The following is a 1,037,212-nucleotide window of genomic DNA, read 5'->3' on the forward strand; positions in this document are numbered from 1 at the left end:
ATGTGCTCCCCTCACCCCCAAGCGCCCAGCAGCCCCAAAAGGTTGGGGACCACTGCTCTATAGGAATGGTTATCCAAGCAATTATGTAGGCTGTATTTCCTAGTTTGTTAATGAGGTAATGTACAAATGTATTGAATGCTTTACTAAAGTCTATGTATACCACATATACTGCTTCTCCTTATCCCCAAGGCTTGTTACCCAATCAAAAAAAGCTATCATGTCGGTTTGACCTGATTTATTTGTGACAAATCCATGCTGGCTGTTACTTATCACCTTATTATCTTCTAGATGTTTTTAAAAGGATTCCTTAAATATTTACACCATTATCTTTCCTGGCACAGAAGTTATAGTATTTAGTAATGTATTCTGAAATTATTAAATTAGAAATAGGACGATCATGGGAAAAAAATTTCCTCTGCCTCATTTTGTGTATGCATTTTTGCCCATCAGCAGCAAACATGACACATTAAAAATTTAACTTCATTATGCCAGAGGAAAACATTTAATTGAGTTATTTTAATGAGGTGCCACAAACAAAATGCACCACTGTTCTAAAGTGCATCAGAATGACAGAATTCAAGTACTCATTTTATCATACGCTAGAGCCATAAAACAATCTATTAAATCCAATACTGAGAATTGCTTTACTTTTTTCCTTTGGAACACTCCCAAGTAGATGATATCACAGGCAATAAGGTTCCCTTTAAAAGCAGCCCAACATCAATAATCTCTACTCCAGATACTTGCAGCCCCCAGTGTCAGGCTCTTCCTGAAATGTAAAAACCTGATCATTGTATTGGCACACAAGACACAAAACCAAAACCCCTTAAGAAATAGGTATCTTGCAGAAAAGAAACTTCATCAGTGTTTAAGGAATATGCTCCTCATCTTCTTGGAATTAAAAAAAATAAGTCTTAACCTTAATTTAAAAAATAAAAAAGATAAAAAGAGGAAGTTACTTACCTTGTGTAGTAACAACAGTTCTTTGAGATGTATGTTCCCATAGGTGCTCCACTGTTGGTGTCAGGTCATCCCAGTGCTGCAAATCAGAGTTTTCCTTAGCAGTAGTCGGCTAGACCGCACATGCACGTCAGGCACCTTATGCTGTTTGTGCCCTCCTCGCATACATAATTTGGCTCCCACCAGTTCCTCATGTCCACCCAAGTATCTGAAAGACATGATTAAAAACCAGAGACTCCAAAATGGGGAAGAGGGTGGGTAGTTGAGAACCCAGGGGGACACATCTCAAAGAACCATCACTACTGCACAAGGTGAGTAACTTCCTCTTTTTCAAGTGATGTCCCCATGGATGCTCACTTAGTGACTTTGTAGCAGTACTCGAGAACACAAGGAAGGCGGGTCTCGGAGTCACTGTGTGACAGCTGTTGACAGCGCTGCCAAGTCTACTGCTATGGCATTAGTTAAATGGTGGGAGATAGCATAGTGCTTCATGAAGGTATGATTTGAGACCCATGTGACCGCATGACAAATGTCCTGAAGGGGGACCCCTCTCATTGAGGCTGTAGATGCTCCTACAGTTCTCATGGAATGGGCCCTGTGCGCTCCCAGAAGAAGTTTATTTTAGATAGCACAGCATGGCATTATGAAGGATACTATGAGCTTGGAAATGCATTGCGTTGAGATTGGCTTACCCTTGGAACGTTCTACTAGAGAAACTATTAGTCGGTGTGATTTGCGGAAAGATTGAGCTGTGTCGATATAAAAGGTGAGTGCTCCGTGCACATCAAGTATGTGAAGAATGGTCTCACACTGAGATGCATTTGGTTTTGGGTAAAAGGTTGGGAGAACAATTGGTTCATTCATGTGGAAATCAGAACATACTTTAGGGATGAAAGAGGGGTGAGGACACAATATCACATTGTCCTTATTGAATATAGCATATGGTGTGCTGCAGTGAGTGCAGCAAGCTTACAAACTCTACAAGTAGACGTTATTGCTAGTAGGAAAACTAGTTTGGTAGTCAGCATGATTAATGGATGGATGACTAGAGGTTTGAATAGGGGTCGGGTCAGGATGTCCAGGACCAATTTCAGGTTCCATATTGGTGATGGTGTCCTATGCGATGGGTTAAGATTGAACCATTCCTTGATAAATCTCTTTGTGGTGGGGTGTACAAATACTGAAAAGCCATTAATAGTGTGGCAAAAGGCAGCAACTGCTGCCAAGGAAGCTGAGGAAAGCTAAGGCTAGGCCCAATTGTTTTAGGGAGAGGATATAGTCCAAAATCTCGTGTAGTGGTACCAAATCTGGGTCCAGGCATTTGTCTGCACACCATTACACAAATCTGCACCATTTTTGGAGGTAGGTAGAGCGTGTAGTTTGTTTCCTGCTGTTCATCAAGACCTCTTTAACCCAGTCCAAACATCTCATTTCGCATTTCTGGAACCAAGGAACCATGCCAGCAGGCAGGGCTGGGGATGCGTCAGAATGCCATGATTTTGAGTCAACAGATAGCTGCATTCAGGAAGGGGATAGGGTGGATGAGGAGACATCCGAGAGAGATAGGGAAACCACGTTTGATGGACCCATAAGGGGGCTTTGAGTATTACTACCACCCTATCCCAGCTGATCAAGTACTCTGAGGATTAGTGGGGTTGGGAAAAAGGCGTAGGCTAGGGGGCCATTCCAATTGAGGAGAAAGGTGTTTCCCAGCAATCCTAGACCCACTCCAGCCCTGGACTAGTATTGTGGGCATTTGCCGTTCTCGAGTGAAGCAAAGAGGTCTATTTGGGGAAATCTCCAGTGGCAGAAGATGGGCTGAAAAACACGATGGTGCAGTTCCCACTCGTGGTCTATCACGAAATGTCTGCTCAGTGTTATCGGCTGTGACATTGTTGATGCTAGGTAAGTATGATGTCACTAGTGTCACCTTGTGGAAGATGCACTAGTTCCATAAGTGTATTGCCTCAGCACACAGGAAACAGGATTGGGCACCATCCTGACGAATTATATAATACATTGTCATCATCTTGTCGGTAAGTATCTTGACTGGGGTGTTTTGAATGCACGTGGAGAAGTGCTTGCACGCATTGATGACTGCTCTCAGATCTAAGAGATTGATGTGGAACAATGTTTCTTGGGTGGACCATAAGCACTATACAAGGTGACCATCCAAATGTGCTCCCCATCCAAGTAGGGAGGCCTCTGTAGTAATTTGTACGTGTGGGTTGGTTCACCACTTGAGGGACGCAACCACTCTTGGTGCGGGGGCAGGGGGAACCTGTTTGTGGATATTGTGCCTGGATAGTATGTATATGGAGGCCAGCCAGTATTGTAGGAAGCAGAAGTGCAATCGTGCATCAGAAACCACATGTCATGGCTGCCATGTTTCTCATGGGCTGGAGGCAGGTAAGTACTTGTACTGTGGGACTCATGGTGATTATTGCCGTTAGGTCTTGTATTGCCTGGAAACTCTGCAATGGTAGGTATGTCCATGCTGTGGTAGAGTCTAAGGGACACTTATAAATTCCAGGGATTGAGCTAGACATGGAGAAGATTTTTGATCGTTGATGATAAATTTGAATATTTTCCATGTTGTGTTCACGGATTAGAGCGTTTCTGGGAAGAAAGAGCCTTTTATTAGGTAGTTGTTGAGGTACAGAACTATGATAATTCCCTAGCACTGTAAATAAACTGCAACCACGGCAAGTGTTTTGGAAAATACCCTGGGTGCAGAAGACCGGCCCAATGGCAGGATGTGATATCGGAAATATTCTGCAGCTACCATGAATCTTAGGAAACGTCTGTGAGCAGGATGGATTGTGATGTGGAAATAGGCCTCTTGCAGGTCAAGGGCTGCAGATCAGTTCCCTTCCCCATCTCCCATCCCCTTCCCCTGTTCAGCACAGAGATAATAGATTACAAGGTCACCATTTTGAACTGCTGTTTGCGAAAGTATCAATTGAGTCTGCAGAGATAGAGAATGGGTCTCCAACTGCCTGTCCTTTTTTTTTGTGAGAGTGGTAGAAATAGAAGCCTCTGCCCCTGAACTCGTCTGGTACCCTCTCTATCTCCCCAACAGAGAGGAGGCATTGGACCTCTTGTTTTAATAGGCCCTCATGAGAAGGGTCTCTGAAGAGGGACAGGGAAGAGGAAGAGGATAGGGGAAAGGATGTAAATGGAATCGTGTAGCCTGATGCTATGAGCTCGAGGACCCAGTGGTTAGTAGAGTGGTTTTAGGCAGTAATGAAAAATAGGAACCTTGTCTTGGCACAGACAGGTGAGGGGGAGATCTTGCATGCTCTCAACCAATGCCTCAACCCTGCTGCTTATTGTTTTGCTGGTTGGATGTACGGTTATTTTGCAGACACCTCCTTTGAGGCTGTTGTTTCACATGGTATTGTCAAATCTCTGTTCTGGTATCTGAAGTACACAAATGTCTGGTGCCTTTGGTATGGCATATACTGTTTTTGTCAGTAGAGGGGTATGTACATGCCCAATGTACCCAGAGTTGTTCTTGAATCTTTACTCATATGGAGGACTTTGTTGATCCTTTCTACAAATAACTTTTACTTGTCGAATGGGAGGTCCTCTACTTTGGATTGTAGCTCTTTTGTGACAGTGGCTGATTGTAACCAGGATGCTCTTTGCATTACGATTGATGTGGCGGAAGATCATGCTGCTGTGTCCACAATGTCAAGAGCCATTTGTAAGGCTGTCCATATGGTTGTATAGCCCTCCTGAACAACGGACTTCAAGATTGGTCTTTTGTTATCCGGTAAATGTTCCATGAGAATGGTGAGTTTAAAATAATTGTCAAAATCATGATGCGCTAAGGAAGCTGCATAATTAGCAACGTGCAGTAGTAAGGCTGACGAGGAATACACCTTTCTACTGAAAAGGTCCAAGCTCTTACTCTCTTTATCCACTGTGGTGTTCTTCTATTGTGACACTTTAGCCCTCTGTTGCACCACATGGACCACTAGGAAATTTGACTGGGGATGAGAAAAAAGAAAATCCATGCCCTTGGCAGGGATGAAATACTTTTTGTCAGCCCTTTCATTGGTGGGTGTGGTGGAGGCTGTGGCTTGCCATATTTCATCGGCCGCCTCCATAATGGCTTCATTGATGGGCAGTGAGATTTTTGCCCTTTGGGAAGGTTGGAAGTTCTTGATACGGCATTGCTTCTCCTGTACTTCTGTCAATTGAACCTCCTGACTGGCCACCACCCTTTTTTAAAAGTCCTGGAATTGTCTGAGGTCATCCATGGGTAAGGTATCACCAGGAATCACTGCTTTGTCCAGAGAAGAGGAGGGTTGGACTTTGGGTGAGGTGTAAGGTGTTGGCTCGGAAAGTTGATCTTCCTGCAGTTCAGATTGTTGGGGAGGGGGAGAGGTGGTCTGAGGAGATGGGGTGGTAGAATGCCTGTGCCCTAGTGTGGAAGAGGCTGTAGAATGGCTTCTGGAGGTAGACCGATAGCAGCACAGGGACCAATGTTTCTCATAAGTTGGTGAGTGATGATATTGTGTAGTCCAATGGGGCAGGCAATCAAAGTAGTATCTATGTCTTTGATGCTTGTAATAGGATCTTGCGGGAGAAGAGTATCTAGAGGAAAAGGTACTCCTAGGATCGTCATCACAGGCAGCATGTGCTGATAATGTAGAAAATCTAGGGGATCTCACTGATCCTCTTGAGGAATGAGGAGGAGATAATGATATCTGTCAAGGTGTAGAATGCGAGGTAAGTGGTGTGGCACGAGGGAACAAGGGGAGATCAGTCTGTAATGTCTCCTGTTGGTGTTGATAATGTCATGCACCAGTACTGGTGAAGGTGGTGCTGGTGATGGAGAAGATGGTGCTGAAGACCAGAGAAGTCTTAGAGTGAGCCTTAGATGGTGCTATATTAAGAGGCTGCACTTCAGACTCCCGAGATTTTGTTGGGGTCAGTGACAGTGTTGGTGCAGGGTTTTAACGGTTGGCACCGGTGGTGCATGCCACAACTTGGCCTGTATATCTTTAGAGCAGGTGGAGGCAGTGCTGGATGTTCCAGGCTTGTTGCTGGAGCGGGCATGGCTAGGTAGTAAAAATCGCCTGTGAGGACCTTTTCTTAGCTGAATAGCCCGAGCCCAGGGAAGTGGATCTAAGTTTCTCAGCCCTAGTGATTCGTAGAAGGTGTGGACTCTGCTGGTTGAAGCACCCTGTCAAAAAGCAGTATTCAAAGCCTCGTTTCCCTGTCTTGCCTTGCTTTCACTGTCAGCTTAGAGCAATGGGGGCACTTTTGTGGAATGTGCACTTCCCCAAGGCATCGAATACATGAAGACTGTTCATCTGAGGTGGGTATGGGCTCCTGACAAGTATTGCAACCAAGCAAGCCTGGCATAGTGTGTTTTTTGTTTTTTTTTAAATACTGATATGGCCCCCTCAGGAGTTGAAAAGCAATGGTTTTTTTGGTTTTTTAAACTACAAAAATGAGGGAACAAAGAGTCTATTAACTACAACTCATTCTAACAAGCTACCTACTTAACTATTAGTATGTTTTTTTGGTAGGTTCTCGGAGGAAAGTTCATTTCATCTGTGACTGAGAGCAGCAATGAAGGAACTGGTGGGAGCCAAACCAAGCATGTGAGGGCACAAACAGCATGAGGTGCCTGACACACATGCACGGTCCTGTCAACTACTGCTAGAGGAAACGCCAATCTGCGTCACCGTGACGACCCAACACTAACAATGGAGCATGCACGGGGACATCGTTTAAAGAACTTCTACTGTTTAGGCCCCATAGGGAGGGCAATTAAGTTTTGAACAAATATTTTTTATTTCAACATATAAATACAGTAAACTTCCGAAAATCTGACACCTTTGGGACCCAGGGAGTGCCGGATTATTGGATATGCCGGAGTACCGGAAGGGGGGCTATGAGGGGTCGGGGGGGGTCAGTGGGGAACTACGCAGCGTGGGCAGCACTCTAGCTGCTCTGCCCCCGGCTTCCCCAAGTCCACCGCTGGTCAGTTTCAGCAGCAGCGGACTTGGGGAAGCCCAAGGCAGAGCAGCTGGGGTGCTGTCGGGTTGGTCCTGCAGCACCGCTCAGGTGAGGGGCAGTGGTGCGGGACCAACCCGGCAGCACCCCAGCTGCTCTGCCCTGGGCTTCCTCAAGTCCGCCGCTACTGAAACTGACCAACGGCAGACTTGGGGAAGCTGGGGGGCAGAGCAGCTGGAGTACTGCCAGGTTGGTCCCGCAGCACTGCTCAGGTGAGGAGTGGTGTTGCAGGACCAACCCAGCAGCACCCCAGCTGCTCTGCCCCGGGTTCCCCAAGTCCGCCGCTGGTCAGTTTCAGTAGCGCTGGACTTGGGGAAGCTGTGGGGCAGAGCAACTGGGATGCTCTGCCCCAGGCTTCCCTAAGTCCACCGCTGCTGAAACTGACCAGCGTCGGACTTGGGGAAGCTGGGGGCAGAGCAACTGGGATGCTGCTGGCCAGAGCACTTCTGGGTTCCAGTTGGTGCCAGACTATTGGGAGTGCTGGACCACTGGATGCCAAACAACTGGAGTTTTACTGTATTCCCAACTCCATCCCCCCATTATGAACTCTAATACTATTATCACTTCTGTCATTTTCTTCACACTGTGCTATCAACTAACAGTGGTAAGGACACGATAATTAAAAAGTGAAATGGACCAGACTGCTCAAGCTGGGCTGTCAGATACAAAGTGTCAGAGAAGTGATAACTTGGATTTATCACGTACGGTCCCATATTTTAATTTGACCATGTCAACTTAAAGGACAATCAAAAAGATTCCTAGTGGACAATTTGTAAGAGCTATCGGTGTCTATATCCAGTGTAAAAAAGAAGTAACTTTGCTGTGTTGACTATGATGTCTGACCAAGGATGTTTCAAGATTCCTCTATGATTTTTACTTTCTTCAGCTCCAGTTCATTTTCCCATGTCCTCAGCACCTTGAAGAGCAGTTTTCTTGTCACAACCTATCCTTAAAAGAAGAGTTTCAAGGTTTCTAAAATATGTTTTTAAACCATACAAATTTTCTTAGTTGGATTAATAGTAACCAAGTTTACTAAAACTGAATTTTAAAAATCCACAATTTATTTCCAATTTGTTTACTTTTTGCATTTTTTTCCACTCCATTTGGACAATACAATTCAGTTTCATTTTGGCTCTTGCGTGTAATCTCATATTGATATGTGAACATCTCCTTCCTAACAAAAATATTTTTTAAATTTGTGAGATCATCATAAGTTTTGCCTTTTAAAATGTAAAAGATACCTGAGAATGTTCCTTTAAAATAGGGCTGAATAGAGCTGTTGCCAAAAACATCCATTTCAGAGCTCACTCGGTTCCAGAAAAAAAAATGTTAACGCCAGTGGCATAGTTAGGATAAGACCACACAAGTTACCTTCTGTGGTAATTTTGTTTTAGGATTTTTGCTATTTTCAGGATATTAGTTCTCTACTGTAAGACTTTCACACATTATTAGACCTAGCAAAGTTTTGTGTTGGGAGTTTTGTTTCCTAACAAACTAGGTCTATGGGTGCCCTATTTAGTTTAAAAAAAAAAAAAGATGCCACCACATATAACTGGGCAAAAACAACAAAATTCCATAATTCTACTTTTTTCAGCTGATCATTCTAGTACATAGGATTTGATTCTTAATCTTTGATGCCATAAACTGAATTTTCCAGGTCTGTTACATACGATTCAACACAATGTCTTCTTATCCAGGCATAACCACTGCCTTTGCTGCCACCAGGCTCACTTGCTAGACAATCTTTATCCAGCTGAAACAAGAGGAATCCAGTGTACCTTTTATTTTCTTCCACTGATGCATTTTTTAAAAAAAGTTTTGTACCCTCAGAATGACCCTATCATAATGCAAACACCCAACATACTAAATTACTTACTTATAAATCCATAACTTAAGGGTCACTCTGGAGAGAAAAAATACACATAGAATGCAGTTGATAAAAACATCTTCTTTGGTTATGTCTACATAACCCTTCCTTAGGGTTATTTTGGGGTAAATATGATATACGGTATGCATTTTTATCTGAGATATACAGTATATATACACACACACACACACACACACACACACACACACTACAAACCATGTTTACATATTATACATACTGTATATATTAAAGGCAGAAGGTTGGGTTGTTTCCATAAGAAATGATGGAAAATCATAAATTAGTATAGAAAAAATGCATTAGCACTGAACATCAGCAAATCCCAAACAGTTAATCATGCATTATCTCACCATCATCCATTAGGTTATCTGTTTATAGAGTTTGACAAGAGCATAAATAATAAAAATGATCTTGCTTTACATTTCACCATTTTGTAAAAAGCTAACAGAATTTAAAAAATTATCAGTGAAACTACTTAAACAAAAGAATGCTACTTAGACAGCAGGTATGACTTACCTATTCATTTATAGAATTAAATTAACTGTATATTCATTTGTAACAGTTTAGCATTATAGCTGCTAGGTACAAACACGTTAAGTATATTGTATTTTTTTTAAATAATGGTATTAACAGTCACCAAACTAAAAAAAAGTTGCTGATTTTAACCACTGAACATTCTTACAGAAAGAGTTATATTAGTGTATCAAAAAAGGTAAAAAGAAAAATGCAAAACACCATTTGAGGGGCATGGTTAACTAACAAAATGTATAAACTTTCTTTGGCCATATAATATTTTGTATTTTCTCCCAACTTGGAAACATAAACAAGTTACTTTTATATCTTCAATACTTGGATATTATATATGCCTTGGATCTTTCAGCCCGAAGTCAATAAGGTCTGCAACAGAAAAGGGAAGTCTGAAAGATATAACAAATTGTTCCATAGGCATGCCAAAGACTATCTTGTGACACAAAATACAAGATATCAAACCTTGTGATTTTAATAGAATAAAGTGATCATGAAAGCAGTTCAGAACAAAGTTTTCATGCCTGTCTCAGGCTACTGAGATACATTTCAGGGGATTTAAACATCCTTCTGAAGCATTTACAAGTTGAACCTCTCTAGTGTAGCACCCTCCGCATCTGACCAGTGTTGAACCAAAGAATTTGCCAAACCATGGAAGGTCAATATTGTCTAGTAGCATTACCAACACTTCTACTGCTTACTGGGCTCTTAGGAGACATTTAAGAGTAAATTAGAGCTAAATAACAACACAGAACACTGAGAACCAAGAGTGGTAGCTGTAAACAAACTTTATGGGTCTGCAAGAAATTTGGCCACACCCACAATAAAAGTGGATACCTAGCTAACTGAAATTATGCAAGACCACAGATTTTGAGAGAGCAAAGAGTACCAAATAAAAGAGGTACTGCTACTACCTGTACTTCTATGGAGATGGACCAATCATTTGTAAGAATTTCTAAACATGGGCTTTCAATAGTTAGTAATTTGTAATTTAAAAAGAAAGTTTAGAACCTTTTTTTATGCTTTTTGTAAGTACAATACTAGGGTAAATAGAACATCCAACTTAAACCAAACCATGTAGGGGAGAAAATTCAAGAGGCACTTGAATGGACCATCATTCATTCCTTTTTAATGTAGCAATTCCTAGGATATTTTGAAAACAGATTCTTTAGAACATTTCCTATGAATACTTTAACAAATAATATGGCTCTGGCAGGAAAGCACTTTAAGCAACCTTTGTGGTACCTTGATAGCTGAGATTAGCCATTCCACCCACATCAGGAGTTGCAAGGAGCTAGAGTAGAGCTTCTAAACTGCCTCTATATTGGTGGAATTCTCAGGTGGCAAGTTTTACAGTCCCTTACTCTAAGTAAAAGTGACAAGGAGTCCTGTGGTACCTTATAAAGTAACAGATGTATTGGAGCATAAGCTTTTGTGGGCAAAGACACACTTCGTCAGATGCATGTGACATGCATCTGACGAAGTAGGTCTTTGCCACGAAAGCTTATGCTCCAATACATGTTAGACTATAAGGTGCCACAGGACTCCTTGTCACTTTTGCAGATCCAGACTAACACAGCTACCCCTCTGATACTTAGTTTAAGTAGAGAATCAGGTCCCACACATTGGCTGTATTGTTCTGATTAAATGTTCCCAGAGGTTGTTGCCGGGAGGGGGGGGGGGAGCGGATAAATTCCCAGACAAACAAATCAAATACCCACACATTTAAAAGTATCCGACTAATAATCCAAATACTTATCCTATTGTAGATTACAATTTGGATTTAGGGCAAAATTCATTCCTTGAATTGTAATGGCTGGCCTCATGTCACACACTCCATGAATCATAAATTTACACTTTCATTGTTACTGTGAATACATGTAAAAGAATGGCTGGGCTTATCCCTACTTTATAATGGTGTAACGACCCTCACTCTTGGCCCAAATCTGCAAGATGCTACACATCTTCAACTATCATTGACTTTAAGAGGATTTGAGTGTGCAAGACATGTTGCAGGATCACGCCTTATATCAAGGCTTTGCAGTCTCCTGCCAAATGTAAAATAATACACAATAGTAGAAATAGCACATGTAGTATAAATAAAGGACAGCTCATTAAATTTCAAACAGTAAGTCACTACAATGCATGAAATTCATATAACATACGCACATGTAAAATGAGCAATCTTGTGGTACCTTAGATACTAACAAATATCTAGGATCATGAGCTTTTGTGCGTGAAGCCCACTTCATCAGATTAGTTGGAGTGGAAATAACAGAATTGAAGATATACAACAGCAAAAGCAATTACCTGTCAATTGCAGAACCCATATTAATTAAGCAGGCTGGATGTGTCCCATTCCTAGCTTTTGATGTGAAAATGTGAATGTCAAAGACAGGGGTAACTGCCTTTGTAGTAAGTTAACCAGTTAATATCTTTATTAAAGTCCAGGTTGACAGTGTCAAATTTGTAAATTAATTCCAGTTCATCAGTCTCTTTGTTATTAGATGGCAAAATTCCTTAGTAAATGAACAATTACTTTTAAATCCATTATTGAATGCCCAAATAATGTTCCCTATAGGTTTATGTGTTACCATTCCTGATGTCCGATTTGTGTTCATTTATCCTAAGTCGCAGAGACTGTCTGGTTTGACCAATATACATGGCAGAGGGTCATTGCTTTCATTTAATGGCATATATTACATTAGAGGATGTGCAGTTGTATGTGTGTATATACACGTGTTCCTCTGTTACTGATTTACCCAGCAGAATTTAATTTAGCACATGTGGTAGGTATCAGTACAAGTTTAAATTCTAGTTAAAGATCACTTCCACTGTATCAATTCTCCATCATAATTTGAAAATATGCCACATGTGAAGTTCTGAATTTTCTCCCCTACATGGTTTGGTTTACATTGGATGTTCTATTTACCCTAGTACTGTACTTTCAAAAAGCACAAATACAGCTGATTCCAAATATTTAAAAAAAAAATCCATACCACCATTGGAAATCCATGCTTACAAATCCTATTATATCATAATACTAATGTAACTTTTTTTTAAAAACGCTGATTTAAAGTGTAACCCCCTTCTCCACCAGCCCCAAAAAAAGCACAGAAAAATTACCAGACAAAAACTGGACACTTATCAAATCATAATGTGACCTACTTGGAGAATGAGAGGTTGTTAAGGAATTATTTAAGTGTCTCATCTATATGTAGCATATACTATGGCCATTTTAATAATTTATTTAATGATAAACTATACACTCCCACAACTCTGGCCTTTTTGCAGTATGGCCCAAGGGAAATTATCTTCAAAACTGCCCATCTTAGATTTCATTATGCGTGGTTTTGTAATTACGCCATGTACAACCAGTGTAGCTGTTTGAAAATCAAGTGTGGCTTGCTTGCAACATGCAAAATGGATCTTGCTCTCAAAAACTGTAACTGGCATGCAAATTTCCCCAGAGATCCGTTATCAAAGAACAGATGAGGAGAAATAGACATTGCACAGTCAACTCAGACAACATGTGATGCAAACAGAAAACGAATACTCTTCTATGCTCAGTGACTCAGTGAAGAGTGAGATAATTTCTCAAAGGGCTCTGCACTCACACTAGTACAGTCTGTCAATCCTGTCACCAACCACATGACAATCTGGCAATGTAGCTCAATCTCTTTCAGTTATTCAATCTAGAGAAAAATTCCTGAAAGTTAACATTTATTTTTCAGAGAGAGCTGAATAGTTTAATTTCTATTTTAATAGACAACATATAGACTAGCAGTGCTAGCATAATGAAAGTTTACTTAGTGGAACCCAAAATATCTAAATTAATTTAAAGTTAAGGAAGAGAGTAGGATAAACCACTTTGGTAAAATTTTCTGTCATATACTGTGATGTGTTATAAAACATGTATATGCAGTAACTGACAGCTATAATTTCACTGAAGGGTGCATCTACACAGTAGGGCTTTATAGAAATAAGCTATGCAAATTATGCTATGTCAATTGTGCAGCTTATTTCGAAATCAGGAGTGTCCCACACAGCACTTATTTTGAAATCGAGCACTCTTCCTCCGACTTCTCTTACTCATACAATGAGGGTTACAGGAGTTGGAGTAAGAAGTCCTCCAGCTTGACAATATTTCGACATTTCAAAATAACTCCTGCTGTGTAGATGCAGACTAAGTTATTTTGAAATAACGCTGCTGTGTACACCTACCCTGAGTGAACTGTGAAAGTGTGTCAGACGTGTTTAAGGATTCTCCAGTACACACTTCCTTAACTGACAATCATTTCCTAAAACATTCCATAAATAATAAAGCTTAGTTTATTGCTTTTCTTACAATCCTTCCTACTTATTAGGCAATAAAGATAACCAAATTTGAAAGTTCATCAGCTTTTGACAACTTTAGGATTAAATTCACTTTTTCAAGAGAATTATCAATGAAATTTCAAATGACAAGTCACTGACCTATTCCCAATGTTACAATTCTTATAACAAACTGGACAAATCTTTGCATTTTGCACAGAAGAGATTAAATAAGGTAACATGAACAACACTCTTCTGAGAAACCTATAGAAGAACTAAACCATAGAGGTCACCAACTACAACTAAAGTGAGAAAGGAATAAGGAAAATGAATGTTGAAGGGAAAAGAATTCATTCTAACCAACGAGATTATGCTTTTGGCACTTGATGCATGGAATACAGATGGACAAATACGGCATGTCCACACAGTTCCTAACAGTAGAAGATGATGTTTTTATTAAAACGATAAGGCCTGAAGTCTCTCACTTATGTGTAGCTGAGGTAAGGAGAAAGTGAGACAGAACGAAAGAGAAACTAGTTTAAGATTAAAAAAAAAAGAGATTAAAGAATGTGCAGGGGGGTAAGGTGAAAAAAACCTAAGAGAGTAAGTGTAGAAGATGGTTGCAAGGATGAAAAGACAAGGAAAATAAACCAAGACAGAATTCAGCAGTCCAGATTGGAAATTGCACTGGAGTTGCTTAGGCTAAGTTGCCTAATTAATGTTATTCCAAGAATGAATACTGGAAATTTAAAAAAAAGAAAAAAAAGGAAAAGAGTTTGAACAGTGCAATTTTATCCGAACAGGTGTAACTGAAGATGATAAAATTTGCTCTTCTGCAATAATTCCAATGACTTCAATTATTAAGTAAAATAAGCATATAGAAATAGTGTCAAGAGTAAAAATAGTGATGTAGACTCATCCTTACATTGTGTTTAACTTTTTTGCTTCCTCTGCAAGATACTATATACATATTACATCATTATTATAGAAATGGCACAGCCTCAGAGGACACTTTCCACATTTTATTTACATTTTAAGACTAACTTTAATTTCAATCACATATCCATACACCTATTTCCTTTGTTTCACTAGAACTTAAATGCATTGTTTATTAGAACAAAGACTGTAAACAAATATTTGCCATGTCCATTACATGTAACACACAGGAGCCGCTTAACAGAATCCATTCCCCCCTTTTATAAATACAGGTATCAAAACAATCCTGAACATACTTTGTGACACTAATAGTAGTCGGCACCCACACCTTTGCAAAAATTAAACAAGATGAGCAACAGTATTCACTGTACCTGCTACTTTAAAACAATTTCAACTGCAGCTCTTTTACTAAGCCAGATGGATAAAACATGCCATTTATAATTTTTTCTTCTTGAGCAATTAATTTTCTGAAACATACATTAATCCACAGCAATCTGACACTTCTTGTCATGCTTTCATCTTGTAAAACCTGAATTTCAATTTTAGGCTTATGCTTAAATGACAGTGTCTTGATAAGAGAAAGAAAATAAATTGTGCTGCCTTTTTCCCTTCCCATAGTGCCTGAAAACATACTGGGTGTACTTATATTATATATATATAATCTTACAAATGTCCAGGTCATGTATACCAGCTGAAATTCTTTTAATGTGTGGGTGGTTTGCATTGTGAAATTTTAATCAAGACATTAATATGAGTAGAAGGTTGTTTTAAGACAGAAGTTTGAGAATCAGCTAAAATTAATTGTTGTAAGTTTGTCCTTCTGGAGGTTGTGGAAGCTTCATATTTTCTTTAGACATCATTAGACGTCTTAGCTCTTGAAGTACAACTTTAATGCTATAAGAATTTTGCCATTTTGCTAACACTGGTATGCTCCGTGCATCCACCTGCAAAGAAAGATAGCACACGTTAAACAAGCCTATATGTTTTTGTACCGTAAAATACAAAATCCCTGACTACTTAGTTTTAGTTTACTTAAGAACTTAAGAAATCGTAGCATGTGTTTCAATCTCTTTAGCACTTCCAAAATGTATTATAAATTTATAAATTATTTATAATGAATGCTTAGCACATACTTGCACACAAATTCAGATCCTGAGACACGCACAGCTGGACCCCTGCATATCATGCTCAATAACATCAACCTTCAGGGTGGAGGAGAAGGGTGGGCAATGAGAAGTCAACCTATGGTGAGCTCTTTGCAAAACTAGGGCCATATCCTAAACTAAAGACATTTTTATCCACCAGAACATCAGTTCTTTAGTAATCATTTCAACAAAATATTGAATTTAAACAAAACAATCATCTGAAGATATTGCTTGATTACTGCGCCAATGTGGTTTTCTCAAAGTTAGCTTAATAAAGAATTGAAAGCCATTTGCTACACAATATTCTAAGCCAAAATCTTTATAAAGAAAAATTCTACCACTATAAATAACCGTCTGTGATTTGTTTTGAAAACTTGCTGTTATATGGACCTTCTGATGCCTTTAACTTGTCTCAGTACATATGAGCTGAAATAGTAATTTGATTTAAATAGTTCCATATAAGATCAGGACATAACTCAATTCTGCGTTGTTTCTTATCTGTGTATGTATTTTAGAGTGTGACTGTCTGTGTGTCTGTCTGCGAGTCCATTTGTTCAATAACTCCTCCTAAATAGTAAGTGCTAGGACCACCAAATTTGGTATGCAACTTCCTCTTCTCTTAACTTAAACTAATGCCAGGGTTTGGTTGTGCCAGGAGAACCAGAAGCCCCAGGAAAAAGACTGTTTTCCATAACATGCAAAGGGAGGAGCTTCCATTTGGAGAAATGGGATATGAGAGTGGCCATGGGGGTCAGTGAGCCTGTAGGGGAGAGGACACTGGGAGGGGAGGGAAGACAGAACAGGCTCCTGTCAGGCAGAGGTCTCCTTCCCCACTGTGTGTCTCTCCTCACCCCCCAACCCTTACTCTAACACATCATCACCCCCCAACCTCCTGAACCTCTTAAAGCACAAAGGCTTTACTGCATATAATTTGGTAGTTTAAAGGTTAAGTACAAAGGAAAATGAGTGTGTGTGTGTTTTCATTCTTTAATAATATAGCAATTTTTGGGAGGTTATTTTTACTTTTTAATATAAAAATATTTTTTAAAAATCAGAAATATCAAGTTCTAACCATTGCAACTTTACCTCCAGATGAGACCTAGACTGCTTAACTTCAAGCTACATGGTTTCAGAATACAGAGGATAATACTGTTTAGATTTGCAGAAGACAACTTGGAGATTAAGATTACCAACGATTACGTTTAACATTAAGAAACCAAATACCGAAGAAAAACCGTGTAAAGAAAAGAAAAGAAAGCCATAAAGTCTGCAGTTTATACAGTGATTTTCGCACCAATTAAGAAACCCCCACCCCTTCATAAAAAAAGTATAATATTTCACAACAAAGTTTGAAAGTTGCATTGGTCAGCCCAACATTACAATTACTAGTTCATTTTTTAAAAGTATTTGCTCTAATGTGTTAGAGATATGAGATGCAATTTTGAGAAGGGGAAAGGGGAGCCTTTGACTCCAAACACAGCTTTCATACCATTTTGCAAATATGAATATTAAATCAATCCACTATAAAAAGAAATTCAAAACTGAAAAGAAAAAATACCCGTCCAAAAAATCTCCATCTTTTCTCCCATCCCAGGAGAGACTCCCTGAGCTGCAGAGTAGTTCTGGTTCTGGTGAGAAGAGCATCTAGTCTGTATCTCTCTCCCTGAGGCACAAGTCTCCCTTTTATACACCATTATCCCTCCCATCCTCTGTGTTAGGTTAAAGAGTTCAGGAGAAGGCCTTTCCCAATTGCTGTTAGGCAGTAGAGAAGCAATATGCCACCACTCAGACCCTGGAGCCCCATAACATCACAGCTTCATTTCAAAATCTGAACTCTGGATAACATAACTCTCTCCAAGCCCACATAATGCTAGACAGGGTCCAACACACTACCTCTCCAGGCAAGAATTTCAGAGTGGAAGGATACTTGCACAGTGGACAGGCTTGGCTGTTGGAGGGAAATGTACTGAGAAAAGAAATGAAACTCAGGCTCATCATTCTTTATGAGTGTAGGGTTTTGTTGGGAAGGAGATCAAGAGGAAAAGAAGGGTAGATATTAAAGAAGCATAAGTACTGGTAGTTATGGTTTTACCACACAGTTAATTGTCAAAGGCTAAGGTTGACAGAAGATGACTGTGAAAAGGGAGAAGAGGAAGATTCCCAATAAAGAGGCAGGAGGGGGGCAAGAAGCTAGGTTTGCTGATTAAAGGGAGATCAGATAGACAAGTATAATGCTGGCAGACCCCAGTTAACTGCAGGCTGAATCGAACCTGAGACTTCTGGAGCTTATTACATGAGCCTCTACCACATGAGCTAAAAGGCAGCTGGCTATTAGCTAAGGTTGTAGAATAAGACTCGTTCTCTCTTTACATGGTCTCAGTGCCACTAGATGGGACAGTACACCACACTCAGAGGTATGTGGGTTACACAAGCTTGGATAAGGATACAGTTTAAGGGGGGGAGGGTTTCTATGGTGTTGGAAAATAATTCTTCTCACCCTCTGTTTCACTATTGTATGAGTTAAATGGAGAATTAAAAACAGCTGAAAAGGCAGCTGCAGATTGTTTCAATCTAAAACAAACAGGAAAAGTGTGGGACTAACAAGATGAGTACCCATCTTCATCATAACCATTTTGATTGCATAGTCCCCTTTCCCTATGTATCATGCTTATATTCTTTTCTACACCATATGTCGACTGGGAATTGGCCTCATTTACAGCTACAGTAGCCAGTCACTAACAAACCTGTAATATAGTTAGGCAAAGCTACTATTCCACTGGTGGAGTTTATTACAGTTTCAAGCCAGACTATTTTCACTAGTGCAAATACTGGTTTTCTTGTATTCACCAGGGATTTGCATCTAGAAGGTCACAGACTAATATGGTCATTACAAGGACTGCCTCCTCCTCCGGCACAATGACTAGCACATTTTCAGCACTACAGGTTGAAATTGTGTGGTCTGGGACACTCTGATCTGACAACATCCATGGTCCAGCAGGACCACAGATGTTGCTGGGGCAGAGAACCCTGGACCAGAGTGCCCCAGAGGTTGTTGGCTGGGAGTTCAGCAACAGAGTCCAGCTAGCAGCTGCTTGGGGCTGGCAGCCCGGCCAACCCAACAGCTGTAGGGGCCAAGAACACAGCCCAACAGCCGCCAGGGGGCTGGGAACAGAGTCCAGCAAGACCAGCAGATGCTGGAAGGCTGGAAGTGGAGCCTAGCCAGCCTGCCAGCCCCTAGGCTTGGAGCATAGTCCAGCTGGCAGCCATTGGGAAAGCCCTGATCTCCCCTGGTCCTGCAAACTCCCTTGTCTGGGAGCAATCAGGTCCCAAGGATGCTGGACCAGGGAGGTCCAAGCTGTATCACACTACATCTAAAAAGACAAATATTTATTTTAACTAAGCCATTTTATTTTCTGCAAGTTACTGTACCATCTTGTGTTGCTTAACACATCTTGCTGGCTATCTTAGTTTTATTCCCTGCATTGCAGGTCCTATTTTGCCTATAAAGAGATTATACAATCGATCAATCAACTTATGATATGCTTCTTTATAAATATCTCTACCCAGGTTTGTTAGGAATGCTCAAAACCAGATACCCCAAAATACCTGTTTAATATAAAAATTGTATTCAGATACAGGCAGTCCCCGGGTTACGTACAAGATAGGGACTGTAGGTTTGTTCTTAAGTTGAATCTGTATGTAAGTCGGAACTGGCGTCCAGATTCAGCCGCTGCTGAAACTAACCAGCGGCTGACTACAGGAAGCCCGAGGCAGAGTTGCTCTGCCCCGGGCTTCCTGGAATAAGCCTCTGATCAGTTTCAACAGGCTGAATCTGGACACCAGTTCCGACTTACATACAGATTCAACTTAAGAACCCCAGGCGTCCCCAAGTCAGCTGCTGCTGAAACTAATCAGCGGCTGATTCCAGGAAGCCCGGGGCCGAGCAACTCTGCCTCGGGCTTCCTGTAGTCAGTGCTGGTCAGTTTCAGCAGCAGCTGACTTGGGGACACCTGGGGCAGAGCAGCTGGGGTGCTGCAGGGTTGGTCCAGTAGCGCCCAGAGAAAAGCCTGGACTGCTGGGGGGGGGGGGGGGGGGCGTACTAGCTGCGCCCCCCCCCCCCCCCCCCAGCAGACCAGGGAGACGCAGGCAGGGGACCGAGACGCACCGCAGTCCCGCCGCCCGGGTCCTCCGCATCTCCCTGGTCTGCTGGAGACCAGCCGACCAGGGAGACGGGAAGCAAAGCCTCTGAGGACTCCGGCAGCGGGACAGCCGTGGCACGTCTGGGCTGTCTGCTGCCCGCGTGCTCCCCGGCTTTGCTCCCCGTCTACCTGGACTGGGGAGACGTGGAGCAAAGCTGGGGAACACGTGGGCAGCGGACAGCCCAGACGCGCCATGGCTGTCCCACTGCCGGCATCCTCAGAGGCTTTGCTTCCCGTCTCCCTGGTCTGCTGGTCTCCAGCAGACCAGGGAGACGGGCAGCAAACCCTGTTCGTAACTGCGAATCCGACATAAGTCGGATCCACGTAACTCGGGGACTGCCTGTATAAGGAAGCTGCATTTTCAGGGAAGTCTGAAGGCTAGTGAAGCTGAAAATGAGAACAAAACTATTTTTATTCTATCAGCTTATCCAATATAAATCTTTAAATAATGACAATAGCAGCAACATTACATGCAATCCAAGAATAATCAAGGAATTATTCTATGCTATTTAAAACACAGAATTATAGAAGAATGCTGCAAAATGTTCAGTGTTTACAATACTTCCAATAGTATAACTTAAAAAGTAGCAAACTGCTCAATCCACTATAAACAGATTCAAAATGATGACTGGACCACAGAGTTTACAGAATTATAGTTGATAAAATCCCAAGCCTTTAAAAAGAAGAAACAAACACTTCCAGCTGTAAATGGTATTTAAATAAACAGAAGTGATTGCAAATCCTGTGAGATACCAACAGACTATTCAAGAAAACTCAAAAACAATCAGAAATCCTCAAAAACCATGGGAAAATAAATAGTGTCAGAACACAACCTGTGTTTTATCAATCTATGATACACAACAGACTCTAAGAGGAGAGACCCCACAGCATTAAAAATTATAATTTATGTTATAGCCGTGACACCCTTTGCAGACAGCAAGTAGTTTCCCGAGTTCTCCTCATATATTTGGGCCAGGTTTTCAAAACAAGATTCCTAAATTCCATGTACAAATCTAGCAGTTGCATATGCCAAGAGATCACTATGAGAATCAGTGCTCATATGTATATCAGGGATGTGATAGTGTACATGTACAAACCATTAACCAATGAGCCTGGACTCATCGGTTAACTTTCATGGTTATGCGCAACTTCCTCCCCCGTCCCGTGCCTCTGCATCAGAGGCAGCAGCTTGTCTGCATCAGAGCAGACGAGCCGTTACAGGCAAGGAACATACCCCATGCATACCAGCACTGGCACAGTCGCATGTTCTCCACTCCACTCCGCTGCCTCTGTTGCAGAGGCAGCAGCATGGCGGGGGAGAGGAAGGCACCTCCATGTGTAAATGTGCAACTGCTGAAACCCCACAATCTGCCAGATTGCTACTGTAACCTTTGAATCCATGCACTGATCATTTCTGGAAGACAACCTTCCTTGTTTGGAAACACCACACTGACAACACAATCTGGCCATAGGACAACAATAGGGACATCGGCAGCAGGGGGTGCATGATGATTTAAAAAAAAAAAAAAAAAAAAAAAAGAGTAGGAAGATTCCCCAATCCTCCAACAAAACTGACAGCCTGGAAAAACAGCATGGGCCAGGAGAAAAAAGCTGATCTGAAACAGGGAATCAGGAGGTGTCAGAACAATATCACAAGAAGGACCATCTCACAAAGTGGCAACAGACAATTTTCCTGACAAACTATTGAAGATTTAAATGGAATAGAGCTTAGGACAAAAAGCAAAGAGGAAAGATTTGATCTTAATATCAAGGCTCACTTCCTGTTTCTGCCAGACTTCCTGTGGGATCTTGGGCAAGTCATTTCAATCTTTTAAGTTCTTAAGTTTTCCTTGTGTAAAACCACCATAATAATATGCCTTTTTTTCTGGTTTGCCTATCTCGTTTGTAAGTCTTTTTACTATATATTTTAGAAACGCATGTCTGTCCATCCATTTGCCCATTTATTCGAGAACTCCTCATAAACGGTAAGACTAGGACCACCAAACTTGGTGTGCAGCTTTCTTTTATCATGCCTCAGAGCAAGGTTGTGCCAGGATAATGGGATGTGCATGGAATTTGATTGTTTCTCATAAAATTTGGTTGAGAATTTGAAAGTGGAAGGCAGCTTCGGTGAAAGTGATCATGAAATAATAGCGTTCACAATTCTAAGGAAGGGTAGAAGGGAGAACAGCAAAATAGAGACAATGGATTTCAGGAAGGTGGCTTTTGGTAAGCTCAGAGAGCTGATAGGTAAGGTCCCATGGGAATCAAGACTGAGGGAAAAACAGCTGAGGAAAGTTGGCAGTTTTTCAAAGGGACATTATTAAGGGACCAAAAGCAAGCTATTCCACTGTGTCGGAAAGACAGAAAATATGGCAAAAGACCGCCTTGGCTTAATCACGAGACCTTTCATGATCTAAAAATAAAAAAAGGAGTCCTATAAAAATGGAAAGTAGGACAAATTACAAAGGATGAATATAGGCAAACAACACAGGAATGCAGGTGCAAGATTAGAAAGGCAAAGGCACAAAATAAGCTCAAACTAGCTACGGGAATAAAGGGAAACAAGAAGACTTTTTATAAATACATTAGAAGCAAGAGGAAGACCAAGGACAGGGTAGGCCCACTGGTCAGTGAGGAGGGAGGAACAGTAACAGGAAACTTGGAAATGGCAGAGATGCTTAATGACTTCTGTGTTTCGGTCTTCACCGAGAAGTCTGAAGGAATGACTAACATAGTGAATGTCAGTGGGAAGGGAGTAGGTTTAGAAGATAAAATAAAAAAAGAACAAGTTAAAAATCACCTAGAAAAGTTAGATGCCTGCAAGTCACCAGGGCCTAATGAAATGCATCCTAGAATACTTAAGGAGCTGATAGAGGAGGTATCTGAGCCTCTAGCTATCATCTTTCGAAAATCATGAGAGATTCCAGAAGACTGGAAAAGGGCAAATATAGTGCCCATTTATAAAAAAGGGAGAAGCGGTGGACGTGGTATACCTAGACTTTAGTAAGGCATTTGATACGGTCTCGCATGATATTCTTATCAATAAACTAGGCAAATACAACTTAGATGGGGCTACTATAAGGTGGGTGCAAAACTGGCTGGATAACCGTACTCAGAGATTAGTTATTAATGGTTTACAATCCTGCTAGAAAGGTATAACAAGTGGGGTTCCGCAGCGGTCTGTGTTGGGACCGGCTCTGTTCAATATCTTCATCAACAATTTAGGTATTGGCATAGAAAGTACGCTTATTAAGTTTGCAGATGATACCAAGCTGGGAGGGGTGGCGACTAATCTGGAGGATAGGGTCATAATTCAAAATGATCTGGACAAATTGGAGAAATGGTCTGAGGTAAATAGGATGAAGTTTAATAAAGACAAACGCAAAGTGCTCCACTTAGGAAGGAACAATCAGTTTCACACATACAGAATGGGAAGCGACTATCTAGAAAGGAGTACGGCAGAAAGGGATCTAGGGGTTATAATGGACAACAAGCTGAATGAGAGTCAGCAGTAGGATGCTGTTGCAAAAAAAACAAACATGATTCTGGGATGCATTAACAGGTGTGTTGAGAGCAAGACACAAGAAGTCATTCTTCTGCTCTACTCTGCACTGGTTAGGCCTCAGTTGGAGAACTGTGTCCAGTTCTGGGCACCGCATTTCAAGAAAGATGTGGAGAAATTGGAGAGGGTCCAGAGAAGAGCAACAAGAAGGATTAAAGGTATAGAGAACATGACCTATGAAGGAAGGCTGAAAGAATTGGGTTTGTAAAGAGAAGATTGAGGGGGAACATGATAGCAGTTTTCAGGTATCTAAAAGGGTATCATAAGGAGGGAGAGAGAAAACTTGTTCTATCCTCAGAGGCCAAGATGAACAAGAAGCAATGGGCTTAAACTGCAGCAAGGGAGGTTTAGGTTGGACATTAGGAAAAAGTTCCTAACTGTCAGGGTAGTCAAACGCTGGAATAAATTGCCCAGGGAGGTTGTGGAATCTCCATCTCAGGAGATATTTAAGAGTAGGTTAGATAAATGTCATCAGGGATGGTCTAGACAGTATTTGGACCTGCCATTAGGGCAGGGGTCTGGACTCGATGACCTCTCGAGGTCCCATCCAGTCCTATTATTCTAGGATTCTATGAAAATGGAAAGGGGAGGGGATCTAGAAGGAAGGAGTTATACTGCAGAATGACCACTGGGCGGCAGCAAGGGGCTAGAGATGGGGACCGGGACAGCTATAACCTCATTGAACTAGCAAGGGTGGAGAAAGGGGCAGCTATCTACTACATATTTCAGAGAGTTTGCCTGTTTATGTGTTTTTCGATGAGTCTGCTACCACGTATAGGCGATTCTCACCTGGCCCCAAGCTGCCACAGTGAAAAAGAGCTAGGATTGTCCTCTCTTCCCAGGGTAGCCTGCATACTGAACCCCTTCATCACCAGACTTACCCCAAAACAATGATTTAAAAATTAAGAAAAACAAAACTTATTTGAGTGAAAGACCCAAGCAACTCTGGGTAAATCTTCTAGTACTTATACATATAGATCTAACATAATGAAGCCCTGATTTAGATCAGATCTTTTATGGATTACTGTAATACATATAGTTCATAAATCAGTATGCACATTTTATATACTGAGGGGAAACATTTTCTTAACTCCAAAACTATTTAATTTTTTTAAAAGTACTATATTAAATACAGAATTTTGTATTTGAAGCATGTTATGCCTATCAGAGTCCTAGATTCAAGGGCATAAGGTTTTGGACATAACCTTTGCCCTCAAAACCTTATTGCCAAATAAATCAATTAGTCTGTAAGGCGCCACAGGACTCGTTTTTGCAGACACAAACTAACATGGCCACCCTTCTGATACTAGATACACGATTACTTGATTAAATTTGATTCTTTGTAATAAAGCAAGAGAACCACCCACCAGCACAGAAAAGGTTAACGAGACCCTCTGGGCCCGGCTAGCCCCATCCCGTTATTACTATAGTCAGTGTCAGGCCTGAAGGGGGGAGAAAAGAAGAGAGCCTGTCTCAGAGTCAACTAGCCAAGAGGCAGGAGCTAGCTGCTTCTCTTCAGGAAGGGATGGAACACCAGCCTGCCAGCCAGGGCAGCCACCTGGAAGTAATCTCCTTAGTCAAGGGGAGAAACTATGAAGGAACCACCAGCAGCAGAGGTAACGGACTCAACATATCCCAGAGACATTGTGGAGCTCAGTCTCACCCGCTTGCAGATGCTCAGATCAAAGAACCTCGGACTAATAACAACGAAGAACCCTAGAGGAAGCTAGCCATCTGGCAGATCAGATTAAATGAGTCTGAGGTGCCTGGTGCAGGCTCTGGCTGAGAGGCACTTACTGAAGACTCTCTGCCTTCCATAGCCCCAGTCGCCATTCAAAAGCAGCCAGCTGCTGGGGCCAGCATATGTCTCTACTGTGCGCTCCATGGGGAAAGGAAGAGAGCAACAGGTCTCCACAGGCTGCACGCCCCTGCAAGCACCATGCCTGCAGCTCCCATTGGATGGGGCTGGGAAGTTCATAAGAGTGGACTGTCCCCTTTAAGGATCTGCCCATAACCAGCCTTGACAGGCTTTCCACATGTACCAGGTTGGGACTAACTGTGCCCAGAGAAGCTCTTTAAACTGTTCTTGCCCAGGGTGTGGATCTGCCCCACCCCACTAGGTAATGAATGACCATGTGAGGGGCTGAGCAGCAGATTTAAAATAAATATGAGGAAGTACTTCTTCTCCCAATGCACTGCCAGCGAAACTCCTTGCTGGGAAACATTATTGAGGTTAAAGTATAACTGGGTTAAAAAAAAACCTAGGGAGCTGCGCCCCTTGCTCGCTATGCTCACCAACCCCCTTCTCTCTGGCCGCTTTTGCAGCCAGAGAGCCTGATAACATCATTCTGATGTGCAGCAGGAAAAACGTTTTTATATATACCGAGAGAAAAGATAAGTTGACGGAGGATAGGTTCATCAGTGGCTATTAGCCAGCATGATCCGGGTTGTAACCCCATCCTGTGGCTATCCCTAAATCTCTCTGCCAGAAGTATTTGGCACTGGCCACTGTCACAAGAGAGGATACTGGACTAGATGAACTATTGGTCTGACCCCGTAAGGTAATTCTTATGTTCTTAGATCCAGGGGATGGGGCGGATTGAGGAGACCCCCTCTTCTCCCAAAGGGCATGCGCCACACAGACACACACATGCTGGCCCCAGCAGCCTGCAGCTCTAAGCAACGTGTAGGGTCATGGTAGGCAGGGAGCCTGCCTGAGGGTCCTGTTGGGCCACAGTAGGCTGCATCTAAATGTTTGATGGACTGGATGTGGCCTGTAGGTTATATTTTGCCCACCTGTGGTATATAGGAATGACAGAGTTGGTCATGACAGTGGGGGAGCGTGGCTATGTGGAAAAAAAGCACAGTATCAATTATTAGTTAAAATTTTAAATGAATAGAAATTCCATGTTTGAATAATAAAAAGTAAAGCAGTAGGAATACATACTACTGACCATCTGATCAGGATGATGATGGTCATTGTGAAATACTCATGAGAAGCACCAAAAAACTGAAAATTCAGCAATAATTGAGGATTTCAACTATCCCCATATTGACTAGGTACATGTCACCTAAGGACAGGATGCAGATAAAATTTCTATAAATTATTAATGGCTGCTTCTTGGAGAAGTTAGTTAGCCCTACAACTCACAAGGGAAGAGGCAATTTCTGATTTAGTCCTACATAGCACACAATCTGGTCCAAGAGGTGAATATAGATGAACTGCTCAGTAACAGCTATCATAATGATAAATTTAAATACATATGGGGGGGGGACCAAAGAAGCCCACCAGAGTAACATCTGACTTCAAAAGGGGGAACTACAAAAACAAGAAAGCTAATTAAAAGGAAATTAAAAACAGTCAAAAGTTTTCAAAACATCATCATAGAGGCGTATATTTAATGTATGCCCAAAATAAAAAAAAAATTAAAAAAAATTTTTTTTAAAAGCCACCATGGCTAAACACCACAGTAAAGAAGGCAGTTAGAAGCAAAATGTATCCTTTAAAAATTGAAAGTCACATTCCTTTTGAGAAAAATAAAAAACAAACTCTGGCAAGTGAAGTATAAAAGTATAATTAGGCAGAGCAAAAAAGAATTTGAAGAACCACCAGCAAAAAACACTAACTTCAAAATTTATATCAGAAGCAGGGAGCCTGCTAAATAATTCTTGGGGCCACAAGATAATCAGAGTATTAAAGGAGTGCTCAAGGAAGACAAGGCCATTGTACAGAAGCTAAATGGATTCTTTTCTTCAGTGCAGAGGATTGGGGGAAGACTCATGGATCAGAGTTATTCTTTTTAGGTTCTATACTGAGGTGTCAACAGAAAGAGGTTTGAGAAAAAAAAAATCAATAATTAAACAGTAATGCACCAGAACTTCAGTTATGAATACCACAAGAATGGAAGCTGTTTGCAACTTTGAAATGTTTATAACTCTGAACAAAACATTATAACTGTTCTTTCAAAAGTTTACAACTAAACATTGACTTGCCTTGGAACTTTACCATGAAGAAGAAAAATGCTGCTTTCCCTTTTTATAATAGCTTATTTTTAACACAGTACAATTTTTTATGTTTTTTGTTCATGTCTCTGCTTCCATTTGATTGCATACTTTTGGTTCCAAATGAGGAGTGTGTTTGACTGGTCAGAATGTAGCTCTTTTTGCAATGTCACTAGGACTAGATGGTATTCACCCAAGAGTTTTGAAGGAACTCAAATATGAAATTGCAGAACCACTAACTCTGGGCACGTCTATACTAGGAAATTATTTTGAAATAACTTATTTTGAAATAGTAACTCCCAAAATAACTATTTTGAAACAGTGTTTCCACACTAGAGGGAAGCCTCAAAATTAGTCCAAGGCAGACTCCTTTAACGTAGATGCACTACCTCGACTTAAGAACCCCAGGAAGCAATGGCGAGTAATTGCTTTGAATGACTCTGGGAAGTAGTTATTTTGAAATAGAAGCAGTGGAGCTTCCACACTACTGCTATTTTGAAATAAGCATTACTCCTCATGGAAAGCAGCAGTTATTTCAAAATCACCAGTCTGTTATTTCGAAATAATGGGCTTGGTAGTATGGACACTCCACTTGTTATTTCGAAATAAGGGGACTTATTTTGAAATAATTCCCTAGTGTAGACCAGTGCTCTGATATATAACCTATCATTTAAATCAGCTTCTGTACCAGATAACTGCAAGATAATGAATGTAATGATGATTTAAAAAAAAAAAAAAAAAAAAAAAAAAAAAGGTTTCAGAGGCTATCCTGGCAGTTACAGACTGGCAAACCTAACTTTGATACAAGGCAATTTTTTTTGTAACTATACTAAGAACAGAATTATCAGAACACAGTATGTAGGGGAAGAGTCAATACAGCTTTTCTGAAAGAAAATCAAGTCACTTTATTACAGTTCTTCGGGGGGGGGGGGTGAACAAATCTGTGAACAAGGGTGATTCAGTGGATATAGTGTACCTGGACTCTCAGAAAGCCTTTGACAAACTCCTGCATCACAGATTCTACGTAAAATAAGAAGTCAGGGGATAAGAGGGAAGGTCCTCTCATTGATCAGTAATTGGTTAAAAGATAGCAAATAAAGGCTAGGAATAAATGGTCAATTTTGACTGTGGAGGGTGATAAATAGTGTGGTCTCCCAAGGCTATGCAGTTCTACATATTCATAAGAGATATGGAAAATGGGAGAAACAGTGAGGTGGCAAGTTCCAGATTAAATAAAATTATTCAAAATAATTAAGTCCAAAAGAGACTGCAAAGAGCTATAAAGGGATTTCACAAAATGGAATAACTGGACAACAAGATGGCATATGATATTCAATGCTGATCAACGTAAAGTAATGCTTATTATTTTTTCCAATTTCAACTACACATGCAAACTGATGGGGGGTCTAAATTAGATGTTATTACTCAAGAAAGATGTTGGCGTTATTGTGAATAGAGATCTGAAAACATCTGTTCAAGATGCAGCAGCATTCAAGAAAGCTAACAATGCTGAAGAACCATTAGGAAAGGAAGAGATAAGAAGAGCGGTAATATCATGCCATTATATAAATTCATGATATGCCCACACTTTGAATACAATGTGCAGTTCTGGTCACTGATTTCAATAAAAATATATTAGAATAGGAAAAGATAGAGGTAAGGACAACAAAAATCATTAGAGGTGTGGAATGACTTCCACGTGAGGAGCTGTTCAGCCTGGAAAAAAGAATACTAAGAGTTATGAGCAAGGCCTATAAAATCATGAATGGTGTGATTCCTGTGGTGGCAGCCGCCAGGGCTTCATAACTGATGCTGGCCCCCAGCTAAACTCCCTGCTGCGCCGCCGGCCCCTCTGTGTCCCCTCCCCAACATGGGGCTCCTGGGTGACTCACCCTGGTCCTCCTGCCCCATGGCCAGACCTCCCTAAACCTGAGCTCGGTGGATGTTGCCAGACCAAAGAGTCCTGGTTAAGGGAGGTACAACCTGTACTCTGAAACTAAGGACAATAAAATGACACTATTCACAAAGAGAAAATTCTATGTGAAATAATTTCACCTACAATTAACATCCATGATAGAAACTAAAGAAAAAGAATACTATTTTTAATTTTACTCTGATAGCATTTTGCTTAGTCAGTTTCAATGTTTCTCCCCAGATTATCAATTTGTTAATGGAATTGTGTTGGTCTTTCACATACCAACAGACATGGGGAAGAGGGAAGAACCTACCCCCAGATATTATGACTGCACAATTGTAGAAATTGGAAGAGAGAGTCAAGGGCAAATATTATATCTGAAACTATATTAAACTCTTTTCTGGAAATGTTTCCATTTTCAAGTTGATATAGTGTTCCTTTCTGTAACATCTTAAACTCAATGTTAGGGATGCGAATGGTTAACCGGTTAAGGATGAGGCTAACAGGTGAGGCTTTCCAGTTCCAGCTGGCTGGCCCAGCCCCAGCCCCCCTTCACCACCACCCCCCCCCCCGCAAGTAGGAACTGATCCAGCTGGCTGACTGGAGCAGCCCCTGTCCATGGCGGGAAAGGAGAGTGCTCCAGCCTGGCTGTGCCAGTCCAGGTGGGCTGGAACAGTCCCTCCACCTGCCTTGCCCTTTAATCAGTTAACCAGTTAAATATTATGTTTAACCAGTTAATCAATTAAATGAGATTTTACATCCTTATTTAATATTGTTTTCAAATATTGCCCCCTTTTCAGTTTATGCTGGAATTAAAGTAGTGTTTCTCTACCTGGATTAATAACTACAGAGAAAAGCCATTTTGTTAAATTAGTATCACCTTCCTATGTGCATTTGGTACATTTATTTTCTCTATCTATATTTAAAAATCATCATGTCACTTTGCATCCCACGCCCCTCCCTCTCTTGTGCTCGGTGGCCTGAGGGAAGAGCACAGGCTCAGCAAGGCCCCTGAGAGGACCCCCCTGCTCCCGGTGGCCAAGGGCAAGAGTGCAAGCCCGGCGATGTCCCTAAGCGGCCTCCTTCCCCCTGGCAGCTGGGAAGAGCATGGCCCCAGTGAGGCCCCCCCTCACCTCCAGCAGCTAGAGAGGAATCGGAGGGGAGGGTTATGCTAGGCGCAATGAGCCAGTTGTGGGCGGGGGGGGGGGGGCGGTATAGGAGCTGATCCGGGGCAGCCTTGAAGCTGGGGTGGCTTTGGGCTGGGGTGAGGGAAAGAGTTGTGGCTGGGGTGCCCTCAGACCCTCCCTACCAATGACAGAGGGGTGGGGGAGAGAGGGGAGAGCCTCAGCTCAGCACTTCCTGGCAGCCAGGGAAAGAGCCTGGCCAGCTGTGACCTCAGCCCAGCCCAATCCCCCAGCTGGCCTGTCCCAGCTCTCTTCCCCTGGCTGCTGGGGCCCCCGAGGCCAGGCCCTCCCCAGCAGCAGGGGGAGAGCCAGGGCAGCCTACCCCCAGAGAGGGGAGTTGTAGAGTGTACCAAGCAGAATTAGATAAGTTTTTAACATTCTGAAAGCACAAATGTCATTCAAGTCTTATCTTGAAGAACCTTTTAGTGGTGTTGTGAGAGAAGTGCAGAACTTAGTTTACAGAAGGCAGACTGAGTTTTCAGGCCTGCCAGTTAGACAAAGCCATCATTTCACTTGTAAATCATGCACATTTGATACAGCATTTATTGAGAGGCCCCTAATTTTTAAAAGAGAACTGCATCTGGATTCCCTCAGCTAAACAAGGTAAGAGCATATTTAAAGACCACAATTTCAATCTTAGTACTCCCTAAATTTAAAAAGTCCAGAGTAACAAAGTCAATTATAATTAATGACTTGTATTAGCTGAAAACACTAGTCAAAACCGATCAGAATTAAGAACTGGAATAAACTGCCTAGGGAGGTTTTGGAATCTCCATCGTTGGAGCTTTTTAAGAACAGGCTGGACAAACAACTGTCAGAGACTATCTAGATGGTGTTTGGTCCTGCCATGAGTGCAGGGCACTGGACTTGATAACCTGTTAAAGTCCTAAACAGCCCGATGAGTCTATGATTCTACATCTCGAACAGTACAGTATTCAATGCTCTTAGGTAAATGTAAGTCTCTTTGAAGAGGAATACTGTAAACGAGCTGCATATGCACTGCTTAAACACAAAGCTGTTTTACTCAAATTTTAAAAAAAAACAGCTTTAATTTATACACTTTTTGGAAGACCATTATTTGAATATTGCAATTAATGTTTATTAGGTTTTACTGACAAACTGTTAATGGGTTTACTTTGCTACAACCAACTTAGGATTTAGAGGTATGTTGTATGCAAGCAAAATAATCACAAATTAAACATTTGTATAAACAAATGATCATTTAGAATGTATAATTTAAATGAGAAGGCTCCTTCCCATCCCCTATAACAGTGGATCCCAACTGCCAGGCCATGAACTGCTGGCTGCCAGGCCGTGGCACACCACCAGGCCACGCCCATGGGGACAAGGCCAAGGCGGAGCAGGGTGGCACGTGGCCCTGCAGACAGGCAAACAGGGGCATGGAGGAGGTGGTGGGGAACCCGTGCAGCCCGGTGTCCCCGAGGCTGTTGGCAAAGGTGGAGGCTGTAGCCCACTGGTCACCAACCAGGAGATCGGGATCTACTGGTAGATCTTGGAGCCCGACAGGTGATCTTGACTGGTTTGGCCAAGAGGCTCTCAAGTGCAGCACTTCAGCTGCCCTTCCCACCACCGTTGCACACCTCCTGCCCTTTGCCTTGGAGCTGCCCCTCCCCAGGAGCCTCCTGCTTGCGGTACAGAGCAGGGAAGGGAAAAGAGGGGACACTGATGTCAGGGTGCCTCATCTACCACCCTGTATTCTATCTCCACAGAACATGTGTGGGGTGAAACAACAGGGCTTGAGATGGAGGGAGTTTGCTGGCTGCTTTTGAGTGGCGCAGGGCCAGGGCAGGGGTGAGCCTGCCTTAGCCCCACTGCACCACCACCCAGGAGCCACCTGAGATAAGCAACGTCCACCTGGAGCCAGCTCCGAACCCCTGCCCAAGTCATGAACCCCCTCCTGCATCCCAAGGCCCTGCCCTAGCCCTGAGCCCCCTGGACCCAAACTCCCTTACAGAACATGTACCCTGAACCCCCTCCGGCAACCCAACTCCCTGCCCCAGGCTCAGCTCAGAGCCCTCTCACACTCCAAATCCCTTAGCCCAAGACCGGAGCCTGTGCCCCAACCATCTGCCCCTGCCTAGTGAAAGGGAGGGAGAATGGGGGAGGGAGGATGGAATGAGCAGGGACAGGACCTCAGAGAAGGGGCACAAAGGAGGTGGAGCAAGGGTATTTGGGTTTGAGGTTGATCTTACATTGCACTTAATTCAGAAAGTGATCTTGTGCTTAAAAAGGTTGGAGATCACTGCTGCAGACTGGATGCTGGAGTTCACCTGTACTTCCAGGAGGGGTGTATATGGGATTTCTAGTGGGGCTGGGACAAAGCACTGGGTGAGAAGGGCCGGGCCATGGGAGGCAGGTTGAGGCTGCCCAGTTATTGCCCACTCCATGCCCTCTGTCTGGCCCAGCCATGTCCACGGGTGTGTTGGCAGCAGTATGTGTTGCGTGGGGAACTTCCCCGCTACGTGTGCTCCCAAGCTGGGCACCCACACGAGTCTTGCCACACAGACCCCATCCCACCAAGGGAGCTGTGGCCGCTCCCTGCTCTGGTCCTGGCCCCATAGGAGTCCGCCGTATGGTTGTCTCTAATGGTCCTGCTTGTGAGATATTCAACTGGAGGGGGTGAAAATACATTTCTTACACTAAGAAATAGAAAAGTGAGGGGGTGCTCAGGGCAGAGGGTTGGCAGTATGGGGGATAGAGGGGTGCAAGAGTCAGCATTGGAGTGTATGAGGTTTGGTGGACCGGTAACATTATTTGCATATTCACATATTATTTGCATAATGAGAATGCAAATATACAAATAAAATGTTGCCGGTCCCCCAAAAATTTGAGACTGGGTTTGCTGGTCCCCGGTATAAAAGAGGTTGGCAATCATTGCCCTATAACAGTCAATGGAATTTTCACTGTAAATAATTGCTGAGTACAGATTAACAAGGAGATTGGCCTTACCATATGAACTTACCATTCCATTTGAATTATTTATTCCATTCATATTAATTTTAGTTACAAATCTAACCGTTGGAGGTGCTTCTGGATATTTAGGTCCACACTCTACTTTCAGACTGTATATTCTGTTTTCATAGTTTGTCTAAAAAAGAAAAAGATTAATGAATCTTACTGAAAGTTATTATTTAACAATACGTTAGAAATACACAGACACAGCAAACCTGGGTTAGGAAGAGGGAATTTGTAATAGGATAATTTAAACTCTGTTTTTATTATTTTACAATGGATGCCTTTGATTACTTTTTGACATGTCAATCTCTCAGTCAGCTTGATGAGCTAATCAATGTGCTATATATTTTTTAACAAAGATTTAACTATGTTAAAATAATCACTGTGTAAAAAAGGCACTGATTACAGGCCCTGAAAGCACCACACACACACACAAAAAACCCCAAGACACCTGAAAAAATTCTACCACAAAAATTTGACTGAACCACTTGCAAAGTTAAGTTATACATATGTTTCCTCCCCACATCTGAACGCTGGCAAATCCAAACCATAAGACAAGCCCACGGTGGAACAATGGTGCTGCAGAACAATGGCTCATGAGCAAGAAAGCTCTGCATGAATTCAGAGACAAATAAAACCAATCCAACTGCCAAAGAGGACAGGATCATGTACTAGAGGTTAGATTATGAAATAATATCTATATTATGATATTCCGTGGTACCTCACACTGGCAACCAACTCTCCCTTTCTTCTCTTCATGGAAAAACCATAGAAGCAGCTACCTTATATAAATACTGGTTACCTACATTCCCACTACTACTGTTGTTCTTCAAGATGTGCTGCACATGTCCATTCCATTCTAGGACTGTTCACACACTGTGTGCAGCTGTCTGAGAATTTTTTCCTCCAAGTGGTACCTGCTCTGTTGCCTCATATCACTGCATGTTGCCCCGACCCTCTGCAGGTTCCTGTATACAGATGGAAGGAAGGCAAGTTGCGGAATGGACATGTGCAACACATCTTCAAGAACATCAGTTATGAAACTAAATTTAGTCTGAGTGCTTCCACATCTCCATTCCACTATAGGTGACTCTCAAACAGACAAACATGGAAGTAGGCTCAGAATCTATCTGAAATTAGTATTGGCCCTGGACTGCCAGGAGATGGCACTATGACCAGCATCCTCACCATGCAGGTTGGGATGGAGCATATGGCTGTGGTCCTGAGAAATCAAATCTGGATCCAGCAGGACAGTGCAACCTTAACTAACAAAGTCAGCAGGGTCAAATAACTGTGATGACAAGGGCAAGCCAGTGCTATAAAGATATCTGATATCTATTCTATCTATTAGAGGCAGAAGCACGGCTGGGAGTGGGGCACCAGGGGAGGCTGCCACAAAGCAGCCTCTGCCCGCGGAGGTCCCAGGCTCACTGCTGACAGAGGCTGGGATCGAAGAGCCGGAAAGAACTGTGGACCCATCCTGATCCTAGGATGCGCAACAAGGACTTTTAAGCCAGTAGCTGTAACATCTCTGCTAGAGCCTGCATCGAGAACTGGGAGATTTGATGCATGTAATGTACTATCCTTTAACAACCTTATTCTCATGCTTTTCTTTACTGTAGTAATTAACCTTTAGATTGTAGATTCTGAAGGATTGGCTCAGCATGATTTGTGGGTAAGATCCAGAGAGTAAATTGGCCGGGATCTGTGGCTGGTTTCTTGGAACCGGACAGAACGTGTTCAGGGTAGGTGCGGTTGGGTTCTAAGACCCCCTCCCCTGTATGAGAGGCCCAGGGCCATCTGGGGCACAGATATTGCTGGGGTGTCAGAGGGGTTTTGCTCGTGAGGCTTCAGGCAGGCAGCTGAAGCGCTCTGTGGGACTGGTTGTGGCCTAGTTGGGAAGGCTTCCAGTCTGGAGGCTGTAAGGAGCCCCGAATTCGAGCAATTCGCCCTGAGCGGACGCCCTCAGCTGTGCCCAGACCGGCCCGGTCCCTCACAGCTCCCCCATCCCCACATGTAACTGCTGAAATTTTCAGTGGTTACATGTTTACTTGAATAAATGAATTTTAAGATTCTTAGCCTATGCCAGCCATTTTGTGCTCACAGGACTTAGACTAAAAGGGTTATTTAATTGTGACAAAGGCATTCAGGCTTGGGCTGAACCTGCAGGATTCTAGAGTCTGGGCTGCAGCCAGAGCAGTAGCAAATGGCAATATAGGGTAATTGAGCCATTTCAATGGGTATCACTGAGGGGAAAAGGCCTCCAACAACTGTGCATGAGATGTACACACCCCAACAAAGGAATGAAAAAAGGAGCTCAGAACAAAAAAATATAAAACTAGTGTTTAAAAATACAAAGAGCTCAACCCACCATCCTATTGAGAACAGTGATCAGCAACTGTATAGATAGGACAGAGTTTATTTATAATTTAATAGAACCAGTGGATATGCATGGAATAGTGATCCTAGTTCCAAGGATCTCAGGACTTCCCTGTGAAATGAATGTTCCTCAGTGTTCCTATCTACCAATCAACAACTTGATATCCTTATTTGTTCAGTGGCCACGCTGCCATTGTTTCCTTACTCTGCAGCAACATACCTTCATCTTCTAAGCACAATGCTCATGTCCCTCAGAGGATTAAGAGCTATTTCCTCTTTTTTCTGCCAGAAGCTACACATTGCCTCAAGTAGCTCTTCTCCGTATCTATTACTTACAGCTGTCTGTATCACCTGAATTTGCATGTGGTGTTGTTACCACTAATGTGCTGTAGCTGGCTTGAGTAAAGAATGATTATGTACAGCTGCTTTCCACACTTCACAGCCACATATGGCTACTATCTGTTCACATTCTTGTCCCTCTGCACTGGGCAGCACAGGAAGGCACAGCACCATTCTGATCCCCAGTTTTCATTAGATGGAAAATAAGAATGCTTACTTTAGATTCACACAATTGGGAAGTACACATAGATTGAAACATCTCCAACTCTATTCTTAAGAGTATGGAGCTAACATCAATGGTTTGGATCAGACAGTGAAGAAAAAGACTGTGTGAGGAAACTGATGCAACTGTAATAATCACGTCTAACACAACCTGCAATAACCTTGCTGTTACTGTCTCTATTTAATAGAGACTGATAATTATCCAAAAGTTTTTAATTCAGAATAAGCTAATACTAACTGCATGCTCATTTGTGACCTAAATCAATAACAGTTCATTTTTGGGGACCATGATATTAACCTCAGCACTCGAATTATAGCTTAAGCTGTTTCCTAGCCTCCATCAGTGCATGTGGGCAAAGAGCAATGAAATGTGATAATCTTTCTCTCCATTAGTTCCCAGTTGCTCACTCTCATCCTGACCTCCTTAACCTATCTCCAACTCCTAGCTTGGAGGCTTGGCCCCACCTTCCCAATTCCCACTTGTACTTGGGTCCAACCCTCTGAACTCATCTGGTCCACCAGCTCTGACCATGTCCCCTAACTAAATAATAAAATTTTAATGGACAATAAAACTATAAAGATTTAAACTAAGCATAATTAGAACCTGCATCCCAGCCAACGTGATATCTCCTGCACTATAACTAGCAACATCAAAAGGTCTGCGGGTTGTCTACCCCCCAGTTCAAATTGAAGCAGATCATACTAGGTTGGTGAACTGGTACCCTTTCTCCCAAAAGACAGTCATCTTCTCTGGAATCTCAATTTTTCCTTTAAATAAGAGATATCACTTGCTTTTACCATACTGAAGAAAATATTCAAAATGTGAACCAAGCCCAAACCACACAGTAACATCTGCCTAATTCCACACACAACCCAACTATAACTCTCAGATAATCAGTACATCATTTGATTTTTAAGGGTTTAAAATTAGATGCCCAATGATGATAATGGAAATGTCTATGCTACAAACAATTTCAATATTGATCAAAGCATATTAGAACAGGGACTACTGAGTACCACCAAGGGAAGCCAATCCTACAGAGCTGAATGGGGTATAAACTCCTGCTATGACCAGACCAGCCCACCTCCTCAGGGCAAAGTGTGTCTAGACTGCTCTGGTAAGCAACATGGATCCAGCAAGTACTGCTCTGGTGGCTGCTGTTTCTCCGATTGCTGAAACTGTCTGCAGATCCTGGCAGATACTACGGTGTCAGTTAACAGTAGGGATGTAATTGTGTAGCTGTCTACACGTTGATCTGATAAACCCAGGCTTATCAGTTAATCTTGCTGACTACACACACACTCCCTCACCCCTTGCTGCCTCTATCAGAGGCAGCAGGGGAGGCAGGGGTAGCAGAAGCCAGTGCCCTGAGGATCTGGCTTTTAAGCATCAGACCCACAAACATCAGATCTGCCTGCTCCCTCCCACCCCTGCACTGCTGCCTCTGATAGGGAGGCAGGTGGGAGCTGATACACACAGAGAGCCAGCTTTCAAGCAGGCTCCATGAGTGTGGCGGCTCCACAAACCCGCCTGTCCCCCCCTCCCCCCCACCGTTGCAGCAGGGGGATGAGGGGCAAACAGGAGTCGGTGCTGAGAGGGAGGGGTAGTCAGCTTAAAATCCAGTTACCATCACCACCAGCTCTGTGGTACCACCTGCCCTTTCCCCTGTGCTGCTGCCTCTATGAGAAGCAGCCTCTGTCCGTGGTGGCCCAGGTTCGCTGCACAGAGGTTGCGCCTTGGCAGCAGCTTCTGTCCATGTGGCGTCCAAGCTCCCCACAGACAGGGGCTGCTGCTCTGTCCATGGGGAGCTCAAACCCACCACGGATCCTTGCAGACAGGGGCTGCGTCAAAGGCAGCAGCGCAGCAGGTGGGAGCTAGTCTGCTTGGGAAGCTGTTTTTTAAACTGACTACCCTCATGGACCAACTCCAGCCTGCCACCCCATGCTGCCACCTCTAATACAGAGGCAGCAGCACGGGGTACCAGGGGGCTCCCCAAGAACGGGGTTGGGAGTGAACGGGCTGCCAGCCCCACCTCCGGGGACTATCTTATTGTCATGCAACCGCTACAATTTCATGTGGTTACATGACTATTAAAATACACGCTAAGATCCCTAGTTAACAGGTTACATTTTAAATGCTTTTCTCTATAACCATGAGATTGAGGGTGGGGGTTACATAGCTTCTGACATCATAAAACTATGGAAACTAAGGTCCAAGGCATAAAACGATAGTGTCTATACATTATCTCCCCTTGCCTCCTGATGTATCCAAAGCTCAGGAGCCCAGCAGAACACATGATGATATTCTGAACCTCTGCACAATCTACTGCAACTGGTAATTCAACTGCAACTGGTTTCCCAAGTAGGCTGAGTTTGGAGTGCTGGTGGAGTGTGGAAGAGTACCACCATTATACCCTAACTGTTAATATGATCTTCTGTTAGACTTATGGCAGGGGGGACTTACTGCACAATAAACGGTAGCAGTGCTATATCACTCAAGGCTAACTTTAATAAAAGAAATCACAATGCTACTTTGAGTATCGGCACATTTTTAAAGTCCCTATTTACGTTCAAATATGTTTTGTACTCTTATCATCAAAGCTGCTTGATATTATTTATCTTTTCTCTTACGTTCTGTATTTCTCATACTATAGATACTGTTTTACTGCAGAACTAACTTGACAAGGCATGTATGAGAAATATAATCTCACGTGGTAAAAAGGTGCAGAACACTCCAATAACAGTCCCTGTACAAAATTATTTTGCTATTACAGGACATAGCAGCATAGTAATGATGGAAATGCAGCTTTAACTTGTGCCTCTATTCCAGGCAGCAGTAGCCTCAAAGCACCACCCCCACTGCACAGATTACTCAATAGACATAAAAGTAACTATAAAGATGTGGATACACACAAGCTTTGCTGAACACATAAGTATGTGCCTACACCATGTGAAACTTAAGCCTGTACAATGTTCCTATGCAATTCTTTCTAGCCTTTCTACAGATTTTAATTCATGTGGGTAATTCCACAACACTGACTATAGGCTTGCTGGTACACATATGAGTATACTAGAATGTAGCTTCTCATATTTATCTCAAGTTAGTAAATCAAGCTATGATTAGTTATAAACTGCAGACAGACTGTAACAGTACAGTTATAAACTAAACTATTATTGCAACTACCCATTTTTCTTTGTAAGTGTTTTTAAGTTAAATGCTTCTCTAAAATGTAATCTTAATACAGGATTTTATACTGCCTACAAACATAAAAAAAAGAAGTTTTAACCTACTGTACTGACCCTTGGTGGTCCAATAATCATGCCTGTCCACCTTGTAAGTGTCATATCTTCATCATCTTCAAGGCCCCAGCTTACTGTACCATCGCCTACTCCTTTTTGACCTTCTTCAAGTTCTTCCAACAAGCGAAAATTACGAGGGACTTTAACTATTTAAAGAAAGTGAAGCAATGTAAATAGCATATGTTCATGAAAAAACATAAGTCGATTACTTACTGACTGTATGACATTGAACATCACAAATGAGTATCATTTCAGTCATAAAATCTTCAAAGTATATTTTAAATATCCTATTATAAAACATTTTCAGACACCCAGTTTGTGATTAAATTCTGCAAATCCTGGTGTATTTAATTAATGAAGCATTATACAGTAACAATATGTCAAATAAGGTAACCTGCTGTCTTAAATACCATGATAAATGTGTTTAGTAAAACACTTAAAAAACTATGAATAGTCCTGTAGCACCTTAGAGACTAACAAAAATTGTAGATGCTATCAAGAGCTTTCGTGGGCACAACCCACTTCTTCAGATGTACAAATAAATAGCAGAAAATGAGGGGATGTGGAGGTAAAGAGAAGGGAAAAAAAAGTCTTGTCAATTACAGTGATAGAAATGTAGCCGTGTTAGTCTGGGGTAGTTGAAGCAAAATGCAGGACAATGTAGCACTTTAAAGACTAACAAGATGGTTTATTAGATGATGAGCTTTCGTGGGCCAGACCCACTTCCTCAGATCAAATAGTGGAAGAAAGTAGTCACAACCATATATATATAAACCATTTGGTATATATGGTTGTGACTACTTTCTTCCACTATTTGATCTGAGGAAGTGGGTCTGGCCCACGAAAGCTCATCATCTAATAAACCATCTTGTTAGTCTTTAAAGTGCTACATTGTCCTGCATTTTGTCAATTACAGTGTCCATGCTAAATGAGGGTAACAGAGTGGGCTGTAAGCGCCCAGTACTTAGCTTTCGATGTCATTAGGATATTTAATGTAGTGGCCTAGCAAGTTCAGGTCTTTGTTCAAACCTTGATTAAAGCTGTCAGATGGTTTTTTAAATTGCTCTCTCCCTCTCCCTCCCTCCCTCCCTCCCTCCCTCCCTCCCTCCCAGTGGGACAACAGAATGACATCATCATGTCACTCTGTGTCCAGAGGTACTGCCCCCACCAACTAATCATGTCCCTGCTGCGGAAGAGAAAGTTTGAAGGAGTTTAGGGAGGTGGAGGCAGGAAGCTTCAGCAGGGAGGGAAGCTTGTAAATGGGAAGGGGAACCCACTGCAGCCCGCAAGGGTGGGTGAAGGTACAAGAGAGGCTAAGTATAAACTTGCCAGTGCCCTGCCCAGGGCACACAGGAGGAAGACACACACACCTGCCCAGCTTGCTGGCCAAGCCTCCTCCTTCACCCTCTGTTCACCCTACAGGAAGCCCAGGCAGAAATGGGTGATATAAGAGGGTGTGCGTGAGAAAAGGGAAGAGAGGAGGGAAAGAGTGGCCACTTGGAGGATGCAGGCATCGATCCTGCTAACTCTCACATATGTGGGGATGGAGCTGCCACCAAGCAGAGTTATAGCCCTGGAATGCCAAGAATGCATAGCTTCCACTGCTCCTGCGGGGGGGGGGGGGGGGGGGGGGGTGAATAAATTTGGAACTTAACATGTGCAAAGAAAAAACAAAACAAAAAAAGCCCAAAAGGAGGAACGAAGCCCATCCCAGGGAGGAAGAGGAGGGGCAGGATCCTGTCAATCCCGCTTGCTACCTCCTGCTACCAAGGTCGGGGCAGCAGGACTGCAGATATCCCCTCAGAGCCCTCCCCCCCAACTGCAGTCCTGCAACACCCATTTGGCTACATGACCTCCTCATGAGTCTGTGTAGACAGGCCTGAGGGGTGGCTGAAGAGGCAGGGCAGAGCCCATATGGCAGGTGCCAAAGCTGGCTTCCTGCAGGGGGGAGGAGGGGAGAGAAAGCTCGCCGAGTGCTGCCACTTCCTTTCCCCCTCTACATCTGGGGGAACAGCAGCACAGGAATGCACTCCAAGGAGGCTCTTCCCGCTGCTTGGTACGGCTGAGTGAAGGTTTCGGCTTGGGGGGCAGGTTGGAGCGCCAATGTGGCCCCAACCCACTCACTCAGCACCCTGCCAAGACACCGCATCTCAGTGCCTCTGCTGAGACCCTGCACCCTCAGCTCCCTCACTCACTGCCCAGCTGAGACCCTACCCCCTCCAACCTGCTCACTCATCACCCTGCCAAGATCCTGCACTCCCACCCCCATTACACACCTCCTCTACCAAGACCCTGCACCCTCAGTTCCCTCACATACCCCCTCCACTGAGGCCCCACACCCCCAGCCCACTCACTCACCACCCTGCAGAGACCTTGCACCACCAGTTCCCTCACACATCTCCTCCATCAAAATCCCACAACTCCAGCCCTCCTCCCTGACCAGACACCTACCCACAGCCTGTTCCTGCACCTTCCCCCACTCCTGCACTCTCCCCCCCAGAGACAGGCGAGCATAGCTCTCATACTCTCTGGCTGTGAAAGCAGCCAGAGAGAGGTGGGTTGGAGAGTGTAGCAAGTAGTAGTAATAGTATAGCATTTCCTTTTTAGGAAAATAGTAACCCTGGCTCTGAGAGTACCAGCAGATATATTTGTAAACCTAAGTAACTACATGCTAATAGAATTCAACCTGCTGCTTTCAGCTACTGTGCCACAAAGACAATGAAATTCAGATTAAAAAAAATACAGTTAGCAGTGCAGAAAGTTCCATATTTAAATTAGGAATGTACCAAGTCCGATTGCCCCAGAAAGGTAGAGTACAGAAGTTATCCTATGATTATAGCTGTAGTATTGGGACCAAACACATTGAACAGCATGGTAAATGGTGTAATAGGTGATTCCAGTACAGTACTAATAGATCGCCAATGCAATTATCATACATACATATTTATTTTCTGCAACAAGCTTTCAATTATTAGTGATCTAATTATATAAAACCAAATGCACACTAAGGATGATAAATTTATAACTAATCGAATAGTCGATGGGATTTCCATCAATTATTCGATTAGTCAATAAGGGCACCTCCACCTCTGAACTGAAGGAAGAGCTCAGCACTGCTCTTGCTACACTTCGAAAGGGGAAGCACCGCAGGGAGTACGGGGCCAGCGGTGAAGTGGCCTCGTGCTCCCTTCGGCACCTCAGCCTTTGAAATGTACAAGAGCCCTGCCTGGGCTCTTGCTACAGTTCAAAACTGGAGGTGCCCTTATCGACTAATCAAATAATTGATGGAAATCTTGTACATTTCAAAAGCAGAATCGCAGCAGAACCTGCATGAGTGGAGACTGCTTCAGTCCCCACTCGCACCATTTCCCGCTGTGCCTTTACCTCCCCTGCCCCCCCGCGGAGTTGGAGCTGGGGGAAACCGGCTTTTAAGCTGGCTCCCTCCAGCACCAGCGCCTGCTTCTCTCCCTTGCTGCCTCTCTCTGATAGTTAACTGGTCACTTACATGCCTAATGCATACACTCCTATCATGGGCATTTTGATTATAAAATGGCTTGAAAAACTGTACAAAATACCTAACTGATATAAAAGACAAAAGAAGTGGACCACAAGTGACATGTCACAACTTAAGTCTGTCTGTTCTTGCTCATTGGTATCCCAAAAATCAGAATGAACCTTACATGATCTTTGTCAATTTCACTACTGCCCAAAGGATTTATGATAGTTTCAGTGAAGCTGTATCTTGTCATTAGCCAAACTATATGCAGTAAGAGAAGCAGGGATGCAATCTAATGCAAACAAAATTAAATCAGTTAAAATGTGCTAAGTTTTCAGAACCATATGGGCAAGACATTTTTTTGCTATATGAAAGAGCCAAACAGGACATCCATTTAAAAAAATCTCCACTTCCCACAGCTCCTATTGGTTGAGAACGATGATCTACAGCCAACAGGAACTGTGATCGCTCATACCTGCAGAGGCACAGGTAAATATAGCGACAGTCCATCAGAAGCTAACCCTGGCAAAGTAGTACCAGCCCACAGCCAGTATTTGACCATTCCTGTCCTAGAACATACTTTTAAAAAAAAAAAATCTAATCTTGATTTTGAAATTTCTAGTGATGGAGAATCTACCATGACACTTGGCAATTAATTCTAATAATTACTTGCCATGTTAAACAATTGAAACCTCATTTCTAGTCTGGATCTGTCTGGCTTCAGCTTCCAGCCACTGATCATGTTATATCTTCCTCTGCTAGACTGAAGAGCTCATTATTAAATATTTATTCCCCATGTAGGGAACTTGCATACTGAAATCAAGTCACCCCCAATCTTCTCTTTGTCAAAATACACAGATGAGCTCCTTGAGTAAGGCAAATTTTCTAATCCTGCAGTCATGGCCCTTCTCTGAATTCTCTCCAGTTTTTCAACATTCTCCCCATAATGGGCATCCAAACTGGACATGGCTCCACCTTGCCTATTTTTTTAAAATCAAGCAATTTAAAAAATCTACTTAGATCAAATTGGAGCTTTCTAATCAGAAAAAGAGTTTACTATTGTACATGTTATTAACATTATTATAAAACTGAATTTTAAATGCTGCTTTTATAGATCACTGTTGGTAAGTATCTTATTTGAATTTTACAGAATTTCTATCAACAAAAAACAATATATTGCAAACTGAGACCTGATTCTACTAACACTTAAGCAGGCCCTAATTTTACTCACATGTATACATTCAAATGACTTCAGTAGGACTACTCATGTACTTTAAATTAAGCATGTACATGAGTGTTTGCGGCATCAAGCTTTTAGCATATTTTTATTAAAAGTTAGTATTTGTGGCATAAAATCTTTATCACTTCAAAATAAAATTGTTTTCACTATTAACCAAACAAAGTTATTTAGTCTTCCAATATATATTGAAAGTTTATATATGTATTATTTTACATACTGGAAGTTCCAATATATAAATGAAGTTAGTGATTTTTTTTAAATAAAAAAATACAGGCCAATTTGTTCAAAAACATTAGGCATCTCTGGATGGGCTTTTCAAAAGTATCCACTGATGTAAACTACAAACTGTGATGAGGACATACAACTTGGTTAAAGTATTTCTGCTTTCTTGACTTCTGATGTTCAATATATTGAAAGGTGATGTTGGTTACAAATAAAGCACGAGCTATAGTTTACAGATATTGAGTTTTTAAGATGAGGTAGCCCCATACTTGTCGTCAGCATGGAGGAGAACTTTAAGTGTAAAATCTGAGGAGAATTTCAGATTTAACAGATTTTTTTTCTCTAACAATTCAGAAGCAATTAGTTTTGATAGAGGGGAAATAGCCTTTTGAACAGAGCTGCCAACTCCACTACTGACATTCAGCTTCAGCTGCAAATAGTCCCCCTCCTCTCTCCTGCTTCAGCTGCAAATAGTCCCCCTCTTCTTCCTCTTACTAACAACTATCAAGGGAAAATGAGACCTGAAGCCTAAAGTTCACGATCTGTTAGAAAAAAAAAGCAACTTCATTCTGAAGGAAGCTTCTTCCTCTGACAAACTACTTATAGATCACTAGAAGGAAATTCCAGTCTGATGGACCTGTGCAGGATAGACCATTAACATCTTCCTTCCCCTTCCAGTCACAGAAGGGGAAAAGTGGACCAGAGAACAATTTTGTTCTGATGAATATGGTGAGATTAATTAAAGCAGATAGTCCCCTGACAAACCTCCTATGGTCTGGCAGAATTCTATTCTGATGAATCAGAGGAAGCTTATTAAAGTACACATCTTCCCTACCCTTCTTCTCCAGCCCAAACCTTACTCATTGCCCAGTGCTCCAGCTCCTGAAACCCAATTCCCAACCACATCCTCTCCTCTCTCATATAATTAATTTATAAAAGTGACAGTATGTAACAATGACCCTATATATAATTCTTAAAAGCTGAACGTGGCAGGCATGTGCAGGAGCTTGATAATGATTCTGGGTACCTGGAAGTCAGAAAGAACAAGCTGTGGAGTGAATGTGAGTTCATTAAAGATATGAGAATACATATTCTACGGAGCATGGGAGCACTGCAAGGTGGCTAATATAGATCAATGTTTACAGCTATTCATATGAACAGAACTGATAATTATACTTAGGGTCTATCTATACCAGGAGTGGGCAATAACACAGCGGTAGTTCACCAGTTAGCTCCAGGCAGACCCTGCCGCTATATTTAGCTGCAAGGCTACAGGTACGGGCAACTGCAGCTTACATTGGCCATGGATCACTGTTCCCAGCCAATGAGAAGCAGCACAGACTGGGACACCACGTCCCGTAGCTCCAATTGGCCGGGAACAACGAGAACTGTAACTGCCAGTGCCTGTGGCTGTGCAGGTAAATATAGCAGTAGGGGCCCACCAGGAGTTAACTCTAGCAGGCCAGTATTTGCCCACCCCGATCTAAACTGTATTTTTTTAACCAGTGCAAGCACTCAGAAAATGAGCACAGAACTGGTGTAAGACTAACACTTAACCCACAGCAATATCCCTTTAATAAATATCTGCACAAGTTTATCTACTCTGATGTAGTTAAAAATCACAAAATGTTGAGAAATTCTCACAAAAGAGAGTTTGGTCTTGCCTCTATGAGTAAATGTTCACTGAAGGAACTAAAAATAAATCTAGCAACATTGGTGTAAACTCATAACATGCAGGCAGATAAACTTATTTAGTTGAATACTGTTTAAATTCATATATCTTATAGATTTGCACAGTGGAACAAGATATTAAGTTTGTATTTACATAATGATATTCAGTTAAAACCTAATACAGATAAGACCTTTGTTAACTTAGGACTGACTAGTCTACACTTGATACACTACAGTGGCAAGGATGTAGTTGCACAGCTTCAGTGTAGAGACACTACAGCAATAGGAGAGGTTCTTCCATCTATGTAATTTAATCCTCCTCCCAAGATGTGGTCCTTCAGTCCACAGAGGAATTCTTCCATAGACCTACTGCTGTTTACACAAGGGGCTAGCTTGGTTATAGGGATGTTAAGTAGCGATTAATAGCGGGGGGGGGCTCTTGTGCATTTCAAAGGAGGAATGCGGAAGAGCCTATCAACTAGTCAATGGAAATTCCATCAACTAGATTTGTTAATTAACCAATATTTAATATCCTTAAAATCAACTAGCTATGTTGCTCAGGAAAATGAAATATCTACAGCCTGAATGTTCTAGTTAACCAACTAGGGATGTAGAAGACTAGTTGACTATCGGATAAGCAAATGCTTATCCGATAGTCAACAGGATAGTCAACTAGTTGCTCCCCCTGCTGCTTCTATCAGATGGGTGCAGCAAAAAGGGGGGGAAGAAAAGGAGGGTACTTAAAAGTGTCAGCACTGCATCGAGCCCAAGGTCAGCTGCTCCATGCAGTGCTGACCACTTTGAATGCTGTGCGGATCCCGGCATCTGGCTCTTCGTGGCATTTCAAAGTGGCAGCATTGCATGGAGCCTGGGTTCCGTGTGGCATTGCTGCTTTGAAATGCCCGCTGAGGCTCTTGTACATTTCAAAGGAGGAATGCAGAACTCCACGCCCAGGGCCAGTAGGAAATCCCGCTGACTCTGGGCTGAATGTGGAGTGCCAGCTTTGAAATGTACAAGAGTCCTCAGCGGGGGCTCTTGTGCATTTCAAAGACTCAGCAAAACAGACACTCTGAGACGGCTGCTGGCTCCATGCTGCACTGCTGATTTGAAATGCTGCATGAGCCGGTGTCATCTGGGGACTCCCCAGCTGATCCCGGGTGCTGTGGCAGCATTTCCGTAAAACCCAGGATCAGCTGGGGAGTCCCCAGCTGACCCTGGGCTCCACAGCGCCACTTTGAAACACTGCCTCAGCATTTCAAAGGGTCAGCACCACACAGCTGAGACCGGGCTCAGCTAGGTGGGGATGCCCCTTTGAAACACGGAGACGATGTTCAAAGGGCAGTGCCGCACAGCTGAGTCGGGGATCAGCTATGTAGCACTGCCCTTCGAATGCCACCTTGGCGTTTCATACAAGCAGCTCTGCACAAAGGCACTGGCCCTCTTAAGTACCATCTTCGCTGCCTCCATCTGATAGATGCAGCCAGTGCCGCTTTTTTTTTTTTTTTTTTTTTTTTTTTTTTTTTAAAGAAAAAAGGTGCTGGTACTCCAGGAGAAAGTTGTTGAGCAAAACAAAAAACAAAACAAAACCAAGCCGTCCCAGGACAATGACGACGGTGAAGTCTCCTCTGACAATAGGTGCCGGTACGCCCGAGGGGAATGCCATTTATTTCCAGTATGCTGGGAAAATACCATCATAAAAAAAAACACTGGAGACAGCATGGGGCGGGGGCAGATTAGGCATCACTATAACAGCAACATAATAAGCTTTAATCTTGCATCTGGAACTTTCTTTGACATGACTCAGTATTTATTATGGTATTTCCAAACATACGGAACCCTAAACTATGTTTGTAAAATAATCAATCACATATTACAATATTAATCGATTATTTATTTATCTGCATAATTGTAGGGGTTGCCTAAAAATACTGCAGCATGCACTGTCTACCACTCGCTATATAGTCAAGGCTGCAAGACAATTGCTATTGTAATCCTATTTTTGTGTACTTTCCGAAAGTCACGTTTTGGCCTGATATTTTCCACATGTTGTCTTTTAACAAAAATGTAATGATTTAATGTATGCACAACCACTTCAAGCCTTTAAGTTCAGCAAGAGATAAAAATAAACACTTTTCCTCTTAAAAAATGCTAAACGGTGTGAAAGAAATTTGAAACATAATCCTCCATCAAGGACAATGCTTGTGCTTGGATCAGAAAAAAGTGATTTTGATTTACTTAAGTTATACACCTTTGGAAGCTGCAAACTGAACATAAGCAGTAATTATTCCCCCATTATTTCTGCAATTTCTTTTCATGGCTATCATTACTATATTTCTGATACAACTGTTTACGTTAAGAAGGAATATAGAGTTTAGGATATATGGCCTTGAAAGTTTAGCTGAATGCCTAGGTTTTTTTTTGTATGATTAAGCTTGTTTAATTCTTCACTTTTCGGGCTCTTTTTCAAGGGCCTAACATAATTTATACAATAAATTAATATTAACTGTACATTAAATTAAATTGAGCTCTACAGTAATAAGAGTTGAATGCTTCACTTTTTTCAAAATGTTAAATAAAAATACTTGAAGCCATGCACTTGAAAAATACTGCACACGTGTTTTTCACAAGACTGAAAAAAACAGTGTTTGCACTAGTGTAACCATTTTATATTCATAACATTAGAATTAAGGCACTATTTTCTTCAAAGTATGCCTTGAATTACATCTCAGTAAGATCGCAAAGACAAGACAAATTTGGAAAACAAAATCAGAGACTGAAGTAGTTTAAATGCAATTTTTAAAACAGCAAAACATTCTGAAACAGAATGTGAACAAAGACTGTTCTGAATTTTGCTTCTTTATTAGTATGATTAGCCTCACTGCTGCCCACACATATTTTCCTCTTGACATGTAATAATCAAGCCTAAGACCTTCAAGTAACAATTTAAATTAAATCATGTGGTATCAGTATAATTGCGTATGCAGCTTAAATACGTTGAGTCAGTGTGAAGTACAACACAAATTTTAGAAAATTTTCCCATGGGGCTGCATAGTTTCATGGGAGGTATTTCTGTTGCTTTAAGAATGTTTTTACACATGGGCTACGTCTAGACTGGCATGATTTTCCGGAAATGCTTTTAACGGAGAAGTTTTCAGTTAAAAGCATTTGCAGAAAAGAGCGTCTAGATTGGCACGGACTCTTTTCCGCAAAAGCACTTTTTGCGGAAAAGCCTCTGTGCCAATCTAGACACGCTTTTGCGCAAAAAAGCCCCGATCACCATTTTCGCGATCGTGGCTTTTTTGCACAAAACAAATCTGAGCTGTCTACACTGACCCTTTTGCGCTAAAGGACTTTTGCCCAAACGGGAGCAGCATAGTATTTCCACAAGCAGCACTGATTTCTTACATGAGATCGTCAGTGTTCTTGCGGAAATTCAAGCGGCCAGTCTAGACACAGCCATGGAGATGTTCAAAGTCACACTTAACCTAACTCCCATAGAAAGCCAATATTAAGTCGGTCAACTTTGATAATCTCTCCATCAGGGCTTGAAGTGACATTATGGAACATCTCATCCCTAAAAACAATAATCTTATCATCCCAGGTAACATAAGAACATAAGAACGGCCGTACTGGGTCAGACCAAAGGTCCATCTAGCTCAGTATCCTGTCTGCCGACAGTGGCCAGCACCAGGTGCCCCAGAGAGGATGGACCGAAGACAGTGATCAAGCGATTTGTCTCCTGTCATCCCTCTCCAGCCTCTGACAAACAGAAGCCAAGGACACCATCTTATCCCCTGGCTAATAGCCTTTTATGGACCTAACCTCCATGAATTTATCCAGCTTCTCTTTAAACTCTGTTATAGTCCTAGCCTTCACAGCCTCCTCTGGCAAGGAGTTCTACAGGTTTACTACAAGCTGTGTGAAGAACTTTCTTTTATTAGTTTTAAACCTGCTACCCATTAATTTCATTTGGTGTCCTCTAGTTCTTCTATTTAGGGAACTAATAAATAACTTTTCTTTATTCACCCTCTCCACACCATTCGTGATTTTATATACCTCTATCATATCCCCCCTCAGTCTCCTCTTTTCTAAACTAAAAAGTCCGTGTCGCTTTAACCTTTCCTCATATGGGACCCGTTCCAAACCCCTAATCATTTTAGTTGCCCTTTTCTGAACCCTTTCCAAGGCTAAAATATATTTTTTGAGGTGAGGAGACCACATCTGAACACAGTATTCAAGATGTGGGCGTACCATAGTTTTATACAGGGGCAGTACGATATTCTGTGTCTTATTTTCTATCCCTTTCTTAATAATTCCTAGCATCTTATTTGCCTTTTTGACCACCGCTGCACACTATGTGGAAGTTTCCAGAGAACTGTGCACAATAACTCCAAGATCTCTTTCCTGATTTGCCATAGCCAAATTACCCCCCATCATACCGTACAAATAGTTGGGGTTATTTTTCCCGATGGCATTACTTTACACTTATCCACATGAAATTTCATTTGCCATTTTGTTGCCCAATCATTCAGTTTGGTGAGATCTTCTTAGAGTCCCTCACAGTCTGCTTCTGTCTTGACTATCCTAAACAGTTTGGTATCATCTGCAAATTTACCACCTCACTGCTTACCCCTTTCCCCAGATCATTTATGAAGAAGTTGAAAAGGATTGTCCTAGGACTGACCCTTGGGGGACACCACTAGTTACCCCTCTCCATACTGAAAATTTACCATTTATTCCTACCCTTTGTTTCCTGTTTTTTAGTTTTCCAGTTCTCAATCCAAGAAAGGACCTTCCCTCTTATCCCATGGCCATGTAATTTACACAAGAGCCTTTGGTGAGGGACCTTGTCAAAGTCTTCTTAAAATCTAAGTATACTATATCTACTGGATCCCCCTTGTCCACATGTTTGTTGACCCCTTCAAAGAACTCTAAGGGTATGTCTACACTACCACCCTAGTTTGAACTAGGGTGGTAATGTAGGCATACCGCACTTGCAAATGAAGCCCGGGATTTGAATTTCCCGGGCTTCATTTGCATAAGCCGGCCGGCGCCATTTTTAAATGCCGGCTTGTTCGAACCCTGTGCCGCGCGGCTACACGCGGCACGGGCTAGACAGTTCGAACTAGCAAGCCATTCCGCACTATCTGTACGCCTCGTTCCACGAACAAGCCGGCATTTAAAAATGGCGCCGGCCGGCTTATGCAAATGAAGCCCGGGAAATTCAAATCCCGGGCTTCATTTGCAAGTGCGGTATGCCTACATTACCCCACTAGTTCGAACTAGCGGGGTAGTGTAGACATACCCTAATATATTAGTAAGACAGGATTTCCCTTTACAGAAACCATGTTGACTTTTGTCCAACAAATTGTGTTCTTCTACATGCTGCACAATTTTATTCTTTACTATTGTTTCGACTAGTTTGCCCAGTACTGAAGTTAGACTTACCGGTCTGTAATTGCCCGGATCGCTTCTAGAGCCCTTTTTAAATATTGGTGTCACGTTGGCTACCTTCCAGTCATTAGGTACGGAAGCCGATTTAAGGGATAGGTTACAAACCACAGATAATAGTTCAGCAATTTCCCATTTGAGTTCTTTTAGAACCCTTGGACGAATGCCATCCGGTCCCGGAGATTTGTTAATATTAAGTTTTTCTATTTGTTCCAAAACCTCCTCTAATGACACTTCAATCTGGGATCAGATTCAATCAGATTCATCACCCACAAAGGACGGTGCAGATTCAGGAATCTCCCCAACGTCCTCAGCCGTGAAGACTGAAGCAAAGAAATCATTTAGTTTCTCCGCAATGGCTTTATCGTCCTTGATTGCTCCTTTCATAGCTCGATCATCTAGGGGACCCACAGGTTTTTTAGCAGGCTTCCTGCTTCTAACGTACTTAAAAAACATTTTATTTCTTTTTGAGTTTTTGGTTAGCTGTTCCTCAAAATCTTTTTTTTCTTTTCTTATTACATTTTTACACTTGATTTGACAGTGTTTATGTTCCTTTCTATTTATCTCGCTAGGATTGGACTTCCACTTCTTAAAAGATACCTTTTTGTCCCTCACTGCTTCTTTTACATAAGGTTAAGCCACAGTGACTCTTTTTTAGGTCTCTTGCTATGTTTTTTAATTTGGGGTATACATTTAAGTTGGGCCTCTATTATGGTGTCTTTTAAAAGTTTCCATGCAGGTTAAAGTTCTTCTGGAAATCCTAGTAAGTCAGAAAATTAATTTTAAAGTAATATGTACCTGAAGTTAACTGATTATTTTAAAACTATTTTTGTTCATATCTCCAAAACGTCTTAGCACAAAACCCCCTAATTTTGGTTTGTTCGCCAACTGCTAAGTGCTTTTTAGTGGAAGGACTTTTTTTTGAGGGGGAGGAGCCTGTGGAGTGTGCAATATGTGGGGTGGAGAGACGGTAAAGGCAATTATAATATACCACACTGAGGCAGATACGGAAAGGAGTTAACTAGCAGCTAAGGCAGGGTTATAAGGAGTCAGCTGAATGTTAAGGGAAGGGCCTTGGGGAAAAATAAAATTCTTTCCAAACTATGCAATGAAGTAGGGAAGAACTCAAGGACTATATGTAATTTACAGGAGCCTTTTTTAAACTACAGACCTGTGGTGTCCAACATGCTAGTCACAAGTAGCTATTTGGCTGGTTGAATGAGACTAGTTGGCTTGATCAATGTAGCTATTTGGCCGGTTGTGTGTGGCTAGCTCATTACAGAAGTAGCCACTATAGTGGCAACTGGTTGGACACCATGGCTATAGACTATTTGTTTTCACTCCAGATGAAGCACACCTTAACTATTTGTTGCTTTTGAGTTTCCCTCAAACAGGCAAAACATAGTACCAATTCCAATTGTGTCGCACACACCCTCCCTGGTCTTTTATTTAATGCAGGATAGCCAAGGCCATTCTTACATAGCTCTTTTCTGAGCATGCAGAACAAAGCTTCAAATGACTGGAAAAAACACAAATTGACCTGCTATTGACTGCTGGAATGAATTCTCAGTACAGTTAAAATTTGGAGGCTAGAGATCCAAAAAGAAGGCTGTGCCCAAGAAGGGGCATGGACTTCAGGTAGAGAATTGCTACCTAGCCTTGAAATGAAGAGCATGAAGGGAAGGAGGCTGTCATGGAGAATGGCAAGGCACAGGGATCTTAAAGAATGGAAGCACAGAGCATGGAGGAATTTGCATATAGAGGGACAGAGAAGATGCAAACGTATTTACGCTGTGTTTGAAATTTAACATTTTCCAAACTGAAACATGCAAAGTTTTCAATATAATGTAACAATACCACTTCACCTATAGACTTAATGAAGTGTAGAAGAGGGGAAACCTGCTCTGAACAGTCATAAGATGTGTCAGAGGATAGGTCTATACTTTAAAGTTTTATCAGCATAGCGGCATCAATCAGGGATGCAAAAAACCACACCCCATTTAGCTATGGCTTGCATAATCTTCACAGTATAGAAACCTACACTGACAGAAAAATCTGTCAGTGTAAACTGCATCCGCATTAGGAAGCTATGTCAACATTGTTGTGGTGCTGCAGTCTCTATAGTATAAAAATATCCTCTGAAAGGTGCTCTACCACTACATGTTTCAATCACTCATTTTCACTCCACCTAGTTTAACTTTCAACCTAGTAAATGATGTTCCATAATTATTTTTAAAGACATGCAAGAAGTTAGAAAAACTAATGGGCTATGATTGTATTAGGGATATAAGTGACTAGTCAACGATCTGATAAGCATAAGCTTACCGGCTAATCAACTGGTCCCTTGACTAGTTGCTCCTCTCCCCACCCTTGCTGCCTCTATGACAGGCAGCAAGGAGAGGGGAGAGCAGGAGCCGGTGCTCGGAGAGGCCGTCTTAAGAGCTGACTTCCCCCCAGCACCCTCTCCACGGGGGGGCAGGAAAGGCTGAGGAGTAGCAGGGACTGGGCCTGAGCTGGCAATCAGCTGATTCCCAGCTCATGCCCGCTCTCAAATGCTGCACCTCTGGTTTTTAAACATATTAAGAGCCTACTGGCTCTTAATACGTTTAAAAAGCAGAAACACAGGGGGACCCTGACGCAAGCCGGGAATCAGCTGTCCCAATTTGCGCTGGGTCCCCCACACTGCGCTTCAACCTTTCAAATGTATTAAGAGCCCGCAAGCTCTTAATACAATTAAAATGCAGAGCAGCTGAGGGGTTAGCTCCTCCCAAGGTTGGGAGCTAACCATGCTGCAACTCCCCTGCTTATCAACTAATTGATTGGTCGATGGAAATTCCATCCACTAGTCGATTAAACTAAATTTAACATCCCTAGATTGTATATTGATATCTTAAGTAGGGATATAAAATGCCTTAAAAATGTAAACGTGTAACCACTAAAAATCCTAGCAATTACAAATGTTGTGGGCTCTGCAATATAAACTTAAATAAGCTTTACACCATAGCACCCAGAAAAAGCCTCCCTGGAAGCAGCTGCTGGCCCCACTCCTGTGGAGGAGACTTCACTGTGGGCTTTGCAACCGGCTCCCCAGGAGCTGCCTGCCCGTCTCAAGGAGCCAGCATGTAACCTACGCAGGAGGAGAGAGGGCCAGGCCTGCCACAAACAGGAACTGCTCTGCCATGCCTTACAGAACTGGCGCAGCCCCCTGCCCAGGGTGGGTAAGGAGTTGCTCCAGCCCCTACCAGTTAACCTTTTACATCCCTAATCTTAAGTGGTAAACAAAGATGTATAATCTTAACTTTATTAATATTTTCAAATTTTAGGGGTAAAGATAATTGTGTGTGGACAATGCAACTTAGGTGGAGCAAATGTAAATGGATGATGAAACAGTGTAAAACATGCTGGATGTCCTAACAGTTCTTTTGGAGACATTCTGTTCTTTTTTCAGATCCAATTTGTATAAAGAAATGAGAATTAAAGGCAAAACAATTGTTACGGTTGTACTTTAACCAAGTAGAAATGAAATGAGAGAAAATTAAAGATAAATGCACACCTTAAAATCTGATAGCTCACATCTTATCATACAATTTAGTTATTTGATCATGTTCTTAGATACTTTTTCTGCAACTCTGGATGCATTTGTATCTGAAATATATTTAATAACTGTCATAATGCACACATAAGAGAAAAGAGTGTAGATTATATATTTAGATTTTGCTTTTGGATTGCCAGAGTTTTGGTGTATTAACAGTTTTATATATTGCATATCTGAATTGGCTATAAAAACCACACTATTTCCTCCCTCTCTCCAATTTTATAAAAGGCTTTAAATATTATTTGATAATGTTTTCCTGTGGCTAATACTTTGAAGTCTTTCAAAAAAAGTTTACAATGTATTTCAAGGAACTGAATGTAAGGAGCCCCATCTAAACCACATCACTTTAAGTGCACTTTAACAGTAACTGTGCTTCTCCTTTAAAAAAAAAATCTTGACCCAAGTTTTCAAAAACCGCTCATACTGCCAACATAATTAACAGAAATAATTGCAAGATTGAAGGCCAGACTTATGAGTTTAACTAGAATCTACAATATCTGAACATGAAATAAATAGAAGAGGGTATTTTGAAAGGTAGGTAACAGGTTACAGTTAGGATGCTATCAAACAATATTACTGACTGTGCTCAAGTATGTGTGTTCTTTAAGGCATGTTCAGGACACTTATATTTGAACAATATTTCTTCTTGTAAAATGTGTCATTTTCGAATGTGCTCAGATAGCTGAATAGTAGTTTAAGTTTCAGGAAAGGAATATCTGGAGTGAAATCCTGGCAAAATTAAATTCAATAGTTTTCCCATTTACATCAATGGGGCCAGGATTACACTCCTATAATTCATCCAAACAAAAAATAAATGTCTGGGCACTTTCAGCTCTGACCTGCCTCTTTCTGAAACAAGGATGAAATTCAACTATGAACCAGCCACACTCAACCAGCCAAATAGCCACATGTGACTAGCATGTTGGACACCATGGCTGTAGAGATTTTTGTTTCAAGAGAGTACCACTTTGAAATACTGCAGGGAGCACCGAGTCAGTGGGGGATTGCTTGAGTCCCCCGCTGGCCCCATGCTCCCGCAGTGCTTTCCCCCTTTGAAGTGTAGCAACAGCCATGGGGCTATTGTTACACCTCAAAGGCAAAGATGCCCTTATCAACTAATTGACTAGTCGATGCAAATTGCATCAACTATTCAATTAGCCCATTAATCTAAATTTAACATCCCTAAAGAGTACCATGTAATTACCAGGGAAGAGAGGCCTGTGTGTTTAACTGAATCCTTAAAAACTAAACTTTACTTCCTGTTGTGTAGTTCTCTGACCCTGCCTGGTTGCCCCTGTGACATTCTATAGCTTGATGGAGCCCCCTATTATCCTCATATTTCTCATCTGCATATAACTGTGATATTTCATATAAAGCATGCCATGTGAGGTATCAGGGGAAAGGTAATAGTTAAATGACATTTAAGAAATTATCTAAATATGTGTCTTTTTAGTGCATACACACTTTTGAGACAGTGTTGTAAACATGCTGGAAGTTGGAGAATCAACCAAATATTAACTCCCCAAAGACAACTGCATTGAGAGCAGCCGATGCCTGGGCGGGGTTTCAAACAATCACCAACAGCCATTGTCTAGCAAGAGAGCTACAATTCAATGACTCACCTGCATGATGCCATGTCAGGGGAATTGCTCAACCATACCTGGAGACGGAGCAATGCCCACGAGACATGTCTGGGCCTGGGCATGCTAGGAAAACTCAGTGGGCCTATGCTTCACCTTTCTTTGGCCCTAACATATACTGAAAGCAACCAGGACACTGGGAAGACTGCAACAGAGGAGGCTGGCCCATGTTTAATGGACAAACTTGTATATTATGGACTGCAATATTCAGTGGAGTGCTTACAGTAGATATTGCTCAATATAATAGGGTTGAAAGTTTATTCTGAATGGTTATATTTTATTTCTTTTGGTATCTAACTCTGATTTTCTGACTATTTTTTGTAATCAATACATTTTTAAGTGTTTATCTTTACCAGTGAGTTTGCATGAAGTGCATGGAGGTAATTGCTTGGTTTTACAAAAGCTAGAGCATTTCCACTTCCCAATGATGAAGTGGTGAACCAACTAATAAATTGAACAGTGCAAGACAGTATATGCCTGAGGTACAAGGCTGGCAGCTGGAAAGACATGGCTGGTGGCTTTCTCTGTGCAATTCATGAGTGACTCAGGGAGCATTCATACAATCTAGCTCAATGCAGGACTCCATATGCTACTGTGCTGAGTGATCAAAGCACCTGGACGGTTAGCTGTTTGTACTTAGCAAAGCATTAGACACAGCGCAGGCTATCCAGCTAGGGAGGCACAGCGGTCCATCTATTCCAGACGGCACCCCAACGATGCCATCATAGTCCCCTTGATTGAAAAGATGGCTGATTTTCAATGGTGCTAGGGAAGTATGGTATAAAAGACTTCAGGATCTCTGGAGACAAGAAAGTATATATGTACAGTTATTAAATAACCAAGTTGTTTTACTATACAAGTATGTACATTTCAATAAGGAAAGTCATTTCTGTAAAGAGACATATACACACATACAAGCTATACAAAATAATCTTATTTGTTAATATGCCAAGAGCTCGAGGAAAAGGCAATGAGTTTATTATTGAGTACACAGCAGAAGTAATACAGTATTCTGATTCAATAACAGGAACTTTTAGTTATTTCTGGAATGAAACAACTGTTTTGAATACAAAAAAGTTGCTAGATGCAAAGATTAACTCACAAACAAAACCAACTTTACTTCCTGTTTATTAAAGGAAACCAGAAGACGTAGAACTCAGAGGCAGGTAGGAGTAAATAGAATCTGGGAACTCTATACTAAAAGTTCTTTTAAAAAAAAAAGTATTTTAAACTAAGACATCACAAAGCATTTTTAGAGAGAGAAAGAAAACACTGTTTTCCCACAGTAAAGTCAATACACAGTTCCTTTAATATACCCATCTATCACACATAGCAGCCTACCCCAATTCAGCCCACATTGGGCAACACAAGCTTTTTCACTGTCAGCAAGGGAAGCACTGCATCACCTGTGGTGAGCTCCCTGAGATACTGAAGGCTGCTCTCCTCCCTTTCTTCAGGATCTGCCATTCACATCCCATTTCCAAAATCATGCTCAGAAAGGAATTTTTCCTCCCCCAAGCTCTACCTAGTACCCTATTCCTCTTCCCCTGCAGAGGAACTGCATCAAACATGGAGGGGGAAGGTGAGGTCCGCCTCACAAGGTTCTGATCTGTGGCCTACCACTCCAGAAACTCAGTGGAAACATTAAGTCGAGTTATCTTGACCCTCATATTACCTTGACTGAGCACTGAAGTCAGTTCATTCAGCTACCCCTGGGATCTTCTCCACCTTTCACTCTGTTAGTTAACTTTGATTCCTTTCCATCCTAAATCCCCTCTAAAATCCTCAGTTGGGTATTACATTAGAACCCAGACTGAGATTCTGCCCTGGGCCGGATATTGCTTCTAATGAAAAATAAGTTAGGTTCTGCTCAGCTACTGAGCTACACGATACCACCTAAGCTAGTGGGAAACGCCATCCCGACGTTCTTCCATTCAGCTCATCACCATTTGCAGTAAGCTAAGAGATGGCATCGATCCCCTTGGTTGTACGAGTCTGTCCACACTGGACACTACGCCGTGTCCCTCCTACCCGGCCCTGCCTTTCAGCCACCCAAGCCGGGCACTGAGCACTAGCGCCTCATCTCCCCCGGGCCCTGCCCCGCCACTACCCTGTATTTCACACCGACAGCGAGTCCGCTCCCTTCCCGCCGTACGGATTCGGGCTCCGCTCCCGGCGGCTCTGCCAGGCACAGACCCCAGCCCCGTGCACCGGGGCCCGCGCAGGTGCCTCCGCCATCCCAACCCGCAGCCCTTTACAAGCGACGCTACCGCCCCCAGCCGAGGCCCTGGGGAGGGGAGCGCTGCCCTTCAGCGCCCTGCGCCGGGGCTGCGCCGGAAGCCCCCAGGCTCTGGCTCGGCCTGGCCCGGCCGCCGCAGCTCGGCCTAGGCACCACCGCCCCTTTGCCGAACGCAGGCGGATACAGACGCCGACCGCTCCCGGAGCGCCCGCGGCCCACCCCGCGGGAACCGGCTTCGCCGCACCCGCCCCAGGCCCAGGCCCACCGCGAGCCCCCCTCACAGACCTGTGGATCCAGCCATCTTGTCCAAACCCCTCCCACCGGCCCGAGCCTGGGCAAATCGCGTCACTTCCGCCTGACGCAGCACGTCACTTCCTAGTAAAAAAAAAAAAAAAAACACAGAGCTTGCAAATCTAGCGACGGAAAGGGAAGCCGGCCCTGAATGCACGATGCGGGGCGAAGATGGAACAAGCGCTTGTGCCAAGAGACTGGGCGCTACCACTCTCACCAGAGAAGGAGGGGGAACCCTGCCTATGAATTGATGTAGGCTCTACGTGGGGGCATTCCCTGTATTGTGGGGGAATCGGGCTCCTGTCAGTCTTTGTTCTGTCCCTGTAGCGAGGCTTTCAGAGCCCCTAAGGCACCATCGTTCGCTGCCGGAACCTAGATGGGTGGTTCCGTCCCCCTTTCCGGGCCGAGTTGGGCTCTCCCGTGCGGCGATTGGAAGGAAAACCCGCGAGGGCCCGCCACGTGACCCATTTGGCGCGGAATTTTCTCGGCGTTCCTTGGCCGGCCGAAGGTGCTGAGGGAAGAAGAGGGGGTCGAGAGCGCGAGACCCCGCGTCCCGTGTCCGCGCGCAGAGGGGGAGCGAGCGGCGGGTGCGGTCCCCTGTGACGTGCGGGTCCCGGGGCGCGGAGCGAGGCTTCCGCTCGCAGGCGGTGGGGGTCGCTCCGCCCCTGCCTCAGTTTCTCTCTCCGCCCGGCAGGGAGCCGCAGCCGCTGGAGCAGCGCCATGTCCTCGCCGGCCTCCACCCCGACTGGCCGCCGCGGCAGCAAGCGCGGGCGGGGCAGCAACCCCCCGACTCGTAAGTGGCCGGCGCAGCAGCCCGCGCTCGGCGCTGAGCGGGTGCCGGGAGGCGCGGGCCGTGCCGGGGCGCGCGGGCGGCCCCTTCCTCGCACTGCGGCGTGGGACGGGCCGGTCCCGGTAGCCCCGCTGCAGTAGCCCCGTGGCTTGGGCACCGCCTGCCCTGGGAGAAGGGGCTTTTCCGGGCGGTGGGAGCCCCCCCTGCGCGGGGGGCAGTAGCTGCCCGCTTAGCGGCGTCTTGCACCTGGGGTTGGGTCTCCCTGCGCCTAGCTACGCTTAGGGGTCCCAGATGGCTTCAACAGAAATACCGGACTCGCTTGACACGACATCAGCACAATCGACATCACATCTTCTGTAGAAAATACCGGACAGCTGGATTTTCTCACTTCTATTTTCTCTATTTGTTTCCCGAACAGAAAGCTCAAATGCTGGACCCTCCGGTTCAAAACCGGACACCTGGCAACCCTAGCTATGCTCAGCAGCCTGTGTGCCTTCCTCGGATCCCTGTCTGTAGTAACTAGGTTCACTTACCTATGAAGTGGATGTAACCCTTCTGCCAGGTAGCATCAGCAAGTGCCGGGGCCAGGTTCAATAGTAGGGATTCCTCTCCATCCATCCAACACAGAACTGGCTTGAGCCTGCACCCAGTAACCTGGCGAATTAACACGACAGCTCTGGGTGCTTCTGAGGGGCAAAGTGCAGCAATGTAAATGTCCCTTTCAAGTAAAAGCGGCAGGGAGTCCTGTAGCACCTTACAGACTAACTGAAGTGTAGGAGCATAAGCTTTCGTGGGCAAAGACCCACTTTGTCAGATGAATGCGTCTGACGAAATGGGTCTTTGCCCACGAAAGCTTATGCTCCTACACTTCAGTTAGTCTATAAGATGCCACAGGACTCCTCGCCGCTTTTGCAGATTCAGACTAACACGGCTACTCCTCTGATACTTGGTCCCTTTCAAGTGTTACCCTTCTCTGCACCCCACTCACAGCTGCTGCCCTTAGTCAGGGCAGACCCATAGCTTAGAGGTGCATCCACAGAGTTCACTTCCCATCCTGAGTGGAGGGGTTAGGAGGAATTTTACTCACTTGGCTGATCATTTGCCAGCCACCAGCCCTGCCTCCATTCATCACTCCTTTCCATCACTGCCTTGCTGGCTGCTCATGGTGCTGTCATCACTCTGCTGGCTGCTCATCATGCCACTGCACTTTGCTGGCCGCTCGTCCTATCTCTCCAACACTGACCTATTAGCTCTCAGTCACCATGCACTTGCTGCTTCTGCCAGCTTGTGGTGGGTTTGGCTCTGCGCCAAGTCTAGTGATTGCAACTCTTGGCCCAAAGCACAGTCCAGCCATAAAAAATGCCATCATCCACTAGAGTAAATTAAAGAGATGATTTCTGGGGCCTATTTTAGCTCTATCATTGAAACAGGAGTGGGGGGGGAGGAGGAGAAACAAGTTGAACCAGTTTTAACCCTCATGCCTGGAGAGCATGTAGATTACTGATAGGGAGTCCTGCCCTCCCCAACTTTATCTCACAGCCTCTGTCCATCCATTTGTCTTTAAACTGATGGAGTCGCTCTCCTTTTGAACTGGGTTAAACAGTCTGACTTTTCTGCCTTCCCACAATAATTGCAAGCCTAGGTGATCATATTTCACAATTCCTGCATTTACTGTTAATGCAATTTGGGATCCCACAACAACCAAATTGGTTACAATGGGCAATCGTTGCAGCAGTTGAATATCTAAGCAAACAGAAGCAATTTGTATTTACATAGACACACTCAGGGTTTCCCTCCTATTCCAGCTGCCTATAATAAGCAGGAATTCTTCCATATGTAGGTTTAGCCTGGCTGATGCCCAAGAAAAGATGGAGTTTAGCTCTTATGTTTGCTCTGCAAAGCAAATGTCTTGAGAAGAATGTTACATGCAGTTTTTCATCATTAAAACAAGAGTTCAAAAATCTGGACATGCGGGAAGCAAGAAGTTACCGGTTTTAGGCCACTTAAGCAAGGTGACTTAAGGAACATTACTCTTTGTCAGTTGTGGGCTGAACTTGTTTTTTTCTGAAAGGCCTTGTCCACACTACAAGGCTTTGCCAGCACAGCTGTAGGGGCAGAGGAGTGTTCAGCGCATGTAATGTCATTCCTGAGCTCAGCCCACTGTGGGTCTTTTCCATTTTTGTGACATTCTTCTGTCAGCATAACTGTGGCTACAACTTTGGGCTTTCCTGGTATAGCCTGTATCAACTTAAGGCAGGAGTGGGCAATAAGTGGTTAGTCCCTATCAGGCCACTGGACACTTTATTTTTCTGAGCAGCCATATGTACCACTTGCAGCTCCTGTAGGCCATCATTCATTGGGTTACTGATTCCTACAGCTTCCGTTGTCTGGTATTGGTGAATCACAGCTGACAAAAGTTGCAAGGTACCGTACCTGTGAATGCTCAGATAAAGTGATTGGTGGCCTGCCAGGGACTACCCCTTATGAATCATGACTGGCCTGCTTATTTTCCACTCCTGAGTTAGGGGAATGTTTTTTTCACATACATGACAGACATAACAATATTGACAAAACTTTGAGCTATAGACCTGACCCTAATCTTCAACGATGCATTAATGGAAGAGGATGTTGTTTAAAAGTTTTTTAAAAGCGAAATACAGGCAAGTTTACAAATAGGGTACATGAAATGCTGCACTTGAAATCTTTGATACTCATTAGTATGTAGGTTGGGTCCTCTTCTCTGTGCCTCAGTTTCCCCACTAGAAAATAGGGATGCAAGCAGTCCTCAGACTCTCAATGCTATTTTCAGACATCAATTGTATCATAAATTGAAATCTCATAACTCAGAACTGCAATCTGCTCCATTATGAGGCCGAGAGTCATAAAGTCGAAATTAGAGTGTAGATTCAGAAACATTGTAGATGCCATTCGTCAGAAGTTGAACATCATAAAGTCAAGGACTGCCTGTAATGATCCTGTTTTCAAAGCACTTTTTAAAAACACTATATGATGGAAAAACACGATATGAGCTAGGTTTTCATAGCACTTGTAGCAGGTCTGATATCTTAAGCATTTAGGAAGATAAATTCAATATCAATTTTAAATTCTTTTAACCACTTTGAAATCTCACAATTACTCTCATATCAGCAAAATTTTACACTTTGCTTTTTAATTTTATATCAACCAATTTTTTTCCATTCTGCCATATGATTTTTTTGTGATTTGATCTGTTCACATTTATCGGTGTAGAACATTGCAACTTAAATCTGAAATAGCTACTTACCAGCTTTCATATTGTTACAGCACGCACTGAAGATGCTCAGTCGCCTCCTTCACAAAAACGTCGAACAGATGACTCCACATCTACAGGAGATCTACAGCCAATGCCAACTTCTCCAGCAGTTGACATGCAAAGCCCAAATGCTCAAAATGTTCTGTTTTCCAGCCCACCACAGTTTCGTGATTCAGGTATGCACAGGTGGTGCAAGTAGAACTCATTTCTTACTGGAACATAAGAAGTGCCATACTGGGTCAGACCAAATGTCTATCCTAAAGTATCTTGTCTTTCCATAGTGGTCAATGACAGATGCCCCAGAGGGAATGTACAGAACACATAATCATCAAGTGATCCATGCCCCGTCAATCAGTTTCTGACAAACAGAGACTAGGGATACCACTCTTGCCCATCCTGGCTAATAGCCATTGATGGACCTGTCCACCATGAATTTGTCTAGCTCTTTTTTGAACCCTTTTACAGTCTTAGACTTCATAATGTTCTCTGGCAAGGAGTTCCATAGGTTGTGTTTTGAGTGAAGAAATACTTCCTTTTGTACGCTGTTCTCATGGGAGGGACACAAAGCGGGCCATATACCTCCCTGATATGAGTTCTTCCCACCCAGTTCAGGAGTACCCTGCTCTCCCTGTCCCCTCTCCATCAACTACCCTACATTATCTGGGGGCAGGCGGGCCTTTGCCATCCTTCCACTGCATCAAAGGCTTCTGAACCTCAGAGCTCTCCAGAACCACAACAGTGAAAGGAGCAAAACATGGGGCTACCAAGCAGTCCCACACTGATCACTCCTCCTGTGCCTCCTGAGTCCTGTTGGATCTGTACATCAGCCACACTGAAGGATAAGGCAAGGAAGGTTAAGGGCAGTAAAGCCATGCCGGAGTAGCTTCTGTTGTGGGGCCCCCAGCAGCCTCATGTTCTGCTCGTGTTTTCAGTAGCAGGGGTGAAATGCTGATCTCTGTATTCTTAAGTGTCCATACTGAAAGTTTTAATATTGGCTTTTACATAGCTGTCAGTTTGTAAACAAAACAGGGATCCTTTTGAATGAACAGCATTGTTTTCAATTATAAATTAGTTGATGTATCATTTTCAGTTCAGTGAATTGTTGATTTCAGCGCATTAAACATACACCCAGTAACAGTGTATTAAAAAAAGGATGTTTTAGAATGGCTTTTGTGTGAACTTAAGCTCCAGAGTGTTATCAAATATTACACTGGTGTAAAATCAACTATTTTAGCAAAGTGTGTTCATTCTAGATTTGAAAAATACACATTTTAATACATACAATATATTTTATAGCTAATATAGTCTTGTAGAATACAGTTAGAAAAGTAACAAGACCTACAGACTTTGCTACCCTGCCTTTTCTCACACTGACCAACAATAAACACTAGCGCAGAGGTGAGGAACCGTAGGCCTGCAGGCCAGGTGTAGCTCTTGGCTTGCCTGGATCCAGCCCCTGAGGCTCAAGGTCCCCCCCCCAGCATTGAGGAGCTTGCACTGTTCCTCCAGCAACCCTACTGCCCCCTGTTGTCCCACTGGGGGCTGGCACATGCAAAATCTACTAAGGTGGACCCCCTTCTTGGCTCTGGTGTGAAAGGGGAATGTGAGGTGTGTCTTTCTCTTCAGTAAGGGGCCACAGTGAGGGTTTTTTTTCCACTTTTCACTTGTGTGGCCCCCAATTGATTTTTTTTCTGTGGGTCGATGGCCCCAGACCCCAAAAAGGTTCCTCACTCCTGCACTAGAGCAAAACGCATTCATAACTATTTTGAAGTATAATTCAACTTGTGTTTTTTTGTAGCACTTCCACTTGATTTTGATATTAGTTCACCTCTGACCTATGGCACTCCCAGCTCTAGAGTGGAGGGAACTCCAAGGAGTGGTGTGCGAGGAACTCCAGTTAGGCAGAGGCCAGATCTTGGATCTGCCCGCAAAGCCAGACAGGTGGACTTGCATTCTGATGGGGTAGGTAAATGTTTCATATTTCACTGGTAATATTTCTTCTAAAATATATTTATAGTGTCCATACTCATGGCTTTTTCCTCCCCACAGCCAGCAGAAGATGCACTGACAAATGAACAATCTCTTGGACAAAAGCTTGTGATCTGGGGAACAGATGTTAATGTAGCTTCATGCAAAGAAAAGTTCCAGGTAGGTGACCAATTGTGGATACAGGTTGGTCCTCTCTAGTCCAGCACTCTCTGGTTTTACAACATCTGTGGTTTGGCATGATTTTTGTTAGCTGGATGTCCACTTACCAATAGTATGACCAAATTCTCCCTCCTTTCTCCCCTCCCTCCCACCTCCCCCCGCACTGTCCCATAAAGATTGTTTACAGCCACCAGTCCTGGCTCTCCATGTTTTATACTGTTACTTAGCTCTAATTTATCCCTAAATGTCTTCTAAGAGCCCAGTAAGCTGTGGAAGAGTTGGTAATGTTGCTAGGCAATATTGATGTTCTGTTGTTCAGCAAATTTGCTGATTCGTCACCAATCAGGTCCCAAGGGTGCCAGACTAGAGAAGTTCAGTTTGTACCTCCATTCTTATTTGTATCATCTGTATATGCAGTATCTGATTCTGGCAAACATCAGAATGTTTAGAATCAAGCTCAGTGCATTTGAAGAACACTGACATTTTCATAATGTATCCATAAGAGAAGGAAAAGTAAAATTGTTGTCTAGAAGTTCTTTCCTCTAATTCCACCATAGAACTCATCGATCTGGCTTCCATCCCTTGTGCTCCACTGAAATGGCTCTTGCCAGAGTCTCTAGTGACCATTTACTACTGAAGCTCAGAACCAATACTCTGTCCTCATTCTCCTTGAGCTGCCCTCAGCCATGATATTCTTAAAGTTTCATCTTCCCTTGGCTTCCATCCTTTACTGGTTCTTCTCCTACCTCTTTAATCATTTAAAAGATCCTTCTCCTCTGCCCTCCAGCATTCTTTGAGAGTTCCAAAGCTTCTGCCCTGAATTTCTTTCTCTCTCTCTCTCTCTCTCTCTCTCTCTCTCTCTCTCTCTCTCTCTCTCTCTCTCTCTCTCTCTGTGCTTAATCTCATCTACGAATATAAATTCAGCTATCCTCATGCAGATAACTCAGCTCTTCCTCACTACTTCAGACCTGTCTTTGTTGAAATTAAAATTGTAACCTTTGTGTCTGATATCTCCTTGTAGCTGTCTAGCTGTGAGCTCAAATGCAACATTTTGAAAACAGAGCTCATAATCTGTCCCTCAAATTCTCCCAGCTATCTTGTTTCTTGATCATTGTAGTCAGCATAATCTGTATAAAATCTCTTTAAAAATACAACTTTCACTGTCTATCTAAGGGCAGGTCAATACTTAAACCACTGTATGGGCACTCCTACTCTGATGATAGAGCTTACCCCACGTCTTAGGGAGATGGATTATGTCAATGGGAGAAGTTCCATAGAATTGTCTAGAGAGGGGATTAGATTGGTATAATTGCATTACTTGGGCCTGAATTTTTCATGCCTCTGAACTGTGCATTTGTACCATTACGGATCTGTAGTGTACACGTGGCCTAAAGCTCTCCTCTTGTGTCTTGATTATTGCAGCACCCTTTACTTTGGTCATAACAAATGAAACCTTGACCCCCTCAGGCCAATTCAGAATGCTGCCACAAATGTTTTTCTACTCTGATTTTGAGTATTTCACCCTTCTCTTTCCATCTCTTCATTGGCTTCCCTGTCTCAGTTGCATTAAGTGTAAACTACTTGGTCTGTCATGGCCTGTCCTTCCCTTACCTATCTTCTCTCATTAACTATCAAGAAGTCTACTTGCTTTTCCAGTTATCTGCTTCTATCGCCCATGTGTTATTTTACTAGACCTATAAAAAAGTTTTCCCTGCAGGATGACAGAGTGATGTTATCACATCACTTTGCATCCTGCAGCCCCTTACCCCTCAGACACCTGGCCTCCTCCCCCTCTCCTCCCTGCTGCTAACCCAGTAATGGAGTTGGCGACCTATGGCTTGCAAGAGATCAAAATATTCATCTTTGACTCCTTAACAGCAGCACTCACCTTCCTTGCACCTTTGAGGGTAGGCTGCTGCTGGGCTTCTGGGGGAAGGTGGTGAGTGGGCAGGTGACAGTGAGGCCCATGGGGGAGACAGGCTGGAGCTAGGGTACACCTTGGCCCCCGCCCCCATGGCAGCTGGCTGAAGTGCCAGCATGTGGAGGGAGTCTGTCATTTTAAAAACAGATGATTGGGGTACCAGTGGCGGGACCCATGCCGGAAGGAGGGAATGGGGGCGGTCAGGAGGCCGGCTGCTGTTTTAAAAACAGCTAATCAGGGTGTCTGCGGCTGGATCCATGTGGGGGTAAGAGGTCCCGCAGCAGGACCCACACTGGGGAGCTAGGCTGGGGTACACCCTGGTTCCCTCAGCAGATGATTGAAGCTCCAGCAGTCACCACATGGCAGGAGACTGCCAGTGTTTTTAAACAGCTGCTCCATTGCACCATCAGTATACAGTGGGGGCTGGGAAGGGAGAGAAAGTACCAGCCTGGAGGAGGGAGGGATGGAGAGGGGGGCCTGAGCTGGCAGAGGGAGCGGGGAGGGAAAAGAGGCCCGGGCTAAAAGGAAGAGGGAGAAGGGACCCAGGCTGGAGGAGGGAGAGGTGCAAGGGAGAAGGGACCTGGGGGTGAGCTGTGGCTCCTGCTGCAGTAGCCGGGGCTAGGGTTGCCAGATAATGTCACAAAAAATACCAGATGTGGCGGGGGAAAAAATTGGTTGAGCAAAAAAATAAAGAATAGACGGGGACCAAAGTTAAGAGCAAAAAAAAAAAAATCGCACCATAAAAAAAAAGAGCCAGTGTGCCTTTAAATCGACTTTCAAAAGAGTCACACTCCCCCAATCAGACGCGTCAGTAAAAGAATGTCTGAGAAAAACAGTGGCCTTCCGTCTGAGAAACAGAATATACTGGACATTTTGCATGTCTAGTATTTTCTGCCGTACTCCTTCCTAGATAGTCACTTCCCATTCTGTATGTGTGAAACGTATTGTTCGTTCCTAAGTGGAGCACTTGGCATTTGTCCTTATTAAACTTCAACCTGTTTACCTCACACCATTTCTCCAATTTGTCAAATTAGGGCTTTTCTTTTCTGTGATACCTAATAAAACCTTTACAGAAGTTAAGCTCCTGTTGTGCTGATGCCACTGTCTGTCATCCTGACCAATATTGTTTCTTTGTGTGTCCTTCTAAATCCATCTATTTTCTCTTATCTTATGCTGGGATGCTGAGCTTTTTGGGGAAGCTCTTTTTCTTCTGTTTCTACGGTGTCTACTATGTTGGATTTTGGTTGATGAATAAGGTATGTATTACACTAGGGTGCAAAAGAGGTTAAAATGCTCAGTAATATTTCATATACTCATTTAGAAGTAATATGTTTAGCATGCTGTCCAGTTTCCAAACATGTTTTTAAGTTGGTATTATAAAAATTATAAAATAGTTCACTGAAATGGATAATAGCTTGATTAGGCTTTCTCAAGTTAATTGGTGTACATTGCTGTGTCAGATTGGAAAGATATAGTTGGAATTAAGAAACTTAAGTGTGCATGGCAGAAATATCCTATAGGCTAGTAATGGGCAAACCATGCTAGTGACTGAACCGCATGCGTGGCCTTCCTTCCATCTCAGTGGATCACAAGATTTTCATAACCAAGACAGTCACTAGGAATAGGGTAGTGTAGTTTTGCTAACTGTGCTTGCATATGTAGAATTTTCAGGGTGTACTGATTGAACTGTAGCAGCGCTTTAAATGGATGCCGAGAGAGTGCACAGCTGTCTGAGTCAGTGTTGTAAGCAGTGAGCATGCACCTCACTTTGTGCCCTTGCTTAACGTGCATGACACTTGACTTATGCTGCGAGGAAAGAAACTGGACTGAAAGAAGCTAGTGTAATCTGGCAACCCTGTGTGTAGGCAACAGTAAACAAAATGTCTTGCGGGCTACACAGAGAATCGTCATGGGCCGCATGTTGATCACTGCTGTAAGGGATTCACTAGGGCTATCTCTACTTTTTAGGAGTTTTTGACTACCTGCAATATAGAAAGCATCAGTGAAGTTAATTTGAGCAAGGAGAACATCGTCCAGTGTAGGAATAGGGTAGCAGTAAAATTGCAGCTGTGTCCCTTTGGGCATTTTTAATTTCTTTGTTTTTTTTTCCTCAATATTCAGAGATTTCTTCAGCGTTTTATTGATCCTTTGGCTAAAGAGGACGAGAACATTGGCTTGGATCTTAATGAACCACTCTATATGCAGCGACTTGAGGAGGTATTACAGCAATAGAGCTAAAACTAACTTGTTTTTCCAATTTAAATGCTGGTGGTTTAATGTGGAGTTTTTAAACCTCTTCCAGATCAATATGGTTGGGGAACCATTTCTGAATGTAAACTGTGATCATCTGAGATCATTTGACACAAATTTATACAGACAGCTGATCTGCTATCCACAGGTAATGTCAGGCCTTTTTAAATGACTTTTTTCCAATTGAGTTCTATTTTTGTTAAATTGCATTACTTAAGCATAAATTAGAATGTAACTGTTGATGATTATCACTCAGAGAGAGAAAAATATTGATAGTTACATACCCTTCTATAAATACCTAAATAGATTATACAAAATTTATGTGTACAAACTTCTGTATAAAATATATTTTAGTACATAATGGTATTAAAATGTGTGCCAGATCTTTCATAGCCACGGAGAAATACCAGCGAGTTCAGCATGGGAGTTGTTGCTATTCTCCAAAGGCAAACTGCTGTTTGAGGTTCAGAACACATACCCACTCCACTCACCCAAAGTGCTAATATGGGGGATTGGATTCTGGCTGGTTTGTAGTCCATGGATCCTGCTCAGGGCTCTAGCTTCTCACTCTGTCATGGAGGAAGCAGACAGTTTCCAAAGATAAGAAATTCAAGGCTGACTCCCAAGCTGACAAAGCAATGGTCACTGGATATTTATCAGTCTTTCTCTGCCTCTTTTAAATCTGTTATCCACATAGGTGCTGCTGCAAGCATGGGAATGCCTTTGCAGTTCTTTTCCTTGCCTTCCTTTTGGGTCATGGATTACATGGTTACTATAATGCTCCCCCTTAGGCATGGCTGGCAGCCAGTGCGCTCCTGACTCTGGGTACTGTTCCTGGGGAGCTCCCTACCACTTCATGCTGCTACCTCTGTATCCGAGGCAGCACCATGGGGTGGCAGGTCGGAGCCTGTCTGTGAGTAGAGCCAGTTTAGAATTCAGCTCCCTGCACAGATTGGCTCCTGCCTGCTACCCCGGGGCCTTTGTATCAAAGGCAGCAGTGTGGAGTGGCAGCAGCCCCTACCCGCAATGGGCCTGAGCTCCCATGGACTGGGCCTGCGCTGGCATCTCACCAAGCAGCCTCTGTCTGCGCTGGGCCTACGCTTAAATAATTTTTATACTGCAGAGCCTGCTGAAAAGCCTCCCCAGGAGTAGGGCTACCAGCCCCTGCCAGCCCAGCCCTTGAGGAGGTGGCTTTCCTGCCACAGAGAAGCCTCCTTCCTTCCACTGGAGCGGAATCACCAGCCTCTATTTGCCTGACACATGGGGGGAGGCTATGTTATCCTGCCCAGATTCCTTCCTGAAAGCTGGCTGAGTATAACCAACACCATTACTCAATAAGTATTAGTTTGTTGGTTAAAGATTAGTAGGTTTAGGTGGTTAGATTCTAACATACCTAATCTTTTCCTTTTCAACAGGAAGTTATCCCAACATTTGACATGGCTGCTAATGAGATCTTTTTTGAACGTTATCCTGACTCAATATTAGAACACCAGATTCAAGTAAGACCATATAATGCATTGAAGACCAGGAATATGAGGAGTCTGAATCCTGAAGGTAAGGTGCTTTGATTGCATAGTTAAAAAAGAAACTTGAGCCTGTATAAAAAATGTTCAACAATTAGGAAAATAGATTTAAAAAGATAAAAGTTCAGACTTAGGATCCATCTACACCAGTGTTTTCAGATTCAACATGGATATCTATTTATTCAGAAGTAAAGTTCAGGGTGGACTTTCAAATGAAACATGCAAAGCAAGAATTGATCACATGTATCCCATTCTACATTGTAGATATTGATCAGCTTATCACCATCAGTGGTATGGTGATCAGAAGCTCCCAGTTGATACCTGAGATGCAAGAAGCTTTTTTCAAGTGCCAGGTTTGTGCCTTTACCACAAGAGTAGAAATTGACCGTGGCCGGATTGCTGAACCGTCAACGTGCAAGAACTGTAATACAACACACAGTATGGCACTAATCCACAATCGGTCCATGTTTTCAGACAAACAGATGGTATGTTGCTTCATTTTGCTGTTGTAAAATGGAAAAGCTTTGCTTCCTTAACAGTTGTCTTTTTCTTCACAAGTAAATGGACCATATTCAAATATGTATGTTGCTTAGGACTTGAACTTCAAAACAATTCACAGCTTGTGAAGCACCTAGAAGACTTACCCAGCATAACTTGAGTCCTTACCTCAATCATTTTTTGTTTTGCTCTGTCAAAGATATAGTAAATATGTTGCAAGCTTCTGCTAGCAGAGGCTCCCTACTTCACAAAGTAAGATTCCTGTTGAACAGGTCCTTAGCTCAGTTCTTGTTATTCATTTAAATCAATTCTTTGGGGTGGGGCTGGGGATGAGGGGGTTCAGTATGCACACTGCCCCAGGGGGAGAGGACACCCCCAGCCCTCTCTTACAAAAGCAGCTTGGGGCCAGGTGAGAAGCACTTCTCCATGGCCATTGCAGCTCCAGCATGCATCACCCAGGAGGGGTGCATGTCCCTCAGCTGGGGCAGGTCCAGGTTTGTCTGCTCCTGTGTTCCCCATGCAATGAGGAATGCAACCAACTGTGTAATTTCCCCAGTCTCTCTAATAAAAGGGAACAGCCAGCACCTCTCTGTGCAAATTGGAGGGCGGGAGCTTCAGGCCCCCACCATGTCCTCCCTAAAGAGTTTCTGAAGGGTTGGGGGTTTCAGGACTAGAGCAGTCCTGGGTGGGGAAGGACAGGATATGCCTCCAGCCAGCCCTTTTCACCTGTGTGGAGATTGTCTCATTTCTGTATGGTTTTATGAAATAATCCCATTCTAGGCATATCCTATTTTCCTGGCACAACTAAACCCTTACTTTTCTTTAAGTTGTGATAAGAGAAAGCTATATTCTGAATTTGGTGGTCCGAGCTCTTACTGTTTAGGAAGAGTTCTTCAGCAGAAAAACTCAGGCATATGCACACACTGACACACAAACTCTTTGCAATCCTATAGCTACTATTTGTTTTAATCAGTGTTCCCTCTAATTTATATTTCTCAGATAATAATCACTAAATGAACTATCTCATTTATGTCCACGTGCAATAAGAATTTTGTTGTATATACAAATATGGAGGTATGTGGCGCATCACCTCCATATTGGTGCCCATAACAACATTGATTCTGCACATGAACAGTCTGTGGTGGGGATGGCGCCAAGTGGTTCAGAGTGGTGGGAGTGGGCTCAGGATTGGTGGGATGAGGCCTCTGTCTAGGGGTGTGGATTCTATGGTGAGGCTGAAAATGAGATGTTTGGGGTGCCAGGAGGGGGCTCCAGGCTTGGACCAAGTGGTTTGGGGTGCAGGAATGGGCTTGGGACAGGAGGTTGGGAGGAGTTTTGATGTCTGGGCAGGAGTTAGGATATAGGAAGGGGCTCAGAATTGGGACGTGGAGTCTGAGAGGCAGCTAGAGTGGTGAAAGGGGCTCAGGGCATGGGATGGGAGTTTGGGGCGCTTACCTGGGACTGCTCGTTTCATGGGGAGGAGAACAGGTGTGTGTCTCCTGCTGTAGGCATCTCCCCCTGTAGCTCCCATTGGCCATGACTCCTGGCCAAGGGGAGCTGTGGGACAGAGATTTCTATTGCTCACAGTGGTGTGACTCTGGCCAGGTCGGGGGCAGGAATGGTAGCTGTGGAGCTTCCTCTCCGATCGCACTCTCCTGTCACTAGGAATAGCTGGTTCAGTACTCGGGTAGCTGCAGCCCTGAGCTGCAACCTCTAAGCCTCTTTATTAATCTAGCTCTCCTGTTTGGGCCTGAGGAGCACATGTGTTCCCCAACTGTAGCAGCTCCCTGCTGAGGCCAGATGAGAGTACCTCTCCTCCAGCCGTGGCTGCTCTGTGCACGGCATCACGGAGCCCCTTGCACAGGGCTTATTAGGCAGCCACGTGGCAGTACAGATTAGAGGGAACTTTGGTTGAAATAATATATTTAGAGGGGAGAGGAAAAAAGAAATTCCAAGGATTATCCATCATCCATTGGGAAGGGGAGTTGAGTGGTTTTTTGTGCCAACAGTTAGTCAAGCCAATTAGTGGTTTTTGTTAATTTATGGAACCAGTGTTACAAAACTGAGAATATTCTGATGTCATATGTGGGCTAAATTAGCCCAATCTAGAGACTTTTAACACTGCTCAGATAATCACTAGGGGCACATCTAGACTGAGGTACTATTTTGGGATGCCAGAAGTATCCTGAAATAGCAACGCTGCGTTTTTAAATGCACCCACTGTTTCCCATAATAGTGGGCAAGCTATTCCGGCGTCCCTGTAAAATAAAGGGATTTCTCAGACTAGGGCCTTATTTTGAAATTTGGCGCTGTCTGCACAGAATAAGCTACGCAATTTACATAGTGCAAATTGTGTAGTTTATTCCAACAGAAGGGTGCTGTCTAGATGCACCCTAGACGCAACTCTGCTGCATAATTCTGATTTGGGTGTTCTGGTTGGGGAATTCTAGTTCAGTAGTGTTATTCCATTGTGTTGTGAAATACTTGAACATTTTATGTGTTTGGTCTATTCTAACATGTAATACTATCCAGTTGAAGATGCTGAACTTCTTTAGTTGTAAGAGCCTTTCTTACAAGCAAGTTAAATGTACTATTTCTGAGTAGTACAAACTAACTTTCAATATCTGTTTTGTCAGATCAAACTACAGGAATCCCCCGAAGATATGCCAGCTGGCCAGACGCCCCATACTGTTGTGCTATTTGCTCACAACGACCTTGTTGATAAGGTTCAGCCAGGAGACAGAGTTAATGTTACAGGTAAAATGTAGGTTCTTAGCTTCGTCTGTTTCATACACGTGGCCCTTCTTTTCATTGGACTATGTGATCCAGTCTGGAATCACGTCTATTGAATATTAACCGTGTTCATCATAATTGGAGATGGAAAACTGTTTTAGTATGAAGTGAAAGTCCATCTGATTTATATATCATCATCTTCGTTTGGGTGTAAAATATCTTTTTTTATACCCCTCTTTCTTAAATCAGCAATAGTGTAACAGTACCTCCTGGCACCTGCAATCTGTGTCAATAAAAGTGTATACATGTTTTTGCCGTGTTTGTATTACACATTTTCAAAATATTGATTGCCGCTCTTAACCTCTACTTCAAAGAGAAAAAAGCATTTTTATTGTAGAACAGCTTTTGAACAGTTTATATGTACTTACAGTTTTTGATTTTTTTTTTTAATAAGACGAGGAATCATGCTGAAATGGTTTAAACTAGGTTGAGGCTTTTTGAAACTCATTTAAAATTGTGTTTCTGAAACTTTAGGTTAGAACTCATAATTAAATGTACATGCTTTTTGTTACGTCAGTAGTCTAATTTTAAATTGTACAAAACTACTGTAGACAAAATGCTGAAAATTATGATCCTGTTGCTGCTGTCATGTAAATAGGTACCTGACTTGGCTTAAGTGAATAGTCCCATGGACTTAAATAGTACTACAGGCAGTCCCTGGGTTACGTACAAGATAGGGACTGTAGGTTTGTTCTTAAGTTGAATCTGTATGTAAGTCGGAACTGGCGTCCAGATTCAGCCGCTGCTGAAACTGACCGCCAGTTCTGACTTACATACAGATTCAACTTAAGAACCCCAAGCGTCCCCAAGTCAGCTGCTGCTGAAACTGATCAGCCGCTGATTCCAGGAAGCCTGGGGCAGAGCAACTCTGCCTCGGGCTTCCTGTAGTCAGCGCTGGTCAGTTTCAGCAGCCGCTGACTTGGGGACACCTGGGGCAGAGCAGCTGGGGTGCTGCTGGGTTGCTCCAGTAGCACCGCTCCTCGCTGCTACTGGACCAACCCAGCAGCACCCCAGCTGCTCTGCCCCAGGCGTCCTGATTCAGCCACTGCTGAAACTGACCAGCGGCGGCTGAATCAGGACCTGGGGCAGAGCAGCTGGGGTGCTGCCGAGTTGGTCCAGTAGTGCCCAGAGCGGCGCTGCAGGACCAATCGGCAGCGCCCCAGCTGCTCTGCCCCAGGGTCCACAACAAAAGCTTGGTCTGCTGGGGGGGGGGGGGCACACTAGCTGCGGCCCCCCCCCCCCCCCAGCAGACCAGGGACACGGGGAGCAGAGCGGCAGCGGGGTGCCGCGCCTCTGAGGCTTTGCTCTGGCAAAGCCTCAGAAGCGCAGGAACCGCTGCTGCTGCGACTTCAGTCCCGGTGCCCCTGGTCTGCTGGAGACGGTCTCCAGCATACCAGGGGCACCGGGAGCAGCTTACGAACGGGGCTTTCTCGCTCCAGAGCTCGCAGGCAGCAATCCGCCACCTCGACCTCCGGGGCGAGAAAGCCCTGTTCGTAAGTGCGGATCCGACATAAGTCGGATCCGCGTAAGTCGGGGGCTGCCTGTACTCATATTTAAATTTACATGTGCTTGTTGCAGTATCAGACTAGAATAGCTTTTAATAAAAAAATGTTTTACTAGCATGAAATTATTGCTGCTTCAAAGCAAGATGGCTTAATTGTAATTACTGGAAAATTATTTAAACATTTAGCACACTAACACAATAGTCAACTTTTTATATGTGCAGGCCAGTATCTTAGTTTTAAGGGTAGGGCTTTCTCCCATCACTTTCCAGTACACTTTAGACCATGACCCTGAAAACTTTTAAGGGCATAACTTTACTACCGGGGTATCAGGGTCTAAATGAGAGGAGCGCAAGTTCCACTCACATCAAGAGGAGCATAGTCTGGTGACAGCATGTCAACTTTTGGAAAACTTTTTAGAGAATTGCTGGTCCATGCTGAGGTAACCTGAACATTGAAGTATAAAGTAAAAATGTAGATAAGTCTTCTTCAGCATTTGGGCTGCGCTTATCTTAAATTCATAACTACATTGTAATTCTGTGGTGGCATTTTTTTTTAGGTATCTACAGAGCAGTTCCGGTTCGAGTTAATCCAAGAGTGAGCAATGTAAAATCTGTCTATAAAACTCACGTTGATGTCATCCATTACCGTAAAACTGATTCAAAGCGTTTGCATGGTATTGATGAAGAAACTGAACAGAAAATGTTTGCAGAGGAACGTGTGGAAATGCTGAAAGAGCTCTCCAGAAAACCGGACATTTATGAAAGACTTTCTTTGGCTCTGGCTCCAAGCATTTATGAACATGAAGATATCAAAAAGGTAAACAAAATGTTATATGTGTAGAGGAACACCTGAACAGAACTGCTGTCCCCCACAAACACTGGTTACCAGGAAATGGTGAGCCTCACCTTTTGACAGATGAGGCTTACCAGTTAACCATTTACATTCCTTACATTTATGTGGGGCTCTAAATTGTTCATAATTATAGTGGGACATTAATTCAATATAGGTGAGGTTGAGTCTAGCTTACTGCTTCTTTTCTATGAGAGGATCCTGCCCATCCAAGCCCTACTGACAGAGACCCACAAGGAAGTGCTGACAGACAGCTGTCCTTGGGTCCTGCTCTTGCACCAGGTGCCCTGCTACAATAACAACGAGCAACATTTTTCTCTTCCCCGCTTCCAACCTCACCTGCCATCCCTGGAGTACCTCCAGCTCCCCTCACCATCATCCCCCTGTGTACTTCCAGCTCCTCCTCACCTTCACCTCCTCTCTCATGTCCTCTTTTTGAGAACATGAAATATGGTAACCCCATGTGCACAGAAAGTTACTGGCACGAACATAGACTCCTGAGTCACATGCCTTGCTAAATCATGAGGCATTCATTGCCTAGGCACTGCCTTAAGTCACTTGCAGAGGGATCCCCAGCTGATTGTCCTTAGTGGGACATGAAGCAGGCTGGTTACTCTTGATGTAAATCTGTCCAGGAGGTGTCACCCAGAAATACAACAGATTTGAAATTAAAACAAATTGAGTTTAAGTCAATGTACAATGATTATTCATGCTTTTAAATGGGATAATCATATTTATCATAAGAACAGCCGTAATGGGTCAAACCAGAGGTCCATCTAGTCCAGTATCCTGTCTTCTGACAGTGGCCAATGCCAGATGCCCTATAGGGAATAAACTAAACAGTCAATTGTCATGTGATCCATCCCCGGTTGCCATTTTCCAACTTCTGACAAACAGAGGTTAGGGACACCATCCCTGCCCATCCTGGCTAATAGCCACTGGTGGATATGTCCTCTTATGAATTTAACTAGCTCTTTTTTTTAACCCTGTTATAGTCTTGGCTTTCACAACATATCATTGAAGCTATAAAGATAAACTACACTACCCTTTTTAGTAACAATTGACACAAAACAGTACTTAAGCTTTCAATGTGCTCTGTTAGGGTATGTCTACACTAGCCACCCTAGTTTGAACTAGGGTGGCTAATGTAGTCATTCGAACTTGCAAATGAAGCCCGGGATTTAAATATCCCAGGCTTCATTTGCATGTTCACGGGCACTGCCATTTTTAAATGCCTGGTAGCTCGAACTACCTGCCCATGGCTACACTTGAGTGTTAATTCGAACTACCTAGCCTGTGCTGCGTGTAGCCGTGAGCAGGTAGTTCGAGCTACTGGGCATTTAAACATGGCGGCGCCTGGGAACATGCAAATGAAGCCTGGGATATTTAAATCCCGGGCTTCATTTGCAAGTTTGAATGACTACATTAGCCACCCTAGTTTGAACTAGGGTGGCTAGTATAGCTATGCCTTTAATTATTTTAGACAGTTTTTTTGTTTTATATTTGAATTCACTCATTCATCAAATATTGGCTGATGTAATTGATCAAGAGTTTTGGTGTCTGAGCTAAAACCAATCTTATTTTTATAGGGCATTCTGCTTCAGCTGTTTGGGGGAACAAGAAAAGATTTCAGTCATACCGGAAGAGGCAATTTTCGTGCCGAGATCAACATTCTTCTGTGTGGCGATCCTGGCACTAGTAAATCACAGCTGCTTCAGTATGTCTATAACCTGGTTCCTAGAGGCCAGTACACATCTGGGAAGGGCTCTAGTGCGGTTGGTCTTACTGCATATGTAACGAAGGACCCAGAAACAAGGCAGTTGGTTCTGCAGACAGGTGCTCTGGTTCTCAGCGATAATGGCATTTGCTGCATTGATGAGTTTGATAAAATGAATGAAAGTACAAGATCAGTACTGCATGAAGTAATGGAACAACAGACTCTTTCTATTGCCAAGGTAAGATGTTAGCACAACATTGTAATATGCTACCTGGGTTAGTATATTAGATGATTAAATAATTGAAAAGGTAACACAGGAATTGGAAATAAGGTTATTGACAGAACCTCCAAGTTGAATAAGAGTATAGATGTTGGAGCTTTATTTTAGTGATAATTCAACATGTTGCAGACTTGGCATATGTGGGTCTTTCTTGTTAGAGTGGGTTTTGGGACTCCTAACATAGCTGTGGGAAATTTCCTTCTACTAGACAATCTTGTTTTCTCTCTCGTACGTTTCCTCTGGACAGGCTGGAATCATTTGCCAACTGAATGCTCGCACCTCTGTCCTAGCAGCTGCTAACCCTATAGAGTCGCAGTGGAATCCAAAGAAAACTACTATTGAAAACATCCAGCTTCCCCATACTTTGTTATCCAGGTACTGTCATTAGACTTTTTATGCTGTGTGGTTGGTTTTTTTTTAAAAAAAAAAAACGTTTCTGCTTTTTCCTGTATCAATTGTTTATATTTATGTCTGCAGGAATATGAGGATTGGGGGTGGCATTTGCAGTGTCAAAAGTGGAAGTGTCTTTTTAGTGAAGACACCAAATTTCACTAAAACTCTAGCAGAGGACCGCAACTGGCTGACCAGTTTCTAGCTTAGAGTGGTTGGTATTGAATAATGGGATTGAGCAATGTCTCTAAGGGTATGTCTACACTACCACCCTAGTTTGAACTAGGGTGGTTAATGTAGTCATACGAACTTGCAAATGAAGCCCGGGATTTGAATTTCCCGGGCTTCATTTGCATGTTGCCAGGCGCCGCCATTTTTAAATGTCCGCTAATGCGGACTCCGTGCCCGCGGCTACACGCGACACGAACTAGGTAGTTCGGACTAGGCTTCCTATTCCGAACTACCTGTATGCCTCGTGGAACGAGAGAGCAGTGTGGATGCTCTCTTGCGCAAGAAAGCTCTGATGGCCATTTTAACTATAGGGGCTTCCTGTGCAAGAAATTCATATTGCCTGTCTACAGTGCCCTCTTGTGGAAGAGCTCTTGCGCAAGAAGTTGCCAATGTAGACATAACCGAAAATGTATACGCTAACTATGGACTCGTTATTCCATGCAGATTTGACTTAATCTTCCTAATGTTGGACCCACGTGACGAGGCCTATGACAGACGTCTTGCTCACCACTTGGTTGCGCTGTACTACCAAAGTGAAGAGCAGATGGAAGAAGAGTACATGGACATGGCAGTATTGAGGGATTACATTGCATATGGTCGTAGTTATATTAATCCTAGACTAAGTGAAGAAGCAAGTCAGGCCCTTATTGAGGTAAACAGTTGTAGATATGAAATGGGAAGTACAAGATGAAAAAGAAAGGAAGAGGGGGGGAAAAAACCCTTTGTGTGGCATAAGATGTACCAGAACAGTGTAAACCATTTCCTTTAAAGGTCACTAATTTTCCATGCAGGGAGACTGATGGGTCCAGGTCCCTTCTACCTTTCCACAAGAGATGGGGCTACCCCTTGGGCCACAAGTTATGTCAATTTGCTGAATCAAAATGAAGGCCAGGAGTTGTTCTTCCTTTTATACCAAAGCCCCTTGTTTCCTAGTCTCTGGAAAACATAGCCTGAATCAGTGTATGCTAACTACCCAGCCTGGAACTTCTCTGGGAAAGTTAATATTCAGTGATCACCAAAGATAATGTGCAGGGTTGCAGTAATATCTGCCCAATTCACAGCTTTATTACAGGTTCAAGCAAAATGAGACATGTACTAGCTGTGGTAGATGTCAGTCACAGCAAGGGACATTGTGAAGATGTACGGGGGTGTTTATATTTAAGGAGGTACACAATATTTGGAGATTTTCCCCAGTCTGAGAATCCTCTGAAGGATGGAGTGTAGATACAGCCTACATAATACATCTGTGAATTACTGCTATGTAAAACATTACCCCCTTCCTTCTCCTTCAGGCTTATGTGGACATGAGAAAGATTGGCAGTGGTAGAGGAATGGTTTCTGCATATCCCCGACAGCTTGAGTCTCTGATTCGCCTAGCAGAAGCTCATGCTAAAGTACGTTTTTCGGATAAGGTGGAAACAATTGATGTTGAAGAAGCAAAGCGCCTCCATCGGGAAGCCCTGAAACAGTCTGCTACTGATCCAAGGACTGGCATTGTGGACATATCCATTCTAACTACTGGTTTGTATTCACATACGGATAAATGGGTCTGGCTTGAGCAAAATACATGCTATTGCAGTTTGATGGTGTTGTTTCTGTGATTAATTTGTGGGTTTGTAAATGTTTCAGATTAGATATTGAACAATCCAAGTAATGAATGTCAACCTAGTGTAATGTCAAAGTCAGTATATTCATTTTACAATGAAATGAGATTAAATACATTTATTTAATCACATGTTTATTTGAAATCTACAAAACTTTCCCCAAATATCACTAATACCATCAGTTTCTGATAATGACATGGTCATTTCTGCTTTCAATAAAAGGGTCAGTTTTATAACCTTTGTAATTTATGTACTTTTTTCCCCAAGGTATAAGTGCCACTGCCCGTAAACGTAAGGAAGAGCTGGCTCAAGCCTTGAAGAAGCTTATCCAGTCAAAGGGTAAAACACCAGCACTAAAATACCAGCAGCTTTTTGATGATCTCCGTGCACAGTCTGATGCAGTAAGTTTCTGCTTTCTTTTGTATACTACTTGGTTTTAAAAACAACTTTATTTATTTCTCATCTCATGAGGGATCTTGTGGGTACTCTCTGGGGGTCTTAGCACAGATGACAACTGTATCTTAGTTGAATAGAAAAACTAAATGGAAATCTCAAGTAAAAGTAGAGATGTTAGTTTACCTCTGTATTTGGCACTTTGGCAACTGCTGCTAGAATACTTGACCAGTTCTGGTGCCCACAATTCAAGAAAATGTTAATAAATTGGAGGAGGTTCAGAGAAGAACCCTGAGAATGATTAAAGTATTAAAAAAAGTGCCTTAGTGATACTCAGAGCTCAGTTTATTTGCTTAACAGCGAGGAAGGGTAAGGGGCAAGCTAACTAGTCTTGAATCTGCATTGGGAACAAATACTTAGTATGGTCTCTTCAGTTTGGCAGAGAAAGATAGTAGTATCCACTGGCTGGAAATTGAAGTTGAACAATTTTGAATTCAGGGTTTGCTCTAGCATTTATAGGGATGATGTTTGTTATACAGGTAGTCAGATGTTTGCAGTGGTTCCCTCTGGCCTTAGAATCTATTTGCTTGCTCTCCACCTGACACATGAATAGGAGGTATAAGAGTAGTCTCCTAGTCAGTTGATAATCAGGTGTTCCTGATGAATGTTTCTTTCATAGACATAAGCTTCACTTGTGGAGAATAGACAGGATCTTGGTTACTTACATTCTTGTCTTGCTGACAAAAATAAGCTGATAATTCTTGCCAACTATTCTGGTTTGCATGTCAACAAAATCATAAGCCATGATCGCAGACCCATATTAGCATTGAGAATGCATAAGCCAGGAAAAACACACATTCACTGGTGCGCTCCAGAATGTATTTCACAGCTTAAAAAAACTTTTACCTAAAACCTGGCAAATTTGCATGGAAGTTGGCAAAAAACAATCGCTTTTTTTTTTCTCCCTAGGAGTGTGGGAGGATGTAGCCTTTTCTGTATGGTCTCAGACTTTTCTCTTTTCTCTTTAAGGCTGTCACTAAAGAAATGTTTGAAGAAGCACTTCGTGCCTTGGCTGATGATGACTTCTTGACTGTGACTGGAAAGACTGTTAGGTTGCTGTAATGAAATGCCAGCTTAACAGCAGAGTGTTAGTGTTTTTCTCCCAAGTATTTGCCTTGAGGCCTCTCACCTTAAAGATTATTATTAACTGTGGCAAGATTCATGATCCTGATCTGTGGGTGAACATTACTGCTAACGCTATAAATATCTAGATTTTGAAGGACTGCACAAATCCTAAACTAAACACAGTGATATTTGCTTGAACAAAATGGGTTGCAAACACTTGAGTGCAATGTGTGTTTTCAATAAAATGCTTTGTAGAACAAGCTAACAATTTTTATGCATTCTAAAACCTAAATGTCAGAATACATCTTGAACCACTGCTATTTGACATAAATGTGAGTTAAATCTGTGCATATTTTGGTTAAGTAGCTTTAATACAGAGGAATTAGTGCTTGTGACTTTTAGAAATGAAAGTCCATTGGCTTTATAATACTTTATTTATTTTTCTATTCATTTTAAACAATGAAGTTAAATCTTAGGGAACACTTCAGCCTCATGGTCAGCAATTGCTAGTAGACTACAGTACTATTCTATTGTCTAGCAAACAAAAGAACCAGGTAACTATTTTTTTTCCTTTCCCCTGGTATTACTGCTGTTTCTCTTCCTCCCATCAATGTTTGCAATTGCTAGTCTAAGAAAACTTTCTGCTTTGAATTTAATTTTTACCATAAGCGACAAAGAAGTCCAGGTTTCACATCGGGTCATTTTTCTACAGTAAATACATAATACTAGAAGATTTATAATTGACAGGCCAGCTCAGACTGTCTTCCCAGTCATTTTCTCTTCTGTTGGGGTTGGAAGACAAATCAGAGGATGCAGCGTGTAAGCATAACACTAATACTATACATGTGGAAAGGTGGCTTTTAGCTATTTAAATTATGCTCTTCATCTGCGCTCCGAGCAGACGGTCTGCTCTCATACTCTTTGAAGATCTGACCATTAAAAGAGATTTTTGGGAGACTGAAAACAAGCTGAAAATGAATAAAGTTCAATACATTAGAAACTGACCATTTACTCTCATTGTTTTGAACTTGTCAACATTCAGCTCATTTAAAAAAAAAAAAGTGTGTTTCACTGATCTTCATTACTAAGTTATAGTAAGTATAGTACACTTAGGTAGGAAGAAGGATAGGACTTGCACATGACTATAGTTTAAGGGAAAATTCTGGCCTCAGTGGAACAGCAATCAAGCTAAACTACGGGGAAGGATGCCTAAAGAATGGGATAGAAAATACCACCAAACATGTCAAGTCATTGAAGTCATGATACACCACATTTACTGATCTCAGTTCTGGTTCACCCAGTCAAATAATGCAGCATTCCTGGAGAGGGTTCAGAAATAGGTGTCACTAATTTGTAGAATATATTATGATCAAGGCCAAGAGCTTACTAAGATCAGATACTAATATGAGTAACAAAGGATTAAAAAAAAAGGAGTGGGGGGAGGGTCAAAGTTATTCAATTTTTAACTTTATTCTTTAGACCATAAACCAACCTGTGATTGTTAGGAAGAAACTTCTGTGGTTATTTCAAGTTGTCTACAACATGTTTTCTTGTACTTGTCCTTTAAGCATCTGGTACTGGTCTTGATCAAAAATTACATAGAACTAAATTGATGACCAGATCAATGGCAGTTACTTTGTTTAGCTTGTTTTCATTATTCTGTCTTCCTGGAGAAACCTGTTTTGTATACAACTTGAATTAAAATGAATACATTAAGGCTACGTCTACACTGTGGAGCACCTGCAGGATACCTCCGGTATTTTGAAAGAGCTATTCTGCTTCTTAAGAGCAAGCCAGTTATATCGAAATATAATGGGATCACTATTCCAACATCCCTGTAAACCTCATTGCGAGGGTTAAGGGATGTTTTGGAATAATGCTGTATTTCGAAATTTGGTGCTGTGTAGACCGTGCCAAATTTCAAAATAAGCTATTTTGAAATTACTTCAAAATAAGCTACACAATTTGCATAGCACAAATTGTGTAGCTTATTTTGAGCTACAGGTGCAGTGTAGGCACACCCCCAGATAGCATCTGCTTAGAACCTAAAGCTATATTTACCTACAACCAATTTAAAATGCATTTTGGAACTGCCCCCTAAAAAAAATACTGCCAGTCAATTTTCTTGCCCTGAAATTACATACAAAAGACTAATGATAGAGTATTTCTGAATTCTTGAAGTTCAGCTCCCTTTCAATTCACCTGCATTCCCCCCACTCTTCATTTGCTGCCCTTTTTGTGTTGTTCAAAAACAGCAAATGTGGTTTATAGTATTTCCTTGGGAAAATTATGTTGGAGCCTAATCAAGCTGTCAGAAACCTTTTTCTGATACTCAGCTTATGATTTCATCTTCCCATCATTCACAATCCATGTACTAGTCTAAAATCATTCCTCTCTAATCTTTATGGTTACAGAAAATATCTTTAAATACAATTTACTACTTCTTCCTTCTAAATAGCAAGTATTCATTCATCTGTTAGAGTTGCATTTTTGAGGTAAGGAATTTTCTTTAAAACCATCAGTTTAATTCTTTATGGTTTTGCTTATATTCAAGCAACTGGGAAAATCTTTGGAGTATGGGAATAGATCACTGCATGCTACTATGAGGTGCTTTTAAAGTTTCTACATGGTCTTGAACATAAGTATCAGATCTGTTAGAAGAATTTTTCCTTGGTACATAAATTGGTGACATCTGCTTACATGTGAACACAAACAGATGGGTGAGATCCTCTCTAATTCCACTTTGTAGTTGTATCAAACTAGTTACTAGACACATTTTGGAATTATATTTGAAATTATTGAAGGTTTCTTTTTATAGGATTATATCTTTCCTTATGTGAACTCACTTTTTCACATCTCAGCCATCAATCCTAAAAATGTACAGTACGAAGGAAAAAAGTTGGGAAGAAAAAGGCATAAGTATCTCCCCAAATGCTCTTTCTGCTCATGTTAAGGAATATTATTTTTAATTAATCCAGTGTTCACATCAATTTGTTAAAATGTGTTTAAGCTACTCTTCCATGGGAACAATTCTAATTAAACCTAGCGGTGAATGGAATACACAGCAATGAGAGAGCAGTCCCGGGAGACAGCTTTGATTGTGACAATCTTGTGCCCCTCTGAGATGAAAGAGGGCCACTCAGGCATCCCCCTGACTAGCCTAGATTGACCCTTGCTGCACAGCATATGGCCACTACGTTGTCTTAGTGCTAAAGGGAAAAAAAGCAGTTTAAAAGTGGAATGGGACAGCACATGTTTCCACACTCCTGGCATGGAATCATTTCACGGACGGGGATAAACAGGGAACTAATGGAAATAAGTATGTCATGAGATTGATTCAACACAGTGGCGTAGCCAGACAGGCCCACTTGAGTGGGCCCCAGCTTCGGCATGGTGGACAAGAATAGGAGTGCGGGGGAGCAGGTCAGGAGGGATGGGATGGTAAACCTGGCCCCACTCCCTAGATGGAGCGCTGGGAGGGAGTGGAGTAAGCCCCAGCTCCATGCTCCAATCCCGCTCCCAGACTGTGGAGTGCTGGTTGGGCTAGAGGAGAGTGGGCCTTGGTGCAAAATGGGTGGGCCATGATCTACTCAGGCTCATCTGTGGCTCTGCCCCTGGAACAACAATGTAGTATAAACAGAAAAATGTCACTGAACAACAATATGTTAGGGTCATTGACTTGCTCCTGTGCTACTGCAGTCAGTGGCAGTTTTGTTACTGACCCCACTCGTAACAAGATTATATATTTTAATTGAGAGCCAAGCACCTGACTCCTTGTACCTATACATAGATTAAGATCTCAAGCCACCTTCACAAAGCTCCCGGATGCATGGCTGTGGAGATCATGGGGGAATGCAATCTAATGTCTCAGAAGGCCCTGTTACACTTGAGGTTAGTGCTGAGAAGAGGCACTGAATATGAAGTAGCTGTGCAGGAAAAAGACTGGATCAGACCTTCCACAGTATTTTTGTTTTCTTACATTTTCAGGTAGAAAGTGAATTTTGTGTTTTCAGAAGTCCATAGCTGCCAGGGGGTCTGCCATCTGAATATAGTGCCATGGATTAAAAACTTTTGTGCAGATGTTTCTGACCTTGCAAGAGTAAAGACCACATGATCCAGTACATGCACACTCTCACACACCCTGTACAGTTTACTCATAGGAATTACCACCGTGGCTTAGCACTGTGGTCCATCTTATCAAGTATCCTGTAACCAATCAATTAATTACATGGTCAGTTCCAGCAGCCAGCCAGGAGCCATGCACAGAATTCCCTGAGCCCTTTCAGTCAACCAGGATCATCTCTTCTTCCCCCTACTCCATTTCAGCAGCAGATTGAATTTACACGAGTCCCCCACAGCTCCTTTTATGCAAGTCTGATGTGCCCCAAATGGCTGTACTGTGCAGTCTCTTTTCTGATTGGCTGCATTGTATGCAACCACTCTAGGCAGCTTGAAAGCCCTTCTCCATTGCCCTTTCCTGGGGTAAAGTAGGGCGGTGAGGCTTCTAGCAGGGGCCCTTAGGGCCTATTCCACCTGGTCACACTCCCATAACTTGGAAGCCCCAATTTTCCTGTGGTAGGTATCAAGTAGCCAGACTGCCAACGACTATGGAATTGATTATCATATTGAGTTACCTATCAAACATATCCATCTTAATTGGAAAATACTTTGGAACACATGTCTCTACCTATTTGGCGAGCTATGTGGCTGAATGTTTCAGAAGAAATCTTGTAAATAAATAAAATGTCTCCTCCTCATGTCAGAAAAACCCTCTTGCGCAATGCCGTTCTTCCTGAAAAGTAATAGGTGTAACGGCATTGCGCAAGAAGGGGCAGTGTAGACTCTCCTTCTTGCCCAAGAGCCTCTTCTGAAAAAAATGGTAGCTCATTAGGTATGGAAATGAGGCTCGGCGATATTCCATGCTTAGCCTCATTTGCATATTACTTGCGCAAGAAGCCACAACTGTAGACACATCCTTAGAGTTTTAGCTTGTTGCCCATGATATCTAACTGCCATTTACATAAAATCAATAGCAGAGACCTTCAGGCACTGTAAGAAAACAGTGTAATGAATGGAGTTAGTCAAATATATACATTAAACAGTGGTAGAGACAATATTATATGTAGCTTTATAAGAAAATATAAAGGAATTTTTGCTTTTTGTATTTCTCTCTGCTGATGCAGCATTTCAGAAAGCTGAAATAGTTTCACAGTTGTGTAAACCATACAACCTCATTTGTGTGTCTTAGGGCTATCCCAAAGGAAGCTTGGGGCAACTCCCCATCTGCCATGGGCCCTGCCCTGCTTCCCTGCCCCCTACTTCATTCCTTCACCCAAGTCCCACCCCTGCTCTGCTCATATCCTGCCCCTGCTCCACTTCTTTGCCCCCTTCCCCATCAATGCGAGCCAGAGGATGATGAGGGCCTGGCATGGGGCAGCAGCAGGGATCGGTCCCAGCCCCCACCACACATATTGCAGCAGCACGTAACTATGTCATGATAAAAAAGAAAGATTTTGTTTTAAATAAAGCTAATATTTAAAGTGTTTATTTTGTTTTACTGATTTTCAGCTTTAGAATCAATAATCCAGTCAGTCTGCATACATGCAAATATCCCACTCTACTTACCTCTCACATGCTAAGTGAGCATACTACCTTTTGAGCTACTTCCCCTTTTCTCACGGATACTCTAAATCAGTTTGTATCCAGAAAACTGTGTGCTTATCCAGTGTACAAAATTCTACTGTAAAAAAATCTACCTTTTTATTTAGCTTTCAACAGTAGCTATTACAGGTTTTTAATATTCTTTATAATTGTAGTATTTAATATTTCATTTTGGAATTAAAGCATAGGACAGAACAGAGGAAAAAAAGGTTTTCAGGATATGCATAATTATTTAAAGAGATCTGATTAAGTTTTATAGTTATTTTTATTAAATAATCAATGGGACAAATTGTTTTGTATTAACTCAATTTTCAATAACAAAAATCAAGTAATAAATTTTATTCTACTATCTCTGTATATGAGCCTTCTTAAGATAAACTAAAAGTAATTGCAGTTTCTTCTGTTTGTTGCACATACAAGCTGAGAAAGAAGAATTGCAAATTAAAACACAAAACATCACATACAATTTATACTGTAGCACAGTGGTTCTCAAACTTTTTGACCCTTGGACCACATGGCTCAATGCAACCGTTTCCGTGAACCACCAGTTGCTAATGGAAACTCACCGTTAATTACATAATTACGTCTGAGCCATTTTGCTAGTGCTGCAGCTATGGAGAAGGGTTTAATTTAAATTATTACACAGATTAAGCATTTTAACGGTTTTAGGTGTTTTTATCAAACTTCATTTAAAATAAAGTAAAATATTAATTTATATCCAACACAAAAGATTTCAATGTTTTCTTTATTTATGGCAGGGCTGAGGAACCTTTTTTGGATTGGAGGCCACTGACCCATAGAAAAATAAGCTGGAGACCACACAAGTGAGATGCTAAAAAGCTCCTCCAAACCCCCCCCCCCATTGATGTGGCCCCCACCTAAGACACCTCACTCCTCTGGTGCTCCAGCCCCACCGGGCGAGGGGAAGAACAGGGAAACCTGAGGTTCAGGGCTTCCCATAGGCCAGATTTACTTTCTGGGGTGCCAGGGTTAATGGATTTTGTGGACCTCCTTGGGCTCTGCGATGGGGACAAAAATAAGTGGTTCAGTGTGCAGATAGGGCCACTAGCAAATGGGATAAGGATGGGGGTGCAGGATCTGGGCAAGAGGTCGGGTAGAAGAGGGGATGAGAGTGCAAGGTCTAGGTGGGAGATAGGGTGATGAAGCAGGCTGGGAGTAGAGTGTCTGGCCAGGGGGAAGGGTGCAGGGCAAGGGAGAGTGTAGGAGCAAGCTGGGGGTGTGGGCTCTTGGTAGAGGGCTAGGGAGTGAGCCGGATCAGGGTGCATGGGTTTGGACATATATGGGGGCGCTTACCTGAATTCATATCCCCATTGCTCCCAAGTACAGCCACCCTGCTGCTCCCATTGCGGGTTAACGGGAACAGTGGGGAAAGCCTCTGGACAGCGTGTCAATGTGCTGCAGTTCCTCCAGCGGGGTGTGGAGGGGGAGAGCTCCCTCCTCTCCCACACAGCAGGAAGCCTGCGCTGCCACTTAAGCCTCATGAGTTCCAGCAGGTTACCCAGCACTACATTGATCTGGGGGCTGTCGACCGTGAGGCTCCATCGGCAGCATGGTCTCCCCGCTACATGGGGAAAGGGGCTGGCACTGAGTTCAAGCCACAGGCCTCTTGGGAGGTGGCCGGAGACTATTAGTGGTCCATGGACTACACTTTGAGAACCAATGCTACAGTGTAAAGAAAAAGGGTTTGTAATTCATTGCTATTTGCTCCCTTTCAAAAAGAGAATGTGAGCATCAATCCCACTACCTCTCACATTTTAAAGAAGCACTCAACCAATTTGACTAATTCCCCCTTTCTAGTAACTGCAAAGTAGGTTATTAACCAATGTGTTTTTTTAGCATTTGTCCTGAAACACCATTTAGCACTAGCAATGACTCTCACAAAGCCATTCAGACTAAAAAAGAACACAGTTAGTTTAAATAGTGCAGCGTTTGTGTCTTCTTTGAGGGCATGGCTACACTTACAGAGGGCTTTGTAGCAATTAGACCCCAGGGCTCTCTCTAGACTGCATCCCTTTTCCGTAAAAGGGATGCAAATTAGACATATCGCAATTGCAAATGAAGCAGGAATTTAAATTCCCCCTGCTTCCTTAGCATAAAAATAGCTGCCGCTTTTTTCCGGCTTGGAGTTTTGCTGGAAAAAAGCACCAGTCTAGACGCGGATCTTTCGGAAAATAAAGCCTTTTCTGAAAGATTCCTTATTTCTCTTAAAATAAGGGATAAGGGATCTTTTGGAAAAGGCTTTATTTTCCGAAGATCTGCGTCTAGACTGGCGTTTTTTTCCGGCAAAGCTCCGAGCCGGAAAAAAGCGGCAGCCATTTTTATGCAAATGAAGCGGGGGGATTTAAATCCCCGGTTTATTTGCAATTGCAAAGTGTCTAATTTGCATCCCTTTTACAGAAAAGGGATACAGTCTAGACACAGCCCAGGAGTTGAATTAGCAGATCTAGTGAAGATCCACTAAATTGACTGCTGATCATAGACTCATAGGCTACGTCTAGACTACATTCCTTTTTCGGAAAAGGGATGTAAATTAGACGTATCGCAATTGCTAATGAAGCAGGGATTTAAATCTCCCCCGCTTCATTAGCATAAAAATGGCTGCCGCTTTTTTTCCGCACGGAGCTTTGCCGGAAAAAAACGCCAGTCTAGACGCAGATCTTCGGAAAATAAAGCCTTTTCCAAAAGATCCCTTATTCCTTATTTTAAGAGAAATAAGGAATCTTTCAGAAAAGGCTTTATTTTCCGCAGGATCAGCCTTTTCTGAAAGATCCCTTGAAATAAGGGATAAGGGATCTTTCGGAAAAGGCTTTATTTTCCGCAAGATCAGCGTCTAGACTGGCGCTTTTTTCCGGCAAAGCTCCGTGCAGAAAAAAAGCGGCAGCCATTTTAATGCTAATGAAGCGGGGGAGATTTAAATCCCCGCTTCATTAGCAATTGCGATACGTCTAATTTACATCCCTTTTCCGAAAAAGGGATGTAGTCTAGACATAGCCATAGACTTTAAGGTCAGAAGGGACCATTATGATCATCTAGTCTAACCCCCTACACAATGCAGGCCAGAGAATCTCACCCCCACTCCTGGAATAATCCTCCCACCTATATCTCAGATATTGAAGTCCTCAAATGATGGTTTGAAGACCCCACAATGCAGAGAATCCACCAGCAAGTGATCAGTGCCCCATGCTACAGAGGAAGGCGAAAAACCTCCAGACAATCTACCCTGGAGAAAAATTCCTTCTGGACCCCAAATATGGCTATCAGCTGAAGCCTGAACATGTGGGCAAGACTCACCAGCCAAACACCTAGGAAAAAGTTCTCTACAGTAACTCCTATCATCCCATCATTGACCTATTTACCACCGATAGTGAAAGATCAATTAGTTGCCAAGATCATGCTATCCCATCAGACCATCCCCTTCATAAACACATCTAGTTTAATCTTGAAGCCAGATAGGTCTTTTGCACCTACTACTTCCTTTGGAAGGCTGTTCCAGAACTTCACTCCTCTAATGGTTAGAAACCTTTGTCTAATTTCGAGTCTAAACTTCCTGATAGCCAGTTTATATCCATTTGTTCTTGTGTCCACATTGATATTGAGCTTAAATAATTCCTCCCCCTCCCTGGTATTTATCCCTCTAATACATTTCAAGAGAGCAATCATGTCTCCCCTCAGCCCTCTTTTGGTTAAGGTAAAAAGCCAAGCTCCTTGAGTCTCCTTTCATAAGACAGGTTTTCCATTCCTTGGATCATCCTAGTGGTCCTTCTTTGTACCTGATCCAGTCTGAATTCATCATTCTCTCATTGACTCCAGTACTCCACCAGAATGAGAAGTGAAAGAGAAGCTGATGAGTGTTTGTTTTGTCAATCCTCCGCTATGGAGACCCTCTGGTAACTCGACTTAAGGATGTCAACTCCAGCTATGGGATGCATGTTGCTGGAACTGCATAAATTAGATCGATTTTACCCTGTAGTGTAGATCTGCCATGAGATGTTGTGTGATCAATGTGATCAGCTCTGATGTTCACCTACTCTCATATTTTCCTGTGTTAAGTTAATTTTTCCATGTTAAATCATAAATGCTCTTATGTTTACTAGAAAGCAGAGCTGATCATTCTCATTGAAAACCATGCTTTACTTCCAGAAATCTTGACAGCATTGCTTTAAACGGTCGCTTCAGCTCTGAGTTAACCAGCATGAATCTTATTGTTAGAGTAAAACACCATGGGCAGTGGGTGAAAGTAGGGCTGGAGGAGGCAAGCCCCTAACCCTGCTCCTTCTGCCCAGGCCCCACTCCCCACGGGAGCCAAGCCGCACCCCTCCCCCCCTCCAGCATCACAAGGAGGTGGGCAGTGCATGGTCCTAACCTCCCCAGCCCTGGAGCATGGGGAGGGTGGGCGGCGTGTAAGGAGAGAGGAGGGCAAGCAGCCCAGCCTCCCTGTCCCCGGAGCACAGGGAGGGAGGAGGACATGCAGCCCCAGAGGGAGGAGGGTGGGCGGCGCGCAGCCCCAGCCTCTCCAGCCCCAGAGCAGCACTCCACTCCCAGTACGCCTACAGCAAGTGTTGCGTGGGTGGGGTTTGGGAAGGCAATGCCTTTCCCTGGCTAGTATACCCACCACTCATGTAAAACCCAATGTAACAGCTAGTATCACTAAGTTAATATTATTTGATCAATAGGAGCAAAATCTGCAACTACCATCAATCAGTCTTCTCAGTTACTAACATTACAAGACCATAAGAGGTTTTCTCTTTTTGATAATTAATGTGTCAATTACAGTGATTGCACAAGAAAACTTCCTTCTATTTAAAAAAATTATACCAGTTTGAAAGGTATTCTATATATCTAAGATAGAGAATAGTACAAGCACACATTTAATGGGTTAAAACTCTGCTGAGTGGTCTCAAAATATAACTGTAAATGAGAGATCATCAAGTGGGTATGTTTTCATTGGAGTCCCACAGAGATCAGTTCTTGGGCCTACGCTGCTTAATATTTTTATCAGTGACCTGGAAGAAAACACAATCATCACTGAAAATTTGCAGATGAGACAAAAACTGGGGGAGTGGTTGATAATGACTGTGAGCAATTAAAATTTTGATAAACTGGACATAAACAAACAATATGCATTTTAATACGGATAACTGTAAATGGATGCATTTAGGAACAGAGAATGTAAGCCATACTTATAGGATGGGTGGGAGACTATCCTGGAAAGCAGAGATTCTGGCTATGTCTACACTACACTTGTTTTTCGGAAAAAGTTACGCAAATTGCACTTCACAATTTGCGTGGGTTTTTTTGGGAGAGGCTTTTCTGAAATTTGGCCCGTCTACACTGGGCCAAATTTTGGAAAAACCTCCTCTTTCGGAAGAGCCTTTTTTCCTCGTGAAATGAGGTTTACGAAGCTTCCGAAAGAGCGCGTCTGCGCTTCTGCAAAAAATGTCGGAAGAGCAGATGCCTTCCCTGGACGCGGTGGAGTTTTTCTGGGATACCAACTCCGTAAAATAGACATAGCCACTGAAAAAAATTGGGGATTGTGGTGAATAATCAGCTGAATGTGAAGTCTTAGTATTAGATATGAAAAAGCTCACATTCTATGACAACTGAACACATATATGACTATGTCTATACTGGCAGCATCTTGAGCAAGAACTCTTTTGTGGAAGAGTTCTTGTGCAAAAACTCTTCCTCAAGAGAGCATCTACACTGGCATGTGCTTTTGCACAAGAGATGTGCTTTTGTGCAAGAGCATCCATGGCAGTGCAGTTGCCCTCTTGCGCAAGAAAGCTCTAATGTCCATTTTAACCATAGGGGCTTCTTGCGCAAGAAATTCATGTTGCCTGTCTACACTGGCCTCTTCCGGAAGAGTTCTTGCGCAAGAAGGCTTCTTCCTGAGAGGGAGCGTCAGAGTTCTTGAGCAAGGAGCCCTGATTTTCTACAGTACAATGTCAGTTTACTTGCGCAAGAACGGTTTACTTGTGGCCAGTGTAGACAGGTGGCATGTTTTTGCACACGAGCGGCCATTTTTGTGCAAGAATGTGCCAGTGTAGACACAGCCATAGTGTATTAAAGAGAAAAATAGCGTTAGTGTTGCCTCGTTAATAGAATGTTAAAGGTGATTTTATGGCCACCAATTTCTCCTGAATTGTCACAAGCTTCCTGTTCCCCTTGCTTTTCCACGCTATAAAGAGACGCATGACATAGCCCTCTTCCCTAACCATATTTGCAAATGGGATGGGATGCGATGGGATACTTGGAAACCTAATTAAAATATCATTCTTGACATAGACTTTATAAAAATAATATTTATACCTACTATAACCTATTATGCCTCAACTCTGCTGTATTGCCTTATCTTTGTATTGCACAAATTCTTTCAATACTTATGAACGAAAATACTTATGAAAGAAAATAATTCGTGCTGTCAAAATTATGTTCATTTTCAATAAATAGTAAAAAAAATATTCAGTTATATTATGCACATTCCTTTCTTAACATGTGGTAGATTAATTTAATATGTACATTTATTTCCCTTACAAAAATGTTACAAGCAGGATGTGTCTAGATTTTAAAAATAAAATAATAGTAAATGTTTAGAGGGGTGAAATATCAGAGACAAAAATCACAAGAAACAAGTGGGAACTCAATTGTCAAGAATTACCTTCTCTTTTGTGCATGCAGATGTGATAATCTTCAAGAAAACAGAACATTATAAAACTAGCCTCCCCACAAAACTCCCTCAATCACTTTCTAAAATTAGAAAGTAGCTCAAAAAGTAACTGACGATATGCATATTCTTGACAATTGAAAGAAATTGTCTCCAGTTTTAAGTAAAAAAACTACTGGAGAATGCGGGCATCGATCCCGCTACCTCTCGCATGCTAAGCGAGCGCTCTACCATTTGAGCTAATTCCCCATGTTGCAAATGGGTTCAACTATCTGCAACTCACTCTTTTCTAACTCCTTGTTTCTTGACTCAGTGGAAATTATATTACGATCTGATCTGCCACCACAAGCTCCTGACTTTCAAGCACAAGCTAATTCAGAATGAAACATTCTGCTTTGCAACTAAGGGTAAAACTACGTCGCTCAAATGTTATCTGAAAGGTAGGGGGACTAAAACACCGTTTCCTTGGCACAGTAGACTCCAATCAGATTTATTTTAGGACAGTTTCTGAGCTCTTTACAAGCAAATAAAAAATCGCTTTTCATCTTTTTAATCCAAGTTTTGCTTGTGTCAATGTCTCAGCATCTGTTTACAAATGATCTAACTGGATAACAGACCTTTTCAAAGAGGCCCGAGGATCCAAATGAGCAGTACACTCATCTGTAGAACTGAACAGTTATATTGTATCGTGTTGTTGTTTAAAATCCCCAATATAATTATCTCAACAGATTTGACATAAAAGTAATTAACGGGGTACACCAGAGGTGAAAGTAAACCGGTTTGACCCAAAGTGGCCGACTGGCGGCGAGGCCTTAATCCTGACACCCCACACCCACTCCCCGCAGCAGGCAGCCAGGACCCTGGCACAAAGGGCTGGCAGGAAAGCTCCTAGTACACGGGGCAGGCAGCCAGGACCCAGACGCACGGGGCTGGCAGGAGAGACCCAGATGCGCGTAGCCGGCAGCCTGGACTTCAGTGAGTGGGGCCAACAGGAAAGCCCGGGGCACGCAGGACCGGTGGTATGTAGAAAGCTGCTGCCTATGAGACTCTGCTATTTAGGGGCACTGCACACGCTGGGACCCCGGCCCCCAGGGCCAGCTGGAGAGTCTCGGGGGGGGCAGGGCTGGCTGGAGAGCACGGGGCATGCGGGCCGGTGGTTTGTAGAGAGCTGCCAGGACCTCAGGCGCTGAGCCAGGGTTGTGGAGATGCTGTAGCATCCCATTCACACCTAGCTCCCTTCCCGTGCATAACAGCACTGCCCCCACACCTCCCATTTGACTGAGAGCAGGACATGGTCATCAACGGGGACTGCCCCATCCCTGAGCCACCCATCTCATATTCCACCCTACATACACCCCAACCCCCTGCACTGATTTCTGCACTCCATCCCACAAGCCTCCAACTCCCTGCCCTTAGCCACTCACACACACCTCCTGAGCTCCCCCATGCCCTGATTCCTGCCCCCCACTTCAATCCTCTGCCCTGTGCACCCCATACTTACATTTTGTACAGGTATTGTATTGTCTGTCATATTGCAACCCCACCCCAATCCCTGCCCTGAGTCCCCCCTCGCCCTCCCCAAGGGGGAGCAGGTTGTGATAGGACAATGCTTGTAAGAAATGTAAATTACTTTCATCCCTGGGCTACAAAGAAATTTCCCCAATATAACAGGAATCCCTGGGTGGCAACAAGCCAGCCAAATCACTCTAATATCCTCCACAGCCACTAATGTAGTATGTATGGCTGGGGAAAATGAGCATGATTGTACTGCTCCGAAGTCTTCCTGCTCACTTCAGTGCCTCTTTGGGCCTGTGGACAGTCAGGTGTGAATTACACAAAAGGTAAAATCAGCTCCCGCCCAGTCTCATAACTGAGTTGAAAAAGAACCTTCATTTTTCCCTTGAGTCCTGAGCTTCCCACAGCTTGGGTGACCCCAAGAATTGAGGCCACTGTGGTTACCTAAGAAAATTCTTTTTTATTATGCTACAAGTTTGTTAATGCAATTGGCCTTACACAGCAGGAGTTCTCCCCCCCCCCAAAAAAAAAGGTTACTCACTATGAGGGCTGTTCCCCACTCTGGCACACCAAGTGCAGACGATGGGGACCTGCAAAGACCTTAAATGCCTTGTCTCTATAGGTTCTGCTTACAAAAACTCCCTAGAATCACAGATTTACTGACTTTGTTGGGGGGGGGGGGAGGGGAGGAAGGGGGGGGAGAGTAGCTGCCACCACCAAGTGAAACAAAAGAAAACCCCTTTCCTCTTGAACACAGGAAAAAAGCACTTGGACTTCTTCCAAAGTGGTATCCCCAAGCTCCTTTACCACAAGAGAGCTTGAAAAACAAAGAGAAAACAAACTGCAGTTTCTGGTAGCTGACCTCTCAGTCTGAGGCGCATGTACATACACACCCACCCATCTTCCTGTTAATTTCCAGGTCACAAGAGTCAAATCATCACCTTAAAGAAGTGAATTTTATCAACAAAACAAAAGATATACTTGATAAAGCACAGCTGATTGCTAGGTGTTACAAGCAACTAAGTAAAACAAATTCAAACACAGAGAACATCTCTAGGAACAACTCTTGGGGTATGTCTACACTGCATGGCTATTTTGGGATATCGGAGGTATCCCAAAATAGCTACCCAGTGTCTACACAAGTCACCTGTTATTTCAAAATATTTTTCTAAATAATGGGTGCGCTATTTCACTATCCCAGTAAACCTTGTTGCACGAGGGATAAGAGATAGCTCAAAATAGAGTTTTATTTTGCAATTTGAAATTTGGTGCTGTGTATACACACACGTTGTGTATCTTATTTCGAGTTTAAGGTGCTGTGTAGATGCACCCTTAGATAGTGAATGGAGGAGGGACGCATGGATTCACGTAGAGAAGTTCAAACCAAACCCCCAAAATAAAGAAAATTACCCTAATTGCGACTAACTACACATTTCCCTTTACTCACGATCCGCGCTGATTCACACTTCAAGGTCCAGTTACTCCCTTGTCCAATATTTCTTATAGGCATGATAATTCTGGTTCCTGCCTCTGCTCTCTACAGCCCTGACTTAGAAAATACAAAGGAAGAACAGACCAGGTGGCTATACCCTATTCAAATTTCAGCACTTATCCTCATTGGTTCTTCTAGCCCCCTGCCAACAACACCCTTTCTAGCTACCTGAGTTTAACCCCTTAGTCACCGGGTGCTGGCCAGCACTTCTCTTATCAGGCAATAGGCCTTACACAGCAGGGAGTCCCCCCCAAAAACGAATAATTAGCAGTCCTAAATTGCAAGGATGTAGATGAGTAGGTTTTGCATCTCAATATATCCACCCTTTTCCAGTCCTTGTCATAGTGCGTCAACTTGATGTGGGTCTGTTTGCCCCCGGTGTGAACTGCTTTGACCACAAAGGAGTTAGGGGCTGGATGAGTAAACAGGAACTCTGCCTCTTTGGCTGGAACATAATATTTCTTATCAGCTCTTTTGGATGCTGGAAATATGGAGGATGGACTCTGCCAGATGATCGTAGCTGGATCCAGGAAGGCCTCATTTATGGGGAAGGCTATCATGGATAAGTCAGAGGCATGAAGAATATCTGTAAGTTTATGCTGGACTTCAGGAACTTCTACTAGGGAGATGTCCAGCAAATCAGCAACACTTTTGAATAAGTCATGGAAGGACTTGAAGTCATCCCCAGCTGCTGGTGGTGGGGGCATTATTGACTTGGCGTGCGAGGAGAAAGACAGGTGAGAAGGGGGGAGAGTGTCCTCCTCTTGGGTCTCAACCAGGTCTTCTATACATTGTGTGGGGAGAAGGTCAGCAAATGGTACACAACTATAAAAATAATATAGCTGGATCAATGTACCTTGAGCTGAGCTTGGTGCCATCTCCATAGCAGGAGGTCAATGGGAGAAACGCTTCTGTCAACTTCCCTTACTCCTTGTGACAGAGAGGAATACTGGTGCTGAGGGGTGCGCCCTCAGTGTTTGATTTAGTGAGTCTTTACAAGACCCATTAAATTGAACCCTGGGAGATCGATCACCAGAGCATCGATCCTCCAGTAAATGGAGATGTGGCCTGAGTCTTGAGACCACCACCCCTGGAGTAAAAGGGTAATTAAGCCTCCCAACCCCATTCAGTCCTTAGCCTCCCTTCTGAGACTACCAGCAAAGGTGTCATTAATACCATTTGTGTAATGATTTTGGAGAAATATTCAATGCAATAATACAAATATAAATATTTATTACATTTATGTCTTCATAGGATTTAAAAAGATGTATAATTTTATATCAAAAATTCAAAAGCTACAGGCAAATAAAAAGCAAAGATTTACAAAAACTAAATGCTAACCTGTTCCATACATATTCTGCTTAGAAATCTTTTGGCTGCTTATACATCTATGTTTTCCTTCTGATGAAACCAATTTCTCTCATATATTATATTCATCAGTGTTATCATTCATCTTCTAAATATTGTGCTCTCTGAAAGTAATTTCTGTCATATCATCATACCAATGATCTCTAAATTAGGTCTCCAAGATTCTATACTCCTGAAGTATCAATCTCTTGAATAAACCAAGATAATTTCAATTCATCTTGAAAAGATTTTTGTAGTCCTAGTTAATGATGAAATCTCAGATAGCAAATATTTCATTTTCATATTGGACTCCTGGACACTTATTTAAATGTGGTCTACTGAAAAATGAGGAATGTTGGTAATATGGGAAATAGGATGGTAATTTTTCATATTATTTTGTAATATATTAGTACTAAGATATCCCTGATCAAGTATTACCAGTGTGATTACTCCTGGGAGAATTCTATGCCAAAAAAGTAAACATTTTGCACATATTTTAGAATTCTGAATATTTTGTCAAAATAACACTATATAATCATGCTAGTTTCAATTATTTTGGTAATTTATTTCAATATACCTGTCAGTAACTATGTCTGTAACAATACAAACAACCCCCCTCCCCAGTAGTAGAGAGATAAAGAAACCCATATGACAACCCTAAGCCTAGTTGCAGGGTGCCCCGCCCGGCAAGCCGTTCACCCCCTCTCCCAGCCCAGATGTGCTCCCCCCAATGCAGATACTCACACCCACTAGTCTCCCGACCTTAGCTATGGGGTGATTCCTCTCATACCACTCCCCCCAGGCCCAGCTGCAAAGTACCCTCAAGATCCAGCCACTTGTACTCCTCCCACCCCAGAGCTCAGCTACACCCCTCCCAGTCCAGAGATTCACACACCCTACCCCTTTAGTGCCGAACTGCAGATGTAAGTGTTCTAAAAATATACGGAATCATAAATTAGTGAGTGAGTCAGAATTAAATTTGTTACATATGTCTTTCTTGTTGCATAATATTGCGCTTGAAGAGTTTCTGGCTAGTGTTTAAGAGTATTCATTATCAAAAATGGAGAAAGAATTAATACATTCAGAAGTGGGTGAGACTGTACATGCAGTTCTGCTCAGTGACGTGATGTTCCAGCTCTCTGAAAGAAAAGAAAAGAAAAGAAAAGAAAAGAAAAGAAAAGAAAAGAAAAGAAAAGAAAAGAAAAGGTCAGTCTCACAAAAGAGGCTTTCAAATGTCTCCCTTTTGTTTAGAGTTATAGGGCCTAACTATTCTCAAGGTGAGAATAGATAAACTCTGTTACTTGGATCCTAATCTCATAGGGTACATCTACACTTGACCCCTAGTTCGAACTAGGGAGGAAAATGAAGGCGACCGAAGTTGCTAATGAAGCGCAGGATTTAAATATCCTGCGCTTGATTAGCATAGTCGTGGCCGGTCGCCATGTTGGAAATTGACTAGCCCAATTTAACTTGCTGCGTATAGATGCGGTACGCTGAGAAAAACCCCTTAACTCGAATTAACTGGTACTCCTCATATGAGTTAATTTCAAGTTAAGGGGTTTTTCTCGGAGTACCGCATCTATATGCGGCAAGTTAAATCGGGCTAGTCAATTTCCAAAATGGCGACTGGCCGCGACTATGCTAATCAAGCGTGGGATATTTAAATCCCGCGCTTCATTAGCAACTTTGGTCGCCTTCATTTACCTCCCTAGTTTGAACTAGGGGGCAAGTGCAGACGTACCCATACTGATGTGCATTAGCCTTCTTTGTCATCAAGATAAATGGGACACTAAAACAAAGGGAAGGTGATGAGATGAAGCAAGGATGGAAGGGTATATATTGTTTAATTGTTGTGGATCTTTAGTTATTTCTCATTCAGAGTTTGTATAGGGATGGGAACTTTGCCAGCCCATTGTGCATGACACCTGTGAGGATGATGTCCACAAAAATAAAGCCTCAAGCTCCTTCTCTGCTTGACTCCTCTACCTCTTTGTTGTCAGCATCATCTATCCTCTCTGTTTTGACATTTGGGATTGTCTAGGCTAAACCTAAACCACTTGGACAGGCATTTTGCTAATTCAGAGGGTTTATTATTATTTCTATAGAAACTGTTGGTAAACTATGTGTTCTCTTAATATGTAAGAGGAGAAAGAACTTGTTTGCACTGACACCTTGATTCAAATCGTTTCCACTTATAACCATATGTTCATTGACAGTTGCTCTGCGGTTGCTTAATAATAATATATGTACTCCCGTGGAACATGACATTTCAGGTCCCAAGAGCCATTCAATAACCAGGCTTTGAGATGAAGTTTTTGAGGATCCAAATGGACGACACAATAGGAGCTAAGGCAGAAGCGGAAGTGTACATGGAAACAGACCAACGTGTGGAGAAAGTAAGAGTGCCATGTTTGTCATGTCCATGTGGAATTTATTAATATCAATCTGGATTAGGGATGTAATAGTGTAATTGATTAACCGATAAGCAAAAGTTTATAGATTAATGCTGTAGACTACACGCATTCCTTACCACCAGTAAATTTTTAGCAGACTGGCCAGCAACCTGGCTCAGTCCTAGCTTGTGCAGGATCCAGGACCTACCTCCACTGTGCCTTTGCATATAAAGTGTATTAGGAGCCAGGCGGGCAGGCAACCCAGCTCAGTTCCAGCTTGCGCTGGGTCCAGGAGCTTAGACCCTCATGCATGGGGCAACAGGCAGCCAGTCCGTGAGGGGAGCTGGTTTATAAACTGGCTCCCCTCATGGACCAGTTCCTGCCTGGCGCCCTGTGCTGCTGCCTCTGATACAGAGGCAACAGTGTAGAGTGGCAGGGGGCTCCTTGGGAGTAGGGCCAGGGCTCACTAGCTGCCAGCCTCCCCCCTGGGGACTACAGAATAGTCAAGTAACAGATAAGAATTCATGAGGTTACTCGACTATTCAATTAATTGATATGTAACATCCCTATTCTGGATCTATCCTGTTTTATCTGTCATTTCTCTCCAGCTGCTGACTGCACAGCTGCCCCCTGCTCTTCTAGAGTTCTTCTGCCCATGCTCAGGCCACTCACCACTTCCTGGTGAGTAGGTACTGGGTGCGGCTTGCAGACAGGGAGCGGGGTGGCCAGAAGATGAGGCTCGCTGCAGGAGCCAGTATGGAGTCTACGGGGGATAAGGGACCACCGGGTGATGCACAGAAGTCCTGCTCAGCATCTCCATCTAACTCCTCAATCTCTTCTAATTAAATCTGCCTTTCCTCAAGCACCAGCATTCAAGTTAAATAAAAAACGACTTCTACTATTTTTCATTCATACAATATTTCAGCTATATTATTAATTCAATAGGCTTATATATAGTGCCGCTATGATCAGGGTGAATGGTAATTTATGCTCCTATGAGGGAAAAAAAATATTTGAAGGGATGGGGATAAAGTAGAAAAGTCTATTGTATTATGACTAAGAAGAACTAACTACACCTAAAGGAAAGGGAAAAGGATTATTTTTAGTTGTGTGTGCACTGAAGGCTCTGACTCGACCCAACGGCCAAAGAGAAGGAACTGGGCTGGTGATGTTAGCTCAGTGCCAGTTAATCACCTGAAGCAGCACAATATGGGCACTGCACATGTGTGAGCTAACCGGGCACTGCTACCATAAATATTCTACTAGGAGAGCAGGAGCATGCAGACACTTACTGTGGAGCACCCACAGAGAAACCACTCTGAGAAAGAATCCACATATTTCCCCTCTTTTCCCACTGCCTCTAATATTCAGAACATTATCAGTGAGCATATTAATTGAACTCCAGTCTTTGCAGGATAGTGGGATTAGAACCCAAAAATATATATTTCCCTCTTTATAATTGGGATTAACTTTATTTTACTGTAATACTCTGAAATTACCCCATAGTCACTAATTTAAAATAGATTCTGTAGAACCAAATACTTATATAACCAGGATCTGAATCAATGCTTTCATTAGTCAACTGGAAAGGGAAAGAAATCCCAAGTGTGTTTATATAAATACAGTTTCTCCCTACTTCACTTAGATGTATTAGATATTCAGCTGTTACAATGGTGTTTTGTTCATTGTAATCAACTTGGCTGGTGTTGGTTATAAGTTGTGTTAATACTAATTGCAATGTCTGTGATTATTGGGGGATTGCAAAAGAAGAAAGTCTGTGCTTAACCTGGCACACAATGTTTAAAGAATAAGATTCTGGGCATGTGTGTGTAAATACAGTTCACTAAATGTGCTTAGTTCTGCTAGATACTGAACTGTTACAATGGTGTTTTGCCCAATTTGGCTGTTGTATGGTCACAAATTGCGTTAACACTAAATGCAGAAATTGTGAGATATGATCACCAACGCTTGCAGTTACTGTGGGACTGAAGAAAAGTCAGACTGTGTTTAACTCAGTAAAAAGGAGAGACCCTGTCAGTGTAAATACATATAGATGGACAGAAGTTCCTCTTCCAAGGCCATATGAGATGAAGCTGGGGAGGGAGAACTCTGAGTCAGCAGATTACATGCCCTCCAGGCAGGAGCTGTAAAACTGGTTCAACCTGTTTCTCTCCCCGCCCCACCCTGTCAATGACAGAGCTAAAGAAAGGCTCTACAAGGAGTTTCTTTTAAATTTATTCCAGTGGATGCCGAAATCTCTTGTGGCTGGGCTGTGCTTTGGGCTAAGAGCTGAAATCACTGAGTGCTGAAATCACTAGGTTTGGCCCAGAGCCAAATCTACCAGAAGCCAGCAGAAGATGCAACAAGCAGCACAATGAGTAGCCAGCAGGGTGGGAGAGCAGAGGCAGCGAGGGGTGACGAATGGCCAGCAGAGCGGAGCCAAACAGCAGTGAGCAGGTGGATGGTGAGTGACCAGCAGAGTGAATAAGATGCCTCCTATCTCTCCCCCACTCAGGGTGGGAAGTGAACTCTGCAGATACCCCTCTGAATTCTGGGTCTGCCCTGACCAAGGGCAGCAACTGTGAGTGGGGTGCTAAGAAGGGTTGGGCATGTCACGGGGACATTTACATTGCTGGACTTAAGAACCTGAGAGGAAAAGGACATTGTCCAACCTACTTGAGCTGGGATGTTTACTCATGGTTTTAGTTATGAACTCTGTGGTGTTTTCCCAAACTAATGTCATGTTACTTCCCTCCCTTTTATTAAAGGTTTCTTTTCTACACTCAGGAACTGTGCTTGTGATAGGGGAAGCATTGCCTCTCAGAAGCGCCCAGGGGTGTTGTGTGAATTTCCCAGGTTCCTAGGTGGGGGCCTGAGCCAGTTCTGTGTTGGATGGATGGAGAGGAACCCCTCGATATTGAACCCTGCCCTGGCTGCTTCTGACATTACCTGGCAGAAGGGTTACACTTAAATGAAACTCAACTCATCAGCTTCCCATGATACATGAAATTCATGGCACAACACAGAAGATTTTAACTTTTTTTTGTATGGGGGAAGGGGCTTACACGCTAACTCAGATCTTAGCCATGATCAAAGAAACAGACATTAAAGATGGAGACCTATTAAATGCCCAATCCTGCACTCCTTGAAGTTGATGGATTGTATCCTACAGACAGTATATTCTTCAGTGCTTTAACCAGCCTAGTTTTGCCACTAAGAAAACTGTCAAGTTTTACGGTATTTTTCCATAAGAGAAGGCCCCTATTCTCACCTGTCTGTCCTTAGAATTAGGGTTGAATTCCTTACTGCTCTTTTCCCACAGTATAGGTCTGTGTCTCACAGATTTCAGTCTCGCTCTCCTGTCCCGGCAGATTCGCAACGAGTGTGGGAGTGTGGCATAAGGACTATCAGACCCTAGCAAAGAGGAAAAATAGGAAAGGACTTAACAAGGGACAAAGGTTTGACTGAAATGCACATGTATGCACATTGAGATTGTTATAATCATAACCATCCACAGAAAGCAAAATTTAGGTTAAACACTAAGGAAAACTTCTTACACCTAAAGTAGTGATTCTCAATCCGCAGCCTGCAGGCCGCTTTCTACCCAATCAGCACAGAACTGCAGCCCATGTGACATCCACAGGGCCATACTAGGGATGTAACAGTGTAACCATTTAAACAGTTAACCAATAAGCATCAGTTATCAGTTTTTGTTATGGTTACATACCAACTCCTGGCCCTGCTCCAGGAGAACAGGCTGCCACTGCGCACTGGGCTCTTCAGCATAAAACTTATACTGCAGAGTGTGCAGCACAACTGGCTCTCTGGGAGTTGAGTCAGCAGCTGGGAGCCAGTGCACACTGGGAAATGGCTTATAAGCTTATACAATAACTGCTAGGATTTTAACAGTTAAATGTTACATTTTTAACCATTTTTTTACATCCCTAGGCCACAGAGATAGTGTTGGATGCAGCCAACATAACACATTGTGGACCATATATGCGCCCCAAAATGATAGACAGGTTGAGAATCACCATTCAAAGGGTAGTTAAGCATGAAACAAATTACCCAGGTTGTGGAATCCTGTCATCAGAAGTTTATAAGAACAAGTTAGACAAACAACAGACAGAGATAGTATCTAGATAATACCTAGTTTTGCCTCCATGCAGGAAACTGGATGAGATTTGCCTTCCAGTCCTACATTTTTATGATATTATTGTGGCAATGGGATTGGAAGGGTGGGGACAGCCTGCAAACATATTTCTAGTCTTCCAATAAGAGCACCCCATCCCTCAACAGTTTCTCTTTAATATGCTTTGCTGTTTTGGTGCTCCTTTGTTCTAGTGCAGTTCCATTTAAAAAATCATTGTTCTTCTTGTCAGATAAGCAGGGGGTACACTATTAGCAACACAAATACATCCCTTTCACCTTTTCTTTATCACATGTCCACAGTAAGAAGCATCACGCCCAATCCTCTCTTTATTACATTTTTTCTATGCCCTACACCTTTGCAGTGGAATTTGGGAACCTCAGAATCTGGCACACTTCAGAGTCTGAAGTACCCACTGATTTACTTAAGAAAAGCCTAGCAGAGACACAACTAGGCATAAGTTCCTACTTAAGAGAACATGGTAAAAACAGATTTAGATTTAAAGCACATCCATCCTCCTCCCTGCCACCGAGGCAATCAGAGAACTGGACACTAATACAATGACTATGAATCAAGGGAAAACAACTTTAGAAAAATGTTAAGGAGAAAAAAGGAGGAAAAGGAAATCTCTGGAAGTGGCACTGGAGCCCAGAAGCGAGGAGGAGAAAGCTGGAAGACCACTCAGTAGTGATGGAACAGGAGGAACAGTCACAACAACCAGGCACCTTCTGTTAAGCACTCTACTGACCTCAGTTTTCCATATGCCAAATCCAGTATTGTCAACTTCAAGAGATCAAACATAATTAGTCAGATCCCCCAAAATCATGACATTGGTCCAAAAATCATTAATGTTTTAAGGGCTGTCAGTTGACCTGTGTTAATGCCTGTGATTAATGCCAGACAGGATTAACACATTAAAAAAATTAACACAATCTCAGGCGTTAATGCTGCGCTGCTTCTTTGAAGTGATGCTCCTGCACTTCAAAGGGGCAGCACAAAAGGAACTGGGGATCAGCTGGAGTGCCCAGCTTATCCCTGGCTCCCTGTTGCAAAGCCCCTTTGAAGTACCATTCGGCATTTCAAAGAGGCTTTGCAACAGCAGAGCCGGAGATCAGTCCCCAGCTGATCCCCAGCTCCGTGTTGCAAAAGGCTTTGCAATGCAGCAGCAGGGATCAGCTGGGGACTCCCCTGGCCCCGCTGTTGCAAAGCCCCTTTGAATTGCCACTCTGGCATTTCAAAGGGGCTTTGCAATATGGAGCCAGGGATCAGCTGGAGTCCCCAGCTGATCCACAGCCCCGCTTGCGCTGCCCCTTTGAAGTGCCACTCCGCTGCCTTAAAGGGGCAGCGCTGCATGGAGCCCAGGGTCAGCTGGGGACTCCAGCTGTCCCCGGGCTCCATCTTGTGCTGCCCTTTTGAAACGCTGTGGCAGTGCTCCAGCTGATCCTAGGCTCCATGCAGCGTTGCCCCGTTGAAACGCCGCCACAGCATTTCAAAGGGGAGTTGTACGCGATTAAATTTTATAATCACATGATTAATTGCGATTAAAATTTTTAATCACTTGACAGCCCTACTTTTTTTATAAAACAGATTATATTGTGTTTTTAGGTCAGTCTCTTGATTTCTGAACTCCTTCGCTCCTGCTCATCCCAAGAATGAGCACGTGACAAGTTGCCCACTTTCTTACATATACTGGACAACATGATTTTGATCCCCAGAATTGAAAGCCTCCTGCCCAGCAATTAATCCTGTCCTCCAGTCCAATGCATTTTTGTTCTCCACCCAGCTCCCCTCAGTTCAGCCTCCAGTCCTCACCAGTTCATCCCCGGCTACCTCATTAACTCCCACTGCCTTCAGCTCATTCTCCTAGTACTCCCCTCCTTCTGCTCAAAACCCATAACCAATACAGCCCCCCATTAGCTCCCACCGTACTCACTTCAGCCCCCTGAAACACTCAAGCCATAGTTTAGCCCTTCCAGCCCCAGCTCTGCCCCTCTTAGTGTACTTCTCCCTCCCTCAGCCTGGCGGGGCTGCAATGGGGTATTCTTTCCCACATTCCAGGCTGACAGCCAGAACCCCACCTCCAGAGGCTGACAGCTAGAGTTCTGCTGTCCAAATCTTGAAATTTGAAAATTCTATTGTGAGATCATGGATGAGACTTAATTTTACTTAGCAATCGCACCTCTCATGATAAATTTGTGAGAGCCAGCGTGTCTGCAAACCCTCCTGAAGTGTCAATCATTTCCAAACCCAAACTGAAAGTACTCCAGTTTCTAAACCTTCCATCCTCTTTCCTTCCATCAGCAAGCCTCATTTTCAGTCTAACCTACTTTTCCATATGCCGCACCAATGACAATATGGGCACCAAGAAAGAATTTTCTAATTTTCCATTTCAAAATATGGTCTGCTAAGGAGAAAAGCACAGAGAGAAAATAATAGTTCTTACAGCTGGAAGTATCACTCAAGCTGTGTAGAGATTTCAACAGTTGGCTGGTGGGGAGCCCTATTAGCCGAGAAGCTTGGCAAAAATAAGTAAGACCACTGCATTTTCTCTTCTGTGAGGTCTTTGGGTAGTCAGTGAGACTCTTCCGCTGAAAGCTCCTCCAGAAGTTTCTTTGCTTTATCTCATAATAACTAAGAAAATAAAAAGCTCAGTTATTATACCTTGAGGATGAAATTATCAATACAAAATGGAACTAGAGTAATTTTTTCAGAAGTGCCAAAATGACTTGGGTTCCTATCAGTGTTCCCTCTCAAATTTTCCATCCATGAGTGGAGTGAGTTTTGTACTGTGCACCAATATTGAGGTCATGTGCGCTTGTTTGGATGTGTGCCACTATGGCACCTACCAGTGGTGCTGCTCCCCAAGAAACTGCAGCCCAGCCCCCTTGTTGGGACCCCAAGCTCTGCTCCTACGCAGTGCACCCTCATCTCATGGGAAGAAGATGAGACCTGCCCTCCCCCAGGGAGTGCTGTTCCTAGGGCAGCCTGTGTGCAAGGCAAAGGCTGCCCTAGGCTACTCCCCACAGGGCTGGCTGTGAGTCCCCACCTGGAGCAGAGGGAAGCTGCTGCCAGGGCTCAGGGTTTGCAGAGTGGGGTGCTGAGGGTGGAGAAGTGACATGTGGGGAGTCAGGGACGGCGGAGCCAGCAGGGTGCTGAAGGGGGTGGGAGGCTCTGAGAGCCAGAGGGCAGTGAGGGGAAAAGTGCGGTATGGGAGCGGGGAACAGGGATGCAGGGGGCCCTGGCCCCAGGAGCAGGCGCACCACAGCCCCAACCCCTAGAGCAGTTGCACTGCAGCCCAGCTCCAGCTCCAGCAGCTACCTGCCATGTGGCTCACTCCGCGAACAGCCAGGCAGCCACCAGATGGCCCTGGCCCCAGTTCCAGTCCTTCCCCAGGGCTGGAGCTGTAGACAGGGCTGTGGAGTGGCTCCTCGGCTGCTCCTGGGGTGGGCTGTGTGGCAGGTGGTTGACCTGTGTGCCGGGGCTGGAGCCAAGGCCACAATGTGGCTGCTCCTTGAGCTGGTATCACAGTTGTACCACAACTCGAGCCCCAGGAGCAGCCGCACCACAGCCCAGGCTCCAGCTCTGGCAGCTGCCACGTGGTCTGCCCTGGCTGTAGTTCAAGTCCTGGAAAAGGGCTGAAAGTGGGGCCAGGGCTGCATGGTAGCTCCTCAGCTCCTCCCAGGATAGGGCCGCATGGCAGGCAACTGCTGGAGCTGGAGCCTGGCGATGGTGTGGCTGCTCCAGGGGCTGGGACCAGGGGCTCAAAGGGCAGTCTTGCTAGTGCATTGAGAACTAATTCCAAGTCCTACATGCGTGGTATAGGTCTATGCGGCAGACTGAGATTGTGTAGCCCCTTCAAAAATCTCTTGGATATAGGATGCGCAAATACTGAGAAGCCGCCACTCGGAGGATAGAAAGCTGCAATGGCAGCCAGGTGTACTCTGAGAGATGAAACTAATGGGTCTTGTTTCAGGGACATAATGTAGTCAAAGATAGAGTGAAGAAGTGCGGTAAATGGTTGGAAGTCATTACTCAGACACCAGGCGGTAAAACAGTTCCACTTATTAAGGTAAGTTACAGGTAATTTGTCTTCTACTGTGAAGTAACACACTCTTGTTGTGAGCACATCTGCTCTGCCCCAGAGAACCAGAGAACCACCACGCCACCAGGTGTAGAGTTTGTGATTGGGGATGAAAGAGAGTGCTTTCGTTCGGGGATAGGAGATCTGAATGGTTCAGAAGTGGGTAGGGAGGTCAGAGAGACATCTGATACAGACATGTCTGCCTGGACCATGCTGGTGCTATGAGGAATACCTGGACCTCATCTGACTGCATCTTCAGAAGGACTGGGAATGAGTGGAATAGGAGAAAATGGGTAAATGAGGTGAGCATTCCATGGAATAAGAACAGCACACCATAACCATCTACAAACGGCCAGCCCTATCAGTGGAATAGATTGTGTAGGACTTGCATGTGAACCTCTCACTCATGGTCTGTTGCGAAATGGCAGCTGAGGGTATCGGCCGTGTCCCGGGGTGCACCCCCTGTCACGGGGCACGACACCCCTGCAAGACCAACCTCACAGTTCAGTGCCCTCTACTCAGGGGAAATACAGTCCCTGGGCTTAGTCCAAAAGTTCAGTGGCCTGAAGGCTTGAATAGTCGGGGTGCTCTACCTGGCTGTTGGAGAGCCGAACACCAATTGAGGTGAAGATAGAGGGACCCGGGCCCTCTCATTCCACCGGGTCCCAACCCAGGACCCTGTTGGCTGTGGTAACTGCACTGCCAACTCAGTGGGAAGTCCGTCTGAAACACGCTGAGCTCCCGGAAGGGTAACCCTCCACCCTGGTGGGGTTCAGTCCCCGGAATGTTCCACAATGTACCTGGACCTTGTGGCTATCCCCCTGTCATGGGGTAGTCTCTGGGGTCATGGTGAAAGCAGCTGCAATGGAGTCTGCAGCTCCAGAAAGCATGGTGGCTGGGACAGCTGCTTGGTCTGTTCCTCTGGCTGCGGCTGGGGCTGCGACTCCAGGGGCAGCTGCAGAGGCTGCTGCTGGGGTTGCTGCTCAGAGGATGACGGCGCCAACCAGGCTGGCTCAGGAGCTCCAGCCTGAGCTCCCTCCCTGCTTGCAGTTTTCCCCCCTGAGCTGTACTCAGGCCTTTTATACAGTCCCATATGGGGAGCATGCCCAGTTGGCTGAAAGGGGCAGGGCTTCCTCCACCCATAAGCCTTTCACCCCCCTCCTTCTAGTGTACGGTATATCCACCCCATCACAGGCCGTAATATTTTTGGTTCCATGTAAGTAAGATGTCATGATGGTGACATTGTGGCAGATATACTAGTTCCAAAGACGTACTGCCTCTGCACAGAGGAATTGAGAACGAGCGTCCCCTTGATGTTTGATGTAGAACATCCAAGTTATGTTGTGGGTTGGGATGCGCCCTGTAGAGCCCTGAATGTCTGGAAGGAAGCATTTGCATGCATTGCACCAGCTCAGAGTTCCAGGAGATTGATATGGAGTCCAGACTTGTTGGTGGACCATTTGCCCTGAGCAAAGAGCTGTTAGAAATGGGCCCCCCAACCAAGGAGCGATCTGTAGTGATCTGTTTGGATGGCTGTGTCTGGTGGATTGGGACACTGCCAAGGTTTTGAGGTTTGGTCCACCATTGTAGTGAGGAAAGGACACTGGGGGAACTGAAACACATTTGTGCACCTGGTGTTTGGAGGGAGTATACACCAAGGCAAGCCAGTGCTGAAGGCAATGAAAATGCAGGCGAGTGTGACAAACAACGTATGTCGTGGCTGCCATGTGCCCCATGAGACGGAGACAAGTCAGTATAGGAACAGTGGGGCTTAAAAGTTATGACCAAAATCAAGCTTCATATGGACTCGAAATGTTGCTTTGGGAGATATACGCGTGCTGCTGTAGAGTCCAGATGAGCCCTTATAAACTCCAAAGACTTGGGTGGGGCAAAGGGTGGATTTCTGTACTTTGATGATGAAGCCAAGGGACTTATAAAAGCTCTTGGTAAAGAGGAGCATGTCTCCTGTGGCTTGTTGAGAGGGAGCTCGAATAAGGCAATCATCTACGTAAGGGAAGATTGTAATGCCCTTGCAGCGTAGGTGTGTGCAGCAATTGCCAAAGTCTTGGAAAAGACTCTGGGGATGTGTCGGGGAGCCTGGACAACCCCGCCTTGACATTGTACAGCCCTCGATGACCGGACTAATGATGGCTGACTTGCCCAAAGTGCGGATTTCAAGCAAAGCCAACCCAGGCCTGACTCAAGTCTGCTGCACATATGCACGCATGCCAGGCCTAGGGGAGGAGCTTTGAGAGTCAGGATTGCTTTAAACAATTGTGCATAGGGAATATGGTATAGTGAAACCATGCCAAGAACATTGGGAGAAACCCAGTACTGGTACATAATATTTCTGATAAACAAAAATCACAGCTACAACCATAGACCTGTCAATCAAGTACAGTACAGCCTGAATAGCAGGATGTATCCCAAATATGGGCATAATAGGAATCTTATACAATATGTAATCAATTGATAGATATTACTAGAACGACCAAGTCTAATATAAATATAAGTGTAGAAAAGATAATCAGTGGGAGGGATTGGGTAAGGTGTCCCTACTACCTTACTTGTGGCAACTAGAAACTGTGCCTATTCCTACTGACTGATGCATTGTGGACGCCTCTGTGTGTGGGGAAAAAAAGAGGCCATGACCTCCCATCTGACAATTGTAAGGGTCTTAGCGGTGGAATTGCATATGATTAATAGAAATAAGTATATGTATATCCATATCCTTAAAATTGAGTAACTTGTATATTGTCCTAGGTGTAGGTATTGTTATATTGTCTGTACTACATATCCCATTCATTAAAATTGATCTGTGTAACTTTGCATTGCTTTACTTTACTCTCCTGTGCATAATAAAATTAAAAAAAGTTTATCTGAGTTATTTACTGGCTCCTCTAGTTTCTAAAACAAATTGAACCATATGACAGGATGGAAGAAAGTCCGAAAGGAAGAACTCTATATTAGGAGTGATTTGTAGCAACTGTGAACTGGAGAAAGCGCCTGTGCACTAGATGTATAGCTATGTGAAAATACACATTTTGGAGGTTGAGGGCTGCAAACCAATGTCCTTCATCCAGACTTGCTGGAATAATGGCCACGAGTGTGATCATCTTGAAACGCTGTTTGAGGAGGTATTTATTTAGTTGACGTAGGTCGAGAATGGGTCTCCAACCACCCATTCTTTTTTCCAGGAAATAATTTGAGTAAAATCACCTGCCTTGATATTGCTTGAGTATACTCTTTATAGCTCCTATGTGTAGGAGGTGTTAGACTTCTTGATAGAGCAGTGCTTTGTGAGAAGAGTCCCTGAACAGGGACGGGAAGGTGGGGAGGTTGGAGGAATTGATGTCAAGGGAATGCAATATCCACACTTGATAATCTCCAGGACCCGTGGTAATTGCTGTCCACTGGTTGTAAAAGAGGCACAAATTATGGTGTAGTTGGATGGCACTTGTGGAAAGGAGACGTAGTGCAGGCCTTTGACCAAAGCCTCAAACTTAATGCTAGGGGGCCTGTACGTTGGATGAGCAGAGGTTAGGAGCTCTCCGGTATTGATTCCTTGACCTGGAACAACTCGGGTTGAACGGTCTTTGCTACTGTCTGCCAAATGACAAGTCTCTCTGGGTATGTCTACACTACCCCGCTAGTTCGAACTAGCGGGGGTAATGTAGTCATCCGCAATTGCAAATGAAGCCCGGGATTTGAATTTCCCGGGCTTCATTTGCATGAAGCTGGCCGGCGCCATTTTTAAATGCCGGCTAGTTCGAACCCCGTGCCGCGCAGCTACACGCAGCACGGAGTAGCTAGTTCGGATTAGGCTTTCTAATCCGAACTAGCTACACTCCTCATTCCACGAGGAGTACAGCTAGTTTGGATTAGAAGCCTAATCCGAACTAGCTACTCCGTGCCGCGTGTAGCCGCGCGGCACGGGGTTCGAACTAGCCGGCATTTAAAAATGGCGCCGGCCGGCTTCATGCAAATGAAGCCCGGGAAATTCAAATCCCGGGCTTCATTTGCAATTGCGGATGACTACATTACCCCCGCTAGTTCGAACTAGCGGGGTAGTGTCTCTGGTAGGTTATGTAACGCCTCCTACGGTAGGGTGGTGTATACATCCCTAAGGTGCATAAAATGGTACATGAGTCTTTCTTGGAATGGATGACTTCATCTGTCTTAGCAGCAGAGTTTGTTCTTATCAAATGATAAATCCTCAATCTTAGTTTGGAGGTACTTGGGGACACCAGCTGCTTATAGCCATGAGGCGCACCTCATCACTATGGATGTTGCTGTTGCTCTTGTCACAGTATTGGCAGAATCGAGCACCATTTATAGTTCTGTGTGGAATGTAGTGTATTACTCTTTAACAATAGATTTTAATATGGGTCTTTTGTATTTAGAAGATGTAGCATCAGTTCTGTTAGTTTTGCATAATTGTCAAAATTGTGACTGGAGAAATGTGCTGTATAATTTGCTATACAGAGTTGAAGCATCAAGGAGGAATAGATTTTTATCCCAAATAGATCCAGATGTTTAGGGTCTTTGTCCTATTGGATTTATATTGAGAGGTCTTAGATCTTTGGTTTGCAGCATCCACCGCTAAGGAGTTGGGCTGAGGATGCAGAAATAAGAATACTATGCCCTTTGAGGGGACAAAATATTTTCTGTCAGCCCTCTTATTAGTTGCCACACCTCATCCACTTCTTCCATGATAGCCTCATCTAAAGGAAGCACAATTCTCACTTTTATGGAAGGTTGGAGGTACTTTAAGAGTTTGTGCTATTTTTCTTGCACTTCTGATAACACAACTTCCTGATTGATAGTGACCATGTCATTCCTAAAATGTGTGGGCTCTTGCTGGAGAGGAATGTTGAGAAGTGAACACACCCCTGCGGTCATCTTGGTAGTCACTGTAGTGAGACAGAGCAGGCAAATGTGGTGGAGGATGAGAGTACCGAAGGGATAGAGGAGAGCGGAAGCAATGTTGCAATGAAGGTTCATAAGGAGATCTAGGTCTCGGTTCCATATCTGGCACCAGTGCAGTATGTTCCTGTGCATGAGCTGAAGAGTGGTGGCAGACTAGTGAAGATTGCCACGGTGCCAAGATGAGCAGTGCCGGTGGAGGCATCGGCACCAGTGGTGATGGTGCTGACTCTGGGTTTGGTGTGCGAAGCAAAGGTTTAGTGTATTTGCACCTGTCCTTCTTCAGCACCGTGGTTCCAGTTGGTGCTGTAGACTGAAAAATTTCTGATTTTTCAGATTTTTTTTAAACCTGGGCGATTACATGCAAAAAGCCACATTAAAAATTATCACAGCTTCCTTGAAAAGATTATCAAAATCAAAAGGTAGTAAATACCAAAATCAAGGATACCTGTGCAACCCCTTATGCATACACATGATGATATAGTCTTTTATACAATCACATACTAGTTTTTCTAACCTTTTGAAAGGATGAATGAGTTCTCACAATCCCCTACTTCATTATTTTAGAAGTTGAAAGGTGTGCAGAGAATGGGGCAGGGTACTGTAGAGAGTACATTACAGTGGTTATAGTAATTGAATGTCATTCTGAAGAATTTCATCCAGGTAATGGTCCTATATTGCTTAATATTATTATCGATCTGATTGGAATGCACATGAAACACTTGAAGAAAAACAAAATGTCACAACAATTGGGGGAAGAGTAAATAATGAAGAGGACAGATCACTTGGTGAATTGGACACAAGTAAAAAATATGCATTTTAATACAGCCAAATGTAAAGTTATGAATGTAGAAACAAATAATATAGACCATACTTAGAGGATGGGAGACTATGAAGAAGACTTACAAGTTACATTGGATAATCAGCTGAACAGGAACTCCCAGTGCAATGCTATAGCATAGCCAACAAGGCTAATGGACCTAGAATAAACTCTAATCTAAATAGCTACTTTATCGTTAGAATCTCAATAATGCACTTCAATGTTAGCACACCCTGGAACCCAAATCTTATTTTGAAATCCAAGACTTGGAGCAGAAATGAGCTTGTACTATGTTACCAATTGAGTATATCCTGACATTGGTAGTAGAACACAGATAATAGTGCACAGGACGGGACAATCAGAATATTTTAAATTACTACTAACTCTACGTGCTGACACTGCCACTTACCTTATGACTTCCCTCTCTGATTTCACTGGCAGAGCTGACATCTCCACCAGCTTTGTAAGAACTTCAAAGAAGAGAGTCTCTACACTATAAGGATCGTGTATTATACTCTCTTTGGGCCGAACTGAGGAGAAAGTTCAGAAGATGATCAGTTTAAAGGACATTCCACAGACAACCTCCACCATAACATTCACCCAGATGTTTAATGCACATAAACCAAATAATGTTACACTATCTGGATGCGAATTGCCAAAGAAACTCATAAGGTGCAAATTCTAGAAGCTTTCCTGAATGGAAAAAGAAAAATTACTTTGGCAATCTGGTTGGGTTGTTGGCTTGAAGTCTTAGACTTGTTAGATGAACTAAAAAACTGTATATTTATAGTATTTAAGTTTTCCCTCTAAGGTGCGAAAAGAAGGTCAGGACATGGCTCTAACCTTACAACAGGATAATGGCCTCAATTCAGAACACATTGTCAGGGTTAAAAGAAACCCATTTGTCTTATGGAAAAGACTGTTTGTAATTCAATATAATTTATGTGCAGTGATTCTATATATACATATGTTCTGTTATAGCAATTTCTCTTTTTGCTGTTATTTCTTGAAACCTAGTTTAATTTCCCCTTTTTATTTTTGTAAATTTATATGTAGTCCATTATTAGTATTAGACTTCATAAATAAACATTATACTTTAATTTGTTTTCTCCTGCCTTGTGGAGGCATCTTTATTTTAAATTACAGTAAAGAAACACACAGAGAGGGAAAATATTGCATGCCCACCTTTGAATCATGCTTCTCAATATTCAAAGAAGAATACAGGGAGAATACCATTCTTGATTAAACACTTAGTATAGGCAGTATAATCTTAGACATTATAAAGGTAGAAAGGAATGCACAAGTGTTTCCTCTTAACTACTTATTTCCATTCTTTTAAGATTTTGGATGGATGAAGCATGTCTTGCCACAATCTTAATGGACATGAAATATAGTTTTAATTTGTTAACCGCCTATAAGGTTGAACCTGTCTAGTCCGATACCCTCAGGATATGACCAGTGCTGAACCAGAGAATTTGTTGACCTATAAGGTCAATATTGTTTAGCACCATTAATAGCACTTCCACTACTTACTGAATTCTTAGAAGACATTTAGGAGTAAATTAGAGCTAAATAACAGCAAAGAAGGGAAGGTTACTCACCAGGTGCAGTAACTGGAGTTATTCAAGATGACTGTCCCTGTGGATGCTCCATCTTTAGCTGCATCAGCGCTGCTGCACCTCTGATCGGAGATTTGTGACAGCAGTGCTCACAGTTGGTTGTGCATGCAGAGTGCCAGCACACAAGATCTGAGATGGCTACTCCGTATGCACAGCCAACCACCTCCTCAGTTCCTTCTCTGACCTGGATGTATATTAGTCCAAAACAGAGGGGACGAAGGGTGGGTGGTGGAGCATCCTCAAGGATACCCATCTTGAAGAACTCCAGTTACTGCACCTGGTAAGTAACCTTCCCTTCTACGAGGAGTGTCCCCGTGGGTGCTCCACCTTTAGGTGATTATGAAGCACTAGTTGTGTTAGGAGGTGGGAGCTTCGGAAGGTATGACTCTGTGACCAAAAGTATTGTTCAGCTGAATTTTGTTTCCAAATCTGCGAATGTCTGAATGGCATAATGCTGCATGAATGCGTGCATCGATGCCCATGTAGCGGACTTACAGATCTGTTGGAACACCTCGTAGGAACGCTGTTGTAACTGCCATAGGTCTTGTGGAGCGAGCTCTTATGTTGGGCGGGGGCTGTAGATGAGATGAAAAGTCGTGGAGTCTTGCTGAATGCTTTTGTGTGTTGTAAATAGAAGGCAAGTGCCCTGTGGACGTTCAAGGTATGGAGTGCCACTTCCTTGTGTTCCTTATGTGGTTTTGGGAAGAAGATGGGTAAGTATATTGGTTCATAGCAATGAAATGAGGTAAGTACTTTTGGGAGGAATTTCTGTTGTGTAATCTGTAGTAATCATTACTGATAGTGGGGCTTGTTTGAAGGGGACCGCTACACGTACATTCTCATACAGAGTCTACCATGTGAGTGAAGTCTTTATCTTGGCTGGCATGGTAAGCTGTTTGTTTATATGATAGATGCATGGCTGGTATACTGTACATAGCCATGCCTGGAGAGGCTTCAATGTAGGCAGGTGTGTAGCACCATGAAAGTGGCTGCCACCATGTGCCCTAATATTTGTAGGCAATGTCAGACCATTGTCTGCGCCATTGATATGAGGTCCTTGATTGCTGCAAATCTGTGCTCTGGTAAAGAGGCTATGGCCATTCTGTAATCTAAGTGTGCCCCTATAAATTCTAATGTCTTAGTTGGGATTACTTTGCTATGTTTATCTGGAGTCCAAAGCTGTTGACTAGGGCTCTGATGGTTGTGACAGCTTGTTCTGTGCATTGCTCTGTGGTGCCCATTATTAGATAGTCATCTAGTTATAGGAATATTGTGATACCCATTTTATGTAAGTGTGCAGCTACTACTGCAAGAACCTTTGAGAACACTCGTGTGGCTGTTGAGAGTCTGAATGGTTGCACTCTGTACTGGAAGTGTCTGTCCTTTATTATGAAATGAAAAAAGTGTCTGTGTGACGGATGTATTGATATATAAAAATAGGCATCCTGGAGGTCAAGGGTAGACAACCATGCTCCCTTTTCCAAGGCAGGAATAATCATGGCAAGGGTTATCATCTTGAATCGTTGGTAACATATAAAGTGGTTGAATTTGTGGAGGTCTAATATCAGCCTCCATCCTCCCAATTTCTCGGTGGTGAGGAAGTAATAGGAGTAGAAACCTTTGCCTCTATGCAACTTTGGTACCTCTTTTATGGCACTGAGCCCTAGAAGGTGTTCTGCCTCTTGTATGAACACGTTTGTGAGAGGGGTCCCTGAAGAGGGATGGGCAAGGGAAGGGGGATAACTAAAAACGGGATGCAGTAACCAGTTTTTATGATTTCCAGCACCCACCTATCAGTGGTGATGGTATACCAGGCTGTATAGAATGCAACTAGTCTACTGCCAAATGTAGAGGGTTTGAATTGCTGCCGTGGAAATTTTGGGGTCGTCAGACCCTCAACCAGGACTTCAAAATTCTTGTTGGGCTGCTGGTATGTTGGTATGTTGTCTGCTCGGAGGCCTGACTGCATCTGTTTTGGCGCAGTCAATGTCTATTGACATAGTGTTGTGGTTGTTAGTTAAAGGATGTGGGTCTGTACCTCTGTGTGAATGACCTGCCCTGTTTTCTTTTTATGACAGGTATGTGGATGCCAAGAGTCTTTAATGTGGCCCGTGAGTATTTTAGGATGTGTAAGGAGGTGTTTGTGGATTCAGCAAAGAGCTTGGTACCCTTGAATGGCAAGTCTTTGACTGTTGCTTGGACTTCTCTCAGGAATCCTGAGAGCTGAAGCCACAATGCTGGCCTCATTACCATGGCAGAGGCTAAGGATCTGGCCACTGTGTCTGCAGAATCCAGTGCGGCCTGTAAGATCATCCTAGAAATTAGTGCCCCTTCATTAACATTTGACTTGAACTGATCCCTTTTGTTATCTGGGAGGGATTCGATAAAAGATGCTAATTGATCAAAAATGCGGTGTATGTATTTTGCTAGCAGTGCCGAGTAATTGGCTATTCTGAGCTGGAGACTTGCAGATGAGTATACTTTTCTCCCCATTGTGTCCAGCTTCTTCCAGTCCCTGTCATAGCTTGTTTCCATCTTTGATTTATGGCCTCCACCATGAGGGAATTTGGGACTAGGTGGGAGAACTGGAAGTCCGCTCCTTTAGGGGCTACATAGTATTTTCAATCTGACCTCTTGCAGGTCGGCGATATTGTGGCAGGTATCTGCCAGATATTTTTGGCAGGATCCATGAAAGCCTCATGCATGTGGAGATGCATGTAATGTGTTCCTCAGCTTATGTTGTGTCTCTGGCACAGATGACAGGGAAATCTCCAGTGTGTCTGCAAGCCTTTTAAAAAGTTCTTGGAACGATCTCAAATCATTCCCAGAAGTCAGTGATGAGGGCATGATTGTATCATCGGAGACAATGATGAGATGTGTGTGGATGGAGGTGAGCAAGGTGTCTGTTCCTTGCACGTGATGTCCATGTCCTCCTCTTCTGCATCTGAACTGTCAATCTGGAGACTATACTGTTGGTGCATGAGATTTTGGCGCTGGAGATGGCTATTGTGGTTGCTGCATCTGCTGTATTCTGTATGCTGCCTGTGAGTGCCAGTATGGCCAATTGGGAGTGATAGGTGTCGGGAGCCACTGCGGTAGTTGCCATTGTTGTATCTGTTGATTACGCTTGGGTGAGGAGTGTCTCGGTAAATTCAGAGGGCACATCATCATCATCACTGAATACTGGGACCGCTGATGTGGCCGGGTTGGATGAGAAACTATACCTGGATGTGTCAGGGGTATCATCAGCGCCAAATAAGGGTGTTCCCAGTACTTATGTAACAGAGAGCTCCACCGCTGATGTAAATTGCAGTACCGGCAGAGGAGGGTGCAGTATGGGAATCGGCAGGGCTCATGGTGTCTGCAGCAGCATTTGATTCAGTGCCTGCTGCTTTTTGCGTGTCGTCAGCGCCAAGTGTTTTACGGGTGCCGATGCTGCTGCTGAGGGCAGACTGGTGCCGCTCGTTGCCACTTCCAAACGTGGCTTGTGTGCGCCACAGACAGTGACAACAGCGTTTTGATTAGTACCAGAACAGAGGCTTTGCGTTTCACCTCTGCCAGTGACTTTGATGAGGCATGAGCCTTATGCTTGGGGTTGCGGCTTTTACTGCTACCAGCCCCATTGCGAGATTGCTTGCCCGACAGTTTTTTCATTGAGGGTGCGGGGAAAGTACTCTTGTGGAGAGAATGCTTCCTCAAGGGAGAGTCTGTCCCTGAGAAGAAATAGGACCTCTTTTTTGGCTTCTGAGCCTTTTCCTGGTCCTTCAGGCTCAACTTAGCGGGAGCCCCTCTCACCAATAACATCCCAGGGGATAGTTGCCTGGGCGGGGTGGTGTACTCAGGGTCTGAAGCTGCACGAGCCTTTTTCTCCATTTGAATAATTTTTAATTATGATTTTCTGGCTTTTCTTGTTCAAGATATAAATTTTTTGCAGTGAGGGCAATGTTCCATGGAGTGCTCCTCACCCAACTGTTCGTGTCTGTCAGAAATAAAAATGGACAGCCTGTAGTTCATTCACCTTTTAAAACTGGGCAAGCCAGGCATGTCCCAGGGACAGCAAGGTTTCAGCAGGTGTTGATATCACTGCAAATTTAATTCTTTAAACTACTTCTGATCTACTATCCAACATGAAGAGAAATTTTTTTAAACTATCATTATGGAGATTAAAATAGACTAATAACTATTAAATTCTATAGTAACAAATGTCTAACTATCTAAACTATGTAACTTATCAGTGAGGTAAAAGGGCGATTACTGAGCTGCAGCCGAAGCCAGAGGCAATTGAGAAGGAAGTGAGCGGGCGGGAGGGGGAGGGGCCACACTCACAAAGGGGAAGAAGAGGCCGCTGGGCTGAGCCTCACCAGCCATGGCTGCCCCACGCTGCCCTCCCAGCAGGGGTTGCACCTCAGGGCTGCCCATGCAGAGCTTCCAGCGCCCCGGGGCCAGGCGCAAGCTCCGAGCAGCCTGGTGTGGGGTTCCAAGCTCGGGGCAGCCTTCGCAGGGCTCCCCCATCGAGGGATGGGGCCCCGCCAAGGTTGAGTCCCAGCACCCGCCGAGCCCCTGATCTCCACTCCAGTGAGCTGGCTGCCGGGAGCAATCACCATGGCCGCGGCCTGCCCTGCCGGGCTCAGCGTCACCAGCCATGGCTGCCCTGCGCCAGGGCCAGGTGCCCAGTCCTCCCAGCGCCCCACCCCGCCCTGCCCTACCAGCGTCCCGGGGCCAGGCGCAGGCTCCAAGCAGCTGGGCATGGGGCTCCCAGCTCGGGGCGGTCTCGGGGGGTTCCCCGACGCCCTGCTCCTCCTACAGGCCAGAATGCCGTCCCTGTGCCACCCCAAACATCTGTTTGTTTTGCTGGTGCCTAGAGTCGGCCCTGCATGCAACTGTAAAATTTCCCTACATAGATGAGTAATGGTATGAATCCCTTGACCTCCTGACATTAGCTGTTCATAGGTTTTCTCCTTGATATGCTAGTCTCTCATTATGTCTCACTCATACTTTCAGACTCTCGGATTGGAGCTAATAGGAACCAACTGTTCTGGCTACCAAGAACTTGACACCGGGATAAGCCAGCAGGACAATTCTCTTTCTCTATGCAGGATCCTAGAATATAACACTCAGTCAAATTTACCTTACAACAATTTATATTTGCAAGATATCTGCTGTATTCTCTCAATCTTATCCTATATCATTCGATTGTTAAAATGCCAGTTTCATGTTTGACTGCTGACTAAATTTTTATATTGTACTGAAGACATTTGTAATGTTATTTTAGATTACTTATTAGTATTTAGAATATTCCTTATGTTACCTGAAGATTTCCTTTTAGATCAGTATATATTTCTCTAATCCACAATCTCAATTCTTCTCCCATTACCAATAAGAGTGTCAGCACTAAAATGGAAAGGTCAGAGTTTTTTTTCTTTCATTGCACTGTTCTTACCCATAGATTGAGTAAAGCGCTGGTCATCTGTCAGAACCGTTACAAAGTCTGTGAAATTCACCTGCCCATCACCTGCCAGATAAAGGACAGGTCAGCCATGGAGAACATAAAAGACTCTGACAGACTATCTAAAGCAATAAAACAAGTAATTAAAAAATACCCTTATTAATACAAATTTATTTTAGTTTCCTTTCATGTTTACACTGGATTTTAGCATCTTTAATTTGAACTGTCATTTGAACAAAAATACAATTATTTTTCCAGGTGCCTAGTTACAGATACACAACCAATCTGGTATTCTATAAACAAAGGAAATAAAAACAGCAGACGCTCTCAAATAAGTAGAAAGAAAGCGTAAATGGTCAGGAAAAATGAAAGCTAAGCAGATGTAGAATGGATTCTACCAATTTGGAATTCTGTTTTAGTATCACATATGCAAATACTGGGCCTGATTCTCAAAAGTGCTCTTTCAGGACCAGGTGGCAATGGCTTCTTCTTCTCTGAATTACTGCAATGCCTAGAAGTCCTAATGGGTATGTCTACACTACAAAGTTAATTCGAACCAACGGACGTTAGTTCGAATTAACTTTGATAGGCGCTACACTAGCGCTCCGCTAGTTCGAACTTAATTCAAACTAGCGGAGCGCTTAGCTCAAACTAGGTAAACCTCATTCTACGAGGACTAAGCCTAGTTCGAACTTACTAGTTCGAATTAAGGGGTGTGTAGCCCCTTAATTCAAACTAGTGGGAGGCTAGCCCTCCCCAGCTTTCCCTGGTGGCCACTCTGGCCAACACCAGAGAAACTCGTATGCCCCCTCCCGGCCCCGGACCCCTTAAAGGGGCACGGGTTGACTATGATGCCCGTGCCAGGTGCAAGCCTGCCAGCACCCAGCTAGCAGACCCTGCACCTGGCACAGCTCGAGCCAGGCACCCGATGCCCCCCAGCTCTCCCCCTCTTACCGGGACCAGGCTGGCGGCTCCCGGGAGCTTGCCCGGGACCGCAAGAGGCGGGCACCCGCCTGGGCTAGTGCGGACATCGTGGACCTCGTCCACGACCTTTGCACTAGGCACAGGAAAGTGGCCGTCTAGGGCAGGAGAGCTGTCAGCCTGGCCACCCAGGAGCAGATGTGCATGAAAATCAAGGTGGTCCACTGAGACCCCCAACGCTGAGCCCTGAGCTTACAATGGCTGTACTGGGTCAGACCAAAGGTCCATCTAGCCCAGTAGCCTGTCTGCCGACAGCGGGCAACCCTAGGGACCCTGGAGGGGGTGGACCGAAGACAGTGACCAAGCCATTTGTCTCGTGCCATCCCTCTCCAGCCTTCCACAAACTTTGGGCAGGGACACCACTCCTACCCCCTGGCTAATACCACTCCATGGATCCAACCTCCATGACTTGATCTCACTTCCCTTTAAACTCTGTTCTAGTTCTAGCCTTCACAGCCTCCTGCAGCAAGGAGTTCCACAGGTTGACTCTTTGCTTTGTGAAGAACAACTTTCTGTTACTAGTTTGAAGCCTGCTACCCATTCCTTTCCTTTGGTGTCCTCTAGTCCTTCTATTATGGGAACTAATGAACTTTTCTTGATGCACCCTCTCCACCCCACTCATGCTTTTATAGACCTCCTCTTATACCCCCTCAGTCTCCTCTTTTCTAAACTGAAAAGTCCCAGTCTCTTTAGCCTTTCTTCATATAGGACCTCTTCCAAACCTCTGATCATTTTAGTTGCCCTCCCCTCTCCCACCCTCTCTCTTCCCCTCTCCCACCTCCTTTTCCCAGTCTCCCCAAGTTTTGTTCAATAAAGAGAGATTCTATTTTTGACCACACGTTTTCTTTATTTTGTACATCAGGAAAGGGGGCTAGGGAAGGGTAAGTGGAAGGAGGTGAGGGAGGAATGGGGTACGAGCCCCCGATGGGGAGGACTGGGCTGGCTCTGCGGGCTTCTGGGGGTGGAAGCTCTCCTGCAGCCCCCCAATTGCCTCCTCTCCCCAGATGGCAGCCTGCGGCAAGTGCAGCCGGTCTGATGGCCGAGGGCTGTGATGTGCCCAGTGTGGGCACTCAGGGCACTCCAAGAAAGGACTGCTTTGCAAGCGGGGCACCCCTGAGAACTGTCTGTCCGGGGTGGGGGTCGGGTCCCTTTAAGCACAGCCCTCTGCTAGCCTGAGGCAGCAGCTCCACGCTCTAAGTCCTCATCTGATGCCCTGCCAGCACTGCTTCCGGCCATCCTTAACCCCAGTTCAGGGTCCACTTAATGTGGACATGCTAGTTCAAATTATCAAAACGCTAATTCGAACTAGTTTTTTAGTCTGGATGCGTTAGTTCGAATTAGCGCTGTAGTGTAGACATACCCTAAGATAGACCAGGACTCCACTGTGCCTTATACAAACACACAACAAAAAGACAATCCATGTCCTTAAGGGGCTTGCAATCTACACATTTTCACATGCACATACCTATGACATCCTAAGTATCTCATACTGACACATGCACACAGGTATGCACATGGATAAACACACGTGCTCTGCCATGTCAGCAATACTTCCCATACACACACAAGCTCCACATATTGCTATTCTGAAAACATACCATCAATATCAGAACGATTCAGTGCCTCATGGATTTCTTGATGGGTTACGTTAATGCCCACACTGTGCAAAATCAATTTCAGGCCACGCATATTAATGTTACCCTCTGTGCTGCTGAAAACCTTGAAAACATCTTTAAATGCTGCAAACATATATAAAGTACAGCAAGTTAGACAGGTTTTGTATGTGTGTCCACTACAACAGAATAACAAGTTTATGTACTGTACTTCCTGAAACAAATGGATATTCTTAACATTGTCTCTATTTACTCTCTTCAGCCTGTCTAGCACCAGCCACCTAGTTAGAGTGCAAGAGACTTCTCCACTATAGTCCATGTAATCTGGCCCTGCCCTCCTGAATCTACATGCATAATTAATTCTCTTTCTCACTTTAAACTAAAACTTCTTTCATGTCTTGATTATATATCCATTCCTTTCTTACTCTAAAATATATTTAAATAAAAAATACAAAGCTTTTAAAGTTTGCTTTGTAAAGCAATATGTGATACAGCAGCTCATTTTCATTCCTTTATTACTAGTCACAGTCCCTTTAAATCATCAATGCAAAACAATTTTTAAAACCACTAATTTACATGACGGAAGACTGAGTTAAAGAAGTGAGTCAGAGGTTCCACATTACCTGCTATTTGCTTTTGAGTCAAAGGGTCCTCATGCTCTCCTGAAATATCCAGAAGACTGAAGAGACCAGATAGATTTCTGCTCCTGCTGCAAGGACACATGTTTAACAAGAGGAGGTTATTCACCTTTGGCAGTAATTGATATTCTTCGAGCATCCCTATGGGTGCTCCACAGCACGTGTCAGTGCATCCCAGCACCACAGGCCAGAATCTTCAAAGCAGTGCCTGCAGGGGTGGCACATGCACGGGGAGGAATTTGGGGGGAGCAACTGCACATGCACAGCCACCCTCCCTAATGTAGGCAATCGAAGTTGCAAATGAAGCCCAGGATTTGAATTTCCCGGGCTTCATTTGCATCTTGCCGGACGCTGCCATTTTAAAATGTCCGCTAGTTCGGACTCCGTCCCCGCGGCTACACGCGGCACGGACTAGGTAGTTCGGATTAGGCTTCCTATTCCGAACTATCGGTACACCTCGTTCCACAAGGTGTAAAAATGATAAGCAAAAGATATAGAACTTTAATTCTCCTCATGCAACTATTATAGTGCAATCTCTTTATCGTGAAAGCATAACTTACAAACGTCTTTTTTTAATACAAAACTGTATTCAAATCCCTCCCTCCCACGCAACAATATAAACTTTAGAATCTATGACACCACTCAGTCCTGCTTCTTGTTTGGCCAATCACTAAGACAAAAAGTTTATTTATATTCACAGAAGATAATACTGCCTACTTCTTATTTACAATATCGTCTGACAATGAGAACAGATGTTCATATGGCACATTTGTAGCTGGCACTGCAAGGTATTTACATGCCAGATATGCTAAACATGCATGCACTTCAGAGGGGTAGCCGAGTTAGTACGTAAACTGGAAAAACTTAAAAAACAATGAATAGGCTAGTAGCACTATTTTGTTAGTCTTTAAGGTGCTACTAGACCATTCATTGTTTTTTAAGTTTGAACAATCATGCTTTGGCCACCTTTCAGAGGACCTGCTTCCATGTGGATGATGCTCATTTAGAAAAAACATGTTAATTAAATTTGAGACCGAACCCTTTTGGGGGAGAATTGTATATCTCCTGCTCTGTGTTTTACCAACATTCTGTGATATAGTTCACGTTATTGCAGTATTGGATGATGACACTTCACATGTCATTCATTTTAAGACCACTTTCACAGCAGAGTTGACAAAATGCAAAGAAGTTACTTACGTAAGATTTCTAAAGACAGTTACCAAACTAGACCCAAGATTTAAGAATTTGAAGGGCCTTCCAAAATCTGAGCGAGACAGGGTGTGGAGCATACTTTCAGAAGTCTTAAAAGAGTAACACTCCAATGCGGAAACTACAGAACTTCAACAACCAAAAAAGAAAATCAAGCTTCTGCTGGTGGCATCTGACTTCAGACAATGAAAATGAATCTGCATCAGTCTGCACCGCTTTGGATTAATATCAAGCTCATTCCATCGTCAGCATGGATGCATATCTTTTGGAATGGTGGTTAATGTATGAAGGAACACATGAATCTTTAGTGCATCTGATACATAAATATCTTGTGATGCCAGCTACAACAGTGCCATGCAAATGCCTGTTCTAATTTTCAGGTGATGTTGTAAGCAAGTAGTGGGCAGCCATTATCTCCTGCAAATACAAACAAACTTATCTGTCTGAGCAATTGGCTGAACAAGAAATAAGACTGAGTGGACTTGTAGGTGCTAAAGTTTTACACTATTTCACTTTTGAATGAAGTTACAGTGCAAGTTGCGTTATCCAGCACTTTACTATTTGGAAAAATTGGTTAACTGGCATCTGTCACAGATGGCAATACAACTCCTTCTTCACTTAACTGGAAAAATTCTGATAGCCATCCCGCATCATTTTTTGACAATTTCCAGCGCTTATAGAAGACAAGTTTGTACATAAGAACATAAGAATGGTCATACTGGGTCAGACCAAAAGTCCATCCATCCCAGTACCCTGTCTGCCGACAGTGGCCAATGCCAGGCATCCCAGAGGGAGTGAATCGAACAGGTAATGATCAAGCAATCTCTCTCCTGCCATCCATCTCTACCCTCTGACAAACAGAGGCTAGGGACACCATTCCTTACCCATACTAGCTAATAGCCATTTATGGACTTAACCTCCATGGATTTATCTAGTTCTCTTTTAAACCCTGTTATAGTTCTAGCCTTCACAACCTCCTCAGGCAAGAGTTCCACAGACTGACTATGCGCTGTGTGAAGAACTTCCTTTTATTTCTTTTAAACCTGCTGCCTTATTCTCTACCGCTTTTTTAATGATTCCTAACATCCTGTTTGCTTTTTTGACTGCAGCTGCACACTGCATGGATGTCTTCAGAGAACTATCCACAATGAATCCAAGATCTCTTCCCTGATTAGTCGTAGCTTAATTAGCCCCCATCATATTATATGTATAGTTCGGATTATTTTTTCCAATGTGCATTACTTTACATTTATCCATATTAAATTTCCATTTGCCATTTTGTTGCCCAGTCACTCAGTTTGGTGAGATCTTTTTGAAGTTCTTCACAGTCTGCTTTGGTCTTAACTACCTTGAACAGTTTAGTATCATCTGCAAACTTTGCCACCTCACTGTTTACCTCTTTCTCCAGATCATTTATGAATAAGTTGAATAGGATTGGTTCTAGGATTGACCCTTGGGGAACACCACTAGTTACCCCTCTCCATTCTGAAAATTTACTATTTATTCCTACCCTTTGTTTCCTGTCTTTTAACCCATTCTCAGTCCATGAAAGGATCTTCCCTCTTATCCCATGACAACTTAATTTACATAAGAGCCTTTGGTGAGGGACCTTGTGAAAGGCTTTCTGGAAATCTAAGTACACTATATCTACCTTGTCCACATGTTTGTTAACCCCTTCACAGAACTCTAATAGATTAGTAAGACATGATTTCCCTTTACAGAAACCATGTTGACTTTTGCCCAACAAATTATGTTCTTCTATGTGTCTGACAATTTTATTCTTTACTATTGTTTCAGCTAATTTGCCCGGTACTGACGTTAGACTTACTGGTCTGTAATTGCTGGGATCGCTTCTAGAGCCCTTTTAAAATACTGGCGTTACATTAGCTATCTTCCAGTCATTGGGTACAGAAGCTAATTTAAAGGACAGGTTACAAACCAGAGTTAATAGTTCTGTAATTTCACATTTGAGTTCTTTCAGAACTCTTGGGTGAATGTCATCTGGTCCCGGTGACTTGTTACTGTTAAGTTTATCAATTAATTCCAAAACCTCCTCTAATGACACTTCAATCTGTGACAAATCCTCAGATTTGTCACCTACAAAGGTTTGGGAATCCCCCTAACAGCCTCAGCCGTGAAGACTGAAGCAAAGAAATCATTTAGTTTCTCTGCCATGACTTTATCATCTTTAAGTCCTCCTTTTGTATCTCAATCGTCCAGACTCCTCACTGGTTGTTTAGCAGGCTTCCTGCTTCTGATGTACTTAAAAAACATTTTGGGTATGTCTACACTACCACCCTAGTTCGAACTACCTACTCCATGCCGCGTGTAGCCGCGGACATGGAGTTCGAACTAGAGGGGATTTTAAAATGGCGACGCCCGGCAAGATGCAAATGAAGCCCGGGAAATTCAAATCCTGGGCTTCATTTGCAACTTCGGTTGCCTACATTAACCACCCTAGTTCGAACTAGGGTAGTAGTGTAGACATACCCTTTGTTATTACCTTTCGAGTTTTTGGCTAGCTATTCTTCAAACTCCTTTTTGGCTTTTCTTATTACATTTTTACACTTAATTTGGCAGTGTTTATGCTCCTTTCTATTTACCGCACTAGGATCTGACTTCCACTTTTTAAAAGATGTCTTTTTATCTCTCACTGCTTCTTTTATATGGTTGTTAAGCCACGGTGACTCATTTTTTAGTTCTTCTACTATGTTTTTTAATTTGGGGTATACATTTAAGTTGGGCCTCTATTTGTAAACTTGTAGCAGTAAAGTTTCTTTATGTCATGCTTCTGTGTATAATACCACTATCGGATATTAGCCAACTCATCCTGCAACTATTGCTAGCATATGGTGACAAATTCTTGAACCATCAGTGTGGAGCTCAAGTAACCAGCTCATCTGATTAACCAGCAATCCCCATTCCCCATGAATGCCTGATCACAAAGCTTGTACTGTATTTTTGTACATAATTCTACATTTGTAAGTTCAACTTGCATGAGAAAGAGATTGTACTACACTGCTCATATTAAAGTGAATTGAAAAATACTATTTCTTTTATTTTTACAGTGCAAATATTTGTAATTATAATAAATAAATATGACGTAAGCATCATACACTTTGTATTCTGTGTTGTAATTGAAATCAATATATTTTAAAATGTGAAAAACATCCAAAATATTTATATAAGTGGTATTCCATTATTGTTTAAAAGTGCAATTAATTGAATGATCAATCACATAATTAATCACAATTAAGTTTTTTACTCATTTGACAGCCCTAGTTACAATGCATTAGTGTGGCTACTCACTCCTTTCCCTCTCCAAAAGGGAAAGCTAGTGTGACTATTTCACACCCCCATATATAACAGGATTAATCCTAAATAATTTAAAATAAAAAAAATATTGCTATTAAATATTTTCCTAAATAGCTGGGTAAATGGTAATATTATGTCACAACTATACTACAACCAGAAACATCAAAACTGGCCAGAGATATATTAATCTCTAAACATCTATTTAAAAAAATACAGCGGAATCTCATCTATCAAAGCAAGAAACCCATAAAGTAGGGTAGGCTTTTTCTACTCACTTCTTTGTTGGTATAGTCAACCCACTATCTGTCCAGAGAGAAGTCTTCTCTGCATCTTGTACATCCACATGTGAGATGTAAACCTCAGTTTCAGTATCCAATAGAGATGGAATTTCCTGTTCTTCTAGTATTTCAGTACTTGAGGACTGCACTATTGCTTCAGTTTTTAAGAATGACAGAGGCTCCTCCACTGATGTTTCAAGATATGAAGATTGTGCCTGAATCTCAAAATGTAATAAAGACAAAAATTCTAGCTCCCGTCCTTGCACTAGCTCTTTCTTCTCTTCTTCCTCCTCTTCCTCTTCCTTCTCCTCCTCACTTACTGTGTCAAGATTTGAGCTTTGTACATGGACTTCAGTTTTTAATGAGGATAGAGGCTCCTTCTCTACAGCTAGTATTTCAAGATTTGAGATTTGCACATGGTCCTTAGTATGTACTGGAAATTTAAGACTCTCCTCCTCCTGAAGAGACAGCAGCTCAACAGACACTTGAAGCTCCACTTCTTCCTTGACCTGTTTATCTGCTTTTTCATAGTGCTGTTACAAAGAAAAACACTACTATAACTACGGCTTTCTAGTCTCCAAAATTAAAATAAACATTCCTCAGACAAGAAAACTGATGTCTCAACACAGCACCCAATATAAGTCTTCACCATGAGCCAAGCAACACTCTTCTTGGGCAGACTGCTCACTCAGTTGCTGCTACTTGATGTGGGCAACAGCTTGCCACTAGTAAATACTTATCCTGTAAAAGAGGGGCAAGGGAGGCCCAGAATATCCTAGAGGTAAAGCTGTAGTTATGACCTAATAATAGAGGTTGGTGCAGAACAACTGCTGACTAATCTTCATATAGCAGATATAGAATTAACAACTTATTGCTCTCCTTACAAAAAAGGATACAGTACAGGCAGTCCCCGGGTTACGTACAAGATAGGGACTGTAGGTTTGTTCTTAAGTTGAATCTGTATGGAAGTCGGAACTGGCGTCCAGATTCAGCCGCTGCTGAAACTGAACGCCAGTTCTGACTTACATACAGAATCAACTTAAAAACCCCAAGTGTCCCGAGCCCCCCTGCAGCCCGAGCCCCGCCCTCGGCTTTGCAAAGCCTCGGGGAAGCCAGCAGCGGAGCAGGCCAGACGCGCCTATGGTGCCCCACTGCCCGAACCCCCCGCTCGGCTTTGCAAAGCCTCGGGGAAGCCGGCAGCGGAGCAGTCCAGGCGCGCCTGGGCTGCCTCGCAGCCCGAGCCCCCCCACAGCCCAAACCCCCCCCTCGGCTTTGCAAAGCCTCGGGGAAGCCAGCAGCGGAGCAGCCCAGGTACGCCTTGGCTGCCTCGCTGCCCGAGCCCCCCCGCAGCTTTGCAAAGCCTCGGGGAAGCCGGCAGCGGAGCAGCCCAGGCGCGCCTGGGGTGCCCCGCTGCCTGAGCCTCCCCGCCGCTTTGCAAAGCCTCGGAGAAGTTGACAGCGGAGCAGCCCAGGCGCGCCTGGGCTGCCTCGCTGCCCGAGCCCCCACGCAGCCCGAGCCCCCCCCCCTCGGCTTTGCAAAGCCTCGGGGAAGCCGGCAGCGGAGCAGCCCAGGTGCGCCTGGGGTGCCCCGCTGCCCGAGCCCCCCCCCCCCCAGCTTTGCAAAGCCTCGGGGAAGCCAGCAGCGGGGAAGCCAGCAGCGGTGCAGCCCAGGTGTGCCTTGGCTGCCTCGCTGCCCGAGCGACCCCGCAGCTTTGCAAAGCCGTAGGGAAGCCGGGAGCGGAGCAGTCCAGGCGCACCTGGGCTGCCTCACTGCCCGAGCCCCCCCGCAGCTTTGTAAAGCCGCCTGGACTGCTCCGCTGCCGGCTTCCCCGCGGCTTTGCAAAGCCGCGCGGTGGGGGGGGCTGCCCCGCTGTCCGAGCCCCTCCGCGGCTTTGCTCTGCGTCTTCCTGGTCTGCAGACCAGGGAGACGCAGAGAAAGCCCCAGAGTACACGGGCGGCAGGACCGCGCGGTCCCGCAGTCCGTGTACTCTGGGGCAGCCCCGTTCGTAACTGCGGATCCGACATAAGTCGGATCCGCGTAAGTTGGGGACTACCTGTACAGAAGAATGACAGAAACAGGACTAGATGCACCTAATACACTTTATACATCCATTCTATCTACATATAGTGATTACCACATGTAAGTTGTTTAATTGCACTCCTGCAACGCAATCTAAAAGGTCATTTGGAAATACAGAAAAAAACCCAGCAAGCATGCCTTGGCTATGACTTTCCAACCTCCAATAGGACTGCTGTAACTGACTAACTCAGCTACCCCCTGAAGCTCCATAACACAAGGGCTGCGTTTACACTGGCCCCTTTTCTGAAAGGGGCATGCTAATTTTCAACTTCGTAATAGGGAAATCCGCGGGGGATTTAAATATCCCCCGCGGGATTTAAATAAAGATGTCCGCCGCTTTTTTCTGGTTTGTAGAAAAGCCGGAAAAGAGCGTCTAGACTGGCCCAATCCTCCGGAATAAAGCCCTATTCCGGAGGATCTCTTATTCCTACTTTGAAGTAGTCTAGACACTCTTTTCCGGCTTTTCTACAAGCCGGAAAAAAGCAGCGGACATCTTTATTTAAATCCCGCGGAGGATATTTAAATTCCCCGCAGATTTCCCTATTACGAAGTTGAAAATTAGCATGCCCCTTTCGGAAAAGGGGCCAGTGTAGACGCAGCCAAGAAGTTCACCCAATGAAATTTATAGTTAGCAGATTGAAAACAAAGAAAAGAAATTATTTCTGCACAGTCAACCTGTGGAACTATTTGCCAGGGGATAATGGTGTGATCAAGTGGGAGATTTGGGGTGGGAGGGGTCACATGCAGAGGGATGGCATTCAGTGTCCCTGAGTGCTACTAATTGAACATGTTGAACAAAGAGGGAGTTTGTTGTTACAGGGACCAGAACAGAACTGGGGACCCTGGCCAGAGGCCTGGAGAATGGAGATCCTAGTGACTGGTGACAGGGAGACCCAGCTCAGACACACAGGCAGTTCTGGCCGCGGGAGGCCGGGAGGACAATGGGCTTTGGAGAGGACCCTGGTGACCTGACTGGTTGCAGTTGGGGGAACAAAGGTCGGATTAGAGAAGCAGCAGTGAAGAAGGGGAGCCCAGGAGACCCTGTTTACCTGGAGGGAAAAAGGCCAAGGGAGGATCTGCTGGAAAGATATATCCCAGGCTTGGCGGGTAGGAGGGGGTTTCTGGAATGGGCAGGGGGGTGCAGACAGAGCCCACCTGGATGCAGGGGAGATTCAGACGTGCTATGCTGAGGGAGGCCAGACCTATAGGCCCTCAGAGTTCCTATGCTGTGTTCATATGCTCAATAAATCCTTCTGTTTTATGCTGGCTGAGAGTCACTCCAGTCTAGAGAACAGGGTTGCGCTATTCCCTCTGGGAGCAGAGAGTCCAGGGATCCAAAACAAATGGACTGAAGAGGCCAACAGAAAGAAACAGGCTGGAGGCTCTGAGAGGTGCAGTTCCAAGAGATGGAGGTACTTAACCTCCAAGAGAGAGTAGACCCCTGAGAAGGGGTTGTTGCACTAAAGGGAGCTCTTCTTGGGGACCATACAGGCCAAGTGTGGGCACACCCTGTGAGTCCATGACAGGTGGAAAGGCCCAAATTATAACAGGGTTCCATTAAGAAAAATATAAGTTCAAGGACTATAAGTCCATCAATGGCTACAAGACAGAATGGGCAAGGATGGTGTCCCTAGCTTCTGTCACAAGCTGGGAATGGGCAACAGGGGTGGATCATTTGATGATTGCCTCTTCTGTTCATGCCTTCTGAAACATCTGACATTGGCCACTGTTGAAAGGCAGAATACTGGGCTAGCTAGACCATTAATCTGAGCCAGTCTGCCATTATGATGTTCTTATATAGAGCTGAAATGTATCTGCCACCTGATGTAACCTACTTGACCCCACTCCCCTTCCAGAGCTGAGATAGAGCCCAAGAGTCCTGACAGTCTCTCTCCCCACATAGTAACAAAGTAAGAATATATATATTAAAATGTTAAGGCTAACTAGTGTCCCTTAAGTGACTTGCCACAAGATGTCAGAATATGTAAGTATTAGAACTGAGTGGGTCTAATATGTATTTGTTTTACCCAGGAATTAGATACAATGCTTCTGTCAACTAATTGCTAAGATATATGCAAAAAACATCAGTTTTCCACTGCCTTAGAGGCTCCTGGAAAGAAGTGATGGGGGTGGGGGGGGTTCATTCCCCCCCCCCTTCCCTCCGATCTGCTCAGTAACACTGAGAATGCTCAGTAACACTGTTGAAGCCATGTTTTCATTCTTCCCCCATCACGGAATGCATAGGTAGCCCACCCACCAAAATCTGAAATGGTGCCACTGCTCATGCTGGGCTGGGAGGAGCAGGACTGTCCCTAACGCACCAAGCCACATTCTCCCTCCTGGCCTCTGTCTCTGGGTACCAGCCTCTCTCATCCCCTTGTGCCAAACCCCATTGCCCCCTGAGGGCCAACAAATATGTGTGGTGCCAGGCAGAGCTGTCCTGTCTATAGGATGGTTCAGGGTAGCCAGTGAGGGCCCTGCACTTGGCCGCCCCGACCATCCTCCGGATGGGACAGTCCTCTAATTTGAGGTTAGCCTGCAAGGCCCAAGGGTTTACCTGGGAAGCCTGCTGCGGGGCAATAGCAGGAATCAGGTCCCCATTCACTCACTATGGTGGTGGAAGTTGGAGGAAGCAGAGCAACACAGCTGTATGCTCTGCTCTGCTGCCATGTTCCAGACGGTTGCTTGCTTGCTTCACCGCAGTGATGGGGAGTGGACAGGGCCAGATTAAGACCTTTAGAGGCACTAAGCACTGAAAAGATTATGGTGTCCCCCCCTTATGTAATTCAAAATAAAAACAATACTATACTATAAAATCTCTTCTTCTTTTTTTGGTGCCCCTGCTAGAGGCCCTATGCACTGAAAAGATTATGATGCACCCCATATGTAATTCAAAACAAAAACAATACTGTACTGTCAAATCTCTTTTTTTTTTGTGCCCCTGCTTTGCTGGTGCCCTAAGCACGTGCTTAATTTGCCTATTGGGTAATCCAGCCCTGGGAGTGGAGCAACCCAGTTGAGACCTGGCAGCAGAGCAGGCTGCTGGGTTGCTCCAGCTCCCCTGTTGTGGTCAGTGCAGGAGGGGGAACCCCTGCTGTTGGTTCCAAGCCCTCATGGTAATCTCCCCGGATAGAATCGTTCGAAGAAGGAGGCTTATGGGGAGGGGTGGAGTGGGAATGGGGCTGGGTGTAGCAGGAGTGGGAAGAGGCAGGGCAAGAGTGGGGCCTGGGACAGAAAGGGAATCCCTTCCAGGGGAATCCCTAAGACAGCTGTGGAAATGCAGCTTTAGTGTGGTTCTGCAGGTTTCTTAATGGACCCTGTGTGGCCATGTCTGCTGCTTCGTGACGGGGACACAGGAGACCCATAAAAACATAAGAATGGCCATACTGGGTCAGACCAAAGGTCCATCTAGCCCAGTATCCTGTCTTCTGACAGTGCCAATACCAGATATCTCAGAGGGAGTGAACAGAACAGGTAACTGTCAAGTTATCCAGCTCCTGTCATTCATTTCTAGTCTCTGACAGACAGAGACTAGGGACACCATTCTTACCTATTCTGGCTAATAAGTACTGCTGGACCTAATCTCCATGAATTTATCTAGTTCTTTTTTGAGATTCCTGGTCTTCACAACATCCTCTGGAAAGGAGTTACACAGGATTATTCACTGCGTAAAGAAAAATTCCTTTTGTTTGTTTTAAACTGACTACCTATTAATTTCATTTGGTGATCCCTAGTTCTTATGTTATGGGAACAAGTAAATAACTTTTCCTTATTCACTTTCTCCATAGCTGTCATGATTTTATGGACTTCTATCATCTCCCCCCTTAGCCTCCTCTTTTCTAAGATGAAAAGTCCCAGTCTTTTTAATCTCTCTAAATATGACACCCATTCCAAACCCTTAATAATTTTTGTTGCCCTTTTCTGAACCTTTTCCAATGCCGGTATATCTCTTTTTGAGATATATTGAGACCCAACAGAAAGATTAAGGAACAACTTCCTGCACTTTTTATCACAGCAAAGAATGATTCAGTCCTTAGTCTATGGGAATTTTTCCTGAGTAAGGAACTAGTAAAACCTCAGGATTTTTCTCAATGAAGTGGCTTGAAAAGCATCTTTGGATGCATTTTTTTTCAAAGGAATTTAAGGAACTGAGCACCCAAATGCCATTGAAATTCAGTGGACGTTTGGCTCAACTCCTTTGGGTTTGTTTGAAAATCCCAGTCTTTTTCTATATTAGCTATCTATACTAGCACAGAGTAGGACATAAAATCCAAAAACAGCACTTCAGACTTTGTATTTAGTTACCATAGTCACATTCACTGGGTAGGTTAAAGGCACAAGGCTACTTATCCTGCACTCAACCAGTGATTATGGAACAATGATACACATCCTTGGGCAGTGGGTGACCCATAGCTTAGGGAAGGCAAGCCTCCAGCCCTCCTCCTTCTATCCCCACCATAGCCCAGTCCCTCCACTTTGGCTGCTGCTGGTCCCTGTTGAGCCTCCCTCTCTCTCAATGTGGCTGCTGGTCCTTGCACCTGCTCCCTGACCCAGCGTAGTGCTCCCAGCCCAGGATAAATTAGTTAAAGCCTGCTTTGGAGCTCTGGAAAGCTGGTGGGCAGCGCAGTTCCAGCTTGCTCTAGCCCTGGAGCTTCAGAGAGCTGGCGGCTGGCACGGCTGCAGCCTGTCTTGGCCCTGAAGAGACAGTGGACGGCTTGGTTACAATCTGTGCCGGCTCCGGAGTTTCAGAGAGCAGGAGGACTGTGCAATTGTACTTGTCCCAGCCATATCTGCCAGCTGGACCAGGAAGCCCTCTTTCTACCCCTGTAGTTGAATCACTTGTCCCAGCACTGGGTGGCCAGATTGGCCCCAGCGCCAGTAGAACAAACAGTGTGGTGCAGCCCCTAGCATCTGACATAGCAAAAGCAGGCGTGGGGAGAGGGCCTGAGGGACTCTGGTGGAGCACAGATGGGGCCAGGAGAGGTAGTTTGGGAATGCAATGCTTTCCCCTGCCTATGATACCCACTGCCCATGTAAATACACTATGTCATAGCTTAACTGATTTAAAAATAAATATATAGCTAAAGCTAGCACCCACTGCAGCAGGTTCTTCTGGCCACGTGATTTCCTGGTTTGATTCTTCATCTTCCTTCTTAGATTCACCAGCCCACTCTGGATAAACTTTGTTTGAACAACATCTGCAACATGATATATAAAAAAGAGACTGGCAGATGTTGAACTTTTATCAATGCATAGGTAAAGGTGGTGTCATAATAGCAGTTGGAAAACAACACGTGCAGGGTACTGAGAATTGAAATCTCCAGCTACAGCACTCTAACAAAGTGCTTTTTGGAGCCTTGAATGTGGTTTGATGGAAAAATACCCCATTGTAAGTATTAACAAGAAAAGAGTAAAATGGATTAATCTGGTTCTTTAGTAATGTCATTTGATGTTGCTGTGAGCTAACAACTATGTCTTCAATATAAATATCCTTATCCAGAGAGTAAGATTTTGCAACCACCAAAAGACAATCATTTCTGAATTTATTTCTTTAATAGCCCTATTTTAAACTGCATAGTTTGGATAATATAAAAGGCAGTGTTTAAAAAATATCAGATGTTTGAATAATTTATTAGTCCTGCCTCAAGTAATATATCAGGGTAGCCAAAATTACTGACTTTCCAAACTGCATACAACAATCTTCAGAAGTTCAAGAGCCAGGGCACACCTGAGGGGCTTGGGGCTTCCGCTCCATCGGAGACACATACCAGGGCTTCAGCCTTTTGGTTCTCAGAGTTTCAGTCCTGCTTTTATTGAAGCCTTGAGCTCTAGCAAGCATGACCCTCCCCAAGAATTGAAGCTCTGAGACATTCCTCCTCAAGATTTTTGCCAGGATTTGATGGAACAGGTCAGTCATGTGCTGCTGCACAGCAGCTGCTGGAGCTGGTAAGCTCGGACCCACGTAAAATTGCCAGGTATCCATTTTTTGACTAGATGCAGGCAATTCCAGGTGGGTGGGTGGGAGTGGCTCCCCCACAAAAGGCAGGGGCTAATCTCATTGTGGTGTGCCAAACTGGGCCTGCTGTTTCAGCTTGCTGGGCCAGGCCCACTGTGGTCAGGGGACTGCTTCGCCTGGGCTGGAGCATCCCCCGCCCATCACAGGCCTTGCAGGGCTGGAGGGCTACTTCAGCCCCCTGCCGGTTAACTGTAAATGATAAGCACGGGCTCAACAAAAAATGTAATCTACTCGCCTGTGGCGAGTAGATTACACTCCGGAAAGGCTTGCGCAGAGCGCAGAACCGCACGGCTGGCGAGCGGGGCTCGCCACCGCTCGGTGAGCCCTGATTATAAGCATTACCCTTTAAGGGGATGTTTACTAGGTAACCGGTTAACCATTCATATTCGTAGTCAACACCTAAGTTCCCTGTAGGGCGTGCACAAAGAATGTGAATCCTGCCCACCCGAGTGAGAGCAACCAGAGCATGCAGAGACAAAATGCTTTGCTGTTCCTCATTGAGGGACAAGCAAACAGGGAAACCTGAGAACTGGCTGTCCGGGGGGGGAGGGTCCCTTTAAGCACAGAACTCAGATATTCTCAGGCAGTAGCCCCTCACAGTAAGTCCTGACCTGGTGCCCTGCTGTAACTGGTTCCAGCCAGCCTTAAATGCGATTCAAAGTCCACTCAGTGTGGATGCGCTATTTTGAAGTAGCAAAATGCTATTTCGAAATGCATTTTGTGTGTAGACGCGTTATTTTGAAATAAGCTATTGAAATAAGATATTTCAAATAACACTGTAGTGTAGACATGCCCATAGAGAATAACAATAGAATACCAACAATAGAACACCATTTGTCATCACTTATAGCCCCCAACTTAAAACCCTCCAACGCATTATCAATAACCTACAACCTATACTGGAACAGGATACTACACTCTGAGAGGCTTTGGGGGACAGACCCATAGTCTCCTATAGACAACCACCTAACTTCAGGAAGATTCTTATCAACCACCACAGGACATACCACATTAATACCAACCCTGGAACTTTCCCTTGCAACAAACCCCGTTGCCAACTTTGTCCACATATTTACTCTGGTGACACCATCACTGGACCTAACCATATCAGTTATACAATCAAGAACACATATTCCTGTTCATTCAGAAATATAATTTATGCCATCATGTGCCAACAGTGTCCTTCTGCTATGTATATTGGACAGACTTCTCAGACACTAAGCCAAAGAATTAATGCCCATAAATCAGACATCAGACATCCGCAAACGTGCATGGGCTGACATCGTATAACCTCAGTCATGCAATATGCAATGCTGTACACAGCCTCAAAACCAATTCTAACATTATAATCAAAGAGACTGACAAAGGGGGCGCTGTAGACATTATGAACAGAACTGATTATAAAAAAAGGAACCCACCCCTGCAATCAGCCCTGGTGCCAACTCTGCACACACATGTACACAAGCGAGTTCATCACTGAACCCAACCACTGGACCCAACCCAGCCACATCAGCCGCCAAATCAGAGGCTCATTTACCTGCACAACCACTAATATGATCTATGCTAGTGTTTCTCAATCTTTTTTCATAAAGTACCCGTTTTTCAAAAAAAAATGATAAATAACTCCAATAGGTACAGTTTTCAGACACACACAATTTTTTTCTATCATTGCAACACATTTGTTTAAACAACTTAGTTGTAGCAGGGCGGACGATTAAATTTTTGGGTGTAAAAAGTAGAAAAATAATAAAACGCTGTAAAACTTAAAAAAAAACCCAGCTTTTCTCCAAATTTCAGTTGTGTTGACATACCCCCAGACTTCTCTCAAGTACCCGTTAGGGTTTTTGTTTGAGAGACACTGATCTATGCCATCAAATGCCAGCAATGCCCCACTGCAATGTATATTGGCCAAATTCTTTCTCTATGGGAAAGAATTAATGGACATAAATCAGATATCCAAAAAAGCAACACACAAAAACCTGTTGGAGAACACTTTAATCTTCTTGGACACTCATTAATGGATCTCCAAGTCACTGTTTTGTTTCAGACCAATTCTACATGCCTCTGTTGGTACTAAAGGAGTTAATGTTTAGTACCAACAGAGGCATGTTTAGATGTGCACCACCATTAAATACACATCCTGCCTGCTGTGAGCACTCTGCTAACCAGACAGCATCTGCATCTCTCCTGGATGGCTGTCCATGTCCTTAGCTTACAACACAAAACGTAAGTACATGATGTGATATGGTCATTATTAAGGCTATGATTTTTTCACAGTTATTTTTAGTAAAAGTTGTGGACAGGTTATGAGCAATAAAAAAAAAAATCACAGCCTTTTACCAGTCCATTCAAAATGGAGGCAGTGAACTTTTGATCTAAGGACTCGATTTTGGTCAAAATGCCTGTTAGCAGCAGAGGACTCTGAGTTGTGCTGGTTTTCACCAGCCAGAACTGTTTTTTCCCACCCAAGCGGAACATTCCATCACCTCAGAGTTTCACGCCACAGAAAGGGTTAAGGATCTGTGCAGCTGCTGAGGTGTGTGGTCTTTTCCATCTATGCGCCTGTCAGCCCCAGACCACCATAGTGGCTGTGACAAGGGAAGGAGAAGATATACTATCAGTGATCCACCATCATCATAGAAGTTCCCCGCTGGGATCTCCCTGGAGTTCCTCCCTAGGGTATGTCTACACTACCCCCCTACTTCGAACTAGGGGGGGGTAATGTAATCATACGGAGTTGCAAATGAAGCCCGGGATTTGAATTTCCCGGGCTTCATTTGCATAAAGCCGGCCGGCGCCATTTTTAAATGCCGGCTAGTTTGGACCCTGTGCCGTGCGGCTACATGCGGCACAGACTAGCTAGTTCGGATTAGGCTTCCTAATCCGAACTAGCTGTACGCCTCGTGGAACGTGGCATACAGCTAGTTCGGATTAGGAAGCCTAATCCGAACTAGCTAGTCCGTGCCGCGTGTAGCTGCGCGGCACAGGGTCTGAACTAGCCGGCATTTAAAAATGGCGCCGGCCGGCTTTATGCAAATGAAGCCCGGGAAATTCAAATCCCGGGCTTCATTTGCAACTCCGTATGACTACATTACCCCCCCTAGTTCGAACTAGGGGGGTAGAGTAGACATACCCTGAGAGCTTTAAACTAGATTGAGGGTAGAAGGTATCAGGCTTCGGTTACACAGGACCATCAGCACCCCCTAATATAAAAGAGGTTTATTTCTTTGGGTTCTTTTCTATCATCTCTTCCTTTCTTTCTGGCCAAAGTAGGTGTCTGGGCACTGGCGTCATGCCTCTTCAATGAAATCCCTGCACTATTATATAGTTATTGTTATTGTTGGTTAAGGATGCTTACTATTGTTTGTGTTATTGTGTTTCTTGTTTGAATTCCCCATTTTCCCAGTTATTGTAATTTTAATCCCTTAATACATTTGTTAATTTACCTAGAATGTCTGTCTTTATTATTTCCATATCACACTGGGGAGTGCACTGAGGGTATTATTCCAGCACACCAGCGATAGATATGGGAAAAGGGTGCCTGAAACGGGCTACTCTGATAGAGGGGTCATCTTTGATTTCTGTTTCTTAAGTTGCCTTTGTCCCCTGTAACATCTCCAAGCATTTAACAAAATGTATTCTGCACAGGGCTCGAAAAAATAAGAGGGGACACTGCTGTTGAGCTGTATTTTCTCACCTGGTCACTTTAGTCTACAAACTCTCCATCCTCGTTACTAGATCCTGTCTGTCCACCACCCAGATGTAGAAAATTCTTTAAAAGAAAAATTATTATTTACCTTAGAACAGATTCAATGTCTGGTGGAGGGCCAACACAGCAGAAGAAAAATCTCCATCTCTCTGTAAATAAAACAGTACAAGTTTAAGTCATAATCACAGTCAAAATGTACACAAGATGACAGCCAATGCTTTGGCTTTCTGTCTGACTGGGCAACAGATGGCTTCCAGAGACATCAAGGACACACACAACTATTGCCAACTAAGGCATGACTTCTTTAAGGCAAGGCCATGCTGGAAGGGCATAAGAAGTGGGGTTCCGCAGGGATAAGTTTTGGGGCCAATTCTATTCAATATTTTCATCAACAATTTAGATAAACAATTTGGATGATACCAAGCTCAGAGGGGTGCTTTGGAGGATAGGATTATGATTCAAAATTATCTGGACCAAGTGGAGAAATTGTCTGAGATTAATAGGATTAAGTTCAATAAGGACTTAGGAAAGAACAATCAGTTTCACGCATACAAAATGAGATATGGACCCACGGGAAGGAGACCCTTGAAGAATTTCACAGGGATTTAAAAAACTTCCACCCCACTATCAACCTTAGCCTGGACCAGACCAAACAAGAGATCCACTTCCTTGACACTACAGTACAATTACAGGATGAATACATTTCCACCACCTTATCCCAGAAACCTACTGACCATTACACTTACCTACATGCTCTAGCTTCCATCCAAAACACATTTCCCAATCAATTGTTTACAGACAAGCCCTAACACGCAATCAGATTTGCTCCAATCCCACAGAGACAAACACCGACAGGATTTTTATAAAGCATTCTTAAAACTGAAATACCTATCCGAAGAAGTGAAAAAACAGATTGACAGAGCCAGACGAGTACCCAGACATCAGCTACTTCAAGATAGGCCCTACAAAGTAAACAACAGAACACCACTTGTCATCACCTACAGCACCCAACTTAAACCTGTCCAACACATTATCAACAATCTACAATCCTGGAAAATGACCCCTCACCCTCAAAAGCCTTGGGGGACAGACCAATCCTTGCCTACAGACAACCCCCTCATCTCAAATTAATTCTTTCCAATAACCATGAAGCACACCTCCAACATACTCATCCAGGAACTCATCTCTGCAATCAACTCCGTTGCCAACTCTGTTCACACATCTATGCAGGCGATATCATCCCAGCACCTAACCCCGTAAACCACCACATCAGAGGCACATCCACTAATCTGATCTATGCCATCAAATGCCAGCAACACCTTTCTGCCATGTATATTGACCAAATTGGACATTCTTTATGAGAAAGAATAAATGGACACAAATCAGATACCCGAAATGGCAACATACAGAAATCTGTTGGGGAACATTTTAACTTTCCTGGGCACTCATTAATGGATCTCAAAGTCACCATATTATTTCAAACCAATTTCAAAAGCCAGTTTGACAGGGAAGCTACAGAACCTAATTTCATTTACAAGTTTGATTCCTACAACAGAAGTCTAAACAAAGACGTTGGCTGGATGATCCACTACATTCCACATCCTAATGACATAAAAAAAAACTAACAATGGGTATTTAGAGCTGATACTAAGTATTCTTATCAGCTTCATTTAGCATGGACACTCAAACTGATAATTTCTTTACCCTTTTTTCCCTTCTTTTCCATTCTCTTCTCCCCCCCCCCCCATCCTCTCTCTGTGTTATTTATTTGAAAACTGGACCCCTTTAACTCAATTAATCTGAAGAGGTGGGTTGCGCCCATGAAAGCTCATGATTCCATCTACATTTTTTGTCAGTCTCTAAGGTGATGCAAGACTATTCATTGTTTTTTAAGTTTGTCTAGGAAGATTACTGCAGGAAGGGACCACAAGCTGAGTATGGGTCAACAGTGTGACTCTATTGCAAAAAAAGGGAACATCATTATGGGATGCATTAACAGGAGTATTATAAGCAAGACACAATAAGTAATTCTTCCACTGTACTCTATGCTAAGTAAGGGCTCAATTGGAGTATTGTGTTCACTTCTGGAAATCACATTTCAGGAAAGATGTGGAGAAATTGCAGAAAGTCTAGAAAAGATCAACAAAAACAATTAAAGGTCTAGAAAACATGATCTATGACTAAGGGAAGACTGAAAGAATTGGGTTTGTTTAATTTGGAAGAGAGAAGACTGAGAAGGGACATGACATAGCTCTCAAGTACCTAAAAGGGTGATACAAGGAGAGAGAAAATGTATTCTCCTTGACCTAGAATCATAGAACCATAGAGCTGGAAGAGACCTCGGAAGGTCATCAAGTCCAGCCCCCTGCTCTTGTCAGGACCAATCCCAACTAAATCAACCCAGCCAGGGCTTTGTCAAGCCAAAACTTAAACACCTCTAGGGACGGAGACTCCACTACTTCCCTAGGTAACCGATTCCAGTGCTTCACTACCCTCCTGGTGAAATAGTTTTTCCTAATAGCCAATCTTGACCTTTCCCACCACAACTTGAGACCATTGCTCCTTGTTCTGCCATCTGTCACTACTGAGAACAGCCTTTCTCCATCCTCTTTGGAACCTCCCTTCAGGAAGTTGAAGGCTGCTATCAAATCCCCCCTCACTCTTCGCTTCTGCAGACTAAACAGACCCAACTCCCTCAGCCTCTCCTCATAGGTCATATGCTCCAACCCCCTAATCATTTTGGTTGCTCTCCGCTGGTTCCTCTCCAATGAGTCCACATCCTTTTTGTTGTGGGGGGCCCAGAACTGGACACAATATTCCAGATGTGGCCTCACCAGAGCCAAATAAAGGGGAATAATGATATCTCTGGATCTGCTGGCAATTCTCCTCTTAATGCAACCTAATATGCCATTAGCCTTCTTGGCTACAAGGGCACACTGTTGACTCATATCCAGATTCTCATCCACTGTAACCCCCAGGTCCTTTTCTGCAGAACTACTACTTAGCTGGTTGGTCCCCAGCCTGTAACAATGCTTGGGATTCTTCCGTCCCAAGTGCAGGACTCTACACTTGTCCTTGTTGAACCTCATCAGATTTCTTGTGGCCCAATCCTCCTATTTGTATAAGTCACTCTGGACCCTATCTCTGCCCTCCAGCGTATCTACCTCTCCCCATAGCTTAGTGTCATCCGCAAACTTGCTAAGGGTGCAATCCATCCCCTCATCCAGGTCATTAATAAAGATATTGAACAAAACTGGTCCTAGAACCGAACCTTGGGGCACTCCGCTAGAAACCAACTGCCATCCTGACATCGAGCCGTTGATCACTACCCTCTGGGCCCGGCCTTCTAGCCATCTTTCTATCCATCTTACTGTACATTTATCCAATTCACATTCCCTTAACTTGCTGGCAAGAATATTGTGGGAGACCGTATCAAAAGCCTTGCTAAAGTCAAGGTATATCACATCCACTGACTTTCCCACGGCCACAGAGCCAGTTACCTCATCATAGAAGCTAATCAGATTGGTCAGGCACGACTTCCCCTTTGTGAATCCATTCTGACTATGTCTAATCACTTTCCTCTCTTCCAAGTGCCTCAAAATGGAATCCTTAAGGATCCCTTCCATGATTTTTCCAGGAACCGAGGTAAGACTGACCGGCCTATAGTTCCCTGGATCGTCTTCTTCCCTTTTTTGGAGATGGGCACTACATTTGCCTTTTTCCCGACCTCCACGACTTTACAAAGATAATGTCCAAAGGCTCCTCAATGACATTTGCCAACTCCCTCAGTATCCTCGGATGCATTAAGTCCTGACCCATGGATTTGTGTACGTTTAGTTTTTCTAAATAGTTCCTAACCTGTTCTTTACCCACCAAGGGCTGTCCATCTTCATCCCATCTTGCGTCACTTAGCGCATTAGTCTGGGATCCCACCTTGTCCGTGAATACAGAGGCAAAGAAAGCATTGAGTACTTCAGTTTTCCCTACCTACATCATCTGTCACTAGGTTACCTCCTTCATCCAGTAGGGGCTGTACATGCTCTCTGATCATCTTCTTCTTGTTAACATGCCTGTAGAAACCTTTCTTGTTATCCTTCACATCCTTAGCCAGTCGCAATTCCATTTGCGCTTTCGCCTTCCTGATAACCCCCCCCCCCAGCATTCTCGAGCTATACATTTAAACCCCTCGCTGGTCATTTGTCCAAGTTTCCACTTTTTGTAAGCTTCCTTTTTGTGCTTAAGTTCATCAAGGATTTCCCCCGTAAGCCAATCCGGTTTCCTACCATGTTTGCCTCTCTTGCTACGCATCAGGATGGTTTCTTTTTGTGCCTTCAATAAGGCTTCTTTAAAATACTGCCAGCTGTCCTGGACTCCTTTCCCCTTCATGTTAGCATCCCAGGGGATTCTGCCCATTAGGTCTCTGAGGGAGTCAGAATCTGCTTTTTTGAAGTCCAAGGTGTGTATTTTACTACTCTCTTTTCTTCCTTTGGTCAGGATCCTGAAATCTACCATCTCATGATCACTGCTTCCCAGGTTGTCATCCACCTCTACTTTCCCTATTAGTTCCTCCCTGTTTGTGAGCAGAAGGTCAAGCTGCACACAAACCCTGGTCAGATCCTTCAGCACTTGTACCAAGAAGTTATCCCCAACATTCTCTAAAAACTTCCTGAATTGCCTCTGTACTGCCGTATTGGTTTCCCAACAGATGTCAGGGTGATTAAAGTCCCCTACAAGAACCAGGGCCTGCGATCTGGAAGCTTCTCTCAGTTGTCCGAAGAAAGCCTCATCTACCTCATCCACCTGATTCGGTGGCCTGTGGCAGACACCAACCACAACATCACTGCTGTTGTTTGCTCCTTTAAACTTAACCCATAGACTTTCAACAGGTTTTTCTCCCTCTTTATACTGGAGTTCAGAGTAATCATAGTGCTCTCTTACATATAGTGCAACTCCTCCTCCTTTTCTCCCCTGCCTGTTCTTCCTGAACAGTTTATACCCTTCCATGACAGCGCTCCAGTCATGCGAGGCATCCCACCAAGTCTCTGTTATCCCAATTAAATCATATTTCTTGGACTGGGCCAGGGCCTTCAGTTTTCCTGTTTGTTGCCCAGGCTTCTCGCATTAGTGTATAAACACCTCAGATAACCAGTTGATCGCCCTATCTTCTCCATTCGAATCAGGGGTCCTCCTTTGTTGCGTGTTCCTCTTTGCATTTCTTCCAGGTATCCGACTTTCCCACTCTCCTCAGCGTTTTGGTAACCATCCCCCGACAAACCTAGTTTAAAACTCTCCTCACTAGGCTTGCAAGCCTGCCCGCGAAGATGCTCCTTCCTCTCTTGGTTAGGTGGATCCCATCTCTTCCTAACAATCCTTGTGCCCGGATGATGATAGGACAAGAAGCAAGGGAGGTTTAGTTTGGACATTATAAAAAACTTCCTGTCAGGGTGGTTAAACAGTGGAATAATTAGGGAGATTGTGGAATCTCCATCATTGGAGATATTTAAGAGTAGGTTAGACAAATATCTGTCAGGAATGATCTAGACATATGTGTGTGGTTATATCATAATGGCATTGGCTGTCTGCAGAGCATATTTACATTACAAAGGGATTTTGCCTTTAACTTTATTCATCTCAGGGACTCCAGTAGATTTTAAACATGGAAAAGGTACAGGAGAGTCAAGCCCTGGGGTTAGCTGAGCTCTGAGAACCTAATCACAAACTCTCAAAGGCCTCAGGAGAAAAACCTATTCTTGCTTACAGACAACCCCCTAACCTGAAACGTATTCTTTCTGATAACCATGCCATACAACCACATCATAAGCCTCCAGGAACCCAGCCCTGCAACCAAAAAAGATACCAACTCTGTCTCTGCCCACATATCTACACTGACAAATTCATCACTGGAGCAAACAACATAAGCCACAAAATCAAAGGGTCATTTGACTGAACATCTAGTAATTTGATCTATGCCATCAAATGCCAACAGTGCCCCACTACTATATATATTGGACAAACTGGACGGTCTCTGCAGGAAAGTATCAATGGACACAAATCAGATATACATAAAGGGAACACACAGAAGCCTGTTGGTGAACATTTCTGCTTGCCTAACCACAGTTTAACAGACCTGCAGGTGGCTGTCTTGTCACAGGCCAGTTCCACAAGCCAGATTCATAGGGAAGGACTGTAATCCTAGTTCATCTACAAATTCACTTCACATGCTAATGGACTCAATCGTGATGTGGGCTAGCTAGGACACCACCTACTTAATAACCACTGAAGGTGCTAACAGCTCTCTGAGTGGTATTCTTCCTGTTTTAGCAATCTCTCTATTGACTTTGATTTTTATCTGCTTAGGTTTAAGTACCCATTCTCCAGATATTTAATGATGCTCTGTCACACACACCCCTTCCTTTTTCTTTTTCTCCCCCCTCCCCTTCCCCTCTCCTATTTATTTCGAGTTTTCATATCCCAAACTCATAACTCCGGTCATCTGAAGAAGTGGGCTGTGCCCACAAAAGCTCATGATACCATCTACATATTTGTTAGTCTATAAAGTGCTACCAGACCATTTGTTGTTTTTTTCAGTAACAGACTAACTTGGCTACCCCCTAGAGCTCCTATCACAAACTGGGATTTGCCAACTATTTACCTATGCAGATTGTCAAACAACTTCTCTGGCTTCCCATTTATTTCAGATCACTTCTAAACTGTTCCCCTTAGGTCTTGCTTTGGACTTCCTTTGCCATAATTTACAGACTTCATCACTTGCTTTTCTCTACACTCCAATTCAGATTCTGAGTGGGGTGATTAGATGTGATTAGAAGACTATATGTGAAAGTATGCAGAAAGATGATGAAGTGTGACTGAGAAAAGGTAGGGTGAGTGGGCAGAAGGAAGGGATGCTGAGGACAAAGTGAAGGCTAAGAGATGACTAAGAAGAAACTTGAGGATTTCTGAGGAAGACAGGGTGTAAGTGCAGGTGAGTGTTTTAAATGGTGTGCTGCAGGAAGAGGGGAAAGGGTGTCTGGAGGACAGAATTTAGGGACAAGTTTGTGAGGAGATGTTACTGAAGACCGGATACAGAGGGTGAGGGGATCAGGGGATCAGGGATTTAAGAGGAAAGCAGTAACTGAGAACACTTGGAGGGGGCAGGGTTGATTGAGGAGCACAGGGTAAGGACAAGAATAGAGCATCTGTGTGGGGGCAGCAGTTACTGAGGAGCACAAGGTGCCACTGGTGGGATTACTAAGCAGCACAGGATGAGGATCTGCACAAAGCCAGGAGTACGCAAACAGCACAGGGGGTGGGTTGACTGGAAGAGCAGAACAAGTAGACAGGAAGTCTGTGAGGGAGTGCAAGAGACCAAGTGGAATGAGAGGGGAGAGATCTGTGTGGGGCCGAGTGATTGAGGCAGGGGCATCATTTGGAGTGGATAGGGGGGCGGTAGCTCCCTCCCCTTCCCAAGTCTGAACCCCTAGATTTCATGATTGGGGTTTGCTTAAAGCCCACACCCTGACTCCAAATGCAGTTCTCAAATGCAACAGTTCAGACTGCTTTCAACTTTGCCTTTGGGGTATGGAGTTTGTTATAAAAAGAGGGAGTGGCAGGGTGATTAAGAATAACAAATGGCTGGTTATTCAGGTAACTGAAGGATTGTTAGATCATCATGAAAACATGGGGGTGAAGGGTATGCCACTTAAAAGATAGGGAGGGAAAGTGTTGTGCTGCAGGGATCTGCATTTAGAGCACTGCTGTTAAACATCTCGTAAATGCTCTTGAAAAAAAGGGGAAACAGTGACTAATCCACAGCTGACTGCAGAGTTACAAAGGGATCTCACAAAACTGGATGATTGGGCAACAGAAAGAAAGATGGAATTCACTGCTGATAAGTGCAAATTAAAGCACACAAGAAAATATAGTCCTAATTATAGATATAAAAATTATGGGATCTAAAATAGCTCTTACCATTCAAGAAAGAGATCTTGGAATCCTTGAAAACATCTTCTCAAGGTGCAGTAGCAGTTTGAAAACTAAAAAGCTAACCGAATATTGGGAATCATTAGAAAAAGGGATAGATAATAAGAGAAAATATGATATATTGCCTCTATATAAAGTCACTGTATGCTCACATCTTGAATATTGTATACAGATGTGGTCACCCCATCTAAAAAAAGATATATTGGATTTGAAAAAGGTACAGAAAGGGCAACATAAATGATTAGGGGTAAGGAACAACTTCCTGATGAAAAGAGATTAATGAGACTGGAACTTTTCATTTTGGAAAAGAAATGATTAAAGGATAGAGGCATATGTTAGAGGTCTAGAAAATCATGAAAGGTATAGAAAAATAGAATAAGAAAATATTATTCATTCCTTCACTAACATACTACAAGAAGATAACCCAATAGGCAACACAGGATGGATCATGATGATTGCCTCTTTTGTTTATTCCTTCGGAAGCACCTGGCAGAAGACAGGATACAGGGCTAGAAGCACCATTGGGGAGATGTTGGAAGTCTAGAAAATCATAAATGGTGTGGAAAAATAGATTAAGGAAACGTTATTCATTCCTTTACTAACATAACACAAGAAGATGACCCAATGAAATTTATGGGCAGCAGATGTAAAACAAACTAAATCAATTATTTTTTCACATTCAACTTGTGGAACTCTTTGCCAGGAGATGATGGAAAAGCCCAAACTATAAACTAAAGTCTAATAAGAACAAAATAAGTTCAAGGAGGGTAGGTCCATTAATGGCTACTAGCCAGACTGGGTAGGGATGATATCCCTAGCTTCTGTTTGCCAGAAGGCCGGAATGGGTGATAGGGGAATGGATCATGATGATTGTCTCTTCTGTTTAGTCTTCCTGACATACCTGGCATTAGCCAATGTTGGCAGACAGGACATTGGGCTAAAAGGACCTTTGGCCTGCCCTAGTATAGCCATTCTGATGTTCTTATATGGAGCTGAAATGTATCTGCCACCTGCTGTAACCCATTAGATCCCACTTCCCTTCCAGACCTGAGAGAGAGCCCAGGAGTCCTGACAGGGTCTCTCTCTCCCCAGAGTTAGTAATTAAGTAAGCATATACATGAACATTTTAAGGCTAACTAGTGTCCCTTAAATGACTTGCCCCAAGATGTCAGAATATGTTAGCGTTAGAGCTGAGTGGGTCTCATATTTATTTAATTTTCTTTCTTTTATATAGGAATTAGATATAGTGCTCCTGTCAGCTAACTGCTAAGGTGTCTGCCAAAAAAGCTAGAGTTTTCCAGGCCCTTAGTAGCCCTGGGACATATGGGGGGGGGGGGGGGGGGACGGAAGAAATTGTTCCCCCCCCCTTTGGGGCTTGCTTGTACTGAGCATGCTCAGTAACACCGCTGAACCCTTTGTCCTCCGTCTGCCTCCCCATGCTCCCACTCCCCCAGGCAGGCATGCACAGGTTGCCCTCCCCCACCAAAATCTGAAATGGGCCCCTGGATTGAGGGTCTATGGTGGTGGGAGTGACTGTGGGGACCGGGCACAAGGGGGGGGGCGCATTCCCGCCCATTTGCCCTGCTCTGTCCCAGGCTCGCTAGCGCCCCCTAGCGGTGAGTCGGCCCCGCTCGCTCTCCCCCAACCTGTGCTCCCCATAGCGCCTCCGCTCCCGGCCGGCGCCGCATCCCGCCTCAGCCCCCGCCGCGTCAAGCAGAAGAAACTGTGACCGAACCTCGGCGAGCGCTGACGTTGCAAAGGCCGCCGCGTGCCAGTGAGCGCCGTTGGACGGCATTTGTGCGCGTGCGTCAGCCCCCCCCTCTCTCTTCCCTCCAAACCCCTCCCCCCCTCCAGCGGGAGGAGCTGAGTTGAGGTCGGGGGTTGCTGGCTGGCAGTGGGAAAAGCCGGTAAACGGGGCTCGCGCTAAGAGTGGCTGCAACTCACCCCCTTCTAGCAGCCGGTCACCCTGGCTGGGCCAGGCGCGGAGCGATCGGGAATGACCGAGGTTGCTTCCCGGTGCCCGTTACGCCGTGTCCCCTCCCTCCCTCCGCAGCAACCGGTGTCGGTGCAAGGGCTTTGCTGGGGGCATCCCCTACCTGAGCAGTAACGTCAGGTTAGACGTTAGTTCGTTTAAAGGGCTTTGACGTGACTGTTTGATGTTCCTGCACCCTACACACTCGCTAGAGGTGGAGCTGTTTGGAAAGCGGGTATTGAAGTGACGAACAGCTACTTCCCTGTCTCTTCACTAGTCACGATTCCTTTTTTCGGCATGGCATGGAGTATTTTAATGTAACATTGAATAAAGTATTTGTAAAAGGAGAACGTGAAAAAGTACAGGAAATGGTAACAGAAATGAATGAGAATATAGACTTAGAAGATTTTCCAGTAACCAAAGTGGCCGAAGTTTCAAGGGAGAAAACAAACAAAGGTGCCCTTTGCAGCTCTCAATTTTGGGACTGGCCGGGAGGTGATTCTATTTTTTGTGTAATTCACACCTGACTGTCCACAGGCCCAAAGAATCACTGAGCTGTGCAGGAAGACCTCAGGGGTAGTTATATCCATACCTGTTTCCCCCGACCACACATACCAACACCGCTGGTTGTAGAGGTTGTTAGAGCGACTTCACTGGCTTGTTGCCACCCAGGGATCCCTGATATATAGTCCAGGAAGAAATTTCTGTGTAGCCCATTAATAACGTTTATGTCAAATCTGTTAAGATAATTATGCAGCGTGATGCAGTTTTAACTGTAATAACTATTGTGCAGGTGAGTCTACAACTCATTTGTATCCTCAGACCTCTTTGTAAAGATCTGTGATCCAACTGGGTAACTTGTGAACAGTTAAATGCTGAGATGTTGACTCATATTTTAGTCACACAAACTTTGGATTAACGAAAAAGCACTAAAATGAAAAGCAGTTTGTTTTTGCTTGCTTGTAACGATCTCAGGAACAGTCCTAAAATAAATATAAGAAATATATGTATTAGGTGGTTAAACTATCTAGCCATCAGATGACCTAGAAAAGAGTGAGTCAGATAGCTGAGGCTTATTTACAGGAGACGGGGAATTAGCTCAAATGGTAGAGCGCTCGCTTAGCATGCGAGAGGTAGCGGGATCGATGCCTGCATTCTCCAATGACTTTTGTTTAAAACCACGGACCATTAATTTCAAAAGGATAACTTCTTTCAATTGTGAAGAATATGCATATTTTCAGTTACTTTTTGAGTTAACTTTCTAATATGAGAATGTGATTTTTGTTAGAGATTCGTTTTGTGGGAAGATTGGTTTGGTAGATTATCACAGTCTTGACAGCTGAAAAAATAAAGTAAAAGACTGGTAGAGTTTCCACTACTTTCTTGTTGTTTTTGTCATCAATATTTCACCCTTCTAAACATTTGTCATTATTTTCTTTTTAAAATCTAGATGCATCCTGCTCTTAACATTTTTGTAAAACATCATAATAAATAGCTATATTAAAGTAATCTACCAAGTTAAGAAATAAATGTGCACAATATGCTTTAATTATATTTTTTACTATTTATTGAAAATTAAAATAATTTTGATAGTATAAGTTATTTTATTTCGTAAGTTTTGAAAGAATGTGGACAATACAAATATAAGGCAATTTAACAGAGTTGAGGCATAATCAGGTTTGCAAATATTTCATCCCACATTGTTTTACTCTGACACTAAGATGCATGTTGATAAACCTCAGTGCTAAAGAGACAGGTTAAAACAATGTCAAGATTTCTGGGAGCAAAGTATAGCTTACAATAGCAGTGATCAGATTTGCTTTCTTTTAAACGAGAGAACATTTCTGTCCTAACGTGGAAAAACTAACAACACAGAAAGGTATGAGAGCAGATGACCAAAAGAACTCGTCACATAGATCCCACAGCATTTCAGGGAAGGTTTTCACTACTATTAGGGGGCAAAGTAATTTATGCAACTCCAGGTACCTGAATACAGTATCTGGAGTCAAGGTACCTTAAACCAGATTACTGCGGGGAAGGGAGGAGTTGACAGGAGAAACAGTCATCAACTTCCCTTATGCTTCTTATTCCAGTGAATTACCAGAGTTGAGAAGAGAGTGATCAGCTTATTTGGGGGGATGTCTTCATTAGATCCTTTAAATCGACTTCCAGGGATCAATAGTCACAACACCAAACCCCTGGTAAGTGTAGACATTCCTTCAAAGCAGACACAAACACTACACTATTTGAACTAATTGTACTTCCTGAGTAGTCTGAATGGATTTATTAGAGTTATTGCTAGTGCTAAATAGGTAGGATGAATCAGCACACATCATTCTATTTATGACTAGAGAACTTGCAATATTTCAGGACAACTGCTCAAAAATACTTTCTGAGCATAAAAAGTTTTATTGCTAGTGCCTACTAAAGTTAAAAGGGGAATTAGCTCAAATGGTAGAGTGCTTGCTTAGCATGTGAGAGGTAGTGGGATCAATACCCACATTCTCCAAAAAAAATCAAAACACACCACTATTTTGAGAAGGAAGCAAATAGCAATGAAATACAAACCTATTTTCTTTACACTAAAGTATTCTTATATGTGATTTTTTTTTGTTTTAATTTGCATTTGGTATTTCTGACTTGTATGTTCAACAAAGAGAAGAAGCTGAATTATTTTTTGGTTACCTTCAGAAGGCTCCTATACAGAGCCATTAAAATAAAAGTAACTACATGTAATGAAAAATGTTATTTAGTTGCGATTGGTCCTGCCTTGGCAGGAGGCTGGACTTGATGACCTCCTGAGGTACTTTTGGACCCGATCGGGCCCGATCTCAACATGTAAAAATAAAAAATAACCCACCACACTGTGCTGCAGGGGCAGCCCCGCCCACCCTAGGTCACGGGCCCACCGCCTGTGGCTCTAAAGCGCCATCTGGGACTCACCCCACCCCCATGTACACAATGGCTCTGGCATCTGCCCTGCCCCCCACGGCTATGGTTACCAGGTAGTCTAAAAAAAAACCCCAACGGTCACACTTGATGGGGGGGACAGAGGAACCAGCCGGGAGAAGAGCAGGGCTGGCCGGGGGGGAGAGTTGGGGGCATCAGGGCTGGCTGGGGGAGATCGGGGGAGGGGCAGCCATCAGGAAGCAGAGTTGGTGGGGGGAGGAGGGGTTGGGAACAGTGGGGCTGGGTGGGGGAGATTGGGAGGAGGAGAACCGGCCGGCAGGAAGCAGGACTGGCGAGGGAGGGTGAAAGCGAATCGGCCAGCAGGGAGTGGGACCGAGCAACACCGGGTAACTCCAGCTAGTAAAGAAATAAATGAATAATATTAAAAGCCTTTACTGTCTACTGTTGAACACTAAATAAAAGGTACATTTTTTTCTGTGAGGAGAAAGACCACAACAGCAATACCACTGAAGTTATGTACATATTATTGAAATATGAACAGTTACAGTAGAATTTCATACAATGGATAAGCACATAGTTTTCTGGTTACAAATTGCTTTGCAGTATTCTTGAGAAAAGAGGAAGTAGCTCAAAAGGTAGTATGCTCTATGCTCACTTAGCATGTGAGAGGTTGGTAGATTGGGATGGTCGCATTCTCCAGTAGGTGGACTGACTGGATTATTGATTCTAAAACTGAAAACCAGTAAAACAAAATAAACACTTTAAATATTAGCTTTATTCAAAGCAAAAACTCACTTTTTTATAATGACATAGTTACGTGCAGCTGCAGTAAGTGCAGGGGGCAGGGCGATCCCTTCTGCCGTCCTGCGCCAGACCTCTGGTCCCCCATTATTCTCTGAGGCTATGTTTAGGCTGCAGGCTTCTCTTGGAAGAAGCTTTTCCAGAAAAGATCTTCCAAAAAAAAACTTCTGAAAGAGAGCATCTACATAGCAAAAGCGCATCGAAAAAGTGATCTACTTTTTCGACAGATAGCAACCACATTGAATGCACACTATCTCGCATTTAAGCTGCGATTACTACAGATGGAGTGGGCACTAGGGCACCTGTGCTTTTTCCTCTTCTTTCGAAATAATTCCCTCTTCCCCATTCACACATGCCTTTTTCCGAAAGAGCTCTTTCGGAAAAAAGGCTTCTTCCTTGTAGAAATAGGTTTACCAATGTTGGAAAAAACCCTCTGTTCTTTGATTTTTTTTTTTGAAAGCACACGATTGCAGTCTGGACGTATGTGAAGTTTTTTTGGAAAAACAGCCATTTTTCTGAAAAAAAAAACCCTTCTGCAGTGTAGACATACCCTGGGTTGCATTGCTGGGGGAAAGGCAAAAGGGGAGGAGCAGGGTCTGGGCATGAGCAGAGCAGGGATGAAACTTGGGTGAAGAGATGGGGTAGGGCAGAGCCTGTGGCTGCGGAGTGAGGGGTTTACTATATATATATTTGATTAACACTATTAATTACACTGCTTTTCTTACAGTGCCTGAAGGCCTCTGCTATTGAATTTATGTAGATGGCAGTTAGATACCATGGGCAACAAGCTAAAACTCTAAGAAAGAAAAACATGAGGAGACATTTTATTTATTTACAAGGTTTCCTCTGGGGCTTGTGACAGTAGCTTCTGAAACATTCAGCCACATAACTCACCAAATAGGTAGAGACATATGTTCCAAAGTAATTTCCAGTTAAGATGGATATGTCTGACATGTAACCCAATATGATAAACAATTCCATATTTGTTGGCAGTCAGGCTACTTGATACCTACAACAGGAAAACGGGGGTACTGAAGTTATGGGTGTGTGTGACCAGGATGAATAGGTCCTAAGGCCTCCTACTAGAAGCCTCACAGCCCTACTTTGCCATAGGAAAGGGCAATGGAGAAGGGCCTTCAAGCTGCCTAGAGTGGGTACATAGGATGCAGCAAATCAGAAAAGAGGCTGCACGGAGTTAACTGGGGCCCATCAGACTTGCATAAAAAGAGCTGCGGGGGGCTAGTGTAAATTCTGGTTGACTGAAAGAGCTCAGGAATTCTGTGCATGACTCCTGGCTGGCTGCTGGGACTGAGCTAGGGATGTTAAATATTGGTTAATTGAATAGTCAATTAACCTCATGAATTTGTATATTAGTCGACTATTCTATAGTCCCCAGGAAGCCCCTGTCTGGAGGGGGAGGGGTCTGAGCTCCCGGACCTGGCAAAGCTGGAACTGAGCCGGGCTTCCTGCCCGCCTGGCTCCTGCTACACTTTAAATGCAGAGCTGCAGTGGAGTTAGGACCCGGAACTGGCGTGAGCTTGGGCTTAGCTGGGCTGCTGGCCAGCCTGCTAAAAAATTTACTGTCAAGGGGTGGGGAGGGGAAATACGTGTAGTCTATAGCACTAACCTATAAGCTTTTGCTTTTCGGTTAATTGACTATGCTATTACATCCCTAGGCTGAGAATATAATTACTGCCAGGGTGCAGGGGAGTGAGAAAGGAGCTTATGGCTGCCTGCCTAGATTGAAGTAAGACAGGCTATGGGGAAGTGGCCCAGAGAAACCTAAAGCAGTAATTAGTAAAGGAACGTATCACAAGGCTGCTGTACTTATAGGATCATTGGGTTGGGACCTGAACCAGTGGGTGAGATTGGCTATGCTCTTAAAAAGGAAATTAGAACTGTAGTATCTCAGGGAAAGGGGCTGCACTAATGGGACTGAGTCAGAGGGAAGCTATGTTCAGCCAACTAAGTTCAAGAGGAGTGAATCAACTGGGGTCACTGAGGATTCAAATGAAGGCCAAGAGGCTCTTAGTAGGAGACCATAGGGGTGCTGCTCCAGAAGAGGCACCTTTGCAGGAGTGAGCCCAGGAAGGGTTACAGAAAAGGTCATATCTAGCGGAGGGACCGTGATCACTGATGGATGCTACTGGGCTATTTTAGAAGACTGAGCCCAGAGAGGGCTGTAGGACATCATGAATTATGTATCCTGGCAGCGGTCTGTTTGTTTTGCACATGGACAGAGTGATTTTGTCAGACCCACCTAACAAGTATTAGTGGCCAAGATATGGCACCAGGAGCAGAGGAAAAACTGCAGGCATACACACATCATTTGTGAGAGGTGAATGCCTACCCTTACAGACAGAGTAGAGCCTTACATAAACAAGAATATTCAAAGTTATAATACTAAATAGATATAAAACAAAGAGTTTGAAAAGGACATAAATCCTCATGCCTCAGCACTAACTGGTTAACTCTCTCCTGCAGGTTTTCTTGCATCACCTATCTGGTGCTGGTCTACAGCTCTGACCCAGAGTGGTAATTATGGGTATGTCTACGCTAGCCCCCTAGTTCAAACTAGGGAGGCTAATGTAGGCATTCGAAGTTTCAAATCAAACCCAAGATTTAAATAACCCGCGCTTGATTTGCATCTTCCCGGCCGGTCGCCACTTTTTTATTTTATTTTATTTATTTTTTGAAATTTACAAGTCCAGGCTAACTGCCCGCGTCTACATGCGGCAGGGACCCGGTATTTTGAATTAAAGCCCTAAATTGAGCTACCTATTATTCCTCCTACAAGAGGACCTGGGGGTTGGGCTGCCGCAGAAGCTGCCAGGCAGTCTCCAGCACTTGCTGCCAGGCTTGCAGCAACACATCCAAAATGAGCACCAGAGTGCCCAGAGGCAGCTCTGGCTCCATGGTGCCAAGTGCGGTGGTGTCCTGAGTCAGGGCAACCAAAGCAGGCAGAGAAAAATGCTTTGCTGTCCCTCAGCGAGATAGGCAAGCAATCAGGAAAACCTGAGAACCGGCTAACCAGAGGGGTTCTTTTAAGCACAAGCCTCAAATAGCCTCAGGCAGCAGCCACACAAAGCAACTACTGACCTGATGCTCTGCTGGAACTGGTTTCAGCTGCTCTTAAATGCGATTCAGTGTCCAATCAGTGTAGATGCGCTGTTTCGAAATAGCAAAACGCTATTTTGAAATGTATTTTATGTGTAGATGCGTTATTTCGAAATAACTTATTTCAAATTAGCTATTTCAAAATAAGATATTTCAAAATAACACTGTAGTGTAGACATACTAACAGAGGAATGAATATTTGCTACCTCTTTCTTCTAAAGATATTTTCTATATCCATAAAGATTAGTACATGGATTATGAATGTTGGGAAGATAAAAACTTATGCTGTGAATCAAGAAAAGGTTTCTGACAACTTGATTAGGCTTCAACATAATTTTCCTAAAGTACTAGAAACCTTATTTGTTTTTTAAACAGCACAGAAAGAGCAGCAAATGGAAATTAGGGAATGCAACTGAATTGAAAGGGAGCTGAACTTCAAGAATTCAGATACACTCCGGGTATGTCTACACTACCCCGCTAGTTCGAACTAGCGGGGTAATGTAGGCATACCGCACTTGCAAATGAAGCCCGGGATTTGAATTTCCCGGGCTTCATTTGCATAAGCCGGGCACCGCCATTTTTAAATCCCGGCTAGTTCGAACCCCGTGCCGCACGGCTACACGCGGCACGGAGTAGCTAGTTCGCATTAGGCTTCTAATCCGAACTAGCTGTACTCCTCGTGGAATGAGGAGTACAGCTAGTTTGGATTAGGAAGCCTAATGCGAACTAGCTACTCCGTGCCGCGTGTAGCCGCGCGGCACGGGGTTCGAACTAGCCGGGATTTAAAAATGGCGGCGCCCGGCTTATGCAAATGAAGCCCGGGAAATTCAAATCCCGGGCTTCATTTGCAAGTGCGGTATGCCTACATTACCCCGCTAGTTCGAACTAGCGGGGTAGTGTAGACATACCCTGAAATAAGTATAAAATACTAATCATGGAGGGTAAGAAAATTGACTGGCAGTATTTTTTTCCCAGAGGGAAGTTCCACCATGCATTTTAATTGATCATAGGTAAATGGTGCTTTAGGTTGTGTAATCAGATGCAGTCTGCTTTTTCTGTATGAGAATCTTTTCTATCTTTGAAAACTGATCTTTACTTTAGGCATTCTCTACCTATTGTGCTATCTGGATGTGTTCATTTTGTTGTTTATAAAATAGGTTTTTCCCAGTAAGACGGAATAATGAAAACAAGCTAAACAAACGAAGTGCCATTGATCCAGTCACCAATTCAGTTCTTATCAAGATCAGTATCAAATACTTAAAGGAAAAGTAGAAGGAAACATGTAGTAGACAACTTGAAATAACCATAGAAGTTTCTTGCTAAGAAACACAGGTTGGTTTGTGGTCTAAAGAAGAAAGTTTAACATTTTTATACTTCTGACCCTCCTCCCCCCCCCCCTTTTTGGAAATACTTTATTGTTCATATTAGTGTCTGATCTCAGTAAACAGTACAGAAGCTGGGGATGTTCTGAAACAATAGGAGCACTGACCTTGTGCTGAGAACACAGATGTGGAACATAATTTAAATAGCTAAAAGCCACCTTTCCACATATATAAAAATGTTTATAGTATTAGTGTTATGCATGTTGCATCTTCTGATTTTGCTTTCCCCCTCCAACAGAAGAGAAAATGACTGAGAAGACAGTCTAAGCTGCCCTGTCAATTATAAATTGTATATTATGTGTTTACTGTAGAAGAATGACCTAGCATAAAAAACTTGAACTTTAACTATAATAAGCTATAAAGTAGTCCAAGTTGAAAGCAGAAAAAATTCTTTAAAAAGCAATTTCAAACATTGATGGGAGGAAGAGAAACTGCAGTAATCTGAGGGGAAAGGAAAAATACTTAAACGGTTCTTTTGTTTGCTAGAAAACAGAATACTACTACTAGCAACTGCAATTGCTGACCATGAGGCTGAAGTGTTCACTCAGATTTAACTTGACTTTTAAAAATACATAAAGGAAATAAGCAGTTAAAGCCAATGGACTTTCCTTTCTAAAAGCCACAAACACTAATGTCTGCATAGTAAAATTTAAACATAATATGCAATGGTTTAAATTACATTTATGTCAAATAGCAAAGGTTTAAGATGTATGCATTTTAAAGCCCATGTCAGAATTCAAAGTGTTAGCTTGTTCTACAAAGCATTTTATGGAAAACACACATTGCACTGAAGTGGGGGTTTTTAACAAAATGAGCTACTATCTGTTTAGTTTAGGATTTGTGCAGTCCTTCGGAATCTAGTTATTTACAGTGGCGGCAGTGGTGTTCACCAACAGATTAGCATCATAAATCTTGTCTTAATAGTCTTAAATGTGACAGGCTTCCAGGCAGGTACTTGGGGAAAAACAGTAACTTTGCTGTTAAGTTGCCATTTCATTACAGCAATCTAACAGTCTTTCCAGTCACAGTCAAGAAGTCATCATCAGCCAAGGCACGAAGTGCTTCTTCAAACATTTCTTTAGTGACAGCCTTAAAGAAAAAAGGAAAAAAGTCTGAGACCATACAGAAAAGGCAACACCCTATAGCATTACTAAACAAACAAACAAAAAAAAGAGATATTGCTTTTTGCCAACTTCCATGTCAAGTTTGCCAGGTTCCAGGTAAGTTTTGAGTGCACACCCAGTTTTTTTTTCTGGCTTGTGCATCCTCGCTGCTAATAAGAGTCTGCAATTATGGCTTACTATTCTGTTGACATACAAGCCAGAATAGACACCAGTAGCTGACAAAAACAACCAGCTTATTTTTGTCAGCTAGACAAGAATATAAGTAATCAAGAAAGATTCCTTTCTATTCCACAAGTGGAACTTGTCTATGAATAAAGCACTAATGAGGAACACCATATTATCAACTGAATACTAGGCTACTTTTATACCTATTCATGTGTCAGGTCGAGAACAATTAAATAGATTAATACATTCCAAGGCCAGAGGGAACTACTGTAAATATCTAACTACCTGTATAACACAAACCACAGATATCATTGCTAGAGCAAAGCTTAAAGAAAAATTTCCAAACCTTGAATTAAAACAAATTGTCCAACTTCCAGTCAGTGAATCCTATTTTCTCTGCTAGACTGAAGAGCCCTTACTAAGTACTGGTTCCCCATCCCATGTAGATGTAAGACTATAGACAGCTTACCACTTACTCTCCTATCTATTAAGCAAATATTAAGAGCTTAGTTTAACACTAAAGCACATTTTTAATCCTTTAATCATTCAAAATTCTTCTCTTAACCTCCTCCAATTTATTAATATTCTTCTTGAAATTTGGGCACCTGAGCTAGACAAGTATTCCAGCAATGGTTGCAAAAATGCTAAATACAGAGGTAAGCTAACCTCTCTACTTGTATTAAAGATTCTCATATAGTTTTTCTATCAACTGAGATACAACTGTCATCTGCACTGAGGACCCCACTGAATACCCACATGAACCTCCATAAAATGGGAATTTTTTTTTAATCCAAGAAGTATATAAAAGAAAGCAGAAACTTACTGCATCAGACTGTGCACGGAGATCATCAAAAAGCTGCTGGTATTTTAGAGCTGGTGTTTTACCCTTTGATTGGATAAGCTTCTTCAAGGCTTGAGCCAGCTCTTCCTTACGTTTACGAGCAGTGGCACTTATCCCTTGGGAAAAAAGTTACGAAGGTTATAAAACTGTCATTCCTTCTTTCAATAGAAATGTCAACATCAGAAAGAAAATTCTTTGTTGCTGAAAGAGGGCTCTCCTGATCAAGTGTTCACTTTAGATATTAGTCTTAGAAAGTTTTGTAGATTTCAAACAAAAACGGTTTCAATTAATTAAAAATCACATTTCATTGTAAAATGAATATACTCACTGATATTCATTCCAGGTTTGATATTTATTACCTGGATTGTTCAATATCCAATCTAAAGCATTTATAAAAACACAAATCAATCACTGAGACAACAGCATCACCAAACTGCAATAGCATGTATTTTGCTCAAGCCAGACCCACTAAATACCCATTTATCCTTATGTGAATACAAACCAGTAGTTAGAATGGATATGTCCACAATGCCAGTCCTTGGATCAGTAGCAGACTGTTTCAGGGCTTCCCGATGGAGGCGCTTTGCTTCTTCAACATCAATTGTTTCCACCTTGTCTGAAAAACGTACTTTAGCATGAGCTTCTGCTAGGCGAATCAGAGACTCAAGCTGTCGGGGATATGCAGAAACCATTCCTCTACCACTGCCAATCTTTCTCATGTCCACATAAGCCTGAAGGAGAAGGAAGGGGGTAATATTTTACATAGCAGTAATTCACAGATGTATTATGTAGACTGTATCCACACTCCATCCTTCAGAGGATTCTCAGACTGGGGAAAATCTCCAAATATTTTGTACCTCCTTAAATATAAACACCCCGTACATCTTCACAATGTCCCTTACTGTGACTGACATCTACCACAGCTAGTATGTGTCTCATGCTGCTTGAACCTGTAATAAAGCCATGAGTTGGGCAGATATTATTGCAACCCTGCACATTACCGCTGCCCCCACACCATGCGTGTGTGTGGTGGTAGTGGTGGTGGTGGGGTAATTCTTTGTAATTTCTCTCTCTTTCTAGTGCTTTTGCCCTGTGGATAAATGTGTTTCTTTAGAAGAGCCCTGAAAATGACTGATAAAAATCATTAGTATTGTCCTCAGAGAAAGCAGGAGCTGGCCTTTACATAGATTGGCTTGCTGGAGATATCACAGTGAAGGATAGGGGGCTGGGTAGCCTTAAAATCTCAAGTCAGAAAAGAGTGGGAGGAGGGTCCCTATCCAGAGACAGGTGATGGCTGGAGACTTGAGTGGCTGTTACCAGAGTGAATCATGGAGAGAGGAAATACAGTTCCAGTTGCTCCAAAACTGAAACAGTTTTCATTATTTGCTAAATCTGGCCTTAAATCCCAAAAGAATATGTAGAACGTCTATCAGTACTATCTGCGTGGGGTCAGCTATACATGAGAATTTTTCAAGTTCTACTGACATTATGGGGTGGCCCAGTAAAGGTAATGGAATCAGCTTAGACATTGACTGACTCAGTGATAGACTAGGACAGATGACTTTCCATGCAGGATTAGAAGGAAGGAGAATAGTCCATGCATTTATGTATTTTTTTTAAATATTTTAAGTGCCTGATACTAAAGGAAACGGTTTACACTGTTCTGGTACATCGTATGCCACAGGAAGGGTTTTTTTCCCCTTTCTTTTTCATCTTGTACTTCCCACTTCATATCTACAACTGTTTACCTCAATAAGGGCCTGACTTGCTTCTTCACTTAGTCTAGGATTAATATAGCTACGACCATATGCAATGTAATCCCTCAATACTGCCATGTCCATGTACTCTTCTTCCATCTGCTCTTCACTTTGGTAGTACAGCGCAACCAAGTGGTGAGCAAGACGTCTGTCATAGGCCTCGTCACGTGGGTCCAACATTAGGAAGATTAAATCAAATCTGCATGGAATAGAGAGTCCATAGTTAGCATATACATTTTCCAGTATTTACACTAGTTTCATGGTTTAAATCAACCTTCCAAGTGCAAACTGCTTGAAATCTAAAATCTGACATTTTATTCATTACATCATGAATACAGGACACTCCCAGTAAAAATGTGTTTTTTGCTTGTAGTCTAAAGTTGGCTATTTCAAGGCATAATGTTTTCAGAGGTCATCCAACTATGGCATTTTCTTCCATCATTCATCTAACAATGTCTGAAGGCTGGGATCTTCTAGGCCAGAGTTGTCATGTCCATAGGACCATTTCAGGCAGCTGCTGAATGCTCCACACCGGCCACTTCAACTGTTCTATAGAAGGCTGTTGTGTGGAGTAGTGGGAGTGGCCTCCTGCACTCATCACAAAGTAAGCTGGAGTGACTCAGCATCGCTGCACTCTGCCATCCTCTCCCAGCATGCTCTGCTTCCTGCTGCCCTGGAGAATTGAGGCACTGTAGGCTGAGAGGAGCATAAAAGGCTGCTGAGCTGCTCCTGATCCCGTTGCTGTGGTGAATGCAGCAGACAACCCCTGCTGCCGCCCTGCTCCCAGTAATCCTCTGGCTCATACTGGGTGGGGGAGGGGTAAAGGAGTGGGGTGGAGCATGTGGGGAGGCTGCCCTGGGTCCTACGTGTGGGGTATTTGGGTGGTTTGATCCAAGCTCTGCATCCCTCAAGGGATGGCCATATTCGAGGCACAGCATAAACTTTATTTATTCAAGCCTCTGCTGGACAAGGTCATGATGAAGTCTATCTTTACTTCCAACTTGATCCTGAGGGGGAATCTATTTACATGTCACAGAAGTCTGTCTACTTAATGTACTGAATTATTCCTATGTGCAACTGTATTCTGCAAATAACGTGATAGTTGTTATCTGTTGAAATCTAACAAAAAATATGCCTAACTGCAATGTATTAAATCAATGGAATTAGAAGCTCATAATCATTCATATTTCATTATTTTCCATACTACCCAAAAGAGTATTAAGTGCCTCATGGTAGTAGAGATGGTACCTGCCTTGAGAGATTAAAAATCTCAATTTGTTATCAATAATATCAGGCCTACATAAGGTGACACCTGTATTCTATTATATATGGTTTCCTAATTTGTATAGCATGCAATGGGTGAAAGATTAATTTTTTGCTATCTTCCTAAGAGGTAATGCCTCTGTTATTGTTTATTCAACAATTACTAACACAGCTTTCTCAGTGAGAAAAGGCAACTCAAAGTAGGTCTACGCAGGAGCTGAGGTGTAACTTCCAGCTTGGACAGACATACCCTTCTTAGTTCTGAGTTAGTGTTCCAAAAACAGAAGTGTTCCTGCCATGGTATGACAGGGATAACTGGCTAGCTGCCTATACTGGCCTCATGCTTGGAGTACCTATTCTCTCTACTGCTTACACTGCTGAAGCTACACTTTTATTTTTAGCACTGTACCTTGATGACCACCATTATAGTAAAGATATCTACTTGAGCTGGAAATTACGCTCCAGAGCAGACATGCCCTTAGACCCAATTTAAACTATGCAGAGTCTGAAAACCCCAGTGCCTGCGCAGCAGGGTTACCAACCGTCAGTAAATGTACGGACAGTCCATAAAAAAATTAGCTGAAATTGGACGGGTCTATAAAGTCCATAAAAAAATGTAGGTGTCTGTAAATTTCGTAAAAGTGCAGTAAAATTTCAAAAAACAGCAATTTTTCTATAGCAATTAAATTTCTTCTGTGCTGCAGAAATTGGATGTTTTAGTTGTTTATTTAGCTCAATGGTTGAGGTGATATAACTTCCAGGACCATAATAGAATATTGCTCTTGTGATGTATGAATGACAATAACTATTCACTTTTGGCTATTTATGCTGTCTTAATATACTATAAAAATTATGTCCATAAAAAAGTTTGTCCGTAAATTTTTCCCATTTTGTCTGTAAATGAATTTTCTGTGGGTTGGCAATCCTGCTGTGCAGTGACACAAATTTCTGAAGCAAGCAGAACAATGGCTGCAACAAACACTTAGAGACATTGCTCAATCCCATTATTCAATACCAACCACTCTAAACTGGGAACTGGTCAGCCAATTGCGGTCCTCTGCTACAGTTTTAGTGAAGAACCATTACTTTACAGATAAAGGTAGAAAAAGAAATTTCAGCTTTTGACAGTGCAAATGCCACCTCCAATCAACATATTTCTGCAGACATAAATATAAACAATTGATACAGGAAAAGTCAGAAAGGTTTTTTGTAAAAATCAACCACACAGCATAGAAAGTCTAATGATAATACCTGGATAACAAAGTATGGGGAAGCTGGATGTTTTCAATAGTAGTTTTCTTTGGATTCCACTGCGACTCTATAGGGTTAGCAGCTGCTAAGACAGAGGTGCGAGCATTCAGTTGGCAAATAATTCCAGCCTGTCCAGAGGAAACATACGAGAGAGCAAACAAGATTGTCTAGTAGAAGGAAGTTTCCCGCAGCTTATGTTAGGAGTCCCAAAACCCACTCTAACAAGAAAGACCCACATATGCCAAGTCTGCAACATGTTGAATTATCACTGAAATAAAGCTCCAACATCTAACGCCCGTGGACGGTGTGAGGCCGGTAGCGGCCCCCGGCGCGCCGGGACCGGGTCTTCTCGGAGTCGGGTTGCTTGGGAATGCAGCCCAAAGCGGGTGGTAAACTCCATCTAAAACATCTATACTCTTATTCAACTTGGAGGTTCTGTCAATAACCTTATTTCCAATTCCTGTGTTACCTTTTCAATTATTTAATCATCTAATATACTAACCCAGGTAGCATATTACGATGTTGTGCTAACATCTTACCTTGGCAATAGAAAGAGTCTGTTGTTCCATTACTTCATGCAGTACTGATCTTGTACTTTCATTCATTTTATCAAACTCATCAATGCAGCAAATGCCATTATCGCTCAGAACCAGAGCACCTGTCTGCAGAACCAACTGCCTTGTTTCTGGGTCCTTCGTTACATATGCAGTAAGACCAACCGCACTAGAGCCCTTCCCAGATGTGTACTGGCCTCTAGGAACCAGGTTATAGACATACTGAAGCAGCTGTGATTTACTAGTGCCAGGATCGCCACACAGAAGAATGTTGATCTCGGCACGAAAATTGCCTCTTCCGGTATGACTGAAATCTTTTCTTGTTCCCCCAAACAGCTGAAGCAGAATGCCCTATAAAAATAAGATTGGTTTTAGCTCAGACACCAAAACTCTTGATCAGTTACATGAGCCAATATCCGATGAATGAATGAATTCAAATCTCAAATAAAAACTGTCTGAAATCATTAACAAATCGCATGTAAAGCTATAGTTAGGGATTTTAAATTTTGATTAATCAGCTAATCAAGTAGTTGATGGAATTTCCAACGACTACTCTATTAGTCGAGAAGAGGGGAGTGCTTGCTATCCCGCTGTATCTCTTCCTTTGAAATGCACAGGAGCCATGGGCGGCTCCTGTATATTTCAAAGGGAGAGAGGCAGGGGAAACCTGCACCAGCAGGAACAAAGCTGGCTCAGGTTCTCTGCTGTGCCTCTTCCTTTGAAATATACAAGAGCTACAGGGACCTGGATCTCAGAGGGTGCCCTGGATCCCCTAGCTGGAGCCACATCCACTGCGGCCTGGTGTGAGGTGACAGGAACGGAACTCTCTGCAAACTGAAGGGGTGTAAGCATTCCCAAGTGCCTGTTGCTCGCTTTTATGCATTGCTCTTCCTATGTTTATTGGCATATTACTTTGCAATAGCTGTGTAACCATCTGGCAGTATTAAGCCTGTAATAGTAGTGACGTAGTGAGATTAATAAAAGCAACTATCCCTAATCAACACTATCTTGAAGTGAATCCTTAATCCTGTTGGGCCCAGGCCTGGCCCTGTAAGTTGACAGCCAGGATGGGCAGGGATGGCATCCCTAGCCTCTGTTTGTCAGAAGTAGGGAATCGGCAACAGGGGATGCATTACTTGACAATTACCTGTTGGGTTTATTCCGTCTGGGGCACCTGGTATTGGCCACTGTCAGAAGACAGGATACTGGGCTAGATGGACTGTTGGTCTGACCCAGTACGGCTGTTCTTTATGTTAAATATGATTAACAAGTTTAAACGCATGAATAATCATTGTATATTAACTTATGAAACTCAACTCAAACTTGTTGTATTTCTGGGTGACACCTCCTAGACAGATTTACACCAAGGTTAGCCAGTCTGCCTGATGTCCCATTAAGGACAATCAGCTGGGGACCCTCCGCAGGCATCTTAAGGCAGTGCCTAGGCAATTAATGCCTCATGACTCAGCAAGGCACGTTACTCAGGACTCCATGTTTGTGCTAGTAACTTTCTGTGCACATGGGGTTACCGTATTTCAAGTTCTCAAAAAGAAGACATGAGGGAGGAGGTGAAAGTGAGGAGCAGCTGGAAGTACATGGGATGGGGGAAGGAGAGGTGGGAAAGAAAATATTACCCTCTGTCATGGTGGCAGATACCTGGTGAAAGCCCAGGACCCAGGGACAGCTGTCAGTCACCACTTCCTCATGGGACTTCATCCCCAGGGTTAGGGCTGGGATCCAGGGCCTGCGTGAGCAGGATCCGCACATAGAAAACAAGTAGTAAGCTAGTCTCAACCTGACCTATATAGAGTTATCCCACTATAATAATTAAATATTTAGAGCGCCACTCTAAATGGTTAACTGGCAGGGGCTGGAGTAGCTCCCCACCCACCTGGGCAGGGGGCTGCTCCAGCCCTGCGGGGCCCACTGCAGGAAGGGACTGTCCCAGACGGCTGGCTGGAGCAGCCCCTCTGTCTGTGGCAGCCCGGCGCCCCCTCCACAGGTCACATGCTGGCTCTGTGCGAGTAGGGCTGGCAAGGGCTATTGGCCCCACCCCTGGGTAGCCAGCTTTGTTGTGGCTTATATATAAGCTTTATATTGCAGAACCCATGGCGTGTGTAACCATACAATTGCTATGATTTGTGGCAGTTACACAGTAATGTTTTTAAATGACTTTTTATATCCCCACACTCAACAGTGAGTTTGTAAGGTTTCCCAATGTTTGTTAGTTGTGACCACATTTTCAGGTATCCGGGATCCCATAACAGAACAAAGAGGTGGCCATAAAAGGAACAAAAGTAATAGCTGCTCAGTTTCTTTAACAATAGAAGAGGAGAGTGAACCTACAGGCTTCCTTCCCTATTACCTGAAACCCCTTTCCCATTATTTAAAAAAGTTTCTGATAACTAAAACTGATTGTAATAAACTTCAAAGTTCTATTAAATATGCCAAACCCAATTTGATTAGCTTCTATGATGAGATAACTGGCTCAGTGGACATGGGAAAGTCAGTGGATGTTATATACCTTGATTTTAGCAAGGCTTTTGATACGGTCTCCCACAATATTCTTGCCAGCAAGCTAAGGGAATGTGGATTGGATAAATGGACGGTAAGATGGATAGAAAGATGGCTAGAAGGCCGGGCCCAGCGGGTAGTGATCAACGGCTCGATGTCAGGATGGCGGTCAGTATCTAGTGGAGTGCCCCAAGGTTCGGTTCTAGGACCAGTTTTGTTCAATATCTTTATTAATGACCTGGATGAGGGGATGGATTGCACCCTTAGCAAGTTTGCAGATGACGCTAAGCTGGGGGCAGAGTTAGATACGCTGGAGGGCAGAGATAGGGTCCAGAATGACTTAGACAAATTGGAGGATTGGGCCACAAGAAATCTGATGAGGTTCAACAAGGACAAGTGTAGAGTCCTGCACTTGGGATGGAAGAATCCCAAGCATAGTTACAAGCTGGGGACCAACCAGTTAAGTAGTAGTTCTGCAGAAAGGGACCTGGGGGTTACAGTGGATGAGAATCTGGATATGAGTCAACAGTGTGCCCTTGTAGCCAAGAAGGCTAATGGCATATTAGGTTGCATTAAGAGGAGCATTGCCAGCAAATCCAGAGATATCATTATTCCCCTTTATTCGGCTTTGGTGAGGCCACATCTGGAGTATTGTGTCCAGTTCTGGGGCCCCCACTACAAAAAGGATGTGGACGCATTGGAGAGGGTCCAGCGGAGGGCAACCAAAATGATTAGGGGTCTGGAGCATATGACCTATGAGGAGAGGCTGAGGGACTTGGGTCTGTTTAGTCTGCAGAAGCGAAGAGTGAGGGGGGATTTGATAGCAGCCTTCAACTTCCTGAAGGGAGGTTCCAAAGAGGATGGAGAGAGGCTGTTCTCAGTAGTGACAGATGGCAGAACAAGGAGCAATGGTCTCAAGTTGTGGTGGGAGAGGTCCAGGTTGGATATTAGGAAAAACTATTTCACTAGGAGGGTGGTGAAGCACTGGAATGGGTTACCTAGGGAAGTAGTGCAGTCTCCATCCCTAGAGGTGTTTAAGTCTCGGCTTGACAAAGCCCTGGCCCGGTTGATTTAGTTGGAATTGGTCCTGCCTAGAGCAGGGGGCTGGACTTGATGACCCTCTGAGGTCTCTTCCAGTTCTATGGTTCTATGATTCTATGAATTTAAAATACACGAAGGCCTGTTACTTTTCTGTATTTGAAAAACTCTATATAAAGAGAGTTATTTCCAGAGAAAGTGTATTTAATGAATGCATATGTGCTATTATATTATCTAGTCAGTTGTATCTGTACACATTTAAAATTTTGTTTACCTTTTTGATATCTTCATGTTCATAAATGCTCGGAGCTAGAGCCAAAGAAAGTCTTTCATAAATGTCTGGTTTTCTGGAGAGCTCTTTCAGCATTTCCACACGTTCCTCTGCAAACATTTTCTGTTCAGTTTCTTCATCAACACCATGCAAACGTTTTGAATCAGTTTTACGGTAATGGATGACATCAACGTGAGTTTTATAGACAGATTTTACATTGCTCACTCTTGGATTAACTCGAATTGGAACTGCTCTGTAGATACCTAAAAAAGCCACCATGGAATTACAACATAGATATCAATTCAAAAATAAGCTCAGCCCAAATGCTGAAGGAGACTTATCTACATTTTTACTTTTCGCTTGAATTTTCAAATTACTTCTACACATCATGTAACATCAATTCTCTAGAAAGCTTCCTAAAAGGTGAAATGCTTTGACCAGGCTATGTTCCTCCTGATGTCAGCAAGACTTGTGCTGCTGTCATGTAGGCCCAGATCCTCCAGGGAGTAAAGTTATGCCTGTTGGCAAAATCATAACCTCAAGTGCACTAGACAGCCCTACTCTTTGAGCTAACTTTAACCTCTTATTTAAAAACAAACAAACAAAAAAACCCACACACATTGGCCCACACATACAAAAAACTGATAATTTTGTTAGTGTGCTAAAGTCTAAATAACTTTTCAATAGTAACCGTGACGCCATCTGGTTTCAAGCAGCAATGATTTCATGCTAGTAAGAGAAAAGGGTTTTTTTTTAATTAAAAGCTATTTTAGTCCAGCATTTTACCTGTAACATTAACTCTGTCTCCTGGCTGAACCTTATCAACAAGGTCGTTGTGAGCAAACAGCACAACAGTATGAGGTGTCTGGCCAGCTGGCATATCTTCAGGGGACTCCTGTAGTTTGATCTGACAAAATGGATACTCAAAGTTAGCTTCTACTGCTTAGAAATAGTAACAAATGTAACTTGCTTGTAAGAAAGGATCTCACAACTAAAGAAGTTCAACATGAGCAGCTGGTATGCTAGGTGGGGGAAGGTACAGCCTTCCCAAACTGCCAACCTGGTGCTATCCACAATCCCTAATGTAGGCATACTAGGGGCAGAATGTTGCTGCCCAAAGTGTCCGCTCTTCCCAGGGCCCAGGGCCAGGGTTGCAGGGGAGTAGGGTTGAGAAGGTAGCTCCATGACTGCTTTTAATGCCCCTACCTGGCCAGAGTAACGTCAACGGAAGCACTGAAACACATTCCCACAACTCTGAAACCCTTGGCGTCATACTCACCACAGATCGTGCATGTGCAAAATGAATTTTGTTATGTGCACCAATAAGGAGTTATGTGCCATATATCTCCATATTGGTGCACATAAAATTCATTCTATACATGGACATAAAAAATTAGAGGGAACACTGATTGCAACCCTGCAAACATGTACTATACGTTTGAGAGAATCTGTGTGTCCAAGTGTGCATCTGTCTGTTCAAGAACTTCTCCTAAATGCTAGGACCATCAAATTTGGTATACCACTTCCTCTTATCACAATTTAAATTAAGGTAAGGGTCTGGATGCACTGTACCACGAATGGGAATGCTTCCCAAAACCATACAAAAATGAGACAGGCAGGTAAAAAAAAAGGGTGGGGCACATCTCCTCCCTCCTCCCATCCAGGACTACGCCAGCCCTAAATCCCTCAAGTACCCTTTAGGGAGGACAAAGTTAGCTGAAGCGCCGCCCCCCCATTCGTATGTGTATGTTGCTGGCTGTTTCCCGTTGCCCTGACAAAGGGTAAGTACACAGTTTGCTGCATTCCTCATTCTAGTGGGGGATATCCATCCCTCTCCAGCTGTTTCTGCTGAAGCTGCAACGGCCATGGAGAGGTGCTTCTCACCTGGCCCCAAGCTGTTTTTGTAAGAGAGGGCTGGGGTTGTCCTCTCCTCTCTTCCCTGCGGCAGTGTGCATAATGAACCCCTAATTCCCAGCCCCCCCAACCCAAAGCACTGATTTAAAAGAAGAAAAACAAAAACTAACTGAATTGAAGACCCAGGCAACAGGAATCTTATTTTGTAAAGTAGGGAGCCTCTGCTGACAAAATTTACCATGTATTACATAAAGTAAAACAAACATTATTTGAGTTAAGGACCTGAGCAATGCCAGGTAAACCTTCTAGTTGCTTCACAAGCTTACTTAAAGAGCTGTGAATTGTTTTGAAGTTAAAATCCTAAGAAACATAGATATTGGAATATGGTCAAATTACTTTTTAAAGAAAAAGGCAACTGTTCAGGATGCAAAATTTTTCCATTTTACAACAGCAAAATGAAGCAACGTACCATCTGTTTGTCTGAAAACATGGAGCGATTATGAATTAGTGCCATACTGTGTGTTGTATTACAGTTCTTGCACATTGATGGTTCAGCAATCCGGCCACGGTCAATTTCTACTCTTGTGGTGAAGGCACAAACCTGGCACTTGAAAAAAGCTTCTTGCATCTCAGGTATCAACTGGGAGCTTCTGATCACCATACCACTAAGGGTAATAAGTTGATCAATGTCTGCAGTGTAGAATGGGATACATGTGACCAAGTCTTGTTTTGCGTGTTTCATTTGCCTGTCTCAAAAGTCCACCCTAGACTTTACTTTTAGAACTAAATGGAGATTTACAGCCTCCACACATGCAGTAGAGACTATTTGTCTGAGACAGAAAGGGACAAAATCAATATGAATAATTAAAAGCCATCCTTACATCAGAATTTTAACCTAAAGAATATAAACCCTTATGTTTCCAGGTAAAGGTCAGTTATTTACCAACAGAGGATGGGGGGCGGGGAGGGGACCTTCATCGAGGGCAGGTCATAACAGTTGTCCATGTGTTTCTGCACTTTTCTCTGCAATCCATGCAATGACCATGTGAGTCTGAAAATACCAGTGTAGATGGACCCCAAGTGTGAGTTTTTATCATTTTGAATCTGCATTTTCCTTGTTGTTGTACAATTTTTTACAGCCTCAAGTTTCCTTTATAACTATGCAATCAAAGCACCTTACCTTCAGGATTCAGACTCCTCATATTTCTGGTCTTCAATGCATTATATGGTCTTACTTGAATCTGGTGTTCTAATATTGAGTCAGGGTAATGTTCAAAAAAAATCTCATTAGCAGCCATGTCAAATGTTGGGATAACTTCCTGTTGAAAAGGAACAGATTAGGAATGCTAGAGTCTAACTGGCTAACTGGTAAACTGATACCTATCAGTCAACGGTGTCAGTTACACTCAGCTGGCTACCAGGAAGGGAGCTTCGCTGCAGCAGGGCGGCAAAACCTCCTCCCCGGAAACCAGGCAGGCAAGAGCTACTGGCTTGGGGCCCAGTGAGGAGGCTTTCATACAGCAATGAAGTTATTTAAACTTTATACTGCAAAGCCCGCAGCGTGTAACCAGTAAGATTTTCAGCGGTTACATGGTTACCTATTTAACATCCCTAGAACCGACACATTTTTAAGACAGCCTGGCATTAAGACTTTTCTACCCCCGAAATACCCAGCTTTGCAACCCGATTTGGCGCTAAAAGGCTGGAAGGACCACAGATCTGTGGGCATTCCCCTAAAGAGGAGGAACTGCCAGTTGGTTGTTTAAATCATTATTTTTGTCCTTTTTGTGCAGCAGGAGCAGTGCACACCTGATCTGGCCTTTGGATTCTTAGCTACAGTGTAATTTCCCTACCTTTTTGTGGTTTAGTCAGAATCTTTGATACCTTACAGCCATGTTTCTCAAACTGTGGGTCCTGACCCCCCGGAGGGGTGGGTCACGAGCAACTTAGAGGGGGGTTGTGGTATCATCAAGTTTGAGAACCCCTGCCTTACAAGACTTTAAAAATCAACAAGGAATCAAGTTATAAAATGAAGTATGTAAGAGAGTGAAAAAGGGGCAACAAAGAATATACCAAAAATATACAAACATTATCAGGAATCATATATATCGCATTACCACACAATAATTTCACTGAACACAGCCTGTATCTTTTAGTCTTCTTCCTTAATATTCAGCATTAATAGATAGCGCACATGCTGGCTAAAAAAAAACCTAGCCTTTGGAGAAAAAGGCTATTTAACAAAGATCAGAATCTTAAGCTTTCCTCTAACGGAGGAGGATGCTAGGTCTTATGTTTGCAAAGACAAGGATGTGTAAAAAGGGTGAATGTGCAAGAAGTGCCATTGCTGTGCTGCTCAGAGTAGTAACTTTCTCAAGATACAACAGAGTGAAAACCAGCAGCAAACTTCTCTTCAGAATCCCGTGGGGAGCAAGAATCGTTTAATTCTATTGCTACCTAGGAAGACCTGGGAGAGGAGGGACCCAAAAGGAAGGCAAGGAAAAGAACTGCAAAGGCATTCCCATGCTTGCAGCAGCACTTATGTGGATAATAGATTTAAAACATGCACAGAAAGACTGATAAATATCCAGTGACCATTGCTTTGTCAGTCTGAAAGTCGGTCTTGAATTTCTTATCTTTGGAAACTGTCTGCTTCCTCCATGACAGAGTGAGAAGCTGGAGCCCTGAGCAGGATTCACGGACTACAAACTGGCCACAATCCAATCCCCCATATTAGCAAATTGGGTGAGTGGAGTGGGTATGTGTTCTGAACCTCTCACAGCAGTTTGCCTTTAGAGAATAACAACAACTCCCATGCTGAGCTTGCTGGTATTTCTCTGTGGCTATGAAAAGTCTGGCACACATTTTAATACCATTATGTACTAAAATACAGAAGTGTGTATAGATAAATTTTGTATAATCTATTTAGGTATTTATAGACAGGGTATGTAGCTATTAATACTGTTCTCTCATTGAGCGATAATCATCAACAGTTACATTCTAATTTATGCTGAAGTAATGCAGTTTAACAAAAAAAGAATTGGAAAAAAGTCTTTTAAAAAGGCCTGACATTACCTGTGGATAGCAGATCAGCTGTCTGTATAAATTTGTGTCAAATGATCTCAGATGATCACAGTTTACATTCAGAAATGGTTCCCCAACAATATTGATCTGCAAGAGGTTTAAAAACTCCATATTTAGTCACTAGCATTTAAATTGGAAAAACAAGTTAGTTTTAGCTCTATTGCTGTAATACCTCCTCAAGTCGCTGTATATAGAGTGGTTCATTAAGATCCAAGCCAACGTTCTCTTCTTCTTTAGCCATAGGATCAATAAAACGCTGAAGAAATCTCTGAATATTGAGAAAAATACAAAGATGTTATATTTTAAAATGCCTATAGGGACAAATCTGTGATTTCACTGCTACATTATTCCTACACTGGATGACAGTCTCCTTGATATAATATCAAATTACTTCAACTGATGCTTTGTATATTACAGATAGTCAAAAACTCCTAGGCTACGTCTAACACTGGCCCCTTCTCCGGAAGAGGCATGCTAATTTAGAACTTTGGAATAGGGAAATCCGCGGGGGATTTAAATATCCCCTGCGGGATTTAAATAAACATGGCCACCACTTTTTTTCTGGCTTGGGGAAAAGCCGGAAAAAAGCATCTAGGCTGGCGCGATCCTCCGGAATAAAGCCCTTTTCCGGAGGATCTCTTATTCCTACTTGAAAGTAGGAATAAGAGATCCTCCGGAAAAGGGCTTTATTTTCTGGAGAATCATGTCTAGACTGGCGCTTTTCTCCAGCTTATCTCCAAGCCGGAAAAAAGCGGCAGCCATGTTAATGCAAATACCGCGGGGGATATTTAAATCCCCCGCGGATTTCCCTACTCCAAAGTTCTAAATTAGCATGCCTCTTCCGGAAGGGATGCCAGTGTAGACACAGCCTTAGTAAAATTACAGTATCCTAGGAAACTGCTTACAAAAATCTCACAGCTCACTGAGATGAGCCCCTCATGATTCTGCTTGCATTGGGGGGCCCATTTGCATGCTCTCTGGATGTGGTGCCCTGGGTCCCATACTCTCCATCAGACCCTGGGGCTTTGACGTGGCCGTGACTGTCGAGTAGCCCATCTCAGATTACAGCGAGAGAAGAGATGGGAACTCAGAACAGAACCTTTGGAACTTCCACAGAATGTTAGAGGGCAGATGAAGAAGATCCGCTAAATGACATGCTGAACAAGTGATTAAAAAGACAGGAGAAGAACCAGCAGAGGATGGAAGCCAAGGGACTATGAAAATTCAAGAATATCATGGCTGAGGGCAGCTGACAGTTCAAGGAGATTGAGGACAGAGTACTGGTCCTGAGCTTCAGTTAGTAAATAATCATTAGAGACTATGGCAAAAGCCATTTCAGTGGAGCACAAGGGATGGAAGCCAGATTGATGAGTTCTATGGTGGAATTAGAGGAAAGAACCTCAAGACAACAATTTTACTTTTCTTTCTCTTAAGGAAATATTAAAACACACATAACCCTATTGTGGTATTTTCCAGAATCAGACACTGCATATATAGAAGACACAAATGAGAATGGAGGTACCCACATTTGGTAACCTACCTGGAACTTTTCTTTGCATGAAGCTACATTAACATCCGTTCCCCAGATCACAAGCTTTTGTCCAAGAGATTGTTCATTTGCCAGTGCATCTTCTGCTGGCTGTGGGGAGGAAAAAGCCTTGAGTATGGATAATATAAATACATTTTAGAAAAAATATTACCAGCAAAATATGAAACATCTACTTACCCCATCAGAATGCAAGTCCACCTGTCTGGCTTTGCTGGCAGATCCAAGATCTGGCCTCTGCCTAACTGGAGTTCCTCGCACACCACTCCTTGGAGTTCCCTCCACTCTAGAGCTGGGAGTGCCATAGGTCAGAGGTGAACTAATATCAAAATCAAGCGGAACTGCTACAAAAAAACCAAGCTGAATTATACTTCAAAGTATTAATGAATGTACTTTGCCCTAATGTTTGTTGTTGCTCAGTGTGAGAAAAGGCAAGCTAGCAGTCTACTTGTTACTTTTGTAAATGTATTTTACAAGACTTTACTAGCTATAAAATGTACTGTCTGGATTAAAATCTCTATTTTTCAATGCTAGAATACTTTGCTAAAATAGTTGATTTTAAACATCAATGATTTTAAAACACTTTAGAGCTTAACAACAAGCTCACACTAAGGTAAGCAAGAGGCATTTTAGAATAAGTACACTCTTACAGAGAGTGTGGCTTTGTCTTCACTACAGGGCTTTTGTGCAAGAAGCCTTTTGCGCAAGAGTTCTTGCGCAAAAGCGCATCCACACCTCAAAGCGCATTGCTTTTGCAATGCATTTTTGCACAAGAGAGCATCCACACTATTGGATGCTCTCCCACATATAAAGCTACCCGGAACCAGTTCTAGCCAGGCTAGGAGTCACCAGTTGCTCGAGTGCTGTTGCCGGAACCCTCCAGACGTGCACTTAAAGGGAGCTCCCTGGACAGCCGCATCTCTGTTTCTGCTGTCTGCTTGCTAGCCTCTTCGGCAAAGCTAAGCTTCAGCAGTGCCTGCTGTGTCTCCCCTGTGCTTTTGGGGGGACTACATAGCTTTTGCCTTCTCTGCCCTACGGAGCCGGAGCTGCCCCTGGGCATGTGATAGACCCCCATGGCCATGCTGCACTTCCTGCAGTGCCTGCTTCAAGCAGCGGTCCTCTTCCAGCTAGAGCTGGACCTCGAGATCCTCTTCATCAGCCTCAGTCTGGCTGCAGGTGCTCCACTCTGGCTACCCCAGCCCACCATACCCAGAAGATTCTGGAGGCTGGAGACCATCTTGGATTGGTAAGACAGGCTGGTCATGGAGCAGTGGAACAACCAGGAACGGGTGCAGAACTTCCACATGCGGAAGGCCACCTTCCAGGAGCTCTGTACCTGGCTCACTCCTGCCCCCCAATGATTCAACACCCTCTTGTGGCCCACCATCCCACTGCAGAAGCAGGTTACCATCGCGCTGTGGAAGCTGACCACCCCAGACAGCTACCAAAGGGTGGCACACCAGTTTGGGGTGGGGAAATCCACTGTCGGGGCCATCCTGATGCAGGTAAGGAGATCATGGGCTGCAGCCCCTGCATGGGGGTGGGGTGCTGCATAAGGGCAACTCTCAGGACAGGGAGGCTGGGGACTGTAAGTGGTAGACTGGGCACGGAAGGAAAGGCCTGGTCCCAGGGGCTGGTGCTTTCTCACCCTCACATGGGCCTTGGCGGTGGGGGTCTCGTAGGGGTGGGGGAAGTATGCTAGGAGGGGAGGGGGCAGCAGCCATGTCCCATTGGGAGCACACAACCCCTCTCTCATTCTCTGTATTGTGTTTCTTTCTCTCCTGCAGGGCGCCTGGGCCATCAACTCCTCGCTGCTGTGCAGCATTGTCCAGATCCACAATCTGGGGGCCGCCCTGAGTGGCTTTGTTGTCCTGGGGTTCCCCAACTGCACAGGAACAGTCAACAGCACACACATCCCCATCCAGGCACCAGAACATTGAGGAACCAGTTCATGAACCCCCAGGGCTACTTTTTAGTAGTCCTGCAGACCCTGGTGGACCACCTGGGCCTCTTCACGAACATCTACATGGTATGGTCTGGCAGGGCTCAGGATGCCCGAGTATTTAGGAACTCAAGCCCGTGCTCCCAGCTGGAGACAGTCACCTTTTTCCCCTGCTGGGAGATTCCTGTGATCAAACTGACTATATCACAGTGCATAGTGGGGGACTAGGCCTACCCACTAATGCACCCCTACACCAGCCAGCTGGATCGCACCATGGACATGTTTAATTCCCACCTGAACAGAGCCCGCCTCCAGGTCGAGTGCACCTTCAAGCATCTGAAGGGAAGGTTTCTCTGCCTCCTCACCCTCTTGGATGTTGGGGAGCACAGTATCCCTGAGGTGGTGGCAGCCTGCTGTGTGCTCCACAACCTGGTGGAGTACAAGGGGGAGGCCTTCCTCTTGGGGCAGTGGCAGAGGCTGTCCATGAGGGCTGGGGAGTTGAGCAGTTGCAACCCCTCAGGCCCATCAGGCTGGGGTGCACATCCGGAAGGCCCTGAGGGAGAGTTTCCCTCAAGAACCACAGTAACCTTCCCCAGGGCCACCACAACAGGGGCTTCGGCCTTCCTTCTCTCTCCCTTCCCCTGACCTCCCAATAAACACACCTGCTTGGTTTTCCAACAAAACAAGTCTTTATTAAACAGAAACGAGGGTGGGCAGGGGGAGAGGGGGCTGTCTAAACTGAGGGGGAGGGGGATCAGGACTGGGAAGAGTGTTGGGGCAGCTTGTTGAGCGCTCTTGGGTGTGCGGATCTCATAGGGGTGGGCAGGAGGGGCAGCTGGAGCAGGGCCAGGGTTGGCAGGAGGAGAGGCAATAAGAGGTGCTGTAGGCACAATTGGGGGAGGAGGCACGGCCAGGAGGAAAGCAGGGAAGAGAGGCATGGCATAGGGAGGGAGGAGAGGCAAGGCAGGATGGGCAGATGGGTGGGCCATGGGTATAGTAGTGGCAGCAGGCGGCTGTTCCCCCAGGCAGGACAAGATGCCGCACATGGGGTCACAGCACACCATGAGGTCACTCCAGGCCTGCTGCTGCCACTCGAGGTTGGCATTCAGCCTGCATGACAGAGTGGCATGGATGTCACACATGCTCCCCCATACTGTGGCAGGTGGCTCCAGTGGCATGGCATGACCCCCTGTACTGGCTGGTCCAGCTGTGGAGAAGGTGCAAGAAGGAGGAGCAGTCAGTCCTCCCTGTGTACACATTCCCCGTGGTTGTGTCCTCCTGTAGGAACACTCACACAGTGGGCAAGGCAGGCAAGGGAAGCGTGTGACCTAAGTGGGATCCCCTGATGAGCAGCAGAGGAGCCTTGTGCAGCCTGCCCCTCCCTGAGGGGTGCACATACAGCTGAAACTCACTCTGCCCATATGCAGCACTCCAGAGCATATGTGGGGTTGTGCCTGCACCCTTGCGGCTTGCCTGCTTGCAGCTGGGTGCACCCCTCCTGTCCCCTGAATGAGGCTGGCAACAAGCTCCTGGGCACGTTGAGGGGCTGGCTGCTGTGGCCGCATGCTGCATCCTCCCGCTGCATGTGGTTGCACGTGCCCAGACTGCAGCAGCATGTGCTGGCCTAGCAGCCTGCGTGACGCTATGCCCCCCGCTCCCTGTGCGGCCACCTCCCCCACCCTGCATGTGTGCGCACGCCAACGTACCTAAAGATCCCTCCCAAGTCTCCTCAGAGGCCTGGGAGATGTCCAGGCTGGCAGGGACTGGCTCCAGAGACAGGGTGACGGTCCCGCAGTCCTGATCATCACTGTCCTCCTCCATCAGGGGCTGGATCTGCCCCTCCATCTCAGGGACAGGGTCTGGGCGCTGGAGGACGGGCTGCTCCAGACTGGAGTCCACCATGATGGAGGGGGAAGAGGGTTCCTCCTCTGCCCCAAGGATGTGATGGAGCTCCTTGTAGTAGGGGCAGGTGTGGGGGCCCCCTCTGATCCGTCGCCCATACGTAACCCTGATGGAGTGCCTTCACCTTTGCCTGGACCTGTTCCATGGTCCAGGCAGGGTGATCTCATTCTGTCAGGGATGTGACTATGTGGGAATAGATGCTGGCATTGTGCCTTTTTGCCCATGGTTCCTGGAGTGGCAACTCCTCCCCCCACAAGGAGGGGTGTCGCAATTTCTACTCCTGACCATGCTGGTGCACGGCGCTTGCACAAAAACCTTGTAGTGTAGACATAGCCTGTATATTTATGTGCTAAAATCAATGATTCACTGAATTGAAAGTGATGCCTCAACTAACTTGTAATTGAAAACAATGCTGTTCATTCAAAAAGGTCCTTTTGTTTTTAAAACAGCAGCTACGTAAAAGCCACCAGCAAATCTTTCAGTACGGCCATTTAAAAAAAGATATCTGCATTTTGCTCCTACTACTGACAAGCATACCCAGTGATGGAAGCATAGCAGTCCAGTCTGATATTTATAGTAATAAATATCCATATTTATGGATATTCCATACTGAAAAAAACTCAGGAGCAGAATGTAGAGGTGTGGAGGCAGCACACTGGCATGGCTGTTCCACCCTTAACCCTCCCTGCTCTACCTTTCAGTGAGGCTGATGTACAGACTTGAGGAGGTGCAGCTATATGGAAGCTCTGGGACCAGTATAACAATGCCGGAGGAGCTGCCAGTGTGGGACTGCCTGGCAGACCCATATTCTGCTCCTATTGCTGAGCCCTGAGTTTCAGAAGTCTTCAGTGCAATGCAAAAAGAGCAGCGGTCCCTCCGCCCCCAGGTAATGTGGGATAGCTGATGGGGAGAAGTCATGTGTGTCCCTGAATGCCCCTCCTACAAGGGCAGTGTTCCAATAAGAAACTAATTATATTTCCACCACCATGCATACCTGAATCACGAAATTGGGGTGGGCTGGAAAACAGCACATCCTGAGCATTTGGGCTTTGCATATCAACTGCTGGAGAAGTTGGCATTGGCTGTAGATCTCCTGTAGAAGTAGAGTCATCTGTTCGACGTTTTTGTGAAGGAGGAGACTGAGCATCTTCAGCGTGTGCTGTAACAAGATGAAATCTGGTAAGTAGCTATTTCACATGTTAACTGCAACCTTCTACACCAATTAATGTTAACAGACTAAGTCACAAAATAGATCATATTACAGAATGAAAAATAAATTGTTTGATATAAAATTAAAAAGCAAAGCGCAATATTTTGCTGATATGAATCTAAAGAGCAAGTATGAGATTTCAAACTAGGACAATTTAAAATAAGTGATATTGCAGTTAGCTTCCTACATGCTTAAGACATCAGAGCTGCTACTACAAATGCTGTGAAAACCTGACTCATGTAGTGGTTTTCAACAGTGGACTTTTTTTGAGAGAACTTTGAGTGCTTTGAGAGAACTTTATGGGCAGCCTCCATTTTAGGGCATTCGACTTATAACGAGCGGCACTTACAATGTTTTTGAATTGACACCTTGATTTTGACTTTATGATGCTCAGATCTATAATAGAGTGGATTGCAATTCTGAGTTACGTTTCAACTTATGACAACTGTTGCCAGAAAATAGCATTGTGAATCCGAGGAAAGTGAAAGTGCTGAAAGTGCTGCTGGTAAAAAAACCTGAGTTGTGTCCACAGCTATGCTGGCAGAAAAGCATCACAGAAATGGAAGAGATGCACAATGAGCAGAGCTCACAAATGACATTAGTATGCTGAAAAGCAGCACTCCTCTGCCCCCTATAACTATGCTAGCAAAACCTTTTTTGTAGTGTAGACAAGACGATATAGAAAAAAACAAGTTCATCCCAGAATTAATGGCTAAACTTTTAAATTCTTGTTTCAATGATGAAAGGCTGTGTTTACCATTTCTCTCAAAGCATCAGCCCTGCAGAGTGAACACGGGTGAGAGTGAGCTAGACTCTGTCTGTTCTTGGGCATCAGCCATTAGGCTGAACCTACACTTCACAGATAAGTTTGAACCTAGTTACTACAGACAGGGATACGAGGAAGGCACACAGGCTGCTGAGCATAGCTAGGGTTGCCAGGTGTCCGGTTTTGAACCGGAGGGTCCAGTATTTGAGCTTTCTGTTCGGGAAACAAATAGAGAAAATAGAAGTGAGACAATCCAGCTGTCCGGTATTTTCTACAGAAGATGTGATGTCGATTGTGCTGATGTCGTGTCAAGCGAGTCCGGTATTTCTGTTGAAGCCATCTGGGACCCCTAAGCGTAGCTAGGCGCAGGGAGACCCAACCCCAGGTGCAAGACGCCGCTAAGCGGGCAGCTACTGCCCCCCGCGCAGGGGGGGCTCCCACCGCCCGGAAAAGCCCCTTCTCCCAGGGCAGGCGGTGCCCAAGCCACGGGGCTACTGCAGCGGGGCTACCGGGACCGGCCCGTCCCACGCCGCAGTGCGAGGAAGGGGCCGCCCGCGCGCCCCGGCACCCGCTCAGCGCCGAGCGCGGGCTGCTGCGCCGGCCACTTACGAGTCGGGGGGTTGCTGCCCCGCCCGCGCTTGCTGCCGCGGCGGCCAGTCGGGGTGGAGGCCGGCGAGGACATGGCGCTGCTCCAGCGGCTGCGGCTCCCTGCCGGGCGGAGAGAGAAACTGAGGCAGGGGCGGAGCGACCCCCACCGCCTGCGAGCGGAAGCCTCGCTCCGCGCCTCGAGACCCGCACGTCACTGGGGACCGCACCCGCCGCTCGCTCCCCCTCTGCACGCGGACGCGGGGTCTCGCGCTCTCGACCCCCTCTTCTTCCCTCAGCACCTTCGGCCGGCCCGGGAACGCCGAGAAAATTCCGCGCCAAACGGGTCACGTGGCGGGCCCTCGCGGGTTTTCCTTCCAATCGCCGCACGGGAGAGCCCAACTCGGCCCGGAAAGGGGGATGGAACCACCCATCTAGGTTCCGGCAGCGAACGATGGTGCCTTAGGGGCTCTGAAAGCCTCGCTACAGGGACAGAACAAAGACTGACAGGAGCCCGATTCCCCCACGTAGAGCCTACATTCATTCATAGGCAGGGTTCCCCCTCCTTCTCTGGTAAGAATGGTAGCGTCCAAACTTGAGCAAATTTTGCTGCACATCTCTTTAAAGTAATTCGACGTAGGTTACGAAGGTCGGACAGTCCATTTCCATCGCGGGTGGGGGAGCTTGTTTTAAGTTACTCATTTACACGAAGCAAAATGCAGGACAATGTAGCACTTTAAAGACTAACAAGATGGTTTATTAGATGATGAGCTTTCGTGGGCCAGACCCACTTCCTCAGATCAAATAGTGGAAGAAAGTAGTCACAACCATATATACCAAAGGATACAATTTAAAAAAAATCCTTTGGTATATATGGTTGTGACTATTTTCTTCCACTATTTGATCTGAGGAAGTGGGTCTGGCCCACGAAAGCTCATCATCTAATAAACCATCTTGTTAGTCTTTAAAGTGCTACATTGTCCTGCATTTTGCTTCAGCTACACCAGACTAGCACGGCTACATTTCTATCATTTACACGACTCTGAGTTGTGCATCTGAGGAAGTAACATTGGATGAAACTAGTTTCGACCTTAGTGTTCGGAGGCGGGGCAACGGATACCCCCAGTCCCGCCCTTTCGCGCCTACCTTCTCAAACGAACCAATCAGCCTCCTTGTTGTGGCGCCTAATTGGCTCTGTCTGGGCAAAGTACTCCCCCAGTGAGTGTTATTGGTTCCGCCCAACGAAGCTCCAGCCCGGGGAAGCTGCTCTAACCCCCTTGTGCCGGCAGAAGTGGTTTAGTCCTGCACGGGTGACAGGCCCTGCCGGGGCTGCTCGTGGCTCGCGCTGTGGGCGTTATGGCTGCGGCTGTGCCCGTGGGCGGGGGCGGGGGCATTCAGGGCTCCCTGCACCAGCTACTGTGCGCGCTGGAGGACCCGGACCCCGCTACCGCCGCCCTGCGCGGCTACAACCTCATCCGCAGCCTGGGGGAGGCGTGCGTGACCAGCACCGGGCAGGGCATCCGCGGTAACGAGCGGGCGCGGGGCCTGGTGGGGCGGGCTCTCAGGCGCCCCGCCCGCCACTTGTCCCCGCCGGGAAGGGGTTCGTGGCAATGACCCCACGGGCCGCCGAGTCACTGTGCCCGGGGCTGGCGCGGCCACGTGGGCCGGAGAAGTGGGGGGAGCCCCAGTCTCAGCTCTTGGGTTGTCCTCGGCCCAGTAGCTGCGTGTGCCAGCAGCTCCCCCGTCAGCAGGCCAATGGACCTGGTACGATGCCCTCTCCGGGGCTGGCTGTGGCGGGCTAGGCTGTGCCAAGGCTGACCGTGCCCGACCTATCCATTGTAGCCCACCGTAGAGCAGTGTGCTCGCTGGACCGTGCCTCTGGAGCCTCCGAGGTCTTGGCAAACTGATAATCTAGCTCAAGGGAGCGTTGTGATTTGTGCTTTTTTTTTTTTTTTATAAATCTTCCCTTCCTTGTCTTGACATTATGCTATGTAAGACTGTCTAAAACTATTCTGTGCAGTGCTACCAGCCACAGTTTTTTCTAATGGGTCAGGGAAGCTCTACCCCTGTTAAGTGTTAACCATTGGCTGGAGAGCCTCACCTCACTGAATCAGGGAACTTCTATCCTATTGAACCCTAACCCTAGTCGCAGGAGGTCTGTGATGTTTAACCCAGATCAAGGACTTTTACCTTTTTGAAACCTGGTCCTGGCATGGAGACTGTGCACCCTATTGAACCCTACCAGTTATTTGGGGGATAATGACCCCAACACTAGCATTGGGAACCCTGATCCTAACCCAGGAACACAGTCTAGTGAAACCTAACCTTACCCGAGCGAGTGCACTACACTACCCTTTTAAACCCTAATCATATCTGGGGAGTCCTTGAAAGATTAACCTGTCTTGGGATTCTTTAGCCTACTGGACCTTAACCCTATTTTGGGAGCCCTTGTCTGTTGTCTAGCTTTACCTCTAGGCCTGCTTGGATTTCAGCACTGTCAAGGCTTGGAGCCATGCTTCCAACCCTCCTAGGCCTCCAGGTGATGCCTGTGCTCTGAGGCTGGGGCAGGGCCCCCACTGCCTGTCCTCCAGGGCTGGGGGCTGCTTTCCCTATGCTCCCGCCAGGGCCAGGGAAGGCCAGGGCCATACACTGTCTGTTTCCTGCCCCCGTCCTGTTCCCTGGATGGGGAATGATGGGGCTGTGTGCTGTCTGCCCTTCTCCCCAGGAAGGCTGTGGCTGTACACCAGCTGCTGGGGCAGGAGTGGCCTGCTGCTACAGAGGGGAGGGGTGGTTCCCACAGGGTCCTGAGCAGAGGGCTTGCTTTCTCCAATGCTAGATTTACCCACTGCCCATGCTCAGGGTTTCTTAAAAAGTCAAGACCACCCAACTCACTAAACCATGCCATCCTTCCTTCAGTGCTGCTGCTGCTAGTGATGGGTGTGCTGCTGCCTTCAGAGCTGTGCAGCTGGCCAGCCACCAATGCCCTTCAACCATCCAGCTCTGAAAGCATCCTGGAACTAAGGGTGGCAGTAATGTTACATTTTGCCTCTATAGACTTACAAGCTACTTTTTGGCCAGGATCTCTAGTTTGAGAAATGCTGGCCATGTTCATTGAATTCTAACCATAGCTGTGGGAGAGTTTTGTTTAGAAAGCTGTGTCCTTTTGAATCTTAAGCCTACCCTCTTAAACCCTGAACCCTAACCTGATCCAGGGTAGAACACTAAACCTTGCATTTGAAGCCCTTGCAGCCCCAGCTCTATCTCTACCCTCAAGACTTAAATTTAGCTGGAGCTGTGTGGAGTGGTGCTCTGGTAAATATTTTCAAACCCACAGACAGAAGCCCAACCCCTGGTGCTTCACACGTAGCAGAAGCCCAGAGGCTTTGGAAGATATTCGGAGAATTTAAGCCTTGCTTACCCTAGTGAGCCCTAGCGTATAGCATCCTAACTGTAGACCTGGTAGCTATACTCTTCTGAAACCTAACCCAGGCTAAGGAAGGCATAGCTTACTTATCTGTTGCCCCAGGAGACATTCCATTTTTAGCTTTAACCTTAGCCCGGGGAGCCCTAACCTATTTAATCCTAACTTGGGGAGTTGTATTCTACTGAACCAGGCATGATCATGAGCATTAGCAGCTGCAGTCAAGTAGTACCCTACAGAGCCCCTCCCTATTAAATCCTAAACCTAAGCTGGGAAGTCCTTGCAGCTTAAAATGAATCCTTACACTGGGGATCTCTAGCCTGTTAAACCCTGTCTCTGCTCTTCAGATACCTAGCCTATTGAAGCCAAACCCTGCCCTTCAGCTCCACTCCGGTCCCTTCCCTGGGGTGACCTGCCCTACTGAATCCTCAGCTTAGTCTAAAAAGCCCTGTTGAAACCTCACAATATCTTGGATGTTTCTAGTTTTTGATCCCTGAGTCTAGCCTGAGACCTGTGCGCTAATAAACAGTAACCTCAGCCCTTCTAACCTTAGCCTATGGAACCCTAACTTTCCCAGGGGGAGCTCCACCCTATTAATGTCTAACCCTATCTCGGGGAGCTCTACCCTGTTGACCACTTGCCCTGAAAGTTGTAACACATTGAATTTTAACCTTGGGAGCTCTAGTGTACTGGACCCTAACTCTAGCCCAGGAGCTTTTACACCCCTAGCCCTGTCTCTGCACTTGGCTCTAAGAAATTGAGCCCTAGCATTAGTCCATAGAATCCCTGCTTATTGAGCCTAAATGGGGGAACTCTAGCTTCTTGAACCCCATGCTGGAGAGTTGTAGCCTTTTGAGCTCCAACGCAGTCTCGGGGAACTCTATCCTATTAAATAGTAAGGCTATGTCTACACTCACGGCTTCTTGCTCAAGTAATATGCAAATGAGGCTAAGCGTGGAATATCGCCGAGCCTCATTTGCATACCTAATGAGCCACCATTTTTTTCAGAAGAGGCTCTTGTGCAAGAAGGAGAGTCTACACTGCCCCTTCTTGCGCAAGAAAAACCCTCTTGCGCAATGCCGTTACACCTATTACTTTTCAGGAAGAATGGCGTTGCACAAGAGGCTTTTTCTTGCGCAAGAAGGGGCAGTGTAGATGCTCCTTCTTGCGCAAGAGCCTCTTCTGAAAAAAATGGTGGCTCATTAGCTATACTGGCCCAAAAGTCTATATCTGTCCTTGGGGGACACATCCTTTGTAACACTGTCCTTAGATCAGGGAAGTCTTCTTACCCAAAGCCTTTCCCTAGCCTGGGGATGCCTACTCTTACTCATGCAAAATGTACCTGGAGAGTTCTAATGTCTCCAGGCCTGATCCCGATAACCTGAGCCTTGTCCTTGGTAACTAAACTTAATCTGGTGAACTTTCCAGCTCCAGGTTTCACCATGACCAGATGTAATATGTTGAGACTTCTTAAAAGGCCAGTTTGTGTTATTCTTACATTGTGAAATACTTTATGTAGTAATTTGGGTTCACAGACTGTACCCATGGAGAAAAGTACTACTCTTGTGTCAGGATGCCAGATTCTGACCCTAAAATTGTGCCCCAACTGCTGCATTTGCAAATGGCAGTGTTGCTGCAGGTGTTAGAAACTTGCAGCTTCACTTCCTCTGTTGAGTATTCATGCTTCTCAAGTCACTCTGCTGTTTACTGAGGATCCTGTTTATTACACTCTGAACTGTTAAGTGGAAGTTTTAAGCAGCTTGATTTAGCTAATTCCTGTTTTTTTTAAACAACAGCTGATAGGTTTAGAAATTAAATCAATTAGTTGTTTGCAGTATTATTATAGGCATGTTGCTCTCAGAAATTAAGAGAAAAAACGGATGAAATAATGGGATTTATTGGACCAACTTCTGTTGGTGCAAGAGACAAGCTTTTGAAGGACGTGAAGTTCTTCAAGAAATATATTAGTGGTGTGTGTATTCAGAAAAAATGAAAGGGAATACTTATTTCACCCAGCATATAACTATATGTGAATCCATGGCATTCACTACCATAAGGGACTATAGGATTAAATTCTGTATTTGGATTTTTTAAAGGGCAGAAAAATTCTAGGATTAATATTTCACTGTGGCAGAGGCTTAATGTTTTTCTGAAGCATTGGATGTTGTCCACCATTAGAAGTGGGATAGGGGACTTTGCTGGATCATTGGTCTGATCTGGCATGTAAAATACTATGTTCCTATCCAGACTCTTCATGGTTTTACTGGGTGAAAAAAATCAAAATATGCTGATGTGTGCTTTTTGATCCTGTCTACACTGATATTTGAAATCATGTTAGCACCTTTATGGCAAGAAGTTTATTTAAACATACATTTGGATAGGAGCTAAAACAATTTCAAATGTTAGTATAGATAATGTCTTAGTCTAGGACAGTGGTCTCCAACCTTTTTACACCCAAGATCACTTTTTAAATGACAGACCAAGCCAAGATCTACCGCCCCGTCCCTTCCTTGAAGCCCCACCCTCTCTATTCTCCTCTTTTCCATCACTTGCTATCCCCAATCCTTATACTGCTACTTTAAAAAAAAAATTCCCACCATTCCTCGCAGCTCCTCGCCTGTGCTGTTGCTCGGTGAGTAGCTGCTCCTCAAATGAGGAAATCTAATGTAAATGTACAGTGCAGGTGCACAGTTCAGAGAGGGCTCAGGAGCTACTCTTAGAGCCTCCGAGATCTACCGGTAGATCGCGATCTACTGGTTGGTGACCACGGGTCTAGGATGACCACTCTTCATACTCATTGATAATACATAATTGACAGGTTACCCTTTAGGGTCATTGCAGACCTCATGTTGCTATATTGGTTCTGGCCTCAGGATTGCAGAGTAAAAATGGTGTAAAGCCCCTTTTCTCTCATCCCTGATTCTGTGCCAAGCAGTGTTGTACTGAACCTGAGGTTTGAGCATATATATGTGTACTGAAAATTTTATCAATAGAATTTAGGGTTCAATCCTGTAGCCCTAATTCCCATGACTAGCCCTTTTGGCTTCAGTGAGAATATTTATGTGAGTTAGGACTAAAATCATATCCTTTTTTAGCACTGAAAATAATTAGTTGTACTTTAAAAGTGGATGTCCTGAATAATGCCCAGTATTCTCTACATAATCAGATTCTAGCCATTGTTTGGAAATAGATTTTAAATAACAAAGCAACTAGTTTGATTCTTTGCTTGCTCTTTCTTCAGCATTGCAAACTTCCCTGGTATTTTCCAAAGAAAATGGATTACTTGTGTTTGTCCGCAAGTCTCTCAGCATTGAGGAAGTAAGTTGATAAACTTAGTGTTTTTGGTATGTTTTTTAAAGAATTGCAGTATTTTTCCTCTGATAAGTGAAAGTATACAGGCTTTCATTTCTAAAATGCAACTTTGTTTTTCAGTTTCGAGAGTGCAGGGAAGAAGCTTTAAAATTTCTATGTATCTTTCTGGAAAAGATTGGTCAGCAAGTTCATCCTTATGCTCATGATATTAAGGTAAGTGAAGTAAAACTTATTTTAAAAAATCTGTCAAATACTGTTCTCCAGTCTCTTTAATTTAAACACGAAAGCTGAAAGATACACAAAAATGACTGATACCAGCATCATGACCTTCCTGTAGGCAATTCATCCTTTCCCACCCAATGTTTCTAAGAGAGCTGAAATGGAAGAGCAATATTGGTTTATATGTTAATGCACTGGTATCATTTAAAATGTTAGTATAGTTTTGTAGTGTTTGTTAAAGTACCTTAGAGCTAGCAGGGTTAGAATATATTTTGCTCTCCCATAAAAAATGGAAGTTGCTGGGTTTGGATTTTTTTATAATGTTGCACCAGTGAAATATTTGATTTAAAAGAATACAGTACTTTGAATCTTTCTGCATCAGTTTGTAGTGACTTTTTAAAAGGCTTGTTTTTCAGACAAGCTGACCACCTGTAGTACCATTTGAAGTCCATGGGAACTGTGAATACTCATCAGTTTTTAAAATGTGTCTCTTAAGGGTATGTTACAGTGCAGTTAAAAACCCCATGGCTCGTCTGGGCTAGCTGATTCTGATGTGGATGGCTCAGGCTAAAGGGCTGCTAATAGCGTTGTAGACATTCAAGGTGTGTAGCTGGAGCGGAGCACAGATTTTAGGACCGTATAAGAAGGGAGGGTCCTGAATATCTACACCACCATTAAATAGTACCTTTGCCATGTGAGCCTAAGTACACCAGTATGGACCAGCCACGATGTCTAATTGCATTGTAGACCTACTCTAAGGCTATGTCTACACTTGCGGCTTCTTGCGCAAGAACATCTTGTGCAAGTGTTGTGCAAGAACTCTTGTGCAAGAAAACGTCCACACTGCCGTGTGCGAGATGTGCTTTTGCGCAAGAGCGCCCATGGCAGTGTGGACGCTTTCTTGCGCAAGAAAGCTCTGATGGCCATTTTAGCCATAGGGCTTTCTTGTGCAAGAAATCCCTGCTGAGCATCCATACTGCCCTCTTGCACAAGAGCTCCCATGCAAGAGGGCTTACACCTGTCAAAAAAGAGCGTAGCTTTTGCGCAAGGAGCCCCCTCGTACCACGCCGTACTGTAAATTTACTTGCGCAAGAGCAGGCGGGCAGTGTGGACGCTCTGCAGATTCTTGCGCAAGAACAGCTGTACTTGCGCAGGAAGCCGTGAGTGTAGACATAGCCCATGAGTCTAAGCTGCTCAGTAGTATCCATTTAATTGGAGATGTACGTTTATGCCATTGTGCTTTTTGAGCTCATGGTAACAGCCTCCTGCCTAAAAGGAATGGGGACTTGTGGTAGACGGCTTGTTGCATGAGGTCTTTTACCGTAGAATTTGCTTCTCTCTAGGTTTATCCGAACTTGAATTTGCTAACTCTAGGACACACTGCAAAGCCAGTCTTTTTCTTTATTTCTGTTGGGTTGCTTGAGAGATATGTGGGTTAGTATTGCTGTTTTCTGGGTGAATATCATGGATGTAAAAAAAACACACAAAAACAAAATCAGAATTCTATCATTTATCTGATTAAATGTTTTAGAAGATGTAAATGTAAGGAGGGAAGGGTTCTGGAGGAGTGTCCCCCCCCCCCCCCAACCCCGATCTCTTGGGTGCTGCCCCTCACTGTAGGCTCTGGCACTAGCAGGATCCTGGCAGCTGAGTTTAACTCTTAACAGTAACCGACAAGCATCAGCTTATTGGTTAAACTCTGACCTCCCTAGTGAATATGTATTCTAGTCTTCATTGGCTTTATGTGAAAAGCTGTTTTTTTCCACTTGGGTTTTGTATATTTTAAATGTTGTAAAATACCTAAAATCATTGGGAAAATGTGCTTTAAAGAAATATCTAAAAATTTAAATATTTTTTTTAAAATTTCACCCTGTTAATAATTATGGTTTTTTTTTTCTAACTTAGCAAACTTGTATTAGCGTTTACACAAAAGAAAAGGCTGCAAAATGTAAAATCCCAGCTCTGGAGCTCCTCATTAAGGTAAAACATACTTTCATTGTTTCTCAGCCTAGAGACTTTGAGTTTATGCTGCTGTTGAATTTGATAGCCAAAGTCTACCATTACAAGGGAGATTTGGTGGTTTAATTCTGTAGGAAGAATTCTATCATTCTAAAGAGACTGGGACTTTTCAGTTTAGAAAAGAGGAGACTGAGGGGGGATATGATAGAGGTCTATAAAATCATGAGTGGTGTGAAGAGGGCTGATAAAGAAAAGTTATTTATTAGTTCCCATAATAGAAGAACTAGAGGACACCAAATGAAATTAATGGGTAGCAGGTTTAAAACTAATAAAAGAAAGTTCTTCTTCACACAGCGTGTTGTCAACCTGTGGAACTCCTTGCCAGAGGAGGCGGTGAAGGCTAGGACTATAATAGAGTTTAAAGAGAAGCTGGATAAATTCATGGAGGTTAGGTCCATAAAAGGCTATTAGCCAGGGGATAAAATGGTGTCCTTGGCCTCTGTTTGTCAGAGGCTGGAGAGGGATGGCAGGAGACAAATCGGTTGATCATTGTCTTCGGTCCACCCTCTCTGGGGTACCTGGTGCTGGCCACTGTCGGTAGACAGGATACTGGGCTAGATGGACCTTTGGTCTGACCCAGTACGGCCGTTCTTATGTTCTTATGTTCTTAAGAGTATTAAAAAAGTATTTCTCTGCCCACAAATTAGTCTGAATTTTCTTTGACTAAGATGCTTAATTGAGTTGCCATCCCTTCGTTTGTGTTGGAAGTCATTCTGAATTTTGAGGGTCATCAGAGTGTATCTTTATTCCCAATTTAATTGCTGTTGTTTAAAGCAACACTGTGAACCTAAAAATCACACTTCTGTTTGAAAATATTTATCTTTTACAGATAACCATTTAGGTACTGTAACTGAAAGATACTGGAAGAACAATGTGTGGGAACATCTCATTGGGAGAGGGAGGGGTCCCTCAGGCAGCGGGCTGGGGGATTGCGTCAGGGCAGAGGACCTGGAGGTAAATAAGGGCACATGGGGGTCAGAGGAGGAGGCAGAGGAGACACTGGAGAGGAATGGAGGATGGAGGAGAAGTGAGGAGGAACCAAAAGGAGGCACAGAGGAGAAAGAGATGGGGGAAGGAGACTGCAGGGGGGAAGAGTGTTGAGGATCGCAAACAACTTGAAGGAATCCCAGGAGGGCAAGGAGTCTGGTGAGAAGGGGGAGGAAGCGACCCTGGGGCGGGGGAGTCACACAAATTCATTTAGCGTTTTAGGGGGTTGTGGTATCACAAAGTTTGAGAACCCCTGGCATAAGGAAAAAACAACAAAACCAATATTTATTTTATAGAAATGATAGCTTGTTTTTAACTACTTTACACTATCAGAAAACATGCCAACCGCTTTTAACTTAGTCTGCTAAACCAGCTGGACTACTCGTGCTTAAAGTTAGATTGAAGTATCTTCTTGGCTTGTGGGCCTTATTTACCTTGATCTAACTGGGAAAAAATAAAGCAATTGTTTTTCTAATTTGTGGGTATCTTGTATATATTTCCAGTTGCTTCAAAATTTACGATCTTCCTTTTTGATGGAAGAACTGAAAGTTGGAGAGATCTTTAACAAATTTTATGGGGAACTTGCTGCAAGAAGTAAAGTGCCTGACACGGGTGAGCCTTAGCTTTTCTTAACAATATTTTCATTTGTTTGATTTACTTTCTTTTAGTATAATAGAGCCTCAGAGTTATGAACTGAGTGGTCAGTCACATGTTGGGAATGTGAATGTTTGACCGGTTAACCTGTAAGCCTCACCCTTAATGGGTTAAGCTTACCAGGTAAGGTTAAACAGTGGAGGCTGGACCTACTCCCCACCTACTGCAGGCAGGGGGCTGCTTCTGCCCCATCAAGGCCTTGTTACGGATGGAACTGCTCCAGCCAGGCTGGATCAGTCTCTATCCACAGTAGGCCTGGGTACCCCGCAAGCAGGGGCTGTTCTGGTCAGAGCAACCCCTGCCTGCAGGACATCTTGGCCCACCACAGACAGGTGCTACTCTGGCATCCTGCCTGGAGGAGCCTCTATCTGTGTCAGGATTGATCACTGCGCAGGCACGAGCTGCTCCAGCCTGCGGCGGTGGGGGCTGCTCCAGACCAGTAGCAGGTGAGGGGGCTGCTCCAGCCAGGCTGGAGTTACCTCCATCCCTGCCCACCCTCCTCCTGAGCACTGGTCCTGCCTGCCTCCCGCCCCGGGGCTGGGGGGAAGAAGAACATGTAACCAGTAAAAATTCCAGTGGTTACAAGTTTACACAAATACATGATAGTTAACATCCCTACATCCCACTGACATCAGTGAGATGTTCCCACACAGAACTCATGACAGGAGTCTTAGGCTATATTTATAATAATGTTACATTATTTTTAAACTTTCACTGCTGCTTTCAACTCTTTGATTAGGGACTTAGAGTATAAAGGTGTTCAGCACCTTGCTTTCTCAAGTCCTATTGATTCTAGTCTGAGTTGAGGGTGTGTGACATCTCAGAGGATTGAGCCCTATAGTTTAGTATTAAAATCTGTCACTGCCTTGAATAAATTGAATAAATTAATCTTCACCATGAGATCTGGTAATTAATTTCAAATCAAAACATGGAAGTATATGTATCTATGAAAGCACTGTTTTACTCTTTTTCATTTGCCAGTCATTGTGCCAAGATATCAGTAGCCTTAACTGCCTAGATAAGTGGGTGCACAGTAAAGTTCCCTCTAAGCTGCATGGCTGCACAGCTGCCTAATAAACCCCATGCAGGAACTCAGGGGTGCCACAAACAGAGCTGCCGCAGCCTCGAGAGAGGCTGGCACTTCTCCAGCTGCAGCAGGGAACTAGTGCAGCTGGGGGAAAGGAGTTTCTGGCTGCAGCAGGGAGCTGCTGCACTAGAGGGAGAGATGCCGTCTCAAAGTTCTCCTCCCGGCCCCCTCACCGTCCTCAATCCCCAACAACACAGACCTGCTGTATCCGGGAGAGAGGCATCCCTCTCCCAGCCTAGCCCAGTCTCACTAGAGCTGCCATAGCCAGCAGAGAGGACTTGGGAGAGCCCTCTCTCCTGGGGAGCCTGTACCCAAAATTCCACATCCTCCACCCCATCCCAGATCCCACGCTCTGAACTACAGCTTTCATCCATGCACCGTAACCCTCTGCCCCCCCAGCTCTGAGCCTCTTCCCAAACCTCTCATCCCTACTCATACCTTAGAGCCTGCATTCCCATCCTCCCTAACCCTGAGTCCTCTCCCACTTTCCAAACCCCTCAGCTCCACCCCTGCCACAAATTATCCATGTGCAGAATGAATTTTAATATGTACATCAATATGGAGGTGATGTGTCACACATCATCTCTATATTGATGCATATAGCGAAATTCATTCTGTACATGAACATGAAAGGGAACATTAGTGGAAAGACACGGATTTTATAGTACTAGTTACTAACCACTTGTACCTCTTTAATTGATCAACCCTGGGAAACAGGGTATGTTGAATTAAAGATTTTGCTGGTACAGGGAGGGTGATATGGATCTTGGCAGGTGGGGGTAGGATGATTACCTGGCAACCTGCTCCTGGGGGCACATGTGGCTCCATGTCTCTTGTTGCTCCTAGGCACCACTCCTGGCTGTTATTGATGTGCCTGGGAAAAGCCTCATGGGAAGTTTGTTACCATGCTGCCATTCCCCCAGATAGGGGCATGAGCAGTGGCAGCTGTAGTAAGATGAGGGCCTGAAACAAAAGTCCATGTAGTGTCACAAGGGAGTGCTGTGATCTGGTTGATCAAACTGTATCACACTACCCATTTGGTTCAGCATTCACAGAACAAAAGAGTCTTTCACAGTATCTTAAACATACCTCTAACAAGTTTTATTGCAGGCAATTCAGGAGCAATTTTAAAAGCACTATATGTATATGTATATTTAGTACTAAGCAATTAAAACAACATTAAAAGACATCACAAGCATTAAAAGCAATATTTAAATGGAATAATTAACAATCTACATCTAAGCCTAAACCCAATTTAGCAGCCTAATTCTTAATTCAATTGAATACACTCACTCACTCACTCACCCTCTGGGGCTGGCCAGACCCCAGGTAATGTTGGTTAATTTGATTGAGGCGCAAGTCTGATATGTACATCACCCCAATATGCCGAATTGATGGACTCCAACTTGTGGGGAAAAATGGTGTGGTATATATCCCCTCGGCAGGGGACAGTCCAGTGAGATGCCATCCACTGGTTACTCACAGTCCAGGTGGGATGATGTCCGTTAGTGATACCCCCTTCTTCTTACTGGTGTGTCCACGACTGATCCAGAAATATCCAGTTTTTGCACCGCTTGTCTCACCATGAGTGAGAAACAATGGTCTGTTCTTGGTTAGATTCTTCCCTTGTTACTTTTCCTTATCTGGCAATGCTGGGAACGCTGCCTCCGCATGCATACACAGTTCTTTTATCTCATGCAGTTCTCTTTCTTAAAGTTGTAAACAAGTCCATAATCCTCCGGAGTTTTTTCCTGGACCAAACAAGTCCATAATCCTCTCTTCAGCTCACTTGCTATGGATTCACTCATACCGACCATTCACACTGCCCATGATTCGTGACAGTACACCAGATTGGTTTGACGCACTTTGAGGCCTAGCTAACAAAGGACAAAACTTGAATAATACAAAGCAAAGCTAAGCTGTGAGCAAGAGGCAGACCACTGCTCCCAGAACTTGGCACGAACAGGGCTGAGAATGCAAAACACTAATTTGTAATAGGCCCAGGTGTGGAACGGTAATTGGTTCTGGTCATACGTTGAAAGCGCATTCTAAAAGATGGTACCACTAGCTCATTCAAAAGATCTCGGTACCCAAGCTGGGTATCTCCCGACAGATACTGGCTCAGGTTCAGGAAAGGGTCTAAAATGATATCATGATGGATAGAGATGTTCTAAGGGTGATGGATGGTATTTAAGTAGCATCAGGGGGTATGTCTACACTTGCACCCTAGTTCGAACTAGGGATGCAAATGTAGGCATTCGAAATAGTCAATGAAGCAGGGATTTAAATATCCCACGCTTCATTAGCATGATCTCACTGGCACATTACTCCGATCAACAGCTGTTTCTAAAGTGAAAGTGCACGCCAAATCCCTTGGTTTGAACTAACGTTACTCCTCATATCCAGAGGGTGGTAACCTGACAGTGTCAGGAGTGATGTGTAACTTGTTTGTATCTGTATATAAAGTGGTGTCTTGGAGAGGCAGTCTTTGTCTGGCCTAGGGGGCAGTGGGACCTCCCATTGACTGTTAGCCCATTGTTAGGGGGTACATATGCATTGTGGTTCAATAGAGTCTACTGATAACTATTACAATACTGATAACTATTACAATACTTTGTTTAACAATAAACCTGGTCAGGTGCCTTCAATTCTTGTCAGATTTGTGGTCTTTGGGATCTCTCTGAGTCTGCTATGCTTACTATTTTCGCAAGTCAACATGGCACACATGATTGAGCACCCACGCATGCAGCTGACTGGTTGTTGTTATTGACAGAGCAGATCTGTCAGGACATGATGCTAGTAAATCCTGATTACTACACCAGCACACACAGCCTCTTCTTCCTCCATACCACGCGTGTTCCTGGATTAGGGACACCTTGTCAGCCGACGGTCAGGGCTGTGTGTGTGCGTGTACGCGTGCACGTGTGCGTGCTGAGAAAAGGTTTAATGTCCGTGACTTTACTGCTAGGACCGGGATCCCGTCGCAGAGGGCAGCCAACAGGCTGACAGACGCCCCTGTTTATAGGAAGAGCTTATTACACCTCAGATTTTAGCTGCTAGGATACAGGATCCCTTTGCAGCGGGCAGTCTAGGGAAGACTGAGAGATGCCCCAACGGATCTGTCACCTGGGAGTGACACGATCCAAACGCCCAAGCTCTTCCTATACCTGTCCCTTATGACCGGCTGAAGTTCTTTTAAATTGTGCTTGGTTCTGTTACAGCAACTGAAGGAGTCAGGTTAAAGCTTAAACAGTTACAGGTTTATTAAAAAGACATAAAAGCATATGGTTACAATGGCTATTGCTCTATTTCTTAACTGCTAGCAAATACAGATCTTATGGTTACAATGGCTATTGCTCTATTTCTTAACTGCTAGCAAATATAAATCTTAAAAATGGTTACAAAGAAAATAAAGATAGAAAATAGAAATAATGGTACTAAGTGACAGCTTAATCTTTAAAGAGCTCTAAGTCTATGTGTACACTTAAGACAAAGGACCACATCCAGGTACAATTTTTACCCCTTTCTGTGACTCGCGACTCCAGCGGGTCAAGCCAGGGTCGGTCTCTCAATTCCTAGGAAAGATGAATACGAGGTGGGCGTCCCCTTGGAACCTCGGGAGGTCAATCACCTAACCCGACCAGCAGATAGATGGTAGATTGACACTCAGAGTAAATGTGCTGCTGGACCCATCTTTATACCTCTGGGGGCCTGTATCCTCTTTCTTATCTAAGATGCTGAATTGTACTGGTCCGTTTTGTGGCGCCAGTTCTTACAAGCAAGTTTCAAGTTAATTTACACTTGCAAGAGAGAGAACTAAATTGTGAGTACTAGACCTTTTTTTACTGGGTGAGAGATTCCTTCCCCCGTGGACGGCTGTGTGTTCGTATCAATATGGGATTAAGTCAAGGGCACTCCTCAGCAGCCTCTTGGTCAGCAATTGGCATATCTCTGTTTACAGCCATTCACGATCACACAGCCTGGGCCTTCTGCTCTGTGCGCCCTGTATGCTCCAGGCAAGCAAAAATGGATGTTACAGGGGGGTTCCTGTCTGGCTACACACCTAGAGCAGTGTTTCTTAAACTTTTTAAGACCGAGGAACACCAAACAATTTTTTTTTTTATGAGGAACACCAAGGATTTTTTTGTTGAGCAAAAAAAAAGCCTGCCCCTTTAAGGGTGGCCATTTTTAATTCTGTTGTTCTCTGTGGCACACCTCCGACTGCCTCGTGGCACACTGGTGTGCTGCGGAACACAGTTTAAGAAACACTGACCTAGAGCATGGAGGTTCAAGTGTGCCGTGTCATATGGCACAGCAATCTCAAAGTAAGTGATACACATATTGATGTTATTTTTTTTAGTACTGGAAAAATTATATGAACTCCTTGGAGTCTTGGGAGAAGTCCAACCTAGTGACATGGTTGACAACTCTGAAAAATTATTCAGAGCTTTCTTGGGAGAGCTCAAAACACAGGTATGATTGGAAACTCTTATAAACTCTGTTAATCAGTTTTTTCTGTTTTTTATGTTGAATTACCATTCATGCCAAGATTGCTGGATACTTCATGTAACCAGATAGTTGTAAATCATAGTTGAACAATTTTAGTCTTTAATAGCTTCCAAGTGTTGTTTTGCTCTGGTTATAGGGTCTTTGGGTTGGTTACAGGTGGAGGGAGGACCTATTGGGAATTGGCTGAGTACAGTAATGTGGGGAGTGGAATGGGAAGAGTGTGATCATCATCAGCCATGGTGCCCTAAGTAGGGAATGTAATGTCCATTAGAGGTCAGTTTTTTATTTGGACTTTAATAAGCTGCAGAACTTGATTGCATTCTTTGGTTCAGAAGGTTGACATCTCAAATGTGCCTTAGCAATGTTTCTTACACTTCTAACTTGAGCATAATATTTTCTTAAAACTTTTATTTTCAGATGAAGTCAGCAACAAGAGAGCCCAAACTACCAGTAGTAGCAGGGTGCTTGAAAGGATTGACTGCACTTATGTATAATTTTACTAAATCCATGGATGAAGGTGAAGTACTTTTTTATATTAAAAAAAAAGACATTTTAATGTTGTATACCCGACAAGGGGCATCTATTCATTTGGTCTCAAGAGTCACACTGTTTTATAGATGACAATAGATGCAAGCAGTTGTGCAGTCTGAGTGATATTCCCACCATTGGCAGAAGTCTTGTTCGTGTAAAGCTCTTCATGACCCAAAATCTCTGGGTGCTTTAGCAGATGAGAGAGTATGGTCAGAGTGACTGAGTAGTAGAGATGTGAATGGTTAACCGGCAAGCCTTCTGGTTAACTGATAGAGGCTGCTCCAACCTTGCGGGATCTGCCGTGGGCAAGGGGTTGCTCCAGCTTGGCCAGAGCAGGCCCCCCTTCATTGGTTAACCAGTTAAACATTGTTTAACCAGTTAATCAGGTAAATGGGATTTTACATCCCTACTGCATAAGGTGAGAAGCTGAAGTGATCTTTATCCAGGAGTGCCTGGGCAGCTGTACAACTCCAAGTGAAAGTTTGAACATTCTTCTTCATAATTATATACAAGCACACTTAAATTAGCATACCCATGTTGTTTAGAAAGTAATTTTTCAGCAAGTCATACAAAGCAGTATATTTAAAACAAAGAAGTATATTAGTAGCATCCTCGGAGAGTAGGGATGTCAATGTGTAGACAACTGCATGATTAACCGATAAACTTAGGCTTATCGGTTAATCCTATCGACTACATGCATTCCCCCTGCCTCTGTATCCGAGGCGGTAAGAGAGAGGAGGCAGGAGCTGATGCCCTAGGGGAGCTGGCTTTTAAGCCAGCACCCCACAAGCACCGGATCCACCTGCTCCAGCCCATCGTGTTGCTGCCTCTGATAGGGGGATGAGTGGGCCAGGTGAGAGTTGATATGAGCAAGGAGCCGGCTTTTAAACTGGCTCTCCGCACATGCTGACTTTGTGGACCCACCTGCCTCCTACAGAGGGGGGAGGCAGGCAGGAACCGCCTCTCTCCTCCCCCCCGCCCTGTGCTGCTGCCTCTATTGTGCCTGGGCTCACTGTGGACAGAGGCTGCTCCTCAGCATCAGCTCCTGTCCACAGAGGGTCAGAGCTTCCCGTGGATGGAGGCTGCTCCAGCATCCCATGGAACAGCCTCTGTTTGTGGCAAGCCTCGGCTGCAAGCCTGGGCCCTGCTGTTGCTAGAGAGGCGGCAGAGTGGAGTGGCAGAGGGTCCCTGGGAATGGGGCTAGGAGAGTAATGTCCGTGGGGACTATTGAACAGTTGTGTAACCACTAAAATTTGATGTGGTTACATGACTATTCAATAACATCCCTATCAGGGAGTGTTTGGATTCTTTTTAAGAATGTGATATTTTGAAAACCTTTAAATTAGTCCTATGGGAATTCTGCAATTGTTGCATTTGAAGCCATAATAAAACTGCAGAATTCCCCCAGAAATGTTTAAATATTGTATCTTTACATCCATAACAAGATAATTTTATCTTGCTGTTCTGTGTCTGTCTCAGAAGTGCCTTTAGTGAAATGTTGAATTATTGTTATCCTACAGATCCCCACACTTCAAAGGAGATTTTTGATTTTGCTGTGCAGGCAATCAGTCCGCAGGTAGAATGTTTGAGTGTGTTCATTCTTTTACCAAAGTTATTTCTAAAGAGCAAGTTATGAATGGTGAACCTTTTGTTTTTACAGGTTGACCTAAAGCGATATGCAGTACCTCTAGGTAAGAATTTTTCATATAGCTGTTTGCAATGCAGTGGATACTATGGAATTTAGATTGTGTGTAATAGAGTAGTCGACTAACTGCATGAATTCTTAGCTGTTAGTTGACAATTCTGTAGTCCCTGGCGGTGGGGGCGGCAGCCAGTGCAATCTGGCCCCACCCCCAAGGAGCCTCCTATCGCCCTGCACTGCTGCCTCTGTATCAGATGCAGCAGCATGGGGTGGCAGGCAGAAGCTGGCCCATGAGGGAAGTCAGTTTAAAAACCAGCTCTCTTTATGGACCGACTGCTTGCTTTCCTTCTGCTCTGTTGACTCTGATACAGAGGCAGCAGCATGGGGTGGCAGCAGCCCCTGTCCGCAGAGAGTCTGAGCTCCCTGCGAACAGAGGCTGTTGCAGGGGAGAGGGGAGAGGAGCCTGCTGCGAAGCACCCTCTCTCTGCAGCAGCTGAGCTGGCCACAGACAAAGGTTGCTCTGGCAGCAGCCTCTGCCTGTGGCGAGCCAGGGCCCACTGAGGGCAGCGGCTGCTTTGTGACACCCTCCCCTACCCCACTCCCCACTGCTTCTGATAGAGGTAGCAGCGCAGTGGGTGAGGCAGGTGGCACCGCGGAACTGGTGTTGGGGGGAACTGGCTTTTAAACTGAGCCCCCCCAAACACCGATTCCTGCTCTCCCTCTCCTCTCCCTTACTGCCTCTGTTACATAGGCAGCAAAGAGGAAGGAATGCAAGTAGTCCAGAAGAGTAACTGATAAGTCTAGGCTTATCGGTTAATTGTCTACTTGTTCACATCCCTAATGGATGCCTAGCATATCTTGGAGGGAGAAGACATGTTTCCTCTTCTGCTTATTCCATTCAAAGAATACAGCATGTTCTGCATTCCAGGCTAGAAGAGTGGTATGTGTATTCGTGATCTAAAGAGTTAAAAATTGAGTAGCTGGTTGCGAAAAGTAAGTTCTAATACTCAGCAACAACACTGCTTCCAACATTTAACTTAGTGGCTTTCTCTGTCTAATGTGACAACTTTTCAATGCCACATACAGTCAGTTCCAAAATTTTAGGGAACATTCTGGACATCTGTACATACCCAGGATAAAATCCAGATTAACGAGTATCTGTGTCATGCCTGCCCTCTAATCTGGGCTTTCTTTACAATGCTTTCCTGCTGTAGCCTCTTCTTTGGATTGCTTATAAACAGCCTTTAGATAATTTGCTACCCCAAATAGTTTCCCAGACACTTCAGTTAATCACATTGGATTACTTGATGATTCTGTTTAAATGCAAATGAAGCAGAGCTCATATTCCTTTATTTGAAATAGACCTGCTTGCCAACTTCTGCTGTGGTTTGGAAAGTGTGTTAATACTATTATAGAGTGAAATATGACTTGACACAGAATATTGTCACACATTTTATCAGGATAATATCGCCCAGCAAATTGAGTTTTTAGATACCATCTCTCAAGGAGTATTTTATACCAAAACTGTTACAATAGGTGTAACTGTTACAATAGGTGTAACACCTTACAATAGGTGCGTAAGGTGTAGACACAGACCATAGATTTCTGGGGGAAAGTCTAGGACTGTGAGGGCATGTTGGGGTCACCTGCAATATAATCAGTGCTGATAAGTGAATTGCATGCTGCAAGCTGTCTGTCTGTACTCCAGATTAGACGCTACAGCAACAAAACAGAGGATATCCCCAATTTAGAGGGCAATGGTGATACAGCTACTCATTAGTCCAACTTGTACCCTGAATACATTCTCAACATCAGTGGAAAGAACTCTCTCAATTTTTGGTGAAAATTAGAAAAACTGAAAGGGGAAAATGAGAGATTTTTGGAGTCCAAGCATCAGGTTAGCTGAGCCTTCCATATAACAACATTCCCATCTTAGCTCTGCCTATCCTCCCATTGCAGTTCAAAAATGCTGGGGAGAAGGGGACAGTGGGGGCCATACAGAGCCTCTGGCATTGGAAAAAGTGGGAAATGAGGATCAGATAGAGCCCCTACCGTGGGGAGTGATGGGATATGGAGAGCCCCGACATGTTGGAGAGTGGGTCATGAAATCCCTAAGTGTGGGAGAATGAGAGACCTTGGCATGGATGATATAGGGAGGAATGGGAGATCCTGGTATAGAGAGCAAAGGAGGGAATTAGGGGGCACACAATTCTGGGTAGAGAGAGACCATAGTATGGGTGGAGATATGGGGCCCCTGGACTTGGGGGAGATCGGGTAAAATTGGTATGGAGTGAGGGAGGAGGTGACAAGATTTGTAGGGAATCCCTGAAGTAGTGGAGAATGGAAAGTAGCATACAGGAAGCAAAGAGGGGGAATGGAAAGATATAAAGAGCCTTTGAAGGGGCAGCACTTTCACCTTTAAAGTGTAGCAACAACCCTGGGGCTGTTGCTGTACTTCAAAGGCAGAGAAGCCCTTATCGACTTATCAAATAGTTGATCAAATTGCATCAACTATTTGATTAGCCAATTAATCTAAATTTAACATCCCTAGTTCTAATAATCAGAAATACCATTTAGTCAAGATATATTTGACACTTCCTATTGGCCTGATGTACACTTCTAGAAAATAGTTGTCAAAAGCTGGAATAGAAATTTGAATTTTATTGATAATTGTGGTTTTGAATTACAGCTGGTTTACACTTGCTCAGCATGCATGCTGCTCAGTTTGGCACCGCCCTTCTGGACAACTATAACTCACTGTTCAAAGTACTGTCTAAGTGGTGTGGCCATACAAATGCAGAGCTGAAGAAAGCCGGTCATTCAGCCTTAGATTCATTCCTTAGACAGGTACTACTAATTTACATAACTCTAAGTCTTCATCAGAGAGCTACATTTCTCAAACACTAGTAGAATATGGGGAATGTTCATATACATATATATATATTAATGCGTAGTGGCCCTACATAAATAATAAATGATTTCTTATCAGAAAAGGTGGTATAGATTTGTATTTAGGTTGTCTTTTACTTTAATTTCACCTTGATTATTTTCTAGTTTTGGAAAATCCATAATTGTTTGTGTAAATCTGCAGATTTCTCTAATGGTGGCTAAAGATGCAGAAATGCACAAGAGCAAGTTGCAGTTCTTCATGGAGCAGTTCTATGGTATCATCAGAAAAATGGATGCAAGCAATAAGGAGTTGTCCATTGCCATTCGTGGATATGGGCTTTTTGCTGCGGTATGACAAGCTTACTCTGACAAAACAGCATATTAGATAGGTTTTTTAGGATAGGTTTTTTATTAGGATTAAGAAGCCATTCATTTTACATGTTGTCTGTCATGCAGGGAATGTTCCCCTCACTCTGTCCCATCATTTCTGAATTAAGATATATAAAAGAAATAAACTACAAACTCTTGTCTGTTTCTCTCTGGTCTGGCAACATCCATGATCTGCCATGATTTTAGTTAGCCAGATGTCCACTTATCATGGGTGTAGCCAAATTTCCTGCAGACTGATAAAGTTTGTTTATAGCCAACAGTCCTGGCTCTCAGTATTCTGTGCTGTTATTTAGCTCTAATTTACTCCCCAAATGTCTTCTAAGAGCCCAGTAAGCAGTGGAAGTGTTGGTAATGCTGATAGACAATACTGACCTCCAGTGGTTTGGCAAATTCTCTGATTCAGCACTGGTCAGCTCCTGAGAGACTAGAGAGGTTCAACCTGTATATAGGGCAGACTTCTGCATTTTGGCTTAAAATAATCGCTCAGTGAACTCCTACTAAATTCACTTGGAAGACTTGCCAGATTGGGCCTTAGAACATTATAACTCTTTGTTAGTCTGACACATTAATTCAACTTAGACTTATCTTGTTCTGATTGGACATGAAATCTACAGTCTTGGCAGCTATTAGAAATTGGAGTTGCTGCATCTATGGAGTGAAAATAAGACCTTTGTACCGTTATATAATTTTCCTTCCTCTATCTTAACTGGGAGCGTTTGACATAATTTACTCTGGAGTCCCAACAGCGATTCTCCTGGGTTATGAGTAGCATGTTGCTTCTGCCTTTCCCATGGAGCTAAGAGCCACTGGCTCTACAATCATCTCAGCCTATCTCAGTTTGGAAGTAATAACTGGAATCCCCTTTAATGTTCCCAACTTACCTTACAAAGCAGTTGAAGTGAAATGTAAGATGAGGGTATAGCATGTTGTTCCCAAGCTAAATTCTTAGCTTCTCAGGTTGGTTTGGAAAAGTATTGTAACTGAAAGGTCGCAATCAGATATTAATACAATTGCAATAAATTGTAATGCAAGGTCATTTTATTTATTAGCTCTTTAATTTTTCCATGTTGTTCAAAAGTTTTCAACTGTATTATGAGATTCCTATAAAGTTTTAAAAGTAATTTTTATCTGTGATTTGTTTTAAATTATTGTAGTATTCTTATGCTTAACTTAATGCTAATTGAAGTGATACTTTACTTTCTCTCATTAAAGCCTTGTAAAGCAATAAATTCTAAGGATGTTGACTTCATGTATGTTGAGCTCCTTCAGCGCTGTAAACAAATGTATCTCACTGAGGCAGAGACAGCAGAAGAACATATATATCAGCTACCCAGTTTTCTTCAGTCCATTGCAAGTGTTATATTCCACATAGATACGGTAAGTGGAATATTTACTTTTAGAGCCATATATGGATCTGTTAAGACTATATTGAACTACAGCAGAAGAGATTCCAGTTTGGCATTTCATAGTGATTCTTGCTTCTTAGCAAATACTCCTAGGGGATGGGGTAAGTTAGCGTGGTATCAAGAGAATCCTAATGAAAAGTCTGTTGAATAAAGAGAAGGATAACACTGAGACTAGACAAAATGATAAATACTATGACAATTAGTGCATTATAACAACACTTTTTTACGTTTCTTTTTAAATTAAGGTTATTTTGTGTAGGGTTTTTTTTTTTAGTTTGTGCATTCTATAACACTTTGTATACCGTGAGTTTCACCTTTTCCTCTGAATACCTAATCAGTTTGTCTTGTTTCAGTCATCTTTCATACATTGGAAAGAGAAATATTTCTCCAGCAATACAGCAGACCTTTGTATCAGCTGTTTGTATTAGCTTACTATCTTTATCTGCTCCACACTGATAAGTCTAACAGTTAAATTGCCACACTGAAAAGGGTAAATGAGTCTGTGGTAGGAATGTTAAATTTAGTTTAATCAATTAATTGATTAGTCAACAAGCAGGGGAGAGTCACATGGGGTTAGTTAACCCAGCTGCGGCTCTGCCTTTTAAATGTATTAAGAGCCGGCAGGAGCTGAAGCGCAGTGGAGGAGGACCCAGCGCGAGGCAGGACAGTGATTGTTGGCTTGCGCTGGGTCCTTCTGCTGTGCTTCAGCCTTTTAAATATATTAAGAGCCAGTAGGGTCCGCCCCGCTTGCTGCCTCTGATAGACTAGTCGCTTATATCCCTACTTTGTGGACTTCTTTGTGTTTCTGGAGGGTGTGTTTCCTGATCACCGGCCATGGGTTGTGAGTATGAAGAGCAAGAAGAACCTGTACTTGATTGTCCTGGATTGAAATGCATAAAAACAGATTGAATTTCTGATTTTGTGATTGCTTTAGTGTAAATGAAGCTTATACATGATAATAACAACAATAATAATAACAACAATAATAATAAAATAGAATTGTTTCTGGTAACACTTGCTTTCACTAAGAAACAGCTTTTCTGTTCATTAGGACATAATATGTCTCCAGGAAGCCTTCACTAACTCATAACTGACTGTCTTAATGTTTTCAATTCTGGCTATATACAGAGGCTTGCTAAGTCAGAAGAGAATACAGTAGACAATTGTGGAACATTTATCTCCTTTTATATTTTTTTTGAGAATTGTTTATTTGAGAAGATTTGCATAATTTCCTGAGTGTTAGTGAGTTAGAATCATTGCTTTTACAGGACACTATTTTTTCTGCTCTCATTTTATCTAGATCCCTGAAGTGTACACTCCAGTTCTCGAACATCTAATTGTGGTGCAAATAGATAGTTTTCCACAATACAGTGTAAAAATGCAGTCAGCCTGTTGCAAGTCCATAGTAAAGGTTTTCCTAGCTCTGGCAGGAAAGGGACCAGTTCTCTGGAGTTTCATCAGCACGGTGGGTGAGTATGTGTTACTGACTCCTGGCTTCTCCATTCTGCAATGATAAATCAGTTGAAAGATAAGTTTGTGGAATATTGATCTAAGATGATCTTAACAGTAATGGCCATTTTGGGAGAAACCTGAGGACTTCCACACTCCAATCCAGGAGAGCTTTTGGGGTGCTGATTATGTTACACTTGAGCATCTACCAGTGTGCTCTACCAGCTCATCTTATAAATTAGTACAGGTTGAGCCTCTGTAAAGCGGGATTCTCTGGCCCAGCAACATCTGTGGTCTGGAAGGACCATGGATGCTGCAGGACCAGAGAGTCCCAGTGGAGGGCTGGTGACTGAGTTTGCCCTGGTGGGACCAGGAAGCGGGAGGAACCAGCGTCAGTGGGGCTGTTGGAGGGGGGCAAAACGGAGGAGATGGTGGGGAGGCCGGTGGCTGGTCCAGGGCTGGGTGAAGGGTGGTAGCAGGGAGGTCAATATGACCTCGCCTGGTCTGGCAAAATCCCTTATCTGGGACCAGTCAGGTCCTAAGGGTGTTGGACCAGGGATGTCAAACCTGTAGCAGCCTTGTATGGGAACATAACAATGATTTACACAAAAGGGGAAATGAAACAGTAGTGTCTTGAAAATACAGAAATAGCTGTTACTGCTCTTGTTCAGGTGCATTAGGATGAGGGGGATTCTTCCAACAAAAATAAAGTCAGTTTTCTATTTGCATAATTCTCTATGTTAAAAGAAATGTGTATACCTGATTGGCCTGAGAGCAGTGTTGTGGTTGATGCTATTGTAGACTCTACTATAAATGAATGAAAATGAATTATTTACTTTAGGGAACATATTAATGTATAAAATAAAGTTCTAAATCTGTGATGTTGAGATGCAATCCTGTGAACAGAACAGTACCTCACAATATTTATAGAGATAAGATTTTCCAGCAGTCCCTAATTTTGTATTAGTTTTAATGCTTGTTGCTTATTACTTTGGATTTTTAAAAAATGTATGTGTAGTAACTTATCCCATGATGTACTGAGTACCCACACTATCATGCTCTAATACAAGTCTTGACTCTATGCTCTATGAAGTTGAGTCCACTTCCAGCTGTGCTTGCCAGTTGATCAACTTCCTCTCCCCTCCTTTTTAAAGCCCAAATTTTATTAGAATGCCAGAAAAAGTTAATCTTAATGAACTGGAAAATGTACAGCCTTCTTCTAATGAACCATTTAGATGATGTACCTTTGAAAACTGTTCAGATAATTTTTTTCTTTCAGTGCATCAGGGGTTAGTCAGAGTCTGTTCCAAGCCAATCACCTTTTCAAAGGTAAGCCAATTGTTGAGAATTGTCACTGAAAGTGATTTTGATTTAAACAAGCGAAAGACCGAGCCTACTGTATATAGTTATCAGTTCTGAAAGTAAGAATAACTTTGAGAGTCTGCTGATTGTTCTTTGGCCATCTTTGATGTTTCTTACCAACATGACTGGTAGCTTTAAAAACAAATGATCTTGTTTGATAGTCTTGTATACTACTTAATGAACGTGAAAAGCTCTGTAAGCTGTTCAATATAATGATAGTATTTTGAAAGCTAGCGAGGAAGAGTGACCTATACCCCTAAATGCCTTATAGCTTAGATTGGTTATCTCAAACTAGATTGTAACTAATCAGTGAGACTTTAGTCCATGTTGGAGAACATCACAGAAGTTCCAAGTAGGTAACAGGCAATCATTTTTCAGATGCCCCTTGTGGCTTGGATGGTTCTGTTGTGCCCTGTCTCAGTTTCCTTTGTGCTATGGAGCCCTTACATCTACACAGTCCAAATATTCAAAGCATTCCCCTTCTGGAGTCCAATTTATTAAAACCTGTGCAATCTGTTGCAAAACCAAACTCAGACTACAGGGGGCTTGTTTATATGGACATTTAGTTGGTGCCAAGATGGTGCATACTCACCTACTGTGTACTAACTATCTGCTCCAGTTTCAAAATGGGGCTGTGGACTGAAGTGCTCTATGGTTCTTTTAATTGTAGCAGTAGGGTCCACAAAGAGAGGTAGTGAGGGAGGGCTAATGCAAGGTAGATTTACCCCAACTTGTGATGAGCTAAATGTAAGTGTAGACAATACCAGAGTCTTAGCCCCAATCCCAGCCTGGGCAGTCTTTCCTCTCTAGGTCTTCTCTACGGTCTAGTTAGTCTTTTCTTTAGATAAGACAACACTCTCCTCTCCTCTTGTGTCAGAGCTTCTAGAACTGGGTTGTAATCAAATAGACCTTTTTACTGCCTGTAGGACTGCTTGCTCAGGCCAGCTGCAGTATTCCAGGCTTCTATCATGCCTGGCACTTAATCTAGATGTAGCTGAAGTGAGACCTAACTTTAGTTACCTTCTCTAGGGACTGCCTCAGGAGTCTGTACTTTCCTCCCTTATCCTTGTCTTATCACATGACCTCATGATCTTGCTTGCTTAGTACCCACTTGGGGAACTAAGCTGACCTTTTCATAGGTGAGGCTGAGTCCACATTTCCTTTTAAAGTTAACAGTTAATCTCTCACACTGCGCTCAGTCAGAATCTCTCTAAACTAATAGACCTGAAGATCACCTGAAGAAAAAAATGAAATGAAGATGCAGCACATACACTGGAAAATTTTAAAACTGTTAGTTGTACTCTGCTGCCTCCAGCATGGTGAAAGCAGGGGGTTGTCTGTTTCATTCTTCTAATCTAAAAGTGACTTCCAGTTACTTATCTAAGCCTTTATTGAGACTTTTTTTTCTAAAGAAAATATGTAGCTGAGGCTGTTGTAGGTAGTTTCATGTGCAATGTGTGGTACAGTTATTTAAAAATATTAACTCATGATCTGTTGCACTGCCCTGCAGGAGACTTTTGGAAAAGAATCTTCTAAATGGGAAGAGCCCGTAGCAGCTGGAGAGGTCAGAACCGGGAAATGGAAAGTACCTACATATAAAGACTATCTGGATTTGTTTAGAAGTCTGTTGAACTGTGACACAATGAAGGTAAAAGTCCACTTAATGCTGAGACTCAACAAGAGAAAGTTGAACTTCTTGGGGTTTTTTTTTTGGTTACATCTATTTGGATAATGCAAGATTATTGTTTTACTCTTGAAGGAATTTTGTGCTACTGCACATGTGCATAATTGAGTGGTATATATTATTTTTTGTGCAGAAAAAAGCTTTTGGTGGGAAGTTGCTGTATTTCTGTCTTTTGCCCACCTGAGGGTGCAGTAGTGCTAGAACACAGCAGCAGCTCCCAGCAAGCTAGGCAAGAAAGAGAGACTTTTTCAAAGTGCCTGTTGGGTTAGGTCAAGAGACAGGGCTATGGGGCCACACAGGCTATAGGGTGCCGGGGGTAGGTCAGACAGGTGTCCTGGGGGTGAGGGGTTAGACAGGCGTTTATAAGGACTAGTGGGGGAGGACAGACTGGGGAAGGGACTGAATGGGAGTGGAGGTGCAATTCCAAAGGGGGCAGAGCCACATGAGGATGGGAGTTACAGTTGCAGAGCTACAGGAAGAATAGTGATGGCTGGGTGGGCACACAGAGACACATGGGTACAGAGGGAGGGATTCAGGGCTTCAAGAAAGATGGAGTGGATGTTTAAGTGGGGTGAAGGGATGCATGTGGATGGGGCATATGTGTCTGACTGAATGGGACAGACTAGGGTTAATGAGGATCTACATGGGGAATGCCCCCTAATGGTTCCCCCCAAATGCTACCCCCCAAAAGAACACCTGTCCATACTTTTCCCACTTACACCCAACAAGTAATTACTTCCCTCTCCCTCATTTCCCCCATTACTCCAGAGTTTGTTCAGCCTTTGCACTGCTGTTGTGTGGGCTATCTTGCTTAGTTCTGTCTTAGAATCTGAGTCCTGTTCTGTTCTTATACCTGCTATTCCAACCCCAGATTTCTTCTAGGTAGGCAATCAGTCATGCTTTAGTGTAGTGACATAGTGATGTGGACTCTGGATGTGGGCTGAGGGTATGATGATAATATTAATTTAACAAAGATGAACTTTGCCTTATCAGGTGAAAGGCTACTGTATTAACCCACTGCACCACAATTCCCCAAAACTTTTAAGTTAAAAAATAACAGTGACTGTAAGTTCCATATTAGCTCTTACCATGGTTTAATTCTCCCTCCCCTTCCAAAGGATTCAGTTCTGGCAGATGAAACCTCTCTAATTGCAAATTCACCGCTGCTGTCTCTGAACCGTTTGTTGTATGATGAACTTATAAAATCGATATTGAAGATCATTGAGAAGTTGGACTTGACAGTTCAGAAACTGAATGCCAGTGAACAGGTGAGGCTTGATACTTCACAATAATTATTGTGATGAAAATCTCAAACTTCAGTCTTTTGTCTTTCTTTGCATAAAATGTTGCCCTTGAAGTCTGCTTGAGTTAAAATTCATAATAATCAAAATGTATTAATTTTTACTTCTGGAAGCTATTTCCAAACTGCCATAATGGTTGTCTTCAAGACAGACAAAATCCCCTTCTTGGCATCCTCTGATCTCTTTTTTTAGTCTTGTTTTTCTTAGTGAGTGAGTATTTTCAGTTCTTACAAATCCAGTAAGTCATGTGTGTCAGTTTTTAAAAAGACAGATTAACTTGTCGCAAACTAGTGAGCATATTCTTTTTCCTGCTCTGCTACTGACTGAAAACAGTGGCTAAGTGTTGTCTGTAATGATCTCTCTGTTGAAGTGCATACTACTTCTGTTATGCAACTTTTTTTCCCCCTCCCTAGGATGAAAATGAAGCTGGCAGTGCTTTGGTTGTTCCTACTTCTGATCCAGCATCAAACCTTCAACCAACTAAGCCTAAAGATTTTATAGCCTTTGTTAACCTAGTAGAATTCTGCAGGTAATGCATATTCTGTAATTTGGGAGTTACGGAGTAGGTGCTGGGATAGTAGGATATCGTTATACTTCATGCTGATTAGGCCTCAGTTGGGGTATTGTTTCCAGTTTTGGGCACAACATTTAAGGAAAGATGTGGAGAAACTGGAGAACTTTCAGAGGGGAACAACAAAAATGATTAAAGGTCTAGAAAACATGATCTATGAGGGAAGATTGAAAGAATTGGGTTTCTTTAGTCTGGAAAACAGAAGACTGAGCAGGGATTTAATAGCTTTCAAGTACCTAAAAGGGTGTTAAAAGGAAGAGGGAGGAAAAAAATATTGTCCTTCACCTCCGATGGTAGGACAAGAAACAATGGGATTAAATTGTAGCATGGGAGATATAGGTTGGACATTAGGAAAAACTTTAACTGACAGGGTGGTTAAGAACTGGAATAAATTGCCTATGGAGATTGTGGAATCTCCATCATTGGAGATTAAGAGCAGGTAAGATAAACATCTGTCAGGGATGCTCTAGATGGAGCTTGGTCCTGCCATGAGTGCAGGGGACTGGACTTGATGACTTTTTGAGTCACTTCCAATCTTAGTATTCCATGATACTGTATAAATGTGAAATATTCATATTGAGCATGATTATTTTTCTGGCTATATTTGAAGTCTGTTTAAAATGCACAATATCCAGAAAACTAGTTGAAAGCAAGTAACTACAGTTTGAACATTTAGATTGCTAGGGAAAATACTGATATTGGTACAGTGTATTAGTGTACACTGAAACTGTATAGAAGATTTGCAACAAACTCCAGGATACATGATGCCCTTAAAATTAAGTGCAGAATTAACTGTGATTGCTGCGTTTTAGTGCTGTCATCCTTATATCCTAAGTGCTTAGCTTCAGAAACTTAAAATTCAATATTAGAAGTTTTTGTGACCATTCTAATACTCTTATAAATACTTGATAGGAGAGTTGTTCACTTTCATTTTACTCTTAAAGCCATTCTCGCTTACAGCATGTGTTAGCAATAGCATCTATAATTACACTAGCTATTGTAGTACAGTAAAAGCTTTATCTGGCTTTCTCTTAACCGAAAAACTGTTAATCAGCATTGCCCCCATCCGGTTAACAGAGTTTGAATTTAACAGAGTGCTGGATGAGCTGCTGGCTCCGCTCCAGGGGAGCGGAGCTGGCAAGGGCTGTTTTGTTATCCGACATGTTCAGTTAACTGGCAACCACCGTTTCGTTTCCCCTGAGTGCCGGATGACAAAGCTTTCATTGTATATAAAAATTGAGAACTTTCAGTTCTCATGCTTAAGGGCAGAAAATCTCCTTTAAATATGCTATGTATTTTATGTGAAGGCCCACCACACTACAATAATATAATTGTAATCTGTAGGTGTTTAGGATTATTACTGTGGGAATATTGTCATATGTTGTTTATAAGGTTGATCACTGGATGAGGTCAAGAAGAAGTTCCCTTTGTGCTCTGTATAGTTAGGAATTTTACTCCTTCCTCATTAATATCCTATAAATGCTTTCTTTTCGAGATTGGTCATACCATTATGGCAGTTATGTTTTTCAATTTCAAACTGGTATAAGAAAAACTCATTTCAGTTTATTTTGTTTGAATGTTCCCTATGCATTTATTTATAGAGAAATTCTGCCAGAGAAGCATCTTGAATTTTTTGAGCCATGGATGTATTCGTTTGGTTATGAGCTTATTATACAGTCAACACGGTTACCTCTTATTAGTGGATTCTACAAATTGCTCTCTGTTGCAATGAAAATTGCCAAGAAAATAAAATATTTTGACGTGAGTACTCTCACATGGGAAATTTCATGTTGTATTTTAAAGACTATGTAACTTGTGCACAACTGAAAATATTTGATAGTTGTTCCCTATTTTATGTAAAAAATTTTGGTGCAAATTGTGCCTTTTTGCCCCCCAAGCCCTTCAAAACCTATTGGAAGGCTGAACTTAGGCTGAAAAATCAGTATTTTAAAATATCCCTGTGGTATTGCTTTCTGTTGGATCTTAGCTTCTTAGTGTGAGATTAGTAGAAATGACCTAGTATTTAAAGGTATTTGACCTTTAAGATGGCTGGCCACATCCTCAGCTGATGTAAATTGGCAGAGATCCATTGGCTTCGGTAGAAGGAGGCTGATTTATATAAGCTAGGAAAATGATCCAATAAATTCAGCTAAGTAGAATTGCCAAGTAAGTAAGTTACTCTTTTTTTGACAGTGCTCGGTCATGTTGATTCCATTTTAAGTATGTATGCACCCATATTCATAGTTGTCTAAGACTTCTGTCTTAGTTGTATCTGAAGAGCCATCTGTGGCACTCTCTGGAGTGACGCTTCTGTGTGGTAGCATATTAGGTGTCGCCAGCCCTGTGCCGCCTTGTTTCCTGGACTTCCTTGATTTAGCAATTGCTAAGGTTTTTTTCTTGTCTCAACAGACTTCATGCGTTAGGCCTTTGTAAGTAGCTTGTTGATCAGGACTTCACCCACAGTGGGACATTATCCGTTAGTCTGGCTTCAAGTCGTTGTTGGCATGTGGTAGGCCATTGCTCATCAGTGATCCACATGAGAGTTATCAGAAGTGTCTGGGAGAAAGCCAAAGGAAGGATCCTGTCTGATCCTCCCAGAAGTCAAGGAGGCAAAAACAAGTCATTTTGAGGGTGCACTTCAGAACAGCACCCTGGCAAATATGCTGGGACCAGCCCTATCTTAACCGCCTCTGCCGTTTCCATTTGACCTGTTTCTGTGTCACCGTGGACCACTGACTGCTCATTACTGTTTCATCAGGATCTCCCCAGGTGGACTTGTTTGCATCCATCCAGGCAGAACAAGAAATATCACAGCTTCCTCCACTTCCATTGCTACCAAGGGTCCTCTCAGACAGGAGAGGGTAAGTGTGGCATGGGCATGCCAGAACTGGATCTCTCAGTGGTGACTTCGTTCCAGCTCCCCTTCAGGTTGGACCTGTTCTGCCAGAACTATGGCAGTTTTTTGTACCCAAACCTGGCAGCATTACATCTGGGGGCCTGGCTGTTGTATGGCTGAGGTTCAGCATGTCCTGTTGGGAAATAGGAAGCTCTCCACCAGAGCAACTTACCTGGCAAATGGAATTGGTTCACTTTCTGAATAATGGACAGAATTGTCTGTCCTGAATGGATTCCTCTGCAGCTTATTCTTGGATACTTCTTGCATCTCAAGTTCTTGGTCTTATCCCTTTTAACAATCCAAGGCCCATCTAGTGGCCATCTCGACCTTCCATCTGTTGTTTGAGGGCCAGGTTTATGTTTTGCCAAGGATATCACAGCCAGATTTTTTTAAGGGCCTAGAGCATCTCTACTCACAAATGAGGGCCAAGGTTATCGGCCACATGTTTAAGCTGCTGTGAGACTTAAATCTGGTGCTGTTTCATTCCCCCATCTTCTCCTCTTGAGCCTATGGCTTCATAGTCTTTCCTCCTTTCCTGGAAGACCACTTTCCTAGTTACAGTGATGTCAGCCTACTGAGTATCTGAGATTCAGGCACTCAGCTTAGAACTGTCGTACATGGCCTTCTACAAGGACAAGGTCCACCTCAGGTCACGCACAGCGTTTCTTCCCATGGTTGTCTGTTTAATTTGAATCAGGACATTTACTTTCTGGTCTTCTTTTCAAAGCCCTATAAATTGGAGGAGGAGTGAAGGCTACATGTCTTGGAAGTCCAGAAGGCTCTGGTCTTCTATATTAACAGAAGCAGGTCATTCTGTAAGTCGTCAAAATTATTTGTTACTGACAGGTTTTCCTGTATCTTCTCAAAGAATTTCTTCTTGGATCATGGCCTGCATTAACTTCTACTATGACCAAGCAAAGGTGCTGCCTCCAGCGATCATCACCGCTCACTCCACCAGAATGCAGGCCTTGGCAGCCTTTCTGATTCGTGTTTATTCAAGACATCTGCAGAGCAGCCGCCTAGTCATCTGTCTGCACCTTTATTTCTCGCTATGTACTGACTCAGCAGGCCCAGAACTATGCTGTCTTTACAGGGCAGTATTACAAGTAGCTAAGTTGTGAACTCCGAGCCCACCTCTGTGGCTACTGCTTATGAACCACTTAAAATGGAACCAAAAAGAGCAAGCACTTGAAGCAAAAAATGGTTCCCTACCTTTTCATAACTGTGGTTCTTCAAGATGTGTTGCTTATGTCCATTCCATTTCCTGCCCTCCTACCCCACAGTTGGAGTTGCTGGCAAGAAGGAACTGAGAGCGTGCACCCTAATATACCGCTGCATGAAAGGGTGCACATGGGCAGACGCACACCTAAAATGGAATGGACATGAGTAACACATCTAAAAGAACAACAGTTACAAAATGGTAACCCTTTTTTTATTCTCTGAGTTTATATGCTGTTGTGGGAGGAGGATTTCTGTGGGTGTAAAATGGTTCTTCAATTCAATGGATATCCTTAGAGCTGTGAGTTAGGGAAAATGTACAGCTCTTGAGCCACCTACATAGAGAAGCTGTCCTCCTGTGCACATTGCATATCTTAGAATCATAGAATCATAGGACTGGAAGGGACCTCAAGAGGTCATCGAGTCCAGCCCCCTGCCCGCAAGGCAGGACCAAGCTCTGTCTATACCATCCCTGATAGATGTCTATCTAACCTGTTCTTAAATATCTCCAGAGAGGGAGATTCCACCACCTCCCATGGCAATTTATTCCAATATTTGACCACCCTGATAGTTAGGAATTTTTTCCTAGTGTCCAATCTAAACCTCCCTTGCTGCACTTTAAGCCCATTACTCCTTGTCCTGTCCTCAGAAACCAAGAGGAACAAAATTTCTCCTTCCTCCTTGTGACACCCTTTTAGATATTTGAAAACCGCTATCATGTCCCCCCTTAATCTTCTTTTTTCCAAACTAAACAAGCCCAGTTCGTGAAGCCTGGCTTCATAGGTCATGTTCTCTAGAACTTTAATCATTCTTGTCGCTCTTCTCTGTACCCTTTCCAATTTCTCCACATCTTTCTTGAAATGTGGCGCCCAGAACTGGACACAGTGCTCTAGCTGAGGCCTAACTAGTGCAGAGTAGAGCGGCAGAATGACTTCACAAGTTTTGTTTACAACACACCTGTTGATACAACCTAGAATCATAGTTGCTTTTTTTTGCAGCAGCATCACACTGTTGACTCATATTCAACTTGTGGTCCACTATGACCCCTAGATCCCTTTCCGCCATGCTCCTTCCTAGACAGTCGCTTCCCATCTTGTATGTATGGAACTGATTGTTCCTTCCTAAGTGGAGCACTTTGCATTTCTCTTTATTAAACTTCATCCTGTTTACCTCTGACCATTTCTCTAACTTGCTAAGTTCATTTTGAATTATGTCCCTATCCTCCAAAGAAGTTGCAACCCCACCCAGTTTGGTATCATCTGCAAACTTAATAAGCGTACTCTCTATCCCAATATCTACATTATTGATGAAGATATTGAATAGTACGGGTCCCAAAACAGACCCTTGCGGAACTCCACTTGTTATCCCTTTCCAGCAGGATTTAGCACCGTTAACAACAACTCTCTGACTACGGTTATCCAGCCAATTATGCACCCACCTTATCGTGGCCCTATCTAAGTTATATTTGCCTAGTTTATCACTAAGAATATCATGCGAGACCGTATCTAATGCCTTACTAAAGTCTAGGTATATGACATCCATTGCTTCTCCCTTATCTACAAGGCTCGTTATCCTATCAAAGAAAGCTATCAGATTAGTTTGGCATGACTTGTTCTTCACAAACCCATGCTGTGGCTATTCCCTATCACTTTATTACCTTCCAAGTGTTTGCATATGATTTCCTTAATTACCTGCTCCATTATCTTCCCTGGGACAGTCGTTAAACTGACCGGTCTGTAGTTTCCTGGGTTGTTCTTATTCCCCTTTTTATAGATGGGCACAATATTTGCCCTTTTCCAGTCTTCTGGAATCTCCCCTGTCTTCCATGATTTTTCAAAGATCATAGCTAAAGGCTCAGATACCTCCTCTATCAGCTCCTTGAGTATCCTGGGATGCATTTCATCAGGACCTGGTGACTTGCTGACATCTAACTTTCCTAAGTGATTTTTAACTTGTTCTTTGTGTATCCTATCTTCTAAACTTACCCTCTCTCTGCTTGTATTCACTACGTTAGGCACACCTCCAGACTTCTCAGTGAAGACCGAAACAAAGAAGTCATTGAGCATCTCCGCTATTTCCAAGTTTCCTGTTACTGCTTCTCTCTCCTCACTGAGCAGTGGGCCTACCCTGTCCTTGGTCTTCCTCTTGCTTCTAATGTATTTATAAAAGGTCTTCTTGTTTCCCTTTATGCCTGTAGCTAGTTTGATCTCATTTTGTGCCTTTGCCTTTCTAATCTTGCCCCTGCATTCCCGTGTTGCTTGCCTATATTCATCCTTTGTTATTTGTCCTAGTTTCCATTTTTTTATAGGACTCCTTTTTTATTTTGAGATCATGCAAGATCTCCTTGTTAAGCCAAGCTGGTCTTTTGCCGTATTTTCTATCTTTCCTAAACAACGGAATTGTTTGCTTTTGGGCCCTTAACAACGTCCCTTTGAAATACTTCCAACTCTCCTCAGTTGTTTTTCCCTTCAGTCTTGCTTCCCATGGGACCTTACCTACAAGTTCTCTGAGCTTATCAAAATCTGCCTTCCTGAAATCCATTACCTCAACTGTGCTGGTCTCCCTTCTACCTTTCCTTAAGATCATGAACTCTATTATTTCATGATCACTGTCCCCCATACTGTCTTCCACTTTCAAGTTCTCAACTAGTTCCTCCCTATTTGTTAAAATCAAATCCAGAACAGCTTCTCCTCTGGTAGCTTTTTCAACCTTCTGAAACAGAAAGTTGTCTCCAATGCAGTCCAGAAACTTATTGGATAGCCTGTGCCCCGCTGTGTTAGTTTCCCAACATATGTCTGGATAGTTGAAGTCCCCCATCACCACCAAATCTTGGGCTTTGGATAGTTTTGTTAATTGTTTAAAAAAGGCCTCATCCACCTCTTCCACCTGGCTAGGTGGCCTGTAGTAGACTCCAAGCATGACATCACCCTCCTTTTTTACCCCTTTTAGCTTAACCCAGAGACTCTCTACACAGCTATCTCCTACGTTCATCTCCACTTCAGTCCAAGTGTGTACATTTTTAATATACAAAGCAACCCCTCCTCCCTTTTTTCCCTGTCGATCCTTCCTGAGCAAGCCGTACCCTTCCATACCAACATTCCAATCATGCGTCCCATCCCACCAGGTTTCTGTAATACCAATGATATCATAGTTGTATTTATTTGTTAGGAATTCCAGTTCTTCCTGCTTATTACCCATACTTCTCGCATTTGTATATAGGCATCTAAGATACTGATTTGATCTTGCCTCCCTGTTGTGCCCTGACTCTCCTTTCTCCATAGTTCCCCCCATTTCCAACCCATCTCCCAGTCCCGCACATTCAGAACTTACCTGTGGGCTTTGCTCACCTGTCCCCGTCGAAACTAGTTTAAAGCCCTCCTCACAAGGTTAGCCAGTCTGTGTCCAAACAAGGCCTTCCCGCTCCTGGAAAGGTGAACTCCATCTCTGCCAAGCAGTCCTTCCTGGAAGAGCACCCCGTGGTCAAGGAAGCCGAAGCCCTCCTGGCGACACCATCCTCGCAGCCAGGCATTCACCTCCAGGATGCACCTCTCTCTGCCCGGGCCCCTACCTTTGACAGGAAGGATCGAAGAGAATACCACCTGCGCCCCAAACTCCCTCACCTTTACTCCCAAAGCCCTGTAGTCACGCTTGATCTGCTCAGTGTCACACCTGGCAGTATCATTTGTGCCCACATGGATGAGTAGCATGGGGTAGTAGTCAGAGGGCCGGATAATCCTCGACAATGCTTCCGTAACATCTCGGATATGGGCCCCTGGCAGACAGCATACCTCTCGAGATGAACTGTCAGGGAAACAGATGGGCCCCTCCGTTCCTCTCAGAAGAGAGTCTCCAACCACTACTACCCTACGTTTCTTCCTCGCAGTGGTGGCAGGAGACTGCTCAACCTTGGTGGTGCAAGGCCTGGTCTCCTCCACTGCGGGGGGTGACTCCTTGTCTCCTGCAGAAAGTATAGTGTAACGGTTATGTAACAACACCGTGGGAGGGTTAGGAGCAGGGGTGGAACACTGCCTGCTGCCAGAAGTAACCAGCTGCCAGTGCTCACCCTGCACCACCACCTCCTCCATAAGTGGCAGGTCAGCAGTCCCACATCCTAGGACAGTGACCTCAGTGGACTCCACAGGAATACTGTCCAGAGATTCCTTATGGCCTTGAATGCTCCTCAGCCTGGCTACCTCCTCCTGTAGCTCTCCCTCCCATCTTATCCCACCCCAAATGGGATCATAGTTCCAACAAAGAGCCTGGGCTGTGCTTGCCTCTCCAAGAGCTATAGAAAGAAGGAAAGAAGCAGTTTGTGTAAGTTCAAACTAACAAGGGTGCCATTAATTTCCACTAAAATTGTTTAAACATATATGTAGTTTAGCGTGAGGGGGTGATGCTATAGTAAGCTGCCTTCTTTTCCTACTCCAATCCCTTTCTAGCCACACTTCTATAACTCTGCTGAGTCATATACTTACAGGCTGTCTCTAGACTGGCCAGTTTTTCCGGAAAATCAGCCGCTTTTCTGGAAAAACTTGCCAGCTGTCTACACTGGCCGCTTGAATTTCCGCAAAAGCACTGACTTCCTACTGTAAGAAATCAGTGCTTCTTGTGGAAATACTATGCTGTTCCCATTCAGGAAAAAGTCTTTTTGCGCAAAACTTTTGCGCAAAAGGGCCAGTGTAGACAGCTCAGATTTTTTTTCTGCAAAAAAAGCCCCGATCGCAAAAATGGCTATCGGGGCTTTTTTGCGGAAAAGAGCGTCTAGATTGGCATGGACACTTTTCCGCAAAAATTGCTTTTGTGGAAAAGTGTCCGTGCCATTCTAGACGCTCTTTTCCGAAAATGCTTTTAACGGAAAACTTTTCCGTTAAAAGCATTTCCGGAAAATCATGCTAGTCTAGACGTAGCCACACTGTTTATAGGGAGAATGTTGATTGTGTTTACTTTGGCCTGAAGTCAGGGTCAGGGAAAGGAAGTGTTGCTACTGCTTTAACTCCATCCATGTACATAATGATGAATTTGGCTAATATTTGCATACTTTAAATAGCTTTTGTACCTCAAAGAAGAGAGGATAATTTTGGCCTTCAATGCTTGTTGCTAGTATGTAATGGTTACTTCTGCTGAGAAAAGAGACTGAACATACATTTTAAGCTTACATTTTAGCAGATCTATGAGTATTCAGGCACAGCATGTTCTTATCCTGCAGCTTTTTGTTTTGAGCGTAACTTGTAGGACAAGTCTTGATGTCTGTCAGAACATCTACCTTTTGTGTATTCTTTTATTCATAGCATTGATGATAGTGTCTGTTTGGCAGGGTGCAAGTCCCAGGAGTTACCAAAAATGCTCTGATGACCCTGAGAAGAGCTCTTGCTTTGCACTATTTGCAAAATTTGGGAAAGAGGTAAACAATTTTCCTTGTTAGGCTTTTATTGCTGTATCAATTTAAGCGGTGTTAAGTAGAGTTAAGCAATGTTTCAGTACAACATTTATAACGATAGTAACTTTTTGATTTTTGGCTCTGGCACAGTACAAGATTATCCCAGCATTTTGGGTTATAATCGATACTTTAAATATGACCATGACTATGTGCAGGTGCCTTTCCCTGCCTGCTCACTAGCACAGACCAAATATGCTGTAGTCCAAACTTGCTGCCTTTCTGACATTGGAACAGTAAGATCAAATTCAGCTCAAGCTTTCTCCTGAGTTGGCTGCTCACCTGACAACCGTAATCCTCTCTGGTTAATAATTTCTTATGTTGAGGTGGATAAATAAGCCACCCATCTCAGTAAGCCATCAAAAAAACATTTAAGCGTCTCAGGTAGGATCAATACCTGCTCTTGGCTGGTGTGTCTCAGTTCGAACAATGTCATCCCATTATGCTGAAGTAATTGTGTCCGATAACCCAATAGTGCAGTATAGCATGATGATATGCTCCTTTTCTTCTTTAAATTCCAAAATGACTAGAAGTGATCCAGACTTGGGGGAGAGACATTTATATCCCTTACTTAACTTAAAAAATGTAAAGGCAATTCATTAAACAAATATAAATATTATCATGCCTTTTAGTCCATAATAATTATTAGTGCCAAGAATGAACTTCAGGGAATGAAATGCTCCTCAGTACAAAATAAATCGCAAAACACACCTTCCATTGTTAAATGAAAATAACCAAATCAGGGAGAACAACTCTCTCTTTTAAACATGGATGGCAAATTCTACTATACTTCAGTGGAATATCAGCGAATCAAAGTAGAATGATATTGTGCAGTTCCTCATCTACAACTATACAGTTATTTTTCAGTTGCACATAATTATTCAGATCCTGTACCCAGATTTATTATTGCAGTTTATAGAATGGATCTGCAATACTGTAGTCTAAAAATGCATATTACAAATCAAATGTAAGTTAACATGATGTCACTTAAACTTACCCTGGTGTTCAAAAATAGAGACTTGGTCCACCACGTCAGAAAAAACTATGTACAGTAGACTTACGATAATCTGGCACCTTTTGGACGTAGGTGGTGCCGGATTATCAGATTTGCCGGAGAATCAGGAGGTCCAGTACAGCTGAATGGCTTAACAGCTGGCCAGGACACAATCTCCCTTCCTCTCCCCTCCCCTCCCCTCCACTCCCCTCTTCGCAGCTCCTCCCCGCTGTAACCTGATCCTCTTCCCCTCCCCCTCCTTTCCCCTTCACTGAAGCAAAATGCTCTTCTCCTTACTGTAACATGATCCCACTCCCTCCCCCTCTCCCCCAACCTTATGTACTGTCTGGTTACAGCCAGCCTGTGTGCTCAGCTGCAGGCTTTTTAATCAGCTGGTCAGGAGCGCTTGGCATTTTGATGCCGGAGTATCAGGAGTGCTGAACAGTTGGATGCCGGACTATCGGAGTTTTTCTGTAAATAGCTTTGCAGTATGCTTGCAAGGCCAACTAAATTAGGCTTTGCCAGGTCAAGGGAGGAGAAGCAGATTCCATAGCCAAAATCTAATCTTTGTCCCTAAAATTTTGTTCAGGAGACAGGTTTAATGCTGAGAGCAAGCAAGCACTGTCCTTTCACTGATTGTAGTCAGGAAATAAGTTCAAATTAAGCAGACAAAAAATCATCCTATTACTATTGATAGCATTATAGTGCTGCTGACTTTTTTGTAATATGGGCCTTGATTTAAAAAAAACAAAACACTTCAAACATGTCTACATGGCCCCTTATTAGAACTGCATTCTTAATTTACTTGTTCAACTGAAATCAGACCAAAACCATGAAATCTCACAAAACCTTCTCTTTCAGTAGAGTTTAAAAGTCTTGGTTGATTTTTACCTACAATACCAACTTCTTAAGTATACTTTTTACCCTCAAGATATTTTCTGAGTTCCTATGGATTTCTGTTATTACTCATTATATTCTTCACTAATTAAGAGTCATGTGTTCTATAAATTATGTAGCAAGATACCAAATGAATACAGATATACAGCCAACAATTTCAAGATACTTTATTTTTATTTACCAACTAAACAAACAATTTGCTCAATTATTATTGTTTGTTACACTTCTGAATTTTAGGTAACAGCAAAAATGAAACAATACAAAGATGAATTGTTAGCATCATGTCTGACCTTTGTACTCGCCTTACCACATGACATCATCATGCTTGATATCAAAGCTTACATTCCTGCATTACAGGTGGGTCAGCTAACAGTTTGTTGGCTTTTGTATTTATAAACACTTGAAAAATTCTCTAATTTTACAATTTTTTTGATAGGCTGGTAACAAATCTTTCACTTTTGAGGTAGCATCACGGTTGACAAAGGATGAACAAGTCGTCTTATATGTGAAAGCTGGTGAATTTGTATAGCTACAACATGTTATGTTTGCAGCTCCACTTGAAGGCCCTGATCATGCAAAGGAATTGTGATGTTGTAATGTAGTAAAATAAATGTTTGATACATTAGAATGTCAGTTGTTGGGAAACTAAAGACATAAAAGGGCATTATCATTTATAGTAGTGCTATAATTTTACTCTTAAAGAAAAAGATTTTATCTTAGTACCTGATTCCAAAATATTTAATAATTGTGTTGATTTCATATGTAGAATGCATTTAAGCTTGGCCTCAGCTATACCCCAATAGCTAATGAAGGGCTGGATACCCTGGAAGACTGGTCAGCTCACATTCCCAAACATATAATTCAGCCTTACTACAAGGATGTCCTTCCTCTCTTTGATGGCTATTTGAAAAACACTGCATCAGTGGGTAAGTAGTATTAATAAAGGGATAGTATAGGAATATAGAATTGAGGCCGTTTGAAAGCTTTATTTGCAAGCATAATTAATAATATAAAATTCAGTAGAGCCTGAAAGTTACCGGTATACGATACTTGCAGCATATTGTAGAAACTCTTGCATGTATACTATTAAGAGATTCTTCTACAATCAAAAATTGTGCCTTTTTTAAAAACTGAGAGGCATCAGTAATTTCCTGCAAGTAGAATTCCAACAATAGCAAATGGTATCAATTTAATGTGCCATTTTTTGAATTATTTTCAGCCAATAGCTAACAGGACAATAACTATTGTATTATTCCTAGTCTAGTATATAGTGGTAAGTATTGTGATCTTGGTGGGAGTTCAGTGCACTCATGAGTGGGCCATAACCTCAGTTATCTGGTTTTCACTTCCAGCTATAATAATTGGCTTTTTCAGTGTTCACAGCCCAGGAAAAAGGCCCATATTGGATGGTGAAATTTTACCTTTACTAAAATCCCCATTAATTGTTGTGTAATAATAATTTGAAAAATGTAAATAGTAAATGAAAAATTAGGAGAGCCTTTTCATGGCCAATGCTGTGCAAATCTGGAAATAGCTTTGTGGGGATTTCTATTATTAGGAAATGGCTATTGACATCACTCTGCATTTCACAAGTGCAAGCAAGCTCATTTACACTCCCAGTGCTTGATGACAACAGTCCCATTGTCTCTTCTCTGGTGTTGGGTTTCCTTGGAGTGGGCTTAAAGTTGTTTCCGTAACATGAAGAGTTTTCCCATTTTTGATAGTTGAAAGGAAACTTAATTTTTGCAAAATCACTCTTAAGAGAATAGATTCCATAAGGTTTGTGGGTGGATTAGTATTGTACAGCATTAATAAGTGCTTTTTATTGATCAGATGAGTCCCAGAATAATTGGGAAGTGATGAAGCTTTCTCGTGCAGCCCAGAAAGGATTTAACAAAGTTGTGATACAACGTCTGAAAAAAGCAAAGACCCTTTCATTGGTAAACCCTTCTCTTTCTTTATTGAAACCATGAAACATTAACACAACTGTTTTACTCCTATTTTAAAACCCAAAGGCTGTATCTACATTGGCAAGATTTTGCGCAAAAGCGATGGCTTTTGTGCAAAATCTTGCTGCCTGACTACACTGGCCGCGAGTACAGGCAGTCCCCGGGTTACGTACAAGATAGGGACTGTAGGTTTGTTCTTAAGTTGAATCTGTATGTAAGTCGGAACTGGCATACAGATTCAGCCGCTGCTGAAACTGACCGCCAGTTCCGACTTACATACAGAATCAACTTAAGAACCCCAAGCGTCCCCAAGTCAGCTGCTGCTGAAACTGATCAGCAGCTGATTCCAGGAAGCCCGGGGCAGAAGCCTCGGGCTTCCTGTAGTCAGCGCTGGTCAGTTTCAGCAGCAGCTGACTTGGGGACGCCTGGGGTAGAGTAGCTGGGGTGCTGCTGGGTTGCTCCAGTAGCACCGCTCCTCGGCTCTACTGGACCTCCCCAGCAGCACCCCATCTGCTCTGCCCCAGGCGTCCTGATTCAGCCGCTGCTGAAACTGACCAGCAGCGGCTGAATCAGGACGCTTGGGGCAAAGCAGCTGGGGTGCTTCCGGGTTGGTCCAGTAGCGCCCAGAGCGGCGCTGCGGGACCAACCAGCAGCGCCCCAGCTGCTCTGCCACAGGCGTCTGGAGAAAAGCCTAGTCTGCTGGGGGGGGGGGGGTACTAGCTGCGCCCCCCCCCCCACCCCAGCAGACCAGGAAGACGCGGGCGGCGGACCGAGACGCACGGCGGTCCCGCCTCCTGGGTCCTACACGGCTTTGCTCCCAGTCTCCCTGGTCTGCTGGAGACCAGCAGACCAGGGAGATGGGGAGCAAAGCCTCTGAGGACGCCAGCAGCAGGACAGCCGTGGGGCGTCTGGGCTGTCCCGCTGCCGGCTTCCCCCGAGGCTTTGCAAAGCCTTGGGGAAGCTGGCAGCGGAGCAGCCCAGGCGCGCCTGGGCCGCCTTGCTGCCCGAGCCCCCCCGCGGCTTTGCAAAGCCTCGGGGAAGCCGGCAGCGGAGCAGCCCAGGCGCGCCTGGGCTGCCTTGCAGCCCGAGCCCCCCCGGCTTCCCCGAGGCTTTGCAAAGCTGCGGGAGGGCTCGGGCAGCGAGGCAGCCCAGGCGTGCCTGGGCTGCTCCGCTGCCTGAGCCCCTCCGTGGCTTTGCTCCGCGGCTTCCTGGTCTGCAGACCAGGGAGACGCGGAGAAAGCACCGGAGTACACGGGCGGCAGGACCGCGAGGTCCCGCAGTCCGTGTCCTCCGGGGCGAGCCCCGTTCGTAACTGTGGATCCGACTTAAGTCGGATCCGCGTAAGTCGGGGACTGCCTGTATTTGCACAAGTACACTGATGTTGTAATGTACAAAATCAGTGTTTCTTGCACAAACACTCTGATGCTCCCGCTCAGGGATAAGCCCTCTTGTGCAAGTATTCTTGCACAAGAGGCCAGTGTAGACAGGCAATGTTAGTTTCTTGTGCAAGAAAGCCCAATGGCTAAAATGGCCATCAGAGCTTTTCTTGCACAAGAGAGCGTCTACACTGGCACGGATGCTTTTGCGCAAAAGCACATCTCTTGCGCAAATACTTTTAATGGAAAAACTCTTCCATTAAAAGTATTTGAGCAAAATCTTGCCAGTGTAGATGTAGCCAAAGGGTATTGTACCCTTTCAGAAGTAAATGTGAAAATAGACTGTGTATATTTTAAATCAGAGTGCATAATTATTTGCTGGCAGTTAACGTATATAATCATTAATTCTCTCTTTTTTTCTCTGTGGTTTTTCATGTATTTTTTCTGGTCTATGAGTCCTGACTGAAATGCTGAATAAACTGATGTTTGTCAAATGCCTTCCAATATAGGCTTGTAAATAGGGCCCTGTGTATCCCTTGATTGTGAAAGTCACTTCTTGCCACAGAATTGGGCTCAAGAATTCAAGCTTTAATTTACTTTTTTAAATTATGTTTCTGGCTTGTAAAATTGCAGAGTAAATCTTCTTCCTAAATTTGTGACAACCAAGAACAATTGTACTGAGAGATGAGGTATTAACTCTGAAACATAAACACTTATCTCAATGAGGTATTAACTCTGAAACATAAACACAATAAGCTGTAGCATATCAAAAATGTGCAACAGTATGAAATAGTTGAAATTGAATATTATGTGCATATTGCAATGGTTAATTGATTGTGGCATTAAACTTTATATGTATTTTTTTTAAAAAAAAAAACCCAAACTACTTTAGAATTTGCATAACATCCACCAGACTGTTGATAGTATATCCAGTTTGCTGCAGAATATGTGGGGCCTAAATTTACTAGGAGTCAGGTGGGCAGGCATTCCATCTCAGTCCCTGCTTGCGCTGGGTTGGGGACCAAACCCTGCTGTGGCTCTGCAATTTAAAACACAGTGGCTGTGTCTAGACTGCATCTCTTTTCCGTAAAAGGGATGCAAATTAGACACATCGCAATTGCAAATGAAGCAGGGATTTAAATCCCCCCGCTTCATTTGCATAAACATGGCTGATGCTTTTTTCCGGCTCGGAGCTTTGCTGGAAAAAAGCGCCATTCTAGACGCGGATCTTTCGGAAAATAAACCCTTTTCCGAAAGATCCCTTATTTCTCTTAAAATAAGGAATAAGGGATCTTTCGGAAAAGGGTTTATTTTCCGAAAGATCCGCGTCTAGAATGGCGCTTTTTTCCCGCAAAGCTCCGAGCCGGAAAAAAGCGGCAGCCATGTTTATGCAAATGAAGCGGGCGGGATTTAAATCCCCGCTTCATTTGCAATTGCGATGTGTTTAATTTGCATCCCTTTTACGGAAAAGGGATGCAGCCTAGACACAGCCAGTAGGAACCATGGGGCAGGCTGTCCAGCTTCTACTGCCTTTTAAATTGCAGTGCTGAAGCGCGGTTTGGTCCCGGCACAAGCTGGGACTGAGTAGGACTACCTGTCCAGCCAATATCAGCCCCTGTCTGTCCCTGTCCACGAGAACAGCCTCCTCTGTCCGTCCCCTCCCCCTCGCTGCCTCTCATAGGGGTGGGAGCAGAGACTGTGCTGGGGGGGGGGGGGGGACTGGCTTTTAAGCCGGCTTCTGCTCCTCCCCCCCCTTGCTGCCTCTGATATAGAGGCTGCAAACGGGAGAATGTGAGTAGTCGACTTGACTACTCTCTTACATCCCTATTCTGGACTGGTACACAAGCCACACTAAAATCAGAATTTGGTTTTACAGTTGTTTGAATGGTACTTTTGTGGAAATGTTTATTTTGTATCCTATCCAATACTTAATTAAAACTCATAAAAGTCAGGCATATCACTCATCCAACCCTGAGGTGTCTCTTTCATTTCAGAAAACACTGGCATATTTTAATATGTGTGAAAATGAATTTTGTGTAATTTAATATCTAAACTACCTGTAAGGACACTGTTTTAAGTTTGTAAACAGTAACAAATCCTATTTGTATATAGATTTGCATATGCAATGCTGTAACCGTGTCAGTCATAGGGCATTAGCGAGATAAGGTGTATGAGCTAATACCTTTTATTATTCTTTGTCACTTGAAAGCTTGTCTCTCTCATTAACAGAAGTTGGTTCAAGAAAAGGTAGTCTCTCATCCACCTGGTTTTCCTATTCATGTAGACTGTTATTTCTATGAAATCAAGTGATTTATGAACAAAGGCAGCTAGTTTAAAATGTAAATGAATTCATATCAGTGTTGGCTTTTGGATATTCAGCACTTCTGAAGGTCAAGTATATGCCTAAATATGGATTTAGGAGCCTAACTTTAAGCTCCTTTTTTTTAAAAAGAATCTTAAATATTTTGATTGTGTGAAATGCTGCACCCAGGAATGCATTTTGTAGGCATGTGATATTTTTGTGCAGAATGGGAATAAATGTGTTACAAAATTATTTTTCACTTCCTGCAGAATTGCCACTGAAGTGTCACAAAATATGGTGACTGTTTTGATGCCTTCAGGATAAATCTAGCTGGGTAGAGGAACTACATATGGAGCCAGATAAAATATATGCATAATGTTTTCCAATCCTTCTATCCTTCTTATTGAGTCAGGAGTTCCCTTTCTTTTGACTGTTTTAACTTTGTGGACAGGAATTTACTAATTAAGACCCTAATCCTGTATCTACTTACATTTGTAAAGTGACACACATACACATGAATATCCTCCCCATCTTCACTTTTTTAATGATATTGTGAATTATCCAGGAAGAAGATCTATCCTTGGAAGCTGTAAGAACTAGAGTGGTACAGCTTCTTGGATCTTTGGGAGGGCAAATCAATCGAAATTTAGTTACAGGTGAGCATCCAAAAATATTAAACATTTGTATGCACTCTCTTATTTACAAATGACTTCGTTACCCTTTTATGAAATAAGGTGGCCTTACCAAATAAAAACCTGGTAGGTTGGTTCCATTTTGTTAAGCTTTTCAGCTCACAAAAACAAGGGAAAACCTATTGTAGAACACCTAAGGATATGTCTGCACTGCAGCTGGGGTGCAGTTCCAGGCTTGAATAGACATACCTGCACTGTCTCTGCTAAAAGTAGCATGCTAAAAATAGCAGTCTGGTCTCAGCAGTACAGGTGATAGCTTGGGCTAACCATCAGAGTATGTTTCTAGGACCTCTGTCAGGATTGTACGAGGTGGACAGCTTGAGGCACCATAGCCACAAGTACTATTTTTAGTACATTAGCTTGAGCAGAGCTAGAGTACTGATGTCTGTCTGAGCTGGACATTATGCCTCACAGCTGCAATGTAGGTGTATCCAAAAAGGTTACTTAGACCCAAATCATGAAAAGTCTTACACATATGCTTAACTTTACACATAAGGGTGACCTCTTTGATGATTGTTAATGGAAAATGGTGAAATATACTGTACAAAGGGCAGTTGGAGTCCATTAACTAACCTGAGGAGTGGAAGGAGTAAATGGAAGGGGGCAAAAACTATAACTTCTCTTTTAGTTGTAGATGTTTTTGACCATATCGTATAACTCAATACATGTGTTTTAGATCCTATGTTCACCAATGAGTCCTGTTTGAAATGAGTGAGTCTCTGTGCGTCTCCAGGGGTCTGCTTGCCCGGATCTATTTGTAGAATCTTAATTCTAAGCATTGCTTGTAACAGTAGAAGACCAAAAAAAAATCATATTCTACTTTTCGAGTGAAGTGTTCTGAAACAGTCATGCTGTAATATGTTCCAAGTTTAGAAGCTACTCTGCCATTGTCTCTGTTGGAGCTGAATAGTAGTATTGTCTTGTGAAAAGTTGACAGCAATTATCCTTTCTCCAAGGGACAGTTCCACTGTTTTGCTGTGAAAGTGAGACCATCATTCTTCTGACAAGTACTTTGATTTGCTAGATACTGCGGTGCACTCTTTGTTTGAAGTTGGAGGGATTAGCCAAACAAATCTATCAAAATGCCTGAAAACCTCAGTGCTTTATGATTAGTGTTTGATTTTATTATTATTTGGTTAGTTCCATAGTGTAATGCTTATTTTTGTTTTGCTCTCTAATATACTAGCTGCTTCTGCAGAAGAGATGATGAAGAAGTTTGTGTCCTGGGACACTGAGAAGAGTCTGAGCTTTGCTGTACCCTTTGCAGACATGAAGCCAGTCATCTATTTGGATTTGTTCTTGCCTCGTGTGACTGAATTAGCTCTATCTGCTAGCGACAGGCAGACTAAAGTATTGCTATTTTTGTGTTCACTATTAAATAATTGTCAGCTAATGCTTGTAAAAGATCCGCTTCCTTTCTGAAGACTTTTGCTTTTGATTAAATCCGAGACTGTCACATGGTTCCTTGATGTGGCTCTATAATCAGGTTTATCTCTAAACTACAAACTAAAAAGTTATAGTACATAGACCCTGTAAACTTTTCTGTACAGTCATGTGCTTCTTTGGTTAGAATTGTAGTGAAAACGAGGGTTTAGAGAGAGCTGTGTGGGGTTTTTTTTGTTTTGTTTTTTGTTTTTTGGTGTTGTCAGGCCTTCTTCCCTGGCATAGTATACAAGCTTGCATTTTCCCTCTTCATTAGCCCCAGGGCAGGAAAGTTAATAAGCACATGGTTCAGTTCTTCACTGCACTGGGATCATGTTTTCTAAAGAAAGATGGAGCCATAGGGATCCAGCAGTGCTTAACTATGAATGGTTTTCATTAATGTTATTTCTTCAATTCATAGAGTCCAAGGCCAGAGGGACCATTGTGATCAATTAATCTGGCCTGTTTAACTCAGGCCATAGAACTTCCCCTTAAATAATTCCTAGAATGTATCTTTTGCAAAAATATCCACCTCTTCCTCAATTGTACACAATGAAACGGAAGGCAATAATGTACTATGTAAAACTGGATTAGCGTCTGAATTACTTTGTGAGCAGAATATTGACATACTTCTTAGTGCAATATTTGTTGCTAGTATGAGGGTACGGTATGGATCAAAACCAATTAATTAGCATTTATTAGTGTTAAGAATTTCCCCTGCTCCAATTCTGTTCTTTTGCAAGTATTGATGCATAACAGAAAAGAATGATCAAACCTTTATTGCAGATTGCAGCATGTGAGCTCTTGCATAGCATAGTTATGTACATGTTGGGAAAAGCATCTCAAATGCCAGATGGACACTCAGGTTCTCCACCCATGTATCAGCTGTATAAACGAATGTTTCCTGTATTACTTCGGCTTGCCTGCGATGTAGACCAGGTAAATATATTTTTATGCCTCCTACTGAAACTCACACTTAGTACTGTTATATCTTAGAAAATTCCCTTTTAGCTTGGTTAAAAGTATTTAAATTTTGGAATACATTTATTATGTGATACAAAATAGTAGGATGCTTACTAGGGATGTTAAAATGGATGTAATTGGCTAACAGTGTAACTGCTGAAAATTTTCAGCAGTTACGCGGTTATATGTGCGATTGCAGCCAGCTCTCTGGGAGCCAGTGTGTGCTGGGAAATCAGTTTTTAAGCCAGCTCCTGCATGCACCAGCTGCTGCCCCACGCTGTATGCTGCCTCTGATATAGAGGCAGCAGCACAGGGTGGCAGGCAGCTCCTCAGGAGCTGGTGCACAATGGGAACTGGCTTTTAAGCCAGCTCCCTGTGAGTATTGGCTCCTGCCTGCCTCTCTGCTCCCAGGAAGCTTGACTGGGAGCTGTGTGTAATTGTTAAACTCATGCTTATCCCGTTTAAATGGCTATACTCTTACCTCCCTAGCACTTACTGCTGCTTTCTTTAAAATAAATACTTTTGTGTACTGAGATCCTTAACTCCAAAACTTCTGCAGTTGAAGACGGAAGTGTAGAAAAGTCTAGTGATGGATTGCAATCCAGATTAACTGACAAGAGTATCATTAAAGGAACAATCTTCTATGATTTATTTTAAGAGTTTTCCAAAGTATGAGTTCTTGATTTCTATAGCAAAATAAGTAAATTTTGCAAAAAGAGAATTGATCATTCCAAACACACAGTTAATGTGCAGCTGCCATGCTCCTGAAAAAAATACGAGGCACAACTTGTTATATTTGGTATACAGGAGTGATATACATAATTCTGTGGGATTCTATAACTAGAACCCTACAAATCCATGGATAGCTGCTTTATATCTGCTGATATCCACATTTGCAGATATAAATGTAGATATCTGCAGCTCATTTTTGCAGATGTGGATACCTCAGTCTCAAAGTATATTAACCGTTGCCTCTGTTATAGGAAGAGATTATCCTAATTTTACAGCTGGGGAAGTTGAGTCACAGAGAGAGATTAAAATAACTGAACATACAAGGTTTTTTGAATTTTGAAACTTTTCATACTGTAAGTTGTACCTCCCTTAACTGGGACTCCCTGGTCCGGCAACATCCATGGTCCAGCATGAACCATGGATGTTCCTGGACCACAGAGCCCAGGAACGGAGAGGTCTAGTGGCAGGGCAGGATCGCAGTAGGGGGTACCGGGAACCTATTGTGTGTTGCAGGTGGGAACAGAGAGCACAGTGGGGAATTCTGGCCTCAGCAGTGGCTGTGGAGTTCTGGCCCCAGCAGCAGCCAGGGAACTCTGTCCCCAGTTGCGGCACTCTAGCCCTGGCTGCAGAGCCCTGCTCCTGTGCATAGCCCTGGTTGTGGAGCCAGGTAGCTGCTGTGTTCTGCCCCAGCTGTGCAACTTCTGCTGTGGCGCTCCCCCCCAGCAGCAGCGGGCCTGGTGGCATCTAGAAAGCCCCAGAGGGCTGGGGCAGCAGCGGGAGCAGGCTAGAATCCTAGCCTTGTGACACCACAGGCCAGGAGGGAAGGGAACTTCTCTGGATCAGCCCCTTGTTCAGGATCAGTCAGGTCCCAAAGGTGCTAGACCAGCGAGGTCCAACACATGTAAAGGAATTTTGTCTTCAAACTCACCAGCAGAGTTTATCTCTTCCAGTGCACCAAAATAAATAGATTAGCCATCAGGTCTAATTGCTGGTGTAAATGTGGGTACAGCTTCGCTGAAGACATTGGTGTTGTGCCCAATTGTAGCAGAGTAAGTCTGAAATAGGTGTGCATGAGATTAAGTGGTTTTAACACATGAAAGTTTAAACCTAAATATATTTGTTAGTCTTTTAGGTGCCACAAGACTCCTTGTTGTTTTGGCAGGTACAGACTAACACAGCAACCCCTCTCAGACCTGTCATATTTTGTAAAGGATAAACTTAAACAACAACAAATAGTCTGGTAGCCCTTTAAAGACTGACTAAAAATGTGTAGATGGTATCATGAGCTTTTGTGGGCGCAGCCCACTTAAGATCTGAAGAAGTGGGCTGTGCCCATGAAAGCTCATGATACCATCTACACGTTTTGTTAGTCTTTGAAGTGATGCCAGACTATTTGTTGTTGTTTAAGTTTATCCTGTACAGACTCACTCGACTACCCCTCTGAATATTTTGTAAAGTTGACCTTCAAGTAAGAATGTAAAAATCCAGTATGTTAAATAGTAAAGGTAAAAAAAATGCAATAAAATACAAAATGGAGTATGGTTTAAAAAACAAACTGCTATACCAACCTGCTTCCCGTTCAAAGGCTGGTGGTAACACCAGTAGAGTTCCAGGTGTCCGGTTTTGAACCGGACAGTCCAGTATTTGATCTTTCTATTCGGGAAATAAATTGAGAAAATAAAAATTAGAAAATAAAAATGTCCGGTATTTGCTAAGTAAGATGTAATGTAGATTGTGATGTAATGTCAAGTGTGTCCAGTATTTTTGTTGAAACCATCTGGCAACCCTAAGCACCAATGTCAGCCAGAAGGTTGTGATGTGTGACTTCACTGTGTGTGTGAGATTGATGATCTTTTGGTTTTGACATCCGAAAAGAGAAAACAGAGTCAAGATAATCGTTTCTTAAAGTGTGAGGCAGTTGGAGGTGTGCTGCAGAGAGAACAGAATTCAAAATGGCCACCCTTAAAGGGAGAAGCCTCCTTTCCCCCTGTCCTCCCCCCCCCCCAACAGCTTTTCCCTGCGGGCTTTTTTTTCCCTCCTCACCAAAAATATCCTTGATGTTCCCCATAAAAAAAAAATTGCGTGGTATTCCTTGGTCTTAAACAGTTTAAAAAACACTAGTCAAGACGATTGCAAGTCAACTGCTGCTTTTATCCTTGTTGTTAAATATGTGGATCTCTACTTATGAAGATATTGGCTTTTCACTCATTCACTTTACAGCAGGGGTGTCCAAACTTTTTTCAAAGAGGGCCAGATTTGATGAAGTAAACATGCGTGAGGGCCGACCATTTTGCCTGACATTCTTTGAACCATTAACATTAAATGCAAATTAACTAGTTTATGCAAAGTTTATTGCAAACGGCATACTTTTCATTTCGTCACATGGATGACAAATCTAAACAGGTGTTAAATCACTCTGCCTTTCATATCTGAAGGCCAGATGAAAAAAAATCCAGGAAGCTGAAATATATGTCAGGAACATTGTAAAGTACATTACATATTATTGGTAATAAAGGTTGTCTGTCAACTTTTAAGTTCAAAAAATATGAACAGGAACATAACACCAAGTATATATGTTGTGTCCAAATATATTTATAACTGATTTAGACCAACTGACATTAACTGAGATTTTACAATGTATTCATCTCAATACATATGGATTCGTTGGGGGCCATAAAAGATAGATATTGCCAAATTACCTGTGGGGCCGTATTAAACCAGAACACGGGCCGCAATTGGCCCGCGGGCCGGACTTTGGACATGCCTGCTTTACAGACTTCTCTTTTTTAAAATGCTGTGTTCTCATTTCACAATGAAAACAAATTACAGTAAAAATACATATTTTAACGTGGGGGCTTTTCATCTCTTCAGGTAACAAGACAGTTGTATGAGTCCCTAATAATGGAATTGATTCACTGGTTCACCAATAACAAAAAATTTGAAAGTCAGGACACAGTGTCATTGCTGGAAGCTATTCTGGTAAGTAGTTGTTTTTTCGTTTTATCATTGTTATGATTATTATCAGGGCTCTACAAACTGTGGTGAGAGCTACTCGCTAGCCCCGCACTGCGCATGTGCCAGACCGGCACTGCACATGCACGCAGCGCCGGTGAATGGGGTGCACGGAGCAACCGGATTAAATCTACCCGCTACGGGCGAGTAGAAACAGCGGTTTGTCGAGCCCTGATTATTATTATTATTATTATTATTATTATTTATTATTATTGTGTGATGTCTTTTAAAAAGTAAAGTCTGGTCTGTTAAAGGAGCTTTTAACAACAAATTTACACATTTTATAGACCTTCCTTTTATATAAAGAAGAAATCCAATTTCTTTCTTTCTTAAATGTGGCCTGTGATTTGTTATTACTTACTTTTATGTTGGGCTTTATACTCCTGTCAATCCTTCATTTTTTTTATTTTCACTTGATAATGTCTAAATAAATCAGGTACTTAAAAATTAGCAAGCATATTGTTAATCTTGGAAAGATCCTAGCTATCCTTTTTATAGTCATTGTGTACAAGTACTAAAATACTTTTTGTTTAATAGCCTGTTTGAAAATTTTCTGCAACTGTTATTCAGGCATAAGTTTAACTTCTTTTTGCATCATATGGATCTAGTAAAAGAGTGATTTTCAAATATTTTTCTCATGATCCAGTTGAAGAAAATTGTTGATGCCTACGACTCAAAACAATTTGAATAGTGTGTGGATTCCAGGTGTGGCTGAGGTTGACATTTTTGGGCTGCAGGAGGGGACTCGGGCTTTGGAGTGTGCGCGACAGGGCTTACCTTGTGTGGTAGGAGGGGCTTACCTTGAGAGGCTACAGATTAGCAGTGCAGGAGGGATGCTAAGACAGTCTTCCTGCCTGTCCTGGCACTGCAGAACATGCTGAGCCGTAGAAGCAGCCAGTGCAGGTTTCCAGCCAATGGGAGTGCAGAGCTAGAGCTCAAGGCAGGGCAGTGTGCAGAATTCTATGCACTCCCTCCTCCTCCCCTCCCCACACTTCCTCTTCGCTAGGAGCCGGGATTGCTGCTGGATGCTTCTGGGGCGCAGCGCAGTCTGCCATGCCAGGACATGCAGATGGCACAGCTCACCGATCCTCATGCAGCCACAAGACCCAGTGCCTAACATTTCATGACCCAGTATTGGGTTATGACCCCTAATTTGAAAGCCACTGCATTAAAGTTATCACAGTAGTCAGGTAAATGGAATTTTTAAACAAAAAACTTTTGTCCCATTTCTTGGGCATTCAGCTGAAATAGGTGTGTTTAAAAATTTTTTTTTTTTAAAAAAAAACCCCACCCTACCTAGAGTGAAATAGACTGGTTAAATATCCTTTTTCCACTCCACTCCTAAGATACACTTCATTAATATTGTGGTGTCATTGTACTAGTTCTCCAGTTGCTCAGAAATGTCTGGGGGAAAATGGGTAGACAAGACCCTGAATTTCAAATGCAAAGCACAATCAGAAAAAAACCGTAGTTATTTTTACACAAAAACACATAATTCCAGCTGCCTTTATATATGTAAAGATATACAAAGGGGACCAACTTTCCTTCCCTTTGTAGATCTGTGAAGTATTGTCTTAATAGGAAGTTAGTTTTTGGACTAGGTAAAGGGTATTATGACTTGTATAAGGAATTCTACGTTTCATCTAAAAGCTTACTTACCTGCACTGATTTTTTTTTCTCTTCATTGCCACATATGCACACCTTTTATTTTAGCCATTTGTAGTGTGATTTTTTCTTTATCTTTATTCTTATGTTTATGTCCATAGGAGTAATATATATTTAACACTTATATGTGTGGCAGGAGGGGCTCAAAGTCCTTCACAAACACTAATTGAATAGATCTTATTTCCCCTATGAGATAACTATGATAAATAAACTTGCCCATTATTAAGCATGCTTGTAACAGCAAATCTAGAACCTTGTTCTAGATAAGAACCTGGAAAAATTAGATTATCAAATACCTGTCACCATAGTATCTAACCACTTATTAATAAATAAAACTTAATATAAGTCAGTCTAACAAGTGGCATAGATTTTCCCCTTTACTCTGAAAGCTAGCCATTCATTCTGTCCAGCTCTTTGCCTTACACATTAAATTATGCTGTCCTTCTCATATTGCGGAGGTTGACTCCTTTCATCTAAGTACTGAAGTTAAAATAGTTTATAATGCGGAGGGAGAAATCTACTTTAGGATGAAATAGTAAACCACAGGAACTCTAGCCTTGATGCTTGTATTTGTTGTAATGAAACCATCTGCTGTTCATTTCAGGATGGAATAGTGGATCCTGTTGACAGCTCTTTGAGGGACTTCAGTGGTCAGTGTGTTAGAGAATTTATGAAATGGTCCATTAAACAGACAACGCCACAACAGCAGGAGAAAAGTCCGGTGAACACCAAATCACTGTTCAAGCGACTGTACAGCCTTGCTCTTCATCCAAATGCTTTGAAGAGGCTGGGAGCAGCACTTGCTTTTAATAACATCTATAGAGAATTTAGGTGAGCTGAAAACTTGAACAGTAGCTAAACTGGACTAAAATAAACAAGGTGAATATATTAGAGGAGAGAGACATTCTGAGAGAACCTAGGTTTTATCCGCTGATGTTGGTTGATGCTGACTACAGGAAATCACATTATGATGACCCGAGTTGTAACCCCCCCTCCCCCGCCCCGTACTTATGACATTTTTGTAAGTGCAGAAGGGGCCGAAAACCCCTGACTTATGTCCTTGGCCCACATTTACAACGGTACACGGTGCCTATTGTAACTGCAGGTTTAAGTTACGACGCCTCCAACTTGCAATGCTTCCCCAGGAACCGATCGTGTCACAATTTGGGGGCCACTTGTATTAATATGTAAAGAAGCTGTATCACAGCTTGTTAAGACTATGTTCTCTGAAAGAAATTCACTTTACCCACAGAGAACCTATATGTGGGTTCTCTCTGGGGTGGAGAGCTGAGGCAGTGAATTTCCATTCCATGGCCAGATAAGAATGATAAGGTATTAGTCTTTAAATAACACTTTTATTGATCGCTAATGTTTCTCTTTTGGTGTGGTGATGGTCTAAAATATTTTTGCAGTCTGTGTTAAGCAGCATAGGATATGTCTTCCATGTCAGTTTGAAATGTGACACTACTTTGTTTAACTTTTTCTAAATTTCATATATGAGCTTCACATTCATTTGCTTATTCATGCTTCTTAGCATATTTACTATGTCCTTTGTTTTACAGGGAAGAAAATTCTCTGGTAGAGCAGTTTGTGTTTGAAGCATTGGTTGTATATTTGGAAAGTCTGGCCTTGACTCATACAGATGAGAAGTCACTAGGTGAGATGAAACTGATGTATTGAGAAATGGAGTGAATAAGCCATCCTTTCTCTGATATCCTTGTAGATTGTTTCATTAGCAATCTTTGGTAAACCAAACCATGACATTGAAGCTGTTGGTAAATAACAGTGCAATTTCCTTTATACTTGAAAATCAATTCTTTTCCATTCTCAGCGCACCTCATTAAATTGGGTTTCTGATTTACTGGCGTTTCTGTGCCAGTTTCTTAAATGTGTGGGATTTTTATATCTATATTTGAAATAAATTAAGTTTTGACAAATGTTTTACAACAGAGCTTCAAAAAGCATCTGAATGATGCTTCTGACCTATACATCTTAATCCCACAGTTATACAAAGTGAAAATGGAGCCCAATGGTTTTTAGAGTTTAAAGGCATGTGTAACAAATGTGGGGCTCAAAAAAACACATATTTCTGCATTGTTAGAGGGCTTCACCTCCTTAGCAGCACCTTCAGCTGCTAGTCCTATGATGTTCTCATTCCTAGCGCCAAATGGAATTGTATGAAGAATTCATGACTCATTCCCAACATTAAATAACAACCTATATAATTATATTTCCTTGTATTTTTTCCTAGTAATTCTTTGTCATCTACTAATAGTTAAAAAGTAAAACCAAAACCTTGAGCTTACAAACGTTTTCTTTCTAACAAACAGTATTTTGGGAGTGATACTTTTAATGGGATTGTTCATAAGGAAAAGAATGAGCTTCTTTGTTGTGTGAGTTGGGTCATACATGCCAAAGAAATGATCACTAAATGATGATTTCCACAGGAGGTAGGAAAGAAGTTTTTGTGGCAGCTGTCTACAAGTTAGGATATGTAGTAAATGGGGTTTTATAATAGATATAATATATCTGGACTTGAGTAAAGCTTTTGATGCTGTCCTGTATGACATTCTCATAAGTGAACTTAGGAAATGTGGCCTAAATGAAATAATTGTAAGGTGGCTGCCCAGCTGTTTGAGAGAACATTCTCAGAGTAGTTGTCAATGGTTTGCTGTCACGCTGGGAGAACGTATCCAGTGGAATCCTGCAGAGTTATGTTTTGATCTTGTACTGTCTAACATTGTCATTGACATTGAGAGTATGCTTAAAATTTGAGTGACACCAAGCTGGGAAGGGTTACAAACACCTGGGAAAACAGGATTGGAATTCAACCCAAACTTGACAAATGGGAGAATTGGTGTGTAATAAATACGATGAAATTTAATAAACAAGCATGAAGTGCTAAGCTTTGGGAGGAAATATAAAATATGCAAATATAAAATGGGGACTAATGAGCTAGGTTGCAGTACTGTGGAAAATGATCAGGGGTTTGTAGTGCAATCCAAATGGAATATGACTCAACAGAGGTATGGTGTTCTGAAAAAGATATAGTAATTGTGGGATATATTAACAGGAGTGTTGTATATGAGAGAGAGATATTTATTTCACTATATTTGGCATTGGTGAATCCTCTGCTGGAGTGCTGTGTCCAATTTTGGGCACCACATTTTTGAGAAAAGTTAACAAATTGGAGAGAGTCCAGAGGGGAGCAACAAATGTAAAGTTTTAGAAAACATGACCTGTGAGGAAAAGTATAAAGAATTGAGCATGTTTCCAGTCCTGGTGGAATTCTGCACCACTTTGTAATGCAGAATTTGTGCAGAATTAATATTCTGCATACAATTTCCTTTTCCCTGCAGAATTGGTGCTGCAGATCTGTTGACTACCAGTGGGGGCTGGTGGACCCAGAGGAGCCCAGCTTCCCAGCTCACAAACAAAAGACAGTGCTTGGGGGAGGGGATAGGATTGGGAGTTCCCAGCAACTGCATTTGCTAGCACACCCTAAGGGAAAGAGGTAGCGTGCAGAAAATGCCATATAGCCCAGGACCCAGTATGAGAGACTGTTTCTCCATCTGGATCCCTGAGCTTTGAGGGGAGGAGGTGGAAGTGTCTGCTGGGCTAGAAGGGCCCTGTTGCTGGACTGCATGTGTCTGGGCTGGGATAGAAGGGCACAGCTGGGTTATGAAGAGAGACACTGGCCGGGAGACTGGGTTTGTGAGGGAGCAGAGGGGAAGAGAGGGAAGGGGAAGATCCAGGTGCCTGGGCCCATGGCTGGACTCTGGGTAGAGGGCAGAGAAGCAGGAACTAAGCTGTCATAGTGGTTTATTTACTACTCCTGGGGTATTTTTTGTCTGCATGTTACAGATATAGTTGTTGATAGGTATTTTGAAATAAATTACCAAAATAATTGACGCTGGTGCGATTACACTGTTTATTTTGACAAATAAATATAAAGAATTTTGCAGAATTTTAAAATACTGTACACATAATTTTTAGATACAGAATTCCTCTAGGAGTAATATTTAGTCTAGAGAAGGAACGGCTGAGTAGGACAAAAAGTAGTCAATTTAGTTTTCATCAAAGGAGATTTATGTTGGACATTAGGAAAGATTTTCAAACTGTAAGGATAGTAACACTGGAACAGGTTACTTCAGGAAGCTGTGGAATCTCCATTCTTTGAGGTTTCTAAATATAGACTAGATAAACAGCTGTCAGGAATGGTCTAGGTATAATTAATCCTGTCACAGGAGGGAGTATGCATGGACTAGACCTAGATGACCTCTTGAGATCCCTTTCGGTCCTGTGTTTCTATGATTCTCAACTGTTTCACAGGCTTGCTTTGTGACCTTGGGCAAATTATCATAGAAATGTAAAGCCTGATTATTACTACATATGATCCTGAATGTCAACCATGATAGAAATACACATTTCTGCAGCCTAGTTTCTACCACAGTTCTGTTATGTTTGGGCTGCTCTCTTTCTCTCTCTAGTTTCTTGTAGGTGGTTTGAACTCATAGCACTGCTCATGCTAGCCATGCTCCTTTCTGTTGCTTGCTGTCAAATCTTCTGCATCTGCGGCAGCAGTTTATTTTACTTTTGGTTTATTTTACTTTTTTGTTCTTTCAGTTTTAGTTATTCAGACATTATGGACAGTGTCAAGCAGTTTTCTCTTCTAAGTCTCCTCTCCTTTCTGGTCCAGGTCTGAGCAGCATGATGGTCACAGCCACTTGAAGCTCTCACTGCAGTGTTTCCAAGCTGAGCTCCTCTGTCCTCTTTCAGGCAGAGCAAATGCATAACCAGCGGTATAAATCCAAAAGGATCCAATGTAAGGCAACTTTCCCAGGTTCAGCTGAAAATGAACTATCCTCAGCTGATCCTTCTCACCTGGTTGACCCCAATATTGCTAGGGGATGGGGCGCTAAGGCAGGCAAGTTGAGTTCCCCAGATTCTCTAAGGCATATTGAGTCCCTCACCTTTGCTAAGCAGCTGCAATTTCACATCAAAAAAGCCTAACAGAGCAGAACAGGGGGAACTTCTAAGGCTGAGCAGGGCTTAATCTAGCTGGTGCAGGAGGTGAGTCCTGGGGCAACAAAGAACTATAAAGATAAGACTCTTGTGGGGCTATTGGCTTCCTTACAAGTCTTAAAATGCATCTTAAGCACTTTGGCGAGAGAAGCAGGGTTCCTATCCAGCCCCCCTCTTTTCCTATTCAAGTGTGAGTACTCTGATAATGAGGTTCTACTTAGGGAATGGAATCCTGAAGAGGAGAGTTCCAAGTGAGAAATTTCTAGAGGGCTCGGGGATCTACAGCAAGTCATAAAAGGACTTACTCTGGCAACAGTCATGTTGATCTATAAAGTACATCACAAAACCTTAAGAGAATGTAAAGGTAATGGAAAAACTCCAAAAAATATCTAAAGGTACTCAGCCTCTGAAAAAGACCTCTTGCCTTCCACTGAGGTACATTCTTTGTACGAGCTAAGGCACTGAAGAACAGAGGCTACCCTGACTCAACATTGTACATGGCAACAGAAATTGTAGCTGATGCATCAGTGGATGCAGTGAGATTTTCTGCTACACTTTGATATCCAGCTCAGCAGCCAGGAGTTCACAGATGGCTGTGACCCTGGAAAGTAGATGCACTTCACACAAGTCCTGTGCTCAAAGTTCATAAGGCCACTCCTCTCTGGAGAAGAGTTAGTTAAGATAGTGGTACAAAATGTTGCAAAATCTAAGTAATCCCTTCTCCCTCTACTGCATGCTCTCAGAAGAGATACAAACTTGCTTTCAGGCAGACACACTCCTTTTGTTCCTGCTCCTCTCAGAAATATCAGAAAGGCATGATTGGGATCAGAAACAGTCCAAACCAATGTTGAGTGATTGTTATTATTTGTCCTATAATCCTGGATGCCTCTCAGTGCTTTCCTGCTATGTGTCACAGAATGTCTGTGTGCTAAACAGCCCTGGTTCAACAGCTGTGACTCCAGCAAACTCTCTGCTGTCCCACTGTCTCTTCCACCAACCGTGGTTACAACCAGCAAGGTGACCCCAACATACTTCCAATCCCAAATTTTTCTAAAACTTGGAAAATTATATGCTCTTTCCTTGTGTGCTCTTTCCTAAAACTGTCCAGCCCTCTCCTGGACAATTAAGAGAAGTGTTAGGATCTGTTAAGTGAGGTGAGTATACTCTTCCCTTTAAACACTGCATTAAATTGACTTACAGTAAAAATAAGACCTATTTATTAACAATAGGATGTAGTTTAAGTGATGGCGAGTAAAAGGAATAAATTTAGAATGGGTTACAAGAAAATAAATATGCAGATACACACGTAAAGGTCTAAAACAGTGGTCTCCAGCCTTTTTGATACCAGGGACCAACAAACCCATTCACAAACTTTTGCTGGACCAGTAAGATTTTGTTCGCCTATTCAGGATGCAAATGATGAACATGTAAATAAAACTTTTATGGTCTGCCAAAAGCCCAGTGCCAGCCCTAGCCTCTAGAGCCCTCCACCCCTCATCTACCACTCAGCACCAGCCACTGATCCTAGAGTCCTGTGCACGCAACTCCCCCCCATGCCAGCTTTCCATCCCCAGTGCCAGCCCCCCACCAGATCCCTCAGTACCAGCCTCCTCTTTCCAGAGCCCCACTGCACACAACCCCCCAGAACCTCTCCCAGTGACAGCCCCCAATATTAGCCTTGTCCCCAGAGCCCCCCAGTGCCAGCCCTGCCCCCATAGCTCTGCACTGCTGCCTGCATCCCAATGGCTCTGGGGACCAGGGCTGGGGAGCACCGCCCAGTGCTTCCCTTCCTGCGATGGCTGTTGGGAAGGCATGTCCTGCCCTGCCTCTCAGCTAACCAGCGTTGGGCAGGGGAAGGATCTTCTCTGTGCAGGGAGCTCTTCTGCAGCCAGGTGGGAGGGCTGCACAGAGTAGCTGCGTGGCTTTCCCGCCGTGCAGGGAAGTACTCTTCTGTGGTCGGGAGTAGACCCTGGCCCTGCCCCATGCTGTTGGCTGAGAGGCAGGGCAGGACACGCCTTTCTCAGCAGCCGTGGTGAGAGCGGTGACCCCAGCCCTGGTCCCCAGAGCCACTGCAGCCCTACAGCCGGAGGTCTGCAGCCAGGCAGCCAGAGGTCTGCAGCCAGGCAGCCAGAGGTCTGTGGCTCGGTGGTTAGGAACCGCTGGTCTAAAACATAATTTAATAAGGTACATTGTTTGCCTCAGAAGGTTTTTCACTTGTATTGCATTTCCAGAGACTACTATCAGAGTACATAAGGCGAACTGTAACTCAGTGTCTTAAGCTACCAGTCCTTTTGGTCTCGTGCACTCTCAGGGCAAGGTCATACATGAAGTTTCCCCATGATAACGTTTCCTGGATGCATGACAGATCACGTGCTGGTTCCCAATCAGGTATTCAGTTTCTAACACAGTGGACAGTCTCAGGGAATGCAAGGGCCTCCCTCCATATGACTTCCAGTTCCTTTGGTTGTTGCAACCAATGCCGTTCTGAAGTATTGGAATGTATTTGGGACACAAAACCACACAAGGGATCTGGAACCCAGGGAAAAGTGACCACATCAGTTTCCTGGAGATCAAACTGGTGAAACTAGCACTACAAACATGCTGGAGACCCAAGAGGGGAATCACGTGCTGGTACAGTCAGGCAACTACTACAGTCAGATACATAATCAAGGATTATGTAAGCCCAGTGCTATGTAGAGAAGTGAGGGAAGTAATGAGATGGGCAGAAACAGACCCAAGTCCATAGTAATAGGTAGTCTGTCACAGATGGCCACAAAATTTGCTATATGCATTCCTACTCTTCCAACTCTTAGGGAAAGTGATCTGAAAGATAAAGCTGGAACTGGCAAAGGTAATAATGCTTATCCCAACTGGCCGTGGGGACCACTGTTTTCTAATTTGATAGAGCTGAGAGTGGAACCACAATGACTACTACTGCCTTAAAACAAGACATCTTTTTCCAAGATCACTTTCTCCTTCCAGGCCCAGGTTGGCTATTGAAGGAGGACTGTTAACAAAACTCCATCTGTCCTTCCAAGTCATCAAGACATTTCTATTATTTAGGAGAGCCTGTGTCTGGACCTAGTTCAGCATTTGATGCCTGGGACATAGTGTTAAAAACACAAAAGATTCAGGGATTCTGGTTATTTTGGACTTCCTCCAAGAGGGTGTGGATAAAGGTCTTTGACCCAGTTCCATGCCATACCAAGTATCACCCATTTGTTGTTTTCTATATTCAGGGTCTTTGGGCTCCTTGGCAGAGAACCTCCATGTATCCAGGACTCTCAGAGCAGTCAAACTGGTCAGGCCAGTGTTCAGTTGAGTCTTTCCAAAATGGGACCCACTACTGGTGCTTAAAAGCCTTACCTTTTAATGCATTTGAATCTCAGACTTGAATAGTGGCATTCTACCACTGATTCAAGATCTTTTATCTGGTCACCATTACATCTGCTTAGTGAGTGTCAGAACTGGCAGCGAACCTTACTGCATTTTCAATTATGACAGAGTAGTAACGGGAACTATGGAATCATTTTTTCCCAAAGTGAACATCCTATTCCATATATAAGAACAGATTATTAATCGCTCATTCTGTCCAAGACCACTGCACCCTCTTGAGAAACTATGACATATCTGAGACATCAGAAGAGCACTGAAGATGTATATGAAGTATACAGAATTCATCCCAAGTAGCCAAGGACTGCGTTTCCAAGCTATGTATTGCCAGATGGATCAGACTGCATTCTTGGTGACTACAAGGCATCTGGTCTCCCTTTTGTGGAAGGAATCCAAGGCATTCTCCATGAGATCATGGTTAGCTTCATGGTCCAAATGGGCAAGGGCTTTCACCTCAGATATGGAGAGTGAGTAGCTGGTCTTTTGGCCAATACTTTTTCATACACTGTATATAAGGTGCACTTTCTTTAGTCTGTAGAGGTTGTCTCCTGAACAAAAGTACAGCAAGTGATGGTCCAATAATAGTATTGTCTGTTGAGCAGCTTTCAATAAGGGGGATTCCCTTCCTATCTCATTCTGTTTTACCTTTTTCCTCCCTGCTTCTGTTCACTGCTTGCTGTTTCCCAGATGTAACAGAATTGTGTGAGACGCTGGGCTTCAGAATGGAAAATTTCTAACGCTGTAATTATGTGTCTGCTACCAGCATCTCCCACAATTCTACACACCCTGGATGGCTTCACTCAAGGGTCAGCTTTTCATTTAGATCATTACCATATGGGCTGTATGCTTTCTATAAATGGTTATTGAGTTGGCATTGAAGTTATTGTTACTAATAGCTTTCCATGAGTTTTATGCAGCTTTGAAATGACACATACAGCAGCAAGTGAGGAAAGGGGGCATGACCAGCATGAGAAGTGCTGTAACTTTAAATTATCTCCAGAAATTGCAGAATGGTGGGAAGCATCCCAGGCATAATAGAATTGTGAGAGATGCAGAAAGGAAGGTATTGAGTAAGGAATTATTTGATAACTGGACCCCACTATTGGCACTTATTCATAGGTGAGCATTTCCCTTCTCTTTGATAATAGGTACAGTTCAACAATGTTGTGATGCCATTGATCATCTGAAGCGCATAATTAAGCACAAAGCATCGTCCCTAAATAAGGCAGAAAAACGACGGATACCACGGTTAGTTTGAATTTTTGCTTTTCCAAATATTACATCAATAGTTTCTTACAAATGGCTTTTGTAAAAATTTAGGGTGGTAAGTGGAGTTTAGACACATGATTCCCATTAATGTGTAACTGTATTGCCACGTGCTGAAAGCTTTCTCCTGAGATGTCCCTTGAACTGACTAGAATAGCATGATGGATCGTGGTTTGAGACTCAAGAGCTATCTTTGATTCTTGAAACAGCTCATTCAGCTCCATAGGGAGATGGGTACGAGACTGTCATACAGTTCCCCTCTGGAAACTCTGTGACCATCTCAGGGGAAGTGTTGATTAGCCTCAAGAAGGAGTTGTATCCAGCACTTTCTAGGCAAAAATATGAGTCAGAGAGAGCAGGAAAAAATTAGACTGAATCCTTGGGGATATTAAATAGTCTTGGAAGATTTCCCCCCTCCAAAGGAGGGGGAAGAAGAGAAGTTCTTTGTCTGATAGTTAACCTCCCCTTTGTCTGGAGTTGAAAGGATAGGAAAGAGATAGTTAAGTCTTGACGTTTTTCTTTTATATCTCAGTCACCACAACTAAGTAAATTGGAGCTCAGATCAGGGAAATAAGTGAAGCATATACCCATATATGATTTTGTATTTGTAGTGTGAATTATCTGATCCATCAAATCCCCCACCTCTGCCCCTACTTCTTTTAATGAGATAGTGGAAAGAGCATCCAAAATTCTTCATTAAATATTTAGATTTGCAAATGAAGTTGGATGGCATCATGAATATGATGGCTGTTATGGCTTTTCTTTGAAACAAACACACACAGCTGTTGGGCAAATGTTAGTAAGGATTGTTGATATGTATTCATTATTTTGTACAGAGGCTTTCCACATGCTAAATCAATATGTCTGTTGGACCTTGTCATGTGGCTGTTGGTGCAGTGTGGGCGATCTCAGACAGAATGCCGTCATAAATCCATGGAGCTCTTCTATGAATTTGTTCCTTTATTACCAGGTACTGTGGGTCATCACATATATCTCTCTAGTTTCCTGCTTCACATTAATTGCATTTCTGTTCTCATTTCCTGTGCAGTGTCAGTTTTCATTTATTGGAAGAAACACATTTTGAAATGAGTATCTATTAGTATTGAATAAGAGCTGACTAGCTGCTAGTATTTCATTCAGTATAAAAATGGTGCATTTTTTATTGTGTAAGCTTCTTCCAATCAGTTGTGCCCCATCTCTGACCCAGAGAGACCACCATTAGGTTCAGGAAATCTATTACAGCCAACTGCGAGGGGCTCATCAGCTGTTGCAGAGCCAGAGGAGTGGTTCCTAAGCCACACTTTTCCTTGCAGTTGACACAAGGACTGCTGCTTTGGCTGTCTCCTCTTCCAGAAAATAAGAGCAATTAATGGAATAGGTTTTTGAGTGTTGATTCATGTCCATAATACCTTGCTGAATGCCAGCTGCGTATTTGCATACAGAACACTGATTTCTGTTTGCTGCTTTATCAGGAAACCACTCTCCATCATTGTGGCTGGGTGATGTTCTAAAAAAACAAGGAATCTCTTTCCTCATCAACAAATTTGAAGGGGGAGGAAATGACAATCTCTCTGGAATCCTCTCTCAGCCAACACTCTCTGACGTGCAGGAGCCCTTCAGTTTGCGAGCTGTTTTACAGTGGATGGATATGTTTCTAGCAGCTCTGGACTGCTACAATACATTCATTGAGCTGAGAATGATCAAACCAAATGAAATACTAGGTAGGTAAATCCTAGCTGTAGCTTGTTCAGTATTGTCTGTTACATAAACTCACACTGAAAGGTCTCTAACTTGGACTTGCAACACTTGTTTCAAGAATAGATTTGATTTACAGATCCACAACCATTTTCAGCAACAATTGCATCAATGGATTTTTTTTTTTTTTTGGTAACAGTGGCCTAGTATTATATTTTTTTACTTTGTGTTATAGAAATATTTCATTACTATTAGAAAAACACTAGTTTTAAATTTCTTTCCATCATGAATGTCTTTCTCCCTCATTTTCCACTTTCATACGGTTGCTGCACTGCAAAGCTTATCTCCAATTACAACCTCTGGACAAGATTCCTTCTAAATCCTATCACCATGTTTCTTCATTTAATTAAAGAAAGTTACCAATTAGCAATGTGAGGTGCTTTCTTCCTTCCCCACAGTGATTTTGCATAGGGATGTTAAATTTAGATTAATATGCTAATCGAATAGTCGATGCAAATTCTATTAGTCGATAAGGGTGCCTCCGCCTTTGAAGTGTAGCAACAGCCCTATGGCTGTTGCTACACTTCAAAGGCGAAAATGCTGCAGGGAGCATGGGGTCAGGGGGGACTTAAGCAGTCCTCCTTCCCTCCATTCTTCCTCTTTCTGATAGATGCAACAAGAGGGGAGGGAAGTGACTAGTGTGTCGACTATTGGATAATTTGCTTATCAGATAGTCGACTAGTCATTCATATTCCTAATTTTGAGTGTGTTGCTTTTCCCTTCAGCTGCAACTCTCCTGGGGAACTTAGCACTTGTAGTCTGATGACATAAATATCAACACCTTGTGCAGCCGTTAGGCCATTGGGTCCGCATCCAGTATAAGTTTTTAAATGGTTCATGTATTTCTAAACAGCATGTTTCTACAGTAGGAAAATACAGTGTTTGGATTAGACTCCCATTTGGGCCTCTATGGGCAGAGGTTGCTTCATGGCAGCCTTCCTTACTCACCCCTTCCCCTCCTCTGCTGCCTCTGTCAGGTGGTGTCAGGTGGTACTGCGGAGACAGTGTTGGGGAGAACTAGTTTATAAGCTGGCTCATCCCAGCACCCGCTCCTGTTCTCCCCCCCCCTTGTTGCTGCTTCTGATACAGAGGCAGCAAGTGGGGGTGGCGGGGAGTGGAGTAGTCGACTCAACAACTCGCTTAATGAGCCTATGTATTTTGCCTAGGCATGTAAAGCTGTACAATAAGTCTGTGTCTACATTGGCAAGATTGTGCGCAAAATCAGCTGCTTTTGTGAAAAATCTTGCCGCCTGTCTACAATGGCCGCGAGTATTTGCACAAGAACACTGATGTTCTACTGTATGAAATCAGTGCTTCTTGGGCAAATACTCTGACTCTCCCGCTCAGGGATAAGTCCTCTTGTGCAAGTGTTCTTGGCATTTTGTTTCCCATATTTTTATTAAGTCACTTCATTATGTCACCCTGTTTGAGCTGAGCATAAAATATATTTTAAATTCATAAGGTCACTATATATTTAAATTTTGTATAACTCTTCTAGGTACTGGTATGAGGTCTTCATTCCTGAGAGCTGTAGAATTCTTCCTTGAAACTATTGCTTTGCATGATATAGCTGCAGCAGAGCGGTGCTTTGACACTGGGTCAAAAGGCAATATGTTCAGTCCACAAGAAAGAGAAGAGTATAATTACAGCAAATGCACAATCATAGTCCGAATCATGGTGTTTGTCAGCATGATCCTGGAGACATGCCAACAGGATTTCTGGAAGGTAGTTATTGAACCTCTCAGGCTGTAGCGGGTGACCTCTTATTGCTGAAATTGTTATTTAAAATTGTTTGTTTAAGCACTAATGATTTGTGGGAGAGTGGGGGGCTTGCTAGGAGAAGAGGATCATCCTTTGAAATACTTTGGACCATTCATCTTAACAGATCATTAAGCCCTAGGATGTGGCTTGCTCTTTTGATATTACTGCTGCAGCAAGCTGAAGGAAACCCTTGGTTCGTGGATTATTTTGCAATGAGTGATGCAGTTCTAATTAGGAGAAATTAACACCATGTATATTTGCCAGTCAGGTTGTTTGAATCACTGTCAGTATGACATCCTGCATGGAATACCATCCCCATGGGTTTCTGATGTTGTTGAATTTGGGAGTTTTTTTTATTGATCATAGCATGAGAAAGATGATGGCTATAGAAATGATTGTGCTCTGCCTTTTTCCTCTTAAATTCCTTTTTGAATAATGAGCGTTCAAGTCTCTCTATATGTTTGTGTATTTAACTTGATACTAAAACTTCAATTTATTTTAACAGTTTCTGAAGACTTTAAAAAAGGGCACTGCTAAGTCATTTTCTAGGACTGCAAGTGCATAACTGGCAGTTGCATAACTTGTTTAGATGCATAACTAGCAGTCTTCATGTGTGTAGAAGTCTGTAGTACTGGCATGTTGTTATTTGAACACTAAAATTAGTGTATTTATGCCCAAATAGGTTGTGCTGTTGTGCACCTGTGTCTTTAAAAATGGGCATTTAATTTCTATAAATATGAGTTAAAATATATTAAAAATGAGCCATTTCAGAGAGAAAGAAGTTAAGATAAAAAGGCTTATTTTGCTTATTTTAGGGACAGAAAAAATAGTGGAAAGTAGACTAGTTTTAGATGAAAAAGGATTAAGAATGAAATGTCTCCAGCTTAATTTTCATCTTTCATTCTTTGCAGTTACTTGAGAAGGAACTACTTAATGCAAATCTGATAGAACTCCTTGTGAGAACAGTTTGTGATCCATCAAACGTAGGCTTTAATACAGCTGATGTACAAGTCATGAAAAATCTCCCAGATGTTTCTGTGAGGCTCATGAAAGCTTTGATGAGATCTCCCTATAAAGAATCATTGGAGCTAAGCATAAAGAAAAGAATAACATCACAAAGGTAAGGGCTCTCTATAGCTAGCAGGGAGGAATAGCTCAGTGGTTTGAGCATTGGCCTGCTAAACCCAGGGTTGTGAGCTCAATCCTTAAGGGGGTCATTTAGGGATCTGGGGCAAATCTGTCAGGGATGGCATTTGGTCTTGCTGTGAAGGCAGGGGACTGGACTCGACCTTTCAAGGTTCCTTCCAGTTCTGTGAGAGAAGTATATCTCCATTTATAGAAGTAATGCAGTACATAGGGATAAATGCACCATTGAAAGATGATGTCTTTTTTTCATGTTATATTGATACATCCATAATGATATAGGCAATCAATATTTTTATTTTTCTTCTCCCTTTTCAGCATCGAGGATCTTTGCTCTGTTGAACTGTATAATCCAGATTCTCGTTTTGATCACATTAGACTTAGCTCCATATTGTCTGCATGCAGGCAACTGCACAAGGCAGGCCTGCTTCATTCCACACTTCAATCTCAGGTAAATGTTTATGCAGAAAATAACAAAAGTTAAGATTTTTCATATTCATGGCCTTTCATATTTGAAGGGCTCTTGAAGTCATGGGGAGTTGCTTGTGCAATATCCAATGACAGACTAGGCCGTAGCTAATTCTCACAACTTCCCAGTGATGTAGTAAATAAATAATACCCTTTTTATAGATGAGTATACGCCGCCAGAGAGTCAAAGTAACTTGCCCAAGGAAATAGTAGGGAGTAGGTGTTGGAACCGGCATCTGAATTAAGGATGTGAAAGTGCAACTGTGTACATGGTTACCGATGAGCTTGGGCTCATTGGTTAACATTCACATTTACATGCAAGCTCCTGGTACACATGGTGAGTTGGCTTAAAGCCGGCTCCTTATCCACACTGGCTCTCGGTGAGCCACCTGCTGTCCCATGCTGCTGCCTCTGTATTAGAGCCAGCAGCATGGGGTGGCAGGTGGGCGCTGGTATGTGCTGGGAGTTGGCTTAAAAGCCGGCTCCTCTTGCATACCATATCCCGGGGAACCAACTGTTACTCCGTGTGTAACCGTGTAACAGCTGAAATTTTCAGCAGCTACATGGTTACTTAATTACACTCATTTTAACATCCCTAATCTGAAGTCTGGAGTTGCCTATACTCTGAAGATACCTGCCCTAAATAAATGCTTTACATTATACTCGGTAAGTACTGAACATTGGGTACATTGGGTAAATTTGATAGTGCAGCTAAAAATCTGTCCACACGTGTGGACTTTAATGTTCATAATGGAGATCATATCAAGAAAATATCTGTGCTTCAAATTAAGTGGTAGATATTTAATTCCAAAGAAAACATTGGATGCAGACAATAATGGAGGGTGGGGGAAGAAGAGGAAGATATGCTTCGTTTTTGACAAAAGTAGAAAACTTGATTTATATTTAAATTAGTCCAGAGGAAAGAATGGATTTTTTGTGTGGTTTTGACAATGCAAGCAAACTTTTTACATTTTGAAAACTAGCTTTTAAATATGCAAAATGGCAAATAAGAAATATATCATTAGTTATGAACCAGTTGTGATATAGTTGGTAGCAGAAGGAAAAGGATTAAAGTACTATCAGAATGAGAGAGAAAAGAATCAATTCCTCTCATATAGCACAGTATTCAGGAGAGAAGTATACCATTGGATTATTATATGAGAAAATATAACAAATGGGAGTGTCAGAGAAGCACTAATAAGAATAATTATAGGATATATATATTATTTGGATATATTGATGTGAAAATGAAGACTTTGGATATTTTGGCTAATAAATTGGCTTTTTTAATCCATGAATGTTGGCTGGTCTGGCCTTTTAAAGAACAAATCTATTGTCTTAACAAAAATCAGTATGGATCATCCTGTTAGTACTATGTGTGTTGTTTTGCAAGAGATAGAGTTCAGATTGTGAAGAGCTGAGTTACTCAGCTTCAGGACTAGAGGGGGCGCACCTTTCATTACATTAGGATGCTCCTTTGGCAAAACAGATCCAGCATTGTGTAAGGACGTTAAAGTCCAGTTATTTGGCTAATCGTGTAGTCGATACAATTTGTATCGACTACACAATTGGTCAATAAGGGGAATTGGCCTGTAGAGCCACAGTGGAAGTAGCTCCTAAAGCCAGTGTGAGTTGGAACTGAGCAGTCCTGGCTTGCACCGGCTCTGTACTGCTGCGACTCTGCATTTAAAATTAGTAAGAGCCCATTGGCTCTTACTACATTTAAAATGCAGAAGTGCAGTGATCCTGGACTGGTGCGAGCCAAGACTGCTTAGTCCTAGCTTGCTACAGGTCCAGCAGCCCCTGTTTGCAGTGGCCTGGGCTGGCCGCAGGCAGGGGCTGCTTTTCAGCAACCTCCCCTTCCCCTCCCCAGCTGCCTCTGATAGAGGCAGCGGGGGGAGGGGGCAGGCAGCATTGCAGCGACTGTGCTGGGAGGGAACTGACTTTTAAGTCGGCTCCCCCCCCCCCCAAACACTGGCTTCTGCCCCCCCTCCTGCTGCCTCTCATACAGAGGCAGCGCATGGTGGTTGGGGGGAGTAGTTGGGTACTTGACTCGACTATTCAATAAGCTTAGCTTTCTTGGGTAGTCAGGTATTCAACTACTCGTGTACATCCCTAGCATGATGATCCTTGTTTAGCCTTTTGAGTCACAGGAAAGTAGGATTGAAAGAAGTTGTACATATCTAACAGAAACCTTTATGTAGCCTCCTAGGTATTCCTTGTTACCAGGGTTCTGGAATGCATGTGTTATTGGTATGTCACTATAGGTAATGGGGGAGAGAAGATTTAGCTAACAGTGTTTCAGTCCTAAATGTTTGCTGTTTGGTGATGGGGGCCACTTTTATAATGTAACAATATAAATGTTACATTTTATGGAATTTTTGCCATTACTTCTATGAGGTCAGGATTTCAATCTTTATCAACCTATAGGGCTGTGATAGTAGGACAGCATGTTGACTAGTATCAGTGGTAACTGTGAAGTATATGGTGTCCCCTTCAGGGCACCTACCTTCTCATAAGATTTTCTGAATTTCCGTACTAGTGTTCGGAATCTTCAGGGGGTAGCCGAGTTAATCTGTACAGGAAAAAACAACAAAAGGTCTGGTAGCACTTTATAGAGTAACAAAACCTATAGATGGTATCATGAGCTTTTGTGGGCACAGCCCACTTCTTCAGATGACCGGAGGTTTGAGTTTAGGATGTGCAGACCCAAAATAAATAGGAGAGATGTGGGGGAGGAGGAAAAAAAAAGAAGGGGGGCGGGAGACAGGGAGGAGAGGTATGGAAAATCTAAGGGAAAAACAGGAAAGTAGAGCTGGGAGTCTGTAAGTATTTTTAGATTGGGTAGTTAAAACAAAGCAGATAAGAATCAAAGTCAATAGATAGTATCCTTCCTAGTGTTGTTCATCTTAACCATGAAGTAGTTCAGAGTCATTGGACTGGAGTCCAAATTTTGGTTTAGTGAGTAATGATCCCTAAATGGGGATCCAGCTTACTCTGAACCCAAATGGTCATTCAAGTGTGGTTCCCAGAAATGTGAATAGTCTGCATGACAGTCCTATGTGCAGGTCCACTGTTAGGCCAACAGCTTGGAAAAAACAGAGACCTGCACTGAAACCACTGTGGTGCTCTTTTCACAGACAAGTCTTCTAGAGATTTAGTTTACTCTGCCTAGCAACTAAAAATAAACAATTTAAATTCTGTTTTTCTCCTGCACTCCTAGAGACTTACAGTAAAAATCCCCTCCCCCCTTCATGTACATCCTCTAGGGACTGGGGCTCCATTTTGCAGTTGGTTCTAAGCTTCTTTCAGTTGTTTATAAAAGCATTGCACCAGGAGATGAGAGGAAATCTCTACCATCACTAGACATCAGTAGCAAGCGACTAGCTGATGGACTCCTGCAGCTGGCTTTTGCTTTCGGTGACCAGGTAGGAGGATCACCTCTTATGATGTACTATCTCCAACTCCATTTCCATAGTTTTGGGTTCTGGCATGTTTATTTTTCTGATAGTTAATCTTATCTGTACTATTTTCAGGAATGTTGTAGAAGAAACTGGTTTATTTTCTGTAATGTGTATTTTTGGGACAGAAAATTGTATGTGTATATAGAATGCTGTATTGATAAACGTCCCTTAACACTTCCAATCCAGAACCTGGAGTTTGGCCATTGTTGAGTGCCAGTGACCAAGGCAAACTATAGATTCCTTAGTAGGGGAAATATCCTGATACTGTTCTGGGAGTTGTTTTTTTCCCCCTTAAGTTTAAACATTTAGTTTTATGTAATAAATTGGGAATGGGGAACATCAGACCCAAGGACCGGATGCGGCCATCAACTTGCTTGGATTGGTTCCCAAGGCTCAGGGGTCCCTCAACTTTGGGGAGCCTCTACTGGTGCTCCAGTCACTGCACTGCTTTCCCACAGGGCTGGAGCGCACACAGTCTACTAGGCTGGGTCCCCATAGGCTCTGGTGTACAAGGGGAATGTGGAGATTGTCTTTCTCAGTTGAGGACTACGGTGAGGTATTTTTTTCTACTTCTGACTGGTTGCAGCCCCCGACTGATTTTTATGTGTTAGTGGCCCCTGACCCAAAAAAGGTTCCCCACCCCTGTTATAAATATACATACAATTATTTGAGAAGGCAGCTTTTTGCAGAAGACTTGTGATGCTTAGTGATTTCAGTACATTAGGACTGACCTCTCTTCTTGTTTCCATTCCCAGTGTGAGGAGCTGGTAAGTCTCCTGTTGAACACAGCGGTACTCTCTGTGCCACTATCAGGAACATCACAGAAGGGTCTGATCAACTTCTCCCATGGAGAGTATTTCTACAGTTTGTTCTCAGAAACCATTAATCGAGAACTGTTAAAAGACCTGGATGTAGCCATACTTCAGCTTATGAAATCATCTGTCGACAGCCCAAAAATGGTATTAGACCTTTTCTTTAAAGGACACAGTCAACTGAAAATGTTGTATCCTCTTCAATTATAAGAAACACTTAAGATTATTATAAATGAAAAGTTAGGAGTAGGGGATGTGATACATTTTCTTTTTATAGCAAGATAGTATAATTCCCATGCATCGCACTCTCACATGCATGCTCTTCCCAGAAGCCCTCTTAAAGGATGTTTGCCAGTTAAAGGGAGTAATGCAGCAGCAAAGCTGATGCTTCTAAGGGTACGTCTAGACTACATGCCTCTGTCACCAGAGGCATGTAGATTAGGCTACCAGGCATAGGAAAATGAAGCGGCGATTTAAATAATCGCCGCTTCATTTAAATTTACATGGCTGTCGCGTTGAGCCGACAAACAGCTGATCAGCTGTTTGTCGGCTCAGCACGGTAGTCTGGATGCGCGGGTGTCGACATCAAAGGCATTTATATCTCCTGGGATGAGATATACCTGGGTGGTCGACAAATGCCTTTGATGTCAACACCCGCGTGTCCAGACTACCGCGCTGAGCCGACAAACAGCTGATCAGCTGTTTGTCGGCTCAGCGCGGCAGCCATGTAAATTTAAATGAAGCGGCGATTATTTAAATTGCCGCTTCATTTTCCTATGCCTGGTAGCCTAATCTACATGCCTCTGGCGACAGAGGCATGTAGTCTAGACGTACCCTAAGATTGGGCTCAGAATGCCTGCCCGTGGCTAGGTCAGCAGGAACCCACGGGTGGATGGGCATCTAGCTTCTTGGCCCACATAGGGGTCTAGAGAATATAGAGACTGGAACCTGAGGTGCTGTGGCTTCTGCCTAGGATCATGGGGACATGTGGGTCTTCTTTCTTGGGACTCTTCTACAGGTCCATAGGAAGAATTTAGAAGTTGAGAGGCCTTATTTCAACATTTCTACTAAAGAGTCCAACAAAGAGGTGGTGTCACGCATGTTTGATGATGTTGCTTTTGAGCCCACGTGTTCTTTCTTGGATTAAAATTCAGCAAGGAAATAGACACAATTCTTAAAATAAATAAGTAATTTTTTAAAGATAGTCTGGAGATATGATTTAAAAGTTGTTTTCTCTCAGGCAATTTTTAAAATTCTCTCTCTGGTGACATTACTTTAAATATTTCCACTGTCATTAAACCTAGTGTGAGCAGAAAAAAAGTGATTTTTTTTTCAAGGCTAGCACTTACCTGTTTGATTCTCCAATGTGCTGCTTGTGCAAAGCCATAATAGCTGTTAATCTGAAAACTGGATCTCTCATATCTAAAAGATTCCTAAATATTCACACTCACATGGTTGTAACTGGCAGTCGGTGTTCTCTACAGTACCTGCTTTTTAAATTCTCAACTTCTTTTATTTACAACCTTCTTGTGACTGATCTATGTGCTGGAAGTCAGACAGACATGGTCACTTAATTATTTTCCAAAACCACACTCCCTCCTTCTTCTTTGTTAGAACTTGGAGATTTTCTTCATGTTAGTGAGATTTTTTTTCTTATGTTCTCATTTTTGAAGATTTGGGAAGAAAAATACTCATAGTTTAACAGTAGTGTTCTAAATCTGGTGGAATCCAAATATGATGTTTATGTAATTGAAAATGCAAATAATCCTTGGAGCATAAGATGCAAAGTTCAGGTATAATACTTTAGTGATTTTTGTTTATTCTCTGGTTATCCCCCATTTAGAAGAATTTTCTGTTTATGAAAACTGGGATTCCCATCCTATTATGCTCTCCTCTCAATTTTGAAAATCAGAGACAGAAAGCAAAAAATGCGTGACTGTTACCATGTATTATATACCTTTCTTCTTAGCTTCTTTGTGTACTTGCGAACAGAAATATTTTGATTTTCTTTTTAAATGTTGTTTCATTTGTATCTTAGAAGAATATAGTTTATTAGATTACCGTATCTCTCACTCAAATATCATCCTTTTTCCCATGATTACACAAACTTTAAGCAAGAGACAGAACTGCTGCACCATACATGGAATGAATATGGAAGCAATTTGAACTGTTTGCTTTTTATTTTGATCCCTAATGCTAATATGTCTTCCTGGAAAACTATATTTAGCATGAGTATTAAATGCATGAAACTATTCTTCACTTGATTAATATTTTAGATTTACATTTTCAAAATTATCTATAGAATTTGGGTGCCATTCCCATTAAAATAGTGGAAATTGGCTGTCCAAGTCTCCCAAACTAGTGATGCTTATTGTTTTGTAATCATCCATCCAAGTGATCAGATCTTATAGTTACACTGAATTAAATGTCACTATATGAAATACATGGAATTTTTATTTTGCCTTCATTTCAGGTGGGTACCGTCCTGAATGGTATATTAGATGAAAGCTTTAGAGACCGTGCTGTTCGCAAGCAGCAGGGAATGAAGTTGGTGACTGCAGTACTGAGAAACTGGACAAGGCTTGACAGCTGGTGGTCCAAAGATTCTGCTCCAGAGAGCAAAATGGCTGTGTTGACACTGTTGGCTAAAGTTCTGCAGGTATGTATTGTGTTTGGTAAAGTTAAAACCCCTTTCACAGCAATATGTAAGAACACCCCCCATTTTGGAAGAGTGTTAGTGTTTGAAGGTTTAGGTTTATTACGAGTTGGAAAATTTCAGTATTTTCTGAATAATGAATACTAGGTATTTTTAAAAAAATCAAACAGGTTTTGGCAGGCAGAACTCTACACCTTCCCATTTTTACTCCTGTGCCTGATATTTTAGATTTCCCTTTCCTTCCTAAGAAAAGTTATCAATGGAAGAAGTAATCTTTGGGAAGCAAACAATCTCTAATGGGATACTGCATGTATTGTTGGCAGCCAGACAATTCTTTGTGGAGTGGAAGTCCTCAAACCAAATCATTTCAGAAAACTATTCTGTTTTGTAAGAACTTCAGTTTCTTTGCCTCTCCCTTCCTTCACCTCTTTGAAACAAAAGACAGGACTATGCAGCACTTTAAAGAGTAACAAGATGGTTTATTAGGTGATGAGCTTTCGTGGGCCAGACTCACTTCCTCAGATCAAATTGTGGAAGAAAATTGGCGTGACCATATATACCAAAGAGATACAGTCACCTCTTTGAGACACTCTTCCTCAGCTTTATTGACAGCTTGTAAACCTATGCAAAATACTAAGGAAAAGAATCAGGATTATCTCCCCTATTCACTTCTTCTTTTATTTTCATTCCATAGGTTTGAGGTTTATTACTCAAAGCTGTGTTTGAAAATATGCAAAGCAGATTGTCATAAGAGCTTAGCTGGTAATAGTGCAGCGATCATAGGAGACCTAGCTTTGGAAGGGGACTTAATATTGTTTTTCATTGTTCCATAAGAGTCATAGCACGTGATACCCAGCATCATGATGGATAGGAGTTTTTAGATTCTTGCTAATAACATATGTAAGACCAAAACTTAATCATATGTACATCTGCTGTCTGCTGAAATAAATTCCAGAAATGAATGATTTTTATGAAACTCCAAACAAAAATCATGGAAATGTTTAATACAGAGATTATTTTTATATATTAAATATTGTTTCAAGTTTTATTTTTTGTCTCTACAGATTGACTCCTCAGTGTCTTTTAACACAAATCACGAGGCTTTCTCTGCTGTTTTTAAAACATATACCAGCCTACTTACTGATCAGAATTTAGGACTGAATCTGAAGGTAAATTGTGTGTGTTTCGCCCCCCTAAGTTGAATGCTAATATGACTCATGGATTAAAAACCAGTTTTAACTGTGTTATATCTCTAAGAGTACCTTTCTCTTGCTTTTCATAACAACCCAACAAATTTCCTTTTCTCCCATAGGTGTGCACAGGTCAGCAAACTAAAAATCATACATAGATATGTCATAATTTTTAGATGGCTCATTGTTCCCAATCTTCCTTATTTTTCCGTCTCTTTTTGATCATGTAGTTTTAGGAAAAGTCAATAATATGGAAATATAGATATAATTATAAACTCACTTAAAATGTAAGAGCAATATAGCTTGATCAGAGATGTCATTTCACTTTTGAGCATTATCTGTAGTGTTTGAGCCAGGGACCATTCTATATAGAAGAATTCACATCTTACTGCTTGAGCTAAATCTCAGATTCATAAACGTGTATGTGTAAGTCTAGACATTAGATCGGGGGCTAAGAACCCGGTGGTAGCATGGAGTGAAAAAGATGCTGGACTGAGAGCTCTGGCAACTGAAGTTCTCTGCCTACAGAAGAAGTACTACTGTATGGTTACTTCCCTGCCAATGTGTGTCTGTCCTAAATTGTCAAGATTACTCTGATGATTGTCTATATATTTATATTTAATTGAGCTTGGACCTTCTGCTGTAGCTTCCAAGAAGGACGTCAATTAGTGCAGTGTTAGTGGTGGTTTTTGGTGCTTACAGATGCTTATCCAATGGAGGATAATTTTTGGTCATCGCTGACCAGGGCTTGATTTTAGATCAGTAACTTAAAAGATGAAAGGCTTCATGTTAACTCATTACTAACCACCTGAGCTATCTACTCACCTAACTATAAGTGAGTGTAGGGGTTTGCAGAGGGGCTATTCAGTCCTGGGCCTCGGGCTGATGGTCAGCCCAGTTCAGAGGGCTGTCCGAAAGCCCGGCACTGGTTCAGGCCAACTTGTATCCAAACAGTTCCCAGTCTGGCTCTGGGTCAGGGCAGGTTGGCAACCCAACCAAAACAGTCACTGGTTACAGACTGGTGGTCCACAGCCGGGTCAGAAGCTCTGGTCTTAGTTCAGGGCAGGGTAGCAAACAAACACAGTTTGGAGTTCAGGTCTCCTGGTTCAGGCAGAGATCTAGAGCACAAGGTGGCTCACCTAAGTTAGCAAAGGAGGGAAACAGCCACCCAGAAAGTTGGTGGCAGGGGGGACGCAGGCCCATCCACTCTTCTGCGTTCCAGCCTAGGGCCTGACAGCAGCCAAGTAATCTGCTGCTGGGTCAGCAGGGAGTCCAGACCGCAACATGCTGACTGCTGCTGCAGCCCAGTTAAGCTATGGCTGGCTACCTTTGGGCTACTTCCAGTTCCCCCTTCCTGGGTACCGGGGGCTCCAGCAAATCTGTGGGGTAGTTGAGGCTTGTCAGCTCCAGCAAGTCTGTTGATCCAAGCCAACTATCCGTGTTTGGTAGGTGTGAGGGTCTCTGCCAGCCCTCTGCCTCTTGCAGGCATGGGGATCCAGGCCAGTCCTTGGTCTCGCAGCCCGGGAGCACATGGCCAACATCTGCCTCCTCTGTTGGCTGGGCCCCTACTGCTCTTCTGGACTGGCCTTTTATAGTTCTGGCCTGCCTCCTGATTTCTGGTCAGGTGGGAGGTGGGCTCAGGTTCTGCCCAAATGGGTTTGTGGCGGGGCTCCTCCCCTCCAGGTTAGTGGGAGGTCAATATGCTCCACTACAGTGAGGAATAATTTGTAGTTTTTTCAATGATAAAATCTAATAATTGGAGAATGAAAATGTTTTTTTCATTTAAAATAACCTCTATTTACTTCAGAGTCAAGCAGTGATTATTCTTCCATTCTTCACTAACCTGACTGGAGAAAGGATTAGTGAGCTTAAGCATGCCCTTGACCAACTTGTGGCTCTCAATTTTCCCATGAAGTCTGATGAGTTTCCCAAGGGAACCCTGAGGTACAATAACTATGTGGACTGCATTAAAAAGGTCAGTATCTTAAGTATGTTTAAGGTGTATAATTGAAAACATAAGTTAACTTTGTATTCGGAAACAATACATTTATCAGTATGTTCTTTGAGATGACAGACTCGTTTCCTCTGAACCATGATTTAGTTCACCAAATTGTGTTAATTTTATCCTAGTGGTTGATTATTCTAAACATCAGAAATTAGGAATATAAATACAAGGTTCAGTCCTGCAAACCTTTACCCTTGTGAATAATTCCTATTCATGCAAGTAGTCTGATTAAGCTCAGTAGAATGTAAGGTTTAAAGGAAAGGGCCCATGATAATTCAATCTGAATAAAAGTAATATGCCATATTTAAGATAATACAGTTATCTGATTACTTTGTTGAAGAATATGTTGTTTATATTAGGGCAGTGCTAAGTTGTATTTCCTATGAGCTACACGATGACTGTTGAACCACATCCCTCTCTAGGGAAGGCACATTACCAAAAGGAGCAATGGAGAGGCACAATGTCTTCTCAGGCTGCTTCTTCCACACATGGCAATGAACATTTTGTCCATCCATCCATAAAGTGGAACAAAAACATACCACACTAATACCAACCCTGGAACTTTCCCTTGCAACAAACCCCGTTGCCAGCTTTGTCCACATTTTTACTCTGCTGACACCGTCATTGGACCTAACTATGTTAGTTACAAGATCAATAACACATATTCCGGTTCATCCAGAAATATAAATTATGCCATCATGTGCCAACAATGTCCGTCTGCTATGTATATTGGACAAACTTCTCAGACACTTCGCCAAAGAATCAATGCACACAAAACAGACATCAGACAGTTTCACAAAGAAAAAACAGTTTCTTGCCATTTCAACCAGCCTGGGCATTGTCTCAATGACCTGACTACATGCATCCTGCTTCAAAGGGACTTTAACACAAGACTGCAAAGGGAAGCCTCAGAACTGTCATTCATGCTTAAATTTGACACTTTACGAATGGGCCTTAACAAAGATGCTAATTATCTTACCCATTACAAAGATAGCTTCCCCAATTATCACCCCTAATATCATTATCTCATAGAAACTAACCTCGCCCCCTCAATCCCCTCTGTTCTAAAATCTGATTTGTCAATTTTATATGTATTCACTTTTTTTTATTGTATCCCTTTGGTATATATGGTCATGCCAATTTTCTTCCACAATTTGATCTGCGGAAGTGGGTCTGGCCCACGAAAGCTCATCACCTAATAAACCATCTTGTTAGTCTTTAAAGTGCTGCATAGTCCTGTCTTTAGCTCCATCCATGTACCTGCTACCAACTTTCAGGAAAAAGATGTGATTCTCTTGAATTAATAGGGCTCTCTGTCAGCTATTACATCCCCATACTCCTCAGAGGAAAAGGCTTTCTTATCACTAATCATTTCTTGAGGATGGTCTAGTAGCATCTGCTGCTCACCTTTGTTTGTGATAGGATCTCAGATCTGTGATGGATCATTTGCTTTGACGCAGTTGGACAACTCTCGTATTCCTTTTTTTCTCCATTTTTTCCAGTTTCTAGATGCACTAGAATTATCTCAGAGTCCAATGTTGTTACAGCTGATGACAGAAATCCTTTGTAGGGACCACAAACACTTTATGGAGGACTTGTTTCAAACCAGTTTCAAAAGAATTTCCAGAAGGTGAGCGTGGGCTATCATTTTTTGTTTTTTTTTGTGAAACTTTATTTTGCCAGTAGGTGCTAGAGAGTAACCACGGCCTGCTATATAGATTGTTATGGCTAGAAGCAATCTACCTCTATTTGAGCAGATAACTTGTAAATTTGTTTCTGATCTATCTTGAGCAATAGCATCTCCTGAAATTCTCCCAAACTATTTTAACCAGTATTTCTTGTAAAACACAAGTAATTATTGTTCTGATTTCCAAGTGATATTTCATGTATCTGGTAATGTTTGCAAAGCCTCCACAGCTCAGTCTCTTCTAATACAGTTCAAATCAAAATAGTAATCTTGGCAAACGTACTCTGAGATGTGCAGTTGCTCTTCTGCTTGTATGTTTAACACAATTAACATTTTCTATAAGTAACTATCATGAACACAAGTAATAATTATTTTGTGCAAATGAGTATTATCTGGACAATAAGAATCATTTACAAAGTATTTGTGATATTCATAAAAGAGCATGTTTATGATTATATCCTCATTGAAAGTGTTAAAGTTTCCTGACTTGAAGTCTTCTATGTCCAGATTTCAGTTTTGTATGTTTAGTTTTATGTGATTATTTGGGATAAGAGCCAATATGTGTCAAAATTTGCCCTGCCAGTAGGTGCTGGACAGTGATTAAGTCCTTCTTTTTTCCCCCTCTTTGGAGGTCAACTATGTTTTCAATTGTCCTGAAAGCAAGAGACTGAATAAAGCATAGCTATAATCCAGCTGACTCTTGATAAACTGTTATTTTCTGAATTCTCATTTTCTCTCTCTATGAATGATGCTTCTTTCATTGAAGTCAATAGCAAAATTCAATTCAACTTTGGTGGGTGCATGAATGAGACTTATTTATATATTGTAGAAGACTTACCTAGCGTTGCCTGGGTAAGCAGTGGTTGGTGGTGGTGCAAGACGCAGGCCAGGGCCTTGGAGATGTGTATGGGGGAAGCACAGGAGACTTGGGGTGGGTGCAAGAGTGATGATTGCGGGGGTGAGAAGAGACTCGGGGGGAGGAGAGTCCTATCCAGCAAATATTTTATCTCCTCCTGGCATCCAGGGTTTTTTCCTCCCCCAGCCACCAAATGCCTTTTTTTCTTGCCCACTCTGATGCTGCAGTCAAGGGCTGGAGGAGGGAAGGGGGCCTACTTACTCAGTGTGCTTTTGGGCAAGATGGCAGAGCCCCAACTGTGCTGGCCACTCCCTTGGTGGTACAGCTGCCCTCAATGGACACTCTGCAGGATAGCTCTCTCCTGCAGGCTCACTGCACCCAGTGGCCACTCTAACATTGTGTCCCTCTGAATAGCAGTCCCTCCTTTTGCATGTTATGGAAAACAGTGCTTTTTCTGGGTATCCTGGCACAACCAAATCCTGACTTTTCTTTAAGTTGGGAAAAGAGGAAACTGCATATCAAATTTGGTGGCCCTAGCTCTTACCGTGTAGGAGACATTCTTGAACAAGTCAGACAGATACCCGCTAATATTTATACATAGATTTATTATCTGCTTATTACCTCATTTTAGGTGATGTTTTGTACACATTTTTAAAGATATAACTGAGTTTTTATATACACAGAGGACCTGATTCTAAATGCGTAGATGTTCAATTCTGATAGATATGTTTCTTGAAAAATCTGATTCTGTGCTTTTGCATAGTTAGATTGCAAAATATGTTTGGGCAGCTAACCCCTCAGTCTCAGGAATCAGAATAGAGTATTTGAGCCCTCCTTACAGTTCTGATTGTTGCTAATTCCATTGCTTACTTGCAAGCTGCTTCTGAAAATTAAGCAAAACTGAACAGGAAACTAAATCCTGTGAAATACTTCAAATAATTGTATATAACAAGCTTCCTATATCTAGGCTAGTAGGTATTGGTTTCCTACATATAGGGTTTTAGTGGTTTTGTGTTTCAGCCTCTCATGTGCACAAGTACTATTTTGAATGTATATAGTGGTCTTTGTCCTGAAGGCTCCCAAAACACTTAAATTATGTGTGCACAAGAATTGTTATCTGCCATTGAAAGACAGCTGTCTTTGGGGTGAAATATGGCCTCCATTTAACAACACATATCAGCACCGCATTATAGTTTGTTAGGAAGTGAAGAAAAGCCTGACATATGTTAACAATGCAGGGGGAAGCTCATGTAGACAAAATGTAATTACCAAATTTGCAACTTGGCTAAGATGATGGGAGTAATCCTGTTCTGTAGAATGCTATAGAATCTTTCATGATCATAGTTGGCCTAGACTTCTCATTTACAATCCATCAGATAGCACCTCCAGTGCTTTCAAATGACATGCTGTGGTGTTGATTTAACAATGACGCAAAAAGCATGCCTACACTTTGCACTTCTTATGGTGTCATGCAGAAGTACATACATAGCACCCCTTTGTTTTCCTCCCTCCTGCCTACCCCCAGTACAGATACTAATAGCAGTGTAGATGGTAAAGGAGTGCTTAGGCAATTAAGACACACATGGAACCTGTGGGTATGTACCTGGGTATATATTTTGTGATTCTTTATAGCCAAAGAAGAGCCTTCCCTATCAGCATTGCTATTTTTTCAGCCTTTCATTACCATGAGGAGAGCCTCTGGTTAGGGTGAGGCAACAAGGAAGTGCTGCAGCCTCTTCCTGTTGTCTTTCCCTGCCAGAGCTTTTCATTGGCATGTGTAGCTAAGCACCACAGAGTAGACACAGCTAGCTTTTCAATGAGGAATATAGGTGTATGTGCCCTATATATCACAAACAGCAAGGTGCAGCATAGGTGTAGCCAAAGAGCAGAATGCCACTTATTGAATGACAAAAAATACCTCCTGCAATACGTAGGATTTCCTCATAGTTATCCCACTACAGTGTTGACCTTGTTTACCATGTAATCCACAGAGATTACAAACTAAGTTGATATGACTACTGAAGAGAATCAAAAAGTAAATGTTGTGGAGTTTAAAATTTAAATGGAAATTGGATAAAGTGGTTAACCTAAAATTCTCATCCTGTTTAGGAGTAGCTGTGAAAAACAAGTGGTGCTGTTGGACACTGTACATAAAATGTTCCAGAGTGAAGCTCTTCTTTCAAATACCTGTCGCCAAGCCTTTGTGGATCGCTCTTTCCTCACACTCTTGTTGCACTGCAGCTTGGATGCACTGAAAGAATTCTTTAGCAAGATTGTAGTAGAAGCCATGGATACACTGAAGGCCAGATTTACAAAGGTGACCTTCCTTTTCTTTAAGGTTACAATTAGGGATGTTAAAATGAGGTTAATTGACTAATTAAGTAGTTAATAGAATTTTTATCAACTGCTTGTTTTGTTGATAAGCAGCTGGCTTAGTTCTAGCTTGCACCTGGTCCAGGACCAAACTCCGCTGCGGCTCTGCAACTTAAAAGGCAGTAGGAGCCAGGCAGCCTGCCCCCTGGATCCTACTGCATTTTAAATTGCAGAGCCGCAGCAGGGTTCGGTCCTAGACACAATGTGAGCCGGAACTGAGCTGGGCTGCCTGCCTAGCCGGCAACAGCCCCTGTCTAAGGCTGGGCAGCTGCCCTTTTAAGGCAGCTCCTGATTTCCCCCCTCTTGACCTTGCTGCCTCTGTTGACTACTCTCTTATATCCTTAGTTAGAATAAACCCTTTAAAATACCCATATTGTTCTGTGATATGTTACAGATTATATTTTTCTTAGTTATTGTCATCAGTCAGGGTTTCAGGGTTGTCCTGGTGCATTCCTGACAGGCCCTCTGTTCCATCGGTGGTGATAAACTCTCGGCTGTGTGCGTGCATGCGCTCCCTTTATCTAAAGCGTTAAACCCCCTGCACTTGGGTCAACACAGTAGGTCTCTGAGAGCCCCCAGAAACGACAGATTCAGGCAAGGATGAAACCAATCGAGCAGACTTATTGCTGAATGCTATGCATTAACAGTTGTCAGCAGAAAGTCTCAGTGCTAAGCCACTGTGCATTCTGCAGGTGTTGGCAATGTACTAACCATCAGCATGTTTGTTACCATAAGAACATAAGAACGGCCATACTGGGTTAGACCAAAGGTCCATCTAGCCCAGTAGCCTGTCTGCCGACAGTGGCCAGCACCAGCTGCCCCAGAGAGGGTGGACCAAAGACAATGATCAAGCGATTTGTCTCCTGCCATCCCTCTCCATCCTTTGACAAACAGAGGCCAAGGACACCATTTCTATCCCCTGGCTAATAGCCTTTTATGGACCTAACCGCTATGAAATTATCTACCAAATGACTTACATTACCAGTTGTTAGCAGAAAGTCTCAATGCTAAGCCACTGTTCATTCTGTAAGCGTTGCTAACGCCCTGATCTACAAAAGTGCATAAAGCACCCCCCAACCAGGGTCGGTTGGTGTTCACCTTTTATGGTGCCCTTTTATAGACATGTACAAAAAACTTACATCACTTCTTACATATGAAGTTGCCACTCTCTGTTGCCTAGTTACTACCCCTCCCCTTACAGAAGAGGGGCTCATTTACTATCCTTCATGCTATCAACTTCGATCCAGTCTTGAACTTAGGTTGGTATGCACATTAGTGTTTGGGGAGTTGTTTGGTACCAAGACGTTTCTTATTCAGAGGTTCCGCTACTGGCTTACAATCTGTACCTGGTACCTCTCTATGTTCTTCCATGCTCAACCTAACTTACACAATCATACAGTTATAAATAGGGCCTCTTTCTTGGTTGCTGTGTAACTTAACCAAAGTCTTGCTCACTAGATTCCAGGCCTGTTGCTGTTTTCATGTTACAGGCCTGCTGACTCCATGTTACCGACCCTCAGCTTACTACAACTATAAATACATCATCAATGTAAATATCATTTTTTCTAGATTTGAGCACATTATAGGTAGAGCCCTGCGCAAATACAAAATTAGTATTCAAATTCGCAAAACCGATACACAGATATTCACATCTGTGAATGTGGATACCCATGGATATAAAGCAGATCTGCAAATTTGCAGAAATGAATTGTGGATACATATCTGCGTATACCTGTAGATTTGTAGAGCTCTAGGGTACAAATTAACATATTAAAGTCACTGCAAGTCTTTCCATTGATTTTTGTATGTGTTGGATCTGACCTGAATATGAATAATATATTACTGTGATGTTGATTTACAGTAACTTATATGTTTCTTATGAAAAAAGAGAAGAAATGTTATCTGTGTATATCCAGAGAGGCTTAAGGTACTGTTGAAGGCAAAATCCTGCTCAGTGTTCAACTATGGTGTGCCCATTTGTCTGTATGTTAAATTGTGTTGTTGTATTCTTAAATGGTGTAAACTTGTACATTAACATGTAATTATGATGACTATAGAAAAATATTAGTACTTCCTATGGTCAGTAATACCTTTTGTTTAGGCAATTTAAAATTCTTACTGATTTATTTCAAAATACTAAAGTGCTGACCATTCTAGGGAGAAACTCCCATTGACTTTTTTGCAGCCTGGATTCATATTATCAAGATTCTGTTTTTAAAAATTAAATACATATATACAAAAGTTCATTGCAATACAAAAAAAAACAATAGAATTCTAAGCCTTTATTTCTATGGGCTGCCTTCTCTCTGATGTAAAATGTTACAGATAAATGTTATATTTCAGGCTTTTTTCTTTTGGCTCAGTGGGACTGTGATAAAAGCCCACAGCTTTAGATTTTGAGTGCTAATGGTGACTAGTGTCCTAGATATTTTGTTTGATAAATATTTTTAATAATATTTCTACTTACATGCTATATCTAACCAAAGATCTGAATGCTTTGCAGTCATTTAGGTAAGACTCTCAATGCCCCTGTGAGGTAGGGAAATTCTCTTCTCCCCATTTTACAGATGGGAATATGGGCACAGAGGTGGTGACTAGAGATGTAATGTGTGGGAAAAAATAAGCACAACTGATTAAAATTATATTAGTTACACATTTAACCAGGGAACTAAGGGTGCAGGGGATGCTGCAGCATTTCTACATTTTACATGGTGGCCTTCGCTTCTGCCTGCTGCTGCCTGTGTTCCCAGCAACCCAGTGCACTCTGGGTCCTGGCTGTGAGCCTGCAGGACTCCAGGCAGAGTTTAATCATTAACTGGTTACACTTTTACAATCCTAGTTTTGACTTGTCCGGGATAATTCAAGAGATCTGTGGAGATGGAAGTGGAACCTAGTTCTTCTATTTCCTACTCTTCTATTTCTACTTTTTTTTCTCCTGAAAAGTGATTAGTTGATTTATAGAGCAGGGATGGGGAACCTATTTTGGGTTGGAGGGCCACTAACCCACAGAAAAATCAGGGGCTGCACTCAAATGAGAAGAAACCCCCTCTGCTTACTGAGGTGGTCCCCAACTGAGAAGGAGAAAGACATTCTCCACATTCCCCTTACACACCAAAGCCTTGGGGGGCCCAAGCTAGTAAATTTTGTGGGCTCCAAACCAGTGGGGGAATGATGGGGGGGCTAGAACGTCAGCGCAGACTCCCCAATGCTGGGAGGGAGGAGCCCTGAGCCTTGGGGGCCAATCCCCACTCCTGTTTATAGAGAGTAAACTTTTGAATATAGAAAAAAAAATGCAGTTTACGCTCTAGTTTCTATTGTGTAGCTTTTTTAGCTATATTGTAAGGACAAAAGCTAAGTGATCTTTTTCTCTGTGTATCGTTTGTTTTTAGTCAAATGAACCAGCTTTTGATACACAAGTCACCAAAAAAATGGGATATTATAAAATTCTAGAAGTGATGTACTCCCGTCTCTCGAACGAGGATGTTTATTCCAAGGACTCAAGAATTAACCAGGCTTACCAGGGATCCACAAATGTAGAAGGAAATGAACTTACCAAGATGCTAATAAAGTAAGACTTTCTCATCTGTTCCATTCATTTGTTTGTTACTAATATTGTCTGAGTGCTAGACTTCTTTATAAAGGATGCAGTTTAAATAAAAAAAATCATGGCCAAAGAAAAAATTTATTAGAAAACTGAATTTTTGCTTAAATCATAGCACTAGGAATTGAATTGAATTTATGCTAGGAAGTGAGGGTGTCCGAATATGAAAATAAGTATTTTTCTGTCAGAGTAAGTACCACTTTTTTTCTCGGGGTGTGAAATAGTTGGGGGTTTTGTTTTGTTTGGTTTGGTTTTTAATGAAAGGTGTGAGGTTTGGCATCTTTTAAAATGACTTAGTGGATTTCCCTTATCTTTCATTGTTACTTATTACTAAAAGGTTCTAGATCTTTTGTTTAATTTTTCTGTTATTAGAAAAATAACATGCGCCTATTGGCACATCAATTCCTAGATAAGAGGTACGTGTGTCTCCTGTGTGGGTTGAGAGATTGTCTCAAAAATGTTTTCTTGCTCTGATTTCAACTCATCAAAGTACAGGTTGAACCTCCCTAGTCTGGCACACTCAGGACATGACCAGTCCCAAACGAGGGAGTGTGCCGGACTAGAGATGGTCATTCTGGCCCCTCTGCTGCCAGAGACCAGGGTCTCCCCATAGACTGCCAACCTCGTAGACAGGCTGCCCTCGTACCCTGCTGTGTTGCAGGCCCTGGCAGCTGCCAGTCACCCAGCTGGGGGACCAGCTCTGCTTCCAGCTGGGCCACTGGTTCCCCAGCCGCTGGACTGGCTTTCGGGCACCGATTCCCAGCCATGTTACCTGCTCCATTCTCAGCCTCCCGCGCTGGGCATTTGAACAATGATTCTTCATCTGCGAGACCGGCTCTGCTTCTGACTCCCAGCCAGGATCCAGCCACCGCCCTTCCACTTGCCAGTCTTCCAGCTACTCTGGTGACTCTGCTGCAGGGACTGTCTCATCCAGCAACATCCTTTGAATTGGGCTCTCTTTGGCCTTCTAAAAATGTTTTTGACAGTGTTTTCTGGTCTGTTTTGTTTTGAGGTCATGCTATGATGCATTTACAGAAAACATGGCTGGTGAGAGTCAGCTGTTGGAGAAAAGGAGACAGTACCATTGTGCTGCATACAACTGTGCCATTGCTGTCATCAGTTGCGTCTTCACTGAAAGTAAATTCTACCAAGGTTTTCTCTTCACAGAAAAACCAGAAAAGGTGAGATTTAATGTAGAGGCAACTGTCATGTTAATAGCCTGCAAGGTCCATACAGCATATTTTGGACACCAACTGAATATTTGTACTTTAAACTCAAGAACTGAACCTATATAATGCAAATTGCTATTGAAGAAACTGATGAGAGATGAAACAAGCAGAGGTGTAATTCTTGTGCTATACTTTGCTGATTAGGCCTCAACTGAGATATTGTGTCCAGTTTTGGGTGCTACATTTCAGGAAAGATATGGACAAATTAGAGAAAATCCAGAGAATAAAAACAAAAATGATTAAAGGTCTAGAAAACATGCCCTTTAAATAGGGGCCGCACCAAATTCATGGTCCATTTTGGTTAATTTCATGGTAATAGGATTTTAAAAATAATAAATTTCACGATTCTGTTATTTAGATCTGACATTTCATGGTGTTGTAATTTTAGGGTTCCTGACTCATAAAAAGTTGTGGGACGGTGTCATAAGGCTATTCATAGAGGTGTTGTCGTACTGTTACTTTTACTTCTGTGCTGCTGCTGGTGGTGGCACTACCTTCAGAGCGGGTAGTTGGAGAGTGGTGGCAACTGGCTGGGAGCTCAGTTCTGAAGGCAGAGCCTTTGCCAGCAGCAGCACAAAATAAGGATGGCATGGCATGATATGGCCACCTATTCCTGGGTAACTACTTCCATTCTTCAGCCTCACTAATCTCAAAGCAGCTCAGAAGTAAAGGTGGCAATACCATAGGCCCCCTAAAATAACCTTGTGACTCTATCTGCAACTGCCTTTTGGGTCAAGACCCCCAGTTTAAGAAACACTCATCTCTCTTGTGAAGTCTGTATAAGATAAGACCAGATTTCATGGACCAAGAATTTTGTGCGGGCCATGCTATAAGGGAAAATTCATAAAAATGGGTTTAGTCTGAAGAAGAGCAGATGGGGGGCTGACATAATACCAGATTTTCAGGTACCTAAAAGGTTATTACAAGGAGGAGGAAGAAAAATTGTGCTTGTTTGAGGATCATACAAGAATCAATTGGTGTAAATTGCAGCAAGTGTGCTTTAAGTTGGATATTAGGAAAAACTGCCTGTCATAGTAGTTAAGCAATGCAACAAGGAATGTTGTGGAATCTCTATCGCTTGAGATTTTTAAATGCTGGTTAGTCAAACACCTGTGTAGTCTAGATAATACTTAATCATGGCTTGAGTGCATGGGATTGGACTAGAACAGTGTTTCTCAAACTGTGCTCCGCGGAGTCCCAGGGCTCCGCGAGACATATCCAGGGGCTCCATGAGGTTGACAAAGTGTGAATATTGATAGGTACAACACATGCAGTCAGTGGACCGCTGGGGCTCTGCATAAGTATAACACATAAAATCAGTGAACCGCTGGGACTCCACATACATTTTTTACGCATATAAAGGGCTCCGGAGCCCCAAAAGTTTGAGAACCGCTTGACAAGAAGACCTCTTGAGGTCCCATCCAGTGCTACGATTCTATGTAGATGGCTCTCTTTGATCCTGCATGGTAATTGAATCACTGGTAGAGGTTTTGTTATCTTGTTGATTGAGAGTGCAATAACAATACATTCAGCCTCTCTATAGCACATTTCTAAAATATTATATATATAGTAGCCCATTGTCTGTGAGTCTGTAATGCTGACGTACACGACTACGCCCCCGGCCGTGTATGTCAGCACTCCGCCCCCCCTTTCCCCTCCCTCCGTGGCGATTTGGCCAGCCCCACAGCCCCCCCGGACACTCCCCGCCAGTGCTGCTTCCCTCTCCCCTTCTTCCAGCCCCCCATCCTCCCCTTCAGCCCCACAGCCCCTGACTCCCCCCCCAGCTCTCCTTTCCACCCCCCTTCTGGCCAGCCCCACCCTCTTCCCCTCCCTGTGTGGCGCCTGCCCCCCTTCCCCTCCCTCTGTGGCACGCTGTGGCACTCCCGTGGCAAATGGCCCTTTGGGATGAAAAGGGGGGCGGGGCGCCATGCAGGGAGGGGAAGGGAATGGGGCTGGCTGGAAGGGGGGTGGAAAGCAGAGCTGGGGGAAGATCGGGGGCTGTGGGGCTGCAGGGGAGCATGAGGAGGCCCGGAGGAAGGGGGGAGGGAAGCAGCGCTGGCGGGGGGTGTTCGGGGGCCGTGGGGCTGGCCGGCAGGAAGCGGGGGTGGGAAGCAGAGCTGGCAGGGGATCGGGGGCTGTGGGGCTGGACGGGAAGAGGGGGCAGGAAGCAGACCTGGTGGTGAGGATGCAGCACGGACCCCAAACGGCCACTTGCCGCCGCTGCTTGCTCCCCCGGCGGGAGCGCCACTCAGCTGGGCCCGGGGTGTCAAGCGGCCGCTGCTCAGCTGGGCCCGGCGGGAGTGCAACTCAGCTGGGCCCAGCTGAGCGGTGCAGCATGCCACGGAGGGAGGAGAAGGGGGGCGGAGCGCCATGCAGGGAGGGGAAGGGAGGCGGAGCTGGCTGGAAGGGGGGCGGGAAGCAGAGCTGGGGGGTATCGGGGGCTGTGGAGCTGGAGGAGAGGATGGGGGGCCTGGAGGAAGCGGGAAGGGAAGCAGCGCTGGCGGGGGGTGTTTGGGGGCCGTGGGGCTGGCCAGTAGGAAGAGGGGGCAGGAAGCAGAGCTGGGGGGAATCGGGGGCCGTGGGGCTGGACGGGAGGAGGGGGTGGGAAGCAGACCTGGCGAAGCGGGGGTGCAGCCACTGTCTGCAGCCGGACCCCAGACGGCTGTTTGCCGCCGCTTGCTCCCCTGTGGCAGCCCAGCTGAGTGGCGCTGGGTCTGCGCTGCTTAGCTGAGCCACAGTGGGACAGGAAGGAGGGCGGGGCGGTGATGTACACGGCCAGGGGGCAGGGTCGTGTACATCACGGCCCCTCCTTCCTCCTCCTGCCGTGGCGCTGAGTGGTGCGCCCCACAGCCGGGCTGCCACGGGAGAGGGGAGGGGGGGGCTGTGACGTAGGCAGCCCCGCCCCCTGGCCGTGTACGTCACCGCCCCATCCCTCCTCCCCCGCGGCGGCCCGGGTAAGTGCGCAACACTCAGCCAAGCCGCCACGGAGGCAGGGGAAGGGGTCGGGGCGGTGATATACATGGCCAGAGGGTGGGGCCGTGTACGTCACCGCCCCCTTCTCCTCCCGCTGTGGCACTCAGCTGAGTGCTGCACCTCTCAGCCGGGCCGCCAGGGGAGCCAGCAGCGCAAGGGGCTGTTTTGGCTCCCCCAGGGTGGGAGGGGATGGGAGGGCAGTGACGTACACGGCCTGCCCCCCCCGGCCCTCTATGTCACCGCCCCGCCCCCCTCCCTCGCAGCAGCCCCGCTGAGCAGGCAGCACTCAGCCAAGTGCCACGGCGAGAGGAAAGGGGAAGGGGGGTGGGGAGAGACGGAGGGGAGAGAGAGGCAGGAGGAGGAGGAGAAGAGAAAGAAAGAGATGGAGAGAGAGGCAGGAGGCGGAGGAGAGCTGGGAGAGAGGGGGGAGGCAGTAGGAGGAGAGAGAGAGAGAGAGCTCAGGAAAGATGACCTGAAAATCCCGTCTTATGACCGGCTAATTGGCTAGTCTAGATATATTTGAATTTGTCTGTTACTCCATGAGTCTCTTTGTTCAAGAGCTCCTCCTAAACCGTGAGAGCTTGGATCACGAAATTTGGTACCTAGCTTCCTCTTATCCTAACTTAAAGCAAGATCAGGGTTTAATTGTTCCAGGAAAACAGGAACTGCCAGGAATAGGACTATTTTCCATAACATGGAAAGGGAGGGGGCACAGAGAGGAGAGACACAATAGTGAGAGTGGCTACTGGAGGGCAGTGAGCGCAAGGAAGAGCTATATTGCATATTGACCACTGGGAGTAGCCACACCACGAAGAGAGTGGCTAGCAAGGCTGGGGCTAGCCTGCCACCTAACTGAGTAAGTAGCCTCCCTGCCCCCAACCCTCCCTCTCTTTCCCTCCCTCCCCCCCCCAGCCATTGGCTGCAGCATTGAAGGGCGGGGGGAAAAAAGGTCCCTGCCTGTTGGGGGAGAGAAAAGGCCCCGCTGGGTGGGACTTCAGCCCTGAGCCCCTGCTCACACCCTAACCTCACTCTCACACTCCCCCCCACATTCCCAGCTCCCTGCCCTGAGCCCTTCCTCAACCCCCACCCTGACTCCTGCACCACCCATACTCCTAGTCTGCTTCCTAGTCCCCTCCCCCACATCCCCTAGGCCCTGGCCCAACTCCCGCACACACACTCAGCACCAGCCCTCTGCTCTGAAGGACCAGGACTACACTGGGTAAATATTATAATAATTGCTATTTTGTTATGAAAAATTCTTAAAAATTACAAAAGCCTTCCAGCCATTTGAAATATTATTGTATAAGAGAATGTTACATGGTCTTTGTGTACCCTTTTAAAATAACTAGTGACTTTACCATTATGCAGACATTTAAGAATAAGTTATTTCTCATAATTGAGTGTAATGGAATGGACTGTCAGTTATTATTTTGTATAGCAACCTGAAACACTTGTTTTTTTTTAATAAAAAAATACTGCTAGTATCCCAGCTATTGATAGTCTGTTAATTTTTAAATTTCCAAATATGCTTTGGTTCACAGAATTTGTTTATTTTTGAGAACTTGCTAGATCTGAAGCATAAATATTCATTTCCTGTTGAAGTTGAGGTGAGTAGTAGTTCTGTGCTTTATTGTAATACAGTGAAAAAGTTCATTGTTTTAATACTACGCAATCATTGAATAGTGCTGTATGTATGTGTGTTACATTGAGAGAAATTATGCTGTTTGAAAGCATGACAAATATAGGTGGAGACCTCTGACCCTGCAGAACCTTATGTAGTTTGCATAATAATCTTGGTGCCTCTGGAAAATCCCAAATACAAGGCAAGAAAAGCACAACTGTGATGTACAACTTTAATGTATTGTTTTGGCAGATTTATCCCAAAGAAAAATCCTCACTTGTGTCATTAGATCAGCTGATGTGATATATTCTGTAACACTGATTACTAGCATTTATAAGTTGGAACTCCTGTTTATTTTAAATTGGTTCAAAAGCTATGTTATAAATCTAGAGTTTGCTTGGTAGTAAATATAATTCTCTAATCTTTTTGTAAAAGATACTTAAAATAGAACTCTTATTTTTATCAGCTAATTTTTTAAATAGCAATTTTAACTAATTTCAAAGCTCATATTTGTGTTGGTGTTGTAGGTGCCCATGGAAAGGAAGAAAAGGTATATTACTATTCGGAAGGAAGCCAGGGAGGCAGTAAATAAAGATTCAGGTATGGCACGAATGTAGAATGATTTAAAAAACCCACTCTTTTTTTTCTGTAAACATATAATTCATCATTGTACTTACATAGAATGTGCAGATTTTAATAGAGATGCATCTAGAAAAAACTGATAAATTTTTCACTTCTAAATTTCAGCTCTGCAGGTGGCAGTGCCTGTGCAACTTTTGACTTTGTGAGGCTTCATAGCTATTTTTTCAGTAATTAGAGTATAATCATATAAAGCAGCGTTTCTCAGACTATGGGTTGCGACCCCCAGAAGGGTCACGAGCAACTTAGGCGGGGGTCACAGCTGGATTCGTTTTTTTCACTTGTGATCCCTCTCCTCCGGGCCACAAAGAGTGGCAGGGTGGCGGAAGGCAGCCGCCGGCAAGCCGCGCAGTGTGGCCGGGGCCATGGGACTCCAGGAGCGCAGCTCAGCTGCAGGAGGAGGGAAGGTGGTGGGAGAGCGAGGCTGGTGCAGGAGCAGACACAGTAGGGGTCGGCCGGAGCACGGCTGCTGGGTGACCGAATGCTTCTCCACCTGGGAGAGGGACGGGTCCCTCAGGCAGCAGGCTGGGGGATTGGGTCAGGGCAGAGGATCTGGAGGTAAATAAGGGCACATGGGGGGCAGAGGAGAGGATGAACCAAAGAGAGAGATAGCAGAAAAGAGGCACAAAGGAGAAAGAGACGGGGGAAGGAGCCTGCAGGGGAGAAGGGGGTTGAGGACAGCAAACACCTTGAAGGAACCCCAGGAGGGCAAGGAGTCTGGTGAGAAGTGGGGAGGAAGTGACTCAGGGCAGTGAGGGTGAGGGGACACACAAATTCATTTAGCATTTTCGGGGTCGTGGTATCACAAAGTTTGAGAACCCCTGATATAAGGTATTATTTCCTTCCGCTTTCTCAACAGCCTTAAGCAGGCGAAGAACTGTATAAGAATTGCTAACTTACAATGCATTTTTGCATTTTGACATGTTTGCTAAATGGTTTTCAAACATTTTCCCACTCCACTGTGTTTTGTTTTTCTGGGGAAGTGATCCATTCCATGCCTTTCTAATTATATTAAAGTGCAAGAAACTTTGAAAAACTAATAAGTACAAATGTGTAGACTATTTGTTACATCTGTGGAGGAATAATACCAAGAAAGAGACCAACTTCACCGTATTTATTAACAAACTTGTGTGTTATTGTGAAACCTGGACAGGAGACCACCTTTGTAAAAATGCCAGTGATGTGCTCAATACGGATTCTATGTGCAAATAAAAGACACTGTACCTGGTCTAGCTTTCATTAGAATACTACTTAGCTTAAGCAACCAAATTTTGTTGTTTTTCTTGAGTAGTTACTAAAAACAGTTTTCATTCTAATTAGTGTTTTGATTAACAATATATTATTTTTCTTGTTTAGATGAGCCTCAGTATTTGCCTTCTGCATCATATATGGTGGATAGCAGTCTCAGTGAAGAAATGAGCCAATTTGATTTCTCAACTGGCGTTCAAAGTTTTTCTTACGGTTCGCAAGACCCTACAGCTACCAGTATACACTACAGGAAAAAGGTAATTGAAGTTTTATACTGCACAGAGGAAATAGAGTATCAGTAGTCTAAAACTCAGGTTTCATGTTGAGTTGTCTCTACAGGTTATTCTGTTTTTAATGAGAGGCTTGAGGCATCAGAGTAAGTGTTTTTGTTATTAATCTGAGTCCCTTTATTAACTTAATCTTACTTTAATTTGAATGGTGAGACTTGGTCACTGAGACAGAGGCCTTGCATTGTTGAAGGTAACTACAGTACAGAATTTCTAATATCTGAATCTAATTACAAAGAAAAATTGGTCACTAAATTAGTTTTAGAAGTATCTTATAATATAGGTTAAAGGGCCACTGCCATTTGTAGTTTTCTGAATTTAACTAGATTAGAAGTGGTTATATTATGTACATTTGTGCCTCAGTTCCCTTACAATTTTTTTAAATAGTTACAGTTTCCTATTTTCCACTTCCTGCTTTACTGTTACTATGTGAAAGAATCATAGAAACAACATTGGAAAATTAATGAATGACTATGTAGGAAAAAATCTTGGAACTGTTCATTTGGTATCGAATGTACACAAACTGAACAAGAGAGAGAGCAGTATTATTTGTTACTCTAATCTTGTGTGATGATATAGTGTCTTGTGTTGCTTACAACAGTATGTTCTTATATAAGCCTGACTTGACATTGACAGAGGCCTTTAACGCTTAGATGAGTGGTTGTCGTATTGAAAGTAAGATTGTAAGAATCACCTTCAGTGTTTTAAAAATAGTGTTTATCCAGGTATCCGAAGTATTTAAAGCAAGATCTATCAAAATAATTATAATGTTATCTAATATCAGCCACCTCTTTTCATAATTTGGAGTGAGAAGGATATTTTAACAGTTGACTTAAATTGTATGGAACATGTCATAAACAACCTCAAAGAATTTTGATTTCTGCCTTTTTGTGATGGTGAAGCTAATTTTTGTATTTATTGTTTAATAAGATATTTTCTGGGAAGTATAATGGCTATGGCTGTCCTCACAGGAAAACAGCCTATGAATTTACCAGTGATTAATTACTTTACAAAAAGCTTGATTGGGAGTGAAATTTAGGAAAAATGCATAATTCTTGCGTGAAGTATATGGTGGTTGTGCACTCAGTTATGGAGTGGAAGTATAGCCTTATAGGTACCAGTTAATTTTATATTTCTGATTGTTGCTACCATATTATTTTATATATCTGAGTCAGTGACATGCAGCTGGCATCTTTAGACACAGAGATTTGGAGCTGTGCAAAATAGGTTGTTGTTTTTTTGGGGGAGAGGGCAGGAATTTTGGTTTGAATAACCAATTTGTTCTTTTGCTTATTTAAATACTATTGAATACAATTTTATTGTTGTAATTCATTTGTATATCAGGAAATCAGCATGAAAGAACAGTATAGTTAAGATTTCTAAAAATGGTATATAAATCTCCTCATGATTAACTGGGTCTCCTTATTGTGACAGGAAGTCACAGAATCCATGGATCCAGATGATCTGATGGAACTAGAGATGGATGAGCTCAATCAGCATGAATGTATGGCCTCTATGACGACCCTGATTAAACATATGCAAAGAAATCATATTACACCCAAAGTAGATGAGGTCAGTATTGGTTCATATCTTAGTATCTCTCTATTTTAAGGATGGTTAAGTGTTGGAATAGGTTGCTAATTGAGATCGTGGAATCCTTGTCATCATCCTTGTCAACAAGTTAGACTGGGATGGGCAATAAAAAAGGGGGGGGCCACTTCAAAAATTTCTGAAGTGGCCCCAGGTGACATTGGATGGGGCATCGCCCTAGATGACCAGGAGACTTCTCATGCTCCCCCACCCACAGACCCTGATTGGCCTGGAGGTGGGGGAGTGGCAGGGTGATCACGGGCTGGATCCACCAGTTTGGCGGGCTGCATTCAGCCCATGGAGGCCCATTTGCCCACCCCTGGGTTAGACAAATATCTGACAGGAATGATCTGGATGTTAGGCTTAGTTGTGACTCGAGGCAGGATGGATTAGATGACCTTGCAAAGTCCCTACCAGTTCTATATTTCTATGATTTCTTAACCTCAAGAAAGGGGGTTATAATTAAAATCTTGTTTATAGCCTTTGTTTCTATCAGTCCATAGTGTAATAGAATAAAACCTGTGGCAGTTTTGAATTATAAGTATTTAATCTATTTAATTTTGATTTCAGGGAATAGTTCCACCAGACCTTCCTCCATGGATGAAGTTTATACATGGCAAATTGGGGAATCCATCAGTGCCACTAAATATTCGCCTCTTCTTAGCAAAACTCATTATTAATACTGAGGAAGTGAGTAGTTTTTATAAAAAATTGTATCATGTTCTGTCTCTCTAGTAAAATATTATTTTACACTGATTACAAGTTCAGCTGTATAACCTTTTCAGAACAAAAACCTACGCCAGCTAAACTTCTCCTGGTTACTTGAAGGGAAGGCATTCCTGGTTTAAGCTTCATCTGAAAATTAAATGATGTTAGTTGGTTCAAAAGAGTTTTAACAACTCCTGTGAACCAAAACTTCTGAGTTGTGTGCGGCTCTAATTGCAACTGAATATAAAGCTGAATAGTCCTTGAACAAGGCTTTTGGTGACTATGTGGAAATATTCTTTCTTCCTCTGTTTCAAGTGTAAAATGTTTCAATCCTACTTCAGCTTGTCTCTTTAAAACAGAGTATTCTTGATCAAATGAATCATACTGTTCATACATAATACATACATTATGTATCAAATACTATGTGTTGAAGCTGATAATTCATTGAATTTCAGCAGTCAACACTGTTTTCAAAATAGTTTAGTACCAGCCTGATGACACACAGATTTTTACATTAAAAATTATTTGAGAAATATTTGTATGCGCCTGTGCAAGTGTGCATGAGCTTGGTTACTTGCTTCATTCTGCATCGGTAAGTCATTTTTCTGACTTCCATCAAAGAGACTTAGTCTGTGTCTAGACTGGCAAGTTTTTCCGGAAAATCAGCAGCTTTTCCGGAAAAACTTGCCAGCTGTCTACTCTGGCCGCTTGAATTTCCGGAAAAGCACTGACGATCTCATGTAAGATCGTCAGTGCTTTTCCGGAAATACTATGCTGCTCCCGTTCGGGCAAAAGTCTTTTTCCGGAAGACTTTTGCGCAAAAGGGCCAGTGTAGACAGCACAGTACTGTTTTCCACAAAAAAGCCCCGATTGCGAAAATGGCGAAAAAGTGCTTTTGCGGAAAAGCATCCTGCCAATCTAGATGCGCTTTTCCGAAAATGCTTTTAACGGAAAACTTTTCCGTTAAAAGCATTTTCGGAAAATCATGCCAGTGTAGACGTAGCCTATGGGTATGGGAAGCTGGTAGATGGGCTCCATCAGAAGAAACCATGTTCTGTGGTAATAATGGCAAACTTGACTTTTGTGCACCGAAAAACAAATGGGGTATGTAGCTAATTGATCAATGGGAAAATTTTCTTTAGGAGCTTTTGAAATTACAATCATGATGCTTCATACAATGTTAAAAATAGCCTTCTCTGTATGGTTTTTGCCTAAATGTCCAGTCTCAACTAATGGCAATTATACAACAGGGGATGGACCACTTAATAATTTTCCTGTTCATTCTCTCTGAAGTAGTCAACAGTAACCCCTGTTGGAAAACAGAATGATTTGCCAGATGGACTATTGGCATGACCTGATATGGTCATGTATATGTTTTTAGTAAAAAGTAGCTATTCCTGTAACAGTGTGATTCATAAATGCTCCTTGCATAGTAGGTTTGTATAGATGACTATTCTTTATGTCTCCTAGGTTTTCCGACCTTATGCAAAGCAATGGCTTGGTCCCTTACTGCAGCTTGTTGTTTCTGGGGAGAATGGAGGAGAAGGAATTCATTACATGGTCGTGGAAATAGTAGTTACTCTGCTTTCCTGGACCAGTGTATCTGTTCCCAAAGTAAGGAAATGTGGAACATACAGGAATGTGAATGGGTAACAATTAACTGGTCACCCTTACTGGGTGATGCTTATGAGAACTGGTAAATTGGTACTCAGGCGTAGAAGCCAGGCACCTCAAGTGCAGAGCGTGGAGTGGGGAGGGGAGTCAGGAGCGGGATCCTGCTTATTTGTTTAACTGGTTAAAGCTAAGGTTTAACTGATTAACTGGGATTTTACATCTCTGATGGAAACAGTCACTAGCTTGATTGAGAGCACATTTTATTTAGAATATCTCCAAGTTCAGTCCTCACTGGGATTTGGAGGTCTGTTGCACTGAGAATTTGAAAATTGGGTGATACCTTTTCCATGCCACAAATCCTTAACCATTGTGTTCTCATCTAGCACCATCATTACTCTACAGTTAATTTGCATGGAGAAATTCCATTGGTTGTATGAGGGACTGCACAGATGGTATAATACTTGGTTCAGTTGCTATAGCTCAAAGTATGGACTTTCCCCTAATGTTTTCATAACAAGATGGAGGGACTCTCATACATGAAGTTATTAAAGTTCTGGTGAATTTGACTTCCCTAGAATATCCTTGTGAACACTGATGGTAATCTCGTGATAAATATTGTGTTAGCATAATTAAGTCATATTTTAAACAATAAAGTGGTGGAGAACGAAAGCATTCTATGTGTTCAGATTAAGAACAAAAATATGGTTTTATACAGAGTTACCGTGTTGTTTTTTGTTCTCTTTCCTGCTAGGGGAACATTAAAGATGAGATATTGGCCAACAGATTACTTGAATTCTTGATGAAGAACGTATTTCATCAGAAAAGAGCAGTGTTCAGACACAACTTGGAAATTTTAAAGACTGTTGTGGAGTGCTGGAAGGACTGTCTTTCCATACCATACAGGTAGTATTTCTCAGTAGAAAAAGACTATAGGGACAATGTGAACTAAGCTCTTCTGAATGAAAGAGTTATCCCAGTGGCTTTCAAACTGTGACCACTAGCAACTTACAGGTGGTCTGAGGACTTGGTCCTTTCACACAGTAGTGAGATATCTGTCAGTCCTCAGGTGATAATGCTTCCTGCTAACAGTAGCTCAGTCCAGAATTGTACAAGGTTTTTAGTGGCTTTTTGACCACCTAATCATTTTTTTAAAACAAACCGTCTTAGTGCTCTAGCCAGCTACTTACTCACTTGGTGGAAAATTCACCTACATTTCTCCCTGTTGTCAACACCAAAATTGCAGAGGCAACAAACACACACAATGCATGCTGCAAAGTGTCTTGGAGAGATGACAGGTACAACAGGTAGTAGGCAATGTGAGAGCAGAAGGAAAGAGAAACTACTGAGAGGATTTTTTTTTGTGCAATTGAGTTAGAATCTGGCGATGTTTAGTCATTGAGGGTAGAATTCAGAAATCAAAGGATGGAAGTTGTGTAGTGGGGGATAATTGTGAGGGCTTGTGAACATGTTATACTATATGTGCTCTCAATAAAGTACAGTTCATGTAGCCACTTTCACCAGGTTTGTACTGTCCTAAGCATGTGCTGTCATGTGCACTTGTTTCTTTTTCTTTATATCCTTCTGCTGCAGGTTAATATTTGAACAGTTTTCTGGTGGAGATCCTGATACAAAGGACAACTCAGTGGGAATTCAGTTGTTAGGTATTGTTCTTGCTAACAACTTGTCTCCCTATGATGCAAAATGTGAAATAGACAGCATGAGGTGAGAAGCACATCGGTTTGGGGAATTAATTTTTCATTATAAGCCTTTCAATAAACTGACCAAGAAGGTTGTTGGCAGCATGGAGGGTAGGATTTGGAATCCTCATCTCTTGGACCACTTTGTCTCTTTCTGGCTCCACCACTACCTCTAAGCATGTCTATCTAGCAGGTTGATACAGCTAAGTCTGAAGGTGTTTCTTACTTTAGGAGGCGAAGTGGCGAAGGTCTAAATATATCTGCACTTGATGCCATTGTGATCCCTGCCCTTAAAATTGTTGAACTCTGTGGCACAGAGTGGAATCAGGATTGGGCAAAACATTCCAGATGCCTTTGTAACCAGAAATTCAAAGGGGAAGTGTTGTGGCCCTGTGAGACCTTCATGGATATGGGATGTTAGTGTAATAGTTCACTGTATTACAAAGACTGTAATTAAGACTGAATGTAAATTCATGAAATGGAGAAGAGCAATGAATATTTCTAGAATTTCTTAGATGTCTGATTTTAAAGGAAAATCAAATACTTAGTAGATTAGTGGATCACATCTGATTTTGTTTGTATGCTAGATACTTTCAAGCTCTGGCCAATAATATGTCCTTAATAAGGTATAAGGAAGTTTATGCAGCAGCAGCAGAAGTGATGGGACTTATTCTTCGATATATGGCTGAAAAGGAAAATGTGAGTGTATTACATTGTATCTTTTATCCTTATTGTATTAGACTGTTTTATCTGTAAGTCTAAACTAAAATAAGAGAATAGTAAATGTAATGAGTCTTCCACAGAAGTTAGGGTACTTCTACACTACAGCGTTAATTAGAGTTAACTTAATTCAAAATAGTTAATTCGAATTAAGCTAATTCAAATTAACGCATCTACACACAAAGCCTATTTCGAAATAGCGTTTTGCTATTTCGAAATAATGTGTTCACACTGAGTGGACCCTGAACCGAAGTTAAGGCTGGTCAGAACCAGTGCTGGCAGAGCATCAGGTTAAGACTTAGTGTGTGGGGCTGCTGCCTGAGGCTAACTGAGCTCCGTGCTTAAAGGGATCCTACCTCCCACCCCGGACAGACAGTTCTCAGGATTCCCCGCTTGCTTGTCTACCTCGATGAGGGACAGCAAAGCAGTCCTGTCTTGGAGTGCCCTGAGTGCCCGCACTCGGGACACCACAGCACTCGGCCACATGGAGCCAGAGCTGCCCCTGGGCACGGTGGTGTGTCTCGTGGGGTTATTGCCATCAGCCCGGCTGCACTTGCTGCAGGCTGCCATCTGGGGGATCTGTCCAGGGGGCTGTCAGGATCCAGGAGGCCCTGCGGGAGAGCATCCACCCTGAGGAGCCCTCAGCCACCCCAGTCCTCCCCACACGGGGCTCATGTCCCATTCCTCCCTCACGTTCTTCCACTTACCCCTTCCTAGCCCCCCTTCCTGATGTCAAACAAAAGACACGTGTTCAAAAATAGAAACTGTGTTTATTGAACAAAACTGGGGGGGGATGAACCTCTGGGGAGACTGGGAAAAGGAGGTGGGAGAGGGGAGGCGGAAACCTGGGAGGAGGAAGCTGGAAGGGGGAAGCAAGGGCGAGGGGAAGCTCAGGGCCCAGGGTTGGGGGTCTCGGCAGACCAACTTGATTTTCATGCAAACCTGCTCCTGGGTTCGCATTTGGCCTTTGGTGGCCACGCTGGTAGCTATCTTGCCATAGATGGCCGCATTCCTCCATCTAGTGTGGAGATCATGGACATTGGGGGCATCCCCCCAAAACTTAAATAAGGTCCATGATCTCCACCCTGGACCAGGAAGGCGCCTGCCTTCTCTGGGCCCTGGCAGGCTCCTGGGAGCTGGTGGACTGCTCCTGGGGAGTGGTGGAGGGCTGGCTGCCAGTGGCTTGCTTGCTCATGTTTTGGAATCACTGGGTCAGGGGCCCCGCTGGCCACTGCTGGCTCTGGGCTGGCAGGCTTGGAGCTGGCACAAGCATTGTGGTCAGAGTCTACCCCTTTAATGGCTCTGGGGCTGGGGGAGAGGAGAGTAAGTTTTCTTGGTTGTGCCCAGAGTGGCCACCAGGGTTCCCTGGAAGGGCTGGAGGTCTCCTATTTCAAATAAAGTGTCTATACAGCACTTAATTTGAAATAGCTATTTCGAATTTGGCATTACTCCTCGTAGAATTCGAATTAAGCGCTCCGCTATTTCGAATTAATTTCGAAATAGCAGTTTGCATGTATAGACGCTGTTAAAGTTAATTCAAAATAACGGCTGTTATTTCAAATTAACTTTGCAGTGTAGACATACCCTTAGGCAGTAGCAGAAGATGCTTTCACTTGAGGATCAGAATTCAAGACTAAATCAGCACATTGGGAACACTTTGTCTCAATACCTATCAATACCTGTGCTATCAACTTCCTGTCTTTGACCCTAGCAGTGAATGGATGTGCGGGAGCTGTGTTCACCTCTTTTTTTTTCTGCCAGTGGTACTGACACACTATGAATATAATGTTAACGATATGTGATTCTCAGAGCTCTATTTGATATAAGATTTCTGGGAACTTGAAAATAGGGGCTTATAATGAAAATGCTTTCTTAACTGCTACTCTTGGACTGTTACTGTGGTGCTCCAGTAAAGCTGGTCTTTAGCTCTCTTCCTCTGTTCTGTACATTCCATTTTTGTTCATCCTTTCTCATTCAGTTGGGTGCATGACGTTCTTACATACAGGAGCTCTGCTAAGCAGGCAAGCTATGTTTCATCCACATATATTGTATTATTCCTGTGAATTGTCATAAATGTCAAGATTAAGCCTTTGAAGTTTCACTGTAACTTAAAATATTCCCCATGTAATAGTATTATTACATTTTGAGTATTCCTGTGTTTCTGGTGTTGGCATTTGTTTAATGCTAAAATGTTTCTGATCTTTCAGATATTTGAGGGTCCAGTTTATGACTGTGTCATAAAACAGTTAAAACAGCATCAAAGCACCAGAGATGACAAGTTTATTATGTGTTTAAATAAAGTGGCAAAGAACTTTCCTCCTCTTGCTGACAGGTATAGTGAGATCATATGATACGCTGTATATAGAAAAATCATCATCTTTATAGAACCAATTGTGCAGTAACTGAGGGGGCTGTGGACAGATTTCATTACTCATAATGGGGAGCACAAAAGGAAAAGTTTGGATACCACTGTAATATAATGGTTTTTTTGTTTTTGCTTTATGGACACCTGGTCATGTAAAGGTTTATGAACACAGTATTCTTCTTGATACCAAAACTTCATGGTGTTCTGAAAACATATTGTCTGGAGGTAGTGATGTACCGTGCAGAAGAGATTACTGATCTCTACTTACAACTAAAAAGTAAAGATTTTATCCAAGTCATGAGTCACAGGTAAGAGGGCATGTTACCAAGGCACAATCCTCTTAGCAACATGGCCACATAGTATAACTTTTATATCATCGTGTTTTTCTAGTAACGAAGGAAGTTTACATTCCATGTATATTTGCAGTTTGACGGTTTGGGGTTTTGTTTTTTTCTTTTGGAGGGAGAGATCCTGGTTCTCCTCTTTGAGCAAATGTAGATTAGAAAATCTGGCAGGGTTTTTCTGCTCCTCCTATAGAAGTTGAAAACTGTGTTTACTATAGCTTTTTTCTTTAGTCAAACTGTGAAATCCTGACATGGTGAAATCAATGGCAAAATTCCCATAAAGTTCAGTGGGACCAGGATTTCATCCTTAACGAGTAGTCAGTTTGGTTAGACTGATAATGCAATATGAAATTGTTAAAGATCATCTCATCTGAAGAAGTGGGTTATGCTCATGAAAACTTATGCTACTATATATATATATTTGTTGGTCTCTAAAGGTATGTCTACACCAGGCAGTTATTTGGAAGTAACAAGATGAGTGTCCACACTACCAGGCTTGTTATTTCTAAATAACAACTCCTGCTTGTGAAGAGGAATAGCATTATTTCAAAATGGTTATTTCAGGAGTTATTTTGAAATAACTTAATTTGAAATAATTTCCCAGTGTAGACATGCCTGAAGGTGCCATAGGACTACTTGTTTTGAAATTACTAAATGTTATTTTAATGTTCTGCTGTATGCATAACTATAAATAGAATAATTAAACCGATGCAATTGATCTTGTCTCTATTAGAGATGATGAAAGGCAGAGAGTGTGTTTGGATATCTTATACAAGATGATACCTAAGCTGAAACCACTAGAACTAAGAGAACTTCTTCCTGGAATAACAGGATTCATCTCTCACCCCTCTCCAGTATGTCGGGAACGCATGTATGACATCCTGATGTGGATTTATGATAACTACAGGTATGGTTTTAGTTGCAAGTACTGTCTTCCAACTGGATAAGATCAATTACATGAAAATGATCTTAATAGTTCCTTTCCCTGTGTAAAAAGTGAGAGAAAGGTATTATCACGTAAGTTCTAATTTTCTTCTTGATACAGACCTACAGAAACTCACTTAAACTTGTCTATTTTCATTTCCCCATCTGTTAAATGGGAATTATAATTATGTAGTTCTAGTCATGGTCCTTATTGTATTCCACTGTGTTTTACCCATGCACCCAGAGCCAGAGAATTTTAAATTAGCATCCGTTGGTCTGTGCATGCACCTGGCTCACCTCCTACCTCTGACAGAGAAGATCATGGATCGGGAGGACTGCCCATCTCTCCAGTCCCATCTCTTCTCTGTCTGGTCTGGGTTGGAACCTCTAATTTCCATAGTTGTGGATTTGTCCTACAAGATAAGATTTAGATTTGGTATTGTTAGTAGTTGTCATAGCTGTTCCCCACTCTGGTATTCTGAGTGCAGCAGGCGGCCCCTCAAGAGACCTTAAATACCTTGCCTCTGCAGGCTTCTGCTTACAAAAACTCCCCAAGGTCACAGATTTCCTGCGCTTGGGAGATTGCTGCCACCAGTAAGTGTAAAAACTCCTCCTGAAACCCAGGAAGAAGCACTTGAAGTTTTTTTTAGAGGAGTATCATAACCTCTTTTACCACAAGAGAGTTTAAAAAAGAAAAAAAAATGCAATCTCTGATAGCTGACTTCACAGTCTAAGCAGGCACACGCACAGACGTCCTGTTACCTTCCAGGACACAAGAATCAAATCATTGCCTTAAAAAGGTGATTTTATTAACAGAACAAAAAAAAATACTTGACAAATCATACTTGGTTGCTAGGTGTTACAGAGCAACTGAGAAAAGAATAGATTAAAACACTGAGAAACATAGTATCTCTGGGCTACAGCTTACATACAGTGAATGGGGAAGGAGGGTACACATGGAATTAGAGCAGAGAAGTTAATCAAACAACAAAACAAAGAAAATAACCTGATCGTGACTAAATATATATTTTCCTCCTATTTATTTATAATCCATTTCAAGGCCAATCCATTCCCATGCCCAATATTCCTTGTAGGCATGGTAATTCTGTCTGATTGACTCCTAGTTTAACTCCACAAAGAGAGCAGCAAGTAGGTATATCTCAGGTATATTTCTTCAATTCAGATTTTAGCACTGTATCCTATCCCATTGGTTCTCCTGGTTCCCTGCCCAATGCCTGTAGCTACCGGAGTTTAACCCTTTAGTCACCGAGTGCTGGCTAATACTCCTAGAACTCATCACACTAGTTCTAACAACTTGTCAGTTTAGTGTTTAATAGATTTCTTAAGTATTAGATTTAGGTTTTTTGAGAGAATCCTTCCCTTTTTGGATACTTGGACCATGCTGCAGGCTTCAAACTATGCACTTGCTGCCCACAATCATTTTTGATCATCGATGCCCACCAGTGTTTCCTTGGAGAAGTTTGTATCCTGATGAATTACAAAATCTGCCTGACATTCCTCTGTAGTCCACTAGTCCGCTGAAGAGATCCACTTCATGGATACCATAGTGCAAATAAGTGATAGTCACTTAAACACCACCTTATACTGGAACCTACTGACTGCTAGCTATACTTACCTGCATACCTCCAGCTTCCATCTAGGACACATCACATGATCCATTGTCTATAGCTAAGCCCCAAGATACAGCTGGATTTGTTCCAGTCCCTTAGAGACAAAGATCTCTAAGATCTTTAGCAAGATCTTTAGCAAGCATTCTTAGAACTACGGTACTCACCTGGGGAAGTGATGTCTCCTCTTCTCAGTTCTATTGCTTATATTCTTGCACCATCCCCCAAGCATTGATTGTCAATCACTGCAGTGAAAAAACATAGGGACTTTCACTCGGAGAAGAAGAGAAAGTTACTGATTTGTTATTGGAAATTCTTTGAGATGTGTCATCCCTATGTGTATTCCACTATTCATCCTCCTTCTGTGCTTCAGAACTTCTCTTGTTTATGGCAAAGAAGGAACTGAAAAGACAGTTTTTTAGCCCTGCCCTTAATCCTATTGGTCACAGGCATTAAGTAAGCCAGTGTATATGCTAGGCCAATGTGACTCTACTTTCAAATTCTCTGGGTCTGGGAGCATTGTGCACATGAGTAAACACACAGTAGAATACAGATGGGCACCACGCAGCTCAAAGAACCTCCACTTACAGATCAGTAACTTTCTCTCACCTGTCATGGATTTTGTGAATTATTTAATATTTTAAAGCACTTTGAGACTAAGTGCTAAGTTTGATTTATTATAGGAAATTGGTCTTATTTCACACCCTATTACTACATTCCTTTGCAGTGTATTTCTGCCTTCTGTTAAATTTTCATAGGGTAAAGAAAAGAGCTTGCCTTCTGTTGGGGAAAAAGATCACCCGCACCTTCAAGTAGTGTTTAGTGCTAAGAATTCATTCTGGCAAAACACTCCATTGGGAATTGGGAATACCTTGCAGAACTGAACACAAAAAATGTTATTTCTGGCCAGTAATTGCATATCTTCTCTGAAACATCAGTTGTATTGTTTCCAGCAGAAATTTCTGATGAGTAGCATTGCTTAGTTTCTTTCTACCTCTTCCTTCAAAAACAAAGAATCTAAAATACAATCACTCTAGATGACTCTTCTTCATCAATCTTGGGATCATGTGTCTGCTGGCCACTTACACTGCAGTGAAATCACAGCTATAAAACAACAAAATTTAGTATCTAGCCAAAATCAGTGCTATACCTTCTTCTTGAGTTTAATCTCTCCAACTACACTGCAATAAAAAGCTGTATAAACCCATGTTTCTGCTAGAGTTTTGCAGTGGGGAAGCTAACATTCTTTTTAGTTATGTGTCCAAAATACAAAACAAATCATTTTGGGACAGTGAAGGCAGCATGTATAAGCCACGTGCACTGCAGTGAGGCCAAGTTGAGACTGTTTGGGCATGTGGCTTGATTTCTCCTTTTTTCCCCTTTTTGTTGCAAATTGTATGAGAGAGACGTCAGTAAGACTGTCTTTATTTTTTATTTCACATCAGGGATCCAGAAAGCCAAGGAGATGAAGATTCTCACGAAGTGTTTAAACTAGCAAAAGAAATGCTACTTCAGGGACTAATGGATGAAAACTCTGGACTACAGTAAGTTAGCACTCTGAATGCTATGATCAGTCATCTAAGATGATACTCTTGAATATGATTTAGTTTTGTTTTGTACATCATATTTGTAGGGGTTTTTAGGCTATTAAGCAGTAAACAGTATATGTAGTAGATACACCTCACTCAAAAATTTCATGTTTGTTTCTGAAAAGTGATCTCTTGTTTTTCCTTAATGTTTTTTTAATTGGAAGATATAGTTTTTTATATTTCAGTTTCTGATTATATTTCATGAAGAGGCTTGGCAACACTATTGCTATTTATCATGTTTGTTTATGGTCACCTAAGGGCTAATCCATTGTGAGGCCCAATTGAGCTAAACACTCTACAGGCGTAGGAGATGTCCCTGTCCTGAAGAGCTTACAGTCTAAATCAGCGTTTCTTAAAGAGGCAGTTGGAGGTGTGCCACGGAGAGAACAGAATAAAAAATGGCTGCCCTTAAAGGGACAAGCCTCCTTTTTGGGGGGGGAGCAGGGTCAACAACTTTACCCTGGGGGCTTTTTTTTCCCCTCATAAAAAAAAATATTGTTTGGTGTTCCTCGGTCTTAAAAAGTTTAAGAAACACTGGTCTAAATAGACAAGCAAGACATAAGGCTTGGAATGGAGTCTTGGAAGGAATGGAACACACATGCACAATAAACCTTGTGATGAAGTCAAAAGTCATATAAATGCACAATTATTTTTGGGGATTGTGGGTTTAGTTAGGAGGAGATATGATAAATGGAAAGGAAAGGGAGGTGAGGAAGACAAGACAGGGAAGGTGAGATGAAGAGGCTGTGAGGATGGAGGGACTGGGAGAGGGTTAGGGCAGAGAGTCTAACAACATTCAACAGTTTTGACTGGAATGTCCAAAAGTACCTGCTTTGGCTGCTTCTGCTTGAACCAGATGGAGCCTCTGGCTGACTGCTCTCTGCAGTTCTCTCCCAAAGACATGTGCCTTCCTGCCCTTCCAACATCTTCTGGGTTCTAGAATCCCCAGACTGGGCATAGTCTTCATTATACATTTCTGAGACTGGGGCTTGGTGGGGGGAGAGGTGGCTTTGGATGGGCCACATTTTATCCAATCCCATTCCAGACTTTGGCATCTTTTTGTCCTAGCTTCTGATACGATATCACTAACTGTGACACATTTGGCAAATACAGACAATAGTATAAACTTTTAAAAGTACAGTAGAGCCTCATTTTACTGGTTTAATTGGGACTGGGGCCAGATCAAGTAATCAAAATACTAGATAAGTTGGACAGTGTAAAAATATGATGCAATCAAGTGGCCTTAGAGGATATATCCCATTTCTGATCCTGTAGTCCTGGTTGTTGAGTAAATGCGGTGAGTTGGTTAAGGGAGGGTCTTATAAATGAGGTTCTATTGTATAAAATTAACAAAAGGTCAACATTTTAGGAAGTATGTATGTATTCTATTCTGTTTCATTATGTTTAGCTGAAATATTGAGAATCAGAAAAAATGTTAACTGGCACCTGGCCTGACCAGAGCAGCCTGATGTGGTGGACCATGCCTGGCTGGGCTAGAACATCCCTCTGCCGATGGCGTGGTGCAGTGGGCCCTGCCTGGCCCGGCCCACTGCACCATGCCATGGGCAGGGAGCTTCTCCAACAGCCTGTTGTCCATGGTGGGCTGGTTAACCTATTAAAACATATAGTTTAACCAGTTAACATTTTAAATGGGATTTTACATTCCGACTTTGTCTAAAGCCTATTAAGTCAATGGGAGCCCTAAAGCAGTAAGTATATTTGGTTCATATTAGACTTAATCCTATATTAATATAAAACAGTTCTTATGCCAGGGTACGTCTACACTAGCTTGTTAGTTTGAGCTAGGTAGGGTAATTAGGACAAGCGGGCACGGAGTTTGGACTAAGGGGGATTTAAAAATGGCGGCGCCCGAGAAAATGCATACGAAGCACAGGATATTTAAATCCCGGGCTTCATTTGCAACTCCGCTTGCCCTAAGTACCCTACCTAGCTCAAACTAACGAGCTAGTGTAGACGTACCCCGAGCACTTTTGATCTATAAAAATAAATTAGATCTGATGTTGGAGGAAATTTTTGTTTTCCTCTTTTATAGTGAAATCCAATAGGAAAAAAGGTGTGTTTAAATGTCTTTGCCCACAATCTCTCTTTTGTTTGGATGAAAATGAGTTAATAATAATAAGTAAAATTCAAACTGAGAAAATATAAAACAATTCTTGTGACCGTATTAAAGCTTTTAATATCATTTAGATGAACTTCAGATTGGGGGTGGAGAGAGGAAAATGAGATGGTTAACCTAAGCCAGTGTGACTGTTTGAGGTAAAGAAGTGAGAAATAAATAACTTGAGAACTAATCCTTCTTACAGATTTTGTTATTCATTTAAAAAAAAAACTTGGAAGTTTTAAAGTCAAGCCTTATGTAACTCTATAGTGTTCCATTTGTTGGTTTCCAAATATGTCTCTCCTCTCTCTTTACAGATTGATTGTTAGGAATTTTTGGAGTGATGAAACTAGGTTACCTACAAATACCCTCGATCGTATGTTGTCTTTGTTAAATTCCTTATACTCTACCAAGATAGAAACCCAGTATTTGAGTTTAGCGACGAATTTTCTGCTTGAAATGACCAGAAAGAGCCCAGATTATTCTAGAAAAATATTTGAGCATCCACTTTCTGAATGCAAATTTCAGGTAAATTATAACTTTGTGTAATACTTTGTGCAGCAGTGTCTAGTTATCAGTGTAGTAATACCTTAGCAAGAGTTAAACAGAGCTGTAATAATGAAGGAGACTTGAACGTGTGCTCTGTGCTATAAAGATAACAGCTGAGATAGTTATGGGATATTCAAATTCTTAGAAGTTTGATATTTATTTTAGGAAAATAACATTTCAAATGTAAAGTTTTTTTTATTTTAAAAAACCAAAGATAATTATAACAGAAGTGATTATTACATATGTTGTATGCTAATTGTCAGAGATCCTTTTGGTAGACAATGCATTGTATGCCTTAAATAAAAGGGCACCTATAGCTTGGAAAGATAAGTTAATAAAGAATCAAGATGATGGTTCAGGTGTTATCACAGCAGAATTTATGCTAAGTGACTGTTGTGTATTTGAACCAAGATCTTACACTGTTACTGAAATACAAACAGTTGTCATATGTTAAGGAGTCCAGTCAATGCTGAATTTAAAGAGGTAAATTACATATTAATAAGGCTGGATTAACTCTTCTGGGGCCCTGGGGGGCTAGTAGATTATGTAGGCCCCCACCAGGTTCTGGGCTGGAGACAAAAATGAGGGGTTCAGTATATGGGAAGGGGCTACCATGCTATGGGGTCTGGGAGCGAGTGGGAGGTGTAGGTTCTTGGGAGGTAGGATACAGGAGCTGTGTGGGGGGTCTAGATGTGGGAGTGGAGTGGAGGATTGGGGAATCTTACCTGGTGCGTCTCCCATTTGGTGGGCGAGAACAAATGGTTCCATGCTACCGTGCACTTCCATTGACTGGTGTGTGGCAGTAGCAGGGGAAGTGGCAGGGGAAAAGCCTGCAGGTGTGTGCAGGGATATAGAGCTTCTCTGCAGTCATGGTGATGTGGCTGGAAAGGGTGAGGGAACAGCAGCATGTAGTACTGCCTCTCTCATCCATTAGGCAGAGCCAGCCAGGAATACAGCCTGGGATCCTGGGCTTCAGCCCCTAAAGCCTCTTTTATAATCCAGCCCTGGATACTAGCCATTTTATTTCACTGCTGGAAAAAGTTTCAATTCATTTTGCTTTTACTATGATCTTTTTACATACATAGGACTTCACTATTGATTCCAACTGGCGTTACCGAAGTACTGTTCTCACACCAATGTTTGTGGAGACTCAAGCTTCCCAAAGTGCCAAGAGGAATCGGTCTCAAGAAGGATCCCTTTCAACTCATGGGTCACTAGGTGGTCAAGTGAGGGCTACCCAACAGCAGTATGAGTTTACACCAACACAGAATGTCAGTAAGTACAGATGACCATGTGCTGGAGCTCTCCTGTTTCCCAAAGAAACAATTCTGCTTCCTTTTGTGTATACTTCTTTTGAAACAAAGGTACAAGTGAATATAATGCTTTCTTTTCTAATCTAAACACTAGCCAGTTGTAAATTGAAGTATGTTAGGGTATGTCTACACTACCACCCTAGTTCGAACTAGGGTGGTAATGTAGGCAACCGGAGTTGCAAATGAAGCCTGGGAAATACCCTGTGTAGACATACCCTTATTGATTTGTTCCAATTCAAAAATAGTAACCCCTGGACGCTTTCTTTCCTTCGGTCTATTTTTTTAAAGTATCATATCCAGTTTAAAAGATTGGCTGCTTCTTCGAGTGCTTGTTCATGTTGATTCCAAGCAGGTCACAAGCACGAGTGTTGGAAACTTTTTCCCCTAGCAGCTACTGTAGGGAGCAGCTCCCCGCTTGCTCCCACCCACCAAATTAGTGCATCTATACTACTGCCAACCCTAACTCCTCCCTCAGTTCCTTCTTACCGTCCGTGATGGCATTGGAACCTCCAAGTTGTCATACCTTGGCAAGCTTCTAGTCCCTAGTGAATAGTGTTTCATCTTGTTTTCCTCCTTCAGTCGAAAAATCTTAAAAAGAAGTGGGCAAGTGCCCAAGGACTGTTAGTCCCTCTGGGGCGCTGGGGCATTCCTAACACCCCAGGCTTCAAGTCATGCACTGTATGTAAGTGGGCTATGCCTAACAGCAACTCACACAATATGTGTCTCTGCTGTTTAGGTGAAGAACACTGCACTGAGAAGTGCAAATCTGCAGGAATTTCAAGGACTGGAAGTGTAGGCTCCAGCAACTCTTCATGGAGGGGGTGCCGAAACTCCTCAGGCTGAGAAATTAGCACTGGGGCCAGCTTGCTGTGTAGCACCCTGGTCTCAGTGTGTGACACTGTGCCAAGAGCAGGTGCTGCCAAGGACTCCTGGTGCTAGAGCCCTCCAGTGCCAAAGACTACAGTGCCAAGGCACCAGTCCATTTCTCCGGTGCCACGTGGCAGAAAAGAGGGCAGAGGCAGATCACCTCATAAGTTACACCCACAGCAGGGCCAGGCATGGTGTAAACAGTCCAGTGCAGGAAGTCCAGAACTTACCGTCAACTCAGGGGCATGGCCATTGAGTCCGACACATGGGCTTTCACCGGAACATACAAGTCCAATGCAAGTATTGAACTTGCCATCGATGCCCAACACCTATGAGGCTGCCCAGGACCTCATAGACATTTTGGAGACTGAGGCATCTAGGGTGCAGATTAAACCACTGGCATCGCTGAAACTACACCATTTGAGGGGCAAGCCCACTATGCTGTGACACCCACAGTCTCTGGAATAGTGATAGAAATGTAGCCGTGTTAGTCTGGTGTAGCTGAAGCAAAAAACAGGACTATGTAGCACTTTAAAGACTAACAAGATGGTTTATTAGGTAATGAGCTTTTGTGGGCCAGTCCCACTTCGTTCTTCCTCGTCCTCAGATGGGTCGCCTCTGCTGGCAGAGTGCACGACACCAGCAGCCACAACAGATACTCTGTCACTGGGCTCCCAAGATGGGGCGAGATTCTCCAAGACCAGCACTGAGTTGAACCATGGTGCTCAGTGTTGAGGTTGCGTTTTTGGTCCTGGACCAGGTTGAGATCAAGAGGGAACCAGAACTGTTCCAGGTCTCGATTCTTCCGGTACCAGTCTAGGTCTCCAAGGGCATCCACTTGCACAGCACCGACACTAATACTGGTATCATCGGCAGCACATCGGTTTTCACAGAGTCGGAGTCTAACGCAGCGTCGATGTGTTCCTGATAGAGCCGCACTGACTGTAGATGTGAGCCCCCCACCCCTTCCCCCAGCACCATGGCAACCACAGTGGCTGCCCTCTATACAATGGCCCTTCTGTACACCCTGGGCATACCACCAGTCCCCGGGTGATGGTCTCTACGAGCCACTGGTTCCATTCTCCCTGGGATAGACATCACTCAAGGGCACCTTCGGCTGCTGTCTCGCCCCTCAGGAGGGGATAGCTCCGCTAGCTGAGGCCCCAAGCCAACTTTCATGCCCAGATCGGTAGAGGAGAAGGCTTATGCCCACCATCCCCCAGAGACTTCGGGAGATAAGCTACCACTGCATGCTGCTTCTTCCTCATCCCTGGATGAAGTGGTGGTGGGTATCTCCATGGTGGCGCCCCCTCCAGTTGATCATAGGGCATACCAAGACCTGTTGCACCAAGTAGCCCAAAACATGAACCTCCCTGTGGAGGAAATAGAGGAACTGGAGGACCCCATGGTGGACAACCCATCCCAAGAAGGGTCATCAAGGGTGGCCTTACCAATTATAAAAATTATTCAGTCTGACTACATTCATACCTCCCACAGAAAAGGGAGTAGAGAAGAACTACTTTGTCCCTTCCAAAGGGTTGCGAGTTCCTATTTTCTCACCCCCTTCCTCCTCCTCTTGTGGTGTCAGAGAGAGAGAGGCAGTTCCAGCCCCCCAGGCCAAAAAAGCCAAAAAGATGGACCTTTTCGGGTGGATGCAGGAGGAGGTGGTCTGTGCCAGAGTCCCATTCTCCAGGCCTTTCCCAAACTTGCGACTGGTGATGGACGCCTCTGACACGGAATGGGGAGCCCACATCAGTGACATGTGGACTCAAGGTATGTGGACTTGAGAGGAACTCTCCCTGCACATCAATGGCAGGGAGCTGTGGGCAGTCCACCTCGCATGCCAGGCCTTCCTACCCCATCTTTCGGAGAGTGGGGAGAGAGAGAAGAGGGACAATCCTCATCCTGTCCAACAGCACAATGACAGTGTCCAATATAAACAGGGTGGGGCACGTTCCCCTCCCCTGTGCCTGGAAGCCTTCAGTTATGGGAACTCTGTATTGGGGTGGATATTCACCCCACTGCCTCTTACCTCCCCGGGACACAGAATACTCTGGCGTACCAGTTAAGCAGATCCTTCACCATCCACAAGTTATCTCTCAGGGGGAATGTGGCCCTCCAAATTTTCCACAAGTGGGATTTTCCCCTCCTGGACCTGTTTGTGACACGTCAGAACAGGAAGTGTCCCAGGTTCTGCTCCCTCATAGGGTTAGGTTGCAGGTCCCTGGGGGATGTTCTCATCACCCCATGGCCAGAGGGCCTGCTTTATGTGTTTCCCCTGTTCCCTCTGGTGCACAAAGTGCTTTTGAGGATGAGGGAATTCAGGACCTCCCTCATCCTCATTATGCCAGTCTGGCCCACTGTTTCATGTCCCTGATGAGCCTCTCTTGTAAGAGACTGATCGCCTTCCTGCTGTATCCGGATGTCATAACGTAGGACTTGGGCAGACTTTGCCTCTCAAACCTGTGGTCCCTACACCTAATGGTCTGGAAGCTCCCTGGTTGGCAGCAGCAGAGCTGCAGTACTCAGAGCAAATGCAAGAGGTCCTGCTGGGGAGCAGGAAACCTTCCACTACGGTTACCTATCTGGCTAAATGGAAGTGCTTGTTTGTCTGGGTTGCCCAGAAGGGGATCTCTCCCACAGATACCCAGGTCCCGCTCAGGAGCTATCCTCTTCCTCAGTCAATCACATGGCGGCTATTTCCACTTTTCACCTGGGCCCCGGGGGCACAAAGCTCTTTGCGCACCCCATGGTCAATTAGTTTCTGAAGGGGCTGGATAGGTTTTACCTGCATGTCCATCAGCCTGTCCCTCAGTGGGACCTTAACTTGGTCCTGAACAGGCTCACAGGGCCCCCTTTGAGCCTATGATAATATGTTTGTTATTACACCTCTCCCAGAAGGTATCATTCCTTGTGGCCATTAGGTCGGCCAGACGGGTGTCAGAGTAACAGGCACTTACCTCCAGACCTGCCTACACAGGCTTTTTCAAGGATAAGGTCAGGCTACACCCCCATCCCAACTTCCTGCCAAAGATGGTGTCTCAGTTTCATGTCTCCAAGGACATTTTTCTCCCGTTTTTTTACCCTAAGCCCTATGCTTCCAGTAAAGAGCAGTCTTTACGCATGCTAGCTGTTAGGAGAGAATTGGCTTTTTATTTGGACAGGACAAGGCCTTTTCGTAAGTCCCTCTAGTTGTTTGTGGCAATTGTGGAGAGGCTCAAGGGCCACCTACTCTCCACCCAGAGAATTTCTTCATGAATAACCTCCTGCATTAGGGAGTGCTATAGTCTGACTGGAATTCCAGTCCCTCCTCTCACAGCCCATTCCACTAGGGCACAGGCCTCCTCTATGGCCTTTCTGACTCAGGTCCCTATTTTGGATATCTGCAGGACTGCCACATGGTCTTGAATTCATATTTTTGCCAACCATTATGCTCTGACTCAGCACGCTAGAGAGGATGTGGCTCTTGGCAAGGATGTTCTCCGCTCAGTAGAAGGTTAAAATTCCAACACCACCTCTTGGGGTTTCTGCTTTGGAGTCACCTAAATGGAATGGGCATGAGCAATCACTCGAAGAAAAAACAGTTACTTACCTTCATAACTGTTGTTCTACAAGATGTGTGCTCATGTCCATTCCAAATCCCTCCTGCTGCCCCTTCTTTGGAGTAGTTTGGTAAGAAGGAACCGAGGGGGTTGAGGACCAGCAGGGGTGTATATTAGCTGTTATAGCGGTTCCACTCCAGAGTGCTCCCCTGCTGGTCCAGTGGGTACTGCTAAGGGAAAAACTTCCTACATGTGCATGTAGCATGCATGTACCTGCATGTAATGGGTATGAGCAACACAACTTGAAGAACAACAGTTACGAAGGTAAGTAACCGTTTTCAGAATCATCTCCTTGGCCACCATTATTCCCTGTCTGGATCCGGGTGACTGGTTACCTGCCTTTGACATGCAGGATGCATATATCCACATATTGATCTTTCAATGTCACAGATTCACAGTGGCTCAGATTCACAGTGGCTAACAAAAGAGATTCACAGTACCTCAGATTCACAGTGGCTAACAAAAACTATCTGTGGCACTCCCCTTCAGCCTCTCCACTGCCCCCTGTGTATTTACCAAGTGTATGGCAGTGGTAGTGGTCTTCCTGCGCAAGAGGGGTGTCCAGGTACTCCCCTACCTCTACGATGGATTGCTGATAGCAACCTCCCTGAATAGCTTCATGCATGTTAGACTCACGTTAGAGCTGTTCAATTGCCTGGGCATCCTCCTAAATGAGAAATTGGTTTTGAGTTTGGTGCAAAGAATAAATATCATTGGAGCAACTCTAGACTCAACTCAGGGAAGGGTGATACTCCTAGAAGCGCAGTCTCAGGTGATACGGAACTTGGTGCACACTCTCACCCAGTATGCTGTCTCAACCATGAGGACATACCCCAGCCTTCTGGATCACATGGTGTCATGTTGCCATGTGCTCAGATATGCATGACTGCACCTCAGACCCCTCCAAAGGTGGCTCATCTCAGTCTACGTACGAATGTGTGACAGTCTGGATTTGGTGGTGTCCTACTAAAAGCCCACAGGGAAAGGCGCGCCTAATCCTGGTGGCGCCAGTGTGACTGTGCCAACATTGGTTCTCCACTCTACTCTGTCAGTGGAGACACCAATAGCCCTTCCTTTGTCCCAGACCACCTAACTCAATGTCAAGGCATCTCAGACACCTGAACTTGCACTCTCTCCATCTCATAGCATGGAAGCTAGATGGTTCAATCCTTTAGAGCTTCAGTGCTCCGTCCAAGGGGCAGGAGGTTCTTTTGGGAAGCAAGAAGCCGTCCTTTAGGGTGGCATACCTGGCCAAGTGGAGGAGGTTTTCTACCTGGTATGCAGAATGAGATCTCTCCCGCATGAGTACACCCATCCCGGTAATATTGGATTATCTTTTGCATCTACAAACACAGGGCTTAGCCACCCACCTGTCAAGGTTCACCTGGTAGCTATGTCTGCTTTTCACTCTGGGTGCTCCCAGTGTTCCCTTTTTGGTCATCAGATGGTAACCTGCTTTAGGAAAAGGTTAGACATGTTATATCCATCTTCTCACTTACCTCTACCTACGAGGGACATTATCTTGATGCTCAATAAACTCATGGGAACCTCACTTGAACCAGTGACTGAGTGTTCATTGTTTCATTTCTCCATGAAGGTGGCCTTCCTGGTGGTCATCACCTTGGCAAGGAGGGTGCCTGAGTGGAGAGCTCTTTGTTCGGAACCCCCTATATGGTTTTCTCAATGACAAGGTGCAAGCTCAGGCCACCCCTGAACTTTTTGCCAAAGGTGATCTCCCAGTTCCACCTGGGTCAAGATATCTTCCTCACAGTTTTTTATCCAAAACCATACTCCTAATGCTAGACAAAGGGTGCTGCACACACTGGACATGAGAAGGGTCCTAGCTTTCTATACTGATAGTAAAAAACCATTCAGGAAATCCACTCAGCTATTTGTGGCTGTAGTGGAATGGATGAGAGGGGATCCGGTCTCTGCACAGTGTATATCATCCTGGTCACGTGCCGCTTGAGGAACATTACTCATCAGACTTCTTCACTAATGAGTAATGTTCCTCAAGTGGCATGTGACCAGGATGCATCACTGAATTTGGTCTACTGGTTGCACCAACATGTGAATGCTGATGCTTCCCTTCCTCATAAACAGATTATTAATATGGGCACTGTACACTTTTTAGAGGGAAAGTGACCAGTTTTGTACATATTTTGACTTAAATGAAGTCACATACTGGTATATTATTTTTCTATATTTTTTACAGGTGGAAGAAGCTCTTTTAACTGGCTAACAGGAAGCAGTATTGACACATTGGCAGAATATACAGTCCCTTCGTCCTCTGAATCATTGTCTTCATCCATGCTGTTTGTTAGCAAGCGGAGTGAGAAATCACAGAGGGCAGCCTTGAAACCATTGGGGCCCAATTTTGGGAAGAAAAGGCTGGGTTTGCCTGGAGACGAGGTAGACAGCAAAGCTAAAGGTATCTGTTACTCTTGGGGAGCAGGACATTATTCTTGGAATGTTGTAATAAAAGCACAACCTGGAAATTCTATTTCCTCTACTATCTGATGTAAGGAGCATGTCAGATGTGAGTCTTTCAGTGTGAGTGGGCTACTATCCCCTACTTAATATGTCTGTCATTCATTGTCCCAAGATAAATATATCAGATGTGACTATTTGTGATATAGGTGCGTGGTCATTGAGTAGTTGATTTATTTAGGTGTCTACGAAGTGCAATGTTATTAGCTAAAATAATTGGGTGGTTGGATCCATTGTCTAATACCAACATTCCTTATTTATGTTCCTTGTTCTAAGATGACCAGAAAGCAAATGCCAGGGAAATCTATATCACCTTGTGCCCTCTAATTTCTCTGATTATCTCCCTAAATAAACCTAACAAGTAGTTAAACTTTAAAAGTTTTTTTTCCCAAATAATTTAAGTAGTGAACATTTTTCAAATGGATTCAAATTTGGCAGTCTCTGAAAATAAGCTTTCATTTATCCGTTCCATATTTTGAAAACACTAGCATCGTTCTTATTTAGAGTTCTTTTTGTACAGTTAGTTGGACTTGAACTGGAAGGGACCTCAGGAGATCATCAAGTCCCGTCCCCTGCCCTTGATCAAGCACCGTCTAGAATAGATCATCCCTAGTCCAGCCTGTTCTTAAATATCTCCCGTGATGGAGATTCCACAACCTCCTTAGGCAATTTATTCCTGTGTTTAACCACCCTGATAGTTAGGAAGTTTTTCCTAATGTCCAACCTTAAACCTCCCTTGCTACAATTTAAACCTGTTGCTTCTTATCCTATCATCAGAGGCCAAGGAGAACAATTTTTCTCCCTCCTCCTTGTATCACCCTTTTAGATACTTTAAAACTGCTATCATGTCCCCTCTCAGACTTCTCTTTTCTAAGCTAAACAATTATTTTAGTCTTCCCTCATACGTCATGTTTCTAGACCTTTAATCATTTGGGTTGCTTTCTCTGGACCTTCCCCACTTTCTCTACATCTTTCTTGAAGTGTGGTGCCCAGAACTGGACACAATACTTCAAGACTTAATGAGCATGGAGTAGAGTGGAAGAATGACTTCTCGTGTCTTGCTCACAACACTCCTGTTAATGCATCCCAGAATCATGTTTGCTTTTTTTGCAACAGCATCACACTGTTGACTCATATTTAGCTTGTGGTCCACTATGATCCTATATCCCTTTCTCCAGTACTCCTTCCTACACAATCACTTCCCATTCTGTATGTGTGAAACTGATTGTTCCTTAAGTGGAGTACTTGGCATTTGTCCGTATTGAACTTCATCCTATTTACCTCAGACCATTTCTCTAGTTCAGTGTTTCCCAGTTTAATTTGGCCACGGGACCCCTAGGGTTTTTGTCTTAAAAAAAAAAAAAGTCCCATTACCGCATTTCGTTGAGGAAAAAAAAAAAAAGCCCAGGCGCTGCGGTTCTCGTCGTGGCTCGGTCTCTTTAAGAGAGGGTGGAGGAGTGCCGGCCTTTCGTGGAAACCTTGCTTTCACTTCGCGGAACCCCAGGTTCCACGGAGCACCAGTTGGGAAACACTGCTCTAGTTTGTCCAGATCATTTTGAATGATGACCCTATCCTCCAAAGCACTTGTAACCTCTCCCAACTTGGTATCATCTGCAAACTTAATAAGCGTACTCTCTATGCCATCATCTAAATCATTGATGAAGACATTGAACAGAACCAGTCCCAAAACAGACCCCTGTGGAATTCCACTTGTTATGCCCTTCTAGTAGGATTGTGAACTATTAATAACTACTCTCTGAGAATGGTTATTCAGCCTGTTATGCACCCGCCTTATAGTAGCCCCATCTAAGTTGTATTTCTCTAGTTTATTGATAAGAAGGTCATGTGAGACAGTCAAATGCTTTACTAAAGTCTCGGTGTGCGACATCCACCGCTTATCCCTTATCCACAAAACTTGTTATTCTATCAAAGAACGCTATCTGATTGGTCTGACATGATTTGTTCTTCATAAATTAGGGGTGTAAGTGACTATTCGACTAGTTGACTATCCGATAAGCAAAAGCTTATTGGGTAGTTGACTAGTCACTCTCTCCCCCTCCCCCCCCCCGGCCCTTGCTGCATCCATCACAAAGAGGCAGCAAGGCGGGGAAGAGGAGGGGATACTGGGGGGAACCGGCTTAAAAGCCGGTTCCCCCCAGCTGCAGCTCCATGGGATGGGACGGGCACAGTGGCGGCATTTCCTCTTTGAAATGTACAAGAGCCCCAGCAGAGGCTCTTGTGCATTTCAAGATTGAAACACCACGTGGAACCCAGGGCCAGCCCGGCATTTTTGCTTTGAAATGTACAAGAGCCTCAGTGGGGGCTCTTGTGCATTTGAAAGAGGAAGTGCTGCATAGAGCCTGGGGTCAGCGGGGAACTCGCTGCTGGCTCCAGGCTCCATGAGACGTTCCAACTTTGAATGCACAGGAGCCCCCACTGAGGCTCTTATACATTTCAAAAGCGGAACGCACACTAGTCCTTATCAAATAGTCGATGGAAAACCCATTTTCTATCAGAAATCCAAATTTAAAAATAAAAAGTGAAGCAGACAGCTCTGAAGATTAACTCCTTCAGCATGGACTATGCATGTATATCATGCTGCCCAAGGTACTTCAACCCTGTTTTGAAAGGAACATACATAAAATAAGTACAGTTTCCAATCTATCCATAGTCTTCTTGTAGAAGGTGCTAGCAAATGTGTCTGCTATGATGATGTAAGTTGTTTCTGAACAGCTGTTTACAAAGAGTTGAACTGATATCAGACTAATTTCATATGAACAGACATTGGACTGTCTCTTGCCAGTTCCTATCCTGGGTTGGATTTGAACCCACAAAGCTTGAAATGGAAAGCTGTATAGTCTATTACCAAATCTTTTGATTTGTTTAACTCTATAGAGATCTGAAAACATGCTGAATGCTTTTTAGAACTTAGATAAAATACAGTACCTAGCTTGAGGAGCTTAAAACCTATTTTTCAAATAGACAGTAGTTACAGACTTACAGTAGTACAATTCACTCACAACATTTTACATACTTACAGGTCAGACATAGAATGTAGATGGGAAATGCTGATTAAAATTGGATGATTGAAATAACTGTTAAGTTTGTCTTTAAGGGGGATAGCTTTAAGGGTGGAGATTCAAAACAAGAGTGTAAATTGTTGGAACTTACTCATTATGTATTAGGTATAGATGAACGGGCAGAAATTCTAAGGTTGCGGAGGCGTTTCTTAAAGGACAAAGAGAAACTCAGCTTGATTTATGCAAGGAAAGGTGTCGCTGAACAGAAACGAGAAAAGGTTGGTTTGCTTCTTAATAATTAGTGGTCAAAATCTTTGAGTGATAGGATTTGTTTGCTGTGCTTGAGAAGTCTGATATTTTGTCTATAGAAGCATCATATAATTGGAAAATTATGGTGGTGGGTGCCATCAGAAGAAACTAGATAGGCTCAGTTACAGAGATGGTATCTGAAGTTATGAGTTGCAAGGTGTATATCATTTATATGGGTAAAGCTGAGTGTGAACTAAACTTCCCTAGTACGGAAAGCACTCTGGGTTTCTATTCCAATCTTCAGTATTGTGTGAGGGTACTGGATAGGGATGTTAGTGTATAGTTATAGTGATAAAGAGGCAGCAGTGTAGAGAGTTTGGGGGGCAGTCAGGCTCCATGGAGCTGTCTGCTCTCCATGCCCCCCCACTCCACTGCCTCTTAGAGGCAGCGGTGGGGTGAGGCGAGGCGGGAGTTGATGCTTGGGGAGATTCGGCTTAAAAGCTGGCTCCCCCCTGAGCACCAGCTTCATGGAGCCACCTCCTCCCCCCCCCCCCCCCACTGCTGCCTTTGTATCAGAGGAAGCAGCATGGTGGGGTGTGTAGGTGGGATGCTGGAACAGCCCCTGTCCACATGGAGCTTGGGCCCCCACGGACAGTGGCTGCTCCATGGGATGCAGCCTTTGTCTGTAAGGAGCTTGCTTCCCCCCCTCCCTGCCCTGTGGACAGAGGCTGCTGTCCCCTCTTTCCCCTCCCCCTCCCCCCCGAGCTCTCTTCACAGACTGGTTCCTGCTCGCTACCCAGCGCTGCTGCCTCTGATACAGATACAGCAGTTCTAGATGGCAGGGGCTCCCAGGGATTGGGGCTGGGAGCACACTGCCTGCCTTCCCCACTCCCAGGACCATCAAATAATTGTGTAACTGCTAAGATTTTGTGCAGTTACACAATTATTAAATTAAATATCTAACATCCCTAGTATTGGACTATGATTTTTGTGTACCATTTGTATCACAATTCCTGAGTGCAATGGTGCAAGTTAAAAATGGAAGCGCTATTCCTCAACTGTTATGGTGCACTGTGAAACTCTTAAATGTTTCTTGTATGCATAAGGCATAATTTTCCAAATAAGATGTCTTATTTAGGTGCATAACTTTAATGTGTCCTAATAATCAGGCCACCAGCAAGTCCCAGTATCTTCATTGAGAGTTGAGGGTACTCATCACTCTTGAAGATCAACCACCTTATCCTTATGTCCCTACCTATAGATTTATATTGACTAATTTTAGATAACCTACATTGGAAAACTGTGGCCACAGTTTGTTCTTTGCTCAAGATGTGTAGGTACATGCAAACCTGGTATTATACCCACTGAGCCCTGTTATATATGTCTGACAGAGTTCTCCCTCAGATACAGAATATGAAATGGCTGGTAGAATAACCAAACCTAAAATGTCACATAGCTACTACTATGCTAGGTGATGTTTGTCCCATGATGGACTCCTGGGCACTGTGTTATATGAATAATATTTTAGCCTGTGTAAAGTGTGATACTGGATTTCTTTCAGGGTTTATAGATTGCAGATTACTGTGATAAAATCCTCTAAAACATTTGTAGCACCTGTTTATTTAATCCCTTCATGTTAGTTGTGTGTGATTCATCTTTCTCATTTTTTTGAGAACTCTTAATAGCTTTAATAAGGGTCATGTTGCTAAAAATAGTAAGCACTGTTGCATGGAAACTGATATAGCTGGACAAAAGTGTACTTAAGGAGAGAAGTACATCACATCAGTATTGTCATGTCTGATGGGGCAGCAGGAGAAAAGAGATGCCAGCCAAGAGGAATTTCTTATGTTCTGAGAGCACTAAAGCTCTAATTCCCCATGACATATGTCTTGTGATCTTTTGAGAGTGTGATCTATTTAGGAGATAAAATGGGGCAAAGGGGTGTGGAAGTGAGAGATGGGAAGCCCAAAACACGAGGAGGAAGAGGTAAGATTTGAGCGTAAGGAAAGAAATTGCTATTCCTGCCTCATACTAGCACACAGACTTGTTCAAGAAATGCTATTCTAACTGATCTGGATAGCAGTAGCAATATGTATACATATTTTTGCAGGGGAGGGAGTATACGTCAAACCTTTTTGCTGTTAATCCTCCCTTAGGCCTTCTTGCCAAAGCCCATTGGTATTTTCACTTATGTAAAAGGAAGAAGGCAGAGAAATCTGGAGAGAAGTAAAGGCTTGTGTTCATGAGTGGGTTGTACCTATTTAATTTAAGATGTAATTTAAAACTGATTTAGTCAAACTGATTCAAAAGACTAGTTGGATAGTCACAGCTCAGTTTAAAGCAGATTTCTATTTGTTTAGCTTAAATTAATTAGGAGTAAGTTTACGCTAGAATAAAAACCACCATTCTTAAACAGCGAGTCTATAGATTTGCATTGATTTAGGTAAATTTGGTTAAAAATTGATTTAAGGTAAACTAGTGCCACTTCTGTAGACAAGGCCTAAAATGCAGTCATACTATGTAGGGGTGAAGATACCTTCAGGAAGAAGCTTTAGTTTTGGTTTACCTTTACAGAACAAGATCATTTTGTTTGCATTTAATTCCTGATTATGATTTCTGTAATTGCTTTTAGACATTAACACTTGTGACAATTTTAAAAGGAGATGTTAAACTTGGGTAACACTTATTATGTCTCCTCCATTAAACAAGAAACAGGTTTCATTTAGTAGGTGTAATGTGATCTTTCATTTCTATGCATAAGCAAAGATGCATTTTTGGTGGTAATTGTTGCAGGAGATAAAATCTGAGCTGAAAATGAAGCACGATGCTCGAGTCACACTGTACAGGAGTTACCGACAAGGAGACCTTCCTGATATCCAGATTGAATACAGCAGCCTAATCACTCCTCTGCAGGTTGTGGCACAGGTCTGTTTTTTGTTCTCTGGTCATTAACTGAATATTCCAAAATTGTTCTCTGTAAAGCAGATTGAGAGTGTGACAGCCAAGCTTTTTTCAAAAGGGTTCATAATTTGTGACATTGCTATTACCACCAACTTGAAACACCCTAAATAAGTCAGATTTTCAAGTTGTGGGTGTTCAGCACTTTCTGAAATTCAGGCCCCATTAAGTTGTCTTTATTTGGGGCATCAAAAATGAAGAAAAAGGTGTAGCTGACTTTTGTTTCCCAGTTGAAATAGTAGCAATTATGAATTGGATTCTTTTTTAGTTTGATGGTCAAGCTGTCATAATTATTTAGTTACCCTTGCCCTCTTCCTGCCCATCACAATACTGTAGTCAGGAATAAAGGTGCATAAGTTAGGCTCATTCATTATTTTTGTAAACTCTAGTCCCATCTTTTGGTGGGTATCTGCTCCCAAACAGCCAGGTTTTCAGGGGAGATAGGGAAGGACTCCTGAAAGGAGCTACTACTTCTCAGAGGCCTTTCAAATGGCCATGCTGGGTAGTATGTGAAGAAAAAAAGGTTACTTACCTTCTCATGTCAGTTGTCCTTTGAGATGTGGTGTTAATGTCCATTCCAGTCAGGTGGTGTGTACAAACACATGCACGGTAACCAGATATTTCCCTTTAGCAGCTAGCCATAGGGTCAGTCTGCTCACCCATGGCTTCATGGCACCAAATATAGAGCCTTTCTCGCTTTCCCCTACTCAGTTCCTTCTTCCCATCTACTTTAACAGAGGGGAAGGAGGGTGGATATTGGAATGGACACAAACCACGTGTCTTGAAGAAGAATAGTTACAAGAAGATGAGTAACCATTTTTCTTCAAGTGTTTGTTCATGTGCATTGCTGTCAGGTGACTTTCAAGCCCCCAAGTTCAGGTGGCAGAGTTGGAGTCTTGCTGAGTCCTATCCAAATGCTGTATCATCCCTAGTCTGGTTTGAATGGTGGTGCCATCAGTCTGGAGAGAACTAGGTTGAGATCCCAGGAGGGTTGGCCTTCATACTTGAGGGAGTGTGTAGAGACCTTTTAAGAATCAACTATGGGTTTACAAACATTGAGCGGCCATTTATACCCACGTGGAAAGCTGAACGTCTGCTAAATAGACCCTTATGGAAGAGACTGAAAGCCCTTGCTGTTTGAAGTGGAAAAGGTATTTTAGAATTAGTAGAACAAAGGTCTGTCCCATTTTTTGTTCCAAGCTGGGCAATATGTTAGCAACCAGTCATAACTGAAGAGGTCTCAATCTGAGTCTGGCGTGTTGCATTATTATGTACATGCTGCCATGTGTCCCAGTAGTTTCAGGCAGATCTATCCCATGGTAGTGGGGAACTGTCTCAGGCCCTGAATAACAACCAAGGCATGAAACCTTGCTTCTGGGAGGTATGGCCTTGCTTCGTTCGAGTCAATACTACCCCAGTATACTCTATCCTTTGGACAAGGGGCAGAATGGATTTCACCTCGTTAAGGAAGAGACCTAGATTTTTGAAGTTAGTAACTCTGATTCATTTTACGTGAGCTGTAACCTGAGTCCTGGACTGGCCCTTGATGAGCCAGTTGTCAAGGCACAGAAATACTTGTACCTCGTGTATGTGCTGGAACTCAGGGCCAACTGCCATACACTTTGTGAACACCCAAGTTGCTGTTGAGAGGCCTAACAGGAAGACTATAAATTGATATTGGGGGGTGGTCACCACAAATCTAAGGTATTTCCTGTGGGGCTGATAGATCACTATATGGAAGTATGCGATCTTCAAGTCGAGAGCCACATACCCATCTGCTGGATCCAGGAGGGGATTATGCAAGCCAGAGAGACCATGCAGAAATTGAGCTTCTTTACAAACTTGTTGAGTTCCTGTAGGTCCAGACTTGTCTTATAGGTCCAGACTTGTTGCCCTTTTGGTATTAGGAAATATGGGGAGCAGAAACCCTCACCCTTGTATTCCTGAAGAGCGTTTTCCACGGCCCCTATAGCAAGGACCGATTGCACGTCCTGATTGAGGAGTTGAGGTAATAGTGATAGTCCCAGGTGGATGGGGACCTTCTGTTCCTGTTGCAGCGGGACCAGTACAAGTTGGACTCAGACTCTGCGGTATCTGTGAAGGAAGACCATGGAGGAGCCATGCTGAATACTGAGCCTTGCTGCCTAGGACTCTGGGATCTGTGTGGGTGACTGCCTGTCCAGCACAGTGATAGAAATGTAGCTGTGTTAGTCTGGTGTAGCTGAAACAAAAAACAGGACTATGTAGCACTTCAAAGACTAACAAGATGGTTTATTAGGTGAGGAGCTTTCGTGGGCCAGACCCACTTCCTCAGATCAAATAGTGGAAGAAAATTGTCACAGCCATATATATTCATTTTTTTTAATTGTATCCTTTGGTATATATGGTTGTGACAATTTTCTTCCACTATATGATCTGAGGAAGTGGGTCTGGCCCACGAAAGCTCATCACCTAATAAACCTTCTTGTTAGTCTTTGAAGTGCTACATAGTCCTGTTTTTTGTCCAGCACAGAGGAGATATGCCACTTGAAGGTGCCCTGGATGTGGCTGGTGCTGGTAACTTCTCCAGTCTGAGGGGAAAGAACAGCACTGTGCAATGAAGGAGTTTGTCATTTCTATTGAATATTATCTTTCTAATGGTCCTCTCCTAAACACTTCAGGCACAAAGTGTGAGGCTCACTTCTGGGCATAGTGATAGAGATGCAGCCGTGTTCGTCTGGTCTAGCTGAAACAAAAGACAGAACTATGTAGCACTTTAAAGACTAACAAGATGGTTTATTAGGTGATGAGCTTTCGTGGGCCAGACCCACTTCCTCAGATCAATTTGTGGAAGAAAATTGGCACGACCATATATACCAAAGTGATACAATCAAAAAAAGTGAACACATATAAAATTGACAAATCAAATTTTAGAACAGAGTGAATGTGAGGGGGGAAGGTTAGTGTCTGTGAGGTAATGACATTAGGGGTGATAATCTTTGTAATGGGTGAGATAATTGTCATCTTTGTTGAGACCCATACATAAAGTGTCAAATTTAAGCATGAATGACAATTCTGAAGCTTCTTTTTGAAGTCTGGAGTTAAAATCTCTCTGAAGCAATGTGCATGTTTTAAGGTCATTGAGAGAATGGTTAGTCTGGCTGAAATGGCAAGCAACAGCTTTTTCTCTGTGAGAGAGCCTGATGTCTGTGTTATGTGCATTGATTCTTTGGTGAAGTGTCTGAGAAGTTTGTCCAATGTACATAGCAGACAGACACTTTCGGCACATGATGGCATAAATTATATTTCTGGATGGACCAGAATATGTGTTCTTGATCTTGTAACTAACATAGTTCGGTCCAATGATGGTATCAACAGAGTAAATGCATGAAATGGAATGCATATGGACAAAAACTCAAAGAAGAATAGGATACATTCTGAGCCCCCAGCTCTAGTCCCTCCTATCAACACTGTTATATACGTTCACTGGTTTCATAGAAAATGCCTTATTTAATACTGTAAAAGTACAGGGTCACATGTCTTGAACAAAACAGTGACATTTAGAAGATGCTATGTTAGGTAGAGCTTAAAATCTCTAATATGGTGGCTTAACGAAGAAATATGATTAGGAGAAGAAAATTTATGGTCTCCACCCCCCTCGCCTCTTCCTACAATCTTCTCAAAAGACTTTGGCACTTCAAATTTGGTCCACTTTGTCTGGAATACACCATTCTTGGCATACAGTGAGGTCACTGAAATTATAGCATTGTTACCTTCTTTCTAGCACACTCAGCTGAAAACCAGTTATATTGCCTTAGTCACTTATCCTGTGACCTTACTGATAATTTACAGAGAGATCCAGCACTGGCCAAGCAGCTCTTCAGCAGTTTGTTTACTGGAATTTTGAAAGAAATGAACAACGTTAAGAGTCCTTCTGAGAAAAACTATATCACCCAAGAGCTGCTGCAGAATTTCAACCATTTTCTGAGCACAACAGTGTCTTACTTCCCACCATTCATAGCCTGCATTCAGGTAAAACTTTGTGTGATATATTGTCTGATGAATTGTGCTATCACAGCTAACTCCAGTAAGTGCATTTTAATCTTGTTAGAAGGTTAAACTGAGGAAGGGGGATAGAGTGTAAATGGAAGCAATGGTGAATGAAGATGGTAAAATAACTGTTCTATAAAAGTGAGAACTAGATGACATAGCAGATCCTTCTACAGTTTTGTATTCCATCTGCACAAAACAATAGGTACCAGAAATCTTAACTACATGACTTTGACCAGAATGCCTTAAAACAGCATTTCCTAAAGTGTTGAAACCTGAATCCCCTTCTATGAAGATGAAACCTGTTGCTCTACAGTCCCAACACATGTAAATTAAAGACCTGTCAATATTAATATAAACATCTTCTGTACACTATCTGGCTAGTTTCTCACATGTGCATCAAATGTAACACATTGGGAAGTACAGGTATTTATAATACTGTACTTTCTTTCCTTTCTTACATAATTTGTTGTGCAGTTGAAAATAATTAATGGTGATATTTAAAATATCATTGGGCAATTTAAAGTAACATTATGATGGGATACGGTCAGAGAAGACCCCTTGGGGTGCTTCCCGGAGTTCTGACAAAGTCATTGACACTAGCCTCTTCGCTCCTGGCGCTTCACAACACCCTGCTGGGCCGCATCTCCTGGTCTTCCCCAGCCAAGGCGCAGAGCTGAGGTCAGTGCTCCTCTGAGGAGCAATATAGACACTGGAAACTCTTCAGGTCTGAGGAAAATGCAGTTTTGGACCCAGCTTCCAGGGAAACTACTCTCCAAATGGGATCAGAACCCCACAAAATTATTCAGGTAAGCCCCTTTTAATAGGGGATGTTCACACTGATTGTTCCCCCACATAACAGTTATTTACACCGGGCTTGATAGTAAATAAAAGTGATTTTATTAAGTTACAAACAGTATGATTTAAGTGGTTTTAAGTGAAAACAGGCAGAGCAAAGTAGATTACAGATTTAAAATAACAGAAAAAACATAGCTAGTTCTAAAAGTAAAAGCTCAATACAAACTTACCCCAAAACAGTTCTTGTTTCAGCTAAATCTCCAAGCCAGGGAAGATCTTTTTTCCTTGGGGTCTCTAGTTCATTCTCATGGGAGTGACATGCCAGCAAAACACCAAGGTTGTGTCTAGACTGCATCCTTTTTTCGTAAAAGGGATGCAAATTAGGCCTGTGGCAATTGCAAATGAAGCAGGGATTTAAATCTCCCCTGCTTCATTAGAATAAAAATGGCTGCCGTTTTTTTCCGGCTTGGAGCTTTGCCGGAAAAAAGCGCCAGTCTAGACGCGGATCTTTTGGAAAATAAAGCCTTTTCCAAAAGATCTCTTATCCCTTATTTTAAGAGAAACCCAGGAAACTACAGACCAATTAGTTTAACTTCTGTGCCAGGGAAGATAATGGAGCAAGTAATTAAGGAAATCATCTGTAAACACTTGGAAAGTGGCAAGGTGATAGGCAACAGCCAGCATGGATTTGTGAAGAACAAATTGTGTCAAACCAATCTGATTGCTTTCTTTAATAGGATAACGAGTCTTGTGGATAAGGGAGAAGGGGTGGATGTGGTATACCTAGACTTTAGTAAGGCGTTTGATACAGTCTGGCATGATATTCTTATCAATAAACTAGGTAAATACAACTTAGATGGGGCTACTATAAGGTGGGTGCATAACTAGCTGGATAACCGTACTCAGAGAGTAGTTATTAATGGTTCACAATCCTGCTGGAAAGGCATAAGAAGTGGGGTTCCGCAGGGGTCTGTTTTGGAACCAGCTCTGTTCAATATCTTCATCAATGATTTAGATATTGGTATAGAAAGTATGCTTATTAAGTTTGCAGATGATACCAAGCTGGGAGGGGTTGTGACTAATCTGGGGGATAGGGTCATAATTCAAAATGACCTGGACAAATTGGAGAAATGGTCTGAGGTAAATAGGATGAAGTTTAATAAAGACAAATGCAAAGTGCTCCACTTAGGAAGGAACAATCAGTTTCATACAGAATGGGAAGCAACTGTCTGGGAAGGAGTACAGCAGAAAGGGATCTAGGGGTCATAGTGGACCACAAGTTGAATATGAGTCAGCAGTGTGATGCTGTTGCAAAAAAAGCAAACATGATTCTGGGATGCATTAACAGGTATGTTGTGAGCAAGACACGAGAAGTCATTCTTCCACTCTACTCTGTGCAGGTTAGGCCTCAATTGGAGTATTGTGTTCCATTCTGGGCACCGCATTTCAAGAAAGATGTGGATCAATTGGAGAGGGTCCAGAGAAGAGCAATGAGAATGATTAAAGGTCTAGAGAACATGCCCTATGAGGGAAGCCTGAAGGAATTAGGTTTGTTTAGTTTAGAAAAGAGAAGATTGAGGGGGGACATTATAGCAGTTTTCAGATATCTAAAAGGTTGTCATAAGGAGGAGGGAGAAAATTTGTTCATCTTGGCCTCTGAGGATAGAACAAGAAGCAAGGGAGGGCTTAAACTGCAGCAAGGGAGGTTTAGGTTGGACATTAGGAAAAAGTTCCTAACTGTCAGGGTAGTCAAACACTGGAATAAATTGCCCAGGAAGGTTGGGGAATCTCCATCTGTGGAGATATTTAAGAGTAGGTTAGATAAATGTCTATCAGGGATGGTCTAGACAGTATTTGGTCCTGCCATGAGGGCAGGGGACTGGACTCGATGACCTCTCGAGGTCCCTTCCAGTCCTCGTATTCTCTAATTACCTCCAAAAGGCAGATGTTGGAATTAGTTTCTGTATCCATACAAGAATCACATTGCTGCAGAAACCTTTGTCCAAGATAAATTCTTCTTTCCACAGTTCCTGGGAACTAGTTCTTCATTCTGGTATTCTAATACTTGGAAGATGGTGGCATAAAGAGGAATTCACAGAGCACTAAAGATATGTCTCAAGCACATGGCATGCATATACCGATTGTAGCCTGTTGATTTCATTCTGTCCAAAATGTCATGGTATTAGGGCCTCAAGGTTGCTTACAAGTAAAAATACTGTACCAGGTGGCATGTGAGAAACTATTCACAAAATCACTAAATGCACTGTGGAGAAAATGAACCTCTTTGGAGGAAGAGTTGCAAAGAAAGTTCCCTTTCTCTGCAAAAGCATCCTTTTATTGTGAGGGGAGGGGCGGGGTCACGGCTCAATTTCCCAACCTGACACACACACTGCAGAGATGAGGAGCCAGCTTGTAGAATAAACTCTGTAAAACCTATCTCTGTGACTCCCTGAGACAAACTTGTTTGATCTCAGTACCCCAAGATTCAAAAAGACAAAGACTGATTTCTTGCTGCCACCACCCAAGTGAATAAATGAAAATATAAAATAAACCCTTTTCCAGGGAAGAGATCACTTGGGAATCCCCTACCTAAGGCAAAGCTTTCCCCCGCCCCAAACTCCAGTTTGCTTTGGAGTTGGAAACACAGACAGAGGGAATCCGCAATGAACAATAGACTCTGCCCGAGTAACTAGGCATGTAAACTTAAGGACACAAGAATCAACCGATACTGGCTAATCAAAACAAAAAGGAAAATACTTTTATCATCAAAACAAAACTACTGTTCAAGCATAGTAAATGAGTAGGTGTTAAATAGCTATGAAGTGACATGGACTGAGGGAAAATCCCTTGGCTGTAATCCTTAGTTACAAAAAAGAAAAACAATTAACCAGCTCATACATGATTTCCAAACCCCCAAACAAGGAAAACAGTAAAACCTGACAGACTATCTAAACTTTTCCCTACTTACACATTTAAAGAAGTCCATTCCTGGGATAGCCCATCTCCCTCCATACCTGGAAAAGACTGCTCTGATCTCAACCAAAGAAGAGAGGAAGAAAATCCCATCTCTCTGTTTGAAATTTGTATCTGCATTTCATTGGCTGAATGCCTGAGCCCCCTCCCTCAGGTACATCTCCAGTTGCTTAACCCTTTCCTCACTCTCCAGGTAAGTCCGACTCTCCTTAGTAGCTCCTATTTGATGAGAGATGTGCTTGTCAGTTGGATCCCACATAGCTCCTTAATAGTTTATAAAGCTCTTGCTTTTGTATTGGGGAGAATTTCTATTCCTGCCTAGTTATTTATTATAATAACTTAACTACTTATTGTTTCTCTTCCTACTTCTGAGATTCACTATTTGCTACTTTCTGTGAATAATGATCGAGGAGAGACACTGCAACTGAATGAGAAATTTCTTATCTGTTTATTTGATTTCTGTTAGCACCTTCTCTTTTTGAATTGGACTCACCTTGGGAGTCTGTTAAATGATATTGTTTTACTGCTAATAATTGGTTGCTGTGCAAAAACTGCTCTAGTGGTTGGAGCTGAAGAGTGGAGCTTAGTCCTAGAACCTCCAGCAACAGCAATGGACTAACTCTGAATTCCACAGATAGGGGGCATTGATCCATGAATGACGGATTTGAAGAGAAGTTGCTAATGTAAAGAAAACTATCATATAAGAAATACTGTGTTCTCCCTTCAATTCCAATTTACTGCAGCATTGTCAAACTGCAGAGTTTAATTCTGTCTGAAGGTGCATGAGTGGGAGGGAGAAAAATGGATTGGTTACTCTTATCTACTAAGCCATTCCTACTTGTGCCCCAACTAGGAATTGTTTATGATGCACTGGCCTTTTTCCAATTCTTATAGGCTCTTTAACTGCACCTGTCTTTGTTTTACAGGAAATGTGTTACCAGCACAGAGAACTGCTAGACCTCGACTCGGCCACTGTGAGCACTAGCTGCTTAGCCAGTTTACAGCAACCTGTGGGCATCCTGCTTCTTGAACAAGCTCTAACTCGTCTTTCTTATGCAGAAGAACCCTTATCTAAACGAATGCGTGGAAGAACAGACCTCTCTCCAGATGTGATCAGATGGATCGAACTTGCTAAGTAAGTTGTGTAGTAGGGTCACCAATATAGTAGGTCAGGATTTATTGTTGTGGTGTCCTTACAGGTCTCCTGCTCCCTTAGTGATGATAACCAGAAGTCTGCATGCATGTGTGCCGTGTTGACTTGCGCAAAAATTTTGGAAAAGTGAACGCGTTCTTTCGCCATCCCTGTAAACCTAATTTCACAAGAAACAACGGATGGCTCCAAAGAGAAGGTTTTTCCGAAATTTGACACCACGTAGACATGCCAAATTTTGGCACAGCTTCTTTCAAATGAAAAGTGGAAAAAGACATGCAGTTCGCAATTTGCGTATCTTTTTCTGACTTTTCTTTTTTAGTGTAGACCTAGTCTCTGTTGCTTTTGTCTGCATGCCAAATGATTTGCAGGAGTGCCCTTACATGCTGTAACTGTTTTGGGGCAACTCCATGTGTTAATACATCAATTCTAAGTGTTAACCCTGTCAGTCTCAGCTTTTCACTTTCAAATGCTTTTTCATTCACTCCCCTGCAATGGAGTCCAAACTCCTATCTCCTGATTTGCTCTGTGAACTGTTGCATTTTTACCTTCATTTGATTTACAATCCTGGGACAGAGCTGTTTGCTACTTCCTCCTGGACACTTACTTGTCCCATTCTGAAAGGCACTGGTCTAGGTTTTAGTTCGACTAGAAGCTGGCTTTTATCATATGATTGTGGTTGCAATGCAGTGTAACCCCTCTCATCTTTTAATTTTATCAGGGCCACCTTAGAATCAAGAACTGGAAGGGACCTCAAGAGGTCATTGAGTCCAGTCTCCTGCCCTTACAGCAGGACCGGGCATTGTCTAGATCAGTGGTCTCCAACCTTTTAAAGCATGAGATCACTTTTTGAATTCAAGTGCTTTCTGAGATCTACCTCAAACCCAAATACCCTAGCCCCGCCTCCTTTGTGCCCCTTTTCTGAGGCTCCTCCCCCTGCTCTCTCCATCCTACTCCCTGCCCCCATACTCCCTCACTTTCATCAGGCAGGGCCAGCGGGTTGGGGTGCAGGCTCTGGTCTTGGATTAAGGGATTTTTTTATAGTAGGAGATTTTTAATACTTCTGAGCTGATTATTGACCTTTCACGCAGGGTTACTCCCATGTCATAAATCTGTTCCAACATGATGTCTGGTGCAGATTCAACTTCTTTATTTCCAGTCCTGTTAAATGCTACAGTCTTACAGGGGATTTCAGAGTAGTGTGTGCAGCATTGTTTAAGTATTAGCTTGTTTGGAGTTTACACAATCCAAAATAAATTTATAATCTGATAGAATAATATCTATATATCAGTAATGCATTCTATGCAGCCAGCCAGTTATACAGCAGGCAGTTTGCATAGACTGTCTTAACATTCATCATTTACAATATCGAAGTACTTTGTACCTGCAAACTTTGCACTAGAATAGAAAGTTATTCATTTTCAACTATCTTTTTAACTTTACTAGGCTTTATCGATCAGTTGGAGATTATGATGTTCTTCGTGGTATTTTCAGTGGAAAGATTGGAACCAAGGAAATTACCCAGAATGCATTGTTAGCAGAGGCAAAAAGTGATTATGCTGAAGCAGCTAAACAATATGATCAGGTAAAAAGACTACATGGCAAATATTTTATTTCCTCTGATTTTTTTAAGAGTCCTTTGTTTACTTGTCAGAATAAAAACTCTGTGACAGTATGTTGCTTTAAACAGTCTCTGGTTCCCTTCATTATATGATACAAGATCCATAAAGTATACTTGCTCAAATGCAATATAAATAACAGTTGATAACACACAGTGCTTATTGGACCAAATTTTCAAGTTCTCTTTATTAGTGTCATACAGCTTTACAGACCTAAATCCAATATTATTACAATACACACAAAAGATCATTAGAGAATGGAAATTAAGTGCCTATGGTCAGTACATGTAAATTCTATTTATGTTCACAAGTTGATAATGGATAAAAAAAAGTTGTTGGAAATGATTTACCTATACCATGAAAGGAGGAAAAATGCAGCTTGAATCTCACATCTGAACTGAGTTAAAGGTGTGACCGGCTTAAATTTTGAAGAATTCTTTGGGACATTTTCTTTCATACATCTCAGGTCCTATATGCTGATTAAATACAAGTGCCTCTATCTTCTTCTGATAAAGGAATAAAATATTGTTATGAAACAGTGAAAATGTTATAGTTTCTTTTGAGGGTGGTCTAGAATATTAAAAATCTCATCATATTGCAGCAAGAATCGACTTGGTATTTCTCATCTGACATTCTTTGTCTAGGCTCTTTCTAAACAAGACTGGTTGGATGGTGAACCTACTGAAGCAGAAAAGGATTTCTGGGAACTTGCATCTCTTGAATGCTACAACCATCTGACAGAATGGAAGTCATTAGAGTATTGTTCCACTGTTAATATTGATAGCGGACAACCTCCAGACTTAAACAAAACATGGAGTGATCCATTTTATCAGGTTTGTGAAATGATTGCTACAGTAGATTTGATATCACACTGATTTGCATTTGTACACGGGCCGTTGCTGCTGTGCCATGGCTAGGGATAAAGTGACTAAATTAAAACTAGGGGGCAGTCCCCTCTGCTGGCTATGCTCCCAAACCCCCCTCTCTGGGGGTACGCAGCCTCAGCTCTCCCCCCGGCTGCTGGGGAGGGCCAGGTCGAGACGTAGCCGCCCTGGCCTGCCCTGGCTCTCTTCCCTCCAGCCGCTGGGGGGCGGGTGTTTTGGGCTGGACCGAAACTGGCCCAGCTGTCTGCTCTCTGGCCTCCTGGGGATTGGGTTAGGCCAAGGGTGGCCCGGTCCTCTCCCTCTGATATGGAGGGGAGAGGGAGAAGGGGACCGTGATGGGGCATCCTCGCCCCGCACGATGCCTCCAGGCAGGCACTCCTCGCCGCCAAAGGGGGGGCAGTCCGGCGGTGCGCGGCATGCTTCGGAGCTGCGCCGGGGAGAGCGGAGCTGGCCGGCGTGCGGGTGGCAGTCAGGGAGTGCGGGGACAGCGCGGAAAGGCCCTGCCCTCCCCCCGAGCGTCCGGCGCATTGAAGGTCGGCGTAAGGATGTTGGCCCCGCCCCCTCCCGACAGGTGACGTATAAGGGCGGCGGGACGTTTTAAAACGCCGCCTCCATAGTCGGGGGGGGGAAGAGGAGTTGAGAGAGAAAGGAGCTCCCCGCAGGGACAGCCGAGCCGGAGGGGCCGTCGTAGGACCAGGGGTATTGTGGCGCAGTATTCTGCTGGCCGGAGGTGAGCCCGCCGGCAGTCTGGCCGTGAAAGGGAAGGTGAGCCTCCCCGCGGTAAGACACCGGGGCGGGGTAAAGGAAGCAGCCCAGGGCAGAACCCTCGCGGGTTGGTGGGCTGACGCGTTACGGCAGGAAGCCCCGTCAGCCGGGACGGGTCTGAGTCGACCCGTACCCTTAGGGCCCTGGGCTGGGGCCCGTGAGTGAGAGCGGGTCCGGGCCCCCCTTTTCCCCCGCCCCACCGCCTTGACGGGGGAATCCTGGTGTTAGTTGGGCGATGGGTCATAATCAAACTCTCGCTGCGTCAGAGCGGGGCTCGATATAGCCGCTGGACCGGCACGTGGTTAAGAATCTAAACGACACGGATGTAGGGTGGTGACTTTGGGTGTAGGCCTCCCCCGATGAGGAAGGGGCTGTAACCCTGAGGGGGAGACCTCCGCGTGACAGGGACACAACGCATGGTCCTCTTCCTCTGGCGGGGAGGGGTGTCATGTTGTTCAATTTTATTTTAGATCCAAAGGAAACCAGGACATTCCAGGGAAACTTAACCACTTTCTTATTTATTGCAAGATTTAAACAGTTAATACAGTTGTTTACGTTTGACAAGCCTTAAAAACAATTAATACAGCGCAAAGCAATGCAAGCAATTTATAGAAGATCTACTATAATACAATAATAAAGCCTAGTTCACTTACACTTCACCTGTATGTTACCTACAGTACCAGGCAGGCGGTCATGGTTCCTTTTCTTCCCACACATTAGAATACCATGTATTGTAAACTTCTGATAATCTGGCACCTTTAGGACCCAGGGGGTGCCGGATTATCAGCTATGCCGGACTATTGGAAGGGGGCGTTATGAAGGGTCTGGGGTGGAGTGGGGGGAATGCGCCCCTCGGCGCTGCAGGACCAACCCGGCATCACTCCAGCTGCTCTGCCCTAGGCTTCCCCAAGTCAGCTGCTGGTCAGTACAAGATTTCTTGACATTGTCTCACGTACCATGCTTAATCTGCATGGTTATTCAAAATATTCCTGCTTCTCATAGCTTCTCCCTCCCAAGCCATGCCAGTGTGCTTACATGCACAAGACTTGAGACAGGTGTGAGTTTTGCTTTTTAGGGATCTGCACTGTGTTAAAGGCAGACTTCACCATTTATTATCAAAGCAGGGTAGCCCAGGGACCCCCACAAGGGGAAAGAGGGCACAGCGCATGGCCCTCTCCCTCTGGCAGGGAGCAGAGAGGGGGCCCAGCGCCCAGCCATCTCTCTCTGATCGTGAGAGGGGAAGCCACACAGATCTGGCCACGAGGACCCCCACTGGTGAAGGGCTAGGCTACGTGGCTTCTGTGTGCCTCCTCCATTTGGACCACCAGTGACACTGAACATATCCTGCACACACCCCTCCGTCCACCTGAGTCCCAGTGAGGCTCTGCAGCTCCCCTGCACCCTAACCTCCGTGAGGCTGCGCGGCTCCTGTGCCCCCCCTCTCCTGACCCAAGTCCCTACAGCACATGCATCCCCCTTTCCCACACCCAAGCTCTCACAGCTCCCACATGTCCCCACCTCCCCCCCAAGTCCCCATGAGGCTGTGTGGCTTCCCTGCGCCCCCACCTTCTCCCACCTGAGCCCCCGCATGGTTGTGCGGTTCCTGCATGCCCACCCTGCACCCAAGAGGTTGCATGGCTCCTGCACTGCCCCCTGTTCCCACCTGAGCCCCTGAAGCTCTCATGTGCCCCCGTCCTCACGAACTCCCAAGAGTTGCACAGCTCCTGCGTGGCTCTCCTGGCTCCCACTCGCTTCTCCTTCCCTGCCCCAGAGAGCAGAGGAGCCGGGTGGTTCAATTTAAATTCTGGCAGTCCCCTCCTATGTGGCGGCTGCCAGAGGGACGCTCATGGTCCAGTGGCATTGGGGGGAGGGGTTAACTGTTGGCCCATGCAGGGTGGAGCTGATACGGTATCATGGAGAGGGGGAAGGAACAGAGTAGGGCAGCCGTGCGGACTTTCCGCAGAGCACCGGGAAAAGGGAAAGCCGCAGGCACTGGGAGCCACGCACCTTGTGGCTCCTGCCACCCCAGCCCTTGCCAGGGTAGGTTGGAGCATGGGGGAAGCCGCATACTTCACAGCTCCCACAGGGAAGAGGGAGGCCACATGGCTGAGGGTAGAGGGGGGAGCTATGGGATGCAGAGTGACGCATTACATCACTCAGTTGTCCCGCAGGAAAAACCTTTTTAAAGTACAGATGGATAAATATTTTTTTGCTATTCTCTAGTTTCTCAAATTGCCTTTTATTTCCATGGCTGAGCAAATGGCTCCACCTTTGTCACCTTGTTATCTTTGCACCCTTCATGCTGCTGCTGTTTATTTCCCTGCTCCCATATTTGGACGGGGACACAGAATTTATCTTGAAGCTAACAGGAAATGCTAAGCACCAGTACCTGCACAGCTGCATGACACCACCAGAAGATGGTGCTATGTGACTTGTTGGTGATGGAAGCCAGTCTGAAAAAGGTTAAGATGCACTGAAAAGTATAACTAAATTATATGAAAGGACAAGAAGCAATGAACTTAAATTTCAGCAAGGGAGGTTTAGGTTGGACATTAGGAAAAACTTCTGAACTGTCAGGGTGGTTAAACACTGGAATAAATTGCTGAGGGTGGTTGAGAACTCTCCATCATTGGAGATATTTAAGAACAGGTTTGATAAACATCTGTCAAGGATGCTTCTGATGGTACTTGGTCCTGCTATGAGTTCAGGGGACTGGACTTGATGACCTCTCAAGGTTCCTTCCAGTGCTATAAATCTATTATTTGATTATAATATATGTTAGTCAATTCCTAATTTGAAAATCTTTAGACCTCGCAGATGAAACCAGGCCCTGATATGTCTTGCATATTGTTCTAAATCACCAGTAATAAATGGCAGAAGTGATTATTCATTATCTTACCTTAGGAATAAAGAGACTTTTTACTTTTTCCCCACAGGAAACTTATTTGCCATATATCATACGGAGTAAGTTGAAGTTACTGCTCCATGGGGGCAATGACCAGTCCTTGCTAACCTTCATTGATGAAGCTATGAAGATAGAACAGAGGCGAGCCCTTATAGAAATGCATTATAGTCAAGAGCTGAGTCTTCTCTACATCTTGCAGGATGACTTTGACAGAGCCAGATATTATATCAGCAGTGGCATGCAAGCCTTCATGCAGGTAACAAAGCCACTAACATGTCTACTGATGATTTTCTGCAGGAAATCATGACAAGGGCAACTCTTGCTGCTACTGGAACATGCCTTCAAGGTAAAAATATAAAAGATTAACTCTTGGCCTTCTTGAAGTGAATGGCAAAATTGCCATTGACTTTGTGAGGGCCCTGACTTAAGAAATGGAAATATTCATCCAATGCAACATTCCTACCCTATTTTGGGGTATCTTACTCCTTCCTTTCAGTTTATTCCCTTTATTTGTGCTCTCCTTTTCCCCAGTATATCATACTGAGTTTACTCAGGTTTTCAAAATGACATATCAATGAACTAGACTAACTAGAGATGTTAAATTGCGTTTAATCAGCTAATTCAGTAGTTGATGGAATTTCCGTTGACTACTGGATTAGTAAATAAGGGTATGTCTACACTACAAAGTTAATTTGAACTAACGGACATTACTTCGAATTAACTTTGATAGGCGCTACACTAGCGCTCCGCTAGTTCGAACTTAATTCGAACTAGCGGAGCGCTTAGTTCGAACTAGGTAAACCTCATTCTACGACGACTAATCCTAGTTCGAATTTACTAGTTCGAATTAAGGGGTGTGTAGCCCCTTAATTCGAACTAGTGGGAGGCTAGCCCTCCCCAGCTTTCCCTGGTGGCCACTCTGGCCAACACCAGGGAAACTCTATTGCCCCCCTCCCGGCCCCGGACCCCTTAAAGGGGCACGGGCTGGCTACGATGCCCGTGCCAGGTGCAAGCCTGCCAGCACCCAGCCAGCAGACCCTGCACCTGGCATGGCTCGAGCCACCCACCCGATGCCCCCCAGCCCTCCCCCTCTTCCTGGGACCAGGCTGGCGGCTCCCAGGAGCTTGCCCGGGACCGCAAGAGGCGGGCACCCGCCTGGTCTAGTGCGGACATCGTGGACCTCGTCCACGACCTCGGCACTAGGCACAGGAAAGTGGCCGTCTAGGGCAGGAGAGCTGCCAGCCTGGCCACCCAGGAGCAGGTGTGCATGAAAATCAAGGTGGTCCACTGAGACCCCCAACCCTGAGCCCTGAGCTTAGAATGGCCGTACTGGGTCAGACCAAAGGTCCATCTAGCCCAGTAGCCTGTCTGCCGACAGCGGCCAACCTTAGGGACCCTGGAGGAGATGGACCGAAGACAGTGACCAAGCCATTTGTCTCGTGCCATCCCTCTCCAGCCTTCCACAAACTTTGGGCAGGGACACCACTCCTACCCCCTGGCTAATACCACTCCATGGACCCAACCTCCATGACTTTATCTCACTTCTCTTTAAACTCTGTTCTAGTTGTAGCCTTCACAGCCTCCTGCAGCAAGGAGTTCCACAGGTTGACTCTTTGCTTTGTGAAGAACAACTTTCTGTTACTAGTTTGAAGCCTGCTACCCATTCCTTTCCTTTGGTGTCCTCTAGTCCTTCTATTATGGGAACTAATGAAGAACTTTTCTTTATGCACTCTGTCCACCCCACTCATGTTTTTATAGACCTCTATCCTATCCCCCCTCAGTCTCCTCTTTTCTAAACTGAAAAGTCCCAGTCTCTTTAGCCTCTCTTCATATGGGACCTGTTCCAAACCTCTGATCATTTTAGTTGCCCTCCCCTCTCCCACCCTCTCTCTTCACCTCTCCCACCTCCTTTTCCCAGTCTCCCCGAGTTTTGTTCAATAAAGAAAGATTCTATTTTTGAACACAATTGTCCTTTATTTTGTACATCAGGAAGGGGGGCTAGGGAGGGGTAAGTGGAAGTAGGTGAGGGAGAAATGGGGTACGCGCCCCCCGATGGGGAGGACTGGGCTGGCTCTGCGGGCTTCTGGGGGTGGAACCTCTCCTGCAGCCCCCCGATTGCCCCCTTTCCCCAGATGGCAGCCTGCGGCAAGTGCAGCCGGGCTGATGGCCGAGTGCTGTGATGTGCCCAGTGTGGGTACTCCGGGCAATCCAAGCCAGGACTGCTTTGCAAGCGGGGCACCCCTGAGAACTGTCTGTCCGGGGTGGGGGTCGGGTCCCTTTAAGCACAGCCCTTGGCTAGCCTGAGACAGCAGCTCCACGCTCTAAGTCCTCATCTGATGCCCTGCCGGCACTGCTTCTGGCCATCCTTAACCCCGGTTCAGGGTCCACTCTGTGTGGACAAGCTAGTTCGAATTAGCAAAACACTAATTCGAACTAGTTTTTTAGTCTGGATGCGTTAGTTTGAATTAACTAATTCGAACTAAGTTAGTTCAAATTAGCACTGTAGTGTAGACATACCCTCGGGGGAAACTGCAGAGCTGCAGCGGGAGCTAACCCCTCTGCAGCTCTGCCTTTTAAATGTACTAAGAGCTACCTGGCTCTTAATACATTTAAAAGGCAGAGGCATAGCCGGGAGGACTGGGTGTAAGCCAGGAATCAGCTGATTCCTGGCTTACACCTGGTCCCCTGCTAGCCTCTGTCGCTCTTGCCCCCCCTTGCTGCCTCTGTCTGATACAGGCAGCAGGGGAGGCAGGAAGTGACTAGTTGAGTCTCTACCTGACTACTCAATAAGCATAAGCTTATTGGGTAGTTGACTAGTCACATCTCTAAACCTAACTAGGCTGTTTTTATGCATGTTTTCTAAGGATGAATGAATCATAATCTAATAGAGCTTTGCACATAAAACAATCAGCTGTCTGCTCTTCACTGCTTTACATATCATGTTTTTATTCAATCATTAAAAATCATTTCCCCTTTACTAGAACTACTCCAGTATTGATACTCTGTTACACCAAAGTCGACTAACAAAGCTGCAGTCTGTCCAGGCTTTAACCGAAATACAAGAATTCATCAATTTTATAAGCAAACCAAGTAAGATATGACCCCTTTCCAGTATTTTTCAGAAGAGTGAGTGTGGTTATTTTCATGTGCCAAAAGTCTTGGAATCTGTGTGATACAATGAGGATACTTTAAAAAAGCGTCATCGGCTATGTTATGTTATGTTTTATCTTTCTAGCCCTGGCGAGAAAATTAACATAATTCACAGCAGAGAATGTATCGTATGTTCTATTAATATCTGTAATTTTAGGCATGAAATATAGTTACTTATGTCTTGTCAACTTAGTACTAAACTTTAGTTAACATTATACAGTTGTACCCTTGTATTCCACTTTACTTCTATAAGGAACACTGGTAATAACTGTTATTCTTTTCCAGTGACAATTACTGCTACTTTTATTCTCTAGTAGTGAGATACAACAATACATGGAAAATAAAAACCAGACTGAATGATTTATTTAATAGAAGCCATGAAATTTGAGTGAGTTTCGTTATGGTAACTGTAGTTGCTGCTGTGTCAGTCTCTTATTGGGTTCTAAACATCGTTTGATTTTCAGTTTGCCTCCATGCAGCCTTTTCTTAAAGTATTTTAATTGATTTTAGGCTGCTTAGGTTCTCAAGCTTCCCTTAAGAGACTTCTCAGAATTTGGACAAACAGATATCCAGATGATAAAATGGACCCCATGAACATCTGGGATGACATCATTACAAACCGGTGAGATACTTGTCATACTTGTCTCTTAACTATGATTTTACATGTTAGTTAAGCTTGCTGTATTTCTGATATTGCTTGTAGAAATGTGTGTTTGGAATCCAGCACTTGGTGATTTCTAAGTACTATTGTATCTTGCCTTTCAGATGGAACAAATTGTTTTCATATTATTAACATATGGAGAATAGCAAAAAGGCAGATGGGGTTGGTGGACAAGAAGGTGTTTTCATATAAATAGTGTAAGTCAGTAGATTGGATCTATAGCTTAAAGCCAAACATTGTTTGACATACATCAGTAGCTAGGTACACAATAAGGATTATAAATTGAGATTTGTATCAGCAGCCATTCTTGGCCCAATTCTGCAGTCCTTACATATGTTCAGGAGTATGTGCGTGAATAGTTGTATATATCACAATTGGGCTACTCATTAAGTGCCCCGTCAAATGCGAGTAAAAGTCATAAAATTGGGCTCTCAATTATCAAATGTCTCTGAACAGCTAGAGCTTTTAACAGGGTTTTATACAAAGAGCCCACCCTCAGTCATCAGCATGTTCTTCAGTTTTTTGCGTGGCTGCCTTTAACGATTACTATAACCAAAACACTGCTATGTAACAGTTACTTGAAATGGCTGACCCTTGAGAGACTTTCTGTAGACAAGGTCTTTAAAAGGCTCAGATGTTTTGATATCTTGCTCCTTCCCATAGCAACAGCTCTTTTCTTTCGCTTAGTCCAACTTCAGATCACTCTGTCCCTCAGTCTTCATCATTACCTGTCTCTGAGCCAAGAATAAGAACCTTAAAATTTGCTGATTATGGAGTTTCCACAGGCTTGGCAGCAGCCAAAGTCTCCTATGCAAAGGACCTAGCTTAGGTTAGAGGTGAAAACCAAAAAACATTTCATGCTTTTATCCTTCGAGAAAGCCCCCAGACTTACAAGCTTGAAGAGTTACCAGATAGCTGAAAGCTTGCTGTGGGCTATTGATACTACTCGTGTCTTGTCGTAAATTAGTCTCTAAGGCTGCTTGAAACATGGACTGTATTTCTATGGTGTTTGCACAGCACCCATAACAGGGGCAGTCTGTGTCATCCCTACTCAGATTGAATAACAGTTTACACGATAAATAATACCACTGAAGTTGATGGGCCTTCTTACAGAGATAGGCAAGAATAGTCACTGTGAGTAAGGATATCTCAATGAGGCTTTGTATTGGCTGGAGTTTCACGGCATTACTGACATTCAGATCTTAAAGGGCACTTATTCAAACGTAAACAATAATTACAGTTGGGTCAAAGTTTGACATGAGATGTTGGCTAGAGCTAGAGCTGGTCAGGATTTTTCCAGTGAAACAGTTTCATTGGGAAATGTGGATTTATTGAACTTGATGTGTTTCACACAACTAGTTTGAACTTTGATTGAATCACAGACAAGTTTCCAAGGGAGTCCTGCTTGGTTTCCTAACAGACTTCTGGTGAGCCTGGGCTTCTAGGGTCCATATCTATGAGAAGCCCTGCCATGCAGACTTCTCCCAAGTCAGCTGGCTCTCAGGACCAACTCATGTGAAAGATTTGGAGCCAGTTGGCCCAGGTGTTTGGAAGCTCTGCAGTCTCCAGTGACAGAGCTGTGCACTTAGTGAGGCTTCCCTGGACCCACAGCCGCTGGAAACCCTGTCAGCTACTGGCTGAAACTGACATGATTCTTGTCAGCTTCACCAATGTTCTTTGAAATATTGAATTTACTGTGAACTGGAAATCTCATGTTTGACAGTCCTAGCTGGCACTTATGTTTCTTATAGTTATGTTGGCATCAGGACTAGGGATTTAAAATTTCAGTTATTTGGCTAATCAAATAGTCAATGCAACTTGCATTGACTATTCGATTTGTCAATAAGGGCACTTCTGCCTTTGAGGTGTAGCAACAGCCCTAGGACTGCTGATACACTTCAAAGGCAAAAGCACTGCGGGGAGTATGGGGACATTGGGGGACTCAAGCAGTCCCCCGCTGGGCCTGTGCTCCCCGTGGCATTTCAAAGCAGCAGTGCTGCATGGAGCTTAGGATCAACAGGGGAGTTCTCAGCTGACCCTGGGCTGCATGCGGCATTTCAAAGTGGCAGCATCACATGAAGCCCAGGGTCTGGCCCCGGGCTCCACGCGGCACTGCCGCTCTGAAGCACCCCCTCGTCTTTCTCCCCTCACCCCACTGCTTCTTTCTGATAGAGGCAGCAAGGGGGGGAAGTGACTAGGCAACTAACCTGTTGACTATCTGATAAGCATTTTGCTTAACGGATAGTCGAGTAGTTGTTCACATTCCCAATCAGGACCAGGACCATAGATTTGTCTCGTTACAATTGTGTCAGTATTCTGTTAAAATATGTTATCTAGAGTCCACAGTCTCCAATACAAATCCTAACCCCATAATCAGGATTAAAAAATGAAATCTGTCAGGGACACCATTTCAAAACCTCTGGTATCTCAGTAGGTCAGTCCATTCTAGTTGTGACTATTCATTCTATTAGTTGAATATACCTACTCCTTACTGAGGAGGATCACAATCATAAGTAATAGTGACATCAATCAGTGATTGAAGCTTCTTAGCCATATTTACCAGTGGGAAAGATTGCAGCATTGACTATAGAGAGAGGAGAGGAAGAATTAAAATCACCTGTGTGCTTCCCACTGTATGTTAAAGTCTTATATTCCCTTTCACCATTATGCAGGTGTTTCTTTCTTGGAAAAATTCAGGAGAAACTGCCCAACATCCAGGCTGATGATAGTATGGAAGTGGATGGAAAGGGAGATGGTGGTGACCAAATAGAAGGAAATATGCAGGAAGAAGACATTCATTCAGTGATTAAAAGCTGCAAATTTAACATGAAAATGAAGATGATAGAGTGTGCCAGGAAACAGGTGACTCTGCACTGTCTGGTAGTGGTTGATTTGTCAGAAAGCCATAGCAATTAGAACTGGGAAAGACAGATTGGGGGTGGTCAGGCATACTGCTGCCGATGTAGGTTTTTTCCCCCACGGGATGTTCTTGGACTTCTAGTTCTCTTTCTCTAGAACTGTAGATGATTACTGTTAATTTACAACTTTTCTAAAATATGCATTTTCAGGAAATGTTCCCAAAGTCTCTTTTACTTTCTGTCCCTGATCCTTTCTAGAACAAAGAAATAAAGCATCAGAAACGTTACAGTTAATAATTTGGAGTAGATGTGGGGAAGTATGCAAGTAAAAATGGTATAATATATCACAATTTAAATCTTTTACATTTCATATATTTATATTTCTAACATACTTTTATGTTATACTCTAGTAAATTTACAAATCAATGTTCCATGTAAAACAATACAAACCAAACTGAGATTGAACCAATATCACTTACTTTGGCCCACTCATAAACACTGTAATGCTCTATATAACATTAACAGATCTTGTGACCAGTGTTTGTTTCAAGTTAGCAATGAGGAGCTAGATTCACAAAAAGACTAAGATGTTGTGATACTCCCATGTCATCATGCCTTTTAGATGCACAAAATCTGAGCTTTGTGCTCAGACATCCTGTATGATGAATGGAATGAGAGAAGCACCTAAAATAGGATTTACTAAAGCTAGTATGCTAGGATGCTCACTGCCTAAGCTAGTCAATGGGAGATGCTAAGGCAAAGGGCATGTGTCCTAAACCCCACCCTTCTCAGAGAGTAGGGCATCTGAATCTGGGCTGCAGGGAGATGCCTCCCAGTGCTTGGGAGTCTCAGTTGCAAAACCTCTCTTGGAGTTAGGTATCTGTAATTTTTGTAAGAGACCGGGTGAGAGGAAAAAGAGGGGAGGGGACTCTCGTAACTTTTTTTAGCACAGTGGTTAGAAGTGGCTGGCCCCTGGTTCAAGCTTCATTCTCTCTCTCGATGGGGAGAAAGGATCTGAAGAGGGATTTGCCACCATGTCTCAGGTAAATGCTCTAGCCACTGGGCTATGGGATATTGTTACGTGGGGCTCTCTGTCTTTCCTTTTAAAGCTTTTCTTCTCTGGAAAAATGAGTCATTAGAGCAGGGAGACTGAATCCTGGGTCTCCCACATCCTGGATGAATCCTTTAACCATCAGATTCTCTGTTGCTCTCCCGCCTAATAACTTCTTAATTATTTATCTACAAATCGGCTGCTTTGTATGAGCTTACCTATGGGGCTCAATCTAGCAAGCAAGCTCTGAGTGTGCTTACCAGCTTAAGTCCTCTGCCAGGTTAGGTGGAGGAACACCTATCTCCTTGGGTTGTGCACTCTACATGCTTACGTGTCCAGATATCTAGAATGGAACAGCGGTTCAAATACAAAGACGCAGAAACTTAGGTGTCTAAACACATTTTAAGAACATAAGAACAGCCATATTGGGTCAGACCAATGGTCCATCCAGCCCAGTATCATGTCTGCCGACAGTGGCCAATACCAGATGTCCCTGAGGGAGGGGACACAACAGATAATCCTCACGTGATCCCTCCCCTGTCACCCACCTCCGGAAAAACAGAGGCTAGGGACACCATTTCCTACCCATCCTGGCTAATAGCCTTTGATGGACCTAACCTCCATGAATCTATTTAGCTCTTTGAACCCTATTCCTCAGAGGTGCCGAGTACCCAAAGTTCCCACTGAATTCAGTGGTGGTTATGGTCAGTATCTTTGAAAGTCAACCACCCATTAGAGGGTCTCAATATAGATTTAGATACCTAATTTTAGATACCAAGTTGGGAAATGTTGATGTTTGTATGTTAAATAGGATTACGAGTTGAAAATGAATAGAGCTAGATTGTTTGTGTATTTTTTTATCAAATATTAGTGCAGGCCTTTTTTATATATATATACACACATCCCAACTGGCAGTGGAACCCCTCACATTTTGCTAGAATTCCAGGGACATTTCCTTTTATACTTTGTGAATTCTGTTATTGAAAAAGCCTTTGATCTTTGATTTGCTGCAAACAATAGTTTTATTCCCTACCCTTCTCCTAAAGCATTATTGAAAATCCCCATTTTGATCTGTTACTGTAGAACAGCTTCTCAGTCGCCATGAAGCTTCTGAAGGATCTGCACAAAGAGTCTAAAACCAGAGAAGACTGGCTCTTGAGATGGAATCACAGCTATTGCCGCTTTAGTCATAGTCGCAGTCAGAGCCAGAATAGTCCTGAACAAATGCTCACTGTGTTGAAAACCACGTCTTTACTGGGTAATCATGTTTTCTATTCACTCCACTGATGCAGTACTACAGATTATCTTCCTGTTTGTAATGGGAATCCTTTTTACTGATAAATTTCAACTATTGTTTCTGAATTCCAACAGATGAGAGCAAGTCTGACTACCTGAGTAAGAATCTAGTGGCTTTCCGCAACCAAAACCTTCTGCTGGGTACCACTTACAATATTTTGGCAAGTGCCCTTAGCAAAGATCCAAGATGTCTTGAGAAAATTGAGGAAGAAAAAGCTAGAAAAGTTGTGATGCTTTCTGGAGAGAAACCTGAAAACTCTGAGAAGGTAAGTGAGAATGGAGTGGAACTTCTTACTCATTGCTCTAGATAGCTAATGTTGTTATGTACTTCATTAACTCAGTTACATTCAGTCTGTATTACTACAGTAGACTCATGCTAGTACTTCTCTGTTGCTAACAGTTCTCCAATGAGCTGCAGCTGTGAGAGCAGTGTTATAGCAGCTGTTAGTCTGGCCTGGACCCCTTTTAGTCAGTCGTGGGTTCCTGCCTTTGGACAGTCTCTGTATTTGGGCAAAGGCCCCCCTCTCCCACCTGCCCACATTTACTGCTGGATTCATTACCCTGAACACCCACCAGGATGGCAAAGTAAAACTAGTGGAAGTTTGAATCTGGTTTTTTTTTCAGAGCCTCCATGATTGTGCAAGGGTTTGTCCTTGCTAACATCTTACATGGAGGAAAGAAGTCTGTCTTAGAGCATGTGCATTCATAAAGGCAAGAAACTTAATAGTTGGATGAGTAGTGCTCTTTGATACCCATGTTAACATCAGTCAGTGCTGGTAGCATGGATCTTGCATGAAAATGGTCACCACCTAATATTAATACAACTGATTTTCTATTTATCATAATGATTGGTCAATCATTTTAATGATCTACCTCAGCTAGGAGGGTGCCAAAAAAAGTATGATTTGTCCTACTGTTCTTTGCTTTAATTGAGCAGGAGTACATTATGAAGAACATCCAATTGGAGACCCTACCAGATTGTCAAATATATGTACTGAGAGTTGTTCAAGATACCCTGGAACTGAACGTGTCTTTCAAAGGGATCCAAATGGAGAGTTAACTACACATATCAGTTTGCATCTCCTGATCTTGATAGCTCCCCTCTATTAACTACAGTTAAAACAAACAAATCCATGTACTTGTCTGTCAGGGAGCAAGCTGTAAATGAACAGTGTTGATAAAACAAGCACAAAAATTAGTTGTAATTCTTGGAAAGCAAAAGTAAGATGTAGAAAAGAAAGGCTCCTGAGAATAACACTTGGATTTCTAGAGTATAAATGTATCATACAATTAAGTTAAAAATGAGTGTGCTAGTTACTCTACCACAATGACAACATTCATAACGAACAGTTGAAAAGTGATAATGAAATCTTTTGCTGTGATCCTTAAAAACTAAGAAAGATCACTTATGAGAGACCTCCAGAAAGATACAACAGGAAGTGGTGTCCAGGATTTTGTGGATGATTCTGTTCCCTCTGAGTTAATATTTTAACCGGTGTCGCTGCATGAGACTACAGGGCACTGTACTACCTTATGGATGAGCCACCAAACTGAGATTACATGGCACCTTCTTCAAGATCTACCAATGTTAATACTTGTGTCCTGACCAAATTCCACATTGTAGAATTTTTTTATTATATTGATTCTCTTCCACCCCCAAACAAATAAGGGGAGAACAGAAAAAACAAAAGAATTGGAAGGGAGGGAAAATGAAGAAAGGACGTGTGAGTAGGGAGGAGAAAGTGACTTTTTGGCTTCCATCCACTAGGGATTAATCAAATGTTTTTAAAAAGTGAGACCAACTCTTTTCAAATTTGTCTGAAGTTCCTGTTCTGGAAAATATTACCTGCTCTGAGCTGCTAGATTAGCCAAGTTGCTGAGCCAAGCTTTTATCGCTGGATGCAGTTGGCTCTTTCATCTAAGTAATATGAACCATTTAGCTACAAGGTCAGCTTTAGAGAACCAACCTTTCCTCGAGTTGTAGAGTTTCCAAGACAATAGGATACATCACAAAATATAGTTCTAGAAAGTGATTTTTAAGGAGATACCCATTATCGTATTCATTCTCCTGTCTCCTTTTAGTCAAAAGGATTGTATCCTGGACAAGGTTCCCTCTAAGCTGTGCAGTAGCACGGCCCCGCAGCTGCTTAAAGAGCCCTGCCTAACCAGGGTTCTGCACATGTTGTTGCCTGGCTGGGGAGGGGGTACTTCTCCCTCAGCTACAGCAGCAGCTCCCTGCTGAGGACAGAGCAGGGAGAGGTTGGGTACCCACTGGGAGAGACTCGCTGCTCTGTCCTCAGCAGGGGAGAAGTACCCCTCCCTCAGCCAGGCAGCAATGTGTGTGGCGCACTAGCCTCTGGCTAGACAGGGCTCATTAAGGAGCTGAGAGGCTATGCTGCTGCACAGCTTAGAGGGAACCTGGATCATGGAATTGTTCCAACAATATCAGTGTAGTTTTATATTGGATACAGTGTTTTCCACTTGCTGTTCCTAAACTCTTGGGTGCTGTTGTTAAATACTGCTAAACAGCTGGCACATTACTGACAAGGTGTGGGTATCATTGGTAAATGATGAAATCTGTATGCAGAGTTTGGGTAAGTTAGTTTGTAAAATGCTTTGCAAATTATTTCTTCCATTAAATATATTGTATTGTAAAACATCTGGGGTGACCACATACAAGAAAAAGGACAGAGGGTATATAAATAAAGGTTAAAATTAGAGAGCTGGACAAAAGAACTTAACAAAACAAAAATTCTCCATTTGCTGTCATGAACATTCATTCAGACTAAAAAAATTTTCTTTGACTGTGTTTGTGTGTCTTTCACATTAACTGTTTGCAAATAGTCTATTGAATGAGTTTGTTGGCTTAGAAATACCAAATTGTAGAAAGTGTCCACAGAAAGTGAATTTTAAACTATACATGTAACTTGCATTGGAAACCCCAGTCTAAGACTTATGACTATTAAGGGAACAGAACTCCTAGCGCGTGATCTGTGTATCCAGTACAGCTCAAATTTCAAATATTGAATACTTGCAAGCAAGAATGAGCTACATATGAAGAACTGGTCACATTAAATGTTTGACACATACGTGATCAGTGTTCATTTGCATAAAACTATTCACCACGAACTATCTGCTGAACTCTACTTGTGGTTTCCACTTATGATTGAATTTTTCAGGTGATAGCAGGTCTGAACAAAAAAGCTTTCCAGTATTTCAGCATTGCAGTGAGGAAGGCTGTAGAAGAGGTGCAGTCTCATTCAATGGAGCACGTGGACCTGACTGGAGTCATAGATGCTTACATGACTCTGGTTGATTTCTGTGACAAACATCTCCGTAAAGAGGAAGAAGGTTCATCTGGTAAATCAGAAATTAAAATATTTATCAGGATTTACAATCCCGTTGTTATGCAAATTTCAGATCGGAGAATGCCAATAGAGAGCAGTCAAAATACAGGGGTTAGAGGTGGGAAATGGAAAATTTACAAATATTCTTGTAGATGGAAGAATTATTTGGTGGAAGAATTAAACAGGTGGGCTATGTCTACACTGGCGCGATCTTGCGCCAGAAATATGCAAATGAGGCTAAGCGTGGAATATCGCCGAGCCTCATTTGCATATCTAATGAGCCGCCATTTTGCGGAAGAGGCTCTTGCGCAAGAAGGAGCATCTACACTGCCCCTTTTTGCGCAAGAAAAATCCTCTTGCGCAACGCCGTTATTCCTGAAAATAATCAGTGTAAGGGCATTGCGCAAGAGGGTTTTTCTTGCGCAAGAGGATTTTTCTTGCGCAAAAAGGGGCAGTGTAGATGCTCCTTCTTGCGCAAGAGCCTCTTCCGCAAAATGGCGGCTCATTAGATATGCAAATGAGGCTCGGCGATATTCCACGCTTAGCCTCATTTGCATATTTCTGGTGCAAGATTACGCCAGTGTAGACAAAGCCGTGGTATTTTACAACAAAAAAAGTAAGTTCCATTGTAGAGAATTTATCAAAAATGAATCATTTCATCCTGCTCCTGAAATCCCAACAGGTTATATGGCTTGAATTTAAATATAAACAGATTGTCCTTAACACTGATGTTTTTTACATACTTTCTTATTCTCTCTGACAACTGCCTCTGGTTTCACCATTAGTATTAGGTCTCTATTTTATTGGTGGGATATGCATCTTATCCAGCAGATACTCCTCCTGGTCCTTTCCAGACCATGATAATGAAATGGACAAGATACGAGTGATGATGCAGCCTCCTGATAAAAGCTAGTCCTTACTGTCCAAGAAGATACGTACTAATGATGTGTGCATTTCAAACAAGTCTTCAAATGGGAAACAACAAAGTAAAAAAAAAATCAAAAAATTGTTACTCATTTCCTACAGAACACCAAGAATGCCCATGACACAATAAAAAGTAAAGATGAATGTTTTAGATGATATAAGGCAGTGTTTCTTAAACTGTGTTCCATAGTACACCGGTGTGCCGCGGAGAACAGCAGAGTTCAAAATGGCCACCCTTCAAGGGACAGGCGACTTTATTTTTCCCTCCTTCAATAACTTTTCCACCCGACCCTATTTTCCTTTTTGTTGAGAAAAAAAAAAGTCCTTGGTCTTCCTCATAAAAAAAAATATATATATTGTTTGGTGTTCCTCCATCTTAAAAAGTTTAAGAAACACTGATCTAAGGAATGTAAAAGGATGGTGTTTCTGATCATTTGTGTGTGTTTTTTGTAGATATCAGTGCTCTGGATCTGCAGACATTCCCAGCCATTGTAGTAGAAAAAATGATAAAAGCTTTAAAACTGAATTCCAGAGATGCCAGGCTAAAATTTCCCAGGCTGCTGCAAATAATAGAAAGGTATCCAGCAGAGACCCTTGGCCTAATGACACGAGAGGTTAGTTACTTCCATTCTTGGGACAGCAAAGTTGATTGTGAACCAAATATTTATTGTTTTAATTAATGTTGAATTTTGGATTAGCATGTAAATCTGCATGTTAGTTTAATAAGATGTTGGGAACTTACTGCATTACACTTTTGCTGAGTTGATTAATGAAGAAAAATGACTAGGGTACCACATACTTCACTTCTGTCAGGCAAGTACTTTGCACACACCAGAGACTCCTTCCATCTCTTCATGTTCCCCCTCAAGTTTCCTAAACCCCTTGTCCAAGAACTTGTAACCCATTTCCCCATGCCAATGGTAGTAAGACACCCACTTTTCTCCCATATGCTAGGCATATTTGTGACATTCCTGTCTACTGTGTCTACTATATCAAGCATGGTCTACACTGAAACGTTCTGTTACACTCCTCTGATATGTACAGTTATGCTGACCTAACTCTCTGTGTACATGCAGTGTTTTGATGGAACAATGCTTCCATTGATAGAAGCAAACTTTTTTCAGGGAGGTGGTGTTCCTACACTACTGGGTAGAAGCCCTTCCATCAGTGAAAGTTGTATCTGCACTATAGATGTATGCTGGCATTGTTAGTGCAACTTTAGCCCAGCAACGTTTCAAAACCCTTTCTAAATTGACCATATATGCTAGTACTTAAAAGATTGGACGGCAGTTTATTGATATAAGGGCAACTGGAGAAGGCATAAGAACAACAAAATCGTAGTTTGGTTATCTCCAGTGAGCTGAGAATGTAGTTCTGGAAGCCATGACTGAAAGACTACAACCTGCTCTACACCTAAAACATAGGTCAATTTAGCTGCATTGCTTGAGGTTATGAAAAATGTTGTACCTTTTGCAAGCTAGTTAACTCAGTCTAACCCTACCGTAGATTAAAGTGTGTTGATGGAAGCGTTCTTCAATTGATCTAACTGCCATTTCTCTGAGACCCGGATTAATTAAACTGACAGAAAATACCCTTTCATGGATGTAGCGAGCATCTACATTACAGTGACTATTGCAGTATAACTGCAGCACCACACTTGTACTGTTGTGGTCACTCGGCATAAACAGTTCCTAAGAATTGTGACAGTAATGAATTCTCTGTTAGAACAATATGGGTGAAGTCTGTCTCAGCTGACGGATGCCACAAAAATGATAGCCATTCCTCAGGAATCCTTTATTATTTCTTCATTATCTGGATAAGTAATTTATTATGTCAGCATTTTAAATTCCATTGGGATAAAGAGCAGAGCTAAGAAGGGGAGAGGCTGTGATGCTCTATTTTTTGATGTGTTTCTGCCTGTTGACTAGGAACACAGAGTAATTTTGTTTGCTTTTGTTCATATTCAGGATTTTTAAAGATATACAGAAGTTGAAAACGCTGTCTGTGTTTTGCAGATTTCATCAGTTCCCTGCTGGCAGTTCATTGGTTGGATTAGCCAATTGATGGCAGTGCTTGACAAAGAGGAAGCAGTAGCTGTGCAACATACTGTAGAAGAGATTGCAAATAGCTATCCGCAGGCAATCGTCTATCCTTTCATGATCAGCAGTGAAAACTATATCTTCAAAGATACTGCAACAGGCCACAAGAACAAGGAGTTCGTAGCAAGGTGAAATGTTTTTCACAAATTTGTAAGACTCTGTAATAGGAAGTGATAATAAAAAGCATAGAAAATATTAAATAAACTGGTATATCCTGTACTTGATTCAAATGCTTGGGAAAAGAAATACTTAGGCCAACTTTTCTAAAGTGGGTGCCTAAAATTAGGCACCTGCATCCTTGCTTAGGTTCTTAAATATGTGGGTAGATTATTTTTAGAGGTGCTGATAACTCATCATCCTTGCTCATCCCACAGCCCTGTAAACAAACTACAAAGCAAAAAAGAAATAGATTGGCCTTTTCTTGCTTCTTTGAAATATGTTTCAGGTGCAAAATCAGAGTGAGGTTCCTTGCTTATCTGCTATGCTAAGGTTGAGGGAAATTCACAGCTTAGTCTCCTGTTACATCACTATAGCTGCTCATATTTGCCAAAATCCTTTAGCAAAAAGAGGAAAGTAAGGCTCTGACACTTCTCTTTCAAATGTAAAAACCAAGCAAAGACACTTATTAATTAATTAAACATTTGTTAAAAGTATTTCTTTAAAAAGTAATTTAACAAAACTATCTTTTGTACATCATAAGCAGTGTAAGTGCCCATGCTTTCCTTTTTGGAAGGCTGCTCGTATTGTGTAAAACATGCTGCTTCCCTATTCTAGGGTTCTGAGCCATCATAGTCTCGCTGGCGTTGTTTTTCCACCACCTTTTGTTGGTGGGGCAAGAGCTTTTATTTGACTACGGTACTGTAATGCCTAACTTTCTCATATAGATTATCGCACAGCCCTTGTAAATTTAATTTCATTGTATGTGTCCCTTTGCTTTTTCTCATCATTTTTGCATGATGTCTTAATTTGAGAGAAGACGACAAAGGTCCACACTTCTTGTGCTGCTCAGACTAAATAATGCACACACAGCTTCAGTGGAATGTGCTAGATGTGTACAACCTTGATAATGCAGATTGCTGTACCCACCAGAGAGCTGTCACTTCCAAAAGTTGGTATTTTCACAGGAGACTCTCAACAAATGTCAAAATATAACAAGTTGTAGAGAGAGACAGACAGACTTGAATAAGTAAGAGGACATGAAGAGATTCCACTGTTACTCCTCTGCAGCCTGAGAGCAGCTTCCCATCCTCAAATCCCTCTTGTCCAAGTGCCCCTTAGATTTTTACTTGTTCAGGTTTTGCATATAGAAAGTATTTGTGTGAAGACTGAAGAAGAATATGTTAATGGAAGCTTCTGTTGTCCACTTCTGATGGTTTGTTTTCACAGGATAAAGAGTAAATTAGACAGAGGAGGAGTGATTCAAGATTTTGTTCATGCCCTTGAACAGCTTTCTAATCCTGTGATGCTCTTTAAGGTACAGTAGGATCCTTTCAGCCATGTGCCAGTTGAGAGAGAGAGAGAGAAAATGCAGAGGTGAGCCAGCCAGACTGAGGCTGGCAGAGCAATTGCAGGGATTGATGGGGGCCGGATCCAGGCAAACTAGGTGCCAATCTTGCTCCTGGGACTTAGGTTCCCCACCCATGCTTTAGCTCTTCATGTAGCTAATCCTCTCCTAATAGGATTTAAATAACAAAACCAAACCAGAAGATATGGTAGAACTAATGTGTTTGCAATCATTGCTTTATCCCTTCTCTTTATACAGTATACTCTTTAATCCTACTTATATCTGTCTTGTGTAGTTAGAGTATAAATTCATTACATTAGGGACTGTCTCATTCTGTCTCTGTACAGTGCCTAGAACAACTGGGCCCTATACTCAGCTTGCCCACCTAGGGATGTCAATTATGTGGCTGATGAAATAGTTGCAGCTATTTACATTGACTATTCGATTAGTCGATAAGGGTGCCTCCACCTTTTAAGTGTAGCAACAGTTCCAGGGCTATTGTTGCACTTCAAAGGCGAAAGCGCTGCCAGGAGAATGGGGTCAGGGGGGACTCAAGCAGTTTCCTGCTGGCCCTGTGCTTCCCACAACATTTCAAAGCTGTGATGAGAGAAATCTGCCACTTTGAAGCGCCTCTCCTGTCCCCGTCCCCCTACTGCCTCTTTCTGATAGAGGCAGCAAGGAGTGGGGAAGTGACCAGTCGACTAGCACGTGTCGACTATCCGATAAGTATTTGCTTATCAGATAGTTGACTAGTCGTTCACATCCCTAGCTCCGCCTGGCATAAAAAATACAGTACACAAAACAGCATTTTATATCATAGTCCTATAGCTTTCATCTTGCTCTAAAATGATTATAGCAGACTTTTTAATTGTAATTCACATTATTAGTAAATCTAATACCATCTGATGGAGTTACAAAAGAGAAGGTGTGTGAATAATTTTCTTCAGTAATCAGCTCCTTCTCTCTCTCTCTGCAGGATTGGGTTGAGGATGTTAAAAATGAGTTGGGAAAAACTCAGAGAAATAAAAATAGCCTTAAGGAAATGTATGAAGGAATGTACAGAAACTTAGGAGATTTACAAGCTCCAGGTCTTGGATTATTCAGAAAGAGATTTATTCAGGTATGTTTGAAATCCCTGTCAGTGATATTGAGTACTAATGGTATGTAATGGGATAGGAAGTAGGGATATGGTAGTGTATCAGTGTAAATAGTTAACCCAGGGGTCTGCAACCTTTCAGAAGTGGTGTGCCCCAGTGTACTCTCCTGCCCTGGGCCATGCCCACTCTCCCGGAGAGGAAAGGGTTCTTTCCGCCCCGCGCCCCACTTGGTCTCCTGCCCTCAGCTCCCAGGCAGTGGGAGGTCACGTAGCTCCTGTGTCCCGACTTCCCGGAGCACTGGGGAAGGTAAGGTGGATAAGGAAGTGCGCTCATTGCTCTGGGGAGGAAAGGAGCAGCACATGCTTCCCCGCAGGCTGGATCTAACACACAGCCTCGGGACTTCTTCCTCTCCCCCGCAGAAAGCTGGCACTGGCTCTAAACTTGCAGGGGGATGCAATGCTGGATTGCCAGCACAGGCTTCCTGTTGCAGGTGGGGGGAGCGAGAGGGCGCACATTTTGCACCTCTTATGGCACGTGTACCATACATTTCTGACCCCTGGGTTAACCCTGGGCTCGTCGATTAACCTTCATGATTACATGTAGGAACCACCTCCCCCCTTGCATTGCTGTCTCTGATAGAGAGGCAGCAGTGTGAGTAGGGGAGCAGATGGAAGCCGGTACAAGTGTGGAGCTGGTTCTGCGAAGCTGCCTTCCCCCATGCTACTGCCTCACTTTTGCGCAGAAGGCGTAGGGTGCAGGTGGCTCCACAGGAGCTGGTGCTTGCGGGGAGACTGCTTAAAAGCTGGTTTCCTGCCAGTCCTGGCTCCCGCCTGCCCTCTCTGTGCTGCTGCTTCTGATACATAGGCAGCAGAATGGGGGAGGGGGACAGGCAGCTTTGCGGGAGCTGTCTCTCCCCGTGCATGTAAACATGTAACTGCTGAATTTTTCAGCGGTTACATGTTTACATGATTCATTCTTTTTTAATATCTCAAATGAGAAGGGTATACTGGGAAGTCCAAAAGGACAGTATCAATCAGATAAGACGGGTCGGCAGCCTTTCAGAAGTGGTGTGCCAAGATTTAACTTATTTACTTCTATTTACGGATGTGTGTGGCTGGGGGGAGCAGGGACAGGCTGGGTATGGTGACCTTATTTTCTGAACCAGCTGCAGTTAGGGAGAACAGTTTAAATTAAATTATTAAACAGATTAAGTGTTTTAACTTTCTCATGTTAGTTTATCAAATTTAATTTTAAATAAAATAAAATATTAATTCGTGTTTAGCACAAAAGGTTTCAATATTTTCTTTATTTATGACAAGGGCTGGGAACATTTTTGGGGTTGGAGGCCACACAAGTGAGAAGCAAAAAAAAAAAAAAATCCTCAAAACCCCCAAACCACACTGATGTGGCCCCCAACTGAGACACCTTACTCCTCTGGCACTCCAGCCCCATAGAGTGTGGGAAAGGGAAAGGACAGGAAGGACTGAGGTTCAGGGCTTCCCAGGGGCTCAGATTTACTTTTCTGGAGTCGAGGGTTTGTGGATTTTGTGGACTCCCTTAGTCTCTGGAGTGGGGACAAAAATGAGGGGGTCAGTGTGCATGACAGGGCTGCCAGTGAATGGGATAGGGATGGGGTGCAGGATCTGGGCAGGAGGTGGGGTGCAGAAGGGGTCTGGGTGGGAGGTAGGGTACAGAAACAGGCTGGGAGGTAGGGTGTGTGGCTAAGGGGAAGGGAGCAGGAGCAAGGGAGGGTGCAGTGTGTGGCTGCGGGGCTACAGGAGTAGGCTGAGGGTGGGATGTCTGTCCAGAAGGGAGGATGCAGGAGCAAGAGAGGGTGTCGGATCAAGCTGGGGTGTGTGGTCTTGGCAGGGGGAGAGGAGTGAGTGAGGGGGATTGGGAGTGGAGGTCTGCAGATGACGGGGGGACACTTACCTGACTTCGTGCCCCCTTACAGCGGGGTAAGCCTCCCGACAGCATGCTGTCGTTCCCTCAATGGGCTGGGAATGGGAAGGGAGCTCAGCCTCCCCCTTCTCTATGCAGCAAGGATCCTGGCACGGTTTGGGGGAAGGGGGGTTGAAGAAACCCCAACCTTCCCTGCCAGATCTGGCTCGCTTCCATTCCCCCAGCAGGGTGGGTTGGGGTGGGAGGTGGGGAGAGCATGGCAGCACATAGAGCACACCGGCTGAGCCCCACTGTGCCCCACCCTGCAGTGCCCCAGCCGGTTCCGCGTAGCCCCTGCTGGGGCTGAGGTGACAACTCCAAGGCATGGAGACGTGGGACAAGGCTTCGCTGGGTTTAACTTTGGACCCGTCCTGCCCCCCGGCAGTGGCAGCAGAGGCCCCTGTAACAGCAAGTGGCCTGGAGAAGGAGGCAGTGGCAATATGACTGGACTGGGGGCTCATGCGCCAGAGGCAGTGTGGTGGGGGCAGGAAGGGAGCTACATAGTGCGCAGTGGTGGGGCAGTGGGTCGCAGATCCAACTGTCCGTGGCAAAGCTCCAATGGAGCCACCTACGTGCTCTGTGCAGTGAGAGGAAGGAGGGAGGAGTCCTCTGCGCTGCACAAGGAGCGATGGCAGTTAAAATCGGGACAGTCCTGTATGGTCAGCTGCCATATCCGGCTGCCAGATCTGGCAGGGAGGCTCGCATTCCAGTGAAAACTGGCTCACATGCCACGCAGTAGATTTCCGACCCCTGAGATAAGAGTTTCTGGCCCAATCATGTAGCCCTTATTCATATGAATGATTTGAGTTAGGGCTGCAGGACTAGGCCTTTAATACTTGTTAATCCGTAACTGTAGTTTTGTTACAGTTCAACTAATATTTCCTGACTGCTTTGTCCTGTAGAATGTTCCCATCTGAGGCACTAGTTTACTTGTTCAGCTATTACCCTCTGCTCACTTTCCAGTGACTTTGCCTCTGTCCCTACCTAAGGGCACGTCTAGACTACCATTGGCTTTCAAAAGAAGATATGCAAATTTGTACCGAATTTGCATATCTTCTTCCAATTCCTTTTTTGGAAGATTTTTTTTAAAAAAAAAACAAAAACAGTTTAGACAAGGGTTATCACACAAAACTCCCCCTTTTCGAAAGAACCTCGTAAACCTCATTTTTTGAGGAATAAGGGCTCTTTCGAAAAAGGAAAACCCCATCTAGACTGCTTTTTTTTTCCTAAAAAAATCTTCTAAAAAGGGATCGGAAGAAGATATGCAAATTTGCACCAAATTTGCATATCTTTCGGGAGCCGAGGGTAGTCTAGACGTGCCCTAAAGCTTTCTGCCTATGTACCTCTCTGGTGCTTTGGCCTCTTACTAATATGCTAATACTTTAAAAGGGATCAAATGGCTTGTTCATGGCTGTGGCTCTGCAAAGAATCCTGAAATATCTGAGCCTTCAGTGATAAAGAAATGGGGAAGGAAAAGTTTGTGTACATATGTGTATAGTGTGCAGGGTTTCTTTATTTTTTAATATTAAACATGTTGATGATTTCCAGTACAGGCAGTCCCCGGGTTACGTACAAGATAGGGACTGTAGGTTTGTTCTTAAGTTGAATTTGTATGTAAGTCGGAATTGGTACATATTGTAGGGGAAACTCTAGCCAAACATTTCTCCGGAGCTCAGTTTTATTCTCCCACACCTCACTTCCCTCAGTCCTTTATTCTCAAGCTGAGGTGTCTGCTGAGAAAAGCCGCTCCGCGTCTCCCTGGTCTGCTGGGGGGAAGCAGCTAGTGCGGGGTTGCCTCACCCCGTTTGTAAGTAGGGATCCGATGCAAGTCGGATCCATGTAACCCGGGGACTGCCTGTAATATATTTTTAGAGAAGAAGTCATTTTAATGGGCATGAGTGGATTTGGGTTTGGAATCTCTGGACATTGCAGTTAATGATTAAGCCAACTTCTCTCTAGCTTAACTAAAAAATAATTCTGATATATTTCAAGAACACACAAAACCAAGGAGGATATTTAATCATACATGTTATTAAATGTGCATTATAACACACACACTACATTGATCTTGTCTTCAGCGTAACTTATTTTACTTCTGTGCAGCTGAGCGTACTTTTACCAGGTGACTTTGATACATGAAATTATCTGTGTTCAGATCTTTAAAAGGGCCATTTGTCATACAAATCTTCTGTTCAGTGCATCCAGTGTGAGTGATGTACACATTTAAACGATTTAAATGACTTTGAAGAAAACATAAAATTATTACTTGATACAATTTGCAGATAAAACAAAAATGGGGGTGTGGTAAATAATGAAAACAATAAGGCCACTGATTCAATGCAGTCTAGATTATTTAGTTAACTGGGTGCAAAAAATGCATTTTAATATGGCAAAATGTAAGTGTATACATCTGGGAACAAAGAGTTTTAAGCCATACTTGCAGGTTCTGGGGGACTCTGACTCTGAAAAAAGATTTGGGGGTGGTAGTGGATAATCAGCTGACCTTGAGCTCTTTATATCATGCTGTAGCCAAAAGAGTGAATGCAATCTTCTGATACATAAACAGGGGAATCTCAAGTCATAGCAGAGAGATTATGGTACTTCTGTATGGGGCACTAATGTGAACACTGTTGCAATGCTATGTCCAGTTGTGGTGCTGACAGTTCAAAAAGGATGTAATGATACACTCAAGGAGTGCCATCTTTTTATCTTATCAAAGAGAAGGTAAAGGAGTGACTTGTTTACAGGGGATAGCACACATTAATAATGGGCTCTTTAGTCTAGCAGAGAAAGATATAACACATTCCAGAGAGTGGAAGCTGAAGCTAGAAGTTTAGACTGGCAAAGGGTATACATTTTTAACAGGTGAGAGTAGTTAATCACTGGAACCATTTACCAAGGATTGTGGTGATTTCTCCATCACAGACCATTTTAAAATCAAGTCTGGATGTTTTTCTAACTCTAGGAATTATTTTGGGGGAGTTCTGTGGCGAGTGCTATACAGGAGGTAAAATTAGATGATCATGGTGATCCCTTCAGACCTTGGAATTCTCAATCTAGTAACTAAACAGGAAAGAGAACTAAATCAAAGTCAAAAAATGCTTTCGGCTATAATATAAATAATAGAAAAAATACTGTAAAAGTTGTCTGAGCCACCTTAGAATGTTACTGAAATCCTGCACTTGTGTGAACTTTTCTGAAAATCCTCATTTCAGTCTCCATAGGAATCGGAATGCAATTGCCCTTGATGGCTCATTTTATTTCTTTATTATTACAGTTGTAAATGTTCATGATGTTTTATAAACAAATAAAAATGACAGGAGTATGAACTAAATTGCTTACAGCCTAAATAACTATTTGTATAAATAAAATTTAAGTCAGAGAGGACTTGATAATTACTAAGTCTAGGGATTCCAAAAATAAATCCCCACTAGAATGAAACTGATTCTCTAAAAATGCAGTGTTGTGCCTCTGAAGCACTGTGTGATCTTGCTATATATGAAATGAACTTTAATTCCTTTTCTGTAAATTAATTTTAACTTCAGACCTTTGGGAAGGAGTTTAACTGTCATTTTGGAAAAGGCGGCTCAAAGCTGTTAGAAATGAAGGCTGATGATTTCAGCAGAATTACACTCTCTCTCCTTTCAAAAATGAAAGACCAGAAAGAACCAGGAAATCTGAAAGAATGTTCACCTTGGATGAGTGGCTTCAAAGCTGAATTCATGAGGAATGAACTGGAGATCCCTGGTATGCTACCCTTTCAGTACATATAATGAATTCTTATAAGAATAGTAGATACTCTACCTGGAAGAAGTTCTAGTCTTCTTTAGCTAAGAACAAGACTCCTCTCAGTTTGATACCTTGTACATCCTCCCAGTTTAATACTTTATACATCTTTTCTGTGGGCACTGTATCTGCTGTTTCCAAGAGGTGTACTTAGAAATCTGGGAGATCTTTCCAGTCTCAAAAGTACAAAGATTCTGTTCCTTAAGACTGTATTTAGCTGAACTTACTGTTGTGATGTTTTAAAATGTCTTTGCTTTTTAAAAAATATCACTGAACATGTATGTTGTTGCTTCTAACCCCTTGATACCAGCAGGTTATGAACAAAGATCTAATGGATTTTTGCATTCTAGTTTGAAAAAGGTATGCCATTTAAAAGCAGTAAGAGTTCCAGCATCTCATGGCATATATTTTATTGAATGACCAATTGAAATACTTGTTATTTTAACTATGTACAGTAGACTTCCAATAATCCGGCACCTTTGGGACCTACGTGGTGCCGGATTATCGGATATGCCGGAGTATCGGGAGGTACTCCGGCGGGGGGCTGTAATGGGTCTGCCAGGACCCGCACAGCATCCGGGGGGTGGGCGGAGAATTGCGCAGCGAGGGGCAAACCCTCTGCTGTTTTGCAGGAAAGCGGGGGAAGCCTCGCGCCGCCACTGAGAGTTTCTGGGAGGGGAGCGGGCTCCCCACCTCCCAGACTGCAGTAGTTATCGCCAAGCAGAGAGGTGGCACTGCGGGACCAACCTGGCAGAATCCCAGCTGCTCTGCTCCGCCGCTCGTCAGTTTCAGCAGCGACAGGCGGACTTGGGGAAGCGGCTGAAACTGACGAGTGGTGGAGCAGAGCAGCTGGGGTGCTGCCGGGTTGGTCCCACAGCGCCGCTCCTCACCCCCCGCTTGGTGATAACTACTGCAGTCTGGGGGTGGGGAGCCCGTTCCCCTCCCGGAAACTCTTGGCGGCGGCGCAGGACTTCCTCCACCTTCCTGCAAAAGGCGGAGGGTTCGCCCCTTGCCGTGCCGTTCCCCTCCAGCAGCTCCAATTGTCCGGCTGGTGGGTGCACTTCTGGGTTCCAGTTGGTGCCAGACTATCGGGAGTGCCAGACCACTGGATGCTGGACAATTGGAGTTTTACTGTACTTCTAAAATCTTAGTCCTCTACTAGTTTAATAAAGTTCAGTATTAGGCTGAACCTGCCATCATTAACTAAAGTTTAATATTTTATTTTAATATTTAAATGAAAAATATATGCCTGTTTTTTATCTTCAGGTCAGTATGACGGTAAAAGTAAACCATTGCCAGAATACCATGCAAAAATCTCTGGATTCGATGAACGGGTACGCTAACAGTTGCTGTCTATTAAAGACAGTATCCCTTTTGGCTTTGAATATAAACATTAAGGCTCAATCTAGTGTTTTGGGGGGAAGGGAAGTAGTGTATGAGCAGATATCTAACAGTACACAAAGGATTTATCTTATTAATTAGATGTCCACTATAACATCATCATTAAGTACTCATTGATATTAATTTGAGGTGTTTTCCGTACTGGCAATTGGGTGTTTTGTACAGAGGGACTGGATTTATCCATACTTTCCTAAATTTGTAAAAATAAAGCCATCTAAAGGAGCAAGTACACAGGAAATGCAAGAGGCCCATGCGTTTGTCATAATTTGGCTGCTATAGTAATACATGCTTTCATTTGTGTCAAAAAATGTTTTGCTTTTTTTCCCCTGCCAAGATAAAAATAATGGAGTCTATCAGGAAACCAAAACGTATAAACATTCGAGGCAGTGATGAGCGAGATCATCCCTTTCTTGTCAAAGGTGGTGAAGATCTCCGGCAGGACCAGCGTATTGAGCAGCTCTTTGATGTTATGAATATTATCCTTTCCCAAGATGCTTCTTGCAGCCAAAGGAACATGCAGATAAAAACTTACAAAGTTATACCCATGACAACCAGGTAGGAACTCTGTACTCTTGTTGTTCAAGAGTAACTATCCTCACGTCAAAAGTCACATCTCCTCTTTGTGCTAGGAGGTGAGATTTCTTTGTGCCAAATGCTGGTGCAAAAATGTTTGGCTCTGGGAATTGTTTATATGCTATGTTATGAAAACAATGTAAAGCACTTAGATGATACAGGTTGTACCTTCCTCAACTGGGACTTTCTGATCCAGCACTGCTGGATGTTCCTGTACCGGGGAGCCCCCACATTGCAGGGAGCCCTCTGGTGGCATGGCTGGGAGCCACGCAGTATGAGGTGGGGGGCTGGCCAGGGCTGGCAGACAGCTGTTGGTTGGCTGGGGGGCCAATGGCAGGGGAACTCGCCTGGTTTGGCAAATTCTCTCATTTAGGACTGGTCCCCAGGCTGCTGGACCAGGGAGATACAACCTGTATTTGTAGATCTTCAATGAAAGTGCTGTTTCTGGCAATTATTTTTCTGAATATATTTAGGTTTATAATTATAACTTGGCAGTTACATCTTACAGATGTAAGATGTTTATATTTTACAGACACCATATTCTTCTTCTTTATGTTTTTGCTCATGTCCATTCAACATAACTTGCCACATGCACTGGTGCAGGAAGATTTTCCCTCAGCAGTTTCCATAGGAGACTGGCTCCAGCATGCACATGCCACACTATATAAGGTGCCCCCAGACCCCTCCCTGCTCAGTTCCTTCTTTCCACCAGTAGCAGTGTGTTCCAGACTTGGCTGCAGCTTTAGTAAGTTTCCCTATTCAGTTGTAAATAGTTTCCCTCTAGATAAGTACGTGTAAATAGTTGTACGTTAATAATTCCTTTGTTCCCTTTCATAGAATACTAAGACTGGAAGGGACCTCGAGAGGTCATCGAGTCCAGTCCCTTGTCCTCATGGCAGGACAAAGCTATTGGAGAATGTGGGCATCGATCCCACTACCTCTTGCATGCTAAGTGAGCACTCTACCATTTGAGCTAATTCCCCATGTTTAGGGGCTTAGCCTAGCAACAGGGCATGCTCACTCTTCTGGCTTTAAAGCAGGGGTGGCTAACCCGCAGCTCGCAGAGAAAAAAATTGCAGCTCCTGACAGAACTGGAACAGAACCCAGAACTGCTCAGGTCAGCCGCTCTCATGGCTGGGCTGCATACGTGCTCATGGCCTGCACCATTCTGTTCACAATCTCCAGCGCACTGTGTCATATCCTGCACATGCAGGCCAGGTCCCACACAGCGTCCCAGCCTGCACGTGCTAGTAGCCGGCCGCTGAGCGCAGGCAGTGGCAGAGGTTCCGGGTGTGGTGGCGGCACCAGCGGGCATAAGGTTATTTTGGGAGGAGGATGGGTTAGAGTGGGGAGGGGAGGTGTCTGGCTCTGGGGAAGGGAGGGGAAGAGAGAGGGGTTGGGGGGATGCACACGGCATGCCGGCTGCTCAGCGCACTGGTCACTCAGCACACATGCCCCAGCGCCTGGAGGGAGACGTGCTGCTGTAGCGGCAGTGGCGACTCCGGGACCCGAGAATTAGGTTAGAGTGGGGGAGGGAGGGGTCCCTGGCTCCAGTCTGGGGGAGGGGAAGAGAGAGGAATTGGGTTCGGGGGAGGGTGCGCACGGCATCCCAGCCAGCACGTCTCAAGGCCAGCCACTCAGTGCATGCGCCTCAGCACCTGAAGAGTCTCTCATGTGGCTGTAGTGGCAGCTCCGCCTCCAGGATCTGAGAATTAGGTTAGAGCGAGGGAGAGGGGGCTTGGTATAGTGGGGGGTCAGTGCCTGACTCTGGGGGGAGGGGATTGGGTTGGGGGTTGCCTGGCTCTGGGGAAGGGGATTGGGTTAGAACAGGGAGGGTACCAGAGGGAGGGGAGAGGAAGAGCAGCCAGCGTGCTTCCTGAGACCTGGGATCCCCAGGTACTGGCCCCAGCTGTCTCTGTCCCCTCCTCCTGACCAGACCACCCCACGAGTTCCCTGCCCCAGCACCCACCAGAACCCTGTCCCCTACCCCCACCAGCACAGTTGGGGCCACGTTACTGAGGCTTTGGGGGTTTTTGGAGCGGTTGTCTTTTTGCATCTCACTTGTGTGGCCCCAACTGACTTTTCTGTGAGTCAGTGACCCCTGACTCAAAACAGGTTCCCCACCCCTCTCATAAAAAAAGACAACGTTGAAACATTTTGTTTGACATATTTTATTTAAAAATGAAGCCTGGGCAATAAACCCCCAATTAGGGCCAGGCCTCCATCTGGCCACAGCATCATAACACTCTGCACCCCCCCCCCCCAGAACCCAAATCTGAGCCTATTATACACTGGAACCCCCTGTACTGAGCATCTCACATCCCCAAACTCCTGCATCCCTACATCTCTAGTCTTCTGCCATAGCACTCCTGCACCATCCACACACTGCACATCTGTGTCCTGAGCCCATCATACTCCCAACCTCCCTGCCCTGAGCCCCTCATGTACCTCAGCCCAAACTCCTGCACCCTCGGAGCCACAAGCCTGTGGTTTGCTCAGCCCCCCAAACCTCCACCTGACCCCAACACTCTCCAGCCTGGAGCCCCCTCCACAAGCCAGAAGCCTCTTCTCTACTTCCTCCTGCACACAAATTCCTTCCCAGAACTTGTACCTCTTACCCCTCCCCAGTGCTTTTTTTGTGAGCCACAACAGCAGTGGAGACAGCGTGAAGAGCCAGGGCAAAGTTGTTGAGCCCACAAAAAAAGGGGGCAGCGCCGTGCAGACCCAGGCAAAAGTTGTTAAAAAAAAAAAAAAAAAAAAAGAAAAAGAAGCAGCAGCCGTGTACCAGCACCTATTTCCCCCCCCCCCCATTTTTTTCCTCAACAACTTTGCCCCAGCTCTTCATGTTGTCTCCACAGCTCTTCATCTGGAATGGGTTGGCCACCCCTGCTTTAAAGCCTGTACTACATGCTGCAGGTATACGCCAGTCAGTGACCTGCTTGTTGAGTGCCTCTGCTGTCTGGGAGAAGTGCATATTTCTGAAAAATGTCAGATCTGCAGATCTTTTCATCTAAGGACAATTAAAACTAGGGCTATATGTTTAAAAGCCCTACTCATGGAGTCCACCCTCACTCCCTAGGACTGGCACTCAGACTAGGTGCCAAGAGCCAGTGCATAAGTGTGCAGCATTCTTAGCCCCGTCAGCCCGGTGCTGGTTGCCTTCCATGGCTTCATCTAAGAAGCCGAAGAAGTTGGGCAAGCACACGTCCCCTGCCCCCACGCAAGGCCAGTGCCAAGAAAGAGGATCATGCTGGAGACCATCCAGCAGATAAAGCCCTGGTGCAGATTGACCAGTGTAATCCTACCTTTACCCATTGCCTGCCCCGGACATTCAAGTCCTTTCCATGCTGGAAGCTTTCCAGGTGGTGCAAGACATTTTGACTGCCAATCCTGCCTGCTCTACCACTGGTTGGGCTCTGCCATAGAGGGAAGCCGCCTTTTGCTCCTCGGTCGCCAGGTGCCCAGCATTCTTGTTCTCCCACCCAGACAGATAGAGAGCTTCTCATGTCCCCATTCAGTCCGTGAAGAGAGTCTGGGGCTGGATACATAAGCATAACTGGACTCGGAGCACAGACCTGTGGAGGCATACGTCTCCCAGAAACAGTGGCACTGCAGGGAGAATTGCTCCCAATATGCACTTCATTGCTCTAGGGGTAATTCTCCTCGACCACAGCACTGCTCTCCGCACTGCCAGTATTCATGGCCTATTCCTGGCCTATCCACCGAGCTACCCTAGTGGTGGCAGCACAGCAGATCCCGCTCGATGTCTCAGTGCCAATTACTGCCAGCCAGGAATAGGCCCGGGATCAACGTAGCTCTGTGGGCTGCCAATCGAAGCATTCCACTTAGTTACTGAGATCGCCATCATCACTGAGTTCTTGGAACTGGAGAGAAGACAGCACATACCCCTTTGTGGTCCTCCGCCAGCATTCATTCAGTAAGCGGACTCTGTCTCCCTGCCCCTGGTGCAATCTTCTGCACTGCACCCAGTGCTGTCTCAGCAGGGCAGACCCGCAGACAGCTTTGCAGAACTCCCAATGGCTCGAGGCACAGTAGCTGACACAATGGTGCCATAGATCCCCTAGGATTTCATAGTTCAGCCCCAGGTTACTATGTATAGGAACTCAGAGGCTTCTTTGGTGCCACCCACTTGCTGTGTATAGGCACCTCAGGCAATAAGGCCAGTTATTCCTCAGATGGAGGAGGGGGTTGAGCGATCAGCCCGCATTGGGAAAGATGGCCAGTTGGGCCAAACCTTGTATTCCTCATTGCAGAATGAAGCCATAGTGGCACCCCCTCCTGTAGTCTGGCCTGACAACAAGATAACCCATCAGGACTTTCTAAAGAGGGTAGTCTAATCTGGATCTGCAGGTGGAAGAAGAACAGGAGGCCTTGGACGCTCTCTTTAGTGTCATTGGCCAGGCAGCACAAGTGAGGGAATGGCCAAGATTGCTAAGGTTCCATGACAGGTTCTCTCATCTATTCCATCTATTTCCAAGAGGGCGGAAAGAAAATACTTCGTGCTTGCCAATAACTATGAGTATTTGTACAGTCTTTTCATACCATACTCCCTTGTGATGGAATATCTGTCAAACACAGGGAATGACAGGGCATCCTTCCCCACCCCAAGAAATACGCTGGCCATAAGCTTTATTCCTCAGTGAGTTTTCAACTCTTAAGTGGCGAACCATCAGGCTCTCTCTGTCAACTACGACCTCAGTACATAGCAGGGAATGTTCAAGTTAGAGGTCTCACTCCTGGAAGCTTTTAGGAAAGCATTCAAGGCTCTTGTGGAGGAATGAGCCTCTATAGCCAGGGTGGCACTGCAGGCGGCTTCCGATGTGGCAGACTCGGCTGCACAGACCATGGTTTTTGCGGTCTTAAAGTGGAGGTGGCATGATTGCTTCCTTTGGGTTTGTCTCCAGACGCTCAGAACTCAATGCAGGACTTTCTGTTTAATGCCAGGACCCTGTGTGATTAACAAACACAAAATTCTTCTTCGAGGATGTCCCCGCGGGTGCTCCACTATGGGTGCTGGGCTTGCCCTGGCGCCACAGACGGAGACTTGTCAAAAGCAGTATCCGGCTGGACCGCGCATGCGCCGCTGTGCTTGCGGCGTTCGTGCTTTTTTTCCTTGGCACGCGGTCTGGCCTCCCGCCAGTTCCTCTAGACCACCTCTGGCTGCAGACTGATGGAACCGCGCTCTTCACCTCAACCCATTGTGAGACTATACGTGCTCTAGTTAACTTTTACTCTTACCTCGTTCTTCCTTCCACATCTCCACCTCGTTACTTTCCCTTTAAACAAAACAAAACACCCAAGAATTAAGGAGGCAGTTGTTATCCTCCTACATCCCTAACAGTTGACTCCCCGGTTCGTCTCCTTGTACATAGTTGCTCATTTAAAAAAAAAAAAAAAAAAAAGAAAGAAAGAAAGAAAATAGACGTTTCTTTTCTGTTTTCATTAAGAATGAAATTCAGAGAGACGCTTCTTTCTTACAGGCGGAGAAACCTTAACCGCCAGACTAAACCCTATCATGCCATCATCCCCCGGCTTTAAGAAATGTGGCACTTGCCATGAAGCAATGCCAGCCTCCGATGGTCACTCTGACTGCATAAAATGCCTGGGAGAATCTCATGTTCCCCAGAAATGCCTCCACTGCACTAAACTTATGTCCAGGTCTAGGAAAGACAGAGAGAGGTGCCTGTGAATGCTTCTCTTTGATAAAGCCCTGCAGCTGCAACGTCCCGCCACCGAGGAACAGCCCCCAAAGCGACGGGCTTCATCCCCCACCACGGGCATACCAAAGAAACCCAGGCTCTCCCCTACCAGATCTCTGCCTTCTGCCGTACACGGCAGAGAGAGCCAGGGGGACAGACTGGAAACGTCGGGCATTTCAAAGCCGAGCTCTGGAGTGTCAGGGGCACAAAAATCTAAACGCCATGGGAGTCTGCACAGACCGCGGCATTGAGGGTAGCATCAGCTCTGCTTGCACCCCAGCTGCCAGCACCGAGCTCTGAGCCACCAATGAAGGCTTCCTTGGAGCCGACTATGACGGTGCCGACACCCACACTGCTTTCAAACCAGCAAATGGTGCCGGAACACCCGGCGCCAGCGCGACTGCCTCCCACCACCATGGCACCGACCGCTGCAGTGCCGCGTTCCCCATACTACCGTGGTAGCCGCCACAGGTCTCCGGATTCTCACTCCAGGTTACCATCTCCATTCCTGGCTGCTCGTCCCTCTCATCAAAGACACCACTACAGACAAGTCTCCGTTTCTCCTGCTTCTTCCAGGGCGTCATACAACCATTCTTGTTCACCTTATTCTCCATACCATCACTGGCATCGTTCACATTCTTACTATCCAGACAGACGCTCACCGCTGGATGGTATATATCATCGCAACGACCATTACTCCCGCTACTCTGGTAGCAGGTACTCCTACCACTCACGATCAGCTTACGACTGCGCTTCGTCCAGGCTGTCCCCAACTTTGGGTCCCCTTACCCCTCCGGAACAGGTGGCTTCGCCCTTACAACTTCCATCGGAACCGGAACACGCTCCCTTTGCTGACCAGCCAATCGAGGTCTCTCCATCAGATTCCTCTCCGCCAGACAAAGCAGTCATTCCCGGTAAAGTTTCTTCACCCGATGACCTTTGTCAGTTTCAAAAGTTGTTTAAATGAGTAGCCATCACTCAGGAGATACCATTGCAGGAACTCAAAGACAAGCAACACAAACTCTTTAGAAACCTTCATCTGCAGCACAGGTCCACTTGGCCATCCCCCTCGATGAGGGCATCCTGGAGATTGCTGATGAAATATGACATGCTCCAACATTGGCTCTACCGACTAACAAAAGGGCCAACAGAAAATACTTCGTTCCCCCAAAGGGGATGGAATTCCTCTTTGCACACTCACAACCAAATTCCCTATTCGTAGATGCAGCCCAAAACCAGGGGCTTCTACGCGCACTATTTCCTCACCCAGAAAAGGTCTGGAGTTTGGCGACCCATACTAGACCTCCGCCGTCTGAACAAATTCCTGTGGAAACAAAGATTCAAAATGATCACGCTGGCTGCCATAATTCCCACATTAGACCAACACAACTGGTTTGCTGCCCTCGACCTCCAGGATGCCTACTTTCATGTCGATATCCACCCGGCCCACAGAAGGTTCCTATGTTTTGTTGTCGGCAAGGATCACTACCAATACAAGGTCCTGCCCTTCGGACTGTCCTCAGCCCCCAGGGTATTCTCAGAGGCTATAGCGGTAGTTCTCCGACGGCAAGGAGTATTCATCTTCCTGTACCTGGACGATTGCCTACTCAACGGTCCTTCTGCCCCCAAAGTTTCTCATATGATCCAACTCACCAGACGAACCTTCCAGGCTCTCAGGCTCCTTCTCAATGAACAAAAGTCCGTTTTGCACCCAACTCAGGACCTCGAGTTCATAAGGGCTCGTTTGGACTCAGTTGCAAGCAGAGCCTTCCTACCCCTGCAAAGATTTCAAACCATTCAGGACCTCATCCATACCATTACTGGCAGCCCCACCACCTCACTTATAACCTGCCTGAAGTTGATGGGCCATATGGCCGCCACAACATACATGGTCAAATGCACTAGACTACACTTCCATGCCCTTCAATACTGGCTGACACTGTTTACAGCCACACCAGACATAACCTCTACAGACCAGTAGCGCCTCCACCCTTCGTTATACGATCGCTCCTGTGGTGGACCAGCCACAAAAATCTCCTATCAGGGGTATCTTTATCAGCAACAACCCCGCTACCAAATCACAACAAACGCTTCTTTGCTAGGATGGGGAGCCCACATGGGGCCTCTCTCAGCACAGGGCCAATGGTCTCCAGGAGAGATGCGTCTACATATAAACCTTTTAGAGTTACGTGCGATCTTCAATGCCTGCAAATGCTTCCACAAGCACATCCAGAACACCACGGTGAGGATACTCACGGACAACGTCATGGCCATGTATTATGTGAATCATCAGGGCGGGGCTCGCTCCTGTTTCCTATGCACAGAAGCTATCCGCTTCTGGAATTGGTGCATTTGCCACGGAGTAACACCTATGGTATCTTACTTACCTGGAGCCACAAATGTGACCGTAGACATCCTCAGCAGGCACTTGGATGTGAAGCACGAGTGGGAGATGCACGATGGAGTCCTATGCGAACTCTTCCGACGCTGGGGGACTCTTCGTGACCTCCCGCAACACGAAATGCCACAAGTACTGTTCCATGGCGGGATTTGGCCCTGCTTCCTTGGGGGATGCCTTTCTCATCAGCTGGCGCGGACTCCTCTTTTACGCCTTTCCTCCCATACCGCTGATCCCGAGAGTTCTTCAGAAAATGGGGGCGGACAGGGTGAGACTCATCCTCATAGCGCCGGACTGGCCGCATCAACATTGGCTCCCCTTCCTTCACCGTCTGTCCTCACGTGCACCAATTCACCTCCTGGTCCTTCCGAATCTCCTCACTCAGAACTGAGGACAGCTGAAATACCCCCAGATACGCACCCTGAACCTCACAGCATGGTTCTTAACTGGTTGAACCCATTCAAATCCCTTTGCTTGGCACCAGTTCAACGCATCCTCATACATAGACGGCAAACAACAAAGAACACTTACCTCCTATAAGTGGTGCAGATTTGCCTCCTGGTGTGTCGCCAAACACCACTGCCCGGAACTGGCTTCTATCCCTCTTGTGCTGGACTACATAATGTACCTAAAAGAGACAGGTCTTGTGTTAGCTTCCATCAGGGTGCACTTGGCAGCAATCTCAGCCTTTACATTGCTGGTGGACAGTGCCTCCATCTTCGCCCACCCCACTACAAAGAGATTCCTTAAGGGCCTCGCCAACATGAGCCCACCACGGGACCCAGTCCCACCAATATGGAACCTAGATATAGTCCTCAAGGCCTTAATGATGCCAAAGATGAACCTTTGGCAACTATACCCTTGCACCTCTTGACTATGAAAATGCTTTTCCTCCTTGCCATAACATCGGCACGCAGGATAGGAGAGCTTTCGGTCATGACGGCCACGCCACATTATACAATTTTTCGAAAAGATGGTGTTATACTAAGACTACACCCAAAGTTCATTCCAAAGATCGTATCCCGCTTACACGTCAATGAACCAGTAATTCTACCAGTATTTTATCCAAAGCCCCATTCCTCACCACGGGAAGTAGCCCTACACTCCCTAGATGCCAGAAGGGCCTTAGCCTTCTATATAGACCACACCAGACCCTTCAGACACACGGATCACTTGTTCATCTTCCTGGCACATAGATCAAAAGGACAGCTGATATCCTCCCAAAGGATATCTAATCTAACAACCTCCTGCATAGCAGAATCTTATGCAGCAAAGCACATATCCCTTCCCACCCAACCACATGCCCACTCCACCAGGGCCATGGCGGCTTTAATGGCCTTCCTTAAAGGGCTCTCCCTTAAAGACATTTGTAGGACGGCCACCTGGTAGTCACACGAGACCTTTGCTAAGCATTACTGCTTATCCCTGGGCACCCGTTTGGACGGGGCGGTGGCGACTGTGGTGCTCTCCACAGCGGATAAATAGGGACTCCTCCTTCCCTCCTTCTGTTCTGGCGACTACTGCTACGCAGTCACCCATAGTGGAGCACCTGCGGGGACATCCTCAAAGAAGAAAGCAAAGTTACTCACCTCAGTGTAGTAACTGTCGTTCTTTGAGATGATGTCCCCGCGGGTGCTCCGCTATCCTACCCTCCTCCCTGTTTTGGAGTCCGTTTTTAATTTGTATCTTTCAGACTCCAAGGCGATCTCAAGGAACTGGCGGGAGGCTGGACCATGCGTCAAGGAAAAGAGCACGAACGCCGCGAGCACCACGGCACATGCGCGGTCTGGACGGATACTGCTTTTGACAAGTCTCTGTCTGCATTGCTGGGGCAAGCCCAGTACCCATAGTGGAGCACCCGCAGGGACACCATCTCGAAGAACAACAGTTACTGCACTGAGGTGAGTAACTTTGCATTATACAGACTCAAGAGACTCCTGTACAACCCTAAACACCTTAGACTTGTACATTCTGGGGCCTGAGCAGAAGAAGTTTAAGTCCAAGTCGCCCATGTCAAAAATAATGTCAGTAATAGCGGCTTTCCTGAAGTGTTGAGTTCAGTTGTATCCATACCTTGATGACTAGCCAGTCAGGAGTCGTTCTGAACTCATGGTTCACCAGGACATTGCTCTCCTCCCTGGCACATGCCGATGGCTCAGTCTCCTGGTAAATGACAAAAAGTCATCGTTCATACTGGTGCAAAGAATCAGTTTCATTGGTGTGATGCTGGACTTAACCATGGCCAGAACATTGCTTCCCCAACAGAAGTTTGATGCTTTACTGGCTCTGATAAAGCAGTTATCTCTGTCATCTCTGACCACTGCCTGAGTTAGCTTAGGCCATGCACACTTCACCAGGCTCAACATGTGCCCACTCCAGGTATAGCTAGCGTCAGTGTATTCATCAGCTCAACACTCACTGGATTGGGTGGTGATAGTCCTGATGCATATCCTCGAGCCCCTAACATGGTGGACTGTGTGGGACAGTGTCATGTCCAGTGTGCCCTTTCGGCAGCTTCCGCATTCAAGGGAGGTGGTATCCAGTGCCTTAGACCCAGGCTACTCAACACGTGGCCCGTGGGTGGGATCCTTTGAACATGGCCTCCACTGGGAACACGCTCCATGATGGCAAGTCAATATAATGGTCTTCTGTTGATATGTGTTTTAGTAGTTAAATTCCTGGACTATCATTGCTCATTAAAAATGCTGTCATATGGGTGGAAATCGGATAATTATTAAATTTTATTAATATCAGCAGAACCGTCTTAAATGGGACCTGCACGTTGTGTAGTCTTGCCTTAGTCTTTGTATTCGTGCCCATCAGTGTGAAATAAGCTATTTTCATATATTTGGACATATATTTGCAAGTATATGCAACCACACCTAAGTTGAGTCTCTCAGCATGTGCTGTGAGTATCACTGTGGCCCCCAGGACTTCCAAAGTTGAGTAGCCCTTCCTTAGACCATGGCTCACCTGGGACCACTCTGGATGCAGGGGGAATGGTCCACGGAAGACAGCACTCTGCATATAAACATCATGTTCAAGGTGGTTCAAAATTTGTGCAAACTGTTTCTACCACACCTGTCAGGCAGAGTGGTCTGGGTCCTTATGGATAACACGTCCACCATGTTCTACATCAACAGATTGAGAGGAGCTTGCTCCACACCTCTCTGCAAGGAAGTGATTTGGCTGTTGGACTTTTGGAATATTTCAATTAGGATAATCTAGTTATTTACCAAATATTCCCCTTGACAAGCTTCTTGTACCCCCTGGGGGTATGTGTACCCCAGGTTGGGAACCCGTTTTGTAGGATTTTCCTTCCATGAAAGTCTATGCATTTTGCTTTGTAAGGCCTTAATCAGTCATTCAGCATCAAAATCAGTCTTCCTATGATATATGCTTATTGAGAAGAAGTTGTTCTTGGTATCTGTATGCTGACAACCCCTCCTGGGTGTTGTCTTTCCGGCAAAAGTTGTGATTAATTCCCTATCAAGGGGGGCGTACCACTAACTTCAGGGTTCATCAATCTGCCCCGTAGTCTGCGTCATTAGTGTGCTTTCACTTAGTTGATAATTATTTGGTGCTTCTGAGTCTCCGGCCCCTCCTCTGTCCATTTGAGCATGCAGTGGCCTTCACATTTCTTTCTCCTAAAACATTCTCTCTCTCATTCACACAAACAGTACATTTACAGAATTGCAGCATGGAACAAAGGGGTACTTCTAGTCACTCTAACAAAGTTACAAAGTCTTTCAACATTAAACTTCTATCTACTACAAGCCTTATCTAACACTAACATCACTATGTATTACAATATTCCATCCCTTCACTTTAACATGCTAACATCAAACAGAGCTGGAGCTAAGTTAAAAAAGCTGCCGGGCCTGTCTGAGACCTACATCTTGTATTTAAGTTTAATCCAAATCTTTTGCTATAACTTACATTTATTATAACTGACTTCTTAGTTACAAAATTCCAATTCCAGTGCTACAATATGACCAAAGAAGAGAGAGACATCTCTATGCTTTGGAAGTCAGGAGGAGGTGGCTTTCTGCCTGGAGAGAATGAAGCCCTTCCATAAGTCCACACAGCTTTTTGTGGCCTATGCTGACCACATGAAAGGTCTTCCAGTATCTTCACAGAGGATCTTCAAGTGGATCACCTCTGTGTTGCATTCTGCATGTCCTTAAACTCTTACCCACCTCTGCAGATACTGCTTGCAGTCACCTATGTTGAATGGAAATGAGCATGTACTTAAGAAAAGACAGTTAGCTGTTTCCGTAACTGGTGTTCCTTGAAATGTATTCCTCATGTCCATTCAACTCGCCACCCTCCTTTTCCTCTGTCAGAGTTTTCTGGCAAGAAGGAACTGAACGGGGGGAGGCAGGTTGGGGCATTCTATATAGTGCGGCATACACACACCACTCCAGGGGTCACTGGACCTGGTCCCCTACGGATACTGCTGAGGAAAAATCTTCTGGCCCTGGTGCATGTGGTAAGCACACATACGTATGTTGAATGGATATGAGCAACACATCTTGAAGGACTCCAGTTACAAAAATAGGTAACTGTCTTTTCTAAGGAAAGGTAAAATGAGGCACAGAATTTGAGACATGCCCAAGACTATGATTTTTATAGAATCAGGAACAAAATCCACAGTCAACTGGGATTGCTGCTTTCTATTTATATTGCTCCTCTTTTTCAATTAGGGTATGTCTACACAGCAAAGTTATTTTGAAATAACTTTCCTAGCATCTACACAAGCTAACTGCTATTTCAAAATTAATTCAAAATAGCGGAGGGCTTATTTCAAAATTGGTAACCATGATTTCTTTGTTTCAGATTAGGGCTGATTGAGTGGATGGAAAATACCTGTACCTTAAAAGATTTCCTTATGGAAAGCATGTCTGAAGAGGAAAAAGATGACTATCACAGGTGATGCTAGTTTTAACTGCCTATGTGAATAGAAATTACCATCACTGGGCTCTTTCTGACATTCTGTTTATCTAATGAAAAACTTAATGGGGTGTTTTGCTTTACAAATGTATTTGTAAGCTGGAAGTCTCTTTAGTGGTGCCTGACCTAAATTAGTAATTGACAGATGTTTAATTAGTACCATTGTACCTGCCATTCATATCCTCCACCCAGCTTGTTTAAACAGGGAATTTGTAATCTGTGACATTATTATCCCCATTTCCTTATCAACAGATGATTTTACAAGTCAAGGATTTTGATCTCTTGCTTTGAACAAACAGGATATGGACATAGGTCAGCAAGGATATATAACCACTTAGAAAACTGTGTGTTCAGCAATGAGTCAGAAATTGAGGATATTGCCTGTAACTACATGAAATACAAGTCTATCCAAGTTTAAAAGAAATGTTGTCTTTACATGCAGAGTGGATTTGGAAATTCTTATTTTCTATCTCTGGGCTGTTGGTTTTCAAAGGACAAATGTTTTTAGAATCTGATGAATTCTAATTTTTCTCTCTTATCTTTGTGAGGCTGTAGGAATTCAGGAATAATTAACCTGCTTTGTCCCCACTACAGTTTTGTTTAGATTTGTCTAACTATTGGCATGATTCATTTGCAAACTCTTGGTTTTGAGTCAGAGCTGTGGGATCAAGTCCAACACCGAGGCTACATCTAGACTACATTCCTCCTTTGACAGAAGAATGTAAACGAAGGACTTTGAAATTGCAAATGAAGCGCTGATTTACAAATCTTGCGCTTCCCTTTGCATAATCGCATCCAAGTGCTTTTTCAGAAGAGATATTTTCTAGGGGAAAAAAAAGCAGTCTGGACAGGGTTCTTTAGAAAAAAAACCAACCCTTTTTCAAAACAACCCTATAAACCTAATTTTTTCCAGGAATAAGTGTTCTTTCGAAAAAGGGTTGTTGTTTTTTCTGAAAGAACCCCGTCCAGACTGCCTTTTTTTTTTCCTACAAATATCTCTTCTGTAAAAGTGCTAGGATGTGATTATGCAAATGAAGCATGAGATTTGTAAATCAGCACTTTGTTTGCAATTTCGAAGTCCTTCATTTACATTCCTCTGTCAAAGGACGAATGTAGTCTAGACATAGCCCAGGGCTAACATTCAATTTGATACATCAATTGCGTTAATGGTTGTGTCCTTTAATTGAGGCATTAAACTGTGCTCCCTTCTATGTATCTTTTATTTGTACAAAACAGAGTTAACAATCCTTTGGCACTATCACAATAGAAATGAGAGCTGTGAAAAGATATTTTTTTCAGTTTCTCAAGTGAGTGGTGGAGTTATCCCGAGCATGTAAGAACTCTGTTTCCCTCAGGGGTAGAGAATCTGCGGCCCCTGGCTTGCCTGGATCCAGCCCCCAAGGCTTGGTGCTCCCCCTTGCCAGCATTGGGAAGCCCGCACGGGCACTCCAGTTATCCTACTGTGGGGCTGAAGCACACAAACTCTACTTGCCCAGGGTCATCTGCCCCGACCCAAAAGGTTCCCCACCCCTGGCCTACAAAGTCTCTGTATTACCAGCACCTTGCTCATTGCTTTGTGAGAGGTTTGTACCTTGACTAAGAAAAGTCATTGAAATCCTATTTTGAGTGGTGGGAAAGTTGTGGGGAGCAACCACAATGTGCAAGACAGAATTCTAACTTGTAGGGCAGGGATTCCCAAACTTTTTGACACGGGAACCAGTAAATCCATTCACGAGCTTTTGGAGGACCGGTAATATTCATCTTCATATTTGCATATTCATTAATCAAATGATGAATATTCAAATAAGTTGTTTCTGGTCCTCCCAAAGCCCCCAGTGCCAGCTTTAGCAAAGCTTTTGATATGGTCACCCACAATATTCTTGCCAGCAAGTTAAGGGAATATGGATGGGATAAACGGACTATACGACAGACAGAAAGCTGGCTAGATCAGGGTTTCTCAAACTTTTTACTTTAGTTGGAACCTGTTTTTTTCAGTACTGTTTTTTGCAGCCCAAAAATATAAACACATATTAAAAAAAGAATGAAAAATGAATAAATTTTTACTGTTTCACTCGGCTGCATCCTCCACCCGGCCCAGGCCAAGGCTTGGGGGACTTGGCGCCACACAAGCACTCCGGGAGGCGGGAGCAGGAGCAGACTGGGGGTAGGGTATCTGGCTAGGAGGGAGGATACAAGGAAGAGTAGGGTTGCCAGGTGTCCGGTTTTGTACCGGACAGTCTGGTATTTGAGGCTTCTATCCGTGAAACAAACTGAGAATATACCGGACATATAAAATGTCTAGTATTTTCTCATTAGGTAAATTTTATTATTATTAGGTGCATCAGTTTGTAGCTGCAAACTGCCTGGCTGGTAGATGTGCTCAGGCTGCGTGAGTGTGTCTACCAGCCAGACAGTTCACAACTATTCAAGGGGGCGTGTGTGGGGGGGCAATATGGAATCCCCGGGGCTGGACTCACTCGTGCTTCACTGGGACCGTGCGAGGGATAGGCAGCACCCTGAGATCTGCATGCGCCCGGGTCAGTCCCACTCCCCACCAGCCAATTCGCTCCCCCCCCGCTGCCCCTCCAGCCAGCCCCACTTCCCCCAACCCCCTCCCAGCTGGCTGGTTCTCCCCCACTTCACCTCCTGATCTCCCCGGCCAGCCCTGCTGCCCGTGTCCAGCCCTGCTTCCGGCAGCCGGTTCTCCCGCCCTCCTCCTCCTGATCTCCCCTGGCCAGCCACCTACCCTCGACCCTGCCCCGCCCCTCCCCCGGCCAGCCCTGCTTCCACCAGCTGGTCCCCCACTACCCCCATCCGGCACTGCTTCCGGAGGCCAATTTTCCCCTCCGCCTCCTCCCGACCTCCCCCGGCCAGCCCCACTGCCCCCAACTTCCCGCCGAGCCCTGCTTCCCGGTGGCTGGTTTCCCCCCCCTCCCTTCCTCCAGTCCTGCCCCACTCCCCTCCCAACCACCCCCCCTGCATCTGAGATCAAGTGTGTCCCGCATTTTTTTTTAAACTCACCTGGTAACCTTAGCTACGCCTCTGCCGGGAGCCAGGAACATCCAGCTGCAGACTCCGCCCAGCCCGGCCGAAGGCTTGGGGGACCCAGTGCCACACGGATATTCCAGGAGCCCAGAATACCCTGGTAGCCACGCTGAAGCCCGGTATTTTTTTGCCACGGCCCATAGTTTGGGAAACGCTGTTGTAGGGTGCAAGTACTTAGAAATGTATGTTAGCATCTTTGTGAAAACTGTTTTATAATTTAAAACATAAGCCTATTTTATTATTGTAAACACAGTTTATTAATTATTTCTACGCTTGGGTGAGATGAACAGCAGTATTGCCAAAGGAAATACTGATGAGAATTCCCACTGGCTAACCTTCAGTTTAAGGAAAGGGGGGGAAATAATTATATGAGGATTTGGAATGTCTTGTCTTTGCATCTTAATTTTTTTTCTATTTTAGTCCCATTTATGTGCGATCCAGTTTTCCCATTCCAGTCTATCTGGAAACAGTTCTTTGGAAACTCCACAGCTAATCAGATCCTCTTGTATGGCATATTCCAACCCTTCACTTCTAAATTTAGTACCCAGTTTGATCAACTTTTCACACACACAAACTATGCAGGCTTTGATTCCCTAAGGTTTTCTATAATTGGTACTACCCTTTATTCTTCCCCTACTTTATTCATCCAAACATGATCCATCCTTCAAACATTCATCTTAATGTTTTCATTTCCACTGTATTCCAGATCTGCTTCTGTTGCTTCAATGCCCCGTGTTTGGAGCTATTCAAAAGTGCAGCCCTAATTGCCATCTTACAAATCTTAAATTATTTTTCAATTTAATCGGTATTCTCCTATTATAGACCACTCTGCTCACTTCTTTCCATTTAGTCTATCCCTTTCCTATGTTGTTTATAAAGTTTGTGATTGAATTTATCTTCAGCCTGCATTACTGAATTTAAGTACTTGAACTTCTATAACTTTGGTAGTGGTTGGTCCCCCAGATTTAGTCTTATTTACCTTCTGCAAATACACATCAAATCTACAAGTCTCATTTATGCTTATTTTTATGCCATTTCTTTAAGTATACACAGTTCCCACTCTCTAAATCTTCTTGCACTCTCCCACAAGCACTACATCATCTGTACAAAAGATGCACTCAGGATGACACTCTTTGAATGTAGTTTGTCTATCAAGCACCAACGGTAATGCTAAGCCTTGATGTACCCCAACTCTTACTAAAATCTGTTAAGTTTCTTCAAAGAGCTTTCTAACTGGTAACAGGACACTTGTGCCTGACAAGTCTGATGCAGCCTTCAGTTATCTGTTTCATTCTCAGACAGATCTATATGAGAGATGACTGCTTTCAGAACATGGTCTTTAGCAGGGGTGGGCAATACTTTTTGAAGAGGGGCCACTTCACAAATTTCAGAAGTGGCCACAGGTCTTGGGTAGAAGGGGCAGAGCCTCAGGTTGAAGGGGGGGGGGGCACATTGAGAGCTACTCTACTGGGAGCTTTGCTTGGCCTGGGGTCCCTGTCCCCTGACTTCTAGCCACAGAAAGGAACCTGGAGCAGATGGGAGGGTGCTGGGGGCTAGCCTCCTCCCGGAGTTGTCTGGGGTTCAGGTTAGAATTCACATAACATGACTGGCAGCTCCTGACCCCACTGCTAACCTTTTGCCTGGCAGCCATCTGGCAGGCACAAAACCTTTGAATAGAAGCAGTTGAAAGGGCTCACGCTTCCCAGGCAGTGGGCCAGTAGAACCGAGAACTGTGAGCCCTTTCAATTACTTCTGTTTAAAGTACTTGCACCTGCCGGGTGACTGCCAGGCAACGCAGCCACCCAGCAAGCACAAGCCCTTTAAGTAGAGGCATTTGAAAGGGTTGCGCATCTCTGGCTCCCTAGCAATGCGCTATGAGCCCTTTTAACTACTTCTATTTAAAGGGCTCTCGTGTTCCCTGCGGTGGCCAGGTAACATGTTGCCTGACAGGTGTGGGGAAGGCACGAGCCCTTTAAATATAAGCAGTTAAAAGGGCTCGTAGCTTCAGTGCCACTAGCTCATTGCTAGGGAAGCAGAGACACAGGAGCCCTTTCAGTTGCTTCTATTTATAGGAGTTGTGCCTTCCCTGCAGCTGCTAGGCAAAGTGCAGGGAAGACATGAGCCCTTTTAACTGCTTCTATTTAAAGGGCTCGCATGTCTCTGACTCCCAGGCAATGCCCATGGGAATGGGGCCTGGAACTGCCTAATGGGCTGGATCAAAGCCCTAGGGGGCCGGATCCAGCTTGCTGAGAGGCTTTTGCTGACCCCCCCTGATCATAGCCTTCTCAAGGTCAATGAATACCATGTGGAGGGTTTTCCTCTTTGCTCTATAGTATATTGTTCCACAGGGAGTATTAATGCAAAGGTAACCTCCATTGCTGACTTGCCTGGCATGATTCCAATCTGATTGTCGCTGAATTGTATTTCTCTATAGTCTCTTCTTACTTTTCCCTATATCTTCATTGTGGGCATCATGGGTTTAATTCTGTAGTAGTTACCTAGCTCTTGTATGTCTCCTTTTTTCTTAGATGCTGGTACTAATATGCATTTTCTCCAGACCCAGACAGCATCTCATTCCTCGTAATAAAATTAAACAGTTGTGTCAATATGCCTGTTTGCCCCAGGTGCTTCCATACTTCTGCTGATATGCTGTTGGGATTGAGAGTTTTCTTTTTCATGTTCCTCAATGCTTGTGCAACAGCTTTTAGGACTTTTGCCTCTATGCCATGGATTGGTTTTATATACTACTTGATTCACTTGGAATCTCTTCATTCATGAGCCTTTCAAAGTACTTCCTTTACTGTTTATTAAACTAGTTCTGATAGACATATTTCCAATTCCATCTCTTAATTACTTTACTTTAAAATGAAGGAGGGTGAGAGAGAAATATATAGAAAGGCAAAGAAACACAGTAAGAGAACTAAAGATTTTGTTGAGATCAGCCTGGACATATATACTTGATTGAAGATTCTGTTTGAGAATAAAAAAAATAATTAAAGAATGTAACCTCAGAATATCTTTCAAATGCTAGGAAAGGAAGCATATGGATATATATGTTTAACAGCACAAATCACTTGATACTGCAGGAAGAAAAAAATGAAACTGTAGGAGTAATTTAAGCAGGCAAAATGTACTTAATATGAGTAGGAAATTTGTCAGAGCAGTTAAGTAGTACTTTTCTCCCTTATGAAACAGGATGATGGGACCTGCAGTAAACCACAGGTGGTCAGGACTTCAGCTTTAGATACTGTGTATGTAAAGACAGAACCTTCAATTGCATACAATGGCCCTAAGGGGCCAGTGTGGGTAGTTGATTCAGTAACGGTTGTAATTGCACTTCATAACCATCTGAGGATCTACAGGCCCTTACAAACATTAAATTAGGCATCTAAACACCTCTTTATGTCTGATATAGGAAAGTATTTACTCTTAACCTCATTTTTTATAGATTTGGAAAATTGATGCACAGAAGTGACTTAACTTGCCCAAGGTCAGATAGGAAGCCCCATCATAGGCCTTTGAATCTATTCTCATCTTTCTCATAGTACTGAGACAATGCCATCCACTGAACTATGGCACAATTTCCTACAGCAATTAAGTAGCCATCTAAAGGTCTCCTATTCAGATGTTGACTTGTCCTGATGCTACTTACCTTGTTACAATCTGTGACAAGCACATAGCAGCACAGCTGCAGGTTGTAGATAGCTATTTTATGCATATGAGAGAGTACGCAAATTTGAATCTTTCCATTGTTTCCTTTTTCTTTACGGTAGTGCAGATTCAGATACTGTATGATCCATGTTTAGAACAGCTTGGTAAAATTCCATTTGTTGCAAGTGAATAAAATATAATTTTGTTTTTTTCTCTATCACCAGTTAGCATTTGTAAAGGATGGTCAAATACATTTTGCATGAGTTACTAAATTTGCAAGATACTTCTTTCCATTTCTGATTTAGGATCAGTTCATGCGCTCTCTCACTTACTCCTCAAGTCCCTTCCTGTCCTACAAGAAAAACAGTTCAGCAAAAAGCACTGAGTCAAAGAGTCCTGTGGTTGTTGAAGGCCAGTCTCTAGTATTTAATTTGTATGAACTTGATTGCATAATATTTACATTTCAATCTGGTTTATTGTTTTATTACCTTTTGCTTTTTGCACATACAAAAGCATCATAGATAAATCACCACTTTTTAAATTTGTCCACAGTCTAAAAGGACCTCGTACCATGTACAGTGACTGGCTGTCCAAGATGGCAGGAAAGGAGCAAGGCGTTGCACGCTATAAGACTATGTACAAGTAAGTTTCACAGTTATGTAATTTTCAGGAACAGTTGGTAAGAAACATAGACAAATAATTTTTTACAGAATTTGCTAAATCACTTAAACCAAAATGTTCCAGGGAACTGTCGATTTTGATGAAATTCTGTCAGAAACCAGCTACAGTTGCAACAAGACCCTGCCTTGTTTCCTGCCAACTTTTCCATCTACCTTCTTAACAGCCCATCTAGTAGGCTGACCGGGAGCAGAGAGCCTGGAAGCTGAGAATCCCCAACTCCCACACATTCTGCCAGCTAGCCTGAAGCAAAGTTTCAGTGCAAATGGATGGAGAATAGTATCTGTTTCACAGAGAAGTTCCAAATGTTGGAATTGGTTTAAAGCTCCAGTTTGTAATCTAAACTTTCAAAATCCTACACAAGATGAAATAGACTGTTCTCTGGATCACCAGTGTGCTCCCAACCCCACACTCGGGGAGTCCATGCCACCCTGATACAGAGGCAGCAAGGGTGGTTTGTGTGTGTGTAGTCAATAGTATTAACCTATAAGGCCAGGTTTATTGGTTAATCACGAAGTCGACTACACAGTGATATCCCTAGCTTTAATACTGACCTTTATAGGTGATGAAAGGTAGGTTCTGAATTACTTGTTATAAACTATTGAAATTGATATGCTGCTTGAATAATTCCCTTCAGCTATTGCTTTTTAATTTATATTTTTATCCATTTTCTGTATGCTTGCTGAGGGATTTAAATTGCAGAGACACTAAAGAGACCGACAGAGGAGATTATCCAATTGGATTTTTAAGTTTCTGATTGTATTTCTGCATTAACTCTGAAGCTTGTCCCATCTATTTTATTTTATCCATTGTTTTCACTATTGAATTGGTAAAGCAAGAGATTTCACTCTGGAAATGGCTGCCTGGAAAATAGAAAAGACCTGTCTTTCTATGATCAGTCAATATTTTGTCATCTTTTCTCCTCTTTATATGAGGAAATGCTCCTTGTGATTGGTACAATTTCAGAGTTAGACAAAATGATAGTGCTTTGATATGAGAACACAGATTATGCTGGATTTATTAATAATAGGTAGGATTTATAATTAGTAAAATCACTTTTGGCTAAGTGAGCGTAAGAGAGATCAGACAGAATAAAGCAGATTACTAAGTAAAATAAAATAGAACACACAAACTAATCTAGATTCACTAAAACTGGTTACAAATTATAAATTTTCATCTTATATATTGTTCTAATAATTTCTGCACAGACTGGATGTCTTTCCAGTCTGGGTCAAGGCCTTTCTCCTGTTCATCCTTAGCTGTTTCCAGTAGTTATCTTGGGTGTTTTCCAGAGAAGAACTGGCAATCCCAGTTACCTCACACCCTATACTTAAATAGGCATAAAATGGGAATCCTTTTGTATTCAGTTTACTTTTTTTTTCTCATTTTGTGTGGAAATAGATGAGTCCCAGCATCAGGTGATGTGGCCATGTGTCTTGGTAGGAACAATCATAGCCCCTCTTCCCACGCTTCCATGAAAAATAAGTCTATTCACAGATCATTGTTCTGAGTATTGGGCCATTAAGTTCCTTGAGTATTATTAATGGTCCTCACTTAGCATGTCTACATTTAGTAATACAGGTTTATAATTCATATTTCTAACTTTAGATATATGTATACAAATGGGATAATCATATTCAGTTAAAAACTTTCCAGTGATATCTCACATGAAATATTTCACATAAAGCTTATTCCAGTTGTGTCTTATTTATAAGTGTATTTTCATAAAGCCTATGGAATGCTCCATGGCACTCTTTAATTATTCTATCTTCTAATTGGGCAGTTGTAATAACTAGTGCATTCTGTTGTTGACTTGCAGTAGAGCTAATCGTACAGAAACAGTCATGTCTTTCAGAAACAGGGAAAACTGTGTTCCAGGAGACCTTTTAAGGTAAGCATATGGTCAGTTACTGTGTGTGTTGTTTACAACAGCTGTATCAGTGTTTGTTTCACAAGATTTGATTCTCTTGTTTTTGTTAAGGAGAGCATTTGTTAAGATGAGTACAGCTCCTGAGGCCTTTCTGTCTTTGCGATCCCATTTTGCCAGCTCTCATGCACTGATGTGTATTAGCCATTGGATTCTTGGTATTGGAGACAGACATCTGTCCAATTTTATGATTAATATGGAAACAGGTGGCATGGTGGGAATAGATTTTGGACATGCATTTGGTTCAGCAACACAGGTATTTTTCCTCTAATCCTTTTCTGTTGACTACATTATTGGGTGTGTTGGGGGCTAGCAGTATCTTAAGTGATTGGTTGTCAATCAGTTATTTAAATTTTGTATTGAATTAAAATTATTTTGTGCTGAAATTTGATGATTTCTCATGCTATACCTCATAAGCTAAATAAATGATTCCTGTTATCATTAGAACAGAATCTTTTTCCAGATAATATCAGACAAACTAACAGTTTGATAAAATCTACAACAGTATGTGAGCAGTAAAGTATTTTGTAATATTGATATCAGGATTTGATGCTTTTTGAAAATGAGGCCTTCCTCACCCATGTGTTCAAACACAAATTATTGACAAATATTTATAGTCATATTTTTAACCCAAGAGCACTATGGTTTCAGTGGGCTCCATATTGCTTACAATTCAGTAAAAACAATGAGTAGTCCTGTGGCACCTAAGAGACTAATAAAAATATATAGACACACGAGCTTTAGTGGGTAAAACCTACTTCATGAGATGAGATGAGATGTAAATAATGGAAACCAAGAAATATATAACAGCAAAAGAAGGACCTGTCAATTGTAGGACCCGTGTTAATGAGGCTACTTAAATGGGTGGAATATGTTCCATTTATAGTTTTTGATGTGAAAATTTGAATGTTCAAGCAGGGGGGAGATTGGCTTTCTAATGTGTCAACCAGTTAATAACTTCATTCAAGCCCAGGGTAACAGTGTCAGACTGAAGTATAGTGATAGAAATGTAGCTGTGTTAGTCTGGTGTAGCTGAAACAAAATACAGGACTATGTAGCACTTTAAAGACTAACAAGATGGTTTATTAGGTGATGAGCTTTCATGGGCCAGACCCACTTCCTCAGATCAAATAGTGGAAGAAAATAGTCACAACCATATATACCAAAGGATACAATTTAAAAAAAGAGAACACATATGAAAAGGACAAATCAAATTTCAGAACAGAAGGGGGATGCGGGGGGGGGGGGGGGGGAGGTAAATGTCTATGAGCTAATGGTATTAGAGGTGGGGAAAGGTAAATGTGTGTGAATGTCACAGGGGTTGGCAATGGGGTTTGCTATGGGGGTAGATTCCTAAGTGAGTGTGTCTGAGGTGTCATGCATGCGTGCTGGAAAAGATTTGCTTAAGGCTAGGGGGTTGTCTGTAGCCGAGGACTGGCCTGTCTCCCAAAGCCTGTGAGAGTAAGGGATCATTTTCCAGAATAGGTTGTAGATTGTCAGTGATGTGCTAGAGCTGTTGGTGAATGACCAGTGGTGTTCTGTTGTTTTCCTTGTTGGGCTTGTCTTGAAGTAGTTAACTTCTGGATACTTCTCAGGCTCTGTCAATCTGTTTTCTCACTTCTCTAGGTGGGTATTTAAGTTTTAAAAATGCCTGATAAAGATCTTGTCGGTGTTTGTTTCTGTCTGTGGAGCAGATGGAGTCTGTGGAGCAAATACAGTTGTATCTTAAGGCTTGTCTGTAGACAATGGATCATGTGATATGCTCTGAATGGAAGCTAGAGGCATATAGGTAAGAATAGCAGCCAGTAGGTTTCTAGTACAGAGTGGTTTATGTGGCCATTATTTATTTGTACTGTACACAAGGAAGTGGCTCTCTTGTGTTGACAGGTCCAGGCCAGGTTTGATAGTGGGGTGGAAATTGTTGAAATCTCTATGGAAGTCTTCAAGGATCTCCTTCCAGTGGGTCCATATGATGACGTCATCAATAGAGGAAGGAGTACTAGGAGATGGGAGCTGATGATTCAATTCAGTAGCAAACAGTGTTTTAAGGCTCAGACCAAAGACTTTTCTTTGTAATCCTTCAGTCTGAAGGTTTCTTAATTCATGGGTTTCACTTTCTCCTCGTTCTTGTGTAGTTTCTGCAAGTGCCAGAGTTGATGCCTTTTCGTCTAACTCGCCAGTTCATTAATCTGATGTTGCCTCTGAAAGAATCTGGTCTCATCTATAGTGTGATGGTACATTCCCTAAGAGCTTACCGCACAGACCCAGACCTCCTGATCAGCACTATGGATGTGTTTGTAAAAGAACCCTCCTTAGACTGGCAGGTAGATTTTTTTCTTGTTCTTTCTTTTTGCCTTTCTATTCATGTACAAAGCCTAAAGTTGATTAGTTTTCTCTTTGTTACTTGATCATTTTTCATAAAAGAATAATTAAATCTTTCCTGATACTTTACATTTTCCTTTTATATTTATCAGCAGCTTTATTGAGCTGGGAAATAATCTTTTACAGAAACTGGCAGGAGCCAAGTTCTTGAAACATGTCACATAATACATCAATATATTTTATCAATATCTTTTATAGTTTTAAGAATGCCTGATGAAGATGGACTGGATAGAATGATAACTTTTATCCACTTATAATTTGTTATTTAGTTTCATTCCTGTGTTGAATGAGTGATCTTGAGATCTTCAAATTATTAGGGTGCAAGCATGAATCACCACAATGTAGTATAAACACAGTATTTTCAATTTGACAAACAGAGCAACGGCTTAGTTTCATGTACATGATGCCAGGCATTTCATACAAAGTGCTGTTTATGAAAATACTTCTTAAATGTGTTTCTGAAATAAAAATTTGAGTATAAATATTTTCAGATTACCTGTAAATTTACAGAATCTGCTTAGTTTGAGAGGCAGCAAAATTATGAGATTTCACTCAAGCAGATCTTAAGAAAATGTGTTTTCCTATGTTCAGATTAGCACTGTTCATCCACTCCATTGACTCTAGGCTGGAGCAGCCTTCCCTCTGTGGCAGGCCATGGGTGGGGGCTGCTCCCCAGGGAACTGGTTAACTATTACCTGCAAGGGGAATGCTCACCAGGTAACCAGTTATTAGTTCACATCCTTAGTGGCTGTGAGAATGTAGGAGAGGTTTAGCAGTTTATCTGTTCAATTTATGATAACTGAAGAAATATATTTTTCTTTCATTAGAATTTTGAATTGAAGCAGTTGAAAAAAGGGGGCACATGGTCTAAGGAGGTAAACACAGCTGAAATAAACTGGTATCCCTTGCAGAAAGTGAACTGTGCCAAAAGAAAGTTGGCAGGTTCCAATCCAGCAGTACTCACATGGTAAGACAGTCACTCTCTTGGATTTTCAAGTCCTTTAATATGAACCATTGCAATTGAAAGAGTCAGGGACTTGTTCCCTTCAGACTTAATGACAGAAATGGAAGACAGGGGGAGAAGTTTAATCATGTCACTGCTTGGCAGTTTTTGTGTTCAAAATTTGTTTGAATCGTGTTGCTACACAAGCTACCCTGTATCTCTAGAGTGCCCTTGTTCCAGATCAGTTTTCTTCTGTACTCTTGAGCATTTAGGATAGTTGCAGCATGTGGGGCCACACCATGTAATCCTGATTATTTCCTATCCCTCACAAGCTGTTCCCCTGTTACCTGGGGTTCTTTCAACCCAAACCTCTCGGTAACTTTTACTCTCTGCGAGGTGGTATCAGGAAATAATTCAGGGGAGACACAGTCGTCTGACTGATAGATGGATGGTACAAACAGGATAACACAAGAGTGCTTTCACTTAAAGCTAAACTTTACTTAGTCTCAAGCACTTACACACATCCGCAACTGGTTAGTAGAACACCTCCACCCTCAATAATTACTGAAGTTGAGTGAGCCTGCTCGAATGACACCAAGCAGGCTTCCCATGGCCAGTCTTCCGTCTGTCGGTGGGGATGAAGATGCGTCCAGATGTAAAGAGTCCTCAAGGCGTCCCTTCAAATGTTCCCAAAATTGTCCCCCCCCCCAACTCAAACTTTCCTTCCCTATTTATCCATTAGTATTACAATAACATGTCACTCAAAAACCTGTCACACAAGCAGTTTTTAAAGGTTAGGCAAGAGGTTTTCTTCTGATCATCACTTTCACCAGATGCATTTTTTCTTTTTCAGAGACTCGGGGGCCCTGACAGGTATATGTCTTGGGGCATTTAGACAAACTTCCTGTTTTCAGCAATTTCACTAGAGATTTGGGCCTCAGGAAGGATGCGGGGTCAAGCTGCCCTCTCTGTGGCACCCAAACTCCCCTTCTTCCCCCTCCCTGACTTGGTCATGCTGTGTAGGCCTATTTTGGGCCTGTTAGCTTGGTTGCTAAAGTTCAAACAGTAAGCAATAGTGGTTCAGGCACATTACTGCATTTGCCAAAATCTCCCCGTTCACCCCTTCATAAAGCTTTGGAGGTAGTGGTTGAATTTGAATGGACTGTATACAAACAGAGGTCTTGTATGGGAGACATACAAGTAAACTACAAGTTGAACCTCTCTAGGTTCAGCACATGCTGGTCCAGCAACATCCGTGATCTGGCATGATTTTAGTTAGCCAGATGTCCACTTATCAAGGGTATGGCCATGTTGCCCATGATCCTATAAAGTTTATTTCGTGCCACCAGTACTGGCTCTGTTCTGTGTGTTGTTTAGCTCTAATTTACCCCCACTGTCTTCTGAAAGCCCAATAAACAGTGGAAGTGTCAGGTCCCAAGGGTACCAGGCTAGAGGTTCAACCTATAGCTAGTTTTCAAAGAATTAGTTAAATTGCCTAGAAATTTAACAATAGCCTCCTGAGATGTAATCAGCTGAATTAGGATTGGTTGAAACTTGAAATAACAATATTTTAATGTTTAAAATTCAATTGAGCCCTTCTATTTAAAGATCATTTTGAATTGGTGCAATGAATGAAAAGCTTGTTTAAAAAATGGCTGATTAGGAAAGTGCAGTTGGTATCACCTAAGAGAACTGTGGCAGCTGAAGGTTTGATTTTCTTTAGATTGCTGAGTGTGACAGAATGAGCTGATTTCTGCTCTGGCCTCCATTGCTGAGGCAGTCTTTGCATAAAGTAACTGGATGCCTTTTTTTCAGACGAGCACAGGCCAGGTGAGGGAGGGAAGAAACAGTACAATACAAATAGCAGTTTGGTTGAGAGGCTTATAATAATTCTGGGTATAGCTGAACTGTGTCTGGGAATGAGCCTCTGAAACTAAGCCCAGAAACTTGTGGCTTCTAAGGTAGCTGTGTTGACAGTGCTTTAACATTGCCGCTTAGAATCTGGGGTACAAATGGCTTTAGGAGTCAAATTTGCATTCTCAAAACACTGTCTACTCATCTATTTTAGCACACTAGTGCAAGCGCCATTAATACAAATCTGTGGACTCAGTATAAGAAGCTGGCTCCCAGATGCAGACTTGACATTAAGATGAAGATGATCATAGTAAATGTTCACCAATGAGAGAACATGAAATCACTCGGTTAAGGAGCTGATGTTGACTTGCTGAGCATACTAAATACCTATTGAGTCAAGAATACTCATTACGTCATAGGATTTAGGCCTTAAAGTTCTCATTAAAAAATCAAAGGACTGGATTGTCAGAGTTTGTTTCTTTTTTCAGTGATGAACTTCGATTGGGCCATGAGAAATCACCAGCCTACAAGGAATATGTAGCTGTCGCTCGAGGAAGCAGAGATCACAACATCCGAGCCAAAGAACCAGAGGATGGACTTTCGGAAGAAATCCAAGTGAAATGCCTTCTAGATCAAGCTACCGACCCCAATCTCCTTGGCAGAGTTTGGGAAGGATGGGAGCCCTGGATGTGAAAGAAAGGCTGTTAGAAAACACTCCATTTGTTATTTCCTAAGTGAAACCGCTGCAGTCAAGTTACTGTATAGTGGGGAGCAGCATAGATAGGAAAACCATTTGTGCTTTTATTTTCAACATGGTTAAGTCCAAACTGAATATGGATTGTGACAATGTGCTAAAACTTACCCAGAGATGACAATTGTGAACAAATGTCTCTGTACTTGGAACTTAAAAGGAGTATGGTAACTGTGCTGAAGGCTGAGGCCCATGATAGTAAGCTATTGTATTTAACAGAAGAAAGCGTAAACAAAATAACCACATATCCTTTAAATTGATGTTTACATGCTGTATTGTTTAATCCACACAAAGGTAGATTAGATGTCAACACTGCCTAGAAAATGATCTCTCGTTTTGTAAAAGTATAAATCAGTTGCTGTAACAGAACAGGCTTTATTGTGATCATAATTGCCAACAAATTCTAAATGTTTTATAAGTTGTCCCTGTATACTATAAAGATGTTTCTTATTGTTTTGCATTGATTCTTAAAACGTGAAAACTTCGCAGTTTAAATTAAGTATTGAGACCAGACATGAAAACTGGCATTGCTGGTGTCTCCACTGCGATTTTTGTTGTGAATGAGCTGGGACAACAGTCTATTGTTCCCCAATACTTGCTTACAAAGAGATTTAAGGGGAAGGACCTAAAGACAGGAGTTTGCAACATGAGCCTCTATTGTGAAGCAGTTTTATAGGTAACCTCTGTGTCAAACAAAGTGCAGTAGAAATTATGTAGGTTTCAATTATTGTCTTTCAAAATGTTAGGCTAGTTATTAACAGGAATTTATTTCTCATTGACATTAATAATGTGTGATTATCATGGAAATGTGAACAAGTATAAAATCGTTTAAAAAAATTAAAAGCAAGCACTTTTGACTTACCTGCAGCTGCAAACTCTCCCCCACAGCTGTTGTTATAGAGGTCATCTCAGGGCGGCTTCTACTCTGACTTCCTTTCCCTCGCATCGGTTTTAACCTGAGAGCAGAAGGCTCATCAGTCCCTCTGCTGAAAAAGAACAAATAAGAATAGGTAAAAGTATAAACTGAAAAGAGTTAGAAACTGAGTGGCACAAAGAAGCAACATTTCTCGGAGGTTCCCCCACCTCCTTTCTAAAAATTATTGGCATTTTACCATCCTTACTAAACCATATATGCTAACTAAAACTTTATTGAGAAAATCACCCTATTTTTATACTCACCTTTGTATGATGCTTTTGAATTTATTTTGCTCCTTTTTATCTTCTATATCAATAAAGGAGACATGACTTAAGGCTGTCTGTATGAAAGGACTGATTGTCTTGCAAAGACTACCTCATTCTAAAGTAATAAAACACAGCAAAGAGACACATGAAAAGCTGAGATCATGTTCAGGAGTCAAATGGCAGACTCCAATGAGGTGTTAAATTGTCCTTTTTGCACATTCCCTTTGTACTTGAGTACTTTGACCTATAAAATAATTTAGGTTTACTGTTTAACAAGGTTTTTCACATAGGGGATCTGAAGCTTTCACAAGGAATTTAAACTGGATGCTTACTTTGCCCAAGATTCTCTGAAGGGGTCAGCTTAAAGGAATCTGCAGTGGGATTTGAAGTGAGAGCCAACACCCATAACCATTGTCCCAGTCAGCCACACTGTTTCAAGATAAAGGGAACTGGGAGGAATGAGGATAACTCATGTATCAAGGAAGAAAAAAAAACAGAACACCAAAGAAATGTACATATCAGTTCTGAATTCTCTTTAAGTGTTTGTAATGGAAGCCATTGAGGTAGGTGAAAGATAGCCCAGGTGCTGAAAGACACAACTTTACACAAGTTACTTAAGTAAACCTCTGAGCTTTCACTATCTGGTTGTAAAAGTCTGTTAAACCATCCCATCATTTCGTTCTTTCAACTCTCTGCTGTACTAAGTTGCAATTCTATATCTAAATGCACATAAAAAACCAAAGCCCCTGTTCTGGCATTTAGTCTAAGGCCAGATCTATATACTAGACCCAAAGGTTGGCTTGATGTACACAACTCCAGCTACGTAAATAATGTAGCTGGATTCGACATAACTTAAGCAGAGCTTGGAGCTGTCTTCATTGTGGGAGGCTGATGGGAGCAAATGCTTCTGTGGTCTTCCCATACTCCTCAAAAATCAAGAAGTACCACTACTAACTGAGTTCACCCTCAGCATTCAATTTATTGGGTCCTTACTAGACCTGCTAAATCAGGGCTACTGAACATGCAGCCTGTTAGTTTGCGGTCCACGGTGCAGCTTAGGTTAAGCGGGGCTCAAAACCTGGCCTGCGGGTGGGATCCTTTGAACATGGCTTCCACTGGAAAAATGCTCCATAACAGTGAGTGAATATAATGGTCTTCTGCTGATATGCATGTTAGTAGTTAAATTCCTGGATTGTCATTGCTTATTAAAAGTGCTATCACATGGGTGGAAATCAGGTAATATTGCATTTTATTAATATCAGCAGAACTGACTTAAATGGGGCCAATGTGTTGTGTAGTCTTGCCTTAATCTTTGTATTCATGCCCATCAGTGTGAAAGAAGCAATTTGCATGTATATGCAACCACATTTAAGTTGCGGCCTTTGGCATGTGCTGTGTGAGTATCATTGTGGCCCCCTGGGCTTCCAAAGTTGAGTAGCCCTGCGCTAAATTGAATACCAGAAGATCGATCTCTGGCGCAGCAAGTGGAGATGTGGCCCAACAGACATATATATGGGAAGGTGCTGACAGCCTCAAAAAGGTAGGTTTTTCATAGAGTGAGTTTTCAGAAGATGGCAACAAGAGGGCATTTGGTACACAGGAAGTGGGAGACTTTTTCAACTTGATAACTAGACTATCAGTAATTAGTCACAAGTATGGGGTGAATAAAGATAAAAATAATACTTATTCTTACAGGCTACGTCTAGACTGGCAAGACACTCTCGCCATGATGAACTCCAGCATCCATTCCTATTGCTGATGAAGTTCATGTTCTTTACACACCACTTGTCTCATACACATCAATACTATATTTTTCTCTTCCAAACTTAAGCCGTCCATATTACAGATATTATAGCAACACAAGAGGGCTTTTTCCTTCAGTGTAGTTAAATTCTCCCTTCTAAGATTTTGACCAAAGGATTATTTAATTGACCTATTGATATCTACATTAGCGTTCAGGTCAATTTAACTCTGGCTCTCAAGAGTGTGAATTTTTTCACTCATGCCTCCAGCAGCCCCACTGACATAGCCAGGCACACCTACGTTTTATGTGTAGAGTAGACCATGCTTAGCCATTAGTTGTAATACCTTGCTTTAGGTATTTGCATCTTATTTACCTCATGGAGAGCCCAAAAAACCTGCAAGGTGTTCCAAGGCAGTTTGTTTGGACGCTGTGTTATAGGGTGAAAGTCCTTTCAATAATTGGCCTGCCCTTATACTAAAGGGTTTAGTCAGAAGCACTGCACAATTAGATAAAGCAACTTTAGTGAAGGAATGATATTCATTGAGAACTCTGTCTACAAACTTATTTTACACATCTTAAATATGCTAAGGATTGTTATCCTAATAGTATTGCTCTAAAACTCATTCAAAGTTGTAATCACTGACCTTTATGACCAAGCGTATAGGACTGTCTTCTGAGCCATTCCATTGCTATGAAAAGATTTACATATGAAATGTATTCTGAAACTTTGACACTTTAAAAAAAATAGCTAAGCAAAAATACAGTGGTTAACATAGGGGAGGAGAAGTCAGTGGCATTTTGATGTACATGATATTTACCAGTTCTACTTTCAATAGAAAGATAGCTGTATTTCTACACACCATATTTCATTTTACAGCAACTGTTTTTACTGTTTCTGTTTTACTTAAAAATTCTTCCTGTTGTAAGGTGCTGCTTTTTCTAGGACTTATTACCTTGCTTTCAAGCAGGTGCCATAGCTGATTTTACATTCATTAAAGAATAGTAAGAGTCCAATCACCTGAAATATTAAATGGTATAGCGGTAAGCAGGAGCTTACGCTTACCGATTAACTGGCTCTTACCAGCGGTGAACTCCACTGGAGGACAACCGCGGTGGGCTAGAGCAGCCCCAGCTATAGACCCCTGGCAGGCCAGGTGGTGGTACCTTACTTGAAATACAGAAAGACATTTTCCCATTTGTTCTAAGCCTGATATCCTGCTTCTATTGCAGCAACGGTAAAACTGACTTTAAAAAGGATCAGATCAGATTCACAATGTCTAGGTTTGCTCTTGTCTAATGAAATAATCAGAATTCTCTTTCTGCTGCAAAACCAGTATCTACAGAAGGGTTGGGCAAAATATGACCATATTTTCTGAGCCAAAAATAGGGACAACTTAACCACCCCCCAATCCTTGAGGCCCTACCCACCTACCACAAGAAGCCCCTCCCCTGGGGGTAGTACTTCTGGGGTCAAGATGCACACATGACTGGAAGTAAAAGGTGTCTCGTGACCCTTCTAAAAATTCTTCCCACTGTCCTCTACCAATAGGGATGGGTTTGGGAACTATAGGAGTCTCCCATGCAATTATACTGCAATTGCATTAATCCTGGACCCCAGACCTAGGGTCTCAGGACACTGCAGCACTAGGGATCCAACCTCAATTCAAGATGAGATCCACGATCTCTATTATTATTATAATATTTTCTATCTATTATTTTGCAAAACAGATTCACCCCCATTTGACTCATGGCCTGGGAATCATACAGAACGATCCCACAACTTCGTGGGACAACTGCCTTAGTCCTAACAGATTATGCTTACCAGTTCGAATTAACAGAGTGGGCTGGAGCAGCTTCCCACTTGCTGTGGGCAGGGGACTGCTCCACCCCCACAGAGGGCCAGAGGCCCTACAGGCAGGGACTGTGCCAGTGTCCAGAGCAGCCTCGCTCAGGGGGAGGCCAGCTTGCTGTGGACAGGGGCTGCGCTGGAGGGGTCTGGGAGGCACTCACTTGCTGCTCGTGGTGCTCCCAGACTACCTGCCTGGCCAGGGTCAGGCACTGCCTCCTGCTGCTCTTATTGGCTGCTTCCAGAGCAGTGGAAAAAATGTCTAGGAAGTCCCCGTGTTCCCGGGCAGGGGGAGGGGAAACAGCAGCGCACAGCCGCTTCAGGCTGCACAGCTTTTTCTGGGACATTTTCAGTGTTTACGGGGGCATAGGGACAAGCGAGTAAAAGTTGCGACTGTCCCGGATTTTATGGGACATATGGTCAGCATACCCATGGACTGCAGCCGGCACACAAGCTGTATGATCCGGCCTGCAGGAGCCTCAATCAGGCTCCCTCCTTGCCCCGCCCCCCACGCAGTACTTAGAAAAGTCAGCTGTAAGACCATGTATTTCTGTGAACCCTGGAGGCCTTGGGGGAGGGAAGCGACATCGCAAGCTGTCTCCCTCTCCCGCAAGCACAATCTTGTAGCTCCCATTGAATGGTCTGCAGGACAAGCAGCACCTACCCCCAGGCTCACAGCAGCCCCTGCTCTGAATACATGCTGGTGCATGTTAGGCAGGAACCCTGAGGTTATTAGTTTGGAGCTGCCCATGTAAGCACCACCCAGCCAGAGCTTGCCTCTGGCACCCCAGCTCACCCTGACCCTCTGTCCCCGTACCCCACATTATCCATACCCTCTGAACTCCTGCACCCATACCGTTTCCCAGATCTTGTACCACCTATACCCCTTCTCAATGTAAGACGCCGCTCCAGCACCTATACCTGCTTTTGATCCTACTCCCCTGCCCCAGGTCACAACCCTCTCCTTCATTCTAACTCTCTCCCCATACCCTTCTGGGTACCCTAATCCTTTATACAAGCTCCTTTCTGCACCTGTATGCCATCCCAGATCTTGCACCTCCTCCATTAATATCATGAAAGAATGGGGCCCTTGACCACTTACTATATTCTTAGGCTGTGTCTAGACTGGCCAGTTTTTCCGGAAAAATCAGCCACTTTTCTGGAAAAACTTGCCAGCTGTCTACACTGGCGGCTTGAATTTCCGCAAAAGCACTGACTTCCTACTGTAAGACATCCGTGCTTCTTGTGGAAATACTGTGCTGCTCCCATTCAGGCAAAAGTCTCATCTGCGCAAAGCTTTTGCGCAAAGGGGCCAGTGTAGACAGCTTGGATTTGTTTTCTGCAAAAAAGCCCCAGTTGCAAAAATGGCGATCGGGGCTTTTTTGCGGAAAAGCGCGTCTACATTGGCACGGACGCTTTTCCACAAAAAAGTGCTTTTGCGGCACAGCATCCGTGCCAATCTAGACACTCTGTTCTGAAAATGCTTTTAACAGAAAACTTTTCCATTAAAAGCATTTCCGGAAAATCATGCCGATCTAGACGCAGCCTTAGAATGGCTCCCCATCAAAAATGATTGCCCCTGATCTATAGTAAGACTGAAAAGTGGCACGGTATGCTTTTGTTAAAATCCAGTCAATATTAAATAAAATACCTTTTCCTTCCATCAGGGACTCTTCATGACTGAGTCTTCTCTGGGAAAAAGGACATGCTAGCTGAACAGCGACACAGTTAACTAAGTACAGACAATTACAGATGTGCTTTCTATAGAATAATGTGGTTTTTAAGATAATTTGTCATTTGCCAGAAACAAACTACCCACAAAGCAGGTTCCTTCCAGCTATTCTGTGGACCAGCCCATTAAGAGTGTGTGTGAAAGAAACACTGCTCTCTAGAATCAAGTTTAGTTCACAAGTGTTTTACTAAAGGCCTTCATCCTATGTTCAATACACTCCTCTATGTAATGAATGACCTTTTAGTGCATCTGCAGAAAAGTACAAGAGCACCTAAGTCAGGGAGGGGCAAGATGCCTCTTGCAGGCCAAATCTGGCCCGCCAAGCCACTGGATCCAGCCCATGGACACCCTGCTCTGGAGGGAGAGGAAGGCTTTGTGCGATCTCCCTGCCCTAACCCTATCCTCAGCGCCTACTGGATGGAAACAACCAGCCAATAGGAACTGAGCGATTGGCTTGGGGCAGTGCAAGCCGCTTCTCCTCCCAGACCTGAGAACCACATGGAGGGAGCAGCCTGCATTTTCAAGCAGTCTGGGGCTGCAGCAGGCAGGGAGCCCAGTCTGCTTTAGGTGTGCTGCAGGATTGCTGACCAGGAGATGCTTAGGTAAGCGCCTCCCAGCCAGAGCCTGCCTCTGGCACCCTACCCTCTCCTACACCCTATCTCCTTCCTCCAGATCACCAGCCAAATCCTCTGTACCTCCTTGCCCCAGGTCACAACACCCTTCCAGACCTTGTACCACTCCTACACCCCCTCCACCAGGCCAGAATCCTCTCCTGCACTAATACCCCCTCCCTGATCCTACACTCCTATCCTCTGACCAGGTCACAACACCCTCCTTCACCCAAACTTCCTCTCAGACCTCACACTGTCTCCTGAACGCCAGTTCCTTACCCTGTGCGTCTTTCTGCACCCAAACTACATCTTCGACCCCACATCTCCTCCATGGAAAAGTGCTGCACTTATCCATTTTCTGAAATCTTGGAGCAGTCCCCCCACCAAAAATTATTGCCCACCTCTGACTTAATTAATTAATACCTTTTAGATTACTTCCAGGCAGTTAGGCCAAAGTTTATAGGGCACACTATAAATAGAGGCCATAGTGCCAGTGTAACCCACACACCTAGGCTACGTCTACACTGGCATGATTTTCCGCAAATGCTTTTAACGGAAAAGTTTTTCCGTTAAAAGCATTTGCAGAAAAGAGCGTCTAGATTGGCATGGACGCTTTTCCGCAAAAGCACTTTTTGCAGAAAAGCATCCGTGCCAATCTAGACGCGGTTTTGTTCAAGAAAGCCCCGATCACCATTTTCGCCATCGGGGCTTTTTTGCGCAAAACAATACCGCGTTGTCTACACTGGCCCTCTTGCGCAAAAGCATTTGCGCAAGAGGGCTTTTGCCCGAACAGGAGCAGCATAGTATTTCCACAAGAACACTGACAATCTTACATGAGATTGTCAGTGTTCTTGCAGCAATTCAAGTGGCCAGTGTAGACAGCTGGCAAGTTTTTCCACAAAAGCAGCTGCTTTTGTGGAAAAACTTACCAGTCTAGAGGCAGCCCTAGTGTGATTACTAAGCAATGCAAGTGGTACCTAGAACACAGCAACAGTTAAGATCAAGAGCCCTCTACAGCACAGGCTGGGGCTCAGCAGGTAGAGCTGCCTATACTCAGCTGTAGAGGTCCAAGGTTCAAATCCAGCTCATGGTGTACACCATGAACAATTACAATGGGGAAAATCCCACAAAATTAGAGCAGAGAACATTTATTTAGGTGAGAAAAGTCTGTAAAACAGCATTCTGTTTGGCATAGACTAGATCGTGCACATGTCACTACTGCATATTAGAACACTAGCATATTAAATGTTCTCAAATGCAGTGTTGCTCCACTGCTATCGCAACAGAAACTGTCAAATTATTTAGGCCCAATCTCTGACGGTAACATGGATGGAAAGGATTCTTCACAATGCCAAAGATTCTTTCTTCATTTTATAGGAAGGTGCTTCCCATTGTGTAGTGGCAGCTTTGTGAAAGGTGGCATAGCTCTGAGAACAGGTTTTGCTAACCAAAGCCAAAACAATGCTGAACTGAACAAAGACTGTCCCTTTCAAGATTAATAGCCCAAGGCCAATGTCAGCTAAAAGATTGTTTGATGAATATGCTTTTAAAAATAGGCATTAGAGGCCTTTTTAAAGGTCAGTACAAATGGAATTATGGCATCATAGATTATGCCAGGAAAAATGAGTTTTAAATAGTAAGCGAGTTAAATTTTGTATCAATAGCTACTGTGCATAAGCTGACACTATTTAATTTTGACTATATATATTATCAGGGCTCAACAAACTGCAGTGAGAGCTACTCGCCAGCCCCACACCACTCATGTGCCAGACCGGCACTGCACATGCATGAATGGGGCACATGGAGCGACCAGCTGAAATCTACTCGCAGTGGTTTGTCGAGCCCTGTATATTATATACATACATAAACAGAAAGATTTACCCAATGTTGCTTGGGTCCTTAACTCAATTTTTGTTTTTTGGAAAATAAAATGAAAATGTAAAATTGCTCTGAGGTGGGGCTGAGGATGAGTATGCAGACTGTCTCGGGAAGAAAGGGCTACACCAGCATTCCCTTACTGCAGCAGCTTGGAGACAGGTGAGAAGCAACTGTTCACGGCTGCTGCAGCTCCAGCAGGCACAGCCAGGAGAGGGGTGCATGTCTCCCTGCTGGACCAGGTCAAGGTTCATCTGCCCTTTACTCTCCTCAGCCGGAGTAAGGAATGCAGCAAACTCTGCACTTTCCCATCACAACCTGATGAAGGGAAACAGCCAGCAATGTTCCCGTACGAATTGGAGGGGGTGGGAGAAAGCATTAGTCCCACCCAGTCACCCTCCCTAAAAGGCACCTGGGAGGAGAGAGGCTCCGGGCTGGGGCAGATCCAGATCGGAAAGAGCACTCTGTTAAGACATAGTTGGTAAAATGGAGGCAGGGTTTTGAAATAGAATTCAAAATGGAACCAGTCATGAATGACAGAGACTTTGCTGTCAAAACACCTTTGCACACAGCACTGTGGTTCTGCACAAGACACGTAGACTTTGCACACATCATTCTACTTTCTACACACGGGACTCTAGGAGTATGTCTACACTACTACCCTAGTTCGAACTAGGGTGGTAATGTAGTCAACCGGAGTTGCAAATGAAGCCCGGGATTTTAATTTCCCGGGCTTCATTTGCATGTTGCCGGACACCGCCATTTTTAAATGTCCGCTAGTTCAGACTCCGTGCCCCACGGCTACACGCGGCACAAACTAGGTAGTTTGGACTAGGCTTCCTATTCTGAACTACCTGTACTCCTTGTGGAACGTGGAATGAGGAGTACAGGTAGTTCGGAATAGGAAGCCTAGTCCAAACTACCTAGTTCGTGCAGCGTGTAGCCGCGGGGCACAGAGTCCAAATTAGCGGACATTTAAAAATGGCGGCGCCCGGCAACATGCAAATGAAGCCCGGGAAATTCAAATCCCGGGCTTCATTTGCAACTCCGGTTGACTACATTACCTCCCTAGTTCGAACTAGGGTGGCAGTGTAGACATACCCTAGCTGTTTTCCTCCCTTTGAACTCATAAATACACTGATTCCTGAGAGGATTGGGGTTGGCAGTTCTTCATCACACCGTGGAGGAGAGTTGCTTGTTGTACCTGGGAGCCGTGGTGAAGATCAGGACCATCTCAAGTTACAGAAAGACCTCATCCCACTGCCACCATCAGGGTGCTTGGACTCACAGTTGTGGCAACTGCCCAACACAATGAGTCCGTAGCTACCTGCGTCCCAAGTCATTGGACATCAACTACACAAAGTGAGGCTTGTTTGCCATGGCTAAGGCCCTCTGCAGTACTGGGACAGCTTCATGAATACTGAGCAGCTTTGTTTTCCATCGCGAAGGCAAGGATTAAGCAAAGACAGAACTATTCATTTACCTTGCCAACTCATATGCTCTAACATCGCTGAAGTCTACGTGCCTAAGGACTCCTCAGCGTTCCTCCCCTAAGGCTGCCCATAGCCACAGGGTAGAAGGCCCTGAGCATCTGTTCCTGTTCCATTGGACCTCTAACTGCGTACAGTATTCCACTGTTAGTCTATGGTTATCTTTTCTATCTCCAGTTATATCAGAGGGAGAGGGGCTGGAGTTGTTCTGTACTGATTTATTGTTATTTACTGTAGTGTTTCACCTGTTGTGTTGTACAATATATTCATGTTAAATTTGAAAGTGAGTCTGTCTTTATTGGAATCCGTAAAATCCACCAGTGATTAGATGGGTTTTCTTGATGTTAACTGGGAGTTTCTGACTTTGGATGAATCTAAAATGCAAAATAAACCTTACAATTTGTTGTTAAAATCTGCCAGACTCCCTGACATATACTACTCTTCCCCACCAGTCTATGCAAAATGTAGCTTCTTACATCACTTTCTTGTCTACTATCGTATTATTGCAGATCTGACCAGATCACCTCTGAGTCCTTCCGCTGATTTCCCCATCTCCACCAGTCCAAGTTCATACCTGTTGTCCTTTAAGGGTTTGCGTTTAATCCATTTATCTGCCTATGATCTCATCATAATGCCTTCTATACTCTTTTCTTCATTATGCCAGCTTTGGGGTCCAACATGTCTGAGCCTTCCACAAGCTTAATAGTTTCTTCCACAGGACACTAGAACTGGTGTTCAGGCTTTTTAGTTACTCTTTCCTCTCAGGCAAATTCCAGGGCGGACCCTCTTCTAAGACAAAGACATTATACCACTATTCCAGATCAGGCCCCATATTTAATAAAATTCTGTTCTGTTAGTGTGCCTTTGCTAACAACCCCCAAGCAAACCCCTTTCACCTGTCTGATGATTCTGTCTCTTTTCCATATGGTTTTGTGAGAAGCAATCCTATTTCAGGCACATCCCATTTTCCTGGCAGAGCCAAATTCTTACTTTACTTTACTTTGTTATAAGAGGACATACTGAATATATATTGAATTTGGCGATATACTGAATTTGGTGGTACACGCCTACAGCTGAGCTAGAGGTAATGAAGAACATGCTTTTTTGACTGTGGTAAAAATGTTTGAGCTCTGTATAATACTCAGTTGAGCCATACCATTTTTGGCTCCTTTGGCAAAATGGAGCGAGGGGCAGGAGGCCAGAAGGGTAGGGGATATATGAGTCAAAGCAAAGGGCAGGGGATACATGAGTCAAAGCAGAGGGTGAGGATACACGAGTCAGGGCAGAGGGTTGGGAGGAGGGAGGCCTCAGGGCACAAGCTGGGGGTGGCTGCCAGCTTCTTCCCAGGCTCAGCCACCCAGCAGCACATCCCAGAGTGGACCCAGGATGGTGGAGTGCTTTGCAGGCTGCTCACCAGTGCTCTCCATGGCTGGCCCAGGGCTGTGGGGGCTGTACAGGGTGGCAGTGTCTAGTTGCTGGGGTCCTTGCTGTCCCCCTGTGGTGATTCCTGTCCCCATCCTTGTTGTCCTCCTGTGGTCATGTGTGAGTATAACTGACGCTGCCATCACAGCTCCTTCCTTTCCATTTGATATGAAACAAACAATCTCATTCCATATCCCATTATCCTGGCATAGCCAAACCGTGACCTTGCTTTAAGTTATAAGAGGAAACTTATAGTAGTGTAGACACTCACATGTAGCATATGCAAAAGTGTTTAAAATTATATTAACCAAAGAATTTATGGAAATAGTATTCAAAATCACGAATAATGAGAATGGACAGAAAAGAGTCTGTCTCTTCAGTGTCCAGATAGATTATAACAGTGGTCCCCAACGCGGTGCCCGCGGGCGCCATGGCGCCCGCCGGGGCATTTGTATGCGCCCGCCGACAACCCGGGCTGGCCCCGCCCCCCGGCGCGCGGCGCACTGGAGGCGCCGGCCCCAGGCACGCGACACTCGCCTGGTGTGTGGCGCTCGGGCGGCCCCAGCCCTGGGGCACATGCGGGCGCGTGGCGCTGGTGCCGGCCCCAGGCGCGCAGCTCGGGCGGCGGCGCCAGCCCCGGGCCCACGGCACAAGGGGCTAGGGCGGCCCCAGCCCTGGCGTGCCCCCGGGCGCCCAGCGTGTGAGTGGCCCCGCCCCCGGGCGCCCGGGAGCCCATAAAGGTTGGGGACCACTGGATTATAAAGATCATTGCTGCTCTTTAACTGTATATAATTCCATTGTAAATAGGTTATATTGTAGTTAAGGTACCTGTTTGAGCCACCTAAATCTAAATATTGTATATTTTGTTACAAAAATACAATATATTAGTATACCTCAATCATGCACTTCTAATTCATGTCAAAGTTAAACTCAGTGGAACTATTTATGTAACTAAGGGCTGCATGATTTGGTCCAGTGAAAGCAAACTAAAGCTATGTCTACAAGCTCATCTAACTACCCTTGCATAGTAAGGCAGTACAATTTTTGTGTGTAAAGTAATACAACCCCCTAGTGTGGACATTTGTACTAGTATGAAGGTGCTTGAGCTTATTCCCATTAAGGAAAAAGTTATAGCTGTGTAACTGCAACCACAGTAGTAGAATGTACTGCTGTAACTATTTTGGTTAAAATAAAAACAAAATGCACACCATTAATTATAATAGTTATACTTGTTCAAAAACTACTATATGTAGACCCGACTTAGTCTAGCTATGAAGAGAGAAATTTGGCAATTCATATTGAATATTAATTGATTTAGCTAATTATCCTAAAAAGAAGAAAACATTTAACAAAGTTTTGGTTTTCCTTTTGCAAATAGTCATTGGACTATTTTTTTAAATGTTTGAGAGATGAGAATACTTACTACATATCGTATCTTTAATTTTGTTTCGGGGATACTTGTTCATTTACCAATATCTATTACTGATTTTTTAAGTTATGACTATATTCATCTAAACTTTAATAGGCAACTGAAAGAAATGGGGAAAGATTTTAAAGAATAAAATGAAGACACTTTAGTTTCACAGTTATCTACACCATAAATCTACATTTTACAACCTTATTGCTGTAAAAAGAACATCTTGTTATGAAACATACAGGCAAACATGCTGTCAGTTAAAACAGATTGTCCTAATCTGTCGCTGAGTTCTTGCCTTTTTAGTAATTGCACTAGGTTTCCCCTAAACCTCGGGAGGGCACTAGTGTGACATTCACAGAGTGAAATGCTCAGGGGGATGTATGTATGTTTATATTATAAATACACAGATTTCTCTCTAAAGTCTCAGTGTAGAAAATACAATTTTCCCATTCCCACTACACACTGCAGAGTGACTTCCACAGCCTGCCAGGTCAAAAGGTGAAAAGTTTTATCTATCAAAATGTCAAGCAAGCTAACACCAGTAGGCAATCCTCTAGCCACCAGAAACCCCAACGTGGTGGTCATTTAAAGAGGCAAGACTGTACATCAATGGGAAGACTTCCTCCACGCTAAGAGTACTATTCTATCAGCTTCCACACACAAAAATCTGAGCCCAATAATTAGTTTCATAAATAACTTTTCCTTTTACCCTGGAGGATCTCAAACTGTTTCAGAGCAAGCGAGTATTTGTTCGCTATGCCATCATCAAATTCTCCATTTAGGGGAGGCAGCAGCTAATTAAAAGCACACCGCAAAAGTTCTATAAACCTGTAGTGTAAATATCCACGTGTAGAGGGAGGCATTCAAGAAGGCAAGCAAACTCAGTAGACTGGGTTTTGCGCCCGAGGTGTCTGGTATCGGATTCCCCCCTGAGAGTTAGTGACTGTGGCGTAACTCGTATGGCATAAAGGCAAGCGCCTGTCATGAGAGCTAGTGCTGATAATGCTGGTGGTTGGATTGGCACTTCTGGGAAAGATCATTGTCCATAAATGCTTGGTTATAGAGCAAGCAGTTGAGTTTTCGGGTCAATTCCACTTAAAGGGGGAAGAAGCGGTAGCCATTCCCTCTTTGCTGGGCAAGCCCAATGAACTATTTCTTCGGAGTGTTCTTTTACAGTGTCAGCAGCTGCGAGCTGGTCACAAGCCTGTGCAAACGATAAAGCCATGCCACCAAAACCGCGCAAACCACGGTTGTCATTCTCCAGAGTCTCCTCAGAACGAGAGAGAGAAATGACTGTATTGCCCAAAGCAGCGCGCTTGTCATTGTCACTAGTTACACGATATTCACGACCTACCTCTAGGAAAACGGTGCGCAGAGCCTACGCTGTGAGGGAGTGTTACCGACCGCAACTAGGAACTGGGGGCTGACAGGCTCGCCCCCCCCCCCCCCCGCACACACTTCTCTAGCGAGCCGCCTCGCAGCCTGGCTGAGACCCGCTGCAGCCACAAGAGGGCGATGCGCGCCAAGGCGGCGAGTCGCGGCGCTGAGCGCGACAGTAAGTTCCAGGACGGGCTCGACTCCCGCCCACGGTTACACAGCACGAGCCGAACCCCTCTGCCCCGGGCGCGCCACCGCTCAACCTGTCCGGGCTCCGAGGCGCGGCTGGCAGCGCGAGCGCGAGTCTAGGACCGGGGTGGGCGCCTCGAGGTGCGGCCCCAGCAGCCGGGCGCGCTCCCCGGTCCCCTCTGCGAGGCCGAGCGCGGCAACGCACGAACCGCGAGCTCAGCCCGATCAGGTGCCGCCCCCCCCCCCCCGGCGCCTCTGAGCCATCTCCCCGCAGGCTGCAGCCCGGCGCCCCCCTGCCCTGACTGCCCCGGCGCCGCCGCTCAGCCCCGGCTCGCGCTTCCTTGGCGCCGCGCTGGGTCTTAGCAGCGACCCCGGGCCTGCCCAGGGGCACGTTTGCAGCCCACGTGCGGCGTTCGTGCCTCTGTCGGAGCAAGCGGCTTCTCGCCCCCTCCCCCTTCCCCGGAACCCAGCAGCGCAAAGCCCCATAAACAGGAAGGCGGGAAGGAGAACAGCCAGTCCTGCCCTGTCCCAGCACTGGCACCGCTGGAGCCGCGTTCCCTGCTCGCATGGCCCGGCCTCCCGGGGGGGGGGGGGGGGGGGCGGAAACAGCCCCACTCCCCCCCCGCCCGCCCGCCCGCCACTCACTGCAGCTGCTGCAGATTTACGAGGCTCGGCCCCCAGCAGCGGCGCAGGGCAGAGCCCTTTCCGCCCCTCCCGCTACACCGCCCCCGGCCCGAGGGATTCCTGTAACACTGGCTCCCCGTCACTGGGGCAGGAGGCGGGGCCGGGGCTGTATAAAATCGGGGCAGGCGGCGAGCTCCTAAGTTCAGACCAGCTACCCCCGGGTGTCGTCGCGAGTGCTGGGCACGGGTCTGCCAGCGGGGAAGGCGCCAGGCAGGGTGAGCCCCAGCAGCAGCCGCCTCCAGTCCAGCCTGACCGCTGAGGGGGAGCCACTCACCTGCCGCGGCGAGCCCGGGTGTCCGTGTGAGCCCCTGCCCGCTCTCCGATGAGCGCCGCCGCCCTGTACAGCCTGGACTCCCCGGCATGCTACAGGCACTGGTCCCTGGAGCCGGCCAACTTCTACGACACTAAGGCGGGCGGCGGGCTGAGTCCCTCCTGCAAGCCCGGCGGTGGCGGCGGCATGAGCGCCGAGGAGCAGGGCGGCGGCAGCAGCAACCTGGCCGAGCTGAGCGCCGCCGCCCCGGCCATGTACGAGGACGAGAGCGCCATCGACTTCAGCTCCTACATCGACTCCATGTCGGCCGTGCCTAACCTGGAGCTGTGCAACGACGAGCTCTTCGCCGACCTCTTCAACAGCAACCACAAGGCGGAGCGGGGCGGCGACTACGGCGAGTACCTGCCGCCCGCGGGCCGCGACCCCGCCAAGGACTTCGGCGCCGCCCTGCTGGGTGGCGAGCCCCGGCCCGGCTCCTCTGCCCCCCGCGTCGCCCTGAAGCAGGAGCCGGACTGGAGCGACAGCGACCTTTCCTCCTCGCTGCTGCCCTCGCAGGTCGCCACCTGCGCCCAGACCATCATGAACCTGAGCGGGCAGCCCACGCCGCCCACCTCGCCCGAGCCCGCGGGCAGCAGCTCGCCCTCCAGCTGCAGCACCCGCTCCCCCTCGTCGTCCTCCTCCTGCGGCCAGGGGCCGGTGGCCGGGGCGCCGGGCAGGGACCGCGGCGGCAAGAAGTGGGTGGACAGGTTCAGCCCTGAGTACCGGCAGCGCCGGGAGCGCAACAACATCGCCGTGCGCAAGAGCCGCGACAAGGCCAAGCGGCGCAACCAGGAGATGCAGCAGAAGTTGCTGGAGCTGTCGGCCGAGAACGAGAAGCTGCACAAAAAGATCGAGCAGCTGACCCGGGACTTGTCCAGCCTCAGGCATTTCTTCAAGCAGCTGCCTGGCGCGTCCTTCTTGCAGCCTGGCTCGGGCACCGACTGCCGGTAACCTGGGCAAGGGGCGCCAGGGACTCACTGCCTTATCCTACCAATACCTCAAGAGACCTGCACAGAGCAGCCGGCGCTGCAGAGACGGGACTGGCCTACCTGCAGCGGGAACGGTGCCTCGGGGGGGCCCGCTGCTGCTTCTCAACTCCTGTCTGCTCCCTAAGCGGCAGCGAGGGAGCGAGGAAGACACAGAACAGTGAAATTGTGCTGGGTTTCAGTTTCTTTTGAATGTTGTAGCAAGATTGGACTAAGCCTGGGTCTTTAACCGCCAAACTTGCAAAAAAAATCTATATATAGAGAGAGAGAGAAAGGGAAAAAAGAGCTAAACTTTTGTGGTTTTCTCCTTAACTTATTTTTGTAATTGTAGTTTTTGTTCTTTTTCTACATTTTATTCATATTGATGCAGCTATGGTACATTTTGTAAAAATGATTCAAAAACCCTTTATACTGTAGATAACAGAAGGAAAGACTGAGCATGCTCAACATTTTATATCAATTTTTACAGCAATTCTAAGAATAAAAAAAAAGCATTTTAAATCACTTTTGCTTCATGTCTTTACCCTAGGCTTTGGAGCCAGACTGGTGAGAGTAAATGCAACAGATGGAGCCGTACTTTTCAGGAGCTGCAAACATTCATAGCATTAATATAAGCATGTGATTTCATCAGTAAAATCTGTAGTAAGCGTGTGTTAAGTACAAGTTCTTACAAACTTCATTTTCAATATTATTAAATCAGAAAAATGACTAGGATTTCTTAGTGCACTAAGTGTTTTAAACATTAAATGGAGACAACACTGTGTATTAAGATTAAAATTATTTTTTGCCACTATGGCAGTAATTGCTATAACAGTTCAAGCTAATACTTTCCACCAGAAGCTGAACTGTGTTAACAAGTAGGCCATTTCCTACTACCATGGTTCTCAAGTAGCATGATAAACACAAGGGAAGCTAAGTTTTGCTATTAAAACTGTGAAAACCTCAAGGCAACAGTTAAGAGTTCCAGCTGTAAAATACCCCCAAATCAGGTCAACCCATGTTGTACTGTTGTACAAAAAAATTTTAAGGCTGTGAAGGAAAGGTGAATTCATGGTGGAATAAACATGTTATTTACATTATTGCTGCAAGTACCTGAATCTTCAGGTTTTTGTTGGGACACATTTTGGTATTCTTAAATCATACTCAACACACTCATCAGCTTTGCTGTGCAGTTCTGACAGTGAGGGCTGCCATTGAAAATAACTGCATATATTTAAGTCAATTTAGTCACCTAAATTTGTGCATAATCTAGAAGTATTCCTCTTACAGCATAAGTGGGGGTGGCAACAGCCTGTAGAAAACTTGATATAATGCTGCAAACACTACCAGGGTGAAGTGCTTACCAGCAGAAAATAGATTCAGAAAATAGATTTCAGTTTGACTATTCACAGCAGCAAGCATTGCCCTGGGTAGTATCTGATGGATGAAGCCCATCATTTGTAGCTTTTTTTTCTTAAGGTAAAAGCGCTAAGGAAGAAGGGTACTTGTTGGCTCAAAAGGCTCAGTTATTTATTAACGTTCAAGAGTGCTATCATCAATCATGACACTAGAAATGACTAGGAGACAGTTTAGTTATTTGTTCAATAGCACACACTTCAGCATGCAAAACCAATTACTGCATAACTCTGGTCTACTGATCTTTCATCAAGTGCAGACAATGTGCTCTGTGCTGTACAGGACAAAGAAATCAGTTACTTGTCTAGTCTTACATTAAATTTTGTTCAGAATACAAAATGAAAATAAGAATCTCAGATATGGTTATAACCAGGGCTCGACAAATTATACAATCTACCTGCCATGGAAGAGCCGGTTCGGGCGATCTGCGCAGAACTATCTGTGCACGCGCAGATTGCTGGACAGCGCGGTTGGTGAGCGGGGCTCGCTGCAGTTCAGTGAGCCCTGGTTATAAGCAATCTATCTCCCATATAGCTATCAGCACAATTAAGTCATCCCTTAACCAGTTTGTTCTTTTCTTACACATAGTATATAATGAAACGACCGCTTTATGGGAAGTTAGATGCCACAGTATTTCTATAAGTCTCAGAGGGATAGCCATGTTAGTCTATCTGCAAAAACAATTAGGAGTCCTGTGGTACATTAGACTAATTTATTTGGGCATATAAGCTTTTGTGAGTAAAAACAGATTGCGTCTGACACATTGGATTTTTACCCATGAAAGGTTATTATGCCCAAATAAATTTGTTAGTTTTTAAGATGCCACAGGACTCCTTGTGGTTTTTGCAGTATTTGTATAGTTAGAAATCACTAAAACATTAGCTGCATATACTTTTGACACCATTTGTCACTTCTGTAAGATGAGGCTCATGAAAATCTGCATTTGTAATATTTATTGCAGTGTGCTAATAACATTACAATTTAGTATCAATGGTGTGCAGTGCATAATGCTTCTGGAAATTATTAAAACATACACTTTAATTACAGTCCACCATTCATGATAAAATCGTTATTCCTCAAATAACATTTACAAAGTTATTCTTTTGACACAAATAAAATATTTTTACCGCCCACTATAAAAGTATCACAAAAACATTCTTTACAAACATTCAAACCTCCAGAAAAAGTTGGTTTACATTCCTGAACATTTACTCCAAGAGACCAGTCTCAAGAACTATATTCTTAAATACTGGACTGATCAAAACCATACAATATAAACGTTCTGAAAAATCAGTGTTTCTAAATATACTTGGTTTTTTTAAAGTTTAACAATAATTTCTAAATCTGTTTTAATAAACTATGTCAGTATTTATCATGCTTGCATTTTACATTATCTGTGGGCATAGTTAACAAATAACCACATTACATTACAAAGTCCATAGATATTATAGTAGCTGACAACATTCAGTTTACTTTCTTCCTGCTTCCAGTAGGATAATTTCTTCCAATCCAACACAGCTAGGATGGCTGCTAACAGACTGGACGTAGCAGTTTAATAACCCCACCTCCTTTCCCAGCACACTCTTCACCTCATAACTCTGTAGTGATAAAGGCATGTTGATTAAACAAACAGTACTGTACATTCTGTTCTAGTAAGCACACAACTCAAAGGAGAGGGTAAGGTCCTCTTCCAGTGTACATTTTTATTGCTCAAAAAGGAAGCCAAACCAATTAAGACTATGAAATGCTGCTACAAAGAACATACTTAGTCTGATAAATTAGATTTTCAGTAATTTTAGAAACAAAACATCTCCCAGCAGTTGTAGTTAGAATGGATCTCACTGTCATACCTACTGAAGTAGAGTTTAATAGCCACTAAAATCTAGCATCCAGTCCACCAATGCATAGTTTCTTTATATAGCTTTCTTGGATACCCAAGGATTGTGCATGTGATAGGGAATTGTATGTGTGCGCGCATGCTCTGTAAGAAGGTAGCCAAAGAAGAAACTCCCATTTGAAACTAACCCTTAAAAAAACAAAAACAAACATCTCCTTTACTGTTCTACCCATGGTTATAATATTTTGCATTTACAGTAAAACTCCAATTGTCCAGCATCCAGCGGTCCAGCACTAACTGGAACCCGGAAGTGCTCCAGCAAGCCAGACAGTTGAAGCTACTGTGAGCCCCATGGGCGCTCGCAGCTGGGAAAGGGAAGGAGAGAAGAGGGGAAGGGGATTATATCCCTGTGATGGGTCTGCTGGGACCCACACTGCCTCTGGCCAGGGAGTGGGCGGGGAACGGCGTGGCAAGGGGGAATCCTCTACTGTTTTGCAGAAAGGCGGGGGAAGCCCCGTGTAGCCACGAGAGCTAAGTCCCCAAACTTGCCCCGTTCCAGCTGCACTCAGCCCCGTGCGGCCGCTGAGAGTTTCCAGGAGGGGAGCGGGTTCCCCACCCCCCAGGCTGCACTAGTTATCGCCAAGCAGGGGGGTGAGACGCAGCGCTGCGGAACCAACCCAGCAGCACCCCAGCTGCTCTGCTATGCCGCTTGTCCGCCACACGTCAGTTTCAGTAGTGGCAGCAGCGGACTTGGGGAAGTGGTGGAGCAGAGCAGCTGGGGTCCTGCCGGGTTGGTCCTGCAGTGCCATCGCTGCTGAAACTGACGAGCGGTGAACTTGGGGAAGCGGCAGAGCAGAGCAGCTAGGGTGCTGCTGGGTTGGTCCTGCAGTGCTGCCCCTCACCCCCCCGCTCGGCGATATGTACTGCAATCTGGGGGGTGGGAAGCCTGCTCCCCTCCCGGAAACTCTCGGTGGTGGCATGGGGCTAAGTGCAGCCAGAATGGGACAAGTTCGGGGACTTAGCTCTCGCAGCTGTGCGGGGCTCCCCCCGCCTTCCTGCAAAACGGCAGAGGGTTTGCCCCTCACTGCGCTATTCCCCGCCCATCCCCTGGACACAGTGAAAGTCCTGGCAGACTCGTCACAGCCCCCCGCCAGAGTACCTCCCAATACTCAGGCACCACCTAGGTCCCAAAGGTGCTGGATTATCGGAAGTCTACTCTATATAGCTTTTTGTTTAAGTATCACAATATAGCTTAATACCAATTTGTGACAATATTTCTGTGTGATAAGCACTATTATATTAATTTTATAGTGTGGTAAACTGAAGTATAAAAGCTTCAGAGGGGTAGCCAAGTTAGTCTGTAACAGGAAAAACTTAAAAAACAACAAATAGTCTAGTAGCACCTCAAAGACTGACAAAACATGTAGATGGTATCTTGAGCTTTCATGGACACAACCCAGTATAAAAGTTAGGTGATGCCCAAGGTTACATAGAAAGATGGTAAACCCAGGATTAGAAAACTGGAGTATTCTTGAAGAGACATTTTTATTTGGAGCCCATACTAACTTTGTCAAAAATAAGAATTTGAGGTGATATTTTCATACTCTTTCCTTAAATGTGCTTTTTAAAGAAAATCATGTTGTAGTTTATGAATTAATGGAGTATAGGGGGTAAAAGTTATCACTGGATTTCAACCAGAATAAAAACCCCTCCAAACAGCAAGTTTTTGGGTATAATCATTCTGGAAACTGACAAATATTAAGAAAATTCATGAAAATGAGTTTCTTTGGGTTTTGTTTGTTGAACTCCAATAACTCAAACAAGGACTAAATTATTTTGTCATACTTTCCAAACAAAAAATAATTAATGGAAAGACGCTTGTGTCAAATGACATTTTACAATAGTGTACACAAGTACTGAATCAAACATCCACTTTGTATTTCAAGAGCTGCAGGAAGATTATTAATCATTTTAAAAACAGTCTTCAGTAAATCATATGCCTGCTAGCTTATATCTACAAAATAAAAGCAGGAAACAATTTACTATAAAATAATTTTAAGAAAAACTTTACAGTTAATATATTTTCTTATATACCAAATTAATAGTGTATTGTATAAGTGACATCTAAACATACCACATAAAACACAAAACAAGCAAATAAGACTATACTGGTAATATCTCAGCTCAAGAGAGTAATCACTTATGATTATGTCTTATAAGTCATGGCTGCTTGTGTTTCATGTATCTATGGTTTGATTTATTTAGGTTCCAATAAAACACAATTTATGATATATTTTACAAGTTTCTGTAAATGGGAGTAATAAGACTATTTTTTCCTAAGTATTTTCAGATTTCCAAATAAAAGATGCTATACAAGAACAAAGTACTCTTAGCATGCTTTGTTCCAGTGTTTTCACATACAGCTCAGAATATCTATTGTCCACTATGGAATTCTGCCCCTAAATGAAACCTCAGGAAATTTCAATTTCTTTATCTTAATTTTACGTATACTTACCCCATCCACAGTAGATGATGACATCAGGACAGAAGAAATTGTTTTTTGTAACAGCTGCAGTAAAAAAGTGGAAGGACCAGACAAAAAAAAATTATATACATGTGTAACATTCACTTCCATGTTAAAAATGAAAATTAATATTTTGAGTCTAGAATTGTCCTTTATTTTACAATTCAGTTGACTGAAAAAAATATATATATAATGGCAGGCCTGGGCCAAATCTGGCTCATCAAGTCACTGAACCCAGCCCACAGACACTGCATGCTGCCCCAGGCAGGCTCCCCGCTTGCCTTACCCCACCTACATGCTGTTCAGAAACACAGATATGAGAGAGTTTTTCTTTAAAAATTGTGAGTCCGGAGGGGAGGAGGGAAGCTTTAGGAGCTACTTCTGCCCCCAGAACAATCCAACTGCCTGTCAGAAATGGGCCAATGGGAGCTGCCTGTGTCAATAACAGGCAGCCATGAAACACAAGAGGCTCCAGAGCACATGGCTGCAGCCTATGCTAGGGCAGGACAGGCTGGGAGGCTGATTCAGGAACTGTTGCTGGCTGGTAAGGCTACTGGCAGAACCTACCTCTGGCACCCCAGTCACTCTGCCCCCTACTCCACATACCCAAATCCTCTGCTCCCCTCTGTAGCCATTTCCCAGCCCAGATCCAGCACCCCAAATCCCTGCCCCAGATCAGAGTCCCTTCCTGCCCTAGCTCACAATCCAAATCCCTGAACCCCCTCCTGTACCCCAATGCCCTGCCCTAGGTCACAATCCAATCTCCTTCACCCCAGTCCAGTGCCACAGATCACAACTGCCTCCTTCACCCAAACTCCCTTCTGCACTCAACCTCCATCCCAGACTCCACATCTCTTCCATTAATATCATGGAAGTGTGTGGCCTTTGATCACTTTCTAAATTCTTGGAGTGTTCCCCCCCCCATAAAAAATTATTGCCCACCCCTGTCTGAGGGCAATTTTCAAAAAGCACATCAAGATGCAAGTCAAAACACCCCATCCATATTTCCTTTAAGCTTCATTACATTTCCAGGACTCATTACTATCAAAGGGCCCAATCCAGCCAAGTTCTTCAATGGGAATTGATGATGCTCAGCACGTTGTTGGAAGCCCTCAGCATTTTGTGGGATGAAGTTCTGAGTGAGCTCAAGGTGTGTTTTACCTGAATAAGGACTACAGGATTAGAACCTTAATCTCCACATTAATTTTAGGATTTTTCTTTTTGTTGTATTAATAAAGTTATAATTTTTCTTCAGTAAGGGCTCTGTAGACAATTGCGTCTCAAAGCACCTATAAATCAACATACCTACCCTCAATGTACTGGATACAATTAGCACTTTTATTGTTTTAGCTCACCTTTACTTTTACTGTGCAATGAGGTCGGGATGGACATTGCAGAAAGACTTCCAGGTGCATTTTGATAACTGGTAAAATTACAGCTTGGGAGCATAGGTTGCAGTAATATGATCGTCTGAAACACATGAATAGTGATGAAGAGACAGATAAAAAGATAAAATGTCATTTATCAGATCAGAAGGCAAACACGCGAATGATGTACTGATTTTGGCCTAATTCAGTGAAGTGTTCAAGCAGCTGCTTAACTTTCAGCCCATGCTTAAGTCTCATTGACTTCAATGGAACTTATCACAGGGATGAAAGTAAGCATGTACTTAAATACTTTGCTGAATTGTGGTTGTGGAATAAAGTTTACATTAAATTATTAGCTAAATAAAGGGAAAATCTTCAAACTAGAGGAAACCATTGGAAAACACATACACGGGGCACTACTAATTACATATACTTAAAACTAGGGATGTTAGATAGCAGGTAATAGAATAGTCAACTAACCACACTAATTTTTAGTGGTTTGTTGACTATTCTATAGTCCCCGGGATGGGGTCTGCAGCCAGTGCACTCTGGCCCCACTCCCAGGGAGTCCCTTGACACCCCACATTCAACACGGGGTGCTACGCAAGAGCCAGGCTGCAAGGGAAGCCAGTTTAAAAACCAGCTCCCCTCATGGACAATGGCTGCTGCCATCCCACACTGGTGCAGGATGGCAGCAGCCCCTATTCATGGGGGGTCTAAGCTCCCTGCAGACAGAGGCTGCTGGGGGTGGGGGAGGAAAGAGGGCAGGGGAAGTTGCTGCAAAGCAGCCTCTGTCCGCGAAGGCCCAGGCTACACGCAGACAGAGGCTGCTCCTCCAGCAGCCTCTGTCTGTGGGGAGCTCAGACATCCTCCCCGCCCCCCAAGGGCAGGGGCTGCTGCTGGGGACCAGCCTCTGTCAATGGCGGGCCCAAGCTTAGGGAGCTTGGACCCCTCGCACACAAGGGCTGCTGCCATGAAGCAGCGGGCTTTCCTCAGCATCAGCTCCTGCTCCTCCCCCCTTCACGCTGCCTCTGATACTGCGGAAACGAGGGGGAATGCGAGTAGTCGACTAGATTAGCCAATAAACCTAGACTTATCAGTTAATTGTCTAGTCGACTACTCGTTGACATCCCTACTTAAAACATACCAAAATATAGGGAAATCTTTGTGTTTTTGTGTGCTGTTATTCAGGGGAAATTATATATAACACTGAACAAACTGTATTTTTAAAAAATTGTTGTAAACATTCCTTTATCCTTTTGACTGTAAATGACCAGAACCTGGAATCAAAATCACTCTGTATGTACTTTGTGGCACCAGAAGATCCCCTCTTTTCTTCCTTTACACTGTGCCTCCAGCTTTATTGTCTTATGTTGACATCTTACCAAGGTCACTGAAACTATTCAAGACGAGGCTAGACAAGTACTTAATGGGAAACTTCACAAGAACTTTCTATTGGGAAGGGGCATTGGTAATTCAGTTGGTAGATTTTGTGGTGGAAACTAGCATTTCTAATTCAATTGGGAGAATATTCCTGAGCCAATACTGAACCAATGTCCCTTTCATCTGAACACATATCACTTGCTTTGTGCCCTGAAGATTCTGAGAAATCAGACTTTACAGCTGTGACCTTTCTATTTGTACTAAGTCATTTTATAAGGGTTATAAACAGGCCTGATTCTCCTCTCATTTACATTAATGTATTAATAGGAATGTCTCAGAAATTAACTAATACATATCAGTAAAGAGTGAGAGGAAAAACAATGGGATTCCCAGTTACTAAAGCACCTGGCTTTATAAATGGATGCAAGAAACAATAAAAGTTTCTTACAGCTTAAAATAGTTCACTGTAAAGTACATGACATGTTCATTGACACTATATCAGTACTTGTGTGAGGTAAAAAAATCTATCTTTGCAAATTTATGTCACTTTGCCTCTATTTGTGTGTTCCTCAATGGGCGAATTTTATCCTTACCGGTTGTGTCATTCCATCAGCAATAAAAATCCTGCAGTTTTGTCCCCCATACCCTCACAGTAAGTAGCTGTCCAGGAGAATACATGCATAGGCTGTATTGTAGGAACATGTGTACTACATCTGCCTCTTAAGGTTGCACTAAAAAAGCCCTGGTACAGTAAGCACCAAACTGATTCTTACCTATCCTGTGGATGATGCTCCAGTTTGTCATTGCCACATCTGTTACATGTGGACCAAGAGAAGGCCGTGCTCTCATTAACTCCAGAGATAATGCCTAAATAAAAAAGAAATTCTTACAAAGTGCCATGTGCTTAATGGCCTGCTAGGCAAGGCTGAGCATGTCTTAACAAGGTTTTGATCCTTTAACACTCTTGAACCCTTAACTCCATGATAAAGGGGGCTTTAAAAACAGCTCTTACATCACCAGAAAAGTTAGTGAACAAGGAGCAGGTAACAGTCTTGGAAGGGAATGAATGAGCTAGATATACCTGATTAACATTCTCTAAACTTAGGGCAATAAATACCATCCCACTCCTCCCCCCACCCTCAAAAGAAAAAAAAGGAGATAAGCAAAATCCAACATAAAAAGCTGCAGGAGTAAAAAGAATTCAGGCAAAATCCAGCAGCAGAGTGGGTTATCCAGTTTATTATACTGAATGTAGCATGTACAGTTACCTGCCTGAGGGACTGGTGGTGTATGTGTGCATACAGGGCAATGAGCTCACGGGCCTCAGAGACCGAATACAGGCTCTGGAGACCAGCATGGCTCAACTGGAGGAACTAATGGAGAAGGAAAGATTAAAAAATGAGATTTTCTGGTACATAGTAGAGTGGTCCCATGTCAAGCCTGGCAGCCTTGGTGCTACTGAAGAAGATTAAAGTCTCGGGAAAGGAGAACAACAAAATAGAGCAGATCCCATACTTGAGACTTTCAGTCCAGCTCATGTTATGGTACTCTCAAACTGAGGATAGCTTCCCAGGGGAGAGTCAATCACTGGAAATACAGATAGCTGGATTTGTGATGATCAGGAGAATTATAAAGTGAATTGCCTGATGGGTGTAAAGTCTCATCTCTTAAGGCTTCTATACAGGCTAATGTGCAGTGATGGGTTAGAGACTGAAGTCCAGGACCATAGCATTTTCTGAAATGCTTCCATTTCCATGAACAGCACCAGTAAGATAAGCAGAAGTGCAGGGTCTCAATGCTTTGATGAGATGATGGTGAGAAGAGGGTTTTTTAAAAGTTTTATTAGGAACTGGAGGGCCTTTGGGCAAAGCAGGAGTCAATGTACCTGAAGGATGGGTTCCACCTAAACCAAAATGGAGCTAGATTGCTGGCATGTAAAGTTAAAAAGGTTGTAGAACAGTTTTTAAACAAAGGGTGGGGGGAGGGAGGGAAGCTAACAGGTGTAGAGGAGCACAGGATTCAGGCAGAGACACTCCTCAAAGAAGAATTTATAAGGATTCTGTATACCCTACTAAGAAGGAGAGGACAGAAGTTGATAAAGAACAAGTAGGAAATGAAGAGAAAGAAGTGTCCTATTCATGCAACTTGGCAGACAGCTAAAAAGTGATATGTTTTATAAATGCTTGTATACAAATGAGAGAAGTTTAAATACTCAGATGGGTGAAATGGCGTGCCGGGTATTAAATGAGGATACTGATATAACAGCATATCAGATACTTGGTGGAACAACGATAATTAATGGGACACAGTAATACCAGAGTACAAAGTATATTGGAATGATAGTATGGGTTACCAAGAATAGTGAGTGTCCCTCCTTCATTTCAGTGGACCATAGTAGCCTGCAGCCCACTGGGGTTCATCCTGCAACCTGTGGAGCCCCTGTCTGCCCCACTTCCCCATGCGCCTCTTGCACACTGGGGCACCAGAGCCCTGTGCTTCCTACTTCTCCCCTTCCCTCCCAGCCATTTCGGAGTGCTACAAATTAACTGATTTGCACTATGTCTCCGCTCTTCCTCCTCCCTCCCAGAGCTTGAGCAGCTGGCATTCCAGAGATACTGGATAATTATTAGTGGACTCCCCATTATTGGCAAGTAAAGTAAATAAAAATAAATAAAAAATGGTATAGTCAGTAAGGAGTTTTAGAATAGTGATAATATGCTGAGATGACAGTTAGAATTAAGAGTGCACCATTCTGAGTCTATAAAAATTTTTGCATGGCACGATCTGAGACACCTGGCAAATGGGGATTTAGAGTAAACCAACTAGTAGTTAATATCACAAAGACATAAACTGGTAATTCCAGATCTTTTTGAGCAAACATCTTTCATTTTACAATACATTCAATACAATTAAATAAAACCCTAGAGAGTTAAGGGGGTGGCTTATAGTTCTATGGCAACACATTTACTTTCCCATTATAAAAACATTTCTGAAAGGGATAGGCAGGCAGGAGAGAAAACTTTCATTTTCTTTGGATTTTAGTTACATTAAATTTGAAGAAATGCAAGAGCAGACATCAGGAAAGCAATCACTGAATTTGAAACAGCATTTATGTGGCATTCAGGAATGGCTCAAAAGATCTGACAATTATGTATATACACCCAGAGAAAACAGACTTTATTGATAAAAAGTAAATTTCAAGAGCAGTGTTACTAAAGAACAAACTGTAACATATAAGCAGAGAACTCCAAGCATGACATAGCATGAAGTAACAAGGTAACTTTTTCATTGTTTATATCTAGCAGATTTACACAGCGTTGCTCGGGTCCGTAATTCAGGAATTCCATCAAGTACTTTGTTTCTTCATCCCTACAAACTCCTATCATTCTCTATGTTTTAACAAAAATAGTCAATAGTCAATTTGGTTTCCAATAACATTTTCTTCTAGTTTTCAAACCTTAAGCATTAATTTAGCTGTACCAAGACACAGCACTAGTACAGATTTCTCCATTTTATCTCTTTTCTGTTTGGTTTCTGAGAAGTAATCCTTTTCCCGGTTTATCCTATTTTTCTGGCTCATCTTGATTCATCCTCTTTTAACATTCACTCAATGATTTCAGTTTTGAGAACTGTACTTATTTTGGTTATTCTGTCTCATTTCTGTTTTGTTTTATGAGAAACAATTCCAGGCACATCCCGTTTTCCAGGCATAACCAAACCTTTACCTTGCTTTAAGTTATGATAAAAGGAAGCTGTATACCAAATTTGGTGGTCCTGGCTCTCACCATTTAGGCACAGTTCTTGATCAAACAGACAAACTCTGTAGACACATGTGGGGAGGTGTGCAGGATAGATATAATTAGAATTTGCAATTACAAGCTTTTGCATAACCTGCCACAATATATGAGTGCCTCTTTTCTGAATGGAGAAAAGGTAGTTCTCCACTTGTTAAGTACATCTCTGCCCTCATTTTTTCCACCAGAACTTCATTTTTAAAGTTATTTTTAAATTGTCCTTATTTTGGTAGACCAGTTTCTTCTCTCTAAGCCTTCTGATTTATTTTCTTCTATTGTACATGTTATGGAGACATGGTGCTGATGCTAAATATGGTAATACAAAAAATTAGAGATAAAAATAGAGAGGAATTTTATAGATTAGATTACCAAAAGAATTAAGATTCACTCTTATTTGGATGAAGATGTGAGCTTCCCAATAAGAGCATCAAAGATGACAGCAAAAGAAGAGTACTTTCCAAGCCAACTCAGAGCATTGGGAGGCACCCTGATCAGATTACAACAACATACGTTCCACTACAGGAAATGGTTTGCAGAGTCTAAACAGGTTTAAATGCTGTACAGAAAGATCAAGTCCACAGTTTTTCCTCAATTTAAGGTAGTTTTAGACTCTGGCCCTGAGATCTCTCTCTCAAGGAGCTGATAGAGCAGGTATCTGAGCCTTTAGCAATCATCTTTGAAAAATCATGGAAGTCAGGAGAGATCCCAATAGACTGGAACAGGGCAAATATCTATAAAAAGGGAAATAAGAGCAATCCAGGAAACTACAGATCAGTCAGTTTAACTTCTGTGCCAGGGAAAATAATGGAGCAAGTAATTAAGGAATCCATCTGCAAACATCTGGAAGATAATAAGGTAATAGGTAACAGCCAGCATGGATTTGTAAAGAGCAAAGCATGTCAAATCAATCTGATAGCTTTCTTTGATAGAATATTAAGCCTTGTGGATAAGGGAGAAGTGGTAGACGTGGTATACCTAGATTTGAGTAAGGCATGAGACATCATCTTGCATGACCTTCTTATCAATAAACTAGGTAAATACAACCTAGATGGGGCTTCTATAAGGTGGGTGCATAGCTGCATAACATTCTCAGAGAGTAGTTATTAACGGTTCACAATCATGCTAGAAGGGGTTCCACAAGAGTCTGTTTTGGGAACGATTCTGTTCAATTTCTTTATCAATGACTTATATCAGGGCTATTCAATATGTGGCCCATGGGCCACATGCGGCCTGCAGCCCATTTGTTTGCAACCTGCGGTGCGCTTTGGATTTACGCAGGGGCTCAACCTGCAAGTGGAAGCCAAAATGAAAAAGTAGTCAATATAATAGTCTTCTGTTAGTCTATAGGTTTTAATAGTTAAATTCCTGGACTGTCATTGCTCATTAAAAGTGCTGTCATATGGGTGGAAATCAGGTAAATATTGCATTTTATTAATATCAGCAGAATTGTCTTAAATAGAGCCTGTATGTTGTGTAGTCTTGCCTTAATCTTTGTATTCATGCCCGTCAGTGTGAAAGAAGCTATTTGCATATATATTTGCATGTACATGCATGCACACTTAAGTTGCAGCCTTCCGCATGTGCTGTGAGTATCATCGTGGCCCCCGGGGCTTCCAAAGTTGAGCAGCCCTGATTTAGATGATGGTATAGAGAGTACAATTATTAAGTCTGCAGATGATATCAAGCTAGGAGGGACTTCAAGTGCTTTGGAAGATAAAGACAAAATTCTAAATGATCTGGACAAACTGGAGAAATGGTCTGAGGTAAACAGGATGAAGTTTAATAAGGACAAATGCAAAGTACTCCACTTAGGAAGGAACAGTTTCACACATACAGAATGGGAAGTGATTGTCTAGGAAGGAGTACTGCAGAAAGGCATCTAGAGGGTCACAATGGACCACAAGTTAAACATGAGTCAACAGTATGACATTTGCAAAAAAAATCAAACATGATTCTGGGATGCATTAACAGAAGGGTTGTAAGCAAGACATGAGAAGTCATTCTTCTGCTCTGCTCTATGCTGATTAGGCCTCAGTTGGAGTATTGTGTTCATTTCTGGGCACCACATTTCAAGAAAGATGTGGAGAAGGTTCAGAGAAGACCAGTGGAAGTATCAAGCCTACCTCTCATGCTCAAGTCCTTACTTGCATACCTAATCTTTCTGTAAAAGAATAATTTTACTGCAGATAATATTATACCAATTGGTAAGACATATGAAGTGAAAGAATGAGACATTTTACAGCAAATATTTGTGTGTATACACATATGCACATGAGCATACACAAGCATTAATGAATGGAAAAATGAACCGGGCAGAGCTAAAATGAACAATCGTGTGCAGGGGAAAAAAGTCTTCCACGGTAACATTTGCAAGTAAAAGGCAAGCAAAGGCCAGGAAGAGAGATAAACATGACTATACTAATGAGACACAGCAACTCCTTCAAATCATTTCCCCCTCCCCCCTTTTCTTCAATACATCATTTTATTCAAGATATTAATACTGGGACTTAAATGCATAAAATAAATACAAATACTTAGTAATATTCATTTCAAAAAAGGCTGTACCAACCTTTTATGGTACAAATGGAATTGGCCTGTGTTGTAGAATCCAGTTCATCTAGTTTGACAGGGCCAGTCAGTTCACTAAAGTCAGCCTCAGGAGCCGTGTACAAAAGGGGCTTTTGTAACAAGAGAACGGTACGTTCAACACAAATAATCCTACCTACCAACAAAGACATTTCAATTTATTACAATAACAAGGAAAAAGGTGACCATACTGTCATGGCCAATAAAGACAATATTCTTTGCCAGTTACTAACCAGATACCTGGATTATTTCAGGTTTAGACTGCATCAATCTATTTGGTTTTTGAATGAAATACACATAAAGCTCTTGATGAAGTCAGTTGCTTCTGGGCAAAAAGATTTTGCTATGTCAATTTTTTTTTAAAGATTCAAATTCCATTCAAACAGGATTGTAAATTGTTCACTGGAAGCTTGTGTTTTTGTCTGTTGTTTAATCATATAAGTATTTACTTCTCTTAGAAGTGTTCTTATTCTGTCCCAAGGCAAGGTACATACAGCACTTTTACTCTCCAAAGCAGGAATTACCTAAACTTTCTCACCTGCCCTAAATACCTCACCTAATTTGCATACTATGGACCAGATTTCAGCTCCTACAGGCATATAAGTTGTTCAATGGATTTGGCAACAAGATATGGAACCTTTCATAAGTAGGTGTCAGTGGCTCAAACCCTGGCTGAATTGAAGGTAACTTGCATTCACTAATATTGGATGTCCTATAGTCTTAAACTTCCAGCCCACCGGCCATTTCCAGCCAGAGCGATTGCATAATCCAGCCTGGGACTCTCAGTGGGCCAGGGAAGATGTACTGTCCCTTATTGGCCCCCAAGCTCCACCCTTTCCCACTATCACTCTTCCCTTTGCCCCCCATGGCACCTGTCCTTAAGGACACGACCTCGGGGATCACTAGGGAGCCCTGGTGCCATGTGGCAGCAGTGGTCAAGCTCCCTGCAGCAGCACTGGATGAGAATACTTGCTCCGTTGCTTTTGACCCACGAAAGCTTATGCCCAACTAAAATTCGTTAGTTTTTTACAGGACTCCTTGTTTTTAAGTGTGGCAGAATGTTGCATGTCTGTATTAAAGATTTGAATGGCTATGGGCCACACTGAAATTATTTTGGCTCCAGTTGCCCCAGGACCACGAATAAACAGCTTACCATTTCCTTGTAAAGCATCCTTGAAGAAGATAGTGCAGTGGGAAGCACTGGTGAGTGCCTCCATCACCTTCTTATCGAGAACACAAGATGAGGCAAAATATATTGGTACAGTCTTTGGATTTCCACAGTTGCCTTTAGCCCCGTTCTGCAGTGTGAAATCCGTCACAAACAACCAAAACTCCTTTTGGCCCACAGACACACTACATTTTACCTAGCATTTCAAAAAAGAAGGGCAAAACATTTTCATTTAATTGTAATACAATTTGATTAAACTAATAGCAAAGCTGAAAACTAAAACAAGTCCATCTCTCATAACATACAAAATTCATATAGACCATAATGTTTAGGTTTGGACAAGAAGACAAATCAAGGTTAGGAGACAGGATTAGTTAATATGTTAACCCTCTCCCTAGCATAGATTCAGATGAACATATTTTATTTTAATTTAACTGGTCAAGGTTGACCTGAGTAGAAAACCTTGGGTTAACTCAACCAGTTAGTATTCAATACAGCTTGCTCCTTCCACACTAGGCTTTTAAAATACATTAGTTAAAATGTGTTAGCTAACAACATTTTACCCCTTTTATGTTAGTCTGGACAAGGCCTTATATGAATTTTGCAGTTAAAAAACAAAAAAGTGTCAGACTGACATTATTCCTACATAAGCAAATTCATATTGTCATCAGACTCTTTCATGTACACAACTCTCTAGGTAATAGCTCATATACAGGTTACAAAAGTGGATGCTTTTTGTACTGGTGAACAAATACCATCTGAAAAATACATATAAATATAAACTAAATCATTCATAAAGTATTCTGAGAGAAACAAGGGAACCCGTCCTGACTACATAAGACTTCTGTCAGTGTAGAACAGTGAGCAATATATTCTGATGTTGCTAAAACAAACAACATGAAAACAGATGATGTCACAGCCAAAATACCTAGACTTTGTTAGACTTCACATCTGAAAACATGATTAGCAGAACTTCATTAATGTTTCTAAATGTCTCATATTACTTTGATGAACACATTAGACAGAGGGATATTAAATGTATTAAAAGATCTACCAATATCAGCTGGCTAACATTTTGCAATTTGTGTTTCTTGCGTCTGTTGCAATGCTTTTGTAATTCTCTCTCTTTGTTCCCAATCCACCTTAAATGCTTCAGTGTTTTATTTTATGCCTATAGTTCATGCAAAGTCAACACTCAGGAGCAGCTCTATAATAATGAAATAGTGTATGCGCATGATACGGAAAATATTTTTTAAGTAAATAAACTTATTTTAGATTCAAGACAATATTATGAAAGTTGTGTAATTTTTTTTCTGAAGAATTTATGATTTTTAAAACAATATTTCAGAGCTTAGATAATATGGCGATGGGTGCTACCAGAACACCATGCACAGATGCATCTTTTTAATTTTGCAATAATATATTACAATTTTAATTGAAGCATATATTTAGAATGCACTCAGCAAATTCCAGAATCTTCATAATCTCAATTATTTATTGGAATTTAATTCTAACTTCCTCCATCTTACCTTGTAGGGCTGTAGCATGAAATCACCCATTTATAAATTATATCTACCAACGTAACCTCATGAACTGAATCCCAATCTTCATGAATGGGATTTGGATTACTTTGTCAGTAACCTGTTAAGAATTGCCTTTGGAGAATCTTTTACTGTAACTTTTTCTTGTTATATATTGTAACTGAAACCTCATTTAAAACTTTGTACTGCTTCAACTCTTTTTAAAATTATGTGTGTGTCTATGTAAAAGTGTGAATGTGTGTGTAAAGGAATCAGTCCCTGAAGCCAGCCTGTCTGGAGACCAGCTGCCAGCACCACCTTGATGGCTGAAGAACAATGTGAGCAAGCCTTGCAAAAGAACCCACCCAAGAAAGATGGGAAAAAGTCCTATCAAGAAAAGGTCAAAGTCCCATCTTCAGTTAATTAGTGACTCATGGTCACACAGTGTCCTGGGGCAGTGGGACAGAACAGGCTCCATGGACTAAAACAATTAAAAAGATGAGTGCAGAACTGTAGAACTGAGTCTTTCGGTTCTATAATCATCCTCCAGGAACATCAGTGCACACTGACACGACCCAGCTCCTCACCTCGTGTCTAGACCGCCAGACCAGTGGAATAGCATGAGCAACTGAGGCTGGTAATTTTATCCCATTTGTAGAAATGTGTTCATGAGTGTGTGTATGTGTGGTGAGTAATTTTAGTAGCTAGGGATAGTAAATGAATTCTGCTTTCACAATAAATGTGGCATATTGCCTTATCCCTACCACAATTCTGCTAGTTCTATTTCTGCAAGTATCACAACCTCCTCCTCAAGAGAATGTCTGCATTTCTAAAAATAAAGATACAGGCAGTCCCCGGGTTACGTACAAGATAGGGACTGTAGGTTTGTTCTTAAGTTGAATCTGTATGTAAGTCGGAACTGGCATCCAGATTCAGCCGCTGCTGAAACTGATCAGTTTCAACAGCAGCTGAATCTGGACACCAGTTCTGACTTACATACAGATTCAACTTAAGAACCCCAGGCGTCCCCAAGTCAGCTGCTGCTGAAACTGATTAGCAGCTGATTCCAGGAAGCCCGGGATAGAGCAACTCTGCCTCGGGCTTCCTGTAGTCAGCCGCTGGTCAGTTTCAGCAGCGGCTGACTTGGGGATGCCTGAGGCAGAGCAGCTCGGGTGCTGCTGGGTTGGTCCAGTAGCGCGGCCGCTCCTCGGCGCTACTGGACCAACCCAGCAGCACCCCAGCTGCTCTGCCCCAGGCGTCCTGATTCAGCCACTGCTGAAACTGATCAGCAGCGGCTGAATCAGGACTCCTGGGGCAGAGCAGCTGGGGTGCTGCCGGGTTGGTCCAGTAGCGCCAAGGAGCGGTGCTGCGGGACTAACCAGCAGCGCCCCACCTGCTCTACTACAGGCCCCGGGGCTTTGCTCCACATCTCCCTGGTCTGCTGGGGAGGGGGGAGCACTAGCTGCGTCCCCCCCCCCAGCAGACCAGGGAGACGCTGAGCAAAGCCGCAGAGAACCCGGGCCGGACCCGCGGTGCTTCCAGATCAGCGCCGCGGGTCCAGCCCGGGTCCTCCGCCGCTTTGCTCCACGTCTCCCTGGTCTGCTGGCTCCCCTAGCAGACCAGGGAGACGGGGAGCAGCTTTTCTCGCCCCGGAGGAGGCGGGCGGCGGGACCAGGCGTCCCGCCGCTCCAGTCCTCCGGGGCGAGAAAATCCCCATTCGTAACTGCGGATCCGACATAAGTCGGATCCGTGTAACTCGGGGACTGCCTGTATATGAACTCTTAAAGCTATAAGCAACTATTACAGGTTATAAAGCAATGAGAATCTCAGCTCATTTCCAACAGCAAATTCAAACCTCTTGAAAATCAGACTCTTTAAAACTAGCCATTTGTTCATATTAGTAGCTCCCAGAACAAATAAAACTGATCAGAAATGGTAGCTGGCAGAATACATAACTCAGATGCAACAATTTATTCTGGTTCCTTAATATATGTTCTTTATTGTACTTATCCCAAGTCTTTCTGTAAGATGGGGTGGGGAACCTAAGGCGTGGTGGGAGGTGCATGTGGCCCGGCTTACTTGGATCAGGTTCCCTGAGGTTCAGGGCTCCCTCTCCTGTGCTGTTGCTCCAGCCCCTCCCCCCTGCCAGCCTACAGCAGGGCTAGAACACATAAAATCTACTGGGTTGGACCCTCAGTAGGCTCTGGTATGCAGGGGGAAGATAGGGAGTGTCTTTCTCTCCAGTCAGGGGCCACCTCAGTGAGGTTTTGGGGTTTTTTGTTTTGTTTTGTTTTTTTTGCTTCTCACGTGTGTGGCCCCCAACTGATTTTTCTGTGGGTCAGCAGCTTCCAGTGCTAAAAAGGTTCCTCACCCCTACAGTAAGATCTACATGCATCTGATCACCTTCTATATGTGCAGAGTTTTAAAACAGTTTTTGAAAGATTGACTTGTACAGCTGTTACATGAGAGTAACACTAAATCTTTAAAAGGCCAATCTTCAGAGGTATGCAACAGAAGAGTCAGCCAAAAAGTAAAATAATAAATAATCATCATCATCACAAGTCATTGTAAAATCATCATCTTTGTATGTGTGACAATTTGTTTGGAACAGAAAGGAAACAACAGACAAACAGCAGCAGGATTGAGTTAGGAAAAAGGACAATTCCTCAAGCACAGATGGAATTTATTTCCTCATTTTCCTTTTATACTACAGTATTTATTTTGAATAAATAAATAAATAATAACGTGCATATTTCTTTTCCCCTGTCACCCACATAAAGTATTGCAGAACACTGATCAAATATTTATATGGATGAAACGTTGCTGCTTTGTAAAGTACACTACTATAAATTAACTACAAAATGTACACAATCCAAAGAGAGCATTTTCCCAGTTCCACATATGAGTCTGAAGAATAAATTAAAGCTGAATCAAGGTCCTCCCTTCACATCTTATTGCACAATGATCTTGCGTGTGTAGAACAAATCCTCTTGGCAAAAACTGAAGCAAATAAGTTGCTGCACATGACATTTTATTTCTGGAAGGATTAGGTGAGTGACATACAAATAGCAGGTAAGTTACATCCCAAGAGCAGCTATTCAAAACTCAAACATTTTTCATTGCCTTTGTAGTACAGATTTACAGTAATGTATGAGTCTTTACCTTGTTAACTTACTGATATCTAATGCATACTGTTAAATAGTGAATGATTACTTACAAAAATTGGCTTATCAAACATTTTAACATGGAAGTATATATAGGTCTCTCTCATTAGGCATGTAAATAGTCTTTAAAGCAGGGCTACTCAACTTTGGAAGTCCCGGGGGACACAATGATACTCAGAGTATATGCTGAAGGCCGCAGCTTAAGTGTGGTTGAATATATATGCTTCTTTCACACTGGCAGGCACGAATACAAAGATTAAGGCAAGACTACAAAACACGCAGGCCCCATTTAGTTCTGTTCTGCTGATATTAATAAAATGAAATATTTACCCGATTTCCACCCATATGACAGCACTTTTAATGAGCAATGACAGTCCAGGAATTTAACTACTAAAATGCATATCAACAGAAGACCATTATACTGACTCGCCATTGTGGAGCATGTTTCCAGTGGAGGCCATGTTCAAAGGATCCCACCCACAGGCCGTGTGTTGAGCCCTACATAAACCCAAACTGCACCATGGGCCGTAAACAAACAGGCTGCGGGGCCGCATGTTGAGTAACCCTGCTTTAAAGCAATGTATATCCCAGAATCGTTAATTTCTTTTCTAAATCATAGGAATTTCTAGAATAGGATACTGCTACATAATATTGGTTCAGATATAGGCACATCTAAAATTAGGGTTGCCAGGTGTCTGGTTTTGAACCGGACAGTCTGGTATTTGAGCTTTCTGTCGGGAAAACAAATTGAGAAAATACTGGATATGTCCGGTATTTTCTAATTAAGTTTTATTATCATGAGTATTAGAACGTAGTTGCATACTGCCTGGCTGGTAGCTGGTAGACACACATACACTGCATGAGCGTGTCTACCAGCCAGGCAGTACGCAACTACACAGTAGAGAGGAGGGAAGTGGGGGTGGAGCGGGATGGAATCCCCGGGGCCAGACTCGCCCATGCGCCCTGCCAGGACCATACGCGGGATGGGCAGCACTCTGGGATCTGTGCTCTGGTTCCCCCCGCCCATGGCCAGCCCTGCTCCCTGCTGGCCAGTACCCCACTGGCCAGCCCCACTCTCTCTAACCCCCTCCCAGCCAGCCCTGTCCCCCGCCTCTCCTGACCAGTCCCGCTCCCCCGCCGACCCCCTCCTGGCCAGCCCCGCTCCCTGTCGGCCAGTTCCCCCACAGCCAGCCCGACTCCCCCCAATCTGCTCTCGGCCAGCCCTGTTTCCCACCAACGGTTTCCCTCCGCCTAGCCCCTCTTCCCCCGACCTCCTCCCAGCCAGCCCCACTCCTCTCCTGGCCAGTCCCCCCGCCCCCATCTGAGATCAAATGTGTCCGGTATTTTTCTGAATTCATCTAGTAACCCTATCTAAAATCAGTGACCTCCTAATCAGCCAAACAGTTTAACACACAATCTATTTTTCTTTATTAAAACAATTTTTTAAAGCAAAGTTTATTTTGTTGGTGGTGGGTTTTGTTTTTGAATAGGGCAGGAAGATAATCTGTGATGCCCTCAGGAGCTCATCATTCCATCTTGCTTTGAAACCCACACAAATGCCTATGCCATTTAGCTTGGGAAGTTGGAGGAATAATCACTAAACAATGAAAAACACTCATTTTTTAGGAGCTAGCTGCGCTGCTTGCCTAAGTATCAACTCATTTCCCATGAACCCTGGAAGCAGCGTTATTAGTTTTATTTGACACTATTTTTTTCTTGTCAAGGAATCCCCCATCTCCTGCATATCCAACAGCCTGAAGAAAAACCCTTTAATTACAGATATAGAGATGAGTGAGCATCACTTTGTTAAAAACAAACAAACAAAAAAATCCAGAAGTAGAAAATCCAATGGAGGTGGCAGACAGATTTATCTAAGGGTACGTCTTCACTTGTTCCCTAGTTACTCAGGAGTAACGTTAGTTTGAACCAAGGGGTCCCGGCGTGCACTTCCACTTTTGAAACAGCTGTCGAGTGGCGTAACGTGCTGGCGAGATCATGCTAATGAAGCGCTGGATATTTAAATTTCAGTCACCTACACTGCATCCCTAGCTCAAACTAGGGAGCAAGTGTAGACCTATCCTAAGAGTTTCTGATTTTATTAGTAAATTAAAAAAGCCAAATTCAGTTTTTCTAGGGCTTTTTTTTTTTTTTTTTTTTTAAAAAGAACCGCATCTAGACAGTGGTTTCACTTTCGAAATACCTGTTTTTGAAAGAACGCGCAGCTGTCATTATGCAAATGAAGTGCAGGAAATTCAAATCCCGGTTTTATTTGCAATTTCGATGTGTCTAATTTACATCCCTCTTTCAAAAGAGGGATGTAGTCTAGACATAACCCATATGTATGTGAATGGGGGCTTCACAGGTACATTTGAGGGCAGAATGTAACTAAAACTGATTCTCTTTTTGGTTGTTACCACAGATATACAAGGTAAACATCTGTCCCTTGATAAACAGCACTTGATTCAGAAGAGATTAGTTTTCTAAACCAAACAAAAGTGAGACCAAATAAAAGTATTCTTTTTGCTTCCCATTCACAGGGATCTCTTACCCACGGATAATTCCACTCAGATAGCTCTTCAAGAGCCTCTGAAAAATAAATATTGTATCTAAACACAGCAAATATCTGCTTCTTCACACATATTACATTGGTTTTAGTACATTTTATTGCTAAAAAGTATAATTACCTGCAGCCTTTGATATATAACTCGTGCCCAAAAGCTACAACGTTGATTAAAATCACCAACCTGCCATACAATTTAAAACAGAAGTTTAGACATATAAGATATTATAAACCTATACAATTAATAATACAAAATACCTGTTATTGAACCTTTACAAAAGTTACCTGAAGAATTTCCTTTAGACTATGCACAGTTGGGGGCAGGTACAAATTAGAAATCCGGCCTTCCTCACTTACATTAGCATGTCTTGTATCTGGTTGAGTTGTAAGAATGTAACAGAAGCTGGGAGGAGGAAGGTTACTTTTAATCTATTGAAAATAAATAAAAGAAATACAAGAATTAAAAATATTTCAATATGACCAAGATAAATAATAATACTTAGAACTTACACATTATACAATATATTTTCAAAGTGGTATGGAAACATTTATCTTATACTCACAACACCCCTGTGAAGTAGGAGCAAATCAAAAAGTAATGCTTCCACAAAATAAGTGAAATTAGTTTGTAAGATTTGTCTTTTTTTTCCTCATTTGACTTTGATCCGTGGACAAAAATATACAACACAACTAGTCACCATTTATGCCTGCTTTGTGCAGGCCAGTTGTGAGAGTTTGAATTCTATGATTTTCATGTTTTCAGAAACGATGTATTACTTCTGAGATTTGGGGATTTTTTTGCATGTGGGTGGGTGACAGTAAACATCTGAAGCAGCTTTACTGAGAACGTTGAAAGATGCCAAATTAAATCCTGGGCAGCACAGGGAGAAAATGGAGAACAGAAATTCAGCAACAACATGAATTTTTCTCTGTGCTAGGACCAGCTCTTATTTCCCTTAAGCATTTATAAGATGGAATATTTTCTCAGGATTCAGGGTCGTCTCTACACTTTTATTTATCAGTTTGTAAAATTCTACTCTGGGGATATTGTTTGGGAGTTAGTGAAATACTTTATATAATACAAGAAAGCTGGATTAATGAAAACAGCTGTTCACCCATTAAAAATAAATTACATATAAGAAAAAAATATGTCAAAATGAAATGTTTCCTTTTGACTATATAAAAAAATATAGTTTGGTGTACATATGGCATAAAAGAAGTCTATTCCAGAGACCTCTTCCTACAATAACATTTTTTCTCTTCAGCATCTGAGGAAGTGAGTAGTTCACGAAAGCTTGCGCCCTAATACCCTTAATAAATTTGTGAGTCTTTAAAGTGTCACCTGACACCTTGTTGTTTTAACATTATATTGTTATACATAATTTTATTTACATCCATAAGAATGTAAGTTCTAGGCACATTTATATCAATAATAAACGTATCAAAATTAGACATATCTCAAATAATGGGCATCGATAAAAAAATCATTGTGGCATCTTCAAATATTAGGATCTGAGTTTATGAAATACACTTGAAGTGTGTAACAATGGAAAGTTTCCTTTCTTTATTGAAAAGTCTCAGAGGGGTAGTGGTCAGAATCTCTTCAGCATGCAAAGGAAGTTAGAATAGTCCTGATTTTGACCTGTAGAACATCCTTGTCCTTTCTGAGTTCTACCATTATATTTTCTAGTTTGCCTTTATAGTGTCTGATCTAATTTGTATTTCTTGGAGGAGGAGAGGACTACAAAACTAGTAATCCATGGTGTCTGCCACCATGAAGTGTGTAGAAAGTTAATGGTGAGGTAGTTACCACCTACAGTGGTGGATGAGATCAAAGTATTGGCCTAAGGAAGGGATGGGCAAAATCTGGCCTGCCAAACTGCTGCATCTGGCCCGCTGCCTAGTGGGAGCCTTAGGAAGTCTCCCTGCCTGCTGCACCCCTGCATGCATGTCAAAGCATCTGGCTGTGGGGCTATGCATATCTCTATGCACTCAGGGGGGAGGGTTTTGTGTACTGCCCCTACTTCCAGCACAATCTTGCAGCTCCCACTAGTTAGAAACTGGCCTTACTTGTGGCACAGGCTGTGCATGGAGCCCCTCCCCAAAGGATCACACAGTACACAGAGATGCACATGGCCCCTGCATCCAGCCACACTGAGCAGTGTGTGTGAGTGTGGCCCGCAGGGAGCCTGCCTCAGGGTCCTGCTGGGCTGCGCCAGGAGCCACCTAAGGTAAGTACCTCCCAGCCAGAGCCTGCACCTGGCAGCCTTCTTCCCTTTCCCCAGCCTTCTGCTCCCAGTCCTGCACCTCTGTTCCAGACTCACAACTCAAACCGCTGCTTCCCCACCCCTGCATTCTTGTCCCAGGTCATAACCCTCTCCCAGACCCTGAATTCCCTTCTACACCTCTCCTCCAGGTCAGAATTGTCTCCTGTAGCTATACCCATATTCCTTCCCAGGCCCTGCACCTCCACCCCCTACCCCTGGTCACAAGCTTCTCCTGCTCCAGCTTATAACCCAAACCTTCTGCAGCCCCAACTACACCCTAATCCTCTACCCAAGCTCCCTTTTGCACTCAACCTCCATCCCAGACCCTGCACCTTCTTCATTAATATAATGGAAGAGTGTGACCCTTGACTACTTACAAATTCTTGCAGTGGCCCCCTAACAAAAATTATTGCCTACCCGTGGACTAGAGCATAGCTGGCTGAAAGGACTGGGAGAATCTGACACACCAAAAACATGTGCACACTATACATGCAAGAACATTATACATGAAGAAACACAGTTCAATAATTATACATCTTACCGCTTCACATTCTTGACTTTGACCAGGAACTTTCAGAGGTACTAATGGAGGCCACAAACTGTCTATCAGACTGAAAAGTCCCAGTGCCCTAAGGGAAAAAAATATAGCCTGGTTCAAAATGTTTTCAATTTAACATGCTGCTTTAAAGACATTTAATTTGAATCTTCATATGATAGTGAAAATAAATGTAAGTCACATTTGTTCATCAGATGTTGGGGGTTTGGCTGGCCTAATTTAATCCCTGTGATTTCTACTGCAGAAAGAGGGAGGAAAAGATAATTAACTACTGAATATTGAAGTTTCATTTAATTCTTTGCCTATAAAAAGATACAAGATTACTGTTAAATGCTCCAAGATACATACCAATTCAGTTCCTTATTCAAAAGAGTTTTCAATCTAGAACATTTGCAATAAGCTGAGTAAAATGCTATTTGACAATGAACTAAATGGTTTTACTTTCTTATTTTCCTCTGACTTTGGAGGTATATTGGCCATAGAATCTTTTGAGAAAGCCAGGAGAGATCTGAAATTCTAGTGTAAAGAACAAACAGGGTTTGCTTTTATTTATTTTTAAAAATAACTCCAAGCCTTCATTATACATAATAAAGAATCACAAATGGAATAGTCCCATTTTTTATTTTTCATTTGCAGTTCATTCTTTATCCATTTTTTAAACTAAGGATTCTATTTTTCATTTAGAAACCTACATACAAAATGGACACACTGCCTGGACAAATGGATTGTGGTAAGACAAGTTTTGGATAGAGGAATAAGACAGAAGAAAACTATGGGTGAACACAAATTTTCATTTTTTTTTATAATATTGTACTTTGCTCTTTAATGTCTTTCATTCAACGATCTCAAAGATCAGCATTCACAAAGCTGATTTTACTGGGCTGTGTAACCTTTGATATCCCTTCTACTATTAGCCATGCTTTTCAGATGGGAAAAATATGAAACAGCAAAGTTGAATTCATGTCTCTCATAGAGCCAGGATGAGAAAACAGGCTTGTTTACATCGGGACACTTGGACAAGAAAGACAAATTGCAACTTTACAGAAGTATAAAGTTAAAGCACATTAGTTACAGTCCATTAAAGCCCTGTGTAATCATTCTCATTTATAAGTAATGTGATCTTGATATTTGTGGGAAGCAGAATGGTCTCATGGCTAGTGCAGGGAGCTGCAGCTGGGGATTAAGCTACAGGAACCAAAGCAACCTCTTTTCTGTATAGGAGACAGCACACAGAGGTTAGCATACATGTGGAGTTCTCAAAGTGGGAGTGGAGTAGTTAGCACAAGTATGAACTATAGCAGCTCAGCTGCACAAATGGCCCATGTCCTGCCTCCAGTACCCAAGGGAGGTGTCTGTCTCCTCCCAGATGCTATGCTGGTGCCTCACACAGGTGGTGTGAAGTTTGCCCTTATTACTGACTTGTCTTCTCATTCATGATATAACCAAGGAAAGGCAACTGACTTTTCTTTAAAGAAGTATACAATCCAAAGAAGCCTATCTTGATTGAACTAAAAGCACCTACCTACACAGTAATTTACACTATTTGTTTACAAATTCATTCAGGGAAACAAATTTACTTAGCAACTATCTATGACTAAATATCTTGGCCTCACGCTTTCCCTTGATGTTACTAGTCAGACTAGTTTTGGGGGGTGTAACACCAGAGGGATCTGCAAAGGTAGAAATCACTGTACTTGCTCTATCAGGCTGGAAATTCTGTTCTGGAGTTTTGTGGCAGTGCTGGGGGAGTGTCAGTCACTGCCCCTTGCAAAGGACCTGCTTCCCCACCCAAATGGAGGTCAGGAGACATTGCATTTGCCTATCTACACTCCAAACAGTCATGGACTTTGCTTCCTAGATATCTAAGAGAAAAGGGTTGGAAACAACATAGGGACTATATCCCCTCAGAACACATGAAGTTAACCCTGCAAAACAAGCTGGTGCAAGGCTTATGCAACCCTCATGTCCCACCTAAGCCCAACTTTCAGGATTAAGTGATGCATAAGCCCCCAGAAAAAGACTGTGTATTTCACCGAATATTTGTAGCACTCTATGGAACTGAGTCAAACTCTAGCTGGTTTTGTGCTGCAGTGAAGTGTTAGGGGTTGACCCACAGTGAGTAAAGAATCTCTCGGGCTATGTCTACATTGTACATTCTTACATAAGAAGATATGCAAATGCTGCATCTCATTTGTATACATAATGAGCCGCCATTTTTGCACAAGGGGCTTTTGTGCAAGAAGGAACAGTCTACACTGCTCAAGAGCCGTTCTGCCTGAAAATAACCTAACGAGCCGCCATTTTTGCACAATGTAGACATAGCCTCATTGTATAACTAGAAAGGATTTTTGCTGTAATTTGAGGGGTGTGTGTGTGCATGGAAGGGGAGAATAATGACAGTATTTTCTGAACATTTTCATGACAATGTTTTTGAATGTTTTCATAACCAAGGAAACAGGCAAAACAAAAGAGCCAACAGGTACAAGTAAAAAAATGAATCTTATTTTGAATTATGTTCTTCTTACCTAAAGAAAAGAAATCTAAACTAATACTCTATATTCTTCATACAAAATAAAGGATTGAATCCCTTTAGTAAATTAAAACAAAGAAAACCAAAAACCCCAATATAAACTTAACAAATGGGATCATGCCAGCATCTTAATAGGAAACTAAAATACACGTGTGGAACGAAAAAATTCTTCCATTCCAAGGTGACCGTGGAAATGTATTGTCTATCAATAACCATAAATAGGGTCCTATCAAATTCGTGGTCATGAGAAACGAGTCACGGGCCTTAAAATTTGGCCTTTTGTGTGTTTTTATCTTGTACTACACAGAGTTCATGGGGGAGACGCAGTTTCTTAAATTGAGGTTTCTGATCCAAAAAGGAGTTGCAGGGTGGCTCTCAAGGTTATTTTAGCAGGGCCACGTTACTGTCACCCTTACTTCCGTGCTGCTTTCAGAGCTGGATGGTCAAAGAGCAGTGGCTATGTCTGGAGAGTGGAGACTAGTGGCTAGGTGCCCCACTCTGAAGGCAGTGTCCTCCCAGCAGCAACACAGAAGGGTAGCAACCACCCCTACAATAATCTTGCATCTCCCCCAAACGCATTTGTGTGTCAGGACTCCTAAAATTACAACACCTGACATTTCAGATTTAAATAGCTGAAATGAAATTTGATTTGTAAAATCTTGACCATGAAATGGAACATAATTTGGTAGGGCCCTAACCATAATATATAAGAATGCAGGGTCTAATGGTCTTATGATACAGGTCAACTCTCTGTGTCAACTGCTCACCCTTTATCTTTCTAGTTCTGTTCATACCCCACACCATTAGGAACTGTTCACATTTGCTTTTAATGTCCATGAAACTCGTAAATCATTATTTATAGCTTCACTTTGGAAAGCTGAACAAGCTAAGCTGCCTTTTTTTTTTCTTAAGATCAGTTACCTCAAGCTGTTCTGTCTGAATCCTCAGTGCTGGTTGAGGTTTTAATAAGCCATATTGTTAAACAAGTTGAACACATGGTTGACTGAATGGAAAAAACAACAACAAAAAAAGAACCCACTACCGCCTGCTTGTGCAGAAACAACTCGTGACCTATTTAATAAATCATCTTAAACCACCGAATGGAACAATTACTAGACGATAGATGTTAATATGAACACAGACAAGTATCTGCCATCCCCACCCTGTTGGAGAAAGAATGTGCTGCCCCAGTCTGAGGTTGCTTTCATTTACACGTCTAACCACCTCCCTCCTCAGTTTCACATTTCAGCAGCATAATCAGGAAACACAAACCACCTTCTGTTTCTTACCTTTTGTCTTTTACTGTGTTGTAATCTTTGATTTTTTATAAAGAAGGTAGATATTATTAACATCTCTTTAACAGATGGGTGAGCTGAGACTTTGACCTTGTTGACACTAGAGACATTGGTGGTAAATTTCCCACCATTGCAAACTCCAACAACATTGGAAGCCCTAATAGAGACAGGTGTTTTGCTGCTGATAACCTTTTGGCGCCACGTCACCTCCTCCTCCAACCTAGAGAAATTCTAACTGATGTGCTCCTCCTGGGTTTCTAGATTAGATAGATATTAGTTTTTATGCAGCAAAATGAAATTTATAAATATTTTTTACTTAGATATCATTTCACAGCAAATTCAGGAGAATGGATAAAGAGCAAGAATAAAGACCAAGACAAAAGAAGAAAAGGAAAAGGAAGAAAAGACGGGAGAGAATGGGTCTATAGGTATGTCTAGACTGCAGGCTTCTTTCAGAAGAAGCTTTTCCAGAAGAGATCTTCCAAAAAAACTTCTGAAAGAGAGCGTCCACACTGCTAAAGCGCATAGAAAAAGCGATCTGCTTTTTCGAAAGATAGCATCCACACTGAATGGACACATTTAAGTTGTGATTGCTAAGGACAGAATGGCCACCAGAGCACCTGTGCTTTCTCCTCTTCTTTCGAAAGAACTCCCTCTTTCCAGTCCACACACATCTTTTACCGAATGAGCTCTTTTGGAAAAAGGCTTTTTCCTCGTAGAATGAAGATTACCAACGCTTGGAAAACTCTCTGTTCTTTTGATTTTCTTTTGGAAGAATGTGATTGTAGTGTGGACGTAACTGAAGTTTTTTCGGAAAAATGGCTGTTTTTCTAAAAAAAACCTCTGTAGTGTAGACATACCCAACGTGAACTAGCAAAAGGCAAGATGATAGGTAATGTAATGGTTGACTGCATGGAAAAAACTAAAACAAAAAAATAGGTGTTTCAGGATCACTAAAGGAAAAGTGCAGTAGTCCTGATCACAGCTGGAATTGGAGGAGAAAGTAATATTTGAAGAGGATATTCTTCTTTCACTTCCAGCTAGAGAACTTCACATCTTATGAGAAAATTATATTCCAACCCTGTCTAAAGACCAAAGATATTAGGTTAATTACTCAAACTGAATCTTCAGTTTTTTGGCTTATTCATTAATACCAGAGAACAGAGTAGCAAATATCTGGCATTCACACCATCTTTCTTTTGGCTAACGCTAGCAAATGGCCCTGTTAGTTTTCCAGGGAAAAGACCATCACTATCTTAGAACACATATTATCTCAAACATGTTCAGCATAGTACACTTAATGAAAAAGAATATGGTACCTGAATTTGGCAGCATCAGTGATACTAGAAGAGTGCACCAAAAAATGCCTAATGTCATGCCTGCTGAAAAGTGCAGAGATTATAACAATTCCTTGCAGGAACTGGCATCAGTACTCCTACCAACCCATGGGGCCTGCAGAGCTTCTGTAATCTAATTGCTGAGTAGACCAATTATTGCTTAACTGCTTCTTATAACAATTGCAAAGTCTTATTTCCACCAATATATGCATACAGACCCTGTAATACAAGCTGGGTATTTAATAAACCCTCGAGAGAAGCCAAACTGCTCTTAGAAAGCAATGGTCTTCCACTAACTTTGAAACATTCTGTAGCTACTGGACCAAAAAAAAAAAAAAAACAAGAACCCTCTTCAATATTATAAAAATCACCAAAAAAAAAAGAAAATTTTAACTCCCCGACACTGCTGCCTTCCACTTTACTCTGAAAATATTACAGAAAGAGACATGTTTAAGACACAGGTTTTTTGTTGTTGTTTTTTTTTCGGGGTGGGGTGTTATGTGGTGTTTTGTTTGGTTGGGGGTTTTTTTTTTGCTTCCATCAGGCAAATATTACAACACAAAAATAATCTTAGTGTTTGTGGAGGGAAGTGCAATTACTTACCTTCCACAAAAGATTTCAATTTGTTCAACCCTAAAATCCAATAACTCTCCCCTCCTCTGAAACACATGGGCTGTGTCCAGACTCAGGGTTTTTTTCGGGAAAAGTAGCCTTTTTCCGAAAAAACTTCCCCTGCATCCAGACTCAAGCCGCGTTCTTTCTAAATTAAATCGAAAGAACGCGGCTTTTCTTTCGATGGCGGTAAACCTCATTTCACGAGGAAGAACGCCTTCTTTCGAAAGTTCCTCTTTCGAAAGAAGGCGATCTTCAATGTAAATAGGGCTTCTTCGAAAGAGAGCATCCAGACTCACTGGGTGCTTTCTTTCGAAAAAGCAAGCCGCTTTTTCGAAAGTTCAACGTGCAGTCTAGACGCTCTCTTTCGAAAGAGCCTCTTTCGAAAGAGGCTTGCAGTCTAGACATAGCCATACTGCATACATATGATCAAAAGTCAGACAAGCCAAATGTAAATTTAATTGTCAGCCAGCACTGTTCCTCAGCTTTCAGTTATGCATAGTCATTGCGGCATGTAGGATATGAAACAACGTTCACCCTTAAGACTTAAGCTCTACATGTACCTATGGAGCATGGAGTGAGGGGAGAATCAAAACCTGAAACTAGTAACTCAGTATTTCAGTGAAAGTGTACTTTCCCCCCATTTTTGTTAACTTTAGTTAATATAATTTCATTATTTATGGTACATTAGAAATGACATATACTGCATGGAATAATTTGGATAGTGCTAACAAAGTCCAAAATCCCTATCATATCACTAAGAGACTGAAATTTTTTCATGCTTACAAAATACAGTGCCACTGTGCACTCTCAGATATAGACAGATCTTCATCAGTTACATGGGCCATTTAAAATCTAAGCAATAATCAAAGTTTGTTAAATGAAAAAGAATACACTCAAGTAGAAAATAAATTAGTTTTGAAGATCTATAGTTATCAAAACAATAAAGAGTAAAAGTATCTTATCAACATTAAATTATCTCAATTATGTTTTAAACTGACTGAAGCACTCAACTTTATAACCAAAGTAATTACTAAATGGTTTCAAGGACCACAAAACCCCCGGAAAGTGGGTAGTTCCTTTAGTTGACACTCTTTTGGAGGAGGGAAAACCAAAAGGAAGGAAATTACTACTTCCTTGCTCTGTGGCCATTACATGTTTCCTGTTACTATCCAGCAGTTGAAGAACCTCCTTATGGCAGTTAGCAGTCAGCTACATTGTCCTGCATAACCATGTCTTTATAGAAAGCCAGCATGTGAAACAGAGGATAACTGAGTAAATCACAGAGTGAAGCACTGGAGGAAAATGGAAGGGAGAGAGAAACTCACTGGATTTAAAAAAGAGCTAGATGATATACTAACACAGTAGCTAATTTACGTAAAGATTAAGATAGGTGTAATAAGACTTCAACATCCAGAACATAAGTTGCTTTTCACATAGTCAAATAAATTATATTTCTATAGTATTTCCCATCAGAGAATCTCATAAGAATTTAGAAATAAAGTTCTGCCAAAACATTTTTTGCCAAAAAAAAAAAAAAAAAAGATTTGGGTTATCAAACATTTTCTGAATGTGTGTCGCATTCTTCTAATTGTTTCAGTTAAAAAAAGAACTTTCAAAAAACTTTCAAAACTAAATGTTTTGTTTTGACCTTTTAAAAATAAAACACATGATTTTTTTTTATTAAAAACAAAAAGTTGCTTAATGTTATTAAAAATAAAAATGTAAAAGCTCAAAAACTAAAAACACTTTATTTTAGGTCGAACATTTTGTTCAATGCAAAATTATGTCCCCTATCTTTTTGGCTCACTGAACATTTTGATTTTTTGTTTCAAGTCAACCCAAAAAGATTTGTTCCCATCAAAACAGACAGTGAACTACAAAACTAGTTATTTGTACAACTCTATTTAGAAACAGTGGGTAAAATCCCCATCAAAGTCAATGGTTAAAATTCCATTAAATTCAGTGGAGCGCAGATTTTACCCACCATCAGTGAGGTAAGCTTTAGAACAACTTCAGAACATGGGAATTGTCATAATAGACCATGGGACTGGCTAGTTCAGCATCCAGTTCCTGACACATACAGAAGAACTAGATGTTTCAGAGAAAGATGCAAGAAACCTTGGAGTGAACAATTATGGAACCGACTGCCATAAGTTTCTTCCTAAGCTCCATCAATTAATGCAACTATGTAGGTCTACACTGTCTAACTAAAGAAATGTCTAATCCTTTTTCAAATCATGCTAAGCTTTTAGCATCAATTATATCCTAGGCTTGTTAGGTATCATGTTAAAGTTTTGGGGTTTTTTTTTTTTTTTACTGCTTTCAAATTTGTTCTTTTTTTTGTTGATTATGCTTTTATATTCTGAGTAAGAATAGCCAAAAGAAATGGCTTTTTCTCTCTACTCTGCTCATCTGAGGAAGTAGGTTTTGCCCATGAAAGCTCACGATACTATATATATCTTTGTTAGATTCTAAGGTGCTACAGGACTACTCGTGGTTTCTAACAGAAATGGTTACTCATCCTGTGTAGTCACTGCTCTTCTTGAAGAACCAGAGTTACTGAACAGGGAGAGTAACCATTTCTTCTTCTTCAAGTAGTGTCCCTACACTAGATGACTACAGAACTGTTCTCTCTAAGCAGGAGGGGGCTTCAGAATTGAGCCCTATACCAAGAAAGAATATTCAAGCTGACTGCAACATTGGAAGCAGTGTCATGAATTACTGTGTGATACTCAGCAAGTATAGGGACACAAGTCACAGCTCTACATATTTCAATGCTGGGACCTTTTTGGAGAAAGGCTTTATAGTGAATTGTATGTCCAAAGGTGTTTGGATATTGCAAGATTGATAACAAGAACAAATGCAACTGAATATCCATTTGAAAAATCTTTGTTTAGAAACTGCAGACCTTTTTGTCAGCAAATCAAGACAATTTGGGAGTCTATCTGAAGAGTCTAATCCTATCAGGATAAAAGACCAGGGCTCTCTTGTCATCCAGCATGTCCAAGTGTCTCTTCCTTGCCTCGGTGAGGTTTAGGATTGAAGATCAGAAGATGAATGGGTTGCTTAACTTGGGACTGTTCTGGGTCATTTGTGTGAGCTTTCAGCCACCTTCTCTTTCAGAGCACCTATGTCCTCCCTCAGAAGGGAGTATGGTTCCCTCTGCCAAACCCACTAGCCCCCGAATTTGTTCAGGTTAGTTAGTAGTCCATGGTCAGTCTGAAATATCCTAGTTTATTGTCTTCTGAACCGAGGCTAGATTTTGGTCCTTAAAGTAAGTGCATGTTTACAAAAAGTAAACAAAAATGTTGTCTGTCAAATTCCCAAGACTAAGGGAGCAGAGTGCATTCAGACTACTTAAGTGAGATTCCAGTCATTGGGATTATGGGACAACAGACACATGCTGGAGCTCATCACCCATTTTGACTTACTCCAGACTCACCTGCCCAAAGAGTGATGGGGGGAGGAGGGAAAAAAAACTTTTCCCACATACTTTATACTTTTATTCCTTTACATTCATTTTAGAATCCACTGCTGGTTTTCCTGAAACCAGCACCATCCATGGCTGGTTTTCATGAAACCAGCACCTTTTGGCATTTCCTACAGCATTTGAAATAGTCATAGCTAGGGACAGAGAGGTCAGAAATATGAGCATAAACAAATAATTGTGAGACTAAAGCATAACAAACATTGGGCAGTGAAATCATGTTGCAAATCATGTTAAATAACCGTGGATTTATATTAGCCTCCTTTCTTTAGTGTTACCACAATGCAGCTCCAACCACTAGCCAAGACCAGCCACTAGTGCTTTAAACACTGCATAGGAGGGTTGTCTGAATAGCTGAACGTTTGGTTTGGTTGCAGATTGGAAAAAAAAAATTGGGTCAACCCAAAATGTTTAGATCAACCTGAAATGAAACATTTTATTTTCATTCTGAGGTTTTTAAACTTAAAAAGTAAACAATACTGAGGGAAATTAAAAAACAAAACATTTTTATAAAACAAAATCTCTTAACATTTAATTTCAGAAATGACTTTATAAATCGTTTCTACATTTTGGAGTTTTTTGGTCTTTCCTGATTGAAACAATTTGCTAAAATGGATCCCAATTTACAAACTGTTTTTGGTTGGCCCAAATTTGCATTTGTCAGTAACAAACGGTTGAATAAGAATTTTTTTACAAGCCATATTGAATAATCTGACCCTCCTCAGGACAACCAGAAGTGAGTTATTGCTACTCTGAAATAGAAATCAAATTTTTAAAACGTCTGTCTCTTATTTACCGGGCATGCTGAATCTCACTAACATCCATTTATAAGTATGCATTTGTATCCTGTGTTCCAAAGTCATTTTTTTCTTTGGAAAATATGTATCTTCTAAAAAAAGATCCAAATTATAAACTGTGAATGAACAAGAATTGTTTTTTCTTTAAGATACATAAATAATCCAAGAGATGGTCTGAAAATTAATACTACCCTAACTGGTAGAGAGCAAAAATAGGGCAAAAATACACAGATGCACAAAATTATATTAGCGTGGGCAGAAAACAACTATTCCATTTCATGATACAGTCCAGGATCTCAAAATTTGTTTTTATTTTTATGCAGCATAAATTAGGCCTTTTGAAAGTTTTTGTGAAACAAATCTTTCTTTTTCTATCTCTCATGTGCTGGATCTGAGAAACTTTTCCAACAAAACTTTTGCAGCAATAAATGTTTCCATGAAGCATTTCAGTTTCAAGTAAACGTCATTTTTGGACAGAAAAGTTTCATGAAAATATTTTTACTGTGTCTAATGCTAAGGATTTGTTTCCATGATATAAGTTAGAGTAAGAATTTAATCTGATATAGTTATACTATTTATGTCCCTTTTTGGGACATTCACCCCACTTCTTTGGGAAGCTATTCCACACAAAAAAAATCTCATTAAAATAAATTTTCTGTGAATAATTACAAATTTAGGTTGAAAAATAAAATAAATTGCACACAATTAGCAAAATTAAGCAGGTACCATAGATTAATTTAGTATTCCAGATTTCGTGCTACTGTCTTTTTATAGGGCTTGTCTGTACAGGAAAGTTCTATTGTTTATATTAGTATAATTTTACCTGTATAGTTAAATCAATGTAATTATCCTTAAATAAGTCCCAGTGTGGACATGCTTATTCTGGACTGAAAGTGGCATCCCTCTCCCTACCCCCTTTTTAAATTCCCTTCCAAGCAACATAAGCAAATCTGAAAAGGCCTTTTTATACTAGAAAAAGCTGCAGTGCTTCAAACCAAACTGGACAAAGCTGTAGAAAATATAGAGACGACTCCTGTAATGAAAAAGAGATGGATTAAATTACCTACTAGGTCTTATCCATGGTTCTGAGTCTTCAAATGTCATCACAATCGAGGAAAACAATTTGTATTGTAAACAATAATGAGCAGTATCAGTTTGCTTCTCCTCTTTCACCCCTTTTCCAAGAAAATACTTAATATTATTTAAACTTGCTTACTCTGATTGAGTATAGTTGTTCAAATATTATATTTTTCCTTTATTGCTTTGCCACCTGCATGTGCTCTACAAATGGTGATTATAATACCACATCAAACAAAGCCTGCCTTGTGTTCTAAACTACATAAAGTGACATCACCTCTGCCATAATACACAGCGTATTTTTTCAAGGGACTGTTCTCACCTTCCCCTTGTGGTTCTCTGCAAAATTCTCATTCCAGTTAAAGTGCAGGATTTTGCTTCCCATATGCTGCTATGCTGTTCAATGTCTTCTCCAGAAGTAGGGGTCTGCAACTGCACTTCACTGAACATTCCATAAGCATCCTGAACAAGGAGGCATAATCTGCAAAACAGTGTTTAATGGTTCCATTAGCAAATTGCTCATAGTTTGAAACAATAGATAACGAATTGCAGAAATCATGATTGTCAGTTCCTCAGAGTAGGTATTAGCCTGAAATGCTTTGAAAGTATACTTTGCATATAATGGATAAATAAAAATAACAATGGTACTAATGACTTTTTCAAATATATTTGCAATAGACAAAGGATAACGAAAACTATGGAGAGCAAAGGAAAATGGAATTGAAGGATTTACACTGGGGGTTAGGAAACAGCAGGTAAGTAATACTTTATTCCTGATTTTATAAAAGAAGAGAATGCAAAACTGCCTGAAGTGTAGATGAATCTTCCAGAACGGATAGATAGTATACACAGATAACAACTAGTTATACAAAATTTCATCCGCTTAAATAAAACATTGGATTTGATGAGGTGAGCGAGAGTCTTCTGAAGAAAAAGGAATCTGATGAATATATTTTTTTTAATTTAATTGAAATCAGAGTGACTCAGAGAACTGGAAATTGGCAAACACAACCAATTATTTAAATAAATTAATAAAAACCAAACCAAATAGGAAAATATACATCAGCAAGTTTCACGTTTGTTGTATAGAAAACTTAAAACTATCTTCAGGGATGTGATAAGAGAACCCCAAACAAACAGCGGACAGTCCACATAAAATCAAGGTTGAAAAGTCACGCTCAACTAATGTGCTGGAGTTCTTTGAAGATATCACTGACATGGTAGATAAGTCAGTGGATGAAGTATATACAGATTTTCACAAAGGTATTTTATCACAAGGTTCCACATCAGAGATTAGCAGCTAAAACAGTATGAGTCATAGAAGAGTGGGTGAACAAGGCTGCTGGATACAAAACTAGCTTAACTGACAGAGAGAGATGGGTGGGGGAAGGTAGGTGGCGGGGGAAGGAGAGGGGAGAGTTGAGCAAGGAAGCCTTTCAAGAGCAAAAGGAATTATGGAGTACCCTTGCAAACAGTGCCACCAACATCTAGAGGCAGTCAATTCCTTTTTGGAGGAAACTAAGAGATGAGACAGAAGGTAGAATAAGAATTAAGGTAAATTTTAAAAGGGCAAGCACTGCTTCAAGAGGTTTCAAAGAGGCTTTTTGCAAACTCTCCTTGTAAGTTAGTTCAGGGATTGCAACCAGTGAATAGCAGAGAGAGTCTGGTATCTCTTCTTTCCGCTTATCATCTCTCTGGATCTACGGAATCACCTCTGTCCTCATCTTTCACCTGTACTTTACATGGAGCCCTCACACTATCCAGTCACATATTGGACTGCATATCAAGGACTCTGTCCAGCCTATCCAACAACTGACCGTTTTCCCTCCACACTGGACCTATTATTATCGACTCTCATTCCTTTCACATAGACTTTCCTTAAAAGGACAAGCAAGTTATCACAGTTATTACCTCGGCTCTCTGGTTAAGCCAGTAGTCTTTTCTAACAAGTACTACAACTTCTCATTTCTTGAGAAAGACTTTGGTGCCTGCAAACGTGAGACCAGACAGCAGCATGCTCATATTAAGGTCTAGTGGCCAAACAAAATGAACTCAGACTCATAGGGTATGTCTACACTACCCCACTAGTTCGAACTAGCGGGGTAATGTAGGCATACCGCACTTGCAAATGAAGCCCGGGATTTGAATTTCCCGGGCTTCATTTGCATAAGCGGGGAGCCGCCATTTTTAAATCCCCGCTGGTTCGAACCCCGCGTAGCGCGGCTACACGGGGCTCGAACTAGGTAGTTCGAACTAGGATTCCTCGTTCCACAAGGTGTACTGGTAGTTCGGAATAGGAACCTAGTCCGAACTACCTAGTTCGAGCCCCATGTAGCCGCGCTACACGGGGTTCGAACCAGCGGGGATTTAAAAATGGCGGCTCCCCGCTTATGCAAATGAAGCCTGGGAAATTCAAATCCCGGGCTTCATTTGCAAGTGCGGTATGCCTACATTACCCTCCTAGTTCGAACTAGGAGGGTAGTGTAGACATACCCATAGACTTTAAGGTCAGAAGGGACCATTATGATCATCTAGTCTGACCCCCTGCACAGTGCAGGCCACAGAATCTCACCCACCCCTCCTAGAATAATCCTCTCACCTATATCTCAGATATTGAAGCCTTCAAATACTTTGAAGACCTCAAGATGCAGAGAATCCTCCAGCTGTGATCTGTACCCCATGCTACAGAGGAAGGCGAAAAACCTCCAGGGCCTCTGCCAATCTACCCTGGAAGAAAATTCCTTTCCAACCCCAAATATGGCGATCAGCATGTGGGCAAGACTCAGTTGCTGCTGAAGTTGATCATTAGAATATAGTGCACAAACGAGATCCAAATTGCATGCACTGTTCTTTCTTACAGAAAAGTAGCTTCTAGAAAACTTGGTCCATGTGCAGTAAAGGGCAGGCCACATGAGTAATGATGGATGCATTGTGGAATAGCAGTGGGAGAATTATACTATTGGAGCTATAACATCAACAATACCACCCAGAATGGTACTGCATCAGTGATTACTAGTAGAGCAGAGAAGCACAAACAGTATATTTGCTCACCATGAGTTTAATCTAAAGTTCTATATGATTGCTTTTACCTTATTGTGAGAATATAAGTATGTATATGGGTTATTACAAATGTGCTGGGGGCAGCAAGCAATGGTTAATATTGTTCTAATATACACAGGTCTTAAATGAGATTAGAACATCAATTTATCTGAAAAACTTAATTCCAGATTGGAACTCAAGATAAGGAACATCACACACTAACAACAGGACTTGGGACAGGACATAAAAAATATTTACCGCCTTTAAAAATGTTTGCAAGCATAAGTGAAATAATGAAAAAACCTGAGAATTAGTTGTACTGATCATAAACCCAACATTTCTCACTATGTAAGAAAGAAAATGAGACCAACACTGTAAGTATCTAATTAAGGACAATCAACTTTCCTCTTCACTTGTACAACAAAAATAACTTTGCAGCACAACAGGATCTAGAAATGTATTCACAGAACTCTTCATGTCATCATAGGTGCAGCTGGCTCAGTTCTTACAGATCCATTCAAACACTACTATCATCACCACCACCGTAAATGGATGTAGCCTACTGGCTCACTGAGGCTGTTGATGCAAGAAACATACCTACATGACAAGAGACCAACCATGTAATCCAAAATCTAATTGTTCAGGACTTCATCACTCATCTAAGAAAATTCAGTAATACATTGACTACAAATACATCTCTCCCTAAAGTTCAATAGGCATCAACAGATTGAATAATATTGTACATTTTCTAAATAAATGTTTAACACATTGTTATACATATTCCCGAACTACTATACAAAAAAAAAAAAAAAAAAACCACTGTTACTCAATGGTGTCTATATGTGTTGTGGGGATGAGGCCCATACAGTCTTTTTCAAAACACAGAGCACTCAGTTTGTAAGACTCACTGATGTGAAATCAATTGCATATAGTGATCAACCCCACTGGGACAAAATCATTCTTATGCTAACTAAAACATTCCACTTACAAGAATCAACCACTTATAAAAATCAAAATCTGGGATGGATGTGATTCTTACAAGAGGAGTGCACTGTAACAGCCTGGAAGACCTAGAATATGTGTCCCTACAGAGGAATTTAATTTAAATGATGGCTGTGGAAAAAGAGACTTCAGTTGAAATGGGACAGAGTTACTTCTAACATGGGAAACCGCATGAAGATGAGAGTGTGGGAAGACAACTAAGGAAGAAGTGAGGTGTGACTCATTGATAAGAGCAAAGGGGGCAAGGGCAGGGAATGATAAGAAATGAGGCAGAGATTAGTCAGTTATTTAAAAAAAAGGTAATCACACAGTGAGTCTTCTTTTAAACTTTGGGAAGATTTTGTTAATTTCCTAAAAGTCCTGGAGATTGGGGGCAGGAACAGGAGAGACTGATTATTTTGCATTTTTGACTGCAGTAATATTAAGGACTAAATATTTCCCACTGGAAATATGATTATAGCATTGCACTGTTGTGACCCTCTTAGATAGGCATCCTTCACAGTGAAGGAGTAAGACTCCATTTTCTTCTCTTTAGTTATACATGAAACACACCGTACAGCTATGGTGCTGCCTCAAATCTTGTGCTTTAGTCTCTTGGAAGGATGGGAGTGAGTAGAATCTGGTTGTGCTTAATCATTCCACAGCTGACAACTATCTCCATGATATCCGCTAGAGAGAGGAATAATGTATGGTGAACTATGCCTAGTTCTGGAAGGGAGGAGAGGATGGCTGAGGATCAAGGAACAAGAAGGCTAGCAGCGAATGAAGATTCGGTAGTTACCCAGCTCTTGTTCACATCTTGTGGAAATATGCAGATTTGTCATAGACAGAACTTAACTAAAAATAATTGTGTTTTATCAAAGGTAAAAGGACCACACAGATTTTTTGTTTAGTTACATTTTAAGGAAAACACTCCAGATTATGGTGAGAAAGACAAAAGCGGAAACCTGTGTGTACGAGTCCCCAACCAATCTCTTACAATAAGCAAAAGGGACACTGTTGTTTCTTTGGAAGGGAAAGGAAAAGGGTAAGGAGAGTGGGAGAGAGGGTGGAGGGAAGGGGAAAGCTTATACAAGCCTTAACACCAAAGTTTGTTCATCCTGTATCTGAACCATCAAAGTAGGGTACTGTTAATTATTATTCTTTGCTGGGGAAGATTTCTTATCTATTTTTGTGTGCTCCTAGCAGAGAGAAAAAGCACACCTACAAACACTCCCTTCTCTCTCCATCACCACAGGCACACCACTCTGCCTACACAATTCCAATTCAGCAACTTGTCTAGTCAAGTCTCAAGGTGGAGCTTCTTAACTCCTGGATGGCTTAGATTCAAACTGTAACCTTCAGAACATACACCCAAGCTGTATTTAACTTATCTGAACCTCACAAATGCACACAAGAAGCCATCCACCCACATGCAAATGAAGCAGCCCTTCTGATCATTGTACATGTCACCGTTGGAAAAAAATCAAAGCTGGAGACATAGATAGGATTGCCACCCATCTGGGTTTTACCCAGACAGTTGGGGTTTGATTTCTGTGTCAGGATACCATTTAGGGTTGCTAGATGGCTGGTTTTCAGTCAGAAAGTCTAGTAAGTGTACAGAGTGAACACCAAAAGTCTGGTTACTGTGGGGCAGGGCAAACAACTAGATCATTAACATGTGCCAGTCCCTGCTCAGCCAGAGCCACCTCCATCTCAGGTGCACAGCTTCTGGTCCAGCCCTGAAGCAGAGGGAGCCCAGCTGCTGAGGGAGAGGAGGATGTAGAGATGATTCAGCAATTAACCGTGTGGGGTTGAGGGGAGGGTGAAGTAAGTAACAGGGGCAAGGCCTGAGGAGAAGAGATGGAGCAAGAGCAGGGAGTTGGGGGAAGAGGCAGGGCAGGGGTCTGGTTACTAGCAATTAGAAAGGTGGCAACCCTAGATACAAGCCTGACTACTCTGGAGTAGGGATGTAAGCGAGTAGTCGAGTATCAGAGGCAGCAAGGGGGGAGAGCAGAAGCCAGTGCTGGGGGGAGCTGGCTTATAAGTTGGTTCCACCTAGCACCGTCTTCACGGAGTCACCTGCCTCCCCTTGTGCTGCTGCCTCTATACACGGTGGGCCCAGGCTCAACATGAGCAGAGGCTGCATGGCATCCTGCAGACAGGAGCCGCTGGTGTTACCCAAGACTGCGCAGTCCCAGCTCATGGCAGGTCCAAGAGCTACCCCACTGCACCTCTGCATTTTAAATGTAGAAAGAGCTGGGCTGGCTCTTATTACATTTAAAATGCAGAGCTGCAGCAGTCCCAGACCCAGGGTGAGCTGAGATTGAGCCAGGCTTGCTCAGTGTGGTTTGTGCCAGGTCTGGGACCTACCCCTGCTGTGGCTCTACAGTTTAAATGAGCTCTGGACTGGCTCTGACTATATTCAAAATGCAGGGCCATTGCAGGGGTAGCTCCTGGACCTGGCGTGAGCCAGGCCTGAGCACTTTCCCTTATCGACTGTGTAGTTGATACAAATTGTGTCAACTATTCAATTAGCCAATTACTCACCTCTTAACATCCTTACTCTGGAGGATCATGATCAGCTTGTTCATCCTGTAACAAGACAGGGATTTTCCTATAAAAGTATACCATATTCAATGGCCCAGACATTGCTATGGTCTCCATTTAAATATTGTCTCCCTACTGTATTATTTCCACTGTAGAGTCATACTTTCCTGTTCCCCTTTAAAATGCACATAATTTGTTGCCACCACAGACAGTGATAATTTGCAGACCAGCAATAACTACAGCTTGAAGGATACTGACAAAAAATGCTACTATTAATACTTAGCTACCATATAGTCCTTTTTACCCACAGATCTCAAGGAGCGCTATGCTGGAGAGTAAATAGCAGTGTCCTCATTTTACAGATGGGGAAATTGAGGCATGGAGTTAAAATTATCCATCCACAAATCAGCACAATGATTGGTAAAATCCAGAACTGCATCCACTACATCAAATATGGTCAGGGAAATTAGTTAGTCTGAGCTCTCGAAATCCTAAAAAACAAATATGTAGCAGAGACCTCCAAAATGTTTAGTAAAATATTCTTGGCAATTACCTTCTCACCAGAGATGTATACAGCAGAAAGTTTATACAAAGCAAATAACACATTTTGCAGTTCTTTATTCAAAAATTACAGGTTCTGTACATTTGTTGCATTTATCTAGTCACTTGTGTTTTAATGACAATATTAAAAAATGAGCCTTTTATCAACTTCATCAGAGTCAACAAATGGAGCTCAAAATTAAAATTAAATGTACCTTCTACTAGGGCTTTTAAAACATTCCCCTGCCTGCCTACTCCACTTTTCTACCCAGGATATTCTTTCACTGTTTCCTTCATTGCTTTTATGTCTTGAGGAAGAAGAGCTGATAAAAACTGCTTCTGTAGAAAGAAACAGGCCTACAGAAACCATATGGTGATGTGGGTATGTTAATACCAAACACACATGACTGGAGCTGCATACCTATTTACATTTTCCCAGTCAATGTGGAACACTCCAAATACCTGGTGAGAACTAATCATAAGCAATAGTCCACAGAGGTAGAATGTGGCACAGAAATGGAGTACTATTTATATTTGTAAGAACAAGAATCATAGAATACTAGGACTAGAAGGGACCTCGAGAGGTTATCGAGTCCAGTCCCCTGCCCTCATGGCAGGACCAAATACTGTCTAGACCATCCCTGATAGACATTTATCTAACCTACTCTCCACAGATGGAGATTCCACAACCTCCCTGGGCAATTTATTCCAGTGTTTGACTACCCTGACAGATAGGAACTTTTTCCTAATGCCCAACCTAAACCTCCCTTGCTGCAGTTTAAGCCCATTGCTTCTTGTTCTATCCCCAGAGGCCAAGATGAACAAGTTTTCTCCCTCCTCCTTATGACAACCTTTTAGATATCTGAAAACTGCTATCATGTCCCCCCTCAATCTTCTCTTTTCTAAACTAAACAAACCTAATTCCTTCAGCCTTCCCTTATAGGTCATGTTCTCTAGACCTTTAATCATTCTCGTTGCTCTTCTCTGGATCCTCTCCAATTTATCCACATCTTTCTTGAAATGCGGTGCCCAGAACTGAACATAATACTCCAACTGAGGCCTAACCAGCGCAGAGTAGAGTGGAAGAATGACTTCTCGTGTCTTGCTCACAACACACCTGTTAATGCATGCCGGAATCATGTTTGCTTTCTTTGCAACGGTATCACACGGTTGACTCATTCAACTTGTGGTCCACTGTAACCCCTAGATCTCTTTCTGCAGTACTCCTTCCCAGACAGTCGCTTCCCATTCTATATGTATGAAACTGATTGTTCCTTCCTAAGTGGAGCACTTTGCATTTGTCTTTATTAAACTTCATCCTATTTACCTCAGACCATTTCTCCAATTTGTCCAGGTCATTTTGAATTATGACCCTATCCTCCAGATTAGTCGTAATCCCTCCCTGCTTGGTATCATCTGCAAACTTAATAAGCGTACTTTCTATACCAATATCTAAATCGTTAATGAAGATATTGAACAGAGCCGGTCCCAAAACAGACCCCTGCGGAACCCCACTTCTTATGCCTTTCCAGAAGGATTGTGAACCATTAATAACTACTCTCTGAGTACGGTTATCCAGCCAGTTATGCACCCACCTTATAGTAGCCCCATCTAAGTTGTATTTACTTAGTTTATTGATAATAAACTATTCTTATCATTTAAAAAGAACACTGCTTCCAGAATTTCAATTGATCATTTTCAACAGAATACATGTTTCTTATGCAGTTTTTTCAAGAGCACCAATGCACTGTTTTAAATTTACTGAATGCCACACTCTGTAATTCACTTTCCTGTAATTCTTTAACTCCTGATGTTTGTTTCTCTTTTATATCTACACAGATAAGAACATAAAAGTACATACTGAGTCAGACCAATGGTCCATTTAGCTCAATATTCTGTCTTTTAACAGTAGCCAATGTCAGGTTCTTCAGAGGTAATACACATACCAGGCAATCATCAAGCGACCTATCCTGATATCCGCTCCCAACTTCTGGCAAATAGAGCATAGGGACACCCAGAACATGGAGCTGCATTGCTGACCATATTCTATAACAGCCATAGATGGACCTATCCTCCATGAACATATTTCTTTTTTGAACCCCATTATAGTTTTGGCCTATACAAATCCCCTGGCAATGAGTTCCACAGGTTGTCTGTGCATTGTGTGAAGAAGTTCTTGCTTTTGTTTGTTTTAAATCTGATAACTATTAATTTCAATGGGTGACCCCTGGTTCCTATGTAAAGTGAAAAGGAAACAATACTCCACACCAGTCACAATTTCATCTCCCCTCTTAGTTGTCTCTTTTCCAAGATGAAAAGTCTTTACAATCTCTCCTTAATCCCTTAATCATTTTTGTTACCCTTCTGTGCATCTTTTCCAATTCTTGCATACCTCTTTTGAGATAGGGTAATCAAAACTGCATTCAATAGTCAAGATGCAGATGTATCTTTACTTAGATTTATAAAGAATCATAGAATACTAGAACTGGGAGGATCCTCGAGAGGTCATCAAGTCCAGTCCCCTGTCATCATGGCAGGACCAACCACCAGCTAGATCATCCCTGAGATATTTAAGAGAAGGTTATATAAACATCTAATGACAAAGATTCCACAACCTCCCTAGACAATTTATTCCAATGTTTAAACACCCTGACAGTTAGGAAGTTTTTACCTAATGTCCAACCTAAACCTCCCTAAACCTAAACCACAGAAGCATTATTATATTTTGTCTTATTATCTATCCCTTTCCAAATGGTTCCTAACATTCTATTAGTTTTTTTTAACCGCAAGTGCCTATTGAGCAGATGTTTTCAGAGAAATATCCACAGTGACTCCAAGATATCGTTCTTAAGTGATAAGCACCAGCTAATTTAGACCCCATCATTTTGTATCTATATTTGAGACAGGGCCAGCCCGAGCTCTTTTGGTGCCCTGGGCCCGGGTGTGCAGTACCACCCCCAGGCGCAGAGCGCATGTACAGGCCCGCCCCCAGGGCGCTCGGTGCATGCGTGGGCCAATCACGGACGCTGGCGCGCAGCCCGGGGCTCGCCCATGGGGCGCACGGCGCATGCGCTGCCCAGCCTGGCCCGGCCAGCGCTGCTGGCGTGCACGCCGGGCTGTGCAGGGCTCCGCAGCCGTGGGGGGAAGAGTGCTGCTGGCCAGTCCGGTCCTGAGTTGAGATTATGTTTTCCAGTGTGCTTCACTTTGCACTTATCAATACTAAATTTTATCTGATAGTTTATTGCCCAGTTACCCAGTAATTGAGTTATGTGAGATCCTTTTTATTTAAAAAAACGAACGTTTACACAGGATAAAAAGACATTTCTGTCATCTACTCAAGCTTAATACGAAGCTTAATTCACAGTTCCAAACCCTTTCAGAGATGCATTTGGCAAATATTTTCTAAATTTTTCTAACTATTCTGGCCGTCTTGGACTCCTGAATATTGAAATCATTCTATTAGTAGTTGCAGCCAAACAAATTACATCAAATAAAAACATATTGCCAACAAGCTGTTGCTGTGGTAAAGAAAACAGTTATTTGTTCAAATGTTTATCCCGGAACTTGGATGATATTTCAGGGGAAGCAGTCCAGTGGGACAAAAATAAAGATGATAATTTTATAGATTTCTGTAATATATTTGGCCCCATTCTGAATAGCTCACCACTATGGTAAATTGTACAATAAGAATAAAAGACAACCCATAAGCATCTTCTATCCTTTCCATTTGTTTCTGGAGTTCAGGCATCAGTATTGCTATACAATAACTAAGAACAAGAAGAACATCTTGGTTACCAATAAGTAAATAAACACCATGCCATATCACTTTGTTTCAGAATTGCTGCTACCAGTATCATTGTGGCAGTAAACTCTAAATAGAATGTAGGTTTTTTATTACAAATGTTTTTTGTAAATGCTGACTCCCATCATATTCTGCAATGTTAATAGCTTCCATATGGAGCCTCATTACAGTTACTTGAACTGTTTGTATTGATCAGCTTAGAACAGGATACAATTTTTCTAAAGAAATCATTTGCTAAACAACAGGAAAACTTGATGGTGAAGAAAGCCACAGACTCAGATGAACACCACCCATCTAGGGTGATATGAAATCTCTAAGAGAAGATCACATTCTAAATTTAACATACAATCACCATCATCAGGGCACTTAAATAGCATTTTTATCCATAATTTGAATAGGCTTAATGCAATACCGACATTAAGGGACTTTTTATTTTTGAAGGAGGGGCGGGGTTAATGCTTTAATGTTGAACTACATATTGCACTGGGGGGCTAACACAGGATCTTGTTTCGCATGTTGGTGGATGCCCTCAATTCCAAAGAGATCATAATTCAACTCCTGGCTCTGGCATAGGCTTTTTGTTTAATGTTCAGCGAGTTCACATTCCCTTATATGAGGAGGCCATATAAATACCCAGAAAGACATACCTTTAAAACCATTCCACATTGTTAACCTCCATTTCAACTAAGGGCAGTTTTGTAAGTGAAAGGCTTGCAGTGTCAAGTCCATTCTTTTTTAGAAGACAGCAGCATCTTTGAGAGAACAGTAAGTGACCTTAACAGTACTCACGGCAAGCACTTTCAAATATTGTAGCCACTGAAATAAAACATAAGGCAATTACAATACTAGTGGCACCATTTAATCTTTCAGTATTTGTGGATATAGTGGATTCATTTTTAAGAAAGACTATAAACGGGCTATGAGAAGAATTTATAAAATACAGTACAAAATGAACTTTAGTAATGAAAAAAGGAAACAGCCCACATTCTGAAGAGTGCTAGAGCATTCAAAAATGCACTCCAGGGAACAAAGCAAAGGAGATACATAAAAAATGCATTGCTTCAGTGAACATGCAATGTGATGGAGCAGCAGCTACATTCAGAAAAAAAAATGTCTATCGTTTCAGTGTGACATTAACCTACTGAAACAATACTAAAATCTTTATCTATTATTCATCAAAATAAGCAGCAGAGAAAAAAACAGCAAAAAAGAAAAACACAAGTGAAGGTGTTCTGGGAATCCTTATTTGGCAAAAATACAGCTCAGTTATTCCTTGAGGTTTCTGATGTTTTCATTCCTGTTGTTTTTCCTCTTTGCTCTCATTCATTGGCTCAATTTCATAGGTGTGTGTACAAGTGAAAGAGAGAGTGTGTACACAGACTGTTTACAAGAGTTATGGTAGCGATTCTCAGCAGTCCATTGAGAATTCCAGGAAATGGCCCCTGTTATTCTATTCTAGGTCAATGTCAGCTCATGACAGGCAATAAAGATCACACAGGACAGTTCACTCAATCTCACAATCCTGTAGTGAGGCCTCAATGGGAGAGAGAAAGCCAGCAAGCTGTGAGTGGGCGGAGTGCCTTCTGAGCACACTACCAACCACAGCACAAGGAATTATGATAAACACCACTCTGGAAACCAGATACAACAGTACATTGTGTTCTTCTTCGGAAAAACAACCAGATTTCTCCTCACTTAAAGTAAACAGTTAATCCTGTTTATATTTTTTCTTGATGAGTTGTTAAGAGAACCATATACTCTACAGAGAAAATTAAAGATTTTTTCCCCCTAAAATTGATAATGACTATTTTTCCTTCAAGGGGAAAAAAATCAAGTATGTAAACTTCCGAGTATCGGCAGGCTGTGAGGAACCTTTCTTGGCTTATAATGACTTAACACGATGCCAAAAACTGAGTAAGACCTTTCCCTCTCTTGCATATTTTATTTTTGGAGTCCTGAACACAGTACGTTATTTTTCTCATTTAACTTCTACTTTTCAGTCATGAACAAGCAAAACTGGTCAAACAAAACAAAACAAAACCTGTTACATGCAGTATTTTTGTAGGCTGGGTAAATGCTATACTGTATATTTTCCTTTCCCCTCCCCCGAACTTTGATTTAGCCAGTTTTTTTGCAAGGTGGCGAGGGGCAGGAGGGGAGTAATTTGTATGTAGTTTTCTCACCATGAATTGATAAATTGCCTGTTTTTCCTCTTTATCACAACACATCCTGTCCTTGGCTTTGCATCCTAAGGAGAAGTACATAGAAAAGCAGCTGGAATTGATTATCTTGTTTTCATGAAGTCACCATGGCATACCTATTAACTACTTATTACCGGTGAGTCCCAGAGTGTCTTCTACAGGGTAAATCCTTTTCAGTAGGAAATCCCAACCTCTGGCACTAAAAAATTAAAACTGTACAGAAAAAGGCAAGTTCTTATGATCCTAAATCACTAAGTAGTTGTTTATCCTCCAATTGGAAAAAAAAGGTTATCTGATTAGTCTTTCAGATATTAGGATAATAGTTTAGGATATTGAGTTTCCTAAGCAATAGAATGGATAATACCATCAGTGGTTAATGGGGTAAAAAAACAGAACTCTTAATTAGGGTATTGGAAAATAAATAAATTGAGGCATTTTCATATATTTTATGAAAATATATTGATAATTTTTAAGCTTACACAATCATTTTCTTACTGATTTGAACTCTTAAATATTCTTGCATTTAATTTATTTTTACACCTATCAAGAGAAGTATGTAGCACAATGCCTCCCAAAGCATCTATGGAATACAGACACTGCCCCACTGCCTTTACAAAACCAGAGAGTTTGTGCAGGGGCAGTCATGGATCTACCACTCCCTCACTTTTCAGAGAGGCTTTAGCAAAGAGGTCATGGGCAGCTGGTATGTTAGGCAGGGGAAGGCATTGCCTTCCCACACTGCCAGCCTGCTCTTACCCACACTCTGCTCCTAGAATGCCTACTGTAGAAGTACCAGGGGCAGAGTGTTGCTGCCCCTGTGCGCCCGCCCTCTCCTGTGCTCTGGGACTTGGGAGGCTGGAGTCTCCCACCCTTATCCCTCTCTGGTGCTCTAAGGCCAGGGAGGCTGGGACCACAAGCCCTCCTCCTTCCCTAGTGCTCCAGGGCTGGTGAGTCTGGGACCGCATGCTGCCCTCCCTGTACTCTGGGGCTAGGGAGGCTGGGGCTGGCGGCACCTGTGCTCCCCATGCTACAGCCAGGGGAGGCTGGGGCTGCACACCCCACCCCATGCTGGGGGATAGAGCAGTGCACTGCCCTGCCTCCCTGTGGTGCAGGGTGGGAGTGAGGAAACTGCTTGGCTCCCATGGGGGGCAAGGTCGGGGGCTTGCTTCCTCCAGCCCTACCTTCACCCATCGCCCATGAAAGAGGTCTACAAACTGTACGATGCACTGAGGTGGGCATGGCAGAACATAGTGGGGGAGCAGCAGGACCTATACCAGCCCTCATGGGCCAGTGAGGGAGAACCACCCAGCCATGTTCCACTCCAAGCTCTGCTCTGGCACTAACCACAGCCCCAGCTATCAGTAGGGGTGCCAACTTTCTAACTGCACAAAACCCAACACCCTTGTCCTGCCCCCTTCACTGAAGTCCCAACCTTGCCTCACTCCTTCTCTGAGGCCCTACCCCACTTACTCCATTCCAGCCCTCGTTACATACTCAGGGTATGTCTACACTACAGCGCTAGTTCGAACTAACTTAGTTCGAATTAGTTAATTCGAACTAAGCTAATTCGAACTAACGCGTCTAGAACTAAAAACTAGTTCGAATTAGCATTTTGCTAATTCGAACTAGCAAGTCCACATTGAGTGGACTCTGAACAGGGCTTAAGGATGGCCGGAAGCAGTGCCAGCAGGGCATAAGAGGAGGACTTAGAGCATGGAGATGCTGTCTCAGGCTAGCCGAGGGCTGCGCTTAAAGGGTCCCGACTCCCACCCCGGACACACAGTTCTAAGGGGTGCCCCGCTTGCAAAGAAGATCTGGCTTGGAGTGCCCGGAGTACCCACACTGGGCACATCACACCACTTGGCCATCAGCCCGGCTGCACTTGCCGCAGGCTGCCATCTGGGGAGAGGGGGCAATTGGGGGGCTGCAGGAGAGCTTCCACCCCCAGAAGCCCGCAGAGCCAGCCCAGTCCTCCCCATCGGGGGCTCGTACCCCATTCCTCCCTCACCTCCTTCCACTTACCCTTCCCTAGCCCCCCTTCTTATTGATGTACAAAATAAAGATACCGTTTCTTCCAACATTGACTCTGTCTTTATTGAACAAAACTGGGGGAGACTGGGAAAAGGAGGTGGGAGAGGGGAAGAGAAAGGTTGGGAGCGGGGAGGGCAACTAACATGATCAGTGGTTGGGAACAGGTCCCAGATGAAGAGAGGCTACAGAGACTGGGACTGTTCAGCTTAGAAAAGAGGAGATGGAGCGGGGACAGGATAGAGGTCTCTAAAAGCAGGGGTTGGGTGGAGAGGGTGCGTTCAGAAAAGTTCTTCATGAGTTCCCATAAAGAAGGACTAGAGGACACCAAAGGAAAGGAATGGGTAGCAGGCTTGAAACTAGTAAGAGAAAGTTGTTCTTCTTCACAAAGCAAATAGTTAACCTGCGGAACTCCTTGCTGCAGGAGGCTGTGAAGGCTACAACTACAACAGAGTTTAAAGGGAAGTTAGATAAATTCATGGAGGTTGGGTCCATGGAGTAGTCTTAGCCAGGGGGTAGGAGTGGTGTCCCTGCCCAAAGTTTGTGGAAGGCTGGAGAGGGATGGCACGAGACAAATGGCTTGGTCACTGTCTTCGGTCCATCCCCTCCAGAGTCCCTAGGGTTGGCCACTGTCGGCAGACAGGCTACTGGGCTAGATAGACCTTTGGTCTGACCCAGGACGGCCATTGTAAGCTCAGGGCTCAGGGTCGGGGGTCTCAGTGGACCACCTTGATTTTCATGCACACCTGCTCCTGGGTGGCCAGGCTGGCAGCTCTCCTGCCCTAGACGGCCACTTTCCTGTGCCTAGTGCGGAGATCGTGGACGAGGTCCACGATGTCCGCACTAGCCCAGGCGGGTGCCTGCCTCTTGCGGTCCAGGGCAAGCTCCCGGGAGCCGCCAGCCTGGTCCCGGGAAGAGGGGGTGGGCTGGGGGACATCGGGTGGGTGGCTCGAGCCGTGCCAGGTGCAGGGTCTGCTGGCTGGGTGCTGGCAGGCTTGCACCTGGCACGGGCACCGTAGCCAGCCCGTGCCCCTTTAAGGGGTCCGGGGCTGGGAAGGGGGCATAGAGTTTCCCTGGTGTTGGCCAGAGTGGCCACCAGGGAAACCTGGGGAGGGCTAGCCTCCCACTAGTTCGAATTAAGGGGCTACACACCCCTTAATTCGAACTAGCTAGTTCGAACTAGGCTTAATCCTCGTAAAATGAGGTTTACCTAGTTCGAACTAAGCGCTCCGCTAGTTCGATTCAAATTTGAACTAGCGGAGCGCTTGTGTAGCGCCTATTAAAGTTAGTTCGAACTAACGTCCGTTAGTTCGAACTAACTTTGTAGTGTAGACATACCCTCACTCTCTCACTCATTTTCACTAAGCTGGGTTAGGATGTGGGGTAGCTGAAGGCTCGGGGTGGGGCTGGAAATGAGAGGTTTCGGTACACCACGGGGTTCTGAGCTGTGGCAGGGAGTTGGGGCACAGAAGGGGATTTTGGGTATGAAAGGGGGCTCAGGGCTAGGACAGAAGGTTGGGGTGCAGGGCAAGTTTTGGCATGGTTGGGTGGCACTTACCTTGGGCAGCTTCCAGGAAGCTGCCCATGTCCCTCAGGTTCCTAGGCAGAAGTGCGGCCAGGCAGCTCTGTACGGTCTCCACCTGCAGGCACTGTCACCACAGCTCCCACTGGCCATGAATCCCAGCCAAGGCAAGCTGTGGAGTTGGTGCTCGAGGCAGGAGCAGTGCACAGAGCCCTAATGGGTCTTCCTCTGCTTAAGAGCCAAAGGACAGATCAGTGCTTCTGGGGAGACATGAAGAGCCAGAGAGGGAACCTATTAGCCCTATGCAAACTGAACTTTTAATGGCTCTATCAGCACTGGGCATTCTCGTCCAAAACTGGACACCTGGCAACCCTACCTCTCAGCTTTGACTCCAACCTTGGCTCCTGGCCACAGCTCCATTCTCAGGCCCAGCCATGTCCCCCACCGTGGCCCTATTACCCCCCTGTCTTTTCTCCCCCCACCTCAAGCCAACGTTCCACTCCCAGGTCTGGTTCTGCAGGTGAAAACCCTGAAAAGTTTGGGGACCAGTGCTCTAGCGAATGATTAAGAACTAAACCTAAGCACATGTAAATATGTTTGCCTTCACAAAAGGAAAGTTCACTTCCTCCCTCCTTTTATGGTGACTCTGTGTAGCGTTGCCACAATTTGTCCACATACAGGTTGAATCTCTCTAGTCCACCATCCTGGGGACCTGACTAGTTCTAAAGCAGAGATTTTTCCGGACCACGGGAGGTCAATATTGTCTAGCAGCATTACCAACACTTTCACTGCTTACTAGGCTGTTAGAGGACATTTAGGGGTAAATTAGAGCTAAATAACAGCACCGAACACTGAGAGCCAGGACTGGTGGCTGTAAACAAACTTTATGGGACTGTAGGAAACTTGGCCACACCCATGAAAAGTGGACATCCAGCTAACTAAAATCATTCTGGACCATAGATGTTTCCGGACTACAGAAGTTCAACCTGTATCAGAAAAGAATACACTAGGAAGACTCGGGGGGGGGGGGGGGGGGAGGAGAGAGCGGTAGCCATGTTAGTCTGTGACTTTAAAAAAAAACAAGTAGTCCTATAGCACTTTAGGGCACGTCTACAGAGCAGGGCTAAAGTCAAATTAAGCTACGCAACTTGAGTTATGTCAATTGCGTAACTTCAGTCAAAATAGCTTAATTTGGCTTTTGGTGCTGTCCACACAGCAGGAAGTAGAAAGAAGAAAACTCTTCCTTTGACTTCCCTTAAACCTCATAAAATAAGGGTTACAGACATCAGAGTAAGAAGTCCTCCAACTCGCCATTATTTTGAAAAAATGGCTTGCAATGTAGACATGCTCTTTGTTATTTTGTAATAACATAAGTTACTCCAAAATAATGCTGCTATGTAGACATAGCCTTAGAGACACAGAAAAGTCCATATAGAGTATAATGAGCGTTTGTGGGCAAAACCTGAGGAAAATCTGAGGAAGTGAGTTTTGCATTTACAGGGCTACTTGTTTTTTTACACTAGGAAGAGGAAAAAGAGTGTCAGTATGGACTTAACAGGGAATCATCAGATGAGAAAGAAAATACAGAAGAGTCAGGGTGCTGAACACAAAAAATGAAAATCAAGAAGAGATCTGTGTTATAGTGTTGCTTCCTATCACTAAGCTAGGGAAGAGACAGATACGCAGAAGGGCAGGGATAGGGTCCAGAGTGACCTCGACAATTAGAGGATCGGGCCAAAAGAAATCTGACGAGGTTCAACAAGGACAAGTATAAAGTCCTGCACTTTGGACGGAAGAATCCCAAGCATTGTTACAGGCAGGGGACCGACTAGCTAAATAGCAGTTCAGCAGAAAAGGACCAGGGGATTATAGTGGATGAGAAGCTGGATATGAGTCAACAGAGTATCCTTGTAGCCAAGAAGGCTAATGGCATATTAGGTTGCATTAGGAGGAGCATTGCCAGCAAATCTAGAGAAGTGATTATTCCCCTTTATTTGGCTCTGGTGAGGACACATCTGGAATATTGCATCCAGTTCTGGGCCCCCCACTATAGAAAGATATTTGGACGCATTGGAGAGGGTCCAGTGGAGGGCAACCAAAATGATTAGGGGGCTGGAGCACATGACCTATGAAGAGAGACTGAGGGATTTGGGTTTGTTTAGTCTGCAGAAGAGTCAGGGGGGATTTGATAGCAGCCTTCAACTTCCTGCAGGGTGGTTCCAAAGAGGATGGGGAAAACCTGTTCATAGTAGTGACAGATGGCAGAACAAGGAGCAATGGTCTCAAGTTACAGTGGGAGAGGTCTAGGTTGGATATTAGGAAAAACTATTTCACTAGGAGGGTGGTGAAGCACTGGAATGGGTTACCTAGGGAGGTGGTAGAATCTCCATCCCTAGAGGTTTTTATGTCTCGGCGTGACAAAGGGTTGATTTAGTTAGGGCAGGGGGCTGGACTTGATGACCTTTCAAGGTCTCTTCCAGCTCTATGGTACTATGATCCTTCCACTCCCAACCCCATGAGAGAATGAAAATATGTACACTAGACCAGTAGTTCTCAACCGTGGGCCATATGGCTCCCCAGGGGCTACGCCCTACCTCTAGGGGGCCACATGGAAAAAAATGGAACATTAGGTAAATTATACACCTTTTTTTCCAACTAACAATGGCTATGAAGGGGGCCACACAGGTAAATGAGGCTCAAAAGGGGGCCACGAGCAAAAAAAGTTGAGAAACACTGCACTAGACTATTGTCAGGAAAAACAAAAATGTCCATCTTTGGCAATACTGGTGTAGCTCAATGGTGTGATGAGTGTTACTGTAGACAGTGAGTGGTAACTCTTAGCACTTCTACCCCAAATTCATATAGATCTGTTATGAGATTTATATGACCCCAAAAAGACAGCTGCATTTCTACAGTGCGTTATCACTAGTTTAGTTTCTCCAGCAGTAGCAAGTGTGGGATATTTCTGATATTAAGTTACAAGGGGCACGACCAATGCCAATAAACTACATCATTAAGGGTTAAAGCTTTAAAAATAATTTTTAAAAGAAAAAAAATTATAGAATTGATCCAAAATACACTGAAATGAATGGGAGTTTCCCCACTGATTTCAATGGACTTTGTTTAGACCCTATAGGAGACAATTATAAAAATTCCCCCAGAATAGATAAGGGAGCAGCATATTCAATATCCTTCACCTTGCCTTCATTTAGACCGTTAATGAAGTTCCATTGTATCTCCATTAAACTCAACATTGTTCAAGAAGTTTCATGAATTATGAATACCGTTTTTTTTAAAGGAAAACTAGCTCTCACATTTTACCTGTAACAATGGCAATGGAACAGTGGTCTAGCAGACTGCTATGTACCTATGCTACAGACATGAGAATCCTTCCTTTGCCATATCCTGATTTTTGTGTATTCATAACCTTAATTCTGGACAAACATTGTCTCTATTGTTTACTATTGCTACATACCCAACAGGGGAACACTCATTCCCTGCATTACTTAAAGTCTAATTTGTTCTCTGTAGATATTTTGGAACCATGTGAGCTAGTGCAAAATGAGTGAAAAAGTGAATCTATCCTACAGCAGTTTTATAATCTGAATTATTGTTTATAAAGAATCTTTGTCATTTTATTTCTTCTGCATTGGGGCACTATTACTTAACATTGTTTAAAATTTTAAAATATGTCAGTACAGCTTAAGCAGATAATCAACAAATAAGTAAATACTTTCTGCCTACAGAACAAGGCACATGATGGAATAAGCTCTAAAATGTCATCCTGTTGGAAGTTCTACTACACTGCCTTTGAGGACCCTGCAGAACAATACCCCTTGTCCCATTTAAATAGCAAATAAGGCTACATTTACATAGTGCCTTTTATCCCCCAAAAGTCTCAAAGTATATGAAAAACTAACTACATAATGGACATAGATTAGGGATGTTAAAAATGGTTTAATTTAATACCTGTAATCATGTAACAGCACCAATTCTTAGCAGTTGCATGATTATTCGATGACCCCTAGAGCCAGGGCTGCCAGCCAGTGTGCTCCCAGCCTCACTTCTGGGAAGCTCCCTGCCATCCCACACTGCTGCCTCTGATTTAAAATGGGCTCCGTGCACAGACTGACTGCCGTCCTGTGCTGCTGCCTCTAATACAGAGGCAGCAGTGTAGGGTGGCAGCAGCCTCCGTCTGCAGGGGGGGGGGGGAGGGGCGGCGGTGGGGGCGGCCCAAGCATCCTGCCGACAGAGGCTGCTCCACAGCAGCAATCCCTGTGTGTGGGGAGCTTGGGCCCCCCTGTGGACAGAGGTTGCTGCCACCCCATGGTGCTGACTCTGATATAGAGGCAGCAGAACAGGGTGGCGGATGGGACCTGGTTTTTAAACTAGCTTCCCGCATGGACCAGCTCCAGCTGTATCAGAGGCAGCTCCCCTGTGTACTCTTCATTTAAAATTCGGACCAGCAGGCTGGGACCGAGCAATCCTACCAGTACGAGTTTTAAAGACAGAGCTCATGGAGGAGGGGAGAAGTTGCGATTAACCAGGAACATGAAGTAATAAGATTACTGGTTAAACTGTTATCCAGCTAGCCGCTAACATCTCTAATATAGATTCAGATTTTCTCCTCTCCCAGCATAACAGAATTTCTTTGAAATCAACAAGAATTAATTTATCTATCATTGAAACACAGCATCTTTTTAATATTTCTGGACAGTCTAAGTCAGTACCTCTCAACCTTTCCAGATTATTGTACCCCTTTCAGGATCCTGATTTCTCTTGTGTATCTCAAGTTTCACTACACTTAAAAACAAGCTATTTACAAAATCAGACATAAAAATAAAGAAGTCTCACAGCACGCTAATACTGAAAAATTGTTTATATTCTATTTTTTTTACCATATGATAAAAATAAATCAACTAGAATATAAATGTTGTACTTACATTTCAGCATACAGTATATAAAGTATACTTCAGCATACAGTATAAACAAGTCATGTCTATGAAATTTTAATTTGTACTAAGTTCAACAGTGCTTTTTTATGTAGCCTGTTGTAAAACTAAGTTTTACAACAAGCTACATAAATGCTAAATGAGTTGATATATCATCTGGAAGACCTCTGTATTTCCCCAGAGGAGAACCACTGCTCTAAGAGAAACCATGTCTAATCAAAACTACAGAACACTTTAGATAGAAAGAAGGTAATAATTCACATTAGAATTGGACTAGAGCTCTTAATGAAATATCTACTGATGCCAAAAGTGATGATTAAATATTTTATGACAAGTGGTTAAGACTTTGATTTTTGCTTTATCCAAAAGAATACCTATAACTGCATATTGTTCTATTATCATGCTAGTATTCCTGGGTCTGGCTCAACAAAGTCTTCATATAGAGGGAAAAGAATCACTACCAACATTTCCTGTAGCGCTTGGATTTTTATTGGAGGTCTCCCATCCAAGTGCTGACCAGTCTATCAGAAAGAGGCAGCAAGGGGGAAAAGAGGAGGGTGTGCTGGGGGGAGCAAGCTTAAAAGCCGCCAGCTCCAGCTCTGTGGGAAGGGGTATCCGCCGTTGGCCCTGGGCTCCATGCTAAATGAGTGTTAAATGAGGAACTACTGTGTGTTAAATGAGGAATTACTGTATTCAATTAGTTGATTAATCTAATTTTATCATCCCTAGCATGATACCTGACAAAATCAAAATCAAGATAGTAGCATATGTTGTCTTTAACGATTCAATTTCCTGCTCATAATGCTTACTACTGTTACCCTCATTGTCCCACAATTATTTCCTCTTATTCTGTTACATTCCATTGCCAATATTAGTCTTAAATTAGACTGTGAGTTCTTCAGGGAAGAGGGTATCTACTCCTGTGTGTTTGTATAGTATTTGACAAAATGGAACGCTAATGATGATGTGATTATTGCATTACTAAACAAACAAACAAACAAATAAATAAAACAAAATAAATAAATAAAAATGATGGCCTTCAAGAATGAAGCTGCTTAGATGGCAATTACTTACACTAAGCCTGCTGAATAATATATGATAGGGATAGTACTCATATTCCTAGAAGAGAGAAAATACTTGTCAGCCTTGTAACATATCTATATTTCTCTTTTGAGTTCTCCACTAAATAGGAGTTCTGTTTGCTAAATGTGGCAATAGCTTTCAAACTAGGTTGCATGGAGGATTCTTCAACCGTGGATATGTTATTGGTAGTCCACAGAATCAAACAATACTTAAATAACAAAAGGTATTTTGACAGGGCAGGTGTTCCTTGAAGGGAGATCTTTCTTACTGGTCTATATAGTAATAAGGCTAGAGAAACACAGACATGTAGAAATGGTGCAATTTTACTCAAAATGGTGGCCATAAATTGTTTGAATGTATTATTTGTCACATTCGGTAGTAAGTGGCATTATTTGTATTGCCAGACACTTTCAATTTTAACAGTATCCCATGCAGTTTGTGTATTCATGCATGCAGAAGTACAGGGATGGAGAGTTCCTAAACGAAAAGGGAAACCGCATTCTAAAAGAAATATACACACAGACAAAAAAGTATTCATGAGATCAGAAAATAAAATGTCAATATTTTTAATAATAGATTTGTTTGTGATCACACTTACCCCATCTAATAAAAAATACATCATGGAAGAAGCATCACAAGAGAACCCTGGGATCTAACTTCTCTCAAACATTGTTCTCACTCATTCAATTTATTTCAAGTTCAGTTTTCACAGTCTATCTTAGGTTTAAATATGACTCCTTTGATCAACTGGCAATGGATGACTTTGAGAAGGCTCAAGTTGCTGCTGGAAGCACAGTGCCAGGCATGGAAATGACATGCATGCAGCTCAATCAACTCATCAAGTAAAATGGCTCTGTGGCCAGTGTGGTAAATATTGTTCTTCCTCAATTGGTCAGTTGGATACCCATTCAACTGTTCTTGTTGACCTCATCCTTGAGATTGAGGTGACTAGCATCCTCCTCATAATCATATATGGTGCCTGTTTTGCCTGCACCTAAGCATACTACCTTGCAAACAGTATTCATAGAATCATATGGCTGGAAGAGACCTCAGGAGACCATCGAGTCCAGCCCCCAGCCCAAGGCAGTGGGAAAAAATAAATACATTTATATTTATTCAATAATGTACTTCCTCTGAATATGCAGGTTCACACATTCAATGTGTGAATTTCCACCTGACGTGTAGACTTGAATGAAGGAATGAGTGATGACTTGACTCCACCACTTCAGAACCGAATGGGAAACAATGTTCCCAACTTGCGAATATTTTCAAGATTTTGAAGACTACTCCATCCTGAATCAGAATGAAAAGTACAGATTTAAAAAATGTCTGTGACCAAATTCATGTTGTGGGCGGATTCCTCACTGACAGTCTGCTCTGCCAGTGTTAGAGCTCAGGGCTGGGACATGGAGTTTGGCAGGCCTGCACCCCCCTGCTCCCTTCCCACACACACACCACTCCTGGGATGGCAGTACTTCCCTCTCCTTAAGCTAGCATTGTCTGTGGAACATTTCTCAGGCATCTCTACAGAAGCCCCACAGACTATGCTTAGCGCTCACCTCACTGAACCCTATAGTGTGTGCATGGTGCTCACCCTCTCTGAGCCCCATAGATTGTACTTGATGCTCCCCTCTACCAGAGCCCCAATGCTGGGCAGATAAACTGCTAAGGTGTGAATGCTGCCCCACCTGGCTTAAAAGTTGGGGGAAAATATTACTGTTTTTCCTGGCTCCAGGGAAGAGCCCAGGACTGTTTATGACCCTGCCCTACTTGAAGGCTGGGACCTAATGAGAACTGCTAAGTCCCTCCTTTGTTTTTCCTTAACAGTCCCAACTGCAAGGATATGTGCTCTTCCTCAGACACAAACAGACAGCAACGCCATCTTTTACGCCATCAAACCAAAAAAGAGATTTTGAACCAAAACCATGGAAGTATTCTGACAATTTCAAAACTAGTTTTTCTCCCAAATAAAAAAAAGGGGAAAGTCGCAAAACTGACCTTTCCTGTAGAAAGTTAAATCTGCGTGTTTGATGGAAAAATGTTTTAATAAAAAAATTCCTAACCTCAGCTCTATCAGCAATACTTTTTCCAATGCTGCAATATATTACATGAACTTATCAATGTGAAATTATATAGGATTTTTTTTAGAGCATTATGGCCAACATGTTCAAGATAAATTTAAGGGAAATACCTAGCTATCCTTCTTTCTGTCCCTCATATCCAGGATTATTACTGCTATGGACATTATTACTCATTTTTAAGAACCCTAATAATGTAAGGAAAGGCCCAACAAAGCTAATGTACATATGTAAACATTTTAGATGAGAGAGAATTATATGAATTAAAGATGCACTTCTGGAGTAAGGTGAACTACTTAACTACCATAAAATTCATATTTAAGCATAGGAAAGGCAAACCACACCTATCAACAATATTAAAATTTAAGGTTGGGGAAAGGAGGGAATACACTCTACAGAAAAAAATCAGGCAGTTGGAGGACTACATGGGAATATGCCTAGAGGCATAACATAAATGGCTGTGTTCCCATAAGTGCAGAACCAGTCTCAGTATACGATAAGTCTGATCCAAAGCTCCTATTCTGCAAATGAGAGCACATGGGCAGACTGCTGTGTACACCCACTGAAGTCAATGAGGCTCTGCATGGGAACAGCAGCTTTCTTGAATGCTGTTAATTGCAGGATTGGAGTCCAAATTTGTACAGAAGAGGAAAACCCCATAGCTGGATTAATGAATCTGACAAAAGAGACTTCAATGATAGTCTCTTCCTCTTCTCTGTCACACTGTGTAACATTCTGCAAGGGAGGAAAAAGTCTTGGCTTTGAACAAGAGCTGCAGGATCAGAGCAGACTGTAACAATTTTATGTAAAGATTATTTATTCAATTATTGAATATATGGCCCAATGATGCCTAGTACATGTTTCCAATTTTTTACAAAATATATTATTTCCTGGGTGGAAGGAAAGAAAAGGAAGGTAGTGAGTTTGACCTGGACTCAGTCCATAGCATCACCATTTTTTTCAATTTGAAGAAGATGACAGGCATTGAATGGAAGTTTTTGTCCTTTTCTTTCAAAACCAGTTACTCAAATACATGGTCTTCTAGACAACCCCATGAAATATTATGTAAATGTCCCTCCCCTCCCCCACAGAACTGTATTTTTTTGGCATTAAAATTTAATTCCACACAAACTTTCCAGTCCACAAAGCATGTATATTTTAACACAAATAGTTGTACTCTATTTATTATTATTTAGACTTAATTTCTTAACCCAAGTAGGGAACTATTAATGCACAAAAAGCCTTCTGTTTCAATGATAAGAGATGGGTTGCCTGCCAACTGGAAAGCAAGCGATTGAGAAGTTAAGGGAAATATTTTCCTCTGAACGTGCCCTGTTATGACTGGAGAAAAAAGACCCTAAGAAAAGAACTGGAGTTTAAGATAGATGCTGAGAGGTAGTGAGAACATTTCAGCTTAAAAGACTCATATTTTCCAATCTGTCAGATAAATCAATGCTAAAGAGTATATGCCCACAGCTTGCAAAGAATTAACTTACTTGTATTCCTAGGAGTTGTCAGTAGGAATACAGCCAATGATGAGGTTTTGTGAGGACGAGCAAATGTAACAGAGAAGCTGATTTTGAATCAAAATCAGACACTGAAGGAGCTTTTTAGGCAGTACTAAATTGGTTGGGATTTATAACACCCCCCCCCATAACCACTACATGACATGCATTTTTCAACACTCCACCCCAAGGCTCCAGGCTACATACTGAATACTTTGTACATTCTGTTCCCAAATTTCAATATTTATTGTCAATGAAAGCTTCCTGGTATTTCTGGTCTCTTCATTTTGTAGTTTGGATTTCAATTTCACAGCCTGGATTTTATGTATTAAATACTCTTTTGTGGAGTTGCCAATAATACTTATCTTTCATCACTATTCTATGGTGTAATGAGAGAAGTTTCTTTGTACAAGTGAATGGTATTTCTGTAACAGCTGAGTTAAATTTCCAGCTCCAATACATGAGTTAATCAGATACTATGGTGAGGAGGGCAGTATAGTACCCTAAATAGAACAGACATTTTTACCTATGTCATTTGTATAGGCAAGTTACCAACTATTAGAAAATGTTAAGCACCATCAAAGGTTTCCCTGGGGTTCATGTTAGTTTCCTTACTGTGTACACTATTTCCTTTAGTATAAAAAACAGTAACTACCATCAGAGAGATGAGGGATATCTGACTGGAATTATATTGTAATGAAGTCAATGATAGCGGCCTAGACTTAGCATCTTAAAAAATCAGGACACTTATTTAATGTGCCTAGATAGAGGATTAGTGCCTAACTGTAGACACCCATATTTGAAAATGTTTGCTTACTATATCCATTCTTCTTGCTGTTCTCTTTGATCCGTCCAGTCCGTGACCATGGGATGCTTATTTCAGGAAGGACTGCTAAGCAAAGATGGGCTCCACTTACTGAGAAAGGGGAAGAAAGCATTTGGATACAGACTGGCTAACCTAGTAAGGAGGGCTTTAAACTAGGTTTGACAGGAGAATCAAACCGGCGTCTTAGTTGTTTGTATACAAATGCAAGAAGCATGGGGAAAAAGCAGGAAGAACTTGAAATGCTAGTAAAAAACACAACTATGACATAGTTGGTATCACAGGAATTCAGTGGGATAATACACATGATTGAAATATTGTTATAGAAGGGTACAGCTTGCTCAGGAAGGATAGGCAGGGAAAAAGGGAAGAGCTTTTGCCTTATATTTTAAAAATGTATATACTTGGACTGAGGTTGAGATGGGTATAGGAGTCAGCCCTGTTGAAAGATTTTGTGTAAGGTTAAAAGAGGTAAAAAACAAGGTTCATGTTACAGTAGGGATTTATTGCAGACCATTTAACCAGGAAGAAGTGGATGAGGCATTTTTTAGAACAACTAATAAAATCATCTAAAGCACAGAACTTGGAGTGATGGGGGACTTCAACTATCAAGATATCTGTTGTGAAAATAACACAGCAGGGTACAGATTATCAAACAATTTCTTGAAATATATTGGAGATGATTTTTTATTTCAGAAGGTGGAGAGCTACTGGGGGCAGGCTGTTCTAGATTTAATTTTAGCAAATAAGGAGGAACTGGTTGAGAATTTGAAAGTTGGAAGGCAGCTTGGGTGAAAGTAATAATGAAATCACAGAGTTCATGATTCTAAGGAATGGTAGAAGGGAGAACAGCAAAATAGAGACAATGTATTTCAAGAAGGCAAACTTTAGTAAACACAGGGAGCTGGTAGGTAAGCTTCCCATGGGAAGCAAAATTAAGAGGAAAAAAATTGAAGACAGTTGGCAGTTTTTCAAAGGGATATTATTAAAGGCACAACAGCATACTCTTTATTCCACTGCTCAGAAAAGATAGGATGAATGTCAAGAGACCACCCTGTCTTAATGATCTTGAATGATCTAAAAATAAAAAAATGAGCTCAATCTAGCTAGCTACATAAAGGGTAACAAAAAACATTCTAGAAGAATATTAGAAGCAAGAGGAAGACCAAAGACAGGGTAGATCCATGGCTCAATGAAGATGAAAATAATCATTAACAGAAAATGTGGAAATGGCAGATGTGCTTAATGACTTTGTGTCGGTTTTCACCAACAAGGTTGGATGCCTACAGTAGTGAATGCTGGTGAAAAGGAGGTAGGTTAACAAATTAAAATAGGAACAGAACAAATTAAAAATTATTTAGAAAAGTTAGATGTCTTCAAGTCACTATGGCCTAATGAAATGCATCCTAAAGTAATCAAGGAGCTGACTAAGGAGGTATATGAGTCATTAGCCATCATCTGTAGAGTCATGGAAAACTCCAGAGATTCCAGAAAACTGGGAAAGGAAAAATATAGTGCTCATCTATAAAAAGGGAAATAAGGACAACCCAGGAAATTACAGACCAGTCAGTACCAGAAAAGATAATGGAGCAAATAATTAAGGAATCCATCTTCAAATATCTGAAAGATAATAGGGTGATATACTGGGTACTGATAAAGTCAAGCTCTGGAATACTGTTAAAAAGCCCAAAAGCAGCTTAAGAATTCAGGGTGGGTGCAAGTATCAGTAGCAGAGATCAAATGCAAGGGGTTTTCTCCCTGGCATGCAGGGGGCTGCAAGATGCATCAGACTCAGACATTGTATATGCACATGGTGTGGCGAGGTGGAACAACCCCGCCACTATCCCCCGCAAGGGGACAGGGACACAGCGGGAACCTGCACGGACGTGGCCCGGGCGGCAGTGAGTCAGACGCCGCCAGGTGCTGACGGGGAAGGGGCAGGCCGGTCAGGTGTGCAATTGTGGCAGGCGAAAGCGGCAGAGGCACTTCAGCTGCACCCAGCATCAGCCACGGGAGATGACGTCACCAGCGCGTCGGGCATGGGATATAAAAGTGGGACAGGGGAAGCACAAAGGGAGAGGAGTTGGACGCAGAAGAGGTACGGAGGGGGGGTCGAGGGTGATGGAGGGGCAGTAAGGACTGCTCCGGGAAGGGGGAAGCTCGGTGGCAGGGATGAGTATAGGCCCAGGGTAGGGTTGTGGAGCCCGAGAGTGGCACGTTTAGGGGTACGCCCCCGCCTACTACCATTGGAAGCACTGCTCCCAGTGTTAGGGCCCTGGGCTGGGGTCTGTGAGAGACGGTGGGCCCGGAACCCCTCCCTACCACCGGCAGGCGCTTAGGTTGGACATAGCTCAAGAAGGCAAAGGCTCACCCCTTGGGGCCTTCACAGTTGGCTCAGGGGTAAGGCACGTTATGAATCAGTCGGAACATGCTAGGCACTGTAAATTAACAGGGTGTGGGACCCGAATAAAGCGAACCTTGTGACACATGGCACAAGTCAACTTAACTAAAGCCTCATATAATGTAAGAGGTAGCAGTCAACATCTCCTTCATCTTTACTCATACTGTATAGTAGTAGCCATAGACGAGCATCATATATACAGTGCTTAAATTGTGCCAGAGCTTACCAAGGCTGCGCCCCTGAACCTCTGGGTTTGCTGCCTCAGTTATGAATGTAAAAAAATTGCTTTAACCATGGAACCACTTTCATTACAAATTAATTAAATTTGCATGAGTATTACGATTCTACCTGTATCACTGCAAAATTTTAGCATCGAGCATATGGTTTCCACACAGGCTTTATTCCTTCTGCAAGAGTTAACCAACAATTTTTTTCAGATGTACAACAATACCTCCGCAGCAGCCAAAGGCAGCCTTACCAACCTGTCCTTGCAAGTGTTTTATATCATAACTTTGAAATCAAATCAAGATACAGAATGATTTTGATGAGGGTAAAGTGCAGTATGAAATTAACACACAGGAAAGTATAATGTGTAAAGAAATGCGCTACATCATTCTTACTGGTTATAGATAGCCACAATTCAGAGGCAAGACTAGCCAAAAAGAAAAAAAAAAGTCAGAAATGTCAAGGCTTACAGACAGATGTTCTTGCCAGCAAGTTAACGAAGTAGGGATTGGATAAATGGAGTGTAAGGTAGATAGAAAACCGGCTAGATTGACGGGCCCAACGGATAGTAATCAATGGTTCGATGTCTGATGGGCGATCAGTTTCAAGTGGAGTGCACCAAGGATTGGTTCTAGGTTTGGTTTTGTTCAACATCTTTATTAATGACCTGGATTGCACCCTCAGCAAGTTTGCAGATGACACTAAGCTAGGGGGAGAGGTAGATACTCTGAAGGGCAGGGATAGGTTCCAGAGTGACCTAGACAAATTGGAGGATTGGGCAAAAGAAATCTGATGAAGTTCAACAAGGACAAGTGTAGAGTCCTGCACTTGGGACGGAAGAATCCCAAGAATTGTTACAGGCTGGGGACTGACTGGCTAAGCAGCAGTTCACCAGAAAAGGACCTGGAGATAACAGTGGATGAGAAACTGGATATGAGTCAACAGTTTGCCCTTGTAGCCAAGAAGGCTACTGGCATATTAGGCTGGATTAGGAGGAGCATTACCAGCAGATCTAGAGAAGTTATTATGCCCCTTTATTCAGCACTGGTGAGGCCACACCACAAGTACTGCATCCAGTTCTGGGCCCCCAATGACAGAAAGGATGTGGACGCATCGGAGAGGATCCAGCAGAAGGCAACCAAAATGATTAGGGGCTGGAGCACATGACCCACAAGGAAAGGCTGAGGGATCTGGGCTTATTTAGTCTGCAGAAGAGAATAGTGAGGGGGGGATTTGATAGCAGTCTTCAACTTCCTGTTGCACTGTTAACATAAGAATAGAAAACGAAGAATAATGCAATTTTAATAAGGAGGCAAATTTTTTTTTAAAAGAAGATTGTGTCCTCAGAAATCAGCATCAGTTTGTCTAGCCTTAAAGAATTACAGTTTGATTCTAGCTTTAAATTGCCTTACTGGTGATAATCGAACATTTCTAATAGTATTTTAAACTGGTCTTATGAGGTTTTTGAACATGGAACTGAATGTACTGCCAGCTAGGGCTTCACCAGTCATGGTTGTAAAAAGAAATTTTTCAACTTGACATTAGCTTGTTTATTGCCATGATTATAATCTAACCTTGGATATTCAGTAAAAGGGATCAGTAATGATCAGAGAAAACATTAATACTAAAATATTTTAAAATAGTCAGTTTTTATTTTTTTTTAAAAACATAACTACTGTATATACTCGAGTATAAGCCGACCCGAATATAAGCCGAGGCACCTAATTTTACCACAAAGAACTGGGAAAAAGTACTGACTCGAGTATAAGCCTAGGGTAGGAAATGAGGCAGCTACTGGTAAATGTAAAAAATGAAGATAGATACCAATAAAATTACATGAATATTTATTTCAAAGAAAAACAATAACCTAGCTCTGTAAGTGGAAAAGGGGGTCAACAAAAACAATATGGTATCAAAAATACCGTAACTTTAAAAGTACAACAACTTTAGCTCAATCAGCAACCAAGCTAACACACAAGAGCTAAAATCCTTCAAAACTGGAGTTCTCCTCATCATCATCTGTATGTCCAAACAGAGCTTCAGCTGGTGTGAGGTTATCAGCATAGACATTGTCATCATCACTGACAAACTATTATGGAGTAGTTTTTTAAGAAAGCATATTGGAATGTATTTAACTCACTTAGAAGCAGTCCCAGCTCTACGAACATCAAAATGCAGTATGTAGAAAAAGTTGAAAGAAAAATATAGTAAATCTGCCCTCTTCCACAACAAGTAAAAATAGCACCTAATGTAGCATCATTGCCAATCTACAGCAGCTATTCAAGTACATGAAAGTTTAAGTAAAATACTTCCAACTTAATCTTAGAAATGTTTTATACCCTTTTAATATATCATTTTTTAAAAAGTTCCTATAAAGCTACATGTGGCATTTCATTTCTTTTCACAAGTTTTAGGAACTGAACTGAGCACTTTTAATATGCTCTGGATTATAAATTCTCTTTAAAAGTTTATTGTGAAATACTGGCAAAACCAATTGTCATTCAACTGGTATATAAACGAGACCCAAGAGTATAATGAATTTCTATCTACAACATTTAGTCAAATCCACCAGGGAAGGGCAGTAATTTCTTTTAAAGTAGAACCCTTTAATTGTTCCTACGTACCTTCCAATATTCAGTTGTATTAAATACATTTCTTCAGACAATTGTCCTAGTATTCAGTCTTTCTTGTGTTTAATGCACTAACAATCTGGCGTAAGTTACTGTACTAATATGAAACTATTCAGCAGTTTGACAGATTAAATATTTTTAATAAAACAGTACAGGCAGTCCCCGGGTTACGTACAAGATAGGGACTATAGGTTTGTTCTTAAGTTGAATCTGTATGTAAGTCGGAACTGGCGTCCAGATTTAGCCGCTGCTGAAACTGACCGCCAGTTCTGACTTACATACAGAATCAACTTAAGAACCCCAGGCGTCCCCAAGTCAGCTGCTGCTGAAACTGATCAGCAGCTGATTCCAGGAAGCCCGGGGCAGAGCAACTCTGCCTGGGGCTTCCTGGAATCAGCTGCTGATCAGTTTCAGCAGAAGCTGACTTGGGGACGCCTGGGGCAGAGCAGCTGGGGTGCTGCTGGGTTGCTCCAGTAGCGCCGCTCCTGGGTGCTACTGGACCAACCTAGCAGCACCCCATCTGCTCTGCCCCAGGCGTCCTGATTCAGCCGCTGCTGAAACTGACCAGCAGCGGCTGAATCAGGACCTGGGGCAGAGCAGCTGGGGTGCTGCCGAGTTGGTCCAGTAGTGCCCAGAGCGGGCGCTGCAGGACCAATCGGCAGCGCCCCAGCTGCTCTGCCCCAGAGTCCAAAACAAAAGCCTGGTCTGCTGGGGGGGGGGGGGGAGCACACTAGCTGCGCCCCCCCCTCCCCAGCAGACCAGGGACACGGGGAGCAGAGCCTCTGAGGCTTTGCTCTGGCAAAGCCTCAGAGGGAGGGACCCCGCCGCGGCTGCGGCTTCAGTCCGGGAGCCTGTGGTCTGCTGGGGACGGTCCCCAGCAGACCACAGGCTCCCGGACTGAAGCCGCAGCCGCGGGGGGGTCCCTCGCCTCTGAGGCTTTGCCAGAGCAAAGCCTCAGAGGCGCGGGGAACCGCCGCTGCTGCCGCTTCAATCTGGGTGCCTGTGGTCTGCTGGGGACCGTCCCCAGCAGACCACAGGCTCCCAGACTGAAGCCGCAGCCGTGGGGGGGTCCCGCGCCTCTGAGGCTTTGCCAGAGCAAAGCCTCAGAGGCGCGGGGAACCGCCGCTGCTGCCGCTTCAATCTGGGTGCCTGTGGTCTGCTGGGGACCATCCCCAGCAGACCACAGGCTCCCGGACTGAAGCCGCAGCCGCAGGGGGTCCCGCGTCTCTGAGGCTTTGCTCTGGCAAAGCCTCAGAAGCGCGGGAACCCGCCCGGTGCCCCTGGTCTGCTGGAGACGGTCTCCAGCAGACTAGGGGCACCGGAGCAGCTTACAAACGGGGCTTTCTCGCCCCGACTTCCGGGGCTAGACCCGGCTAGTCCCGGCCAGCGGCAGAGACGCGCTGAGCCCGCCCGAGATGCTGTTCTCGAGACGCTGACTCAAGTATAAGCCGAGGGGGGGCATTATTCAGCAAAAAAATGTGCTGAAAAACTCGGCTTATACTCGAGTATCTACGGTAAGTAACCTTTAATGGATACATATTTATTTAGATACATGTGATCATTTAGCATTCTGATATATTATGTCATGTGCCCACCACTTAGGTATCTAGCCCCATGTACACAATTTTAAAAGACGCAATTAGCAAAGAGGAGGCTATGCCATAGAATGTACCATATCAGAAGATTTAGCTGCATCGTTAAGTGGGGTTGTACTCCCTTTTTAGTGTCCTTGCAGAAGCACAGTAAGTTGCATGCACAGAATATTTCACTTCTTTTCTAATGTATGAGATTTTCACATGTTTTAAAATATATAATTTTTGGCAGCAATTTAAAATAATCATAACAGGAAACAATTCAAGGTTTTAATTTTTTTATTGAATCTCATGATCTCTGATGCATCAAACTGGAAAAAGAACAGTTACTTACCTGTAACTGTTGTTCTTCGAGATGTGTTACTCATGTCCATTCAAATCAGGTGTGTGCGCACCACGTACATTGGTCTCTGGAGCGTTTTCCCATACCCGTAGCACTGGCAGGTCGCCCCCTAGAGTGGCGCCGCTATAGTGGAGCATAAGTACCGTTGCTGGCGCTTCTCCTCCTCAGTTCCTTCTTGCCGGCAACTCCGACGAAGGGGAGGTAGGGGGGGAATCGAATGGACATGAGCAACACATCTCGAAGAACAACAGTTACAGTTAAGTAACCATTCTTTTTTTCTTCGAGTGGTTGCTCATGTCCATTTGAATCAGGTGACTCCCAAGCAGAAACCCCTATGGAGGAGGGGTTGGAGTAAACCTCTAGGACCACAAACACCAGAGTTGAAACCAAGAATCGGACAACTTATTGAATGAAAATGCAGCAGAACAGTAACAAGTAACGTGTGTTTTCTAATCACAGTACAGAGCTGAGAACAGCAGTACCCAACGTGGCATCATCCCTGGCCTGCTGGGTGAGCACTTAATGTGCTGTAAACATGTGAATGGAGGACCACATGGCTATTCTACAGATTTAAAGAATCGGAACCTGTGGCCCGAACGCTGTGGAGGATGCATGCGCCCTAGTGGAATGCGCCCTAACCCGGGGTGGTTCTTTATGAGCCAACCTGTAACATTCTCTGATGCATGAAGAGACCCAAGTGGACAATCTTTGGGTTGAAACTGGTAGTCCCTTTACCCTTTCCACAAAGGCAATAAACAGTTGAGGAGATTTATGAAAGTGTTTTTTTCTATCTATATAAAATGCCAATGCACGCTTGGCATCCAAGGAATGCAACACTTGCTCCTTAGGGGAGCAGTGTGGCTTTGGGAAAAACACAGGTAAGTATATCTCTTGGGACATATGGAAGGGTGAGACTACCTTACGGAGGAAGGCCGGGTGTGGGCGGAGCCTGACATTATCCACTGAGAACACTAAATATGGTGGCTCTACCGTCAGGGCATGAAGTTCGGAGACTCAGCGTGCCAAGGTAATGGCCACTATAAACACTACCTTGAGAGACAAATACTTTAGGGAGCACGTGGCTAAAGGCTTAAGAGGGGGCGACATAATCCTTGTGAGGACCAGATTGAGATCCCACTGGGGAATGGGCACTCTCACATGCGGAAACATGTCCAAACCTTTCAGGAACCTGTTGACCACATGGTCAGTAAACAGGGAAGTGCTCCCACATCCCGAATGGAAAGCTGAGGGGGACGCTAGGTGCACTTTGATAGAAGAGGTAGACAGGCCATTCTGGTGCAACTCAAACAGGTAGTCCAAAACCACCGGGATGGGGGCTCGGGATGGGTCCAGTTCCTTTTGGGATGCCCGTATCGTAAACCGTTTCCACTTGGCCGCATAGGACTTTCTGGTGGACGGCTTTCTGCTACCTAACAGAACCATTTGTAGTGCTTCCGAAAATGCCTTTTCCTCCTGCATCAACCAGGGATAAGCCACGCAGTGAGATGAAGTGATCTGAGATTCGGATGGACTAGCAGTCCACCTTGCCAGGGTTGCGTAATAAGATCTGGAACCATGGGTAGGAGATGTGGCTTCGCACATGCCATTTCCAGCAATATGGGGAACCAAAACTGTCTGGGACAGTTAGGAGCTATTAGGATGATCCGTGACCTAAATACTTTGACTCTGGTTAGGACCTTGGGGACCAGCGGGAACGCATACAGGAGTCCCTGAGGCCATGTCACAGTGCATCTCCCCTGGATTGCTTTCCCAGCCCCAGAAACAAAAAATAATATGGGCACTTCCTGTTCCCTGGCGTGGCAAAGAGATCCACCGGGGATAACCCCACCTGCAGAAAACCTGATCCCCCTTCAGAGACCACTCATGGGCTCCGAAGGACCTGCTCAGTGCATCTGCCAACAAGTTTTTGCAACCCAGCAGGTATTCCGCTTGAATGCGGATACCGTGCATTATGCACAGGTCCCATAGGAGTAATGCTTCTCGGCATAGAGGGGATTATCAAGCACACACACCCCGTTTGTTTATATAAAACATGGCAGCCGTGTTGTCCAGGGGCACCAGAACTGAATGTTGCGAGATAGTGGTCAGGAACACCTTTCAGGCTCTCCTGACCGCCCTCAATTCCCGTACATTAATATGCAAGGCCCTCTCCAGAGGAGTCCACACCCCCTGTGTCCAGTGTCGGTCCAAGTGTACACCTCATCCCACATCGGAGGTGTCTGTAACCAACATTACTGAGGGGAGCTTGGTCTGAAATGGCACCCTGTCGCATACCACCTCTTTCTAAGTCCACTATTGAAGGGAGAAAATCAGTTCCCAAGGGACCGTAAGGATAACGTCCTAGCGGGCTCTGGACTGGTTGAACACTCTTGCTAACCAAGCCTGTAAGGGCTGGAGTCTTAACCTGGTATGGCGAACGATGTAGGTACACACCGCCATGTGTCCGAGCAGCCTCATACAGATGTGAGCTGTAGTAAGGGGGAAAAGCATGAGGTCGTTCAAAAATGCTCACTAGGATATTGAACCTGACCGTGGGAAGAAAAGCTCGCACCACCCTGGCGTCCAGAAGAGCTCCCACAAACTCTGTGTCTTGACAGGGAGTCAACATTGACTCTTCCTCGTTTAGGATAAGTCCAAACCTTTGAAAGAGGGCCCTTGTAAACGCTACATACGTTATCACCAGCGCTTGGGAGTGTCCACGAATCAATCAATCATCCAGGTAAGGGAAAACCCTGATCCCATGTGTCCTGAGGAACGCCGCCACCACTTCCATACATTTTGTAAAGACCCTGGGGGCTGTAGAGAGCCCAAAGGGGAGCACGGTAAATTGGAAGTGGCTATAGGACACTATGAAACAGAGAAAGCTCTTGTGATTCGGCCTTATTGCTATATGAAAATAAGCATCTTTAAGGTCAAGGACCGCGTACCAATCTCCCAGCTCCAAGACTGGAATGATGGAGCCAGGGTTACCATTCTGAACTTTGTCGAGGCATCTTAGGTCCAGAATAGGCCGAAGCCCCCCTTTTGGTTTGGAGATAATGAAATAGCAGAAATAAAACCCCTTGCCCTGTAAGTGGGAGAGGACCCTTTCTACAGGTCCCTTCTTGAGGAGCACGAGGACCTCTTGCTGCAGAAGAGCCTTGTGAGATGGGTCCCTGAGGAGGGACAGGGAGGGAGGGAAAGAAGGAGGGAAACCCAGAAAGGAATGGAGTACTCCATCTTTACCAGGTCGGGTACCCATCTGTCGGACATAACCTTGGACCATGCTTGGGCAAAATGGGATAATCTGTCCCCAAACAGAAGAAAAAATGGGGAGGTTGGTACACGGTTCTCGAAGATAACCTCAAAAAGGATGTTTGGTCTGCTGGGAGGGAGGCTGACCCACTCCTCTAATGTTATCCGTCCTAGGGCAACGACGCCTTACACGATTAGAGGCCGAAGTTGCTGCAACTGCTGTGCCCCCACTACGAGCCCACGGGCAACGCCTCCTGTAGTCTCTATGGGACGGCTGAAATTGCGCTCTCCTCAACTGTCTATAGGGGAGTTGCCGCCACTGAGGGACCGGTGTGCGAATCCCCAATGACCGAAGCGTGGACCTGGTGTCCTTCAAAGTGTGGAGCCTGGCCTCTGTGTGATCTGAAAAGCGGGCCTTTCCCTCAAAGGGGAGGTCCTGAATTGTGGACTGTACATCTGGCAGTATGCCAGACACCTGTAACCAGGCACTGTGGCGCATAACCACCCCAGACGCCATGGTTCTGTCACCTGAGTCCACTGCATCCAGGGAGGCCTGCAAGACCGTTCAAGCAATTGTCTTGCCCTCCGTGGTCATGGCGGTGAACTCCTGCCATGTGTCGGGGGGAAGTTTGTGCCTGAATTTGTCCATTGCCTGCCAGGTATTATAAGCATAACGGCTGAGCATCACCTGTTGGTTTGCGATGTGAAGCTGCACCCCCCACCCCCGGGGCGTACACCTTGGCTGTGTCTACACTGGGCCGCTTATTCTGGAAAATCAGCCACTTTTCCGGAATAAGCTGTGAGATGTCTTACACTGGCCCTTGAATTTCCGGAAAAGCAACAATGCTCTACTGTACAAAATCAGCCGCTATTCCGGAAAAACTATTCTGCTCCCGCTCGGGCATAAGTCCTTATTCCGGAAAACTGTTCCGGAAAAGGGCCAGTGTAGACAGCCCAGTAGTCTTTTCCGGAAAAAAGCCCCGATCGCGAAAATGACGCTCGGGGCTCTTTTCCGGAAAAGCGCGTCTACATTGGCCACGGACGCTTTTCCGGAAAAGGGCTTTTCCGGAAAAGCAGCCTGCCAATGTAGACGCTCCTTTTCCGGAAAAACTTAAAACAGAATACTATTCCGTTTTAAGCAGTTCCAGAAATTCATGCCAGTGTAGACGTAGCCCTTATGTCCCAACAAGCAGGGCTGGACTGAGGCATGGGTGAGCTGGGCAGCTGCCCGGGGCGCCTGATGGCAGCTTTAAGGGGCACGTGGCGTCCCTTACAGCTGCCATCAGGTGCTGCATGCCCAGCTCCCACGGCGCTGGCCAGCAGCACCCTTCCCCCCATGGCCGCAGGGCCCTGCACGGCTCGGCGCGCGTGCCAGCAGCACTGGCCAGGCCGGGTTAGGCAGCACGTGCGCTGTGCGCCCCGGAGGTGGACCCCGGGCTGCGTGCCAGCGGCTGTGGCTGGCCCATGCATGCGCCGTGAGCGGGCCCTAGGCTGTGCGCCAGCGGCCGTGGCCAGTCCGCGCATGTGCTGTGCGCCCGGAGGCGGCGCTGTGTGCCCAGGACCAGGGCGCCAAAAGGGCTCGGGCCGGCCCTGCCAACAAGTCTAGCCGTTTGGGGTCTCTGGCTTTTGGGGTCAGGTCCAGTTGTGGTAGCGTCTCCTTTTGTGCCGTGGCCTGGACCACCAGAGAGCCAGGAATAGGGTGGGAGTACAGGTGTTCATATGCTGTCTGCGGGACATAATACTGTTTCTCAACCCCTTTAAGGGTAGGGGTTAAGGATGCCAGGATCTGCCATAGTGTGTTTGTAATTTTGGCTAGTGTTCTATTGAGCGGCAAAGCCAATCTGGCTGGGGTACCCTAGAAGAGGATATCCACCACTGAATCTGATTCCTCTGGCACTGGTTCCACCGGAACCCCCAAATTGGCAGCCAGTCGACGGAGGAGCTCCTGGTGTGACCTGGCATCCATTGTCGGCATGGATGGAGCAGAGAGCCTCCTCTGGTGAGGATGACGATGACTCCCGAACCAGTTCTGGATCTGGCAGCACCTTTGGCTGAATAGGCCCCTGGTGACCCTCTGGACAAGGTGGGGGTGGCACAGCCCCTGAGGGACGGTGACCTGAGCCCTCCAATTGGGAAGCTTCCTCTGCTGATGGTGGCGGGGGTCTAGAGAGCAATGCAGATGGATTGGTGCATCGCCAGGAGGCGCTGGACTCCCGGGAGGGCGGCATGGGGCCCTGCCACTGGTGATAAGCCCAGGGCATCCAGAAGGGCCAGAGGGGCTGTGACTGCGGTGGCCAGGTCTGCTGGAACCCATATTGCACTTACCAGTGCCAACAGTGGGGAACGGTATCTCGGCAAAGATCTAGACGAGACCTCCGAATAGAGTGACTCGATGTCAGACTCCGACGCGGATCAAGCCGGTACTGCAGAATGTCCAGGAGCCATGGTGGATTTAAATCTGGCCATAGACTCTGGTTTACTGGCATGTGTTAGTGGAGGGAGTTGCAGTGGTGCCGGTGCTGAGACCCTGGAGCCAAGCATCTGCTGGAATGCCCCTACCACAGGAGTTGGTGCCGGGCACAATGTGTCAAGCCTCACTGGTAGGGGGCACCACCTGGGAAGGAGCCACAGATTTGGGCACATCCAGAAGTTTATGGATAGACGCCTGAATCTCCTCCAGTCCAACCCGAAGAGTTTCTGTGACCCTCCTAGGAAGTCCTGGTATTGGCTATCATCTTCCTAGGGGAGGATGAGTTGCTAGTGTCACCACCTCATCTGGAAGTAAAGGAAATGCTGTCGACAGCTTTGTCAGTATTGGCTTTTCTGGCTCAGAGACATGCTCTGAGAGGGACTGAGGCGCCTCTCTTGGAAGCAAGCTCTTTGGAAAGTGGTGCCAAGGGTCCTCATAGTTTGGAAAGTATGGAGCCCAGGGACCCCAGTATGGCCAGCAGCTAGGTTTATAAGTCAGTTCAAGGGGTGTTGTGCAATTGCAAATGGCTACAGAAGCAAAAATTGCAGAATTCCCCTAGGACTAATAAGGTATGGAAGCAGGCCCTGGATGGGTACAGTAACTGTGGTTTCTAGTCCCACAATACAGGTCACAGGATGCTGAAGCCTCTGGTAGGCTCTGGAAGTCCCATTCAAGTCAATATCTCATGCTTGTATGTCAGGGGAATTACCGGTACTATCTCCTGTTCATCCAAGAAGTTCTGTAAGTGGAGCTGACTATACTGTCTGTCTTGCAGCAGCAAATCCAAACACATGCAACAGAAAATAGTGCCTAAATGGTATTGGAGCACCCATGTCACAGCTAATACTTGAAGATCAATACATGTGAGGTGATGATGGCTTTTGATCGAACAAGTTCTTCAACTACCTGAAAGGATCAGAGAGGATTAGTAACTCAGGAGCAGTGTAAATCATCAGCTCCTTAACAAGCGAGCAAGAAGCTGGCTGGAATTTTTGATACAGGCTGGTTTGACACTGTAATCTTGGATGTAGCACAGTACCACCTGTGTGGAAGTCAAATGCTCCTTTCTATTCTTGCTTGATGAAAGGGGCCGATACCACTTCCTTCGTGGACAATTTTGGAGTGCTGGAAGCTCTTGATATTGTTGGTTGTGGTCCATATTCCCTATGAACTCCAAATGTACCCATTCTTGGACTGCACCTTTTCTGTAGATTTTCACTCAGTACTTAGAGGAGAGTATAGGCAGTTCTGCTCTTAAAGGGCTTGTGTAGCTGTTTGTCTCTCTTTTATCTTTCTCTTGTTTCCACTTAGAGGAGTTCTTAGGTTTAATGGAGGATTCCAAGATGGAAAGAATCAGTTCTTCAGCAGGGTTTCAGCCCTGGGCCTTCAGTAATGTAGAATACGCTGCTTTCACTTGCAATACAGGTCTAACTACATTAGCTAGCAACAGAAGAAAGTTATTGTCCCAGAAGGGTTGGTGCTGGATGGCTGGGTCTAGAAGATTATTATAGGAATTCAGGTCCAACCCCAGCCTCGTTCTCTAGCCTTCCTTCTAATATCTTCTCCCTTCTCCAGAATTTGAGTAGCTCCTCCCCATGTAGTGCTCCCAGAAAGATGGCTTCTAAGGTTCACTTGAAGGAGCCAGTGGGGTAGGACCGGGCACTCTACTCCAGCTCTCTCTCTCTCTCTGGAGTTGGAGAACCTCCTGACCCATGTGATGCTCCCACAGTGGGGGTATGATCCACTAGAGCCATATGCTTGATCTGAAAGGGGGAAGTCCAGCTAGACTCTCCCATTCTCTCTTGGGAGCTTTGCAGGCATTCTCTGCATAGTGGCATCTGCAATTTCTGGGGCCAAAGTAAACAAGACACTTTTCTACCATGAGCAGAGCTCGCCGAACCGCGGCGAGTCCTGCTCGCCAGCCGTGCTGTCCGGCGATCTGCGCATGTGCAGATCGCTGGAACCCGGCTCTTCCGGGTTACAATCTACTCGCCACGGGCAAGTAGATTGTATAATTTGTCGAGCCCTAACCATGAGGGCATTCCTCTTGCCTAATATCAAAGGTCTGCTGCAAACAATGGAGGTATGGAAAATTCTCAAATAAAAGGTCACCATATAATCTTGCTGATGTAACTCTTATCCATCCATTTCATACCTTCTATTTTGTAACTTCCTTTATTGCATCATGACTAAAAATCAGACTTTTTGGGGAAGGGAACATATTTTACTTGTACTGTAAGATTTCAACTGCACTTCGAGTACACTAAAATAATATAGATGAACTGGGAACTTTCAGTCCCTGGACAGGTAGAAATCAGGCCTATTAGAAAAGAGTGGAGGAAACTGAGTGGGGGAAGAGAGTTCCAATTGTTCTCCGGATTCTCCAGGGCTCCTCATTTGAGCCTTGTCTACTGAACCAGCGAAAATACAAAGTACACTCCTCTGCATTCTTAGGGTAATCACTTGCCTCAGAAAACTGAGAATGTTTTGCTTAACAAACAACCAACAACAACAAAAAGTTGTATCTTACTTTTCCACTTGGACATCTGAAGCAGGCACCAGAGAGCACATGCACACCTAAACAACCCGTCAGGCTTGCCCACCCATCCTTCAATGAAACCTTAGTTCTCACCAGAGCTTGAGTCCTTCCCCAGGATTCCAAAAACCTCCTAGGTATATCTCCTTGACATATTACACTTATCCCATTGCCGCCCACGTCCTCCACAGCGAGAAAAGCCGCTCCGCGTCTCCCTGGTCTGCTGGGGGTGGGGAGGCGCAGCTAGTGCGCCTCCCCGCCCCCCACAGACCAGGCTTTTCTCACCGACGCCTGGGGTAGAGCAGCTGGGGGGCTGCTGGGTTGGTCCCACAGCGCCGAGGTGCAGCGCTACCGGACCAACCCAGCAGCACCCCAGCTGCTCTGCCCCAGGCGTCCCCAATGCTGAAACTGACCAGCAGCTGACTACAGGAAGCCCGAGGCAGAGCTGCTTTGCCCCGGGCTTCCTGGAATCAGCCGCTGATTAGTTTCAGCAGCGGCTGACTTGGGGACACCTGGGTAGAGCAGCTGGGGTGCTGCCGGGTTGGTCCCCACAGCGCTGAGGTGCGGCGCTGTGGGGACCTACCCGGCAGCGCCCCAGCTGCGCTGTCCCAGGCGTCCAGATTCGACATGCAGGTTCATCAACACCCTATTCAGATCCCTCTGCTGGATTATTTTTCTCACCATATCAAGTTTAAAGTTGTCTCTGCCTTCAAGGCCTTGCCCTATGCTACCCTAGTCTATCTCTTGTACCTTTGTCTTTTATTTCATCCTTCATTTAGCCCCTCTGTTCAACCAATCTCTACGCCCTATTTGTTTTTTACAGTAATGCCTAGAATCCCCAACAAGGTTCAGGTCCCATTGTACTAAGCACTATAAGACACACAGCAAAAGAAAGCCCCCATCCCAAACAGTGTACAATTTTAAGCTTAAACACGTAATGCAACAGATGAGGGAAATAACTATAATGGGAGGGGAGACAGGGTACAGAGGATCCCAGTATATGTTTCCCCCTTATCTGTTGTTTTGTGTATCCATGGCTCAGCAGTTGGGGAACATGATCCAATTCATGTCTGGCCTGATCTGCATATCCATCATTTGCAACTTGTACTGTACTCACTTCATCTTTTGCATCCCTTTTCTATGGGTGCTTGCCACCCACTGGCGGATAGCACACACTCCTCTGCCACCATGTGGGATGCCAACTAACTCCTCCCCTTCCTTCCCAGTGCTTCCTGCCTGACATGATCTGCTGTATGACATTCAGGAGGCATGGGGGGAGAGAGGGAAGAGATGGGATTGGGCAAGCATGGAGGAAGGGGCAGAAACGGGCAGGAAGGGGTGAGAGTAAGTACAGTACTATACCCATCATGAGTGAAAAAATGTATTCAACGTATTAAAAGTGGGCCCATGTCTAAGAGGCAACATAAGAGTGTAACACAGAAGCTAAATTAGATATTATAGAAAGTACTGAAAGAGATGAGTATGCAGCTGATGTTGCTCATATTCTCAGTTTGCCTGCTTCGATGGTACGGTCAATTTTTAAGAGTGCTGATCTAATTTGTGAAAGTGATAGAAGTGCTATGAAATTGTCTTCTACAAAAGATAACTAAACAGAGAAAAGAAAAATGGAGAAAATGAAATATTTGCTAGATGTCTGGATAGATGACCTCAATGAAAAACCCTCCCGACCCCTGTGTTTAAACCAGTTGAACCAGGACAGGGAAGAGCCATGGAGTAATCAGGTGCCCTGATATGACTGTATTTGTAGCACAAAAGTGCAGATGGGCTGAAAGTTACACCTTGTTTCAGTAAAATCCCAGATGTGGGGACCTGAATGAAGTAGATGTCAGCTCTGACTGTTCTATCTGAAAAACCCATACAAAAAGAACCTTAAAGATCAAAGTCTTATGGTTCCAGTGGATCAAGAGAGATGACAAACTCATAGCATCAGATCTAGATTTGATCAACATGTCTAAAAAAATCTAAAAAGGGCCAATTCCGGAAGGAAACAGATGACTAGGGGGTCAAAAACTAACTCTGTTACATTAGACTCTCATGGATTTCACTGAAGCATGAATTCTAAGGGAATTGACCCAAGGATTTTCTCTAAATCAGTGATGTGATCTAGGAAACAAGTGATGGATGGATCAAACAGAGCTTGCATCAATTTTAAACGAAAAAAACTTTTCCAAATCCAGTAATATGCTGCTGATGACCCAGATCACCTTAATTGAGAACATCAACAATACATCTTCACAGAAAGGTTAAACCTCTCACGCCATGCTGTCACTATCTTTTGCTCCTAAAGAAATGCCTTCTAACATAAGCACATATAGAACAACATAAAATCAAACTATGGAGAATTGAAATCAATGTTCCCACTAATCTTTTCCATTCATGTGAGTATTTTTCCATCCATGTGTCACGTTATTGGATTATGAGGGGAGCAGCCAAGTCACTGCTGCACTCATGGGGGGGGGGGTGTTCGCCCCAAAAGTGGTACAAAGGGGGCCATGTGAAGGGTCAAACAAAAGCTTACTTTCTTCTGATTCTGTATCTGCTCTTTATATATTTGTATAATGTCTGTGTGTGGAGTTAGGGATCTGTACTCTGTATGGAGACTGGAAGTCTCTCTGAATGGGCTTGAGTAATGGGTTAGGAATGTTTGCCTGTGGACATGCTAATGAGCGAAACTCCAGGGAACGATGGGCCTCTGAAGGCCAAAGACACACCTGGCTGTGTGACTCTAGCCAGCCTGGAAGAAACCAGGAAGGAGGTATAAATATGCCATGTGGTCGACTCCAGGTGGTCTTCAGATCTGCTTCTGACCCCAGATGCGGCCTCGCAGGGAATCACGAGCCAGGAAGAACTGTGGACCCATCATGCCATAGGATGTGCAACAAGGACTTTTAAGCCAGCAGTTATAACATCGCTGCTAGAACCTGTATCGAGAACTGGGAGATTCGATGCATGTAACGTATGATTCTTTAACAACCTTACTCTCATGCTTTTCTTTCTTGTAGTAATAAAGCTTTAGATTGTAGATTCTGAAGGATTGGCTCAGCGTGGTTTGTGGGTAAGATCCAGAGAGTAAATTGGCCTGGGATCTGTGGCTGGTTTCTTGGTAGAAACTTTTTCAGGGTAGGCGAGATTGGGTTCTAAGACCCCTCACCTGTGTATAGGTCCGGGGCCATCTGGGGCACGGATATTGCTGGGGTGTCGGAGGGGTTTCGCTTGTGAGGCTTCAGGCAGGCAGCTGAAGCACTCTGTGGGACTGGTTTGTGACCTGCTTGGAAAGGTCACCAGTCTGGGGGCTGTAAGGAGCCCCGAATTTGAGCAATTCGCCCTGAGCGGACGCCCTCGGCTGTGCCCAGACCCAGCCCGGTCTGTCACACCATGTGTGGAATAAATTCATGTGCACCCAGGCATGTAAATGTGCATCATCAGGAGAAAAAAATATGTATCTGTGGGCATTCTGCTAATCATCTTGGAAGTATTTGAATCTTTCCTGAGTGGCTGCACAAGCTCCCAGCTTACATGGAACACTGATTGGGACCAAGGGAAATATATATCCTTGGTTCTATCATAACAAAAAGTTTTCTAAGAATGTAAGAAATGGTTGGGAAAAAAAGGAAATGGGGCTTAAAATGCACGAGAAAGAGGCCTATCAAAAGTGTTCATCCATCTTGGCACTGAGAATCAGCACCATGGTTTTCTAAAATGTTCCAGCCCAACTTAAGTGTTTTGTACTTGATCTAAGGAGTCTGTCAAAAAGCATAGAGGATGACTATTTCAATGCCCCCTCAAGAACATAAACAAAATTATCTTCTAACCACCATAAAGCTAGCCATTTTACAAACTGAGAGATAAATGAGACTTGAGCCATAGTGTAAAAGCAGGCCAGATAACGTGGGACTATTTTGTAAGAAAATCAAGATGCTCTCCCAACAACTTTCCCAGCGACACCTTCTGAGCACAGGCTATTAGGAACAAAGACTGTTCACATTCTTTTGAAAGAGTAATGGTCTTGAATGGTTGGGGGAAATTTATCCCAATAGGAAATGAGCAATTATTCAATCTTGGGAGATATACTTTCTATAATCAGGGCAAAAATCTAGTTAATTCAGTGTTAATTAGGCCACTGCCCTTACTCAAAACTATTCAGCAGCTACACTGTTGGTTGGGGATGGGGGTTTAAAAAGATATAGCATTATCAGACTTCTCTTTCACCATGAAGCATACCTCCGATGTGACAGATGGTTGATGTACTGTGCTGTATTTTGAGAAGAATGGGATGTTTTTGTACAGATACATAAACTATGACAGTGAACTTTGAGATTTCCTTGACTCAGAAAACTATTTCTCACCACTAGCATCTGAGGATATTCTTACCACTGTAGATGTAGAAGAGAAGAATAGGAATTCATGCTATGGCCCCTTCACCATAGCCTATCAGTTTTCAAAATTCTCTCTCTCTCTCTCTCTCTCTCAAAAACAAAAAAAACCCCAACCCCAAAAACATATTTTCAGATTTTGGGCTAATGGAGGTAGAGCAGGGGCGGGCAATAACGGGCCAAGTAGTTTCTGGGCTACCCCATCCACAGACCATTATTGGTCTGGGGGTAGGAGAGCCCCATTGCCTCCCCCTTCCCACTAGGCACCCATACCCCTGGCAAGGTGGGAAGAGGTTTTGCACGCTCCCCCACCCCATGCCAATCAGGGCATTGGGGGCGGAGGAGCGCACAAAGCCTCCTCCCACCCTGCGAGGAGCATGTGGCACTTTGAAGTGCCGCGGGCTCCTTGCAGGGCCAGGTCAGAGCAAAGGAAGCTTCGCACAGCTCCCCCACCCCCAGTGCCTTGATTGGCCTGGGGGTGGAGGGAGAGCATGAAGCCTCCTCCCACCCTGCAAGGAGCACGCAGCATTTCAAAGTGCCACGAGCTCCTTGCAGGGCAGGAGGAGGCTTCATGAGCTCCCTCCATCCTCAGGCCAAACAGGGCCTGGGGCAGGAGAGCTGCATGAAGCTTCCTTTGCCCTGCCCCTGCTCTGTGCGAGCGTACAGCACTTTGAAGTGCCGTGTGCTCCTCGCGGCGGGGAGGGAAGGAGGAGAGGAGAGGGCAGAGGAAACTTCGCACGCTCCTTCCGTCCCTAGGCCAATCAGGACTTGGGGGCAAAGGAGCGTGTGACATCTCCTCCTGCCATGCGAGGAGCACATGGTGTTTCAAAGCACTGTGTAGTCCTCCCAGGATGGGAGGACATTTCACGTGCTCCCCCGTCCCCTGGCTCTAATTTGTTTGGGGGCAGGGGAGTGACAGGGCCTCCACGGACCAGATCATTGCACTTGGCGAGCTAGATCCAGCCCACAGAGGCCCTTTTGTCCACCCCTGAGGTACAGTGACTGTAATGGAGTGGAAGAACAGCCACTATGGCCTTGAGAACAGTGCTGAGCCTGCCTTCATTAGGAAGGAAATGCTGGCTAGGGGAAAGACATACCTAGGATTAACTATTAGGACAACTAGGTTAGCTTGTAAAAGGGAAAGTGTTAATTCCACCTCTCCTACAGAAATGGTAGGCAGAGCAGAAACAAAATGTTCTATTTCTTCTTTGGATTTCTGTGCTGTAATCTGCCTCAGAAGAATTGTGAGTGTTGGTGGGGAACCTTAAATTACATCAGGGAGAGAGACTGAATTGACAGGATTATCAGAGACCACCACAGCTGTGTTCCAAGGACATTATTTCTTACCCCTTTTGGGTTCCCCCTCCCCTTTCCTGACTCATTCTCTTTTAGAGGAGGAGTAAGGAAAAGTTTGAGAGCGCGCGCGAAGGAGAGAGAGAGAAACTGGAAAGGGTAATTGAGCTGTTATCCAAAATCTTTGCTCTAATAGCCAGTCACTTGGATCAATGCATAGCAACTAGAACTAAACCAACAGTCCAGACTGATGTACTCAAGACTTGCTGGAATGTGCCTTATCCCTAACTATTAAATGCCAATAGAAAATACTTTATGTAGCTGCTTACCAGCACAGCCTTATTTAAAATAATAACTAAATGCACGGTTTATAAAAATGTAATTGAATTCTGTATCTCTTGTGTTTTGCTATGTTAAAATTTTATACAAAATCCCCTTGGATCCTGTAGAGTTTTAGTTCATTAAAAAGACACATGTTGTTTTAATATATATTCTATGACAGCACAAACAATTTTCATGTAAACACAGTCATGAACACCATGAGTAACAACTTTGTTTCCATCAGAAGCCCTTTTTCCTGCGTAAGAAGTCTGCACGCTAATAGATGTCCCAAGCTAATGTTAACCAGCTACAGCTGGCTCACAGCTATAAAAAGCATTAATGAAAACATAAATACTGTCTCCGCCCTCCTGAGCCAGTACGTCAAGGCTGCGCAAAAGCAGCACTTTCCAAGTGTTCTGTGTGAATGAACTGGCTGCTCTCAACCAGCTTGGGCTGGTTCTCTGAAGTTTGTTTACTGAACAGCGTGTGCAGAGAGACGTGCTGATCATGGGGGATGGAAAGAGAGAGACAAATCACATGATCAGCTGGCTTAGGCAGCCACTTTTACTGACAGTCTTGAATGATGTAGTTTTCGATAACAAATAGAATAAGGAGGACAGGGGTGTTTATAAACAAAAAATATTCAACTATAAACAAGATGTGACCATCTTTATCTGTGCTAAATACCATATGGTATTTTGAAATTTATTAATTTAGTATCTGCTTTATTACTCAGTAAAAGTCAATGCATGCAAAGAGATACTGAAAGAATAAAGAGAGAGGAGAAACTATTATAAGTTTTCCTCTTTGCTCTCAAACTCTTTTATAAATAACAACACTTACTTTTTATTGTACTTAACATTATTTTATTGAGCTTCATCATTTAAAAATGAGCAAATGGAACAGACATGTACATATACAGAACCCTCTCCCCCATCTGTATTTCTATTTAATGTGAAAAAAGTGCAACATTCATGCAACACTAAAGTTGCAAACTTAAACATAACCAACTCAGGAAATTAAAATGTTATGGTACTGCTAGTAGCAAGAGTAACAAACACACTGCATATATGTAAGTATTCTCGGACTGCAAACTGCTTACAATATGTGCAATTAAATTCTAAGTAAGTTAATAACAGCATGAGAACTATTACCTTATCATTGCCAAACTTGTGTGTTTCAGTGTGTGTAGTTGATTGTAACAAGCCCTCAATGAGCATGCGCAGAGGAAACTTACCTGCTGTGCCTGCCACTCTTTCAAAGGATGCAGCAGAAATCAATCCAATCTGAGTTCCCCCAATTCTTCCAAAAGCACAACCTGCCCCCAAGAGCTCCTACTGGGGAAGGAACACCAAGGCCCCCTTTGTAGAGTTTACCTCTTAAAGTTATATTAACATACATTTTTATTTCAATTTCTTTGTTTCAAATAAATAAGCAAAAATAAACAGCATTGCCAGCATTGCAATTTCATCATGAGTTTCAAGATATTTGATATACTGTATTTCTTAAAGCCTCAGTTTCTAAAAGTATGTGAATATGTGAGAAGCTCAGCTTTCAGCTTTTGTTTAAAAATAAACTATCCACAAGGGTGCAGAGAAAGTTATCCAAGTGTAAGTTAAAAGTTCAAAAACCAGAAAGTAAATAATAGGAATTAAAAATGTAGTCCTATTTTTAAAAGCCAACCTCATGATTTTGAGGGGGCCTGGCTCTTGATTTTGAGCACACGGCTAACTATACTGAGACTGTCTTGCAGAAAATCATCTCAAACAGCAGCAGCAAATATGTCAACTCATCCACTTCATTCCAACAAGATGCAACTTCTGAGACAAGTTGAGACTTTCAAATTAAAACAGTATGGGACATTAGACAAACAGTGTAAGGGTTAGTTCATTAGTGTGAGGGTTAGCTACAGTTTTTCAACATGAATGTCCTTGTCGACCCTAAGGACTAAAGTCATACATTTAACACAGTGTTCACTAACTTGTCTTCTAACAATTCATTTTCCCTCAGGCTTTGTCTATACTGGCAATTAAGTGACAAAGCTTTTGTTGTTCACTGGTGCTTACCTCCCCTCCCCCGACAAAAGTTCTGCCTCCACAAGTACTAGTGTAAACAGTGCTTTGTCAGCAGGATTGCTCTTCTGCCGACAAAACAAATGCCACTTAGGCCTTGTCCACACTGGAATATTTTGTTATCAAACACTACCTTTTGGCAACAAAACAGTGAGAGTGTTTACATTGCAATGCAACTTTTGTTGGGAAAAACACCCAGTTTTGTTCATCCTGCAACAGGCTTTTGTCTTTCCCCCTCCCTTTATTGTTAACAAAGGGTTAGTATGGATTCTGCTATTTGTTTCGTCGAGTGAACTGGCTTTCGCCAGTATCCCACAATTTCTGCCCTCAATGTTTTGTGATATCTGCTGCCCTGCAAGCATGCACCCATCCCCTTTCAAAGGTCTGGGAAGTATCTGACAGCTGAGTGAGCTGCTGTTTGGGAACAAAGAACAAATCCCTGGAATGCTCCTGTTCTGCCCTGCTAGGAACACAGCAGCAGGTAGACTACTGCTGCAGGGGGAGGGCTGGAGAGATTGCTGTGCTGTTTTGACATTCCTCTGCACAGAGAGCTCACAGAGCTAAGAGGGAATCTCAAGAAGTACAGGGATCAGCTCTACCTTCCCAAAACACTGCACTGTGGGATGCTTACTCACATTGCTTTGCTCTATCTGTTGATAGGATGCTAGCAATGTGGCCATGAAATGTCGGCAATAGGAGGCAGAAAAATCGGTTTGACAGATTTTCACTTTTGGCAATTTTTGCACGTTGACAGCGCTTTCGTCACCAACGCTTTCCAGTGTAGACATAGCCTTAAAGGAAGTTGAAGTTTTTTTCATCAAAATTGCCGACAAACAGTGTATATGTTGCCTGACTTAAAGCAACACGGCTGTGTCAACACATCCTGGGCAAGCAACAAAAGCACAATGGTAAATATAAAAAAAAGTGACCATCCGAGAATGTTGGAAGGAACATGGACAATTAGAATAGAGTTATAGAAGCAACAAGAACAAAATTAGTGGAGGGAAATCTGCCGAACATCTTAGAAGAATATGCTCAAATGAAAGGAGAATGGAAATATTAGTACATAAGCTCAATTAGGACTTAATTAGCCTTACAGAGACTTGGTGGGATAAGTGTCATGACTGGAACATTAGAATAGTTTGTTCAGGAAAGAAAGGGTGAAAAGGAAGAAGATGTTACACTACATATCATGAATGCATACCCTTATTCTGATACTTATTCAAAAAGAGATGGGATACGGACCAGCTAAAAGTCCCCAGGAAAAGATTAAAGGAGTAAAAATCAGGGGGTGATGTCATGGTAGGAATCAATTTTAGACTACCAAATCCAAATTCAAATATGGCCTAGATTGGAGTTCTCATACTTGATTGCACTATGATACCTTTCTGACAACAAAAATTACTATAGAACCCAAGGTGGGGGGAACCAAAGCTTAAACCACTGGAGCTCAATAGAAAAGGGATGAGGGCTAAACCAAAGCCCAAGGTTTGCAACACCAGAGACGGGGTCCCAACCCACATCTTGAGAATCACTGGTCTAAATGAAATTACTGTAAAATGGATGTATGACAGGTAAAAAAGCCATTCTTGAAGACTAGTTATGAAAGGTTCGCTATCTAACTGGGAAGACATATATAGCGGTATCCCAATCCTGGTACAATTCACTATTGTAATGAATGATTTGGATAATGGAATAAAGAATGTTTACAAAATTTGTAGATTACACCAAATTGGGAGAGACTGCAAACACTTTGAAGGACAGGATTAGAATCCAAAAGGACTCGGATAATTTGTAGAAAAGGTCTGAATTCCACAAGATGAAATTCACTGAAGACAAGCACTATATACTTCACTTTTCAAGGGAAAATCAAATGCATAACTACAATATGAGGAATGACTGGCTAGTGTGTAGTACTGCTGTCCAGGATCTGTAGGTTATAATGGACCATAATTTAACTATGAGTGAACAATGTGATGCAGCTGTAAAAAGGCTAATATTCTGGGATATATTAATAGGAGTGTCATACGTAAGCTGTGCATTTATACCCAACTAGCCCTACACTAAGTTTTCATGTGGACAAGACATAAGCAACAGAGATTGGAGTTTAACTCAGGGTAGTTTTAAAAAGCATGGAATTACCTGAGGTGATAGGTAACAGCCAGCATGGATTTGTAAAGAACAAATCATGTCAAACCAATCTGAAAGCTTTCTCTGAGAGGCTAACAAGTCTTGTGCATAGGGTAGAAGCAGTGATGTGGCATACCTAGTCTTTGGTAAAGCATTTGATATGGTCTCGCATGACCTTATCAATAAAGTAGACAAATAAAACTTAGATAGGGCTACTATAAAGGTAGGTGAATAACTGGCTGGATAACTATTCTTAGAGAGTAGTTATTAATGGTTCACAATCATGTTGGAAGGGCATAAAAAGAGGGGTTCCACAGAGGTCTGTTTTGAGACTGGTTCTGTTTCTTCATCAATGATTTAGATCAGTGTTTCTCAACATTTTTTTTAATAAAGTACTTCCTTTTTAAAAGAAATATATATATATAAGTATCCACCAGTACATAGTTTTCAGAAACACAATTTTTTTCTACTATTGCAACACATTTGTTTAAATAACTTAATCATAACCGGGTGGGCAATAACTTAATCATAACCGGTTTTTGGGTGTAAAAAGTACAAAAATAATAAAGTGTTGTAAAACAAAAACTCAGTTTTCTCCAAATATCAGTTGTGTTGACATACCCTCCAGACTTCTCTCAAGTACCCCTAAGGGCACTCGTACCACTGGTTGAGAAACACTGATTTAGATGATGGCATAGAGAGCATGATTATTAAGTTTGCAGATGATATCAAGTAGGGAGGGGTTGCAACTGCTTTGTAGGATAGGGTCATAATTCAAAATGATCTGGAAAAACTGGAGAAATGGTCAGAGGTAAACAGGATGAAGTTTAATAAGGACAACTGAAAAGTACTCCACTTAGGAAGGAACAATTAGTTTCACATATACAGAATGGGAAGTGATTGTCTAGGAAGCAGTACTGCAGAAAGAGATCTAGAGGTCATAGTGGACCACATGAGTCAACAGTGTAACACTGTTGCAAAAAAAGCAAACATGATTCTGGGATGCATTCACAGGAATGTTATTAGCAAGACATGAGAAGTCATTCTTCTGCTCTCCTCTGCCCTGATTAGACCTCAATTGGAGTATTATGTTCAGTTCTGGGCACCACATTTCAAGAAAGATGTGGAAAAATTGGAGAACGCCAAGAGAAGATCAACATAAATGATGAAAGGCCTAGAAAATATGAGCTATGAAGGAAGACTGAAAGAATTGGGCTTATTTAGTTTAGCAAAGAGAAGACTGAAAGGGGACATGATAGCCATTTTCAAGTATCTAAAAGGGTGTTAAAATGAGGAGGGAGAAAAATTGTTCTCCTTGGCATCTGATGATAGGACAAGAAGCAATGGGTTTAAATTGCAGCAAGGGAGGTTTAGATTGGACATTAGGAAAAACTTCCTAACTGTCAGGATAATTAAACACTGGAATAAATTGCTTAGGGAGAATGTGGAATCTCTATAACTGGAGATATTTAAGAGTCGGATAGACATCTATCGGGGATGATCTAGACAGTGCTTGGTCCTGCCGTGAGGTCAGGGGACTGGACTTGATGATCTTTTGAGGTCCCTTCCAGTTTTAGTGTTCAATGATTCTAGAAGATTCTACGATTTTATAAGACACAGGAGGTAACGGTCTTCAGTACTCAGCATTACTGACGCTTCAGCTGGAGTTTTAGGTCCAATTCTGGCTGCCAAATTTTAGAAAACACGGGCAAACTGGAGTGAGTCCAGAGGAGAACAACAACAAAAAACAATAAAAAGTGTTATATTACACACACACACACACACACACACACACACACACACACACACACACACACACACACACACACACACACACACACACAGATTAAGTAGAAGTCAATGAGAAATGGAAATGACTTTTGCCAAGAAATGAGGTCCTGAATTCTTTAGCTAAAAAGCTCTTATATTTTGTATTTAGGCTTTCTAATATAGTTGATTAATCTGCAACCCTATATATAAGAGATAACATAAAATATTTTGTCCCTAAGGATCATATTCACTTGCTGCCACTTTCCTCTGTCATGCTGGATGGAGTGTTTAAAAATCAGGGAATATACTTGGGGGCAGGGTACAAGCCCTACAACATGAACATTAGTCTAAATAAGAAAAAACATCTGCTACAATCATGAGTCAATCATATCTCGATTCCATGGGGAACTCTAGCATTGATAAGTGCCCTGATCACTCACAAAAGTACTTGTGTTCAAGAACTATATGAGTTCAAGGGATATTGATTGATAAACACCAAAAATCAAAGGTACACTACATTAAATAGTATTAATTTATTCCTAGTACATCCTATTGGACTGTGAAGAAATCAAGAGCTCTAGTAAATTCAGGAGTAAGCACCGAGATGGTAAACTCTGAACTGTGACCAAAGAACAGCATCATTTGTCTTTTTTACTATACCAAGACTCAATTACACAGAACCAAAATGTCAAATCTTGGCATCATGCAATATAAAAAGCTTTAAGAGGATTCAAGTCCATTCCAATTACATTCTGTACATTTTGATGATATCACTCTGTCAATTTGAAAGAAAAATCTCTCTAAATTATTTGCATTCAATTTTAACCTCAAGTGCTGCTAATATAGGTCATCCAGAGGAGTTTGTACTGCAGCCAAACCTAGGCCTCAAATCAAACATCCAAAACTCAGAGTTATAAAAGCCATTTAAAATCTCTGTCAGTTTGTCAGAAAAGTGCAAATCACTTCCTTTTTCTTGCCACAGAAGTAAATAACAACATCAACAAAGACTCCCTCTTAACCCTTGTACAGATATATATTCACTGCAAGGTCTGATAAATAGTAAATTCATATTTATCTACCGCAGTAGTTTGTCTGCATATTACTTACACCATTTGGAGACATGTGCTCTTCTACACACATAAAGATGCAATTATTAATCTACTCAGGAAAATAAAGGGAGTTAGGAAACTACGTCTACGCAGCAGGGCTAAAGTCAAATTAAGCTACACAACTTCAGCCAAAGGCAAGCTTGGGACAAGAGGCACACTTATGCAGCTCCCAGCCAGCAGCACTCTCAGGAAGGCTTCCCTGCCTCCTAGCAGCCCCAGACTGCTTTGTCCCACCTGGCTTTCTGTGCTGCAGGGGGAGGGTTAGCGAGCTGTCCCTGCCCTCAGCAAAATCTCTCAGAATCTATTGGCCAGAAACCAACCAATGGGAGCTGAGAAACTGTGCTGCACTGTTCTTGCCCCCAGCAAAATCTCTCAGGTCCCATTGGCCTGTTTCCAGCCAATAGGCACTGAGAGATTTTGCTAGAGGCAGGGATAGGGTGTGAAGTCTATTCCTCTCCCCACAGTGCAGAGAACCATAGGGAGCAATCAGCCACTTTGAGCAGCACTGCTTCCTGCCATAGAAATGAGCCAGATTAGAAGGCTTGGTGGACTGGATCAGGCCTGTGGGCTATAACTTGCACACCCCTGCTCGAGGCCCTCTTTCCACTCAGTAATAGCTTAGTCACAAAAGTATTCCCAAGTATATGAAGGACAGTATCCAACTTGATGAAAGTTGGTATTGGAATTTAATTAGACAAATACACAAGTAAAACAGCACTATATGGCAGATGATGAGGAAGTGGAAAAAGTGAGGTGACAAATACAAAAATGTACCAGGTTATACAGGGCTGGGATTTTGGTGGATGTACAGGAAAGGTATTTCAAAAATACAGGCAGTCCCCGGGTTACGTACAAGATAGGGACTGTAGGTTTGTTCTTAAGTTGAATCTGTATGTAAGTTGGAACTGGCTCCAGATTCAGCCGCTGAATCTGGACACCAGTTCTGACTTACATACAGATTCAACTTAAGAACCCCAGGCGTCCCCAAGTCAGCTGCTGCTGAAACTGATCAGCAGCTGATTCCAGGAAGCCTGGGGCAGAGCAACTCTGCCTCGGGCTTCCTGTAGTCAGCCGCTGGTCAGTTTCAGCAGCGGCTGACTTGGGGACGCCTGGGGTAGAGCAGCTCGGGTGCTGCTGGGTTGGTCCAGTAGCGCGGCCGCTCCTCGGCGCTACTGGACCAACCCAGCAGCACCCCAGCTGCTCTGCCCCAGGCGTCCTGATTCAGCCACTGCTGAAACTGATCAGGACTCCTGGGGCAGAGCAGCTGGGGTGCTGCCGGGTTGGTCCAGCAGCGCCAAGGAGCGGTGCTGCGGGACCAACCGGCAGCACCCCACCTGCTCTACCACAGGCCCCGGGGCTATGCTCCACATCTCCCTGGTCTGCTGGGGGGGGCACTAGCTGCGTTCCCCCCCCAGCAGACCAGGGAGACGCGGAGCAAAGCGGCGGAGGACCCGGGCCGGACCGCGGCGCTTCCAGATCAGCTGGAAGCGCCGCAGGTCCGGCCCGGGTCCTGTGCGGCTTTGCTCAGCGTCTCCCTGGTCTACAGACCAGGGAGACGCTGAGCAGAGCGACGCAGGACCTGGGGCCGGACCCGCGGCCACTTCCAGATCAGCTGAGCAAAGCCGCGCAGGACCCGGCCTGACCCGCGGCGCTTCCAGCTGATCTGGAAGTGGCCGCGGGTCCAGCCCCGGGTCCTGCGCTGCTCTGCTCCCCGTCTCCCTGGTCTGCTGGCTCCCGCAGCAGACCAGGGAGACGGGGAGCAGCTTTTCTCGCCCCGGAGGAGGCGGGCGGCGGGACCAGGCGTCCCGCCGCTTGAGTCCTCCGGGGCGAGAAAATCCCCTTTCGTAACTGCGGATCCGACGTAAGTCGGATCCGCGTAACTCGGGGACTACCTGTAGCCACAAAAGTCCCACTGTGAATAAGTGTAAAGTTATTATAATTTGTAACCTAAAATATGCCTATTCTTATTCAATCAATGAATATGATTTTTTTCTTAATTATGACATTAAAGGCTAAAGAGAGGAAACAGAATTGAATGTTTAAAGCCCTGACACATCAGACCTTCCAGTCTGGCCAAATTAAATAAAAACTGTATGAATATAGATTAAGGAATGATCCTAATTTTTTAATTCTGAATCTAAAAATAAACAAATAAGTAAAATGAATTGGGTACAATGGAGTAAGATTAAAAGGGCTAAGGCCACATTCCTACTTTCTCTCCCGAGTCATATATCAGTACCAGGCAAATTAGTTGAAACTATAGTTAAGAATAGAATTGTCAGATACATAGATGGACATAATTTTTTTTTTTGGGGGGGGGGGAGAGGGGAGAAGTCAACATGGTTTCTGTAAAGGGAAATAAAGCCTTACTAATCTACTAGATTTCGTTGAGGGGGTCAGCAAGCATGTAGACAAGGGAGATCCAGTGGATATAGTATACTCAGATTTACAAAAAGCCTTTGACAAGGTCCCTCACCAAAGGCTCTTAAGTAAAGTACGTTGTCATGGGATAAGAGGGAAGGTCATTTCATGGACTGCTAACTGGTTAAAGGACAATAAACAAAGGGTAGGAATAAATAGTCGGTTTTCAGACTGGAGAGAGGTAACTAGTGGTGTCCCCCCCCAAGGGTCTGTACTGGGACCAATCCTATTTAACCTATTTATAAATGATCTGGAGAATGAGGTAAAAATGAGGCGGCAAAATTTGCAGATGATACTAAACTGCTCAAGATAGTTAAGACCAAAGCAGACAGTGAAAAGCTTCAAAAGGATGTCATAAAACTAGATGATTGAGCAACAAAATGGCAAATGAATTTTAATGTTGAACAATGCAAAGTAATGCACACTGGAAAAATTATCTCAATGTGTATCAGCAGTCAAAAAAGCAAACAGAATGTTAGGAATCATTAAAAAGGGATAGAGAATAAGACAAAGAATATCTTATTATTTCTATATAAATCCATTGTATGTCCACATCTTGAATACCGCATCTCAAAAAAGATATATTGGCATTGGAAAAGGTTCAGAAAAAAGTAACAAAAATGATTAGGGGTTTGGAATGGGTGCCATATTAAGAGAGATTAATAAGACTGGGACTTTTCATCTTAAAAAAGAGGAGACTAAGGGAGGATATGATAGAGGTCTATAAAATCTTAACGGGTATGGAGAAAATAAATAAGGAAAATTATTTACTTGTTCCCATAACATAAGAACTAAGGGTCACCTAATGAAAATAATAGGTAGCAGGTTTAAAACAAACAAAAGGACATTTTTCTTCACGTAGCACACAGTCAACCTGTGGAACTCCTTGCCAGAGGATGTTGTGAAGACTAGGACTTTAACAGGGTTCAAAAAAGAACTAGATAAATTCATGGAGGTTAGATCCATCAATACTTATTAGACAGAATGGGTAGGATGGTGTCCCCAGCCTGTTAGTCAGAGGCTGGAAATGGATGTCAGGAGAGGGATCACTTGATCATTACCTGTTCTGTTCACTCTCTTTGGGAAGACAGGATGCTGGGCTAGATGGGCCTTTGGTCTGACCCATTATGGTCATTCTTATGTTCTATTTATTATTTTCAAATGACAGCTTCTCTGGAACTGATGATGACAAATTTTAAACATTAATATTGATAGTCCTCACTCAGCCAAGCCTCTCATGAATCAACTTACAAAAACACTTTTCAGAATGAGCCTCTAATTTTGCAAGTACAATATGTTGTATGTGCAAATATTTGAATTTGCACATATAAACAGTGTTTATACAATTCAAGCAAAAATATATTTGCATGTACAAATTCTAGGCAACATGTTTGGGATCATTTAGATTCTCACCCATCTATTATTTATTGGGCTATTTATAATGCATTTATCACCACTATATCTGAAACACTTGCATTTTGCACCCTGGTAGAAGGATAACAAATTCCAGAGACACACACTGGTTTTTATAAAAGTTTAGGCATGCTGCTCCAGCATGACTAAACAACTGCCTCCAGGTCAGCCTCAAGTCATGTATTTGGGTGAGAGGGTAGGGGTAAAAAAACACAATGGAGGATTTCTGTATTCAGCACCTCCTGCTGCACAACTTCCAGAGACACAAAATTCAAGGGGAAGAAAGGTCAAAACAAGGGGAGAAATTCCATACCTTTCAAATAGACCATCTTTGAATACTTCTTGACAAATGACAGATGTTGGAAAATTACTATTCCTCATTTAAATTCAGTCTGAGAACAGTAACTGAATATACCTTGATTGTTGCTTTAGGGATGGAAAATTACCGGTGCAAATTGCTGGTTTTCTACTCCCTAAACTGGTTCCCTACCACTAGGTATTACATGCAGAATAACAATGCTACTTTTATAATTCTTCCATATTCTTTCCAGAATCATTAGGCGTTTCATAATTGGTGCATAGACACAAAACTGGGAGGAAGGAAAAAAAGAGGGAATGGTAAGATGTTTATATGCTACAAAATTTCCCTAACTATAGGCTGTGATTCACTTTAGGACCAGTCTAAACTACAAAATTAGGAGCCTTTTACGACATCAGTAGTGTGAAAAATCTACACTGAGCGGCAATGTAAAGTTGACCCAAGACTAATTCTTCTATGAACCTAGCTGCTTTTACCTATGCTGAAAGGAAAATCCCTGCTGGTGACATACGTGTATCTACACAACACTACAATTGTACCTCTGTAGCATTTTAAGTGTAGGCAAGCCCTTGGTGTTGTATGCATTTAGGAGGAGAAGGGGAAAGGAAGTGATTATAATGAAGGTGATGGCGAATACAAAACTGTGCATAATAGTAGTTCCATGAGAAACAGTGAGTGAGCTAGCAAATGTACATGTACATAATAATAGCAAAACCACAGATTAGCAGAAATCCTACTTTTTCTTCAACAAAATAGCAATCTTCAGAGGAGACTACTTTCAGCAGAGGAACATGCTGAAATGAAGTATGATGCTTGATCACACCATTCCCACCTTCTCTCCTTTACTGACCATCACCTGCTTGGAACTTCTCTTGCACAATAGCTAGTCTACTACAATTCTGATAAAATATAGCAACAAAGACAAATTCTTAACAAAATATTCTATCATTTTATTAGTTGTTATCCAGGAAGGACTGCTGAGCAGAGATTAGATCCACCTACTGAAGAAGGCAAAGAAAGTATTTAGATACAAACTGGCTAACCTAGTGAGGAGGGCTTTAAACTAGGTTCAAGGGAGGGCAGGTGACCACAGCTCACAGGTAAGTAAAAAAACATGGAGACCTGGGAGAATCATCAAAATTTCAGGTGAGCATTGTTTGTAATATCAGGATAAAGAAGAGACAAGACAGAATGAGGATACAAGAGAGAGAAATCAAATTGGTATCTTAGAAGTCTGTCCACTGTGAGAAGTATGGAGGATATGCAGGAAGAACTCCAAATACTAAATAAATAACCACCTCAGAGAGACTTGGTGGGATAATACACAGGACTGAAATATTGGTATTGAAGGTTACAGCTTGCTTAAAAAGGACTGGTAAGGAAAAAAAGGGAGGAGGTGTAGTCTTGTATATAAAAATGTATATACTTGAACTAAGATTGATGTGGTAATGAAACAAAATAGTTAAAAGTCTCTGGGTAAAGATAAGAGGCAAAAAACAAGGGTAATGTCATAGTAGGGATCTACTACAGACCACCTATCCAGGAAGAAGAGGTTGATGAGGCTTTTTTTAAACAATAAAATCATCCAAAGCATAGGACTTGGTGGAAGACTTCAACTATCTAGATAACTTTTGGGAAAACAGCATAGCAGGGCCCAGATTATCCAACAACTTTTTGGAATATATTAGAGACAATTTATTTCAGAAGGTGAAAAAATGCTACTGGGGTGGGCAAGCTGTTCTAGATTTGTTGTAGCAGGTCTAGTAAGGACCCACAAAACTGAATGCTGATGGCGCCCCTGTCAACCCTGGTACTGAACAGGGTTGCAAGTAGCAAGGGAAGTTGACAGGAGTTTCTCCCATTGACTTCTCACAATGGGACCACAGAAGAAATTTGATTTAAGGTACATCAACTCCAGCTATGCTGTTTTCGTAACTGGAGTTGCTTATCTTAAGTCAATTTCTCTCCCAGTGTAGACCTGGCTTGAGGGAATGGGGAGGTAAGATCTCATGGGAAGCATCTCTAAGGGTATATCTAGACTACATGCCTCTGCCAACAGAGGCATGTAAATTAGACATACCGACATAGACAATGGACTAGGGATTTAAATATCCCCCACTTCATTACAACAAAAATGGCCACTACGTTGTGCCGGCTCAGCTGATTGTCGGCACAACGCAGCAGTCAAGACGCGGATCGGTTGACAGGGAAAGGGATAGGTCGAGGCATAAGGGATCGGTTGACAATGGCTTTTCCTGTCGACTGATCCGCGTCTTGACTGCTGCGTTGTGCCGACAATCAGCTGAGCCAGCACAACGTGGTGGCCATTTTTATTTTAATGAAGCGGGGGATATTTAACTCCCCACTTCATTGAGTATGTCAGTATGTCTAATTTACGTGCCTCTGTCGGCAGAGGCATGTAGTCTAGACATACCCTAAGAGCAAAAACAATTGAAGACAACTGACAGTTTTACAAAGAGACATTATTAAGAGCACAATAGCAAACTATATCACTGCATAGGAAAGAGAAGAAGTATGACAAGAGACCACCCTGACTTAACCAGATCTTCAAATGATCTGAAAGTAAGTATGAAAAAAGTCCTACAAAAAGGGGAAACTAGGTCAAATTATGAAGGATGAATATAAACAAACAACACAAGTATGTAGGGCAAAATTAGAATGGCCAAGGCACAAAACAAGCTCAAACTAGCTAGAAACACAAAGGGTAACAAGAAAACATGCTACAAATACGTTATTTAATGAAGAGGGAAAAACAACAGAAAATGTGGCAAAGGTGCTTAATGACTTTTGTTTCCATTTTCACCCAGAAAGTGGTGATTGGATGGCTAGCATAGTGAACGCCAGCAAAGATGGGGTATAATCAGAAGCTAAAATAGATGAGGATGTGGGTGCAAATTTTGTATCTGCACAGGGCTCCCGTGATCAGGGCTATGCTTTCCTTATAGAAGGGACAAAGAAGGAAAAAGCAAACAACCCTATTGTAAAGAACACTAAGGCCTAATTTTCACTTAAAAATTAGATTGACCCAATTATTTCACTTAGGGATATGAAATGTCATGCCCTGGGCACTGCAGTTAGCTCAACCTCATCCCCAGCACAGATGTGACTAGGTTGGTGAAAAAAACTCTTCTACCTCTGAGAGAGGGGGAATAATTAAGTTGACAGAAAATCCCCCCTCTGTTGATGTAGAAATCATTTGCATTACAGCATGCAGTGGTGTAGATGTAGCATTGCAACTGCAGTATGGGAAGGACAGACATAACTCTACTCAGGAAAGAAAAAAAAACAGAGGAAATGTTTAGACCTTGGGCTGCAGTGGATATGTTTTCTCAAACTGTTAAGGGAACTATTAAAAAGCCTTTCAACTAGCAATCAGACTACTTTATGAGAATATTAAAAGCATACATCTTTGCTCACGAGAAGCAGCTGAAAAGAGGAAAAATCAGGGAAAATGTTCTAGTTCATGAATTGCAGGGAAGAGCCTTCAGTTACTTATTTCCTGTTTACTTCCCACTTGAAAAATTATACCCCAGAAATCTAATGCAATTAAAAATCCATCATACATTTTAGTTGAGAAATGTTTTGTTGAAAAAATGAATGGAATGCTGTAAACAGAGTAAAGTCTTACACAAAAGAAAACGTTTTGACAGATGCTAACATCTGTGAGCATGCATCTAAATGACTCTCCTTTCCACCTCAGACCTTTTTCACAATAAAACCCACTGATTTTAAAAGGATCTTTCACACCTCAAGCTGAGACTTTCCTTAAGTTAGACACTGTGTCTTACCTAAACACCAGTAGAACTGTTAGAAATGGTAGCTGTAACATTTAGGACAAACTGAAACAAAAATATCCCAAAACTGCTAAAAGAAAGAAGAGAAAGAAGAAAGATGATCCTGATAAGAGTTTACAAATCAGTTTCAGTGGACTGGTGCAGGTCATTACATCCTTTTTACGTGGCATTATATAGGCATACGCTGCATAGAAACTCTCAACAGCCTGCTAGGAACAATCCTAGCAGACATGATTGTTGTTTTTTGCTACCCTAATCAAACTAGAAATGTACATTATCTCTATTCCTCTGTTTGTACTCACAAACACTTGGGTTTCACTACTATTTTGCTTCTTTGGGATTCTGTTTGTATGGCAGAGTCAGCCTTGGCTACTTGTTAGGGCCCTGACAAAAAAAGTGACTGGAAAATAAAAGATAAAAGAAGGAAAGAACTATTCGTAACTGAGAGGGAAAAGGAGGTGATATACTTTTTTTTTAAGGTATATATTCTGAGAATAGAATGTTACTGTAAGCTAGAATTTTAAAAGTCAGGTGGGAAGCAGGTCAGGAGATACACTAAGGGTATGTCTAGACTACATGGCTCTGTCCCCAGAGACATGTAGATTAGTTTACTAGACATACCCAAATGAAGCGGCAATTTAAATAATCGCCACTTTTAAATTAAAATGGCTGCCGCACTGTGCCAATCAACTGTTCGGCGTGACAGTGCTGTAGTCTGGACGCTCCGCGGTCAACATCAAAGGCATCTGTCGACCTCCCCGGTATGCCTCGTGGGATGAAGTTTACTGGGGAGGTCGACAAATGCCTTTGATGTCGACCACGGAGCGTCCAGACTACAGCGCTGTGCCGCCAAACAGCTGATCAGCACAGCGCGACAGCCATTTTAATTTAAAAGATGCAGCGATTATTTAAATCGCCACTTCATTTGGGTATGTCTAGTAAAGTAATCTACATGGCTCTGGCGACAGAGCCGTGTAGTCTAGACTAGACATACACTAAGAGAATTAAACAGAAAATTCCTTTATTCACCCACAAAGATTCTAAAATGTGGATTCACAGCCATAACTAGCATTATTCTCTTGAAAGTTACTAAGCTTTTCCTCAAGAAGGCACTCCTTTTTTCCAACCCCAAATCTTCTGAGCTCTAAGACTGGTGAATTATCTAGTAACCCTTCAAACTTTGAGTATTGATTACACTATTACATAATGATTCCTGGCCTGAAGGGATAAAACTAACCAACTACATTTTCCTGAACCAAAGTAGCCCGCCCACAACAAGCTGAGAACAGGATCCAAATTATACACTGCTTGATACCACAAACACAAAATACAAGGCTGACTCAGCAAGTCAGGAATTTCATCAGCAGAATGCTCCTTAAAACAACTGGGGTCTTTTTTTGTATTTTCTTACCAATTAGGCCCTCTCTCAAAAGAGCCAAAAAAAAGTAATGTTGATGGAAATGGTTTCTGATGACACTTCTGCTCCATATCTCCATCTAGGGATGGTCTGAATCTATTCAGGCAAACCTATTCAGAATTCTCCAAACAGCTGTCTCTAAACACATGTAAGGCAATTTCACTAATTTGTAAAAGCTATTCTTAAGAGGGGAGAGCAGCAGCAATACACTGTCAGACAATAATGGGAAAGAAAAAGAATCATGTTGAGGCACATTTCTTCCTTTTCCCGCTCTCCAAACATGAATAGGTAATCTATAACAGCAGTTCTTAACTAGAGGGAATGGCAAATAGTATGGTTTTTAAGTTTCCTGGAAAATGTCCAGACCCCAAAATGTCATTGATTCACAGATAATAAAGATGCAAAAGACTTATTAGGTCATCTACCTACCAATAAAGGATTACACCTTCCTGTAGGTACAAGCTATATAAATACCCTTGCAGTACGCCATACAAAGCTAGATATATAGTTTTAGTACTTTGTTCATGTAAATTATATTAGCAATAGTTTTTAAAAATTTTCCTAAGAGAAAATTCCAAAGTCCTGCTCACAATTTATAAGTATCTTTGCAAAACTTAAGGTACGCAGAACAAAACACTATATTCCAGGTGTAAATCCAGAAAAGCCAGGCAGACAACCAGGACTAACATCTTGCTCCATTTTATTTTCTTCTGCCTTTTTTTTTTAAAGGCAGTAAAACAAAATGCTTTTCCATTGCAAGGATGTTTAGATGCTATAACAATAAGAAAACTGTAAAACTATTTGTCAGAAAGAAACAGCTTAAATCAATGAATTGTTGGGCTGCCCTGATATGTAGTTCTAACTTCTGCTCACTCATATTGTCTCATAAGATACACATCTTGTTTTCATGATAGAAATGTTTTCTGCAAGGAAAAGAATTGGCAACTAGTTTAAGGGATTGTCATAAGGGATGGTCACTTGTCTCAGGAAATGCTTGTGATGAAAGATTAGGAATTGACTGGCCTCTGCTCAGCATCATAAGGCTTACAGAGAAGTGAAGGATAAGCAATTTCAATGAATTTCTGAAGCTAGTGGCATTCTAACAAGCCTTCTACTGCCGACAGGAGTGTGACTGCAAGAATCCCTAAGGCTTGAAGGGCCCCTCTTGAGTCTCCTTAGTTGCCCCAAAGGGTCTGAGAGACTTTATCTATGTATAACCTCACTCTTGTGCACCTCCAAAACTCTGCAGGAACTTCCTGAGATCTTAAAAGGCATATGCACTCAAAACTCTGACAGCCTGCAACCTTCACTTAACCATAATAAAGCTTTTTGTAGGCAAACAAAATTTAATGCATTTTCTCTATAAAGTTTCAAAATCAATGTGATATGAAAGTGCTAAGATATGAAACCCCAGAAAAGGGAGATTTAATACAAATCCTGGGGTTTACAGCCACACACACACTCATTTTATTTCATTCTTTTGCAATTCTGCTTTGCACTTCTAGGATTAAACCAATGAGAGCCAGAAGTTGCAACAATAGCCAGTACTGTTGCCATCAAATGGGAACTGCATTTGTAGAAGGCAAAAGAAAACATAGAAGAAGATGAAAATGCTGTCTAAGCTACTAGGTATTGATATAGATGTTAGTGACTATCCAATAAGTAAATGTTGAGTAGCCACTCAACTAGTCGCTTCCCCCGCCCGTGCTGCCTCTATCAGAGAGAGGCAACAAAGGGGAGAGAAGCAGGAGCTAGTTCTGGGGGGAACCTGAGCAGCCCCTGCCTGTGGCCAGCCCTCAACGCTGCGAGCAAGGGATGGTCCAGCATCAGCTTCTCTTCGCTCTGGACAGAAATGTCCGCTACAAACAGGGTCCGCTGGATTCAGTGCGAGCCAGGACCGAGCAGACCTGGCTCATGCTGATCACTGCACCTCTGCGTTTTAAATGTAGTAAAAGTCCAGTGGCTCTTACTATATTTAAAATGCGGAGCAGCAGTGTGGGTGGCTCTAGACCTGGCTCCCGGAGCTTTCTCTGCTGTGGCTCCGCACATCAGCGCTTATAGACTAATCCTAAAGTCGATACAAATTGTATCGGCTATACGATTAGGCACATAATCGCATTTTAACATCCTTAGGTATTGAAGGCCTTGTATGTACTGGAGATTTTGCATAGATCCTGATGTAACCATGCAGCACAAATCACTTTCACACTGATGCATGTAGGATGAAATGCTGGCCCCACTAAAGTCAATGGGAGTTTTGCTACTGAGTTCAGCAGGGCCAAACTTCCCCAATGGGCTCAACTGGTGCAACTACATCTTAAGACAAACTGTTAATTACTCCATCTATATGTAAGGGGACTGTTACCCCTTACTAAAACTCTGTGGGAGTTTTTTGGTTTTGCCAGCTTCCAGTTTCAGAAGGGGAAGGGTTCATGAGACTGACAGACCCCAGAGACAATGGAAAGCAGCCAACACTCCATCTCAGCCTGAATGACAGGTTGGACAGGCCAGTGAGGAAGGGGAGAGGCCAGGCTCCGTCCTCCCTGTGAGCTGGGATTGTTCTGGTTCTCTCTGAGCAAACAGAGAGCTGAGACACAGCCTAAGGAGTGCAAGCCGTGTGCAGAAGAAGTCCTGCAAAAGGAACAGAGAGCTGAGAGACAGCCCAAGGAGTGCAAGCTGTGTGCTGAGGGGCAGTTTTTGCAGCAGTTGAGCCTGACACACACAGCTCAAGGAGCGCAGACCCTGTGTTGAGCAGCAGACTGGCAGTGCTCAGAGAGCCAAAAGGAACAGAGAAGCAACGCAAGAAGCTAGAGAGTGGCCAAGCAGCACCCTGCAGCTGGATGTAGTGAGCAGCTGGGAACTGCAAAGTGTGGGGAGAGGCTCTGGACTGGGAGAGGGGTCTGGCCACTTAGAGCTTGAGGCTGTGTGGTCACTGACAGAGCAAGCGTGTCCAGCCTGCAGCCCCTCCCCCCTCCGCAGCACATCCAAGGCCTCTAAGGAAGAGACTGTGGACTGTCCTTACACTCTGCAGGCTGCTGTTTTGATGTCCCTGTGCTACAGAGCAGGGCTGTTGGTTAAATGAGAACACTTCTCATTTTTTTCTTATTCTATTCTCTTTAATCTGTTGATGTTTAATAAATTGTATTTGCTTTGAACCTTATGAAGTGATCACTGGGCCAAGGCGGCCTGCAGTGTAAAGAGAGCACCTCGGAGTGGGGACACCCTAACTCCTGCCCCTAGTGACTACAAGGTCGGGGATTAAGCCCCAGGAAACCTGGGCCCAGCCTTGTTGGGGTTTCAAGGGCTCAGCTATTCAGGAGAGTGGAGAGGGAGACCTCAGGATCAGGGAGGCCATGGGGTAAAGGAAGTGGGAGCGGGGACTCAGATCCTTTCGCTGGTCCATTTCACCGGGGTGGTATAGAAGCCAGGAAAGTTCCCCACAATAGCGGGACCATTCCCCCGCTTACATATAAAATAAAGCTAATTTTTCTTTCCTATTTTAAAAGGGTGTTATAGGAGGAACAATAATTTGTTAAGTGCTTTAAAGATTGAAAGAGTTCAGCAACGGTTAGGTAACAGAAGTAGTAATTGTACAATGTAACATGTAATAATATAAGACAGGCACATAATAATAATCTATTTTAAATTATTATTCAGTCATTCATTTTAAAACTTGCTGCAGCACAAGAAACTTTGGCAAGAGGTCAGCTCCTCCTCCCACTCATGTAACATCAGCGGTGCTCTGAAATTGTGTGTATTTGGGCAAGTGTAATATTATTACAACTAGAACATTATGACTTACTTATTATATTTAGCCATTATTAGCTGAGGGCATCAGAATGCCAGATTCAGCTTCTCTTCTGTTTTGTATCCCTGATAATATAACCCTACTAGACCAGTTTGCAAGTGTTTTATTACTCACCTAACATTTGGCAGATCTGAATTTAAAATTGGTGTTCCATAATTAATTGGGTTATTTCCTTGATGCTGCCATCTGAAACCCTCTCTTCCTGGTAGATAGTACACCCTTTGGACCACCACTTGTACCTGCACTTCTTTCCACCCTGCTGCTCCTTGGCTTTCCACTACTTCAAGGAGAGAGTCATTTGGGGCATTGAGTACAAAGGGATGTAGTTTGGACTCAGCGTTGCTGTGAGTCTGTACAGTCTTTGGTGTAATAGTATTGGTACAAGCAACCTGGTAAAGACAAAGTCATAAACTAAATTACTTTATGTACTATGAAAATATGTAGTGATGCAAAGTAAAATTCAACAAAGATTCATTATAGAAAAGCATCACAAGATTATTATAAAAGTATTTAGTACATATAAACTATAACTTACGTACCATGCTTTTATCTAGGATTTTAAATAAAATCCTACAGTTCAGCACACAGTGCTCTCTTGTGTATAACTGCTGCCCCCCCGCAACCCGTCTCCCCCATTAATGAAATTCAGTTCATGTGAGATAAAGTTAACGGGGAAGAACATGAATAAGCATTAGTATTTTTCACCCTGTGTTATGTTTTACTTAGTTCATGGTAGTTCTATTGCTTCCTTTTAAATTGTAGCAGTCATCTTCAAGACACTCTACAACTTCTAAATTAAGGGAAAATAAAAGGGTGCAGAGTTTTAGAAAGCAATAATTCAACTCTCAAATTGCTGAGCTACAATTTCAAAGGATCCAGATTACTGATGAGGAAAACGGGAACCCTAATCTATTTTCCATTCTTTCACTACAACTGTAAAAAAGTACATTTATTTTGGAATAAAAACCATGCTGTCTGCTGCTTCAGTCCATATCAATAATCACATTCATCCCCATTTTAAACATTAGCCATCTCTTATAGCGAAACTGTTGCTTTTTTCAATCTCTCCTCTGACAACCTTATTCTAAACCCTATTTTCAGTATGCTTTTAGAGAAACACTATATAAAATTAATCTCTACTAGATGTCACTAGTAAACATGGATTTGTCCTGATACTAGTCAAATTAGTACCAAATTCCTTTTCACATCAGGAGGACCAGGACTATCTTCAAGAACATCGTGCAGTTAAAAGTGCACTTGTTACCAGAAAGGATTCATGGCCACTCAGTCCTTGCTCATTATTAATTTTGTGCACTTGAGTAGCTAAATCAACATACTTGCGACCAGTACAAATTCCATTATAGATGCACTGAATCAATGTATAAAGAGATTTGTGCCTCTGCAGAGAAGCTATACTGGTGCAAAAATGCCCCATGTAAAAAAGTTTGACACAATGAACTTCTAAGCTGAAATTTCAAAGGAAGTATTTGTGTTTTTAGAAGTTTGTTGTGTTTAGTTTTGAAAAAACAAAGCCAATGATGGTTTGGATAAAAGACCCATATTTTTCTGATTCCGCCAAAGAGTAGAAGCATGAGAAAATTATTCTGGTTTCAGCACATCTATAGTGAAAATTGGTTAAAAATGTGAAATCCAATTAGGATTTGATTTGATATATCTAAAATTTTCATTCCCAGGTCTAAAAAAGGGGGTAAGATATGATGAGAACAGTGAAGGATTTGCAAGGGAGTCATCTGAGACTATCACCAAGATTTTCAAAAGTGACAAGTTATTTTGGGTGCCTCAATTTTTGGGCATCCAACCAGAGGGGCTGAATAAGCTTCCACAGGCACAGATGACGACGGCACTGCATCTCCAGGAGCATGGCTTCAAGCAAAAGGGGCAGCGGTGGGGCAGCTAGCCCTCTGTGCCACCTAGACTGCAACTCTGCCCCTCCCACAAACTCCAGAGCCACACGGAGCATGCCACATGGCGCTTCAGAGGCGATTAATAGGGCCCAGGGCTCCAGCTGGTGCTGCAGTAGCAGCATCAGAGGCAGGAAGCACCAGGCCCCTTTGAATTACCAGGCCTCGGGGCAACTGCTTGCTTTGCCCCCCACCCGCCCTGGTTGGCAGACCTGCATCCAACAAATACTTTTCAAGAGACCAGAAAGTGCTAGACGTTCACTATCAACCACATCTCTTTAAAGAGTCATAATTATGCATCTGATGTTGAGATACCCACAATCACTGGTCATTTTTAAAAATCTTGATCTTCCTTCTATTAAAGGCAATCATTGGTGTTTTAAAGAAAGGATGAAGAGGAAGGGGAAGAAGGCTCAAAAGTGAGAGTATTGAATAGAAACACCTTAATTTATTAAGAAAATAGTCATTATTTAAAATTAGACTGGGTACTGAGCTACAAATAATAAGAGTGAATCAACAATTTTCAAAGCTGTGATAATGTCAGCAATATTATTTAGCACCAGAGTGAGGCACAACAAAATAATCTCAAAGCAGTTCAGCATTTGGCTGGCCAAAAGACTCTACTTGTAAAACAGTATTAAAACAAACAGCACATATTATTCAGTATTGGCAAAACAAGAGGGCAAGAAAGTACATCATCATTTCAATATTTCTGTTTTTATTATTATTTGCAAACATCTGGTCACCAACTTATTACAAAGTGCTAAACTTCAAACAAAATGAATCTTACCTGATTAACTGCAGATTCCTGGGGCAGACTGTCTCTGAGGTCATTTAATCGGAATATTTGTGCCAAAGATATAATGTTCCTTCTAATATGCAACGTCTCTGGACTACGTGTCTTATCTTTCACTTCTGTATGATCTCTGAGAAGGACCTTCTGACTAAAATATGTATTCATGATAACAGGGATATTTTCATTATGGAGAAGGAGCTTTTGCCTGGAACAAAAGAGTAATAGTAAAATATTGAACTATTTTTAAAAATGATACTACCATTAAACCTATTTTAAAAACTTCTTCCATGTGTCTCTCTTCCTCTTTGTGTGTGTTGGAGGGGAGGAGGGGGGAAAGGGGCTATGTCTAGACTACAGGCTTCTTTCAGAAAAACCTTTTTTTGGCAGAGATCTTCTGAATAAACTTCTTCCGAAAGAGAGCACCTAGACACAAAAGCGCATCGAAAAAGTGATCTACTTTTTTGAAAGATAGCGTCCACACTGAATGGATGCTATCTCGTATTTCAACTGTGATTACTATGGACGGGGTGGCCACCAGGGCACCTGTGCTTTTTCCTCTTTCCTCTTCTTTCAAACAAACTCCCTCTTCCCCATCCACACATGCCTTTTTCCAAAAGAGCTCTTTCAGAAAAAGGTTTCTTCTTCATTGAAAGAGGATTACCAATGCCAGAAAACCCCTCTATTCTTTCAATTTTCTTTCAGAAGAATGCGATTGCAGCGTAGACGTAATTCAGGTTTTGTTGGGAAAGAGGCCTTGTAGTGTAGACATACCCTGCGTATGTATGTCTCTCTCTCATGCCTTTACTGGGCTATGCTTTACTGCATAGTATCTTGGCTCAAATTTATTTTTTCCCACAATGTTATTACTCTTGTAAAGCTTCCTTTCCAAACCTACTCTGGATCACTAGTATTTTGGCTCCTCTTACTATAGTACATCTCCAAACAGTTTTACACAGAACAATTTTTTTGCTAGTTGACTGAAGTAACAATTGGAAAAAAATGTATAACCTCAGAGTAATTCAGTGTCAAAACATGTTCTGATATTGACATTTGCTCTGACATGCACAAATGAGATAATCTTATGTTTTAAGATGGGCATTTTTGTACTCCAAGAATTTAAATCTACTGAAGCCAGTTAACAAAAACAACCACTAATCTAATTTTCTAGTGCTTGTCAAAAAAATCCATTTAGTGAGTTTATTGAAAGCTCTTTTCTCCCAATTAGATTAGTATCACTTGGAGTAAAACAAGGCCTCCCACCTTGGCAGCAAAGATACGGCTGACCTAGGTTCAGAAGCAACCTCAGGGCTCTAGTTTCCCAGGATGCTGCATAACAGTGGTGTTTTGTTTGCTTCATGTCCTTGTCTTCAGATCTGGGATTAAATACTACAGTAATATGGCAAAAATAAAACAAGGTGGAAAAATTCCTCACAAGTATTTGTTTCATATTATCATAAATACCGAATCATTCCACCTTCCCAGACTTCTTAATTTGTTCTTTCTGTTCACTATCAAAGTTGAGAAGCTCTACAGCTCTCTCTCACAGAAACTGAACAGCCATGGTAAATTAGATGGCGATGGAATCATCACTCTTTGATACTAGCCAATTAGCCTGTCATAAAACGGGATTTTCAGGTCTCTCTTCCACATCAGTCTTCTCTCCTGAGCCTCTGGTCTCTCGCTCTGGCTCTGGCTCTCTCTCTCTCTCCTCGTCCTCCTCCTTCTGCCCCTCCTCCCCCCCAGATTTCCTCTGCCTCCTGCCTCTCTCTTTCTCTTCTTCTCCCCCTCCTGCCTCTCTCTCAGGGGACCACAGAGCCCAAATGGCTGTTTGGGCCCTGCACTCCCCATGTAGCACGGGCCGCCCAGAGGGAACAGCCAGCATTTCAGCGTTACAGACTCACAGACATTGGGCTACTACTCTTTGATATAACAGGGCATGCTTTCTTTTTAAGCAATGCTAAGCAGCTTGCGTAAGTGGAATCTACAGGGTGCTCATCAATGAGACTGACCAGATTTCCTTTGCAGTTAGGATGGGAAAATACAGCAATTCAGCTGGTGTCCAATAGGGTAACTTGCATGCGGTATTAGGAAAACAATTAAAAAATGATCAGAAATCTATACCGGTATGCACTGAAACACAGAACACTGTAATATACTGCACCACAAAATAAAACAGTAACTGTTAGTAGTAGTAAGGTTTCTATTTATGCATCCTCCGGGCGCTGAGTGTTTGTAGGATTGCCAGGTGCCTGGCATTTTCGCCTCCTGGCCGGGGAAAAATTCAGAAAATACCGGACATCTCAGGTGTCCGGTATTCTCTGAATTTTTTACCAGATAGGAGGTGAAAATACCGACTGTCCAGGTAAATACCGGACACCTGGCAACGCTACCCATCACTGACATACAGAATAAGGTGTGCACTAAATAAGGTGGGGATAATCAGAAACCTTTACCAAATTCATTATGAATTTCATGTGGGACAAGGCAGTGCCTCGTTTACTATGTGAACTGTACAAAAATGACTTTCACGACTTCTGCATCTGGCACAACCAATGTAGTCTGTTGTAGTTAAGATATTCAGATAAATATGTAGCTATAGTAAAATGTGGATGATGTCATGTTGTGACAAATAACATATGATGATCACATAATTAAACACTAGTTCACAGAGCACTCACAGAAAGGGGTGAAGTTAATATGTCACATTCAACTCTCGATTTAGTATGTCCTGATTCTGACATACTTAGTTGCACAAGTTTACAGAAGCTTCTAAAGCGGAGTTTAAAAGCAACTCCATATTATATATAATTGTATACATAAATACTTAAAAAATACCTTATTTTGTCAGTCACTTTTATTTCCCTGATTTATTTACACGGTACTTTATTAATAGAATTTACAATAGTTATAGTTCAAAGAGCACTAGCATTAAAAATGTGTTATAATTTTTTGAAACTAGCTCCACTTTGGGTAAATATTTCTCATGACTGGTAAATCTGAAGAAAAATAATACGTTATAGATTACATTTCCAAACCATAGTTCAAACATTAATATATCTTTGAATATCTCTGCAAGTTGAATTGTATTATTACCTCCATTTTATAGCTGAAACACCAAGAGGTAAGATGATTTGCAGAAATCTCATATAGAAAAAAAAAATCTATACTAAGATGTCTTTAAAATGTTATAATTAACATGTGATGGATTTTAACTGTCTTTTTTTTTAATGTGCCTTTTGTCTTATTATAGGTTAGACTACCCTGGTCCAGCACCCTTGAGACCTAACTGATCCCAAAGGAGAGAATTTGCTGGACCTGGGGACATTAGCCCCTCCACTGACAGACTCCAGGCTCTCTTGGGGTATGTCAGAAGATTACCAGATTCCTCTTCCCCCTGAGGCTACACTGCTAGTCCCAGGGACTCTGCTGCTAGCCCAAGGGCCACCAGAACACTGCAGTCAGATGCTCCTTGACAGGCCTCCTGGAGGGTGAGGGGGGAGGGCCTCCCTAGTCCAACAACATCCATAGTCCTGCCAGAGTCCAAGCCAGCACTAGAGTTAGACGTCAATAATCCTAAACTCAAGGCCTCTTGCTCAGTTCTCAAAATGATTCTGTCCCATTTGAGAGTCGAGTTAGCTATCCTTTTTACTTTTATTTTTAGCTTCTAATTATGGTTACTGAGTAAAGAAAAACAGTTAGCCATAATGAATATATTCATGAAGATATTAAAACTTAGCATATACAGAACACATACAAAATATTGTGCATGCATGAGAAGGCCAAGTAACATTAGATGTAGGATTCTTGACTTTTGTACTTGTAAAACTCAGCCATACAATTCTTGACAGTAGCATATACTTTGTTCAACAATTTCCCTGTTTTGTGTATAACTAGTAAAATAATGTAGCACTCTGTGCAAAAAATTCTGAATTTTTAAAACGTATATATTTAAAATAATCTTTCATCTTAAAATTTAGTTATAAATAAGATGAATTTTTTAAAAATCTGAATGTGAATACAGTACTTAGAAAAAAGTGCAATTTTGACAACATTAGAGACTGAATTCTTCTATTTATTATTTTTATCAAAAGAAAGTTACAGCACACAAAAGAAACTGGAAGCTTCATCACAATGTCCAGCTACCATGCTGAAACTCTGACCTCGAAGGCAAATAGTTGTGCCTCCAACAGTAGCTCTTAAACTCTCGATAGAGATTGCTAACAAGGGTGACAAAGAGATTATGATAACTCATTTTATGTACTTATGGCCACTAAATCTTTATCTTCTGGTAATAACTTTTGGCATTACTGATCTGGTCAGTGTTCAAACTGATGACCTATATATGAACGACTATTTTCACCTCAAATTTCATGAGCTATGCATGCATCCTAATACACACAGCTTCTAATATATTGTATATGAAATATATTTTAAAGTGAACATGTTAATGATGCACATTAATCTTAATCCTACTTCAGTCTAATGAAACAACTGTGATTTGATCAGATTTATAAACCTATGGGTATAAAAATGAATTACATATTTATTTTCTAAAAGAAAAAAAATCCACAATTTACCAAGAACCTTAAAACAATTCATTCCATAGATATACCTGAACATATCCTAGAACAGGATTTTAGAACCTTCTTCCCTGAAACTGCTGTATTCAGAACAGAAGTAAACAGGAAACATTTTAAACCCAGGTCTTTATTACGTCACTAATGTTAGAAGAACGCTTACTTGATCTAGTCATCTCATTTGCTAAAAAGACTGACGTGGGTAGCAAACCATTCTCAGGAAGGCTGAGGTTTATGGTTTTGTTTTTATTTTCCTACAGCACAGACATCTGATCAGCTTTGTATTAGGATTGACAGACTTCACTGGCACGTATTCTTGAATTGTGCTGTTTTGCTATATCTATTCCTACCATTATCTGATTACTTTCGTTACCACTAACAGTTCATTCACCTTTTCTAAAAGCATTAAAAGAGTGATACCATAAATTAAAGTGTATGTCTGCATTTCCATAATAAAACCTATTTTCAAGTACAAACATGGAGTGATTGAAAGAGTAAGTTCATCCATATGTTTTAGTAAATAAAAGTTGAAGTTATTAAACAAACAAGCAAACAAACAATTAACAATGGTTATTTTCATGTCTATTCAAGGGGAATGGCTCCCATGATCCCTTTTCTGCCAGGCACTACACCCTCAAAGTTGCCATATTTCCTAACAAAAGGCTCAGTAATACCAGCATGTACATGAGTGATAGAAATGTAGCCGTGTTAGTCTGGGGTAGCTGAAGCAAAATGCAGGACAATGTAGCACTTTAAAGACTAACAAGATGGTTTATTGGATGATGAGCTTTCGTGGGCCAGACCCACTTCCTCAGATCAAATACAGGCATTTGATCTGAGGAAGTGGGTCTGGCCCACGAAAGCTCATCATCTAATAAACCATCTTGTTAGTCTTTAAAGTGCTACATTGTCCTGCATTTTGCTTCAGCATGTACATGAGTTACTTTTTTCACAAGAGTAATCTCACTGCACTCATGTTAATCTACCATTTAGACTTCTCACGTAAGTAAAGTGTTTGCAAAAGCATGCCCAAAAATCATTAGCAAAAACAATTTTCAAACATCTGAGACAAGAATACAATGAACTATAATAATTTCTTGCTATTACTCTTTTTAATACTAAAATCATTAAACTTTCACAAGATCACAGATTACTCCAGAGCACAACTCTCATGCTCAATTTTCCCCCACTTGTGACTTAAAAAAGGGCATAAAACACTAATTTAGACTGATGCCCAAAATAATCTATTCTAAACATTCAATCCATATAACCAGCCTCCAAATAAATCAAACTGAAGTATTTCTAATTAGTTTGCTCAGCATAGTAGATATGGGTTAAAGTCTCTCTCTGTTAATATTGCACCCATTTTCACATCCTCTGTACCAATTTACTATAGGTGCTGAACTTGTATTGCCTGTATTGATATAGTTTGTTCTTATGTACACTGTTTGTAGAACAGTATGTGTTTTATGTAAATATACAATGGCAGTTGTTATATTTCCTGATAAAACAATCTTTTTTCAAAGTCCTTCTTGCATCCAATATAAACATAGAATCTACAGTCACTATTAACTGGTGTATTATTTTAACACAAGAAGTCATCATTTGTTTCTTCTGAGCCCCAAATGAAGAGTGTAAATATCAAACAAAATTAGTAAAATGGTACAAAAATATACCTTCTTTTATATACTTCTTTTGGGAAAGGAAATAACTTTGCCCTTTTAAACAAGACTGTTTAGCAATCTCAGGAAACATTCCAGACAAAACTTACTCTACACAAAGATGACAAATTTATATATTTATTTTTGTTTTGCTATTTTCATGTAAATGTGTAGCACAAACCATATGCTTGCCACAGCGTTGCCCTTTGATATGTAACACTTTCTATGAAACTAATTTTCAGATATTTTAAAGTTATACTTTTAAACGGGAATAATAACATGCGTTTATGGCCACGGACATGAGGAATAAGAGGTTAAGGGAAGGCTAGTTCTCCACTGAGTCTTAGTGCTCAGCCTATCCCCTTCTCACTATTCTGAAGGTTCTTGAAGGTTCCCACAGCAGATTGTTCAGCTTGCAGACTGCTGACTCTTCTCCCCAAGTGGATCTTTTAACTACCATCTTACCAGCCTATTAGCATAACACTGAACCTGTGAAAGAACCAGTAAGTGGCTGAAACCATTTAATAAGCATATGCCAACCCTATTTACTGACCAAACCAGTTGTGCTCTACAATGTATACAGTTCCCTAGTTTAAAATTGGCTTTAAATATTTCATTAGTTTGTGGCTGAAGATTATGAAAATCACATCTCTAAAAAAATCCATGCATAGTTTAGATGCACAATCTGAGTATTCAGCTTTAGCCTTAAATGATTAGATCTTCATATAGTTTTTTTAAATATATTCTTCAAAAGACTCCCCTTATCTAAAATACACATTTTAATTTTAATTACTACTGTACAAAAAATTGCTTCCGAAGTTTTCCTGTCCTTTCTATCCATTCACCCACCTGGTGATGGGTGCACTTAAAACATTTCTTTTCTTCCATACAGCTGGACAAATGAGTTACCCTTTTACTTCTGACTGTTTGAGGAACTAGTTTTAGGAGAACCCTCCACTAAAATCAGTACCTTACCAAGATTTTGCTATGCCTAAAATCTTTGGAAACATATTTTTAACATGAATAGATAGTCAAATTTCATAAACATGCCTTGTTATGAAAATCTCACAAACTAAATTAGCGTTCCCCTTTTCTATATGTGATGAACTTTGTTATGAACACCCTAAACTCTCTGACTGATTAATTTAAAATAATCTTTTGTTTCAGTGACTTTAAATGTGTAGCAATCTGGAATGATTATTTTATGAAGACTGAAGAGTATATTTAAAACATAAAATAAACTCAGAAATACTAATGAAGAAAAGAGAAGGGCTGCAATCATGTATTCCATAATATTTACTGATGCATTCAGCACGACAGTTGATTTGCCCTTAATAAAAAGATTTCCAAATACATTTCTGACACATTTCAGGGTACATAAAAAAAATATATCTGTGACTGACATTTTTATTTCCAAATTTAGTGCTTTTAATCAAGGACCTTCTGCATGTCCACCCTTTACAATCTGGCATGCAGTGGAAAACATGTTCCATTTTCTTTAGAAAGAAATTTTAGAATGGGTTTTTTTCCTCCCAACATCATTTGCCAAATTTGGGTTTGGGTATCGGGCTGGAATGGGTAAGGAGCAGTATTCCCTCTAAGCTGCATGGCAGCACAGCTTCACAGGTAATTAAATCAGCCTCATCCAGTTAGTCAGCTCTGTGCAAGGAGCTCTGAGCTTCTGACTGGGCGGGGCTGATAATTCACCTGTGAAGCTGTGCTGCCACAGCTTAGTGGGAACACTGGAAAGCACAGAGAAGAGGGAGAGAGAGAGGAGGGGACAGAACAATGGGAAGAAGGCAGGGCCTAGATAGAGCAAGGGTGGAGTAAAGGTGGGACCACAGGTTAGAGAGTTTGCCATGTTTGTCGTTAGCATTATATATCACTACATCAGACACCGAGGCCTATTTGCCTGGCTTTATTCCTCACAGTAGTCAGCATACAGTGTTGGTCTTTGGTGAACCTTCTGCGTCACTTAGGAATGTCATGGATGGATTCCAAAATGAATCTCATCCAACTCAAAGAAGATGGTCAAAATCCAAGGCTTGGTGGCAGCTGTATGAGAAAATAGTTCTTTAAGGTACCCGGAGAACACTGGCGGACCTTCAAATACTGAGTGCCATTTAATAGTGTAGAGATAAAATCTGAATGACCTTAAAATGTGTATAATGTAGTAAAGGAAGTTTCTCAACATTATAGAGAGACATTTATTCCAATAAAACTTGGCCTCGCAGCACCAAGACATGAAAAATATAAAAAACTCCAGCATAGCAGCATTTTCATATAATCTACACACACAAAAATCTTCTTCTACTGTGCTAGCACTTGTCAAGCTGCTAAGAAAAATCTACTCAGGTTCTGGGTTGACATTTTTGTACCTAGTGCACAAGTCAGTGATGACAGATCCACCAACATATATTAACAAGGATGGGCAAGGATACAAACACATGCTCTGTGTGTCTAGTCTCTGTTTTCCAGATGCTTGGAATGGGTGACTGGGGATGGATCACTTGATGATTGCCCTGTTCTGTTCATTCCCTCTGAAGCATCTGGCATTGGCCATAATGGAACACATCTCTGGGCTAGATGAACAATTGGTCCGACCCAGTATGGCTATTTTTATGGTAAGTGGCATACAAGAAAGTTATGTTAGCTTTAAATTGAATGCAAAACATTGTGGAAGAATACACCCAAAAGGAAAAGGACTATATTAGAAAGCGAAAAAGAGCAACGATGAAGGCATTACAAGCAATTGGGAGGTTATAAATACGACCAGTCTTTAATAATCAGGATGTTATTATAAAAGAATTCTAGTCCCTGAGTTTATACTACACATCAACCTCTGATAAATTATCCACTAGATCATTATCCAGAAAACTTCTACATGCTGGCAGTGCTAAAGTGCACGTAGGGTGTACAGCAGGCTGGGGAAAGATGATTAAAGCCACCCAGCAGTACAAAGAAATTCAGTAGTAGCTTTAAGAGATAAAACAGAAACAAAGAGAGAGACTTCAGAAGTAACGGTCTGTGAAGATTAATGGAAATAGTGGATCTCTCTTCTGAACAAGTGATGCCTCATCCTCCACAGCTTTGGAGAGAGATATAGTAGCAGGATAAATCTGGTTACACTGCCCAGGAGAGAAGTGGCTACCCAAATCTTGCCATCTGAGAAGATATGTGCCTTTTGCACAGCAAGGAATTCAGGATTTGAGGAGTGTCAGGACAAGGAACTACACGAATCCACCAGTCACACCTATTATTGTGATGGAAACATAAGCAGAGTAACATTTCTGAAACTGCAATGACAACTATGGGCTGTCACACAAACAACAAGAAGGGCAGATTCTTCTCAGCCTCACAGGAGCTATTCAGTATGAGCCAGGCTGCTTGGGACTGTGCATTATAGCCAAGATATGGAGCACAGAGTTCACCCCTCAGATGTTTGTCTGAAGATTCAGAAAGATAATACTTTTAAAGTTGGTTCTCGTGCACATGATTATCTTTTTAACTGCAAGGGAGTGATTTTTCTTTTAAATAAAAGTTAATATTTTGCACAAACTGCTGAGTTAGCCCTTCATACCGTGACAATCCAAATATGACACCCAGAAACACAGGCCAACATAAACAAGTAGTCAGATATCTTTATTTCTTGGACAATGAAACCCGATCTTATTAACTACAGCTCTAAGCCTGTGTTATTACATATATGAAAAAACATTAGGAACACTTTAGGCACATCTATACTCATAAGTAGATGCAGTGCTGACAAAACTTTACTTGAAAAGTCTCAAGAAAACTTCCGCAAAGGCATTTAAAATGTTTTTGTTTCTTCCATAATTGTAGATAAACTATTTTTGTCTGTAGCGATTAGAAATTATTGGCAAAATATATACTCCATTCAAAACAAACAAACAACGACATAAATGTATAAAATAGCATATTTATGTCAGGTGTATGTATCTTGTCACAATATATCGAACAAAAATAAACAACAATTAGAATGATTAAAATATTCAAATGTGTGTGTAAGGCTCCAGAGTTTTGTTATTTTGCTTACAGGGAGTTACCAAAACTGCAAGTACTATCATCAGCATTTTCAGTGTAATACATAAAACCACTGTTTGCAACAATAGCAACAAAAGTCAATAAAGAACTACAAATATAATTTTAAAAATGAAAATGTATTTAAATTTTTGTGAAAATCCTTTGAGTAATAAGATCCATAATATGTGATTTTCAAGCCCTCTTGCTGCTCAGTGGTACAAACAGACAAGCCCATCATCAACTTGAGAAGAATGCCCCTCTCTTTAAAGGTTCCCCATTTGAGACAACTTTCAGTATTACTGCTAAGTAGCAATTATTAATAAACTTCTCATTAAGAAAATTCTTGTCAAAATACAAATGTATAGTCTGATTAGTAAAGACTCTTTGCCAAGCATGGGTCAAACGTGTGGTCTTTCAGCTCATGCTGTCATCATTGCCATAAGGAATGAATCCTTAAGGTTCAAAGAAAGTTTGATTAGCATGCCTTTGAAATTCTCTATTCGACCTTAAAACAAATTACTTGGAAAACTTCTCAAGCTTTGGATTTCCTGCAAGATTAGGATATCAGAGGACACTAGACTATTTCTTACAGTATAAAGAAAACAAAATTTAATTTGGGATGAATACTGGAGGTGAGGGTATGGACTACTTTGCCTGAACAAAATACACAAAACTGATATTCTACAAAACAAAATACACTGAGTTCCTAATCTGTAAGGGTACATCTACACATCACCATTATTTCAAGATACAGTAAACTTCCGATAATCCGGTACCTTTAGGACCCAGGGGGTGCCGGATTCTCAGATATCCCGGACTATCAGAAGGGGAGGCTATGAGGGGTCTGGAGTGGTGTGGGAGGGGATGCCACCCCAAACTCTTCATAGCCCCCCCTTACGATAGTCCGGCTCTGCCCCAGGCGTCCCTGATTCAGCTGCTGCTGGTCAGTTTCAGCAGCAGCTGAATCGGGGATGCCTGCAATAGAGCAGCCGGGGTGCTGCCGGGTTGGTCCCGCAACGCCTAGGGGTGGCGCTACAGCACCAACCCAGCAGCACTCCTTCTGCTCTTGGGGACGCCTGGAACAGAGCAGCTGGGGTACTGCCCGGTTGGTCTCGTAGCGCTGCCCCTCGGGGCTGCGGGACCAACCTGGCAGCACCCCAGCTGCTCTGCCCCAGGGGTCCCCGATTCAGCTGCTGCTGAAACAGATCAGCGGCTGATTCCAGGAAGCCCGGGGCAGAGCTGCTCTGCCTGGGGCTTCCTGGAATCAGCTGCTGATCTGTTTCAGCAGCGGCTGACTTGGGGACCCCTGGGGCAGAGCAGCTGGGGTGCTGCCGGGTTGATCCCACAGCGCCGAAGGGCGGCGCTACAGGACCAACCCGGCAGCACTCCAGCAGCTTTGCCCCAGGCATCGGGATTCAGCCGCTGCTGAAACTGACCAGCAGCATCAGTTTCACCAGCAGGCTGAATCCCGACGCCTGGGGCAGAGCAGCTGGGGTGCTGCCGGGTTGGTCCCATTGCGCCGCCCCTCGGTGCTGCGGGACCAACCCGTCAGCACCCCAGCTGCTCTTCTCCATGGGTCCCCAAGTCAGCCGCTGCTGAAACAGATCAGCGGCTGATTCCAGGAAGCCCGGGGCAGAGCAGCTCTGCAGGAAAAACTTTTTTATATTGAGAGAGATTATTTTATACACACATACACACACAGAGCTTTCCCTAAGAAAAATATAAATAAAAGCACAAACATTTCCAACAAAATGAGAAAGTGAATGGGAAACATATAATTCTGATGTGGTACATGCAATGATACGAGTACAATTTCTTTGGAACTGTAAATGAAAGCCAGGCTTGAATAAGGTGACCCTTTTTGCCTGGGACAGTTCCTTTTGTAAGTCTTGTGCTGGCCATCCCCCAGTGCAGAGGACTGTGCAGGGTGGAGACAAGAAGCACTGCCAACCCCATGCAGGGGGACAGGCAGGGCTCAGGCAAGCAGTGATGACACCTGAAGGAAGGTAGGGAGGAAGGCAGAGTTCAAGCCAGTAGCTAAAGCCAGCCTAGAGGTGGGGTGTGGAGAAAGGGTGCTTTCAGGACAGCCCTGCGTGATGTCCCATTTTCCCTTAAGGAAATATGGTCACCCTAGGCTTGAATGGCAGAGGAATGTTCTAGAAAAAGGTCTACAGAGGGAGATTAATACCTTCTTCAAGACAGGAAAGAGATCTATCTGGGGTCCCATTCTGACTAGGGCCTCTGGGTATTACTATGATATACTGTAATAAAACAACATTTTCCATTTTGAGCAAACCAATTCAATTAAATCAACAAGAATTCATTAAATGTTTCACTCAAATGTGTTTTTTAAACAAAAAACTATTTTTCAGACAAAAAATTATTTCTGCTCTAGCTAAGAGTTCTGGAGAGACAGCATCTTCCCAAATGAAGAGAGCATCTTAAATGTCTAACAAAGTCTCTTAATGGCCCATGGATCAGCTCTGACAATGTCTGGGTGGAACTGTATTCTGCTCATCCTCCCACCCCTAACTTGCTGGGAAAAAATAGACACAGGCCCTTTGAGATGAGGAAAGACATTTGGGTCCTTTGAGCCTGGAAGGCTTGGCAGGGGATTCAAGAATATTGAATACGCATGATCCTGTTACATTTCTGAGTACAGAGCAGCGATCACTGCACCATGCTTCAGTGATTCTGGCTAGGGTTTGAGCCAAATTGGACCTTCATAATTCCACCCTCCATCGAGTATTACCCAATCCAAATGCTGAGGAAGTTACAGCCCTGAATACTGCCTTTCCAGGGTATTTAAGGTAGCCCTTATAGATACATACAGCTAAAGTATTATTCTTCAAAAAAAAATTGTTTTTATGTTTTAAAAAAGATTTTTGTTGCCATAACCAGAGAACAAAATTTAAGTCTGGAAGGAAAATTTCTGGAAACATATGTATGAACTCACTCCTACAACAGCCTGCTGATTAAGGTGAAATTCCACAGATTAATTAGCTTGTTTTTAAGATTGTTATCTGAAAAACTATGCAGCCAAACTTAACACTAACCACATTAATAAAACAACTTTATTTGTCTAACATTGTTCCTTCAGACTATATCCCCGTATGCTTTAATCAAATAAAAGAGTAAAATAACTGCGTGAAAGAGAGAGAGTGAAAAAAGAGGTATAAGCAAGGGAGGACATATACACATTGGAATGAGGTGGAGGGTTCAATGAGACAGTGAGATACAGGAAGGTGAACTATTAAATGGAAATAAATTTAAAATCCTGGCAAACTTTAAAAAAAAAACACAAGGAGGAGGAGTTTTAAAGCTAAGGCTGAAATTCTGTCCCCAAGTAACTCCACTGGGCTAGGCACATTTTTAACAAAAGTAAGATCAGATAATATTTTTCGTAAACATTGCATGTCTCTTCACATAAGAGGCTTCATCCTTTACTGAAGAGTCCCTCATTTTTGTGGTTGAAGAAATCCTTAACAATTGTTTAATATACTTTATTATTATTTAAAAAAAAACCTGCTCTCAGGCCAAGCCCCTATATGCCAAGTTCCAGAACAAAGAAGAATTTTATGGCCAAGTTTTAATTTCTTAGAAATAAGAGCTTGTAATGAGAATGCTGAAAGGCTTAACTAGAGGAACTATACTGTTGTTATTTCAATTGTCCTGAAGTAAAATAATCACCGATATACTTCATACTGTTATATATAACTTCACTGAAAAGACTGTAGATATTACTACATGCTGCACATCAATTTAAAGATTCAGGAGTGGACAGTGGGGTGGGTCAGGGCCAGGCAAACTGGGCCCATAGCCAGAGGGTAAGGGGCAGTTGGGCATGGGTGATACTTGGCAAAGAGGGCGGAGAGTACTGAGCAGGGGGGTAGTGTAGTGGGGCAAGTTGGAAGTGCAGGGCTAGGGGCACAGGTGGGAGCTAAGTGCAGAGATTGGGATGAAGGGGGCACTCTGCAGAGGTTAGAGGCAAAGGGGGCATAATGCAGAGGGTAGTGGCAAAAGAGGTACAGGACAGGGTGCACAGGTTGGGGAGCTCAAGGATGCCACGGCAAATGGGTGGTGCTATGCCCACAAGGGTCTGGGGCACCAAAACACAAGTTCACCCACAGTACCATTTTCCCTAAGGCCAGCCATGGGGTGGGGGAGAGGCCAGAGGATAACTTCAAGTGCAGATTCTGCATTTATATGCCTTATTCAATGGAAGCCAAACTTAATACTGAATCTGAATCCAAGCTTACTCAACCCTAGTATTGAGTGGGAACGGAAAAAAATGGGGCAACAGAGCACATACTTGTTTAAAGTTGTGCAAATAATTATTTTTAGGAAATTATATTGTTAAAATGTATTTATAATTTTTCTTGGTAATTTCCTTTTGGTTCCCAGCTCAGGCTGCATATTCTAACTTCACGTTTATGAAAACTAAATGCATATATGCATAATTATCTATTATAAATGCTTTTAAGAGAGAAAATTAAGGTTGATTTCCTGTATGTAAATGTGTTCAACTGAAAAATGCAATATTTCCAGAACATAATACAGTACAGAGGAGAAGTTCCCTTGTCTTGTTAATGTCAGAAAGAACACAAGGGATTCATCAAGGGACCTAAGGCAGTTCCATAATTACTGTTCTCTTTTCTCTTTTTCTCTGTGCTCCGCCAAAGAGGCATATGAGCAATTAGAAGATTCCCTGCAGGGAATGACTCTTCAAAGTTATTCTGCTTTTACATTCAACTGACTACATAAAACATTCTTTAAAAAATATTATCTATTTGCTTGCTTGAAGCGTCACAAATGTGATATTCATGTCTGTAACCCTGACATTTTCTGGTCAAGAGGCAGAGAGATTGTGCAGACCACATCACTTTCCAGCACCCCTAGGACGCCAGCCAAACAGCAGAATTATAGTCTCAGAGGAGACAGCCAGCTCATTCTGCTTTAGGCAAATGCTGCAATACTCTACAGAAACTGACACACCGGAAAGACTGAGGGTATTCTAGAACTCAGAAGTAAATCCAGAATTAAAGAGTGAATGAAACCAAAGACTTACAGAAATGTAATTCTGTAAAAATGCCCAATAAACAAACAATAATAGCAGGAAAAAACCAACAAATGGTCTGGGTAGCACTTTATAGACTAACAAAACATGTAGATGGTATCATGAGCTTTCGTGGGCACAGCCCACTTCTTCAATGGGCTGTGCCCATGAAAGCTCATGATACCATCTACATGTTTTGTTAGTCTATAAAGTGCTACTAGACCATTTGTTGGTTTTTTTCTATAACAGACTACTCGGCTACCCCTTGAAGCTTAATAACAGCAAATATAGTGCCCATCTATCCTATAGTTCTGGAGATTGAGTTGGGGACAATTAAGTTTAAAAAAAGCACTTTTTTGTTTTTAAAATGTTTGCTAATATATTACAGTGCACTTCTAAGCGAAAGCTCCAAACCAATTGAAACCCAGGGTGCGTCTATACTGCAGCATTCCCCTGCCCTCCCCCCGCAAACACCCCAGGAGCCACCTCCATGAAGCCACCCCCCTCCCCAGCAGGGTTGCGTGAGGGTGGGATGACACAACCCCCCAGAGACAGGACTCCCCCCTTCCCCCCAGCCCACTCCTGCAACCCCACTCCCCCTTTCCAGGACTCTCCCTCCCTGCCACACACTCCAGGGACTGCAGCCCAAGAGTGCCTTACCTCCATGAGGAGGGCCCTGACAGTGGACTTCCCCGCACTGAACTAGTTGCCCACCGACCGGTAGCTGTTTGGGGTGGCGAGTTTCCATACAGCAATGGCAACCTGCTTTTCCAGGGGGATGGCGGGCCATGGGTGGGTGTCCCGTCGTCAAAGGGCAGAAGTGAGCCAGGCACACAGCTCCATGAAGGTGGCCTTCCACATGCAGACGTTTTGGAGCCACTACTGGTTGTCCCACTGCTCCATGACCAACCAGTCCCATCAGTTGGAACTGGTGTCCAGCCTCCAGAATCATCTCTCTACCATGAGGTGTGGGTACAAGGGCATTGCTCTAGCATCCAGGCAGAGAGACTCGCTGATGAGCTCAGAGTTGAGCTGGGGCAGGACTGTCAAGACAGTCTGCACAAAGTGCTGCAGAAGCTGCTGCATGTTAGTGTGGGACCATCGTATGCCCAAAGGCAGCCCCAGCTCCATGGCAAGGAGTGCTGTGGCATCCAAAAGATGAGCAACCAGAGCACGCACTGCTAAAGCTTTGCTGTTCCTCGGAGAGGTAGGCAAGCAAGCAGCAGAAGCTAAGAAACAGCTGTCCAGAGGGTCCCTTTAAGCATGCGTCTCAGATAGCCTTAGGGAACAGCACCCAGAAGCAACTACCAACCTAATGCCCTGCCTGAACTGGTTCTGCATGGCCTTATATGCAAGATGGCATCTAACCAATGGGAACGCTATCTTTCGAAAAAGCAGATTGCTTTTTTGTTGTGTAGACACTCTCTTTCTAAATATGTTTTTGCGGAAGATCTCTTCTGGAAAAGCTTCTTCCGAAAGAAGCTTGCAGTCTAGACGTAGCCACAGTTAAGGAAGGAACCATATTCAAACACACTTCACTTCAAACAGTTTTTATCACAATCTAACCAGCCAAAGTGTATACATCAGGAGAGGCCAGTGTGGATACAAAATTTTGTATCTGCATCCTCATATGTATCCACAAAAATGAACTGCAGATATCCGCATACACAGCTGCAGTAACCCGTGGATATAAAGTGGATAGCCACAACTTTGCAGGGTTCTAGATACAAAATTTGTATCCGCATCCATATATGTAAAAATGAGCTGCGGTTACCAGTGTACCGGTATATCTATGGATTTGCAAGACTATGTATCTAGTCAGCCTAAGTGTACAAAAACTGTTTTCACAGAAACTACGTTTTAACCAAAATTGTACATGACTGTCACGCTTTATTCCACTGGAGCCACTTAAGTAGAAGGTCTGCATCAGAAAAAAGGACTGCAGCTTTCTGAGAAGATACGGATTGAAAAGAACCATTCCAACCAACAAGTGAAATTTGATCATCTGAAAGAAAATGAGGATATTATAAGCCCCCTAAATTGAAAACTTGCATAAAAATTAGAAGGTTTACACAAAAAAATTAGGGACTGATAAAATCTTTGACTCTCCTGATTGTTTATCCATCCCATCTTACTGGGAATGAGCCCCAGCCAGCTTGCTCTCATTCACACTTCAATCTCAACTAAATCATGGGATCGCACCATGTATGTTAGACGATATGGAAACATAAAACTGGGGATGCTCAGCATGTTGAAGTTATCATAACTCGTCTTCTCACTACCTCCTAATAGACTAATGGATATGATAAGCTACAAGATATAAACCTCCAAAATAACAGAGGAGTACACTCTCAGGACAGACTAGTCCAATGCTACCCCCTGGAAAGTTTCAGAAACATACAGAAACTTTACCTACTCCCAACAGGGGTCCATCAGTAAGCTAACACTACTCGCTGGGTTTTTGGGGTTTTTTTTAAGGAAATAATCAATTTGATGAAAAATGCATTTTTCAGGGACCCAAAAGCAATTCGCAAATTCAGTGCAAGTTTGCCAAATAATATTGGTTAAAAAAATGAACACAGCTTTGGAGATGCTTTGATTAATTAAATTCACAAAGAACTGTTGCAAAGATGCTCAATCTTTTTCACATTTGATGTCAAAATGTCATTTCAATTTAACATTTTATTTAGAAAAGGTTGTTTCGATTTGACTTTTTTTATTCAAGTTAGCATTCAAAACATTTCATTCTGAACCAAACAATTGTTTTTTGTTTCAGTGAGAAACCAATTGAATTTCTTCCCCTCAGATTTTTCAGTTTGGCCACTGAAAAACACGCGTGCGCACACGCACATACATATATAGAGAGAGCACAGATCTAATAATATCATCAACAGGCTCCTGAACTTCATCCACTGTCAGCAAGAGGTCAAGAATCAACCAATCAAATGCTGTCTCAGAATGATAACCAGGTACTATGGGGTGGGATGATGCAGACTCACACTCACTGTGAAAAGTTTCCTACTGGCTTATGAATTTTTCAGATGACATCTATGAAATTAGCACTACTTCAGATTAGTAATACTGAAAAGATTAAAGAAAAAAATCTAGTTTACTATTCCATTTTCTATATTGTTTGCTTTTTTTCCCATTTCCTTATCCTGAGTAATGAAAATCAGTTAAAGCAATTTCACCTTAAAGTACTCCATGCTTAATGTTTACATTACACACATTATAGAGTACTGTTTATTTGTTTAAAAAATACTTTTTTCATTGGATATATTCATATAGATTTAATGCCATGGGAATATTTCTATGCTCCTTTGCTATTGTAGAAACTTGTTTATATAAAATTTACATCTGGGATACATTTTTTCAAATGTTTCCTGAAACCACACCCTTATTAGCAGGTGAAAATCTTCCTGGAAGATATAATGTGGGTTCTGCTGATTCACTATGGTAGGTGGCTCATTATACCAACTGGCTATGAGGGAAGCGGATGTGGCTCTACAGAGAGCCTTAGATGTGGGCTGAGCAGTCCCTGGGGAGGAACTCTGACAACAGCCAAGTTTGAGCTAGATTTATGTTGTTTTAATTTTGAATTTATTTTGTCAGTAAAGCCAAATGCTAGGAAGACGACAAATTTTTCCCAACTGCAACTACTGATGGCTCTGTTGCAGTAGGATGGAGGGCACAGTGAGTATATTTGTCCTATAGCAGTGATCTCCAACCTTTTTAACCACAAGGCCATTTTTTCAATTTAAGTGCAATGTAAGATCAACCTCAAACCCAAATACCCTTGCCCTGCTTCCTTCCTGCTTCTTCTCTGAGGCCCTGCCCCTGCTCCACCCCTTCTCTGAGGCCTCACCCTGTTCACTCCATCCCTTTTCTTCCTCTGTCCTCACTCATTTTCACCAGGCTGGGGTAGGGAGTAAGAGTGCAGGCTCTGTTCTTGGGCCAAGGAGTTTGGAGTATGGGAGGGGCTTAGCCCAGGGCAGGGACTGGGGTCCAAGAGGGATTTCAGGGTGCAAGCTCTGGGAAGGAGTTTGGGTACAGAGGAACTCACATCTGGGGCAGGAGATAGGTGCAAGAGGAGGTGCAAGGCTGGGAGAGGGGTTCAGGAAGCAGGTTCTGGCTGGGCACTGCTTAACTGAGACAGCTTCTGGGCAGTGGAGCAATGGAGTTAAGGCAGGCTTACTCCTGCCCTGGCCCTGCACCACTCCTGAAAGCAGCTGGCATATACAGCAATGGCTCCATGGCACCATGTGCTGCCCCATATCTACAGGCACTGAGGCTATGTCTCCACTACAATGCTTTATCAGAAAAAGATAAGCAAATTGTGCTTTGCAATTTGCATACCTTTTTCCAAGAGTTTTTTCAGAAGAGGCTTTTCCGAAATTTGGCCCATCTACACTGGGCCAAATTTGGGAAAAGCCTCCTCTTTTGGAAGAGCCCTTCTTCCCTGTGGAAAGAGGAAGACGGGGCTTCCGAAAGAGCGTGTCTGCTCTTTTGCAAAAAACAAAAAACAAACAAACAAAAAAAAAAACCGGAAGAGCAGACGTGTTCCCTGGACACGGTGGAGATTTTCCAGGATACCTCTGGTATCCTGGAAAAACCGCATAGTGTACACATAGCCTGAGTCCACAGCTTCCACTGGCCATGGTTTCGCCTTATCAATCGATGGGAGCTGCAGGAGTGGTGTCTGCAGGCAAGGACAGCTTGTGGAGACCCCCTGCTCTGCCTCTCTCAGGAGCTGCACAGACATGCACAAATGCTATGGAGATAATTACTCCAGACATGACAGGTTAGGCATTTTAGAACTCACTACTCAAAGAATTAAATTTAAGCATAAGAGAGAAATGAAATGATAAAATGCACAGAACAGTCAAACCCCAAAATAACCCACTTTGCAAGCAGTAAAAGTACTAACATAAACCCCTGACGTATACGTTGGGTCAGGAGATGAAAGTGCAGGACAGTGTGTGTTTGTGCGAGTGACAGAAATTTGCATTGCCAAGCTTTCTCCATCCCCTTCTCTCTGTGTGGAAACGGGGTATGGGAGTTCGGGGAGGAGGGACATCCTAACATCAGCACCCACCTCTTCTCCCTCCCACATGCTGCACAACAAACAGGAGGCCCCCGGGGGCAGCTCCAAGACAGAGGGCAGGAGCAGCGTGACAGTGGGTGGTGGGGCAACTGAAGTGCCAGTGCTTGATAGCTCCCTAGCCAAACCAATCAGGATCACCAGTCAGAGGCTCCAAGAGCTACCAGCAGATCCCAATCTACTGGTTGGTGACCACTGTCCTATAGAAAGAAACATACCTGTTCTGGCCAATAAAAATGCACACATTCTGAGGAAAATCCGGACCCCCTGTACATGACACATGTCATTAGACTGTGTGCTTAAGCAGATCATTGGGGACCTGATGCCTCACCCTATTCCACAGCCACTATTTCATCCTCAGGGATGCAATACTTAAAATGACTGGCTATCACCCTCCCAAAAAATAAAGGTGAGGAGAATGGCAGATGAACTACACAAAAACAATTCCCATTAGTTCCTCCTTTTCCCTTGACCTGCTTCTGCCACCCAACCCCACATTCCATGTACAAGTGGTGCACCGAAGTACCAGGATCCTGTATCAAGCACAACAACTGATCTAGTTATACTGCATGTGAATCTCTCCATGTTTGTGGAATGGGAAGATGAGAGGCACAGATGTAATCCTATGCAAAACAATGATATCACCCTTTCAAACAAATAATTTTCAATCCCAACCTTCACCAGTAGTTGCTGAAGTAACTGAAGAATGCCATAATCTATAAAAATAATCATTATCTACCCTTGTGACTCAAATAAAATACAGCACATGGCCTAGAGCAGTGGTCCCCAACTTTTTGGGGTGGGGCCACTCACGCGCCGGGGACCCCGGGGCAGGGCCACACACGCACCTGGGGGTGGGGCCACACATGCACTATGCACCCGGTGCTGGCGCCACCATGCGCCACAATCCTGGGGCTGCGGCTGCTCCTGTGCCTCACACCTACGGGTGGGGCCACCCAAATACGGTGTGCCTGGGACCAGAACATCCCATGTGCCGCACGCCGGCGCCGCTCAGGGGTGGGGAACCATGCGCCCAGGGGTGGGGATGCCCATATGCTGTGTACCTGGGGCTGGCACAGCCCATACGTCGCCCACGTGCTGCGTGCCTGGGGCCCGGGCTGGTGCCGTCCATACGCTGCACGCCCAGGGGCTGGCACCACTCATACGCCGCACGCCCAGGGCCGGCACAGCCCTGCCCCGATCACTCGGCGGGCACACAGAAATGGCCCGGCGCGCACCATGGTGCCCGTGGGCACCGCGTTGGGGACCACTGGCCTAGAGGGAAAATCAACATGTTTATTCACTCAAGATTATTCACTTCAGTCACAGTACACTCATGCAAATTAAACTTTTAAAATATGCCAACCCATATTATACTATGGGAAAAAATAGATTATGGAAAGCTTGAAAAATGTATCAGCCACCTACAGGTTGAACCTCTAAAATCCAGGACTCTTAGGTCCAGCAACATCCATGGTTTGGAGAGACCATGAATATTACTGGACTAAAAAGCCATGGCTGGCCAGATTCAGAAGCGCAGCCTAGGTTGAACTGGTGGTGGGGAGCCCATCTCCAACGGTGCTGGTGTGGTGGACAACATAGCCCTGGCCAGAGCTGGTAGCAAGGAGCGCAGTGTCAGCAGGGCAGGTAGCTGGGCGCGCAGTCAGGGCTGGCACCATGGGGCAGGGCTCAGTCCTGGCTGGGGCTGGAGGCAACTGGGCAACCACTGTCCAGGGCCGGCACAGTGGGGAACTCAGCCCTCACCAGGGCAGGCAAGATGTGGGAGGCTAGAGGCTGTGAGGCAGGCAGCAGGGATTGCGGCTCTAGCTGGTAGGGAGCCTTTACCTCCCCGGTCCAGCAAACTCCATGGTTTGGGACCAGTCAGGTCCCTAGAGTGCCAAACCAAAAAGGTCAGACCTATACTAACCAAAGACTGATGGGAAAGACAGGAGATCATATCAGCAGGGTACAGAGGCAGTGCCTTGGTAATATAGCCAGCAATCCCTTCTCTACTGCTAAGAAGGGTGACTGAGTTTCCCCACTGAGGTGCTGGTCCAGGTGTCTCATGGACAGACTTCTTTATTTACCCTGTGAAATCAAGGTGGACCTATCCCCTGAATACCTCCCTGTTTCCTGCCAGTCTAGAGAAAGGGAGAGCTCTTCGTTGAAGACCCTTGCTATCTCCTTGAAGACAGGTCTTCCTTCATTTTTGTCTCTTGTATGCTAGGATGAGGAGCTCTTCCCACATAATTTTTAAACTAATATCTTTAAATGTGATAGAGTAGAAAAATATTTTGACTCTTTAATTAACACAACCACTACCCAAAAGGCTACTTTCTATATTCATTTACACATGGCCCACCTCACTGAAGTAACTGGAGACAACATTTGGCCAAGTCCATTTAGGGCCAAATTTGCCTCCAAATGTGCATAGAATTTTACAGCACTAGAACTGGAAGGGACCTTGAGAGGTCATCGAGTACAGTCCCCTGCCCTCATGGCAGGACCAAGTACCATCTAGATCATCCCTGATAAATGTCAATCCAACCTGCTCTTAAATATCTCCAGAGATGGAGATTCCCCAACATCCCTAGGCAATTTATTCTAGTGTTTAAACATCCTGACAGTTAGGAAGCTTTTCCTAATGTCCAACCTAAACCTCCCTTGCTGCAGTTTAAGTCCATTGCTTCTTGTCCTATGATCAGAGGCCAATGAGAACAATTTCTCTCTCTCCTCCTCGAGACACCCTTTTAGATACTTGAAAACTGCTATCATGTCCCCTCTTAAGTCTTCACCTTTCCAAACTAAATAAGCCCAATTCTTTCAGTCTTTCCTCATAGGTCATGTTCTCTAGACCTTTAATCATTCTTGTTGCTCTTCTCTGAACCTTCTCCACATCTTTCCTGAAATGTGGTGCACAGAACTGGACACAATGCTCCAAGTGAGGCCTAATCAGGTTACAGTAGAGCGGAAGATTGACTTCTCATGTCTTGCTCACAACACTCCTGTTAATGAATCCAAGAATCATGTTTGCTTTTTTTGAAACAGTGTTATACTGTTGACTCGTATTTAGCTTGTGGTCCACTATGACCCTAGAACTCTTTTGCAGTACTCCTTCTTAGAAAGTCGCTTCTCATTCTGTATGTGTGAAATTGATTGTTCCTTCCTAAGTGGAGTACTTTGCATTTGTCCTTATTAAACTTCATCCTATTTACCTCAGACCATTTCTTCAGTTTGTCCAAATCATTTTGAATTATGACCCTATCCTCCAAAGCAGTTGCAACTCCTCCCAGCTTGGTATCATCTGCAAATTTAGTAAGCATACTCTCTATGCCAGTATCTAAATCACTGATGACGATATTGAACAGAACTGGTCCCAAAACAGACCCCTGCAGAATCCCACTTGTTATGCCCTTCCAGCATGACTGTGAACCATTAATAACTACTCTCTGAGAATGGTTATTCAGCCAGTTATGCACCCACCTTATAGGAGCCCCATCTAAGTTGTATTTGCCTAGTTTATTGATAAGAAGGTCATGCGAGGCTGTATCAAATGGCACTAAGGTCTAGGTATACTCGCCCACCACTTCTCCCTTATCCACAAGACTCATTATCCTATCAAAGAAACCTTTGGTTTGACATGATTTGTTCTTTACATATGGTGTTACTATTAAAATTAACAAGAGCTCTGTGTGTACATCTTGAATGCCTGCTTCCAAATGAAGAAAGGGTGAAGAAGATAGGTGCCCTCAGCATGCTACCTAGGATTCTAATACAGGCAGTCCCCGGGTTACATAAATCCGACTTATGTTGGCTCCCTAGTTACGAACCGCCCCCCCCCCCCAGCAGACCAGGGAGACACGGAGTGGCTTTTCTCGCCACAGAAGACGGGGCGGCGGGACTGCGGCGCGTCCTCCGCGGTGAAAAAAGCCGCTCCATGTCTCCCTGGTCTGCTGGGGGGGAGGGGTGCGCTAGCTCCGCGTCTCCCTGGTGTGCTGGGGGGAAGCGCCCCCTGCGCCGCCAGAGGCGGTGACAGTGGGGGAGGCACCCCGCACTAGCTGCGCCCCCCCCCAGCAGACCAGGGAGACGCGGAGCGGCTTTTCTCGCCGCAGAGCAGCCATACTGGGCCCCATACTTTGGGGGCCTGGGTAGGGCTCAGGGTGGCCTGGGTGATTACAAGAGATGCTGGTGCCAGCAGCAGATCTTGGGCCTGTCTTCACACTTACAGCAGTGGCAGTGGGAGCCACAGGAAGCAGAGCAACCCAACTCCAGCCTGCTCCACTCTGCCATCTTATCAACATGGTATCCAAGCACTTGATAGTGCTGCATTAAGCAATACGACTGTGTCAAAGTAGAAAATTTTGGTAAATTTATGAACCCTATATCTACCTCACTTTCCCATATATTTTGAGTTGCTACCCAGGGAGGAAAACATGATGGTTTGCTCTCAAGACTGGCTAAGAGATGTAGGACTTGTCTTCATGTACAGTGCTACTGAAGCACAGCTATAGCATTTTACTGAAGATGGTCCTTCTGTAATGGGAGAGCTTCTCCTCTCAGTGTAATTAATCCACCTCCCAGAGAAGCAGTAGCTATGTCTGTGGGAGGAGGTCTTCCCTTGATATGGTGCTTGATCTAGGGTACGTCTAGACTACATGCCTCTGTCGCCAGAGGCATGTAGATTAGGCTACCAGACATAGGAAAATGAAGCGGCGATTTAAATAATAGCCGCTTCATTTAAATTTACATGGCTGCCGCGCTGAGCCGACAAACAGCTGATTCGCTGTTTGTCGGCTCAGCGCGATAGTCTGGATGCGCGGGTGTCGACATCAAAGGTATTTGTCGACCACCCAGGTAAACCTCATCCCAGGAGGCATACCTGGATGGTCGACAAATACTTTTGATGTCGACACCCGCGCGTCCAGACTATTGCGCTGAGCCAACAAACAGCGGATCAGCTGTTTGTTGGCTCAGCGCGGCAGCCATGGAAATTTAAATGAAGTGGCGATTATTTAAATCGCCGCTTCATTTTCCTATGTCTGGTAGCCTAATCTACATGCCTCTGGCGACAGAGGCATGTAGTCTAGACGTACCCATAGTTTTCATATCCCAGAGTGACATAGTTATACTGACGAAGGTCTGTAGTGCAGACCCAGCCACAGGTGGGTCAGCGTGTGTGTGTTGCCTAGCTCTCTGAGCAGACTGAAAAGGTCGCTAAAGAGGACTGGTCTAACTGATCCATCATAATGAAAAATCCAAAAACGTAATGGAAGCCAGATCACCAGGACATCGACTTAGGGAAGAAAGCATAGCAGACACCTCAGCTTGTGAATAAAGGACTGAGGGAAGTGAGGTGTGGGAGAATAAAACTGAGCTCTGGAGAAATGTTTGGCTAAAGTTTCCCCTACAATATGTACCAGTTCCGACTTACATACAAATTCACCTTAAGAACAAACCTACAGACCCTATCTTGTACGTAACCCGGGGACTGCCTGTACACCATTGGGTATATCCCCTTCCCTCTCAGAATGGTCAGAAAGCACTTGTGTCCATATTCATGGGATGCTGTGCTGGAAAAAGAAAAGGTTATCTCCTATACCAGTGGTCTCCAACCTTTTTACACCCAAGATCACTTTTTAAGTCTCAGAACAGGCAAAGATCTACTGCCCCGCCCCTTTCTTGAAGCCCCGCCTACATTACATGAGGAAATCTAATGTATATGTACTGCGCAGGTGTGCAGTTCAGAGAGGGCTCAAGAGCTACTCTTAGAGCCCCTGAGATCTACCGGTAGCTCGCGATCTACTGGTTGGTGACCACAGTCCTATACCTACTGTAAGTGAGCCACAATATAGCATTTCCTTCGTCAGCTTTTTTCATGGCTGCCACTACAAACAATTTTTCTCTTAGATTCTAACACATGTTCATGGCACATAACCATTCAACGTGCTTTTGTAGCTTATACTACATATACTTCAAACACATCTGTTTCATGACTTACCCATGGTTGACAGTTTGTTGTTTTCTTGTACTTTACCTAGTTAATTCTTTAAAAGGAAAGAACGCAGAGAACAAGGATAAACCAAGTGAAATAAACAGGAGCCCAAATCTCTCACTGTCTAAAACAAACCACGTCACCAGCAACCACAAAGGATATTGAAGTCAACAGATAACGGTCAGATAAAGTATAAGATGTGGTACTGTGCATGTTAAATACCTCTCAGACCTTATTACAAGGTTTATCTGTAAAGCTACGTATGTTTTACGTTTAACAATTAAATATATCTTGTGTATCAAAAATTTAAAAATATAAACAAAATATAAGGGATGCTATTCATACTAAGTTTTATCATTTATTATTTATAACAATTGTTAAATATTAATTTTAGAACTGGCTACACCAGTGCAACTGCAGCTAGGCAGATACATTTTAGCTCAGCTTACAGTAGTGCTCCACTTTATCTAAAAGTGCTGGATGCAGTTGTGCTACTGCAGCAATTTAAGCATACACAGGCTCCTAAATAAGAGCTTTGCATCACTGTGCCACTCCAGTGCAGAAAATGTAGTGGGTACCAAACAAAATGTGGTGCTTCTTCCCATGTCCTCCCTCCTGTCCTTACTGGGGCCCTTTCTTATACTTATTTTGGATATATGGAATATAAAAGTCACAAATAGAAATCATAATCCAAAGGAAATTTGCCATGAAAATATTTTACATGTTCAAGATTTTTTTTAAAATTGCAAAATTCTTAACTTTCCCAGTATTTCAAGAATTAGCGTGTAGCCTGATGAGAACTTTAACCACACCCTTACCCTCTCATTATTTACGTTGTACATTTTTATGTACGACAAGAGCAAAGGCTTCATTACTTAGAAACCTTCCAAGGCTGAAACAAAACCAAAAATATCTACAGTAAGTCATAGTACAAAAATGTTAAAAGGAAACTTCTGAAATTCACTATCTAACAAAATGCTTATATTGATGGCTTTCATTACTGGGTTCATTTCCAAGTGTCTTGAAATATTGAAAAACAGAAACCACCACCGCCATCCCCCTTCCCTCCAACCCTACAAGATAGCTTGATTAGTCTGGAGGCCTTATTTTTTTTCTTATTTATATATGGGATTCTGAGGAAATTACTGATGAGATGCTAAATTGAAGTTACTTTTACATTTAGGACTAAATATACTTAGATCCATGATCACTCATCTCCTGGGGAGAAAGAATTCCTTAGTCTAGGTCTGGAAAGATCTGTCTCCATGTTCATGTGCAACTCCCCCCTCAAACTGGTCAACAGCTTCGCTATTCCAGTGAAACACAGATGCCATGGAAGGTCTTGTTCATGGAGAGGTTATTGAAGTCCAATCCCATAGAAGGGTTTGATTATTATGACAAAGATCTTGAGATAGATGCTATTCAATGGGGAAATGGAGCAGAAAGTAGAGCACTGGGTGACTTATTCAGAGACCTTCAAACAGAAGGACTGCTGCATTTTGTTCAAGATGGAGCTATTCCAAAACATGTGGCTTCATTCCTGGAACAATAATGAACTGCAGTAAAACAAAGACTGAAAGTTATAAACATATATGGATTACTATGACCAGAGTTGTGCCTGAAACGGTTGATTGAGTACAGTGGGATGCACTCTTCACCGAGACAGAAACTTTATTACAATATTATCTCATTATTTTAAGAGTATCCAAACATGCAGGCAATTTTCTGAAAGGGGGGGGGGGAGAAAGCATGTACAGGCAGTCCCCGGGTTACATACAAGATAGGGACTGTAGGTTTGTTCTTAAGTTGAATCTGTATGTAAGTCGGAACTGGCGTCAGCCGCTGCTAAAACTGATCAGTTTCAACAGCGGCTGAATCTGGACGCCAGTTCTGACTTACATACGGATTCAACTTAAGAAACCCAGGCGTCCCTAAGTCAGCTGCTGCTGAAACTGATCAGCGGCTGATTCCAGGAAGCCCGGGGCAGAGCAACTCTGCCTCGGGCTTCCTGTAATCAGCCCTTGGTCAGTTTCAGCAGCGGCTGACTTGGGGACGCCTGGGGCAGAGCAGCTGGGGTGCTGCTGGGTTGCTCCAGTAGCGCCGCTTCTCGGCGCTACTGTACCAACCCAGCAGCACCCCAGCTGCTCTGCCCCACGCGTCCTGATTCAGCCACTGCTGAAACTGACCAGCAGCGGCTGAATCAGGACGCCTGGGGCAGAGCAGCTGGGGTGCTGCTGGGTTGGTACAGTAGCGCCGAGGAGCGGCGCTACTGGAGCAACCCAGCAGCACCCCAGCTACTCTGCCCCAGGCGTAGGCAAGAAAAGCCTGGTCTGCTGGGGGGGCACTAGCTGCACCTCCCCTCCCCCCAGCAGACCAGGGAGACGCGGGTGGCCAGACCGCCCGCGTCCTCCACGGCTTTGCTCCGTCTCCCTGGTCTGCTGACAGGCGTGCTCCAAGGCTTTGCTCCCGGTCTCCCTGGTCTGCTGGGGGGGGGGGGGGGGGGTGACCCGCTGCCCGTGAGCTCCGGGGTGAGAAAAGCCCCTTTCGTAAGTGCGGATCCGACATAAGTCGGATCCGCGTAAGTCGGGGACTGCCTGTATAGTACTTTCCAACTGAAGATCTCTGAGTACTTCACAAACATTAAGGGTGCATCTACACTATACCCTTAGCTCAAAATAAGCTATGCAATTTACCTATGCTGGTTAAATTAATTTGAGTTAATTTCAAAATAGCTTATTCTGTCATTTGGTACTTTCTACACAGGGTCAAATTTCGAAATATACTGCTATTCAAAAATGTCCCTTAATCCTCACGGAAAAGATATTTTGATACAATGGGGGCATTGTCAAGACGCAGAATAGCTGTTCTGGGATACCAGAAGTATCACGAATAATTCCGCAGTGTGGACGTACCCTAACTGATTAAGGTCTAAATTTGTATAGGCAGGGCTCGACAAAATATTGAATCCACTCGCCCGTGGCGAGTAGATTTCAGCCCGGTGCCCCATTTACCAGCGCAATGCAGCTCTTGCACATGCACAATGGAGCTCTTGCACATGCGCAGTGCGGGGCTGGCGAGCGGCTTTCGCTGCCGTTTGTCAAGCCTTGTGTATAGGTATTTAGACATTGCAGCAGCTAATAATTTAAGATGCCTAACCTAGCCCCCCAATTCCTTTTAGACAATGAGATTTAGGCTTTCAAAACAGTCGGGTATTGCAGATTTAAAGCCTAACAAGATTTAATTAGTTTATTTAAACATATTTTTATAAATTATTTAATTCTCAGCTAGGGATTGCTCCACCCGGGAGACACAGAGATGTTAAGTAACTGGCCAAAATGTCACCTAGAGAGTCAGTTTTAGGGATTCTGACTCCCAGTGAAAGGTTCTGATTAGCAGACCATACCACCTCTCAGTCTATCTATTGCATTTAAAGAAGAGAAAAATGAAACTCCCCCTCTCCCAACTACCTCCTTACTAATGCATGAGAAATAATTACATGCAATATCTTCAGACATCATCTTGTATTAAATCTATGAATGGTTAATGTAGGTGTAGGATTTTGTTCCACTGCATGGGAGAGGGATACCATCATTCCTTAAAGGAACTAAGAACAATGGGATATAGGCGAATCACTCAATTAAACTAAACAACTCTAGAAAGGTACCACTCCTTAAAAGAGACAAAGAAAGTATTTTTGGTATAAAAGGATGAGCTTGAACTGATTCAGGTCTTCTTTGTGATTCAGTAAATGGATAGGACCTTCTGTTCAATGGAGGTCACAACTTTTGGGGGAGGGTTAGAAAATCTGTGTCACAATACACTATTTATAGCTATTGCAGAAAAAGCAAAGTACAGGTACTAGCAGATGTATCCAGCAAGCCTAACATCCTGTAAGATAAGAAGGTATCACAGTGTAAGGTAGACCTGAGACATGTCTGGGAACTCCTGAAGTGGACCACAGACAGGGGGATATTTCTGAGAGAAATAATGCCTGTTACAGAAACTAAATACAACTAGTTCTGAAAGGTGATAGCTATCCATTGAGCTCTCATTCATGTGAGCATTCAAAGCAAGCATGTTTTTCACAAGAGCCCCCTTAATCAAGGCAGGACTCTAGTATCACGTAGGTCATACTAAAACTGAACATGACACCCAAAGAGCCAAACCTCCACTTGATGACTAATCTGAGAAATAAGCTTTTTTTTAAAAAAAGTAAAGTAACAAACCAACAGGATGTTAAAGTGAATTTTAGATACTAATCTATTAGACTTCCCTATCTAATATGAGCTTCAGGGGGTAGCCGAGTTAGTCTGTTACAGAAAAAAACAACAAATGCATACTTCAAGCTCATGATACCATCTACATGTTTTGTTAGTCTATAAAGTGCTACCAGACCATTTGTTGTTTTTATCTAATGTGAGCTCACTAGCAGATATACCCGGTGCTGCTCGGGTCTGTAACTGAAGGAATTACTCTTTTTGGAAAAATAGACGTGGGTTATTTTAATGATTGTATTTTTCAAAAGTGAAGGATGGACAGAGTTCAGGGGTGAGGTGGGACAGGGGGTAGGTGGCTTAGGGCAAAGGATTGGGAGGTGAGGTAGGGCTCAGGCCAGGGGGAGGAGATGCTGAAGTCAAGGCAAGGGGGAGGTGCATGACTCAGGACAGGAGTTGGAGGATGCTGTGGTGGCAAGGGTGGTGCTGCTCCAGCAGCGACTCCTCTTAGAGGCTGGGTAGTGTTCCTCTGCCATGGCCTGCAGGCTATCGGGAAAGAGAGGCTCCAGGGGTTGCCCCTCCTGCAGTGCTCCCCGCCCCCCTCCCCTCCGGCCTGCAGGCTGTCTGTGGGGAGGCCAAGTTCCAGGGGCTTCTCCTCCTTAGCTGTTTCCCCCTGGTGGCCTTCAGGCTGTCTAGGGAGGGGCCAGGCTCTGGGGGGGTTGTCCTCCCCTTCAATGCTCCCCCACAACGGCCTGCAGCCACCATGGGGGGGGGGGGAGGAGACTCCAAGTTTGGGACAGGGGACTCCTTAATGGTGTGCTGGCAGGCAAGATGGAGGAACCCCAGCCTTGCAGGTCACTCTCTTGATGCTGCAGCTGCCTCCAGGGGCCACTCTCAGTATTGCAACCCTTCCATCTCTGTGCCCCTCCCTTTCACATTCCTCCTCTTTCTGCCCCCTCCCATTCCATGTTATGGGAAATAGTCTGATACCGGGCACTTCCCATTTTCCATGCACAACCAAACACTAACACTGATTTAAGTTAGGGTAAGAGGAAGCTGCATACCAGATCTGGTGGTCCTAGTTGTTACATTTTACGAGGCGCTCCTGAACAAATGAACAAAAAGACACACAGACCAACACACTCTAAAATGCACATCTAGATGATAAATAATAAAATAAAATAAATAACGCATTGCTTTATACGTGTTGCCTCTTGTCACAATATACATTATACTCTTATATACATTATACTCTTTTCATTTCTCCCAAATTAACAAATGTTACACTTTTGGCAGTAGGAAACAACAATCCCTTTTTAAAAAGTGTAACGGCAGCTCTACTATATTCATGAGAATGCTTTGGACTAGTGCCTTGAATGCCATGAGGCAAGCAGAAAATCTATGCACGTTTATTCCACTGAAACTTCTGTTTATTTAAAAAACGTGACCACCTCTAAGCTGATTACGTTCAAGGTCTTAAAAAATAAACAAACAAATAACCTTGAACACAGACTACTGATGTAATTTCTGATCTAGAAATGACGACACTGGTTGTCATAGAGGCACATACAATCAATGCCAGCTGCTTTGGCATTAGCTCTGGTAGACCTGGAAGTCTTTTCACAGATATCTAGTTAAAAATTAGCCAGTTACAGATTTGTTTGAGACACTAATGCTCCACAGTACCACTCAACCTATAAAGTATAGACAGTGTAATAAGAGGGAAGGAGAGGGAAAACAAAAACAACAAAGAGAGACCATTTACTTTCAGAATCATCCTTGGTTAAAAGTTAACATAACTTATTCATGGTAGAAGGAAAAATGTTACAAACTCATTAAAAAAATACAAAAGAGTTGCCCTGTCCAGAAAATTGCAAGATGAACTTGATTGTCTGACATTTCATTCTACAAGAAACAAAAGCAGAAACAGGTTTATAAGTAGCATGGAAATTAAAAAAAATAAGAATTTTCAAATAAGAAAGAATTATTTTAGTACAGGTTGAATCACCCTGGTCTGGCACCCTCAGGGCCTGACTGGTCCCAGGCCAGGGAATTTGCTGGACCAGGGAAGGTCAATGCCCTGTGGTCACCACTTTTCCTCCTGGCCAACCTGCTGCTGCCTGAGACCTTGCTCTCCCCATAGGCGGTGGGGGCGGGGGGGGGGGGGGGAAGGGACTCCACTTCCCTTCCCTCCTCCCCGCTACCTCTGCTGCCCTTCAGGACTCCGCTTTTGCCCTGCGGCTTTGCTGTTGCCTGGGAGGGAGGACTGCACAGTTAGCCTGGCAACTCTGCTGTCACCAGGGGCTCCTCCAGCGGCCCCGTGCCTGGAGCTCCATGCTCTGCCCAGCAGTCCCACTCCTGCCAGGGTGTCTCCCCAACAACCCTGCTGCAGTCCCAGACTCCACGCTCCTGATGTCTGTCAACACCCCTGTTCCTGCAAGGGAAGCCCGGATTACGGAGTGTCAACCTATACCTGTGAAACAAATTACTCTGTGGACCCTTTTAAAACAGTTACTGAATTATATTCCACATTGATTAAATTAAAAAAAAAGACATAAGTATTGGCATTTCTCACATGAGAATCTCAAATAAAAATAAAACTTCCTTTAAAAACAATATGTATATGTGTTATAGAATCTTTTTGCTACAATCAAGTAGTACAGGTTATTTTACATTTTGAGGAAAATTTAAGGGCCTGATTCCATCTGAAACTCCTAGGACTTAAATGGGAGCAAAACTGGGCCCACCTATCCACTCTGGAGAAATTCTTTGCAAATTCGAATTGTCTTTAAAACTGATAGGAAACATAGTATGGACCAGCATGAAACAAATCAACACTGAAGCCCTAATCCATTTTAAAACAAATTAGAAAAAAGTTAAGAGTATTTCCTCCCCTTGTCCCCCATCAGAGTCTTAGCTCTGTTTTACATGACATGGTTAGGTAAACGCAAGCCAGCTTATGTCTACCTAGAAGTGGATGTGTCTTCACTTAGGCTTGGTCTACACTACATCAGAGAGACCTATAGATAGGAATCTCCCCATAGCAGCCATAAAATTCCATGTGGTGTAAGAGATTGCAGAATGTCCCCTACCACGTAATCCCCAGGGATATTAAAGACATTCACAGACGCACATACATTGATCTGGGAAAGTCACAAATGGACTTTCAGTGCATCTGAAATGAAAATGACTGTGCTTCCCTCTTCATAAGTCCTTTTCCCTTAATTTATCAAGTTATATTAAGTTATACATGTTTTTCTATTCACATTGTTATGGAATAAAAATCTATTTTTGTAAACTTAATTCATTGTTATTAGCTCACAAAATATGCAGGTTGATAGTGACAGACATTCACAAACAGTATTAATAGGTGCACTGGTAATGTTATATTACTTTACACACACAGCGCTCACCAAAGGATTCATACAGAGCTGCAAGAGAGCAATGCTGAACAGAGGATACAACAGCAACACACCCTACAATGGCACATTCTTATAATAGTCTTTCAAAGCCTCCCTGAGCATATAGTTATATGTTGAGATCTTCTAAAAGCCCTTCTATTTTGCTGTTGAAATTCAGCAGATAGCTGTTCCATCTACATTGGGAACTTTCCCCCCTTTGACTCACAAACACTGCACAGGACAGTGCAGGCAACTATAACCATGGGGATATTTTTGTCACTGAGGGCCAGTCTTGTAAGTAAATGACAAAAGACAACTCAACTGTCCTTCTGTACTTACTGAGCCTGTAGTTGAAGCACAGTTTGGAGCTGTAGAGGTGGCCAGCAGAGGTAACTGGTGAGGGGAAACCCAGAGGGCCACCAACCACAGGACACCTCTCCCCAGCCTGGGGTAAGGCTGGGATAAACCCCCTCCACCCAAGCCCTGCTTCTGTCTGCCCCTGAACATTAAAACTTGTTTAAAGATTTTTAAAACTACAATTGCTTTTTGGTAAGAGAACTGTATTACATTAATGCCATCCTTAATCTAATCAAACAAGAAGACAATAAAAAAGCACATAGGAATGTGCCCAGCTACAATGTTGGAAAGAAAACAATGCAGCAATCAGTTCTCACCTCATCTAACTAAAACCATGAGTACACACAAAATGCAATTGATTAATTTAAAGGTCCTCTGAATGATGGGAAGTAGGGGAGTAAAGGGAACAATACAAATAGGGGTTATCTATACAAAAAGTTGCAGACACTGGGACCAACCATATTAAGCAAAGGGACATTTTGATGCTTTGAAACAAAATTTAATTTGGGGGACTGAAATGATTGCATTTTAAAATTAAGTAAACTTATAGTTGAAAGATTTTAAAAAGCCAAAAATGTCACTGAAAGGAAATGGTTTGATTGACTAGATCCAACTTTTTTTCAGACTTTTGGTTTGCAAAAAACAGAGGTCAGCCTTTTATTCAGGTTTGGGCAGAGTTTTCTTTTTTTCCCCAATCTCCCAAATTATCACTTGATGTAAAATCATTTTCCACCCATCTGTACTGTGTATGTTACTATAGCTACATTATTTCTAGAAGTTAATAAAGGGTTACAATTTCTAATGAAGAGAGGGACCACTTACTTTAGTAATGTCATTTAAAAAAAAAAGTTTGAAGTCACAATTGACCTTTCTGAGGTGGTTGGGCCCTCTTCCATTTTCCTCCTCTTGAACTTTTGTACTTTACCAGGTGTGAAAAGGAGCAGTAGAGCTTTTTAAAGCAAAGCAGCAAAAATAAGCTTGCAATCACACCAGGACACTCTGCATTTCATTTGCTTAAGTAAATTCTTAAGACTCCAGGCTAAAGAAAGATTGGCATTTACTTCTTTGTCACTTACAAGGATGACATTAAAAGAAATGTTATCTTAAATCACCACTCGAACATTACAAGTGAAATTCTTATTTCAAAATAATGATGCAGTGTAACACAGAGCACCTATACAATCACTGAAATCAAGCAGTCAGAAATCCTGCAGGACAATAACTTGGCTGCTAAAATCTAGAACAGTAACGTTAATTATATAAGGTCAAGGATTTAATAACATTCAGTGTTCTCTTAAAAGTGTGTCAACCAGCATTTAAAATCAACACTGATCTAGTCCACAAACCCTAAGTCAAGCAAAATTCCTAGGTATGTCAATGGTATTTTTGCCCGAGTAAGGATTACAAAAAGCAGGTTGTATGATCAACAACCCACTCTTACAGGGCTGGACTTTATTTGATTGTGTCATGATTAAGATGAGTTTTTAGGTTTTGTTGTGTTTTTTATTTTGCTCTTCGTGATGTGGCCTTACCTCTACCTAAACTAAAATAGGGCTTCCCAAGATTAGAGAATTCCAGTTTATTCTCTACTCTTGGAGAACCTTCACTCATGAATAAACCATGCATTGCTGCCAGACTTCAAACTAAATCCATGAATTCTCTTCGGGGTTATATATTTTCAAGCAATTAATTATTAAAATTTAACAACACTTCTGTTCGTCCTCACTGAGGAGTTACTAAGTGGAAAATACCCATATTTTCTCTAATTGAAATAAACAAATTAAGGAACAAAATAAACATTTCTGTGGGTAGCAAAAGGGAGCAAAGCACCTCAACTTCCATCCCCCCAAAAGTTACAGGGAATCAGTCACTGGCTCCACTTTAACTAAGCTCTAGTTACTAGAATATAGCGTCATAAATTAAACTAACCTTCTAATCTTTAACGATACATCTACAATGCCATGCTGTTTCGGATACCAGAGCATCCTGAAATAGCTATCCCGTGTCTTCACAGCAAGCCTGTTATTGCAGGCTCACAGTTCCAATGTCCCTGTGAACCTCATTCTATGAGGAGTAAAGGAGGTTTTGGAATAGCACTTCATTTCAAAATTAACACTAAAGTGAGCTGCAGGCAAGTGGCTTAAAGAAAAAAAAATCAACCTCCTAACCAAAATAATTGCACTGGCCAAAATCTGTATGCAGACTAACCTAAAATATTTTCCTCCAGTATTGAGGATGTTGTGAGTGGTATGGTAAATAAGGGTCCTGCAATCACCAATATTTTCGAGTACTGATTTATCTAACTCTGCTCAGAGCAGGTCTTCAAAACATGGTGCTCGTAATACCACAGGCTTCCAGTTCTGTGTTACTGTACTCTACCACTGTTGCTACCAACAGTGGAATGGAACCAAATAGTAGTAGTGGCAAAAAATTTTACAGAAAAAGGCCAGTGTGTCCTCCCTGTTTTGGCTCTGGGCCCTATTCCCTGTTCTGCTTTCTAAAGGTAGAAACCCCATTCTTGACCAAATCTATCATGTTTCTACCTGCTACTTCCTTCTAGTCCCCCCAAAAACATTTTTCTGTAAAAAATCCTTTCTTAGTCTTCTCCTCTGAAAAAGTGCTAACAAAACAAGGCAACTGAAAATCTTTTAGCCTTTAACAAATCTGAACAGAGAAAATGAAATAAATGTATAGCTTTAACCGCTCCTCATTCCCCTTACTGTGTTGATTAATTCTGTAGCTGAACTGTAAGCTATCTGGGAACAGGGTTCTTTATAGACAACTATGAAGATAAGCATTTAGCATACTCCAAGCACCAAATAATATTCACTTCATATATGACATACCAGTGGTAAGACTTAAAACAGCAAGCACTGTCACTGCTATCTGTGTTGCTTCAAGAATACTCACTGGAAAGGGGTGCTAATTTTGAAAACTGGATGTAAGAATGACTGTTTTAATGGTATAAAGAAGCATTATTATGCTGGCTGACATACAGTGAATTCAATCCTTCCTTCAGTTCAATCTGAAGTACAGTTCAATGGCTTTAGTAAGAACAGCTTTAAAGTTCTATCATGTGATGAACTTCATGCTGACCTCTGGCATAGTATGTACACGAACTCTTTCACCCTGCTTGGGTTTTCCCCTGTCTTTTCCCTGATCTTTAATGAGGATATCATGCTTGGGAGTAGCAGGCTAAAGTTTGCTTTGTACTTTCAGAATGGGCTGCACGCCAAAATACAAGTACAATGACTGGATTCAGTTTTTAAGTAAACACATCAGAATGGCATTCACCCTAATACGGGAAGAATGCTTTCGATCACAACTTTAACAGGAAATGTAGACCAAAGCAAAAATGGGTCATCTCCTAATTCACTATGGAGACACTGGGATTTACACCTGGATTTTAATGCTGTTCTCTTCTAATGAAAGTTTCCTGTTACAGAAATTTTGCTTCCAAAGACCTATTTTTTTCAGCACAATGATTTTTAAAAGATGCATATTTGTACAATATGTAGTACAGTCTTGACATTTCTGCTTTTACATTATTTCAATAAGAAATCTATACACGTGAACAACATTTACAAACTTACAAAATCATATTACATGCACCAATAAATTGGCTTACTGTCAATATGTATAATATTCACTTATTCTTCACTCTAGCATATGAATGCTTCACTAACTTTATTTTATTTGCACAAATTCCTTGTAAAGCTGGGAAATACTAATCAATCCTGTCTGACATATGCAGAATTGAGGAACAGAGAAACTACTTGCTGAAGGTCATACAGGAACTTGATAGCACATAGCCAATCTCTGGAGTCCCTGTGCAGTTTCTAAAACACAAGAACATGCTTCCTCTTTCAATAGACTGATGATCATTTAGTGCATTAAATTAATTTGACATTTTCTGAGGTAAATTAGGTGCCATATAATTCTGCTTCATTATCTGTCCAAAGTGCATAAAGAATTAGGAAAGAGTCCTGAGGAAAAATAGTACGTGGTAATTTAAAACTGAACTTCAATGCTCATGCACAAAGAGGTAGAATTTTGGTTGCATAAATAACCTTATCTTAGTCAGTTCCTGAACTTTTCCTGCATTATTTTGCAGCCCTAATATTCTTTTCATATATATATTTCCCTCCTAACTATGGAATTTGCTATTAATTTTAAAAAAACAAAAATCCACAATTTTCAACTCTGATTTGGAGCATTACAATGCTCTATACTATGAAACATGTCTAATCTGGGAGAAAAAAACCCTATGGCTGTGTCTACATTGGCATCCCTTTCCGGAAAAGGGATGCTAATGAGACACATCGCAATTGCAAATCCGCGGGGGATTTAAATATCCCCTGCGACATTTGCATTGACATGGCTGCCGCTTTTTTCTGGCTTGGGGATAAGCCGGAGAAAAGCGCCAGTCTAGACGTGATTCTCCGGAAAATAAATCTTTTTCCAGAGGATTTCTTATTCCTACTTTCAAGTAGGAAATCCTTCGGAAAAGGCTTTATTTTCCGGAGAATCACATCTAGACTGGCGCTTTTCTCCAGCTTATCCCCAAGCCGGAAAAAAGCGGCAGCCATGTAAATGCAAATGCCGCAGGGGATATTTAAATCCCCCGCGGATTTGCAATTGCGATGTGTCTCATTAGCATCCCTTTTCCGGAAAGGGATGCCAATGTAGACACAGCCTATATGTATTGAATGCAAGGTCCTTCATTTTTTGTTTTAATTTTTTAATTTCCCAGGAATGTATCAATGTGTATTACAAAAAACCAAACAACAGATGAAAATCAGAGCAATAATAATTCTACAGTTGTCCAACACGTGAGGTTAAAACTGGGAGACATGAAGAAAAAAAACCCCAATAATTAGAGAAAAGTAAGGCTATTGAAAGTTAAAAAACAGTTTGATGCTGTGATTTATTTAATGAACTGTAAATTAACTGAATGTTCATATATGCATGTGTACATCTTACTCACCATTGCCACAGTTTGACACCCTTGCATTTACACTTAGACTAATTTGTTAACATAAACACATCTATCTAATGTAATTTATTAGCTTTTCTTAACATTCAGTATTTTCATGTATTTAAGTGGTCCAAAATGTGGGTGAAAATTGATAATAATTAAATAATAAATTTTCTATAGCTGAGAATTTTTAGTTAAAAAAAAATCAGCAAACACTGAAAGCAAAAAGCCTTAACTACACGTAAGGAGGCCAGATTGCTCTGAAAGCATGTCTCTTCCCATGCACAGCTCCTTCACAGACCACATTCCATAGTTCACTCAGTCTATATAAGCAGTGTGCATACTGACAATGAAATACTGAGAGACAGATAGTTTTATCACCATTTAACCAAAGGCTCATTTGAGAGGGTTTTTTGTTATCTGTGGAAACCTTATAAACTGAGTTTTCCCCAGACCAATGGAAAGTACATGCACAACCCAGAAATAATGCTTATACCAAATTTCAAGTTACCGCTTAAAATCTGTGTATTGGGCCCCAGTTTCTTTATCAGGCCATAGAGAGGCAGAGGAAAGAGTAAGTGGTTACACTGACAGGATATCAGTTCAGACTGTAAAATTACTTCAAAGATTATTGATCCAAAGAGAAAGTAAAAAATGAAATCTAGTGAAGATATGTATTGGTGTTTTCTCTACCAGAGCCCTCATTCTGAAAAGGGGAAAAAAGCAAGCAGTTCCAATTACTAATCATTGCATGTCATCTGAGATCTTAAATAAATAAAAAATAAAGTCAGAAAAAAGGAAGCGGAGAGATAGGAAGTAGTTTGCTTGTCATCAGTATTATGATCAACACATTATAACTGGAAGATCCAAGAATACAAAGTATAGAAATATGAAAGGATATTATTGGCATTTTACAAGGGCAGGGGAAAAGAGGAGGGAAGGAACGAAGGCAAATAGCATTGTAAAGTTATTTAAAATAAATTATACTTTTTAAATTGGAGTAAACAAAGTAAGGAGAGAAAAGTAGTATATTCGGAATATAACCGACTCAACAATGACTTCTTACAGCAAAATAGCAGATCTCTATTGTCTTATTTGTTTATTTTAATATGAGGCAACAAATTATTTGCTAGACATGCTGCAATAACCAGCAAAATAAACCTAACACAATGAAAAACTGCTAAAATAAAAAACTCACTTAGCACTAGAATGCCCTTCCTCCTCCTCCTGGCTCACTTTTAAACATGAAAAGGAATGTCATGCATTTCCAAACTATGTCTAGGAGCACAGCCCCAGAGATCATGACTAAAACCCTGAAGCTCTTTACTATACAAATAAAAAAATGTTATGTGACCTGGACTTAAACACAAGTGGTGATAGTATACAAAGTCTGTAGTAAAAGTATCGTGAAGAAACTTTTAAATATCATTTCTGACATCCTCCTTGAGAGTTACGCCCCTCTCCTCAGATCAGCAGCACAAATTCCACAGGATACTGAAAACTGTCAAGACAGCAGGTTTTCTGTCTTCAGTGTAGTATGTATTCTTGTATAAAAATGTGTGATACATTAAAAAAAAACTGTGAAGAAAGGGTGTTCTCTGTATTATACATTCATTGTTGCCTCAAATGTCTCTATTATTTAAGGCTACTGGAACTCTGTGCCCATAGTTACATATGATAACTCAAGATTTACATATAGTATAAGTCATTGGAGCCTTTATTTAATAAGTTGGACTTCTACTATTATATAGAAAAAAGTTAAATATAAGTGTTAAGAAACACCATGACTAGGTGCCAGTCTCTTTGCTGTGCAACTACTTAGCCAAAATTCAGTCTTGTGCCACAATTTATTGTACTTACACTAAACAGGAGAATGGACCATTTGACTATTCCTCACTAACATATATAATTCTCATATATTTTACAACATGCAAATTTCTGCTTAGTGTTTTTCAAAAACTAAAGGTATTGACATTTAATAGTGTTTTTCCACAAATACTTTTCTTCTTTTTGTGAAACGCAGGCTTTTAATGTTTTCCATGCCCAACTCCTGAATTGCAATTTGTTTCCTTGGCATTGATGTGCTCTGGATGAAGATGAATCCTATTAATAGTCAAGGTTAATTTTGATGCTGAATACAGTATTTCTACCTCAAAGGAGTATTTGAAGAAAAGACTGTCAGGTTCTCAGACACTACAGTAATGGGAGACATACAAATACCATACAGAGAGAGAGAATGGAATAACTTAAGGCCCTGGCCTTATGTATCTTTTCTGAAAATTTTGGTGTTCCACTTAGGACAGTGGTCACCAACCAGTAGATTGTGATCTACTGGTAGATCTTGGAGCCTCTGACAGGTGATCCTGACTGGTTTGGCCACGTGGCTATCAAGTGCCACCACTTCAGCTGATCCTCCTCCTACTGCTGCGCATCTCTGGCCCTTTGCCTTGGAGCTGTTTCCCTAGGAGCCTCCTGTTTGCTGTGCAGGGCAGGGAAGGGAGAGGATGGGTGCTGATGTCAAGGTGCTCCTTTAACCTACCCTGTATCCTATCTCTACAGAGCAGAGAGGGGGCACAACAGGACTAGGGATAGAGCAAATTTGTTAGCTGCTTTTGGGAATGGTGCAGGGCCAGGGCAGGGTGATCCTGCCTTAGTCTCACTGCACCATCACCTAGGTGCCCAGCTGTAGTCCACATCCTGAACCCCTCTACCCCAGTCATGAACCCCCTACTACATCCCAAGCCCCTGCCCTAGCCCTGAGCCCCCATGCATCCAAACATCCTCCCAGAGCCTGCACCTAGAACCCCCTCCAGCACCACAGCTGCCTGCCCCAAGCTCAGATCAGAGCCCCTCTCACACTCCAAATCCCTTATCCAAGACCAGAGTCTGCACCCCAACCTGCTGCCCCAGCCTGGTAAAAGTGAGTGTTGGGAGGGAGGAAGATGGAGTGAGCAGCGGCGGGGCCACAGAGAGAGGCGGGGCAAAGAAGCACAAAATTTAGAAAACAGGAGACTGAAGGGGGATATGATAGAGGTCTATAAAATCATGAGTGGTGTGGAGAGGACTGATAAAGAAAAGTTATTTATTAGTTCCCATAATAGAAGAACTAGAGGACACCAAATGAAATTAATGGGTAGCAGGTTTAAAACTAATAAAAGAAAGTTCTTTTTCACACAGCGTGTAGTCAACCTGTGGAACTCCTTGCCAGAGAAGGCTGTGAAGGCAAGGACTATAATAGAGTTTAAAGAGAAGCTGGATAAATTCATGGAGGTTAGGTCCATAAAAGGCTATTAGCCAGGGGATAAAATGGTGTCCTTGGCCTCTGTTTGTCAGAGGCTGGAGAGGGATGGCAGGAGACAAATCGCTTGATCATTGTCTTTGGTCCACCCTCTCTGGGGCACCTAGTGTTGGCCACTGTCAGTAGACAGGATACTGGGCTAGATGGACCTTTGGTCTGACCCAGTACGGCCGTTCTTATGTTCTTATGTAAAGGAGACGGGGCAAAGATATTTGAGTTTGAGTAGATCTTGGAATGCACTTAAAATTCAAAAAGTGATCTTGTATGTAAAAAGGTTGGAGACCACTGACTTAGGACATAGCTACTGTGGGAGATGGAAGTGGCAGCAAACTCTCAATTACCTTGGATCAGACCCACCCAGAGCTTCATATTTCAGAATAGAAATTTTAATCTGGACTCTGTTCAGAATGGCACAAAGACACATTCACTATAATCTGGACTGGCAAGCAGACGGATGTCTAGGTCTTGCAAAGCTGGAGCTTTTTCTGGGTGTGAAGCATCATTTCTAGATAAGAGTTTTAATAATCATGCCTAAAGATTGTGTACATGTAGATCATCTTGATTAGGTCTGTGTCCAAGAGGGTGAGCACAATCTTCTGGCTGATGCTTTTTTGATGACCTTAGCAGTGATGGTCTTTTCTTAAAAGCACTACTTAAGTCTGCATTCAGCTTAAGATGGCTGCGCTTGAGCCATGAGTTGGGAAAGCCAGGAACTGGTGCTGACAGAAGACAGAGCGAAATAAATCTAGGAGGAGAAGGCTCAAAGAAAAGATTCAGGCCTTGTCTACTCTAGAAAATTAAGGCATCTTAAACTCAGGGATGTGAAAAATCCAGACACTCCCAAGTAGCATAGTTAAACTGACTCAGCCCCCCCCCGCCCGAGTTTTCCACTGACTTAGCTACTACCTCTCAGGAAAGTGGGTCGTCTAGAGTGGTAAAAGAACCCCTCCTGTCAGTTTAGGTAGCGTCTAACACCGAAGTGCTACAATGGCATAGCTGCAGCTGTGTTGCTGTACCATTTTATGTGTGGACAAGCCCTAAGAAAGGATATAAAGCACCCCAGTGCAGACAGGTTTGTATGATGTGGAATATTTACACGGGATTTAGTGACCAATTATTTTCTTCCTCTCCCTAACCTACCATGTTTAGTTTTCATAAATAAATGCTAAGCTTTGTTTTGAACCAGTTAGTGATGAATTGCCATTGATTTCTACAAATTGCTTATAAGCAGGGCTCGACAAATAATGCAATCTACTCGCCCGTTGTGAGTAAATTGCAACCCGGAAGAGCCAGGTTCGGGCGATCGGCGCATGCACAGATTTCCGGACTGTGCGGCTGGCGAGTGGGGCTCTCCGCGGTTCGGCAAGCCCTGCTTATAAGCAAGGTAGGATTTTCTAATCATGCTATGTATAGGGTTGCCAGATTGTCTCCCAAAAAATACCAAACATGTGGGCTTTTAAAAAAAAATAAAATACCCCCCACCGCTGGGCTTCAGCACAGTATTTTCTGAATTTTTTTACCAGACAGAGGGTGCAAAAACCACAAGTGATCCACCCCGTCGTCTTGCCCATTCCCAGCATCTGGCGAACAGAGACCAGGGACACTTCACTGCTCGACTTTGCAGGATATTGGGGTGTCTGTCAAAGCACCCTGGGATGAAGTGGGGGATTGAGGGGGGCTCACAGGGGAAGGTTGTGAGGAGGCATGTGGGGGGGGGGTCGGGGGCTTGCAGGGGCAGTGGTGGGGTTTCCGAGGAGGGAGCTGTGGGGGGGTGAAGGGGCTTGCAGGTGCTGCCTGCCCAGGGCAAGGACCCAGCGCCTGCACATGCTGCGTGTCTCTGACTTCTCATGGTGCTCCGGGCACGGCTGCCGAGTCTGTGTACGAGGCGGGTCCCAAGCCCGGTCAAGCCAGAAAGCTCCCGCTGCAGGGACCCGAGCCTGTGTCTCACTCCAGATGCGGGGCCCAGTGACGTCGCAGGGCCGGGGCAGCCACTGGCTGCAGCTGGAGTGCAACGGGCTGAGCCCCCAGCAGGCACTCCCTCTAGTTGCTAGCAGAAGCCGGGCAAGGGTTAGGGTTAGGGTTCCCAGCCACTGCCCCACCTGGCTTTTGCATGGGACCACAGGCTCCCAGCGCCAATCACGGCCCTGCCTCCCAGTCGCTCCCCCGTCCCTGCCAGGCTTCCGTCCGGCACCCAACCGGAAATTCAGAAAATACCAGACATTGCACATGTCCGGTATTTTCTGAATGTTTTTACTAGGCAGAGAGCGCAAATACCGGACTGTCCGGTAGAAAACCGGACACCTGGCAACCCTAGTTACGTAAGATACTGGGATTTCCTTCATCATTCATTCTTGAAACATAATTTCCCCAGTCTCCTCTTCTTTTTCCAAAATTACACAGCATCCCTCTTTTCCCTCTCTTCCCTCCTCCAGAGTGACATGGTGATATGTGAGCACCTCTTGGAATGGGTTGTCCTGAATACTGTGACACATGAGGAGTATAAAGAAACAGTGAGAGTTATTTTAGCAACAGAGATTGCTTCCATCATCATCAGTTAAGTAGCTGTGGCAATAACAAAGGGACATCTTAGTCTTCTATTGATGTGGGAGAGTGACAGAAAGAGAGAAAGAAAGACTACAATGGATGCCCCTCACATCATGTTATCAGGAGGCGCTGAGAAGATTTTGAGAGGAATCACAGCATAAGAGAGGTGAGCCAAGTTGTTCAAGAGGTCAAAGATAGATTTCCAGCAAAAGAAAGTGACGTTGTATAAAGCAGCAGCATAACTTGGAACACAAACAATATGTATTAGGCTGCGTCTAGACTACATGGCTCCGATGACGGAGCCATGTAGATTAGGGTTATAGGCAAAGGCAAATGAAGCCGCGATTTAAATGCTCGCGGCTTCATTTACATTTACATGGCTGCCGCGCTGAGCCGACAAACAGCTGCTCAGCTGTTTGTCCGCTCAGCGCGCTAGTCTGGACGCTCCCCTGCCGATATCAATGCCCTTTGTCGGCAGCCCCGTTATTCCTCGTGGGATGAGGTTTACCGGGGCTGCCAACAAAGGGCTTTGATGTCGGCAGGGGAGCATCCAGACTAGCGCGCTGAGTGGACAAACAGCTGATCAGCTGTTTGTTGGCTCAGTGCGGCAGCCATGTAAATGTAAATGAAGCCGCGATCATTTAAATCGCGGCTTCATTTGCCTTTGCCAAAACAACAAATCTACATGGCTCCATCGACGGAGCCATGTAGTTTAGACGTACCCTTAGTGTGATTTCCCAGGCAAATCCAAACAGTTGATAGAACAACAAATCAAATAATGCAATTTGGAGAGAAAAGGAAGCTAAACACAAAAATAGGTGCCAAAGGAAGAACAAAATATCAGAGAATTCTCCATTTTAAGACTCTAAAATAACTGTACTTTTAAAGGAGCAGACTCTATGATGGGCAGGTTTGTATCAAGGATGGGATAGCCAGGCCAGAGGAATAGGATTGCAAAGTCTGATGTTACTAGAAAGAACCCCTGGGATCTGGTGGGATGGGTAAAGTTACAAAGTGCTGACTGTAAAACGAGTAGATGTATTTGTTAAATTGGTACATGTTGTACTACTTTTTCCTGGAAAGCTGAACTGCTCTCATATATTTTGTACATTCAGGGAACATGCAGTGCCTCTCCAAAGTTGAAAAGAAACAAGGAACAACAAATTATATCAGAAGTGACTGGAATCAAGTGATTCAGCTGATACATGTTTACCCAAGTAAGGTGACATATCAATCTGGAAGAGGACACTAGCATGGCTATTAGGTCATTGCTCTTAGCTGCTTGTTTACCAACAGGTTTCTAGAGATAACATAGGGCCTATACTCTTATAGTGGCAAATGGTCTGACATAAACAAAGATGAGTTAGCCCCCTCCTGAATGTAGGCAGTGGATAGCATAAAGAATTTAAATCTCTCGGATTATTACATTTTGATTTTGGGGGGAAATGCTGTGGGATTTGGGTAGTCTAGGGCAATGTTGTGGGGAAGCTCATGATAAGGCCTACATCTCAGAAAGTATTTTATAGAAATGGAGGAAGGTAATGGGTCCCCACAGCATAAAATAAGAGGATAACATTATTCTCTGAGGAAGAGAGCCAAATTCTAGTCAGCAATAATTGTGTAGCTTGAGGCACTTACTACTAGAACAACAGTATCAAAGACCAGTTCCAGAAAGGTTTTGCTGAGACACTCATAGCAGAGGAAATATGAAGGTACTCCTAAGACAACAGTATGGTGGACTTTGTAGAGGGACAAAAAACTAACATAAGGGATGAAAGAAGGCTGTGCTTTAAACAACATCTTTAATATTTTTTGGAGTAATTCTGGAACTAAGCAGTTCTGTATTTAATAACTATAAGCCCTATGCATTTGAAATCTCTTCCCATCCCTCACTCACACACACAGGTCCTAGGACATTGAAAGCTTGTACTAACAGGGAACAATTGCAGGGTTGTCAACTCTTGCAATTTTATTGTCAGTTTCACAACAGTTGACAATTTTCCCAAACCCCAAACTCCTGGAGTCATGTTATTATGTGAGATCATCAGATTTCATATTTTAAAAATGTTGTCCATACAGCTGTGGAAAAAAGCTTTAAATCCCAAATATAAAATGGATAAAAATAAGAAAGCAAATAAAGAACCTCATGAATTTTAAGCCAGTTTAATAAATTTTGGGAGTCTTCCCCATGATTTTTAGTACTTGGACTCCACTATACTGCAGCTGATAAGGTGGGCATAATTTATAGACCCACAGCAAATAAGTCAAACTTATCTCAAGTCTGAAGGATAGCCACATATACAGCCTTGTTTAATTACTGGTAAACAGATATGTTTAGCTGCTATAAAGTGACAAGGTATTGTCCTTACCACTAGATCAGCAACAGAAACCTGTTCAGTAAGCTTGTGTGAAAGCCACATATCTTTGTGTTTGTCTCCCATTTTGCTGCTGTATGCTGCTTTGAATGAACAGCTGCATGAAAGTTTAGAATATTTGTTAATGAGGCATTAATAATAATCCCTAACTCTTATCAGAAGCTCTCATAGCACTTCATGAGCTCATTGTCATTACCCCATATTTGAAAACTGAGGCATATAGAGGTGAAGTGGCTTGCCCAAGATTACCCTGGCGGCCAGGGGCAGAGCTGGGAACAGAATTAAAGTCTATGTCCAGTACTCTATCCATTAGGCCAGTCAGGCTCTCAATATTGAAAAGTTAAATTATCTTCAGTTTTTATCTGATAAATATTTTTCCTACAGACTGAGGCGAAGCGTTAGAAAGCACATACTAATATTTAAAACTAAATATTTATTTCTGTTATGGGGGACCCTTTGGGATGCTATAACAACATTTTAAAATCTAATTTAATTCTGAAATTTATTGCTATGGTTACTTATTAGTTTTTATTCAGTGTGGTTAATGAAGACAGTCTGATCAAATTGTTATTTAAATTAAACAAACGTTTAATTTGGGGCTTGAGCTGTAAAATTAATAAGATTTAGTCCTAGACATTTCTGCAGTATTTGGAGGTCAACAACAGAGTTGCAAAGTACGTTTGAAACAAAAGGCAAATACAGTTAATGATAGGCTCTACTAAAAATACTCATATTCTGTTTCCTGAATATTGTTCTATTTGAATATACTTGGGGCTATTATATAATTCTCTGATCCTACTTAAAGTATTTTTATGGTGGTCCCAGTGAGGACAAATAAATCTATGGCTGTAATTAAAATAATAATATTAGTGTTGAACACCACAAGATTCAAACCTGAAAGATTACTGGAATACAACAATTGGAAAGAATGGTAGACAAACTGGTTAGAAGAAATATTAAAACTACACCAGTCCACACTATGTGATTTACTAAACAGCTGACTCACAAATTCTGACAGCAAATTTTAGAAAAAATTAGTCTATAGTGGCTTTTCCAAAGTAACATTCATTTTATGAAGGACTCTGTGAAACAACATATACATCAGAGACCTTTCTAAAATACAACCGGTCCCCGGGTTACGAACGCATCGATTTACGACCGTTCGCATTTACAACCAAGCTCCTATACAGCCGGAACCCGAGTTACGAACGAAATCCGCACTTACGAACAGCGCAGCCACACATCAGTGAATGTAATTCGACTTACGAACACATTGAGTTACGACCAAGTGCTTGGAACATTAACTCGTTCGTAAGTCGGGGACCAGCTGTAATACATTTGTTTGGCTCAGCAGAACAAGAAGAAAGGAAAGATTATGAAGATTACCATGTGCATCAGCAAAATGAATATTTGAAGAACACTACCACTAAAACTTTGCACCTCTCCATCTGGCATAAACAAAAAAAAAAACAACAGGTAGCAGTTTTTGTTCAGAAAGAAATCTGTACACGTGAAAACTCTCTAAATGGGGACTCTCTGGTCCACCAACATTCCTGGTCTGGCACAGATGTTGCAGGACCAGAGTCCCAGTGAAGGGCCAGCAGAAGAGAGTCCTGAAGGGCTGGCAGGGTAACGGGCTGTTTGAAGAGAGCTGCCAGTAAGGCTACCCCCTCCAAAGCAGCCGGGCTGCCTAATGGGGCTGGGAGACCCAACATATATCTGCCTGGTGGGGCTGCAAGCCACAGCTGCAGCAGGGGCAGCAGCAATGGCCCAGCAGGGACCAGAGCCACAGTGTGTGGCTGCTCTGTGGGGTCAGAATCCCTGTTGCGTAGCTGCCCAGGGGGTCGGGAGTCCCAGCAAACAGCTGACCGGTAGGGCTGGGTGACTCAGCTCATGGCTCCCTGGTGGGGCTGGGAGCCGCAGTAGCGGCAACTTCTCAGTGGGGTCCGCTGGGCAGTGGGTTGGCAGCAGGTGGGGAGCCAGCTGGGAAGCAGACCAGGGCTGGGAGAGGGAGAGGGGCCATGGCAGGGGAGCCAGAAATGACCTTCCCTGGTGTGGTTAAATCCCTCATCCAGGATTGGTCAGGTCCCAAGGGTGTCAGACCAGAGAGGTTCAATCTGTATGGGTAATGTGACAATTACTTCTAAAGTGATGGCTAAAAATAAATATGAGATGGGGGTGACAAAAGTACTGGAGCTTTTACATTAAACCCACCACAGCAGTAATCTCACATGTGCTACCTTTCACCATTTGAGCTGCAGTCCCAATTCTTTGAACCTAAGGAGTAAGCAAAAGTAGGCACTGAGTGAGATTCAACAACAAATAGCTACTGTAATTTTATACTTGGAAAGGCACTTGATCTGTAAAAGCCTTTCCTGCACAAACTCTTTAAGACACCTTTACAATAATCCGACTAGTGGGAAAATAGAGAAGAGTAAGTATTTTAGCAAAACCACCTGTTTTCTAAATTCTGAAAATAGATTAGAAAAACACAGCAAACCTCAAAAGTGTCTGTCATTTTGAAACCACGAGCAAGTATCTCAATCTAAGTAACATAGCCTTGCCCTCTTGCTAAAAATAAAACAGTACATTACAGCAACATTTTTGCTTGCTTCAGCCAAGAACTCAAAAGCCTCCCTAAACCCTCCCTTAGCTGGTTTATTTGAATGTATACTATGAGTCAGCATTTCTCAACATTTCTGGAAAATCCTCAGAATATAATCCACCCCTGCAACAGGAAACAGTCTATCCATTCCAGTGTACAACAGGAAGCACTCACATATCCACAAGCTTCACCTGAACTGTATAAATATTATTAATTGCAATTTACTGAGGCTATCAAATATGTCCCCTTTTACTCTAATAAGCGCAACAATTCTCATCTGCAGTTAAAGAACATTTTGAGCAAAGACTAGCAGAAGTAAATCAGATTATCTGAAATGCTCTACGTTATGCTCAAATCACTGCACATTCTTCTTAGAAATTTCAAACCTTTATTGTATTTACCCTATTTAGAACTAGAACTCTCGACATATTCCTGCTAATTATATAAGATTTAATTCAACCACATGGAGGACCTAAGGCAGGAAAACAAGAAGAATGTATAGAAAGATAAATCCCATCCTAGGTCCAGCCCAAATAGCTGGGCTGGGTCTTTGGTCGAGAAAAGGGAGCTGAGAGGAAGAATCTTCCTTGGCACATGAAATAGTCTAAAGAAGCTGCTCTGCAGCTTCTATGTCATTATTAGCTGAAATAAACCTGCATGTATTTTCATCACGGAGGATCAGTGCAGCAATGGATTGTGTAGCTCTAGTCATGCCCCTTGCCATGGGGCATGAGGCTTACCAACATGCCACATGTCTTTTACAACCCAGGAATCTCTGCAAGGTTCTGAACATTCCCATCCAAATTTTCTTTGCAACCATATCCACAGAGAGCAGCAAAGCCACAATGGTTTGGCCATCAGGGCAGGATTTGGCTCATAAATGTGAAATCCATCCTAATAGACTGGTTGTGGGGTTCTCTATGGAGTCAGGGAAAAGAATCTTTCTACACCCAAGGCCACAAAGCAGTTATAGAGTTGCTATACATCCACTACTTCAGAGAAGCTAGAGTTAGCTCCAACCCAATAGCTCCTGAAAAGTCCCACTGCTACATAGCAGTTTACACACTAGAGTTCAATGATGGGCAATGATTGTGTTTCTCCAAATCTTGCCCACTCCTATATACACTAGACTAGAACAAAATCAGTTCTGATGCAAATGTAACCCCTTGCATCCACTGAACTTGAGGGCAGAATTTATCTCTTAGCAATTTACATTAACTATTTGCATCAACACAACAGGTACACAATGAATACAGCTGGCAAAAATATTCCTAAACACCTCTTAAACTTTTGATATTTCTCTTGTTTTCATATAGTCATTTCAAAAGCACTTTCCATAGTTAGTGTAACTTCTGCTTTATTAATGTCACATTTAGGCATACTACAATGAGCCATGTAGCGGAAGTCAACATACAGGCAGTCCCCGGGTTACATACAAGATAGGGACTGTAGGTTTGTTCTTAAGTTGAATTTGTATGTAAGTCAGAACTGGTACATTTTGTAGGGGAAACTCTAGCCAAACATTTCTCCAGAGCTCAGTTTTATTCTCCCACATCTCACTTCCCTTAGTCCTTTATTCTCAAGCTGAGGTGTCTGCTGAGAAAAGCCGCTCCCTGGTCTGCTGGGGGAGGAGGGGGGGGGGTGCTAGCTTCGTGTCTCCCTGGTCTGCTGGGGGGAAGCAGCAGCCTCACCCCGTTTGTAAGTAGGGATCTGATGTAAGTCAGAGCCATGTAACCCGGGGACTGCCTGTACTTATATTTGCTTACAGTGGTATCTTCACAGTGATAAGTCAACAGCTGATGCTCCCCGATGACCCTGTTTACTCTTCTTGTTTCGGTGGAGTAGTAGAGTTCACAGGAGAGCACTCAGCATTCAATTTATCACATCTATAATAGACACGATAAACCAATCCTGCCGGATCTATCGCTACCCATCAATCCAGCCCATACTGAAGACATACCCTAAGAATCTGTTACTGTTTTGCTTTAAATATATAACTGGATAGTGGTATTAAAGACTGTGTGAGTGAAAAAGGAAACATTTTGCAAACAGTGTTACACGCTCCAAATCCTACAACGTGCACCCTGTATATTTTTCACGATAGCACAAGGTAAGAAATTCACTGCTTTCAAAGACTGTATTCCTCAAAATTAAACTAAATTTTCTTTCTGAGAAATAAAGACAATAATAAAATCATAAGACAAACACACATTGTTGCTTTTTAAAAAGTGTATGTGTAGATCTCTTTTTTTTTAAAGGGTCATTGTTTATAATTTCTATAAAAGAAGCTATTTAAATCCCATCAACAAAAATCTGTTTCTCAAATGTTTTTAAATACAGAGAAATGAGATTAAAGTGCAACAGATAGACAAATACTTCAACCATCATAGTCATTAACAGATGCATTTAACATTAGTGCAGCTTTCAAAAGCAAAACATCTGGTTCTAATTCCAAATCTGGCTTATAATACAAGTTCCGCCTCCACAAAACTTTTATTATAAACTGTTCTTTTCCTCCTTTTTTTCCCCCCTCTTTTTTGGAACCAGCTGTTCCTTCCTTCTTGCTGGAAGCCACCTGACTATTGCCAGGAAGAGGAATGCAAAACATTCCCAGGAGCAGCTCCTGACGTCAGTGCAGCATTCCACCTCCCAGTGGTCAAGACTGTCTGGAAATTCCAGTCTCCAACAGAACTAATTTAATGTGATAAAAGCTGTAGCTTGCACTGAATCACATTAAAAACTCCTTCATGTTAAAGCAACACACAGTGATATTATCTGCTTTAAAACCAAAAACCAAGGATAGACCTGCACTGCTTGCTCTGAAGCTATATTACAGTTCTTACTGTGATAATACTTTTGTAGAGTAATAATAGAATACCTAAACTGGAGGTATAGGATGCTATGCTTTGGTTAGATATTTTTTAATGGATCATGTACCATTTCTGAATATTCCATGAAGGAGAGGGGAAGGGAGAAGGAAAGCCAGAAGCTTATTTAAGATTACAGTGGGGTAATCATGAATCAGCCAGAATTCTTTATAGGAGGTACCAGACCCTTTACAGCCATTCCATAATCCTACACTCCAGCACGCAGGACAGTATCTTGGCTTAAAGTAGAAGTTTCCAGCTCAGACAAATTTTGGTTCTTTACTAAGTTTAAGAAAGAACCTGAGATGATCAGCTTGGACTCTAGCTTTTATGATTCTCTGACTTTACTTTTAAAATCTGGGTCCAAAGGTGCTGATGGACAGATAGGATAGAAACATTCAAAATAGTTTCCCCTACAGTGCTCCTAGATAGATCAAATAGTGACAACAATATATCTAGATAGTACAGATTAAAAAGCTGTCCTGTTTTGTCTTGTTTAGAGATAGGATAAGATTTAAATGTAGTATAAACAGTAAAGATTTGCAAATAAGGAATGCAGGGGAAGGGTGCCCTTTCTTCATCAGCAATAAACTCTGGGTGAAGGACACTTAAAAGCTAAGTTCTTTTAAATTATTAATGACTGCTGTATTTCAGGGGCAGGTGAGAACAGGCCTTTGTAAACAACATACCCTTGGAACTCACACACTTTCAATATTTCCCATATTTCCAATAACATTCAATTTGCAATGTCTAGCAAAATAGGATGATTTGAAATAGCATTTCAGCTATGCATTTCCTTACTTTTGTGGTTTTAAAAACAAAAATGTAATAGCTGCATACATTAATATGTTCAAACAACAACAACAAAAAAAAGATAAAAATTCCTTCCTCCTAATCAGATTCAACTGAAAATTACAAAAGAAATATCCCTGTTTAGATTCAATGTGCATGCTTTCTCTCTCCCTCTCTCTCTCCCTTCCTCCTACACCCCCTAGACATTAACGTTTTTAATTCTACTAGAAGGCCAACCACAAAGATGATTAATGAATTTTACTGAAATAAGAGTAGTACAGTGGCATCTCCAACTTCTAAACACTATGTAAGAATCAGAAGAAGTTACTGAACCTGGGATAAAGCTGAAATGGTTCACTGATATTCTCTCATCACTGAGGTCATGAGGGATGATCAAGGAAGGACCAAGAGGAAGTGAAAAAAAGAGGAGGGGAAGTTTTCCAAATACACGATTACATTTCATGTATTGCTCTTCACAATAAATAAATAAATAAATAAAAATATACCACTTCTCATCCCAAGAACAGCAAAATCTTAAGTTTGGATCTACCTCTCTCCATTTAATCTCTAAATAATTTCCAGAAAACAAAACAAAACAAAACAAAAAGCTAATGCCTTATCTTGAATACACAAAGAGGACTAGATATTGTGAACCCTTCCAGCATATTTCTTTCTTCCAGATATTTAATATCAAATATTAATGTACCAACCTTGACTCACCATAGGCACACAGATCTGGGACAGTCTTAAAATACCATCTGTAATTATGTACCACGACACTGAATCTGTTATAATGTTCAATGTTCTGACATTGGCTCAGAGAAGCAATTCCGTAAGCTGTATGCATTTGTGAGATGGATATTGGAAGTTATTCTGATGGTTCCAGAAGACAAATGAAAACACAAATATGCAACATATACAACGTGCTGCTTTACAATAATTCACTATATTCTAAAGACCTCTGGCTCTTCAAAGTAATTGAAGCACTTAGAAACAAACATCTATTATGGACAGATAAACCTGAAGGATTTCTTTTTTTAAGAGGAGAAAACTTGAAGCCTTGAAAAATACATGTCATGGGGTACATCCTCCTATGCTTTATGGAAGTTGGCTCATGAATATAAATACGCACAACTCAAAGATGCTTTAGACAAAATGCCTCACGTAACCTAACCCTTTTAATGTTACAGTCAGCCAGATCTGTATATCCTATTTTGGTGCATGTATCGTTCTTGTACGTAACATTAGAAATATGAAGTATGAGTGTTTATCGCTTTAAATTTACTAATGAGAACTATTACTGGTGCTCCCTCTCAAAACCTTAACGATTTGGTGTGATCAACTTAACTTATAAAAAGCCTCGTTCGTCCTGTAAATCCAAAGGTGATCGGACTAGTAAAATATGTGATCATACTATCTGGTACTGCGATTCCATTTTGACCCTTGTAGTTTTCCATGAAGGGAAGATGGGATCTCACTTTGGGGAAAAGACTATTTAAGCAATGCGAAGCTTTCAACCCTTTGTCTTCAGCTGGTCTGGAAAACCCTGAAAGGATAAAAAAGGGCTGGGGACCCAGGTCAGGGTAAAAGAATCTTTGACCTGAAGACTATGCCCAGAACAAGAACAGCTCATTAGGGTAAGAATCGACTTGCAATAAGTTTCTAAGTGAATTAGCTCTAGCTCTGTCAGCCGACGGTCAGGGCAGTGTGTGTGTGTGTGTGTGTGTGTGTGTGTGTGTGTGTGTGTGTGTGTGCGCGCGCGCTATACACCCGAGACTTCAACTGCTGAGACCGGGGTCCCTTGCAGCGGGCAACCTGGAGGAGGTTGACGAGTGCCCCAATGGATTGTGCCACCTGGGTGTGACACAAATCCAAACGCCCAAGCTCTCCCTATATCTGTCCCTAAGACCGGCTGAAGTTCTTTTAAATTGTGCTTGGTTCTGTTACAACAACTGAAGGAGTCAGGTTAAAACTTAAACAGTTACAGGTTTATTGAGGAAGCTTATAAATCATATGGTTGCAATGGCTATTGTTCTATTTCTTAACTATTAGCAAAATATAGATCTTAAAAATGGTTACAAAGAAGATAAAGATAGAAAAATAGAAATAATGGTACCAAGTAACAGCTTACTCTTTCTATGTGTACACTTAAGACAGAGGACCACATCCAGGTACCATTTTTACCCCCTTCTGTGCCTCTCAACTCCATCATGTCAGGCCAGGGCTGGTCCCTCAATTCCTAGGAAAGACGAAAATACGAGGTGGGCGTCCCCATAGAACCTCGGGAGGTCAAACACCTAACCCGACCAGCAGGTAGAGGGTAGAATGACACTCAAAGTGAGTGTGTGCTGGGCTCATCTTTTATACTCATGGGGTCACGTATTTCTCTTTCTTATCTGTAATGCCAATTGATGCTGGTCTGTCTGCTGTGAGACCAGTTCTTACAAGGGAGTTGTGAACTTAATTTACACTTGTAAGAGAGATTTGAGATGATTAAATTGGAAGTACAGGACATTGTTTTCTCAGTGGGAAATTCCCCTCCCAGGGACTGTGTGTGTGTTCGAATCAACATAGGTGCCAGCCGCAGCCTCGAGGCCAGCTTATTGACTTAACTGCTCTCTCTATCCACATATCTGTGTTTCAGCTTCTCAGGATCAGATGAGCCAGCATAGACTATGCTGATATTATTGCTCCTTCTCTGCCCTGTGCTTCAGAGAGGCAAATAAGATGGATGATATGGGGTTAGTCTGTCTGGCCACAAGCTGTGAGTTTTCTTTTCATTTTAACTTAGTAATTTACTCTGATCTGTCTATTTTCATTGAAACCATTTAAATCCCACTGTTTGTACTTAATAAAAACACTTTTGTTTATTATTAGGTTCAGTGTAAATAGCTGTTGCCTGGAGGGAATGACCAGGATGCATATCTCTCTTTCATTGATAAATAAGGCGAATATCCTCATGAGTTTTCCTTGTTAGGGATGTAAAATATCAATTAATTGGCTAATTGAATAGTTGATAAGGGCACTTACGCCTTTGAAGTGTAGCAACAGCCCTGGGTTGTCAGTTGCTTCAAAGGTGAAGTTGCGGGAAACAGGGGACCAGTGGAGGACTCAAGCAGTGTCCCGCTGGCTCCGTGCTCCCGCAGTGTTTCAAAGAAGCAGTGCAGCATGGAGACCAGGGTCAGCTGGGCACTCCTAGTTGGCCCCAGGCTGCACACAGTGTTTCAAAGCAGCAGATCCTGGCTCCACGCATGCTGCTGCTTTGAAGCACCCCCTTCTCTTACCCCTCCTTGCTGCTTCTTTCTAATAGAGAAACCGGGGGGGGAGGGGAAGTGGCAGAGGGGAGGTGGAGAGTGACTAGTCAACTAGTGTGTCAACTATCTGATAAGCCTTTGATTAGTGTTCACACCCCTATTCCTTGTGTAAAATTTTTAAACAGAGAAAGACAAATTTATTTGGAATGTTGATCTCTTTCGGGGGTTGGTTTCTTGGATACTGTGGCCTACAACTGCATCCTCACAGAGCTGAAGTGGTTCAGTATCTGCATTGCTTGGCAAGGGGGCAATTACTCCAACTCAGTGCCTTCTCTAGGAAAGACAAGAGGATCTGATTCAGCAGGACCAGGTGTCGGGAAGCCTCAGAGGGCAAGAAGACAGGTGTCAGTGGCATGATCAGCACACAGAGGAACAATCTCACTGTGACAGAGTGTGGTCTCAGAACACCCCCTGAGATTGTTCCCCGGTGTGCTGATCATGCCACTGGCACCTGCCTTCCAATAGACTGTATCATTAAAATGGATAGGTTATATGAGGTATTTTGTTTAAAACATTTTCAAGTTATGCATATTTATATTTCTAAGCCAACTTTCATAAAGCCCGGGGGTGCCCTCTGTCAATACGATTTAAGAAATTACAGGTGTAAACAGCACCTTTGTTAGAAAAAATCTTCCTTGCTATATTAGTGACATGACTGAAGAAGTCCAATGCCAACTGCTTTCAAAATTTAGGCTAAATCACAACTCAGATTTATGATTCATGATTCAACCAGTGTTTCTGGTGCTGCACCACTTCTAGTATTTGTGGCTATTGCTTCTGATTATTCTATTGAAAGATATTTGTTCATGTGTAAAGCTGTGCCAAGACAGATAACTGGAAAATGTTTATTCAGGATATTTCAGGAAGCTGGCAGACTTCCACATTTACTGGGAGTCAGATATAGCCATCTGAATAGATGGTGTCAATTCAGTGGTTGGCAAGAATACATGCTTGGTCCAACATATGCCCAACACTGCACCTAATGGCTCACAATTTCAATCCCTTATATACCACCATGCTCTTGTTGCAAAAAAATGCCCTAAAAACAGTGGCACAACTTACAAAACACTAGAAGTGAGTAAAGTCTTCTAATTAACCACATAAGTGCATATTTTTCTGAGACATTAAATGCATCAGCAAAGGGAGATTTACTGATTCATTTTGGGCAGCAGATTCCAACAAATTCACTTTCAGATTTTTTTTTATTTGTTAAATTATGGCTACAGATATTAAATTTTGCATCCCTATAGTTAAAATAAGAAGTTTTGGTGGGAGGAGGTCCAAGAAAGCATGTCTTTGTCTCAAAGGGAAACTGAAAAACTCCAATTTAATCTATTGCCTTGCCAAATAACATATTCATAACACAAAGGGCATACACTGCACTAATTTTACATAAAAAACATTTATACGAAGAGCCTGAGAAATCCAGGGACAAGAATAACCACACGCCACATTACATGCACAAATCAGTTTGTGCAAATGTACCCTTAACTGTATAGCATCACACTACTCCAACACCCCACCAACTATATCAATGGGACATCGCTTTAAACTCTCTCTCTATAGTAAAGCCGAAGAAATATATATAAAAAAGAAACAGCAACGTTATTCAAACAATGCAACTAAAGGAAACATTTTTTCCAAAATGTAAATAAAAAGATGAATTGCCTCCTGATAATTCTGCATGCTTTACACATTTGAGCCACTCACATTAAATTGAAACTGAACTTTTTAGTGGTTAAACTGTTGCAGAAATTTTGGCACAAATTCTTTACAAATTAAGCATCTTTTTACACATCCCGAATATGTTATTTGGAATAATTATCGGAGGAATAATCGTCACAACTCTGTAATAATCCTGTGTTAATTCTGAACTTGTGCATCTTGTTTTTCCTTCGTGACTGGATAAAACAAGCTATGGTATTTTGTACAATGCCAGGTCTTGGCTCCATCAGTTGCTCATTAAATAAAATCTGGAATGTAGAATTGAATTGAATGCACATGGGAATGCATGTGAAGCTGCCCATATATCATTGATAGCTCTGTTGCTAACACAGAGTTTATCCAAGACTATGCATTTTTTTATGACATGAACCAAGCTCCTCAAGCTGTTTGCCATTCTCTGTTTTGACGTCAGTGGACAACTACCCACTAATAGTATCTGTCACTGCAGAATGCTTGGAATTTCCTTACTTGTACGTGCTGGAAAGTGTTTAGTACAGAGCTTTTAGTTTAATAAAACAGTACACATTATTAAATTTTAAAATTTAGAACATCTTTTCTGCATCATTATTAAGAAATTTTCATTCTGACTAAATGTTTTTCTCCCTCAACAAACAGATTAAACTGTATTATATATTCAAGAGTGAATAACATTTGCACAGTACCAGGATACCACATTTTAATGAGTCATATTAGTTAAAATTTTGGACATATCTATTTTTTCCCCTCTTACCCCAATAACTTAAGAGAGCAAATTAAAACAGCTTTTATTTTTTTTTTTTGACAATTTAGGACTGATATTTAAAAGCTGACTTATTTCTGTATCTCAGATTGTGGGCACAATTACATACAAATTCAATTAATATACCTTGAAATCTAAATACCACAGTCTAATATTGGGCTAGCTCACTGAAATTACCTGTGCCCACAAAGAAGCAAGAAAGAGATGTCAAGTCTGGAAAAGACATTACTAAGGAGTCTATGATAGAGGTCTATAAAATCAGGACTTATTTACTCCTCTTAACACAAGAACTTGCAATAACCAAAGTAAATTAATAAGAATCAGGTTTAAAACAAAGGAAGTATTTCTTCCCACAACGCACAATCAACCTGTGGAACTCTGCCATATTGTGAAGACCAAGGTTATAACAGAATTCAAAAAAGACCAAGATAAATTCATGGAGGATGGGTCTACCAATGGCTATTAGCCAGGATGGGCAGGAATCATGTCCCTAACCTCTATTTGCAAGAGGCTAGAAATGGGTGATCAGGGGTGGATCACTTTATGACCACTTATTATCTTCATTCACTCTGAGGCACCTGTCATTGGCCACTGTCATAAGAGAGGATATTGGGCTAGATGGACCTTTGGTCTGATCCAGTACAGCCCTTCTTATGTATGTTCTTATGCTATAACTGGTGTTAAATAACAGCATAACAAGTCATTCCCTGAATATGTATTGCAGTTATCTACTTACATGCCCTTCCTTTCTTATTAACATTGAAATGTTCCCTGATGAACTGACTCATACTTTTGGTTAAGACTCCCTCTACAGCTCAGCAATAATTTAAGAACAATACACGGTACATCCTCTGTCCTTAAAGTTTCTACTGACGTAGGACTATAGAGTCAGGACTGACACACCCAGCTCAGGAGAGATCATATAATACAGTAGCACTAGATCACTGAGGGTATGTCTACACTACCCCCCTAGTTCGAACTAGGGGGGGGTAATGTAGTCATACGGAGTTGCAAATGAAGCCCGGGATTTGAATTTCCCGGGCTTCATTTGCATGAAGCCGGCCGGCGCCATTTTTAAATGCCGGCTAGTTCGGACTGCGTGCCGCGTGACTACACGCGGCACGAACTAGCTAGTTCAGATTAGGCTTCCTATCTGAACTAGCTGTACGTGGAACGAGGCTTCACTTGCAAATCCCGGGCTTCACTTGCAACTCCGTATGACTACATTACCCCCCCTAGTTCAAACTAGGGGGGTAGTGTAGATATACCCTGAGCTAGCACTTTACTGATTCCAATCTGACAAATATAAACAATAGTTGTTGAAGACTGCCCTTTCACATTATAGTAATTTAGACTGATAACTATAGAATTTTAAAACAAAACCCATATAATTTTAACCTTCTAGATAATTACAAGTACCACTAAGATGACACAGAATGACTTAGCTAATCATCACTCTCAAATACTGTACAGTTACTATTCCACAACTGCATGGTTAGGTCTCAAAACTTATATATTACACACAACCTTGTACTTTCATTTTCTGTTAACTTCTGAATTCCCCATTCCCACAAGAATGGCATCTCAAAGATGTCCACAAGTCCTTTTCAACTCTGTCCTGATATCATCTGACCTACTTATGCACAAGCCTAATATAAACATATTATTTATCAGTCTAGCTAAAAAAGATTTAATTATTTACCTTTTCCATCTTGAATGCATGGACACAAATAATACTGATAACTACCTGTTCAGTTCTTTTAAGATATATTTGAATGGCAGTACAAGTAACAGGTTTATAGTTTTTCTTTTTCTTCTATAGGATCCAAACCAAAACATGCTAAGTTTCTCCTCTGAGGTATGATTAATTTATCTTTCCTTTTTAAAATGGGCAAAAGCCTTAGTATTACTCTGTCAAAATGGATATGAAAGCACTGGTTATACTAGAGATTGTGCCCTTGCTAGATATAGCTTTCTGCGGTCACATCCAAACTACAAACTTTTGCTGATGCAAATTGTGTTGGCATGAAGCCACTTGCTGCAATTAATATATCACTTGTGTACATGCACAGTTTGTGTCTTGCATCAGTACCTTATTATACTCAGCAGTAACACTTGTATCGATGTGCAATGCACCATGAGCAGGTATCTCAACATGCAGCTCTCCAATGTCCAGCACACTGTTTGGGAAATTTTGGCAATGCCTGGTACAGCACAAACAAGTCACAGAGGAGAAACTTGGAGAAAGGCATCACATTCCCATCATACAATTTTCACCACCTTCTTATGCACTCTATTCCATACATCTACCTATTTTGAAAATTCTATACCTATAAAGGACCTCCTGCTGTCTGCCATTTGAAACAGAAGCTTAAGACCTGGACAGCTCTTCGTGATTGTTAGGAGCACTGCAAACACAGGACACATGATCCTCCAGTATTTGCATAGCCACAAGGGCAGCCCCAGGGAACATAACAGTTTCTAAGAGGTCAGATGTCACAGAGCAAGATCTAATTCAAAACTGTTTATAGCATTCATGGAGCAGTTGCAAATGCTGGAGTGCTTGTTACTCTGGGCCTGAAAAATTAACACTGACTAGTGAGATGGCATGGTAATATAGGTTTGGCATGACAAGCAGGAGCTGAAGAACTTTTGGATATGAAAGGCCTTGGAACTGTGTGCCAAGTTCGCCCACACCTCCAGAGCATGGACAACAAAACAGGAACACCACCAACAGTAGAAAAGCAAGTGGCGATCACACAGTGGAAACCTGCAATACTGAACCGCTACTGAACTGTCAGTGGGAAATCATTTTGCAAAATCTACCATGGAATCATTGTCATACAAAGTGTACACGATCATTAACTGTCTCCTGCTACCTAGCACTGAGATTCCAGGCAATGTGCAGGACATAATGGATATATCTGCAGCCATGGGATTTCTGAACTGCAGTGGAGTGATAAATGCCATGCATATCCCTATTTGGGAATCAGACCATATTACCAAGGAGTACATCAACAGAAAGGGCTTTTCTTCTATGGTTATGCTAGCATTCATAGATTACCTGGGATGCTTCACCAACATCCATGTGGACTGATCATAAAATGCATCTTTAAGAACAGAGCTGTTCGGAAAGCTACAAGCAGGGACTTTCTTTCTCGACTGGTGGATTACCATTGGTGATGTTGAAATGCTAACAGTGATTCTGGGGGACCAAGCCTACTCCTCACTCCACTAGTTCATGAAGCCAAACATCAGCTATCTCCACAGCACTAAGAAATATTCAGCTACCAACTCAGCAGGCACAGAATGACAGAGTTTTTGGTAGACTGAAGGGGCTCCGCTTTAGTTTACTCATACAACTAGATCTCAGTGAGAAAAATATCCTAATGGTTATAGCTGCCTGTTGTGTCCGGCACAATAGCTGAGAGACACTGAAGAAAAAGTTGCCACTTGGGTGGCTGGCAGAGGTGGAGATGCTGTCTGCTGAGATTGAACAGCCATATACAACCGCTGTCAGAAGAGCTCAACGTGGACGTATAAAGGAGGAATGTGAAAATTCCACTGACTACTCAACTAGTAAAGTACTGGATATTTAACATCCTTAATCCAAACACCACTCATGATGGGATCAAAGGCATAAAAAGCACTGTTTTATGTGATTTCTCAAAGCCACCTAGGCGCATAGGCTGTGTACTCAAATGGTACCAGCCAAAGTGATCACCCACTGGCACTGGAAAGTGTTCTATTGCACAGGAAGGAATAAGGCTGCCACTCCTATACACTTTCAAGAGAGGATTGCAGAGTTTCTCCACAAAAGTTGCACTGGATTACTCAGAAGTATTCAAGGGGCATCTCTGTATACATAAACAACATTCCACATGGTCCCCTGCTTAACTGTACAGAGAAATTAAAAGCAGATAACGACAACCCCTCTTTGTTCTACAGCAACCACTGTATGAGTAAAAAAATTAAAAGTTGATATCTGAGTCCTGCTATTTCGAAGGTGCCAACACTAATGGGAAATAAGCACAGATTCTCAAGGCTCTTATGCCTGCATCAGGGTTGCCTATGTTCAACTTCCAGGACCGAGTGGACCATGGTGGAGTCTCAAACAAGTCCTAGTTCAAATGTCCCCTTATCCTCGTCTTCCTATTCAGCTTTGCTGTTCACACCAGAGGCCTCAGATTCAGGCTCCTCAGAAGCAGCCACGATGGTTTGCAAGGCAGTGGTGAGGTCTCTACCAAGAGTGCTTAGTAAAGTCAGCAGGTCTGTGGCTCAGCACTGGATCAACTATTGGCTTTCCTGGTCTTCTGGTATGCCTGTTGGCAATTCCTTTGCTTTCATACACTGCTGCTGCGGATCCCCATTGTACTCATTGTCTTGCACACCCTATGCAATTTGCTCATATATGTCCACATTTCTATGGCAAGCCTGCTGTAGCTAGGTTTGTACAGCCTCTTCTCCTCTCAGGTCCAGGAGATCCAATATTTTCTGTCTACTCCAAGCCAATGTGTTTCTGGATTGTGCAGGCTGAAGAGTCAGTCAATTGGACTGTTGCACATAACTGCGTAGAGCTGCTAGATATTCTTGCTAATCTGGACAATCAGGAAAAGGCATTTCAAAAATTTGCAGGGCTTTTAAGGCAGAGAGGTCTTTCAGTCAGTGTAACCCCTGGACTGTGGAGTTCACAACTGTGACATCTGCTTCAAGCTATTTGGGTAGGCAGTATTACTTTGTAGGCATAATAGAGAGCTTATCACACTGGGAGACAAATGTAGGCAGAACATGCACAAATAGGTTGACACAAGGTGGCTTATGGATACTTAACTTTGTAGTGTTGACCAGGTCTGAGAATCAATGGAGGGAAAATTATATTGAGTTTAAGCTTTGGCTTCTTTTTAAGTCATTTTAATGGGACAGAGAGGCTGTTTTATCAAAATATGTGGGGGTAATAAATGCTTTTCAGAAGGCTGCAAGCTGCTTCAGTTTCTGCTTAAGGTAGCTTCAATTTTCCTAACTGCATGATCTTGAGAAAGTAATCATCTATAGATGGTAAGATGATATCTTTGCTTTGAGGCTACTGCTGTATCTACTTTAGAAATAGTCATCATGCTGGCTTTGGAACTTTTGTAGAATTTTATCTGCTGGCTGAGTGTCCTTTCTCTTATCAGGATTCTCCCAGTCTGCTATTATAACATCTTCAAAGGAAGAATGTAAAGACAGTGCACACTCCTTTTTTTTGATAGTGAGGATTTGCCTGTTGATTTCTTTTCTTCCTCTCTGTCTGGTTGAATGGCTATTATATTGATATTTTTAAATGTAGACATTGTATCAAAGGGCTCTGTAGGAAAACAATCTCTCTTGTTGATCCTGGCCTGACTGATCAACCTCTGATTCAGAGAACTGGCCTTTATCAGTGGAGCACGTAGAGGAACTGAGGTTTTGCAAAAGATGTCTCATCCTTACTTTTTATGACTTTTGTAAAGTTTATGAGGAACAAAAGAATGCAAATGATAGAGTTCTTTTTCTGTTAGCACTAAATTTGGGAACACACATTTCTTCTGTTTCATTAATAGAACAAGCCCAAGCTGCTACTTTATCATTATCAAACAGGCTGAGGTATTTTGTGATAGCATTTTTTAAAAGGCCGCCTCATTTGGAAAATAAGTGACATGGGCAAAATGCTTCTCTATTATCTAACAAAGAGTGTACCCAACCAAACAGGAAAGTGAAGTTAGATCTATCCTTACCTATGCAAACTTAGGTTGAGAAAGCAGCAGATACATCTGAACTTACTACAACTATGAAATCCAAGTTGGGGAAATACTCTGGGATCACTGTTCTTGTCCAGTTACATTAAAATGATAAACTTAAAAACAACAAATAGTCTGGTAGCATTTTAAAGACTAACAAAACATGTAGATGGTATCATGAGCTTTCATGTGCCCACGAAAGCTCATGATACCATCTACATGTTTTGTTAGTCTTTAAAATGCTACCAGACTATTTGTTGTTTTTTAAGTATATCCTGTTCAGACTGTAAGAAGGAAATAGCAACTAAAATAGCGAAAGCAAGAGTGAGTTTGAAGGTGATGGATAAGATCTGGAAAAGTAAAGCGATTAGCTTAGGAACAAAGCTAAGCATCTTGAAAACGTGTGTATTTAGGAGCATGTTGTATGGATGTGAGACATGGGTGATAATGAAAGATTCTAAGACAAAGATACTGGCGTTCGAGAGGAGTTGTTCTAGAAAGATCCTGAGAATAGAATGGATTCAGGTCATCAATGAGGAATTATATAGGAAGGTACAGCCAAAAGAGAACCTACTGCAGAAGGTTATACAACGGAAGTTACAGCTATTCGGGCATATCTGCAGAATGAATGATGAGCAAAAAGTCAAGACCCTGGGTATTCGGCATAATGGATGGTCCGAATAGGAGAGGCAGAGAATGGGGAGCTGATATAGTAGATTGATGCGGAGCTATTCTACAGAAACGAAGCCACTTCGCACTGGACAGGGAAAGATGGAAAGAAATAGTGAGGCAGGCATCAGACACCAACAGGTCTTGAGCCCATGGTTGTTGATGACCAGTCTCCCATATCCCGCCTGTAGGAGCCAACCCTCTCCTTCCCCTCCTGCCTGCAGGATCATGCCGGGGCAGGCCCCTTACCATGCCTGCCTCCGTGAGAGTCTAGAGGTTCCCTTGAGAACTCTACTGGGTATCTGCTGTACAATGGCCTCTTTAAAGCAAAACTTTGGCTTTGCACACAACACATATCCATTTTCTTTACGGAGACCATCGCTGTATGCTAACAGATTTTGGTTAGGTGTAACATAATGCATTTCCTGTAACATGTACCCGTATAACTTTTCGTTATAGCAGGAACAGCAGCCAGCTCTAGGGTTGCCAGGTGTCCAGTATTGACCCGGACAGTCCAGTATTTTCACCTCCTGTCCGGTAAAAAAAAAATTCAGAAAATACTGGACACCTAAAATGTCCGGTATTTTCTGATTTTTTACTGGCCAGGAGGCGAAAATACCAGATTATCGGGGTCAATACCAGACACCTGGTAACCCTAAGCAACCGGGCCCACCCCGCTCGCTTTCTCCCTCCCTGGATCTGGTTCTGCAGGGGAACTGTCTGGTCCGGAGCAGGGAGAGACGGCAGAGAAGATGGCCGTCGTAGTGTTGCAAACAGCTGTCTCTCAGAAAGTCATACCTAGGGCGTACTAAGCATGTGTAGTGCAACTGAGCATGCTCAGTAAAAGCTGTTGTTGCTGTTACCCTCATTCTGCGGCTACACTGGCAGCCTGTTAAGAAAGGCAAAGCCCAGCCCCTGTTCTTAAAGGGGCCATGATGGGTTTTTTGCTCAACAACTTTGATCTCCCCCAGGCCTTTTTTCCCCCCCCTTCAAACAGAATTTTTTTCCCCAGTGGTTTTTTTTGGGGGGGGGAGGGGGAAGGGATCGGTATTTTTGGTTAAACCATCTGGCAATCCTAGCCAGCTCACTGCGTACTCCAACTGTGTATTCACTGCCTACACAAACTGTCTGCCTGGCGCAAGTGTCAAGGGAAGATATGTTCAAGTAACAAATGGACTGGATGAATATGCTCTTAGAAGAGATGCTAGCCGAGTGCCAGGACAAGTTCACGTCAAGAACAGCAGAAGAGAGCGCGCAGGGAGTTGCAGGCAAGGCAACAGGATAGTATCTTTGCCTCCCTTGTAACAGTAATGGAGCATCTGGCTGCTTGCTTGAAGAACAAGTCCACTCAACCCTAGAACCCTGTTCCACACTGTGCATAACAACTTTCCCTCCTCTCCCAGTTCTACAGACTACACTCCCAAAGGTCCCAGGACATGGGAGGAGGAGAACTCAAGGGCACTCAAGGGCAGCGTTAACCTCCAGGACCTAGGAAGGCAAAAGGCTGTCCTTCTCATGTTTCTGAGCTTGCCCCTCCCCCTTTCAGGTTCCCACCCTGGATTTCTATTATTTCCCTGCTGTATTCCCTACATAAAAAAGCATGATTTTTGAACAACAATCTCTTTCTTCATTGATTGTACTGCAGTGGTAGAGTGGGGGATTACAGGAAAACAATTGAATGCAGGAGCACTTCATTGAGAGCAATGTGCATGAGTCTTAAAACTGGCAATTCATAAAACTTTCCTTCAAAGCCTCTCTGATTTCCACTGTCCCATTCTGTGCTCTCCTTATCGTCCTGGTATCTGGCTGGTCAAAATCTCTGGCTAGGCACTCAGCCCTCCACCCGGCCAGATAACCTTCTCCCTCACCCTTGCAAAGATTATGGAACACACAAAGGCTGACACCACAAAGGAAATGTTGCATATGCTGAGGTCCAACCTAGTCATGAGACTCTAAACCTTCCCTTTAAACATCCATTGCATGGTAGGTGATGATTGGTGATGTTCTGTTATTTTCCTGTTTTACTTCCTTGCAAGCCCTACAAGGAAAATAAAAGAACATAAAGGCTTGAACTAGCACATAACAGTTAGTAAAAGCTAGAGAAATCTGCAAACACAGAGAGTCCGACTAAGGCCATGCAGTGGAAAAAGGAAGTAGGATGCACCAGCCTATACTACCTCTTAAGCCCTCAGCATGGAGTGCAAGATGCACACCTGTGCATGTGCAGACCAATGGACACTGCTTGTTAGCAGTTCCACATTCAGATGCATGGTGCATGTGTGTTATACACACGAAACACACATGGGGTCAGCACACAATGAACAAGAGCTTCAGAGTGCACCACTCAGACTCTGTCGGGAAGCTCAACCCCTTAAAGGCACAGTCCGCAGTACCATATACACACTGCATTTATATTAAGCATTTTAAAAATATATTAATGTGCCATTGAGGGAATCAGATACAGCTATAACAGGATCTCTGAACTTCATTCAACTCACATTTACTTTCTTCTATTTAAATAATGTTTCAGTTTTTGCAGAAGGTCTGTAAAGATTTACACTGGCTACATGATTTTGGGAACTGTGCCATCTTATACTTGCCGCAGCAATTTCATTCCACTATGCAACAGGGCCTGGTCATAAGGAACTTTAGTTGTTCCCCATTCAGATATTTGGCCAATAATAATCTACCAGATGGAATATTGGGAAACAAACAGCTTGAAGTCCTGTGGCACCTTATAGACCAGCGGTTCTCAAACTTTTTGGGCTCCGGAGCCCTTTACATGCGTAAAAATTTATGCGGAGCCCCAGCGGTGTGTGTTAATTGCATCAGTTCAAAGTGATTCTCAATTATCTTTTGAAGGCTTTCCAGTTTGTCAACTTCACGGAGCCCCTGGAGATGTCTCGTGGAGCCCTGGGGCTCTCTGGAGCACAGTTCGAGAAACACTGTTATAGACTGACAGATTTATTGGAGCATAAACTTATGTGGGGAAAGACCCACTTTCTCAGATGCATCTGACAAAGTGGGTCTTTGCCCACGAAAGCTTATACTCCAAAAAATCTGTTAGTGAGTCTATAAGGATCCACGGGACTTCTCATTGTTTATGTGGATTCAGACACAGCTACCCCTCTGATATTAAACAGCTTATTTCTTGTATATTCCTTATCCTGGGAAGTACTTGCTGATGGACTCATTGATCAAACCTGAACAGGACCTCCTCAGCCAAGAAACCCCTCTTCCTAGGCCATGATTACATACATAAAAACTTACCCCCAAGATCCTTTTAATGCAGAGACTAGTATTCCAATATAATGGTGTTAATATCAGCATAATTTACTCCCATATAGGAAGAGAAATAAGCAATTGTTATATAAGCACCTTTATACCAAAATAACTCCATCCCTACTAGGGATTATACTGGCATAAAATTTCATTAAAAAATTACATTCCTAATTGAAACAGTTATACCAATACAAAACTTGCATGTAGGACAGGCCTTGTAAGCAACAGCAGTGTAAAACCAGTGCCAGTTTAGTAGCCTAACAAGAGCAGAGGGAATGCAAAAAGGGGAAATCAAACAGGAGATAGGGAATGGGAATCCATATTATTGGAAGGAGGAACAATGGAAACAGAGGGGAAAAAAAGAGACAAAACACAAGACATAGAATAGAAAGGAAGGGCCGAGGACTTACATATAAGTATTCAAGGGGGAGGGAAAGGACAAGCAAATAGAGCTATGGAGCTACAGAGAGAGACAGAGAGAGAGAGAAAGGAAAGAAAAATAATAAAAATTAGCTAAATATTTAATGCCATGATAGGAATTGTGTTTGAAGTGTCTTTCAGCTACTGCTCCAATTACATAAAGTCATCATTGATTACATCTGTAGGAATAATGGATTAATATCTAACATCTTTGCATTAAAATGTTCGAATCTCCTCCAAAAATGCTGATTGCCATTTCATAGATTGTAACTTGAAGCAAGTGGCGTAGAAAAGATTTTCATATGTAGCTAGGTAAAAATGACGGTAAAGCTTTCTGTCTTATTCAGTAATTTGAGTTCTACAACCAGAAAAAAAAATTTGAGTGTGATACAGTTAAAATTAAGTCACATTTCTATCTGAAGATGCTTTTACCCACAGCTGTTTGGGGCAATACCTAAGTTGACTATGAGAAAGATATTAGCAGGAAAAAAAAGTTCTTTTTTAGTTTAGTAGTTTAAGTTTTTCCAGTTACAGATTAACACGGCTATCCCTCTGAAACTCTATTTTTTAGTATGTACCTCTTGGGTTGTGGGGAGAGAAGCAACCCTAAAAAGGCTCTAAACTGCTGACCCAGTACTACAACCCTACCATATGCATAGTCTCCTGATGCTGTCCTCAATCTGGTGAAGGAAAACAGTTCAGCCAAAATTATATTTTGACAAATTCCACGTGAGATGTGGAGTAGAAAAGAGGTAGCAGTGGAAATGATAACCAGTCATTCATTGTAATGATATTACTAATAAGTAATGAGTGATTTATTTTACTTTTTCAGTCCCATGATCTTTCTGTAGAGTATCTTCTGAGCACTGAAGTGCTTTTCCACCAATTGGGATATACCCAAACTAAAGACACTGACTTTCCTGACTCAATTTATCACCACAAAAATATATTTTATTGGCCTTATCGTTGCAAAATATTCTTCATAACTTTCATGAATTCTAACATGAAAAAATTTCATGAAAAAGCAAATCAAAGTCCATAAGCACGTATTACATTTTCTTATAATCTGAACTAACACTGCATTAATGTGTCTTCCAGAAATTCTCACAAGCCACCAAAGACACAAGGTCTGATTCTCTGAAGACTCTTCTGTAATAATGTGATGGTCTGATAAAAATATCTTATCTTTTAACACCACAGCTGGTGCAACCAACGCATTGTACTTACCAAGGAGGATAAATGTGGACAATATCCTGTGGACCTCCCTTGAGGTGAGCTGCTGTTTCCTTTGTAAAAAGAACTTTTAATCTGGTCTCAGTATCAATGACATCAACTTCAGAGGAGCTGTCAGCAGGCAGCTGTCCCAGCTGCTGGCAGAGAGCAACTTGCTTAGCACATTCCTCATGCACCTCTAAGATCTTCACAATTAATACACCAGATTTGCCTCCTGAAAATTAAGCAAAATGACAATAAAATAAAACAAAAAGTCAGGAAGATGTGTTCCACAGATCAGAGTAGGGCCATAAAAAATCAACATCCCATTTCCAGTCTCCTCTCATTTATTTTTGACAAAGCAATCTGGATGTGTTAAGCAAAGCGAAATAATAGAACACCAAGTTATGAACCTCCCGGGTTAAAAAAAATCACATGGTCACAAAACATTCTATAGAGATGTCATGAAATGAACGAAACATGGAAGTCACTGTCTAGCAATATAAGGATGACAGCACCAAACACTGTGTTTTTAAAAAATGAAAAAGAACCCACTAAGTTTGAAATTACTACTCTGCCTTTTAATGTTGTCTAACTTTCAATTCCTCACTTCTTTTGTCCTTTTTATGGCCAAATCCTGTCTTGTTCTTTTACAGGGAAGGGGATCTTCCCCAGCAATGGGGGTAGATAGGTATATAGTTATTGTGTGTCCAATATCCTGCCACTAATATAGTCCATAGCCCTTAATAGTACCAACGCTCTCTCAATACCCCATACAAAATTATTACAAAGGAGAACTTGGGAGATGGACAACTCTGTGGGAGCTGATACATGTGGGGAGCTGGCTTAAAAGCCTGTTTCCTATGTGTACCAGCTCTTGCCTGCGCCCCTCACCATCCGCACTGCTACCTTTCTATCAGAGACAGCACCTTTGCAGGAGGGAGGCAGGCAGCTTTGTGTGATCCGGTTCTCAAGGGCACTGGCTCCCACCTCCCACCCCCTCTTTGCTGCCTCTGACACGTTGACATCCTTCAAGCATACTCTCTGTATCAACTGGTTCCCCCCCAGCACTGTTTCTGCTATCAGAGGCAATGGAAGGCGGGGGGGGGGGGGGGGAGGAGAGGGGGAATGAAACATGACAGGCCCAGGTTTGCTGCAAGCAGAGGCTACTCCACATGCCATGGAGCAGCCTGGCTCAGTCCTTGCTCACATCGCGTCCAAGATGTACCCCGGCTGTGTGCCTGGTTCTTACTACATGTAAATTGCTGAGCTACAGCGGGGGAAGCTCCCAGACCCAGTGTGAGCTGGGACTGAGTGCTTCCCTTATTGACTAATCATGCAGTTGATACAAATTGTACTACTCAATTAGCCAATTACCCACCTTTTAGCACCCTTAGTATCTTTCTAGGTATTGAAATTAGGCTGACTGGTCTATAGTTTCCTGGTTCTTCCTTGTTCACCTTTTTAAAGATAGGCAGTGTGTTCTCCCTTCTCCAAGTCTTCTGGAACCATTCTTGTCCTCCAGAAATTCTCTAAGATATTTGCTAATGGTTCCTTGTTTGCTTCATCTAGTTCCTTATGTACCCTAGGTCCAGGATGAATTTCACCAGTCTCTGCTGACTGGAATAAATCCAACTTACCTAAATATTCTTTTAGTCTGTTCTTTCCTTATTTTGACTTGCATTCCTTCCCCCGTGGTTGTCAATATGTTGGGTGTTTAGTCATCAATAGCCAGTTTAGTGAAGACTGAATAATAGCAGACATTAAGCACCTCACCTGTCCCGCTCAGTAGTCATTTTACTCTTGATCCTCATGTGTATAAAGAACCTTTTGTTATTGCCTTGCATATCCCTTTCTAAGTCTAACTCATTTACTGACTTAACCTTTCTGATTTTGTGTCTACATACTTGTAATGTTCTTTTATACTCTTTATCAATTTAACCACGTTTCCACTTTTTGTAGGATTCCTTTTTGATTCTCAGGTCATTAAAGAGCTCCTGATGAATCCATATTGGCTTCTTACAAGTTTTCAGATTCTTCCTTGCAGTTGTGCCTTTAATATTGTTTCCTTGAGGAACTGCCAGCTCTCCTTCTGTCCTTTTTCCCTTAGATTTTCTTTCCATGAGACCTTACCTACCAGTTCTTTGAGTTTGTTAAAGCCCAATAACCTTATCCTATTGGTCTCAAACCTTCCTTTCCTTAGAATCATTTCCTATCTTTTCAAACAAATGTCCTGATGTATTCCAAGAATTGACTCGAGATTTCTTGTTTTGTTCTATTACAGGGGCGGCCAACCCGCGGCTCCTGATGGAACTGGAACAGAACACAGAACCACTCAGGTCAGCCGCTCTCATGGCCCCCAGCACACTACGTCATATCCTGCACGTACAGGCCGGATCGCACACAGCGTCTCACAGCCTGCACATGCTAGCAGCCAGCTGCTGAACGCAGGCAGCTGCAGTGGCGAAGGCTCCAGGTGCAGCGGCAGCACCAGCACCAGCAGTGGCTCTGGGACCTGGGCATAAGGTTAGTGGGGGAAGGGGATTGGGTTAGAGCATGGAAGGGAGGTGTCTGGCTCTAGGAAAGGGGAGATGAGGAGAGGGAAAGGAGGGGGTGCTCATAGTGTGCCAGCTGCTCAGCGCACATGCCCCAGCGCCTGGAGGGAGACACGTGGCTGTAGTGGTAGCAGCGCTGGGACCCAAGAATTAGATTAGAGCGGGGGAAGGTGCCTGGCTCTAGTCTGGGTTAGGGGAGGCTAGTCTGGGTTAGGGCAGAGGGTTGGGTTCGTGGTGGGGAGGGTGCACGTGGCATCCCAGCAAGCACATCTCAAGGCTGGCTGCTCAGTACACGCGCCCCAGTGCCTGGAGGGAGATATGTGCGGCCGTAGTGGCGGCTCCGCCACCAGGACCTGAGAATTAGGTTAGAGCGGTGGAGGGGGGGAGGGATTGGTATAAGGGGGGCCGGTGCCTGGCTCGGGGGGAGGGGGAGATTGGTTTGGGGGGGTGCCTGCCTCTGGGGAAGGGGAGGGGTATTGGGTTGGGGAGGTGCCTGGCTCTGGGGGAGGGAAAGGGGATTGGGTTAGAGCAGGCAGGGTGCCTAGGGAAGGGGAGGGGAAGAGCAGCCAGTGCACTTCCTGAGACCCAGGATCCCCAGGTACTAGCCCCAGCTGTCTCTGTCCCCTCCTCCTGGCCAGACCACCCCATGAGTACCCTGCCCCAGCACCCAGCCCCGTGCCCCCACCAGCACAGTTGGGGCCACATTACTGAGTGTTGGGGGGGGATATGGAGCAGTTGGTTTTTTGCATCTCACTTGTGTGGCCCCGACTGACTTTTCAGTGGGTCAGTGACTCCTGACTCAAAACAGGTTCCCCGCCCTTCTCATAAATAAAGACAATGCTGAAACATTTAGCGTTTGACATAATACTTTATTTAAAAATGAAGCCTGGCCAACAAGCTCCCAATTGGGGCCAACCCCCCATCTTAGTGCAGCATAACACGACACTCCTAGCCCCCCCAGACCTCAAATCTGAGCCTATCATACACTGGAACCCCCTGTCCTGAGCCTCTCATGTTTCCAAACTCCTGCACCCCCACATCTCCAGTCGTCTGCCACAACACTCCAACACCATCCACACACTGCAAATCTGTGTCCTGAGCCCATCATACTCCCAGCCTCCCTGCCCTGAGCCCCTCCCAGCCTCCCTGCCCTGAGCCCCTCCCAGCCCAAAGTCCTGCACCCTCACAGCCACAAGCCTGCGGCTTTCTCAGCACTGCAATCCTCCACCTGACCCCGACACTCTCCAACCTGGAGCCCCCTCCCTGAGCCAGCATCCTCTTCTCTACTTCTTCCTGCACTCAAATTCCCTCCCAGAGCTTGTACCTCTCACCCCTCCCCAGTGCTTTTTTGTGAGCCACAATAGCAGTGGAGAAGGCATGAAGAGCCAGGGCAAAGGCAAAGACCCAGGGAAAAGCTGTTAACAAACAAAACAACAAACAACAACAACAAAAGCAGTGCCCTCGGACGTTTGTACCAGCACCTATTTTCCCCCAGCGCGATGCTTTGCTTCCCCCCCCCCCAACAACTTTGCCCCAGCTCTTCATGCTGTTTCCACTGCTATTGTGGTTCTTTGGCCACCCCTGCTCTATTACTTTTCCAACAGATGCCTGGGTAGCTATACAGGCAGTCCCCGAGTTACGCGGATCCGACTTATGTCCGTGGTCTCCAGCAGACCAGGGAGAGGAAGCAAAGCGGCGGAGCACGCGGGCAGCGGACAGCCCAGACGCGTCTGGGCCGTCTGCTGCCCGCGTGTTCCGCTGCTTTGCTCCCCGTCCCCCTGGTCTGCAGACCAGGGGGACAGGGAGCAAAGCAGAGCAAAGCCGCGGAGCCCGAGGGCAGCAGGACAGCCACGGCGCGTCTGGGCTGTCCCGCTGCCCCCGTGCTCCGCGGCTTTCCTCCAGACGCCTGTGGTACAGCAGCTGGGGCACTGTCGGTTGGTCCTGTAGCGCCGCTCTGGGCGCTACTGCACCAACCCGGCAGCACCCTAGTTGCTCTGCCCCAGGAGTTCTGATTCAGCCACTGCTGGTCAGTTTCAGCAGTGGCTGAATCAGGACGCCTGGGGCAGAGCAGCTTGGGTGCTGCTGGGTTGGTCCAGTAGCGCCGAGGAGCTGCGGCGCTACTGGACCAACCCAGCAGCACCCCAGCTGCTCTGCCCCAGGTATCCCCAAGTCAGTCGCTGCTGAAACTGACCAGTGTCTGACTACAGGAAGCCCCTGCCACCGGGCTTCCTGGAATCAGCCGCTGATCAGTTTCAGCAGCAGCTGACTTGGGGATGACTGGGGTTCTTAAGTTGAATCTGTATGTAAGTCAGAACTGGCATCCAGATTCAGCTGCTGTTGAAACTGATCAGTTTCAGCAGCGGCTGAATCTGGACGCCAGTTCCAACTTACATACAGATTCAACTTAAGAACAAACCTACAGTCCCTATCTTGTACGTAACCTGGGGACTGCCTGTACATATTTCTGTTGTCTTAGAAATGTCTCAACCACCTATGGGGGTTTACAGAAGACTCTTACCAGAGCATCACGCTATTTTTACACTTTTAGTACCCAGAGACTCTCAGCTGGTCCGCCTCGCACCACCTTCTGCGCTTCAGCACAAATGAATATACCCTTTATGTATTATGAAATCCCTTCTCCCTCTTTACCCTGCCTGCTTCTTCTGAACAAGCTATAGCCCTGAATACGAAATTTTCCAGTCATGAGATTTATCCCACTCACTCTCTGTGATATCAACCAAATCATAACTTAGCTTATGGACTTCCAGTGCTTCTTGTCTATTCCCCATGCTCCTTGCTTTGGTGTATAGACATCCAAAAATGTCCAAAAACCTTGCTGAGACATTTCTAAGACAACTTTTCAAATATATCAAAATGCTTTGTTTCAGTTTTCATTTCAGAACATTTTTTTAACCAAAAGCAGCAGATTTCTATGAAACAATTTGCTTTCAACAAATCAACATTTTCTGATGAAAAACATTGTCAGAATTTCCCATCGGTTCTACCCAGGAGACCCGAGTTCTGTACCCAGATTGGCTGTAGGCCTGTTGGATCATCTTGAGCAAGCCACTTCAGTTCTTACCGCCTCATTCCCCACACACTTTTTTTTTTCTAGAGCACTTGGAGATCTACTGATTAAAAGTGCTATTCAAGAACTGGATTTTATTACTATTATTATGATTACATTTCTTTCTCCTCAACTTCCTCCTCATGCTCTCAAGACACATTATTAGGTGACAAGCTAACCTCAAGAGTTGTCTAAAACAACTGAGTTTGGTTAATGAACAAGTTTCTAATAAACCAATGAAGCTAAAGTTTGGACAGGTTTTTAGCGCCTAAAAACAAACTTTAAATTATTCAAACTCATAAACTAACATGAGAATATTCACACTTTTGTGAATTAAATTTTAGTACTATTTGTGATACTTAGCTAACTCTAAAAAATCTGGCATTCATAAACCAGTTTTCCTGACAATAAAAACTCTGACTTTAAAATAATTTGATATTTACCTAACCCTAATCCTACCCCACAACTTAGTTTTTAGAATACATGAATATTTGAGTCACTCAAATTAATATACAAATGCACAAATATAACCAAACTTTTTTAAAATTAAAAAAAGGAATAACTAAGGCCAATCTGGCATTTAAAATATCTATCTCTAATAAATGAAGTTTTACCATTTTGACCATACAGCAGCTCATTAAGACAGCCGATCTAGCAGTACATTAACAGTTCTTCAAAAATTGCGATAAGATGGGATGATGATCTGACATGGTGAAACACACTGGATTCTGTTTTTTAATAATAATCATGAAAATGAGTCAGATCTGAAAATACAAAAATGTTCTTAAATGTATTCTTAACTTTATATGAAACCTTAGAAAAGCCAAGGGAAACCCCACTCCCACTATTCTCTCTGGTTGTTCTTCAGTCTGAAAACTGAAACAAGACAGAGTTAATATTGTACAGGGAAGAACATTTCCTCACCAAAAGAAATGTGTAATGAGCTACTTCAGAATCCTAATGAAGTCTAGCACATGGCAAAAATATAAAGTGCACAGAACCACAACATATTTGTTTATTTATATGCTTACAGATAGTTAAATTTAATTACACAAACTGTGTTCTTAGTGAGAACGCTCTCTCAAACAACAGGAAAAACAGGCTGGATTGCTGACAAAAGATTAAACGGGAAAGTACACAATGCAGCTTTAATGTTTAATTGATTTGGCTCTTGGATTTTTATACCAATTAAATCATAAAAAGAGTGTGCTAGTTCTTAAGGGTGTGTGTATAGGTGAGGAGGCAGACTGGACATTTGCAATTTCAGCAGCTTTCAGTTTGGTTGTTTGCATGAGGATATTACTTGCAGTGTTTTCCTTTCTACGTTGGATAATCTACGGAAATTCTTGTCAACTTCCTAAATACTTTATTTTACATTATCCCACTGCCAAGGCAGAATTAATTTTTTCCCTACAGTGATGCAGAATCTAGAGAAAGCATGGTAAGTTGGTACCAATTCTGCAGCGCAAGAAGGCAGGTTTCTTAGAACTAGCCAACTATTTATGTTAAATAAACGAAGGTTACTCACTTTGTGCAGTAACTGGAGTTCTTCAAGATGGTGTCCCAGTGGATGCTCCATGCATGGTCTTGGTGTCGCCCCAGTGCACCAAGATCAGAGATTTTGCAGCAGTCCCTGCTAGGCCATGCATGCGCAGCACGAGCCAGCGAACACCGTGTCAGTCTGCACCGTGCATCCATGACCCAAACCCTCCAGTTCCTTCTCTACCCCAGAAGCCCCAGGACTGAAGTGGGGGGGAGGGGAGAGGCGGGGAGGAGAGAAGAGGGTAAGTCGTGGAGCATCCACAGGAACACCCTCTTGAAGAACTGCAGTTACTGCACAAGGTGAGTAACCTTTGTTGCTTCTTCAAGAGGCCCCGTGGTGATTAACAAGCAGTTTTGCCTATTGCTGGCTGCAGCTTTGGAAAGTTATGGTAAGCAGATGATAGTACTGCTGAGTCCACTGCAGTGTCACCTGCATAGGAAAGCAGATAGTGCTTGGCAAAGGTAAGCTGCAATGCCCAAGTGGCTGTCTTGCAAATGTCCATTCGTGGCACGTTGCTTAGGTACACTGTGGAAGCGGATATGGCCCTGGTGGAATGAGCTGTGAAGCACAATGGTGGCTGTAGGCCCTTGAGCATGTAAGTGGTTTTTATACAGTCTGTAATCTCTGTTTCGATATGGGGTGTCCCTTCACTCGATCTGCAAAGGTGAGGAATAGGCAAGGTGATTGTTTGAAGGGTCTAGTTCTTTCTAGATAAAAAGACAATGCAGGCTGAAAATCGAGGGTGTGCATGGCAGACTCAAAAGAGTTTGCATGTGGCTTTGGGAAGTACACAGGTAGGTTTAGCGTTTCGTTTATATGGAATGATAATGGAAACTTTGGTAGGTATTTAAGATGTGTACAAAGGGTAACCCTATCACTATGGAATATTGTGAAGGGTGGGTCGGCCATGAGTGCGGCTATGTCACCAACACAGCAGGCCAACATGACAGTGACTAAGAATGCAACCTTCATGGGAAGGTGTGAAAAGGAGCAAGAGGCGAGGGGCTTGAAGGGCAGCTTGGTCAAGGCGCACAGCACTAGCCTGAGATCCCAGGCAGGTACCGGTAGTATGATATTGGGATGTGAAAGATGCAAACCTTTGAGAAACCTTTTGGTGATAGGGATAGAAATGTAGCCGTGTTAGTCTGGTGTAGCTGAAACAAAATACAGGACTATGTAGCACTTTAAAGACTAACAAGATGGTTTATTAGATGATGAGCTTTCGTGGGCCAGACCCACTTCCTCAGATCAAATAGTGGAAGAAAATAGTCACAGCCATATATACCAAAGGATACAATTAAAAAAAATGAACACATAGGAAAAGGACAAATCACATTTCAGAACAGAAGGGGGATACGGGTGGGGGGGAAGGAAGGTGAACGCCTGTGAGTTAATGATACTAAGAGGTGGGGAAGGGTAGATGTCTGTGAGTTAATAGTATTAGAGGTGATAATTGGGGAAGCTATCTTTGTAATGGATAAGATAGCTGGGGTCTTTGTTCAGCCCACTGCGGAGAGTGTCAAATTTTAGCATGAATGCCAGTTCAGAGGATTCCCTTTCAAGTGCAGATTTGAATGTCTTCTGAAGTAGGATGCAGGTGAGTAGGTCATTGAGACAGTGTCCTTTCTGGTTGAAATGGCAAGCAACTGTTTTTTCTTTGTGATCCTGTCTAATGTCTGTTTTGTGGGCATTGATTCTTTGGCGAAATGTCTGAGACGTTTGTCCAATGTACATAACAGACGGACACGTTCGGCACATGATAGCATAGATTATATTTCTGGAGGCGCAGGAATATGTATTCTTGATCTTATAACTCACTTGGTTAGGCCCAATAATGGTGTCAGCAGAGTAAATATGTGGACAAAGCTGGCAACGGGGTTTGTTGCAAGGGAAAGTACCAGGGTTGGTATTAGTGTGGTATGTCCTGTAGTTGTTGGTAAGAATCATCTTGAGGTTAGGTGGTTGTCTAGAGGAGACTATGGGTCTGTCTCCCAGAGCTTCTTGGAGTTTAGTGTCCTGTTCCAGTATAGGCTGTAATTTATTGATAATGTGTTGGACAGGTTTAAGTTGGGAGCTGTAGGTGATGACAAGTGGTGTTCTATTGATGGTTTTCTTGGGTCTGTCTTGTAGTAGATGGTTTCTAGGTATTCGTTTGGCTCTTTCAATTTGCTTTTTTATTTCTCCGGGTGGGTAGTTGAGGTTTACAAATGCTTGGTAGAGATCCTGAAGTTTCTGGTCTCTGTCATTGGGATTAGAGCAAATGCGGTTGTATCGAAGGGCTTGGCTATAGATGATGGATCGTATGGTGTGTGCTTCTCTACTTACGCTACATTGATGACATCTTTATGATCTGGACGCATGGCCAAGAAACACTGGAGACATTCCTCAGAGATTTCAACAACCTACACCCCACCATTAACCTCGGCCTAGACCATTCCACACGAGAGATCCATTTCCTGGACACCACAGTACAAATCAACAATGGAAAATTAGACACCACCCTCTACAGAAAACCCACTGACTCATACAGTTACCTACATGCTTCCAGCTCCCATCCAGCACACACCATACGATCCATCATCTATAGCCAAGCCCTTCGATACAACCGCATCTGCTCTAATCCCACTGACAGAGACCAGAAACTTCAGGATCTCTACCAAGCATTTGTAAACCTCAACTACCCACCCGGAGAAATAAAAAAGCAAATTGAAAGAGCCAAACGAATACCTAGAAACCATCTACTACAAGACAGACCCAAGAAAACCAACAATAGAACACCACTTGTCATCACCTACAGCTCCCAACTTAAACCTGTCCAACACATTATCAATAAATTACAGCCTATACTGGAACAGGACACTAAACTCCAAGAAGCTCTGGGAGACAGACCCATAGTCTCCTCTAGACAACCACCTAACCTCAAGATGATTCTTACCAACAACCACAGGACATACCACACTAATACCAACCCTGGTACTTTCCCTTGCAACAAACCCCGTTGCCAGCTTTGTCCACATATTTACTCTGCTGACACCATTATTGGGCCTAACCAAGTGAGTTATAAGATCAAGAATACATATTCCTGCGCCTCCAGAAATATAATCTATGCTATCATGTGCCGAACGTGTCCGTCTGCTATGTACATTGGACAAATGTCTCAGACACTTCGCCAAAGAATTAATGCCCACAAAACAGACATTAGACAGGATCACAAAGAAAAAACAGTTGCTTGCCATTTCAACCAGAAAGGACACTGTCTCAATGACCTACTCACCTGCATCCTACTTCAGAAGACATTCAAATCTGCACTTGAAAGGGAATCCTCTGAACTGGCATTCATGCTAAAATTCGACACTCTCCACAGTGGGCTGAACAAAGACCCCAGCTATCTTACCCATTAAAAAGATAGCTTCCCCAATTATCACCTGTAATACTATTAACTCACAGACATCTACCCTTCCCCACCTCTAAAATTATTAACTCACAGGCGTTCACCTTCCTTCCCCTCCCCCCCCGTATCCTCCTTCTGTTCTGAAATGTGATTTGTCCTTTTCATATGTGTTCATTTTTTTTAATTGTATCCTTTGGTATATATGGCTGTGACTATTTTCTTCCACTATTTGATCTGAGGAAGTGGGTCAGGCCCACGAAAGCTCATCATCTAATAAACCATCTTGTTAGTCTTTTGGTGATAGGGTGAGTAAACACAGAAAAGCCGTCAATTTTGCAATAGAAAGTAGTAATGGCCACTAGGTGTACCTTTATGGAAATAAAGGAGAGCGATGATTGTTTTAAGGTGAGTAGGTAATCAAGAATGAAGGACAGGGGTGTTGAGGTTGGGTCCTTCCCCTTTGATGTGCACCATGTTAAGAATTGCTTCCATTTGTAAGTGTAGGAGGTGCAAGTGGAGTCCTTATGTCTGTGGATGAGGATTGCGCAGATCTGTTCCAGGAGGGCTAGTTCTATGTTGGAGAGCCACGGACGAGCCATGCTGTTAGATGTAGCTTGCGTAGATCCAGGTAAGTTTGCATTATCTGCCTCAGAGTGGTTAGACTGTGTTGGAGAGGAAAATTGATGGGTGTGCGGATCAACATCCTCAGCCGAAACCGATACTATGATTGTCTGGGCGAGGTGGGGGCTATCAGGATGACTGTGGAGCTGTCCAACCTGATCTTCTGAACAATCCTGACCAGAGGTGGTATGGGGGGGGAGAGCATAAGCAAGGTCATGATCCCAATGAATGAGGAAGGCATCCCCAAGAGATGCTGTCCTTATGTAAAACTGAGTGCATTTGGTATCGTGCGGCATTGCAAACACATCTATTGATGGTTGGCCCCATCTGTAAAAGAGGGAGCATGCTATTGAATGGTCAAGTACCCATTCGTGATGTTTAGGGAAGTGTCTGCTGTGAGCATCGGCCATTGTGGGGAGACACCTGGAATGTGGTTTAAGAAAAGATGGATATTGGGGCTGATCAAAAATTCCACAGTTTTATGTCTTCAGTCCAAAGGAAAGGAGATCTGGTCCCTTCTCTCTATTGATATAGAAGACACAAGTAATGTTGTCCCTGAGAACATGGACATGCTTGCTGGCAACAGAAGACAGGAAATGTCTACAAGCATTGTGTACAGCACGAAATTCTAACAGATTTATGCATAAAGACATCTCTGGGGTTGACCAGAGTCCTTGAGCAGTCTGATCTCAGAAATGAGTACCTCATCCAGTTGAGAGAGAAGGATGAAGGAAGGGACCACCCATGGAAAGGCTGGCTGATTTAGTCCACCAAAGGAGCAATCTTTTGACCTTGTGTGGTATCGCGAGCAAGAGTGACATGGAGTGTTTCCGAGGCTTGTAAACTCTGGAGAACCATATTTGTAAGCAACACATGTGAAGTCGAGCATGCGGTACCACAAATGTTGTGGCCACCACATGGCCAAGAAGTTGCAGACAATCCTTGGCTGTGGTGCGAGAGGTGAGGTAGATTGTTGCGGCTAACGTCTGAATGGTGAGGAATCTTTCATGAGGAAGATAGGCCAAAGCAGCTGTGGAATATAGGCATGCTCCGATGAACTGTATGTTTTGGGAAGGGTGAATGGAAGACTTTTCCCAGTATATGCAAAGGCCTAGAATTTGAAAGCACTGTATGGTCCTTGCTGTTACGTGTGCTGATTGTGTCTGCGATGATGCCTTAAGAAGGCAGTTGTCAAGATAGGGGAATATGATTATTCCCATGGAGTGAAGATGCGCTGTGACTACGGCGAGTACCTTGAAGGAAACCTGAGGGGCCATGGAGAGACCAAAGGGTAATACTCTGTATTGGCAGTGGACATGGCCTATCATGAATCTCAGGAATTTTGTGTGGGCGGGATGGATTAGGATATGAAAGTATGCATTCTGGAGGTTGAGGGCTGAAAACCAATCACCTTGTTGCAATGCCGGGATAATGGTGGATAGAAGGACCATGCAAAAATGTTGCATTTTGATTAATCTGTTCAGTTTGCACAGATCTAAAATCGGTCTCCAGCCTCCTGATTTTTTTTTAGTTGGAAAATAGCAGGAATAGAAGCCCCTGCCATGTGGAACTGGCTCTATGAACCCTAGATCTAATAGATGAAGCATATCTTGTTGTAGCAGGCTGTCATGTAAGGGGTCCCTGAAGAGGGATGGGGTAGGTGGGTGGGTAGGAGGCTTGGAAAGGAATGATATGGTGTAACCAGATTGAACTATGTCGAGCACCCATCTGTCTGAGGTGATGTAAGCCAATTGGTGGTAGAATGGGCAAAGCCGATTCTGGAAGGTTTGTATGGTCATTCTTGGCATTGAAATTTGTAAGGAATTTTCTAGGCCCTTGACCAAGCGTTCAATTTGCTCGTTGGCCGGTAGTGAGGTGCCGAGCCCAAAGATTATCTGCCTCTCTGAGGTCGGGTTCTGTTTCTATTAGAATTGTTACCCTGCCACTGGTTGAGGTAGGACAGATAGCGTGGCCACTGGTATGGCTGATAGTGGTATTGTCTCCGTCTGCTGGCAAGCGTATGTACACCCAATATGCAGAGGGTGGCACGGGAGTCCTTCTTTGTGTTGAGAACATCATTTGTCTTGGTCGCAAACAGTTTTCTAGATCAAATGGAAGGTCTTCCACCATGGATTGGATCTCACACAGGAATGTAGCTGTGGAAAACCAAGAAGCTCCGCCCATCACAATGGCAGAAGCCGTGGTTCTACCAGCAGTATCGGCAGCATCTAGTGCCGCCTGGAGGGCAGCTCTAAAAATGGCTTGTCCCTCCAAAAGTAAGGCAGAGAATTGAGGTCTCTTTGCCTCAGGGATATCACCAGCAAACTCCATGAGTTTGAAGTAATTGCGAAAGTCATATTTAGCTAACAAGGCTCAGTAGTTTGAGATTCCGAACTGTAAAGTTGCAGAAGTATACATCTTGCACCCAAATAGGTCAAGCCCCTTTGTGTCTTTGTCTGGTGGAGTGGTATAAAAGCGATGCTAGTGTAACTTCTACCACTAGCTAGTTTAGTGTGGGATGAGTGAAGAGGAATTACAAGGTATTGGCAGGTACATAGTATTTCTTGTCTGCACGCTTGCACGTGGGTGGGATCAATGCAGGTGTTTGCCAAATTATGTTGGCTGCATCCAAGTTGGTGGGATTGATGGGGAGGGCAATTTTGTAGGATGGAGGAGTCTGGAGTATATCGGTGAGCTCATGATGGGGTTATGCCACCTCTCCGTGGCAATTCTGAGTTCAGCTGCAACTCTCTTTAAGAGTTCATTAAAGTGCTAGAAGACATCTGTGACTGATGGTGGAGGTGTCACGATAGCCTCATCTGGTGATGAAGAAGAATTGGTGGGGAGTAATAAATCCAGGCATGATTCCTCTGTTGCTTGGGGTGCCTGAGGTTCCGATTGCTGCATTGATGAGGATGTGTGAGGTGTAATAAAGGCAGTGTGTTTATAAGGACTCTGTTACAGGCTGTGATGTCTCCTGTATAAGCCCCAAAGACTCCAATAAGGCCATTGTGCTTGATGCAGTACTGGAGGAGGCATCCAGTGGTGTCCATACCAAGAAGGAATTGCCCTTGAATTGTATTGGGGCTTGTAATATTTCATTGTGTTACCTACCAGCCCTGTGCTCTTGGGGAGCCAGGGAGTGACACTCGTGGAAAACCATCCCCCTCCCCCAGGCCACTTCTAGAATCAAAGACAAAGCAATGAAAAGGCTGGGGAAGACACACCTAAACTGCTTCAGACAAGGGTGATAGAATTAAGGAAACACCCCAGCCTTATCTTCACTGAAGATAGAATACAGAGTCATCTCCATTAGCTTACAGAATGGAGACCAGCTCTTCCAAAGCAGGATCCACACTGAACTATGGGATATTGAAAGTGGAGAAGCACTGATTGATGGGAAATCTCTGCTCCAGATGCTAATGAACCCAGGCCTGCTCACACCCAAATTAGTCAATATCAGACCAATTCTAGTAATGGATCTTATTGACATCCCAAATACTGAAACTGCCTAGTTGCATTGTGAGCTCCTTCAAGGAACATCACCCATAATCAGGTGTGATCAGTCTCTATTGTCTCACCTCTGTTTATCCATAAACAAATCCAGTGTTCTCTTCGAACTATTGTCCTCTCTCTATAAAACTCCTACCCTTGCCCAAGAAAAACTGTTCTGATACCTGGATTTAAAACTTCATCAGTTACATTGAGAATTCTTCATCTCCTGTCTGATCGTGCTGGGGGCTCTGCTCTGCTTGTCTCCTGCCGTCTGGACCGCCGGCTCCCATCACCATCTGGGAACCCAGATCAGTGCAAGCTCCATGGAGTGGTGAGGTCTCTCTCTCTCTCCTCTCCTCCAACCCCCCAACTACCTCTCTAAGCATAGCCTCCTGACTCTGTCCTATGTAAACTGTTATATGGTTAGCTAGCCCTAACAGTTGTAATCCGTTTCAATTTAGATTTAATATTGTAACTATTAGATTTAATATTGTAACTGTTTTGTGTGTTTGGCTCCCTATATATATATATTCACTACCCTGAAATAAATAACTTTCATTGTTAAGCTGGTTGCTTCTCTCTTTCTTTCTCTTTCACTCATTCTTCCTCAAGGGGTGTTATTTTGGCTTCCCCATTCGCTCTGCAACAACACTTCTTGTACCCAAGCTAAAGATCCCTGTAGTGCCCAAAATCCGGTGGGGTTTGCTCATCGTGTGGCTTACCAGTGAATGATTGTGGTGTGAAAGTGGGGATAGGAGGTGCTGAACCTGGGGGCTTATAAGGATGGCAGCTTAAAGTGCTGTTTAATCCAGCCCACTGAGTCCAAACGCACATAAGGGTGCAGTGTGGCATTGCTGTTAAACCCAGCCTGCCGAGTCCAGGGACATATGAGGGGGTCAGCTTGGGAGTGCTGATTACCCAGTCCTCTCAGACTGCTCTGTTAGTGGGTGTGAGTGTCTGTGTGTGTTGCTAAGGTGGTAAGAACCCTATTCTGAGGAACCTAGTTCCTGGAGGAGAGCTCCAGTGGGAGGGGGAATTGGCAGCAGGGAGAATTCAGCTCCATATGAGAGCGCAAGTAAGCACAAACAGCACACTGATAGAATTGTTAACTTCCCCCCAGTCCCATAAGAGTAACCCTAATAAATGAGCATACCCCAGAATATTGGGCAAATCTGGTAACAATTGGAGGGCTGTGGTGCAGAGAGAAGGAGGCTTGTGCTCCTTCCTCATCATCACCAGAGAATTGCAATGCCCCGGGGATAGAACACATGATGTTCGGCATGAGTGCAGAGAAATCTGGTAAGTTGGCGGTACCGAGTATACGACTGATGCCGCTGCTCTGGTCAGTGCCGATGGTGCCAAGGAATGAGAGGGTACCGTTGGAGTGGAGGAAGTGATCGGTGCCAGTAGTGGCATCAGTGCCATAGTCATCGATACTGTGGAAAATGTCGGTACCCATGGTGCTTGAGCCAGTACCAATGTTGGTGACAATACCGTGGTCTGTGCTGGTACGGTCTTAGGGCAACGTTTAGGCCCTTTGCCATTGGTGCCGCCAGCAGCTGACAGTGCCTGAACACCAGAGGTGCCCTGCGCGTCGTAAGTGCTGACGCGCCGCCTCTATGCCGATGGTTTGGGTGGAGACCGTTTTCTCAAATAGAGCTGGTGATGAGGCACAGAGGAACTCCTCTTTTTTATGCCTTCTTGCCCTGAGGGGAGCCTGGGGGTGAACGTACCTCCCTAGGCTGTCTTGCCGGATCTGAAGCTGGGTGTGCCTTTTTTCCCATAAGGATCAGTTTCAGACGAAGGTCCCTGTCCCTGTGAGTCCTGGCCTTAACTTTGGCCCACTGGGAACAATCCTGAGATGGTGCTCTCTCAAATACCTGACACATTGTAAATGACCATCTGAGATAAGTATTGCGTCTCTACAAGAGGATCAACATTTAAAACACAGGGAGCCGGGCATGATGGAAATTTTTTTTTAAAATTACAACTAACTATTAAAACTATTAGCAATGTGAGAAGACCACCACCAACTATCTAAAAACTAAGAATTAACACCTAACAACAGCTGAAGAGTGTGAATAAGGCAGACAACTGAAGAGCTCCATCTAAGGTTGTCAGTTGAAAAGGAATGGGAGGGCTTGGGCTGTACCGCGCATGTGCAGTGCTGACTTGCACAGCGTACGCTGGTTCATGTTGCACATGAGCGGCCTGGCAGGAGCTCCTGCAAAATCTCCAATCAAGGCACTGGGTTTGCACCAAGACCAAGTGTGAATCTCAAAAAAGAACAAGAAAAACACTTTAAATGGCATGCAGGAATCTTGACTACCACAGGCACTAACTTTCCAATTTCCTGGAAAGTACTCAACCCCCATTCAGTCCCAGATTCCCAGACTCAGACCGAGTCCTCTTGTTAACTGGGTAAGTATGCCAGTAAAGCTAATGCTTACCAGGTAAAAGATTAACTGGTTAACTTTTTACAACTTAGTCCCAAGGCCTTGCCCCAACTCCACTCCTTCCCCCAAACCACACCCCCTGCTCCACTCTGCCTCTTAACACCCCATTCTGTCCTCTCCCTCAGAGCACTCTATAGACAACTGATGCTGGACACAATCTCACGGAAAGGTCTTATATCCTCCCAGCCAACACCTCCATTACACCTAGCCCAGGATCACTACACTACAAGCAGGAGTCGCTTGGATGGAAAGGTGTCTGCTGATAGATACTAAGTATACGCTATTTTTTTCCAGTGGGTGCTGGAGTGGGGCAGAGTGCCTATGCTGATTATTAACAATTGATTGGTTGAAGCAATAGCTATGAAACTGTGTAATATAGAGGGATTATACTGATACTACTATTGAGTATCTATTTTATATTAGTATACTATGCTAATTGGCGTGTGTGTGTGTGTGTGTGTGTGTGTGTGTGTGTGTGTGTGTGTGCGCGCGCGTGCATGAAAGGACCTTACCTCTTATCCCATGACAACTTACTTTACTGAAGAGCCTTTGGTGAGGGATCTTGTAAAAGGCTTTCTGGAAATCTAAGTATACTAGATCCCCCTTGTCCACATGTTTGTTGACCCCTTCAAAGAACTCTAGTAGACAGTAAGGCATGGTTTCCCTTTACAGAAACCATGTTGACTTTCTCTCAACAAATTATTTTCATCTATTATTTACTATAGTTTCAACTAATTTGCCCAGTATTGACATTAGACTTACTGGTCTGTAATTGCTAGGATCACCTCTAGAGCTCTTTTTAAATATTGTCATCACATTAGCTATCTTCCAGTCATTAGATTCAGAAGTTGATTTAAAGGATAGGTTACAAATCACAGGTAATAGGTCTGCAATTTCACATCTGAGTTCTTTCAGAAGTCTTAGATAAATACTATCTGGTCCCAGGGACTTGTTACTGTTATCAATTTGTTCCAAAACCTCCTACAATGACATCTCAATCTGGGACAATTCCTCAGCTTTGTCACCTAAAAAGAATGGCTCAGGTTTGGAGATCTTCCCAATATCCTCAGCCATGAAATTGGTTGTTCCTTCCTAAGTGGAATACTTTGTATTTATCCTTATTAAACTTCATCCTTCACCCATAACTGAACAGACTCATTATTTTACCTGCTCAATTAAAACTACGATTCTACCATCTGTAGAAATCTTCATGAACATACAAAAATAGGGTTTTTCTAGATTGTTTATGTCATACAGGGGACTGAAAACAGGAGGACTATTATTTTAGAAAAAATATATATATGTGAAATTCTTAGAACGACAACCTTTTCTCCATCTTTTGTCTCAGCTAAAGCGAGAGGACTATTGAATAAAATTATCTATGCAGTTTATATTTTACATCTAACTCTATAATCTGGGAAACGAGAGCTATTAATGCAGTCTGCCAGAAAAGCTGTAATTCAATTAAAATAAGAATGGTACAATGTCTTCGGTGGTGTATTATTAAAGTGTATATTATTTATTAAACAGACAAAGAGGCCATATTAAGTAGAAATTAAAATGTGACTTATTCTTCAGGTATTAAGTACTGACCCAAAACCCACTGACATCAAATTTTGTTCTATGAAATAAGCAGTTTCCCATAAAATTAGATAAATACATAAATAATAAATTATGTACAACCACAAGGACTGTTCCAGTATATGATAATTACTTGCAGAGATTAAATAATGAATTATACTGCAGCTCATTCAGTCCCAGGGAAGATGGGGAGTGTAAGTTTCTCAGGTCAAAAAAGCATAGACAGCCCGGGGAAAGAATTGACGCATCTCTTCAGAAAATATACACAAGTTGTGAAAATTGTAGTGATAAGAGAATTCCAGGGGAAAAGGCTAAGAGATGAAAGGAAGGGGAGCTGTACAAAGTACTTCGTCAACAGCAACTGAATCTCAGATTCTCACCTCTCTCTCTCCCTCTTCCCCCCTACGATTTAACGTCAAAATAATGCATGCTAAGTATAGCCCTGCAAAACTGTGGAGATCCATAGACCATGACAGTGGATTGCAGATGAATGAAGATCGACATTTTGTAGGGCTCTAATAATAAGATCAAGCTACAATCAGTGCTAGAAGAAATACAGGGGCACAGAATTCCTGCAAAATCAAGATAAAGAAATCTTAATACAAAGCCCTAAAAATAAAGAATTTTGTTTTCCAAATTAAACCATAATTTAAAGCAAAATGAATTAATATTTTTATTCCTGTTTTGTGCAAAGGTAGTCTGGACAGCATATGTTTGGATTTATCATGTGAGCAGCTAAGCTCTGCGTCTACAAAACTGACATCATCTGAGTGGATTAACTGCTCAGTTTCTGAGAAGGACAGATACTTCAGTCAGTCACTTATGATCAAATATAATAAAAGAAACATGACAGAGCCAAATTGTATGATTTACAGATTACAAGTAATTTTGTAATACACTTGATGTATCAAAATAATTAAAATTAATAATTTAAAATTTGAATTTCCTAGGGATTTGCCATTATGGCTCCCAAGAAAATGAAATATATATTCTATTAGATTTCTTTTGATTCTGTTTTCAACCCTCCACAAAATCAAGTCTTTCAATGGAAATGTAAACAATCCCATAAATATGCAGTTCTAAGAAGTAAATTCATATTATGGTGCTGTTTTAGAAGTACAGAACAGAGTGCAACTGTTTTCAATTTGATTACCTTTTTATTTTTTTTGCATTTTTTTTTTGTTTAAAAAAAGATAAGTTATCAGTCTGTCCCTGTTGGTTATCAATTTTAAAATGGGACAATATTTTAAATTCACACTTTTTAAATTTCTACTTTTCTAATTTGTGCCTGATTTTACCCCAGTTGGAAGGTGCAGAATGCTTTCAACTTCCATTATATTCACTGGAGCAATAGCCAATTCTGTATCTCCCTGATTCAGGCCACATATTTTCTTCCCAAGTTAAAAAAAAAAAGTCTTAAACATTTCTTTTCTACATCAATAGTTTTTCAACTTGGCTTCCCTTCCTTTGCTCTTCTTCCTTCCCGCAGAAGAAGTGTCCAAGCATGGGGACTTCAAATTCAGCCAACAAGTACATGCCAATCCAAAGCCAATGTTTCAAAATCAGGAGGCATAGTGGGGCTTTCAGGGACTTAATAGCATGTGCAAACATATCTGGATGTTAATCAGCTTTCAAGAAATATTTCTTCGTGTGGTGAAGAGAAAAATACAAAAGTTAGTTACCTTTTAGAAACTAAAGTTTTTCGAGATGTGTGGTCCCTATCTCCATGCCACTGTGGGATTACATGCACCTGGAGAATTTTCAAAGCAAAGTCCACTGCTCCACACACGTGCCCTGGTTCACCTCATGCACCTCACAGGAAAGGAAAACATGTGGTGAATACAAATGGGGCCCACACATCTCAAAGAAGAAGTTACTCACCTTTGTGCAGTAACAATGGTTCTTTGAGATGTATCCCTGTGGCTGCTCCACTCTACGTGTTGGGCTTGTCCTGGCACTGCTGGCCGGAAGTTTTCAATAGCTGTTGTCAGCCAGACCACGCATGCACAGTCAGCGTCTCATGCAGTTCGCGCCTTTCCATCGTTGCACGCGGTCCAGCTCCCAACACCAGTTCCTCTCACCGCTCGCTATCTGCAACAAGAAAAACAAGCTCCAGAGCAGGGAGGAGGGCAGGACATGGAGCACCCACGGGGACACATCTCAAAGAACCATCATTACTGCACGAAGGTGAGTAACTTCTTCTTCGATTGGTCCCAGTGGGTGCTCCACTCTAGGTGACTGTAGAGCAGTAGCTGGCATGTGCTCCAGAATCAAAGTTTGTCTATGACCGACAGTACTGCCGAAGCGACAGTAGAGTCCGTGGCTAAACGCTGCATAATTGCGTAATGTCGCATGAAAGTAGTTCTGGAGGACCAGGTGGCCGATCGGCAAATATCGGTCAGTGGGACTCCCCGGGGAAATGCTGTAGAGGTAGCTACCGCCCTCGTGGTGTGAGCCTTCAGTTGCGAGAGAAGAGGTTTATTCCGAATAGTGTGACAGGAGGTGATACATGTCCCTATGAATCTCGCCATACGTTGGCTGGAGAGCGCATTACTGTTGGACCGTTCTGCAATTGACACTATTAATCTCTCTGGGTATGTCTACACTACCACCCTAGTTCAAACTAGGGTGGTAATGTAGGCAACCGGAGTTGCAAATGAAGCCCGGGATTTGAATTTCCCGGGCTTCATTTGCATCTCGCCGGGCGCCGCCATTTTTAAATGTCCACTAGTGCGGACTCCGTGCCTCGTGGCTACATGCAGCACAGACTAGGTAGCCGTGCATGTAGGATGACAAAGATGGCAGCGGCTATGTGACCCATCAGCTTTAGGCAAGTGTGCACTGAGACTGTGGGGGCATTGATGAGAACCTCCACTATGTTTTGTATTACTCAAAATCTCTCTATTGGTAAGTACACTCTTGCAGTGAGAGAGTCGAGTGTGGCACCTATGAATTTTATATTTTGGGTTGGATCTAGAGTGGACTTCTGCTCATTTACTATGAGGTCCAGAGTGTCAAGAGTCTGTCTGGCTAGCATCACCATGTGCGACGTCTCCTGCCGTTTTCTGCTTGTTAGCAGACAATCGCACAAGTAAGTGAATATGATGAAGTTCAAACGACGGAGACGTGCGGCCACAACAGAAAGGGTCTTTGAACAGACCGTGGGAGCGGATGCTAGACTGAATGGTAATACCCGATATTGGAAATGGTTGCTTCCTGTTACAAAATGCAGGAATCACCTGTGTCTTGGGTGGATGGTGATGTGGAAGTACGCATCTTGCAGGTTGAGGGCTGCAAACCAGTCATCGTTGTCGATGATGGTAAGGGTCACCATCTTGAACCTCTGCTTCCAGAGATATCGATTCAATCCCTGCAGATCAAGGATGGGCCTCCATCCCCTCGTTTTCTTTTCTGTTAGAAAGTAACAAGAGTAAAACCCCTTTCCTCTGAATTGATCTGGGACCCTCTGTACTGCCCCGATGGAGAGAAGGCAGTAAGCCTCTTGGCATAAGAGGTCCTCATGAGATGGGTCCCTGAAGAGGGATAGGGTTGGTGGGGTGGTAGGGGGGAGGGAGGTGAATGGGATCATAAGCCCCGATCATACGAGTTCCAGCACCCATCTGTCAGATGTTATGGTAGCCCACTGGTGGTAAAAGGGCCACAGACAATGGTGGAACACAGGGGGAATGTTGATGTGGCTTGCAACAACGTTTGGTGTTTGCATGTCCTCGACCGAGGAGTCAAACCTGCTGCTTTGAAGATGGTAGATTGGTCACGTGTGCTGGTTGAGGGCGCCTGTGCTGCAGTCATTATTTCAGGTGCACTTGCTCGTATGGCCGTTGATGTTGTCACTGATATTGATATTCGTATCTTCTCTGTTATGGATAATACCATTTGTGTCTAAAGGGCGGGATGTACATCCTGAGAGTACACAAGTACACTCTTCCACTCCCCACACAGGTAGTATGTGAGTCTTTTCTCGAGTAGAGGACCTCATCCGTTTTGTCCGCGAAGAGTTTGCGTTTGTCAAACGGGAGGTCCTTCACTTTACCGTGTAAATTCTTGGGAACTCCGGTTGTGCCTAGTCATGGTGCTTGTCTCATGGAGATCACTGTGGCTGTGGATCGTGCGTCCATATCCGCAACATCCATTGCGATTTGAAGCCCTGTCCTTGAGGAAGCGTAACCTTCTTGAACCACTGCCTTCAATAGTGGCTTTTTGGATTCGGGGAGATACTGAGCGAGGTTGGTTAGCTTCAAATAATTATCCAAGTTATGGTTCGAGAGCAGGGCGGCGTAGTTTGTGATGTGGAGGAGTAGGGTGGCAGATGAGTAAACTTTCCTGCCAAAAAATGTCCAGCTTTTTCACATCCTTGTCCGTTCCTGTGCTTTTAAACTGCGGAGCCTTAGCTTTTTGTTGGGTTGCGTCCACTACTAACAAATTAGGTTGGTGGTAGTTGAATAGGAACTTAAGGCCCTTTGGACAACACGAAGTATTTTCTGTCGGCCCGTTTGTTCGTTGGTGTTGTTGATGATGGCATCTGCCAAATTTCCTCTGCAGCCTCCATGATTGCCTCATCTATGGGAAGCGCAATTTTGGATCATTGTTGTGGATGTAAATTTTTCAGCAGATGATACTTTGTTTGGTCTGCACCTGCACTAGCTGCACTTCCTGAGACTCAGCAACCATCTTAAAAAAATCCTGAAACTGTCTCAGGTTGTCCTGGGGGGACATATCCCCTGGGAAGACAGCCTCATCCAGGGAGGATGACGACTGGCCTGTTGGTGAGGTCCCCCGAGGTTGATTCTCACCATCCGATATCTGCCCCTCCTCCGGGTCCGATTGATGTGGCTATGTTGGAGGGATATTGGAAGCTGATACGGCGGGATGCTCCTCCTGCTGCGTGTGTGTCTCTGGTAAAGAGTGACGATAGCGTGGGGAGTGGAAGCAGTATGATGACCAGGCATAGGAACGAGACCTGTAATGACGACACAGTCTGTGATAACGGTCATAATACCAGTCAGAGTAAGTTGGTGAGGATTGCCTCGATGATGACATGCTGACGTGTCTTTATAATAGCTTGTAAAGGGAGAGCAGGTTGGAGAGCGGATCATCTGAGGTGAGCCCCTACTGGATGGTGGAGGTGACTGCGAGGTGTGCCTTTGCGGACGTGTGCTATAACCGCACGGAGGCTCTCGGTGCAGTGCTCTGGGATTGCAGTGTGGTGAATAAGTTGTCCTGGTGACGCGAGACTGCTGCTTTCCCTGTATAGGGGAGTGGTTCATTGGCGCCGAGGGGGACAGTGCTGGTGAAAAGACTGGGGATGGGGAGAGCGATGGAAGGCATGTAGTCAATTTGCGAGCAACTTTCCTCGGTGCTGAAACGGTGCTGCTGTCCAAATCTGCCTGCTCTCTCCCGCCATTGGATTGCCTCAGTGCCGAGGTCCGAGTTGGTTCTGCAGCCTGTGGCACCAAGGTGCCTGGTGCCGGTGTTGGCTTCAGTGCTGGTGTCTATTTATCTGTGGCTCCGGATGCCAGCACTGAGTCCGGTGCCAATAGGGCACTTGCGGCCGGTGTCGGGGTGGCCGGTTTTTTGGAGGTGCGTGCTGCTGAGGTTTTTGAGGCTACAGGAATAGTTCCTGATGTGCGTGGCTTATCCCCCTCCTGACCCTTGTCATCGGACCAGTGGGCAGAGAGTGTGTGGAGGAAGCTCGCAGTTTTTTCGCTACTACTGCCCCTTGAGACGACGCTCTTCATTTGTGCACCAAGGCCACGTCTGAAGTCGAGGGCAGTGCGCTGTTTGCAGGGCCTTATCAAACAGGATCATCTTCAGGCACATTTCTCTGTCCCTGCGTGCCCTGGCTGTGAGTTTGGAGCAATGGCCATGCTTCTGGGGAATATGCTCCTTCCCCAGGAAAGGAATCAGGCTGCATGGCCATCCGAGACCGGCATAGCCTCCCAGCAAAGGAAACATTTTTTAAAGCCTGGTGAACCAGGCATGGTGGGGTCCATGATAAGGTTCCCAGAATAATAAGAGCGAAGAACTAACTATAGTGTCTATATTAATTATTTTTTTTTTAACTATGAACTAACAACTAGAACTACTGAAGAAACACGAACTAACTACTAACTAATTTTTAACTTTTAACAGTTTCATCTGACTGAGGAGAAGAGGGAAGCTCCTCCAGCAATAGAGAACAGTTGAGAGGAACTAGAGGGAGCTGGACCGCGCGCGATGAGGGAAAGGCACAAACAGTGCAAGACGCTGACCGCACGTACGCGGTCCAGCCAACAACAGCTATTGAAAACTTCTGACCAGCAGCACCGGGATAAGCTCAACACCTAGAGTGGAGCACCCCCTGGGACCACTCGAAAAAGAATCTCCAGTTACTGTACATAACTTTCTCTTCTTCTTCCAGTGCTGCTTCCTAGGTGTATTCCACAATGGGTGACTGATAAGCAGGACTCAAACAGGAGAAGGATTCAAGGTCACAGATGACAGATAAATGAAGGACTGCTGTTCCAAAAGATACATCATCAGAGGAATCCTATACTGAAATGTCTAGAAAACATGTGGACTGAGTGTCGTGAAAAGTGTCATGAAAACGTGGATTTATGAGTATCAATGAGACACCTCTTGAAGCAATGCCATAGATAGTTCTTATGCTCTTGTGGAATGAGCTCTTATTCTGAGGAGAGGGAAGATTAGACAGCTGATAGCAGAGCTAAATACAGGTATCAAAATATATTTTTACAAATAAATAGAGAGTTGAAGCTTTGGACACTAGAGTTCCGGCCTAGACTGTGAAGCAGAGAGTCAGAAATGGAGAGGTGATCTGTCTGCCCTGCCCTTTATCACTTTGAGACAAGAGGTATGTCAGAGTGAACGTGTGAGCTAACAGACAGTGCTTTCAGAGTATTCTGGCTCTGGACACACAAATGTACCACACAAGTTGGTACATACTAGGGATCAGAAGCTGGAAAAAGGAGCAAATTTACATTTGGTTTTGTTTTCAACACAGAAAAAGTTCAGAAATGTTGCTGGCAAAAGAGGGTACCAACAGAAATGTAGCTCTTCGCCATTCTTCTATGGGCCTAAAAATATTAATGTATAATATTAACTTTTACATAACCATTAAGTAAAAGAAATCTTGAGTAGCAAATGAAGCTCAAACTCTTCCAGATTTTCATGCTCTTAGGGTTTGTCTACACAATTCATTATTGCATCTCAGCTATGGTATAAATTCTAGAACAGACAAGAGCATCACACACTAACTGTCCGTGGGACCCTGGTAGCGAGGACTACAAGTTCCTTAGTGCACACTGATGTAGTACTATGACCCTTCAAAACTGCACTACCCCTTTCCACTGCATAAAGTATATAATTCTTGTCCTTATCATAAGGATTTTCATAACTTTGCCCCTCTACTAGTCTTTCTGTTTGTGTCATATTGAATTCCTGCCATGTCCCCTTCTGACTGTACATTCACAAGAAGTTTGGATTGTAACTCAAAGTAAAGTAGTTTCTCATTAATAAACGCATGCGGGAGATTTCCCGCAACCGCAAAACATGCATCCTTAGTCTTTGTTATTTCTGTTGTCTCAAAGGTAGAGCTTTGAGAGCTTACATAAATAGTTAAAACAACCTATTCCATTTACAACATAGTAATGTCTTAAGCCTCTGTAATGATTGTAAAAAAAAAAAAAACACAACACTCGGGTAAATTAAATGTATATTGTGCAAAAGTTCAGAGTTTTCTTTTTTAAAATCTATAGCACACAATCTCAGTTTGCCCCAAAGCATGTGTCACCTACTATAAAGAGCAGATTCCTTAAAACATAATCCAGCACAACAGAGCTATTGCTTTGCATATCATGCAAGCCCTTTAGAAACTGCAGCTGCTTCCTCTGCAAGAGGCAGGCCTAGTCAGTACAAAGTTCAGCTGCCAAAGACTCCCCCTTGCTCCAGTGACATTTCCAGTCTGCAAGATACAGAGCTAAATGACCACACAGAATCTTGCACTTAGTGACTGCAGATTCCTGGGACTACCTGTTCCACCCATTCCTTAAAGATAAGGAGTCCAAAGGACTACACAATCTTCACAATCACAAGCAGAGATGGGCCAGATGCCTATAAAAAACACAAACCCAAGATCAAAAGAAAATAATATTAGCTTGTTAGGGAGCAGTGGTTCTTTCCCTCCCCAATCATTAGAGTGCCTTTGTGTATTCCACACACCTAACATACTGATACTGTGTTTGTGAAAAAACTCCACAGTTCAGTCTCCCTTACATGTGGGAGCAAAGAACCTGTCAAATCTCTACTATGGAAAAATGCTGGTGGGATTTTGTCTCTTTTCTCTTATTACACTTTTTACAGACAGGGCAAGTGGGTTATTTTAGCCTCTTTCTCTCTCTGACTGGAATTATTAACCTAGAAGATCCCAAAGAAGTTTGGCATACAACAACCTCACTTTAAAATTGTTCATAATTATCATTCACATCCCCATGGTAGGCACACATACGTACATTTGGTGTGCACTCTCTCTCTGTTCCTCTCCTCCTCACTTGAAAAAAACCACCAAAAGACCAACAGCCCTATTCAGCAATCAGATGCAGTACAGTCAGTTAGCCTGTCTTCCAAGCAGGAGCAATTATGGAGTAAATCACTGGTGCTACAAGGGAGATAATTCTCTTGTAACAGAACCTACATCTTTTAATGGCAGAGCCCAGGAAACTCTCAGAGTCATTCCAAGCTGCTATGGAGTCTGAGTTAGACAAAAGCAACACCCTTCATGAGTAACCCTCTCAGTTTACTGTATGAAAGACAGCAAATGTATGCTTCAAGGGAGCGATGTTTTTTGAAACACTAATTCAGCTCTGCTCCAGAGAGGTAGCCGAACCACAGCAGTTACGTACAATTAAGCTCTGCAACAGAAAGGAGGTCAGCAGAGCAAAAGAAAGGAATTTTTAAACAACAAAGCCAAAAAGAAAGGTTTCATTGGATGACATGGAAGTTGACAACACACAAGATAACAACAAAATAAAAGCTTCAGTTTTTGCAACATAAATGCCACGAAAGGGTCAGCCAGACCCGCCTGGAGACATTTCTCCTGAAATCACAAATAAAAACAAGAGCCTTGGTTTAATTTCATTGGGAATTCCTCCCTCCTTGCTTATCACAGAATTTCTGGTCTATATGAACATACAATACACAGTATCCAAAATGACTTCAGAGATCTTCAACAGCTAAACAGCTCCAAATCCCTCACACTGATCATGGTCTCTTTTCTGTCTGCTTTTAGTAACAGAAGCAGAAACAAGAGCTGCATGAGAGTTAGAAACAATCCTGCATTTTAGAAATATCTGAGCAAAGAAAACCCAGAGCTGCCTGGAACAGTTCAAGGCCAATAGTGCCAGCATCAGGGCATACTGTCAGAAGCAGGGCAGAGACCCCAAACTGGTGGTATGTTCCATAATTAGATTATACCAATCCAGTAACTAATATGAATTCCTATATCACTATAGCAGTTTTATCTGGAAGTCACAGGAAATCCCCTTGGGCTCTCTAGTGTATCTTGCCACATAATTAATATAAATGATTACTTACACAAAAATCACAAAATATTCAGGTTGCTCCCAGTCCCAAGAGACCAACCACTTACCCCAATCCAAACCTGTAATAATCTAAAGATTTATTAACCAGGAAACAGAAATAAGAGCAACATACAGCAGGAAAGTACATATACACAAATGAATTTCAGTCTGCCATTCAAAAGGTGACAGAGATGTTGCAATCTGTTAACTATGAATGATTTTTAAGGCTCAATTCAGGTCAACCCTGGGGATTTCTGCTTTGTTTCTTAGCTCCCACCCTTGTGCGATTCCAAGCAGCAAAGAGATGAAAAATCTTCATGCTAATTGTATTGCCCTCTTCCAGTATTCAGGTGGATAGCACAAGGCCTTCTGCACAGACGTCTCTGTGGGTGAATGGAGAAGCTTAGTCCTACAATGGCCTACTTAATGTTTGATAGTTCTCCTGGATGGATGGGGTGGGAGCTACTCTTCCTGTCTGAGTGCACAAGTTCAGAGCAGGAATGTTTACAATCATAAAACAAACTTTATTGCATGGAATACAGACATTATAAGTGAGATTAACGCATGAAGCAATTTACAAACATTTCATAGTCTAAACTCTAACTGCTTTCTCATAAGACTAATACCTATTTTGAACAAAAACTAACAAAGGTGAGCTGGTTTGATTTCCAACTATGAATCTGTCAGTTCTCAGTTAATGCCTACAGCCTTGGCCAGAGCTGGGACTTTGTTTACCAATGTTCTGAGTTTGAATTCCAATCAGATGAAAGCCAAAAGTGTAATAGTTAGCAGCACAACAAAAAATATTACACTTAGATTACAGGAAATTACACAAGATTGCCCAATTATCACAGGAATTTTTAACCGTTCAGGCTGCAATTTTCCATATTGGGCATCTGACTTAGGCTAGATAATGTATATTTCCCTAGTCCAATTTGGTTTTCAAAATAGGTTTTTTATTTATTTTAGCCTTTTTCTTTTTAACTCAGCCTATGTACAAAAACAAACCTAAAAAATAACAGCCGTTTGGTTGAGAAGCTCTAATACTTCAACTTTTTGTGACCGATTTGAAATTTTGTAGTGAGCTTGCCCTCCCAATTCAGCAAATGGAGTGAGCCTGGGGGGGGGGGGGGGGAATCACAATTTGTACACACTCAGAATCTGACAGTTAAAGTCTTAGAAAATTCTGAAGGGCATGTGATCATATAATTGCAGACTGCATAATAAAAGACTGGCAGGAATGCAAGGAGAATGAATTTCCTAATTTTTAAGCCCCTAGATAGACAGAAAATTTTCACCTTTTGAAATTAAGAACTTCAGTGAGAGGGACATTATGAATACCTATTGTACTAGATAAGAAATGCAGTTCTGCAGAGTATCAATGCTTCACATGCCACAACTGAGAGACAGTGCCCTATAGAATATAAACATGCACCATATTACTGGATGCATGGCATTGTAAAATATTTTTCTAATAAACAGATGTGTGTAGCATGTTATATAAAAGCACATATTTTTGTTATCACATGGTTCTTACCTGAAAAGGTTTTATACTCTGAAATACATTGATGTTTCCAAAAGCTAATGGCAGACCTCTCTCTGTTCTGTAGCCGATTTAATCTCTCTGCTAGCCCTCCTCTGGAGAGAATAAAGGAATGCACAATTAAGCCAAGAATTAGTATTTAGTTTTGCCAAGTGACAAACCATAAGCAGCTAAAACATTTATTCTGTTACTCTTAGAGAAAGAGACAATGTGAAATTACATTCTATAGATTTGTTCAGACAATTCAGATTAGGCTACAATCCCAATAAAATGTGATCTTAATACAATAAACAAGACACACAAATTTTCATTATCCTGGCATTCAACATTTAAAGTCCCTCAGTCTCCCACGAATGTGAGCTTAAGAAAGTGTTTCCCTACTCCCTCTGCACTTCCACTTTTTTTTTGTAATTTAAAAGAAAAACACAACTATAGGACAATTTTGAAAACGCCACATTTGTCAAGAGCAACATGCTGCTCAGAATGTCACCTTATCCATAGCTTTCACCTACAATTCACTTTACAGCCACTTTTCCAAAGTTGCTTGTCCTCTGTGTGTAAGTAAACTGAGACGGATTCTGGGTGGTGGAGCAGTGGGTTTACGGCAAGCTTATTCTTGCCCTGGTCCTGTACCACTCCTGAAAGAAGCTGGCATGTACAGCAATGGCTCCACAGCTTCATGTGCTGCCCCTCATCCACAGGCACTGAGCCCACAGCTTCTACTGGTGCCGGTTCCCTGTTATTGATCAATGGGAGCTGCAGGAGTGGTGTCTGCTGGCAAGGACAGCATGTTTATAAATGACTAGGGAGGAGTATAAATATATTACAGGCAGTCCCCGGGTTACGTACAAGTTAGGGACTGTAGGTTTGTTCTTAAGTTGAATCTGTATGCAAGTCGGAATTGGTACATATTGTAGGGGAAACTCTAGTCAAACATTTCTCCAGAGCTCAGTCTTATTCTCCCACACCTCACTTCCCTCAGTCCTTTATTCTCAAGCTGAGGTGTCTGCTGAGAAAAGCCTCTCCGCATCTCCCTGGTCTGCTGTGGGGGGCGCTAGCTTTGCGTCTCCCTGGTCTGCTGGGGGAAAGCAGCTAGTGCAGGGTTGCCTCACCCCGTTTGTAAGTAGGGATCCGATGTAAGTCGGATCCATGTAACCCAGGGACTGCCTGTACTTGAGAACACAGGGGAGTAATCAGGAAAGCAAAAGTGCAATTAGAATTGCAGCTAGCAAGGGATGTAAAGAATAACAAGATGGATTTCTACAGGCATTTTAGTAATGAGAGGGCGACAAGAGAGGGTGTGGGGCCCTTACTGGATGAGGGAGGTAACCTAGTGACAGATGATGTGGGAAAAGCTGAAGCACTCAATGCTTTTTTTGCCTCTTTCTTCACTGACAAGGCTAGCTCCCAGACTATTGCACTAGGCAACACAGTATGGGAAGGCGGTGGGCAGCCCTCGTTAGAGAAAGAACAAGTTAAGAACTATTTAGAAAAGCTAGACATACACAAATCCATAGGTCTGGATTTAATGTATGCTAGGGAACTGAAAGAGTTGGCAAATGTCATTGCAGAGCCTTTGGCCATCATCTCTGAAAACTCGTAGAGATTGGGAGAGATCCCGGATGATTGGAAAAAGGCAAATGTAGTGCCCATCTTTAAAAAAAGTGAAGGACAATCCAGGGAACTGCAGACCAGTCAGGCTCACCTCAGTCTCTGGAAAAATCATGGAGAGGATCCTCAAGAAATCCATTTTGAAGCACTTGGAAGAGGGGAAAGTGATCAGGAATAGTCAACATGGATTCACCAAGGGCAAGTCATGCCTGACCAATCTGATTAGCTTCCATGATGAGGTAACTGGCTCTGTGGACATGGAGAAGTCAGTGGAGGTGATATCCCTTGACTTTAGCAAAGCTTTTGACACAGTCTCCCACAATATTCTTGCCAGCAAGTTAAGGAAGTATGGATTGGATAAATGGACCGTAAGGTGGATAGAAAGCTGACTAGATTGTCAGGCCCAATGGGTAGTGATCAACAGCTCAATGTCTGGTTGGCGGTCGGTTTCAAGCAGACTGCCCCAAAGATCAGTTCTAGGGGCAGTTTTGTTCAACATCTTTATTAATGACCTGGATGAGGCGATGGATTGCACCTTCAGCAAGTCTGCATCTGACGCTAAGTTGGGGGAAAGGTAGATACATTGGAGGGTGTCATGGCTCCTTCCCCACGTAACCCTCGTAATCATGACAGAGGGTAGGAATAGGGTCCAGAATGACCAATACAAATTGGAGGATTTGGCCAAAAGAAATATGATGAGGTTCAACAAGGACAAGTGCAGAGTCCTGCATTTGGACAGAAGAATACAAAGCATTGTTACAGGGTGGGGACCAACTTAGGTAGCAGTTCAGCAGAAAAGGACCTGGGGATTACAGTAGATGAGAAGTGGGATATGAGTTAACAATGTGCCCGTGTAGCCAAAATGGCGAATGCCAAACTAGGGTGCATTAGGACGAGCATTGCGAGCAGATCTAGAGAAGTTAATATTCCCCTTTATTCGACACTGGTGAGGCCACATCTGGAGTATTAACAATAAGAAGTCCTGTGGCCCAAAGGCATTTTATGGCACATGTATCTGATGAAGTGGGTCTCTGCCCATGAAAGCTTATGATCCAATAAATCTGTTAGTCTGTAAGATGCCACAGGACTTCTCATTGTTTATGTATATTCAGACTAACACAGCTACTCCTCTGACATCTGAAGTATTGCGTTCAGTTCTGGGTCCCCACTATAGAAAGGATGTGGATGCATTGGAGAGGATCCAACGGAGGGCAACCAAAATGATTAGAGGGCTGGAGCACATGACCTACCAAGAGTGGCTGAGGGATTTGGGCTTATTTAGTCTGCAGAAGAGAAGAATGAGGGGGGATCTGATAGCAGCCTTCAGCTTCCTGAAGGAAGGTTCTGAAGAAGATAGAGAGAGGCTGTTCTCAGTAGTGACGGATGGCAGGACAAGGAGCAAAGCTCTTAAGTTGCAGTGGGAAAGGTCTAGGTTGGAAAATAGAAAAAATTATTTCGCTAGGAGGGTGGTGAAGCACTGGAATGGGTTACCTAGTGAGGTGGTGGAATCTCCATCCCTAGAGGTTTTTAAGTCCCAGCTTGACAAAACCTTGGCTGAGATGGTTTAATTGGGGTTGGTCCTGTTTTGGGCAGGGGGCTGGACTCGATGACCTCCTGAGATCTCTTACAGCCCTATGATTCTATGTGGAGACTCCCTTCTCAGCCTCTCTCAGGTGCCGCAGGGACATGCCAGTTATTTCCAGGAGCAGCAATTACAATAGAAATAATTACTGCAGCCACGACAGGTTAGGCATGTTAGAATTCACTACTCAAAGAATTAAATTTAAGCATGAGAGAGAAAAGACAATTATGAAATGCAGAGACCAGTCAAAACCCAAAAATAACACACTTTGCAAGCAGGAATAGAAGTAATAACAACCCCCCCACCTATGTGTTGAGTTGGGAGATGAGAGTGCAGGGCAGTTTGTGTTCATGAGAAGGACAGACACACACACAGTGTATGAGAGTGACAGATTTTCATTGTCAAGCTCCCTCCATTCCATTCTCTCTCTGTGGAGATAGGGTACGGAAGTGGGGACAGGAGGAACACCCTGACATCAGCACCCCCCTTTTCCCTCCCACACCCTGCACAGCAAGGACATAAGAACATAAGAACGGCCGTACTGGGTTAGACCAAAGGTCCATCTAGCCCAGTATTCTGTCTGCCGACAGTGGCCAGCACCAGGTGCCCCAGAGAGGGTGGACCAAAGACAATGATCAAGCGATTTGTCTCCTGCCATCCCTCTCCAGCCTCTGACAAACAGAGGCCAAGGACACCATTTTATCACCTGGCTAATAGCCTTTTATGGACCTAACCTCCATGAAATTATCTAGCTTCTGTTTAAACTCTATTATAGTCCTAGCCTTCACAGCCTCCTCTGGCAAGGAGTTCCACAGGTTGACTACACGCTGTGTGAAGAAGAACTTTCTTTTATTAGTTTTAAACCTGCTACCCATTAATTTCATTTGGTGTCCTCTAGTTCTTCTATTATGGGAACTAATAAATAACTTTTCTTTATTGGCCCTCTCCACACCACTCATGATTTTGTAGACCTCTATCATATCCCCCCTCAGTCTCCTCTTTTCTAAACTGAAAAGTCCCAGTCGCTTTAACCTCTCCTCATATGGGACCCGTTCCAAACCCCTAATAATTTTAGTTGCCCTTTTCTGAACCCTTTCCAAGGCCAAAATATCTTTTTTGAGGTGAGGAGACCACATCTGTACACAGTATTCAAGATGTGGGCGTACCATAGTTTTATACAGGGGCAGTAAGATATTCTGGGTCTTATTTTCTATCCCTTCCCTAATAATTCCTAGCATCCTATTTGCCTTTTTGACCGCCGCTGCACACTGCGTGGAAGTTCTCAGAGAACTGTCCATGATAACTCCAAAATCTCTTTCCTGATTTGTCATAGAGCAGGAGGCTTCCAGGGGCAACTCTAAGGCAAAGGGCAGAAGCAGCATGACAGTGGGTGGAGGGACAACTGAAGTGCCAGTGCTTGACAGATTCCCAGCCAAACGAGTCAGGATCAACTGTCAGAGGCTCCAAGATCTACTGGCAGATCCCAAATTACTGGCTGGTGACCACTGAGTTAGACAGTATGTTTGTTATATAACAAATAGTACAGTTTGAGATTTGTATCATATTGCTTAGCACTTCAAACTTTCTCAAGAAAGAGCACTTTGTGTGACAATTTAACATGTACATTCATTTAGCGACCTTTTATGCAAACATGATCAGTCAAGCTGAACTTGATACATTCTCTGGTGTCACTATTTTATCCAGTGAAATCCCTTGGAGAAACATCCAATTTAAGAAGCAAAATACATGCCCTAGTTCAGCACTTAACATGGAATTTTCATTGTAGGAACACCACCTTCCTGAGCAATGGTAGCTAAGTCTACAGAAGCATACTTTAATTTACCTAGCTGTTTTTACATGGAGAGTTAGGCTGGCCTACCTATGATACTCAGAGATACTGATGGTTCATACCTCTGAGTAGGAATGTGAAGGACTAGTTGACTAATCGACTAGTCGCTTCCCCCCACTGCTTCTATCCGATAGAGGCAGCAAGGTGGGCAGGGGAGGGGGGAGGGCGAGAAGAGGGGAGTACTTCGAAGTGACAGCGCTGCACAGAGCCCTGCACAGAGTTGTTCCGTGCGGCTCTGCTGCTTTGAATGCCACAGGGAGCTTGGCGTTAGGCTCCTCATGGCATTTCAAAGCATCAGCACCGCTTGGAGCCCGGCATCATCTGGGGATTCAGCTGACCCCAGGTTCCGCATGACGGTGGCTCTTTGAAATGCCACAGGGAGCCCAGCATCGGGCTTCTCGTGGCATTTCAAATCAACAGCACTGCTTGGAGCCTGAGATCAGCTGGGGAATCAGCAGCTGACCCCGGGCTCCATGCAGCACTGCCACTTTGAATGCCACAAGGCTAGCAACCCTAGAACTGTTCCTACACTTCAAAGGTGGAGGCGCCCAATCGACTAATTGAACAGTCGATACATCTATTTGATTAGTCAATAACCCGATACTTACCATTCTTACCCCTAAGTGCAACAGATATGTCAATTAAATTTTTAGTGTAGACTAAGACTTACTGGTCATTGGATCCGAACTCCAGTGAAGCTAAATTTAAAGAAAATCTGTTCTGCACTTTGAACATGCAAGTGTAATACAGGGGAAGCTGACTTCTGAGATGTTCTATTGTTTGTTCCTTTTTAAAAAGTGTTAGAAAGTCATGTTCATTATCTAAAATATCAAAAACAACCCCATTAAATATGGATCATCTAAGTTTACTGGTCCAGTTCATTTGAATTTAAGAGTAACTGTTTTTCACAAGTTATGTCCTAAACATACTTGATTTCTCAGCCACAGACCTTACTGCACTGTTCACCCACTGACAAAGAATTGTTTCAGAATCTTAGTTTCCAAACACTACCTCTCGTGGTTGTGAAAATTACATTCCGTTCAAATGTAGAGAATTTTTGATGCAGATAATTTTTATAACAACTTTGAAAAGCATTAGCTGCCCAATTCAGTCAAATAGGGTGTTAACTTAGAAAACTAATGAGTATTCTTTAACTGTCAACATTGTTAACTGTTTCACAGCTGATCATTAGGTTATTAATAATTTGTATTGCAGCACTGCCTGATCATTTAGACCCATTTGAGTACCCACTGTAGAGAGTACTGATACATAAAGAAAGACAGCTTAGGGAAGTCTGTCCAAGTATTTGTCTTAAAAGTCCCCTCTCAGCCCAAGAAATGGCATATCTGGACTACAGAGGCTATACTGGCATAGCTAAAATGGTATAGTCTCATAGTATAAAAGAAGCCTACTCAGACAGGTATTCAATTAGGATTGCAGTGTTCCTAGCAGACGGATGGAAGCTAGCTATGTTAATGAAAACTCTTTTTCCATCCTTCTCTTTCACATCCATGACCAACAACTACCTTGATGGTATAACTTTTCAGCATAGATCAGGCCCAATCTAATGGAATGTGTAATTTAGAATTTGGAATGTATAAGCTAGATCTATGCTTATAGTTTTGATTGACCTGATCAGGGATGTGAAAAATGTATACCCAAGTCCCACAGTTATGCCAAGTTAACTCCCCAGTGCAGAAGAGGCTAGGTCAACAGAAGAATGCTTCTGTGAACCTAGCTACTGCTGCTCAGAGAAATGGCTTCCCTGGGAAAGGGCTAAAGCTAGGAGCTCTGCTGCTCCTGGGGTGGTGCAGCCACTTGGCATGCGGCCCTACCTCAGAGCAGCTGAGTAGCCACTGTGCGGCTCTGCTGAGGAGATGGGCAGGCCTCAAATTCTTGGTGTGCGCCTGCTCAGCTTCACACCCGAGAGGGAACAATGGAACTGATCATATATACTCTCTACCATTCAACATTATAGGAACCGTGTATAAAAGTGCTTCTCCACTTTTCTGTTGCAATTGCCTGGGGCTCTATACCACAGTGGGCTCTGTGAAGATAAATTACATGCTTCAGCCCAGGCCAGCAGGTCTCTGGCTGTTAGTAGGAGACCTACCATCTTAATCTGAAGTATCAATATTCTGTATTCCTATGTGCACTGGTGGTTCAGTTAATAAAGAGAAGCTGATGATGGAGGCTCAGATAAACAAGGTTCTAATGTACCTTTGTTCTTACTTCAACCCTAAAGCCTACCTATCCCCTGCAGTCTGACCTAAAAAAGCAGGAAAGTGGGAAAGAATTAATTTCTGTAAGGCATGTTAAATCACCATTAAAAGTGCTACACTTAGAGAGCTGGATCCAGTGCTTTTCTCACTTATTTCAAGACAGAAAATGCTTTCTCATTTCTTTTTTTACAGTTTGACTGTCAGCAGATGACAACATCTGAGTAAGTTTTTCATGTTCATAATTTTAACTTTAAAAGAAATTAATATTATAGTAGATTCTAGTGTTTATGATAAATGATAGTTAACGTTGATATTTTCAATTGAAGTTTTTCCTTGAAAAAAATTGTAATCTACCTTAGTAATTTCCTCTTCTTTGCAGAATCTTCTGGAGTCCTTGAAGTCTTATCTGATTGTTTCTTAGGTGTCTGCAGAAGGGCCTGTGCAGATTTTAGCCAGTCACTTGCAGATCTGCTTGTAGCCTGCACCAGATCTGGTTCAGAACTTGATTGCAGCTTTTTGCTAAATCCAAAATTGGAAGACTCTGCATCCACCTGGCCTTCTTCCAAGTTTTCACTATCAGATGAATATTCAGAAATTTCTGTAGAAACTGTCTGGACATATGAAAACGAAAACAAACATGGAGTATCAACTCTGAACATGCATTGACAGGAAAATATATTTGATTTATCTTTTGGGTGTAGGTTTGTCAAGTTTGTTGGAGTCAACTATTTTCCCTATCTAAAGTAAGGATGTTAAGGAATGGGTATTTGGCTAATCATGTAGTCGATACAATTTGTATCGACTACACGATTAGTCGATAAGGTGAGGCGCTCTGCAAAGCCTGGCATCTCTTACTTCATTTAAAATGCAGAGGTGCAGCAGTCTCGGACTGGCACAAGCCAGAACCTAGCAGTCCCGGTTCACACCAGGTCGCAGCCCTAGTGCTTGCGCCAGGTCCAGCAGCCCCTGTTCTCAGCAGCCCCTATTGACAGTGGCTAGTGGTGGCTTGGCGACGGCAGCCCCTCTCCATGGGGGGGGGGTCACCTCCCTGCTGGGACCCCCACAGACAGGGACGGCTGCTAGAGCAGCCTCAGCTTGCTGTGAGCATAGGTTGCTTCGCAGCAGCCTCCCCTCCCCCCCGCCTCTGACAGAGGCAGCAGAGGCAGGCTCCCCCCAGCACCAGCTCTCATTCCCCCCTCTCTCTGCTGCCTCTCATACAGGTGCAGCAAGGTGGGGAAGCAAACAGTCAAGTACTCCACTGAACTGCCCAAGAAGCCTATGCTTATGGGATAGTTGAGTAGTCAACTACTCACTTACATTCCTAATTTGTCTACTACGTATTATGGCTTACAGGAGTGGTCCCAAATGTTTTATGTCATGGCCCTCCTTACCCGTAATGTAATCTCTCCATGCCTCCCCTGGGAGAAGGGGCCAGAGACTGAAGCCAGGGCTAGAGTTGCAGCTGGGACCATAGTTGGAATATAAACTGTTGCTGGGACCATAGCTGGGAGGACCACTGGCTTACAAATAGCCTTGAGTATGATGGATCTAGTTAGTTTAAATTGTTCACATTACCTTGGATTGATCCCAAATGATCCTCTTTATAAACATTTTAAAATTACTTACATGGGAATATACAAAAAAGCATTGGGGTACAGTATCTGAAAGTCATTACAAGTCTTAAATTACCCAAACATTTTCTATTGTGTGTGTGTGTGTGTGTGTGTGTGTGTGTGTGTGTGTGTAGTTTATTAGTTTGATGAAACAATTTTATATTTATCAATATGGAAAACTAAAGTCTACTATTTTCTTTTAAATGAAAGTATAATTTAATTTTCCATCTTGAGTCTCCACTTCTGGTATAAACCATGTTAAAACTGTGAACCATTCCCCACAGAGGGTTTTCTTTTAATTTCAGTTGGAATAAAATTCCCAGAAAATATTTTAGGATTACTCCAACTATTCTTCAATTATTCTCTATTTCTACTCTCCTCAGGCAAAGGTGAGGTGACTATAATGAGTTAGGTGAAGCAGTTGGAGAGAATGGAGAGATTAATTATGATGACTTCAACCCTAAATTTTTAACTGAATTATCACCTTGGGCTTTAGAAAAGTGTTGCCTTCTCAGTCTTAAGGCTTAAATTCAGCTACACACCATTCATTAAAAGTAGGGATGTGAAAGGGTAACAGTTAACCAGTTCCCAGGGAGCAGCACTCCCTAATCTAACCTTTAACCAGTTAACTGATTAATCAGGATTTTACATACCCAAGCCTAAATTCTTGGGTCTAGACTTTTGTGTGTGTAGGAGATACCTCCTTTCTTCTAACAGCATAATCACAGAGACAGCAGACAGAGTCTATTAGATTAAATAGTAATGCCTGGGTTCAGTTAACCACAATGACAAAAATGGAGCAATAAAATAACGAACTGGTGATTTATCTGTTTTTGGAGCTGAAAGCCCAAACTCAGAGGAGATAAACTGAAGCTTCCCCTTTGGAGCAATAATATAATGTGTCCATAAAAATAGCTTATATGTATGCAAAGACTTTTATCTCAAAGGACACCATATTACTTCACAAAGTATAGATCAAATTGTGGCTGTTTGTTTAGGTGCACAAGGGAAGGAGAAAGTACAGACGTCTTCCTTGACATCCCTCTGGTGCACATGCACTAGCACAGTCAGATGTGCTCTCTATCATTAAAGGTGGTGTTGAGTAAGCAAAATTGGGAAGTTAGTAGGGCCTGCTCTATGCCTCATATCCACTTCTGAATGTGTTATTATTCTGAAGCTAACATCGCATGGAGTGCAACTGTACCCATTTAAAGAACATAACAGTTGCCTGTTCTGAATACACTGAATCAGTCACAACCCTTCCCCCAACCAAAAATCACTGCTGTCTCCACCAACCAACATTCTCAACCTCAACGAAAGCCACAATATAGCTCCTTTACATCAACACAGTGAAATGCAGCCATCCTCAGGGTGGAATGCAGTAGCTATTTAACCATGAACAGAACATTACGCAATCATTTAGGACAAATAGTGAGAAAGAATGCTACAGCCACCACTTGAATCTGCAGAAGTTTTAGAGAACAAATGATAGTTTTTCATATCAGAATTTAACCAGAGCCAAATAGCCCATCTCTTTTAACCAGTGCTATAAGATCTTTAACCAGTAGCTAGCACCTCATTTTCAATGACACATCAAATAGACATGAATTTCAGCAGAACAGCTCCTTTCATGATACCAGAGCATGGGTTCATTACTGTCTAACAGCTTTACTTTCTGGAACAATGGTTTCTCTTTGGAGGCCTCATGCTGAAATTTTGACCAGTTCTGATACTGCTAAGGTTGAAAGTTCTGTCAAGATCACAATACCAGAAGCTGTGTTTGCACTACCTTATTTATTAGCAGCAGGTTACCCCACGTGTACATGTGATCAACTGCAAAGCATTAGTACTAACAGTATTATGTTATTTAAATGGATGAAGGAATTGGAGGGGATTTGGTCTAAGCTATGCAAATGTTCACAAACAAAATGCCTTACGAACATAAGTAGTGCCATACTGGGTCAGACCAATTGTCCATCTAGCTCAGTATCCTGTCTTCCAACAGTGGCCAATGCCAGGTGCTTCAGAAGGAAAGAAAGAATATGTAATCATCAAGTGACAATCTACTGTTACCTGTTTGCTTCTGTGAAATACTATAGTAACCTGGCACCTATTGAGAAAAGAGAAAAACCACCAATAGGGCAGTTCCCAAAATGACAGGAGATCAAAGCACAGTACTCAAAAGACACCAAAATGGTATACTCTTGCTCTGATTTCTGCACAACCACTGATATTTGTTCTAGATGTATCTCCGGTCAGAAAATTTTACATAGTGTCCTTTGATGCAGTTCGTCTTCTTCAGATAGACAATAACTGTGATGATAGTCAAGGTCTGTTAGAGGAAACAGTAACCTCAGTAACAAGGGGAGAATGAGATCTTGCCCAAAATATTGTTCAAGAGTAGTGAGAAAGAGTTCAACCTCAGTGAGGAAATTTTGTGGTCTCTGTTACAAGAAACCAATACCCATTGCCTCAAAACGAGTAACAGAAATTAAAAACAAATTATCTGTGTTGTTTCAGAGTGGCTTTGATTCCCTGTAGGAATGTTAAAAAGTGGTTAATTAGATAACTGTGTAATCACTGAAAATCCCAGCTGGTACATGCTGCACACTCCCTGGGAGCAGAGTTGGCTGGCCCCACTCCCAGGGAGCCAGCAACACTTAGAGCTTAGCAGTGTAAGCTTTATACTACATAGCCCACAGTGTGAGGTGGCAGCCAGCTCCCTGGAACTAGGGTCTGCGTGTAACAGTTAACTGTTTAAATGGTTTACTACTGCATCCCTAATTCCTTGTTCAGAGAAAACTGCCTTGGCTCAGAAAAAGCACAGCTGGCACCAGCTTCTCAAAGAAAAAATATGCACATACTAACACACACACAATACTAACTCCTTCCAATACATATGAAACTCACTTGCCATCATACTGAGTGCAACACAACTTGTTTTAGAAAATACAAACGAAAGAAGATGCTGAAACATGGTTTTGCTTCTCCAAAAACGCATTTTCTGTTGACATTTTGTAAAACATCAATGGAACAGTTTGAGTTAGAATAAAACAATTTTTTCCACTAACAAATGGGTAAGTGCCAGTTTAGGGAAGCAGTAGTCAGATAAAAAGGAGGGAAGAGCCAGTTTCAGGGATGGGAGAAAGAAACAGAAGCTACAGGCTTCCTCCAATCTCCAATTCTGAGCAGAAACAGCACTTTTTAAGGCAAACAGGTTTAGCAGGTTACAGTCCTGAAGATGTCTGCAAGAAGTTTCAGCCTGCCTTTTTCAGAACAGGAATGTGGGTCATCTGAAGAAGTGGGTTGTGCCCACGAAAGCTCATGATACCATCTACATGTTTTGTTAGTCTTTAAAGTGCTACCAGACTATTTGTTGTTTTTACATTTTTCCTGTTGCACATACCTCTCTGAAGCAGGCATGTCAAACTGGCGTTTGGCAGGCCACATATGGCCTGATAGAAATTTTTTGCGACCCACCAGAATATTTTTATAAAAGGATGAAGTGTGGCCCACTGGCCGCTCGGAGCACGTGGCCAAGTGCCTGCTCACAGCCAGCCGGGCCGCACTGTGCCGCAGCAACTGCTCACAGCCGGCCGGCTGCTCTGTGCACGTGTTCACGGCTGGTTGGGTGCTCTGCACTGGGCACTCCAGCAGGCACTCACAGCTGGCCGCTGTGCTCATGCTGCCCCAGCACCTGAGGCGGCAACATCGACTCTGGGACCCACGTATTAGTTTGGGGGGGCCTGGCTCTGGGGGAGTGGAAGGGGATTAGGTTAGAATGGGGGTATGGGAGTGCCTGGCTCTGGGGGAGAGGACGGGGTTATTTTGTTAATATTTTGTTATTTATTTATTTATTCCCAAATAAAATCACAAAATGTGTATTAATTTTATAGCAATAAATGTTGATTTTTTGCAATTGCATAAATAATTATATCTTATTAAAAATCTCAAACTTACAAAGTATCTGAAATTTTCACAGAAGCCTGTTCTATTTAATTAACCATGGTCTATATTTGTTTTTATTTCAACAAAATAAAAACATTATGTAACATTAACTTTAAAATTATTTAACATGAATAAATAACAATTTTACACATCAAATTATTGTAATATTATAAAATATATCTAAAACAATCTATAAAATAAATAATTACAGCTTTCTGACAAAGTAAATTTTCTTTGGTGGCCCTAGGGTTCCCAGGTGTCTGGTATTGGTGCCTTCTGCCTGGCACCTAAAATGAGGTTTTTTTTTTTTGCGCGCGCTCGATGACACATTTTTTTCTTTTGGTCAAACCATCTGGGTGACCCTGAAAGCTATCAGTTTTCGTTTGTGTGGCCCTCAGTAGACTTCGAGTTTGACATGCCTGCTCTGAAGTTTTTGTTTCAGAACAGGTTTGGCCTAAGGCTTTGATCTGTCTAACAGAGCTAGTAGAAGCAACTTACTCAGCCCAAGTAAACTCTTTCCCCAAAAAGTGCTCCCCTTTCATTTCATTTTTATTTCAAAATGTACTTGTCAGCGATAATATTAAATTCAAAGTTCTGAATGTGCTAAAAGATCAAAGTAATAAGCACAGTAAGACAAAGTGCTATCTATTAGGAGGAGGGATCCAGGTTAAAAGACGGAAATGACCGGCTCAGTAATAGTTTACAAGATGTAATTTTCAAGATATTTTGAGGCCCTGCCCATATCCTGAATATAATCATGTGAACAATTACTTGCAATCTGTGCATTTGAAACAGTCATTTTGTAACTGAACTCCTTTATACCTATATACAAATGCGAGAAGTATGGGTAATAAGCAGGAAGAACTGGAATTGTTAACAAATAAATACAACTAAGATATCATTGGTATTACAGAAACCTGGTGGGATGGGACGCACAATTGGAATGTTGGTATGGAAGGGTACGGCTTGCTCAGGAAGGACAGACAGGGGAAAAAAGGGAGGAGGGGTTGCCTTGTATATTAAAAATGTACACAATTGGACTGAAGTGGAGATGAACGTAGGAGATAGCTGTGTAGAGAGTCTCTGGGTTAAGCTAAAAGGGGTAAAAAGTGAGGGTGATGTCATGCTAGGAGTCTACTACAAGCCACCTAGCCAGGTGGAAGAGGTGGATGAGGCCTTTTTTAAACAATTAACAAAACTATCCAAAGCCCAAGATTTGGTGGTGATGGGGGACTTCAACTATCCAGACATATGTTGGGAAACTAACACAGCGAGGCACAGGCTATCCAATAAGTTTCTGGACTGCATTGGAGACAACTTTCTGATTCAGAAGGTTGAAAAAGCTACCAGAGGAGAAGTTGTTCTGGATTTGATTTTAACAAATAGGGAGGAACTAGTTGAGAACTTGAAAGTGGAAGAGAGTATGGGGGACAGTGATCATGAAATAATAGAGTTCATGATCTTAAGGAAAGGTAGAAGGGAGACCAGCACAATTGGGGTAATGGATTTCAGAAAGGCAGATTTTGATAAGCTCAGAGAACTTGTAGGTAAGGTCCCATGGGAAGCAAGACTGAAGGGAAAAACAACTGAGGAGAGTTGGAAGTATTTCAAAGGGACGTTGTTAAGGGCCCAAAAGCAAACAATTCCGCTGTGTAGGAAAGATAGAAAATATGGCAAAAGACCAGCTTGGCTTAACAAGGAGATCTTGCATGATCTCAAAATAAAAAAGGAGTCCTATAAAAAATGGAAACTAGGACAAATAACAAAGGATGAATATAGGCAAGCAACACAGGAATGCAGGGGCAAGATTAGAAAGGCAAAGGCACAAAATGAGATCAATCTAGCTACAGGCATAAAAGGAAACAAGAAGAACTTTTATAAATACATTAAAAGCAAGAGGAAGACCAAGGACAGAGTAGGCCTACTGCTCAGTGAGGAGGGAGAAGCAGTAACAGGAAACTTGGAAATGGCAGAGATGCTCAATGACTTCTTTGTTTCGGTCTTCACCGAGAAGTCTGGAGATGTGCCTAACGTACTGAATACAAGCAGAGAGAGGGTAACTTTAGAACAGTGGTCCCCAACTTTTATGGGCTCCCGGGCGCCCGGGGGCGGGGCCACTCACGCGCCGGGCGCCCGGGGGCGGGGCCACGCGTCCTGGGGCACGCCAGGGCCGGGGCCGCCCAAGCCCCTTGTGCCATGGGCCCGTGGCTTGCGCCGCCGCCCGTGCTGCGCGCCTGGGGCTGGCACCGGCGCCGCGTGCCCGCATGTGCCCCGGGGCTGGGGCCGCCCGAGCGCCGCGCACCAGGCGCCAGTGAGTGTTGCGCGCCTGGGGCCGGCGCCTCCAGTGCGCCGCGCGCCGGGGCCAGCCCGGGTTGTTGGCGGGCGCATACAAATGCCCCGGCGGGCGCCATGGCGCCCGCGGGCACCGCGTTGGGGACCACTGCTTTAGAAGATAGGATACACAAAGAACAAAAATCACTTAGGAAAGTTAGAGGTCAGCAAGTCACCAGGTCCTGATCAAATGCATCCCAGGATACTCAAGGAGCTGATAGAGGCAGTATCTGAGCCTTTAGCTATGCTCTTTGAAAAATCATGGAAGACAGAGGAGATTCCAGAAGACTGGAAAATGGCAAATATTGTACCCATCTAGAAAAAGGGGAATAAGAACAACCCAGGAAACTACAGACAGGTAAGTTTAACGTCTGTCCCAGGGAAGATAATGGAGCAGGTAATTAAGGAAATCATATGCAAACACTTGGAAGGTAATAAAGTGATAGGGAATAGCCAGCCTGGGTTTGTGAAGAACAAGTCATGCCAAACTAATCTGATAGCTTTCTTTGATAAGATAATGAGCCTTGTGGATAAGGGAGAAGCGGTGGATGTCATATACCTAGACTTTAGTAAGGCATTTGATACGGTCTCGCATGATATTCTTATTGATAAACTAGGCAAATATAACTTAGATAGGGCCACGATAAGGTGGGTGCATAATTTGCTGAATAACCGTAGTCAGAGAGTTGTTGTTAACGGTGCTAAATCCTGCTGGAAAGGGATAACAAGTGGAGTTCCGCAAGGGTCTGTTTTGGGACCCATACTGTTCAATATCTTCGTCAATGATGTAGATATTGGTATAGAAAGTACGCTTATTATGTTTGCAGATGATACCAAACTGGGTAGGGTTGCAACTTCTTTGGAGGATAGGGACATAATTCAAAATGACCTTAGCAAGTTAGAGAAATGGTCAGAGGTAAACAGGATGAAGTTTTATAAAGAGAAATACAAAGTGCTCCACTTAGGAAGGAACAATCAGTTCCATACATACAAGATGGGAAGCGACTGTCTAGGAAGGAGCATGGCGGAAAGGGATCTAGGGGTCATAGTGGACCACAAGTTGAATATGAGTCAACAGTGTGACTCTGTTGCAAAAAAAGCAAATATGATTCTAGGTTGTATCAACAGGTGTGTTGTAAGCAAAACTCGTGAAGTCATTCTGCCGCTCTACTCTGCACTAGTTAGGCCTCAGCTGGAGTACTGTGTCCAGTTCTGGGCGCCACATTTCAAGAAAGATGTGGAGAAATTGGAAAGGGTACAGAGAAGAGCGACAAGAATGATTAAAGGTCTAGAGAACATGACCTATGAAGCTAGGCTTCATGAACTGGGCTTGTTTAGTTTGGAAAAAAGAAGATTAAGGGGGGACATGATAGCGGTTTTCAAATATCTAAAAGGGTGTCACAAGGAGGAAGGAGAAAATTTGTTCATCTTGGTTTCTGAGGACAGGACAAGGAGTAATGGGCTTAAAGTGCAGCAAGGGAGGTTTAGATTGGACATTAGGAAAAAATTCCTAACTGTCTGGGTGGTCAAATATTGGAATAAATTGCCAAGGGAGGTGGTGGAATCTCCCTCTCTGGAGATATTTAAGAACAGGTTAGATAGACATCTGTCAGGGATGGTGTAGACGGAGCTTGGTCCTGCCTTGAGGGTGGGGGGCTGGACTCGATGACCTCTCGAGGTCCCTTCCAGTCCTATGATTCTATACCACTGTCCTTGTAATGTATGTAGGCGTTAGAATAATTTTCTACCTCAAATAGTGGTACTGTTCACTCCATCAGCTTTTAGTACAGGTGAACAGAACCTGTGTTTTCCATTAGTCTGATAACAAAATCCCAGTGCAGAATCTCCAGAAATGGTTTTATTTTCTGGTCTATCTCTAATCACACAAGAATATCTTCAATTTTCTTCCAGTTATAACAGGTTGAGAAACCATGAAGATGATGGACATTTATCTATTTTTCAAATAGCATAGCTGAAGTTGATATGTCTTATCATGGTGTCTTCCGTATGGTAGAGTCAGCAGGAGCTCCTCTCCCATTGACTCCAGCTACTCTTGTCATTCTGGTAGACTACTGGAGTCAACAGGAGAGTGCTCAGAGATCAATTTATTGTGTCTAAGGAGATGTGATAAATTGACCATTGCTGGACTGATTACTGCAGCATCAATCTAGCAAATAGTGTAGACAAGCCCTTACATTCACTTATATCTTGCCCTTAATTAAGTTTATAAGTTCCGCAGGACATATACAATGTCTTCCATGTAACTGTATAGCAGTCAGCACAACTGAGTCCTGATCTGATGGAGTCTGCTGAGCACTACTAGAATATAAAGAGGTTCAAATTTTCAAACATAGATATCTAATACTAATTTAAATGAGAGCACTCCTGAAAAAATCAGGACGATTATATGAAGGAGCTTAAATTTTCCTAAAGACAGACAACTACAGCCATCTAAATTAGAACATTTTGGCCCATAACAGCACTGAAATCTCTTTATCTTTGCTGTCACTTATACAAGGACTATTACTGACATTTAAGTCACTACCTTTCTACCAGTAAATGTGGGCTTGTCTACACTTTAATAAGGAAATCGTTACTATTAATTGATCTCATGGTGAGAGATTTAGTGAGTCTAGTAAAGACCCGCTAAATTGATTGCTGATCATGCTCCCATCAATGCCAGTACTCCAATAGATTGAGAAGAGTAAGGGAAGTCAATGGGAGAGTTTCTCCCTTTGACTCCCTGTAATGAAGATGCTACGGTATTTGATCTAAGGTATGTCAACTCCAGCTATACTTTTCATGATTCTGGAATTGCATACCTTTATTCAACACTGCCTGCTAATGTAGACCAGGCTTGAGAGAGCTATCACTACATCAACTGTTAAAACTATGCAATATTGTTTTCTTTTAGTTACGACACAGTTTCATTTATGAAAATGAGTGGCTATAGGCTATAAAGCCACAGTTTTTTATGACTAGTAACCCTCTGGTTAAAGCATAGACATAATACAAGATGGCAATTGAAGGGCACAACAAAAGAGTCAAATATTATTTGTGTGTAAATCCCAAGATACTTACTCAGACTAAACTCCTCCTGAATTCAGAAAAAAAACTGTTCTTATGTAAGGGTATATCTGCACAGCAAAGTTATTTTTAAATAATAGCCGTTATTTCGAAATAACTACGCTAGTGTCTACACAGCCAAACTGCTATTTCGAAATAATTTTGAAATAGCGGCGGGCTTATTTCGAAACATGTACACCTCATTCTACGAGGAATAGCACCTATTCCGAAATAGCTATTTCAGAATAGGCTCTGCGTAGACAGGGAATAGCGGCTATTTTGAAATAGAGGGCCTCCAGCCCTTCCCAGGGTGCTCTGCTGGCCACTCTGGCACACACCAGGAAAACTCTTCTCCCCTTTCCCCACCCCGGAGCTCTTAAAGATCTAGAGTCTGCCCAGAGCCTATGTGGCTAGCCTCAGGCCTGCAAGCCAACCCACTCTGCTGCTGTCCCTGACACAGTGGCACCAAAATGAGCCAGCTAGCAGGTACCAGCCAGCCCTCCACCACTCCCCGGGATAAGTCCTCCAGCTCCCAAGAGCCTGCCGGGGCCAGAAGAGATGGGCGCCTTCCTGGTCTCATGCAGAGGTCATGGACCTTATTGAGGTTTAGGGGGGATGCCACCAACCTCCACAATCTCTGCACTAGACGCAGGAACATGACTGTTTATGGCCGTATGGCTGCCAGAGGCCACAGCAACACTCAGGAACAGGTGCGGATGAAGATTAAAGAACTGCAGCAGCCTATGCCAAGGCCAGAGAGGGCAGCTCCCGACTAGGGGCAGACACCGACAGCTGCCCCTACTTCGATGCCCTGGACTGCATCCGGGGGGGGGAGCGGAAGAAGGGTCCAGCTGAGCCAGACCTGCGAGCCGTCCCTCAGACCTGTTCCAGGTGCTGTCCAAGGCCGGGCAACATGTGAGTGCCATCACTGTCTCCTTATGCAGGGGGGTGCGTGGGACCAGGGACTGCATGCCTGGGCCTTGCTGGCCATGGATCATGCAGCAACCTGTGCATGTGTGAGCATGTGCCATGCCACTCCTGGATACATGGCACTAGCTGGCTGCCACACAGGTGGCTTGGCCTGTTAGCCACAAGAGCGTGTGAAGAGACATGACATGCTCCTGACCCAAGGATGGGACACAGCAGGACACCCTCCCTCCACAGGGAAGCAGGGGACATTCCCCCCCCCCCCATACCCACACTGATATCCAGCACAGGGACATGGGTGCAGTCTCAGGGCAGTTCCCGCTCCCGGGGATAGCAGGTCACCCTGGACAACTTAAACATGGCCTGTGTTCAAGCACATCGGCTCTGATGGCACAGAGAACTGTCATCCTCATCTTGCAGAGAAGGGCTGGGCTTCAGGCACTGCATCTTCAGGGATGACTGACCATTTGTCCTTGTTCTCCACAGCTGGACCATCCTCCCGCACCCGAGGGCTCTGTAGGCCCACCCATCCAGTGGAAGAATACCAGTGGCAGCACCTGGGGGCCCTGCGGGCCCTGCACTGCGTCCTCGACCACTGGGTTGAAGACCTGTAGCTCTGTCGGGAGAGCTGGCAGGAGCAGCTTGCCCAGGGACATGCCATCTGTGTCTCTGCAGACCCTGGTGCAGAGTATGCTGCCTCCTCCCACTCCAGCCCCTACTGCCACCCCAGCAATCACTCCTCTTCTCACTCCCTCTCCCACTCCTGCTTCTCCCTCTACACACCCTCAGGGATGCAGAGGCCACTGCACCCATGGTGCTGGGAGCTGGCGGCCTATGCGCCACTCCGACCCTGAGTTCTGAACCTCTCTTCCCCCTTCCACCCCTTTCCTCCCTCTTCCAGCTCCCTCCTCCCAAGTTTCCCCCTCCCCTCTCCCACCCTCTCTCCTCCCCTCTCCCGCCTTCTTTCCCCAATCTCACTAATTTCCCCCTGTTTTGTTGAATAAACAGAGTTTGGTTTAATCAACACACACGTCTTTATTTTCCATCAGAAAAGGGGGTTAGGGAGGGGTAAGTGGAAGGATGTGAGGGAGGAATGAGGCACAAGCCCCTAGTGGGGCTGACCAGGGAGCACTGTTACTGCTCCTCCGGGTAGAAGCTCTCCCTGAGGGCCTCCCGGATGCGGACAGCCCCCTGATGGGCCTCCTGAATGGCAGCCATGCGGGGCTGGGCGTACAGCCTGGCCAAGTGCTTCACCTCTGCCACCCAGCCTGGCAAGAAGGCCTCCCCCTTCCTCTCACACACATTGTGCAGCACACAGCATGCTGCCACCACATGCGGAATATTCCGCTGCACGAAGTCCAGGTGGCTGAGGAGGCACCTAAACCGTTCCTTCAGCTGCCCAAAGGCACCCTCGACCACAATGCGGGCCCTGCAGAGCCTGGCACTGAAGGCCTGTCAGGAAGGGCTGATATGTCCCATATAGGGCTTCATAAGACAGGGCTGTAGGAGATAGGCTGCATCCCTCACCAAGCAGATGGCATGTCCACATCCCCTATCCTGAAGTGGCAGTCAGGAAAGAAGGTCCCAGCATGCAGCCTAGGAGTTGCGGTACACACGTGCATTGTGTGCATTGCCCAACCAGCCAACATGAATGTCCAGAAAGTGGCTCCAGTTTTCAATCACGGCCTGCTGGATGACTGAGAAGTATCCCTTCCAGTTTATAAACATGGAGGCCTGATGGTCTGGAGCATAGGTTGGGATGTGTGTCCTGTCGATGGCTCCCCCTGCAGTTGGGGAAGCCCAAGGCGCCAAACCCCTCGATGACCGCGTCAACATCGGCGAGGCAGATGACACTGCGAAGCAGAACTCTGTTGATGGCCCTGACTACCTGCAGAGAGAGAGAAACAAAACCAAGAGTGCCCCCCTCTCTGCCACTGCCCCGCTCCCCAGGAGCAATGCCCCCCTGCAATCCTGGCCACCGCAGGCAGTCCTTAGTGTATCTGGGACAGAACAAACCCTCTCGGGGAGGAGACTTGTGCCACCCCCACCCCCCTTTTCCCTAGGACAGCCCATTCCATCCTTCTACATCCCCCCGGCACAGTTGCCGGAGATTGCTGTATCTGCATGAGCATGGCACTGACAATGGATCTCCCCATGTCGAACTGATTCCCCATGAATCCATAGCTGTCCGGTTTTCAGAGGGCAATGGCAACACGCTTGTGGAGGGGAATGGCGGTCCTAGGATGCATGTTCTGTCACTCAGAGCTGGGGAGAGCCACTTGCAGCACTCCAGGAAGGTGTCCTTCGTCATCCTGAAGTTCTGGATCCATTGTTGGTCTCCCCAGTGCTCCAGCACTATGTGGTCCCACCAGTCGGTACTGGTGTCCAGACGCCAGATGTGTCGGAGCACGCCGGCGTCCAGGTCCTTCAGCCTCTCCGCCACATACCCTAGGAGGGTCTGGAAGAAGGCCTGGGGATTGGATTGCTGCAGATCCTGTAAGGCAGCCTGTAGAAAGTGCTGCCAGACTTGCAGCAACATGTCCAAGAGCTGCCGAGTGCCCAGGGGCAGCTCCGGCTCCATGTTGGAGAGCACTGTGGTGTCCTGAGTGAGGACAACCAGAGCACAAAGAGAAAAAATGCTTTGCTGTCCCTCAGCGAGGTAGGCAAGCAAGCATGGAAACTTGAGAACCAGCTGTCCAGGGATGTCCCTTTAAGCATGAGCCTCAGATAGTCTCAAGCAGCAGGCACACACGGTAACTACTGACCTGATGTCCTGCCAGAACCGGTTCTGGCCAGCCTTAAATGCGATTCAGCATCCAATCAGTGTGGACGCCCTATTTTGAAATAGCAAAACACTATTTCGAAATGCATTTTGTGTGTAGACACATTATTTCGAAATAACTATTTCAAAATATTTTATTTCAAAATAACGCCATATTGTAGACATACCCTAAGGGATTAAGGTTCTAAATAGAAGCACCTTTTTGGCCCCTTCTACAGAGTTTCAGAACCATGAGTCAAATCAGTATAAATACAATGCTGGAGAAATTGGTTGCTAACAATTTGGTTGCCCAGATTGAACAGGGAAAAACTGCATGAGAACTAGGTTTAAAGACCATATACTCTTACCTAGGAAATAGGTGAGAACTGCCAACATTTTGACTTTGAGATGAGAGAATTTCACTCAGGAATAAATCCTATGCATTAGAAGTAAACTCTTCAGCATGTTTCAAGCTCTTCTCTGGAGAAAGTATCAGAACAGTTTGGTATAAGCACAAGTATCACTTATGCCATAAAATACTGAATTATAAGTGGGCATTCTATATCAGATTTACGCATGATACTGTGCCAGCAACCAGAACTCCAGCCAAGTCCATTGTCTCCTCTTCCAGCAACTTTAGGTAGTTCCGATCTGCCAAAGAGCAATCACAACCAATCTGTTTGAACTAAACTGGATTATCCAAAGATCATTTCAGTCCTAAGGCCCTTTCATCTAAGCTGACCACGTAGATAGATCTGTTCATAATTGGTATGAAACTTTGTCAAAGGATACATAAGTAATGTTCACTTATCAGTTCAAGAACGGGGCATGTGGGTGAAGGGAATTTCCTTTTCCAGTACTACGTCTGATGCTCTGAAGTTTTCATGTGTGAATTAGAGCAAAGTTTATTGATGGACTCAATCTTGCTTCCATTTACATCTCCACTCGCAGCACCATCTCATGTGAATGAATCCAGGTGCACACACAAATATAGGGTTAATGTTCTTTACTTTCAGAGCTTCAGCACACTACTCCACACCTACAGCTCCTACAGTGCTGGAGAATTTAGGTTATATTGTGCTCATTTTCTCTTACTCCCACTACATTCCTCCCAAACCTCTTGCTTGATTGTCCTTCCCCTTTGCCCCACTTCCTGTTTCATAACTCAAAGCTCTTTCCCCTATGCCTGGAACAGTCTCTCATCTCCTTCAAATCACTCCTTAACATTTTTACTTGTCCCTACTTTCTCATCTCCCCTACAAAAACCTCCACGCCTATCTTTTCTAAGATATCATTCCAGGTTTTATTTTTATTAGTGTTGTTTATGTTAGACTATAAATTCTGCACAGCAGGCTATGTGACTGTTAATAATGATAACAACAATATACACATAATGACGACACTAGCAGCAGACTGGGGAAAGTATTAATTTGTTTTCCTAATTAAATCAAATGTTATCTCCTAATTATACCCAAGAAAAGTGAGCAAAAAGAAATTTATATTAAATGCACTCTACTAGAATTATTTTGTTTTTGAGAAAATACCCTAAGTTTATAGATATACTATCAGAGATCACATGTTAATGTGGAGACAGGTTAAAGAGAGAGGAAAGTAAAGTCATCAGAAACTGGGCCTGGTGTGCTCTCCCTGGGAAGCTATTGGGAAAATTAATTATATGTAGCAGAATCGCGTGCTTTATATAGACAAAAATATGCTGTCAACATTGCTCATCTGCTTGTAAAACACACCCTGTGAATAGTTCTACTTGGCCAGTCTCCAAGGATCTGAGTAGGGCAGTGGAAATGTAGAAGGCAGGGTTCAATGAAAATCCAATACCTGTGCTATTGTAAAAAAGTTGACCAATTTCAAATTTTATAACTCATATTTTTATAACTACACAAGCCACCAATGAGTAGATATTGAAATGCCATGCCTGCTGGACTCCATGTAATACACTGACATTACATTTCTATAGCTCTGAGAGGAATTTCAGGTTACTAGATTTAATGTTTTCTTTGATAAACTTTTCAAAAAGTTGAGTATGATGTTTGGGTGGGTTAATGTAGCCCTTGTTAAAGCCACAGAGAAATAAAAAGACAAGATATGGGGATAAGCAGTCATTTGAATTCACTTAGGGTATGTCTACACTACCACCCTAGTTCGAACTAGGGTGGCTAATGTAGGCATTCAAAGTTGCAAATGAAGCCCGGGATTTAAATATCCCAGGCTTCATTTGCATCTTGCCGGGCACTGCCATTTTTAAATCCCCGTTAGTGCGGACTCCGTGCCCGCGGCTACACGTGGCAAGGAGTAGGTAGTTCAAATTAGGCTCTCTAATTCAAACTACTGGTACACCTCGTTCCACGAGGAGTAACGGTAGTTCGAATTAGAGAGCCTAATTTGAACTACCTACTCCGTGATGCGTGTAGCCGCGGGCACGGAGTCCGCACTAACGGGGATTTAAAAATGGCAGTGCCCGGCAAGATGCAAATGAAGCCTGGGATATTTAAATCCCGGGCTTCATTTGCAACTTCGAATGCATACATTAGCCACCCTAGTTCGAACTAGTGTGGTAGTGTAGACATACCTTTACTTCCATACATACTTTTAATGTGTTCATCACCACAACAACTAGGGCATTCCAAATGTAACATGTACCAGTGGTGCCATGTGAGACTGTTGGAAGCATGTACCAAAAACTCTGTAAAAAAGCTTTGTTTCACACGTAAAGTTGTTGCACACATTTCAGCACACCAGAAAATGCCCAAGCAGCAAAATGTACTGTCCTGACCACTTCCAGCCACAATCGTGAAAGACTCACTAACCATAATCATTATATTAAGTGGCATGCTGTGGGCAGATGTGTACTCATCTGGTGCACATCTGGATGGCTTTCTGCTAACCTCAGCCTTCAGCTTGTGTTGAGACAAAACTACAAAAATCGATATTTCACCACTAGAGCTCCCTCTGTTTGAAAAGATGCAAGCATACAAAGCTAGTTCAGAGCAACTGCAAAACCTGCAATTGTAGGGAGCCCTGGGATCAAGTCCCTCCTCTCCCACAATACTATAGCAGAGCAGGAGTTCTCTATATTCCTTGCTCTGCAGAAGCTCTAGACAGGCCCTTTCAGGACTGAGAGGCAGAGGATGCATGGGGAATTCCCTCCTGTCCCAACAGAGAAGTTGGCCAGTGGGGTGGTCTGAGGTGCAGTCAGGACCAGTGGATAAAGACTGGCTACAAGATGAAAGAGAATTTGAAGGGCTGCCACCTTTCTAATTGCTAGTAATGGCACCAGAGACCCTGCTCAGCCTCTTTCCCAAATATCCTGCCCCTTCTCCCAAGGCCCCACCCATTGTATCATCTCAAGAAGCCTGCCTAGCAGAAAGAAGGCTGCCCCTGCTAGGTAGGGACTGAATCAATAACCCACACCTTCCTTTACCCCTCAATAACTGGACTTCTGGTTCGGGTACCATTTAGGGTTGCCAGGTCCACTTGTCAATCAGACTTTCCAGTTGAAAACCAAGTACCTGGCAACCCAAAATGTACCTGGAGACAGAAGCCAAAAACCAGATAGTCCAGGTAAACCATATCCCCTAGTTCTTCAACAACAGAGTAGCTGGCTGCAATTTGAGCCTCCTCCCTGATAAGAGCTCCTGTGCAGCTTGCCCAGCAATGCAAGGCTTCTATCCAGTGACTGTGCTTGGGAGCATTGGTTTAGTTGCTGAGGAGCAAGAAACCTTCTGGAGTAGAAGCTGCCTAACACTGAGATAAAGGCCTGCATTCCTGTCCAAGACTCTATCCTCTCCCCGCCCCCAACCCCCTCCCCTCCACACACACACTTCTCGTTAATGGCACTTTTCATTTTAAGCAAGAGTTACTCAATGTTTTGTATTTGTCTTTGTTTACACTGTTTAAAAAAAAAAGAGAAGTAAAGTGAACTCTGGCTCATGTTCAGCAATAATCCAGATACTCAAAGAAACTTCAAACTCAATACAAGTTAAAAAAGGAAAGCGTCTTACACCAAAAGGAATCAGGGCTTCATTTATGACATTTGTTTATTGTAAATCGAGTAACACAAAAGACTAATAAAATAAATAATAATAACAACAACAATAACAACAACAACAGCTACTTTATTGCATTTCTCTTTGCTGAAGTCTGAAAACCTGAGATGTTTAAAATGGATGTTATAAATAAACATGGGGGGGGCATTTATAATATCAGAGAATCTGGAAATACCTTAAGTGAAGCCTAATAAGGCTTCCAGCCATTATATCACACATCAGACCTTTCTCTGCTAGATTGAAAAGCCTTTTAATTTAGTTTATCACTACAAGATAGCAGAAGAGGAATGGGGAACAGGGCATACTCCAAGGAGGGGGTAAGAGGAGGATGAGAAGGGTTGCATCGAGGGTGGGTACAGATGGGGGGGGAGTCACCTTAGGGGAAAATGTGGAGTGGGGGGACAAGGCCTAGAGCCGAGTAGGGATTGACTACCTGTAGGAAAAATTAGAAGTCAGCTTGGGGATTTGCAAAAAGTTTACATAAAATTGGGGTCCTCGAGTTGCTAAAGTATGAGAGTCATAATGCAAGTTTTCTCATTCTGTAGTCATTATCACGGTTCCTCTCTGAACCATCTCCAAATTAGCAACATGCTACTTGAACTGTGGACACGAGAGCCGGACACAGTACTCCAGTAGCAGTCACATCAGTGCCAAATACAGAGTTAACAAAATTTCTCTCTGCCTACACTAGATTCCCTTTAAAGGTAGACAAGGATTGCATTAGCCCTTTGGCCAGAGCATGTAACTGGGAGCTCCTATTCATTCTTATTATCCACTACAATCCCAAATCTTTTTCACAGCCATTCCTTCCCAGGATAGAATCCCCCCATCCTGCAATTTTGGCCTACATTCTCTGTTCTTAGATGTATAAATTTAGCCATATTAAAATGCCTATTTGCTTGTGCTTAGCATAGTAATTCAGATCACTATATCAGCGGTGTGTCCTTTTCACTTACCATTCCCACAATTTGTGTGTCATCTGTGAATGTTATCAGTGATGATTTTATATTTTATTACAGGTCACTGATAAAAATGTTATAGCATAGGACCAAGAACCAATCTTTGGATTCTAGTAGAAACACACTGGTTAAATGAGGATTCTCATTTACAATTACATTTTGAGACCTAGGAGTTAAATCAGCATTTTATCCATGTAATGTGTGCCATGTTAATCTTTCTAGATTTGTAATTAAAATATGAGGTACCAAGTCAAATGCCTTACAGAAGTATATTATATCAATTTGATTACCTCTATCAACCAAGCTCGCAGTCTCATCAAAATAAAGAGATCAAGTTAGGTTGCCAGGATTTATTTTCCTTAGACCCATGTTTATTGACATACATTGTATTACCATCCTTGAATTCTTTATTAACTGAGTCCAGGAGCAGCCATTCATGTATGTTACCCGGGACTGCTGTCAAACTGATACATTTATAGCTACTTGGGTCATCCCATTTACACTTTTTATATATTGGCACAAAATTAGCTTCTTTCAGGCTTCTGGAACTTTCCCAGTGTTCCAAGACTTATTGAATATCAGCATTAATGATTCAGTAGGTTTCTCAGACAGCTTTTTAAAAATTCTTGGACTCAAGTTATCCAAACCTGATGATTTTAAAATGTCCATCTTTAGCAGCAACTGTTTTAACATTTTTCTGAGATACTAGGGAATGGAAAAAGTGTTATTATATAATCTGACTACATCATCTTTTTCCCCCCAACACGGTTTTATGTATTAGCTTATTTCGGTTATGCATATTTGAAACTAGTATGTTTTAAACGGAAAGACACAAAACTAATCATTTTATTTTATCATTCATGTTAAAGTTTTTAACTTTTGCAAGTAAGCTGTGATGATTTCAGGGAATCTATGTATAACCTACAAATACTGTTAATATTATTACATGGTTTTGAAAACTGCTGACAAGACTTTAAACATATACCTCTCAGAGCAGGGAAAATGTCTGAAAGGCAAGGAACATCAACACCCGAATAGACACTACTTAGGGAGACCATCAACAACAAAACCTGCATCTTAGTGGAAAACAATTCTCTATAACTTCCCTCAACAGAATGCTGGAGGGTTAGAGTGTGAAAATTTCCCAAGCAGAACTGAAGTGATAAAGGGTAGGGTGAGACTGAAGACACACGCAGGAAGTTTGTACAGAAGGGAATGGGTATGGACCAGCCAAGGTCAGAATAAGTGAGCTGACAGAGAAGGTTTTAATGTGTTTTGGAACCTAACTCCTGCACTGAAATATAAGAACCCTGGAGAGCCCCAGATGACTCTGATTCTAGCACAAAAAATGCTCTGGAGTAGTGAGGAAAATGAAGGCAGGAACATGAGCATATAGTTTATTATGTTTGTGTAGATCTATATAGTCTCATGTTATTAAAAATGGTGCATTAGTGTCTTGTGCAAAGTGTTTGTGCATTATTTGCTACACCTATCACATGTTCCTTGAAGAGGTAAATTAAAATGTTCAGGTGGAGCTTTGGGAGACTACATATTTAAATTAGAGGGAGAGACTGAAGGGCCAGCACTGGTTTCAGGGACTGGCCAGCGGGCTGCATGGACTTCACTTTGAAAAGTGTACACACAAAAGTCTAAGAGGAGGGATATAGTTCTGTTCAAACTCCAGAAGATTAAGACACAGAAGCCAGCAGTTGGGTCCCTTCCAAACAGTCTAGTGAGTGGCCAAAAAGGGAACACTGGTATTGTGACAAAATGAGGGAGCATGTCTCTCACACACACACAAAATCCAAATGTCAAATCACTGCTGGAGTTTGATTAAGAATTCATTTCCTGAGACATGGTCTGAAGTGTTCAATATCTAATAAAAAAAGGCCTTCAGAACTGGCAGAACCTTGCAGAAGTTACAAAGGTGAGAATCTTGCTACACAGTATACATTAATGAGGTATATGATGCAAATGTTATAAGCATTATATAATTTGCATAGAATAAGATCATATTAAAATGATAAATAGAAAGCACTCATGTTGGTAGTTTAAAAAAAGAAATCCTGGAAATGTGCCTGCACACTAATAAGTCTCAGATGAATTGCTGCCAAGATCTTTTGGCGTTATGCCCCCCATTACCTCAAAAAAGACCTAGAGATTGGCACATCTCAAATACTGTAGCAATTTACTTGCCACAAATTTCTCCATTTGTTACAGGGGGAAAAACGTCTTTAATCCAGACTTCTGATTTTCTTTTCTACTAAGTATAGGGCAGGTCAATTTACATTTACACTTTGAAACCTCAAGCCTACCAACACAAACCCTGAACATTTGACATTTAAAATGAGTTTGAAACCAATAATAAATAGACTGTCAAAATGCAACATATGCTTCTAAAACAAACTCCATTTCAGTGACTGTTGGTGGAGAACATTATATATGTGAAGTATCTGCACTTTCTATAGTGTCTCTATTTCCTATGTCTTAATTTAAAACCACTGCAGTTTTAAGGAGGGGGAACATGGGTGTGTGTAAAAGAATCAAATATCTTTCTTGTCAAAAAACAGGACTATAAGCCACATGAATATAACTCTCAAATATATGCTTTGGGCAAGGTGTCAGTTTGGGTCACTGTCCAACATTCTGGGCCACCAACTCCTACCATTTTACTTTTCTTCAATAAAATAGTTTCCTCACACTTTCTTGCAACAGATGGTTCTCTTTCTCTTTTCCCTATGGGCTATATGAGCTATAGTTATCTTCAAGAGAAAACAAAGAGATTACTATCTAGCTAGTGTTGGTCTCAGAGCAGTGGTCCCCAACCTATAGAGGCTCCCGGGTGCCTGGGGGTGGGGCCACTCATGCGCTGGGCGCCCGGGGGCGGGGCCACTCACGCGCCGGGCGCCCGAGGGGTGGGGCCACTCATGCGCCGGGAGCCTGGGGGTGGGGCCACGCATCCTGGGGCACGCCAGGGGCGGGGATGCCCTTGCACCCGGCGCCGGCATGTGCCCCAGGGCTGGGGCCGCCCGAGCGCCTTGTGCTGTGGGCCCGGGGCTGGTGCTGCCGCCCGAGCCCCACGCCTGGGGCCGGCACCAGCGCCGCATGTGCCCCAGGGCTGGGGCCGCCCGAGCGCTGCGCACCAGGTGCCGGTGCGTGTTGCGTGCCTGGGGCCGGCGCCAGCCCAGGTTGTCGGCGGGTGCACACAAATGCCCCGGCGGGCGCCATGGCGCCCGCGGGCACCGCGTTGGGGACCACTGTCTCAGAGCATCAACTCCGTGTATGCATACTTGTGGAATAAGATGGGAATGGATGGAAAGAGGAAGAACGGCCAAATGGTAAGGGTGCAAAATATAGGGCTTGGCAGACCTGGGCTTTTCTGCCAGAGACTTCCTGTGTGATCTCAGGCAAGTCACCTAGTCTCCCCTTGTTTCCCATATGTTAACGGGGATAACAACACTTCCTTGCCTCAAAGGAGTGTTGCAAGGATAAATACTTTGAAGACTGTCAAGCATTCAGATATTACAGTGATGAAGTAGTAAGAGAAAGAGAAATGGGATACATCCTTTACTAGCGGCACAGACAAAAATGTTTTCATTTCTGTTCATACCATTTCAGGATAGAATCCTGCGTGGGATTACAATGGAATGACTTGGTCATGCACTGTAGCGCTATTTTGGGAGACAGCACCAAATTACAAAACAAGCTATTTCGAAAGTGACTCAAAATAAGCTACGTAATTTGCATAGCTCAAATTGTGTAGCTTATTACGAGATAAGGGTGCAGTGCAGATGCACCCTCCAAGTAAAAGTGGGACCACATTAGTCACCAGGTTACATTCCCCATCACAGACTAAAGTGTATCTGGGTTGGGAGGCAGAATGCTCCACTGCTGCTGAGACATGATATCTGAACACAGAGGCAGCATTAAGGGGGTTCTCTGGCCAGTTGCAGATGATATTGATACCCATGCCAAAACGGCCAATTTGGCACCATTAACACAATATTTGCTCTGTCCAACTTGATCTTCAGTATAACCTTGGGTGCCTGGGAAATGAAATGGAAAACATGCAGAATGTGGGCTCTGAACCAGCAGAATGCATCCAAGAAATAAATTTTGTTTGTGTGAAATATATATGGCATTTGAAGTCTTGTTTGGACGGGAGGTCTATTACTGGGTGGCTCTATATGTAAAACAGTGCTCTGATCGCTCCCAGTTCCAGGGACTTCCAATGTTAAATCTTGAGGCCTCCTGCTGAGTGAGTGTGCCTCCACACTTTCTCTCTCCTACATTGTGAAGATCAGTGACATGTATTTGTTTTTAATGCATCATAGCCAGTTTTCTTGTTTTCTTTTCTCTGTGGAGACACCACCCCTCCTCCTTGCTGTACTATGTGGCTGTGGTGTTGTCTGTCAGCAACCGTACTACATAATGCCAAAGGGCTAGACAGAAAGCCTTGAAAGCCCACCAGAATACCCTGAGCTCCAATATGTTAATATGGAATCTAGATCCTCAGATGTGTTAAGTCCACATATTTTGAAATCTTGGCAATGCACACCTCAGTCCAGATTGGAGCCATTGGTAGCAATGGCGTTAGTAGTGAAGAAGGGAACAAAGATTATCTCCTAGGAATAAGCCACTATTCTCCCTTCAACAAAGCTGTTGGAACACTTGAGAAGTCTCCTCTGATTCTTGTGTACATCCAGTGTATAGTGACTTGTCACCCCGAGCTGCAAGTGTTCCATGTTAAGGCTACCTGTGAACCTAGGACTAGCAGTGTAGACTCTATGGTTTGTTCAAGTTGTTCTCTCAAAGTTGTCAGTGAATCCCATATCTTGAAAAATCTCTCTTCTGGTAGAAAGGCCTACAACCAAGTGGAGTCTGAGACTACTCCAAGGTAGGTTTAAGAGTAGATTTCCAGGAGAGGAGATAGATAAAACACTTATTTTGTCTTCTGGTGAAGCGTTAAAGTATGTGTTACCCCAAACAAGGACTTGTATGGATCCTTAGAAAGAACTCCATCCTACTCCTCACACTGGATGATCTTCTTACCTATTTGCAAGATCCAGTGCTGGTATCAGTGCCTGAAATCAGTACTGGATATGGGATTGGTAACTGTGCAGGCATCAGCTGAGATAGAGAATATCAGCACGAAGTCAGTGCCAAAACCAGATTTGCAACTTGCAAAAGGACCTTCATAGAGGGCTCACAGAACCCTCTGCAGACTATCCTTCCCTGATGCTTAGACTTATGGTGAAGGAAAGGTCCAAAATCCCAAGGTCAATTTGGGGAACCCTCAAGATACATTTCAAAATGAGTGGAAGCAGGGGTGGCAGGTATCATAGGCAGAGGCAAGTAATGCCTTCCCAAACTGCCTCACTTGGCCCTACCCATGCTCAGAGTCCTCCAGACTCCTCCCCAATTCTGTTTTTTGGTGCCAGAGGCTGGGGGGCCACGCTGCCTGTCTTCCAGGAGCTGGGGCCACTCTGGCCAGCCAGCATTGGTGCTGGTGACTTGGTGGGGGTGGAGGGGACAAGGAGGCTTCCTAGTCTCCCCATGTCATGCCTCCCAGCTGGCTTTCCAAAATTCAAGGACAGGCTGCAGCTACGTTGCCTGCTGGCTCTCTGCAGTTCTGGGCTTGGAGAAAGCTGGGAAAGGGTTACGATGGGGTGGAGGGACAAGGCCAGCAGCCACACTGAGGGTATGTCTACACTACCACCCTAGTTCGAACTAGGGTGGTTAATGTAGTCATTCGAAGTTGCAAATGAAGCCCGGGATTTAAATATAGCCAGCATGGGTTTGTGAAGAACAAGTCATGCCAAACTAATCTGATAGCTTTCTTTGATAGGATAATGAGCCTTGTGGATAAGGGAGAAGCGGTGGATGTCATATACCTAGACTTTAGTAAGGCATTTGATATGGTCTCGCATGATATTCTTATTGATAAACTAGGCAAATATAACTTAGATAGGGCCACGATAAGGTGGGTGCATAATTGGCTGGATAACAGTAGTCAGAGAGTTGTTGTTAACGGTGCTAAATCCTGCTGGAAAGGGATAACAAGTGGAGTTCCGCAAGGGTCTGTTTTGGGACCCGTACTATTCAATATCTTCATCAATGATGTAGATATTGGGATAGAGAGTACGCTTATTAAGTTTGCAGATGATACCAAACTGGGTGGGGTTGCAACTTCTTTGGAAGATAGGGACATAATTCAAAATGACCTTCGCAAGTTAGAGAAATGGTCAGAGGTAAACAGGATGAAGTTTAATAAAGAGAAATGCAAAGTGCTCCACTTAGGAAGGAACAATCAGTTCCATACATACAAGATGGGAAGCGACTGTCTAGGAAGGAGCATGGCGGAAAGGGATCTAGGGGTCATAGTGGACCACAAGTTGAATATGAGTCAACGGTGTGACTCTGTTGCAAAAAAAGCAAATATGATTCTAGGTTGTATCAACAGGTGTGTTGTAAGCAAAACTTGTGAAGTCATTCTGCCGCTCTACTCTGCACTAGTTAGGCCTCAGCTGGAGTACTGTGTCCAGTTCTGGGCGCCACATTTCAAGAAAGATGTGGAGAAATTGGAAAGGGTACAGAGAAGAGCGACAAGAATGATTAAAGGTCTAGAGAACATGACCTATGAAGCCAGACTTCATGAACTGGGCTTGTTTAGTTTGGAAAAAAGAAGATTAAGGGGGGACATGATAGCGGTTTTCAAATATCTAAAAGGGTGTCACAAGGAGGAAGGAGAAAATTTGTTCCTCTTGGTTTCTGAGGACAGGACAAGGAGTAATGGGCTTAAAGTGCAACAAGGGAGGTTTAGATTGGACATTAGGAAAAAATTCCTAACTGTCTGGGTGGTCAAATATTGGAATAAATTGCCAAGGGAGGTGGTGGAATCTCCCTCTCTGGAGATATTTAAGAACAGGTTAGATAGACATCTGTCAGGGATGGTGTAGATGGAGCTTGGTCCTGCCTTGAGGGCGGGGGGCTAGACTCGACCTCTCGAGGTCCCTTCCAGTCATATGATTCTATGATTCTCTGTGATGACAAAAAACTCAGGCTACGAGTTGCACTCATAAAGAGATAGAGTGATGAATTCATCTTGCCCACGATGACTTGTGATTATACTCCCCAACCTCTGGTGCTTTTCAATGTAGTTTCACAGCTCGATATCAGGGGTGCCAAATTCTACCAGTAGAATTACAGAAATCCTCAAAGAAGAATAAGGTTTTCGACCAGTAACTAAACATCTCCCCTAATGTCAAAATATGTAAAACTAATACTATATATTTCAGAAACCGAAGATAGTTCAGCTCAAAGAACAAAGATAGAAAAAGAATATCAAAGTAACAGTTGTGACCTTTCCTCTATTTCTGTGGTGGTTTTAAAATTATTAAAGATTAAATCTCATGGCAGTCAAGCTACTGCAACTCATACAGCAATGAAGCATTTCTAAGCAATTGGGAATGTTTATTCCCTTTGTTCTCATAAGTCACCTAAGAATTAAGAGTAACATTAATGTTACATAGTTAAACAGCCTGAGGTGAAGAAATACCAGTTAAGGCTGATTATACAACCTTAACTCTGGTCCTGTGTGTGCACGCATTAATAAAAGTGTTTTTACATGATTGCACACTCTCTCTAGGACACGGTCGTGTACATTTCCCCCCTAGAACATTCCCAGCACTGTTGATTATGAAGTCATCTGAGCATCTGCAGGATGGCTGCAAGAAGTGAGGGGACAGGGGGGACAAATGAGGATGGAGTAGGAAAGCTGGTAGCCAGAGAGTGACACCACAGAGCAGGACGAAGTAGGAGTAGGAAACAGCAGGAAGGGAACATCATAATAGAAGGGAGAACAGAGGGCATTACAAACAGGGATCAAAAACAAAGCATTTCCCAAGAATGCAAGCATGTACCAAATAAAATGATTCAGAAAAAAAGAAAAGTAGGAAGAGAAATTTGAAAATATAGAAACAAACTGCTTTTATTTGGTGGGGCTTGCATTTCAGTTTCTTTTGGCTATCCAGCTATAGAAAACTCAAAATATATTTCTTTCCATAAAGTGTGTGGAACTGTCCCTGCCCTTCCACCTTAGAAAGAGAAAAGGCTGCAACACTTCCTAGCTATTTTTATATTTGTAGCTTTGTTCTTTAGCTAAGCTATCCTTTCTGAAAAAAACTGTCTCCTACCTTTTGTAATGGTTGTTCTTTGAAATGTGTTGCTCACGTCCATTCTATTCTAGGTGTGTGTGCACCCACGTGCTCAACTGTCAGAGACTTCTCCCTTAGCGGTATCCATAAGGTCATCTGTAGTGCCTCGAGTGTTGCACTTATCAGTCGGTATATCAAGCACCACCGATTCTATGCCCTCTCAGTTCCTTCTTGCTGGCAACTTTGACAGAGGGCAAGAGAGCAGGTAATAAAATGAAAGTGAGCAACATGTCCTGAAGAACAATCATTACAAAAGGTAGGTAACAACTTTTTCTTCAACAGCTTGATCATGGTGATTCCATTCTAGGTAGATCACAAGCAGTATCCTCAGAAGTGAGCTTAGAGTTCACAGCTTAGTGGCTTGCATTACTGCTCTACAGAAGTTAGCACCATCCTGGACCTGCTAGGTAAGTGCATAAAAGGGAAGTGAAGATGTGGACAGACAATCATGTGGCCACTCTACAGAAGTTCTGGATATTTCTTGGGTTAGCTGAAGAGGCTTGCACACTGGTCAAGTGGGCAGTGACTATCACTTGTAGTGGTGGAACCTTCACCTGTTCATAGCAGAAGTGAATGAAGGTAGTAATACAAGAAGAAAGTTTTTGAGCAGACCCCAGATGACCTTTCATTCTCTCAGCCACTACAAACAAACAGCTGCAGAATGGCTTAATTAGCTCAATGTAGAAGGCTAGTACCTGACATCTAAGGAACACAGCAGCCAACACTCCTTCTCTGACTTACAGGGCTTTGAAAAAAAAGACACAGATAAACATCCTGACCCATATGAAAGTAGAAGACTGCTTTGAGCACGAAGGCCTAGTGTGGACCCTGCTCTTAGGTTCCTAAAGACTCTTTAAGGCAGTTCTGAGGTAAGTGCCTTTACCTTAGAGACCCTGTAGGATAAGGCTGAACAATAATTTTTTGACAGGGAGGGGGGGCACTCCAAGAATTTGGAAAATAGTTGAGAGTTGCACTCTTCCATGATATTAATGGAGGAGGTGCAGGATCTCAGATGGAGGTTCGGTGCAGAAGGGAGCTTGAAGTAAGGGAGGAATTTGGGTGAAGAAGGCAGTTGTGACCTGGGGCACTGGATTGGAATAAAAGGGGATGGATTGTGACCTAGGGCAGGGAACTGAGGTATAGGAGGTGCAGGGGTTTGGGTTGTGAGCTAGGGCAGGCGGGGGACAGAGGATTTGAGTATGTGGAGTAGGAGGGCAGAGGGTTGGGGAAGGGAGGGACTGGGGTGCCAGAGGCAGGGTCTGGCCAGGAGACTTACCATCCATCAGCCTATTCCTGAATCAGCTTCCCTGCCTGCCCCACCCCCGCACAGGCTGCAGCCATGTGCTCTGTGAATAACCATGAACCCCTTGTGCTTCATGGCTGTCTGTTATTCAAATAGGCATCTCCCATTGGCCAGTTTCTGGCCAGAAGCCAGTCAATGGGATTATGCTGGGTGTGGGAGCAGATCCTAAAGCTTTCCCTCCTGCCCTCTGCGCTCAGTTTTTAAAGTGAAACTGCCCTGCAGCCACATTTCTGAGCAGTATGCGGGTGGGACCAGGCAAGCAGGGAGTCTGCCTGGGGCTTCAAGCAATGTCTATGGGCTGAATCCGGTGGCTTGGTGGGCCACATCCAGCCTATGGGCCATATTTTGCCCAGGCCTGCTATAGGCCAAAGTTATTGCAACCAAGAATGTAACCTTCCAAAAAAGGAGGAGAAAAGGAAGCTCAAAGGAGCATGCCAGAAGCCAGGAAAACACGAGATTCGGGTCTTACAGAGAGACCAGGTCCCAGACATATGGGTAGACCAGGTCTGGGCAAAATATCGTCTACTGGCCGGATGTGGCCGCGAAGCCACCAGATCCAACCCTCAGATGAAGCAGGGAGCCTCAGGTAGACTCCCTGCCTGCCCTTGCACATTACTGAGAAAGGCAGCCATGCAAACTTTTTGGGCTCTGTTTGAACAGCCGAGAGTCCAGGGAAGGGAGGAAGCTTCAGGCACTGCTCCCTGTTGTTGTCAGCAGGCAGCTTGTGAAGCACCCTCCCCTCAGGTTCATAGCTGTTCAAAAATCAAGTGGCCCCTGAAGCCAGTGTGGGGATGGGGCAAGCAGGGAGTCTGCTTGAGAAGGCTGCTGGCTAGCAGTCAAGCAGGTAGGTCTCCCAGCCACAGCCTGTCTCTGCCCCCTACCCAACATAATCTAAACCCTCTGCCCTCTTCCTTTCCCCATATGGCCTCACAGATCCTGCACCCCAGTCCCCTGTCCCAAGTCATAACCCACTCCTGCCCTAGGTCACAGCACAAACCCCTCCACCCTGCACCCCAGTCCCCTTCCCCAGGTCACAACTCTCTCTTACCCAAGGTCACAACCCAAACCCCTGTATCTTAGTCCCCTAACCCAGGTCACAACTGCCTCCTTCATCCAAACACCCACCCAGAACCCACACCCTCTCCTGCATTCCAGTCTATTACTGCAAACTCCCTTCTGCACTCAACCTTCATCCCAGACCCCGCACCTCATCTATCAATATGGAAGTGTGGGGCCCTTGACCACTTTCCAAATTCTTGGAGTGGTCCTCCATCAAAAATTATTGTCCACCCCCGGGGTAGACATATTCAAGTCCCTTAAGGAACCTTGCAATAATGCCGTGGGCAAAAACCGACCTGCCCTCTAGTGGCAGATGGAAAGCTGAAATAGCAGCTAGATGGACCTTAACTGATGATAGGGACAGATCCTGTAGCTTGAGTTGCAGGATGTAGTTCAGAATTAACTGCAGTGACATCCATTCAGGCTGCATGCCTTTATTGGAGGTTTAGTACCTCCATTTTACCGTATAGGTCACTCTACTGAAGGGTTTTCTACTGCCCAGGAAGACTTGATGGACGACAGCTGAGCACTCTTGCTCTTCCGCTCTTCCGCATTTAGCCATGCAGCAGCCAAGCCCTCAGTTGCAGTGCCGGTAGGTTCAAGTGCAGACGGGAGTCATGGTTTTGTGACAGCAGAACCAAATAGAGCAGTAGCCAAAACAGAGCAGATATCAAGAGTACAGCAGTATGCTAAGTCAGCACTATGGACTCGTCTAGACTATGCTGAAGTTTCGAAAGAGGATATGCAAATACCATGGGACAGTGAAAGTAGTTGGGATGCGGGTTTTTTCGGCAACCCCCCCTTTTTCGAAAAGCTGCTTTTCCTCAAAAAATGAGCTTTACGCGGCTTTTCAAAAAAGGGAGGGAGTGTGCCAAAAAACCCGCGTCCCAACTACTTTCACTTTCAAAAGCAGAGCACAGCTTTCAAAAGTGAGATCAGAAGAAGATATGCAAATTCCTCTTTTGAAACTTCAGCGTAGTCTAGACATAGCCTAAGAGGAACACCTTTGTCCCATCCTTCTTTAATGCATGAGGACTCTGTGGATCAATGGAACTGGAAGAAAGGCACACACAGTAGGGCCCCCAACCACAGGAACAGAAAAGAGCATCTATCAGATCCTCAAAAGGAACAGAACACTTGGAATTTCCTGTTGTCTGCATGCAAACAAATCTACCTGGAGAGTACCTAATCTGTGGAAGACAATGCTGACCACCATTAGATGTAATGGCCATTTATGCAAGATGAGAAGGACCACGTGAGGTTATATGCTAAAGGTTCCTGGCCCCAGGGATATGCATGGCTAAGAGATGAATGTGGTGTTGCACAGAGAAGTCCCATAGCCTCAGAGTTTCCTGGCAAAAGACAGATGACTTGGCCCTGCCTTGCTTGTTGATACAGAACATAGCCACTGTATTGTCTAGACCACCTTGTTCTTCAGGTGCGTTAGGAAGGTGTGACTGGCCAAAATGATTGTTCTGAGCTCCCTGACATTGATGTGTACTGACCAAGAATCTTGCATACTAAGATTGTTCATCCCAGGTCCAAAGCATCCAAGATGATGGTCACCAACAGCCGGGGGGTGGGGGAGGAAGGATATGAACACGTCTCCCTCCACCACAGAAGCAGGAGTTTGTCACCTTGCAAACTCAATGTGGTTAGGGGCCTTGACTATGTGGTCTATGCAGTGTATGTTGGGGATGTAGATCAATGCCAGCTATGACTGCAATGGCCTGAGGAGGAGCTACATGAGCCAAACCACATAAGTAACAGGCTGCCTTGCGGCTGAACAGTTGCAAGCATTTATGATCTGTGGTGAGAGGGTAACCTTATATATACGAATCAGGTTTGCCATAGCCCGGAACCAGGCATGATAGACAAAAGCCCAGAGTAGAGTGGAGGACCACTCCTCAATGAGATTAAGGTTGACTTTGTTTAATTTATCAATAATCCTGGGTCATGCCCGGTGGAACAAACCAGGTTGAGAATACAGCCCTTTTATTAACTGATTTGGATCAGCTTTTTATTATCAGTCTTTTATTAATTGATTGTCAAGGTACAGGTAAATCTGCAAGCCCTCATGCCTTTGGTAAGCAGCCACTGGTGCTATATGCATTGTAAAAAGCTTTTGGTGAGAGAGGCTGAAGGGCAGTGCTGTGAATTGAAAATGGTGGTGGCCTACCGTGAAACAGAAGAACTGCCTGTGCCCTGGGAAAATGGAAATGTGTGTCCTTCAAGTTGAGTGTGGTGTACCTGTTTCTTGGAGCCAGAAAGGGGAAAATGGAGGCTAAGGAAACAATGTGGAACTTCAACTTCCTCAGGGACTTGTTGAGATGGGTCCTTGAAGCGGGACAGGGGAATAGGATAGAAAGAGGGTCAGATATTAATTGCAGGGTATAGCCCAAAGAAATCATTTTGAGCACTCAACAGTCTGAGGTCACCTGTGACCAGGCCAACCGGAAGGGACACAGAAAAGCAGGGAGGTGGATCCTTGGCAACGGATCATCTCAAGAGGGGCCAGACTGGTTGTCAGAGCAGGAAGACGAAGGCTGCCATTGCTTCAATCCTGTCTTTCTCTTCCTTCTCTAGAAGCTGAACCAGAGAACACCCCACAACCTTGATGATGTTGGAGGATGTGGCAGCTGGACAAATATGGTTTAAAGCAGGGCTACTAAACATGCAGCCCATGGGGGGGATCCTTTAAACATGGCTTCCACTGGGAACACGCACCACAATGGCGAGGTGTCTCTCAGGTGGGGTGAGCACTGAAAGATGCAAGTGGACAGGCTGGCTAAAGCAGACAGGTACAGGGTGTCGGCATTTCTAGTTCCCAGGGAGGATGTGCCAGGAGTGTTGGGGCATTGTGGGAAGTGCTTTGTATTCATGCCTGTCAGTGTGAAAGAAGCTATTTGCATAGATATTTGCACATATATGCTACCACACTTAAATTGCGGCCCTTGGCATGTGCTGTGAGTATCACTGTGGTCCCCGGGGCTTCCAAGTTGAGTAGCCCTGGTTTAAAGCCTGGAGAATGGGGCATGCCCCACTCCGGAGCCAAGTCCCAGCCAGGACTCTAACTACTAAAACTATCTAATATGGTTAAACTAAGTCTCTAAAAAACTAACTACAAAGGAGACAGAATTCAGAGCTGAAAGACCTGTTAATGCTCTTGCAATTCAAGGCAAGGTGCTCCAATCAACCATCACAGAAGGTAAGAAGGAACTGAAAGCGCATAGGGTCAGCAGTGCCTGACATACCAATGGCACTGAACCGATGAAGCATGAGCATGACACTCAAGGGGCATGACAGCCAACACTAAGGATACTACTAAGGCAAGTTTCTGATGATTGCATGTGGGCAGTCACACACCTAGAATGGAAACAACAAAAGCAAGCACTCAATGATTAGTTTTATGCACTGTGCCATTCAGAGGGATGTTCAGTGGTTCGTTGAAAGCTTTAGTCTTCTTTGAGGGTCTCTGTAACCCCACTAGTGGAATTTGGCACTCTAGCTATTGTGCTGTGGAATTACATTGAAAAGTAGTGGGGGAGTGGAAACAAAGGGCTCCTTGACAAAGATGAACTCATCACTTCTTTAAAAAAACAAAACAAAAAAACAACACTGGTGAAAAACTCTATATAGAGAGATCCCCCTTCCCGTGCCCCTTTCAAACACATACAAGATTAAATTCCGTACACACCCAAGTTGTTAAGCAAGTCAGCCCTATCCTATTTATACAGAGGTTGTGCCAATTTAACTTATCTTTATTTACTTAAATCTTTACTAGTTTCTCAGCTGAATGCATTCGCACTGCTGTGCCTCCACTGGAACAAGCAACACTGCTTGTATCTACACTGGGGTAGGCAATAATTTTTAATGGGGGCCACTCCAAGATTTTGATAAGTGGTCAAGGGCCACAGTTCTGTGGAGAGAAAGCGAAGTTACTCACCTTGGTACAGTAACTGTCGTTCTTCGAGATGGTCCCCGTGGGTGCTCCACAGCAGGTGCCGGGCTTGCCCCGGCACCGCAGGATGGAGATTTTCATAGCGGTAGTCCAGCCGGACCGCGCATGCGCGGGGAGCATCTCGCGGCTTTTGTGCCCTTTCACACTGCTCGGTTCAGTCCCAGCCAGTTCCTCGCACCTGCCTCAGTATCTGTAACACAACAAAATGGACACAGACTCCGAAGTGGGGAGGAGGGTGAGTAGTGGAACACCCACAGGGACCATCTCGAAGAACGACAGTTACTACACCAAGGTGAGTAACTTCGCTTTCTTCTTCAAGGAGTCCCCGTGGGTGCTCCACTGAAGGTGTCTGCACAGCAATATCCCTCCCTCCCCAGAGCTGAGAAGATGGGATACAAGACCTCTATCGATTAGCCGAAGAGAGGACAGCAGCTGTTACAGACTTGTCCGACAGTCACCTCTGTTGAATAGCATAATGCTCCACAAATGTACGGTATGACGCCCATGTGGCTGATCTACAAATGTCTGCGAGTGGAACCCCTTTGAGGTAGGCGGTAGAAACTGCTATTGCCCATGTGGAATGTGCTTTAGGGCAGGCAGGGAGAGGAATTCCCCAAATTGAGTAGCAGTGAGATATGCAGTTTACAATACTGTTAGCTACCCTCTGAGCAGAAATGGGCTCACCCTTAGAGCGTTGTGCTAGTGATAGCAGAAGCTTATCTGATTTCCTAAAGGGTTTGGTACAGTTGATGTAAAAGGCCAGTGCCCTGCACACATCTAGTGTATGGAGGGCTGCCTAAGTGAAGAGTGTGGCTTAGGACTGAATGCTGGTAACACTATGGGCTCGTTGACATGGAAATCAGAACAGACTTTAGGTATGAAGGCAGGGTGGTGCCTGAGGATAACATAGTCCCTTTGGAAGATCGTATATGGAGGTATAGCCATCAGTGCTGATAGCTCACTGACCCTGCGTGCCAATGTGATAGCCAGTAGAAAGACCATTTTCTGAGTGAGGACTTGCAAAGGTATCATGGCAAGCGGCTCAAATGGTGGGGCAGTCAAAGTTCGCAATACCAAGTCCAGATCCCAAAGTGGCGGTGGGGTACACAATGGTGGGTTCAAATTTGCTAACCCTTTCAGGAATCGCTTTGTAAGGGGATGCGCAAATATTGAAAAACCTTCAGCAGGCTGGTGGAAGGCTGAGATTGCCGCAAGATGTACTCTGAGTGATGCCAGACTGAGACCAGTTTGTTGTAGCTCTGAGATGTAATGCAATATAGGATGTATGGGGGTAAGTAAAGGGTCCATACGTCAATCCGAGCAACAGATTCTAAATCTGGACCACTTTGCGAGATATGAGGTTCTCGTACTAGCTCGTCTGCTGTGTGTGAGAATATTTCTGACAGCTGAAGAGCATTGTGCCTCCGACTCATTCAGCCAGTTAGGAACCAGGCTGTGAGGTGTAATGTGTGAAGCTGTGGGTGTAGAAGTCGACCATGGTCCTGAGTGAGCAGAGTTGGAAAGCGTGGTAGTTGACGGGTAACGTGAGAGTTGTAATAGCTGGGGATATCAATGTTGTCTGGGACATGCAGGAGCTATTATTATCACTGTGGCCTGATCTGCTTTGATCTTCTGCAACACCTTGGGAATCCAAGGTGTCGGTAGGAATGCATACATCAGTGGGCCATTCCAGTTGATTAGGAATGCGTCTCCCAGGGAATGGTGGCCAAGTCCTGCCCTGGAGCAGTACCAGATACATTTCCCTGTTGGCGTGTGGGGCGAAAAGATTGGTCGATGGTACGCCTCACTAGTGAAAGAGGAAGTGGAGGGGTCTGTGGTGGAGCTCCCACTCGTGATCCAGAGCGAAATTCCTGCCGAGGGAATCCGCTGTTATGTTGTTTATGCCAGGTAAGTATGATGCCACAAGAGTGATGCCATTGGTGATGTACCAATTCCAAAATTGGACCGCCTCGACACAGAGGGATCGCAATCAAGCTCCCCCCTGGTGGTTGATGTAAAACATTGTGGCCACATTGTCTGTCATGACTTTGACCACAGAGTTTTGAATGCAATTGTGGAAGTGTCTGCATGCGTTGAAGACAGCCCTGAGCTCCAGTAGATTTATATGGAGCAACGGCCTTGCACGGAGATACCATTCAAGTGTGCTCCCCAACCGAGAAGAGAAGCTTCTGTAGTGATTAGATGGGTCGGGAGTTGTCATCCACCAAGCAAGAGAGGAGATGACATTGTGAGAAATAATAACTAATCAGCGAACGTCATGAGAGGTGTGATTGTAGATGGTGGCCAGCCAATGTTGCAAGGCTCAAAAATGAAGTCTGGCATTCTGGACAACGAACGTAGTTGCGACCATGTGCCCCATGAGTTTGAGGAGTACAAGCAACTGACTGCTGCCGTTGGATGTGCAGGCATTTATCAGGGATTGAATGACCTGGAATCGTACTGTGGGTAAGAATGCTCTCGATCTCTTTGAATCTAACCTCACCCCAATGAACTCTAAGTCTTGAGTGGAGGATAACGTTGACTTGTCCTTGTTTACAAGCAGTCCTAGAGTATGGAAAACCTGCATTGCTAACATTAGCATGCTGCTTGCCTGAACTGAAGATGTAGCCTTTATCAGGCAGTCGTCGAGATAGGGAAATATAGTTATCCCACTGCGACGTAGATGGGCTGCAACCACTGAAAGCACCTTTGTAAATACCCTTGGCGCTGCTGAGAGTCCGAAAGGGGGAACTCTGTACTGATAATGTTCGGTGCCCACTACGAACCTGAGGAATCGTCTGTGGGCAGGGTGAATAGTAATATGAAAATATGCATCCTGAAGGTCGAGAGCAATGAACTAGTCATTTTGATCTAGAGCTGGGATTATAAATGAGAGGGTAACCATCCTGAAGCGTTGCTTTCGAAGAAACTTGTTTAGCCGCCTGAGATCCAAGATCAGCCGCCAGCCCCCCGTTTTTTTCTGAATGACAAAGTAGTGGGAGTAAAACCCTTTCCATCTGAATTCTTGTGGAACTGGTTCCACTGCACCAATCTGCAGTAGATGATGTATCTCCGATCTGAGCAGATGTTCGTGAGAGGGATCCCTGAAAAGGGACAGGTTGGGGGGGTACAGGGTGGTAGGGAGAGGAAGGGAATGGTATAGCCGGTTCTTATAATCTCTAGCACCCATTTGTCATTGGTGATAGTCGCCGATTGGTGGTAGAATGGGCGTAAGCGGTGATGGAATAATGGGATGGTGTCGGCTGTGACTGGAGGATTGCTCTCGACCAACGAGTCAAACTTGCTGCCTGGCGTTGGGTTGGGTTTGCACTCGGTTATTCTGGTTATGGCATCTGGGAGGTTGCTGCCGTTGCTGAAAGTAATCAAAAGGTCTCTGATGTTACTGCTGTTGTTGCCATGGCTGCCTCTGGTGGTAAAAGTTATAATGCCTCTGGAATGGTACATAGCGGCATCTTCTGAATGGTGGTGTATACATACCAAAGGTCCGTAGTGTGGATTGTTGTCTTTGCTAGAGTGTAGTAGGGTGTCTGTTCTCTCAGCAAACAAGTTATTTTTCTCGAACGGAAGGTCCTCCACTTTTGATTGCAGCTCCTTAGGTACCACTGCAGCTTGTAGGAATGAGGACTTTCTCATTACCACTGCTGTGGCTGTGGCTCTGGCTGCCGTGTCTGCCACATCAGCTGCTATCTGCAAGCTGGTTCTGGTTGAGGCGTAACCCTCCTGGACCAATGCTCGAAGAATAGACTTCTTTGATTCTGGCAGGGAGTCAGCAAGGGTAATAAATTTCGAATAATTGTAGAAATTATGATTAGATAGGTGCGCCAGGTAATTAGCTATGCGCAGCAGCAGGGTTGCGGAGGTATACACCTTCCTTCCAAATATCTCAAGTTTCTTAGACTCCTTGTCTGAGCCTTGGTTCCTGTATCGTGGCACCCACGTCCTCTGGCATGCGGCATCGACCACCAGGGAGTTGGGGAGTGGGTGCGTGAATAGGAACTCTGATCCCTTAGGTGGCACGAAGTATTTTTTGTCAGCCTTCCTATTAGTTGGAGGTACAGAAGCCGGTGCCTGCCAGAGCTCATTTGCTACTTCCAAAATGGCCTCATCTAAAGGAACTGCCAGTTTGGGATGTCTCTAAATTCTTAAAGAGCTTGTGATGTTTACTCTGCATCCCGGTGAGTTGGATGTTTTGGGAAAGGACAACCCTTTTAAAAAGGTCTTGAAACTGCTTTATATCATCTGGGGGCGAGATGTCACCTGGTATCACTGCCTCGTCAGGAAAGGATGAGGAAGGATCCTCGGGAGACTCGTATGGGTGACGTGGTTCCTGCAAGGCACGCTGATCTCCCTCAGCTTGAGATGGAGGAAGTGGAGGTGAACGAGGAAGATGTACAGAAGAAGATGGTCCCACAGGAGAGTATCTATAAAAGGAGTCCCGTGTTCTTGATCTGGTTGGTGATCTAGAAGATCGATAGGAAGCTCGATGATAAGGAGAGTGGGTCCTGTAATATGTGCAACTGTCGTATGGATCTTTATAATAATAAGAGGACTGAGAGGGAGAACAGTCGTGGTATTGAGATCTGCTGTAAGACCTCCTGTAGGATCGACTAGGCAACCTATGGGACAATGGTGGAGAATTTGAAGCATGACCTACTGGAGAAGAAGAGGCAGAGAATCTTTGATAATGGGTACAGTGCCCGTGTTGTTGATAATGCGTGGGCGGTGTCAAAAACGGAGATGGGAGACACTCTGTGGAAGAGAACCTCCTAGGTGGCATTCTGGTGGGAGACTTGTCTCCGGGGAGAATGCAGGAGAGAGAGAGCGATAGAGAGGAGATGGGCTTCTCTGCCTAGGTGTCTTTGCTGTAGCTTTCCTAGGTGGAGGCTCCCCTGGTGCCAGAACAGGTTCTGTGCTTGGAGGGGTGATCGGCACCGAGGACTGCTGCGGTGCTGGTGCCGTAGTTGGTGCTTGATCCCTTACGCGCTTCGGTGGCATGGTCGTCAGTGCGGGACGGTGCCGAAGGAGTGGTTATGGGCTTAGAAGTTGTTGATGGTGCCGACACGTCGTATGCCGAAGATGCCGGCGCGGAGAGCGACGGTGACGGTGGATGGCGCGGCATTGGCACTGATGCAACATTTGGTGCCTTAGTCGATGCTGAACGGGCTTTGGATAAGCCTGAGGTACTCGGCTTCATTCCGATGCTCAATCTACCTTTAGAAGTAACAGGTAGAGAGCGAGTTGGAGATGGTCTGGACGTTCTAGGAGGCGCAGCAGTAGGAGAGGAGGCTCGGCGTTTCTGAAGCTGTGGTGAAAGCCGAGGGGGGGAAGAGGACCTCTGGGGTTGAAGTGCTATATCAAAGAGAAATATTCTCAGCCTCATTTCTCTTTCATGCCTCGCTCTACTTGTTAACTTAGAACAAAGAGAGCACTTCTGCGGTACATGGCTTTCTCCTAGATAACGGATGCACAAAGCGTGGCCATCCAAAGCTGGCATGGCCTCTCTGCATTGGTCGCATTTTTTGAATCCAGGGGAACCAGGCATTGTAATCTGCGTCGCTCAGTCCCAATGAGAGTCTTCTTATCACTCCTTCCCTCCTTTCTTTTCCTTATCTGTATTTCTCTTTCTTCTTTTTTTTTAAGTTTGTAGTAACAAAGAACAAAACTGAAGCTTATAAGGTAAGAAGAACTCTATAACTGTGAATGGGAGTAAATGTATAACTATGAACAACAATTTTTTTTTAAACAGGAGGATATAACTGGTTTGAACTGGGGAAGAAGAAAAATAACTAATAACGAAAGAAGACAAGCCTGAAACGTCACAAGCGAAGATAGTCAGGAGAAGTGGTTTGCTCCGTCTGCAGCCTGAGGCGGTTGAGAGGAACTGGCTGGGACCGGACCGAGCAGCGCGAAAGCCGCAAGACACTCCCCACGCATGCGCGGGCCGGCTAGACTACTGCCATGAAAATCTCCGTCTTGCGGCGCCGGGGCAAGCCCAACACCTTTAGTGGAGCATCCACGGGGACTCCTCGAAGAAGACTGTGGAGTCTGGAATGGCGGGTGGGATGTAGAAGAGGTTTGGGGAAGGAGTGTAGGAGGGGGTGTAGGGTCTGGGAGAGAACTATAACCTGGAGGAGGTGGAGAGAGGGGATACAGAGGGTTTGGGTGGTGGCCTGGGAATGTAGTTGGGGGAGACAGAGGGTGGAGAGACAGAGGCACACTCTGGCTAGTAGGTGCTTACCCAGGCAGCTCCCAGCCAGCCGTTTTGCATGAACCTGAGAAAGATTCCCTGCCTGTGGGTGGAGGGGAAGTGGCACTGCCCCATGTGGCTCTACTCCAGCACAGGGAGGGAGGGAGTATAGAGGCTTCATTCACTGCCCCCACCTTCAGCAAATTTCTCAGCTCCTATTGGCTGGAAACTGGTCAATGGGAGCTTGGGGATTTTTCTAGGGTGCAGTGACAACACACAAAGCTTTCTCCTCCCTTCCCAGCTTACAGAGCAATTAGCAAACTGCTGTTTAGCTGCTTTATAGTAAGGGTCTGGTGAGGTGGCTGTGGGCCAGATCCGGCAGCTTAGTGGGCTGGATCTGACCCTACAGCCACCTCTTGTCCACCCCTGATCTATACAGAGCCATGTTGCATCAATGTAAACATCATATAGTGTGAGGTAGGTATTCCAGAATACCTTATACTGCCTCCAAGCTCACTGCATTCTGGCCATTCTCCATAACATATTGGAAACTATGAAAGCACGGGTCAATTTCCCAACATCTCAAATGTATCCCACAACAAAAATCTTGCCTGCACTATTTCTTAATTGCTCCCACCAACGAGGCTGAGGTCCATTAGAAGATAGTGCTCCAGTCCATTATTATAGTAAGAAAGATTTATTCTGTTCTATTCAACAACAACTGTACCTGAAATGCCTGTTAGACAAATCTACTAGCGAAGGGAGTTCCAAGAGAGAACACATACTTACATGCCACTCAAGCATACCTATTTCATCTCTCTCAGTGACATTGAAGTCAGTGAAGCAAGGCTTTAAGGCCTAGCCAATAAGCACCAAATAGAGAGACCAGGTTGTTATGGAGACTTGAGATAATTGGCAGTTACTCCAAGACACTAAAATACAAAAAGCCACATTCCTGGAGCTGTGCTGAGCATGGAGAAGGGAGTGGCAAAGTGTACTATGCTAGACTCACACAAAGTCAGTTAAAGAGAGGAAATCCACACCGGGGATGTTTTGATGGAAACCTGCAATGCAATTCAGTGTGTCCTGTAGCACAGTTATCATGCTAGTTGTTGAGACAAATGGAGCCGGGCAGCTGGGGTTACAACTAACTGTGACTCTGCTATGGACAGTACCCTTTGTACTTCCCAATGCGTAACCTCTAATTTTGTCAACTTGAAGAGCATCCTCTCAAGAATCTTGCAGACCCTATTGCAAGGGTGGGCAATAATTTTTGAAGGGGGGGCCACTTCAAACATTTTGGAAGTGGCTGTGGGCCGACCTGGAAGGAGGTAGGGCCTCAGGCAGAAGCGGCACGGCCTCAGGCAGAAGGGGCAAGGTTTAGAGCTACTCGACTGGGAGCTTTGCTTGGCCTGGGGTCCCTGTCCCCTAATTTGTGGCCAATGGAAGGGACCTAAAGCAGGGGGAGGGTGCCGGGGGTAGCCTCCTCCCAGAGTTGTCTGGGGTAGAGGCTTCGAATTCCCATAACATGGCTGGCAGCTCCTGGCCCCACTGCTTCTGTTTAAAGGGCTTGCGCCTGCCACATGCTTGCCCAGCAACAGGCCAGTGGGGCACACTGAGTGCTTTCAATTGCTTCTATTTAAAGGGCTTGTGCCTGCCGGGTGGGACTGCCAGGCAACGCAGACACCAGCAGGCGTGAGCCCTTTAAGTAGAAGCAGTTAAAAGGGCTTGCGTGTCTCCAGCTCGCAGGCTACGTGCTGGAACTGTCATGCAGGCTGGATCAAAGCCCTAGGTGGGCCAGATCCAGCCTGTTGAGAGGCTTTTGCCCACCCCTGCCCTAGTGGATCAGAGTCATATTTACCAATATTAATGTTGGATAATCTGGAAAAAGTCAATGATGCAATAATATTCTAAAATTCAGATTGCGTTAAAAACTGCCTCTCCCCAATTGTCCAACAAAAACAATTTGCTGTCCCAATCACCACCCGGGGGCTGCAGCCTACCCTTTTTCCCTTTGGCTCATGAAGGCAATGACCTCCTTTTGTATTTCGGAAGATGCACAAAGCATTGCAACAGCTTTGGTAAAATTAAAAAAGATCCAATGTTTAATACCTGCTTCCTAAATTGGTAGCTCACAAATGGGTCCTGTCAAGGTCTGAAGAATTCAAAGCCACAGATGACTTTCAATTATAGTGATCTGTGGGCAATGGAGTGCAAAATGGTGAACACACAGGTCAGTCTTTCAATGAGCAGTGCAGTGTGGGATAGCAGTGGAACAACAACTTCCATTGCTTTAGTTTAGCTATATAGGAAATGGAAAGCATCTAAATTCCCTGCATAATCAGTACAGAATTCCATAGTTAAAATGTAGGACAATTACACCTGACTTAACTATAGAGCTCTATAGATGGGCAACATGTACGGACACATTCCTGGTCCCACAAAACTGGTGCCGTGTGTGTTTAGGCCAAGGCACCACACTAGTATGCCAATTTTTCCACAAGAACCTTAACAGGATTGCTTGTTTATGCTACCTATGTATTCTACAGTAGCAATGAAAAAAATGTAAGAAGCCAATTACAGAAAATGACTCCAGAAGGCATTACAAGAACAAATACTTTGAAACACTAAACTATGCAACAGACTCAGTCAATTGAGGAAATTCAGAAAAAGCCAAAACTACATACTAGTGTCAAGATTTTGGGAATCCTAGCACTGGGCAAATCTACCCAGTCTATTTTACTAGAGGTTTCAGGAGACAATCTAAATTTTCTTGAATAACACTGTTTCACAGCATTAATATAATCTTGAAATATTTTTGTTGCTTTTTTTTTTTTAACTGAATTCATTGCAGATCAATTATTTAAATCCTTCTCTGTTTTCAAACCAGTGATCTGAGATTTTCATTGGAGCCTCTGCAATCTATGACATCAATTTGGCTAAAACTACAAAATAAAAATCCTTCTGACAGGTTTACTGAGATCTACTACAGCCAGATTATAAATTCTGAAGTCTTAGCCATTTTAAATGTATTTTCCTGCCAAACTGCCACAGGCAGCCAGATGTTGAAAATAAAACAGTTTTTTTGTTTTAACTAAAATCCATTATTTGAATAATCTGAAGGAAATGTATTGAACACAACTGATTTTTTATTTCATTATTCTTTTCACAAAAATATTGACAAATCATTCATTTTAGTTATTAGAAAAATGCTCCTATACAGCTAAACAACACAGTCATGGAATAACATCGATTGTAATCAAAGTGCAAAGTGCTCCAGTTGAAATGTATTGTCTAGAGTAAGTAAAATATTGAAATTTTATAATATATTGTACATTTTAAAAACTGCTTTATGTCAAGGAAACATTTTTAAAGAATAACTTCTCCAAGAGATTTAAAATCAGCTAACAATTTTTTTTAATAAAATCCCACATATTTATTTCCGCCAACATAAATTAAATTTCAATTGAGTCAATTAATGAGTTTTTAAATAGCAATGTAATTCTGCATTTAGAGCGATATATAATGCCCCTTTGTTAAGATTTATTTTTGTCTACATATATTATTATATATATAGTTGACTAGTGAACTACATTGTGCTGCATAATACTAGGACTGGAAGGGACCTCGAGAGATCATCGAGTCCAGTCCCCTGCCCTCATGGCAGGACCAAATACTGTCTAGAACATCCCTGATAGACATTTATCTAACCTACTCTTAAATATCTCCACAGATGGAGATTCCAACCTCCCTGGGCAATTTATTCCAGTGTTTGACTACCCTGACAGATAGGAACTTTTTCCTAATGTCCAACCTAAACCTCCCTTGCTGCAGTTTAAGCCCATTGCTTCTTGTTCTATCCCCAGAAGCCAAGATGAACAAGTTTTCTCCCTCCTCCTTATGACACCCTTTTAGATATCTGAAAACTGCTATCATGTCCTCCCTCAATCTTCTTTTCTAAACTAAACAAACCCAGTTCCTTCAGTCTTCCCTCATAGGTCATGTTCTCTAGACCTTTAATCATTCTCGTTGCTCTTCTCTGGACCCTCTCCAATATATCCACATCTTTCTTGAAATGTGGTGCCCAGAACTGAACACAATACTCCAATTGAGGCCTAACCAGTGCAGAGTAGTGCGGAAGAATGACTTCTCGTGTCTTGCTCACAACACACCTGTTAATGCATCCCAGAATCACGTTTGCTTTCTTTGCAACAGTACCACACTGCTGACTTATATTCAACTTGTGGTCCACTATAACCCCTAGATCTCTTTCTGCCCTACTCCTTCCCAGACAGTCGCTTCTCATTCTGTATGTATGTATGAAACTGATTGTTCCTTCCTAAGTGGAGCACTTTGCATTTGTCTTTATTAAACTTCATCCTATTTACCTCAGAACATTTCTCCAATTTGTCCAGGTCATTTTGAATTACGACCCTATCCTCCAGATTAGTCGCAACCCCTCCCAGCTTGGTATCATCTGCAAACTTAATAAGCGTACTTTCTATACCAATATCTAAATCGTTGATGAAGATATTGAACAGAGCCGGTCCCAAAACAGACCCCTGCGGAACCCCATTTGTTATGCCTTTCCAGCAGGATTGTAAACCATTAATAACTACTCTTTGAGTACGGTTACCCAGCCAGTTATACACCCACCTTATAGTAGCCCCATCTAAGTTGTATTTACCTAGTTTATTGATGAGAATATCATGCGAGACTGTATCAAACACCTTACTAAAGTCTAGGTATACCACATCCACCGCTTCTCCCTTATCCACAAGATTTGTTATCCTATCAAAGAAAGCTATCAGATTGGTTTGACACAATTTGTTCTTTACAAATCCATGCTGGCTGTTCCCTATTATCTTGCCACTTTCCAAGTGTTTACAGATGATTTCTTTAATTACTGGCTCCATTATCTTCCCTGGCACAGAAGTTAAACTAACTGGTCTGTAGTTTCCTGGGTTGTTCTTGTTTCCCTTTTTATAGATGGGCACTATATTTGCCCTTTTCCAGTCCTCTGGAATCTCTCCTGTCTCCCATGATTTTCCAAAGATGATAGCTAGAGGCTCAGATACCTCCTCTATCAGCTCTTTGAGTATTCTAGGATGCATTTCATCAGGCCCTGGTGACTTGCAGGCATCTAACTTTTCTAGGTGATTTTTGACTTGTTCTTTTTTTATTTTACCTTCTAAAACTCTAAAATGATTGGACTGCTTCATTTTAAAAATGATTAAGCCACATGGGTTCAGAATTCAATCTGCTGTTGATTCTCCTCCTGGAGTGTGGAAAACTTAGTTAGCTTTACTTTACCACACTATAATGGGCTGTTGAGTTTCAAGATAAATTTTAATCTAGCTAGCAAATATAATGTTTGGATTCAACAGATAAACACAAAGAATGGAAGTTTCATACCATACCGTCAACCACTGTATGTATGCCAAAGTATTTAGGAATGTTTAAATAGTTTTACAATGTTATAAAAATTTTACAACAATTTGGAGGGTTTATTTTAATCCCTCAACCTGTAAAACTAGATCACTTAGTTACCATGAGACCTATTGTACAAGTCTTAGAAGAGGAATGAAAACAAAAAAACCCCAAACAAACCCCAACTTAATATAGCCTCTTCTGTATATAAATATATACAATTTGAGGCCAATACCTCAGGAAGTTCCAGTTCTAAAAGCAAATGCTGTGTCGTTGAAAAGCTAGGGCTCTCCCTTGTCCAATAATACAAAGCTCCCATTACTCATCCTGAAAAGTAAACTGTGGATCTTAAATTTGTCACTGATACAGGACCAACTATTTCCTCTTCTCAGGCTTGTACACATTTGGAGGGAAAATTTTCACACTTGGAAGCAAAGGAAAAAATTTTCTAAGCAGATCTAAACTATATTAAGACAGCTTTCAGAAACATTTTAAAGATGTTACAAGTATTCCTGGTGGAAATGGTTTAAAGATCGAAGTGCATGGAAGGTGTTCAAAAGGGATATGATAAATAGCAATCTATTTTATGAATAGCATCATATCTAAACTGTCTCTCTTTCTCTCCTCTCTCACATATATATATAAAATGAGATCCTTCAGAACTCTTGGGTGAATATTATCTGGTCCCAGTGATTTATTACTGTTTGGTTTATCAATTTGTTCCAAAACCTCCTCTAATAATTTGCTAACTGCTGATGACAATTGCCTCATGCCTTTTCTCAGCATATGTCTACATTGCTAGCTTATTTTGAAATAAGCTATTTCGGAAGAAATACGCAAAAACAGCTTATTTCAAAATTGCACGTCTACACTGCAGGAAAACTGCAAAATTAGTCTGAGGCAAGCTTCCCTAATGTGGACATGCTACCTCAATTTAGAGCCCCAGGAGGCACTGGGGAGTAAATTAGTTTGAATGGCCCTGGGGAGGAGCTATTTCAAAACCAACAGCAGTGGAGCATCCACACTACTGCTATTTTGAAATAACTATTTCGGAACAGGGGTTATTCCTCGTGGAATGAGGTTTACAGAAGTCAGAATTAGCCGTTCATTATTTTGCATTAATTTCAATTGTTGGGTAGACGCTGGCATTGTTGTTTCGGAATAATGGCCGTCATTCCAAAATAACGCTGCTGTGTAGATGCACCCTCAGGCATTTGGGGAGGTTAATGTTTAAAGAATAAGGACAGCTGCAAATTAAGTATTAATTTCAGGACCAATCTATTATCTTATGCTTGGATGGAGTGTGTTAAGTTTTGTGGGAGATTTCTTTAAACTATAAATTGGTAACTAGAACTGAAACATATAGTATTTTAAATTATCACAGATTTACAAATGCTTTGGCTTGAGCCAGCTCTACACTCAAAAGTTAAACTGACACCTAGGTCCTAAGTGAAAAACCTAACCTCCAAAGTAGACAGTGCTAAGCTGATGGAACAGTTTTTTCCTATAGATTTAGCTACTGCCTCTCAGAGAGAAAGATTAAAGCCGTAGTGGGCAACCTGCAGCCCAAGGGCCATACGCGGTCCATTGGATTCTATGTGCAGCCCATGAGACTTTTTTACCACCGCTTCCCATGAACAGGGTTGCCAGATTCTGCTGGTTTTCATCAGCATAGTTTTTGCTTACTGGTATTGCAAAAGTGATATACACTTAAATAGGGATGTAAGGGACTAGTCAACTATCTGACAAGCAAATGCTTATCAGATAATTGACAGGACAGTCGACTAGTTGCTCCTTCCCCCTCCCCTCTTTGCTGCCTCAGATAGAGGCAGCAAGGGAGGGAGAAAGGAAGAGGGTACTTAAAAGCGGCAGCACCTCATGGAGCCCAGCGTCAGGCTCCTTGCATCATTTCTAAGCTACAGCACTGCATGGAGCCCGGGATCAGCTGGGGACTCCGTAGCTGACCTCGGGCTCGGTATAGCGGTGCTGCTTTAAAATGCCAGGTGGAGCATGGGATCAGCTGGGGACTCCCCAGTTGACCTGGACTCCACGTGGCCTGCCAGTTTTGAAATGCACAAGAGCCCCAGCAGGGGCTCTTGTACATTTCAAAGAGGAAGAGCATCATGAAGCCTGGGGCCAGCGTGGGACTCAGTTCCCCGCTGACCTCAGGCTCCATGTGGCACTTCTGCTTTGAAATGAACAAGAGCTCTTAGGCTCTTGTGCATTTTAAAGTGGAAGCGCCCATATGCAGCCCGAAGTCAGTGGGACTTCCCGCTGACTCCAGGCTCCATGCGGCATTCCAATTTTGAAATGCACAAGAGCCCCCAGTGGGGCTCTTGTACATTTCAAAGGCGGAATATGGAAGTGTTTATCGACTAGTCAATGGAAATTCCATCGACTACTCGACTAGCAAATTAATCACTACTTAACATCCCTACACTTAAAGCAAGGGCACATGGGGGTGAAGTGCGAGCCAGATGAAGCCCACAGCATAATTTAATGTGGTCTGTGGGGGGAGTGGGAGTGTCACGCGGCCACAAAGCACTGCTTCCTGAAGCAATCATCCGGATACTACTTCTGGCCTCTCACCTTGCACATGCAGATGAGAAGGCATGCACAGAAGAGGTGGTTTGAGTGGGCAGACACATTGGGTGGCCAGGCAACAAAGCAGCAAGCTCCTGAACCCCTTTCCTGTCTGGACAGCTATAGTAAGAAGTCACGCTGGCCAGCAGTGGGGCAAGCCCTGGAACCTCTTCTTGCAACATCTGGCTCCAGCTGGACACTGCTAGCAATCTGTCCTCCAGCAGACAGGTAAAAAAGGAATGCAGAGAGAGTTGGGTGGCTGGAGCAGGAGGGAATGGGCAGCCACTGACAGGGTTCAAGCCCCTGAGCCTTTTCACTGAATGGGGTGAAGCAGGGAAGAACGAGTGGCTGGTGGCAATGTGACAAGACCTAACCTAGAGCCCATTTCCAGCCTGAGGTGTTTGCAGTGGGGAGCCATGCCAGAAGGCTGTGGAACAAGCCCCAAGCCGCTTCTTGAAGTGTCCTGCCCAGACAGACACTGCTACCAAAACCCTCCTGCTTCTCCTCTGGCTGGGGTGGCCACAGCAGTATTTTACAAATTTTTGTAATAGTTTTAGAACATGCTGGCTTCCTCATTGCAGATGTGTTGATGGTGCAGGTGGCTTCTTGAAGGTAAAGATGTAAAGTAGGCACAGATTGTCATATTTTTAATGAAAAATGGACAAATACTTTTTTCTGCAGGTGAAATGCAAACTTGTTTGCCTGGTATGTGGAGCAGCGATTTCTATCTTGGGGGGCGAGGGGGAACCCTAGAGAGACACTACAACACAAAGCATATCAAATGTGAATAATATCATGGGCAACTGCATAGGGACAAAATTAAAGAATTTTAAAAGAATCTGAATATGAAGCAAACAATTTTCACAAAAATACAAAAGGAGATGGATGGTACTATGCAAACAAGTTATGCGGTGAGTGAACTTATTGCAAAAAGAATTCAACCTCATTCAGAAGGAGTGTTTATAAAGGAGTGAATCGTTGCAACTGCAGCTTTACTGACACCAGAGAAATTTAGGATAATTGAGAGTGTGAGCTTCTCTTGCAGGACAATGTCACATAGAATTAAGTATATGCCTCAAGATACTGAAATGTGTAAAAGATTCTGAAGATAATTTTCAGTTCTACTCTCTGGCTATTGATGTGACAACAGATATAACAAGTACAGCCCAGCTGACTATTTCCCTGTGTGGAACCATGCCAAGTTTGGAGGATTTGTTTTCATTAGTATCTGTGCATGACACCATCAGATGAGAAGACATTTTCGAGACGGTTACGTCAGCAGTGCACAAGGTTCAATTATTTGAAAAACTGAGGGGTCTTATTACAGATGGTTCTCCAGCTTTGGTTAGATCTCAGAAGGGATTAAGTGCCTAAGTCAAAAAAGAAATGGATCAGCTTGGCCTTTATCCAAATAAGTTATACACCATTGCATCAATTCATCAAAAGAATCTGTGCATAAAGTCCATGCAACTTGAATATTATGTCAATAGCAGTATCAAGAATTAACTTTATTTCTGATAAAGGATTAAACAGCCACCAGTTTAAAAAGGTATTTAAAGACCCTGAAGCAGAGTATGGGGATTTAGCTTATTATTGTGAAGTGTGATCCTTTACCTGAGGGAGAACACTGAGTAGGTTTTATGAATTGAAGAATAAACTGAAACTTTTCATGGAGATGAAGGGAAAACCTGTTGCTGAGCTGAGCGATCCCAAAGTGGTTGACAAGTTACTCATTACTTATCAGAGCTCATTGTCAAATTGCAAGGCCCTCACAAGCTTCTTACTTTCTTTCTTTCTTTCAAACGTCAAATCATTTGAAGCTAAATAAAAGTTGTGGCAAATGCAACTGGATACACTTCCCAACCCTTCAAAGACAAAACCTGCATCAACAATAGATTATGCCAAAGAGTGTCCAAATTTACTTCAGAAATTGTATGACCAATTTCAAGACCTTACAACTGAAGGAACAAGAATTAAACATTTTTTCCACACTGTTCAATGTATATTACTCAAAGAGCCTGAAGCTTTTCAACATGAACTTATCAAAATGCAAAGCAACAGGGAATTTATGGCTAAATACAACAACCTGCCTCTGCTAGACATTTATAGACTACATTGGTGCTGATAAACTTCCAAACTTGAGGAGCTATGTGCTGAAGATCGTATCACTGTTTGGCACTAAGAACCTCCTCGCACCATATTAACAGACATGACCCTGGAAAGCCAGTTGCGGGTAGTGACATCTTCAGTTCCAGCAGACATAATGAGATTCATCAAGAAAAAACAACCTCAATTGTCACATTAAGATACAAAACTACATCATTGTGGGTTTTTGAGGTTTGTGTGTGCACCTATCTCTTCGGGGATTTTTTTTTTTTTTTTTTTTGCTTCTCACTCCAACTGATTTTTCTGCGAGTTATTGGCCCCTGACCCAAAAAAGGTTTCCTACCCTGCCTTACCAATTAGGAGGCACTTAGAAGTAGGGATGTTAGATAGCGGGTAATACAATCAGCAACTAACCGCATGAATTCTCCCAGTGCCAGGTGGGAGCCGGTCCGCAAGAGGAGACAGTTTAAAAATCAGCTTCCCTCACTGACCAGCTGCCTGCCACCTGCATTGCTGCATCTATTAGAGGCAGCAGCCCCTATCTGCGGGGAGCTTAGATTCCCTGTGGACAGGGGCTGCTTTGTGGAAGCCTCCCCTTTCCCCACCCTACACCGCTGCCTCTAATAGAAGCAGCAGTACAGGGGATGGGGGTAGGTGGCAACACAGAGCCAGTTCTGGGGGGCACTGGCTTTTAAGCTAGCTCCCCCAGCACCTGCTCCTGCTCCCCCCCCTTGCTGGGGGGGGGGAGGTGGATGCAAGTAGTCAACCAGATTAACTGATAAGCCTAGGTTTATCAGTTAATCATCTAGTCAACTACTTGTTCACATCCCCACTTAGAAGACTTGAGTAAAAACCACAGAAATGGAAAGCATTAATAAAAATATATTATTGTGCATATAAGCCTGGCTACAGACAGAAGCATGGCAGATGGCCAAAGCCACCTAGAAAACTTGCTATTCAAAACTAGTTTGGTGAGAACACAGATGAAAGAATAACAACCTCTCCACAGTAAATGGCAGACAGAAAAAGTTTTTCAATGATGGCTGCAGAAGCTGAACTAATCAAAATGCTTCCAAGCCTAAATGTTCTAAAATATCTTTCACTAGAACCTAGAAAATCACTCACTATTACAAAGGAACATGGTTCAGGGGAATTCCCCAATTTGATACAGAAGAGGAAACTACTGCTGTTCCCTCAAGAGCCAACAAACATATTTAATGCTTGAGTGTTTTAACAAATTAATACTGCTTGAACACGTGAACCCTAGCAAAAAATCATGAGCTGATGGTGTGAACACAGGGCTATGCAGTCAGGATATCCTGATATCTTATATGTAGTCTGGGGCATACTGCTTAAGAAAAAAAGTTTGCCAACCAAAATTAAAGGCCACTTTTGAAATCTGAGAACCCTGTGTCCGTTTTTCATAGGTACTGAAAAATCACAGAATCATAGAATACTAGAACTAGAAGGGACCTTGAGAGATCATTAAATCCAGTCCCCTGCCCTTATGGCAGAACCAAGCACCATCTAGTCTAGATCAAACCTGACAGGTGTCTGTTTAACCTGCTCTTAAATATCTCCAGTGACGGAGATTCCACAACCTCCCTAGTCAATTTATTTCAGTGTTTAACCACCTGGACAGCTAGGAAGTTTTTCCTAATGTCAAACAAACTTTCCTTGCTGCAGTTTAAGCCCATTGCTTCTTGTCCTATCATCAGAGGCCAAGGAAAACAATCCCCCCCTCCCCTCCTCCTGTGACACCCTTTTAGATACCTGAAAACTGCTATCATGTCCCCTCTCAGTCTTCCTTTTTCCAAACTAAAGGAGCCCAGCTCCTTCAGCCTTCCCTCATAGCTCATGTTTTCTATATCTCTAATAATTTTTGTTGTGCTTCTCTGGACCTTCTCCAATTTCTACACTTCTTTCTTGAAATCTGGTGCCCAGAACTGGACACAACACACAGAAAAATATGCAGCTCCCACTGAATTCAATTTAAATTGAGGGTGCTCAGCATCTGTCAAAATCAAATCTTAGGCCTCTCAGATTGGGCACTGAAAAACTTAGACATTTAAATTTGATAAACTGAAGACCTTAGCCTTAATTGCTTTGGCTTTAGTTTCCCTGCCTGTAAAATGGGGATATTGGTACTATTTACCTATTTCAGAATGATAATGAAGTAGTATCTGTCAAGTGCTTTGCACATGAAAAACACTCTAAGAAACAAGAACATAAAAATCTAGAGTCTCCACCCCAAGCAAATTTTGTCAAATTTATCACTGGTCAAATTATGTGTCTTATAATTCAGTTCTTTTGAGTAGTCCAATAGTCAACAGTGAAATTAGAATAATTTCAGCATTTTACTTTGACATACCATGACAAAGCATAACGTGATCTAGTTTTCATTTTTTAGCACAATAAGTTCCTATTTCTTTGTACACTTCCTCAATTCAGCCAGTGATGAAACTCAGGAAGCAAAGCTTACACTGCTTGGTGTTGCAATGCAGTCAGGATTTAAGAAAAAAACCTCAGTATGTGATAAAAGTGGTCAGATAGGGCAGTACTCAATAGGAAATTTTTCCTCCAAAGGAAATTGCAAATTCAAGTCAAAGAGGAAGACTTTGGAACAGTTATTTCTGCTTTATAAACTTCAGAAATTAGAAAGAGGGCAGTGCTATATGTGAAGAAAAATCATGTGACTACAAATACAACCTGAACATACTAAATAGGCTATTTGGGGAAATATCTCCCCCTTTTATTAGCTCTAGATAAAATACAAAAATGTGTGTCTTCTAAATTACACTCATTTAAAAAAAAAACAAAAAAAAGGGGGGGAGGGGAGAGAGAGATCTCAAATTGCAATCTCTGTCACACCGGGATCCAATAATATATACTACATCAGTGCAGATGCCCTAAAAAGCTAGCTGTTCAAGACAACAGGAAAACAATAATTCTGTTATCTTACATCCCAGGACACAAGATATGCTACTGAAGCTTCTAATTCCATTCTATTCTGTTCAGGCTTCTAGAGACACCCTCAGTAGACCAGCATCCAAGTACCTGGTTTCAAATGGAAGGTGAAAACCTATCCTGGTCCACAGTGTGGATGTAAGACCAGCCAAACCTTCTTATCAGCTAGGTTAAAAGGAACAGTTTTTAGAAATTGTTCACAAACACTGTTCTTGGCCCAGAGTGCAGAGGGACTAAGTGCATACTAGATCTTTTTAACAAAGTTTAATAAAAAGCTAAACTAAACATTTTTTTCTAACTACTGTCTAGATGCTAGAGCAGTATTAACCAGTCAGCAGAGCCCCATCTTCAGTCACAGGACTAGACCAAGTTTTCAATAGAATCTAAATTGAACCCACAAAATGAGAGCACATATAACAATTCACTCAGAACATAAACAAAAACTCTCCAGCTACCCATGGTGTATCCAGGTATCAATCTCAGCATGAATATTTTGCAGCATGAGTGGGGGTCAGTAGGCAGTAGCCTCACCAGGTAAAGTGGAGGCCATGCCAGCAGACATTGTGCCAAGAATGGCTGTTTCTACACTTTACAGGATCTGTGCCATTTAATGTGTTTATTTTAATTTATTGCCCTTATCTTAATGCTATTACAACATTGCTGTGAAGCGTTTGTATGCCTGGCAAACTGTGAGAACACAGGTGGTAAAAGGTCCTGGTTCGGAATTGCCTTTTAGAAAAAAAAATACAAACTCTTGATGACATTCATTTGTCATTAAATAAGATGCTATAGGATGAGCATCTTATTTATATGGGAGAGATGCTGCCAGCCATCCTTGTGCTACAATTGATCCTGAGATGATGGGACTAAGGAGGGTCAGGTGATAGATTAAAGGATACCTCTGCCTTAAAGACAGAATCAGATCAGCTGGGATTCAGGAGTTGGAATTCAGTGAGTGGGACAGCTGAAACTTTGGAACATAGGACTGCCCATTTTTGGACTTATGGCCTTCAATTTTCAGATGTGGTAGTCTTTGCTACAAAACTTACAGCACTGGTGTAAATTGGCCTTCCATGATTATATTCCATCTTTTAACATAAAATTAATCTCCATCTTTTCAGGAGAGAACAGAAAAAACAATATGTGCACTCCTTGACTATCTGCATGCACCTCACCCTTCCTGCCAATTAACATTTTGATAGTATCACTCCTTCTTCACTAAGTGCCATCTGCCATCTGCCCTCCACCCCTCCAACTGCAATAGAAAGGCATTCTTTGTTTTGTATTAAAAAAAGAAAATATACCAGGCAGATATGAAACAGAGAAGAAATAAAGAAGTATGGTATTTGAGGATAAAGCAGTATTTTAAAAAAAAACACAACTATATGAGTGCTAGCCTGCTCATGATTTAACTTCTTTAAAAGAACTGAAGTCAAGAGGATTAATTACAAAAAGCAAAGGCATAGATTTTATCTGCATTAGTGGAAAGAAGTTAAAACTATTACGCTCATCTTGTTAGTAGAACTCGTTTCAGTTAGTAGCACCAACCCATCCAGTTACCCACTCAGGGCTGAATTCTTAAGTTGCTAGAGGGCTGCCTCTAGTTTGCACAGAACAGATAAGATTTGTTCTTGTTGTTTATATTGATGTGTTGCTCACCAAGATCAAGATGGGTCATTGTTTACTAGAATCTGTGGTCTCTGTGGTCTGTACCACATTCCACCCCCACCCCCAGCAGCTGCAGATATACATGATAAAAACTGTTCCCCATAAGTTAAGAGTCACATCTTCCTTAAAAAAAAAAAAAAAAAAAAAAAAAAACAGACTGTCCTGTTGCACCTTAGAAAAAAAAAATGGTTACTTCTGTAACTGTTGTTCTTCGAGATGTGTTGTTCATGTCCATTCCAATTAGGCATGCACACAGCACGTACATGGATTCCACAGCTTTTTTCCCTTAGCAGTACCCGTTGGGCCAGCTACGGAGCCCTGTGGAGTTCTGCCGCTATATCGGCACATATATATTTCCCTGCTGGCCCTCCACCCCCTCAGATCCTTCTTGCTGGAATCCTCCAATGAAGGGGAGGTGGGTGGAATTTGTAACTAAGATGAGCAACACATCTCGAAGTACATAAGTTAGAGGTAAGTAACCATTTTTTCTTCGAGAGGTTGCTCATGTCCATTCCAATTAGATGACTCTCTACCAGTGTCCTAGGAGGTGTGGTTGGAGTCTATCAATGCCTAATTCAAAATGGACTGCAGCACAGCCCTTCCAAAGTCTCTGGCCTGCTGAGCAATCACTTAGTAATTGGCAAATGTGTGAATAGAGGACCATGTAACTGCTCCGCAAATGTCAAGAATGGGTACCTGTGCAACAAGTGCATAGATGACACCTGCACCCTCATAGGATAGCGCCTCCTCTCACGAACTGTTCCATCAGCGAGGTCATAGCAGGCACTAATCCAGGAAGTGATCCAGGAAGATAAGCATTGAGACGATACTAGTGAGCCCTTCATCCTCTCTGCTATGACAATAAAAAGTTGTGGGGTCTACGAAATTCTATTGACCTCTCTATATTAAACACTAGTGCTAATCTAACATCGAGAGAGTGTAGCACCTGCTCTTAGGCGTCAAGTTAGGTTTCGGGAAGAAAATCGGTAGGTAAATGTCTTCGGACATGTGGAAATGTGAGACTACCTTAGGTAGGAAAGGTGGGGATGTAGCCTAACCTTGTCCTTAAAGAAAACCATGTATTGGGGCTCTGATGTGGGGGCCCTCAACTCAGATACTCTCCTGGCTGAGGTGATTGCAATCAAGAAAGCCACCTTCCATGATTGGTGCTTCATTGAGCAGGCTACCAAGGGCTCAAAGGGAGGCCTCATGAGTCCCATCAGAACTAAATTCAGGTCCCATAGGGGTACAGGTGAGTGCGTACAGGGGAACAACCTGTCCATCCCCTTCAGGAAACGCTTCATCATCTTATTCGTAAACACTGTCCTACCTCCCTCCCCTGGGTGAAAAGCCACAATCGCAGCCAGGTGAACCCTCAGAGAAGATGTTTAGAAAGGCCCAGGTGTCTGAGGTGTAGAAGGTAATCCAAAATGAGAGGGACTGAGGAACCCATTGGCTCTGTTTCCCCCCACCCCTCCTACACACACACACGCCACCTGTGTCACCCACAAAGTGAACCATTTCCACTTGGCCACCATGTATCAGTGGGGATGGGGGGAAAGCATACAATAGCTCCTAGGGCCACTGAATATATGAGACATCCCCTCTTATAGCACACCCAAGGTTCAAAGAGGAAAGCTGGGACAAGAGCTAACAAGACTGGCAGTCACTCTTGTTCTAACTGGTGCTATACTGATGACTCCTACTCTGTCCTACCACAGGTATGGTATGGTTCTTAAATAACACATGTTTTCTTTCTTTGCTAAGTACAAGTGTATACTTTTTTTGTCCTTTAATAATGTCACATGGAATCCTGTTGGTGAGAGTGAATGGGTTGTAAAAGGAAGTGAATGGACATATTTTAAAAATTGGAAGTGAAATCCTACTAAGAGAATGGACTATAAACTCTGGCAAAACAAGTACAATTAGGTAGCCCAAAAATAGAATATGAAGAGCAACTAGCTAAAGACACATATTAACATTTTTTTTCAAAGCACTGTATGTACTTCAGACGCAGGAAGCCTGACAATTTATGGAGCCACTGGACAATCAGGGTACATCTACAAAGCATTGTTATTTCAGAATAACATTAGTTATTCCGAAATAACATAATCCACGTCTACACCACAAGCAGTTATTTCAACGTAATATCAAAATAACGTCAAGCTGGAGGACTTCTTACTCCGACTCCTGTAAACCTCATTGTACGAGGACTAAGGGAAGTCGGAGGAAGAGCTCTCTCTCTCTCAAACTTCCTGCTGTAGACAGTGTCAAAAGCCGAAATAAGCTATTTCAACTTAAGCTACACAATTGATGTAGCTCAAATTACATAGCTTAATTCAGCTTTAGCCTTGCTGTGTAGACATACCCTCAGGGTGCTAAAGGAACACTCAAGAAAGACAGGCAATTGTAGAGAAGCTAAATGAATTCTTTACATCCATCTTCACTGCACGGGATATGAGGGAGACTCCTACACTCAAGCTATCCTTTTTAGGTGACTGATATCAGGAACTGTCCCAGCGCAAGATGGATGTAAACAAATTGATAAATTAATTAAGGACCTGATGGCATTCACCCCAAAGGTCTCAAGAAACTCCAACATAAAATAGCAAAACTGTAGTATATAACCTATTGTTTAATTCAGCCTTTGTAACAGATGACTAGAGAATAACTAATGCACTGACAATTTTTTAAAAAAATAAGCTTATATAATCCTGGCAAGCCAGTAAGTCTGACTTCAGTAGCAGGCAAATTGGTTGAAACTATAATAAAGAACAGGATAATCAGATTAAGCTGAACATAATATTTTGGGAACAGCCAATATGGCTTTTTGTAAAGGAAAATCATGTGTCAGTCTATCTGAATACTTTCAGGGGGTCAACAAATATGGACAAGGATGATCCAGTTGATATGAATGTGAACTTTCAAAAATAATGTGACAGGGTACCACACCAAAGGCTCAAAAGCAAAATATGTAGTCATGGAGATAAGAGTAATTCCCCTTATGTATGAGTAACTAGTAAAGAGACAAGAAACAAAATAGTTGGAATAAATGGCCAGTTTCCACAGTGGAGAAAGGTAAATAGTTGAGGACCCCAAGGATTTGAACTGGGACCACTGCTGTTTAACCTGACCTCTTTCCCCAGATCATCTGTGGATAACAATGAAGTGGCAAAGTTTGCAGATGATACTAAATTACTCGCGATAGCCAAGTCCAAAGTAGATTGCCAAGAGTTGAGATCTTACAAAACTGGAAAATTGTGCAACAGAAAAGATGAAATTCTGTGTTGATTAATGCACATCATGCATACATAAAACATAATTCCAACTCTACATGCAAAATCATGGGCTGTGTCTACACTGGCACCCTTTTCCGTAAAAGGGATGCTAATGAGAAACTTCCGAATTGCAAATTCCGCGGGGGATTTAAATATCCCCTGAGGCATTTGCATGGACATGGCTGCCGCTTTTTTCCGGCTCGGGGTTTTGCCGGAGAAAAGCACCAGTCTAGACGGGATCTTGCGGAAAATAAGCCCTTGAAAGTAGGAATAAGGGATCTTCCGGAAAAGGGCTTATTTTCCGCAAGATCCCGTCTAGACTGGCGCTTTTCTCCGGCAAAACCCCGATCCGGAAAAAAGCGGCAGCCATGTTCATGCAAATGCCATGGGGGATATTTAAATCCCCCGCAGAATTTGCAATTCCGAAGTGTCTCATTAGCATCCCTTTTTCGGAAAAGGGTGCCAGTGTAGACACAGCCAAGGTGTTTAAATTAGCTGTTACCACTCAAGAAAGATCTTGGCGTCCGTGACAGGGCATTGCCACCCCACACTCTAGACCCCCCAGCTGCCGGGCTGCTCCCAGCACAGGGAACCGAATACCGGCGCTACACCAGCTGTTCGCTCACCCAGAGCAAGTGCACCGGAGCAAGGCGCCTCCTGGCGCCAACAGCAAGAGCGGGGAGAGGGAATTGGAGGGACGGCGTAAGCTGGTGACGGAGGCGTGCCAGGCAAAGGGGGAGGGGCGCGTCGCAGGGGGCTGACGTCAGCAGGGGCAACAAGAGGCGGTGGGAGATTTAAAATGGCGCCAACGGGCACTCAAAGGAGAGGAACAGGTAAGGGAGAGAGGGGCTGGGCTACCGAGCGGGGAGGAGAGAAGGACAAGAGTGGTAGCAAGCACAGGAAAGGAGAGGAAAGGGGAAGCCCTTCCGTCAGATGGAGACTATCCCCTCTCCCCCGGTGGCAGGAAACCGGGGATGCCACGCTGGCGAAGGAAAAGAGTGGGGAGAGGAAGCAGCCCAGAGTAGGGCGACGGATATAAGCCCGAGGGCTGACACATTGCGGCGGAAAGTCCCGTCAGCTGGACAGGACTACGACGAAGTCCCAGTCCTTAGGGCCCTGGGCTAGGGCCCATGAATGAGGGCGGGCAGGCCCGGGTCCCCGTCTCCTCACCGTAACCTGGGAAGACAACTCGGTGGCCAGACAGCGAACTGTCGCTGCTAATCACGGGAGAAAGCTGAGTGCCGCCAACTAGGCCAAAGACTGGTGGGAAAACTCACGAAATACAGACTCAGGGTGAGGTGGAGGGGCTTTAGGTCTATGTTAATGAGGGGTCAATAAACAGACCAGGGCACGCCTGGTCACAGCGCCATTGCAGACTTTTCATTGACAACATCTACTCAATGTACATCAGCAGTCAAAAAGGCTAACAATATTAAGAACCATTAGGAAAAGGGATATATCATAAAACGGAAGGTATAATGCCACTACATAAATCCATGGTACATCCCCATCTTGCACACTAGATGCAGTCCTTTTTGCCCTACCTCAAAAAGATCCATTAGAATTAAAAAAGTACAAAGAAGGGCAATTGAAGCAATCAGGCATATGAAACAACTTCCATAAGAGGAGAGATTAAAAAGACTGGGTCTGTTCATCTTAGAAAAGAGATGACTAAGAAGGGATATGACAGAAGCCTACACAATCATGAATGGTGTGGAAAATGTGAAGAGTGTTTTTTATTCTTTCATAGTACATAAGAGCCAAGGATCACCCAATGAAATTAATAGGCAGCAGGGTTAAAAAAAATATAAGGAAGTAGTTCTTTATACAATGCACAGTCAACCTCTGGAACTCACTGCTAGGCAATGTAGTGAAAGTCAAAACTGTAACTGGTTCAAAAAAGAATCAGAAAAAATCATGGAGGATAGATCCATCAATGGCTAACAGCCAAGATGATCAGGGATTCAATCAAATTAGGGACACCCAAAGGATGAAGTTCCAAGAGGCTGGGATTGGATGATAAGAGAAGAATCACTTGATAAATTGCACTGTTCTCTTCATTCCCTTTGAAGCATCTGGCACTAGCCAGACTGGAAGACAGGATTCTGGATTAGATAGACCATTAGTCTGATTGACTATGACCGGTCTTATGTTCTCGGATGTTGGGTTGACAGAGGAAAGATAGGTGATAATGGGACACATTGGGGCATTGCTAAAGAAGGACAGAGTTAAGGATGTATAAGCAATGTTAACTCTACATTTACTGTATTAAGGCAGACCAAGGGCCAGCACATGCCAAGGCCCATAGGGATGACTGAACACTGACAAATAAATACAGTAGACTTTCGATAATCCGGAACCTATGGGACCTAGGTGGTGCCAGATTATCAAATATGCCGGACTCTCAGGAGTGCCGGACTATTGGATGGTTATATATAAACTGTATACCAGTGGTCCCCAACTTTTTGGGGCTGTTGGGCACCCGGGTGCGGGGCCGTGCACGCGCTAGGCGGCGGGGCCACTCATACACTGCATGCCTGGTGCCAGCGCCACCCAGTGACCGCACTCCAGCGGCACCCAGAGACCGCAAGTGTTCTTAACCCTTTTTATTGTACATACTGTATACTGTAATGTTTTAGTTTTTTTAAGCCTTTTTTCTCAGTTCAGCTGCTGCCGCTGTTACCTTGTGACTCATTTTTTGCTGAAGCTCGCTCACTAGGCTCTTGCCATTTTGATGCCGGACTATCAGGAGTGCCGGACTATTGGATGCTGGACTATTGGAGTTTTACTGTAGCTGGAAATCAGTCTGGCTCACCTACGTGTTAGCATTCTATTTTATAGGAACGTGTTTAATGTAATACCTGCATGCCACATTAAAAGGTAATATTTAAGTGTTTTACTCTGTAAATAGAAAAGTTTTGTGGTGAACCTGGAAATCCCATGGTCAGGAGAGAAGAATTATCAAGTGTGAGATTCTAGTTTACCACAAGAGTATCACCTTCTACCCAACAAATGAAGGCCTATATTATAAACACCAGACAAATCATTGTGGAACACAGTCTTTTGTCCACTGATGTTTTCCCCACACCTATCACAATTTGACCTCTGAAGGGAGGTTATAAAAATCCCTGACTAGAGGGAGCTGTTTCACGACATAGTTTGGAATTTAGAGAGGGCAGTATTTCTAAGATCAAGCAAGAGATCCCCAAATACCTAAGCTTAGGTTATCCCTAAAGGACTTACACAACGTGTATATTACAGCAGCTTCTATTTTCATACCTAAAACTGTAACTTATTTGTATAAGAGTATATTTACTGGCATTAACCTTGTAAATAATTCTCTTCCACCTATTCTCCCTCTACACCCAGGAAGAATTTACTTGTCTATGGGGCAGTGGTTGGCAACCTTTTCAAACCAAAAAGCCAAACCACATCAAAATTCAGAACACGTGGTCAACTAAGAGCCACATAATAATGCCCATTTGCATGACTGAAAATATACAACTTAATATTATTTATAATTGACATAATGATTAATAATAGCATAAATGAAACATTGTACTCACAAATTTTATTTAATGGGACTTCTGCTGCTGCACCTTTTTGTGCATTTCTTTGAAGTTTACATCACAACTGGTCAAATTCAGCTTCATGCACATATTCAGACTGTCTTCTATCAATCTTATGGCATGGGCTGGGGATGTGGAAGTGCAGGAATCTGGGTTGCATGTATGAGAGGCTCAGAGCAGGGGGGCTCAGAAATATGATGGGCTCTGGGCACAAGGTTGGGGTGTGGGATGGTATAGGAGTATTATGGCAGGGGACTGCGGATGTGGGGGTGCAGGAGTCTGGGTTGGTCTGTATGATAGGCTCAGGGCAGGGGGTTCAGGTATATGATGGGCTTAGGGTTGTTGTGTGCGTGCGCACAGGAGTGTTATGGCAGGGGGTTGGGGATGTGGGGGTGCAAGAGTCTGGGTTGGGGTGTATGAAGGGCTCAGGGCACAGGGTTGGGGTATGTGTGAGGTGCAGGAATCTAGGGATGTGGGAATATGAGGAGATCAGGGCAGGGGGTTCAGAAGTACGATGGGCTCAGGGTGTGTGTGGGGGGGGCGAAGGTGTGTTATGACATTGCAGGCAGATGGGCGCTGGGCCTCAACTGGGGGCTTGTTGGTCAGGCTTCATTTTTAAATACAGTAAAATATGTCCAACACAAAAGGTTTCAACGTGGTCTTTATTTATGGCAGGAGTAGGGAACCTTCTTTGGGTCCGGGGCCACTGAATTTGGGTAGAGCCGGCAGTTGTTACCTGAGGCACGAGACTGGGGTTCAGGAATTTCTATTGTGACCTAGGGCAGGGGATTACAGTGCAGGAGTTTGGGTTGTGACCTAGGGCAGGATGGGATTGTGATCTGGGGCAGAGGATTAGGGTGCAGGGAGTAGAGCTCAGGAGTAGAGCAGAGGTTTTGGGGGGGAAGGGTGAAAGGGATGCCAAAGGCAGGCTCTGGCCAGGATACTTACCAGTGAGACTTCAGGACAGAAGCTCAACACATTTCTCAGGAGCCTGCCCCACCCCCACACAGGCTGCAGGGCCATGTGCTCTGTGAATAAGAGCTTGAAGGAGGGGGGATTGATGCTTCACGGGCTGCCTCCTCTTGAAATAGGCAGCTTCCATTGGCCAGAAATCAGCCAATGGGATTGTGCTGGGGGCAGAAGCTGCCGTCAAGATCCATTCCCGCCCCTCCTCTCCTAGCTCGGTTTGCGAAAAATAAATGGCCCAACAGCAGCTTTTCTGAGTGGCATGTGGGGTGGGGCAAGCAGCAGAGTCTGCCTGGAGGCTTCCTGCTGTGCCCACAGGCTGGACTGTTTTGCCCAGGCCTGCTGTAGCACCAGTGTGGGCTCCCTGCTGTGAGGGGAGCAAGGGGGAGCTGGGCTCAAGCTTCAAAGATCCACATCTGGCTCCCCAGTGAGCTATATTTGGCTTGCAAGCCATAGGTGGCCGATATCTGGAGAATGGGAGGGGAAGGGGGAGAGAGAGAGAAAAAGGGAACTGCCACCTACGACTCACAAATTGTAGCAGCCTCCAGTCACTCAGTCCAACACACCTTGTGTCTCAAATTGAGGTTTCCATTTAATTTATCCTAATTATCCTATGTTAACTGAAGGGTGAGTGAGTTCACAGTCCACAAGGTCAACGAGGTCTGTGGATTTGTACTGTCATGAGTAAGGGCAAGTTTACCTAAAAAAATTAAGTCTACCTAAAGTACATCATTGTACAGCTATTACAGTAATTAACTTGCTCTGGCACATCCACACTACTATGCTCCGTACATTAATGCTTCATGTCCTCTCAAGGAGAACTTGAATCAATGTAACAGTCCCTATAGGGCACTAGGTCTAAAAGTAAGAGCAGGACATACAGGAGCCCTGCTCCTCTCCATAGCCCTGCCCCCTGCAGCCCTGCTCTTTGCACCTCCTCTGCTTCCAAATCCACCACCCCTTGCCAGGCTAGAGGTTGGAACTGGGACAGTGTGCCAGAGATCAGCCCCTGGACCATGTCCCCATCCCTCATGGCACAGCAGCCAGGGCAGGGTGGAGGGTCCAGGCTCTCTGGGCTCCTCTCACCAGGGCCGACTTATCCATTAGGCACAGTGCCTAGGGGCCCACGAAAATGTTTTAATTTCTTTTAAAATCAGAAGGGAAAAAAAAGAACTTTTAAGGTCGAAGAAAATGTTTTAATTTTTTTCTCACATCAGAAAAAAATGAAATTTTTAGGGCCCACAAAAATCTATTACATTTTGCCTAAAACAGAAAAAAAGATAAAATGTTGAAGTATTTAAAGTTATATCAAAAATAATTTTTAATATTTTTTTTTATGGAGGAAGGGGCCCGCGAAGGCAAAAGTGCCTAGGGCCCACGAAAGTCATAATGCGGCCCTGCCTCTTACCACAGCCCTGCTCCTACTTTTTGCCTGGCCAGGGGATGGAGAATCAGGAGGAAGAGGAGAAGCAAGGGCAGAGCCTTGTGGTGAGGGAGGACTAAACGCCCACCTCAGCCCCCACACCAAACCGAGAAGAGGCTGGTAACACCTCAGCCATAGGCAGGCATTAAGCATTACCACACTCTGGGACAAATGCTGTCCTAGTCATTTAACCCAGGATATGAATTCTGCATTTTAGTACTGTCCCTCCCAATTCAGGACACAGGTTCACCAGTGTTCCCTCTAATTTTCCCCGCCCCTGAGCAGAATGAATTTGTAATGTGCACCAATGTGGAGGTGATCTGTGACACATCATCTTCATATTGGTGAACATAGCAAAATTCATATGGCCAGAGTGGATCCAAGGGGTCCTGAGCGTGGGATAGGAATGCAAAAGGAGTAGTCGATTAGTTGACTACTCACATTCTCCCCCTCACTCCACTGCCTCTATATCAGAGGCAGCGGGGGGAGGAGCCAGTGGTGCAGGGAGCTGGCTTAAAAGCCGGTTCCCCCAGCATTGTCTTCACAGTGCTGTCTCCCTCTCTCCCTCCCCCGCTGTCTCTATATCAGAGGCAACAGCACAGGGGGGTCAGGGGAGCTCCGGAAGCAGCTCCTGTCCATGGGGGTCCCAACTCTCTGCCATGAAGCACCCCCTATCCGTGGCCAGCTTGCCACAAACAATGGCTGCTTCCTTGCAGCAGCTTCCGTCCAGAGGGGGTCCCAGCTCCCCACTGGGACCTCCAGAGGATGGGGCTGCTGCTGGCTGGGCAAGCAGATGCCAGGCCTGAGACCCAACCCCACTGTGGCTCTGCAATTTAAAATGCAGTAGGAGCCGGGGGGCAGACTGCCTGGCTCCTACTACCTTTTAAATTGCAGAGCCACAGTGGGGTTTGGTCCCGACAAGAGCCAGAACTCAGTCAGCTACCTTTCCCTATCAACTAATCAAGCAGTCAATAAAAATTCTACTGACTACTCAATTTGTAAAATAACCTCATTTTAACATCCTTAGTGTGAGAGGGGGCTCAGGCCTGGGGTAGAGGGTTGGGGTGCAGGCGTGAAAGGGCTCCAGTTAGGGGTGCGGGCTCTGGGATGGGACAGAGAGTTAGGGTGGAAGGAATGTGGCTGGGAGTATGGGATACGGGGTGGGGTCAGAGATGAAGGGCTCAGAGCTGGGACAGAGGGCTGGGGTGCAAGGGCACTGGCTAGTGGATTGAGCTCTGTGGTAGGGCCAGACTGAGATGTTTGGGATGAGGAAGGGTATTCTGAGATCACTGTGAGGAGATAGGTCTCTGCAGCTGACTGCTCCCCAGGGGCAGCAGGGACTAAATTCATAGGCCAGCAGGCCGGCCCCATCCCCTCTTATGAGCCTCCCCGACGCCGAAGTCCATCCCCTCCCAATTCCCTGCTCTGACTCCTGCTCCCCCACCATCTGCCCTGAGCCCCCAAACCCTCTGTTCTCAGCCCCTCCACATGTCCAACCCTGACTCTTGCACTCCCAGCCTCCTGCCCTGAGCCCCCCACATCCCCAAGCCCGTCTTGACTCCTCCTCCAACCCCCCCCCCCCCACACAACACCCTGCCCAAAGGTTCCGAGTAATGCTGGGTAACTCTTCTAGTGTATTAATAAAATAAAAAGTGAAGGATCTACAGTATTTTACTATGATTAAAAGTGTAATTATATAGTTGGTCATGAAAAGTATTCTCATACCTACCATACTTCATAGAAATCAGAGGAAGTGGGGACAGGGGAAGATGAAACTGGTTTATTCATCAAAGCACTCTCTCAATTAAATTCAAATAAGGATGATGTTGATAACTGTCTATTAGATAAATACAATGACACACTGCTGTAAGCACTTAGTAATCCCTCTGTAAAACAAGGAGATGGACGCCTTTACCCAGTGACCTTAAAGGGAAACTGAAGGTTTATGATTAAGCATTTGTCATAACCCATATAGGTATCAGCAGAGGCAGTATCTGTTTTTTTCTACTGTGCCATGTAAAAAGTTAATGCTCTTAAAACATCACTGAACTGCATAAAACCTACAACCAAAAATGCTACAAACATAGAATTTAATAATCTGTATGAATTTATCTGCTTTTATACAGACCATGTTCAGCACTCAACCCAGGAACGAATGACCACGGACATTAGTGAATAGTTTAAGCAGAACAGGTAGATTATGGATCTAAAAAACCTGTTCAGGACTAGCCCAACTGAAAAGCACTTCATCTTTCCTTTCACATTTTCTGAACTCTGCTAATGACTTTCTGTGTAACTGGGAACAAGTCATTGTCTCTAGATCTGTGGTCCCCAACACGGTGCTCAGGGCCCCGGGCACATGGCGCGGCGCTTGCGGGGAGCGTCGGCCCCAGGCGCGCGGCACTTGCGGGGGGCGGGGGAAGCGCCGGCCCCGGGCGCGCGGCTATGGGGGGGGGGCCGCCCCCGGGCGCGCAGCTATGGGGGGGGGGGCCGCCCCCGGGCGCGCAGCTATGGGGGGGGGGCCGCCCCCGGGCGCGCAGCTATGGGGGGGGGGCCGCCCCCGGGCGCGCAGCTATGGGGGGGGGGCCGCCCCCGGGCGCGCAGCTATGGGGGGGGGGGCCGCCCCCGGGCGCGCAGCTATGGGGGGGGGGCCACCCCCGGGCGCGCAGCTATGGGGGGGGGCGCCCCCGGGCGCGCAGCTATGGGGGGGGCGCCCCCGGGCGCGCAGCTATGGGGGGGGACGCCCCCGGGCGCCCGGCAGGCAAACGGCCACGCCCCTGGCGCCCGGCAACCTCAAAAGGTTGGGGACCACTGCTCTAGATCTTTGGGTTTGTCTACATGGGAATCTTTCAAATCAATTATACCAGTATAGTTACATTAATATACGTCCACCCTACCACCATGTGTGAACATTCTCATTCTGATACAAGAGTAGCTTTTTTCAGTTTAATTGGTCTCTTGGGAAAGAGTTTAAACTAAACTGAAAAAGCCACTCATACTGGAAAACAAGAGAGTGTCCAAATAGAACGTAATAACAGTACAACTATATTATTTTAAATTCACACTAGAAAAAAATACAATGGATTAGTTTCTTCATCCACAGAATGGAAATACTACTTACCTACTTCACAAGGCCATTGTTAACATTTGAAAAACATGGATATTCTCAGATAGAAGGTGCTACAGATCTAGCATGTGAATTCTGAAGACACCTCATGGCATCTAACTTGCCTGGCTACATAAAAATTTGACAGTACAGAACTGACCCTCTTGAACCTCCTGTGTATGTGTCAGGGGAGGATGCAAAGGGGAAAGAAGTGATCTGCTATGCAACAACCTGTCAGCAGCAGAGCTGTCTCTGCCTGTCAACCTATAAAAACAGCATGTCCTCAAAATAGATGCTTGTGTTCTATAAAGTGGACTAGAACCAAACAGTCACTCTCAAAGTCACATTTCAACAGAGGGAGTTGTGGGGGGAAGAAAGGGGAGTGAGAAGAGACAGATGCACTTCTGGTTATATACTTTTTTACACTTTACCTTTTGTGGATATATTTCTCGACCTGTAAATTCCACTTTTGGAGTAAACAGATTGAAGTTTAGCTAGGCATTCAGTAGTACCAAGCCATGTAGCTAAGTCATCACTGGCTAGTCCTTCTACCATCATCACCACCACCAAAGAAAAAGTTTATGTGCCTAAAACAAAGATATTTTAGTAGTACAGACACCAAACTAACATAAAGATGTTGAAGGACACAGAGCAAAAGCCAAGAGTGGCACCACATTCCACATAATGTACTAAACAACAACAGCAAAATCATCTTGGCGCATATGTGCGCACACCCACACCCCCTTGTCCCTCTCTATTTTTGTATCACACCCCCCCACTAGTTAATGCATCAGAAGGCATCAGCTGTTAACCCCAGTATAGAACCCCAGAGTTCTCCTTTTCCACTTCATCTGTACTACTTAAGTTTGGGAGTTTGGTTGTTATTTTTTAAATACGCCTTGAGATACAACTGTTCTATCGTTTGCCTCCCTTCATTTATATTTTTAAAAACACTTTTGTAAAAATCAGGTGTTCTTTTTGCCTCTCACATACTAGTGGGCAAATGAAAAAAGCAACAATGGAAACACGTGCAAGAAAAGTAAATGCTATCTCAGAGCATACCTATATAAAATAACCAAAAGAACAAAGAGAAAGGAATATGCCATATAAAGTGATCAAAACTAGTAAGTACCAAAATAGGACAATTTTATGGGGCAGGAGGTTATAAGATGAAACAGATCATTAGAATTCCTTGTCACTGCTCTCATTTCTTTTTCCTTTTGGCTGAGGAGGCAAGGAAGCAGAATGATTTTAGAAAAAAAAAATCTAACTCAAATGATATTTCAAATAATTGCAAGTGAGTGACACCTAGCGATGAGCATCAAGTTGATCAACCTCTGCTCTCCCACACAGTCCAGATAAGCCAGCAAGCTCTGACAGGTAGCTGAAGAGTGGGTGTTGAACCATGGGAACCTGTTACTGCTATGTTTCTCTCCCTTAAAAACCAAACAACAAATGAGTCAAGACCCAGAAACATGATATATGACTCCCAAAAAAAAAAAAAAAAAAAAAAAGTTAACAGCCAAAAGGGACAAACATTTCAGCTCTGTGAAAGGGCTCTGTGAAAGTTCATGTCTCTATTATTTTATACAGATACCCTTTTCCTCTTCCCATTTTTTAATCACTGAACTGTTCCAAATATTTTTTCATAATTAAAATAATATAGGAGATATGGTGGAAAAATGTATTTCACTACAGATCTTGAAACATTTAACAGTTGTCTCAGAGACAACTTAATGACGTCCCTAACTTTATACATCTTAACTAGTGTCCTGTTGTAAGTTTTATGAACTTGTCAAACAGACTCTTATTTTGCCAGTGGTTCCAAAATTTATTGCTCACAGAGCAGAGTTACTGGAAGTGAAGGGGGAAGGGAGGGACTGGAGCGTGATTTGTGGTGAGGTTACAGGAAGGAAAAGTACACTAGTATGCAAAGTAGCAATAATACAGTCAGTCCCCTGATAGGGAAGTTGGAACTAAAGAACAACAAAATGAAGACAGATTTTTCACCTCCATAACATAACACAACACAATTCTTTAGGAGGGACACAGACCCAAAACAGAATAGATTTATTTTAACGTGTATGTGTATATTAATAGGAGTATAATTTTATGAATTTATATATTTTAAAGAACATCCCTAAACACACTGAAGATACGAGTGAAGCTCAGAATTTTAAATGGGGATGTGGGTGGAAGAGCATATGAACTATTGGCCTACATTCAAATATTGTAACACTAATGCAATTCACCATGTTATATCTGTTTCTTTCACAATCCGGGTTTTGCCACTGGGATTACAGTAGCACACCCAGAGCTGAACAGAAAAATATATACAGACATGTCAAGATTGATGCAAGAAGGGATACAAAATAAAAATAAAAATAAAAAAATAAAAATCTGGTGAGGAAAAGAAAAAAGATCACAATATACAGGTTCTGTTTTATATTCTAAATATATTTTACCATTTCATTCACATGCATGAACATTATTTTTGGGTGTTTACCAACTGAAAAAAAAACAATTTAAAACAAAACCGCTTAACTTAAGAAAAACCTGACATGACAGACAAACTGATCATGTGAAGACAAGACTGATATTCCTCATCCAGTGAGAACCTAGGCTGAAACGTATTTGAATGAACTTGACCCAGCTTGGCTTCAGGCCAGTATTCAACGTCACTGAATGACTTAACAGAACAGAGTGTTCTTGGCATGAGCACAAAAATGTGTTGAAATCCATCTGGAAAGAAAATCAGTTTGCATTTCAAATTAATAAAAAGTGGTAATAAAAAGTAGTAAACACAAATATAGGCTTGCTGCGGGGGTTTTTTTGTTTGGTTGGTTGGTTTTTTTAAAGCTTTCTACTGTTCTTTCATTCACCAAACAAGTTACAGTAAGGGTCTTAGTTCTCTGAGACATATCCTTCTTTTCTTCTCCAAATCTCAGCCCCTGGCCTCTCCCTTCTCACCTCCCACAAGGCTGTACCTGGAAAATTCCAATACACCTTTTAGCTAGCAAGCAAAGGGAGTGACAGCCCATAAAGCCAGAAACAATTCATGACTCATTTCCGTCCAAAACTTTGAAGTAAAGGAGACACTGCAGGCATCTCACGCAATGCTTTTGTATAGAATACTTCGTTATAAACTTATGTTATTACTAAATGGATTATGTTACTTCTCTGTCAGGAGATGAAGAGAAAACAAGAAGACAGAATAAATAAAATAAAATTATATATTCAGTGCTCGTCTTGCATGTGAATTTCTGAGTATTGTCTTCTTCCCTATTTCCATACTAGGATTCTCCCTTATTTTCTTTCAAAGTCCAGCTGCACAGCCTGTTTTCCCTTCCTTATTCTACCCCTGTTCTGTCTCCAGTATAGCATTTTCCTCTCCAGCCAAGGACTGTATTATTCCACCACCATCACCAGGAGCAGTAACAGACAAAGAGAAATTTCCCTGTGTCAATCACACAGCATTCCACCACCCATTTATCATTCCACTAATTAGGGAGCATTCCTGCCTTATGATTGCACTAGAGGATATATCTGGTGTCACCCAGGTCCTTGTGGGGAATAAGGACAGGGAGCTGAGAAGTGCAGGACTCAGAGCAGGGGGTAAGAGGTGTGATGGGCAGGGGATGGGAGTGCATGAATCAGGGCAGGGGGACTCAGCCCAGGGGTGGGGAGGTGGGGAAGGCTTACTAAGGCAGCGAGGGTGGCACTGCTCCAGCTGTGGCTCCTCCCAGGGGCTGGGGTTGTGGTGTCCTGTCTAAGGATGTTAAATAACGATTAATTTACTAGTCAAGTAGTCGATGAAATTTCCATTGACTACTTGATAGGCAATTCCACATTCCTCCTTGAAATGTACAAAAGCCCCAGCGGGAGCTCTTGTGCATTTCAAAACTGGAACTCTAAGTGCAGCCGGGGCATGCAGAAAGTTCCGCTGACTCTGGGCTCCACAAGGGTGCTTCCACTTTAAAATGCATAAGAGCCTGCGGGAATGCCACGTGGAGCTCGGGACTCCTGAGCCAGGGGTTGAGTGTTCGAGTCCCCCCCAGCTCCCTGGGCAGCAACCACTACCTCCCAGAGGGATGCAGCTGGCATCATGGGAAGGGGGAAATAAGGAGGCCCATGAAGATACGAAGGCTCCTGCTGTGGCATAATGGATAAGGCACCAGCCACACAGAGCTTGGGATCAGCTGGGGACTCTCCTGACGACTCCGGGCTCTGCACGGCATTTCCGCAAAACCCAGGATCAGCTGAGGACTCTGCGGTGAAGTTTCAGAGGGGTACTGCTGCACAGAGCCTGGGATCAGCTGTATGGCACTGCCCCCTTTGAAACGGAGCCACGAGCAAAGGGGAGCAGGGAGGAGGAATGGACTACTCCTTACCATCCTTAGTCCTGGCGGATCCTTCTGGGGGACAGGGGCAGAGGCTGCACAGCCCAGCCCCCCGCCAGTGGCTCCTGGGGCAGTCCACTGGCTAGTGCCAGCATGCCCAAACCCTGCAGCGATTCCTTCCAAGGAAGAGCCAGGCCTAGGTTGCCCCACTGTCCCCTTCACCCTTCCTACGGCCACTACTCACAGGGAAGGGGCCAGGGCTGTAACTGGGCTGCTTGCTCCCCCAGCCTCTATTTCCAGGAGAGGTCTGAGGAGGCCAGGGCCAAACTGCCCACCTCCTCCCCCAGCTTCTACTTGTGGAGAGGTGAGGGGAGGCTAGAGTCGTATTGCCCAACCTTCCCTCCAGCATCTACTCGTGGGAAGCAACAGAGAGGCTGCTACCCCAACTTCTACTCAGAGAGAGAGCAGGGCTGGGCTGCAGTCCTCTCTCCATAGCATCTCCTCATGAGAGAGGTTTGGGAGAGGCTGAGGTCAAGCCAGGTTTCCTCTCTTCCACGCGTACCTGCACTGCCCAAAGATGGGGGTGGTTCCGGGAAGGCTGTAGTTGCAGGGCCAGTGGAGCTCTCCCCACTCATCTAGCACAGAGACCTAGGACTGGGGAGGAAGGGGGAGAGAGACCACATACCCAGTCTGATGACCCAGAAGATGGTGCAACCAATCTCCAGCTGGCCATTGTCTTGCTGGTGCCACTCAATGGTCACTCTGCAGTATAGTTCTCCTCCTATCAGCCCTCTCCTTTCCAATGTTATGGAAAATATTGAATTCCAGACACAACCCTTTTTCCTGGCACAACAAAACTTTTTCCTTGCTTTGTTAGTATAGGAGGAAACTGCATACCAGATTTAGTGGTGCTATCTCTTACCATTTAGGAGGAATTCTTGAACAAACAGACTTCTGGATGGTCAGACAGATGCACATTTCTAAAATACATAGATCATTGCTCCTCAAATGCAAGCCTCACGTGAGAAGCAACATCTTTCAGCTACTAAACAGGTCACACTGAGCAATGATCAGAAGAACAGTAATCTGGGTTCATTCTCATAACATGTCACACAAATCCTTACACCAAGGCACTAAGGATTTGGCCAGAAGCAAAGCAGGTATGCTTCCCATTGCCCTTGAAGCCCTAAAAGTAACTCTGAAGCTGCTCTGCAGAAACTACTTTAATTTAATAACTGAAATAGGTGACTTGTGCCACCCTAAGTTACTCTCAATCCCTTGCTGGAAGGAGACTGGAGATTTGTTTACAATGGATCCTTCAGCCACACACAGAAGAACTTCTTGGCAGGGAAGAAACTCTTTACCCCTCACTCATCCACTTCACATCCAGCACCTGCAGCATGTAGCAAAGCTGCACTGGTTTTTGGCTTCTGGGGTATACATCCGCAATAGGGATGTTAGTGTGTAGCCATTTACACTTTTAACTGATAAGCCTGGACTCATCAGTTAATCATAACAGTTACACACACACACCCTTGCTACCTTTGTATCAGGGGCAGCAAGGGAAAGGGGAGGAGGTGATTGTGGGAAGCCAGCTTTTAAACTAGCTCCCCATGTGTCCCAGCTCCCACAAAGCCGCCTGGACCCTCCCTTCCGACTGCCTCCAACAGAGGGAGCAGTGAAAGGGGAGGGTTGGTGGGAGCCGCTGCTCAGCTCCCATCTGCCCACCCTACATATAAACATGAAAACGCTAAAAAATCCAGCAGTTAAACTTTACACTAATATATGTTTGTTAACATCCCTAGTACACAATTACTAAATTTTTCATATTAACAAAATTAAAACAGCTCTCCAAATGAACTAAGCAGCAAAGTAACTTGCATGGTATATGAATTAGATTTCCATTTGGCATCTCAAACTAAGCTCTCCCAATGCTCTTTTTAAATTGCTTGTGCCTCCCATCAGTTGACAAAAATGTCGCTGTAAACATATTACAAGCAGCATTAAAGTCTTTGTTGGAGGTCCTAAATATAGGGTAGGAGTAAGGAGAGAGGAAAGAAGCCTCCTTTTTCTGTAGAACTTTTTTGTTTGCCTGATTGTCTTTTTCTGCATAATTACATCCTAAAACAAAATGACTGGGGGGGATAAAAAGATAAAATTTCGGTTCTCATGTAGATGAAAAGGAGAGAAATCAGACTTGAAAACAAAACTCTACTAATCATGGAAGTCAAAGATAACACTATGCTTTAGTAAATTAAAAATCTCTTTGCAATTATATAACAGGAATCAGACATCAATGGGGCATTTTTACACTACCTGCTTTCAGTAAGAATATGGCATTGGTGGAACACAGCACTTTGTCTTCTCTCTGTGGTTTTCTATGATAGTCAGACTATGGAACAAAAGGGCCTAAATAAGCAGCAGGAAGAGAGTTGAATTAAAAAAAGTACACAGATTTAGGGGCGGAAGAGAATAAAGGGACTAAAACTAGAGAGTATGCAAACTGCTGCTGCTGATGACGGCAATAGCATATAGGTTGATTTGCATTTCCTACTTTTAAAAGGATAGGTCTTGTTGGATATTCTCTCCGTTAGGATTTTTTTTTAAATTCAAGACCTCTTTTGCTGATAAATCTTAGACACACTGTAGCCCATAAGTACTGAGGCAGCCTACCAGCACCCTCACCCAAAACAAAACATATGAATCAAATACATTGCTCTGTAACAAGGATAGAAAAGAGGTGGGGAAGGTGATGTGCATAAATGGAGAGAGACCAAAAAACAATGTCAGTATTTACAGTGAAGCATTCTGGGCTAAGTTGGAAAAAAAGATCTTTGGAATGCATGAGATTTTATTAATCATAAAAAAAAAAAATCGATCAGTTCTACTAACTCTCTGAAACTCTGCCCCATTATCCTTGCCTCTCACCTAACTGTATGCTGGCATTCCATGCCAAGTTCAATGAAATCTGAAAGTTTGCTTGAGAACCAGATCTACAGGTTAGTGAGGTTTTCTAAAGCCACTCCCCATCAGTTAGAGGGCAATCCATTGGAGACTGGCACAATCTCTAAGCAGGGCAGAGTTGAAAGGAGGATGTGACATATCCCACAGTCATATAGGTTACTTGTGTTAGTAATAATACAATCCATAAAAAAAATCTTTGAACAAATGCATGAGACCATTAGCTCAGACAGGCTGACACTAAACTGTAAAATTATGTATCGAGTGGGTTGTGCTTTCCCTTTTCTGTGTACGTTCTAATTTCGTATTCTTATCTATGACTGGAGAAATTGTTCAGACTCTTGAAAGGCTTCTCTGTCAATTCAAATTTACAGTCTTACTTTTTAATTAATATGAAGACCAGCAACAGGGCGTCCTTACAAATTATGGGGCCCATGTAACTGAGGGTTCCCCATCACCACTGGGCAGCTTCTGCCGGGAGCTTGAGGCATGGGCTTCTTTACCACCCCTCTTCCCTTCACTGTTTCCCTCGTCCCCCACCCCATGCAGCTTCTAGCAAGACTTGGGGGCTTCCCTAGGACCAGACCAGAGCTGAAGTGGCTGGGAGCTCCCTCTCTGAAGCATCTGGCAGAGGAGCACATAGTGTTGGGGAAAGGAGAAGACCTGCAGCAGTCAGGAGAGAGAAGCTGGGAAGAGGCCAGAGAGGAACCAAGAGAAGCATATTCTCACGTATACAAGAACACACCTACATAGGAAAACCAGAAAAATTTGACACACATTTTTCAATGCCGACAAACATACCATTGTGGTATCACCTAGAGCAGGGCTACTCAACACGTGGCCAATGGGCCGCATGCGGCCGTGACCCATGGTGCAGTTTGGGTTTACACAGGGCTCAACACACGGCCCGCAGGCGGGAACCAAAACAAAAGAAGTAGTCAATATAATGGTCTTCTGTTGATACGAGTTTTAGTAGTTAAATTCCTGGGCTGTCATTGCTCATTAAAAGTGCTATCAATATGGGTGGAAATCAGGTAAATACTGATTTTATTAATATCAGCAGAACTGACTTAAATGGGGTTTGTGTGTTGTGTGGTCTTGCCTTAAACTTGTATTCATGCCTATCAGTATGAAAGAAGCTATTTAAATATATTTGCATATATATGCAACCACACTTAAGTTGTGGCTCTCGGCATGTGTTGTGAGTATCATTGTGGTCCCTGAAGCTTCCAAAGTTGAGTAGCCCTGACCTTGAAGCCTCATTCAGGTCAGGAAATACTACACTCTGTACCAAAAATAAACTAAATAAATCATGACAGACTCCACCCCAAATAGCTTGTAATCTAAAGAAACAGGACAGCAGTAGTGTTCCCTCTAAACCTGTTGTCACCAATCAATAGTTTGGGATCTATCAGTATATCTTGGTGCCTCTGACAGACAAATCCTGACTGATTTGGTCATGAGGCTATCAAGTGCCAGCACTTCAGGTGCCCTTCCCCACACTGCCATGCTGCTCCTACCCTCTGCCTTAGAGCTGACCCCTGAGAGCCTCCAGCTTACTGTACAGGGTAGGGGAAGGCAGAAGAGGGGAATGCTAATATCAGAGTATCCCCTTCCCCCTGCTCCTGTACCCCATTTCCATGGAGAGAGCAGGATGAGGCCTTGGACAAGAAGCGGGATAAGGGAAAGGACAGGGAAAAAGGCAGGGCAAGGGTATTTGAGTGTGAAGTACATCCTGAGTTGACCTAAATTCAGAAAGTGATCTTGTGCTTAAAAAGGCTGGAGACCACTGCTCTAAACTGCATGGCACCACAACTTCAGACGTGATTTAATCAGCCCCACCTAATCAGTCCGCTCAGTGTAGAGTCCTGAGCCTCAGACTGGGCAGGGCTGATTAGCTATCTGTGAAGCTATGCTGCCGCCCAGCTTAGATGGAGCACTGGACAGCAGGAGTCAGCAGAAACAGCCCTCAGTTCGGAAAACTTGAAAATACTTTTCATGTGGGAAGAACTGAGTAGAGTGCTAGCATCTAGTGCTCTTTTCCAGAGCATTTATCTAGTAGATCATCACTAGCCCACAGCTCAGGTAAATTCGTGACGATATTGATCAATGTCTCCACTTTTTAAAACTGGTGATTGCAGCATTGCCTATAGTAGATGGAGAATACTTTCATGATTAACTGGTTACAAAACCCATATTAAAAATTAAACCCATTTTCTCTTCTCTTTAAAATGAGAATAGTTACAAATCTACATAAAGTAACATTAGTCATCTGTGAAGTCACACAAGAATTAGTGAACTGGCACACAATTCAGCAGCAGTCTTACGTTTGTGATTTAAGATGAAGAGGAAGAGGATTACAATAACGAAGTTTGCCTCAGAGCAATGATGAAGGCAGGAGTCACTCAACCACTGGCTATTCAGCATCTTTGGCGTACACACACCACACGTTAGATAAAATATGGGAAGTGGCACTTCCCACAATTTTAATAAGCAAATTCGGTGATGAATGTCAGCTGAATGACAGATGAGAAAGCACCAAATGAGCATCTGACTCATGCAGGAATATTCCCATTTTTATTTCTGCAAAAGTTATCATCCATATTATAAATTATTTGTGATTTATGCTAGAAACTAAAAGCTATAATTACTGGTATATGGTCTTTGCAGTTCCTCCAGAAACACCCAATACAAACATTTAAGTTAATGCCAATCCATTCAGTTATACACACATGCCACTACATGGAAGTCATCCCCTAAGTACTGATGCTTACAAATATTGTACCCTATTTCTCTGCATTAATTATAATAGGACAGTGAGAAAAATTCTATATGTTGATAATACCAAAATGTTCTTTAGAAATATCTGTACAATATTTTGTCCAACACAACAATGATCACCCAGGTATGAATAATCAAGGTTTAAGAGAATCATGAGACTTCTCAGACTTCAGGGGATCTCATCCTGTTTTGAACAAACAAGATTATAATCGCACCTGTGAAACAAAGAACTACAGAAAAGTTAAGCTACATATTGCATTCCATTTTTTTTCATTTCTTTAATGGGGGAAGTATCATTGAAGTCCAAATTGTGTCCGACAAGCCAGTATGCAAAAAGTTTTTTGCCTGAAAATAACTGATAGGTCAGGCACCTTCATAATACGGTACTTTTCTGCCTCAGGAAGAGAGGATCCTTGTTCTGGGAGACTACATATTGGAAGAGGCATATCTGGGAGGACCAGAGGTTAAATTAGCTTGGATATACGTTGTTTCTTCTGGTATCTAGGAGCAGACAATGGCTGTGTCTAGACTACATGCCTCTGTCAGCAGAGGCATGTAGATTAGACACATAGGCAAAGGCAAATGAAGCCACGATTTAAATGATCGCGGCTTCATTTACATTTACATGGCTGCCGCGCTGAGCCGACAAACAGCTAGTCAGCTGTTTGTTGGCTCGCGCGCTAGTCTGGACGCTCCCCTGCCGACATCAAAGCCCTTTGTCGGCAGCCCCGTTATTCCTCGTGGAATGAGGTTTACCGGGGCTGCCGACAAAGGGCTTTGATGTCGACAGGGGGAACGTCCAGACTAGCGCGTGAGCCAACAGCTGATCAGCTGTTTGTTGGCTCAGCACGGCAGCCATGTAAATGTAAATGATCATTTAAATCGCGGCTTCATTTGCCTTTGCCAAAACAACAAATCTACATGGCTCCGTCGACGGAGCCATGTAGTCTAGACGTACCCAATATGAACTATGCTTACTGCCCTACTTAGCTCTATTTGTGTCAGGAACTGGGGATGTGAATGTTTAACTGGTAGCTTCACCTGTTAAGGAGGGGAATGGAACAGTTCTCTGCTGTGGGGCACCATGGCCTGATGCACAGCAGGGGCTGCTCTAGCCCAGAGGCTGGGGAGGAGAGGCAACCACTCCAGCTGGGTTTGAGCAAGCCCTCCCCTTTAATTGGTTAACCAATTAAACGGGATTTCACATCCCTATTGGGAACATCTTCTAAACGAGGGTTTGCAGCCTTCAACAATTTCGCAGAACTCTGGCATTTCAATTCCACCCAAGCCTAGGGGGACCAGATGTTTTGTTTTATAGGTATAGTCCAGATATTCAAGGCTTTGTTTTATAATAGATATCCCCCTCCCCCCACTCCCTATCCCAATTTTTTACACTGGCTATTTGGTCACTATACCTAAGCCATAGGGCACCAACTCTGACATAACTCTTCTTTACACAGCTATGGATATCACTTCAGGGTTTTACATAACATTTCCTCCCTTCTGTCCTCTTTCATCTAAACATTGCTCTATGCCCTCACAGATACCAAAGATCCACAGGACATTGGAAAAAGGTTCTGTTTCTTCTTCTACAAGGAAGTGAACTGTCTTCTCCTTTCCCACTCCCAAAAGCATAGGGAATCTTTGCAAAGGGAACTTCAGTTTCCTGTTTTTCCCACTACTTAGAGGTTTTCTTAAGGCAGGGTATAGTCTGGCATTTACTCACTTGATATAAAGCATTAGCATTGCTTTCAGTTGATCACACTGCATTGGTTAATAGTCCCTTTCAGAAGACAAGGGTTTTTGTTTTGTTTTTTTGCAGTGGCCTCAATACACATTAGGCAGTGCCAACTTTTGAATATCTGGAGCAGGAAAGAAATGTTAAAAAAATACACAAAAAGCTCTGCACCCAAAACTTTATTTTCCAATTATGATTTTTTATTTTAAATCCAGTCATTCTTTTACTCAGACCTAACAAAGCATTTCTGTAAGCAAGTAAATTATGCTTCATATGGCACAAACCTAGCATAAATGTAACTCTTCCGCTAGCTTTCTGAATTTCATGGTTTGATATATTTTCCTTCTTACCCACCATTTCCTTATCCTCCTCTTTCACTCAAGACATCTGAATTAGTGTCTATTGTCCAAAAAGATTTCTAACTACAATACTTTTAGTTTATTTCTATTATAAATGATAGGAGGGAAAACAGCAGAATAAAGACAGTGGACTTCAAGGCGGCAGAATACTTAATGAACAGAGTAAGGAGATAACTGGCCATTAGTGATTATCTTTTAAAACTCTTGGAATATGGAAGAGATTCCAGAGGAATAGAAAAGAGCAAATATAGTGCCAATCTATAAAAAAGGGAAATAAGGACATCCCAGTGAATTATAGACCAGTCATCCTAACTTCAGTACTCAGAAAGAAAAATGGAGCAAATAATCAAGCAATCAGTTTGAAAATCACCAGTAAGATAAGTAATAATCAACAAGATATGTCAAGAACGAATTGTATAAAACCAACCTAAGAGATTTGTTTGACAGGTTAATAAGTCTTAGGGATGGGAGTGGAGCAGTGGTAGATGTAGTATATCTTGACGACCTTCTCATAACCACCTAGGGAAATACTACCTAGATGGAGCTCCTATGAAGTGGGGTAAAGTGCTTGGAAACCCACTCCTAGACAGTAGTTATGTGGTTAACAGTCAAACTGGAAGTGGGTCCTACAGGGATTGGTCCTGAGTCCAGTTCTGTTTAGTACCTTCATCAATGATTTAGATAATAGCATATAGAGTATATTTATGAAGTTTGTGGACAATACCAAGCTGGGAGAAGCAGCAAGTGTTTGGAGAAGATCAAAATTTAAAATGGTCTGGCCAAACGGGAGAAACAATCTGAAGAAAATAGGACAAAATTCAATAAGGACAAATGCAAACTACTCGGTCAATTGCACAAACACAAAATGGGGAAATGACTGCTTAGGAAGGCATACTTGGGAAAGGTATCTGGGGGAGGGAGGGAGGTAGTAGTGCATCACAAGCTAAATGTGTGTCACTATAACACTGCTGCAAAAAAAGAACATCATTCTGGGATGTATTAGCAGCAGTGTTGCAAGCAAGACACGAGAAGTAATTCCTCCACTCTACTCCATGCTGTTAAGGCCTCATCTAGAGCAGTGTTTCTCAACCACTGGTACGAGTACCCTAAGGGGTACTTGAGAGAAGTCTGGGGGGGATACGTCAACAACTGAAATTTGGAGAAAACTGAATTTGTTTTAAGTTTTACAGCGCTTTATTATTTTTTACACCCCAAAATTTCATTGCCCACCTAGCCATAATTAAGTTGTTTAAACAAATGTGTTGCAATGGTAGGAAAAAAACTGTGCGTGTCTGAAAACTAAAGGTACTGGGGTACTAATAATTTTTAAAGGGGGATTTTATAAAAAAAAATAGGTTGAGAAACACTGATCTACAGTACTGTGTCCCAATTCTGGGCACCACATTTCAGGAAACATGGAATAACTGGTAAAAGTTCGGAGGGGAGCAACAAAAATGATTAAAAGCCTAGAAAACAGGTCCTATGATAGAAGATTGAAAAAATGAGTTTGTTTATCCTGGAAAAGGACATAATAGTTTTCAAGGACTGAGGGGACATAATAGTTTTCAAGTACCTAAAAGACTTATAAAGAGAAGGGAGAAAAAAATATTCTCCTTAATCTCTGATGACAGGATATGAAGCAATGGTCTTAAATTGCAGCAAGGGATGTTTAGGTAGGAATTTTTTCCTAATGTACTGTCAGTGTGGTTAAACACTGGAACCAACTGCCTAAAGAGGCTGTGGAAAACTCCATCAATGGAGGTTTCTAAGAACAGGTAGGACAAACACCTGGAAGGAATGGTCTAGTTATTATGTAGTCCTGCCTTGAGCACAGAGAACTAGATGACCTCTTGAAGTCCATTCCAGTTTTTCACTCGTATAATTCAGCACACTCAGAGAACTGTTAAACAAGATCCCATGAGAAGCAAGTGTAAGGGGAAAAAAGAGTTCAGGAGAGTTGTTATTTTTAGAGACACAGAATTAAGGGCACAAGAGCAAACTATTCCAAATACACAGGGAAAATATTAAATATTATAAGAGACTACCCTGATTTATCCAGGAGATCCTCAAGGAACTGAAACTCAAAAACAAGTCATACAAACAGTGGAAACTAGATCAAATTTTGAGGAATGAACATTAAAAAAAGCATATAGGTACAAAATTACAAAGCAAAAATAATAATAATAATAATAATAAAATTATAAACCAAGTACTGGGGGAGGGAGGCAAAGGTAAAAGGCAAAAATCAAAGCACTACCACTACCTAGGCTTGGGCTCTCCTGCACTTCACTCAATAGCTCACTGGCAGATAGCCTGAACTTTGGCCCTCTTTGCCTGCCCCCTGCTCCCTTACCAGGAGGCAGCCCAAGCCCAGGCCCAGGCCCAGGCCCAGGCCCAGGCTCTCCCCTCCCCCTACCAACCCTCACTGGGGACAGGCAAAGATTCACAAACTTACCAAATAAGTTTGAGAATCAATGGTCTACATGGACATATGATAAAGTGGGTGTGTGTCTGGTCCAGATAAGTTCTCAAAAAGTAGTTATGGTTTACAAAAAAGCTGGGAGAGCATATCATCTGGGGTCCCATAGAATCTCTCCTGAATAGGGCGTGGAAATGGCAACTGGTGCATGCCTGCAGTTCATTAGAATTTAACCACAGCAGAAAACAATAAGCTAGCGCTTATTGGTTAAGCTCTCACATCCCTGATCCGGACTCTAGTTCTATTCAATAGCTTCATAAATGATCTGGATAATAACAGAGCACATTTCATCTTCAAGTTTGACACAATCAACTCTGGATTAAACAAAGACTGTGAATGGCTTGCTAACTACAAAAGCAACTTCTCCTCTCTTGGAATTCACACCTCCAGATCAGCTACTAGAAGTGGGCCTCATCCTCCCTGATTGGATCCACCTTGTCATCTCCAGCCTGATTCTGGCCTGCATATTTATACCTGCCTCAGGAAATTTCCACTACATGCATCTGACGAAGTGGGTCTTTGCCCACGAAAGCTTATGCTCCAACACTTCAGTTAGTCTATAAGGTGCCACGGGACTCCTCGCCGCTTTAGCGCATTTAACATGTGCAAATTAGGGATGTAAAACCCTGGTTAATCAGTTAACTAGTTACACATTAGGTCAACCTAATGTTTAGCTGATTAAGCGGGATCTTGCCAGCAGACAACCCCCCTAACCTGAAACAAATTCTTTCCAGCAACCACATAACACACCTCAATCATGCTCACCCAGGAACCCACTCCTGCAATAAACTCCAGTGCCAACTCTGTCCACACATCTTCACAAGCAACATCATCACAGGACCTAACCACATAAGCGATCACATCAGAGGCTCATACAACTGCACATCCACTAATGAGACATATGCCATCTAGTGTCAGCAATGTCTTTTTGCCATTTATACCGGCCAAACTGGACAGTCTTTATGACCAGGGCTTGACAAACGGCGGCGAAAGCCACTAGCCAGCCCCGCACTGCGCATGCTGAAATCTACGCGCCATGGGCAAGTCGATTCTATAGTTTGTCGATCCCTATTTATGACAAAGGATTAATGGACACAAATCAGATAATTTGAAATGGTAACACACAGAAACCTGTTGGGGAACATTTTAACTTGCCCAGCACTTATTAATAGAGCTAAAAGAGGCTATCATCTTACCAAGTAATTTCAGGAACCAGCTAGAGAGAGAGTCTGTGGAACTGGCCTTCATATGCAAATTTGACACATTCACCCAAGGATTGAACAAAGACATGTCTTAGATGAGCTGTTATATTCAAACACTCAAAAAAAAACAAACAAACAAAAAAAAAAAAAACCACCAACCAACCAACCAACAACCCCCTAAAGTATCTGGCACTTATAGCCCACTCTAATTAGCCTAGCTTCAATCATCTGAAAAAATGGTTTGTGCCCACAAAAGCTCATGATTCTATCTATATTTTTTTTGTTTAGTTTTTAAGGTGCTACAGGACCATTCATTGTTTTTTAAGTTACAGACTAACACAGCTACCCCTATGAGACTGTTAAGCTAAACACAAGTCAATAATGTAATGCTGTTGGCTTAAAAAAAAAGAAAAAAAAAAAGCAAGCAAGCTTACTGGGAGATTGATGCTAAGCAGTGTTGTCTTCAAGTCATCATTGTCAAGTCCAAGTCAAGTCTCGAGTCCCTAAGTCACTTTCGAGTCAAGTCCCAAGTCTTAATTTAAAAAATGTCAAGTCACTTTTGTACAAGCCATCAATATTGGTATTTTTGGACAATTTTTTCACCAAGTCTATTTAACAAAATTAGCAAGTCTCAAGTCAAGTCTCAAGTCACAAACAACAAATCCGAGTCGAGTCTCAAGTCAAGTCACCTAGGCGACTTAAGTCGGACTCGAGTTCAAGTCGTGGGACTCGAGTCAACAACTCTGTGCTACAGTCTAGTAAGATCCCCTAAATCAAATGCTGATGGCACCCCGTCAATGCTGATACTCTACCAGGTCGCGAGGATTAAGGGACAGACGGGATAGTTTCTCCCCTCTGCCTCCTGCAGTGGGAATGCCACAGAAGTTCGATCTGAGGTATGTCAACTACAACTAGGCTATTCATGTAGTTGGAGTTGTATATCTGAAGTTGACTTTCTCCTATAGTGTAGACGTAGCCTCAGTGGGGTATGGAATACTGAGTCTTACCTCAGTGCAGGGGACTGTTCTAGGTGACCTATTTAGGTCCCTCCCAGACCTACAATTTTAAGATTCCATAAAAAAGGGATTTATCAGCACTTATTTTAGATGAGTATCCTATATATGCTATAGCTTAGGAGTAATGCACCTATTGACTACTCACTAGAAAGGAACCCATTTCAGATTCAGGACTTTAATACAATACCTTGAAGTATTCCCTATTTAGGCAACCCCTCCGCCCCCCAGCAAAAAAACCCAGCTGCAACTACTTTTCTCAAACACAACATTCTAAATATTCTAATAATCACTTCTGACAAATACAGGCTATAATTATATCGCTCCTCTCATTACAAAGAATCCTACATTGCTTTATAAATTATATTTTACAAGAAACATACAGAATCACTTTTCCCATCAGTCAAGTATGTCACTTTTAGCATGTGACTAACAGTGATTTAAAAAAACCCGCTTACAAACAAATGAAACAGCTTTTTTTTAAGATTACAAATATAAAAGTCTTCAAATTACAATCTGAGAACTGTCTTCTGTATTTCTTTTAATGATCAGAAAATACATAAATCCAGTCTCGTGAAGTCACTGACCACGTTATCCAGAATGAGAAGACAGACTCTACAGATGCTCCCAGAAATGCTAAGTGTTTTTTTTTTAAAGGAAACTATTGAATCTTATAGCTCTCAGATAACCATAACCTAAGTATGAATTCATCTTGCGGTGGCCAAGCAATAAGAACTGCTGCTTCTAAATAGCGGGACTTACAGGTGCTCATAGATTTTAAGGCCAGTAAGGACCATCATGATCCTCTAATCTGACCTCTCTGAATAAAGAATTTCACCCTGTATTGCATCCATACATTACCTCCTGTAATGCTTTCATAAACCCAGCTGAGTTTTAAATCAAGATTTAAGGATTTCAATAAAATTCAAGTGTCAGAGTGTGACGGGGCACTGAGACCCCGCACCCAACCCCCAAGACTCTGTGCCCTGGGAGAAGGGCAACAGAGCATGTACCGCTGCTGCACCGGCTGCTCAGGCACCGCGACTCAGCGGGGCAGTTCCACGGCGCGGCTGAGCAAAGCCGCGGATCAGCTGATTGGGGCCACCGCTCAGCTGGGGAGGAGCGGCGGCACAGCTGAGCGGAGCACGGCGCGGACAAGGGGGCAGGGAGGGAAAGGCGCGGGGCGGTAGACGCAAGGAGGGGGCGGGGGACGTAAACACCCCCCCCCCGGGCCGGAGGAGAGCCATAAAAGCTACCCGGCTGCCAGGGATGGGGAGAGGCGAGGAGGTCGAGAGAGCGCCCCCCCCCCCAGAGGGCAGAGAACCAGGAGGGACACCAACGGGCTCGGCGGAGGGCAACCCGGCAGTGGAGGAGCCGCGGGAACACTGCTAGCGTCGGCAGAGGAGACCGACAGGGAAGGATTGACACCCTGGAACCGGGGTAGGAGAAAGGAAGGAAGCAGCCCAGGGCAGGGCGGCGAGATAGCCCGCGGGCTGGTGTGTTTAGGGGCACGCCCCCACCAGCTGGACCGAGACTAACGGTAGTCTCCGTCCTCAGGGCCCTGGGCTGGGGTCCGGGAGTGAGGGCGGGCCCGGGCCCCCCTTCCTTCTCTCCTCCCGAGGGAACACTGGCCATGAACGGGCTCATCGCCCGAGACTGAACAGTTTTTGTGGGAAGACGAGTGACCACTCCTCCCCCCCCCCCAGAGACGGGCCGAGGGCTGGGACACGGTCACACAGAGAATCCATCATTTACTCTAGTTTAAACCAGCAAGTGATGTGCCGAAAGTGCAGAGGACAATGAAATCACACTCTCTCTCCCCCCCTCCTGTCAGCCGACGGTCAGGGCAGTGTGTGCGTGTGTGTTACACCCGTCTTCAACTGCTGAGACACAAAGTCTCGTTGCAGTGGGCAGCCTAGGAGGCTGGAGGGCGCCCCAAAAATAGTTTAACATCTGTGACTTTACTGCTAGTACCGGGGTCCCGTCGCAGAGGGCAGCCAACAGGCTCTCAGACGCCCCGAGTTTATAGGAAGAGCTTATTACACTTTAGATTTCAGCTGCTAGAATTCGTAATTCCTTCGCAGCGGGCAGCCTTGGGGAAAGACTGAAAGGTGCCCCAGTGGATTCTGCCACCTGGGTGTGAGACAAATCCAAACGCCCAAGCTCTCCCTATATCTGTCCCTAAGACCGGCTGAAGTTCTTTTAAATTGTGCTTGGTTCTGTTACAGCAACTGAAGGAGTCAGGTTAAAGATTAAACAGTTACAGGTTTATTAAAGAAGCTTATAAATCATATGGTTGCAATGGCTATTGCTCTATTTCTTAACTGCTAGCAAAATATAGATCTTAAAAATGGTTACAAAGAAGATAAAGATAGAAAATAGAAATAATGGTACCAAGTAACAGCTTACTCTTTCTATGAGTACACTTAAGACAGAGGACCACATCCAGGTACAATTTTTACCCCCTTCTGTGCCTCTCAACTCCAGCATGTCAGGCCAGGGCCGGTCCCTCAATTCCTAGAAAAGACGAATACGAGGTGGGTGTCCCCATAGAACCTCGGGAGGTCAAACACCTAACCCGACCAGCAGGTAGAGGGTAGAATGACACAAAGTTAGTGTGTGCTGGACCCATCTTTTATACCCATTTTGGGTCACGTATTTCTCTTTCTTATCTGTCATGCCAAATGGGGCTGGTCTGTCTTTTGTGAGACCAGTTCTTACAAGGGAGTTGTGAACTTAATTTACACTTGTAAGAGAGATAACTAAATTGGAATTACTGGGGATTCTTTTCTCAGTGGGAAATTCCTCTCCCAGGGAGGCTACGTCTACACTGGCCCCTTTTCTGAAAGGGGCATGCTAATTTTACAGGTCGTAATAGGGAAATCCGCAGGGGATTTAAATATCCCCCGCGGCATTTAAATAAAAATGTCCGCCGCTTTTTTCCGGCTTTTAGAAAAGCCGGAAAAGAGCGTCTACACTGGCCTCGATCCTCCGGAAAAAAGCCCTTTTCCGGAGATCTCTTATTCCTACTTCAAAGTATTCAAAGTAGGAAAAGGGGCCAGTGTAGACGTAGCCGGACTGTGTGTGTGTTCGAATCAACATGGGTGCCAGCCAGGGCAGTTCTCGCAGGCTTGAGGCCAGCTTATAGACTTAATCGCTCTCTCTCCACATATCTGTTTTCAGCTCCTCAAGATCAGATGAGCCAGCATAGACTATGCTGATATGATTGCTCCTTCTCTGTCCTGTATGCTTCAGGAACCTCAGAGAGGCAAATAAGATGGATGAGATGGGGGGGGGGCAGTCTGTCTGGCTACACCTCCCCGTTCAGGGTTTTTGCCAATCTGACCTGAAGGAAAATTGCTTCCTGGCCTCCAATATGTTGATCAGTTGAATCATGATCATGTTGGCAAAACCCACCAGCCAGACATCTGGAAAAGAATTCTCTGTAGTAACGCAGAGTCCTCTCCATCTAATGCCCCATCCTTGGCCATTGAAGGTTTTTGTTACTAGCAGACAACAACACACTTCTGGGGAGGATGTTGCGAACACTAGAGGATAGAGCTAAAATTCAAAGGGATCTTGATAAATTAGAGAACTGGACAATCGATTAAAAAACGAAATTAAACAAATGTAAGGTGTTACACTTACACGGAAAAACACATTCACAAATACACAATGGGGGACAAGTGGTTTAGCAGCAGCACTGCTGAGAAAGATCTGGGGCTTGTGGTGGATGACAACCTTCCCATGAGTCAACAACATGATGTTATTGCAAAATAAAGCAAACGCAATTTTGGGTTGCATTAACGAAGGCATAGCATGCAAACCACAGGAGGAGATGGTACTACTCTCTACTTGGCACTGGTTAGGTCTCAACTGGGCTACTGTGTCCAATTTTGACCAACATTGTCAAGAAAAATGGTAGAGAAACTGGAAAGGATCCAGAGGTGAGCAATCCAGATGATAAAAGGGATGGAATGCAAGCCCTATAAGCAAAGGCTGAAGGAATTGGGTATGTTAAGGGGTGACATGGCAGTCTTCAAATACTAGAAAGGCTAACAAAAAAGACAGAAAAGTTTTTCTATCTTGTCACAGAAGGCAGGACAAGAGGCAATGGGTTCAAACTACAACATAGCAGATTTAGATTAAAATTAGGGATGTTAGCTAACCACAGGAATTTTTAGCGGTTAGTTGACTATTCTATAGTCCCCATGGGGCACGGCCGGCAGCCAGTGCAATTCGGCCCCACTCCTGGGGAGCTCCCTGCCACCACATCAGCATGGGGTGGTGTAGGTGGGAGCCAGTTCACAAGAGGAGCCAGTTTAAAAACTAGCTCTCCTCACAGACCGGCAGCCTACTGCCCCACGCTGCTGCTTCCGATACAGAGGCAGCAACCTGGAGTGGCAGCAGTCCCTGTTTGAGGGGGGTCTGAGCTCCCAGTGGACGGAGGCAGCTGGAGGGGGTGAAGGCAGGGGGAAGAGCTGCTCCGGCAGCAGCCCTGTTCACAGGGGGTCCCAACCCCCTGCACACAGATGGACTGCTGCCAGAGCAGCCTCTGTTTGAAGCCAGCACCAGCACCACTGAGGACAGAGGTTGCTTCATGGCAACCTCCTCTGTGCTGCCCTCACGCTGCTGGTTCTGATAGAGGCAGCAGCGAGAGAGGCAGGTGACACCCAGCACAGGACTCCTGTTTCCCCTCCCCCTTGCTGTCTGTGTCCACTGGGAACTCAGACCCCCCTCAGACAGGGACTGAAAGGGAGGGTGGAATGCGAGTAGTCAACTAGATTAACCACTAAGCCTAGGCTTATTGATTAATCAACTAGTCGACTACTCGTTCACATCCCTAATTAAAATCTCACCATGCTGCTGTGTAGGGAAGTGGGTAGGTGGAGATTTTTTTGTGCACTGGTACGCACTTCTCCAGCAGGCTGGGCTCTATTAGCAGCTGGGGGCATCGCCTGGCAGCATGTCGCAGCCTGGCAAGCAGCAGTTCGTGGCCCTCCACCGATGCACGGTAGGGATGTTAAATTTTGATTAATCAGCTAAACGAGTAGTAAACTGAATTTCCATCAATTATTCGATTAGTCGATAAGGGGGAGATGGAACGCTCGCTATCCTGGCTCGCCTCTAACTTAGAAATGGCGCTTGCTACATTTCTAAGGCAGAGACACAGCAGTCAAAACCAGCATAAGCAGGGTAGTCACTTGACTACCTGATAAGCCTATGTCTAGCCTATGCCATCCCTAGTCTGTGAACCCATGGTTGGGAACCTCTGGTTTAGACACAACAAATCCCTCACTGTGGCAGGAAGTTGGACTCGAAGACCCTTGCAGATTCTATGGCTCTATGTTGCTGCATTGCAATGGTAGCTAGTGGCCCTATGTCTATCCCTCCCTGCACCACCTGACTATACACCCTCCAAGCAGGAGCCAGCAGCAGCATGAAAGTAAGTGTGAGTACATAATTAGCCTCTGTCATATGTAATAAAAAGGGTGCAAAGATATATGGATCACATCTGAGGAAAAGAACCTCATCTGTCTAAAAAAGAAAAGACACTTGAGCCACAGGTGACCAGGCAAGACTACACAACACGCAGGCCCCATTTGTGTCAGTTCTGCTGATATTAATAAGATGCAATATTTACCCGATTTCCACCCATATGACAGCACTTTTAATGAGCAATGACAGTCCAGGAATTTAACTACTAAAACACATATCAACAGAAGACCATTTTGTCTCCTTTTTTGTTCTGACTCCCATCCGTGGGCTGCAAACAAATGGGCTGCGGGTCACAAGTTGAGTAGCCCTGTTTTATACAGCAAGATGGATGCAGAATCTATATGCTTGACACTTTTCACAAAGGGCACATTTCTGTTCCCACTGAAGTCAAGTGCAAGAAACTATTAAATTAAAACTGAAGCAGCACTAGATGTTTACAACAATACATTAGAAGATTTAAGAGCAATGGTATGTATGCATTTACTGATTTGTTTTTATTTTGTTTTTTATTTATTTTAAACTTTGAATACATATGAGCCATTTTAAATATATTTGGTTTACTGCTACGTATTTTTGTGGCTGTTCTGTATGCATTTTCTGCCTCTGACATGGCAAAAAATCTTCAATCGATATAATTTGATTTGAGAAAAGGTACAGCATGAGCAGAAACAGTACAAGATTCCTTGAATTACCCTGCCATTGTGCCTCTCCCCTGTACTGCAGCAAGCATTCTAGTGAAGAAAATGGTATTTCACACTCACAGAACCATTCAAGCCTTCACCTTTTTGCTGAGACAGACAATTGTGAAAGTGCACATTTGATAAATAGACGCCTAATATCTTGAGAATAAATTGTCTTTGTAAGGATCTGTAAAATAAGTTTCGTTTTTAAATTAAAAAGAAACAAGTAAGTTAAAAACAATACAATCTGTGTAAATTAGAACACTGTCAATAGTTTGCTCCTCAAATCCAAATCTATTAAGACACAGGCATGTGTTACAATTTAAAATGTTCACAAACTTCTTTTTATAGTTGAGAATGGAATTAAAAACATTTATCAAAATGTTCTGTCTAGCCTTAGGTCTAATACAACTAAGTCCATAGCAGGTTTAAATCCTGCACCCTGTTCATGCTAATAAGCCTCTTTTTCTCAGCCCTTCTCTCCACAGCAAGAATTAAAAAGTAACACCCGATCAACACATACAAATTGGTATTGCTGTTGGGAGTGGTAGGAGAGGGTGGCATAGCAGCACCAATCTCTTGCCTCTCCCCAATATTCAGAAAGTTCCGCCTACAGTGTTCCAGACAGAGTCACTGTTGCTGAGAGGATCCAAGTCGTAAAAACTCCAGGTCTCTCCCATGGAATACTGCTTCTGGGAAACCAAAGAGCTCCACTTTAATTAGGGTGACTATACAGCCCATTTTGGCTAGGACAGTCCCCTTTTTAAGCCCTGTCTCAGCCATCCCAAGCTTTTTTTTATTTTGTTTTTTGACCAGAGGAAGCATCTGTCCCCTTGGACTCATCAAGTTAGCAAGAGCAAACAGAAAAATGCCCACTAAGGAATGTATGGGAGCAGGAGAGGGAAAGCAGAGATGAAGCCCTGTGGAGGAGGGAGGCTGGGCTGGAGAGGAGGTAGAAGAGGAGGAAGAGTTTCAAAGTGTGGGGTCCGGCAGGGTTCAAGTGACCAGGGACAACCTTGAGTGTAGGGCGGCAGGGGTTGAGTATGACCAGTGAGTAATGACTGCCTTGAGTGAGGGGACAACCAGGGTGGCAGGGTTTGACTGTGACTTGTGGGGGCACTATGGCAAGCAGCTGAGGCCAGCCCTGAGGGAGAAGGATGTCTTGGGGCACCCCCACATAGTCTTCCATTTTCCCTTTGAGAAATATGGCCACCCAAATTTGGATGTTATTTAAAAAACATGGGGTAGGAGGAAAGTGTTTGGTACACATTAGCTGAAATAGCTATTCTGTTAGCTGCATTTAAGTTGTGGCTCTCCAGAGCTATGTAAGAAAGATGATGTGGTTTAACTGAATCCTTAAACAGAGCAGAGGTGGGGGATTAGTATACCCAAGCAGTCAAGAGTTTTCCCAGTTGAATAAGTGCAAATAGATAGGTCTAGTACAGGGGTCAGCAACCTTTCAAAGGTAGGGTGCGGAGATTTGACTTATTCACCTCTATGTACAGATCCAAGTGCCGGTGATACTTTTTAAAATCCAATCCATATTCCCTTAACTTGCTGGCAAGAATATTGTTGGAGACCGTATCAGAAGCTTTACTGAGGTCGAAGTATATCACATCCACTGACTTTCCCATACCCATAGAGCCAGTTACCTCATCACAGAAGCTAATCAGATTGGTCAGGCATGACTTGCCCTTGGTGAATTCATGTTGACTATTCCTGATCACTTTCCCCTCTTCCAAGTCCTTCAAAATGGATTTCTTGAGGATCTCCTCTATGATTTTTCCGGGGACTGAGTTAAGGCATGTGTGCCAAAATAAATGCTTGAAGCAAGACAAACGCAATAGTCTTTTATCAATATTCAGTCATCAATCTGGCTGGATGACACAGATTCCATTTGATATCATGATTCAGTGCCTTAAAAATAACTTATTTTAAACTCTACTGCACAAGACAGGTGCTAGATTCAACTTTAATTTTACAGGTAGTAAAATATAGTGGTGCAAGAGGATGAGGGCAAAAGAGAAAGGCCTATCTATATGCACAACATTTGTATGACAGGCTACATAACACACTGCTTGCCTTTGAAGGATATTTTGGGGATACCATTGATGATGTAAAATCTACTTCACACAAGGCCAGGGAGCAGAGAGAGAAAAATAATCACTTGTTACACTTCTACACCTTCCTATTTCATCATTTTTAAGATAAGTTATTGAGACAGCAATAAACTAGCGTATCAATTACTGACCCATCTATGCTCTAATTCTGGCAGGTCGGAAAGCTTCAGATGCTACGCACTGATGTGTGTTTGAAAGAACTTCACAACATTCCTTGCTAAAGAAAGACAATTACACAGAAGAGCATTTTCTTTACTACATAAATCATTTAAAAGTTCCCATCGTCAGTGCAATGCCAAAAAGCAGCAGGGCTTTTGGAACACTAGCAAAGATCCATTTTAGTGAAGTCTGAAACATTTAAAATCTGGTGATGGTCTAATTTAAGGAATATCCTCCTAGAACAAGACTCTCAGTTGGAAACTGTTAGCATTTTCTGTTTATTTCTTTGAGAAAAAAGGTTTTTAAATCCAAATTTCATGGTTTTTGGCTAGGTTCTTTTGAATACAGTTTAGATTTTATTTAAAGATGCACTTACTAAGCCTGCTTGCAATGTGTTTTTTCAACAAAGGATCTGCCTTAAATAATTACTAACCCTTACTTATTCTGCATGCCACATATAGAGAAAGATATAACCCCTGTTACAAGAAATTAATAATTTAAGGGCCAAATTTTCCATGCTTCATTCATGTAATTAAATTCCCCTGGCCTAAATGGGACTAGTCACAAAAAATGAGCAAATTTGGTTGCACATCAGACTCATACAGTACATAGGTTGAACTTCCAGGATCTCAGAGGAGTATCCAGACTCCAAACTTTGAAGCAGACATTATATATTTTATTAAAACAGAATTTACCTACTTTAGAGAGGATTAATGCTGAAGACTTCGTAAAGAATGTTTTAGAAGGAATCTGAAGAAAGAAAAGGAGGCCATTTGGTATGGATGGAGTGAGGCAGTTCCTAGTGTAGGAGATAGCATGGTAAGAGACATGAAATCTGATTTGAACAACATTAGATTCTGTTTAATCCCTAGGAATGAAAATATTTAAAATACTTAAGAGTTTAATTTTATGACACTAGAGGCCTTTAATCTCTGCGAGGAGGCCTTTGGCAATGGCCGCATTCTGGTTGGGTCATTCAAACTGCTATTTGTAATGCTGTGAAATGTGCTCACCCTGTGTTAGGGGTTTAGAGCCCTTCTAGATAGCATACTGGAAAGGAGATCACCATCACTGCATGCCAGTGTTCCCTGTAAATTATGTGCTTATGCAGGCGCTCAGGAGAGAGAAAAATGCCATATAGCAGATTAGCAGAGCACCCACAGATAGGTTTTTGTTTCTACTAATGTTGCACATTTGCACATGCCTTGGTTCACAAACATTTTTTCTACACATGGATAAAAAAAGATTAGAAAGAACATTGTTGCACAGTGTCAGAATCTCCAAGGACAAGGTTGCTAGTGCCTTTCCACCCCTTAGGAAATTCTTTCCAGGGCCAGACCTCGTCAGTACTACTGTCTGTCCTTCATTTTCTCAAGTAAATGAAAAGGGTGGGGGTGGAGGTGGGAGTGGGGCACGGATTGCATCTGAGCAAAAAGCAACACACCCTTTCCATCTCCTCTCTCCTCCTTGCCCAAAAAGGCAAAAAAGCAAACACACACACTTTCCTCTATTTTTTAAGCGCAGGGCCGACACATAAGTATAAGTATGCATATGCACCCTCTTTTTAATTTTTTTTTAAATGATCTGCAATAAACACTGGAGAGAATTATTTTGCAAATCCAACTGCATGGTGTATCAAGGAAGGCATCAGTCTGACATATTCATCTTTAAGAACAGCCCATGAAATCAGAGATAGAGCACACTGCAAAAAATGGATAAATATGCAGTAAAAATATTTTGACAGAATTGCTAACCCTCTAGAACCCAATGGAATATAGCATATTTTGAAGCAGAAAACAAATTTCACACAAGTCTTCTAATTAGGAAATAATCCATTAGGTTTCAGAGATTTATTAAATATTGCATCTCAAATGCTTGTCCATTTTACGTTGTTAGGCCACTAAATTAACTGGCCTTTGAAAAAGATTCATCTTGTAGAAAAAAGTTTTCCTGTAGCAATCACTTCTTTTGTATTCTCAGTTTTTGTGTTATTCCTCAAATAGTTTGCCCTTAATTATTCCTACAAGGAATAAAGTTATAAGGAGCCAATAATTTAACTCTAGGAGCTGGCTCATGCAAGAAGGTAAATCCCCAGTGTGAAGTATGGCCCAGACTCATCACTCCCCTAGAAAGTTCCACAAAAAGGAGCTGTCATAACGAAAACTACAAAGGAATCTTTCAAGTCCTGGCCTACACACAATTTTTGTACCAATATAAGCTATTTTGCTTAGAGGTATGGGTTTTTTTTTTAACTAAAATATAGGGTGCATCTTACACAGCAGGGCTGAAGTCAAATTAAGCTATGCAATTTCAGCTACGTCAATTGCGTAGCTTAAGTTGAAATAGTTTAACTCTGCTTTTGGCACTGTCTACACAGAAGGAAGCCAAAGGAAAAACACTCTTCCTTCGATTTCATTTACTCCTTGTGAAATTAGGGTTACAGGAATCAGAGTCAGAAGTCCTCCAGCTTGCCATTATTCTGAAAAAAAGGCTTGTAGTACAGGCTCACACTAAGTTACTTTGGAATAATGACAGTTATTCCAAAATAATGCTCCTGTGTAGACATACCCTTAGTTATGCTGGTACAACCCCTAGCATGGATACAACTATACCAAAGGTACTTTATAATGATATCACAGATTCCCCTTTCCTGTATAGAATAAGATATACTGTTAGGGCTACGTCTACATTGGCCCCTTTTCCGGAAGGGGCATGGTAATTTTTGAAATCGCAATAGGGAAATGCGCGGGGGATTTAAATATCCCCCGCGGCATTTAAATAAAAATGTCCGCCGCTTTTTTCCGGCTTTTAGAAAAGCCGGAAAAGAGCGTCTACACTGGCCCCGATCCTCCGGAAAAAGCGCCCTTTTCCGGAGGATCTTATTCCTACTTCGAAGTAGGAATAAGATCCTCCGGAAAAGGGCGCTTTTTCCGGAGGATCGGGGCCAGTGTAGACGCTCTTTTCCGGCTTTTCTAAAAGCCGGAAAAAAGCGGCGGACATTTTTATTTAAATGCCGCGGGGGATATTTAAATCCCCCGCGCATTTCCCTATTGCGATTTCAAAAATTACCATGCCCCTTCCGGAAAAGGGGCCAATGTAGACGTAGCCTTATAGTTCAACTACACTAGGATGAAGGAGATTGTACAACTTTAACTATAGTGGTCTAAGGAAAGCCGTCCGTGTATGGATAAATTTGTAGTGTGTTTTCCTGGGATACAATCCTGCTATCTAGGACTCCCAAGTTCCTTTAAGCTTCCTCTAATTTGAATTTCCATGTATAGAGAGTTTATTCTACATTAACATGTACTTATACACAACACCTATTGACTCCTGAGGTCGGATTGATGGGGAAGATCTGGGAGAAGGGCCCTTCTCCCTCTGCTGGTCAGATTGGGAAATGATCTGATAACTGAGGAGAGACTATATACCTAAGGCACTCTAAACTCGAAATAAGATGTGCAAGTTGTGCTACGCAAGTTGCATATCTTATTTTGATTGAATTTTGAGGGTTACCAGGATGCTGAAATAGCATGCCTGTTATTTTGAAAAATATTTCAAAATAATGGGCAGCTTGTGACAACACGGGGTAGCTATTTCAGGATACCTCCAGTATCCTGAAATAGCCAGGCAGTGTAGACATACCCTAAATATGTATCCATTAAATCATTTAACCCCTCAACTTCCTTATTTATAAATGCATCTAATCTTGTCAGACATGACTATCAGTTTTCACTTAATTTCAGGGGATCTACCACAACAAGACACAAGATTACTAGTTGGCAGAGTATGAAATTTACTTGCCAATGTAGAGTGGGAAGTTATTTCAAGAGAACAGAGGCCTAAGCCATCAATTTGTACAGAAATTAAGTTTCCATTACGAAAAAAAGCTTCTAGACCTAATGATTGTGAAGACAGCTTTTCAAAAGGAAAAGGAAACAAGCCAAAGTAATACAAACTTCTATTGACAGGCAATTCAAATGTCTCCGTCAATGTTTTTGCAAAATTTTTCCATTCATGTGCAGAATGAATTTTGTTACATGCACCAAGGCATGTGAAGATGTGCACCACTAACAGAAACACATGTTACCTGCTGTGGGTGCTCTGCTAATCAGCTGGGTGGCATTTGAAGCTCTCTTGGCCAACTGCCAAAGTGCTCAGCTTTCAGGGAACACAGGTCTCCACTATTGTTCAGGGCTCTGTCAAACAGCAACAAAAATGAAATCCAAGCTTGTCAGCTTCACTGTTGCTACTAAGCGCTATGAACAACAATGAAATGACATTTCATGTCTTGTTGCTCCTGCTGCTGCTTGGGAAAACAACAACAAATGCAGGCACTGGAGAAATTCAAAGGGGGTGAAAAACCTAAACCAGAAGGTGAAAATATGAGGTTTGTCTGTACTTGAAATTAAAACCTCACAGGTGCCCTGTGTCAACGGACTTAGGTCTCAGCTACACTACCAAGTTTTGTCTACAAAACTTATGCTGACACCCAAACATCACTAAAACAAACGTTGCCAAAACGTCACCAAAACAAAACTTGCTCCGTCCATCCACAGTGGGGCCACCATCGTCAATAGTGTGAGCAATGTACTTACCAGTCAGAGACAAAGACAAATAGAGATGGCACAACACGCATCTTTCAGGAACAGAGATCTGTAGAAAACCCTGTACCTTTTCCTTCACAGCAGAGGATGTCAGGAAGGCTAGTTTTTTCCTCCACGATATTGAAAGTGGAGTGCCTCTACTCCTCTCTCTAACCTACTAGCCAGAAGCAGATGTTAGCGACTTGAATGTGACTGATGATGTGGCTGATACATGGCAGTGATTCTACCCCACTCCTGATTAGTACACTGGAAACAGAACTGGGGACATAAACAAGTAGTTGAGTATACGATTAACCGATAAGCCTACTTGCCCAAACACCCACTTGCTTCAGCTCCCCCCACCAGCTCTGCGGTGATGCCTGCCCCCACTCTCGCTGCTTCTTATATGGAGGCAGGGGAGGCTGCTGCAAAGCAGCCTCTCCCCGCGGCAGACCCAGACTTGCCACAGACAGAGGCGACTCCACATCCTGTGGCGCACAGCCTCTGTCTGTGGCAAGCCTAGGACAGCTGTGGGCAGATGTTGCTTCACAGGAGCAGCCCCTGTCCGCAGGGGTTCAAACCCAGACTCGCTGTGGTCAGAGGCTGCTCCATGGGAAGCAGAGCCGCCTCTGTCCACGGGCAGCTCAGACCTCCCCCTCCCCCACTGACAGGTACTGCTGCCACCCCGCTATGCTGCCTCTGTATCAGAGATAGCAGCACTGGGTGTCAGGCAGCTAGTCTGTGTAGGGAGCTGTGTTTTTAAACTGGCTCTTCTCACAGACCATCTACTGCCTGTCACCCCGTGCTGCTGCCTCTAACACAGAGGCAGCAAAGTGGGATGGCAGGGGCCTCCTTAGGAGTGGGGCTGGCAGCGCACTGATTGCTAGCCCCACCCCAGGAACTATAGAATAGTTGAGTAACTGATAAAAATTCATGTGGTTACTCGATAATTCTATTACCCTCTGTGTAACATCTCTAAACAGAACTCTTTGGGCAGGACTACACTACGGAGCTGACCTAAGCTACGCAATTTGATTCACGTTAGTAGTGAAACTCAAGTCAATGTAGCTAAGATCTACCTACAGTGGGGTTCACACCACGCTGGCTCAATAGATAACATTCTCCCATCAACTGCCCTTATCCTTCTCGTTCTAGTAAAGCATTGGAGGGCAATATTCTAGATACAATAATTGACACACATACCCCACGCTGTATCGATCGCTGCCCCATTGATCCAGCCAATAGTGAAAACATACCCACATTCTCAGATACATCCTTTTTTCATAGTCCACTGACTTAAGTGAAATTGCATCTACCTGCACCATTGTTTTCACACTCCAGCTATCGTTATAACTACAGATATACAGGCAGTCCCCGGGTTACATGGATCTGACTTACATCAGATCCCTACTTACAAACGGGATGAGGCAACCCCGCACTAGCTGCTTCCCCCCAGCAGACCAGGGAGACGCGAAGCTAGCGCCCCCCCCAGCAGACCAGGGAGACGCAGAGCGGCTTTTCTCAGAAGACACCTCACCTTGAGAATAAAGGACTGAGGGAAGTGAGGTGTGGGAGAATAAAACTGAGCTCTGGAGAAATGTTTGGCTAGAGTTTCCCCTACAATATGTACCAGTTCCGACTTACATACAAATTCAACTTAAGAACAAACCTACAGTCCCTATCTTGTACGTAACCCAGGGACTGCCTGTACTGCTAATTTTCCTTTTGTCTGGAATAGCACATTATACTTTATGTCTGCCACCCAAACCACCCAACCCCATACGCTCACACAAACCCTTTTTGGACAATGTAATATGCACAATGTTTAATTGCCACTATAGTGCATTAAGTATATTCAATTACATCAGAGTATACTGTTCTAAAACTAATTTTCTTTAGAATTAGTAAGTAATGTATAACTGAAAAGTAAAACTGAACCATTAGTTTTTGGCACCCTCTACTGGAAACTTTAGGAACATTTGTATAGTACTACAAACTTTTTAAATGATAAATATTAGAAATCATGCTTGTTCTCATCTGTAATGTTTTGAACATCAAGTTTGCTGCATGCAAAGAGCATTCGTGCACAGCAAGTGTCATCTAATTTTCCAGCTGAAGCACAAAAATCAAGTTGTCATAATCAATCCAAGATTTGGGGCACCCAAAAATTTCAGGAATCTAAAATTTAGGCATGCAAATTTAGAGAGAATGTTTGTAAAACTGGTGCATAACAATAATGGATCTTCTGTAGAAGGCAACAGGTAATCATTTTGTTAGGAACATCAGAACAGCCATACTAGATCCTGTCTTCTGAAATGCATCATGATTCAGAGGGAATAGACCAAACAAGGCATTGTCTAATGATCCATTCCCCGTTGTCCAGTCCCAGAATCTGCCAGAATCTTAGGGACACTCAGAGCACTATCTATCTGGACTAATGGACTAACTATCTGAATTAATGGCCATTGATAAACACCTTCTACAGAAACTTAATTTTTTTTTAACCCTGTTATGCTTCTGGCTGTCACAATATCCCCTGGAAACAAGTTCCACAAGGTGACATTGCATGGTGTGAAGTAGTACTTTGAGGAGGGGAGGTTGTATGACACCTTTCACGTGTTAATTTTATTTGATGTTCCCTGGTTCTTGTGTTATATGGAAGAGTCAATACTTGCTTATTCATGTTCACCACTCCCTTAATGATTTGAAATAAACCTATATCATACTTCTCTTAAGTCACCTATTTTCTGATCTAGAAAATCAGTTTTTTAAAGCTCTCTTCATACTGAGTTGTTCCATACCCATTATCACTTCTGTTGCCCATCTCTGTACCTTTTTCAATTCTAATGTATCTTTTTTGAGATAGCGATGAGGAGTCCTGTGGCACCTTATAGACTAACTGAAGTGTAGGAGCATAAGCTTTCGTGGGCAAAGACCCACTTCGTCAGATGCATGTGATGCATGTCATGCATCTGACGAAGTGGGTCTTTGCCCACGAAAGCTTATGCTCCTACACTTCAGTTAGTCTATAAGGTGCCACAGGACTCCTCATCGCTTCTGCAGATTCAGACTAACACGGCTACCCCTCTGATTTTTTGAGATAGTGCAATCAGAACTGCACACAGTATTTAAGGTGTGGGCATACCATGGATTTATGTAGTTGCATTATGCTATTTACTGTTTCATTAACTATCCTTTTCCTAATGGTTCCTAGCATAGTTAGCTTTTTAACTGCACAATGAGCGGATGTTTTCAGAGGACTATTGACAATAACTAAGAACTCTCTTCTGAGTAGTGACAGCCAATGTTCCCTCTAATTTTTTCCACCCATGTGTGGAATAAATTTTGTTATATGCACTGAGGCAGATACATATGTGCACCACCATTAGAAGGATGTGCTGTCAGCTGTGGGACACTATCAGTGCTCTGCTAATCAGGTTGGTGGCATATAAACCTCTCCTGGATGTCAACCCACGTGCTCATTTTCCAGGGAACACTGGTGACAGCTAATTGAGACCCCCATCATTTCATATGTATAGTTGGGATTATGTTTTCCAGTGTACATAGAATTTAATCTTATCTAGTCACCCAGTTCTGTGAAATCCTTTGTAGCTCTTCACAGACTGTTCTGGATTTGACCATTTCAAATAATTTTGTTTCATCAGCAAATTTTACTCTCTCATTGTTCACCCTTTTTACCAACTCATTTATGAATAAACTGAACAGCATTATTCCCGGTACAGATCTCTGGACAACAACATTATTTTCTTCTCTCCATTCTCACAACTGCTATTTATTCTGACTCCTTTATTCCAGTTTTTTAATCAGTTTCTGATCTATGAGAGGACCTTCTCTTCACCCCATAATTATTACTCACCAAATGAGTAACAGTGCATATCTTAGAGATTATCCTAGCATAGGAAAGCTGCTGCAAGGTCTAATTGCTGAAACTGTTTTGGCATAGCACTAACGCAAAAACCCATACCAGTTAAAGTGCATATGACATTATGTACCTTTCTTATGAATTAACAATTTATATCCTAAATCAGATCTCATGTGAAGTCTTAAGAACAATAAGACTCCCACTCTACTATTGTCTCTGGTCATACTGATTATTTCTTTGTAGAAGGGGGAAAGAATGAGAATTTGAAATATTTTTGTTTGTGAGGCTCTTTTTAGAGAGAAGAGGTAAATAAAACCAGAAGAACCTCATGTTCCACCCAAATCAGTTATTCCAAACCGTAATATACTGCATAGTTATGTTTAGTTTTATTTTTTAAGCAGAGACATGTTCTCACCTTAGGCAATTCATCTTCCTTCTCTTCAAGAGGCAGAGAATTACTGTTTGCACACGAATCCGAGTCTGATATGTCCAAGGCTTTGTCATCTTTTCCTGATCCATTACATTCTTCATCATCATCCCCAAAATCACTGTCCTTCTCCCACTCAATGAACTGTGGTTCACCTTAATAAAGTTATTGTTACAATTAAAATCATTTTTCTTAGTGAGTCTGTGTATTATTTAGAAATATGAATTCAACAATAATAATGGTAATTCAACAGCATATTTATCTCTAATTCAAAAATATAAATGATATTATTTTATGTACAGTCAATCCATATTCTTCTTACTCTTTCCATAACACAAAACAATTCTGATAGCATCTTCCTTCCATAGAAAGCCATATTCAGAGCTAAATAGTAGAAAGTATTTTCTCTCAAAATGTATTTTTTTTTAATTATTATGATTTCTCAAATTTCATTTTCCAAAAATGCTCTCTCATGTTTGGCTGAGTAAATCAGACAGTAAGTGAAGAAAGAGAGGTAGAAAAATTAAGTCCTCAACAGAGATTTAAAATAAAAACAGAGTTGATAAACCAGAGATACATGAAGATGGCCCCACTTCCCAAAAGGCTAGAGTGACAAGCTTATTATGGGTACATCTACACTGAAGCTGGAAGTGGACTTCTAGCACAGGTAGACAGACATGCTAGTGCTCCTCGAGATAAGCATATTAAAAATGGAAGTAGAGTTTGTGGTAGTACAAGCTAGTTATAGTAACATGAAGGCCTAAAACAAAAGCCCACATAGCTAACACGGGCCTAGTTTGAGGCCTGAGGCCTAGCTAACAATGGACAAAACATGGCTAACATAAAGCAAAGCTAAGTTGTGAGCAAGAGGCAGGCCCCGCTCACAGAACTTGGCATAAACAAGGCTGAGAATGCAAAACACTAATTGGTAATAGACTGAGATGTAGCACAGCAATTGGTACTGGTCGTAAGTGGAAAGCACATGGTACTACCAGCTCATTAAAGATGACCCACTCCCCACAGATACAGGAAAGGGAAGGTTCAGGAAAGGATCTAAAATGACAGCATGATGGACAGAGATGATGTAATCAAACCATGAACTACAGGGTGATGGGTGGTATCTAAGTAGCATCAGAGGGTGGTAACCTGACAACATCAGAGGATAGCCACCTGACACATCAGCACTAACGTGTAAGTTGTTAGTACCTATATATAAAGTGCTGTCTTGGGAGGACAGTCTTTGTATGATCTAGGGGGCAATGGAAATTTCCCATTGATTGAGTCATTCCATTGTTACGGGGTACATATGCGTAGTGGTTCAGTAGAGTCTGTCAACTGTTACTGTACTTTGCTTAACAATAAACCTGGCCCGGCGCCTTCGATCCTTTTCTGATTTGTGGTTTTTGGGGGCTTTCTTGAGGTCTGCTGTGGAGACTAAGTGCACAAGTCAACACGGTACACATGACTAAGCATAAACGTGAGCAGCCTTCTGCAGTGCATTTTTTGTTTATTTAAAAAAAAAAAAGTGCCGGTACTGCAGGGGAAAAGTTGTTAAGCTCTGACTGGAGATGCTGGTACCGTGTCTGGAGATGCCGGCAGTACCCCCCCACACACACACACACACAAAGCACTGGCCTCTTCAGAGGAGCCAGAGACCTTTGAGGACACCTCAGCAGTAAATCCGGACCCCTCCTGAATAACTGCACTAGTCACTCCCTGGGTACGTGGCTAGGAGATTCAGGTGAGTTTATATTCCAAGCTAGCCAAAGTCATTACCCATGCTATCCCTGGTTACATTGCAATTTTTTAGATTTGTTTGAGCTACTAGATTAAACACCTGTCTGTCTGTAGCTGAGAGCACCCTTCCCAGTTCTGGTAGGATAAGACACAGAACACACAGGTTAATACCAGGTCCAATCATGCCTCCAACTCACCCCTTCTTTCTTCCAGTTTCTCCTGAAAATAGGCCTCTTCTCTACATTTATGGAACCCAGTTTTGTCTCAAAGAAGCATTAAAGACAGATGACAAAAATACAACTGAATATATGAACACAGAAGTATCCAGTTGCATGTTAATTAACACCATGCTTTTTATTACAGTCCTGTTCCTAGCCTACCTTTCAGCTGTACATTGGATATTTAAGCCGTTATCCTGCAAAGAAATAATATTTATGAAAACATGGAATCTAAATTACTTTAATGGGACTGCCTTAAACAAACAGAGGAGTCTGCTCATATTGATCCCATTTCAAAATCTTGTGATGTCGGAGGGGCTCTGAATTGGTGCAGTGCTCTACCCTGCCCTGCACAATAAAATTACAGGATCAGGATCTAAAAGCAGATCTAGATTAGAAGTGCTACAGCAGCAGAGCAGCTAAATTACTCAACATTATATACACTTGCTATACCAATGGAAGGAGGTTTTCTGTCACTGCAATTATCTACCCCTCCAAAAGGAAGTAACTAGGTCAACAGAAGAATTCTTCTGTTAACCTAATGGTGTCTACACCAGAAATTACTTGGTCTTAACTATGTCGCTCAGGGTATGCATATTTCATACCCTTAAGGGACATACTTTAGTTAATTTATGTTTTAGGTCTAGACTTGGGCATAAAGCCATAAACTCCTGAGGAGAGAGATTTTTTTTTAAATGTGCTTTGCAAGCAAGACACTTTTAGCTCCATTCAAGAAAGTATAGACAAAATGGAAAGAGAAGAGAGACACTGTCTGTGAGGCAAGTCCATATGACGTTTTAAATCTGAGGGAGGGTCAAAAAGAAGTATAGTTAGAACAAGTAAGCAGTGTGGAAGTGATTGAAGTTTAAAATTATATGAATACACTTTCAAGAATGTGAGAGAAAACAGGCTGAGGCAGGAACATTCTGTTCTTGCTGATGTCTGGAGACAGAGCTAGAGAAGAACATCAAGAACCAAAGGAAGTTACTACAAGATTATGTACCTAATGGTACCTGACCCCAAACAGACTAAAGTCAGCTCATAGAACTGGTAAGTAAACCAATTTGTGGGGGAAAATAGGTCTTCTAGTGCTCTTGGTTGCACAAGATAATTTCCCCTCAAAACTATGCAGGAAATAAAAGACGATGTCACTCACTTTGTGCAGCCACTGTGGTCCTTTGAGATGTGTCCCCTACCATGGATGCTCCATCTGAGGTGTGTGTGCACACCTCTCAAGCCTTTGATCAGGGATTTTCCATTATAAGAGTCTTCCATTATAAGGGATTTTCCATTATAAGAGCAGTTTATCCTCCATGCATGCTCTATAAAACTTTCTGCCATGTTCCAAGCACATACAGCGCTCCACAGGTGAGCTTCTCTATGTGTCCAATAAGAACAGTCCAAAGAAGAAGGGAAGGAAGGCAGGTGGTCGTGTAGCCATAGAGACATCTCAAAAAAACCCCACAATTACTGCACAAACTGAGGGCAGCCTTTTCTTATTCTACAAGTAGTTTCTCTATGGTGACTTCCAAGCAGTATCCTCACAGGGAGCACAGTTGCAAAATCAAATCTAGTCTGCAGACAGCAAAGCAGAAACAACTGCCACATTGGCTCTAACTCGAGGGATAGCTCAGTGGTTTGAGCACTGGCCTGCTAAACCCAGGGTTGAGAGTTCAATCCTTGAGGGGGCCATTTAGGGATCTGGGGCAAATCTGTCAGCGATGGTACCTGGTCCTGCTGTGAAGGCGGGGGCTGGACTTGATGACCTTTCAAGGTCTCTTCCAGCTCTAGGAGATAGATGAATAAAGGGAGATGCCTATCAGCACAGACCAAGACACTGTTTAGAAAAGTTATATAGAATGGCTTCTTGGGCTTCAGTGTGTATCTCAGACTTTGAAAGGTTTGTAATGCTATGGAAGTTGCTTAGGACCTGACAGACAGCACTATAATATTTTGGAGAAGCAAAGCCTCTTCCTGCACTGCAGCAAGCAGTAATGCACACAGCAATCCATTTTGATAGCCTCTTCATAGAGACTGTGGTCCCCTCTGATCATTCTGCAAAGAAGGCAGAATCTATTCTAGGTAATTTCTGAAACTGATTGATTCCTATCCATTGCACATTTAATATATGAAGAGAAGTTTCCTGCTAACATTTATGTAGTTTATGAAAAAATACCAGTTAATAAGCAGACTGGTTAAGCTAGAAATCTGACAGTACCTTAGGTAAGAACTTTGGATGCAATTATAGGAACACCATGACCTTGAAAAATATTGTTAAATGAGGAGCGGGTCTGCCACCCAATTTCTTCAAGCATGTGTGCTGACATGATCGTTACTACAAAGGCCATTTTCATAAATAAATGAAGCAAGAAGCAGGATCAAATGGAAAGCCTATAAAAAAGGCATCTAAGTACCAGGTTGAGATCCAAATAGGAGTAAGATTCTTTACCTGGAGCTAGAATCTTCAGACCCTTAAGAAATCTTGAGCATGTATGATGTGCAAAAACAGAAAACACCTCTAGTGGGGAATGAAAAGCTGATACTTCAGAGAGAGGAACTTTAATAGAGCCAATTGATAAACTTGATTTTTAAGTCCAGGAGTTAATCCAAGATAGCTGAGAGTAGAGAAGATTCAGACAGAAGGCACTGACTAACATTAGTGGTTGAATCGCTTCCATTTCTGAGTGTAATTCAAATGGACTTCCTTCCATTGTTCAATAATACTTGTATTCCTGTTGAGCAAAATGAATTTTAATCCTGTGAACCATCTAGGAGCCATGCTTGAAGATGCCCAGTTGGGGTGAAGCACATGGCCCATGCCTTTGGACAGATGAGAGGTTGCCAGAAGTTTGAACACCAGTTGGAGACATCTGTGAAGCAGGCAAGGATATCATGCTTACATTACTCAGGTCAGTACTATGAAGATAACCCTGGCTTTGTCCACCTTGTTTACCACTCTTAGAATTTAGGGATGCTAGCGTGTAGTCGAGTGGAGTAGAGTATTGACTACTCACTTCACACCAGCCCTTGGGGGCGAAAAACAGGAGTCGGTACTGGGGGGAGCTGGCTTAAAAGCCAGCTTTCTCCAGCACCATCTCTGCAGTGCTGCCTGCCCACTGCCTCTATCACTCTATCAGAATATGTCTATACTACAATTTTTTTCCCCCCCCGGAAAAACAGCTGTTTTTCCAAAAAAAAATTCAATTACATCCACACTGCAATTGCATTCTTTCGAAAGAAAATCAAAAGAACAGAGGGGGTTTTCCAGCATTGGTCATCCTCTTTCTACAAGGAAGAAGCCTTTTTCCGAAAGAGCTCTTTCGGAAAAAGGCATGTGTGGATGGGGAAGAGGGAGTTCTTTCAGAAGAGGAGGAAAAAGGAAAAAGCACAGATGCTCTGATGGCCACTCCATCCATAGTAATCACAGCTTAAATGAGAGATAACATCTGATGTGTGGACGCTATCTGTCGAAAAAAATAGATCGCTTTTTCGATGCACTTTGGCAGTGTGGATTCTCTCTTTCAGAAGAAGGCAGCCAGTGCACGCGGAGTTGGGTGTGAGATACCACGAAGGTCGTAGCTGCCATGAGGCCAAGAAGTTGTAGGCAGTCCTTAGCTGTAGTTTGTGCAGAAAAATAAACTGTTGTGGCCAGCGTTTGAATGGTGAGGACTCTTCTGTGAAGTAGGCAGGCTTGTGCCGCCATGGAATCCAGGCAGTCCCTGATGAATTGTATCATCTAGGAAGGGTGAAGAGGTAACTTTCTAGTTTATTCAAAGGCCCAATTTTTGAAAGCACTCTATGGTTACTGCAATCAAGTATGCAGATTCTGTCTGAGATGTGGCCTTGAGAAGACAGTTGTCGAGATAAGGGAGTATGATTATTCCCATGTAGTGAAGATGTGCAGTGACCATGGCAAACACCCCAGAGAAAATTCGAGGGGCCTCAGATAGGCCGAAAGGTAGGACCCGATATTGGTAGTGGTCTGGGCCTACCGTGAATCTTAGGAATCCCCTGTGAGCAGATGTCGCAGGTATGTCTTTCCTCCCCCCTCCTGCGGGGGTAGAAACCCAAGGCCTGAATTTATCGGGGTCTACAGCCCTCCCCAACGTACTTCACCACAAGCTGAAATAACCCGCCAGCCTTTTAAGCAGGGAGGGAGCCTCCCCATAGAAAATGGGGCAGGATGACCCACCGCTCCCTCGGTGGGGAATCCATCCAAAATGCGCTGAGTATTCTGGGGCGAGAGAGACTGCTCCTGACCCTCTCTGGGCCACTTCCTACCTGGTCTGGCGGGGTATCTCCCCACATGTTCGCAGGGGCCTCTAATTCCCAGAGGGCTGCTTCTCCCTTGTAGACAGCCGGGAGAAGTCCCAACTGGCACTAGAGTCTCCACTGTCTACCCTCTGGGCAGCTAGCTGGTGCTGGTCAGGAGCTCCCTTCTGAAGTCCTTCCCCTCCAGCAGTCAGCCCAGACTGAGCTTCTCCCCAGGGTTTTACACCTGGGCTACAAATTGAGCATGCCCAGCAGGGTTGTGGGGGCAGGGCTCCTTTAGCCAGGGTAACCTAGCTATACCCTGTGAGTTCAATGCAGGGCTGGCTCGCCCAGCCACAGCAGGATGTACTAGAACACGAAAATAAACGCCCTGGAGGTTGACGGCTGAAAACCAGTCCAGTTGTTGCAATGCTGGGATGATGGTAGATAAAGTAACCCTGCAAAAGTGTTGCATCATGATGAATTTGTTCAGATTGCACAAATCTAGAATTGGTCTCCAGCCTCCTGACTTGAGTTAGAAAGTAATGGGAATAGAAGCCTCTTCCCCTGTGCTGTTCTGCATGGCGTATAAAAACTAATTTGTTTGTAGGGTCTAGGCTACACACTGTGGTGTCTCCTGTAAGGTCATTGTGCAGGATGCAGGACCAGAGGAGGCATCCAGTGGCGGCCATACCATGGTGAAGCAGCCCATTGGTCATAGCAGCTTATATTGTATTGGAGGACTACAGTGCAGAGAGAAGGAAGCCTGCACACTGTTATCTTCATTGCTGGAAAATCACAATGGCACTGGAGACAGCACATGAAATGTCATCAGTGCCAGCAATGCATTGGTGCTGAAGAGCGGTGACTGAGCCATACACGTAATCACAAGATTAGTATTTTGCATATACAACAATGGTGCCGCAAGGATTGGTGCCAGAGTCTGTAATGCCAATCTATACAACGTCAACAGAATGGTCAGTGCAGATGATAACAACTGCTGGTACGGTCATAGAATCATAGATCTGGAAGAGACCTCGGAGGTCATCAAGTCCAGCCCCCTGCCCATGGCAGTACCAATCCCAACTAAATCAACCCAGCCAGGGCTTTGTCAAGCTGAAATTTAAAAACCTCTAGGGATGGAGATTCCACCACTTCCCTAGGTAACCCATTCCAGTACTTCACTCTCCTAGTGAAATAGTTTTTCCTAATATCCAACCTAGACCTCCCCCCACTGTAACTTGAGACCATTGCTCCTTGTTCTGCCATCCATCACTACTGTGAACAACCTTCCTCCAAACTCTTTGGAACCTCCCCTTCAGGAAGCTGAAGGCTGCTATCAAATCACCCCCTTTCCCTATCCCCCCCCCCCCCCCAACCACTATCACTACCACTCTTCTTTTCTGCAGACTAAACAAACCCAAATCCCTCAGCTTCTCCTCATAGGTCATGTGCTCCAACCCCCTAATCATTTTGGTCGCTCTTTGCTGGACCCTCTCCAATGCATTCACATCCTTTCTATAGTGGGGGGCCCAGAACTGGACACAATATTCCAGACACCAGAGCCAAATAAAGGGGAATAATCACTTCTCTGGATCTGCTGGCAATGCTCCTCTTAATGCAACCTAATATGCCGTTAGCCTTCTTGGCTACAAGGGCACACTGTTGACTCATATCCAGCTTCTCATCCACTGTAATCCCCAGGTCCTTTTCTGCAGAACAGCTACTTAGCCAGTCAGTCCCCAGCCTGTAACAATGCTTGGGATTCTTCCGTTCCAAGTTCAGGACTCTATACTTGTCCTTGTTGAACCTCATCAGATGTCTTTTGGCCCAATCCTCTAATCTGTCTAGGTCACTCTGGATCCTATCCCTGCCCTCCAGTATATCTACCTCTCTCCCTAGCTTAGTGTCATCCGCAAACGTGCTGAGGGTGCAATCTGTCCACTCATCCAGGTCATTAATAAAGATGTTGAACAAAACCTGCCCTAGAACCGATCTTTGGGGCACTCCGCTAGAAACCGACCGCCAACCTGACATCCAGCCATTGATCACTACCCGTTGGGCCCAACAGTCTAGCCAACTTTCTATCCATCTTACAGTCCATTTATCCAATCCATACTTCCTTAACTTGTTGGAAAGAATATTGTGGAAGACTATATCAAAAGCTTTGCTAAAGTCAAGGTATATCACATCCACTGACTTTCCCATATCTACAGAGCCAGTTATCTCATCATAGAAGCCAATCAAATTGGTCAGGCATGACTTGCCCTTGGTGAATCCATGTTGACTATTCCTGATCACTTTCCCCTCTTCCAAGTGCTTCAAAATGGATTCCTTGAGGATCCCCTCCGTGGTTTTCCGGGGACTGAGGTAAGCCTGACTGGCCTGTAGTTCCCTGGACTGTCCTCCTTCACTTTTTTAAAGATGGGCACTACATTTGCCTTTTTCCAGTCATCCGGGATCTCTCCCGATCTCCACAGGTTTTCAAAAATAAGGGCCAATGGCTCTGCAATGACATTTGCCAACTCCTTCAGTATCCTCAGATGCATTAAATCCGGACCCATGGATTTGTGTATGTTTAGCTTTTCTAAACAGTTCCTAACCTGTTCTTTCTCCACCAACGGCTGTCCACCTCCTTCCCATATTGCATTGCCTAATGCACTAGTCTGGAAGTACCGAGTATATGGTTGGTACCACTAATCTGGTCAGTGCCAGTGGACCGAAGTTCAAGCAGGCAGTGTCGGTGCAGAAATAGCTGATGGTGCAGAATGCGGTGATGGTGCAACAGCAATGGCAGTGCCGATGGTGTACATGGTGGTGCCGCTGTAGTTGTCAGCACCGTTAACAGGTACCGGTGCAGCTTTTGGGCACTGCTTGGACCCTTTGTAGGTGGAAGCAGCTGCAGCAACACAATGCCTAAGTTACCCGGAGCATCGCAAGTACTGACAGGTGACCTCTGTGTCGATGGTCTGGATAGAGACCTTTTTTTGGAAGAGGACTCATGATGAGGCACCGAGGAACTTCTCCTTTTTGGCCTCTTTTTGCCCTGCAGGAAACCTGGGGCAATTGTACCTCCACAGTTTGTTCTCCTGGGTCCATGGCAGGGTGTTCACTCTTTTTATAAGGACCAGCTTCAAACAGAGACTGCTGTACCTGCATGTCTTGGCCTTGAGTTTGACACAGTGCAGACAATCTTGGGATGAACAGTGTTCCCTTAAACACCTGATGTATTGTGAGTGTCTGTCAGAAATGGGGATTTCCTCCTTGCAGGAGCATTTAAAGCCTGGTGAACCAGACATGACCAAAAATATTTTTTTTTTCAATTTAACAACTATCACTAAGTAATTAAGAGCAACAACAATAGCTGGTTAATAACTACTAAAAACCCCTAGAGAAATGTCGAGTAAAGCAGAGAACTGCGAAGCTCTGTCTCAGGCCACGGGCAGTTGAGAAGGAACTGGAGGACTGGGTCTACGCATGCACAGTATCTACCAGTATGGCACACACTGGTTGGTGCCACGCATGTGCAGCCCCCACAGGGACTGCTTCAAAATCTCCGATTCAGGTGCCAAGACGGTACTAAGACCAAGCATGTTTGGTAGCCGGGGGAGAAATCATGCCTTGAGTAAAAAAGCAGGCAGCAACACCACTCATTCTGTGAGGACTGAAAACTTGGGGGGCGGGGGAGTTTCACAACTCCATTAACAGCATGGACAAAGGAGTTTAGTGTGTCATCCTATAAACAGGTCATCTTATTTTATTTCAATATATTATAAATAGTTTTATTTGTATTGAATAGCTATTATCCTCAACCATTCCTTCCCCCCTTCATCCCACACTTTATACTTGTGTATAGTCCATTTTTGCTGAGTCTGTATAGGCCAATTCTGGCTCCCACAGCAGTTAGAGGGAACTTTTCCACCAATTTCAATTAGAGCAGGTTCAGAGAACCTCAAATTATTTCTCCATAAAGTATTTAAAATTCAGCAAACCCAGGATTTCTTTCAAAAAAGGATTTGCAAAACATTTCAACTCACCTTCACTACTCCTGTCCTCTAACAGTAAGTTATGACTGCTGCAAGTTTTCTGGGCTTTGGAAACATGATTCTTTTGGTTATACAACCTTGAAATCGATTTTTTATTCTCATCACCTGACAAATCACTGCCACTAGAGCTCCATACTATGTCTGCAAGCTCCTCTGAGTTGTCAGCAGTAGAAACTCCTATCAGAGAGAATAAGATAATGTTATAATAAACAATATCAATTGAATACAAGTTTGTAATCTAGTAAATTTAAAGTTAAACTTGCATTCTCTGAGCCAAAATAAATAAATCTTAACCCCCCGCCAATATCTGGTACAATTATTTGAGTACTCACACTTAATACTTTTAAAATATAAAGTGTGTAACTTCATTACAGCTCTGTGAGGACAGCATTAACATTTCCATTTACAGAAGGGGAAGATGGGGCAAAGAAGTCACTTCATTTGGTCAAAGCCAAAGAGCAAGTCAGTAGCAGAGCCAAGACTAGAAAATCCTGACACAATCCCGTTCATTCCGCTAGATCACGTCATCATTCCCAAACTCCACGTCTGCAAAGACACTTTAAATATTTAAAGCCTCAAAGCAAAATCAGTTCTTAGTTTTTCTGCGTAAATTATTTTGTGTACTTAATAAAAAAAAAGCCAACAACGTGTCCCCATTAATTGTAACAAAAAAAAATTAAGATGCAGAACTTTAGCGCCTTTCATTGTCATAATAAAACCAGAAAACACAAACTGTTCAGGAGTAACTAAGAACACATTATCCATCTTAATTCACAGACTACTACTGAAATCAACATGTGTTTTTCAGATAAAGTAAAGAAACTGATATGCGTTACAAAACACCTTTTACTTTTTTATTTCTTAACACGTCTAAAGGAAGAGGATTATATTTAAGTAATACAATGTATTTGCAGGCACAAGCAAATGAGATATCTTATTTCTGTCAACTTTGAAAGAAGTCTGAGTTCTCATTCTGAAGAGTCCAGTTGTTGAATACTGGGCAGTGGATTAGAGATGTAAACAACTAGTCAACTAATAAGCATAAGCTTATTGGACAGTCAACTAGACCCTCAGCTAGTCACTTCTCCCTTCCCCCCCTCCCTGCTGCCTCAATCAGAGGCAACAAGCGGGGGGAGAAGGAGCCAGTGCTGAGGGGAGCCAGTTTAAAAGCTGGTTTCCCCAGTACTGTCTCCATGGGGGTCAGGGGAAGCAGAGGCTAGTAGGGTCCAGATACAAGCTGGGAAACAGCTGATTCTCGGCTTGCGCCCAGCCTCAGAGGCTATGCCTCTGCTTTTTAAATGTATTAAGAGTCAACAGACTCTTAATACATTTAAAAAGCAGAAGTGTAGCGGGAAGTACCAGGAATCAGCTATCCCAGCTCATACTGGGTCCCCAGTGCTGCATATCAGCCTTTTAAGTGTATGAAGAACCTTCCAATTCTTAATACATTAGGGCTGTGTCTAGACTGCATCCCTTTTCCGTAAATGGGATGCAAATTAAACACATCGCAATTGCAAATGAAGCGGGGATTTAAATCCCCCCCGCTTCATTTGCATAAAAATGGCTGCCACTTTTTTCCGGCTCGGAGCTTTGCCGGAAAAAAGCGCCAGTCTAGACGCGGATCTTTCGGAAAATAAAGTCTTTTCCGAAAGATCCCTTATTCCTTATTTTAAGAGTAATAAAGGGATCTTTCGGAAAAGGCTTTATTTTCCAAAAGATCCCCATCTAGACTGGCGCTTTTTTCCGGCAAAGCTCCGAGCCGGAAAAAAGCGGCAGCCATGTTTATGCAAATGAAGCGGAGGGGATTTAAATCCCCGCTTCATTTGCAATTGCGATGTGTCTAATTTGCATCCCTTTTACAGAAAAGGGATGCAGTCTAGACACAGCCTAGAAGTCTGGTGCACAGCGGGGTAACTTGGTGTAAGACAGGAATCAGCTGTCCCAGATCATGAAGGAATCTCCCATGCTGCGTACCAGTCTTTTAAAAGTATTATGAGCTGGCAGGCTCTTAATACATTTAAAAGGCACAGCCACAACAGGGTTAGTGCCCATAGCTGGGAGCTAACCCCGCTGTGGCTCCCTTGCTTATCAACTAATCGATTAAACTAAATTTGACATCCCTAGTGGATGAGAATAAAAATTCACCTTTTTCTACCCCCAACTCAGATTCCTTTAAAAAAACTGGAGTAGCATAATTCTGAACTCCAAGACAAAATGTAGAAGAGATGCCCCATTATCTCACTTATTTTTTAACTCATGAAACTCAGAGGCAGCAGAACCTCTGAGGCAGATGAAGAGACAAAGGCAGAACTGAAGGCAAAAGGGTAGAAATAAAATACCCAAAGAGAGCCTGCAAAACTTGTAGTGGGTTCAAACCTCTATGAGGAAATGCGGAAAGAGTCTAGAGCAGTAGCTTCCCTACCTTGCACTTCCAAGAATGAGGGAATTTTGACTGGAAGGGAGCCTAGGAGGTTAAGAAAGCTGAGAAGAGCAATATGAGAATGATTTTGACTAAAGAGCAGCCTCGGACACACTAACGGTACATCTAGACTAAGTTCTTTTTTCAAAAAGAGATATGCAAATTTGGCACTAATTTGCATATCTTCTTCTGAACTATGGTTTTTTTCAAAAGAACTCCCCTTTTTTGAAAGAACCCTTCTTTAAAAAATGAGGTTTCGCAAAAACACCATCTAAACGGCTTTTACTTTAGAAAAAACTGCTTTCAAAAAAGTGATTGGAAGAAGATATGCAAATTAGCATCAAATTTGCATACCTCCTTTCAGAAAAAGAACATAGTCTAAATGTACCCTAACACGTGATAGGGCACTGTCAAATTTCAAATATGATACGGGGTTACAGCATGTCAGTAATTAGATAGGAAACTACCAAGAAACATCATCTGGGGTGTTTCATGAAGGATGTTAGTGATTCCTCTTGCAGCACTTTACCCTCAAAGTAAACAGGATCCCAGAAAAGAGGTTAGCAGCAAAATGCTGCTGCAATGTTGTCTTCTGTGCACTGAAACCCCAACCATTCCCAGTACACTCCTTTCATCAATGGAGTGATATCACTAGCCAAGCAAGTGTAGACAAAGCCTCAGGGATCCAATCTATTTCTTCTATCATTCCCAGTATGTATAGATGCCGTAACAGGTAATAGAAAATCGTATATGGACAACACAAACGGATAGTCTCTTTTACAATGTTAATGTAAAATAACGATAGTATACCTAGTGTGCCTTCAGCAGAGGTAAGCAGTAGCCCAAGATGCTTATTAGCTCTAGAGTTCTTTTCAGAAGATTCTGATGCCTGTATGAAAAAATATATATATATTATTTGTTCTATATACACACACCCCAAATGATTAAAGGAGTAAGATAATAGTCACTGTAAAATCCAGTGCTGTACTTATAGCTTAAAACAATTCTCTTATTTATTCACATGAACACAGCAGTTCACTTTCCAGTTGGTGAGCTTTATTTTTTATTGTAAATTAAAAAGTTTTACTGATTCTGAGTAATTTCCTTGTACTCTTCCAAAGAACTACAATTTCAGAACACATAATTGCTGCTCTGGGTAAGGAAAACATCCACTCTCCATGCCCAAAGCACGGACGTTACTTTTTCTTGGGGGTGGAAGGAGGCAGATAGAGATAGACAACAATTTCATCCTAATTCCAAAGGAGGAGGGGCAAGCTGATGGATGGAAAGCATCATCCTTAACATATTCAAAGGGACAAAGGAAAGAAGCAGGCAGCTATACTGACTTTGCTCTTATCAAGTCTCGCAAATCAAGCATAAATGGACCTGGCCAGTCCTAGACTAGGAGACTCCAGAGGAAGAACCAAGTGCAAGATGACCCAGAGTTGGCAATTTAGTAAACGGCATTCCTTCATTCTCAGCCAGAATGGAACAAACATCCCAGTGAGATATTAGAGGTAAAGGTATTGAAAATGCCATTTTGAATGGGACATAAAAAATGAAATATCACCTGAAATCAGCTGTGAATTCTTCTTGAGTATTGCTATGAACTTTTAAACAGCTCCTGTATTGTATCCCAGGAACAGATTAAAATTATTTTTGGATATTATAAGTATAGTTTAGAGATGCCCGGTCTCTTTCCAGATGATAGGTACTGGCCAGGAGAAGTGTAAAATATCAGATTTATATGCAGAGCAAGTTACACTTAGAAATGAACAATTCCTAATAGTTTTGTTTTTCATTTCTGCCTACTTTGTCAACAGAACAATACGCTGTGGACACAGCTTTTATGTGGAGTTCCAAAAGGAGGAAGACAATTGACAATATAAGCAAACAGGGCAAGAAAAGATGGAAAACAGGTAACAAATGAATATTTCAACTGATGGAAATTTTGGGAGATGGATCTTATTCTATAAACAGTATGTATGTTATAAACAGTAGGTTTGTTATTTTTGGATTGTGCACAGAAAGCTAACGTAAGGGGGTGTCAGGGCTGTTTCCCCACTCTGGCACTCCGAGTGCAGAAGGTGGAGGCCCACAAAAGACCTTAAATACATTGCCTCTATAGACTCTGCTTACCCCACCGCAAAAAAAACCAAACACACACACCCACCACACCTCCCCAGAGTCACAGATGCACTGACTCTGGAAAGTAGGCTGCCACCATCAAGTGATTTAAACCCTGAAAAAACAGGAAGAAATACTTAAATTTCTTCCCCGGGGTACCCCAAGCTCTGCGAGGCAGACACACAGAGACCCCCTGTTATCTTCCAGGACACAAAATAAAATCACTGCCTTAACAAAGGTAATTTTATTAACAAATACTTGCTAAAGTATACTTGGTTGCTAGGTGTTACAGGACAGCTGAGAAAAGAACAGATCAAAACACAAAGAAACAATCTTTTTGGGCAGTAGCTTAAATATGGTCAGTGGGGGAAGGAAGGCACATGGAAATCATACAGAGAAGTTTAATCAAACAACAAAAACAAAGAAAAATACCCTGATCGCGACTAAATATACATTTTACCCTTTTTTACTCGTACTCCCATCATGGTCCAGTCCACTTCCATGCCCCAAATTCCTTGGAGGCACGGTAGTCCTGATTACGGCATATAGCTCCCTCCAGCCTTTAACTCAGAACACACAAAAAGGAAGAAGCAGCTAGTCAAATACAAGTCAAATTTCAGTAGTCTTTCCCATTGGCATTCCTTTCTGCCCACACCCCTGCTAGCCACCTGAGTTTAACACTTTAGTCACCGGGTGCTGGCCAGCACGCTTCCTATCCATCACAAGGGGAAAAGCCTTATGATCATCAGTTTGACTCTTTAGGAAACCAGGATTTTACCTCAGGCACGGAAGTGCTCTCAAATCCATCACCACATCTAATCCATGCACTGGAAATAGAAGAAGTAGCCACTGCTGTCCCAACATTTGCTTTTCTCAACCCTAGAGGTGTCTCATCTGGAAAAGATGTACATTCAGCATCCCACACTCGTTTTCTCTACAAAGAAAATGGTAAATTAATTAAAAATAAATATGAATGGCCAATAGCTTAAGCGCAGTAAATCTGGACCACCACTTGGATTACCAAAGAACAGTAATTTCTGTTTTTTAATAAATTGGAAGGGTTCCGAAAAGAGCCATGAGAATGATTAAAGGATTAGAAAATATACTTTAAGTGTAATAGACTCTAGGAGCGCCATCTGTTTATTTTAAACAAAAGGTTAAGGTGTAATTAGTCTGCAATAGGGATGTCAACATGTAGTGAACGATATGATTAATTCATAAAACTAGGCTTATTGGTTAATCCTGTCAGGATTAAGAGGCAGAGGCAGCAAGGAGCGGGAGAGGCGGGAACCGGTGTCAGTGGGGAGCTAGCTTAAAAGTTGGCTCCTCACCCCCGAGCACCAGCTCCACCTCTCCCCCACATTGCTGCCTCTGGGTAGAGGCAGCAGCATGTGTGCGTGTGGTGGGGGGAGGTGAGGTGGCAGAGGAGGCTACTCAGTGAGATGCCTGAGTAGCCTGTCTGCAGGGAGCTTGGGCTTTCTAAATTGGCTCTCCTGGCAGGCCAGCTCCTGCCTGCCACTCCACGCTGCTGCCTCGGATACAGAGGCAGTAGTACGGGGTGACAAGGGGCTCCCTAGGAGTGAGGCTGGGAGCGCAACTGGCTGCTGGCCCTGCCCCCGGGGGACTATCGAATAGTTATGTAACCACTAAATTTTGATGCGGTTACATAAATTATTCAATTACATAATATCTAACATCTCTAGTTTGCAGGTAATTACACAGGGAGCAAACATTTGATAACGGGCTCTTTGATATCTCAGACAAGCGTGTATCAAGATGCAAAGATGGATTCTGAAGCGAGACAAATTCAGACTGGAATAAGACAGTAAGGGTAAATTAACCATTGTAACAATTTAACAAGGCTCATGATGGTTTTTCCCTCACTGGCCATTTCCTTTTTTTTTTCCTTTTTAAGAAAGATGCTTTAGACTCAAAAGGAACTAACTATATTGGTGAAGTTCTATGGCCTTCATTATACAAGTCACGATAGATGATCACAGTGCCCCTTCTGGCCTTGGACTCTATTAATCTGCGAGATGGGAAACTGAAGTCCATGCAATCATTACAGATCCAAAAACACTTACCAAGAATAAAACATTGATCATAACATCCAAAGGAAATTTTATCACCAATAACTACCATATAATCTGTGAGTATAAACACCACCTGTCATTTCAGCTAGACAGCATTTTCTAATTATCCTTAATAGGAATGACTAAGAGCAATACATTTCATGACTAAGTAATTGCCTCCACTGCAGGAACTGAATGAAATTCTGTATCATGCAGGCACATTATCTTAGTGATGCTTTCCCACTTTAAAAATACATGGTTAATCTACATAAATATTTCTCAGATGGTTATACAAACAGTACTAGTGGCACATGGACTGCAACTAATTGAAGTTATTACGGTGGTATGGCCATTACAGGTCATTGTTAGATATGGTACAGCAGGTTGTGAAGTTTGAGAACAGGTGGTATAAGTAGCACATATTGGCATATCCAATGTCTTCAGAATTTCACACTAATTTAAGCAATTCATATTCCCATGAATCATTAAGAACTACTCAGATGATGGTACATATGTTTTCAGCCAGGAGCTTATTGTACTCTCCAAGTTAAAGGCAGACGTAAAATGTGCTTCATTTCAAAACTATAGGGAAAATGTTATAAATCCTACTGTTATATTATACCAAAAAAGGTCATTATAAATATATATGCAGCCTAGGTATATTAAGATATTATGTAATTGTATAGTCATGTAACCACATGAAATCTTAAGTGGTTACACAAATATTCAATAGTCTCCAGAGGCAGGGCCAACAGCCAGTGTGCTCCAGCCCCAACCCTGGAGAGCCCGCTGCCACCCTGCACTGCTGCCTCTCTATCAGAGACAGCAGCATGGGGTGGCAGGCGGGAGCTGGTCCGTGAGGGGAGCCAGTTTAAAAACCAGCTCCCCCCGCACACCAGCTGCCTGCCACTCTGCGCTGATGCCTCTGATGTGTCTGTGGAGGGTCCGAGCTCCATATGGAGAGAGGCTACTCCATGGCTGCAGCGCCTGTCCATAGAGAGTTCAGAGCCCCCACAGATGGGAGCTGCTGCTGCGAGGCAGCCTTTGTCCGTGTCGGACCAGGGCCACCATGGACAGAGGCTGCCTCGTGGCAGCCGCCCCTGCCTGCTGCTGCCGCCAGCTCCTCCCAGCACCAGCTCCTGCCTGATCCTCCCATCTCTGTAGGAGAAAGTGTGAGGGGGGAGGGGAGAGGAAGGCGGATCCACGGATCGAGCATGTGCATGGAGCCTACTTGAAAGCTCGTTTCAGTATCCTGCCTATCCCCCTCACCCTCTGCGCTGCTCTCTCTTTATCAGAGGCAGCAGCGTGGGGAGTGCGGTGGCAGGTGGATTCGGTGCTCATGGGGAACTGGCTTTTAAGCAGAGAGTAGGGATGTTAACTAGCAATTAATTTACTAGTAGAGTAGTCAATGGAATTTCCATCAACTAGCTGATAGCCACTTCCATGTTCCACCTTTGAAATATACAAGAGCCCCAGTGGGAGCTCTTATGAATTTTGAAGTTGGAATGCCACATGGAGTCCAGGGCTACTGGGAAGTCTCGCTGGCCCCAGGATCCATGTTTCACTTCCTCTTTGAAATGCACAAGAGTCCCCAGCTGATCCTGGGTTCCACGCAGCATTTCAAAGTGGCAGTGCTGCACTGAGCTCAGGGTTAGCTGGGGAGATCCTGGGCTCCCAGTGGCATGCCAGCTTTGAAATTCCAGGTACAGTCTGGGGTCAGCTGGGGTGTCCCAAGCTAACCCTGGGCTCAGTGAGGAGCTGCCGCTTTGAAATACTCCCTTTTCTCCCTCCTCTTGCTGCCCCTATATGACAGGATAGGCAGTTTCAAACCTGGAGAACCAAGCATCACAGGAAGAAAAACAGCCAAAGGGGAAGACGCCCAAAACTACTTTTTTAAAAAAATATAAGAGTTAGATTGTTAACTAGATTAGTTTAACAACAAGACTAACTCTAATCTAACAAATTTGAAAAATATCAGGAGGGCAGCTATTGATTCCGACTGAAGCAGTTGCCGCAGAGAAGGCACTGAAGGAACGGTTAGCTATATGTGGAGAATAACCACAGCGGTGCATGCCAGCTGCTCCATGTGCATAGCTTACCAAGGCACTGCTAAATTCTCCAACTAGAGGTACAGTGGCACCCCATATACCTAAGGGAGAGCACCCACTGGGACACTCCTTGAAGAAGAATTAATTATTTCACAACCCTTTCAAGTTGTAAATGAATATACTGGCATAAGTATAATTGTTGAAAAGAAAGTTTGCCTTTGCAGTCCTGATGATTTCTGGTAATTAGCGATTAAATAGTCATCATGGGAAATCACAAAGAAGTTATTCAAAAATTTCTGTTGCTGAAGAGAAAAATTTCTATTTTTTAAATTAAATTCTGTCTTCATGCCATCATCCCAGCAGGAACATTGCAATTTATTCATGAGTTTACACTCAACTGGATTTTTTATGCCAGATTAAAAACAAAAGCCAAGAAGGATTTTGTAAAACAGAATTTTTAATCCATTTCCATTACTGTGTTTATTGGATTTCATATAAAACTAGAGAAAGAGATACACAGCTTGCTATTAAAATTTCTTGCTCACATTGTCCTTGAACTCATAGTAAAGTTTCTTGGCACAGAGAAATCAGATGCTTCCATCTGATGTGTAGCACAGGGGGAAGAAAATAAAAATTCAATGGAGAAGAAAGCTGTAAGAGCAGAATAATAGGGTAATGGTGATAGAATCGGTATTTTATAGTTGAGTCAGGAGTTGTGTGCTAAAATGAGATGTGGAGTAAAAGCTACTTTATAAAGCACACTCCTGTCCCCAGAGAGACAGTTTAGCTGAATGAAGAGGTCATATCTACACTAGGAAGAAGAGATGGATTTTAAAAACACGTGCATTAATACAGAGAAGGCAAGTTGCAGTTTTAACATGTTTCAGTTGACAGAAAACTTATATCTCCATGCTGATAAAAGATACAAGACACAGCCATGTCTGGCCTTGCTCAGGTGACTCAGGGTGGGGCTCAAGGGCTGTAAAAGTACAGTACAGACATCTGGGTCTGGGACCAGGCTTTGAGACCTCTTGGGTCTCAGAGTCTAGGTCCAAAAGTTTACTAGGGATGTAAAAATGCGGTTAAAAATGTAACCATATAACCACTAAAATTAGAGTGGTTACATGTTGCAGGATCTACAGGAGAAAATTGAAATAGGCTTTATATATGTTCCAACCCCTAACGGTTAATCAGAACCAGTTAACCTTTTACATTCCTAATGTTTGCACAACAATTTTGTAGTCCTACAGCCTGACCCCTGCAAGCTCATCACCTGACCCAGACCAGGCATTATCCTTTATTGCAATTTAGTCATACTGCTCTCTATGAATAAGTCTAAACTACATCCCTTTTTCGATAAAGGGATGTAAATTAGACATATCAAAATTGTAAATGAAGCTGGGATTTAAATTTTCTGTGTTTCATTTGTATAATGGCGGCTGACGCTTTTTTTCGAAAAGCAGTTTTTCAGAAAAAACACACAGTCAAGATGGGGATCTTTTGACAGAAATTCTCCATTTCGAAAGAACCTGTAACCAAAAATGAGGTTTGACCACGTTTTTTTGGGGGAAAAAATAAAAACCCGCGGCAGCATGGAAAATTCATGGAAAATTCAAATCCCAACTTTATTTACAATTTCAATATGTCTAATTTACATCCCTTTATTGAAAAAGGGATGTAGTTTAGACATACCCTATGGGAAGGCAGTTCCTTAATAGCTAATCATAGAATCACAGAACTGGAAGAGACTTTGAGAGGTCATCGAGTTCAGTCCCCTGCCCTCACAGCAGGACCAAGCACCATCTAAATCAGTGCTCTCCAACCTTTTTACACCCAAGATCACTTCTTAAATGTCAGAACAAGGCAAGATCTACTCCATCCTTCCCCCAAAACTCTACCCCTTCCTTGAAGCCCTGCCCTCTCTGTTCTCCTCTCCATCACTTGCTATCCCCAGCCCTTATACACACTCAGAGTACGGCTACACTGACGCTTTTTTTTTTAAATTCTTCTGTAGGAAGAGGTTTTTCCAACATTTGGCCCTTTCTTTGGAAGCCTGCTTATTCCTCTTGGAACGAGATACACAGAGATTGCCGAAAGAGCATGTTTGCTCTTCCACTAAAAAAGGTGGAAGAACAAACGCATCCGTGGGCACAGAAGAGTTCTTCCCGGAAAAACTCTTAGAGTCTAGCCACACCCTCACTGGGTTGAGAGAGGATGTGTGGGCTCTGGGATGGGAATGAGGGATTTGGGTGTGGGAAGCAGTGAGAGGTGCAAGCTCTGGGAGGGAATCTGGATGCACGATGCTGGCTCGTGGAGGGGGCTCCAGGCGGGGGAGTGTTGGGTTCAGGTGGCGGGTTGGGGTGCTGAGCAAGCCACAGGCTTGTAGATGAGAGGGTGCAGGAATCTGGGTTGGGTATGTGAGGGGTTCAGGGCAGGGAGGTTGGGAGTATGATGGGCTCAGAACACAGATTTGCAGTATGTGGATGGTGCATGAGTGTTATGGTAGAAGACTGAGCATATGGGGGTGCAGGAATTTGGGGATATGAGAGGCTAAGGACAGGGATTCCAGTGTATGATAGGCTCAGATTTGGAGTCTGAGGAAGGGGTGCAGGAGTGTTATGATGCTGTGGCAAGATGGGGGCTTGGCCCCAACTGGGAGCTTGTCGGCAAGGATTCATTTTTAAATAAATTATGATGTCAAACACAAAAGATTCAGCAATGTCTTTATTTATGAGAGGGATGGTGTCATGGCTCCTTCCCCACTCTGGCATGCTAAATGCAGAAGTGTGGGCCAGCAAGTGTACCCCAAAGCCTTATCTACCAGGCTTTGGTATAAAACTTCCCCCAAAATCTTAAAAACCTAGATCTTGGGAATAAAACTTCTGCTGCCACCACCCAAATGTTGATAAAGAAATCAGGGGAAAGATAATTTGGGAAATCTCCCCCTAAAATAAAAATCAGGGCATACAATAAAAAGAAAAGACAGAACTTTTATTATTACAAAAATATTCCTGTTGCAGGCATAATGACTAGATGGGAAGGTAACAAAATATACTCATGGAGAAACTCCATGGGCCTAGAACTTAGTTACAAAGAAAAGCCAAAACTTATGTCGGATCCACACTTACGAACGGGGCTTTTCTCGCCCCGGAGCTCACAGGTGGCGGATCGCCACCCGTGTCCTCCGGGGCGAGAAAAGCTTCTCCCGGTCTCCCTGGTCTGCTAGGGGGGTCCAGCAAAGCCGCTGGACCCCCCAGCAGACCAGGGACACCAGAGCAAAGCCGCCGCCTGGGCGGCTTTGCTCGTTTGCCCCTGGTCTGCTGGGGGGGTCCAGCAGCTTTGCTGGACCCCCCCCCCCCCCCAGCAGACCAGGGAACAGGAGCAAAGCCGCGGAGCACGCCCGCAGCGGGACAGCTCAAGCGCGCCCGGGCTGTCCCACTGCGGGCGTGCTCCAAGGCTTTGCTCCCTGTCTCCCTGGTCTGACCAGCAGACCAGGGAGATGGGGAGCAAAGCCTCGGAGCACGCCAGCAGTGGGACAGCCCAGGCGCGCCTGGACTGTCCCGCTGCCCGCGTGATCTGCGGCTTTGCTCCGCGTCTCCCAGGTCAGCAGACCAGGGAGACGGAGCAAAGCTGTGGAGGACTTGGGCGGTCCCGCCACCCCCGTCTCCCTGGTCTGCTGGGGGGAGGGGTACAGCTAGTGCCGCCCACCAGCAGACCAGGCTTTTCTTGCCTACCCCTGGGGTAGAGCATCTGGGGGCTGCCGGGTTGGTCCCGCAGCGCCGCTCCGGACCAACCCAGCAGCACCCCAGCTGCTCTGCCCCAGGCGTCCTGATTCAGCCACTGCTGGTCAGTTTCAGCAGCGGCTGAATCAGGACGCCTGGGGAAGAGCAGGTGGGGTGCTGCTGGGTTGCTCCAGCAGCGCCGAGGAGCCGCGCTACTGGAGCAACCCAGCAGCACCCCAGCTGCTCTGCTCCAAGCGTCCCCAAGTCAGCCGCTGCTGAAACTGACCAGCGCTGACTACAGGAAGCCCGAGGCAGAGTTGCTCTGCCCCGGGCTTCCTGGAATCAGTCGCTGATCAGTTTCAGCAGCAGCTGACTTGGGGACGCCTGGGTTTCTTAAGCTGAATCTGTATGTAAGTCAGAACTGGCATACAGATTCAGCCACGGTTGAAACTGATCAGTTTCAGCAGCAGCTGAATCCGGACGCCAGTTCCGACTTACATACAGATTCAGCTTAAGAACAAACCTACAGTCCCTATCTTGTACGTAACCCAGGGACTGCCTGTAGTTGCAGGACTTCCATCCACCGCGCGAGAAACTGGTACTACCTCCAATGTCATTGGGAGGCAGGTAGCGGGGCTTCTTGGGGGTGGGGAGAAATGGGGGGACCCCCCAAACACTACGCAATCGACTAGTCAGGCACTCCCGATCACCCAGTCGATCGCGCTCGACAGGTTGGTGACCACGGATCTAGATTATCCCTGATCAATGTCTTTCCAACCTGCTGTTAAATATCTCCAGTGGTGGAAATTCCACAACCTCCCTAGGCAATTTATTCCAGTGTTTAACCATCCTGACCGTTTGGATGTTTTTCCTAATGTCCAACCTAAACTTCCCTTGCTGCAGTGTAAGCCCATTGCTTCTTCTCCTATGCTCAGAGGCCAAGGAGAACAACTGTACTCCCGCCTCCTTGTGACACCCTTTTAGATACTTGAAAACAACTATCATGTCCCCTCTCAGTTTTCTCCTTTCCAAACTAAATAAGCCCAATTCTTTCAATCTTCCCTCATATCGCATGTTCTCTTGACCTTTAATCATTCTTGTTGCTCTTCTCTGGACCTTCTCCAATTTCTCCACATCTTTCTTGAAATGTGGTGCCCAGAACTAGACACAATACTCCTACTGAGGCCTAATCAGCACAGAGTAGAACGGAAGAATGACTTCTTGTGTCTTGCTCACAACACACCTGTTAATGCATCCCAGAATCAAGTTTGCTTTTTTTTTGCAAGTGCTATACTGTTGAGACACATTTAGCTTGTGGTTCACTATGACCCTAGATCCCTTTCTGAAGTACTCCTTCCTAGACAGTCGCTTCCCATTCTGTAGGTGAGAGACTGATTGTTCCTTCCTAAGTGGAGTACTTTGCATTTGACCTTATTGAACTTCATCCTGTTTACCTCAGACCATTTCTCCAGTTTTTCCAGATCATTTTGAATTATGACTATCGCCCAAAGCAGTTGCAACCCCTCCTAGTTTGGTATCATCTGCAAACTTAATAAGCATACTCTCTATGCTATCATCTAAATAGTTAATGAAGATATTGAACAGAACTGGTCCCAAAACAGACTCCTGCAGAATTCTACTTGTTATGTCCTTCCAGCATGACTGTGAACCATTAATAACTACTCTCTGAGAACAATTATCCAGCCAGTTATGCACACACCTTATAGTAGCCCCATCTAAGTTGCATTTGCCTAGTATATTGATAAGAAGATCATGTGAGACCGTATCAAATGCCTTACTAAAATCTAGGTATAATGAGATTTAGATACATTTTGTCCTTCCTATATTAGGGTTTTAATATGTGTCTTGCTACAAGTTAGGACAATTTCTTGTAAGCTGTTACAGGTGCTGCAAAACTAAAACAATCACTAAATTAAAGGTATCTTAGGCCCTCAGAAACCTACCCACGGTATTATAGTCTAAAAGACTGGGGAATTTTAAAGTTTTGTTTCTTTCCTCCACACCCCAGTCTGATTCATATTTTTCCCTGTTTTCACCCCATTCTAAATATTTGTAACAAAACATCCTGAGGACACGTTGTTCCCACAAGAAATACAGCAGTAACAGTGAATTTTCTTATTCTTTAGTCACAAGATTGCAATAAAATTATCTTTCTCTCTGGCATGAAAATTGGACACATCAATAAGATCTTGCGTAATCTGTTGAATGTTATGCATGAAGAAACAGAACATCTGGCATGAAAAGTCGCTGAATCAGGCTCAAGAAAGCTAAATTAAAAATACTCCTAATGTGTTCCTCATGAAATAAAATTTTATTGCAGTGCAAAAATATGTTAAATATCAGTACATCGCACAGAACTTCTGAAGACAAAAAGCTGGCCTCTGAAGTCATACATAAAAAAAAGTAAAGTGCTTATGCTTGATGGCTTACTTTGATGGAAAATATTTGCTGCTTCCATTCAGGAAGGCATTAGACTTTGTCTGTGGTATTGTTCCTTCTACTGGAGTCAAAAGTTGTATTGCCATTTAAGTGGAATCATAATCAGTCCCTCTATGTAATTGATTTAGAAGCTAATCCTGTAACCATCATGCCTATAATCATTTCCAGATAAATAAATTGTCAGCCAGTCTACAGGAAAAGGAACAGAAAATTCAAAAGATAAATAATGATTCAAGTAAGTGCATAGAATGAAGCATGAGGCATAATGGTTGCCTACCTTTAATATAGCACACCCATTTTGTTAGTGTCATAAACAAACCCAATTCCGCACATTTTGGCTCATGTCAAGTAAATTGTTTGCAAACAATCCCACCTAAATCAACAGAACTACTTGCATACTCTCAGAGCCAAATTCTGCCACCTATATTTAACTCTGGAGTAGTATTTAACTCTGAGTTGTCTTACTAAAAAAGGTTCTAGTTCCCAATGACTGACTTGACTGTGAATCAAAGAAAGAATGACAAGATCACTCAAATGAGTATCAACTTGTTACTCTGTTATCAACCATGACATCAAGAGTTATCGAAGGCACTACTCATTGAAGTAAGAGTGGACATTGTCAAAGACCTCAGAACACCCAAAGATAGCAAAAGGCTTTCAATACAGCTTTAGTATTGAATGTGCTCAACTTTTTGAAACTTGGCTACTTATTTTGATGTCTCAATGGCAGTCTTGAAAATTCGAGCTGCAGTTTTGCATGCTGAGCTTTTCTGGCACAAGACATGGCCAAAGTAAGAGATTATGGGGCTGTAAGTATTAGAGATGTCACCAGCTAACTCAGGCCTGGGCAAAATATGATCCGCAAGCCCAACACACACATATATAATACTGCACATGAGAATAAAAATAAGAGTACTGATGAGTTTCTGAAAAAGAATTTTCTATTACTATAAAAGTAACTGTTTTCCCTCAAACTCAATGGCAAGGTTTCATCTTAAACCCCACCCTAAATAGTCAAAATATTGTTTACAACTAAATTCCAGATGAATGAAACCATTGCCCTTGCTTTTGGACCAGCCTCCCTGTTATCATGTGCCATTGACCCTTCCTTTAATCTTTATTTAAAAATCTATTTTTTTTTTTGCCTAGCTTTCCCATCACTAATCAATTATGGTCTGACCTGCATAAAACAGCCCATTGAACTAGGGACATAAACAACTAGTCCACTAGTCGCTGCCCCCCGCCCCTTGCTGCCTCTATCTGAGAGAGGCAGAGGGAGCAGGAGCTGGTGCTGGGGGGGAACTGGCTTACAAGCTATTCCCCCCAGCATCATCTATGCGGGAACATGAAGGTAGAGGCACAGCAGGAAACAGCGTGAGCAGGGACTGAAGCAGTCTCCCCTCACTCCGGTTCTGCTGTGATTGTACATTTCAAAAGCATAAGAGCCCTGATGGGACTCTTGTGCATTTCAAAAGTGGAAGCCCCACGCAGGGTCAGGGGAAAAATACAGGCCCTGTGCTCCTTGAGGGTGTCTGCTTTTGAACTGAAGCAAGAGCCTGGTAGGGCTCTTGCTACAGTTCAAAGACAGAGGCTCCCTTATCGACTAATCAAATAGCCGATAGGATTTCCATCAACTATGTGATTAGTTAATTAATCTACATTTAACATCGCGACACAGAACTCCCCTGAATTAATTCCTGTTTGAACAAGAGCATTTCCTTCAGAAAAACATCAAAACTTAATTTAAACTTTTCTAGTTTCTACCAGAACCTTTGGCTAATTTACCTCACTATTAAAAGTTACACCTTATGTCCAGTATGAATTTGTTTAGCTTCAACTTCTAACCTTTGGATCATGTCATACCTTTTCTCTACTAGATAGAAGAATACTTTAATTTTCTGTTCCTATGTAGATACCAAAAGATCGATCAATTCACCCCATAACTATCACTTTACTCAGCTTAACAGACTGTAAACAGTATCTTCACTGTAAGATGTTTTTCAGTTCTTTAATCATTGTCATACCTCTTCTTTGAACCTTTTCCAGTTTACTGTAGTCAATTACTTCATTTTATCATTTGTTTGAGTGATGCTATGAGAAACATGTCACATTATGTATAGTTACTGTATGCTAAATAGATTTAGATTGTAGAAGTATAATATTGATTAGTAGTTAGATGTATTAAGTTCACTGGGTATCTAAGTAAGTGGGGCTGAAATGTAAGGGTTATCAGAGTACGTCTACACTATGGGAAAAGGTCGAATTAAGAGACGCAACTTCAGCTACATTAATTGCGTAGCTGAAGTCAAAGTAGCTTAACTCGACTTTTAGCGTTATTCACACTGCAGGAAGTCCAACGCAGAAACTCTCCCTTCAACCTCTCTTACTCCATAGGAAGCAGGACTACCAGCATGAACAGGAGTTCCCCTCTCAATTCAAATTAGCTGTTTTAACTAGACCTATTAATTCGAACTCTGGAAGATCGACAGCAGCAGCTTCGATCATTCTCTATAGGGAAAACGCATCCTAAAATTTTAGCTTAGCAATACTAGGCCATCAGCTTAAGAAATGCTAACCTAAGACATAGGTAAATGACTAAAGAATGACCTTGTGCCACAGAATTATGGGAACAGGTGTACCAATGGATGGTATTCCAAGAAATTATTTGTAAGAGTAATTTTAGATCACATATTGCCCTAGATTAGGGGTGGGAAATAATTTTTGCAAGGGAGGGGTCATTTAATTAATTTTGGTATGTGGTCACGCACCAGCTCCCCCCTCCCACCTCCAGAAGGGGCAGAGCCTGGGGTGGACACATGAGGGTGGAGATTAGCCCTACCCCAGAGTTGTCTGAGGCTCTGAATTAAAAACACAGCAAAGGGCTTGCATCTCCAGCCCTCCCACTACCGTGTTGCCTGGCAGCTGCCTGGGGTTGTGCAGCTTTAAAGGGCTTGTGGCTCCTGCTCCATCAGGGTAGCACCATGACTAGGAGCTGTGAGTCATTTGAATAGGATCCTGCTGCCTGAGCCAATGCCTGGAAGTTCGATGGCAGCAGGATATAAATAGAAAGTGGCCAGATGCAGTCGGCAGGCTGGATCAAAGACTTAGGTGGGCTGCATCTGGCTCCTGAGCTGCATCTGACCCCTGGTCTGCATCCAATCCCAAACCACCTTTTGTCCAGCTCTGCCCTAGAGGCACATTTTTTCCTTAACACAAGCTTTAACTGAAGAATACAGGTTGTGTGTCAAGGTTAATAAGAATAAAAGGAACTATACACAATCTATGAAAAACAGGGTACCTCAATAGTCTTTGGGGAGAAAATAAAAATGAGGAAAAAATAGGGTGGACATCTTCATGCACATGCACTGAATCATAAATTCGGCAAAATGAACTCCCTATAAGAAATCTCCGGCAAGAACCATCCCTCTCCAAATTAATTTGCAAGCAATGCAGCCATGAGACCTTATGAATGTTGTTAAATATGTGAGTTTAACTACATTTGTAACTTCTGTATAGATCTTCAAAGGATTTCTATATGCTTGCATAATCAGAACCTTTAGCACAATGTTAATAAAATTAAAACAGACTAGATCTGATACTTGTAGATGTACAGATGTGTGGTCACTACCATTGGTCTTTATGTTTTCTAGAGCAGTGATTCTCAAACTTTTTGGCCCGTGGTCCACCCCATGCACAAGACAAACCTTTCTGTGGACCACCAATTACTAATGGAAACTCGCCATTAAATTACACCTGAGCCATTTTGCTAGTGCTGCAGCTAGGGAGAATGGTTTAATTTAACCAGTAAGAAAGGGAGTATTAATCGAAATTATTGAACAGATTAAATGCTTTAAGTTTCTAATGTTTAGTTTACCAAATTTCATTTTAAATAACACAAAAGGTTTCAACATTGTCTTTATTTATGGCAGGGAACCTTTTTGGGGTCAGGTGCCACTGACCCACAGGAAAAAAAAAATCAGTCAGGGACCACAAGTGAAAAGCAAAAAACAAAAACAAAAAACCCCCACAATCTCCAACACCCACTGATGTGTCCCCCAAGTGAGACACCTCACTCTCCTGACATTTCAGTCCCTCAGGGGGCTGAGGAGGAGGGAAGACAGAAAAGAATGAGGTTCAAGGCTTCCCATAGACCAGTTTACCTTTTCTTTGGTGTTCTGAGGTTGGTGGATTTTGTGGACCTCCCTCTCCCAAGGCTCTGGGGTGGGACCACAAATGAGGGGTTCAGTGTGCGGGACAGGGCAGCCAGCAAATAGAATAGGAATGGAGGTGTGAGATGTGGGTGGGGTGAGGATGCAAGGTCTGGGGTGGAGGTAGGGTACAGGAGCAAGCTGTGAGTAGGATTTCTGACCAGGAAGAGGGGGCAGAAGGAAGGGTACGTGCAGAGCCTGACCAGGAGGAAGGGTGCAGGAGTAGCGCGGGGGAGTGCATGAGGATAATGGAGATGCCCCTACTGGATGTGAGGGGAAGGAGAGCACTTAATCAGCCTTTGAATCCCCTTTCCCCGCACTCCCAGCTGCAGTCTCCCGCTTCTCCCATTAGCCAGATTCTAGCCAATGGGAGCAGAGAAGAAAGCCTCTAAGACAGCATGTCCCTGCACTGGTGTTTCCCCAGCTGTGGGAGGGGGAGCACGCAGAGGCACTTCAAGCTCTGCTTCTTCCCTATGAACCAGATCCGATGGGGAGGCTGGGGCTGTCTCCCTTCTCCCAGCAGGAAGCTGGCACTCCAACTTTGGGGGTGCCGGTGCAAGGCTGAATCGCCAGGGCAGACTCCCCACTGCAGTGGAGGTTAAGTTCAAACTACAGCCCACCTCAAAGCAGCCATAGACCACCAGTGGTCTGCTGACTGTGTAGAGGCTCTAAATCTGAAGCAGGTAGCAGATACTGTTGCCAGCAGAGTTGAACTCAAAGCGGTATAATACAGTGTTTCTAAATTCACTTTAAATAAAATTTTAGGCTACATTACTGACCTCCTTCTTGAATTGTTGCAGAAATCTCAGTAGAAATCATACCAGTGCCAATACAGACAAAAACTAGGGCTACCCAATATTACCTTGTTAATGCTTCCAAAAATTGCACTAGCCCTCTTAGGCTATATCTTGACTGCAAAGAAAAGTTGGAAAAAGATATGCAAATTGTGACTCACAATGTGTGTATCTTTTTCCGCTTTTCTTTCAGAAGAGGCTTTTCCAAAATTTGGCCTGTCCATACGGAGCCAAATTTTGGAAAAATCTCCTCTTTCAACACATCCCTTCTTCCTCATATAATGAGGATTACAGGGATGGTGAAAGAATGCAACCGCTTTTTTGGAAATTGTTCAAAAAAAAAAAGAAGCAGACGCGTTCCTCGGATGCGGCATAGCTTTTCTAGGATACGGTATCCCGGAAAAGCTATGCAGTGTAGAGTGTAGACATAGCCTTATCCACAACCAAAGAAAATGTCAAGAACTATACTAAAATTTCAGAACAGAAACCTACAGCTGGGTAAATCTTTTTGCATGTTTTTTGCTTCTTCATGAATGAAAAAGAAGAAAATCTAATTGGCTGGTTAATGAGCACTGCAGTTTTATAGACCCAAACTTGGGAACTATCAACGTACACACAGCCGGACAGGGAAATGTTACAATACTTATTTATTATAATGGGGGGAAATCTTTAACCTGAGCACCTACATAGGGTGAAAGGAGAGGAAGAGGCAGCCTGCTATTTGGAAGCAATTGTGCACAAAACATATAGTTGCAAGCTGAAAAGAACATAAAGTTGAACTATCATTTTCACACAAAATGCTGTTATTCTTTGGCTATACCAAAGACGTTTGCAGCATATTGAGATAACTGGTCGGGGTTTTTTTTTTATAGGATTTGCCAATTTTGTAAGCACTTGTGCATGAACTTTTAAGCCTATCCTTAGGCACCATCTGAAGATAAAGTTAAAGTTAACCATGTGCATGTTTGGACAAGTCCTCGGATAGTGATAATGCCATGCACAGAACTCAGGGGGCCAGGGCTCCAAGCTTTCTTGCAAGACCCCTCTACAAGTTACCAGAGGTTAAACAGCAAGCGTGGGCTCTGCAAGCGCTTAAGAGAGGCCACAGTAGGGTTCACTTGTGTCCGTTAAAGATAAATACGCTGCAATCCCCGCAGCATAGTGGCAATGGCCAGCTCTTACGTTGCCTGCCGCTTTCCGGCTAGAGAGCGGAACGCACTTCCCAAGGGACAGCAGCACCCCGGGAAGCGAGGGGCACACCCGTGGTGGGGGGCAGGCCGAGCCGCCCGGGCAATGTCGCTCCCCCGGTACATTTCGCAGGTGTCTCTCACCGGCGCCCCCTGCGCCGAGGCTCCCACGCTGCGCTCGGCGCTGCACAACTGACGCCCGCGCGGCTGACTCCGCCCCCGCCCTCCTCCACCGGGCCCCGCGCCGCTCACGCGCCGGTACCTTCCTACTGGCCATCGCCCCCTGTGCTGCCACAGCCGCTCCCTTGCCACGTGACAGAGATGCCCGGGGGGGGGGGGGGGGAGCGCACTGACTCCAGTTCCCCGTTTCTCGGGCGGGGTCTGCACCCTTCCTGCCACGCCCCCTCCTTTCCAGTTTGGCGCCCGCGGCACAGCAGCTTCTGATTGGCTAGGCGTGCGGGAATACGCGTGACGTGGCGCGGGGGGGACATTCGTTTATCGTATTCCGCAGAGCAAGTCCGCTGTGGAACTTGTGCGTCCGCTCCCCCTTAGTATGCGCACGCGCAGGATGGGTGCGTGAGAGTTGGCGAAGGGCTGGGATCTGCTCGCCTTTGCGGAGCTGGGAGCCTGGGGAGGGGCAGAGGCGTGAGGAGGGCGGCAGAGGGCGCCTGTACCTGTCTCGCGCACTTCTCAGCCCTTGTGCCTGCTGCCCCCTAGAGGCCGCGCGTGGGACTGGGTCCAGCTGGTCACTGGGCCTTTCAAGGGCTTGGTGACAGCAGGATGGGCAATAATTTTTTTTACCTGGCCCACTTCAGACATTTTTTAAGTAGCCCCAGGCCACATGGGAAGGGTCGGGGCCCGGATATGTCCCTGCTTCCCCAGCCACAGACCATGAGAGAGTTCTGCTCCCTTCCCTCCTCCCCAACCTCAGGCCAAGCAAGGGCTTGGGGGAGCACAGGAAGTCTGCTCCTGCCCTGCCAGAAGCCCGTGGTGCTTCCAGCCACCATGCACGCCTTGCAGGGTGGGGGCAGGGTACAGGAAACTTTGCCTGCTTCCCTTATCCCTAGGCCCTGATTGATGGGGCAGGGGCAGCGCACAAAGTCTCCTCCTACCCTGCCTGGAGCACATGGCACTTTTAAGTATCACACGCTCCTTGCAGGGCAGAGGAAATTTCCTGTGCTCCCCCTGCCCCTAGGCTATAATTGGCTTGGGGGCAGAGGAGTGGCAGGGCCACCGCAGGCTGGATCAACCTGCTTGGTGGGCCATATTTAGCCCGCGGAGGCCCTTTTGTCCACCCCTGAGTTACACAATCTACTGGGCAGCTCAGTTCATTGCTACCTTGCAGTCACCCTCTTCCCTGTGTAGCAGGCAGGCTGCTGTGTAGGGCTGTGACAGCTGCCACAAGATCACCTGGCTCTCTGTGGTTTTACGGGATCGGGGTAAGGATCATCTGTTTTCAAACCAGGTTTTTGTAAAAGGAAGTGGTTCTAGGATTGTAATGGAAGGTATCCATGTGCTCTCACCCGACACATGATAGTAACATTGCATGTCCCATGAGAGATAATTTAAATGCTTGTAACTTGCTCATTAATTACATGCCATAAGAACGGCCATACTGGCTCAGACCAAAGGTCCAGCTAGCCCAGTAGCCTGTCTGCTGACAGTGGCCAGCAGCAGGTGCCCCACAGAGGGTGGACCGAAGACAATGATCAAGTGATTTGTCTCCTGCCATCCTTCTCCAGCCTCTGACAAACAGAGGCCAGGGACACCATTTCTATCCCCTGGCTAATAGCCTTTTATGGACCTAACCTTCATGAAATTATCTAGCTTCCCTTTAAACTCTATTATAGTCCTAGCCTTCAAGCCTCCTATGGCAAGGAGTTCCACAGGTTGACTATATGCTGTGTGAAGAACTTTCTTTTATTAGTTTTAAACCTGCTACCCATTAACTTCATTTTGGTGTCCTCTAGTTCTTCTATTATGGGAACTAATAAATAACTTTTCTTTATTTGCCCTCTCCACACCACTCATGATTTCATATACTTCTATCATATCCCCCCTCAGTCTCCTCTTTTCTAAACTGAAAAGTCCCAAATGCATATCACATGTCAAATTATAAACATAAGCTGAGATCATGATAATAATGTTTTCAGGGATATATGGAAAGTGGCCAAACCAGTTCCTCAGAAATCAAGTGGTAGGTAGCTGATGCCTCAGCCACAGTTGAATAAGGCTGAAGGTCACTATTCATAAAAGTTGCTATTCTTTGACAGGAAAAGTGGCAGTGATCAAACAAAAATATACATCTTAGAAAGAAATAGCATAGAGTTCTCATCCACAGTGATTCTCTGTGCTCCCCGTTGGCAATGCTTTTCAGATGAAAGGATGGAACTATAAAAATCAGGGACAGACTTTCCAACAAACTGCGGATGTAAAGGGGTAACATGCCAGCATACCTTATTGGCATGCTTACCAAGGTAATCAGTTAACCCAGTGGTTCTTAAACATTTTAAGACCAAGAAACACCAAACAATTTTTTTTAATGGGGCACACCATGGATTTTGTATTGATGAAAAAAACGTCAGGGGGAGAAAGAGTTGGGGGGGAAGTTATTGAGAAAAAAAGGTCACCTGCCCCTTTGAGGGTGGCCATTTTTAATTCTGTTGTTCTCCATGGCACATCTCCGACTGCCTCGCGGCACACTGGTATGCTGTGGAACGCAGTTTAAGAAACACTGAGTTAACCAGTGCTGCAGGTATGCCTACTGCACCTTACTGCAGCTGGTGGGCCCTGCCCGACAAAAGCAGCCCTCTGCCCATGGCATGCTATAGTTGGGGGGTTGCTCCAGCAACCCACCACTCTCAGTGCACCATAATAAGCTGGTTAACCAGTTAATATTTTCAAAAGGATTTTACATCCATAAAAGAAGCTCCTCTCACTGCACCTGAATGGACAAAAGAAACAGCCACTGGACTGGAAGAGGGGCACTGACCTAAGAAGTTTGGTCATTAAGTCTGCTGAAAGAATTTGATGAGAAAACTTTACTTTCAATTTAACATAGATAGTTAAGTTAGGCACCTGTTGTGTTTTAGCTTTATTATCCTTGTATAATTATTATATCTGATTTTATGCCTCATTACTTACACTTAAAATCTATATATGTGTAGTTAATAAAACTGTGTGTTTAAATTGAAGTGTCTGGGAGATGGCAAGTTGTATGCATTATTATTCCTTTTAAAGGCCTGATAGACAATATAACTTGTATTGTCCAGGAAATCACAGGACACTACAATAACTGCTGATTAGTCTGACTTGGATCCTATTAAAATTAAACAGAATTGTGACCTGTCTCAAATCCATTTCTCAGTGCAAAAGTGTCCATGTGATCTCAGAGCAACCATTGTCTTAACAAGAACTAATTTGTTGACAGTCTCTGCAAGGAAGCCAAGAATTAAGAAAAGTCATGCCAAATGCATTGTCTAACTCTTGGAGTGATCCCACATTAGGATAAGATTTACTAATAGGATACTATGGGGAATGCTACTACCAGAACTGTGTTTCCTGTAGGTTACATCTAGACTGGCATGATTTTCCGGAAATGCTTTTAATGGAAAAGTTTTCCATTAAAAGCTTTTTCAGAACAGAGTGTCTAAATTGGCACAAACGCTTTTCTTACAGTAGGAAATCAGTGCTTTTGCGGAAATTCAAGCGGCCAGTGTAGACAGCTGGCAAGTTTTTCCGGAAAAGCAGCTGATTTTCCGGAAAAACTGGCCAGTCTAGACACAGCCCCTGAGACAGAGAATTTTAGTAGCAATTAAAGTATGTCTATATGGCAACTGGGGAGGCTGACTGTAGCACACGTAGGCATGCATCAAGTAGCTTTAATAATTCAAAAACAGCCATACAGGCAGTCCCCGACATACGCGGATCCGACTTATGTCGGATCCGCACTTATAAACAGGGCTTTTCTCGCCCCGGAGCTCACGGGCAGCGGGTCGCCACCCGTGTCCTCCGGGGCGAGAAAAGCTTCTCCCGGTCTCCCTGGTCTGCTGGGGGGGGGGGGGGGGTTCAGCAAAGCCGCTGGACCCACCCAGCAGACCAGGGACACCCGAGCAAAGCCGCCGCCTGGGCGGCTTGCTCGTTTGCCCGGGAGCAAAGCCGCCCAAGTGGCGGGACCCCTGCCGCCTGGGCGGCTTTGCTCCTGTCCCCCTGGTCTGCTGGGGGGGTCCAGCAAAGCCGCTGGACCCCCCCCCCCAGCAGACCAGGGGGACAGGAGCAAAGCCGCGGAGCACGCCCGCAGCGGGACAGCCGAAGCGCCTGGGCTGTCCCGCTGCAGGCGTGCTCCAAGGCTTTGCTCTCCGTCTCCCTGGTCTGCAGGGAGACGGGGAGCAAAGCCTTGGAGCACGCCCGCAGCGGGACAGCCGCGGCGCGCCTGGACGACTGTCCCACTGCCCGCGTGCTCTGCGGCTTTGCTCCGCGTCTCCCAGATCAGCAGACCAGGGAGACGGAGCAAAGCCGTGGAGGACTTAGGCGGTCCCGCCACCCCCATCTCCCTGGTCTGCTGGGGGGGGGCGGGGTACAGCTAGTGCCCCCCCCAGCAGACCAGGCTTTTCTTGCCTACCCCTGGAGTAGAGCAGCTGGGGGCTGCCTGGTTGGTCCCGCAGCGCCGCTCTGGACCAACCCAGCAGCACCCCAGCTGCTCTGCCCCAGGCGTCCTGATTCAGCCGCTGCTGGTCAGTTTCAGCAGTGGCTGAATCAGGACATCTGGGGCAGAGCAGCTGGGGTGCTGCTGCGTTGCTCCAGTAGCACCGAGGAGCTGCGCTACTGGAGCAACCCAGCAGCACCCCAGCTGCTCTGCCCCAGGCGTCCCCAAGTCAGCCGCTGCTGAAACTGACCAGCGGCTGACTACAGGAAGCCTGAGGCAGAGTTGCTCTGCCCCAGGCTTCCTGGAATCAGCCTCTGATCAGTTTCAGCAGCAGCTGACTTGGGGACACCTGGGTTTCTTAAGTTGAATCTGTATGCAAGTCAGAACTGGCATCCAGATTCAGCCGCGGTTGAAACTGATCAGTTTCAGCAGCAGCTGACGCCAGTTCCGACTTACATACAGATTCAACTTAAGAACAAACCTACAGTCCCTATCTTGTACGTAACCCGGGGACTGCCTGTACTTGGTCAGACCAATGGTCCATCTAGCCCACTAGTATCCTCTCTGCTGATAGCAGCCAATGCCAGAAGCTTGAAAGGGAATGAACAGAACAATGCAGTTATCAAATTCTCCAGTTCATATTATCTAGGCCCTGCATCTGACAATGAAAAGCTTATGGTATGTCTAAACTACCAAGTGTTGTCACCAAAAACTGCTTTTTAGCAATAAAATAGTGAGCATGTGCACACCCTACTGCAACTTTTGTATGGGAAAACGCCCAGTTTTGGCAACAAAAAACTTCCACTCTTTTTCTTTTCCCCTTCCTTTATTGTCAACAAAGCCAGTTTATATGCTGCTTTTTGTTTTGTTGACAGAACTGGCTTCTGCCATTATACAACAATGTGAAAAAAATCACTTAACTGCTCAGTCTCACTGTCCTCTTCTGTAAACAGGAATAGTTCTTCCTTCCTTTCAGAGATGCTTAATTCATTAGTGTTTGTAAAGCACTGACACATTCTGATGGAAGTAGCTATTCAAGTGCAAAAGTGTATTATTAAAGTCTATGCACCATATTTATGCTTACTCTTTGGAGAATGTAGGCATCATTTGGTAAAATTAGGACAGCCAGTTATCCTACCTGTTAGTTGATTTATCTGCTACAAATTGTCCGAGACAGAACATCAGAAATGGCTGCCCATCGCAGGGAGGCATAGCCTATAATACCTCTAAGGCTAGTATAGGGGGCTCTGTCTGTGAGGTGGAGTGTTTTCCATATAAGGGCATGTAAATTAATAATCTTCCCCTGCTTGCTTCCCCCCCCCCCCCCCCCCGCCATCATCCCTATCCTAATTGATTTTTTAGCTGTCCTAATTGCTTGTCAAGTGACAGTGGCTAAAAAGTTACTAAGTTAGTTTATAAATAGTTGTGGTTTAGGTTTTTTACTATTTTCTTGTATAAAGTTGTGTAAATAATCAGCCCTATGGACAATACCAGTGTTAATTCAACTGTTCCTAACCCCTGGGCAGTTATTGGGAATTATTGTGATTTAGAAAAGCCTCAGGGAATTGTTTTGTGTTGTCTGGCAATCTGTTTAATTTTTGTTCTGATGATTGTCTGGCGTCATCAAAATAAAATCAGTTTGTGCTTTTTGAAACCCCCAGTTATGGTCTCATCCTTTCCGGCATCCCTTCGAACCTCGTGTATTACGGGGACGGACACAAATCACCCTGCAGCCAGCATCCTTTCAGCATTCCTTTAGTCTGCTATTACTAATTCAAATGGATTTTGTGGGCGAGCAGATAACAGTCATGCACAGCTAATATGCCCTCTCATAAGTGCTGATTCCCTGGGTGTTCCAGGACTGGAGCATCCACAGGAAAAAAAAAAGTGGTGCTCAGCATCCTTCCTTCCCAGAGCCTCCCACCTGCATGGTCAGCTGTTCAGCAGCATGCAGTGGGACAGGAGTAGGGAAAGGAAGAGATGGGGAGGGAACAGAACAGGGCAGGGGTTTGGGGCAGAATAGGAGTCCATCACCTTCAGGGAAATCACAAAACAGCACCTCTGTCTTCTTTAGCTGAGTTGTTCAAAACAGAGTAACATTCAGAATGTTCTCACGTCTGCAATACATCTGCACTTTCCTTTTATATAGGTAATCTGCACATTAACAGATGTTCTCAATTGTATATGAAAGTGATCTGCTTTGATATACAAAAAAGTATTGTTACTGCATTGTAAAGGTGCATTTTGCAATGCCAGCTGAAACTAGATCACAGGGGATTTTTTTTCATATGGCAAAGGTCAGCCCCCTCTCCATGAATAGAGAGAACCTTATACCAAACTATAACCCTTCTGTGCAGAAGAAACCCAGCAAAGGAAGGGTCTCCGATCCTAGACTTCAGCCAGAGCCCTAACTCCTACAGTGCTATTTTTAGCCTCATAAGCAACCTGTAAGCTGAGTGGCTGCACAGCTTCATAGGTGATTCATCATACCTGCCTAGTCAGTCAGCCCTGAGCAGAGGGTTGATTAATCACCTGTGAAGCTGTGCTGCGATACAGGTTAGAGGGCACACTGCTCATAAGCCCAAATCAGTTGACCTAGGCTCTGAGATTTAGTACCAAGGGGTTGTCTTTGCAGCGGACACGGCCAAAGAGACCTAACATGAGTAAAGAGGAATTCCTGAGTCATGAAAAGAAGGCTGACGTATGTGCAAAGAACATAAGTCACATCTCTCTTCCTGTACTACAGAGATTCTTCAAAAAGAAAATATGAATCTGAATTATCTTTTCTACAGATCTTCTCTCCAATAGTCCCAGAGCAGTTATACCTACAGGGAACTTTCCTTCCCTGCAACTGCACTGGCTATAGTAATTTTCCTTCAAGAGGGTAATCCAGGCCAATGACTTCACTTAATTTTATGTACTCAATTTTGGCAACAGAATACATATAAGATATAAAATCCAGGTAATGTCATATATACAACATCTGCTAAAACAAAAAACACAAGGGGAGAGAGTATATTAGACTATTAGAGGAACTTAATGGAAAAAAATTTCACACATTCAAAACAAAAGACCTTGATGCTTTTAAAGTAAATTAATGTTGCTATAGAAGAATGGAGAAGGAATGGTACAGTATATGTCTAACAGCTTCACGGCAGAGGCAGATTTACAATTAAACATACCGTGCCTTGGCACGCCACCCGCCCCTCTCCCAATATGGGGCCTCCAGGGCCAGGGACTTCAGCAGGGGGCAGCCACTCTGGGGAGGGGGTAGAGCAGTCCCTCTGCAGAGAAGACTGTGGGGGGCTAAGAAAGTAGGGAGGAACATTTGACAAGTTCAGCAGTATTGATAATTGAAAGTGCCTCTTCACAAAATATTACTTATGTAATCCTTCTGCCAGGTAACACCAGCAGCAGTCAGGCCTGGATTCAATATCTAAGGGTTCCTCACCATCTATCTAACACAAAACTGGATTGAGCCCCTACCCAGTAACCTGGGAAATTCACACAGCACCCCTGGGCGCCTCCGGGAGGCAATGCTTCCCCACTTGCAAGCACAGAGTCTGAGTGTAGAAAAGAAACCTTTAATAAAAGGACAGGGAAGTAATGTGGCATTAATGTGGAAAAACACTACAAACAGAGTTCATAACCAAAATCATAAGTAACAGTCCCATCTCATGTAGGTTGAGCAATGTTCTTTTCCTCTCAAGTTCTTAAGTCCTGCAATGTAAATATCCCCTTCACATGCCCAACCCTTCTCTGCACCTCACTCACAGTTACTTCCATGGGTCAAGGCAGACCCAGAGTTCAGAGGTGTAACCGCAGAATTCACCTCCCAGCCTGAGTGCGGGGGAGATAAGGAAACGTCTTACTCACACTGCTGGTTGCTTGCCATCCACCTGCTCATTGCTCTTTGCTGCTGCCTTGCTAGCCATTCATCTCACCTCACTGCTTATCATGTTGCCACTGCTCTGCTAACTGCTCATTACGCCTCTCCATTGTCGCCCTGCTGGCTGCTCATCGTGCTGCAGCCACTCTGCTGGCTTCTGGTGGATTTGACTGTGAGCCAAACCTAGTGATTTCAGCTCTCAATGAAGTCAGCTCTTGGCCCAAAGCACAGGCCAGCCACAAGAAATTCCAGCCTCCACTGGAGTAAATTTAAAAATAATTAAAAGACTCCTTATGGAGTCTGCTGTAGTTTTGTCATTAGAAGGAGGGAGGAAAGAAACAGATTTAACCAGTCTTACAGGTCATGCATAGAGAGCACGCAGACTGCAGTTTCAGAGTCCTGCCCTTTCCCCAGTTAACTTCACAGAGTTTTGGCAGAGAAAACCTTGTTCATCCGAGATTCTTTACACTGACAGTTTCTCTCCTCTGAACTGAGTTAAATAAAGTCTGACTTTTCTGAAGTCCCAAGATAACTGCAAGCATTCGTGATCATATCTCACAATTCTTCCATTTAGTGTTAACAGTTTGTGACCCCATAGCAGCCAAATTGGTTACAATGGGCAAAACAGCAATCTAACAGTTGACTATCTAGCAGGCCTAAGCAAATTTACATAAACACACCCAGGATTTCTCTCTCATTCCAGATGGCTGTAATGGAAGCATTGATTCAAACCCTGTTTACACTTACGATGACTTAATTGACAATTTTGTAGAGAAAAAAATATAGAAAGGAAGCTAGCTGATTTTTTCCCCCCAAATTAAATACATTTCTTCAGAGGAAGTTAACTTTTGTTTTTCCTTTCATGCGTCATCTATACATTTTATTTTTACACATTTTCATGTTGGCTTAATGCAAATACAAGCTTTCATCTAGACCAGAAGTTCTCAAACTGTGCTCCAAGAACACCATTCAGGTGGACTGAGGAATGGTTATTATGCTATTTTTATAAAGTGTTCTTACAAAAATAGTTTTACAATAGTTAGTTAATAGTACATTAAGTGGTCCACCAAGACCCTCAGCAATTTTCAAGTGGTCTGTGGAAAAAATTTAGACTACAAAAACAATTAAGGTATCTCCCATGATTTTCATTTATTTCTTATTATTTATATTATAGAAGGAGGATGGAGAAAAAAAATGAAAATGGGAGAGGCAGAAAGAGTGAATGTTCTTTTTCTTGGCTGGTTTCTAGGGGGCCCCCAAAAATGAAGCTGAACACAGGGCCCCACTAACTCTAAATTCACCACAGCCTCACAGAGTTCTTTAAAAGATTTCTAACATTGAAACATTTTATGCACATTCACTAGGAAGCTCATTAAAAACATTCTTAAGTTAATTTTGGAAGGCCATCATTAACCTGATTAACCACACTATTTTGTATTAAAAAATAATATGATACATGTAATTACATCTCTCCATGCATACCCTAGTCTATATGGTATTTTATGTCTTCTTTTACCTGATTTACCTGAGTCAATAGCTTCACCATGATGTGTTCAAGAGCAGAGATTAAACAAAATAAATTGCACCTGCCACTGCACAATTAAAATTTTGTACTTTATCTGTGTGACATTTTTAAGGGAACCACACAAATCAAAATGTAAATTCCTGTTAGCAAAGAAAACATGTCTATAGTGGAGTTCACAGGGAATAGCAATTAATGATTTTCTATCATGACTTGAGAAGAAGCTTATTTTTATATTAAGTAATTAGTTGAGAAAACTAAAAGAACCTGTAGTAGAGTAAATTGTGTGTTCCTATGGACTGAACAAATGTGTATATCATTCAAATGTAGTTTAAGAATTCATTTTACCATGCGTCTAAAGTTATAGCTCTTAAATGTTTCCAAAATATAAAAACTGACACTTCGTATTGAGTTGCAGACCTTTAAAAACCAACTGTTATAAATAATTTATATTTAAATAGCTAACTTTGGATTATTTTATAACGAAATGTATTTGATAGAGTATATTCCAAACAAGATATATCATAAAATATTTTTGAATCATTTTTAAAGGAGCTGCACATTTGGCAGAGGATTTTCTTATCCGTTTTTGCCTTAGTAAAGATTGAAGAGTTACAAAATTCTAGGTCACTTTAATGGAAGTATGTTCAGTACTAAAGGGAAAAAATGAATAGAATGTCAGAATTTGTCCCTCAGTATTAGAGAGGGTTTGATGTTTATGAATATTTCTTGCAATGGATGTCCCTGAAGCAGTTTGTGTTGCAGTTCATTTGTGTTGCAGTTTTTATTTTTTGAGTGATTGCAGAAGTACGTTTCACTCTTGTTGTGTACCCGCCAGGAGCACAGTTGTCAGAAAATTTCCCTCTATGGTACCTGTCGGGTCACTTCAAGCATCCTTTCTGTTGCTGTATGCCACTGTGTGTAAAGAATGGTTGCCTCAAGTCCCTCTCAGTTCCTTCTTCCTGATGGTTGTTAAAAATCAGTTTGTCTTGCTTCAGGAGGTTCTCTCTGCAGGTAATTGTATATAAAAGTCATAGAGGGGTAGCCATGTTAGTCTGTAACAAACAAACAAACAAACAAACAAACAAACAAACAAAAAAAAGAGTGGTCCTTTAGCATCTTAGAGACTAACAAAAATAGATAAATAGTATCATGAGCTTTTGTGGGCACAACCTCTGATACAGAGACAGCAGCACGGATGTGGGGGCAGGCGGTACACACAAAGAGCTAGCTCCCGCGGAGCCATCTTCCCTCCCCCCCTCTACAGAGGCAGCAGGATGGGGGAGGCAGGCAGCAGTCAGTGTGTGTAAGGAGCTGGCTTTTAAGCTGACTCCCCGCATATACCCTGTGGAGCTGCCTATCCCCTCACCTCTGATAGAGAGGCAGCAGGAGAGGGGCAGGTGGGAGCCAGTATATGCGGGAGCCAGCTTTTAAGCCAGCTCCCCCTGAGCCACCTACCCCGCCTCTACCACACTGCTGCCCTCCCTCCCCAGAGAGGCAGCAGCACAGGGAAGACGGGGTCAGGTAAAAGCCGGTGCTCCCCCACGTGTAAAAGCGTAACTGCTAAAATTTATAGCAATTACACATTTACAAAATTAAATGCATTTTAACATCCTTACTGTTTACTTGCAGTGTAGACATTCAGGATCCATCTGGAGCCCAGGTTCTAGGACCATGTGAGATGGGAGGTTCCCAGAGCTCAGTTCAACATCTACAGTACAGTTAAACAGCTCTTTGACTATGGCCCTGCAATCCCAAATCATCTGGTATGTGCCAGCCACAGATGTCCAGTTGCAGTGTAGACATACCCAGAGTGGCCAGGCTAAATTTCTTTTTTATGGAGCCTGCTCTTAGATTACCTTCCTGTCTTTCTCAGTCAGGAAGGGTGCTCAGCAATGTATGTGATGTTGTCTAAGTCTCAACACCATTGTTCCCCCTCAGCAAATCAAGAGGTAGAAACAAGGTTTGCAATGACACATTTGGCATAGGCAAATCATTGGTCCCTAAATCTGCCAAGCAAGAACACAAAGGGTCTAAAAGAGTGCATGCAAAATCAAAGTACTCTTCCATTCACTCACTGGTTAATATGGCTTCCAGAACGATAATAGCTGTATTTTCTAATAAGATGTCAAAAAGATTTTTGAAAGGCTTGAAAAAGTGGTATTCTTATGTAGAAGATCCTGTTCCCCCTAAACTTGATATTGTCAACGCTTATAAGGCTTCCTTCAGCAACCTGCATCTACTGTATCTTTCAATTAAGGTAGAATTTTTGGTAGCTATCACTTCTACAAGGATTTTTGATTCTTCTACAAGGAGGGTGAGTGATTTACCGGCACAGATGTCTGACTCCCTTTATACTGTTTTATTTAAAGACACTATTTACCTTGTTCGTACCTAAAATTTGTCTCAAAAGTGGTATCTAACTTCCATATCAACCAAGCAAAATATCTGCCTTCATTCTTTCCCAAGCCACACTCAAATAAAGATGGGGAAAGGCTGCACATATTAGATGTCAGGAGAGCACTGATATACACTGACAGGTCCAAGCAGTTGGGTTTATCTTCCCAGGTGTTCATAGCAGTCACAGATAGCCCAGTTTCTTTGCAGAGAATATTATCCTGCATAGGATCCTAGCTTCACTTGTGCTGCAATTTGTTTAATGTTACTCCACCATGCAGAATGACAGCTCTCTGGCTGAAGTTCCTATACTAGAGATTTGTAGGGCAGCACCTTAGTCTTAAGTGCACACATTTGCTTCCCATCATGCCTTTAATCAGAATGCTAGAAATGGTGCCAGATTTGGGCAAGTTGTCCTTGAGATCTTGTTTAGATGGACTCTGATCCCATCTCCTGATTTCAAAGCTAAGGAGTCACCGAAGCTGGAATGCACATGTGCAATCACGCAAAGAAAAAATGGTTATTAATCTGTTCTGTAACCGTAATTTAAGATGTGTTTCCCATATGCATTCCACAACCTGTTCTTCTACCCCCCTACATCATAATATTTCTGCAAGACAGAACTGAGATAGTTTTGGGGACAGCTTCACAAATATTACAGAACAGGTTAGTAAACATTTTTTGTATGCTGGGTATTAATAACTTTTGAGGTGCATGTGTAATAACATGCAAATATAAGTGATCAAAGTATGAGAAATATGAAGTTTTGACACCATAAGTATCATGCCACATCCACAATAAACTTAATGGGATCACTTGAAGATATGTTAGCTGGCTTTGCAGAGATGAGACTGATTGTGAACATAAGCAATAAGCATAAAGTGCCAGATTTTGGTAAGATGCTTTAGTGTTTATCCCTTCATCTGAAGAACATTTTTAATACCTGTTAAAAAAAAGAAGAGAATTTGAATGAAGCAATATAGTAGTTTTGTCTTTGTAATTGCTCCACTTTTTCTAAGTCAGTCTAAGTCTAAGTCTAAGTCAGTGATACTCAGACTGAGGCTTATGGCTCTTTAACGTGTCTCCTGCATCTCTCTGCAGCACTTGATATTAAAACATATGTGATTTAATTATCAACCATTCAGACTGCTCTTACTATGTTATAAACCAGTTATTAATTTGCTCTAATTGATAAACTATTTACTATGATCATGTTTCCTTTTTCCACAAAAAGTTGTTGAATATTAAATGAAACAGTGAATTCACACTACTGTGGCTCCTTTGGCTAATTTGGCTCCTGGGCCACTGAGGACTGAGTATCATGGATTTAAGTCATATGGCAATGGTTTGTGTAAGAGAACCCAATGCTGCTTCTTGTCTGACCAGCAGAGGGTAGTTTTGTACAACACAGAGGATTTTCCAATGCATACCACACTAGTACAATGACCAATCTAGGAACCATAACAATGAAACAGTAGGTGGTGATAAACCTCAAGAAGCCAATTCTGTGTGGGACATAGGTGCTAAATTGGTAGGTCTCTCTTCCTATCTAATCAGCTTTGGAAAAGCTTGTTATTTGCACCAGGTTCCCATCAGAGAGGATCTGATTCAGCCTCCATCAGTGGGGCAAAGAATCTAGATGCATAAAGCCAAACAGAATAGAAATTGTGAACTATGCAAAATGTAAGACAAAATCCTTAAGTTTGAAGTGACCCCTGAGACTTACAGAAACAAACAAACAAAAAATCAGGTGGCTTCAAAAGCATCAAGGTGTACCTTATAGGGAGGTGACAAGCCAGACAGATTATCTCATAAAATAGATCAATTGTATGAAATTAAATAAATTGGATTTGAACAATTTAATGTTTTATATTCATAAGACCTGAAGTTGTGGGTGAGAGCTCAGAAGCAAGAAGACCAGTGTACTGCAAATAGACTGGTTGATAAGTTTATTGGTAATTACACTGCGTCTGAGGGAAAAACCAAGGTTGACTGGCTCATGGGCCACAGGAAGGGAAACATGTGGGTTTCCCCAGAATTGGGGACCAGACAAAATCAAGCTTCGACAGAGGGAGGAGCAGCAGTCCCAAATCAATGCACTGGTAAGGACCCCAAAGATCTGAATTATCATCACTTCCAGGCGCCGTACACAAATTGACTCTCTACCCAAGGCTCAGGCACAGATGCCGAGTCAGCAGGTATTAATTCTATAGCAGCTTGGCCCAAGAGGAGCTGGGATGGGACACTGGCCCACTAGCATAGCAGGGTAGTGCAGCCCCAGAGGGGATATACAATATAAATGCAACTGAATTCACAACCCACAGCCATCTGTGTATAGATAGATCCTGCTGCATCTTTAAGAGTCAAATACAGCCAAATCCCCAACAGAAATTGGAGGTGGGAACAAATGGTGAGACATTACAGTGCTCACATCACAGTGCTATATGTTGTATCCAGAGCAGATACTGACAGGTCAGTCCCTGTGTGAAGGTTCCCATAGTGAACCCCATTACTCTGCCTGTGGCCATGTCATCAGAAACACCAAAGAAGGTTCTGACTATAGGAATTTGACTATGGTGATCCTGGAGGATATTCCTTTTTGATGTGTTTGGAAATGTTCTTACAGGGTGGAGCAGTTGTAAATCCACTAAATCCAAAGGGCCTAGCTCACAAACATTCTTCACCCAGATAACAGACCCAGTGCTAAGCATGCCAAGTCCAAAACTCTATGTGGAAGTGGGGGAAACTGAGGCACAGATGAAACTGCTATGAATCCAAACTCCACAGATGCTGAGACACCCAGGGTATGTCTACTCTACCACCCTTGTTTGAACTAGGGTGGTTAATGTAGACAACCGAAGTTGCAAATGAAGCCCGGGATTTGAATTTCCCGGGCTTCATTTGCATCTTGCCAGGCACCGCCATTTTTAAATGTCCGCTAGTTTGGACTCCGTGCCCACTGCTACACACGGCACGGACTAGGTAGTTCGGATTAGGCTTCCTATTCCGAACTACCGTTACTCCTCGTGGAATGAGGTGTACCAGTAGTTTGGAATAGGAAGCCTAATTCGAACTACCTAGTCCGTGCCGCATGTAGCCACGGGCACGGAGTCCGAACTAGCAGACATTTAAAAATGGCGGCGCCCGGCAAGATGCAAATGAAGCCCGGGAAATTCAAATCCCGGGCTTCATTTGCAACTTCGGTTGCCTACATTAACCACCCTAGTTCGAACTAGGGTGGTAGTGTAGACATACCCTCAGACTGCCAGAGGATACTGCCAAGCATTCTACCAATCAACTGCTAGGGACTTAAAAAAGCCCAAGGTAAGTGTTAAGCCAACGCTTAGGGGAATACAAAGCAAGCAACAGCCAGGAGGTAGGGTGAATGTCTGTGATGGGGTGCCACTAACCAGGGCCAGCTCTAGGCACCAGCAAACCAAGCATGTGCTTGGGGTGGCACATTTGCAGGGGCGGCATTCTGGCCAGCCTTATCACCTGACATGGACCTGCCTGTGGCCGCAGCAGAGCCAGCGGAGGGGAGCGTGGCATGGAAGGCACTGGGCAGCATGTAGACAAAGGCGGGGAGGAAAGAGGAAGAGGGGCCATGCCAGCCACCTCTGCCCCTGCAGCTTCCTCCCCAGTGGCTGTGCTAGGCGACGACTGAAGTTCGCAGGGCACCCGATGCAGCTGTCACTGCCCTGGGCAGCAGGATCCCAGCAGCGGGAGGGAGAGGCAGCACAGGCGGGGGGCCACAAGCCAGCATGGGGGCGCTGCCACCGCGCTCCGCATACGCCCAGTCCAGCCTGGGCATGAAGCAGACGAGCATCTGTGAAGTGGCAGCTGGCAAGGAGAGGCAACGGGACCAGGGCTGGCATGTAGGCAGGCGCAGCGCGCTCTGCTAGCTGCCACCGGTGTTCTAGGGGCGCTGCGGTGGGGAGCCTGGCCGGGAGGCAGGCAAACTCTGAGCACCAGCCACTTGTGAGCCAAGCCCGCGGGAGGAGCAGGTGCTCCCTACACCTACTCCCTCCCGATGGCGAACGCCAGCGAGCTCAGCAGCAGGCAAGGGCAGGCAGCTGCGCTCCATGGTCTGAGTCGCCTGCCACCATCCTCACTTGGACTGCCGCCATGCCGCTTGTTGTTGATTTCATGCCCCCCCCCTTCCCCACCTATCCCCTTCCCTCCAGCCTCTTGTCTAATCAGCGCCTGGAGTGCTTGGGAGACCCTCCTCCTGCTCCGCGTGGATCTTGGACTCTGGTGTGGAGCCAGCGCCCCACCCAGCACTCTGCCTCTCTCCTGCTCCCAGGTGTTTGCCTGGGGCAGCCAGTTGTGCTACTGCGCTGGCCCCTCAGCAGTTCCACAGCACCCCCAAGAGCCGCTGGACGCAGAGTCCTTCACGGCAGCTGCAAGCAAGCTCTGGTCTGGCGGATCCTCTCTCTCCTCTTGCAGGGGAGGGGTGCCCACACCGGGGAAAGGTGTTTACAGCTGCAGAGAAGGGGAAGTAGAGGGACCTGGGCCACTTTCACCCCTACCCCAGGGCGCTCCGACGTTTCCACACGTGCTGTGGTGAAGGGATATGAGGATTTGGCGGGGAGAGGGAAAGGAGATGGAGTTCAGTCAGTGGGATGAGGTGGGAGAGGGGAGTGGACTGGGTCCAGTCAGGCTCGGGTTTGGCTGGGAGGGAAGAGAGGGATCAGGGTGGATTAGGTGAGGAAGAGAAGGGGGGTGAACTGGGTCCGGTCATTGAGGGGTCAGGTTTGCCTGGGAGGGGAGAAAAGGTAGAAACTGGGTTCGGTGAGTGGATGGGTGCAGGGGTCGGGATGTGTATGGAGGGGAGACAGGACGTAGGCTGGGTTTGGCTGGAGGGCGTGGTGGGAGTCAAAGAGCCGCAAGGTGAAAGGGTGCTATCCTGCAGCAGCGGGCCAAGGGGGGCAGGGGAAGCGGCCAAAAAATGTTTTGCTTCGGGCGGCAAAAAACCTAGAGCCGGCCCTGCCACTAACCATATTGGCACCTCCTGCTGGCCAACTTGGGCACTAGCTCCACAAGTCAGTACACCCTCCCGTGATGATGCCTCACCACTATCACATCTGCTCACATTACTCCAAGGATTGCAGCATCCTCTTCATGTGGCACTATCATCATCTGTGTTCTCCCATTCCAGGGAATCTGCAGGCAACTGTCCAGCCCAGGGCTGGGCAAAATATGGCTCAGGGGCTGAATGCAGCCAGCCAAGCCACTGGATCCAGTCCACATACCACCATGCCGGGACCCTCAGAAACTCAGCTGCCATGGTTTAAAACATAGTCCCTGTGGCTCCCTGCTCTCCAGCCCAATCCATAGCTCCTATTGGCCAGAAACAACCAGCCAATAAGAATTGACCTCGGCCAATCTCCCAGCTCCAATCTGCTGTCTGTTTCCAGCCAATCGGAGCTGAGAAATTGGCCTGAGAGACTGGGACAGCGCAAGCCTCTTCACCCACCCGGAGTTGAGAGACATGCGGCGGGAGCAGCCTACGTTTCCAAACAAGCTGGGCTGCAACAGGCAGGGAGCCCAGCCTGTCTTGGGGGTGCTGCAGCCTGCTGGCCAGGGTAAACTCCTCCCAGCCAGAGCCTGTCTCTGGCACCCCAACTCCCTCCCCCAGGTCACCATCCAAACCCTCTGTACCCCCTGCCCCAGGTAACAATTCCCTCCCAGACCCTGTACCCCCTCTAGCCCCCTCCCCCAGGCCAGGACCCTCTCCTGCACCCACAGTCCCTCCTTGACCCTACACCCCAATCCCCTGACCCAGGTCACAACCCCCTCCTCTACCCAACACACTCTCAAACGCCACACCATCTCCTGCACCCCAGTCCCTTACCCCATGTGCCCTCCTGCACCCGACCTCCAACCTAGACCCTGCACCCCCTCCACAGAAAAGTGAGGCCTTTGACCACTTACCAAACCCTTGAAGTGGCCCCCCACCAAAAATTATTGCCCACCCCTGGTCCAGCCCTTTTCTCAGAATCTGAGCTCACTGCTCCAAACTCCAGCCCAGGAACTCTTTGAATGCAATCACCTACTATGTTCTTTTGCCTCGACAACCATGACATTTTCCAGGGCCATTTCCCAACAGCCACAGCACCCTGCTCAGCCTCAACAGCCCATCTAGAACTTCTTCTTTATTCTGTGGGCCCCTGCCTGCACTGCTCTGTCCAAGGTGCTACACAGTTTTAGCCTACTGAGAACACAGTCTTCTCTCCTCAAGCACCCAGCAGAGACTGACTGACTGACTCGCTCTGGCTCTGCAGCTTCTTTCAAGTGAGCCCACTTGTCCCTGATTGGCTGCTCCTTGTAGCCTCTCTCCTATTGGCTGTTTCCCATGCACCCTGTTTAGGATTCTCTTAATTCCTTCCCTACCAGTATGGGGTGAACATCCCATCACAAGGTTTCCCTCTATCTGTAACTGTATAATTATCTGTGAAAATGAAAATGGATCTAATGTAGGTGGAGGAGGAAGTGCAGCTCTCCTCAGTATATCATGAGCAATGGAACTAGATTCAGAGAGCCAATATTCTCTGGAGGCACTGTTATTGAGGGGACAACAGGAGAAAAGGGAACACACAAAGTTAGGCTGGATGCAACTCAGTCATATGGAAAGCATGTAATAACATTTCACTTGTTCAACTTAATCTACCATGGGTGCAGGAAGTAGGGGTGTGGGTTTTCACCCAGCTTCCCTGCCCCTGGGCTCCAGCCCCACTGCCAACTCATCACTGGCTTCACCACCACCAGATCGCAGCTTCTGGGAAGCCCCTGTGGGATTCTACTGGGCCTCTGGACTACTTCCCACATCAATGGTTTCACTGCCTCTTGCTGGCCTTGTGAGCTCTCCTGGCCCTTGGGGCCCATCGCCTTCTAGCCCTTCCTCCACAGGCTGCTCTATGGGAACAGGTGAGCAAAAAGAGACCTAGCTAACACAATCACAACACACACTTGAAAGACGATGAATAAAGCTGTTAGCTTCAAGAATCCAATTTCTGATCTCTCATAAGTTGCCAAAGCTGTGAATCTAGGGACCAAAAGAACACTGAAGTGTTAAAAAAAAACCCTGTCAGGGGAAGAAAAAGAAATCACTTGTTAGCAGCTACCTAAGGAGACAGGCTGACTTAAAGAGACTTTGACTTTCAAAATACTTTTGGTTAAATCAGCACTAAAGCATAGTAAAACCAGGAAAATAAATTGCAAATGTAAAAATAATTGCCCATCTCCAACAGAAAAGCCCATTTCAAATAGTATACTTCTTAATAAAATCATCCAGATAGCTTAAAATCCTTCAAAACCTTTTAAAGAAGGCATAGAAGCAATGAAAAAAGCCAGTGCTAAATAATGTATATCGTTTACTTTTTTAAATGGCCATCTTTTTTTGACCCAAAATAAAGTTTGCCAGGCTGTGGCATACCACAGATCTATTTATGAATTTTTACTTAACAGAAGAAATATATACAGTAAGGATCAATGAGAATTTGACCTCCTTCTACACTGGGCAAAATACAAAATATTCTGCCTCAGACATACTAGCAAAAGTCCAAATGAACCTTATGATCTTTTTCTGAAATGCATGGAAGAGAATCCAAAGCAATATACTTATACTACCACATAAAAACAATTACATGACTAACAACTTCCTTTGGCAGGAAAGTCAAGGCAAACACCTTAGGAATTTGCCCCCCAACGTTTCCATAATTCCTTCTCAATTTCAGCCTAAAATACCATTCAGCATAATTCCCCATGTCTTAAAGCTAATGCAGTTCTACAATAGCCCTTCCCTCACTATAAAGTTGAGGGGAGACTAGAGATCACCCAAACCCCTATTAAAAATGTGGCACTCTTCTCTCCCCCAATTTATGCAAGTTGAAGAAGCCTTCTCAAAAGAGTCCTACATTCAATCAAAACTTGAACATCACAATCACGAATAATAAACTCAGTCAGATTGTCAGCATATGCAGACACTTTTACTGCCATACAAATTTGAACAGGGGGAGAAGCACAGAAAGGCTCTTTTATACAGTAACTGAATGCAGCAGAGAAACCTGGGCCCAGAACCAAACACAGAGTGTGCAAAATAAACAGTCATGATTTCCATGCTCAAAAGCCTTATCTTGAACAAGGGAAGTCAACCCATTGTGCAAATCAAACATTTCTGAGGCTGAAATTACTTTCCACAAAAGAAAAAGGTTATAAAAAATGGACCTGATGGGAATGCAATAGGTCAGATCTGAGTGCATGACTAAACCAATCACAGTTTTCAGTCTATTTGGCCCGCTCTTTGAAAAAGTATATATTTGAAGCAAAGCAGGGAAGTTATTCACCTCCTTAAGGTCCCCCCTCCTTAGAAAACAAAATAAAAGCCACTCAACAACAAATGAGTGGCAGTATCCTCTGTGTGCTGCTCACCTGTAAAACTGGAACAATCAGGCCCAAGCAGGGTCCAAAAGGCCTTATAAAACTTAACAGGCAAACCACCAATACTAGGTTAACAACTTCCCTAGAGCAAAGCTATTTAGAGCAGAAATCAAGTCTCACCATGTCAAGTCTTGTTCAAGTCTGTTCACATCCATTGTTGAGCTCTGAGGAAGATCTCAAGGAATCACTGATTCTCAAATGGACACAGGCCGTGGAGGATACAAGTCTTAGACAATTTTCACAGCAAAGCTCTTAACCACCAGTATCTAAAAGCACTTGGGCCCACAACATCTTGAAGTGGCCAATTGTTTTCTTTTTCGCATGTTTCTTTTCCAGGCCAAAGAAAAATTGAATAGGCACATCTATATGAGAAAAGCCCTGATTTCTAGGATTAACCAGTGCATCCTGAACTTTGTTATCCAACTGGTCCCCCAAGAGCTGGGTTTTTTTATATGTCGAGCTCTGATTCAACCTAGCATCATTACTGCAATCAAAAGTATTTTCAAGTTCTACAATCTCCGACTTTAACATCTTCATGTTCTAGGAAAGGCCCTGGGTTGTCAACTGTGTGTACTGCTGACAAAAATTTAGTATTATCTTTACCCATTTCCCATCATTCCTTCAAAGAGGAGAAAACATCCTTTGATGTAATCCTGGCTGCCCAAAAATAACTGAAAGAGTTTCAAAGGGAACATTTTGTAAAAAGCATGTGTTAAAATGCTAGTATGGATAATGGTCTTGAATAGGAGGAAGACGATACAGATAAAATCAAACCATGATCTGAAACAATACAACTAGAAAACAAATCAGACAAATCATGAGTAAAACCAAAAAAATAGTCCAAATGATCCATAGAGAAAGAGCTGGCACTAGAACTCAACCAAGTGTACTGCTGCTCATAAGGGTGAAAATGTTGCCAAACATCAGTCAAGTCAAAAACCTGTAAAAGAGTTGAAAGTTTGCTGAGCAGATTGTGGATGTGGTTCCAAGTACAATGAAGATTGCTTCCAAAATTAAAATATCACTTGCAAAGCAATTTGTCAAAAGAGCATCTAAGCCTTAAAAAAAAAAAAATCTATCTTTTCCTACAGTAGGAGCATAGATATTAATCAAAAGAAAAGCATACTGCTCAAAATTAGTTCACACCATCAATAAACATCATGAAACAACTTCCTGCACAATCACTAAGCTAAGCTGCACCCTGTCCTCAAAAAGAATTGCACTCCCTGTGCTTGCAGTGCAACCATGATTCATAAGAGCCTTCCCTCTCCAATGAGCAAGCCAATTGGCTTGGTTGCCTGCATTTGTGTGTGTGTGTTGCAAAAATGATATGTCCAGCTTTGTGTGGAACAGATACTCAAAAAGATTCATACTTGTATTTAAAGGTCACTGTACCCTTTTACATTCAGACAGCCACAAAATTATCAGACCAGTACTCATCAGAACAAAATAAGAAAAAGAAACGTCTCCCAACCCTTAAATGAAAACCACCAAGTTCTCCTCAGCCCATTAATCCCCACCATTGTCACAGAGAAACACATATTGAAAAAAACTGATAATCAGTCTACACCCTTTCAATTTGTCAAGCTGAGTCAGAGACATCATATAGTGAGCAGACAACAAAAACACATTAAGTTCAAGAAGATCAATTTCTCCTTAGTCTCAGCCAGAAACCTATCAATGGTGTACATGATATTTTCCTCCTCAGGGATGTTCAGGACCAAAGAATCCGTGAGTTTGATCTCTAGAGAATTACAGAGATGACTGAAGCTGTAGCTCTGCTAAACAGATGCTAGGGACTACATGTGCCCCTTTCTCATTTTGGTTCTTCCTATTTTTACATAAATCAGTAGGGTTCTGTCCATTGGTGCTTTCAGTGCTTCCCTAAATTTTGGAATAGATTGGATGTGTTGTACAAAAGTTATCATGTTATATATAGCCAAACAAAGATATGCCATCAAGTTGAACGTAAAGTCTCACAAACTCGGCCAAAAGAAATGAATGAGAAAAATCTATAGAAGGTGACATTTGCCTTATGCAAGCAAGTAGTACTATTGAATTGAAGAAGATAAAAAAAAAACAACCCATATGGTATGCTCTGCCGTGCCTCAGAACAGCAATCTCAAAATACAAAGAAATCAAAGCAACAAAGGCAGGTCAATCAAAAACATGTAATAACCATGAACCAGTTAAATCAGCAGCAGTCTGAACAAAGCATAAGAGCAGGGCCTTTTCTTGCAGTTCTGGCTCACTCCACAGCCCAAGCAGCTGCACCAAATTGCACCAAATTCCATGGCACCCTAGGCAACTTTGTGCTGCAACTGCAGCATTGTAGGCTCCATCAGCCAGTCCCATTCCCTGGCTGGGCCCCCCCATGGGCTGTACCCAGCAGGGCTGTTCCTGGAGGATGGTAGGGCCCAGGACAATCCCTCCTCAATCCCAGATCTCTTTCCCGACCCTGCTCTCCCACTGTCCACTTCCTATTCCATCCCTTCCCCCAAGCACATTCCTCCAAGCAACATGGCCTGGGGGACTAGTGGGGAGATTGGTGCTGGCGGTAGGAGTCAGGCCAGCCCCTGCTCTCATGAGCAGTATTGGTGAGAAGTGAAGAGACCTGGACCCAGCCTGCTCTGCTCTCCTGAGTCCCAGCCATGTCACTCAGCTTCTCACCACTACTGTTGAGTGTGGAGTTGATTCCTCCCAGTCTTCCAAGCCCCACCCCGAGCAACTTGGCTGGGAGTTGTGGGGCTGGAGCAGGCTGGAGACAGGTCACTCTGCTTCCCATCGCTGCCGATGAGTGTGCAGGTGGGCCTGATCCCTGCTATTGGTGCCAGGCCCCTTTAGTCCCCCGAGACAACCAGGGCTCCCCCCCCCCCAAAGAGTGGAGCCTGGGGTGGTTGCCCTGAACCATCCTATGGAAAGGATGGCTCTGAGTTTAGGTATACTTGGTCCTTTCTCAATGTACATTCAAAGGTCTAGGAAGTGTAGGGTGACCATATTTCCCCATGCCCAATATGGGACACTGGGTGCAGTACTGCCAGTGCTTGGGGCTTCAGCCCCACTGGTGGAAGGAGAGAAGCTGCCAGCACTCAGGGCACCAGTCTCATAGAGGCGGGAGAGCCGCTAGCGCTCAGGAATTCAGCTCCACAGCAAGGGTTGAGGAGCCGCTTACACTCGGGGTCCAGAAGCTGAAAGTCCAAGCGCTGGCGGCTCCCCACCCTCCTTGCCCCACTGCAGAGATGAAATTCAGCCCCGCAGCATATAGGATGGGAAGGTGAAGGAAGCCACCAGTGCTTGGAGCTTCAGCCACTGGAGCCGTAAGTGCCGGCGGCTCCTTCCAACACCCACTATGGGGGCTGAAGCCCAGAGCACTGGTGGCTCTTCCGCCCTGCCCCCGCAGGGGAAATATGGGACAATGTGCCCGTTTTTTAAAAAACAAAAGTGGGGATGCCGGGAAGAGGGATTAAATAAGGGACTGTCCTGGTAAAAACAGAATGGACGGTCACCCTAAGAAAGCATCCAGAGGTACCTTCCAGCCCTACATTTCTATAATCTACTTTGAAGTCAATCCTTCCTCAGTCTCCAGCGAGAGGGATCATATTTCTGACACTCCCCAACTGCTGGTCATCTTTAACAAAGGTGTCCATTCCAAAGGAGGGGAAATGGGCTCTGCCCCCCTTTGCAGTACAGTACTATATGATATTTAAGTCTTCATTATTTTTAATCTAGTTGGAGAGATTTGTTTGTTTTTTACATTAGAAATTCAGCTCCTTTCTCTCTCAAAAGACTGTATGATTGGAAAACTAGTGACATTCTTAGATCACAAAGGCTATGTCTACATGACACAGTTATTTCAGAGTAATAATTATTCCGAAATAGCTTATTTTGACATAGCATGTATATACTGCAGGGAGGCCTCAAAATTAGTCCGAGGCAGTCTTCCCTAATGTAGACATGCTATCTCGATTTAGAGCCCCAGGAGGAATAACTTAGAATGGCCCTAGTGAGGAGCTATTTCAAAATAGCCAAAGTGGAGCATCTACGCAGCCCCTATTCCAAAATAACCATTTCAGAATAGGCGTTATTCTTCATAGAATGAGATTTACAGAAGTCGGAATAAGCCATCCATTATTTCAAAATTATTTTAAAATAACGGAATTGCTGTGTAGATGCTCACATAGTTATTTTGGAATAATGACTGTTATTCCGAAATAACTTTGCAGTGTAGACACACCCAAAGATATAAGACATTTGTCTATACATCATGAATGAGCAAAAAATTCCATAAATCTAATTTATTAAAAAAATCTTTGGGAGCCACATTTAAAGCTTTGGTCCTGCACTGAACATGGACAGTTGTAGGGGCCTGCTTGCATGGAATTCACCACAAGATCAAAGCCCATGACTATTACTGGGGAGTTGGACAGGGTGACACGGGTGATTCTGGCAACTTTTTAGGGGGAGGGAACTTGCTTGTAGTACTGTACAAAGACAGGGATTAAAACTCCTGTATCAGAGGGGTAGCTGTGTTAGTCTGAATCTGCAAGAACAACAAGAAGTCGTGTGGCACCTTATAGACTAACAGATTTATTGGAGCATAAGCTTTCATGGGCAAAGATCCACTTCATCAGATGCATGTGACTCCTGTAGAGATATTTACAGATTTCTTCCCTCATACTGAAGTCCATATACTACCAAAGTAAACCTGCAGTAAGATGATAGTTATCTTTTGATACGAAATATAAGTATTAATATTATCAGCTTTATTACAGCTGAACCTAAGGATCAACCAAGTGTAAACTATGTAAAATGGTGACAGAGATAAATTAAGAATTGCATATTAATAATTTATGATTAGTGATGGGCCTTAACCAGAGCCCTGCCTCCTTCTACCAGGAGATGTGTCTTACATCTCTATACTGGAAAAAAAATCTCAGAGGAGTAGCCATGTTAGTCTGTAACTTTAAAAATGAACAGTCCTCTGTGACACTTTAGAGACTAACCAAAATACATAGAATCATGAGCTTTCGTGGGTAAAACCCACTTCATCAGATGAATTGGAGTGGAAATAACAGAAACCAAGAGATATATTCTACTGTTATGTCTATATCGCTCTTGGTTTCTGCTATTTTCATTCCAATTTAAATACATTCATTACATTTTCACCTGATTGTGATTTAGAAGCAGAAAACAATCATGACTTTTAATTTCAGTAAAATATGTATTTACTTAAATAGCCACAAAAACACAGGTAAAATAATATCAAATTAAAAATATCTGGGGAAAATGGAAATTGCCATTGTGACATTTTATACCTTGGGGAAGTGCCCTGTAACCCCCATATCCCTCATTTATATCTAATCGTGATCTTGTATATGAAGTATGCAATGTAAGGTAACAGGGGAAAGGTTATGATCCAGTCAAAGTCACTCTTCTATCAAAATATATATGTCATTAGTGGATATGAAGCTATGAGATTGTGTTGTATGATTTTCAGTAAAACATGTTGTAATTTGGGGAATTGACCAGATATTAGCTCCCCAGAGAGAACTGCAAAAAAGCAACCACTGCCCAAGTGGCGGCGGGGGGCGAGGAGGGGGAGCTATCAAAGAGCTATCAAAAATCATTGTCCAGCAAAGAACTGCAATTCAATCCACACCAGGGGAATTGCTCAATTCTGCCTGGGGACTCAGCAATGCCCACCAGACTTGCCTGGACTTGTGTCATACTCTGAGGCTAGGAAAGGTAGGTATTTACCCACTCAACTTTGAAATACTGAACAAAGGAATATAGAAATTGCCATTATGGATCAGAACTAAGATCCATCAAGTCTAGTATCCTGCATGGGCAGTAGGTATTATAGGCAGGGGTCACTAATGTGACCCCCCCCCCTTCCCACACCCACACTCTGCCCCTAAGGCTAGGCCCTCTCCTGCTGTTCTCAGTGCTTTGCCCAGGCTGGCTGGGTCTGTCTGGCCTGCCTCCTTCAGAGACTTGGGGTGATTGGTGCTGGGCTTGCTTTTGGTTCCTGAAGGGGAAAGGGGTAGAAAGAGGTGGCAGAAGGGGAGGGATGGGGCCTTGGGCACAAGGACTGGGGATGGGGGCTAGCCAGCTAAGGTATCCTGTCTCTGTCAGTGCCCAACATCAGATGCTTCATAGGAAGACGCAAGAACCTCACAGCAGGCAGATAAGGGATAATCTGTCCCCTGCAATAGATTAGCTCCTGATTATTGAGGCATAGTGTACTGACTAATTTAAAAGCTTCAGAGGGGTAGCCGAGTTAGTTGTTTTTTAAGTTTTCCAGTTACAGACTAATAGTCTAGCTGCACCTTAAAGACTAACAAAACATGTAGATGGCATCATGAACTTTTATGGGCATCTGAAGAAGTGGGTTGTGCCCACGAAAGCTCATGATGCCATCTACATGTTTTGTTAGTCTTTAAGGCACTGCTAGGCTATTAGTTGTTCTTTAAGTTTGAGCAGTTTAAGTGAAAGGAAGCAATGACCTTTATTTCTTAACTGTACAGATGACAGACCCATCAGCTATAATATATAGTTAAGACATCTGGGAACAGAATCAATAACCTTCTACTCCAATAAGAAACAGACTTCTGTCTGGGTAAGTAACTAAGTTTTTGCTCTATTAGTTCAGCCACCAGAGGAACTTGGGTAAACATGAATAGATTTCATTTCATCTAGTACAGATGGCAAAGGTATATAGCAAGCAGTTCATTGCACTCCCCCCCTAATAATAGCCTAAAAAATGTTAAAACTTGTTTTAGAAAAATTGTGTGTGACTTGGGACCTTTGGTTTGTTAAAAAAAAAAAATCACAGTTGCACAGTTTGTGCTATAGAAAAGGAAACATTAAGCCCTTTTCTAATTAAGTGATAAATAGGCTCAAAGTTAAATCATCAGCCAGCATTCCTAAGAGAGGCTTTAGAATTGAATAATTTATACTAATAACAAGCCTCTTTTTTGCTTCCAAATTACCCTAAGAGAAGTCTTCACCTTTCCTCCTCATTAGCAGACAAACAGTGATGGGCAACCTCCTGCACCCCAAAGTTTTCATCAGTGACAGAGCACTTTTGGAATTGGGTTTCCAGAGCTCTTCCTTCCATCAGCAGTAACACATCATAGTTGCATCCTTTCTTTCCTTTGTGGGAGAAATTAGTGATAGGCCAGTAAAATGCTATAAACTCTGTTTACATTTATCTTGAAATAAGTGCTATTTTCAGATTAGTACTGGAAGATCATTATTTTCAACACATCATTTACACAAGAGCAGTATTTTATATACAGCAGCATAGCAATTTTATACTTTCCTGCAATTATCATATTTATTTATTTCTGTTTCTTGAAATTGTTGACATACAGGCAGTCCCCGGGTTACGTACAAGATCGGGACTGTAGGTTTGTTCTTAAGTTGAATTTGTATGTAAGTCGGAACTGGTACATATTGTAGGGGAAACTCTAGCCAAACATTTCTCCAGAGCTCAGTTTTATTCTCCCACACCTCACTTCCCTCAGTCCTTTATTCTCAAGCTGAGGTGTCTGCTGAGAAAAGCCGCTCTGCCTCTCCCTGGTCTGCTGGGGGGGGGCGCTAGCTTCGCGTCTGCCTGGTCTGCTGGGGGGAAGCAGCTAGTGCGGGGCTGCCTCATCCCGTTTGTAAGTAGGGATCTGATGTAAGTCGGATCCATGTAACCCGGGGACTGCCTGTATATTTTAATTTTGAAATTTTAAATTTGTGAAGTGGAGACAACTGATTTTCCGCTATCTTGTAACTTCTACTGTCATTTATATCTGTGAAAAGCAAATGTGGAGGAAGTACAATGATTTGGTGACCTTTTTACACACAATTCACACTCATTTTACACAAATGTGAATACTGAACAAATAGCACTGTTATCCAGACCTACAAACTTTGGCTCAGATCTAGTAACACTTTAAAACAGTCTGTGATGCTTTTTCAACATTTGTTATTTTGTCAGTATCTGGGCTCTTTATTGTATCTGAGCAGCAGAAATGTGATAAAGAGTTGATATAAACAGCCAGTTCGGAATACCAATTAACACATGGCAATCACTGAGTGGTATAAAATTGACGTAGCCAACTCTGTCACCTGTTCCTGGATTGCTTAGGTTTCTGGGCAGACCACAGATGGGAGTAGTTGGTCTTCCAGTAACTGACATAAGGCTACTGTGTCTTGTCCAATGGTTAAACTAGCCCTTCACTATTCCCAGAACGGAGCTCAGGAGATTGAGTCACAATAAGTCACATTCTTTTTTTGGCTTAGCTGTGATGCATTGGGTTCAGTGAATGCTGTGAAAACCTATTTTTCTTAAGCCACATTTAAGAAAGCGATCTGGCCAATGATAGCAGCAAGTGCTTCTGAATGTTACACCCTATGGTTAAAGTGGAAAAATATTCCTATTTCAAATTTAACTAGTAAATCTGTCTTTACAATTTAAATGGATAAAACTTATGGTTATCTTTCCACCATCCTTATAGTTTTATCCTGCTTGTAATTAGTTTTGTTTTATAAAATACTGTAGATTATTTTATGTCCTTCTTGGACTAATTTTATTCTTTTTATTAAAATCTTGAAGTGTTTTATGACTTTCATATAATGCCCCCTGTAGCTGTTAGTCAGCTCTTTCCCTGAATGTATTGGAACAACTATTATACTCTTCAGTAATTTACTATAATGCCAGATTTCTAATTCCACATAAAATATCAGAGGCTTTATGCAACTCTGTCTTCTGTGTTCAGCCTAACACATGATTGCCACCTGATATATAGAATCTTTAAACTATTAGGTTTTTTGAAAAATTGGCTTTCCAGTCATTAAATTCCTCATAATCCTACTTCTTTCTTTTCATAAAAATGACCTCTTAAGTACAAAGGTGAGCTGAAACATTCATCCTTTGAGCAATCTTGTATTTCTTATGCTTAAATTCTCTATATAAATTTGAAATATTTCAATAAACAAGACTTTTCTCTCTTTCTCTACTGGCTTTCTGACCCTGGGGTGAGTCATAGCCTGTCTGTGCCTTAATCTTGTTATGTAAAAAGAAAATAATAGTACTATCTAAGGGTATGTCTACACTACAAAGTTAGTTCGAACTAACGGACGTTAGTTTGAACTAACTTTCATAGGCGCTACACTAGTGCTCCGTTAGTTCGAATTTAATTCGAACTAACGGAGCACTTAGTTCGAACTAGGAAAACCTCATTCCACAAGGATTAAGCCTAGTTTGAACTAGCTAGTTCAAATTAAGGGGTGTGTAGCCCCTTAATTCGAACTAGTGGGAGGCTAGCCCTCCCCAGGTTTCCCTGGTGGCCATTCTGGCCAACACCAGGGAAACTCGTATGCCCCCCTCCCGGTCCCGGACCCCTTAAAGGGCCACAGGCTGGCTACGGTGCCCGTGCCAGGTGCAAGCCTGCCAGCACCCAGCCAGCAGACAGACCCTGCACCTGGCACAGATCGAGCCACCCACCTGATGCCCCCCAGCCCTCCCCCTCTTCCCGGGACCAGGCTGGCGGCTCCCGGGAGCTTGCCCGGGACCGCAAGAGGCGGGCATCCGCCTGGGCTAGTGCGGACATCGTGGACCTCATCCACGATCTCCGCACTAGGCACAGGAAAGTGGCCGTCTAGGGCAGGAGAGCTGCCAGCCTGGCCACCCAGGAGCAGGTGTGCAAGAGAATCAAGGGGGTCCACTGAGACCCCCGACCCTGAGTCCTGAGCTTACAATGGCCGTCCTGGGTCAGACCAAAGGTCCATCTAGCCCAGTAGCCTGTCTGCCGACAGCGGCCAACCCTAGGGACCCTGGAGGGGATGGACCAAAGAGAGTGACCAAGCCATTTGTCTCGTGCCATCCCTCTCCAGCCTTCCACAAACCTTGGGCAGGGACACCACTCCTACCCCCTGGCTAATACCACTCCATGGACCCAACCTCCATGACTTGATCTCACTTCCCTTTAAACTCTGTTCTAGTTCTAGCCTTCACAGCCTCCTGCAGCAAGGAGTTCCACAAGTTGACTCTTTGCTTTGTGAAGAACAACTTTCTGTTACTACTTTGAAGCCTGCTACCCATTCCTTTCCTTTGGTGTCCTCTAGTCCTTCTTTATGGGAACTAATGAAGAACTTTTCTGTATGCACCCTCTCCACCCCACTCCTGCTTTTAGAGACCTCTATCCTGTCCCCCCTCCGTCTCCTCTTTTCTAAGCTGAAAAGTCCCAGTCTCTTTGGCCTCTCTTCATATGGGACCTGTTCCCAACCCCTGATCATTTTAGTTGCCCTCCCCTCTCCCACCTCTCTCTTCCCCTCTCCCACCTCCTTTTCCCAGTCTCCCCCAGTTTTGTTCAATAAAGACAGATTCCATTTTGGAAGACACGTTATCTTTATTTTGTACATCAAGAAGAGGGACTAGGGAAGGGTAAGTGGAAGGAGGTGAGGGAGGAATGGGGCACGAGCCCCCGATGGGGAGGACTGGGCTGGCTCTGCGGGCTTCTGGGGGTGGAAGCTCTCCTGCAGCCCCCCAATTGCCCCCTCTCCCCGGATGGCAGCCTGCAGCAAGTGCAGCCGGGCTGATGGCCGAGTGCTGTGATGTGCCCAGTGTGGGTACTCCGGGCAATCCAAGCCAGGACTGCTTTGCAAGCGGGGCACCCCTGAGAACTGTCTGTCCGGGATGGGGGTCGGGACCCTTTAAGCACAGCCCTCGGCTAGCCTGAGACAGCATCTCCACGCTCTAAGTCCTCCTCTGATGCCCTGCTGGCACTGCTTCCGGCCATCCTTAAGCCCGGTTCAGGGTCCACTTAATGTGGACATGCTAGTTCGAATTAGCAAAAAATGCTAATTCGAACTAGTTTTTTAGTCTGGATCAGTTAGTTCGAATTAGTTTAGTTCAAATTAACTAATTCGAACTAAGTTAGTTCGAATTAACGTTGTAGTGTAGACATACCCTCACTCTCAGAAACTGATGAAAGAGTCATGTATTTCTCTAGTGAAAGGTGTTTATTTACAAATAATGTTCACAAAGCCCTGTTTCATTCAACTTACTAGGAATAGACAACTGGAGTTTTCCTTTCCAGCAACTACTAAGTCCAAAATAAATTATTTTAGCTACTTTCTAGACTGCTCATGACTTTTTTCACTCGCTGTGACTTTTCTCCTTTCACATACAGAAACACACAGCTAAAATCAATCAATGCCTGTATTTGCAATCAGTTCCAAAGGAAACGCCTTGGTCCACATCCCTTACCTTCCGTTCAGGCATTGCCATGCTGGCCAAGTGCCTTGGGCAGTGGCTTCAGTTGTTTCAGTTATCAATACACAAAGAGGTATTTAATTGCTCCTTCAATTTAGCCTAAATAAAAGGTGGTCACTCATCAATTTTATCCAGGTCTGCCACATATCAGAAACTTGCACAAGTGTAACCATTAACATCTTCCAACATAATATTTAGATCCAAAACTTTAAGAATTATAAAACTATTTTAAAATCCAACTATTTCCTTCTTGGAGTCTTTTATCTGTGGAGCCAATTAAGGTAGGATGATAGCTTTGTTCTCCCCTTTCACTCCAGTCCATTTGTGCCATGCCCAGCACAGTTCATACATTCCAGGGTCAGGAAGGATTATAGCAATTATCTAGTCTGTCCTGCAGTAAAACACAGACTTATCAGGAAGGCGAAAGCTCAGTCAGAATTGCAACTAGCAAAGGATATGAAGGGTAACAAGAAAGATTTCTACAGGCATGTTAGCAAGAAGAGGGTGATTAGAGAGGGTGTGGGGCCCTTATTGGATGAGGGAGGTAACCTAGTGACAGATTATGTGGGGAAAGCTGAAGTACTTAATGCTTTCTTTTCCTCTGTCTTCACAGACAAGGTCTGCTCCCAGATAAATGCACTAGGTGACACAATATGGGAAGAAGGTGGACAGCCCTGGGTGGGGAAAGAACATGTGAGAAACTATTTAGAAAAGCTAAATGTACATAAATCCATGGGTCTGGATTTAATGCATCTGAGGGTACTGAGGGAGTTGGCAAATGTCTTTGGCCATTATCTTTGAAAAGTTGTGGAGATTGGGAGAGATCCTGGATGACTAGAAAAAGGCAAATGTAGTGCCCATCTTTTAAAAAGGGAAGAAGGACGATCCAGGAAACTATAGACCAGTCAGTCTTATCTCAGTACCCGGAAAAAATCATGGAGGAGATCCTCAAGGAATCCATTTTGAGGCACTTGGAAGAGGGGAAAGTGACCAGGAATAGTCAGCATGGATTCACAAAGGACAAGTCATGCCTGACCAATGTGATTAGCTTCCATGATGAAGTTACTGGCTCTGTGGATATGGGAAAGTCAGTGGATGTGATATACCTTGACTTTAGCAAAGCTTTTGATACAGTCTCCCATAATATTCTTGCCAGCAAGTTAAGGGAATGTGGATTGGATAAATGGACTGTAAGATGAATAGAAAGCTGGTTAGAAGATCGGGCCCAGCGGGTAGTGATCAATGGCTCGATGTCAGAATGACAGTCAGTTTCTAGTGGAGTGTCCCAAGGATCAGTTCAAGGACCAGTTTTGTTCAACATCTTTATTAATGACCTGGATGAGGGGATGGATTGCACCCTGAGCAAGTTTGCAGATGACACTAAGCTAGGGGACAGATAGATACGCTGGAGGACAGCGATAGGGTCCAGAGTGACCTAGACAAATTGGAGGATTGGGCAAAAGAAATCTGATGAGGTTCAAGAAGGACAAATGTAGAGTCCTGCACTTGGGAGGGAAGAATCCCAAGCATTGTTACAGGCTAGGGACCGACTGGCTAAGTAGCAGTTCTGCAGAAAAGGACCTGGGGGTTACAGTGGATGAGAAGCTGGATATGAGTCAATAGTGTGCCCTTGTAGTCAAGAAGGCTAATGGCATATCAGGTTGCATTAAGAGTAGCATTGCCAGCAGATCCAGAGAAGTGATTATTCCCTGTTATTTGGCTCTGGTGAGGCCACAGCTGGAGTAGTGTGTCCAGTTCTGGGCCCCCAACTACAGGAAGGATGTGGACGCATTGGAGAGGGTCCAGCGGAAAGTGACCAAATTGATTAGGGGGCTGGAGCACATGACCTATGAATAGAGGCTGAGGGATTTGGGTTTGTTTAGTCTGCAGAAGAGAAGAGTGAGGGGAGATTTGATAGCAGCCTTTAGCTTCCTGAAGGGAGGTTCCAAAGAGGCTGGTGAAAGGAACAGTAGTGATGGATGGCAGAACTAGGAGCAATGGTCTCAAATTACAGTGGGGGAGGTCTAAGTTGGATATTAGGAAAAACTATTTCACTAGGAGGGTGGTGAAGCACTGGAATGGGTTACCTAGGGAAGTGGTGGAATCTCCATCTCTAGAGGTTTTTAAGTCTCGGCTTGACAAAGCCCTGGCTGGGTTGATTTAGTTGGGATTGTTCCTGCCTTGGGCAAGGAGCTGGACTTTATGACCTCCTGAGGTATCTTCCAGCTCTATGATTCTATGATTAGAGACATTCCCTAAAATAATTCCTAGAGCAGATCTTGTAGAAAAACAGCCAGTCTTGATTTTAAGATTGCCAGGTATGGTGACTGCACCATGGTCCATGGTAAATTGTTCCAATAATTATTTACATATGTTGTTTAAAATGTACATCTTATTTACAGGAGCTCAGTATTAAATATTTGTTCCCCCGATGGTATTTATAAATCAGAATCAAATTTGGGTTACCAATTTTCTAACTGTACAAAACTGAACACTCTTGCCACATGCCTGCCCCATGGCTTCCTGTCCCTGCCCCTCACCCCTGCCCTCTGCTCATTCCAACCCCCCTCCCTCCGTTGCTCATGCTCCGCTACTCTAACTCACTTTCACTGGGATGGGGCAGGAGTTGAGGTGCAGCAGGAGTGAGGGCTCTGAGTGGGAATGTGGATTCTGGGTTGGAGCCACAAATGAGGGGTTCAAGTTGCAGGAGGGGGCTCCACTCTGGGGAAAGCTGTTGCAGTGTGAGAGGAAACTCAGGGCTTGGATAGCAGGTGGGGGTGCAAGAAGGCATATGGGGTGTGGGCTCCAGGAGGGAATTTGAGTGTCGGAGGGGGCTCAGGGCTGGGGTAGGGTGATGGGATGAGGAAGAGGCTTCCAACCTGGGGCACTGGGTTGGGGTGCAGGAGTAGGCTTGGGATTCAGGCTCCAGCCATGCAGTACTTACCTCAGGTGGTGTGTGGTCCACGGAGCAGCGGCATATCCCCCCTCGGCTTCCAGCTGGAGCAGCAATCAAAGGGCTCTGCACACTGCCCATGCCCACAAGTGTTACTCCAATGCCTGTGATTCCCAGCCAATGGGAGTGATGGAGCTGTCGCTTGGGGTTGGAGCCCCTATGGCACTCCCGTGGCTATCTGAGTGTCTAGGAGCCAGAGATGCTGGCCATTTCCAGGAGCTGCACAGAGCCTGGGTAGTCAGGGAGCCTACGCTGCTGACCTGGCTTTAGTAGCACAGTCAGTAGTAGTGATCGGAGCTGCCAGGATCCATTTTTGACAGGCATTCTGCTAAAAAATCATCTAGAAACCCTAAATCATATCACACATAAACCTCCTCTTTCTTAAAGCTCCATAGGTTGATTTCCTTTAATCTATCATTTTAAGGTGTTCTTCAATCCTTCAGCGATTCTTGAGGTTCATTCTCGCTCTCTCGTTGTTTCTCTCTTGCTCCATTATTAATTATTATTATTTATTATTATTGCTCCCTTTCTCTCTGTACTCCTGCAATTCAACAGAAGATTACATACCACTCTGAGGGGAAGCCTTTTAGAAGTCATGCTTGACTAAGTTGCGGGAGCAGACAGAAGAGATGCATGAGCTGACAAGTTTCTTCCCGAGTCTGTAGTCATGTATATGTGAATTAGGGCTGTTGGTTAATCAAAGTTAACTCATATGATTAACTCAAAGATTAATCGTGATTAAAATTTTTTGATTAATTGCACTGTTAATCAACTACTATTAACATTTATTACATATTTTTGGACGTTTTCTACATTTTGAAATATAGTGATTTCTCTTTCAACACAGAATACAAAATGTACACTGCTGACTTTTATTATTTTTAATACAAAATATTTGGACTGCAAAAAACAAAAGAACTAGTATTTTTCAGTTCACTACATACAACTACAGGCAGTCCCCGGGTTACGTACAAGATAGGGACTGTAGGTTTGTTCTTAAGTTGAATTTGTATGTAAGTCGGAACTGGTACATATTGTAAGGGAAACTCTAGCCAAACATTTCTCCAGAGCTCAGTTTTATTCTCCCACACCTCAGTCCTTTATTCTCAAGCTGAGGTGTCTTCTGAGAAAAGCAGCTCCGCGTCTCCCTGGTCTGCTGGGGGGAGCGCTAGCTTCGCGTCTCCCTGGTCTGCTGAGGGGAAGCAGCTAGTGCGGGGTTGCCTCACCCCGTTTGTAAGTAGGGATCTGATGTAAGTCGGATCCATGTAACCTGGGGACTGCCTGTACTAAAGTAAAATGCAGGACAATGTAGCACTTTAAAGACTAACAAGATGGTTTATTAGATGATGAGCTTTCGTGGGCCAGACCCACTTCCTCAGATCAAATAGTGGAAGCACAATTTCTTTATCATGAAGGCATAAAAAAAATCGATTTTTAAGACAAGTAACTGCACTCAAAACCAAAAACCATTTACAACTTTGTAGCATACAATTCCACTCAGTGTCACCTAAAAGTGAGAACAGGCACTTTTCTAGCTGGCATTGCAAGATATTTACATGCCAGAGATGCTAAACACGTATTTGCCTCTTCATGCTTTGGCCACCATTCCAGAGGACACACTTCATGCTTATGATGCTCATAAAAAATAATTCATCAATTTAAATTGCATGTTATAGAAGTCTTGGATGATTACCCATTTGTTGTTTGTTTTAAGAACACTTTCACACCAGACATGACAAAATGCAAAGAAAGTACCAATGTGAGATTTCTAAAAATAGCTACAGCTCTCAACCTAGATTTAAGAATGTAACATGCCACCCAAAATCAGAGAAGGATGAGGTGAGGAGCATTCTTTTAGAAGTCTTATAAGAGCAACACTCCAATGCAGAAACCTAAACAATCAAAAAAAGAAAAGCAACCTTCTGCTGGCGGCATCTGATTAAGACGATGAAAATGAATATGCATCGATCCACTCAGCTTTGTTTATTTTAATTTTTTTTTTTACAGTGAAAGCATTTGTAATAAAAATAAATAGAAAATGAGCACTGTACACTTGTTGCTCTGTTTGTACCTGAAATCAATATATTTGGAAATGTAGAAAATATCCAAAATATTCTATTATTGCTTAACAGTGCAAATAATCTTACAATTCATTGTGATTAATTTTTGTAATCACTTGACAGCCCTAACGTGAATTATTCCCAGGTTTATTAGGAGCCCTTCCTAAAGCAGGAAGAAAAGGAGGGAGGCTTTCAAAGCGCTGCCAGTTTTTCTTGAACACAGCAGAAATATGGTTGATGGTACGTACTGCTCATGCTGTTTTCTCCATCCCACTGCCTTTAACTGCTCCCTCTCACTGACAGGAATCTTTATAGCAATGATATTTTTCATAATAAATGAAATATTCCTAATAAATCTGAACACCTCTCATGCCTATCAGTGAAAGAACACCTAAGAGTTCCTTAGTACTACATTAAAGCTTGTTCACAAACCCATGGCTAGTTTCCTAAAAGGACTATAGGCATGTGTCTTTGATATTTGAATTAAAATAAATATAATGGCATATATAAATAGTGTTTTAGTTTTGTGCCAGCAGCACCCTACCACTATTTTATTTTTGCAACAATAACTATCAGAAGCTGAAAATGAGCCAACTTCTGATTTTAGTTGCTCCAGTACAGCCACAGGCCTGTTGTATCTATTCACTTTTACAAAGTTCATCATTAGTATTATTGAAGTCATTAGGATTTGGTGTTTAAATTGTAAGGCAGTCAGTTTCTTCGGTACCTTCATCTCCCTATTGTGGTGCTCTAGTGCTCTAAAGACTTGTCTACACTAGAAAAAACCTCTAGTATTGCTAGAGATACATTTACAGCTGACAAACACACAGGAAGGATAGTCTAGTGGCTAAAACACAGGATTTGGAACTTGAAAAGAGCCTAGGATTCTAAAATGACACTAACAGAGGCTGTGACTTTGGGAAAAGAATATTTTTATAACTTACCTCTAAAGCATTTTCCTCCTAGAAAGTTGCACCCAACTTTGGGTGCTTTAATATTTAGGTGGTTAACGCCAGGCAGCTAAGTCATAATTTTAAGTGGATTTAAGCAACAAACAACTTCGTTTGACTTTATTGGCAGCTGTATTACCTTTATGACTCATTTTTCTGTCTGAAAAATAGGGGATTGTAGTACTTACTTCCCTCACACAAGTATGTCTAACAATCAAGAACAATTCAGAGACCACAATTTAAGAATCTCTGTTTAACTGAATAGTTTGATTTCCTGAAGAGCCAGGAGCAACAAACTTAGGGTCTTGAAGTCTGTGGATGTTTTCTTTGGAACAGAGCCATAGCTGTATGCCAGGTCTTATTTAAGTCAGCTGCTTTTTCCCCCAAGACAGAAGAATGTCTAAATGCCTTTCCCAGTACCATCCACTTTACACATGTTTTTTCCAGTTTAACTAAAGCAGATCAGCAAATAAAAAGAGCAGGTCTCCATTCTAGTTCTTCACATCTTCCTGAACATTCCCCCACCTTCCAAAAGTGCACAGTTCATCCAACTACCCGGGAGCCCTTTCTGCCTTCTTCCAGTGTACAGTAAGTGACCCTGTCACATATTGTGAACTGTTCTTGAAAAGTCTGCTTGTAATATGGCAGAATATTGCTACTGCCTGCAATGTTTTACTGAAAATTATGAACAAGGCCCATATTTTAGATTTTGACACTCAGCTCTGGAGTTATCATCAAAGCTTGATGCCCTCACAAACAAACAAACAAACAAACAAACCACCACCACCCTGTCTTACAGAAAAATTTAAATGCTTACATTTTCTGGAAAACATTGATATATACACATTTAAAAGCAATATAAATATTTCCAGAAAATGAGCTGACATGGGTTTTCTCACTGGGAGCAGGTAGAAGTTCTGCGGAGTGTGAGTATTTTGGTCACAAAGCCATATTTTATTGTCATTTAATATATGTTTCAGTATTTTAATGGTATGGATGTGTTTAAGGGGAAAAGACCAAAAACCCAGCTAAATATATAAGCGCATATAACTAAGATCTAATGATTTTTACAGAAGATAGTACATGTGCTTGTATAGTACAAAGTATTATAAATAGTTGAAACTGAACGACACATAAAAAAATAAATGAGCCAATCAGATTTGATGATTGTTCCCATCCTGGGTTTTGTTAATCTGTGTTCACAAAATTCAGTAATTATCAGCAGGCTTACTGGGCATTATGTTTTATAGGTATATTTACAGGCAGTTATAGAAGTAAATATACATACAAAATTGCACCCAAAAACTATTTTTAAAACATTAGATGCAAAGCCAAGTATTTAAAAGTTAGGAAATGCCATAATTAAGGTTGCCCATGCAACCCTAGTTCTGCCCTCTGCAGCATGTTCATTATTATTCAGTCCTTAATGACATGATGACATACAATTTTTTCCACATTCCTTGATTCCATGCGCAGACTGGCCCTGCTTTGGGGATGAGTCAAGGTTGTGTACTCAAGGACGCGTTTATGTGTAGGAACTCTGCCTTATTCCTAGCAGAATAAGAAAGATCTCTAGTGAGGGAGGCAGAGGATGAAAGGAAAAGGAGGGACAGTTTAAGACACTGAAAAAACAGAAATTCCATCATGTGGCATCATTCTGAAATCCACAGGGGCCACCACCAGGATTAGGACTGTTAGTTTCACTGGACAGAGCCTGGCACTTGGACAAACAGCGATGGTTGTTATAATTCATTGGACCAGCAGGGGGCTGGGATGCACATGAATTTCACAGGGCTTTGCTGACAGCAGAGTGGTACTGAGATTCTGCAATCTTGGGCTTCAGGTTCTGGAAGGGTGCCCCTTCTACCCTTTTCCCCAAACCTGTCTCTGTCCCAGTCCTGTCTCTCAGACTAGCCCAATCCCTGCTCCCTCTTCCCCCTTCCCCCCCACACAATGCCAGTTTCCTTACCTACATAGTCCCAGTTACCTTACCCCCTTTTCTCCTCAGCTCCTCACTGATCTTAGTGTCTCCACACTTTTAATACAATTGGTTCCCATTCCCCATCTCCCTCACTGGCTCCGTGTCCCATTCTTCATCCCATCTTGATTCCCAGTCCTAGTCCCCTTTCCTCATCCCCACCAACTTTCAGTCCCAGCCTTCCCCTTTCCCTCAGGCTTCAAGTCTCCTTGTCCAACAAACCATCTCCTCTCCAGATCCCATTCTCCTTGGCCAATTAGTCCCAGTCTCCTCTCTCCATCTCTGAGTCATAATTTCTCACACACACCCATTCTATCCTCACCAGATTTTTTGGCCCAATCTACTCTTTTCCCTTACTGTTGACTATTGTCCCTTTTTCATTCAAGTCAGATGGCTTCCTCCTCTACACTGCCGAGGTGCCAGAAAGGGGATCACTGAGAAGAGACAGACAAGCACTTAGTTTGCTGCTGTCAGTTTCAGTGACCCTCTCCACCCTGATCCAGAGCAGCTGGGCACAGTCAATGTAGGTTGGTCCTTTAGCCTGTGGATGGGAGCATCCTCATTCATTCTGGGCAGCCGGCACTTGCACATTCTGTTCATTCATAAACCCAGGAGACAATGGAGCATGTTCAGGAATCTTCTGAGATTTTATTTGTTAAAATTGAAGAGTTTATTGAGGATGTGCAAATGGCAATTATTTAAGGCTTATAATTAGGGTTACCAATTGTCTTGGCCTGGTCTGGTCTGTCCGGTTGGGAGAGTTAGCAACCCTACTTATAATCTGGACTGATTTCACAGAGAGGACAAAAGGCGCATCTTTGACATAAAGTCCAACTCCTAACAAATGTCAAGTTCCATCTTCAAAGCATGGGGGGCACTAAAGCATTTAATAAAAGAAAAGGCCACTGGAATTATTTAACATGGCAAAACAATGTATTTCCCTATAGCCTTGTTCTGGGAAATGATTGAAATGTATGAAAATAACAAAACAAGCCTGAGGCAGACACCCATGCTGAACATTCAACCCAAACAGTTAAAGTTTGGCAAAGTTATAAGCAACTGAACAAAGTGTCTTGTAAATGGGAAGTACTGGACAACCTTAATAATTGGCAGGCTACCAGCCCTGCCTATAATATACAGATAAATATTCAAGTATAAAAAATAATATGGTTTTTTTCAAGTAAGAACAAAGTACTTGGTGCAATATTGTTCTACAGAAGACAGCTCATAGACACTGGCTGTAGCATTATTATGCAGAAGTGTACACACACACACAAGTATTCAGTACATATGCATTATCCAAAGACAAGCTAACATCTTCAGAACCAACAATGGGCCTTTCAGTTTCTAAATCGTTACCAAACTTCGTATTAGCAACTGAAGTCCTGATTTTACACTGGAGCCTGGTAGAGCAGCCTCTCGCACTTGTGTTTATTTCCAGTTAAGTTAAAGGAACATTGAACAGGTGCAGAGATCTAGGAAATCCCGATGCACAATCTGGTTCTGAGAACATTGCACAAGCTACATAGTCTTGATACTGACTGGTAAAGAAGAAATGACTCCTAATGTTAGCTCAGGAACAGATAACCATAATCCAAAGCGAGGGCATTTAGGGTAAGTTTTCTAAAGATATTTAGACACCTACATCGCACTTAGTGAGATTTACTTATTGAAATGAATGGGAGATAAACACTTTGATGCTTTTGAAAACTGCACTTGACACCTATCTGCAGTTTAAGGAACTTTAATACATTTACAAATCTGGCCTTTAGGCAAATTTTATTTTAGTAACATGGGTCTCTTTGGAAATGTTTTCTTACAGCAAAATTAGCTTACAATAATAGCATAGCTTCAGGGGGTAGCCGAGTTAATCTGTACAGGATAAACAAACAACAAATGGTCTAGTAGCACTTTATAGACTAACAAAACATATGGTATCATGAGCTTTCCTGGGCACAGTCCACTTCTTCAGATGACCAGAGTTTGATGCCCATGAAAGCTCATGATACCATCTATGGCTGTGTCTAGACTGGCCAGTTTTTCCAGAAAATCAGCCGCTTTTCCAGAAAAACTTGCCAGCTGTCTACACTGGCCGCTTGAATTTCCGCAAAAGCACTGACTTCCTAGTGTAAGAAATCAGTGCTTCTTGAGGAAATACCATTCTGCTCGGCTGCGTCTAGATTGGCATGATTTTCCGGAAATGCTTTTAACGGAAAAGTTTTCCGTTAAAAGCATTTTTGTAACAGAGCGTCTAGATTGGCAAGGACGCTTTTCCGCAAAAGCACTTTTTGCGGAAAAGCGCCCGTGCCAATCTAGATGTGCTTTTCCACAAAAAAGCCCCGATCGCCATTTTCGTGATCGGGGCTGTGTTGCGGAAGACAAATCTGAGCTGTCTACACTGGCCCTTTTGCGCAAAAGCTTTGCGCAAAAGGGACTTTTGCCTGAACAGGAGGGCTGTGTCTAGACTGGCCAGTTTTTCCAGAAAATCAGCCACTTTCCCGGAAAAGCTTGCCAGCTGTCTACACTGGCCGCTTGAATTTCCGCAAAAGCATTGACTTCCTACTGTAAGAAATCAGTGCTTCTTGCGGAAATACTATTCTGCTCCCATTCAGGCAAAAGTCCCTTTTGCGCAAAAGCTTTTGCGCAAAAGGGCCAGTGTAGACAGCTCAGATTTGTTTTCCGCAACACATTATTTCCGTGCCAATCTAGATGCTCTGTTCTGAAAATGCTTTTAATGGAAAACTTTTCCGTTAAAAGCATTTCCGGAAAATCATGCCAATCTAGACGCAGCCAGCATGTTTTGTTAGTCTATAAAATGCTACCAGACCATTTGTTGTTTTTTATTTGTAGTAATAGCATAGTGAAGTCATGAATGATCATTCTGGCATGTGAAAGTTTCATGGCTGTTTTCTAAAAGATATGTGAAAGAATAATGCTATAGTTTTCTTCAGATTTAACATTCATTCTAGCAATACACTGCTGCTAAAAATACGCTTTTCAGTAAGTGCTAATGAAGACAATTTAATTAAAAAAAGACATAAAACAAAATACAGTATTTTAAAAGGGTAGCTAATGAAGTCAATGGGAATTCTATGTCTATAGTGGCTACAGAACTAACCTGTACTAATACATCAAAGTGAAATCAGTGTATGTGTATATTATATATTTAAATCTAAATTTCAGGATATTTTTCTTCCATTTGTCTTCCACAATATACATTTGTTATTGGCAATGTACTGTAAACCAGGTCAGCACATTTTAATTAAATTAAAATTTTATTAATGGCATTCAGGATGAAATATTCTTACACTGGTCAAATTTAGGCGGATTTTCCTAAATGCTGAAGACCATATTCTATTTATGGAGAGCAGTGGTCACAATGTCTTGCATTTTTACACGTTTGTTTGCTTGCTCGCTCACAGTACAGTGCTGTGGGCACAAACTCTTTATCAGTCTATGTTATGCAGTCTCTCAGGAACTGAATGATAAAGGTAAGAATCTTATTATGCATTTATTCATAAGAACCATAAAATAATAATGTGGGGGTTTATTTTAAGGTGCAGAAAGTAGATTTAATTTTAAACTATACTGATTTTGAAAAGCTGAAATAAATTATAAAAACAAATAGAAAATCCAACCATCCCAAAATTCTCACCACACCAGAGCTTACTGAATTGATATCTGTATTTGAGATGTGTATGTTTAAATTTTTCTGTATCTGCTACCAGTGTTGAACCTAGTGTGTATCATCATTATAACAGAAAACATCAGTTGCCATCACATCCCTCATTACTGATTTTTTTGAGCAGTCAAAAGACATCCTTAGTACAAGTTATTTTTCCTACAGCATATGCTTTCCACCACCAGCATCTCTGTAGTCATTTGCACAACAGAAAGATTAAAAACAAGTACTGTCTAATATTCTCCCAAGGGTTCTTGCTCCAGGGATCTGGATATTTCTTTAACAAGCTGAAAATGGAAGCAGTTACCATGATCACCAAAAAGGTTGGGAGGTACCATCACTTGGATACAATTGCATGAGCAGATTTCTTTTTCTTAGTACAGCTGCTCACAATTAGATTTCCTGCTAGTGGGTTAAAACAGTAGATAATTAGTCTCATATAAATTGGATTCTGTACTTATTCATCTTCCAGGAACTAATGACATCTGTATAGGCTTATTAAAGGGGAATTTTTGTAGTGGAACAGATTTGAGAACAGATATCATATATAGTTAAATAAATGGTTAAAAACAATGGGTAGTCCTGTGGAACCTTTGAGATTAACATATATTTATCTCATGAGCTTTCATGGGCAAAACCCACTTCTTCAGATGAGCATTATGACTTTGCTGGCTGTGTTGTGAAATAAACAAGGAATAAGCATAAAAATTACTAACCATTTCTTTAAAAATCTCAGGGGCAGTGTTTTCCAACCATGAGTGGAGTGAGTTTTGGTTCGTGCACCAATATTGAGGTCATGTACGCTGGTTTGGATGTGTGCCACCATGGCACCCAATTTATTAACACACACACATTCCTGACCACCAGAGCAGACACCCCTCCTCCATGTCCCACTCCCAGCTGCCGGAGCAGATTTGCCTCTCTCCCCCCACCCCAGCCATGCGGCAGGTCCTGTTCCCAGTCACCGGAGCAGACACCCTTCCCCACTGCCATGCAGCAGGTTCCATTCCTGGCCCCAGCTGCTAGAACAAGCCCTGGCACCACCTGCCATGTGGCAGCCCACCCCCCCCCACACACACACACAGCTACAGCAGCTCCCTTACCATGCCGTCTCAGTTGGCCTCGCCCAACGGAGCAGCTGCCTGCCACATGCGTGCTGCTGCACGGCTCTCCTGAGGAGGTGGGCAGGGGAAGAATTTTTTGTGTGGGGCTGCACAGGAGCACACCTTAGCAGGCACATTGCTCAGGGGAGTAGCTATGTTAGTCTGTATCTTTAAAAATAACTAGTAGCACCTTAGAGACTAACAAAAAAAAAGAAAAAGTACCATGAGCTTTTGTGGGCAAAATCCTACTCCACTCAAACTCATCTGAAGGGCTTTAAGGCCAGAAGGGGACACCATAATCATTTAGTCTGACCTCTTATTCATCCCAGGACACAGAACTTCACCACACACTCATCAACAGGTGACTTACTGAAGTCCTCACGTCTTGATTTAGAGTCTTGAAGGTACAAAGAATCCACTATTTAACTGTAGTTGAGAACAGCAAGTAATGCAGATCCCAAAACAAAACAAAACAAAAACAACCAGGGTTTCTACCAATCTCACCTGGGGGAAAATTCCTTTATGACAACCAGATATATTAGTTAAACCCTGAGAATGCATGCGGGAGCTACCGGCTAGACACACAGGAAAGAATTCTCTGTAGTAACTCAGAACTCTTCCCACCAGTGTCCCATGTCTGGCCATTGGAGGTATTTATTAGTAGCAGACACAGATGGACCATATGCCATTGTATGCGACATCATATTTTCTCAAGGGCAGCCTCACACACAGCCTCTAGGACCTCAGGAGGCAAAATGCTGTCCTTGTCAAGTTTTGGTCCCCCTTCCTCTTAGGATCCCACCTTTTCTGTCCCTGCTGCCTTCCCTAAATAAAAACGTGATCTCTGAATAACAATGTTTTTATTGAAGCAAAATGCAGGACAATGTAGCACTTTAAAGACTAACAAGATGGTTTATTAGATGATGAGCTTTCGTGGGCCAGACCCACTTCCTCAGATCAAATAGTGACTACTTTCTTCCACTATTTGATCTGAGGAAGTGGGTCTGGCCCACGAAAGCTCATCATCTAATAAACCATCTTGTTAGTCTTTAAAGTGCTACATTGTCCTGCATTTTGCTTCAGCTACCCCAGACTAACACGGCTACATCTCTATCAATGTTTTTATTGCTTGTATTGAAGGTATGGGGGATAACAGGCAAACACTGTATGTAGGGGCACCATATTGAGAGCAATGTGCATGACTCTCAAAACTGGTCATTCATTAAACTTTCTTTCAAAGCCTCTCTGATTTGCACTGCCTCACATTGCACTCTCCTTATTGTCCTGGTGTCTGGCTGCTAGACACTCTGCCTTAGCCTCAGACCCCGCCAGATTCTTGCTCTCACAGATATTATGGTGCCCACAGCAGGCTGACACCACAAAGGGAATGTGTATTCGCTGAGGTCTAACCTCATCAATAGGCTCCTAAACCTTATTTTTAAATGCCTGAAAGCACATTAAACCACCATTCTGCACTTGCTCAGCCTGTAGTTGAACTGTCCATGTACAGCTTCATGAGCCACGGGAGCAATGGTTAGGCTGGATCGCCAAGGACCAGTATTGGCATTTCCACCTCTCCAATTCTAATTTTCCAGTCTGGCAATTTTCCACCGGTCCCTCCTACTGTGCTCCTGTCCTGCTGCCAGACCTCCCTGTTTCTAGGCTTCGTGGTCCAGGAGTATCCAGGCATGTGCTGGACCATGGATGTTGCTGGACTAGAGAGTCCAAGTTCAGGGAGGTACAACCTGTACTAAGAATAGGTTTGAGTGCAGATCCTCTCACTCAGCCCTACAAAATTTTACTCACCTGCTCACCAAGAGGAATTTTTTTAAAATGATAAGTAGAGTAGTATCATAGTGGTAAGGATGGGTGAATATATATTCCTTGACTGGTAAATTTTGTAAACCACCTTTATTTATTCAGATTATTTACTTTTGTATTTGTATCCATAGTAAATACAAAAACTGGCAAGAACCAATAAACTAGCAAATAATACTGACCTTACTTCTTACAGTACAGGGTGTACCTCCCTTAACCAGGACTCTGTGGTCCGGCAACATCCGTGGTTGTTGGGAAGTCGGGCAATGGGGCAGGAGCGTGGCGGGGCAACCAGTGACTCAGCTGGGAGCTCTGTGCAGGGGGAAAGTGGAGGGACGGGTGGCACAGCAGAGAGTTCTGCTCCCTGTTGCCAGGAGGTAGCAGAGGTCGGTAGTGGCCGTGGATCTCCAGGACCAGCCCCAGCCAAGGAGCCCCAGTCCTGGCAGCAGCAGCTAGGGAACTTCAGCCTAGGGAGCAACAGTTAGGCAGGCAGCAGCACCAGGCTGGAGCCCTAGCAGGGGGCAGGAGTTCAGCATGGGCAAATCTCCTCATTCGGGACCAATCAGGTCCCAAGGGTACCCGACAAGAGAGGTCCAACCTGTATGACATTTGATTTTGATGTGACCAGAAAGGAACATCACAGCAGAGATGAGTGACTATTTTAGGAATGTTATTAGAAATGAAAAAAATGGTTTGAAATTGTTTATTAAAAATCAGATACTAAAAATGTGTCCGTTGAGGACTGAGAAATCTCTTTCCTCTTTGTTCAGCTACACTGCACAATTTGCTGTCCTTACATACAGGCATATATACAAGATATGAATAAATGATATATGTTTTTGAATCCATGAAGCCAAAGAATTCTTTTGCACTATATTTCCTCTCTTCTTCATGCCCTAAGAGAAGTTAAAAAAAAAAAGCACCTTGCAGAGCCAGTGAAGTAAAGAACAAAGTGTGATGGTCTATAAAAAAAAATGTATAAATATGGATGTTTGTGAATTAGGTCTAGCTTTTTGTGTGCCAGTTTAACCCTATTTGTGGCACATGTATCTATGTATTCTAGAACACAGAGGAAAGCATCCACTTATCAGCTCAGCCCATATTAATAAACGTACATTTACTGCATTATGGAAGACATGAGGAGAATCCAGCAGTCAAAAAGAAAGAGCTATAGAGCAAGACAGACCTATTCCTATCCCAAGAAGAGACAGACTACTATCCTGTTGTAGCCGGTTTACACTTTTATCTGAATATTAGCAGAACAGCCAAGAAATCCATGTAGGTAGGAGATTTGTTAGTGAGTGTATCTTTCTTAGGTCTGGTATCATGCCTGATAGTATCACCAAATGTTACTGTCATTTATTACACATTTTTTAGATGTTATAAACCTTCGTGGTTAGACATCTATTCTCTTGCCACTGATTATCATGAAAAAAGAAAGTGGAGGAAGACTTTGGCTTCATGCCATGATTTTACAGTGTGCTAGGAGTGTTTCTGTTATGCATGTGTCTACTGCAGATCCTTCCCATAATGAGACTGCATATGAAGACAAGCCAAACTACAGCATATGTATGCAAGCCATCTTTTATATCTTAAGAGAGGACTCTGTGCAAAACACATATCCTGGGGGAGTAGAAAGATATTTTTGCTACAGGGATTTCATTTTTATTATAAAAGGATGCCTCCTATGAAGTCCTACTGTTTTGTGGGTATATCATATCTGAAAGTATTTATAGAAAGTAAGGGGTTGCAGAATTACTGCCTGCAAAATTACTTATTACAATGTGGGACTAGAGTTCTTTGGAAGATTGTTACAATGCTGCCTGGATGCTAAGTTACCACACTGTGGTGCTGCAGTCTTCTTGCTTGCTAGCATATAAAAAAGCATGAGAAACTTTCACTGTAGCACTTAGGAGAACAAAGACTACAATTAAATATGTACAGTGTATAAAATAGACCATTTTTAAAACTAGATTATTTATAAAAATGTCACAAAGACTTGGGGGAAAAGACAATATTTAAGATGACATTTTCTTGCATATGTTCCAGATTTTTTTTTAATTTAAAAAAATTGATGAATCTTTAAAATTGTGAAATAGTGGCTGACTTTGCACATATATAAACAACACATATTTTGATTTATAAGCAACATATTTCTCTTTAGCCTTTGCAAATGTAATATATTCTATTAAAATATGGTTTCTTTTGTGTTTATAATATGTTTACAGATAGTGCCTCTGTGTATTGCTCCTAATTTTTTTTACCTTTTCTGTATTTCTGGTGATTTTAATTATTTTTTCTTGTCTTTTATGACTGGGCCTACACTGTATCAGTTAATTATCCTTTTTTTTTTTTTTTTTTTTTTTTTTTTACAGTTATAGAGCTTTTCAGACCACTTTCTTACAGATACCTGCCTTCTTCCCCCTCCCCCTCCCCAGATAGACCTATTGACTTCAGTGGCACTCCATGTAGATGCAGGAGGTCTGCCTGACTACATCTGGGTATGTCTATACTACCACCCTAGTTCGAACTAGGGTGGTTAATGTAGTCAATCGAAGTTGCAAATGAAGCCCGGGATTTAAATATCCCGGGCTTCATTTGCATCTTGCTGGGCGCCGCCATTTTTAAATCCCCGGTAGTTCGGACTCCGTGCCCGCGGCTACACGCGGCACGGAGTAGGTAGTTCGAATTAGGCTACCGTGGAATGAGGAGTAACAGTAGTTCGAATTAGAAAGCCTAATTTGAACTACCTATTCCGTGCCGTGTGTAGCCGCGGGCACGGAGTCCGAACTACCGGGGATTTAAAAATGGTGGCGCCTGGCAAGATGCAAATGAAGCCCGGGATATTTAAATCCCGGGCTTCATTTGCAACTTCAATTGACTACATTAACCACCCTAGTTCGAACTAGGGTGGTAGTGTAGACATACCCTCTCATTGCAGAATTAGGACTGAGTTTCAAAGGCTCACAGAACGTCATTTTGCTTGACTTCTTCACTATGGCTTTGGTCCTGCACCCATTAAAATCAATGATAAAACTCTCACTCAATTCAGTGGTGCAGGATTGGGCACCATCACAGTATTCAAATGCCATATTCAGGTCTTCAATCAGATAATAAAAAATGTCAAGGATGACATCAACAGTGATGATTTGTATTTCCCTGGTCTGGCACCCTCAAAACCTGACCGGTGTTGGACAAGGGAGTTTGTTGGACCAGGGGAGGTTGCAGGTGGGGGATGCTGGTCTCCCTGCTGGGCTTCTCACCCCTAACCAGGCTCTGCTGCCCCTGCCTTCCCATCCACCGCTGGCTCTGGCAGTGCTTCCAGCTCCACAGCCCTGCTGGGCTCCAGTGGCCCCACTAGACTTTGCTGTCCTATGAGCTCCTGCAGCCTTGCCTGCCCTGCCGGCTCCAGAAGTCCTATGGGCTCTGTGGCCCTGACGGCTTTGCTGCCCTGATAGCTCTGGCAGGCCCCTGTGGCCCCGTTGGCTGCGGGCATGGAAGCCACACAGGCAGGTCAACTTTGCTGCCCTGTGACCTCCACTGGTCCCACCAGCTGGCAACCTCTGCTGCTGGGGCTAAAGAATTTCATCTGTATTTCCAGAACTTAAATTTAAAGCTTAAATTTTAAAGCTTAATCTTTAAACTTTTAGAATATAAAGTTTCCTTTGCTAGATGAGTCTTAAGCATATGTATTACATGACTGTAATGGGTGGAATTAAAAGCCTTTTGGAGATGAATACCTCTGAATACATTGAGCAAGTTCAGAGCTGTAACTGAACTTTATGACCTCGGCCCATCTTAGGACAAAACTATAAGTACTATATCCAAACTCCTCCCAGGTAGTTCATGCTATTAAATCTTTTCTTCTGTAAACTAGATAGAGAGACGATCCAACCCATAATTGGTTCCAGGAGTATTTTTCTCATGATCAGAGGGTTCAAAAATGTACCAAGACAGTTTTAGAAGGAACCATACCTGTTGTGAATTTCTGCGCAAGGAAAAGCTAAGGAGGCATTTAGTGGCTGGGCTGTTCAAGTCATATATTTGTTTAGCCTCATCTTTGTGATTATCTACACAGTAGTGCATACCTCGAAATAAGCTATGCAATTTGAACTATACAAATTGTGTACCTTATTTTGAAATTTGGCGCTGACTACACAGCACTTATTCCAGGGGTGGGCAATAATTTTTTGCCAGGGGCCACTTCAGAAATTCACAAAGGAGGGGGAAGGACATCAAGTGGAAGAGGCAAGGGATCAAGTGGAAGAGGTGGGGCCAAGATACTTCCAGATTCCCCACCCCCAGACAATGATTGGTCTGGAGGTGAGGGAGTGACTTTGCTCCCCCCACGTGCCTCCTAGGTTTCCATGGCCCTGGCATGGGAGGAGACTTCCTGTGCTCCCCTGCCTGTAGGCCAAATATGGCCTGGGGGTGAAGGAGCTCGCAAAGCCTCCTCCGCTCTCCTCCCATCCTGTGAGCAACATGCGGTGCTTCAAAGCACCATGTGCTCCTGGCAGGGCAGAAGGATGCTTTGCGCACTCCCCCACCCCCAGGCCCTAATTGGCTTGGGAGTGGGGAAGCAGCAGGGCCTCCACGGGCTGCATCCAGCCCATGGAGGCCCTTTTGTCCACCCCGACTTATTTTGAAATAAATCGCTATTCTGCTAACATCCTTAATTCTTGCACAATGAGGTTTACAGGAAGTCCAAGAAGCTCGTTATTTCAAATTTCTTTCAAAATAATGGGCTTCTTGTGTAGACAGCACGTAATGTTATTTCAGAAAAACGGACGTTATTCCAAAATAACTGTTGTGTAGGCGTACCAAGAGATATTTGACTTTTAGTAAGTGCTGAAAGCACCAGATTGCATTTAACACAGGTAGTTGCAGGAAGCCAAATTTTACTTTGACTTACACCCTGTGAAATCCTACAACACATGAAGAGATTTGAGATGAACATGGATAAATAATAGCAGAATTTAGACTTATACCTGAAAGTTGCAGGCATACTGCTATTTTTATTTGGATACAGTCTCCATCTTGTCGCCTATTAATAGACAATGACCTTGCAATGTAACCAGTTTTTAAAAGCTTCAGAGGGGTAGCTAAATTAGTCTGTAAAGGATAAACTTAAAAAACAACAAATAGTCTGGTAGCACTTTATAGACTAACAAAACATGTGAATGGTATCATGAATGAACTTTCATGGGCACAGCCCATTTCTTCAAAAGTGGGCTGTGCCAATGAAAACTCATGCTACCATCTACATGTTTTGTTAGTCTTCCAAGTGCTACCAGTTTTTAAGTTATCGGCCCCATACATAGGGTCAGTCAGAACTTCCTTAATATTCTGATCAACAGTTTCCCATTCCACAGTTTGAAAGTTCGCTGCTGAAGTTGAGTGAGTGCCATCTTTGCTTTCAAAAGAACAAACATGAGACTTGAATACAAACTCTCTAGAAATAATGTTTTAAATTTTGGTATCTCTCATTCTTACACCATACTTGCAGGTTTACAGTAGCCATATACACCAATGTAAGAAAACAAAGTTTGCATTTATGAACATTTATTGTTGGCACACATTCAATGGGTTATGTCGAATTTAGATTGCATGTGCTTTAAGGCAAGTACCTACCACTGTAAATAAACAAGGATTTTAAAAATACCAGTAGTTTCACAGCCATCTTGTAGTTCTATGCAATTCACATTTTATAAATGCAAGAATATCAAGAAGCACTATATCAAGCACCTTTGCAAAGATCAAGATAAATTATGTTTACTACATCAAACTCTAGCCTATGGGCAAAGCTTTCCTCTCAGAGCTGTATAACAAAACTGCATAAAGATCTCATTTATGTTATTAAAACAATAAAGCTTAAAATTGCACAATGCATTGCACAATGTTAACTAATTAGTTGATGGGCAGGCTGCACAGAACCTGAATGAAGATATTTGCCATATCATCATTGTTCTCAAACAATGTTCTAGTCACTTCAGCTACAAAAAGCTGTTCTATATTTTCCCCTTTATAATTTGAACGTATCTGTAAATCTTCTGAGCCTCCATTATCCCTGAATTTAGCGAAGTGTAATCAATATAGATTGCTGATGGTGCATGTTGTCTCCAATTCACAAAAAACAAAACAAAACACCTTGCTTTAATTCTTTTTTACATGATGAGGATATACACATACATCTGCTACTCTTCCACTCTTCCTCATGTCTTGAAGGTACCAGTCCTGGAATTGCTCCAACATGGTTATGGCTGTTTAGTGCTTGTACCACCTTTTGTGTGTATGCTTTAGGTAAAGTATGACAGGAGAATTTGCATAACTAATATCTACATTGTTTTGTCCAATATGTTGTAATTAAGACATTAAAAGGTTGTGAATAAATTATTGGCCGGTTCTCAAACTACTGAAATGTAGGTGTTTGATAATGTGCTGAAAACGTTTAACATCCGTAAGATGTATTTTTAAATTAACATTCTGAAATGTTCCATATTGGTAAAGGTTTAGCCTTGATAAGTAACTCATCTCCCTTACAAATGCAAGCAGATTTTTTTTCAGCAAAACAGCATCAACCATTTTCTTGGGAAATTGTCATTAAGTGTGACATTGCTGTTGGTGATGTTGGTTACAGTTCTCAGCTTTCTTTAAAACATTCATTGTCATTTCAGGTGTATTTTTTTAGCGAGGGATGATGTTAAAGAATGGAATACCTTTGTCTTACTTGTACATTTGCCCTTTCTTAAGAATGATTCATAGATTCCAAAGCTAGAAGGGATCAATATGATCATCTAGTCAGATCTCCTGTATAACACATGCCATAGAATTTCTGCAAAATAATTCCTGGGGCAGATCTGTAGGAAGAAGTAGATCTGTAGGCATCCAGTCTTGATTTTTAAATTGCCAGGTATGGAGAATCCACCATGTCCAATAGTAAGTTGTTCCAATGATTAATTACTCTCACTGTTAATAAGTCATGGCTTATTTTCAGCTGGAAATGATGATGATTTTATGTTTTCTTCCAGTTAATTAATAGGTTATATAGTGTAGGTCAAGAACTGATTTCTGTAGGACATCACTAAAAACATACCTGTTCAACAATGATCCCTCGTTTGCATTTATATTTTGAGCCCTATGAGTTAGTCAGGTTTTTAATCATGTTATGTGTATCATGTTAATATTATATTTTTCTATACTTTTAATCAACATGTTGTAAGGTATTTAATCAAATGCCTTACAGAGGTATATTACATCAACATAATTATCTTTATCAACCAAACTTGCAATCTCATCAAAAAAAAGATACTCAGTTTGATGGAATCTATTTTCTGTAAACACAGATTGATATGCATTAATTATATTACCCTTCTGTAGTTCTTTATTGATTGAATTACGTATCAATCACTCTGTTATCTCTCTCAGGTTTGATGTCAGACTGACAGGCTATACTTACCCTGGTTATCCCATTTATACTTTTATAATATTGAAAGAACATTAACTTTCATCTAGTCTTTGGAGATTTCCCAGTATTCAAAGATTTTTTGAAGAACATGAATGGTGCAGTGAATTCCTTAATCAGCTCTTTTAAACTCTTGGGTGAAAATTTTTCAGATCTGCTGATTTTAAAAAAATGTCTATTTTTACATTACATATCTGTTTTACATCTTCCTGAGATTCAAATGGAATGGAAAGACTATGGTCATATGGTCATATAATATGACAAGACTATATCTGTTTTTTCCCCAAACACAGAAAAGAAATATTGATTGAACTTTTGCCTCCCTGGATTATTATTTATAATTATGCCATTTTCATTTACTAATGAACTAATATTATTGGTAGGATTCTTTCTAATATTCATAAAAACGCTTTATTGTCTTTAGAACTGTTGGCCATAAGATTCTTCTTGTCACTGTTTGATTCCCATGTCAGTTTTCTACAATTCTTAGCTTCTGATTTATATTCATTACTATCAACTTCCCTTTTCTTCTATTTGTTGCGTGCACATGCACGTGTGTGTGTGTGTGTGTGTGTGTGTGTAATCTCAATTATCATTCACATTTTTTATTAAATTCTTCTTCCCAGTTGATCTGACTCATAACTGTTTTCAGCTTTGTGAAACTGGTCCCTTTAAAGCAATAAGAATTTCTCTCTGGTTTGGACTTTATTCCATTTGTACATTATAAATATTACACTGGTCTAAAATTTTTTAGAAGTCGTCTGCTTCAGAGATAAAATATGCTATTTATTATTTATTTTGATGTGCTGAATTCAAATATGACAATTAAAACAACTGATTGTTTCCAAGATATTTAAGTTTTTACATTTTACGTCTATGTATATTGTGTAGATAGTAGAGTTTTAATCAAATTGTAAACCTAGGTCTTTTCATGTGTTTATGGTCACTTTACATGATAATATTTCACCTGTCCTGTTTATGTAACACTTTAAAAATCAGCAAAAGGGTTATATAAATAAAATTTATTATGAAACAAAAGGCAAAAAACTATTATGTACATAGTTTAGTCCTATTCAGTGTCTACTCGGCGCTTCTTGGCTTGTCTCTTGTATTCATTAAATGGAGCATCTCTTGTCACTGTCCAGCAATAGTCTGCAAGCATTGATGGGCTCCATTTGCCCTGATAGCGTTTCTCCATTGTTGTATGTCCTGGTGAAATCGCTCACCGTGCTCATCACTCACTGCTCCACAGTTCGGTGGAAAAAAAATCTAGATGAGAGTGCAAAAAATTTATCTTTAGTGACATGTTGCAACCAAAGCTTTTGTATGCCTTGAGGAGGTTTTCCACCAACAACCCGTAGTTGTCTGCCTTGTTGTTTCTCAGAAAATGTATTGCCACTAACTGGAAGGCTTTACATGCCGTCTTTTCCTTGCCACGCAGTGCATGGTCAAATGCATCATCTCGAAGAAGTTCACGAATCTGAGGACCAACAAAGACACCTTCCTTTGTCTTAGCATCACTTAACCTTGGAAATTTTCCACGGAGATACTTGAAAGCTGCTTGTGTTTTGTCCATGGCCTTGACAAAGCTCTTCATCAGACCCAGCTTGATGTGTAAGGGTGGTAACAAAATCTTCCTTGATTCAACAAGTGGTGGATGCTGAACACTTTTCCTCCCAGGCTCCAATGACTGTCGGAGTGGCCAATCTATCTTGATGTCGTGTGAATCTCTTGCACGACTATCCCATTCGCAGAGAAAACAGCAGTACTTTGTGTATCCAGTCTGCAGACCAAGCAAGAGAGCAACAACCTTAAAATCGCCACAAAGCTGCCACTGATGTTGGTCATAGTTTATGCACCTCAAAAGTTGTTTCATGTAATAGATTTCCTTCATATGGACTGCATGACCAACTGGAATTGATGGCAAAACATTGCCATTATGCAGCAAAACATCTATGACTTCTAGGAATAACATGATGCAATTCATATAATGTATGACGCAATACCAGCTTCAGATTGCATTATTAATTGTTTTGCATAAAAAGCAAGTACTGTCCAAACCCAGTCAGATTTATTCATAGATCCAGTCAAAGATGTATTTTAGTCATTTCTGGTTTAAATTGAGATCCCTTCCCTTTATAAATCACTTATCCTCCGCCATTCGCAAGTCATGGGTTGTATATACTGACCCAATAGCATATCTTGAAAACTAGAGCCAATCAACAATTTTAAGCATCATTTTGGTTCTCAGTGACCCAGAATTAGTAAAGTTTGACTACATTTATTTCAGAAGCATTTTGGCTATAGAGCAGTGTTATCAAGGCATGCATGATCACTTATACCTCAGTTACCATTCATTTTTAGTTCTGTGATCAGTTTCTCTTTATTTGATCTTGGCTTGACAGATATAGCATCTCCCTTTGCTGGATGCAACACTTTTTGAATTAGGAAATTGTCATTTTTGTCATCTATAATATTTACAAATGCCAAGGATGTTTTAGTACTGGAAGCATGAGACCAACACAGGTCACGCAGAATGAAGTTCCCTATGATCACACAGCTTTTTTCCCTTCATAGTATAGATAGACGTGTAAGGAGGTGATTGTCCTGTTTTCTAGTGTCAGTTGGCGATATGCAGATGATCATATTGATCCCTTCTGGCTTTGGAATCTATGAATCATTCTTAAACTAATAGCCCATATCAACCTTTATCTGTTAGGAAATGATTCCTAACGATTCAGGATAATTTTCTTCTGAGTTATCAATGAATTGGAAACAGGTAATGCTATTTTTGACAAAGTGGTATCCACCCTCCCCTTTGTCATCTCAATCCTTACTCAATAGGTCATCATAAATGATTTAAACATTCCAGTTGTATGAATCACTCCCACCTGATTTCTATAATAACTACATCAAATTTATGAACAACTACAGTTCCTCTTGTTACCAAAATGCCTAGCATTGATGTATAAGCAATTAAAAATTACTTTCTTTGTGTCCTGACTTCCTAGATTAATTTTATTCTCAACATCTCAATTTCAGTGAGTTTTCATATCCATGCTCTTTTTATCTTACTCTGCCATTATTAGTGTAAACAATATCCAAACTCCTCTAGCCAGGCTTTCCTTGATGAAAAAATTGACCACAGATATCTGATAGGACTGTCCACCTGCCTACTAAAGAGCATTTTTATGGAAATCACTGAATCTATAAGAAGCCCTCAGGCATCCACAACTACAGAAACTATGGGAAATAAAAGGCAATGCAGAAAAAAAGGGGAAAGGATTTAGTGTTCTTGTTTTGTCATCCTAGTAGTCATTTGCTTATGCCCCTTCAGTGTTTGAGCAGAAAGACAATGTGTGAACTATAGGTCTGGTTGGAAGTGCATTTCATGATTCGGTTTCATCTAAGATTGCCCTCTCTGTGCCTTTTCTGCTCATGCCAACATTCATCCCATTTTCTGACCTTTCATTTTCATATTCATGTTTTATGTTATATTAGATTTGTGGGTGTCTCTGTGGTTAGGGTGCCTCAGTATTTCTACTCCATTGCTGAAATTTGTGGTAAGATTATTTACTGACAGGGATTTCTGTAGCTTTATAGCCAAACACACGACCGGCAAGATCATTTTTGGAAGCTGATGATCAATTAACTTTAGCTAATAATCCTTACCAATCATCATCTCCACCAAAAGTGGTTTATTTCTTGACAATCTTTCTTTGCACAGCCTGAATTAATTTAATGAGTATATCACCAGAGGCAGAGGTCTCAGGTGCTGGTGCACTTCAGTCCTTTATACATATGCCTGTGATGCACAATAATCGAGTCTTTTCAGGGCTAAAATATTTTGGTCTAATTCAGGTTGTTGGGCTCAACACAGGGGTAACTGAGCGTGGTTTAGTAGCTTGTGATATATGGGTGGGCAGACTAGATTATCTTGTGGTCCCTTTTGGCCTTAAACACTATGGCTATGTCTACACTGCTGCCTTCTTGCGCAAAACTGTTTTGCACAAGAGTTCTTGCTCAAAAGGTCTTGTGCAAGAGCACATCCACACTGCCATGAGCTTTTGCGCAAGAAATGTGCTTTTGCGCAAGAGCGTCCATGGCAGTGGGGACACTCTCTTGTTCAAGAGACCCCTATGGCCCTGTTGCCTGTCCACACTGCCTTGCGCAAGAAGGCTTATTCCTTGTGGGGAGAGGAATAACTCTTGCGCAAGAAGCCCTCTGTTCCGACACCTTACTGTAAATTTACTTGCACAAGAACATGCGTGCAGTGTAGATGCTCCGCAGGTGTTGTTCTTGCACAAAAAGCCTGCAGTGTACACATAGCCTATGGTTTTGTAAAATACAGTGAGGTGGTGTCATCCACCAACATGCAAGAAAAAAGCAGTTCTCTTAGGTCTGGCCATTTGGCTTCAAGACATTTAAGATCTCATGAAGCTATTTGGAGGGAAAACTCTCCAGTGTCCTGAAACAAGGTCCCCCTCAAACAACACCACAAATTGCTGATGTGTAAATCAGTGACTAGTGTTGACCCCATCTGGTCAAGGTAAATCATCTTTGTTAACTTTAAAGGAAGCTACTAGAATTCAGCTAGTAAGTAGCCATGCTAATCCTTCCAAATAATAAATACATAAATAACCTTGTCCACCTCGCCACCCCAAATATTTTCAGGAGTATTTCATTCCAACTCAGAGACTTTAACAACAACAAAATTAAAATTAAAGAAAATAATAAAAGGATTAGTCTGTGAATTAATCTACCTCTAGCTATTGGTAGAGCCTTGCAAATCTGTGGATATTTGCAGCTCATTTTTGTGGATATAGAGGTGGAGGCTAATACAATTTTGTATCCCCACAGGGCTCTAGTTATCAGCAATAAATAATTAGGTTAGATTGGTAATATTGTATAGATCATAATTATTTAGGGTTATTTGTTGCCCTCTCTAGGAATGTTTTGCCTGCAGGACTTGGGGCTACAGTGCTTTGACAGAATATCAGGAAGGCCATTTAGAGACAGGGTAATAAATGCAAGTGTCTATTTGGAAAACTTGTGAAGAAGGGTTGTAACAAAAATATTTAAATGAGGGCAGAAGTCAATGCTTTCTGGGCAGAAGTAAAGTTTGGTGGAGCAAAATTCCATCTGTTTTCAGTTTATGAATACATTTTCCCCCTGTTATTCCATACAGTGACAAGAAATGGATTGAAAATTTTATTTCTTTTGCTTCCCACCCCTTTTTACACTCTATAGATGGGAAGCATTCTTGAACGACTCAGTCTAGTAGCCCTTTGGGGGAGTTATTTGACCATGGGCTGAATAGCTGGGTGTCAAGGCTGTTCCCCACTCTGACACTCCAAGTGCAGAAGGTGGGGGGCCCACAAGAGACCTTAAAAATACCTTGCCCCTATAGGCCTCTGCTTGAAAGCTCCCCAAGATCATAGATTCCCTGGCTTTGGGAGGTAGCTGCCACCACCAAGGGAAACAAACAAATAAAAAAACCCTTTCTTCTTGAACCCAGGAAGAAAGCACTTGGACTTCTTCCAGAGGGGTACCCCCATGCTTTTACCACAAGAGAGACAGGGAAAAAAAGGAAACAAATTGCAGTCTTTGGTAGCTGACCTCTCAGTCTTAGCGGCAAGGAGTCCTGTGGCACCTTATAGACTGAGTTAGTGGCACCTTATAGACTAACTCAGTCTATAAGGTGCCACAGGACTCCTCGCCGCTTTTGCAGATTCAGACTAATAGGGCTACCCCTCTGATATTCTCAGTCTTAGGCATACATACACAGTCTTAGGCATGCATACACAGTCTTAGGCATGCATACCCCTGTTCCCTTCCAGGTCACAAACCATCACCTTAAAAAAGGTGATTATTAGCAAAACAAAGAGATATACTTGATAAAGGTAGGTGTTTTAAAGCAACCAAGAAAAGAACAATTTAAAAACTCAGAGAAAATTCCATCTCTGGGATACAGCTTAAAGTACGGTGTATGGGGCACGGCCCATGGATTTAGCACAGAGCGGTTTAAACAACAAAACAAAGAAAATAATTTAATTGCATCTAAATAGACATCTCCCTATATACGCACGATCCGTGCTTCAAGGTCAATACATTTCTATACCCAGTATTTCTTGTAGGCATGGAGGTTCTCCCTGGATCAATTCATCTTGTTCCCCCAGTTCTGGAGTTAAACTCACACAAGCAGCAGGCAGGTATTCTTTTCATTTCAAACCTCAACACCTTCTCCCAGTGGCTCTCCTGGCTCCCTGCCAACACCTCCTCGCTACCTGAGTTTAACCCTTTGGTTACTGAATGCTGGGATGTTCAGAAAAGGCCAGCACTCTTCTTATCCATCATACTGGATCCTCCATCTTCATCTTCTCTCATTTTTCTATCTGCTCATGTTATAATGGGAAGACTGGGATTTTGGTACACACATCTTTAAGCATTGTCTTGCTTAACTTTTCGTTTTCACACTGGGAAAAATATAACCGGTGTTCTCTTTCCTCCTCAGGGATATGATCTAAGCCAAGTGGTAAGTATTTATGATTCTTGTTTTAAATTTATGTTACTGTTTTAAGCGTATTAAATGAAAGAGAAAAATATTGCTCAGGGCAAATGAACTTGTCCAAGAAATTGAATAAGTAGCAGCATAACCCTAGAAGAACTACAGAAATGTTTGTGCATTTGGAAGCAAGGGGCATGTGCAAACAAATCAGTGTTATAGTTTCATTGCCTTATCAGAAAAATATGCCTTCAGCAAGTATAAATATCAGATGCCATAAATGAGAATATCATTGAGCTGGATTTGATTTGTGACGTTCACTAAAACTATTGTTATATAAAACTGTAAGTTTAGCAGTTACTTCACCAGCATATGATTCTGGTGCACTGTATGAATTAGTACATATGGTATTTATTAAAATGCCATAGTCATTGCTCTAAGCCCCCCAGTGCCTTCACTGCCACTGCTTCATCAAACCTTACATCAAATGCAAGGCTACAAATGACACTATTTGCACAGTGATAATATCCATGTGATTTTATCCATGCAAAAGTTCAAAGTCAAGTACCTTTTCTTAGAATTTGTCTTTTTTGATTGAGTCCCCCCAATCACAGCTATGTTCTGGGAGCTAACTAATCAGCTTTTAGGTAGAGCACTTTCAGAAATCAGTTCCTAAGCAGTTTTATTGCCATCATGCTTTCAGACTTCTCATAGAGCAGGAGGGGCCAAGACAGCCTCCACTGGCCAAATCTGGCCCACAAAACTGGTTGATACAGCCCACGGATGCCAATTGAGACCTGGGGACAGGGGAGCACACAAAGTCTGCTCCCCCTGATAGGCCTGGGGAGGGGAGGAGTGTGTGGAGTCTCCTCCCAGTGCTAGGGGCACACAGTGCCTAGAATGAACTGCCAGCTGTTCTCTCTAGGTACGGGGGGGGGCGGAGATGGAGGGGGGCAGAGGGCAAAGACTTCATGGGTTCCCCACTCCCAGGCCAATCAGGGTTTGTGAGTGGGGGAGCATGGGAAGTCTTCTGGGCTCCATGCCTTCTGCCCAAGGCCCTACTCCTTCTGGGTTGGCCTGGGGCCACGTTAGAAATTGGTGAAGTGCCCCCCCCCCTTCCAAAAGTATTGCCCACCCCTGCCATAGAGGCTCCTTCAACATGTCAGGTTCAGTTGCGTGAAGCCAATCAATTACTAAAGTTCAGCTTATAAATGGGACTGCTTACAGAAAGCTGTTCACCATTGATCCAGTATTGAAAGTTGAGAGAGTTGTCTCTTAGGCTGTGTCCAGACTCAGGGGTTTTTTCGAAAAAAGTAGCCTTTTTTCGAAAAAACCTCACCTGCGTCTAGACTGCAGCCGCATTCTTTCGAAATTAAATTGAAAGAATGCAGCTTTTCTTTTGATGGCGGTAAACCTCAATTTACGAGGAAGAACGCCTTCTTTCGAAAGTTCCTCTTTCGAAAGAAGGAGTTCTTGAATGTAAATAGGGCTTCTTCGAAAGAGAGCATCCAGACTCACTGGATGCTTTCTTTCGAAAAAGCAAGCCGCTTTTTCGAAAGTTCAACGTGCAGTCTAGACGCTCTCTTTCGAAAGAGGCTTGCAGTCTAGACATAGCCTCAGTCATGACACTTTAAAGAGAAAACATTTATTACAGATGAAAGCACAGAACTGGGAACCAGCTGACCTGGGTGGTACTTCTGGCGGTGCCACCAACTTCTCATATGATTTTGGGCAAGTCACTGCTCTGTGGCTCAGTTTCCCCATCTGTAAAATAAAGATGATAAAACTTAACCCACATCATAGCTGTGCTGTGAGGCTTAATTCAGTGGTGTTTGTGAAGAGCTTTAATTAACTCACATGAAGGTGCTAACAAAATATTTATTCCACCAACCACTATTGTTTTTTATACTTCATTTCTTCATAATGAGCCACTCACAAGCAGAGTGATAAGAAGATTAAACAAAGATCTGTTTATTACATGGAGAGATTGAGGGGATGTTAAGGCAAGCTCTGCATATAGGGCCCAGTTCCACAAAGGTACTTATGTGTTGTGACCAGACTGGGTACGTCTAGATTACATGCCTCTGCCAACAGAGGCATGTAAAATAGGCTACCCAACATAGTCCCCGGCTTTATTAACAAAAATGGCAGCCGCGCTGTGCTGGCTCAGCCGATTGTCGGCACAGTGCACGAGTCAAGACGCGGATCGGTTGACAAGGGAAGCCTTTGTCAACCGCTCCTGTAAACCTCATTTCATGAGGCAAAAAGGAGATATTGACAGGAAGAATGTGCATAAGCCCCCTCCTTTATAGATATAGGAACCTAAGTCTGGGCTGCAGGAAGGCATCTGTCATTGCATATGGTCTATGAATTAGGGGAGACAGGTGTTCAGCTGCCTGCATGGTATGTAGGTTCTGAACAAAAGAGAGGCCAACCACCTCCTCCTTGACCTTTAGCGTACTACACAAAATATTCAATCATCCGAACCAGACACTGACTTCCCTTCTAGCCTGAGGGTGCTTGACCTCCTCCCTCTGCTGCAGGCCCTACCCGCACCTCACCCCTTCCTCCAAGCCCATACCTCTGCTCTGCCTCTTCCTGCCCCATCCCACCACTTTTCCCAAGCCCTTGTCCCATCTCTTCCCCACCTCCTCCCCCAAGCACATTACATCACTGCTCCTCCCTCTTCCTCCTGGAACGTCCTGAATGCCATGAAACAGCTGGTTGTGGTGAGCAGGAGGTGCTGGAAGTGGGGGAGAGGGGAGTGGAAAATAGGCATTGAGGGTAGGAGGGAGCTGGGCTGAGCACCCAGTAAGTTTTCCTCATCGGTGCTCCAGCCCTGGACTGGGCAAGCAGGCCCACTGTCTTGGTGAGGGCAAAGGGCTCAGCTGCCCCAGGGTCTGGAAATTTAAAAGGCTTTTTTGAATCTCCATAGGACTAAATGCAACACAACTCTTTATATTTACTGGGTACACATCATTCAGGGAGCATCCTTCTTGATATTGGATTGTTTTCTTAAAAAAAAAAGGAATTGATCAGCTGCTCTCCATGTCCACTGAAGATAGCACAACAACTTAATCCACAGTCAGGGAGAATTGGGGTTAGAAAGTGTTTAATATCTAACGATAAGGGTAGTTTACTGCCTGTAGTAGGATTTCAATGGATGTTATGAAATCCTCATTACTGGAGGTTGTAAGGTAGGAAACACCCATCAGACATGGTCCAGGTTTACTTGATCCTGCCTCAGAGCAGAGTGCTGGACTTGATGACGTCTCAAGGTCCCTTCCAGCCCTATAATTCCATAAATGCAGATACTTTTGATCACCTGTCCTTTAGAAATGTTAAACCTAATTTTCAAATTTGTGTGCCATTGCATCCTATAACTGGCTAGCTGAAAACAAAGCTAATTGGAACTCCAAATACAACCAAAACACTAATTACAGTACTAATTATGGTGAATCATGCAGTGACAAATAAAAGTGATCTGCATAAATTACAAGAATTTCTCTGTTTATAATGAGACTTTTCCATGATGAACCACAGCTATTTTCTATTCCAATTAAAATAGAAGGAAATTAGAGAGGATAGTCTGCCATTACATAGAATGAAGTTGTCTGATCGTCATCTGGTAAACTGCAGAAAGAGAGTTAAGTTTTCATTAAGCTTATAAAATTGTATGAGCATGGCAGTTGTGTAACAAAGAAGTACTATGCTGAAAACATGCCTCTGAGGGATTGGCTACCTCCAATTTAAAAATAAGACACTTTGACAAAGTGGAGTGGAGTCATGTCAGTGCTTGAAGTAGTGGTACAGTAGTGTAATTGCTATTGAATGAAGTTAGAGTCCTCTTCTGTGCTGCTAGAGGGAATAATTCTGTGCTCTCTCTCATACAGACCCATTCAACTTTACATACCATGAGTAAATCTCTCAAAAAGTTAGTGTTGGGGGAGGGATAGCTCAGTGGTTTGAGCATTAGCCTGTTAAACCCAGGGTTGTGAGTTTAAGCATTGAGGGGGGTCATTTAGGGATCTGGGGCAAATCTGTCAGGGATGGTACTTGGTCCTGCTTTGAGAGCAGGGGACTGGACTGGATGACCTCTCAAAGTCCCTTCCAGCTCTAGAGATGGTAATGGGGTTACTCCCAAGGCATAAAGTTAAGCACAGGTGTTAGTCTTTGCAGGAGCTGGACATAAGTGTGGAAGGCCTATTGGAACAGTGGAGCTCTGTTGCACTGTCCCTTGCTCTGTTAGATTTAACTAATCAAGGAGCCTGTCAGTAAAATATAATTAAGTGGTTTTTGTGTGTGAAATTCCTTTTTTGTTTATTTTCCCTACTAATGACTATCTGCTTAAGTCTAAATGCATAGCAAGTTTCAAGTATCATTTTACATGTGACTTAACTGTCACCGATTTGCTACCCATTTCTATATGTATCAATTTATTGCACATCAGTGTGTTAAAATAAAAAAAAAAGTCTGAAAAAATTTACATCAGGGTAAGTTTGGCATGTGTGCTAATCAGACCCAGAAGATTGCTTGGCTGTTTATTCTTATGTTCTAGAACAACATTTATGTCATGTTTATTTTGGAAAAAGAAAACTAATCTTCCGTTGTAAATTATATTTTATTTGTTTGTATTCTCTAGAGGTTCGTGTATTAAGTGTGAACATAAAATTGAAAATTTTATCATTCAGATTTATTTAATCATGTTCTATTAGCCCAATGAAAATGAAAGTATAAAACTTTAATTCTGATGTAACTTTTTGCAATAAAATTAATGTTATGATTTTTGGTGCATTGTAGAGACTTTAAAGGAATGGTTGGGAGTTTCACATAACTAACTTTAAGTAGAACTTGGGGAAAATTGTAAGAACCATTTTGTCAGTGTTTTGTGGGTGTAATGTAGCAGACCGAGCTTGTGTGAAATATGTATATGGAGAAGTGAGACCAAAACATTGCACATATAGTTGTACTTCAAGAATTGCACTGGATCTTTTTTCAGGAGGAGAAGGCCAAATGCCACATTTGTTGGTAATATATATGTGTATAACTATTGTATTATATGCATATAATATACCATACTCATGCATACTCCCACACACTGCATCTTCTTGTTGCTTAGTTATCAACTTGTTGCTCCTCTTAACGTGCTGGCCAGGTGAGTTAGATATGGGGAGGGGAAGGAGCCAGGCTTGTCTTGATTTGGACCACTGCTCCAATATGCAAGACACCCCACATTTATAGGAGCTTCTCTCTCATGCAAATCTGTGCACTTTAGCTGTGTCAGTTAATTCTGAATTAGATCTGTAGTGCCTTCTTCAGGGTGTTATCCTCAATGCAGCCACAGTCATCTTCAAGGAGGGTGTTTGTTTTTAACTCCTAATTTCCTGCAAAAGTGGGTGCTTTCTTTTTGACTCCCCTGTGTCTGATCCTTTCACAATGAGCCCATTTGATGGTTTGGCTCCTATTCTTTCCCTTTTCAACTACTGTAACTGCTAATCCTCAGAGGTGCTCTCCTTCCATGACTCATTCATTTACACATTCATCAAGAACAGAACCACTTTCAAGTCAAAGGGATAAGATCTGTTCTACTTCAAGTACAAAGATATTTTCTTTACCTTGATCATGCTTAAGGATTATAACATTATAAAAAGGCTGAATACAAAGTGTCTATAAAGCATTATAAGACTACATTGTAAGGCTAATACAAAGTTTCTGTAATATATTATGAAGCTTATACACTGTTTCCATAAGAGACATTATAAAACGACTAATACAAAGTTTCTACAAAACATTATAATATTATTTATCTACAATATAAGCATTCAAAAATCTTCAGTCACAAAATTCCCTTTTGTGAAGGCTGAAAAATCTGGAAGAGTCAGTGCCTCTCAAAAATCACAAAATGATTAATTACAAACCAGAAGCTTTTATGCCATATATGCCACTTACCAGCATTAATAAGAGGTTGCACTTTTATAGAACCGTACAAATATTAAGTTTCATTACCCCCAATTTACACATGGAAGAACTGAGGCTAAATTACTGTAATTGCAATAATCATGACTACATAGCAAGTCAATATTTAGACTAGGCTTAAATCTCCATTCCTGGTGCCTACTCTACTATACCACAGACCCCAAAAAGCAAATAGCTTTTCTTATCAAAGTTTTCTAATCTACAAAATAGGAATTTATGGTACATACTCGTGCATACGGACATCTTAAACTAGAAGTGGAGAACCTCCATTGCACCAGCTGCACATGGTTTGTCAGGGTTAGCTGCTGGCAAGTGGCCAGATGGTTTGTTTATCAAAACATCTGCAGACACAGCCACTTGCAAATCCCAGTGGCCACAGTTTGCTGTTCTCAGCCAATGGGAGCTGCATGAAGCAGTGTGGGATGGGCCACCACTTCCTGGCCAATGGGAGCTGTGGGAACAGTGAGCTGCAGGCACTGGGAGCTACAAGCCTGTGGATTATCAGGTAAATAAACCGTCTCGAGGCGTGCCAATGGCCTGTCAGCCTGTGAGAGGCCCATGGCCAGAAGTTTCCCATGTCTGCCTGAAACTCAACTTATTTTGTGATTTTTGTCTATATTAGGGCATGTCTACACAGCAGCATTATTTTGGAATAAGGTCCATTATTTGGAAATAAAATATTGCATGTCTACCCAGCAAGCCCATTATTTCAAAATAAATTTGAAATAACAGGCTTCTTACTCTGACTTCTGTAAACTTCACTGTATGAGGAGGAAGGGAAGTCAGAGGAAGAGTGTTCTATTTTGAACTAAGTGCTGTGTAAACATGCCCAAATTCAAAATAAGTTATTTCGACTTAAGCTATGCAATTAGTGTAGCTCAAGTTGCATAGCTTATTTTGAGTTTAGCCCTGCTGTGTAGACGTGCCCTCAGTTACTGTTGTCTTTTACAAAGAAAACTTCAGGTACAGCTATACTGCAACACTATTTTGAAATAACTAGTGCTATTCCGAAATAATGTAGTCCGTGTCTACACAGCAGGCAGTTATTTCAAAATAGTGTCACAATACTCTCAAGCTGGCAGACTTCTTACTCGAATTCCTGTAACCCTCATTGTACAAGGAATAAGAGAAGTCAGAGGAAGAGCGCTCTATTTTGAAGTAAGTGCTGTGTAGATGCTTCCTATTTTGAAATAAGCTATTTTGAAATAAGACACACAATTGACGTAGCTCAATTTGTGTAGCTCATTTCGAATTAAGCCCTGCAGTGTAGATGCACCCTCAGACTAAATGGTTTGATGGTATGGCATTGGATTCTAGTGGAAGACGACCTGGGCATGTCATTTAATATGGCCTTTTCAGGTTTACCATCTGCATAAAAGCAGATAATACTAATAAAGGACTATATACCTGCAAAGTATTATCAAGGCCAGTAATTGCCAGATGCAGAAGTAGAACTCCTGTCTCTTAGTCCTCTAATTCAGTTGATAATATTACAGTATAATTTTTATTTATTTATTTAAAATTGCACCTATTCAATTCACACACACACTCCCTTTCCCACCTCCATTTAAAAATCATAGAAAGCAACCATCTTCAGCTTCAGCTGTACTTTCCAAGAATTCACAAATTATAAAGAAGTTTAAACCCCCCCCGCAAAACAATCAAGTGGTCCTGTAGTACCTTAGAGGCTAACAAAAATATAGATAGTATCATCAGCTTTCATGGGCACAACTCACTTCTTCAGATGAGAAGTAGTAAAGTAGTAGAGCTATTTAAATTACCTAGGGCCAGATTATGACACTCTGAAGCCCTAAACTATATCAAGTATAAGAGGTCCCCATACCATAAAAATGGGTTTATTATTTTCACAGAAAGGACACTGAATATATAAACACCAAAGCTCTATGTTCTCCCGGGGAAACAATAGAGGGCACATCATTTTTAAAAACCATGAATAAAGAAAACTATCCTTTTCATATAAATAAATGAAAAAATATTTGATTAATTTTGTTAGGGCAATGCAAAGTTTATCAAGACTATATATAAAAATATAGTCACAAATGTTTATATTTAATTTTCACTTCAAAACAATGAATTGTAGCTGGTGGGCTAATTTGCCTTTCTATATTTACACATCTGTGGCCTGATCTAAGATTACTTATGAATTTCCAGTTACCACCTTTAGGGTTGACAAGGCTTTGTCCCAAGGATCAGGTCCAGTATTCAATTATTCTATGGTTGGGAACCCTGAGGTGCTCAGTTGCAACACTCGCACTATGGGAATTCTTGTATATTTACAAATATAGTTTATTAATACATTTAGCACAGGCACAAACACCCCAATTTCATAAGATAGGGAATGCACATCTATATTTCCATATCATAGTCTCACACCATTCCTTCTAGAACAACCTGAGGGGTTAGCCATCATCTTCCTCATCATCTGCACCTTCCCCATCACCACCAGTGACCATCATTCTGGCACTTCCCAAGGACTACATTATCTTTTCTTTCTGGGATGCCCCTTTTCTAATAGGTTTGCTCATGTTATGTTTGATATATATTCAGTAGGGGATGCTTTCTTTTCTCCTTATTTGTATTTTTTCTCCTTGCTAATGGTGAAGTATCTTTTTCCTATAGGTCACTATATCACTGATCTCCACTTATTATCATAGACATCAATTCATTACCATGGGCCTTTTGTGGTTGTCTATCACATTTTTTATTTCTGTCCTACCCAGTTATTCAGTTTAGTCTTAATCCTTTTTTCAGGATTTTCCACATAATGATGTACCTGCTAAGTTTGAGGGTATTCTTGGAAGTCCCTATACCATGAAAAGTCCCTCTATCTAACCACCATCTATCCAGGTGAAAGATCACCAATGTATGCAAGTTGTCTTTGTTATTTAGGTGAAAGGTCCCAGATAAAATACACTAACTTTGCCTTAGCTCAACAGAGGACATGGTCCTTTGTGTTACAGCCAAACTGCCAATATAAACATACTGAAACTTATTATAATCAACATATAACCAAAACCATAAGGAAATAATAAATCTGTTTATAGGCAAGCAAGCAGGTTAGCCCTATAGAGGCTACAGAATTATTGGGATTTTTCTTTTGCCATACTATAAATTAGTGAAGGTTCTCAAAACTGACAGAGGAAAGCCAACACAAACGTATCCTCTTCAAGATCCACTTTAGCCAAGCCTTTAAGACAATCACTTGCAGAGGCCGAAAGCAGCATGCACACTAAAATGTACAATTGTGGGTGTGTGTACAGATCAAAAGAGAGAAAGAACACATTAACAAGTAAGAAAATTAATAAGATCAGGAATGAATCACTGTACAATTGAGCATCCCGGACCAAAAAAAGATGGTGACCTTCCATCTATTAGCAGCCGAGGGGGAATCTATATATGTCATCATTCCTAGGAAAAGTCCCATTCAAGTAGGAGCTTGGCAGGATTGCTTCATAATATTGCCGTCTCTGACCTCACCTATCCCCCACTTTTATTGGCAGTGAGATTTTCTATTTATTTAAATAATGAAAGCACGGTCACTATTTTAGCAGTTGCAGCTGGCCAACAAAACAGTGCGTTAGGAGCTGGATTGCTGACTTATTCATAGAAATATTAATTTTACAAGTGCACTTATAATTTTCTTAGCCCTGGCTTCCTGCCTGTCATTAATGGGCAATTAATGAAAAGTTAGGGTAAGGCAAGCACATTTGTATAACCAGATGTGCATATTTTGTCATATTTGAACAAAATTGTCTATATTTAGAGAGAATCTTTTTCCACATCTCCTTTATTTATCAACTGATTTGGATACAACTTGAAATGGAGTCAGTCTTTTCTTTTTTAAAGGCCCCAACCCATAGCTTATTTAGTTTATGCCTTATTCTGGCACAGAAATGACCCTGTACATATGCGTAACTTTTAGAAGGAATGTGTACAAGGATGTGCTTTTGTTTTCTCTCCTGCTTTTACCCTCAATATAAAATTTTACAAGGATGGCCAAAATTGCATAATCCTTTGTATTTCATGTTCATAATATGTCCATTTTGAGTTCTTTGGTGAAAACATATGAAAAAGAACATGCCAAAGCAATATCCCATGAATTTATCAACTTATCTTATGTGGGAATGTGCTTGAAATGCCATCTGGTGGCTGGAAGTGGAAGAGTAGCAAGATAGGAAATGATTTGTGCATAAGTTAAAGCACCACAAATACTCTGAAAAGATGGATGCCAGCTTGCCCAGAAGCTGGCTATGTGATGGTGTGATATGCAATTCTGAACCAGTCCATTTAGTGCAGCCTTCCTTTACCAAGCACCTATCTTCCTTTGTGCCTGTCTTTAAGGCCTATGACAACCAGTTTAACAAGAAAAGCAATGGCCTTCCTTGTGCTCGACAAACCATGGATGAAGCTTTAGTTCACACTGTTCAACATATTAAGATTTGTGGAAGGAAGGGAAGCTTGTTAAAGCTTTAAAATCTCCAGAAGCAAGCAGTCTCTCTTCACTTGCACTCAACCAAAACCTGCCTCACAGCAAAGCTTAATACCACTCAAGAATTACTAGGCTCTGTTTATATATTGCAAGCTAGTCAGGCAAGAGTGAGGTGATTGGATTCTCGAAGCAACAGAACTGAATGTTCTGTTCTGTTCATCACTGTCTTCTGCAGTTCATACATATTCGAGAGGCCTTTAAAATATCCTCTCTCACACCACAGTCACAATACTCTTAGTGGGCAAATTTCATGGTTGGAATAAATATATATTATATTTAACTATGAGAAAACCCCCAAATGCATTGTATGCATTGGCTCAGTTATTCCTGTTTCCACAGCCTTTTGTAACTTTATTGAAATCAGTCTGCAAGATTGTAACTGAAGAGTCTATAAAAACATTCACAAAGCAAGAGAGGGCAGATAAGAGAGTTCTTGGCATTGATGTTGGGCTAGAATGCATTTGATTTAGCCTCTGTTTGTCTGGAAATGGATGACAGGAGAGAGATCACATGATGATTACCTGTTGTGTTCACTCCCTCTGGGGCATCTGGCATGGGTCACAGTCAGCAGACAGGATACTGGGCAGGACCTCTGGTCTGACCCAATATGGCTGTTCTTATGTTATCTTTGTGCCACACTTTTGAATCTGGCTTCAGTAAGAGAGACCAGAAGTGGTTACCATTCAATGACCATCCACCAAGCTTATCCGTAGGGTATGTTTTATCCCATACATGATTTCTAAAAATGGTGACAGCCTCAAAGACATCAAGGGCTGAACAGAAACTTACTTACCTTTGTATTCAAAAGTTGCCTCACCAGATTAGTTGGTAGTGTGGGGAAGCCTGCTAGAAGTGCATTTTATGTACCTGGCTGCATGTGTGTGTGCATAAAAAAAATCACAGAATCCACTCTTGCAATTCAGAGCCTTTTACAAGCACCTATAAATAGAAAAACAGAGCAATACAACAGGACACTGACACTTTATAAGCTCATTTCTAAGGCCTCCAACAAATCTTAAACACTTGATGGTTTTTATTAATCACGGTTGACACTTTAACAATGAGCCTGTATCTGCTGAATCAATACTTGGCAAAGTACCTACATGTAGGTTCCTCCCCCCACATGCAGAAGCACAGCTGCTGGGCTGTCAGGTTTTTGGACAGTCAACTTAGAAGAGCAAGAGTAGGGCTTGCAAATGTCTCTAATGGATTTTCAACAATTGGAGTCCCTCGGTTATAACCTATTGGTGAACTTCACTCTAGGCCTGTGGTTTTCAACTGGTGGCCCATGGTGACTTTTTTGGTGGTCCCCAGGAACATTATCCAAAGTCACACAGCGTGAGCGGGTGCTGCCATTAGGCCGTTTTACGCCTTTTTGTCTGCTCTTTTTTATCATGTCTCAAAGGAGGTGGGCCGCGAAAATTTGATTGGCCTAGTGGTCTATGGACTGAAACAAGTTGAGAACCACTGCTCGAGGCATTCTCAGTAGGCATTGTAATGTCACTGAGTGAGACCTCGTACTGAAAAATGGAATTCTCATTACCAGGATTGAGAGTACACAAGATTTACAATAATGGCAATACAGATTGATAGGTTGCTAGGGCAAGGATGAATATGTCCTTACTTTCCTTTGAACCACCTTGCATGCTCCGCATGCATATAAGGAGGCCAGGGTCAGGTACACTGGACAGAAATCTCATTGGAGCCCCAGATTAAGCAGAGAAACCTCTATTTTACAGTATTTCTTCTGCAACCAAGTAAACACGTGCTCAGGGCAGCTCTTCTGTCTAAATCTAGGTAGCAAACTCCTTTTCTCTCACAGCACAAGAGAAGCCCAGTCCCTTTTAAAAATTCAGACCCTAACTAGACTCAGCTGTACCTAATTACCTCAGCTCAGCAAGGCCCTCTCAGATGACACTCTCAAAGCCCTATGAGGATTAACCACAATTGCCCCTCAATGCTCTCTGTCTCATTAGGATCCCTTAAGAGCACACTGGGACAGGATGTGTCATAGCTAGTCTAGGCCCCCTGAAAGACCAATGCAGAGTACTTATAGGGCAGAAATTGACATGAAAACGTTTAGAAAAACATTTTTCACACATTTCCCAAGTGAATGTGGTACCTTAAATGAATCCAAAAAGCTGCCATAATATTTTTTTTTGCTCACTCGAAAAAAAGAATTAGAAAATTTCCCTTCCCCACACACCACAGTAGTAATCAAACTCAGAGGTTAGAAAATTGTTCTTGTGCTTGAGGTGCCATTAGAACTTACAGTGGGTTCATTGTATTTCACTGGTGCACTGGTAAGCGCACAATAGATAGGCTGTTCTCTGATCCAGGCATCACTGCATGTTTCAGACCTTTGGGATTGTTCAATAAGGATGGATTTCACAAACTGATTAAAAGGCACTCAGGTCTAGCCCAGGTTAGGCACCTAAGTCTGCATTTGGCTCTGTGATCCACAAAATTTCCACCGAACACTGTTAGCACCTAAACCCATTTGATGCCTATGATTTTCAGAGTAAAAGTTACCTCAGTTTCTAAGTTTGTATCTCTAGGTGTGTGCACTGTTGCCTCCCTCGAGACATCTGAACACCCATCTCCCATCTATGCCCCCAAGCAATTTGAGAACTAATGAAAGGTAGGCATTCCACCACTTGTGTGCAAGGCCCGGTCTGGAAGGAGTCCTCAGAGGCTGCCTATTGGATCAAGGTCCATTCTAAATCCAGCTGGAGGAGCTGGAGGTATCCTACCTTATAACTTTTAACCCAATGGTTTAAGCATTCACCTGGCTTGTTGGAGACCCAGGGTCAATTTCTCCTCTCAGCGAGAAGGGAAAAATGGGGTCTGCTACCTATGAAGACAGTTCACAGAGCATTGATATTTGTCCAAGGAGATGCCCTCAGTTTCATTCACTGAAACAGTTTTCTGTGCCTAAATAATGGAAAAGGTAGAGATACTGAACCCAGGGTTTGCCTCCTAACTAGTGGCCAACTGGGTTATTCCCATCCACTCACTCCCCTTTTTCTGGCACAATGACTATTTAAGTATTTGTCCATAGTGGAAGTAATAGGCCCAGAAAGGTTGTGGGAATAACTCTGTAATCTAGTGGTTAGGGCCCCTCAAGCAGGTAAGACACCTCCAGATCCAAGCCTCCAGCTTCAATCTCTCATTTAGCCACCCTAGAACAGCTTCAACAGAGAGAATGAGGGAACCCTTCATAAGAATGTCCCATATGTCAGTAGTTAGTAGAATGCTTTCAGCGGCTGAATCAGGACTCCTGGGGCAGAGCAGCTGGGGTGCTGCCGGGTTGGTCCAGTAGCACCAAGGAGCGGTGCTGCGGGACCAACCGGCAGCGCCCCACCTGCTCTACCACAGGCCCCGGGCTTTGCTCCACGTCTCCCTGGTCTGCTGGGGGGGGGGGGGCACTAGCTGCGTCCCCCCCCCCCCCCCCCCAGCAGACCAGGGAGACGTGGAGCAAAGCGGCGGAGGACCCGGGCCGGACCCACGGTGCTTCCAGATCACGTCTCCACGTCTCCCTGGTCTGCTGGCTCCTCCAGCAGACCAGGGAGACGGGGAGCAGCTTTTCTCGCCCTGGAGGAGGCGGGCGGCGGGACTAGGTGTCCCGCCGCTCCAGTCCTCCGGGGCGAGAAAATCCCCGTTCGTAACTGCAGATCCGACGTAAGTCGGATCCGCGTAAGTCGGGGACTGCCTGTACATTGATTTTATAAAAACAGGTTTGCATTTTTGGGGAGGCTCTCATCCTGTGGTATATGTAGGTTTGTTAATAAATACATAATAATTCATGATGAGCCCAAGGCATAACATTTAAATCATATCAAACAGGAGCTATCATTCAGAAACAGCCCAGTAGCCTGTACCAAGGGCTCCAGAGGCAAGTGCAAGAATCCTCGTAATCTACTCTTGATTCATCTTTAGCCTGTGGTGAGATACAACCCCTAGATCCCTTTCTACAGAACTTCTCCCTTCCAATGTTGTCTTGGGGCCATGATTTCCACAGAAGAATTTCAAATTATGTAAAACATGGGCCTGTCAAATGATTAAAAAATAATTGTGATTAATTGTGCTGTTAAGCAATACAAAAAATAACCATTTACACTTGAGCCTCCATATTCTGGGTGTCCCTAATCTGGGAACACCTATGCTATTGAAGATGAAACAGCTCTGTGTGCTGCCACTTCCTCTCTACCCCAGCTTGGGGAACAGTATCACAGAGCTGCTTTTCCCTGCTATGGGCCGTGCCTGAGAGCACTTCAGCATGGAGATCCCCAGGAATGGGGTAGCAGGTAAGCACCCCACTCCACTCCTCATGTCCAGACCCTGCAGTGCCCTTCCTGTCTCGGCAAAATCTTTAATCTGGCATGCCCTGTTTTCCCAGCATTGCTGGATTAAAGAGGTTCAAATGTATTTAAATATTTTTGGCATTTTTTTTTTTTTTACATTTTCAAATATTTCAATTACAACACAGAATACAAAGTGTACAGTGCTCACTTTACTTTTATTATGAATGTTTGCATTGTAAAAACCAAAATAAATAGTATTTCAGTTCATCTAATACAAGTTGAATTTACAAATGTAGAATAAGGTGTGAAAATAAATGCACTAAAAAAAATAAAACCACATAAAACTTTAGACCCAAGAGTCTAGTCGGTCCTGTTTCTTGCACAGCCAATCACCCAAACAAGTTTGCTTACATTTGCAAGAGATAATGCAGCTCACTTCTTGTCTACAATGTTGTCATCTGAAAGTGAGAACAGGCATTGATATGGCATTATTATAGCTGGCGTTGCAAAATATTTATGCACCATGCTTCAACCACCAGTCCAGAGGACATACATCCATGCTGACGATGGGTTCTGCTACATTGAGAAGGGGAGAAACCTTTTTTGGATTGGGGCCACTGACCCTTAGAAAAATAATTTGAGTGCTGCACATGAGCAGCAACAAAAACAAAAACAAAACAAAAAACCCTCACTGACCTGGCCCCCAAAGTGACAAGGAGGAAAAAAAAACGACTCCCCTCAAGTTCCAGCATCACAGAGGGAGAGGAGGGTGCCAAGGTTCAGGGCTGAATTAATTCTTCTGGGTGTCCCAGGGCTGGAGGTGAGGATCTGGGTAGGAGGTAGGTTGGAGAAGCATGCTGGGGGTGAGGGTGCAAACACAGCTACAAGCAAAGCTGGGGCTTAGGGCAAATAATGGGGAAGCTAGTCAATGTTTGGTAGATCTGTTCATGAGAAGATGGATCAGAGAAGTAGCCAGCGAGAGAAAAATCTAGTGACATGACAGAGCAATGCTGCTTGTTTGATTCCCACTGTGCTCACAGAAACAGGATTGTGTGTACTTTGTAAATAAAGAGGATCGCATAAAAAAAAGTCTCCATCATCAACGTCTCCTCCTAACACAAACATAGTTAATGAACGTTGGCTAACCACTTGGTTCAAAAGGGATAGCCATGTTTACTGTACCATATGGAAGCAAAATTTCTAGTTAGTTAGCATGTAGCCTCACCAAGACAATGCCTTAAGTTGCAAAGATGGGTACAAACTCACTGTGAATCCAAAACATATGCATACAAATATCAATTGAGTCTTCGTACATACAGATAGCATGCATGTTTTGTTTAACTGTCTTGTCTCCATTTAAAGTTTTGTATGTGCACATTCACACAGTACTGGCATGCTTGAATACATATTTGCTTAAAATGCTTGAAGTTGCGTACTTCAGACATGTAGTTAGAAAATATTTTTAGAATTTACAAAGTTGATTCTTTTCAGTTCACAATTGCTCCTGAAGGGGCTAGATGACGATGGGCAGTGGTCACTGAGGCATGATGGTATAGTGGACTTGGGGAGGAAGGTCTCAGAGGAGAGGACCCGAGTGAAGAGACAAGACTGTTGATCCCAGAATGGGGATGGGAGACAACTGTAGCAGGCACTGTTGGAGGGCTGTGTCCTGAAAAGGATGCCGTGGTCAGAAAGCAACGTGGGTCCGGAATGGCATGAAGACATGGGGAGACACCAGCCGGAAGGAGGCGTCTGGTGGCCAGATAAGAGCTAATTCTCAGTGCTACCAGCAAGAGGCACCGTGGTAGTGAGTGCTTGCCCCATGACAATTAGGAATGTGAATTGTTAACTGCGCGCACCTAGAATGGAATGGACACGAGCAACACAACTCAAAGAACGACAATAAAAAAAAGTTATTTAATTTTTGTAAAGGGAATTTCAGAAATCAAGAACCAAAAATTACTATTTGGACAGGAGTCAGAATGGCTCAATGGCTGCATCACTGATCAGGTTAGAGTCTCACTGTGCATTCTGCTCCCTGGATCAGCAGGGGCTGACAGATGCAGAAGCAACATTTTAGTTGGTCCGCAGAAAGGATTTCTTAACTCTAATTAAAAAACAAACAGACAGTCTTGATGAATTCTAATGACAATCTCTTGTCAGGCTTCTTCAGCTAAAAAGAAATTGGGCAACTTCATAACAACTATCCTCCACCATGCACTCAAATCCCCTTCCTCAGAAAAGATTATATAGGGTAAAAGTTAGTTGTGGTGAATGGTAAAAAGCAGTGATTGGTGCATCTGTCCCCTCTTAGAGATAGAATTTTAGCTAGCAAGATTATCATTTGTGGTCAGTGTGCTATTTCTAACAAAAGTGACACTTCATAAAAATAACAAATTGCTGGGCACTAATAGTCTTTGAATTCTATTTCTAGTGCTGGTCTCTATCTGTTCTTTTTGGTTGCTTTTCTTCTAACAAATCAAACTTCAGGATTGCAGCAGGAAATTTAGACTTAACCTCAAGAGTCAGTGTTTTGTCTCATGTCAGCTCTAATGTGATGCAGATGTTAGGACCGCTATACGTAACTCAAGATTTTATTGAGCTAGTCCTCCTTGCTTAATGGAAAACATAGCTAGAGCAGTAGGCTTGAGAATGTATAGAAGTATTTTTTCAAAATATTTGGGCTGTTTCTTCAAACTGCAAGTCCTCCAGTTGTTTGGTATAGAGCAGGGGTGTCCAAACTTTTTTCAAAGAGGGCCAGATTTGATGAAGTGAACATGCGTGAGGGCCGACCATTTTGCCTGACATTCTTTGAACCATTAAAATTAAATGCAAATTAACTATTTTATGCAAAGTTTATTGCAAACGGCAAACGACATAACACCAACTATACATGTTGTGTCCAAATATATTTATAACTGATTTAGACCAACTGACATTAACTGAGATTTTACAATGTATTCATCTCAATTGAAAAAAAAACTTGCCTACACTAATGTGAAGGGTGAAACTGAGATCTGGACTGCAGTACATAGGCTAGGTCTGGTTCAAAGGCAGTGGTTTTGATGCGCAAAATGTCACACAGGTGAGAGTCACTTAGTCTTGTCCTCACGTGGTTCTTGTTAAAGTTCATAGCAGAGAATGTCTTCTCACACATATATGTTGAGCCAAACAAGCTCAGCATTTTCTTAGCCAATGTTCGAATCTCTTGAAACCGTCTCTTATCCAGTTGGCGGTAAAAGTTCACAAGAGAGAGCTGTTGGTGACGACTGCGTAACTCGCTGTCACAATGCAGCTCAATGAGCTCGAGCTGCAGCTGATCTGGAGCATCCTCGGGGTCAACAGAGAATGGAGAGGAGAAAAGGCTGATCTCCTTTTCAATAGCTGCAAAGTCCTGAAAGCGCCGTTTAAACTCCCCAGCCAGAGATGCAATGTCTGCTGCATACCTGCTCGTTTGCGCACTGATATTGTCCTGTGGAAAACTGTTCATTATTTCCTGCAACGCTGAAAAATGTATGGTATTGGGCTGTGTTTGTGACAACTGCCTTATGAAAAGTTGCAGCTTTGTCCCAAAGGCTTTGAGGTGTGAATAAAGCTGGTTCACCGCTGCATCTTTCCCCTGAAGACTCGTGTTCAGTACATTCAGATGCTTTGTTATGTCAACTAGAAACCCCAAATCAGCCAGCCAAATAGGATCAGATAGTTCTCGCATTGGTTGTCCCTTTGTTTCCAAGAATTCTCCGATTTCCTTTCTGAGAGAGTAGAAACGCTGCAGTGCAGACCCCCGACTGAGCCATCTTACATCGTTGTGATATAAAACATCTTCGTATTCAGCCTGGATGTCCAGTAGAAACTGTTTAAACTGGCGGTGGCACAGGGCTTTAGAGCGAATAAAATTAATAGTCTTTAGCACCGGTTTCATAACATGATCATATTTGAGATGTTTAGCACAGAGAACTTGTTGATGAATGATACAATGGAGTTTAATAGCTTTGCCTCCTTCTTCGATCACCTTGTTACAGATTAGGGTTGATAATCCACTTCGTTCACCAACCATGGCAGGTGCCCCATCAGTAATAATCCCAGTAACTTTGTTCCAAGGCAGTTTCATGTCATCTATGGCGGAACTAACAGAAACAAATAAATCTTTTCCTCTTGTTTGGTCCGTAAGGCTCTGGAGGTCAAGTAGCTCTTCAGTCACATTCATTTCATCGTCCACCCCTCTCATAAAAATCAGCAACTGAGCGGTGTCAGATAGGTCCGTGCTTTCATCACAGGCTATTGAAAAGAAGTCAAAATCCACTCCTTTGGATGTCAACTGTCTCTTAACATCTGATGAAATCTCTTCAATTCTCCGTGCTACAGTGTTACGAGCCAGGCAAATGTTGGCAAACTCTTGCTTCTTCTCGGGACAGATATTCTCAACCATTTTCATAACGCATTCTTTGATAAAGTCACCCTCAGCAAAAGATTTGCAATTTTTAGCAATTAACGTTGCCACCTCATAGCTCGCCCTTGTGGCATTTTCATTTGACTCATGGGCTCTTATGAAAAATTTCTGTTGTGACATTAAAACAGCTTCAAGTTGCTTCAACTTTTCACTGCGGTCGTGCCCTGTAAGCTTGTCGTATGTGCTATGTCTCGACTGGTAGTGTCTCTTGACATTAAATTCCTTATAAACAGCCACAGTCTCTTGGCATATCAGACAAACACAGTGATTCTCTATTTCAGTGAAGAAATAGTCCACTTTCCACCTGTCCTGGAAGCGGCGGCCCTCACTGTCAACTTTCCTTCTCTTATTTACAGTCGCCATTTTTTTAAATTGACCAGAAGGGGAAGGGATCATGTGAGCGCAGTGCCAGAGGTTTAATACACTGCCCAAGTAATACACTGCACTAATACACTGCCCAACAAGAATTCTCTTGCCTTTGTGGCTGTTTGTGGCGAAGTCTCTAATGTTCGCAGCTCCACGTGCCTGAGCCCGCCAGGAAGCTGACAGTGTGCAGGGCCAATCACAGATACTGAGCTTGAGCAGCTGCGGAGTCCGTCCCTGATCTCAGCAGCTGCGGAGTCCGTCCCTGATCTCAGCAGCTGCGGAGTCCGTCCCTGATCTCAGCAGCTGCGGAGTCCGTCCCTGCACTCTCAGCCCCAAGGTAGAGGGCCTGCAGGGTCAGAGGCGGGTGGAGAGCGCAGGGCACGCTGGCCTCACGGCGGCCCGGGGGCAGGGCGAACCCGTAGCCAAGCGGGGGAGTGGGGCTGCAGACGTGCCCTACATGGAGGACTTTAGGACCGCAGCGGCCGCCATGGACGGCGGCGGCGCGGCCGGAAGCGGCGCCAGAGGAGCGCCGGGGAGCCAGGAGAGGGGGAGGAAGCGGGGGCTGTCCCTGCACTCTCAGCCCCAAAGCAGAGTGCAGGGGCAGGGTTTGGGACCGCGGCGGCGGCGGCCCGAAGCGGCGCGCTGAGCGCGCCAGTTAAAAAAAGCACCGGGGAGCCGGGAGAAGCGGGGGGCCGTATTAAATCTGACCGCGGGCCGCATTTGGCCCGCGGGCCGGACTTTGGACATGCCTGGTATAGAGGATGGATATTTTTTGAAAGGATAGGGAAGGAGAGAGGGAAGATGAGGGCTAACAACCCCTCCCCCCCACAAGATTACAGTCTGAACTGTTCTTTTTCCCCCTCTTTTCAGAAGACAATTGAGGTTTGATATTTATTACAAAAAATAGGCTATATTGATTAATCTCCATGCAGCTAGTTCAGTCTTCACTAATACAACTTTATCCTAACTCACTGTCCCTGCTATTCTAGTGTTCCTTGCTTTGTTGAGTTGCCAATCACCCCAAAATGTGTCAAAGACTTAGGTAGTTCTCTAGTGGAGACAAATGGCTGACTAATGAAAGCCAAAGTCACTACAGGAGACAAGAGACCCTGCTGTGCTATATCCCAATATATACTATTCTAAATTTGTTTTTGCACACCATCTAGGAACAGAGGATCCTGAATCCTGAATTTCCTCGTGTTTACAAAAACTGTGATGAAATGCTAATGTTGTGAAACCAGTTGAGTACTTTTTTATAATTAAGCTTTTTAGGAAACTTAAAATTTACAAACTTTGAGTTTGTATTACCAGAGGGTGCACTTTTAGTGCTTAAACTATTAATCTTGCACAATTTTAAAAAACAGATCATGACAATTGTCTAGCCATATAATAAAAAAAACACAGGCAGAGCCACCAAGCAACAAATAAACTAAGTGGAAAACACTTGCTGGCTACTCAGAAAGATAAATACAATTCTACATATACAATCAAAAGAAAACTTACACCACAAAAGATCACAGGAGTTTCTCAAACAGCCACTCCCCATCATGCTGTCTAGTATTGGTTCCGTTTTCTTGTACTCCCAGATCTGTTTTCTTGTCTTACACTTAGGTTGTAACTTTTTCACAAAGACAGTCTTTTTTGTTCTTTTTGTACAACACTTATCACAGTGAGGTACTAATCAATGACTAAGGCTCCTAAGCACTATGGTAATACAAACACACACACAGCTGCTGGCATAGTTTAAACAAGGAAATCCCAATTCTTTTTGCCAGTTAACACAGATTCAGGTTAGATTAGATTTTTAAACCACCACCTCTCCATTTTTAAGGTGAATATAAAAAATAAAAGTCAGTCAAACAGAGAAAAAAAAATCAGTCATTGTAACAGTGGAATATGAAAATATAAATAGAAACTTTGTATATTAAATTGTCAACCTAATACACACTCAGATCTATAAATAATTTTGATGCCTATTTGTGGTTAATTATATATTGCAGCTGCAAGTTCTTTGTGGTAGGTCTGTCTCTTAATATTCGAATGTACAGTGTCTAGAAAAACAGGGACTTCATCTTAGCTGGAGCCAATAGGTACTACTATAGTAGAAATAATTACTGAACTGTGATGCAATCTTTTAGTTACATCATTACAGCACACGCGGCTCAGAATGTTTCTTAAAAGCTTGTATTGCTTGTCTTACAAAATGCAGGCATCTATATTGTCAACCATTTGCAACATCATCACTTAATAAAAATATGGACCAATAGTGATAATTAGACAGCTGCAACCAGCCATTGCCCTCAGTTTACACACCCAGCAGAGAATAAGGAGGCAGAATAAGTCAGATACTGTGTCAGTAAAGATTTGATTCCATCAATGCAGCATAAGCATAACATATATATATAAATCTTGTTTCTTTCCAGGCTGGAGTATAATTCTTTCACTTCCACACACGCTGTACAACATTCATAAGTTAAGTGTTTTAACATGAGCATATCATCCTATTTATTCATTGCATTTTATGCTTTCTTCACAAGAGACTATATGTATTTGAAAAAAGCTATACTGTATTTCTTTCAATCAGTATAGCATTTGTGATTTTGTGGGCAGAAATGGACTGTGTTAAAACTTGACTACCAAAAAACAATCTGTAACACTGGTTTTTCCTCTCCTGTTTATAACTCTTCCTGTTACTGTATCATTTTCAGTCCTCCAAACATTGTAGTTTCTACACTACAAACTTATATCAATGTAACTTTACATCCCTCAGTCCTGAGTGACACTGTGCAAATCTCCAGCATAGATAGCACTATATTAACATGAGGACTCATCAACCTAGCTACTGCCCCTCACGGAGGTAGAGTATCTATATCAATGAGAGAAGCTCTCGAAAGAGTTTCTCCCACAGGCATACGTACCTCTTCTTTGAGCTCTTAAGTATAGAGAAAGAAGCCCACTGTCCAACTCAGTTCCTCTTTATAACTCAGACTCTTTAACAGGCAAATTAAACAGATGTATGCTGTAGGTCCGTGCTGGCCAACAAGTTCTGAACTAGCCACACACAACTGGCCAAATAGACACATTGTTCAAGCCAACTAGCCCCACTTAACCAGCCAAATAGGTTAGAGTGTTGGACACCATGGCAGTAGGTTAATAGTTCATTTTATTTGTGTTAAATGTGTTCCCTGATTTTCTCCAAATGTTATTGGCCACCGTAGATACATTATTGTTGTTGATTACCTAACACTCTATACACCATCTTATTCTCTCTGTACTAAAATAGCCTATTTTCATTATAGATCCAGGTTCCAAGCTCCTTGGAGCAAAGGCTGACATTTATTACATGCATATACAGTGCTAAGTACAACCTGGTTGAGATCTCTAGACAGTAGTGCACTATTAGAGTTCTAAATTTATATAGTTGTTAAAACAATACCTAGCACTTACACAGCACTTTTTATACTGTGGATTCAAAATGCTTTATAAAGACAAAGCCTAAGGAAGCAGGGAAGAGACATGAACATATCCCAACCTTTTTGCACACCAGTTTTCTGCGTTACATGATTCAAAGAAATGGTGCAGTATCTCTACTTCATCTGCATACGGGGTTACTCAGAGATTGCACCTCCTGCAGCATATTCCCACCAGACAGGTCTCCTGTGTCATCCCCAAAATGGGCTCGAACCATTAAAGGACCAACCAATCAATAATGTGGGCTTACTGACCTTGAAAAGTGCCAGAGACATGATAGAATTATAATTATTCTGATTAGTGAATTTTCTGTATTTTCTTTCTTCTTATTCTCAGCACTTTGTTTTGCTTAGCATTTTCCCTCTTACATAATCATTTGGCAGGGCTCCGAGATTTTCACTGGGTTATATCACTACTCTGAACAGAAAAGTACAGTAGTTCTACACATCGAGCAAAGTCTGATTTATTGGATTCTAGTGGTCATGGACAGACCCTGAGGTAATTAGAAATTCAGTTTTCTGGTAAACCTGCCCTCTTTCCTCCCTACCTTGCTACTCTGAAAATCAGCAAGTATTTTATCAGCACTTTTTAAAATTTTGTTTCTTTTTCAAAACAAAAATGTCCCCAGACCCATTTAATTCCTCACTCCCCTGCACCCCACAGCAAGTAGTCGGGCATCTTTCAGTATATACTGTACCTAAAGTTGTTCTTTTTAATCATGAATATACATCAGTGACCCAAATTATATAATCCTTTGTGATACAAAACTGCCATTGATTTAATATATGCTCTATGGAAGTTTTGTAGTAGCAAGACGACTGAGTACAGACAATCCCTGTTTACCTTACATTTATCTTTTCCTCTGGAAGACAATCAATTCTTTACCACCTTTAAAAGCACAAAAGTTTATCAAGAAAAAACAAACCTTATTTTGCTGGATTATTTAAAATTGATTCTATAGTACAGTAGCATTTGGGTAATGCTACAATTTTTTTTTAGCAGAGACCTATCTAAGCAAATAATAATGTGCCATCATCAAGCTGTAATGGAAGAAAACATTTCAGCAGCCTCTAGATAAGATATCATCTAAGTCAAGTTGCACAGCATGTGGAGTTCTGTGAAATGGCATGAGAATTGCAAAAAAACACAGCTACTGCAAATCACTCTGGGTGTGTCTATATTACAGGGTTTTTTTTGAAAAAAGTGGCCCTTTTTTTGAAAAAACTTCTCCTGAGTCTAGATTGCCACCGCATTCTTTTGAAATTAAATCAAAAGAATGAAGAGGTTTTTTTGACTGTGGTAAACCTCGTTTTACAAGAAAGAACGCTCTTTTGAAAAAAGGTGTTCTTGAATGCAAACAGGGCTTTTTCAAAAGAGCATCCAGACTGCCTGGGTGCTCTCTTTCGAAAAAGTGCCTCACTTTTTCGAAAGAAGTGAATGCAATCTAGACGTTCTCTTTCAAAAGACGCTTTTTACAAAGATTCTTTTGAAAAAGCCTCTTTCGAAAGAGGCTTGTAGTCTAGATGTACCTTCAGCGTGAGGCTTGTGTTTTATTGCTAAATAGTTACAAACAGGTAAAGCCGAGCAGAGACTATTATTATGGATAAAACAATCAAATTTTAGCCAGGTAAGAAGAGTTGCATGGGTATCCTAGGATCTCTTAAAATATTTAAATATCTAAAACATCTGCATAGTGGTAATAACATTTGAGAGGTGAACTTTTAAGATTCATAGATCTTGTTCAAGCCAGAGTTTTGAAATTATAGATAACATGCACTTCACTCCATAAAATAGTATTTTAAGTATGCTCTGCAAATAAAGAAAACACTTGAAGAAAGATTTTTTGTATGAAGGACTTCTATCTCTAGTGTTTCCTCTCCTTACTATCTGGGTGATTTTATTGCCCCATGATATATTAGCTAAACAAGACTGTTTTTATGGATGGTTGGTGGTGTTTTCTCAAATGTTATTGTAGGTATTCTTGGCTATGGTGTATATTTAGAAACACTGAGTAGGATTAAACTATTCTTTTAGTTGATGTGACTAACAGAGCAATGTTTTTTAAAAAAAAAAAAAAAATCTCACCAGAATCACACTGCTCTTGTACTACTGGAATTAAGGAACTAAATAGTGTGTCCTCATTACACACTTGCTTATAAAAACATATTATACCAATTACCTGAAATGCTGAAGCTTTACAGGATTTTTTTTTATATTTATTCCATTGTAAAATTTTATAAGGTCTCTTTTTTCCAGGGTTTTATTAACAATGCTGTATTTATTTCATTAAAAATACCAGATATCCTCCAAAATGTAGGCGTAATTGGATACTCCCTCTGGATGAAATTCAGCCCCCAGAGGACCATCACAAATACTATAGGATATGTAATATTCTGAGGGCCTAAATAATACCTCTTGATGGTCCTCTGAAATTCTTACATTACTTGTTCATTGTGCCCTAGCACCCTCTTTTTTCATCTAATGTAGATGGAAGATAAATCTTTGTGAAGTGGCAATTTGGAATACCACCAGGGGCTAGGCCTTGATTTCACCACTTGATTTCAATGGGACGTAAGCATGTTTTGCTAAATCAGGGCTCATGTTGAAAAATATGCCTGCCCAAGGACTAACCATGAATAACTGGGCTTCATGCATGGCAAAGTTGTGGAAACACACCGAATCCATATACCCTAAGCTGCAAAAATGTTGCACAACAAAAAAGTATTTCTTTTCTTAAGTAAATAATGCAACTGAATATATTAGGATGAAAAGATTTTTGGAGAATTGTATTATGTGAACAATTAGCTTCATATAGAAAGCGGCAAATGAACTGAAATGTTCAATATTATATCTGTTTACACCTTTTCAATATAATCTTGTTCCTCCAGAGGTAAATATTTCAGTACCTCCAAATTTAGCATGTACAGAAAATGAAGTTTAAGGGTACAAGTTTCATTCTACACATAGAAATGTAAATGGAATGATCCATTCAAAGAGAGCTGTGTATACTCTAAAGTGAGAAACTGCATTTCCCACTAGTGAGGGAAATCTGACTGGTAGTAGGCAGATATCTCACACACCTCAACCAATGATGAACAATATTGTCAAGATAGCTTTAAGGGGAAAAGCAACAAGGTGAACCAAAAGATTTTTGTTATGCAACAGTATATTGCAGCTAAATTAGTGTAGTGTGTATTTCAAGATCCTGTCTTACTGAGATAATTACTGGTGAATTAGAGGTTTCTATCAATTAAAATGCATAAATAGTAACTGAAACTACTAAACACTTTTAAAAAAGCTACCCCACCTCCACTGGAATCTTATACATATTCCCTTCAGAGACTAAGTAATGGGTGTCATAGCAACAGTGTTGCATCCTAAGATTCTGGCACATTGGGTTTTCATTATCTGCCTTGAAGACCACAACAAATGGTGGCCCACTTTCCTTTCCCAACATATTTATTTGTCCACTAGACACTTTTGACTTAAAGCCTGCTTTCAAATTTGACCTCAAAGCCATGCAACATCAGACTAGGTAGATAAAGTAAGGGCCTTATTGAGGATGCGGGAGAAAGAAAAGACTCTTAGACAAGCAGTTCCCAATATTTATGCATCTAACGGTGGAAAAATGAAAATAAAAAATAAAGGTGAGGTGTATCAGCAGCTCATCTCCAGGAGACAGCGCTTACTCTCTTCCCCACATACTTTGCCCCTTCAAAGTCATGCTACTGCCACTCTTGGAGAGACACTGTGCACCCCAAGAAACTTCTCCTAGTTTGAAACAAAAACTTTCTTCCTTCTTTTCCTCTGAGGAAACTCAAATGTATCCTGGGAAATGTTCAGGCAATATTGTTGACTGGTCCGTGCACAGAATCACAAGAGGCAAATATCACATTTCAGTGCAGGCACACTTAGAAAACTCTTAAATTAGGAAGAGATTTACATTCACAACTGTAAAACACTTCATATTGAATATTTGGGAGGGTGAATGAGTGAGTTTGAGCCCTTTTGAACCTCCGCATGGAGCTTCATGAGGACACTGATTGAGGGATATCAGATTCACTGCCAATAAATGGATGGAGTAGAGATGAGTATTAACTGCAGAAACGGTTAGTGAGAATTCAAAGTGGGAGAAGACTGAGGATCTAAACTGAAATACAAGACAACTGGAATACATACATGTTCAAGATCATCATAGCCAAACAAGAATACTTTATCATTTCCCCAACCCCACAAGCTATTCCTTTTTCTTCTTCTCACAATGGACACCATCATCCATCCATCCTCACCATTCAGTCCCTTAACTAGGGCATCATCTTCAGATCTGCTCTCTCTAGAGCCTCTGATCTGGGCTTATGTCTAAACCTGGCCAGTTGTTCACAAATATAATACTAAAACAATGGCAACAATAATAGAAAGAGAGAGGCTACTGCATAACCTTATAAAGACAAAGTAGCTACAGTATGGTCAACTGATGGCTTAGTGGGGAATACAAGTCAAAAGATATCTGTAGTATTTGAAAGGTGTAACATTAAGGAAAGAGGAATTAGCTGAGTTGACCCACAGGCATGAGGTTTACAGGATGGAATTAAAAAAGAAAAACTTTAACCTAACAATTAGTTTGTGAACTGGAATCAACACAATTAGGTGGTTTGGGAAATACTAGTAGTTAGTCTGGATCTGCAGGTGCCTAAATACCTTTAAAAATCTGGCCTGCAAAAGCACAAGTCATCTTTGAAAACAGGATTAGATGCTTTTGAAAATATTATGTATGGTTTGGTATTGAGTTATTTTAAGCTGAAAGAAATTTTGGTTAAGGAAAATGTATGTAGTGAATATACATAGGAGATCAATATTTTTACAATTTCAGGATCTCAATAAAACACTAATTCTTTTGATTTATACAGCACTTTATGTGTCTATTCCATCACTGATCCCTATACCTCAATCCATTGCTGTAAAGAAAAAGTTTGATTTAGTATTACGTTTTGAGTTTCTTTTTTGAAAACAAGCTCCCCTTTAGGCAAAGTTGTTTTTAAATTCAAAGTGTAAGATGTCAAAACATTGCCTCCATAATAGATATGTATGTTTTAAATTACATGCAATAAAGTGTTGTAAAAATCACAGCCAATAAAGGAGCAAAGACAATAACTTATGATAATCTCAGTCTTGGAACTAGCTGTGTTTTCCAAGTCACACTCTTTTTGAACTGAAAATACTCTAGTAGACATATTTAGGGTTGCCAGGTGTCCAATATTGACCCGGACAGTCTGGTATTTTTGCCTCCTGTCCGATAAAAATATTCAGAAAATACCAGACACCTAAAATGTCCGGTATTTTCTGGATGTTTTCCCCCCGGTCAGGAGGTGAAAATACTGGACATCTGGCTACCCTAGCGCCCAGGCCCAGCCCCTGGCCTCCCCCCCGACACCCCCAGCCCCAATGCTTACCTGGTTCCGCAGGGAAGCTAAGTTCTGGCTTGAACAAGACACAAAATGGCCACCAGCAAAAAGCCTAAAGATCAAGGGGAAGCAATGCCTTCCCTGGATCTTAATGCTCAATGGCTCCCCTGTTCCTATCCCTATTCTAACTCTGCACTCACTCTGAAAGGGGCCATGCTGGTTTTTTTGCTTAATAAGTCTCAGAATCCTTTTTTTTTTTTGGTTCAACAACTTTGGTGTCCCCCCCAACAGAATTTTTTCCCTGGTGTTTTTTGGGGGGGGGAGTTGGTATTTTTGGTTCAACTATCTGGCAACCCTAGACATATTAATATGCTTCCTCTAAATAAAACTGCCCCAATACTGGCTGCTTATATTATTCTAATAGTTCAGAGTAATAATTTGCCAGATGAGTGACACCAGAGCTGAGAGCTGACACCACTGGATCCTGTTTCAGTTAGATCTTATGGCCTAAGCAGCAGTAACAGCGCTCCTGGGCAGGAAATAGTACTTCCCATATTCACTGAATTAGCCACAGATGCTTATTTGCACTATGGAGTTTACATTTTTATAATTTTATTCATAATGGAAGGCATAGAAAAAGTTACAGCTGGGGCAGCGGGGAGAAGATATTTATGTTTTTGGGGAGATTACTGTGACATACTAGTACGCTAGTACATTATTCAATTTTTTTAAATTCAGTTTTTGCTGTATGTTTATCTTATTTAGTTCAAAGGAAAACAAACCTATTCATTATGGGCACTGACTCTCTTGCTCTAAGTACAGATCTTTAGTGGCTCAAAATATTACAGAAACAGCGATTACTAAGTCTATCATAGAAAAATCTTTGAATGCTTACATGAAAACAGTTACATGCGTCTTGCACATTCCCAGCTTCTTCCTTAAGAGATTTATCCAATGAAGTTGAAACAGAGTAAAATACAAAATAGTAATAATCAAAATAATTTTATTTTGAATGTGCAAAGAAAGCATCATTCCACACAATCTATGTTGTCCTTTCCACTGCCTCCATCATGTATCACTGTGTGTATATTCTAGGAATACTTTTCAAACGAATTCAGATAAGCTGAATACTGTTGGATTTTTAGGATTTACCACTATCTGAATTACTGATCAATTTTTTTTATTTAAATATTTTTAAATTCATTCTTCTGCAGTCAGTAGCATTTTGTCCTGCCAGTAATCTTTAAAACATGCCTTAATTTGACTTTGCTCTTAAAACTAATGTCCCAAATAACTGAAATTTCAGTTAGAAGGGATCTGTCTGACATTCTTTTATTTAAGACCTGGGATTGCACTGTATGAAGAAAATATTGTTTTGTCAGTGTGTAAATGTTAAGATGTATGTCAATCCAGGCCAAAAGAGCACAGATTAGAAGTGAACTATTTGACCCAGATTCATGCCTAGAATAAGAGGGCCCAATTCGATTGGCTTTTTATGCCAACTGAGAATATGGTCTACAGTGACTTAATCTCTCATCAATATGCTACATGAGGAATTTAAAATCAAAACTCACTAGGTTTAATGCTTAAAATTCATACCTAAGCTCTGAATGAGACAGACTACGAGACTTTGTATTCTTATGCAGGTACAAAATGTTTTCTAATCAAAACAGTCCATCCTCTTTAATTTGTCTTTAGGGGAGACAACTGAGCAAGCATTTCAACAGTTACATCTTTTCCTGTGAAGAAACACATTCAAGAATGAACATCTTTGCTGTGACAAGAACATAAACCTTACCATGGAACTTCTCAGCTGTGTTTCTGTGATAAAAATAGTGACACTGATTAAAATAACCAAAGCGTACAATGGGTAGATAATCAAACTGCAGAGACAATGAACTATTCACCAAGATTTAGAGAAAGCTAGTCCACCAATGAAAGGATCGCAGGTCATTCTGCTGCCTATATCTGCTGCCTCTCTCACCTATCTTATCTGCTTCCACTTTGCCCCGAATATCAAAACTTTGCACGTCAGCTCTAGGCTGTACTACATCACTGAGCATTTTAAATCATGCCCTCTCCATCCCATTCTTTCACCAATGAAGCCAGTTTTAATGTCCCTTACACTTCCTTCTCTGGCTCATATCTTTGTGCCTGCTTCAAGGACTACAGTATTTTTTTTTTGGAAATCTACTAGGTCAGTCACACTACATTTCCTTCCTAAAATATCACTTCTCCCACACGGCTCCTAACACTAACCCATGTCAAATGCTTTATTTACCTCAGCCAGGGAAGGAAATCAGACCAGGAAACTGCAAGCAAAACAAGGCCCTTTAAGTTCCATCTCTCAGTGATCCATGCCTGATCTGCTATTAAGGGTACGTCTAGACTACATGCCTCTGTCGCCAGAGGCATGTAGATTAGGCTACCAGACATAGGAAAAGGAAGCGGCGATTTAGGAGGTATACCTGGGTGGTCGACAAATGCCTTTGATGTTGACACCCACGCGTCCAGACTATTGCGCTGAGCTGACAAACAGCTAATCAGCTGTTTGTCGGCTCAGCGCAGCAGCCATGTAAATTTAAATGAAGCGGCGATTATTTAAATCGCCGCTTCATTTTCCTATGTCTAGTAGCCTAATCTACATGCCTCTGGCAACAAAGGCATGTAGTCTAGACATACCCTAAGATGACAAGCTCTGCAGGGCAGCCCTTACATTTGTGTGTCATACAGCATAAAGCACACTGTTAGTGCTTAATTGACAACAAGCAACATACTCCACTCTACGCTGGTTGTTTATGAAAAGAAAACTTGTCCAATACAAAGCTGTCACAGCAAAGAGTTTTTATACAATACTCAGATATGTTACTTCCCAACAACAGGGGTTAATTACACAACAGTCAAGTTATTGGCAGGTTCCTTGAGTTTTCATTTCACCCATTTGTTGATTCTGAGGCACCATTTTTCTGGCTTTGTTTCATCTTCACTCTTCTCCCACCAACATGCAAACCTTTATCCTCTTGAGACAGCTTTAAGTCTGTCATCTGCACAATGCTGTGATGAGGGTGGTTTCAGCTTGTGTCCTCTCAAATTTCAGTCTGGGTAACATATTACAAGAGATGGCTTGACCTTGTCTTCTAACTACAAGTCATTCTTGCTAGGGATTACTCTCCCAAAGCTGTAATGCAACATGTGTGACCTTCAGCAAGATTATGTCTATTTGCCTAGTTTTCCCATCTTCTAGACATGGCTCCTACTTTACCTTTCTCAACCACCAATAACTATGGATTAAAATGCCAGGTATGTTATATGCTGGTTCCTTATATGAATCTATGATTCTGAATGAGCAAGTGCTCAGGACAGACTGCAATATTCTGGCTTTGCTCAAAGAGAACACAAGGGACCTACTTACTTCTCCCAATTCAGAGAGCTATTTAGACTCAGAGGCCCAGAGTTCTACTCACATCTATTCAGGTGTGTGTCAGCTGTGCTCGTACCATATCAACTCAAGCTAACAACTCAGTCAGCTGTGCTGCCACATCATTCTGGAACGATCACTCCAGCTCTCTAACCCAGGGGTAGCAATACTTTAAGGGAGGGGGGCACTCCTGGATTTTGGCAAGTGGTCAAGGGCCGCATTTCTGCTGAGGGGGCGCAGGGTCTGGGATGGAGGTTGAGTGTAGAAGGGAGCTTGGGGAAGGAAACTTGAGTGTAGGAGGGGGATGTGACATCTGAGAAGGAGTTTGGGTGAAGAAGGGGATTGTGATCAGGGGCAGAAGCTTTGGGTGTAGGGTCTGGACGGAGGTATGGGTGTAGGAGAGGATTCTGGCCTGGGGGAGAGGCTCTAGGAGGGGTGCAGGTTCTGGGAGTGAGTTGTGACCTGGGAGAAGGAGGTACAGAGGATTTGGGTGGTGGCCTTTGACAGGTAGTTGCAAAGGGGAAGTTGGGGTGAGGTGCCAGAGGCAGGCTCTGGCTGGGAGGCACTTACCTAGGCAGCTCTCAATCAGAAGTCCTGCAGGAACCTGAGCTGCAGTCACAAGCTGCTTCAAGTGACATTGCTCTCCGCAGGGTTGGGGAGCTGAAGGGGGGAGGCTTCACTGATGCCTCCAGCAAAATTTATCAGCTCCTATTGGCTGGAAACTGGCCAATGGGAGCTGAGAGATTTTGCTGGGAAGCAGGACAACACACAAAGCCTCCCTCCTTGCTCACCATCAGCCAGAGCATAGAGCAGCCACCGCGAAAGCAGTTGCAGCTGCACTGTGCCTAAAATCTATCCATTAAAAATATCAGGAAAATGTTTGTGTGAATGTAAACAGACTGTAAATTTAAGTACTGCATATGGAAAGTATGTGTAATAGAAAAATACACTTCAGTTTAAGTAGTTATATCAGGATCGGGATCTTGTATTGTTTTCTCCCCTATTTAATTTGTAAACAGTTGGAAATGCACATGTACATAGAAATGACTTAATTTGGCATACTACATTTTAGTACCTTGAAACAGTTCATTAACTTATATGTCAAAACTGGAAATGTCACAATCTGTCCTCATTTCTACTATCTTGATTTTTTAAAAATGTATAGAAGAGGTTTTCTTGTACTATTTAATGTGCAAGCTCTAGTCTAGAACATATGCAAGTTATGTCCATTTAAATAAAATTACTGTGTCATCACAAGCTACAGTAAGGCAAATTGAAGTATGAATGCAGATGGTATACTGTACTCCGTACACTACTAGAGAATACCTTGGAAAATAATTATGATTTCACAAAAGAGAATAAAGAACGGTATGTTCACAGCAGAGCAGCAGGAACACTGACTGACTTTTCACAAGGTCTGCTAAGGACTATGGAGAAGATGAACTGGACACCATGCATGTAAATAGTATATCTTTGCAACACATGGTTAGTTTCTCCGTCATTTTCAAATCAAAGTTATCTAATAAGTGAAATGTACATTTGTTATGAAGTGGGATGTTGGACATCAGAACAACTTTGCATACTCGTTCTGAGGAAGGGCATTTACGGTAATCATCTTCTGTGACAATGAACTCAAATCTGCTAGAACTGAGTGGGGATACAAGGTTTCTGCCCACCCCTTTCTGGCCTTTGCTGATCTTCCCCATAAAATTTTAAGAACAATTGAAGTACACACTAAAAATGCTGAATAGTCTGAAGCTTTGTAGAAACACTAAAGCAAACCTCTAGGGGGAGATCAAGAGCAATTTAGAATAGATCCTCCTTGCCTCTATGACAACGGGAAATATTCCCTGCCCTCCAGTGCTATTCCCTAAGGCTTAGCAGCAAATACCTAAACACACTTTCCCACAGTACACGCAGTCAGATCCATAGGGTTAGCTTTAATGCATTCTCTCAGCTATTTCACCGCACAGAGCAAGCATTTCAGATCCAAATTTAAATCTCTTAGAAGTTGCACTTAAGATGGCTTCCCTACCATTAGGCCACTACAGCAAAGGTCTATTTGCAATTTCCCTGTAGATCTTAACTACAATGTTCCCCCTCTTTACCTCTTAGTTTACTTTTGCTGTATCTACATTCAAACTAAATTACAGCTGGAAGAGATTTAGTACTCAAACTGGAAAGAGAGTTTGCCAAAAGAATAATCTGCATTTTTTTTATTTTCACTTATCTCATCTTGAGATTTGTAGAAGAATGATACAATTGTTGGGGTCCTGAAAAGAGGTTTCTACATACATTATGAACCACATTTCCTTTTAAAGCATTTGGCTTTTTTTCCTTGCTCGCATTTGCAATTAATAATGAAACAGTTTAATATATAAATAGAAAACTACCACTTTAAACTGTTTTGAATAGTCTCTAGAGCTACACAGATTTTAACATAATTTTTTATTAAATATGTAAAAAGATAAACGCAAGTCAAGTTATTCACATATTCAGAGACAAAAAAAAATCTACTCTATCATGCGACAATTTATGTAAAATGACCAATACATCTGAATAAGACTTTTTGCATCTAGTATGTCATGACTTATCTATTTATAATTAACAATACATATGTTTACATTCCTTTCCGTTTACATTTAATATATAACCAAAGCTTTATGGTGTGCTATTTAGTAAAAGTAATTACAAATGCATATTAAAACCATAACGGAATAATGGTGTTACTCACCTGGATGGGAGGACAACTTATCCCCTTCCAGAGTATCACTCCTCACCACAGTAGAGGCTCTCTGGCTTGAGAAGGGAACTACCATTCCTGTGCCCTACATCAATCACTTCCTGCCTTATACAAAGCAGTGAAAGATTATACTCCTCGGACCAATTACAAGACAGAATAGGAAGAAAGGTCAGGGTGGCTTTTTTAAACTTCTGTTTAAAAGGGAGTAGGGCAGAATGACCTTGTCTAGCATCACCTTGCACGCAGAACAATCTAATCATTTTGCAGCCTTGGAAAAGCATGTTTTAAGGAAGCAACTCTCCATTGTTTGCTTACCTATAACTGTAAGGATGACAACTGCATTAGTGATCACAATCTGGTGCTGATGCCTGTAACAGGGTAGGGTCTGATCATGAATTTCTTGAACTAGCAGAACTTCTACAGATGCTTATGAAAGTTTGGAAACAAAATTAAAAACTGGGCCATCCATGCTACCTTTTTAGACAGCAAATATCCTGGATTGTCTGTCTATGCTAGGTCATGGTAATATTTTTTTTATCCTTACAAAAAAACCTTCACTTTTACATTTTCTAAGTTTTAGGATTTTAATTTAAACCAAGCAAATTAATTAAGCTAAAAAAAAAGTAAAGGAAGTGCTAGATTGCAGGGTACAGCACTTTCACTACCTATTATTGGGTAGGATGTGAGGGGGTTGGAGGTCAATGCTGGGATCAGGACCAGAAAGCTCTTTCAATCCACAGAGACTGGATACTATGCTGTTGAGCCGAGGGAGCAATTGAGGAAATGGAAACACCTGTTCTAATATTTAAAGTATTTTATATACTGGCTGTGGTATGAAACTCAGTGGGAGTGATCACTCACATTTAACTAAATTAGAGTCACTTTGCTACAAAAGATTTGAGAACTGAAGGTTTTTTAAATTAATAGCCTTCTGTTTCAGTATAAATTCAGTACCGGATCTTAATCAGTAAAGCAACTCCATAAAGATTTTAAAAGATACACCATTTAGGTGGTTTTATTGAGCTTTTCAGTGATGATGACCTCGGATGAAACTTTTCCTTGTGCTTGCCAAATCAAATAATTAAAGTAATAAATCTAGAATTAGGAAATCAAATGACAGAAGCCAGGAACACCAAGTGTAAAAGAAAGGCAATACAGATTCAGAAAGACAAAAATGTGCAATTTCAAGATTTAAAAATAAAGAATGCTATATATCTGCCTATAAAATACCATAATTTAGAACAGTATAACAAGGACCCTAATTAAGAAGAAAGAAGCTTGGCACAGAAGTCTCTAAAGTCTGGTTCTGCACTGGGCCAACCTGTGAGTAGTAAGGTCAGTTGATGTTCTTGTTTCATGTGGGTGATCCCCTGCTAATGTGTTCTTTACCTCCAGCAGGACTTCTGGCTGGCTCACTAAACATGCAAACTGGCCGAAGAACCAACAGGGAAAATACACCTTCAATCAGTATTCAAATCATTTCATATTTAAAAAGAGAATTTCACAAGAGTTTCAGGACTGGTTCTACAGCTGGTTTGCTGCAAATCAACCTTGGTCATGCCTAGGCCCAGTAAGGAAATCTTCATCTTCCATACCTGTATGTCCGAGGGGAGAGTAGGAAAGAGGAATGGCTGACCCACCTGATACTCATTTGGAAGGGGGTGGGGGGAGAAAAGAGAAGGAGGCAGAATACAAGGCATTCTGCAGATGCAATTGCAGGAGAGAGGGAATTGTTGTTTCCTGAATCAGGTCTGAGCTGCAGGCAGACAGAATTTCTAATATACAGGCCCTTCAAAAGAAAGAAGCTCGGAAAGCTTCTGTGGAAAAGTCAGGAAATTGAGAGGAGTTTCAAACAGTTAAGTATCTTCTAAAAGAAAACCTATTGTGCAGCTTTCTTACATGCTTTGGTGTAAAACACTTAGGGGGTTTTAAATCTTTATTAGAGAAACTTTTTCTTTGACCGTCTGTTTTGTGAAGATAAAGTAGGAAAGATGTGAGTCACATAAGCCTTTTCCCTCTACAAACACACACATCATTATAGCTTGAGTATCACTTCTGATTTATCTTTTTGTTCCAATTTTTTGACCAAATTTATGCCCCAAGGCAGATATATTTGAAAATACCAAAGCACCACCAAGTGACAAACACATCTCGTGGTACAGGACTTCTTGCCACAAGAGATGCCAATATAAACATTTTAGAACAAATTACAAATGCATCATACTTAAGACAAAAAGAAAAAATAAATATATATATTTTTTAAAAAGCAGAACAAATCTCAAGCAGCCAAGTGGTGAAGTTGCAGTGATGGAACCGTAGGTGAGGTAAGTCCTACCACCTCTCAGGTAGAAACACTGAAAGAAGACTTCTGCAAATGCATCTTGGCAAAATATAGGTACAGAATGCAGTGGCTTGCTGGCACTCACTATGATACATAAATGTTAATGGCAGACTGGGAGTGACTGATTTCGAGTTTGAGGCCACACACGTTCCTTTCTCCAGAAAAAAAGTCCCCACACAGAATGAAAATTGTCACAGATGTTGGACGGGTCAGTATTCTTCCTGCTGCTGGGGCTGTTCATGAACTGGCTCCTCGCTTTCATGCTCATCTGTGTGGCTCTCCTGCATGTTTAAGGGGGGGAAAAACAGAGACTTTAACAGAACAAAACAATTTGATATATTACCATAGCACTTAGCGTAATCTATGGTTTGGCTCCTAATTTTTGTTCAAGAGTGAAGACAATTAGCCATAATTTCAAGCCTACCAACAAAATAAATCTGTGTTGAACAGTCCCAAATCTCCTTTATTCTCTATATCCAGATTTTGCAAGTACATTCCTTTGCAACTAAGGGGTTAAAATTTGAAGGTTTCCAGTGCAAAAGAGACACGTTCAGTGGAATAAATGTTGCATACTAGGCAACATGACTCATTACAGTTTTATGGAAAAATAAGTTTCAGAGCACTTTGGGATAGCATTTCTGTTTTACTTAAAGACTTTTTAAAACTGGGATAAGACCATATTTACTACAATCTGCTGTGGTGGCCGGTGGAACGTGACTGTGCTAAACAAGTTAAAACTACACAAACAGTCCTAGGGAATAATACAAACAAACCCAAATATATTTATGCAAGGTAGAAAACTGTTTTCCATTTCTCAAGTATCATTTGACCTGTAGCTACTAGGGAGCATAGGCTGCAGCTAATAGCTGGAAAAAAAACCCACCGATCCATCATGGAATTACATTATAAGTACGACTGTCAAACAATTTTTTTAAATTGTAATTCATCACAAGATTAAAAGTAATTATGATTAATTGCAGTTTTAATCACACTGTTAAAACAATAAAAGAATACCAATTTAAATTTACAGGCAGTCCCTGAGTTACGCGGATCCGACGTAAGTCGGATCCGCAGTTACAAACGGGGTTTGCTACCCGTCTCCCTGGTCTGCTGGAGACCAGCAGACCAGGGAGACTGGGAGTAAAGCCGCGGAGCATGCGGGCAGCAGGACAGCCGCGAAGCGTCTGGGCTGACCCACTGCCCCCGTGCTCCGCGGCTTTGCTCTGGACGCCTGTGGTACAGCAGCTGGGGCGCTGCCGGTTGGTCCCGTAGCGCCGCTCTGGGCGCTACTGGACCAACCCGGCAGCACCCCAGCTGCTCTGCCCCAGGCGTCCTGATTCAGCCACTGCTGGTCAGTTTCAGCAGTGGCTGAATCAGGACGCCTGGGGCAGAGCAGCTTGGGTGCTGCTGGGTTGGTCCAGTAGCGCCGAGGAGCGGTGCTACTGGAGCAACCCAGCAGCACCCAAGCTGCTCTGCCCCAGGCGTCCCCAAGTCAGCTGCTGCTGAAACTGACCAGCACTGACTACAGGAAGCCCGAGGCAGAGTTGCTCTGCCCTGGGCTTCCTGGAATCAGCCGCTGATCAGTTTCAGCAGCAGCTGACTTGGGGACGCCTGGGGTTCTTAAGTTGAATCTGTATGTAAGAACTGGCGTCCAGATTCAGCCTGTTGAAACTGATCAGCGGCTGATTCCAGGAAGCCCGGGGCAGAGCAACTCTGCCTCTGGCTTCCTGTAGTCAGCGGCTGGTCAGTTTCAGCAGCGGCTGAATCTGGATGCCAGTTTCGACTTACATACAGATTCAACTTAAGAACAAACCTACAGTCCCTATCTTGTACGTAACCCGGGGACTGCCTGTATAAATAAATATTTTTGAATTTCCCTCCTAAATTTTAAATGTATTTATTTCAATTACACAGGAAGTGTACAATTGCACACTATTATTTTAGTGCAAATATTTGCACTGTAAAAAATAAAAAGAAATAGCATTTTTAAATTAATTCACTGAAATAAAAATAGTCTAGTAAATATCTCTAAAATGCAATTTTCAAATGTTGATTTGTTTGTTTTTGATCGCAGTTATATTAAAAAATGTAAACTTTAGACTCAACAATGCATGAAGGGCACAGGAACATTTAGCATATCTGGCACTTAAATATCTTGCAATGCAGACTATAAAGTGCCATCCTAATGCCTGTTACTTTCAAGCAACATTGTAAATAAAGCTGCTTGCTTATCTCCTGTAAATGTAATCAAACTTGTTTGTCTTAGCAGCTGGCTGAACAAGAAGTAGGGCTGAGTGGACTTGTATGAGTTGAACTGAAAATACTATTTCTTTTGTTTATTTTTCTTCACAGTGCAGATACAAATATTAAGTATGCACTGTACATGTTGAATTCTGCATTATCACTGAAATCAATATACTTGAAAATATAGAAAAATATACAAAACTGTCTTAATCAGTTAATCCCATTGACTACATGCACTCCGCCCCCTTGCTGCCTCTGTATCAGAGGCAGCAAGGGGGCAAGGAAAACAGAGGAAGGCTGCCACGGAACAGCCTCTGTCTGGCTCCCCTGTGGACCGGATTCCCCGACACCTAGACGAGTGCCAAAAGCCCCTGGGTTTTATGTTCCCCACCTCTATTCTAGAGAATAAGGGATGCAGAATATGTTTTTTTAGATTTGGTGCCCCAGTGAAAATGCTGAACTGGTTTCCAAGAGTAGGAAAATTCCATATTAAACAATCACCCATCACTTGGGATGTTAGCAATTAACTGAATAGTTGTGTAACCGCACAAAATATGATTGGTTACATGACCATTTGATAGTACCTGGGAGTGGAGCCAGCATGCTTCCAGACCGACTCCCGGGGAACCCCTTGCCACCCTGTGCTGTTGCCTCTATCAAAAACCTGCTGCCTCTGACATAGGGGTAGCACCAGCACTTGTCTGTGGAGAGGTGGGTGAGGGTCCGTCCAAGTTCACTGAAGACAGACTGTGCCAGCATCCCATGAAGCAGCCTCTGTCCACAGCTAGCTTGGACCTACCGCAGGCAGAGGCTGCTCAGCAGCAGCCTCTCCTACCCACATGATTGGCTCCCACCTGCTCCCCCCTTCCCCTGCACTGCTGCCTGTGATAGAGGGGAGTGGCTTGCATGAGTGGATATGTGCAGGGAGTTGGTTTGAAAGATGGTTTCTCGTGTATACTGGCCTCCACATGCTCCCTTCAATCTCTGTGCTGCTGCCTCTGTAGGAGGGGGGTGAGTCAGGTGGCTCCATGGATCCAGTGCTCATGGGGAGCTGACTTTTAAGCCAGCTCTCTATGGCACTGACTCCTGCTCTCCTCCCCATCTGATACAGAAGCAGCAAGGGGAAGGGGAGTGTGTGTCGTCGATAAGATTAACCAATAAGCCCAGGCTTATTAGTTAATTGTGGTCTTGAGTATACATTGACATCCCTATAGTAAGCTAAAGGCAAAGCCATTTTCAGGCAGATATTAGGTGTCAATCAGAAGAATTGTGACAACCTTTTGGGACCCCTAGGAAGAAGTGTCTTCACTACATATATTATTGGTATTTCAGGCCAAAATGGCTTTTAAGATTAAAATTAAACACCCCATTGTCACAGATGTAATTTTAAGGGTTCAAGACTCTCAAAACTTTAGGACCACATTAAGTAAACCTGGGCTGTGAGACCAGCATTATACAATAACACAGGAACCTGAACCTTCTCTACCTATTTACAGTTACACTTGCGCAATGATCCTTCTCAGACGGGAAGTTAAACAAAATAAAAACAGAATGATACACAGAAGTGAAAATATCAGCATTGATTCTCCTGATCTTGAATGGTACAGTGACTTCCCGGGAGTGTATTTGTCAGCTAAGATCTACAATTGCTAGGGTGGATTAAAATAATTTAAAAAAAAAGTTCTCTTCCTTATTTAATTTGGATTTTATTGAAATTAAGTACAGGCTTTTTTTTAAACATACTATATTAAATTAGAAATTAAGAACTTATGTTGAGGCCAAAGCTTATTAGAATCTTAAAATTACTTAAACATTAAAATCTTAAGGGATACAGGTTTACTGCCAAATTCTAAAGACTGCCAAAACCACAAAACTGGTAGAAGTCACAGGCAAAGAAGCTGGAACCTGTATTTGTTCAACAGTTTTTGAAAGCGATAACCTTTTCTGCAAATAATTTTCTTCTTTACATTTTATTCAACTAGTGCTGTCCAATTACAAGTGTATTTCAAGTTAAGAAAGCATCAGAGAGTTGAAAAAGCAGGAACGCTTGTTTTACTCTCTACCAGTGTACAAACAAAAAGCTAAATGAGAGGATGAGATCTTTAAGTTCTAAAATCTTGAAAATGATGATGACGACCAGAAACCATTCATTAGTTCAATTTACTAACTACACACAATACTGGTTATAAATTAATTAGTTTTAAAATGTAAAATGTGGCTTGTTAAACTTTTCTCTTATATATCTAGCAGATTTAAAGCAATTTTATGTAATGAATAAACTGCCAGTTTTGTATATTTTAAATTGTATTTTAATTGCCATCCAAATACAATAGTGGTTCCCAAACTCTGGGGCATGCCCCCTTAACATTTGGGGATTGCAGGACAAAGATGCTCTGCCTCTAGCCCAGATCTATTCTAAACACAGCTCTACCCTGCCCTATGCTCTGGCCTCAGCTGCAGCTCCACTCTACCCCCAGCCTAGCTCTGCCTTCATTCCCTCTTTACTCCCAGGCCAGCTCTGTGAGCACTAGCTCCTCCCCCATCTCCAGTCCTGCCCAGAGCTCTGCCTTCTGTTGAAGGATCCTTGGCTGTGCTGTAATGGAAAAGGAGCATGAACAGTTTCTATTGATAGTAAGATGGGGTGTGACAGGAAAAGTCTGGGTACTACAGAAAGAGAGCTTAGCACAAATCACAACCAAAAAATTGATATAATTGCTTTTAAAAAGTGGATCGATATCCTCTTGACTCACAAAAATAAACACCAGATGTAATGTAAGCACTATATTTAGTCACAAAATCAACACGTTTTAATGATTACCAAACAATGAGCTTAATTTCGGGGGGGGGGGGGGAAGGGTGTTGGTTTGTTTGGTTTTCTGATTTAAAATAGATTAAAATCAGTGATGTCATCCTGACTTGCAGATTTTATAAAAAGCACCAGTCAGAAAATATATGCATAATACTATACATTTCCTGAAGTTGCTCTGCAATTTGGGCACGTTTTTCAGTTTACACTGTATATACCTATATAAATGAAGTGGGAAACTCAGACTTTCACTATGCACGAGCACTTTGGGACTGTATAGTCTATTTGAACAGTTACAGCACCATTAAAAAGTAAACTAATAGCATTTACTTCTGGCTTGTATCCTATGACTGCATCATCTCAGGCTTCCTTTAATAGAGATGCTACCTTTCAGCTGTGAATAACCTCTTCAATCTGACTCACACAGCAAGCCATCTAACTGCTCAGGTGTCACTACAGCTAGCTATTATGAAGCCAGACTGCTTCAGAAGCATCTCTTTCAACAAAGGTTTCTCTCAGAGATTGGAGAGCAATACAGTGCTAAAAAGTACTAAGTTCAGATAAACTGCTTGAAAACCTGAGCTGAGTACCTGACAGGCATAGATAGATACTAGAACTAAACAAGCCTTCAGCTTCCATTGAATTGCTGCAAGAGACTAGACCAGACTGTTTAGGAGAGAGAAAAGCAGCAGCATTTTTTTGGCTCCATCCAGAATTGCATAGCTAAGGAAATCATAGCTAGTTAGATATGAAACCTTTCACCATTGGATCACAAGACTCAATTCCCTCAGTTCAAAAGTGACCAAAAGCTGCAAGGCTAACAAGACTATCAAATGTTTTACTTGCTATCTGAAATCTCAATTACGTTTTCAAAAGATCCATTTCACAAGCAATACATTTATTAAAACAAACAAAAAAAAAAGTATCTGTTTTCCTCAAATGCTCCTGAGACTTCTGAAATTTTTAGTCTTTCCTCTTAGTACTGTCCCTCTTCACTTCTCTTTATACCCAGCCTTGCTCAGATATCTAGCAAATAAAAATCACTTATTGGTAATGTTATTCAGTATTTCTCTGGCTGATCTGTTTGCATTCTATTCATATCTTTATATCTGTTACTGAGTAAAAATTCATATAAACAAGTATTTAACAAGCAGAAAAGAACTCAACTCATCCAAATTGGTGCCTATATTGTCAATCTCAGCAAAGGAAGTCCACTGACTGAATAAGCATAGGAGCTGCTTTATTTGTGCCCTAAAATTGTTGTCTCCAATTCAGTATAGAGGCAACACAGAGAAGCTGATAAAGCCACTGACCACGACTTCCAGCAACCTCCATGACTTCTTCCGTGGCCAGTATGGCTCATCTAAGGGCCATCCAAGCAGTTGCCCCTGGGACTGCCACACCTTCTGCTACTGGAGTGGTTTCACAGCCATCTGCTCGGGCAGCCCCAGAGCCAGCCATGCTGACTGCTGCTTGTGTGGCCCGAGGGACCAACTGAGCAGCAGAAGCGCAGCTGGCTGCAGAGACGGTCTGAGCAGCGATCTCAAGGATAGCAGGAGCCGCTACAACTCAGTAACTCCCAGCAGTGGTCCTGGGAATTGCCCAAGCAGCAGTAAGTGTAGCAGATCCCAGAGATGGTTTGGGCAGTGATCCTGGAAGTAGGGTTACCAGGTAACCCCCCCCACCCCAAAATACCAGACACACTTGATTGTGGGCAGGGGGCGGGGCTGGCCTGGCCAGGAGGAAGGGGGTTGAGAGGTGGGGCTGGCCGGGAGGAAGGGGGGGAGGGGGCGGGGAAGCAGAGCTGGCGGGGGAGAGGAGGGGGCAGCCACTGGCCGCAGCCGGAGTCCAACAGGCCACGCCCCTGGCAGGCACGCCCTCTAATTGCTACTAGAAGCCGGGCGGGGGCAGAGGGAATAGCTGGGAACCACTCCCCCCGCCTGGCTTCTGCACGCAACCAGAGGCTCCCAACTGGGAGGCAGGGCCGCGATTGGCGCTGAGAGCCTCTGGTTGTGTGCAGAAACCTGGCAGGGGGAGTGGCTGGGAGTCCCAGCCACTGCCCCGCCCGGCTTTTGCACTCAACCACAGGACTCCCAGCACCAATCGCGGCCCCACCTCCCAGTCTCTCCCCCGCCCCGGCCAGACTTCCGTCCGGCACCCAGTCGGAAATTCAGAAAATACTGGACATTGCACATGTCCGTTATTTTCTGAATTTTTCTACCGGACAGAGGGCACAAACACTGGACTGTCTGGTAGAAAATCAGATACCTGACAACCCTACCTGGGAGTGGTGGGAGCAGCTGCAGCTTGGTGGCCCCCCGGGTCCCCAGCCACCCAGACCAGCAGCTCCCTCACAGGGCCTGGCCTCCCAGCTCAAGAACAGTTACTCCCCCAAGGTCTCCCATCTAATATTTAGTCAATGGTATTTAAAGCACAAGTCAGAGACAGATCGCAGGGCCATGATTTTTGTTTATTGCCTGTGACCTGTCCATATCTCATTAAAAAATACCCATAACTGTATCATAACCTTAATTTAAAAAGAGATGAAACAATAGGATTCTATAAAAATGTAGAAGTGTTATATAGACATTTCTGTACCAATAGAGAACATCTATATAAAACTTTTTAAAAATTCTGTAATGAATTCACTTTAGGGGCAGCTGATCAGAGAGGTGAGCTTTGGTCTCTAGTGCTGTTAATCCAGAACTTTTCACAAGCATTACGTTTATTTTAAACTAAAGAGCTTTTAAAAAACATAATGCACACCTGTCAAATTATGGCTAAAATGAACCAGATATGAGTGTTATCAAAAGTTATTGGAAATATGAAATGAAAACAAATTTAAGTCAATGATATTTCAAGCATGAGGCCTTTGCCAGGAATAATTTGTACTATGTGTTCCAACTATAGCTTTTTCCCCTGAGGAGAGCCCCATGATCCTTGATTTCTAAGTGCACCCCGAACACTAAGTTTATCCTTTTGCTTCACTGACAGGGTCTCCTTCCCCTCCCCCCCCCCCAATTCCACCTCTCTCATTAAGAGTGATGGGAAAGTTTGGGACTTTCTGGACAAGAGGCTAAACCAAAGCGGGATTTATCAAGAGCTCATTTAGCAACAAATCAGAAATGTTGGAGATGCTTGTAGCTTTGGGAGTTGGGGCTATTTTTCATTTGAGGCTCAGGAAATCCTAACTGTTGTTACTGAGGGATTAGTCTATAAAATGCTTAGCAATAAAAAGAAAATTCAACTTGGAGCTGAAGAACAGATTCCCCACACAGGCAGAAAACCAAACTCAAAGGTAAGCCAAGGAAAAAGAAAAATGTTGCAAAAGAATCAACAGGCAAAATATGCTATCCTCTCCACTGCCAGCAACAGAACACCTTTGGCTCTAAGTGCTAGTATTCTGATGTCTTGCCTCAGGAAATAACACGGAGCACCTAGGAGGTAAGGAGGAAAAAGACACCCAGTAAAATAAGGGGTTTTATTTTCCCATTGCAGAATATGAATAATTCACTGGAAATGATTTGAATACAGATGTGGGTGATTAGGGCTGTAATTGTAAGATGAAACCCAAAGACTCTGCTTGATCACAGGCTTCAGGTGAGAATGCACTGTATATAATAAACTAATTGCGGCATAGGAACATTTATGACATTTCTAGTGGGGAGAGGGGAGGAATAAAAAGAAACCCAGATAAAAGGTCTGAAGTAAGCTGTATTTTGTGATGTGTTTTACCAATGATGAAAGCTAAAGAAAAGGGAATCAACAAACATTCTTTAAGTCACTTAGCAATTTGAGCCAATGAACACATGTGATAGGGACACGGGTAGAAGAGATTCCTCTGGCTTCCCTTTACAAGCAAATCACGGTTCTTGAATCCAGATGTTTCTTTTGACCATACATTCATATGCAGTTCTTGTGACTTTGCTCATGTATCTGGCCAAGGTCCTTTCCCCCCCCCCCCATGTTTGCTCCTATCAGTATTGAAAGATTAGTTTGTTCCCTAAGGAAATCTACAAAAATCCCTCACAACTTCCAGTCAGTCTTAGCTGTCTCTGATACTATTCTGAAAAGTACACAAGGTAAAATATTCTAGCCTTGCTTTCAATGATACTATAATCTTATCTCAACACTACAAACTACTATTGAAGTTATTACCTTTTAATAGGTGTTAAATAGCAGTGTCTATAATATCATAGTACTAGTGAGAGCTATGTTGATGCCAATACATTCCAGAACCAAAGCTATGGTCTATTGCAGCGGTCCCCAACGCAGTGCCCGCAGGTGCCATGGCGCCCGCCGGGGCATTTATGTGCGCCCACCTAGTGACCAGGGTCGGCCTGAGCCACTCTTGTGCCCCGGCGCATGTGCGGGCCCTACCCCGGGCATGTGACGCACGTGCGGCCCCCGCCCCCGCCTGGCCTGGCAGCCCCAAAAGGTTGGGGACCACTGGTCTACTGGAAACTGAAAGGCACTGTGTGTGGTGTCAATCTTCAGAATAGCGTGCACAAAGATTAAGCTAACAAGAATGGGAAAAGTTCCAACAAAATTCTCATGGAGTATCCTTTGTCAGGCTGCTTCTTCCTTCTCTATTAAATGTCTACAGTGCTATGATACAAGTGAGACTTTGCTTTATCTTCCAGATAAAATAGTTCTGAAATATTGGTAGATTGAAAAAGGCAGACAATTATTGGATTCTGTGCACTGAAAAAATTCAGTCTTTAGCAACAGGATAAAAATGCTAAATAAAAAAGAAAATAGGCTCCTTGTATTAGAATTGATCCTACAGTGTGCATTTCCATAATCATTTTTACATGGCCTTAACCAATTGAGTATTTTTAGATATTTAGGCACCTTTATATTTCAGCATATTTAATATAGTGCAACGGGCCGTCACTGGCCCGGGGGCTAGACGGCCGTAGCCACCACCCGCGGGGGGCCGACGGCTGGTCCCAAGCCCCCCGGCGTCACCCCGACGCAAGCCGGAGGAACCGGCAGGACCGCGCGCTGCTGCCACGCCTGCGCCGGCAGAGGAGTATTGACCCCTCCCCCGAGGCCCCGACCGGCGGGGGCGGGGTGGAGGGGAGGGAACGCCTGGCGAGGGCAAACGCTGGCACGCCGCCGGAAGGGGAGGGGCCCCAGGCAGCGGCTGGCGCGGCGGGCCAGTTTAAAAGGGCTCGCCACCAGTATGGCAGGGGGCAGCCTCCTCGCCGCGGCCTCTGGGACAGTCGTCACCACTGGTGGTCAGTCAGCCTCTCCTCCTCCGCTGGACCAGGAGGGGACAGATGAGCTGAGAGCGGGCTCGGCCCAGGGAGCTCTCCCCAGAGTCTTCACCCATATGCCCGAGGATTCGGACTGCTGAACCAGGGTAGGTCCTGGGGCTCGGGGCAGCAACCCCAAGACACGCAGGAAAGGAGGAAGGAGCCCGGGGCAGGGCACTTTTGGCGACCGTGGGTGGACGGGTTATGGAGGGAGTGACCCCCCGTCCAACGTGTTGGGGCGCTAGCAAGCCCTGACGCTTAGGGTCCCGGGCTGGGACCCGGAGAGAGGGTGGGACCGGGTTCCCCTCCCTCTGCAAGAGGAGGGTCCAGCTCCTAACAGCCACACCTAAAGTGAAAGCGCGAATTGGAACCCCGTACTAGGGAGGATTTAGACTGGGGGCGCCGGCCCCACCCCGTAGGGATGGGTGATTATTTCAGGGTTCGCTGACCCCCCCCTTTCCAGCCGGGAGGGAATGATCGCACCCAAGGGCCCGGGCCCCATAGTGGGGACCCAGGGTACAACAAGGGGCCGAAGGAGGACGAGAGGGTCCGCAGGCCCCCCGTCTCGGGCTGAGAGGGGGTGATTGCACCCCTCACCCCTCACAATAGTCTTGAAAAACAAATTGCATAAAGCACAGGATTACAACGAAATGTCTGCGTAATTGAAGCAGCAGACACAAAGCAAAGCCAGGAACATGAATATATGAAAATCCCTCAAAATGCTTATGATGTCTCCCTTCTGTTTCAGATTAATGTCGTCAAAATCAGAACATATAAAATGTACTCTGATATGCTAAAAAACTACCAGTCCCTTAAGCACATTTACCAATAGCAAAAAATGATTGGTTTTAGATGCAAACTGTTTGTTTAAACTGACATTTGTTAAAAAGAGTAGGTTGCAATAGTCTATGCTGATCAACCTAGAAAACTTCACCTAATATGCTGATAATCATTTTTCAAAGGAAATTAAGTCTGTTTTATTTAAAAAGTGTACTAGAACAAATAATATCTTGCACTTACATGTTCTTCTGAAGCATAAAGAACTTCCATTAGCCTTTGGACAAGATCATTATTTTCTTGTCCATGTTCTTGGCAGAGAAGTTCAATCTCCCTTAATTTTCCAAAGTAGAAATCCCTTTCCTTCTCCACACCTTCAAGTGCAAGTTTTAATGAATGTACCTATAAATAAAAAACATATATGTTAAAACGACATGAGAACAGCACATGCTCTCTCTGAGAAAGAGTGAGGCTTTGTCTACAGTACAGAACAGTGCATACAACAATATAAGCTTAATAAACACACTTTAAGTTTAAAGGATTGTAAAAAGTATATTTAGTAGTTGTTCAAGGTGCCAGACTATCTGAATACAGAAATCCTCGTTTACAGAACAACATGGGTAAAACAGTGTAGATTTCCTCATAATACCTATCTCTGTACCTCAACCTCAACTCTGAAGGGGTCATTTCTGCAGAATGTTTCAGTGCTGCAACGCATAGCAATAGTAAGCTATAATGACAGTGGCTCAGGATCTAGGACTTTAAAACTTGCCTCCCACTGAGGTTGCGCTAAGTGGCGCAGCTTAGCACTTGTGATGACAATTCATCATGACTGCATTTCTACTTTGTCTGAATTAGTGTACATTTGTCATAAGCATGGTTTATCCTAAATATTGTCATCGGAAATAAAGCTAGTCTTCTATCAATCGTGCTTTGGCAGAACAACAATTAGATGACCTAATATGTCTTTTTTAAACATCTGAGTGCAAGTACCATATGTAGCTGCTTATAGCTTTCTTTGCTTAACAGGTATGGTAGTGTTATTTCAGAATTCTCTTATGCTGGCGTAAAACGCAGCAGTAGTTCTGAAATACCAGCTTTGAGATGGTTGATCAAGGTGCTCCACTTGCTCGAGCAGGGGCAGGCAAAATCCAGCCTGCAGGCTGGATATGTTCCATCATACCTTCAGATCTGACCGCCACAATCTGGGTGGCCAATGTCCCATGGCTCAGCATGGTGCTAGGGCAGGCTCTCTCCCTGCTATGCCTCATGTGCCACTCAAAGCGACTCGCTGCTGGGACAAGCGTGTGCATCTCCATGTCATGCACCCCACGGGGGACAGAGATCTGCATGCTGCCTCCATCCCCAGCACAATTCTAGCAGCTCCCATGGGCGGGAAACCAGTGACTAGGCCATGCTTGTTGCACTGACAGTACATGGAGCCCTTTCTCCAAGGTTTGTGCTGTCCTGGGACACACATGGCCCCAAGCAGCTAGCCACTCTGAATGGCACATGGGGCTGTGGCAGGCAGGGAGCCTGCTGGATATCCTGCTGGGCTGCAGGCCAGGAGCTGCCTTGGGTAAGCACTTTTCAGCCAAAGCCTACACCCTGGCACCCCATTTCCTCCAAATCCCTGCCCCAGGTCACAATACAAACCCTCTGCACCCCTCTGTACTCCTCACTGGTCACAACTCCCCCACAGATCCTGCACCTCCTTCTTGCACCCCAATCCTCTACCCTAAAGTTTCATTCTGTGCCCAACCTCCATCCCATACCCCACACTTCCTCCATTAAAATCAAAGAAGAGCGTAGTCCTTGACAACTTACCATATTGTTGGAGTGGCTCCCATCATCTGCTCAAGTTTCAAAATACCTCTCAACTCACACCTGCACATGAGAATCTAGTTCCAAGATACAGTTTGTTACTCTGTCTCACCACTCTCCCTGTTGCACTCATTTGCTAATCACTGACTGATGGTTTATCCTGACTGTATAAAAAGAACAGGTACTAGAACAGAGCTTGCAAAAGAAAGAAAAAGTACTGTAACTTCATGTGAACAAAAAAAACTAATAAATACCTTGGTTGATGTATACTTAACCCATGCTACTGCTCCATTGGTTTTATTGGATATTACAGGCAGACCCCGGGTTACGTCAATCCGACTTAAGTCGGACCCCTAGTTACGAACGGGGGAGGGGCGCAGCTAGTGCGGGGTGCCTCCCCCAGTCGCTGCCTCTGGCGGCGCGGGGGGCGCTTCCCCCCAGCAGACCAGGGAGACGCAGAGCTAGTGCCTTCCTCTCCCCCCCCCAGCAGACCAGGGAGACGCGGAGCGGCTTTTCTCGCTGCGGAGAACGCAGGCGGCGGGACCAGCAGACCAGGCTTTTCTTGCCACGGAGGACGTGGGCGGCGGGACCACCGAGACGCACCGTGGTCCCGCCACCCGCATCCTCCGTGGCGAGAAAAGCCGCTCCGCGTCTCCCTGGTCTGCTAGTGCACCCCCCCCCCCAGCAGACCAGGCTTTTCTCGCCGACGCCTGGGGTAGAGCAGCTGGGGGGCTGCTGGGTTGGTCCCACAGCGCCGAGGTACGGCGCTACTGGACCAACCGAGCAGCACCCCAGCTGCCAGCTGCTCTGCCCCAGGTGTCCCCAAGTCAGCCGCTGCTGAAACTGACCAGCGACTGACTACAGGAAGCCTGAGGCAAAGATGCTCTGCCCCAGGCTTCCTGGAATCAGCCGCTGGTCAGTTTCAGCAGTGGCTGACTAGGGGACACCTTGGGTAGAGCTGCCGGGTTGGTCCCGGGTAGAGCAGCTGCCGGGTTGGTCCCGCCGCGCCAAGGGTCAGTGCTACCATACCAACCCAGCAGCACTCTAGCTGCTCTGCCCCAGGCGTGTCCGATTCAGCCACTGCTGGTCAGTTTCAATAGCGGCTGAATCTGGACGTCTGGGACAGAGCAGCTGGGGCGCTGCTGGGTTGGTCCCCATAGCACCGCACTTTCGCGCTGCGTGGACCAACCTGGCAGCACCCCAGCTGCTCTACCCCAGGTGTCCCCACGTCAGCTGCTGCTGAAACTGATCAGCGGCTGATTCCAGGAAGCCCGGGGCAAAGCAGCTCTGCCTCAGGCTTCCTGTAGTCAGCGCTGGTCAGTTTCAGCAGCGGCTGAATCGGGGACACCTGGGGTACAATATGTACCAGTTCCGACTTACATACAAATTCAACTTAAGAACAAACCTACAATCCCTATCTTGTATGTAACTCGGGGACTGCCTGTAATGGAAGACAACAGCAGAACAGCTCAAGGACAGGTGAGGGCCATGAAGGGTAGCACTGCCAAATGCACCGATATCACCGATCATATCCAATTTAAGATAAAGATAACATCAAAATTGGGGTGGGAAACCCTAGGCGTGAACGTGAATGTGGTCCTCAGCTTGCCTGTATCTGGCCCTCGAAGCTCAGGGCTCCCCCCAGCATTGGGGAGCCTGTGCTGGTGCTTCAGTCCCCGTTCCATTACCTCCCCCCCCATGGGTCTGGCGTGTGAGGGGAATGTAGAGAAGGTCTTTCTCCTTCTCAGTTGGGGACCACCTCTGAGGGTTTTTTTGTTTGTTTGTTTGTTTATTTTGGAGGGGGGCCTTCACTTGTGTTCAGCCCCCAACTGATTTTTATGCTTCAGGGGCCTCCAACCCCAAAAAGGTTCCCCATTCTTGCTCTAAGTCAGTGGTTCTCTACCTCTACTACACCCCTTTCAGAAGTCTGATTTGTCTTGCATAAATTCATGTTTAACCTTACTTAAGAATTACTTGCTTCCAAAATCAGACAAAAGAGACAAAAAAAGTGTCATGCTATTACTGAAAAACTGCTTATTTTCTGATTTTTACCATATAATTAAAATATATTCATTGGTATGTAAATACTGTACTTATAGCTCAGTGTATAGTATATAGGAGCGGTGCAAATAATTGTATGAAGTTTTAGTTTGTACTGACTTTGCTAGTGCTTTTCTAGATTGCCTGTTGTAAAAACTAGTTAAATATTTTTTTAGTTGAGTTGATGTATCCCCCGGGATACCTCTGTGTATCCTAGGGATAACAGAATAGTCAACTAACCGCATGAATTCTTAGCGGTTAATCAACTATTCTAAAGGTCCCATGGGCAGGGCCAGCAGCCAGTGCAATCTAGCCCCACTCCCGGAGAGCCCCCTGCCACAGAGGCAGCAGCATGGGGTGCCAGGCAGGAGCAGGTCCATGAGGAGAGCCAGTTTAAAAAACAGTTCCCCTCATGGATCAGCTGCCTATCATCCCACACTGCTGCCTCTGATACAAAGGCAGCAGCCCCTGACTGCAGGGGGTCTGAGCTCCCCATGGACAGAGGCTGTTATTAGGGGGAGGAAAGGGATGGCGCAGGCTGCTGCAAAGCAGCCTCTGACTGTGGCAGCCTGGGTTGGCTACGGATAGAGGCTGCTCCAGCAGCAGCCCCTGTCCACAGGAAGCTTGGAACCCTGAGGACAGGAACTGCTGCTGGACCAGCCTCTACCATGGCCAGCTCAGGCTGCCAGAGACAGAGGCTGCTTCCTGGCAGCCTCCCCCCTCCCTCCACGCTTCTGCCTTTGATAGAGGCAGCAGTGTTTGGCGGGTAGGGCAGCAAGATGGCAACACAGATCTAGTAATGGGGGGGGGGGGTGAGAGAAAGAGAACGGGCTTTTAAAGTGGCCCCCCCCCCAGCATTGGCTCCTGCCTGCCCCCTTTCCTGCCTCTGAGAGGCAGCAAGGTGGGGAGAAATGTGAGTAGTTGAGAAGATTAACTGATAACCCTAGGGCTTATCACTTAATCATCTACTTGACTACTCATTCACATCCCTAGCATACCTCTGATTGAGAACCAATGCTCAAAGTCAACAAATTTTCAGATTCAAGTTCTCTCTACAAAGAAAATAAGCCAAATTAACATTTTATGACATTTTCCTTAACCTGATAACACGTCACTTACTAGAAAGTTAGTGGCGTACCAAGATGTTTCCTTTTGATAGCCCTCTGTACTGTAACACAAACCAGTTTATTTCCTCAACTAGTTAATATCCCCAAACAACAGAGTTGAATCAATGGCTCTACAGCCTAGCAAGTTTTGTTCATTTCATGCTGTTATGGTTAGCTATACCTTTGACCCCTTCTCTGGCTTTCATTCAGATATCAGGCATCATTCAAGAACTCTTCTCAGTGTGGAATCTCACCATTCTTCTGTTCTTTAGAGCAGGTATCAAGCAAAAGCATCCTTTGTTCCAACTGATTTCTCAGCTCATCTACTCAACAGTGCCTAAACACTCAGCATTTATATGTACGGAGACTAAATCACAATCATGTAAGGCAGGGTATAACAAGTGAATTTCTGTGCTTCATTTTCCTAGACAGCAGTGCCCCTTTGTAATACACAATTCATTCAGCAATGGTCTAATGGCTTTTATTTCTATGGGATTTTCTACTGATGTGACTAATCAATAGTCTGAACATTTATAAGAGTGCTCAACCAAAATACCTTCACTGTCCTGAATCGTCATGCTGTAAATCAACAGCCAAGATGTTTAGTATACAACAACCTGGAAAATTTTCAGACACACTTCCTGTTTAATTTTTTCTGGCAACCTGAAATTGTCATGAAAACTTAGAAAGCTAGTTATTCATTAAATAAAGCTATAGTGGAAAAAACAATAAGTGGCTGAAGAGCCTCAAAAAGTTGAGATTTTCTAATTTTGCCAATATACATAAGGTAACAAGGCAATAGTTTACAATCTTTTTGACTGGCAACCCGTAAAAAGGTGGAAAAAATTGTCCCATGACATGCCAATTCCCCAAATATTTGGGGATACAACGGACTGTGGTATTCCAGGCATGGAATGATTTTCTGGCCATTTTGTTGCTTGTGAACCAACAAAATGATGAGACGGGGATGTCTGTCGGTGAAAGACTTGTTGGGTGTGGGAGGCTGTTACTATAGTTTATGGAAGCTTCTCCTTGCCTCTTCTAGACATGCAGCACTGAGACTATGGGTAGTATGAAGCTGGCTCCACAACCTTTAGGTGAGATTTCTCTGACTTATAGCTGAGCACTATGCATGCACGGTGCACTACAGGTGGAATGTCTCTAAGCCAGCACCCTCTGGTTCGGCAACATCTGTGTTCTGGCATAATTTCAGTTAGCTGGATGTCCACTTATTTCCCCACAGTCCCATAAAGCTTATTTACAGCCACCAGTCCTGGCTCTCAGTGTTCTATGCTGTTATTTAGCTCCAATTTACCCCAAAATGTCTTTTAAGAGCCCAGTAAGCAGTTGAAGTGTTGGTAATGCTTCTAGATAATACTGACCTCCCATTGTTCAGCAAATTCTCTGATTTGGCACTGATCAGGTCCTGAGGGTGCCAGACTAGAGTGGTCCAGCCTATAGGCCCCTTAAGCTTAATAGTCACTACAGAAAAAAGTGACCTCTTTAAAAAGAAAGATTTAATGCAAACTTGTCAACTTCTCAATAACTACTGCATGCTCCACTTAAATCATCATCAAACCCTTCAGTGCAAGTCATTTGTATAAAGCCTTCAGGATTCTTACACATTTTTACTTGTTAAAAAGGTGTCCATGGTAGATATAGCAGCAACTTAAACATAATAAATATGAAAATGTAAGTTTCTAAATGCAGCCCAAGGTTTTAAAGGTGTTAAGCATCCACCAGTTCCCACTGAAGTACTCTGGGCACTTTTAAAGGTAGGCCTCCTTAGGCTCCTGAACGTCCACTTCAATGCCCAACTTTAGGCACCTATAACCATCTACTAGAGGAGCATTTTTTTAATGACATCACTTTTTTGTTCTTAGCTGAGCTACTCCATTTATTAGATCCTTCACCAGTGTGAAGTGACTATAATCCAGATTGAAATTGTAAATTCATTTTTCAGTTCAGAATTTTACCATGTCTCAGTTTTACTATCAGTATAGAGTAATCTTTGGTTTCATGAATTTTCATTATTTTTCCTAGTGCTTCTGGATAACTCATTTTCTGGTTGAAGCAAAATTACCTGTTCACTGAGTTGTATGACTTGTGTTTCCAAATCTTTATCTGATTTGGATGCTGAGCTGCTTGGCGTGGCTTTTTTTGCTGACGATGGACGAGAAGGTGTGGACCCTGGTTTAGAAGCCGGACTGGATTTAGCAGCACCTGAACGCATGAGAATAAGCTATTATCAGAACTCTCTTAAATATTAGATTCAAGTATTTATGTGCAGTATAAATATTGTATTCCAAATAATGCAGAACTTTTACTCCTTCCAGATACACAAATTAAACACCATTTTGTGTATGACCATTAGTGCTATTATTTCCCCACTTGTAAGTAGAAAGATGCTTCCTTTGCAAAATCTTGCACTAAAGGGAAGTCAATACCATAAACTGAAAATAACATTTTTGTTAACAGGACAAAACAGCTTACTGATATGCAAAGAAAGGTGAATAAATAACATTCTTTTAATTACTACTACTACTACACCACCACCGTTTTACAAGTTAAACTGCAATAAATATTTAGCTTAATGTTCAATATTTAATGCTTAATATTCTCTGGTTTCTCTTCAATTCGTATAAATCTTTCGCCTTTTACTAAAGATTTCTTTATTTTAAAAAGTTATTGGAGAAAGGCAAATTATTTTATTTGTAAGTTTACCTGCTTTTAAGCTTTAAAACCAATTCCATTACTTGTACAATCACATAGAAATTCAGCAGATGCAAACAGAATTAAATCCATCAGTGAGCACTTTTTTGTTGCAATGTCTAAAAGATCATGTTTCTGATCAGCTTAGGACTTTTTTTTATATATCATGTGAAAAGCAAAGCTGATGTTCCCAAATGTACAGCAATACTTTGCCAGCAGAAAACAGTACTCATACCAAGTAGGTATTCTACTTTTACAAGGCTCAAGTATACTCAAAGGCTTAAATACAGGCACAGGAAAATGTATAAACAAGGACCAGGGCTATCTTTATACGCACCCTAGGGCTGAAAACTGATGCAACATTGGTGCCCCTCCTTTCTCCTCTTTAGGGTTTGAGAGATTACTAAAGCCCCAGCAGGGCTCTGAGCTTACCATTTGTGGAAGGAGATGTCCAAGCTTCATGTACTGTAATTAGCAACATTGATTCCCAAAGCACAGGAGATCCCACTCCAATATTCTTCAGAAGAGACCACTCATTTTATGGCCTCTACTTGGCCTGCCATCTGAAACTGCCACTTAGACCACAGACTTCTAATTCCAGTTCCAGCCCTCCTTTACATGCACGATTAATTTTGGTGGAACTACGTCAACATGATTGCCAGAAACAACTTAGAATTAAAAAAGCATAGAAGTGAACTCCCTAGACCTCTGCCAACCTGAATTATATTTAGGGCCTGAAGAGAAAAAAATAGGCTTGATTAGATCGCCTATTTTCCTATAAGGAATGAAGTAAAGAGTAAAAACTGAAAGCACTCAATCCGTAAATAAGCTTTGCTGTATCAAGATTCTCCACTGCCCTCCCTCCCACCTCGTCCCCACAAGGAGTCCTCAGGCTTCTCTGGCAAGAAGCTCAAAAGCTGATGGGGGGGAGGGGGGGGGGACGGGACTGCAAAGAAGGTGATTCAGTTAAGTTTGTCAGGTTCTTGTGATTTAGTCAGACTGCACTGACTACTTTACTAAGATCAATTACTTTATATTCTCTAATGACAGTTCTGCGAGTATAAACAATTACACAGTTGATCTGTTTTTAGTGGATGCCACCACACTTTCATATTTATTACAAATAAAATTGATACATCAGAAAGGTACCTTGCCAACTGAAAGTAAAAACTCCAATCTGACCAAAACATGGGAACTTCCAATATGAAGTCCTTACCAGTTATGCATGGACCATGCCACACCTTGATAACAGAATTCACTATATGGGGTTGGTAAAGATGAAATTACACTGTTCTCATGCCTAAAATTACTTATTCTTTCGAAAGAGCACTTAGTACTGACAGATGTCAATCCAACTCTTTTCTTGAGTAATAACATTTAGTTCACAAGGTTAACGTGAACTAATATTCACTGATGGTGCCCTACAGCTCTCAAACAGAGCAGTAAGTCATTTTTGGAAAGTACTCTGACAATTGAGTAAGATTTTTAAGTTGCCATTTTTTCTCCTTTGTCAGACCAGCAGATCTTGATGTATAATCTTCACTAATACTTTCCTCAAGGGCCTGGTCAATATTTTAAACACAAATGGAAATCACAATTCATTAAAATAAATCAGCATCCTATTCTGACACTTAAGCGATCCATGCATCCCATATGACAATAAGCTTTATTTTTCATACCACCACCATATATTTTACATAGGTAGAACACGGATGCTTTCATCAGGGTTTCTAACTCTTACTTTCATAAGAATCAGAATAATAATCCTCCCAGACACATGGGGAAGATTTTTAAGGGAACAAGGATGCATATTTTAACAACAAGTGCAAGAGCAGCCTGTTTTTCCTTTCCATCTTGTTTCCACATAGAGTTCAGCAAAACCTTTTTGAAGATCAAGGTGTTAAAACATAAGGAATGGACATTTAAAGGAAACAAGCCCTATTGGGGAGATGATATTCCAAGCCAGAGAGTAGAATAGAAATTAATCTCACTGTAAGGAGACTAACTAGGTACGAACTCATTCTTCCTGTCTCAGTACTGAGGGCGACTGCAGACAATACAGCCAGATGGGACCAGCCACCGGTCTGAGCTGGTTATGTACACTGAGATTGACCAGACTACAGCAAAGCTGCTAGTAAAGGCAACCTTAATGGAACCTGGATCACTACCTCTGTGTCAGTCTTCAAATGCACATACTGAGTGTATTTCACACTGAAAAGATTACACAAGGGAAAAAACCCTCTTTATTTTACTTAGAAAGATTAGACCCTTTGCATAAAATTGGCTACCTTATTAACATGCACTGCTTCATCAAATTTGGTGCAGTGACTCATACACACTTAAAAACACGGAGAAAAAGCAGCAGAAAAGAAAGGTGAAGTTTCTAAGTTGTGAAAACAAGTTCAATGTGAATCCTTGCAGACTAGTCAGAGGACAGAATGTGAAGATGCCTCATTGGAGACAAAGGTGAGAGGAGCATGATTTAGAGATACAGGTTAAAGTGAACAGAGGTTTTGAAAAGATCTGAATTGCTTAGAAAGAAGGAATTCCAGAAATGAGACCCCTTTTCCATGTCTATAGTACAGTGCAATGTACAGAATTATTAATATGCTGTGCTTGTAAGGAAATTAGGTGGATACATGGCAGGGATGTAAAATCGCATTTCATTAGTTAACCAGTTAAACATTATGTTTAAACAATTAAATGAGGGCAACTGGCCTGGAGCACCCCTGGCCTGTGGTGGGGCAAAAGGGGCTGCTCCAGCCCTCTGCCAGTTAACCATTCATACACCCCAATACATGGCCTGATGTATAGGAAGCAGTAAGCTCATGAGGGCATTTTTGAGTTCACCTGTCTCCTATTGCATCTACAGAAATGGTAAGACAGTGTAATACGGACACATTTATTCAGTAATGTCTAGACCACGGGTGGGCAAATACTAGCCTGCAGGCCAGATCCAGTCAGCCAGGGTTAGCCACCCTGCTATATTTAGCTGTGCCTCCGCAAGTACAGACAATTGCAACTCCTGTTGGCCGTGGATTGCCGTTCCTGGCCAATGGGAGCTGCAGGAAATGGTACAACCACCAGAATCTGCGGAGGCACATCTAAATATAGTGGCAGCAGCCTATCAGGCGAATCATTGCAGTTTTATTGCATGCCCTCCCCCCAATGAACAGAAGTAGTTACCTGATGAAAAGCAGCATGCGTACACACACACAATTATATAGTTGTTACCAGAAAATAACTGAATGTGCCTTTTTAAAGCATATCAAGACCAAGGATCAAGGCTTATTACCTCCTATTTACCTTATTACCTCACTGCCTACAATGGTAGAAACTAATACCTTAGAATTCCAACTTTAAATATGATGATATAAGTTTAGGAATTAGTAATAAGATATGGCATGTCAAACATGTAAATCACTGGATAGAGCATATGTTGATGTGACCAGAAGTTACTATTTGATGTGGCCTAAGTCTACCTCAAAAAAACATTGACTCAAAGTCACATGAACTGAACATGTGCTGAGAGAATGGACTTGAAAATTGTCTCTCTCATCTCTAGGTTTTCATTCAATTCCAGTTTGAGGCACTGGAGAGTTCTAGGAAATGGAGAGTTCTAGGAAAACTCAGTCTGACCACTATCAGTGGTCAGAGATTATTTGATAATACTGCTCATACAGCATCTTTCACCAGCAAAAGAGTTATTTAAAAGTACTGAGCTTTAAACACTAAGCCTATGGCTTTTTAAATGTCTTTTCCTAAGTGATGTTAAGCACCTCAAACTCTACTAACGTCAGCAGGAGTTGGTTACGGTCCCTACAGCGCAGGATCAGGCCCTAAATGCACAGGATGTTCTGATATCCATAATCAGTAATAGTTTTTTTTAAAAAAAGCTAAATAAAGAATCTGAGTGCTCCAGATGGCATGAGCTACAGACTGTTCAAAATGAAATATGAGAAGCAGAGGATGCCAAACAATTTCTAATTGGAAATCTTTTGCATCAAAGCAAGCTTTATATCCAGTTTTACTCTTTATTTGCCTCAGGGAAAATCTTTGGCGGGGTGTAGGGGAGAGGAAGTGTATTTCCAACAGACTCTTTAAAATGTGTAACACCCCTGGCTAAGTATCTGCACCTGCACTCTTTGTTTATTCTTGCTCTGGGATAGAACACTCCCCCACCTGTGGCTATGCACTGTCTTTGCCAAAATAAAGTCCTAGCACCCAACTCAGGGCTTTATCTCCTCTTCCAACTCCTGACAGCCCTCCTATGTCCAGGGCACTGCAGCTCTACTAGCCAGCCACTTCCCATGCTCTTACAGCTCTAGCAAGGAACTCCCTGACTCTGGCCCAGCAGCTCTCTTTATGCTAGCTTGCTGATCCCCGATTGGCTGCTTCTCACAGCCGCTCCAGGGAGCTTGGAGGACTTCTCTACTGCTCTTTTCAGGGACTAGATATGGTAGGGCCACAAAACCTCCAGCAAGAGGCCTTGGAGCATACTCCATCCTGCCACAGCATGCAACCCAGAACCACAACTAAAAATATTTCAGACCAGAGCATTTTTAATCAGTTCAGTACCTGTAAATTGGGACTCACAATGGAAAACTTTCATAGACCGAATAGCTGCACAACTGAACACCAAGTGCAGGTATTGCACTTATTTACACTACTTAAATCTGGAATAGTTCCATTAGTTCTCCGTGGAGAGGTGCTATATTTTCCATACACAAATAGCCAACATGTTCTTCCAGGCTAGATTTATTTTAGAATGCAGATTCCAAGCCAGAATCCCATGGTACTCAGCAGTCTCTCTCACTAAAATCCCTCCATCTTGAATTGCCCTTACCACTCTCCTACCATCTCTTCATTCTCCCAGAAGATACGTCCTTACATTGAAAGATGCAATACACAGAAAATAGGGTGATATCTCCTCAGAGCGGAATAGCAGCCGACTTCACAAGATCTTCCTATTTTTTTAATTGAGAAAATATTTTACTTTCATTATTAATTTTTGACTGTGCACTTACTCCAGACAATGTGACTAGATTATTATTTATGTGTATACAGTATTATGGAATCCAAGGGCACTAATGAGACTTTCAGGTCCACACTGTACTACTAATTCTCATGACAGATATGCAGCAAAGAGAGCAGTCCCTGCCCCAAATAGTTTAAGATACATGCCCTGTGCATTTCTTTGTTTATCAATGTGGTTTTGATTGTTGCCTATCTTAAGTCTGTGGCTGCAAGTTGTTCATTTTACCTGTAAATTCATTTTGGGTAAGACTGATACCTCATTACCTGCAGAAGTACCAAGCACTTTGCTAGTGCTACAGAAATAGACAGCAATACAGGCAGTGCCCGGGTTACGTACAAGATAAGAACAAACCTACAGTCCCTAAGTTGAATCTGTATGTAAGTCGGAACTGGCGTCCAGATTCAGCCGCTGCTGAAACTGACCGCCAGTTCTGACTTACATACAGATTCAACTTAAGAACCCCAAGTCAGCTGCTGCTGAAACTGATCAGCCACTGATTCCAGGAAGCCTGGGGCAGAGCAACTGTGCCTTGGGCTTCCTGTAGTCAGCGCTGGTCAGTTTCAGCAACGGCTGAATCAGGACGCCTGGGGCAGAGCAGCCGGGGTGCTGCCGGGTTGATCCAGTAGTGCCCAGAGCGGCGCTGCGGGACCAACCGGCAGCGCCCCAGCTGCTCTGCCCCAGGGTCCACAACAAAAACCTGGTCTGTTGGGAGGGGGGGGGCACACTAGCTGCGCCCCCCCCCCCAGCAGACCAGGGACATGGGGACCAAAGCTGCAGCGGGGGGGGTGCCTCGCTTCTGAGGCTTTGCTCTGGCGCGGGACCCGCCGCTGCTGCGGCTTTGCTCCCGGTGCCCCTGGTCTGCTGGGGACCGTCTCCAGCAGACCAGGGGCACCGTGAGCAAAGCCGCAGCCGCGTCCCGCACTTCTGAGGCTTTGCCCCGGCGGGTTTGCTCGCGGTGCCCCTGGTCTGCTGGAGATGGTCCCCGGCAGACCAGGGGCACTGCGAGCAAAGCTGCAGCCACGGCGGGGTCCCGCGCTTCTGAGGCTTTGCTGTGGCAAAGCCTCAGAAGCGCAGGACCCCGCCGCGGCTGCGGATTTGCTCCCGATGCCTCATGTCTGCTGGGGACCATCTCCAGCAGACATGGGGCACCGGGAGCAAAGCCGGCTTTGCTCTTGCAAAGCCTCAGAAGCGAGGGAACCCGCCGCTGCTGCGGCTTTGCTCCCAATGCCCCTGGTCTGCTGGAGACGGTCCCCAGCAGACCAGGGGCACCGGGAGCAGCTTTTCTCGCCCCGGAGGTCGAGGTGGCTGACCGCTGCCTGCGAGCTCCGGGACAAGAAAGCCCCGTTCGTAAGTGCGGATCCGACGTAAGTCGGGGACTGCCTGTATCTATTACACTATCCTGCCTAGACAGCAGTCCATGACAGTTTCATCTGTGCTTTCAAAAGATTTATGCAAACAATTAAATGAATCCCCTAGGTATCATGTTATGTAAGCAGTTCTTTTCAACCACTGGCATATGAGGCATTTCATCGTCAGCATCTGGGTGTTACCAGGCAGCTTCAACAGGTAAGTGTCCAAAACTGACGTAGCGTGTTATGATTTTGTTAGGTCATAGCCAAGTTTTCAAATGCACCATGTAACTGAGCTTGTCTGAATTAACACTGTTCATTTTTGTTTGTACCTGGCCACACTGCATCTTATCACCATGGTTGTAAAATTCTTTCATATACTAATAAAGACAGCAATTATTTTGTCTTGACAATGTAATATAAATTGGATAGAATAGCTATCAAAAATATTACAAGTTTCAAGCAGTATATTTATGATGCCCTAAAACCATAATTACTATCAGCCTAAGTATTTCCTGCTACGGCTTCTATTTTAGCGAAAAGGAAAGAAACAAGAGGGTTTTATGTGCAAATTAAAATTGTTTAAGTTTTGTGTAAACTGCTACAAACCCAAACCTTTCATTGCTGATTACAAAAATGAGGACTCCGAATGCCACGTCACTTAATATTCTGACTAGAAGTATTCAGATTACTGGATCCACGATCCTAAGGAGGCCTTCTGAGATTTAACTGTAGTCCTACAGACAAAATGCTGCCCTCCCCCATTGACCGCCTCAAGGACAAATGATCTCTGAAGCTATGTCAGTAGTTAGTACATTGCTTAACATTTGTGGAAAATGCTACAATGTTCTGCTCATGTGACAACTGTATGAATGCACTGCAAAGAGACACACCAAAACATTGTACTCAGCTGCCTCATCTTTCACAGTCATTGCTGGAATTGAATTTGGGACTCACATTAACTGCAGTTTTTGTTCTGTCAAATTCATTAAAAAGGGCTAAAATAAGAAATTAAATTGGTGACGTGCGCCTGAGACAAAACAATCTTTCAGGAAAATTGAGTTTTAGAAAAGGTTATTTAAATTAACAGCTTCACCACTAACTAAATCATTATTGAGAGATTCCATCTTTCCCACTCATTTTAAAGACAAAGGAATTAGTGGTCATGCATGCTCACCGTCCCAGCTTGGTGGACATGCAGGAGTCTGCTTAACGGTGTCAGGTTTCTGACACCCTACCCTGCTGAATGTGATCAGAGACTTAACTCATTTGTAACCCATGACAAAAATCTCCTCTGTCTTCACAGGAATTGTAACCCTATTGCATTGTTTATGACCCCTCTAGGTTAAAAATCACCTAGAAAAGTTAGATGTCTACGAGTCACCGGGCCTGATTAAATGCATCCTAGAATACTCAAGGAGCTGATAGAGGAGGTATCTCAGCCTTTAACTATCATCTTTGGAAAATCATGAAAGACAGGAAGATTCCAGAAGACTGGAAAAGGGAAAATATAGTGCCCATCTATAAAAAGGGAAATAAGAGCAACCCTGGAAACTACAGATCAGTCAGTTTACCTTTTGTGCCAGGAAATATAATGGAGCAAGTAATTAAGTAAATCATCTGCAAACACTTGGAAGATAATAACATCCCCACCAACATCCCCAGACCAAACTCCTCAGCTATTGCTAAAATTCATTTTGCTTCTTACATCTTCCCCATACCCAAAGGAAATAAGCGTATGTAGCTCAAGACATGTCTACGCTGCCTTGCAGTCTTGCCTTAAGGGGTACAAACAGCAGTATGTATCGGAGTGTTGTGCTGTTTCTCTCCCATGTGGAGGCTGTGGGAATGAACCATTCACGTCCACAGCTTCTAAATGGGAAAGTTACATCTCAGAATTTTATACTAGCATTTTAAACCTTTAAATCAGGGCAGGCAAAGTGCAGGATCAGGACTAGACAGTGTCCACTGGAGGTTGCTTAGATCAAATTGGAACACTACTACATGGATTGAGTGTCTGATTTTCACCCTAACATTAACAAAGGCTGTCCACAATTTGCTTAATGTTAAACAAATTAGGTATACTCCTAGGCTCATAGCCAGCTGCCAAAGCCGCTTTAACTGGGCAAAGTGAGAGCACCCGGCTTAAAAGCGTATCAAAGGAGGCTTGGCATTTCACTCTTGAATGTCGTCCATCTCTCCGAATAGAGCACTTATGTTCTATATTACTGAACACTATGCAAGAGGCCTAGAGCTATATATAATGAACCACTTCAGCATGTGTATAAGTATAACCTACCATAATAAACATTAAATCCTATTTTTTTCAATGCAATTTCAACTCCTTTCATTAGATATTAATCAAAGAGCACATATGCTCTGCTTGCCACTTCAGGCAGTTTTTTGTTGTTGTTGAGGCAGTTGAATCATCAGGAATGTAAATTACAAGGCATCATGGAGGGATTTGTTGGAAAAAATATTGTTTCCAGTAAAATCTTCAATTGATCATCAAAGGCGGCGGCAAGACTGGAGGCAGCTGGTCTAAAACAAACATTATAGTTCAAAGTCGTAAATCTCATCAACATAAGCAACATGCTTAACTATCATGGCTGTACAGTCCGGTAACTTAGCTGAAACTTAGGATCTTTTCTCCTCCGGATCATGTGAAAGTCAGAGGATCAATAGATGGGACTATAGATTTGGTTCTCAAATTTTTGTACTGTGCAGAACTGAAGACAGAACTTCTCCCAATCCTGTTCCACACCTACCATTCCATGTGGTAGCTGGATTACTCAGTTACATTAGACAGTAGTATCTCTATAATAGTATAAGTTGAAATAAACTTGCTTGATAATGCAATAGGTTCAGCTGCTTGACATTATCTGTGCTATTTATTTCCTCTCCATGGATGCAGGATTTTACATTAGTAACAAATCTCTTCACCTTGCCTTCAGCCCTCACTGACCTTGGGCTCTTTGCAGTTTGATTCTGCCCTCTGAATTGGATAACCCCAAAACGACTGTTTGCCATGTAGCTGACAAAAAAGTATTCGTAAATAAACTTCAGCAACATAACAGGATTACATGGTGGAATCTCTACTTGTGAGCCAGTATATGCACAGTTAAGGATTTCTTGGATGGAGTGGAATTCAGTTATACATACTTTTTCCTTGTGATGAAAAAGGCTCTGTAGATGTCTATTTGAAAGTGATTGGGAGGAAGATATTACCACTAAAGCTGGCTAGAAAATTGATTATTGCTCTGTGGAAAATTTTGATTTGTCATCCTAAAACAAAAAATTCAATATTATATAAGCTTTTTTGGTTTAGAGTTTTCAAGGAAAATTTGACATTTTTTAATGTCATGAAAAAAATTGGTTAACTGAAAATCCAATTTTCAAAGAAAAGTTTTGAGAGGAAATTTTCAACTGGCCTTAATCACCACCAAATGGCTCAAGTAAAATGGATTTAACCACTTTGCAGCTACTTTTAATTGATCAATGTGTCTTGCAAACCTTATCAGAGATTTTTTGTTTAGTTACTAAGAATATAGCAACATATATCATATGAAAGGGAAGTCTGAAAGAAAGCTGTTTCCTTCTGTGCAGTTTAACAAAATATCCTCAGTTACAACTATATTTACATACTAGAGGTGAGGAAAGAGTAAGAGACTCAAGCAAGATAAATGTTAAATGTAGTTTATAATTGGCAGCATCTTGATAGTACCACATTTTTCTAAGTTTTCAGTCCAGTTTCTAGAACAGCAGTCCATGTCATCTTGTATCAGACTTGCTACTCCTCTAGCAGAGAAACCACTACTTTTAGCAGGCATGGAAACTTGAATGATCTTTTCACTTTTACAGGTGGTTCCCATATCAAGGTGGAATAGGAAAGCTTACACTGTCTGCAAAAGGACCATTTCAGTCTCCCATAGTATTCCAACTCCTTCCCTGAATGACAAACACCAAGTTTTAAAAATAAATACATTTGAATATGCCCCCTCTATATGTGCAGCTCATGTACTGACTATGCCTCCACAGCATTCTATATCCTTTGCAACACTAAGACATGAGACAAGGTGGAAAAACTACATATGAAATGAAAACAGATGTGATTATATAGTGATTACCAGCTGTGTCTGACCTACACAAAAGATTTGGTGAGAAAGGAAAGAGGAGAGAGAAAAGATGGCAGAAAGGAATTTTTTTTGAGGAATTCCTGCTAACTCAAGTCTCCAGGCTTGTCAACATGTCACTGACAGCTGCATTTAAATTTTACTACACAAAAGACTAAAAAAAGAAAAAAGAAAACTATTTTGTTCGAAAATTAAATTTACAGCACACCTAGTATTGCATGATCCCATAACTTTTGCAATCAAATCTCACATATTTCTTTCAATAAAGCATTATAAAGAACACCAGTTCTTGCACAAGAGGCCTGTGATGGCGGTTTCATTCCCTGTAAATACTCATAGACAAACAGTTAATTCTGCCCTGGTTATTTTCCCTGTCACAGATGTGCTTATTTTTAGCCATCATGTGACTCTAGTATTTTCCAGGAACTGCATTAGACATCCGATTCTCACAGGATACTTCAAAAGCACAAGGCAAAACATCCTTCAGACTGAAGAATCTTCTGCAATTTTAACTTAATAAAATTAATTTACATAAATACTATGTGTACACACGTTGACACTCCCCAACCGGAAAATACTGTGGCCTATTGAGGTGTGATTTACATTTGGAAATGCTTGTGTAAGATGCTGAACTGAAATCACAACCACCTGATCTGAGTCTCCAGCCTGATGAGGTGAAGTTTTCAGGCCGTTTTTCAACAGGCAGAATTAAAACAGGCAAAAAACCACCACCACCACGAAATTGTATTTTAATCCCTCACAACAATATCAAGCCTATATCTGTTGACTATTTACTATAGCATAAGAGAAAAGCAGAGTTTATAAGAGATATTTAAAGAATCTGAGCAATACTGAGCTGGCAGATGGCACTATATTTAAAGAAGCTACGGTGCAGGTGGGAAGTCTCTAATGGAGTACATATTGTTGGTGCCAATTTTTATGAAAACATGTACATCTACTCCCCTTATACAGTAGAATAGTATGTGGTGAAGTGGAGGCCCTTATTCCAGAGTACTGACACTTCACGTAGTCTGAAAGATACAAATATCAAATTCCATCCATAGTTTATACTGCATATCAGCTCTTGACAAACTGCCTCTGCCTCCCCAAGGAAGAAAAGGCAACATGAGGGTGCCACAGAAGATTAGTTCCAGGGAACTATTTATGCTGCAATTTCCAAGCTGCTTTATCCTTGACCTGCCTTGACTTTTAAGAGTGACTGTTCTTTGAAGGTGTCAAAGAAAACTCCTTGGAACAAAGTTAATACTTCTTTTCACATTTCTCCTTACTCTTCATTTTTACAATAAAACACACTTAAGTTGCTGAATGCAATCTGGGGACAAAACCTAGCATTTGTACAGATATGGTTAAATACCTATTTACAGAAATGGCAAACAGATGTCAAACTCCATCTGGCTCTGTGGGTTTGGCATCAGATTAAGGCACGCTGATAATAATTCTAGCGTGTTACAGCTACCTTTCAGGGGTAAACTTTCAAAGCAGCCTTTAGGGATTTAGCAGTTTAATTTTGTTAGTGGGAGATTCACAGCTAAATCTTTTTGCACCTCTGAAAAAAACAGATCAAAATGTTATGAAAAGCATTAGCTAGTTAGAAATAATAAAGATTTACATGGTAAAAATCTGAAGAGAAAATGTTATTTTGTGGAGCAAATCAATAATAGATATAAATACTTTTTCTATCTATATAGGTTTATTGGTAGCTAAATATATTACTTACGTTCTTGGAATTGTGTGATTAATTTATAAAAGATTAGCCAGAATTAAAAGGAAAAACACATACTTTTTAAATTTTAAAAATAAGTTGGTCCACATCTCTTCTTGACATTCTAAGTACTATGTATCAGTAATCATTCCCACATCTTCATACTCAGGACTTTCCCTGAGCCAACTTAAAGCATACTTTCAGAAGTTTTTGTATGTGCTTACCTGCACTGTCATGCCACATACAGTTTAATTAGTATTTCTGTGCCAGATGTCACCTTCATTTTTGTGAAATGTCAAAAATTTGAGGGAAAAAAGGTTTCATAGTACGTATAATAGTTAACTTCATTTGCAAGCAATAATACTTGTGCATTTTTTGCAAGTGCAGATATTACAGAACAATTTGAGAGTTTAAAATCTGACCAATGAAAATCTGACCAATGAAGTTCACACACACATTTGGCAGTTTTAGTCCCAGAGTGGGTGAATACTCATTGTATAATTTCGCATTTTTCTAGCACACTAACATTAGTTGCAAAAAGGCATCGATTTTATTTCTAAACACTTTTAAAAGCAGCTTAATATACACTGCACTATGCATGCAAAGTGCACTAAAGATAGAATTTTCAAAAGCACTCAGTGGTGACCGTACTTTGTTCCCTGTTTAAGTAAATGGGAGTTATACCACTGATGTCAACAGGAACAATGTTAGACCAGCGCTGACTGCATCTGATTGCAGTAGACAGAATGCAGCTATCTTTATAGACACATGCAACCAATATCCATTCACAAAACTACATCCTCAGGGCAGTCCCTGCACCAAGTGATCACTGCTTACTTATCTTTGGAGAGCACAGAATGGGACCAAGAAGTTCTTGTAGCTTCTGTGCTAGTCCCTAGTAACTGCAATTTTAAAAATTCTTATCCTAGGTTTTCTCTCAAATTTTGAAGTAATAAGTGAACGATGATCAATCATTCAAAATATGTTGGCACCTTAATTTTAATTTTCATTTTATTCTTTTATGCTTGATTAATGAAAGTAAAATATAAACCTATGTTAATATGGCTTTATGTTGAGATTTTAAACAGCTCTTGTATTACCATTCAAATACTCAGTGATGAAAATACTATAAGAACTTAAGACCAAAAATTACAAAATTCAAACTTCTTTTCAATAGTAAAAGTTATTTTGACACATATACTGACCTGCAGTTAATGTTAGTTAACAACTAGTTAAATCCTACTAATCTTACTCAAATGAGCAGTCATACTGAAGTCAGAGTATAGTATTTGAGTGAGTAATGCAAGTAGGATTTAGCCCTGGATGTGTAGTATGGACAACTTACAGCTACTACAGGAACCATAAACTTTGAATTATCTGATTTTTATTGCACCTAAGATTAATCATAGTACAGGTTGGACCTTCCTGGCCCAGCACCCTTGGGACCTGACTGGTCCCAGATGAGGCATTTTGCTGGACCAGGGAAAGTCATTTCTGGCCCCTCTGCTGCCAGCTGCACCCCCTGCACCACTAGTTTCCTGGTCCCTGCCTTCTCCCCTCGCAACCCAACTGAGTCATATGGCGGCCCCCAGAGTGCCCCTTCCCTGGCAGCCCAGCTGAGCCGTGCATGGGCTCCTAGGGAGCCCCACAGCTGACCTTCCTCTCCTTGCAGACTAGCTGAGCGCACCCGTCTTCCCAGCTCCCAGCCCTCCACCAGGACACTGACCCTGGAACCACGAATATTGCCAGACCAGAGTGTTCCAGTTTATAGAGATGCAAGCTGTACACAAATGTATGTGCGTGTGTGTGTACACACACACACACACACACACACACACACACACACACACACACACACACACAAGAGATGTACATATGCCTGATCTCTTATGCCAGCTATCCTCAGTCATGAAGTTCATACCAATGTAACTTGCTCCCTAATCCTCCAGATTATTGAGACATCAGGTCAAAAGAGATCAGGTCAAAAGAGAATGCACATACACACACAGGATACCAACAGAAATTCCAAAATAAATGTAAGTACAGGCGGTCCCTGACTTGCGACGTGATCGGTTATTGGGATAGCATCGCAAGTTGGGGGCATCGTAACTTGAACCTGCATTTACGACAGGCGTCATGTGCCATCGTAAATGTGGGGCCAAGGACGTAAGTCGGGAGATTGTCCCTTTCTACTCTTATGGAAAAGGTCATAAGTGCGGGGGGTTGTAAATTGAGCCGTTGTAAAGCGGGGGCCTCCTGTATTCTCATCCAATAAGAGACATTATATATTAGACTGGGGCTTTTCATTTTTGAAAGGGGACATAAAGAGGGGATATGATAGTCTATAAAATCATGACTGATGTGAAAAAAGTGAACAAGGAAAAATTATTTTCTTGTTCCCGTAACGTAAGAACTACTGGTCACAAAAATAATAGGTAAATAAATAGGTAGCAGGCTCAATGACAAACAAAAGGATGCTTTTCTTCATGCAGAACAGAGTCAACCAGTGGAAGTCCTTGCCAGAGGATGTTGTGAAGACCAGGACTTTAACAGGGTTAAAAAAGAACTAGATAAATTCATGGAAGTTAGGTCCATCAGTGGCTATTACCTATCCTAGTGTCCCTAACCTCTGTTTGTCAGAGGCTTGAAATGGATGACAGAAAAGGGATCATGTGATGATTATTTATTTTGTTCACTATTTCTGGGCATCTGGCATTGGCCACTGTCAGAAGACAGAATACTGGGCCAGATGTACCTTTGGTTTGACCCAGTATGACTTCTTATTTGCCCATCATGACTTAAGGCATAACATATTGGTGAAACTAAAATAAACATTGTTCAATGGGTTAAGTCCACTCTCTAGTGACCTACCAATACATGTGATTAAAAATAGAATCTTGTTCTAAATATAATGGACAACTGATATATTTAAAGTATACACAAATTCGCTATTTGGTAGAAAAAAATATGAATATAGATTTACAGATAAACACTAATTCTAGACTATACAGTATTTAAATTAATGGAAATGAAGTCAATGTACTTACAGAGTCTTCAAATCCTATCTGGAAATTTGTCAGAAGACCTGTGATTGTTCCACTAAGCAATTGAACTCAGGAAATGTCTTGTGCGTCTCAGTTTTTTCTCCAGTGTCACCTTTAATTTTCTTCTCCAAACTAGTAGCAGCCTGAAGATGGAGGACATGGCATTCCCACCCACATCTCTTTTCCAGTTCAAATACTGAAAGCTATTCCATTTTCTCAGGATCTTCCAGCTATTAGCAAAACACAACTAATTTTCTCTGCAGATGGTCTGTTTTGTTATCCATGTTAAGCTTAGATTTATCAATAAGGAGTATTTTAAACCATTAACTTTGAATTAGCAATAGAACTCAGAAATTTTCCTTTTTTGAAGGGGGTAGGGAACTTCCCCTCAAGGAAGCACACACAGGATTGGCGGTCAGGATTTTTGACCTGAGTGGCAAACTAGTACTGTAGGATGGGGGAGGGAGGGAGGGAATTTAGCAGTTCAGAGAGCATCAAAAACATATATTCCACCTTGTGTGGAATGCTTAAGGCCATCCCTCAATACACAAAAGGCACCAGCTTCTCAGAAATTCAGAACCAACAGTTAAAAATATAGGAGGTACAAAACCAAAATAGAGGTGTTACAAACACATACATGGCTGACAGTGCTTGCTGGGTACACCCCATTGTACTAGCAGTAGGGATGTTAAAAATGCTGGGTTTTGGGTAAAGATGTAATGGCTGAAATTTAGTGATTACGATTACACTTTTACACACGGGGGAGGAAGAGGACGCAAGTGGCTCCATGGGAGCCAGTACCTGCAGGTAGCCAACTTAAAAGCTGGCTCCCTGCTCAGACCGGCTCGCTTCTACTCCCCACCTTGTGCTGCTGCCTCTTTATCTTAAAAGCTGGCTCCCCCCGAGCAACAGTTCCCACATGCTCCCACCTACTGCTCTGCTGCCTCTGATACAGAGACAGCAGAATCAGGGTAGGAAGGAGGGCTTGCATGTAACCGTGAAGGTTAACTGATGAGCCTAAGCTCACTGGTTAACCACTTAAACATATACACTATCATATCCATAGCTAACAGATGTTGACTTTGCTGAGAAATGGTTAAGTAGGTGTTGGTAATTCATGGAGGTGAGTGGTTCAACCAAACACAGATATAAGGGAGAGAATGGAGGAGCACATGCAGTGTTCCATCTCTCAGATCTAGGGTTTGGACCAAACTGAGGACAGAAATATAGAAGCAGCTAAGTCCAGGGTGGAATTTTGAGCTGAACTTTATGTTGTTAATTTCCACATTAAAGGAAAAGTTCAGGAAAGAGGGAGTATTTGACTCTACACAATGTGTGGATTTTGTTTCAGAGAAGGCTAGAAAAGGACTTACTCAAAACTATGAAAAACAGATTAAAGCAATAAGTACTACACGCAAAGGATTATTTTTAAGCTGTTTCTGTTGTCCCTTTGTGGTTTAGTCCCAGTGATAAAAAAGCATCTGGTTTGTGAACCCACATGTCTGTAAATAATGTAGGGACAACTATAAAATGGATCTTTGGTGCTTATTCCCATTTCAGATACACACTGAGTAATAATGATATTAAAAAAAAATCAATGATACTTTGAAAATATAGTATATTACTGTATGTGGTCCACTTAGAAGATTATTTTGTCTGAATGATCAGCACATTAAAAAAATACAAGCAATCAATTTTCTGCTTTTTGGGCCAGCACTTAGGATTTGGAAGTGTTCCAGTCACCATAAAACCAGACTATGCTAACAATTTCCTGTGAAGATGAGTGTGTATGTGGAACTATTTGTTAAACTATTCAAGAAAGTATCACCCATGCTCAGCAGCAAGACAGTCAATTGGCTTTGCTTCCAACATTAGGCGCCATTGGGAAATTGTCAGTAATGCGTAAGGTCAGAACAGACCAACAAAATGAATGCCCACAAAAAGTCTATTTATATAATCCAGGATGGTGAGACTCAGATAGTGCAAAGTGCAAACAAAAAGCCATTGAAGAGTCATTTCTAATTTGACCCCATACACATATAGTATGTATATACACACACATATATACAAATAATTGTGAGATTAAAATATTGCTAGATTAACACACTGCTCTACCATTACCAGTAAAGAAGGGAACAGAAATTGCCAAGATTTACAATACCTGCTGTGGGGGAGTTTGCATGATGTGACTTTTTTGGTAAGTTAAAGATCTGTTCACCAGGATCCGGTGGGGGAAGAGCATCTTGTCCTTGTCGAGCCTCCACAGGATCATACTCTTTACCATCATAGTTAGCATCAAAAAACTTCTTGAACCATTGGATGAAATCTAAGTTGTCTTGGAAGCGCCCTTTCACCAATTTCTCCACTGGAATCACCTGTAAAATGGTCAAAGGTTCCAGTGACATTGTGTTGCTAGTACATGCACAGTTCTCAGATTATCTAACAAGTTAACTATCAATGTGGTATCTCCTGCATCATTCTGGATTTAGAGTTATAGTTAAAATCTTCTCAGCTGTGTTTGTGGTTTATATATAAGCCCCTTTAAATATGCATTTCCTAGCACTATTTTTCCATGAGCAACAACTATCAATGACCTTCTAAAAGATGCCGAAGTACAGAGTCTTGCAACCTGACCCAAGCCCCAGGGGACCAGTCTGCAAGTGGCAGGTTCAGCTCAGGTCTGAAAACAGCCCAACATCTCCTGTCCATGGGGGGCCAGTGAGGCAAAGCAGTGAAGGCTGCTGAGTGCCCTGCTCCTGTTAGCCATGGTCTTGCTGAACTGCATGTACCATGGATTGAGTATGCCGAGGAACTGTAATGCCTATCATGCTGTAGCACACACAGTGCAGTGAGGTGGGAGAAGACGGCAGCCATCTGCAGACATTGCAGACACATCATCCCAGGAGGTAAAGGGAGATGGATTGTGGGCACAGGGTGTGGGGAGTCCCTGCCGCCATCAGGCCAAACCTCAACCATGAGATGGAGGTAATGTTGACACACATTGTGAAGATGGAGAGGAATGTCAGATTAGGATTAGATCAGGTCTGAAAACAACTTGACACTCGAATTTGGGCAGCCATGAGCTATTCAAGTTTGGTTTTTAAAATTAGACCTTTGCAGACCTATATCATTCTACATAAGCCTTGCAACTGCTCTTCCTCAGATGCACTTCTTTTAGTTTTGAGCGACTAGTGGGTTCCATGCAGTCAATCTTAAACTATGGTCATCTTTAACAACAACAAGCAACAGGGAATCTGTTATTTTTTAATTAACGTATTTCATTCAATGTAACAATGAACAATTCCTTCAAAAAGCAAAGACAGTAGGCATGTAAGGAGCTGTCAGAAAACTCAGGGAATGTTCTTTCACACTGCCCTGTGTGTGCACTGTCTGGAACCACAATCTCAGGTTTGTCTAATATTCATTCTTATTTAAGCATTATTAGTTCTGAGAATTTTGTAGACATACTCAGCAAAAAGTATCAGAAATGTAAAGCTTAAAGAGACCTCAAGATATCATCTAGTTGCCCCCATTATCCTGAGATAGGATTAAATGTACCTAAACCATCCTTGGCAGACATTTCTTTGACCTGTTCTTAAAAACATGTAGTACTGCAATAAGGATTCCACAGCCTCTCTTGATAATCTGTTCCAGTTCTTAGCTATATTTACAGTTCAAAAGAGCTCACTAATATCTAACCTAAATATCCCTTTCTTAACACTAATTCAATTACTTCTCATTTTACCCTCAGTGGCTATGAATACAATTGATCACCCTTCTCTATCAGAGGCGGCGGGAAGGGGAGGGGAAAAAGTAGTGGAGGCTGCTGTGAAGCAGCCCTAGTTGAAGTCAGCCTGGGCTGGCTGCAGACAGGGGCTGCTGGACCTGGCGTGAACTGGGACCTATCAGTTTCAGCTCATGCTGGTCCAGGACCATGGCAGCTCTGCTGTTAAAATTCAGAGCCACAGTGTCCTGGACCCAGAGCAAGCTGGGAGTGCTCACTCCCGGATCATGCTGGCTCCAGAAGCTACTCCCGCTGTGGCTCTGCAGCATGCCTCCCCTTATCAACTTATCGTGTAGTTGATACAAATTGTATCGACTATACGATTAGCCAACTATCCACTCCTGAACATTCTTAGCAAGACCAGGATTCAAATACCATTTCCAGTTTCAAAGTGGGTTAATAAGGAATGCCGGGAGTGCCACCCTGGCTTCTTTAGCAACAATTAACAGTTCAGGAAGTTGAATGAATCAGAAGAGACTCCAATCTTCAACTGGAAAAGGGGCTCCCAGAGCCTAAGGAGGAGTGGAAATTTCAAGGCTTAAGCGGCACCACAGTGTTTTGAAAAAAGTTAAGAGCTAGCCTGTACAGTACTCCACAGATCATGTGACATGTTGTACAATAACCCCTTAAGTTTGTTATGCTTGTATTTTTAATGATGCACTGAAACAATGGGTTTGTTCCCTATAAAGAAAGAACTGACAGTCAACTTTATTAGGCTTTTCAATGCTGTGCTGAAAGAATCTGTTTTAAATAGAAGCAACTGAAGCATTGTGATAATAATGAATTAGTATTAAAATTGTCCTATATCATTTATTCATAAAACAGCACTTTTTAAAACTATTTAAGATTTGGAATAAAGAGGTTAAAAGCAGGTATAGAACCTTCCCTCCCCCAAATAAATTATTACAAATATAGCCATTTCATATACACAGAACAGAAAGCACGACAGCATTTTTAATGAGTTTATTTTTATTTAATCTGCTTAGATTCTCATATTGCTACTGCACACACAAACTGGGCAAACTGATGTTTTGAGAAAATTAAATTTATTCGACTTTGTATTTAGTCTGAGTGAAATCTAGGATAGAATCTTATCTGCACATAGAATATGAACTTGATTATATCAAGGGGAAGAAAGTAGTGTGGGGAACACTGGGTCAACATTGTTGATTAAAGTCAGAGAGAAGAGAGTTAAGACATTTAGCTTTACAGAACAAACAATACACAACAATTGAGAAATGTAACAAAGAAAAACACTGAAAAGCTTCAAAATGTGTATTTGTTAGGAAAGTGTACTGGATTAGATAAAATGCTGTACATATTTTATAAGTTTTCTTCCTTTAAGAAACGCAAAGGCATGGTTTGATTTGTTCAGAGGTAATAGTCAAAGTAAATTCTGTATAGATTGAATGGTTTCCTATGCTTGAAGGCTAGAAGGGACTAGTATTATCATCTTCTCTGAACTCCTGCATTATGGGCCATAGAACTTCACACAATTTTTGCATCAAGCCCATATCTTGTGGGTGAGCTAGTTTATTTATTTAAAGACAGACAGCCAATCTTAATTTAATTTACCAAGCAACATGGTGGCTTCTCCATAATTTGGAAACTTGTTCCAATGATTTAAAATGTAGAACTAGTCCTCATCCTACCTTGAATAAGTAGTTTTCAGTCAACAACAGATACAGAATACTTGTTGCTTACCTGTATTGTGAATTCTCGGTGACACCACATGTGAAATTGTGGTGATCCTCTGAAATTAGGAGGATCCTAGTACTTAATTTTAAAGATCTTCCAGAGGATAGCATTTTATTATGAAGCCCTCTGGTGAACTTGGGGATCTAACAAGTGGCCCTTTGATTCCTTATCAATTAACTATTAGGGGCCCAATTTTTCATCTTGAGCATTTCTCTTTTTGTACCCAAATACTGGCATTTTGACTTCTAAAATGGGTGAGGGCATTTAAATACAGAGCTGGGATGTCTAATTAAGGCTAAGTCAAGTCTGAAACTGTCTGGGTCTGGATATTTTTTATTTTAGCTCCTAATGTTCATTGTACACTATCCAATACAGAAGACAGTCTGGTAAAACATTAATATGATATTAGTATGGTTAAATATTGAAAACATACCTTATCCACATTCATTCTTTTAAATGATGCTTGCAGAAGTTTGAAATTGTGAATATATTCATGCTCCAGCTTTGCCTGAAATTTTACTTTCTTCAAGCTAATGCACCCTGGGAACAACATGTCCATGAACTGGCAGTAAGCTGCTCCTATAACAAGAAAATGCATTGACATTAATCTTAATGCATCCAGCTATAACTAAGTGACATTTATAGTCAGAAAAGAAGTAACCAGGCTTAATAATGACTCCTGTAATTCATTTCTAGTGCCATGTACCAAACGCCTATCTGTCCACCGCATGCTGAATAGTGTAAGTGGCCTATTAATATCTATATTATCATCATTCAGTCTGGATGCACCAAGCACTGTTGTGTAACATCTAAAGGATGACCATGACTGAGGCAATGAAAAATCATTTTTCCATTTACCACTGGTATTCTGATGTAGAATCCCTGGAAACCGTGTGTCTGTGTAGCAAGTAATAAAGTCCCTAGCTATCAGTTTCAATGGAAGTCTCTTAACAAATGTCTTCAGACCCCCACGACTTCCCAAAGTTGGAAACGGGGAAAAGATTTTCATTTCCTGGAACCAAAGAAATCAATGACACTAAGATAGAGGGGAGTTTGCTCAGTTCTCAGCTCATCTTACATGTATTCTCATCAAATAGGGATTTAAAATGAGACATGGCAAAAATGAGAGTGACAAATATAGGCTGAAAATAAGCGTTTCAAGAATTCTGGCATCGAAAGCCATTTCTCCTTGCCCACTTTTCCCAAAACAAAAAGCAAGCAAACAAACAAAACAAAAAACCACCAAGCAATTTTTCATCCCTAAAGCTCAAAGAAAAGATTTGGATAAGGAGACATGCAGTCACCCCACTGCCTTCAGATACTGGGCTCCTCTTAGTGCTGCCAGTTTTAATTATTTCACAATAACAGAGTTACTAAATTTAACATGAGGGTTCAGTAAATTTAGATGCCAACCACAGAGTATAAAAATATGCAACTATACAAATGTGTAGATTTTTTTTTTTTAAAACGGTGAAATAATTAGGAGTATGTAGGTAGCACTTTGTTCCGCCTCTCGACATTGCCCTCAAAAGATCCTTATGTCACAGCAGCACCATCATGGGGATGGGAGGGAATCTTTTCACTATCAGGACATGAAAACGTCATGACATTCTAGTGATAAGTGTTAAAAATGTGAGGAAGGGAAATTGGTGTATGGGGGAAGGGAGGAATGTGAAAAGAAAATTAAATTTCTTAGTGGAACAATGATGTCCTCTACTCTATAGTATTCCACCATATTAGCAAATTTGAAGGCCAATGTTCTGATGTGTATAAGATCAAGCACCTATACCTGTGAATGTACGTCAGGTTATCACATTAAATGTTATTTACAAATAAAGTTTTATATTCTCAAAACGGCTATTTTAATCAAATCACAGATGCAGGGGCGGATATAGGGCAGGGCAAGCAGGGTAGCCGCCCCGGGCCCCACGCTTCAAGAAGCCCCGTGCATGCGCCGTGGCACCACCGCGCATGCGCCGTGTCAAAGGGGGGGCCCCGCGAAATTGTGCTGCCCTGGGCCCCGCAAAGTCCTCATCTGCCCCTGCACAGACGTTTGGGGCAGGTCTGACAGGCACAACTTGGGTTTCTGCATTTGACAATTGGGCTCATTGTGTCACAAATATTTTTTTAATCCAAGTGTTGACAATTGTGAGAAGTTTTGCAAACTGACAGGTGTTAGATCCTAGATTGTCCTCTCTTTAGCCACAGGACAGATAGCTACAGTTGAAGTGCACCACACTTTTCCATCAATATGCCTCAAACATGTTCTAGAAGGCCTATTTTATCTATATTCAGTCAACCATTACATGGCAGAGGCTGTCTTCCAGAAAATAAAACAAAACAAGAGTTTGAACTCGAGTCACAGTAAAACGAGTTTCATAAGTTATGAATGAGGCTTTCATGTGACTTTGTCAAGGCTGTGACAACAGCCAAGACTTAGAGCTTGAAATTGTTGACATTTTACTTAGCTACTTGCAATGGTTTTGATGTACTTACGTTATAAAATAAAGAATCCCTATAGAAAAAGAATCTTGTGGCAAGTTAAAAATCTCAGATATTACAAGTGCATTACCATACAGAAAGCTTTGTAAAGCAGATGAATTGCACATAGCTTACATTTACATTGCATGAGGACTAATAAATAAATGCCCGCCAACAGAAAGTACGTGAAATATTACTGCTGAAAAAGAAAAATGAGTAGAGTCTTACAGTACAGGCAGTCCCCGGGTTACGTACAAGATAGGGACTGTAGGTTTGTTCTTAAGTTGAATCTGTATGTAAGTTGGAACTGGCGTCCAGATTCAGCCGCTGCTGAAACTGATCAGTTTCAACAGCGGCTGAATCTGGACACCAGTTCTGACTTACATACAGATTCAACTTAAGAACCCCAGGCTCCGCGGCTTTGCTCTGCTTTGCTCCCCGTTCCCCTGGTCTGCAGACCAGGGGGACGGGGAGCAAAGCGGCAGAACACGCGGGCAGCGGACAGCCCAGATGCGTCTGGGCTGTCCGCTGCCCGCGTGTTCCACCGCTTTGCTTCCTCTCCCTGGTCTGCTGGAGACCAGGGAGAGGGAGGGTTCCGTTCGTAACTCAGGGACTGCCTGTAGTCTATGGCTTGACTTTTTTATAGTGTATTTATTTATTACAGTGTGGATTTAACTAAAATGAAGTGTTGGTCTAGCCATGTCAATCCCACGAAATTAGAGACACAAGGTGGGAGAAAATATTTTTGATTAGACTAACTTCTCTTACTGAGAGAGAGAGAGAGAGAGAGAGAGAGAGAGAGAGAAGCTTTTAAGCTACACAGATCTCTTCTTCAGGTCTGGGAAATATACTGAGTGTGTCATAGGGATGTAAAATACCATTTAATTAGTTAACTGGTTCAATGTAGTATTTAACTAGTTAACTGATTAAAGAGGGGCTGGGTGGGGAGTCTGCTCCAGCCCAGCTGCTTCTGGCCTCCGCATGGGGCCGGCAGGGCTGCTGGCTCCATGTGGGCTGGGATTTGGCAGCTCCACATGGAAGTGGGGCTGGCGCAGCACTCCAACTCTGGTCGGCCATAGGCTGCTCCCAGGTACCGCTTCCCTATTTACATCCCTAGTGTGTTACAGCTAAATACTATATTGAATAGCTAGTTTAGTATAAGTAGTTAGCACATATTCTAAGGAACCATTCAATGTGAAGTGGCCCACTAAACACATGTAGTCGTACGCTAAAAAGAGGGAGGGGATTAGGGGTACAGATTGTTGAGAAAAAATGAAGACGAGTGTCTTTTTTGAAAGCATGATTTTTAGTATCTAGCAACATTTTGAATTTAAGCTGCCAGCTCGTCTTTTGGAAATTCTGTGCAGATTTCCTTTGAGGATGTGGCCCGATAGACTGAACAAAGCGATCACTCTATATGTGACCTAAGGGGTCAGTTATGTAACCAATTCATAATAGAAAAGGAACTTGCTCAAACTCTCTCTCTCTCCAGACCCTTTTCCCATATATAAGCTTGTACTCTAATTCCTGATCGTCAAGAGACACTGGTCATTACACAACTGCTTATGTTAAACATATTCACAACTTTATCTCTAACTGCCACTTTGTAAGTATACATGTGTTTGCAATGTCATCTTTTAGTGTTTCTGCTTGGTAACAGACTCCTTTTGCATCCCCTGGGAAGTGGCTTACTAGCTTTTAAAACCTTGTGATGAAACTATCCTCTGTTCTCTTCTCTTCTCCCTCTCAGTTGGCAGTTTTCCGATAATTTATGTCAGCCAGTAGGGACAGGGGTGGGTAAAAAAAAAAAATCAGGCCTGGGTGCTGGATATGGCCCACCAAGCATTTCTCTTTGGCCTGCCTAGCTGATTAGCAGAGCATTCGTACTTACATCCTGCAGCATGTGTTCAGCTCCCCCTCTCCCCCCTTTTCTCTGTCCTGCAGCAGAGCTGCTCCCAGGATTCTCCTGCTAGCTGTGCAGTGTGTGTGTGGGGGGGGGGGAGGGAGGAAAAGGGGGAGAGACTGGAAAAAAGTGCTGAAGTCGGGATGTCCCTGGGCCCCTGTAGGAGGCAACAGAACAGGCCAGCTTTCTCAGTCTTAAGAGTATGACTTCTCTCAAACATACTGGATGTGTGCGTGCACTGGCTGGGTCACTGCAACACACTTGCCCAGTATCTGGACAACACATACTCAATGTGTGTCAGTCTGTCCGTTGCTCTCTTAATGTAGCCCCTAGCCCCACTCCTTCTACCCAAGGCCCCACAACTTCCATGGGACCTGGAGCTAGCCTGTGACCAGGTGCCCCCCCCACCCCACCCCACCCCTCGGTGAAAGTTATCCACCCCTGCTGTAGGGGATTCTGTGAAATACTCATCTGCCAGAAACCCTGAATACATCCATATTAAAGTACTGACCTGAACTGTGATCTCTGATCACAGCAAGGTTTGCTCTCAGACTATTCCCTCTACAGTAAGTTTCATTAAAGTAATCAATACAAAAGTGGAATAGGACAGGCCAAATTTGAAGTCAAAGATTAACTTACATCAAATCACAATCACCGGCTGATGGATGATATGAACTCTAGAAAGAATAGTGGTGTCAGAGCTCAAATGTGTCAGGACAAGTGTCAAGAGGAGATCTCTTACATAGCTAGGGGCTATATACCCTGAGCACTGTGAATACTGCTGTCTTGTGGATAACACAAGTAGTAAGGATGCATTCTAGGTCCCTTTGCATCCCAGCACAGTGTTATACCACAGATTATTATTTGATCTGTGTGCCTAGTTACTTTAGTCACTTTCCCACAGAGAGGACTTAAGGGCAGATAAAAGTACAGGGTGAACCTCTGAAATCCGGGGCTCTCTGGTCTGACAACATCTGTGGTTTGGCACCCTGGCGTGCAAACCTGCTGGGGGCACTGGTCAGCGGGACCAGTGAGCCCCATCCCCAGGGGAGCCTTGATTGGGCAGGATAGCAGAGGGACTGGCAAGTCCAGTACTGGGCAGGGCAGTAGCAGGGCAGCCAGTGGCAAAAGCAGGACAAGCCCCGTCCTGGGGATCCCCAGGAGAGCACAGCAAAAGCAAGGCAGCTGGCAAGCCCCATCCCCAGGGATCCCCAGCAGAGCACGGCAGAAGCGGGGCAGTCAGCAAGTCCTGTTCCTGGGAATTCCCAGTAAGGCGGGGGAGAAGTGGGGCCATGGTGGCTGGGGAGTTCCATCCCCAGGGAGCCCTGGTGGGCTGGAGCCCAAGTCCAAGCCCTGCAGGCTGAAGCCCAGTGGCAGTGGGGCCAAAGCAGAGCCAGTTGCAGGGAGGGGATGCATCCTGGGAGGCTGGTGTCAGGGGACCTCCCCTGATCTGGCAAATTCCCTCATTTGGGACTGGTCAGGTTCTGAGAGTGCTGGGCAAGGGAGGTTCAACCTGTAGTCAAATATTAACTCTGATATTGACTAGTTTAAGTTAACTATGTCCCTTTAATGCTCTGAAAGCTTTAACAATGAAACTGTATTTTAATAGAATAGCTATTGTGTAATGTACATACATGAGGTTCCTACAGCAGATTTCTTATTTATTTTATCTTAAAAAACTAAACCTTCTTTAACGTGTCTCCTCTCATTAAGGAAGCACGAAAGTGGATCTTGAAAACAGTACAGCCACAGCCATAATAGAACAGTCTCTCATGGTTACTCAGTCTCAGTCCAGCCACAACTGCCTCAGAACGGTCATCTCTCATGGTTAATCTGCCTCCACTCATCCCTACTATAATCTTATTTTTTGACAATATTATTTCCAGGAGCACCTCTTTTTTAAATGCAATTATAATCAACAATACAGCAAGAGAGGTTATTGAATTTTGTAGATGCACCAATGATGGAATAAAAAAGTATTAAACAATTACTATGTAAATCTTATTTTAGTTGTTCTGGCATACTGATTTGGTCATTGACTTTTTAAATATTCTGAGGCTAGATTACAGAAAGTATTTGTAAGCATAGGCACTACTTTTGACCCAGTTAGTATGTAGAAACTATATGCACATTTTAAAATTAAATGGCATACCAAACAACTGCTTTTTATACATAGCAGTAATGCCTGCACTTCTTATTGTATACAGCTGGCAGAAAGACACTTGAAGTTAATTTGTTTTAAGTATTTATATTTAGAAGAAAATAACTAGTTTCCCATACAGTGAAGTTACAATTGATGGGTTTCTGTAACCCTGAATCAGGCTAACATGCCAAAATACTACTACTTTAGGCCCATGGGACATTTGTGAATAATACTTTCCTTCTCTCAGAGATAAAATTCCATTGTGATTAAGATATAAAAAGCCAAACATCACTAAGTCTTCATAATTTGGCATGGATGTGTGTGCTGAGTTGCTCTACCAGCCGGCTCTTTACACTAACAGCTTGTTCTTGGTTTCCTGTACAAAGATTACTACACAACATGCCTGAAATGTAAATGACAGGACGACACTCACAATGCTAAATAGGATGAGTACAACAGTAGGAGGGGAGGGAACTGGATTCTGCAGCAGAATGAAGAAAGGCCTAGAAAAAGAACTGCTTATCATATAAGTGTCAAATGATTAAATTTAAATTAAAACATTTCAATATGTGCAATACTAAGGCTGACATTTGCTGCTGACTGTATATTTATAATCAGATCTACAGTTAAAATAGTAGGAAGTGGTAGTTCTTCATAATCGTTTTCCAAGTTGCATAGTCATTTCGTTGATACAGTAAAACTCCAGTTGTCCGGCATCCAGTGGTCCAGCACTCCTGATAGTCCGGCACCCCCTGGAACCCGGAAGTGCTCCAGGCAGCCGGACAATTGGAGCTGCTCTGCCCCGGGCTTATCCGAGTCAGCCGCTGGTCAGTTTCAGCAGCGGCTGACTTGGGGATGCCTGGAGCAGAGCAGCTGGGGTGCTGCTGGGTTGGCCCTGCAGCGCCGCCCCCCCATCCCTCCCACCTCACCCCAGACTCCTCATAGCCCCCCACTTCCGATAGTCCGGCATATCTGATAATCTGCCACTCCCTGGGTACTAAAGGTGCCGGATTATTGGAAGTTTACTGTAAATTGCTTTGCCTTCAGCTTAGCACATCCAGATTCCCTTTTGCTCTTCTCCTCCTCTCTGCCCCCCCGTTCTCCTCCCACAAGAAACACCTGCAGGTGGGAGCTTTCTTATCTTTAATATGGCCCAGAATTTTGTATTCTGGGATTTACGGCATTTCAAAAGGGTCAATCCCTCACTTTCACCAACACAATGGGATACGAGCTGCTGTTTTTAATATGAATCACATGAAACTGCATTAAAGGGTGAAACACTATCACTAATAATAATTGCACCAACCCTATCTCAACACTGAATGACAATGTCGGTGCAATTAAGTAGTAAATGGGGAGCGGGGGCAGAGAGGGGAGGAAGGAATGTCCCCTGCTTACTACACTCACCAACCCCATGTCTGTGGGGTAGGCAGGCCCGGCTCTTCCCCTGCCTCCCCTTCCCTCCCCCCCGAGCTGCCAGGGAGGGCCAGCAGTTGCACAAGCCCCAGACTCTCACCCCCCGCCCCCCCAGCTGCTGGGAACACACATCCCTGGCTCTTATCCCACCTCCGCCACCAGGGAGGGCTGAGCTGCAACAGCACCAGCCTCAGGCCAAATTAACTCTTCTGGGATTCTAGGGTTAGTGGATTTTGTGGGCCTACTATTCTCTGGGGCAGGGCCAAAAATGAAGGTTTCAGTGTGTGGGACAGAGCTGCCAGTGAGTGGGAAGGGGATGCAGGAGGGACAGAGGGTGTGAGGTCTGGCAGGGGGGAAGGGGAGCAGGAGCAGGTTGGGGGCAGGACTAGGCTGGGGGTGGGGTCTCAGCAGGAATGTGAGTGAGGGGGCTGGGGGTGCAGGGTAGGAGCAGGGTGAGGGTAGGTGTCTGGCCAGGAGGGAAGGGGCAGGAGTGAAGGGGCAGGGCAGGGTCTCAGCAGGAAGGTAAGTGAGAGGGTTGGGGAGCACGTTCTGGGCATGAGGGGGTGGGGGCACTTGTCTTCAGGCCCCGTGCTGGTACAAAGCTCGGCCTCCCACTGCTCCCATTAGCCAGATTCTGGCCAATGACAGCATAGGGAAATGCTCTAGACAAGGCGCTGCTGTTCCCCCAGCCTGGGAGGGGGAGCGCTTCTTCCCTGAACAGGGAGGCTCAGGACTTTCTCCTTCCTCCACTTGCTCCCTCTTCAGAAGGATGAGCTGGGCTACCAGCTCCTGCCCCGACTCCACCACCTCGGGTAGTGGCTCCGGCTTGGGGCTCTGCGATAGTGGCATCAGGAAGCATGCCAAGGCTGCAGGCCCCGCCTCTGGTGGGGGCAAGCCGGGGGGCGGAGGTGCAGGCGAACCATGTACCACCTCAGGCTCAGTGCTGTAGTGCACCGGGGTGGAAAGAGTTTTGAGCACCTAGTACATCTTGGCACTGCTGGGGCTGGCCAGTCTTGGGCTGCTCACTCACTCTGGACAGAGGGAGGATCCACCGGTTTCTCTGGTCTTTCCACTGCCCCCCACCACGGGAGAGGAGGAGGGGGTGAGATGCACAGCTGAGGGCAGAGGGGTGGCAGGATGAAATAACTTCCTGTGGGCTGACATCACTGTCATCATGCAGGAAAAGGTTTTTTTTTTTTTTTTTTTTTTTTTTAAATGTATACAGAGATTTGCACATTTGGAGACAACAGGATTATTGGTAAAAATAGAACCTAATGACTTTTTATACAAAATGTCCTTAATAAGCTAAATTAGGGAAGTTAGCACAGACCTGTTTAGACAATTAACCAATAAGCCTGGGCTTGTTGGTTAATCCTAATGGTTACCTACACCCACCCTTGCTGCCTCTGATACTGAGGCAACAAGGGGGAAGGAGATGGGAGCTGGTGACCACAGGGATCTGGCTTCTATGGAGCTGCACGCTCCCCTCCTTGTTGTCTCCCACAGAAGCAGCGGAATAGGAGGGCAGGTGGGAGCTGGATCCCCCTGAGCACTGGCTCTTGTACACCACCAACCCACCGCTGCCTCAGAGGAGGTAATGCAGGAGCTGGCATATGCAGGGAGTCAGCTTTCAAGCCAGTTCTCCATGCGTGCTGGCTCCTGTGGAGCCACCTGCTCCCACTCCCAGCCCACTGCTGCCTCCTGGCTTAAAAGCTAGCTCCCCACAAGCACTGACTCCTGCGGATCGCCTGCCCCCCCCCCCCACCTCCCGTCAGGTGGGGGCAGGCAGGAGTGCAGTGAATGGATATTCCTAGACCACAGAGCCCAGGAACAGGGTGGTCTGGTGGCAGGGCAGGAGTGCAGTAGCAAACCAGTGTGTGTTGCGAGGGGGAGGGAGCGGAAAAGGCGGCACAGTGGGGAGTTCTGGCCCCAGTAGTGGCCATGGAGCTAGCAGTGGCTAGGAAGCACTGTCCCCAGCTGCGGATCTCCAGCCCTGGCCCTCTGCCCCCCAGCTCTGGCTGCGCAGCTCCAGTCCCGGCCGCAGAACCAGGCAGCTGCTGAGCTCTGCCCCTGCTGTGGAGACAGGTAGCTGCACAGACCTGGTCGCGGGAGTCAGGTGGCTGCTGAGCTCTGCCCTGGCTGTGGAACTCCAGTCACGGCACTCTGCCCTGGCAGCAGCAGGGCCGGCGGCATCTGGAGAGCCTTGTGGGTTGGGGCAGCAGCGGGGGCAGGTTGGAGCCCTAACACTGTGGCAGCACAGGTCAGGAGGGGAGGGACCTTCCCTGGTGCAGCAGATCCCCTCGTTTAGGGCCAATCGGGTCCTGAGGGTGCCTAATCAGTTCCTATCTGCCACTTTTCATCATCTGCAGCAGGAGCCAGGAAAACTTCTCTCCCCACAAATATTCCCTTCACCCTAGGATGCACATGAACAGGTTCTGCTCACCTGCATGAATGGAGCCCCTGCCAATTCTTGGCTGTCCTAGTGGTTCTGTTCTCCCAGTGCTGCTCGACCATGTCTAGTTCCCAGCCTGATAGGATTACAGGGGTTAAACAGAGCCTGGTACTCTGTTGCTTAGACTTTTAACGGGACAGCCAGAAAGTCCACCACACAACACTACTGACAGTCTTTAAGAAAATCCTTGGGAGTGGGATATCCCCTAGGGAGGAAATGCCAGGTAAATATACCAGTGTCCTGAAACTGAAGTCTAAATTTGAGCATCACATGTTAGTTAAGCAGAAAAGATTGATTTTACTGAGGAGTTTGTATACCTGAGGAAAATTCTTTTTAATGGACTTAGACATTTTTAATGATAACGTCAGATAACTGCTGATAGGCTTTGCGGTCACAGAGCTTGCTTGGTAAACATACAATGAAGAGTTGATGACATGAAATCACTTGTTAATGAAAACAAGACAGTTTTTCAATATATTAATTCCTTACAACTAAATTAAAAATTAAACCCTACAGTTCAAACCTACTGAAGACAGTAGGTTTGCACAGATGTCACTGAAGGGTTTGTCCTGCTTTGGGCAGGACTCGATGACCTCCTGGGGTCTCTTCTAGCTCTAGGAGTCTATGATTCTACTGTATGATTTTTTGCCTACAATATCTTTTTACAGGGCTATCATAATCAGTAATGGAATGTCTACCTACATCCGATCCACTAACATGGGCTGCAGATATCAGCATGCATAGATATGGATATCTGCAGACAAAGCAGATAATATACAGATTCGTAGGGCTCTAACCCTGCCTTACTTTCAGACTCCATTCTAAAGCTGCAGGATTGGCAGAAAAAAAAACCTATTTTAATATGCATACTGTTACTCCTGGGGAAAATTCTGCAACTGTTGCATTTGGAGACATAGTAAAATTGCAGCATTCGCCAGAACTGATACTGAGGAAATCACATTGCCTTTTTACAGTGTCACTTCTCAGCCTATGGCAACACAAAATCCTGAACAGGTAACTAAAAAATAAGGAAAGAACTGACTTGATCTAAAATGATGTGTTGCTTAGAGTCAACATATTTTAACTCGGGGTGTTAAAAATGATGTAATATGGTAACTGTGTAGCTGCTAAAAATGATCTTAGCGGTTGCACATGCTATGGGCTCTGCAGCATAAAGCTTAGCTTTATACTGCAGAGCCTGCAGTGAAGCTTCCCAAGGAGCCAACTGAGTTTAACAGATACCATTAAAAGAGAAAGATGGACTTTTTCCACCTAAGTCACCTGCAGGGCCCAAACACAATCTGACTTCACCTATTCGACCAGGCCCCTATAGGCAAGTTTACCCAAACCAGCTAGGGGAAAAAGGAGGAAGAACTCCCTCATAACTTAACTCCATGCTTAGGTTAATCAACTGGGAAATGGGAGACCCCATATTCAAGTCCTATCTCTACTAAGGATGTAAAAGACTTGCTTATTGGATAGTATTTTGACTAGTCAATATCCTCCCCCCCTTTGCTGCCTCTGAGATAGAGGCAGCATGGGGGGTGGCAGGGGTATTTCAAAGTGGCAGCACCACACAGCAGCACTGACACTTTGAAACCCCCAGGTGGCTTTTCAAAGGGGCAGCCACTGCACAGCAACTCCACCTGTGCGCCTTTCAAAGGGGCAGCCATGGAGCCCAGGGTCAGCTAGGGACTCTTGTATATTTCAAAGGAGGAATGCGAAAGTGTCTATTGACTAGTCAACTCTCAATTAACCGCATTTTAACATCCTTAATCTCTACCTGATGAGGAGAAGGGATCTGTTGCATTTCAGGGGAGTGCCTAAACCATTGGGCTCAAAGATGTTCTGATGTACATGCCTTCTTCACTCTCTCCTGTTAAGGCTGAGCCACACTGAGTAATGAAGGAATCATGGGATCTGGGGGAAGAGCACAGATGCTCAAGCAATCATGCCAATGACTCTGTAGCCTAGTGGTTAGGGCTCTCACCTAAGACCTCGGATCCATTCTCCCTGCTTCAAATGACTTTTTAAAATTAATTTACCCACAGTGGGACAGCCTAAACAGGAGAGTTTCAGGGTCGCCCACATCAGAATATCACACAATACACTGGTTTGAGTACTCAGCTGAGAAATGGCAGATACCAGTTCAAATCCCTTCTCCACCTCAGCTGAGAGGACTTGGAAACTCCCACCCTGCAGGCGAGTACCCTATGTACTGAACTAATAGTTTGAGGGAGATTTCCCCTTCTCCTGTCTTGCTAAAAAAAGACATAGGTATCCAACTTCAAGACAGGGTTTGTAGCTGAAAATTCCAAGAATAGGGAGGCACTTCACTACAACTTAAGAACAGATCTCCAGAGAGGGAGAAAACTTAGTATACACCCTTCAGTGCGGCCCCCTCTCAGACTAACTTAAATGAAGTCACACAGCATGTTTTTTGTGAATTCTATACTGAGGGAATCCTTCCTTCCCCATTTATGATAAAGGGAGTTAAGACACCTAACTCATACTTTGTGAATACCAATGATTTCAAGGCACTTAGATGTTAGGTCAGTATTACCATACCTAGAGTCTTGTTTTCAGGCAATGACACTTAAGTGCTTTAAAGAATTTTATCCTAAGATCCAGATTTTTAGAGATATTTAGGTATTGCTGTCCCCTACCTTATTTAAGACCCTACATCAATTTTCAAAATGGATTTAGGCACTTAGGAGCTTTAACAATTGATGGGATTTAGATTCTTAAGAGCTTAAATCCTTTTTTAAAAATAGATGAAGATTCCTAAATCAGTTACATATTAGAACACTGAATATAACAATTCCTAAATGGCTTTAAAAATTTGGGCCTAAGTGCCTCCACATATATTACAAATAAATTGGGAATTCAAGAGGTGTTTTTTTTTTTTTTTAAAGATTTTTCAGCTAATCTATAAATTAAAAAAAAAAAGAAAAAGAAAAAAACAATGAAATGAGATGCAAACCCCTCCAAGTTACAGAAAATTGGAAGTTGTGACAAACTGACAAGCTATCCATCTTAAATTTTGTATCTAATCTATGCTTTATTGTGAAAAGAAAATGGGCAAAGAACACACAAAGTAATACATTAAAAAAAAGCCCAGCATTCATTCTGTAGATATTAGTCATTAAAAATTTTAGTCCATAAAAATTATGGGCGTTAGCATTGTTGGGAAGGGACACATCCTGGGGGAGGGGAAGCATCTAATGAGTATGCATGACATCATAGTTTCAGTGAGAATAAAAAACCTGCAGAGTACAGCAGTGACTGTTTTAGAGCTACACAGAATTTGAGGCATAATTTTCATATTTTTAGACTTCCTAAAATTGCTTCCCTGAAAATGATTTTGATTATCCTATTTTCAATGGCTACAGAGTAGGCTAAGCATTAGCTTCCAGTCTGTATATCAGATTTAGTTAACTAAGAAATCTGAGAAAAAGTAAGTGATTTTTGGTTTGTTTTGAAGAGACCTAATGGGATGTTTTTTCTATTCATATGCACTTTCAGACCACTTTGAATTTTTAAAACATCTCTGCCACTAGCTGCATGAAAAAGTAATGTTAAATGTATCCATATGGTTAGGATTTATTATAATGCACACAGTCCCCATTGAGTAATAGAAGTTACTGAATGCACATCAAAAGCACCTAAGTGACTTAGAAGCACAAGTCCCATTGACAGTTAATAAGATTTGTGCTTCTAAATCACATAGGTGATTTTGAGAATCCCATCCCATAGGTCTAAGAATCTGTCTGATGCAGTCCAGGTATCCACTGACCAGTTGAATTAAACACATTGTGGACTATAAGACCTCAAATCCTAACAGTGTGTATTAGCCTCAGGCATTCAGTTTTAAAAAAATTGCAGTGCTTATTCAACACTTAAGTACCAGTAACACTTATTCTAAATTTAATATAAAGAATTTATTTTCCCTAAATCTTTTCCTGTCTAAATTCATTCTAAGCATTTTGCTCTAGACATAATGCATTCCATGATGATTGTAAGCTAAAACTAGAAGAGGAATACTTATTCTTTAAAAAAAAGGGCAAGTAATGAAAAAGCTTCATATGGATAAAAGGCAATTTGACTTTAAAAGTGACAATGAGAAGAAAAAACAGTAGATTGACTATAAATATGCACAGTTGCCGCTTTACTTTTAAAATACTATTCCTTCTGAGTTTCTGCAGAATTACTATTAATGCTTGTTTAAAAAAAAAACTGGTGGCTGTTTAGTGAGTAACTGCTTTGCAAGCTTCTTCTTGAAGCACTGCACATGGTCTTTAAACAAGATTGTCAACATCCACTATATTCCTCTAATGCTAACCATCATATGGAAGACATTAAGAAGTCACTTACACTGAGAATCTGTGGGGTAGCAAGATCTCAATACAGCATGATAGTGCCTTAAAACGTGGTTCAGTTTCACCATACAGACAGGATCAACCTATCTTTTAATTATGTTTTCAAGTCAAACTATAGCCTTGACTTTGTTTTTTAAGCAAACTGCAGTACTTCAACATTGAAATGTTCACTTCTGCCTGCACAGCCATACCAAACTTTCTGAGAACAACTGGTCTAATAGGGTCCCACAGTACAGGCTTTCATTGCATGCACAATCTTATTTATCTGGCTTAAAATAAACACATTAAGTAACATGTACCCAAGTATTTATGTATCCTTTTCCATCAATTAAAAATAGCATTGAAAAATATTAAAGCAAAAACAAGCACATTCTTCTGTTGTATACCACCTCAAGACAGCAAAACATACTTGTGGATTCCACAAGTGGGGGAAAAAGTAAACTTCACTCTCAGCCATATTTACAAATATGGTCTTTACAGCATACTCTGAAGGTAAACATATTTGTGTGCATCAGACAAATGGAGGCACTAGAGGAGTAGATTCTAAGGCCAGTCTACACTAGACCCGGAAGGTCAGCTTACCGTATGTAACTCTACGTATTCTAGGAAACTGGAGTCAGTTTACCTTAAGCTGAGCTTGGCAAAATTCCCACAGTAGAAGGCCAACAGGAGCAAGCACTCCCATTGGTTTCCCTTACTACTCACAACTTCAAGGAGTACAGGTACCGTCTGAAGCTGCCATCAATGTTCAATTTATGGGTTTTAACAAGACTCACTAAATGGAATGTCAAAAAGTTGATCTTCAGGACAGCGAATAAGATGTGCCCTAAACGTTGAGCTCTCTCCACATAAGTGCCCAGCTGACATTTCCCTTTATGTTAACACTAGGGATGTTAAAATGTGTTAATCAAGTAAATGTGTAGCTTCTGAAATTTTTACACGTGAGGAGGAGGCAGACTTCTTTCTGGGAGCCAGTGCATATGGGGAACCATTTTTTAAGCCAACTCCCCACATGCACCGGCTCCAACCTGCTCCTCCTGCTGTTTCCTCTAATACAGAGGCAGCAGTGCTGGTGGTGGGGAAAGGCTTTAATTGCATGCACAGGAGCTGGTGAATGAGGGGAGCAGGCTCTTAAGCTGGCTCCCTGTGTGCACTAGCTCTCGCCTGCCCCTCTGCACTGCTGCTTCTGCTGGGCTCGGGTTGGGGGGGGGGGGGGAAGAGAGAAGAAGGAAGGTGGCTCCCCAGAAGCTGGTGTGCACTGGGAGCTGGCTACCCGGACATACTGGGAGCCTGCATGCTGAAAACACTTGGTAATAGATGGACAGACTCAGCAGCAAGAAATTCTCTTTCAATACAGGACCAACATTTGTACTTCCTGTAAAGCAACTGGCATCTTGCCCTACTCAAAGGAGATGGTGACAATCTTCATCAGCAAAGAACCTAGTACTTCCCCACTGGACTCCACAAGCCAGGAGACACAAAAGATCCAAAGCACAGACTGCAGCATAAAATTCTCCCAACACGTCCAAAACCTTCAGAAGCGACCCCTGCTGAAATGACCTAATTTTTGTCCTATTCTGATGTCATACTCCCATACATTGGCAAAGACAACAGTTTGAGTACCAACAATTTTATCTGCAATGTGATAAGAAATGTCCCAGAGCGGAAGGGACTTGTATCAGTCAAGCAAAAGAAAATGCAGATTAACAAGACTATTCTCCGCCTGAAATAAGTTTCCTGATCAAGACTTGGTAGATATCCTGGTGAATACAAAGGCCATCATATAAAAATTCAAAATGTGTGTTGGTTTTAGGATGTGGACTGGCATTTACTAAAAACAAGGAGTAGAATATATCGTGTACACACACAAGTCGTCCTCTATTTTCCATGGAGCCTTGCATGACTCTTTTAGAGCAGTGATAGAGATGTAGCCATGTTAGTCTGGGGTAGCTGAAGCAAAATGCAGGACAATGTAGCACTTTAGTGTTGTTAGTCTTTAAAGTGCTACATTGTCCTGCATTTTGCTCTTTTAGAGCAAACATTCAACACTAGCAGCAATACATTCATAAGCAACTCTAACAAAAACCCAATCAGTTGTGCAAATACCATGGAGGAAAACCAAGGCAGATTAAAAATCTTTAAAATAAGATTCATAATTATTCATTATAAAAATAACCTGCCTCCTATGAAGATGACAATGGAGTCTACCTTCAATTTGAATTAAAAAAAACCCCATAGAACTAAGGCTGCCACGTGGAGGGCAATTAATTACAACTTTGGTTTTTTTGGTTTAGCATCAAGGACTGAGTCTACGTTGCTGTAGATCCTTAGGAGAACATTGTGACAGTAGATTGACATGCTATAACATCATATGTAGTTGAAGACACGTTTTCATATTCAGCTCAACAATCAAATGCAAAACAATTCCAACCTTTTTGGAGTAAGACCAAAAGTGACCAAATACCCACACCCCCAAAGTTAAGAGAATCCCAAGGAGTTTGTGTGTTTGGAGAATGTTCCCTGTCTAATGTTGTCAAAGCTAAATTATGAGAGCTCCAGACTAAATTTAGATTCTCCAGGGATGAATTCATCTATAACCCAATCCTTTTGGCACATCACTACTACAGCAGGCATTTTGAAAGCACAGGGGACACTATGCTGCACTCGACCTACTTAGCAAGGACAAAAAACACATCCAAGACTCAAGATGAATACAAATACTGTGTAACTGAAAAAGCAGCCTCTTCCTTTGCTGCTTCCCATCCTAGCTTCATTCATTTAACCAGCTATATGGAGAAACATCCTGGTTTCTCTGTAGTATGCACACCATTAAAGCCCACTCCTTAACTCTTAACGGCAATGAAAAAAATCAAGAATGAATTCAGTGGCTTCAGCTGTTCTTCCTTCCATTAAAGTCAGCTCAAGCTTTTCACTGAAACATATTATTTAGAACTCAAAATCTTACCTAAAGACACAGTGTCATCGTAGTAGATTTTCTTTATATTCAAAATATTTTAAATTGCCTCTGATGTACACTATATGCCTTTACTACAATATATGTATGACATTATTTCACCGGCCATGAGTGGAAGCTAGGGATGTTCATCATTCTACAAAACAGGGCCTTCATGTTTTGCATTCAGACAGTAGATAATATTCCCTTTTTTAAAAAAGGGCTCTATAGTTAGCTTTTTCTGGCATTTGGATTGCTTTTATTGCCAAAAATGAGCACAAACTGAAAATGCATGAGCCTGCATTACAAATTTTAATGCTTTTCTTTAAAAAGCAAAGCATCCTTACAGTTTTTATATTAGGTGATAAAATCCAGTTATCTTAGTTGCTCTGTAACTGGAAATGCTTCCAAGTGTTACAAAGCTTCCCACATCCTCCTTCCCTTTGAAGTCTTCTAGAAATACTCATTTTATGGAAACTGATGTTAAGCTGCATGAAGGTTGCAAATGCATTAAGGTACCATAGCCAAAAGAATGCTAGCATGAATGAATTTAGATCAACAGTTCTCAAACTGTGGTCCATGCTGCCCTTGTTGGTGGTCCACAGACAGCTGGCAAGGTGCTAGCTTGTCTCTTTGTTTTCAACTAAAAAAAAATACAGCAAGTGCTTCCTTAATATTACTTTACCATGTAAACAATCCCTATAGATGCTATGGGAGTTTTCCTTAACAACATGGGCAGAGAAGTGGGGGAAGAGACTGTTTGTAAAAGTCAAATAGCAAGAGAAGTGGCTCATCAGACTGTTATGGTCCATGTTATGAGAAGTGTTTGCAAAAACCTGAATTACTGTCAATAATTCAGATACTGATTTTTGGATTGTACAAAGAACTCTCGCACAGACCAAACAAAGCAAGACTGAGCTGATGATGGTATCCTAATATGAGAATTTAGGCAGAAGAAGAATGCCCAAGGGGGGGGGGGGGGGGAAACCACAGCTAAAACCTCAAATTGAATTTGTAAATAAATGTAAAGTAATTTGGTCTATCACTAACTGAATGTAAATACAAAATGGGAGATTGGAAACCTATACAAAGACAGAATCTGAAAGCTACTGCAATCCAATATTTCATTTAATGCTAAGTACAGAAAAGGTAGGACGAGAATTCTGATAAAGCAGCCTTGTTTATGTTCTTCCATTCTGGTACATCTTAAAATCCTTGCTGGATGACACAGAAAGAGTTTGTATGTGTAATGAAACAGGCATTTTCCCCCCTCCACGTATGGACAATCTAGATTTAGAGGTTTAGGATCTCTAACTTTCACAGCATTCTCCTAAATTAAGTTCTCTCAAACTATTTTTCCCTTTTTGGTTATGAAATTATATAATGAAAGGTTTTTTTGAATGTCTGCAAATATTCAGGGTGATGGGGTATAAGATTCCAAGCTTAACTTCAGACATTCAGAAGCTTCTGAATGATCATACAAGAATAATTTAGTAGGTCATTCTGGCCATTATGCTTCCTGTCTTAAACAGTGATAAATGCTACAAGTGTATACAGGTAGTCCCTGACTTACGCGGATCCGACTTATGTCGGATCCGCACTTACGAACGGGGCTTTTCTTGCCCCGGAGCTCATGGGCGGCGGGTCGCCACCCGTATCCTCCGGGGCGAGAAAAGCTTCTCCCGGTCTCCCTGGTCTGCTGGGGGGGTCCAGCAAAGCCGCTGGACCCCCCCAGCAGACCAGGGACACCCGAGCAAAGCCGCTGCCTGGGCGGCTTTGCTCGTTTGCCCGGGAGCAAAGCTGCCCAGGCAGCGGGACCCCCGCCGCCTGGGCGGCTTTGCTCCTGTCCCCATGGTCTGCTGGGGGGGGGGGGGGAGGGCGAGTCCAGCGGCTTTGCTGGACCCTCCCCAGCAGACCAGGGAGACAGGAGCAAAGCCACATGGGCGGCGGGGGTCCCTCCGCCTGTGCAGCTTTGCTCAGGTCTCCCTGGTCTGCTGGGGGAGGAGGGGGCGCAGCTAGTGCGCCCCCCCCCCCCCCGAAGACCAGGCTTTTGTTGCGGGATGCCTCGGGTAGAGCAGCTGGGGTGCTGCCGGGTTGGTCCTGTGGGAACCTACCGGGCAGCGCCCCAGCTGTTCTGTCCCAGGCTCCAGATTCAGCTGCTGCCACTGAAACTGATCAGGCTGATTCCAGGAAGCTGGGGGCAGAGCAACTCTGCCTCCAGCTTCCTGTAGTCAGCCCCTGGTCAGTTTCAGTGGCAGCAGCTGAATCTGGAGCCAGTTCTGACTTACATACTAATTCAACTTAAGAACAAACCTATAGTCCCTATCTTGTACGTAACCTGGGGACTGCCTGTATTCACATGTACCTTATCCTACCATATTAGATGTTTAGGTGCCAATACTTTGAAACAATTTTCCAAAGCCAATAATCAGATAAATGTATGGAACTTAATTAAAACACCCAGATAGATGTAGAGTTTTGATTCAACTAGGCATGCATTAAAAAAGAAAAAAAAAAAAGATTTCCATTCAGCAAAGATGAAACCCTCCATCTGACTCCAACACTTCCCAGCTTTGAGCCCCCTCCCCGAGCCAGCGTCCCCTTCTCCACCTCCTCCTGCATCCAGATTTCCTCCAGAGCTTGCACCTCTCACCCCTTCCCACACCCAAATACCTCATTCCACTCCAGAGCCCACAATCCAGTCTCAACCCAGTGAAGGTACAGCAGTGAAGGTACTGCAGGAGTTTTTCCAGGATTCAACGGATATCCTGGAAAAACACTTCCGCATCCAGGGACGCGTTTGTTCTTCCGCTCTTTTTAGTGGAAGAGCAAACATGCTCTTTCAGTAACTCCTGTATTCCTCATTCCACAAGGAATAAGGGGCTTCCGAAAGAAGGATTTTTTTCTGACATTTGGTCCAGTCTAGACAGGCCAAAGGTTGGAAAAACCTCTTCCTACAGAAGAACTGAAAAAAAGCAGCAGTGTACAGTGTATAAGGGCTGGGGATAGCAAGTGATGGAGAGAAGAATAGAAGAATAGAGAGGGAGGGGCTTCAAGAAAGGGGTGGGGTCTTGGGGGAAGGATGGGGCGGTAGATCTTGGCTTGTTCTGACATTTAAAAAGTGATCTTAAATATAAAAATGTTGGAGACCACTGCCTTAATTGATTTGATATACACCGTACCTTTCTGACTAGAAGGGAAAATGTAACAGCAGCAGGATGCAAAAGGACCCAGATTAAACAATTTCCAATGAAGTTCCTCTACTGGTGGGTAAAACAGGCATGAATGCAGAATGCAAACAGAGCAACAAAGAAATGCAAGGCCTGGCTGCCCGAATGAAACACCATGAAAAATGTTCCTTCTCAAGAGGAAGCTCAACTAAGGATAACCAAAGGAACTATCTGAAAATGCAGGATCTTTAGGTTGGTAAACTTTATTCCATAATTTATTCCTAAAGACTGCCTGTCTTCCTTCTTGATGATTCTTGAATTCTCATGTTTGAGCTATTTATTTTTTATTTTTTGCCTGGGGAGCACAGAGTGGTGGGTTTGAATCCGGTCCCCCACAAGAAGCTCAAATTCCACACATCCTGGGAGTGACCGGACAAGGGACCCTCTGAAGGTAGGGAGGTGGTGTGGGTTCTTGAGCAGACTAGGGCATATGCCTAGGCAGCACTGGGTTGGAGGTTTGAGAGAGCAAACATGCACACACTTTTGATGCAATTGTGATCATAGAATACTAGAACTGGAAAGGACCTTGAGCGATTATCAAGTCCAGTCTCCTGCCCCCACAGCAGGACCAAGCACCATCTAGATTATCCCTGATAGATGTCTGTCTAATCTGCTCTTAAATATCTCCAGAGATGGAGATTCCACAGCCTCCCTAGGTAATTTATTCCAGTGTTTAGCCACCCTGCCCGTTAGGACGTTTTTCCTAATGTGCAACCTAAACCTCCCTTGCTGCAGTTTAAGTCCATTGCTTCTTAACCTGTCAGAGGCCAAGGAGAACAATGTCTCTCTCCTCCTTATAAAACCCTTTTGTATACTTGAAAATGGCTATCATGCTCCCCCTCAGTCTTCTCTTTTCTAAATTCAACAAGCCCAATTCTTTCTGTCTTCCCTCATAGCTTATGTTTTCTAGGCCTTTAATCATTCTTTTTGCTCTTCTCTGGACCTTCTCCAATTTTTCCACTCCTTTCTTGAAATGTGGTGCCCAGAACTGGACACAATACTCCAACTGAGGCCTAATCAGCACCGAGTAGAGCAGAAGAATGACTTCTCATGTCTTGCTCACAACACTCCTGTTAATACATCCCAGAATCATGTCTGCTTTTTTTGCAACAGCATCACACAGTTGGCTCATTTAGCTTGTGGCCCACTATGACCCCTAGATCCCTTTCAGCAGTACTCCTTCCTAGACAGTCACTTCCTGGTCTGAACGCGTGAAACTGATTGTTCCTTTCCAAGTGGAGTATTTGCATTTGTCCTCATTAAACTTCATCCTTTTCGTTAACTATAAACATAAGCAGTGATGCAATATTTCTTTATAGTTACTGATTCTCAAAAACAGCTATAACACTTACTGCCTACAACTACCACTTTCCTAGCTGCCACCCAGTTTCAGAATCTGCTGGCTTTTTTTCTGAAATCACAGACTTCCTCAAAACATCTCCTGTATTCTTAGCTCTCATTGATTACACTGCCTACAGCAAGGGCCTGTCAGATATGCACAGGAAATAATCAGATGTGCCTGGCACACTTTAGGAACACTTTGCAGCAGCATTAGGCAATGATTTCTTCAAACCCCCTATGTCCCACTTCATTTCATATCACCATATTTTCTGTGCCTTCCAACAATGATTTCAAGACACTTACCAATTGAATATTTTATTCATCTGGGTATTCACCATTTCCTCTGTGTATAATGGTGCTTTCACTAATGTTGTTACTTTTCAGACAATTTAATTCCTAATCATGTAACATGTTTTGAAAAATACTTTCTTCAATAACTGTACTGTATTTATGATACAGAAATTCTCTATTGCATTCCTTTTCCGCTCAATCATCATACTACTAGATTTTATCCGCTTCTTTATCTAGACTCATGTTCTGCATTCATTTTGCTTCACTCATTAATACAAAAAGCACAGTTGCATATTTTCTTCAGATTGTTTTCCCTCAAAAAAGCTAGCCCTGGCACAGAAGGCTTTAGAGGCATACACTTTCATCAAATTTCATTTTTAGATTCAACGCTTATTATGAATACTTGAGATTTTAAATTAATATCTTACCTGAACAAAGTTGTTCGACTTTTGTGTAGTTTAAAGCTACTATGTCATTAACCCATGCAATGATGTCATGTCTGCTCATAGTCTCTTGAGTTATAGAGGTAGAATACACGTTGACCGCCATTCCCCAACTAGAAAATAAAAGTTACATAAATAAATCTGCTTGGCATTTCAATTAACATATTTGATAGATACATTTTAAAAAGGAGCAAGTTTCACAGAATTTCCATCAGAAAAACAAAAATCCACAGCCTGCAAGGAACAACCTGCATTAAACAAGCAACCCTTTTCTCTTTTCTGGAGAATGGAGGCTAACTCCATTTAAATTTTATAACACTTTGGCAAAGGGTGATCTCCCAAAGGTCCTCTCCTATGCTCAGCACCATAACTAGGTATTTTTGTATCCCCTTTCCTTAGGTTAGCATGCATCACGCTCTTTACTTTTGCAGCTTATTATTTTTTACTTACTGCATCTTTATGCCACTGATTTTGATGCACCCAGGGCAAGAGTGCCACTTGTCCTGCCCTTGTTGCAGCCCTGCCTATACCAACTACAGCAGAAGGGCAAAAAGGGCAAACTTTAAAGAAGGGAGTAACATACAAAAGTTTGCAGCATTCAGTGAGAATGGTGGCAATTCTTTTCAGTATACATCTATTAGGAGCAAAGCTGAAAGATAATTCAGATAAAGCATAGTCAAAAGGATTTTGGACAGGATTAGGACTAGAACTAGGATTGGGACTCCGAAGGTCTAGTTCCATTTGCCACTTACTGCTGTGTGACTCTGAAGTCGTTTAATAGCTCTGTATCCATTTCCCCAACTACAAATTTCCTTATATAGGTGCTGTGATTAGTTAATATACACAAAGTATTTACTGAAAAATAGGATTTGGTCTGGAAAAATATGGGAGAAGTCATGACCATGCATAAATATAATGTGTGGTATGTTGCCCTGCAAAAAAAAAAACAAACAAACAAAAAAAATAATAATTTGTCTCAGAAAATTGACATCTGAGAGTGAAACTAGGTTTCCTCCCTTATAGTAAAGGTTTTATTTGCCATATTATGCTCTCCATGAAAGCTTTGTAGTCTCATTGTTGTGTTGACTGGTGCTGAAGATTGTTTACTTGGTTAACATTAAAGGAAGAACAATTTTCCAACATCTGAGCCGAGTTGAGGAGTAAAGAAAAGGATTTAGCAGCAAGGAGGGCATGTTTACTTTTTAAAAGGTCCATTATTATAGCAGGTTAGAAAGTTAGCTCCCAAGGCCAGAAATGATAAGAGGTTGGGCAGGCATAAAATTCTGTTACTGAACAATAGCTGAAATCTGAACTTCATTTTTGCCAGCCGAGAGACACGAGGGATTATCACTGCAGGTTTACCACTGGAGAGTACAGTTGCCCTGTTGGCTCTAAAAACAAAGAGTGAAAGACATTTTAAATGATAATTCATTAAATTAAGCCACTGGCTTAAAAAATAGTTTTTCCAATTACCAGCAGTTTGGGGCCAGCAAGTTTAGCCATGAGACATACAAATATACAGCTGTCAAGGAGGGGAAAAAGTAAAAAAAAAAAAAAAAAAAAAATCCATCATAGCACTCTTCCAAAAGCGAATACGGCAGGGAGAAAAACTACAAAGCTTATGTTCAGTTACAATGGTAACATAAGTTACATGCCATACTATACAAAAATCAAGACTACACAAAGGAAAGTCATGGAAGGAAGTGAACAACCGGAAATTTAAAGGTTTGCCCTGAAGTACCGGTAGCTCTGTAATATTCCTATTTGCATAGTGTTAGTATAAGAGGAGGAAAACGTTACTAAAACACTGATTTCTTAAGGTTAATACTAAAAAGAGATGACAGTTTTATATTTACAGATCTAGATTTATATTTTGGCCATATCATGCCAATTTTAAAATATAAACCATTTTAAAATAGAATTTTAAGTGAAATCAATGGGGGATGGTTGGGGCTGCCAGTCAATTAGTATAGATTGAACTTCCCTGGTCCAACATGCTCAGGACCTGAGTGGTCCCAACCCACGAAGTTTGCCAGATCAGGAGAGGTCAAGGCTTCTCTCTAGGCTGTGGGCATTCCCGGAGCCTGGGATTCCCCTCCCCACTGCTGGCCGCATGCAGTAGATCAGCCTCCTCAGGATGGGATTCCCAACTGCCACTGGCTCCTCTCTGCCAGGGTTCCTGGCTGGCTGGGGCTTCCCACTGGCTTCACTGCCACCGGGATTCCGGGCTGAGGATCCTCCCAGCTGCCGCCAGTCCTACTCCCACCCAGGATTCCACCTGGCCACCGCTGCCTCGCTTCCACTGGGGATCCCAGCTAGGGGATTCCCCACACATGCCGCCAGCTCAGCTGCTGCCTGGATTCCCAGTCAGGGCTGGGGATTCCTCTCAGTTGGCACCAGCCCTGTTGCCGCTGGGGTTCCTGGATGACCTGGAGAGTCTTCTCAACTGCCACAGGGACTCCCCAGGGCTGGACTTCCCACCCATCCCAGGACCAGCCCCTTCCAGCCCAGCTGGAGTTCCCCAGCAGCCGCAAGACTCTCAGTTGGCTTGTGTCCCTCATCTCTGGGGCTCTCTTGTCCAGCAACAACCAGGGTCCTTCCTTTCAGATCATGGATGTTGCTGGACCAGAGTCCCGGATTTGAAAGTTTCAACCTGTACAAGAATAAAGCCCTTTAGTAATGGCTTGCATTGCATTCCTGAATCTTCCCTTATTTCTTCTCTGAAATAGTTTACAAGATACAACTAAGCTCTTTTTTTCCCCCACCTGGAGTTTTATTTCAAATGGAGGAGATTTTGTTTTATTGTTTTTTACATAAACAAAGGAAAAGCTAAGTTGTAAGTTCATGTTTATAGATTGTTCTAAATTGGTGCTCATTTCCTGTATGGATGCTCAGAGACTATCAACAACTATGCAGGAATAAAACCCCCAAAACAATCCACTATATGTAACATGGCCAGATTTTCTGAAGAGCACAGTACCCAACAGGCTAAACTCTTTGGAAAGTCTGACTAAAATTTTGTTTAGGTAAGTTTAAAAAAATCAAATTAGGAAATAGTATGTAATACTCATTATGTGTATCAAGCTGCAGATGCAGCAGAAGTACATAAGGAATGACAATAACTAAATCATACACACAAACAAAATAGCACTTTATTTTATTAAACTAAATCTTACATATTACATAAATATTTCATATTTGCAACAAACAAACAGTCTCCTGAGTTGCTGGCTGATGATTGTCTTCAACATTTGAAATAAAAATAAAAAAGCTTAACAGACAAGTTGTCAGAATGCTGAGGGTGTGTCTTCACAGCAGGGTTTAACTCAAAATAAGGTAAGTAACTTGAACTACATCAATTGCGTAGCTTATTTCAAAATTGGGAGCTACACAGCACTTATTTTGAAATAGAGCACTCTTCCTCCAACTTCCTTATTCTTTGTACAATGAGGGTTACAGGAGTCTGAGTAAGAAGTCCTCCAGCTTGACAGTATTTTGACATTATTTTGAAGTAACGGTCTGCTTTGTAGTTGCGGACTAAGTTACTTAGAAATAACATTAGTTATTTTGAAATAATGTTGCTGTATAGACATACCCTAAATGAATGGTATCCTTAACGTTTCTACAACTAGCTCTCACCTTTCCCACCCCCACTCTCATGCAGTTCTGATTCTAAATTACCAAATAAGCTAAGACTGACTGTGCTTAGAATGCACTTTAATTTTGGAATAAGCATTATTAAAAATAAGTATAGGATGGGATTCCTTTGGGAAAGCTGCTTTATGCTGAAGTAATATAGGGAATAGGTTTAAAAGGCATAGAGAGTCTTGAAAAATGATGCATTGCAAAGCTGATCCACATTGGTTTTCAGCAATATCCATATCATTTTATCCCTATAAGCAGTTTTCCTTATGATGTTTCGTTCTTGCAGCTAGGCCCTGCATCTTCGTGCTCTGCTTCCACATGACAGGTTTTCCTTTATTACCCAGGGAATGAATTTCTTCAAAATATTCCCAGACAGGGTTTCTTTAACACCCAGAAACCATGACAGTTTTTCTGTGGCAAAAATGTAGGGGAAATGTAGGAAGCTCTGTGTATGCTGCATAATGTCTTTCCTTTTCCTTTCCAGTCCACTCCACTGTTCTTTTCTATGCTGCTTCTGTCTTTTCCTATATACAGGCAGTCCCCGACTTACACGGAGCCGACTTATGTCGGATCCGCACTTACGAACGGGGCTTTCTCGCCCCGGAGGTCGAGGTGGCGGATTGCTACCTGCGAGCTCCGGGGCGAGAAAGCCCTGTTCGTAAGCTGCTCCGGTGCCCCTGGTCTGCTAGAGACCGTCTCCAGCAGACCAGGGGCACCGGGCGGGTTCCCGCGCTTTTGAGGCTTCTGAGCAAAGCCTCAGAAGCGCGGGAACCCGCCGCTGCTGCGGCTTCAGTCCCAGTGCCTGTGGTCTGCTGGGGACTGTCCCCAGCAGACCACAGGCACCGGGACTGAAGCCGCAGCAGCGGCGGGGTCCCGCGCCTCTGAGGCTTTGCCAGAGCAAAGCCTCAGAGGCGCGGCACCCCGCTGCCGCTGCGGCTCTGCTCCCCGTGTCCCTGGTCTGCTGGGGGGGGGGGGGGGTGCGCAGCTAGTGTGCGATTGGTCCTGCAGCGCCGCTCTGGGCACTACTGGACCAACCCGGCAGCACCCCAGCTGCTCTGCCCCAGGTCCTGATTCAGCCGCTGCTGGTCAGTTTCAGCAGTTTCAGCAGTGGCTGAATCAGGGCGTCCCCAAGTCAGCCGCTGCTGAAACTGACCAGCGCTGACTACAGGAAGCCCGAGGCAGAGTTGCTCTGCCCCAGGCTTCCTGGAATCAGCCGCTGATCAGTTTCAGCAGCAGCTGACTTGGGGAAGCTTGGGGTTCTTAAGTTGAATCTGTATGTAAGTCAGAACTGGCGGTCAGTTTCAGCAGCGGCTGAATCTGGACGCCAGTTCCGACTTACATACAGATTCAACTTAAGAACAAACCTACAGTCCCTATCTTGTACGTAACCCGGGGACTGCCTGTACTGTCTTTAGACAAGGTCTTTAACTCCTCTGCTATGCTTGGCCCAGGTTCACCACCCCATTAGCACAGAACCAAAACAATCCCATCCAATCTGTGTGTCTTTGCACATGTTTCTCAGCAGACTTACAGAAACTGAAAACCCAGAACTTTCAAGGAGTAAGAGCTGATAGTTAGGGAGAACAGACTAAAGTAATTAATTCAGTTTTATACCTATGCTTACAGTCTCATAGTATATTTGTGATTTAATATGTGACATTTTTACATGAGAAATTTAGTATTTGATTCATAATTTTTTAAAAATCCATTTTTATTCACCCTGGCTTAGAAATAAGCATCAGCTTTATAATAATTGATCCGCACCCCAATAGTGTCCATACTCTTATAAGTCATGTGATGTAACTTGTAATGGAGATTGTGCTCACAAACATGATTGGGTGTGTAGTACCCAAGCTTTTTTTTATGTACTAGAGCTCACACATGAGAGGAGAACAATGGCAGTGCATCAAAGAGACTCATTAAATAGGGATGGGGAAGTTAAGGTAACAGTACGAGATGTATAAAAACACATACATGTGAACAGCTTGGAACTAATAATTCGCAACATACAACATAAAATGGTGTGTTACAATGATGGCTGGAACAATACCCAAGGACACTTTTTGAACTGGCCTTATGGTAGCAATTTAATGTGGCAAAGCTTAAAGTGTCAATGGGATAACACTTTCAAAGCTGTCCAGACTGTATGTAAAATATTACTTCTGAGGCCTTCTTCAGCTCCAGAGATTTAAGCTTGAACTCCTTCAATGCTTTATTCCAGAAGAAGATTAAATCTATAATATTTTCAATGAGCTAGGCAATTGTGCTTGATTCCCCCTTTTTCAGCACTTTTCATATTATACAACTGTACGTTATTCGTTTCTGTATCAGAGCTGAGTAATAAAACTTTAAAAATCGACATACATTTAGATAAGGTTACCAAGGATGAGTTCTGATCATATGCGACTGCAAGGCTTTGAAAGAGATTAATAAATCTGTGGTCAGTGTCCCATGAAACAAAGCTTGAATCCACCAAGAAAGACTTTGGATTTCAAATTCTCTTTATGCTGTTGCTCAACTCTTATTTAAATAAAAGAGTTGCCAGGCACACTTATGAAGACAGTACAACTGCATCTGTGGAGCAATTTACAAAAGGCTAAAGGTAGCATGATATAAATACATTGCCACTTTATTAAATTCCTAAGTTGGATGCAGCAGACCAATTCATGAGTAACTCATCTTTTTTTCTGAACAGAGGATGATTAGCAGTGACACGTGTTTTTCACTAGTATAGGAGATCTCAAAGTGCTTTAACAAAGATTTTATCCCCATTTAACATATAGGAAAACAGGCACTTTTCAAAATTTGCCTGTATGCCTAAAGCCAAATTTTCAGAGATGCTAAGCACCTGTCACTGACTTTAACTGATGTTGTGGGTACACAACCACTCCAGAGGCCTGGGACTGTGCAGTCTCTCATATAAGTCCTAACTTTAATCCTGACCTCTGCTATTCAAGTTCAGAGACTGTCAATAATGTTTAACTGCCAAGTAATTTTCAGATGAACAAGATTCAGCTAGTTAGGATGAAATCATCAATTTAGTCTATGCAGGATTTTCACTTGCATATTCTGTACACTGATTTACTGAATCACTTATTCAACATAAGCAATATTCTATACTCATCCTCACTGGGAGGATATAAGCAGATTCCAAACTCCTCTCATACTTGCTTACAACTAAGTATACCTTATTCAAGCAATAACTGAACAGGAGTGAGCAACAGAACAATTTATGAAGAATCAGTGAGAATGGAAGCACCAAAGAAAAAGGGAAACTTCTTAGAGCGGTACAAAAGGGAATGACTAGAATGAAACTGACAAAAATTGAGACTAAATGCGAGGAAGACATTCCTGACAATGTAATCCATCAGACTATGGAATAGCCTCCCCAAGAAAATTGTGAAAGCCCCATTGCTTGAGACATCTGAAACTAGGCTAGATACTATAAAATGTCCTGCAAGGAATAATCTTTCCCTGGCAGAGAGTGAGCGCAATACAATATTTTTTATTCTTAGCTTCTATGGTTCTAGCTACAAAGAACCATAAAATGGTCAAGGACCAACCCTTCACTGTTTGACACTCCTACCCTCCATATTTCTAAAGACAAAACATTCCTAAGATTAAAATTTCTATAAAAAAACTTTTCAGGCACAAAACACTGGAAAGACTACCAATACAAAGTATTTCATAGCCACGCTGGGGTTATACTTCGAGAAGGCCAGGGTATGATCAACACGGACAAATCTAATTTTAATTAGCTAATCTTCAATTAACCTCTAATTGTATTTTCATGTGGTCTAATATTTGTTTACATGCATTCATGCCATTTCTTCCACCTATCTGCCATTCTCTAAATATACAACTCTAGATTTTTCTTACATGAATAATCTCTTAAATCACTCTGGGCCAAATTAAAGCAATACGGAGCCTCCACCAAAATGCCACGTAACACCTGAACATCAGGGATTCCACACAGTCCCCCATTTTTTTCTCCCTACTAACACCCTTTCAACAGAGCTGTGATGGAATGGCAGCACTCAGTTCATATCGTGTGTCTTCTGTTATGTTTGTGTTGTTCTCAAGCTTTCCCTCCCAAATGCACCCATAAGAATTAGAAACATACTACAACACTCTCCTCATACTTTTGTTGCCCTTTGCTGTACTCTCTCCAGCTACAGTGGGTATGCTTGGAAAGCAGATTCTGGTTATATAGCTATTACTAGTATGTTTAAACTTGAAAAGAATAATACTATTTAGAACCAACATATCTCTAGAATAGGAATGAATTTTTAAGTCAACACGCTCTTTAACTTCCAAATTAACTTGGCCAAAACTGGACTCTACACTGCCTTGTAGAATAAATTGACCTTTGCTTGCTCAACATCCTTTAATTTATGTAATAAATTCTTCTTGATACTGATCAGTTTTTCTATTAGCCTATTTGTTGCTGCTGCACAATGAATAAGTTCAAATATTGGGACCAGGATAGATAAAAACAAACATTAATTTAAATTCTTGGATTTTTTTAAATTTAAAATTGGTTTTGATTAATTACATTTTCCTTTTTGTAAAATTAACATTTAAAATTCAAACCAGAATTTAATACAAAATATGTTAAGGTCTAAACTCATAAATATTTTAAGAAATTGTAAAGTAAAAATTAGGCAGGCTGAATTCATGAGTCTCCATTAAAAAACGTGGAGTCAAAAGATGTTTGTCCTTTGAAAACAAATCAGGGCGGGAAGACCTACACTTTGGAGTTCAAGCTTTATAAATGTGGCATTAGTCATGCATTGTATGACAGGTTCAATCCTGTGGTGGACCCAGGAGCTGTGATACTGGATGCAAGATACCAGCCAAGTCATCAGGACTTGGCCTCTGCCTCAATAGGAGACACCATCACTATCTCAACAGAAGTATCCAATAAGCTCACCTGGACACTGTCACATGCCTATTTTATAGCTTCTCCTTACTTAAGCTCTAATTATGAATATTTATGACTCCACCCACCATGGAAACTTAAGTTTCTGGTCCATGGGGAACACTGATATGCTCATGCCCCTCATACCCCAACCCTGACTCCTGCCCCTCACACCCCAACCTCCTGCCCTGACTCCTGCATCCCCCACACCCAAACCCCTTGCTCTGAGCCCCTCTTGCATCCCAACTCTGACTCCTACACTCCATCCCACACTTACATTTCTTACAAGTATGGTTGTATCACAACCTCACCTCCCTGCCTTGGGGAAGAGGGAGAGGTTATGATAGTACAGTACCTGTAAGAAATGTAAGTTACTTTCACCCTTGCCAGTAACTATTAATCCTTCCTTGCAGATAACTGAGTACTTCAAGTAAATAGTCGTGCTCCATATCCTTGCACATACAGGCAGCCAGATACCAACAAAAATCTATTAGTTTCTCAACTGCCTCCTACCTTAAATAAAATGCTATAGTGCAAAAGGCACATGGGTTACATGAGCTGAAGTCTTGGATTATTGTTAGTTTGTTTTTCCAGCAGTAAAAGTGGGAATGGGGCAAGAAAATTAAATGAGAGAAAGAACAGTGCATGCAACAAAAAATGATTAACACTGTCAAAGCAGGATCCTGTGGGGGAAAAGGGTTTCAGAAAAAAACAAGAAGAAATCCGATGGCACCTTGGAAAACTAACAAATTTATGAGGACACTTCTCTCAGATGCTTGAAGAAGTGGAAAAAAAAAGGTAGGGATACAGGGGTGGGAGTGTAATATCAGTGCTAATTAAATCAGGGTACATTAACACTGATATTACACTCCAGCCTCTGTATCCACTGCCTTTCTTTCATCTCAAGCATCTGAGGAAGAGAGTTGTATCTCATGAAAGCTGATGCTCTCACACATTTGTTAGTCTTCTTTGGTGCCACCGGATTTCTTCTTGTTTTTTGGGAAGAAGGTACAACATTCTTCAGAGTGAAGTCTTTAGTGCTGATTTCAACACCAGGGAACATGGCAGAAAAAGAAACCTGCCATGGCTACAAGTTGTAAAATAAACACTATTTGGGAGTATTTGCAAGAAATTCCTGTACTTCTGAGTAGAAAAGGGAAATGTAACAAATGTAAACACTGCAACAAAAGGAGAGGCAAGGCTGATTATCAGAACAAAACAACATTATGAAAAATGCTCCTCAGAAGGCAATTACTTTGAAGATGATGATGATGCGGACGAGCCTGAACAATGCTGGTCAACTAATTAGTAAGTTTATTTTTGCACCAGTTGTATGGACTGCCTACCACCTTCTACTACGCTAATAAACATTCGATATCATCATAAATTCATATTTTGAGTAGATTACTTAAGTGTTGAAATATAATTGGTTGTTTATTTTTGTAATAGAATTATGTCAATGTTTTATTGCTGCTGCTGGACTTCTAAAGTGATTTATTTATTGTTCAATATAATCAAGTCTCCTAGTTGAAAAAAATCCTGTTTAAAAGTAAAATTTATTAGGTATTTATTAATTTCCACATTTAAACCTCCCTCCCCGCAGTGGTTTGGTATAACACTAGAAATAAAGGTTTAGCGTAAATTTAGATAGTTTTATTTTAGATTCAGAATTAAGTTTAGAATAAAGTTATATCATTGAAACAACAATAAAAACAGCTGCAATAGAAGGAATCTTTGATTTACAATTTCATTTTTTACAACAGTGCACTAAAGTCACTCTCACCGACTATTACTTTTTCTAGGGAAGAAAGTGATTGGTCAACTAGTGACTTGACTAGTTGCTTCCCTTCCCCCTCCCTCCCCCCACCTTGCTGCCTCTATCAGAGAGAGGCAGCAAGGAGGGAGGAAGGAGCAGGATCCAGTGCTGAGGAGAGCTGCCTTAAAAGCCAGCTCCCCTCAGCACTGTCTCCATGGGGAAAAGAGGCAGGGGCACAGCGGGAAACTGGCAGTGCTTCTGCCTTTGAAATGTGGCAAGGGGCCGCTCTTGCTACATTTCAAAAGCAGAAGTGCTGCAGGGAGCCTGGAACGAGCTGGGGACTCAGTCCCCTGCTGGCCTCTTGCTCCCTGCTCTTGACACGTACAAGAGCCAGGAGAGCTCTTGTACATTTCAAAAGCAAAGCACCACGGTGGACCAGCGGAGGACTACTAAGTCCCCCACTGGCCATCCCCCCCGCAGCGCTTCCACTTTTGAAATGAAGCAAGAGCTGGCAGGGCACCTGCTACATTTCAACGGCGGAGGCGCCTTATAGACTAATTGAATAGTCGATGCAAATTACATGGACTATTCGATTAGTTGATTAATCTAAATTTAACATCCTTAACTTTCACCATTTTCTTTCAGGATCTACCTTAGACCTAAGGAGTTATGACTGACCATCATTTGAAATGTCTACAACCTCAGAGACTTCTGATGGTACCCCCAATCATGCTGCAGTTAAACATACACCAGACAATAAAATTACCTATATTTAAAAAGCTTCCATCATAATCCAGTAAAACCACAGATAAGTTGGTAATCAGTTCATTTATGCAACAAATTTGCTCTTTAGCCTAGTTCAGAAAAAACATTTCATCTATATTATTCAATTATGATGATCTGCATACACTTTGAGGCAGAGCAAGATATTGCTTGAAGGCTACTTGATACAGCATATCAGAAAGAAATTTGAACCCTTTTCAAAAAAAGTAATGAATTTCCCATCAGTGTTGATCAGTGACATGCTCCTCTCATCTAGTAATATATGTTTGCACCCCAACAGATGACAGGGGAGTTTGTGTCTCACAAGTATAACTGATGTATCAGGAAATGCTCATTCAGCAAATTGCTTAAGTAGCAGTAAAAGCGATAATGAACTGCAAACAAATACTGAAGTTTCAAGTGCATAGCTTTATTACAATGCTAAAATGTAGCAAAGACAAGAAATCTAGAAGATAATGCAGAGTATCTCAAACTTGCAACACATGGGAATGTTTTAGTCAAAGATTTACACACAGGTCCAGGAATAAAGGAAAATGTTTTTGAAATTTCAGAAACTACTTGTTACAATTGCTTTTCTTCAGTGTCACTGAAAAGAGTCAGAAATTAATCATCTCTGAAGATGTACAATGGAATTCACTGGTTGACAGTTTTGAGCTATGCATTATTAAGAACTGACCTATCTTGATGACAGTTTGCAAAGAAAAGCCATGACAGCAGATGGAACTATCAATGTAGCCAAAGTAGTCAGCACAGGACTAAAAAGAAGTGCGGAAGATATGCTGAATATACTGAAACCTATTTCCATCGCACTGGAAAAACTACATAAATATTGGTGAGGTGGTTGAAATTTAGAAAAAAAAAAATCATGAGACACTTTAGAAATAAAGCTAAATTCCAGGCAGGAGAGAGTGGATGAATCAAACACTTACTACACCTCATTTTCTTGCCAATATTTTCAACCCAAAGCACCAGGAAAGATGCCTGCCTGCTAAAGGTTATGCTATTATGACATGGGCATCTAAACCACCCACAAGTCATGCCAATCATTATAAATTTCAGGACTGGAAGTGAACTATCCAAGCAGTTCATGTTTGCTGATGTTGCACCACTGAACCTGTGGCAATCACTAAGTAAGGGCACCTGGAACTAGAATTTGTTGAAGTGTGAAATTAGCTTTCAACAGCAGTAACCTTTCCTACAGACACAGAAGAATATTTTCTTCATTTGGACATATTCATTCCAAGCCAAGACCATTAACTGGGAGTTGAAAATGCAGAAAATCTCCCCCACCTCCCCTTCCAGTCTACAAATAAAAACCTAGACAGGAAAGGAGGAGATCAACTAGTTTTCAAAGTTTGAAGGATAACCTAATTTAGGAGATTTTCATCTCATTTTCAAAAGATTTCACTGAGGCATATTTGGAAATTTTTCCAGGCTGACTTGAAATAATCAGTTGAATTCACTGATTAATAAAGCAAACTCTCATTTATTTAATAAAGCAAATTTAGCTAGTAAATGTGAAACATGTTTTGATATGAATTGTTTATAAATCCAAAACATCTAAGGTTTGCTTTGTTTAATAAAAATAAATGTTAATTGGAATATAAACACAATAGAAAGTAACATCCCAGTACATCTTGACACAAACCATAATCAAAAATTCATTATCTAGCAAATAAGCAAAGTTATTCATCATTTTCTAACATACTAAAAATTTTAAGTTAATAAGAATCTAAAAATACAAATCTATATACATTCTTAAATCAATATATTTGATTAGACTGTACCCTGCTAAGTAGCAAAAAGATGTACCAAATCTAGTATAAAAGCTCTATGTAGTTGCAAATCAACATGTTTTCATAATTGTCTCAAGCAATGAGAATGTAACTTTAGAAAAATAACTGAAGTAGAAATAGAAAAGTTGATTAAAATCAGTCATTTAAATCAAGACTTTCCACCTGGTGATTTAAACAATTTATATTGCCTTGATTTAAATCAAGTCTGCCCTAGTTGGAACTATCAATACACTAAAATATTTTCCCCAAATCTCATTTCCTCCCAAACACACCGGACTCTGGTGGAGCTTCTGCAGTTCTTAAATGGTTTAGGCCACAAAAAGGAACACAAACTTAAAAGAACCAGCTGGATCCTTCCTCTAGATTGTGATTGTTGCCTTGATGCAACTGCTTACCCCAAGAACAGAATTACCAGTGTCTGTTCAAACACTCCTTTTATCTGGAAAGCCTAGAAAAGCTGTGTCCTAGTTCACCTTAAGCTAAGAGAAGGGTGGATGTACTGTTTAATAGGATCTGGCCTCCTTTTGTGGAATATTTAAGGTCAAGTTCTAAAGTACACTCCCAGCTGGCACATGGTGACCATGGTGTATTCAATCCCCACCATAAAAATAATAAAAACCAACAAGCAGCAATTTAGCTGAACTCAAAATCATCATACAAAAACACACACTACAACATGCAATTACACATGCTGTAACTTATAGCTGCACTCTGATATGTAAACTAAGTTGCATATTGTAAATGTGTATTTATTAAACCCTTGGACTGTCAAACAATCTGCTTACAGGATCATGTGACAAAACTAGCTCACTTGATAGCCCTGTTCACTAGTGAGGCTTCCCCACCTCCCAGCATTAAACCATGTGCAATAATACAACATTGTTCATGTGATATTTAGATTTAACAGATGGGGGCTGTGATTTTTACTGACTATCCTTACTGTTAAGAGTTTAAAAAGAGAAAACAAAAGAAATAGTATTTTTAAGTCACTTCACACAAATCCACTCAGTCCTACTCTTGCTCAGCCAATCACTAAGATTTACGGCAGATAATGATGCCCTCTGATTTACAATGTCATCTGAAAGTGAAAACAGGCATTCACATAGTACTGCTGTTGCCGGCATTGTAAAGTATTTACAGCCTAAATACACTAAACAGTTACATTCCCCTGCATATTTTGATCTGTAGACTCTAGGTTTTACATTGTTATGTCTGAGTGAAAAAAAAACACTAATTCTGCACTAAAGTTGCACTTTGATGCTAAACAAAAAACAGGACTATGTAGCACTTTAAAGACTAACAAGATGGTTTATTACGTGATGAGTTTTCATGGGCCAGACCCACTTCCTCAGATCAAATAGTGGAAGAAAATTGTCACAACCATATATACCAAAGGATACAATTAAAAAAATGAACACATATGAAAAGGACAAATCATATTTCAAAACAAAAGGGGAATGGGGGGGGGGGAAAGGTAAATGTCTGTGAGCTAATGATAGAGATAATTGGGGGAAGCTATCTTTGTAATGGGTAAGATAATTAATGTCTTTGTTTAAACCTAGGAGTAAAGTGTCGCATTTAAGCATGAATGGCAGTTCAGAGGATTCTCTTTCAAGTGTGGTCTGAAAAGGTCTTTGAAACAGGATGGAGGTAATCAAGTCGTTGAGACAATGTCCTTTCTGGTTGAAATGGCAAGAAACTGTTTTTTCTTTATGATCCTGTCTAATGTCTGTTTTGTGGGCATTGATTCTTTGGCGAAGTGTCTGAGACGTTTGTCCAATGTACATAGCAGACGGACACTTTCGGGACATGATAGCATAAATTCTATTTCTGGATGCGCAGGAATGTGTGTTCTTGATCTTATAACTCACTTGGTTAGGTCCAATAATGGTATCAGCAGAGTGAATATGTGGACAAAGCTGGCAATGGGGTTTGTTGCAAGGGAAGGTACCAGGGTTGGTATTAGTGTGGTATGTCCTGTGCTTGTTGGTAAGAATCATCTTGAGGTTAGGTGGTTGTCTAGAGGAGACTATGGGTCTGTCTCCCAGAGCCTCTTGGGAGTTTAGTATCCTGTTCCAGTATAGGCTGTAGTTTATTGATAATGTGTTAGGTTTAAGTTGGGGGCTGTAGGTGATGACAAGTGGTGTTCTATTGTTGGTTTTCTTGGGTCTGTCTCGAAGTAGATGGTTTCTAGGTATTCGTCTGGCTCTTTCAATTTGCTTTTTTATTTCTCCAGGTGGGTAGTTGAGGTTTATAAATGCTTGGTAGAGATCCTGAAGTTTCTGGTTTCTGTCAGTGGGATTAGAGCAGATGCGGTTATATCGAAGGGCTTGGCTATACACGATGGATAGTATGGTGTGTTCTGGATGGGAGCTGGAGGCATGTAGGTAACTGTATGAGTTGGTGGGTTTTCTGTAGAGAATGGTGTCTAATTTTCCATTGGTGATTTGTACTATGGCGTCCAGGAAATGGATCTCTCATGTAGAATGGTCCAGGCTGAGATTGATGGTGGGGTGTAGGTTGTTAAAATCTCTGTGGAATGTCTCCAGTGTTTCTTGGCCATGCGTCCAGATCATAAAGATGTCATCTATGTAGCATAAGTAGAGAAGAGGTAAAAGGGGACAGGAGTTGAGGAAACGTTGTTCTCAGTCAGCCATAAAGATATTAGCGTACTGTGGGGCCATGCGTGTACCCATGGCTGTGCCGCTAATCTGGAGGGATAAGTTGTTCTCAAACTGGAAATAATTGTGGGTGAGAACAAAGTTACATAGGTCTGCTGTCAGATAGAAACACTATCCCAGAGTACACCACTGCCTAATTGATTGTAATCTGTCTTCATGTGAGATGTTGGTGTATAGAGCTTCTACGTCCATGGTGGCAAGGATGGTGTTATCCGGGAGGTTATCGATGTTTTGTAGTTTCCTTAAGAAGTCAGTAGTATCTCGGAGATAGCTGCGGGTGTTGGTTGCGTAGGGTTTGAGAAGAGAGTCTACAGAGCTGGATAAACCAGTAGTGAGCGTGCCGATACCTGAGTTGATGGGACGTCCGGGGTGTCTAGGTTTATGGATTTTGGGAAGCAGATAGAACAATCCTGGTCGGGGGTCAGAAGGTGTTTGTGTGTGGATTTGTTCCCGAGTAGCTGTAGGGAGGCTGTTAAGGAGACAGTGTAGTTTCTTTTGGTATTCCGAGGTGGGATCAGAGGAGAGAGGTTTGTAAAATGTGGTGTTGGAGAGTTGTCTGGTTGCCTCCTGGTTATAGTCGGCCTTATTCATAATGACCACAGAACCCCCTTTGTCAGCTGGTTTGATTATAACGTCCAGGTTGTTTTTGAGACTCTGGATGGCATGGTGTTCAGCACAGCTGAGACTGTGTCTCACTTTCTGTCGTTTGCGAATACAAATGATGTCGTTTGATGATAAAGAGATTGCACTCTACTTGTATTTTTCAATTCACCTCATACTATCTTTTATTTTTACAGAGCAAATAGCTATAATAAAAAATATAAAGCGAGCACTGTACATTTCGTATTGTGTTGCAACTGCAATATATTTGAAAATATAGAAAACATGAAAAATATTTACAGTAAATTTAAACTGGTATTCTGTTAACAGTGAGATAAAATTGTAATTAATCATGAGATTTTAAAATGTCATGATTAATTTCATTGATTTTTTAAAAATCATTTGACATCCCTGAAGAAAAATCATAAACTGATGTCATCAGATCATTCAAAAAACACTATTATCCAGAAACCAATAGGCCCCTATGAACTTGTTGTCATTTTTGTATGGTGATATTGTAAAAAGTAATGCCCTATAATTTGCACTCTCCCATCCGGAACAGAAACACCACTCTGGAGCAGAACAAGCTCCCAGAGAAGCATAATCTTGTGGCATAATTAAAGCTTATTTCTAACACCACCATCCTCATGCAAGTAATGTTTTTCTAGCAGGAAACGAGTCTATGACAACATCTATCTTATTTTCTAATTAATTATCTTAAATAAGAAAGGGTGGATTTCTCTTTTGTAATAGTAAAGAGTTGTTTGTGAACTGACTAAGTGGGATCCCAGGCAGAGGACTGCTCCAGCTCAGCTGGAGCAAACCCCAGTCTGTGTGGCTCCTGCTCCCAGCCCTGCGTGGTGCTGGCTGCCAGAGCCAGCTCTGGTGGAACAGCCCTCTCTGCCCATGACTGGAGCTGCTTGCAGGGAACTCATTACCCGTTCACATCCCTACTGAGAGAGCAGGCTGTTTTCAAATTGTGAAAAAGAATCTGCAAGCATCTTATATTTTGTAGGGCTTTCAGTTTTTAGTGCTGGGCAAAACTATTTTACAGCAGGGCCAGACACAAATCATTCAGGAGGCATAGCTCAGTGGTTTGAGCATTGGCCTGCTAAACCCAGGGTTGTGAGTTCAATCCGTGCAGACCATTTAGGGATTTGGGGCAAAAATTCATCAGGGATGGTACTTGGTCCTGCTGAGAAGGCAGGGGACTGGACTCGATGACCTTTCAAGGTCCCTTCCAGTTCTAGGAGATAGGAAATCTCCATTAAAAAAAAAAAAAGAGACTGAATTTATTAAAGTTTTGAGAGTTAATCTCATGAGTACAAGATTACAACAGAGTTCTGTTATTTGTGAACTAATGCTGTAGTTTCAACATAAGATAACCAGTTTTAATTTCAAAACCTCCATGTTTCCAAATCTCACAAATGATGTTCTTTCTGTAAATCAAACTCCCCAAGGGGAGTCTCTCTCACTGACTAGAGCTATATACTCCATCTCCACATAGCAAGCTATTACTCAGGATTTCTATAATGGTTTTAATGGTAAACTACTCTTTGTAAGTTACTGAATATTGTAACTGAAATATTTTAATGGGATATATATTGTTTTAATGCATCTAAGACAGCTATTGCACTATTTCCACAGGGATTAACCTTAAAAGGTTTTCCTCTTCATAATAATGTACAAGTCTACTGGAGGCATTTTTTTATAACAGTACTAACAGCCCTTCTGAGAATACACACTCTGCATTCCAGAGTGATAAACAAAAATTTGCATTCAAGTGCATCTCTGACCAAATGCAGCTTTTTAGATGGCAGATTTCCACTATACTAAAATATAACCCTGCTGTATAATGAATGATCAGTTTACATACTCCTAATAATACATTTTCCTCTGAAATGTCACTTCTCCACAGCCTTTTGAACTGACCATCTTCTAGAGCTTTGCCAGGAAATGTAATACTGAAAAAAAAAATACCTAAAGAGCATCTGAAAAATACACCCACAATACCTGCCCACACCACTATATAAAAAACCCCACAAAAGGACATGCAAATTCCAAATTGATTTTCTGCATCTCAGATGAAGCACAATGATTGACTATCCCTTTCTTCAGCTGCACATTGCAGGAATACTGGTTCAGAAGCATGGTAATACAGACAAAATCTTGGCTAGAGAATTTCTTTTTCATTTGAGAAACAGTTTCTTGGTCTATTCCACTATGTTTTAAATATAACTCTATAGCACTTTTAAAACCTCCACATTTACACAAGATCAACTTAATAATCTTTCCCTGCCTTTGGTATCCATGGCTAGGTCTACAATCGCAGCCTTCTTGCGCGAGAAATATGCAAATGAGGCTAAGCATGGAATATCGTCAAGCCTCATTTGCATACCTAATGAGCTGCCATTTTTGAAGAAGAGGCTCTTGCTCCAGAAGGAACTGTCTACACTGCCCCTTCTTGCGCAAGAAAAACCCTCTTGCGCAATGCCATTATTCCTGAAAATAATTGGTGTAGCAGCATTGCGCAAGAGGGTTTTTCTTGCACAAGAAGGGGCAGTGTAGAGAATTCCTTCTGACGCAAGAGCCTCTTCTGCAAAAATGGCAGCTCATTAGGTATGCAAATGAGGCTTGACGATATTCCATGCTTAGCCTCATTTGCATATTTCTCGCGCAGGAAGCCGCAAGTGTAGACATAGCCCATATGTCCCAGATTCATAAGTGATTCTTTTCTGACAAAGCAGATGATGAGAATTGCCCCCCATTGATTTCAAATTAGTTAACTGATGTAAAACTTAGCATAAATAAAAGAGCTGGATCTGGCCCATGGCCTGCATGGGATGTTCCTCTTCAGGCAGCTCAATTTGGCACTGTTGTAGGATTTCCTTTGAAAGCTACATCCTTAAACCTCTCCTCACTGATTAATGTTTACATTTCCTCTTGATGAACCAATCCTTTTTGGATAGCATGACACAGAAACAGATTTAACTGAATTATGATTCAGTGAATTTGTTTACAGCTATACATGAAAGGAAATTAAATCAAATTGGTCAAGCCAGACCTTTAAAATACATATATGATTTCACCAGATGGTCCTAACCTTCCCTGTGGTTTGGTGTGCAGTTAGTCCACAAAACTTTCTCTTCAGCAATGCCAGATAAAGGGCTTCACAGCCAGATTATCACATTCAAATAGTAGATCCTAATATTCAATTATGTATTCATTTTAGTATCAAAAGGATTACAAATCAATGGGACTGACAATGTGTGATGAAACCACTCGTTTTCTATTATGAAGTCACCAATAGCATTGGTTGGTTAGTAAGTAAATCTGCAGGACTAAAAAGTGGACACATAAGAGTCTGCTTCTTCACCAAACTTAAGCTATAGCTGCCTTAAAACAGGAGAATTGGAGGGAGGACGAATGCAAGAATTTCTCTCTAGTTGTTACATTTCAGGAAGTCACTTGCATTTTGGAGTGAGTTATATAGTGTAGAACTATATTTAAGGCCCTTCATTTTCATTCCCTATCCTCCAACCAATCCTATACACAGGAAAGATTACTGCCTGATCTAACTTCATTCATTTCCTCATATCTTAAAAAGCATAGACTTGGCATTAAGAATGTTAATCATGTAAACAGCTACATGCTAACTAATAAGCCTGAGCTCACTGGTTAATCGTAACTGTTACATGCACGCACACCCTGTTGCTGCCTTTATATCAGAGGCCACACGGGTGGGGCGGGGTTAGGCAGGAGCTGGTACCTGTGGGTAGCTGGCTTTCAAAATGTCTCCCCACAAGCACCTGCTTTCTCCCTCCCCCAGGTGCTTCCCAAAGAGGCAGTAGTGTGAAGGGGCAAGTGAGAGCCAGCGCTCAGGGGAGTGAGGAAGCCAGCTTCCCTCCACTGTCCCCCACACTGCTGCCTCTGATAGAGAGGCAGCAGCCTGGGGGGAGGGAGGGCAGAGCTAGTACACCTACAAAGCTGTCTTTCAAGCTGCAGAGCCACCTGACCCCCATGCTCAGAGGCAGCAGGGGGAGGGAGCAGGCGGGAGCCAGTGCTCACAGGAAACCGTCTTTCAAGGAAACTGGCTCCCACCTGCCTCCCTGCATGTAAATGTGTAACCACTTAAAAAAAATCCAGCAGTTACACATTTACATAGATACATGTTTGTTAATATCCCTACCTGGCATGGTTCACAAAGTTCTCCAACATCTGCTCTTTGTCTAGCAAGAGGGAAGGGAGACTTTTGTTCATTTGCATAGGGTCACCGACCTGCAGCCAGTCTTCTGGATCCTCCAGAATCTCTTCCTGAGGTTCGGTCTTCACTTTCCCACACATTCTTCCTGATCCACACACATCCTGTCTATGCCACAGTTACAAGACCTCCTCAGTCTGCTCATGGCACTGACTAAGGCTGCCATCCATCACAACATCAGGAGGATGAAGCTGGATGAAGAGTGCTTTACAACTGTGGGGCCTACTGTCGGTCCCTCCTTGAGTCACATATCTAGACAGAGTTCCTTTGGGAGGTGTCCACTGCCTCGTTAGACACCTCCGAAGAGCAGTAGGTCACTGTTCAGGCTTCTCTGCTCAGTGTCCTCCACTGAATCCCTGACCTTGTCCCTGTGATTTTCACTCCTATTCTGGTTTTCTCATTTGTTGTTCACCAGATTTAGCTGATGCCTGGGTTTGGTGGCTTCTCCCCTTACAGTGTCTGTGTGTTGCAGGGGAGGGAGGAAGGGTTAGCAATAGCCAGGCCCAGATCCACCCACCTCCAGTGCCTCAATGGGTCCATCACACTTCAAAAATAGAACCCTCTCTGCAGGTCTAGGTTCTGTGTAGTATAGCCCAAACATGACAAGGCAGTTGGATCCCACTCTCTCCACCAACATAGCAAAAGACTAAACCGATTAAAGTTTGTTCTACCTTGTTCCTATTAATTTACGTAATACCTTTCTTCTTGTGGGCAAAAGTTCCCCACATCTGTGTCCCCCAAGCTACCCAACCCTTTCTTCCATAACAATCCTATTAAAACATTTCACTCCCAGTTGCAGTGGCAGCAGGAAACATTAACCTTACCAACAGGAAAGTACCTAGGCAAGAAGGTCTCCCCACTAGAAATCTGAAAGTGTAATTGTGTATACAGGTAACCAATGAGCCTGAGCTTATCCGTTAACCTTCATGGTTATACACAGGCTTCCAGCACACTTGAGGAGCTAGCTTAAGACAGCTCTCCGTACGTATTAGCTCCTAGGGAGCCACCTGTCCCCTGCATATAACCACTGAAATTTTCAGCAGTTACAAGATTAAACACATTTTAACATCCCTACTTCCCACAAGAGGGAAAGACCGGTGGGCAAAGCCAAAATATTTAATCCTAAAAGCTATTTCGGTTTCAATTCTCCAGTATCCTAAATCTACTCTCCTTTTGCTAGCATCCACACAATGCTCTGATGGTGACTGTATAACCCCCAAGGAGATTGCTTGGATTCCCGGGGCCTTGTCTACTGGCAGCTCAGGGAGAGGCACTCTTGAGTTTGCCTTGGCTCCCCCTCCCTACCAGGGCCAGAGTCTGCCCGGCAACCCATAGGGAGTGAGATGCCCCTCCCAGGGGGAAGGAGGGACCATTGTTGAGGGGAGGACTGGCTGTGTGGGAGCTAGTAAGCCCCAGGCCTGCATGCAAGGTTCCCCCTGAGAACTAACCTCTAGGGACCTGAAGGCAGGATCCCTCAGCTGGGTTTATGTCTCCCCTGTTGATTCCCAGTTGGAGTTTGCTGGGAGGTTTCCCCAGCCAGGCTGAGTAGGCTCTCCAGCTCCCTGGGTGAGACAGTCACGGCATGGTCAGCTCGGCTCTAGCAGCAAGTTCAGGGCTGCTGCCTGCTGTGTGGGTCTGAATGCTGGGCTAGGAGATTATAGTTTTGAATTTTGGTGCAGTTGTGTGGTCTGCATTTTGAGCCCTGCACCCCTTCGCGGTGAGGGGAAATTCTGGGACCGAAGCAGCCTGGTTCCTGCTTGAAGAGGACCCCTGTGAGAAGAGAGCAGCCCTTTGCAGAGACTGAGTCATCTCTCAACCTGAGGCTCATTCATGGAGTGTGTGAGTGCACCAATTTTTAGTTAGTAAGTCAGGGAATTTGTTTGGGGATTTTATTACCTGCAGCGTATTAAACTGTGGAGGGATTTACTGCCTTCTCCCGTTTGTGAGTCCTTTGGGCTGTACTGGACCTAGTCAGCTCCACTGCTAAACCACTGCAGAGAAGGATTGTGTGGTCAACAGTCATCAAGGGCCCCAATAAAGTACGCGTACCAACGGGACACTAACCTCACAGTTGCTGGGCACTGGTGAACCTAAAAATAGTGTTTTATCCTGTTCTGTTATAATTGTCTCCTGTTTAATATAATTGTGTTTATTATAGTGTATGTGTTTGTGTTATTTTCTGGGAGTCTCCAACTATCTGGCAAATACGTGGGGATTATCCTGGGCTAGAATTTTCCTCCCAAGCTGCCCTGGTGACCCTGCTAGGAAGGAGTGAGGGGGGTGGAGGCACCGCCAAGTACATCAATCAGAAAGAATAAAATTGAGTGGGTGGCGGGATCCAGAAGAACCCAGACCTATCCATCAAAACCTGTAAGGAGATTGGCTTTAAAAGAAGGTAACCAGGTGGAGAGGGGGCGCTACAACTGTATGAATGAGCAGCTCAACAAGCTGTACATTTAAAATAAAAGCCACCTAGCCACAGGATGCTTCATAAACCCACACATGCAACATATAGATCTCAATTCCATCCAAAGCACTTTAGTCAGAGTTGGGCTGCAGACTGAGAAGAGGGTAGTATGTTGGAAAAAGTTTTCGTTTCACTTCTTTACATGGCCTATTGCTAGACTCTCTTGCAAGCCAAAGAGGTTCTCTTCAACCCTCAATGTAAATAATAATCAGAATAGGATCTGCCACAGTTTCAGGCTGAATATACTAGGCTATTGCATAATGAGATCAGCTCCTTTCCCTACAGATCAGCTCTACTGCTTGAGTATCCTCAGAACCTTCGTTTTGCCATAACAAGTTATCTTGAACTAGAGCTCCAGCGTGTGCCACACCAGCCCATTTATGGAAGCAGGATCTCTCAAATGGGCTATCTTCATTGAAACAGTTTCTCAGAACTAGCTCACTCCACCTTTTAATGGAGAAGATAGCGCTCCTCCCCGTGATAGGAAATGGGATGAGATAGGAATCCAACTAGTATGAGAGTAAAGAGAAACACAGAAGATCATCTGACAGGCAGACAAGAGGTAAGCAAGGATGCTAATTGCTTTAAGTCACCATGTTATTGTTTCACAACATTACTCTGGATAGTATCTTCCCATGGTGGCAGCATTTTACTTCTTGTTTGAAAGGCAAGAGGGGTAATCAAAAAGAGCTCATATTTAGAGGGCTGGAGCCAAACACACGGGATATGATTTTCAAAAGCACTCAGAACTGATCTAAATCTGTTCCCACGGATGTCAAAGCTAAGACTCCTATCAACTGCAATGGGAGCAAATAGATCATCTCTGACCTTTATATCTAACTTATAATATAATTTCTGGTAGACTTGCCAGGACTAACATTTAAGTTTTCAGAGACAGACGGATGTGGTACTCAACTGCCCTCTGTCAGCCTTACTTATCCAATCCCACAAAACAAGTGTACTTGTTTATTTAGTACCATCTACTGTCATTCCTTGAAACAAGACCTTAAGCCCTAGTCTACTCATATCATCCACATGAGTGGTCTTTTTTCAAGTTGACTGAACTATGTGTTGGAGCGGAGCAAGCAGGAGTTGTGCTCTGTCTAACTAAACTAAGATAGTCAAGAAGGTTTTATTGCATTAAGAAAATAGTTATTTTGTACCAAAAGGTAAATTCCACTGATTTAGACCTACTGAAGGAATAGACTTTCAAAAACGTTAAGTCTCAGTGGATGAAACTAGTTTAACAATACAGGCAGTCCCCGAGTTACGCGGATCCGACTTATGTCGGATCCACAGTTACGAACGGGGTCCTCTCCCTCGTCTCCAGCAGACCAGGGAGAGGAAGCAAAGCGGCGGAACACGCGGGCAGCGGACAGCCCAGACACGTCTGGGCTGTCCGCTGCCTGCGTGCTCCGCGGCTTTGCTCTGCTTTGCTCCCTGTCCCCCTGGTCTGCAGACCAAGGGGACGGGGAGCAAAGCCCCGGAGCACGCGGGCAGCCCAGACGCGTGTGGGCTGTCCGCTGCCCGCGTGCTCTGCGGCTTTGCTCTGCTTTGCTCCCCGTCCCCCTGGTCTGCAGACCAGGGGGACGGGGAGCAAAGCAGAGCAAAGCCACAGAGCCCGAGGGCAGCAGGACAGCCACAGCGCGTCTGGGCTGTCCCGCTGCCCCCGTGCTCCGCGGCTTTGCTCCAGACGCCTGTGGTACAGCAGCTGGGGCGCTGCCGGTTGGTCCCGTAGCGCCGCTCTGGGTGCTACTGGACCAACTCGGCAGCACCCCAGCTGCTGTGCCCCAGGCGTCCCCAAGTCAGCCGCTGCTGAAACTGACCAGTGGCTGACTACAGGAAGCCCCTGCCCCGGGCTTCCTGGAATCAGCCGCTGATCAGTTTCAGCAGCAGCTGACTTGGGGATGCCTGGGGTTCTTAAGTTGAATCTGTATGTAAGTCAGAACTGGCATCCAGATTCAGCCACTGTTGAAACTGATCGGTTTCAGCAGCGGCTGAATCTGGACGCCAGTTCCGACTTACATACAGATTCAACTTAAGAACAAACCTACAGTCCCTATCTTGTACGTAACCCGGGGACTGCCTGTATACACAAAAGCCCTCAACACGTATAATACAGGTTTTCTTAAGAATATATGAAAGTAGAAAATATCTACGAGAAAAAGAAAACATTAAGGATGATTATACAATTAGATGTAAATTTAACTTCTATAGGTCACAGAAATTACCATCACAAAATCCTTATACCTTGCCATCAACTGAAGTGCTGGACATAACCTGTCAAACAGTTTTTTAATCAGTGGATGAGGACACCATTACTTTCATTCCATATTTGTTATTATGTACAGAAGATACGCACAGTAAATACCAGTTTCTCTTTAAGAGGATGACAGTAGGCAAATATTTCCAACTAAACAAAATGTGCCAGAAAAAAATACATCTATACTCAAGTTGCACATACATACAAAAAGCCTGAAACAGTTCTGAAAACAAGCAAACATTCTTAATAGCTTAGGGTAGAGAAGTAAGTAATATAGGCAGTGGCCAAGAGACCAATTAATAATTTTGATTTCCCAATTGTAGCTGGATAAAATGAATCAGGATTGGTATCCTGTGAAAGAGAGTGTAAGACCCTACTATCTCAGTAAATAACAAATTTCACCACAGATTTGTAATATGAAATTTGATAAGCACTTTAAACAACTGTATATTTAGTTCTCAAAAAAGGCATGTGGCTAGTGAACTGACTGAATTGCCTAGATTGTGGTACAGTGTGCTGTGGGCAGACAGGCACTTGATTAAAGAATGTCCCCATACAGTTCTGTCATTCCTGATTTGCTACTTTACTGAATTAATTCTCTGCCATAAGTAAACATAAGTATAGTTATGAGCAAATAATTGGGCTATTTTCTAGTGGGAGCCACTATCCATTCTTAACCATCAAAATTCATTTCACCTTAGTTCCAGACCAAACTCACAGCCAAAACCTCCTGAATGTGAGGTATCAAATTAACACCCTCTCATTCTTTCTTATTCTCAGAAATAACATTTTTAATAAACTAATATAAATTAAATGTTATATACTGTAAATTTAATGTTTACTAAAGAAAGATGCCATTCTACCCTGCATTTAATTGGATCATTCATTTAACTATCACAAAATGAGGTATAGTGTTGGTGTTGACAGGCAATGTGCTATACTCCATTCTCACAGGTGGTTAAATTGATAAAGAACTTTTAAAACACCTTGAGGCCTGGCTAGCCTCCAGGAGAAAGGCTAAGTGTAAGTAATTTTCATGTGATTTCATGTAAAGTATTATTCAACTGATATGTTCATTTCCATTGTAATGTCTCCTGTAGTCTTAATACTGCATTGCAAACATTCAATTTTTGGGTAGTCCTCTTCATGTGTATGTCAATGCATCATGCATTACTGTTAACAAAATAGTCAAGAAAACTGATTAAGTGCAAAAGTACTAAAGGTAAACAGCGATTCATATCTGGTGCAACAATACAATGTGACTGACAAAAACAAACATTGAAGATAATACTGTCTTTTGTAAGTCAAACTGACCAGCCTAAAATTAAACTTATTTCTAGCAAAAGACTGTTACCAGTGTACAGTCCAAGAGCAAGGATACAGCAGAATGCTTCCATTTATCTATGTGGTAAAAATCCAGCTTTCCTCTCAAATGCAAGTATGCTACATGACAGGAATTTAAAACGTACATGAAAATGAAAACTTCCATCTTCCTGCCAGTAGGAATGATTCTTTATAATGTGAAAAACCTATTAGTTTTAAAACAGCATTATTAAATTCCAAGTCCAATGAACTCTATCAGCAACTCTAGGAAGCAACAGGATTAAAAAAATTGCAGGTTAAATGTTTGTGTAGCATGCAAGGTAGAGTAAATGTTTGGATTCCACAAGTATGTCACCTCACCCCATTAAAAGGAGTGATAGGCTACCAGATATGGGGGAGCCGTATGGATACAGCCAAGTTTGACATTGGCATAAACTGAGTTTCAGGTTGGACCTCCCATATCTGGCACCCTCAGAACCTGACTGGTCCTGAACAAGAGGATTTGCAGAACAAGGGGAAGTCCTTGCCAACACGGCCCATGCTTCCCCTGGCTAGGACTCCAGCTGAGCCCCGCTGCTGCCTGCCTGGCTGTGGATCTCCAAGCTGGAGCTCCATGGCTGCAGAGGCCAAGGCTCCACAGTTGCTGGAGCCAGGGTTCCATGGCTGTGCAGCTGGTGCAGATGCCGCACCTGCCGGAGGTGGCCATTGCCAGCCCCTGATACCACCCAGCAGCAGGGGCTAGAACTCCCTGCTGTACTGCCTGCTCCTCCCTCAACACAGGACTCCTGGCTGAGTCATCCTGCCCATCCCCAGTATCTCTCCTGCCCTGGGGCCCAACCTCCTTATACTTAAGACTCTGTGGTCTAGGAATAGCTGTGGGCCAAACTAGAGAGTCCCAGTTAAAGGACTTCAGTTAGTCTATAAGGTGCCACAGGACTCGTCACTTTTGCAGATTCAGACTAACATGGCTACCCCTCTGATACCAGTTAAAGGAGGTACAACTTGTATTAGGACCAGGTTTTTCCTAATGAAAATAAAGTTAAATACTCCCATTTGTTTGGCTAACTAAGCAAAACTCATTTATTTTGATCCAGTGCTATGTGCTATCAGATAGTATGTGTTATCTAAAAATATTTAGCTAATATTTTAAGGACCATATTATTTCCTGTTGCTTGCTTGAGAATATAAGCTTTGAAAGATGCATGTTCTCTGAAAAGGTACAGCTCGCTGTCATCAAGGCAGTATTCAAAATAACTGAATAACAACTTTAGAAGAGAAAGGATTGTCCATATTATCACTCTTCAACTCTACAGCTTAGAGCACATAAAACCAGTTGCATTCAAATGATTCAAGGCTACGTTGTTTTCATTTTTTGATAAGGATAACAATTTTAATTAGCTTATCTCCTGGACCATATTGTCAGATATGTTAATGTAAAAATGGTGCCAACAATGCATGCCAAACCATTAATCAAAAATGCTCACAACTGCGACAAAGAACAGCCACCATCCTCAAATCATAGGCAAAAATGCAATGCTACTGCCTCCCAACTGGAAAGAAGGGCTGTGTTCCCTGCAACAATCCAGAATCAAAGGCACAGTGATATGCTGTGTCTTCGAGAAACGGCTGCAGCCCACCTTGTCTCTAATAACCCTTGGGTATCGAGGAAATTTTAGTGAATGCCTGACACCATGACCTCTGCTGTCAAGCTTTCCGCCAATCAGGGAGCCGGATTCTTACAAAGCTCCATCAATCTGGCGTTTTAGCATCACCCCAGACTCCAGTTTAATCTAGAGGATTCCATTTTTCCCCTGCACGCAGCAGGGCAGGCACAAGCCGTTTTCACTCCATCCCATCGCCTTGGCTCTTCACGCCTAGCTGCTGCCCGGCGTCGCCGGCACAAGAAGAAATGCTGCAGCCCGGTTCCCTCCGGTTCTCGCTCGCTTGCATTTTGTATGAAGACGCAAGGAAGGAGGGGTGGGAAGGGTGCGTGGGGCGGGAGAGCCCCTGCAGGCAGCAAGTCTACTCGCAAAATGTTTAACAGCCGGACAATGCAGACGCTATTTCCCAGAGCCAGGCTTGCATGCGCAGGCTAGGCAGGACCCCGGGCGAAGAGGTCCCACCTTATTTTTTAAAACCCGCTGCGAGGAGAGGACGGCGTTTTGTTATGCAACCCCTCCCACCCCCCCCTTGCAGTGCCCGCAGCCCCCCGCGGGTTACCTGTAGGAGCGCTCCCCGCGCACCGTGTGCTTCCTGAAGGGGATGATGGTCCCGTTATCCTGCTGCAGGATGTCGTTGTTGTTCTCGCCATTTGGGGACAGCGCTTGGGTAGGTCCCGGCATTGGCGCGCGCTGCCACCCCCACACGGCTGGCTGCGCGGCTGGCTGGCGGGCGGGCGCGCGGAAGGTCGGCGGAGGGGCTGCGCCGGGGCTGCTCTGCTGCTGTGCCACAGCGGCTCGTTCGCTCTCCCCCTGCCTGCCTCCCTCCCTCTCTCGCTGCTGACGTCAAGCCGCCCGGAGCAGCACCCTGCTCACGTGACGCGGCCCCCTCACCATAGCAACCAGCTAACTCATCAGATCGCCTCGGCTCGCGCGCAAAGGGCACCGGCGTGGCCGCGCCAGTGCAGCCGGAGAGGCGCGAGGGAGGCGGGGAGATGGGATGGGGGGGGGGGGGCGCGTGAGAGCGCGCGAGCGCTACATCTGGCTTGCAGCGCGCGCCAGCCCTTCCCTTCCTGCCCCCACCCTCCCCGCGCGCTCCTGACAACAGCCTCGCCTCCGCCGCAGCCAGCCCGAGCCCTTCCTCTCCCCGTTTCCTCTCCGTCCCTTGCGCGCAGCGCAGCTGTGCAGAGCCCGGCGCGGCGCGCCGCGCATGTCGGCTCAGCCAGGGAAGTGACCAAGCAGCAGGCGGGCTGCGAGCCCGAGCGGTGCTCGACCGCGGGTCTGACACGGACCTTTCACCTCTGGGCTGCACACAGAGGAAGGGGGCGAGCTGAGGTGTCGCCCAGGTCCCACCCCTTACAGTTACTTTCGCTTTGTTGCCCCGGGTAAACAGTCTCTTTTGAAAGGTCTGGTGGCGAAAAGGGGGCAGGGCAAAAAAGCTTCCCCCCCCCTCCCCCCCACGCGACGCAGAGCGCTTCAGAGGCAGAGATGCAACATGTTTTTTGAGCCTGCTTCATGTGACTAGTGGAGTCATTTATTATTCGACCTACATTTATGAGGGAACCAAACAAGCGGGTTTAAAAGAGCATAATCCATCACCACCATCTCTTCCCACTAATACGCAGTTATTTTTGGTCTAAAGCTTCTGGAATTAGCACGGAAGCTTCACACGCTTTGCGCATACAAGTGCCCAGATGGCAGTGATATATTTGAAACAAGAAAACACAGCAACCCCCCCCACACCTTATTCCCTCTCTCCATACCCCTCCACACTATATTAATGAAACAAATAGTCTGTACAGAAAAGAACAACAAAGACCAACAGCTACCCCCTGAAGCTACTTATATTATGTGCATGCAATATTTGATCCCCAATAATGCAAATATTTCCTCTTCTCCCATTTTAAAATGCTGCAGCTTTTGAGGAGTTTTCTATTAAGAAAGCTGACCATTATTGGAAAGGCACTGCTGAATTTAAGTGTACATTACCTAATTGCATCTCACAAGTCAGAATTCAGACCCCATCTGTAAAGTGGTATGAAGGGTTAAGAAAAGTTACTTTCCTTTTCCTCTCTGCTACTCTCAGACTGGGTTGCCCCTAAATCAGTAACAATGATGAGATCCTCAAGCACTATTTTATACCCTCTAGCTTCATCTGAGTATAAGCATAAATGAACTTTACAATTTTTTAAGTTTCCAGATTTTAGAGTATGTACCAAAACCATCTGATGACTTCCTGTGTTTTAAAATCTTGTTAGGGGAGGGTTAAAAAAAAGGGGGGGAAATGAGGCAAATATATGGTGAGAAACTACTGGATAACTTGCATTTCTAATAGCATTAGCAGTTATGCAAATGGATATGTAAGTACCTCTTCCTTCCTTTCCACCTGGCAGCTGAGCTCCCTACCCTCCAGGCTTTTTTGCCCCTTAAACCACTCTGCATATCCACAATTGGTTAAAACCTCCCTGCATATTTTCTCCACCTCTGTGGTAGCAAGGTAAGTGTTCTGCAGCTTGAAATATATAGGTATTTAAGAAGAAAGTCATTTATGTAAAATTAGATTAAAAGCTTACTTATGGCATCCACCATTATGAAAGGTTGAACCACAATGGTTCACATAAGCTATGTTAACCAAAATCAAGCTATGTTAACCAAAATCAAATTTAAATCAGTTTCTCTGGCTCTCCTCTAAAACCCACATAAGCAAAAGTGTGTATTGAACTGTGTGGGAGAATAGTCTCCTTTAATTAGGTCTATGGGAACTCAAGGCTGGGAACTGGAAAAGAGTAATGGGGCAGACAGAAGCCTTATTATATTTTTGTTCTCAAAATATAAAAGAATACTTAAAATTCACCTTTTTAAAATAAAGTGTTTGATCAAGTGGAAATGAGATATGTATGTGATTAGACCTGAGTGACAAAAGATTTAATCAACAAATGGTCTGATAGTCTATAAAGTGATGTCAGGCTAACAAAACATGTAGATGGTATCGTGCGCTTTCATGGGCACAGCCCACTTCTTTAGATGATGTGGAGTTCTGAGTTTAGGATGTGCAGACCCAAAACTCCAAAACAGGAGAGAAGAAGGGAGAGGAAAAAAGAGGGCAGTGGGAGACAGGGAGCAGAGGATATAGAAAATAGGGGGGTTAAGGGAATCAGTGAGTATCTGAAGATTGGGTAGTTAAAATGAAGCGGATAAGAATCAAAGTCAATTATTTAGTAACTTCACAGCTTTCTCAGCATCAAACACAGACTGACCAGATTTACATTTTCTGACAGGGTTAGCAACTTCCCCTACCTTCCCTGTGAAAGGGAAATTCACAGTATAGTTTTTTGTGATCCATCAAACAGACTTGATGCTCAGGAAAAAAAAACTGCCTTAGTTTATACAGTTGCACCTATTGTATAAATTATGGGTTTTTTTTAATCTAGAGAAGTTCAAGTATAGCTAATTTGGCAGCAGCTCAACCACAGAACAAAGCCTACTGTATTGCAGGGAAGCCTATGCAAACTTAAATCATGGTGCTGAGTTTTGTAATATAGGCATCTATCTCTGAGGCAGTCAACTGAGACCACTGACTCCACTGAACAGACAGATGGATTTGAACTGGAAACAAAGGTGGAAAACTTTTCAATTACCTCTCCCATGACATACTCACTTTACTTATGCCTTTACACTTGGTTGAAGAATCTTTCTATTACTAAATGCAATTGAAATAACATGGGAAAGACAGCAGATTCACAGTTAGCATTGTAACATTGGCAGTGAAAAAAAATCTCAACACACACCTCACAGGTACTTTACAAATGCATGAGATTATGCAGATGCAAGAGCAGTTATATAGTGATAGACAACATAAAAATAGTCTGTAGCAGGTCATTGGCTGCTAGACATTCCTATCTGATCCATCAAACCAGTAAGCCGTAAAATAGTCAGCCACCTCTAACTTGTAAAATTAGCAAAGGCTGCTTTTGAGGTCACCAAAATAACCTGAAAACATGCACCAACAAAGCTACAGCACAGCGAAGCGCAGATGAAGACAGCATTATTTCAAACTTGTATTCACATTAAGATTCCAGTTCAAATCATTAGGCTAGAGTTCCAGTTTCCTTTTGTAAGCTGTACCAGGTCTGGACAAGACTACAAGTTGTTGTTTTTTTGTTTTTTTAAGAGAACAATATTTCTACATATTATCTAATGCAATTTGGAGAAATATAGGGGGAGTAATTTGGGTCCCATATGCAAGACCATCCTTCTGCCTGGCACTGGTTGAGTCTCTAATTTGGAAACTCTGCAAGTGCTATAAATGTAACTGGTTTTGTAGGTAAAGCAAGCAAATCGCTACAAGTACACCAAATCATTCTGTAGGTTTCTTCCTCCCACATTCCTGGCTGTCTGCAAAGAATTCCCTAGATCTAGACCCAGTGATAGGGAGCAAAACCAGTAAGCCATAAGAATTAGGAAATGGCTGTTTATCCTTGCTGATATTATAACTTTCATATTCAGTGCACACACACAAACAAATGCAGCTTTACAAATGTAGGTCAAGTCAGAAATGTAGGATTTTTATCAACACCACAGGTGCTGGAATTAGGGTGCTTCTGCACCATTTGGCTTGAAATGCATTCCATTATATAAACTGTTTACAGTTTGGTTCAATGGCTCTCAGCACCCCCTCTATAAAAATGGTTCCAACACTCCTAATTATTAATAAAGATCCAAAGGCTTTTTTAATTAAAATGCAAAATTGACACTATTTTCACTAGTTAAGTAAAGCAAAAAGAGCCTGGAAAGTCTGATTCGTGCTAAAGCTCTTCCTTCTAACACCATCCCTGTGCATCATATCGTTGTAGATTCCCCTCCAAGTCCCTCTTAATTCCCCATCACAAAGGGCTACACTATATCCACTGGATCCCCTTGTCCACATGCTTGCTGGCCCCATCAAAAATTCTAGTAGATTGCAGATATCTACTCACCAGATATAGATGTACATATCTATGGTTCATTTTTGTGGATTTAGATACAAATTTTATATTTGCATTAGGGATGTGAAAGGTTAGCCATTAAGTATCACCCTTAACAGGTGATACTTACTGATTCCAGTTAACTGGCAATGGCTGGAGTAGCTTCTTGCCTGCTGCAAGCAGGAAGCAGGTCCAGTCCCTCAAGGCCTGCCACAGATAGGGGGCTGCTCCAGCCTGGAGCTCACCCTAGGCAGGCAGGTGGGGAAAGGGACACTCCCGCACCTGCTCTCTCTTTAATTGGTTAACTGATTAAACATTGTTTAACCTGTCAACCAATTAAATAGGATTTTACATTTCTAATCCACGTAGGGCTTTATTGGTGAGGCATCATTGCCCTTTTCAAAAACCATGTTGGCTCTTGCCAAAGAAGTCATGTTCCTCTAGCTATCTGATAATTCTGTTGACACTATAGTAAAGAACAGTTTGCTCAGGATTGAAATTAGGCTTTCTAATCTAATTTCTAGGATCATTTTAAGATCTTTTTTAAAATGGTGCCACATTAACTATCCTCTAGTCATATACAGAAGCTTATCTAAATGATAGGTTACAAACTGCAGTTCTACAGTTTTACATTTGAGCTCCTTCACAATTCTTGAGTGAATACCATCTGGTCCTGCCTGCTGACTTATTACTATTTATCAATTTGTTCCAAAACCTCCTCTAATGACAACTCAATCTGGGACATTTTCTCAGATTTGTCATAACGAAGAATGGCTTTAGTTTGAGCATCTCTCATTCTCAGGCCCCGAAGACTGATGCAAATAATTAATTTACAGGCAGTCCCTGAGTTGCTGTGGCAAAGCTTCAGAGGCGCGGGACTCCACCGCTGCTGCTGCTTTGCTTCCGGTGCCTCTGGTCTGCTGGGGACTGTCTCCAGCAGACCAGGGACACCTGGAGCAAAGCCGGGGAGGCTCCTTGGTGCTACTGGACCAACCCGGCAGCACCCCAGCTGGTCTGCCCCAGGCGTCCCCAAGTCAGCCGCTGCTGAAACTGACCAGTGGCTGACTACAGGAAGCCCCTGCCCCTTCCTGGAATCAGCCGCTGATCAGTTTCAGCAGCAGCTGACTTGGGGACGCCTGGGGTTCTTAAGTTGAATCTGTATGTAAGTCAGAACTGGCGTCCAGATTCAGCCGCTGTTGAAACTGATCAGTTTCAGGAGCGGCTGAATCTGGACGCCAGTTCCGACTTACATACAGATTCAACTTAAGAACAAACCTACAGTCCCTATCTTGTACGTAACCCGGGGACTGCCTGTAGTTTCTCCACAATAGTCTTATTGTCCTTGAATGCTCCTGTATCCAGTAGATGTACTGGTAATTTAGCAGGCTTCTTATGTAATTAAAATTTTGCTATTACTTTGAGTCTTTGTCCAGCTGTTCTTCAAAATTCTTCTTTGGTCTTCCTAATTATATTTTTACACTTAGTTTGCCAGAGTTTGTTTTCCTCACTATGATTTAACTTCTGCTTTTAAAAAGGATGCCTTTTTGCATCTTTTACTTTGTGGCTTAGTCATAGTGGCACTTTTTTTGGTTTTCTTATGTTTTTTAAATTTGGGGTCTACATACAAGCTGAGCATCTATAATGGTGTCTTTAAAAGGCAGAGACAGTGTATAAACTTTTCTGTACCACCTTCACACTATGCCTCAACTCCAGTCCGCAGAACTCACCACTAGGGACTAAAGATCAGACACTCCCATCTACTAGAGATGTTAATTAAATGCATTTTAAGTAACCATGTAACCACTGAAAATTCCAGCAGTTACATGGTTACACATTGGGGGAGGGAAGAGGGCAGGAGAAAGAAGTAGCTCCCCAGGAGCTGGTGCGCATGAGAAGCTGACGTAAGGTACTAGGAGCCTGAATGTAACCAAGAATGTTAGCTGATGAGCCCAGGTTCATGAGTTAACCATGTATATGGTTATACTTTCACATCCCTACTATCTACATAGCCATTCAATCTCTGGCCTCTCTAAGGCTACCAAAGGTGCCAATTAATACTAGCTTTTATGACCAATATTGTGATATGGACAGTTGTCCAGTCCATCGGGAAGTCAAGTGAGATCAAGCTTGTTTCATATGAGATGTTACTATTTAACACTTCATTACTTGTACAGCAACAATGCACTGAATTTCTGATTAACGCAATTTCAATTTCCTTAGTTCATTCAACAGTCACTATCATTGTGCTCTTTCTATTCACTACAAGGAAATGTACAGTTATCTGAAAAAACTCAATAGGACTTTTAAAGCAAAACAAATATTCAGAAAATTAAAGTTAACTTTTAGCATCCTAAAGCATGTTGGGTATTTTTCAAACCTGTAGAAATGTTCCTGACTGAAGAGATTACACACTAAATCATGTAAAAAAAGAAGAAGAAGTGATAAGTGGGGAAGAAAAGGTTTAGGATAAGTTTACAGTAATAAAATTATGGCTACTCAAAGGCATGGACACATCTAAACAGTTTAGATAGACATGTATCTCATTTTAAGCACATGCATAGTTCCACTAATCTCAGTAGAACTATTCATGTATTTGAAGCTTGAAATCAGAGTGTATATTTTCTTTCCACACATGCATCTAGAATGCAATTTCTGTTGATGTTTTCTGTTTAGTAAATAGTTAAAATTGGTATCGTGTTAGGGAGCCCACAATTAAGATATCATCTAACAGAAGCGTGAAACAGACAAATGTAATTGTACATATGTATTATAGCGCATAGATTTGTGCCAGATTATTATAGATTAACATACTGTTCTGATGTAATGACATGCATTAAATGCATGCATTTCACAAATGCTTTAGAGGAATTAATAACAGTTGACAATAGTGTTACCAACACATTGAGCACATCAAATCAGATGTGATTTACTGTGTGTTTTAAATTCATGCTAAACTAGGTTATGCAGACAGAAGTACTCCGCACGTATTCTTCCCCTATGACATGTGACCAGCATCACTGATTACCTTAAAGGGTCAATCCAGAGGTGATGTTAAAGTGGTTGTAGTGAAAATTCAGATTCTAGGCCTTTTATGAACTTTACTGGCCTGCATAGTACCTAATAAAATCCCTTTGGGCACTTCCTCTGTTCTTTAATGTTTATGTCACATTAGGTTTAAACACTACATACCAAAATGTTATTTCTGGCATTATGTAGAGAAAGAAACATAGCATGTGGCTTACTAAACAATTCCTTATTCCTCCGGCTATCTTGCAGATAAGGAATAAGGCACCTATTGTCACTTCAGGTTAGACCTTAATTTCCTTGCTCTGGAGAAAGCAGGCTGCCCAATGGCCCCATGTTCCTGGACCATATGCAGAATCTCTTTCTCTCTTTTTTAAAAGGAAGATGGGAGCATATTGAAATTTCAGGGGTCTGGTTTCATATTTTTTAAAAAGTGTTCTGTGTCTGTGATGAGAAGTAACAGGAAAGACTCATTTGTTTGCCACTTAAAGCTAGATTTTCAAAAAGTGCTCAGCAGATGATCTGACCCATAGTGGAGAATTCATACACATGCTAACGTTCTCCACCCCAGCCTGTGGGAACCTATGCTTTTTAGAGGCAGTCACCCTTTAATTGCTACAATAATCAGTGGATTAGTCACAGATCCAAACATTTTGGAAATAGTCACTCATAGAAAATGGTCAACATTAAAAGTATTTTTAAACAATTACATTCTGGAGACACTCCCCCTAAATTAGAGGTATTTACTCAGATTATTAGGTAAATGCTCCACCACCATACAATGAATCACAAGATACAATGCTATGCTTCAAGTCACAAGGTTAAAGAAAAATTATGGAAAAGATTAATTTTTAATTAGACTCCAAAGCAACTTGAGCTCCATTGGGCCATAAAGCCAACAAGTCCTTTAAAAAGTCACCCTCCGATACTGTATCCAGAAAGACAAAGCCTTCAGTATACTCTAAATCTCCCCGCTTATCAAATTATAAGAAGCCCACATCAAATATCCAGCATGAGCCTATGAATAAACACTTCACCAGCTACTTATGAACATCATAAAGTCATCAGCTGAAAGCACCTCAGTACAGCAGAACACATCCAGGGAAGGCAGGCTCAGTTTGGTAAATTAAAAACAGGACTATGTAGCACTTTAAAGGCTAACAAGATGGTTTATTAGATGAGCTTTCGTGGGCCAGTCCCACTTCCTCAGAAGTAAATTAAAAAGATTCTCTTACTTGCATAATTTCCAGACCTAGCAACAATGAATGGAAGTCTTACAGGGACATATTACACTTCTGTTTAGTGGCATACATTTGATTAAACTGTACCTAGAACTCAATTGAAAAATGTTAATTTTGAACTATATAATGTCATAAATGGGCTGAGGTCAATTGAGGCAGTACCTATCTCTGTCTGTCATAGCATAGGAATCAGCCCTTTGCTATCTATACCACCAGTTTTACTCCAGTGCAAAATTCACAGTTGCTCCATATTCATACTGGCATAAAAAAAGAGCAGAGACCAGCCGGGTGTGTTTAGAGATGAGTCCTAAATGCTGTAACTAGCTCTCTCACTTTGGTTTGCCAGTATTCAAAATTTGAGGATGGTACTGAACATGAAAATTATGTCTGCACTGCAATAAAAACACCCATGGCTACTTTGGGTTGGCTAATTCAGGCTCATAGGACTTGGGCTGTAAAATTACTGCATAACTGCTAAGGATCAGGCTGGAGCTCGAACTCTGGGAGATTTACCCCAATGGGGTCTCAGAGTTGTGGCTACAGCCTGATCCCAAGTGTTTATGCTGCAGTTTTACAGCTCCGTAATCCCAGGCCAGCTGCAGGTGTTGTATTTCATAGTAGAAATAGCTGCAGTCTTCATTTGGGGGGGGGGCAGGGGGAGGTGGGGAAGTAAGGGAAAAGGGGTAATTCAGGTAATCTAGATTCCCAGGCTTTTTTCTGGGGATGAAAAGAACTTGATTGGGTGGGAAGCAGATGGGATGTTCTGGAGAGGGATTCGTGCTTTGAGCTTTGGTCCAATTTTTAAGTAGGACAGTTTGTTTTAGTGTGCTAAATCTACAGAAACCCACATTTGACAAAACATATCCATAAAATAAATATATTAACAAGCTGGAAATCGGGGGAACAGAGAATATCTGAGAGGATGAAAGTAGGAAAACTCCTGCTCGATTTAAATCACTTAAGTGATTTAAAGGCTGCTCTCCATTTCCCAAACATTCAATTTTGTCCCTAAGTGGCCCAAGCTGGAGCTGGAAAAGCGCAAACGGAAAAAAAATTAAAATGGGTAAGAAGAGACATTGGTCTTTTAATTTAAGATGTTGCATGAAATCACATTTTATGTCCTTCACTGAAAAAGAAACCTTTTTAGCCAACTGGCATTTCCTCTTCCCTCCACCCCAACAAAAGTTAGTAGCATTGTGTGATTACAAAGGAAACACTTCCAAAATGTGAGTCTGGCATGGTGTCCCTACATCTCTATCACCTTATTGGCAATCATTTTAATGTGGCAATTCACTTGTTGAATTGCAATAACACAAGCTGTTTGGAATCCATTGTGTAACACAAGGGCCAAAAAAGGGAATGCTGGCTCTTGAGATTAGTAATTCCATACTACATTGCAAGATTCTGATTGAAATGCTTTGCAGTTAGTGGCCATTTCATTTATGTATGCAATAAAATAAATGTAAACCCTCACACAATATCTGTTGCATGTGTACAAAGCTTGCATAAGGAACAGAGGAAAATGAGAAGATGTTGGAAGGGTTCAATAAAACTCTTATATGCTGAGTAAAATTTGGTCATTAGAAGCTGATCCAGCATACAATACTAACATGCCTGGAATCAGTGGTAGGATTCTTGTGACTTACGAGTTGCACGTTAATTGTAACCTAACACAATGAGCACAATGCCAAGGCCTGTCAAGAAGCTGTAACATCAATGCTTGAACAAAATAAAGTTCGAGAAGGCTCTTGCGTAAGAGGAGGTTTTTGTGCAAGAAGCAGCAGTGTAGACTGCTCCTTCTTGCGCAAAAAGCCCCTTGCACAAAAATGGTGGTTCATTAGGTATGCAAATGAGGCAACATTCATTGCCTTGTCTCATTTGCATATCTTCTTGCACAAGAATGCGCAATGTAGACGTAGCCTTAGCGTCCAAGACTCAAAAAGAATGGGTCTTTGGCATCAACAAACCCTATTTGAGAGAGCCAGAACTAAAGTCCTGTGGGAGGCTTCAGGGGGTAGCTGAGTTAGTCCGTTGCAGAAAAACAACAACAAATGGTCTGGTTGCACTTTATAGACTAACAAAACATGTAGATGGTATCATGAGCTTTCGTGGGCACAGCCCACTTCTTCAGATGACCTCTACATGTTTTGTTAGTCTATAAAGTGCTACCAGACCATTGTTGTTTTTTCTGTGGGAGGCAGTTATTGTCCCCTGTTGGGGCACAATCTATTGACAGTGACACAAGCAGTCTTTTCAACACACGATAATCTTTTATTAGTCACCTGGCACAGAGTGAACATAAACTACAGTCCATCCTGGCCAAGACAAGGGCATGATGAACCAGCCAAGGACTCAACCCCTCCTTCCCTCCTGGCTGGGTTCTGAGTCCCAAAGATCAGCCCCTTCTTCTAGTCTTCCTGATACCTTGTCCTCCAGTTCAGTTTACAAGTCCTACCTGCAGGGGTTTCCAGCTGCTAGATTGTGATTATTCAATCATTGGGGTGTCTTTGTATTGCTGGACCCCCTATTGCTATGGGTCTGTTTGAGCCAGTTCTTTAATGACTATTCATTCTACCCAGACAGGGAAATGACATCCTCCCCCCTCCTGTCTGCTGCATTGCTACAAGAGCATTCTTAACCTTTTGACACCCCCTGGGTAGCCATGCCACATACAGAGGGAAACAGAGCTATGCCTAGGATTTAAAAAAAAAAAAAAAAAAACACAGATAACTTCCCATTTTGTCACAGTTTTGCATATTCTCTCTGAAGAAAAAAGGAATTTACAGCAAGTGTTCTACTCACTAAATCATATCAAGAAATCACACAATATTGTGCAATATTTTAGTGCTTTCATTTGATATGCTTAACATAGTTTATCAAGAATAACGAACTTCACCTCAACACCCCTTTAGCAATTATCTTCATTTTACAGATTTGAAAGTTAGTAGATGTTAATAACCTGGTTCTCAGAGGTGCAGAGCATCTGCATGTTCTATCAAAGCTCTATACCTCAAGGTCATAAGGACTTATCAAAGCAAAACATGTCCATAACTAAAGTAAACTCCTAAGTCTCCTGTTTCCCAATTCTGAGCCACAAGTCTGCCATTTCTACAACAGAATAGCCACAAAACATAACATGCTTATTAAATGCAAGTATCAACAATCCACTTTAATTTACTATATATTTTAGAAATGTGCATCTGTCTGAGTCCTCCTAAATGGTAAGAGCTAGGACCACCAAATTTGCAGCTTCCTCTTATCATAACTTAAAGCAAGGTAAGGGTTAGGTAAGGGTTTGGTTGTGCCAGGAAATTGGGATTGTCTCAAAAGCATAGACACAAAGACAGACAAAATTACCAGGCAGGTGAAGAGGGAATCACTGGGGTGCGTCCCCTCTATTCGGAAACTGTGCCAGTCCTGAGTCTCCCATCTGAGATGCACTTTAGAGCAAACAAAGGGGAAATCAAAGCTTCCTCCCCATAATTTTATATGGGGACATTGCTAGCTTTTCCCCTTCATCACCATCAGGGAGCAGGGGGGAAAATTGGGTTAAGGACCAGAGCAGTATCGGGTAAATGTGCTAATGTAATAAAAAACCTCATGGTTACTTATCTTTCTGTAACTATTGTTCAAGAGATATTGCACATGTTCATTCCAACGTAGGTGTGCGCTCCTAGAGCACAGTTGACAGAGTGGTTTCCATTAGTGGTATCCATTGGATTGGCTCTAGCAACCTCTGGCGCTGCATATTTATAGTGCCTGAATAAAGAGCCCTGTCAACCCTTTGTTCCCCACCTTCCGCCAGTTTCTTCTTAGCAGTTGACTGATAAGAAGGGAAGGACCATGGATTTTAGAATTGACCTGTGCAATCTCTCGAAGAACAACTGTTACAGAAAGGTTAGTACTGTAACTGGTTTTTTGTCAAGTGATTGCACACGTCCATTCCAATGTAAGTGACTCAAGATGCTGCAGAGGAGGTGAGCTTGGAGTTAAGAACAAGCTGATTGCAAGGAATGATCTACACTGAGAGTTTATGTTGAATTTAACTGCATTAGATCAATTTTTTTAAACTGCATGGCTAAAGTCAGTATTGTTTCTGGTCTGCTGAATGATGGCATGGGAACATTTAGAATGTGTGCACCAAGAACCAGGTTTCTGCCCTGCATAGGAGTCTGGGCTAGTAGGAGGTGGAGGAGACCCTCAATCTTGTGGAATAAGTAGTCAGGTTAGCTGCAGCTGAAATGCCAGCCAGTTTTCAACATGTCAGATTTGCAACATGCAAGATCCTCAAGTTGGAATTGGGAAAGTCTTATTCTGGGTGCTATTGATATGAACAGCTGGGTTGATCTGCAAAATGGCGTGGTTCTTCGTACACAGAATGCCAGGGCATGCTGAACATCAAAGGAGTGTAGACATTTCTTCCCAAGCCAATTGGAAACAGGGAAAAGCAAAATGGTTTAAAGATTGCTTGACTGCAGTAGAATTGTGAAGCCACTTTCAAGAGGAATGCCAGATACAGATGCAGCACTTTCATTTTAAAGAAGATTGTGTATGGTGGCTCTGTTGTAGGGCATTCATCTCAAACTCTTCTGGCTGAGATGAGGGCCACTTTCCAGGAGAGGTGCACTGAGCACACTAATAGGAGCTTACATTGGGGGTAGACAGGCTGACTGTTGACCCAGGGATGGAAGGTAGCTATTGCTGCTAGGTGGACTGGGACTGAAGAAAGACAAACCTCATAGTTTTCAATGCAAAAAAACTACTCCAACATGAGAAGGTCCAACAACTCGAGATAGATTGAATAGGTTACGCAGAATTCTCATAGCTGGCATAGCGAGGAGGAGTGAGTTCTGTGCAGTCTCATCTGTGTTCTTGCTTATGTGTTTGTGTCACTAATCTGCTACAGATAGCTATACATAGAGCTGCTGTTCAGTTTTTTGTAGCCCTGAAATTCAGATTTAGCAGAAGGGCCCTTGCCAGGGTATCTAGAGGAAGAAAAAAATGGGTCAGGGTGGAGACTGCTGACCTGAAAGAGATAATAGATTTTCAGAAGTCTGACAAGGGAAAAAAAAAAGTTACACAAGTAATAAGGGAAGGAAGCATAAAGAAGAAAGAAGGATTTGTTAGCAACACAGAAGTAAATATAAATGAAAATAGCATTAAATGTAATTAAAATTTGACTAAGTTTCAAAGGCTACAGCAAAATTCAATTAACACTTCAACACATCTAGGAACAAGAACATATAGGTCAAGTGCGAGGTCTGCTAAAAAACCTACCGTTAAAATAAAACGTAACTAGAGCAGAAGAAATTTAGTGTAAAACTCATCTCTCTCTCTCTCCTCCTAACCATAGAACTCGATTAAAAATGTAAGTTCCTCCTTTCTGAGTAGACAGGAGCATACTAGAAGTACATACATCCTATTGGGAAGAGAGTTGGATTTACTCCCTTTCATTAAACAATGACCTACCTGAAACACAGGGTTTAGAAGACTTAAGAAAGAAGGATTACATGTAACTTGTTCTTACGTAAACTCACACGCACACAAACGTCTTAATCAAGAAACCAAGTCAGAAATGTGAAGGTAAAGGTTGACTGCACAACCTTAACTCTGCTTCTCCCATTAGAAAAAGAGACTCTGGCAGCAGCTTGTCAGCACTGCTGACCTGGCTGCTGAAAGAGTCTAGTCGGTGATGTAGCAGGGTTAAGGAAGGCTCCCTGCCTCCCATAGCTCCATGTCAGGGGCAACACAGGGAGAGCATGGAGTCACATGCCTCAAATGTGGTGGGCAGAAGGAGCTGGCCAGCAGCCAGGGTGGAGACTAGCAGGGGAGAGGAGCCTGGTGCCCACAGCAAAGGTCCATAACCCCCACATACCAGCAACAGCAAGGTAAGTGGAGCAAGGCGGCCCCTCTGCTTTGCATTCCGTGCCACGCTGCTCCAGCGAGGGAGCAGGACAGTCCCCACAGGTGACCTTGGGAGCAAAGCAGTGGGGATGCCTTCCTCCACTTATCCTGCTGCTGGTGGTGAACTGCAGCCACTGCCAGCCTTACTCATCAGTTAAAGAGAATGAGCCAAATATGAGCCTTATATAAATGGGTGGAACTTAAATGGAAGCTAATTTGCAACCTTAACTGATAGACACCACCAGGGGCCTACTGCAGTAAGTTTATAGAAAGAGATGTGTTTTCCAGGCAGTTAAGAAATCAAATTATAGCCATGCCACTTAAAGTTATAGACTTTGGGAGCAGAATTTTCAAAGGCAAAGAGTACATAGGTACTCTGTTCCTACGGAAACAAGACATTTTCAATAGCTACAATAGACTATATCAAGCAGAGCAAAAATAAAGTAAGTAAAATTTTAGCCCACATGATAGTTGCTTAATCACACTATTAATTGAGAGAACAACTCTGTGTAGGCTGAGATTACACACAACATCTATATTTTTATACATGAAGACAACATTTTCGAGTTAACATTAGGTGAAGAATTTATCACATCCACCTGACCTCAGCACTCAAGATTGTATTATGTATCTCATAATATTGGTGATTTTCCTCAAGCTTCCTGGAATGATGTAATTTAGGGATGTTAAATATCGGTTAACTGAATAGTCAAGTAACCTCATGACATTTTATTGATTAGTTGACTATTCTGTAGCTCCCAGGGGTGGAGCGGGCAGCCGCTGTATTAGAGGCAACAGCGTAAGGTGCCAGGCAGGAGCTGGTCCGCGAGGGGTTCCAGTTTAAAAACCAGCTCCCATCATGACCGGCTGCCTGTCATCCTGTGGTGCTGAGAAAGAGGCAGTAGTCCCTGTCTGGGGAGAGGAAGAGGAAGTCTGAGCTCCCAGACCCGGCGCAAGCCAGAACTGAGCTGGGTTACCTGCCTTCCCGGCTCTTAATACACTTTAAATGCAGAGCTGTAGCAAGGATAGGTCCCAGACCTGTCGCAAGGCAGGACTGAGCCAAGCTGCTGGCCAATCTGCTAAAAAATGCACTGGCAGGGAGACAGGGAAAGTGAAATACGTGTAGTCTATAGCATTAAGATATAAGCTTTTGCTTATCGGTTAATCAACTGTACTATTACATCCCTAATGTAATTACATGAAAAAAAATCAAGACTTTAATTTCAAAAGGGAAAAAAACATAACCAAGTTTCTGGCCCTCCTGTTTGCAGAGAACAGTGTGGATCCTTAAAGATTCCAAAACTAAAAGTCAAATAAGAACCCAAAATGCATTTAATTTTACTTCGATTTTTACATCAGTCACATGGCTGGTGGGGAGGAGGGTCTGAATCATGATATCTGAATGTGTGGAACTGGCAACACTGATGTACTTAATATTCAGTTGCCTGATGCAATTAAGTACTGTTTCCTAAGCATTCATGCTATTCCCACGGCACTCTACTCTTAAGTAGAGGCAAGCTTCAGTTGCACTGTAGTAATGTTATCTACTTGCAAGGCAGAATTAGAAGTGTTAAGGGCAACTACCCATCATCTGATGCTGCCACTAGATTTCTTAAAGAAATCACATAAACAGACCACAACTAACAGGCTGTCAAACATTCTATGGAGAGGACTGACGTCCATTTCTAATCATGGCCTATGGCAGGAGCACACATTTAGGACTACGTGCTTCCATCTTTACATACCTGATTTCCCACGGATGTCAACGAGAAGTTTGCACAAAGGGAGGAACAGTAGACAGCCCTTATACAGTAGCTAAATTCTTAGTTACCTGTCCAAGACTGAAAAAGTGATGGAGTCCTGTAGCACCTTATAGAACAACAGATTTATTAGAGCATAAGCTTTCGTGGGCAAAGACCCACTTCGTCAGAAGTGACATGCATCTGACAGAGTGGGTCTTTGCCCACGAAAGCTTATGCTCCAATAAATCTGTTAGTCTATAAGGTGCCACAGGACTCCTTGTTGCTTTTGCAGATTCAGACTAACAGGGCCACTTCTCTGATACATGTCCACGACTGTCACACTCATGACTCAGTGGGAAAATATGCTCATCTTTAGGACCACTGCTATTTTCAGCCCTTTGTATCTTTTCCCATTCCCTGTCTTTTCTTTCATCTGCATATTCCTCCCAGAAGCAACTCCCAATAATCACCCACTACTTTACTCCCATGCCCTTCCAACCACCCCCTTCCAACTATTAAAATGATTAACATTCAAAGAGCTGGTGATATTTAAAGGGTTACCAGTAGGTTTTGTACACTAGTACAGGATTGGGCATCCCTGGGCTGGAGGCAGCTCACCAAAGTTAGCTCCTGGTGGGCTGCCAGACACTGTATTTCAATGAGCTGAAATGGGTCTTACATTTATAGTAATAAGTTGCTCTGTTGTAAAAATCCTGCCTTCTAAGTATTTTAAACACAAAAATATAGCAAAGACATTAAAATAATGTTTTGTTCACGATGTTGGAAAACTACATGATTTTATTTAATGCAAAGTAACAAAATCCATATATTTAATAGTTATGAGTATTAGTTAACATTGATATCTTGGCCATTGAAACGGCCTGTCATTAACAACTTTGAACAAAAATGTACATATGATTCATTTAAAAAAAAAACCTGCAGGTTTTTTTTAAAGTTGCACTAATTAATTCCCATGGGATAATTCCTTGTATTTGGACCATTGGAGGGGTGGGGAGGGTAGGGAAATCACTCTGGTTCAGAACATTTTCAGACAAGACCATAAAAGGATATTCAGTCTATTCAATTTCTAATTAAATCAGGGAAAAGGTACTGTTTAGCATTAAGCCATAAACAAACATTCCATTCAAGTAAACTTTGTCCTTTAGATTGAAAATTTACAACCATACTACAGCATCCTTCCCATATTAAATCAAAACTGACCATAAAACAATTATTTTTACGTAGGTGTGAGTGTCATAGGATGTTACACTGCAGTGACTTTTGGGAGACCCAGTTTCCAATAGATGAAAATACTGCCAGCATTGCAGTCAGCCAAAGGATTAAAGTGATTTGTTTGAGTGACCCCCTCTGGCTAATAATGAAGATGCAGGGGAAGTAGAGAAACGTTTTTCTTCCTGGAATGAAAGACTGTTGTTTCTCTACTTTTTGCCTGCTTTCAAGTAACCAAGCATACGTTTTCTACATTCCAGACACAGAGCAAATAATGGAAGTCTCTTAGCAATACAGATTTGGAAAGTTTTAGCTTTAGCTAAGTAAAGAAAACCTACCAGGATACTGAAGTTGTTTTATTGTGTGCCTTTCCTGAACAAATTCTGTTTTCTAATCCACACTGAGATGCTTTTGGCTGACTATATTGCTAGCCAAAAAATACTGAATAACTGCAAGAAACAAACTAAAGCACCATAGAAACAATAATATTTTTGATGTTAGGATGCATTCTAAAATCTTTTAAAATTCCTTACTTAATGCATTGTATGTTTAACTGCCAATGAAACCTTTCTGTATATCCTGGGGGAATATTCTAAATGAAAGTTGTAAAACTGCCTGGATACTTGAACTTCCTTTTCTATATGGTCTTCCTTACAACTTTAGTTAAAGCAGGAACAAGAACTCCACTAACCACCATGAATTTGTCAAAAGTAGTATGAAAGAGCACCAAAATGCCTTGCATATTGGTGTGTAAAACCTGGATTTTGTCCATGGGCAACTACAGCTCAGCTACCTTTGTACCAATATGACAGACCTCTAGCATTGAAAAGCTGATGGTGGGACTTTATTCTGATATTCAATGTGCTACAAAATTCCAGGAATTTTGGGAGGAAAGACTACACAGTAGGCAGCAGACCACAGAGAGTATGCTAGAAATCTGCCCTTTGGTTTGAGGGTGGGGCTTCTCACTCCAGGAAATCTGTGTGTCCCAGATAAGTTATTAGGCAATGTGTAGTTACAAGCAGACTGTTGTAAACTGTATCCCTGCTGCCTCTACACTTGTAGTTTTCTCCAAATTTCCTATGATTTCACAACCATTGGTAAGAGAACTAGTAAATCAGATTGTAGCTGTGAGTGTTTTAAGAGCATCATCCAGACATGTTTTGAGGAGGGTTAGAAAAATAAAGTGATTAAAATGCCATGCCCAATCTATGTTAGACACTTCCACTGCTCTATCCGTACCTATACTAGAAACAATGTACAGCGGGGGAAATCCACTGATGGCTTTGAGTTTCTCAGCTTCATGTGGCCCAGACTCCTTGCTTCATCTCAGACTCATCCTCTTTCAGCTTCTTTTGGACTATAGCAATTACCCACTGTTTTTAGTATGAAAACTCCCAGCTTAAATATACTGCATGCGCCTCCTGGATGCTCAAATCCTCTCAGCTCTCATCACTTCAGACTCAGCTTCTAAAGTCTGCACTTATCGCCTTGCACTTCTCCCTATCACCATTTCTGTTTCTCTTAACTGCTTCCCCTTCCCCTGTTAAACAAGGTTCGGTGCCAATTCATTTCCTAGGAACTGTTCTAACCCTAACCTATCAACATATCCCAGTTATCTGCATTCAGGTTTCCCATCCTGTTGATCCGAGCTTAAAAACACCTTTTTACAAATACTCCTGAACTATGTTAAGATATTCAAAACCCTTAGTCAACAGTTGAACCAGCTCCCCTAGTTCCATTGTGAAACAAGCCTTATAGTTTAAAGAGCACAGGAAAAAAATAGGACTAATCTTTTCTTAGATTATACAACAAATAATATATTCCAGCAACTGAGATATGCCTTATGCCCCCAGCAAAGTCAGACTTTATAAATGGTAGCACTGAGACTTACACTATTGGAGGGTCCTATATTAAAATGTAGTGAGCAGGGATGTATCATTTTATGTATATGATAACTGAAGAACTACACAAAATACATTGCAATACAAGATAATGCCACACAGTTCACTGTACTCTCTGTATCTTGCCAGACTTCACAGTGCATATACATTTGACAAGATCATATTGCATGCCAGAAGATGGTTTTATTAAAAGACATAATAGTGAATTCTAGTCTCCATTTTGAAGAAAGTTTAGAATTCAAGACAGACACTTAGTTACTGTCTTTTTGTAAAATCATTGTTGCCATGTGACATTTCTTTTTATCAACAGCAGCTCTTGTGTTAAAAGAATTTAGAAACACTGCCATCTTGTGGACCTACCTTTAATTAGATCATTGTTCTCTGCTGTTCCTACAGGTGAGTCAAATTATGACTGCAAGTTGCAAACATGACAGATTGGAGGCTGGATTGATTAACCCAGTGTCCAATAACTAATTGAAAATTTAACAAAAATTCCAAACAAAAACAACAAACGGTTCCTTATCAGATATGCATTGTTAACCATGTACAGTACCATTTGTTCTAGCTCTTTTCCTCCATTTTACATTGGAAAGGCTGCATTATTTAACTGGTGGAGCTGTTAATGAAATAAAATGAGCATTGGAGAAAGAGTATAAAACAGTTTTCTACAGAATTCCTGAAACAGGAGAGAAGGAGAAACAAGGAAGAGGAGAGAGAAAGAAAAGGGAAGAAAGGGAGAGAAAAGATTACTCCCCCACCTGTGGATTCCCTCTCCAAGGAAGCCCCCCTGGCCCGCAACACTTCTCTTCCCTTCTTTATTCCCCACACATTTGCATTTTTTTTGGAAGCAGTTGTCATTTGTGGTGTTAGCTGTAAACTCACTGCAATTAATTTGCATTGCATGGACACTACTACTTACAAAGACACCTTATTCTGTCTTGTACCTATTTATTCATGCATGGTAAATCTTGCTACAAAGGAATTTCAGTAATTACTGGTATACTGAAAAACCACTTAACTGTTGCTTTGATTACACTTATCTTTTTAAAGAGTAGGGCAATGCTGAATGCAAACCCTCATTCCTTTTGTAATAAACTTAAAACAACAAATAGTCTGGTAGCAGTTTAAAGACTAACAAAACATGTAGATAGTATCAAGAGCTTTCATGGGCACAACCTACTTCTTCAGATGACCAGTGTGTTGGATGTCCAGAACTAACAAATAGGGGAGAAAGGGGGGGGGGGGAGGAAGAGAACAAAACAACATACTGTACATTTTATTACACCATAGAAGGAGAAAAATAAAAATACTTACTTTGAGCATCCAAGCACTTTCCCTGGTTGCTGAAATGAAGTATTCCTTGCAGCAATTTGATACTAGAAGGAAAACATCACAACAATTAGCTCCAGAAATAGGAAAATAAATAATGAATCGCCTTTGTCTATACAGGACAGGCAGCAATGCAATAACCACGTCTCTTAAAACTGAAGCAAGAGGAGAAATCCTTCCTCACAATATCTTAATTCAGCTGAGTTCACACAATAGCACAGTGTCTGGTACAAATGCATAACAATCATATGGGTCTCCTAGATAGTAATAAATCTATTAAGTATTTTGCATGGCCACAGTCATAGTTTATTCATAGTTGCAAGTCAGATTTTTCCTTCTTGATTTTGCCAGGTTTACTGGAGCATGAATGGTAATCATAATAAATGTATGAGCAAGTAGTGGTCTTCCTGGCTATGACCCACTTAAAAAAGTCTACCATTGAGAAGTATGAGCAAAACAGACTATATTCTTGTTAATGGTACATTATGGTGCAGTGGCTGCCCTTAAACTTTTCAGTTTTACCTTATGAAGCTACATAACGTTATCTCGACTTATGTTCATGTTTCCCATAATTTATTTTCCTATATACAAAGGCGGCAATATCAACGATATACTGAACATACTAACAGCATTTAATTGCCTAAGCTAAGGAAACTGGGCATCTTTTGATGGGGACCATTGCATGACTAAGTTTTCCTATATAACCCTTAAACACTAATGGTTAAGTTGCACTCTTAGGACTCCAAGTGGACATTAAACGTTATTTCATTTCCTCTTCATAAACTAAGAGCATGATTGTTGCCTGTTTAATGAAATCTTCTATTGAACATCATCAGTATGCTAAACACAGTACATGAAGAGTGCATTTTACTGAGGTTCTGTCCCAAATTTTATGCCCTCTAGACTCCATACTTTCACTTAGTAGACCATTGCAGGTGTTTTATGAGACTGACACTCATTTTGAAGTCATTTGCCTATTAAGGAACCTACCTACTTTAACACCTTCTACTCTGGTAAGCCAGTGAAGAAAAAAAACACCAAAACAAATGGCTATGGGGCAGAGAGGAAGCTGGGAAATAAAGAGGATGGGAAAGCAAAAGAACGCTCAACAGGAAGTGAATACTTTTCTATGTAGTTCAAGTTTAATTTTGTGAATTTCAGAAAAGCAACTGCAATGAACCAAGCACATAAGAAAAATGGTCAGGTTATAAACTTTTGAAGGCAGATGTCTTAGAGGTTTTGTAAAGTACAGGATATGCATACTGGTCTTAAGAACTTACTGCATTTTTTAAAATTTTTATTTAAAAAAATTCAATCATTTTTTTAAAAGAAAAAATGAAAAAGAACAGAGGGATAAGAAGGGAATGCAGGATAGATAAGGGAGGGGGGAAGAAAATCAAGAAAATGAAACAGAACAAAGTGAGAAGAGGGGCAGAGAACACAATATACAGTAACTTGTAGTTTTATATCCTCTACATTGCTGTATTTCAGGACTGTTCAGAGATGAAGTTATGCAGAAAGCTGTTAATTCAAGCAGGGTAAATAATGGAGCTAATTTAAAAGTCGGTGTCCCCCACCCTGCGCTGCTGCTTCTATAAGAGGCAGGGGAGATTGCTGCAAAGCTGCCTCTGCCTGTGGCTGTTCCGGCAGCAGCCCCTGTCCCGCAGAGGGATCCCAACTCCCCACTGGGACCCCCTGCCAACAGGGGCTGCTGGACCCAGTGCAAGCCGGGACTGAGCAAGCCTGGCTCAGTCCTGGATCATGCTGGATCCAGGAGCTACCCCTGCTGCCGCGCTGTATTTTAAATGTAGTAAGAGCTGAGTGGGCAGGCAGCTCGGATCTTACTACATTTAAACTGCAGAGTCGCAGCGGGGGTAGCTCCCAGACCCAGCGCGAGCCAGCACTGAGCGCTTTCCTTTATCAACTAATTCTGTAGTCCATAAAAATTCTATCAACTACACAATTAGTTAAATACACCATTCTAAACATCCTTCGAAGGAATTGCACTTTATCAACAGGAAGTCACCCGAGCAGGGACTGGAACATGGATCTCCCAGGCAAGTGCACCTAGTACTAGACTACTGAGTCACTATTTCCTGGCCCAATAAAAAATAGTCATCATGAATGACTATGAATGGCAATGAATTCATACATAATTTCAAGTCAATCAAAACTGCATTTTTCACAAGATAAGCAATTTGCCATTTTAGCTCTATTGATTCAATTTGAATCAGGTGGCTTTTTTATTTGGGCACGTATTTTTAAGAACTTTATGACTCAAGGGTGGGTATTTTCTTCCAAGTTTCAACCCCTGTGTTCTGCTTCTGTCTCTCAGGGACTGGATGCTTCCCATCCTATTAAGTAGATTTCCCCCTCCCCAAAGCACTGGGAATTTAATGCTACATGATGCAATCCTTACAACTTCTTGTAATGCAAAGAGACAGCAGCTCTACATGCTAGAAAGTTTCCTTTCATGGTTTTGAAGGTCTCCACTTTTTGCAAAAAAGAAAACATGATAATTTTTAGTATCTGGAAAGGAATTTTAAAGGGACCATATTTGTACAATGAATGACCAACTGCCCCATCCATAAAAGGTTGCAGAAATGGATAAATTCAGGATATGCCTCACTGCAGCAAAAAGGTGTGATTGTGGTGTGGCTAGACTTACATGAACTAGACTTGATCTACAATAGAACCTCAGAGTTATAAACTAAGCATTTAACCACACCCCTCATTGGGAATCAGAAATATGCAATCAGAGCCTTGATTGGATACAAAATTGCTATCTGCACCCACATCTGCAAAAATGATCTGCAGATATCTGCAATGATATCTACGGATGCATTTATAAAGTGGGTATCTGTGGATTTGCAGGGCTCTAGCAATTAGGCAGCAGCAGAGCCAAAAATGCAAATACAATACACTACTGTGTTAAATGTAAACTTAACAAAATAAAGGGAAAAAAGATTTGATAAGGTAAGGCAAGGAAACTGCTTCGTGCTAGATTCATTCAAAGCAAGATGGTTAAAAACAGCATTTTTGTTCTGCATAATAAAGTTTCAAAGCTGTATGAAAGCAATATTCAGTGTGAACTTTTAAAAGAACTCCCATAATGTGTTGCTTGAGGTTATGAACTTTCAAAGTTCTGAACAACCTCAATTCCTGAAGCTTGATTGTAATTAGCTAGCTCAAGTAGCAATAGCAGTGAAGCTACAGCTATATGGGCAGCTGTATTGCCTATGCCCTGCCTATCAAGGAGCCCTGGTTACATACTTGGGCTGCCACTACCTCTCCTGAGATACTTCTTGGTTATTGTTTCTCATGGTGGCTTTGATGAAAGCTAGCACGAGTAGGTCTATATGTGTACCAATAATACTTTCAGCTGCAGAGTGGACATATCCTCAGTCATAGCATGAGGTTCTGTACAGGTAGAACAGCAGCAGCAATTGTAGGAAAAGAGCTGAATTCAGTGTGATCTTCAACTTTAAAAAAAAATCACAACAAGGTATCCATGTTTGGCTCAGATCAATTCAAAGGACAGACACTGACAGACTGCACATCTTGACAATTCCAATAAATGGCAAAATTCTCATGCTCCTTACACATTACTAATGAAATACATTTTATATGATTATTCTGATTCGTGTCCATTATGCTAATTTCACATTGCACAATGGCATGAAAAAAAGGCCATGGGCTGCTAAAAATTTTCCTCCCCTTGTTTACAAAGCCACCAATAAATCTGAGTTACAGTAGAGTCCGGATTATCTGACCTTCCCTAATGCGACATTCCGCTTTATCTGACAGCCAGATAAACCCTGAGGTGCCATCACGCATGCAGCCTCCCCAGCGGAAGAGGCTCCAGCAGCAGCCCCTGAAAGCAAAACTAAAACCCCGCGCTATCCCCAGCCGCCTGCCACGTGACCTGGCCCATTTCTCCTTCTCCAGCTGCTGACGTCCCTTGAATTGCAGCGCACGGCAGGCGATTGAGAGTCCAGTCTGCAGGTCGAAGACGCCTGCCGGCACCACTCGGTCCCCATTCCTACCTGGCCCCTTCCCTCCCTGCAGCCCCTGGGCGCAGGCTGGGAGAACGGCCCTGCTCGCTGCCACGTCGCTTTGGGTGCTGCAGGGTGGGAAGGGGCCAGGCAGGGATGGGGACCGAGTGGTGCCAGCAGGAGCAGCAGTAGCAGCGCCCGGAGCGACTGGACAGTGAGCAGGGTCATTCTCCTGGCCCCCGCCCAGGGGCTGCAAGGAGGGAAGGGGCCAGGCCACCCGAATCAACTACAGGTAATTCTATACTCCATATTCCGACGTTTTCGTTAATCCGACCACCTATTGGTCCCGTTTAGGTTGGATAATCAGGACTCTACTGTATTAAAGTGTTATGCGCCCTTAAATCCAACCTAATAGAACTAGGACAAACCTAAACAACTAGGACAAACATGCACCATTCCTCACAAGTGCTTGCAGCCCTTACCTCTAAGAGGCATCAGATTTCCTCCCCACAGAGGAGGTAGTCACCCAGCTCTATCCTTTGGAATACAATTTCTTTTTGCTGCCTGTTACAAAATGTAGATATGCTTGCCAGATGGTTTAAAAAAAAATACTGAACACCCCCACCCAAAAAGGGAAAAAATTCTGTTGAAAAAGGGAAAAATAGGGGGGCGGGGAAGAGACCAAAGTTGTTAAGCAAAACTTGCACCGCTCCCTTCAGTTTGGGGCCACACACTAACCCCCAATGCACCCACCCCTCCCCCTGAGCCAGGCTCCCCAGTCACCCTATCCCAATGCACTCACCCTTCCCCCAGACTCAGGCCCCCTCTAGTGCCCCCCCATCCCAATGCACTCACCCCTGCCTCAGGCCCCCTGCAGCATCCCCCATCCCAGTGCACTCACCCCTCCCCGTGAGCCAGGCATTCTTAGTACCGGGAGCGCCTCCCCCCACCACAGAGCCAGGCACTGGAGGAATGGGATGGCCGGGTAAGTTAATCTTACTTCTAAAGTTGCTGCTCCTGCTGCCTGGCCGCCTGTGTAGAGGGAGGCATAACGTGGCCAGCTCCCGGGTCTCTGCTGGTCACGTGGACCAGAGCAGCGTGCACTCTGCTCCCACCCCAGCCTGGCACTCCCTAGCGTGGCGCCCAGCAAGTTCCCGCTACTGCCCCCCTTCGCTACAACTCTGCCATGCTCCTCACTCGCCCGCCCCCACAGGCACAGCAGGGGGAAATTGTCCCTGCTGGACTTCTGTCCAAGGGAAGCAGGAAATACTGGACATTTCACATGTCCGGTATTGTGAAATGTCTGGTAATTTCTGTTTTTTTTTTAACTAGACAGAGCCCACAAATACTGGACTGTCTGGGTAAATACTGTACACCTGGCAACCCTACATGTAGAGAGAATACAGGGATCCAAGGCCTAAGCAACTATGAATGAAGATCACATTTGCACTCTCATGAAGGCCTAATTCCCTTCCAAAACAACAAGTAATCCTGTGGCATGTTAGAGACTAACTATATATTACAAACACATACATACATAGAGATAGATAGCTAAAGAGAGACTGAATCGTGAGCTTTTGTGGGCAAAACCCGCTTCTTCAGATGATATGATCTTGAGAGATCCCTTCTAATTCCAATCCCTTCCAATGCTTTATAAGCTTCCGACCTCTTTCTGTAAAGGCTTTATGACACTATAGCTTTCAGCTGGGAAGTTACCAGAGATCTGGCTTCAGAGTTAACTGATGTCATACTAATATTAACAGAAATTACAAGTATTGCCAACCAGTTCACTTAGTATCTATAGAAATGGTAGGCCTAACAGAAGTAACTGGGTAGAGGAGATTAAGAATAACCCAAAATGGACAAACTTTGTAAATATCTAATTTGGTAACAAGCTGCCACACTTTGCACAACAGTTATTTCTTCCTGAGGTTTCTTCCCTTTGCCACTTTTAGCAACCAATGCTGTTTTTTGATCATGTGAGCACATCTCCCCTCTTGTTATTCAGTACAGAAAAAGTAGAAAAGTGTCATTTCACTTTCTCCTGTCACACTGATTAAAGTCTTTCCCACTTGTATTTTCAACGTGTCTGATGTCTGTTGGCTTCTACATCTTGTGTGCAATCACTGCATAAGCATGTTAAGTGTTTGTCTGTAATAGGCTGGCTAATCTGGTGCTCCTGCACAGAGGTTATACCAATGGAGCATGTTTTGGTCTGTTTTTACCACTAGGCTGTCTACTGTTTGACAGTTGGGTCTAGTCATAGAATAATCATAGAATCATAGAATAATAGGACTGGAAGGGACCTCAAGAGGTCATCGAGTCCAGCCCCCCGCCCTCAAGGCAGGACCAAGCTCCGTCTACACCATCCCTGACAGATGCCTATCCAACCTGTTCTTAAATATCTCCAGAGAGGGAGATTCCACCACCTCCCTTGGCAATTTATTCCAATATTTGACCACCCTGACAGTTAGGAATTTTTTCCTAATGTCCAATCTAAACCTCCCCTGCTGCACTTTAAGCCCATTACTCCTTGTCCTGTCCTCAGAAACCAAGAGGAACAAATTTTCTCCTTCCTCCTTGTGACACCCTTTTAGATATTTGAAAACCGCAATCATGTCCCCCCTTAATCTTCTTTTTTCCAAACTAAACAAGCCCAGTTCATGAAGCCTGGCTTCATAGGTCATGTTCTCTAAACCTTTAATCATTCTTGTCGCTCTTCTCTGTACCCTTTCCAATTTCTCCACATCTTTCTTGAAATGTGGTGCCCAGAACTGACACAGTACTCCAGCTGAGGCCTAACTAGCGCAGAGTAGAGTGGCAGAATGACTTCACGAGTTTTGCTTACAACACACCTGTTGATACAACCTAGAATCATATTTGCTTTTTTTGCAACAGCATCACACTGTTGACTCATTCAACTTGTGGTCCACTATGACCCCTAGATCTCTTTCCGCCATGCTCCTTCCTAGACAGTCGCTTCCCATCTTGTATGTATGGAACTGATTGTTCCTTCCTAAGTGGAGCACTTTGCATTTCTCTTTATTAAACCTCATCCTGTTTACCTCTGACCATTTCTCTAACTTGCTAAGGTCATTTTGAATTATGTCCCTATCCTCCAAAGAAGTCGCAACCCCACCCAGTTTGGTATCATCTGCAAACTTAATAAGCGTACTCTCTATCCCAATATCTACATCATTGATGAAGATATTGAACAGTACGGGTCCCAAAACAGACCCTTGAGGAACTCCACTTGTTATCCCTTTCCAGCAGGATTTAGAACCGTTAACAACAACTCTCTGACTACGGTTATCCAGCCAATTATGCACCCACCTTATCGTGGCCCTATCTAAGTTATATTTGCCTAGTTTATCAATAAGAATATCATGCGAGACCGTATCAAATGCCTTACTAAACTCTAGGTATATGACATCCACCGCTTCTCCCTTATCCACAAGGCTCGTTATCCTATCAAAGAAAGCTATCAGATTAGTTTGGCATGACTTGTTCTTCACAAACCCATGCTGGCTATTCCCTATCACTTTATTACCTTCCAAGTGTTTGCATATGATTTCCTTAATTACCTGCTCCATTATCTTCCCTGGGACAGACGTTGAACTGACCGGTCTGTAGTTTCCTGGGTTGTTCTTATTCCCCTTTTTATAGATGGGCACAATATTTGCCCTTTTCCAGTCTTCTGGAATCTCCCCTGTCTGCCATGATTTTTCAAAGATCATAGCTAAAGGCTCAGATACCTCCTCTATCAGCTCCTTGAGTATCCTGGGATGCATTTCATCAGGACCTGGTAACTTGCTGACATCTAACTTTCCTAAGTGATTTTTAACTTGTTCTTTGTGTATCCTATCTTCTAAACTTACCCTCTCTCTGCTTGTATTCACTACGTTAGGCACACCTCCAGACTTCTCGGTGAAGACCGAAACAAAGAAGTCATTGAGCATCTCCGCCATTTCCAAGTTCCCTGTTACTGCTTCTCCCTCCTCTCTAAGCACTGGGCCTACCCTGTCCTTGGTTAAATTAGTTGTAATTTAAGTATGAATGAAATTGATCAGATTCCTGAACTTGTATTAGAGGATGGTTGGTAGTTTCTGCTATATCTATTATATGCCCCTTTGGATACTTACCTTTACAGCACATTTTTTTCGTCAGTGAAATTTCTCAAGCTTTATCTCTGCCATAGCTTTTTCTTAAAAGAAAGCTTATTTAAGTAAAATTGTCAGTGTTTGGTTTGGTAGAGGTAAAAAACCCACTCTTTCCCATTTAAGAAATTCTACTGATGCTTCTTTAAGTCATACCCATTGCAAAATCTACTACAGTTACAAACTTAATGTGGGGAGAGCTCAATGAGAATCAGCAGTTAATGGGTTTGGAGTTACCAGTGTTATAATCCTTCAGAATCTGGTAATTGATTATTGCACCATAGAAAATTTTGCTTAAAGATGTGGTCTTGGAAATTCATTACAAATAATTCCCAGCAAGCAGTGTGCCACTTTCAAAGTTATTTTAATACATTTAAATGTTCCCACCTTTACAACTACTAGCCTTATTGAAGCAAATCAGTTTGATAGACTTGAAGGTAAGTATTTAAAGTTTAAGCAATTCCTTGGGTCACATAAACTGATACTTCAAAATATATCATCACACGCATAAATTTAGTTTGAGATTCTAAGACACGAAGCCAACTTTTCACCAATGGCTGCAAATTAAGATTACAACTATGTAGTTTACTGGTAACAATGAAAAGCACAAATCAGCTTTGGCTGTATTGTGTGTTATGGAATTGGGAATTTATTTTGAAGATTTTTTTAATTAGTTAGTAGTTAAGCACTTAATAAAAATCAAATGATAGGCAAGTTTGGCCTTTAAATGGGTTGATGTAAAAATGCCAGCATTGTACTCCAGAGAACTGCCCACTGTCTGCACCTGGAATCATCTCATCTATCCAGAAGACTGCCTTGTAATTAAGGCACTAAACTGATATTCAGGACATTCTATTCCCACCTCAGCCTCAGTCTTCCTGTGCAGCCTTAGTTTTCCTTGACTCACATGGATATTGTGAAGATGATTAAATTAATGTTTGTGAGGTGCTTATATACCAGGTAGAGCTATAAAAAATAACAACTGATTTAGTATCTGCTGATTTTAGTGATGCTATTTAGACTTGGTGTCTTGCTGAGATAGGAGTTGGATAGTATTCCTTCTTGTGTATAATAATTGTTTGCAAGTAAACAATTACACGTGTACAAAGCCACTGAACACAGACACTACAGATGCCAGAGGACTTAAAGACAGAATGTTTACATAGGTGCGACAGATTATATGATGGTCCAGTAGTTAGGGTGCTCACTTGAGACTCAGTGACCTGCTTTTGTCAGAAACTTCCTGTGTGACCTTGGGAAAGCCATTTAGTCTCTCTGTGCCTCACTTCCACATTTGTAAAATGGGAATAGTGGCACACCAAGGACACCATTTTCCCTTTCCACCCATGACCTCTGAAATTTCCCATATTCTCCTCATTGTTAGTTGTCAGGGAGATAAGTCATTCAGGGAGTCAACCTGGTAAATTGTACAGGGAGGGTGAGCAGAAAGATTGGGTGTTCTTCTGGAAGACAAAGAATGTCATCAGCCAATACATTGCAAGGGTGCTCAAGCCAGCAGTTGTATGAAAGCACTGGCATGAGTTTCGTGTGTCTACCATTTTCTCCTTTTTGATTTTCCAATTTTTCCCTAAAAAAACCAGGGGGGGAGTCAGGCCATTGATGCAGCAGGGGCACCAGGAGCCATGGCCCCATTACTTTTAGAAGTGGAAGGTTATGCCCTGCCACTTTTTACCAATGGTACGGGCAAGCAATGTGGGGTGAGAGGGCAGGGAGAAATATGCAGGGGTGGGAATTTTGGGAAGGAAGAGGCATCAAAGGGCCAGGGCCAGATTCAGCCTCCTCCCTCCCCTGCATTGATACCAAGAATGTTCTCTGAAATTTTGTAATGGATTAGGTGTGGCACTCAAGATTATTGCCTAAAAACCCATACGAGCCAGCAAACTGAGTCTCACATCTTTGCAAGCTTGTCCAATTACATAATGAGCAGGGAATATAAAGTACTGATCATAGGCATACTTTGGCTGGCTGAACCTTTATTTCTGATGTGATACTAGAAGAATAAAACTCAGTTTGACTTTCAGATCTCAGGCTAAATTTGGAGACCTGGAAGCTAGAAAACGTTTTTACTTGAGGCTATTCATAGACAAAAAGGAAACCTCAATGCCATTCACAGTGTGACTTTTCAGAGTAGATTCATACTTTAAAGTTAAATGTGTAGCTTTACTCCACCTCTTTGCAATTACAATAGACTAATTCTATTATCACAGCTTCCAATATACATATGTATTAGAAGTTGGAGAAATGGATCAAGTTTAGCATAATGGAGAAACATGTGATAACAAATACACAATGTAACAATGAAGTAACATTGCACAAGCAAGAGATGAGGAAAGTGAGTTAAATTAAGGCTGTCTGCTCAAACATCTTGGCTTGACATTACCTTGCTTTGGAGAACTTGTATTTAATTGATCTTTGGACTGCACCTGTGAATGGCAGTGTTCTCTCAGCATGGCAGTAGTGCAAAACTGGCATTGACTACCTCCTCCTTGGTCACTTTACTCTTCAGAGTAGCACCACTGAACATAACATGCTGGGCTGTGCTCAACTGAAAACACTTTCACTCTCTTCTAATGAATGGTAAAGTAAAGTTAAGAGAAAGAGCCTGAATTAAAATCCCTGCATGAGTTTTCATATCAGACACACACCAGATCTGCATCGGCCCATTCCTCACTGCCTGTCCAGGAAAGCTCTCCCCAATCTCCTCTTTCAAATCTGTTGTAAAAATTCACTTCTGCATTGTCCATGAAGAGTTCAGCAGCCACAGCTATTTTCCTCTTTACCTTTCCCAGAGGTTCAGACTGTTCTGTGTTCTTGCCAGCGTAAGAGCACTAACATCTAAAAAGGATGGAAGGGTTCCTTTGGACTCGCACCTACTGTTAATGCACACACAATGCTTACTACTTGTTAAAGGTTTTATATACAATACTCAGTAGGCCACAGTACCTTTTATTTATAGACAAAGCTTTTCATATTCAGAAAGAACGCTATGAAAACAATACAGGGTATATGAAGTAAAAACTGAAAATCCAGGAAACTGAAAGACGGTAAATATTACCATCATGCCTTTCTAATGCATCCTTTCCACCACCCATATATGCTTCTCTTCAGAGTTCACTGAATTTAAAAAAAAAAATATGGCTAGAAAAACTAGAAAAATAGCATTGTCCCTTTAGCCCAAGTGATTAGCCAAAACTCAGGGCTTTGAAGGGTTTTTACTGTTAGGGAGAAGAAGAGGTATATTTTTGCAGTAATCATATTTGTTTTTAAAGTCCTATTTTCCTGCATATAGTAGAAACAAAACAGTAGCAGGCAGTTTCTCACTCAAAAATTTGCCAGTTTATCACTCCAGTGAGTCGGATGGCTAAACACCTTCCCCCTGCTTTCTCGGAGGGTCAGACTCAGAACTTTTCCAGGCAACCTGCAACAGACATTCTACCCTTTAGGATTGTAACCAGGTAAACCATTCAGCCCACAGAGTTAGATCCTCTTTCCTGTTGTCCCTCATGGCACATGTGAAATATACTTTTATATCAGTGTGTATTTCTGATATCAGTGGAAAGGTTCCAATACATTTAGGAAACCAAGTTGATGATGCTTTAAAAAAAAATCTGATTCTGTATGTATGAAACACAAGCCACACATTTTTAGTACTTGAGTGGTGAGCCTGTACCAGATCATGAACATCTAGCTGGTAGTGTGCAGAACCACAAATATCAAGTGATGCCACAGTAGAAAAATCCATCTCTGGAAACTATTTTGTTTTTGTTAGTTTAGAGCACAGGAGTGTGTGCATTATAAAAAGTATCAGAGGGGTAGCCGTGTTAGTCTGAATCTGCAAAAGCAACGAGGAGTCCTGTGGCACCTTATAGACTAACTGAAGTGTAGGAGCATAAGCTTTCGTGGGCAAAGACCCACTTCGTCAGATGCATGTCAGGAGTCCTGTGGCACCATGCATCTGACGAAGTGGGTCTTTGCCCACGAAAGCTTATGCTCCTACACTTCAGTTAGTCTATAAGGTGCCACAGGACTCCTCATCGTTTTTGCATTATAAAAAGTTATACAATTGTATCCACCTGTCTTTAATAGCTCTTCATGCCATAATAAGTTGCTTCATTTCAAAATGCTTCACCAGTGTTTAAGTTGGAAATGAGAGCTCAGTCAATTGATTTTTATTGAGAATTGAGTTCTCAGCACCTTGCAGGATGACTCCCTATTTGGTTTGCTCAACACCATGTGCAAATTAACTTTAGAGCTGGGATTAGAATTCAGTCCCTCTTTCAGGCTCCTGCTTTGAGCACATCTTTCTCAGGACTTCAGTTTTTAAAATGTTCTCTCTATTAGCATGCCAATGTGACTAAAAGAGTTGTAGATATCAAATCTTCTGTGTCTCTGCTGCGTACACAGCAAGTGGACTGAGGGCTCCATCCCACTGTCTGCCTGTATCTGGAAATACACCCTTTTTTGTAATTTTGCCAAACAGTTGCAAAACCATCATGAAGCATTTTTCTTTAATTTGTGTAAAACTTCTGATGAGACAATCTTTGTGAAATATTCCTCCTCACAGGAGTTTTGTAAATGAATATACGTTTAAGCCTCTTGGGATGTTGTCCATCCACCTGTTGAGGTGAAACAATGAGGTAAACAGAGGCAGTACTGACTAAGTCTGAAAGGATTTTATAAGGTTTTCTTTGTTTAAAACAAAGAGTGAGGCTTAAAAAGGAGGTGTTCCTTTAAATAAAGTTTCCTTTCATAATATACAATACTAGCATATTTCCCTACATGTTTATGTGTTGCTCATCATCACAGTTCGAAAGCACTTAATGATAGCAAATTATTCAGCATTTAATAAAAGATCCTATAGGACTCTTAGCAAAGAGCTTTCAGAAACTGATGTTTTTTCCCCTCAGAAATACTGGAAGAGTGTTTAGCATTTATGCTTCCAAGGACTTGCCACAATACTGTCAATCTAGTTAAAATGTGGTGGTGTCATCATTCCTCAGTGAGAAATAACACAATAATTGGACCATGTCACATGCTAGAAATAAAGATGATTGTATTAAACAAAAATGTGACTGATTAATATAATTATAGGGAATTAGAAGAATACAACCACACCTGTGCAAAAGAGACTGATGAGATATTTAAAAGGTAGTTAACTTTCCCTAAACTGTTTGTACAGTCATGTAATTTCCTCAACCCCAATCTTGCAAAATCCTTCAAAAAGCCATTAAATTGAAAGTTAGAACTATTAAGAGACCTAGTTTATCCCTGCACCAGTGCAAAAAAATTGCTTCTCTGAAACAAAGGCTGCAAGCCCAGGAATCATGAATAACATTAAACCAGTCAGCATGAGAGCCATGGTGAAAAAGGAATGTTCATTAGCAGATTACAACTTCAGTAGGATATCAAACATTAAGGGCCAGTTTCTGATTCTCACGGTCAGAAAGAGCAACAGTCCCATTGACTTCATTGGTAGTAACTCAGCAATAAGGTCCTAATCGCTGTAAGCCAAAGTATCACAATCTAGTAGCACTCCCAAGATAAATGGAGTTTAAAGTTATTTAAAGTATCCCAAGAGAGTTCCTTAAAGGACGGCTATGGTATGGGGTACCAGTTATAAAACAAATTCCACCCAGTAACAGTTTCCAATAACCACTGCATTTGTGAAATATTCTGGTTAGTCCGTTTCTCATGAAAACCAGCTTGTGTGACTACTCTGCAAGTGACAGAAGTTGCAAATAAACATCAACATCTTAGATGGGAAGCTACTTTTAATAAATAAAATGCCTTGTCCAAGCTCTCAATTCCTAGACAGGGTAGATGAAGGAGAAATGAACACAAGATGACATTTCTTAACAATACACCGTAAGGTAAAAAATTAACCTTTGCATTTTTATTTCTTCTATAGAACTGATGGAAACATAGTATGATCTGCAATGCAAGCAGCAAACCCACAAGAGGTTTTTCCTTACTCATTCATAGGAAGTACTGTAAGAGATATGCATTCCTTCCAGCCCTTCTGTGTGACTTATTGTCTTGACCAACAAAAAGCAGTACCAGTAGCTATTTGTTCCTTTCAAATACAAACTATAAAGCTACTATCAGTCAGACAAACATTTCTTGTTGCCCAGCAAATCCTCAGTTCCATAAGCCACACAATCACTTCCTTGTCACTTAAAAACTGCATTAATAGTATTTATCTGACCATGTTCATGGTCTACACTACTTCTACAACCAGTATTTTTCGAACGATGTACATGCAAAATGGGTCACAATACATACTTACATTAATGTGGCCTTGAAATATTTGACAGAGTGCGACTACACTGCAGGACTTAACTCAAAATAAGCTACGCAAATTGAATTGCGTCAATTGCGAGGCTTATTTCAAAATAGGGAGTGTCTACACAGTGCTTATTTTAAAATAGAGCACTCTTCCTCTGACTTCCCTTACTCCTCGTACAATGAGGGTTACAGGAGTCCGAGTAAGAAGTCCTCCAGCTTGACAGCATTTTGACACTGTTTCGAAATGACTGCCTGCTGTGTAGACACGGACTAAGTTATTTTGGAATAACGCTAGTTATTTCGAAATAGTGTTGCAGTGCAGACATACCCATACTCTTCAGAGGAGTTTCAGGTTAAAGAACATTTCACCAGAGAGCTGGGTGATTGGTTGGCATACCCATTTTCAATCATTTATATCCAGTGATATTCAGAGTAGCACTAAATATTCTAATAGCCTTGTTCAGCAGTTATGACTCAATTTCCATGAGATGCTAGAAGAGTAAAATTTCAGGCTTCTACTTTGTGATAGAACTATTGGCTAATTTGCATGGCTAGATGAGAAAAGACACTGAAATAACCAGAATTAAAGTTCTACAAAATACCATTTCTAGTGCCAGTCTGCAGCAAGAGACAGGGGATGTTGGCTGATATTTTAATCTGGCATTGATCCCCATAATTCTATGACTGTCTCAAACACCTCTCCAGGGAGAGTAAAAAGGTCTCCTTAGTTTTTTATGTTGCTGTTCTTCGAGGAATACTCCTTTGGAATCTTTGGTTTGATACACAAGACTCTGAGGTGACAGTAGAACATATTTGCCTTTCCATCACTAATACAATCACTGGGCCAATGATTTGATGAGGGACATGAAAAAACCCCTGTCTCATGCAAATATTCTGGCTATAACAGTAACATGGTGATAAGATTCTTTATGTTTTATATACAGCTGGTTTGAAGCACATGCAAAAGCTATTATTTTAGATGAGTTCAGTGACATGAACAAAGTTTAGTTCAAGCTTGAATCCAGACCTGGTATGATGACAGTGATGGGCAACCTGTGGCCTGAGGGCTGTACGCAGCCCATCAGGGTTCCATGTGTGGCCCATGAGACATCTTGTTTACTGTTGCCCACATGCAGAGTGGCCAGATTCCACTGGTTTCTGTCCAGGTAGGTTCCCCCCCTCACCCCGGCAACTGATATTACTAAAGTGACACACATGAAAAGCAAGGGCATGTGAAGTGAGCTGATTGCACACAGCATTGACTGTGAGTCATGCGCATTCAAAGTGCTGCTATGATTCAGCTGATGAACCCCACAAATTCTAAGTATGCAAGCACAGTTAGCAAAACTACCCTCATCTGGGAGACTCTCTTGATAATGGCAATATTGCCACTAGGGGGAGCATGACAGACTTGCCAAACCCCTGAGCGGGGGCAGTTCCACGCTCCCAGAAGGAGCAGGGCTTTGTGTTGAAGGGGTAGGGCTAGGGTAACCAGCCCTCAGCACTGCCTGGAGTGCACCATGCAATCTCATCCAGCACTGCAGCCATTTAACAATTTTCTCAATTTCCTTACCTCAAGAACAAGGACTACAGGGCAATGTTTCCTCTTAATATTTTCCATCTGTGTGGAATAAATTTTGTTCTGTGCACCACCAGTAGAAACACATGCTGCTTGCTGTGGTCAGTTGGGGGCACTCTGCCAATCAGCTGGGCGGCACCTGAATCTCTCCTGGGTGGCTGCCCAAGTACTCAGTTTACAGGGAACTCTGCTCCAGAGTTGCTGTGACAACATACAACACTTCAGAGATGAAGTTCATTAGAATGCACACAAAGCCCTCCAGAGGCTGAGGGCCTGGCATATTCCAGACCTCTAGGCTTTTGGGCAATTGTCCCTCAGAATTGTTTTAACTATTGTTAACCATGCATCAAGTCCAGCAAAAGCAGCTGGACTGTAGCAGGAGACTTTGGAGGCAGAAAAGCCTGAATCAGAAAAGTTTGGGATCCATCCCCAGAAATTCTCAATAACCTTTTCTATTGTCTACAGCAGTAGTCCCCAACGTGGTGCCCGCTGGGGCATTTATGTGCACCCAGCTAGTGACCAGGGCTGGCCTAAGCCATTCTTGTGGCTCCCACCCCCGGCCACCCGGCAGCCCCAAAAGATTGGGGACCACTGGTCTACAGATTGGCCCACAACATAGCAGTATGTTTAATCATAAGAGACCGATGTTTCCTACAATGAAGGTGGGCAGGACAAGAAAACTGCTTTGAGGGTCCACTCACAAACACTAAAGCCAACTCTCCTTGCTTGTATCTTTGGATAGCAAAATAATGTGAAGGGCAGTTAGATAGTAGTAAATAATGCATCTTGTTCAGGATTGTCCATGTTGACAAGCATTCTTTCATATTTCATTGTTGCTCTTTGATAGCACATGTGCAATATATTATTATAAGCTAAGTTTCCCCAGGCTATTTATTACTTAGCAAACAAATCAATTCTCTTTGGATTTCTTATAATTACCTTGGAGGCTTTTTAGAATCTTCCAAGCTGCGTACATATTAGTATTTGTATTTTGAAAGTAATTTTTTGTATATTAGATGACAATTTATCAAATAGGATTATGAATTTACATATAATTTCAAATATTTTAATTTGAAATTGGCTTTTAAGTCTGCAATTAGCAAAGACAGAAGTGCTATCATGTTAAACAGGTAACATGACAGTACAAAGTCATAATCCAGTTTCTCTCCCAGATGAATGGGAATTGGGACTGCATTAAGCAAACATTTTTCTTTACGTGAACTTTCTTCTGATGTTAAAACGGACAAATTTAGTTTATTTTAATTCCTACATTAAATTTCACACTGCAGATAACAGAAGTCAGTGTATCATCTATATCTAAGTTTTCAAAAGTTATGATTGATTCTGGATTACACAATTTCAGAAAGCTTAACAGGGCCTGGCATTCAGAAAGTGCTGAGAATTCATCCTCAGAGGTACCTTAGATCAACCTGAGACAAAAATTCTGTCCTATATACAGAGCATGAAGCAGAAGGCATCTAAGCACTGACTAAAATAAGATACCATTCAATTTAAAACAGCCATAAACAACCTCACTATTGGGAAATGCAGCATCAAGACAGCTGGAATAAGAACAAAGCCAACAGAGCTTGCCTGCATGGGATTGTTATGCTATTAGACTGGTACTCCACCTTCCTGCCTATTGACATTTTATTTTAACTAGGGGACTGCTCCTGCTGCTCGCTATGCTCACCAACTGCCCTCTGCGGTCACAGAGCCTGATGACATCATTCTGTCATGTAATCATCATTCATGCTCAAATTCGACACTTTACACTTAAGTTTGAATAAAGACTAATTATCTTACCCATTACAAAGATAGCTTCCCCAATTATCACCTCTAATATCATTAGCTTACAGACATTTACCTCCCATTTCCTCCCCCCCTCCCGCCCCCCCCCCCCATCTCCCTTCTGTTCTGAAATTTGATTTGTCCTTTTCATATATGTTCATTTTTTTAAATTGTATCCTTTGGTATATATGCTTGTGACAATTTTCTTCCACTATTTGATCTGAGGAAGTGGGTCTGGCCCACGAAAGCTCATCACCTAATAAACCATCTTGTTAATATTCTACTACAGAAGGTTATACAACAGAAGTTACTGCTATTCGGGCATACCTGCAGAATGAGCGAAAAGTTAAGACCCTGGTATTCAACATAATGGATGGTCCGAATAGGAGAGGCAGACCCCACAGAGAATGAGTAGATGATATAGTAGATTGGTGTGGAGCTAGTCTACAGAAACGAAGCCACTTCGCACAAGACAGGGAAAGATGGAAGGAAATAGCGAGGGAGGAATCAGACACCAATGGGCGTTGAGCTGAGGTTGATGATGATGAATAATATGCTGGGAACTTGGCAAGACAAGTAGAAGATAAGTCTATTTGCTAACATGCTTACAATTTGGATTTCAGAATAATATAAGCCAGAGTAATGAGTGACAAAGAAATACAAAAACTACTTCTTCTGATGTGGCAACTCACAAATGAAAAAAAAAAATTGATTAGTCCTAGAGCCTGTCACCTACTTAAAGAGCACACTGCAAGCAAACCCATCACAAATGTCTATGTTCAGATGCATGTTAATCTTTATTCCCAAAGTTCCTGTGGTATAAATATTCTAGGTAATGAAGGGCAATGGAATACTAATGGGGTGGCCAAGGCTATGTCTACACAGCGGTGTTATTTCGGAATAACTGACGTTATATGGGGATAACAGCGAGTGTGTCTACACGGTAAGCCCTTATTTTGAAATAATGGCGAGCTAGAGGACTTCTGACTGACTCCTGTAACCATCGTTTCACAAGGAGTTAGAGAAGTCAAAGGAAGTGTGTTCTTCCTTCGCTCTTCCTGCTGTGTAGACAGCGCCAAAAGCCGAATTAAGCTATTTTGACTTCAGCTACGCAGTTGACATAGCTGAAATTACATGTCTCAATTCGACTTTTGCCCTGCCCCAAATGTGTAGACATGCCCCAAATGTTTCCATCAAAAAGCAAAGACAGTTTTAAGTATTCATAGATTAATAGGACAAGTTTACACTTTGAACTGGGGTGTATAATTCCCATCTTGGACACATCTGTGCTAGCTTGCTAAAAGCAGTGTAGTTACAGTGATGGGAGCAGCGGGAAGGATTAGCTGTCCCCAGCACATGCCATTCGGAGACTCTGGAGACACACTGAGGCAGCTAACTCCCTGTTGCTGCCACAGCTACACTCTAGTTTTATGAGCACCCTAGTTTCACTGTTTCTGGTAAGTAATTAAGAGGGTGTATGGAATTACACCCTCAGCCTGAAGAGTAGACACACCCATAGATTATAAAACCAAAAGGGAACAATGGAATCATCTAGTGAAACATTCTGTAAGGCACCGGACTCAAATTAATTCCTGTAGGAGCTAGAGCATATGCAGACTGTACCTCCTTTAACTGGGACTCTTTAGTCTGGCAACATCCGTCGTCCAACAGCAGAGCTGGAGCCTGGCATCCAGCAGCCCAGGCTGGCATCTTGTGGGGATGGCCAGGGCTGGCAGCATCAGGCCTAGCATCAGACAAGCCCAGCTGAACCAGAGGCAGGTGGACCAGCAACAACACAGAGGAGTGGTTAGCTAGGATGCCTATGGCAGGGAACTTCCCTGGGGCTAACAAATTCCCTCATTGAGGACAAGTCAGGCCCCAAGAGTGCCAGATCAGGGAGGTCCAACCAGTATTTAGGAAAAGCAACCAGTCTTGATTTAAAAATTGCCAGTGATAGAGAAACCACCCACAACCTTTCGTAAATTGTTCCCCTAGTTTATTATTATTAAAAAGTTGCATGTAACTTCCAGCCTGAATTGGCTTAGCTTCAGCTTTCAGCCACTGGATCCCTAGGATACTAGTCTACTAGACTGGTTAGTAAGTATGATAAGGGGCTGTTTAATCGAGTTACCCCTACCCCTTTTCTTTGTTAAATTAAGTTGTGTCATGGCGGACAGCAGAAGACTTTGGCATCTGGGGGAGTAGAGGTGCCTGGTAGCTGAACAGCGTAAGGACTGGGACTACAACTGAAGTCTAGAACAAGTCTCTGGAGCAGCTGAAAATGTTTTCAAGCTAGAATGAGGAGGTTTTGTGCTCAGATTCTGTTTTCTTAGGAGGAAAGTTTGTCAGTCACTGGACATTACAGAAAGATTTGGAACCTAGGACTACAGGTGGTGTTCTAGACCAGGGGTGGGCAAGATATGGCCATGTGATGTGGCCCATGGCCTGCCCTGCCACTCCTAGGACAATTGAGACCAGGGGGCAGGGGTGTACATGAAGTCTCCTCCCTCCACCGGGGAGGCAGGGCACCAGAGGGAACCACTAGCTGTTCAAAACAGATGGCAGTTCCCTGTAGGCATTGCGTGCCCTGGCAGGAGACTTTGTGCACTCCCCCACCCCCAGGCCAATCAGGAGTGGGGGAGTGTGCAAAGCGTCCTCCAGCCCTGCCAGGGGCACATGCTACAGAGGGAATCACCCTTTTCACCTGAGGCCTCGCCCCTTTCAGGGCTGGCCCGTGACCATTACCAAAATTGGTGAAGTGGCCCTTCCTAGAAAAATTATTGCCAACCCCGTACTCAACAGTGGAGTGTCTGGGAACATTTGGTAGTGTTTGTCATTGATAGGGGATGTAAGAGGATTTATTGAAGGAGGTCAGGTTGAAGATACTTATGTGGCAATGACAGGAAAGTGATGGAGTTAAGAGGATGGATAAAAATCAATGATTTAAAAAATAAGTCTTTATTTTAGTATTTTTTTTTAAAAGTCCAATTTAATTTCTCATTTAAAAACAGTTACAATTACATCTCATAACATACCACACATACACTTACAGTCTCATAAAAAATGAATTAATAAATCTAGTCTGTCCAGCTAACTACCAGCTCTCACTTCTTGAAAGTTCTGAGCTTTCAATTTCTGTTTCTTAGCAAACTAAAAAGTAACGTGCAAAGAAAGAGAAGCTGGAAAGGATTGTTTTTGTTCTGTGCTGCTAGACCTTGACCAAGCACTGCAGAGGAGTTAGTTAAGACATCATCTTAGAGAGATTATATATAGGAAGGGTCTGAGGCAGCATAGAAAGGAAGAGTGGACTAGGAAAAAAAAAGGGAAGACATTATTCAGTGCACACAAAGCTTCCTATATTCCCCCATACTTTTTGCCACAGAAAAACTGTCATGGCTTCTGGGTGTGACACACTATCTGGGAATATTTTGAAAAAATTATTTCCCTCAGTGAAAAAAAGAGGAAGTGAAAGCGTGTCAAGCATACGTAGTGCAAGAAAAAGAAGATGCAGAGCCTAGTTGTAAGAATGAAACATCATAAGGAAAATTGCTTATTGGGAGAAAATTACGTGGATATGGCTGAGTGGTTCAACTGGTTAGTAACTTAAATAATTCACTTTTGCAATACATCACTTCAAGATTCTCTCAATGCCTTTAAGTACATGAGTTGACAAGTAAATTCCCAAGCTACTTGCTTTGTTACATGTTGCTAGAAAAAGAGGTTTGACTTAGCGGATCCTTATGGTTTGTTTAATTAGTTAATTAGGTTTAAAATCTATCACTTAAGTATACGCTAGAGAAAGCTGTAGCAAGATAAATTTAAAGCTGCCAATTGCCACTGAGTATCATTTTCTTATTTTATATTATATTAGAAGAATGTGCCCTCTGTTTGCTATGCTCACCTACCCCTCCCCCCCGCCCAGCCACTTTCGCGTAGCTGAGAGCGCCTGTTGATGCTGATGGTGTGATAACATCATTCTGTCGCCCGGCAGAAACAAACGTCAGCCGGCAGGAAAAAACTTTATTTATCTAACTTCAGCATAACTCAGCTTTTCCAAGGGAACCCCATTCTATACTTGTTTTTCCTCAAAAAACAGAAGTCCTGTGACTTCAATGGGGTTTACTCCAAAATTAAGTGCACAGTAAGTAGAGTCAGTCTTAGCTTTCTGGAAACTTGTTTAAAATCAGGTTTTTTTGGTGATTTAAATCGCCTGGATTTAAATAAATTATTTAAATCAGGGATGAGAGCCACGGGGGTGGGGGGGAGGGAGAGCCAAACACACCCCACCCTCAGCCTCACTGATGTGGTTCTCAACTGAGGAGAAAGACACTCCTCACATTCCCCTCACACCCCAAAGCCTAAGGAAGCCTAGGTTAGTACATTTTGTGGGACCCCTAACATGTAGGGTGGGGCTAAAATGAGGGGTTCAGTGTGGGGGAAGGAGGTAGTTGCTGGAAAGCAGGCTTGGGGTGTGGGTGAGAGTGCAGGAGTGGGCTGGAAAGGGAGCCCCAAGCCTCAGAGGCCAGATCCAGGCAAGCTGGGGGCCACATTTCACCCCCAAGCCTTAGGTTCCCCACCCTGATTTAAATAAATAATCCTGATTGAGAGCAAGGTAGGAATATTTCTGGTTGGCACACTCAGGTGAGATCAGGGATAAAGAAAAGAGGAAGAGCAGAGCGCATAACTCTTGCAACATGCTGAAAGATTGGGCAGCTGCAAGCAGATGAAGTCAGGGTTGTTTGCCAGAATCTGCATGCAGGAAGAAGTGGTATGGCCATAAGAGTTACATGGGAGGCACTGACAACTGAGTGTATATAACTGGGAAACAGTGATCATGGTGGAGCTGATTCTCCATTCATCCTGCCCTTCCAAGCAAACACTGGTATTTTCTTCTAGCCCAGGAGTGGTAGAAGGAGCCTAGTAGTAGGCAGGCCACAGGTGCCCAAACCTTGGCTCTGACCCTCCTCCTGGGACTTTGCCCCACCACCTACTCCTTTCCACCTAAAGCCCCTGTTGCTTGCCCTTAAAGTCAGTAAAAAAGGAATTTATCATCCATGGCCACTTGGCCCTCTGTTCCAGCACCCTTGCCTTATTCTACAATATTTAGTGGGCTCAGCCACGAACTAATTACAATGTAAAAACCAGCTCAAGTTTTGCACACAAGAGTGGTACGTTGTATTATGGGGCATTCAAAATAAGGCAAAAGATCATTCTGTACAGTGTTTCCCAAATGGTGCTCTGAGGAAAACCCCAGGGTTCCGCAAAGTGAAAGTAAGGGCTCCTCAAGAACCCAATCACTCCCCCACTCCCACTTAAAGAGACAGAGGAGCCTGCTGCCACTCTGCATTTCCAAAGCCCCCTCGGGACATTCATGACTGCATTTTGGCCCCCAGGTCTCCCTGGTCCACTCCCCAGTGGTGTTTTTTTTTATTTTGTTTTTTGACACCCCCCCCCCCCCCCGACAAGTTTTCCTGGTGGTGTTTTTTTTTTCCTGCTTGACAAATCCCCTCCGTTCTCCCCCAGCCCTGCTGTAGGGGTTCCTCAAAATTCTTCTGATTTGGAAAGGGTTACATGGCCAAATAAAATTGGGAAACACTATTCTACAATATACAGCAAGAGTTTTATTTTACAAATGGCTGTATCAGAACATGGTAGACTAGCACCACAGCATAATTCAGAAGCGATTGAGTCACCACGTTATTGTAAACTAGGTAGAGCAAAGTACCAAAGAGCTCACAAGCATTTCCTTTTCCACCCACAAAGACTCCCATTTCTATTAACAGGCCCTTACATAATCTGTTTTCAGTAAAAGAAATAAATTGTTTATCAAAAGGGGCCAAGTCACAGGCTATTGTATGTAGTAGTACACAAAAATACTGTTGTAAGTCAAGTCAAAAGTAATCAGATGGTTCAGGGAAGCCAGGTGGATTAAAAAGCACTGACTAAGCTACAATTATGTAATTAAACACAAGACACATGGTATAACCCAGGTCTAACAACCAACAAAGACAGAATAATCTCTTTCAGTCACAGGGGGAGGGTGTTGTGAATTAGACCTCATTTGTTTCAGATATTCAGGTAGGGCTTGTGGAAAATAGAATCCATTTGCAAGATTATTATGTTAAGAGTGTGGGGTATTTTAAAACTTAAATTTTGCCCGAGTTAGCTTAATAGAGAGCAAGTGCTATGGAAAACAAAACTCAAATTCACATGGTAGAGAGAGAAAGTATAAATCCTTTAATATACTGTGTAGAAGGAAAGCCAAGTTGTATTTACTGCCATAAGATCAAAGGGCAGATAACTATTTTATAATAAAAAAATGAAGTGGTAAAGCAGGCTCCATGACTTACCTTGCATTGCTGACTGTTGTAGGATGTGTTTAGAGAGATATTTAAAGAATCATCCCCACTGGAGGATGATTTATAATGTTTTGGCATGAGTGGAGGGGATAAGGAAGTAGGATAAAGAAAACCTCAGTGCAAAACACTCAAGTTACTACTAACTTGTAGATTTTCCCTCACCAAGACACCTCCTTTTATTAAGGTGATTGGCAAGCTCCACCCCCCCCCCTAATCACACCCAGAATATGGCAGCAGCTGTCAAAAGATTTTTAAGGAGTCATTTAGGATTGTGCAAGCTTGTTATATATTTGAGTTACCAAGGGTGTGAATTAATGTAATTTACATTGTGTTTTATGGTGTGTACATATTCACTGGGGCAATTTGGGAAGTAATACTCATTTTTAGGCTTGATTGCTTTGCAAAAATCATGCAAGTTAGTGCTAAACTGTGGCTGTGGCTATTGCTATCTCGAGTAAGTTTTATTGTCTGCTAACTTTTAATGAGCAGGTATGTTCTTTTAAAGAGGAACACTATCCTGATCACTTAATGCATTTGTTCACTTTGTGGTGCTTCATTGTCAACCTCAGTACAGTGTGGAAGGGATCCTTGTTAATAATCTCATATCTCTATAACCTGTGATATGAACAAAATCACTGATCTATGCTGTTGAAACACTGCACTGAGGTAGAAACTTAACTAAGATGGCTATTTTTGGTCTAATTTAACCATCTATTATCAACAGTAGAATTTTATGTGGTTTCAAGATGACTAGTCACCAATACTATTGTCTTAAATTAACTTCTGTATTCATAGCCTTTTATTTTGACTTTGTTAACTTTGTGCTTCTGTTGAATTAAATGAGGTCATCCTGACACTTCTGCATGGGATCTGGTGTGAAATCTGAGTTCTTGAGCTGCCTGGCAGGATTCCAGCCACGCTTCAGGATTCTGACTATGATCTGGTATGCTTTCAAGGGAGTGATTAGGTGATTATGTACTTGTTAACAGGATCTGCACAAGTAATGGCTGTTACAGTCAACATGTCTGATCTTTCCTTCTTCACACGAAGAAATGAATTTTGTTTCTGAATTTGTAGAGCCATCAGCTCAGACTCCTCGAAATTCTTTAGAATTTCTTTAAATAAAGCTAAGTATTAAATGAAAAATATGTAACCTTTCTCAGCAAAAAGGGACACTGATTGTTTCACTGTAAATATTAAATTGGCCATTACAAATTTAATGAAAACTCCAATGTGTGTTTTTAGCAGCAGCTCCCTACATTTTGACCCTCCCTCCAGAAAAAAACATTGACTCAAAATGTCAGTTGAAAAAAGAAGAAATCCTCAAGACAACAGGAAGCTCTGCTATGGTACTAACTTTCACTATCTCTAATGTTTGGTTTAAGAACATAAGAACGGCCTTACTGGGTCAGACCAAAGGTCCATCTAGCCCAGGATCCTGTCTTCTTACAGTGGCCAATGCCAGATGCTCTAGAGGGAGTGAATAGAACAGAGAACCTTCAAACAATGCCTTTCCTGATGCCTATTCCCAGCCTCTGACAGAGGCTAGGGACACCATTCCTACCCCCTGGCTAATAGCCATTGATGGACCTAACCTCTGTGAATTTATCTAGTTCTTTCTTGAACCCTACTACTTGCTGCAGTTTCTACTGCACTGACAAAGTGATGCCATTTTTGAACTATAAACCTTATTTCTTATAGCATATTCAGCATAAATGAACCAGATGTGTCTGTCTGTGCCTGAACAGATTGATAGTTTGGTCTTTTTTGATATCTGAATTATGAAATTAATTGGATTTTAATGAGCTCTAAAAGTAGTTCACTTTGCTTAAAGATTGCTTGTTGCTGAATGCTAATTTGGGAGAAGACCGCATCCTATTGAGCTGTCCCCTGCCAGAAACTGAGCACAGAGTAAGAGAGAGGAAAATGGGTATATACAGTCAATGCAGCTTCCCAGATTGCACTGCAGAGCTACAGTATTTAAACTGCTAATTATGAAATCTTGTTTTGGTAATTTGCCCTTAGTGTTAATAATGTGAATGAAATTTGATAAAAGGAAGGCATATCTAGAGGTTAGGATACTAGCCTGTCATTTGAGATGCTAGTTCAATTCTCTGGTCTACCACAGTCTTTCTGTGGTCCTGGTAGAGTGGCCAGGTATCTGTTTTTTGACCACAAGACTTGGTTGAAAAGGGACCGTGGCAGCTCTGGTTAGAAACACCACCTATGTTGTGGTGCCAAGGCAGGCTTGTCTCTACCTGTCCTGGGGCACTATGCTGAGCGCTGGAAGCAGCCAGCAGGTCTGGATCCTAGGTGGAAGGGGCCACTGGACTCTGTGCACTGCCCCCACCCTGAACACTTGCTCTTCACTATCATGGGCTGGTTCCCATACCTGTTTACCTGACAGCAAAGGTGCTGGCTACAGTGGTCACCTAGGTACTGTGGGATATCCTGTGGAGGCTAAAAGGTTTAAAACAGCAAAAACTTGTCTTCACTTGCACAAAAGCATCACTGGTAAGAGCTGGGTTTTCTTTTTGCAGTGAAACTTCTGAGTGTCACCGCAAAAAGGTAAGTGTAGATGCTCCCACAGATTTTATGCATCAAAGGACCTTTTCCACTTTAAATGACAAGTGTAGACATGCCCTTAGCCTAAGCATGCACTACAATAAAATCTAACATGGGATGCTATTGAAATCAGTTTGATTTTTTTGCTACCTATATCCCATTCAGAGTCTATAGGATTAAGTGCAAAACTTCCATGAGCAGACCAACATTTGAAGACCATTTAAATCAGGGGTGGGGAACCTAAGGCCCAGGAGCCAGATGTGGTCCCTGGCTTGCCTGGATCCGATCCACAGGGCTCAGGGCTCCTTCCCTTCAGCAATGGGGAGCCCACACTGGCACTCCAGCTCCCACTGCCCCCAACCCAACTGATTTTTTTTGGGGAGGGTCAGCGGCTTCTGACCCTAGAATGGTTCTTACCCCTGATTTAAATCTCTAATTCTGAATTAGAACAAAAACAAATTTCAAAACCTTGAGAACATTCACAGAATGGAATTTTCTGGCCAGCCCTATTTATAAATGCTTGTTTGAACACCTGATGTGAGTGCTCCTATACTTCCAAACTTACTACTTCTGCAATGAGCCCAGCCCAGAAGAGTTATGGTTGCTGAAGTAGGGCACTGGCAGCATCAGATGTACATGTGGTGAAGGGATCCCTGGAACTGGAGAATGCCGAGGTACAGAGAGAATAGCATCTGAATGTTTATGGTAACTTTTAAAAGTTACCAACAGTCACATTGGTCAAGATCTTACTCACCACAATCAATCTCTGGGTTAAAAGCTCAAGTTATACAATCCTCTCAAACAAGCGAAACCCTTAGCTAAAGTAAGTCACTAAACAAATCTTATGTACCATCAGTGCCTGGTATTTCTGAATTTTTAAAAATACTTTAACTATCAGTTAGTTTTAATATAATCCTACCACTTTAATCTATTGATCAGTAATGGCACTATTAATAGTTGAACAGTTTGCGGTTGCCATTAAGCCAGCTAGAAAGATTCCAATGTTTATTATGTTATTCAGCATACTGAGTGCCAGGAGTAGTTATCTTGTTTTGTTGAAGCAGTCTGGTAACTTGAGTTCCAGTTTCAGCAGTAAGTCTGATGACGTAGGAGCTCTGAATTAAAAATATCCCCTATACACCTAGTCTATTTAGAGAGTCTCTTGTTTGATCTGTCCTTGATTGATTAAATTAGCTGTCATTAACATTAATGGAGTCTTAATGCATGTCAATAATGCTTCCAAGATATTTAGAAGGGAGGCCTATGAGTGTGGTGGTGATAGTGGGAAAAGTATTTATTTGCCCCCCACCCACCGAAGTACACAAGATCAAACTTTTGCCACCATAAACGATATTAGTATTTGAGCATATTGGTGAAAGTAGCTATCTTGTCATCTCTGACACTGACAGTTCAGGAACCCAATGGAAAACTAGACTGGTTTTACTTACTTAGATGCCTGTTTCATCCCTAAAATGTGAATAGGTCATTTCTAGTATTGTCAGTGTTGTAGAAGCATTGTTGGGAATAAGTTTAAAAAACTCTTCTCTTGGGTCAAGTATCAGAGGGGTAGCCGTGTTAGTCTGAATCTGCAAAAGCGACGAGGAGTCCTGTGGCACCTTATAGACTAATGAAGTGTAGGAGCATAAGCTTTCGTGGGCAAAGACCCACTTCGTCAGATGCATGTGACGAAGTGGGTCTTTGCCCACGAAAGCTTATGCTCCTACACTTCAGTTAGTCTATAAGGTGCCACAGGACTCCTCGTCGCTCTTCTCTTGGGTGTTGTGCTGCTGGTGTTCTCTACTGCTGGTGTAATGATGGTGTAATTTCTCTGCAGGATTTCTAGGATTAACTTCAATGCCTACCATGATGAAATTAGATTTGTTGATGCATTGTATTCTTTCTTATTCTGAACTTTTCAGTATCCACTGAACTGAACAAAACAGATGCTGTTTTCCTTCCATATGAGAATATTTTTAATATCAGCACTGAACACAGTAAGGGTGTGTCTAGACTACAGGTTTTTTTCGAAAAAAGTGGCCTTTTTAAAAAAAAAAAGTCCCCTGCGTCTAGACTGCCACTGCATTCTTTCAAAATTAAATCGAAAGAATGCAGTGGTTTTTTCAACTGCGGTAAACCTCATTTTATGAGGAAGAATGCCTTTTTCGAAAGTGCTCTTTCGAAAAAAGGTGTTCTTGAATGCAAACAGGACTTTTTCAAAAGAGAGCATCCAGAGTGCTTGGGTGCTCTTTTTCGAAAAAGCGGCTCACTTTTTTTAAAGAAGTGGTTGCAGTCTAGACACTCTCTTTCGAAAGAGGCTCTTTCGAAAGATTCTTTCAAAAAAGCTTCTTTTGAAAGAGGAGTGTAGTCTAGACTTACTCTAATGTACAGACTGCAGAAAGCCAAGGAGCAAGCAAATCACTCTTAATGAGCCAGTCACTATTCTCCATAATCATAGAATCGTAGAACCATAGAATACTAGGACTGGAAGGGACATCGAGAGGTCATCGAGTCCAGTCTCCTGCCCTCATGGCAGGATCATAATGACAACACTCATTCTTTTAATGGTATATATTTAACTAGAAGATAAAAGGCTTTGTGTATGTTTTAAGGTGGGACTGGAATCTAAGGTTGTTAACAAACAAGTGGGAGAGAGTTCCCAACCTAAGGAGTTGTAAAAACTAAGGAAGGCCAGGGGACTAGAATATGAAACCATGTAAACCGGGTCTCTTTGGTCCAACAACATCTGCGGTCCTGTCAGACCATGGGTGTTCCGGGATCAGAGTCCCAGTGCAGTGCAATGGGGGGGGGAGGGGGAGGTGAAGAAACAGAGCCTGGCGCGATGCTGGGGGGAAGGAGGAGGGCTGGAAGCCTGGCTCAATGTGGGGGTGAGGGAGTGGGTGCCCATTGTATGGCCTAGCTGGACTGAGGCTCAGATGGATTTGGAAGGTGGGAGCTGGGAAGCTCAGTGCACAGCCCTGCTGGGCTGTGGAAAGGAGGTGGGAAGATGGTGTATGCAGCTCAGCTGGGCTGTGGAGAGTGCGGAGGGGATCTGGGAAGGCTGGCAAGTGAGCAAGCTGGGTTATGGGGGGCTTAGAGGGAAGACAGAAAGCACAGCACATGACCCAGCTAGGCTGCCAGGGGAGCCGGGAAACCTGGTGGGGCAGCAAGGCAGAGGGTGGGACTGGCAGCAGGGGAGCCAGAAATTACTTCCCCAGTCCAGCAAAATCAGGTCCCAAGGGTGCCAGACCAGGGAGGTCCACCGTGTAATTAGAAAGGAGCCTTGTGCAGAGTAAATAAAACAAGAATAGAAGGAAATATGTAGAGGTGTATAAAGTAGGACCGTGATGTTTGCCTGGACTTGAAGGATGAGGAAAGGGAGGATTATCCCTGCCTCTCAGATGGGGAAGATGAGGTACAGTAAAAGGTGACAGTATCTCTGGCACACCCAAGAACAGATCCAAGATTTTCTGATTTCCTGTCGGTGCTATCTGTAAAACCACCCTCCCTCTCATAAACAAACTGGAGTGCAATTTAAATAAAAGATGGCTACTACAGAAAGGCATGGTCTGTATAAGATTCCAGTGGAAGAAAGAGCAGGCCTACAAGCCATTATGGTCCACTCTGCTATTTCATATTGCCCCTTCTAAGTGTTGCACAATTGCAATATGTGCTGAGGTCAAAGGCAGGTAGTTTACTTTGAAGGGTTTTTTAAGTGTTTCACAACTAAATCCATAAATGGATTTACTTGACTAGAACAGTTCAGAAGTGTAAGGCTCATCTCTGATCACCTTAAGGCTCATCTCTGATCACCTTAAGTGTAACAGATTCTTCTCATCCCTCAGATCTGTGCAGGGAATCCTATTTCACAGCAGTTTACCAGTGTTGTGTGGTGTTTTCCATGGTAATGATAAATTGATAACTAATACAAACTGAATGCACGTGATTTCCATATGTTGTGTGATATTGAAGACTAAGATTTTTCATCACTACATTTTCATGCCTTACAATCTGAACAGAGCATGAATTATTACGGGCTTTTGGATGCAAATTTATACTACTTACCCAGAAAAATAGTTACTTCAAGAAATATTGGCTTCTGCTCAAGCTGCAGAAACTTGTGACAGTCTGCCCATCAGGCACTAGTGGTTGAAGGAGAGGCCTTCCCATGAAATATTGACTGACAGAATCTGTTTCTAAAATTTTAAAACGGCAGAATCCTAAATCAGAAGCCACTTATGTGCCCACCCTAAAGTGAAAATGGACACATACAGGCAGTCCCCGGGTTACGTACAAGTTAGGGACTGTAGGTTTGTTCTTAAGTTGAATTTGTATGTAAGTCGGAACTGGTACATATTGTAGGGGAAACTCTAGCCAAACATTTTTCCAGAGCTCAGTTTTATTCTCCCACATCTCACTTCCCTCAGTCCTTTATTCTCAAGCTGAGGTGTCTGCTGAGAAAAGCCGCTCCACGTCTCCGTGGTCTGCTGGGGGGGGCGCTAGCTCCGCGTCTCCCTGGTCTGCTGGGGGAAAGCAGCTAGTGCGGGGTTGCCTCACCCTGTTTGTAAGTAGGGATCCGATGTCAGTCGGATCCATGTAACCCGGGGACTGCCTGTACTCACTATCCCCATTTCTTATATGTAATAATCAACTTCAATTGAAGTGACAAGAACCTGTGCAGGCAGAATAATTGTTCCAGGTCACTAATGTATACAGCTACCCTTGTGGAAATTATCATGACATTTTTAAGTAAGATAGTAACCAAGATCTCAGGTAAGCCTCATACAAAGACAACATGTGTACCACCATAATGAAGCACTGTTTATTAATCACTCAGAGGGAATAGTGCTACCTAAAGAGTCATCAACACTACTTTTTAAAACCTGTGGATTTTTTTCAGCTGTCTCACAAATGCTGACCCAGCCCAACTGTTATGAGACAACTGGAAGGTGAATATGATAGAGCATCATTTTCCAGAGTTACCACTGAATACCTTGATAAGTTAGTTAAGTTCCTTTAAAAGAATTAGAAATGATTGTAAGAGATTTGACTGTGTAGAACTCACGAGGGAGGACGTTTCAAATGTGTTTCTATTTAAGAAGAAGAAGAAGTCTGGGGTACTTGTTACTTTAAAGACAGATGACATTTTGTAGCTAAAATTACATTAAGCTTGAAGGCCCTTTAAAGGTGATAAAAATTAAAATTAGAATATGTTTCAGTGACAATGAATTCAGTTTCCTACCCAGAAGCTTAACTAGGGATTAAGGTAGCAGTCAATTAAAACTGCAGTAGAACTCAGGGACTGTAAGCATCAGGTAGAAGAGACAAAGGTAAGCAATGGAGATAACTATTACAACACGAAACTAAGATGAGGAAACGAAAGCATGACTCAGTTTTAGCTCAAGGTAGAGTCTGATTTAAGGTTGGCAATATTAAACAAATCTGTCTGGCAACTAAATACTATCTGGCAAGAGCACTAATGAGAAGCAAAGATATTACAGAACATTCCTGTTCCTTATCATTGAAATTGACATAATGCAGGAAGAATTAACCTTGAGAGAAAAATCACCAGATAGATGGCCAACTGCCAAAACTTTAAAAAAACACAACTGCAGCTTTATCCATATTCAGCATGAGAAAGTTCTGGTGCAGCCAGTTAGAGCTGTTTGTCAAACCATGTAAAATTAAGTCATGGCACAGCCCATAAAGTGAGGTCACAGAAAAATACCTGTACATCTTGGGTGTCTTTCAACTTGGAGGAATGTAGGTATGTCATAAACAAGCACCTAGTCGTGTTGAATCCAGTCCTTCAGGGTACTAACTACCTCCTGTAGTGTTTTGGTCCTTTTACCTACACTTGCAGATTCAAGCCTGTTCTGTTTATACAGTTAGGACTAAGTTTTCTGAAGTGGCTACTGATGTCAGATGCCTAATTTGAGGCACTTGAAAGAGGCCTGACTTTCAGAAGTGACAGAAAATGGGTGTTCAGAAAATCAGGATGCTGAAAAATATCTCAAGCAAAGCACTGAAAGCACTGGTCAACTCTGAAAATATAGACAGTATGTCTATGGACCAAACTGCACCCTTACTCAGATTTCTGTATTAATGGTGAGATGAAATTTCTCTGCTCCAAATTACCACAAATCATGGCTTACTTCATGAATATACCTCTTGGAATTCATCTATTGCTACACCCTGCCCAATACTCCGCGGATGGATGAATCATGATCCTGCCTCCATCTCACAATCTTTGAGGTGGCTTGCGCTCCATGGGCACTATTAGGGATCAGCCTTTGAACCCAGGAATGACTATTGCCTGCTCCACTGTGAGGAGCATAAGGTGTAAAGCTTCCATTTCCCTTTCCTCCAATTCTGTGAGAAGACCCTCTCCAAGCTGTCCTTGTTTTCCTGCTCACACAAACTGTCAATGTTAAAAGCAGGAGTAATCAGTCTTTTTTATTTAAGTATTTACATTATAAAACTTTCCAGTAGCTCAACTCATGACTTAGGCACAGTGCTGTGACAGTTGTGGTTACAGAGATAAATGAACCTGTCATTCACAAATGAAGAACTCTGCATGAGCTTGAAAGCTTGTCTCTCTCACAGACAGAAGTTGGTCCAAAGAAAAATATTACCACACCCGCCTTGTCTTATTCATAAACAAACCACTGAAATTGTGTGTATAGAAAAGGATGGAATGTTTCCAAGATTAATTCAAAACCAAAAATATGTAAAATTCCGTAACAAACTACTTTATCTGAAATATTTTGCTTTCTAAGACTACCGTAGACATACTTTGCTACAAAATGGCAAAGACCTGATAAGAACTCTGAATGGATAGGATACTCCATCAAAATCGCCTAGGGAGGTTGTATAATCTCTATCAATGGAGATATTTAAGAGCAGGTTAAATAGGCACCTGTCAGGGATGATCAATAGTGTTTGGTCCTGCCTTAAGAGCAGAGGACTGGACTTGATGACCTCTGGCGGTTCCTTCCAGTTCTAGTGTTCTAGGATTCTATGACCAATAACTTCCCTGTAAGCCCCACTCATTAAACTATTGACACTTTCCTGCCATGTTTTGAACAAGCCACATTTTATACAAATCAGTTATTTTTAAAAAGATAGCATTAGTAAAGTGTTTTAGCTGCATATGATGACCTTTAAACAGGAATAATGTTAATGGTTTATTTTAAATCTGCTTTGTAATTGCATTACAGAAGTCTGACCTCTGTTTTCTTTTACTTTTTGTATTTCCTTAAAATTAAGTGAAATAGCCACAACAGGTAATACAGAATCTTTCTTTGGGTTTCTTATTGTTTACATTATGGTTTTATACTATTGTTAAAGCCCACTCATCTTCTGTTTTTATACCCCACAATTTGGAGAGAAGCAGATAAAAGGAAATATCAATTCAGAGAACAAGTTTTTTATATTTTCACCATTCACCACAGAAACAATGTTGTTTTTTTTACAGGGTAAGAGATCTGTGAATGAAACAGATGAACTATGGCAAAATATAGTTAGCAAATGGGGTGAGCTGTTTTACAAACATCACATTTTCTATACTATTGAGTATGTAGCTTGTTTCTTCCATAGATGTTTAATATCCCTTCTGTTATTCCTGTAACTTTCTGTGGAGTGATGGCTACGTCTTGTCACTGAATGGAATGTGCTGATTCATCAGGCTTTCTTAGCTGTACTCCCTGTAATAAAATGTACCTCTTTTTGAACTTTCCTATTAATCAGCTTTCGGAATGGTTCCTTTTACAGTTCTCTTACCTGAAGTGCAGAGACTTGCATTGGATAGGTTCTCTGCATGCCTCCAAATTACAGAGTTAGCTGCAACATTCAAATGGGTTTATACTGCAATAACTTAAATTAATGCAGAAGGAGGAGTCCTCTTTAATGACACAGCAATGTGAAACCCTTTGAGCCAGGGCCAGAAGCTAATTACAGATTCACCCAAAAGCTTTCCTGTATTCTATCAATGATGGCACAATGGCAACCTCCTCTTAAATTACAAAACTCTTGTTTGAATTTCCATGCATCCTAAAACTCAAAGCCTATATAACATTCACTATTCTCAAAAAATATTTGCAAAACTGCTTACTTAATTAAGCAGCATGGCTTCGTGGACAGGGCACTGAATTTGGAGTCAAGAGACCTGGAGTTTCTCTCTCTCTCTCTCTCTCTCATGTCTATACATCTATCATATATCACTGGGGATCCTTTAGCTGCTCTGTGCCTCAGTTTCCCCAATGATAATGCTGATATAAAACTTACTCCTCTCTTGCAGAGTTTGTTCTGACAAACGGATAAAGGCTGTGCCTATTTTTACCACAGTACTATTTAACCTGGCTTGGAGCAGGTCTAGATACCACAGTAGTAAAAACCAAGTGGCCACCTGAGTTTACAGTAGCACTCCTACCACTGCTAGTACTAGTCTTAATGGAAATGTGGGAGGTTTCAGAAAATACTAGAATGTAGACAAAGCTCTGATTAGGCCATTATATTGTAACAAGGAGTTCAAGGTTGCCATGAGATTTGTTTAAGGATATGAAAGGCCATATCAGGGTTCTTTAAACAACTGTGTAGGTATTACAGATTGAGCAAAACAGGAATCTAAATGACAGAGGGGGAGCTCAAGTAAGCCAGTAGTTATTGCAAAAACTGTAAATCAAAGCTGAATGCTTCCAATACCCATATCAGTAGAAGTTACTCCTACATGTATATGCCATGCCAGTAAACATATTGTAAGTCTTCTTTAAATGCTGTATACTCTGCAACATGTGCTGTAGCTGGTTTATTTTTGGTCTCACCCTTACTCTAAAGAAATGTTCCAGCAACAGGGTGGTAAAAATGTCAGTACTCTGCCTGCACTAGACTGCCAACACCGTCATTGTTGCTATCATTGGCAGGGTGCACTAGTGGCAGTTGAACTGTGGACTGTTTCCTGGAGAAGTCTAGTGTAGATAGACATAGGCCTTGAGCACAGCAGGGAAGAAGACACACCAGCTGCTCCTGGACGCTGGGGAATCATGGATGTTAACTAGCTGGTGAGGTCACACCAGTTAATGTTCAAACAGCTGTGTACTTTACACACTCTCTCTGAATGATAAACTATGCCCTAACCACAAATGAAACCTTTTGCGGGAAACTGACAAACTCAAATAATCCCATTTACTCCTGGGGTGCACCTTAGCTCAATACTGCAAAATATTTGTTTCCCTCTGCAACAGAGCCCTTGATGCGCTAACCATGGCTCTAGTAGCCTAACAGGCATAGGGGGAAACTATTTCTGTGGGGCTTCTTCAGTCATTTAGCGGACACACAGGGTCTATTTCCGGCTGGGCTTTGGCTGCTAAGGAGATCTGCCTAACAGAATGGCTTGACGAAGTGCTCTTTTCCTATACTAGCCGTTTACCACACAAAACCTCCCTCTCTCCCCCCTCTTCTCCAAACCAGCGGGCAACCTCCACCCACGGGGGATGAATGTATTGGCTCCACTTGCTCTCCATCCGAAGTGAGCGCTCGTCTCAAAACAGATCCCTGTGCCACACAAATGCCTGTGCCCAGCGGACCCTCCTAGCGGGCCAGGAAGGTGTGTGCGGGGGTAGGGAAGGCGGCGCAGACCCCGCACTCCGACCGGCTGCAGGGGCAGCAAAGCCAGGCGCGCTGCAGCGGCGCGGGAGAAGCGACGGCACTTCCTGCCAAGCGCTTCTTTGTACCTTGGCGGCCTCTTGACAGCTCAGCCCCGTGCCCCTCACGTGGGGGGCCGCGCAGGCAGGCCGGTGCCTCTAGCTGCTGTGGCGCGGATCCTCCGGCCGGTCTCCCAGCCAGCCCACCTCCTGCCCTGCGGCTCCCTCCCGCCTTCCCTCCAGCTCGCTCTGCCAGCGTGGCAGCGCCTCTTCCCCTCGCACCCCGCCGCTCTCCCCGCGGGCGCCGGGGAGCTGGCCCTTGCCGCCGGCCCGGAAGGGGTTAAAGCGGGGCTGGAGCCCACGCACCGCATCTGTGCAGCACGCGAGGCATAGCGGCTCTGGGCAATTGCAACTTCTTACCCCCCCCCCAATCCCTCCAGCCGCCTCCTCCGCCGCGGCTGCCCCGGGTCCCCCCGGCCAGGCGCCTGTACCGCTTTAAATGCACTTGACTCACCTGCCTCCCCCCGGGCCGCCGCTGCCGCTTTCCCTCGCCCGCGCCGCTGACAGCTGGGCTTTGTCTCCACCCACCCCCAGCGCCCCGCCAGCCGCTCCACCCCGGCAGCCACGTGAACCAACCGGGCTAGCCCCTGGCTGCCGCGGGGCTCTGGCTCGCGGCGGGGAGGGGCGGCTCCGGAGCAGCAGGGAGGAGGGGGAGGAAGTGGGGACGAGCGGCGGGTGCGTGCCTGCCCGTGGCGGGGGAAGGGCTTTGTCACCGCGGTGAGCAACCACCCACTCGCCGCCCGCCCTTCCTCCCTTCTCGCCGGGCACAGGCTCGGCGGCGGGGGAGGCCCTGATGTTTTCCTCCTTCCCTGCAACGCTGCGGTGTCGCCGTCTCACAGTCCCTGTGTGGAAGGAAGGGCAGCTACGTGAAAACTTCCCAGCCGTAGATGGCAGCTAGAGAAGCCCAGGGGGAATAGCCCCCCCCCCCTCCCACCACCAACATAAAATCGTGCCCGGGGATTGATACATTTTCACGTAGAGGAAAAACACCCCCAGATGAACAGCTCGCCACCCTCCCACGCGGAGCTGCTCTTTCCCCTCTTGCTTCTTGATGACTGAACTAAGCCCCAGGTTCGGCACTTTACGGCGAGTAGACAAAAGTCCCTGACGCCAGAATCTGCCAATGTAGGGCAGGCGTTACAGTCTTAAGGACAGGACCCTGCAAAGAGCGACGCTCAAAAATCTAGTTATTCCTGCACGGAGTCCCATTTTTGGCATTCTGCACGGGGGAGTCATTCTCTCCATCGATGATTTTGATAGGAGGCCTATCTCCATGGTATCAAAGTGCTGTGGTAACTAAGCTGTACTTCTAGGCATGGCTGGCTGTAGGATGAGGCTGTATATTATCTTTCCCTTGTTTTCTCCCTGAAGTTGCACACCACACAATAACCCCTGAACCCATTTAGTTCATGTTCTACCATGGGCACTGGATAAGATCCACCTGGAGGAAAGAATCTGGTTTTTCTATGCAAATCTTAGAAATCACACTCTTGGTATTTCTCCAAACCATCCAACCTGTTCTGAAGAAATGAGATTCCCTTGTGAAGCTGTCAACACCATGTCTTTAATAAATTGTTTCACAGATGGACCATTAGTGAAATTGTGCCCACATAGGATCTAGCTTTTTGTCTTTTGGTTTTAAGCTCTCATGTCCATATAAGCTTACATTAAACATTGAGGATAGGTGATCTCTTCTGTACATTTCCTCCCACACCCAGTTTTCATGCCTTTATAAGGGCAATACATAACGCTATAAATAAAGATTTGAAGTTGAAAGAAATAGCAATGGAATTAGTCGTTAGCTGGTGGTTCTCCCTTGGCGCCCTTTTTTCTTTCATAACTGCTGTTTCTTTTTTCTTCCTTTCTCTTTCCCTGAAAGTTCACTTTGTGCGCAGGTTATAATAGGATGAAATTGGCTGGAATTAAGTAAAAATTAAATGTAAAAAGTTCCTTCCAGTGAGATCCAGAAGACTATGGAATGATATCGTGAAGTTATGGTAGCCCCATTGATTGACTTATTTTAAACTAGACTGTATAAAGCATTAGAAATATAATACAGAACAGTCCTGTATTGCCAGGGGGATCGACTGTGTGACCAAACATACATTTTAATAACCAATCGGTAATACCTCATCACACCAAGTAATCATGTTAACTGCCTTTTCCTATGAAATCAGGGGTGGGCAATAATTTTTAATGGAGGGGGCACTCCAAGATTTTGGTAAGTGGTGAAGGGCCGCACTTCTGTGGATGGAGTTCAGGGTCTCGGATGGCAGCTGGAGTGTTGATGGGAGCTTAGGATAGATGGCAGGGGTGCAGGAGGAAGTGTGGGATCTGAGAGGGAGTTTGGTGAAGGAGAATGTTATGATGTAGGACAGGGGCTTGAGGTGCATGTCCAGGAGGGGTTTTGGGTGCAGGGTCTGGCTTAGGGAACAGGTGTAGGAGGGGCTGCAGGTTCTGGGAGGGAGTGGTGACCTGGAGGATGTGGGGAGAGGGGATATACAGGCAGTCCCCGAGTTACGCTGCCCACGCGCTCCGAGGCTTGGCTCTGCTTGGCTCTGCTTTGCCCCCCCCCCCCCGTCCCCCTGGTCTGCAGACCAGGGGAAGGGTGGGGCAAAGCAGAGCCAAGCCGCGGAGCGCGCAGTCAGCTGACAGCTGTCAGCTGGCCGCGTCCTCCGCGGCTTGGCTCTGCTTTGCCCCCCCCATCCTCCTGGTCTGCAGACCAGAGGGACGGGGGGGGGGCAAAGCAGAGCAAAGCCGCGGAGCACGCGGGCAGCGGACAGCCCAGACGCGTCTGGGCTGTCCGCTGCCCGCGTGTTCCGCCGCTTTGCTCCCCGTCCCCCTGGTCTGCAGACCAGAGGGACGGGGAGCAAAGCAGAGCAAAGCCACGGAGCCCGAGGGCAGCAGGACAGCCACGGCGCGTCTGGGCTGTCCCGCTGCCCCCGTGCTCCGTGGCTTTGCTCCGGACACCTGTGGTACAGTAGCTGGGGCGCTGCCAGTTGGTCCCGTAGCGCCGCTCTGGGCGCTACTGGACCAACCGGGCAGCACCCCAGCTGTTCTGCCCCAGGCGTCCTGATTCAGCCACTGCTGGTCAGATTCAGCAGCGGCTGAATCAGGACGCCTGGGGCAGAGCAGCTGGGGTGCTGCTGGGTTGGTCCAGTAGCGCCGAGGAGCGGCGGCGCTACTGGACCAACCCAGCAGCACCCCAGCTGCTCTGCCCCAGGCGTCCCCAAGTCAGCCACTGCTGAAACTGACCAGTGGCTGACTACAGGAAGCTCCTGCCCCAGGCTTCCTGGAATCAGCCGCTGATCAGTTTCAGCAGCAGCTGACTTGGGGATGCCTGGGGTTCTTAAGTTGAATCTGTATGTAAGTCAGAACTGGCGTCCAGATTCAGCCGCTGTTGAAACTGATCAGTTTCAGCAGCGGCTGAATCTGGACGCCAGTTCCGACTTACATACAGATTCAACTTAAGAACAAACCTACAGTCCCTATCTTGTACGTAACCCGGGGACTGCCTGTAGAGGGTTTGAGTGAAGGCCTGAGGCAGATAGTTGTGGGGGAAAGAAGGAATGGGGTGCCAGAGGCAGGCTGTGTCTGGGAGACACTTATCTAGGTGGGTTCCCAGCCAGCAGCTCTGCAAGAACCTGAGATAGTTTCCCTGCCTGTGTGCTGGGCTGGGAGTGCTGGTCCACATGGCTCTGTTCCAGCGCAGGGGGGAGGGAGGGAGGAGGTGTCATTCACTGCCCCTGCCTTCAGCAACATTTCTCAGCTCCTATTGGCCAGAAACTGGCCAATGAGAGTTGAGGGTTTTTGCTAGGGGATGGGGACAGAACGAAGCTTTCTCCTCCCTGCAGGCTTTCTTCTCCCTGTCCAGACTGCATAACAATTAGCAGCCTGCTGTTTAAAGTGGCTGCAGCTGCTCTGTAGTAATGGTGGCAGGGAGGCAGCCACGGGCTAGATCTGGTGGCTTGGTGAGCCGAATCCGGCCTGCTAGTCACCTCTTGCCCACCCCTGTATTAAATAATGAATAGTGAAATAATTGTGTTGACATTCCAATTGTTACACTTAAATAAACAACAGACTCAATACTGCATTGCGGTGAAGTAGGGCAGTTCATACTTCTCTGAATTACTGCTTAAGCTTGATTAACAGCAGACTTAGGTCTCAGAGGAGTTGCCATGTTAGTTTGCATCTGTAAAAACAGTAAGGCCTGTGGTACCTTAAAGATGAATAGATTTAGTTGGGCATAAAATAAAGAAATGTACTTCTGTCTCTCCCCAGATCTCCTGGCTGCCAGGGGCTTTCTGTCTTCCCCCCTGCCCCTTCCCCCTCAGGTCTGTGGTCAAGGGCTAGGTGGGGAAAAGGGTTTGGGACAAGGGGACTACTTATCTGGTCTGGTGGCAAGCAAAATAGCAGAGCCCAAGACCTGCAGGCCACTGTCTTGATGGTGTGGCTGCCCCCAGTGGTCTCTCTGCATGTAGCTCTCCCCTGCAGGCTTACTGTCCCCAGCAGCCACTTAGGGTGTGTCTAGACTACAGGGTTTTGTCGACAAAAGTGAACTTTTGTCGACAAAACTATACCTGCGTCTACACTACCGCCGAGTTCTGTCGACATAACGTCGACAGAACTCAGCAGTTTTGTCGACGCTGGTAAACCTCATTCTACGAGGCATAACGCCTTCTGTCGACAGAGTTTCTGTCAACAGAAGGTGTTATTGCATGTAAACTGTCCTTTGCGTCCACACTACCATGTCGACAAAGCAGCTTGCTTTGTCGACAACTCAATGTAGTCTAGACACTCTATGTCGACAGAAGTTTTGTCGACAGTATCTGTCGACAAAACTTCCGTCGACAAAACCCTGTAGTCTAGAACGTACCCTAAGTAACACATCCCTCCTCTCTGTACCCCTCCCGTTCAATATTATGGAAAACAGTTCCATACCTGGCACTTCCCATTTTTTGGCACAACCATATCCTTGCCTTGCTTTAAGTTAGGATAAGAGGAAGCTGCATACCAAATTTGGTGGTCTTTGCTCTTACCATTTAGGAGGAGTCCTTGGACAAACAGACTCTCAGATGAATAGACAGACAGATGTGCATTTCTAAAATATATAGATAGAATAAGTACCATAATAATATATTTTAAAAGTACCATAATAATATAGAGGATATGTAACTCCTCCCATCTTTTCATTCTTTTTTTGAGCTATAGCATGCAAATGACAATAGTGTACCTTGAAGGAGAAAGTAGCTTAGAAATGTTCCAAACACTTTGTTTTGAGATTACTTTTTACTATATATTTAAATGAATTATTCCCCCCCCCCCCCCCCAGCAAAGTCTTCAAAAAGAAACTCGCAAGTGCTGGATGGAGGAGTAGAATTGTTTATAAGAATGCACACAAACTGTCTTGTTTGGTATCTGCACTTTTGAAGTTGCACAACCTGTTCACTTTACCTCTTACTAGTCTGCTTTGAAGTATAAATTATTAGAGGTGCATCCTGTGACATCCTTAGGCAAAGTTGAATGTAGTTAATCATTGGAAATGTTCCACTGCAGCAAGACAGGCTGAACTACAACAATTCTGAAGTTATAGTCTTTAGGAAGGGATCATTTGTTTGTACTGCTATCTTAAATACACCGGGAATATTATTTATGCTCAGCATCTGAATGAAACAATTACTTTTAAAAAAGTATTTAGTTAAAAAGGGTCAAATATGACTTAGGGTAAAATGTGACTGACTTAAAAATGATTTGCTAGAAAAGTCTTTTTCAAGTTCAAATACTCACCATTTTTGTGACAAATAATATTATTATTAATCCCTCCACCAACCACCCCCCCACCACACACATATAGTATCATTTTTAAATAATGCACCCTATTTGTGAGCTCTTCCTGCTTGCTTTGCAGCAGCTAATCAAGGTCCAAATGAAGCAGATGTATTGGTACTTTCTTGAACAAGAATGTTTTCTTAAATCAGGTTTTAACTAATCTTATTCCCAAGATGATGCAGTCATCTTGGATGATCTGGTTTCGTTCATTAAGATGAAAGTTTTGGGCATACAATACTCATACTCTGGGTATCAAAGGTGGGCATCTACTAGCTGAATTTGTCTTCTCATTGACACTGTTATCATCAGTATATGTCAACCTCAATGGCTCTTTGTCAGGTTTCTGGCCGCTGTCTCACTGGCCATGAGATTTCTGGATCAGATCATCATGATACAGATGGTGCATAACCATCTAAAGAAACAAAAACACTCAGATTAATTTCAACTTCATTAGCAACAGAGGAAAAATATTTGTCAAACAGAAGTAGGTGAAATAGAGAAAGAGTTGCATTTGCAGTGTTTAATGGAGGTTATGATTAAAAACCTATGGAAACTTGGAGTGCATGGAACTGAGGGTATGTCTACACTACCCTGCTAGTTGGAACTAGCAGGGGTAATGTAGTCATCCGCACTTGCAAATGAAGCCCGGGATTTGAATTTCCCGGGCTTCATTTGCATGAAGCCGGCTGGCGCCATTTTTAAATGCCGTCTAGTTCAGACTCAGTGCCGCGCGGCTACACGCGGCACGGACTAGCTAGTTCTGATTAGGCTTCGAGGAACTAGGCGTACAGCTAGTTCGGATTAGGAAGCCTAATCCGAGGTTAGGACCAGAAGTGGCCAGAGGTGGGGCAGGCACAGAACAGACACTTTCCATGGCATGCATGATCCCCGATAACCTGATATCTGTTTAGGAGTTTATCCTGCCCCAGGATTATTAATTCTTACTCAGAAATGCCACTACTGAAGAGCCACAGGGAAGCCAGCAAAGGATAGATTAAATGCCTATTAAAGGAATCACGTCTCACGAGAGAAGTATTGGCCTGGGCAGCCTCGCAAATGCTTCACAATTGTCCCAAGAGTCATCCAGAACATGGACATCTGTTGGTGCAAGAAGCCAAGCTGCCTATAATATAACTGGGACAACTCCTTCCCATGGTAGAACTGAATTTAAACTCAAGTAATATGCTCTTTATGCTGTCTCTCGACCCCCCTCATATAAGACAGTCTGGCTCAGAGGCTAAAATTATTTAAAAAAATAATTTTCTTTAAGATAACATACACTTCTCAGTGTCACTAAGAGCAATATTATTTTTTTCAATCCTCAGCAATAGAATACATGAAATAACATGGTATGTCAACAGAAACAAACCAAGCAATTGTTTAATCTGAAAAACAATGACTTTTTTTTCTCTTTTGTGGCACAGAGGTCATTTAAGATTTTCATACCAGCTGAGATCACTTCCATTCTCAGACATAAATTAATTCACATGATTAACAACAGAGGCTAATGTGATTCAATCTGTGGCATCTGGCACACATGCAAAAAATCCTTGAATTAGCAAATACAGGTAATGAAAGAACTGTTTTAATATCTCAGAAGAAAGGCAACCACCATGAAAAGCAGATGAATTCTGTTTAGGGAGCTGGATCTGGACTTGTCTAAATGATTCTACAAGGAATAAAACTAACAATGGTGGAAGAATCTCAGAGATTGAATATCACCAGTCCATAGCGCTTTGGAAAAACAAAACAAAACACCCCCCCCCCCCAAACAAAAATCTAACATCATGCGACCATGTGTTTCTTTGTTCTCTCAGACAATTAATTCTGTACACCACCCATGAATGCATATTTGGCTTCCTCTCATAACAAGTAACAGTAAGAGAATTTTAAACAAATCCAATTAGGTTGCAGTTCAAATCACAACCAGTCAGTTTAGACCAACACTTGTTTTATTAAACTTTCTATTTGAAAGTATATACGGTAGTCAAGCCAATATCATGATAGCCATTTTCAAGTATCTAAAAGAGTGTTACATGGAGGGGGGAGAAAAATTGTTCTCCTTGGCCTCTGATGGTAAGATAAGAAGCAATGGGCTTAAATTGCAGCAAGGGAGGTTTAGGTTGGACATTAGGAAAAACTTCCGAATTGTCAGTGTTGTTAAATACTGGAATAAATTACCTAGGGAGGTTGTGGAATCTCATCACTGGAGATATTTAAAGCAGATTGGATAGACATCTATCAAGGATGATCTAGATGGTGCTTGGTCCTGCTGTAAGGAACAGGGGACTGGTCTTGATGATCTCTCGAGGTCCCTTCCAGTTCTAGTGTTCTATGATTCTATGATAACTGTTTATTCATTAGTCAGCAATATGGAAACTGATAAATGACTAAATCTTCTCTCATAGAACAATACAATTTTTATAATCAATACCCAGCTTTACACAGGACTTTCCATCCTTTAATTAGAGTAGATGTTTAGACTAAACATTCCTAAAGCAAGAAAAGGGAAACAACATAGACCTGAATAAAGACAGTGACATTTGAACCCTAAAAGTTGGGGATGCTATTTGAAGTAAACATCAATAGTAATATCTTCTCAGTAACACAAGCAGTAAGTGGAACATTGGACAGGGCTATGTGACTGTTGTTGGCATAAAGCCTCAGCCTCAAACATCTAGTTATTGTCCAATGACAATTTGGCACAGGATCCATGAAAGGATTTAGCTGCAAGGGAGGAATTTTGGGAGGTTGAGGGGGCAGCAGTTGTGCACTCTGGGACATGGTTTGCTTTTCATTCCGGTCCCTGGTCACTAAGGGTATGTCTACATTACCACCCTAGTTCGAACTAGGGTGGTAATGTAGTCAACCGGAGTTGCAAATGAAGCCTGGGATTTGAATTTCCCGGGCTTCATTTGCATGTTGCCGGGTGCCGCCATTTTTAAATGTCCGCTAGTTCGGACTCCGTGCCCCGCGGCTACACGCGGCACGAACTAGGTAGTTCGGACTAGGCTTCCTATTCCAAACTACCTGTACTCCTAGGGTGGTAGTGTAGACATACCCGAAGGGGCACACCAGCCAGTTGTGAGAGGCATGCACAGAATGCAAGTACTTTCCCCTCACTCCCTTCGGGTATGTCTACACTACCACCGTAGTTCGAACTAGGGTGGCTAATGTAGGCATTCGAACTTGCAAATAACCTACCTGCAATGAGGAGTAAAGGTAGTTGGAATTAGGAGCTTTAATTCGAACTACCTAGTCCGTGCCACGGGTAGCTGCGGGCAGGTAGTTCGAACTACGGGGCATTTTAAAATGGCGGTGCCTGGGAACATGCAAATAAAGCCCGGGATATTTAAATCCTGGGTTTCATTTGCAAGTTCGAATGCCTAAATTAGCCACCCTAGTTCGAACTAGGGATCAGGATAAAAAGCAAGCCGTGTCTCCGAGTGCATGACTGCTGTCCCCCCACCCTCCTGAAATTCCGCCCTTGTTTAGATGTTGCCGTGCTGAGCATCAGAGCGCCTAACTTTTGTGTGTCTACATCACCATGTATGTTAACACTGCAATCCACAAAACTAGGTTTGGCCCCTAGGCTCCCCAGACAGGGTACGTCTACACTTAAGGGTTTTTACACAAAACAGGCATTGTTGCACACAAAAAAGTGGAGCATCCACACCTCAAGTGCGTTTTTGCACAAGAAAATCTAGTCAATCGACAGAACAGAGGGCTTTTTGCAGTGTAGGCATAACTCCTTTTTGCGCAAGAGTTCTTGAGCAGAAAGCTGTGTGGATGGGAAATGGGTTTCTTGTGCAAAAAGAGTCTATTACAAAAAGCACAGGTGCTCTGATGGCCATTCTGTGAATGGCACTCAGAACTTTCTTGAACAAGAGTGCTGCGGCTTCATGGCCAGAGACAGTAACAGCTGCATGGGCTGGTGTAGGAGCATTGGTCCCTCCACCTCCATCTGCCTTGGCTAGGGACATAGGCCACGGGGGTAAGGGCATGAGCCAGTGGCTACTTTCATCCCTGCCTGCCCAGCGGTTGCCTGAACTCCCCAGACAGGCTCTACCAGCTGCTGGTCTGGCCAAAGGGGATGGGACTTTGGGGGATGGGGAAGAGAAGGGAAAGGGGGCAGGGTCTGCTGTGGTAAAAAGTGGACGGGCCAGGCTTCTAATACAGCCCTGCCAGGTATTCATTACTGCAAATAAAGGCCTCTTTCCCAGGGAAGCACCTATGGAAGTGCTGGGAAGATGAGCAGTCAAAGATCCCTCTCCCAGCTTAATAGGAGGAGCTACTGAATCCAAATCTCAAGCAATTTTTGGGAAGAACTAATGAGAAAACAGGGACAGGAATGGGCATTATAAATTCATAATTTGGATTCAAGAAGGGGACACTGAGCAGAGAGCCCCAGACAGCACCCACTGTTGCTTGATGTTGTCCGGGGAACCAGCAGATACAGCCGAGAGGAACTCGCCCAGATTCATGACTGAAGGGAGGAGTGGAAATAGGCCCCATAATTGCAGAGCACCTCCCCATCCAGAATCCTCCTACTGGTTTTATAGATGACTATCATGGCCAGTGCTAGAAGGAAATTGATGAGCGGGTCTTGTGACTTCATGAGATGTGCATAAATTAGGAGGTGCAGGGACAAGTGCAGCCAAAACCTAAAGAGGTTTTTGAGGAGCCAGAAAAGAGGCTGCAGCCTGGCTCACTCTAGGTATGTATGTGCCAGTGTTTCCCTCACACCACAGAAGGGACAGGTGTCAAAGAGAGGGTGAACCATGCCAAGTACCCGTCCGTGTTCATGACTGCATGAAGGAGCTGCCAACAAATATTCGCAGTGGGCTGTGGGACCAGGGTGGAATAAATGCTGGCCCACCAGTGTTCCTAACCCTGCACTGCTGGAAGGAGATCCTGTTACTTGGCATTGGTGCAGGACATGAGGATGAGGAAATGAAATGTGTGTCCTGGGCATGTTTCAGAAATGCAGTGACTGTAAGTCATGCAGACAACTCAGGCTACAGAAGGGAGAGGAACAAAGGGGCTCATGTGGCTTGGGGGCTGGATAACAAGGTCCAGAGGGCCAAGGGCAAGGGGTGAGCAGGAAGACCCACCCAAGGAAAGCCTGAGAGGCAGGCCTAGTGCAGCAGCTGAGCAAGCAATTACCTACTTTAGGAGTTAATTCTACAACTTACTCACATTGAGCAATATGATACTTACAGACAGAAGCAGTCCCATTATAGTCCATGAGCCCACATGCAAAAGTATTATTCCAACTAAGGGCAGCACCTCTACTTTAATACATGTATTGACAGAGCATCAAGTTTCCAAATTCCATCAGTGACTGCCACAAGCCGCTTCTCTGTGCCCATACAAAACCGGCATTACCTCCATGTTATGACATTTAATCATGGCACTGCACAGTCACAATATCAAAACCTGTTGCTCAACTTTGAGGGGAGGAGGGTGATTTGTTTGGGGGACTTACCCAATAAAACCCTCTTCTGGTTGACAGTCCTGAATGGGCAGGAAATGAGCCAGCATAGAACAGAAATAATGAAGTGGTTCGTAATCTAGGGAATGCAAGATAAATACTAAAATGCTAACCAAGAAAAGATTTATCATGTGGTGATGTGAGTGAGAATGTTTGGCAGGTAAATCATGTCATTAAAATTGTCTCACTTGCCTAATTTAAAGTAAAAATGTAACTCCCTAGGTAAAGCAAAGGAAAAGAAATATCGTAGTTATACTTGTTTTCAGTAATGTCATCTCGTAATTCATTCAAGGGTTCCATGAATAGAACTGCTTACACACAAAACATTCATCTGTTTGAAGTGGCTTCTAAGCCTACCTCTTTCTTGCAAATTGTATGTGAATAATATTAATCTATACATGTTGTTCCCTGTGTATTGGTGCTGCCAGTTCCCACGATGTTATCTATCACATGTTTCATAGCTAGCATTTTTCTTAAAGCCCCATCTCCTGAAGCAAAATGATTATAAAAGAATCTCAGCTTTCCTTAAAATCAACAAAAGTAAATTTCTATCCCTCGTGGTTGTAGAGAAGCTCTTGGTTGTACAGAAAAACAAACAATGTGAATTCTGAAAATTCAAATAAAAATAACCCCCAATCTCATGATTTTTGGGGTCCTGACTAGTAATTGGGGTTGACAGTATTGCCTAATGAAGCACTCATCTGATATGCAAAGGAAATTCCAAAAAGGAAAGTAGGAAATGGTGAAAATAAGCAAGTTATTATTGTTAAACATTTTTGAGAAGCTGGAGGCATAGTAGATTGGACTGCTGCTTTGTTTAACTTCTGTAAAAAAAAGAGCCCAGAATTTTGGAAGCATCTTTAGCAGCATTACAGGACAATCTATTTCCCCTCTCAATAATGCTATATGTGCTTGAAGCTCCTTAATGGTTTATTGCATATTTTAAATAGGCTTGGGATTTCCTCTGATAACATTCACACATGTGCATTTTATAAGAACTAAAACATTTTAAATGGTGCCTTACATGAATCAAATCAAAATGTACTAAGAAAAGAAAATCTGATTTACATACTGGCAACTTAATTGAAATCAACAAAGTAACACGGGAGTAAAACTGAATCAGTTTGTGGATGTGGCCCACAACATTGCTTTGCATGAAGCTTATTTCTTCCCCCTCCAATCTATCTTTTAAAGTTCTGATTAATGAGTCCTGCTCCCCAGAGAAAAAAAATATTGTTCAAAATTAACAGACTGTATGGGAAACAGATTTAAGCATCTCTTTGATTATCTCCCTTTGCCAGGATGAGAGATGATCAGCAGTTCATGGCTTGTTCTTCTTAGCCAGTGAGGCAGAAATGCAGCATAATGAAAATAGATCAATAGAACATACTTGGTTACAGAAATATGAGCCAAGACATCACTTCTGAAGATGAAAATTAAAAGGGTCTAGCTATAATTTACCCCCCCAGAAAAGTGAATGGATAGGTGGAAGACAGACAGTCACCAGATGGAGAGTTCCTACATGTAATACCTACATTTGAATCTTAAATTTTTAGGTGAGAAGTAATAATAACAAGCAAAATGAACAAATAAAATCACTCTAGTACTGCATGTCTTTGTTGCTTGCCAGATGACTATCTTTTGGCAAATGAAGCATGGTTCTCTGGCTAAGGAACAAGCCTGGGAGGAGAGAGACATGAATTTAATTCTCTTGCTTTGTTGGGGTACATCTACACAGCAGAGTTATTTTGGAATAACTGATGTTATTTCCAAAAAACATAGTCCGCATCTACACTACAAGCAGTTATTTTGGCAATGTTAAAATAATGTCAAGCTGGAGGATTTCTTACTCCAACTCTTATAATCCTCATTTTATGAGGATTAAGGGAAGTCAGAGGAAGAATGCTCTTCCTCGGACTTCTTGCTGTGTAGACACTGCCAAAAGCCAAAATAGGCTATTTCGACTTAAGCTACACAGCTGACGTAGCTCAAGTTGCATAGCTTATTTTGGTTTTAGCTGTGTTGTGTAGACATGTCCTATCAGACTCTCTTTGCAACAAAGGGTAAGTCCCTTAACTTCTCTATGCCTCAGATTCTTCTTCTCTAAAATGGGGATAATAGCACCTCGCTTGGAGAGTGTTTGTGGTAATGAATTCATGTGTACTTAATTCTTTGGATTCCTTGGATAGCAGGTGCTATAACAATGTCAAATATGGTAATTATTTTTAAATAAGTTAATTTCCTCTCATCTCAGATACAGGCCTCTTCTCCGTGCAAATGTCTCATTTAGACTGTCTGATTTCAATCTTTCCCCTGTTTATAAAGCCTCAGGCTTCCACTTGGGAAGCAAAATCAGTATCTTTTGATGTAGGTGAGCAATCATAGCACAAACAAACTATAACTAATACTGAATTACTGAGAGCACCCCATAGGCTAAAATGTGTTCATATAAAGAACTCATTAAAGAATGTAGAATAGCAAACCGTAACCACTGATGTCTAATCACAGATAATTCACTGCAAATAGTTTATCCAGCTCCATTTACTTTAATTCCACTGTGTGCTCAATCCAACTATTTTTTTAATGTTGAAACAATTGGGAACAATTCCTGCCCCACTGACTCCAAACATCTAGCGTTGGTTTACCACATTTTACAGTCATGCCAGCAGACTCCCACAAATAAATATGGGACTCTGGCTTCTCTGATCCTACACCTCCAAAGGCCTCCTATTCACATGCAACATAGTTATTCATGGAAAATCCGGGGCCTTACCCACGGATCTGATCAGATCCCTGCAGAGAGCCAGTCTGTCTATAAAGTATCCTGCCCTGCCATCCCCATGACAGCACAGATGGCTTTGTGACGGTGCTGGCATTGATCCATAACTAGGCACTACTTCCACCTGACCGCATAGAAGCTGTAAGTAAAAATTATACATGTGATATGCAAGTGTCTTGGATAGACATGATCTTGGCATGCTTAGCATCATCACTGTGTGATCCTGGCACTTCTGCCAGTATGGGGAGCCCAGCATTGTGTGTTGAGGGGCTATTCCTTGGCACTGTGCCCTGCAGCTCACCATAATCATTCTGTAAGTCTCCTAAATGTTAGAGATGTGGTACAGCGTGGCTGTTAGGCTTCAGGAGATGAGGGTATGCATGCCATACTGTCTCCACTCCCTTCTGTGATTTACAACAATGTATGATTAGTTTTCCAAGTCATTTGCTCCCTTACACAATAAAGATCAGAGGCCTTGCTATTGCCTGGTTCATCAACATACACTGAAGAATAGACATCTCGTACATCTAGGGGTGGAGGAATTAATTTAGTCTATATGTAAGCAGGCAGAGCTCACTATGGGACCTGCCCCTGTTTAAGCCAGGGTAAGTTTGCTCCAGAGGTATACTCTTTGTAATGTCCCTTTTCTTCATATTGGCTTCTAGCTGGATTCCATTTTGACAGGTACTTCAAAAAATTAGTGTGGGGGGAAAGGGGGAAGGGAGGGAGGGCAAGTTCCTCTTTCTTTTTAGTTTTCAATCTACGAACAGCAGAAGGCTCTGCCGACAATATATTTTGATCAGTGCTAGCTTGCCTCTTCATTCTAGGTAGACTAGGCCATTGTATGGTCTCAGTGCTATTTTTTTAGCTACAACAAGCTGAGTTTACATGTAAAACAATTTACATGTATGTCAGGGTATGTCTACACTACAAAGTTAATTCGAACTAACGGATGTTAGTTCGAACTTTGATAGGCGCTACACTAGCGCTCCGCTAGTTCGAACTTAATTTGAACTAGCGGAGTGCTTAGTTCGAACTAGGTAAACCTCATTCCACGAGGACTAAGCCTAGTTCAAACTTACTAGTTCGAATTAAGGGGTGTGTAGCCCCTTAATTCGAACTAGTGGGAGGCTAGCCCTCCCCAGCTTTCCCTGGTGGCTACTCTGGCCAACACCAGGGAAACTCTATTGCCCCCCTCCCGGCCCCGGACCCCTTAAAGGGGCACGGGCTGGCTACGATGCCCGTGCCAGGTGCAAGCCTGCCAGCACCCAGCTAGCAGACCCTGCACCTGGCACGGCTCGAGCCACCCACCCGATGTCCCCCAGCCCTCCCCCTCTTCCCGGGACCAGGCTGGCGGCTCCCGGGAGCTTGCCCAGGCCCGCAAGAGGCGGGCACCCGCCTGGTCTAGTGCGGACATCGTGGACCTCGTCCACGACCTCCGCACTAGGCACAGGAAAGTGGCCGTCTAGGGCAGGAGAGCTGCCAGCCTGGCCACCCAGGAGCAGGTGTGCATGAAAATCAAGGTGGTCCACTGAGACCCCCGACCCTGAGCCCTGAGCTTAGAATGGCCGTACTGGGTCAGACCAAAGGTCCATCTAGCCCAGTAGCCTGTCTGCCGACAGCGGCCAACCCTAGGGACCCTGGAGGGGACGGACCGACGACAGTGACCAAGCCATTTGTCTCGTGCCATCCCTCTCCAGCCTTCCACAAACTTTGGGCAGGGACACCACTCTTACCCCCTGGCTAATACCACTCCATGGACCCAACCTCCATGACTTTATCTCACTTCTCTTTAAACTCTGTTCTAGTTGTAGCCTTCACAGCCTCCTGCAGCAAGGAGTTCCACAGGTTGACTCTTTGCTTTGTGAAGAACAACTTTCTGTTACTAGTTTGAAGCCTGCTACCCATTCTTTTCCTTTGGTGTCCTCTAGTCCTTCTATTATGGGAACTAATGAAGAACTTTTCTTTATGCACTCATGCTTTTATAGACCTCTATCATATCCCCCCTCCATCTCCTCTTTTCTAAGCTGAAAAGTCCCAGTCTCTTTAGCCTCTCTTCATATGGGACCTGTTCCAAACCCCTCATCATTGTAGTTGCCCTACCCTCTCCCACCCTCTCTCTTCCCCTCTCCCACCTCCTTTTCCCAGTCTCCCCCAGTTTTGTTCAATAAAGTGAGAATCTATTTTTGAACACAATTTTCCTTTATTTTGTACATCAGGAAGGGGTGCTAGGGAGGGGTAAATGGAAGGAGGTAAGGGAGGAATGGGGTACGAGCCCCCGATGGGGAGGACTGGGCTGGCTCTGCGGGCTTCTGGGGGTGGAAGCTCTCCTGCAGCCCCCCAATTGCCCCCTCTCCCCAGATGGCAGCCTGCGGCAAGTGTCTGATGGCCGAGTGCTGTGATGTGCCCAGTGTGGGCACTCAGGGCACTCCAAGCCAGGACTGCTTTGCAAGCGGGGCACCCCTGAGAACTGTCTGTCCGGGGTGGGGGTTGGGTCCCTTTAAGCACAGCCCTCAGCTAGCCTGAGACAGCAGCTCCACACTCTAAGTCCTCATCTGATGCCCTGCCGGCGCTGCTTCCGGCCATCCTTAACCCCGGTTCAGGGTCCACTTGATGTGGACATGCTAGTTCGAATTAGCAAAACGCTAATTCGAACTAGTTTGTTTTTAGTCTGGATGCGTTAGTTCGAATTAGCTTAGTTCGAATTAGCGCTGTAGTGTAGACATACCCTCTGGGGGTATGTCTACACTACCCTCCTAGTTCGAACTAGGAGGGTAATGTATGCATACCGCACTTGCTAATGAAGCCCGGGATTTGAATTTCCTGGGCTTCATTAGCATAAGCGGGGAGCCGCCATTTTTAAATCCCCGCTGCTTCGAACCCCGTGCAGCGCGGCTACACGGGGCTCGAACTAGGTAGTTCGGACTAGGGTGCCTATTCCGAACTACCGGTACACCTCGTTTCACGAGGAGTAACGGTAGTTCGGAATAGACACCCTAGTCCGAACTACCTAGTTCGAGCCCCGTGTAGCCGTGCTGCACGGTGTTCGAAGCAGCGGGGGTTTAAAAATGGCGGCTCCCCGCTTATGCTAATGAAGCCCGGGAAATTCAAATCCCGGGCTTCATTAGCAAGTGCGGTATGCATACATTACCCTCCTAGTTCGAACTAGCGGGGTAGTGTAGACATACCCAGAGAGATGCTAATTCCTCTTTTTGAGACACTGCAGAAGGTAGTGGGAGAAAGTAAAGGGCTAAAATACAACAATGCAGGAGATGTGCCAGCAGAAAGGTGGACTATGGTTTATAACAAGGCCTTCATGTTTGGATGCACAACATTTTGCACAAATACACATTCCATACATTTTACTGTCGTAAACAACGGCACACAGGATTAAATCTTTCTAATATCTGAAGATGCCATTGAAATCATTCCACTAATACACAAAATTGATAAAATCTGTATCCTTAAAACTCACTGAAACAACTGAGAGTACCAAGCAAGGGAATGTCTACACTACCACCCTAGTTCGAACTAGGGTGGTAATGTAGGCAACCGGAGTTCCAAATGAAGCCTGGGATTTGAATTTCCCGGGCTTCATTTGCATCTCGCTGGGCGCCACCATTTTTAAATGTCCGCTAGTGCGGACTCCGTGCCACGCGGCTACATGCGGCACGGACTAGGTAGTTCAGACTAGGCTTCCTATTCCGAACTACCATTACTCCTCGTGACATTTAAAAATGCCGGCGCCCAGCGAGATGCAAATGAAGCCCGGGAAATTCAAATCCCAGGCTTCATTTGCAACTCCGGTTGCCTACATTACCACCCTAGTTTGAACTAGGATGGTAGTGTAGACATACTCCAAGTGTTTATATATTTTTGCACTTGATCATAGGTCCTGATCCAATGCCCATTGCAATCAATGGGAATCCTTCTTTTCACTGCAATGCATCAGGCCAAAACAGACAGCAGGGACTAAAAATGTATTGCATGGTATCTTAGCCTTGGAAAGTCCCTGACATATGGTAGGTTGTAAAGGAGCTCTCTCTACTGAAATAAAGCTGTTGGTTGGATTGGTTGAATGTGTGCCAATGTGTTAATATAGTCTATTGTTTACAGACTTGCAAGCTGGGTCAAGGCAAATCGTCAGCTATTGGGACACCACGTACTGACACAGGTTTTTCTAGCTGGAAGCCTCTTGGCAGATTCTCACTGCATCTAGGGTCTTTGCTGTATTTATCCATGGCTTGTTATGCATCTGAGGTTAAAACACAATCCTGCTTTTTCAGAAATAGTGTCTCACTATTGTCTCTCAAAAATATATAGTGTCTCAGAAATAGTGTCTCTCAAAAATATATAAACACTTGCTTGGTACTCTCAGTTGTTTCCGTGAGTTTCAATCTGTACTGATTTAGTATGGGACCACTGCTTGCAAGTGATTGGGCCCCCCGACTCCAGAACTCAGAGCAAGTGTTAAGATATGGATATTGTGATCCTGCTGCAGACCACACTCAAATTTGGCATCCCATTGTGCCAGGTGCAGTACAAACATACACCTAACTAGCTTAGGGTTTTAAACTGCTGCCCATCATCATAGTATCTACTGCCACCTAAAACTAATAGCAGCATCAGAATCCCTAGTGGACTTCATGGAGCCCCTGGCACGTCTCCCTTTACCGGGTAAACACTAGACACTGTGCCAGTTCCATGTTTATTCTGAGAGCTCCGCAGCTTTAAGTTGCTGAAACTGTGCAGACTGAAGCAAGCAAGAACTGGAGTAAGTGCAGGTATAGTAAAATTTAAAGGGGAAAGGTGTGAGGGTATGGGGTGCATATTGTTTATTAAATAGTTGACTTACCTTCTGAATAGGCAGGCAAAGGATGGAAGAAAGTGTTATTGTCTCATTTAACTGATGAGCCACAAAGAGAGATTAGGTAATTTGCCCAAGGTCAGACACAAAGTCCATGGCATGTCTAGCACCTGAACTTAGGCCTTCTGAGTCCCAGTCTGGTCCTTGAACTGCAAAGTACTATGATTATTTTATATGTTGTCATTTAATTATTATAATTACTATTAATAATTGCCTGTTCTATTCACTTCCTCTGGTTCCATTCCGAATTTTGGAGGGGAACGTGTTCTCACAAGCTGTTCTGCTCATCCTCCCCTAACGTGTGACCCCTTCTGCTCTGACCTTTGCCAGTCACTGTATGTAACAAACACATAAAAGTGGATTTCCCTTCAAGGACAAGGCCAGGTGGGTAAAATGAGCATCACAGCTTCTGAAAGTAACAATTCATGATTTATGTTATATTTCATTCATAAAATAAACCAAGATGACAAGCAATGTCAGGTAGATACTTGTGCACAAGCAAACAACCTCCCCTATTTTGGGCTAGCATGTTGCAGGCTAAGATCAGGTCTCCCCAAGGAGATAGGTTAATTGCATAGCTGGAGTCGATGCATCTTGATTTGAACTTTGGCACTATCCTCACAACTTCCCATCAACTTCCTTTACTTCTCACGAGGAGTAGGAATACTGATGTTAATTGGAGGCCCTCAGCATTCAATTTAGCAGGTCCTTACTAGACCCACTAAATCAAATGCCAGGAGATTGACGTCCGGAGCATTGGGGCACGGGGCCTGTGTGGCTTAGAGGACATGACCAGATCCCAAGACATAAGAACGTCCATACAGGTCAGACCAAAAGTCCATCTAGCCCAGTGTCTTGTCTTCTGACTGGCTACTATCAGGTGCTCCAGAGGAAGTGAACAGAAACAGGTAATTATCAAGTTTTACATCCCCTGTCCCCACTGCCGAGCTTCTGGCAAGCCAAATGCAGACTGTAGCAGTGTTCCCAGCAAGGGGCTCACAGGGAGGGGCCACTCCAAGGAATGCCACCGTGAGCAGCACAGAGTGGTGCTTCCCCTACAGAGAAGGCTGCAGGCAGTATCATTACTCAGCTAGAGTAGGATTTGGCCTCAATATTTGTAAAGCAGTCTGGGGCTGTGGCGTGACACATGCGGCCTGATTTGTACATTCTCTCTCTCCAGTTCGTGGGTTTCAGCAGAGGAGGGATTAGGAGAACAATGCTAACAAGCTTTCCGAGTCAGGGTCCAAATATGTAAATAGGACAAGAGCATAGAGTAGTAACATGAGAGTAGTGAGAAAATAACATTGCTGCCACCATTTCCCCACCCCTCCGGGGAACAATACAGATAATTAGAAACATCTTGTATATTTCTCTACTGTGATGTGCAGCATGAATCAGCCCAGAACATTAGGCTATTGATGTTACAGCCAAACTGTAACACAGCACTAGCAGTTTAACAGGGTTTGTGAATTGCAACCTCTGTCCCACAATGGCCATTACTTACATACTTTCAGCTCCCATTGAGTTCTGAAATGCACACAACTGACCACAGTAGCCGTGGCCAATAAGGGTGTGTCTATCCTGCACCGTTATTTCAAGAAAACTAGCATTATTTCAAAATAACAATGCCAGCATCTACGCAGCCATTCCATTATTTTGAAATAATTTCAAAATAACAGATGGCTTATTCTGAAATCCGTAAACCTCATTCTACAAGGAATAACGCCTATTCCAAAATAGCTATTTTGCAATAAGGCATGTGTAGATGTTCCACTGCTGCTATTTCAAAATAGCCCCTCACCAGTGCCTTGCTAAGTTATCCCTCCCCAGTGCCTCCTGGGCCTCTAAAATGAGATAATGTGTCTACATTAGGGAAGCCTGTCTCGGATTAATTTTGAGGCTTTCCTGCAGTGTAGATGTGCTATTTCAAAATAAGCGTGCAGTGTAGATGTACCCTAACTCGCCCCTTATAGCATTGGCTACTTACCTCTTGCTGTCGGTCTTATATCACTCCTGGATGCCGTAGCCATGCCCAGGTGTGTGGAACCAGCCTGAATTGCTGTGCAGGGGAAGCAGCTGTGCTGGAAAACAAGGCAGGGAACATGGATTTCTCACCAGTGCTGCAGACAATATCACAAATGTGAGGCAGAGATGAGGTGCTCACCAACTCCCCTCTCCGTTGCAGTGGCACAGTGTTCTCTCTCTGCACCAATGGGTTAGGCGATGTGAAATAATGGAAAACAGTAACACCTGGCATTCTTCTGTTTTTGGGTGGCTGGGAGTTCAGGAGGAGAGGTTGGAGCTGTGCACTGGAAATGCTGGGAGATAGGCTCTCTCCTCAGAGAGAGGGCTTTAGCAATTTCAGGTGGTCATTGGGATCTTCTCTTCAAAGGAAGAGTGGGAATAGGGAAGAGATGAGAGGGGGGCTATGGCAGTTGGAAGGAGTTGGGTAGGATGTGCTCTGCTCCAGGACATGCACCACTGCCATGCTCACAGGTTCAAACAAGCAGGAGTCAGGCTCCCCCCCCCCACACACACACACACACACAAAAAATCATGAGATTGCCTTAAAGAGCATAAGGGTTTTGAGCTTTTTACCAGCTTTAGTTTTTCACACAGAGGAACAGCTCTAACAGATAGCAAGAAAGTTATTCATCCGGGCTATCGGTTCAAAGCCCTGCTCTGAGTTAAACAGAGCAGGAACTCGAACAGGAGTTTTCAGACTTTGTTTCTCGGGACCCAGTTGAAGAAAATTGTTGATGCTTAGGACCCAACATAATTATAGCTTTTGACTAGAGTGTGGGATCGGGTGAGGGGAGGGCAGGAAGGAAGGGTCTAGGGTGTAGGATGGGGCTCTAGATTCTGGGGGGGGGCGGCCTCAGGGTTGGGGCAAGGAGTTGATGCTCATGGTTGAGCATGGGCTTATCTCCACTGGCTCCTGGTCAGCAGTGCAGTGGAGGTGCTAAGGCAGGCTTCCTGCCTCTCCTGGCACTGCGGATCACACTGCCCCAGAAGTGGTCAGCAGTAGATCTGGTTCCTAGGTGGAGGCACACAAGCAGCTCTGCATGCTGCTCTGCCCCATAGACACAGACATATCCAACTCACATTGGCTGGGAATTGGTCAATGGGAGTATGGAGCCAATGCTCAGGTTGTGGGCAGCACATGGAGCCCCATGTCTCCTCGCCTAGGAGCCAGCCCATTTGCTGGCTACTTGGTGATCTGCAGTGCCAGGACAGACAGGAAACCTGCCTTAGCACCTGCCCTGGTCACCGAATTACCCTACAGCAAGGTGACCCAGTGCCTGACATTTTGTAACTCGGTACTAAATTGCAAACCATAGTTTAAAAGCCGCTGTAAACATGTGTGTGTGATATTATGCACCAGCAGCCTAGGGTTGAAGTGCTGTTTTTTTTCTTGTTTTAATGTCAAAATGTCTCAGGTTGTGCAGACTGGGAAAACCATTTCCCAACCAGCCCAAGCACTAGTCTGTGTATACAATACATGCATGGGATTGTGCTTCCCAATGCTTGCTGAGCACTGAAAACATCCATTCATAAAAATCAAGAACAGATTTTAGGAGACTAGGCCTGGGGAATGGAAGGAATATTTCCCTTAACTAATTTTCTTCCTTGGGGTGAGTAATGATTTTTCAGAGGGCAAACTGGATAATTTATCCTGACAGATGCTGTCATGCCAATACCCATGTTTAGGTTCCTTATCAATCAACCAGATTCAGGCTTTTAAAAAGCCCATGGTTTAAAATGATGTAATCATTTTATCTGATGGATGTTACATACAATAGATTGACAGTTGCTCATTGTGCTCTCTACTGCCCTATTATACTCTGATTGATTTAGCAAAAACAGACTTACTATGTGCTTTAATCAATCAGAAACCAGAGTATATGTAAGAGTACAGCTGTTTGAGAATTGTACATAGCATTTTTATAAATAAACTGCTTTATACTTTTTATGATTTGATAATGGGGAGATAATAAAGACTTTGCCTGGCACAAATTCCATTTGGCACTGTACATAACACATTCCCCAGGATTTCCAGCTTTATTTCAGAGAGCCTATTATAGAGAAGAGTTTATTTTCTGTTGGCAGATATCAAACCGGAATGGCTTAGACCAGTTCATCAAGCTGGTGCTTTTCCCTGGGAACTTCCAGTTGTGGTCTGGAATCTATACATTTATTTTTAAATTAAATTAAGTCTCTATCCTTCATGTGTATACAATTTTTTGAGATGTGAAATGGATGAAAGTCAATAGCCTGAAACAATAACTCTGAGCAGTGTCACCTGCTCCATACATTCAGTAGGGCTCCAATTCTAGTGAGTAAGGTAAAGGTCAGCATCATTAACTATTTCACCAGTGATCAAAGCCTGTAAGACAGACAAGGAACAAACTCAGTTCAGTGATATGCACCATCTTTTTTGTGGCCTAAGTCAGTGGAGCTGTAATTGTGAAGGAGAAGCTTCACTTGTATTTTTTCCATGTTTGTTCTAGTTACAAGAGATTCCTAACTACTAGATAAGACACTTTGGGTCGCAGACATAACACGTGTAAGTTGTCATAGCTTTTTGGAGTTAATGGAGTTATGACAATTTATTTCAGCTGAGGAAACAGCCCTTTGTTGTTCCTTTCTGCTGTTCACAGCAAACAAACTAGCTTGCTTAGGTCCAAATAGTTTCTCCTAAAAAAGTATACTCCTAGGTACACTCAGGCCAATGCAGTAATGAATCTTCTTTCCTTGTGCCCCATTGAACTTTATGGGGAGAGTCTTTCCTGTTATTTCCATAAGGGAAGAGCTTCTATGTCTTCCATCCTGTTAGCACTAGGTGTGTTGCTGGAGCCATGTAAAATAGTTTACTCGGCATAGTCAAAGAAGCTGGGATTTAAATCATCCTCACTTCATTAAAATAAACACGGCCGTCATGCTGTGCTGACAATCAGCTGATCTGGCACAGTGTGGCAGTCTAGACGTGGATCTGTCGGCTTGGGAAGCCTTTGCTGACCGATCCTTATGCCTCATGAAACGAGGTTTACAGGATCAGTCGGCAAAGGCTTCCCCAGCTGACAGATCCACGTCTAGACTGCCACACTGTGCTGGATCAGCTGATTGACGCACAGCGCGGCGGCCCATATTTATTTTAAATGAAGCGGGGATTATTTAAATCCCCACTTCTTTGCCTATGCCGGATAAACTATTTTACATGGCTCCATCGACGGAGCCATGTAGTTTAGATACACTCTAGGTGTGTAAAAGTTGGGTGGGGAGAGATGCAGATTCAGAAAGAGGTGTGTTGATAGGCAGGGAGAAGTATTGTGATTCCTGGATGATCTGTGCAATCAACATTGGAGTTAAAAGAAATGGGGGATACCTGACAGAAAACAAAATCTATTGCAAATCAGTATACAAAAATAGGGATGAGGGGAAATGAACAGTCACATATAGCTTATTAGACAACAGAAGGAAGTTTGGTGAAATTACTCACCAAATACTACATGATCATCTAGAGACCTGGGCAGATAAATAAAACCAGTATTTGTGATGGATTCCTGAACAAGCCCCTACCTCACCCCCCAACGGTCATTGAGTGAATTATAGTTACTTAATCAGCTTTAATACATAGCAATCAGACAGATCAAAAATAAAGTTGTCAATATGTTAGCGTTAGCTGGTTTTCATATCTTGTTACAACAATCTCCAATTAAAAAAAAAACCCCTCCATTTCTAGAATACCAGTAACAGCTCTGTAGAACAAACTGAACAGGCCTGTCTTTGCTTAGCCTGAGGAGCCCTTTGGAGTGAGGAAAGCTCTGTCAGGGGGGTTATTTGCACTGTGGATTACTGTATGCTTCTGCTTCCACCAGTGGTGGATTAGCCATTGGGCTAATGGGGGATGAGCTGAAAAATGGGACCCCCATGCCCTTACTCCAGCTCATTCTCGGGAGCAGGGGAAGTCCCAGCACTCCAACCCTGCTCCTGGCTGGAGTGCTGGACAGGCAGGCAGAGCAGGGCAAGTCTTTGTGCCCTGACCCCCTTTCCCTTGGAGAAGTGCCAGAGGTGGTGTAGGGATTGCAGTCAGACAGGGTGGGGGAGAGGCCCCCACTTGCTCTGGCCCAAAGGTACCATCATACCCCAATCTGCCCCTGCCTTCCACCAGCAAAAACATTCAACAGTTTGATATACAAGAGTGGATCCAGAGTGGGGAGATTTAAAATCTTGTGGGAAATATTTTTGGTTTGTTTAAAAAAATAATCAAGGATTATGGAAAGCTCCTGATGCTACAATATTCATATGCAAATATTTGAGAGGATTGGGATTCTGTATTTTACAAGGAGGAGACAAAAATCCACATCTGTGAGGCTGCTTTAGTAATTTTTTTATTCATTTATTGCCTTTTCTTACAGGAGCCAGGAGAAGCCCCATGCTTTGATCGGTGCTTTGGAGAAGGCCGCAAGTCTCTAACCCTTGGGGCTTTGATCATCTCTGCTGTTTGAAGTCTCAGCGTGGTTAATCTCTCTCTGGTGCTGAGGGGTGGAGCTGAGCTGAGCTAAGCAGGGAGACTTAGTATAATGAGTTACTTGCTATGTGAACTGCTCAATCACTAGCCATCTTTAAACTACACATAGAACTGAGCCTGGAAGGAAAACCTCTCAAGAGGCAATTAACGGAAGAGTTTTGGCAGGAGTTTAGAGAGGGAGTGATTTTCTTCCCAGTTCAGGTCTATGAGTGATTTCAAGGTGGCCAGTAATGGAAGAGTAGTGGTGACCTGCAATTAATATGCCATATTTTCTTTCTTGCCTGAAGCCAGAAGGGACTTCCTGGGCATGAAGAGCCAGCTGGAGGCTGTGCTGAAGATTCTTGGATTGGAGGGACAAGTAGAGGTGCTACTGAGAGCCAGAGAAGCTGATTTGTTCATAGACAGCCCGATTAAAAAACATCAGTACCCCAGGTTCGAACAAGAAAGTAGCTTGACATCAAGGAGCTGGGAAGAGAGAGGATGTCAGAGAGAAGGCCTGGCTGTTCATAACCAGCAGAGGTCAGAGGCCACAGCAGCATTCTACATGGCTGGAGATACATGAGAATGGTCTAGCTGTGATCACCTATGAGAAGAGGACCAGAAGGAGTTTCACACCGCTAGAAGTTTCCAGTTGATACCAGGTCCTTAAAGTAGAACCCATGGAAGATAATTCTTAAGATTCAAGGATCCAAGGAAGTGGAGGGTTGTATGAGGCAGTATTTTATTAATCATTTAGTTGATATTGAATATACCATGAGCATCTTCCAAATGCTTGGCCCACCTGTAAGAAAATCAAGCTTGTCCACAAACAGTTCTCCCTATATCGCAGGAACTTTCCAGTCCTTGTTGAGGGTTTGATACTCAAAAGGATCCAAAAATGTTCTGCAGAGACAGGTGAAGAACACGATGATATGTGTCCTTCCCAGAGCTGAGACATGAGATCTCATTGTAAGTTTAGATAGACTTTTGAAGTTAACAAGAGAGGATCCATTGGTGATGGTACACATAGGGACCAATGACACTGTGCCATAGTAGATGATGTCAGGGAATTTGGAACCAGGCTGAAGAAGAATGATCATGTGATCTCTGAGATCCTTCCTGTCCTAGCAGCAAAGGAAAACAGCAGGCAGAAGATTCTGGAAGAGGCTAGAAAAAATAGTGTAAGATGAAGGGTTTTAGTTTTGTGGAACAATGATGCACCTTCTGTGGGGAGCAGGATCCGAATAGTTTGGATGGCCTTCACCTTAGCAGAAGGGCAACCAATCTTCCCAGAGACAGGCTGGCTAGAGTAGTCAATGGGACATTTACCTAATAATAAAAGGGGAGGATAAAAAAACCCTGAAGAATTCTGAAAAGGCGGATGTGTTCAACAAATGATTCTGGTATGTATTTGGGGGGGAAATCAGGTGACACTCTTTCCATTCCACTTGTGTCTCAGGAAAATGTTAAACAGCAATTACTAAAATCAGACATTTGAAACCATCAGATCCAGATAACTTATAACTTAAAATTGTAAATGAGCTGGACGAGAGGAAGGTTTCAGAAAACTGGAAGATAGCTAATGTTGTGCTATTTGTTGAAAAGGGTAAATAAGATGACTTATTATATATGATTATTATAATTATAGGGCTGTCAGTCCGACATTAATCCACAGCAAGATAATGGAGCAGCTGATATAGGATTCAATTAATAAAGAATTAAAGGAGGGTAATATAATTAATGCCAGTTAACATGGGTATATGGAAAATAGATCCTGTCAAAGTAAATTGATCTCTTTTTTATGAGATTACACATTTGGTTGATAAATGTAACAGAGTTAATATAATATACTTAAATTTCTATAAAGCATTTGACTTGATAACACATGACAGTTTCATGAAAAAACTAGAAAGATATAAAATTAACATGGCACATACTGCATGGACTAAAAGCTGGTTCACTGATAGTCTCAAAGCCCTGGTCTACACTAGAGAGTTATTTTGAAATAACTTCCCTTATTTCAAAATAACAAATGGAGTGTCCACACTACCAAGACCATTATTTTGAAATAAGGGGCTGGTTGTTTCAAAATAATAACTCCTGCTTTCCACAAGGAGAAATGCTTATTTCAAAATGGTTATTTTGAAATAGTGGTAGTGTGGACGCTCCACTGGTTCTATTTCAAAATAACTACTCCCCAGAGTCATTCAAAGTAATAACTCCCCAGTGCTTAAGTTGGGGCTCTATGTTGAAATAGCGAGTAAGGGAGACTAATTTTGAGGCTTTCCTGTAGTGTGGACATGCTATTTTGAAATAGTTATTTTGGGAGTTATTATTTTGAAATAAGTTATTTTGAAATAATTTCCTAGTGTAGACATGCCCAAAGTGTAACAATAAACAAGGAATCACTGTTGTGAGATGTATTTCTAGTGTGGTTCTGTGTGGATTGGTTTGTGCCCCTACAATATTTACCATCTTTATCAGTGGAAGAAAACCTAAAACTATCGTTGATATAGTTTACAGATGACACGTGAATTGGGGAATGGTAAATAATGAAGAAACATGTCACTAATGCAGACAAATCTGTATTGCTTGATAAACTGGGCACAAGCTAACTATGAGTTTTTATAATACAGATAAATACAAATGCATACATCTAGGAACAAAGAGTGTAGGCTATACTAACACAGTGAGGGATTGTACCATGAGAAGCAGTGACTCTGAAAATGATTTTGGTGTGGTGGAAAATCAGCTGAACATGAGCGTCCTGTGCTATACTGTGGCCAAAAAAGATGATGCGATCATTGGCTGCATAAACTAGAGACTCTCAAATAGCAGCAGAGGGGTTATTTTACTTCTGTACTTGGCACTGATGCAAACACTGCTGTCTAGTACGGGGATCCACCATTCAAAAAGAATACATTGATAAATTAGGGAGAGTTTAGAGAAGAGCCATAATGATGATTAAAGTATGAAACAGACCCTTCTAGAGAGAGACTTGGAGAGCTCAACCTAGCTCAACAAAGAGAAGTTTAAAGGGTGACTTGATTCCAGCCTATAAGTACCAACATGGAAAACAAGTATTTTAAAATGGGCTCTTCAGTCTAGCAGAGAAAGGTATGACATGATCCAGTTGCTGGAAGTAGAAGCTTGACAATAATTAACCATCAGAACCACTTACCAAGACTTATAATGGATTCATTATCATTGACAATTATTAACTCAAGATTGGATGCTTTTCTTAGAGAAACAGTGTAGGAATTATTTTGGGGAAGTTCTGTGGCCTCTGTTTTACAGGATGTCAGACTAGATGAGCACAATGTTCCTTTCAAGCCTTTGAATGTAAGAAAAGGTGTTCTATATTGCTGCATTTGGTGTCTTTAAGATGCCCTCTTTGATCTGCAATTAGAAAATGTCTAAAGGATGAAATATGAGAGCATCTTGGTTTTGTGAAATAGAGCTTTGAAACAAAATCCACAATATTTTCAAAGTAAGTATCACAAAAATAACCCCAATATTATTTAGTCCTACTTCTTAGATAAGTGGACATTTTGCCTATAGGCTCAGACTTTGTTTATATAATTGTTATTGGGTTTTTTTAGGTATCTTTAGACACATCTCTCTGGAAACCTACTAAATGTGCATACTCTTTATGGTTTAATTAGGTGTAAAGAGAGGCAAATAAGTACAATCTATTTATGCCTGCACTTAACTGGAAGTATAGGGTGACATTCTCCTTAATTACTCACATACAACCTGTTAGCTCCATTGCAGTTACATGGATGTAACAAAGAGGAGATCTTGGCTTTTTGCATTTCAGTGGAGAGTTAACTATTTTTAATGGGCAGTTAAGTATTTTACATGTAATTATGTGACTATTTGCATCATGAGCAAATGTATATTACACTTTCATTTGCAATTTGTATGTGCAATGTATAAAATGAGATCATTATAGGCTCTAGAACCAGATGGTGTTATTCTCTCTCTCTCTCTCTGTTTTTCTTTAAGTAGTTGTAGTCGCTCAGTGACTGAGAAATTCTTTTTTATGTGTTGTTTGTATTATTGCACTGAAATAATTTTCTGATCTATAGAAAATATTTTATATGCTACATTTTACAAAATCTTACACTCCTCCTATATGTTTGGAGGGTAGGAAAAAAACTCCTTAATGAATAGCTTCAGGGGGTAGCCGAGTTAGTCTGTACAGGATAAACATAAAAACAACAAATAGTCTGGCAGCACTTTAAAAACTAACAAAACATGTAGATGGTATCATGAGCTATCGTGGGCATAGCTCACTTCTTCAGATGACCAGAGTGTTGGATGTCCAGAACTAAGTTAGTTCTCGACCTCCAACACTCTGGTCATCTGAAGAAGTGGGTTGTACCCATGAAAGCTCATGATACCATCTACATGTTTTATTACTCTTTAAAGTGCTGCCAGACTATTTGTTGTTTTTTAAGTTTATCCTTAATTAATGTCAGGATTGTGAAAACTCTGTAGGGAAAATGATAAATATTTAGAGTAAAAGTATGTGACATTAAAATACATTTTAAAGGTGATCTGTGTAATGGGTTGCCCCTCCCTTTCAAGGTACCACATCATGTACTGGGGTTCCACTGAGTGCACCCTTTCCAGCAGCCTGGATTTCTGCACCCTGTCTCACTGTGTGCACGCGCACACACACACAAGTAGGGACACACACAGCTGCAGAATGATGTTAATATTGAAATCAGTGCTGCATGGGAAGTCTTTCAGCTAGGAAATTTCCTAGCACTCAAGTGCACACATCCTCTGTTGTTATACTGTGCTGAGTTGTTCAGATATCTATACAACATAAGCACATGAAATCCATTCCCTCCCTCAGTGTGGAGGAAGATGTGCATAGCTTCCCCCCCCCCCCCCCGCCCAGTTTTTTAATCATACAAACTTGTTTTAGAATAAACAAAAACAAGTTTATTATCAAAAAAGGAAGGCTCTAACAGTATGTCTATACTGCAATTCTATTTCGGGATACCAGAGGTACCTGAACTAGCTACTCTGCATCTTTTGAATCGTGTCCACTATTTCAAAATATAGCAGACGCGCTATTTCAACATCCCTGTAAACCTCATTCTATGAGGAGTAAGGGATGGCTCGAAATAGTGCTTTATTTTGAAATTTGGCACTGTGTAGACAGTGCAATTGTGTATTTTATTTCAAGTTTTGGGTGCAGTGTAGATGCACCCTAAGGGTATGTCTAGACTACATAGCTCCATCGACGGAGCCATGTAGATGAGTTTACTAGACATAGAAAAATGAAGCGGCCATTTAAATAATCGCTGCTTCATTTACATCAAAATGGCCACCGTCCTGTGCTCATCAGCTGTTTGGCGGCACAGCGGGGCAGTCTGGATGCACTGCGGTCGACAAGGGAAGCCTTTTCGACCGCTCCAGTATGCCTCGTGAAATTAGATTTACCGGAGCGGTTGACAAAGGCTTCCCTTGTCAACCACGGCGCATCCAGACTTTCCCACTGTGCTGCCAAACAGCTGATCGGCATACTGCGGCGGCCATTTTGATGTAAATGAAGCGGTAATTATTTAAATCGCCACTTCATTTTCCTATGTCTAGTAAACTCATCTACATGGCTCCATTAACGGAGCCATGTAGTCTAGACTTACCCTGAGTGAGCATAAGGGACAGATAATAGAGAAAAAAGGGGGAAGATTTGGTAATATGACTGAGAAGAGAGAAGGAGCAAGAAAAGTAAAACAGTGGCATTAAGGCTGCGATGTATAAATTCCAAATCACAATTAGGAAAATTTTCTGTGACCCACAAATATAAACAAAAGGCTTCTGGACTCTGCTATGTCCCTCAATCCAAAGTTACAGATTACTTATCCTAATGAGTTAATGATATTTACCCATGTAAAATACAAGGCAATTCTTATTCAAAATAACCCCAAGCGTTCTTTGTTAATTCCTGGTCTCATTCACATTGCTCTGTAGTTATGACATTTCTTATGCAAACCTGAAGGAGCATGGCCAAGATAAAGGGGTCAGCTTTCTGAACCAAATCATAAGTTAGCTGTAACTGCTTGGAGAATGGGAGGAGTATGTGTGTGAGGACTATATAAAGTCCCAGTGAATTGGCTCACAAAACACTAAGGCCATTGTCTCTGCATGCAACAAAAAGCGCTGTTCAAAAACTCATAATGCCAAAAATCTGTGCTTGTCATTTTCTGTGCACTTGCTATTAAAATGTTTCATTGCTTTTCTGTTCCTGCAATTCGTTATCTCTACAGAAAAGGCCTCCAAGTCAATAAATAACATAGCTTTTTCAGTTTGTGTATTATTTTTTGGATTTAAAAAAATTCTCCAGTCCTATGCCTTTGTCATGTGTTGCTTTTGTATAAGTAGCTGCTCGCTGCTGGGTGAGAGTGAGTGACAGTGCAGCAGGCTTCCCTAGATCAGAGATTAGCTAATAGTTACTTAGTGTTTGTGCATAATAGAAATGCATACCTATTTCCATTTTCATGCACATGCTGTTGTTATACAAATGGACATTCTGTTCCCTGGCTTGTGTAGTTGTAGTTTTGCATGTGGCTGCTACCTCTCTCAGCAGGGGGGAAAAAGTAAATCCCTTTATATAATCTATAGCTGCCTCTGTCAAACACAAATGCATTTGATGTCCTCTGATTTGTGTAGAACTTAGCCAACCAAAACCTGAGGTCTGAAGGCCTCTGTCACTCATCACCCTGCACCAACCACTTCCTCAATGAGAATGGTTGAGTGATTAGATGGTGGATGTTAAGGCTGTCAGGCAGGTAATGCAAACTGGTGCAGGTGCATTGACTACAGTGGAGCTATGGTAATCTACACCAGTTGAGAACCTGGTCCCCGTGCTAAATGATCTCCAGGTAGGTAATGGTTTATGGGCCAGGAGATGCACTCTATGGAGCAGTACCTCAGCTATGTTCACGCCAAACACCTTGGCATTAATTCAGGTCACTGGCTTTTTATTCTACTATTCAAGTGCTGAGTATTTGGTTAGGACTAAATGCAAAGATGTCGTGCATGGGTGTCAAGTGTAGTGCTGGGGGTAGGATTGTAGGGCTACAGCCACCCCAAAATTTGCCTTAGCCCCTGGCCATCCAACTCTAAAGGCAGTGTGGAGAGAGCAGTGCTGCTGGCCGGCTTCCCAGCTCTGAAAGCAATGCTGCTGCCAGCTGCAGTGCAAGTGTAAGCCTGGGCCATGTTCTCAGGGTGGCTGAGAACAATCCCTGTCTCATATCCCTTTCCATTGGGGTATGCCACTCAGAGCAGGTGGAGGGCCTTGAGCTCCCCACAGGGGCCCTGACTGACCTGCTATGGCCTTGTCTCCTGGGCCCTGTCCTCCATGGTTGCTGCTCCTCAAGGGCTCCACTGGTTTCCCAGCTGGGCCCCCCAGCCCAGGCTGCTGTTACTAGCTCTGAACAGTTGAAGTGTGGTTGGGAGCTGAGAAGCAACCACAGCCCTCAGACCCCATGCACCAGCAGCAGCAGGAATAGGAGATGGGGAAAAGCGGGGAGCACCATTGCTGCCTTCACCATGCTCCAGCCATTGCAGCAGCCACTCTACATTGCCCAGCTCCAGTTTCCAGCCTCTGACCCCACCAGGAGTCAGGGCCTTTGTCAGGTGAGGAGAGGAAGTGGCAAGGCCCTCCCAATTTTCAGGAAGATGCTGATGCCACCCCTGCTGTGTGATCTAATTGCCCTCAGTATGTCTAAGAACATTGCCACTCGGAAAGCCAGATGTCCTTGTGCACAGATAGTGGTGCACAAATAACTTGACCCAACACAAACTGGCTGTTGCAGATGTTTCTGATAAGGAGACATGTTTAGCCTAAAAGTGGTTAAAAAAAGCAGTCGCAACCTAATTAACATAGCCAGCAATGGCTAAAGCCCAATGATTCTTTCCAGACAATGAGAGACTGGCATGTGACCTTCTTTTCCCTGTCCTTTTCTATTGGTTTTGAGGATTCTGTCCCACTTCACCTGACCTGGGCATTAAAGAACCTCTGTGTGAAGGCACGAGCCTTCTGGGTACCATGTCTTCCAGCTAATAAACAATCTCCACATGCTTCCTGCTGTGAACACTAGCTACCCAATTTCAACAGGAGTGGGGGACAGTTACCTTAGAAAAGACCTACAGTTTCATTTTTTGCAGTAGCTAACCCTCTTCCAGCGACAACATGCCAGGCTAAATAGATCTCAAAGTTCAAGAAGCAGCAATAAAAGCTAAACTAGAGTTATACTTTTGACTGCCTAAGAGTCCAACATTGGACCAGACTTGATGAACCCATGTAGGTTTGTTTGACTAGCCTTATTTTCAGCAACACTATATTGCATAGCAGTTATTATATTCCTATCCCATTCATTGTTGGACAGGAAAACCATTTCCTACCCAGCCCACGTCATACCTTCTAATTTATATCTATTACAATCCATTTCCCATGTTACTTAGTTTCTTTCAAACTTCCATGAAAACACAAATCATTTTCAATTTTGCATCATAAAAACTGGGAAGTGTGTGTGTGTGTGTGTGTGTGTGTGTGTGTAACCCAGTCTTTTTCTCTTTCAAAAATGTTCACAGAAAATACATTCTCTAACCATCTCAAACATAGATTTTTTTCTCACCCATGGGTTTCAAAGTGCCTGTAGACATGGACAGTTGAATGACCAACTATGGACAAAGGAAGTCAAGTGGGAGAAGTTTCTCTGTCCTGAGTGCAAGTGCAAAGAGGTTCCAGGATGTTAGTGTGCAGCATTAGGTAAGCTGATCACTATGGGGCAATCCCTCCACCCAGGGCTCATTCAGAGTGGTCGGTCTGGAAAGAAGTAGAGGGTTTAAGCAAGTAACGATAGCGCTGCTGTGCAGTCTGTGGAGTCCAGGGCATTGCAATGGCTGAAGTAAGGGCAATGAAAGGGCATATATAGCAACAGATGCTTTGGAGCTACTGTGGCCCTGTCCCCAGCACACTGTCATGAAAGGAACCTGTCCTGCACTTCAATAGGATTTCACATAGTGACACTGTACTGGTTCCACTGTCAAGGGAGTAGAAAAGAACTGGACTTTCCTCTATGTGAGTCTGGCTGCAATGGTTACAGCCTCACTCTAGCCTTTTCAAAGGACAACGTGCTGTAGCAGGGACCAGTCGCTAGTCCCCGTCTGTGCAGGAATGGGTTAGGCTAAGGACCTCATGGATTTATGAATCTGCTGAAAAGATTTTCCTGCAGGGACCTTCCTGCCTTTTAGCAGTGTGCACACATCCCTTTTTACACAGCACAGTAAAAACAAACAATTACGTCCTGATCCAGAAAAGAAGTCAAGCATCTATATAAACTCAATTATACTGCCCATGTGCATAAAGTTAAATATGTTTTAGGGGTTTGCTGGATCATAGCTATTCTGAGCAAAAAAATTGTTCAACTCTTAGGAGTTTTCTACTGCATTACATATGGTCACCTGACCAGGCATGTACTTGCCAGGGAGTACAGTGGTGAAAAAGGGCCATCAGCTTTTTGGCATTACAAAAGTGGTTGTGTTATCTGCGTGATATCTTTATGCTCATTGTTTGCTACATTCTGGCTTTTCAGTCATATGCCATCCAGGCTGTACAGAACTAACACAGACTTTGTGCAGCATCACCTAGAGCAGGGCTACTCAACATGCGGCACGCAGCCCGTTTGTTTTCGGCCCATGGTGTGGTTTGGGTTTATGTGGGGCTCAACACATGGCCCACGGGTGGGATCCTTTGAATATGGCCTCAACTGGGAACAGGCTCCACGACTGCGAGGTGTCTCCCAAGCAGGGTGAACACTGAAAGACACAAGCGGATGGGCTGGTTGCAACAGATGGTTACAGGATGTCGGCAGGTCTAGTCCCCAGGGAGTAGGTGCTGGGAATGCTGGGGATTGTGGGAAGTGCTGGCTGCTTAGCCTTGTGGGCAGAGCCTGTGAAGTGCTGACTGGCCACGTTTGGCCTGACGCTGTGCGGCTTAAGGTTTAATCTTTGTATTCAGGCCCATCAGTGTGAAAGAAGCTATTTGCATATATATTTGCATGTATATGCAACCACACTTAAGTTGCGGCCCTCGGCATGTGCTGTGAATATCATTGTGGCCCCTGCGGCTTCCAAAGTTGAGAACCCCTGATATAGAGCCTGATTCTGCATTGCTGAAAAGAAAGCACATTTTGCCATTGACTTCAGTGAGAACTGGATAAGGCCAATACTCCACAATGAGAAAAGACATGTGTTAGTCATCTTCTCTGATGTTAACTTTTGCCATATAATCATGGTATTGGCTCACTATAAATAAGGGCACTTGTAACAGAGACAGGAAAGCTTAACCTCCGTTAATGAACTCAACTAGTAATATAACTAAAATTGAATTATTTGCCAGATCAGAATCCTTATTCCAATTTATTATTTTTAGAGGTTCATTTGGCATTTGGTATTGTGATGTCGATATGCTGGAATTTAGGAAGCAAATATATTGGGGGTTCCTGATCAAATGTAGTTTCCTGTGTTTGCTTTTCCCATTTCATGGTAGATCTTCATGGATTATAATTTGTTTCAGACCTCATTAATGTGCCATATGATTTCAGGCAGTCAGTGAAATGGAGGAAGCAATGTATGAATTAGAACGGACTGGGCTGTTATCTTTAATTCTGGTAATCTGACTTCATTTATGAAGGCTGCCAACATTTCCTTGAAAACAGATGTTCATAGAAGAATGATTCTGCAGCTGTTGAGGGAAAACCACCACATTTTCAATGAAGGTTGAGTCACAGAAAATATGAGGCACCTGGATAATTATATTTAGGATATGTGGTACAGAAAACTTTTGATTAATAAACCTTCCCATTATACTAAAAATTAAACCATGCACTGGCAATGTACTTTTATCAGTTCCACCCATTTCAAATGTGGTTATAGTAGAATGGAATCTCTGAAGCGGATAGCTGTCATTCGGTGTCATTTTCTGCTACTGACGTCCAAGTCAAATGTACTAAGGCCAACGTTTTTAAAGGTATATAGTTGTGGCTGTGCTTAGCATTGCAACACGTAACAGATTTATTGTGTAACTCATATAAGCATGGCAATGCTGAGTGCAGCTATGCCTAAATACCTTGTAACATCTGCATCTGGCTTTGTAATTTTTACCAAGATTTTTTTCTAAACTACTGGCTCATCCCTGAAAAATCAAGCTGAACTCTTTTTGTGCTTTAGATTGACTCTTACAACATTCTGGAATGGGAATTTAGCTGGCAGTGTTGCTGCTGCATAAACATAGGTAGGTCTTCTTCCCAGCTCTCTTAAAATCTTTTTGTAGAGCAACAACTTGTGGTAAGAAAAAACAACAAAATGACTCCTAAGAGATGGGGAACAAATAGTCTCATCAGCGAGGTTATAATCTCCCTCACAATTGCTCATAACTATACGCTGACTTCATTAGGAACTGAACCTGGGCTATGAAGGTAGACAGCAGAGATTTTAGATCTAATTAATAGCTCCTGTTTATATAGCCTGCGCTAACTTATTTTTAGGCCAGTTAATTGTGCCCATTGCTAGTTTATATAATCTTATGTTCCTATCAGTCTTAACCCGCTTCCACATTCATTTTGATGTATCATCTTAATTTAGATGGTAAGATTTTGGGGGCAGGACCCATTCTTAGGCCAGGTCTACACTAAAGGAGAAGGTCAAGTTAAGATACACAACTCCACCTATGTTAATTATGTGGCTGGAGTTGATGTACCTTAACTCACGTTTCCACACAGTCTCCACCACAGGAGGCCGATGGAAGCATATTAAATCAAACTCACTAAATTGAACTCCAGAAGACTGATCACGGCAGAGTGGATTTTCCTCTTAGTGAAGACATGACCTTGCTATGTGTTCACACAGGCTGTGTCAACATTAGCGTGTTCTTATGCGAAAACGGCTGCTCTTGCACAAAAACATGCCACCTGTCTACACTATCCGTGCGTTCTTGCACAAGTAAACTGACATTGTACTGTAGAAAATCAGGGCTTCTTGCACAAGAACTCTGACTCTCCCTCTCAGGAAGAAGCCCTCTTGCGCAAGAGCGCTTCCAGAAGAGGCCAGTGTATACAGGCAACAAGAAGCCCCTATGGTTAAAGTGGCCATCAGAGCTTTCTTGCGCAAGAGAGCATCTACACTGCCATGTATGCTCTTGCTCAAAAGGACATCTCTTGCGCAAACGCACATGCCAGTGTAGACGCACTCTTGTGGAAGACTTTTTGCGCAAGAACTCTTCCGCAAAAGAGTTCTTGCGCAAGAAGCTGCCAGTGTAGACGTAGCCACAGTGTCTAGCCCCATGAGACCTTGCTAAGCATTGCGGCCTTTGCATGCTTTTAGAATGCAAATTAGAAATAATAATCAATGTGACTGACATATGAAAGAGGTTTAGCATCTCAGGCATTTGGAATTGCACAATCCGCATCATACAAACTGCTAGCAGAGTTGGCAATCCAGCATGGGGAAGCTGAGCAGAAATCTGAGGGGGTGAATATGAAGACTGGACTATGCTCTCATCTGCATCCCTAGAGGGTCACTCTAGTGGCCAAATGTGAGGAAGTTTGCACTGCAGCTATGTCTGTGGTGGTGTTTAACAGAAGACTTCAGTGTTCAGTGCTAGTATCCAAGCACCTTTCACAAGCACTAAACTTCACTTACAAGCAAATCAGTGGCTTGAGGACAGAGAGACTCAAGACAAATAGTTGATGGATTGTCATAACATTTATTTTCTCATAGATTATGTGAAATAGAGATGGAATGCAGGCTCCTGTTTGCCATAACAGGGAATATATTAATCAGAACATGTGTGCCCATGGCTAAACTGAGTTTGGTTTGAGAAATGTGATGGAGTAAATGCACCTTTTATTGCGAGGGAAATGGCTCTGCTACATGCCTGAGTTTCTAGCTCATTGTTAGCATATAAATGTAATGCCGCACTCCCATATTTTTTATGGGAATGTATTTTAAAATATGAATGCACATAATTCCACATGCAAAATGTGACATGTAACTGGCCACTGAGATGTTTGTAATCTGCTATGTGTATTCTATTTGTGTGCATTTATTGTTCTTGTATGTGAAGTTAGGAATACGAAGCGTAAACCTGTTTATTAGTCTAGGTCGTCTAGTGAAAGCCATTAGTGGTACTTAAGGAACTTAATTGTCTGGTGCTCGAGATAACGATCTATAAATAGTCTAATTTTTTCCTGTAAGCCTGTACTATGGTTGGTCTGTCAAGACATGTGGCCAGCTCACAATTTGCTGAAACCCATTTTGAATGTACTTTTCCATGGCATAAAGTACTCTTGCCTTGGAATAATCTATTTATAGGCAGGGACCCAAACAATAAGGCTACGTCTACACTGGCCCCTTTTCCGGAAGGGGCATGTAAATTTCAAAGTAGGAATAAGAGCCTCCGGAAAAGGGCGCTTTTTCCGGAGGATCGGGGCCAGTGTAGACGCTCTTTTCCGGCTTTTTTAAAAGCCGGAAAAAAGCGGCGGACATTTTTATTTAAATGCCGCGGGGGATATTTAAATCCCCCGCGGATTTCCCTACTACGACTCATGAAATTTACATGCCCCTTCCGGAAAAGGGGCCAGTGTAGACGTAGCCTAAGAGAATTGGCAGTTGGGAGACACCCCCTGCTTACTACCCAGATGACTGCTGGAAACATCTGAGACTGCACTGGGGGAAGAATCAGGCTCAGGCTAGCCTAGCTTGTGAGAAAAGAGCATTAAAACTACTGTTAGGGTAAGGATTGCATGTAACAACTAGCTCCTTAAAGTACTAACTTTAGCTGCCATTCTTTGTTTTATTTTTAGCTTAGTAACTTACTTGCCTGATATCACTTGCAAGCTCTTACATCCTACTTTTCACTCTTAATAAAATCAGTTTTGTTTATTATCATACCAGTGTAAATAATTGTTACCTGGGGGAGAACAATAGCTGCACATCTCTCTCATTGATAAAGGGAACGAACTTTATGAGCTTTCTCTGTGTTAAATTTATTTTATTCTGTATAAAAGTGTATCTGGAGTTTTGCTCCCACTGGGACTGTGCAGCAGGGTGCTGTGTCAAGCCCTAGAACTAAGCTTTTCTCAGTGTCTGTGCTACTGTGCTGAGGGGGGTGGGCTGTTACCCCAACCCTGTGCCTTGGCTGGGAGAGACCAGAGCTTCTGCTCAGCAAGACAGGATGGTGAGGCACCCCAGAGGGCAGGTAGGTGGGCTCAGTGGTATGATCAGCCCGTAAGGTGACAGTCTCAAGAGATTCTCTATGACCCAACCTATCACAATAAACCTCTAAAGAAGCATGACCGTCTAAATCTAATGAGCAACATTTTCTCTTTCCCCCCTTCTGGGTCTTGTTTGTTTCTAATTTATAGAAGCAAAACACTTATCTTTTAATATGGTAACAGGAAAAGCCACAACTGTGTAAAAAGAAGGCCAAGCAAATGAATCGCTTGCCCAAGCTATTAAACTATAGCTAGCTGGTTTGGAAGAAACCTACGTTCTCTTGGCTGAGTTTTACATCCACTGGCAATTATTTTTTATTCAATATTGAGGTTTTGCTTGAATGTCTTATTCTTACTCCCACTCCCACCCCAAAAAGAGCTTTTCAGAAGAAATACATCAGTTTTAGAGTCCACAGAATTATAACACATTTAGAGAGACCAAGTACCTGTGGTAATTTTGTTATTCACCATGCCACTCAGTTGCTATCATGGTGTTTAAAGAAGAACAAGGAGAAACTGAGGGAGAGGAATTTTGGGCTTTGCTGACCTTTAAGATTGCAGTACAATATAACCTAATGTAAAACTTCATCATAAAATTAGTCTAAGCCACGCTTTCCTCAACATGTAATTCATTTCCCATTCTACCTGTTAGGTGACCAAGACAGGAACATCAGTCCCTATCAATAATGGTATTAGCTATGGGGGGAAGTGTGCTGTGGTTACTCAGCAAGTGCTTATTACAGGGTTGAATAAATGCAGTTCTGTTATCAACTCAAGGGCTGTACTAGGGTGAACTTCTCCCTGCTGCTCGTCACTGTAGTAGTCAATGGCACTGCATCTAGGATGAACCCGATTCCTAATCTCTAGGAAAACCACCACTCTTCTCACACAATATTAACATAAGGGAGAATGCATATCTGTTGCATACCACATAGCATATGATGATGAATGACAAATGATTTCACAAAGAAAGTTGTAGCTGGCCTGTGAATATCTAGTTTAGTATTGATCTCATGTGTTTTGTTTTTAGCCACTCTAGTCTTTTCCTTTGGGATGGAGATGTAGAAAAAAAATCCACAATGGAGTATAACATCTTGTGTCTCAGAAATAACATTGTGAGGTGTGGTAAAATGAAAACCTTAGCTTTTCAACCTTCCTGCATAGCTTTCTCCCAACAGTGAGGCTAGAAAATAATTCCGCAATATCTTTTGTTATTGGTGCATTTGTAGAACTCAAAACCTGAAGTATAATTTTAAAATTTGTCTTTCTGCTTAGTTTTCCTCAAAGAAACATGTGGCTAGCAAGAAGTGGAGTGATGAGTCCCTAGAAGCACAGTCCCCTGGAGTGTTAATTATTTTTTGCACCAGCTATAACAAGGGCCTTTCAATAAAAACAAACAAGACTTTAAAAGCCTGTCTGCTCAGGGACTTCAAGTTGCATGAAGGGTTGGGCTCTGAAAGCAAATTAGAAGAGAACAAACACACATGTGTTTGCGGCGCAATTAATAATGGTGCAGCATGTATACAGTGAGAGCCATTTAAAAGTGACATTTTGATGCTCTTCAGAGATTGCCATAGGGTACTGTCTTCAATTCTAAGTATAGTCCACTTCTGTGTGCATGTGCGGTTGTCAAACTGTAAGGAGACCCACTCCAAGTTCAGAAATGCACAATAATGAGAGCTGATTGTTCTGCAGTTCAGCAGATGCGTGTCTAAACACAGTCACACTGTACTGCAAAGCAGATTTGGAGAGAGTGCAGAGAACAAAAATTAAGCGGTGTCAGGGACTAATTTAACAGGCAATATTAAAAGAACAAAAAGTATCAATGTAGCTTGACCTAACAACAGTAGGTGTGTGTGTGTGTGTGTGGAGGGGGAGGTGAATGACCCAATAAACAACTTTCTATAAGGATTCTGAAGTGTGGGAATGCAAAGGAGAAAGCAGAAGTGTCCTGACTCTAGCTCACCAATCAGAAATGGGATAGGCTCTGAATAATTGTATAACAAAAATTAAAGTGTTGAAATTCCAGCTGCAATTTCTCACACTTTCCAATGGTAAAGCATTTAAAAACAAATATATTATTTGCAACATTATTCAATATTTGCCTCATGGTAGCATGCAGAAGTACCAATGTGATATCAAGCACCACAGTGCCAAGCACTGAACATACACGTATACATGGTCCCTGCCTCACAGAGCATGCAGTCTAAGGCTACGTCTACACTGGCAGCTTCTTGCACAAGAACTGTTTTGCAGAAGAGTTCTTGCTCAAAAAGTCTTCGACGAAAGCGCGTCTACACTGGCATGTGCTTTTGCACAAGAGCGTCTATGGCAGTGTGGACGCTCTCTTGCACAAGAAAGCTCTGATGGCCATTTAACCATAGAGGTTTCTTGCACAAGAAATTAATGTTGCCTGTTTACACTGCCCTCTTGCGCAAGAGGGCCTATTCCTCGTGGGGAGAGGAATAACTCTCCCAGAAGAAGCCCTGTTTTCCGATGCTAGATAGTAAATTTACTTGTGCAAGAACACTCATGCAGTGTAGACATCCGGCAAGTTTTTCCATAAGAACAGCTGTTCTTGCACAAGAAGCCACCAGTGTAGACATAGCCTAATTGTATGAGGAGACACAAACAGTGGATACACCAAACAGACAAGGCAGCACAAGATAATGGTTTGCAATTAGCATAATATGCAGCTATCCCAGTATACCAGCTGCCTAGCTGTTCTCAAATGTTGCAAAAAGCAAGTCTTCTGGGAATTTAACTGGAATTTTATCAGAATAAATTTCAGTGGTAAGTTATGCTATATAAAATCAGCAAATGGCATGCTAGCATTGAGGACCAGAAGCAGAGGGCCACAGAAGCCCTCATGTATTTCCCACCCAAATGCACAAAAACAAACATTCTCTTTCCCCATTCATGTTTTTTCAATCTTTCTTTCTCTCTCTTGCTTTATCATCTTGCTTTCAAACTTATATACCACACAGCTACAGTCCACTCACTCGCCTCCATTAAGACTATTTTATTTATCTACCCAGTCCATCCTTTCTCCATTTCCTTGCCTCAATTTTTTGTTTCATACAATCCATTTTCTGGTTCTGTCCACAATCTCAAACTCCAAGCCCTGGTCCCCTGCCCTAGACCACTACATCCCTCAACAATTCATCAGTTCTCAACCCCTCATCTCATCTAATTCACCAAGTCTTAATCCTTGTACCCAAATCTATCAATTCTAGGTTCTTTCTCTCCCAAACAATTCAATTCTTGCCCCCCCCTTCTCTTTCTAAATATAATACATCAGTGTTCTGCCCCTTGCCCCCTTCTCATCTTCTCTTCAGGTGAGTACCATACAAAATATCTCCCAAGTAATTAGGGCAACACATCATTCCCTTCTCCAAATCTCTGTAACTCAGCTCATGTGCCAGCTCAATAATAATTCTTCTATTCTAATAATAAACACCCATTTTCCCATTTCATTACAGCCTTCATCCACCCTCTCAGTTCCATTCTTCCTTTCTAGCAATTCTTAGATCCCTTTCCTTGTTCTCCACCATCCCATCAATTTTTGGCCCTTCTCCCGTGACCACTCATATCTGAGAACTTCGTATCTTTGAACAGTCATCTCCTTCACTGTTTCGTGGTTGCTTGCTCTCAGCTCCTCATAGACCAGGCCAGATGTCATCTCAAAGCCCAGCACTAACTTTCTGAGTTATAGGAGAATACTGTGATAAGGAAG

The 1,037,212-nt window shown here is 43.1% G+C and overlaps 8 protein-coding genes, 3 long non-coding RNA genes and 2 other non-coding genes across 30 annotated transcripts; 7 read left to right on the forward strand and 6 right to left on the reverse strand.

Moving 5' to 3' along the window:
- Positions 1–14,727: 14,727 nt before the first annotated feature.
- UBE2V2 (ubiquitin conjugating enzyme E2 V2) lies at positions 14,728–59,860 on the reverse strand. Of its 2 annotated transcripts, none has more exons than XM_006112165.4 (4): positions 59,722–59,860; positions 39,883–40,028; positions 33,650–33,775; positions 14,728–15,600 (listed from the first exon to the last, which is right to left on the reverse strand). In XM_006112165.4, exons 1-4 carry the CDS (start codon positions 59,735–59,737, stop codon positions 15,454–15,456), a joined length of 435 nt encoding a protein of 144 aa, XP_006112227.1. In that variant the 5' UTR covers positions 59,738–59,860; the 3' UTR covers positions 14,728–15,453. The 2 variants fall into 2 exon arrangements, with proteins under 2 accessions (XP_006112227.1, XP_006112226.1); XM_006112164.4 differs by having other exon boundaries at positions 39,874–40,028.
- On the forward strand, positions 59,841–84,040 carry LOC102462549 (DNA replication licensing factor mcm4). 4 transcript variants are annotated; one of them, XM_075920719.1, is made up of 17 exons: positions 59,841–59,979; positions 60,422–60,520; positions 63,821–63,985; positions 65,608–65,771; positions 65,859–65,957; positions 70,000–70,095; positions 70,181–70,276; positions 71,544–71,682; positions 71,916–72,136; positions 74,786–74,906; positions 77,004–77,263; positions 78,886–79,251; positions 79,541–79,668; positions 80,359–80,566; positions 81,207–81,435; positions 81,786–81,919; positions 82,941–84,040. In XM_075920719.1, the coding sequence occupies exons 2-17, from the start codon at positions 60,448–60,450 to the stop codon at positions 83,031–83,033; spliced, it is 2,592 nt and encodes an 863-aa protein (XP_075776834.1). In that variant the 5' UTR covers positions 59,841–59,979; positions 60,422–60,447; the 3' UTR covers positions 83,034–84,040. The 4 variants fall into 4 exon arrangements, with proteins under 4 accessions (XP_075776834.1, XP_075776837.1, XP_075776835.1 ...); XM_075920720.1 differs by lacking the exon at positions 59,841–59,979 and adding an exon at positions 60,019–60,314; XM_075920721.1 differs by lacking the exon at positions 59,841–59,979 and adding an exon at positions 60,019–60,235.
- An 11,518-nt stretch (positions 84,041–95,558) lies between these two features.
- TRNAA-AGC (transfer RNA alanine (anticodon AGC)) lies at positions 95,559–95,631 on the reverse strand. Its single transcript has one exon. It is a non-coding gene; the product is annotated as a tRNA-Ala (tRNA).
- A 565-nt stretch (positions 95,632–96,196) lies between these two features.
- Positions 96,197–104,911, forward strand: LOC112547034 (uncharacterized). The gene is made up of 3 exons (XR_003090777.2): positions 96,197–96,401; positions 102,010–102,132; positions 102,738–104,911. It is a non-coding gene; the product is annotated as an uncharacterized LOC112547034 (long non-coding RNA).
- LOC106732544 (uncharacterized) lies at positions 99,644–152,718 on the reverse strand. Of its 3 annotated transcripts, none has more exons than XM_075920726.1 (11): positions 149,662–149,713; positions 143,098–143,158; positions 138,383–138,482; positions 131,203–131,738; positions 126,389–126,474; positions 125,751–125,891; positions 123,166–123,237; positions 116,516–116,636; positions 108,723–108,910; positions 105,401–105,543; positions 99,644–100,875 (listed from the first exon to the last, which is right to left on the reverse strand). In XM_075920726.1, exons 1-11 carry the CDS (start codon positions 149,696–149,698, stop codon positions 100,852–100,854), a joined length of 1,509 nt encoding a protein of 502 aa, XP_075776841.1. In that variant the 5' UTR covers positions 149,699–149,713; the 3' UTR covers positions 99,644–100,851. The 3 variants fall into 3 exon arrangements, with proteins under 3 accessions (XP_075776841.1, XP_025044236.2, XP_075776843.1); XM_025188451.2 differs by lacking the exon at positions 149,662–149,713 and adding an exon at positions 152,636–152,718 and having other exon boundaries at positions 99,645–100,875; XM_075920728.1 differs by lacking the exons at positions 99,644–100,875; positions 108,723–108,910 and having other exon boundaries at positions 105,406–105,543.
- Positions 152,719–152,764: 46 nt separating this feature from the next.
- LOC142827079 (uncharacterized) lies at positions 152,765–180,350 on the forward strand. Its single transcript, XR_012901473.1, has 3 exons — positions 152,765–153,102; positions 155,055–155,162; positions 180,221–180,350. It is a non-coding gene; the product is annotated as an uncharacterized LOC142827079 (long non-coding RNA).
- On the reverse strand, positions 161,436–185,195 carry LOC102462305 (DNA replication licensing factor mcm4). Of its 3 annotated transcripts, none has more exons than XM_075920723.1 (17): positions 185,141–185,195; positions 184,863–184,961; positions 183,272–183,436; positions 178,614–178,777; positions 178,428–178,526; positions 177,060–177,155; positions 176,879–176,974; positions 174,984–175,122; positions 174,273–174,493; positions 172,736–172,856; positions 171,953–172,212; positions 168,112–168,477; positions 167,573–167,700; positions 165,050–165,257; positions 163,804–164,032; positions 163,284–163,417; positions 161,436–162,260 (listed from the first exon to the last, which is right to left on the reverse strand). In XM_075920723.1, the coding sequence occupies exons 2-17, from the start codon at positions 184,933–184,935 to the stop codon at positions 162,168–162,170; spliced, it is 2,592 nt and encodes an 863-aa protein (XP_075776838.1). In that variant the 5' UTR covers positions 184,936–184,961; positions 185,141–185,195; the 3' UTR covers positions 161,436–162,167. The 3 variants fall into 3 exon arrangements, with proteins under 3 accessions (XP_075776838.1, XP_075776839.1, XP_075776840.1); XM_075920724.1 differs by lacking the exon at positions 185,141–185,195 and adding an exon at positions 185,069–185,087; XM_075920725.1 differs by lacking the exon at positions 185,141–185,195 and having other exon boundaries at positions 178,614–178,774; positions 184,863–185,131.
- A 909-nt stretch (positions 185,196–186,104) lies between these two features.
- PRKDC (protein kinase, DNA-activated, catalytic subunit) lies at positions 186,105–381,985 on the forward strand. Its single transcript, XM_006112163.3, has 86 exons — positions 186,105–186,363; positions 191,501–191,577; positions 191,692–191,784; positions 193,696–193,770; positions 195,300–195,408; positions 200,898–201,010; positions 201,464–201,563; positions 203,098–203,153; positions 203,238–203,268; positions 205,909–206,066; positions 206,311–206,457; positions 207,711–207,875; positions 209,205–209,373; positions 210,633–210,682; positions 212,226–212,363; positions 213,518–213,667; positions 214,114–214,229; positions 215,873–216,032; positions 223,700–223,786; positions 225,948–226,067; positions 226,477–226,636; positions 227,544–227,650; positions 231,903–231,993; positions 233,216–233,379; positions 234,238–234,390; positions 238,018–238,125; positions 240,428–240,654; positions 241,386–241,480; positions 249,390–249,489; positions 250,344–250,477; positions 250,980–251,228; positions 252,761–252,987; positions 253,935–254,143; positions 254,485–254,617; positions 257,904–258,062; positions 258,854–259,057; positions 261,384–261,569; positions 262,631–262,735; positions 264,564–264,731; positions 266,264–266,391; positions 269,414–269,621; positions 273,067–273,245; positions 274,291–274,459; positions 279,022–279,087; positions 279,629–279,701; positions 281,097–281,245; positions 282,710–282,847; positions 283,436–283,555; positions 285,044–285,187; positions 285,939–286,090; positions 286,778–286,909; positions 287,472–287,583; positions 289,812–289,936; positions 290,128–290,277; positions 291,047–291,220; positions 294,311–294,409; positions 296,891–297,101; positions 298,208–298,397; positions 305,120–305,335; positions 308,580–308,692; positions 311,457–311,588; positions 315,453–315,632; positions 320,348–320,556; positions 322,018–322,156; positions 322,835–323,023; positions 326,776–327,000; positions 329,726–329,834; positions 330,405–330,516; positions 333,228–333,417; positions 335,548–335,722; positions 335,836–336,026; positions 338,940–339,120; positions 340,485–340,645; positions 342,047–342,258; positions 343,517–343,604; positions 344,611–344,754; positions 350,218–350,419; positions 351,725–351,792; positions 352,194–352,414; positions 365,390–365,482; positions 372,752–372,841; positions 374,697–374,768; positions 374,859–375,060; positions 376,940–377,128; positions 378,014–378,153; positions 380,472–381,985. The coding sequence occupies exons 1-86, from the start codon at positions 186,195–186,197 to the stop codon at positions 380,674–380,676; spliced, it is 12,429 nt and encodes a 4,142-aa protein (XP_006112225.2). The 5' UTR covers positions 186,105–186,194; the 3' UTR covers positions 380,677–381,985.
- A 14,430-nt stretch (positions 381,986–396,415) lies between these two features.
- CEBPD (CCAAT enhancer binding protein delta) lies at positions 396,416–398,103 on the forward strand. The gene has a single exon (XM_075920731.1). It carries the CDS (start codon positions 396,626–396,628, stop codon positions 397,562–397,564), a length of 939 nt encoding a protein of 312 aa, XP_075776846.1. The 5' UTR covers positions 396,416–396,625; the 3' UTR covers positions 397,565–398,103.
- Positions 398,104–399,932: 1,829 nt separating this feature from the next.
- On the reverse strand, positions 399,933–747,949 carry SPIDR (scaffold protein involved in DNA repair). Of its 2 annotated transcripts, XM_075920729.1 has the most exons (20): positions 747,793–747,949; positions 731,818–731,973; positions 729,723–729,801; positions 726,485–726,670; positions 716,230–716,396; positions 614,860–615,116; positions 607,236–607,336; positions 577,409–577,628; positions 506,409–506,619; positions 503,811–504,085; positions 435,181–435,339; positions 423,706–423,793; positions 421,183–421,326; positions 421,022–421,081; positions 413,639–413,849; positions 412,469–412,621; positions 406,879–406,972; positions 404,711–404,825; positions 403,347–403,400; positions 399,933–400,592 (listed from the first exon to the last, which is right to left on the reverse strand). In XM_075920729.1, the coding sequence occupies exons 1-20, from the start codon at positions 747,805–747,807 to the stop codon at positions 400,464–400,466; spliced, it is 2,874 nt and encodes a 957-aa protein (XP_075776844.1). In that variant the 5' UTR covers positions 747,808–747,949; the 3' UTR covers positions 399,933–400,463. The 2 variants fall into 2 exon arrangements, with proteins under 2 accessions (XP_075776844.1, XP_075776845.1); XM_075920730.1 differs by lacking the exons at positions 716,230–716,396; positions 726,485–726,670; positions 729,723–729,801; positions 731,818–731,973; positions 747,793–747,949 and adding an exon at positions 648,699–648,809.
- LOC142827083 (uncharacterized) lies at positions 415,677–438,524 on the forward strand. 7 transcript variants are annotated; one of them, XR_012901477.1, is made up of 5 exons: positions 415,677–415,810; positions 424,405–424,496; positions 435,537–435,613; positions 438,037–438,271; positions 438,385–438,524. It is a non-coding gene; the product is annotated as an uncharacterized LOC142827083 (long non-coding RNA). The 7 variants fall into 7 exon arrangements; XR_012901474.1 differs by having other exon boundaries at positions 438,086–438,271; XR_012901475.1 differs by having other exon boundaries at positions 424,405–424,450; positions 438,086–438,271.
- A 94,338-nt stretch (positions 747,950–842,287) lies between the features above and the next one.
- On the reverse strand, positions 842,288–994,239 carry MAPRE2 (microtubule associated protein RP/EB family member 2). 3 transcript variants are annotated; one of them, XM_075920733.1, is made up of 8 exons: positions 994,151–994,239; positions 957,232–957,293; positions 907,740–907,867; positions 885,156–885,301; positions 881,402–881,615; positions 863,325–863,464; positions 856,515–856,673; positions 842,288–845,464 (listed from the first exon to the last, which is right to left on the reverse strand). In XM_075920733.1, the coding sequence occupies exons 3-8, from the start codon at positions 907,858–907,860 to the stop codon at positions 845,393–845,395; spliced, it is 852 nt and encodes a 283-aa protein (XP_075776848.1). In that variant the 5' UTR covers positions 907,861–907,867; positions 957,232–957,293; positions 994,151–994,239; the 3' UTR covers positions 842,288–845,392. The 3 variants fall into 3 exon arrangements, with proteins under 3 accessions (XP_075776848.1, XP_075776847.1, XP_006115440.1); XM_075920732.1 differs by lacking the exon at positions 994,151–994,239 and adding an exon at positions 981,425–981,563; XM_006115378.4 differs by lacking the exons at positions 957,232–957,293; positions 994,151–994,239 and adding an exon at positions 936,471–936,946.
- LOC112544526 (U5 spliceosomal RNA) lies at positions 863,858–863,978 on the forward strand. Its single transcript, XR_003087864.1, has one exon. It is a non-coding gene; the product is annotated as a U5 spliceosomal RNA (small nuclear RNA).
- Positions 994,240–1,037,212: the final 42,973 nt, after the last annotated feature.

This window comes from Pelodiscus sinensis, chromosome 2, assembly GCF_049634645.1.
Source record: "Pelodiscus sinensis isolate JC-2024 chromosome 2, ASM4963464v1, whole genome shotgun sequence".
NCBI lineage: Eukaryota > Metazoa > Chordata > Testudines > Trionychidae > Pelodiscus > Pelodiscus sinensis.

What these genes read in the sequence shown, in the direction of transcription:
- PRKDC (XM_006112163.3), top strand. Translation starts at nt 186,195, where the DNA reads ATGGCTGCGGCTGTGCCCGTGGGCGGGGGCGGGGGCATTCAGGGCTCC. An exon ending in AGTCTCTCAGCATTGAGGAA is followed by an intron (nt 191,578 to 191,691) that starts GTAAGTTGATAA and finishes TTTGTTTTTCAG; the next exon opens with TTTCGAGAGTGCAGGGAAGA. An exon ending in AACCCTCCTTAGACTGGCAG is followed by an intron (nt 377,129 to 378,013) that starts GTAGATTTTTTT and finishes TTCTTTCATTAG; the next exon opens with AATTTTGAATTGAAGCAGTT.
- LOC102462549 (XM_075920719.1), top strand. Translation starts at nt 60,448, where the DNA reads ATGTCCTCGCCGGCCTCCACCCCGACTGGCCGCCGCGGCAGCAAGCGC. An exon ending in ATATGCAGCGACTTGAGGAG is followed by an intron (nt 70,096 to 70,180) that starts GTATTACAGCAA and finishes AACCTCTTCCAG; the next exon opens with ATCAATATGGTTGGGGAACC. An exon ending in AGACAGAGTTAATGTTACAG is followed by an intron (nt 74,907 to 77,003) that starts GTAAAATGTAGG and finishes ATTTTTTTTTAG; the next exon opens with GTATCTACAGAGCAGTTCCG.
- MAPRE2 (XM_075920732.1), bottom strand. Translation starts at nt 981,511, where the DNA reads ATGCCAAAACATTATAAATCATCCTCCAGTGGGGATGATTCTTTAAAT. An exon ending in AGTCGAACAACTTTGTTCAG is followed by an intron (nt 885,302 to 907,739) that starts GTAAGATATTAA and finishes TTCTTGTTATAG; the next exon opens with GAGCAGCTTACTGCCAGTTC. An exon ending in TGCAAACTCCCCCACAGCAG is followed by an intron (nt 863,465 to 881,401) that starts GTATTGTAAATC and finishes TCATGCGTTCAG; the next exon opens with GTGCTGCTAAATCCAGTCCG.
- SPIDR (XM_075920729.1), bottom strand. An exon ending in CTCTGCTGAAGGCACACTAG is followed by an intron (nt 726,671 to 729,722) that starts GTATACTATCGT and finishes TCTCTCTGATAG; the next exon opens with GAGTTTCTACTGCTGACAAC. An exon ending in GGATGCTTTACAAGGAAATG is followed by an intron (nt 412,622 to 413,638) that starts GTAAGCTGTTTA and finishes CTTTGTTGGTAG; the next exon opens with GTAGGATTATTTGTGTTGAA.
- LOC102462305 (XM_075920723.1), bottom strand. Translation starts at nt 184,935, where the DNA reads ATGTCCTCGCCGGCCTCCACCCCGACTGGCCGCCGCGGCAGCAAGCGC. An exon ending in GGGCAGCAACCCCCCGACTC is followed by an intron (nt 183,437 to 184,862) that starts GTAAGTGGCCGG and finishes ATCTTGTTACAG; the next exon opens with CACACGCTGAAGATGCTCAG. An exon ending in TGTTTTCAGACAAACAGATG is followed by an intron (nt 172,857 to 174,272) that starts GTACGTTGCTTC and finishes CCATTTTGTCAG; the next exon opens with ATCAAACTACAGGAGTCCCC.
- LOC106732544 (XM_075920726.1), bottom strand. Translation starts at nt 149,698, where the DNA reads ATGGGAAGCCAGAGAAGTTGTTTGACAATCTGCATAG. An exon ending in GACTCAAAAGCAAATAGCAG is followed by an intron (nt 125,892 to 126,388) that starts GTAATGTGGAAC and finishes ATATGTTTGCAG; the next exon opens with CATTTAAAGATGTTTTCAAG. An exon ending in GCGCTTTACTCAATCTATGG is followed by an intron (nt 116,637 to 123,165) that starts GTAAGAACAGTG and finishes CTTTCTCCTCAG; the next exon opens with TTCGGCCCAAAGAGAGTATA.
- CEBPD (XM_075920731.1), top strand. Translation starts at nt 396,626, where the DNA reads ATGAGCGCCGCCGCCCTGTACAGCCTGGACTCCCCGGCATGCTACAGG.
- UBE2V2 (XM_006112164.4), bottom strand. An exon ending in GACCACCAAGGGTCAGTACA is followed by an intron (nt 33,776 to 39,873) that starts GTAGGTTAAAAC and finishes TTTCTTTTTTAG; the next exon opens with ACAAACTATGAAAACAGAAT. An exon ending in TAAATAATTCAAATGGAATG is followed by an intron (nt 15,601 to 33,649) that starts GTAAGTTCATAT and finishes CTTTCTTTGCAG; the next exon opens with GTGGATGCACGGAGCATACC.